The 1,136,573-nt window shown below is 46.4% G+C and overlaps 3 protein-coding genes across 9 annotated transcripts; all 3 read left to right on the forward strand.

Annotated features, from left to right (window-relative positions):
* Positions 1–29,504: 29,504 nt before the first annotated feature.
* Positions 29,505–81,022, forward strand: LOC139233526 (TNFAIP3-interacting protein 1-like). Of its 3 annotated transcripts, none has more exons than XM_070863936.1 (11): positions 29,505–29,616; positions 36,204–36,305; positions 38,049–38,114; positions 47,302–47,424; positions 47,656–47,784; positions 50,531–50,656; positions 54,971–55,096; positions 55,244–55,318; positions 73,210–73,374; positions 76,947–77,025; positions 77,338–81,022. In XM_070863936.1, the coding sequence occupies exons 2-11, from the start codon at positions 36,216–36,218 to the stop codon at positions 77,367–77,369; spliced, it is 1,011 nt and encodes a 336-aa protein (XP_070720037.1). In that variant the 5' UTR covers positions 29,505–29,616; positions 36,204–36,215; the 3' UTR covers positions 77,370–81,022. The 3 variants fall into 3 exon arrangements, with proteins under 3 accessions (XP_070720037.1, XP_070720030.1, XP_070720046.1); XM_070863929.1 differs by lacking the exon at positions 29,505–29,616 and adding an exon at positions 34,665–34,780; XM_070863945.1 differs by lacking the exon at positions 29,505–29,616 and adding an exon at positions 34,741–34,803.
* Positions 81,023–163,120: 82,098 nt separating this feature from the next.
* Positions 163,121–188,760, forward strand: ndnf (neuron-derived neurotrophic factor). The gene is made up of 4 exons (XM_070863966.1): positions 163,121–163,456; positions 181,855–182,049; positions 184,304–184,428; positions 186,889–188,760. Exons 1-4 carry the CDS (start codon positions 163,437–163,439, stop codon positions 188,292–188,294), a joined length of 1,746 nt encoding a protein of 581 aa, XP_070720067.1. The 5' UTR covers positions 163,121–163,436; the 3' UTR covers positions 188,295–188,760.
* Positions 188,761–298,921: 110,161 nt separating this feature from the next.
* Positions 298,922–777,975, forward strand: prdm5 (PR domain containing 5). 5 transcript variants are annotated; one of them, XM_070863981.1, is made up of 18 exons: positions 298,922–299,092; positions 312,131–312,214; positions 327,891–328,013; positions 388,238–388,409; positions 390,157–390,331; positions 414,078–414,170; positions 414,442–414,563; positions 459,129–459,208; positions 483,426–483,510; positions 483,976–484,133; positions 484,392–484,421; positions 561,557–561,595; positions 574,804–574,897; positions 577,889–578,049; positions 623,578–623,671; positions 697,118–697,203; positions 764,181–764,285; positions 777,306–777,975. In XM_070863981.1, the coding sequence occupies exons 1-18, from the start codon at positions 299,000–299,002 to the stop codon at positions 777,468–777,470; spliced, it is 1,959 nt and encodes a 652-aa protein (XP_070720082.1). In that variant the 5' UTR covers positions 298,922–298,999; the 3' UTR covers positions 777,471–777,975. The 5 variants fall into 5 exon arrangements, with proteins under 5 accessions (XP_070720082.1, XP_070720074.1, XP_070720089.1 ...); XM_070863973.1 differs by lacking the exons at positions 484,392–484,421; positions 561,557–561,595 and adding an exon at positions 495,670–495,768; XM_070863988.1 differs by lacking the exons at positions 484,392–484,421; positions 561,557–561,595.
* The last annotated feature ends 358,598 nt before the right edge of the window (positions 777,976–1,136,573 follow it).

Raw genomic sequence — 1,136,573 nt, forward strand, 5'->3', positions numbered from 1 at the left:
TGCCATGAGGCAATATTTCACACTGGATAATCAATGAGATCCTATAAACACGCCTTGATATCATGTAAAGTTCTTTGTCACTTGACATTGGCCCATGATATCAAAAAAGTTATCAATATCAATCAGAAAAAATACAAATATATAAGTAATACTTAATAAGGTAGATTTTATAAATGTAATCTACTTAGCAAAGGGATCTAGGGATACAGATTCACAAATCATTAAAAGTAGCAAAGTAGGTTAACAAAGCCATAAAAAGTGCAAACAACACATTTCTAAAGGAATAGAATTCAAAAGCAGAGAAATTATGTTAAACTTATATAGAACCTTGGTTAGACCACACATTTAGAGTACCGTGCACAGTTCTGGCCTCCATATTACTAAAAGGACATAGAAGCACTGGAGAAAGTGCTACAAAGATTTACAAGGATGATATCAGATCTAAGAGGATATAACTATCAGTAAAGACTGAACAGACTGAGGGGCCGAAATTGCCCTCCGCACCGTTTGGGGCGGATAATTCAAATTAAATGGCGAATTACCACTAGTACAGATGGGGCGGGGAATAGGGCATTTTTGACTGCAAAAACGAACGGGGCAGTGTTGGGGTTAGCAGAGTGACGGAAGAGAGTCAGGAGCGGGGTGGAATGTGGGTAGTATCATCAGTGCTGCGCTGAGCACATCAGCGTGATGCGTACATGCCACATTGTGCAGACGCATAGCAATGTCCCTCCCCTTCACTTAAAGTGGCGGTACGCTGTGAGGCCTAACAAGGCCACCTTGGCGCCGACTAGGCCACTAGGATGGGCTTCGGCCGGGCCAGTGGCCCGGCACACAGGAAGAAGTGCCGGGCTGAATGTTAGTGGCCCGACCGAACCAGCGGCTACCATTGTCGGGCCGACTTCAGAGTCGGCTGACAAATAAAACAAAAGGACGGACGCGTCACTCAGCCACAGGCAGCTTCCCGCCACTTCGGGGGCACTGCCCCGCGGGGTCGCCACCGGTTGGTAAGGGGTCAGCGTACAGCCGACAACAAGTCGGGGCACTGGGCGGGGCAGAAACACGGGGCGGGGGGGGGCTGCGGAAACCTGTTTACGTCACCCCCGGCCCGGAGGCTATCCCAGATGGGTCACTCCATCCGCCTGCCCCCAGTCAGAAAGGCCTTCTTGCCCCATTACTTGACCTTAAAGAAAGGGGCAATTTCGGCCCTTCGAGTCTCTTGTCTAGAAAAGAGAAGACTGAGAGATGACCTGATAGAGGTTTATTTAAAACTATGAAGGGGCTTGATAGGATAGATGTAGAGAAGATGTTTCCACTTGTGGGGATTTCAAAACTAAGGGCCATAAATACAAGGTAGTCCCCAATAAATCCAATGAGGAATTTAGGAGAAACATCTTTACGCAGAGTGGTAAGAATGTGGAACTCACTATCACATGGAATGGTTGAGGCGACTAGTATAATGGGAAGCTAGATTAGAAATGGGAAAAAGGAATAGCAGGATATGTTGATGGGGGTGATATGAAGTAGGGTTGAAGGTGGCTTGTGTGGAGCATAAACACCAGCACAGACCTGTTGGGCCAAATGACCTGTTTCTGTGCTGTAAATTCTGTAACAAAAAATTGTGGGCAAATAAATTCCTGGTGGGTAAAGCTCTATACTAGGGACTACATTGGTTTACTGCTTGTACTAGTTTTCAAGGTAAATGTCATTTATGAGTGCCCCTAGCCGAGGCCTTCATCCACCAGTAATTTATTTACTTCACAATGTGCTCAATTTTCTCCAACGCAGATTTTTGGCATACTTCAAGGGCTACACCCATTTTTGTGGGACCCAACTATGCCAAAAAAAAATCATCCAACTTTTCCCGTTTCAATTGTTCATTTTGGCGCCACCTTACCTGTCCTTTAGTTTTGGGGGTGGAGCCTAAGATCTGCGCCAAAGAGATCGGGTTGCCAGGGTAACGAGGGACACACTGCGGGCTGAGGCTGGAAAGTGAAACATATAACACATTCTGGCCAGCTCACAGCAACCTGCGCAAGCACTTTACACATTGCAGCAGCATTCCAGCATTAAGTTATTAAAGTGTTTATGCCAAAAGTCTATCCCCCCTCCACTGTCCCCTCCCGCCTTCCTGGTGCCCGGTGCCGCTCCTAACACTGGCCGAAAGGCCTCCCTCCTGCCGGTTACCGCTGCTAGTCCTGGCCGAAGGGCCTCCCTTCCCTCCTGCCGGTTACTGCTGCTAGCCCTAACCAAAGGACCTTCCCCACCCGATGCCAGTTACCGCTGTTAGCCCTGGCCGAAGGGCCTCCCGAAGCTGTTTACCACTGCGAACCTTGGCCAAAAGGCCTCTTCCCTCTCTCTTCTCTCTCCCTCTCCCTCTCTGTTGCTGCTGTCCAGGTCGTGGAATTGCATCTGCTGCACTGATTTTCATACCTGCGTCGATTTTCTTTACTGCCCAGAAGGTTTTTCCACAGTGGTCACATACGCTGTCCTAAGAAAAATTGGAGTAAATCGGAGCTGGCCAAACTTGCTTAAATGGCCAGAATTGGCACGGGTGGTAGGTTTCGCCTATAAAAATCGTAACTAACTGAGTTACACTGGCGCACAATCTTTGGAGAAATTTGGATATTTTAATTTAGGCCAAAAAATGTGGCGCGCGCCAAAAAAACGGCGCAGATAACTGGGAAAAATTGAGCCCATTAATGTGTGGAATTAAACTAAGCCATGCAACAACTGATACAAAGGAAAGAACACCTTGCATTTGTAACATATCATAGGAAATCTTTTGGAAATGTATCAAAGTACTTGATGTACAAATAATTGCTTTGTAGGCTGTTGACTGTTTTGTAGCAAGTATGGCTTGTGCCACATGTTTGCTTCTACAGAGATGAAAAGATTACCAATGTTGTGATGTTGGATACAGTATAGCAAGTCATTCAAATGGCTCTGGAGAGTAATAAACCATAAAAGCAGCATTCCTTTGTCCTATGGCCAACTCCTTTCAAACTTCACTTAAACTTTGGACAGCCTCCCTCATATAACCTTTTTTCAAGGCCGATGCCATTTTGTGGCAGAATTGCTTTTCATCTATTCATTAAAGCCAAAGGTATTCAATGGTATCAAGAAACCAAACAATCCACTCCAGCCATGACTGGCATTGAACTTTGCTTGCTGTGTGGCAGGCGCATTTTCATCCCAAAACTCTGTACCTGCGGTGAGAGGTGAGAGAAGGTATTCAGCAGAAGACAGTAGAATAAACAAAGATTTTAGTTGTGGTCGTTCTTTCTAGTACTTTCAATAATGATTTAAAATGTTTTAAACCTCTTTTCACGTTAAATACCAAGGGGAAAATTTTGGTACCTATTATTGTGTTCATTCTTTTGTGCTGTACCTAAGTGGAGAGTATAATAAAGTATGTTAAGTATACAAAGTATTTATTTTTGGAGGCCCACTTTTTGACAACTTGTAATAGGAGGAATAGCGAGTATATCCATTTTTTAAAAAACAGTTGGAGGCCAAGTCCCAGGCCCAAATGCACAAGATGGCAAATCACACAAGGTTAAGGCAATATGAGCAGCCATCTTCTGATGAAGGTTGTACGATGCTATGGCAGTTATTGTGATAAAGAGCTATTTTTCATACTGTACTATTTTATTAACAATGAATCATTTTGAAACCAAAATCTAGATGTTACTATTGCCAATATTAGCTTGATGAATGCTTAATGTGTTTGTAGAGATATAACATTTTGTTGGCTATTTTAACAGCTGCATTAAAATAGTGGACAGAGAGAATATCATATTAAATTAGTAAACATCTGTTAATATTTTAAACAATAATTGTAGGCTCAAAAAGTACTATTTTGTAATGAAAAGCAAGTGTATTATTTGATTCACAGCTTATGTGAAGTTGTATTGATGCCAGAAAAGACCTGTGTACATATAAAAATTAATGCTGGAAAATGCATTCAATTAAGTATCAAAAATGAAAATTTTCTGTGATAGGGAATAAGACCACAGAGCCTCTCCATCAAATTTTTTAAAACTCTGTGCATAATGTACCATATACCCACTTTGAAAATTGCCACTTCACCTTTGGCTGAATCATAACAGTCTCTAAAGCCAATTATGCAAAACCTTTTTTTTTCTAGCCAAGGTATTGAAAGTCCTGATTTTAAATGTTAAATTTCACAAATGAGCAGCAGTAGGTTTTTAGTGTTGGCCAGGGCACTGTTATCACCATATGGAGAAAACTGTTCCACATTCTAGATCCTTGTAACACTGTCACTTTGTGACAAAGGAAATAGGATATTAGATTATATCACACAATGTGACTGTCTCCATTTCCACTCTCTGAATTTGAAGCTTATTCACTACTGCACAAGGGACGTTTTAAATTGCTATTCAGTCGGCTACTGAAAGAAAGTCTTCCAGGTGCAGAAATATCAGCAAGAACACAATGAACTGGGAAGCTGCTCCGTACCTTCAACTGTGACTTTTTAAATGTTGTTTGTTTGAAAATTGATATTTTTTTTTAAAACCCTTGAAATTATTTTTGCTGCTCAATGACGAAATTTTGCACTCCATCCGCGTGTACATTTATTTCAGTTGCTGGTGGTATAGGAAGCTGCAACTGGCTCTCATATTATCACCGCCATCAACTTTCAGTAATACAACAGTCAACCATTCATTGACACCAACCATATTGTTTTTCATCGCAAACATCAAGATATTCTGCAGCCTATCAAGTACTTTTCTCTGTTTCTGACATTTTACTTGGTAAATAAACACAAAGCAGCAATCTCGGTGTTTTCCCTTACACTGGGTCAGGCAATTAAACTTTCCAGCAAAATCTGATTGCCACATCCCTGTACATGGAACCGGTATCTGTCGATTAGATGCTCGCTGTGCCTAGTCTGTTGATTTAAAATCAAGCTTTACTGCTAAATTCTGGTGCAAATCTGAAAGTGCCAGCTCTGCCTGGAGCACATCAAAGCACAATACTTAAATGGGTATGTGGCTTTAAATGTATCAACTGTATGCCCAATTCACTGCAGCACAAAATTATTAAGAAAAATCAACTAAAAGTGTTGAAAACAGAGTGGTCGATTTTCCACGGTGACAGTGGTCGGGGTACTAAAGTTGGCCTTAGCACCCTTAGAATAGAGAGTGGAAAATTGGCTGGAGTTTCTGTCCCTCATTACCAGCCAGTAATCCCTGCTGGAAGTATGTGTGTAGATGTCGAGTGAAGACAGGGTTGTATTTTGGTTGTGATGCCTTCCACTGTGGAATAGCCTGCCAACAATCAGAGATGGATACTGATCACTTGTGTGAGATACTAGAAGTTGACTGGGCACCATGAAACCATAACCCAGCAAGTACTTCCAACTGCCTGAAAAGCTGGCATCCAGCAGTTGATTCAACTTCCAGACAAGCCTTAAAATAGGCAGTCAGCACTCCCAGCCAAGCCTGGTGGGAGGCTGTTTAGTGATGCAAAGCAAACTCCTACGCCTGTTGTAGGATCCCGATTGCAACTTTCAAAGAGAAATGGCTGGAGCATACACAGCACATGCCAGGCATATTTCTTCAGCCATTGAAAGGCCAAAATTCTCTATGTGGCTGAAAACCTGTTCCAAAAGCTGCATTTTTAGCCGTACAAGTTGATGTGGTTGCAACTCAGACATGAACAAGCAAGTTAACTTCAGATGCAATTTTAAAGTTTCAAGTAAATACTATTCCCGGGCAGGGTAACTCATTTAAGGCACAGTCAGAATTAAGCTACTAAAAGTGAGATGCAGATGTGAATTTTTAAATGAGTTAAATTAGCTAAATTAGTGCCCTGAATACAGGGTCATTTTAGTGATGCCCCTGTGAGCTTTTAATGTCTCAATGCTGCCTGCTCTCACTTGTGATTTCACAACGAACAATATAAAAGGCATATCATGCTTGGCGATTATGTCATCACCATGATTTCTAAATATATATATTCAAATTATTGAGATGACTGACTCCATTGCCCCGTTTCAGTAATCGGCTTGACGCTTTCAGCTTAGTTTTCTTTATTCACAGTCATCCAATAGGCCAGTGATACAAGTGTGTGCTCAGACTGACCCTTAGAAAAGGACAATCATTGCAACAATAAATATTACAACACAATTCCTATAAAATAAGTGCAGATATATAAAGAGTGGAAGCTGTATTTTTATTTTTAGAAACTTCAATATAGGCCCGTAAAAGTCTCAGGGAATAAGGATACTATGACATTCAGAAATAACTACTGAAAAACGAATCAGATGATGGCCAAACTTTGTCATAGAAGAAACAGTGCTAATTATTTGTAACAGATTTTCATAACAAAGGTTGCTCTGTTGCTATGAGATATGAGATTTACACACCAACTACATACTGTATGAAGAGTAAAGTCATATTGTTTCACACCCGTAATCATGAGTTATCCAGAGCCACAGAGAATTGTCGACAGTTCCATGAGAAAGAGACATTTTATTTTCATTAAAGAAAATTAAGTGAAGCTGGGGACTTATTATTGAAAAAGAAGCTGATCTAGATGAGAGTCTGTATATCAGGCTCCCCAGTGGTTCAGCTATATCCTTTACAGTTGGAAGAGAAATGTGCTTATCGTTTAGTAGATGGCAGTCCCAGCAAAGCATGTCAGGGCTCACTTTGACAAGCTTCTTTGTACCCCCTTGAAATATCGAGCAACACACACCAGAGTTGTAGGATCATTTTAGTTGCAGAAACATTTCATAACATTTTTCCTAAGAAAAAAAAGTCATACCATTCTTAGTGTCTGTCCATCAGGGCTTCCTGAAATGATTACAAAACCACGACTGTGACTCTGGTAAGTCTGACAGTTAACAGACTAAAGTAGCATTTCTGATGGTTTTCTTCAGATGCAAGCAGTGTAATGGTAACACAGAATTCCATGTGGCTTACTGTTTAGTGACACGGTGCAGAGAGATGTGACACATATGCTCGGTGTGCAAAATCTCACGATTCAGATTTGCGGGCCCTGTTTGCTTCCATTTGCTTTTTGCAGGAAACCGTCGTTAGATGTGTCACAATACAACATTGAGGATGCTGCTTTGAAACATTCATCCTCTCAGCTTCAAGCACAAATTGAACAAGCTTTTAGACAGGTGAACCACATGAGTTGAAACAAACATCCCTGCACCGAGGGAGAAGTAGCATTTGAGGTTTAGTAAAGAATGCTCGATTAATGATTTTCATTTATTCCTTTTAGATATTTCTAAAATAAAGCAACATTTGAAAAAAAATGCATGCACATTCACCTCCACCTAATCCCGTTGCCTCTGGTTACATTTATGGTAGAACAGATGATTTATTCAGAATTAGAATAGTGAGGAAAGTCAGGTTGAAGCTGCATTTTAAAAAATATGTTGCATCACTCCCATGCTCAATACATTGATAAAAGACTTTATTGAATTCTTGTGTTTTTTTAATTTAGTAAAATATGGATTCATCAAATGTGTAAGCGATTTTCACTTATAGGGTAAATAAACTAGATGCAGAAACAGAGTTTTCATGTAAATTAATAGCATATGTCTTGAAACTAATTTTATAGAAATAAAGGATAAATATTGTAATGCACAGTAAAGCGATGTTCCTGCAGTGAAAAATAAAATCTAAGCTATGCTTATCATGACACATCACTTCAGACTCCAGAAATTCCATTCCCCCGAGAATAAACAGAGAAGGATCAATAATTTAGGTCATTCTGATGTACGCCTACCTAATGTTAGTGTGGCATTTAATTTAGGGACATTTCTGAAAGTGGTGGGAGCAGGCTGCTGTGGTCATAAGGCTCGCTTGCTCCACTGTTAAACCTAGTAAGGCAGAATGCTGTGTATGCGTAATTAAATATACACATGCAGCTCTAGTCACTGGCCCCCAACCACCAGTGTAATTTCTAGTTAGCTAACAGCTCGTGGGACGGACGATAACTGTTCCAATAAGAATTAAAAATATTAGATCACGGAAATAAATCATATGGGGAAACACCACACCAATTTAGAAATCCCCTCAGAAGTCTTTATAATAGCTTTCAAATATGCCTACCCTGCTCCTGATAAGATATCATCTTCCTCTATGATTAATAAATCATTGATATAGTTAATTAAAAAATTGCACATGTATAAAGCAGCATGGATGTCATTTTCATTTTATTTAAGAGTTGTTTAAAGTTTTTAGCATGATTTTCTCTCAATTATCTCATTTTAACTACTTTGCCCCCATCTCCTCCCCCCTCCCCCCGCCCCCCCACCCCGCGCCACCACCTCGCCCATGCCACATCTTTAAGGGTGAAATCTCCATTTTAACAAAAATGGGAGAATGTCTGTGGGCTGAATTTTTACCTTGCTGTTGGAATGGGTGCGGAGGCAGGGGTGGGCCATGGATCGGGTCAGGAACCCAGACATTGAAGCGGCGCATCTTACTGTGGCCACTGTAATTGAAACAAACTTCCGGGTTTCCCGACCAATTAACTGGAGCAGGACTGATGACGTCACGGATGACTCAACTTCAGCTCAGCTATTTAAAGAAGCAATGCACAGATGACAGGTGAAGGTTGGTGGAGGTGTAGGAGAGGGTGGTGGTAATGGTAATGGTAATGGTAATGGTAATGGTAATGGTAATGGTGGTGGTGGTAATAGTGGTGGTGGTGGTGGTGGTGTGATGTTGGGGTACTGTTGAAAGAGTAAGCTCGTTATATAAGAGTATACAGATTGATCATCAAAAATGCAGGCTCAGCGCCAAAAAACTGCCCTAGATTCAGTGATGCCTCCCTGGAAATCGTGCTCCAGGAAGTCAAGGCCCACAGAGAGGTCCTCTTCCCTGGTGACGGGAGGAAGAGGCCAGCAGCCCAGACAAAGAGGGCATAGCTGGAGATCACGGACGAAGTGAGCAGCAGGAGTATGGTTCCCAAGTCGTGGATACAGTGCAGGAAGCGATTTAATGATCTCATGAGGGCAGGAAAGGTGAGTACAATGCCACATTGCCCTCCATCCTGATGTACATTTCACCCCAACCCCATCACTCTGCCTTCCAAAGCCTACTCCTGCACATCACTGCTCACACCAACCTGGTGCTGGTGCACCTATCCCTCACTGACTATGCACCTACTCACATCCCCATCTGACAATCTACCACTGACACTCACTATCATCCGAATGCAATCATAGAAATTAACACCACAGAAAGAGGCCATTTGGAAATGTCACACCTCTCCCTTATAGTTACCCTCTGCAGATTTAGACCATCCATCCCCTACATTCATTTCATCATTCTCACTCAAAGGTCTCTTGTTTCCTTTCTTGAAGGAGAAGAGAGCCGAAAACACGCAGGAGAGGCAGAGAACTGGAGGTGGCCCTCCAGTAACACCACTGACTGAAGCACAGGAGGAGGCGCTGGATATTAGCAGAGTTGCAGAGCTGCTGGCGGTGGGAGATGGAGAAAGGGGGACCTCCCAGTAACCTGGTGACAGAATTAACTATCATACAGCCACATGGCATGCAATAGTCACTCATGGTAACATGTCAGCAGCCAGTGAAATATCATGTGCATAATGGTAACTTAAAACATTCGTATCATAACAGATCTAATTCATGTCTTTACTCTCCCATAGGCTCATCAAGTGCCCTCCGCCACTGTCCAGCCAGAGGAGGGAGACGACATATCAGAGGAGGCCGCGGCCTCTGAGGGTGCACCATCACATGACCCATGCACACCCAGCATCAGCGCAAATACACACATTTTGGTGGGTCCAGTAAGAGAGAGTAGTGTTGTCACCTGGTGTTTCACAGATCATATGTAAGCAAGGGCAGATGGTAGAGACAGGGATAGCAGCGGAGAGTCCTCGTCTGAGGGTGTAAGACGCTCCAAGCTCTGCTCAGCTGGATGCAGATGCTGAACCTCAGGAGCCGTCGACAAAGCGGATGATTCTTGAGGAGCAGTAACAAATGCGCAAGGCTCTGGCAGGATTTCCCGTCGCGACGTGCTAGATTGTACAGGGATTGGAATAATCTATCTCCAGCATGATCTGCACAATGTCACAGGCAGTGGCTATGATGTGCTGTTCCATGCATGGAGCATCAAATGCGCCTGTCGAAAAAGTGCATGTTTGCTGTGAACAATAGGTTGCAAACTCTGATTACAGCCATATCCAGAATGGATAGAAAACTAGTTGTAGAAAAAGAAAAAGGACACAATTGTATCCTTATTGCACAAGGGGATGCACATGGGTGTGTTGTATTATATAGTGTCAGAGGGTTAAGTTTCTGTTGAAGTTATGAGCCACATAAATTTAATTCTTTGCACACTTTCCCGTCTTGTCCATTTTTGCCTGCTAACTGGCCGTGTCGGTTGGCGTGAATGAGAAGGCATTATTTAACTTCAAGCAATGGATGTGTGGGTGACAGGAATGGCTTGGTCATTTTAGGATTGCTTTGTGGTGCTGGTGCAGGGTGGGGGGCGGAGTGGGGGCTGGTTCAGCATCTGGGTGCCATATGGATGTACTGGTGCAATTTAACTAAATCGTGCCATTATGAGGCCATCCCGGGCAGCAATAAGCTGGTGCCATTTCCACCTCTGGTTCCTCCTCCTCGTGTTTCTCCTGCTTCTCCTCCGAATAGGCTATGTGTTCTGCACCTTGCTCCTCCTGCCGCTCCAATCCTCACTGCTGCACTATGATGTGCAGACCACGATCATTCTGGAAACCCTGGCTGGTGCATATTGAAGGGCTCCTCCAGACCTGTCCAGGCATCTGAAGCGCATCTTCCGCATCCTGATTGCTTGCTCTATTACACATCTCGTCGTTATGTGGCTTTGATTATAGCGCTCTTCTTGCCTCATTGCTTGGCCTCCTCAAGGGTGTCATCAGCCACGTCTTCAGTGGATACCCCTTGTCTCCAAGTAGCCAGCCAGTAAGTCTGGTTGGAGGTGCGAAGAGCTGAGGGAGGGTGGACTGGCGCAGGATGAATGAATCATGAGAGCTCCCTGCGAATCTGGCACACACATGTATGATGATCATTTTGTGGTTGCAGATGAGCTACACATTGATGAAGCCCTTATAGTTCACGAACACTCCTGGGTGATCTGGGGGGCATTGATGGGTACATGTGTGCAGTCAATGACCTGTGGGAAACTAGCCAGAAATGCAAAGCTGAGCGCCCGCTCAGTAACACTGGCTTCATCAGTGGAAAAGTTTACATAACTGCCTGCCCTGGCAAACATGGCATCAGTCATCTGTTTTTGTGGGTGGCCGACTGTGAGATCCTACAAATGTCTGCTGCAGATCCCTGGAAGGAGCCTGAGGCGAAGATGTCGAGGGCGGTAGTGACTTTGACAATCACTGGTAAGGCGTGTCCACTAGGTCCACTTGGCAGCAAGTCTTCTTCCAGCAGTCTGCAAATGTCTGATGCGATAGTCTGAGCCTCCTGAAGCACTGGTGCTCAGTCATGTCCAGGAAGCTGATCCTTGGCCTACATACCCTGTGTTGGGGGTATCGTCTCTTCCAAGCTGCAGCTCTGCACTCATCCCCTGTGGAGCGGCAGGTCGGTGAGGAGAAGGCTGCTGCTGCCCCTGCTGACGTGGCTGGTGTTGTTGCTGGAGCTCATCTTGGTCCGAATCTGAGGTCCAAGGTGAAACAGAATAAACGGCACCAATGCTGATCTGATAGATGCCAGGTAAAGTGGAGATCAAAGGCGCAATCCTCCAATGTAATGAGAGTGACTTCTGAAGTTGTAGAAATCACCTGCAAACTCCTGAACACAAACTCTCAGCACAAATTGTGTCAGTAAGAGACTTTCCCTCAGGCAAGGAAGTAGCTATTTATGTGATTTTTTTTTACTATCAATTGTTCAAATCCTACAATGGCCACTCTGCTCTTGCCTTGCTTTAATTGCTGAAGTTAAGGAAGCCTGTGAAACTCTTTTTGAGTTTACCTGAAAAAAAACATAAACATTAAACCGTGCCACCCGCCCTGGATGACACAGCAGACATTTACAAGGCCCTTTTTTACTTTTTTTTTTGTGTTTTTTTTTGTGTTTTTCTTTTTTTTGGTTTTTTATTTGGGCGCTAAAATCACATTTTTTCCAGTGCCCCCTATAAAAGGGGAGGGGGACACTAAAAGCACTGGCAATTAAAACAAATTAAACTTTAAAACGTAAAATCAAATTAAAATTTGGTTGCCGGGCGTGATGATGCACTCCAGTCCCTCCGGTGCCCACCTCTCGCAGGAAGCCTGTGAAGCTCTTTTGAGTTTATCTGTAAAATAAAAAAACATTAAACCGTGCCACCCGCCCTGGATGACACAGCAGACATTTACAAGGCCCTTTTTTTTTTCTCCTTTTTTTTTTTGTGTTTTTCTTTTTTTGGTTTTTTTTTTGGGGCACTAAAATCACAATTTTTCCCCAGTGCCCCCTATAAAAGGGAAGGGGGACACTAAAAGCACCGGCAATTAAAACAAATTAAACTTAAAAACGTAAAATCAAATTAAAATTTGGTTGCCGGGCGTGATGATGCACTCCAGTCCCTCCGGTGCCCACCTCTCGCAGGAAGCCTGTGAAACTCTTTTTGGAGTTCACCTGCAAAACATAAAAACATTAAACGGTGCCACCCGACCTGGGTGACACTCCAGACATTTACAAGGCCCTTTTTTTCCCCCCCTTTTTTTGGTTTGTTTTTGGGTTTTTCTTTTTTTGGTTTTTTTTTTTGGGCACTAAAATCACAATTTTCCCCAGTGCCCCCTATAAAAGGAAAGGGGGACACTAAAAGCACCGGCAATTAAAACAAATTAAACTTAAAAACGTAAAATCAAATTAAAATTTGGTTGCCGGGCGTGATGATGCACTCCAGTCCCTCCGGTGCCCACCTCTCGCAGGAAGCCTGTGAATCCCATGGACAGCCAGTAAAAGCTGCAATATCAAGTTAAAAAGATTGTTATCAGCCTCTTAACAAGCTCTCAACTACCTTAATAAGGTCACCTGCTTCTCCCAAGCAGGTCTCGAGTGCACTGTCTAACGCGCCCGAGTTGTAGACAGAAGCCAGTGGGTTGAAGCCGGCTTCCCGACACGCTGTCAATTTTAGAGCTTTTAACTGCCAACCGCTCGCAAACCCGATAACTCTTCAAAGTAAAAATTGCGGCCTGCATTTCTCTGTGGTTTATGGCCCACTAATTTAATCATAGCTCTGAAATGGCTTATTTCGGAGAATGTGATTTTGTTAATAGATCAATAATCTGAGAAACATTGTCCCATTCTTCATCAAAGGAGCCTTTGGCAAATTTTTTCACATCCTATACCAGTCACCATCCTCTACCCTGGGCGGATGGACAGTAAAAGTAGAGTGTTTGTTATACAATACCCATTCGGTTCTGGTTTTAAAGTGCTTGATTTTTCAGATGTATGAGGAGCCTGCCTGACCCCAGATTGGCAGCCTTGTACATTTATGCAAATCGGGGTCCTATTGCATCAATGGGACCCCAATGTTATCTTAACACAGAAGAGAGTGGGCACCTGCAGCAGTTGCCCTGGCAGCTACAACCTGAAGACCGAAGAAGCTTTATCCAGGCATATTTAACACTTTCTGTTGTGGAGCCAGGAACAGCGGGGAAGTACCTCTGGACTCCATAAGGAAAGTGTGGGTCTCCCCTGTCCTGGACTACACCTGTCCACTCGTTGCCCCAACCCCGCCGGCCCTCCCCTGCCCACTTTTGGGGCGGGAAATAGACCAGAGGCATATTAACGAGGCCTAGCTGTTGAAATCAGTTGAAGCCCACGCAAAGTAAAATCAGGCAGTGTAGAAAACGGGCGACCGATTGGATCACGTCAGCTTCCCACCAGGTGAGATAGGTTAAAATGAGCCCATGTTTGTGTGTGTGCGTGTGTGTGTGTGTGTATGTGTGAGAGAGCATGCATGAAGGAGGAAGGGAAGCAGGAAGTAGTAATGCTCTTTTGATGTAAAAAAATTATCAATCCTTACCTTTTTTAACCAATTCAGCTTTGAGGACAGCTGAATGTAAAGACTTATTTTTATTTTAATAGTAATTAAAGTTCAATTTGAATTCAAGTCATCAATGTTACATACACAAACCAGTATCTTGGGATATTCAATTGATTGAAGCCCAAATTTGTTTTTTCTGTAGCCTAGTAATAGCTGTAGATGCTTCCCACTGGAAGAGGAGCTTCCCTCTGGCAGTAAACTTGACTGTTTGCCATTGGTAATAGTCCCTTATGCCTCCAGGGAAACTGAACCAACCTAGTTTAATTTGTTGTGGAGAAATGATTCAAGCTATAAATTGGATGAACCCAAAATCAAAATGTTAGACATTTGAGAAAAAACTGCAATGTTTTGGGGCTAGAATTGCACTGCATCGCCACCCGGTTTCTCGGCGGTATTGGCAGTTTTGGGCAAGAACCGGATTTGCTCAGATCTGGTATTTTTTAATGAACTAAATTTTTATTTTGCATAGACATGACTGGTGATGAAGTAAGGTTATTGTTTCATTAATCATGCAGCTGTCTTTACAGTCCTGTACCCTACCTGCAATTTTCACAAAGAAAGATTACAATGAGCATTTGTCACAGTTGTTAGGAATTCACAACCTATTTTGGTGCAAGCTGAGGTTGAATGTAAAAATTAATCCATGTGAAAATATACAGCTTTGAATCTGCTGCAACCATTAGAATGTACCTAAGTTGTTTGATTATAATTTTTATTTAAATATTTATTTCTTATTGATGTACATGACACTCTGTTTACAGTCTCAGCCTTGACACAGAGCATTAAAAGGCTTTGAATGTAAATCGTACCCAGTGTCTGTTGTACAGTGGTCATCACCCGGTTAGACTCTGAACTCACCTTGAGTTGCATGTGTAGCTTTTGGCATGACTGTACAAAAAACAGGTATTAATTGACATAAAGTACTGCATCAGTTGTTCCATTTTTATTTCATTCAGCATTAATTGTGAAGTAGTTTGCTTCTGAGTTATTGCCACAGCAAAGGTTTCCCTTCATTGTTGCAGTGGTTATTAAAATAAACAAAATCAGTTGGAGCCAACACCTAGTATTCAGGGATTCCTGCTCAATCCTTCATCAGTAAAGCAATGCCGTGCTTTCTGATTTATCTGCAAGGTATCAATCATGTCTGAGTTATTTTACATTGACACAGCAGTGACTAATCAGGAAGTTCTAAAGTATGCTCAGCCCAATCAATCATTAATTGCAAGCCATGGCAGTTCTCTCTTTCACAAACCATGACTGATCAGTGAGATTGTAACACTGGCAAATGCCAATTGAAAGTTAGACATTGAGATATGGAAGCTCACGAGACAGACAGATATTATGCGTTTTTAAAACTACCTTGGAGAAATGTATTTCTCCATTTTGAACTATAGGACATGAAAAGCAGGTTCCGGCCCCAATATTCTTCGCTGACCTATGTGGTCTGTGTTGTCTTAGCTTGGAGCTGGTGCTGCTGGGGTTTTGCAGGGTTCTGCTCCTCCTTTCACAGGTTTGATGTCCACATTTGGCTACCCAACATATTCATTCCCCCTTGTTCTGATCCTTTGAAGCCCTAAAAATCATACTCAAGATCTTTCCTCGTGCAAACTCCATGACTCGCACACATGGCTCCACCCACTCTGCCAATACTGAGCCCGCATCGCTCTCCTGTGGTTCCCTCGGGTTTAATTCTTGTTCAAATTCTCATTAAAATGCCTCTTTGTTTAGTTTCAATTATCTTTTGATGTTATTAGTGAATGGTTTGATCTTGCCTCGGGTGTATAAATGTTCAGAATTTGTACCTAAATGTGCTATTATTTCACGCTTGCTATTGTTCAGCTCGTGGTTTAATTTTGCTTGTTTTTTCTTTGTACATTGTAACTATTACCTATAGCTTATGAATACTGTCGCCAGTGTTGCATTAAAAATGCTCAATACATTCATATCAACTTCCTCTCTCCATCATTAAAGGGAGGCATTTACCCATTAAAATAAACAGGTTAATACTTCTGTTAAATAGTAGGAATGAATTTGATATCAATGTGTTTAGTGTTCATACAATGACATCGCCAACAGCAATTTCTAACTTTATGTGATTTTAAAATTCCCCCCAAAAAGATCTTTTCATGTATTGAGATCCCCACCCTCTGTCCACCCAGCATTTTAATTTGGCAAAATTCCAATCATGTATGCATCTAGCTTCCTGTACTGTCCTGATACAGTTGTGAAATTTATAACCTCTTTTGGTACATTATTTGATCAATAAACTTATCTTCCAAGTCTCTTTGTCAACAGCTGCAACATAAGAACAGGGAATTGAAGACCCTTCTGGAGCAGCCTTTGCATGTAGTCAGGTAGGTGCACTTCCAGGGTTAGTGGTTGAGGCAGAAACGATGTCAACATTCAAGATTAGATTGGATAGTTGGATGAAGGTTTGAAGGTTCATAAGAGCAGGGCAGGTAAATGTGATTAGAACTACTTGCCCACTAAAACAAATAACCTTTAGAAACTCGATGTAAGTGCTCTAAAAACACATTTTATACATCACCCCCTCCCCCTCCCCACAGTGGAGGGTAAACACTGACAAGGACTGGTTGGGCCAAATGGCCTGTTGCCGTTTTCTAACTTTTATGTATTTCTAGAATGGTGATGTGCTGCAAACAGCATATGTTACAGTTATAACCAGTACCACATCAGAGAAGCTTGTTAGTCAATGGTAAAGCAACATAAATTCTGCATTTATTTTGTGAAAATAGTATTAAACAAAAAAGCCTTGAAATTTGATGGCACTGCGCTCATTTATCAGGCACAAAACGGCCGTCTAAGCATCCAATATGGTGGCCCGTGCATGCTCATTACACGTCGGAAGTGTGCTATTGGTAAAGGCAGAAAAAGAGGCATCCAGGGCTCAGACCTGAAACAAACATTAGGCCCTTTGGATATGCAAATAGAGGACGTCTGTTTAAGGCCCCCTTTATAAAATTGGGGTGCCATGTTGCAGCTGGCTAAGTCCAGGAAAAGGTGGTCTACATTTTCCACCTTCTCCTGAAATACTTACCTGAATGTGGAGCCAGAAGGTGCAGGAGGGCACCTCCCAGCTCCACTGCAGTGCCAAAGACCATTGCCAGTCCCCGCTTGGCCCCCTCCTGATTGCCTCCCCTCTCTCCCAATCACTTCCCTCTCTCCCACCATCCCCCTCCCATTCTTGATCACTTCCCACCCTCTCCCAGCACCTGCCTGGGGGCTACTGCTTATGACGCAGTGGCTCAAAATTTAAATCATTGTTGCCAGCGCGCAGCCTGGGGACGTCGAGCAGGCATCTGCAGCTCGCCAGTCTCATACAAATGAGATCGGAAGCCCAATATCAGGTGTCAGCACAGTGATAATTTGGTTAATGCTTTAAAAAGTGCTTAAACTTAAAACCAGTTCCTACTCACAATGGGGAAAGGGCCAGAAATCCCTACAGGGCTTTTCAAACTACAGAAAGGCTTCTATTATTTAAACATGAGTGTTTCCTGTTTAAATAAAACAGAGCTTTGCATAGTGGGAAATCCCTAAAGCTTTTTAATTCTTCTGGGACAGGAGTTCACCTTCATCCCTCTGTACCTGCATTCTTTCCTCCTCCTTCCTCTCTGCATATTTTATAACTATTCACCACTCAACTCCAGCTCCCCGATATTTTCTTCTTCACCAGTCACACTGCCAACTGCACACTCCCATAACAAGCTCCAACACAACTACTTCACAATTTAAAACAAATCGATGGCAGTTTTGGAAGGTGGGGGTAAAGTGCCTGTGGAAAGGGAGCTGTTGATGATGTCAGTGAGTTACCGGGCCAAGGACAATTAGTCATGTGGTCAGGAGTTGGGTTGGATGCAAAGGTGCAGGAGGTGGATCCCACCGAGGTGATGAGTTTGATGAGAGCTAGCGGAAGACATGGGAGAAACCATCGAATGATACAAGGTCTGGGCTGTGATACAAAGAAAGCTGAAGGAGTTGCATTGGGCAGGAAGGGAGGAGGCTGAAGCAGCCAGGCGGAAAGTCAATCTTCAAGACATGGTGGGAAGGGGGTGGCAGAACTGGTCAGCAATGGGCCAGAAGATTTTTGTGAGACCTGGAGGAGCCCTCCTTCTCCTCATGACCCCACAACAATCTATTTAAAACCCCAAGAACTTACCTTTTGAGAGAAGCCTCCAGCAGCCCCTTTAAGGACTGCTGGTTACGCCTCTCAATGCCTGGACAAAGTGGGCCTGCCATGTGCCACGCATGTTTCGCCTGTTTGTCGACTGAAAGACAAATCGGGTAAAGTGTGTAACGTATGGCCAATCCCTAACGTCTGTTTTGCGCCCCCACCCTCAATATTTTTTTTGAAGTACTCATGGACTCCTCATACAGACTTCAGATATGTGAGGACATAGGAAACATCAAGGTGGATTGCTACATCTACCCTCTATTTAATGTAAGAGTCTCTCAGTGCATTTAACATTGTACTGTTTACTGAGAGACAATATATGATGATAGTTATCACAGATCTCTAACACCCTTGAAAATGTATTAGTCATTAAGTACCTTTGTATAATTATTACTGAAAGATAATTTATCAAAATGGCCTGAAACTATTTACAAAAGAATACAAGAAATAGGAGCAGGAGTAGGCCATTTGGCCCTTCGAGCCTGCTCTGCCATTTAATAAGATCATGTCTGATCTGATCATGGACTCAGTTCCACTTCCCTGCCCCTTAATCTGAGACTATGCCCCCTAGTTTTAGTTTCCCCTATGACTGGAAATATCCTCTCTGCATCCAACATGTCAAGCCCTCTCATTATCTTATATGTTTCGATAAGATCACCTCTCATTCTTCTGACCAGATACAGAAAGAGCGGATACATCTATTTTCGAGACTAGTTGAAGAAATTCTTAATTCATGTAGAGTAACATGTAAGCCTGTTAATTCTGATCTATGTTGGTTATGGTCATGTGTAAGGTTTAATGCATCTTGCTAAAGAAAAATCACATATTTTGCAACAGCTAGCTGCCTGAGGATTTGTGTAGGTTTATCTAGTTGTTATCTATTACTGGTGCCTCAATATTGGGTGAGTCCTCCGAGTCAGGGATGTTATGTAGCTGCCAATATTTTGTTCATTAACTCTAGCTCAAGCCTCATGACAAAATAATGATACAATGAATGCCAATCAAATGTGGTAAAAGGCCGCTCGTGACCAATTCCGATGGGATAGGCCTTGGGTACGTGGTCAGCTACTTGTGTGGAACAATGTAAGCAGATTTAATGGAGTTGTAGGAGGTCGTGTCTGTGGTCAGGTTCACCTCTGACCTTTTGAGCGGTTCGAATCGCTCCCACTCTCTAGGTTCTAGACTCTGGATTTATCTGGGGGATGTGACAAAGTGCAAGAGACAACTGGTTTGGTACAAAGAACTTCGATTTTATTAAGGACAAGAAAATACAATGTCAAACTTGTAATTATTCAAATAAAGAACACAATATCACGCATTCAAAGGGGTTACAGAAAAATAATACACCTCCAACCTCCCAATGCCTAACTCTGACTAGGTCAAACTCCAGGGCAAACAGGAACTATGTTCACCAATCCTTTATTGTCATCTGGCGGTGGTTCGTGATTTCGGGGTTCGCTGGACTCTGTAGGTTCTGCTTACTGTACCTCAAACATCGTAGAGGACTTCTCACTGCGTAGTCTTCAGTTGGGTGGTGTCTGCTGATGCGGTAGGGCGCGTTTTGGACTTATGGGGTGGGTACTCACTTTCTTCCGTTAGCAATAGTTTTCAAAAGTCTCTTTAGATAATGCTTCACCTGTTGGTGGTCAGGATTAGATTGTAAAGTGGAAACTTTCGAATCTTCGGTTACTTCTTTGAGGAGTTTTGTTTCGGAGTTAGTCGATCGCGGTGTTTTCGATGGTACCACTTTGGCTGTGGTCGGTTTCTGCCACGGTGGCGATGTCCGGAGTTACTGGGGCTCTTTCTCTGCTGTGGTGATGTTCTTCCTTCTTCTTCGATAGCAGGGCAGTGTGGCCCAAGGAGTGTCATCGAGACTGGAGAGGCTTGTTAAAACTGCTGTGGTGGTCTCTCTCCTTTCTCCCTCTGATGCATTGCCATACATTCGTTAAAACAGGGCCCCAGGTATATCTTGGGAGCTGTTCTAATCTTCGCGCCAAATCAGCCCCGATTCTTTGTTTAATTTTTGGCTGGTTTGATATCTCTTTGTCATATTTTGGCGGGATCATTAATGTTATCCTGTCTCGGATGTGTCGATCTTTTAAATTTGTTTCTTGATGGGGAAAAATTAGCTTTGGTATTTGCAATATCTGCCTAGGCCTGAGTTTTCCATGCGGGCTGGATGAACAGCATTCATGTCAAGCATTATGTATATGCTGGATGGTTTCTTGCTCAGGGTGATGGCTGGCTATCTCTGGGTTGATTGTTGCTATGCTAATGTCTCCTGGGTTTTCGAGTTTACACAATTTCCCAGACGATTTGATTAGCTTCAATACCCCAGACAGTTTCAATACTCAAAACTGGTTTCTTTTGAAGGATAGTTATCCTTTAGTTTTTAGCCCTTCCCACACGGACCCAATCTGACTTGTAAAATCCCAAATTCGATTAAAACTCGTAGTTTCTTCCATGTGCACTTCAGGATCTCAAACTTTCTGGTTGATAGTTCCAAATTAAATTTCCTTTCCAATGAGTCCAAACACGGGGGTGTGGTTTCCCATGAATTTTGCAACCTTACAGGGTTAACCTGTAATAACACAGTAAACACATTAATAGAAAAGACTCAGATTGGAGCTGTTAAATGACATAGTTCAGGCCGGACAGAAATTTCACTGTCAAGGAGGATTGCCGATAATAGCATTCATGTCAAGCATTATGTATATGCTGGATGTGTATAGTCAAGATTTTGGAGACCAAGGCCTAGAAATTTGGGTGTGAATGTCCTTTTTTAGATTAAAAACTATGGGCCCAAGTTTCAAGCCGCGCCTAGAACGACGCAGTCCCGACCTGGACGCCCATTTTTCGCGCCACAAAGTGCGCCTAAAAAAACCCTCCAGATTCTCCACCTCCCTGCAGGTCCTCTGGCCCTCGGCGCAGCGCAGCAGGAGCTGTAGGGGGCGGAGCCAGGTTCCTGCGCTGAAAACAGTGCCGGGACCTCTGCACATGCGCACTACAGTGGGCGCGCAAGTGCAGTAGTTCCAGGCGCCCGAAACTGTGTGGGAGGGGCCCGAAGCACGCAGCCCCTAGCCCTAGCTGAATGGCCTCACTGGGGCTGCGTGAATAAGGCTCCTCCCATGGCCAACTCCTGCTTCCTCCCGACCCGACTCGACTCCCACTTCCCGCCCCCGGACCGGACCCGACACCCGCTGCCCCCCCCCCGCCCTCGGACCCGACCCGACACCCGCTGCCCCCCCACCCCGCCCCCGGACCGGACCCGACACCTGCTCCCCCCCCCGCCCCCGGACCGGACCCGACACCCGCTCCCGCCCCCCCGCCCCCGGACCCGACCTGACCTCCCTCCCCCCGACCTGACCTCCCTCCCACTACCCCCCCGACCCGACCCAACGCCACCTACCTGTAAATCTGGTGCTGGAGACGGGCCCTGCCCAAAGTCTCGGGCCCGGCCCGTTCAGCCTCCCTCCCCCCAATCTCCTTCCCCCCCACCCCCCCCAATCTCCTCCTTCCCCCCCAAATCTCCTTCTCCCCCCGCCATCTCCTTCCCTCCCATCTCCTTTCTCCCCCTTCTCCCCTTTATCCCCTTCTCCCCCCTCCCCCTTCTCCCCCATCCCGCCCCTTCTCCCCCATCCCTCCCCCTTCTACCCCCCTCCCCCTTCTACCCCCCTCCCCTCCCCCAGAACCCCTCAGAAATGTAGTACTGGATTAGTGTGAGGAATAGGAATAGGAAGGAAGCTTCAGCATTTGGAAGGAGTGTGCAAACTCTAAAATTACAGCCAATGACTGGAATGATCCTATGGTCAATAACATGGGGTTCAACCTCCCTTAGGCATTTTTTAAAATTAAAATAAAAACATTCTCCCAGTCATAAGTGATTTGCTACTATAGGGTTGTAGCAGCAAATACACCAGTGTATAATCAACAAGCCCGCATTTTTTTGATACGCAATCGCAGCAGGCGAGCTTCTCTGCTAATGTTGCATATTGCTGCATTACCCTCCTTATTACCTAATTAAGTGTCATTAGTTGTTTTATGTATAAGTTCAGGGTGGGTTTTGAGTTGTTAGTTTTTTTGCAGCTATTGGTTAGCTTTTATTGGTTTGGCATGTGTAGGACAGGGTTCATCATACCAGCAACAACTAAACCTAAACTGTAAAATACTTGTTTCTATCAGAAACTGGCCAGGAGTTAGGGACATTAGGATCTTAGTGTATAGATTCCACTGCACATAGACTGAAATATTTGGCATGAAATAGTGGTTGTTAAGGGTGATAGCTCCACCAGAGAAACTCTTACCTTTTACTTAGATATCCAACCTATTTAAAACACAGTTGCACTGCAAGGTATTGCTTTGAAAAAGTCAGAAGCTGTCAATTGAGGTGGAAATAGAAAATGAGTCTCGACCAAAACATCATCATCGTCAGCTGACAATAGCAGATCCAGGAGAATGTGTGGGAGGAGGTTGCTGATCTTCACCTCAGATTATCACTGATAAAACTCAATATCTTTTCTCATGTGCTGGTTAGTGGAACCTATTTTTTTTAAAAAGCTTTGACATTTTCTGAAAACAAAATGTAACTGATCGATGTATCTTGACAAATCTGAGTTCTATGATACTGAATAAAAATAATAAAACCTTTCTCAAGGTGAACCTTGTGTAATGGACAACATTTATATGATAGATTTAGAATTGTCAATAAAACACAGTTAACCAACCTTCTAAATATATGTTTGCAAACTGTATAAGAAGCTTGTGATAAAGTGGAGGGTGTGCCTTACACCTACTTCACGAATCAAACATATCTGTAAGGTAATTAGATGTGGATATGTCAAATCAATATGGCAATGCACCATAATGATCTCAATATAATTATATATGTTTTATATATATATATATATATGTTCTACATATTGTATTATTGAAAATCAATTTTAAAAATGTTTTAAAAGAAAAAAGTGGGAGTTCGCTAATAATGAGCAAGTAGTGAGAAGAGGAATGTGAAGTTTTCCAGAGTTGGCTGAATGGTGGTTGTGAGCTGGGGCATGGAGTTGGAGGAGGTTGCTGGAGTCGAGTAGCATATGGCCATGGAGGAATTTGTAAATAAGGACAAGGATTCTGAAATGAATATACTAGTCAGAAAGGATAGGAGTAACAGGTTAGGATGCTAATGGTGGAGTTCTGCATGAATTGGAGTTTGGGTAGGGTATGGGTAGGGTGCAACTCGGGAGATCAGCAAGAAGATTGTTGGGGAGGTCAAGCACGGACAAAGGTGTGGATGAGGATTTCAGCAGTGGTAAGTGTGTGGTGAGACAGCAGAAGGCAATATTTTGGAGATAGAAGTAGGCAGTCATGAAGATGTACTATGTGGGTTTGAGGCTCAGCTCAAGGTCGAGCAGAGGGGTAATGCTGGATGTTTTTGGCATGCATATCGATGTTGATTCTATGCTTACAGTAACATTATCGAGAATGAGCAAGTAGATGAGGAATAAGTGAAAACCCAGGATGGAACCTTGTTGCATTTGAGAGATGACATTCTGGGTATGTGAAAAGATGCCATTGCAGAAAATGTGTTGGCTGCGTAGGGACAGATGGGGATGGAGTCATAAAAGGGCGATGCCATGGAGACGGATCAGAGGAGAGACGGTGGAGTAGAATGGACCAGCCAGCCTTATCAAAGGTCACAGAGGGATTGTGATAGGGATAATGCACCATGGTCAAAGTCACATTCATGAATTTGACCAGGGCAGTCTCATTGTTGTGGGTGGGATAGAAGCCAAACTGAAGAGATTCAAAGATGGAATGGCAGGAGATGTGGGGACTGAATTGGACAGCAGCGACAAGACTCCACGGTTATGCTCTGATCTTTTGTATCAAACAGGTGTACAACTGTAGATGTGAGTACTGAGACACAAAGTTGGAATGCGACGGACAGATGTATAGAACAGCAATTTGAAATTTCCTCCAAGCGTCGGTGGATTAACAGGAATGAAGAGAACCCAGATACACAGCAGGTGAGTAATTGATTACTTTAGCAGAAATGAGGAACGCCCTCTTGGAAGTAAGAAAATAAAAGCCCAGACATAACTTCCTCATTTTAAGAAATCTTGGAATGCACACTGAGTGCATTTCTTTTTATAACACAGCACCCTGTTGTGCAGGAAATAGATGATATGAGAAAATTGTCCATGGTGGTCTTTCGGAACCCGCTGAAAGACAGCATTTGAAAATACTGCTGCTTTGGTAAGTAATGTCATTTATATATTTCTCAGCTTTATTACAACCCAGTAGTTGAATCTTTTCTCCAATCTGCTCAGAAGAGTTAATGCAATCAGATGGCAGATATAGTCATCAGTTTGGCAAGCAATGTTATTTGCACTCGTGACGATTTTGAAATAGCGCTCAAAACATGCACGAAATCGGCAGAACAATGTCCTGCCCGCTTGATCGTACCAATGTGAGACCCGAGCCTTTCTGAGGCACAGGACTCATTAGCATGCTACCGCTGCTCTGCGGACACTAAACGGATGCGCCACTGCAGCTCGCTGGTTCTGGGTTGGGTGGGAAATAGGTCAGCTCCCATGCTGAGCTAGCTGGGATGTCTGACGTGGGGAATGGAGGAAGGTGACAATCCCAGTCGAAGCCATGAACAGGCCGACAGCAGGACGGAACCTTTTAGGGAGCCCAGGAGTAACATTCCTGCGCCTTTTGGGCCCACTAAAAAAAATGAAGGCTTCCTGAGTCATTTTTTGAGTGTCTCCACCAATACTTTTAAGGAGCACTGGTTTGGCCACTCAATCTTTGATACAAATGGGAAGAGCATGCATGGCTCATGCCCTGCCGATTTGTACCTGAACATTTCCAATCAGAGTACGACAACATAAGACCCCGATTTACACATTTAAGCGGCTGATGCCTGTTTCAGACATCCAGGATACTTGCCCATATACAGGCCCACCTGAAAATTGAATCAGGTGGGTCTTGGGGCATTAAAAGCCTGGCTGAGGTGGCCCCTATATTTTCAATTGTCAGCCGCCCGTTTTTCAGGTAAGAAACAGGCGGCTGGCAGTTGAAAATTATCCACTTAGTTACTAAGTTTTGTCGCTGTATATGATGCCCACCATGGTATGGCACGGTTAGTTTATTTGAGTTTCTGCTATGGTACAGTGTAATAGATAAGCTATGCATTTGTTATCTGTAAGTACAGTGTAATGGCACTCTGCTTCACCACCATTATTAACTGTGCAGTGGGAAGCAATGGCTGCAGAGTGCTGAAGGGCCCAAATCCCCCGCACTCTGATTTAGATGAAATTATTTCCATTTTATGATACTGTTGAAGAATTGTTGGACTCGAAGACTGTGTTTTTTTGTTGCACCTGTGTTATTATATCGCTGAAGATCCGGTATCATGGCACATCACGGTAAGATTGGCCTTCGATCTGCCAGTGCGTGTTCCCTTGTGCACTGGCTAATTTCAAACGAAATCATCAGAGTTGGCACCTGAAATACTGTCTCACCCCAGACTTTACTGGAGCACAGCCCCTCCCTCCAGCTGCAGGGGAGGTTACTACTACTGCAAAAAAAAAACACTATTTCTGGTCTTTTTATATGTAGTTTGTTTTCATTTCTATTTAAAACGCTTTTTTGTGGGGAAAAATATATACATAGAGTGGGAAGGTTTTTTATCCTCTGTGAAATTAGGTTGAATTTTACAAAACTGATATCCATGTTTCCTATCTAAGTCTGCATATTAAACTAGATTAAAGAGGAAGGCTCATCATCATGTAAAATAATTTGCAAAGAATAATGAGTAAGTGTAGAATGAATGCTTTCAATGTACCTACACCACAATTGAGCCAATCTATGGATCTGGTTAAATTTGATTTTAAACATTATCCTCACTGCCTCCTTTGCCACAGATCTGATCAGCTGATATCTGCTGTAGTCCTGTCAATCAGCAGACTCGGGCTCCTGTGGGAATTGGCCTCTATTTTGGCACTGTTTCCAGTATTAGCCAGTATTGTCGTGTGCTCAGCTGGGATTTTATTTTCCTCTGTTTGAGAATCAAAATATTAACTTTTGCTGGGAAAGCCGTGCAAGAACAACATTAAAAAACTCCTATTTTGGGATTCTGCTGGTGACTCAAAACTTGGCCTGGACAGGTGCCGCCGCATTTAACAACAATAACAACGCCTTTAACGTACTTAAACATCCCAAGGTGCTTCACAGGAGCATTATCAAGCAAAATTTGACACCGAGTATCGTAAGATATTGGCCATGGAGGTAGGTTTTAAGGAGCATCTTAAAGGAGGAGAGAGAGCTGGAGAGGTTTGGGTGTGAAATCCAGAGCTTAGGGCACAGGCAGCTGAAGGCACAAGGGAGTGATAAAAATCAGGGAAATCAAAGAAAAATATAAGGCAAAGGGAAGTTGGGCTGTTGGCCTTTGTAAGATGCTAATTAAGGTCCATTGCTAAATTTCATGTTCTTTAAGTAGGCTCTATTCCCAGAGCTCTCCTCGCCGATGTAAAACTCATCCACTGGCCTAGCCTGCTGAAGTTGGATTCTTGAAGTTACATTTCTGGCGGAAAAATTGATGTTGACTACTTTTTTTTTGAAGAAGCAGCATCGATGTTTTGTGGCATGTTCCTTCCTATATTCATTTCTGTGCTGTGTAGATTGTCTTTTTTCTGTCATTTTTTTTCCACAAGACCTTCCCCCAATATTGTTGCCTGCTGCTGCAATTGAAGTTGCAACAATAAAATGATGATCTAAAAGACGAGTTCATGAGTGGACACCAAATTACAGGTGTGACAACACTCTGAGGCATTAGCCAGAATCTTAATTTGGAGACAGATAGGGATCAGGGGATCGGGAAAGCAGTTGGGCTCCCCGGAACAACAGTTTCCCACAGGTCCTGCCAAATTTGACATCAAGGAAAGATTAGCATTTGGAATCACTGTTTCCCGCTCGCAGCCAGCCAGGTGGAGTGGCTGGCTGTCAGGCAGGTAAGGCACCAGGCCACAGAGAGGAGGGAGAGTAATATCAGTGGAGGGAGGGGTAGGTGGGGTGGGGGGGGGGGGCACAGGGCTCGAAGGGTGATCGGGGGTCGGAGGGGGAGGTCGGAAGATGATCGGGGGCCAAGGGGGGAGGTCAAAAGGCCAGAGGGGGAAGGTCAGAAGGTGATCAGGGGCCAGAGAGAAGCGATAGAAAGGCCAGAGGGTGATTGGGGGCTAGAGGGGCAGAGGTTCGAAGGCCAGAGGGGAGATCGAAGATTGGAGGCCTCATGGGTGTGAGCGTTCCGAGGCTTCAGGTTGGAGGTCGGGGGCAGATTGGAAGGTTTGAGGTGTGTCCAATTGCAGGGGGTTGGCAAGGCGGGAACACTGGATCCAGCAGGGAAATGGAAAGGCACTTACCTCCTGGATCCAACTGTCCTTGCCTTCCTATAGCTGGTGGGTTCCGCGAGGCCTGGGAATGCCCCACCCCCTCCAACTCCCCCACAGTTAAATTTAATATCGCGGGTCACCATGAGGCATGGAGCCTCATTATAATATTTAATTTGCCAATCCACCTCTTGAAACGGGTTGGCTTCCAGTCCCGCCTCTGTTAAAACCAGAAATAGGCAGGTTGGAGGCGGGTTGGGGGCCGGGATTCAGATATATTATGTACCACCCTACTGTATGTCTCTGCTTTATTGAGTGAGGTAATGAGTAAGGGTAACAATGAGACTAACAGAGGGTGGCACATGCCTCCAAATCCTCTCTCCCCTAGTCCTTTCCTGTCTCCAGCTCAAAAGAGCCAAATGCTATCTCTCAACTCTGTACAGCACCTTCAAATTTCGAGGACCGCTGCCGGCACGACTGGTTACGTTCAGCCTTCTCTGAAAACACACACAAAACATCCAGATATTCAAAGTTGGCAGAAGATCCAGACAGCCACCCCTGTGGCCAGTTCATATCCCTCCTTGTGTGAGTGCATTCTAGCACAGCACATGCTGTAGCTTCAGGTGGCAAGTGTTGGTTCAGACCTTACCTTTGTGCAAACTGCTTGAGTGCCCCACAAAACAAAACGTAGCCTGCAATGAAGCAGTGAATAAAAAAGGGGGCAGGGTTGTCTCCACACTCTATGTTCTACATCCCTGAGGCTGTGGCCTATTATGGCATCTCCCAGATTTGGGTTGTGCCAAATGAACCATGTCCCAATAGTGAAATAAAGGTAAGCATGTTTACTTTGGCACTCATCCTGAAACCATAAAACGTCTTCCCTTGGCCTTAAAAATCTATTCCCCCTCACAAGGGTAGGAAACTTGTAAAATCTTTTTTTGCTGTGTCTATGCGCAGCATGTTACAGTAACAGAATGAGCTTGAGATTTTTTTAATCTGAAAAATTCCCATAAAGACATCTGCAGCAAATCCTCTGTCACAGCGGGAACTTCCCGCAGTCACCACAGCTCCTGAGCTGCAAAGGTTTAGTTTGGTGATTATTTGTAGCAATATTTTACAAGTTGTTTTTTTTATATACACAGTTAGTATTTCACTACAAATATCAAGACAGTTTGTGGCTCTTCAGTGGGGCACCGGGTTACTATTTTTTCAATATTTCTTGTGGCCTTCTGAGTTGTATGGAAAGTGAAAGCACAAACTGAGACTTTTTTGGAAACTTAAATTTTGAAAAATATAGAATGAAAATACAGAAAGCAATGACTGCACTTTTGACTATATTGTTTTTTTGCCTATGTTTTGAATTAATATCTGACTAAAATTTGGGAAGCAAAGACTAGAGCAGAAAGGGTTAATTTTATAAAATGGTACTCCTGGGCGGGGATCTTCACTGCTGGAGGAACAATGAAAAATTACAGGATGGCCCACACGGTTTCTTATCATTGTGAATGGAAACTAGGGAACAGGCCCATTATTTTCCCAACTCCTAGCGGATCGAACTCCCTACCAGGAGCGTGTATTCTTAAAATTACTCCCGAAGTTTCTTCTGAAGACTATAAACACATACGAATAAAACCTGAACTCCAGGCACCAGACTAAAACTAACATTGAAACGATTTCGAGCACTAAAGCCAATATGCTGGAATCGGAGTCCGTCCGAAGGAATAACTCACTAAAGCTGGGTGACACTATCCTGTTAAATAGTACAACGTGAAATAGTACAACATCCGCTTCTACATTAGCAGAAACCTTCAAACCGAAGCAAAGCTCCGTTAGAGGGCAGCATTAAAACCTCATCACTTGCCGTTTCATCGTGAGAGGATGCAGCAAAGATAATTATATTCAACCCACGCAATGTTTGAGCTGATTTTTTCATGAATAGGTTTACAAAGAACAGCAACAAAAATTGGAGGTTTTTTGCAACCTCCAATGAAATCAAGTGCAGGTAAGGTGCAGTTTACCGTGTTGTGGAACCTGTTTTATTTCGTTTTTGTTTAAATCAGCTGTGCGTGTACTTTAAACAAAGTGCTTGAGGTTGCGCTGCTGCTCAGTGTGGAGGCTGGAGGCTGTTTGAAGTGGCGTAGCCTCCTCGACAAAGCGCTGCGCTGCTTCCAGTGCATGTGTGACACTGGCTGCAAATTCATTTGTTCACAAATCTGCACGGGCTCGACGCCGAAGAGTTGTTGGGAACATCGGCGGGCAAAACTATTGTTGCTTCTACTTGCAGCAGCTCATTTTAGTTTATTTGTGAGAAAAGACCTCAGGTAACTTGTAGCTGTAGGAATTCTGATTAAGAAGTGCATGTAATATGAACCAGGGGTGTCTGTGTTTACAAGCGGGAGAGCAGGACACAGAGGCGGGAAGCTTTCCCCTTCATTCCAGGCACGCACATCTACAACCCCCCGTGTCTATTCGTGCTTCTGGCGGTCAGTTGTCAACATCGTAAAGTGAAAGGAACACGGATGTGGCCTATTGCCAAGTTCAGACTGAACAAGAGGAGGCGAGGGTGAGACCAGGAGGGCGGGATCTTGGCTTGAATTGTGATGTTTGATTTCCTGCTGACAAAAAAAATCATTAAACACGTTCTTAACAGAACCTCCACATCATAAGACACAGAAATATAAATGGGGAAAACTGGGGGTGCTATTTTTAAAAATTTGAATTTTGTTGTCTGATATACATTTTAGAATTTCTGGATAGTTCATTCAATAAAAAGACTTTCTGGTTAAAGAACGGACTGGTGATAATTCTAAAAGTGAAGGATTTGTTCAAGACACCAGTTCGATATAATTCTGTGCTCTGTAGAACTAAGACAGATTTTTAAAAAGTTGATTCAAATTAAAATGGCGTAAAGCAATAATGATTGCACCAGAAATCAGGAACAAATTTATATTTGATAGTTTTCGGTATTATAATTCTCTGATTCTACCCAGAATTTGCTTTTGCAGGACAAGTGTTTTGACAAATCAGTGTACTTCAGGTCCAGATATATGCATATGCTCTGAAATTACAGGTGAGATACTAGCGGATGAACACATGACATTCCTCTTTCCCTATTCCAGCAGAACCAGGGGACACAGAATAAGGATAAGGGGTAAGCCATTTAGGACCGAGATGAGGAGCAACTTCTTCACTCAGAGAGTGTTAACCTGTGGAATTCTCTACTGCAGAGAGTTGTTGATGCCAGTTCGCTGGATATATTCAAGAGGGAGTTAGACATGGCCCTTACGGCTAAAGGGATCAAGGGGTATGGAGAGAAAGCAGGAAAGGGGTACTGAGGTGATGATCAGCCATGATCTTATTGAATGGTGGTGCAGGCTCGAAGGGCCGAATGGCCTATTCCTGCACCTATTTTCTATGTTTCTATCATAGAAAATATGAAGAGGTCTAAGTTAGGTTTGGAGTGCTTGTGTGTAAATGCACAAAGTGTGATTAATAAGGCTGATGAGCAGCAGGCGCAAATAGCCAGGTGGGAATATGGTGCAGTGGTGATAATTGAGATCTGGCTCAAAAAAGGGGAGGATTGGATGCTTAATATTCCTGGTTACCCTCTCAGGTGGACGTAAAAGATCCCATGGCATTATTTCGAAGAACAACATGAGAGTTATCCCTGGTGTCGTAGCTAATATTTATCCCTCAATCAACATAACAAAAACAGATTATCAGGTCATTATCACATTGCTGTTTGTGGGAGTTTGCTGTGCGCAAGTTGGCTGCAGTGTTTCCCACATTACAACAGTGACTACACTCCAAAAGGACTTAATTGGCTGACATCGGGAACATTCTTCCAGCATCTAACCTGTCCAATCCCGTCAGAATTTTATATGTTTCTATGAGATCCCCTCTCATCCTTCTAAACTCCAGTGAATGAAGGCCCAGTCGATCAAGTCTCTCCTCATATGTCAATCCTGCCATCCCGGGAATCAGTCTGGTGAACCTTCGCTGCACTCCCTCAATAGCAAGAACATCCTTCCTCAGATTAGGAGACCAAAACTGAACACAATATTCCAGGTGAGGCTCCACCAAGGCCCTGTACAACTGTAGTAAGACCTCCCTGCTCCTATACTCAACTTCCCTAGCTATGAAGGCCAACATACCATTTGCTGCCTTCACCATCTGCTGTACTTGCATGCCAATTCCCCCTAATTCTGCATTGTCTAACTCTAACTGTTTCTCCCAGTCCTCGTGCACCTTGTTTCTACTTAATACCACATCCTGATGCCCAACCCCCTACCGAATTAGTTTAAACCCTCCCCCTCAGCACTAGTTAACCTGCCCGCAAGGATATTGATACCAGCTCTGTTCAGGTGCAACCCGTTCATCTTGAACAGGACCCTCATGCCACAGAACTGGTCCCAATATCCCAGGAATCTGAAGCACTCCCTCCTGCACCATGTCTCTAGCCACGCATTAACCTGCCATATCCTCCTATTTCTACTCTCACCAGCACATGGCACTGGGAGTAATCCAGAGATTTCTGTCTTTTGAGGTCCTGCTTTTTAACTTCCTCCCTTGTTTCTTAAACTCTGACTGCAGGACCTCGACTCTTTTCTTCCCTATGCCATTGGTTCCGATATGGACTGTGACTTCTGGCTCTTTCCCTTCCCCCAGCGGAATGTTCTGCACCCTCTGTGATGTACCTTATGCTGGCACCAGGGAGGTAAAATACGATAGAGATTTATACTAAGCTATCTTTATAATCCTGCAACAACAAGTAAAATAAACTTTTGCCGTCATTCCCATTTAGTGTACGCAGTCAAACTGTAGTAGTCATGCTTATATTCTTGGTGGGGCCCAGAAGAGGCACGGGCCCAGGGGCAGCACAGGCCAATCCAACTGCGCTATGTGTGTGCACTAGGTCTGTGCAGCAGAGCTGGTCTCCAGTCGTCTTGGTTAACCCTTGCCACTGGACCAAGACCTAGCTCTGTCAAGCCCGTGTGACGGCTGGTGTGCAACGGGCATCAACATGTTTTTCGGGACCTGGAATATTAGGTTCTTCATTGAAACACCTGTAAACGCATCCCTTTTTGGTGTGGAAGCAAGTCATCCTCGATACGAGGGACCGCTTATGATTCCAGTAGGGTTGCTAATCTATTTGTTTTAAAAAGATTAATGCCATCACTAAACTCGCGAGAGTACGCCAGTATCCCACTCATCATTTCATCACCATGCTGTGAGAATAGGATCTACTGCTCCTCACTTTCCATCCGACCATACGTTTAGACACAGTGCAGTCTTAAAAAAATCTGTCATAATTCAAGCGCTTTCGATTAGTACTAGCAAACTTGTACGTTAGAGTGACATTTCTCTCCGAGCGGAAGAAAGAGACAGCACCGTGGGAAAATTAAAGTAGCTTCAATGTGCCTACTAAGGAAGATAGATGCACCAACATCAGTGTTCTCGATCAGGCCAACATCCCCAGCATCGAAGCACTGACCACACTCAACCAGCTCTGTTGGGCGGGCCACATTATCCACATGCCCGACACAAGATTCCCAAAGCAAGCGCTCTACACGGAACTCCTACACGGCAGGCGATCCCCAGGTGGGCAGAGGAAACATTTCAAGGTCACCCTCAAAGCCTCCTTGATAAAATACAACATCCCCAACGACACCTGGGAATCTCTGGACAAAGATCGCCCTAAGTGGAGGAAGAGCATCCAGAAGGGAGCTGAGCACCTCGAGTCTCGTCGTCGAGAGCATGCAGAAAGCAAGCGCGGGCAGCGGAAGGAGCATGCGGCAAACCAGACTCCCCACCCACCCTTTCAACGACTGTCTGTCCCACCTGTGACAGAGACTGTAATTCCAGAATTGGACTGTACAGTCATCTGAGAACTCACTTTTAGAATGGAAGCAAGTCTTCCTCGACTTCGAGGGACTGCCTATGATGATGATAATGACTAATCAGCATTGAATCATTGTTAAAATAATCTCTTTAAGAAGAAGACTCTTTTTTATATAAATGGGATGCATAGTGAGAAACAATGGAATTTCCAGATTACTCCATAAGTGAGGGCAATCTTTATAACTCATTCATTAGTCACATCTGAGTTATGCAAGGTGTTCTTTGCTCATAAATTGGTATTGATTTTATGAGTGTCCTCTGCATCAGTTTTAAATACATTGGGGTAATTTCATGAGTTTAAGGATTTTCTGGCCATGCATTTTAACAACTGGAAAATCAGGTCCACGGTGAATCAGCCATGCTGACTTTTGTGCCTGATTCTCAAATCATTACTTCCATCATGCAAGGCTCCTCACTAGCAGCCAGATCTTCCAATTACAGGGCAATAGTGTTGCACTATAGCCTCCAACCCACACTTACATATAGTGAGGCTCAGTGTTCGCATGGATCCCCTCCCCGTAATGTATGTTAGATACAAAACAATTAGTAGTTATATTATCAGTGAGAAGAGGCTCAAATTACACTTAGCTTACTCAACGTGCTGTTGATCACAACTAGAGCTGACCACATCTTTCTAGTCTTATAAAAGCAGGACTCAACCATGCTGATTCTTCCTGTTCTACTCAAGGGGATGGTGTTCTGAAGGCAAAAGGGCAGATCCTCCTCCTTTGTGTTTAGCCATTAAATAATCACCTGACTGATGTATAGAGCAAAGTCGATCAGGGAGGATCACATTCTGTAATGGAGCTTAAATAAGTGTCCTTTATTGTTTTGACCTTCACGAGTTAAAATTCAGCCCTTCCCAAATTGTGCAACTACCCTACTTGGTCACCGTTTCTCTCCTGCTGCTAGCAGGTTTTACAGGTATTGCCATTTCCATGTGCTGGTTAATTGTGTTTAATACCTTAGTCATTCAAGCGAGACATAACTAGTTTGCAACATAATGGGAAGCCCAGTCCTCTTTCATATCAACTGTCATTGATCAAAAAAGTTGCAGTGTCTCTTTATGTAATCTGATGTGGTTCTAAATATGATGATGAAATTGGGATCATTTAAAAGCCTGGGTGTGAGAACAGATTTGAATCAGAGTACTGCACTTACCAATTGGAGCCGGAAATACACAGATATTGTCTTCACTTTGAAAAGCCCAAAAAGTTATGGTAAATGAACAGCTTCGGATGAAGACAGGGAGAGATTCTAGAAAGGTGTGTGAACTCAAATTAAATAGGTAAAGTGGCTTGAAGCTACAAGATCTCTTTTATTTGCTTCTGTTTGTACATCTGGGTCTGAAAGGGCCTGTAATTAACCCTTGGAGGACTGCAGCATCAAAATAATATTGGATTAGTGTTCTTTTCTACAAAAGTGCAGAAATTGTAAGGCTGTGTGCAACTGTTCCTTTGTTCTTGCTGTGCTGTGTTTACTAGCTAGTTTTTTTTAAAGGAAAATGGTAGAAAATATTGGGTTAACAAGAACAACTTGAATTTACATAGTGGCCTTGAATTTCCATGGCGAAATTGAGAGAAAGAGAGGAACGGATACTGAGCACTTATGGGTAGTTAAGAGACATGGAATGATTTAGTGAGGTTGTTCTAGAGTGTAGGGCTGAAATAGCTATCAATGATGGTGGAACAGCAGGGTGTGGGGAATTCATAGATGGGTAGAGTCAGAAGACCAGTGAGCATGGGAGGGGTTGTAATCTCGAGAAGATTGCAGAGGTCGGATGAGGCCAGGCTGTGGAGGGACGAGGTTTTCAATATCAATGCAACACCGTTGTAGGTCAGTGAAGCTGTGGTGAATGGAATCATGTGAGGATGTTCTGATGGAACTGGGCCATCGAGGAGAGATAGTGGAGGAGTATGGTGTGGTAATACTGCAGAGAAGTCAAGGAAGACGTGGAGGGATAATGCGCTGATGGTCAGAGACTGGACTGATGAGATTCAAACAAGGCATTGTGGGAGAAATGACCATAGAGCCGGGAACGATAACATGCTGAATGGTCTTGGAGAGGAAAGGGAGGTGAGAGATGGGGCCGTATGTGGAGAGGATGCAAAGGGCGATGGTGAGCTTTTTGAAGAAGGAGGTGTTGACAGAAGTTTGGAAAAAGAAGAGGGACAGAGCCACAGTGAACAGATCACTAATTACATCATCAAACATGGGGCTGGGAAGGGTAACTGAGTGGTTAGGAATTGGTTGGGATGGAGATCATATTTTTATGAATATGTGTTTCAACATTGAGATTGTTGATGGCCTTTTCAAGGGACTTGGCTGAGTGTGATGAGCCCACCAGTATAAATAACTTAAATTATCATCAGTAGATGATTGCTATTAACACTGATAGGCACAATAACCAACCAAAGTCACTTGTTTGAACAAAATATTGAATAAATTAACAGGAAAATTAAAGGTATGTGGAAACCAATCATAATCTTAAGAATGTTTGTTTGATTTCCTGAAAAGATACCAATAATTAAACTTTGCCTTCAATTAAACAAGTGACCTAGTTTGCATTTCAAAGTTCCCCACAGGTGAAAGTAATTAAGATTGTGAAAGTTAAAACAAAGTACAGAATTTGAATGGTCAATGGGAAATTGGAGAGTGAGTTGACTCTTCTGTCTTTTTTCCTGGTAGAATGTGACTGGAATGGAAATCGAAAATCAGAAGCAGCTGCCTACAGATGCAGAGGAAGTATTTGAAAAAAGGATGAAGACTTTGGAAAATCAGAAAAAAGAGGTACCGTAATTTTGAAATTGCAAATGTAACCCAGTGTACTCTGTGTGTGACATATTTGGCTACAAGATCAACTTGCAGTTACACAGCTCATTAAACACAAAAAACACCCCACAGGTAATCCGACAAATATCGAGGTCGGAGATATTGGAGGGCTGACTAAAAGCTTGTATAAAGAAAGAGATTTTAAAGAGGGTCTTAAAGGAGGATAGTTAGGCAGAGAGGTTTAGGAAGGGAATTCCAGAGCTTAGGGTCGAAGTGGCTGAAGGCACGGCCGCCAGTGGTGGGACGAAGGGTGTGGGAGCTGCACAAGGTGGAGTGAATGATTGTGAGTATGGGTAAGAGAGTTTATATGGAGTTAAGGGTTTGCAAAGACTTTTTTAACCGAAAGATTAAAAAAATTCTCTAGGCCTTGCTTCAGGTATTTGATCATGTCGAGCCTAAAATGATTGCATATTATGTCATGTTAGTTGTGATTAAGCTGAACAAATGTTTCCATTGGTATGATGTTCTATAATTGTTGCAACAGAAAATGCTGGAAATACTCAGCAGGTCAGACGGTATCTGTGGAGAGAGAAACAGCGTTGACGTTTCAGGTCAAAATGACCTTTCACCAGAACTGGAAAAAGCTGGAGATGTAACAGGTTATAGAAACATAGAAACATAGAAAATAGGTGCAGGAGTAGGCCATTCGGCCCTTCTAGCCTGCACCGCCATTCAATGAGTTCATGGCTGAACATTCAACTTCAGTACCCCATTCCTGCTTTCTCGCCATACCCCTTGATCCCCTTAGTAGTAAGGACAGAGGCAGGGAAAGGGGGGAGGTGAGCAAAGAACTAAAGGGATGGCTCTGATAGGGTGGAAAGTAGGAGAGATTAAATGACAAAAGAGATGATGGTGCACGGCAAAAGGGGTGGGAATGGGACAAGTTAAGAAACAAAAGATGGGTCCAGAGGAGGTGTAAATGGCAACAGCAGAATCATTACCAGCACCTGCTGTCCAATAAAATGGGAGCAGTGTTTATAATCTGAAATTGTTGAACTCAATGTTGAGTGTGTAAGTCTGCAAAGTGTCCAATCGAAAGACGAGGTGCTGTTTCTCAAGCTTACATTGAGCTTCATTGGAACAGTGTAGGAGGCCGAGGTGGGAGTGGGAGTGGAGAATTAAAGCGACAGGCGACTGGAAGCTCAGGATCATGCTTGCGGATGAACGGAGGTGTTGCTCAAAGCAGTCACCCAATCTGTGTTTGGTCTCCCCGATGTAGAGGAGACCGCATTGTGAGCAATGCTTACAGTATACTAAATTGAAAGAATTACAATAAATCGCTGTTTCTCTGGGAAGGAATGTTGCAGTCCTGGACGATGGGAAGGGAGAAGGTAAAAGAGCAGGTGTTGCATCTCCTGTGCTTGCAAGGGAAGGTGCCATGGGAAGAGAAGGGGTGTTGGGGTGATTGAAGAGTGAGCTAGGGCGTCCTGGAGAGAGGAGTCCCTTCAGAATGCTGAAAGGAGAGGGGAAGATGTGTTTGGTGGTGGCATGTCCTAGAATTGTGTTCTTCAAGGTCTCTCAAACTCAAGAGCAGCCCCATCTTTTATTAATGCCGTTTCCCATGCCCGCCAATATTGTATTTCACCTGTGGAGTGGTTCTTTCCAACGTGTAATATTTTAAAAACTCTAACCTTTAGTCTGTGTATGGAGTAATGTTTCTATTTAGTTTGATGTAGCTCAATGATTTTATTGTTATGACAGCTTCTGGAGATAAACAAGCAGTGGGACCGAGAGTTCAGGAACATGAAGGCGATGTATGAGCAGAAAGTAAGACACCTACATTTTCTCAACATTATTTTTCAAGGTTTATTTTATTTGTAGTATTCCTCATGTGCAGATGGTATGTGTGCTTACATAGAAACATAGAAAATAGGTGCAAGAGTAGGCCATTCAACCCTTCGAGCCTGCACCACCATTCAATATGATCATGGCTGATTGCATCTTGCTAATATACAAATCTAAAAAAATATTGAAACTTAGGGCTCGAATTCACCTATCTGGTCGGGAGAGAGGCGGGTGACGTCAGGGGCAGGATGCAATCCTGCTGCTGTCTCCATGCCGGTTTCCTCCACGACTTTCTGCTGATTGGGCTTGTTAAGTCAGTCCTGCGAGGTTCCCAGCCAATTAAAAGGAAGCAGGTCTGATGATGTAATTTGATGATGCGTTATCAGCTCGATTCCTTAAGGGGACCATGCCCACATTCATTTTGACAGTTGTGCTGTCTGTTTGCAGCATTGAGGTATTGCAAACACTGACAGAAGTGCATAAAAGTGTACGGCTATACCCAGGCTCTCCCATGACTCCCTCCATATGCTTATGGAGGGAGTCACAGCATGCAGCGAGGTTACCTTCCCTTCTAATGGGCGGAAGAGAGCTCCCCGGGAGATCAATACAGCCTGGTTGCACATTGCACAGGAGGACACAAGTAGGGATGTTGTCAGAAGGACCAGGCTGCAGTGGCGCAAACCTTTCAATGATCTCAGTAGATCATGAAAGATTACTGCAAAGCCACACTCAACCTCATCACTCTGCCTTCCCTACCCTACTCCTGCACATCCTTATTCACACCAACTTACCTTGCTCCTCTGTCCATCCCTCTCTCTCTATCTACACTATCACATCCCCAGCTCACTAGCCACCCCTCACACTCGCCCTCATCTTTGTCCATTCATACTAACTAACAACACACAAGGATAGGCACTTGAGTCTTTTAGCCAATGTTCATGTCAAGTTTCTGTTAATGTGTTGTCAAACATTGAAATCTTTATTTTCAACACTTTGCTTTCTTGGACAGATTTGTCTGCACCTTTGGAATTGACTTAGTAAGTTGCAGTGAATGGTGATGCGTGTGAAAGGAATGGCTTGGGCATTGTGGGGATGCTTTATGATGTTGGTGTGGGGTGGTGCCAGCTTGGCGCATCATGTGGCATCCAGGGTGTATAACATCAAGTGAAGTAAATGTGGCCATGGTGAGGCCAGACCTGGCCTACCGTAACAATGTGGTCGAGCGCTGATGCTCTGTCCAGCATCAGGTGATTGCGGAGCAGGTTGGTGTTGTTGTTGGTGTTGCTGGTGTGCCTGGTGATACTGGTTTTGGGGCTGATCGTCGTGGGATTTTGAGGACCAAGGTGAGTTTTTTCAAGGCACTGATGCTGATGGAATAGATAATAGCTGAAGTTGAAATTACAGAAGCAATCAGTCAATGGTGAGAGAAGTTGTTCCAAGGAGGTGACAGTGGGTAGAGAGTATACTCCAAACACTTCCAAATTCCAAATCCTAAAGGCTCCAGCTTCTAACATTAGAAAGTGAACAGCTTTGTAATGGTAGATTTTAGACCATTTTTGCAGCTGTCACCTATTCAGAACAATGGAGAGTCACTGAAAACCCAACCTACTTACCTGACGTGATCTCCGAGCGCCGTGAAAGTTGTCAAAAAGCTAGGGAAATGGTTGGTTAGGTGGTAAAATGCTGTTCAACTACCTTTTAAAAGACACTCTTAACTATTTCAATTGGCTCACCCACCACTTAATGTCGGGTCTGTAAAGTGCAGGTAGACCCGGCACTTGGGAAACTGACACAGAGGCATGATCACCATGGGATCCAGAACCCACTGCCAATCTTTACGATTTGACAGCGGACCTGCCTCCGAACCCGCCCTCTGAGTGCCGGCAAAATCCAGCTCTTAGTATGTAACATTCTTAATTTAAAGTTTTTTTAAACTGCTTTGTTTCCCTTTTTAAACACACTTTTGTAAAACCAACTTTCAAAGGTCAAAAATTGCAGTCGGAGGCATCCGATCACAAAAAAAAATCTGAAAGCACCTGATGGTCCTGCTCCAACGTAGACCTCAAGTCCCTGGCCTAGCTGTGCAGCCGGGCGCAGAGGCCCACACATCCCAGGAGCATAAGCACTTACTGGGATCATGTGGGCCTGGACCACCAATCACAATGTAGTATTCTCATTCATAGTAATCCCATTACTATCAATGAAAACACACCTAAAAACAAAGAAAATGCACACATAAATAAAAAGAACTTCACTTTTTAAAAAGCGAATAGAAATGAAATTAATTTCAGTGGGCTTTCCGCCCATTTACCGCCTGTTTACCGCCGGAAAATAGGTTACCACTGAAATACCGTCCAAAATACCGCTGGTGGTAAAGTCATCATTCATTTACCACCGGTGGTAAAAAAATACTACCTGCCCACTTTTTTCAACATTATTATGACGTCAATCAGTGTGCAATGCTGAAATACTGCCAAAAAATACCACCGGTGGTAAATTCATCAATACCACAATTTTTACCATCGGACTAAAATACCACCGTGAAAACTGAATTTTTACCTGCTCGTAACCCAGAAGTAATTACGCCATTTTGAAAAACGGGGGATTTTTTACAGAAGGCTGATTTTTACATATTGAGCTTAATGAGAGCTTTATGTTGGGTCAGAGTTAGATATTAAGGATATTTTGAGGCTATTTTACACTATTTGAGCACATTGGAATAAATTTAAGGAAATTTGATGACATTTGTGGTTTTTTGAGGCCATTTGAGGACATTTAAAAGAATGGGCCTACAATATCTCTGCCAATAATGCTGGCTACTTATGCTATGCAGAATAGAGCTGGAAGAAGGTTTATTGAAGAGCATTATGAGCGTAATCAAAGAGGTCGCAGACGTATGAAGAGGCGGAGGCCTTATTCCCAACAAATTTTCAGGGAGAAGCGCTCATACCTGCACCTGTCTGAGGCACAGTGCGTTAGAAGGCTGCGCTTTCGAAAAGAGGTGCCCACTGAGATATGCCAGCACATAAAGGCAGACCTGCGGCCCACCTGTACCAACAGGACTGCACTGCCCGTCGAGGTGAAGGTGACTGCGGCACTTGCCTTCTATGCATCCGGCTCCTTTCAGGCATCAGCTGGGGACATATGCTGCAAGCTACACATCGCTGAATTCGTCAGGTAACTGATGCACTGTACGCACGCAGGATAGACTTTATAAACTTCCCAATGATCAGGGAGGCAAAGAGTGAGAGGGCTGTGGGTTTTGCACGAATTGCTGGCTTCCCCAAGGGTGCCATTGACTGTACGCAAATCGCCCTGCAAGCACCTTTACAGGAGCAGAGGTTTATCAAAACCAAAAGGGATTCCACTCCCTGAACGTGCAGGTTATCTGCGACCATACGCAGCGCATCATGGCAGTCAATGCCCCGTTCCAGAGAGCATCCATGATGCTTTCATCTTGCGTGAGAGCACTGTCTCTGATCTGTTTAAGTCTCAGCCACAAGGTCACAGCTGGATGCTGGGGGACAAAGAATACGGCCTCGCCACCTGGCTCATGAACCCCCTCCGGAACCCTCAGACAGAAGCTGAGCATCGCTAAAATGACAGCCATATAGCCACACGCAATATTGTCGAAAAGACAACTGGAGTGCTCAAGCAGTGATTCCAATGACTGGACCAGGCTGGAGGCTACCTACAATACCACCCTGAGCAGGTCGCTGACTTCATTGTGGTGTGCAGCATGCTACACAACTTAGTCATCATGAGGTTACAGGAATTGCCACAGGGGACTGCAGGATCACCTGAGGAGGAGGATGAGGAGGAGGACGAGAAGCCTGGCGATGAACCCATGCCAACCCCCCCCGTACCGCCCCCCACCCCCCCATTCCCGCCCACAACACCACAGGGGAAGCCTCGTGAAGCGTTCGTGACTGCAAAAGTGATATGTCAGCAGCTCATAAATGAAACTTTTGCTTGAACGGTGAGAGTTATGTTTCACCTTTGCCTGGCCACTCTATGGAACCATGATGACTATGCAGAAGGACATAGACAGGCTAAATGAGCAGGCAAAAATTTGGCAGATGGAGTATAATGTTGGAAAGTGTGAGGTTATGCACTTTAGCAGAAAAAAATCGAAGAGCAAGTTATTATTTAAATGGAGAAAAATTACAAAGTACTGCAGTACAGTGGGACCTGGGGGTATTGGTGCAGGAAACATAAAAGGTTAGTATGCAAGTACAGCAAGTGATCAGGAAGGCCAATGGAATCTTTATTGCAAAGGGGATGGAGTATAAAAGCAAGGAAGTCTTGATATAGTTATACAGGGTATTGGTGAGGCCACACCTGGAATACTGCATGCAGTTTTGGTTTCCATATTTAAGAAAGGATATGTTTGCTTTGGAGGCAGTTCAGAGAAGGTTCACTTGGTTGATTCTGGAGATGAGGAGATTGACTTATGAGGAAATATTGAGTAGGTTGGGCCTCTACTAATTGGAATTCAGAAGCATGAGATGTGATCTTATCGAAACATATAAGCTTATGAGGGGGCTTGACAAGGTGGATGCAGAGAGGATGTTTCCACTGATAGGGGAGACTAGAACTCGAGGGCATAATCTTAGAATAAGGGGCCACACATTTAAAACTGAGATGAGGAGGAATTTCTTCTCACAGAGGGTTGTAAATCTGTGGAATTCGCTGCCTCCGGGAGCTGTGGAAGCTGGGTCATTGAATAAATTTAAGGCCGAGATAGACAGTTTTTTAACCGATAAGGGAATAAGGGGTTATGGGGAGCTGGCAGAGAATTGGACCTGAGTCCATGATCAGATCAGCCATGATCGTATTCAATGGCGGAGCAGGCTCGAGGGTCAAATGGCCTACTCCTGCTCCTATTTCTTATGTTCTTATGTACCCCTCATTTTCTAAAAGTGAGACACTGTTTAGTCCACCTCCAGGCTAATAAAAAGATTAATAAAACATGTGAAATTGTTGAAAAATTTGAAAGTAATTAAATACATTTTTAACCTCAACATATGTGTAAACAGTAACATTTTTGAACGAACAATAACAATAAATAACAGTAGCAACATCAACAAGAACAACAACTAAACAACCAACACCCTCCCACCAGCCCACACCCTGCACCAATTTTGCCTCTGGTCACCACTCCCACCGCCTCTTCCCCCCCCCCCCGCCCGCCGCTCCCCCCCCACCCCCACCGCTCTTTACCCCCTATTGTTTCCTCCCATTACCCCTACCCCTATCTGCGTTGGGACCAGGACAGTGTGCAGCAAGGCATCCAGAGTCCTGCTATTGTCGGGGGATAGACAATGGCAACGCCATTGTGGATTCACTGGAAAAGCTCGGGGTATGGAAGACCTGGCTTCTGAGTTGGAAGACTGTTGTAGCTCCCCACTCTCGGATGCTGTCGGTCTGAGTGGTATGACACATGGGAGGTGCAGTGCCAAATGCCGAGACCATCAGTTGCCGCATGGCAGTGACAGACTCGGTGTTTTGCCGCACCACCTCAATCAGCTGCCACATGTCCTCCGATTGTCGGGCAGATTGTGCGGCGATGTTCTGGGAAATTCCACCCATAGCCTGGAGGTGCTCTCGACCTACATCGATGCTCGCCCTTGACAGTCCCACCATGGCAAGGTTTGCGTCCGCCTGGCTCGGAGCATACCTGCTTTGCTGAATCAACCTCCGTGGAGACGACATACAGGCTTGTGTACTCTGGGTGCGTTGCTGCACACCACTTGGTCCTGCTGCCTCTGAGGCAGTGAACCCATGAACAGTGGATCCCTCCGAGGGAGTGGTGGTCGCAGGTAAATTATTTACTGATTCGTCCAACCCCACCAAAAACTCCACCTCCACTCACTGTAACATTAACCCCCCCCGCGACAGCTGTTTGCATCGGGTCCTCTGGGTGCTCCTTTTCTTCTTCATCTCCGCCTCATCGTCCTCATCCTCGTCGACCAAATAGTGCCTGAATGAGGTGGAGGCTCCCGTGTTGGGATGGAGCGCATGTGATTCCTCATCTGGAAATAGAAAACAACGTAAGAGTGGTTAGCAGCAGGGAAGAGGGCAGGGTGACGTGAGTACGGTCAGACAGTGCAGGCTTATTCAAAGGACCACCATTACTGCATTATATGTCGTCGAGAGACACTGCATGAAATTACCCTAAGCTGAATCCACAGACACTACATGACATTACATTACATGACCCCAACATTACATTACATGACCCCAACACAGCCTGGGGGTTTTGCAGGACTTGTCCTCAGCTGTCATTGGATCAGCATCACCGCGGGTCGCCGTTCGATTGTGTGCACCCACCAGGGCTGTAGCATGTTCCTCTGCCTCTGTTAATTCTAATATCTTGGGTGGACCATCCCCTTGAGTCACTGCTCTGCTCCATTGTTTGACAGTTTCTTCTACAAAAATAATAATAGCAATGCTGAACCGTATTGCCCATCTGCTCTTGTGGCACACACAGATAGCCATCAAAGCACTAGTAACATACTGTGTGCGTTTAATACAGTCCTTTGTTTAATGTCCCATGAAGCTGCACGTGGTTCATGAGGAAGACATCTAAGCGCCCAAACAGCTTTTAAGATCTCAGAAAGCCATCTTAATAAGATCATTCATGGCAAATAAGATGTAACACTAAGCCTACCTGCATCAACATGTGTCAGATTTACATTGTAACTAATGAAGGAATGCATGAATAAAAATATTACTTACTCTCGCGGCCGCAACTAGATCATTCCGCCTCTTCCTGCACTGTTGGGCCCCCCGATGTATATGATCCACTGAGGACACCCCCTTAGATATTTCCATCTAAATTCACTTGCATACAGCTGAGGGTGGTTTTACACGCCCACCCCGGACAATTGTCCCATCTTGCCTCCACCTCGGCAACCAGTGCCTCTTGGGCATCAAGACTGAACTTGTGTACCCTCTGCCTCCCTAACTCTCCTTTGCTGCTGCATTTTTATCCTTCTTGTAGTATTATTTAATCCTATTAATTGCTTTTGATGTACTTTTGTGTGTCTTTCTCTCAATCTGGTATTGTCTGCTGTCTCCTTTCTCCTCTCTCTCTCTCTCTCTCTCTCTCTCTCTCTCTCTCTCTCTCTCAATCTGGTATTATCTGCTGTCTCCTTTTGCTCTACAATTCTCTCATAGAAACATAGAAAATAGGTACAGGAGTAGGCCATTCGGCCCTTCGAGCCTGCACCACCATTCAATAAGATCATGGCTGATCATTCCCTCAGTACCCTTTCCTGCTTTCTCTCCATACCCCTTGATCCCCCTAGCCATAAGGACTATATCTAACTCCCTCTTGAATATATCCAATGAACTGGCATCAACAACTTTCTGCGGCAGGGAATTCCACAGATTAACAACTCTCTGAGTGAAGAACTTTCTCCTCGTCTCAGTCCTAAATGGCCTACCCTTTATCCTAAGACTGTGTCCCCTGGTTCTGGACTTCCCCAACATCGGGAACATTCTACCCACATCTAACCTGTCCCGTCCTGTCAGAATCTTGTATGTTTCTATGAGATCTCCTCTCATCCTTCTAAACTCCAGCGAATAAAGGCCCAGTTGATCCAGTCTCCCCTCATATGTCAGTCCAGCCATCCCGGAAATCAGTCTGGTGAACCTTCGCTGCACTCCCTCAATAGCAAGAATGTCCTTCCTCAGATTAGGAGACCAAAACTGAACACAATATTTCAGGTGAGGCCTCACCAAGGCCCTGTACAGCTGCAGTAAGACCTCCCTGCTCCTATACTCAAAACCCCTAGCTATGAAGGCCAACATACCATTTGCCTTCTTCACCGCCTGCTGTATCTGCATGCCAACTTTCAGTGACTGATGAATCATGACACCCAGGTCTCGCTGCACCTCCCCTTTTCCTAATCTGCCACCATTCAGATAATATTCTGTCTTCGTGTTTTTGCCCCCAAAGTGGATAACCTCACATTATACTGCATCTGCCATGCATTTGCCCACTCACCTAACCTGTCCAAGTCACTCTGCAGCCTCTTAGCGTGCCCCTCACAGCTCACACTGCCACCCAGTTTAGTGCCATCTGCAAACTTGGAGATTTTCCTCTCTCTCTCTCTTCTGCGCATGCACGGGCGACACCTGACCAGAATCGCCAGGAAAAAAAGTTGGAAAAAAAATTGTACATGCGCAGGAGGTCCATTTTTTTTTCGCCGCCAAAAAAGCCCAGAGTTGCATGACTAAAAATACCATCGGTCAACTACCGCTACCACTGGTCAACTTTTGACCAAACTAGCGGCCTTCAGTCATAGCGGTATTCTGGCAGTAAAAAAAAACGCGATCTGCATTTACCGCCGAAAATCTGGTGGTAGTGGTATTTGACGAAATTCCAGCCCATTAATGTTTTATTAAAAAAATTATTTTAAAAAGTTAAAAAAAAATGTTTTAATAGTATTAAACATAAACTTACCTTCATGGGCAGGGTTTTTAATCTAAAAATAAGTAATAACATTTATTTTTTTCTATCTTTTAAAACTCCTAAGCTGGTTAAAGAAGGCCTTACGCCTGTTTTTACCAGGCATGAAAGTTTGAAGGACATTCGCTGAGCGAGAGTTGACCCGGCAAAGTCCTTCTCCCAGGGATGCGTGCGATATGTCAAAAGAATTGCAAGTTCCGGGTTTAGGTTCGTGCGCTTCATGCGCCTAAACTCAGAACCTACGGGGCCTCTTCAGGCGCATGCACACGTCGTACGCACCCAGAGAGGCCGCAATTTACGACCCCAACTTTTGATTTTGTGTAATTGTATGTATCTTAATGTTATGCTAGACTGTTCTCGCACACCCCCTAGTGAGCTGTTAGAGAATTACATCCGCACAGACCTGGCAGCAAGTTATTTGTTCATCTTCTTGGTTGGGGTTGATGTTTGGTGCTTTGACCATAGAAAGGCAGAGAGAAGGAAAAAAATGTAAAGTGTGTTAAATATTCTCAGAACTGTATGCTGTTTGTGTCACGTAACCTGTTTGGTCAATCTGGATTCTTGATTCTTTATTAATAATAATAAGCCCCCCCTGTATTTCTGTTACCTTGTTTTAATTGTGACATTCCTTGAAGAATCTATAACATCCCACTATATAATGGACCCTTCATTGGCTTTCATCCTCTGTAGCTGAAGGAAAAGTTCACCACTTATCAGCGGTCCCTGAGTGATCTGGAGAAAGAACTGGACCAGAAGCAGAGGGATTTTGATAAGAAGCTGCTGCTTGCCAAAGCGAAACTTGAAACAGCAGAAGTATGTCTTCACCAATAATGATTTGAAAATAAATTGATATCAACTATAAATGAGCAAGTTCATTTAATAGAAACCTTGGACTTTATTTGATTCAAAAATCTGCAGCGGTTACACAGTTAATATTATGTTTCCTCTCCAGATGTGTAACTTTGAATTGGTTGAAACTGTTTCCCTCAAATCTGGTCTTCCTATTGCTTATGTTGTTTTTTCCATTTTTTTTTGAAAAAAAAGGAAGAAAAGCAGACACTAAATGCAAAGTTGCTTGAGGCTGAAGAACAGAACAAGCATTTGAAAGAATGTCACACTGCAGTAACCAAACAAAAAGGATATTATGAACATGAAATTGTTCGTCTGAATAAGGTCTGTACAGTAACTACTTTGTTCTTATCCACATGTTCATCTGTAGACCAATGCAGTAGAATAGCTCCACAAACAAATCAGTCTCACTCCAGTAAACCTGTTTCACATGCCCATGATCACAAAGTCCGCTGCAGGATTTTTTAATATAGAAACATAGAAAATAGGTGCAGGAGTAGGCCATTCGGCCCTTCTAGCCTGCACCGCCATTCAATGAGTTCATGGCTGAACATGCAACTTCAGTACCCCATTCCTGCTTTCTCGCCATACCCCTTGATCCCCCGAGTAGTAAGGACTATATCTAACTCCTTTTTGAATATATTTAGTGAATTGGCCTCAACAACTTTCTGTGGTAGAGAATTCCATAGGTTCACCACTCTCTGGGTGAAGAAGTTTCTCCTCATCTCGGTCCTAAATGGCTTACCCCTTATCCTTAGACTGTGACCCCTGGTTCTGGACTTCCCCAACATTGGGAACATTCTTCCTGCATCTAACCTGTCTAAACCCATCAGAATTTTAAACATTTCTATGAGGTCCCCTCTCATTCTTCTAATCTCCAGTGAATACAAGCCCAGTTGATCCAGTCCTTCTTGATAGGTCAGTCCCGCCATCCCGGGAATCAGTCTGGTGAACCTTCGCTGCACTCCCTCAATAGCAAGAATGTCCTTCTTCGGGTTAGGAGACCAAAACTGTACACAATACTCCAGGTGTGGCCTCACCAAGGCCCTGTACAATTGTAGCAACACCTCCCTGCCCCTGTACTCAAATCCCCTCGCTATGAAGGCCAGCATGCCATTTGCTTTCTTAACCGCCTGCTGTACCTGCATGCCAATCTTCAATGACTGATGTCCAGCTTTCTCTTCTCCTCTCCCCGAAAAGGTGCTGAAGCACAGGTACATGAGCACTACCTCTCGCTCTGTGTTAGTAAGACACCATTGCATGGGTTTTGCCCATTTGTTTTCAAGTAGGCAAAATACTGAAGTACTAGCTGGCCTCGCTAACGCTAATTCTATAATTTAAACATTTTATATTGCCTCTAGTTAAACTTTAAAAAGATCAAATATACTCAATACTAAACATCTGGTTAACTGCTGTCAAGTGCTGTACTGCAAATTGTCTTGGGCATTCATACAAAGTACTGGAGCTAAATCCAATCTGTGGTGATCATGTTGCTTTCCAAGATGGAAGCAGGTTTTAAATGGTCGGTCTGGTGGTTCAGTCCATTAGTGTTCGGATGGACTGGACTAAGATGGGAGAGGCCATGTTTGTGCACGTGTGTGTGTGTGTGTGTAAGTAATATGTTTTCTCTTTTTCTCTCCCCCGCCCCCCCTTGCTGTGCCAATTTGAGTTCCTGATCTCCCCCAGGCCCTTTAGGGAAAGGTCCAAATGGAGACATTCTTCCTTGAATGGGAGAAGAGGGACAAGGAAATTGAGGATTGGTTAACCCGCCTCTCTTTTTTTTTTAGTCCCTTCATAGCAGTAAGACTCTGGGAACAGTTCACTTACCTACCCTGTTGATTTGGGAAATAGTGTATAGCAGGGGAGACATACAGAACTGACAAAACAAATATTGGAGGAGGAAAATATGACTATACCACTTAACAAGAACACTTAAAAGTCCAAAATCACAGTGAGAACAGTTTTTTAACATAAAAAAAACATATGGAAAAAGAGAATTAAAATTCCCAATCAGTTTGGTAAGACTTCATACAACGATTCCAAAACTAGGGAACAGATGTGCTCTGTATTACTGGATTATGTCCACCAGTCGATAGTCAAATATCAATCTCCTGCTGTTTCACACAGCACAGAAATCCACAGAGGAGACCTTAAGTACTTTTTGGAAGATTTATTATTGAAGTTCTGAATACATGGAACATATTTAGGTGCAAGTCCTTGACTTTCTAAGTATCGCAGTGAGAGCTGCTTTCCTGCTTCCAACGGATCAAAAGTAGATTGTTCTGATAATTCAGTAATGAACCACAGTGACCATTTGGGGTTTTTTATTGAACAGTTCTTGCACATTAGTAAATTAAATGAAAATTGTAACAGTAACCACAATCAGGATTGTAATCCATGTTACCAATGCAAGGACTTACTGTGGTGAAAAGCTTTTGAGATGATAAAAGAACAGGATGAAATAAAAACAAAATTGCTGGAAATAGAGGAGGCATGTCAGTATCTGAAGAGAAAATATAAGTTAATGTTCAGGAATAGAACCTTCATCAGAACTCTGTTCCTTCCGATGAAGAATGTACACACAAAATATTAGCGTCTTTTCACCTTTTTTCCTCTTTTTTTTCAGATGCCATTTTTTATCTTTTCAAATGCTGGCAGTCCTACCCTGAATTTTCAACATTTTCTGTTTTGTTCACTTGGGTTTGAATGCTGGTGAATATCATTGGGTTTTAAAATGGCTCTCCCTGGTAGATTTTTCAGGATGTTGCTAATGTGGCTATTTGGCTGGGGGTTTCACCAGTGAGTTGATGTAAATTTCTTCTTTCTAAACATAAGAAATAGGAGCAGGAGTTATACCTCACAAATGTTTGGCAAAAGGAACCTTGAAACAAAACGGCAGTCAAATCTCTTTAAGTATAGACTCCAGACGGGTGACACAGTAGCTCGGCTCACTGGAGCTCCAACATGCTATGCCACACAGTAGTAGGATGTAGGTCTGGACCCGTGTAAGCTCTTGTGACCCAGTCATTAAAGATTTAGTCTCAAGTCTTTTAAATTAATTTTGTTGCAGGCTCTGTCTGATGCTTTCAGAAAGCAGAAAGTTTCTTGCATGCCTCACAGTTTTGATAGTGGAGTGATAATGAGAAAATCTCGTCCTGAAGAACTGACAACACAAATTGAGGTCCTAAAACAACAGGTAATATACAATGCATTCAATATTTTTCAAGAACGTGTGCTGTATGGATAAGTGCAAACTTCCATTTTAGAAAACCCTGCCCCTTTGTTTTATTTATATTTATTTCTTGAATGTTCATTTAAAATTCTCAAACTTGTTTTCAAATCCCTCCATGGCCTTGCCCCTCTCTTTCTCATTGTAATCTCCTCCAGCCCCACAACCCTCCAAGATATCTGCTCTCTTTCACTTCTGGCCTCTTGCACATTCCTGATTTTCATCGCTCCACAATTGGCGGACATGGCTTCAGCTGCCTATGTCCTATGCCCTGGAATTCCCTCCTTAAATCTCTTCACCTCCCTCTTCTACTTTAAGACACTCCTTAAACTCTACCTCTTTAATCAAGTTTTTGGTCACCTTCCGAATATCTCCTTATGTGGCTTGGATAATGTTCCTGTGAAGCACCTTGGGCTGTTTTACTACATTAACGGCACTCTATGAATGCAAGTTGTTGTTGTGCATGCAGAAAAGGACAAGTTTTTGGTTTGTTTTCTTCTATATGTGGGCAGTGTCGTTAGTATTCGAGGACAGTGGTTGGAAGTCGCTGAACCATGACTATGACCGTCTTTAATTTTTTTTAAATTGCATTTGAGACTTCTATTTAAGTTGGTGATAGGAATGAATGGAGATGGGTCCAACTTTCTTGGCTGTCTGTGGAAATTGTCCCAGTTCGTTCACTAGCTTGGACTCAGTTTGCATTTTTGGCTCAGACCATACAAATTTTGGACGTGCTTGTTTGTACAGCAAAAATGGGCAACATGCTCCAACCTTTGTTTCTGATTGGTCCCCTTGGAGGATAAGCCACACCCTGAAATTTCAACGGAATGTGTAACTGGAACTGCCCATCCCAAGGTCTCACTGACTTTGCAAATTGTAACTCGATCCACTTTGACTTCCTGAAGTGACAGAGGACAGAGCTCCCCAGAAGACAGCAAGGGCCACCCAGTCCAAGTACATCTCTCCGCCAGCCAAAGTGCCTTACCCCAGTCCAAGTACTTCCCTCCCCCAGCCGAAATGCCTTACCCCAGTCCAAGTACTTCCCTCCCCAAGCCGTTCTTCCTCCCCCCGCCCCGCCCCTAGCCTCTCTTCCTCCTCCTTCCCACCCCCCAGCCTCTCTTACTCCACCCCCCCAGCAGCCTCTCTTTCCACTCCCCCCCAGCAGCCTCTCTTTCCCCCCAGCCTCTCTTCCCCAACCCTCCAGACTCTCTTCCTCCCCTGCCCCCAGCCTTTCTTCCTCACCCCTTCCCCCCCACCCCCACACCCCCACCCCCACCCTCACTCCCATTCTCTTCTCCCCCCACCCACTCCCATTCTCTTCTCCCCCCACCCACTCCCATTCTCTTCTCCCCCCACCCACTCCCATTCTCTTCTCCCCCCACCCACTCCCATTCTCTTCTCCCCCCACCCACTCCCATTCTCTTCTCCCCCCAGTCCCTCCCATTCTCTTCTCCCCCCCCCTCCCATTCTCCTCTACCCCCCCCTCCCATTCTCCTCTCCCCCCCAGCCTCTCTATCTCTCTTCCCACGCTCCCCAGCCTCTCTCTTGACCCCGCCTCCCTCTTCCCCCCGCCACTCTCTCCCCTCCCGCCTCTCTCTCCCCTCCCGCCTCTCAGTCTCCTCCCCCCCCCCAGCCTCTCAGTCTCCTCCCCCCCCAGCCTCTCTCTCCTCCTCCCCCTGCCAGCCTCTCTCTCCTCCCCTCCCCCAGCCTCTCTCTCCTCCCCTCCCCCAGCCTCTCTCTCCTCCCCCCCGCCCCCGCCAAGCCTCTCTCTCCCACCCCCCACCCCAGCCTCTCTCCGCCCCCCCCCCAGCCTCTCTCTCCGCCCTCCCCCCCAGCCTCTCTCTCCTTCCCCCCCCCGCCAAGCCTCTCTCTCCCCCCCCGGCCACATCCTCCCTCTCCTCTCCCCTCCATCAGCCTCTCTCTCCTCTCCCCTCCGAGCCTCTCTCTCCTCTCCCCCCCAGCCTCTCTCTCCTCTCCCCCCCAACCTCTCTCTCTTCTCCCCCCCCACCAGCCTCTCTCCTCTCCCCGCCGAACCTCTCACTCCTCTCCCCCCCCAGCCTGTCTCTCCCCTCCCCTCCAGCCTCTCTCTCCTCTCCCCCCCCACCCCAGCCTCTCTCTCCTCTTCCCCCCCTAGCCTCTCTCTACTCCCCCCCAGCCTCTCTCTTCTCCGCCCCCCCCCAGTCTCTCTCTCCTCCCCCCCCACCCCAGCCTCTCTCTTCCCCCCCCAGCCTCTCTCTCCCCCCCCCGCAGCCTCTCTCTCCCCCCCCCCGCAGCCTCTCCCCCCCCCGCAGCCTCTCTCTCCTCTCCTCCCCACCCCCAGCCTCTCTCACCTCCCCACCCCCAGCCTCTCTCTCCTCCCCACCCCCAGCCTCTCTCTCCTCTCCCACCCCCCAGCCTCTCTCTCCTCTCCTCCCCCCTCAGCCTCTCTCTCCTCCCCCCAGCCTCTCTCTCCTCCCCCCCAGCCTCTCTCTCCTCCCCCCCCCAGCCTCTCTCTCGCTCCCACCCCCCAGCCGCTCACTCCTCCCCCGCCCCCCCCAGCCTCTCTCTCCTCCCCCCACCCCCAGCCCCCCTCTCCTCCCCCCCCCCCCCCCCAGCCCCTCTCTCCTCCCCACACTCGGCCCCTCTCTCCTCCCCACACTCGGCCCCTCTCTCCTCCCCCCACCCAGTCTCTCTCTCCTCCCCCCCAGCCTCTCTCTCTCCTCTTACCCCCCCCCAGCCTCTCTCTCTCCTCTCCCCCCCCCAGCCTCTCTCTCTCCTCTCTCCCCCGCACCCCCCCCCAGCCTCTCTCTCTCCTCTCCCCCACCCCCAGCCTCTCTCTCCTCACTGCCTCCTGCCCCAGCCTTTCTCTCCTCTCCCCCCCCCCAGCCTCTCTCTTCTCTCCCCCCCCCCAACCAGCCTCTCTCTCCTCTCCCTCCACCCCAGCCTCTCTCTCCTCTCCCTCCCCCCCAGCCTCTCTCTCCTCTCCCCCCCCAGCCTCTCTCTCCTCCCCCACCAGCCTCTCTCTCCTCTCATCCCCCTCCCACCCCCAGCCTCTCTCTCCTCCACTGCCCCCCCAGCCTCCCTCTCCTCCCCGCCCCCCCAGCCTCCCACCCCAGCCTCCCTCTCCTCCCCCCCCAGCCTCCCTCTCCTCCCCCCCCAAGCCTCCCTCTCCTCCACACCCCCCTCTCCTCCACACCCCCAGCCTCCCTCTCCTCCACACCCCCAGCCTCCCTCTCCTCCACACCCCCAGCCTCCCTCTCCTTCCCCCCCCAAGCCTCCCTCTCCTCCACACCCCCCCTCTCCTCCACACCCCCAGCCTCCCTCTCCTCCACACCCCCAGCCTCCCTCTCCTCCACACCCCCAGCCTCCCTCTCCTCCACCCCCCCAGCCTCCCTCTCCTCCCCCCCCAGCCTCTATCTCTCCCCCCCCCGCAGCCTCTCTTTCTCCTCCTCCCCCCCAGCCTCTCTCTCTCCTCCCCCCCAGCCTCTCTCTCTCCTCCCCCCCAGCCTCTCTCTCTCTGCCCCCACCCCGAGTCTCTCTCTCTGCCCCTCCCCTCCCAGCCCCTCTTCCTCCCCTCCCCTCCCTCTCCTCCACTCCCTCTCCTCCACTCCCTCTCCTCCCCTCCCTCTCCTCCCCTCCCCTCCCTCTCCTCCCCTCCCTCTCCTCCCCTTCCTCCCCCTCTCCTCCCCTCCCCTTCCTCTCCTCCCCTTCCCCTTCCTCTCCTCCCCTTCCCCTCCCCTTCCCCTCCCTCTCCTCCCCTTCCCCTCCCTCTCCTCCCCTTCCCCTTCCCCTCCCTCTCCTCTCCTCTCCTCTCCTCTCCTCCCCTCCCCTCCCCTCCCCTCCCCTCCCCTCCCCTCCCCTCCCCTCCCCTCCCCTCCCCTCCCTGTCCTGTTGCGGGGTGGGTAGGAGTCAGAGCCTCAGGTCCTGCTTCTGGCACCAGGTGTATATAATGATTCAGGCTGGAAGGAGGGCGGAGCTTAACAGGGGGCGGGTCTTGTTGCCTGTCGGTCAAAAAAGTGCGGTACGGGCAGAGCTTGACAGACACCTATTTGTCAAAAAAAGTGCAGAATAAATAGTTATCGATAAACTTTGATGGTCCCAATTGGAGCCACCTTAAACATAATTTACACTTGTTTTATTAGGTGCCATTTTAATTAGTTTCTGCAGAGGCTTTACGTGAAATATCTTTAACAGTAAATTCTCATACCTGTTTTATTCTGTAAACAATCCAAAATGTTGACCAGATTAGGTTAAGCCAAATTATATCCACGGACTCTTAAAATGTTTGGGGTTCTGTTAAAGGTGCAGATATTTGAAGAAGACTTTCAGAAAGAAAGGTGTGACCGGGAAAGAATGAATGAAGAAAAAGAAGAATTGAAGAAAAACATTGAGCAGCTACAATCAAAGCTTACTTTACTTAACACACAGGTATTGGCACAGTAACTGCCCATCTACATTTCAGTTTCAATGTCTTCTGCTACTTTAATAAATTATACTTTTATGTTCCACTCACATAGATTTTTTTTTTATCAAATGGCCAGTCGTTAGTGAAGGGAATTTTTACTTTTTTCACAGCTTCAGACTTATGAGGAAGACTTTATAAAGGAAAGGAAAGAAAAGGACTTACTGGGAAAGAAACTGAAAAAACAGGTATGAGAATTTACTATTAAAGATTTTTCATGTGAAGCCGCTGCAGAAACTAATTAACATAGCACCTAATAAAACAAGTGTAAATTATGATTTTGTTAAATGGATTTTTGTTTAACAAACTTCAAGTGCTGCTAGCTATTGTTCTGCAGTTACAAAGAAATGTGAAATTGAATATATGGCACTGCCTTTTAAACTGAGTTTGAGTGTAAATGTTTTATCTGAACATCACATAAACACACCTAATAGTTAATCTTGCATCTGTTGTGATCTTGGAGAAAGTTGTGTGGAAGAATGGTTGTAAGGAGTGTTACAAATATGACACAATTCTGCTTTTGGTCTGATAGTTGTCCCTCTAATTCTGGTGCAATACATGAGATTTCAAACAAAATGCCTGCAGTCTCCACCTATTTTGTTTCATGTGTTATGATGTATGTTTGTTGTTGTAGTCTCCCTGGTAACAGGCTTTAGACAAAATCTAACTTGCTATTGTCACATATATACAGACTTTATGATTGGTTCAGTTATAAATATGATAGCCTGTAATTTTTGAATGAGCTGGCTGTTATGAATCTCTAATGAGCTTTAGCAACAGGCTGAGAGCCATAAAATAAGGAGTAGATAGCAGTAGTCAGAATGCAATTGAATTGAAAAAACTTGAGATCTTTTGAGATATCTGCTATAGCTGATATGGAGACAAGGCGGGGAGCTGTGTATACGATGGTTGTTCATAAAGTTCCAGGTTAGAAACATAGAAACATAGAAATTTACAGTGCAGAAGGGGGCCATTTCGTCCCATTGTGTCCACGCCGGCTGACAAAGAGCCACACGGCCCTTGGTCAGCAGCCCTAAAGGTTACATATAAGCTATGAACAAGGAAAGGCAAAGAGCACTCAGCCCAACCAGTCTGCCTCACACAACTGCGACACCCCTTATACTGAAACATTCTACACTCCACCCCAACCGGAGCCTTGTGATCTCCTGGGAGGGGCAAAAAACAGATAAAAACCCAGGCCAATTTAGGGAGAAAAAAATCTGGGAAAAATTCCCCTCCAACCCATCCAGGCGATCGAAACTAGTCGAGGAAATCACCCTGGCTGTATTCGATTCCCTGCAGTACTTACCATTAATACTGCGTCGGCCAACAAAAGGTCATCCAGTCTGATCCCAATTACCAGCTCTCGGTCCGTAACCCGCAAGTGCCAATCTAACCATCTCTTAAAAGTTGTGAGGGTTTCTGCATCCATCAGTCTTCCAGGCAACGAGTTACAGATCCCCACAACCCACTGTGTAAAGAAGCCCCCCCCCAAATTCCCTCTAAACATTCCACCACCCACCTTAAAACTATGCCCCCTTGTAACAGACCCCTCCACCAATGGAAATAGGCTCTTGCTATCCACTATGTCCAAGCCCCTCAATATTTTGTACACCTCAATGAGGTCTCCTCTCAACCTCCTCTGTTCCAATGAGAACAAGCCCAGCCTATCCAATCTGTCCTCATAACTAAGATTCTCCATTCCAGGCAGCATCCTAGTAAATCTTCTCTGCACCCTCTCTAGTGCAATCATGTCCTTCCTATAATACGGCGACCAGAACTCCAGCTGTGGCCGAACCAAAGTATTATACAATTTAAGCATAACCTCCATGCTCTTATATTCTGTGCCTCGGCCAATAAAGGCAAGCATTCCGTATGCCTTCTTAACCACCTTATCCACCTGGCCTGCTACTTTCAGGGGTCTGTGGACAAACACTCCAAGGTCCCTTTGTTCATCTACACTATTAAGTGGCCTACCGCTTAATGTGGATATCCTTTCCTTATTAGCCCTCCCAAAGTGCATCACCCTACACTTCTCTGAATTAAATTCCATTTGCCATTGCTCTGCCCACCTGACCAGTAGATTGATATCCTCCTGCATCTCATGACTTTCTTCTTCATTATCAACCACACAGCCAATTTTAGTGTCGTCTGCAAACTTCTTAATCATACTCCCTATATTCAAATCTAAATCGTTGCTATATACCACAAAAAGCAAGGGACCCAGTACTGACCCCTGCGGAACCCCACTGGAAACATCTTTCCAGTCACAAAAATATCCATCAACCATTACCCTTTGCTTCCTACCTCCAAGCCAATTTTGGATCCAACTTGCCACTTTGCCTTGGATTCCATGGGCTTTAACCTTCTTGACCAATCTACCATGTGGGGCATTATCAAAAGCTTTGCTAAAGTCCATATACACTACATCGTACGCACTACCCTCATCGACCCTCTTGGTTACCTCCTCAAAAAATTCAATCGGCTTAGTCAAACACGATCTTGCCTTAACAAATCCGTGCTGACTGTCCCTAATTAATCCCTGTCTTTCCAAATGTAGATTTATCTTGTCTTTCAGGATTTTTCCAATAATTTTCCCACCACTGAGGTTAGGCTGACAGGCCTGTAATTACTCGGCTTATCCCTTTCTCCCTTCTTAAACAAGGGTACTACATTAGCAGTCTTCCAATCCTCCAGCACCATGCCCAAATCCAAAGAGCACTGAAAAATGATGGTCAAGGCCTCTGCTATTTCCTCTTTGACTTCACTCAACAGCCTAGGATGCATTTCATCCGGGTCTGGGGACTTATCTATTTTCAAAGCTGCTAAACCCCTTGATACTTCCTCTCTCACTATATTTATTTCATCCAGAATATCACACTCCTCCTCGATAACAGTATCTGCATTGCCATTTTGATTTGCAAACTTTTTCCGTTTTCCCCTTCAAGAAGGTAGATGGTAGGATTTCTATTGTAAATATATATGACATTGTTACATATTTTCTTTTTTGATTAAATGTGTTAAAATTTTAAAACTAGAACAAGTGCTGCTGTGATATTCTACTGCATATTGAGGGCTGGAGATAGATCTTGTGGTGGCACAAGAATAATTCCTGAAGGTTAACCAATGCCTGACAGATCAGGGTTTTCTGTTCATGTGCTGGGCATGTTACTGAACATCTTCCCTAGATAGCGAGGCTAGAGAGGACATTTTTGAAGGCACCGAGAGTTAGAACTCACTGAGAAGAGTGATCTGAGATATAAGAGCAAAATATCTAGAGTAATGAATGACATCAAAGATCAAAAAATGTAAGGGAGTGCAAATTTATTTTTCTTTCTCTCTAACAAGCCTCAATTTTATTTTGAATGCACAAACTGTAGGCACTCATTTCTTCACTCCTACTCTAATAAACTTTAGACTCTAATAGGCAATGCCTATTATGGTCACTTCGACTGATATTAGTTTTTTATTTCCAGATTATTAAAAACATTGAATTCACATTCTCAAACTGCCATGGTGGGATTTGAATTCATGTTCTCTGGATTATTAGTCCAATAACATTGTAAAATTAAGTTAAAGATTTATCTTCAATAAAGTTTAATATCTGTTACACTTATTTATTCTTTCTGCCAAAAGGCTAGATTTCAGCAAGATTGGAAACGTGTGATAGCAAGGGCTCAGTTAGTAACCTTTTACTTCGTGCTGTTTTAGTTATACTTGCACCAGTTGGATTGGGGATTACATTGAGATATATAATAGTTGACGTCTAACCAGTTGCTAAGCTTTTCTAACTAAGTCTTAGGGCTCAAAATTGGCCATGAGTTGCTCCGTTTTTTTTGGAGCAACTTGATTTTTCTGGAGTATCTTAAAAATCCAATTTTGCACATTCAATTTGCGCCAGTGTAAGTGAGATGGTTAGGATTTTTTTAGTTTAGTTTTTTTTTCAAAAGGGGGCGTTACCAGCCACCTACACCCGTTTTGGCCATTTAGGCCACTTTGGTCAGCTAATAGTTATTCCAAACTAACTTAGGCCAGCGTATGTGGCCACTTGTGGCCGCTTGTGAAAACCCTTGCGGAGAGTTAAGAAATCAGCGCAGGGAGGTACATCGGAGGCCAGCAGAACTTAATGACTTGACTAAAGAATGTGAATAGGATCAAACAGCTTTACAGGACATCATATGACAAACTTCGCAAAGTTAATTTACTATGCAACAGAAGCATTCATGGAAGCTTAAACTACAAAAATAAAAGAAGTAAAAGATAGTTGAATTAAATTGCCCTAATCTCACAGCTAATTTAAACAACTATTTGTTTGCAATGATTATACTGTGCCAAAATTGAGCCCATATTATCTAAATAAAATCTGCTTCAATAAATAAGATATTCTCTCCATCACTTATGTTCTTCTTTTGCAATAGCACCAGGTATATATGCTTGACAAATGGTCACCACTATTCACAAGAGACAAAACATATTTACATAATTTTTTCAAAATATCCAAATAAAAAATAGAAATAAGTCCTACCCTACCTTCATCTTCAGCCCGGGAAGGCAGTGGGCCGGCCTGTGCAGTAGGTCACTCGGCCTGGGATAGGGGCGGGATGCACCAGCAGCCAGTATGATGATGATGATGATGATCGGGCCCCACGTTGCAGCATGCACACTGAGAAGCTGGGGGCAGGAGCTACTGCGCATGCGCGCACACTCCAACGTGCATGTGCAGACGTCCCGGCATTGTTTTCAGTACGGGACGCTGGCTCCGCTCGACCCGACTGGCCATGCTGCGCGAAGAACCGGGAGAGGCCGGACAGCAGCCAAAGTGGGAATTAATTTTTTCGGAGCACTTTTCAACGCAGAAAAGCGGAGTGCGCCGAAAAAAGGAGTAGACCAATTTTGAGCCCATAGATTCAACTTTTATACTAGTGGACCAGTTTCCTGAAAATTGAAGGGAGCAATCACAAGATTTTGGCGATAAAATTTAAAAGCTTTTAGAGGGAGAAATTCACTATCGTCCCGTTTGGGGCACGAATTTTTAAAAGTTTGAAAAATGTCAAACTTTAAAAAAAAATGCCGTTTACACTCCAAGAAGGAAGTGGAGCGCTAAATCAAACGCTCCATTTCCTACTTGGAGCGCAATCGGCAGCACGTTAGGTGGAGACTTCAACAGCGCTGCACAATGGGCCGAGCAGCACTGCCCCATTGAAAGACTCCTCCCCTCCATTAAAGGGAAGGGCCATCATTGCAGGCACTGCAAAATAAAAAGTACCTACCTGGACCACCGTGGCTGCCAGGATCCCGCACGATCAGCCCGGCACTCAAGCAGAGTGCTGGGCTGATCAATCGTGGGCAGGAACCGGCAAAAAAAACTCGAAGAAAAAAGGTCAGGTTTTTTTTTTTACTTACCTCAGGCACCTTGCCTTCAAGCATTTTCCCCGAAGCGGCCGACGGCCAGATGCACGCCTCCTGCAGCGGACAGTGTTTTCGACCGGCGCTGCTGCAGGGGACCGAAGACAATTTTGGGTTCAGGGTGCTACCAGGGCGATGCGCTCGGCAATGACGTCACGATCTCCGGGTGAAGGACATCAGAGTATAACGCCGTAGCCCCGCCGAATATGGCGGGAGTCGATGTCATCGCTGTGCCTGGTCGCAAAGCCGTAACAGGAGTCGTAAAGGCACCCAACTTCACCCCATATATATTGAAGACTGGTATCTATTTGCTGTAATACACTGTCTGCCATTAGTAATTTTGGTTTGAAAACTTCAGTTTTAGAACCGAACTAAAGATTAACCTTACAAATTGACTCTGAGGAATGAAGTACACTCTGAGTAACCCTGATTCTGGCATAAATGTCAGTGTATCCTATTGTACCTCTTCACTTTTGTATACATTCCCAAGTAACAGCCTTTCAAAGCTTTCCACGCTGCCAAGTTCCATGCAGAGGCACCAACCTGTTTTTTTATTCTCCTTTTTGTCTCAATATCTTTTTTTTTCTTGATGTACTTTGTGTAAGGTTTGTGTAGACCCAGTCATTATCGGACAGAATGACTAAATGAAGGGTGGCATAAAGATTTGCGAATGGCTGTCCTTATCAGTAGTTTATAGAAATCTTGATCTGCGTGTAATCTCTTCTTGACAAATGAATTTAGCATATCATCTCCTTTAAAAGGGCTAGTACCTGCCACAGTATTTGTGTCATATGTTAGACAGGGCGATCTCTATTCTTGGTTTGGAAGGAGAGAGTAGAAATCACAACTTTTGAAATCTGAAACCTTTGTAATAATCTTCCAGGTTTTCTCATATGTAACTACAGGTACAATGTCTGAAATCCAGAATCCTCGGGACCAAGTCTGTGCCGGTCTTTGGGTTTTGTTGGATTTCGGACAAGAAAAGCAATAGTCTGAAATCCGGAATCCTCGGGACCGAATCCGTGCCGGATTTCGGGTTTTGCCGGATTTCGGACTTTGCCGTGGACCGAATCTGTGCCGGATTTCGGACCTCACACTCCGCCGCTAGGCGATTCATTCCAGTTGGTGATTCCCACCGATCCTCCGCTCCTTGCCGCCTGCCGAATCCCGCGGCCCCCCGGCACTGCATCTTGGCCACCTCAAAAATGTCTGGGTTTTGGACAATTCCGGTTTTTGGAATTCCGGATTCGGGACGTTGTACCTATACAGTGTTTTCTGAGAGATGAAAGTGGGTAGCCATCGTTACACCTCACAAATTAGAAAAGACAGAGCCCCAAGCATGCACATTAGCTGATGTTATGGTCCGCTCCTGATGGTGACATTTCTAAAGTTAGAATTGTGCTGACTCTACAATTGGCTCTCTTCTAACATTCGAAATTTACAGACAGAACAATGGGTGACTGTATGTTGTAGAAGCCAGTTCTGCACCAGATGCAGTATAGCTGTAGCTGATGTGCAGGATCAGCGTTGCAAGGCCAGGTGGTCTTGCTGCCTTCAGTATCAGCAGAATCATTTGGCATATGTGTGGTGCAAAAGATAATGGTTCATCAACACCATATAATTGGGGTATTAAACCACCCTAGTAACAAACTTATGTTTTGCAAGACTCACCCACTTGAGATCGTAATCTATTGATCACCTGCCTCGAGATGTTAATCTTACACTTCAGTAGAGTGTGCTGGTAATTCCTAGTTTCTGCTGACATTTACTTTTTTTCTATTTCGGTTGAGAGAAAGCCAGTTAACATTATAGAGGAGCAGAGATACTTCAGCATCAGCAGTGTAAATAAAACAGATCTGTAAAAACACGAGGCCTTACAGTTGATCTTACACTCACATTCACATGAAGCATTATGGGCTAACAATACCTGGGGTTAGCGCCACCAGTTACCCCGTTATTTAAAGGGATCATCAGCAACAACTTGCAGCTGACATGTTTCTGCAGTTTGACTGGCTCTGGAACTTTCTGCAATTCCAGCAGCTTTATAAACTTCTTTCAAGGTCCAAAGGTAACCGGGAGTGTTGGGGCAAATGGAGAACGCCTTCATTATTATTTAAAGGCTTCTGTTCACAACACTTGCTTCGTCATGAGGAGGGCCAGGGGGCCTCTCAACAGGAGGCCTTGCCAACCGAGGGTCTTCAGGGAGCATTTCTCTCATATCCACCTTTCTCTTAATAGCTCCTGGGAAGTGGTGGTCACTAACAAGGGATTTATTGCCCATCCCTAATTGCCTTTGAGAAGGTGTGGTGAGCCATCTTCTTGAACCGCTGTTGTCCGTGTGGTGAAGGTACTCCCACAGTGCTGTTAGGGAGGGAGTTCCAGGATTTTGACCCAGTGACGATAAAGGAACGGCGATATATTTCCAAGTGCAAATGGTGTGTAATTTGGAGGATAATTTTCAAATGTCCTCAATGTTGAGGACACACAGGTGATGGTGTTCCCATGTGCCTGCTGTCCTTGTCCTTCTAGGTGGTAAAGTTCACCGGTTTTGGAGGTGCTGTCGAAGAAGCCTTGGCGAGTTGCTACAGTGCATCTTGTAGATGGTACACACACTACAGCCACGGTGCGCCAGTGGTGGAGGGAGTGAATGTTTAAAGTGGAGGATGGGATGCCAATCAAGTGGCTGCTTTGTCCTGGATGGTGTCGAGCTTCTAGAGTTGTTGGAACCCCACTCATCCAGGCAAGTGGGAGAATATTCCATCACACTTCTGACTTGTGCCTTGTAGATGGTGGAAAATATTTGGGGAGTAAGGAGGTGAGACACTTGTCACAGAATACCCAGCCTCTGATCTGCTCTTGTTGCCTCAGTATTTATATGGCTGGTCCAGTTAAGATTCTGGTCAATGGTGACCCCCAAATTTTTGATGGCGGGGGATTTAGTGCCGTTGAATCTCGCTTGCTGGAGATAGTCATTACCTGGCACTTGTGTGGCGCAAAAGTTACTTGCCATTTATCAGCCCAAGCCTGAATGTCATCTAGGTCTTGCTGCATGCAGGCATCATAGAATCATAGAAGTTTACAGCACAGAAGGAGGCCATTTCGTTTCATCGTGTCCATGCCGGCCAACAAGAAGCTATCCAGCGAAATTCCACTTTCCAGCTCTTGGTCCGTAACCCTGCAAGTTACGACACTTCAGGTGCACATCCAAATACTTTTAAAATATAGTAAGGGTTTCTGTCTCTGCCACCCTTTCAGGCAGTGAGTGCCAGACCCCAACAACACTCTGCATGAAGAAATGTCCCCTCTAAATCGTCTACAAATTACTTTAAATTTATGCCCACTGGTTGTTGACCCCTCTGCTAAGGGAAATAGGCCATTTCTATCCACTATATCTAGGCCCCTCATAATTTTCTACATCTCAATGAGGTCTCCCCTCAGCCTCCTCTGTTCCAATGAAAACAAATCCAGCCTATCTAATCTGTCTTCATAGCTAATATTCTCCACTCCCGGCAATACCCTCGAGACCACTGTGGCCCTCAATTTCTTCGCCAACAGATCCTTCCAGTCTCCAGCAGGAAACATAGCTAACATCTCGCAGTTAGCATTCCATCGCTGCATCCGGAAGATCACTGAGGCTCTACACCAGGAGAAGGTGCTACGTTTTCTTCTCTCTGATCAGAGAGAAGCAGGACGAGGGTGCATGTAGCTTTGTCAGGCAGGGTTCCCCATGGTGCTAGGCTACTCAGTTTCGATGGGGAAGAATTCAAATGGCCTCGCAGGATGACCTCAAGTCGCTCTGGACCTTTATGGCCCTGCTGTAGACTGCACCACCTCGGCATGGGCGGCAGCAGTCTGGGCTGGATGGCAGTGGTGGGAACAGGAATGCTGTCATCCTGAGAGGGGCAGCAGGGTCCTGCGCCACGGAGCCACTGCCGTTTCCCCAGGGCAGCGCCTCAGTATTCCTCGCAATCTGGTCCTCATCTGAATCGTGTGCAGCAGAACTCGTGTGCAAACTCAACCTCCAGAGAGCTGTCCCCAAGCTACCCATTCCCCTGGCCTTGTTGCAGCCCACTCGTGCCTGGTGCCTCACCCTGTGCAGATCCCGCTTCTACACTAATCTCTAAAGTACGCGCAGGTGCCATTTTCTGAACTGGTGTCCGCGAGTGACAGATGCAGTGACACTGCCTTCTTCTCCCCCCTCGCTCTCCTCCGTCGCCTTGGGGACAGGCTGTGCTGCAGCTTGGTCTTGATTATCTGAAAGCAGAAAGGCACAAGAGTCGGGTTATGATGAGGGTAGGCGGGGAAGCAAGATATGCTGCATACAGCATCAGCAGCTTGTAAGTAAGAAGACATTGTGGAATGAGGGGGAAGTGGGATGTGAGAAGAAGGATTAGAAATGAGCATACTGTTGTCCCAAAGGGCTTCAACATTGCCATGGCTTCCATGACTTCCCGTCCAATGGTATCCAGCACTCGCTCCTCCAGTTGGCTCAGGTCCTGTATTACAGCTTGCCCTCCGCCTGTCTGCTGCTGCTCCCGGCGATTATGCACCACCTTGGCCTACATGAGAAAGGAAAGTGTGTCAGTGAATGGTGAAATGTGTTTGGGTGATGTGCTCTTAGTGTCTGTAAAGTGTGAGTGTTGCAGCAGTGGTAAGGTTCTGAGAATGAAGTGAAGCTATGATTGTGAGGTCTCAGTGGTGATGGGTAGAGATTGTTGGTAGGTGAGTGCTGGGGGTGTGGTGTATTGAGCAATGTGTGAGGCCTGTGGTGCAGATGGTGGGATGTGGCATTTTGTGAAGCCTTCACTCACTTTGACCATGCGTGCAAGGTCATTAAACTTCTTGTGGCATTGTGTGGAGGACCTGGGGACCACACTGGTGACCATCACATTATCGGCTATCTTCTGCGCAGCCTTCTGGACGTATGGGCTGATGACTTCCTGCTGGCTTGTGATGGAGAACAGACCAGCTTCTCTCCATGGCCACCACCAGTGCCTCCAGAGCTGCTTCTGAGAATCTTCTTGTTTTCTTCCTGTGCTGCGGCTCAGCCATCTCTTTGGTAGCTTCCTCTTCTAGGTGAAGTTCCAGGTGGAATGACAATGAGGTGCTGCTGTATCAATGCATTTTCCTTTTAAGTACTGAATAAAGCCTTGGCCAGACATGACTGGGAATTAGACTAGACCTGATACTGGCCCAACTGTTGAGCGGTAAGCCACAATGAGAGATGGTTTTAGCACTATAATCATGTTAATGAGGATGAGCTGAGCACTAATTTTGCGTGCTACCTGGACCAATTTCATCCGGCGCAGCTTAATAGCGTTGGGCCATAACACAGCCCATTTTTAGACCATATCCAATTTCTAGGTCTATGGGCTAGAACCTACACATTTGTGTTTGTCGCCCAAAAATGGGCAATATTTCCGGTGTGGGTGGTAAAAAAGGGTTTTCAGATCGCTGGCTTCTCACCCATTCTCAAATCACCTCGTCTCCATGTTTGAAAATGGGCGTTACCGCGAGCGATATGAAATGGGCATTCGCGTAAAAATGTTTTGACCTTCTGCCGTAAAATGTCGCCGTCCTTAGCAATGGCATGGCAACGCTCGATTCCCACGATTCAGGAGGTCAAGGGTCATCATGACATGCACAGAAGAGGAAACAGAGAGGGAGCTGAGAGGGACTGAAAACATGTGTGGCTGAGATGTGTGCTTGTCTGGCTGTTGTGGGAGGCACGAGGGAAATTCACCAGCAACAAAAAGCCTACTAAGCACCAAGAACATAGTTGGCACCGAGTTTTTGTCCAACAAATAAGATATAACTTAGACGGGATGGAGGAGACCCTGGAGGTGATAGCCAGGAACACTGGTGGCAGAGGGCTGCCAGTAGTCCCAGAGCGCGGCACTGCACCCCAAGGTGCCATACCCCCATTGCCAACCACACGAGAGCCAGCAGCAACATCTTGCTTGTGGTTCAGAGAACGTTCCTACCTCAGAGCCGTCCTCCCCATATCTGTCCAAGCAGCATTTTGGCTATGGTCACCACCCCCCACCCCCACCAACGAATGAAGCATCGCCTGAGGAGCTCCTCGGCCAGGCGGCTTGGAGTCAGGAGGGGAAGGGGTAGAGGTGGGGAGGAAAAGCGGGGCGGGGGGAGGCTGAAGAGTTGGTTTGTACAGAAATACTGATGATTTCAGACTAATGTTCGGTTTAAATGTTTTTTACTTAATAAAACCTTGTAGTGCATTGGCTCAGATAGCTGCACCGTTACATGCTGGTGATTCCTTAACATCAATGGGTATAATTACACTTAACTTCAATCAACTTAAACTTTAACTGTCACCATTGATGTATGACCTGCACACCCAGCAGTGTGACAGCCTTGTAAATAACACCAACGTTCTTTCAGGCAAAGCGATCATTGATGAGCTCCTGACGTAAGGCTCTTGCAGCTATCATGCCACCACGGAACCTTTTATGCAGTTTACAGGGGGGCGAGGGCATGGCTTCAGCGTCAGTCTGATTGCCTGGCCCGATGTCAGCGTCCGCCGCCTCATCGTCCTCTTCCTCTATCTTGTGAGGTGAACTGTCAGACTCATCAGGCAATTCTTGTCCCCTCCTGATAGCCAAGTTGTGCAGCATGGAGCACACCACCACCACGAATTGAGCTACCTGCTCAGGGTGGTATTGGCGCTCACCTCCTGAGTGGTCCAGGCATCTAAAGCACTACTTCAGCACTCCAATGGTTTTCTCCACGATATTGCGAGTTGCTCTGTGGCTCTCATTGTATTGCCTCTCGGCTTCAGTGTGGGTGTCACGCAGGGGGGTTATCAGCCAGGTGATGCGCCAAGCATCCAGCATTGACCTTGTGGCTGATTATTAAACAAGTTAGATACAGTGCTCTCACACAGGATGTGAGCATTATGGATGCTGCCCGGAAATTTAGCATTCACTGCCATTATAATTTCTGGTGGTCGACAACCAGCTGGACATTCAGGGAGTGGAATCTCGTGCGGTTCCTGAAAATCTCTGCATCCTGAAAAGGTGCCCACATCACGATGATGTGCGTACAGTCTATGGCTCCCTGCACCTTGGGGAAGTTTGCAATTCTGGAGAATCCTAGAGCCCTCTCACTCTGTGCCTCCCTGGTCATAGGGAAGCTGATCAAGTCCCTCCTGCATGTGTACAGGGCTTCAGTGACCTGTCTGATTCAGCGATGTGTGGCATGCTGAGAAAGTCCTCAAATGTCGCCAGCTGTGGCCTGAAAAGAACCCGAGGCGTAGAACGACAGTGCCGCGGTGACTTTGACCTCGACGGACAGTGCAGTACTGATGGTGCTGGCAGGCTGCAGATCTGCCCTTATCAGCTGGCATACCTCAGTGATAACCTCTTTGTGGAAGCGCAGTCTCCGAAGGCAGATGATGTTGGGCAAGTCGAGGTAAGAATGCTTCTCCTTGTACTTGCGGTGGGTGTAATGTCTGGTCCTCCTCATCAGTCTGTCACGCCTTACATTGGGCACATAATGGTGTAGAGCGTACCTTCGGCGATCTCGAGTCTGCTGCATGTAATTGGTCACCAAGAGAGGGTGAAAAAGGACAGGCCCCATTGCAGTAGCTCTCTGTTTTCCACCGATTGTTCACAAACAAGGAATATCCTGACAAAGACACCTATTCAATTTCAATCAGTCACAGTATGGTCAAGATATTTGTCGAGATGTTCACATCAACTCCAACGACCTGCAGAGTACATCTGAACTCCGCCGAGGCTGAAGCACAGCAACCATTTGAATGAAGCGACCTGCGATTTAAAAAATGGCAGCCACACCGCTGGCTTTAGTTCAGAACAGTTCCACTTTTCCCGGGCAGTTTTTTGGGCGAGCGATATTGTGGCCGATATGTGTGCGGAGTGGTGAAAGTGACGGTGGGCGATCGCCTGGGCGTTAGTTTCGCCAAATGTGCTCTTTGCAACCAAAAAAATGGGCGGGCGGTATTATTGAATCTCGGGTTAACTCCGTGCGGGAACTAATGCTGGGTGATATTATGGGCATTGATTTTGCCCATTCTGATGATTCCACTCCAGAAAAGTGGGCGGGCGGTAATATGTTTTCCCAGCATTACATACACGGGGAAAGTAACGCTCGGCGATAAGTTTCCTAAAAATGGCCGTCAGTTTCCATTTTGTGCCAAAATGGGTGATATATGGGCGTTATACCTCATTTCAGCGGTAAAATGGGCGTTAGGTGGACGTTAAGCATGCAAAAAAAGTGAGGTTCTAACCCGGAGTGTATTAAATATATGTTCCTTTACCAAGTAAAAGCACTCAATAGAATCTTCGGCCCTGATCTTTACTGGGGCGGGATTTCCAATCTGGAGGGAGGAGTTCTGGGCCTCTCGAATGCTGTGGAGTTTTAACTCCACAGCATACGTGGGTTTTTTTTCAACAAGATCCCTGCCCAGAAGCCAACCAGATAGTCGTGGGGGTGGGCAGAGCGGGAAGCTCGGGGCAGCAGCGGCTAAGATTATTTTTATGAGGCACAAATGAGCCTTCACTTCTTGGCCGACGGGTTCTGCTGAGTGGAGCATCTACGGCTGAGGCTGTGCACACTAGGCCATTAAAATGGCTCTGGGATCTTTGCTGCGTAATAGCACCCTGATTTAAATGTATTCATGAGGCTCCCACTTCAGTAAGATGGACACCTCAGCCGCTTATTAAACCAGCGGTGTGAAGGTGGTGGTGGGATGGAAAACCAGCACTGGTTAAAATCCCCTATAAGTTGTTTTATTACTTACTTCAGGTCACTCGGAATTTAAACTTTTTGGTTCTCCGCCCATCATTTAGTGTTCTTTTAGAAGCATACTGTTATAGACCAGTTAATTCCCACATTTGATCTCTAGCCTGTGCTGAATTAGCTGAGCTGAGTCAGGAGCAACTTTTGGGTGCTACAATTAGCCTCGATAACCCTAGAATTAGTGAGAGGTAAAATCATTGTGCATTCCAATTCTTAATCGCTGTCATAATGAGCCCTGTGTTGAGTGAGTGAGGGTAGTGTAGATATCTAACCAGCTATGATTCCATTCCATGCTTGAATAGTCTGCCAATTCTCTGGCAAGGTTTATAAATGATACATAACTTCTTGGGTGAGGTCTATAATTCATGAGTGACTTTTACCAATTTTTCCAAAGCATTTAAAGTAACTGCTGGTTAAACCAGAACAGAGCCTGCTGCAACTATAATCAGCAATGGTGGAATGTCCTCTGTTATTGCCCTCCATTATAGAGGTATTTGCAGGCAGCATGGCAACATGCTTTGTAAAACAAGTGAGCTCTGGACCATGTAGCAGCCATCTTCACTAAACCTCAGGCTGCCCCCACACACTTCTCAGTCTTTATCTGTTCTTGTCATAAATTATTCTACAAAGGCACTGACTAACAGTGTTTACATTAGTGAAGTGTGGATCAGATTGGAATTTAAAGCAATGACATTCAATTTTTCAATAAATTAACCCACAACAGGAACTTGTCTTCTGTTTTTCAAACACATTTTTCATAAATAGTAACTTTCGGAGGTGAAGTTTGAAGTTTTTATTGTGCTAAAAGCCCTTTGAATTTGAACAGCACAAAACAAACTTCCTTCAGTTTTCTTATTTATTCGCATACCTGTGAACTGGGTGATTGGCGGGAGACAGAAACTGGAAACTGTTGAGCTTAGTGGTATTGAGCTTTAATTACCATTTCAAAGTCACAGCTGAGAATAATGTAGTTACTGAAACTAAGGGGAGTAGATTTGACTTTGTGCAATTGTGTAAAACAGGCAATGGAGAATTGTCAGCCTGCTTTACATCTCTCCTGACTTTTATTTCCATTGACTTCATGACCAAAATATAAAACAGGCTATCGATTTCCTATCACCCATTTTACACTATTGCATAAAGTCAAAATCTCCCCAAGACTGTAGTGAAGTGTCTCTGGCTATTGCTCATCATTTCCTTATTGCTACTACATTGTTCCTTTTTGAAAGACTAACTAGGGATAGTACAGCTCCAGAGACAATACAGGTACAGACCCGATTGCTTATAGCAACCACGCTGGTGTTAACACGATTTGACCGCTATAAACAGTGGACGGTAAAAGTGCAAACTTTTAAAATAAAAACAATGTCCATAGCTAGTTTGGCTTCCAGATCCATCTTGTTCATGGAGGAGGGACACTATACTTTGGAAGGCAAGGAGATGGCTGGTAAATATGTGTAATCCTGCTATTTCACCACACTCCGGATGCAACAGTGGCACTGCAGTACTGAGGCACTCAGCTCTCAGGTGAATAATTAACCGCACTTAATCGCACTTTAACATGGTGCGAAAAGTTTATTGTATTGTCCTATATAGCCAATCAGGTTAATGTGTTAGAAGCGGCGCCTCTGTAATTGACTTCAGTGGAAATAACAAATAGTTAGTGCCATTTGCAGGTAATAAGTGTGGACAGTGTAAGTAGTAAGGATTGAAATTGTGTGAAGTCAGTAACTCATTGTTAGGACTGCACCCACCGTCTCCAAGGACCAGGTGGTAAAATTGATAGTATTATTGCTAATCTCCTCCTAAAGCTGATCGTACATAGTAGAAGTATCTCATTAATCTACAAGGGCACTGCATGTTATCAGGATATATGGGGATAGATTGCATAATTTAATTTAAAAATGCTCTCAGGAAATGTCTTCTTGCCATTGCTAATATATAGCCAGAATTGCCATTGTTTTAAGCTTCATTTGCAAATATACAGTATATTGTTGCCCAGCAAAATGGTGTCGTGATTCATTGCCTATCTTCAAACACTGACTCAGACCAAAATCCTTGGCCCTAGAGTCATCCCTTTAAAAAGGCAGCAGTTTTGCCAATAAATACTTGGCTCGTCGGTCATGTGCAAGTGTTTGTTTTACTTATAATGAGTATTACTTTAAAATATTGGTATCCCTCCCATTTTATTCTGTGAAGAATGGATCAAATGGTTCAGCCAAGTGTATCCTTTAGCAGCACATTAGGTCTGGCATATTGGTTGGTGTCAGTGGGATTGGGGGCCTTAGAGACTGATCATTTTCATGGCCAGGTCTCATTTTAATATTCATGGCCAGCTGTCTGTTCGTTTGGAGGCTCAGACAGACAACGTACCAAAGGGGAACGGAATGCAGGAAATCTGGCAGCCCTTCCGGGTGCCAAGCCCACATTTTCTGATTTTGGGGGAGAGGTGATCCTAGCAAAGGAGTCGGACATCGAGCGAGTCGATTTTGTAGGGTCAGGAGGAGCGGTGAGGCTTTTTCTAGCCCTCCAAAAATTGCTTAAAAACCCAGATTCCCTATTTTTGGAGCAGCATGTTCAGACCCTTTAAGGACTGCTGGTTAGGCTGCTTTGCATCAAGCAGGAGACTTAGCTACCTATCTGAAGGCCCCAATCAAAATGGCAGCAGGCCAAACGATGACAGGAATGAGGCAGTGAGCCTGGGTTCTGATTCTGAGCGTGCTAAAACTCCGTTCCAGCCAAAAACAGGGATGAAAATCAAGACCATACATTCTGATATCTCTAACAATTTGTTACCCAAATTTCCTTTCTTATTTTAGTTTCTTTTTTTATTTTATTTTTTATTCAGCGTAAATGTGGAACGGAGGAAAAGTTATTTAATTTTTTTTTAAATGGAAGTGGAATAAAAGAATCATAGAATCTTATCGCACAGAAGAAGGCCATTCGGCCCATTGTGCTGTGTTGGCTCTTTGAAAGAGCTGCTCAATTTAGTCCCACACCCCAGCTCTCTCCCCATAACCCTTCAAATGAGTCCTCTTCAAGTACATGTCCAAATTGCCTATTGAAAGTTCCGATGGAATCTTATTCCACCAGCCTTTCAGGTAGTGCGTTCCAGATTTTAACAACCAATTGTGTGAAGAAATATCTCCTTATTTTCCCTCTAGTTCTTTTGCCAATTATTTTAAATCTATAACCTCTGGTTACTGACCCATTTACCAGAGGAAATAGTTTCTCCCTGCTTGCTCTATCGAAACCCCTCATAATTTTAAATACCTCTTACCTTACCTTTCTCTGTTCCATGGAGAACAATTGCAGCTTCTCCAATCTCTCCACATTCTGATAAAACTCCTCTGTGCCCTCTCCGGGGCCTTGGCATCCTTGCGTGGTTCCCAGAATTGTACACAATACTCCAGCGGAGGCCTAACCAGTCATTTGTAAAGATTTAACATGACTTCCTTCATTTTGTATTCAGTGCACCTTACAAAGCCAAGTATCCCATACACTTTATAACTGCCTTATCAACTTGCTCTGCCACCTTCAAGGATTTGTGAATATTGTTTTTGTGTTTTAATATCTTTGTCCCTGCAAAGCTTTATTTCATTTAAGGGTCTGAAATGTCCATGGGGGATAGAAATGCATCCTCAGTATGTACTTGAATTAACTTCGGAGAGACCAGTTCAATTATTTTATTGACTGTAAAATATGCCATTGGCCCCAGTCTCCATGTGGTCAGAGGAGCTGTGACACTATTAGAAGATAAAAAGGCTATTGCTGCTTTCTGTTTTTAAAAATAGGAAAGTGAAGGTCCAGCACATGTCAATGGCATAACATTTGCATTAACCCACTCACAGTTCCAAAGTAAATCATGTGACTTTTTGTATCTTTCTCTCAGGCTACAGGCTTTTCACAGTCACCTACCAACCCTTGCCCACCTCTGGCATATGCACCCTGTGCACCATATGTTAATTATGGACATCCATACGGGATCCCTATCCACTATCCAGGCCAAGCATTGCTGACAACACAGACAGAAAATAGAGGTTACCAGCATCCCATGGTGAGTACTAGTCGGTTTGGTTTGAAATCCTAAAAATATACAAAGGGAAAGTCATGTGTAAGGGAAGCACAGTACTTTTTCTTCAAAGTAGTCCTTCCCATGTCTGTCTAAATAGTCCTTTCTGTAAGAAAAGTTGTAAGTTCCCACTTCAATGGAGAACTTCCTTGCCAGATCTCTTTCCTCCTCCATGCTGCCCTGGTAACATCACTGAAGAGCGGATCTGCTTGTGTCTGTGACTGGGCCTCATCTGATTTTAATGGCGAACCAGCCTGTGGACTGATGCAGAACACCCCAACCTCAGGAAAATACATTACATACTGCAGTAACTTGGTTTTATGTAAACAAAGGTGAGTATTTTGAACAAAATGTCTTCCTCTCTCTCTGCCCACACACAAACTATCTTTCCTGATGTATAATTGATAAAGTATAATTGCAGTTGCTGAAAATTAAACAACTTTTTATTTGTGAGTGTGAATGGATTGAATTTATTTCCTCTGTCCCGCTGTCCTGGTGAAAAATGGTAGCCGCCACTCTAGCTCCCTTCTCTGCCACGTGACTTGGCGGCCGTCATTTGGTGAAGGTCTTAGCACAGCCGATAGCAATGCTGGCTCTGGGCACTAAAATGAAGAGAGGGTGATGTCAGGCGGCGTGCAATACCAACTTAATGACACCTCAGCAAATTTCAACTTTAGCGCTGGGCCCTAAGCTCGCCTTGAAAACCCAGCATTCAACAGACTGACAAACGCTGTCAGCACCTCTTAAAGGGACACACACATCTTTCAGATAAGTTTGCATTTAAGCTTTTGGACTGGATTTTTATTTTATTGAAGTAGGGGCTTGGTGCAATTCAAGTTTTTTTTAAGAGTGCAGGGAGTGCTGCTGGATGCTTGCAAGGCCTCGGATGGTAAAGGAAGGCCTCTGAGAAGACAGAAAATGCTGGAAATACTCAGCAGCTCAGGCAGCATCCATGGAGAGAGAAACAGATTTCACATCTCCGGTCGAAATGCTGCCTGATTGCTGAGTATTTCCAGCATTTTATGCTTTTATTTCAGATTTACAGCATCCACTCGCAGAGAGAAGAGGAGGAGGATGAAACCCAGATATCCCCTTTCTGGTTGGGCTATCCGGGATGGAATTATTCGCCTGCTGTACCAGTCACCACAACCCCAATACCCCTTTCAGCATTTGTCCCACACCTGTTACTGACCATGACAGCGTCCTCTTGATCACAATGCTGAAATAAAAGCTATCACGATGCAAACTTTCCAATCCAACTTTATACATCTGTCCATCCACTATGACATCAAGAAATCAAATCATCACCCCTATACATTCTTTTAGTGACTGCCTTGTGTGTGCCTTTGCCTATCCTACTGACATTACACAGTGCTATCCCCAGTGCCTAAAGCATGGCTGGTGGAAGGCTGCTGACTTACTGTGGGGGACACTGCAAATGACCTTGCTGGTAGAACTTGAGGAGCTGGTGGCTGGGAATATGAAATTGAGTGATAGTGTTGTTTCTTCTTCTCCACGCTCCTCTTCCTCTTCTTAGCCAACCACTGGCTAGGCAGGCTGCATTTCTTGGGTGTGTGAAATGAGGAAGGCATGGGCAGGAGTGTGGTGAGGGGAGGGCGGGAAAGCAAGAGGTGTATGCGAGAAAGAGGATAACGTATGAGGATACCGGCATCTTGTATCCTTTCAACCCTGCTACTAACCAAGGGCTCAGCCATGTCCCTGCCAAGAATGGCCAGCACCGTCTCTTCCAAGAGGGTGAGGTGAAACTAGGAATGGGAGATGTGCCTCATGATTGGTACAGATAGTTGGTAGGCGAGTGATTGGGGTGGGAGGTCGTGCATTGAACAGTGTGTGAGGCTAGTGGTGCAGTTGGTGGGAGATGGCTTTTGAAGATGCATTCACTGACTTGACCATTTCTTTGGGCTCTGGAGCCAGTGACTGCCTCGGTGATGTGGTCCCATATCCTTCTTTCTGGAGGACCTCCTGGCCCCTGTGGATAGAGGACCTCTCTTGCAGTGTTGACCCTCTACACAAAGCTGGAGTGTTGCATGCGAGACCCTGGGTGCCTGGCTTGATGAGCCATTTATGTTAGTGCTGAAGCACAGTCCCCATTTTTTATGTGCAGAAGAGAATTCAGCTTTAAGAGCTGAAGACTCCCATTTGGGAATTCTTTTTAATGTTTATTTTTTTCAGAAGGCAGTTCAGCTGTATGGTCTTAAAAACTGTCTATTTTTACATGGTTTAATTTTTTTTCATTTCAGAAGGCAGTTTTCCTTTATGAAATCAAACTGCTTTCTGAAATGACAGCCGTGCTTTCAGAGAAGGCTGTTCTAGCTGCAATGACACCACAGCCACGCTACGTTGGGCCCTCCTGCTGGAATGAAAGCCACCAGGATGGTGTTGCACTGTGAGTTTAGCTCTGGACTACTGTTAATTAGACCCCTGCGCCAATTTTTCTTCCTACCAGCTCCACCATTTTCGGCGGCCGTTAACACCGCCCGCAGTGGAACCAGCAGCTTTTGTGGCATTCTCGAATTTCTAGGCCTCAACTTTTACCTCTCTGCATTAACCTTACAAACTGAATTTGCAATCTCAGCCAGGATGGGATTTGCACCATATAAAAATAACTTGCATTTATATAGCACATTTGAGATAAATGACCAATTAAGCTGTTTTGGTGATGTTGGTTGCGGGATAAGTGTTGGTAAAGATACGCAGAGAATTTCCCTGCTCTTTTTTGAGTGGTGTCATGAGCGGGCAGACTAGACCTCGGTTTAACGTCTCTCCGACAATACAGCACTCCCTCACAGCAGTATCAGCAGAGATTATGTGCTCAAGTCCTGGAGTGATGCCGTGAGCCCTCAACCTTTGACTCAGGGACGAGACTGCTACCACTGAGCAAAGTCTGACACCTGCACATATGTGTGGGTCTGCACCATTTTCATATTCATTTCAATTGTCAAACCAGATCTACATTGTCAGGGAACATTTGAACTACAAGCAAGTTACCAATGATAGTCTCTAATTGGATAGCTCTTCAAAGAGCACGATGGGCCAAATGGCTTCCTTCTGAGCTGTATATTCTGTTGTAGATTCTATAATTCTATATCTGTTTGCCACCTAACCATAGGTGACTTTGAATTTTAAATTCTACGATAGTTCTGTACTTTCAGAAGAATGCTCGAGGATCAGGATGTTACAGGGTCGTAAAGTTTTTCTTTAATCCTGCTGCTTATCACACTCTCCTTTCTGCCATTACTCTGCTCTGAGTTCAAAGTAGATTTTGAATTTATCTTTTGTACCAAGTACACTTTTTCAAAGGAGAAGTTTTTGTAATTTCTGTATAATCCAACAAGGTTATGTTTCATATTTGTGGACGAGATGGATTTAAACATTTTTCTTTAAATCACTGCATAACCTACCATTAATATCTGAGCTATCCGTCTGGTATTTGTACTAAAGAATGCAAAACTCTAGTCATTTCCATCATCCATCCAATAGATTTACAGTAATCTTGTTTAATTTTAATATACATATCATTATTCTGTAATTTCCAGCCAAAGTGTCCGTGGTATATGCCATACTCCAACCACCTGTCACCAGATCACCAAAGTGATCAGAAATGCAGGACAAAGGGTAAGAAATGGACCAGTCCAGTACTAATGTATTTTAAATAAACTTCTTGCTATTCTTGGGATTAAGGTGTAAATTCAATTCCACATATTAATCAAACTTGTCCTTTTGGCTCAGTACTTTGTATAATATGTGGAAAATTTTCATTCTTGAAATTTCTGTTTATAACTTGGCAACTGATGGCCATTGTCTTATTATGTCTGTATATATCTATGTTTAAAACTTACTGTAAGATCTGCATTCAAATGTGAACAAACTAAGTTTGAAAATTGTATTAAATTCATCCTAAACTTTGTTTTCCATATTTAATTTCAGATATTACCTCAACAAAAAGACATCCGAAATAGCAAATTGCTATGAATATTTATCAATGCCTTCAAACACTAGGTCTTTTCTAACCATCGCCTTGATGCAGCTGTCACTGGAATATTTTAATGTATGTTGTTTGTTTCCCTGTCTAAGAGAAACCATAATAACACATATTAAAGAATGGCTCAAAAGTTTGCCTTCTCGACTGTCGACAATAACAACAACATTTATATAGCTCCTTTAATGGAGTAAAACATCCTATGGCGCTTGACAGGAGCACTATCAAACAGAATTTGACACCAAGTCACATAAGGACATATTAGGGCAGGTGACCAAAAGCTTGGTAATGGCCACCAGTGATGGGGTGATAGATTACATATTAGAAAATACTGAAACTTGACCAGTGCAATTTTCTTTTTGTTGATTTGGCTTAGTTTGTAGCACTTGTGTCTCTGTCTTCAAAGTTTGTTCATTTGAGTTGGCAGCCTTGTACAGGTGCAATGTTCCGAATCCGGAACTCCGGAAACCGTAATTGTCCAAAATCCGGACATTTTGCGCATAGCTGATGGACTCATCCAGAATTATTGTCCGAAAACCGGACATTTTTTAGGCAAAACCCAAAATCCGCAATGGATTCAGTCGAGGATTCCAGATTTCAGATAAGAAAATCAAGTCTGAAATCCGGAATCCTCGACTAAATCCGTGGCAGATTTTAGGTTTTGCCGGATTTCGGACCTCGCCGCTCAAAACCCGGCACAGATTTGGTCGAGGATTATGGATTTCAGACTATGGATTTTCTTGTCTGAAATCCAGAAAAAAAAACCTGGAAGGTATTCGGTCCCGAGTATTCCAGATTTCGGACGTTGTACCTGTATTCAGCTGCTGAGGCCCTAAGCCCTGGAATTCCCTCTCTAAACCTCTCTACTTCTCTCTTTCCTCCTTTAAGACCCTCCATAAAACCTACCTCTTGACCAAGCTTTTGATCACTTACGCTAATGTCTCCTTCTTTGGCTCAGTGTCAATTCTTGTCTGATTATGCTCCTGTGAAGCGCCTTGGGATGTTTTACTATGTTAACAGTGCCATTTAAATGCAAGTTGTTCTGCTCCATTCTAGGGCTGCAGCACATAATCAAGGCAGACTGCTCAGTACAATACTGAGGGAGTGCTGCATTGTTGTCGGTGACATTCTTTGGAGGAGGCATTAGACTGAGGCCCTGACTGCCTGTTCTGGTGGTTAAAGACCCCCATGTCATTTTTGAAAGATCTTTCCAGTGTGTTGGCCAATATTCCTCCCTCAACCAACACCAGCAACAACAAAGTAACTAACCATTCATCTCACTGCTGTTTGGAGGACTTGACTATGTATAAGATTGCTGTCACGTTTGCCCACAATAATTGTTGTACAATGTAACTTCATTCTGTGTAAAGATGCATTGGGACCTTTTGAGGGGCATGAGAATGTGCTTATATAAATACAAGTTTTTCTTGTTCAGAAGCTAATTTGTTATTTGTGCTAAAATGCATGTCTCCGATGTTAACTACATACTTTATGTGAGCAGCCAGTCTTGCTGGGACATTAAAAAAATAAGTTGGCCATATTGAGATGAATTTGTATGAGATAAAACTGTTCTGTTGAAACATTTCTCAGTTTCCACTGCTATAGAATAATCACTCAATCAGTCACAGAGGTCAGAAGCCCTTCAAAACTAGTGAGTGGTTCCACGTCTTGTTATTCTTTGGCCCTCCATTATTTTGTGTAGTATTAAATTTGGGGTAAAATTTACTTGCAGAAACAATTCTTGCTCATCACTAAAGATGATTTCCCATCTGAGCTGTGTAACTGTCTGGGCAAGGAAGCCATAAAAGAGATCTGACTTGGATGGTATAAAATTAAAGGGAAATTTGCACATTCTGGTTGAATTTGATATCTGGATAGGGATTTTGCTCAGGTGGTTATGTATTTCGAAATTTTAATCCACATTAATTCTATGATATAATTTTGAACTTCCATTTTCAGTTTAAAAAAAATATATATATCCAAGGAAAGCTTTCTCTTACATTTCCAAATACGTCAACATGGAAAGTTACTTCAGTGTTTACTGTGGACCTGAACAGCATTTTTTATTCAGGCAGCCACTTGTTGCATGAAAACATTTCTCATTTCCACTGCTATAGAATAACCATTGTTATAGTAATATTTTTGAACCAATCGATTGTCACCCTGATAAAATGCATGTGTATATTTTGAACGTTGAATGCTTTGTAACATATTGTGACTGTTTAATATCATACAATTTTTTTAATTAATGGGAAAGAGATTTAACCTGACAATTTGCGTGTTTATTTGGAAAAGAGTTGTTGCATCTTTAGAGTATGCATGTTTAACAGATCTGTAAGTGGCTTTGCCCTGGTGGTTTCAAATCACACTTCTTACAACAGTTCTAGACACCGGAATTATAGTCGTGAACAGTAATATACAGTCTCAACCATCACAATGCTTTTATTCAAGTTAAAGCACACACCTGCACCCAGTAAAAACACACCCTGGTAGTGTAATACAAACAAACAGTACAACAGTCTGGTCCATCTAAACAGGCCCCTAACGCGAACTACCCACGTCTAAAACAACCCTGCTAAGATTCGAAAGTACCACCGAAATCTGTCCAACAGAACGTGCGTACGCTTATGATCGTTGCAAAAACTTCCCCACTAAAACCCCTAAGGCTTGATTGGGACACACAACATCCTTTCACACTATGTGGTGGTCTTAAAGATGTGTGGGCTGGGATAAATGCTCACCAATTACCCCTCTGGCTTACTCACTGCTTCTCCCGATGAGGCATACCTTCTGGTTCTGTACCAAACTGGTATTCAAATCCAGTCTCAAGGTCAGCTTCCCAGTCGAAGTAGCAAGGCTCTCTTTGCCTTAGATGGTGGTATCTTCTCTCCGCCCCAGATGGAGTGCTTAGTCCTTGTGCGTTGAACAACGCAAGCAGGCGTAGAAGAGGGGAGAGAGATGGCAGCAACTGCCGTCTCGTATACTTGCAAAAAGCTTCTTCTCGTGCCAAAAGTTCGACTATTCTTCCCCCGAGGCTGTGTAACTGAAAGAGCAAAATCAAGTCTTTGGCCTGTTCCTTTGTCAACTGAGCTCTACCTTGATGTATGGCTCCGATGAGTCTGCAGTCGAATAGCTTTCTTTGTCTTTCAATGGCCACTTTACTTAATGTCTCACTGATTGCAAGACAAAGGGGCCTGTCCATCAACCATTCCTGCCATTGATTCCTTGTCCACCTGATGTGTATTCCTGTGGGGGCATATATGGACCTGTCCCAAGTCAGTGCTGTCTGCTCTCTGCAGTGACAGAAAATGTGTCCAAGCAATGTCCAAAAATCCAAAAGTTTATACCGATGATTTCGCCGAATTCATATAGAACGCACTCACATATTTCTCCAGGTTCAGCTATATTCATTGACATCTAGTAAAGTAATGTCATCAAGAGTTTGAAAAGCAACTGCATCAGAACACAAATGCAGTGTGGTACTTTTGTCTTACAATTGTGGTCTTGTGTTGGTAATCATAGAATAGTACAGCACAGAAGGAGCCCATTTGGCCCATCGAGTCTGCACCAGCTCTTTCAAAGAGCAATCCAGTTAATCCCACTCCCCCACTCTTTCCCCATAATCCCTGAAATTATTCCTCCTTCAAGTATTTATCTAATTCCCTTTGAAGGCTACTATTGATGTGTTCATTTGAAATTCCTCTGTATACGATTTTAATGAAAGCTTTAAAACTCAGTATAAAATAAATGAGTTAATATCTTCATTGTAATAATGGAAAAGTTTTTCAAGAAAAACACTTTTGACCACAAGGCCATAAAGCAGCGGTCGGCACGCAAGGTCCTGGACGCCCTACAAAAGAAGGCGATGATGGATCCTGTCGGACAGTTCCCCGAGCAGACAGTCAAACTCATTTGGCAGAATGTCTCATCGGCAGAACTTTCACACAAGCACCAAGACGTAGCTTGGTTGGCGGTGAGACGGGCCCTACCCGTCAGATCCTTCATGCACAGCTGCACAACCGGAGTTTCATAGACACGGCACTCTGCCCCCGAGTTGGCTGTGGTGCGGACGAGACTGTCATCCATCTCCTTTGGGACTGCCCCTTTGCAAGGCAGGTCTGGAAGGAGATGCAGTGGTTGCTGTCGAGGTTGATCCCAAGCAGCTCTATAACACAGGACTCTGTGCTCTACGGACTGTTCCCAGGGACACACGCCGAGACAGACATCATCTGCTGCTGGAGGGCCATCAACTCGGTGAAAGATGCACTTTGTCTTGCTGAAATTTGATGGTCTTCCAGAGCAAGGAGGTGTCCATGTCTGCGTGTTGCAGACTGGCGCAATCCAAGATCCAGGAGTACGTGCTGAGGGCCGCACTAAAAATTGCTGCAGTCGACGCAAAGATACGGTGGGGAAGAGCCACAGTTTAAGGCCCTTCCGCCACGGTAAATCCTCGGGCTGGAATCAGTATAAAACTCCCCTCGGGCTGTACTTGTAAACCTTTGTATACATAGAGCACCATGATCTGAAAACACCTATGCAGTGCGATGTATAATGCAAGTTCAGCAACTGTTTAGTAATGTATGTTGTAAAGAAATGTAACTGTACCCTCGCTTTAGCGATACGCTCCTTCCAGTTTTTGACGCACGCCCCGTCCGCTCCGAACCATATTCCCAAAACCTTCAGGTAATCTGACTTCATGGTGAAGGGAATAAAGGATCGATCGGACCAGCTTCCAAAGAACATGGCTTCACTTTTGCTGCGATTTACCTTCGCTCCCGAGGCCAGTTCAAACTGGTCGCAGATTGTGAGCAATCCGCGGACCGACTGCGGATCCGAGCAAAAGACGGTGATGTCGTCCATGTACAGGGAGAACATAAGAACATAAGAACATAAGAATTAGGAATAAGAGTAGGCCATCTAGCCCCTTGAGCCTGCCCCGCCATTCAATAAGATCATGGCTGATCTGGTCGTGGACTCAGCTCCACTTACCCGCCCTCTCCCCATAACCCTTAATTCCCTTATTGGTTAAAAATCTATCTATCTTTGACTTGAAAACATTCAATGAGCTAGCCTCAACTGCTTCCTTGGGCAGAGAATTCCACAGATTCACAACCCTCTGGGAGAAGACATTTTTTCTCAACTCGGTTTTAAATTGGCTCCTCCGTATTTTGAGGCTGTGCCCCCTAGTTCTAGTCTCCCCTACCAGTGGAAACAACCTCTCCGTCTCTATCTTGTCTATCCCTTTCATTATTTTAAATGTTTCTATAAGATCACCCCTCATCCTTCTGAACTCCAATGAGTAAAGACCCAGTCTACTCAATCTATCATCATAAGGTAACCCCCTCATCTCCGGAATCAGCCTAGTGAATCGTCTCTGTACCCCCTCCAAAGCCAGTATATCCTTCCTTAAGTAAGGTGACCAAAACTGCACGCAGTACTCCAGGTGCGGCCTTACCAATACCCTATACAGTTGCAGCAAGACCTCCCTGCTTTTGTACTCCATCCCTTTCGCAATGAAGGCCAATATTCCATTTGCCTTCCTGATTACCTGCTGCACCTGCAAACTAATCTTTTGGGATTCAAAAAACCCCCAAAAAATATCACAAAAAAAAAAGGGCATTGTAAATGTTGGTGTTTCCCCCAGATCGGGTGGCACGGTAAAAGAGTTTCATGCACAAGAGCCAATGGTGGAGCAGTGGAGGCATGGCCTATTCAATTGGAGTGTGCTGCTGAGAGAGAAGGAACTCCCTGCTTTAGCTCCTCTCTCGAAAGCCTGGAGTGAGCCCTGAGAACAGCCCAGGAACAGGAGGAAAAGGGCTGGCTTGCTACCCAATCAACATCCGGAGGGAGAGGTGGAGCGCAGAAAAATTACCAACTTTATTACTGCTACAGAGAGTTGGAGAGAGTGGAAAGAGCAACAACCTGTGTGGAAGGAGGGAGATTCTGCAATATTCTGCAGGTGGGTGTTGGTACATTCCCCGAAAGACTTTGTTTTATTGGTGGGGGGAGAAAGGAAGACCTTTCGAGGGCCGGAACATCGCGGGGGGTGTGTGTGTGTGGAAGTGTGTGTGGGGGTCTTGCTTACAACTAGGCCCCACACACCACTGAAGCACCCCTCCCCCATTGCCTAGCCTGGGATAGCTGGAGCTACCAGGCTGATAACTATTGATTACCCTGGTTAACATCGTTGGGAGTGTGTGCCTGTGTGGCTCCAGCTGCCCCAGGTGAAGACATCTTCTCCCCCCACCCGAAGACCACCCCAAAGACTGTGTTTTGTTTGCCATCTGGGGAGTGCACCCACCCATTGCTGTGAGGGGAGACCTGCCCTCGCAGCCTCCCTCTTTCCCACACCCCTCTCTCTATCTCTCTCTCTCTGTCTCTCCCCTCTCTCTCTGAGAGCCCTTCCTCCTAATTTTTTAATAAAAAACAATTAAAACAACTGAGCAGAGGGAGCAAGGCCCCTCCCCAATTGCCAACTAGGGGAGAGGTGTGCCTCTTTCAGAGCTCCCTCTGTTCATACATTCAAACGAGACCACTTAAAACCATTAAGGCCTGTGACTTTGGGGTGGGTGTGGCCCTTAAAGGGACCCCGTGATGGCGACCCCATCTACGCCGGTGGCAGGGCCAGCTAGGACATATGCGCAGGCGGCGTCCACATCCACGGCATCTCCTGCGCCACCTGCTGCCCTGCCACCTTTCAGACTCATTACAAAGAAAAACGGGGTCAAGAGCTACACTCACCCCACAATGAGCATTGAGGAGTGCGTGCAGGCGATGGCTGGGGTAGTCAGCCCCTCGGCCATTGTCGCAGCCTCCAAGATGTCTGGGAAGGCCGTGTTCTTCCTGGGATCGGAGCGAGCGGTGTCCCTGGCCATTGAAAAGGGGCTCACGGTGGGCGGGGCGTTCCTGCCGGTGGACCCTCTCGAGGCCACCGCGCAGAGGGTCATTCTATCGAATGTCCCGCCCTTTGTTCCCGCTGAGCTCCTCCTCCCTCACCTACACCAACTGGGGGAGGTAAGGTCGGGGATTAACCCCATACCGCTCGGCCTCAGGGAGAGCAGCCTGCACCATGTGTTCTCCTTCCGCCGCCAGCTCTTTGTCCGGCTGGCGCGGGAGGAGACAACAGAGGGCAATTTTAATGTGGTGCACAAGGGGAATGCCGACCGCATCTTCTGGACGTCGGACGGCGTGCGGTGCCATGCCTGTAGGGAGGTGGGGCACGTTCGCAAGAACTGCCCCGCCTCCAAAGCCGCCAAACCACCGAAGGCGGCCAAGGCTGGCGCCGCCGCCACCCCTCCCCCTAGTTGCGTCTGCGTGCCGGGAGCCGTAGGTGCGCGGGCATCGTCGGAGGCCTTTGTTTTCACGGCTTCTAGCGGGGGGGAGGGAGAGTGTCCGACCGGAAAGAAGGCGCGGAAGAAGACGAAACATCTCGAGGCGGGACCCCTCGGTGCGCCAGATAATATGTTTACCGCGTTCGGCCCAACCCCGTCACCGGCGAGCGCGGGGTGCCCTGAGCCCGTGCCCGAGCCCTTGACCAGTATCACAGAGGGGCTCGGGCGCGGGCAAGACAAGAAAAAGGGGGGGGTGGAGCGGGAGGCCTCGGCAGACATGGAGGTCTCCCTGCCTCCGCGCCCCCCGAGGAACAAAAGGAGGCGCCGCTCCAATGAGGCGGAGGGGGAACAACATCCCTCCGCGGAGGAGTCGATGCCCGCCGCGTGTCCCGCGTTCCCCACCGGCGCCCCCAAACTGCGCCATAGGCGTGAGGAATCTGTCCCCGGGGAGGGTGAGGCAGTCGAGGCTGCCCAGCCGCTGCCTCCCGGGGATGGCCTGAAAGATCTGCCTGTCGTGGGGGGCGTGGGGCCAGCGGAGGAATGCGTTGCCGCCGGGTCGAGCGTCCCGGGGACTGAGGCAGGCGGGGCCGAAAAGGCCGAACCTGAGCCCGCCCAGCCAATATCCAACTTCCCCCGGGTCTTGCTCGACTCGGCAGAAATACACAGTATTAGCAATTTTAATGAATCTGTACACGCTGGGCCGGGGGGTGGCAGCGGGGAACGGGAAGAACAACAACCCTCGCCCCCTACTTTGGAGCTGGGGTACTTGGTGGACCTGGAACATTACTTTGACCAGGTCTCTCCGTGTTCCCCGGTTCCTGGGGCGGAGGAGGAACCCCTTCCGCTGTCGCTTCCCGACCCAGCACCAATTTTAAAAGAGCCCAGTGGGGACTCCTCTGCCGACGATCCTGGGGGTGGGATCGGGGCAGAGCCAGGGCCGGATGGAGCGGCCGGGCTGTTTGCCGTACCTCGTGCGGTCGACGGGCCAGCTGCTGGCGGCGACCTCCCGTAGGAGGACGGGGACTCGGTGGAGGACGCGGGTGAAGATCTCGAGTCCATCGCCAGTGAGGCGGTGGATCTCCTCGTGCCCGCCGCTGAGTCCCCCCTCATTCCCGTAGAGGATCTCCGGGACTTTTTGGTCCAGAGCCAGGGTCACCGCAACCGAGCCCATCTGGCCCGGGAAAGATTGTCTGAGCCGGGGCTGCTCATCGCTTTCGTCCGCGCCGCCGCTAAAACCATGGCCGCGGGCGGGCCCTTATCAAGGGCGCAAGGCCTTGAGCTGCGCCGGCTCAAAAAGTTCCTCGCTGGGCTGCTGAAGGAGCGGAGGTCAACAAAAGACTCCGCTCCTTCCCCCCCCACAATAGGTTAGGTAGAGGTTGCACTATGCTCTAGTCATGAAGATAACCATAGCCAGCCTCAACATCAACGGCAGCAGAGAGGCACGCCGTAGATTTAACAATTTTTCGCTCCTGCGGGAGGGGAAATATGCGGCGTGCTTCCTGCAAGAAACCCACACCGTTCCGGGAGACGAAGCCACGTGGCTCCTGGAATGGCAAGGAGAGGTCCGCATGAGCCACCTCACCGCCACTTCTCGTGGGGTGGCCATCTTGCTGGCCCCGCATTTTCAGCCGGAGATCTTGGGGGTCGAGGAGCCCGTGCCAGGCCGCTTGCTGCACGTAACGGTTCGCCTGGGGGACATGCCGCTCCATCTCGTGAACGTGTACGCCCCTCAGCCCGGCCCGCAGCAAACGCGCTTCTTCGAAGAGGTGTCCGCTCTTCTTGGCTCCGTCAACGTCGGCGCCTGCATTGTCCTCGGGGGGGATTTTAACTGCACCCTCGAGGCGAGGGACCGCTCCGGTGCCCCGCAGTGCATGACGGCGATGGAGAAGTTGAGGGACCTGGTCGGGTCCTTCGACTTGGTGGACGTCTGGCGAAATCTCCATCCCGACTCCAGCGCCTTTACTTGGGTGAGGCCTGGAGTAGGATGGTCCAGAGTCGACCGCCTTTACGTGTATCGGGCGTACGTTTCTTGCGTCCCGGCGGCCTCCATGTGGCCGGTGCCGTGTTCGGACCACCACCTGGCACTGGCATTTTAACAACCGGCTGCTGGAGGACGTGCGGTTCCAGGACTCGTTCCGTCGTTTCTGGGCCGACTGGAGAAGGAAGCAGGGGGGCTTCCCCTCCTTGAGGCTATGGTGGGACGTGGGCAAGGCTCACGTCCGCGTCTTCTGTCAAGAGTACGCGAGGGGGTCGACCAAGAGGCGGGCGGCCAGGGTCGGGTGCCTAGAAAAAGAGGTGCTCGACCTGGAGTCCCGTCTCGGTCAAGTCGTCGGGGACCCGGCCTTGCGGACGGTTTTACGAAGCGAAGAAGGCCGCGCTGAAGGACCTGCAGCTCGTCGGGTCCCGAGGCGCGTTCATGAGGTCGCGGATCCGGTTCCTGCGGGATCTGGACCGCGGCTCCCCCTTCTTCTACTCGCTGGAAAAAAGACAGGGTGTCCGTAAGAAGCTCTTGACGCTGCTGGCCGACGACGGCTCTCTCGTCTCGGATCCGGAGGGCGTCAACAACAGGGCCCGTGAATATTACGGGGCCCTGTTCTCTCCGGAGCCGTCCAGCGAGGAAGCGTGTAGAGTTTTGTGGGAGGACCTGCCGAAGGTCAGCCCGGAGGTCGCCGAAAATCTGGAAGCTCCGCTAAGCCTGGCGGAGCTGACCGGAGCTCTCGACCGGCTCTCGAGGGGAAAAGTCCCAGGGCTGGACGGGCTGACCATGGAGTTCCACAGGGCGTTCTGGGACGTCCTGGGGGGCGACTACGTGCGGGTCCTGGGGGAAAGTCTGGCGACCGGGGAGATGCCCCTCTCTTGGCGCAGGGCAGTCATCGTCCTGCTGCCTAAGAAGGGCGATCTCCGCCTCCTTAAGAACTGGCGCCCAGTCTCCCTCCTCAGCACGGACTACAAAATCTTCGCTAGGGCGATGTCTGCTCGCCTTGGCGCCATGCTGGACCACATGATCCACCCTGACCAGTCCTACACGGTCCCGGGTCGGACAATCCATGATAACGTCCATCTGGTCCGGGACCTCATCCATTACTCCCAGGAGGCTGGTCTGTCGGTCGCCTTCCTATCCCTCGACCAAGAGAAGGCGTTCGACAGGGTGGATCACGACTATCTGCTCGGAACTCTGCGCGCTTTCGGGTTCGGGACGCATTTCGTCGCCCGGATCCGACTTTTGTATGCCGCCACGGAGTGTCTGATTCAGGTTAACGGGTCCTTGACGGCGCCCCTTCGCTTTGGGAGAGGGGTGCGCCAGGGATGCCCCATGTCCGGCCAGTTATACGCCGTCTGCGTGGAGCCTTTCCTGCGCCTCCTGCGGACGAGGTTGACGGGACTGGCTCTGCAAGGGCCGGGCGTGGAGGTCGTCCTCTCGGCTTACGCCGATGACGTGCTCCTCGCGGTAGAGGATCCCGCTGACCTGCGGAGGATGCGTGAGTGCCAGGAGATTTACTCGGCCGCATCCTCCGCCAGAATCAACTGGGAAAAATGTTCCGGACTCCTGGTGGGTCAGTGGCGGGTGGACTCCCTGCCGGAGGAGCTCAGGCCTTTTGCCTGGAGAACGACCCATCTCCTCTGTCTGGGAGTCTACCTTAGCCCCGACGAGGGAGCCTGGCCGGCGAACTGGCAGGAGCTGGAGGCCAAGGTCGCCGCTCGCCTAGGGCGCTGGACAGGACTGCTCCGAGTGCTGTATTACAGGGGTCGAGCGCCAGTCATAAACCAGCTGGTGGCCGCCATGTTGTGGTACTGGCTGGTCACTTTGACCCCTCCCCCTGCGTTTGTCGCCAAGATACAGAAGAAGCTGGTGGACTTCTTCTGGAACAACAGGAAGCACTGGGTCTCTGCGGCGGTCTTGAGGCTCCCGCTTGGGGAGGGCGGTCAGTCGTTGGTGTGCGTCAGCGCCCAGCTCGCGACTTTCCGTCTTCAGACCCTGCAGAGATACCTTTACGTCGAGCCCCCTCCGAGGTGGCGTGCTCTGGCGACGTATTTCTTCCGCCAGCAGCACGGCCTCAACTACGACACGCAGCTCCTGTTTGTGAGTGTGGGGGGCGTCAGGACCGCCCTCCGGGAGCTGCCTGTCTTTTACAAGGAACTCATCAGGGTCTGGAACAAAGTCTCTGGCTGGAGTGGCGGCCGTCCTGCAGGAGCCGCTGCTTGGGAATCCGTACCTCCACGACCAAGGTTTTAGGTGGCGGTCAGACGAGAGGGCTGTGGCTGGTGAGGTGACCAGGGTCAGGGACCTGCTTGATGGCGGAGGAGCGGGCTGGATGGCGCCAGACACACTGGCGCGGCGCCTAAATTGTGCCAACGTCCGCCACGCGGCCGATGCCATCGAGTCGCTAAAAAGAGCTCTGGGCCCCGACTCTGTTAGGTGCATCGAGGAGGCTCAAGCACGTGGGGAGATCCCGTCCGAACTGACCCCCGTCCGGACGGAATTCCTCATCGGCGCCAAACCCCGGAACCTCCCTCGGGGGCCGGCGCCTCACAACTTGAGCCGCCTTGGGGAAATCCCCTCCGTGCCTTTCAGTTCCGTGCGGAGGGGTTTCCGGTACGGGCTGCTCCTGCACACTCTCAACTTTGCCATCCTCGCCTGCCGTCCGGACACGCCATGGCGTACCATGTTGCCGTCCGGAGGAGGCGGGGGTCCCTGATGGAGGGCACTCTATGCGGGAGTCCTCCCAGTATTTATCGGGGACTTGGCCTGGAGGGTGGTGCATGGAGCAGTCCCGTGCAATAAATTTTTAAGCCGGTTCACGGGCTCCCAGGCCGCCTGCAATTTCTGCGGTCTGGAAGAGTCTGTGTTCCATGTTTTATGGAATGCACGAGGTTGCAGCCCCTGTTTTATTATTTAAAGGGGCTGCTCCTGAAATTCTGGCTGCACTTCAGTCCCACACTCCTGATCTTTGGACACCCTGTGCGGAGGGGAGCGGGTAGGTCCGAGGGCCTCCTCGTAGGACTGCTCCTGGGCACGGCTAAGGGTGCCATCAGCCGGTCCAGGCAGCGGGCGGTCGAGGGGGTCGTTCAACCTGACTGCCTGCCTCTCTTCTGCGCGTACATCCGCGCCAGGGTGTCCTTGGAGATGGAGCATGCGGTGTCCACCGGTACGCTCGCGGCCTTCCGCGAGAGGTGGGCACCGGAGGGACTGGAGTGCATCGTCACGCCCGGCAACCAAATTTTAATTTGATTTTATGTTTTTTAAGTTAATTTGTTTTACTTGCCGGTGCTTTTAGTGTCCCCCTCCCCTTTTATAGGGGGCACTTGGAAAAAAAAATTCGATTCTGTGCCAAAAAAAAAAAAAAAAAATTGGCATTGTAAATGTTGGTGTTTCCCCCAGATCGGGGGGCACGGTTTAATGTTTTTCTGTTAACTCCTAAAAGAGTTTCATGCACAAGGACCCCCAGGTCCCTTTGCACCACAGCATGTTGTAATTTCTCCCCATTCAAATAATATTCCCTTTTACTGTTTTTTTTCCCAAGGTGGATGACCTCACACTTTCTGACATTGTATTCCATCTGCCAAACCTTAGCCCATTCGCTTAACCTATCCAAATCTCCCTGCAGTCTCTCTGAGTGCTCCACACAACCCGCTTTCCCACGAATCTTAGTGTCATCTGCAAATTTTGTTGCACTACATTCTGTCCCCTCTTCTAGGTCATCTATGTATATTGTAAACAGTTGTGGTCCCAGCACTGATCCCTGTGGCACACCACTAACCACTGATTTCCAACCGGAAAAGGACCCATTTATCCCGACTCTCTGCTTTCTGTTCGGCAGCCAATTCTCTATCCATGCTAATACATTTCCTCTGACTCCTCGTACCTTTATCTTCTGTAGTAACCTTTTGTGTGGCACCTTATCGAATGCCTTTTGGAAATCTAAATACACCACATCCATCGGTCCACCTCTATCCACCATGCTCGTTATATCCTCAAAGAATTCCAGTAAGTTAGTTAAACATGATTTCCCTTTCATGAATCCATGCTGCGTCTGCTTGATTGCACTATTCCTATCCAGATGTCCCGCTATTTCTTCCTTAATGATAGCTTCAAGCATTTTCCGCACTACAGATGTTAAATTAACCGGCCTATAGTTACCTGCCTTTTGCCTGCCCCCTTTTTTAAACAGAGGCATTACATTAGCTGCTCTCCAATCCGCTGGTACCTCCCCAGAGTCCAGAGAATTTTGGTAGATTATAACGAATGCATCTGCTATAACTTAAGCCATCTCTTTTAATACCCTGGGATGTATTTCATCAGGACCAGGGGACTTGTCTACCTTCAGTCCCATTAGCCTGTCCAGCACTACTCCCCTAGTGATAGTGATTGTCTCAAGATCCTCCCTTCCCACATTTAGTGGCCTGCAAATTTTGGCATTGTTTTTGTGTCTTCCACTGTGAAGATGGAGGTCTTGACCTGAGCGCCTCTGCTGCCTGGGATTGTCACCCCCCTAATGCCCGCATCCTTCCTGATGGACTCGGCAAAGGGCTCGATACAGCACACAATCAAGATAGAGGAGAGGGGACAGCCTTGCCTGACTCCAGACCTGATCGGAAAGTTTACAGTTTCCCACCCGTTGATTAGAACTGTGCTGCTGATGTCTGTGTAGAGCAGTTGGATCCAATTGCGGATACCCTCCCTAAACCCCATCTTGGAGAGCACGTCCATCAGGTACGTGTGCGATATCCTGTCAAAGGCCTTCTCCTGGTCCAAGCTGATTAAACAGGTGTCCACCCTCCTGTCCCGCACATAGGCAATCGTATCCCTGAGTAGCGCAAGGCTATCAGAGATCTTCCTGCCTGGGACAGCGCAGGTCTGGTCCGGGTGGATCACCAGCTCCAGAGCAGACTTGACCCTGTTTGCGATGACCTTCGACAGGATCATGCTGGGGGATAGTTCTGTGCCCTGCAGCACTTCATCCAATTGCCCATTCTTTAGGTGAGAGACTAGAAGTGAGTGCAGACAAGCTACCCAACATTTTGGGGATAATGGCTAAGCCTGAACCTGTCCTCATACAATGTGTGCATGATACAATTTCCTGGGCAGTGATCCAGAGTTGGAACCCTGGCTTATTTTTTTCCCTGCCCACCCAGCCCAGGTTGACTGAGGGTAACTGTGATTATGTTATTGCTACTCCAACCAATTAGCTAACTCAGCACAGATCAGAGATGAACCTGGGTTTGGTATCACACTGGGTGGTACATTTATTTGCTGAGCTATTGCAGAAGCCAGCAAATACTCTAAACTACAGAGAGGATTTACTCTCAGCCATTATCCTTCTAGCCAATGTCCCAGTGGCTCCAATATGGGTACAGGTACCCACCAATTTCATCCTAATTGCTTGACCCTGCGAATTCTGATGGAGTTAGACACCTAGCTCTCTTGTGCATTGGCATTTGGAAATGGAGCAGGCTTCCGGGCCTACAATAATTATCCTTCACTTGTGAAATGTATTTTTGTGAACAACCTGCGTGTATGTTTTTTTAAATTATATACTTGCCCCTCATTAACATCTATTCTGATTAAATCCTGGAACTTTTTATAAGAGCAATTAATTTTCCAACTTAGCAACCATCAGGGAACCCCATCGAGAGAAAGGATGTTTTGAAATTTGAGGCAACCTTCATACATTGTCAACACACACCACCCCCCACCCCTCACCACCACCCCACTGAATAAAAATAATTGCTACACATCTCCTCCAGCCGAGGTAATATTCTTATACCAGTATCCTGCACTGAGGCAAAATTATCCATGAGAAACCCACTTTGATGAATGAGAAACGCTGCCACACCCCCCTGTCACTGATCCTCTCACTCTCCTTATCATTTCTGCTCACATTGGTCCTTTCCCCTACCCTCTCTTCTGGATTCCTCCCTTCTCCTCTTGCAACCCCTCATCTTCCTCTCTGCTCCTCCCACTCCCTTCTCTAGCACCTTTCCTCTCACTTTCCTCCTTGTCCCCTATTTTTCACCTCCTCTTCCTCCCCTCCTCCTTCACCCCTCTCCTCTTTGTCCCCTCTCCTCCTCTTCCTCCTTCATCCCTCTCCTCTCTGCCGCCTCTCCCCTCTACTTTTTCCCCCTCAGCCCATACTCTACTTTCTCTTTCCCCTTCCCTCGCTTCCTGTCCCTTCTCTTCCCCTCCTTTCCCCTTCTCTCTTTTTCCTATTCTCCTATTTCTCTCCATTTCTCCCTTCATCTCCTCTCCTCCTTCCATTCCCTCCTCTCTTCCCTTTCCTCTCCCCCTCTTCTGTCTCCCCCATCCCCAACCCCTTTTCTCTAATCTACTATAGCACCCGACATTGTGCTCCATTTCCTCTCGGGGGCGGCAACCCCAATTTTGCAGGCACAAAAAATCTTGCCTCGCCTCAGTTACCGCCCCCAAATGGGGTGATGCTGAATTTTTCCTCCTGTTTCTGATTCCAAAGTCTAAATCGTTAATATAAATTGTGAAGAACAGTGGTCCCTTATCGGACACCACTTTCCACCTTCTGCCACTCTAAATAGTTACCCCTACTCTCGGCTTTCTGTCTTGCAGCGAGCTATCTATCCATTCTGCTACCTGTCAACTGACTCTCTATGCTCTGGCCTTATTCATTAGTCTATTATATGGCACTTTATCAAAGGCCTTTTGAAAATCTAGATAAATTTCATCTATTGCATTACCCTTGTCTACTCTCTCTGTTACCTCCTCAAAGAATTCAATGAGATTGGTTGGGCAAAACTTTCCCTTTTGAGATCCATGCTGACTATTATATTTTTGAATTTTAGATATTTTTAATTTTCTCCTTTATTTAACACCGATGTTAAGCTGACAAGTCTATAGTTTCCTAGACGAGTTCTATCTCCTTTCTTAAACATAGGTATAGCATTAGCGATCCGTAAGTCTTCTAGGACTACACCTTTTTCTAATGAATCATTAAATATGTGTAGCAATGCCTCTGCTATCTTCTCTAAATTCTTTAAAATGCGCAAATACTATCTGTCCAGACCAAGGGTCTTGTGCTCTTTGAGTTTGATTAAGAATATAAGAAATTGGAGCAGAAGTGGACCATTTGGCCCTTCGAGCCATTCAATAAGATCATGAATGATCTTTTATCTCAACTCCATCTTCACACATTATCCCCATATCCCTTAATTCACTTAGTATCCAAATATCTACCAATCTCTATCCAGAATATACTCACGACTTAGCATCCACAGCCTTCTGGGGTAGAGAATTCTAAAGATTCACAATCCATTGAGAGAAGAAACTCCTCATATTTGTCCGATTTAAAATATCCAAGTTTCCCCAAAGATTGTGGCTCAGTGTAACTCAGTTAGTTATGATTTTTTTTTAGGTTAGCTTTTTTTTCACCTCATTGGGGGCGTAATCTGCCATCTGTGCCAATTCTGGCCATTGAAGCAAGACTGGCCAGCTCCGGTTTACTCCAGTTTTTCTTAGGACAGTATATGTGACCGCTGTAGAAAAACCTTCTGGACAGTTGAGAAAATCGGCACAGGTAAGGAAATCAGTGCAGCAGATGCAGTTCCATGGCCCAGACAGCAGCAGCAGAGAGGGGAGAGAGAGTGGGAGCAGGGTAGGGGGGGAGGCCTTTTGGCCAGTGATAGTAGTGGACACCGGCACCGGGAGGCCCTTCGGCCAGGGATAGTAGCAGGTACCAGCTTCAGGAGGGGGACTTTTGGCAGAAACACTTTAATATTTTAATGCTGGTAAGTTGCTGTAATGTGCTTGTGCAGGTTGCTGTGAACTGGCCAGAATGTGTTGTATGTTTCACTTTCCCACCTCAGCCCGCAGTGTGTCCCTGGTTACCCTGGCAACCCGGTCTTTTTGGCGCAGATCTTAGGCTCCGCCGCCAAAGCTAAAGAACAGGCTAGGCGGCGCCAAAATCAACAATTCAAATGGGGAAACTTGGATGATTTTTTTTGGCGTAGTTGGGCCCCAAAGAAGCGACCGTAACTCTTCAAGTATGCCAAGAAACAGCTTTGGGGAAAAATGAGCCCATAGACTTAGTCTACGCAATCTCTCCTCATAGAACAATCTCCCCATCCTAGGAATCCGTCTGGTGAACCTTCGTTCCACTCCCTCTAAGACAAGTATATTCTTCCTTGGGTAAGGAGACCAAAACTGTACACAATATTCCAGATGTGGTCTCACCAAGGCCCGATGTAATTGCAGTAAGACTTCTTTACTCTTATACTCCAATCCTTTTGTAATAAAGGCCAACATACCATTTGCTTTCCTAATTGCTGGCTGTATCTGCATGTTAACTTTCAATGATTCATGTACAAGGACACACAGGTCAGTCGGAATGCCAACATTTCGCAATCTCTCACCATTTAAAAAATATTCTGCTTTTCTATTTTTCCTACTAAAATGGGTAACTTAGTTTATATTTTTAGTTTATTTAATATTTCTCCTCTTTGTTTCAAATGTGTTTATAACATTTCTAATCTCATCTACTGATGTCACGTCCACTTGATTTGTCTTCCTGGTAAATACTGAAGCAAAGAATTTAATATTTCTGCCATTTCACTATCGCTGCCTGTGACTTTATCCTGGCCATCCCTTAGTGGCCCAATTCCCATCCTGACTTTTTAAAATTTATATGCCTGTAGAATATTTTAATGTTTTGTTTGCCTTTCTAATTGTTTTTTTTACTTCTCTCTTAATCTCTTTGTATTCTCCCTTGTCATGCACTCCACTGCTGTCCACGTACTTAGTGTATGCCTCTTTCCTTACCCTCAATATTTCCCTTATATCTATTCATCCATGGTATCTCATTAGTGTTTAGTATGTTCTTGTTTTTTAGCGGAATGTATTTTTCCTAGACTCTGTTGAACACCATTTTAAAAGTTTCCCATTGCTGTTCTGCATCTTTGTTTGCCAATTTTGTTGTCAATTTTATTTTCCCAAGTTATATTCCCAGCCCCTTAAAATTGGCTTTTCTCCAATCTATTAGCCTGGTCTTCATAGAAACATAGAAAATAGGTGCAGGAGTAGGCCATTCGGCCCTTCGAGCCTGCACCACCATTCAATATGATCATGCAACTTCAGTACCCCATTCCTGCTTTCTCTCCATACCCCTTGATCTCTTTAGCCATAAGGGCCACATCTAACTCCCCTTTGAATATATCTAACGAACTAACCTCAACAACTTTCTGTGGTAGAGAATTCCACAGGTTCACAATTCTCTGAGTGAAGAAGTTTCTCCTCATCTCGGTCCAAAATGGCTTACCCCTTACCCTCAGACTGTGACCCCTTTTATTACATTTGACTCACGGGCTAATTTTAAAAGAACTGACAGCACTGTCATCGATGCCCAAGAATCATGCCATTAAGATACATGCGTTACCATGACAACAATACCTCCATGCCCACAGAACAAGGGGTATTGCAGAAATATAGCTGAAGTTCTTTTGAGACACATATACCAGAATTTTAATCTGGAGGCACTGGAAGCGGGGGGTGGGCTAGAAAGCATTCAGGAAACCTGGGAGAACGGGCTTCCGGCAGGCCCTGCCAAATTTAAAGGCAGGGCCTAATTAGCATTTGAAAGCTCTACTTCTCACCCGCAGCCAGCCAGATGGAAAGACTGGCAGGCTGCAGACTGGTAGACATGTTGCACTAGGCTGCAGAAAGAAGGAAGGGATTGGTGGGGAGTGGGTGGTCGTGAGCCAGAGGAACATTGTGGGGGGAGTGGTTGGGGAAGGCTGGTCGGGACATGGGAGCTGGAGGATCACAGGGGTTGGAGGAGCATTGGAAGAGAGGAGCGGTGTGTGGTTAGGACTCAGGAGCCAGAGGAACATCGGGGAGGGGTGTTTGGAGGTCGGTGGAGCATCGGGACGGGAGGAGGGAGGCTGGGAAGACGATCAGGTGCCGGAGGGCGAAGGTCAGAGACCTGCAGAGGGATCAGAGGCCTCGAGGATGAGTGAGAAAGGGAAAAGGTAACTAACTCCTGGATACAGCAGTCCTTGCCTCCATTTAGCTGGCAGGTTTCCCAAGGCACAGGAAACCCCACCAGCCACAGTTCAATTTGAAATGGTGGATCACCATGAGGCACGCCAGCCTCATTATAATACTGTACTTAAATGGCCGACCCGCCTCCTGGGAGCGGGTTGGCTGCCCACCCCTGTCCTGCCTACGTTAAAACTGGAAGTGGGTGGTTTGAAGGCGAGTTGGGATTGGAATTCAGATTTTTAACACTTTAACCTCCCACACAACCCCAACCCATCCATATCTTGGGTCAAAATTCCCCCCATATTCTCCATAACACAATCCTAATATACCATTTTTTTTACTTTTACTGTTATAATAAAAGGCTTGTCTTCAAGGAGAAAAATGAGCCATGGTATAAATAGGAACCCCTTTGGGCATTGGGCATAGTATAATATATGATCATATAAAAAGCAAAACTGCTTGGTATCTAACCTAATGCTGATGGATTTTATATGCATGCCTTCGAGACCTACCATCCCGATCTATATCAGAGTCCAATCCTTTCATCAAACTCTGGCAGCTCCCGGAAACTCTGAGAGATAGAATTTGCAATAGTGTAAAATGAATGATAGCGAATCGGCAGCCCGTTTTATGTCTTTCCGGATCTTTATTTCCATTAAAGTCAATTGCATTATGGCTAATGAGTTTACAAACTTTGAATCTTACAATGGCCCAGAATTTCCTCAATCCTATTTACACCACAATAATGTCAAAATTTACGCCAGTTTCTATGCCAACTTTGCTGATGGAAATTTATGCCCTAATTTTCTGTGGAACTCATTTACCTGCTTCAGAATGTAAAAACTGGTGTAAAACAAGTACAAATGCAACATACCGTAGCTTATGCAGTCAGATGCCCTCCAGAAAAGGGCATTTGTCACCTGGCGAATACAGAGCCTTATAACTCCCTGGCTGATAGTACATTGATCCCCCATAGCTGACTGGGGGATCCAGAACCTTAAAAGAGCAGGACGATGGTGACTTTCGTCTCTATCAACAAGGCTCTACCAGAAGTCGACTGAGGCTTGAGGCCTTCCTGCAGAATGTCACACAAATGGCCGATGGCTTCCTTCTTGAAGCGCAGATTCCTGATGCACTTCTCCTCCGAGAGATCTTGGCATGGCATGGCCTGTACAGTGTCTGGGGGAGGCAATAGCACATGGGCTGATGTCTTGTAGCATGGCGCCTCACTCTCAGAGCCTCTTGCCTCTTTCTCTTCTGCCTGGTAGGGAATGGCGGAGGTCTTAAAATTTTAGGTGCACTGATCCTGACAGCACTTTGGTTAAGTAGCGCAGGTCTCAGTAAGAAAACGTAAAGAAAAAAATCACAAAGAAAACCACGATCAAACTCCGGAAATAAAGCTGGCATGATTGGGAGCTCTTCCAAGGCAGAAACGCCTCAGTTACATCAATATCAAGTGACTTCAGGCCATGCTGCGGCTAAATATATGGGAATAAATCTACGCCAGTGCATTACAGATGTAAATTGTAAATGCATGAAACTCCCATGAACTGCTCTATTGCATGGGGGCGGGGCTATGTTAATGAGAGAAAGAGGGTTTCAGTGGATGTATCGCAGAGGCGGTGCAAAAGATCAAGGAAATTCATGCGTAGCCGTGTCTCAGCATAAAGCCAGCTACAAGGACATGATCAATCTTTGGCTGTGATACGACCCTGTGTCACACCCTGCTGCCATTCACTGTCAATGTGCATAATGGCCACTTCAGTGAAGCACTGGAGGACAACCAATGACTCTGGAACTCTACCCCCAGCAAGGAGTAATTGCCTTCAGAAAAGGATGAAGGGAAGAAAGCAGAGAAAAACCGATGAGAAAAAATAATTTGAATTTGAATTACAGGTGACTGAAGTTGACAGAAAGAACATTTATAATTAGCATTAATTGTCCTGGTGTTCAAATGCAAGATGGCGATAATGTTTTTACATAATGATTTATCCTAATTTGTCTCTTCCTTAAAACAGTGCAATACTTAAGTATCTCTTTTGTTATAGTTAATCAAACTAACTATAGCTGAAGCCAAACAAGTAACTGGAGGAAATAAAAACAGAATGCTGGAAATCTCATTGGGTCAGGTAGCATCTGTGGAGAGAAAAACAAAGTTAATGTTTCAGGTCGATGACCCTTCGTCAGAATGTTCGAAAAGTGCACATTCTTAAACATTGAAAGGGGGAGGGGAAGAAAGAACAAAAGGTAAGGTCTGTGATAGGGTGGAAGGCAGGAGAGATTAGAGAGATAAAAGGGGTGTTGAGCCGAATTGAAATGGTAATGACAGGTTAGAAAAAGGTTAATCTGGATAGGGTATGAATGGTGGAGTAATGACCAGCTGCCATTTGAGACAAAGAGAAAAAAAAAGAGAAAAAAAAAACGTAAGATGGGGAGGGGGGGAGGGGGGTGGGGGGAGAAAGGGAGCCAAAGCTGGCCAGAGGTTATGCTCTGAAATTGTTGAACTCAATGTTGTAAAGTGCCAAAATGAAAGATGAGGTGCTGTTCCTCGAGCTTGCGTTGAGCTTCATTGGAAAAATGGACGAGTCTGAGGATGGAGATATCAGAGTGGGAGTGGAGCGGAGAATTAAAGTGACAGGCGACCGGAAGCTCAGGGTCACACTTACGGACTGAACAGAGGTGTTCAGCAAAGCGGTCACCCAATCTACGCTTGGTCTCCCCAGTGTAGAGGAGACCACATTGTGAACAGTGAATACAGTATACTAAATGGATAGAAGTACAAGTAAATCACTGTTTCACCTGGAAGGAGTATTTGGGGCCCTGGACAGTGGGAAGGGAGGAGGTAAAAGGGCAGTTTTTGCATCTCCTGTGCTTGCACAGGAAGATGCCGCGGGAAGGGGAGGGGCTGCTGGGGGTGACTGCAGAATGGACCAGGATGTTGTGGAGGGAGCGGTCCCTTTGGAATGCTGAGAGGCGAGGGAAGGGGACGATGTTTGCAGGCAGGAGAACATCTGCTCCTCTCCCATTATGTCAGAACAAAACAAAAGGCATTTTTATATTCGAAGAGTACAGCCAACAGAGGGAGAACTGTAAAGATAAACAACCTGATCTTTGTTCTTCCATCTGTAGTGGAGAGCCCAGATTTTCTTAGATCTTGCAAGGCTCTATTGGGTCTCTGTTTAGAAATGAAAGTGTGGCTCCAGATGGAGTCATTTGCTGCTGTGGGAGTGGCAGGTATCCAGCCTCTCACAGTGGCACCAGATAAAATAAACAAGCGAGAGAGGCATGTGCATCTCCATTAGAGCACTGCCACTCGACCCCCTAGCAAATAGAAAAGTGGCCTAACGCTCTCAGCTGCAAAAATGAAGTATTTTAATTGCCGGTATATTTATTTACATGGAATATTCTATTATTTCTGTGAAAATCCGTGGGCAGAAAAGAGACTAATCTAACAGCTTTCAGTGGTATTTCTATACATACTGCATGAACGCCATCCACCACAAAGTGATGTAGACATCAGGGGGCCGATTTTGATGAACTTAGTGCCCACTGCCGCCGATATTTTTCTGCTCGAACCACCCAGTGCCACTTTCGACGTGGCCTGGAGTGGGCAGGAGGGGAGAGCTGCCGGGAACCACCCACCGACATCAGCGGACAGCCGATACGCGGAAGTAGACGCCCGCCCGCCGAGTTGCCAGATTGGGGCAGGCGGGAGTCGGCTCGAGTCAGCGGCAGGACGGCTGTGGACCGCGGAGTGGAGGCTGGTCTGTCGTCAATGGTGAGTGTCAAGATCCTGTAAAAAAGGTCAATGGAATGTTTTGATATTATTTCTTTTCAGGTACTTACCTGCATGGGGTCCCCTGAAGGTCGTCAGATGTTTTCTTTTGTTGGTGATGATTTTTATTTTTACCTCTTCGACCCTCCGTGGGCCCCACTTCATCCTTGGTGGCACTTGGGCGGCAAGCGCCTCTGTCGCCGAGAATGAGACCTCCCGTCTGCTGCCACCCAGATTGGTGGTGTACATCGTTGATTTGCTGCCCGCCGACTTTCGAGGGACCTCGGCGATGAAAACCCTGCTGAAAGTACTGTCCGGTACCTCAGTGGCCATCGGCGGCACTTGGGGGCGCGGAGGCCTTGGCCAAATTCGGCCCCCTGCAGGTCACTAACACGTCTCTGTAAAACAAAAAAATAGAGCATGGACCCATAAAAAGCGTATAGCAAAATGTTTAGGTTGCAGCAGATGTCACAAGATCATAAGATGGATACAGATGAGAAAGTCCATTTGGAGCATCTTCCTCATTGAGAAAAACCTCCAGTCCTCCCGGCACAACATCCAATTGTCTCTTAAATATTTCCAAGGTTTTTGTCTCCACTTTCTGGCCCAAAAGTCCATTCCAAGTGATATTGTAGACAGTGGCTCAGAATTTTCAGAATATGCTGTTTTTATCTGTTCCAGGAACTTCTATAAAAACTCTTTGAAAGGAAGATGGGGTAAAAGTTCACTGCACCACTTCTGGCACTTGCTGGAAGTGCATATTGCAAAATTATGCACTCTGTGCCTGTGATTGTTTTTCCATTAACTTTAGTGGACGTAAAAACTATAAGCTGGAAATGCACAATTTTGCAATATACTATCAGTGTGTGCTAGAAGTGACAGGGTGGATTATTTTACCTTGTTGATGCTCCTTCAAAATTACAAACTCAGATGAAATGAAAATCTTCTTTATCAAATAGAAAGGTACGAAGTAAAATGAAGAATTAGTGGGCAGTCTCCCCTGGCTCTTCGTGAGTACAAAACAACCTATAATATTACATTAAATATGCAATCTAACTCATATAGTTCAGAATGATGGGAAATACAGAAAATGGAAATTTCACTCTGCTGTAGTTGAAGAATACTCTTCTCACATTGGGTGACATTACATGTTGTTAGGTCAGAATAGTGGAAAGTCTATTTTGTTATGATCTGGTGCAATGCCTAACATGGAAGTCTTTGATATGTCATGTAGAAAAGATTCCATTTCTCACCATAACATCACTCAACTCCATGAGTGTTAAAATTCACTAATACACTAAATAATACAGCTATTAGGACTGATTTTCCAACTTTGCTCTCCCACTTTGGATCCTTGCCCACCGGTAACATGTATCAAAATTTGGGCTTGTCTTGCACTTCATTTTTCAACCCGTTTCCGTCTATTTACACTCTATAACAATGGCCATCTCCACCCCTGCCTCAGCTCATTTTCTGCTGAAACCCTCATCCATGCCTTTGTTACCTCTAGACTTGACTATTCCACACACTTCCACAATCTACCCTATGTAAACTTGAGATCATCCAAAACTTGGCTGTCCATATCCTAACTCGCACCAAGTCCCATTCACCCATCACCCCTGTGCCCGTTGACCTAAATTGGCTCCCTGTTAAGCAATGCCTCGATTTTAAAATTCTCATCCTTGTTTTCAAATCCCTCCATGGCCTTGCCCCTCCCTATCTCTATAATCTCCTTCAGCCCCACAACCCCCCTGAGATATCTGCGCTCCTCTAATTCTGGTCTCTTGAGCATCCCAGATTTTAATCGCTCAATCATTGATGGCCGTGCCTTCAGCTGCGTAGGCCCTAAGCTCTTGAATTCCCTCTCTATGCCTCTCTATCTTTCTTTCCTCCTTTATGACTCTCCTTAAAAGCTACTTCTTTGACCAAGCTTTTGGTCACTTGCCCTAATTTCTCCTTATGTGGCTTAGTGTCAAATTTTGTTTTATGACACTCCTATAAAGCACTTTGGGACATTTTACTACCATATAGGTGGTATTTAAATGCAAGGTGTTGTATTGAAATTAATGGTCTGAAAATTATGGGCAGCGTATACCCAAAATTCTGATCTATGCTACCTGCAGGATAGGCAGATGCAACATTGGAAAATTACTTCTAATGTCTCCATGAATTTTCCCAACTTGTCATTGAAACTGCAAATTTCCCAACCACAGATAATAAAAAGATCATTAACCTCGCTGAAAAATATTTCTGCGCTTGGAAAGTTTAAAGAAATCATTTTTAACATTACAATCGATATTGTTACATATTTGTGGGTAGATTTTGACTTTGTGTGGTAGTGTAGAACGAGTGAAGGCAAATTGGCAGCCCGTTTTACATCCCTCCAGAGATGTAAAACGGGCTGCCGATTTGTTATCACCCATTTTACACTATCGCACAAAGTCCAAGATCTACCCCTTAGACTGCAGTTTTGCCCAGGAAAATACTTTGTGGAAACATCGTACTCCAGCAGGGTAATCTCATCATAGAACACCAGCATTATCTACAAATACCAGAGCCTGACCCAGGAGATGTGTAAAGGAGAGAATGTAAAGTGATTTGGAGAGGTTTTATGAAATATTTTTCTAGGAAGGGGAAATTCATGAATTTAATACAGACCAGAAAATACTATTGACAATAATAGTCGATGATTGCTTAATGCATTCATATGGCATTCCTCCATCTGCATTTTAACAGTGCCGTTAATCCATTTATTTTAAAATGCATTAAGCACTCATCCGCTATTAATGCCAACAGTCATTTCTAGCCTCCATGTATTTCAACTGAAGCAACAGGGACATCTGGACCACACACGCAGCACAAATGTGAAAAGTTTGTTTTGTGATAGATCAAGACTTGCATCCCACAAAAGACTTATCGTACAAGTAACTAGATCGAAGGATGTGATGGTGTCAAAAATGCCAGAGAGTTCGATCATGACAGATTTTAGGTCACAACCAGAAAGCAAGCGGTGTTCCATTTCTCACTGTATCTTTTCCAGCGTGAGCCATAGCTTTCTGTGTTCAACTGAGTGTAGTGCAGAATGTAGTTTGCTTGGCAGATGACCTCGCATTGGACTTTTAGGATTTTACTACAGGTGGGAATTGAATGAGCTGACAATCATAGTACCTCCCACACCACTTCTTTAGACATGCACGAGAGATCGACCTCCCACGTGTGCCTAATGGAGTCTGTGTTCTGCAATTTTTTTTATACAGTATGCTCTCTTGAGTTCTGGAAATTACATCTGACATACACTAATCTCTCAAGTGCTTTTCTTTGTACATCGGAATGCAATCGTGATTACTGTTTCAACCATTGGCGCGATTTTATTTTTTTGTTTTTGAAGAGGGAGTGATACAGTTGCTCTAATTAATATATATATGTTAAATAAATGTTGTCACATCACCTTTAAAGAGTACAATTCAAGAATGTAGTGAAATAATCCACATTTAATGCTAAATCAGGAAAAGAGGCTAAAGAATGTAAGGGATATTGTTACATAATTTGATATTGTTGCAACAAGAATGGCCAATCATTTTGGTCGATGTTAAGAATTTAGTTGGGTTTTTAATCTGCAGGGATGTAAGTTCAAAGAGAAAGTGTTTCTAGGTCAGAGTTTTGTGACATACATTATTCACATATCATGGGGCTAGACTTTCCACTTCACATCGCCCATCTATGGCCCATATATCACCCAAATCGGACCTCTATTGCCCATTTTGAGGAAAATGTGGAAACTAGGCCAGAAAGATCGCCGGATAAATAACCCCCCCCCCCCCCCCCGCCAAGTCTCGGCTCACTTCTTCGAACTGATCGCCAAGCTGATCGCTCACACAAGGCCCATCCCAACTTTCGGCACATCGTCATCACAAGGCTGGGCTGATCACTCGCCGAGAACATGGCTAGGTAATAGTTGTTTTTCCCTGGTCTTACTGAAGGAAATGGACACTACGGACGGCATTTTGAAGATCAGAGGAAAGGTGTAGACAGCAAAAAAGTCGTGCTTAGATAGTTGTGAGTTATGTAAGGGTCCTGTATAGATAGATCTACTCAGATTATTAATTATATTTAATTTTACTAATAGTAGCCGAGTGGATTAGGCATTTTTTAGTGAAAACTGCATTTATACCAAGTAAAAATAAATATTGAAAGTGATGGGGCCGTTTAAGTATTAGACTGGGGCTGCAATAGAGAAGAGAGTATTAGACTGAGATTGTTATACAGTGTTAGACTGGGGCTTGTATAGAGAGAGTAGTTTAATAGATTAACATTCTTTAGTGAAAAGTGCATTGATAGCAAGTGAAAATAATTATTGATAGTGGTGGGGCCTATGCCAGAGAATGCACAACAATTGTTAAAATCAATAAAAAAATGTGGTGCCAACAAACTTTGTAATAAAATATTTTTCAACACCCTACTCCCCACCCACCTACCCCACCCCCAACTATGAACGAACATTAACATTAACAGTAAAAATCAATCCCACCCTCCCTATCTGCGGCCACGTTTCCCTCCAAGTCGTTTACCCCCCATGTAGTAGCACCACCCGCCTGTCTTGGTCCCCGCAACCCGAGACGAAGCTGGCGTGCAGCGGGGTACGGAAAGACTTCCTGCTATGGTGGAGGTGTTGGAGTGGGAGATGAAGCAGGCTGCTCATCTTCCAAGTCAAGAGGAACTGTATCCTCCGTACTCGCCTGAGTGCTCAGAGTTTGACTCGTTAACAACACGACACCTTGGGTGCAGCGCCGTGTTCTGCCAGCAGCGCATACCTAAGGGCATTTGTTGCGGCAGTCTGTTCACGCACCCCTTCAAGAGTCTGCCGTGCTACATCGAGAGTCTGCTGTGCTACCTCCAGCAGCTCGACTTGCACTGCAGAAACCTTGGAGAAGTCTTGAGCAGATCAAGTGAATCCCTGGATCAACTCGCGACCGTCTCCGAACACAGGGACATTAGGCCCACCAACTGATCATCCTGGGGAGGTTTTTGCTTGCCTCGCTGACCCGGTCTCCGTGGGGTCGGCGTGTGCAATACTTTGCGCCTTGGTGTTGCCGGCTGCACACCGCTTGGTCCCGGTGCATCCTCCGGCTCAATAGAGATGACCACAGGTTTATCCCCCCCATGAGTTCGTCGTCCTCTTCCTCCTCGAGGTGAGGAAAAAGCTCCCCTTCCTCCAGCTCCTCTTCCTCCTGCTCCACCTCTTCTTCCTCCATAGAGGATGACGTTGCAGGCGCAGGTGCTGGTGCTAGTGTCGTTTGTACCTGCACGAACGACTCAGGTTGACCTTTAAATAGAAACATAGAAAATAGGTGCAGGAGTAGGCCATTCGGCCCTTCGAGCCTGCACCGCCATTCAATGAGTTCATGGCTGAACATGCAACTTCAGTACCCCATTCCTGCTTTCTCGCCATACCCCTTGATCCCTCTAGTAGTAAGGACTACATCTAACTCCTTTTTGAATATATTTAGTGAATTGGCCTCAACAACTTTCTGTGGTAGAGAATTCCACAGGTTCACCACTCTATGGGTGAAGAAGTTTCTCCTCATCTCGGTCCTAAATGGCTTACCACTGATCCTGAGACTGTGACCCCTGGTTCTGGACTTCTCCAACATTGGGAACATTCTTCCTGCAATTAACCTATCTAAACCTGTCAGAATTTTAAACGTTTCTATGAGATCCCCTCTCATTCTTCTGAACTCCAGTGAATACAAGCCCAGTTGATCCAGTCTTTCTTGATATGTCAGTCTCGCCATACCAGGAATCAGTCTGCTGAACCTTCGCTGCACTCCCTCAATAGCAAGAATGTCCTTCCTCAAGTTAGGAGACCAAAACTGTACACAATACTCCAGGTGTGGCCTCACCAAGGCCCTGTACAACTGTAGTAACACCTCCCTGCCCCTGTACTCAAATCCCCTCGCTATGAAGGCCAACATGCCATTTGCTTTCTTAACCGCCTGCTGTACCTACATGCCATCCTTCAATGACTGATATGACCTTAAAACATATATGACCTTTTTACAGAGCTTATTAGAACATAACGGTAAACATTAACAAGATACGTTAAATATCAAAGTTTTCACTACCCCAGAAAGCTGTAGTGGCTGCATCCCCTGCTTCTTATGCACAAGGGCTGCATACATACATGCATGTCATGACATGACATCATTAGTATATCATAAGTATATTACAAGTATATTGCATATTGTATTATAATTACAGGATATTACATTAGTTACTTAGTTTAGTTTTTAAATACCATTTTTAATACTGTTTGACGCATTACACAATACTCACGAGATGCATGGCTGGGCTCCGCCAGACCGCAGGTGGTCGCCGAATGGCGCTCAGGGCCAACCAGCGCGGCCGCACGCTCCTCAATTTTTGTTAGGGGCTGAAGGTGAGCAGAGCCGCTCTCCCAACCCCCAACCCCTCCCGTTCGCCTTTACTCTGTCCGGTTGACAGATATCTTCTCCTGCAAATGAAAAAAGAGCATAGCATAGCATAAGGTAATTGACTAGGTAGCATTATGGTCGCAACAATTTAAAACGTTACATGCTGCTGTTTCAGAGCACTTTCCGTATCTTAACATGGTTTACGTAATACATTTATGAATGACAAACTTAAATTCAATACCAGAGATTCATTGTTATGATAAAAATTTGCATCAGCAAAATAGAAAATACAACTTACTCTTGCTGCCGCTACCAAACTATTCCAGCGTTTTCAGCACTGGTCAGACTCCTCGCCTCGTGGGATGTCGAGGACACCACTGCAGCGATCTCCGCCCAGATTTTCCGGTAAACACGGGGTGGGGGTTTCCCGTGCTCTCCCCGAGTCAGTTCACCCCACCAGGAATGGACCTCATTTAACAGGGCCTGATTGGCCTCGTCGCTGAAAGACTTCGCCCTTTTCCTCTCTCCTTCTAGTTCCATAGACATTTTTAATATTATATTATAATATTAAATTTAAATTTATATGATTTATATGAATTAAATGATCTATAAGCTCTTTTATTCGATTCTCTGTTGCACTGGCTTTCGATTCGATTCTCTGGCTTCCACCTCTCTCTCTACCTCTTCTCTCTCACTCTCTCCTCCACCCTGTACCTTTTGAGCATGTGTGATGAGCCCTGACCTCCCGAAACACGGTAAAACCAGTCGTCCGAAAAAAAAATCTCACACATGAGCACTATGCCGTTGCAAGAGCAGCTTTTTGACTTCCTCTTTCGGTGGGCGAACGCGACTTAGCCGAAAATGAGATCGGCCATTCCACATCGCTGGCCTAAGGCCGAGTGGAAAATCGGCAAAAAAAAATGGGCCATGTACCAGCGATCAGTAAGGCTGAGACATCCTACATCGCTGGAACAAGCCCATTTTTGGGGGCGATGGCCCCCTAGTGGAAAGTCTAGCCCGTGCATGTTTTCTTGAGAAAGATTTTCACAAGTGAAAAATTAAATAGGGTACTATTTTGCTCTTGTTTACAGCAATTTTGTAAATGAACTACATACTTTAGGTATTCTCAAAATAATTCAATGTATTAATGTGATGAATGTCATCCAAAATATGACCTCATGTCCTGTTTGCGGTACTCTTTTGGCACTGGTGTATCTCACTCTTATGTACCACACTGATACCAATTACCTGGGAAAAAAGTGGTCTTGCAACACTACTGCTGCATATGAACAGCAAATTTTGAAAAGAAGCCTTACTGATCGCTGGTACATGGCCCATTTTTTTTTGCCGATTTTCCACTCGGCCTTAGGCCAGCGATGTGGAATGGCCGATCTCATTTTCGGCTAAGTCGCGTTCGCCCACCGAAAGAGGAAGTCAAAAAGCTTCCCTTGCAACGGCCTTGTGCGCATGTGTGAGATTTTTTTTTCGGCCGACTGGTTTTACCGTGTTTCGGGAGGTCAGGGGTCATCACACATGCTCAGAAGGTACAGGGTGGAGGAGAGCGTGAGAGAGAAGAGGTAGAGAGAGAGGTGGAAGCCAGAGAATCGAATCGGAAGCCAGTGCAACAGAGAATCGAATAAAAGAGCTTATAGATCATTTAATTCATATAAATCATATAAATTTAAATTTAATATTATAATTTTGAAAAGAATCCTTTGAATTTCTAGTGTTAGGAAAGAGCTGATGTCCCCACTGATACTCAGAGGCTGGTAAGAAGATTATTGCATATGCATTTAGGTCCATATATGTAGAGTACTGTTTTCTCCAACTCAAGAACAATGCAAGGAGTCAGTATAGCCACAAATGCCACTGGCACCACTTTCAGAATTGCTCCCAGGACCACACTACTTGGTGCAGCAGAAGAGGTGTATAAGAGTCTGCACTCAACAACAACAACTTGTATTTATATAGCACCTTTAATGCAGTAAAACGTCCCAAGGTGCTTCAGAGGAGTGTTATAAGACAAAAAATTTACACCGAGCCACATAAGAAGAAATTAGGGCAGATGACCAAAAGCTTGATCACAGAAGTAGGTTTTAAGGAGTGTCTTAAAGGAGGAAAGAGAGGTAGAGAAGTGGAGAGGTTTAGGGAGGAAACTCCAAAGCTTAGGTCTATGCAGCTGAAGGCACGGCCACCAATGATTGAGCGATTATAACAGGAGAGCAATGGAATAGTTGATTCTAGAGGTAAAAAAGGCATGAATGAGGCTTTCAGCAACAGTCTTCTCTACCTCCTGCTAGCCACAGGCTCTTAAAACCAAATCTTTGTGACACCAAATCGTTACTTCCAGATTTGCCTCGCTGGTTTCCTGCACTATGATCTTTGGTCCTTCATCTAGGTTTCTAAACAAAAGATAACATTTTAGAAAAATGTAGTCAATGGAAACGTAATTCGGGAGGGCATATTACTGAATGATCCACTACTGCCAGTTTTCTGCCCAGAGCTGAAAGTTAAAATCTAGTCGTTTGACTCTTAGGGCTCAATTTTGCCCAAGCCCATTTTTTGGCATATTGCCAGAGTTACACCCATTTCTCCTTGCCAGAAATGCGCCAAAGATATTTGTCCAAAGTTTTCCCGCAGTATTTTTCAAATTTGGTGCTGCGCAGCCTGTCCAGTCGCCTCAGGGGGTGGAGCCTGCTGTCTGCACAGAAAAAATGAAGTTGCACTTTCTGCGCATGCACGAAAAAAAAGGATGTTTTTGAAGTGATTCCTATGGGCGCGCATGTACAGTACAGCTCCGGGTCTGCAATCGGCCATTTTTAAAGAGCCAGTTATGTGTGTGAGAACGTTGAGTGCTGTGTGAGAGCATTGGAAAAATCGCAGCTGCAATACAAGTTGCAACGCGGTGAAAGGATCAAGAATTTCTTACAAGATGAAGTGGAGGCACTAGGTACTGTGATTGAGGCCAGATAGCAGGAGCTGGACACCAGCAGAGGTCACATAAAAGTTCCACCTAAAGAAATGAAGAAATGCTAGAACCAACTTGCAAAAGATTATTGTGCAATGGTGACTACCACGAGATCTGGAGGCTAGTGTAAAAAGATGTGGCAGGACCTTGGTCAAGTAGTTAGTAGAAGTAATATTTTCATTTATTCAATGGAATTGCAATTGTAAATGTGACCAGCTGTACATGTCCCACCAAGCAGAAAGACACCCTCTCTAAAATGTTACATTTTCATCTTTGCAGAGGAAGGTGGCACACAACAAATGAGAAAGAAACATAGAAACATAGAAACATAGAAAATAGGTGCAGGAGTAGGCCTTTCGGCCCTTCGAGCCTGCACTGCCTTTCAATGAGTTCATGGCTGAACATTCAACTTCAGTACCCCATTCCTGCTTTCTCACCATACCCCTTGATCCCCCGAGTAGTAAGGAATACATCTAACTCCTTTTTGAATATATTTAGTGAATTGGCCTCAACAACTTTCTGTGGTAGAAAATTCCACAGGTTCACCACTCTCTGGGTGAAGAAGTTTCTCCTCATCTCGGTCCTAAATGGCTTACCCCTTATCTTCAGACTGTGACCCCTGGTTCTGGACTTCCCCAACATTGGGAACATTCTTCCTGCATCTAACCTGTCTAAACCCATCAGAATTTTAAATGTTTCTATGAGATACCCTCTCATTCTTCTGAACTCCAGTGAATACAAGCCCAGTTGATCCAGTCTTTCTTGATATGTCAGTCCCGCCATCCCAGGAATCAGTCTGCTGAACCTTCGCTGCACTCCCTCAATAGCAAGAATGTCCTTCCTCAAGTTAGGAGACCAAAACTGTACACGATACTCAAGGTGTGGCCTTACCAAGGCCCTGTACAACTGTAGTAACACCTCCCTGCCCCTACACTCAAATCCCCTTGCTATGAAGGCCAACATGCCATTTGCTTTCTTAACCGCCTGCTGTACCTGCATGCCAACCTTCAGTGACTGACGTACCATGACACCCAGGTCTCGTTGCACCTCCCCTTTTCCTAATCTGTCACCATTCAGATAATAGTCTGTCTCTCTGTTTTTACCACCAAAGTGGATAACCTCACATTTATCCACATTATACTTCATCTGCCATGCATTTGCCCACTCACCTAACCTATCCAAGTCACTCTGCAGCCTCATAGCATCCTCCTCGCAGCTCACACTGCCACCCAACTTAGTGTCATCCACAAATTTGGAGATACTACATTTAATCCCCTCGTCTAAATCATTAATGTACAGTGTAAACAGCTGGGGCCCCAGCACAGAACCTTGCGGTACCCCACTAGTCACTGCCTGCCATTCTGAAAAGTACCCATTTACTCCTACTCTTTGCTTCCTGTCTGACAACCAGTTCTCAATCCACGTCAGCACACTACCCCCAATCCCATGTGCTTTAACTTTGCACATTAATCTCTTGTGTGGGTCCTTGTCGAAAGCCTTTTGAAAGTCCAAATACACCACATCCACTGGTTCTCCCTTTTCCACTCTATTCGTTACATCCTCAAAAAATTCCAGAAGATTTGTCAAGCATGATTTCCCTTTCACAAATCCATGCTGACTTGGACCTATCATGTCACCTCTTTCCAAATGCGCTGCTATGACATGCTTAATAATTGATTCCATCATTTTACCCACTACCGATGTCAGGCTGACCGGTCTATAATTCCCTGTTTTCTCTCTCCCTCCTTTTTTAAAAAGTGGGGTTACATTGGCTACCCTCCACTCAAAAGGAACTGATCCAGAGTCTATGGAATGTTGGAAAATGACTGTCAATGCATCCGCTATTTCCAAGGCCACCTCCTTAAGTACTCTGGGATGCAGACCATCAGGCCCTGGGGATTTATCGGCCTTCAATCCCATCAATTTCCCCAACACAATTTCCCGAACTTGAGCAGGAGGAGGCCCGGCAAATCTGCAGCCACTGACACCCTTGGAAGAGAGGGTCCTGCCTGGAGAAAAGCAACCACTACTGCACAAGCTGGGCCCATACTTGAGGGAGAGGGTAAGTCCTGCAAATTCCACAGTCTGACTTTGCTAAATGTTAAGTACTGCGCGAGCTAGCCATGCTTTGGTTCCTGGGGATGTCTCCGTCAGCTACGCTTCGGTTGATGCAATGTGCTATAATTCATCGTGGTCCTTCAAATCAGCCTGCTGCCTGTGCTATGTGAGCCTACTCACACCACCCACCCTGCCCCCTCCTCTGCTGCTAACCATTTGTCTGTGCCCGGTTATATTTTCCAGAACTTGAGGGCAACCCTGACGATGCAGAAGAAGATTCAGACAAGAACGAGCCTGAAGAGGAGCACATCTTCCAATCCCACCCTCCAGACCAAGAGCATAGGGGTGAGGGGGAGGGGATGGAGATGGATGAAGCCCCCACTGTTTTCCTCACTTTGGAGGCGGTGCAGGTGCCACTCATTGAGCTGTCAGCCCCTTCCGTGACCGGTTTGAGTGTTGGTGGGACATTCCATGGTTTCCTACCGTCCGAGGCTGCGGGTCCAAGTGGTGTGGTGCAGCGAGGCACACCCAGGGCCCCAGCTTCTGAAACTGTGGGTCCCAGTGGCGGGGTGCAGCGAGGCACACCCAGGGCCCCACATTCCGAGGCTGCGGGTCCCAGCGGTGGGGTGCAGCGAGGCACACCCAGGACCCCACATTCCGAGGCTGCGGGTCCCAGCGGTGGGGTGCAGCGAGGCACACCCAGGGCCCCACATTCCGAGGCTGCGGGTCCCAGCGGTGGGGTGCAGCGAGGCACACCCAGGGTGAGGAGGGGAAGGAGATCTCTACAGCACTCTCCTGAGGTGTACAATCTAACATGTGGTTCAGATGATGGCAATGAGTGTGGAGAGCATTGACCTTACGTGATCACTCATGGATACCATCAGTGGGATGGGTGATGAGGTAGCGGAACTGTCGGGAGAAGTAACAGCAATTTTATAAGAAATGGGAACGATGTCCGGGACCATGAGTGAGGGAAAATCGCAGTCAGCTGAAACCATTTCAGTGCCATGGGAATGTCACAGGTAGCTGATGCGCTGTCAGTGAACATCAGGGAGGGAATATCAGAGATGGTGCAAACACTATCAGTGAACATGAGGGAGGGAATGTCACAGGTAGTTGAGACACTTTTGCTCAACATCAGGGAGGGAATGTTTTAGGTCATTGAGACATTGTCAGGGCACATGAAGGACGGCATGTTGGAGTTAGCTGCTGCAATAAGAGAACGTGCCCAGACCCCGCGCCCATTGACAGAATCAACTGCCACTCCCACTCCAATCCCCACACCAGCCTCTGAAGAGCACCAAGCCAAGGGCCCTCCACATTGCTGTGTCCCCCCACCACCCCCCTCCGCTTCAACAGGTGTGCACCACCCGAGATCTTAGAAAGAATAAGCTTGATGCCAACCCCAGAAACACTGTGCCACTGCCTGCGGGCAGGGGTGGTGGAATCACCAAGAACTAGCACAGCGGACGGTCTTAGAATAAGGTGAAGGAGAGATGGGTGCAGCCCTTCTTTGCTGCTGCTACTGCTGCTAATGTTGTTGTTGTTGTTGTTATTACTGTTCTCAAATTAAAAGTTTTTTGTAAGTTAAGCAAATTTACAAGTTTAAAAGTTAGTAAGTGATCTTAATTTTTTTAAGTGATCTTAAAGTTTGTAAGAGATCTTAAAGTTTGTAAGTGATCGTAAATAAAAACTTTAAAGTTTGATTCAAAAATAATTTTCTTAAAGTTGTTTGTTAAACTTTTCAATAAAATATATTTTACATTAAAATTGACTCATTTACATTATTTGTTCGATTATTAACACAACTTTTGGAACTCAAGAAGAATCATTTCCATTATTTGTTCAATTATTAACACAACTTTTCAAGTAAACAAGAATCATTTCCATCACTTGTTTGATTATTAACACAACTTTTGAAGTAAACTGTAATGACTCAAGAGTCTTGTTACTGTCAACTGCCTCAGGTATAAACCTGATCCAACTTTATTCGCGCCCAAAGTACCCGCATGACAAAGTACCCGCTCTTATATAGCAGTGTCTGCGCACACGCGCATACAGCCCGATGACCTCCGACAGTGGCGCCCTCTGGTGTCTGGTGACTCCAGGCATCAATACATAACAACAATGAGCCAACAATTCCGGCCTCCCCAGGTCCATATGGAGTTCCTACAGACCCGGGAAGGCATCGGAAATGCTGGTTTCCAGTGCGCAATGCGCATGTGCTGGAAACCGGCATTTCCGATCTGTCAAGTTTCTGGCTTGATAGATGGCCGCATCTCGGGAGCGAGGACATTTTAAGTGAAAATTTCCGATATTTACCGCTTACAAATGTCCTCAAAAATCTTGCGCCTGATAAAGCAGGCACATAGCCTACTTTTACAGGTGCAAGTGTTTTAAAAAACACAAAAACATATAATAATAAAGTTATTAAAACATATTTTATCATTAAAAACCCTCCCCACAACAGTAAGTTTATTTTAAAAAAACTTTTTTAAAAATGGGGAAATTATTTTTTTTAAGACATTAATAACTTTAATTTAAATGAATGTAGTGTAAATATTTTCTATTTTTTATTCGTGTTTTGGGTGTTTGGGGCTGTGTTTTGGGTGTTTCGGGCTCTATCACAATCATAGTAATAGGAGTTTAGGACCCTGCGGAACTCCTATTACAATGATACTTTACCTGATTGGCTGTCCAGAACCATGTGACTCCAGCTGTAGGCCTGTGCACACGTCTTCGTGCACGCGCTGCGGCTGGCAGTCAGGAGAGGCCTCAGCATCGGAAAGTCGAATATGGGCAGCAGCTTAAGGTAGGTGCATACTTTTTCTCTAAAATGCCCGCGAAGACCAAAACAGAATTTCAGGGCCATTATATCAGTGACCGCACACACGCGCATACAGCCCGATAACCTCCGACAATGGCACCCTCTGATGTCTGGTGACCCCAAGCATCAATATACAACAACATCTCCCTTTCAAGATCTTAATATCAGTCTCTTTACAAATTAAGACGGTCTGGGGCTTTCCACTCATGAGTTGATCATTTCAGTTCAACTTTAGTTCTGGGCGAGCGTTCTGAGTCAAGTTGTGACTAAAGGCTGAGTAACCGATCTGATGGGAGTGGTAATGACCACATCAGAGACTGAAGGTCCAGATTCAGTCATGACAGCAGAGTCCTCTGATGAATGAACATTGGTTGGTTGGTCACTGACTGCATCTTTCTCAAACGGTTCCAGTTCATCTGTGTGCCGCAGTTTGACCTGATCAACATGTTTCCTGCATGTTTGCCCATTCTTGAGCATGACAATAAACATTCTGTTACCTTCCTTGGCTGTAACAGTCCCGGCGATCCACTTTGGACCTTGACCATAGTTCAGTACTGTAGAGGGTGGTGTGTGGGGTCAGGTTCACTTCTGACCTTCTGAGCGGTTCGAATCGCTCCCACTCCCTGGGTTCTAGACTTTGGATTTATTTTGGGGATGTGACAAAGTGCAAGAGACAACTGTTTTTGGTGCAAAGAACTTCAATTTTATTATAGACAAGAAAAGTACAATGTCAAGCTTGAAGTAACTAGAATAAAAACACTTCACCACACATTCAAAAGGGGTTACAGAAAATACTACACCTCCCACCTCCCAATGCCTAACTCTGACTAGGTTAAACTCCAGGGCATACAGGGATTATGCTCACCAATCCTTTATTATCCGTTGGCAGTGGTTCGCGATTTCAGGGTTCGCTGGACCCTGTAGGTTCTGCTTGCCGTACCCCGAACATCGTAGAGGACGTCTGATTGCGTAGTCTTTAATTGGGTGGTGTCTGCTGATGCGGTAGGGCGCGTTTTGGACTTATGGTGTGAGTACCTACTTTCTTCCGTCAGAAATAGGGTTTAAAGTCTTTTTAGGTAATGTTTCACCTGTTGGTAGCTAGGACTAGATTGTAGAGTGGAAACTTTCGAATCCTCGGTTTCTTCTTGAGGAGTTTTGGTTTCGGAATTGGTTGATCAGGGTGCTTTCGATGTTACCACGTTGGCTGTGGTCAGTTGTTGCCGTGATGGCGATGTGTGTAGTTACTGGGGGCTGCTTTCTGCCGTGATGATGTTCTTCCTTCTTCTTTCGGTAGATGAATGCCTGCTTGTTCCTTTTCGTTAAAAAAATGGGCCCCAGTTATACTTTTGGAGCCGTTCTAATCGACGCGCAAAATCAGCCCTGATTCTTTGTTTTAATTTTGGCGGGCTCGATATCTCTTTGTCATATTTTGGCGGGCCCATTAAGGGTAACCTGTCTCGGATGCGCAGATCTTTTGAATTTGTTTCTCGATCGGAAAAAAATAGCTTTAGTAATCTGCCTTGTAAAAATCCCAAATTCGATAAAACTTGTAGTTTCTTCCATGTGCACTTCAGGATCCCAAACGTTCTGATTGACAGTTCCAAATTAATTCCCTTTCCAATGTGTTCAAACACTCGGGGGGATTCCCACAAATTTTGTAATCCTACAGTCCCCCCTGTGATACTCTGCATACTACATTATCATACAAGGTGAGCAAAATTCCTGATTCCTGAGAGTCAACCTTCCCCTGCATTTACCGAACTGAACTTAAACATTCATACCCCCTTTGAAATGCAATGCAGTTTACAGGCAAATACAGTCATTATATTACAGCATAGAGGGGATCCGATGTCCCTCCATTACTCCGATTTTACAGAAAATAAAGGTACATAGTCAAACACATTTTTAAGTAACATTCTTACAACACTTGACCTCTGCATTTTTACAACAGCTGAAAATTAAAACATATCCAAACATGGTAATATGGTGTTACCCCTCCCTGTGCGATCCCCAAGTTTGGCCAGGGATCGTACAGCACCCTTTGGTGTCTGACCTGACGGCCTCTGCGTTTCACTCACCATAAGTAAAGAATAATCGCGAGTTGACAGACAACCAAAACGTGGGAAGATATTCTGATCCCGGCAGGAACTTCTATATTCCTGAAAATGTCCCACCAAGGTGGAATTGTGATCTCTAGAATTTTCCTCCCTATCTCAATTGTTTTCTGTTCTAGAGTATGGAAATGTTTTTATGCGATTACTACAGCTTCTAGCAGAGCGGAAAGATGTTCGGGTAGAGGGGGAATTTCATAGCCAAAATGTACAACATAATCTTGCAGATTTGTGATGTTTCCTCTTTCACAGTGAGGTGAACAGTGGAGGTTTCGAGAATGGGGACAATCCATTCCTGGGCCACTTGAACTTCTGTCTTGGGTTTAAAGCAAAAACTGCTGTCACTGACCAGACACCAGAAGTGTTGTCCAATGCTGGTAGTGGGGCGCACTGGTGGTGATGCAATATGTCCCACCTCCTATGTATTCTACCTGTGGAGGAACATGGTCTTGTGTCATTACCTCCATGGTACAGTTGATAGGCTGTGCGCCAGCAGCTTTAAACTCGCACTGTGGTTTAGAATAGGCGTTCAAGTGCTGGGGATACAGTATTATGTGTACACCCCGGCTCCGGCACCCGGAGAGGTCAGTACCCGTCATAGCATCCTCCCACTTTATGACATATGACCACTGTGAAATGAACGTGTGCACCTCCTTGAATGACTCCAATGTTCTCCACCCTGTATACCGGTGTGGGTCGGGCTGTCCCACCCATGACCGGCATCCTTAGTACTATCCCCATGTGATTAGAATGGCCACAATCTACTGGGACAGGGTAGGCTTCAGAAGCTAGACGGAGCTGGCACGGGCTTAGTGAATTACTATATGGGTGGAGGGCTGCGAGGTGCTTGTTGCTGATCCAGGAGGGAACTAAACCTTGTTTTAAATCCTCCAGGTTGTTGCAGCCCTCGCCCAGCAACCATGTCCCGTACAGCACACATACCTCATTCTGTGCAGCCTAGTCTGAAGCATTCCTATCCTCCCATATGAGTGCATTCACTGTTTGTGCATATTTTTCCAGCTCAGCCACGATTTCTTTTAAATGGACCGTCATAGCCTGGTCCTCGTATAGCTCTGAGCCTACTACTGTGTTTTCCTCTTTTAGGATCTTTCTCAGTTGGTTCTTTCGACCATTTATCTGCATTTGCAGTTCTATATCATCTAGGCTGTTTATCACAGAGAATCCTGTATTATATGCAGTGAAAATGTCGTTCAAGTTTCCCTTTCTTGGTCTCCCCGTGCCCATGGTGTCCCTAGCGTATAGGGTGTATAGATCTGCTTTGTCTACATTACCAAAGTCTAACTCGTAAAATTTCTTGAACATTTCTCTCAGTAGGACCTGGTATAGCTGTTCTGTTTCCTTCGGGCACCACGCAGGTAAGTGCACCTCGGTAAGGTTTAAAATAACTGAAGCTACTGCATAGTGTACCCTCTGGTATAACACCTTTTCGGTCGGTACCAATACTAATCCGTTCTCTGGTCCCTTGGTGGTGGTAGGACACCTCTTTATTATTGTTCAGATTGGCGGGATCGTGGGCAGGGGTTTCTTAATGCGTGCTATAAGTTCGGTGGCGTTAATTGGGAGTGGGGAGCATGGGACCGCACACCCATGTAGGCTGGAATCCCACCTCATCCCTTCTCTGTCATCTTACCATTGCCTGTCGAAGGCCATTGATATACCTGCGGGACAGATCTTCTCTGACCCCCACATGCAAATGTAAATTCCCTGTTCAGACTCCCACCACATGTTCCAACACACCTTCACTCCTCCCCATGTCCCCTTGATGGTACGGTCCGTGTCATTACCAAGTCTTTCCCAATCAGATTCCTGGTCCCCCGTGTCCTTGCTCAGCTTCCTGAGCCAACACCATCTACCCAGGGGAATCTGTCCTTTACAAGTCAACACACACGTTTTCCCTCCATAACACTGACCCGTGCAGCAACGACCCGTATCCTGGGGCATAGAACGGACGCCTCCCTATTGGTAAACCCTTCCTGGCTGGAGTAGCGGATGGAATTAGAACTCAGCCACCCTGGCCACCTCCCCTCGTGAGCATAAACGGCGAGCTCTTCCACACCCGGCGTACCACCCCCTACAGTCACGGTTGGTGCTCTTTCTCCCGAGCACCCATAAATGAGGGATTCTTCCACATCTCCTCAGCCGCCGCTGCTCATCCTTATCAAGGTGAGCAGGAACAGGACCCTTTTCATGTTGTTCTCCTTCCTGTAGGGGCACATAAAACAGATTGTCCAGCCCTGAGAAAAGCTCTCTGGCTTGACAAAAGGTGATCGAGTTCCAATTTGGGCTCATTTCTTCTCGGAGAAACAATAAAGTCTTTAATCAATTGAATGTCTTATCCAGTTCCTGTCTCGGAACTGATGTCTGTTTTTACTCTTATCGTCCTTGTAGTGTTTCTTTTACTGCCTACAAGATGGGGTCTTTTCCTTTTCGCCAAGAAACCATTACCGGTGTTTTCTTTAATAGCTGTACTGGTGGATTCTTCATACTCCCGGATGCTGCCTCTTCTAATAGCTGCACAGGTGGGTTCTTTTCCTACCCCCAATTGGGCTCTTACACGTCCTCCTCCAAATACTACCAGGCCTATGTCACTAATTGGGTTCCGGCTGTTGTCCAGATCTCCTCCATTATATATTTGTAAAGATGCTTTTATCCTATTTTACTCGTTTCACTAATTCCATACGCGTGGTTTCTTTCGGTTGTGGTGACTTGAAATCACTCTTCATTAGGTCGTGGTGACCCTAACAAACAAAAAAAAACCTTACACTCATAATCCTACGCTACGCTCGATTCTTATCATCTTAATTATGTACATCTGCTACCCGTCTCCGGGTGGCCAGATTAACTCCTATTCTTCTCCTTTCTTCTCTGGCCTCTGGGTTTCAAGTGGGGCCGGTAGTAGGTCGGCCTGTACCGCAGGACTCGGAGTGTCCTGACCGGAGGTGGGTCTGAGTCCCACACTATTGGGGGAACGTCCCTCCAGTGCTGCAGCACACTGCCCCTTTGGGGGTGGTGGCAAGGTTCATTTCGTTACCCAAGGGTTTGATATAGTCGAGGGGTATGGGTTGGGGACTCCCAATTGGTGGCTGGTCCACCACTGTCTCTTCCGGGGGTCACTCGTTGCCCAAGGCTACCGGCTGGGGGTCCCTGTTCGCAGGCTGCTCCCTGATCTTAAGTACCCTTTTGCGGCCGGTCCCTCTACCGGGGCTGAACCACTTAAATTGGGACGCTGGTGACCACGGCGTCTTAGGTTGTGGCGTGCGGAGAGTCCTCTTCAAGGCTCTAACTACCTGGCGTGCGTCCGAGTCCCAAATGAATGGGGGGATAGCTCCTCTGGTAACATAGTCCACTGCCCCTCTCGGTACGGTCTGTGAGTCTGCCATGTCCCCTGTGGGATTTCCTCAGTCGGGGGTTGCTGGCTGAGGGTCCCTGCCTTTAACACAGTTCACCTTTTCAGGCTGTCCCTTACACTTAGCTGCTATTCCGGGGTTGAAAAGTTTGCACTGGTTTATGTGGAACAACTTTGTATGGCGGGGCATCTTTACAGCATAGACCATGAGGCTTGCCTTATCGACAATGTGGTATGGTCCCATGTACAGTGCTTCAAAAACCCCTATTCGAGCATAGTTTCTTACCATGACCTGGTCCCCTACCTCCCATTCGTGGTGTTTGCGAGACTCTAGCAGCATTCGGTTGCTCCGATGCTGTTTTCCCATGTTGTTAGCAGCCAGCCAGTGAATCTGTTTAAGGTGTTCAAACAGATTCCTGACAAAACTGTCCCGGTTCGTTTTCCTGAGCAGACCTTCTGTGAGTACCGGGGCTCACACATAGGTGGGGGTGCGCATGGCTCTGCCGGTCATGAGCTCGTACGGGGTGTACCCCGTGCTCTTTGACTGGCTGGCCCGGATCCCCATAAGGACCAGTGGTAGGACCTCTACCCACTTCTTGGGTGAGTCCCCAGTCTCCTTACGTAACCTTTCTTTAATAGTGTGGTTCAAGCGCTCCACAGGCCCGGATGGCTGCGGGTTGTGGGCGACATGCCATTTCCCCTCGATGCCAAGCACCTTAAGGGTCTCCTGCATCACCTGCCCGGTGAAGTGACTCCGTTGGTCGGACTCCACATACTGGGGTAGTCCCCATCGGGAAAACACCTCCCTGACCAGGATCCTAGCTGTCCCCAATGCAGTGGCTGTTCGGCATGGGAAGGCTTCCAACCATTTGGTGAATACATCTACCAATACTAGGCAGTACTTGTAGCCTCCCTGGGCAGTGGGTAGGGGCCCGATGTAATCGACCTGGATCGACTGCCGGGGTCCCTCTACCCTCCTGATATGTCCCATAGACACCTTCCTTTTCTGGGGGTCAGGGTTGTTGGCAGCGCACACCAGACAGCTGGCGCAGAATTCACGGACATCTTCCCTGAGTCCCGGCCACCACCTTGCCTGTTCCACCCGTTGCCAAGTGGTCTCAGGTCCGGGGTGTCCTGCTCCTGGACCCTCTTGGGCCAGCTGGAGGAATTCTCTCCGGTGTTGTTGCGGTACCACCCCATTGCTCCCTCCTGAACAGCATGCCTTCTCTACTGACAATCGCTGAGATGCCGTACGGGCCGTCTACCTTTTCCCCTTTAGCTAGCGTGTTCAGGACAGTTTTGAGGATGGGGCCTTGGGTCTGAAGCGTTTTCAGGTCCGGGGATAATGTTACCCCTGCCCTCCCTGCCATCCCAATCCTGCCTCTGACTGCTGCGATGGGGCCTGGGTTGTACGGATCCCAGAGCTTGCCCGTGTGGGCACCTTGCTTGGCCAACATGTCAGCTTGTTGATTTCCCTCGCTGTGGGGTTCAGTGGTTGAGTGTGCCTTCACTTTGTGTATATAGACCTTCTCTTCCTTCCCTACGGCTGCCATGATCTTTTCCAGTAGAGACTTGATTGCCAGGGGTCTCCTGTCAGCAGGACGGGACAAGATAGCCAGGTATTCCATACATGAATTGTCCGAGCAAATCATGTATGGGGTCAGGAATTCTTCTGGGTGTGTGACCACGTACACCACTGCTGACAGTTCGCATTCTGGGCACTCATAGTACTCGAGAGTTTAATCGCCAGGGAAATGCGTGCCTCTGGGTCATACACTCCGCAGCCTGTGAGTCGTTCACCCGCAGATACCGTGCTTGAACCGACCTGTGGGGTGTAACCCGGCCCGAAAGCCTATGTTAACTTCCCACACCCCTTCTACAGAACACTGATGGGCTGTCCCTGGATAGATCATGTTGGCTGCAAGCCTTGGCTCGCAGAGACCCTTTATCCTTAGGTCCATCTGAGAGAGGAGTAGGGTCCAGCGAGCAATGCGGGCACTGCTTACTATCCCATCTTTGATTCTCCCATCCAGGGGCATTTGGGTGGGCGTATGGTGGGTAAGGAGTGCGATAAGGAACCCCCCTGTGAAGATCAGTGATCTTTTCACAGCCCAGTGAGTGGCTAGGATGTGCCTCTCACAGTTGGAGTATCCCTTCTCCACGTTTGTGAGTATCCTGGAGGAGTAGACCACTGGGCTTCAGCCAGCCGTGCCGCTCCTGGAGCAGTACTGCACTCAGACTGTCTCCGCTGGCTGCTACCTCCAGGAAAAAGTCTTTACCCCCATCAATAGCCCCTAGAACTGGCGCGGTCTACAGGTCTTTCTTGAGTTGGATAAATGCTGCCTCACAACCTTCGTCCCAATCCCACTCCACTCCCTTGTGTAGGAGTCGGAGCAGAGGGACTGCTGTGGCTGCATAATCCTCAATGAAATCTCTGCAATACCCGGTTAGCCCTAGAAAAGATCTTACTCCTGTTACTGTGTTGGGGGCTGGTAGCTTCTGCACTGCTTCCCTTCTGGCTTTGTCAATGGTTCTTTCCCCAGCGCGCACATCCAGTCCCAGGAACTTTACTTCCTTCTGGCCGATCTGTGCCTTCTTGAGATTCACTTTAAACCCTTCTTCTTTCAGCAGCTCCAACTGTTCAGCCAGCAGTGGGCCATGCTCCTCCCCCTTGTCGGTGAATAGGTGCAGGTCGTCCACATACTGTACCAACTGCTGGGGTCTGCTGAAGTTCTTTAAACAGTTGGCTATACATTGATGGAAAATACTGGGGTTGTTGTGGAAGCCCTGAGGGAGACAGTTCCAAGTGTATTGCTGACCTTTAAAGGTAAAAGCAAACTTGTACTGATCTCCTCTTAGTACCGGGCTGGACCAAAACCCGTTGGAAATGTCCAGCACCGTGAAGGTGGTCGCGGAGGCTGGAATACTTCCAATGAGGTCGGCGACGGCGGCAACCGTGGGTGCACAGGCGAGGATGTTACGGTTGAGTACTCGGTAGTCCACCGTGGCTCTCCAGGAGTTGTCCGGTTTCTTAACCATCCACAGGGGAGAGTTCACATGGATAGCTATCGGTCTCAATACCCCCTGTTTAACCAAGGAACCCAAGGCTGTTTCCATGTCCGCCTCTGCCTCCCTGGGGAAAGTTATACTGTTTCTGCGGTTGGGTCATGGGGTCCCCATCTATGCTAACCTCGACCTGGTTTATCCTCCCACAGTCGTGTTTGTGAGCTTTCCCAGGTGACTTATCACAGCCCTAAGCTGTTGGGTAGTGTGGGGAACCACAAATTCACTTTCCAGGGGCCCCAGACCCCCAGTAGGTGGGCAAAACTTCTGTTGCCGGACAGGGCTCATTGGCCCCGGCTCTGGCTCTTCCTGCTCTAGCTCGCCCACCTCTTCCTGCTGCCAAACCGAGCTGAACCTCAGCACCACAGGTGGTGGTGGTCTGCTGTCCCTGTCTGCCCCGCAACCCGTCCACCCCTCCTGCTGCCAAACCAGCATAGTCACTGGCGCCACAGGTGGTGGTTGAACAATCTCCTCCTTCTCTTCCAGGTTTAGCTGGGCCGTACCCGGGTTTATTAGGCATACCATGCCTTTGGCCTTGGCTAGAGCAAGGGTTAAACTCTAGATTTGTTGCTGGCAGGTACCGTGGTCTCCTGACTCAAACCCATTAGTGCTGGCTACTTTATAAGCTGCCTGTATGTCTCTTAATTTCTCCTCCAGTTCTTTTACTTGAAGGGTAAGGTGAGTGTTTTCCTCCCACATTATTCCTAACCTCGGTAACCTGACACTGAAAATAGTCCTGGCTGTTCTTGAATCTCTCCATTAGCTGCACCTTTCCATGCTTCAGCTTATGGAGTTCTCCTGCCATAGCCCTTTCATGTGATGTCTCTGCACATTCGCATAGTTCTGCCTGCAATGACTCGATGTTCTTGTCTAGGGGTTGGACCTGTCGCTGTAGACAGACCAACCAAATTGCCTTTTCTACCGATTCTTTATGATCCTTGTTTGCTGTCCACTGGGCCGCAGCATCTCCCGGATGTTCAGCGCGCAACAGACCAAGCATCCATTCTTTAGTGACATTCACTTTCTTGTACACATAGGAGGAAATCCTCTCTTCCATCTTAGTTCTTTCCTCCAACACAGCACTCTCTGCATCACATCCTTTGTACAAAAGTCCTGCCGCGGTCGCCATTCTGTCGGGGGTGGTGTGTGAGGTCAGGTTCACCTCTGACCTTCTGAGCGATTCGAATCGCTCCCACTCCCTGGGTTCTAGACTTTGGATTTATTTTGGGGATGTTACAAAGTGCAAGAGACAACTGTTTTGGTGCAAAGAACTTCGATTTTATTATAGACAAGAAAAGTACAATGTCAAGCTTGAAATAACTAGAATAAAAACACTTCACCACACATTCAAAAGGGGTTACAGAAATAATACACCTCCCACCTCCCAATGCCTAACTCTGACTAGGTTAAACTCCAGGGCAGACAGGGTTTATGCTCACCAATCCTTTATTATCCATTGGCGATGGTTCGCGATTTCAGGATTCGCTGGACTCTGTAGGTTCTGCTTGCCATACCCCGAATGTTGTAGAGGACTTCTGACTGCGTTGTCTTTAGTTGGGTGGTGTCCGCTGATGCGGTAAGGTGCATATTGGACTTATGGGGTGAGTACCCTCTTTCTTCCGTCAGAAATAGGTTTTAAAGTCTTTTTAGGTAATGTTTCACCTGTTGGTAGCTAGGACTAGATTGTAGAGTGGAAACTTTCGAATCTTCGGTTTCTTCTTGAGGAGTTTTGGTTTCGGAATTGGTTGATCGGGGTGCTTTCGATGTTACCACGTTGGCTGTGGTCAGTTGTTGCCGTGATAGCGATGTCTGAAGTTACTGGGAGCTGCTTTCTGCCGTGATGATGTTCTTCCTTCTTCTTTCGATAGATGAATGCCTGCTCGCTCCCTTCGTTAAGGGTCCATTAAGGGTAATCTGTCTCGGATGTGCTGATCTTTTGAATCTATCGGAAAAAATTAGCTTTGGTATTTGTAATGTCTGCCTCGGCCTGGGTTTCCATGCTGGATGGGCCATTAACATTATGCATGTGCTGGATGGGTTTTCTGCTCAGAGTGATGGCTGGCTATTTCTGGGTTGATTGTTGCTATGTTAATGTCTCCCGGGGAGAAGGCTTTTCGAGTTTACACAATTCCCCAGACAATTTGTTTAGCTTCGATACCCCAGACTGCTTCAATACCCAAAATTGATTTCTTTTGAAGGATAGTTACCCTTTAGTTTTCAGCCCTTCCCACACGGACTCAATCTGCCTTGTAAAATCCAAAATTCGATAAAACTCATAGTTTCTTCCATGTGCGCTTCAGGATCCCAAACATTCTGGTTGACAGTTCCAAATTAAATTCCCTTTCCAATGAGTCCAAACATTGGGGGCTGGGGGGGGGGGGTTCCCACGAATTTTGCAATCCTACAGTACATAAACTGGATCGTTGACAGAAATGTCACATGGCACAGCAGCACGATCATGATACCATTGCCTACTTTGACGTCTGTTTTCAACATGATCATTCAAATCAGGATGCACAAGGGAAAGCTTGGTCTTGAGATTTCTCTTCATCAGTAGTTCAGCAGGGGAAACCCCAATAAGCTTATGAGGTCTTGTCCTATAACTGAGCAACATACATGACAAACGAGTCTGCAGTGAACCCTGAGTTACATGTTTCATACTTTGCTTGACCGTTTGAACAGCACGCTCTGCTTGACCATTAGAAGCAGATTTAAATGGAGCTGACCTCACTTGTCTAATGCCATTGAGTTTCATGAACTCCTGAAACTCAAGACTTGTGAAACAAGATCTGTTGTCGCTCACAACAATGTCAGGCAAACCATGAGTAGCAAACATGAGACGAAGGTTCTCAATAGTAGCTGTAGATGTACTGGATGACATAGTAATAGACTCTATCCACTTTGAATATGCATCCAGCACAACAAAAAACATCTTTCTCAGGAAAGGACCTGCAAAATCGATGTGGATCCTCAACCATGATACTTTACTTAGCTGCATGCAAGTATTGCACTGATGCACACATGATTCCAGATCAGTGTTAATTCCAGGCCACCATACATGAGTCCTAGCAATGGCTTTCATCATGACAATACCGGGATGAGTGCTATGTAGTTCATGTACAAATTTTTCTCTACCTTTCTTAGGCATGATGACACAATCTGACTGAATGGACAGCTCATCTTTGCGACGGTTGTAAGGTTTCGTCTCATCACACATCTCCATAGATATTGCAGACCAATCACCACTGAGGACACAACATTTCACAGCCGATAAAATAGGGTCATGACTGGTCCAGATCCTAACTTGTTGAGCAGTGACAGGAGTTCCTGCACTCTCAAAAGCATCCATTACTAACAGTAGATCTGCAGGTTGAGGCGTCTCCATATCAGGTGTGGGTAAGGGCAGACGACTCAGTGCATCGGTACAATTCTCAGTACCAGGTCTATGACAAGTAACATAATCACAGGCAGACAATGTCAATGCCAACCTCTGAATATGGGACAATGCATTGGTATTGATACCTTTGTTTTCCGAAAACAAAGAAATGAGTGGCTTGTGATCCATTCCGAGTTCAAAACAAAGACCAAACAGGTACTGATGCAGCTTTTTGGCCCCATATGCACAGGCAGCTTCTTATTCTACCATGCTGTAAGCTCTTTCCGCTTTTGACGAACTTCTCGAAGCATACGTAACAGGCTGTAGCTTGCCCGACTCATTTGCTTGTTGGAGTACACAGCCATTACAGGAGTACTGTTTAAACCAACACAGATGAGGCCGATAATTGCCTCCACAACGCCAACAGGGTAAAATAAGATTCATACCAGTTGGCAGACTCTGAGCAGCTACATGTTTCACATGAGCAGTCGAGTAGGCCCTGCCATAAGCAGCTCTGCCAGAAGACAACACAATCTTATTTACAGTACCTGCTGTGGAGCTCCGACTCTTCGATGATATCTGCCTCAAATTATCATCAGTCGTCATGCATGCCTGGGGAGTTGCAATGGCTTTTCTCAAATCCAGATTCTCTTCGGCCAATAACTTCTGAAGAATTACATCATGGTTGATGCCTATCACGAAGAAATCTCGCAACATGTCTTCCAGCATGTTCCCGAACTTACACGGCTCAGCAAGACGTCGTAGGTCAGCGACGAATCTCGACACATCCTGCCCTCAGCATGAACATGCGTATAGAAGCGATAGCATGAGATGATGATTCCCTCTTTTGGCTTAAGATGGTCACACACGAAAGCACACAAATCCTTGTACTCTTTGTCCGTTCGACGTAAAGGCGAGAGAAGGTTCTTCATAAGGCCGTAAATTTTCGGACCACAAATGGTGAGGAAAACCGCCCTGCGCCTAACTGCATCAGCCTCTCCCTCCATTTTGTTGGCCACAAAATACTGATCCAGGCGGTCGATAAAATCCACCCAATCCTCGGCATCCGCGAATCTCTCTCCAGAATTCCAATAGTACCCATTGTACATGCAAAGATTCTTAAGTTACCGTGTCGCCAAATGTAATGACTCAAGAGTCTTGCTACTGTAAACTGCCTCAGGTATAAACTTGATCCAACTTTATTCACGCCCAAAGTACAAGTGTGACAAAGTACCCGCTCTTATATATCAGTGACCGCGCACATGCGCATACAAGCCGATGACCTCCGATTGTGGTGCCCTCTGGTGTCTGGTGACCCCAGACATCAATACATAACATAAACAAGAATCATTTCCATCATTTGTTCCATTAACACAACACAACATTACGGAACAGTTCCAAACAGTAAACATGTCCATGTGGAATAGTTGTCGCTGAGCCTTCAGGCAGCAAAGCATTCATGGATGAGCTGCTGGCGCAAGGCTTGAGCAATTGTTAAAGGGGCACGATGGCCCGGCCTCCTCCGCCATCATGCTCCAGGTTCAGGTACTTGCATGGCTTCCTCGTCCTCATCCTCGTCCTCCTGCTCATCATCTGTATCTTCCTCATCATTATCATCAGCCACTCTCCCTGCAGGTGGGTCTTCTCCTACCAGCTGCTGCTGCCTCATGATGGCTAAGTTATGCAGCACACAACAGTGAACTGACCAACAATCCCAGGGGAGTATAGCAAGTGGTCTTCGGAATGATCCAGGCATCAGAAACGTTGTTTCAAGATGCCAATGGTCCTCTCTACGATGCTGCACATCGCAATGTGCGACATGTTGTATTCAAGGTCAGCTCCCATCTGGGTTACGCATAGGGGCATCATGAGCCAGGTGGCGAGGCTGTACCCTTTATCTCCTAGTAGCCAGCTCTGCCCTTCTGGTTGCTGCTGAAACATGACAGATATAATGCTCACACGTAAGATGATCAAGAGTGCTGCCAGGGTATCTTGCATCGACTGACATGATGTGATGCATGTCATCACACACAAGCTGTACATTAATGGAGTTGAAGCCTTTTCTGTTCCTGCACGCCTCGGAATCCTCCAAAGGTGCTCGCAAGGTGATGTGGGTACAATCAATGCAGCCCTGTACCGTTGGGAAGCCAGCAATCCTGGAGAAGCCCACAGCCCTGTCACACATTGCCTGGGCATTCATGGGGAACTATATGCAGTTGTCACCTGCCAAATGCAGACATGTGTTGCATGTTGAGAAATGGCACACACATACCCAGTTGTAACTTGAAAAGATCCAGAGGCGTAGAATGAAAGTGCAGCTATAACCTTCACTTCAACTGACAAAGCAGTCCTCCTGATGCTTCTAGGTTGCAGGTCTGCTTTGACCAACTCACAGATCTCAGTTACAACTTCTTTGCAGAAACACAGCCTTCTGACACAGTCTGCATCACTCAGGTGCAGGTACGAATGCCTGTCCCAATATACCCGAGGTGGGTAAGGCCTCCTGCCCAGCAACCGACGGGCTCTGAGGTTCCTCATGCGACAACGTTCAATTATTTGTCTCTTCCATAGCACCATTTTGCAGAAGGCTCACACAAGGTATGGCATTGTCAGTATTGCCCCAATTTTACCTTTGCAAGAAGTTCAAAACAGCAGGAAGGCAGGCAGGACAGGTTCTTTGTTGTCTCTCCACAAGATCTGTATGGACCACACCCAGGCCTCAGCTGTATTGTGATTTCTTCCCTCGTCCCGCCCACCCGAGCTCATTGCAGTCTTGTGACTTCTCATCCCCGGGGCTCATTTACTGCCTAGTGCAGCCTTCCGATTGCCACCTCCACCCCGCCGGCCCTCGCCCCCCCGTCCCCACCGCCTCCCCTGGGCTTGTTTTGCAGCCGAGCCCCGAGCCCCTGTGTCCGGGCACGGGGTCAATTCTGCCGGCCAAACTGCGACCCTCCAGCCCTGTTTGAAGGTGGCCAGATACGTCATCCTAGCAGAAATTTTTGGGGGGCAAACTTTGAAAAATCATCAAAACTGGCACAGACATGAGAGAAAAAAAAACTAAAATAGAAAAAATCGTAACTAACTCAGTTACGCCGGCGGAGATTCCTGGGGAAAACTTTAATTTAAATACATACACCAAAAAAAACGGCGCACCAAAAAAATGGCGCAAATGACCCAGGAAAATTCAGCATCATCATAGGTAGTCCCTCGGAATCGAGGAAGACTTGCTTCCACTCTTAGAATGAGTTCTTAGGTGGCTGAACAGTCCAAAACAAAAGCCACAGTCCCTGCCACAGGTGGGGCAGACAGTCGTTGACGGTGAGGGAGGGTGGGACTGGTTTGCTGCACGTTCTTTGCGCTGGCTGCGTTTGTTTTCTGCATGTACTCGGCGATGAGACTCTAAGCACTCAGTGCCCTCCCGGATGTACTTCCTCCACTTAGGACAGTCTTTGGCCAGGGACTCCCAGGTGTCGATGGCAGTAGTAGTAAGGTTGGGGACAGCATCAAACAAGAAATTAGGGATGCATGCAATAAAGGTACAGCAGTTATCATGGGTGACTTTAACCTACATATTGATTGGGCTAACCAAACTGGTAGCAATGCGGTGGAGGAGGATTTCCTGGAGTGTATTAGGGATGGTTTTCTAGACCAATATGTCGAGGAACCAACTAGGAAGCTGGCCATCCTAGATTGGGTGATGTGTAATGAGAAAGGACTAATTAGGAATCTTGTTGTGCAAGGCCCCTTGGGGAAGAGTGACCATAACATGGTAGAATTCTTTATTAAGATGGAGAGTGACACAGTTAATTCAGAAACTAGGGTCTGAACTTAAGGAAAGGTAACTTCGACGGCATGAGGAGTGAATTGGCTGGAATAGACTGGCAAATGATACTTAAAGGGTTGACGGTGGATAGGCAATGGCAAACATTTAAAGATCACATGGATGAACTTCAGCAATTGTACATCCCTGTCCATAGTAAAAATAAAACGGGGAAGGTGGCTCAACCGTGGCTAACAAGGGAAATTAAGGATAGTGTTAAATCCAAGGAAGAGGCATATAAATTGGCCAGAAAAAGCAACAAACCTGAGGACTGGGAGACATTTAGAACTCAGCAGAGGAGGACAAAGGGTTTAATTAAGAGGGAGAAAATAGAGTACGAGAAGAAGCTTGCCGGGAATATAAAAACTGACTGCAAAAGCTTTTATAGATATGTGAAGAGAAAAAGATTAGTGAAGACAAACGTAGGTCCCTTGCAGTTGGATTCAGGTGAATTTATAATGGGGAACAAAGAAATGGCAGACCAACTGAACAAATGCTTTGGTTCTGTCTTCACGAAGGAAGACACAAATAACCTTCTGGAAGTACTAGGGGTCCGAGGGTCTAATGAGAAGGAGGAACTGAAGGATATCCTTATTAGGCGGGAAATTGTGTTAGGGAACTTGATGGGATTGAAGGCCAATAAATCCCCGGGGCCTGATAGTCTGCATCCGAGAGTACTTCAGGAAGTGGCCCTAGAAATAGAGGATGCATTGGTGATCATTTTTCAACAGTCTATCGACTCTGGATCAGATCCTATGGACTGGAGGGTAGCTAATGTAACACCACTTTTTAAAAAAGGAGGAAGAGAGAAAGCGGGTAATTATAGACCAGTTAGCCTGACATCAGTAGCGGGGAAAATGTTGGAATCAATTATTAACGATGAAATAACAGCGCATTTGGAAAGCAATGACAGGATTGGTCCAAGTCAGCATGGATTTATGAAGGGGAAATCATGCTTGACAAATCTTCTGAAAGTTTTTGAGGATGTAACTAGTAGAGTGGATAAGGGAGAACCAGTGGATGTGGTGTATTTGGACTTTCAAAAGGCTTTTGACAAGGTCCCACACAATAGATTGTTGTGCAAAATTAAAGCACATGGTATTGGGGGTAATGTACTGATGTGGATAGAGAACTGGTTGGCAGATAGGAAGCAGAGAGTCGGGATAAACGGGTCCTTTTCAAAATGGCAGGCAGTGACTAGTGGAGTGCCGCAGGGCTCAGTGCTGGGACCCCAGCTCTTTACAATATACATCAATGATTTGGATGAAGGAATTGAGTGTAATATCTCCAAGTTTGAAGATGACACTAAACTGGGTGGCGGTTTGAGCTGTGAGGGGGACTCTAGGAGGCTGCAGGGTGACTTGGACAGGTTAGGTGAGTGGGCAAATGCATGGCAGATGCAGTATAATGTGGATAAATGTGAAGTTATCTACTTTGGGGGCAAAAACGCGAAGACAGAATATTATCTGAATGGCGGCAGATTAGGAAAAGGGAAGGTGCAACGAGACCTGGGTGTCATGGTTCATCAGTCATTGAAAGTTGGCATACAGGTACAGCAGGCGGTGAAGAAGGCAAATGGTATGTTGGCCTTCATAGCTACGGGATTTGAGTATAGGAGATCTTACTGCAGTTGTACAGGGTCTTGGTGAGGCCTCACCTGGAATATTGTGTTTAGTTTTGGTCTCCTAATCTGAGGAAGGACGTTATTGCTATTGAGGGAGTGCAGCGAAGGTTCACCAGACTGATTCCCAGGATGGCAGGACTGACATATGAGGAGAGATTAGATCAACTGGGCCTTTATACATTGGAGTTTAGAAGGATGAGAGGGGATCTCATAGAAATATATAAGATTCTGAAGGGATGGGTCAGGTTAGATGCGGGTAGAATGTTCCCGATGTTGGGGAAGTCCAGAACCGGGGGACACAGTCTTAGGATAAGGGGTAGACCATTTAGGACTAAGATGAGGAGAAACTTCTTCACTCAGAGAGTTGTTAACCTGTGGACTTCCCTGCCGCAGAGAGTTGTTGATGCCAATTCATTGGATATATTCAAGAGGGAGTTAGATATAGTCCTTATGGCTAGGGGGATCAAGGGGTATGGAGAGAAAGCAAGAAAGTGGTACTGAGGAAATGATCAGCCATGATCTTATTGAATGGTGGTGCAGGCTCAAAGGCCCGAATGGCCTATTCCTGCATCTATTTTCTATGTTTCTATGTTTCTATGTTGCACTTTATCATGGAGGCTTTGAGGGTGTCATTGTAACGTTTCTTCTGTCCACCTTTGGCTCGTTTGTCATGAATCAGTTCCAAGTAGAGTGCTTGCTTTGGGAGTCTCCTGTCTGGCATGTGGACAATGTGGCCTGCCCAGCGGAACTGATCAAGCATGGTCAGTGCTTCAATGCTGCGATGTTGACCTGGTCAAGGATGCTAATGTTGGTGCGTCTGTTCTCCCAAGGGCTTTGTAGGATCTTGAGGAGGCATCGTTGGTGGTATTTCTCCAGCGACTTGAGGTGTCTACTGTACATGGTTCATGTCTCTGAGCTATAGAGGAGGGCGGGTACAGCCCTGTAGACCATGAGCTTGGTGGTAGATTTGAGGGCCTGGTCTTCGACCACTCTTTTCCTCAGGAAGCCGAAGACTGCACTGGCGCACTGGAGGCGGTGTTGAATCTCCTCATCAATGTCTGCTTTTGTTGATAAGAGGCTCCTGAAGTATGGGAAATGGTCCACATTGTCTAGGGCCATGCCGTGGATCTTGATGACTGGGGGGCAGTGCTGTGCAGCAAGAACTGTCTGGTGGAGGATGTTCAGCGTAAGGCCCATGCTTTCGTACGCCTCAGTAAATACATCGTCCTTGAGTTCAGCCTCTGAATGTGCGCAGACGCAGGCGTCATCCGCGTACTGTAGCTCGACAGTACACGGATGACGAGAAAATTGAGCCCTTAATAACTGACTTTATCTTTCAGAGGAGGCAGAAACTGTGGAAAGGAAAATCAACTGGGGTGTATATCGGACGACCGAACTGCTATCGCCTGTTTTTCAGCCGCCACTGGAAGTTAAAATCAACCCTTTAAAGTGGAGATGGTGTTTGTAACTGTCAACATAATTAAACTAGGAAGAGAAAGTAAAATCATTTAAAGATGAGGAACAAAAGACAGTCATTTTTCACAGCGTCTTTTGTTTTAAAAATCTGAGTGAAATACCTGACTGCAAATTCATGAGATACAGAGGAGTAAAGTAAAGTATCACCACCCTGATTTTATGCATGTTATTTTACATTTATCCACTTTGAACCACACCTCCATCTATTAGCTCAGTAATCTAAAAGATCCATATATGGCTGCTTTATTTGTCCTGCCTCCTATCTTGGTATAATTTACAAACTGCCGGATCTTACATGTGATATTCTTGAGCTATTAACACAAAAATGGAAAGGATCCTAATAATGACCAATGGGGCATCCTGCTAATAACCACTAACCATTACTCAGGAACATTATTTTCTTACTTTGCTACTAAATAAAATTTGCATAAGGATTGTACAATCATTTTAATACTTCCCAATTGCATGATTGTCTACCTTGACAGTTACATCAGAAGACCACAGTACATCCACAAACTATCCTGCAGGAAGCCACTGATGTATTAATCATTCCAAATCTGCACTTCTACTTCTTATTGATAAATGTGACTTAATGCTGATAACACACAGATAGATTTCTCTCTACTTTGAAAGGGATATGCGAATAAAACAGATAAAAAAACTATATATTCATGGAGGAGAAACAGAAAGAAAATTGTAATGTTATGGAAGGTTTTATCAAAAATGTTAAAAGTGCTAAAAATTAATTCAGAATAAAGTCAAACATTGGCCCCGATATTTACAGGGCCATGTGTTTGGAGCCGGGATGACAAGATGCGGATAGTTGTGGACAGGAAACCCTGAAATATGGCTTTTTCAGATGTCCAGCAGCTGGACAGCTTTTAAATGTTTTTTGTAGTTTTGCAGTCTGACAGGCAACTTGATTGACTGGCTGTGGGTCGGGAAGCCTGCAGCATAATGACAAAGCTGAGCAGAGAGCAAGTAGAGAGGCAGGAAGAGATAATAGTCGTGCGGTTCTCAGACTGGTCAGGGAGTTCTCATGGTAGTCGGGGGGAGGGATCTTGTGGGAGTCGGGGGAGATATCGGGGGGTGAGATAGTGGTCGGTGGGGGAGATTGCGGTGGGTGGTGCAGATGACAATCATGGAACTGGAAGCAGATAAGCTTGTTGGCCCAAAAGCAGTTGCTGTATATACATTTACCTTCTAGATCCATAATTTCTCACCTCTTTTTACTTGCCTGGTTTCCCGAGCCCTGGGAACCCAACTGAAATTGGTTAAAAAATAAAAGGTCTGCAAAAATATAGCATGCAGCTTCCTCAAAAGCTGTTACCGACCAACTCGCCTCCTGAGAGTGGATTGGTCGCCCACTTCCCATCCTCCATTAAAACCAGGAGTGAGCTGGTTTGAGGCAGGTTGGAGTCGGAATTCAAATGTTTAACATTTTAACTTCTCACCCGACCCAAACCCACCCATTCTTGCGAGTTAAAATTACCTCCATTGTATCATTGGACCACAAAGCTTAATGCTAGGAAGGTCAGTTTATATGGACACACCAAACTTTAACCATATCAAATTTGAAAATATGCATACAAATACCAGTAAAATAAACCACTGTGAAATAAAATAAAAACAGAAATTTAGCACAAACACTTAAAAAAGCAAAACCAATTCAGGTTACAGAATGGAAGCACAAATACGTCTTAACTAATGAAAAGAACAATAGAAATTTACAGCACAACCCGTCAGAAAGGGAAGATAGACTATGAAAGTAAACTCGCAGGAAATATAAAAACAGATAGCAGGAGTTTCTACAGGTATATAAAAAGGAAAAGAGAGGCTATAGTAAATGTTGGTCCCTTAGAGGACGAGACCAGGGAATTAGTAATGGGGAAATTGGAGATGGCAGAAACTCTGAACAAATATTTTGTAACAGTATTTACGGTAGAGTTCTCTAAAAATATTCTAACAGTGGATAGTCAAGGGGCTATGGTGGGGGAGGAACTTAACACAATCACAATCACTAAGGAGGCGGTACTCAGTAAGAAAATGGGACTAAAGGCAGATAAAGCCCCTGGACCTGATGGCTTGCATCCTAGGATCTTAAGAGAAGTAGCAGCAGGAAAAGTGGATGCATTGGTTGTAATTAACCAAAAATTCCCTGGATCCTGGGGCGGTCCCAGCAGATTGGAAAACTGCAAATGTAACACCCCTATTTAAAAAATGAGGCAGACAAAAAGCAGGACACTACAGACCAGTTACCCTAAAATCTGTGATTGGGAAAATGTAGGAGTCCATTATTAAAGAAGCAGTAGCAGGACATTTGGAAAAGCATAATTTGGTCAGACAGAGTCAGCATGGATTTATGAAGGGGAAGTTATGTTTGACAAATTTGCTGGAATTCTTTGAGGATGTAACGAACAGGATGGATAAAGGGGAACCAGTGGATGTGGTGTATTTGGACTTCCAGAAGACATTTGACAAGGTGCCACATAAAAGATTACTGCACAAGATAAAAGTTCACGGGGTTGGGGGTAATATATTAATTAGCATGGATAGAGAATTGGCTAACTAACAGAAAACAGAGAGTCGGGATAAATGGTTCATTCTCGGGTTGGCAATCAGTAACTCGTGGGGTGCCGCAGGGATCAGTGCTGGGACCCCATCTATTTACAATCTATATAAACAACTTGGATGAAGGGACCAAGTGTAATGTAGCCATGTTTGCTGATGATACAAAGATGGAGGAAAAGCAATGTGTGAGGAGTACACAAAAAACCTGCAAAAGGACATCAACAGGCTAAGTGAGTGGGCAAAAATTTGACTGATGGAGTATAATGTTGGAAAGTGTGAGGTTATACACTTTGGCAGAAAAATATCAAAGAGCAAGTTATTATTTAAATGAAGAAAGATTGCAAAGTGCTGCAGTACAGCGGGACCTGGGGGTCCTGGTGCATGAAACACAAAAGGTTAGTATGCAGGTACAGCAAGTGATCAGGAAGGCCAATGGAATCTTGGCCTTTAATGCAAAGGGGATGGAGTATAAAAGCATGGAAGTCTTGCTAAAGTTATACAGGGTATTGGTGAGGCCACACCTGGAATACTACGTACAGTTTTGGTTTTCATATTTAAGAAAGGATATACTTGCTTTGGAGGCAGTTCAGAGAAGGTTCATGAGGTTGATGCCGAAGATGACTTATGAGGAAAGGTTGAGTAGGTTGTGTTATGTATGCAACCCCGTGTAACCTGTATCATACCGCCACCAGAGAGCATCACTTGGGAGCACTGTATATAAGCAGGCATCCCATGCTGTACCAACACTCTGGAGTTTGAATAAAGGAGCTAAGGTCACACTTACTCATGTCTATATTACTCAGTTACATTACTTTATTATGAACGTAATAACTGGCGATGAGATAACGAACAATCATGCGAAAATGCAGAGAACTGTTGGTATTCTGGAGAAATTATCAGAAGGGGACGATTGGGAGGCCTTCGTGGAGCGACTCGGCCAATACTTCATGGCCAACGAGCTGGAAGGGGATGAGAACGCTGCCAAACGAAGGGCGATCCTCCTTACCGTCTGTGGGGTACAACCTATGGCCTCATGAAGAAGCTTCTAGCTCCGGTGAAACCAACAACCAAATCATATGAAGAACTGTGTACGCTGGTCCGGGAGCACCTAAATCCGAAGGAAAGCGTTCTGATGGCAAGGTATCGATTTTACACATGTCAACGGTCTGAAGACCAGGAAGTGGTGAGCTACGTCGCTGAACTAAGGCGCCTTGCAGGACATTGCGAACTCGATGGATTCCTGGAGCAAATGCTAAGAGACTTCTTTGTGCTTGGCATTGGCCATGAGGTTATCCTTTGCAAACTATTGACTGTTGAAATACCAAACCTGAGCAAAGCCATAACGATAGTCCAGGCATTTATGTCCACCAGCGATAACACCAAACAAATTTTGCAGCATAAAGTGGTTTCGGCCAGTACTGTACACAAAGTAACATCGTTTTCAGGCGGGAATGCATATGGCAGAACATACACGCCTGCAGCTGCATGACCTCAGATGACTCAGAGTCCACCATCAAGTGTTAATGCGAGGCTGTTAACATCTTGTTGGCGCTGCGGAGGTGATCATCGAGCCCATAATGCTGCTTCAAACACTATGTGTGCAAAGGCTGTGGAACAAAGAGACACCTCCAGCGAAAGTGCAGATGAGTTACAAACCCTGCAAACTATCACATTGCAGAGGAGGACCGATCCATGGCGGATCAAACTGAACTAGAGACTCGAACCGAGGAGGCAGAAGTGTACAGGGTACACACCTTCACCACGAAATGTCCACCGATCATACTAAAAGTCGAGCTGGACGGAATTCCAGTATCCATGGAACTGGACATGGGTGCGTGTCAGTCTATCATGAGCAAAAAGGCCTTCCACAGGCTGTGGTGCAACAAGGCACAAAGGCCCAAGCTTAGCCCCATTCATACCAAGCTAAGAACTTATACTAAAGAGCTGATCCCTGTTATTGGCAGCGCAGCAGTAAAAGTCTACTATGATGGAGCAGTGCACGAACTCCCACTATGGATAGTACCAGGAGATGCCCCACACTGTTCGGCAGAAGCTGGCTGGGAAAAATCCGCTGGAACTGGGACGACATCCGAGCGCTTTCGTCCACTGACGACACCTCATGTGCCCAGGTTCTGAGCAATTTCCCATCGTTGTTTGAGCCAGGCATCAGAAGTTTCTCAGGGGTGAAGGTGCAAATCCACTTGGTTCCCAGTACACAAACCAACCACCACAAGGCACGTGCGGTGCCATATATGATGCGAGAGAAAGTGGAAATTGAGCTGGACAGGCTGCAGTCAGAAGGCATCATCGTGCCGGTGGAGTTCAACAAGTGGGCCAGTCCAATTGCTCCAGTTCTCAAAGGCAATGGCACGGTCAGAATTTGTGGGGACTATAAAGTAAGGATTAACTGTTTTTCGCTACAGGACCAGTACCCGCTACCCAAGGCAGACGACCTATTTGCGACACTGGCAGGAGGAAAGGCACTCACCAAGTTGGACTTGACCTCGTCCGACATGATGCAGGAGCTGGCAGAATCTTCGAAAGGCCTCACCTGCATCAACACACACAAAGGTCTGTTCATCTACAATAGATGCCCGTTTGGGATTCGATCGGCCGTGGCCATTTTTCAAAGGAACATGGAGAGCCTGCTAAAGTCGGTTCCGCGCACCGTGGTTTTCCAAGAAGACATACTGGTCACAGGTCGGGACACCATCGAACACTTGAAGAACCTGGAAGAGGTTCTAAGTCGGCTAGATCGCATGGGACTCAGGTTGAAACGCTCAAAGTGTGTTTTCCTGGTGCCAGAGGTCGAGTTCTTAGGGAGAAGAATCGCGGTAGATGGCATCAGACACACCGACGCCAAGATGGAGGCCATCAAGAACACGCCGAGACCACAGAACGTGATGGCGCTGCGGTCGTTCCTGGGGCTCCTCAACTATTTTGGTAATTTCCTACCCGGATTAAGCACCTTGCTAGAATCGCTACATGTGCTGCTACGCAAGGGAGATGACTGTGTATGGGGGAAATCACAAGAGGCTGCTTTTGAGAAAGCCAGAAATCTGTTATGTTCCAACAAACTGCTTGTTCTGTATAACCCATGTAAACGTTTAGTGCTAGCTTGTGATGCATCTTCGTACAGGGTCGGGTGTATGTTACAACAAGCAAACAAATCGGGAACATTGCAATCAGTCGCTTATGCATCCAGGAGTTTGTCCAAGGCCGAAAGGGCCTACAGCATGATTGAAAAAGAAGCTCTGGCATGCGTTTACGGGGTGAAAAAAATGCACCAGTATCTGTTTGGTCTCAAGTTTGAGTTACAAACTGACCATAAGCCGCTCATATCGCTAGTCTCAGAGAGCAAAGGGATTAATACCAATGGCAATTCAAGGAATTCATGACCCACAATGGGATCAAGCACGTCACTTCTTCCCCGTTCAAGCCCGCATCCAATGGCCAGGCAGAACGGGCAGTCCAAACCATCAAGCAAAGCTTGAAACGTGTGTCGGAATGCTCTCTGCAGACCCGCCTGTCCAGAGTCCTGCTCAGCTGCCACACCAGACCCACTCGCTCACCGGGGTCCCCCCAGCCGAACTGCTCATGAAAAGGGCACTCAAAACAAGGCTCTCTCTTGTCCACCCTGATCTCCATGATCACGTCGAGAGCAGGCGGCATCAACAAAGCATGTACCATGATCGCATAAACTTGTCACGCGATATTGAAGTCAATGACCCTGTATTTGTACTCAACTATGGACATGGTCCCAAATGGCTTGCTGGTACTGTCATAGCCAAAGAAGGGTCAAACTTGCTAATGGACTAACTTACAGAAAGCATTTGGACCAAACCAAACTGCGATTCACAGACAGCCACGAGCAACCCGAAGAGGACACCACCAACTCCGTCTATTTCAAACTGAGATGAGGAGGAATTTCTTCTCTCAGAGGGTTATGAATCTGTGGAATACGCTGCCTCAGAGATGTGGAAATTGGGTCATTGAATAAATTTAAGACAGAGATAGACAGTTTCTTAACCGATAAGGGAATACAGGGTTATGGGGAGCGGGCAGGGAAGTGGACCTGAGTCCATGATTGGTTCAGCCATGATCGTATTAAATGGCGGAGCAGGCTCGAGGGGCCATATGGCCTACTCCTGCTCCTAGTTCTTATATTCTTATGTTCTTATGTCTGTGCCAGCTATCTGCTTGAGCAATCCAAACCTAATTCCACCACCCTGCTCTCTCCCCGTAGCCCTATATTCTCCAATGCTTCACATATTTATTTACTTTTCACTTAAAGGAGTCAATGATCTCTGCCTCAACTATTCCTTGTAGCTAAGCATTCTGTGCTCCAAAAACCCTCTGGGTAAAGACATTTTTCCTAACTTGTCTCTTCACCCTTTAATGACAATGAAAACATACTCTGTTACTTGAAGTAATTAGTTAGAAACTACAAAATTTGAGATATGCTTCTAGAAGCAAACTGGTGTTAACACTACAGCAATTCACAATGGTACTGTAGGATTAGTGATTGACAGTTACTGTTGCAAGGCAATGATTGATATAATTACCATAGGAAGAGCAATTATTATGATATCAGATGGCACAATGTAAAGCTGTTGTAAAGAATCTAAGCTCAGTACAGTTCTTTAGAGTAATGATTGGTAGTTCAAAGTATTTTATAGGGGTGGGGGCGGAATTTCCAGGGAGATTCCCCTGATTATCTGCCATAACTTGGGCGGAAGATCCACGGAAACCCTGATGATACAGGATAAACACTGTTGCTCCAGGGCTTTTGAGGATCTTCCACTGATTTTCTGGCAGATGATCGGGAGAACATCCATGGAAATTCATCCCTATTTCCCTAAAACCAAAACAGACGATTACTACAACTACTACCACCATACGCTAAACATCCGTAAGACAAAAGTTCTTCACCAGCCTGTCCTCACCGCACAGCACTGCCCCCCAGTCATCAAGATCCATGGTGCGGCCCTGGACAAAGTGGACCACTTCCCTTATCTCGGGAGCCTCCTATCAACAAGAGCAGGCTTTGACGACGAGATCCCAACACTGCCTCCAGTGCGCCAGCGCAGCCTTCGGCTGCCTGAGGAAAAGAGTGTTTGAAGACCAGCCCCTCAAAACTGCCACTAAGCTCATGGTCTACAGGGCTGTAGTAATACCCGCCTTCCTGTATGGCTCAGAAACATGGACCATGTACAGTAGACGCCTCAAGTCACTGGAGAAGTACCACCAACGATGTCTCCGCAAGATACTACAAATCCCTTGGGAGGATAGATGCAGCAACGTTAGCGTCCTCGTCCAGGCTAACATCCCCAGCATTGAAGCACTGACCACACTTGATCAGCTCTGCTGGGCAGGCCACGGACTTGACAGAGCTAGGTCTTGGTCCAATGGCATGGATTAATCAAGACGACTGGAGACCAGCTCTGTTGCATGGACCTAGTGCATGCACATATCGCAGTGTGGGCTGGCCCGTGCTGGCCCAGGGCCCTCGCCTCTGCTGGGCCTGGAACTCATGCCTCTCCTGGGCCCCGCTCACATCACTCTACAAACTCCTTCACCCCGACCTCGCCGCTCCTGCTGTACCTGCCCATGCTCCAATCAGTGACCTGGACCTTGGTGCCGTCCAATCCAGTCGCCCTCTTCACTGCCGTTGCCCTCTTGCACCAGCTCGTGCTGCTTCCTGAATTGGCCTCGTGCTACTCCCTGAAGTGGTACCGGCGGCGAGCGGCCCCTGGACAGCATGGTGGCGCTGACCTGCGAGGAAACACCAGCATCCAGGGGTCCTTGAGTAAGTATGCCGACAATAGATTATTGAGAATGTTTAACTTTCCATTGGATTGCCAATTCTTTGTATTTCCACAACTATCGTGGTCAAATGCTCCCAAAGCTGATATTCTCCTTTTTACAATGATTTCTGGTGCTTATTTTTTCCCCTAAAATGCACCTTCCTACATCAGAGAGGAGAGAGTTTACCTGATTGGGAAATGTTGAATCCAGCTCTGAGGTATTGATTACTAATCATCTTCAATTGAATTTTTTTGATTAAAAGGTGTTAATTTCCATGACTTGTCCATGCAAGTTTATTGATGTTTAAGTGAAACAATGAAAAACTAAAGAGCACTAACTCAAACATGAACTATTAAAACCAAAGTTTGTGCCTGTGGATTTACAAGCACAGCATCACTTATGTTGTTTTACAGGAACAAAAGACTGTTCCTGTAGGTTTGCAATCACGTTAATTGCTGCCATCTGTAAGGAGATGATTGTTTCGCGTTGCACATTACTCTGACCAAAAGTTTTATCAAAGTCCTGAAATCTGATTTAAACATTGATCATAAAGATAGTGAAAGAATCATTTGGTCAAAATCTGTAGTTATTTAATATTCCCAAATTCATTGATGCCTGACATTATAAAGTGAAGAGTATGAAAAAGTGGAGGATCTGTATTATTTACATATGATTTCATATGGTAACCCAGACTATAAGTTGCTATGCAGAATTCCATGGCACCTTGAGGGCCACATCAGTGATGAGGTTCTCATTTAAGGAACTTCTTGAAAAAAAAAATGATCTCACTGCTGCCAAGATCCAACAGACCACTAATTGAGGAAAAGCATTGCTTCAGCGTATCATTTCACATCAGCTGACCACCTGCTCCCCATTGAGAAGGAAAATCATGTAGCCATAACATTGAGCGGGGCCTGGGGTGGTGGAGAGGGGACTGGTTTCAAGACCTCAATCATAACACTGGGTTTTCGCTACTTAATTCAGACTGGCAAATGTATGTTTTGACTTGGCAAACAAGAGATTAGCTGGGATCAAGACACTGTCAGAGCTACAAGATTAATAAAACAACCCTTGGAAATTGGAACCTGAGTATCTGCTGAAAGGTTCACGACTGGGAAACACCGAGGCCAGACCGGATATATTGATAAGGTTCCTTAGCAACATTTGATTGGTCTTACAAAGAAAAACTAGCCAATTCAACATAAAAATTAATTGTAGAGAAATTGACTCTGCGCGTGTATTTGGGAAGGGAGAGTTCTTCGATTTGTGAAGAAATATCTTAAATATTATATTCGATATTTGTAAAAATATAAAACTGTTCATGGTTTACTAAGCCCAGATCAGCAAGGTTACTTGCGGTAAACTACTAAATGTCTTCATCAAAACTCTTTGGAAAACTGCTTTTAGAGTGATTACAGGTAAATAATCTGATCATTGAATCACACTGACAACTATAATGTCATTTGTTTATGTTATTACTGTGACCAAAATGGCACATGCCTCTTCTGATTGGTTTCCAAACAAAAAAGAAGTTTCCCAAAAATTTCTACATGAAAATAGTGACCCTTCAGGGCCCTGGTGAGACTACACCTTGAGTATTGTGTACAGTTTTGGTCTACTTACCGAAGGAAGGATATACTTGCCATAGAGGGAGTGCAACGAAGGTTCACCAGACTGATTCCTGGGATGGGGGATTGTCCTATGAGGAGAGATTGAGTAGACTAGGCCTATATTCCCTAGAATTTAGAAGAATGAGAGGTGATCTCATTGAAACATGCAAAATTCTTACAGGGCTTACAGGTAGATGTATGTTTCCCCTGGCTCGGGAGTCTAGAACCAGGGGTCACCGTCTCAGAATTTGGGGTCGGCTATTTAGGACTGAGATGAGGAGAAATTTCTTCACTCAGAGGGTAGTGAATTTTTGGAATTCTCTACTCCATAGGGCTGTGGAGACTCAGTAATTCAGTATATTCAAGACAGAGATCGATAGATTTTTGGATATTAAGGGAATCAAGGGATATGGGAATCATACAGGCAAGTAGAGTTGAGGTAGAGGATCAGCCATGATCTCATTGAATGGCAGCACAGGCTTGAATGGCCTACTCCTCCTCTTATTCTTATGTTCTTAAGTTTAAAACAATTAGGCCAGTTATGGTAGTGCTTTCACTGGCAAGATTTTCAAACCAAAGTTTAGAATCACATGGTTGTTATACATTTAACGCAGTTATTCTGATCAGTTCTGACCAGTGCCTAACTCAATAGTACTGAGCTGGTAGGCAGGAAATGGATAGGCAGATGGGTGAGAATGAATGGATTTATAATTGATTACTACCAATGCCCCTCAGTGAACATCTGTAACCCAACAGAAGATCATGGAAGTTCAGCATCAATGAAAGTACTAAGACTGCATGAAGGGTTAATCTCTAGTGATTCTGTTCCAAAGTGGTGAATATGCAAAGTAACAATGATGGTCTAAGAGATCATGATACCCAACATAATACATGAGGACAATTAACAACCAACAGCTACTTGACAGCGAGAGCGGGACCAGCGGCGGTGATAAAAGGAGCGGCGACCCAAAGCCCGAGAGCACAACGAGAGCGGACCAGTGTCGGGGGTAAAATCCCTCAAACAGTCAGATGGAGATAGAAGAGCAAAAACAATAGGGCACTAATAAATAGTAGGGGATTTCAAAAATCCTAATATTAACTGGGATGGAATTAGTGTGAAAGGTATAGAGGGAACGGAATTCTTATATTGCACTCAGGAAAACATCTTTAGTCAGCCCAGCAAGAGAGGGGATGGTTTTGGACTTTGTTTTAGGGAATGAAACTAGGCAGGTGGAAGGGGTATCAATGGGGGAGCATTTTGGTAGTAGTGATCATAATTCAGTTAGATTTAGGACAAAGATAGACCAGGAATAAAAGTTCTCAATTCTGTAAAGCTAATTTTACTAAGTTGAGATGTGATTTAGCCAAAGTGGACTGGAAATAGCTACTTGAAGGTAAATCAGTGTCAGAGCAGTGGGAGGCATTCAAGGAAGAGATCCTGAGGGTTCTGAGCAAGTATGTTCCCTTAAAGAAAAAGGGTGGGACTAACAAATTGAGAGCCCCTGGATGTCAAGGGGCATACAGGAACAAAGGGACCTTGGAGTGCATGTCCACAGATATCCAAAGATAGCAGGACAGGTAGAAAAGGTGATTAAGAGACAAACGGAATACTTGCTTTTATTAGCCAATGCATAAAATATAAGAGCAGGGAGGTTATGCTTGAACTGTATAAAACACTAGTAAGGCCACAGCTATAGTACTGCATGCAGTTCTGGTCACCAAATTACAGGAAGGCTGTGATTGCACTAGAGAGGGTACAGAGGAGATTTATGAAGATGTTGCCTGGACTGGAGAATTTTAGCTATTAGCTATTAGGCTGGGGTTGTTTTCTTTAGAATAGAGGAGGCTAAGGGGAAACCAAATTGAGGTGTATAAAATTATGAGGGGTCTAGATAGAGTGGATAGGAAGGATCTATTCCCCTTAGCAGAAGGGTCAAAAACCAGAAGGCATAGATTTAAAGTAAATGGCAGGAAGTTTAGAGGGGATTTGAGGAGAATTTTTTTCACCCAAAGGGTGGTGGGGATCTGGAACTCACTGCCTGAAAGGGTGGGAGAGACAGAAACCCTCATAGCATTTAAAAAGTATTTGGGTATGCACTTGATGTGCCATAATCTATAGGGCAACGGACCAAGAGCTGAAAAGTTGGATAAGGCTGGCACAGACACGATGGGTTGAATGGCCTCCTTCTGTGCTGTTAATTTCTATGATTCTATGATTCCATTGGTGAATAAGTAAGATAACCATTTCGAGATTCATGTTACTGTTAACCAAATTCTAAGAAAGATGTACTTTGATGAAATGGAGATCTGTTGCTCTACCACCACCATCAGAGAGGCAGTTCACTCTTATTCTAGCCTACAAAGAGTTGAAGAGGGAAATGATACACTGAGCATTGCTTTATAGTGAGAAAAAGTACAGTAGTGCATCATCAGAATATCTGCACCAATACTACAAATATTTGGACAATGAAAAAGAAAATTCACAGATGAGGGTAAAGACAAAAAATGTTCTCTGTATCAGTGAAGCTCTCTGGGAAAGCAAACCAGCAATGACCAACAACCTCCAACTCTACAATTTCCAAACAGATCAGTGGACAATAAGTGTACAAACCTTGATGCTTTCCAGTTTGGCGGCATGCCATAGCCTTTATCTTCAGACAAGAGTGCAGCTGTTTGTCTGTTCCAATAGGGACTATGGACTGTTGTTAATTTTCTTTAACTCAAATTGCTACACTGCTCACATCAGTGACTGAAGTATATTTACCAGCTTCCATTGCTTAGTGTTCAAACACTGATCTTACCTACTTTGAATCAAAGTGCTGCCTCATCTTAGTCTTGATAGATTGAAATATAAAGCTTTCCGCCCCCATGTTTACCAATGCTAAAGATACAATTATCAGATTCCAAGAATGCAGATGAGTTTGCCATATTGCTCTGATACTTATACTACAAAGGTTCTGACTTGATTCTGGATTTGGGGAGATGCAATGTAGAAACAAAGCTTCAATTTTTTTTAGAGCCTAGCTTGCCCAAATGCAAAATCATGTATGGGCTAAGTCCAGGTTAGCAGAAAGCTAGGAGTAATTAATAGAAGATAGTTCAATTTCTAAAGATCAGATGATGAGTGGTGTATCCAGACCAATGTCATCAGGAGATTCCCCTAAGGGAGTATTGCCCAATATGTTAACCACTAGCTGTTGTGTATTTGTAAAGCATGCACTCCCATGTTCCGCCACCAGGGAGCGCATCTCCTGAAGTCCCAAGGGATCCCAGCATCCCTTGGGAGCACTGTAAATAAGCCGGCCCCTAAGGCCTGTTCCTCACTCTGGAGTGTCTTAATAAAGACTGAGGTTACTGTTACTTTAACCTCCCTGTGTGCAGTCTCAACTGTGTTGGGAACACAATAACTGGTGACGATTATACGAATCCAATGCAAAGATGCAGCAAACTGTGGGCATCCTGGAGAAGTTCTCGGAGGGTGAGGACTGGGAAGCCTATGTCGAACAGCTAGACCAGTACCTTGTAGCCAACGAGCTGGACGGAGAAGGAAGCGCTGCAAAAAGGAAAGTGGTCCTCCTCACGGTCTGCGGGGCACCGACATACAGCCTCATGAAGAATCTTCTGGCTCCAGTGAAACCCACAGATAAGTCGTATGAGGAGCTGTGTACACTGATTCGGGAGCATCTTAACCCGAGGGAGAGCGTGCCGATCACGAGGTATCAGTTCTACACGTGCCAGCAATCTGAAGGTCAGGAAGTGGTGAGCTATGTTGCCGAGCTGAGGCGACTTGCAAGACAATGTGAGTTTGATGCCTACCTGGAGCAAATGCTCACAAACTTTTTTGTACTGGGCATTGGCCACGAGACCATCCTACGAAAACTTTTGACTGTAGAGACACCAACCATCAGTAAGGCCATTGCGATAGCACAGACGTTTATGTCCACCAGTGATAACACCAAACAAACCTCTCAGCACACAAGTGTAAGCAATGTTTATAAATTAACTGGAACTGTGTTTGCGAGCAGAAATGTAGAGGGCAGAAACCACGAGTCTGCAACTGTCAGCAGGCCTCAGGTGACCCAAATGACTCAAGAGTCCGCAACAAAGGATGAATGCAAGGAAATTCACACCTTGTTGGTGTTGTGGAGGCTTCCATTCAGCCCATTCATGCTGCTTCAAAGGGTATGTTTGCAAGAACTGTAGAACAATGGGGCACCTCCAACGAGCTTACAGACGAGTTGCAAGCTCTGCAAATCCTGCTAACCACCACGTGGCAGAGGAAGATCGGTCCATAGTGGATCAAAGCAATTTCGAGCCTCAGAGAGAGGAGGCAGATGCTGAAGTACACGGGGTGCACACATTTTCGATGAAATGTCCACCTATAATGCTAAATGTAAAATTGAATGGCTTACCCGTAGCCATGGAACTGGACACTGGCGCTAGCCAATCCATCATGAGTAAAAAGATGTTTGAGAGACTGTGGTGCAACAAGGCATTCAGACCAGCCCTGAGCCACATCCACATGAAACTGAGAATGTACACCAAAGAGCTTATCACTGTCCTGGGCAACGCCATGGTCAAGGTCACCTACGAGGGCATGGTGCACGAACTGCCACTCTGGATTGTCCCGGGCGATGGCCCCACACTGCTTAGAAGAAGCTGGCTGGGCAAAATCCGTTGGAACTGGGATGACATCCGAGCGCTATCACATGTCGATGAGGCCTCATGTACCCAGGTTCTTAAAAAATTTCCTTCCCTTTTTGAGTCAGGCATTGGAAACTTTTCCGGGGCGAAGGTGCGGATCCACTTGGTCCCAGAGGCACGACCCATTCACCAGAAGGCGCGAGTGGTATCTCACATGATGAGGGAGAGAGTGGAAATCGAGCTTGACAGGCTGCAACGCGAAGGCATCATCTCCCCAGTGGAATTCAGCGAGTGGGCCAGCCTGATTGTTCCAGTACTCAAAAGTGATGGCACGGTCAGGATTTGCGGCGATTATAAAGTAACTATTAATCGTTTCTCGCTACAGGATCAATACCCGCTACCGAAGGCAGACAACCTATTTGCGACGCTGGCAGGAGGCAAGACGTTCACCAAGCTCGACCTGACTTCGGCCTACATGATGCAAGAGCTGGAGGAGTCTTCGAAGGGCCTCACCTGCATCAACACGCACAAGGGACTGTTCATCTACAACAGATGCCCGTTTGGAATTCAGTCGGCTGCAGCGATCTTCCAGAGAAACATGGAGAGCCTACTCAAGTCGATACCATGCATGGTGGTTTTTCAGGACAACATATTGGTCAAGGGTCGGGACACCGTCGAGCACCTACAAAACCTGGAGGAGGTCCTCCAGCAACTGGATCGCGTAGGGCTACAGCTGAAGAGGTCGAAATGCGTCTTCAGGGCAACAGAAGTGGAGTTTTTGGGGAGAAAGATCACGGCGGACGGCATTCGGCCCACAGACGCCAAGACAGAGGCTATCAGGAACGCACCCAGGCCACAGAATGTCACGGAGCTGTGGTCGTTCCTGGGACTCCTCAACTATTTTGGCAACTTCCTACCGGGGTTAAGCACCCTCTTAGAGGCCCTACATGTTTTATTGCGCAAAGGTGAGAACTGTTTTGGCGGAAAAAAAACAAGTAATTGCTTTTAAGAAAGCCAGAAACATTTTATGCTCCAACAAGCTGCTTGTATTGTATAACCCGTGTAAAAGACTTGTGCTAGCATGTGATGCGTCGTTGTATGGCGTCGGGTGTGTATTACAACAAGCTAACATTGCGGAGAAGTTGCAACCTGTCGTCTATGCCTCCAGGAGCTTATCTAAGGCCGAGAGGGCCTACAGCATGATTGAGAAAGAGGCATTAGCGTGTATGTTTGGGGTAAAGAAAATGCATCAGTGCCTGTTTGGCCTCAAATTTGAGCTGGAAACCAATCACAAGCCCCTCGTATCCCTGTTCACTGAAAACAAGGGGATAAATACTAATGCCTCATCCCTCACACAAAGGTGGGCACTCGCACTATCAGCATATAATTATACCATCCGCCACAGGCCAGGCACCGAGAACTCAGTCGGCTACCATTGCCCACCACGGGGGTGGAAATGACGCAGCCTGCAAACTTGTTGATGGTGGCACAGCCCACAGACTTGTTGATGGTCATGGAAGCATTTGAAAATGATAAATCACCTGACACGGCCCACCAGATTAGGACTTGGACCAGCCAAGATCCTCTGCTGTCCCTATTTTAAAAAACTGTACTGCATGGGAGCTGGGCCAGCATCCCCGTTGAAATGCAAGAGCTAATCAAGCCGTTCCAGCGGCGAAAGGACAAGCTGTCCATTCAGGCAGACTGCCTGTTGTGGGGTAACCACGTAGTGCTACCCAAAAAGGGCAGGGAGACATTCATCTCGGATCTCCACAGCACACACCCGGGTATAGTAATGATGAAAGCGATAGCCAGATCCCACGTGTGGTGGCCCGGTATCGACTCTGACTTAGAGTCCTGTGTACGGCAATGCAGCATGTGAGCTCAGTTGAGCAACGCGCCCAGAGTGGCACCACTAAGTTTGTGGTCCTGGCCCTCCAGACCATGGTCGAGGATCCATGTCGACTATGCGGGCCCGTTTCTCGGTAAAATGTTCCTGGTGGTGGTGGATGCTTTTTCAAAATAGATTGAATGTGAAATAATGTCGGGAAGCACTGCCACCACCACCATTGAAAGCCTGAGGGCCATGTTTGCCACCCACGGCTTGCCTGACATACTGGTCAGTGACAACGGGCCATGTTTTACCAATGCCAAATTTAAAAAATTCATGACCCGCAATGGGATCAAACATGTCACCTCGGCCCCGTTTAAACCAGCCTCCAATGGGCAGGCAGAGCAGGCGTACAAACAATCAAACAGAGCCTTAAACGAGTCACAGAAGGCTCATTCCAAACCCGCCTGTCCCGAGTACTGCTCACCTACCACACGAGACCCCACTCGCTCACAGAGGTGCCCCCGGCTGAGCTACTCATGAAAAGGACACTTAAAACCAGACTCTCACTGGTTCACCCCAACCTGCATGATCAGGTAGAGAGCAGGCGGCAGCAACAAAATGTAAATGATGGTCGCGCCACTGTGTCACGGGAAATTGATCTGAATGACGCTGTGTATGTGCTAAACTATGGACATGGTCCCAAGTGAATCGCGGACACGGTGATAGCTAAAGAAGGGAGTAGGGTGTTTGTAGTCAAACTAGACAATGGACAAATTTGCAGAAAGCACCTGGACCAAACGAGGCTGCGGTTCACAGACTGCCCTGAACAACCCACAGCAGACACCACCTTTTTCGAGCCCACAACACACACCCAAAGGATCAACGACACCACCCCGGACCAGGAAATTGAACCCATCACGCCCAACAGCCCAGCAAGGCCAGGCTCACCCAGCAGCCCTGCAGGGCCAACAACACGCCAGCCCAGCGAGGACACAGCCAACACACCAGAACAGACATTTGTATCGAGGCGGTCTACCAGGGAAAGAAAGACTCCCGACCGCCTCTCCTTGTAAATAGTTTTCACTTTGACTTTGGAGGGGAGTGATGTTGTGTATCTGTAAAGCATGCACTCCCATGTGCCGCCATCAGGGAGCTCATCCCCTGAAGTCCCAAGGGATCCCAGCATCCCTTGGGAGCACTGTACATAAGCTGGCCCCTAAGGCCTGTTCCTCACTCTGGAGTGTCTTAATAAAGATTGAGGTCACTGTTACATTAACCTCCCTGTGTGCAGTCTCAACTGTGTTCGGAACACAATACTAGCCACATGTGGCTAATTAGGAATCCAGATGTTCTAATTGCATTGTTGATGAATAAATAAGAAATGAGTAACAGACACCATTTTTGGACATGTGGAGACATGCTCATATTTGCATGGCATATACATGTGTATTTTAACCTTTTGGTGCATTTGTAAAATGGTAAGACAAAAAGCAAGAATATACAAGTGTTTTATTGATTATTATGTGTGCCTTACTTTTCTTGTTCATTGCTTATTGTTTATCTGCTAAAATGGTATGCACCATGGATGAAAACACTGGACTTTAGCACGATGGAAACACCAGTAACATTGCATGGAGAGTGGTGCTCGACCAATCACATTAGCTGTACGGGTCCAGCAGAAGAAAGCAAGCACCACAAATAACATGCAGTTCCAATAAGGCATCTCATGGCAAAGAGCGAGCAGCATCTAACATCATTCTGAACAGAGAGCAGTGGCAAGTCTGGCAGGTCTCATTGTGCAAGTCAATATTCTGAGCAATCATTCTGACAAACTCAAAGTACAGCTTTCATCTGCTGTACAAAAACTTAGAAGCTGCACTAAGATATGCTGTCTCTGATAAATTCATGCTGGAATTCAAAACTTTGGTGAAAGAGAAAAGCTACAAAATTTCACACTGAATGGTAGTAGATGATTGTTAAGTAATTATACATGTGAAATACATTTACCTGTATTGTGTCTCAGGTGTTTTCTACTAAAATGTGGCTAAAACAGTGTCACCATAGCCATAGCTGGAGCTAGTCAGTGACTTCTATTGGACAATACTCTCCTAAGAGATGGAATCTACTATTACATTCACCATGGTGAACCCTATGACTGATTGTGGGTAACTCTGGTAATGTGTTAACTATTCAGAAAATGTGTTAAGATGAGAGGGTAACTGTCCTCTTGTGATATTGTTTTCTCTGAAGCACCAAAAATGAAAATTGTTTTTAGAAAACCGCCAGCGTCGCAAGTCAAGGGATAATGGGACAATAGAAGATAACTCTGACACTATGGCAGTGGATCCACAATGTATTGTGTCTGTAAACTTGCCTCATTTACACTGGGGTGTATTCAGAACAGCAGCTGCAGCACTGAAGCAGCTGCAAACATGTACAATTATGACTTTTCCATTCTGACCGTGGCCTTTACTTACCTATGCTGACAATGCTACAATATAAGCTAGGAGGCACATGCCCCTAGAGGCATAAACTATCACCTGCCTCCTCCAGTGAGAAAAGCCCCATCGGTGGCCAATATAAATGGTGTTGCTGGTGCTGAATGCTATTGGCAACAGTTTTGTTATAATCACAGTTGAGCAGTGCAGTCATCATATTACAATCCTGTACATATCTTCTGTATTTAATAAAAGTGCAGAAATATGGTACAGATGCACTAAAACAATAGAATGCTGTTTCTTACATCCAATTTGCTAATAAATGTACACAAAATTACACTGATCATGCATTCTGATTTTGACTTCTACAAACAGTTATCCATAACATTTGTTTAATAAAATGCAGGCTATTAAAAGCCAAACATTCTTATCTCATAACAAGTAACAAATGCAAAGAATTTTATAACAAAATCCTGATATCATTTGGTCTCAGTCAGAATACCTATTTTGTTAGATTAGAGTGCTAACATTCAGTTATAATGACCATCTACGGTGGCATTTACAAATGTAAAGAGATATGAAGTATCAACAGCCACCTACGTGCTGTGAAAAACCATTCAGTCTTACACACAGGGATCACCACAAAATTCAGCAATATGGCACTTTTCTAACAATTGAACAAAAATACTTACCATAAGTTTTTATTGGAAAGTATTTGTATCGATCATCCAATGGAAATGCATCCCACCTGATTGCCATTCAAGGGAAAATGTATCTGAATGCTTCAATTGTCGTGTGAACTTCCTAGTATCTATCTTTACCCTGGATTAATTCTCAATAAGCTACTATTGAATATATTGTAATATGAATACTGATCATTTTAACATAATTTATAAACCTGAGAAGGTCTCTGTTTAGTAATTCCTTCCATTCCTGTAGTGGCCCCTAATCAAACTTCTGCTTAATTTCAATAACACAACTGTACTTCTCATAATCTCTTGCATCAAATCTTGCTGCCCTCCTTCGTAGCATGTTACGTTAATTTATTTGCACTGCTCTGTAAGGCTTCCAGATTGAATGTGCACGTTCTAGAAAATGTCTAGTCACTGTAACATATGCTAATACTAGTAGAAGCTGCCTTGTGAAGGTTTCTATACACAAATCCCAACACCATAGCTTTACCATTAATGATAACAATAAGAAGTTGCTTTGACAACTTCTGGAATAGCTCTACTCAGATAGGTGGTATCAATAGTCTATTATGGCCTTTATAGTTTAATATTATGTATTGAGCAGTCAATATATGTGTTTTTCCATCTTTGTAAATCATAGAATCTGTCACTCCTCTGCACTAAAATGAATGTGCCGATCTGCTACTAAGCTTCACTTTTGACTTAGAATTCTATGTAAGAAAAATAGCATGTTGTACAAACACTATAGGCAATAATAACAGGTGCTTGGTATGTTTGCATGACATTCCCCTGTCCATTATTTTAGCAAATATGTTATTTTAAAATAAATGAATCAATGCCTTTGGTAAATAATAAAAAGGAAAGACTTACATTTATATAGCGCCTTTGATGACCCTCGGATATCTCAAAGCGCTTTACAGCCAATGAAGTATTTTTTTGGAGTGTAGTCACTGTTGTAATGTAGGAAAAGCGGCAGCCAATTTGCGCACAGCAAGCTCCCACAAACAGCAATGTTATAATGACCAGATAAACTGTTTTTGTTATGTTGATTGGCCAGAACACCGAGGATTTTTCCCTGCTCTTCTTTGAAATAGTGCGATGGGATCTTTTACGTCCACCTGAGAGAACAGATGAATGGACTTTCTGTGAAGGTATTCACCATTTGTTCTGTAATATAATTAATAGCAATTTCTAAACTTTGTTTTACAGTAAAGACAATCAGCAACAGAATAAGGAAGTAATATTGTTCGTACAACAACTTGTATTTATAAAGCGCCTTTAAAGTAGTAAAATGTCCCAAGGCGCTTCACAGGTGCATTATAAAACAAAATTTGACATCAAGCCACATAAGAAGATGTTCGGACAGATGACCAAAAGCTTAGTCAAAGACATCTTAAAGGAGGTAGGGAGGCTGAGAGGTTTAGGGAGAGAATTCCAGAGCTTAGGGCCTTGGCAGCTGAAGGCACGTCCACCGATGGTGAAATGATTAAAATTTGGGATGCTCAAGAGGGCAGATATCTCGGGGGGTTGTGGGGGTAGAAGAGATTACAGAGATAGGGAGGGGCAAGGTCATGGAGAGATTTGAAAACAAGGATGAGAATTTTAAAATCGTGGCATTGTTTAACCAATGTAGGTCAGTGAGCACAAGGTGATGGGTGAATGGGATTGGTGCGAGTTCGGACAGCAGAGTTTTGGATGGCCTCAAGTTTAAGAGGGTAGAACGTGGGAGGCTGGCCAAGAGTGCATTGGAATAGTCAAGTCTAGAGGTAATAAAAGCTTGGATGAGGGTATCAGCAGCAGAAGAGCAGATGTACACTAAAGATCTTTGTGTGAATTATGCCTAATTTTTGAATAACTAAAGCAGATTTGCTTTTTAACATTTTTCTTCTGTACAACGACAACCTGTGTTTACATAGCGTCTTTAACATAGTGAAACATCCCAAGGCGCTTCATAGGAGTATTATGAGATAAAATTATGAGATAAATGCCCAGGAGGGATGAAAGTTCGGGGCTCAGGAGCGGCAGAGTCGACAAGCGGTGGGGTCGTGGCCCAGGAACGGCAGTGTCAGAAGTGAGGAGCGGCGGGGTTGTGGCCCAAGAGCGGTGGGGTCAGAGGCGAGGAGCGGCGGGGTCATGGCCCAGGAGCGGCGGGGTCAGAGGCGAGGAGCAGCAGGGTCGTGGCCCAGGGTTGGCAGTGTCGGAGTAGAGGAGCGACGGGGTCATGGCCTAGGAGCGGCAGTGTCAGAGGCGAGGAGCAGCGGGGTCGTGGCCCAAGAGCGGCGGGGTCAGAGGCAAGGAGCGGCGGGGTCGTGGCCCAGGCTCGGCAGTGCCGGAGTAGAGGAGCGGCGGGGTCATGGCCCAGGAGCGACGGGGTCAGAGTCGACAAGCTGTGGGGTCGTGGCCCAGGCTTGGCAGTGCCGGAGTAGAGGAGCAGCGGGGTCAGAGGTAAGAAGCGGCGGGGTCGTGGCCCAAGAGCGGCGAGGTCAGAGGCGAGTGGCGGCGGGGTCATGGCCCAAGAGCGGCGGGGTCAGAGGCAAGGAGTGGCAGGGTATTGGCTCAGGAGCGGCAGGGTCAGAGGCAAGGAACAGCGGGGTCATGGTACAGGATCGGCAGTGTCGGAGTCGAGGAGCAGCAGGGTCATCACCCTAACCTTTTTCTCAATCTTCCTTGCTGCCATGCTCCACCTCACAGTGAACAAGCTCCCTGCTGGAGTGGAACTAAACTACAGAACCAGTGGGATTCTGTTCAACCTTCGCCGTCTCCAGGCCAGGTCCAAGATCACACCAACCTCTTTCATTGAGTTATAGTACGTGGACGATGCCTGCGTCTGCGCACATACAGAGGCTGAACTCCAGGACATAGTCGACGTATTTACTGAGGCGTACGAAAGCATGGGTCTTACGTTAAACATCTGTAGGACAAAGTCCTCCACCAGCCTGTCCTCATCACACAACACTGCCCCCCAGTCATGAAGATCCACAGCACGGCCCTGGACAATGTGGACCATTTCCCATACCTCAGGAGCCTATTATCAACAAGAGCAGACATTGAAGACGAGATTCAACACTGCCTCCAGTTGCCAGTGCAGCCTTTGGCTGCCTGAGGAAAAGAGTGTTTGAAGACCAGGCCCTCAAAATTGCCACCAAGCTCATGATCTACAGGGCTGTAGTAATACCCGCCCTCCTGTATGGCTCAGAGGCATGGACCATGTACAATAGACATCACTGGAGAAATACCACCAATGATGCTTCCGCAAGGTCCTACAAATCCCCTGGGAGGTCATCGACCAGGCCAACATCCCCAGCATTGAAGCACTGACCACACTTGGTCAGCTCCGCTGGGCAGGCCACATCGTTCGCATGCCAGACACGAGAGTCCCAAAGCAAGTGCTCTACTTGGAACTCCTTCACGGCAAACGAGCCAAACATGGGTAAAGGAAGTGTTACAGGGACACCCTAAAAGCCTCCCTAAAAAAGTGGAACATCCCCACTGACACCTGGGAGTCCCTGGCCAAGACTGTCCTAAGTGGAGGAAGCGCATCCGGGAGGGCGCCGAGCACCTCGAGTCTCATCGCCGAGAGCATGCAGAAATCAAGCGCAGGCAGCAGAAAGAGCGTGCAGCAAACCAGTCCCACCCATTCTTTCCCTCAACGACTATCTGTCCCACCTGAGACAGTGACTGTGGTTCTCATATTGGACTGTTCAGCCATCTAAGGACTCATTTTTAAGAGTGGAAGCAAGTCTTCCTCGATTCCGAGGGACTGCCTTTGATGATGATGATGATGACTATACTAGGCGATAAAAAAATTTACACTGAGCTGCATAAGTAGCAATTAGCACAGGTGACCAAAAGCTTGGTCAAAAAGGTATGTATTAAGGAGCGTCTTGAAGGAGGAAAGAGAGGTGATGAGGCAAAGAGGTTTAGGCAGGGAGTTCCAGAGCTTGGGGCCTAGGCAACAGAAGGCACGGCCACCAATGGTTGAGTGATTATAATCAGCGATGCTCAAAAGGGCAGAATTTGAGGAACACAGGCATCTTGGGGGGATGTGGGGCTGGATGAGATTACAGAGATAGGGAGGGGCGAGGCCATGGGGGAATTTGAAAATAAGGATGAGAATTTTGAAATCTTAAAGAAGGTTGTGATATAAAACAGTTCCGTGAGTTTGGTTAGTGGATTTATTTTTGACATAATTGTGTATTTTTGTTTTCCGAAACAATATCAGGAATAATATTTTGTTACCCTGAATATTTCCTCAGATACTGGGTTACATTTAGCCACTACTGAAATGTGGCTCATGTAGCCTACATGTTTGTGCTATTATAGGATAGATTTTTTTAACAACTAGTCTTATAATTCACTTTTATGATCAGATCAGGGACCAATTGAATTACAATTTCTCATGACATGACTTGGGATTTGTAACCCGAGATATTATGAATGCCAGACTTGATACATATTTGTGCTATGGGTTGAACAAGTGAGAAACATAAATTTACCAGTTCATAAATTTGGATTAACCCTGAAGTTGCATTACTTGCAGTGTAATTATGATTCCTTTATATGACATGCACAACATTGGAAAATATTTTGCGACTATCATGTTGAATTTTGCTTGAGTAAGAGGGACCCAATTCTAGTCAGCACTTAGCTCCTTAAGTAATCATATAATTAAAGTGAAGTGGTAGAAAATTGTGCTTTGACTATATGAAGAGTATATTTTGTTCCCCTTTTAGGATTAATTTCCTCTGAATAAAGTTCAAGTGCAGTTTCAAGCAATTGAAACATTAATTTAAGAGCGTTCACGGAAAGTTATTTCATCAAGTCAAATTTCAAAACATTTTCCAGCTCTGCTGCCAATCCACCTCCAATTAGGTTTTTTCTGGGGAAGGGTTTCTGTGAGCTATGTGATACAGCAGCACTTCCTTTAGGAACAAGAATTTGTCATGGATGGTAGCGCTAAATCTATTGGTCAGATTTTGCTGAAAACATAATGACGTGTGAGCGATGCACACCGTTATTCATGCGCAAATCAACCAGCAACTAATAGTGAGGAAAAGATACCCCATGAATTGTGACCCACCACAAGTTACTGGACAATTTGAACTGCACTGCCGTCAGCTTCGTGAAAATGTTTGAAGGTGAGATATGTTCTCATAGCCAATTACAGGCCATCCAGCTCATGCATTCAGTGGGGTCCCACATGAGAAATCACAATCTTCCATCCTTTTGATAATCTAGAATTTCTCTGCTGAACAGACAACACGAGATCTCAATGGTAGTAGGACTATCCTAGGGTTCATATTGATAATGAGTCAGACCAGGGAAGAAAAAGAAAGGAAGAAGAAGAATATATTAACTCTCCCCGCAACCTATGTGATATAGACAACTTGTTGCGTTTACCCATGTTTATATTGTCTGCCGCTGCACCTCCAAAAGATTGAGAGCAGATTGGCCTTCCAAACACTTGATCAAGAATTATTCTGCAGCTAACTGAACCTAAGAATTGGGAAACAAATATTTTTACGATGGGGGAGCAAGAATCTCTTTAAGTTTGCTCCGTTAGCGGTGACCAATTCGGGGATTGACAGCATCCCCACTCCTTCCTCCCACAAAGAGCTGCCGTAATCTTGTCCTGCTATTGAAATGGTTATGAAGTCTTTCTCCATGCTGGAATAGATGTCTGCAGAGTCCCTGTTGTATAACATTTCTGATACCATCGCTTTTATTCCCTAAAAGTGAAAGTTTATATTGCAAAATTTGATTGTGTGACTTTATATGATCTGTTGTCTTCCAGGACGATGTGGAGGTCTGCAGTTCACTCTCTTTCCATGGGGCGGCGCAGATGAACTGCTGATATTCTCATGACCAGGAATGGAAACATAGAAACATCGAAAATAGGTGCAGGAGTAGGCCATTCGGCCCTTCGAGCCTGCACCACCATTCAATATGACATTGGCTGATCATGCAACTTTAGTACCCCATTCCTGCTTTCTCTCCATACCCCTTGATCCCTTTAGTCATAAGGGTCACATCTAACTCCCTTTTGAATATATCTAACGAACTGGCCTCAACAACCTTTTGTGGTAGAGAATTCCACAGGTTCATAAGTCTCTGGGTGAATAAGTTTCTCCTCATCTCAGTCCTAAATGTACCCCTTACCCTTGGACTGTGACCCTTGGTTCTGGACTTCCTCAACATCAGAAACATTCTTTCTGCATCTAACCTGTCTAATCCCGTCAGAATTTTATATGTTTCTATGAGAGCCCCTCGCATTCTTCTAAATTTCAGTGAATATAAGCCTAGTCGATCCAGTCTTTCTTCATATGTCAGTCCTGCCATCCCGGGAATCAGTCTGGTGAACCTTCACTGCACTCACTCCCTCAATAGCAAGAACGTCCTTCCTCAGATTAGGAGACCAAAACTGAACACAATATTCAAGGTGTGGCCTCACCAAGGCCCTGTACAACTGCAGTAAGACCTCCCTGCTCCTATACTCAAATCCTCTTGCTATGAAGGCCAACATGCCATTTTCCTTTTTCACCACCTGCTGTACCTGCATGACAACTTTCAACTATTTTAGTTGTGCGCTTTAAACAAATGCCTCCTCCAAAATAAATGTTTCCGGTGCCCCTTTTTGGGGTTTTTTTTTGAGAGCACCAACACACAAATTATACAAGTGCCCCCTGGCTAAAAGGGGGGGCACTAAAACCGTCAAATTAAACAAATTAAACATTAGACAATAAAATCAAATTAAAATGTGGTTGCCAGGGGTGATGATGCACTCCAGGCCCTCTGGCGCCCACCTCTCGCGGAAGGCCGCGAGCGTACCGGTGGACACCGCGTGCTCCATCTCCAGGACACCCTGGCTCGGATGTAACTGTGGAAGAGAGGTAGGCAGACGGGCTGAATGGCCCCCTCGACCGCTGACAACTTTCAATGACTGATGTACCATGGCACCCAGGTCTCGTTGCACCTCCCCTTTTCCTAATTTGTCACCATGCAGATAATATTCTGCCTTCCTGTTTTTGCCACCAAAGTGGATAACCTCACATTTATCTACATTATACTGCATCTGCCATGCATTTGCCCACTCATCTAACCTGTTCAAGTCACCCTGCTGCCTCTTAGTATCCTCCTCACAGCTCACACCGCCATCCAGCTTAGTGTCATCTACAAACTTGGAGATATTACATTCAATTCCTTCATCTAAATCGTTAATGTATATTGTAAATAGCTGGGGTCCCAGCACTGAACCTTGCGGTACCCCACTAGTCACTGCCTGCCATTCTGAAAAGGACCAGTTTATTCCTACTCTTACTTCCTCTCTGCCAACCACTTCTCTATCCACGTTAAAACATTACCCCCAATAACATGTGCTTTAATTTTGCACACTAATGCGTGGGACCTTGTCAAAAGCTTTTTGAAAGTCCAAATACACCACATCCACTGGTTCTCCCTTGTCTACTAGTTACATCCTCAAAAAATTCTAGAAGATTTATCAAGCATGATTCTGCACCCAGAGAAAGGGTGAGAAATAAACAGGACTTCTGCAAGTAAATGAAAATGAATCCGAAAAAGGATAGTAACTGTACAAGAGCTGAAAATAATACGAGGCGTTTTAAGCCGTGTATTGTTAAATAGCAGCCACACTGCAGCCCTTGCTTTATAACAGCCAGGCGGGCATGAAATAATATCAATGACTAAATTATTCATTCAATCAACTTTCTGTTATAACGTATTTGATTATTGTGTTCTAACTGTATTGAAATGTTTGCACAATTCAAAAGTTTGAAATTAAATCGAATTAAGAAAATAGCATCTATAAAATTGGTTGTTTGCGCTTTTTGTGCACTGATGTACTTTCCCGTCTCTTTCGCTGATCCCTGTCGTGCACTATTTCATCATGTCTCTCATGAAACTGCATAATGCAAATTTCCACCACAGGTTAAACGATATATAATTAGTTTCTAACGGCTCGGTTTGGAGATAGGGCACAGCGCCTAAATTCATTTTAAGTTAGATTAAGTATGGGCGTTGTCGCACATCGGATGACCTTTCGTTCCTATTTCAATATTATAATAGTTTTTAAATCATTAATATCAGCCCTGAAACAGCACGGGAAAATTGCACAGATATTGACGAGAAGATCATTTTGCAGCAGTTCGCGATCTCAGTGAGCTCGCTCTACTCACACTGGCCACTAGATGGGGACCGTGTACAAAGCAGCTCGCTGCAGCCGCTGATTTTTATTGGTTTTGTTTAATCGTCTGCACAGAACAGTGAAGCCGAGTGCCGTTTGGAAGCGGTGACTTTTGTTTTACCAAGATACAAGGTTTAATTTTGCAAGCAATAAATGAAGTGTTAGCGCCAAATTAAAGTCACTCCATTTGCAAGTGGGTTTATTAAACTATAATCTGTCCTGATTCATTATAAGTAGCTATCTATCTATTTTTCTGTCGCCACAGCTAACAACACACTTTACTTTTCAGAAGACATGAAAAATATGAAATGCTGGAAATACTGAGCAGGTCCATTAAGGTCTAAAACCTGAAAAGATGAACCGGCGTTCTGAGGGCGAGCTTGCAGCCCAAATATTAACCCGCCTGTCCCCTTTTACATACACCGACACATCCGCTGTGTACCAACAACATTTAGTACATCTACCCAGGAGAGTATTGGGCTGGTTGGCTGCATGATTTATGTTTTGTTCTAGTATTAGGGCACGATATGCTGTTTGTAAACAGATGTTACTCAATTTTTAAAAGGTGCTATCAGATTGTGCAAATATTTACAACTATTGTATTTTGAACGATAAATATTCAAGGGAGACATCAAAGGAAGACGAATAGTTTTCTAAATAACAGAAGATAGCGATCCGAAGTTAACATAATTTTCAACTATATATATATAAGATTTATATATCTAAGTTATATACAAGTTAAAAGTACAATCGATCTTGCAGTGTTTATACTTCACTCCCTTGTTCAGTCTATTCTTTTTTCTATCTCCTGCCTGAGCTGCTCTGCCCCGTCTCTCACCCTGTCTCGATGTCACCGCGGTGCTAATGAAATAAAACGCTTTCGCCAGGGTGACTGGTGGACCAGGTGCGATTTTCCGCAATTTGTGACAATTTTGAAACCTCTTGTATCCAAAACCTTTGAGCCATAAAAGTCGCAGTGTGACAATAAAAACACATTAGTGGTGCCAGTATCACACTGAGTCCCCCACACACACCGCATTAAACAGACCGCCCACCACTCCAACCAGAGATCTGTGTCAACAAATGTGCAGAACTTATCTAACCCTGAAAAATTATGTCAAAATTGTTTACAATTATGATGAAGAATTTAGTCGGCATCTGGATGTTTGATGCAGAGGTGTTCCTATTTATTTTTAGAGAGTGAGCTAATAAAGCACTTCATCCAACTAAATACTCATTTTAAATACAGATTGGCGAATACAATGAATACAGCAGATCTGAAACACCGCCAAATGGAAAGCTCGGTCCTGGGACAAAGAATGCAAGCCAACAGCAAAGTCAGGTGCAAAGATTATTCCTGGTGAAACCTGCCATTTATTTGAAACAAGGCAAACGGTTCGCGATGTTTCTGATAGTTTCTCGGGCTGGTCCTACCGCCTAGAGGTTGGGCGGAGTGATTGATCGGAGCCTGTCTCCTGCGCGTGTCTTTTCATTCATAAAGGGAAGGCAGTCGCTGGATGCGCTCCGTCATTGGTCAAGCTGGCGTACTCTCTTTCTTTGATTGGTGGCTTCGCCGCGCCTGTCTCCTTTCCGATTGGTGAAGTTAAGTGTGCTGATCTGTGATTGGTGAATTGGAACTCTGCGTGTGGCTCTGATTGGTGGAGCGCCTGGAACGAGACAGAGTGAGTACAGTTTGAGCTCAACTTCTCGTCACTCTCACCTCTGCACTGTAGAAGCCAGCTTCACTGACTGCCGGTGCCAAAGCAGATCCTGATCCTCACACATCGCCCCCAAACAATCCGACTCAACCTTTAATCCGTTTCTTCCAGACTTGGCTTTGCGGAATTTAGAAGAGAGAAAAAAAGCCACATACACAAACAAGGATAGCTTCATTCTGGCAATCCTCCAGGTTCTGTTTGTATCCATCTAGCATTCATCTTGCCCTCCTGTCTGTTCCTCAAAAGAAGTGTGGAATTTTAAGCAAGGGGAAATAAACTGGACTAACAGAATTCGAAGTTTGCAATGAAAATGATTACTTCAAGGTAAGAATTACTATTCCCCCCCCCCCAACACACAAAAAAGCATCGCGTAGCAAAATAAATGTCACTGTAAAAGTAACTTTCTTGAATTCTAACAGATATTCCGTGTTATATATTGCTTTGAAAGTAGTTGCATGCATGTTACCGATTACCTTAATATATGGACCGTTGTATTTAATCCAGACTGTATAATTCGAAGTAATGCACTTGTTATATAAATAAAAAGGTGCAGTATTGATTTTAAACACTCACATATCATGTGCTGGTTCGTGTCTGGAAACACTTCTATTTGTTATCGAACAACCAAATTTTTCCGCATAATTTTCAGTTTAAACTCAGATTAGAGAAAGAGAAGAAAGAATAACAAAAATATTTCTGATGCTTTTTAAAACTTTTGAGATTTACTGATCAGCAACTGGTGACACGTTTATATTCGCTGTATGAAGCGGGTATATGATAAAGGCAACCCCTGAACTCTATTATACAGGATGACTGCCTTTAGTTCGAGATTAAGCCGCATCAAAATAAAACTAACAGGATTATTAGGAAAGTTGTTTCCAATGAATCTTATTTAAGCGTTTTGGATCTTTGATTCTGGCTATATGTTCTTTATGGAGACGGTTAGGAACATTTTTGCTTGAGGGGCGGCATTAATCAGGCTTCTATCCTCAGTTACATATAAAGCATCAGTCAGGTACAGTGTCTGTAGCGGGTATTACCTGAGGAAACGTTCGCAATAATATTACCATTGTCTGGAAAATATTATTGTTTGAGTTTTTTTATAATGGAGAAAAAACTCAAATTATTGGCGTTAACTTTTGCAGCACATATGAACGGCGCAGAATGGAAACACAACTTCGCACTACAATATGGTAACCGAGTTCAATCGCTCGTCGAGTGGTATCAAGCAGTTTGACAGTGAAGTAACATTTTGCTGGTATTTGGCGGGGATAGGGAGGGGAGAGTAGAACATTGCAAGTTGTTTGCAGACGTACCACAAATGTTAGTAAATGTGAAATTGCTGATGTTCTTATTTACTAGTAAATCAATTCACATCGATTGGTTCAGATATGGATGAGTGAAACTTCTAAAGCAAGTAAACTTATCTTCACCGAAAACATGCCAACAATGATAATGATCATCATGAAACTCCAATCAACCCAACGCACGCCCCTTTGTCATCATCCTCTTAATAAATGCTTATGGGAGGTTCTTAACCTGCTAGCCTTCACAAGCAAAATAGAAAATGCGTTAACAAGAGAAAAGATAGATTAGTTCTCCGAGTCTAAACCTCTGCTGAAAACTGATCACCGGGGCTGCGTCCATCCCTCGTCTTTACAGACGGAGACTCGATAAGATCACTGCTTGTCCTTTTGACACCTTCACACTGATCAGAGGAAACTGCGGGTCAGCACGGTGCGCTGCTTGGTTCCAAGTTATACTGACACTGATTTAGTCAAAGCAGAGGCAGAGGTCCGTTAAAGTACACGCTAGATCCAATCTAAAGTTTTAATCAGAAACCAGGGCACGATCTGTCCTCAGAATCTCATCCCGACAGGGCGATTCGAGCAGCGTTCTCATTTCCAAGCTGAGTCTGAATCAGAAACCGCCAGACTCAGCTCCAGAAGACACACGCCTGTTCTTAATCTGATCTATGATCCTTCATCCCCTTTGTGTCTAAACTCTGCCTCCAACTATTTCTTTCATCTTTTCTTCTTTATTATCTTGCACTTTTTACAAGGGCTTGATCGCATCCAATCCCGTTCGTTCTCTTTCCTTTTAACTTCATTTCTCTATCTCCTCTCTCGTTCCTCCTTTAAATTTCCTTCACTTTCTAGATTTAGAAAAATTATTGAACCAATTATGCTGGCAGGCTCCAACAACATCATTTGTACTCGGCGGGCCCAAAACATAAACTGAAATGAAATATTTAACTCACTGTTTTCATCTTTTCATAGTTCAAAGTCCTTTGGCGCAGATAGTTATCAGTGCGGTGCGTCTCAAGAGACCGGCTCTTTAACCCGTTAATGGCCCTTTTTGTACCGCTATCAGACACCCAACAAAATGTCAGCACTGGAAGCTTTATTTCCACTTGCTGGCAAACTCCAATGCGGGAAACTAATCGCAAATAATAATCTAGTGAAAAGGCAAAAAGCCAACCAATGGTGTCCGCTTCTCAGTTACTTTGCACCATGGCCTTTGGCACCGCGGTAGTAAATAGCCAGATAAAAATTGTTCCTAAAGCTGACGCGAGTATCGAAGCGCTTGTTTGGCGGCACCCTGTCAGTGTGTATTGGTGATCTGGAACTCATTAAAATAGACGATTTAAGAGGATTCAAATTCCCAATTAACCCCCGCAGGAAACTGCTTTTACTGCAACGCCCATTTAAAACATGCAAACAGTACTGTACTAGGATTTCTTTGTTGTGTCTACCTTTCTAAATGAGGGTGCCTGTGCCAAATTGTTTTGAAGACAAAGTTTGTTTTGAAATCAATAAAACGCGACAACATCTCGAGTTTAAAAGATTACAAATGTAATAATCCTAAAATTAGAAACATCTTTTTTTAATCAAAGTATATAAACCAAATCTATCCGAAGGAGTTGTTAATTACTTACAGAGCAGATCAATGAAAATCCATACGGTGGGCACAGCCTGCAACGCGGGGTCATTTTGAAAGGAAGTAAGTGGTTGGACAGTATCAGAAACCCTTCCATAAATATAAGTTTCCCAAATGTATGTAACTGCGTCGTTCTTTCAGTACACAATTGGTACGTAGATCGTAGTTAGCATACTAAGCACAAAATGGCAAGTGGCCTCAATATATTTTTTAAATCTTGCTTTTGATTTAAAAATCGCAATTAGTTAAAAGTTACCAACTTCGTTTGCAGTTTAGAGCTCGTTGTTTTAATCAGCATAGTTGTGGCTAACGTTCAAACGTAGACGAATAAAGAAATAATGGGTGTCTTGTAGTGTAATATGATCTCCGCTTCTTCTTAATACAACATGTGAGCTGACCGCAGCATAAATCAAAACAGAATAGCAGTCTCTCTTTGCGCAAATATGCTACATATCGGGCTGTGAGGGCGATCCCAGAACGGATCCTACCCTTCGTAGCTGCACTGCTGACGGGATCATGATGAAATACAAACCATCATCTACCCTGTAGTTTGTTAAGGTTACACATCTAATATTACAGCAACTTTGAACCTGATGCCGTAAATAAGAAATATTTTAAAAAATAACACTATGGTCCTTTGCATTGTTGTGCAGTACTTGTCATTCTCATATAATTAAACTCAAATTAGTGTCAGCACTTACTGTGTCCAGGAATAATACTGCCTATCACTTCAATAATAACACTTTTGATAGACAAACTCGTGCGAAGAGCTTCGTGTTATATATTTTAATGAGGGTTCTATAAAGCCAGGAAAATCAACACAAACTTTGTAAGCATCGGATTTCCTGACTTGTACACCGCGGCTTCAATAAACAGCGCAACTTCAACTGAAACTGTAGATGCGTTGAGATGTGTTAACTTTCCGGCTCACTGTTTTGGACCTAGTAGGGATCAATCAATTTACTCTTAAGACATTGCGTCGGAACCCAACCCTGTTCCTCGATCTGTAATCATCAGAAATCTGCATGTTAAACCCGTGATCCTCCCGCTTGGTGTCACTGTATTGAAACCGGTGCTTAGCCCGAAGTCACACCTGTTCAATCCTTCATTTGATTCAGGCAGGCTCTGTGGTAAATGCGATTTCATGGATAGACAAAGAAAACAAGCCGCGTTAACCCAGAGGACCAGAGGTGGGCGTTTATAAATAGCAGTGGCCTCGAAGACAAGCACTTGTCAGCATACATGATTGTTCATTGACGAGTAACTCTCAATTTATTTCTCTGATTCTTGCTCTGCTTTGCTCGGCTTATTATTTTCTTTCCCTCTATGCTTGTCTGCTTTTCGTTCTTCCATGCTCTCATTTCATGTTCGCTCCCCCCGCTTCTGTCTCTCTTTCTCTACTTCATGCTTTCCCTTTCCTCCTCGGTTTCAAGCTCTTTATGTTACCTGTTTTGATATTTCCCTCTTAACTCCTCTCTTTGCTTCATGCTCTCTCCAAATGTTGTTCCCTGCTCTCCCTCTCAACTTCTGCCTGATTCATGATCTTTTTTTCATGCTGTCTTCATTCTCTTTGTGTCCCACACGCACTACTTAGCTCTGTTTCATAGGGACAGGGAAAGGCCATTCTGTCCCTCCAGCTTGTTCCAACATTCATCATTTACTTGATTTTTCTACATATCTCTTGATATCCTTAACTAACAAGTCTATGGATCTCAATCTCCATCATCTCTCTCGCTGTGCTTCTTTCTGTCCTGCTCGCTGACTATTCACACTTTGTTCATCCTCTTCCTCTCTGTCTCTGTTCCCTTCTCTTTTGGACACTCTCCCTTGCACAGAGAAATGTTGGATTGGTTTGCTGAATAAGCATCTGTATTCACAGGATATACAGCTGACAGTCGTTGTAACTCAATATTTACTATTCAGTGCGAGGCTGAAAGCGACCTGTCCTACCGCAGTGTCATTTTAAAGTGATCTTTTATCTGTCACTAATGTGAACTCAGCCATCAGCTCCTAGCTGCCCCAATCTACGGGCTGATCCTGCACCTCTCCCCCGTAAATAAAGCACACACGGAAAGCCAGCAGATTATTTTAGTCCATTGCTGAGACTAATGATGTTTGCCTGTAATCAGCCACACTCATTCACAACGACAATACTCCCCTAACAACAACAACTTGTATTTATTTAGCACCTTTAATGTAGTAAAACGCCCCAAGGCGCTTCACAGGAGTGTTATAAGACAAACATTTGACACTGAGCCACATAAGGAGAAGTTAGGGCAGATGACCAAAAGCTTGGTCAAAGAGGTAGGTTTTAAGAAGCGATTTAACATCACCGTGCGGGATAGAACAATCAGTCATTTAACCTGATGCCCTTTATAATTGATAAAAGTAGGGACGATATAATCAAATTGCCAATGCTCAATGCGATGGTAAAACAAATACAGAGACAAATAGGTAAGTGGAATATATAAAGTCACAATACTGAGCTTTGGAAAGCGAGCTTTATCATTTACACAATGCAAGGGGAATCATAAACCTCTGAAATCTTCTACGATTCCCGAACATCTCTTGTTTATTTAACTACAGTGATACATAAAAGGGGGCAGAACAAAGTTAAAAATCTCAATTGCACTGCCTTCTAATTTTCTATCTGTACTTCCAAATCGTTCCGCTCCGTTCCCTATAATAAAACACTGCGCCTTATGTGTTCCAGATGCACAGCTTTAAACAAACCCTCCTGTTTTCGGCAATGTAACATTTTCAGGTTCATCTCGATCACATTCATGCAAAATGCGACCATACAATGTGTGCAGCAGTGTATTCGGTGAATACTGAGTACTAAAAGTTGCATTTTCGTTGGGGGGCGGAGCTAAAGCGTTTCCGAATCCACTCACAAATTCTTACTGACAGCAGTATGAGCCACGGGTTCTGATCGCATATCAATTATCATCATGTAAACGTTTCTGAGTGGAAAACAGAGACTCTATGATGGTCAGAGGAGAACAATACCCTCCCCCGCCCCAAGACACACACACAACACACAGAGTCAGAGAGACAGCGAGTGTGGCTATAATCCAATACACTCACAGTCAGAGAGAGAGGCTGTACCCGAAACACACATTCAGAGAGATTTTACAACAACAACTTGTATTTTTATAGCGCATTTAACGGAGTAAAACGTCCCACGGTGTTTCTCAGGAGTATTATAAGATACAAATATGACGCCAAGCCACACAAGATGAAATTAGGACAGATGACCAAAAGCTTGGTCAAAGAGGTAGGTTTTAAGGAGTGTCTTAAAGGAGGAAAGAGAGGTAGAAAGGCGGAGTAGTTTAGGGAGGGAGTTCCAGAGCTTAGGGTTTAGGCAACAGAAGGCATGGCCACCAATGGTTGAGCGATTGTAATCAGGGATGCTCAAGTGGGCAGAATTTGAGGAGCGCAGATATCTCGGGAGTTGTGAGGCTGGAGGAGATTACAGAAATAGGGAGGGGCGAGACCATGGAGGGATTTGTAAACAAAGATGAGAATTTTGAAATCGAGGAGTTGCTTAACTGAGAGCCAATGTAGGTCAGCGAGCACAAGGGTGATGGGTGAATGGGACTTGGTGCGAGTTAGTACATGGGCTGCTGAGTTTTGGATGACCTCAAGTTTACATAGGGTAGAATGTGCATTGGAATAGTCAAATCTAGAGTTAAGAAAGGCATGGATGAGGGTTTCAGCAGCGGATGAGTAGATGCAGGGGCGGAGACGGGCATTGTTACGGAAGTGGAAATAGGTGGTCTTATTTATACCGTGGACATGTGGCCGGATACTCATGTAAGGGTCAGATATGACACCAAGGTTATGAACAGTCCGGTTTAGCCTCAGACAGATGCTGGGGAAATACACACTCAGACAGAGAGAGAGAGAGAGGCTGTAACCCAACGCACACTCAGTCAGAGAGAGAGGGGCTATAACCCAACACACACTCAGTCAGAGAGAGAGAGGTTATAACCCAACACACACTCAGTCAGAGAGAGAGAGAAAGGTTATAACCCAACACACACTCAGTCAGAGAGAGAGAGGAGGGCTATAACCCAACACACACTCAGTCAGAGAGAGAGGGGCTATAACGCAACACACACTCAGTCAGAGAGAGAGAGGAGGGCTATAACCCAACACACACTCAGTCAGAGAGAGAGAGGAGGGCTATAACCCAACACACACTCAGTCAGAGAGAGAGAGGAGGGCTATAACCCAACACACACACAGTCAGAGAGAGAGGGGCGATAACCCAACACACCCTCAGTCAGTGAGAGAGGGACTATAACCCAACACACACTCAGTCAGAGAGCGAGAGGAGGGCTGTAACCCAACACACACACAGTCAGAGAGAGAGAGAGGGACTATAACCCAACACACACACAGTCAGAGAGAGAGAGAGAGAGGGGGACTATAACCCAACACACACTCAATCAGAGAGAGAGAGAGAGGGGCTATAACCCAACACACACAGTCAGAGAGAGAGAGGAGGGCTGAAACCCAACACACACACAGTCAGAGGGAGAGAGAGAGGGACTATAACCCAACACACACTCAGTCAGAGGGAGAGAGAGAGGGGCTGTAACCCAACACACACACAGTCAGAGGAAGAGAGAGAGGGGCTGTAACCCAACACACACACAGTCAGAGGGAGAGAGAGAGGGGCTATAACCCAACACACACAGTCAGAGAGAGAGAGAGGGGCTATAACCCAACACACACACAGTCAGAGAGAGAGAGAGGGGCTATAACCCAACACACACACAGTCAGAGAGAGAGAGAGGGGCTATAACCCAACACACACTCAATCAGAGAGAGAGAGAGGGGCTATAACCCAACACACACAGTCAGAGAGAGAGAGAGGGGCTATAACCCAACACACACACAGTCAGAGGGAGAGAGAGAGGGGCTATAACCCAACACACACACAGTCAGAGAGAGAGAGAGAGAGAGGGACTATAACCCAACACACACTCAATCAGAGAGAGAGAGAGGGGCTATAACCCAACACACACACAGTCAGAGGGAGAGAGAGAGGGGCTATAACCCAACACACACACAGTCAGAGAGAGAGAGAGAGAGGGACTATAACCCAACACACACTCAATCAGAGAGAGAGAGGAGGGCTATAACCCAACACACACACAGTCAGAGAGAGAGAGAGGGGCTATAACCCAACACACACTCAGTCAGAGAGAGAGAGAGAGGGGGGGACTATAACCCAACACACACACAGTCAGAGAGAGAGAGAGAGAGGGGCTATAACCCAACACACACACAGTCAGAGAGAGAGAGAGAGAGGGGGGCTATAACCCAACACACACACAGTCAGAGAGAGAGAGAGGGGGGCTATAACCAAACACACACTCAATCAGAGAGAGAGAGAGAGAGGGGGACTATAACCCAACACACACTCAATCAGAGAGAGAGAGAGAGGGGCTATAACCCAACACACACACAGTCAGAGAGAGAGAGAGGGGGGCTATAACCCAACACACACAGTCAGAGGGAGAGAGAGAGGGACTATAACCCAACACGCTCACAGTCAAGAGTGTGAGAGGGGCCTTAACCCAACACACACTCACAGTCAGAGAGAGTGGGACTGTAACCTAATCTCTTACATGACAGCGCACAACTTTCATGTTTCAGCTCTGAGTGCAAATAATGATGCTCCCCGAAGTGCGTTTGCTGGTGGGTGAACATTGTTAAAAAGGAGTTATAATTATATCAGTTGTATTGCTGTGAAAAGCAAGGTCCTGAATTTGTAAAATTAAAACCTTCTAAATTATAATGTCAACCTATGTAATCCGCTACCAAAATAATATACAGACAATTCTGAAACGATTAAAAGGTATGTTTCGTGATTAAAATAAATAATCATGTAGTTCTTCTTGAAATGATGCGTGCTGTTAAAATCAATGTGAAGAATGAGCAGATGTGTGGGTATTGCCCACTTAACTGGATCACCGGAAGGGGAATGTTTGCAGGCACCAGCAGTGGGGCTTGCTGCTATTAAATGAACCCAGATAATGAAAAATCGTAAAAGCGAAGAGGTGGCGTGGAAGTGAACTTGTCAAGAAATATGTTTATTGGGTTCATAAGGAGGCCAGGCGTTTGAAGCAGGCACTAAATGACGAAGTGTTTGGACAATTGCGACCAGGGCGCAAGGAAGACCTTCCATCACCGGTCATTGATCCAGACAGAGAGAGAAAAAACAGGCATTAATAAATAAAATCAATGTCTGGAGATGCCGGAGATATTTGCAGAACGCGATGGAGGACACAGTCAGGGTGTAAATTTCAACTGACAATTTGCGTCCAGCCTCACCCGAGGTGCTGACCCATTCTATCATCAGCCTGGCTTTCCCAGGGGTCACAGTAATGATCTCTTCAATGTAATCTGGAGATTGCATACTTCATCTTCCACCGTCGCTCCCCCTCCCCACCATCCAAGCCAAGTTACTACTTTATTCTTCAATGTTATCGACTTCTTGCCTGAGATGGGTCGATCGATTCAGGACATTGCAGCCGGGGCGGTAAATTATCCATTGCCAAGGCCAGTGTGGAGCAAACTGTAGGAAAAAGTCTTTCCATTTAATAATTTAATAAGAATGCACTTCCCATAGGAATAAAAACACTTACAGCATTAAATTTGCAAAAATAAATTTGTATTTCTCCTTTTGTATGCATGTAAGCATGTACCTTTGTGTATGAGTGTGTATATAACAACTTACATTTATATAGTGCATTTAACACAGGAAAACATCTCAAGGCAAACAAAATTTGACACCGTGCCACATAAGGAAATATTGGCCCATAATCTGAGGTCGGGATAATCGCGAACTGGCAGCGTTCGCTGTCATTCCGCTTTGAAACTGATCACAACTTCGGGATTTGGCCCATGCGCAGGCGGAAATCTGAAATTGAGTCTGTCATTGACAGCTCTGATACAGGCTGCGCTGTCTCCCCCACCCCCCAAATAGCCAGCAATCTGTGTAATCACCCAAATCAGGAAAACTGGCAAAACTTTGGCTCTTCTGCAGTAAGTACGATGTTAAATTCCCCACTAAAAGTTAAACCCAAAGGATTAGGTGTAACTGGAGGTTTAACAGCAAATGTTAAGCACCTGGAAAACTAATTTTAATTTTGTGCAGTGGGAAATTTGTCCATTTTTATTAAAAAATTAAATTTTTAAGAAACTTTTTAAAGTAATTTATTTTTAAAAGTTTGTCCATCTTATTTCCAGGTTTGCCTTTTCCCCACGTGAGAGTCCTAATCTTATTTTTCTCTAACATTTTTAAAAAGTTAAAATTTTAAGAGCTTACTCACTTCCTTGTTCACTGTCAATGAGAATTCTGCATTTTGATTGGCTGCTTGGACAGCTTGTTGACGTCACACCAGCTCGCACAAGGGGATTTCCACTATATTTCTTTGATTTGAATTGAATGTTGGAAAACTCAAAGTTCTCGACACAGGGATCGCAAGATCATTGTGCGAAGCATACTTTAGCGCAAGCAGCGAGTGCCTGTGCTTCACTGATCACTGCAAATTCCGGGCCATTAGGACAGGTGAAAAGCAAGGTCAAAGAGGTAGGTTTTAAGGAGTATCTTAAAGGAACAGAAAGAGGTAGAGGCGGAAAGGCTTAGAGAGGGAATTCCAGAGCCCAGGGCCCAGTCAGCTGAAGGTGCACCATCAACGGTGGATTGATTAAAATCAGGAATGTGCAAGAGGCCAGAACCGGAGGAGCAAGGGATCAGGAATGTTGTAGGGCTGGAGGAGGTTACAGAGATAGGAAGGGGCAAGAGGCCGTAGAAGGATTTGAAAACCAGGATGAGAATTTTAAAATTGAGGTATTGCTGAACCAGGAGCCAACGTAGGTCAGCAAACATGGGGTGATGGGCAATGTGCCTGTTAAGCTGTGCAGCTACATGGCGGTCTGGATATCCCGTGCAGCTGGCTCACTGGCTTTTCAATAGAAAAACTGCGCATGCACAGGAATTTGAATGGGCTGCACAGACCAATAAAGGGGCCACGCACCCCCAAAAAACTAGTGACAACATTGGTGATGGGTAAATGGGGCATGGTGCGAGTTATGGGCAGCAGAGTTTTGAATAAGTTCAAGTTTATGGGAGGCGGGCTAGGAGAGCATTGGAATAGTCAGTCTAGAAGTAACAAAGGCACCGATGAGCACGTACGATGATCGTGCAACCGTGAAACATTATACTTCCATTTGTCAGTTGAGATACGCATTTTCTTTAGATTGGTCTTTAGGTATCCTTATAAATTTTGAACTGACCACCACAAGAGCTTTTACCAAGCTTCAGCTCACCATAGAATACTTTCTTGGGTAGACTCGTATCAGGCTAGCTGATCAGACCACCTTAGCTGCACCTTTATTATCGTTGCCTCTATGTCTGGCATATTTGCTCTTCTGAGAACCTCCGTGTCCAGGATCTTGTGCCACCATTGAACATGCACACATATATGTCAGCTGTGGCTCAGTTGGTAGCACACTTGCCTCTGCATCAGAAACGTTAAATCAAGGCCCCATCTGCCCTCTCAGGTGGATGTTAAAGATCCCATTACACTATTTTGAAGGAGAGCAGGGAGTTGTCTGCAGTATCCTGGCCAATATTTATCCCACAATCAACATAACAAAAACAGATTATCTGGTCATTATCACACTGCTGTTTGTGGGAACTTGCTGTGCACAAATTGACTACTGTGTTTCCTAAATGGCAACAGTGACTACACTTCAAAAGTACTTCGTTGGCTGTGAAGCACTGTGGGACTTCCGAGCGTTGTGAAAAGGCATTATATAAATGCAAGTCTTTCTTTCTTACATATAATTCTTTGTTCGATTTTTGTCTTATTATACCCCATGTGAACTGCTTTGGGATGTTTTCCTATGTTAAAGGCGTATATTTTGTGTACAGTGAATTCTCCATTATTCAATTATAATGGAATGGACTCCCACCAGGTAATCAAAAACTTGAACATGATCAAGAGATCTGGTAGCCTTAACTCCAACTGGCCTTATGACCCCATCCCAATTGACCCAACATTATAACCCAATATTATAAAAGACCCGACCTGAAACCATGACCCTACCTGAACTTGCAGCCTAATGCATATAGCAGTTGGAACAAAGTAAGGATTAAAAATACACAACTCAAAGTGACATTTCAGCAGTTCAAAGATGCAATCCAAATCCAGTTGAATACCTGACCTGAATTTGCAGCCCAATGTAGCTAGGAGTTGCAACAATGTACTTCTAAAAACCCCAAACTGAACTTGCAGTTCACCAGTGAGAGAGATACTGTAACCTGAGGCTCTGTCTCCCACTGGTCTGGTTCAGGAATAATAATGAATACAGATAATAGGAGGACATATAATCGTGCATCAATGTGTGCTTTTTTATGTTTGGCATGTGTGTATTCATCTTTTTGTGCGTTTGAAAATAGGTATATTTGTGTACATGTAGGTGTGCTCATTTTTGTAAATAGGTAGGAGATAAGTGAGCATATATGTTTCCACATGTTTTGTGTGTGTATATGGGTGTAAATATATCTGAACCTTTGATACTACAGTCAACAAATTTATGACAAACAAAGGTACATTAATTCTTTTTACCAGCTGTCCTGTCTTTCAGTGGCCAGGAGTCTTCAGTCCAGACTTTAATGGAGCATCAGCTAGCAACAGAGAAAAAAATAATTTATCATAATTGGGTAGACTAGAGTAAAATAACAGCAGGTTGTAATTTCCTGTGTATTTACACTCAAGGAACCTTCAATTGGGAGTGGAGCAAATACATGGCCTAAATGATTGCAAACTTTTGGGCATAAGTTATTTATGCATGTAAGTGCAATACGCTCAAATCTCCATTAACTTTTACGATCCCCTAATGATCCCTCCACCCAAACATATCTCCACCCATGATAATGGCCCAACTTACAGAGCTTGATAGGCAAGGTTCCTGCAATTGCACTTGCTCAGACTCTCTTGAAATTTCGACAAGGTTTTCAGACACAGCAGGAAACAAAGTAATTTGTATGGTGATTTATTGCAATTATCCTCACTGAGACCTGCACTGTATTTTCTGTTTCGTTGAATGCATTTTTAGGGCAGTAGTATAAGTCATATTAAAAATGGAAAAGATTCCCCAATTACAGGTTCTTAAACATGCTGTGCCTAATATGCATGAATGATGGTTGAATGAGTTGAAACTTTAATTTTCATACTTAAAGAAGAAATGTGAGTTTAGTGCGATCCTTGGGCCCTGATTGTTTACTCTGATTTATGCCCATTTTTACGTTCGGGTATATTCCAATGAGATTGACAGGAAATTTGAGCGTAACTTCGGCAGAATGGGTGTGAGAATGGGCACATTTTCCGGTCTAACTTCCAGGTTGCGCCCATAAAGGAAATTCCAGGCCAGAGATTCGATTTGCCTGTGAGGAAATTATTGAGCGCTTTCATTCCCATTTAATATACTTTATTTTGTTTCAGCATTTTGTTCAGCAGGCTTTTTTTGAAAAATGACTGAAGTATATAAGATTTATACCTGTGTAAATAGATTCTGAACAATTATGTGGTTAGTCATGCAATAACAATATGTCTAGATCAACCTCTTCCCTCAAGTAACTCTGGTTAAATTGGAAAATCTGCGATAGAGATTAAAATTGATGAGGCTGTCCCAGCCAAATGCACAATGTGCTGGGATAACAGCATGATGTTAGGATAAGGTTTTAAGTCTGTTACTTGGTAATAAAAGACAAACATATAAAAATATTTTAATAAAATTAATGTTTAGTTACTATATTAATTTAATTCTCTTCATTATTGCTGTATATTAATTGTCTATTAGTCCATATTTTACTTCTGAAAAGTGTGATTAGAAATGGCATATAGATGTAAAACTTCATTTGCGGAAGCATCAAAGGGTTAATTTTCTGACGGTGCTGCTAATGGGGAGTCTTAACTATTGAGAGCATTTATCAGAAATTCTAGCTTGAGCTGCATGATTTTCCAACTACTCTCATACGCCGGAATATCTGATATGTGCACTCGGTGGGCAAAGCTCCCTACTGGAAGTGCCAAGTTAGAAAATTACCCCTTAGATCAATTCTATGGCCAGAGAATTTATCAACACAAGTAGCTTTTCAAGCTTTATTTTACATTCTAGGGGGCACTGAGAAGCAGTTCAGAGGACCACTTGAGGGGGCTGAGTTTCCACATGGCAGGGATCTTTTTGATAATAGAATGACATCCAGAAAAATAGCAGATACAAGTCCATGAAGGGGTGGGGGGTGAGGGAGGTGACACTGAAAAATGTTTTACTCTCATTTTTGATATCCGAAGTGGGTTGGTGAAGCTATTGCCAAAGCACTAATTAATTTCATTAACGTTGTGGGGGTGGGGGGTGGGGTGGTGATGCAGTTATCCACATACAGGCCTGTTCTTTACAGGATTCATTTCCAACTTCACATTCCCAGTAGAAAGCATTGCTGAGAATACAAAGTCAGAAAATGACCCCTTCCATGTCCAGTTTAAAATTGAGAATCAAAACACCCACTGCCATTATAAACTTCCCAATTTAAAGAAAAATCATTGCATACAAATTATACTGAAATAATGCTTTGTAATGTGAAACTTACACGTGAGGAAGTAGTAGCTGATCCTTCAGTTATCATCCCCTTTTGAGTATCCTGCGTGTACATTATTACTTAAGAATCTCTTGGGCAATAACTTCCTCAAAGTTATCAGCTTTTAATTGTAAATCATGGAAGGCATTTCCTTGGCAGCAGGAGCAGAGCCAGAAGGGTCAGAGAGAGCAACACCCCCTGCCAGGTATCATCATGCCTTCATATAGAATCTTACTGTTATTGGCTTACTTGTACTTCGGGTGAAAGCTAATCTTTCCATTTCGCCGCCCATTCAGTAAATCATGCTTCTTTCCTTTTTATACTTTGTACTGAATAGAAGGGAGAATGCGCAATATTCCTCCTTATTGAAAATTGAAAAGAGAGAATGAATTGGATGAATAGAACGCAAAATAAAAATGGACTAATGTGAAAAAATACAGCTGTAAGATAGGCATTATTATGGTGCTAACATTTGGTGTCCCCAATTTTCTCCATTCTAGTCCTGACTCATGTCAGGATCTGATTTCACAGGCACTGGGCACCCTCTGGCACCTCATCTAAATGGCTATTGTTCATAAGAACAGAAGAAATAGGAACAGGAGTAAGCCATACGACCCCTCGAGCTTGCTCCGCCATTCAAAAAGATCATGGTTGATCTGATCATGGACTCAACTCCACTTCCCCGCCCGCTCCCCATAACCACTTATCCCCTTATCGTTTAGGAAACTGTCTATTTCTCTCTTAAATTTATTCAATGTCCCCGCGTCCACAGCTCTCTCAGGCAGTGAATTCCACGATTTACAACCCTCTCAAAGAAGAAATTTCTCCTCATCTCTGTTTTAAATGGGCACCCCATTATTCTAAGATAATGCCGTCGTGTTCTAGTCTTCCCCATCAGTGGAAACATCCTATCTGTATCCACCTTGGCAAGCCCTCTCATAACCCCACTTTTTAAAAAAGGAGGGAGAGAGAAAACAGGGAATTATAGACTGGTTAGCCTGACATCGGTAGTGGGGAAAATGTTGGAATCAATTATTAAAGATGAAATAGCAGCGCATTTGGAAAGCAGTGACTGGATCAGTCCAAGTCAGCATGGATTTATGAAAGGGAAATCATGCTTGACAAATCTTCTAGAATTTTTTGAGGATGTAACTAGTAGAGTGGACAAGGGAGAACCAGTGGATGTGGTGTATTTGGACTTTGAAAAGGCTTTTGACAAGGTCCCACACTAGAGATTAGTGTGCAAAATTAAAGCACATGGTATTGGAGGTAATGTATTGATGTAAATAGAGAACTGGTTGGCAGACAGGAAGCAAAGAGTAGGAATAAACCGGTCCTTTTCAGAGTGGCAGGCAGTGACTAGTGGGGTACCGCAAGGTTCAGTGCTGGGACCCCAGCTATTTACAATATACATTAATGATTTAGACGAAGGAATTGAATGTAATATCTCCAATTTTGCAGATGACACTAAGCTGGGTGGCAGTGTGAGCTGTGAGGAGGATGTTAAGAGATTGCAGGGTGACTTGGACAGGTTAGGTGAGTGGGCAAATGCATGGCAGATGCAGTATATTGTAGATAAATGTGAGGTTATCCACTTTGGTGGCAAAAACAGGAAGGCAGAATATTATCTGAATGGTGACAGATTAGGAAAAGGGGAAGTGCAACGAGACCTGGGTGTCATGGTACAGCAGTCATTGAAAGTTGGCATGCAGGTACAGCAGGTGGTGAAGAAGGCAAATGGCATGTTGGCCTTCATAGCAAGAGGATTTGAGTATGTGAGCAGGGAGGTCTTACTGCAGTTGTACAGGGTCTTGGTGAGGCCACACCTTGAATATTGTGTACAGTTTTGGTCTCCTAATCTGAGAAAGGACATTCTTGCTATTGAGGGAGTGCAGCGAAGGTTCACCAGACTGATTCCCGGGATGGCAGGACTGACATATGAAGAAAGACTGGATCGACTGGGTTTATATTCACTGGCATTTAGAAGAATGAGAGGGGATCTCATTGAAACATATAAAATTATGACGGGATTGACAGGTTAGATGCAGGAAGACTATTCCCGATGTTGGGAAAGTCCAGAACCAGGGGTCATAGTCTAAGGATAAGGGGTAAGCTATTCACTCAGAGAATTGTGAACCTGTGGAATTCTCTACCACAGAAAGTTGTTGAGGCCAGTTCATTAGATTTATTCAAAAGGGAGTTAGATGTGACCCTTACGGCTAAAGGGATCAAGGGGTATGGAGAGAAAGCAGGAATAGGGTACTGAAGTTGCATGATCAGCCATGATCATATTAAATGGTGGTGCAGGCTTGAAGGGCCGAATGGCCTACTCCTGCACCTTTTTTCTATGTTTCTATGTTTCGATAAGATCACCTCTCATTCTCCTGAATTCCAACGAGTAGAGGCTCAACCTACTCAACCTTTCCTCATAAGTCAGCCCCCTCATCCCCGGAATCAACCTAATGAACCTTCTCTGAACTGCCTCCAAAGCAAGTATATCCTTTCATAAATATGGAAACCAAAACTGCACACAGTATTCCAGGTGTGGCCTCACCAATACCTTATATAGCTGTAGCAAGACTTCCCAGCTTTTATACTCTATCCCCTTTGCAATAAAGGCCAAGATACCATTGGCCTTCCTGATCACTTGCTGTATCTGCGTACTACCCTTTTGCATTTCATGCACAAGTACCCCCAGGTCCGGCTTTATTGTGGCACTTTGCAATCTTTCTTCATTTAAATAATAACTTGCTCTTTGATTTTTTTCTGCCAAAGTGCATGACCTCACACTTTCCAACATTATACTCCATCTGCCAAATTTTTGCCCACTCACTTAGCCTGTCTATGTCCTTTTGCAGATTTTTTGTGTCCTCCTCACACATTGCTTCTCCTCCCATCTTTGTATCATCAGCAAACTTGGCTACGTTACACTCGGTCCCTTCTTCCAAGTCGTTAATATAGATTGTAAATAGTTGGGGTCCCAGCACTGATCCCTGCGGCACCCCACTAGTTACTGGTTGCCAACCAGAGAATGTACCATTTAACCCGACTCTCTGTTCTCTGTTATTTAGCCAATCCTCTATCCATGCTAATATATTACCCCCAACCCTGTAAGCTTTTATCTTGTACAATAACCTTTTATGTGGCACCTTGTCAAATGCTTTTTGGAAGTCCAAATACACCACAACCACTGGTTCCCCTGTATCCAGCCTGTTCATTACATCCTCGAAGAATTCCAGCAAATTTGTCAAACATGACTTCCCCTTCATAAATCCATGCTGACTCTGCCTGACCGAATTTTGCTTTTCCAAATGTCCTGCTACTGCTTCTTTAATAACGTGGGAGCCTAGACCCTGAGCCTTGACTTGTCTTTTGACCATGGACACAACATAGCTGAGTCTGATCCTCATGTGCACTTGCAGCAGGGGTAATTGAATAGCAATTTCATTTTGCCTCTCCTTAGCGTAGGATCTCTGAGGCTAATTGGACACTCCTTCTATTGCCTCTCTTGGACTTTGCTTGTCTGTATTGCTCAGTTCCACACAGGGAAATATATTTTCTAACTAATCCATTAGGGGAAGCTGGTTAACACTTATTACCCAAAAAGTAAACACCCATTTACTTTTTGGATAACTTATCCACACAATTTATTTTTTGGCAAATTTGTACAAATTAATGCAACTTCAAATTGTTCATCCTTCTGGCTTTTGCTTCTCTAGGATCTGGTACAGTGACAGCTTCAGGAGGGAGTATTTTACCCTTTTTTTCTATCCAACATTTAACCAGAAAAAGAGCTGTGATTGGGAGAAGGAGAGGAGGATGGAGATGTATATTTACAGGTCCCCGTGCTTGCTCATTTCAAGATAGTTATTGTTGTTTCATTTAAAGTTCAAAGAGGCATCGTTGTAAAGTTATTAGGCAGTGCTTTGGAGATGTTTCTAAACACGTAGTGATGCCATCATATGCTATTATATCATTTACAACACCAAAATGATTTAACTCCTCTCCTGGAAACAGTGCTGATTTTTTTTAAAGGTTATCAGCATGGAATCAGTATATCCCATGTTTTAAAATTTTTTTTTATATCTACCTGATAATTGTATTGTCTTTGGTCTAGGATAATGTTTGCCATATCGTGGGCAGTGGCATCACTGCTGCTATTAGCAACAAATTCCAGGACTCAGAAGCTACCCACCAGAGATGAGGAGCTCTTCCAGATGCAGCTTCGAGACAAGTCTCTCTTCCATGACTCATCTATCATTCCAGATGGAGCAGAGATCAGTGGCTATCTCTTCAGGGACACACCTAAAAGGTAATTTACTTCCATGATTTAAGGATAGGAATTAGTGTACTTCATGATCATGATACAATCCAAAATTAGATCTAATGACAGTATAGAGATTTCCCAAAGTCCAAAAAGTATACAAAGTCTGTTCAGCCCTACAGATTGCTTTATATATTCTCTGTCACAGAAACTGTCTGACTTTGTACTTCCTCTCACAATCACACACTGCCATGGTTAAACAATGATGCGCAACATGCACCCGAATTCACAATGTTAGTGAAACCCCCACCAAGAGCGTGAAGTCAGAGAATTATCCCTTATCTTCGAATAGGATGTTTTGATTAAATAGTTCCTGATGCTGACAATTAATTAAGCTAATTTCCATTTACCTGTCCATCCCCAGAATGCCACTATTAAAATCCTGATCTTTCACAGCTGACAATTCTTGCTCCAGCAACATACGGACCATCTGGTCTTGTGCAGTATTTGATCATTTCAGCCTAGATGTATCCCAATAGCCTTCAACCCCTTTGCTACAATATTTGAGAGACAGAATAAACAGGTGAGCCAGAGTCCATAATGGACTAGATTCCAAATTATCTTGTTCTATGTTTTCTTCAGTTATTACTATATTTACACCAGTAAGAAAACCTGTGTTCTAACTGTAGTACTTATCTTGTCTCAAAAATGTACACTTATCAGGAAATTTACCTTCCTCTCATGCCAAACCAAACACAATAATCTTTCAGGTCTTATCCATGATCACACAATTTAACCTGATTACAGTACTGAACATACAATCAACATATGAATTGCACGTGCATGGCATGCATTTTGTTACTGGATTATAGCACTAATGTCAACTATAACAAAAAGTGTTTTTATTTATATAGTTCCTTTAACATTGAAAATTGTTGCAAAGTGCTTCACAAAGGTGTAAGCATACAAAAATGGATGCTGAGCCAAACGAGTTATTAGGAGGGTTCAAAAAGCTTGTTCTAAAAAGGTGGGTTTTAAAGAAGCTCTTCAAGGAGGAGAGTGCCGTAGAGAGGTGGAGACATTTAGGAAGGGAATTCCAGGGTATGAGGCACAGACAGCAAAAAACTAAAGCATAGAACAGTAGGCATGAATGCATGCAACTAAACTTTGAATTTAATATATAGTTATGATGTTGCAACTAATATTTTTTTCATGCTAACTGCACTCTAATGTCAAATCCCATAATGCAATCTGCACCTTTACAACATCAACAACAACTTATATTTATATAGCACTTTTAATGTTGTGAAACGACCCAAGGTGCTTCACAGGAGTATTATGAGATAAAATGTATTATTAGACAGGTCTTGCTCCTGTTGGCATGAGTGATACTGAGCCAGCAAGTCTCAACTGGATTTTTCTTGTCATGCTTACACTAATTCAGTGGTAAAGGCAAGGGCACATGAGCATGAATGATACTGCATGCTGGATACACTGTGACGTGAATTTTCTGGTATACTGTGCAATATGGACATCTACTAGAAGTAGGGGAATGTTGAATTGACAAAGATTCAAAGTCTTCAACCTGCTTTGTTTGCTTTACAATCTGCAGAAGATATCCTGGTGAAGCCAATAGGACCTGTGGAGTAAATAGAACTGCTGAAGTATTTTTTTTGCCATTGGACACATAACTCACTGTAGGCTCTAGTGGTAGAAAATTGTTACTGCGGAATAATAGCACTGGGCAGATATTTGTTAAATACTTGTGAACCTGAATGCTTTTGTGTTAATTTGAGAGTGGATCAGTATTCCTATAAATTGCACATACAGCAATTCATTTACAGTAAAATCCATCTGATAGAATACCATTTTATAATGCCGTTCTTTTCCTGTAATTCTCTGTCAGCAATCCTTTTAAATTTATGGTGTAAAACAGGCTTCCTGTTATACAGCCCTCCTGATTTTTCTTTCTATTAAAGTCAATGGAAGAGAAAATCAGGCAGAGTATATAATGGATGGTCAATTGGATATCACACATTTTACACCATTGCCCAAAGTCAAAATTATCCCTAACTGTCTGGGTTCAATTTATTAACATAAACTCCACTCAGTTTATGAATATAATCAATACAATAAATGTCTTTCCCTATTAAAAGTATGCTTCCTACTGTGCTTTTGTGTTCATTTTCATCCCAACCATCGTGCTCCTAACTAAAACCTTAGTCTTAGTATTCCAAATATCAGTATTCTAAGATGCAAAGAAATGGAGGAATAAAATTAACTTCATGTATTCTACTTGTAGATATTACTTTGTGGTTGAAGAGGACAATACACCCTTGTCAATTACCATGACACCGTGTGATGCACCCTTAGAATGGAAATTAACTCTTCAAGAGCTTCCTGAGGAGTCGAGTGGGGAAGGTTCTGGTACGGCAGTTTTGTTTGATGAATAAACAAAAAGTAATTCCTTAGGATGGACAGTTAAAAGATCAACTCGCTTTGCATGCAATCAAACTGTTATATAGTCTTATTGAGGTGAACCTAGTTAATATGATATATTCTTAAATAAAATGTGGCGATCTCATGTGTACACATCATTACATTTTTAAAATATTAAGATAGAACCATAGTAAATATAAATTCATTCTTTGTGTTCTAGCAGTAGGATCTTTTGCAACATATAGACTATTAGACATAAAGTGTAACTAAATTGGGATATTCTAGCACATGATAAATTTGAATAAAAAACCTGTTTCAAGTAACATTTTGTACTTTACATTTTTATGATAAATAGATATTTTTTTCAATTACAAATTGTACAATATAAAATCACTGGAAGAGTTACCATAGAGTTACCGGGTTTACTAGACTAGTAATCCAGAGGCCTGGACTAATGCATTCAAGTTTGAATTTCTCCCCCTACTCTATAATAAACAAACAATCCATAAATTCAGGTTCTGCATTCCTAACAGAAAAAAATCCATTTACTAGGATCAATTTTTGCACACACAATCTAGGTAACAGGAGCAATGATCTAATGTCTGCAGAGTGGAAACAGAGTGAGGCATAATTTCATTCACATTAGTAATTTTTTTACAATTTATTCCTGCCTGCTATATGATCAGCACCCAACTTCTTAAATTCTAAACCAACAATTGGACTTTTACCATGAACGGTCTACAGCAGGGAACTATTAAGGTATCACTATGACCTGTCTTGTATCCATTTTGCCTCCTATGCTGCGTAATGTCTAAAAGTCTGCTTGGATGGGAGCCCAGTACAAACAAAGTTTCAAATTTAACTGCAATACTGTATCTTTATAAATAAATACATCTTAGATGCCGAAGGGAACCAGTAGCATATGTAAATATTTCTACAGTGTTGTGAACATTACCACAAAGCTTGCACAACCTTGAGCCTTCCTAAAAAATGCAGGGCAATCTTACAAACAAATGAAATTTTCCCCTCTGGTGCTGGCTTTGGAAATCCTGTCAATACTTATCACAACACTTAATACTGAACTACATATTTTGAAGTCTAAGTTTACGAAAATTGCTTTACAAAAAGCATTTGGAGACGTAAGCTTCAATAGCTCTGTTGTTTTTTGACATAATGTGGTTACAATCTTATTCCAAAATGAAAAATTGATTTCAGCTGTAGTTAGTGCATTATTGTGGTTATATGTGCCAATAATTTCAATGCTGGAATAGGGAACAGATCATTAATTAAAATACAGAATATAAAACAAGTGCTTCTGGGTCCCCATTATAGAAAATTACCTTCTGAATCAATCTTAGATAATAGCTCAACATAATATATTTTGTTTTAAAGGGGGTGGAAAGTGCTGGGTAACTCCATTCTGTGAAATGTGGTAATATATATTTGTTACCTGTTGAATAAAATCTTCAAAATGAATTTGAATTTATTTCCCTCCAGTGTCATTCCAGTGATGTTAGTGGTGGGTCTCCCTGCAACTCAGAGCCATTTCATGTCCTTTCTGGAGGCCAACCTGAGAGCAGATCGAGAGTCAGCCAAACACAGAATGCTCTTCACCAGTTGAGCGTGCAGCCTCTGGGTCTGGTCAACTCTGGATTGACTCTCAGGCTAGTCCATGATGCCTGTCCTCTTGAAATAAATGGAGCCATTCTGTGGGTGCAGCCATCTGTTCCTCAACACCACATCGCCAGAGCAGCTCTGGCGGAAAGGAGATACTAAATTTTTCTCTAAATGTTTTTTTGTTCATTCTTTTATGTTGACTGTTTAAGAATTTGTACTATAATTCACAAGTCTGCACCAGGTGGCCTTTCACTTGGCCACCTATTAATGGACATAAAAAGTTAGTGTTATATCCACGAAGAACAATTTTGATATATACAGGAATATTAGATAATCACTGTTGATTTCTGAACCATTTTTGGTGAGCATAAGGGTGTATTTTGCATGAAAAGAGGTACCTGAATCATATCAATCTAGGCCACTTTTGTGCCAATCCAATCAGGGGTCAAATATACAAATGAAAGATGGAAACATTTCCATTTATATAGTACTTGCTATGTCCTCAGTACATCTCAAAGCACATCACAGCCAATTAATTACTTTTAAAGTGTAGTCGCTATTGTTATGTAGCCAAACAGGGCAGCCAACTTGTGCACAGCAAGGTTCCACAAACAACAATGAGATAAATAACTAATAAGATAACGCCTTAGTGGATGAGTTTCAATGACTTGCATGCATTGCTAATTTTATGGAACCTAGAATAGGAGCTTGCTTTCAAGTACTACCTGGTTCAATGAACCATTTGTTGAACCAATGCTGAGATTATAGATATATTATTATGGAACAAGAATTACTACCAAGTTTATATTAACTTAGTCTTTATCTTCCCAGGTGAACCAGAACCACTGGATCAGCAGAAGCAAAAACAGCAAGTATTGAATGAACTAGGCACTGATCTGTACTCTTACAAAGGCAATGATGTTGAATCATACTTAGCATCCAATTCACCCTCCGGTTTGTACCGTTTGGAACTGATTTCAACAGAAAAAGATACAAATTTCAAGGTTTATGCGACAACCACTCCTGAATCAGATCAGCCTTATCCTGAGCTCCCCTATGACCCGCGTGTGGACGTGACCTCTCTTGGACGTACAACTGTCACTTTAGCCTGGAAACCTAGTCCTACTATTTCACAACTGAGGCAACCCATCCAATATTGTGTGATCATTAATAAGGAGCATAACTTCAAAAGTCTATGTGCAGTGGAAGCAAAACTAAATGCCGATGATGCATTTATGACAGCTCCCAAGCCTGGATTAGATTTCAGTCCCTTTGATTTTGCCTACTTTGGCTTTACTTCAGACAGTGGCCCTGGCAGAGAACGAATGACCATGGTCAAACCAGTCACTCCACGGATGTCACGACATATGGGTGGAGCACGGAAGGTGGACCTTCAGCAGATCTGCATTGGAAACAAAAACATTTTCACAGTGTCGGACCTGAAACCAGACACACAGTACTATTTTGACATTTTTGCAGTTAACACTAACTCGAATATGAGTACTGCCTATGTGGGAACCTTTGCAAAAACCAAGGAAGAGGCTAAACAGAAGACAATGGAACTGAAGGACGGGAAAGTGACTGATGTATTTATTAAACGAAAAGGTGTCAAGTTCCTAAGGTTTGCTCCAGTCTCCTCCCACCAGAAGGTGATGCTTTATGTTCACTCGTGTCTGGACGCAGTCCAAATTCAGGTCAGGAGAGATGGGAAACTGCTGCTTTCGCAGAATATGGAAGGTGTACGCCACTTCCAGCTCAGAGGAAAACCAAAAGCCAAGTACCTCATCAGGCTGAAAGGGAGTAAGAAAGGTGCATCTATGCTGAAGATTCTAGCCACCAACAGGCCAAACAAGCAACCCTTCCCATCTGTACCAGAAGACACACGCATAAAAGTCTTTGACCGGCTCCGTACATGCTCCTCAGTCACAGTGGCATGGCTGGGCACACAGGAGCGAAACAAGTTCTGTGTTTATAAAAAGCTTGTGGAGAATAACTACAGCGAAGAACAGAAGAAAAGAGAGCAGAACCAGTGTATTGGACCAGACACCAGAAAGAAATCTGAGAAGGTGGTCTGCAAATATTTCCATAGTCATATCCTACAGAAAGCAGTGACTACAGAGACAATCAGAGGACTACAGCCAGGCAAATCGTATCTTCTGGATGTTTATGTCATAGGACATGGAGGACACTCTGTCAAGTATCAGAACAAACTGGTCAAAACAAGGAAGTCTTGTTAGTGACTCCATGTATAGACTCAAAACTTTATTGAACTATGAACATTATTTCACTAGATGAAAATATACAGACTGACTACTTATACAGCTGAGATGTTGCAACATGTATTTGTACTATTTAGAAAGATATCAACTTGTATATTTATGTTTACATAATTCAGTGGTTATTTGAAGAGACTGAGTCCGATGCACTCAGATGGCACCTGGCCTTTGCAGTTGCATGACCGCAAGTCCTTTGTCACACCTGATATTGAATAAGAATGGTCCACAGTGCCAGGAGAACATTCAAGTACCATCAACTTTTTGAGCTCTACACTGCATGAACTGCATCTAAATTATTTCATCATCCAAGACGCTTAAACTAGCTGCCCTGTTAATCGTACATGCAATATAGGAAATCTGTAAATTATTTTATAAAAATAAAGTTCAGTCTTAAATGTCTATGTTTTTATGATTGTAAACTTTAAGAATCATCCCCATTAAAATACAATTCTAACTATCTTTTTGACAAAGCCCTTGACCAGTTTCTAATGTTTGGGGTTGGGAGGAATCCAGGAGTCTGTGGGAATCCAGTGAGGCCTATAAAGGGGCCAACAGTCGGAGTGGCGGCAGATCGGAGGGGGCCAGCTGCAGCATGGTGAGAAGGCAAAAAAGAAGTAAAAAGAAATCAAAGGGTGACGTCACAGCTAAGAGGGGAAGTGATTGGCTGGTGATTGGTGAGTAGTTTTTCTTCTTTTTCTTTTCCTTTATCAGTAGGTAACCTTAAGTTAATTTAAGAGTTAAGTCATGGCAGGAGAGCCCAGACCCATGTCATGCTCCTCCTGTGCTATGTGCGAACTCAGGGACGCTTCCAGTATCCTTGACGACTACATGTGCAGGAAGTGTATCCTGCTGCAGCACCTGACAAATCGCACTGCAGCACTGGAGTTGCGCATGGATTCACTCTGCAGCATCCATGATGCTGAGGATATCGTGAATAGCATGTTTAGTGAGTTGGTCACATTGCAGCTAAAGGTTATTCAGGTAGATAGGGAATGGGTGACCATCAGGAAGAAAAGTGGAAGGAAGGTAGTGCAGGGGTCCCCTGCGGTCATCCCCTCCAAAACAGATTCACCGCCTTGGATATTGTTGGGTGGGATGACTCACCAGGGGAGGGCAGCAGCAGCCAAGTTCATGGCACCATGGGTGGCTCTGCTGCACAGGAGGGCAGGAAAAAGAGGGGGAGAACTATAGTGGTAGGGGATTCTATTGTAAGGGGAATAGATAGACATTTCTGTGGCCGCAATCGAGACTCCAGGACAGTATGTTGCCTCCCTGGTGCAAGGGTCAAGGATGTCTCAGAGCGGCTGCAGGGCATTTTGGAGGGGGAGGGAAAACAGCCAGTTGTCATGGTGCATATAGGTACCAACGATATAGGTAAAAAAATAGGATGAGGTCCTACAAGCTGAATTTAGGGAGCTAGGAGTTAAATTGAAAAGTAGGACCTCAAAGGCAGTAATCTCAGGATTGCTACCAGTGTCCCGTGCTAGTCAGAGTCGGAATTGCAGGATAGCTAAGAAGAATATGTGGCTCGAGGAAAGGGGCAAGAGGGAGGGATTCAAATTCCTGGGACATTGGAGCCGGTTCTGGGGGAGGTGGGACCAGTACAAACCGAATGGTCTGCATCTGGGCAGGACTGGAACCAATGTCCTAGGGGGAGTGTTTGCTAGTGCTGTTTGGGAGGAGTTAAACTAATATGGCAGGGGGATGGGAACCTATGCAGGGAGACAGAGGGAAGTAGAATGGGGGCAGAAGCAAAAGCTAGAAAGAAGAAAAGTAAAAGCGGAGGGCAGAGAAACCCAAGGCAAAAATCAAAAAGGGCCACATTACAGAAAAATTCTGAAGGAGCAAAGTGTGTTAAAAAGACAAGCCTGAAGGCTCGATGCCTCAATGTGAGGAGTATTCATAGCAAGATAGACGAACTAACTGCACAGGCAGCTATTAACAAATATGATATAATTGGCATTATGGAGACATGGCTCCAGGGTGACCAAGGTTGGGAACTCAACATCCAGGGGTATTGAACATTCAGGAAGGATAGACAGAAAGGAAAAGGAGCTGGGGTTGCGTTGCTGGTTAAAGAGGAAATTAACGCAATAAGGAAGGACATTGGCTTGGATGATGTGGAATCTGTATGGGTGGAGCTACGGAATACCAAAGGGCAGAAAAAGCTAGTGGGAGTTGTGTACAGACCCCAAACAGTAGTAGTGAGGTTGGGGACAGCATCAAACAATAAATTAGGGATACATGCAATAAGAATACAGCAGTTATTATGGGCGACTTTAATCTACATATAGATTGGGCTAACCAAACTGGTAGCAATATGGTGGAGGAGGATTTCCTGGAGTGTATTAGGGATGGTTTTCTAGACCAATATGTCGAGGAACCAACGAGAGGGCTGGCCATCCTAGACTGGGTGATGTGTAATGAGAAAGGACTAATTAGCAATCTTATTGTGCGAGGTCCCTTGGGAAAGAGTGATCATAATATGGTAGAATTCTTTATTAAGATGGAGAGCAACACAGTTAATTCAGAGACTAGGATTCTGAACTTAGGGAAAGGTAACTTCGATGGTATGAGACGTGAACTGGCTAGAATAGACTGGCGAATAATACTTAAAGGGTTGACGGTGGATAGGCAATGGCAAACATTTAAAGATCACATGGATGAACTTCAACAATTGTACATCCTTATCTGGAGTAAAAATAAAACAGGGAAGTTGGCTCAACCGTGGCTAACAAGGGAAGTTAAGGATAGTGTTAAATCCAAGGAAGAGGCATATAAATTGGCCAGAAAAAGCAGCAAATCTGAGGACTGGGAGAAATTTAGAAATTAGCAGAGGAGGTCAAAGGGTTTAATTAGGAGGAGGAAAATAGAATATGAGAGGAAGCTTGCTGGGAACATAAAAACTGACTGCAAAAGCTTCTATAGATATGTGAAGAGAAAAAGATTAGAAGACAAATGTAGATCCCTTGCAGTCGGATTTGGGTGAATTTATAATGGGGAACAAAGAAATAGCAGACCAATTGAACAAATACTTTGGTTCTGTCTTCACGAAGGAAGACACGAATAACCTTCCGGAAATACTAGGGGACCGAGGGTCGAGTGAGAAGGAGGAACTGAAGGAAATCCTTATTAGGCGGGCAATTGTGTTAAGGAAATTGGGATTGAAGGCCGATAACTCCCCAGGGCCTGATTGTCTGCATCCCAGAGTACTTAAGGAAGTGTCGCTAGAAATAGTGGATGCATTGGTGATCATTTTCTAGCAGTCTATCAACTCTGGATCAGTTCCTATGGACTAGAGGGGTAGCTAATGTAACAACACTATTTAAGAAAGGAGGGGGAGAGAAAACAGTGAATTATAGACTGACATCAGTGGTGGGAAAAATTTTAGAATCAATTATTAAAGATGAAATAGCAGCGCATTTGGAAAGCAGTGACAGGATCGGTCCAAGTCAGCATGGATTTATGAAAGGGAAATCATGCTTGACAAATCATCTAGAATTTTTTGAGGATGTAACTAGTAGAGTGGACAAGGGAGAACCAGTGGATGTGGTGTATTTGGACTATCAAAAGGCTTTTGACAAGGTCCAACTCAAGAGATTGGTGTGCAAAATCAAAGCACATGGTATTGGGGGTAATGTATTGCCATGGATAGAGAACTGGTTGGCAGACAGGAAGCAGAGAGTCGGGATAAACGGGTCCTTTTCAGAATAGCAGGCAGTGACTAGTGGGGTGCCACAGGGCTCAGTGCTGGAACCCCATCTATTTACAATATAGATCGATGATTTAGATGAAGGAATTGAGTGGAATATCTCCAAGTTTGCAGATGACACTAAGCTGGGTGGCAGTGTGAGCTGCGAGGAGGATGCTAAGAGGCTGCAGGGTGACTTGGACAGGTTAGGTGAGTGGGCAAATGCATGGCAGATGCTGTATAATGTGGATAAATGTGAAATTATCATCTTTGGTGGCAGAATATTATCTGAATGGCAGCATGTTAGGAAAAAGGGAGGTGCAACGAGACCTGGGTGTCATGGCACATTAGTAATTGAAAGTTGGCATGCAGGTATAGCAGGCGGTAAAGAAGGCAAATGGTATGTTGGCCTTCATAGCTAGGGGATTTGAATATAGGAGCAGGGAGGTCTTACTGCAATTGTACAGGGCCTTGGTGAGGCCTCACCTGGAATATTGTGTTCAGTTTTAGTCTTCTAATCTGAGGAAGGATGTTCTTGCTATTGAGGGAGTGCAGCAAAGGTTCACCAGACTGATTCCTGGGATGGCAGGACTGACATATGAGGAGAGACTGGATCAACTGGGCCTGTATTCACTGGAGTTTAGAAGAATGAGAGGGGATCTCATAGAAACATATAAAATACTGACGGGACTGGACATGTTAGTTGCAGGAAGAATGTTCCCGATGTTGGGGAAGTCCAGAACCAGGGGACACAGTCTAAGGATAAGGGGTAAGCCATTTAGGACTGAGATGAGGAGAAACTTCTTCACTCAGAGAGTTGTTAACCTGTGGAATTCTCTAACGCAGCAAGTTGTTCAGGCCAGTTCATTAGATATATTCAAAAGGGAGTTAGATGTGACCCTTACGGCTAAAGGGATCAAAGGGTATGGAGAGAAAGCAGGAATAGGGTACTGAAGTTGCATGATCAGCCATGATCTTATTGAATGGTGGTGCAGGCTCGAAGGGCCGAATGGCCTACACCTGCATCTATTTTCTATGTTTCCATGTTTCTCTGAATTGTCTTGATGCTCTCCCTCTTTGGAAGGCCTCACCGTGCAAGTAAGATTCAGTGACCTCATCAGGTGTTTTTGGATCTTGCATCACTTCTGTTTGGTGTCTCATATTTATTGTACTTCTTTAATAAAACTCTCATTCATTGTTTTGTATGCCTTATGTAGTAACAAATTGGAAAAATAAGCTGGAAGAATGTAACGGTAACATGGAAGATCTAGACTAACCGAATCACGTGCACTGGGTTGGTTTTCAATATGGGGTAAAACTGAAAGGCTAATTAAATAAGTTCAATAATTATGCATAGAGCTGTAGTATTATATCAACATTCAAAACATCCGGCATCAATTTAATAAGAAAAATAAGCGGCGATAATGGCGGAGCGTCGGGGCGGGAAAGTTTGCGGCCGGGAATAGTTTGCGCTTTAGTCTGTAAGTTTAGGCATCTGGGCCCTGTGTCAGGGGATGGAGTGCTAAGGGAGGTGTTGTACACCTTTCATGGCGCAAGGATGGGAAACTCCCAAGCTAAAGAACCGCGCTCCGAGAGAGGCCAGGGGGCGGGGGGGGGGGACCCACAAAAACATTCTTAAAACATAGCCCACACCACCGCAACGCAAATCGCACAAAAATTTAAAACAAAAAACACTTGCACTTACTTTTGTAATATATTATCTTCCACTCCGCCGCCAGCATGATTTCCCAGGCAGTCATTGCGGGCGCACTTCCGGGCGGACGAGTCAGGCAGGAGCTCAAACTCGTGCTGGTGTCACAACCAGGGACGTGCACACCCAGCGCAGCTCTTCCCAGCGGTGCTGCTCAGCGCCACCGCAAAACCCGACCGGGGAATCATGGCGGGATGTTGATGACCTCACTGCCACCTTTCACTCTGCTCCGGGTGAATTCAGGAGTGCAAAGGACCAGAAAATCCAGCCCAAGGTACTTTCAAATAAGAAACATTACTGATACACTGAGTGGAGAATGTTTTAAATGAGTCCCGTTTAGAAAGAAGGAAAGGAAGGAAAAGAAAGGAAAGTAAAAAGAGAAAGGAAAGAAAGAACTTGGCATTTATATACTGCCTTTCACGTTCTTCGCAAATTAAACAAAATTCACAGACAATGAACTGTAGCCATTATTGTTATGCAGACAAACACAGCTTCCATAAATCAGAAGTAAGATAAAACAACAAAAACATGCAGTTATAAATGTCGGAAAATATCCCAAGGCATGTGTTTTGGATCGATAATAATAGATCCAGGTTCGGGATCTGAATGAATGTTAAATAAGAGACAAGACAAATGAAGTAAAGATAAAACACCGTTTACCGAGAGAAAAGAAACATAATACAGTTTACGAAGAAAAGAGAAGTATGATAAGATGCAACAAAGCTCACAGCCTTCGGCCCGTCGGGAACTCTGCAACGACGGCTGGTCAGGAGTCTTGGGGTCCCGGCACCGCTCGCGAATCACGGTCCAAGGTGAAGTTCAAAGAGCTACTGGACAGTTCCGTTCCTTTATACTATTGAACAAACATGGGTGCATGTGGTTTATGGCCAACTCCTAATCTGTAAGACCCCAGCTGTTCTTCCACAAAGCATGAGACCTCGAGGCGCCGATTGTCCCATAAACAAGATGGTGTGCGCATCAAGGTCTCTCTCTCTCGCTGCATCAACAACATTCCACGAGACATGAAGCAGTAAACACACTGTAAATGTCGGAATATCATAATTAACCCTATGTGATTAACCCTATACAATACAATCTACCCTTGATATTTAGACATTCTAAGTAATATAATCAAGTTGAAGGCGTAATGCATCAGTTACACGTTGAGTATGCGCAAGCAACGCCCGCAATCTACACCAAAGAATACATACGAGCAGTAATATCAGTAATAATGCGACGAGTAAAACAATGATAGGATGTATTAACAGCTTCAAAGCGGCGGATGTTTTGGGGCACCATCCGTAAAAGATGTCCCACCAATGGTGTACCGTAAGGTCAGTGACCGTTGTCGCAACTCTGACCAAGGAGCCTTCACTGTAACTCATAGCAACTTGCAGAGTATGAAGAGTACGCCCTCGTTTGCTCAATTCGTCAATGACCTTTTGGTTTTCTTTTAGAAATTGAGCTAAATGAGTTAGGTCTACAGTGGGAGGAAGGTTAGTAATGCCTAGGACGGTGCGATGGCGCACAACATTTTTCCATCGACCCAATCGATATGACTATTAGAATTTCATGTAAAATTGTATCATCAGTGTTAGTTAACCGCCACCCTATACGGCCATCCCATGCTGTGTTTGAGGATGGAAGTAGCACAGTCACAGATAACGAGACACAGAGACTTGCCAGCACAAGTTGGTAAGTTGCCATTTTGGGCAGAATTCCTGTGGGAGGAAGCAGAAGTATATTAATTCAGCCCTGTTTAGTCAATTTACCCTGTCAGCACAGAGAGGAATATCTTGACCAGTCAGGAGCACCCAATAAGTGTTTCCTTCTCCTTTCGCTAAGATTTCCCCTGCTTATAAGGGTTTCTGGGGGTACTGCACCCACACTTTTCCTCCTTCACAAACTGTGTCCTGAGTCTAATTTTCTTTTTCAATAGTAGGGACACTAACTTTGCCTAACATGTGACTTATGGGAGTTCCCCCCCGGCAATGGTCAGTGATTCAGATTGCGCACTGCTTGTCGTAAGACCTTTAACCACCCTTGCAATGTGTTGGTGGGAGTTAATATTTTAATCTGTTGCTTAAGTAGTCCATTCATGCGTTCTATTAACCCTGCAGCTTGCGGATAGTAAGGTATGTGAAACATCCAATAGATCCCATTGTCTACCGCCCACTGTTGCACTGTTTGACCTGTGAAGTGCGACCCAAAATATAAGAACATAAGAACATAAGAATTAGGAACAGGAGTAGGTCATCTAGTACCTCGAGCCTGCTCCGCCATTCAACAAGATCATGTTGTCTCCCCGACCAGTGGAAACAACCTCTCTGCCTCTATCTTGTCTATCCCTTTCATTACTTTAAATGTTTCTATAAGATCACCCCTCATCTTTCTGAACTCCAATGAGTAAAGACCCAGTCTGCTCAATCTATCATCATAAGGTAACCCCCTCATCTCCGGAATCAGCCTAGTGAATCGTCTCCGTACCCACTCCAAAGCTAGTATATCCTTCCTTAAGTAAGGTGACCAAAACTGCACGCAGTACTCCAGGTGCGGCCTCACCAATACCCTGTACAGTTTCAGCAGGACCTCCCTGCTTTTGTACTCCATCCCTCTCGCAATGAAGGCCAACATTCCATTTGCCTTCCTGATTACCTGCTGCACCTGAAAACTAACTTTTTGGGATTCATGCACAAGGACCCCCAGGTCCCTTTGCACCTCAGTATTTGTAATTTCTCCCCATTCAATAATATTCCCTTTTACTGGTTTTTTTCCCAAGGTGGATGACCTCACATTTTCCAACATTGTATCACATTTTCCGACATTATTGGACTGTACTTCTGCTGGCTCACCGTAGTATGTGATTAAATTCTCCAGTCCTTTAATCGTACTTTGTTGATTCGCTTTAGTCACTGGATAAGCTATTAAAAGTCTAGAATAGGTATCAACAGCAGTGAGCAAATATTGGAACTGTTGTTGCAATGGTAAAGGTCCTACATAATCAACTTGCCATATTTGTGCTGGTTGAGTCCCTCTCTTAATATGGGCACCGGGTTGTCGTTGTAGGGGAAAATGCTTCACCTTTTGACAAATTTCACAGGTGTTTATGATCTGTTTAACACCGTCCGTAGTCAAATGTAACCCCCTATTTCGTGCCCATTGTATCGTACCCTGAATGCCCAGATGTCCAGATTTGTGGTGGGCCCACTTGCCTATGCCATATTCTTCCTCTTCCGCCTCTTTGGCAGCCCATACCCGGGCTATATTATCAACGGTGTTATTATGTTCAGAAGTCTTTGAAGTGTTTTTCATGTGAGCGTCCACATGATATACAGTTATTTTCATCTTCTGGGCTTTGGACTATATTTGTTCCCATAGGTGCTTTCCCCACAAGTCTTTCCCAGTTATTTGCCAGTTATGTTCATGCCAGTTTCGCATCCAGCTCGCCATGCCATTGGCTACTGCCCATGAATCAGTATATATGTGTACTTGTTGCTGTTCCTCTTCTAATGCAAGGACTACAGCTGCTAGTTCTGCTAGCTGGCTGGAGCCTCCCACTCCCTCATCATGCACAATTGTCTGGGTTTTTGGATTGAAGGCAGCGGCTTGCCATCGCCGAAGGCCGTTTCGCCAGACCGCTGAGCCATCTGTGAACCAGGCATGGCTACGTTCTTCAGGTATTAACTGTTCAAAAGACACGCCCCAGGAGATCGGTGACTCTTTGGTTAAACTGATAGACTGCGTAAGTTCACTCTCAGCTGTTTGTGAGTATTCAGCCACATGCTCATGTAGTGGTGATTCCTTCTTTTCCTTTACTTGCTCTGTCTGCGATATACCATTTCCAGCGCACTATAGAGCTTTGCTGCGCTCGCCCGACCTTGTGTGTCTCATTTTCTGAGAGAACCCAGGATAATATGGGTAGTTCTGGTCTTAAACTGACTTTGTCGTCCCCTGTCTGTCCTTCTCTTTCTAATGCTAATAATTGTTTCTCAAATGCTGTATAACGAGTAGCAGCATCTGTCAATTTTCTAGATCAGAACCCTAACGGTATACGAGTGCCATGTTGAACCTGCCACAAACTCCATACTGCAGTATCATTGGTAACGGATACCTGTAACTCAAAAGGCTGCCCAGGCACTCGCGGGGCTAGGGATAAAGCTTGAGCTATGGCTTCTTTGGCTGCATCAAAAGCCACCTGCTGTTCCTTTCCCCACTCGAAGTGGGCCTTTTTTCATGTTACGGCATACAGCGGTTTTAATAACATCGTGAGGTGAGATATGTGTCTCCTCCAGTAACTCAGTAGTCCCACAAACCGTTGTGTCTCAGTTTTATTCGTGGGGGTGGCCATTTCTTGAATTTTATTCTTCACAGGCTCGGGTATGATGCGCTCACCCCGAGACCATTGGATCCCCAGAAACTGGACAGTCTGGCTCGGGTCCTGCACCTTCTTCGGATTTATCTCCCAGCCCCTGTCTCGCATGTGTTGGACTAAAGTAGCTGGGGCTTCTGACACCACTGCCTCGGTGGGAGCCCTTATTGTACATCATCGATGTAGTGTGCCAGTGAGACATTAGGAGCCAACGTGCACATGTCCAGGTCCCGAGCCACCAATCCATGGCAAAGGGTAGGGCTATGTAGGTAACCTTGTGGTAGGCGTTTAAACGTGTATTGCTTCCCTTCCCCAGTGAATGCAAACTGGTCCTGGGATTCTTCCGCTATTGGAATGGAGAAAAAGGCATTGGCCAGGTCGATTACCACATACCACTCCGCACCTTCTTCAGACAGCCGCTCTGTTATAGTTACTACATCTGGGACAGCGGTTGCCAGGGGAGGGGCAAATTTGTTCAGTTGTCGGTAGTCCATAGTCATCCTCCAACTTTTGTCGGGTTTCTGCACAGGCCAAACAGGGCTATTGTAGGGGGACACCGCATATGGGTCCCTGTGTGTTTCCTAGGATTTCCATGGACAATCGTAACTTCTGCCCTTGTGTCTAGTAAAGCAACATCTCTTTGTATGTTCCCCCCCCCCCGCCAATGTATCGTGATCAGAATGTGTGGCCTCAGGTCCCCGGGAGCTTGGGTTGATGTGGTTCTAACGGGGAGTACTCCCGGATCCCGGCTACACCCCTAGTCGAGGGGATTACTAGCCTTCCACAGCTCTTCTACGTTGGTGTAGGCTAGTGGGAGGTGGTTTCTCCGCATCCGCAGACTTATCGCTATCCGACTTAGTCTCCCTTACCTCCCTCCCTTCCCTGTTCCCGGGACGCAGTGTTGCTTCCACATAGAATACATCACTCCTGTTGGGATTCCATCAATTTTTTTCCTTGGGGACCCCTGCCTTCAGTAAAGCCGCGAACATGTCCCTCCGCGTAATTCTTTTTTTTGTCTTTCCTGACCCTGTACCTTTCCCAGAGGTCGAATCTTGTCGCTGGTCCTGATCCCCCTTTACATTAGCCGTTATTGATTCTCGCATACTATCTTCTACATCCTCTAACTGTCCTAACAATAGGCAAACGTGCCCCACCTGCTGCCCTTGGGCTGGTCCCAATAATGTGAGTAGCGCACCCCTCATCATAGGAGGGCCACTATTCATCAGCCTGCTCCGCATTCTTGCCGTAAAGAGCTCCTGATCTGGCCCCCCATATGGTTGGTGATATAATCCTCCCTGTGTTGCCATGTTGCGCAACTGTATCGCACCCTCCGCCGTAGTATTCCAAGGTTTTACCTCCCCTTCCCAATCAACGGCGAGGGATATTTTTTGCCGGACCCCTATAGTAACAATGTCCCATAGCAAATCTGTGCCCTGGACATTCCGTAACACTGTTGTGATATGGTGGTCCGTAGTCATAGTCCCCATTTTTGTTAACATTTCGGGGTTAAGTATTACACCTGATGCTCCCTCGTCCCAAAGCCAGGTTAGCCATTCTGATAATGATTCCCCGGGTTTTTGGCGAAATCGAGATCCTATTTTTTGTAATTCACTAGTGGTGAAGTCACGCACCCCTCTAGTGGTTACCGGCTGTTCCCCATCTTGCTGTTTCATCTTATTTGTCATAAGGGGTCTAGCTTCCGTGCTCGGAGCATATGGGGGAGGGTCTTTAGTTTCCTCCCGTTCCCCCCCCACCTCTCCATCTGTCCACTCATATTCTGAGTCAGAGGAATACCAGATGTCTCCGTCCCAACGAGCCGGATCCCAAGTGGATCCAGCTACCAATGCACGTACCTTTGTATCTGTAATTTCCGTCGTCTGGCTTTCTTTTTATTTTGTACTGTCGCCAGACGGCATATTAAAGTTTCTGATTGTTCATTGACTTTATCCGCCCGTTCTTATGCAGTGCGGACCGCTTCAGTAGAGTCGAGTTTTGACTTTCCAAAACCTTAACAGCTGTTTTTAATTGTAGGTTTTCTGCCTCACTTTCCTTAAGTTGTTTACACATCGCCCTTAATGTTATCAACAAAATCCATCCCATTTGTGGAGGACTACTTTTCTCCTGTGGGAATCCCGCTTCCTCCAGGAGAGACAGTACCGCCTGGGGTACGGTTCTATCTTTGCTCTGTTCCAATAACTGCGTATCCCAATGTTGCAGGGGTCCAAACCGGGCTAGCACATTGGCGAGAGAGCCAAAACCCTCATCCCTTGTGCTCCGCCCTGGTATTCTATACTTCTCTCCCGCAGGAGGAGACTGCTTCTTGTCTTTTCTCTTAAACATTTTACCAGATCCCGCTGACTGCGCCAAAATGTTTTGGATCGATAATAATAGACCCAGGTTCGGGATCTGGATGAATGTTAAATAAGAGACAAGACAAATGAAATAAAGATAAAGCACAGTTTACTGAGAGAAAAGAAACATAATACAGTTTATGAAGAAAAGAGAAGTATGATAAAGATGCAACAAAGCTCACAGCCTTCGGCCCGTCGGGAACTCTGCAACGACGGCTGGTCAGGAGTCTTGGGGGTCCCGGCACCGCTCGCGAATCACGGTCCAAGGTGAAGTTCAAAGAGCTACTGGACAGTTCCGTTCCTTTATACTACTGAACAAACCTGGGTGCATGTGGCTTATGGCGAATTCCTAATTTGTAAGGCCCCAGCTGTTCTTCCACAAAGCATGAGACCTCGAGGCGCCGATCATCCCATAAACAAGATGGTGTGCGCATCAAGGTCTCTCTCTCTCTCTCTCTGCATCAACAACATTCCACGAGGCATGAAGCAGAAAACACACTGTGAATGTCGGAATATCATAATTAACCCTATGTGATTAACCCTATACAATACAGCATGTCAATGGTGGGCAATGTTCCGATCACACAGCGATCTGCAGGTTCCGCACAGCCGGCTCAACAGCGTTCTAATGGCAAAAACCTTGCATATGCATTAATTTGAAGGGGCTAAGCACCCCCAAAGATTAGGTGGAACATTGATGGTGGGCTGAACACTGATAGTGGGGACGCACAAGGAATGCACTGCTTGAAAGCATGGTGGAGGAAGATTCCATAGTACTTTTCAAAGGGGAATTGGATATATGCTTAAAGGAGATATTTGCTGGGTTATGCGAAAAGATCAGGGGGGAGGGATACATTGGATGACTCTTCAAAGAGCTGGCACAGACACAATGGCCACTTTTCATGCTGTATGATCCTGTGATTCTAAAAGGTAAGAGTTGGAAGAACACAGAGTTCTTAGATGGTTCTAGGACTGAAGGAGGTTACAGATGTGACTTTTTAAATTGAGGCATTGATGGACCAGGAGTCAATTGTAGGTTAGCAATCAGAGGGGTGATGGGCACATGGGACCTGGGGCGGGGCAGGATACTGGCATCAGAGTTTTGGCTGAGACCATTTAATTTGTTTTGGTACAGTTGATTGAGGGACAAATGTTTGCTTGGACTCTGGGAGGGTTTTTCTGCTTTGGATGATTACATCTACAATATTGATTATGTATAACCTAAGTTTGATAGGTACAATAGACTACATACTTATGAATTGTCAGCCACTCTGTAGGTTGAGATTAATACTACATTCTGACTAGGTGTTAAGATCCAAACTACACAAATATGATATACAATTAGAATATGCACAACTAGTTTGAGTCAATTTTGGGGCCTTAAAGAATGCAATAGTTATTCAACTTTTCATTTTGTAATCAAGTCGGGAGGTGGTCAGCTCCAGATTAACTTAAATTCCTATTTCAAATTCAACAGTCTGAGTGTGAAATGTTCAATGACATCTCAATAAAGGATAGTACTTCAATGCTGGGGATGTTGGCCTGGTTGAGGATGCTAATGTTGGTGAGTCTGTCCTCCCAGGGGATTTGCAGAATCTTGCGGAAACATTATTGGTGATATTTCTCCAGCGATTTGAGGTGTCTACTGTATATGGTCTATGTCTCTGAGCCATACAGGAGTCCTGTAGACCATGAGCTTGGTGGCAGATTTGAGGGCCTGGTCTTCGAACACTCTTTGCCTCGGGTGGCCGAAGGCTGCACTGGCGCACTGGAGGCGGTGTTGATTCTCGTCGTCATTGTCTGCCCTTGTTGATAAGAGGTTCCCGAGGTATGGGAAATGGTCCACTTTGTCCAGGGCCACACCATGGATCTTGATGAGTGGAGGGCAGTGCTGTGCGGCGGGGACAGGCTGGTGGAGGACCTTTGTCTTACGGATGTTTAATGTAAGGCTCATGCTTTCATATGCCTCAGTGAAGATGTTGACTATGACTTGGAGTTCAGTCTCTGAATGTGCGCAGACGCAGGCATCGTCCGTGTCCTGTAGCTCGACGACAGAGGTTGGGACGGTCCACACTCGATCAGCTCCACTGGGTAGGTCACATTGTTTGCATGCCTGACACGACTCCCAAAGCAAGCGCTCTACTCGGAACTCCTTCACAGAAAACGAGCCAAAGGTGAGCAGAGGAAATGTTTCAAGGACACCCTCAAAGCCTCCTTGATAAAGTGCAACATCCCCACTGACACCTGGGAGTCCCCGGCCAAAGACTGTCCTAAGTGGAGGAAGTGCATCCAGGAGGTCATTGAGCACCACCGACATCGCTTGCCATGGACTCGCCGAGGTCAACAAATTCATGGCCTTAGATTATGCACCCAAGCTTGCTGACGATACAAAGTTGGGCACAAAAGTAAACTGTAAGGAGGATGTAAAGAGGCTGCAAAGGGATATAGACAGGTTACGTGAGTGGGCAAAAACATGGCAGATGGAATATAATGTGGAGAAATGTGAAATTATTCACTTTGGTAGGAAACTAGAAAAATAATTTTTTTTTAAATGGTGAAAGACTGGAAAATGTTGGTATTCAGAGGGGCCTGGGTGTCCTTGTACATACGTTGACATGCAGGTACAGCAAGTAATTAGAAAAGCAAATGGCATGTTAGCCTTTATTACACAACAATTGGTGTATAAGAGTAAAGAAGTCTTACTACAATTAGACAGGACCTTAGTGAGATCACACCTGGAGTATTATGTACAGTTTTGGTCTCCTTACCTAAGGAAAGACACACTTGCCTTAGAGAGAGTGCAACAAAGTTTCACTAGACTGATTCCTGGGATGAGGGGATTATCCCATGAGGAGAGATTGAGTAGACTGGGCTATATTCCCCAGAGTTTAGAAAAATGAGAGGTGATTTCATTGAAACATATAAAATTCTTAAGGGTGCTTGACAGGGTAGATGCTAGGGAGTCTAGAACTAGGGGTCCATTTAGGACTGAGATGAGTAGAAATTTCTTCACACAGAGGGTTGTGAATTTTTGGAATTCTCTACACCAGAGAACTTTGGATGCTCAGTCATTGAATATATTCAAGACAGAGATCAATAGATTTTTGGATACTAAGAGAATCAAGGGATATGAAGTTGAGGTAGAAGATCACCCATAATCTTACTGAATTGCAGAGCAGGCTTGAAAGGCAGAATGGCCTACTCCTGCTCCTATTTCTTATTTTCTTACGCTATTAATGTCTTTGGTGGTGTTCATTGAGAGAGGAATGTTTGCCAGGAGTCTGGAAAACTCCCCACTTTGCTTTGCATAGTGCCATAGGATCGAAAACACACATTTAACCACTGGACATACAGTTTAAAGTTTGATCCATAGGATGCATATTATCAACTTAGAGGTTGTTTTGTGCCTTGAATCCATACCGAATATGAATTGGGTTGGGATTGGCCAAACGCATTTCATGTAGGAGTGCTACACTAAGGCAAATAGAGGAGATTTAGATCCTTTTAGCCTGCAGTGGAATAGAAGACAGATACGAGAGGTGAAAGGCTAGCTTGCTAAGCTATTGTACCATTATTGGAGGTTGAAGGAATCAGTATCCAGCTATTGCGGGCTAGAATGCTGGGTACTGATTCCTTCAACCTCAAGAATGAACATAAGAACATAAGAACAAGAATTAGGAACAGGAGTAGGCCATCTAGCCCCTTGAGCCTGCTCCGCCATTCAACAAGATCATGGCTGATCTGGCCATGGACTCAGCTCCACTTACCCGCCCGCTCCCCATAACCCTTAATTCCCTTATTGGTTAAAAATCTATCTATCTGTGATTTGAGTACATTCAATGAGCTAGCCTCAACTGCCTCCTTGGGCAGAGAATTCCACAGATTCACAACCCTCTGGGAGAAAAAATTCCTTCTCAACTCGGTTTTAAATTGGCTCCCCGTATTTTGAGGCTGTGCTCCCTAGTTCTAGTCTCCCCGACCAGTGGAAACAACCTCTCTGCTTCTATCTTGTCTATCCCTTTCATAATTTAAATGTTTCTATAAGATCACCCCTCAGCCTTCGGAACTCCAACGAGTAAAGACCCAGTCTACTCAATCTATCATCATAAGGTAACCCCCTCATCTCCGGAATCAGCCGAGTGAATCGTCTCTGTACCCCCTCCAAAGCTAGTATATCCTTCCTTAAGTAAGGTGACCAAAACTGCACGCAGTACTCCAGGTGCGGCCTCACCAATACCCTGTACAGTTGCAGCAGGACCTCCCTGCTTTTGTACTCTATCCTTTTCGCAATGAAGGCCAACATTCCATTCGCATTCCTGATTGCCTGCTGCACCTGCAAACTAACTTTTTGGGATTCATGCACAAGGGACCAATCGTGAAGCAGTGGAGGCGTGTCCTGCTCAGTAGGAACTGTGAGCAGTGAGGAGAGCAGCCATCAACTTGAGCTCCTGACTGGAGAGCCCTGAGACCAGCCCAGGAATAGAAGGAAGGAAGGGGCTTCACTACAACTTCTATCCAGAGGGAGAGGAGGAGAGCAGAAAACTTTGAAACAACTTTACCATTCTGCAAAGAGTTGGAGAGAGGGGGAAAAACCACCAACAACATCCAGTGTGGAAGGAGGGAGACTCAACTACTCTACAGGTGGGTGTGGGTGCATTTCCCCAAACAGACTTTGTTGTATCGGTGGGGGGAGGAAAGAAGACCACTGAGGGCCGGAACATCGCGGGGGGTGTGTGTGTGTGTGGTAGTGTGCGTGGGGGCCGTGCTTACAACTAGGCCCCCCCCACAATTGGAACCCCCCCCACCCCCCACATTTGCCTAGCCTGGGATGGCTGGAGCTACCAGGCTGAAGATTGTTATTAATTACCCAATTAAAGATCGTTAGGAGTGCCTGGTGGCTCCAGCTACCCCAGGTGAAGACATCTTCTCCCCCCACCTGAAGACCACCCCAAGGACTTTTGTGTTTTTGCCATCTGGGGAGTGCACCCACCCACAGCTGCGAGGGGAGACCTGCCCTCGCAGTCCCCCCCCCCCTTCCCACCCCCCTCTCTCTTTCTCTGCTACTCTGTTTCTCCCCTCTCTCTCTGAGGCCTCTTCCTTCCAAATTTACAAAAAAAAACAATTAAGACAACTGAGCAGAGGGAGCAAGGCCTCTCCCCAATTGCCAACTAGGGGAGAGGTACCTCGTTAAGGGCTCCTCTGCTCAGTTAATTTACGAGGCCAATTAAGACCATTAAGGCCTGTGACTTTGGGGTGGGTGTAGCCCTTAAAGGGACCCCGTGATGGCGACCCCATCCACGCCGGTGGCAGGGCCAGCAAGGACGTATGCGCAGGTGGCAACCGCTTCCACGGCCCCTCCTGCGCCACCCGCTGCCCTGCCACCATTTAGGTTAATTACGAAAAAACACGGGGTCAAGAGCTACACTCACCCCACAATGACCATCGAGGAGTGCGTGCGGGCGATGGCTGGGGTAGTCGGCCCCTCGGCCATTGTCGCAGCCTCCAAGATGTCTGGGAAGGCCGTGTTCTTCCTGGGGTCGGAGCGGGCGGTGTCCCTGGCCCTTGAAAAGGGGCTCACGGTGGGCGGGACGTTCCTGCCGGTGGACCCTCTCGAGGCCACCGCGCAGAGGGTCATCGTGTCAAACGTCCCGCCCTTTGTTTCCGCTGAGCTCCTCCTCCCTCACCTACACCAACTGGGGGAGGTAAGGTCGGGGATCAACCCCATACCGCTCGGCCTCAGGGAGAACAGCCTGCGCCACGTGTTCTCCTTCCGCCGCCAGCTCTTTGTCCGGCTGGCGCGGGAGGACCTGACAGAAGGGCACTTTAATGTGGTGCACGAGGGGACTGCCTACCGCGTCTTCTGGACGTCGGACGGCGTGCGGTGCCATGCCTGCAGGGAGGTGGGGCACGTTCGCAAGAACTGCCCCGCCTCCAAGGCCGCCAAACCACCGAAGGCGGCCATAGCTGGCGCCGCCGCCACCCCTCCCCCTAGTTGCGTCCGCGTGCCGGGAGCCGTAGGTGCGCGGGCATCGTCGGAGGCCTTTGTTTTCAGGGCCTCCGGCGGGGGGGAGGGAGAGCGTCCGAGCGGAAAGAAGGCGCGGAAGAAGGAAAAACATCTAGAGGCGGGTCCCCTCGGTGCGCCGGAAAGTCTGACCACCGCGCTCAGCCCAACCCCGTCACCGGCGAGCGCGGGGTGCCCCGAGCCCGTGCCCGGGCCCTTGAATAACACCACAGAGGGGCCCAGGCGCGGGCAAGAAAAGGAAAAGGGGGGGGCGGAGCGGGAGGCCTCGGCAGAAATGGGGGTCTCCCTGACTCCGCGCGCCCCCAGGAACAAAAAGAGGCACCGCCCCAATGAGGCGGAGGGGGAACAACATCCCTCCGCGGAGGAGTCAGTGCCCGCCGCGTGTCCCGCGTCCCCCACCAGCGCCCCCAAATTGCGCTGCAGGCGCGAGGAGTCTTTCCCCGGGGAGGGTGAGGCAGTCGAGGCTGCCCAGCCGCTGCCTCCTGGGGAGGGCGTGGAAGATCTGCCTGTCGTGGGGGGCGTGGGGCCAGTGGAAGAATGCGTAGCCGCCGGGTCGAGCGTCCCGGGGACCGAGGCGGGCGGGGCCGAAAAGGCCGAACCTGAGCCCGCCCAGCCAATACACAACTTACCCCGGGATTTGCTCGACCCGGCAGAGAATGAAACAATTGATTTTAATGATACTGTAGATGCTGGGCCGGGGGGTGGCAGCGGGGAGGGGGAGGAACACCCACCCTCGCCCCTTACTTTGGAGCTGGAGCACTTGGAGGGCCTGGGGATTTCCTATGGCCGGGTCTCTCCTTGTTCTCCGGTTCCTGGGGCGGAGGGGGAACCCCTTCCGCTGTCATTTCCCGACCCGGCACCATTTTTAAAAGAGCCCAGTGGGGACTCCTCTGCCGACGATCCTGGGGGTGGGATCGGGGCAGTGCCAGGGCCGGTTGGAGCGGCCGGTTCATTTGCCGTACCTTGTGCGGTCGATGGGCCGGCTGCTGGCGGCCACCTCCCGGAGGAGGACGGGGACTCGGTGGGGGACGCGGGTGAAGACCTAGAGACCACCGCCAGGGAGGCGGTGGATCTGCTCGCGGCCGCCGCTGAGGCCCTCCTCGTTCCTGCAAAGGAACTCCGGGACTTTTTGGCCCAGAGCCGGGGTCGCCGCGACCAAGCCCGACTGGCCCTGGAAAAATGGTCCGAGCCGGAGCTGATCAAGGGGTCCGTCCGCGCCGCCGTTAAAACCTTGGCCGCGGGCGGGCCCTTGACAAAGGAGCAGCACCTTGAGCTGCGCGAGCTCGAGGGACTCCTCGCTGGGCTGCGGAGGGAGCGGAGTTCAACAAAAGACTCCGCTCCCTCCCCCACAATAGGTTAAGGTAGAGGTTGCACTATGCTTTTGTCATGAAGATAACCATAGCCAGCCTCAACATCAACGGCGGCAGAGGGGCACGCCGTAGATTTGACAATTTTTCGCTCCTGCGGGAGGGGAAATATGCGGTGTGCTTCCTGCAAGAAACCCACACCGTTCCGGGAGACGAAGCCACGTGGCTCCTGGAATGGCAAGGAGAGGTCCGCATGAGCCACCTCACCGCCATTTCTAGTGGGGTGGCCATCCTGCTGGGCCCGCATTTTCAGCCGGAGATCTTGGGGGTCGAGGAGCCCGTGCCAGGCCGCTTGCTGCACGTAACGGTTCGCCTGGGGGACGTGCCGCTCCATCTCGTGAACGTGTACGCCCCTCATCCCGGCCCGCAGCAAACGCGCTTCTTTGAAGAGGTGTCCGCTCTTCTTGGCTCCGTCGACGTCGGCGACTGCATTGTCCTCGGGGGGGATTTTAACTGCACCCTCGAGGCGAGGGACCGCTCCGGTGCCCCGCAGTGCATGACGGCGATGGAGAAGTTGAGGGACCTGGTCGGGTCCTTCGACTTGGTGGACGTCTGGCGAAATCTCCACCCCGACTCCAGCGCCTTTACTTGGGTGAGGCCTGGAGTTGGATGGTCTAGAGTCGACCGCCTTTACGTGTCTCGGGCGTACGTTTCCTGCGTCCCGGCGGCCTCCATGCGGCCGGTGCCGTGTTCGGACCACCACCTGGTGTGGGCGGAGCTCGCTTCGCTCCGCGCGAGGACGGGGTCCGCGTACTGGCACTTTAACAACCGGCTGCTGGAGGACGTGCGGTTCCAGGACTCGTTCCGTCGATTCTGGTCCGACTGGAGAAGGAAGCAGGGGGGCTTCCCCTCCTTGAGGCTATGGTGGGACGTGGGCAAGGCTCACGTCCGCGTCTTCTGTCAAGAGTACGCGAGGGGGTCGACCAAGAGGCGGGCGGCCAGAGTCGGGCGCCTAGAAAAAGAGGTGCTCGACCTGGAAGCCCGTCTCGGTCAAGTCGTCCAGGACCCGGCCCTGCGGACGGTGTACGAAGCGAAGAAGGCCGCGCTGAAGGACCTGCAGCTCGTCGGGTCCCGAGGCGCGTTCGTGAGGTCGCGGATCCGGTTCCTGCGGGATCTGGACCGCGGCTCCCCCTTCTTCTACTCGCTGGAAAAAAGGCAGAGTGTCCGTAAGCAGCTCTTGACGCTGCTGGCCGACGACGGCTCTCTCGTCTCGGATCCGGAGGGCGTCAACAACAGGGTCCGTGAATATTACGGGGCTCTGTTCTCTCCGGATCCGTCCAGCGAGGAAGCGCGTAGAGTTTTGTGGGAGGACCTGCCGAAGGTCGGCCCGGAGGGCGCCGAAAATCTGGAAGCTCCGCTAAGCCTGGCGGAGCTGACCGGTGCCCTCGCCCGGCTCTCGAGGGGAAAATCCCCGGGGCTGGACGGGCTGACCGTGGAGTTCCACAGGGCGTTCTGGGACGTCCTGGGGGGCGCTACGTCCTGGGAAAGTCTGGCGACCGTGGAGATGCCTGCTCTTGGCGCAGGCAGCACGTCCTGCCGCCTAAGAAGCCCCTCTTGGCGCCAGGGCAGTCATCGTCCCTGCTGCCTAAGAAGGGCGATCTCCGCCTCCTTAAGAACTGGCGCCCGGTCTCCCTCCTCAGCACGGACTACAAAATCTTCGCCAGGGCGATGTCTGCTCGCCTTGGTGCCGTGCTGGACCACATGATCCACCCCGACCAGTCATACACGGTCCCGGGCCGGACAATCCACGACAACATCCATCTGGTCCGGGACCTCATCCATTGCTCCCAGGAGGCTGGTCTGTCGGTCGCCTTCCTATCCCTCGACCAAGAGAAGGCGTTCGACAGGGTGGATCACGACTATCTGCTCGGAACTCTGCGCGCTTTCGGGTTCGGGACGCATTTCGTCGCCCGGATCCGACTTTTGTACGCCGCCGCGGAGTGTCTGATTAAGGTTAACGGGTCCTTGACGGCGCCCCTTCGCTTTAGGAGAGGGGTGCGCCAGGGATGCCCCATGTCCGGCCAGTTATACGCCGTTTGCGTGGAGCCTTTCCTGCGCCTCTTGCGGACGAGGTTGACGGGACTGGCTCTGCAAGGGCCGGGCGTGGAGGTCGTCCTCTCGGCTTACGCCGATGACGTGCTCCTCGCGGTAGAGGATCCCGCTGACCTGCGGAGGATGCGTGAGTGCCAGGAGATTTACTCGGCCGCGTCCTCCGCCAGGATCAACTGGGAGAAATGTTCCGGACTCCTGGTGGGTCAGTGGCGGGTGGACTCCCTGCCGGAGGAGCTCAGGCCTTTTGCCTGGAGCACGACCCATCTCCTCTATCTGGGAGTCTACCTTAGCCCCGACGAGGAAGCCTGGCCGGCGAACTGGCAGGAGCTGGAGGCCAAGGTCGCCGCTCGCCTAGGGCGCTGGACAGGACTGCTCCGAGTGCTGTCCTACAGGGGTCGAGCGCTAGTCATAAACCAGCTGGTGGCCGCAATGCTGTGGTACCGGCTGGTCACTTTGACCCCTCCCCCTGCGTTTGTCGCCAAGATACAGAAGAAGCTGGTGGACTTCTTCTGGAACAACAGGAAGCACTGGGTCTCTGTCGCGGTCTTGAGTCTCCCGCTTGAGGAGGGCGGTCAGTCGTTGGTGTGCGTCAGCGCCCAGCTCGCGACTTTCCGTCTTCAGACCCTGCAGAGATACCTTTACGTCGAGCCCCCTCCTAGGTGGTGTGCTCTGGCGAGGTATTTCTTCCGCCAGCAGCTCGACCTCAATTATGACACGCAGCTCCTGTTTGTGAACTTGGGGGGTGCCAGGACCGCCCTCCGGGAGCTGCCTGTCTTTTACAGGGAACTCATCAGGGTCTGGAACAAAATCTCCACCAAGCGCAGCTCTCCGCCGGCTGGAGTGGCGGCCGTCCTGCAGGAGCCGCTGCTCGGGAATCCGTACCTCCACGGCCGAGGTTTTATGTGGCGGTCGGAAGAGAGGGCTGTGGCTGGTGAGGTGACCAGGGTCAGGGACCTGCTCGATGGCGGAGGAGCGGGCTGGATGGCGCCAGTCACGCTGGCGCGGCGCCTAAATTCTGCCAACGTCCGCCGCGCGGCCGATGCCATCGAGTCGCTAAAAACAGCTCTGGGCCCTGACTCCGTTAGGTGTATCGAGGAGGCTCAAGCACGTGGGGAGATCCCGTCCGAACTGACCCCCGTCCGGACGGAATTCCTCATCGGCGCCAAACCCCGGAACCTCCCTCGGGGGCCGGCGCCTCACAACTTGAGCCGCCTCGGGGAAATCCCCTCCGTGCCTTTCAGTTCCGCGCGGAGGGGTTTCCTGTACGGGCTGCTCCTGCACACCCTCAACTTTGCCATCCTCGCCGGCCGTCCGGACACGCCATGGCGTACCATCTTGCCGTCCGGAGGAGGCGGGGGTCCCCGATGGAGGGCACTCTACGCAGGGGTCCTCCCACTATTCATCGGGGACTTGGCCTGGAGGGTGGTGCACGGAGCAGTGCCGTGCAATAAATTTTTAAGCCGGTTCACGGACTCCCAGGCCGCCTGCAATTTCTGCGGTCTGGAGGAGTCCGTGTTCCATGTTTTTATTGAATGCACGAGGTTGCAGCCCCTGTTCCACTATTTGAAGGGGCTGCTCCTGAAATTCTGGCTGCACTTCAGTCCCACTCTCCTGATCTTTGGGCACCCTGTGCGGAGGGGAGCGGGTAGGTCCGAAGGCCTCCTCGTAGGACTGCTCCTGGGCACGGCCAAGGGTGCCATCAGCCGGTCCAGGCAGCGGGCGGTCGAGGGGGTCGTTCAACCTGACTGCCTGCCTCTCTTCCGCTCTTACATCCGGTCCAGGGTGTCCTTGGAGATGGAGCACGCGGTGTCCACCGGTACGCTCGCGGCCTTCCGCGAGAGGTGGGCACCGGAGGGACTGGAGTGCATCATCACGCCCGGCAACCAAATTTTAATTTGATTTTACGTTTTAAAGTTTAATTTGTTTTAATTGCCGGAGCTTTTAGTGTCCCCCTTCCCTTTTATAGGGGGCACTGGGGAAAATTGTGATTTTAGTGCCCAAAAAAAAAACCAAAAAAAAAAAAGAAAAAACAAAAAAAAACACACAAAAAAGGTTCATGCACAAGGGACCAATCGTGAAGCAGTGGAGGCGTGTCCTGCTCAGTAGGAACTGTGAGCAGTGAGGAGAGCAGCCATCAACTTGAGCTCCTGACTGGAGAGCCCTGAGACCAGCCCAGGAATAGAAGGAAGGAAGGGGCTTCACTACAACTTCTATCCAGAGGGAGAGGAGGAGAGCAGAAAACTTTGAAACAACTTTACCATTCTGCAAAGAGTTGGAGAGAGGGGGAAAAACCACCAACAACATCCAGTGTGGAAGGAGGGAGACTCAACTACTCTACAGGTGGGTGTGGGTGCATTTCCCCAAACAGACTTTGTTGTATCGGTGGGGGGAGGAAAGAAGACCACTGAGGGCCGGAACATCGCGGGGGGTGTGTGTGTGTGTGGTAGTGTGCGTGGGGGCCGTGCTTACAACTAGGCCCCCCCCACAATTGGAACCCCCCCCACCCCCCACATTTGCCTAGCCTGGGATGGCTGGAGCTACCAGGCTGAAGATTGTTGTTTTTCTTAAAACTCCCAATTAAAGATCGTTGGGAGTGCCTGGTGGCTCCAGCTACCCCAGGTGAAGACATCTTCTCCCCCCACCTGAAGACCACCCCAAGGACTTTTGTGTTTTTGCCATCTGGGGAGTGCACCCACCCACAGCTGCGAGGGGAGACCTGCCCTCGCAGTCCCCCCCCACCCCTTCCCACCCCCCTCTCTCTTTCTCTGCTACTCTGTTTCTCCCCTCTCTCTCTGAGGCCTCTTCCTTCCAAATTTGCAAAAAAAAACCAATTAAGACAACTGAGCAGAGGGAGCAAGGCCCCTCCCCAATTGCCAACTAGGGGAGAGGTACCTCATTAAGGGCTCCTCTGCTCAGTCAATCTACAAGAGGCCTAATAAAGACCATTAAGGCCTGTGACTTTGGGGTGGGTGTAGCCCTTAAAGGGACCCCGTGATGGCGACCCCATCCACGCCGGTGGCAGGGCCAGCAAGGACGTATGCGCAGGTGGCAACCGCTTCCACAGCACCTCCTGCGCCACCCGCTGCCCTGCCACCGTTCAGACTTATAACCAAAAAACACGGGGTCAAGAGCTACACTCACCCCACAATGAGCATTGAGGAGTGCGTGCGGGCGATGGCTGGGGTAGTCGGCCCCTCGGCCATTGTCGCAGCCTCCAAGATGTCTGGGAAGGCCGTGTTCTTCCTGGGGTCGGAGCGGGCGGTGTCCCTGGCCCTTGAAAAGGGGCTCACGGTGGGCGGGACGTTCCTGCCGGTGGACCCTCTCGAGGCCACCGCGCAGAGGGTCATCATTTCAAACGTCCCGCCCTTTGTTCCCGCTGAGCTCCTCCTCCCTCACCTACACCAACTGGGGGAGGTAAGGTCGGGGATCAACCCCATACCGCTCGGCCTCAGGGAGAACAGCCTGCGCCACGTGTTCTCCTTCCGCCGCCAGCTCTTTGTCCGGCTGGCGCGGGAGGAGACGACGGAGGGGAACTTTAATGTGGTGCACGAGGGGACTGCCTACCGCGTCTTCTGGACGTCGGACGGCGTGCGGTGCCATGCCTGCAGGGAGGTGGGGCACGTTCGCAAGAACTGCCCCGCCTCCAAGGCCGCCAAACCATCGAAGGCGGCCAAGGCTGGCGCCGCCGCCACCCCTCCCCCTAGTTGCGTCCGCGTGCCGGGAGCCGTAGGTGCGCGGGCATCGTCGGAGGCCTTTGTTTTCAGGGCCTCCGGCGGGGGGGAGGGAGAGCGTCCGAGCGGAAAGAAGGCGCGGAACAAGAAGAAACATCTAGAGGCGGGTCCCCTCAGTGCGCCAGAAGGATTGACCACCGCGCTCGGCCCAACCCAGCCACCGGCGAGCGCGGGGTGCCCCGAGCCCGTGCCCGAGCCCTTGACCAATACCGCAGAGGGGCCCGGGCGCGGGCAAGAAAAGGAAAAGGGGGGGGCGGAGCGGGAGGCCTCGGCAGACATGGAGGTCTCCCTGACTCCGCGCGCCCCCAGGAACAAAAAGAGGCACCGCCCCAATGACGCGGAGGGGGAACAACATCCCTCCGCGGAGGAGTCGGTGCCCGCCGCGTGTCCCGCGTCCCCCACCAGCGCCCCCAAATTGCGCTGCAGGCGCGAGGAGTCTTTCCCCGGGGAGGGTGAGACAGTTGAGGCTGCCCAGCCTCTGCCTCCCGGGGATGGAGTGGAAGATCTGCCTGTCGTGGGGGGCGTGGGGACCGCGGAGCAATGCGTAGCCGCCGGGCCGGGCGTCCCGGGGACTGAGGCGGGCGAGGCCGAAAAGGCCGAACCTGAGCCCGCCCAGCCAATACCCAACTTCCCCCGGGAGACGCTCGACCCGGCAGAAACACAATTTACTGTTTTTAATGAAACTGTAGATGCTGGGCCGGGGGGTGGCAGCGGGGAGGGGGAGGAACACCCACCCTCGCCCCTTACTTTGGAGCTGGAGCACTTGGAGGGCCTGGGGATTTCCTATGGCCGGGTCTCTCCTTGTTCTCCGGTTCCTGGGGCGGAGGGGGAACCCCTTCCGCTGTCATTTCCCGACCCGGCACCATTTTTAAAAGAGCCCAGTGGGGACTCCTCTGCCGACGATCCTGGGGGTGGGATCGGGGCAGTGCCAGGGCCGGTTGGAGCGGCCGGTTCATTTGCCGTACCTTGTGCGGTCGATGGGCCGGCTGCTGGCGGCCACCTCCCGGAGGAGGACGGGGACTCGGTGGGGGACGCGGGTGAAGACCTAGAGACCACCGCCAGGGAGGCGGTGGATCTGCTCGCGGCCGCCGCTGAGGCCCTCCTCGTTCCTGCAAAGGAACTCCGGGACTTTTTGGCCCAGAGCCGGGGTCGCCGCGACCAAGCCCGACTGGCCCTGGAAAAATGGTCCGAGCCGGAGCTGATCAAGGGGTCCGTCCGCGCCGCCGTTAAAACCTTGGCCGCGGGCGGGCCCTTGACAAAGGAGCAGCACCTTGAGCTGCGCGAGCTCGAGGGACTCCTCGCTGGGCTGCGGAGGGAGCGGAGTTCAACAAAAGACTCCGCTCCCTCCCCCACAATAGGTTAAGGTAGAGGTTGCACTATGCTTTTGCCATGAAGATAACCATAGCCAGCCTCAACATCAACGGCGGCAGAGGGGCACGCCGTAGATTTGACAATTTTTCGCTCCTGCGGGAGGGGAAATATGCGGTGTGCTTCCTGCAAGAAACCCACACCGTTCCGGGAGACGAAGCCACGTGGCTCCTGGAATGGCAAGGAGAGGTCCGCATGAGCCACCTCACCGCCATTTCAAGTGGGGTGGCCATCTTGCTGGGCCCGCATTTTCAGCCGGAGATCTTGGGGGTCGAGGAGCCCGTGCCAGGCCGCTTGCTGCACGTAACGGTTCGCCTGGGGGACGTGCCGCTCCATCTCGTGAACGTGTACGCCCCTCATCCCGGCCCGCAGCAGACGCGCTTCTTTGAAGAGGTGTCCGCTCTTCTTGGCTCCGTCGACGTCGGCGACTGCATTGTCCTCGGGGGGGATTTTAACTGCACCCTCGAGGCGAGGGACCGCTCCGGTGCCCCGCAGTGCATGACGGCGATGGAGAAGTTGAGGGACCTGGTCGGGTCCTTCGACTTGGTGGACGTCTGGCGAAATCTCCACCCCGACTCCAGCGCCTTTACTTGGGTGAGGCCTGGAGTTGGATGGTCTAGAGTCGACCGCCTTTACGTGTCTCGGGCGTACGTTTCCTGCGTCCCGGCGGCCTCCATGCGGCCGGTGCCGTGTTCGGACCACCACCTGGTGTGGGCGGAGCTCGCTTCGCTCCGCGCGAGGACGGGGTCCGCGTACTGGCACTTTAACAACCGGCTGCTGGAGGACGTGCGGTTCCAGGACTCGTTCCGTCGATTCTGGTCCGACTGGAGAAGGAAGCAGGGGGGCTTCCCCTCCTTGAGGCTATGGTGGGACGTGGGCAAGGCTCACGTCCGCGTCTTCTGTCAAGAGTACGCGAGGGGGTCGACCAAGAGGCGGGCGGCCAGAGTCGGGCGCCTAGAAAAAGAGGTGCTCGACCTGGAAGCCCGTCTCGGTCAAGTCGTCCAGGACCCGGCCCTGCGGACGGTGTACGAAGCGAAGAAGGCCGCGCTGAAGGACCTGCAGCTCGTCGGGTCCCGAGGCGCGTTCGTGAGGTCGCGGATCCGGTTCCTGCGGGATCTGGACCGCGGCTCCCCCTTCTTCTACTCGCTGGAAAAAAGGCAGAGTGTCCGTAAGCAGCTCTTGACGCTGCTGGCCGACGACGGCTCTCTCGTCTCGGATCCGGAGGGCGTCAACAACAGGGTCCGTGAATATTACGGGGCTCTGTTCTCTCCGGATCCGTCCAGCGAGGAAGCGCGTAGAGTTTTGTGGGAGGACCTGCCGAAGGTCGGCCCGGAGGGCGCCGAAAATCTGGAAGCTCCGCTAAGCCTGGCGGAGCTGACCGGTGCCCTCGCCCGGCTCTCGAGGGGAAAATCCCCGGGGCTGGACGGGCTGACCGTGGAGTTCCACAGGGCGTTCTGGGACGTCCTGGGGAGCGACTACGCGCGGGTCCTGGGGGAAAGTCTGGCGACCGGGGAGATGCCCCTCTCTTGGCGCAGGGCAGTCATCGTCCTGCTGCCTAAGAAGGGCGATCTCCGCCTCCTTAAGAACTGGCGCCCGGTCTCCCTCCTCAGCACGGACTACAAAATCTTCGCCAGGGCGATGTCTGCTCGCCTTGGTGCCGTGCTGGACCACATGATCCACCCCGACCAGTCATACACGGTCCCGGGCCGGACAATCCACGACAACATCCATCTGGTCCGGGACCTCATCCATTGTTCCCAGGAGGCTGGTCTGTCGGTCGCCTTCCTATCCCTCGACCAAGAGAAGGCGTTCGACAGGGTGGATCACGACTATCTGCTCGGAACTCTGCGCGCTTTCGGGTTCGGGACGCATTTCGTCGCCCGGATCCGACTTTTGTACGCCGCCGCGGAGTGTCTGATTAAGGTTAACGGGTCCTTGACGGCGCCCCTTCGCTTTAGGAGAGGGGTGCGCCAGGGATGCCCCATGTCCGGCCAGTTATACGCCGTTTGCGTGGAGCCTTTCCTGCGCCTCTTGCGGACGAGGTTGACGGGACTGGCTCTGCAAGGGCCGGGCGTGGAGGTCGTCCTCTCGGCTTACGCCGATGACGTGCTCCTCGCGGTAGAGGATCCCGCTGACCTGCGGAGGATGCGCGAGTGCCAGGAGATTTACTCGGCCGCGTCCTCCGCCAGGATCAACTGGGAGAAATGTTCCGGACTCCTGGTGGGTCAGTGGCGGGTGGACTCCCTGCCGGAGGAGCTCAGGCCTTTTGCCTGGAGCACGACCCATCTCCTCTATCTGGGAGTCTACCTTAGCCCCGACGAGGAAGCCTGGCCGGCGAACTGGCAGGAGCTGGAGGCCAAGGTCGCCGCTCGCCTAGGGCGCTGGACAGGACTGCTCCGAGTGCTGTCCTACAGGGGTCGAGCGCTAGTCATAAACCAGCTGGTGGCCGCAATGCTGTGGTACCGGCTGGTCACTTTGACCCCTCCCCCTGCGTTTGTCGCCAAGATACAGAAGAAGCTGGTGGACTTCTTCTGGAACAACAGGAAGCACTGGGTCTCTGTCGCGGTCTTGAGTCTCCCGCTTGAGGAGGGCGGTCAGTCGTTGGTGTGCGTCAGCGCCCAGCTCGCGACTTTCCGTCTTCAGACCCTGCAGAGATACCTTTACGTCGAGCCCCCTCCTAGGTGGTGTGCTCTGGCGAGGTATTTCTTCCGCCAGCAGCTCGACCTCAATTATGACACGCAGCTCCTGTTTGTGAACTTGGGGGGTGCCAGGACCGCCCTCCGGGAGCTGCCTGTCTTTTACAGGGAACTCATCAGGGTCTGGAACAAAGTCTCCACCAAGCGCAGCTCTCCGCCGGCTGGAGTGGCGGCCGTCCTGCAGGAGCCGCTGCTCGGGAATCCGTACCTCCACGGCCGAGGCTTCATGTGGCGGTCGGAAGAGAGGGCTGTGGCTGGTGAGGTGACCAGGGTCAGGGACCTGCTCGATGGCGGAGGAGCGGGCTGGATGGCGCCAGTCACGCTGGCGCGGCGCCTAAATTCTGCCAACGTCCGCCGCGCGGCCGATGCCATCGAGTCGCTAAAAACAGCTCTGGGCCCTGACTCCGTTAGGTGTATCGAGGAGGCTCAAGCACGTGGGGAGATCCCGTCCGAACTGACCCCCGTCCGGACGGAATTCCTCATCGGCGCCAAACCCCGGAACCTCCCTCGGGGGCCGGCGCCTCACAACTTGAGCCGCCTCGGGGAAATCCCCTCCGTGCCTTTCAGTTCCGCGCGGAGGGGTTTCCTGTACGGGCTGCTCCTGCACACCCTCAACTTTGCCATCCTCGCCGGCCGTCCGGACACGCCATGGCGTACCATCTTGCCGTCCGGAGGAGGCGGGGGTCCCCGATGGAGGGCACTCTACGCAGGGGTCCTCCCACTATTCATCGGGGACTTGGCCTGGAGGGTGGTGCACGGAGCAGTGCCGTGCAACAAATTTTTAAGCCGGTTCACGGACTCCCAGGCCGCCTGCAATTTCTGCGGTCTGGAGGAGTCCGTGTTCCATGTTTTTATGGAATGCACGAGGTTGCAGCCCCTGTTCCATTATTTGAAGGGGCTGCTCCTGAAATTCTGGCTGCACTTCAGTCCCACTCTCCTGATCTTTGGGCACCCTGTGCGGAGGGGAGCGGGTAGGTCCGAAGGCCTCCTCGTAGGACTGCTCCTGGGCACGGCCAAGGGTGCCATCAGCCGGTCCAGGCAGCGGGCGGTCGAGGGGGTCGTTCAACCTGACTGCCTGCCTCTCTTCCGCTCTTACATCCGGTCCAGGGTGTCCTTGGAGATGGAGCACGCGGTGTCCACCGGTACGCTCGCGGCCTTCCGCGAGAGGTGGGCACCGGAGGGACTGGAGTGCATCATCACGCCCGGCAACCAAATTTTAATTTGATTTTACGTTTTAAAGTTAATTTGTTTTAATTGCCGGTGCTTTTAGTGTCCCCTTCCCTTTTATAGGGGGCACTGGGGAAAAATTGTGATTTTAGTGCCCAAAAAAAAAAAACCAAAAAAAGAAAAACACAAAAAAAAAAAAAAGGGGGGGAAAAAAAGGGCCTTGTAAATGTCTGGAGTGTCACCCAGGTTGGGTGGCACCGTTATTGTTTTATGTTTTCACAGGTAGACTCTAAAAGAGTTTCATGCACAAGGGACCAATCGTGAAGCAGTGGAGGCGTGTCCTGCACAGTAGGAACTGTGAGCAGTGAGGAGAGCAGCCATCAACTTGAGCTCCTGACTGGAGAGCCCTGAGACCAGCCCAGGAAGAGAAGGAAGGAAGGGGCTTCACTACAACTTCTATCCAGAGGGAGAGGAGGAGAACAGAAAACTTTTACAACTTTATCATTTCTGCAAAGAGTTGGAGAGAGGGGGAAAAACCACCAACAACATCCAGTGTGGAAGGAGGGAGACTCAACTACTCTACAGGTGGGTGTGGGTGCATTTCCCCAAAAACAGACTTTGTTGTATCGGGGGGGGGAGGAAAGAAGACCACTGAGGGCCGGAACATCGCGGGGGGTGTGTGTGTGTGTGTGTGGTAGTGTGCGTGGGGGCCGTGCTTACAACTAGGCCCCCCCCACAATTGAAACCCCCCCCACCCCCAATTGCCTAGCCTGGGATAGCTGGAGCTACCAGGCTGAAGATTTTCATTAATCACCCAATTAAAGATCGTTAGGAGTGCCTGGTGGCTCCAGCTACCCCAGGTGAAGACATCTTCTCCCCCCACCTGAAGACCACCCCAAGGACTTTTGTGTTTTTGCCATCTGGGGAGTGCACCCACCCACAGCTGCGAGGGGAGACCTGCCCTCGCAGCCCTCCCCTTCCCACCCCCCCCCTCTCTCTTTCTCTGTTACTCTGTTTCTCCCCTCTCTCTCTGAGAGCCTCTTTCTTCCAAATTTAATTTTAAAAAACATTTAAGACAACTGAGCAGAGGGAGCAAGGCCCCTCCCCAATTGCCAACTAGGGGAGAGGTACCTCATTAAGGGCTCCTCTGCTCAGTCAATCTACAAGAGGCCTAATAAAGACCATTAAGGCCTGTGACTTTGGGGTGGGTGTAGCCCTTAAAGGGACCCCGTGATGGCGACCCCATCCACGCCGGTGGCAGGGCCAGCAAGGACGTATGCGCAGGTGGCAACCGCTTCCACGGCCCCTCCTGCGCCACCCGCTGCCCTGCCACCATTTAGGTTAATTACGAAAAAACACGGGGTCAAGAGCTACACTCACCCCACAATGACCATCGAGGAGTGCGTGCGGGCGATGGCTGGGGTAGTCGGCCCCTCGGCCATTGTCGCAGCCTCCAAGATGTCTGGGAAGGCCGTGTTCTTCCTGGGGTCGGAGCGGGCGGTGTCCCTGGCCCTCGAAAGGGGGCTCACAGTGGGCGGGACGTTCCTGCCGGTGGATCCTCTCGAGGCCACCGCGCAGAGGGTCATCGTGTCGAACGTCCCGCCCTTTGTTCCCGCTGAGCTCCTCCTCCCTCACCTACAACAACTGGGGGAGGTAAGGTCGGGGATCAACCCCATACCGCTCGGCCTCAGGGAGAACAGCCTGCGCCACGTGTTCTCCTTCCGCCGCCAGCTCTTTGTCCGGCTGGCGCGGGAGGACACGACGGAGGGAGATTTTAATGTGGTGCACGAGGGGACTGCCTACCGCGTCTTCTGGACGTCGGACGGCGTGCGGTGCCATGCCTGCAGGGAGGTGGGGCACGTTCGCAAGAACTGCCCCGCCTCCAAGGCCGCCAAACCATCGAAGGCGGCCAAGGCTGGCGCCGCCGCCACCCCTCCCCCTAGTTGCGTCCGCGTGCCGGGAGCCGTAGGTGCGCGGGCATCGTCGGAGGCCTTTGTTTTCAGGGCCTCCGGCGGGGGGGAGGGAGAGCGTCCGAGCGGAAAGAAGGCGCGGAACAAGAAGAAACATCTAGAGGCGGGTCCCCTCAGTGCGCCAGAAGGATTGACCACCGCGCTCGGCCCAACCCAGCCACCGGCGAGCGCGGGGTGCCCCGAGCCCGTGCCCGAGCCCTTGACCAATACCGCAGAGGGGCCCGGGCGCGGGCAAGAAAAGGAAAAGGGGGGGGCGGAGCGGGAGGCCTCGGCAGACATGGAGGTCTCCCTGACTCCGCGCGCCCCCAGGAACAAAAAGAGGCACCGCCCCAATGACGCGGAGGGGGAACAACATCCCTCCGCGGAGGAGTCGGTGCCCGCCGCGTGTCCCGCGTCCCCCACCAGCGCCCCCAAATTGCGCTGCAGGCGCGAGGAGTCTTTCCCCGGGGAGGGTGAGACAGTTGAGGCTGCCCAGCCTCTGCCTCCCGGGGATGGAGTGGAAGATCTGCCTGTCGTGGGGGGCGTGGGGACCGCGGAGCAATGCGTAGCCGCCGGGCCGGGCGTCCCGGGGACTGAGGCGGGCGAGGCCGAAAAGGCCGAACCTGAGCCCGCCCAGCCAATACCCAACTTCCCCCGGGAGACGCTCGACCCGGCAGAAACACAATTTACTGTTTTTAATGAAACTGTAGATGCTGGGCCGGGGGGTGGCAGCGGGGAGGGGGAGGAACACCCACCCTCGCCCCTTACTTTGGAGCTGGAGCACTTGGAGGGCCTGGGGATTTCCTATGGCCGGGTCTCTCCTTGTTCTCCGGTTCCTGGGGCGGAGGGGGAACCCCTTCCGCTGTCATTTCCCGACCAGGCACCATTTTTAAAAGAGCCCAGTGGGGACTCCTCTGCCGACGATCCTGGGGGTGGGATCGGGGCAGTGCCAGGGCCGGTTGGAGCGGCCGGTTCATTTGCCGTACCTTGTGCGGTCGATGGGCCGGCTGCTGGCGGCCACCTCCCGGAGGAGGACGGGGACTCGGTGGGGGACGCGGGTGAAGACCTAGAGACCACCGCCAGGGAGGCGGTGGATCTGCTCGCGGCCGCCGCTGAGGCCCTCCTCGTTCCTGCAAAGGAACTCCGGGACTTTTTGGCCCAGAGCCGGGGTCGCCGCGACCAAGCCCGACTGGCCCTGGAAAAATGGTCCGAGCCGGAGCTGATCAAGGGGTCCGTCCGCGCCGCCGTTAAAACCTTGGCCGCGGGCGGGCCCTTGACAAAGGAGCAGCACCTTGAGCTGCGCGAGCTCGAGGGACTCCTCGCTGGGCTGCGGAGGGAGCGGAGTTCAACAAAAGACTCCGCTCCCTCCCCCACAATAGGTTAAGGTAGAGGTTGCACTATGCTTTTGCCATGAAGATAACCATAGCCAGCCTCAACATCAACGGCGGCAGAGGGGCACGCCGTAGATTTGACAATTTTTCGCTCCTGCGGGAGGGGAAATATGCGGTGTGCTTCCTGCAAGAAACCCACACCGTTCCGGGAGACGAAGCCACGTGGCTCCTGGAATGGCAAGGAGAGGTCCGCATGAGCCACCTCACCGCCATTTCTAGTGGGGTGGCCATCTTGCTGGGCCCGCATTTTCAGCCGGAGATCTTGGGGGTCGAGGAGCCCGTGCCAGGCCGCTTGCTGCACGTAACGGTTCGCCTGGGGGACGTGCCGCTCCATCTCGTGAACGTGTACGCCCCTCATCCCGGCCCGCAGCAGACGCGCTTCTTTGAAGAGGTGTCCGCTCTTCTTGGCTCCGTCGACGTCGGCGACTGCATTGTCCTCGGGGGGGATTTTAACTGCACCCTCGAGGCGAGGGACCGCTCCGGTGCCCCGCAGTGCATGACGGCGATGGAGAAGTTGAGGGACCTGGTCGGGTCCTTCGACTTGGTGGACGTCTGGCGAAATCTCCACCCCGACTCCAGCGCCTTTACTTGGGTGAGGCCTGGAGTTGGATGGTCTAGGGTCGACCGCCTTTACGTGTCTCGGGCGTACGTTTCCTGCGTCCCGGCGGCCTCCATGCGGCCGGTGCCGTGCTCGGACCACCACCTGGTGTGGGCGGAGCTCGCTTCGCTCCGCGCGAGGACGGGGTCCGCGTACTGGCACTTTAACAACCGGCTGCTGGAGGACGTGCGGTTCCAGGACTCGTTCCGTCGATTCTGGTCCGACTGGAGAAGGAAGCAGGGGGGCTTCCCCTCCTTGAGGCTATGGTGGGACGTGGGCAAGGCTCACGTCCGCGTCTTCTGTCAAGAGTACGCGAGGGGGTCGACCAAGAGGCGGGCGGCCAGAGTCGGGCGCCTAGAAAAAGAGGTGCTCGACCTGGAAGCCCGTCTCGGTCAAGTCGTCCAGGACCCGGCCCTGCGGACGGTGTACGAAGCGAAGAAGGCCGCGCTGAAGGACCTGCAGCTCGTCGGGTCCCGAGGCGCGTTCGTGAGGTCGCGGATCCGGTTCCTGCGGGATCTGGACCGCGGCTCCCCCTTCTTCTACTCGCTGGAAAAAAGGCAGAGTGTCCGTAAGCAGCTCTTGACGCTGCTGGCCGACGACGGCTCTCTCGTCTCGGATCCGGAGGGCGTCAACAACAGGGTCCGTGAATATTACGGGGCTCTGTTCTCTCCGGATCCGTCCAGCGAGGAAGCGCGTAGAGTTTTGTGGGAGGACCTGCCGAAGGTCGGCCCGGAGGGCGCCGAAAATCTGGAAGCTCCGCTAAGCCTGGCGGAGCTGACCGGTGCCCTCGCCCGGCTCTCGAGGGGAAAATCCCCGGGGCTGGACGGGCTGACCGTGGAGTTCCACAGGGCGTTCTGGGACGTCCTGGGGGGCGACTACGCGCGGGTCCTGGGGGAAAGTCTGGCGACCGGGGAGATGCCCCTCTCTTGGCGCAGGGCAGTCATCGTCCTGCTGCCTAAGAAGGGCGATCTCCGCCTCCTTAAGAACTGGCGCCCGGTCTCCCTCCTCAGCACGGACTACAAAATCTTCGCCAGGGCGATGTCTGCTCGCCTTGGTGCCGTGCTGGACCACATGATCCACCCCGACCAGTCATACACGGTCCCGGGCCGGACAATCCACGACAACATCCATCTGGTCCGGGACCTCATCCATTGCTCCCAGGAGGCTGGTCTGTCGGTCGCCTTCCTATCCCTCGACCAAGAGAAGGCGTTCGACAGGGTGGATCACGACTATCTGCTCGGAACTCTGCGCGCTTTCGGGTTCGGGACGCATTTCGTCGCCCGGATCCGACTTTTGTACGCCGCCGCGGAGTGTCTGATTAAGGTTAACGGGTCCTTGACGGCGCCCCTTCGCTTTAGGAGAGGGGTGCGCCAGGGATGCCCCATGTCCGGCCAGTTATACGCCGTTTGCGTGGAGCCTTTCCTGCGCCTCTTGCGGACGAGGTTGACGGGACTGGCTCTGCAAGGGCCGGGCGTGGAGGTCGTCCTCTCGGCTTACGCCGATGACGTGCTCCTCGCGGTAGAGGATCCCGCTGACCTGCGGAGGATGCGTGAGTGCCAGGAGATTTACTCGGCCGCGTCCTCCGCCAGGATCAACTGGGAGAAATGTTCCGGACTCCTGGTGGGTCAGTGGCGGGTGGACTCCCTGCCGGAGGAGCTCAGGCCTTTTGCCTGGAGCACGACCCATCTCCTCTATCTGGGAGTCTACCTTAGCCCCGACGAGGAAGCCTGGCCGGCGAACTGGCAGGAGCTGGAGGCCAAGGTCGCCGCTCGCCTAGGGCGCTGGACAGGACTGCTCCGAGTGCTGTCCTACAGGGGTCGAGCGCTAGTCATAAACCAGCTGGTGGCCGCAATGCTGTGGTACCGGCTGGTCACTTTGACCCCTCCCCCTGCGTTTGTCGCCAAGATACAGAAGAAGCTGGTGGACTTCTTCTGGAACAACAGGAAGCACTGGGTCTCTGTCGCGGTCTTGAGTCTCCCGCTTGAGGAGGGCGGTCAGTCGTTGGTGTGCGTCAGCGCCCAGCTCGCGACTTTCCGTCTTCAGACCCTGCAGAGATACCTTTACGTCGAGCCCCCTCCTAGGTGGTGTGCTCTGGCGAGGTATTTCTTCCGCCAGCAGCTCGACCTCAATTATGACACGCAGCTCCTGTTTGTGAACTTGGGGGGTGCCAGGACCGCCCTCCGGGAGCTGCCTGTCTTTTACAGGGAACTCATCAGGGTCTGGAACAAAGTCTCCACCAAGCGCAGCTCTCCGCCGGCTGGAGTGGCGGCCGTCCTGCAGGAACCGCTGCTCGGGAATCCGTACCTCCACGGCCGAGGCTTCATGTGGCGGTCGGAAGAGAGGGCTGTGGCTGGTGAGGTGACCAGGGTCAGGGACCTGCTCGATGGCGGAGGAGCGGGCTGGATGGCGCCAGTCACGCTGGCGCGGCGCCTAAATTCTGCCAACGTCCGCCGCGCGGCCGATGCCATCGAGTCGCTAAAAACAGCTCTGGGCCCTGACTCCGTTAGGTGTATCGAGGAGGCTCAAGCACGTGGGGAGATCCCGTCCGAACTGACCCCCGTCCGGACGGAATTCCTCATCGGCGCCAAACCCCGGAACCTCCCTCGGGGGCCGGCGCCTCACAACTTGAGCCGCCTCGGGGAAATCCCCTCCGTGCCTTTCAGTTCCGCGCGGAGGGGTTTCCTGTACGGGCTGCTCCTGCACACCCTCAACTTTGCCATCCTCGCCGGCCGTCCGGACACGCCATGGCGTACCATCTTGCCGTCCGGAGGAGGCGGGGGTCCCCGATGGAGGGCCCTCTACGCAGGGGTCCTCCCACTATTCATCGGGGACTTGGCCTGGAGGGTGGTGCACGGAGCAGTGCCGTGCAACAAATTTTTAAGCCGGTTCACGGACTCCCAGGCCGCCTGCAATTTCTGCGGTCTGGAGGAGTCCGTGTTCCATGTTTTTATGGAATGCACGAGGTTGCAGCCCCTGTTTTATTATTTGAAGGGGCTGCTCCTGAAATTCTGGCTGCACTTCAGTCCCACTCTCCTGATCTTTGGGCACCCTGTGCGGAGGGGAGCGGGTAGGTCCGAAGGCCTCCTCGTAGGACTGCTCCTGGGCACGGCCAAGGGTGCCATCAGCCGGTCCAGGCAGCGGGCGGTCGAGGGGGTCGTTCAACCTGACTGCCTGCCTCTCTTCCGCTCTTACATCCGGTCCAGGGTGTCCTTGGAGATGGAGCACGCGGTGTCCACCGGTACGCTCGCGGCCTTCCGCGAGAGGTGGGCACCGGAGGGACTGGAGTGCATCATCACGCCCGGCAACCAAATTTTAATTTGATTTTACGTTTTAAAGTTAATTTGTTTTAATTGCCGGTGCTTTTAGTGTCCCCTTCCCTTTTATAGGGGGCACTGGGGAAAAATTGTGATTTTAGTGCCCAAAAAAAAAAACCAAAAAAAGAAAAACACAAAAAAAAACAAAAAAAAAGGGGGGGAAAAAAAGGGCCTTGTAAATGTCTGGAGTGTCACCCAGGTCGGGTGGCACTCTTTAATGTTTATGTTTTCGCAGGTAAACTCAAAAGAGTTTCATGCACAAGGAACCAATCGTAGAGCAGTGGAGGCGTGTCCTGCACAGTTGGAGCTGTGAGCAGTGAGGGAAGCAGCTAGCAACTTGTGCTCCTGCCTGGAGAGCCCTGAGACCAGCCCAGGAATAGAAGGAAGGAAGGGGCTTCACCTTCAACTTTTATCCAGAGGGAGAGGAGGAGAAAAGAAAACATTTAACATCTTTTTACCATTCTGCAAAGAGTTGGAGAGAGGGGGAAAAACCAACAACCAACATCCAGTGTGGAAGGAGGGAGACTCTACATCTTCTACAGGTGGGTGTGGGTGCATTTCCCCAAACAGACTTTGTTGTATCGGTGGGGGGAGGAAAGAAGACCACTGAGGGCCGGAACATCGCGGGGGGTGTGTGTGTGTGTGTGGTAGTGTGCGTGGGGGCTGTGCTTACAACTGGGCCCCCCCCACAATTGGAACCCCCCCCACCCCCCCCCACATTTGCCTAGCCTGGGATAGCTGGAGCTACCAGGCTGAAGAGTCATTAATCACCCTATTGAGGATCGTTAGGAGTGCCTGGTGGCTCCAGCTACCCCAGGTGAAGACATCTTCTCCCCCCACCTGAAGACCACCCCAAAGACTTTTGTGTTTTGCCATCTGGGGAGTGCACCCACCCACAGCTGCGAGGGGAGACCTGCCCTCGCAGCCCCCCCCCCTTCCCACCCCCCTCTCTCTTTCTCCGTTACCCTCTGTTTCTCCCCTCTCTCTCTGAGAACCCTTTCCTTCCAAATTAATAAAAAAAACCCAATTAAGACAACTGAGCAGAGGGAGCAAGGCCTCTCCCCAATTGTCAACGAGGGGAGAGGTGCCTCGTTAAGGGCTCCTCTGCTCAGTTAACATAAGAGGCCATTAAAGACCATTAAGGCCTGTGACTTTGGGGTGGGTGTAGCCCTTAAAGGGACCCCGTGATGGCGACCCCATCCACGCCGGTGGCAGGGCCAGCAAGGACGTATGCGCAGGCGGTGTCCACATCCACGGCACCTCCTGCGCCACCCGCTGCCCTGCCACCGTTCAGACTTATAACCAGGAAACACGGGGTCAAGAGCTACACTCACCCCACAATGAGCATTGAGGAGTGCGTGCGGGCGATGGCTGGGGTAGTCGGCCCCTCGGCCATTGTCGCAGCCTCCAAGATGTCTGGGAAGGCCGTGTTCTTCCTGGGGTCGGAGCGGGCGGTGTCCCTGGCCCTTGAAAAGGGGCTCACGGTGGGCGGGACGTTCCTGCCGGTGGATCCTCTCGAGGCCACCGCGCAGAGGGTCATCGTGTCGAACGTCCCGCCCTTTGTTCCCGCTGAGCTCCTCCTCCCTCACCTACAACAACTGGGGGAGGTAAGGTCAGGGATCAACCCCATACCGCTCGGCCTCAGGGAGAACAGCCTGCGCCACGTGTTCTCCTTCCGCCGCCAGCTCTTTGTCCGGCTGGCGCGGGAGGACGTGACAGAAGGGCACTTTAATGTGGTGCACGAGGGGACTGCCTACCGCGTCTTCTGGACGTCGGACGGCGTGCGGTGCCATGCCTGCAGAGAGGTGGGGCATGTTCGTAAGAACTGCCCCGCCTCCAAGGCCGCCAAACCACCGAAGGCGGCCAAGGCTGGCGCTGCCGCCACCCCTCCCCCTAGTTGCGTCCGCGTGCCGGGAGCCATGGGTGCGCGGGCATCGTCGGAGGCCTTTGTTTTCAGGGCCTCCGGCGGGGGGGAGGGAGAGCGTCCGAGCGGAAAGAAGGCGCGGAAGAAGGAGAAACATCTAGAGGCGGGTCCCCTCGGTGCGCCGGAAAGTCTGACCACCGCGCTCAGCCCAACCCAGTCACCGGCGAGCGCGGGGTGCCCCGAGCCCGTGCCCGGGCCCTTGAATACCACCACAGAGGGGCCCAGGCGCGGGCAAGAAAAGGAAAAGGGGGGGGCGGAGCGGGAGGCCTCGGCAGACATGGAGGTCTCCCTGACTCCGCGCGCCCCCAGGAACAAAAAGAGGCACCGCCCCAATGAGGCGGAGGGGGAACAACATCCCTCCGCGGAGGAGGCGGTGCCCGCCGCGTGTCCCGCGTCCCCCACCAGCGCCCCCAAATTGCGCTGCAGGCGCGAGGAGTCTTTCCCCGGGGAGGGTGAGACAGTTGAGGCTGCCCAGCCTCTGCCTCCCGGGGATGGAGTGGAAGATCTGCCTGTCGTGGGGGGCGTGGGGACCGCGGAGGAATGCGTAGCCGCCGGGCCGGGCGTCCCGGGGACTGAGGCGGGCGAGGCCGAAAAGGCCGAACCTGAGCCCGCCCAGCTATTACCCAACTTCCCCCGGGAGTTGCTCGACCCGGCAGAAACACAATATATTGATTTTAATGAAACTGTAGATGCTGGGCCGGGGGGTGGCAGCGGGGAGGGGGAGGAACACCCACCCTCGCCCCTTACTTTGGAGCTGGAGCACTTGGAGGGCCTGGGGATTTCCTATGGCCGGGTCTCTCCTTGTTCTCCGGTTCCTGGGGCGGAGGGGGAACCCCTTCCGCTGTCATTTCCCGACCCAGCACCATTTTTAAAAGAGCCCAGTGGGGACTCCTCTGCCGACGATCCTGGGGGTGGGATCGGGGCAGTGCCAGGGCCGGTTGGAGCGGCCGGTTCATTTGCCGTACCTTGTGCGGTCGATGGGCCGGCTGCTGGCGGCCACCTCCCGGAGGAGGACGGGGACTCGGTGGGGGACGCGGGTGAAGACCTAGAGACCACCGCCAGTGAGGCGGTGGATCTGCTCGCGGCCGCCGCTGAGGCCCTCCTCGTTCCTGCAAAGGAACTCCGGGACTTTTTGGCCCAGAGCCGGGGTCGCCGCGACCAAGCCCGACTGGCCCTGGATAAATGGTCCGAGCCGGAGCTGATCAAGGGGTCCGTCCGCGCCGCCGTTAAAACCTTGGCCGCGGGCGGGCCCTTGACAAAGGAGCAGCACCTTGAGCTGCGCGAGCTCGAGGGACTCCTCGCTGGGCTGCGGAGGGAGCGGAGTTCAACAAAAGACTCCGCTCCCTCCCCCACAATAGGTTAAGGTAGAGGTTGCACTATGCTTTTGCCATGAAGATAACCATAGCCAGCCTCAACATCAACGGCGGCAGAGGGGCACGCCGTAGATTTGACAATTTTTCGCTCCTGCGGGAGGGGAAATATGCGGTGTGCTTCCTGCAAGAAACCCACACCGTTCCGGGAGACGAAGCCACGTGGCTCCTGGAATGGCAAGGAGAGGTCCGCATGAGCCACCTCACCGCCATTTCTAGTGGGGTGGCCATCTTGCTGGGCCCGCATTTTCAGCCGGAGATCTTGGGGGTCGAGGAGCCCGTGCCAGGCCGCTTGCTGCACGTAACGGTTCGCCTGGGGGACGTGCCGCTCCATCTCGTGAACGTGTACGCCCCTCATCCCGGCCCGCAGCAAACGCGCTTCTTTGAAGAGGTGTCCGCTCTTCTTGGCTCCGTCGACGTCGGCGACTGCATTGTCCTCGGGGGGGATTTTAACTGCACCCTCGAGGCGAGGGACCGCTCCGGTGCCCCGCAGTGCATGACGGCGATGGAGAAGTTGAGGGACCTGGTCGGGTCCTTCGACTTGGTGGACGTCTGGCGAAATCTCCACCCCGACTCCAGCGCCTTTACTTGGGTGAGGCCTGGAGTTGGATGGTCTAGAGTCGACCGCCTTTACGTGTCTCGGGCGTACGTTTCCTGCGTCCCGGCGGCCTCCATGCGGCCGGTGCCGTGTTCGGACCACCACCTGGTGTGGGCGGAGCTCGCTTCGCTCCGCGCGAGGGCGGGGTCCGCGTACTGGCACTTTAACAACCGGCTGCTGGAGGACGTGCGTTTCCAGGACTCGTTCCGTCGATTCTGGTCCGACTGGAGAAGGAAGCAGGGGGGCTTCCCCTCCTTGAGGCTATGGTGGGACGTGGGCAAGGCTCACGTCCGCGTCTTCTGTCAAGAGTACGCGAGGGGGTCGACCAAGAGGCGGGCGGCCAGAGTCGGGCGCCTAGAAAAAGAGGTGCTCGACCTGGAAGCCCGTCTCGGTCAAGTCGTCCAGGACCCGGCCCTGCGGACGGTGTACGAAGCGAAGAAGGCCGCGCTGAAGGACCTGCAGCTCGTCGGGTCCCGAGGCGCGTTCGTGAGGTCGCGGATCCGGTTCCTGCGGGATCTGGACCGCGGCTCCCCCTTCTTCTACTCGCTGGAAAAAAGGCAGAGTGTCCGTAAGCAGCTCTTGACGCTGCTGGCCGACGACGGCTCTCTCGTCTCGGATCCGGAGGGCGTCAACAACAGGGTCCGTGAATATTACGGGGCTCTGTTCTCTCCGGATCCGTCCAGCGAGGAAGCGCGTAGAGTTTTGTGGGAGGACCTGCCGAAGGTCAGCCCGGAGGGCGCCGAAAATCTGGAAGCTCCGCTAAGCCTGGCGGAGCTGACCGGTGCCCTCGCCCGGCTCTCGAGGGGAAAATCCCCGGGGCTGGACGGGCTGACCGTGGAGTTCCACAGGGCGTTCTGGGACGTCCTGGGGGGCGACTACGCGCGGGTCCTGGGGGAAAGTCTGGCGACCGGGGAGATGCCCCTCTCTTGGCGCAGGGCAGTCATCGTCCTGCTGCCTAAGAAGGGCGATCTCCGCCTCCTTAAGAACTGGCGCCCGGTCTCCCTCCTCAGCACGGACTACAAAATCTTCGCCAGGGCGATGTCTGCTCGCCTTGGTGCCGTGCTGGACCACATGATTCACCCCGACCAGTCATACACGGTCCCGGGCCGGACGATCCACGACAACATCCATCTGGTCCGGGACCTCATCCATTGCTCCCAGGAGGCTGGTCTGTCGGTCGCCTTCCTATCCCTCGACCAAGAGAAGGCGTTCGACAGGGTGGATCACGACTATCTGCTCGGAACTCTGCGCGCTTTCGGGTTCGGGACGCATTTCGTCGCCCGGATCCGACTTTTGTACGCCGCCGCGGAGTGTCTGATTAAGGTTAACGGGTCCTTGACGGCGCCCCTTCGCTTTAGGAGAGGGGTGCGCCAGGGATGCCCCATGTCCGGCCAGTTATACGCCGTTTGCGTGGAGCCTTTCCTGCGCCTCTTGCGGACGAGGTTGACGGGACTGGCTCTGCAAGGGCCGGGCGTGGAGGTCGTCCTCTCGGCTTACGCCGATGACGTGCTCCTCGCGGTAGAGGATCCCGCTGACCTGCGGAGGATGCGTGAGTGCCAGGAGATTTACTCGGCCGCGTCCTCCGCCAGGATCAACTGGGAGAAATGTTCCGGACTCCTGGTGGGTCAGTGGCGGGTGGACTCCCTGCCGGAGGAGCTCAGGCCTTTTGCCTGGAGCACGACCCATCTCCTCTATCTGGGAGTCTACCTTAGCCCCGACGAGGAAGCCTGGCCGGCGAACTGGCAGGAGCTGGAGGCCAAGGTCGCCGCTCGCCTAGGGCGCTGGACAGGACTGCTCCGAGTGCTGTCCTACAGGGGTCGAGCGCTAGTCATAAACCAGCTGGTGGCCGCAATGCTGTGGTACCGGCTGGTCACTTTGACCCCTCCCCCTGCGTTTGTCGCCAAGATACAGAAGAAGCTGGTGGACTTCTTCTGGAACAACAGGAAGCACTGGGTCTCTGCCGCGGTCTTGAGTCTCCCGCTTGAGGAGGGCGGTCAGTCGTTGGTGTGCGTCAGCGCCCAGCTCGCGACTTTCCGTCTTCAGACCCTGCAGAGATACCTTTACGTCGAGCCCCCTCCTAGGTGGTGTGCTCTGGCGAGGTATTTCTTCCGCCAGCAGCTCGACCTCAATTATGACACGCAGCTCCTGTTTGTGAACTTGGGGGGTGCCAGGACCGCCCTCCGGGAGCTGCCTGTCTTTTACAGGGAACTCATCAGGGTCTGGAACAAAGTCTCCACCAAGCGCAGCTCTCCGCCGGCTGGAGTGGCGGCCGTCCTGCAGGAACCGCTGCTCGGGAATCCGTACCTCCACGGCCGAGGCTTCATGTGGCGGTCGGAAGAGAGGGCTGTGGCTGGTGAGGTGACCAGGGTCAGGGACCTGCTCGATGGCGGAGGAGCGGGCTGGATGGCGCCAGTCCCGCTGGCGCGGCGCCTAAATTCTGCCAACGTCCGCCGCGCGGCCGATGCCATCGAGTCGCTAAAAACAGCTCTGGGCCCTGACTCCGTTAGGTGTATCGAGGAGGCTCAAGCACGTGGGGAGATCCCGTCCGAACTGACCCCCGTCCGGACGGAATTCCTCATCGGCGCCAAACCCCGGAACCTCCCTCGGGGGCCGGCGCCTCACAACTTGAGCCGCCTCGGGGAAATCCCCTCCGTGCCTTTCAGTTCCGCGCGGAGGGGTTTCCTGTACGGGCTGCTCCTGCACACCCTCAACTTTGCCATCCTCGCCGGCCGTCCGGACACGCCATGGCGTACCATCTTGCCGTCCGGAGGAGGCGGGGGTCCCCGATGGAGGGCACTCTACGCAGGGGTCCTCCCACTATTCATCGGGGACTTGGCCTGGAGGGTGGTGCACGGAGCAGTGCCGTGCAACAAATTTTTAAGCCGGTTCACGGACTCCCAGGCCGCCTGCAATTTCTGCGGTCTGGAGGAGTCCGTGTTCCATGTTTTTATTGAATGCACAAGGTTGCAGCCCCTGTTCCACTATTTGAAGGGGCTGCTCCTGAAATTCTGGCTGCACTTCAGTCCCACTCTCCTGATCTTTGGGCACCCTGTGCGGAGGGGAGCGGGTAGGTCCGAAGGCCTCCTCGTAGGACTGCTCCTGGGCACGGCCAAGGGTGCCATCAGCCGGTCCAGGCAGCGGGCGGTCGAGGGGGTCGTTCAACCTGACTGCCTGCCTCTCTTCCGCTCTTACATCCGGTCCAGGGTGTCCTTGGAGATGGAGCACGCGGTGTCCACCGGTACGCTCGCGGCCTTCCGCGAGAGGTGGGCACCGGAGGGACTGGAGTGCATCATCACGCCCGGCAACCAAATTTTAATTTGATTTTACGTTTTAAAGTTTAATTTGTTTTAATTGCCGGTGCTTTTAGTGTCCCCCTTCCCTTTTATAGGGGGCACTGGGGAAAATTGTGATTTTAGTGCCCAAAAAAAAACCAAAAAAAAGAAAAACACAAAAAAAAAAACCAAAAAAAAAAAAAGGGGGGAAAAAAAGGGCCTTGAAAATGTCTGGAGTGTCACCCAGGTCGGGTGGCACCGTTTATTGTTTTTATGTTTTCACAGGTAAACTCAAAAGAGTTTCATGCACAAGGAACCAATCGTAGAGCAGTGGAGGCGTGTCCTGCACAGTTGGAGCTGTGAGCAGTGAGGGAAGCAGCTAGCAACTTGTGCTCCTGCCTGGAGAGCCCTGAGACCAGCCCAGGAATAGAAGGAAGGAAGGGGCTTCACCTTCAACTTTTATCCAGAGGGAGAGGAGGAGAAAAGAAAACATTTAACATCTTTTTACCATTCTGCAAAGAGTTGGAGAGAGGGGGAAAAACCAACAACCAACATCCAGTGTGGAAGGAGGGAGACTCTACATCTTCTACAGGTGGGTGTGGGTGCATTTCCCCAAACAGACTTTGTTGTATCGGTGGGGGGAGGAAAGAAGACCACTGAGGGCCGGAACATCGCGGGGGGTGTGTGTGTGTGTGTGGTAGTGTGCGTGGGGGCTGTGCTTACAACTGGGCCCCCCCCACAATTGGAACCCCCCCCACCCCCCCCCACATTTGCCTAGCCTGGGATAGCTGGAGCTACCAGGCTGAAGAGTCATTAATCACCCTATTGAGGATCGTTAGGAGTGCCTGGTGGCTCCAGCTACCCCAGGTGAAGACATCTTCTCCCCCCACCTGAAGACCACCCCAAAGACTTTTGTGTTTTGCCATCTGGGGAGTGCACCCACCCACAGCTGCGAGGGGAGACCTGCCCTCGCAGCCCCCCCCCCTTCCCACCCCCCTCTCTCTTTCTCCGTTACCCTCTGTTTCTCCCCTCTCTCTCTGAGAACCCTTTCCTTCCAAATTAATAAAAAAAAAACAATTAAGACAACTGAGCAGAGGGAGCAAGGCCTCTCCCCAATTGTCAACGAGGGGAGAGGTGCCTCGTTAAGGGCTCCTCTGCTCAGTTAACATAAGAGGCCATTAAAGACCATTAAGGCCTGTGACTTTGGGGTGGGTGTAGCCCTTAAAGGGACCCCGTGATGGCGACCCCATCCACGCCGGTGGCAGGGCCAGCAAGGACGTATGCGCAGGCGGTGTCCACATCCACGGCACCTCCTGCGCCACCCGCTGCCCTGCCACCGTTCAGACTTATAACCAGGAAACACGGGGTCAAGAGCTACACTCACCCCACAATGAGCATTGAGGAGTGCGTGCGGGCGATGGCTGGGGTAGTCGGCCCCTCGGCCATTGTCGCAGCCTCCAAGATGTCTGGGAAGGCCGTGTTCTTCCTGGGGTCGGAGCGGGCGGTGTCCCTGGCCCTTGAAAAGGGGCTCACGGTGGGCGGGACGTTCCTGCCGGTGGATCCTCTCGAGGCCACCGCGCAGAGGGTCATCGTGTCGAACGTCCCGCCCTTTGTTCCCGCTGAGCTCCTCCTCCCTCACCTACAACAACTGGGGGAGGTAAGGTCAGGGATCAACCCCATACCGCTCGGCCTCAGGGAGAACAGCCTGCGCCACGTGTTCTCCTTCCGCCGCCAGCTCTTTGTCCGGCTGGCGCGGGAGGACGTGACAGAAGGGCACTTTAATGTGGTGCACGAGGGGACTGCCTACCGCGTCTTCTGGACGTCGGACGGCGTGCGGTGCCATGCCTGCAGAGAGGTGGGGCATGTTCGTAAGAACTGCCCCGCCTCCAAGGCCGCCAAACCACCGAAGGCGGCCAAGGCTGGCGCTGCCGCCACCCCTCCCCCTAGTTGCGTCCGCGTGCCGGGAGCCATGGGTGCGCGGGCATCGTCGGAGGCCTTTGTTTTCAGGGCCTCCGGCGGGGGGGAGGGAGAGCGTCCGAGCGGAAAGAAGGCGCGGAAGAAGGAGAAACATCTAGAGGCGGGTCCCCTCGGTGCGCCGGAAAGTCTGACCACCGCGCTCAGCCCAACCCAGTCACCGGCGAGCGCGGGGTGCCCCGAGCCCGTGCCCGGGCCCTTGAATACCACCACAGAGGGGCCCAGGCGCGGGCAAGAAAAGGAAAAGGGGGGGGCGGAGCGGGAGGCCTCGGCAGACATGGAGGTCTCCCTGACTCCGCGCGCCCCCAGGAACAAAAAGAGGCACCGCCCCAATGAGGCGGAGGGGGAACAACATCCCTCCGCGGAGGAGGCGGTGCCCGCCGCGTGTCCCGCGTCCCCCACCAGCGCCCCCAAATTGCGCTGCAGGCGCGAGGAGTCTTTCCCCGGGGAGGGTGAGACAGTTGAGGCTGCCCAGCCTCTGCCTCCCGGGGATGGAGTGGAAGATCTGCCTGTCGTGGGGGGCGTGGGGACCGCGGAGGAATGCGTAGCCGCCGGGCCGGGCGTCCCGGGGACTGAGGCGGGCGAGGCCGAAAAGGCCGAACCTGAGCCCGCCCAGCTATTACCCAACTTCCCCCGGGAGTTGCTCGACCCGGCAGAAACAAAATATATTGATTTTAATGAAACTGTAGATGCTGGGCCGGGGGGTGGCAGCGGGGAGGGGGAGGAACACCCACCCTCGCCCCTTACTTTGGAGCTGGAGCACTTGGAGGGCCTGGGGATTTCCTATGGCCGGGTCTCTCCTTGTTCTCCGGTTCCTGGGGCGGAGGGGGAACCCCTTCCGCTGTCATTTCCCGACCCAGCACCATTTTTAAAAGAGCCCAGTGGGGACTCCTCTGCCGACGATCCTGGGGGTGGGATCGGGGCAGTGCCAGGGCCGGTTGGAGCGGCCGGTTCATTTGCCGTACCTTGTGCGGTCGATGGGCCGGCTGCTGGCGGCCACCTCCCGGAGGAGGACGGGGACTCGGTGGGGGACGCGGGTGAAGACCTAGAGACCACCGCCAGTGAGGCGGTGGATCTGCTCGCGGCCGCCGCTGAGGCCCTCCTCGTTCCTGCAAAGGAACTCCGGGACTTTTTGGCCCAGAGCCGGGGTCGCCGCGACCAAGCCCGACTGGCCCTGGATAAATGGTCCGAGCCGGAGCTGATCAAGGGGTCCGTCCGCGCCGCCGTTAAAACCTTGGCCGCGGGCGGGCCCTTGACAAAGGAGCAGCACCTTGAGCTGCGCGAGCTCGAGGGACTCCTCGCTGGGCTGCGGAGGGAGCGGAGTTCAACAAAAGACTCCGCTCCCTCCCCCACAATAGGTTAAGGTAGAGGTTGCACTATGCTTTTGCCATGAAGATAACCATAGCCAGCCTCAACATCAACGGCGGCAGAGGGGCACGCCGTAGATTTGACAATTTTTCGCTCCTGCGGGAGGGGAAATATGCGGTGTGCTTCCTGCAAGAAACCCACACCGTTCCGGGAGACGAAGCCACGTGGCTCCTGGAATGGCAAGGAGAGGTCCGCATGAGCCACCTCACCGCCATTTCTAGTGGGGTGGCCATCTTGCTGGGCCCGCATTTTCAGCCGGAGATCTTGGGGGTCGAGGAGCCCGTGCCAGGCCGCTTGCTGCACGTAACGGTTCGCCTGGGGGACGTGCCGCTCCATCTCGTGAACGTGTACGCCCCTCATCCCGGCCCGCAGCAAACGCGCTTCTTTGAAGAGGTGTCCGCTCTTCTTGGCTCCGTCGACGTCGGCGACTGCATTGTCCTCGGGGGGGATTTTAACTGCACCCTCGAGGCGAGGGACCGCTCCGGTGCCCCGCAGTGCATGACGGCGATGGAGAAGTTGAGGGACCTGGTCGGGTCCTTCGACTTGGTGGACGTCTGGCGAAATCTCCACCCCGACTCCAGCGCCTTTACTTGGGTGAGGCCTGGAGTTGGATGGTCTAGAGTCGACCGCCTTTACGTGTCTCGGGCGTACGTTTCCTGCGTCCCGGCGGCCTCCATGCGGCCGGTGCCGTGTTCGGACCACCACCTGGTGTGGGCGGAGCTCGCTTCGCTCCGCGCGAGGGCGGGGTCCGCGTACTGGCACTTTAACAACCGGCTGCTGGAGGACGTGCGTTTCCAGGACTCGTTCCGTCGATTCTGGTCCGACTGGAGAAGGAAGCAGGGGGGCTTCCCCTCCTTGAGGCTATGGTGGGACGTGGGCAAGGCTCACGTCCGCGTCTTCTGTCAAGAGTACGCGAGGGGGTCGACCAAGAGGCGGGCGGCCAGAGTCGGGCGCCTAGAAAAAGAGGTGCTCGACCTGGAAGCCCGTCTCGGTCAAGTCGTCCAGGACCCGGCCCTGCGGACGGTGTACGAAGCGAAGAAGGCCGCGCTGAAGGACCTGCAGCTCGTCGGGTCCCGAGGCGCGTTCGTGAGGTCGCGGATCCGGTTCCTGCGGGATCTGGACCGCGGCTCCCCCTTCTTCTACTCGCTGGAAAAAAGGCAGAGTGTCCGTAAGCAGCTCTTGACGCTGCTGGCCGACGACGGCTCTCTCGTCTCGGATCCGGAGGGCGTCAACAACAGGGTCCGTGAATATTACGGGGCTCTGTTCTCTCCGGATCCGTCCAGCGAGGAAGCGCGTAGAGTTTTGTGGGAGGACCTGCCGAAGGTCAGCCCGGAGGGCGCCGAAAATCTGGAAGCTCCGCTAAGCCTGGCGGAGCTGACCGGTGCCCTCGCCCGGCTCTCGAGGGGAAAATCCCCGGGGCTGGACGGGCTGACCGTGGAGTTCCACAGGGCGTTCTGGGACGTCCTGGGGGGCGACTACGCGCGGGTCCTGGGGGAAAGTCTGGCGACCGGGGAGATGCCCCTCTCTTGGCGCAGGGCAGTCATCGTCCTGCTGCCTAAGAAGGGCGATCTCCGCCTCCTTAAGAACTGGCGCCCGGTCTCCCTCCTCAGCACGGACTACAAAATCTTCGCCAGGGCGATGTCTGCTCGCCTTGGTGCCGTGCTGGACCACATGATTCACCCCGACCAGTCATACACGGTCCCGGGCCGGACGATCCACGACAACATCCATCTGGTCCGGGACCTCATCCATTGCTCCCAGGAGGCTGGTCTGTCGGTCGCCTTCCTATCCCTCGACCAAGAGAAGGCGTTCGACAGGGTGGATCACGACTATCTGCTCGGAACTCTGCGCGCTTTCGGGTTCGGGACGCATTTCGTCGCCCGGATCCGACTTTTGTACGCCGCCGCGGAGTGTCTGATTAAGGTTAACGGGTCCTTGACGGCGCCCCTTCGCTTTAGGAGAGGGGTGCGCCAGGGATGCCCCATGTCCGGCCAGTTATACGCCGTTTGCGTGGAGCCTTTCCTGCGCCTCTTGCGGACGAGGTTGACGGGACTGGCTCTGCAAGGGCCGGGCGTGGAGGTCGTCCTCTCGGCTTACGCCGATGACGTGCTCCTCGCGGTAGAGGATCCCGCTGACCTGCGGAGGATGCGTGAGTGCCAGGAGATTTACTCGGCCGCGTCCTCCGCCAGGATCAACTGGGAGAAATGTTCCGGACTCCTGGTGGGTCAGTGGCGGGTGGACTCCCTGCCGGAGGAGCTCAGGCCTTTTGCCTGGAGCACGACCCATCTCCTCTATCTGGGAGTCTACCTTAGCCCCGACGAGGAAGCCTGGCCGGCGAACTGGCAGGAGCTGGAGGCCAAGGTCGCCGCTCGCCTAGGGCGCTGGACAGGACTGCTCCGAGTGCTGTCCTACAGGGGTCGAGCGCTAGTCATAAACCAGCTGGTGGCCGCAATGCTGTGGTACCGGCTGGTCACTTTGACCCCTCCCCCTGCGTTTGTCGCCAAGATACAGAAGAAGCTGGTGGACTTCTTCTGGAACAACAGGAAGCACTGGGTCTCTGTCGCGGTCTTGAGTCTCCCGCTTGAGGAGGGCGGTCAGTCGTTGGTGTGCGTCAGCGCCCAGCTCGCGACTTTCCGTCTTCAGACCCTGCAGAGATACCTTTACGTCGAGCCCCCTCCTAGGTGGTGTGCTCTGGCGAGGTATTTCTTCCGCCAGCAGCTCGACCTCAATTATGACACGCAGCTCCTGTTTGTGAACTTGGGGGGTGCCAGGACCGCCCTCCGGGAGCTGCCTGTCTTTTACAGGGAACTCATCAGGGTCTGGAACAAAGTCTCCACCAAGCGCAGCTCTCCGCCGGCTGGAGTGGCGGCCGTCCTGCAGGAACCGCTGCTCGGGAATCCGTACCTCCACGGCCGAGGCTTCATGTGGCGGTCGGAAGAGAGGGCTGTGGCTGGTGAGGTGACCAGGGTCAGGGACCTGCTCGATGGCGGAGGAGCGGGCTGGATGGCGCCAGTCCCGCTGGCGCGGCGCCTAAATTCTGCCAACGTCCGCCGCGCGGCCGATGCCATCGAGTCGCTAAAAACAGCTCTGGGCCCTGACTCCGTTAGGTGTATCGAGGAGGCTCAAGCACGTGGGGAGATCCCGTCCGAACTGACCCCCGTCCGGACGGAATTCCTCATCGGCGCCAAACCCCGGAACCTCCCTCGGGGGCCGGCGCCTCACAACTTGAGCCGCCTCGGGGAAATCCCCTCCGTGCCTTTCAGTTCCGCGCGGAGGGGTTTCCTGTACGGGCTGCTCCTGCACACCCTCAACTTTGCCATCCTCGCCGGCCGTCCGGACACGCCATGGCGTACCATCTTGCCGTCCGGAGGAGGCGGGGGTCCCCGATGGAGGGCACTCTACGCAGGGGTCCTCCCACTATTCATCGGGGACTTGGCCTGGAGGGTGGTGCACGGAGCAGTGCCGTGCAACAAATTTTTAAGCCGGTTCACGGACTCCCAGGCCGCCTGCAATTTCTGCGGTCTGGAGGAGTCCGTGTTCCATGTTTTTATTGAATGCACAAGGTTGCAGCCCCTGTTCCACTATTTGAAGGGGCTGCTCCTGAAATTCTGGCTGCACTTCAGTCCCACTCTCCTGATCTTTGGGCACCCTGTGCGGAGGGGAGCGGGTAGGTCCGAGGGCCTCCTCGTAGGACTGCTCCTGGGCACGGCCAAGGGTGCCATCAGCCGGTCCAGGCAGCGGGCGGTCGAGGGGGTCGTTCAACCTGACTGCCTGCCTCTCTTCCGCTCTTACATCCGATCCAGGGTGTCCTTGGAGATGGAGCACGCGGTGTCCACCGGTACGCTCGCGGCCTTCCGCGAGAGGTGGGCACCGGAGGGACTGGAGTGCATCATCACGCCCGGCAACCAAATTTTAATTTGATTTTACGTTTTAAAGTTTAATTTGTTTTAATTGCCGGTGCTTTTAGTGTCCCCCTCTCCTTTTATAGGGGGCACTGGAAAAAGGAAAAATTTGATTTTAGTGCCCCAAAAAAAAAACACAAAAAAATAAATAAAAAAGGGGCCTTGTAAATGTCTTGTGTGTGTCATCCAGGTCGGGTGGCACGGATACATGTTTTATGTTTTTGCAGGTGAACTCCAAAAAGAGTTTCATGCACAAGGAACCAATCGTAGAGCAGTGGAGGCGTGTCCTGCACAGTTGGAGCTGTGAGCAGTGAGGGAAGCAGCTAGCAACTTGAGCTCCTGCCTGGAGAGCCCTGAGACCAGCCCAGGAATAGAAGGAAGAAAGGGGCTTCACTTCAACTTTCATCCAGAGGGAGAGGAGGAGAACAGAAAACTTTTCAACAACTTTACCATTCTGCAAGGAGTTGGAGAGAGGGGGAAAAACCACAACAACATCCAGTGTGGAAGGAGGGAGACTCTACAATTCTACAGGTGGGTGTGGGTGCATTTCCCAAAAAGACTTTGTTGTATCGGTGGGGGGAGGAAAGAAGACCACTGAGGGCCGGAACATCGCGGGGGGTGTGTGTGTGTGTGGAAGTGTGCGTGGGGGCCGTGCTTACAACTAGGCCCCCCCCACAATTGGAATCCCCCCCACCCCCCCCCACATTTGCCTAGCCTGGGATAGCTGGAGCTACCAGGCTGAAGATTGAAGATTGTTGTTTTTCTTAAATCACCCAATTAAAGATCGTTGGGAGTGCCTGGTGGCTCCAGCTACCCCAGGTGAAGACATCTTCTCCCCCCACCTGAAGACCACCCCAAAGACTTTTGTGTTTTTGCCATCTGGGGAGTGCACCCACCCACAGCTGCGAGGGGAGACCTGCCCTCGCAGTCCCCTCCCCCCCTTCCCACCCCCCTCTCTCTTTCTCTGCTACTCTGTTTCTCCCCTCTCTCTCTGAGGCCCCTTTGCTTCCTAATTTAAAAAAAAAAAACAATTAAGACAACTGAGCAGAGGGAGCAAGGCCCCTCCCCAATTGCCAACTAGGGGAGAGGTGTGCCTCATTAAGGGCTCCTCTGCTCAGTCATTATATAAGAGGCCAATAAAGACCATTAAGGCCTGTGACTTTGGGGTGGGTGTAGCCCTTAAAGGGACCCCGTGATGGCGACCCCATCCACGCCGGTGGCAGGGCCAGCGAAGACGTATGCGCAGGTGGCAACCGCTTCCACAGCACCTCCTGCGCCACCCGCTGCCCTGCCACCATTTACACTTATAACAAAAAAACACGGGGTCAAGAGCTACACTCACCCCACAATGAGCATCGAGGAGTGCGTGCGGGCGATGGCTGGGGTAGTCGGCCCCTCGGCCATTGTCGCAGCCTCCAAGATGTCTGGGAAGGCCGTGTTCTTCCTGGGATCGGAGCGGGCGGTGTCCCTGGCCCTCGAAAGGGGGCTCACGGTGGGCGGGACGTTCCTGCCGGTGGATCCCCTCGAGGCCACCGCGCAGAGGGTCATCGTGTCGAACTTCCGCCCTTTGTTCCCGCTGGGCTCCTCCTCCCTCACCTACAACAACTGGGGGAGGTAAGGTCGGGGATCAACCCTATACCGCTCGGCCTCAGGGAGAGCAGCCTGCGCCACGTGTTCTCCTTCCGCCGCCAGCTCTTTGTCCGGCTGGCGCGGGAGGAGACGACAGAGGGGTATTTTAATGTGGTGCACGAGGGGACTGCCTACCGCGTCTTCTGGACGTCGGACGGCGTGCGGTGCCATGCCTGCAGGGAGGTGGGGCACGTTCGCAAGAACTGCCCTGCCTCCAAGGCCGCCAAACCACCGAAGGCGGCCAAGGCTGGTGCCGCCGCCACCCCTCCCCCTAGTTGCGTCCGCGTGCCGGGAGCCGTAGGTGCGCGGGCATCGTCGGAGGCCTTTGTTTTCAGGGCCTCCGTCGGGGGGGAGGGAGAGCGTCCGACCGGAAAGAAGGCGCGGAAGAAGACAAAACATCAAGAGGCGGGTCCCCTCAGTGCGCCGGATAATTTGACCACCGCGCTCAGCCCAACCCCGTCACCGGCGAGCGCGGGGTGCCCCGAGCCCGTGCCCGAGCCCTTGAACAACACCACAGAGGGGCCCGGGCGCGGGCAAGAAAAGGAAAAGGGGGGGGCGGAGCGGGAGGCCTCGGCAGACATGGAGGTCTCCCTGACTCCGCGCGCCCCCAGGAACAAAAAGAGGCACCGCCCCAATGAGGCGGAGGGGGAACAACATCCCTCCGCGGAGGAGTCGGTGCCCGCCGCGTGTCCCGCGTCCCCCACCAGCGCCCCCAAATTGCGCTGCAGGCGCGAGGAGTCTTTCCCCGGGGAGGGTGAGGCAGTCGAGGCTGCCCAGCCGCTGCCTCCTGGGGAGGGCGTGGAAGATCTGCCTGTCGTGGGGGGCGTGGGGCCAGTGGAAGAATGCGTAGCCGCCGGGTCGAGCGTCCCGTGGACCGAGGCGGGCGGGGCCGAAAAGGCCGAACCTGAGCCCGCCCAGCCAATACCCAACTTCCCCCGGGAGTCGCTCGCCCCGGCAGAAAAACAATTTAGTGGTTTTAATGACACTGTAGATGCTGGGCCGGGGGGTGGCAGCGGGGAGGGGGAGGAACACCCACCCTCGCCTCTTGCTGTGGAGCTGGAGCACTTGGAGAGCCTGGGGATTTCCTATGGCCGGGTCTCTCCTTGTTCTCCGGTTCCTGGGGCGGAGGGGGAACCCCTTCCGCTGTCATTTCCCGACCCAGCACCATTTTTAAAAGAGCCCAGTGGGGACTCCTCTGCCGACGATCCTGGGGGTGGGATCGGGGCAGTGCCAGGGCCGGTTGGAGCGGCCGGTTCATTTGCCGTACCTTGTGCGGTCGATGGGCCGGCTGCTGGCGGCCACCTCCCGGAGGAGGACGGGGACTCGGTGGGGGACGCGGGAGAAGAACTAGAGACCACCGCCAGGGAGGCGGTGGATCTGCTCGCGGCCGCCGCTGAGGCCCTCCTCATTCCTGCAAAGGAACTCCGGGACTTTTTGGCCCAGAGCCGGGGTCGCCGCGACCAAGCCCGACTGGCCCTGGAAAAATGGTCCGAGCCGGAACTGATCAAGGGGTCCGTCCGCGCCGCCGTCAAAACCTTGGCCGCGGGCGGGCCCTTGACAAAGGAGCAGCACCTTGAGCTGCGCGAGCTCGAGGGACTCCTCGCTGGGCTGCGGAGGGAGCGGAGTTCAACAAAAGACTCCGCTCCCTCCCCCACAATAGGTTAAGGTAGAGGTTGCACTATGCTTTTACCATGAAGATAACCATAGCCAGCCTCAACATCAACGGCGGCAGAGGGGCACGCCGTAGATTTGACAATTTTTCGCTCCTGCGGGAGGGGAAATATGCGGTGTGCTTCCTGCAAGAAACCCACACCGTTCCGGGAGACGAAGCCACGTGGCTCCTGGAATGGCAAGGAGAGGTCCGCATGAGCCACCTCACCGCCATTTCTAGTGGGGTGGCCATCTTGCTGGGCCCGCATTTTCAGCCGGAGATCTTGGGGGTCGAGGAGCCCGTGCCAGGCCGCTTGCTGCACGTAACGGTTCGCCTGGGGGACGTGCCGCTCCATCTCGTGAACGTGTACGCCCCTCATCCCGGCCCGCAGCAAACGCGCTTCTTTGAAGAGGTGTCCGCTCTTCTTGGCTCCGTCGACGTCGGCGACTGCATTGTCCTCGGGGGGGATTTTAACTGCACCCTCGAGGCGAGGGACCGCTCCGGTGCCCCGCAGTGCATGACGGCGATGGAGAAGTTGAGGGACCTGGTCGGGTCCTTCGACTTGGTGGACGTCTGGCGAAATCTCCACCCCGACTCCAGCGCCTTTACTTGGGTGAGGCCTGGAGTTGGATGGTCTAGAGTCGACCGCCTTTACGTGTCTCGGGCGTACGTTTCCTGCGTCCCGGCGGCCTCCATGCGGCCGGTGCCGTGTTCGGACCACCACCTGGTGTGGGCGGAGCTCGCTTCGCTCCGCGCGAGGACGGGGTCCGCGTACTGGCACTTTAACAACCGGCTGCTGGAGGACGTGCGGTTCCAGGACTCGTTCCGTCGATTCTGGTCCGACTGGAGAAGGAAGCAGGGGGGCTTCCCCTCCTTGAGGCTATGGTGGGACGTGGGCAAGGCTCACGTCCGCGTCTTCTGTCAAGAGTACGCGAGGGGGTCGACCAAGAGGCGGGCGGCCAGAGTCGGGCGCCTAGAAAAAGAGGTGCTCGACCTGGAAGCCCGTCTCGGTCAAGTCGTCCAGGGCCCGGCCCTGCGGACGGTGTACGAAGCGAAGAAGGCCGCGCTGAAGGACCTGCAGCTCGTCGGGTCCCGAGGCGCGTTCGTGAGGTCGCGGATCCGGTTCCTGCGGGATCTGGACCGCGGCTCCCCCTTCTTCTACTCGCTGGAAAAAAGGCAGAGTGTCCGTAAGCAGCTCTTGACGCTGCTGGCCGACGACGGCTCTCTCGTCTCGGATCCGGAGGGCGTCAACAACAGGGTCCGTGAATATTACGGGGCTCTGTTCTCTCCGGATCCGTCCAGCGAGGAAGCGCGTAGAGTTTTGTGGGAGGACCTGCCGAAGGTCGGCCCGGAGGGCGCCGAAAATCTGGAAGCTCCGCTAAGCCTGGCGGAGCTGACCGGTGCCCTCGCCCGGCTCTCGAGGGGAAAATCCCCGGGGCTGGACGGGCTGACCGTGGAGTTCCACAGGGCGTTCTGGGACGTCCTGGGGAGCGACTACGCGCGGGTCCTGGGGGAAAGTCTGGCGACCGGGGAGATGCCCCTCTCTTGGCACAGGGCAGTCATCGTCCTGCTGCCTAAGAAGGGCGATCTCCGCCTCCTTAAGAACTGGCGCCCGGTCTCCCTCCTCAGCACGGACTACAAAATCTTCGCCAGGGCGATGTCTGCTCGCCTTGGTGCCGTGCTGGACCACATGATCCACCCCGACCAGTCATACACGGTCCCGGGCCGGACAATCCACGACAACATCCATCTGGTCCGGGACCTCATCCATTGCTCCCAGGAGGCTGGTCTGTCGGTCGCCTTCCTATCCCTCGACCAAGAGAAGGCGTTCGACAGGGTGGATCACGACTATCTGCTCGGAACTCTGCGCGCTTTCGGGTTCGGGACGCATTTCGTCGCCCGGATCCGACTTTTGTACGCCGCCGCGGAGTGTCTGATTAAGGCTAACGGGTCCTTGACGGCGCCCCTTCGCTTTAGGAGAGGGGTGCGCCAGGGATGCCCCATGTCCGGCCAGTTATACGCCGTTTGCGTGGAGCCTTTCCTGCGCCTCTTGCGGACGAGGTTGACGGGACTGGCTCTGCAAGGGCCGGGCGTGGAGGTCGTCCTCTCGGCTTACGCCGATGACGTGCTCCTCGCGGTAGAGGATCCCGCTGACCTGCGGAGGATGCGTGAGTGCCAGGAGATTTACTCGGCCGCGTCCTCCGCCAGGATCAACTGGGAGAAATGTTCCGGACTCCTGGTGGGTCAGTGGCGGGTAGACTCCCTGCCGGAGGAGCTCAGGCCTTTTGCCTGGAGCACGACCCATCTCCTCTATCTGGGAGTCTACCTTAGCCCCGACGAGGGAGCCTGGCCGGCGAACTGGCAGGAGCTGGAGGCCAAGGTCGCCGCTCGCCTAGGGCGCTGGACAGGACTGCTCCGAGTGCTGTCCTACAGGGGTCGAGCGCTAGTTATAAACCAGCTGGTGGCCGCAATGCTGTGGTACCGGCTGGTCACTTTGACCCCTCCCCCTGCGTTTGTCGCCAAGATACAGAAGAAGCTGGTGGACTTCTTCTGGAACAACAGGAAGCACTGGGTCTCTGCCGCGGTCTTGAGTCTCCCGCTTGAGGAGGGCGGTCAGTCGTTGGTGTGCGTCAGCGCCCAGCTCGCGACTTTCCGTCTTCAGACCCTGCAGAGATACCTTTACGTCGAGCCCCCTCCTAGGTGGTGTGCTCTGGCGAGGTATTTCTTCCGCCAGCAGCTCGACCTCAATTATGACACGCAGCTCCTGTTTGTGAACTTGGGGGGTGCCAGGACCGCCCTCCGGGAGCTGCCTGTCTTTTACAGGGAACTCATCAGGGTCTGGAACAAAGTCTCCACCAAGCGCAGCTCTCCACCGGCTGGAGTGGCGGCCGTCCTGCAGGAGCCGCTGCTCGGGAATCCGTACCTCCACGGCCGAGGTTTTATGTGGCGGTCGGAAGAGAGGGCTGTGGCTGGTGAGGTGACCAGGGTCAGGGACCTGCTCGATGGCGGAGGAGCGGGCTGGATGGCGCCAGTCACGCTGGCGCGGCGCCTAAATTCTGCCAACGTCCGCCGCGCGGCCGATGCCATCGAGTCGCTAAAAACAGCTCTGGGCCCTGACTCCGTTAGGTGTATCGAGGAGGCTCAAGCACGTGGGGAGATCCCGTCCGAACTGACCCCCGTCCGGACGGAATTCCTCATCGGCGCCAAACCCCGGAACCTCCCTCGGGGGCCGGCGCCTCACAACTTGAGCCGCCTCGGGGAAATCCCCTCCGTGCCTTTCAGTTCCGCGCGGAGGGGTTTCCTGTACGGGCTGCTCCTGCACACCCTCAACTTTGCCATCCTCGCCGGCCGTCCGGACACGCCATGGCGTACCATCTTGCCGTCCGGAGGAGGCGGGGGTTCCCGATGGAGGGCACTCTACGCAGGGGTCCTCCCACTATTCATCGGGGACTTGGCCTGGAGGGTGGTGCACGGAGCAGTGCCGTGCAATAAATTTTTAAGCCGGTTCACGGACTCCCAGGCCGCTTGCAATTTCTGCGGTCTGGAGGAGTCCGTGTTCCATGTTTTTATTGAATGCACGAGGTTGCAGCCCCTGTTCCACTATTTGAAGGGGCTGCTCCTGAAATTCTGGCTGCACTTCAGTCCCACTCTCCTGATCTTTGGGCACCCTGTGCGGAGGGGAGCGGGTAGGTCCGAAGGCCTCCTCGTAGGACTGCTCCTGGGCACGGCCAAGGGTGCCATCAGCCGGTCCAGGCAGCGGGCGGTCGAGGGGGTCGTTCAACCTGACTGCCTGCCTCTCTTCCGCTCTTACATCCGGTCCAGGGTGTCCTTGGAGATGGAGCACGCGGTGTCCACCGGTACGCTCGCGGCCTTCCGCGAGAGGTGGGCACCGGAGGGACTGGAGTGCATCATCACGCCCGGCAACCAAATTTTAATTTGATTTTACGTTTTAAAGTTTAATTTGTTTTAATTGCCGGTGCTTTTAGTGTCCCCCTTCCCTTTTATAGGGGGCACTGGGGAAAATTGTGATTTTAGTGCCCAAAAAAAAAAAACCAAAAAAAAAAGAAAAACACAAAAAAAAACCAAAAAAAAAAGGGGGGAAAAAAAGGGCCTTGAAAATGTCTGGAGTGTCACCCAGGTCGGGTGGCACCGTTTATTGTTTTTATGTTTTCACAGGTGAACTCAAAAGAGTTTCATGCACAAGGAACCAATCGTAGAGCAGTGGAGGCGTGTCCTGCACAGTTGGAGCTGTGAGCAGTGAGGGAAGCAGCTAGCAACTTGAGCTCCTGCCTGGAGAGCCCTGAGACCAGCCCAGGAATAGAAGGAAGAAAGGGGCTTCACTTCAACTTTCATCCAGAGGGAGAGGAGGAGAACAGAAAACTTTTCAACAACTTTACCATTCTGCAAGGAGTTGGAGAGAGGGGGAAAAACCACAACAACATCCAGTGTGGAAGGAGGGAGACTCTACAATTCTACAGGTGGGTGTGGGTGCATTTCCCAAAAAGACTTTGTTGTATCGGTGGGGGGAGGAAAGAAGACCACTGAGGGCCGGAACATCGCGGGGGGTGTGTGTGTGTGTGGAAGTGTGCGTGGGGGCCGTGCTTACAACTAGGCCCCCCCCACAATTGGAATCCCCCCCACCCCCCCCCACATTTGCCTAGCCTGGGATAGCTGGAGCTACCAGGCTGAAGATTGAAGATTGTTGTTTTTCTTAAATCACCCAATTAAAGATCGTTGGGAGTGCCTGGTGGCTCCAGCTACCCCAGGTGAAGACATCTTCTCCCCCCACCTGAAGACCACCCCAAAGACTTTTGTGTTTTTGCCATCTGGGGAGTGCACCCACCCACAGCTGCGAGGGGAGACCTGCCCTCGCAGTCCCCTCCCCCCCTTCCCACCCCCCTCTCTCTTTCTCTGCTACTCTGTTTCTCCCCTCTCTCTCTGAGGCCCCTTTTCTTCCTAATTTAAAAAAAAACAATTAAGACAACTGAGCAGAGGGAGCAAGGCCCCTCCCCAATTGCCAACTAGGGGAGAGGTGTGCCTCATTAAGGGCTCCTCTGCTCAGTCATTATATAAGAGGCCAATAAAGACCATTAAGGCCTGTGACTTTGGGGTGGGTGTAGCCCTTAAAGGGACCCCGTGATGGCGACCCCATCCACGCCGGTGGCAGGGCCAGCGAAGACGTATGCGCAGGTGGCAACCGCTTCCACAGCACCTCCTGCGCCACCCGCTGCCCTGCCACCATTTACACTTATAACAAAAAAACACGGGGTCAAGAGCTACACTCACCCCACAATGAGCATCGAGGAGTGCGTGCGGGCGATGGCTGGGGTAGTCGGCCCCTCGGCCATTGTCGCAGCCTCCAAGATGTCTGGGAAGGCCGTGTTCTTCCTGGGGTCGGAGCGGGCGGTGTCCCTGGCCCTCGAAAGGGGGCTCATGGTGGGCGGGACGTTCCTGCCGGTGGATCCCCTCGAGGCCACCGCGCAGAGGGTCATCGTGTCGAACGTCCCGCCCTTTGTTCCCGCTGGGCTCCTCCTCCCTCACCTACAACAACTGGGGGAGGTAAGGTCGGGGATCAACCCTATACCGCTCGGCCTCAGGGAGAGCAGCCTGCGCCACGTGTTCTCCTTCCGCCGCCAGCTCTTTGTCCGGCTGGCGCGGGAGGAGACGACAGAGGGGTATTTTAATGTGGTGCACGAGGGGACTGCCTACCGCGTCTTCTGGACGTCGGACGGCGTGCGGTGCCATGCCTGCAGGGAGGTGGGGCACGTTCGCAAGAACTGCCCCGCCTCCAAGGCCGCCAAACCACCGAAGGCGGCCAAGGCTGGTGCCGCCGCCACCCCTCCCCCTAGTTGCGTCCGCGTGCCGGGAGCCGTAGGTGCGCGGGCATCGTCGGAGGCCTTTGTTTTCAGGGCCTCCGTCGGGGGGGAGGGAGAGCGTCCGACCGGAAAGAAGGCGCGGAAGAAGACAAAACATCAAGAGGCGGGTCCCCTCAGTGCGCCGGATAATTTGACCACCGCGCTCAGCCCAACCCCGTCACCGGCGAGCGCGGGGTGCCCCGAGCCCGTGCCCGAGCCCTTGAACAACACCACAGAGGGGCCCGGGCGCGGGCAAGAAAAGGAAAAGGGGGGGGCGGAGCGGGAGGCCTCGGCAGACATGGAGGTCTCCCTGACTCCGCGCGCCCCCAGGAACAAAAAGAGGCACCGCCCCAATGAGGCGGAGGGGGAACAACATCCCTCCGCGGAGGAGTCGGTGCCCGCCGCGTGTCCCGCGTCCCCCACCAGCGCCCCCAAATTGCGCTGCAGGCGCGAGGAGTCTTTCCCCGGGGAGGGTGAGGCAGTCGAGGCTGCCCAGCCGCTGCCTCCTGGGGAGGGCGTGGAAGATCTGCCTGTCGTGGGGGGCGTGGGGCCAGTGGAAGAATGCGTAGCCGCCGGGTCGAGCGTCCCGGGGACCGAGGCGGGCGGGGCCGAAAAGGCCGAACCTGAGCCCGCCCAGCCAATACCCAACTTCCCCCGGGAGTCGCTCGCCCCGGCAGAAAAACAATTTAGTGGTTTTAATGACACTGTAGATGCTGGGCCGGGGGGTGGCAGCGGGGAGGGGGAGGAACACCCACCCTCGCCTCTTGCTGTGGAGCTGGAGCACTTGGAGAGCCTGGGGATTTCCTATGGCCGGGTCTCTCCTTGTTCTCCGGTTCCTGGGGCGGAGGGGGAACCCCTTCCGCTGTCATTTCCCGACCCAGCACCATTTTTAAAAGAGCCCAGTGGGGACTCCTCTGCCGACGATCCTGGGGGTGGGATCGGGGCAGTGCCAGGGCCGGTTGGAGCGGCCGGTTCATTTGCCGTACCTTGTGCGGTCGATGGGCCGGCTGCTGGCGGCCACCTCCCGGAGGAGGACGGGGACTCGGTGGGGGACGCGGGAGAAGAACTAGAGACCACCGCCAGGGAGGCGGTGGATCTGCTCGCGGCCGCCGCTGAGGCCCTCCTCATTCCTGCAAAGGAACTCCGGGACTTTTTGGCCCAGAGCCGGGGTCGCCGCGACCAAGCCCGACTGGCCCTGGAAAAATGGTCCGAGCCGGAACTGATCAAGGGGTCCGTCCGCGCCGCCGTCAAAACCTTGGCCGCGGGCGGGCCCTTGACAAAGGAGCAGCACCTTGAGCTGCGCGAGCTCGAGGGACTCCTCGCTGGGCTGCGGAGGGAGCGGAGTTCAACAAAAGACTCCGCTCCCTCCCCCACAATAGGTTAAGGTAGAGGTTGCACTATGCTTTTACCATGAAGATAACCATAGCCAGCCTCAACATCAACGGCGGCAGAGGGGCACGCCGTAGATTTGACAATTTTTCGCTCCTGCGGGAGGGGAAATATGCGGTGTGCTTCCTGCAAGAAACCCACACCGTTCCGGGAGACGAAGCCACGTGGCTCCTGGAATGGCAAGGAGAGGTCCGCATGAGCCACCTCACCGCCATTTCTAGTGGGGTGGCCATCTTGCTGGGCCCGCATTTTCAGCCGGAGATCTTGGGGGTCGAGGAGCCCGTGCCAGGCCGCTTGCTGCACGTAACGGTTCGCCTGGGGGACGTGCCGCTCCATCTCGTGAACGTGTACGCCCCTCATCCCGGCCCGCAGCAAACGCGCTTCTTTGAAGAGGTGTCCGCTCTTCTTGGCTCCGTCGACGTCGGCGACTGCATTGTCCTCGGGGGGGATTTTAACTGCACCCTCGAGGCGAGGGACCGCTCCGGTGCCCCGCAGTGCATGACGGCGATGGAGAAGTTGAGGGACCTGGTCGGGTCCTTCGACTTGGTGGACGTCTGGCGAAATCTCCACCCCGACTCCAGCGCCTTTACTTGGGTGAGGCCTGGAGTTGGATGGTCTAGAGTCGACCGCCTTTACGTGTCTCGGGCGTACGTTTCCTGCGTCCCGGCGGCCTCCATGCGGCCGGTGCCGTGTTCGGACCACCACCTGGTGTGGGCGGAGCTCGCTTCGCTCCGCGCGAGGACGGGGTCCGCGTACTGGCACTTTAACAACCGGCTGCTGGAGGACGTGCGGTTCCAGGACTCGTTCCGTCGATTCAGGTCCGACTGGAGAAGGAAGCAGGGGGGCTTCCCCTCCTTGAGGCTATGGTGGGACGTGGGCAAGGCTCACGTCCGCGTCTTCTGTCAAGAGTACGCGAGGGGGTCGACCAAGAGGCGGGCGGCCAGAGTCGGGCGCCTAGAAAAAGAGGTGCTCGACCTGGAAGCCCGTCTCGGTCAAGTCGTCCAGGGCCCGGCCCTGCGGACGGTGTACGAAGCGAAGAAGGCCGCGCTGAAGGACCTGCAGCTCGTCGGGTCCCGAGGCGCGTTCGTGAGGTCGCGGATCCGGTTCCTGCGGGATCTGGACCGCGGCTCCCCCTTCTTCTACTCGCTGGAAAAAAGGCAGAGTGTCCGTAAGCAGCTCTTGATGCTGCTGGCCGACGACGGCTCTCTCGTCTCGGATCCGGAGGGCGTCAACAACAGGGTCCGTGAATATTACGGGGCTCTGTTCTCTCCGGATCCGTCCAGCGAGGAAGCGCGTAGAGTTTTGTGGGAGGACCTGCCGAAGGTCGGCCCGGAGGGCGCCGAAAATCTGGAAGCTCCGCTAAGCCTGGCGGAGCTGACCGGTGCCCTCGCCCGGCTCTCGAGGGGAAAATCCCCGGGGCTGGACGGGCTGACCGTGGAGTTCCACAGGGCGTTCTGGGACGTCCTGGGGAGCGACTACGCGCGGGTCCTGGGGGAAAGTCTGGCGACCGGGGAGATGCCCCTCTCTTGGCGCAGGGCAGTCATCGTCCTGCTGCCTAAGAAGGGCGATCTCCGCCTCCTTAAGAACTGGCGCCCGGTCTCCCTCCTCAGCACGGACTACAAAATCTTCGTCAGGGCGATGTCTGCTCGCCTTGGTGCCGTGCTGGACCACATGATCCACCCCGACCAGTCATACACGGTCCCGGGCCGGACAATCCACGACAACATCCATCTGGTCCGGGACCTCATCCATTGCTCCCAGGAGGCTGGTCTGTCGGTCGCCTTCCTATCCCTCGACCAAGAGAAGGCGTTCGACAGGGTGGATCACGACTATCTGCTCGGAACTCTGCGCGCTTTCGGGTTCGGGACGCATTTCGTCGCCCGGATCCGACTTTTGTACGCCGCCGCGGAGTGTCTGATTAAGGTTAACGGGTCCTTGACGGCGCCCCTTCGCTTTAGGAGAGGGGTGCGCCAGGGATGCCCCATGTCCGGCCAGTTATACGCCGTTTGCGTGGAGCCTTTCCTGCGCCTCTTGCGGACGAGGTTGACGGGACTGGCTCTGCAAGGGCCGGGCGTGGAGGTCGTCCTCTCGGCTTACGCCGATGACGTGCTCCTCGCGATAGAGGATCCCGCTGACCTGCGGAGGATGCGTGAGTGCCAGGAGATTTACTCGGCCGCGTCCTCCGCCAGGATCAACTGGGAGAAATGTTCCGGACTCCTGGTGGGTCAGTGGCGGGTGGACTCCCTGCCGGAGGAGCTCAGGCCTTTTGCCTGGAGCACGACCCATCTCCTCTATCTGGGAGTCTACCTTAGCCCCGACGAGGGAGCCTGGCCGGCGAACTGGCAGGAGCTGGAGGCCAAGGTCGCCGCTCGCCTAGGGCGCTGGACAGGACTGCTCCGAGTGCTGTCCTACAGGGGTCGAGCGCTAGTCATAAACCAGCTGGTGGCCGCAATGCTGTGGTACCGGCTGGTCACTTTGACCCCTCCCCCTGCGTTTGTCGCCAAGATACAGAAGAAGCTGGTGGACTTCTTCTGGAACAACAGGAAGCACTGGGTCTCTGCCGCGGTCTTGAGTCTCCCGCTTGAGGAGGGCGGTCAGTCGTTGGTGTGCGTCAGCGCCCAGCTCGCGACTTTCCGTCTTCAGACCCTGCAGAGATACCTTTACGTCGAGCCCCCTCCTAGGTGGTGCGCTCTGGCGAGGTATTTCTTCCGCCAGCAGCTCGACCTCAATTATGACACGCAGCTCCTGTTTGTGAACTTGGGGGGTGCCAGGACCGCCCTCCGGGAGCTGCCTGTCTTTTACAGGGAACTCATCAGGGTCTGGAACAAAGTCTCCACCAAGCGCAGCTCTCCGCCGGCTGGAGTGGCGGCCGTCCTGCAGGAGCCGCTGCTCGGGAATCCGTACCTCCACGGCCGAGGCTTCATGTGGCGGTCGGAAGAGAGGGCTGTGGCTGGTGAGGTGACCAGGGTCAGGGACCTGCTCGATGGCGGAGGAGCGGGCTGGATGGCGCCAGACACGCTGGCGCGGCGCCTAAACTCTGCCAACGTCCGCCACGCGGCCGATGCCATCGAGTCGCTAAAAACAGCTCTGGGCCCTGACTCCGTTAGGTGCATCGAGGAGGCTCAAGCACGTGGGGAGATCCCGTCCGAACTGACCCCCGTCCGGACGGAATTCCTCATCGGCGCCAAACCCCGGAACCTCCCTCGGGGGCCGGCGCCTCACAACTTGAGCCGCCTCGGGGAAATCCCCTCCGTGCCTTTCAGTTCCGCGCGGAGGGGTTTCCTGTACGGGCTGCTCCTGCACACCCTCAACTTTGCCATCCTCGCCGGCCGTCCGGACACGCCATGGCGCACCATCTTGCCGTCCGGAGGAGGCGGGGGTCCCCGATGGAGGGCACTCTACGCAGGGGTCCTCCCACTATTCATCGGGGACTTGGCCTGGAGGGTGGTGCACGGAGCAGTGCCGTGCAATAAATTTTTAAGCCGGTTCACGGACTCCCAGGCCGCCTGCAATTTCTGCGGTCTGGAGGAGTCCGTGTTCCATGTTTTTATGGAGTGCACAAGGTTGCAGCCCCTGTTCCACTATTTGAAGGGGCTGCTCCTGAAATTCTGGCTGCACTTCAGTCCCACTCTCCTGATCTTTGGGCACCCTGTGCGGAGGGGAGCGGGTAGGTCCGAAGGCCTCCTCGTAGGACTGCTCCTGGGCACGGCCAAGGGTGCCATCAGCCGGTCCAGGCAGCGGGCGGTCGAGGGGGTCGTTCAACCTGACTGCCTGCCTCTCTTCCGCTCTTACATCCAGTCCAGGGTGTCCTTGGAGATGGAGCACGCGGTGTCCACCGTTACGCTCGCGGCCTTCCGCGAGAGGTGGGCACCGGAGGGACTGGAGTGCATCATCACGCCCGGCAACCAAATTTTAATTTGATTTTACGTTTTAAAGTTTAATTTGTTTTAATTGCCGGTGCTTTTAGTGTCCCCCTTCCCTTTTATAGGGGGCACTGGGGAAAATTGTGATTTTAGTGCCCAAAAAAAAACCAAAAAAAAAGAAAAACACAAAAAAAAAAACCAAAAAAAAAAAAGGGGGGAAAAAAAGGGCCTTGAAAATGTCTGGAGTGTCACCCAGGTCGGGTGGCACCGTTTATTGTTTTTATGTTTTCACAGGTGAACTCAAAAGAGTTTCATGCACAAGGAACCAATCGTAGAGCAGTGGAGGCGTGTCCTGCTCAGTTGGAGCTGTGAGCAGTGAGAGGAGCAGCTATCAACCTTAGCTCCTGCCTGGAGAGCCCTGAGACCAGCCCAGGAGGAGAAGGAAGGAAGGGGCTTCACCTTCAACTTTATCCAGAGGGAGAGGAGGAGAAAGCAGAAAACTTTCAACATCTTTATCATTTCTGCAAAGAGTTGGAGAGAGGGGGAAAAACCACAACAACATCCAGTGTGGAAGGAGGGAGACTCTACACTTTCTACAGGTGGGTGTGGGTGCATTTCCCCAAACAGACTTTGTTGTATCGGTGGGGGGAGGAAAGAAGACCACTGAGGGCCGGAACATCGCGGGGGGTGTGTGTGTGTGTGGTAGTGTGTGTGGGGGCCTTGCTTACAACTAGGCCCCCCCCACAATTGGAACCCCCCCCACCCCCCACATTTGCCTAGCCTGGGATAGCTGGAGCTACCAGGCTGAAGATTCTTTAAATCACCCTATTAAAGATCGTTTGGGATTGTGTGCCTGGTGGCTCTAGCTACCCCAGGTGAAGACGTCTTCTCCCCCCACCTGAAGACCAACCCAAAGACTGTGTTTTTTGTGTGTTTTGCCATCTGGGGAGTGCACCCACCCACAGCTGCGAGGGGAGACCTGCCCTCGCAGCCCCCCCCCCCTTCCCACCCCCCTCTCTCTTTCTCCGTTACTCTCTGTTTCTCCCCTCTCTCTCTGAGAGCCCTTTTCTTCCGAAATTTTTTTTAAAAAAAAAACCCAATTAAGACAACTGAGCAGAGGGAGCAAGGCCTCTCCCCAATTGTCAACGAGGGGAGAGGTGCCTCGTTAAGGGCTCCTCTGCTCAGTTAACATACGAGGCCATTAAAGACCATTAAGGCCTGTGACTTTGGGGTGGGTGTAGCCCTTAAAGGGACCCCGTGATGGCGACCCCATCCACGCCGGTGGCAGGGCCAGCAAGGACGTATGCGCAGGCGGTGTCCACATCCACGGCACCTCCTGCGCCACCCGCTGCCCTGCCACCGTTCAGACTTATAACCAGGAAACACGGGGTCAAGAGCTACACTCACCCCACAATGAGCATTGAGGAGTGCGTGCGGGCGATGGCTGGGGTAGTCGGCCCCTCGGCCATTGTCGCAGCCTCCAAGATGTCTGGGAAGGCCGTGTTCTTCCTGGGGTCGGAGCGGGCGGTATCCCTGGCCCTTGAAAAGGGGCTCACGGTGGGCGGGACGTTCCTGCCGGTGGACCCTCTCGAGGCCACCGCGCAGAGGGTCATCATTTCAAACGTCCCGCCCTTTGTTTCCGCTGAGCTCCTCCTCCCTCACCTACAACGACTGGGGGAGGTAAGGTCAGGGATCAACCCCATACCGCTCGGCCTCAGGGAGAACAGCCTGCGCCACGTGTTCTCCTTCCGCCGCCAGCTCTTTGTCCGGCTGGCGCGGGAGGAGACAACGGAGGGATCTTTTAATGTGGTGCACGAGGGGACTGCCTACCGCGTCTTCTGGACGTCGGACGGCGTGCGGTGCCATGCCTGCAGGGAGGTGGGGCACGTTCGCAAGAACTGCCCCGCCTCCAAGGCCGCCAAACCACCAAAGGCGGCCAAGGCTGGCGCCGCCGCCACCCCTCCCCCTAGTTGCGTCCGCGTGCCGGGAGCCATGGGTGCGCGGGCATCGTCGGAGGCCTTTGTTTTCAGGGCCTCCGGCGGGGGGGAGGGAGAGCGTCCGAGCGGAAAGAAGGCGCGGAAGAAGACAAAACATCAAGAGGCGGGTCCCCTCAGTGCGCCGGATAATTTGACCACCGCGCTCAGCCCAACCCCGTCACCGGCGAGCGCGGGGTGCCCCGAGCCCGTGCCCGAGCCCTTGAACAACACCACAGAGGGGCCCGGGCGCGGGCAAGAAAAGGAAAAGGGGGGGGCGGAGCGGGAGGCCTCGGCAGACATGGAGGTCTCCCTGACTCCGCGCGCCCCCAGGAACAAAAAGAGGCACCGCCCCAATGATGCGGAGGGGGAACAACATCCCTCCGCGGAGGAGTCGGTGCCCGCCGCGTGTCCCGCGTCCCCCACCAGCGCCCCCAAATTGCGCTGCAGGCGCGAGGAGTCTTTCCCCGGGGAGGGTGAGACAGTTGAGGCTGCCCAGCCTCTGCCTCCCGGGGATGGAGTGGAAGATCTGCCTGTCGTGGGGGGCGTGGGGACCGCGGAGGAATGCGTAGCCGCCGGGCCGGGCGTCCCGGGGACTGAGGCGGGCGAGGCCGAAAAGGCCGAACCTGAGCCCGCCCAGCCAATACCCAACTTCCCCCGGGAGTCGCTCGACCCGGCAGAAAAACAATTCATTGGTTTTAATGACACTGTAGATGCTGGGCCGGGGGGTGGCAGCGGGGAGGGGGAGGAACACCCACCCTCGCCCCTTACTTTGGAGCTGGAGCACTTGGAGGGCCTGGGGATTTCCTATGGCCGGGTCTCTCCTTGTTCTCCGGTTCCTGGGGCGGAGGGGGAACCCCTTCCGCTGTCATTTCCCGACCCAGCACCATTTTTAAAAGAGCCCAGTGGGGACTCCTCTGCCGACGATCCTGGGGGTGGGATCGGGGCAGTGCCAGGGCCGGTTGGAGCGGCCGGTTCATTTGCCGTACCTTGTGCGGTCGATGGGCCGGCTGCTGGCGGCCACCTCCCGGAGGAGGACGGGGACTCGGTGGGGGACGCGGGAGAAGAACTAGAGACCACCGCCAGGGAGGCGGTGGATCTGCTCGCGGCCGCCGCTGAGGCCCTCCTCATTCCTGCAAAGGAACTCCGGGACTTTTTGGCCCAGAGCCGGGGTCGCCGCGACCAAGCCCGACTGGCCCTGGAAAAATGGTCCGAGCCGGAGCTGATCAAGGGGTCCGTCCGCGCCGCCGTTAAAACCTTGGCCGCGGGCGGGCCCTTGACAAAGGAGCAGCACCTTGAGCTGCGCGAGCTCGAGGGACTCCTCGCTGGGCTGCGGAGGGAGCGGAGTTCAACAAAAGACTCCGCTCCCTCCCCCACAATAGGTTAAGGTAGAGGTTGCACTATGCTTTTGCCATGAAGATAACCATAGCCAGCCTCAACATCAACGGCGGCAGAGGGGCACGCCGTAGATTTGACAATTTTTCGCTCCTGCGGGAGGGGAAATATGCGGTGTGCTTCCTGCAAGAAACCCACACCGTTCCGGGAGACGAAGCCACGTGGCTCCTGGAATGGCAAGGAGAGGTCCGCATGAGCCACCTCACCGCCATTTCTAGTGGGGTGGCCATCTTGCTGGGCCCGCATTTTCAGCCGGAGATCTTGGGGGTCGAGGAGCCCGTGCCAGGCCGCTTGCTGCACGTAACGGTTCGCCTGGGGGACGTGCCGCTCCATCTCGTGAACGTGTACGCCCCTCATCCCGGCCCGCAGCAAACGCGCTTCTTTGAAGAGGTGCCCGCTCTTCTTGGCTCCGTCGACGTCGGCGACTGCATTGTCCTCGGGGGGGATTTTAACTGCACCCTCGAGGCGAGGGACCGCTCCGGTGCCCCGCAGTGCATGACGGCGATGGAGAAGTTGAGGGACCTGGTCGGGTCCTTCGACTTGGTGGACGTCTGGCGAAATCTCCACCCCGACTCCAGCGCCTTTACTTGGGTGAGGCCTGGAGTTGGATGGTCTAGAGTCGACCGCCTTTACGTGTCTCGGGCGTACGTTTCCTGCGTCCCGGCGGCCTCCATGCGGCCGGTGCCGTGTTCGGACCACCACCTGGTGTGGGCGGAGCTCGCTTCGCTCCGCGCGAGGACGGGGTCCGCGTACTGGCACTTTAACAACCGGCTGCTGGAGGACGTGCGGTTCCAGGACTCGTTCCGTCGATTCTGGTCCGACTGGAGAAGGAAGCAGGGGGGCTTCCCCTCCTTGAGGCTATGGTGGGACGTGGGCAAGGCTCACGTCCGCGTCTTCTGTCAAGAGTACGCGAGGGGGTCGACCAAGAGGCGGGCGGCCAGAGTCGGGCGCCTAGAAAAAGAGGTGCTCGACCTGGAAGCCCGTCTCGGTCAAGTCGTCCAGGACCCGGCCCTGCGGACGGTGTACGAAGCGAAGAAGGCCGCGCTGAAGGACCTGCAGCTCGTCGGGTCCCGAGGCGCGTACGTGAGGTCGCGGATCCGGTTCCTGCGGGATCTGGACCGCGGCTCCCCCTTCTTCTACTCGCTGGAAAAAAGGCAGAGTGTCCGTAAGCAGCTCTTGACGCTGCTGGCCGACGACGGCTCTCTCGTCTCGGATCCGGAGGGCGTCAACAACAGGGTCCGTGAATATTACGGGGCTCTGTTCTCTCCGGATCCGTCCAGCGAGGAAGCGCGTAGAGTTTTGTGGGAGGACCTGCCGAAGGTCGGCCCGGAGGGCGCCGAAAATCTGGAAGCTCCGCTAAGCTTGGCGGAGCTGACCGGTGCCCTCGCCCGGCTCTCGAGGGGAAAATCCCCGGGGCTGGACGGGCTGACCGTGGAGTTCCACAGGGCGTTCTGGGACGTCCTGGGGAGCGACTACGCGCGGGTCCTGGGGGAAAGTCTGGCGACCGGGGAGATGCCCCTCTCTTGGCGCAGGGCAGTCATCGTCCTGCTGCCTAAGAAGGGCGATCTCCGCCTCCTTAAGAACTGGCGCCCGGTCTCCCTCCTCAGCACGGACTACAAAATCTTCGCCAGGGCGATGTCTGCTCGCCTTGGTGCCGTGCTGGACCACATGATCCACCCCGACCAGTCATACACGGTCCCGGGCCGGACAATCCACGATAACATCCATCTGGTCCGGGACCTCATCCATTGTTCCCAGGAGGCTGGTCTGTCGGTCGCCTTCCTATCCCTCGACCAAGAGAAGGCGTTCGACAGGGTGGATCACGACTATCTGCTCGGAACTCTGCGCGCTTTCGGGTTCGGGACGCATTTCGTCGCCCGGATCCGACTTTTGTACGCCGCCGCGGAGTGTCTGATTAAGGTTAACGGGTCCTTGACGGCGCCCCTTCGCTTTAGGAGAGGAGTGCGCCAGGGATGCCCCATGTCCGGCCAGTTATACGCCGTTTGCGTGGAGCCTTTCCTGCGCCTCTTGCGGACGAGGTTGACGGGACTGGCTCTGCAAGGGCCGGGCGTGGAGGTCGTCCTCTCGGCTTACGCCGATGACGTGCTCCTCGCGGTAGAGGATCCCGCTGACCTGCGGAGGATGCGTGAGTGCCAGGAGATTTACTCGGCCGCGTCCTCCGCCAGGATCAACTGGGAGAAATGTTCCGGACTCCTGGTGGGTCAGTGGCGGGTGGACTCCCTGCCGGAGGAGCTCAGGCCTTTTGCCTGGAGCACGACCCATCTCCTCTATCTGGGAGTCTACCTTAGCCCCGACGAGGGAGCCTGGCCGGCGAACTGGCAGGAGCTGGAGGCCAAGGTCGCCGCTCGCCTAGGGCGCTGGACAGGACTGCTCCGAGTGCTGTCCTACAGGGGTCGAGCGCTAGTTATAAACCAGCTGGTGGCCGCAATGCTGTGGTACCGGCTGGTCACTTTGACCCCTCCCCCTGCGTTTGTCGCCAAGATACAGAAGAAGCTGGTGGACTTCTTCTGGAACAACAGGAAGCACTGGGTCTCTGCCGCGGTCTTGAGTCTCCCGCTTGAGGAGGGCGGTCAGTCGTTGGTGTGCGTCAGCGCCCAGCTCGCGACTTTCCGTCTTCAGACCCTGCAGAGATACCTTTACGTCGAGCCCCCTCCTAGGTGGTGTGCTCTGGCGAGGTATTTCTTCCGCCAGCAGCTCGACCTCAATTATGACACGCAGCTCCTGTTTGTGAACTTGGGGGGTGCCAGGACCGCCCTCCGGGAGCTGCCTGTCTTTTACAGGGAACTCATCAGGGTCTGGAACAAAGTCTCCACCAAGCGCAGCTCTCCACCGGCTGGAGTGGCGGCCGTCCTGCAGGAGCCGCTGCTCGGGAATCCGTACCTCCACGGCCGAGGTTTTATGTGGCGGTCGGAAGAGAGGGCTGTGGCTGGTGAGGTGACCAGGGTTAGGGACCTGCTCGATGGCGGAGGAGCGGGCTGGATGGCGCCAGTCACGCTGGCGCGGCGCCTAAATTCTGCCAACGTCCGCCGCGCGGCCGATGCCATCGAGTCGCTAAAAACAGCTCTGGGCCCTGACTCCGTTAGGTGTATCGAGGAGGCTCAAGCACGTGGGGAGATCCCGTCCGAACTGACCCCCGTCCGGACGGAATTCCTCATCGGCGCCAAACCCCGGAACCTCCCTCGGGGGCCGGCGCCTCACAACTTGAGCCGCCTCGGGGAAATCCCCTCCGTGCCTTTCAGTTCCGCGCGGAGGGGTTTCCTGTACGGGCTGCTCCTGCACACCCTCAACTTTGCCATCCTCGCCGGCCGTCCGGACACGCCATGGCGCACCATCTTGCCGTCCGGAGGAGGCGGGGGTCCCCGATGGAGGGCACTCTACGCAGGGGTCCTCCCACTATTCATCGGGGACTTGGCCTGGAGGGTGGTGCACGGAGCAGTGCCGTGCAATAAATTTTTAAGCCGGTTCACGGACTCCCAGGCCGCCTGCAATTTCTGCGGTCTGGAGGAGTCCGTGTTCCATGTTTTTATGGAGTGCACAAGGTTGCAGCCCCTGTTCCACTATTTGAAGGGGCTGCTCCTGAAATTCTGGCTGCACTTCAGTCCCACTCTCCTGATCTTTGGGCACCCTGTGCGGAGGGGAGCGGGTAGGTCCGAAGGCCTCCTCGTAGGACTGCTCCTGGGCACGGCCAAGGGTGCCATCAGCCGGTCCAGGCAGCGGGCGGTCGAGGGGGTCGTTCAACCTGACTGCCTGCCTCTCTTCCGCTCTTACATCCGGTCCAGGGTGTCCTTGGAGATGGAGCACGCGGTGTCCACCGGTACGCTCGCGGCCTTCCGCGAGAGGTGGGCACCGGAGGGACTGGAGTGCATCATCACGCCCGGCAACCAAATTTTAATTTGATTTTACGTTTTAAAGTTTAATTTGTTTTAATTGCCGGTGTTTTTAGTGTCCCCCTCTCCTTTTATAGGGGGCACTGGAAAAATTTGATTTTAGCGCCCCAAAAAAAAAAACCAAAAACCAAAAAAAAAAAAGGGGCCTTGAAAATGTCTGCTGTGTCACCCAGGTCGGGTGGCACAGTTTAATGTTGTTTATGTTTTGCAGGTAGACTCCTAAAAGAGTTTCATGCACAAGGAACCAATCGTAGAGCAGTGGAGGCGTGTCCTGCTCAGTTGGAGCTGTGAGCAGTGAGAGGAGCAGCTATCAACCTTAGCTCCTGCCTGGAGAGCCCTGAGACCAGCCCAGGAGGAGAAGGAAGGAAGGGGCTTCACCTTCAACTTTATCCAGAGGGAGAGGAGGAGAAAGCAGAAAACTTTCAACATCTTTATCATTTCTGCAAAGAGTTGGAGAGAGGGGGAAAAACCACAACAACATCCAGTGTGGAAGGAGGGAGACTCTACACTTTCTACAGGTGGGTGTGGGTGCATTTCCCCAAACAGACTTTGTTGTATCGGTGGGGGGAGGAAAGAAGACCACTGAGGGCCGGAACATCGCGGGGGGTGTGTGTGTGTGTGGTAGTGTGTGTGGGGGCCTTGCTTACAACTAGGCCCCCCCCACAATTGGAACCCCCCCCACCCCCCACATTTGCCTAGCCTGGGATAGCTGGAGCTACCAGGCTGAAGATTCTTTAAATCACCCTATTAAAGATCGTTTGGGATTGTGTGCCTGGTGGCTCTAGCTACCCCAGGTGAAGACGTCTTCTATCCCCACCTGAACACCAACCCAAAGACTGTGTTTTTTGTGTGTTTTGCCATCTGGGGAGTGCACCCACCCACAGCTGCGAGGGGAGACCTGCCCTCGCAGCCCCCCCCCTTTCCACCCCCCCTCTCTCTTTCTCCGTTACTCTCTGTTTCTCCCCTCTCTCTCTGAGAGCCCTTTTCTTCCGAAATTTAAAAAAAAAAAAAAAAAAAACCCAATTAAGACAACTGAGCAGAGGGAGCAAGGCCTCTCCCCAATTGTCAACGAGGGGAGAGGTGCCTCGTTAAGGGCTCCTCTGCTCAGTTAACATACGAGGCCATTAAAGACCATTAAGGCCTGTGACTCTGGGGTGGGTGTAGCCCTTAAAGGGACCCCGTGATGGCGACCCCATCCACGCCGGTGGCAGGGCCAGCAAGGACGTATGCGCAGGCGGTGTCCACATCCACGGCACCTCCTGCGCCACCCGCTGCCCTGCCACCGTTCAGACTTATAACCAGGAAACACGGGGTCAAGAGCTACACTCACCCCACAATGAGCATTGAGGAGTGCGTGCGGGCGATGGCTGGGGTAGTCGGCCCCTCGGCCATTGTCGCAGCCTCCAAGATGTCTGGGAAGGCCGTGTTCTTCCTGGGGTCGGAGCGGGCGGTGTCCCTGGCCCTTGAAAAGGGGCTCACGGTGGGCGGGACGTTCCTGCCGGTGGACCCTCTCGAGGCCACCGCGCAGAGGGTCATCATTTCAAACGTCCCGCCCTTTGTTTCCGCTGAGCTCCTCCTCCCTCACCTACAACAACTGGGGGAGGTAAGGTCAGGGATCAACCCCATACCGCTCGGCCTCAGGGAGAACAGCCTGCGCCACGTGTTCTCCTTCCGCCGCCAGCTCTTTGTCCGGCTGGCGCGGGAGGAGACGACGGAGGGATCTTTTAATGTGGTGCACGAGGGGACTGCCTACCGCGTCTTCTGGACGTCGGACGGCGTGTGGTGCCATGCCTGCAGGGAGGTGGGGCACGTTCGCAAGAACTGCCCCGCCTCCAAGGCCGCCAAACCATCGAAGGCGGCCAAGGCTGGCGCCGCCGCCACCCCTCCCCCTAGTTGCGTCCGCGTGCCGGGAGCCATGGGTGCGCGGGCATCGTCGGAGGCCTTTGTTTTCAGGGCCTCCGGCGGGGGGGAGGGAGAGCGTCCGAGCGGAAAGAAGGCGCGGAAGAAGACAAAACATCAAGAGGCGGGTCCCCTCAGTGCGCCGGATAATTTGACCACCGCGCTCAGCCCAACCCCGTCACCGGCGAGCGCGGGGTGCCCGAGCCCTTGAACAACACCACAGAGGGGCCCGGGCGCGGGCAAGAAAAGGAAAAGGGGGGGGCGGAGCGGGAGGCCTCGGCAGACATGGAGGTCTCCCTGACTCCGCGCGCCCCCAGGAACAAAAAGAGGCACCGCCCCAATGACGCGGAGGGGGAACAACATCCCTCCACGGAGGAGTCGGTGCCCGCCGCGTGTCCCGCGTCCCCCACCAGCGCCCCCAAATTGCGCTGCAGGCGCGAGGAGTCTTTCCCCGGGGAGGGTGAGACAGTTGAGGCTGCCCAGCCTCTGCCTCCCGGGGATGGAGTGGAAGATCTGCCTGTCGTGGGGGGCGTGGGGACCGCGGAGGAATGCGTAGCCGCCGGGCCGGGCGTCCCGGGGACTGAGGCGGGCGAGGCCGAAAAGGCCGAACCTGAGCCCGCCCAGCTATTACCCAACTTCCCCCGGGAGTTGCTCGACCCGGCAGAAACACAATATATTGATTTTAATGAAACTGTAGATGCTGGGCCGGGGGGTGGCAGCGGGGAGGGGGAGGAACACCCACCCTCGCCCCTTACTTTGGAGCTGGTGCACTTGGAGGGCCTGGGGATCTCCTATGGCCGGGTCTCTCCTTGTTCTCCGGTTCCTGGGGCGGAGGGGGAACCCCTTCCGCTGTCATTTCCCGACCCAGCACCATTTTTAAAAGAGCCCAGTGGGGACTCCTCTGCCGACGATCCTGGGGGTGGGATCGGGGCAGTGCCAGGGCCGGTTGGAGCGGCCGGTTCATTTGCCGTACCTTGTGCGGTCGATGGGCCGGCTGCTGGCGGCCACCTCCCGGAGGAGGACGGGGACTCGGTGGGGGACGCGGGTGAAGACCTAGAGACCACCGCCAGTGAGGCGGTGGATCTGCTCGCGGCCGCCGCTGAGGCCCTCCTCATTCCTGCAAAGGAACTCCGGGACTTTTTGGCCCAGAGCCGGGGTCGCCGCGACCAAGCCCGACTGGCCCTGGAAAAATGGTCCGAGCCGGAGCTGATCAAGGGGTCCGTCCGCGCCGCCGTTAAAACCTTGGCCGCGGGCGGGCCCTTGACAAAGGAGCAGCACCTTGAGCTGCGCGAGCTCGAGGGACTCCTCGCTGGGCTGCGGAGGGAGCGGAGTTCAACAAAAGACTCCGCTCCCTCCCCCACAATAGGTTAAGGTAGAGGTTGCACTATGCTTTTGCCATGAAGATAACCATAGCCAGCCTCAACATCAACGGCGGCAGAGGGGCACGCCGTAGATTTGACAATTTTTCGCTCCTGCGGGAGGGGAAATATGCGGTGTGCTTCCTGCAAGAAACCCACACCGTTCCGGGAGACGAAGCCACGTGGCTCCTGGAATGGCAAGGAGAGGTCCGCATGAGCCACCTCACCGCCATTTCTAGTGGGGTGGCCATCTTGCTGGGCCCGCATTTTCAGCCGGAGATCTTGGGGGTCGAGGAGCCCGTGCCAGGCCGCTTGCTGCACGTAACGGTTCGCCTGGGGGACGTGCCGCTCCATCTCGTGAACGTGTACGCCCCTCATCCCGGCCCGCAGCAGACGCGCTTCTTTGAAGAGGTGTCCGCTCTTCGTGGCTCCGTCGACGTTGGCGACTGCATTGTCCTCGGGGGGGATTTTAACTGCACCCTCGAGGCGAGGGACCGCTCCGGTGCCCCGCAGTGCATGACGGCGATGGAGAAGTTGAGGGACCTGGTCGGGTCCTTCGACTTGGTGGACGTCTGGCGAAATCTCCACCCCGACTCCAGCGCCTTTACTTGGGTGAGGCCTGGAGTTGGATGGTCTAGAGTCGACCGCCTTTACGTGTCTCGGGCGTACGTTTCCTGCGTCCCGGCGGCCTCCATGCGGCCGGTGCCGTGTTCGGACCACCACCTGGTGTGGGCGGAGCTCGCTTCGCTCCGCGCGAGGACGGGGTCCGCGTACTGGCACTTTAACAACCGGCTGCTGGAGGACGTGCGGTTCCAGGACTCGTTCCGTCGATTCTGGTCCGACTGGAGAAGGAAGCAGGGGGGCTTCCCCTCCTTGAGGCTATGGTGGGACGTGGGCAAGGCTCACGTCCGCGTCTTCTGTCAAGAGTACGCGAGGGGGTCGACCAAGAGGCGGGCGGCCAGAGTCGGGCGCCTAGAAAAAGAGGTGCTCGACCTGGAAGCCCGTCTCGGTCAAGTCGTCCGGGACCCGGCCCTGCGGACGGTGTACGAAGCGAAGAAGGCCGCGCTGAAGGACCTGCAGCTCGTCGGGTCCCGAGGCGCGTTCGTGAGGTCGCGGATCCGGTTCCTGCGGGATCTGGACCGCGGCTCCCCCTTCTTCTACTCGCTGGAAAAAAGGCAGAGTGTCCGTAAGCAGCTCTTGACGCTGCTGGCCGACGACGGCTCTCTCGTCTCGGATCCGGAGGGCGTCAACAACAGGGTCCGTGAATATTACGGGGCTCTGTTCTCTCCGGATCCGTCCAGCGAGGAAGCGCGTAGAGTTTTGTGGGAGGACCTGCCGAAGGTCGGCCCGGAGGGCGCCGAAAATCTGGAAGCTCCGCTAAGCCTGGCGGAGCTGACCGGTGCCCTCGCCCGGCTCTCGAGGGGAAAATCCCCGGGGCTGGACGGGCTGACCGTGGAGTTCCACAGGGCGTTCTGGGACGTCCTGGGGAGCGACTACGCGCGGGTCCTGGGGGAAAGTCTGGCGACCGGGGAGATGCCCCTCTCTTGGCGCAGGGCAGTCATCGTCCTGCTGCCTAAGAAGGGCGATCTCCGCCTCCTTAAGAACTGGCGCCCGGTCTCCCTCCTCAGCACGGACTACAAAATCTTCGCCAGGGCGATGTCTGCTCGCCTTGGTGCCGTGCTGGACCACATGATCCACCCCGACCAGTCATACACGGTCCCGGGCCGGACAATCCACGACAACATCCATCTGGTCCGGGACCTTATCCATTGTTCCCAGGAGGCTGGTCTGTCGGTCGCCTTCCTATCCCTCGACCAAGAGAAGGCGTTCGACAGGGTGGATCACGACTATCTGCTCGGAACTCTGCGCGCTTTCGGGTTCGGGACGCATTTCGTCGCCCGGATCCGACTTTTGTACGCCGCCGCGGAGTGTCTGATTAAGGTTAACGGGTCCTTGACGGCGCCCCTTCGCTTTAGGAGAGGGGTGCGCCAGGGATGCCCCATGTCCGGCCAGTTATATGCTGTTTGCGTGGAGCCTTTCCTGCGCCTCTTGCGGACGAGGTTGACGGGACTGGCTCTGCAAGGGCCGGGCGTGGAGGTCGTCCTCTCGGCTTACGCCGATGACGTGCTCCTCGCGGTAGAGGATCCCGCTGACCTGCGGAGGATGCGTGAGTGCCAGGAGATTTACTCGGCCGCGTCCTCCGCCAGGATCAACTGGGAGAAATGTTCCGGACTCCTGGTGGGTCAGTGGCGGGTGGACTCCCTGCCGGAGGAGCTCAGGCCTTTTGCCTGGAGCACGACCCATCTCCTCTATCTGGGAGTCTACCTTAGCCCCGACGAGGGAGCCTGGCCGGCGAACTGGCAGGAGCTGGAGGCCAAGGTCGCCGCTCGCCTAGGGCGCTGGACAGGACTGCTCCGAGTGCTGTCCTACAGGGGTCGAGCGCTAGTTATAAACCAGCTGGTGGCCGCAATGCTGTGGTACCGGCTGGTCACTTTGACCCCTCCCCCTGCGTTTGTCGCCAAGATACAGAAGAAGCTGGTGGACTTCTTCTGGAACAACAGGAAGCACTGGGTCTCTGCCGCGGTCTTGAGTCTCCCGCTTGAGGAGGGCGCCCAGCTCGCGACTTTCCGTCTTCAGACCCTGCAGAGATACCTTTACGTCGAGCCCCCTCCTAGGTGGTGTGCTCTGGCGAGGTATTTCTTCCGCCAGCAGCTCGACCTCAATTATGACACGCAGCTCCTGTTTGTGAACTTGGGGGGTGCCAGGACCGCCCTCCGGGAGCTGCCTGTCTTTTACAGGGAACTCATCAGGGTCTGGAACAAAGTCTCCACCAAGCGCAGCTCTCCACCGGCTGGAGTGGCGGCCGTCCTGCAGGAGCCGCTGCTCGGGAATCCGTACCTCCACGGCCGAGGTTTTATGTGGCGGTCGGAAGAGAGGGCTGTGGCTGGTGAGGTGACCAGGGTCAGGGACCTGCTCGATGGCGGAGGAGCGGGCTGGATGGCGCCAGTCACGCTGGCGCGGCGCCTAAATTCTGCCAACGTCCGCCACGCGGCCGATGCCATCGAGTCGCTAAAAACAGCTCTGGGCCCTGACTCCGTTAGGTGTATCGAGGAGGCTCAAGCACGTGGGGAGATCCCGTCCGAACTGACCCCCGTCCGGACGGAATTCCTCATCGGCGCCAAACCCCGGAACCTCCCTCGGGGGCCGGCGCCTCACAACTTGAGCCGCCTCGGGGAAATCCCCTCCGTGCCTTTCAGTTCCGCGCGGAGGGGTTTCCTGTACGGGCTGCTCCTGCACACCCTCAACTTTGCCATCCTCGCCGGCCGTCCGGACACGCCATGGCGTACCATCTTGCCGTCCGGAGGAGGCGGGGGTCCCCGATGGAGGGCACTCTACGCAGGGGTCCTCCCACTATTCATCGGGGACTTGGCCTGGAGGGTGGTGCACGGAGCAGTGCCATGCAATAAATGTTTAAGCCGGTTCACGGACTCCCAGGCCGCCTGCAATTTCTGCGGTCTGGAGGAGTCCGTGTTCCATGTTTTTATTGAATGCACGAGGTTGCAGCCCCTGTTCCACTATTTGAAGGGGCTGCTCCTGAAATTCTGGCTGCACTTCAGTCCCACTCTCCTGATCTTTGGGCACCCTGTGCGGAGGGGAGCGGGTAGGTCCGAAGGCCTCCTCGTAGGACTGCTCCTGGGCACGGCCAAGGGTGCCATCAGCCGGTCCAGGCAGCGGGCGGTCGAGGGGGTCGTTCAACCTGACTGCCTGCCTCTCTTCCGCTCTTACATCCGGTCCAGGGTGTCCTTGGAGATGGAGCACGCGGTGTCCACCGGTACGCTCGCGGCCTTCCGCGAGAGGTGGGCACCGGAGGGACTGGAGTGCATCATCACGCCCGGCAACCAAATTTTAATTTGATTTTACGTTTTAAAGTTTAATTTGTTTTAATTGCCGGTGCTTTTAGTGTCCCCCTTCCCTTTTATAGGGGGCACTGGGGAAAATTGTGATTTTAGTGCCCAAAAAAAAAAACCAAAAAAAAAGAAAAACACAAAAAAAAAAAAAAAAAAAAAAGGGGGGGAAAAAAAGGGCCTTGAAAATGTCTGGAGTGTCACCCAGGTCGGGTGGCACCGTTTATTGTTTTTATGTTTTCACAGGTGAACTCAAAAGAGTTTCATGCACAAGGAGCCCAGGTCCCTCTGCACTGCAGCATGTTGTAATTTCTCCCCATTCAAATAATATTCCCTTTTACTGTTTTTTTTTCCAAGATGGATGACGTCACATTTTCCGACATTGTATTCCATTTGCCAAACCTTAGCCCATTCACTTAACCTATCTAAATCGCTTTGCAGCCTTTCTGTGTCCTCTGCACTGCCCACTTTCCCACTAATCTTTGTGTCATCTGCAAATTTTGTTACACTACACTCTGTCCCCTCTTCCAGGTCATCTATGTATATTGTAAACAGTTGTGGTCCCAGCACCGATCCCTGTGGCACTCCACTAACCACTGATTTACAACCCAAAAAGGACCCATTTATTCCGACTCTCTGCTTTCTGTTAGCCAGCCAATTCTCTATCCATGCTAATACATTTCCTCTGACTCCGCGTACCTTTATCTTCTGTAGTAATCTTTTGTGTGGCACCTTATCAAATGCCTTTTGGAAATCTAAATACACCACATCCATCGGTACACCTCTATCCACCATGCTCGTTATATCCTCAAAGAATTCCAGTAAATTAGTTAAACATGATTTCCCCTTCATGAATCCATGTTGCGTCTGCTTGATTGCACTATTCCCATCTAGATGTCCCGCTATTTCTTCCTGAATGATAGCTTCAAGCATTTTCTCCACGACAGATGTTAAACTAACCGGCCTATAGTTACCTGCCTTTTGTCTGCCCCCTTTTTTAAACAGAGGCGTTACATTAGCTGCTTTACAATCCAATGGTACCTCCCCAGAGTCCAGAGAATTTTGGTAGATTATAACGAATGCATCTGCTATAACTTCCGCCATCTCTTTTAATACCCTGGGATGCATTTCATCAGGACCAGGGGACTGGTCTACCTTGAGTCCCATTAGCCTGTCCAGCACTACCCCCCTAGTGATAGTGATTGTCTCAAGGTCCTCCCTTCCCACATTCCCGTGACCAGCAATTTTTGGCATGGTTTTTGTGTCTTCCACTGTGAAGCCCGAAGCAAAATAATTGTTTAAGGTCTCAGCCATTTCCACATTTCCCATTATTAAATCCCCCTTCTCATCTTCTAAGGGACCAACATTTACTTTTGTCACTCTTTTCCGTTTTATATAACGGTATTGCAACAACTTCAACAATTTGCATTTATATAGTTCTTTCACGTAACAAAACTACTGAAACAGTGGATACTGAATATGAAAAGTGAAAATATTTACATATTTTGTAATAATGTATTTTGAATAGTTAAAATAGCTGCATTTCTGTTCATTATGCATATCTTGTACTAAATTAATTAAATCTGGGTTATCCTGTAACAACTGTACTATTTTCCATGTTTGGAGAGGTGGGGATGAAGAATTGAAGTTCCGCCTTGTTTCAAATCACGAAATACTATATGGCAGTGAAGGCCTGGAAGGGCAGTACCAGGGAGCACACTGGGCAGGTAGGCTGTAATCTGGGGCAGAGCCCAGTACTGCCAGCTCAGGTCTCTGCCTCTTCCTCCCCATGAACCAAAATTCCATTTTGGGGAGCATTCTGACATCACTCAACAAGGGGGACTAGCTGGATGATGTCTCCAGCCAGAAATTGCACCACTTCTGCCTTTGCTACAGATAAAGGAAAACATATCTATGTTGTGCAGACTTACTTACTGTGCAAAAGCAAAAGTGAAGGAATAATGCAGTTTTCTAAACTGAAATAATTTGGCAATAAACATTCTGAGAATTCATAACTTGGCAAAATTGCGCTACGCTTAAAATATCTCTAGTGCAATCTGTGAGGTCTGTCCGTGTTTCTGTATCGGGTGAAATACACATGCCCTGGCTCATGGGCAGACGCCACTTCCAAATGTGAGGAGCCACCTCTGACGAGGTGGCTTCTTTAACAAATACCACAGACAACTTCCATTAATGGTGCTGGTCAGCGCAGCGGGGGGAAGGTGATCATTTTTTCTATGGGAATTCTATAACAGACTTGCAGGGAAAAATTGCCCCATGACCCAATCGGGATGGTAATCTTTCGGGGCAAGGACTTTTATCACCCGGCCCGGAAGTCCTGCCCCTAACACAGAATTGGACCTAGCACCCCTCAAAAGAAGCGGAACACTGTCTCCAGCTCTCTGCTTCCTTTCAGGGTGGTGCCAGGGCAGTAGCGCGCCGTTGAATCCATCTATCCACTGCACACTCTGCACGTCACTTTGGTGGCCACCACTGGCCCACAAAGGCAGTGTGAGACCGGGCCAGTAGCCCGACACCCAAAAGGGAGTGACGGGTTACATGATGGTGGCCGGTACCACACTAGGGCCGCCATCGTCGAGCCCACCCGAGAGTTGACCAACGAAAAAAGATGGCGGCCCAGTGCACTATAGGCCTCCCCTTTAAACAGCGTCCAGAGAGCGGATGTTTGTCAGCTTTGCAACCCGTGAAGCTCATGTTGACATTTGCCCGTGCCAGTCTCGCAGCATTTCCTCTGCGGGGCAATAAGGGGTCACCACACATGACAATTACGCCATGACAAAGCAGTGCCTCCCAAACCTCCGGGCCAATTTCCCGGGGGGGGCGGCAGCACACCCCTCCCCCGGGCAAAAACCGCCTTGCACTCAGAAGTGCTAACAGGGTGCAAAAAAGGGGCAATTTTGCCCCCCTTGATATCAATTCTCCAAAGTTGCCAAATAAACCGATCTGTGACAAGTATTCTGTTCTCATGCAAAATAAATGTACAGATAATTCACACAAGCTTTGTACTATAGGAGGAGGAACAACAGTCATTTGTCTGCTTACCCATGAGGAAGAGATAATTCAGCTGCGTAGATCTCAATCAACTGAGATAATAGGAGAAGGAAACATGGGTGGTTCTGCCCCCACGGTTGGTTTATGCAGTACCTTCAAAGATCCTAAAATTAGTTCCCTTTTCTGACATTCATTCTCTGAGGAGGGCCTGACATGAGCAGAACAGTAATAAAATGGTGGCTAGCAGGAAACTCATTACTTTTCTTTGTCTTTTTCTCCATAGGAAACAGGGGAAAATGAGCAGACAGAGAAAGCGATCCAATAGCAGAACCATTAACAGAATGGAGGGCCCATACTAATTTGCCTACTCAGTCATTCATCCCCTCTGTCACACCCACCAGCTCAGAGCCATTCAGGGAGATTTAGATCGTCTCGATGTGGAATGATGAGAGGAAGAGGTAGTGGAAGTAGATAAAGATATTCCTGAGGGATGCTAAGGAAATATCAGTCCTTGTCAGAAAATCATTTGGACAATGATATCACGGGTATGAAGACACTGTAAATCCTCTTCAAAAGTGTGCAGCGGATGACAGAACAGTCCAATGTTCTTTTTTGCAACAAAAGAGAGGGCTTCTCAGAAATGCAGACCAGACTGGAGCAAGTGACAGCTGCAGGAATCTTTGCTTATGCCCAACTGAGACCGGGAGACAATTCAGCACATGCCTGGTGGCATTCAGGTCTTGGGTGACAGAATGGAGAGAGCAATATTTACCAGGTTCTCCGGGGCTCATTTTGGGAGGGTTCGCAGGAGATTGAGTATTGTACACTGAATAATATAAAAACTTTTATTTATTAATTCTCCAAGAAAAGAATCAACTTAAAAGAACCATTTTACAAAGAGTTTACCTTGCTTCAACCTACAAGCAGCTCTTCAAACCAAACCAGCATGTTGGCTGCCAGTTTTTGAGATAAAAATATTGTAATCAACACATTAAGCTCTTGACGCGTGCTTTATCTGTTAATAATTTGAGGAGCTAGGACTGAGGGAGGAACAAACCTTTTTTTAAAAACTTCCTGGTGTTCCCAAACATTCCTACCTTGCCAAAATCAGTGCAATAAACTACAATATGAAGAGCCAGGACTTGTGCTCCAGTAATTCCAACAACAACAACAACTTGTATTTATATAGCGCCTTTAACTTAGTAAAACGTCACAAGGTGCTTCACAGGTGTGTTATAAAAAAAGAAGTTGACATCGAGCAACATAAGGAGAAATTAGGGCAGATGACCTAAAGCTTGGTCAAATAGATAGGTTTTTAAGGAGCATTTTAAAGGAAGAAATAGAGGTAGAGCAGCAGCGAGGGTTAGGCAGGGAATTACAGAGCTTAGGGCCGAGGCAACAGAAGGCATGGTCACCAATAGTTGAGTGATTATAATCAGGGACCAGAATTAGAGAAGCGCAGATATCTTGGGGGATTGTGGGGCTAGAGGAGATTACAGAGTTAGGGAGAGATGAGGCCATGGAGGGATTTGAAATAAGGATGACAATTTTGAAATTGAGGCATTTCTCAACCGGGAGCCAGTGTAGGTCAGTGAGTACAGGAGTGATAGATGAGCGGGAATTAATGCAAGTTAGGACATGCGCAGCCGAGTTTTGGATGACCTCACGTTTATGTAGGGTAGAACATGGGAAGCCAGCCAAGAGTGCGTTGGAATAGTAAAGTCGAGAGATAACAAAGGCATGGATGAGGATTTCTGCAGCAGATGAGCTGAGGAGGGGCAGAGACGGGCGATGTTACAGAGGTGAAAAGAGGCAGTCTTAGTTATGGTGCGGATATATGGTCAGATGCTCATTTCAGGATCAAATATGACACCGAGGTTGCGAACAGTCTGGTTCAGCCTCAGACAGATAGGGAAAGGGATGGAATCGGTGGCTAGGGAACAGAGTTTGTGGCGGAGACCAAAGACAATGGCTTTGCTCTTTCCAATATTTAATTAGAGAAAATATCTGCTCATCCAGTACTGGATGTTGGACTTGCGGTCTGACAATTTCGAAACAAGGGAGGTGTCGAGAGAAGTGGTGGTGGGGTAGAGTTGGGTGTTGTCAGCTTACTTGTGGAAACTGATGCTGTGTTTTCAGATGATGTCACCGAGGGGCAGCATGTAGATGAGAAATAGGAGTCGGCCAAGGATCCTTGGGGGACACCAGAGGTAACGATGTGGGAGTGGGAAGAGAAGCCGTTGCAGGAGATTCTCCAGTTATGATTAGATAGATAAGAATAGAACCAGGCGAGTGTAGTCCCACCCAGCTGGACAATGGTGGAGAGGCATTGGAGGAGGATGGAGTGGTCAATCATCTCAAAGGCTGCAGACAGGTCAAGAGGTTGAGGAGGAACAGTTTACCTTTGTCACAGTCACAAAGGATGTTATTTGTGACTTTGATGAGAGCTGTTTCGGTACTATGGCAGGGGCAGAAACCTGATTGGAGGGATTCAAACTATGAGTTCCAGGAAAGATGGGTATGGTTTTGGGAGGCAACAACACATTCAAGGACTTTGGAGAGGAAAGGGAGGTTGGAGTTGAGGCGGTAGTTTGCAAGGGGTCAATGGTTGTTTTTTTGAGGAAAGGGGTAATGACGGCAGATTTGAAGGAGAGGGGGACAGTACCTGAGGAGAGGGAACCGTTAACAATATCAGCTAACGTGGAAGCCAGAAAGGAAGTTGGGTAGTCAGAAGTTTAGTGGGAATAGGATTGAGGGAGCAGGAAGTGGGTGTCATGGACAGGATGAGCTGGGAGTAGTCGTGAGAGGAGATCAGAGAGAAACTGGAGAAAGATGTGAGTTCAGTGCTAGGCCGGGGGAACCTTAGAGGAAGTTTGGCCTGATGGGCTACGGGAAGGAAGGGAAGTGGCGTGGCAGAGGTAGCTGAACGGATGATCTCAATCTTAGAGACAAAGAAGTCCATGAGCTTCTTGTGCTTGTTATTGGAGGTGAGGGTGCAGGAGACAGGGGAGAGGGGTTTAAGAAGACGGTTAGCAGTGGAGAAAGGAAACCATGGGTTATCTTTGCATTCCAGATTGAGCCTGGAATAGTGAGCAGTTTTGGCAGATGAGAGCAAGACCCGATAATGCTTTATATAGTCCAGCCAGATCTGGCGGTGAATGGCTAAACCAGTTGTCCACCATATCCGTTCAAGTGTGCGTTCCTTGGACTTAAGGGAGTGAAGATGATGGCCGTACCATGTGTCATGTATGCAGACCATGTATACTAACTCTATAGTCACATAAGATGTGCCACCAGAGGGCACTGCACTGGGAGACCTGAGGGTCTCCTGCATAGGTGTGCAGGGCCCAGTACAAAAGGCTGCCCACCATGCTTGTATCTCACTCTGGAATTACAATAAAGGTCACAACAGCTCAAATACAATACTAGACCTCGTGGAGTCATTCATAAGAGTATTAAAGACATAACAACTGGCGACAACATTACGAGCTTTCATGCAAAAATGACTAACGTTGGTGCATTAGAAAAGTTCTCAGAGGGTGAAGATTGGGAAGCCTGTACAGAGCGGCTCGACCAACATTTTGTAGCAAATGACGTGGTAGGCGATGATCTGACCACGTTGGCAGATAAGCGCAGAACTATCCTGTTGAACAGTTGTGGGCCCACGGTCTAAGGCCTCGTCAGGGATTTGCTTGCACCAGAGAAAACAATGACCAAGTTATACGAGGAGCTGAAAGTGCTAATTCGGGACCGAAGGAGAGCATCCTCATGGCCAGGCATCGATTTTATACACACCGCCACCCCGAGGGCCAGGAAATAGCAAAGTACGCTGCCGACCTCAGGAGGCTGACAGGACCGTGTGAATTCGGCGCATCCCTCGCCGATGCATTGCGGGGCGTCTTCGTAATTGGCATCGGTCATGAGGCCTTTCTTCACAGCCTACTGTCTGCCGAAAGCTCCGTCACTCTGCAGAAGGCCATTAGCATCAGCCAGGCGTTCATGACCTCAAGCTGCAGCTCCAAGCAGATGATGACTCACTCTCAGGACTCAAACTCGGCAAGTATTGTAAATAGAATGGCGCCTTTTACAGGCAGAACTGTTGAACGTGAATCTGCCCATGGCAGAGCATACAGGCCCTCGAGTCCTTTAACTCAGAGTCCGCCGAGGCGTGCAAACCTAAGTCGAGTAGCACCATGCTGGCGTTGCGGAGGTAATCACAGGGCTCATCAGTGTCAGTTCAGAGACTATGTGTGCAAAGGCTGCAGCACAAAGGGCCACCTCCAGCGAATGTGCAAAAGAGCTGTGACTCACCACATAGAAGAGGAGTCAGCAGATGGCTGTGACTCCAGTGCGGATTACGAGGAGATGGCTAGAGAGGCAGCTCAGTCCCAGGACAAAGTGTATGGAATATATACCTGCACCACAGATTGTCCTCCAGTGATAATGGAAGTCGAGATAAATGGCATTCCAGTCTTCATGGAAGTGGACATGCGGGTGAGTCAGTCAGTAATGAGCCAGGAAGCCTTTGAGAGGCTATGGAACGATCAAGCTGAACGACCCAAGCTGGTCCCGGTTCAGGCAAAGCTGCGCACCTACACCAAGGAACTGATATCAGTTGTTGGTAGTGCGGATGTAAGTATATCCCATGATGGCGCGGTGCACAATTTACCATTGTGGATTGTTTCAGGTGATGGACCAACGCAATTGGAAGAAGTTGGATAGGGAAGATTCATTGGAACTCGGAAGACTTCATCCCTCCAGCGATCGCCGTCCCCCATGCTCAGAGGTAGAGCAAGCCCCCACCTTCAGTTGGACCAGGCACCGGAGAGCAGATCCGCGCAGTCCCCGAGGCACAGACCGCTCATCACGACTGCGTGGCGATGATCCGGCCGAGACGACCCGAACGCACCTTCCCGGTTTCAGTGGCAGGACTCCTGGGGAAGAAGATTGGATCCGAGGGCGCCTTCCCAGCTTCAGTGGCAGAATCCCTGGGAAAGAAGATCGCATAAGTCGACATCATGGACGGGAAAAAGATGGCGTCCAAACCATGAGGTGCAGCGCTAATGGAGCAACAACACATGATTCTACGCAAGGAAGACGATTGGGGTAAAAGTAGTACGGCCATTTTAAAGGAGGACAGCCACCCGCCATTTTGAATGAACTGCTTGAAATTGGTAACCCATGTAAAAGTCCAGCTGTAACGAGCAAAATGTTGTTGTGCAAATTGCAATCAGCAAATGTAGCGGGTGAACACCTAACGGTCGTATACAGGTCCAGCGGGCTACCCAATGCTGTAGCCTGCATCCCCGGGACCAGAACGTGTATCATAAAGTGACCCCACAGCTGACAGAAGTAGAAAAGCCGCAGAGTAAACGATCCCTGGAAGCAGAGGCACCGGTAGCGATACCCTGCCTCAGATCGGGTTAACATTGCAGGCACCCGATGGCATGAACAGCCACGGGCCAGAAACAGTAAACTGCGTCTATGCTCGCTGTCGGCTACCGTCGCCCACCACCCGGGTGGAAAAGGTGCAGCCCACAAACCCACTCGCCACCACGGCAATGCACAAGAGCGAAAGGTCACCCGCAACGGCTCCTCCAAATGGGACCTGGACCAGCCAGGATCCCAAACTAGAGAGTGCTCACAATGGTGCCCTCAAGGAAACGAGTCAGCAGTCCCCTGCAAACTGCTAGACAAGACGAGGCAGCCCCACCGTCGCGTAGACGAAACGCTTACTCACTCAGACCGTTTCCCAGGGAGCAGCAGCGACACTGTGCAAACAAAAAGGACAGGGAGGTCACAGACACATCAGCTGTCTTTGGGCCTGCCCGACCCTAGGAGTAATGGCAATAGCCCTGAGCTCCGGCAACTCAAGCAAAATGAGCTCACCTCGCCCACAGACCCACTAGCATGGGGCGCTGCACCGCCACCAGAAGACCCAGATCTTATCCGGCCGTGCTGGAACTAGCCTGTCCTTGTGTACATGTACTGATATACCTGTACTGATCATATAAATGTACCACACAAAACGAAACACAACTGTAATCCACCCAACAAATGTACCAAGATGTAAATGTAAAACCCATGTGATGAACTTGAATGAAACTTGCATGTAACGGGCCACTAGCATGATCTCTGTGTGGGAGGGAGAATGGAATAGTCATGGACTCACAACCGGAAACCACGGGGACCTCCACTGGCAATAAATCTCACTACCAACCCATCCAATCTAGAAGCGACCCTCCAATGGTCAACCAGGAAGAGCAAAGCCAAGGTCACCGTCAATGTATGAGTCAATTTGCATTACAGACTTGGGGGGAAGATATGTCATGTATGTAGACCATGTATATCACCTGTATAGTCACATAAGGTGTGCCACCAGAGGGCACTGCGGTGGGAGACCTGAGGGTCACCTGCATAGGTGTGCAGGGCCCAGTATAAAAGGCTGCCTACCATGCTTGTGCCTCATTCTGGTGTTTCAATAAATGGGACTAAGGTCACAACAGCTCAAGTACAATACTAGACCTCGTGGAATCATTCATAAGAGTATTAAAGACATAACACCATGGGAAACGGCCAGGGTGAGAGCGAGTAATTGTTTTAATAGGGATTAGGGCATCAAAGGTGGCGGTGAGGATGTGATTGAGCAGATTGGCAGCTGCAGAAATGTGGTGAATGGAGGGCCAAAGGCTGGACTGTTGGGATTTTGTAAGTGCAGTTGTAAGTGAGTTGAGAGAGAGTTCCAATTGATAACACAAGGCTACTTGGAGAGGATCACAGGTAAATGTTTTACTTTGTTATTGTTGTATATGCTGAGTATGGATGTACTCGATGTGTAGTCACTGTAAGATTGCATAACATGGAGACTTGTTTACCTGATGCACCATCAATAAGGTTTACACCGTGTACATACATGCTGGCACCACTAGAGGGTGTAATGGTGGAAGCCGGGGGTTTCCTGCCCTGGTAGCAGGGCCCTATATAAAAGGATGCCCATCATGCTTGTATAGCACCCTGGAGTTTAGAATAAAGGACCAAGGTCACTACAGTTTAAGTACAACACATTGCCTTGTGCAGTCATTCATAAGTACATTATAGACATAACAGCTGGTGACCAGAACAAGGACTTTCACGTGATCATGGCTACCTTTGGCACACTAAAAGACTTCGCAGAGAGTGATGATTGGGAAACGACCTGAATGGCGGAGAAGCGCAAGGCTATACTGCTGACCAGTTGTGGGCCCGAGGTCTACCGCCTCGTCAAGGACTTGCTGGCACCCACGAAGGCCAAGGATAAAAAATACGATGAGCTGACTGAACGAATTCGCAACCAACTTAAACCAAAAGAGAGCATCCTCACGGCCAGGTACAGATTCTACACGCATCGCAGACCTGAGGGCCAGGAGACTGCAAAATATGCTGCTGACCTCAGGAGACTTACGGCACCATGTGATTTTGGCACGAATCTCAATGAAGCATTGCGAGACATCTTCCTTATAGGAATTGGCCACGAGGGCCTCCTTCACAAGCTATTATCTGCCGACACCACAGTCAACCTGCAGAAGGCCATCGGCATCAGCCAGGCATTCATGACCTTGATCTGCAGCACCAAGCAAATCATTCATCCTGTGGACTCAAACCCGGCAAGTACTCTACACAGAATGGTGCCTTTCACAGGTAAGACTGTAGAACGTGGCTCTGCGGAGGGCAGAGAGCACAGACCTCAGGGTTCCAGAACTCAGAGTCCGTCGAGGGGTGTTAATAGAATAGCACCATGCTGGCGTTGCGAAGGAAACCATAGGGCTCACCAGTGTTGGTTTTCTGAGTACATATGCAAAGCCTGTAACACGAAGGGCCACCTCCAACGTATGTGTACAAGAAATACGACTCACCGTCTAACAGAGGAGTCGGTAGATGACTTTGAATCCAGCGGGGAGTATGATGATTTGGGCAGAGAGGTAGCTCAGTCCCAAGAAGAAGTGTATGGATTGTATAACTGCACCACCGATTGTCCTCCAGTGAAGATGGAAGTCGAGATAAATGGCGTTCCAGTCTTCATGGAAGTGGACATGGGAGCAAGCCAGTCCGTGATGAACCAGGATGCCTTCGAGAGGCTATGGACCGAAAAACAACCCGAGCTGGTTCCAGTACAGGAAAAGTTGCGCACCTACACCAAGGAGCTGATCCCAGTCCTTGGTAGTGCGGATGTAAGTGTAATCCATAATGGATTGTTGCAGGTGATGGCCCAACGCTACTCGGAAGATCCAGTGGAAATGGGAAGACCTCTTCACTCCAGCAATCGATGTTCCCCATGCTCAGAGGCAGAGCAAAACCTCACCTTCGCTTGGGCCAGGCACTAGAGAACAGACCAGCGCAGCACCTGGGGCCCAGACTGTCCATCACGACTGCGTGGCAATGATCCGACCGGAACGATCCAAAAATACCTGCCCGGCTCCAGTGGCAGGACTCCTGGGGAGGAAGATCGAATTCACAGGTACCTTTCCAGCGTTTGTGGCAGAATCGCGGGAAAGAAGGATCAAGGCAGTCGACCGCGAGGACTGAGGCAAGATGGCATCCCTGCTGCAGCGAGGGGCAGCGTGGCTGAAAAAAAAGATGGCCACGGCAATATCACGAGGTGCCACGCTGAGGGGCCAACACATGGTGTCTAACAAAAGATCTGATTGGGGTAAAGCCAGCAGGGTTCTCTTAAAGGAGACCTGCAACCAACTGAACTTAAAGAGACATTGTATGCATGGCAATCAATGTAACGAACTGATTAAGATTGTGAACAGAATGTTGTTGCGAAATGTCGGCACTGTAAAGAACAAAACATTGTTGCGAGATGTCGCTACCAGTCCTAATGTAAAGAACCAAATGTTGTTGTGAGATGTCAGGAATAGAGTATGCCCAAGAGCAGCAAGCGAGCGAATTCGGGAGGATAAAGGTGCTGAGCCTGGTACCCAGCTCCAGGTCTATCCCACGCTGCAGGCACCCGATGGCACTATTCGCCACGGACCCGGAAATGAAAATGGCGCCAAGCCGCGCAGTCGGCCACCGTTGCCCACTACCCGGGTGGAGACGGTGCAGCTCCCAGACCAGTCACTACCTTGGCCATGTCCGGGAGCGAAAGGTCCGAAACAACAAGCTCCCCAAACTGGACCTGGAACAGCCAGTTTCCCAACCCCGTTAGAGAGCAGGCAGAAGACTCGGCAGCCCTCAAAGGAGGACATGGAGGCCACACAAATCTGTGGCTCTGCCCACCACTAGGCAACGGCAAAGGCCCTGAGTCCTGGCTAGGTGAGCGAATCAAGCCCACCCGCTAGCAGGGGGTGCAGCACCGCCATCAGATGACTAGGATCCCGTCCGGTTGCTCTGGAACTTGCATCCACGCAAACCTGTACTGCTACCTCAGTATTGACCATGACTAATCCATGAATGCAATCTACCCAATCCTAGCACACGACCGTAAAACGTAACGAATGTAAGTCACTTAACCTAGATGTCACGATACAAACTGTAAAAAAAAATTTTATTTTTTATTTTCTTCCTTTCTTTTTACTTGTACTGTGTCTGATCCTGTATGTTAATGTAACGGGCCTGCTGCATGATCTCGCCGTGGGGGTGGGGGGGAAATGGATGTATGTAGCCATGGACACACACATGGATCACACCCAGAACCCACTGGAACCTCCACCGCATCATCAAACCATCCAAACTGGTAACCACAACCCAACATTGTGGCAAAAGGACTTGGGGGTTAACAGGGAGAGAGCCAAGCCAAAGCACAGCCGAGGTGCAAGGATAATTGGCACTTACATCTGGGGAGAGCTAAGCCAGAGCACATAGTGCAAAGATAATTGGCACAAAGGACTTGGGGGAGAGTGATGTTATATATGCTGACTATGGATGTATTCTATGTGTAGTCACTGTGAGATTGCGTAAGATGGAGACTTGTTTACCTGATGTATTATCAATACCGTTTACACCGTGTACATACATGCTGGCACCACTAGAGGCAACTGGTGGAGGCTGGGGGTTTCCTGCCCTGGTGGCAGGGGCTGTATAAAAGGCTGCACACCATGCTGCTATGGCAGTCTGGAGTTTGGAATAAAGGGTCAAGGTCACTACAGTTTAAGTACAACACATTGCCTTGTGGAGTCATTCATAAGTACATTACCTGTTGATTCTTGAAAGAATGTTGTCAATTTATTTATTGCCTCCACACCTTTACTTGTGTCTAATTTGTTTATATGCTGATCACAGCTTGAAAAGTGGAATTAAAGTCACAGTGTCATCAAAAAGGAATATCAAGGGAACATTTCCAATGATAGTTTTCTTTTTTGGAAGAGCAAACACAATTCAAATTAAGTCAGAAATTGTTAGACAAAAGTATGGAGTAAACCAATTTCCCTGGGGCAGATTTTAAACTCTAATTAGTTAAGGCAACAAAATTTGCTTTGATATCGCCATTAAACGGCAGGAACCAAAATAGATAGTGCAGCATGTAGTTTATTTGGGTTATGTTGTTGTGATTTGTACTGGTCGGGAACTGCCTTACACTCAGAGAGAAAGATAAACCATTGTTTATCCCAAATAATTGATTCTTGTATTTCTAGACAGGCTTGCCTTCTTAGGTGTATTAATGGATCTTTTTTTATGTTATCACAAAGAAGGGCAGGTATGGCAGCTCAACATTCCTGGTTATAGGGTTATTAGATGGGATAGAGAGGGGGTAAAAAAGGAGAGGGGGTCACAGTATTGATTGAAGAAACAATTACAGCTGTGAGGAGGGATGATTTGTTGGATCATATGGATCGAATTGAAGAACAAAAAAGGGGCGATCACACAGCTGGGCGTGTACAATAGACCCCCAAACAGTCAGAGGGAGAGAGAAGAGCAAATATATAGGCACATTTCTGAGAAGTGCAAAAACTATAGGCCAGTAACAGTAGGGGATTTCAACTACCCTAATATTAACTGGGATAAAATTAGTGTGAAAGGTACAGAGGGTTCAGAATTCCTAAAATGTATTCAGGAGAACTTTTTTAGCCAGTATGTAGCAAGCACAACAAGGGAGGGGGTGGTTCTGGACCTAGTTCTAGAAAATTAAGCTGAGCAGGTGGGAAAGCCTTTTGGTGCTACTGATCATAATTCAGTTAGATTAAGGGTAGTTATGGAAAAGGACAAAGATAGACCAGGAATAAAATTTCTCAATTGGGCAAAAACCAATTTTGATAAGCTGAGATGTGATTTAGCCAAAGTGGACTGGAAATAGATACTTGAAGGTAAATCAGTGTCACGACAGTGGGAGGCATTCAAGGAGGAGATCCAGAGGGTTCAGAGCAAGTATGTTCCCTTAAAGAACAAGGGTGAGGCTAACAAATCTAGAGCCCGCTGGATGTCAAGGGGCATACAGGGTAGGATAAAGAAATAAATGGAGGCTTATGACAGATACCAAGGGCTAAATACTGCAGAAACTTGAGAGGAGTATAGAAAGTGCAGGGACGAAATGAAAAAGGAAATTAGGAAAGCAAAGAGAGAGCATGAAAAAATATTGGCATGTAAAATCAAGGAAAACCCAAAGATTAAGAGGCAGAGGATAACTAAAGAAAGAGTAGGGCCTATTAGCGACCATGAAGTTGGAGTCCATTATTAAAGAAACAGTAGCAGAATATTTGGAAAAACAAAATTCAGTCAGGCCAAATCAGCATGAATTTATGAAGGGGAAGTCATGTTTGACAAATTTCCTGGAGTTCTTTGAGGATGTAACGAACAGGGTGGATAAAGGGGAACCAGTGGATATGATGTATTTGGATTTCCAGAAGGTATTTGACAAGGTACCACGTAAAAGGTTACTGCACAAGATAAAAGTTCACGGGGTTGGGAGTAATATATTAATTAGCATGGATAGAGGATTGGCTAATGAACAGAAAACAGAGAGTCAGGATAAATGGTTCATTCTCGGGTTGGCAACCAGTAACTACTGGGATGCCTCAGGGATCAGTGCTGGGACCCCAACTACTTATAATCTATATTAACGACTTGGAAGAAGGGACTGAGTGTAACGTAGCCAAGTTTGCTGCCGATACAAAGATGGGAGGAAAAGCAATGTGTGACGAGGACACAAACAATCTGCAAAAGGACATAGACAGGCTAAGTGAGTGGGTAAGAATTTGGCAGATGGAGTATAATGTTGGAAAGTGTGATGTCATGCACTTTGGCAGAAAAAAATCAAAGAGCAAGTTATTATTTAAATGAAGAATGATTGCAAAGTGCTGCAGTACAGCGGGACCTGGGGGTACTTGTGCATGAAACACAAAAGGATAGTATGCAGATACAGCAAGTGATCAGGAAGGCCAATGGTATCTTGGCCTTTATTGCAAAGGGGATGGAATATAAAAGCAGGGATGTCTTGCTACAGCTATATAAGGTATTGGTGAGGCCACACCTGGAATACTGCATGCAGTTTTGGTTTCCATATTTAAGAAAGGATATACTTGCTTTGGAGGCAGTTCAGAAAAGGTTCACTAGGTTGATTCCGGGGATGAGGGGGTTGACTTATGAGGAAAGGTTGAGTAGGTTGGGCCTCTACTCATTGGAATTCAGAAGAATGAGAGGTGATCTTATCGAAACGTATAAGATTATGAGGGGGCTTGACAAGGTGGATGCAGAGAGGATGTTTCCACTGATGAGGGAGACTAGAACTAGAGGTCATGATCTTAAAATAAGGGGCTGCCCATTTAAAACAGAGATGAGGAGAAATTTCTTCTCTCAGAGGGTTGTAAATCTGTGGAATTCGCTTCCTCAGAGAGCTGTGGAACTGGGACATTGAATAAATTTAAGACAGAAATAGACAGTTTCTTAAACGATAAGGGGATAAGGGGTTATGGGGAGTGGGTGGGGAAGTGCAGCTTAATCCATGATCAGATCAGCCATGATCTGATTGAATAGCCATATGGCCTACTCCTATTCCTATTTCTTTTTTATGTTCTTATGTAAAGGTAATCTGTGTGCGGAGGCAAAAGGCATGCATATTGTTCTCAATGAATACTTTGCGTCTGTTTTCACAAAAGAGAGGGGCGATGCAGAGAGGAGGATTGTGAAATATAAGTTGAAATAAACATAGTGAGAGAGGAAGTATTAAGAAACTTAGCAGCTTTGAAAGTGGATAAACCCCCAGGCCCGGATGAAATATATCCCAGGCTGTTAAGAGAAACAAAAGATGAAATACCAGAGGCTCTGACCATCATTTCCCAATCCTCTCTGCCTACAGGTATGGTGCCGGAGGACTGCTAACGTGGTATCTTTGTTTAAAAAGTGAGAAAGGGATAGACTCAGTAATTACAGGCCAGTCAGCCTAACCTCAGTGGAGGGAAAATTTATTGGAAAAAATTCTGAGGGTCAGCATAAATCTAAATTTAGAAAGACACGGATTAATCAAGGACAGTCAGCGTGGATTTGTTAAGGGAAGGTTGTGTCTGACTAACTTGATTGAATTTTTTGAGGAGGTAACATGGAGGGTCGATGAGGGTAGTGCATTTGATGTCATGTATATGGATTTTAGCAAGGCTTTTGATAAGGTCCCACAGGTGAGACTGGTACCGAAAGTAAAAGCCCATGGGATCCAGGGCAATGTGGCAAGTTGGATCCAAAATTGACTCAGAGGCAGGAAGCAAAGGTTTGATGGGTGGTTTTGTGACTGGAAGGCTGTTTCCAGCGGGGTTCCAGAGGGTTCACTATGACCCTTGCTTTTTGTGATATATATCTATAATTTATACTTGAATGTATCCCTGTCTGGCGTAAAAATAAAATGGGGAAGGAGGCTCAACCGTGGCTAACAAGGGAAATTAGGGATAGTGTCAAATCCAAGGAAGAGGCATATAAATTGGCCAGAAAAAGCAGCAAACCTGAGGACTGGGAGAAATTTAGAATTCAGCAGAGGAGGACAAAGGGCTTAATTAGGAGTGGCAAAATAGAGTATGAGAGTAAGCTTGCAGGGAACATAAAAACTGACTGCAAAAGCTTCTATAGATATGTGAAGAGAAAACAATTAGTGAAGACAAATGTAGGTCCCTTGCAGCCAGAATCAGGTGAATTTATAATGGGGAACAAAGAAATGGCAGATCAATTGAACAAATACTTTGGTTCTGTCTTCACTAAGGAAGACACAAATAATCTTCTGGAAATACTAGGGTCTAGCGAGAAGGAGGAACTGAAGGAAATCCTTATTAGTCAGGAAATTGTGTTAGGGAAATTGATGGGATTGAAGGCCGATAAATCCCCAGGGGATGATAGTCTGCATCCCAGAGTACTGAAGGAAGTAGCCCTAGAAATAGTGGATGCATTGGTGGTCATTTTCCAACATTCTATAGACTCTGGATCAGTTCCTATAGATTGGAGGGTAGTTAATTAACCTCACTTTTTAAAAATGAGGGAGAGAAAAGACAGGGAATTATAGACCGGTTAGCCTGACACGGTAGTGGGGAAAATGTTGGAATCAATTATTAAAGATGTAATAGCAGCGCATTTGGAAAGCAGTGACAGGATCGGTCCAAGTCAGCATGGATTTATGAAAGGGAAATCATGCTTGACAAATCTTCTAGAATTTTTTGAGGATGTAACTAGTAGAGTAGACAAGGGAGAACCAGTGGATGTGGTGTATTTGGACTTTCAAAAGGCTTTTGACAAGGTCCCACACAAGAGATTAGTGTACAAAATTAAAGCACATGGTATTGGGGGTAATGTGTTGACGTGGATAGAGAACTAGTTGGCAGACAGGAAACAAAGAGTAGGAATAAACTGGTCCTTTTCAGAATGGCAGGCAGTGACTAGTGGGGTATCACTAGGTTCAGTGCTGGGCCCCCAGCTATTTACAATATACAATAATGATTTGGACGAAGGAATTGAATGTAATATCTCCAAGTTTGCAGATGACGCTAAGCTGAGTGGCAGTGTGGGTGGTGAAGATGATGCTAAGAGGCTGCAGGGTGATTTGGACAGGTTAGGTGAGTGGGCAAATGCATGGCAGATGCAGTATAATGTGGATAAATGTGAGGGTATCCACTTTGGTGGCAAAAACAGGGAGGCAGAATATTATCTGTGTAATGTCTGTGAGCTTGTAATGTTTGTAGCGCCACACTGTGGATGTAGACGTATTGTGTACTGCAAGTTCAGGATTAATAATAAACAGAACTAGGCAGATTTCAGGAGACTTCTGAGAGAGCTGCCTGCCATGTTAGGAAGCTGTGTGTGCTGTGCTATGTGAATATATCACATTTGGCGACTGAGATTGGATTTTCCGGATGATTTAAAGCTTAAATTTTGTTGGTGAAAGATTCAGCCAGCCGACAGAGAGACTTTGGAAGTTTCTGTCTTTGGAAAAAGCTACAAAAATCCGAGGTAAAATACAGCACACGGTGTGAACAGCTAGAGATTAAAATGGCAGGTGTATTGGGACATTTGGGAGAATATAGACATGACCGGCAATGTTTTAAAGCGTATGTGGATCCGCTAGAAATGTATTGCATTGCAAATAACATAATTGAAGTTCCAGACAATGCAGTCCAGAACCGGGCTGTGTTGGAACGTAAGAAAGTGATCTTCTTATCGGCGGCAGGTCCAGCATTATATGACACTCTTGTAAATCTGCTTGTGGCTGACGAGCCAAAGGACACAACACTTAAAGAGATTTTAACGAAGCTGGAGCAGCATTATAACCCCAAACCGTTAGAAATTGCTGAAAGCTAGCGTTTCGAGATTCAGAATCAAAGGACTGATTACACCATAGCATTAAAAAAGCTATCGATGCACTGTAATTTTGGAAACTTTCAAAACCGAGCATTACGGGATCGTGTTGTTTGTGGGGTGAAAAATGATGCGATCAGAAGAAAGTTATTGTCGACGGATGATTTGACTTTTGAGATTGCTTGTCAGACAGCGAGGTCGATGGGTATGGCCGAACAATATTTCCGAGAATTAAATAATAATTACGGTCGTCAGTCAACCGAGGTAAATCACCTGCAGGTTCAAGGTAAAAGACCGGCATGGCCGAAAGTCTCAGAAACTGGAAATTCTAACAGAGCATCGAAGTCGTGCTATAGGTGCCTGGGACAACACATTGCTCAAAGTTGTCCATACGTGAAGGCAGAGTGTTTCTTCTGCAAAAAGACTGGGCATCTTGCAAAGGCATGCCGACTGAACGACAAATCAGCTTTCAAAGCTATGATTCTAGCGTTCAAAGCCATGAGTAGAAATCCAAAGAGACTACATAGCATGGAAGAACAACAACAGGATGAGGAGATGTTAGAATTACACGTCATCAGGAGTACGAGGTTAGCGGACAGCGATTCGGAAAGCATCAAAATCCACACAGATATTGCGGGATTCAAGATACCAATGGAAATCGACGCGGGTGCATCCATGAGTGTAGTACCGGAGTTACTATACCGCGACAAATTGAATGATTTCCAACTCGAGAAATCCAAGATAGAGCTGCGAGGCTACTCGGGAGAGAAAATTCCTGTGGTAGGTCGTATCACTGTACCGGTGAAATATAAAGATCAATTTCAGAACTTGCCTCTAATAGTAGTGAAAGGAGACAAGCCGGCCCTACGAGGAAGAAATTGGTTGAGCTCACTGAAGCTGGATTGGAGTAAGATTTTCTGTGTGGAAGCGAGATTTTCATCAACGGATGAGGTTATCAAGAAGTATCCGAAGGTGTTCTGCGAAACGGGCAGTCCGACCCAAGGCTTCAAGGCGAGTGTCAGGGTACAGAAGGACGCTAGATCGGTTTACTACAAGCCACGTTATATATCATATGCACTCAAGGAGAAAGTTGAGCAAGAACTCAAAAGACTAGAGACTGAGAACATTATTTATAAGATAGATCGATGTAATTGGGCGACACCCATTGTTGTTGTTCCTAAGTCCGATGGTAAGATAAGTTTGCGTGGTGATTATAAAGTAACCGTAAACCAGGTTCTAGCCAAATATAGAAGATTTGTTCACAACACTGACAGGTGGTCAAATCTTCTCAAAACTGGATCTTATGAATGCCTACTTACAGCTTGAACTAGATGAGGAGTCCAAGTCATGTTTGACTATAAATACTCATCTAGGCCTATATTAATTTAATAGGCTACCGTTTGGAGTGTCTTCCGCCCCCGCCATATTCCAAGGGGTGATGAACCAGATTTTGCAAGGTATTGAAGCTGTAGTATGTTATTTGGATGACATAATAATTTCAGCACAAAATAGGCAAATTCATAATAACCTATTGAATGAATTCCTCAAATGGCGAGAGAAGCACAGAGTACGAGTGTCTGCTTGTAAGTGTGAGTTATTTAAAAACTCAGTGGAGTACTTAGGGTACAGAGTAGACAAAGATGGTTTACATCCAACCATGGAAAAATTGGATGCAATTAGAAATGCACCCACTCCCAGGAATGTCACTGAACTTCGTTCATTCTTGGGTCTTTTGAACTATTATGGGAAGTTCCTACCAAATTTGGCTACAGTATTACATCCACTGAATGAACTTTTGAAAAAATAGGTCCATTGGAAGTGGTCAAAAGAATGTGATACAGCATTCAAGGAGTGTAAAAGCAAACTGGTAGAGAGCACCATGTTAGTTCACTATGACATATCGAAGGAGATTAAGCTAGCATGTGATGCCTATCCATTTGGAGTTGGGGCAGTGATCTCTCATGTATTAAGTAGTGGGGAGGAGCGACCAATTGCTTTTGCTTCACGCACTCTCAGTGCCAGTGAGAGTAATTATGCGCAAATTGAAATGGAAGCTTTGGCATTTATTTTTGGGGTCAAGAAGTTTCATAAATACTTGTATGGTCGTAAGTTTACCATCGTTACGGACCATAAGCCCCTAACAGCAATCCTCCATCCAAAGTCCCCAGTTCCAACATTAGCTGCAGCCCGAATGCAGAGATGGGCTTTGATTTTGTCAGCATATATATATGATATTGAATACAGACGATCAGCTGATCACAGTAATGCTGACGCAATGTCTAGATTGCCTTCCCCATCACAAGTTACACCCGATAGGGAAGAAGTGTTTTATTTTTCATACATTGATGAACTGCCAGTCACAGCTAAAGAGATTGGTAGAGAAACCAAACGTGACCCAGTGATGTCAAAGGTGTATGAGTATATTGCAAGTGGATGGCCAAATCAGGTAACAGATAAAGGTACACATCCATTCTTCATTCGTAGGAATGAATTATCAGTTGATAAAGATTATATCATGTGGGGTGCAAGAGTGGTTATACCAAATAAATTCAGGTCCAAATTATTGGGAGACCTCCATGACCAGCACCTGGGAATGTGCTTGACCAAGAGTTTTGCATGCAGTTATTTATGGTGGCCAGGTCTTGATAAAGATATAGAGTACATCATGAGTCAGTGCACGACACGTCGATCTGTAAGCAAACAACCACCACCAGTACCATTACAGCCATGGAAATGGCCTCCCAGGATGTTGCAAAGGCTACGTATTGATTTTGCTGAGTTAGAAGGACAACAATTGTTCATTGTGATTGATAGCCATTCGAAATGTGTTGAGGTGTTTCCAATGTGGAAAATAACAACAAGTAAAACGTTGGACATTTTACGAAAATTATTTTCTTCATTTGGCCTCCCTGAAGAAATTGTTTCAGATAATGGACCACAATTTCGTTCAGAAGAATTTGCACAATTCACGAGCAAAAATGGTGTGAAACATAGCAAGGTTCCACCATACCATCCTACTACAAATGGTGCAGCAGAGTGCACTGTACAAATTGTAAAAGGTGCCCTCATAAAACAAATGTTAGATCCAAATCCAAGGAAACGATAGTTGTCATTGGATCACAAATTGGCTAATTTTTTGATTACATATCGAAATACTCCTCATACAACTACTGGTAGAACACCAGCAGAGTTGTTTCTCAAATGACAGCCACTAACCAGATTCTCGTTGTTAAAGCCAAATTTGGCACAGTCCGTAGAAGAGACACAATTAAGACAGAAAGAGAATCAGGATAGAGGTCGAGTAAAAGAGAGAAGTGTGAAATTAAACCAGAAGGAGAGAGTGAAGAACCATCACCATAAATGGGTAAAGTGGTTACCAAGAAGAGTGGTGAAGATATGTGGTCCTCGCACATATTTGGTAAATATGATTGATAATGGACAGGTTAGGTTTGTTCATATTGATCATATTTTACCTACAGACATGGAAGAAGTTGAAGGTGGAAATGATTCAATTATTTCTGACTCATCAGATAGTTTTGATACACCAGTAGCAAATCCTAAATCCAATGTACTTGAAACAAATCCAGGAGAGAATCAGAATGAAAGTCTGAGTCCGAGTCAGGAAAACAAAGAGCCTGAAGTTAGAGTGAGTTCAAATGAAAATCAAGGAAATTCCGTGGAGGAAAAGATTCCTCAGGATGAGCCTCGAATGAGTGTGAAATCGACACCATGTTTGAAGGTTCTGTTCGAGAGCGAAGGTATCCTCTCCGAAACAGAAAACAAGTGGTAAAGTTAAATTTGTAAATATGGAAAAAAATAAGTTTATATCCTGTGTTATGTATAAACATGAAAGTTATGTATGATGTTTGTTATGATGGTTTCTTCATTAAGGAAGGAGAAGTGTAATGTCTGTAAGCTTGTAATGTTTGTAGCTCACACTGTGGATGTGGACATATTGTGTACTGCAAGTGCAGGGTTAATAATAAACAGAACTAGGCAGATTTCCGGAGACTTCCAAGAGAGCTGCCTGCCATGTTCGAAGCTGTGTGTGCTGTGCTCTGTGACTATATCACAATCTGAATGGTGACAGATTAGGAAAAGGAGAGGTGCAACGAGACCTGGATGTCATGGTTCATCAGTCATTGAAAGTTGGCATGCAGGTACAGCAGGCGGTGAAGAAGGAAAATGGCGTGTTGGCTTTCATAGTGAGAGGATTTGAGTGTGGAGCAGGGAGGTCTTACTGCAGTTGTACAGGGCCTTGGCGAGGCCACACTGTGAATATTGTGTACAGTTTTGGTCTCTTAATCTGAGGAAGGACATTCTTGCTATTGAGAGAGTGCAGCGAAGGTTCATCAGACTGATTCCCGGGATGGTAGGACTGACATATGAAGAAAGACTGGATTGACTAGGCTTATATTCACTGGAATTTAGAAGAATGAGAGGGGATCTCATAGAAACATATCAAATTCTGACGGGATTGGACAGGTTAGATGCAGGAAGAATGTTCCCGATGTTGGGGAAGTCCAGAACCAGGGGTCACAGTCTAAGGATAAGGGGTAAGCCATTTAGGACCGAGATGAGGAGAAGCTTCTTCACTCATAGAATTGTGAACCTGTGGAATTCTCTACCACAGAAAGTTGTTGAGGCCAGTTCATTAGATATATTCAAAATGGAGTTAGATGTGGCCCTTATGGCTAAAGGGATCAAAGGGTATGAAGGGAAAGCAGGAATGGGGTACTGAAGTTGCATGGTCAGCTATGATCATATTGAATGGTGGTGCAGGCTCGAAGGGCCGACTGGCTTACTCCTGCACCTATTTTCTATGCTTCTATGTTTCTATGAAGTTTGAAGCTGATACAAAAATTGATAATGAAGAAGAAAACTGTAGACTGCAGGAAGATATCAATGAACTGGTCAGTTGGGAAGAACAGTGGCAAATGGAATTCAATCTGGATACGTGTGAGGTAATGGATTTGGGGAGGGCTAACAAGGCAAGGGAATACACATTAAATGGTAGGACACTGAGGAGTGTAGAGGAACAAAGGGACCTTGGAGTGCATGTTCCTGAATATAGCATGCCAGGTAGATAAGGTGGTTAGCAAGGCAAAAGGAATACTTGCCTTTGTTTGCCGAGGCATTGTATACAAGAGCAGGGAGGTTATGCTTGAACTGTATAAAACACTGGTTAGGCCACAGCAAGAGTACTGCATGCAATTCTGGTCACCACATTACAGGAAAGATGTAATTGCATTAGAGAGGGTACAGAGGAGATTTACGAGGTTGTTGTCTGGACTGGAGAATATTAGCTATGAGGAAAGATTGGATAGACTATGTTTGTTTTATTTGAAGGCTGAGGGGAGACCTTATTGAGGTGTATAAAATTATGAGGGGCCTAGATAGAATGGATAGGAAGGACCTATTTCCCTTAGCAGAAGGGTCAACAACCAGGGGCATAAATTTAAAGTAATTGGTCGAAGGTTTAGAGGGGATTTGAGGGGAAATGTCTTCATTCAGAGTGTCATGTTTGTAACCTTCACATAACTGTAATCTTTATGTAACAACACTGTACACTGTATACACTTGAGAAATGCACACCTTGATCACAGGGGGTGAACTTGTGGGAGACACTCCTCACCTGGTCATCCAGGTATATAAAGGGAGGTCCCACTCAGGGTCAGCACTTCTTGGTCCTGGGAATAAAGGTTCAGATCATGTAGTGACCTTGTCTGCAGTATATACCTCATGTGATTCTATAGTAAGGTGTAAGGACACTACATTTGGTGACGAGAAACGGGAATCAATGACCCACGAGGATGGCCACCGGTAGCACAGAGGAATGGTACTGTGTTGGTGAGGACTGGGATGATTTCGTTGAGAGGCTCCAGCAGAGCTTTGTCACGAAGGACTGGCTGGGAGAGGAAGCGGCTGACAAGCGGAGGGCGCATCTACTGACCAGCTGTGGATCCAAGACATATGCGCTGATGAAAGACCCGCTCGCACCCGAGAAGCCGGCGGACAAGTCCTTTGAAGAGCTCAGCACACTGATCGGTGAGCACCTCAAACCGGCGAGCAGTATACACATGGCCCGGCGCCAGTTCTATACACACCGGCGTCGGGAAGGACAAAGCATATCGGACTTCGTTGCAGACCTTTGGCATTTGGCCAGCCTCTGTAAGTTCACAGATGCCTGCAGGGGGGAGATGTTAAGGGATTTCTTCATTGAGGGCATTGGTCATGCCGCGATTTTCAGGAAGCTTATTGAGACCAAGGACTTGGCTTTGGAAAGGGCAGCATTGATAGCTCAGACCTTCATGGCAGGGGAAGAGGAGACCAAGATAATGTACGCGCGCAGCCCTGGTTCCAACGTGGTGATGGACCAGAGAGTTAACATTGTAAATGCGACTCAGAACCTCGCAGGCAGGCAAGGGCAGTTCGACACCGCCCAGGCAGCAACAGACTCTAGGGTGGGCCAGCAACAGAGACAATGGCAGGGGGATCGGCAATTCACGCCATCACAAGGGACAATGGGTCTCAGGATGGGACCATTGACACTCAGCAACAGAGTGCTCAGGAGTAATCAAAGAGACAATCAGAGAGGAATGCCTGGTAACAGTTCCTTTGTTCACAACAATCTCAGCTCATGCTGGAGGTGCAGTGGCAGACATGCTGCGAAAACCTGTAGGTTTCAACAATTTATCTGCAGAAACTGTAACTTCAGTGGACATTTGGCCAGAATGTGCAGAAAGGCCGTAGCAAGGCTAGTTTATGAGGCAGAAGAACCGGACAAGGGGTCTGCAAGGCAGGTTGATGCTTGGGGCAAAGCTATGGATGCTGAAGTCCAGCGGGTTCATGTGGCAGACATCCACAGTTCGTATACCAAAACGCCACCTATGATGATGAAAGTCCTATTAAATGGCATCCCGGTATGCATGGAGCTGGACACAGAAGCCAGCCAGTCACTTATGAGTGCCCAACAATTTGAAAAACTATGGCCACTCAAAGCTAACAGGCCCAAACTGGAACACATTGACACACAGTTACGGATGCACACCAGAGAGATCATCCCAGTGCTGGGCAGTGCAAACTTGGTGGTCACACACAATGGATCAGAGAACCGGCTGCCACTCTGGATTGTCCCGGGGAATGGTCCCGCGCTCTTGGGGAGGAGCTGGTTAGCCGAGATGAACTGGAAATGGGGGGATTTGCATGCCATTTCATCTGTGGAGCGAAGTTCATGTGCACAGGTCCTACAGAAATTCGAGTCACTTTTTCAACCAGGTGTCGTGACTTTTAAGGGCACCAAAGTAGTGATACGCATCACCCCGGACGCCAGACCAGTGCACCACAAAGCCAGAGCGGTGCCATATGTGATGCGTGAGAGAATTGAGAGTGAGTTGGACAGGCTGCTAAGAGAGGGCATAATTTCACCTGTTGAATTCAGTGTCTGGGCAAGCCCCATCGTCCCTGTCCTTAAAGCAGATGGCTCGGTCAGGATTTGTGGCGACTACAAGGCCACCATCAACCGAGTGTCACTACAGGACCAATACCCGCTTCCGAGAGTGGAGGATCTTTTTGCCACGCTGGCAGGTGGCAAGCTGTTCACCAAGTTGGACCTCACTTCAGCCTACATGACTCAGGAACTGGCTGAAGAATCCAAGCTTCTGACCACCATCACTACGCACAAGGGGCTATTGTTTACAACAGGTGTCCATTTGGCATTCATTCAGCGGCCGCTATCTTCCAGAAGAACATGGGAAGCTTGGTAGGCTTGCGACTAAAGAAGTCCAAGTGTGTGTTTTTGGCCCCAGAGGTCGAGTTTTTGGGCAGGAGGGTTGCCGCAGATGGGATCCGCCCTACCGAATTCAAAACAGAAGCGATCCGTCGTGCGCCCAGGCCCGACAACACATTGGAGTTGCGGTCATTCCTGGGACTCTTGAACTACTTCGAGAACTTTCTGCCGAACTTAAGCACGTTGTTGGAGCCGCTACACATGCTCCTGCATAAGGGTTGTGAATGATTTTCGGGGGACTGTCAAGAACGGGCTTTCAATCGGGCGCGGAACCTGCTTTGTTCCAACAAGTTGTTGACCTTGTACAACCCCTGTAAGAAACTGATTTTAACGTGTGATGCATCATCCTATGGGGTTGGGTGCGTGTTGCAGCAGAGTAATGATGAGGGCCAACTCCAACCTGTGGCTTATGCCTCCAGGTCGCTCTCCCAAGCCGAACGGGGATATGGGATGGTTGAAAAGGAAGCACTCGCATATGTCTAAGGGGTGAAAAAGATGCACCAGTACCTTTTCGGCAGAAGGTTCGAGTTACCATTACCATCCCTGTTGTCCGACAGCAAGGCTGTCAATGCCAATGCGTCAGCTCGCATACAGCGGTGGGCCCTCACGCTGGCTGCATATGACTACACCATACGGCACCGGCCAGGCACCGAAAATTGCACTGACGCGCTCAGCAAGCTCCCACTGGTGACCACTGAGGGGGCGTTGGAGCAAAGCGTGGAGATGATCATGGCCGTTGAAGCTTTCGACACCGCAGGCTCCCCCATTACAGCCCGCCAGATCAAAACATGGCCAAACAGAGATCTCCTCCTATCCTTGATTAAGAAATGTGTCCTGATTGGGGATTGGGCGCCTGCACACGGAGCATGCCCCGAGGAGGTCAGACCGTTTCACAGACGGATGGACGAGCTCTCCATCCAAGCCGACTGCCTGCTATGGGGCAGTCATGCCCCAGAAAGGAAGGGAAGCATTCATCAGGGAACTCCACATCGAGCACCCAGGCATTGTGCTAATGAAGGCCATTGTCCGGTCACATGTATGGTGGCCGGGAATTGACTCAGACCTGGAACACTGGGATCGCAGGTGCACGATGTGTGCTCAGCTGGGAAATGCCTCCAGGGAGGCCCCACTCAGCCCGTGGCCCTGGCCCACCAGGCCATGGTCACATATTCACGTACACCCGCAGGCCCGTTCATGGGAAAAATGTTCCTGATTGTTGTTGATATATACTCGAAATGGATCGAGTGTATCATATTGAATTCGTGCACGACATCCACCACTGTGGAAAGTCTGCGTACGGTCTTTGCGACCCACGGCTTGCCGGACATCCTGGTTAGCGACAATGGCCCATGTTTCACTAGCTATGAATTCCAGGAGTTTATGTCGGGAAATGGTATCAAACACGTCAGGACAGCACCGTTCAAGCCGGCTTCCAATGGCCAGGCAGAACGTGCGGTTCAAATCATAAAACAAGGCATGCTCCGGATTCAAGGACCCTCCCGCCTATTGCATCTCCTGCTGGCCTATAGGTCCCGCCCGCATTCGCTCACAGGAGTCCCGTCCGCAGAACTACTCATGAAACACACGCTTAAAACGCGGCTGTCCCTCAGTCATCCAGCCCTGTCAGACATTGTTGAGGGCAAATGCCAGTCCCAAATCGAGTGCCATGATCGCAACTCAGTGGGGAGATGCATAGAAATCGATTACCCTGTATTCGTTCTCAATCATGCTTTGGGACCCAAGTGGCTTGAGGGTACTGTAAATGGCAAAGAGGGGAATAGGGTCATAGTGGTCAGATTTAACAATGGGCAGATATGCTGCAAACATCTGGACGAAGTAAAGAAAAGGTTCAGCATGGACACTGAGGAACCTGAGGAAGATCATGAGATGTTACGCACACCACTGCCAGTGAACGAGCACCAAGGACATTCACCAGCATGCACATGTCTCTGCGGCCAACCCGGACAGGCCGGAATCACCTCAGGCGACAGAGATGCATGCCAAGGCTCAACCACCAGAGTCCCAACTGCGGCACTCCACGAGAGAGCGTCGACCGCCTGAAAGACTCAATCTTTGACCCAAAGACGTTGGTGGGGAGGTGATGTCATGTTTGTAACCTTCACATAACTGTAACCTTTATGTAACAACACTGTACACTGTATACACCTGAGAAATGCACACCTTGACCACAGGGGGTGAACTTGTGGGAGACACTCCTCATCTGGTCATCCAGGTATATAAAGGGAGGTCCCACGCAGGTTCGTGGGAATAAAGGTTCAGGTCACATAGTGACCTTGTCTGCAGTACATGCCTCATGTGATTCTATAGTAAGGTGTAAGGACAGTACACAGAGGGTACTGGGGGTTTGGAACTCACTGCCTGAAAGGGTGGTAGAGGCAGAAATCCTCATCACATTTAAAAAGTACTTGGATGTGTACCTGAAGTGCTGTAATGTATAGGGCTATGGAACTAGAGCTGGAAAGTGGGATTAGGCTGGATAGCTCTTTGTTGGTCGGCGTGGACATGATGAGCCGAAATGGCATCCTTCCGTGCTGTAAATTTCTATGATTGTGAGACACATGGGGATCTGTTTTTAAAGTTGTGTCTGTCTATTATGAATTATGGAAACCCAGTAAAGTTTGGTCTCCTAGTTTCCATGGTAAACAAATATACTTTTTTGGTGTGTAAAATAGCAAAAAGAAAATGAGTAGTTCTAGCACCTATTGTGTTTTTAAAGCATTCATGTTCAACCTGTGTTTTAAAAGTAGTTTATTTCCCGCACTTTTCCTCAACTGTACAATCGCTGTTGCAAATTAGTTGGATTCATTTTCGATAGCGGACTTATGGGATTTCCCTCGTTGTTTAATTTAAGAAAAGATACGTTTAATGTGGAGGTGATGTCTAAACAGAAGAAACGGTGCTAAAAATGACCCTGGAGCTTTCAGGTCTCCGCCTGAGGCGGAAAGTTGCGTGTTGTGTTGGTTTTGTGTGTGTGAACCAATCAGAGCGCCGCTTTCCCCGGGTATCCCAGCACCGACATGGCAGCAGAGGCAGGGCACGGAGCAAGTTGCCAATGGCGATCCCCGCAGTGAGAGCCGTCCGACAGTGACAATGCTCGGCATGTATGTACCCGATAGATTCTCCCTGAAGTCGTCCAAAGTGCAAGAAGGAATCGGGCTGTACACTGCCAGACGAGTGAAAAAGGTTTGTATTTTTTTTTGAAGTTTTGCCTTCCGTAACACGAAAAGGAATAATACCGGGTTCCCTTTGTCCAGATCTGTGTGTGTGTGTGTTTAAGGTTTGGTAACTTTTTGGTAACGACCGACTGGGCGCCGCTAAAGGCTGCTCGCCGGAGTGCCACGTATTGACTGCACGGCTTTCACCGAGTTCCCTCCCACCTCTCAGCCCCCGACTGCAGTCTGCTGGGGAGATTGCAACAATCCCTCATATCAAGTGCAACAGCGCTTTTGGATCGCGTTTACAGTATCGGCATCTACACAAACAATGTGGCCTCTTTCCCTGTCTGAGCTCAAAAGTTTAAATTCAGCTACAGAATTATTTACAAATATTTCCCCCCTCCCCCACTGTCAAATGTATGATGAAGGGAACACATCTGAAACGTCATAGCCCCTCTTTCCTCTTTACTGATGCTGACCGGCCTGCTCTGTATTTCCCCCATTGTATGTTTTTATTTCAGATTTCCAGCATTTAAAGCCTTTCCTTTTCATGTTATTCTGAAATTGTTTATTAAAATGAACTGCAATCTCAGATTTTGAAGAATTAAATCAAATATCACCATCATAGGCAGTCCCTTGAAATCGAGGGAGACTTGCTTCCACTCTAAAAGTGAGTTCTCAGGTGACTGTACAGTCCCATATGGGAATTACAGTCTCTGAAGGAAAGGGTGGGTGGGGAGTCTAGTTTGCCGCATGCTCCTTCCGCTGCCTGCGCTTGTTTTCTGCATACTCTCGGCGACAAGACTCGAGGTGCCCAGCGCCCTCCCTGATGCTCTTCCTCCACTTAGGGCAGCCTTGGACAACGTGGACCATTTTCCATACCTCGGGAGCCTACTATCAGCAAGGGCAGATATTGACACCGCCTCCAGTGCGCCAGCACAGCCTTCGGTCACCTGAGGAAGAGAGTGTTCGAAGACCAGGCCCTCAAATCTGGCACCAAGCTTATGGTCTACAGGGCTGTAGTGAAACCAAATATAGAGATCAGACAACTCTCTTCACCGTTTGCTGCAATATTTCAGATCCAATGGGCTTTCTTCACTTACCTGTCTGTGACAATGCAGCTCCTTCGCCAGGATAAGACAACCTCCTTTCAGCTGTACTGCCCTAGATTTCCTTAAGATTATTGGAATCGGGTAATTCCTGTTGCATTAAGACCCTCTGGTCTAGGAGAACCTGGAAATTCTTGCAAATGAAAGTGCTTTTGCTGGTGGGAATTGTGAGTGGGGTTAAGAAACTGAGTTCAGGAATTTTTGCCCTTTACTGGTTGTTTACCAGTGGTTCTGTGCAAAAACTTAATTTTAAATTCTAACCCAATGCATATCAACTGTTAGTGGTGAGCCTGTAAAATTATTGAGTTCGTGCACCTCATTGTGTAATTCACCGTCCTTGCCTGTTTAAATGGGGATTAAAAGCCAGCCAAGTTTTCACCTCTACACTTTTCATTTATTATTGTTGCCATTCAATTGCAAGTTATGGGGATTGCTTTCCGTTTGTTTCTCTCACTAAGTGATTTAATGGAAGAAAATTTGCATTCTCTTTCTCATCTTCAGCGTAGCTCAGAGTGCTTTATGGCCAATTAATGAGTTTTGAAGTGTAGTCATTGTTGTTTTATAGGGAAACACTGCAGCCAATTTGCACAGTGCGAGGTTTTGCAAATAACAAATGAGAGAAATACCCAGATAATGTGTTTTTTATTATTGAGGGAGGTATGTTAGCTAGAGCATGAGAATAATTCTATTGGGATTTTTCATGTGCAAATGCACAAGCAGATGGGGCTTTGGTTTAGTGAAGTGACAGCCTATATTGTTACCCTGAGTGGGGTATGAACCAACAAAATCTGACTCTGGGTGAGAGTTCTACTCTGAGTTAAGCTGACACTTGCAGGTTGAAGAACAAGGAAGGGATGCCAGGGATATTGGGTGACATCAGAGGTGGACTGACCACAGCCACTATTAATGCTACTAGCTGTACTTACAAGCACATGTACACATACCTGGTCGTGATGGATGAGCACTGGCTCCTGTGGCCCAAGGTCAGCAGAGAGCAGATGCAGAGCTGTGCAATTTGCTTCAAAGAGATCTGTAGCTAAACACCACCAATGTGGCCTCTGCAGAAGACATTTCCAGTGTCTGCCTATTTCCTGAGCCATAAGTATCAAAAAGATACTGATGCATTGTTTAGCAGGGCCAACAGTTCTGTCTCTTTTCCCGCTGAACAATCATGGCAAGGCTGCCCAATTTTCTAACACTACTGGATTTACCAAGGTAAAGAGCGTTGCTAATGGCACCCATATGGCCATTCAGGTCCCTAGGCACAATGCAATGGTCTATATGGACAAAAAGGACTTCTACTTCACCATTATGTAGCTGGTCACTAACCATTAATAATGTATCATGCAGGTCACGGTCTGGTTCCTAGGCAGCATTTTATGCTATGATGCTTTCATTTTAAGATCATCATATGTGCTAGGCTTAATTGAAGCCAAAGAGATACTGAAAGGTTGGCTCCTCAAGGGTACCTCTTTATTGTGGCTAATGAGATCACCACCTACTATCCACCATGGGGGTTACATTGTTAGTGGCAGTCACAAGAACCAGAACTCATCTACAAGAAATATGCAGCCATCAGGATCGTAACAGGAATGAGAGAGTGGCTTTAGGTATGAAGAGAGACTAGAGAAACTGTGTTTCTTTGTATTTGAACAAAGAAGGTTATGAGGAGACCTGATAAAGGTGGTCAAAATTATGAGGTGTTTTGATAACATAAATAGGAAATAAATCTATTTCCATTGATCAATGTGTTGGCAACTAGAGGGTGTAAATTTAAGACTTCTAACAAAAGAATGGAGGGAGAGATTAGGAGAATTAATTTTTACACAGAGGGTTGTTAGGGCTTGGAGTGCCGTACCAAAAACACTGATAGAAGCTGGATAAATATTTGAAAAATCAAACTTTGAAAGGGTATATTGAAAAACGGTAGAGGAATTGAATTAAATGCATAGTTCTATCAGAGCCAGCATACACATGTTGGGCTGAATGGCCGCCATCTGTGCTTTAAAAATCTGTGGGCCAGAATTTGTAGTGGGAGTACGCTGCCCTGCACCACAGGTTCAGGGTTTCCAGCGCATGCGCTAAATCCCAAACTTGCGAACTGTTAAGGTACGCCTTGATAGATGATCCGCACTGATGGGGAAGTTCTCATTGCTGGTCCACAGTTGGGCTAATTGCCCATCAACTGCCCAGCAAATGCATCCGAAAATGTTACGGTTAGTGAAAACTGGTACAGGAGTCTGTTTCACTGTGAAAGGAACCTATTTGTATTGAACATTGAGAGCAAGCAGTGGATATAGTTGTAACTAATACAACTTTTACCCTAAAACATGCAAAATCTGCAAATTGTTTCGTAAGTTTAAATAACATTGAAATGATACTGTTATCAGAAAACTACCCACAGAAACAAACTACTTGTACTGAGCATATACCGCTTTTATTAATATTCTGCACCAACAAGCCTTATCATATTCCAGCATCTCATGTACTGTTGGTAATTGATACGGAGCTGTGGCAGACTGGGCGCTTTAACGTACACATGAAATGTTTCATTACATTTATTGCACATATACCAAATATCTGCACATTTACAAAATTATGTATAAATATCTATGTGCGAGAAAGAAGACATTGTGACCAGTACATTATACATAGCTGCACATGAATTTCATATGGAGTAGGTGGGAAAACAACTATTTTTTTAGTTTAGTTGGCAAATGTTACAGTACATAGTCCCCTTTTCTGCACCCACTCTCACCGAAGTACCAGTTTAATTAAAAGTTTTAAAATATAATTTCAATGCAAGAGACGGAAAGGAGTTTCTGTGGGCATGGCTTAGTTTTGACAGATTTTGTGAGCATGTCTTCCCTTATGCATAGGCTGTTCGCTGCGCCCCTGGCCTCCGTGATGTAATATGCTGCACACAACTCTGCAGCGCAGAATAGCAAGTCTATGTGTTGGGCCTCGCAAAAGGTAAGTTCGTATTCTTTTCGGAGATTGGCGGTGTACTCAGTAGCTACGCTGCCAACTGCAATTTTTGGGCCTATGATTCTATCTTGAAGTAGTGCTTCAGATATCTTGACAGATTGGGAACACCTCACAGTAAAACCCAACTGATCATTATCATTATCAAGATCATTCTCTGCTGCATAACTTTGCTATCCAAACAAGCTTTACCATGGAGGTAGAGGAAAGCCCACAATGAGGACCAGAGGCAGATGTAGACACTGACTGAGAAGATGTCTCTATAGAAACCTCAGCCGAGCCAAGATAACTGGTATGCCAGGTACTCATCCAATAGACATTCAGCTAAGTTGCACCACTGCCTTTTAAGGATTCCATAGTGCAGAGAAAGTGGACCTCGGCACGTTTGCAAAACTGTCCTCTGCAGTTCCTTAACTGACAATAACTACTTTATTGTGTTTCAACTTATTCAATACTATCAGAAAGCAATTTTATGAACAAAGCTCAAACACAATGCAACCAATTTATTCTCCTACCTTGTGCCTTGAGTCAGTGATGTTGGTATCTTTTCCCAAGGTGCTTCCCTTTGCTGCTAGTTAACTGTGTGCGGTTTCTATAGAAGGAGTAAGTGTGGGGAACCAATTGGGGTTCAATTGGCCTGTACCTGCTTATGCTAGTTCCTGAGATGGACCTGTAACTGATTCAGCCACTGCTATGGCTGTATGGTCTTGACCACTCACATCTATTGTCACTTGTTCAGGGGGAGGCTGGATGAGCGGGATATGGCATTGCCTTAAGAGTCAGCAGTCTCGTCTGTATTGACAGACTAGTCAACTATAGAGGATCTAGCAATTGAGCACAGTTCTGTTGTCACTAACATCTACACACCTGTACTTTCCAGCAGGAGGTCATTAGAAGCTGGTCAGGAATGGAACTCTGGCTGACCTTTCTCACTCCTTAGCTAAGGAGTGTGGTGGCCAATTATAGCACCCAGCTGAGATTAGCTAATTTGCACAGATCAGGAATTGAGCCTGTAATCTTGTGGCCTGCATAACTGATTCGGTGTATTTACCCACTAACCAATCAGGGAGCTTTGCAAATGATGTTGTTTTCCCTTGTGTCCCTCTTAGATATTCTGCATTGTTCATATTTCTCTGCTACAAGGATGAGAAGCTACAAATGTACTTTCGGGGCTCTGCCAATGTAGCTCTATAATGGCAGCTGAGAGATGTACAAGAACAGCTCAAGGTGATTTACTGCCTCGTATATTCCCCCCCTTGGTCCTTGTGGGATGAGCTATCGCTGCTGAAGTCCAATGCAGAACACTACATCTAAGATCAGGAGCTCATCACTGGCATGAACCAGTGTCTCACCTCAACAAGGCACAAAGTGTTGTTACTGCAATACACTCTGTCATTGTGTTGCATGACTGTAAGACTTCTGCTAACTTTTATATCTCAAGTGTACCCCACTTAAGTGTAGCATTTTTTAAGCAAAGGACATATTGACTGATGTGACATCAGAACTTGAGGCAACACTTTTTAGTGCCAACAAAGAAAGAAAGACAAAGCAATATAGGAACTTGAGTCAGCCCCTTGAGCCTGCTCCGTCATTTAATGAGATCATAGCTGATCTGTATCTCAACTCCATTTAGTCACCTTAGTTCTATGTCCCTTGATATTGTTACCTAATAAAAATCTATCAACCCCAGTCTTAAAAGCTTCAATTGACCCAGCATCCACAGCCTTTTGGGGAGATAATTTCGGATATCTACAACCCTTTGTGTGAAAAAGTGCTTCCTGATTTATTTTCTAAATGGCCTCGTTCTACTTTTAAGATTATGTCCCTTTGTTCTTGATTCTCACTTTCAGAGGAAATAGTTTCTCTGTATCTACCCTATCGAATCATGTTAGCATTTTAAACCCCCAGATCAGATCACCCCTCAATCTTCGATCGTCGAGGGAATAGAAGCCAATTTTATGCAACCTATCCTCATAATTTAATCCTCTAAGTCCTGGTATCATTCTACATTTATATAAAGCACATTTCACAACCTCAGGCCATCCCAATGAAATACTTTTGAAGTGTAATCACTGTTATATATAAAAGTATGAAGGAGTTTCCAATATATTTACTAATAAGAAAAGAAAAACTTGAATTTATATAGTGCTTTTCCTGACCTCAGGACATCCCAAAGCACTTTGCAGCTGTGAAAGTACTTTTTGAAGTGTAGTCACTGTTGTAATGTAGGAAACGCGGTAGCCATTTTGCGCACAGCAATGTCCCACAAACAGCAATGTGATAATGACCAGATAATTTGTTTCAGTGATGTTAGTTGAGGGAAAAATGTTGGCCAGGAAACCAGGGATAACTCCCCTGCTCTTTGAAATAGTGCCCTAGGATCTTTTTCGCCCACCTGGGAGCTCAGATCGGGCCTCGGTTTATTGTCTCATTCCAAAGACAATGGCCGCGATTTCCCCGACCTCAGGTCTGTGGCGGGTCCCAATCTCGCTGCTGTCCAAAATTATTTTATGTTGATTGGGCTTGTTAAGCCCGCCCTGCATGTTGTCCGGCCAATTGAAGGAAGTGGATTTGATGACGCGTTATCAGCCGGTTTCCATGCGCAAATTTAGTTTGACAGTTGTGCTGTCAGTGTTCTACAGCATTGAGTTGCTGCAAACACTGACAAGCACTACACAGAGGTGCACGGCTGCACCCAGGCTCTCCCATGACTCTCTCCAAATGCTTATGGAGGGAGTCACAGCACACAGGAAGGTTCTCTTCCCTTCCCATGGGCAGAAGAGCCTTCCCAGGAGATCAATGCAGCCTGGTTGCACATTGCACAGATGGGCACAAGCAGGGATGTCGTCAGGAGGACCAGGCTGTAGTGCCACAAACCTTTCAATGATCTCAGTAGATCACGAAACATTACTGCAAAGCCACACTCAACCTCATCCTGCTGTGCCACTCATCATATCCCCATCACTCTGCCGTCCCTACTCTACCCCTGCACATCCTTACTCACACCAACTTACCTTGCACCTTCACCCATCCTCTCCCTCTCTACATTATTACTTCCCCATCTCACTAGCCACCCCTCACACTCAACCTCATCCTAATCCAATCATACCAACTAACAACAGATAAGGGTGGGCACTTGGGTGTTTTATGCAATGTTCATGTAAAGTTTCTGTTCATGTGCTGTCAATCATTGAAACTTTTATTTTCAACACTTTGCGTTCTTGGAGCTGTGTGCACCTTTGGAAGTGGTTTAGTGAGCTGCGGTGAATGGTGAGACATACTGGTACCCCCCGCAATGGTGATGAGTGTGAAGGAATGGCTTGGACATTGCAGGGATGCTTTATGGTGTTGGTGTAGGGTGATGCCAACCTGGCGCATCATGAGGCAGCCAGGGTGCACATCGTCAAATGAGTAAATCTGGACATGGTGAGACCATCTCTGGCATCGCAGGCAGCAATGTGGTCGGGTGCTGATGCCCTGTGTCCTGTGCAGCATCAGTTGATTGGGGAGATGGTTGGTGTTGTTGTTGGTGCTGCTGGTGTGCCTGGTGCTGCTCGTGTTGGGGTTCATCGTGATGGGATTTTGAGGGCCAAGGTGACAGAGTGTAATGGTTCCCAACCTGATGAAGTAAATACCAGTTGAAGGTGAGAAGACAGAAGCACTCTGTCAAAAGTGAGAGAGGTAGCTGTAATGAGGTGAGCCTGGCTGGAGAGTTTGCTACTGAAACTTGCAACCTGCATAAAGCAGAATCTGTCTTCCAAGGGGAGAAACCAGAGACTCTCTGGGTTTGGAAAGTGTACAGGTACAAATTGTGAGGATTTGTACAAGTTTTAACGCCGTCACCAATCATCTGCTTCAATGGCCAATCGACCTCCACCTCAGATGACGAGATGGGATTCAGGAGCAGCGTGAAATCCATGGGCGTCCTGGTAAAGTGAAAATCTGAGTAAAATATCATTGTTTAGGGCTTTTAAAGAAGCCAATAATTGGCTTAATTGCTGCATGTTCGGTCTGTCTGTTGACAGACCCGACATTTGGGAAAGATACGCGGTGGCGGGTTGACAGCAGGGTTCTGACCCGCTGTAAAAAAAACATTTTCCACTTAATCCGCCACCAATGTGCCTGCTGACTACCCCACCCCTCCGAAAAATTCCCCCCCAATGAGACTAAGTTATGAGTGAGTCCTCAAAGGTCAGATTCATTCGTTAAAAATTTTCATTCATTCTTTAAAAAAAAGGCGATCTTCTTTAGTTTCTTGCTGAGACTGCAGCCAACGCTTCCAGATGATGAGCAGACAAGCTTCTCCCAGGCCACTGCAGCGTAACTGTGCTGCAGGTTGGCTCGCCCTTCAGTTTCCTCAAGAAAAGCACCTGACTTTAGCTGTTGTTTCCTCCAGGATCCTGACTGAGATCAAATATTTTGCATTTGATAAGTTGTGGGTATAGCTATGCAAGCCACACTATATTTAATAAACTAATAGATTCTATGAATCAGACAAGTTGGCATATTCTTTTGTAATTAATTTGTAGTTGTTTTTGGAAGTCTAATAATTCACTACTTTACATAGTCATTTTGCAGTGACCTATTTTTGGAAACTCCATTTATTTCTGGATATATTGTGAAAAGGGCAGATATCTAATTGTTATCAGAATACTTTTGTCTTAAAGCATTCAGTTTGTGTTGAGTATTGGTTATTTTATTATGTATTTAAATATTATTGTAGCGTAAAGAAATATGCATATATAATCTTGTACTTCATACCTTCTTGGATTTGGCCTCTAACTATTTTAAGCTAATCAATGCAGCTATGCTTCTCTGAGATTATTGGTAAGAAGAAAAATGAATATTTTGGTTTAGTTTAACCATTTTTATGTGGATGCCTGTTTTGTTGAGAAAATAATCTGCTGGAAGCACAGTTCACAGTCGTTTGTTTGCTTTGCACATGTGTATTGTGTGTAATATCTTGCAGGTACACATGACTGTTTTGGAATTCAACTGTCTGCGGGTGGAAGACAATTACCAACAGATTTAAGAAACATTTTTTTAAAAATATGTGCATGTGTGTTCAATCTGTGATTTCTATGGTTGTCTAGTTGCTATCTATTTCTTCTGTAATATTGGGGCTGTATGTCTAAGGAATCCATGTTTCTAGTTACTTTTGTGGGTAGAAGATGATTGAGATATTCATTTTACTTTAATGGACTATTTGACTTAAAAAGTCAGCATTGTTTGTTTCTAAGTAAGGAATTGCTTTTGGTTGGTTGATGAGGTGGGAAGGGGGCTAAAATGCTGCTATTATCAAAGTTAAAGATCGCTGCATCATTAATTTAAAATAATTTCTTGTCCCATCCATATTATTTATTCCACCACCCTTATGCAGACTCGTACCTCTTCCTGGACCAAACAAAAGTAGACTGCAGAAAATATTTTTTTTTAGCTACAGATCAAATCATGTCTTTTATGTACCATAATAGTAGACACTAAACATTTTTTAAAAAAGGGTAGAATGATAGAACAGTACAGCATGGAAGGAGGCCATTCGGCCCATCGAGTCTGCGCTGGCTCTTTTGAAGAGCCATCTAGTTCGTCCCACTCCCCTGTTCCTTTCCCTGTATCCCTGTATTTTTTTCTCCAAATCCCTACTCACTGTGTAAAAAAAAGTTTTAATAAGAACATAAGAACATAAGAAATAGGAGCACGAGTAGGCCATACGGCTCCTCGAGCCTGCTGTGCCATTTAATACGAACATGGCTGATCCGATCATAGACTCAGGTCCACTTCCCTGCACGTTTCCCATAACCCCTTATTCCCTTATCGTTTAAGAAACTGTCTATTTCTGTCTTAAATTTATTCAATGTCCCAGCTTCCACAGCTCTCTGAGGCAGCGAATTTCACAGATTTACAACCCTCTGAGAGAAGAAATTTCTCCTCATCTCAGTTTTAGATGGGCGGCCCCTTATTCTAAGATTATGCCCTCTAGTTCTAGTCTCCCCTATCAGTGGAAACATCCTCTCTGCATCCACCTTGTCAAGCCCCCTCATAATGTTATACGTTTCGATAAGATCACCTCTCATTCTTCTGAATTCCAATGAGTAGAGGCCCAACCTACTCAACCTTTCCTCATAAGTCAACCCCTCATCCCCGGAATCAACCTAGTGAACCTTCTCTGAACTGCCTCCAAAGCAAGTATATCCTTTCTTAAATATGGAAACCAAAACTGCACGCAGTATTCCAGGTGTGGCCTCACCAATAGCCTGTCTAACTGTAGCAAGACTTCCCTGCTTTTATACTCAATCCCCTTTACAATAAAGGCCAAGATTCCATTAGCCTTCCTGATTACTTGCTGTACCTGAATATAACCTTTTGTGTTTCATGCACAAGTACCCCAGGTCCCGCTGTACTGCAGCACTTTGCAATCATTCTTCATTTAAATAATAACTTGCTCTTTGATTTTTTTCTGCAAAAGTGCATGACCTCACACTTTCCCACATTATACTCCATCTGCCAAATTCTTACCCACTCACTTAGCTTGTCTATGTCCTTTTGCAGATTTTTTGTGTCCTCCTCACACATTGCTTTTCCTCCCATCTTTGTATCATCAGCAAACTTGGCTACGTTACACTCGGTCCCTTCTTCCAAGTTGTTAATATAGCTTGTAAATAGTTGGGGTCCCAGCACTGATCCCTGCAGCACCCCACAAGTTACTGATTGCCAACCCGAGAATGAACCATTTATCCTGACTCTCTGTTTTCTGTTAGTTAGCCAATCCTCTATCCATGCTAATTAATATATTACCGCCTACCCCGTGAACTTTGATCTTGTGCAGTAACCTTTTATGTGGCACCTTGTCAAATGCCTTCTGGAAGTCCAAATACACCACATCCACTGGTTCCCCTTTATCCACCCTGTTTGTTACATCCTCAAAGAATTCCAGCAAATTTGTCAAACATGACTTCCCCTTCATAAATCCATGCTGACTCTGCCTGACTGAATTTTGCTTTTCCAAATGTCCTGCTACTGCTTCTTTAATAATGGATTCCAACATTTTCCCAACCAGAGATGTTAGGCTAACTGGTCTATCGTTTCCTGCTTTTGTCTGCCTCCTTTTTTAAATAGGGGCGTTACATTTGTAGTTTTCCAATCTGCTGGGACCTTCCCAGAGTCCTGGGAATTTTGGTAAACTTCCACCAATGCATCCACAATCCCTGTCGCTACTTCTCTTAAGACTCGAGGATGCAAGCCATCAGGCCCAGGGGATTTATCTGCCTTTAGACCAATTATCTTACTGAGTACCACCTCCTTAGTGATTGTAATTGTATTAAGTTTCTCCCCCGCCTCTAGCCACTTGACTATCCACTGTTGGGATATTGTTATTGTCCTCTACCGTAAAGACTGATACAAAATATTTGTTCAGAGTTTCTGCCATCTCCATGTTCCCCATTACTAATTCCCCGGTCTCGTCCTCTAAGGGACCAACATTTACTTTAGCCACTCTTTTCCTTTTTATATACCTATAGAAACTCTTGCTATCTGTTTTTATATTTCGTGTTAGTTTACTTTCATAGTCTATCTTCCTTTTCTTAATTATTTTTTTAGTCATCCTTTGCTGGCTTTTAAAAGCTTCCCAATCTTCTGTCCTCGCACTAGTTTTGGCCACATTGTATGCCCTTGTTTTTAATTGGATACCATCTTTTATTTCTTTAGTTAGCTATGGATGGCTATCTTTTCTCTTACACCCTTTCCTCTTCACTGGAATATATTTTCTTGAGAGTTTGCTCATGTCACTTCTAATTCTTTTGCCAATCACCTTAAATCTGTGCCCTCTTGTCATCAACCCTTCAGCCATTGGAAACAGTTTCTATTTATTTACTCTGTTTAAACCCTTCATGATTTTAAATATCTCAATCAAATCTCTTAGCCTTCTCTGCTCCAAGAAGAACAACCCCAGCTTCTCTAGTCTATCCACGTAACTGTAATCCCTCATCCCAGGAACCATTTTCGTAAATCTCTGTACCCTCTCCAAAAGCCTTCATGTCTTTCCTAAAGACTGGTGCCCAAAATTGGACACAGTACTCCAGCTGGGGCCGAAGTAGTGTTTTATATAAGTTTAGCATAACTTCCTGTATTCTTTGCCTCTATTTATAAAGCCCAGGATCCCATATGCTTTATTAACTGCTTTGCTAACCTGTCCTGCCACATCAAAGATAGGGATAGAGGCTTCTGAACTCAAATGGCCTCAAGTGGGCAGAATTCAAGTTCTCAAACGGCTAAATGGTTTAATTCAGTTTGACACTTATTACATGTTTTAACATCACAAAATTTAAAAATTAGTGTAAAGCATAGTGTGACTTGAACAGCGGAGCCTTAAGTGTTATTTCACTTTAGGGCTTTTCCCCCTATGTAGACTCTGCCTCATCTCCAATAATTTATTGCAGCAGGTGTTTCCTCTTTTTATAATTTTATTATTATTGGCTGGTGTCCTGTCTAACTGCAACAGATATAAACAAAACAGCTCCTCACACTGGACAGTAACATCATTTAAAAAAATGGATGATAAGTTTTTCAGTGAAGCTCTTTATTTTTCATGAAGGTTTCTGCAGGCACAGACAGAAATGGTCAAATAGTAATTTCGCAAGAACTGTGACTGATAGCACCATAGATGCTGGAAACTCCAGTAAATCTTCAGATTGATTTTTGGAGGGATTACTGTACTTTTCACCAGCAGTTGTGCCGTGCGTCATAAAGACATCATGACTTCAATTTGTGAAATACTTGCAACTTATTGACTGCGAAGATTGTTGTGATTTATAGTTGAACATTAAAGATAATCGGAACAATATTATGTTGTAATCTGAGTATCTGTTTTGAAAATTGGGAGTAGAATCACATGCAGGTTGGTGCAGATCTGATTTTGCTCCCTCTGGAGGTGCAATCTATCACTGTAAAAAAACCTCTTATCTCTTTGTTGGCAGGGAGAGAAGTTTGGGCCTTTTGCCGGAGAGAAAAGAATGCCCCATGAACTGGATGAAAGCATGGATTCCAGGCTGATGTGGGAGGTAGCTGCTCATATTACTGCATTGAATCACATGTTGTAAACCAATAAAGGAGTTCCACCCTGCATATAAGACTTTTACATATATTGCTCCCTTCCCAATGAAAGGCTTTTTTCTTTACCGTGCACAGTTTCCCTCCAATATGGGACATTTATATAATCTCACTCGGGAAACATTAAGCAACACATCTGGTTCATTGATCCTGTGTGATGACATATCAGACATGTAATGTGTATGTCCCCACTTGCAAACCTCATTGAAATGATTGTCGAAAGCAGTAACACAGTCCACCTGGGATTGAGTGCTTTTCTAATGGGATTGTGTGTTTGCTGATTATTTGGTTCCCTGTGGTGATCTCGGTCTATCATCTTAGGTGGTCTTGGGGAAATAAAGAATAGAGTACAATGTGGAAAGTTTTGCCCTAGAATACCTTTTGGGGCGGGGGTGGGGGAAGAAACATTTCCCATCATGATGTGAGTTGTACAGGCATGGAACAAACATCTCCAGTGGATCCATTTCTGTACCAGGCTTTTTCAAACAAAAGGCAACATAAATGGAAGTACAGTGAAATAAGACTGTTTTAAGTAATTGCGTTCTCTATAGTCTGCAGTTCTTTGCAGTAAACACCTTTTGACTGCTTCTACTTTCTCAACTAGTTTTGTATTTTTCTGAATATATCAGTTTTATTCTTGCAGAAAGTAATTTTAACGGATGTAAATGGAAACAGTAGCTTGGGCTAGAAATTCGGTTCTCAGTGATAACAGTATTTTTTTCGCCAAAATGAGCGTTATCGCTTCGCTATCAGGCCTGAAATTCAAGCTTTAATTTGTGCAGCGGTATAAATGGACGTTGCACGAGGATTTGCAGTGCAAACTGCGAATTTTGGCAACTTTAGTCCGAGTCCGATACCGCTGCGAGGGTAGGGAGGGCGGAAAAATACCCCAAAATTAAATTGGAAAAAAAAATTCACAAAACATTTACAAGACACTTAGCCATCAAATCGCTGCAATAGAATAAAAAAATAAAAACTTTAACTTACCTTTTTGCAGGTCTTCATACTTACCGCAGCTGGCAGGTCTGCTACAGCAGGTTTTACTCTATCGGTATTTTTCACACAAAATACGGTGTGGCGAGAGCAAAATTTTTTGGGGAAAATGCTATTTCAGGTCTTGCACGGTGGCACTTCTCTCCAGCAGTATTTGAAAACTGCCGCTGCAAACGTCACCAAATTTTCCGCCAACCGGGTTTTTGCCAAAAAAGGTGAAATACCACCAAAAACCCAGTCGCAAAATCGCCGAATTTCCAGCCCAATATCTTCTATATGATGTGATTGGGATTACGGAGACGTGGCTCCAGGATGATCAGGGCTGGGAACTCAACATCCAGGGGTATTCAACATTCAGGAAGGATAGAATAAAAGGAAAAGGAGGTGGGGTAGCATTGCTGGTTAAAGAGGAGATTAATGCAATAGTTAGGAAAGACATTAGCTTGGATGATGTGGAATCTATATGGGTAGAGCTGCAGAACACTAAAGGGTAAAAAACATTAGTGGGAGTTGTGTACAGACCTCCAAACAGTAGTAGTGATGTTGGGGAGCGCATCAAACAGGAAATTAGGAGTGCATGCAACAAAGGTGCAGCAGTTATAATGGGTGACTTTAATATGCACATAGATTGGGCTAGCCAAACTGGAAGCAATACGGTGGAGGAGGATTTCCTGGAGTGCATAAGGGATGGTTTTCTAGACCAATATGTCGAGGAACCAACTAGGGGGGAGGCCATCTTAGACTGGGTGTTGTGTAATGAGAGAGGATTAATTAACAATCTCATTGTGCGAGGCCCTTTGGGGAAGAGTGACCATAATATGGTGGAATTCTGCATTGGGATGGAGAATGAAACAGTTAATTCAGAGACCATGGTCCAGAACTTAAAGAAGGGTAACTTTGAAGGTATGAGGCGTGAATTGGCTAGGATAGATTGGCGAATGATACTTAAGGGGTTGACTGTGGATGGGCAATGGCAGACATTTAGAGACCGCATGGATGAATTACAACAATTGTACATTCCTGTCTGGCGTAAAAATAAAAAAGGGAAGGTGGCTCAACCGTGGCTATCAAGGGAAATCAGGGATAGTATTAAAGCCAAGGAAGTGGCATACAAATTGGCCAGAAATAGCAGCAAACCTGGGGACTGGGAGAAATTTAGAACTCAGCAGAGGAGGACAAAGGGTTTGATTAGGGCAGGGCAAATGGAGTACGAGAAGAGGCTTGCAGGGAACATTAAGGCGGATTGCAAAAGTTTCTATAGGTATGTAAAGAGAAAAAGGTTAGTAAAGACAAACGTAGGTCCCCTGCAGTCAGAATCAGGGGAAGTCATAACGGGGAACAAAGAAATGGCAGACCAATTGAACAAGTACTTTGGTTCAGTATTCACTAAGGAGGACACAAACAACCTTCCGGATATAAAAGGGGTCAGAGGGTCTAGTAAGGAGGAGGAACTGAGGGAAATCTTTATTAGTCGGGAAATTGTGTTGGGGAAATTGATGGGATTGAAGGCCGATAAATCCCCAGGGCCTGATGGACTGCATCCCAGAGTACTTAAGGAGGTGGCCTTGGAAATAGCGGATGCATTGACAGTCATTTTCCAACATTCTATTGACTCTGCATCAGTTCCTATCGAGTGGAGGGTAGCCAATGTAACCCCACTTTTTAAAAAAGGAGGGAGAGAGAAAGCAGGGAATTATAGACCGGTCAGCCTGACCTCAGTAGTGGGTAAAATGATGGAATCAATTATTAAGGATGTCATAGCAGCGCATTTGGAAAATGGTGACATGATAGGTCCAAGTCAGCATGGATTTGTGAAAGGGAGATCATGCTTGACAAATCTTCTGGAATTTTTTGAGGATATTTCCAGTAAAGTGGACAAAGGAGAACCAGTTGATGTGGTATATTTGGACTTTCAGAAGGCTTTCGACAAGGTCCCACACAGGAGATTAATGTGCAAAGTTAAAGCACATGGGATTGGGGGTAGTGTGCTGACGTGGATTGAGAACTGGTTGTCAGACAGGAAGCAAAGAGTAGGAGTAAATGGGTACTTTTCAGAATGGCAGGCAGTGACTAGTGGGGTACCGCAAGGTTCTGTGCTGGGGCCCCAGCTGTTTACATTGTACATTAATGATTTAGACGAGGGGATTAAATGTAGTATCTCCAAATTTGCGGATGACACTAAGTTGGGTGGCAGTGTGAGCTGCGAGGAGGATGCTATGAGGCTGCAGAGTGACTTGGATAGGTTAGGTGAGTGGGCAATTGCGTGGCAGATGAAGTATAATGTGGATAAATGTGAGGTTATCCACTTTGGTGGTAAAAACAGAGAGATAGACTATTATCTGAATGGTGACAGATTAGGAAGGGGGAAGGTGCAGCGAGACCTGGGTGTCATGGTACATCAGTCATTGAAGGTTGGCATGCAGGTACAGCAGGCGGTTAAGAAAGCAAATGGCATGTTGGCCTTCATAGCGAGGGGATTTGAGTACAGGGGCAGGGAGGTGTTGCTACAGTTGTACAGGGCCTTGGTGAGGCCACACCTGGAGTATTGTGTACAGTTTTGGTCTCCTAACTTGAGGAAGGACGTTCTTGCTATTGAGGGAGTGCATAGAAGATTCACCAGACTGATTCCCGGGATGGTGGGACTGACCTATCAAGAAAGACTGGATCAACTGGGCTTGTATTCACTGGAGTTCAGAAGAGTGAGAGGGGACTTCATGGAAACGTTTAAAATTCTGACGGGTTTGGACAGGTTGGATGCAGGAAGAATGTTCCCAATGTTGGGGAGGTCCAGAACCAGGGGTCACGGTCTAGGGATGGGGGGTAGGCCATTTTGGACCGAGATGAGGAGAAACGTCTTCACCCAGAGAGTGGTGAACCTGTGGAATTCTCTACCACAGAGAGTAGTTGAGGCCAATTCACTGAATATATTCAAAAGGGAGCTAGATGTAGTCCTTACTGCTAGGGGGATCAAGGGGTATGGCGAGAAAGCAGGAAGGGGGTACTGAAGTTTCATGTTCAGCCATGGACTCATTGAATGGCGGTGCGGGCTGGAGGGGCTGAATGGCCTGCTCCTGCACCTATTTTCTATGTTTCTATGTTTCTATGTTTCTCTTTGGTTACCTATTATTAAAAAGTAGAAATGGTTTAAGGCACGTTAAGTTCAAATGGATACTGCGTAGGTAAGAATTGTGAAGGTCATTATCAACTATTATGTCAATATTGTTCTTGTAATATTTTGCAATGGTCTTATGTTATTACCTGGTGGGATGTTGATCTTTATTTGAAATGTAAGAAAAAACAGCTGGTAAAACCTCGTAGTATGCCCACATGTGAGACTATTCTGGAATTATAAACACTTCAGTCAGGAACATGTTTGACAGCTGTGTAATTCTGAGTGAGGTTGTGTGATTAGTTTTATTTTCAGTCAGATTTTGATTTGGAGTGTAACTGGCCCTTCTCTGCGATTGTAATTAATTTCTGTGGAATCTGGCCAGACTTGGTATAGTATAGTATAGTTGCACATGACTGCTTGTATTTGTTATTTGATGAAAATGTGGATGTTATACGCTACATGTTTGTGTTTCTACTTACGTGGTTGAACCTGGATAAACATGTAATTCTTTTCTAATGTAATTCTGAATCGTGCAAGATATTTCGATGCAACATACTTGTCACTTTTGTTTAATACTTGTTATCTCCTTTTATTAAAAAGTCATTTTTCTCACTTTCACGCACACACGCGCGTGTGCACACACACACACACCTTTTTGCTAAACTTTCTTAACAAAAGGATGCACTGCAGCAACTCGCCAAGGTGGATTTGACAGCACCTCTCAAGCACATGACCTATACCACTTGGAAGGATAAGGGGAGCAGGCGCATGGGAACATCATCACTTCCAAGTTCCCCTCCAAGTCATGCATCATCCTGACGTGGACATATATTCCCATTCCTTCATCGTCGCTGGGTCAAAATCCTGGAACTTCCTACCTAATAGCACTGTGGGAGTACATTCACCACACGGACTGCAGTGGTTCAAGAATGCAGCTTCACCACCACCTTCTCGGGCAATTAGTGATAGGCAATGAATGCTCGTCTTTCTCGTGTCGCCCATTTCCCAAGACTGAATAAAAACAAAATGAGCAAGATTTTGGAATTTCATATTTATCTATATATTTTCACTGAAGATTTAGCACCGAGGGTAATTTTATGTGGAACATAGATCAGTTGGGGAGAGATGAGGAAATTATAAATACAAAGGGATCCAAAGCAGGATATTCTTTGAAATTAGTCTTGATTTGTACCTCAATCAGTGTAAACTTAAATTGGTGTGAGATGGCTTTAGTGTGCTCAGTAAGGATACAAATGTCGTAGTAAAACTGTGTACTACTGAGTAGTTAAAGGGGCCAAAATTGTATCTTTCAGAAAGGCCCGTTGGCGCCTCCAGGATGAGCTAATGGGCCGCTAATGAGTTCTTGCCTGGGCGCGATGGACAGAGCGCCCCCCAACTCTGGAATTGCCCCCAGGGCTCCGCTGGCGAAAAGGGTTTGTTTCGCACGGTGATGACATCATTGCCGTGCACGCCAACCCCTTATCGCTCCACGCCAACTCCTTTGCGCCCCGTGGGGGAAATGACCTCGTGGGACTCGAGATTGGCATGAGGCGATGCCACCGACAGCTTCTCTGGGCAAGAAGCTGTGGTGGCTGGGGTGCCCTGGCCACCTTTAAAGGGGAGGTGGTAGCGTGGAAGCTGCATGCGTAGATGTAAGCAAGTGCTTCGCGTTCCCCTGTCGAGTACTTACGTTCTGCAGACGGGAGCGTGCGAGAGGCGAAGGCTACTGGGAATTCCAGGTCGTTAATCCATTGCGAGAGCACAGCACCCATGGCGGTGCCTGATGCATCCATGGTGACGTAGTGGCATTCGGATCAAAATGCGCAAGGATAGGAGGGGACGCAGTCCTTTTGCTGTCGTGCTGACTTTTCATTTGGCACGACAATGGCAGCCGCTGTTGTGGCCGGGCCACCAACATGGAGCCCGGCACACTCTCTTGGGTGCCAGGCCGCTGGCCCAGCCGAACACCCTGGTGGCCCAGTAGGCACCACTAAAGAGGCTGCAGAGTTCGCAGTGGCCCTCCCTTTTAAAAGAAGGGGAGGGACGTTGTGATGCCTCAGTGTGACGCGGCACGTTTGTGTCGCAGTGATGTGCTGATCGTCATGCAAATGTCCGATTACCGTAACCAACATTTTCTTTATTCATAGAGGCGAATTCCGGGCTGGTGGCGGCACATTCCGTGCTGGCACGAAAGTGTCGTTAATTCAAATTGGCTGCACCAAACCCAGCGCGGGGCAATTTCGGGCCATTAGTCTCTTTACCTAAGGAAGGATATACTTACCTTAGAGTGAGTGCAACAAAGGTTCACTTGACTGATTCCTGGGATGGGGGAATTGTCCTATGAGAAGGATTGAGGAGAGACTAGGCTTATGTTCCCTTGAATTTAGAAAAATGAGAAGTAATCTCATTGAAATATACAAAATTCTTGCAAGGTTTGACAGGGTGGATGCTGGGAGGATGATTCCCTTGGTTGGGAATCTAGAACTAGGGGTCACAGTCTCAGAATAATGGGTCGGCCATTTAGGACTGAGGTGAGGAGAAATTTCTTCAAATAATGGGTTGTGAATTCTCTACCCAAGAGGGCTGTGAATGTTCACGTTGAGTATATTCAAGACAGAGATCAATAGATTTTTGGAAAGTAAGGGAATCAAGGGATGTGGGGATAGCTTTTTCTTTATTTGTTCATGGGATGTGGGCATAACTAGCAAGGCCAGCATTTATTGCCCATCCCTAATTGTCTTTGAGAAGATGGTGGCGAACCATCGTCTTGAACTGCTGCAGTCCGTTATGGTGAAAGAACGAGCACAGTGCTGCTAGGGAGAGAGTTCCAGGATTTTGACCCAGCAACAATGAAAGAACGGCGATATACTTCCAAGTCAGGATGGTGTGTGGCCTTTGAGGGGAACGTGGAGGTGGTGGTGTTCCTATGAGCCTGCTTCCCCTGTCCTTCTAGGTGGTAGAGGTCATGGATTTGGGAGGTGCTATCTAAGAAGTCGTGGTGAGTTGCTGCAGTGCAACTTGTAGATGGTACACATTGAAGCCCTGGTATGTCAGTGATGGAAGGAAGGAATGTTTAAGGTGGTGGATGGGTGCCAATCAAGCGGGCCGCTTTTTCCTGGATGGTGTTGAGCTTCTTGCGTGTTGTTGGAGTTGCACTCATCCAGGCAAGTGGAGAGTATTCCATCTTTGTGCCTTGTAGATGGTGGAAAGGCTTTGGGGAGTTGGGAGGTGAGACACTGCTCTTGTTGCCACAGTATTTATGTGGTTGGTCCAGTTAAGTTTCTGGTCAATGGTGACCCTCAAGATGTTGATGGTGGTGGATTTGGTGATGGCAATTCCGTTAATGTCAAGGGACAGTGGTTAGACTCTCACTTGTTGGAGATAGTCATTGCCTAGCGCTTGTCTGGCGCAAATGTTACTTGCCACTTATCAGCCCAAGCTTGAATATTGTCCAGGTCTTGCTGCATGCGGGCATTGACTGCTCCATTATCTGAGGAGTTGCGAATGACACTGAACACTGCAGTCATCAGCGAACATCCCCACTTCTGACCTTATGATAGAGGAAAGGTCATTGATGAAGCAGCTGAAGATGGTTGGGCCTAGGACACTGTCCTGAAGAACTCCTGCAGCGATGTCCTGGGACTGTGATGATTGACCTCCAACCACCACAACCATCTTCCTTTGTACTAGGTATGACTCCAGCCAGTGGCAAGTTTGCCCCCTGATTCTCATTGACCAGTTTTACTGGTGCTCCTTGATGCCACACTCAGTCAAATGCTGCCTTGATGTCAAGGGTAGTCACTCTCACCTCATCTCTGGAATTCAGCTCTTTTGTCCATATTTGGACCAAGGCTGTAATGAGGTATGGAGCCAAGTGGACCTGGCAGAACCCAAACTGGGCATCGGTGAGCAGATTTTTGGTGAGTAAGTGCCGGTTGATAGCATTGTTGACGATGCCTTACATCGATGCTGATGATTGAAAGTAAACTGATGGGGCGGTAATTGGCCGGATTGGATTTGTCCTGCTTTTTATGGACAGAACATACCTGAGCAGGTTTCCACATTGTTGGATAGATGCCAGTGTTGTACGTGTACTGGAACAGCTTGGCTGGAGGCACGGCGAGTTCTGGAGCATAAGTCTTCAGCACGACAGCTGAGATGTTGTCGGGGTCCATAGCCTTTGCTATATCCAGTGCGCTCAGCTGTCTCTTGATATCACGTGGAGTGAATCGAATTGGCTGAAGGTGGCTCATGTAACCTCAGCAGGAGGCCGATATGGATCATCCACTCGGCACTTCTGGCTGAAGATGGTTGCAGACGCTTCAGCCTTGTCTTTTGCACTCACATGCTGGGTGCCGTCATCATTGAGAATGGGGATATTCATGGAGCCGTTAGTTGTTTAATTGTCCACCACCATTCACGACTGGATGTGGCAGGACTGCAGAGCTTTGATCTGATCCTTTGATGTGGGATCCTTAGCCCTGTCTATGGCATGTTGCTTCCACTTTTTAGCTTCCCCAGGTTGGCACCTCATTTTTAGGTACACATGATGCTGCTCCTGGCATGCTCTTCTGCACTCATTGAACCAGAGTTGGTTCCCTGGCTTGATGGTAATGGTAGAGTGAGGGATATACATGCCATGAGGTTACAGATTGTGGTGGAAACAATTCTGCTGCTGCTGGTGGCCCACAGTGCCTCCTGGATGCCCAGTTTTGAGCTGCTGGATCTGTTCTGAATCTATCTAATTTAGCACAGTGATAGTGCCACACAACACGATGGATGGCATCCTTCATGTGAAGACAGGACTTCGTCTCCACAACAACTGTGCGGTGGTGACCGCTACCAATGTGGTCAAGGAGAGATGCATCTGCGACTGGTAGATTGCTGAGGACAAGGTCAAGTATGTTCTTCCCTCGTGTTGGTTCTCTCACCAGCTGCCGCAGGCCCAGTCTGGCAGCTATGTCCTTAAGGGCTTGGTCTGTAGTGGTGCTACTGAGCCACTCTTGGTGATGGACATTGAAGTCCCCCACCCAGAGTACACTCTGTGTCCTTGCTACTCTCAGTCTGGGAAGGTAGAGTTGAGGTAGAAGATCTTATTGAATGGTGGAGTGGGCTCGAAGGGATGAATGGCCTACTCCTGCTCCTATTTCTTATGTTCTTATATTCTTAAACTATATATTTAATGTGGACATGATGCGTATGCGTCCTAGAGCAGCATTAATTAATTGTACAATGAATGATGGCCTCATTGCAGTTATGTTTAAGTGGTACGAGTATCAGAACAGTGCAGTCCATGACAAGCTTGCCTGCTTTTCAACTGGATGATGGATGAAGAGCAGAGAAACAAAAATAAACAGGGTTCTGGGTTATTAATCTAGACTATTGTGAAGGGTTCCAACTATTGTTTTTTCTTGAAATGTCAATGGTCCCACACTATCTTTGTGTTTCCTTACCAAAATCAGCTGATAATACTTGTTGAAGCCAATATGACTGCAAAATGTCCAACTCATTAGAGTTACCTTAATGTGAATTTAATCCAATTTGTATGGATTGCTGGGTTTTAACGTTGATGAAATAATGAACTGCCAGGCAATGTTTACTGAAGTGGATCAGTAGTCAAGCTGAACTGCCTACAAATCACAAAGTGGTCAGCTGATAATGATAGCAACCTATGTATAGATAGTGCCGACAGCATGGAATAATGTCCCAAGGTGCTTCAGAGGTGTATGGAAAACGGAATGCTGTGCCAAATAAGAGATTGAGGGGTGAACAAAAGCTTGGCTAAAGATGTGCTTTTTATGTAGGTCATAAAGGAGGAGGGACGTGGAAAGATATATTGACCTTGGAGGGGTATGACACAGATTCACTCGAATGACACCAGGGTTTATTGGGTTAAACTATGAGGACAGATTGCATAAACTTGGTTTGTATTTCCTTGAGGTTTGAAGGTTGAAGGGTGATCTAATTGAGATCATTAAAATAATAAAGGGATTTAGTAGGGTAGATACAGAGAAACTATTTCCTCTATTGGAGGAAATCCAGAACAAAGGGACGTAATCTTAGAATTAGAGCTAGGCCATTCTGGAGTGAAAACAGGAAGCACCCATTCACACAAAGGGTAGCAGAAATCTGGATTTCCCCTCCCCCCCCCCCCCCACCCCCAAAGGGCTGTGGATTCTGGGTCAATTGGAGCTTTCAGGACTGAGATAGATAGATTATTCTTGGTTAAGGGTATCAAGTGATATGTATCAAAGGTGGGTTGGGTTGCAGATCAAACCATGATCTAATTAAATGGTGGAACAGATTTGAGGGGCTGAATGGCGTACTCCTGTTCCTATGTATGGGGGAGAGGGTTTTAGAGGGCAATCGGGCGAGCAGGATCTAGCCAGTTGAAGACATGGCCGCAAACGTTTGGATGAAAGGAGGGGGACTGCATAAGAGGCTGTCAGAAAAAAGGAGAGGACAGGACTGGTAGAACCGGAGGAGATTACAGAGATAGGAAGCCATGGATGGATTTAGACACAAGGATGAGAATTTTAAATTGGAGATGTTGAGAGACTGGGAGCCAATACAGGTCATTGAACACAATAGGATATGGGCAGGAGAGCTTTGGCTGAGCTTATGTTTATGGAGAAATGGAGGCTGACCATTGGAGGAATTGAGTCTGGAGATGACAACAGCATGAATGAAGATTCAGAAGCACATGGACGAAGGTAAGGACTGAGGTGGGCAATGTTGCGGAGGTGGAAATAGGCAGTCTTTATGATGAAGAAGATAGGAAGTTGGAAGCTCAGCTGTGGGTCAAACAGAACACTGAGGTTATGAACAGTTTGGTTAAGCTGGAGATGATGGGTGGGGAGGGGGATAGAGTCAGTGGTAAGGGTACAGAGTTTGTGGCAGAGGCTGAAGATGATGGCTTCTGTCTTTGCAATGTTCAACTGGAGGAAGTTATAACTCATCCAAGACTGGACAAGCACTTAAGGACAGCACAAAGGTAGTGGAGCGATTGTGAGAGTTGGTGGAGAGGTAGAACTGGGTGACATTGGCATATGGGTAAAAGATTTTGTGGCTTCGGATTAAGTTAGCAAGGTGCAGCATGTAGATGAGGACAAGGAGGAGTTCAAACATGGATCCTTGTGGGATTCCGGAGGTTTACTAGGCTCACTCAAGTGGTTTGCTTGTACAGTAGGCACTGAAATGGCTCACAATCTAATATATTGGGAATGATAGCCGAGGATGGAAAGAGTTAGGAAAATTAAACTGTACAGGACATTACAAAATTGTGAGAAAGATGTGACAATCAGTCTTGTTTAAGATATTAAAACTTAAATATGGCCTGACTGTGCAAGTCCTTTTCCAGCTGTACTCTTAAAAATAATAAACTTTGGAAATTTTTTTAGAAAATATTAGTTTCCTTTTTGATTTTAAAATAATAGAACTTCGCCTTTTTCTGGGATTAGTTGTTTCTTCCTATCCTGGCTGCACTCAACAAATGTGCGAGTTTGTGAGTTGAGTATGTGAAAGAGTTGATTTGAGGAGATGTAAGGTGTTATGTCCAGTACAAAGTGATGTGATTGAATACTGTAGACGTGAGTCAGTGTGACCTGGGTCTCTTTATTCTAACTCCAGAGTGTTGGTACAGCATGGGAAGCCTGCTTATATACAGTGCTCCCAAGGGATGCTGGGCTCCCTTGGGACTCCACCAGATACGCCCTCTGGTGGCGGTAGAATGCTGGTTACATAGGGTTGCATACATAACATCATTCCCTCTCAAAGTCAATAGTACACTTATTTACAGGGTGAGACGATCTGGGGCTTTTCGCTCCCTAGTCGATCGTCTCGGTACAAATGCAGGTGCAGGTGAGTTGGTTGGTTCTTCGCTGAGCTGCTGGGCAGCTGGTCTTGCTGGGCTGCTGGGGATGATGAGTTCAGCTTCGTGGTCAACCGTGATGTCGGTTGCCACTTGTGTGTGTGTCGGAGAGTCCAAGTTGGTGGTGTCCTCTTCAGGTTGCTCGTGGCTGTCTGTGAATCACAGTTTGGTTTGGTCCAAATGCTTTCTGCAAGTTTGTCAATTTGCGAGTTTGAACTGAAACATCCTACTCCCTTCTTTGGCTACGACAGTGCCAGCAAGCCATTTAGGACCATGTCCATAGTTGAGTACAAATACAGGGTCATTGACTTCAATATCGATGACAAATTTGCGCGATCATGGTACATGCTTTGTTGATGCCGCCTGCCCTCGACGTGACCATGGAGATCAGGATGGACTAGAGAGAGCCTTGTTTTGAGCACACTTTTCATGAGCAGTTCGGCTGGGGAAACCCCGGTGAGCGAATGTGGTCTGGTACGGCAGCTGAGCAGCACTCAGGACAGCCGGTTCTGCAGGAAGCCTTCCGACACGCGTTTCAAGCTTTACTTGATGATTTGGACTGCCCATTCTGCCTGGCCGTTGGATGCGGGCTTGAACGGGGCAGATGTGTTGTGCTTGATCCCATTGCGGGTTATGAATTCCTTGAATTCAGCGCTGGTGAAGCATGGCCCATTGTCACTGACAAGGACATCAGGCAGGCTGTGCGTGGCAAACATGGCTCGTAGGATTTCGATGGTGGCAGTGGACCTGCTTACAGACATTATTACACACTCAATCCACTTGAAAATAAGCATCCACAACAACCAAGAACATTTTGCCTAGAAGCGGGCCAGCGAAGTCAGCGTGGATCCTAGACCACGGTTTGGAGGGCCATTACCACAAACTTAGTGGTGTCTCCCTGGGTGCATTGCTCAGTTGAGAGCAAGTGTTGCATTGGCGCACGCATGACTCCAAATCTGAGTCGATGCCGGGCCACCACACATGGGATCTGGCTATAGCTTTCATCATTACTATTCCTGGGTGGGTACTGGGTAGGTCACATATGAATGTTTCCCTGCCTTTCTTGGGCAAAACCACGCGATTACCCCACAAAAGACAGTCCGTCTGTATGGACATTGCGTCTTTACGCTGCTGGAACAGCTTGATCTCTTCATGAATCTCTGCTGGGATGCTGGACCAGCTCCCATGGAGGACACAGTTTTTTACAAGGGACAGTAAAGGATCCTGGCTGGTCCAGGTCCTGATCTGGCAGGCCGTAACGGGTGACTTTTTGTTTTCAAATGCATCCATCACCAAGAGCAAATCTGCAGGCTGTGTCATTTCCACCCCGGTGGTGGGCAGTAGTAGCCGACTGAGGGCATCAGCGCAGTTCTCTGTGCCTGGCCTGTGGCGAATTACATAGTTATATGCAGACAGCGTGAGCGCCCATCTTTGGATGCGAGCAGAGGCATTGGTATTGATATCTTTGCTCTCTGAGAATAGCGATATGAGCGGCTTATGGTCAGTTTCTAACTCGAACTTAAGACCAAACAGATACTGGTGCATTTTTTCACTCCGTAAACGCATGCCAGAGCTTCTTTTTCAATCATGCTGTAGGCCCTTTCGGCCTTGGACAAGTTCCTGGACGCATAAGCGACTGGTTGCAATGTCCCTGATTCGTTTGCTTGTTGTAACACACACCTGACCCCGTACGAAAACACATCGCAAGCTAGTGCTAAACGTTTACAAGGATCATACAGGACCAGCAGTTTGTTGGAACATAACAGATTTCGGGCTTTCTCAAAAGTTATCTCTTGTGCTTTCCCCCATACCCAGTAATCTCCCTTGCATAGCAACACATGTAGAGGTTCTAGCAAGGTGCTTAACCCGGGTAGGAAATTACCAAAATAATTGAGGAGCCCCAGGAATGACCGCACCTCCATTACGTTCTGTGGTCTCAGCGCGTTCTTGATAGTCTCCGTCTTGGCGTCGGTGGGTCTGATGCCATCTGCCGCGATTCTTCTCCCTCAGAACTCGACCTCTGGAGCCAGGAAAGCACACTTCGAGCGTTTCAACCTGAGTCCCACACAATCTAGTCGACGTAGAACTTCTTCCAGCTTCCTCAAGTGTTCGATGGTGTCCCGACCTGTGACCTGGAAAACCACAGTGCGCAGAACCGACTTTAGCAGACTCTCCATGTTCCTTTGAAAAATGGCCGCTGCCGATCGAATCTCAAATGGGCATCTATTGTAGATGAACAGACCTTTGTGGTGTTGATGCAGGTGAGGCCTTTCGCAGATTCCGCCAGCTCTTGCGTTATGTAAGCCGAGGTCAGGTCCAAAATCATTCTACGCAGCGGGCTGGGGCCGGGACCCCCCACGGACCCACCAAGGTTCGTAAAATCCAGCCCATTACATCTGGAAATGGTTGGAGAAGCTGTGAAATACTATTGACACTTAGTGAAAGGGATAAAGGATTTATCATCTGAACAGTCAAAGTCAAAAACAAGTAATAAAAATAAAAATGTAGACTGTAAGATAAAGGAAATGTTTTATCGGGAGTGAAAATGGACAGTAACTGCTGTTGAAAATTATTACAGATACATGTTGAAATCATGGAACTGGCTGTACTTAGTCTTTCTCTCATACTAACTCCATGTTATCCAGTGATGATAGTTACTTTCCTTAATTGTGAGGTTTCCTTCACAAAGTAAAAAAAGCAAAGATTTCTGTTGGAGGAGATATGTAATCGTGCAGTTGAACAGCAACTCAAAGCAGAAGGATGAACAATAAAGAAACTCGTAATGGACAAATGCTCACAACTCTGGGGCTGAATTCTGGGAGGAGGGAGTCATTTATCACAGAATCTAAAAAAAAACACTTCCAATATATAAATTCTCGCAAATTTGATTTATCTGACAATGCCAGGATTAATGACTCTTTCAATAAACTTTGGAAGGTCTAATTTATCACTTGGATAACGAGCATTTCTGCAAATTCAAGGCACTCTGGGATACCAACTAAACTGAGGCCATTCTGGAACACTAACAAAGGTAGATGTCTCATAAATTTGACCTATTACTTGCAACAGCCACCAAGGTTAAGTTTGTAAAAATTCTGTCTTTGTTATAATTGTCTCCAGCTATTCTATTGCTATGCTACCTAACATACAAAAAAAAGTCACCAGAATATTCTAGGGCCAGTAGCTGAACAATATAACTACTGCCTGAATGAAGAATTTAAGGTCAAGGTGTGCCATATCTTAACAAAAACACATAAAATATAAAGGTTTTTAAATTCTATTCCAATTATGGACGATCCATAATATAATTGTACATAAGTTTAGGACTTGACTGAGGTCAACGTTCAGAGCTGTGGAAACGGAAGTCTTTTAACTTGGCTCCCATTTTACAAATAGAAGGTTCATGCAGCATCTGTACATGCTTATGGCAATATGCTTTTCTTCACTAGTGGACAGTACAAATCACTTGTAATTTAAAAATGTTTGTTTATCTAAGAGAAAGTACTTTACCTTGCTTGTATAGTGTGGCTGGTTGGGTGCATTTGACATAGAGAGAATTATTATGAGGGAAAAAAACCCTTCAAACTGTTTTGAATCATTTTGTCATTACTGCAGCAGACTGTACTCCTGAACTTTTTTCTGATATTTGCAGGTACGTGGGAGTAAGGGAGATGTGCTGTATATTCTGGATGCCAGTAATCCACGGCATTCAAACTGGCTACGCTTTGTCCATCAGGCCCCAACACAAGAGCAGAAAAATCTGGCTGCGATTCAGGTACATTTAGTGATATCATTGAGGCTTTCAGACATGGCAAGTAGTTCAGTAGTTATGTCTCTTTTCCATTGCGTACCATAGAGCCACCTGTATTGGCATAGTGCCTGCTCCCCACTTTGCAGATTATCAGTAATGTTCACAAATTAGCTTTTAGTTCCGAGAATTAGCTGAAATGTACATCTGGGAAATATAGTAATTATATTCTTTTCTTTATCTGAAATATTAAGGTTTCAATAAAAATGCTATAATACAGTATACAAGCTACAGTGTAGTAAAGTCAATACTCTGATGCTTTTAAATTAATTTAAAATTCCATATCGACTTCTTTATGCCAGTATCAAACAAGATGGAAAATAAAGGCAGAGCAATATAGTACTTAAAAAAAAAGCAATTATCAATAACCCTTATTGAAGTAATCATTATATAATTTTTATGTTGATGCCAACCTATTTTATCCAGAATAACAGACTACTTTTAACATACATATCTGTTTAGCCTCCTTTCTGCACTTTCTGAGTCATATGAAAGTTCCTGGTGCAGTATAGTATACAATTGAATGGTGCAAACAGCTTTTAAATGTTCAAAGCTTAAGCCAAGGTCAAGCTTCTGCAAGACTGCTGGAGATTTGATTCGCTTCTCTACAGGCTGCCAAAGGTCATTCATGTATTCCCTTCATTGACTCAAGGGATTTGACATGCCTCTCTTTCTCCTGCCCCTGACAGGATTACTCTCTGCCCCTTATCTAGACCACCAAGGATGAATTAATTTTACTTTTTCTTCAAAAAGGAAATTGGGTGTGTACTCTACTATTAGCTTCTTATAAGTTATTTATCTCACTCCACTAGATTTCCACTTGGCGTTTTGGTGCTGTGAATATAGAAAAAGCTGTAGATATTTCTCGTTAGCCATTGGAAATTTAATGTCACAAAACTGAACGTGCTGATCCATCGTGGGCTATTCTGAGCTCCGTGAATGGATGTCATTATGATGGGATCGCAAATTGCATTCTACACGTGTGGAGTATACTTTATCCTTCAGCTTATGTCTGCCAGTGTTCTATTTAGTTTCAGTGCAGGTTTATATGTGAATATCAAATGTTCATCTGCTATGGAACAACATGCTTTGTTTGACAGTCATCTATGCAGATATATCTTCCCAATGCATTGCAGCTTGCTTTCGTGCTCAAGGAAGAGCACTCCACAGGGACAGACATGATCATACGCATTGTCGTGTAGGTAACTGTATTTGATAAGATTTGCTAAAACCTCGCGAGGTAAAATTGCAGTGAATTTGGGTTTTTTTTTTGTTTCTTTTGTGAGGCCAAGGGGTTAAGTTGCTAACAGAAGCCACAAAGGCAGGTTTTAAATTTGTGAGTGCACTGCCCAGTATATGTATGTACCAATCTATGTCAATCTAGTGTCAGCTGTAGCTCAGTGGGTAGCACCCTTGCCTCTGAGTCAGAAAGTTGTTGGTTCAAGCCCCACTTCACACTCCAGAGACTTGAGCAGAACTATCTAAGCTGACACTGCAGTGCTGAGTGAATGCTGCATTGTCAGGGATGCTGTCTTTTGGTTGAGACATTAAACCAAGGCCCTCTCGGGTGGATGTAAAAGATCCCATGGCACTATAATTGAAGAGGAGCAGGGGAGTTATCACTGGTGTTCAGGCCAATATTTACCCCTCAATCAACATAACAAAAACTGTTTATCTGGTCCTTATCACATTACTGTTTGTGGGAACTTGCTGTGCGCAAATTGGCCACCGCATTTTCTACATTACAACAGTGACTACACTTCAAGAGCACGTAATTGATTATAAAGCGCTTTGGGATGTCCGTTGGTCGTGAAAGGCGCGAAATAAATGCAAATCTTTTTATAATGGAAGCCATTTTCTAAATAGCTTCTTACCAACCTGACCTATTGGTGGCCTGTGCTACCTCCAATTAGAAAAGTCCCCAGTACAAACCAGAGTAATGAAATGCTAAAGGTTAATGGCACAAGAAGTATTTCATTAGAAGTTAAAGATTGCCTTTTAAAAAAAAACTTTTACAAAAAGATTAGAGCTGGTGGCTCAGTCAGCACTGGCAAAGAACACAGTTGAGCTATCTCCACTCCACAGATGAGTGAAAAATTGGATGGAAAGAAAGTAAAGGCCTGTTTGGATAAGCAGCTTAATAAATTAACATTTTGGAGAGCAATTCAAAGGTGTCAGCTTGCAGTTACGTGATAGTGTTCAGAAATCAATTATTTCTTTCAAAGCTATAAAAAGAACTAGCAAAGTTTAGGGGGAAAAAACCCTTTAAGAATACAGCAGATGAGATGATGACAGCATTTGCTGGTCAGTTTGATGCACCAATTTATTTTATTCAAACCCACAATTCAGTTTTGACCTCTCAAGGTCCTGCAGCAATTGCTGCCAAAGGAATGTTCTGAGATTTATTGCAGAGGAACTATTAAAGGGGATACATTTCTACATCATCCACCTTTTACCTTTTTATGAGGAAATCATTAGACTCCCAGGATCATCAATCCTGGTTGTGTAAGTCTGATGTTGAATCTATCTCTCCGCACATGCATATTGTACTGTTGCACTGAGTACTTTGTTGTGATTACAAGTTCATGTTAGTAAGCCCATAATGTAATATAAATCAAAAACATAAGCTACAGATGGAAGTGTTTCATTTAATGCTGCTTCAACTGATGGAGGATTATGGTACTATTTTTCATCTTGTTGCAGACGAAGAGGTTAGAATTTTTTTTCACTTTGTGTACTAAGGGGGCGAAATTGCCCCGCACCCCGTTTGGAGGCGGTAGTCTTCCGGGGCCGGGATATTTATCGCCCAGCCTGAATGTTCCTTATAAGTCTCAATGCTAGGCAGTGTTGCCTAGCTGAATGGTTGGTTAGGCAGGGCACTGCCAGCAAGACTCTGATAGTGCATGCCTATGTGTGAAAGTGTGAAAGAGGCTTATCGGATTTATTTTTCCACGACCTCTATTTAGTACGCCCTACTAATAAGCTGGCTGATATCAAAACTTTTGCTTTCAGTTGATGTTCCAGTATCTTGCTATGCCCTTGCACGGTGCATTGGTGTACAATCTGCAGCAACAGCTGGATCTCCCTTGTTTTACTAACAATCACTGCTCTAGTTTTGCTGTTTATTAAGAAGAGACAAGATGATGTAAAACATGTTCGTGTCTTATAAATTAAGAAGAAAAGTTGGTATTTAAATAGCTTATCATCAAAATATTTATTAATTATATTATGTTAAACAGAGGTTGTTAATACTAATTGTTGCATTTGAATATATTAAGGATGCAGTGATTGTTCTAGTAATCTGTTAGTTTCAAGAAAAGTTGAAAAGCCTTTTTATCTTTTTCACATGCATTTGCCATCAACTTCAGACCACAGCAGCAGGGAGGAATTTTTGCTGTTATTGTGTAATGTAAAATGGCCCCATGGAGATAGCTACATTCTACAACTGTCAGTAGAGTTCATGCTATCATAATAACAAATAAAAACTGAAGCAGCGATCCAACTGTTTTGGCATGTTTTGGAAAGAGCACAGCCTGCTCCTTACTCAAGGGAGCCCACGTGTTATCTATTATAGTCAGCAAACCTTCGACAATAACGTGAGTGGATGATGTGTGGACTCCCACTTATGGAGAACAGGCCAATTCTTCCCGTGTTGGAATTATATTGCTGTTTTAATGCTTTGTTGAAATCCCAAAAGGTAGTAGCTCTTTTGCTGGTGTGGGTTAATGCTATTGATAGGTTTGACTATATTTCAGTGCTTGTGGAAGTTGAAAGAGAAGGCGATGAAAAGAGTTAAGACCAATGAGGAGAGTGTGGGGATTTGGTTAGAGGAGGGCTAAACAGTTACAGTGTGGTTTCTCAGATTAGGAATGTTCTGTCAGTGACAGGAATGGTTAGTTACGCAAGACAGCGCAGGAAAATATAAATAAAGCAGATGTAAGTAGGCTCATTATTGGGGCTGTGGATATACAAGGTCTATTTTAAGGAAGGGGATGGGGGTCCATTCTAGCCTGTTTCTTTCATTGGTTAGGTTTTGTTGGGTCTCAAAAGAAATAAATTGTGAGGGAGAGAAAGGAGGCTACAATAAATTTAAAGAAATAAGCCTGGTGGGCAGATAGAAGATAATGGGCTAGATTTTTCTTTGGTAGGCATTGCCAAGTTTACCATTGACAGCAGTAGTGGTAAAGCCACTCTCGACCATACTATTTTCCTCTTGTGAAAGAAATATAACATTATAATAAATAAGCATGCAGCTGGCTGAATTTGTCCTATTTTTGCTAGCTGCCATGAAGTTAAGTACGCATGAAATTTATTTTTAGTTTCATAAAGTTGGAATTCTTTAGCTGCATTCTTTGCCATGAAACTATGTCGTCGTTCTGTGCAGCAGGATAGATTTTATGGAACTGAATTCAGAGCAATAGTCTCTACTGATGGGATATGATGTATAAAAAAGCTAGAAAGTTCTCTGGGAGCAAACAGATTACTAAAACAATCAATGCATACTTAGTTCAATTTTAAGGGAAAGTTGAGAGGCTTTGGGCTCAATTTTGGCCAGGTGTTGCTCCGTTTTTTTGGAATAGGCTGCTTTTTCTGGCGTAACTTAAAAATCCCCAGTTTCTACAATCAATTTGCACCAGCGTAACTCATTTAGTTATGCTTTTTTTAAAAGGTTAGTTTTTTTTCTCAAAAGGGGGCGTTACCAGCCACCGACGCCACTTCTGCCCATTTAGGCAACTTTGGCCAGCTAATAGTTACTCCATTTCTACTTCGGCCAGCGTATGTGGCCACTTCAGAAAACCCTTGCAGAGAGATAAAGAAATCGGCGCAGGTAGGTACATCGGAGGCCATTCGGATTGGGATAGGGGCGGGAAGCGGAGAGGACCTGGACCTAAACCAACCAAGCATCACCCTTCGCAATGTTTGCAAACAAAAACTACTAACAGTTCTATAAGAAATAAAAAATTAAAGTCCTACTTTCATCTTCAAACTGCAATTCACCTTTCTGCACTTGGCCCAGGAAGGCAGCGGGCCAATGCGGGAGGCCATTCGGCCTGGGCTAGGGGCAGGACAGTGCACCGGGAGGCCACTCGGCCTGGGCTAGGGGCGGGCAATACACCAGGAGGCCACTCGGCCTGGGCTAGGGACGGGCAATGCACCGGGAGGCCACTTGGCCAGGGCTAGGGGCAGGACAACGCACTGGGAGGCCACTCGGCCTGGGCTAGGGGAAGGACAACGCACCGGGAGGCCACTTGGCCTGGGCTAGGGGAAGGACAATGCACCGGGAGGCCACTCGGCCTGGGCTAGGGGAAGGCAATGCACCGGGAGGCCACTTGGCCTGGGCTAGGGGAAGGACAATGCACCGGGAGGCCACTTGGCCTGGGCTCGAGGCAGGACAACGCACCGGGAGGCCACTTGGCCTGGGCTAGGGGAAGGACAATGCACCGGGAGGCCACTCGGTCAGGGCTAGGGGCGGGACAATGCACCGGGAGGCCACTTGGCCTGGGCTAGGGGAAGGACAATGCACCGGGAGGCCACTCGGCCAGGGCTAGGGACGGGACAACGCACCGGGAGGCCACTTGGCCTGGGCTAGGGGAAGGACAATGCACCGGGAGGCCACTCGGCCTGGGCTAGGGGCGGGACAACACATCAGGAGGCCACTCGGCCTGGGCTGGGGCAGGACAACGCACCGGGAGACCACTCGGCCTGGGCTAGGGGCAGGACAACGCATCGGGAGGCCACTTGGCCTGGGCTCGAGGCAGGACAACGCACCGGGAGGCCACTTGGCCTGGGCTAGGGGAAGGACAATGCACCGGGAGGCCACTCGGCCTGGGCTAGGGGTGGGCAATGCACCGGGAGGCCAGTTGGCCTGGGCTAGGGGCGAGCAATGCACCTGGTGGCAACTCGGCCTGGGCTAGGGGCAGGACAGCGCACTGGGAGGCCACTCGGCCTGGGCTAGGGGCGGGCAATGCACCGGGAGGCCACTTGGCTTGGGCTAGGGGCAGGACAACGCAGCGGGAGACCACTCGGCCAAAGCTAGGGTCGGGAAATGCACCGGGAGGCCACTCGGCCTGGGCTAGGGGCGGGAGCAAGTGAACTGAACGGCATCGGGATTCAACGGAGAGGCTGCAAGCAAATCAGCGGAAAGGCTAGGGGGTTGGGGAGGGGGATGGTGGGGGAGGGGGGGAGGGAGGGAGCTGGCAAGCATCGGGGGCCAAAGAGAGGGAGAGGGGCTTAAGTCAACGGAGAGGCTGGGGGCGAGGAGCGAGAGAGGTCACAAGACTCAAGGGGGGGGAGGAGGAGGGAGAGGTCACAAGACTCAAGGGGGGGGGGAGGGAGAGAGGAGAGGACAAAATACCTTTTTGGTCCATCTATACAGACCTGGGTGGGGGTGGGGGAGGGAGGGAGAGAGAGAGAGCGAGAGAGAGAACTGTGAACCTGTATTGCTTGCTTTCCTGCCGTTTTGACCTCCTTTGAAAGTTTAACTTTAAGTATGGGGGCAATACTGACAATGCCATACCTTTTGCAAACGTTCTGCATCATTGTGCTACATAGGAGTCAATTGATTAGAGTTCATCACATCAGGAACATCAGAGCCCGTAGGCTGCTGGGCAGGAGGCCTTACCCACCTTGGCAATTTCGAGTCAGGCGTTCGTACCTGCGCCTGAGTGATGCAGAATGTATCAGAAGGCTGTGTTTCCGCAAAGAAGTTGTCCGTGAGATCTGCGAGTTGCTGAGACCAGATCTGTAGCCGAGAAGCGTCAGGTGGACTGCTTTGTCAGTTGAAGTGAAGGTTACAGCTGCACTTTCATTCTATGCCTCTGGATCATTTCAAGCTACAACTGGAGATGTGTGCGCCATCTCTCAACATGCAATACATGTCTCCATTCGCCAGGTCACGGCTGCACTGTATGCGCGGAAGAATGATTTCATCAAGTTCCCAATGACCACCCAAGCAATCCATGACAGGGCTGTGGAGTTCTCAAAGATTGCTGGCTTCCCAAAGGTACAGGACTGCATTGATTGTACCCACATCGCCTTCCGAGCACCTTTGAAGAATGGCGAGCTGTTCAGGAATAGAAAAGGCTTCCACTCCATTATTAATGTGCAGCTCATTTGTGACAACATGCATCGCATCATGTCAGTTGATGCAAGATACCCTGTGAGCACGTGGGGTAGCATTGCTGGTTAAAGAGGAGATTAACGCAATAGTAAGTAAGGACATTAGCGTGGATGAGGTGGAATCTACATGGGTAGAGCTGCGGAACACCAAAGGGCAGAAAACGCTAGTGGGAGTTATGTACAGTCCACCAAACAGTCATAGTGAGGTTGGGAATGGCATCAAACAGGAAATTAGGGATGCATGTAATAAAGGTACAGCAGTTATCATGGGTGACTTTAATCTACATATAGATTGGGCTAAACAAATTGGTAGCATTACGGTGGAGGAGGATTTCCTGGAGTGTAAAAGGGATGGTTTTCTAGACCAATATGTCGAGGAACCAACTAGAGAGCTGGCCATTCTAGACTGGGTGTTGTGTAATGAGAGAGGATTAATTAGCAATCTTGTTGTGCGAGGCCCCTTGGGGAAGAGTGATCATAATATGGTAGAATTCTTCATTAAGATGGAGAGTGACACAGATCATTCAGAAACTCAAGTCCTGAGCTTAAAGAAAGGTAACTTCGACGGTATAAGACGTGAATTGGCTAGGATAGACTGGCGAATGATATTTAAAGGGTTGACAGTGGATAGGCAATGGCAGACATTTAAAGATCACATGGATGAACTTCAACAATTGTACATCCCTGTCTGGCATAATAAAACAGGGAAGGTAGCTCAACCATGGCTTGCAAGGGAAATTAGGGATAGTGTTAAATTCAAGGAAGAGGCATATAAAGTGGCCAAAAACAGCAGCAAACCTGAGGACTGGGAGAAATTTAGAATTCAGCAGAGGAGGACAAAGGGTTTAATTAGGAGGGGGAAAATAGAGTATGAGAGTAAGCTTGCAGGGAACATAAAAACTGACTGCAAAAGCTTCTATAGATACGTGAAGAGAAAAAGATTGCAGTCAGAATCAGGTGAATTTATAATGGGGAAACAAAGAAATAGCAGACCAATTAAACAAATATTTTGTTTCTGTCTTCACTAAGAAAGACACAAATAACCTTCTGGAAATACTAGGGGACCAAGGGTATAGCGCGAAGGAGGAGCTAAATGAAATCGTTATTAGTCAGCAAATTGTGTTAGGAAAATTGATGGGATTGAAGGCCGATAAATCCCCAGGGCCTGACAGCCTGCATTCCAGAGTACTTAAGGAAGTAGCCCTAGAAATAGTGAATGCATTGGTGGTCATATTCCAACATTCTATAGACTCTGGATTAGTTCCTATGGACTCGAGGGTAGCTAGTGTAATCCCACTTTTTAAAAAAGGAGGGAGAGAACAAACAGGGAATTATAGACCCGTCAACCTGACATCGGTGGTGGAGAAAATGTTGGAATCAATTATTAAAGATGCAATAGCAGTGCATTTGGAAAGCAGTGACAGGATCGGTCCAAGTCAGCATGGATTTATGAAAGGGAAATCATGCTTGACAAATCTAGAATTATTTGAGGATGTAACTAGTAGAGTGGTCAAGGGGGAGCCAGTGGATGTGGTGTACTTAGACTTTCAAAAGGCTTTTGACAAGGTCCCACACAAGAGATTAGTGTGCAAAATTAAAGCACATGGTATTAGGGGTAAGGTACTGATGTGGATAGAGAACTGGTTGGCAGACAGGAAGCAAAGAGTAGGAATAAACGGGTCCTTGTCAGAATGGCAGGCAGTGACTAGTGGGGTAGCGCAAGGTTCAGTGCTGGGACCCCAGCTATTTACAATATACATTAATGATTTAGACGAAGGAATTGAATGTAATATCTGCAAGTTTGCAGATGACACTAAGCTGGGTGGCAGTGTGAGCTGTGAGGAGGATGCTAAGAGGCCGCAGGGTGACTTGGACAGATTAGGTGAGTGAGCAAATGCATGGCAGATGCGATATAATGTGGATAAATGTGAGGTTATCCACTTTGGTAGTAAAAACAGGAAGACACATTATTATCTGAATGGTGACAGATTAGTAAAAGAGGAGGTGCAACGAGACCTGGGTGTCATGGTACATCAGTCATTGAAAATTGGCATACAGGTACAGCAGGCGGTGAAGAAGGCAAATGGCATGTTGGTCTTCGTAGCTAGAGGATTTGAGTATAGGAGCAGGGAGGTCTTACTACAGTTGTACAGGGCCTTGGTGAGGCCACACCTTGAATATAGTATATAATTTTGGTCTCCTAATCTGAGGAAGGACATTCTTGCTATTGAGGGAGTGCAGCGAAGGTTCACCAGACTGATTCCCGGGATGGTAGGACTGACATATGAAGAGAGACTGGATCGACTAGGCTTATATTCAATGGAGTTTAGAAGAATGAGAGGGGATCTCATAGAAACATATCAAATTCTGACGGGATTGGACAGGTTAGATGCAGGAAGAATGTTCCTGATGTTGGGGAAATCCAGAACCAGGGCTCACAGTCTAAGGATAATTGGTAAGCCATTTAGGACCGAGATGAGGAGAAACTTGTTCACTCAGAGAGTTGTGAGCATGTGGAATTCTCTACCACAGAAAGTTGTTGAGGCCAGTTCGTTAGATCTATTCAAAAGGGAGTTAGATTTGGCCCTTACGGCTAAAGGGATCAAGGGGTATGGAGAGAAAGCAGGAATGGGGTACTGAAGTGCATGATCAGCCATGATCATGTTGAATGATGGTGCATGCTCGAAGGGCTGAATGGTCTACTCCTGCACCTATTTTCTATGTTTCTATATTTAATTCCAGAGCTTCAGGCTTAGGCAACAGAAAGCACGAGCACCAATGGTTGAGCGATTATAATCAGGGATGCTCAAGAGAGAAGAATTAGAGGAACGCAGACATCCCGGGGTGGTGGGTGGGCGCGGAGGGGTGATGGAGGTGGTCGTGGGGCTAGAGGAGATTACAGAGATAGGGAAGGCTGAGGTCATGGAGGGATTTGAAAAGAAGGATGAGAATTTTGAAATCGAGGCGTTGCTTAGCCGGGAGCCAATGTAGGCCAGCGAGCACAGGGGTGATGGGTGATCAGGACTTGGTGTGAGTTAGGACACGGGCAGCCGAGTTTTTGATCACCTGAATTTTACGTCGGGTAGAATGTGGGAGGCCAGCCAGGAGTACGTTGGAATAGTTAAGTCCAGAGGTAATAAAGGCATGGATGAGGGCTTCAGCAGCTGATGAGCTGAGGCAAGGGCGGAGATGGGTGATATTACGGAGGTGGAAGTAGGCAGTCTTAGTTATGGTGCACATATGTGGTCGAAAGCTCATTTCAGGGTCAAATATGACACCAAGGTTGTGAATAGTCTGGTTCAGCCTCAGACAGAAGTTGGGAAGAGGGATGGAGTCAGTGGCTAGGAAACGGATTTTGTGACGGGGACCGAAAACAATGGCTTTGGTCTTCCCAATATTCAACTGGAGAAAATTTCTGCTCATCCAGACATCCAGGATGTCAGACAAGCAGTCTGACAATTTGGGAGACCGTGGTGGGGTCGAGAGAAGTGGTGATGAGGTAGAGCTGGGTGACATCAACGTACATGTGGAAACTGATGCTGTGTTTTTGGATGATGTTGCCAAGGGGCAACATGTAGATGAGAAATATGAGGGGGCCAAGGATAGATCCTTGGGGGACACCAGAGGTAACGATGCGGGGGCAGGAAGAGAAGCTGTTGCAGGTGATTCTCTGGCTATGATTAGATAAGAATGGAACCAGGTGAGTGCAGTCCAACCCAACTGGAAGGTGGTGGAGAGGTGTAGGGGAAGGATAGAGTGATCAACTGTGTCAAAGCCTGCAAACAAGTCAAGAAGGATGAGGAGGGAGAGTTTGCCTTTGTCACAGTCACAAATTATGGGAAAGATGTACACGGATTTGGGAGGCGACAGCTGTTCAAGGACTTTGCAGAGGAATGGGAGGCTGGAGATGGGGCAGTAGTTAGCAAGGACGGAGGAGTCGAGGGTTGTTTTTTTGAGGAAAGGGGTGATGACGGTAGATTGGAGGGAGAGCAGGACAATACCTGAGGAGAGAGAACCGTTAACAATGTCAGCTAACATGGAAGTCAGAAAAGGAAGTTGGGTGCTCAGCAGTTGGGTGGGAATAGGGTCAAGGGAGCAGGAAGTGGGTCTCATGGACAGGATGAGCTCGGAAAGGTCACGAGGAGAGATCGGAGAGAAACTGGAGTAAGATGTGAGGTCAGGGCTAGGGCAGGGGGGAATCTTTAGAGGAAGTTTGGCCCAGTGAGCTAGGGGAAGGAAGGGAAGAGGCAGAGGCGGCTGAACGGATGGTCTCAATCTTGGAGACAAAGAAGTCTATGAGCTCCTCACACTTAATGTCAGAGGTGAGGGTGGAGACTGGGGAGAGGGGTTTAAAAAGACGGTTAGCAGTGGAGAATAGAAGCCAGGATTTATCTTTACATTCTAGAATGGCAGACGAGAACAGGACCTGATATTGCTTTATGTGGTCCAGCTAGATCTGGTGGTGAATGACTGAACCAGTTGTCCGCCATATCCGTTCAAGTATGCGTCCCATGGACTTAAGGAAGTGAAGGTCAGGGCTGTACCAGGGGGAATGGCAAGGGTGAGAGAGAGTAATTTTTTCAACAGGGACTAGGGCATCAAGGGTGGTGGTGATGGTGTGATTGAGCAGATATGCTGCAGTAATGTTATGGTGAATGGAGGGCCAAAGTCTGGACAGTTGGGAGTTCATAAGTGCAGTTGTAAGAAAGTCAGTGAAAGAAAACCTTGCACTAGCAGACTAAAGATAGTGATTAGTTTCAGGGGGCTCAATTTTGGTCATGACTTGCTCCAATTGTTTTGTAGAAAGTTGTTTTTTCTGGCGTAAGTTTAAAAAGCGCCATTTTCCCCAATAAACTTGAGTAACTCAGTTAGGTACGATATTTTTTCATTGAGTTTTTTTTTCAAAAGGGGGCGTTCCCAGACACTTACACCAGTTTTCGCCATTTATGCCACTTTGGCCAGCTAAAACTTACTCCAAATCGACTTAGGTCAGCGTATGTGGCCAGCTCTGAAAAAACTTGCGGGCAGTTAAGAAATTGGCGCAGGTTAGAACATTTAAAGCACCAAGACTTACAAAGCATTAAACAAAGCACAAAAATAAGCATTCAATAACAAATATAAAATAGAAGGAAGCTGAGAGGACCTGCACCAAGACTTACGAAGCAATTAATTAACAAATAAAAAATAGAAGGAAGCGGAGAAGATCTGCACCTGAAGCACCAAGACTTACAAAGCACTAAACACAGCACAAAAAGTAATAAGCATTCAATAAAAACTAAAGAATTGAAGTAACTAATTCAATAAATAAAGACCTGAAGTAAATCCTACCGTCAACTAAACTCGGCAGCGGCCGGCCTGTGCGGGAGGCCATTCGACCTGTGATAGGGGCGGCAAGACGCACACCGGGAGGCTAGGCTCATCACGGCACCTGTGAATGAGGGAGGGAGGGAGGAAGAGGCTGAACGCGGCATCGGTGAAAGGCGGTGGGCGGGGGGGGGGAAAGAGAGATCCACAGCGGCATTGGTGAAGGGGTCGGAGAGAGATCCACAGTAGCATCGGTGAAGGGGGGGAGAGAGAGATCCACAGCGGGCCTGCCCCAGCCGGTGCAGGAGACCCTTCGGCCAGGAATAGGGTGCGGCGAACATCCGGTCATCCCTTCGGCCAGGGATAGGGTGCGGCGAGCATCGAGTCGTCCCTTCGGCCAGGGATAGGGGCGGCGAGCGTCGGGTCCTGCTCACAGCCTGCAGGAGTATGCGCGCAAACTCCACTGCACATGCGGACAGCTGCCGGCACTGTTTTTGACGCAGGGCTGAAGCTCTGCCCCTCACTCCACTATATACGCCGCACCAGGACCCGGGACACTCGGCAGAGCGGCCAGGATGGGGGCACATTTTTTCGGCGCCATTTCCAGTGCACAAAGTCGGCGCATCTTGGGTGAGTGCACAGAAAAAAGGGGTTGTAGAAAATTGAGCCCCTGGAGAGGTGGCCAGCTGTTGTTTTAGCATTGTTGCCTGATGAGAAGTTATTAAAGATAAGTTTGTTTGGTGAGTCTATCATGTCTTTGAAATGTTAATGTATAAAAACTTTCAGGCTCATGTCAGACATTTTAGAATTATTTCTGTTCCGGCCTGATGATCTGAACAAACTAGTCAACAGTAAAACATGAGGTTTATTTTATGCCTTATCTACTCAAATGGTACAAGTAATTGTTATTCTGTTTTCTGAATATTGAGAATCTGTCTTTGGTTGTCAAAGAAAATGTGTCCTTTGGAAGTGCAGACAAATTGCATGAGGTATTAATGTTCCCTCTATCTCCAGTTCTCTATGGCATGTTATCCCATTCACATCACATATAAGGTAGAACTTTCTGTGTGTAGGAGATATGTGTTTTTAAGGAGACTGAGATACAAATGTTGGGGAATAGCCTGAATTGTAATATAACTTCTTTTACGCTTCCCTAAAATGTGCCTTAAATGCAATCTCGGAAAAGTGTTTGCTAATGCACAAGTGGGAATTCTTCCACTTTCCACCTCACCATAATTATAGCCTTGCTAAGTGAGATTACCAATTAATAACCAGATAGATAGATTGAGGAGTTGATCATTGGTCACAAATGTACTGCATTTAAATGCATTAAGCCCTTCCTTATTCCCTTATTTCACATCATGATATTCTGATTACAAGAACACCTAAACCTTTTCCCATTCATTCAACTGAAATTTATTCTGTCTGATTCTATATGTTGTCAGCTGTGGCTCAGTGGATAGCACTCTCACTTCTGAGTCAGAAAGTTATGGATTTAAGTCCCACTCCAGAGACTTGAACACAAAAATCTGGGCTGACACTCCAGTGCAGTACTGAGGGAGTGCTGCACCGTCGGAGTGCCGTCATTCGGATGTTAAACTGAGGCCCGTCTGCTCTCTCAGGTAGACATAAAATATCCCATGGCAAGGGTGGCTCAGCTGCACAGGGTGGGAGGAAGAAGGGTGGAAGAGCAGTGGGGGATTTGATAGTTAGGGGAACAGACAGGGGTTTCTGTGGCTGCAGACGTGACTCCAGGATAATATGTTGCCTCCCTGGTGCCAGGCTCAAGGATATCACTGACTGCAGGACATTGTATGGGGGGAGGATGAACAGCCAGAGATTATGGTCCATATCGGTACCAGTGACATCGGTAGAAAGAGGGATGAGGTCCTGCAGGCAGATTTTAGGGAGTTGAGAAAGAGATTAAAAAGCAGGACCTCAAAGGTAGTAATCTCTGGATTACACCCGGTGCCATGTGCTATTGAGTACAGAAATAGGAGGATAGAGAAGATGAATGCATGGCTGTAGAGATGGTGCAGGAGGGAGGGCTTTAGATTCCTGAGGCGTTGGGACCATTTCTGGGGGAGGTGGGACATGTACAAGCCGAACGGGTTGCACCTCAACAGGGCTAGGACCAATTTCCTCGTGGGAGGGTTTGCTAGTGCTATCGGGGAGGGTTTAAACTAGCTTAGCAGGGCGATGGGCACCATCATTTTTCTATCTCCCCTGGCTACAGGAGTGGTGCCAGAGGATTGGAGAATTGCTAACGTTGTACCATTGTTTAAAAAGGGAGGAAGGGATAAACCGAGCAATTATAGGCCAGTTAGTTTAACCTCCGTGGTGGGCAGATTATTGGAATCAACTCTGAGAGACAGTTTAAATCTTCATATAGAAAGACACAGATTAATCAAGGACAATCAACATGGATTTGTTAATAGAAGGTCGTTCCTGACTAACTTGATTGAATTTTTTGAGGAGGTAACACAAATTTTTTGAGGAGGTAACATGGAGGGTCGATAAGGGCAGTGCATTTAATGTAGTCTATATGGATTTTAGTAAGGCTTTTGAAAAGGTCCCATGTGGCAGGCTGATCGAAAAAGTAAAAGCCCATGGAATCCAAAGGAGAGTGGCAAATTGGATCCAAAATTGGCTCAGTGGTACGCAGAAAAGGGTAATAGTTGACTGGTGTTTTTGTGACTTGAAGGCTGTTTCCAGTGGGGATCAACAGGGCTCAGTACTCGGTCCCTTGCTTTTTGTAGTATATATTGGCCCTAAAATTCCGGCCTCCCCAGATACGTATGGAGTTTGTACGGACCCAGGAAGGCCTTGCAAAAGCCGGTTTTCGGCACGCGATGTGCATGCGCCAAAAGCCAGCTTTTCCGATCTGTCAAGTTTCTGGCTTGACATATCCTCCACATCTCAGGAAAAAGGACATTCCCACGGCAAAGATTGGGCTATTTGTCCATCTCTTGCCCAGCAAATGTCCTTACAATTCTAGCGCCTGGTAAAAGCAGGCGCATAGCCTACTTTTATCAGCTTAAGAGTTTTAAAACATATAAAAAACATATAAAAATAAAATTTAAAAATACATATTGATGTTAAAAACCCTACCCACTCAACTAATTTAATTTTAAACCATAATTAAAACTTTAAAAAAATCGGCAAATATTTTTTTTTCAAAAACATTTCTATAAACTTTAAATCCTATAATGTATTTATGTGAGCTGTTTCTTTTAATGTTTTATGCAGTGTTTGGGTGTTTGGGGGTGTTTATCATTCATAGTAATACGAGTTTCGGACTTACCAAACTCCTATTACTATGAATGAGAAAATACTTTACCGTGATTGGGTGTCCACGTGACTCCTACGGATGTCCCAATGTGAATGCGCTCCGTTGTGCAAGAAAAGGAGGCCTTGAGTTCAGAATCTCCAGTGACTGTTCGACCAAAAGGTAAGTGCGCATCTTTTCTCCTATTTTTAGTCAAACACCCGTGGGAAGAACAAATTGGGATTTCATGCCCATTAATGATTTAGACCTAAATGTAGGGGGCATGATAAAGAAATGTGCAGATGGTACAAAAATTGGCTGTGTGGTTGACAGTGAGGAGGAAAGCTCTAGACTGCAGGAAGATATCGACAAACTGGTCAGTTGGGCAGAAAAGTGGAAAATGGAATTAAATCTGGAAAAGTGTGAAGTAATGCATTTGGGGAGGGGCAACAAGCTAAGGGAATACACAAAAAATGGGAGGATACTGAGAGGTGTCGAGGAACAGAGGAACCTTGGAGTGTGTGTCCACAGATCCTTAAAGGTAGCAGGACAGGTCGATGAGGTACTTAAAAAGGTATACGGAATGCATTTCTTTATTAGCCAAGGCATAGAATAAAAAAGCAGGGAAGTTATGCTAGAACTGTACACAACACAAGTTAGGCCACAGCTGGAGTACTGCGTGCAGTTCTGGTCACTACATTACGGGAAATATGTGGTTGCACTAGAGAAGGTGCAAAGGAGATTTACGAGGATGCTGCCAGGACTGGAAAATTTTTGCCATGAGGAAAGATTGGATAGGCTGGGGTTGTTTTCTTTGGAACAGAGGAGGCTGAGGGGAGATTTAATTGACGTGTATAAAATTATGAGGGGCCTAGATAGAGTGGATAGTAAGGACCTATGTCCCGTAGCAGAGGGGTCAATAACCAAGGGGCATAGATGTAACATAGTTGGTAGGATTAAAGGAGAGATGAGGGAATTTTTTTTTACCCAAAGGGTGGTGGGTGTCTGGAACTCACTGCTTGAAAGGGTGGTAGAAGCAGAAACCCACATCACATTTAAAAAGTACTTGGATGTGCATTTAAAGAGGTGTGACCTACAGAGCTACGAACCTAGTGCTCGAAGGTAGAATTAGGCTGGGTAGCTCTTTTTCGACCGATATGGACACAATGGGCCAAATGGCCTCCTGTGTCGTAATTTTCTATGATTCTAACAGCAGGAAAGTTATCCCCGATGTCCTGGCCAATATTTTTCCCTCAATCAACATAACAAAGACAGATTATCTGGTCATTATTACATTGCATTTGTGGGAGCTTGCTGTGTGCAAATTAGCTGTTGCGTTTCGTACATTGCAACAGTGACTACAGTTCAAAAAAAGTACTTTATTGTAAAGCACTTTGAGACATCCGGTGGTCGTGAAAGGCGCTGTAAAAATGCAATTCTTTGTTTCTTTGGGCTGGAATTTCCATTGGCTGGACAGTATTGGCCATTGTGGGCAATAACCAGGTGAGCGAGAAATTCCCGACCTGAGTTACGCCTGCAGCTTCGAAGTACCGCTGGGCGTGCACCGTCCTTAGATTGCCCTGGCGCAATATTTGGCTCAGCGGTGACCCGTAGGTAAGTATGAAAATCTGCCCATGAGGATCAGCAGACCTGGGTGGTAGGTGAGTAGCTCTGCAAGAAAAAGGTTAGTAATTGTTTTTTTACACATTATTTTAAAATTCTGTTGTGGTGATTTCGGTTAAAAGGGCCTTGAGAATGTTTTTATGATTTTTTTATGTGATGTTTTTTGATAAAATATTTTTTGTGTTTTTCTGCTCCCTTGGGATTAATTTTTAGTGATTTAAAAAAAATTATCGCCCATTTTCATTAGGACCCTAAATTCCTCTTTTTCACCCAGAATGGAATGCAACCCCCATGTTTTTCGCTGGGTGGATTTTTTTTTCTTTGGGGGAAGTTTTCGCCGGTGATAATCTTGGGAATCTTAGCGGTCTTTTGGGCGGCAATCGGGCGCTGGTGAGCTATTAGGAAATTCTAGCCCTTTCTTTCTATAATGGAAGCCATTCCATTTTCTGCAACTATTCAGAGTTTAGCATGTAAAGACAGCTTAACCATTTCACACCAAGGCGTGTTTGGGGGCGGGGCGGGGGGGGGGCGGGGCGGGGTGGGTGGGGGAGTAATTTTGAACATATGTATCAATTAATTCTTTAACCTTTCGCGCACCTACATTGTACATTTTTTCCAGTCCTTTCCTTGTTTGATTGCTCTTCACAGGGTCTATGGGCTATTGTGATTTGCTCTCGTCCATTGTGCACTGCCACCCAAGGCGAATGTAAACCCTTATGCCTCTTGACATACTTAAAAATATCACTTATGGCCCATTTACATGAATATAACCCAGTCACCTTGCTGCAGCATCTTCTCCCTTTTATATTGTGGGATGGACTCGGCAACAGTGCAGATCTGCAGAGGCACAAGATTCCTGCATGCACAGTTGTAGACCAGTGGGTATCAGTTTATCAGTCTGATTTTTGCCCTCCTTTTTTCCATGTGACAACTTAAAAGAGAAATTACAGATCTGTTTAGAAATCTTCTAGACGTCTCTTTGTTAGGATTGTTTTCAGAAGAACCATTTAAAATAAAAATACAAATCATTTAGAGGGCTCAATTTTGTCCCAGCCCGTTTTTCGGCGCTCCTACCGGAGATGCGCCGCTTTTCTCCGTTCAGAAGTGTGATGAAAAATTTCCTTGCCACTTTGGCCGCTGTCCGGCCTCTCTTTGTGGTCGCGCAGCATGCCCAGTCGAGTCGGGGGTGGAGCCAGCAGCCTGCGCCGAAAACAGTGCTGGGATATCTGCACATGCGCATGCGCAGTAGCTCCTCGCCTCTCCGTGTCTTGCTGCAGCCGCTGTGTGGGACCTGATGCCGGCCACTGGAATCCCCAGTCTCTCCGTGTCTTGCTGCAGCCCCTGTGTGGGACCCAATGCCGGCCAAATGTTATGAGTAGGGGTATGGAATGGCAATTGCACGGACTGCTTAGTTCCATTTGATTTGAAGCTTTAATCACTTTAATCTTAGAAATTGCACTGGGAGGCCATTCGGCCAGGGTTAGGGGTGGGCGGGCAGGAGAAATGATAGAAATCATCGAAGCAGGAACACTATCAGTTCTGCTGCGCGCCCACCCCTGGCCCTGGCCGAGTGGCCTCCCGGTGCGATCGATCTCTTAGAAATCCCACCGAGAGGCCACTCGGCCAGGGCTAGGGGTGGGCGGGCAACAGAACTGATATTGCTCCTGCCTGGATGATTTCTATCAGTTCTCCTGCCCGCCCCTAGCCCAGGCCAAGTGGCCTCCCACACTGGCTAGCCCATTGCCTTCCCGGGCCAAGTTTTAAGATGAAGGTCGGACTTAGTTCAATTTTTTAATTGTTATTGAATGCTTATTACTTTTTGTTTGCAAGGTTTGGTGGCTTGTAAGGCTTGGTGCTTTAGGTGCAGGCAGGTCCTCTCCGCTTCCCTTCCCGCCTCTATCCCAGGCCCAATGGCCTCCGATGTACCTACCTGCGCCGATTTCTTTATCTCTCCGCAAGGCTTTTCTGAAGTGGCCACATACGCTGGCCTAAGTAGAAATGGAGTAATTATTAGCTGGCCAAAGTTGCCTAAATGGGCAGAACTGGCGTAGGTGGCTGGTAACGCTCCCTTTTGAGAGAAAAAAAACTAAAATAAAAAAATCGGAACTAACTCACTTACACTGGAACAAATTGATTGTGGAAAATGGGAATTTTTAAGTTATGCCAGAAAAACCAAGTTACTCAAAAAAAAACGGAGCAACTCCTGGCCAAAATTGAGCCCATAGTGTGGTCACCTTTTCACGTGAATAAGGCTGGTATTAGACTGGCCACTGGATAGTAAACATCTAATGCATCTATCTCTATAAATAAAAAAATATCCAGAACTCTGCAATGAATGCGATTTTTCAAAAGCACTTAAACTAGGTTTGGATCTTCTGTTGTATATGAACTTATAGCAAATAAAGAAAGAACGAGCTTGCATTTATATAGTGCCTGTCACAACCATAGGATGTCATAAAGTGCTTTACAGCCAATGAAGTACTTTTGAACGGTAGTCAAAGTTGTATAGGGAAAAGTAACGGCCAATTTGTGCACAGCAATCTTCAACAAACAAAAATGAGATGATATGCCAGATAATCTGTTTTAGTTGTGTTAGTTGAGGAATAACGATTGGCAAAGACATTGGGAGAACTCCCCTGCTCTTCAAGTAATGCAATGGGATATTTTATGTCTACCTAAAAAGGCAGATGGGGCTTTGGTTTAAAATCATCTGAAAGACAACACCTCTATCAGTGCAGCACTCCCTCAGTACTGCACTGAAGTGTGAGCTGAGATTATGGGCTCTGAGTGGGACTTGAATCCACAACCTTCTGACTGAGAGGTGAGAGTGCTACCCACTAAGCCAAGGAAATGTCAAAATAATCATTCATGTGAATTACACAAGGAGCAATAAAAGCATGTTTTTTGGAATAAAATGGCTCTTTGATTAATGAAATCCAAATGGGGCTTCCTGAGGGATGTCACATTGAAAGCTCATTTATATTAGGATTTTGCTATCAATAGCATTCCTGCCATTGATGACAAACTCCTAATGTAAATTATGCTTCGATCAGAGGTGTCTTGCAATACCAAAGTAGGTGCAGCACTGTATGGTTTTCCGTGCAAATATTAGACCAGCATAGCAAGGCAACGAAAAAAATACATATTTACTAGTGAGTTGACTGAATATTTCCCAGCTGCCATGGGTTAACTTATTTACAACAAAATACTGGAGACTCCTGTTTCCCCCATATCCCCCATGGTGTGATCTGTCAGTAATATTAACATTCATTTCTAGGATGATGAGTGAAAGAGGGTTGGAAGTGGAAAAGACAGAGTAGTGTAGGACATTGGGTAACCAAGCTTTGGTGGAACCCATCTACCTCCTCTCTACAAGGGTAGCATGTGATCCTTGATCATAAGCACCATATTGAACTCTACTTTATAAGGGTATCAGGCATTGGTTATAAACATGGAGCTGCTTGACTTGGTACCCTTGACCAAATGCCATTCTTTATTTATAAGCCAAGACTGTAAGTGTTGGCAAGCTATCCAACAATGGGAAGCACCACAACTCAGCTTAATTATGTGAACACACACTCATTTTTCAACATAGGCCACTGGGTAGGAATCAGGAGTGGAAACAGTGTATTATTTTATCATTCCTTTTCCTGGGGACAAGACAAACTGTAGGTCTCCCATTGTGACTACAGCTGAGACAGATAACTCAACATAGACTAGGTATTGAACTGGGACTTGCTTGGTTTGTGTGGCTCAGTACTGACGTGTGCAATATTTAACCACCGAACCACTCCACTGGGAGAGTTCAGGCCCATTTTTCAATGTAAAATGATGTATACAAAAAAGCCGTGGGGGCAATCATATCTGGCTTGACATGTCCAGTGTACAATGTTCAGGATAATACTGTTTATTAAACAAATGCTGTCTATGTATGTTTGATGATGATGGTTTCAAATTCTTTTGCTATCTTCCTTCAGATGTCTCAAACTTGCAGAATACAAATAGTTTTTATACATATGTTAAGTGCTTCCCCCTAATGGCCAAAATAAGGTAATGCACACGACCAAGAATGTATAGAGATGGAAGTGCAAGTTCCCTTTAACATTTTTTTGCTCAATATCAGCTTAAAATCAGAGAGTTCTACTCACCAGCAATAAGTCTTCTGTATTAATGGAAATTACCTTTAAATATAAAATACAACAGTGAGGAATCTGATAGAAAGCATTTCAATAAACATGAGAACATTTAAATTTCTCTTGCTTTGATAGTTGCAGGGGTATCATCAGTATAAGTGATAATTCAGGAAAGTATGTAGTGATGACTTAAGGTGACTGAGAAGTGCAGCACAATAATGTGTGATGATGAATTGCGCCTGTAGTACTCACTGAATCTATACAGCAGACATTGCAATTACAGAATGAATCTCAATACTGAAAGGAGATAAATACACCTTGGTTATTATTATTAAAGTGCAAGGGGCTGAAGTTCAGAAAACCATGTTTATGACTCCACAGGCTGCCAAAAGTATAAACTAATGTTGTTGCCGGAGTGTGTGGTCTGGGTAGCTGGGTCTGAGTTTATATATACAATGAGGTCATCAGGATGCAATGGAACCTGAGTTTATTGTGACAGAACTGTGCTTGTCAACCAGTTGGGATTTTTCTGCTACTTTTGCTGATTTTATTGAATTTTTGAAAGATATATTTTAGATTTGCCCTCCTTTTCCTCCCCTTTCAGGGTCCCCTGGGGACCATGCATCATTTTCCCTCACAGGACGAACAGGCTACCTACTTGTCCTGCCCCAGGAATCTACTTGGGCTGCTCTTATATTGAATGATTGATTGACTGCCACACAATCACTTCTGATGTGCCCCAAGGTTTTATCCTTGGAGATGGATATATATGATATATACGTGAAGAATTGAGAACATATATATATGTTGCCTTTCAGCATTGTTAATGATCAGCATGGTGTCAGCTTTCATATACATGTCGACAAACCCAGCTTTACATCTTTCCCATCATCCTCCACTTCTCATGGATGCAATGGAAATTTTTCCAGTTTAACATCAGCACGATAGAAGCAATTCTTTTGGTCCTTGCCAGAAACTTTGCACATTAGCTCTCAATTCCATTCCCCATCCTGGCTGGGACTGATGGTGCAAAATATTCTGCTTGATCCTCAACTGAGCTTCAAACTTCACCCCTGTTCTATTGTGAAAGCGCTTACTTCAACTTCGACAATTTTACTCGCTGTTACCTCAAATGACTGAAAGCATCTTCTGCGCCTTGAGCCAATTCCAGACTCGACTTCTCTAATGGTTTCCTTGCCAGTCTCCCAAGTTCCATTCTACACAAACTCCAACTCATCCAGCATCCTATTCTGTGCAAAATCCCGATTACCTATCACTCCTGTCCGCGCTGACCTCCATTGCCTCTCCACCACCCAGCACATTGATTTTAGTGTTCTAGTCCATGTCTGTAAATCTCTTTTTCTCTGACATCTTCTCCGGTTCCGTGTCCAACTTCAATTCCTCTAACTTTGGCTTGTAAGTCCCTCCCTCTCTCCACTCTGACATTGATGACAGAACCTTCAGTCACCATCACAGACTCTTTTCCTGTTGCCACATTTTTTTCCTATTTTCAGAAGCTTTCTGAAAGCCTACATCTTCAAACTGTGGAAAAGGAGTTGCTGTCAAAAAAAAGCACAGTACCCATAACCATTCTGGTCCCAAATCAATATTTTTTTACACTGAGGAATCATACTGTTTATTCTACAGAATCGTGAATTTTGAATGAGTGCAGTGCAAACAGAAATATCTGGTTTGCAAACCAAAAATGCTGGAAATACTCAGCAGGTCAGGCAGCATCTGTGGAGAGAGAAACAGAGTTAACGTTTCAGTCAATGACATTTCGTCAGTACCTTCCATTATTGACCCGTGGGGAGGAGGGGAAGGAGAGCTCGACTGCGCTCTCCTGAGGTGCAGAATCTAACAGATGTGGTTCAGATGATGTCATTGAGTGCGGAGAGCACTGATCTTACCCGATCACTCCTGGACACAATCAGTGGGGTGAGTGATGAGGTAACGGAACTGTTATGTCTTGATACTGCAAGCTCAAAGTAAGGTGTGACCGTAGTCCTTTATTACAGATCTCAGAGTGCCTCTCCAGCCTGTGAAGCCTCCTTATATACAGGTGCTCCAAACGGATTGTGGGATACTAGGGGATAAGCCCTCTGGTGGTTACACATGGTATTTATAGGTTTACATACATAACAACATTCCCCCCCAATGTGTCGATCTGTGGTCTTCTTTTCCCTGGTTGATCGTCTCGGTGCAAATGCTGGTTTTGATGAATCGTTTGTTGGGCCCTCACTGGGCTGCTGTGCAACTGGCCTTGCTGGGCTGCTGGGGGTGATGGGTTCTGCTTCGTGGTCAACCACTGGGTCGGTTGCCACTTGTGTGTGTGTTGGAGGGTCGAAAAAGGTAGAGTCTATTGTGGGTTGTTCTGGATGGTCCGTAAATCTGATTTTGGTTTGGTCCAAGTGTTTCCTGCAGGTGAGTCCATTTGAGAGTTTGACCACAAACACTCTACTCCCCTCTTTGGCCAAAACAGTGCCAGGAAGCCACTTGAGACCTTGTCCATAGTTCAACACAAATACAGGATCATTTATTCTCAATTTCGCGTGACACATTTGCACGATCATGATATGCATTCTGTTGAAGCCGCCTGCTCTCTACCTGTTCGTGTAGATCAGGATGGACTACCGAGAGCCTTGTCTTAAGTGCCCTTTTCATGAGCAGTTCAGCGGGAGGAACACCAGTGAGCGAGTGGGGTCTTGTGCAGTAACTAAGCAGGACTTGGGATAAGCAAGTCTGCAGTGAGCCTTCAGTTACCCTTTTCAAGCTCAGCTTGATTGTTTGAACTGCTCGTTCTGCCTGACTGTTGAACGCTGGTTTAAACGGGGCAGACGTGATATGTTTGATCCCATTGCGGATCATGAACTCCTTGAACTCGGCACTGGTAAAGCACAGCCCATTGTCACTTACAAGGACATCAGGCAGGTCGTGCGTGGCAAACATGGCCCGTAGGCTTTCAATGGTGGCAGTGGACGTGCTTGCCGACATTATCACACATTCAATCCACATAGAGTACGCATCTACAACCACGAATAACATTTTTCCCCAAGAATGGGCCTGCATAGTCGACATGGACCCTGGACCACGGTTTGGAGGGCCAGGACCATAAACTTAGTGGCGCCTCCCTGGATGCATTGCTTAACTGGGAACATGTATTACATTTGTGCACGCAGGACTCTAAGTCTGCATCGATACCGGGCCACCACACGTGGGATCTGTCTATCGCTTTCATCATTACAATGCCTCGGTGGGTGCTGTGGAGATCACTAATGAAAGTGTCCCTGCCCTTTTTTGGCACCACTACCCAATTACCCCATAGGAGGCAGTCTGCCTGTATAGACATTTCATCTTTGCCCGGCTGGTACGGTTTTATTTCTTCCTGCATCTCTAATGGGACACTAGACCAACTCCTGTGGAGCACACAGTTTTTTACTAAGGACAGTAAGGGGTCCTGGCTCGTCCAGGTTCTAATCTGTCGGGCGGTAACAGGTGATTGCTCACTCTCGAATGCTTCCATTACCATAACTAAATCTGTGGGCTGTGCCATCTCCACCCCTGTGGTCGGCAATGGCAGCCTACTGAGAGCATCGGCACAGTTTTCTGTGCTTGGCCTGTGGCGGATGGCATAGTTGTATGCGGACAACGTGAGCGCCCATCTCTGGATGTGGGCCGATGCATTCATATTTATCCCCTTACTTACAGAAAAGAGGGATACAAGCGGCTCAAGATCAGTTTCCAATTCAAATTTGAGCCCGAACAGATATTGATGTATTTTCTTTACCCTGTAAACACACGCTAACGGTTCTTTTTCGATCAAACTGTAGGCTCTCTCAGCCTTAGACAGACTTCTGGATGCATAAGCAACCGGTTGCAATTTCCCAAATTCATTAGCTTGTTGCAATACACACCCGACCCCATATGACGACGCATCACATGCTAATACCAAACGCTTACATGGATCGTACAACACAAGCAATTTGTTTGAACATAACAGCTTCCTAGCTTTCTCAAAGGCATTTTCTTGGCTTTTACCCCATACCCATTCATCTCCTTTATGCAGTAAAGAGTGCAGGGGTTCTAACAATGTGCTAAGACCCGGTAAGATGATAGCAACATAGTTCAGGAGTCCGAGAAACGACCGCAGCTCCGTCACGTTCTGTGGTCTCGGTGCATTTTTGATTGTCTCTGTCTTCGAATCGGTGGGCCTGATGCCGTCCGCCACGATGCTTCTCTCCAGGAACTCCACTTCAGGCGCCAGGAAAGTGCACTTCGAGCGTTTTAGCCTGAGCCCCACACGATTAAGCCAACTAAGAACCTCCTCCAGGTTCTGCAGGTGCTCGACGGTGTCCCAACCTGTAACCAAGATGTTGTCCTCGAAGACTATGGTGCGCAGGACCGACTTCAGCAAGCTTTCCATGTTCCTCTGGAATATCGCCGCGGCTGATTGAATCCCAAACGGGCATCTGTTGTACATGAAGAGACCTTTGTGCGTGTTGATGCAGGTGAGGCCTTTCGATGATTCCTCCAGCTCCTGCGTAATGTAGGCCGAGGTCAATCCAGCTTCGTGAACGTTTTTCCCCCAGCCAGCGTCGCAAATAGGTCATCTGCTTTTGGTGGTGGGTATTGATCCTGCAGTGAGAAACGATTGATAGTTACTTTGTAATCACCACAGATTCTGACGGTGCCGTCTCCCTTGAGGATTGGAATAATCGGACTGGCCCACTCATTGAATTCGATCGGCGAAATGATCTCCTCTTGTTGCAGCCTGTCCAACACGATCGCCACCCTCTCATCCTGCAAGGCACCGCTCTTGCCTTGTGATGGATGGGTCGCGCCCCCGGAATCAAATAGATCAGTACTTTTGCTCCTTGGAACTTCCCGATGCCTGGTTCGAACAGCGAGGGGAACTTGCTTAGAACCTGTGCACATGAGGTGTCGTCGACGGATGAAAGCGCTCGGACGTCATCCCAGTTCCAGCGTATCTTTCCCAGCCAGCTCCTGCCGAACAGTGTGGAGCCATCGCCTGGTACCAACCAGAGTGGTAAATCGTGCACCGCTCCATCGTAGGAAACCTTTACGGTAGCACTGCCAATTACGGGAATCAGTTCCTTTGTGTAAGTTCTCAGTTTAGTACAAATGGGAGTCAGGACTGGCCTTGAAGCCTTGCTGCACCACAGTTTATCGAAAGTCTTTTTGCTCATTATGGACTGGCTTGCACCCGTGTCCAGCTCCAAGGACATCGAGAGTCCATTTAATTCAACCTTCAGCATTATCGGGGGACACTTTGTGGTAAATGTGTGCACCCCATATACCTCTACCTCCTCGGTCTGAGGCACTGGTTCGTCGTGATCCATCATGGATCTGTCCTCCTCTGCAACATGGTGGTTTGCAGGTTTAGCAGGGTTTGCAGCTCGCCTGCACATACGTTGGAGGTGTCCCATTGTTCCACAGCCCTTGCAAACGTATCCTTTGAAGTGGCATGAATGGAAACGATGATCACCCCCCGCAGCGCCAACAAGGTGTTAATGACCTTGTATTCACACCCTTGATGGCGGACTCTGAGTCATCTGCGGACGTGCAGCTGCAGGTATGTAAGTCCTGCCCTGTACATTTCGATTCGAAAACAACGTTACTTTGTTCACAGTACTTGCAGCAGCACTAGTGTGCTGAGAAATTTGTTTGGTATTGTCACTGGTGGCGATAAACGCCTGGGTTATCGCTATGGCTTTACTCAAGGTTGGGGTCTCTACAGTCAAAAGTTTGGGAAGTATTACTTTATGGCCAAGGCCAAGTACAAAGAAGTCCCTGAGCATGTGCTTCAAGTTTCCTTCAAATTCGCAATGTCCTGCAAGGCGCCTTAGCTCGGTGACGTAGCTCGCCACTTCCTGGCCTTCAGTCCTTTTGTATTTGTAGAACCGATACCTTGCCATCAGAACGCTTTCCTTCGGGTTTAGATGCTCCCGGACCAGTGTGCACAACTCATCGTATGACTTGTCTGTGGGTTTCGCTGGAGGGAGCAGGTTTTTCATGAGGCCATACATTGGTGCCCCGCAAACGGTGAGGAGGATCGGCCTTCGTTTGGCAGAGTTTGCTTCTCCTTCCAGCTCATTGGCCACAAAGTATTGGTCGAGTCGCTTCACGAAGGTTTCCCAATCATCTCCCTCCGAAAATTTCTCCAGGATGCCCACGGTTCTCTGCATTGTTGCGGTGAGGTTCGTCATCTGTATCTCGTCGCCAGTTGTTATGTCTTAGATAAGAACATAAGAATTAGGAACAGGGATAGGCCATCTAGCCCCTCGAGCCTGCTCCGCCATTTAACAAGATCATGGCTGATCTGGCCGTGGACTCAGCTCCACTTACCCGCCCGCTCCCCGTAACCCTTAATTCCCTTATTGGTTAAAAATCTATCTATCTGTGATTTGAATACATTCATTGAGCTGGCCTCACCTGCTTCCTTGGGCAGAGAATTCCATAGATTCACAAACCTCTGGGAGAAGAAATTCCTCTCAACTCGGTTTTAAATTGGCTCCCCCGTATTTTGAGGCTGAGCCCCTTAGTTCTAGTCTCCCCGACCAGTGGAAACAACCTCTCTGCTTCTATCGTGTCTATCCCTTTTATTATTTTAAATGTTTCTATAAGATCACCCCTCATACTTCTGAACTCCAACGAGTAAAGACCCAGTCTACGCAATCTATCATCATAAGGTAACCCCCTCATCTCCGGAATCAGCCAAGTGAATCGTCTCTGTACCCGCTCCAAAGCTAGTATATCCTTCCTTAAGAAAGGTGACCAAAACTGCATGCAGTACTCCAGGTGCGGCCTCACCAATACCCTATACAGTTGCAGCAGGACCTCCCTGCTTTTGTACTCCATCCCTCTCGCAATGAAGGCCAACATTCCATTCGCCTTCATGATTACCTGCTGCACCTGCAAACTAACTTTTTGGGATTCATGCACAAGGACCCCCTGGTCCCTCTGCACCGCAGCATGTTGTAATTTCTCCCCATTCAAATAATATTCTCTTTTACTGTATTTTTCTCTAAGGTGGATGACCTCACATTTTCCGACATTGTATTCTATCTGCCAAACCTTAGCCCATTCGCTTAACCTATCTAAATCTCTTTGCAGCCTCTCTGTGTCCTCTACACAACCCGCTTTCCCACTAATCTTTGTGTCATCTGCAAATTTTGTTACACTACACTCTGTTCCCTCTTCCAGGTCATCTATGTATATTGTAAACAGTTGTGGTCCCAGCACCGATCCCTGTGGCACACACCACTAACCACCGATTTCCAACCCGAAAAGGACCCATTTATCCCGACTCTCTGCTTTCTGTTAGCTAGCCAATTCTCTGTCCATGCTAATACATTTCCTCTGACTCCGCATACCTTTATCTTCTGCAGTAGCCTTTTATGTGGCACCTTATCGAATGCCTTTTGGAAATCTAAATACACCACATCCATCGGTACACCTCTATCCACCATGCTCATTATATCCTCAAAGAATTCCAGTAAATTAGTTAAACATGATTTCCCCTTCATGAATCCATGTTGCGTCTGCTTGATTGCACTATTCCCATCTAGATGTCCCGCTATTTCTTCCTTAATGATAGCTTCAAGCATTTTCCCCACTACAGATGTTAAACTAACCGGCCTATAGTTACCTGCCTTTTGTCTGCCCCCTTTTTTAAATAGAGGCGTTACATTAGCTGCTTTACAATCCGCTGGTACCTCCCCAGAGTCCAGAGAATTTTGGTAGATTATAACGAATGCATCTGCTATAACTTCCGCCATCTCTTTTAATACCCTGGGATGCATTTCATCAGGACCAGGGGGCTTGTCTACCTTGAGTCCCATTAGCCTGTCCAGCACTACCCCCCTAGTGATAGTGATTATCTCAAGGTCCTCCCTTCCCACATTCCCGTGACCAGCAATTTTTGGCATGGTTTTTGTGTCTTCCACTGTGAAGACCGAAGCAAAATAATTGTTTAAGGTCTCAGCCATTTCCACATTTCCCATTATTAAAACCCCCTTCTCATCTTCTAAGGGACCAACATTTACTTCAGTCACTCTTTTCCATTTTATATATCGGTAAAAGCTTTTACTATCTGTTTTTATGTTTTGCGCAAGTTTACCTTCGTAATCTATCTTTCCTTTCTTTGTGGCTTTCTTAGTCATTCTTTGCTGTCGTTTCAAATTTTCCCAATCTGCTAGTTTCCCACTAACCTTGGCCACCTTATACGCATTGGTTTTTAATTTGATACTCTCCTTTATTTCCTTGGTTATCCACGGCTGGTTATCCCTTCTCTTTCCGTCCTTCTTTTTCACTGGAATATATTGTTGTTGAGCACTATGAAAGAGCTCCTTAAAAGTCCTCCACTGTTCCTCAATTGTGCCACCGTTTAGTCTGTGTTTCCAGTCTACTTTAGCCAACTCTGCCCTCATCCCACTGTAGTCCCCTTTGTTTAAGCATAGTACGCTCGTTTGAGACACTACTTCCTCACCCTCAATCTATATTACGAATTCAACCATACTGTGATCACTCATTCCAAGAGGATCTTTTACAAAAGAACATAAGAATTATGAACAGGAGTAGGCCATCTAGCCCCTCGAGCCTGCTCCGCCATTCAACAAGATCATGGCTGATCTGGCCGTGGACTCAGCTCCACTTACCCACCCGCTCCCCGTAACCCTTAATTCCCTTATTGGTTAAAAATCTATCTATCTGTGACTTGAATACATTCAATGAGCTAGCCTCAACTGCTTCCTTGGGCAGAGAATTCCACAGATTCACAACCCTCTGGGAGAAGAAATTCCTTCTCAACTCGGTTTTAAATTGTCTCCCCCGTATTTTGAGGCTGTGCCCCCTAGTTCTAGTCTCCCCGACGAGTGGAAACAACCTCTCTGCCTCTATCTTGTCTATCCCTTTCATTATTTTAAATGTTTCTATAAGATCACCCCTCATTCTTCTGAACTCCAACGAGTAAAGACCCAGTCTACTCAATCTATCATCATAAGGTAACCCCCTCATCTCCGGAATCAGCCTAGTGAATCATCTCTGTACCCGCTCGAAAGCTAGTATATCCTTCCTTAAGTAAGGTGACCAAAACTGCACGCAGTACTCCAGGTGCGGCCTCACCAATACCCTATACAGTTGCAGAAGGACCTCCCTGCTTTTGTACTCCATCCCTCTCGCAATGAAGGCCAATGTTCCATTTGCCTTCCTGATTACCTGCTGCACCTGCAAATGAACATTTTGGGATTCATGCACAAGGACCCCCAGGTCCCTCTGCACCGCAGCATGTTGTAATTTCTCCCCATTCAAATAATATTCCCTTTTACTGTTTTTTTTACCAAGTTGGATGACCTCACACTTTCCGACATTGTATTCCATCTGCCAAACCTTAGCCCATTCGCTTAACCTATCCAAATCTCTTTGCAGCCTCTCTGTGTCCTCTACACAACCTGCTTTTACTAGAAGATCGTTTATTATTCCTGTCTCATTACACAGGACCAGATCTAAGATAGCTTGCTCCCTTATAGGTTCTGTAACATACTGTTCTAAGAAACAACCCTGTATGCATTCTATGAATTTCTCCTCAAGGCTCCCTCGTGCAATTTGATTTGACCAATCAATATGTAGGTTAAAATCCACCATGATTACTGCCGTTCCTTTTTCACATGCCTCCATTATTCCCTTGATTATTGCCCGCCCCACCGTGAAGTTATTATTTGGGGGCCTATAAACTATGCCCACCAGTGACTTTTTCCCCTTACTATCTCTAATCTCCACCCACAATGAATTAACATTTTGTTCATTGGAGCCAATATCGTCTCTCACAACTGCCCTGATATCATCTTTTATTCACAGAGCTACCCCACCTCCTTTCCCCCCTTGTCTATCTTTCCGAATTGTCAGATACCCCTGTATGTTTAATTCCCAGTCTTGGCCACCCTGCAACCACGTTTCTGTAATGGCCACCAAATCATACCCATTTGTAATGATTTGTGCCGTCAACTCATTTACTTTATTTTGAATGCTGTGTGCGTTTAGGTAGTGTTTTAATACTAGTTTTCAAACCATGATTTTTAGTTTTGACCCCTCCTGCAGCCCCTTTATATTTATACATAATGTATGAATAAAGAGTCAGATTAGATACTGCAAGCTCAAAGTAAGGTGTGACAAGGCGATGTGGGTACAATCAATGCAGCCCTGTACCTTTGGGAAGCCAGCAATCCTGGAGAAGCCCACAGCCCTATCATGGATTGCTTGGGCAGTCATGGGGAACTTTATGAAGTCATTCCTCTACGCAAACAGTGCAGCCGTCACCTGGTGAATGCAGACATGTGTTGCATGTTGAGAGATGGTGCACACATCCCCAGTTGTCGCTTGAAACGAGCCGGAGGCATAAAATGAAAGTGCAGCTGCAACCTTCACTTCAACTGACAAGGCAGTCCCCCTGATGCTTCTAGGTTGCAGGTCTGCTTTGACCAACTCACAGATCTCAGTTACAACCTCTTTGCGGAAATGCAGCCTTCTGACACAGTCTGCATCACTCAGGTGGAGGTACGAACGCCTGTCTCGATATACCGGAGGTGGATAAGGCCTCCTGCACAGTACCCTACGGGCTCTGATGTTCCTGATGTGATGATGTCGAATCACTTGTCTCCTACGTAGCGCCATGATACAGAAGGCTTACACAAGGTACGGCATTGTCAGTATTGCCCCCATACTTAAATTTAACCTTGGAAAGAAACTCAAAACAGCAGGAAAGCAAGCAGGACAGGTTCGCAGTTCTGTCTCTCCCCAAGGTCTGTATGGATGGACCACACCCAAGGTCTTGTGACTTCTCTCTTCCCCCCTCCCCCCCCACCCCCTTAACTAATTGCAGTCTTGGTGACTTCTCCTCTTCTCTCCGCCCCCCCGCCTCCCCCCAACTCATTGCAGTCTTTAGAATCCTTCCGATTGGTACCTCCCACCTCGGCCTCAGTGCAGAAGGCTTCGACTGGCACCTCGCTCTCTCTCCTCCCCCTGCCCCACCCCCCCACGGCTTGTTTTCTAGTCGAGCCCTGAGCCCTTGAGCCCCTGTGCCCGGGCGCGGGCTGATTCTGCCGACCAAAGCTACGACTCTCCAGCCCCGCTTTAAGACCTTCGGTGGTGGCGTGCGAGTGAGTAAAAAAATGAGAAAACTTCTGAAATCCAACAAATTTACATTTATTATGTTGTAGGTAAAAAAAATTGAACTTTATTATTGATTTTGACAGTATTTTTGACTCCCTCCAAAATCTTCGATTTAAAAACAATGGTGCCTTTCAGCGCTGATTTCTCAATGTGCGCTGGTTTTCTTAATTGCCCAGAAGGTTTTTCGGGAGTCGCCAGATACGCCGACCGAGCAGGAAAAAATGTTGGCCAAACTGCGAAAAATTATAAAATCCGGCGCAGACATGACGTCAAAAAAAGCTGGCCTAGAAAAATCGTAACTAAGTCAGTTATGCCAGCGCAGATCGCAGGGGGAAACTTGGAAAAAAATGTAAACGGCGGGCGCAAAAACAACAGTGCAAATGACCGGGGAAAATTGAGACGATAGATTTGTAGTAAATAAAACCATGCCAAAACACAAGGCCATGTAGCATGTGATTGGTATCTGTGGGTGAGCTGAAAAATTATGCACTGCACTGCCTTGCATTGACACAGAGCTGTTTGTGTGGCATCCAATGCCATGGATCATTGAGGAAGGACTGATATTGCAAGGCTCCTTAATCACATTCCTCTCCTGCTCAGCCACTGATGTGGATACAGCTCAAATCCTGAGTGTCATTTTGCAGATCAGTTTCTCAGGAATAACTGGATTTTCCGGAGGTTTACTTTGAATTTGTCTCAGCTTATTTGATTTCAAAACCTTCCGAGTTGATTACCATTACAAAGGACAATGTTGAAACCTCATGACAGTTTATGCAAATCTCTTCAGCTATCACATAATTAAAAATCGTTAACCAGCCTCCGTGTTGTGAAAACTCTCATAAAAATCACCGGCTGGATGAAAGTCCAGTAATAGTTTAATTAACTTTGCTGGATGTTAATCAGATAAACACTGAGATTTATGGCAACATTTGGAAGGCTTCATTAGACAAACATTGTTTTGTGTTTTGACGTCTGGGGTGCAGCATCCTCCCAGGATACACTTTCCTCAAAGCTGGAGCTGTGAACCACTATTGCTGGGACAGCTGCTCCCATATGTGTGGCTGTTTGAAGTTCATTTTAGGAACTTTTAAAGAGAGAGGTTAAGGATTCCTTTTATAAGTCCTTATAACAAATGTGTTTTTCTTTTACAAAATGTTGTTGGGCTGTCTCGATTTATCTTCAAATCAAACAGCAGAGTCGAGGGTGCACCAGTGTGAGAATTATCTTATGGAATGTCCGAAAATGATTTTCTGAAAATTGCACTGTTTTAAGGCCTCCACAAACAAATAGTTTTTTTTTACCATTTTGCATCAGTATGTTTCTCATTTATGCCTTGTTTAACAGACATTCTTAGCATACTCATCAATGTCATGCTTATTCTAACCTCTTTCAGCTTCCCTTTTTAACTCCCTCTTTTCTTGAAGGTGGTGACTCTTGTTGGGTTCCAAAAGTGCTAGCAGCCCTCCAATAATTCACCCCAAAGGCCCATTGCTCACCGCAGGGAAAGTCCCTCTCCCTGATCTGCTGGGGATGACAAAGGTGGGCCCAGCCATGGGGAGAAAGCTGCTGGCATTACATAAACAGTTCTACAAAGTATTAGAAGGCGTGCCAAGGAACTTCAGCAATTTGCTGAGAGTGTGGCTGAATCCGCATCTAGTCGGTGCGGTGTCATCTCCCATAATATCATGGCTTTGCAGTTTACCCTGGAGAGCATGGTCACCTCCAGGAGGCTGCAGCCAGGTCCTCACAACAAGAATCCATGTTTGCCCACTTTGCAGCTTTGGTGGAAGCTCAAATCACTGGTCCAGAATTTAAAGGCGGGTAACATTGAAGGTATGAGGCGTGAATTGGCTAGGATAGATTGCCGAATGATACTTAAGGGGTTGACTGTGGATGGGCAATGGCAGACATTTAGAGACCGCATGGATGAACTACAACAATTGTACATTCCTGTCTGGCGTAAAAATAAAAAAGGGAAGGTGGCTCAACCGTGACTATCAAGGGAAATCAGGGATAGTATTAAAGCCAAGGAAGTGGCATACAAATTGGCCAGAAATAGCAGCGAACCCGGGGACTGGGAGAAATTTAGAACTCAGCAGAGGAGGACAAAGGGTTTGATTAGGGCAGGGAAAATGGAGTACGAGAAGAAGCTTGCAGGGAACATTAAGGCGGATTGCAAAAGTTTCTATAGGTATGTAAAGAGAAAAAGGTTAGTAAAGACAAACGTAGGTCCCCTGCAGTCAGAATCAGGGGAAGTCATAACGGGGAACAAAGAAATGGCAGACCAATTGAACAAGTACTTTGGTTCAGTATTCACTAAGGAGGACACAAACAACCTTCCGGATATAAAAGGGGTCAGAGGGTCTAGTAGGGAGGAGGAACTGAGGGAAATCTTTATTAGTCGGGAAATTGTGTTGGGGAAATTGATGGGATTGGAGGCCGATAAATCCCCAGGGCCTGATGGACTGCATCTCAGAGTACTTAAGGAGGTGGCCTTGGAAATAGCGGATGCATTGACAGTCATTTTCCAACATTCCATTGACTCTGGATCAGTTCCTATGGAGTGGAGGGTAGCCAATGTAACCCCACTTTTTAAAAAAGGAGGGAGAGAGAAAACAGGGAATTATAGACCGGCCAGCCTGACCTCAGTAGTGGGTAAAATGATGGAATCAATTATTAAGGATGTCATAGCAGCGCATTTGGAAAATGGTGACATGATAGGTCCAAGTCAGCATGGATTTGTGAAAGGGAAATCATGCTTGACAAATCTTCTGGAATTTTTTGAGGATGTTTCCAGTAAAGTGGACAAAGGAGAACCAGTTGATGTGGTGTATTTGGACTTTCAGAAGGCTTTCGACAAGGTCCCACATGAAGAGATTAATGTGCAAAGTTAAAGCACATGGGATTGGGGGTAGTGTGCTGACGTGGATTGAGAACTGGTTGTCAGACAGGAAGCAAAGAGCAGGAGTAAATGGGTACTTTTCAAAATGGCAGGCAGTGACTAGTGGGGTACCGCAAGGTTCTGTGCTGGGGCCCCAGCTGTTTACATTGTACATTAATGATTTAGACGAGGGGATTAAATGTAGTATCTCCAAATTTGCGGATGACACTAAGTTAGGTGACAGTGTGAGCTGCGAGGAGGATGCTATGAGGCTGCAGAGTGACTTGGATAGGTTAGGTGAGTGGGCAAATGCATGGCAGATGAAGTATAATGTGAATAAATGTGAGGTTATCCACTTTGGTGGTAAAAACAGAGAGACAGACTATTATCTGAATGGTGACAGATTAAGAAAAGGGAAGGTGCAATGAGACCTGGGTGTCATGGTACATCAGTCATTGAAGGTTGGCATGCAGGTACAGCAGGCGGTTAAGAAAGCAAATGGCATGCTGGCCTTCATAGCGAGGGGATTTGAGTACAGGGGCAGGGAGGTGTTGCTACAGTTGTACAGGGCCTTGGTGAGGCCACACCTGGAGTATTGTGTGCAGTTTTGGTCTCCTAACTTGAGGAAGGACATTCTTGCTATTGAGGGAGTGCAGCGAAGATTCACCAGACTGATTCCCGGGATGGTGGGACTGACCTATTAAGACAGACTGGATCAACTGGGCTTGTATTCACTGGAGTTCAGAAGAATGAGAGGGGACCTCATAGAAATGTTTAAAATTCTGACGGGTTTAGACAGGTTAGATGCAGGAAGAATGTTCCCAATGTTGGGGAAGTCCAGAACCAGGGGTCACAGTCTAAGGATAAGGGGTAAGCCATTTAGGACCGAGATGAGGAGAGACTTCTTCACCCAGAGAGTGGTGAACCTGTGGAATTCTTTGCCACAGAAAGTAGTTAGGGCCAATTCACTAAATATATTCAAAAGGGAGTTAGATGAAGTCCTTACTACTCGGGGGATCAAGGGGTATGGCGAGAAAGCAGGAAGGGGGTACTGAAGTTTCATGTTCAGCCATGAACTCATTGAATGGCGGTGCAGGCTAGAAGGGCTGAATGGCCTGCTCCTGCACCTATTTTCTATGTTTCTATGTTTCTATGTTTCACCATGGAGAGATTGGTGAGCGGAATAGATAGGGACTTTGAAGGATTCACTCATCTTCTGCAGTCTGCTCGCCTACAGCTCAGTGCAAGTGCTGAGGCCCAGCCCCATGGGAATGGCAGTGGCATGATGGGAGCAGTATGTATTGGACTCTCTCAGGATGTCAGCACAGCTCCTCTTTCGCCACATCCTAAACCAATACCTGGCACGATGCCAGCAAGTAAGCTGGGCCAGATTGCCCCGGCAGCAGCTGAGGTGCATCTGTCTGCTGCCTTAGGCCTGACAGGCTTGGGCACCCAAAAGTCACTGGCCACGCCCATCTCAAGAGTCCCAACATGAAGAGGAGCAGACTTCCACCAGTTACGTTAAAGCCACTATAGGGCACCTCCTAGGAGTAGTAGAGTTAGTAAATCGTCTTTGAAGAAAAGCACTGTGCTTGGGTGTGGTGCGATTGTGCAAGGTTGTTATTAGTGATGTATGTAGGGTGGTTCCCTTGTCCCTCAGCAGTCAGACTGTCACGTTCATCGCAGGATCGAAGATTGGGGTATAGTAGACTGTCTCAGGATAAATGTATCATGGCAGCTACCTGGGTACCTTGCCCAGACCTTCATGATGTTGTTCCTGTGATTGGCTACGAGCTGCATATTGATGGAATGGCATCCTTTTCTATTTACATATGTTGCTGACCGGTGTTTTGGTGCCATGATGGCAACATGTGTGCAGTCAATATTGCCCTGCATGTGAGGGAAGTCGATCACTGCTCTATTGCACCAAGTACTCTCATGTTAACCACTGAAGTCAATCGGGAAGGTGATGCATTGGTCACCTGCTTAATGCAACTGTGAACTGCAGACTGTGATATGTGGCATTTTACATTTTACCCGTTGCCTGGAGCGAGCGCCTGTCCTGAATCAAAAAAGAAATTAGCAGTTAAAAGGCAGCAACGGTGTGGTAAATATCCAAACGCATTTTTACAGCCCCCCGCTTCCCCCGCCTGCACTGTTCCCAGCATGTGTGTGTGTGTGTGAGGGTTGGGGTTGTTGGGGAGGGGGGGAGGGGAGGATGTCGGGTAAACTGACGGTTCTTGGTTTTTGCAGTGAGTGAATCTTCCTGATCTTTGTCACTTTGCCTCTCATTTTGTGTTACTGTTTCTCTCTACTGCCAGTCTCAGTCCCCGTGTGTGTGTGTGTGTGTTTGTGTCTCTTTCATTCCCAGTGTCTGTTTCTTCTTTGAAAATCTCTCTCTCTCACTATGTTTCCATCCTCCCCCATACCTTGTTATGTCTCATTTTACTTCTTTCTCTTTGTCCCTTGTTGCCTCTGTCTTAACAACGGGGCAACACCCTATAGAGCACCAGTGTGGGGCCCGAGGGGTTACACTTTCTGCCAGCTACATAAGTTGATTTGAACAGGTCGGCCTGCCAACTCTTGCATTACATTCCAAACTAAACCTATTCTGCAAGATTGTTTGGAAAAAATAACGATAAGAGTTTGGCAGAGTCTGGAAACTTCATAACATTAAAACACCCTGACATGGTTCCTGTAATTGTTCTGTGCGTTGGACCTCTATACTGGAGAGCACAATTCAGAACAATTAGCTTTCCATATGAGGAGAGACTGGATCGACTGGGCCTGTATTCACTGGAGTTTAGAAGGATGAGAGGGGATCTCATAGAAACATAAAATTCTGACGAGACTGGACAGGTTAGATGCAGGAAGAATGTTCCCGATGTTGGGGAAGTCCAGAACCAGGGGACATAGTCTAAGGATAAGGGATAAGCCATTTAGGACTGAGATGAGGAAAAACTTCTTCACTCAGAGAGTTGTTAACCTGTGGAATTCCCTACCGCAGAGAGTTGTTGATGCCAGTTCATTGGATATATTCAAGAGGGAGTTAGATATGGCCCTTACGGCTAAAGGGATCAAGGAGTATGGAGAGAAAGCAGGAAAGGGGTACTGAGGTGAATGATCAGCCATGATCTTATTGAATGGTGGTGCAGGCTCGAAAGGCCGAATGGCTTATTCCTGCACCTATTTTCTATGTTTCTATGTTTCTATATCAAGTGATGTTTTGCCATCCCAACATTGCCATGACGGATTTAACATGGAATCAGCTGTTTATAGCGCCACCTAAAGTCATAACTGGTACGGCAGGTACATGTTGACATTTTTACATAAAGCTTGATGGTGTAAATTTCAATGCATTTTGAGATGTGATGTCGAACTCCTCTCAGAATATATGATGTGGTTTGTCGAGTTTGTACATCTTCTTCCTCAGTCCTATTTTTTAAAGCTGTTAAAAATCTATGGGAGAAATTAAAGCTTGTTGAGAACTTCACCTTTTTAAAACTTCCATTTATAATATCCTTTACAGGGCTCCTCTGTGCAGCTTTGTATATAATTGATGATGTAGTCTCAAGTGGAATAATGTCCTCGTGTGTCTTGGGGCACATGGATCCTCTTGAAATTGAACTCTCATACCATAATAAAGAGGATACATTTTTATAATTTATTTATCAGCAGGTAGTGCAGCAGATTTCTCTTGCGTATTTGCTAATACCAAATGAACAGTCATTCTCTAAAACGAGGCACTGTGAACTTTATACTACACCAGTACAGTCACTGCACTAAAGAAATGGTGCAGATGGCGAAAACTTCAACGAGATTGACCTGTCTAGTTTTCCACTCCTTTTGACAATGTCGGAGCTCCATTCATGCCTCCCCTGTCACGAGAGAAGGGATCACAAACTCACTGTGCAAAATCTCAGATGCAAACTCATCTGATAAATATTAGGGGGTAATATATTAGCATGGATAGAGGATTGGCTAACTAACAGACAACAGAGAGTCGGGATAAATGGTTCATTCTCTGGTTGGTAACCAGTAACTAGTGGGGTGCTGCAGGGAACAGTTCTGGGACCCCAATTATTTACAATCTATATTAACGACTTGGAAGAAGTGCAACGTAGCCAAGTTTGCTGACGATACAAAGATGGGAGGAAAAGCAATGTGTGAGGAGGACACAAAAAATGTGCAAAAGGACATAGACAGACTAAGTGAGTGGGCAAAAATTTGGCAGATGGTGTATAATGTTAGAAAGTGTGAGTTCATGCACTTTGGCAGAAAAAAATCAAAGAGCAAGTTATTATTTAAATGAAGAAAGATTGCAAAGTGCCGCAATACAGCGGGACCTGGGGGTACTTGTGCATGAAACACAAAAGGATAGTAGCAGGTACAGCAAGTGAACAGGAAGGCCAATGGTATCTTGGCCTTTATTGCAAAGGGGATGGAATATAAAAGCAGGGAAGTCTTGCTACAGCTATACAAGGTATTGGTGAGGCCACACCTGGAATACTGCGTGCAGTTTTGGTTTCCATAATTACAAAAGGATATACATGCTTTGGAGGCAGTTCAGAGAAGGTTCAGTTGATTCCGGGGATGAGGGGGTTGACTTATGAGGAAAGGTTGAGTAGATTGGGCCTCTACTCATTGGAATTCAGAAGAATGAGTGGTGATCTTATTGAAATGTATAAGATTATGAGGGGGCTTGACAAGATGGATGGAGAGAGGACGTTTCCACTGATGGGGGAGACTAGAACTAGAGGGCACAATCTTAGAATAAGGGGCCGCCCATTTAAAACAAAGATGAGGAGAAATTTCTTCCCTCTGTGGAATTCGCTGCCTCAGCGAGCTGTGGAAGCTGGGACATTGAATAAATTTAAGATAGAAATAGGCAGTTTCTTAAATGATAAGGGGATAAGGGGTTATGGGGAGCGGGCGGGGAAGTGGAGCTGAGTCCATGATCAGATCAGCCAGCTCGAGGGGCCGTATGGCCTACTCCTGTTCCTATTTCTTTTGTTCTTATGTTTATGAATTTCAGCCAAGTACTATAAAGAACATAGACATAATTTGTTAAATTTAGTCAGTAATTGCTTATTTTTCCCTATTTGAAAAATGTTGCCATGTCAGAAACACATTTTTAGTTCCTTTCTGTATTATAGTGATCTAAATTTCAGATTTTTGCTACTTTGGTATTACTTACCTCTTCATTAATTTTTCCTGTTTTCAAAACAGTTCAGAAGCATTGAAAATAACAATTTTATGCAATTAATCCCCAAAAGAGACAGCACCAGCAGCCACGTTCTAATGGTATTTCATTGTTGCCTCATTATGCTCTGCTGCACAGAAGGGCAGGAAAAAGAGTGGGAGAGCTATAGTCATAGGGGATTCTATTGTAAGGGGAATAGATAGGCGTTTCTGCAGCCGCAATCGAGACTCCAGGATGGTATGTTGCCTCCCTGGTGCAAGGATCAAAGATGTCTCGGAGCGGCTGCAGGGCATTCTGGAGGGGGAGGGTGAACAGCCAGTTGTCGTGGTGCATATAGGTACCAACGATATAGATAAAAAATGGGATGAGGTCCTAAAAGCTGAATTTAGGGAGCTAGGAGTTCAATTAAAAAGTAGGACCTCAAAGGTAGTAATCTCAGGATTACTACCAGTGCCACGTGCTGGTCAGAGTAGGAATAGCAGGATAGTTAAGATGAATACGTGGCTTGAGGAATGTTGCAAGAGGGAGGGATTCAAATTCCTGGGACATTGGAACCGGTTCTGGGGGAGGTGGGACCAGTACAAACTGGACGGTCTGCACCTGGGCAGGACCGGAAACAATGTCCTAGGCGGATGTTTGCTAGTGTTGTTGGGGAGGGTTTAAACTAATATGGCAGGGGGATGGGAACCTATGCAGAGAGACAGAGGGAAGTAAAATGGGGGCAGAAGCAAAAGGTAGAAAGGAGATAAGGAAAAGTGGAGGGTAGAGAAATCAAAGGCAAAAATCAAAAAGGGCCACATTACAACATAATTCTAAAAGGACAAAGAGTGTTAAAAAAACAAGCCTGAAGGCTCTGTGTCTCAATGCGAGGAGCATTCGTAATAAAGTGGATGAATTAACTGCGCAGATAGCTGTTAACGAATATGATGTCATTGGGATTACAGAGACATGGCTCCAGAGTGACCAAGGCTGGGAACTCAACATCCAGGGGTATTCAATATTCAGGAAGGATAGACAGAAAGGAAAAGGAGGTGGGGTAGCGTTGCTGGTTGAAGAGGAGATTAACACAATAGTAAGGAAGGACATTAGCTTGGATGATTAGCTTGGATTAGCTATAAAAGGCCCAGCAGTCCAGGAGGCGGGAGATTGAGCAGCGGGAGTCCGGGGCAGCGCGGAGAGGTCTATAAAAGGCCCAGCAGTCCAGGAGGCGGGAGATCGAGCAGCGGGAGTCCGGAGCAGCACGGAGAGGCCTATAAAAGGTCCAGCAGTCCAGGAGGTGGGAGATCGAGCAGCGGCAGTCCAGCGCAGCGCGGAGAGGCCTATAAAAGGCCCAGCAGTCCAGGAGGTGGGAGATCGAGCAGCGGCAGTCCAGGGCAGCGCGGAGAGGCATATAAAAGGCCCAGCAGTCCAGGAGGTGGGAGATCGAGCAGCGGCAGTCCAGGGCGGCATCGGAGAGGCCTATAAAAGGCCCAGCAGTCCAGGAGGTGGGAGATTGAGCAGCAGGAGTCCGGGGCAGTGCGGAGAGGCCTATAAAATGCCCAGCAGTCCAGGAGGTGGGAGATCGAGCAGCGGCAGTCCAGGGCAGCATCGGAGAGGCCTATAAAAGGCCCAGCAGTCCAGGAGGTGGGAGATCGAGCAGCGGGAGTCTGGGGCAGCGCAGAGAGGCCTATAAAAGGCCCAGTAGTCCAGGAGGTGGGAGATTGAGCAGCGGGAGTCCGGGGCAGCATCGGAGAGGCCTATAAAAGGCCCAGCAGTCCAGGAGGTGGGAGATTGAGCAGCGGGAGTCCGGGGCAGCGCGGAGAGGCCTATAAAAGGCTAGATGATGCACCTGCAGGGGCAGAAGGTAAAGAAAGAAGTAGAAAGAAATCGAAAGGTGACGTCGCAGCCAAGGTGGTAAGTGATTGGCTGGTGATTGGTGAGTAGTTTTTTCTTTTCTTTTCCTTATCAGTAGGTAACCTTTCTCACTGTTGTTGCCAAATTAAGTTAATCTAGGGGTTAAATCATGGCAGGAGAGCTCTGACATGTGTTATGCTCCTCCTGTGCTATGTGGGAACTCAGGGACGCTTCCAGTGTCCCTGACGACTACATGTGCGGGAAGTGTGTCCTGCTGCAGGTCCTGACAGACCGCATTGCAGCATTGGAGCTGCGGGTGGATTCACTCTGGAGCATCTGCGATGCTGAGGATATCGTGAATAGCATGTTTAGTGAGTTGGTCAGACCGCAGGTAAAGGTTACACGGACAGATCGGGAATGGATGACCAACAGAAAGAGCAGTGGAAGGAAGGTAGTGCAGAGGTCCCCCCCTGCGGTCATCCCCCTCCAAAACATATATACCGTTTTGGGTATTGTTGGGGGGATGACTCATCAGGGGAAGGCAGCAGCAGCCAAGTATATGGCACCGTGGATGGCTCTGCTGCACAGGAGGGCAGGAAAAAGAATGGGAGAGCAATAGTGGTAGGGGATTCTATTGTAAGGGGAATAGATAGACATTTCTGCGGCCGCAATCGAGACCCCAGGATGGTATGTTGCCTCCCTGGTGCAAGGGTTAAGGATGTGTCAGAGGGTTGCAGGACATTTTGGAGTGGAAGGGTGAACAGCTAGTTGTTGTGGTGCATATAGGTACCAACGATATAAGTAAAAAACGAGATGAGGCCCTACAAGATGAATTGAGGGAGCGAAGAGTTAAATTAAAAAGTAGGACCTCAAAGTAGTAATCTCCGGATTGCTACCAGTGCCACGTGCTAGTCAGAGTAGGAGTCACAGGATAGCTCAGATGAATACGTGGCTTGAGGAGTGGTGCAAAAGGGAGGGATTCAAATTCCTGGGACATTGGAACCGGTTCTGGGGGAGGTGGGATCAGTTCAAACCAGACAGTCTGCACCTGGGCAGGACCGGAACCAATGTCTGAGGGGGAGTGTTTGCTAGTGCTGTTGGGAAGGAGTTAAACTAATATGGCAGGGAATGGGAACCTATGCAGGGAGACAGAGGGAAGTAGAATGGGGGCATAAGCAAAAGATAGAAAGAAGAAAAGTAAAAGTGGAGGGCAGAGAAACACAAGGCAAAAATCAAAAAGGGCCACATTAGAGCAAAATTTCAAAAGGGCAAAGTGTGTTAAAAAGACAAGCCTGAAGGCTCTGTGCCTCAATGCTAGGAGTATTAGTAATAAGGTGGACGAATTAACTGCATAGGCAGCAATTAATGAATATGATATAATTGGTATCAGGGGGACATGGCTCCAGGGTGACCAAGGCTGGGAACTCAACATCCAGGGATATTCAACATTCAGGAAGGATAGACAGAAAGGAAAAGGAGGTGGGGTAGCGTTGCTGGTTAAAGAGGAAATTAACGCAATAGTCAGGAAGGACATTAGCTTGGAGGATGTGGAATCTGTATTGGTGGAGCTGCGGAATTCCAAAGGGCAGAAAATGCTAGTGGGAGTTGTGTACAGACCACCAAACAGTAGTCGTGAGGTTGGGGACAGCATCAAACAAGAAATTAGAGACGCGTGCAATAAAGGTACAGCAATTATCATGGGCGACTTTAATCTACATATAGATTGGACGAACCAAACTGGTTACAATACGGTGGAGGAGGATTTTCTGGCGTATATTAGGGATGGTTTTCTAGACCAATATGTCGAGGAACCAACTGGAGGGCAGGCCATCCTGCACTGGATGATGTGTAATGAGAAAGGACTAATTAGCAATCTTGTGCGAGGCCCCTTGGGGAAATGTGACCATAATATGGTAGAATTCTTTTTTAAGATGGAGAGTGACACAGTTAATTCAGAGACGAGAGTCCTGAACTTAAGGAAAAGTAACTTCGATGGTATGAGGCGTGAATTGGCTAGAATAGACTGGCAAATGATACTTAAAGAGTTGACGGCGGATAGGCAATGGCAAACATTTAAAGATCACATGAATGAACTTCAAAAATTGTATATGACTGTCTGGTGTTAAAAATAAAATGGGGAAGATGGCTCATTCGTGGCTAACAATGGAAATTAAGGATAGTGTTAAATCCAAGGAAGAGGCATATAAATTGGCCAGAAAAAGCAGCAAACCTGATGTCCGGGAGAAATTTAGAATTCAGCACAGGGGGACAAAGGGTTTAATTAGGAGGGGTAAATAGCGTTTGAGAGTAAGCTTGCCGGGAACATAAAAACTGACTGCAAAAGCTTCTATAGATATGTGAATAGGAAAAGTTTAGTGAAGACAAACGTAGGTCCCTTGCAGTCAGATTCAGGTGAATTTGTAATGGGGAACAAAGAAATGGCAGACCAACTGAACAAATGCTTCATGAAGGAAGACACAAATAACCTTCCGGAAATACTAGTGGACCGAGGGTCTAGTGAGAAGGAGGAACTGAAGGATATCCTTATTAGGCGGGAAATTGTGTTAGGGAAATTGATGGGATTGAAGGCCGATAAATCCCCGGGGCCTGACAGTCTGCTTCCCAGAGTACTTAAGGAAGTGGCCATAGAAATAGTGGATGCATTGGTGATCATTTTCCAACAGTCTATAGACTCTGGATTAGTTTCTATGGACTGGAGGGTAGCTAATGTAACACCACTTTTTAAAAAAGGAGGGAGAGAGAAAATGGGTAATTATAGACTGGTTAGCCTGACATCAGTAGTGGGGAAAATGTTGGAATCAATTATTAAAGATGAAATAGCAGCACATTTGGAAAGCAGTGACAGGATCGGTCCAAGTCAGCATGGATTTATGAAAGGGAAATCATGCTTGACAAATCTTCTGGAATTTTTTGAGGATGTAACTCGTAGAGTGGACAAGGGAGAACCAGTGAATGTGGTGCATTTGGATTTTCAGAAGGCTTTGACAAGGTCCCACACAAGAGATTGGTGTGCAAAATTAAAGCACATGGTATTGGGAGTAATGTACTGATGTGGATAGAGAACTGGTTGGCAGACAGGAAGCAGAGAGTCGGGATAAACGGGTTATTTTCAGAATGGCAGGCAGTGACTAGTGGGGTGCCGCAGGGCTCAGTGTTGGGACCCAAGCTCTTTACATTATACATTAATGATTTAGATGAAGGAATTGAGTGTAATATCTCCAAGTTTGCAGATGACACTAAACTGGGTGGCGGTGTGAGCTGTGAGGAGGACGCTAAGAGGCTGCAGGGTAACTTGGACAGGTTAGGTGAGTGGGCAAATGCATGGCAGATGCAGTATAATGTGGATAAATGTGAGGTTATTAATTTTGCGGGCAAAAACATGAAGACAGAATATTATCTGAATGGTGACAGATTAGGAAAAGGTGAGGTGCAACGAGACGTGGGTGTCATGGTGCATCAGTCATTGAAAGTTGGCATTCAGGTACAGCAGGCAGTGAAGAAGGCAAATGGTATGTTGGCCTTCATAGCTGGGGGATTTGAGTATAGGAGCAGGGAAGTCTTACTGCAGTTGTACAGGGCCTTGGTGAGGCCTCACCTGGAATACTGTGTTCAGTTTTGGTCTCCTAATCTGAGGAAGGACATTCTTGCTATTGAGGGAGTACAGCGAAGGTTCACCAGACTGATTCCAGGGATGGCTGGACTGACATATGAGGAGAGACTGGATCAACTGGGCCTTTATACACTGGAATTTAGAAGGATGAGAGGGGATCTCATAGAAACATATAAGATTCTGACGGGACTAGACCGGTTAGATGCGGGAAGAATGTTCCCGATGTTGGGGAAGTCTAGAACCAGAGGATACAGTCTTAGGATAAGGGGTAGGCCATTTAGGACTGAGATGAGGAGAAACTTCTTCACTCAGAGCGTTGTTAACCTGTGGAATTCCCTGCCACAGAGAGTTGTTGATGCCAGTTCATTGGATATATTCAAGAGGGAGTTCGATATGGCACTTATGGCTAAAGGGATCAAGGGATATGGAGAGAAAGCAGGAAAGGAGTACTGAAGGAATGATCAGCCATGATCTTATTGAATAATAGCGCAGGCTCAAAGGGCCAAATGGCCTACTTCTGCACCTATTTTCTCTGTTTCAATGTTTCTATGCTGTGGAATCTGTGGGCCCAAGTTTCGAGCCGCGCCTAGAACGGCGCAGTCCCGACCTGGACGCCCGTTTTTCGCGCCACAAAGTGCGCCTAAAAAAACCCTCCAAATTCTCCAGCTCCCTGCAGGTCCTCTGGCCCTCGGCGCAGCGCAGCAGGAGCTGTAGGGACGGAGCCAGATCCCTGCGCTGAAAACAGTGCCGGGACCTCTGCACATGCGCGCTACAGTGGGCGCGCATGTGCAGTAACTCCAGGCGCCCAAAACTGTGTGGGAGGGGCCGAAGCACGCAGCCCCTAGCCCTGGCCGAATGGCCTCACTGGGGCTGCATGAATAAGGCTCCTCCCACGGCCAGCTCCTGCTTCCTCCCGGCCCGATTCGACTCCCGCTTCCCGCCTCTGGACTGGACCCGACACCGACCTGACTACCGCTCCCCCCGCCCCCCCCAGCCCGCCCCCGGCCCCAGACTGGACCCGACTCCCGCTCCCCCCCCCCCCACCCGCCCCCGCCTCCGGACCGGACCCGACACCGACACACCTCCCGCTTCCCCCCCCCGCCCCCCGCCCCCGCCTCCGGACCGGACCCGACATCGACCCCGACCCGACTCCCGCTCCCCCCCCGTCCCCGGACTGGATCCAACCTGACCTCCCTCCCCCCGACTTGGCCTCCCTCTCCCTCCCTCCCCCCGACCCGAACCGAACCGACCTCACTCCCACCACCCCCCCGACCTGCGCTCCCCTCGACCTGACCCAACGCCACCTTCCTGTAAATCTGGTGCTGGGGACGGGCCCTGCCTGAAGTCTCGGGCCCGGCTCGTTCAGCCTCCCTCCCCCTTCTCCTTCCAACCACCCCCCTTCTCCTTTCCCCCCCGCCCTTCTCCTTTCCCCCCCTTCTCCTTTCCCCCTCCTAATCTCCTTTCCCCCCCATCTCCTTCCCCCCCATCTCCTTCCCCCCCATCTCCTTCCCCCCCATCTCCTTTCCCCCCATCTCCCCTTTATCCCCTTCTCCCCCTTCTCCCCCCTCCCCCTTCTCCCCCATCCCTCCCCCATCCCTACCCCTTATCCTTAGACTGTGACCCCTGGTTCTGGACTTCCCCAACATTGGGAACATTCTTCCTGCATCTAACCTGTCTAAACCCGTCAGAATTTTAAACGTTTCTATGAGGTCCCCTCTCATTCTTCTGAACTCCAGTGAATACAAGCCCAGTTGATCCAGTCTTTCTTGATAGGTCAGTCCCACCAACCCGGGAATCAGTCTGGTGAATCTTCGCTGCACTCCCTCAATAGCAAGAATGTCCTTCCTCAAGTTAAGAGACCAAAACTGTACACAATACTCCAGGTGTGGCCTCACCAAGGCCCTGTACAACTGTAGCAACACCTCCCTGCCCCTGTACTCAAATGCCCTCGCTATGAAGGCCAACATGCCATTTGCTTTCTTAACCGCCTGCTGTACCTGCATGCCAACCTTCAATGACTGATGTACCATGACACCCAGGTCTCTTTGCACCTCCCCTTTTCCTAATCTGTCACCATTCAGATAATAGTCTGTCTCTCTGTTTTTACCACCAAAGTGGATAACCTCACATTTATCCACATTATACTTCATCTGCCATGCATTTGCCCACTCACCTAACCTATCCAAGTCACTCTGCAGCATCATAGCATCCTCCTCGCAGCTCACACTGCCACCCAACTTAGTGTCATCCGCAAATTTGGAGATATTACATTTAATCCCCTCGTCTAAATCATTAATGTACAATGTAAACAGCTGGGGCCCCAGCACAGAACCTTGCGGTACCCCACTAGTCACTGCCTGCCATTCTGAAAAGTACCCATTTACTCCTGCTCTTTGCTTCCTGTCTGACAACCAGTTCTCAATCCACCCAATCCCATGTGCTTTAACTTTGCACATTAATCTCTTGTGTGGGACCTTGTCGAAAGCCTTCTGAAAGTCCAAATATACCACATCAACTGGTTCTCCCTTGTCCACTTTACTGGAAACATCCTCAAAAAATTCCAGAAGGTTTGTCAAGCATGATTTCCCTTTCACAAATCCATGCTGACTTGGACCTATCATGTCACCATTTTCCAAATGCACTGCTATGACATCCTTAATAATTGATTCCATCATTTTACCCACTACTGAGGTCAGGCTGTCCGGTCTATAATTCCCTGTTTTCTCTCTCCCTCCTTTTTTAAAAAGTGGGGTTACATTGGCTACCCTCCACTCGATAGGAACTGATCCAGAGTCAATGGAATGTTGGAAAATGACTGTCAATGCATCCGCTATTTCCAAGGCCACCTCCTTAAGTACTCTGGGATGCAGTCCATCAGGCCCTGGGGATTTATCGGCCTTCAATCCCATCAATTTCCCCAACACAATTTCCCGACTAATAAAGATTTCCCTCAGTTCCTCCTCCTTACTAGACCCTCTGACCCCTTTTATATCCGGAAGGTTGTTGGTGTCCTCCTTAGTGAATACCGAAACAAAGTACTTGTTCAATTGGTCTGCCATTTCTTTGTTCCCCGTTATGACTTCCCCTGATTCTGACTGCAGGGGACCTACGTTTGTCTTTACTAACCTTTTTCTCTTTACATACCTATAGAAACTTTTGCAATCCGCCTTAATGTTCCCTGCAAGCTTCTTCTCGTACTCCATTTTCCCTGCCCTAATCAAACCCTTTGTCCTCCTCTGCTGAGTTCTAAATTTCTCCCCGTCCCCGAGTTCGCTGCTATTTCTGGCCAATTTGTATGCCACTTCCTTGGCTTTAATACTATCCCTGATTTCCCTTGATAGCCACGGTTGAGCCACCTTCCCTTTTTTATTTTTATGCCAGACAGGAATGTACAATTGTTGTAGTTCATCCATGCGGTCTCTAAATGTCTGCCATTGCCCATCCACAGTCAACCCCTTAAGTATCATTCGCCAATCTATCCTAGCCAATTCACGCCTCATACCTTCAAAGTTACCCTTCTTTAAGTTCTGGACCATGGTCTCTGAATTAACTGTTTCATTCTCCATCCTAATGCAGAATTCCACCATATTATGGTCACTCTTCCCCAAGGGGCCTCGCACAATGAGATTGCTAATTAATCCTCTCTCATTACACAACACCCAGTCTAAGATGGCCTCCCCCCTAGTTGGTTCCTCGACATATTGGTCTAGAAAACCATCCCTTATGCACTCCCGGAAATCCTCCTCCACCGTATTACAGAGCCTTCTAATATTTCATATATAAATCTTTATTGGCTTTGGTAAATAATTATTTTAATAATTTTGAAGCAAAATCAGTGATGTAAGGTTTAATGCATCCAGTGATGTTCGTTTGTGCTTGTAAAGGGTGGAATTTATGATGGATTTCCACTGCAGCACTGGCAGAGTCGATCTTTCCTTTCACTACAATTTTAGAGGAAGCAACATGAATTTTTTGGGGGAGGGGTAACTGGATATAGCAGCAAATTTCACATTCCATCTTGTCATGTATAGCATAAAAATATTCCACTGAATGACTTGCGGTTTAGCTTCAGTCACAATATTTACATGATTGCATTTTTGAATGTCGCCTTGGACTGTCCATTTCAAATCGATTTAGATTATTAGACCATCTGATAACTTGTCCGTTGACAAATTGTGGCAAACACAGCCTGGAAAGTGGGCTACAGAGAAAAAGTTTGACATTCACTTGATGTGCTTCATACTATTAACTTCCATGTAATTTAGAAATGAGAAGGGAGGGTGCGTGAAGAAAGGGAATGCTGTATATCTACTTATCCGTCTTTTGGATGAGACTTTAAACCTTTCTCAGCTGGACACAAAACATCCCATGGCACTATTTTGAAGACGAGCAGGGGAGTTATCCCAAGAGTCCTGGCCAATATTTATCCCTGAATCAACATCATTAAAACAGATTATCTGGTCATTATCACATTGCTGTTTGTGGGAGTTTGCTTTGAGCAAGTTGGCTGCTGCGTTTCCCACATTACATCAGTGCCTACATTTGAAAAAGTACTTCATTGGCTGTAAAGCTCTGGTGTCTGTCTTCCTTTTTTTCCTTTTTTTCATCCCATTAATTAATCGATTATCAAGCTCTTGCTTATGGAGAAATGTTTGTGATCCAGTGCTCTATTTGTGAAGGGAAAAAAAATCAATGTCCAAGCTTTTACAATATTTGAAACATTTTTGGTGGAGACTGAGGTTGCCTCCTGTATGTCTCTGAACAGTCTGATTGCAATGACACATTCTAAAGCGATCCCATTGAGCAGCATCCCCTCAGCCTATTTGCTCCATTGTTTACCTGCTGAAGTTTGTGAACACAAAGAAGTCCTGTGATTGAAACATTTGCAAAATTGATTCCATTTAAAAAAAATAAAACTTACTTTGAATTAAGTACTTTTCATTAGCTGTAATCGATCTCAGCATAAAAGTCTTAATTTGAACAACTGTTGCTGAAAATCCAGTGCAGACATAACCCATTTCCAAATATTTATTCCTGTAATATTGATCAAGCTATTGAGTTGTGGAATGGTATCAAATAATTTGGGACAAAAACAGAGCACTGGATATGGTTTAAATATGTAAGTCAGAATTCCCAGCAGATTGGAAAACTGCAAATGTAACGTCCCTATTTAAAAAAGGAGGCAGACAAAAAGCAGGACACTATAGACCAGTTAGCCTAACATCTGCGGTTGGGAAAATGTTGGAGTCCATTATTAAAGAAGCAGTAGCAGGACATTTGGAAAAGCATAATTCGGTCAGGCAGAGTCAGCATGGATTTATGAAGGGGAAGTTATGTTTGACAAATTTGCTGGAATTCTTTGAGGATGTAACGAACAGGGTGGATAAAGGGGAACCATTGGATGTGATGTATTTGGATTTTCAAAAGGCATTTGACAAGGTGCCACATAAAAAGGTTACTGCACAAGATAAAAGTTCACGGGGTTGGGGGTAATATAGTAGCATGGATAGAGGATTGGCTAACTAACAGAAAACAGAGAGTTGGGATAAATGGTTCATTCTCGGGTTGGCAATCAGTAACTCATCGTCATCATCATCGGCAGTCCCCTCGGAATCGAGGAAACTTGCTTCCACTCCTGAAGTGAGTTCTTTAGTGGCTGAGCAATCCAATACGAGAGCCACAGACTCTGTCACAGGTGGGGCAGACAGTCGCCGAGGGAAGGGGTGAGTGGGACTGCTTTGCCACACGCTCCTTCCGCTGCCTTCGCTTGACCTCTTTATGCTCTCGGCGTTGAGACTCGCCACCCTCCTGGAGACACTTTCTCCACTTAGGGCGGTCTTTGGCCAGGAATTCTCAGGTGTCAGTGGTGATGTCGCACTTTATCAGGGAGGCTTTGAGGGTGTCCTTGTAATGTTTCCGCTGCCCACCTTTGGCTCGTTTGCCACGAAGGAGCTCCGCATAGAGCACTTGCTTTGGGAGCCTCATGTCTGGCATGCTAACTATGTGGCCTTCCCAGCGAAGCTGATCGAGTGTGGTCAGTGCTTCACTGCTGGGGATGTTAGCCTAGACAAGGACACTGATGTTGGTGTGCCTGTCCTCCCAGGGGATTTGCAGGAACTTGCAGAGGCATCGTTGGTGATATATCTCCAGCGACTTGAGGTGTCTTCTGTACATCGTCCATGCCTCAGATCCATACAGGAAAGCGGGTATTACTACAGCCCTGTAGACCATGAGCTTGGTGGTAGATTTGAAGGCCTGATCTTCGACCACTCTTTTCCTCAGGCGGCTGAAGACTGCACTGGCGCACTGGAGGTGGTGTTGAATCTCCGCATCAGTGTCTGCTTTTGTTGATAAGAGGCTCCCGAGGTATGGGAAATGGTCCACATTGTCGAGAGCCGCGCCGTGGATCTTGATAACTGGGGGCAGTGCTGTACAGCGAGGACAGGCTGGCGGAGGACCCTTGTCTTACGGATGTTTAGCGTATGGCCCATGCTTTCATATGCCTCAGTAAATACATCGACTATACACTGGAGTTCAGCCTCAGAATGTGCGCAGATGCAGGCATCGTCTGCGTACTGCAGCTCAACGACAGAGGTTGGGGTGATCTTGGACCTGGCCTGGAGGCGGCATAGGTTAAACAGCTTCCTACTGGTTCTGTAGTTTAATTCCACTCCAGTGGGGAGCTTATTGACTGCGAGGTGGAGCATGGCAGCGAGGAAAATTGAGAAGAGGATTGGAGCGATGACGCAGCCCTGTTTGACCCTGGTCCGGACGTGGATTGGGTCTGTAATGGATCCATTGGTAAGGATCACGGCCTGCATGTCATCGTGGAGCAGGCGAAGGATGTTGACAAACTTTTGGGGGCATCCGAAACGGAGGAGGACGCTCCATAGACCCTCGTGGTTGACAGTGACAAAGGCTTTTGTAAGGTCGAAAAAGGCCATGTGTAAGGGCTGGCGCTGCTTCCTGTATTTTTCCTGCAGCTGTTGCACTGCAAAGATGATGTCCGTTGTACCCCGTAGGGGACTGTTATAAATGTGGACTTGTATTTACTCTGTACAGCCACCAGAGGGCTGACCCCCTGGAGTCCCAAGAGATCCCATAATCCCTTGGGAGCACAGGTATTTAAGGAGGCTTCACAGGTTGGCGAGGCACTCTGGAGATCTGCAATAAAAGACTGAGGTCACACTTTACTTTGAGCTCATAGTGTTCAGTCTGACTCTTTCTCCATACACCACAACTGGGGATGAGATACAGATAGTGAAGCCAAAGATGCAGAGAACAGTGGGCATCCTGGAGAAATTCTCGGAGGGAGCTGATTGGGAAACTTTTGTGGAGCGACTCGACCAGTACTTCGTGGCCAACGAGCTAGATGGGGAAGAGAGTGCTGCCAAATGAAGAATCTGCTCACTTCAGCGAAACCCACGGAGAAATCGTACGACGATTTGTGCACACTGGTCCGAGAGCATTTGAACCCGAAGGAAAGCGTTCTGATGGCGAGGTACCAGTTCTACACCTACAAACGGTCTGAAGGTCAGGAAGTGGCGAGTTATGTCGCCGAGCTGAGACGCCTTGCAGGGCATTGCGAATTTGAAGGACATTTGGAGCACATGCTCAGAGACTTTTTCGTACTTGGCATTGGCCACGAAACCATACTTTGCAAACTTTTGACTGTAGAGACCCAACCTTGAGTAAGGCCTTGGCGATAACCCAGGCGTTCATTGCCACCAGTGACAATACAAAGCAAATCTCTCAGCACACAAGTGCTGCTACAAGTACTGCGAACAAAGTGATGTTGTTTTCAAATTGTAACGTAGAGGCAGGTCACACATACCTGCAGCTGCATGTCCACAGATGAATCAGAGTCCACCATCAAGGGTGATGAATGCAAGACTATTAACACCTTGTTGGCGCTGCGGGGGTGATCATCGTTTCCATTCATGCCAAATCAAAGAGTACGTTTGCAAGGGCTGTGGAACAATGGGGCACCTCCAACGAGTGTGCAGGCGAACTGCAAAGCCTGTTAAACCTGCAAACTACCATGTTGCAGAGGAGGACAGATCCATGGAGGATCACAATGAATCAGAGCCTCAGATAGAGGAGGCAGAGGTACATGGGGTGCACACATTCACCACGAATTGTCCCCCGATAATGCTGAATGTTGAACTAAATGGATGCCCGGTGTCAATGGAGCTGGACACGGACGCGAGCCAGTCCATCATGGGCAAAAAGACTTTGAAAAGGCTGTGATGCAACAAGGCCTCAAGGCCAGTCTTAACTCCAGTTCGCATGAAACTAAGAACTTACACGAAAGAACTGACTCCTGTAACCGGCAGTGCGATTATAAAGGTCTTCTATGATGGAGCGGTACACAAGCTACCACCCTGGGTGGTACTGGGCGATGGTCCCACGTTGCTAGGCAGAAGCTGGCTGGGAAAGATAAGCTGCAACTGGGACGACATCCGAGCGCTATCGCCCGCTGGCGACACTTCATGTGTCCAGGTCTTAGACAAATTTCCTTCGCTGTTCGAACCAGGCATCGGGAAATTCCAAAAGTGCAGATCCACCTAATTCCGGGGGCGCGACCCATCCATCCCAAGACGAGAGCAGTACCGTAGATGATGAGAGAAAGGGTAGAGATCGAGCTAGACAGACTGCAAAGAGAGGGCATCATTTCACCGATCGAGTTCAGTGAGTGGGCCAGTCCTATTGTCCCAGTCCTCAAGTTAGACGGCACCATCAGAATCTGTGACGATTACAAAGTAACTATCAATCGTTTCTCCCTGCAGGACCAATACCCACTACCAAAGGCCGATGACCTCTTTGCAACGCTGGCGGGAGGAAAGACATTCACGAAGCTGGATCTGACTTCAGCCTACATGACGCAGGAACTGGAGGAATCATCGAAGGCCCTCACCTGCATTAACACGCACAAAGGTCTTTTTGTTTATAACACCCGTTTGGAATCTGATCAGCGGCGGTGATATTCCAGAGAAATATGGAAAGTTTACTGAAGTCGGTCCTGCACACCGTAATCTTCCAGGACGACATTTTGGCCACAGGTCAGAACACAGTCGAGCACCTGCAGAACCTGGAGGAGGTTCTTAGTCGACTCAACCGTGTGGGGCTCAGATTAAAACGCTCGAAGTGCATTTTCCTGGCGCCTGAAGTGGAGTTCCTGGGAAGGAGGATTGCAGTCGACGGCATCAGGCCCACTAACGCGAAGACAGAGTCAATCGAGAACGCACCGAGGCCACAGAACGTGACAGAGCTGCGGTCGTTTCTGGGACTCTTGAACTACTTTGGTAACTTCTTACCGGTTCTCAGCACACTGCTAGAACCATGAAAAGGGGGCGAATGGGTTTGGGGCAAAGCCAAGAAAATGCCTTTGTAAAAGTGAGAAAATTGTTATGCTCAAACAAATTGCTTGTGTTGTATGATCCATATAAGCATTTGGTACTAGCATGTGATGCGTCGTCATATGGCGTCGGGTGTGTATTGCAATAAGCTAATGATTTTGGGAAACTGCAACCGGTTGCTTATGCATCCAGGAGTCTGTCTAAGGCTGAGCGAGCTGACAGCATGATTGAAAAATAAGCGTTAGCGTGTGTTTATGGGGTTAAGGAAATGCATCAATACCTGTTTGGGCTAAAATTCGAATTGGAAACTGACCATAAGCCACTTATATTCCTGTTTTCCGAGAGTAAAGGGATAAATACCAACGCATCGAACCGCATCCAAAGATGGGTGTCACGTTGTATGCATACAACTATGCCATCCGCCACAGGCCAGGCACAAAAAACTGTGCCGATGCTCTCAGTAGGCTGTGATTGCCCACCATCGGGGTGGAAATGGCGCAGCCTGCAGATCTAGCCATGGTTATGGAAGCATTTAAGAGTGAGCAATCACCCGTCACTGCCCGGCAGATCAAAACCTGGACAAGCCAGGACCCCTTATTATCTCCAGTCAAAAGCTGTGTGCTTCACGGGAGCTGGTCCAGTGTCATAGTGGAAATGCAGGAAGAGATAAAGCCGTTCCAATGGCGCAAAGATGAAATGTCTATACAGGCAGACTGCCTTCTGTGGGGCAATCGAGTAGTGGTGCCCAAGAAGGGTAGAGACACTTTTATCAATGAGCTCCACAATACCCATCCAGGCATCGTAATGATGAAAGTGATAGCTAGATCCCACTTGTGGCGGCCCGGTATCGATGCGAACTTAAGAGCCCAGCATTCACAGATGTAATACATGCTCGCAATTAAGCAATGCACCCAGGGAGGCGCCGCTAAGTTTATGGTCTTGACCCTCCAAACCGTGGTCTAAGGGTACACGTCGACTATGCAGGCCCGTTCTTAGGTAAAGTGTTTCTTGTGGTTGTAGACACGTACTCCAACTGGATTGAATGTGAGATAATATCGGCGAGCACGTCCGCTGCCACTACCGAAAGCCTCCGGGCCATGTCTGCCACTCACGGCTTACCCGATGTCCTGGTGAGCGACAGCGGACCATGTTTTACCAGTGCTGAGTTCAAAGAATTCATGACTCGTAACGGGATCAAACATGTCACATCTGCCCCGTTTAAACCAACGTCCAATGGTCAGGCAGAGAGAGTAGTGCAAACCATCAAGTAAGGCTTGAAGAGGGTAACTGAAGGCTCAGTACAGACTCGCCTATCCCGAGTCCTGCTTAGCTACCGCACGAGACCCCACACACTCACTGGGATCCCACCTGCTGAACTGCTCATGAAAAGAGCACTTAAGACAAAGCTCTCGTTAGTTCACCCTGATCTGCATGAACAGGTAGAGAGCAGGCGGCTTCAGCAAAGTGCATACCATGATAGCGCAAATGTATCACGCGAGATTGAAATCAATGATCCTGTATTTGTATTAAATTATGGACAAGGTCGCAAGTGGCTTCCCGGCACTGTCGTGGCCAAAGAGGGGAGCAGGGTGTTTCAGGTCAAACTTTCAAATAGACTCATTCACCAGGAACACTTGGACCAAATCAAACGCAGTTTCACGGACTATTCTGAGCAACCCACCTTGGACCCTACCTTTTTTGATCCCCCAACACACACACCAGTGGCAACCGGCACCACGGTTGACCACGAAGCAAAACCCATCATCCGCAGCAGCCCTGCAGGGCCCAACACACCAGGCAGCCCAGCAAGGCCAGCTGCACAGCAGCCCAGCGAGGGCCCAACAAATGATTCAACAACACCAGCTTTCACACCGAGACAATCAACCAAGGAAGAAGGGCCCCAGATCGACTCACATTGTAAATAGTTACACTATTGATTTTGCGGGGGAGTGTTATATATGTGGACTTGTATTCATTCTGTACAGCCACCAGAGGGCTCATCCCCTGGAGTCCCAAAGGATCCCATAATCCCTTGGGAGCACAGGTATTTAAGAAGGCTTCACAGGTTGGAGAGGCACTCTGGAGACCTGCAATAAAAGACTAAGGTCACACTTTACTTTGAGCTCACAGTGTTCAGTCTGACTCTTTCTCCATACACAACAGGGACGAAATCTGCACTGTGACTCCGGGAGGAGTTCCTCGGCCACAGGGAGAAAGCGATTTAGCAAAACTCTAGCGACAACTTTCCCAGTGGCTGATAGCAGGGAGATACCCCTGTAGTTGCCACAGTCGCACTTGTCCCCTTTTTTAAAGATGGTCATGATCACTGCATCGCTGACATCTCCCGGCATGCTCTCCTCCCTCCAGATGAGAGAGATGAGGTCATGTATCCGCACCAACAGCGCCTCTCCGCCATACTTTAGCGCCTCAGCGGGGATTCCATCCATTCCCGTAGCCTTGTTATTCTTGAGCTGTTTTCTGGCTTTTCCTACCTTGTGCAATGTTGCGGTTTCACTGAGCTGGTGGTGGGTCGCATGCTGCAGATTGGAGTCAAGAATACTTGAGTCAAAGGCAGATTGAGGAGATCTTCGATGTGCTGCTTCCAGCGGGCCCTGACAGCCTCTGTGTCCTTGATGAGTGTTTCTTTGTTCTTGGCTAGCAGTGGGGTGGGGCCTTGGGAGTTTGGACCGTCGGTGGCCTTGACTGCGATGAAGAATCCTCGCATATCATGGCTGTCGGTCAGTTGTTGTATCTCTTGTGCTTTCTCCATCCACCACCTGTTCTTTAGGTCCCGGGTTTTTTGTTGGACCTCAGCCTTGAGCCGTCTGTAATGTTGCTTTACAACTCCCGAGTTGGGTTGTTGCTTGAGGCTCAGAAATGCTCTGTGCTTGCGATCTATTAGTTCTTGGATCTCCTGATCATTCTCATCAAACCAATCCTGGTGTTTTCTGGTTGAGTGACCAAGTGTCTCTTCACATGCACTGTTTATGGAGTCCTGGAGGGCAGACCAAGCGCTGTGGGCATTCAGCATCTTAGAGTCATCAAGGAACTCCAGGTTAGCTGTGAGGCGCTGGTTGTATAAGGCTCTGTTAGCTGGGTCTTTAAGTGCCCTGGCATTGACTTTTTTGCGGCACTGCTTCTGCTGTCCCCTCTGCATTGGCCTCTGTTAATGTCGCTGATGGATCGAATTAGGTGGTGGTCCATCCGGTAGTTGTCAGCTCCTGTCAAGGCACGGGTGATGCGCACATCCTTGCGATCCCTGGCTCGGACGATGACATAGTTGAGCAGGTGCCAGTGTTTGGAGTGAGGGTGTTGCCATGATGCCTTGTATTTGACCCTCTGGCGAAATAGGGTGTTGGTGATGAGGAGTTCATGTTTCAGAGAGTTGGGATAAAATGTTCATTCTCGGGTTGGCAATCAGTAGCTAGTGGGGTGCCGCAGGGATCAGTGCTGGGACCCCTACTATTTACAATCTATATTAACGACTTGGAAGAAGGGACTAAGTGTAATGTAGCCAAGTTTGCTGATGATACAAAGATGGGAGGAAAAGCAATGTGTGAGGAGGACACACAAAATCTGCAAAAGGACATAGACAGGCTAAGTGTGTGGGCAAAAATTTGGCAGATGGAGTGTAATATTGGAAATTGTGAGGTCATGCACTTTGGCAGAAAAATCAAAGAGCAAGTTATTATTTAAATGGAGAAAAATTGCAAAATGTTACAGTACAGCGGGACCTGGGGGTACTTGTGCATGAAACACAAAAGGTGAGTATGCAGGTACAGCAAATGATCAGGAAGGCCAATGGAATCTTGACCTTTATTGCAAAGGGGATGGAGTAGAAAAGCAGGGAAGTCTTGCTACAGTTATACGGGGATTGGTGAGGCCACACCTGGAATACTGCATGCAATTTTGGTTTCCATATTTACGAAAAGATATAATTGCTTTGGAGACAGTTCAGAAAAGGTTCACTAGGTTGATTCCGGAGATGAGGGGGTTGACTTATGAGGAAAGATTGAGTAGGTTGGGCCTCTACTCATTGGAATTCAGAAGAACGAGAGGTGATCTTATCGAAACGTATAAGATTATGAGGGGGCTTGACAATGTTGGTGCAGAGAGGATGTTTCCATTGATAGGGGAGACTGGAATTAGGGGGCATAATCTTGGAATAAGGGGCCGCCCATTTAAAACTGAGATGAGGCAAAATTTCTTCTCTCAGGTGTAAATGGTTGTAAATCTGTGGAATTCGCTGCCCCAGATAGCTGTGGAAGCTGGGACATTGAATAAATTTAAGACAGAGATACAGTTTCTTAACTGATAAGGGAATAAGGGGTTATGGGGAGCGGGCAGGCAAGGAGACAAGAGTCCATGATCATGTTAAATGGCGGAGCAGGCTTGAGGGGCCGTATGGCCTACTCCTGCTCCTATTTCTTATGTTCTTATGTACAATTAGTCACCAGATAATATTGTGCAGTAACCCTCTTCTCCCCCTCCCACCCCTAAATAAATTTGAGCCCCAGGCACTGCTGAGCTCTCTTTGCCAACAGCTCGACTGATTTGATTAGTGTGTGAGCCAAACTGTTGTGATGTGCAGCATCTCTGAGCAAGATCTAACCAAAATAACAATGCAACTGTTTTCCCCATTGCTTTCAGGAAGGAGAAAATATCTTCTATTTGGCTGTGGATGATATTGAAACAGACACCGAGTTACTGATTGGTTACCTAGATAGTGAGATGGAGGAAATAGAGGAAGAAGAGGAGGAAGAAGTAGTCAGCAAAGAGGATGAAGAAAATTTCAAGGATATGCAGCCATCTGGTGACAAAGGTAATTGTTATAAGCTTTATTATGCAAATCAACATCAATATGTCCCACTGTGCTTGATGTATCATAGTAACCTCCTGAGTTTGATCATTTCTGGTTTTCACTGGTGTTACATATCTTAATTCAATTTCGCATCATTATTACAAGAAAAGTGGTGATATTAATTACTTTGCCTCATAAAGCATATTGTATAAAACAGGAAATGGAGAGCATTATGTTTTGGGATTGTTATGTTGTGCCTACCTGCTAAAATCGGTTATCCACATGCTTTGTGAAGTCTAACCAGTTAGAACCAGTTCTGAGACAGTTGTGCATAGAAATTCCAGCAGCACCATACAGTTACTGGGGAGGGTTCATTTACACATGAGGTGTCCCTTCTCTGGGTTTTCAGAGCAGAACCTTGCTGTCCTTTAGCTGAGGGGGAGGACTGCAGGATGGCCTGGCTGAAGAGTCAAAGGAGGATAAAGAGCTCCTCAGCTACCTTTTTGTGGTAGGTCCCATATTCAAAAGAATATGGCACAGTGAATCCAAAATATGGCTCTGTATAGCACATGCACTTGCTTCCTGCAAGTGTACATATACCGCTGGTCACATAGGCAGCGTATCTGGCAGAATCTCCCAAACGCACCCACAGAAGGGACATTGGGCTGGGAGAGGGTGGCGTATGAAAGAAGGACTCGTGTCCCAACCATCAGCAGTTGCCAGTGCATCGAAGAAGGGGTGTAAACCGAGTAGAAGTGGGTTCCATCCCAATTTCCGGTCCCTGTGTTCCCCGGGTGCCTAACTTCTGCCCAAAAAAAGAGTAGAGGTCCGAGGCTACAGGGTCTAACTTTGTGTCTTTATGTATTTGCAAGATGCAGTCAGTAGAAAGTTAACTAATTGTTAAATGTTCTGAAGACACTGCTTGTAGGGTCACAAAATGATAAGTTTTGCTCAATTTGTCCCTTTTGTCTTTTGACTTTTAATTTTTTTGTCTTTTATTTCTTTTTCAAATAATTCTGCAGCTGGTGGTATTCTAACTATTTTGAAGATGAAAGTTAGCCTTGTTGAAATAGAAACACAAAATAATAAAGTAACTAATGAGGGAGCTGTGAGTATCATCACACATGTCAGCAGTATTTAATTGCTTTCTATTGGAAAGTGAAGTTGAAGGGTCTAAATCCATAGTGCAAGACTCCATAAGGTTGGGAAAGATGAGGCATAACCACAATTGGTGATTTGGTAGTACCATGATTGGGTTTTAAAAATCTGAAACATATAGCGGGAAGGAAAGACTGAGGGAGGTAAGGAATTCCACAGTGAATTAAATTCCAGTGACTCAAAATTCCACAGGTTTGAGCACCTGCTTGAGTTAGACTTGCAGAGATAAGTCTGGATTTCAACACAGTGAGTTTGGAGAGAGGTGGAAGAATGTGTGGAGCTGTATATTTAAACCTAAGCAAGAATAAACTTCAAACTTTACTATAACTACAGTATAGCCTGATTTTGCTCCATAATTAATTATAGTAGGCAGTTATGGTGTGAGGAGGCTCTTTTTTAATGACAATAACTATAACTGACTGTCTTGCTGTGTCAAAATCCAATCGTATATTGGCCCAAATTAATTCTTCCAAGATCATAGCATGAATACTGATGTGAATATTTGAAATTCTGTGGTCGTTATTTTGTTGATGAACAGTACTGAAATACAGCATCAATATAGGCATTTCAGTATCCCCACAGAACTTAACCACCTGCCTTATCTTCATAGATATGTCGAGTGATAAAGAAGGCTATGCTTGCCCACAGTGTGAGAGCAGTTTCCGAAGCCAGGACATCTTGGCTGAGCACCTGCAGTCTCTGCACCAGAAGCCCAGTGAAGAAAAGGAATTCAAGTGTAGGAATTGTGGCAAGAAGTTCCCTGTTAAACAGGCCTTGCAGAGACAGTAAGTACAATATTTAGAAATCAAGGTTTCTGTGAGACTAAAGCAACTTCAAATACTGTTTAGCAAAGATACTGGCAAAAACAGTAGTATGGTTTTGAAATTTTTAATTGTTTTCAATTCAAAATTCGAAGTACAAGAGTTTCTTTCCTCCTTTGTTTCCTTTCTGGGTTTTTTTCACATTCCAGTGGATAGTTTGCATTTTTATGTCTCTTTAAATGAGGAGACTAGGTGCACTGTAAAAGCACTGCTTGTTGTCTGGATCAGTCAACCATATTTGTGTGGTGAACTACATACCGTATTGCTTCTCAGCATCTCCTCAAGCAAAACTTGGACAGGACGCCTCCTGGGAATTTGGAGTTAAACAGATGAAACTTGACGCACACAATAATAAGCACATTTTACTATTGATTTGCAGCAGAATTAAGCCGTTATGGCGACAACCCCAACATTTTATTTAAATGTTCTTCATTTTATTTTTATTTTTTGTTTCTCCTTTTTTTTTCATTTTCTTTCTATATTGTGCATCATTTTCTGACTAAGAGGACAGGCATGTTTTCTTCTCCTATACTGTTTGCTATGCAGCTTTTAGACCAGCAGCTGAAGTGTGCAACAACGACAGGTTGTCTACCATTTTCCTTCCGATGCCAATTCCTTTCAATAGAACAAAAACTTTGCCTCTGCTTATCACCTCTCCCGAGCAAGCCAGATGAGACCAAGAACACATTTTATGTGATATCATGGGCAAGAATATGCTCTTACTACTCTGTGCCACAGTGCATTAATGTACCAATATGCTGTACCAGCAAACCATCTGAGATTAAGCACAGTCACAGATTTTACAACCCTGTAACTGAAACAGCAGTCTAGCTGCCAGTTTGGGTTAATTACTCATCAAGTGTATGTAGACCAGTCATTATTTTTGAAGAGTAAAATTATTTATTTTATGTTTCTTCTCCTGAAGTTGGTAACTTGTGTTGGGGTGCAATTCCAGGAGCTGGAAGTGGCCCTTTGATATCTTGTCCAGTGTGAATCTGGACGATAACTTCTTACAGCCAGGTCTGATTTGGCCTTCACCTGACATTCACAAGTACACTTCAAGTTGAGGATGTGGCTAGTGAAAGGTAGAGTTAACATTGCAGGTTGATGACATTTCATCAGAACCCCTGAATGCTTAACCCTACCCCTCTCTCTCCACAGATGCTGCCTGGCTAGCTGCTTTGTTTTAGTTTTTTGGGTTTTTATTTCTGATTTCCAGGATCTGCAGGATTTTGCTTCTGCTGGATAATGATCAGGAATGAGGATCTGACTGAAGTGTTTTTTTTAACATGTATTACCTCTTTTTAGTTCTGTATAAGCAGAGGATGTTAATAGACACCTCACTTCTGCCTGATAAAGAGGTTGAACCTAAGACCTTCCCAGTCTATATGGTTCAGTGCCGATATCCCAGGCCCGCCACTCCAACTCCTTTATCCCCTGACCCGTGGAGGTGTTCTCTCGCAAGTTGTGGGGGCCACAATGTCCCAGGCCCGCCGCTCCAGCTCTTTAATCTCCCGACCTGCGGAGCTGTTCCCTCACAGGTCGGGCGGTGGGGGGTGGGGGGGCCACCTCCGCAGGTCAGGCGATAAAAGAGCTGGAGCGGCATACCACTTCACCCTCCAACGCGATGTGTGCGATGATTTTGAGATGGGCGACTGGGTGACGTCATCAAAACCCTGGTCGCCGTTTTGGAGCATGGGCAGGAACATCGGCAAGGCCCAGGTACAGCGGAGGAGCGGGAAGGTCGGGGCGGATGAGCGGCGAGTGTTTGTGGCGAGATGCGGTGCATGTTTACGGCGGAGGAGCGGTGAGAGATCATGGCGGAGGTACGACAGATGAGGGTACGGGACCCAGAAGAGCCGAGGGCCCAAAAAATTCACGCACAGGCATCTTCCACCCTCTCAGTTGGAGCTCAGGACTGGAACATCGGGTTCTTCATCGAAACACCTGTGAACTCGTGGAAGCAAGTCATCCTCATTCGACGGACCGCCTATGATGGGTTCAGTGTCATTCCTGGTCTATATGGTTCAGTGCCATTCCTGGTCTATATGGTTCAGTGCCATTCCTGGTCTATATGGTTCAGTGCCATTCCTGGTCTATATGGTTCAGTACCATTCCTGGTCTATATGGTTCAGTGCCATTCCTGGTCTGTATGGTTCAGTGCCATTCCCGGCCGATATGGTTCAGTGCCATTCCTGGTCTATATGGTTCAGTGCCATTCCCGGTCTATATGGTTCAGTGCCACATCAATAGTGCATTTACCCCTATTGGGAGGCTGAAGTAAAATAATTCTAATGGTTACTGATTAAAAGCACTACCACCACACTGATTTTCTATTGGCTTTCATTTGATAGTAGATACATTTGGTTAAGTTTATTACCATGCAATGACCATCAAACATCCTAAGTTCCCATCCAGCCCTATATAGAATTCGGTTGAGCATTTAGTAGTTATGCCAGGCCTTTTGAACTTTCTTCACAGCAGTTCTTTATGATGGTAATGAATTTGTTTTTCTCCAGTTTAAGTCTCAGTGGAAGACAGCAATCAAGATTTGCTGTCCATTATCTGTAATGGATTTTTATTTTTAGCAATAAAGCCATTAGTTAGTAAAAATGGGAGGATCTCTCAGGTGGGAAAATAATTTGACTTCAGCCATATTGCTCAATGGCTTTTGCCAACCAAGTCATAGAACGGGAAACAGATGCAGTAAAGTCCTGTTTGTTAATTTTGTTGAAAAAGTGTGTATTTTAAAAAAAGTACAGGTTGTACCTCTCCAGTCCGGAACTCTTTAGCCCGGAAACATCCCTGCTCTGGCATCAGTGGGTGGCGTCCATTTAAAAAGAAATTTGTGGCTCCACGTGTTAAACGTACGTGCGATGTATTTTGGATGACAAATCTTGACGGCCTTGGCCTGGCCAACTGGAGGTTTTACACACTGGCTGGTGCTGTGGTTTTACACGCGCTCCTCGCTGCCGAGGCCGCCTCTCCTCACCTGATTGATGGCGGGCACACATGCTCTGAAGGCTGCAGCTGCAGCGCAAGGCTGAGCTGAAATTTTCCCCTCCCCCCATTTTCGGGGGGGGGGGGGGTGGGGGGTTGTTATGTGTGTGTGCGTGTGTCTCGGTGCGAGGAGGCTGCTGCTTCCACCAGTCAGGCTCTGCTCGTGGCTTACACATGGACTGGCGCCGGGAGTAGGATCGTGGGTAAGGGTCGGTGTCTCTCCTTGACTTTATCATCCACTTTATCTCCGATCTCTAGATTTTTTTGTGTGCCTGTATGTGGTTTTTTGAGGTATTGGTGTTCATTGAGGTAAGTGGGTCAGGCAAGGGCAGGCAGCTGACTGAGGCGCTGAAGCTGGGCCTGAGGATTAAAAAAAAACGGAGTGATTCTGGACGACTAAATGCTGCGCAGTAGGCTTCTGTGCAGCGCATGCACAGAACACATCCGGGTTGTCCGCACCGTTGTCACCAGTTGACCTCCTGTGGTTCGGAAAATTCTTTGGTCTGGCACTGGTCAAGTCCCAAGGGTGCAGGACCAGAGAAGTCCAACTGTACTAAAATTCTAAGGGCTGGATTTTCGGTTGCCGAACGCCTCATTTAGCGGCCAGAGGGGGCGTTAATGGGAACGCAAGAGGTTACCGACCGGGAGAGCAGCGTTTAGCACCCTGACCGAGAATTCATTAGTGGCTCACACTGATTGCAAACTGTAGTGCCTGACTGCTGGCGATCACTCCGATCGTATTCCTGGTGCAACCCCCACCCTTGCGCCCAGGACGGAAAATTGCGTGCGGCCGCCTCATTTAACGGCCGCTAAGAACCACATCTGGAAAAACAATCGGTACAGGCTTGCAGAGTCGTTAACTGGTGGCTACTTAAAGGAATGAGGAAGCGCTTACCTCAGAGGTCACGGTCAGTGCAACGTTTACACACAACATGGTGCATGACCTCCGAGTTTGCAGTGGCAGACAGATATAGCTGTTGAGCTTGAGAGAAAGTTATTTCTAAAACTTTAATGGGGACATTACTTGTTTGCCACATCGCATTCCAGATGCTCAAGCAAGGCGTCGTGAAGAGAGAAGGGCTTTTGGCCATGTCGGCGGCTGAAGAAGGAGAGTCCCTAGACTTCAGGGCAGGAGACCTTACTCACCACAGCTTTACCGGTGGCAACGCTCATACCTGGACCTCTCTGAGGAGCAGTGTGTCAGAAGGCTGTGCTTCCGAAAGGAGGTCGTTACAGAGATATGCCATCTCCTGCAGGAAGATCTGCAGCCTCACATTGGCACCAGGACTGCACTGCCCGTCACAGTGAATGTCATGGTGGCATTCACCTTCTATGCCTCCGGCTCCTTCCAGGCTGCATCAGGAAACATATGCAATGACTCTCAATTCGCAGCACATTGCTGAATCTTTGACGTCACACAGGCTCTCTACACCTGTCGAATGGACTTCCATTACTTTCCCGATGAGCAGGGAGAAGCAGGATGAGTGCACTTGTGGGTTTGCCAGGATAGCGGGCTTCCCGAAGGTACAAGGAGCAATTGAATGCACACGTGGCCTTGCGTGCACCATTCTAGAATGCAGAGGTATTCAGAGACCGAAAGGGATACCACTCCCTAAATGTGCAGCTAGTGTGCGACCACACGCAGCGCATCCTCGCAGTCAATGCTCGCTATCCGGGAAGAGCACATGATGTGTTCATCCTCTGGGAGAGCACTGTGTCTCGACTGTTTCAGCCATCACGCATAGGTTGAGGCTGGCTGCTCAGGGACAAGGGATACGGCCTGGCCACCTAGCTAATGACCCCGCTCTGCAACCCCACTGCAGAGCCGGAGGAACGCTACAATGAGAGTCATGCCAACACCCGCAACATCATAGAGCAGACTATTGGGGTGCTGAAGCAGCAATTCCGATGCCTGGACCGCTCTGGAGGCAGCTTTCAATACTCACCTCAACAGATCTCACTATTCAGGGTGGTGTGCTGCATGCTGCACAGCTTGGCCATCATGAGGGCCCAGGCATTGCCAGTGAGGATCGAAGACCCACCTCAAGAGGACAAGAGGTAGGGGGAGGAGGTGGAGGAGGAACAGGAGTCTGCCGACGCGCTGACTGTCCATCAAGACGGCAACTACCAGCAGCAGCCACGGAGGAGGCAGCGTGCCAATGTTTGCGGCGGCAGGACTATTCGGCGTCGACTCATAATGGAGCGCTTTGCTTAAATGGAGTGTGCTGAGGGATGCAGCGAATAATGAGCATGTGTTGTGGCACGATAATGCAACCTCTCCGATACAAGTCAACAGTCATATACCAGAGGCTGAATGAAACGTTCAGTGTTACATTTTATTGCAAACACATCCCTTAAACGATCCCAAAAATCCCACACCCATCAAAGAAAACAAAATGGGTCACCGGCCCTTCAAATAATACAACAGATTAATAAGATTTAGACTTTCTCAACATAGGGTCCATAGTCATACCTTTGATCAGCGGGTCTTGTGTAGACATTTCCCACCACTATGCCTCACCAACCCCCCGCCGCCACCCGCCCCCCGCCCCCCCCGCGGCCCCTCGCCTACTGCTGCTCCTCAATGGATCCTCAGTGCCTGCAGATAGCCCAGCATGACGCCCTGGACCAGCGCTGGGCCTGGAAGACCCGGCTGCTGACAGCCCCGCCTGAGAATGGGCGGCAGCAGGGTGAGATGGCTATGGTGCAAAGGCAGAATGGCAGTGTCCTGAGAGAGGACATCATGTTCCATCTGGACCGATGGCCTGCCACTCACCCTGGGCAGAGCCTCGGCTGTCGGAGCAATCTGGTGCAGCACAGATTGCTGGCCTACTTCAGCATCGTTACCTCCCCGTTGGACTGATGGGGCTCAAGACACGATGGCAGCAGTCAGTGCTTGCGTGGCATCAATTTGACCCTGCATCAGACCAGACAGCGCATTGATGCCAGCATGCACTGACAACATGGCAGAAGACAGGTAATTGTGTGATCTCGGCCTGCCGCTCAATGACTACTGCCACATCAGCCACGCCCGTGCCATCATGTCTTGGACCCCATCTGTTGCAATCGACCAAGAATGGGCTCAACGGGCTCCCGATCCGCAAATGGCAAGGTGAAGGCGGCCTCCACCGCACTCAGCGCAAGTGCAACAATGCTCGGCGGGATCCTCGCCAATGCACCCATGAGCTCGCGGTGCATCTGCATTGATTCCCTGGACATAGCCTCCAATTCCAGGTCCTCATCTTCCTGTCTGTGAGCATGAGTCATGACCGACTTAACGTCCGGAGAGCTGGCCCCAGAACTTCCCCTCATGTTTGGCGTTGCTGCAAGCCACCGGGACCAGGAGCCTCAGCTTCATGCAACCCGGAAGACGGCCTCTTCCCCCAAGGTGGTCTCCCCACTCGCTCCTAATGAGGACGTGTCGCGCTGTGCCGATACACTGTTCTCCACCTCCTCATCTTCCCCGGTGTCTGAAGATGTAGGTTGACGGGCAGGCTGGCGCTCTTCTGGCTCATCACCTCTAAGCACAAAGCAACAGAAGTGCTGTTATCAGCTGGGGAGGGGGCAGGAAAGCAAGAAGGGTGGCATTGTTATTTTGTTTGCTACATCTTGCAAGGCATGTGGCCTCAAGGCTAAGGAAAGTCAAGTAAAATGGCCATTTCATTCACATACCATCACTGTCGAGCGGGGGCTCTGCCTCGCCGCCCTCCACCGCCATGACACTCGCTTTTCTTGGTCGGTCATGTTATATATGCAGACTATAGATATACTCTCTGTGTAGTCACTGTCTAGTTGCATAAGATGGAGACTTGTTACCTGATGTACTATCAATAAGGTTTATACTGTGTATATACTATGCTGGCACCACTAGAGGGTGCAACTGGTGGAGACCTGGGTTTCCTGCCCCTGTGGCAGAGGTTGTCCACCAGAGGGCACTGCAGTGGGAGACCTGAGGGTCACCTGCATAGGTGCACAGGGCCCAGTATAAAAGGCTGCCCACCATGCTTGTGCCTCACTCTGGAGTTACCAGTAAAGGACCAAGGTCATTCCAGTTTGAGTACAACACATTGCCTCGTGGAGACATTCATAAGTACATTACAGACATAACAACTGGCAACGAGAATACAGACTTTTAAGCGATTATGGCTACCTTTGGCACACTAAAAGACTTCGCAGAGGGTGATGATTGGGATGCCTTCACGGAAAGGCTCGAGCAATATTTCGTGGCAAACGACCTGGCAGGGGAGACGGACACATTGGCGGAGAAGCGCAAGGCTATACTGCTGACCAGTTGTTGGCCCGAGGTCTACTGCCTCGTCAGGGACTTGCTGGTACCCACGAAGGCCAAGGATAAGATATACAATGAGCTGACTGAACTAATTCGCGACCAACTAAAACCAAAAACAGAGCATCCTCACGGCCAGGCACAGATTCTACACTCACCGCAGACCTGAGGGCCAGGATATTGCAAAATATGCTGCCAACCTCAGGAGACTTGCGGCAACGTGTGATTTCGGCACGCACCTCAACGAAGCATTGCGAGACATCTTCGTTATGGGAATTGACCACAAGGGCCTCCTTCACAAGCTATTACCTGCCGACACCACAGTCAACCTGCAGAAGACCATCAGCATCAGTCAGGCGTTCATGACCTCGACCTGCAGCACCAAGCAAATTATTCATCCTGTGGACTCAAATCCAGCAAGTACTGTACACAGAATGGTGCCTTTCACAGGCAAGACTGTAGAACGTGGCTCTGCGGAGGGCAGAGAGCACAGACCTCAGGGTTCAAGAACTCAGAGTCCGCAGAGGGTTGCTAATCGAGTAGCAGCATGCTTGGATTGCATAGGAAACCATAGGGCTCACCAGTGTCGGTTTGCTGAGTACGTATGCAAAGTCTGTAACATGAAGGACCACCTGCAGCGTATGTGTACAAGAAATACGACTCACCGTCTAGCAGAGGAGTCGGTAGATGACTTTGAATTCAGCGGGGAGTATGATGATTTGGCCAGAGAGGCAGCTCAGCCCCAAGAAGAAGTGTATGGAGTGCATACCTGCACCACCGATTATCTTCCAGTGAAGATGGAAGTCGAGATAAACGGCATTCCAGTCTTCATGGAAGTGGACACGGGAGCGAGCCAGTCAGTGATAAGCCAGGATGCCTTTGAGAAGCTATGGAACGAAAAACGACCCGAGCTGGTTCCAGTACAAGAAAAGTTGCACACCTACACCAAGGAGCTGATCCCAGTCCTTGGTAGTGCGGATTTAAATATAATTCATAATTGCGTGGTGCACAAGTTACCTCTGTGGATTGTTGCAGGTGATGGTCCAACGCTACTCAGAAGAAGGTGGATGGGGAAGATCCAGTGGAAATGGGAAGACCTCTTCACTCCAGCAATCGATGTCCCCCGTGCTCAGAGGCAGAGTAAAACCTCACCTTCGCTTGGGCCAGGCACCAGAGAACAGAGCAGCGCAGCACCTGAGGCACAGACCGTCCATCACAACTGCGTGACATTGATCCGACCGGAACGACCTAAAAATAGCCTCCCGGCTCCAGTGGCAGGACTCCTGGGGAAGAAGATTGAATTCACAGGCACTCTTCCAGCTTTTGTGGCAGAATCGCGGGAGAGAAAGATCAAGGCAGTTGACCTCGAGGACAGAGGCAAGATGGCGTCCCTGCTGCAGCGAGGTGCAGCGTGACTGGAAAAAAAATGGCTGCGGCCATATCACGAGGTGCAGCGATGAGGGACCAACATGTGGTGTCTAAAAACGGATTTGATTGGGGTAAAGGAGACCTGCAACCAATTGAACTTAAAGAGACATTGTATGCATGGCAATCAATGTAATGAACCGATTAAGATTATGAACAAAATGTTGTTGCGAGATGTCGGTACTATTCCTAATGTAAAGAACAAAATGTTGTTGCGAGATGTCCGGTATAGATTGTCCCCAAAAGTAGCAAGCGAGCGAATTCGGGAGGGTACAGGCACTGATCCTGATGCCCTGCCCCAGGTGTCCCACAAGTTATAGGCCAGCGACCTCAGGAGGGTGAAGGCACTGATCCTGATACCCTGGCCCAGGTCTATCCCACGCTGCAGGCACCCGATGGCACTATTCGTCACAGACCTGGAAACGAAAACGGTGCCAATACGTGCAGTCGGCCGCCGTTGCCCACCACCCGGGTGGAGACGGCACAGCCCCCAGACCCAGTCACTACCTCGGCCATGTCCAGGAGCGAAAGGTCAGAACCAACGAGTTCCCAAACGCGACCCGGAACAGCCAGGTTCCCAACACCGTTAGAGAGCAGGCAGAAGATTCTGCAGCCCTCAAAGGAGGACAGGGAGGCCACACACATCTGTGGCTCTGCCCACCACTAGGCAACGGCAAAGGCTCTGAGTCCTGGCCCGGTGAGCGAACCAAGTCCACCCCACTAGCAGGGGGTGCAGCGCCGCTATCAGACAACTAGGACGCCGTCCAATTGCTCTGGAACCTGCTTCCTCGCATACCTGTACTGCTACCTCAGTACTTACCACGACTGAACCAATCCTGGCGCACGACCGCAAAACGTAACGAATGTAAGTCATTGAACGAAGGTGTCACGATACAAACTGTCACTTCCTTTCTTTGTAATTGCATTGTGTCTGATCCTGTATGTTAATGTAACGGGCCAGCTGCATGATCTCACTGTGGGGGGTGGGGGGAATGGATGTATGTAGCCATGGACACACACATGGATCACACCCAGAACCCACTGGAACCTTCACTGCATCATCGAACCATCCAAACTGGTAGCCACTACCCAACGTTGTGGCATAAGGACTTAGGGGTTAACAGGTAGAGGGCCAAGCCAAAGCACAGCCAAGGTGCAAGGGCTATTGGCACTGAAGTCTGAAGAGAGCTAAGCCAGAGCACACAGTGCAAAGGTAATTGGCACAAAGGACTTGGGGGAGAGTGATGTTATATATGCAGACTATAGCTTTTCTCTCTGTGTAGTCACTGTGTAGTTGCATAAGATGGAGACTTTTTAACCTGATGTACTATCAATAAGTTTACACTGTGTATATACTATGCTGGCACCACAAGAGGGTGCAACTGGTGGAGACCTGGGTTTCCTGCCCCTGTGGCAGAGGTTGTCCACCAGAGGGCACTGTGGTGGGAGACCTGAGGGTCACCTGCATAGGTGTGCAGGGCCCAATATAAAAGGCTGCTCACCATGCTTGTGCCTCACTCTGGAGTTAGGAATAAAGGACCAAGGTCACTATAGTTTGAGTACAACACATTGCCTCGCGGAGTCATTCATAAGTACATTACAGACATAACAGGTCAGGTCCAGGAGGTAGGGCTCGCCCTCTCCCCGACGATCTAACTCGCGTAGGTTGTGCGTGAGTTTGTCCTGCAATGATAAAGGCAAAAGGTTGCTAGTGGCTGGGTAGGTGCTGGTGTGCCACATTTGTCTGCAGTAGGGTACTCGCGAGTAAGATGGTGAAGTGTGCATATCGGCAGTTCATGCTGCGTGGCATCGCACAGTGGATGTGTGAACAGTGGATCTGGGACACAAGCAATGATCAGTATGTATGAGGCTCAGGACTGGGACCGCATATGAAGAGCTGAAAGGTGCTGCTTGGTGGGCTCAGGCTGAGTAAGGAGGTAGAAAGTGAGAGATGTTTGAATGGGCAGGGCATGTTTGATGAGGTGATGGAGAGGTCTCATGCTGGCTTCAGCAATCAGGAGCATGGCCTGGTAGACAGAGAAGGGGTGGGCAGTACAAAGTCTTTACATTATGTGCGACACTGATGTTCACATGAAAGCATTGGAAAATGAATGGAAAGGGTACCGACCCTGACGACTGTCGTAAGGCTGCTGAAAGTATTGCAACATTGGGTCGCTGTAGTTGGCACCGCGCTCCGGGCTGTAACGTTCTCAGCCACCGCCCTCCAGAGCCTTCTGCAATCCTGAGACGCTGGCATTTGTCCCCTTCCAGGCTGAAGTGCCCTCCATTGCCTCCAGCAAGGCATCAAGGACGGCAGTTGAGAAGAGGGTAGAAAGCTGGCGTGCTCCTTGCTCCCCCATTTTCATGCTCTGAAGACCCTGTGGATTTTGAACTGCGCATGCGCGAACTTTAGTTGCCGCGCCTTTAAGACGCGGCTGTTCCCGGGATCTGACTCAGGGTTCCGTGCATGTGCAATGGGTTTGCCAAATTTATCGACCAAACTTTCGTTATGGCCCTCCCAGCTCTGGTGTGCAATGGCTGATTTAGCTCCCCTGTCAGCTCATCGCCCGATTCTGACAAATTTCTGGGTGCAGGGTGCAAAACGTTTTAAGGTGATAAAATTACCACTCCGCCTGGGTTACCACGCCAAATGAGGCGCGACTGAATTTCCACCCCTAGGAGTAATTTTGACTTTAAACAATAGAGTAAAACGCATGATATTGGCTCGTCCACCCATCGAGCACCTCTCCCAATTTTCATTTTGGCAGTCAGGAGAGGTGTTTAACGTGTGGTTGAACCAATATAGCCCATTCTACACTAGACAAAAGTTAAAATGACCTGTGTGTCTACTTGTAGGAATAACAGAAGTTATAGGGACTGACGTTATGCTCCACTGCTCTTCCAACCCAGTGGGATTTAAGCTCCATAATGATTTTGTCTTAATTGCTAAAAGCATTGATCCACTGTATTCTGTTGAAGAACTAGGTATATCTTTTGGACAGTTCTTAAAACTAAGCAATAATAAATGTTACCTCAGTGTTAATCATTTCGTGTGAACTGATCTTTAAAGGAGGTGCTAACTTCAAATGTATGTTGACTCAGATTAATAGAGAGTAATGTTCTTACATTCCACTTAACTTTTTGCCAACAATATCGTCTGCCACTAACCTGTGTGCCTCAACATTGATTTTAACAATTGAAAAATTACAATAATTCCATCTACTCACACGACTGGGTGGTAACTCACTCCCAATTTATTTGAACAAAGTCAAACATCGAGAAGATGGGAGGTTATCGTGCATACATTTGGATCCTTGTGATAAAACGAATTTCTCATTGAAGTTAGGCTTCTTTCAGTTTTTATGAATCTGTTAAAGCCCTTTATCTGATCTGCCTGTCCTAGAGAATTTATTTACATCCTCCTCAACTGATTTGGATTAGAGATAGAAGCAAAACTGAAAACAATGACCCTATAATCATTTTTAGTTGACTGCATTTGGGGGCTGAAATTGTTCCTTTCTATGGGCTCAATTTTCCCCAAAGCTTTTTTTTGGCATACTTGAAGAGTTACGCCCGTTTTTTGGGGGCCCAAGTACGCCAAAAAAAAAGTTCTAAGTTTCCCCGTTGGATTTCTTCATTTTAGTGTGGCCTAACCTGTCCTTTAGTTTTCGGGATGGAGCCTTGATCTGCGCCAAAAAGATCGGGCTGCCATGGTAACCAAGGACACAATGCGAGCTGAGGCTGCAAAGTGAAACATACAGCCAGCTCCCAACACATTAAAACACATTGCATCAATTTAAAAACACATTAAGTACATTGCATCAACTTAAAAACACATTAAAGTATATTGCAGCAACTTACCTCCAATTATTAAAGCCTGTCCCGTTCCCCGACCCGAGCCCTGGCCGAAAGGCTTGCCGGTGCCCTCCCCCGCCCCTAGCCTTGGCCGAAGGGCTTGCCAGTGCGCTCTCCTGCCTCTAGCCCTGGCCGAATGGTCTCCTGGTGCTCTCCCCCGCCCCTAGCCCAGGCCGACTGGCCTCCTGGTCCGCTCCCCCGCCCCTATCCCAGGCCGAATGGCCTCCTCCCTCCCGGTCCCCGCCCCTAACTACACCTGAAAGACTGCTCCTAACTACACCTGAAAGGCTTCCCCTCACCCCCTCTCCCTCCCCCCACCTCTTTCTCTCTCTCTTGCCTTTCCTGCTGCTGCTGTCCGGGCATCTGCTGCACTTACCTGTGCCGATTTCCTTACCTGTGCCGATTTCTTTAACTCTCCGTAAGGTTTTTCTGTAGAGGCCACATTCGCTGGCCAGAATTTGCGCGGGTGGCAGGTTACGCCTCCTTTGACTGAAAAAAAAATGTACCAAAAAAATCGTAACTGACTGAGTTAAACTGGTGCAAATTGATTGGGAAACTGTGGTTTTTTAACTTAGGCCTAAAAAAGCAGCCTGCCCCCAAAAAACGGCGCAAATCACTGGGGAAAATTGAGCCCTATAAGAGCCGTGATCACCTCAAAGAGGCGGCCACGGCTTGGTAAGCACTCGCTGCTCGGTCGGCGTGGAGGGGCTGCCATTTTACAAATTGCCCTCGTGGATTTTCCCGGCGGAAAAGGTCTCCGCTCCGCCCGTGTTGCACCCAGTCGACCCCTTACCGACTGGTGCTGACCCCCTTTCCGCCCCGCATGGGAAATTGCCCCGCGAGAGCGGATCGGCCGCTGCTTGGTGTCCCCAACAGCTTTTCCCGGCGGGGCGGAAAGGGGGTCAGCGCCCAGCCGAAACCCTCCCTGGCAGCCCAGTGTTTGCCACTAATGTGACTGCAGAGCTCGCAGCGGCCCTCCTCTTTAACTGAAGGGGAGGGACATTGTGTCACGTCGTGCTGACGACTCGGAACGACGGGCGTTCTGACCCGCCCGCACTTCCGCCCTGCTGATGACACCACATCTGTCCCGCTCCAAAAAAAAACTTGAGCTGAATTTCTCCAGATTGTCCGTCCCATGCATTGACAGAGCACTTAAAATCGGTAGGTGCACCCCGTTTCGGGTGGAGGGCAATTTTGGCCCCTTAGTGTTTAACTTAATGTGCTTGAGAGTGCAATGGGGATTATTCGATGCATTTATTGAGAGAAAGAAAATACTTAAACAAACCTTGAAAATTAATTGTTCATACCCAGGAAGATTCAGCAAATAAAGTATGACAATTCAGCATGGGATAAATGTTATATTTAGATCACAGAACCATTTTAAGTTTATGTGATTCTGCAATATTTTGACTGCTGGGGCTTCAAAATTTACCCTTGTTGCTTTGCAGGCCAGTGAATGATAACAGATAAACAACTCCCCATGCAAATTGTGACATTAATGGGGTGGGGGCAGATAGGTGAGTTTGTCTCTGCAGGAATAGCAGGAGTATTGGACTCTACAGCCACCGAAGAACTCATGTTAAGAGTGGAAGCAAGTCTTCCTCGATTCCGAGGGACTGCCTATGATGATGAGTGGCTAGTATGCATGACAAAGATCTTTTGAAAGGAGAGGTGTAGGGTTACATTTATAGCTTGTGCTGGCTCGATGAACTTACCAGACAGACCACCCTTTTAGAAACAGGCACCCTCCCTCGCAGAGCACTAATTTGACAGAACTGGTGATGCCTTTCCCTTTCCTAATGATGCAGATTGTAAAGTAACGCATGTCCCCTGAAGGCATGTACCACAAAAGCTTCTCATTGATCTTAACTGCATGCTCATTTTAGTTTGGAAAGCAAAGTTTTTCGTTGAATGAAATGTTCTTCTTGTTAAAGGGGAGCAATGGTACAGGGATAATCTCTAGAGTTTGAGAGTATTTAACCTTGGCTAAGTACCAGCTAATTTCACTGTTAATTGTTGAACTAATCTTAGTTACAGGGGTCCATCTTAGAACTCTTATTTATTCATCTCAAAAGAGTAATGCATTATAGTGCCATAAGGCATAGTGTGCTCTTGCTGTGCGTCTGGTCTACAAAGGACTGTTATTATAACAGTTGGCAAAGCTTCATTCATTGACTCTGGTTAACTTTTTAATGTTAGAAGATAGCTGGTGGAAACATTAAAAAGCATTCAAGACTGGGGTCTAGAAATTCGTGGGGAACTGCATTCAGAAATGAAAAAAATAAAAATCATGTAACAATAGGCAGTCTTTAGGCTTACAGCTCAACTGCCTTCTGGAAAAAAAACTATGAAAAGAATTCCCAAATGGATGGCTTCCGCTCTTAAAGCTGAATTCCCTTCTGCACCTAAACAAAATGGGAAAAGTGCTTCAGCACGAACACAAATGGCTCAGCAAGCCAGGGAAGTGGCACCCAGGGTTTCGCACACAGCACTCCAGGGGGTCAACACTGCAAGAAAGGCCCTCTACCCACAGGGGCCAGAAGCTCTCCAGAAAGAATGATGTGGGACCACATCACCGAGGCCATCACTGCCAGCAGTGTTGTCCCCATCACCTGGCTCCAGTGCCCAAAGAAGCTTCATGACCTCAGACCAGTGGTCGAGGTCAGTGAATGCATCTTCAAAAGCCATCTCCTACCAACTGCTCCACTAGCCTCACACACTTCTCAATCTGTAGTAAACATGAGGCACACCTCCCATTCCGAGCTTCACCTCACCCCCTTGGAGGAGACGGTGCTGGTCATTCATGGCAGGGCAGAGCTCTTGCCCAGTGCTGAGATGAAAGGATACAAGATGCTGATAGCCTCATACATTATCCTCCTTCTCGCATGCACCTCTTGCTTTCCCGTCCTCCTCTCACCGCAACTCCATCCTTGCGCCTTCCTCATTTCATATACCCAAGAAATGTAGCATTCCCAGCCAGTGGTTGACCAAGAAGAAGAAGAAACATCATCAGTTGATTTCACATCCACCAGCTCCTAAAGGTCACCCAGCATGACCATTTGGAGTGTCCCTCACTGCAAGTCAGCAGCCTTCCACCAACCATGCTACAGCCATTGGGGTAGCACTGTGTAACATTAGTAGGATAGGCAAAGGCGCACACAAGACAGTCACTAAGGGAATGCATAAGTGTAATGAGTTGATATCTTGATGTTTTATTGGATGGATAGATGTATAAACTTGGATTGGAGAGTTTGCTTTGTACATAAGAGCATAAGAATTCGGCCCCTTGAGCCTGCTCCGCCATTCAATGAGATCATGGCTGATCTTCCACCTCAACTCCACTTTCCTGCACTATCCCCATTTCCTTTGATTCCCTTAATATCCAAACATCTATCGATCTCTGTCTTGAATATACTCAAAGCCTGAGCCTCCACAGCATTCTGAGATAGAGAATTTCAAAGATTTACAACCCTCTGAGTGAAGGGCCGACCCTTTATTCTGAGACTATGATCCCTGGTTCTAGACTCTCCAGCCAGAGGAAATATCCTCCCTGCATCTATTCTGTCAAGCCCTGTAAGAATTTTGTATGTTTCAATGAGATCACCTCTCATTCTTCTAAACTCTAGAGAATATAGGCTTAGTCTACTCAATCTCTTCTCATAGGACAATCTCCCGATCCCAGGAATCAGTCTGGTGAACCTTTGTTGCACTCCCTCAATGGCAAGTGTATCCTTTCTTCGGTAAGGAGACCAAAACTGTACACAATACTCCATGGCCCGATATAATTGCAGTAAGACATTTTTACTCTTATACTCAAATCCTCTTGTAATTAAAGCCAACATACCATTTGCTTTCTTAACTGCTTGCCGTACCTGCATGTTAACTTTGTGTACAAGGACACCCAGGTCCCTCTGAACACCAATATTTCCCAATCTCTCTCAATTTAAAAAATATTCTGACTTTATGTTTTTCCTACCAAAGTGGATAACATCACATTTCTCCAAATTTTATTCTATGTGCCATGTACTTGCCCACTCACTTAGCCTGTCTATATCCTTCTGGAAGTCTCTTTGCATCCTCCTTGCAACTTACATTCCCACCTAGCTTTGTATCATCAGCAAACTTGGATATATTACATTTTGTCCCCTCATCCAAATCATTGATATAGATTGTGAATAGCTGGGGCTTAAGCACTCATCCTTGCGGCACCCCACTAGTTACAGCCTGCCAATCTAAAATGACCTGTTTATCCCTACTCTCTGTTTTCTGTACATTAACCAAACCTCAGTCCATGCTAGTATATTACCCCCAATCCCATGAGCCCTAATTTTGTTCAATAACCTGTGTGGCACCTTATCGAATGCCTTCTGAAAATATAAATACACCACATCTACTGGTTCCCCCTTATCTATTTTACTAGTTGCAACCTCAAACGATTTTTAACAGATTTGTCAAACATGATTTCCCTTTTATAAATCCATGTTGACACTGCCCAATCCTATTATTATTTTCTAAGTGCCCTGTTACCACGTCCTTAATAATAGACTCTAGTATTTCCCCTACTACTGATGTCAGGCTAACTGGTCTGTTCACACAATGACCCAGCCTGGACTGGGACATTAAAAGAACTTCATGGCTACATAGTTTCCTTTGTTTAGATTTAAGACCCTAGTTTCAGATTTAACTAAATCACTTTCAAATTTAATGAAAAATGCTATGATATTATGATCACTCTTCCCTAAGGGCCCCTTTACTACAAGGTTGTTAATTAACCCTTTCTTGTTGCACAATATTAGATCTAAAATAGCCTGTTCTCTAGTTCGTTCCTCAACATACTGATCTAGAAAACCATCTTGTATAATTCCATGAATTCGTTCTCCACACTATTACTGCAAATTTGGTTTGCCCAGTTTATATCTAGATTAAAGTCTGCCATGATTATTGTATTATCTTTGTTACATGCACCTCTAATTTCCTGATTTATACTGTGCCCTACATTACCACTACTGTTTGCATGCCTATAAACAATTCCCACCAATGTTTTCTGCCCCTTCCTGTTTCTTAGCTCCACCCAAACTGTAGTGGCTATTATTTCAGCATTGTGTTCAAGAGAACGCTGTGATTGTCAATAACAGAGGGAAGGTATGATGTAGAACAAATGTTGAAAGGGGAATTGGTGTTGTGGTCACTAGTACCGCAGGCAGATGATTGCATTCTGGACATCCCGGCCAGAAAGTGGCTGTCTGGGTTGCACCTTCCTTCTGCTTCCTCCTCTTCTGCGTCTTCCTCTTCCATCTGCGAGTAGATGCTGTAAATCTGAAATAACAGCATAAAATGCTGGAAATTCTCAGCAGATCAGGCAGCATCTTGATCTGAAATGTGAACTCTGTAGGGTCGAAATTGCCCAATGCCAGAAATGAGTCGCACCTTGAATACTACCACTCTTGAAGTATTCCGTTCGCCCAATGCTTGGGGCGGACAATCCGGAGTGGTTTTTTTTGGAGCGGGACGGAAGTGGCCTCATGATTGGGTTGGAAATGCGGGCAGGTCGTAGTGACTGCTGCTCCAAAGCATCAGCGCCACGGTGATGATGTCATTGCGTTGGCGTGTCACGTCATCCCTCCCCTTCAGTTAAAGGGGAGGGCCGCTGTGAACTCTGCAGCCACTTTAGTGGCAAACACTGGGCTTCCAGGGAGGGTTTTGGCCGGGCTAGCGGCTGACAGTAAAAACTAAAATGGAGTCGCCGGCAGTGCCACCTCCCCTTTACGGGCAACTGCGCTGCCAGCGACAGCAAAAGGGAACGACCGGCGGCACTGCCACTCCCACGGGGCATTTTTCAAAAGGGGCAATTTCCCGCGGGGTAATTTCGGAAAGGGGCCAGTGCGTGCACAATGCAACGGGAAAATGGGCGGAAGATCCCCTATACCGCTCCAAAAGTAAAATAAGGCAATATCTCAAATGGTGACCCCTCCATGGAGACTTGGCAGCCAGTCCACACCGACCTGTGGCCGTCACTTTCAGGCAGCCACGGGACTTATAGAAAGAGGCAATTTTGGCCCCTGTTTCTCTCCACCGACGTTGCCTGACCTGCTGAGTATTTCCAACATTTTCTGTCTTTTCAGAGGCCTCCTTTTACCATCCGAGGCTTTAAAGTGTCCAGCAAAAGTCCCTGCAGACTAAAAAACTTTTAACATTCATTGCAACAAGCCACCAAATAAAATAAAACAACAGTCCAAAAGCTTTTTAATGCAAACTTACCTGAAAGATGTGTGTCCATTTAAAAGGTGCTGACACTGTCTCCGTCAGTCTGCTGCACACTTGCTTTTCAGAGCAAACTTAGGATCCAGCGCTGAACTCAGCGCTAAGGTTGAAATTCGCAGTGGTGACTTTCCTATCGACAATACTAAGGTCCTCACAAAATGGCGGATGCCGAGTCCCTCACAAGAGAAGGGCACTAGAGTGGCGGCTGCCATTGTTTGCCACGATTCCAGCGCTAACGGGTAGCGTTATGGTAAGGAATTTCTGGGCCTAAATCTTTAAAATGCATCTGGGGAGTTTTAAATCTGCTTTACACAGCACCTAGTTTGAAACCAAGAGTTGTGAAACCACCTCTTGTCATTAGTGTGGTCTTAGTTAGATTTCTCACCTTAACTTGAGTATAGTACTCATTTTGTATTGATGTACATCTAAAGCCATTTCATACTGCTGCAAAATCAGTTGTATCACTCGTCTGTAATATTAGAATCATCAGATCCTTCTGTTCAGAGACTGATTCTGAACTATATCTTTTAATAATTTTATAACTTACTATCAGACAGCTGTTACTTTATAGATTGTTTTGATTAATCACCTGTGGCACTGCTCACAGAGAAAAGAACTGTACGACAAGATGATCTTGTTTATTCAAATCTGGCATTTGATGTGCTATCAGAAGTAACAAGTCATTTTTAGCCAGTGATCCACAAAATTCACTGGGGATTACTAAGCCACCATCTGGATACTTTAATAAGTGTCTAATAAAATGGTGAAAAGATACATAACAGTAAAATTCTAGGTGGGAATAACAGACAGGGGTCTAATCGCTCTTCCTGGCATAGTTAGTTACATTGACTTTACTTAAATGCATTGTCCGTTTAATAACACGGAACACTGATGGGAGGTGTTGCATATGGCTAACTAAGAGCTAGGTCTTGGTTAATCCTTGCCACTGGACCAAGACCTAGCTCTGTCAAGCCCGTGTGGTGGCTGGTGTGCAACGGCCACCCGACGTTAAAAAAATCCACGCACAGGCATCTTCCACCCTTCAGGATGTAGTTCGGGTCTTTCATTGAAACACCTGTGAACTTGTCCTTTTTTTGGCGTGGAAGCAAGTCATCATCGTTTCCAGGGACCGCCTATGATTGATTGATGAGTTTTCATGTGACTAAGTTTACAATCCCAAATGCTGTGTATAGAATGTCCCAAAAATATGTTAGATGTCTGCAAATAAAAGGAAGAATCACAGGCATAATCCCTTCGGCTGTGGGCTGGGGGTGGGGTGGAGGCTCATGAGACACATTTTGCAGGGTTTTGGATTGCCATGTAAATAAACAATCTTTTGCTTTTTAAGTTTAATTTTCTGTTGGCGGTTGGAATTACCATATGCAGTGATCATTGTTTTATGCATGAAAGCAGACAGTGAGTGTTGCCAGGCTATTTCACCATGGGTGGTGATTGTACCTATGCCTGCTCCATAACCTCACCCATTGTATATACTGGGAATGGTAGCATAGTGGTTATATTACTGGACTAGTAATCCAGAAGCCTAAACTAATAATCCAGGGAACATGAGTTCAAATTCCACCACAGTCGCTAGGGAATTTAAATTCAGCTAATTAAATAAATCTGGAATAAAAAGTTGGCAATGGTGACAATGAAACTACTGGATTGTCATTAAAAACCCAAATGGTTTACTAATCTCCTTTAGTGAAGGAAATCTGCCATCCTTATCTTATATGTGACTCCAGAACCATCATCATCATAGGCAGTCCCTCAGAATCGAGGAAGACCTGCTTCCACTCTCAAAATGAATCCAGAGGTGGCTGAACAGTTCAATACGAGAGCCACAGTCCCTGTCACAGGTGGGACAGATGGTCGTTCAGGGTAAGGGAGGATGGGACAGATTTGCTGCACGCTCTTTCCGCAGTCTGCACTTGTTTTCTGCATGCTCTCGGCGATGAGACTCGAGGTGCTCAGCGCCCTCCCAGATGCACTTCCTCCACTTAGGGCGGTCTCTGGCCAGGGACTCCCAGGTGCTAGTGGGGATGTTGCACTTTATCAGGGAGGCTTTGAGGGTGTCCTTGTAACGTTTCCTCTGCCCACCTTTGGCTCGTTTGCCATGAAGGAGTTTCGAGTAGAACGCTTGCTTTGGGAGTCTCGTGTCTGGCATGCAGTGCTGTGTGGCGGGGTCAGATTCGTGGAGGACCTTTGTCTTACGGATGTTTAGTGTAAGGCCCATGCTTTCGTACGCCTCGGTGAAGATGTTGACGATGGCTTGCGAGTTCAACCTCTGAATGTGTGCAGACGGAAGCATCGTCCGCGTACTGTAGTTCGATGATAGAGGATGGGATAAACTTGGATCTAGTCTGGAGGCAACGAAGGTTGAACAGGTTCCCATTGGATCTATAGTTTAGTTCCACTCCAGTGGAGAGCTTGTTGAGTGTGAGATGGAGCATTGCAGCGATGAAGATCGAGAAGAGTGTTGGTGCGATGACACAACCTGCTTGACCCTGGTCCGGACGTGGATTGGGTCTCCCTATGATGATGATGATATATTGCAGCTGTACCCATCCATGGAAATGGAGAGTATTCCATCATACTCCTGACTTGTGCCTTGTAGATGGTGGAAAGGCTTTGGGGGGTCAGAAGGTGAGTCACTCACCACAGAATGCAAAACCAAAAAAAGGCAAAACATAGATTACTTTCCTTTGTAGCATAGATTTTAAAACATGCTTTTATGTGATGCATATTGCAAACATCATCATTGATGTGAACTGTTCTAGAAGTAGGGCCAGTGCAAGTATTTGTTCAACCCTTTGGGCACTGATTAAATGCCTTGTACAGATTTTGGAATATGCATACCTTTTTCTATTAATTTTTCAAGTATTATAAAATAGATTGAGGGGAATATACTATACAAGAGAGGTTCCTAATTCTTACTATTGTTTAAATGAATATAGTTTTTTTGCGTACCAATTAGATTGCAGCCTTGCTTTCACCAGTCTGAAAACCATAATGTTCATGGGTTCTGAATGTCCTTGTCGTACATGAAAGAAATAGAGGACATGCAAAAACGGTTGAATACCACAAATATTCAATGAATTTACCCACCAAACAATTAAAAGTAATGAAGATGTAAGTAGGTTGGGCAATTTGGTCATGAGTTTCATATTTGTGGTATTCAATAACTCTCTGAAAGGATAATTCTTGTATTTATGTTGTGAAGGTGCTGACAAATGTAACCAATCTTCTATGGTGTCAAGTCATTATTTATTTTTGTAAACACATATGATTGCTCTTCTGTAGCTAGAGACCATTCCTGATGCCCTTAATGATGTGATCCGATGCACATGGTTACTGTGGTGGATTGGAAGTTTTTAGGTAAACTTAATCCATGTTATTAATGTGTACGCACACGGCACACAGTTCTACCTTACCACCACTTCTCTCGACCCCTCCACGGTCTCTAAATTGTCAGACTGCTTGTCCGACATCCAGTACTGGATGAGCAGAAATCTCTTCTAATGAAATATTGGGAAGACTGAAGCCATTGTCTTCGGTCCCCACCACAAACTCCGTTCCCTAGCCACCGACTCCATCCCTCTCCAGAGCATCTGTCTGAGGCTGAACCACACGGTTCGCAACCTTGGTGTTATATTTGACCCTGAAATGAGCTTCTGACCACATATCCGCACCATAACTAAGATTGCCTATTTTCACCTCCGTAACATCGCCCGTCTCCGCCCCGCCTCTACTCATCCACTGCTGAAACCCTTATCCATGCTTTTGTTACCTCGAGATTTGACTATTCCAAAGCACTCCTTGCTAGCCTCCCACATTCTACCCTATGTAAATGTGAGATCATCCAAAACTCGGCTGCCCATGTCCTAACTCGCACCAAGCCCAGTTCACTCTTCACCCCTGTGCTCGCTGGCCTACATTGACACCCAGTTAAGTAAAGCCTTGATTTCAAATTTCTCAACTCTTTGTTTTCAAATCCCTCTATGGCCTTGCCCCTCCCTATCTCTGTAATCTCCTCCAGTCTTACAACCCCCTGAGATATCTGCTCCTCTAATTCTGCCCTCTTGAACATCCCTGGTTATAATCACTCAACCATTGATGGCCATGACTGCTGTTGCCTCAGCCCTAAGCTCTGGAATTCCCTGCCTAAACCTCTCTACCTCTCTTTCCTCCTTTAAGACGCTCCTTAAAACCTTCCTCTTTGATCAAGCTTTTGGTCATCTGCCCCAACTTCTCCTTATGTGGCTCAGTGTCAAAGCTTTTGTCTTATAATACTCCTGTGAAGTGTCTTGGGACGTTTTCTACATTGTATTGTTGGGTTCACAGATATGGAATAACAGTACGAATGTACCACCACCCAATGTGATGCACAGATTATTCCATGGCTGTTGTTAGGATTTGGAATCACTCTAGAGTGGAGGATTCAGATAATAACTTTAGATAGTATTTAATTACACATAATATTGGCCCTGAAGTTAGATCACAAAATACTATCGTACAAACGCTTCCATGTTTGTTTGAAATGCCTCTGTCCACTCTGAACAGAGTTGTTAACCCGTTTTTTAAATTGTTTAATGCTTCTGCTGGTATAATGGAGAGAGGAATGTCAGATGAAATGCAATAAAAGTTGTTTGTATGATAGTATCTGTAATTGTGAGACCATTGTTTCCACTTTCACTGGTATGAAATATTTCTTCAGGAAATTGTAAAAAAAAATCAAGTAAAATCTGATTAAAATAAAAGTTGATGCAGAAATTCTGCAACTGTATTGACTTATTAAATGCTTTTGTTTGCCTAAGTAGCAGATTTTTGATTTGATAAAGATCCGGTTCTATTAAGTTTGTGTATATTTTTCTTTGCTTGTAGTGTTCTACAGTGTACTGAAAATGTTCTTCCCGGCGACACCTCTCGAAGCCATCAGTGTTCTGTCTGCAACATTTCCTTCAGCTCTGAGTCAAGGTTTTGTATTGAACTACAGTTGCCCATTTTGTAACCTGTTTGGCCTCTTCTGCTTTCCATAACAGCTTGTTTTCCAACCTGGGCAGCTTGCATGCGAATTAAAACCCCAGATAGGAAAGTAACACTGCCTTGCTTCTTCTCCACCCTGGTTGGGCAAAGCATGATGGAAGCCAGAGGCTCTGCTGTGTGGCATGTATTAACCCGATCTGCATGCAATAGAAAGATGCTACTTTTTTATTACATTGTGGTTCTTACCAACTATCTACCACAGTTTCGAGCAGCATAAGGAAGCCTGCAAAGGGGATGCCAGGTTTGTTTGCAAAGCTGATAGCTGTGGGAAAAGGTTCAAGAGCAAAGATGCCTTGAAGAAGCACAAGGAGAATGTGCACACAGGTAAGAACACTGATCAAAGAAAATAATTTTCCAAACAATGCTTTAAATTGATAGAATGTTGGCACATTAGAGTATATACAAAAACGCGCAGCATGATTTTGTTTTCTTAGCCTTTTAAGTGAATACATTATAATTATTTGATTATGGCTTATATTCAAAGATTAAATCAGACAAAATATTCTTTTAGTTGTGATTCAAACTTCTATCCACTGCTGGATGTAGAAACGTTTTAGGTAGCATTAAGGCTACTGGTGCTCAGGAATTTGCTCTGTTTATTTTCAGGGAAAATTTCAGAGCGCTGGCAGTATTAAACAAGTGCACGTGTACAAGATTATGCAAGTGCAGCTGTTTGAAAGTTGCAACTTTACAACAATGGTGTATGCACTTCCTTATATATGCACTGTTCCTTTCAAGCGTTTGCGACTGTTTGGTTTCTGAATGCGATCTTTGCCAGTGTTTAGGGAATGTCAATACAGAGTTTATGTTCAATTCTATATTGTGTTTATTGTGCTTTGCCGCAATTAAATGATTGTTGCTATTATAATACATTAATTTGCTGCTATTTGAAAATCATAGAAACTGGCAGGATTTCAGGAGATGCCAAGTTTGGCTAAGAGCTGGTCTTGGCACACAGGGCAGGAAAATGCATATTTTCAGCCATCTTTCTAATCAAAGAAGCATTTCAGTGTCTATGAATACTGAGTCTTCTTTGTCCACTGCACTGTATGGACACATTTTCCACACCTACTTACCACAAGAAGGAAATTGTAAAACATAAAAAAGTTGAAACTTACAAACAGGAATAAGTTTAACCTACACCACCACAATCATTTTCCTAATTATATGTGAAAGGGAAATGAGTAAGTCCTTTGTGGTGGTGGGGGGGGGGAGAGAATGTTCTTATCTTCAAAGTGTTAAACAACATCCAGCTCGATAACTCTGGAGAGAAGCTCGGTAGAGGGGGCAAAAGCCATGCTGTGGTAGGTCTCATCACCCAGAGTGTTGGGCCATGGATAGTGTTTCATACACAAATACTAGTTAATGGCTCCTTCACACTTCCTCATCCCAATCAGTTTCACAGGCAATAACTTGGAAGAAAATCACTTTTTCCGCAGTGGTTCCCCAAATACCAAGTTAAATTTCATGCATTGGTTATACAGAGTAATAGGAGTCATCGCAAAGTGAAATTATCGTGGGCTGCCATTCACACTCCACATTCGAGTTTCAGCTAAGCATTTTGATTCATATTAGATTTGAACCTGGATTGTTTTAAATATGTGAAATGGAACCCTATCCTAAAAAAAACACTGTCGGATTTGAAGTGTGTCTTGAGGGAATCTGTTAGATGATGGAAGACATAACATAACATTCTTATAAGATTTATAGTTATTGAATATATCCCAAATAAGAATTTCAAAAAGTCATATCTTTTTCTGTTTTAGCTTGTCCTATAATAGTATGAGTAATGGATCCACAGCTACCCAAGTACCAAAAGTAACATAAACCAGGACCTTATTAGAAGTATGGGCTTCCGTTTGCTTTGGTGAACTTTGTGAAACTGGATCAGGCCAGATTGCTAAGCTGAACAGTATCTTTGTACATTTACAAAGGATGCCAGTGCAATAAGTCTGAACCGAAAGAAGATACTGGATGGATGGAAATGGATTACAATGCAGTAACCCAGTCAAAGGTTTCAGTTGGTGTTGTAAACCACAAGAGGGAAGCTTGAATTATTGCCTGTAATCCTTTGCCACCCATCAAGTATTTTTTATATTGTATGAAATTTATTTTTAATTTCTGCTGTCTGATGATGTAAAATGATCCAGGACCTCGCAGAATATTGGGTCGGTGTCAAGAATGATGTAAGACTTTAAACAGGAAGGAAAGTCTTTGGGGAGTATCTTCTGTCTAAAGTATTGCCCCCAGCTTTGTCTGAAACAAATAGTTGAAATAAATGTTATGTAGAAAATTCTATTGGCATTTTGGGTCTCCCTCCCACCTCAGCATCTCTAGTACGTTGAGGAAAACGTGCCCCCATGATAAATGGTACTTTGGACCAGTCTTGTGAGCTAGTCAAGATTTGTATAAACCTGGTAAAACACTTTACTACCTGCCTATTTTTGTGTATGGACAGCTTCTGGAGGTTCGTGGCTCAGGATTAGCTTCCAAGCTAGTCTGAAGTGCCCTCCCCCATTACAGTGAATGGAGTCATTCTGTTACACCCTCTCTGCATGTCACCAAACAACTGAATAAGAACGGAGACATGAAAGCCTGGATTTTTCTGGGCCAGTCAGTAATTAATTGGTTGCAAAGCAGTTTGGGACGTCCTGAATGCATCAAAGGCTTTATATAAATGCAATCTTTCTTTTTTAAAATGGTGGGTGGACTTCCGCTGGCAGAAGTGGCTGCCCTCGGCTGAGGAGCCCAGGGACTCAGTATTCCAAGTAATGATGATTCACGTGCAGGCAGTGGAGATAGGTTCCTCCCTTGTGTTGCAGATAGTGGATAAGTTGGAGGAGTCCACAACCCACATCTGTTAGAACATTACAGGAAAGATGTGATTGCACGCGAGAGGGTACAGAAGAGATTTACGAGGAGGTTGCCAGGACTGGAGAATTTTAGCTATGAAGAAAGATTGGATAGGCTGGAGTTATTTTCTTTGGAACAGAAGAGGCTGAGAAGAGACCTGATTGAGATGTATAAAATTATGAGGGGCCTAGATAGAGTGGATAGGAAGGACCTATTTCCCTTCGTAGAGGGGTCAATAACCAGGGGGCATAGATTTAAAGTAATTGGCAGAAGGATTAGAGGGGAGTTGAGGAGGACTTTTTTCACCCAGAGGGTGGTGTGGGTCTGCAACATGCTGCCTGACAGGGTGGTAGAGGCCGAAACCCTAATCACATTTAAAAAGTACTTGGATATGCTCTTGAAGTGCTGTAACCTACAGTGCTACAGACCTAGAGCTGGATAGTGGGATTAGACTGGATAGCTCTTTTTCAGCTGGCACAGACATGTGGTTTCCTTCTATGCCATAAATTTCTGTGATTCTATGAAAAATGCCACATCGGCCCTCAAAGGCTCCATATGTACAATCTCCAGCATAAACTCAATTTTCACTGACCTCTGCCATTCACACTCCTTTCCTGCTTCTGGGACACTATTGCCTACAATCACAACCTTATTGTACAGGCAGTACTTTCTGTGGGCAGGCATGGTGCAAAGACAGATATATCGTGAGGCCTACAAAGTCATGCACCTCCATCTAGAGTGAACCTCAGTGTGTAAAGAGCTGCATTATAGCAGGGTCACTGGAGGAAAATTGGAGCGTCCATTTGTTGGGGCAAGGATTGGTGATAGTTCTCCCCACCCTATTTCCCTTGCCAGACAACTCTATACTACTTGATGTCAGCCAGATTTTGCCAGAAAAATCCAAGCTGGAGTATCCACTCGCCATTAAAGAACAAATTTAAAGATAATTCCTAGTAGCCCCTATTTAAAAAAAGAAGGCAGACAAAAAGCAGGAAACTATAGACCAGTTAGCCTAACATCTGTCATTGGGAAAATGCTGGAGTCCATTATTAAGGAAGCAATAGCAGGACATTTGGAAAAGCATGATTTATACAAGGAGAGTCAGCATGGTTTTATGAAAGGAAATCATGTTTCACAAATTTGCTGGAGTTCTTTGAGGATGTAACGAGCAGGGTGGATAAGGGGGAACCAATGAATGTGGTGTATTTGGATTTCCAGAAGGCATTCGATAAGATGCCACATAAGAGGTTACTGCACAAGATAAAAGCTCACGAGGTTGGGGGTAATATATTAGCATGGAAAGAGGATTGGTTAACTAACAGAAAACAGAGAGTCAGGATAAATGGGTCATTTTCCAGTTGGCAAACAGTGATTAGTGAGGTGCTGCAGGGATCGATGCTGGGTCTTCAACTATTTATAGTCTATATTAATGACATGGATGAAGGGACTGAGTGTAATGTAGCCAAGTTTGCTGCTGATACAAAGATGGGTGGGAAAGCAAATTGTGAGGAGGACACAAAAAATCTGCAAAAGGATATAGACAGGCTAAGTGAGTGGGCAAAAATTTGGCAGATGGAGTATAATGTGGGAAAATGTGAGATTATCCATTTTGGCAGAAATAATAGAAAAGAAAATTATAATTTTAAATGGAGAAAAATTGCAAAGTGCTGCAGTACAGAGAGACAAGGGGGTCCTTGTGCATGAAACACAAAAAGTTAGTATGCAGATACAGCAAGTCATCAGGAAGGCAAATGGAATTTTAGCCTTTATTGCAAGGGAGATAGAGTATAAAAGCAGAGAAGTCCTGCTTCAACTGTAGAGGGTATTGGTGAGGCTACCTAGAGTACTGCGTACAGTTTTGGTCTCTGTATTTAAGTAAGGTTATACTTGCATTGGAGACTGTTCAGAGAAGGTTCACTCGGTTGATTCCGGTGATGAATGGATTGACTTATGAAGATAGGTTGAGTAGGTTGGGCCCATACACATTGGAGTTCAGAAGAATGAGAGGTGATCTTATTGAAACTTATAAGATAATGAGGCGGCTCGACAACGTGGAAGCAGAGAGGATATTTCCACTCATAGGGGAAATTTAAACTAGGGGACATAGTCTTAGAATAAGGGGCCGCCCATTTAAAATTTCTTCTGTCAGAGGGTTGTAAATCTATGGAATTCTCTGCCCCAGAGAGCTGTAGAGGCTGGGTCATTGAATATATTTAAGGTGGAGATACAGATTTTTGAGTGATAAGGGAGTAAAGGGTTATGGGGAGTGGGCAGGGAAGTGGAGCTGAGTCCATGATGTCGAGGAACCAACTAGAAAGCTGGCCATCCTAGACTGGGTGATGTGTAATGAGAGAGGACTAATAGCAATCTTGTTGTGCGAAGCCCTTGACGAAGCGTGACCATAATATGGTAGAATTCTTCATTAAGATGGAGAGTGACACAGTTAAGTCAGAGACTAAGGTCCTGAACTTAAAGAAAGGTAACTTCGATGGTATGAGACGTGAATTGGCTAGGACAGACTGGCGAATGATACTTAAAGGGTTGACGGTGGATAGGCAATGGCAGACATTTAAAGATCACATGGATGAACTTCAACAATTGTAGATCCATGTCTGGCGTAAAAATAAAACGGGGAAGGTGGCTCAACCGTGGCTAACAAGGGAAATTAGGGATAGTGTTAAATTCAAGGAAGAGACATATAAATTGGCCAGAAAAAGCAGCAAACCTGAGGACAGGGAGAAATTTAGAATTCAACAAAGGAGGACAAAGGGTTTAATTAAGAGGGGGAAAATAGAATATGAGGGTAAGCTTGCAGGGAACATAAAAACTGACTGCAAAAGCTTCTATAGAGAGGGGAAGAGGAAAAGATTAGTGAAGACAAATGTAGGTCCCTTGCAATCAGAATCAGGTGAATTTATAATGTGGAACAAAGAAATGGCAGACCAATTGAACACATACTTTGGTTCTGTCTTCACTAAGGAAGACACAAATAACCTTCCAGAAATACTAGGGGACTGAGGATCTATCGAGAAGGAGGAACTGAAGGAAATCCTTATTAGTCAGGAAATTTTGTTAAGGAAATTGATGGGATTGAAGGCCGATAAATCCCCAGGGCCTGATAGTCTTCATCCCAGAGTACTTAAGGAAGTGGCCCTAGGAATAGTGGATGCATTGGTGGTCATTTTCCAACATTTCATGGACCCTGGATCAGTTCCTATGGATTGGAGGGTAGCTAATGTAACCCCACTTTTTAAAAAAGGAGGGAGAGAGAAAACAGAGAAATATAGACCGGTTAGCCTGACATCGGTAGTGGGGAAAATGTTGGAATCAATTATTAAAGATGTAATAGCAGCACATTTGGAAAGCAGTGACAGGATCTGTCCAAGTCGGCATGGATTTATTAAAGGGAAATCATGCTTGACAAATCTTCTTGAATTTTTTGAGGATGTAACTAGTAGAGTGGACAAGGGAGAACCAATGGATGTGGTGTATTTGGGCTTTCAAAAGGCTTTTGACAAAGTACTACACAAAAGATTAGTGTGCAAACTTAAAGCGCATGGTATTGGGGGTAATGTATTGATGTGGATAGAGAACTGGTTGGCAGACAGGAAGCAAAGAGTAGGAATAAACAGGTCCTTTTCAGAATGGCAGGCAGTGACTAGTGGGGTCCTGCAAGGTTCAGTGCTGGGACCCCAGCTATTTACAATATACTTTAATGATTTAGATGAAGGAATTGAATATAGTATCTCCAAGTTTGCAGATGGAACTAAGCTGGGTGGCAGTGTGAGCTGTGAGGAGGATGCTAAGAGGCTACTAAGAGGCTACAGGGTGACTTGGACAGGTTAGGTGAGTGGGCAAATGCATGGCAGATGCAGTATAATGTGGATAAATGTGAGGTTATCCACTTTGGTGGCAAAAACAGGAAGGCAGAATATTATCTGAATGGTGACAGATTAGGAAAAGGGGAGGTGCAACGAGACTTGGGTGTCATGGTACCACAGTCATTGAAAGTTGGCATGCAGGTACAGCAGGCGGTGAAGAAAGCAAATGGCATGTTGGCCTTCATAGCGAGAGGAATTGAGTATAGGAGCAGGGAGGTCTTACTGCAGTTGTACAGGGCCTTGGTGAGGCCACACCTTGAATATTGTGTACAGTTTTGGTCTCCTAATCTGAGGAAGGACATTCTTGCTATTGACGGAGTGCAGCGAAGGTTCACCATACTGATTTCTGGGATGGCAGGACTGACATATGAAGAAAGACTGGATCGACTAGGCTTATATTCACTGGAATTTAGACGAATGAGAGGGGATCTCATAGAAACATATAACATTCTGATGGAATGAGACAGGTTAGATGCAGGAAGAATGTTTCTGATGCTGGGGAAGGCCAGAATCAGGGGTCACAGTCTAAGGATAACGGGTAAGCCATTTAGGACCGAGATGAGGAAAAACTTCTTCACTCAGAATTGTGAACCTGTGGAATTCTCTACCACAGAAAGTTGTTGAGGCCAGTTCGTTCGATGTATTCAAAAGGGAGTTTGATGTGGCTCTTATGGCTAAAGGGATCAAGGGGTATGGAGAGAGAGCAGGAATGAGGTACTGAAGTTGCATGATCAGCCGTGATCTTATTGAATGGTGGTATAGGCTCGAAGAGCCGAATAGCCTACTCCTGCACCTATTTTCTATGTGTCTACGTCTATAATTGCAATTCTCGACATTTAGTTTGCACCAGTTCTAGTTAGTTCGAATAGTTTTGATTTAGAAAAGTTTTATTTTTCAAAAGGAGGTGTTACCAGCCACTTATGCATGTTTTGCAAGCTTAGGCAGCGAAAACTTACTCCAAACTAACTTAGAATGAAGTGTTGGTTTTTGTACGCTCAGAAAAACCTTGCCGACATTTTAGGAATTAGGCGCAGGGAGCGAGAGGTGGGGGCGGGGGAGGGAAGTTAGAGGGAAGTTAGGGAATTTTCCAGGCATTAAACACTTCACTTTTACCAGTAAAGAGCCATCATGAGTAAAAATGATAAATAAATCAATTAAAAAATAAATTACATTTTCCTACCTCTCTGAAGCAGCGGCAGCAGGCACCGAGCTGCGATATTTCGGCCGTTCGGCCAGGGGATAGGGGAAAACACCGGGAGGGAGGGAGAGTCAGCCAGCCAGCAAGTTTGAAAGTTTAATTTGTACTTCAAGTATGGGTGCTGCATTATCAAAACCACGGATTATGCAATGGTTCTCCATCAATTCGCTGCATAGGAGAGAATTGATTAGAGCTCACCGCACCAGGAACGTCATAGCCCGTAGGCTGATGGGCAGGAGACCTTACCCACATCGGCAATATCGAGCCAGGCGTTCGTACCTGGACATGAGCGAGGCTGATTGTGTCAAAAGGCTGCCTTTCTGCAGAGAAGTTGTCATTGAGATCTGTGATATGCTGAGAGCAGATTTATAGCCGAGAAGCAGAACGCCGACTGCCTTGTCTGTTGAAGTGAAGTTTCCAGCTGCACTTTCCTTCTATGCCTTGGGATCGTTTCAAGCTACAACTAGATGTGTGCGCCATCTCTCAACGTGCAATACATGCCTGCATTTACCAGGTCATGGCTGCACTGTATGTGCGGAGGAATTACTTCATCAAGTTCCAAGCAATGCATGACAGGGCTGTGAGCTTTTCCAGGATTGCTGGCTTCCCAAAGCTACAGGGCTGCATTGATTGTACCCACATCGCCTTGCGAGCACCTGTGGAGGATGCCGAGCAGTACAGGAATAGAAAAGGTTTCCACTCCATTAATGTGCAGCTCGTGTGTGACGACAAGCATCATGTCAGTCGATGCAAGATACCCTGGCAGCACCCATGATGCGTTCATCCTACGCGACAGCATTATATCGGACATGTTTCAGCAGCAGTCAGAAGGGCAGAGCTAGCTACTGGGAGACAAAGGGTACGGCCTGGCCACCTGGCTCATGACGCCCCTACCCGTAACCTGGACAGAAGCTGATCATCAATATAACATGTTGCACATTGAGACGCGCAGCATCATAGAGAGGACCATTGGCATCTTGAAACAACGTTTCCAATGCCTGGACCATTCCGGAGGCCACTTGCAATATTCTCCTGAGATTGTCAGTCAGTTCACTGTTGTGTGCAGCATGCTGCATAACTTAGCCATCATGAGGCAGCAGGAGCTGGTAGTGGAACCAGAAGACCCACATGAGGGTCCAGTGCCTGATGATAGTAATTTGGAAGAGCAGGATGAGGATGATGATGACGATCAAGAAAGCATGCAAGTGTCTGATGCCGGAGCACGAGGTCGGAGGAGGGCCGTCCATCGTGCTCCTTTAACGATTGCTCGAGCCCTGCGCCAGCAGCTCATCCGTGAACGCTTCAATTACTGATGCCTGAGGGCTCAGTGACAACTGTTCCGCATGGACATGTTTAATTTTTGGAGTTATTCCTATGTTGTGTTGTGTTAATGGAACATGGTTCAGTTTTAATATACAAATATTTTATTGAAAAGTTAACGTTAGTGCAATAAAATATTTCTTGTATCAAACTTTACTTTAATATGACTCTTGAAGATCACTTAAAAACTTTAAGATCACTTATAAACTTGTAAAGTTACAAAAGTTACAAAACAATTTCAATGTGAAAAATCTTACACTCTTAAGATCACTGAAACTTCAAGATCACTTTTTAGGTGCAAAATTAAATAAGTTACAAAATGTGAGAGCATTTGCACTATAAGATCACTTAAATACCCTAAGATCACTTATAAGTTGTAAAGTTACAAAACTTACAAAACAATTTCAATTTGAAAAAAGTTACTACAGTTACATCAAGAACAAGAACAAAAGCAGCAAAGAAAGGCTGCAACCATCTCTCATCCACATCTCGGTAAATGTTCACTTCTTCATGGGGGTGTAATTTGATTGGCCGGGCTGTGTGCCCTTGTTGCAGCAGCTACCTCACCCAGGCCCTCCCTGACGGCCTGTGCCATCATTTGCACTCCCTCTGACATTCCCGCCCTCATTTCTCGTGTCATTACTGCTATTTCTCCCATCCGCACCGTTAGCTCTTCACCCACTGCACTGACGCTGTCCACGAGTGATCGGGTAAGGTCATTGCTCTCCACACCCAATGCCACAACCTGACTCACATCTGTTGCACGCTGCATCTCAGGAGAGCGTGTTTCAATTCTCTTTCTCCTCTGCCTGGGTCTGCCTTGCGGCACCACTCCAGCGGAAAGCGCAGGCTGGGACGGTGGGGCCCTGGGTGTTCCAAACGGCACCACTCCAGCGGGAGGCGCAGGCTGGGACGGTAGGGCCCTGGGTGTTCCAAGTGGCACCACTCCAGTGGAAGCCGTGGGCTGGGATGGTGGGGCCCTGGGTGTTGCACGTGGCATCACTCCAATGGGAGGCGCAGGCTGAGACGGGGGGCAGTGGGTGTAAACTGCTGCATTACACCAGCAGCATCACTGGGACTCGCAACGTCGCAATCTGTGAAACCATAGAATGTCGGACCAGAATCTATGGAAGTGGGAAACACAGGCTGGGACAGTGGGTCAGTGGGTGTAAACTGCTGCATTACACCAACAGCACCACTGGGACCCACAACGTCGAAATCTGTGAAACCATAAAATGTGGAACCAAAACCTATGCAAGGGTTTGAAACACTGATGTCCGTTGATGTGGGCTCATAAATATTAAGTTCTAAGGTCTCCCCTGAAGACATTTCAGTCCACGCCTGCAGCCACTCTTGGTCTGGATCGTCTGGATCGTCCGCATCTGGTTCTTCTGTATGTTCAGGATCTTCAGGATTGGCATCATCTTCTGCAAAATATATCAGAACAGTCAAATGGTTAGCAGCAGAGGAGGGGGCAGGGTGGGTGGCATGTGTACTCTCACACATAGCAGGCCAGGCAGCAGGTTGATTTGAAGGGCCACGATGCATTTTCAGGACTACTCTGTCCCTCGCGTGTGGGCCCAGCTTGTGCTGTACTGATTGCTTTTCTCCATGTACAACTCATCACAGCAGCGACTCTCTGTTCCAAGGGTGTCAGTGGATGCAGATTTGGCACGCCTCCTCCTGTTCGAGTTCTTTCCCTTTGGTTGTGGGCCAACTTCTTCTGCAAAGATTAAAATATAATTTTTTACAGAGTGCGCCTTTCTGCAGGGTGGGACATATACACATGGTGACATTTACAATTTAGATTCCATTAAAAAATTAAAATATTACTTACACTAACTACTTGACCAAGGTCGTGCCATTTCTTTTTACACTGACTTCCAGATCTCCTGGTATGCACCACTGCACAGTAATCTTCTGCAACTTAGTTCCAGCGTTTCTTCATTTCTTTGGGTGGCACTTTTGTGCGACCTCTGTTGCTGGTATCCAGCTCCTGTCATCTCTGCTCAATGACATTAACTAATGTCTCCACTTCCTCATGCAAGAAATTCTTCATTCTTGGTGGGCATTGTTCCATTGCTGTAATGAATTGACACTCTGATTTTTCAAAACACACAGTCCTTATTTTGCATGCATTGATGCAGCACTTGATCTGGAAGTTTAGCAGCAACAAACAGCACTCACTGATTCCAGCAGGTGATTTCTTCCACAGTACTGCTAAAAGCACTCCTTCAGGCACAAAAAATCAGTCAGAAGCCTTTGCACAGCTCCACAAAACCAAAAATCACTCTTCTGCATGTACCTTTAAAGATGGCCGATTGCCAATGTTTCTGTGCCACTGCGCATGCGCGCATGCTCCAACGCGCATGCGCAACGCTGCCGGCACTAAAAATTATGCTGGGCCCTAGCCCCACCACGCAACGCCTTCCTCACAACGCCTTTGCCCCGCCCCCAGCAGCTCCTGCTGTGCCACGCCGAGCTGGAAATGGCCCAACATATATCCGAGAATCGCGAGGTAAGTATTCAGCGCAATTTCTGTTCCACAAATTAGGCGGGCCTCTCCGATGTGCGCTGTTACAGCAGGGGCCCGAAACTTAAGCCCTATGTTTCGATGATTGGATCAGCCATGATCTTGTTGAATAGCGGGGCATGCTCGAGGGGCCAAATGGCCTACTCCTGTTCCTATTTCTTATGTTCTTATGGAAGGTTTCTGTTATTCCTACCCTTTTTTTTGGAACCATGTTGAGGAATCAGTTTGAACAGAAATTGCTCGCTGCCCCTTTAAGGTTTTTCTTCCTCCTTCAAAAGCACCATCAATTGTGGGAATTTGTTTTGGGTGGGGAATTGACCATTCTCTATGTAAGACTGTACCATCCGCAGTAGCAATGAGAAATAACAACTTAGTGAGTTTCTAATTTCAATTATAATTCAGATGTTTTCTCAATAGTTCCTGTTTAGAAGAGGGAGGGAGGAAGATGAATGTTATATAATACAGGGCTCTTTTTGTCTAGTTTTAAAAAAAATAGTTCTGGGGTGTTGACATCGCTGGCAAGGCCGGCATTTATTGCCCATCCCTAATTGCCCACGAGAAGGTGGTGGTGAGCCGCCGCCTTGAACAGTGCTGTTAGGGAGGGAGTTCCAGAATTTTGATCCAGCGACGATGAAGGAACGGCGATATATTTCCAAGTCAGGATGCTGTGTAACTTGGAGTGGAACTTGCAGATGATGGTGCTCCCACGTAACTGCTGCCCTTGTCCTTCTAGATAGTAGAGGTCGTGGGTTTGGGAGGTGCTGCCGAAGAAGCCTTGGCGAGTTGCTGCAGTGCATCTTATCGATTGTATACACTGCAGCCACAGTGCGTCGGTGATGGAGAGAGTGAATGTTTAAGGTGGTGGATGGGGTGCCAATCACCGGGATGCTTTGTCCTGGATGGTGTCCGGCTTCTTGAGTGTTGTTAGAGCTGCATTCATCCAGGCAAGTCACACTCCTGACTTGTGCCTTGTCGATGGTGGAAAGGCTTTGGGGAGTCAGGAGGTGAGACGCTTGCCGCAGAATACCCAGCCTCTGACCCGCTCTTGTTGCCACAATAGTTTTGTGGCTGTTCCAGTTAAGTTTCTGATCAATGGTGACCCCCAGGATGTTGATGGCGAGGGATTTGGCGATGGTAATGCCATTGAATATCAAAGGGAAGGTCATTAAACTCTCACTTGTTGGAGATGGATTTTCCTCGACTGGAATGGGAAGACAGCAGCTTAGAAGTGACTGGTACACAAGCTAAAGTTGAGTTATGATACTATAGAGATAAATACTTCCAACTAACGTAAAGTTTTTATAAATCATTAATTCACTCTAATCACTCTAAGGAGGATACAAACAACCTTCCGGATATAAAAGGGGTCAGAGGGTCTAGTAAGGAAGAGGAACTGAGGGAAATCTTTATTAGTCGGGAAATTGTGTTGGGGAAATTGATGGGATTGAAGGCCGATAAATCCCCAGGGCCTGATGGCCTGCATCCTAGAGTACTTAAGGAGGTGGCCTTGGAAATAGCGGATGCATTGACAGTCATTTTCCAACATTCCATTGACTCTGGATCAGTTCCTATGGAGTGGAGGGTAGCCAATGTAACCCCACTTTTTAAAAAAGGAGGGAGAGAGAAAACAGGGAATTATAGACCGGTCAGCCTGACCTCAGTAGTGGGTAAAATGATGGAATCAATTATTAAGGATGTCATAGCAGTGCATCTGGAAAATGGTGACATGATAGGTCGAAGTCAGCATGGATTTGTGAAAGGGAAATCATGCTTGACAAATCTTCTGGAATTTTTTGAGGATGTTTCCAGTAAAGTGGACAAAGGAGAACCAGTTGATGTGGTATATTTGGACTTTCAGAAGGCTTTCGACAAGGTCCCACACAAGAGATTAATGTGCAAAGTTAAAGCACATGGGATTGGGGGTAGTGTGCTGACGTGGATTGAGAACTGGTTGTCAGACAGGAAGCAAAGAGTAGGAGTAAACGGGTACTTTTCAGAATGGCAGGCAGTGACTAGTGGAGTGCCGCAAGGTTCTGTGCTGGGGCCCCAGCTGTTTACATTGTACATTAATGATTTAGACGAGGGGATTAAATGCAGTATCTCCAAATTTGCGGATGATACTAAGTTGGGTGGCAGTGTGAGCTGCGAGGAGGATGCTATTAGGCTGCAGAGTGACTTGGATAGGTTAGGTGAGTGGGCAAATGCATGGCAGATGAAGTATAATGTGGATAAATGTGAGGTTATCCACTTTGGTGGTAAAAACAGAGAGACAGACTATTATCTGAATGGTGACAGATTAGGAAAAGGGAAGGTGCAACGAGACCTGGGTGTCATGGTACATCAGTCATTGAAGGTTGGCATGCAGGTACAGCAGGCGGTTAAGAAAGCAAATGGCATGTTGGCCTTCATAGCGAGGGGATTTGAATACAGGGGCAGGGAGGTGTTGCTACAGTTGTACAGGGCCTTGGTGAGGCCACACCTGGAGTATTGTGTACAGTTTTGGTCTCCTAACTTGAGGAAGGACATTCTTGCTATTGAGGGAGTGCAGCGAAGGTTCACCAGACTGATTCCCGGGATGGCGGGACTGACCTATCAAGAAAGATTGGATCAATTGGGCTTGTATTCACTGGAGTTCAGAAGAATGAGAGGGGACCTCATAGAAACGTTTAAAATTCTGACGGGTTTAGACAGGTTAGATGCAGAAAGAATGTTCCCAATGTTGGGGAGGTCCAGAACCAGGGGTCACAGTCTGAGGATAAGGGGTAAGCCATTTAGGACCGAGATGAGGAGAAACTTCTTCACCCAGAGAGTGGTGAACCTGTGGAATTCTCTACCACAGAAAGTAGTTGAGGCCAATTCACTAAATATATTCAAAAGGGAGTTAGATGAAGTCCTTACTACTCGGGGGATCAAGGGTTATGGCGAGAAAGCAGGAAGGGGGTACTGAAGTTTCATGTTCAGCCATGAACTCATTGAATGGCGGTGCAGGCTAGAAGGGCTGAATGGCCTGCTCCTGCACCTATTTTCTATGTTTCTATGTTTCTATGTTCTCGAAAGTAGAACTTTTCAAGAGGCCAATAGGTTAACCTGGAATACTAGGCACCCTTTACAAATAAATCATTTTACTTAATCAGGAGCTGGGGGATTGAACAGGACAATTGAAATAAAGAAAGCGAGTAATAATTCTGTTATTGAATTCACACTGTTCACGTTCACAAATTGCCTTCAGTCCTCAATGTTTCCTCAACTGCATGACCCTGAAATTACACAATGTGATACTAGTATATGAAAACTTAATGCCGTCTTTTGGATGAGACGTTAAACCGAGGCTCCGTCTGCTCTCCCAGGTGGACGTAAAAGATCCCATGGGACTATTTTGGAGAAGAGTAGGGGAGTTATCCACGGTGTCCTGGCCAATATTTATCCCTCAATTAACATAACAAAAACAGATTATCTGGTCATTATCACGTTACTGTTAGTAGGAGCTTGTTGTGCTCAAATTGACTGCCGCGTTTCCTACATTACAACAATGACTACACTTGAAAAAGTACTTCGTTGGCTGTACAGCGCTTTGGGGGGTGGGGGCTCTGGTGGTCATGAAAGGCGTGAATGTCTTTCTTTATGGTCATTTCCTGGCACTTCTGTGATGTGAATGTTACTTGCCACTTATCAGCCCAAACCTGAATATCCAGGTCTTGCTGCATGTGGACTTCATTTTCTGAGGAGTTACATATGGAACTGAACGCTGTGCAATCATCAGAGAACATCCCCACTTCTGACCTTATGATGGAGGGAAGGTCATTGATGAAGCAGCTGAAGATGGTTGTGCCTAGGACACTGCCCTGAGGAACTCCTGCAGTGATGTCCTGGAGCTGGGATGATTGACCTCCAACAACCACAACCATCTTCCTTTGTATTAAGTATGACTCCAGCCAGTGGAGAGTTTTCCCCGATTTCCATTGACTTCAATTTTACTAGGACTTGATGCCACACTCGGTCAAATGCTGCCTTGATGTCAGGGGCAGTCACCCTCACCTCATCTCGGCTCTTTTGTCAATGTTTGGACCAAGGTTGCAATGAAGCCTGGAGACAAGTGGTCTTGGCGGAACCCAAACTGAGCATCAGTGAGCAGGCTATTGGTGAGTACTTGTCGCCTGATAGCACCGTCAACGACACCTTCCATCACTTTGCTGATGATTAAGAATAGACTGATGGGGCGGTAATTGGCCAGATTGGATTTTTCCTGCTGTGTAACCTGGGCAGTTTTCCATATTATTGGCTAGATGCCACTGTTGTCGCTATATTGGAAGTGGCTAGTTCTGGAGCACAAGTCTACAGCACGACAGCTGGATGTTGTCAGGTTCCAAAGCCGTTGTTGTATCCAGTGCGCTCAACCATTTCTTGATATTTCATGGAGTGAATCGATTTGGCTGAAGACTGGCTTCTGTGATGGTGGGGATGTCAGAAGGAGGCCGATATGGATCATCCACTCAGCACATCTGGCTGATGATGGTTGCCTTGTCTTTTGCATTTCCATCATGGAGGATGAGTACAGTATATTCATGGGGCCTCCTCCTCCTGTTGGTTGTTTAATTGTCCACCACCATTCAGGACTGGATGTGGCAGAACTGTGGAGCTTGATCTGATCCGTTGATTGTGTGTTTGTTTAGCCCTGTCTATAGCATGCTGCTTCCGCTATTTAGCATGCATGTAGCCCTTTGCTGCAGCTTGCCTCAGGTTGGTACCTCATTTTTAGGTACGCATGGTGTTGCCCCTGGAATGCTGTTCTGCACTCCTCATTGAACCAGGTTTGGTCCCCTGGCTTGATGGCAATGGTAGAGTGAGGGTTATGCCGGGCCATGAGGTTACAGATTGTGGTGGAATACAATTCTGCTGCTGTTTGTGGTCCACAGCTCCTCATGGATGCCCAGTTTTGAGCTGCTAGGTTTGTTCTGAATCTATCCTGTTTAGCATAGTGGTAGTGCCACACAACATGATGGAGGATGTCTTCAGTGTGAAGACGGGACTTCGTCTCCACATGAACAGTGCGGTGATCACTGCTACTAAAGCTGTCATGGAAATAAGCATCTGTGATAGGTAGTCGAGGTCAAATAGGTTTTTCCCTCGTGTTGGATCTCTCACCATCTGCTGCAGGGCCAGTCTGGCAGCTATGTCCTTCCGGACTTGGCCAGCTCTGGTTTTACCGAGCCACTCGGTGATGGACATTGAAGTCCCCCACCCAGAATACATTCTGTGCCTTGCTGCCCTCAGTGCTTCTTCCAAGTGGTGTTCAACATGGAGGAATACTGATTCATCAGCTGAAGGAGGGCAGTATGTGGTAATCAGCTGGAGGTTTCATTGCCCATGCTTGACCTGAAGCCATGATATTTCATGGAGTCCAGAGTCAATATTGAGGACTCCCAGGACCACTCCTTCCTGACTGTACACCACTGTGCCGCCTACTCAGGTGGGTCTGTCCTGCCTGTGGGACAGGACATACCCAGGGATGTTGATGGAGGAGTCTGGGACATTGGTGGAAAGGTATGATTCTGTGAGTTGACTAGTCTGTGGGACAGCTCTCTCAATTTTGACATGTCCCCAAATGTTAGTGAGGAGGACTTTGCAGGGTCGACGAGGCTGGGTGTGCTGTTATCGTGTTCGAAGCCAGTGCCGAGGTCGATGCCGGGTGGTCCATCTGGTTTTATTCTTATTATTGTTTCTTGCAGAGGTTTGTTACAACTAAGTGGCATACTAGGCCATTTCAGAGGGCAGTTAAGAGTCAATTACATTGGTGTGGGTCTGGAGTTACATAAAGGCCAGACCATGTAAAGATGGCAGATGTGGGTGTAATAGATTTCTGCCTAATCTTGATAGGTAAAGCTCTAGGGGTTGGAATTATTCCAGACACTGAACCTTTAGTAAAAGTAGAAAGCTGCAGTTGCACAAATGTTCCATCACTGCTGAGTATGAGTAGGTTCCAATAGCAAGCACATCATGGTAAATTACATTTTCCCTCCATTTTCTGTTCTCTTGTTCTGTCATTTTATATTGCTTCACTTTGTGTAACCTTGATTTCTCCAACCAGGAAATGGACTTGGCTAAAAATCTTAAATTGTTGTGTCACCATCTTCATTGAATTAACTTCTAAAAGACTTTCCAGAGGGGTCTCCACAGAATGTTTAGAAAAGAAAGCTATAGGAAATGACTCAAAAATTGGAGCAATCTCAGTCTGAGATGGAAGAAGGCAGATAAAGTTACACAGAAAGTATTGGTGTAAAAGTACATCTGGGTACAGGGAGGACTCCTGGGTCCCAAGTGGGAAAGTCAGACTAGTTTATATTAGACTGATTCTGAGTGGCCATATTTCTGAAAAGAATTTCAGTAAGATTATTGTCCCAGCTCACTATCACTGGGAGTTAGGCATCTGGGAGTGGCGCTCAGTGCTGTTCATGCCTGACAGCGCGAGCTGCTCCAAGTATGTGATGATTTTGAGATGGGCGACTGGGTGACGTCATCAAAACCCTAGTTGCCATTTTAGAGCGTGGGCAGTAACGTCGGCAGGGCCCAGAAACAGAGGAGTGGGAAGGTTGGGGCGGATGAGTGGCGAGATGCGGTGAATGTTTATGGCGGAGGAGCGGTGAGAGATCATGGCGGAGGTGTGACAGGTGAGGGTACGGGACCCAGAAGAGCCAAGGGCCCAGGGGCAGCATGGGCCAGCCCACACTGCGATATGTTTGCGCACTAGGTCCGTGCAGCAGAGCAGGTCTCCAGTCGTCCTGGTTGGCCTTTGCCACTGGATAAAGGCCTAGCTCTGTCAGAGAAACATAGAAACATTGAAAATAGGTGCAGGAGTAGGCCATTCAGCCCTTCTAGCCTGCACCGCCATTCAATGAGTTCATGGCTGAACATGCACTTCAGTACCCCCTTCCTGCTTTCTCGCCATACCCCTTGATCCCCCGAGTAGTAAGGACTTCATCTAACTCCCTTTTGAATATATTTAGTGAATTGGCCTCAACAACTTTCTGTGGTAGAGAATTCCACAGGTTCACCACTCTCTGGGTGAAGAAGTTTCTCCTCATCTCGGTCCTAAATGGCTTACCCCTTATCCTTAGACTGTGACCCCTGGTTCTGGACTTCCCCAACATTGGGAACATTCTTCCTGCATCTAACCTGTCTAAACCTGTCAGAATTTTAAACGTTTCTATGAGGTCCCCTCTCATTCTTCTGAATTCCAGTGAATACAAGCCCAGTTGATCCAGTCTTTCTTGATAGGTCAGTCCCACCATCCCGGGAATCAGTCTGGTGAATCTTCGCTGCACTCCCTCAATAGCAAGAATGTCCTTCAAGTTAGGAGACCAAAACTGTACACAATACTCCAGGTGTGGCCTCACCAAGGCCCTGTACAACTGTAGCAACACCTTCCTGCCCCTGTACTCAAATGCCCTCGCTATGAAGGCCAACATGTCATTTGCTTTCTTAACCGCCTACTGTACCTGCATGCCAACCTTCAATGACTGATGTACCATGACACCCAGGTCTCTTTGCACCTCCCCTTTTCCTAATCTGTCACCATTCAGATAATAGTCTGTCTCTCTGTTTTTACCACCAAAGTGGATAACCTCACATTTATCCACATTATACTTCATCTGCCATGCGTTTGCCCACTCATCTAACCTATCCAAGTCACTCTGCAGCCTCATAGCATCCTCCTCGCAGCTCACACTGCCACCCAACTTAGTGTCATCCGCAAATTTGGAGATACTACATTTAATCCCCTCGTCTAAATCATTAATGTACAATGTAAACAGCTGGGGCCCCAGCACAGAACCTTGCGGTACCCCACTAGTCACTGCCTGCCATTCTGAAAAGTACCCATTTACTCCTACTCTTTGCTTCCTGTCTGACAACCAGTTCTCAATCCACGTCAGCACACTACCCCCAATCCCATGTGCTTTAACTTTGCACATTAATCTCTTGTGTGGGACCTTGTCGAAAGCCTTCTGAAAGTCCAAATATACCACATCAACTGGTTCTCCCTTGTCCACTCTGCTGGAAACATCCTCAAAAAATTCCAGAAGGTTTGTCTAGCATGATTTCCCTTTCACAAATCCATGCTGACTTGGACCTATCATGTCACCATTTTCCAAATGCACTGCTATGACATCCTTAATAATTGATTCCATCATTTTACCCACTACTGAGGTCAGGCTGACCGGTCTATAATTCCCTGTTTTCTCTCCCTCCTTTTTTAAAAAGTGGGGTTACATTGGCTACCCTCCACTCGATTGGAACTGATCCAGAGTCAATGGAATGTTGGAAAATGACTGTCAATGCATCCACTATTTCCAAGGCCACCTCCTTAAGTACTCTGGGATGCAGTCCATCAGGCCCTGGGGATTTATCGGCCTTCAATCCCATCAATTTCCCCAACACAATTTCCCGACTAATAAAGATTTCCCTCAGTTCCTCCTCCTTACTAGACCCTCTGACCCCTTTTATATCCGGAAGGTTGTTGGTGTCCTCCTTAGTGAATACCGAACCAAAGTACTTGTTCAATTGGTCTGCCATTTCTTTGTTCCCAGTTATGAATTCTCCTGATTCTGACTGCAGGGGACCTACGTTTGTCTTTACTGACCTTTTTCTCTTTGCATACCTTTAGAAACTTTTGCAATCCGCCTTAATGTTCCCTGCAAGCTTCTTCTCGTACTCCATTTTCCCTGCCCTAATCAAACCCTTTGTCCTCCTCTGCTGAGTTCTAAATTTCTCCCAGTCCCCGGGTTCACTGCTATTTCTGGTCAATTTGTATGCCACTTCCTTGGCTTTAATACTATCCCCGATTTCCCTTGATAGCCACGGTTGAGTCACCTTCCCTTTTTTATTTTTACGCCAGACAGGAATGTACAATTGTTGTAGTTCATCCATGCGGTCTCTAAATGTCTGCCATTGCCCATCCACAGTCAAGCCCTTAAGTATCATTCGCCAATCTATCCTAGCCAATTCACGCCTCATACCTTCAAAGTTACCCTTCTTTAAGTTCAAGCCCGTGTGGTGGCTGGTGTGCAACGGTCAACACACGTAAAAAAAATTCACGCACAGGCATCTTCCACCCCTTCAATTGGAGTTCAGGACTGGAACATCGGGTCCTTCATCGAAACACCTGTGAACTCGTGGAAGCAAGTCATCCTCGTTTGAGGGACCGCCTATGGTGATCACACCTGACACAAAATTCACTTTAAATTTTTTACACCCCTAAAAAATGTAAACGCCCCGCTGGCTAATGCCATGTCCTTGGCGCCCTTCTCGCCACATTCACTTTTGCCGCCTCACTTAACAGCTGGCATCCATGACGCCTGAAAAAGTTGGACTGCACAAGGCGAAGAAAAAATCCAGAGCATTATTTAAATGGAGTTCCAGCCGGGGCTCAGTGCTGTGACTGATGCTCGGACAGAGAGTAGGGTGTTGGCATCGGACTGCCGCTGACTCGTCAGATTGACTACCAGTTTCTGGGACACATTGGCTGCCATCTCGGCTAACTCTGAAATCTCTATCTCGCTGTGACCTGTGCCAAGTTATGGGGGCAGTAATCGCACACCACATCGTCCTGCGGCGCCGACTTGAAAGGCGTCGGCTGCAGAGACAACTTAGGGCAAATGTGGATCCTCCCCAGAGAAGAGGTCCCAGACGGCGGGGCAGGAGGCCGTACAGACACAGGGTTGACCGCGCACATTAGTCTTATCTTGAGCTGTCCGATGAAGAATGCTGAGGTTCCGCAAGGAGGTGATCACGGACCTTTGCAAGCTTCTGTGGACATACCTGGCAGCTGACATCGGCACTAGGACCTTGCTCTTGCTGTCAGTGGCAGTGAAAGTGACAGCAGCCCTCAACTTCTATGCTACCGGCACCTTCCAATCTCTTTTAGGCGATATATGCAACATCTCGCAGTTTGCAGTACATTGCTGCATTTGCCAGGCATCCGACGTCTCGACAGCAAACGATTGGACTACATCAAGTTCATCACCCTCATAGGCACTCCCTAGAAACGAGGATGACTTGCTTTCACGTCAAAAAAAAAGAATGAGTTCGCAGGTGTTTCGAATGAAGAACCCGAACTACATCCTCAAGGGTGGAAGATGCCTGCACGTGGATTTTTTTAACGTGTGGTGGCCATTGCACACCAGCCACCGCAGGGGCTTGACAGAGTTAGGTCTTGGTCCAGTGGCAAGGATTACCCAAGACAACTGGAGATCTGCTCTGCTGCACAGATCTAGTGTGCACACATATCGCAGTGTGGGCTGGTCCGTTCTGCCCCTGACCCCGAACTCAAGCCTCCCCTGGGCCCCGATCACATCCCTCCAAAGTCTCTCACAGTTCTTTCGGCCCTCTCGCCGCTCCTGCTGTATCTGCTCACGCTCCAATCACCGAACTGGACCTTGCTGACGTCTCTCTTTGCTGCCGTTGCCCTCCTGCACCAGCTCGCGCTGTACCTTGCAGTGGCATGCCGCCACGCTGCTCATGGCCGCTGCTCTCCGCTCCTTTTATGGCCCTGACCTGCCGCTGTTGGTTTCTCGCAGGTCGGGGCCTCCACGTTGCTTCCTTGGCTGCACACCGCTCCTTTTATGGCCTCGACCTGCCGTATGTTCAAGTTCAGCATGTCAAGGGAAGACCAGGATGAGCACACCCGTGGCTTTCCCAGGCTAGCGGGCTTCCTCAGGGTTCAAGAAGCAATTGATTATACGCATGTGGCATTGAGGGCCCCGCCCAACAATGGAGAGATCTTTTGGAATCGCAAGAAATTCCACTCCCTCAACGTACAGCTGGTCTGCGATCACAGGCAGATAATCCTCGCTGTCAATGCCGATATCCTGCCACGATGCCTTCATCCTGCGGGAGACCTGTGTGCCACGTCTCTTCAAGCCACCGCATGAAGGCCGTGGCTGGCTCCTGGACGACAAAGGATATGCTGTGGCCCCCGGGCTCATGATACCCCTCTGCAATCCCACCACCTCTGCTGAGCAGCATTACAACACCAGTCATACCACAACCTGGACCATATCGAGCAAACTATCTGGATTCTGAAGCAGCATTTCTGCTGCCTTGACCGCTCTGGAGGAGCATTTCAGTACTCACCTGAAAGAGTCTCCATGATCACCGTTGTCTGCTGCATGCTGCACAACCTCGCCATTATGAGGGGCCAGCCTCTCAAGATCCAACTCAAGAGGAGGACGACAATGACGAGGATCCTCACCAAAGGAGGAGGCAGCATGACATGCGGCTGGAAGGGCTGCTCGTCAGAGATTCATCGCTCATCAATTCCAATGAATAAGTCTTGACGTGCCGAATGGCAGCCTATACACCTGGGCATCAACCCAACACATCGCTACACACCCTGCAGCCCTCCATCTTAAATAATCAGTGCCTCATCATCCAAATGGACCTATTGACATCCGTTCATTTTGTAACAAGATAACCATTTCTGGCGAGTACCAAACTTGTGGGATCGTTCATCCAAGTGCAATGATTTACATGAGCTCACTTTGCAACCAGCTAGCCATCTCTGTTGACTATGAGCCAATTGTTTGGTGCGTTATACAAGTGCAACTAATGTTAAAACCTCATATCTTCACAAGGTCAGCATATGTGGCCACCTGCACAAAGGTCTTTACCTTGTCTTAAAGAAGGCGTTGCGGAGTTGGAGCTGATGGTGGATTCACTCTGGAGCATCCACGATGCTGAAAATGACATGAGTATCACGTGTAGCGAATTGGTCGTACTGCAGGGAAAGGGTCCACAGCCAGATAGGGAATGGAAGACCAACAGGAAGAGCAGTGCAAGGAAGGTAGTGCAGGAGTCCCCTGTGGTCATCCCCCTGCAAAACAGATACACTGCTTTGGGTACTGTTGAGGGGGATGACTCATCAGGGGAGGGCAGCAGCAGCCAAGTTCATGGCACCGTGGCTGGCTCTGTTGCACAGGAGGGCAGAAAAAAGAGTGGAAGAGCGATAGTGATAGGGGATTAAATTGTAAAGGGAATAGATAGGCGTTTCTGCGGCCGCAACCGAGACTCCAGGATGGTATGTTGCCTCCCCGGTGCAAGGTTCAAGGATGTCTCGGAGCGGGTGCAGGACATTCTAAAAAGGGAGGGAGATCAGCCAGTTGTCGTGGTGCACATTGGTACCAACGACATAGGTAAAAAAAGAGATGAGGTCCTACGAAATGAATTTAAGGAGCTAGGAGCTAAATTAAAAAGTAGGACCTCAAAAGTAGTAATCTCGGGATTGCTACCAGTGCCACGTGATAGTCAGAGTAGGAATCGCAGGATAGCGCAGATGAATACATGGCTTGAGCAGTGGTGCAGCAGGGAGGGATTCAAATTCCTGGGGCATTGGGACCGGTTCTGGGGGAGGTGGGACCAGTACAAACCGGACAGTCTGCACCTGGGCAGGACCGGAACCAATATCCGAGGGGGAGTGTTTGCTAGTGCTGTTGGGGAGGATTTAAACTAATATGGCAGGGGGATGGGTACCAATGCAGGGAGACAGAGGGAAACAAAAAGAAGGCAAAAGCAAAAGACAGAAAGGAGATGAGGAAAAGTGGAGGGCAGAGAAACCCAAGGCAAAGAACAAAAAGGGCCACTGTACAGCAAAATTCTAAAAGGACAAAGGGTGTTAAAAAAACAAGCCTGAAGGCTTTGTGTCTTAATGCAAGGAGTATCCGCAATAAGGTGGATGAATTAACTGTGCAAATAGATGTTAACAAATATGATGTGATTGGGATTACGGAGACATGGCTCCAGGATGATCAGGGCTGGGAACTCAACATCCAGGGGTATTCAACATTCAGGAAAGATAGAATAAAAGGAAAAGGAGGTGGGGTAGCAATGCTGGTTAAGGAGGAAATTAAGGCAATAGTTCAGAAGGACATTAGCTTGGACGATGTGGAATCTATATGGGTAGAGCTGCAGAACACCAAAGGGCAAAAAACGTTAGTGGGAGTTGTGTACAGACCTCCAAACAGTAGTAGTGATGTTGAGGAGGGCATCAAACATGAAATTAGGGGTGCGTGCAATAAAGGTGCAGCAGTTATAATGGGTGACTTTAATATGCACATCGATTGGGTTAGCCAAACTGGAAGCAATACGGTGGAGGAGGATTTCCTGGAGTGCATAAGGGATGGTTTTTTAGACCAATATGTTGAGGAACCAATGAGGGGAGAGGCCATCTTAGATTGGGTGTTGTGTAATGAGAGAGGATTAATTAGCAATCTCGTTGTGCGAGGCCCCTTGGGGAAGAGTGACCATAATATGGTGGAATTCTGCATTAGGATGGAGAATGAAACAGTTAATTCAGAGACCATGGTCCAGAACTTAAAGAAGGGTAACTTTGAAGGTATGAGGCGTGAATTGGCTAGGATAGATTGGCGAATGATACTGAAGAGGTTGACTGTGGATGGGCAATGGCAGACATTTAGAGACCGCATGGATGAACGACAACAATTGTACATTCCTGTCTGGCGTAAAAATAAAAAAGGGAAGGTGGCTCAACCGTGGCTATCAAGGTATATCATGGATAGTATTAAAGCCAAGGAAGTGGCATACAAATTGGCCAGAAATAGCAGCGAACCCGGGGACTGGGAGAAATTTAGAACTCAGCAGAGGAGGACAAAGGGTTTGATTTGGGCAGGGAAAATGGAGTACGAGAAGAAGCTTGCAGGGAACATTAAGACGGATTGCAAAAGTTTCTATAGATATGTAAAGAGAAAAAGATTAGTAAAGACAAACGTAGGTCCCCTGCAGTCAGAATCAGGGGAAGTCATAACGGGGAACAAAGAAATGGCGGACCAATTGAACAAGTACTTTGGTTCGGTATTCACCGAGGAGGACACAAACAACCTTCCGGATATAAAAGGGGTCGGAGGGTCTAGTAAGGAGGAGGAACTGAGGGAAATCCTTATTAGTCAGGAAATTGTATTGGGGAAACTGATGGGATTGAAGGCCGATAAATCCCCAGAGCCTGATGGACTGCATCCCAGAGTACTTAAGGAAGTGGCCTTGGAAATAGTGGATGCATTGACAGTCATTTTCCAACATTCCATTGACTCTGGATCAGTTCCAATCGAGTGGAGGGTAGCCAATGTAACCCCACTTTTTAAAAAAGGAGGGAGAGAGAAAACAGGGAATTATAGACCGGTCAGCCTGACATCGGTAGTGGGTAAAATGATGGAATCAATTATTAAGGATGTCATAGCAGTGCATTTGGAAAGAGGTGATATGATAGGTCCAAGTCAGCATGGATTTGTGAAAGGGAAATCATGCTTGACAAATCTTCTGGAATTTTTTGAGGATGTTTCCAGTAGAGTGGACAAGGGAGAACCAGTTGATGTGGTATATTTGGACTTTCAGAAGGCTTTCGACAAGGTCCCACACAAGAGATTAATGTGCAATGTTAAAGCACATGGGATTGGGGGTAGTGTGCTGACATGGATTGAGAACTGGTTGTCAGACAGGAAGCAAAGAGTAGGAGTAAATGGGTACTTTTCAGAATGGCAGGCAGTGACTAGTGGGGTACCGCAAGGTTCTGTGCTGGAGCCCCAGCTGTTTACACTGTACATTAATGATTTAGACGAGGGGATTAAATGTAGTATCTCCAAATTTGCGGATGACACTAAGTTGGGTGGCAGTGTGAGCTGCGAGGAGGATGCTATGAGGCTGCAGAGTGACTTGGATAGGTTAGGTGAGTGGGCAAATGCATGGCAGATGAAGTATAATGTGGATAAATGTGAGGTTATCCACTTGGTGGTAAAAACAGAGAAACAGACTATTATCGGAATGGTGACAGATTAGGAAAAGGGGAGGTGCAAAGAGACCTGGGTGTCATGGTACATCAGTCATTGAAGGTTGGCATGCAGGTACAGCAGGCGGTTAAGAAAGCAAATGGCATGTTGGCCTTCATAGCGAGGGGATTTGAGTACAGGGGCAGGGAGGTGTTGCTACAGTTGTACAGGGCCTTGGTGAGGCCACACCTGGAGTATTGTGTACAGTTTTGGTCTCCTAACCTGAGGAAGGACATTCTTGCTATTGAGGGAGTGCAGCGAAGGTTCACCAGACTGATTCCCGGGATGGCGGGACTGACCTATCAAGAAAGACTGGATCAACTGGGCTTGTATTCACTGGAGTTCAGAAGAATGAGAGGGGACCTCATAGAAACGTTTAAAATTCTGATGGGGTTAGACAGGTTAGAAGCAGGAAGAATGTTCCCAATGTTGGGGAAGTCCAGAACCAGGGGACACAGTCTAAGGATAAGGGGTAAGCCATTTCGGACCGAGATGAGGAGGAATTTCTTCACCCAGAGAGTGGTGAACCTGTGGAATTCTCTACCACAGAAAGTTGTTGAGGCCAGTTCACTGAATATATTCAAAAGGGAGTTAGATGAAGTCCTTACTACTAGGGGAATCAAGGGGGATGGTGAGAAAGCAGGAATGGGGTACTGAAGTTACATGTTCAGCCATGAACTCATTGAATGGCGGTGCAGGCTAGAAGGGCCGAATGGCCTACTCCTGCACCTATTTTCTATGTTTCTATGTTTCTATGACCCCTTCCCTCCTTCCCCCTCCCACGCCAACTGTTCCTCCGCAATGGGGTGTCATGGCCTTCAGCAAGGCTGGTAGTCATTGGTGACTTTGATCCGCAGCCACACATGATGGCCCTGGTAGACCCGGCTGCGGACTGCATTATCTCAGCATGGGTGTAAGCACTTTGTTGTGGATGGGGTGCGGAGAGCTGCAGCTGCGAAGGCGGAATGATGTCATCCTGAGAAAGGACATCACGGTCCAATTGGCCAAATAGGCTTATACTCCCCCAGGGCAGAGCATCATTAGCAGCAGAAATCTGGGTGAGGTCAGAATCCTGCGCTGGTTCGGTAAGGTTATTTCCCCGTTCAACTGATGGGGCCCCAGACCACATGGCAGTGGTCAGTGCGTCCGTTGAATCGATTTGCCTCTGTATCAAGAGTGTCTGCGACTGCAGTACACCTGAGAGCTGACTCAGGACACCACGCACTGACGACATTTGAATACGGAGGCCTACAATAGCATTGGCCTGGTGCTCAATGGCCACTGCAACGTCAGCCATAGCCCGTTCCACCATGTCTGGGATCCCATGGTCACTGTTTACATCCAGCATCCATTGGTATCTACCAATGATGAGCTCGATGGGCTGCTGAGAGGCATGAGCAACAGTTGAGGCAGACCACTCCATCCTCATAGCTAGTGCACCGAGACTATGTGGCACCATTGCTAGTTCACCCAGCAGATCGCTGTGCAACTGCAGGGATTGTCTTGCAACAACCTCTAGGTCGGGCTCATCATCAGAGTGCTGCTGAGCATCACTCAGGCACGCACTCATCCTCTGGGGAGCTGGCCCCTGACATTCCTCTCCCCCATGGTGTTGCTGGAGGCCCCGCTCTCAGATGGCGCAGCCTCCTGCATGAGGTCGAAGGAGGTGTCAACTCCTGCTCCTCTTTATCTTCTGGGTTATCACTACTATCTGCACCCGTGGAAGGCGCCCGAGAAGGCCCCGGTGGATCTGGCTGGCCATCTGAAAGCATACAAACACAGAACAGCAGTAACCTGTGGGGGAGGGGACCAAGAGTGGGAAAGGCATTCGTGAATGCCAATCTCATCGAAAGAGCTGCACGTTGATGGTGTCGGGGCCAAGTGTCCTGCAGCTCGCTGCAAAGGAACTCAACATACTGGGCCCAAGTTTCGAACCGCGCCTAGAACGGCGCAGTCCCGACCTGGACGCCCGTTTTTCGCGCCACAAAGTGCGCCTAAAAAAACCCTCCGTATTCTCCACCTCCCTGCAGGTCCTCTGGCCTCGGTGCAGCGCAGCACTGGGAGCTCTGCTCATGCGCGCTACAGTGGGCATGCAAGTGCAGTAGCTCCATGCGCCCGAAACTGTGTTGGAGGGGCCCGAAGCACGCAGCCCCTAGCCCTGGCCCAATGGCCTCACTGGGGCTGCGTGAATAAGGCTCCTCCCACGGCCAGCTCCTGCTTCCTCCCGACCCGACTCGACTCCCGCTTCCCGCCCCCCGCCCCCGGACCGGACCGGACCCGCCCCCGCCCCTGGACCGGACCTGACACCCACCCCCCCGCCCCCGGACCAGACCCCGACACCCGCCCCCCCCCCCCACCCCCGGACTGGACCTGACACCCGCTCCCCCCGCCCCCGGACTGGACCCGACACCCGCCACCCCCCCCCGCCCCCGGACCGGACCCGACACCCGCTCCCCCGCCCCCCCCCCCCGCCTCCGGACTGGATCCGACCTGACCTCCCTCCCCCCGACCTGACCTCCCGCTCCCTCCCTCCCCCCGACCTGAACCGAACCGACCTCCCTCCCACCAGCCCCCCGACCCGACCCGACCCAACGCCACCTACCTGTAAATCTGGTGCTGGGGACGGGCACGCTGTTGGAGGGCTCCCGGTGCTGCAGTCGGTAAGTCGAAAATGTTTTATTGATTTAAAAAAAAACATTATTTCTTATTAATTTTTTTTGATTGATTTATTGGTTGATTTATTGAGGTATTTATCATTTATTATTGATGATGGCTATTTATTTGTAAAATTGAAGTGTTTAATGTTTGTAAACTTCCCTTTAAGCACCCTCCCCCCCACCATTCCCTACGCCTGATTTGTAACCTACGCCTGATTTTCTAAAGTGTAGACAAGGTTTTTTCGAGCATACAAAAATCTTCACTTACTCCATTCTAAGTTAGTTTGGAGTAAGTTTTCACTCATGAAACTTTGAAATCAGGCGTAAGTGGCCGGACACGCCCCCTTTTGAAAAAAAAATTCTGTTCCAAAGTGAAACTGTTCGACCTGACTAGAACTGGAGCAAACTAAATGTGGAGAATTCCGATTTCTAAGATACTCCGTTCTATACCAGTTGCTCCTAAAAATCAGGAGCAAAGCATGTGGAAACTTGGGGCCACTGTCACTGTCCCGAGAGGGGTCGGCTGCACCCACCGCCATCGCATCAACTTGGGCCCATCAGGGCAGCTATCTGTTCCTCCAATGGAGTGAGCACTTGGAGGTCTGACTCCCCTCCGTCAGTCCGTGTTAGCTCCCATCAGTTGTGTGCGAGCTTCGCCTGTAACATTAAAGAGAACGTCTGAGTTAGAGGCCTTCTATCAGTGTGTCCCAAGCACCTTACATACTTTACTACCATTTATTCTATTAGTGTTAAATCCAAGGAAGAGGCATATAAATTAGCCAGAAAAAGCAGCAAACCTGAGGACTGGGAAAAATTTAGAATTCAGCAGAGGAGGACAAAGGGTTTAACTAAGAGGGGGAAAATAGAGTACGAGAGGAAGCTTGCCGGGAACATAAAAACTGGCTGCAAAAGCTTCTGTAGATATGTGAAGAGAAAAAGATTAGTGAAGACAAACGTAGGTTCCTTGCAGTCGGATTCAGGTGAATTTATAATGGGGAACAAAGAAATGGCAGACCAATTGAACAAATACTTTTGTTCTGTCTTCACGAAGGAAGACACAAATAACCTTCCAGAAATACTAGGGGACCGAGGATCTAGTGAGAAGGAGGAATTAAAGGATGTCCTTATTAGGTGGGAAATGGTGTTAGAGAAATTGATGGGATTGAAGGCCGATAAATCCCCGGGGCCTGATAGTCTGCATTCCAGAGTACTTATGGAAGTGGCCCTAGAAATAGTGGATGCATTGGTGATCATTTTCCAATAGTCTATCGACTCTGGATCAGTTCCTATGGACTGAAGGGTAGCTAATGTAACACCACTTTTTAAAAACGGAGGGAGAAAGAAAACGGGTAATTATAGACCGGTTAGCCTGACATCAGTAGTGGGGAAAATGTTGGAATCAATTATTAAAGATGAAATAGCAGCACATTTGGAAAGCAGTGACAGGATTGGTCCAAGTCAGCATGGATTTATGAAAGGGAAATCATGCTTGACAAATCTTCTGGAATTTTTTGAGGATGTAACTAATCGAGTGAACAAGGGAGAACCAGTGGATGTGGTGTATTTGGACTTTCAAAAGGCTTTTGACAAGGTCCCACACAAGAGATTGGTGTGTAAAATTAAAGCACATGGCATTGAGGGTAATGTACTGACGTGGATAGAGAACTGGTTGGCAGACAGGAAGCAGAGAGTCGGGATAAAAGGTCCTTTTCAGAATGGCAGGCAGTGACTAGTGGAGTGCCGCAGGGCTCAGGCTGGGACACCAGTTCTTTACAATATACATCAGTGATTTAGATGATGGAATTGAGTGTAATATCTTCAAGTTTGCAGATGACACTAAACTGGATGGCGGTGTGAGCGGTGAGGAGGATGCTAAGAGGCTGCATGGTGACTTGGACAGGTTAGGCGAGTGGGCAAATACATGGCAGATGCAGTATAATGTGGATAAATGTGAGGTTCTCCACTTTGGTGGCAAAAACACGAAGGCAGAATATTATCTGAATGGTGGCAGATTAGGAAAAGGGGAGGTGCAACGAGACCTGGGTGTCATGGTTCATCAGTCATTGAAAGTTGCATGCAGGTACAGCAGACGGTGAAGAAGGCAAATGGTATGTTGGCCTTCATAGCTAGGGGATTTGAGTATAGGAGCAGAGAAGTCTTACTGCAGATGTACAGGGCCTTGGTGAGGCCTCACCTGGAATATTGTGTTCAGTTTTGGTCTCCTAATCTGAGGAAGGACGTTCTTGCTATTGAGGGAGTGAAGCGAAGGTTCACCAGACTGATTCCAGGGATGGCTGGACTGACATATGAGGAGAGACTGGATCAACTGGGCCTTTATACACTGGAGTTTAGAAGGATGAGAGGGGATCTCATAAAAACATATAAGATTATGACGGGACTGGACAGGTTAGATGCGGGAAGAATGTTCCCGATGTTGGGGAAGTCCAGAACCAGGGGACACAGTCTTAGGATAAGGGGCAGGCCATTTAGGACTGAGATGAGGAGAAACTTCTTCACTCAGAGAGTTGTTAACCTGCCGCAGAGAGTTGTTGATGCCAGTTCATTGGATATATTCAAGAGGGGGTTAAATATGGCCCTTACAGCTGAAGGGATCAAGGGGTATGGAGAGAAAGCAGGAAAGGGTTACTGAAGGAATGATCAGCCATGATCTCATTGAATGGTGGTGTAGACTCGAAGGGCCGAATGGCCTACTCCTGCACCTATTTTCTATGTTTCTATGAGAGTCTTCACAGCTCGATGTAAGTACCATTCGCGGCATCGACTTGCTGTGACAATGCTTGAATTGGGGTGACAGGATCTCACAGTAACGGGGAGGCTACCATCTTCGAGACACATATGAAGACTGAGGAATAAACAACATGAGGCGTGGGTGTACAGAGCTGAGCAGCAAGGTTAACAGTGCATATAGATCCTTGCAGTCGGAGAGTCTGCAAATGAGAACCTTGACTGAGGCCTCACCCATTTCGAGCATGGATTTTGAGACACTACATTGAGCAGAGAATGCACATTGGGGTGAGAGCATAGTATGTTGAAGTTTGAAATTAAAAATACTCACCCTCACTTGTTGTGTCAGGTCGTTCCACCTTTTCCTACATTGCTGCTGTCCTTGGCACGGTGTCACTCGCAGACACTCGCCCTGCTATTTCCCTTCATAGCCTTCGGTATGTTTGGGATTGCGGTCTCCTCCCAGTCTCTGTCCTCAGCACCTGCCGATGCCTCTCATGGCATCAAGGAGTGCATCTAGTGCCGCGTCCGTGAACTGATGGGCACGCTGGCGAGCTGCTGGGTCTGCCATCCTCACGCTCTGAGTGAGTGTGTAGGAAGTGAATATACCCACGAAGTGTTGAGGCGCCCAATCAACGCCTCAATTGAATCCAGGTGTCGCCACTATGTCTGTGGCGCAGCTCCAAATGCTGCCTAAGTCCGGGATGTTAAGCCCATGCTTAACGGCCCACTTAGCGCAGCGTAGCGCCTCCAGGTAAATGTGCAACGCCATGATTTAACACTCCTATCAATTCTTTAGGCGTCCACACTGAATTTCGCATTTGGCGGTACCAAATTTCGACCCCTCTCTCTTCCCCATTTCCCGCTCCCTCTCTTTCCTCCAACCCCTTTCCATTCATTTCCTTACTTTCACTCCTATTTTTCATATTAAAAATGTTGTAAGGTACTTCATCAGCTGATATCTTCAGTAATATTTCAGAATTTTGTACACCTTTTCAAAAAGATTAATGTATAAAGTTTTGTGTTATGCCACAAGATATTCAAGCTCACAAAGCACTCAATAATTTCAAGATGTAAAAAAAGAATTATGTTATTTGGATATATTGGGGGTGAAATTGGTCTTTGGCAGTAGCACAAAATTGGCTCTTAGCAAATTAGCAGTCTGTTTTACACCAGGTCTGATTTTAATTAGCAGGCTGCTGATTAGTGATGAACACATTTTACGCTACTAGCAAAGACCCAATTTCATCCCCATTTGGTGAGATTGTCAGAGCATGCTTAAAACAATACAAAAGTAAAATACAATGGATGCTGGAAATCTGAAATAAAAATAACTAATGAAAGGTCGTCGACCTGAAACGTTAACTCTGTTTCTCGCTTCACAGATGCTGCCTGACCTGCTGAGTACTTCCAGCATTTTCTATTTTTATTTATGCTTTAAACATGCTTCAGTGAGAAGGCACGTTTGCACATTTTTGTGTGATGTTTTCAGGTCTTTTCCAACCTTTATTTTTTTTCAGCTTGGTATTTTAGATCACCCTGAGCTGAGTCCTAACTCTCTGTGCACTTGAGAGTGTTGTCACTATCCTTCACTTCAGCTCACTGTTGGAGCTGTTTGTTATTGGTTGGGCTTGCTATCTTCTGCTGGCTGGAGTGGTTATTCAGATTGCTTCAGCAAACCATAATGGCAGCTCTCCTTGTACAATGCTGCTGGTGTTTCCATGGCACTAAAATCTAGCATTTTCACCCATTTTACAAATCATTTTAGCAGATAAAAAATAGCAGTAACCAAGGGCTCAATTTTCCACATTTTTGATTTTTGGCGCCGTTGAAGAGATACGTACGATTTTTTAGTGGCCCAAATGCGCCAAAAAAAATCCAAGTTTTGCCGGAATTAACTTTGAATTTGGAGCGGCGCAGATTGGCCTTAAGCTTTGTGGGTGGAGCTTAAGGCCTGTGCCAAAAACTGATGTTGCTAGGGTTACAAGGGACACTCAGAAGGGCTGAGGCTGGGCTGGAAACTGAAGCCCGCTGCCTTCCTGGGCCAAAAGGACCCCGCACGCACCGGCCCGCTGCTTTCCCTGGCCGAAAGGACCCCGCACTGCCCCTCTGCCTTCCCGCGATTTGAACGCTTGACCTCTGGGTCGCTCGTCCAATTGCTCAATCTCTAAGCTGCTGTACTCTTCACGGAAATCCAAGTGTCAGGAATCAGTCGTTGAATCTAACTCCATGGCACATTTCAGCAAGAGGACTGGCAACCTTCAATGGCTGGGGTTTGCGATTAGGGCTCAAATTTTCAGACAGTAGTGCCATTCCGGTTCCACGACCTATCCTAAACCGTGGCACTGAGGCCAACCCAACTCCGATTGAGATCAGATAACTCAACAAAGGCCAGTACTTGACCCCGCCACCATCTTCATCTGTAGGGTGAGCTACCGACCTGATAAATTCAGTCGTCACGGGCACCGATCAGTTATGTAGAAGGAGCATTCCCGGGACTGGAGTTGCCTCAGTCGAGTGGTTCTCAGTTGAGTGGGGAACCTGAAACGGAGGGAACAAGCGTGTCTTTCAAGTAAGAGATTTGGGACTGGATTTTCTGCTCCCCCGCCCCTAGCCCTGGCCGAAGGGCTTGCCGGTGCGTTCTCCCGCCCCTAACCCAGGCCGAGTGGTTTCCTCCCTCTCGGTCAAAGACTTCCCCCCAACCCCTCCCCCCACCTCTCTCTTCCTCCCCCGACCCCACCCCCCCCCCCTCCCCCTCTCTCTTACTTTTCCTGCTGCTGTTGTCCGGGCATCTGCTGCACTTACCGGTGCCGATTTCCTTACCTGTGCCGATTTCTTTAACTGGAAGGGTTTTCTCGAATGGCCACATACGCTGGCCTAAGTAGAACTGGAGTAACTATTAGCTGGCCAAAGTCGCCTAAATGGTCAGAATTGGCGTAGGTGGCTGGTAACACCCCCTTTTGAGAGAAAAAAAATTACCTAAAAAAAAATTTAATAAGTCAGTTACCCTAGTGCAAATTGATTGGGGAAACTGGGGATTTTTAAGTTAGGCCAGAAAAGGCAGCCTACTCCAAAAAAACCAGAGCAAATACTGGGGATCATTGAGCCCTATGTAAGTAAAGCACACACAACTATCAAAAACACTTGCTCACTCTGACTTTCAGCTTATCATTTTTCTAACAGATGCACAGAAAGGTTGAAACACACGTGAATCTGCCATGCAAATGAGTATTGAGATCATATGTCGAAGAACTGTGTCTATTATTCAGTTTTATTTCCTAATTAAAAATACAATATTCACATATGGATACCCAGTTAGCCCCATATGGCAAGAGGCTAACGTATCGGACACCAGTGCGTGAAACTATTTTATTGCTAACTTTTATATACGCAGATCTTTTCTTTGTTGTAACCTTTTCTAACTGCAGGATCTAACTAGTCTATCTTATCGGCCAAGTTTTCAATCAGCTCAATAAAACTTTACTCAACTCAACTCTCCTGTGCTAACTCAGCCTAATGAACAGTTACAGCCACTTAAATACGCTTTGAAAGGTTGCCGAGGCTTGTTAGATTTTGACAACCAGATTCAAAATTAACTGCCATATTCATAGCAAAATCAATACACAACATGTGTCTATATTTTAAAAATGTAGCTTAGTTCCTTTTTCAAGCCTGTAACTGTGGAAATATACTCGTAACATTTGTATGGTTTATAGACTGGAACAGCGTAACTGGCTGTTGTGCTCTTTCTGTATTGTGACTGAGCTAAATGGACAGCTAACAAACTAAAACAAAACAGCTGCATAATATTTTTTTTCATAGTTTGTTTATTTGAATTGATTTGGGAAAAAATATCTATTTTTGGACCTGTTTAGATTCACGTACAGCCTTTCCCTTTAAATGCACAGAGAGGCAAGTATGTGCCACGTTTTGCACTTTCACCTGTGCAGGTGCTAATGGCTGTTAGGGACTGTGAAAGATGGATACATTTAAGATATAATAGTTTTTTTTTCAGTGGTTATTCATTGATTTAATAGATTGTGATTTTCCTGAGGGGGTTAATGGTGGAGTTTCTGCATCTCTTGCTTCTGATTTATTAGTTAGGGTATGTGCCTAATCTTTGTTAGTCTAATGATAGTGTTTGTAGGGCTGGGGGGGGCGGTGGGGGGGGTGGGGGGGGGGTGGGTAGAGGAAAGACACATCTGGTCTCCAGCAGTCTACCGATGGTTTTAAAAAATCTGATCCCTGCTTTGCCCAGTTGTGATGGTGTGCATGTGATCTCAAGTGGTTGAAGTAACACATGATCTCTAATAATCTGGTGACAGAAGTTATTTGTATGATTCTTAGGATTTAATACTCAGATTGCACCTTTGATGGTCTGTTCGTTGAGGAGAATATGCATCTGTTCTCTGGTGGTCGGGGGGCGGGGTGGGTGCGTTGTGGACAAGGGCGGGTGTGTGGGGCGGAAGGGCGGTGGGTGCTGGTGGCAAAAGCTGTTAATTCATACTGGTCCCTAGTGTCCTTATAATGGCAGTTGGTATCTATGGCCCCAAGTTTCCACACGCTACGAAAACGGCGCCGGAAAAGAAACGTGCAATTCTGGAGCGCCCTGCAGCTACATGGCAGCTTGGCGCGGCGCCCAGGGGGGCGGAGCCTACCACTCGCGCCGATTTTGTAAGTGGGAGGGGGCGGGTACCATTTAAATTAGTTTTTTTCCTGCTGGCAACCCTGCGCGTGCGCGTTGGAGCGTTCGCGCACGCGCAGTGTGAAGGAAACATTGGCACTCGGCCATTTTTGTAGTTCTTTGTAGCTGTTTAATTTTTGAACATTTTTTAATAAAAGCACATTGCCCTTCCATGATCAGCACTGAGGCTTCTTGCAGCAGTGAGAAGGCTGCAGGAAGCCTCAGAAAGTTGAGGCAGCCGTTTCCCGACGGCCCCCCCCCCCCTGCCGTCGGGAATGGCTGCTCAACTTGTGAGGCTTCCTGCAGCCTTCTCACCGTCTCCTTCCCCCCCCCCGCCCGCCGTCGGGAACGACTGCCTCCCCCCCCCGGCTGCGTTCGGTCGGCCGGTCGGTCGGGCCCGCACTCCATCCCTCCCTCCCCCCCGCCCGCCCGCCGTCTGGAACGGCTTCCTCCCCCCCCCCCCCGCTGCGGTCGGTCAGTCGGGCCCGCACTCCATCCCTCCCTCCCCCCCGCCCGCCCGCCGTCTGGAACGGCTTCCTCCTCCCCCCCTGCCGTCGGGAACGAACGGCTGCCTCGTTTTGTGAGGCTTGCTGCAGAATTCTCCCTGGCTGAAGCACTTTCACACAGGTAGGAAGATGGTTTATTTAATCTTTTCTTTGCTTATAAATTTTTATTCAGGTTGGATTTATTTGTATAATATTTGTATAAGTATAAATAAGAATTTATTGTAGAATTTAATGACTTCCCTCCCCCCCACCTCGTTCTGGACGCCTAATTTGTAACCTGCGCCTGATTTTTTAATGTGTAGACAAGGTTTTTTCAGTTCTACAAAAATCTTCACTTGCTCCATTCTAAGTTAGCTTGGAGTATGTTTTCACTGTGGAAACTTTGAAATCAGGCGTCAGTGGCCGGACGCGCCCCCTTTTGAAGAAAAAATTCTGTTCCAAAGTGAAACTGTTCTAACTGACTAGAACTGCAGAAAACAAAATGTGGAGAATTGCGATTTCTAAGATAGTCCGTTCTCCACCAGTTGCTCCTAAACATCAGGCGCAAATCATGTGAAAACTTGGGGCCATGCCTGAAGTGGTTATTTGCCTGAGTCCCTGCTAGTCTAATGGACAATATTCCATGCTCAGCAACTAGTCTTGTGCAATTTGTCGTTCAGAGTTAGATTTGGAGGGTATGATTTGTAGACTTTTAGTAACTTGAGTCTGAATTATTCAGAATACTCATTCCCAATATTGAATGGAAATGAACAGTATCCATATGTAACTGTTTCAGAAAAAAACAATTAATTAGATCAAGAACGTACAAATCAATTCAGTAACCTTACAGAAACAGTAGTAAGGTACGGATAAATTAACAGGAAAAGGGTTGAACTTGTGAAGTTGAAGATGGAATAAAATAAGAATGTTTAACTTTAACTTCTGTGAGCTGGTTGTGGACTTTTTAAATGTTGCTTTCCATGCTTAGAAACATTGTTCTAAAAACTACAAATAATTTGAAGTGTGCATTTAAATAGTTCATTTTTTTTTCTGGTGGTCCTCATTGCCTGCATGGAGAATTAAATGGCCAATCCCCCTTTCAAAAAAAGAAAATGAAAAGAAGGCCGAAAAGAAATGATTGCTGATCTGGTCCTGGCTCCACTGACCTAACAAAGATTGAATGCTTTTAATTCCTGTCAAGAGTTCATTGCAAATCCCAAATAAACATTGTTTGCTCTTTGGTATAGTTTATACTTAGAATCTGTATTTTAAGAAATATTACGGTAGTCAGGAGCATCTTTATATATCAGTAAATGTAAGTAAAAATGGCAAAGTCCAGCACTGCCAGTAATTGCTGTATGTTAGATGTAAAGTGAATAGGGGAGTACGAAACAGATGCTCATTAGTTCTTGAACTGGAAGCAGGTCTTGGTACTTAGCTGCACGTTCCATCACTCCTTGAACCAGCTAAGAACAGGAAGTGAAATACATCTGGTAACTGACCTTTAACCTGCGATGTAATATTTAGGTATAGGTATACCAAGGGTGTCATGATTAATGGCAGGAGCAGGACAAAGTAGATCTAATAGATGGATAATATTATTTAAATGAAGACGATTTTGAAAACTACATTGGATATTAATAGACTGCTAATTAAACCACTACATATATCATGAATGACCTTGGAATGGCTCTTTTGTTGTCATAAGTGTTCCTTTTGATTGGTTGCTTTGTGGCATTTAGTAATTATGTCTGGCAAATGACTTACAGTAGTAGAGCAAGTAAGTATGTGCAAACTGAGAAAAGCAAGCTGCACAGAAGCAGCTTGGTCATTCAGCTCATGGTGTTTCTGTCAGATTATTTATCTTTTGTTGCTAATTTTTCAAATGTTTTTATTATTTAGTTGATGTAGAATTTATATTATATAAAATCTTATTACTGAGTGACTGAGCTACAGTATCACAAAACCAAATGTGTTTAATTTTAAAGTAGGCGGTTTGCTAACTTTATTGTAGGTTATAATGAATTGTAAGCTACAATACTATTAAATACTTTGGTGTTTTACTCGTGTTAGCACTGCTCTTTGCCTGAAAATTGAATGCTGGTGGAAATTATTAACAAATAAAACACATGCTTTGATTCCCGTATGTTATTGCAGTATTTGCTGCATCAAGAAAGGCTCAGCTGATTAAATCCACAAGATCTCCTGCTCATCCAACTTATGAGCAACAGCATGGAGATAGATTTACTAATCTGAAATAAACATTTTGCTCTTTCCATCTATCTCTCTTTTTATCTCTTACTCTTTATGTGCTCCACCTCCCCAGCAGTGTTGATTAGACTAGGGGGCTTGTGGAGAAACCAGCTGTGTAGACCAGATGGACAGAAAGGCCTGTTCTGTTCTGTAACCGTTTGATTCTATGATCTACTCCTTAGAGTTTGAGTAACCTATGTAAACAATTTCATGGCTAGCTGTGACTCTACTGAATCCTTTCAGTAGTGAGCATATTTTGCATCTGTTCAAAGCTGCAAGATCTTCTATCATAAGATAGATTATATATTTTGATTTAAAAGTTCCCATGGCTTCTATCATGTGTAATTTCTGTTTATAAATGAAATGACAATTGGTAATGCTGAATTAAATACACAGTGTAATAGAATATTCCTTGCAGTATTTATCTGAATAAACCAATGGCAATGGTAAACTTCTGTATTGATAATGGTGACATTCCTGAAAGGGTTAACATTTTGCTGCCATTGTAGTGATTATAGGGGCCCTGTTCAGCGGTGGCATGTGGGAGTTGTGGGATTGTTTTCAAACAAATAAATATTTGAGCCATTTCACTTTGCTGCAAGCTTTTATAATATGTGTTTATCTGTAAATGTGCAGCAAATCTTCAGCATAAATACTGGGCAATTTTGTTCTTTCAAGTGTGACCAGGCTGTGTAGATAATTCTGATTCACTTTGAAAAAAGATAGCAATCCATTCCTCAAGGACGAGGTCTAGGTGTATCTATATTGCATACACGTACAGGAATCCTGGATTTAAGGAGTGCTGCAGGATAATTTATAATAATCTGTAATCTTTACAATTTAGGACAATTTCAGCTGTTACCATGATGAGATTATTTAGTATACACCCTCATCCCATTCAGTTAAAGCAAAGGTGATAGATAGCAATGTAAACACTTCTTAAGAAAGGATTAATTAATAACCTTTTAGTAAAGAGGCCCTTAGGGAAGATTGACCATTATATGATTGAATTTTACATTAAGTTTAAAGTGATTTAGTTAAATCTGAAACTAGGGTCTTAAATCTAAACAAAAGAAACTACTTAAGTATGAGGGGAGAGTTGGCTGAGGTAGATTGGGAAATGACATTAAAAGGTATGATGGTAGACAAGCAATGGCTAGCATTTAAAGAATTAATACATAATTTACAACAAATATACATTCCTTTAAAGCACAAAAACTCGACAGGAAAAATGGTCCATCAAGAGAAGTTAAAGATCGTATTAGATCAAAGGACGAGGCTTATAATGTTGCTAAAAAGAGCAGTAAGTCTGAGGATTGGGAGCATTTTAGAATTCAGCAAAAGAGGACCCAGAAAAAAGGATAAAGAAAGGGAAAATAGAATGTGAGTTAACGAGCGAGAGATATAAAAACAGACTGTAAAAGCTTCTATAGGTATGTAAAAAGGAAAAGATGAGCAAAAGTAAATGTGGGTCCCCTACAGGCTGAGACAGGGGAATAAGGAAAAGGCAGAGAAATTAAACAAATACTTTGTGTCTGTCTTCATGGAAGAAGACACGAAAAACCTCCCAGAAATAGTGGAGTACCAAGAGTCAAGCGAGAATGAGGAACTGAAAGACATTAGTATTAGTAAAAAAATAGTACTGGGGCAATTAATGGGACTGGAAGCCGATAAATCCCCTGGACCTAATGGTCTACATCCTAGGGTTTTGAAAGGAGTGGCTATAGAGATAGCGGATGCATTGGTTGTCATCTTCCAAAATTCCATAGATTCTAGAACAGTTCCCGCAGATTGGAAGGAAGATAATGTAACCCCGCTATTTAAGAAAGGAGGGAGAAAGAAAACGGGAAACTATAGACCAATTAGCCTGACATCAGTAGTAGGGAAAATGCTAGAATCTATTATTAAGGACGTGGTAACAGGGCACTTAGAAAATAATAATAGGATTGGGCAGAGTCAACATGGATTTATGAAAGGGAAATCATGTTTGTCAAATCTGTTAGAGTTTTTTGAGGTTTTTAATTAGCAGAATAGATAAGGAGGAACCAGTGGATAGTGGTGTATTTGGATTTTCGGAAGGCATTCGATAAGGTGCCACACAAGAGGTTATTGAACAAAATTAGGGCTCATGGGATTAGGGCAAATATACTAGCAAGGATTAAGGATTGGTTAATGGACAGAAAACAGAGAGTAGGAATAAACTGGTCATTTTCGGGTAGGCAGGCTGTAACTAGTGGGGTGCTGCAAGGATCGGTGCTTGGGCCCCAGCTAGTCACAATCTATATCAATGATTTGGATGAGGGGACCAAATGTAATACAGGCAACTCTCGATTATCCGGGTCCCTCGGGGATTGGACTATTCCGGATAAACTATTTTTCCGTTAGGGTGAGTCTACATTTTAAAGTTAAAACTTTCATGAATAAATACAATCGTTAGGGCGAGTTTACATTTATACGTTAAAACTTTAATGAATTAATACAATCAGCTACAAACAGTAACAAAAGATGGACATTACCAGCATGCATGTACAGGTTCTGTGCCTGGAACCCGGTGCCGGCACTGCCCCTGTTCCCAACGTCAGCGGCGGCCGCGAGAGACAGGGGCTACAGCAGCAGCGCGCGCACACACACCAACAAAGCAAGGGCAGAGGAGGGTGATTTTTACGGTGACAGAGAGAGAGAGTGTGTGAGAGAGAGAATGTGCGAGTGTGAGAGAGTGTGTGAGAGAGAGAATGAGAAAATACAAATGAGCACAGTGTTTGGAAGGCGATTTTTCCAAATTATTTGGAGCTGTCTTTTCACTTGTTAGCAACAGAATTTTAAATTCCGTTACAACGGTTTCCTATTGGATCCGTGTACGGATAATCGAAAGTTGCCTGTATATCCAAAGTTGCTGATGATACAAAGCTAGGTGGGAATGTAAGCTCTGAGGAGGATGCAAAGAGACTTCAAGGGGATATAGCTAAGTGAGTGGGCAAGAACATGGCAAATGGAATATAATGTGGAGAAATATGAAGTTATCCACTTTGGTAAGAAAAATAGAAAAGCAGAGTATTTTTTAAATGGTGAGAGATTGGGAAATGTTGGTGTTCAGAGGGACCTGGGTGTCCTTGAAAACGAAACACTGAAAGGTAACAAGCAGCTACAGCATGTAATTAAGAAATCAAATGGTATGTTGGCCTTTATTACAAGAGGATTTGAGTAGATGAGTAAAGACGTCTTACTGCAATTATATAGGGCCTGGTGAGACCGCACTAGGAGTATTGTGTACAGTTCTGGTCTCCTTACCTAAGGAAAGATATACTTGCCATTGAGGGAGTGCAACAAAGGTTCACCAGACTGATTCCTGGGTTGGGGGAATTGTCATATGAGAAGAGATTGAGTAGACTAGGTGTTATATTCTCTAGAGTTTAGAGGAATGAGAGGTGATCTCATTGAAACATACAACATTATCACAGGGCTTGACAGGGTAGATAGATGCAGGGTGGATGTTTCCTCTTGTTGAGGAGTCTAGAACCAGGGATCACAGTCTCAAAATAAGGGGTCGGCCCTTTAGGATTGAGATGAGGAGAAACTTCTTCACTCAGAGGGTGGTGAATTTTTGGAATTCTCTACCCCAGAGGGCTTTGTCTTTGAGTATATTCAAGACAGAGATCGATAGATTTTTGGACATTAAGGGAATCAAGGGAAATGGGGATAGTGCAGGAAAGTGGAGTTGAGGCCGAAGATCAGCCATGATCTCATTGAATGGAGAGCATGGTCGAGGGGCTGAATAGCCTACTTCTGCTTTAATTCTTATGTTCTTATGTCACAATCTGTCCCGTTGCTGGAGTATTTTTAAAAGTCTGGTTTTCATGAAAAATATGTGTATAATGTCTCTAGTCAGGTTTGGATATTGTAGCCTGTAGGGTAAATATAAAGTTTGAAGTACTACTTGATGTACCTTTTGGGAAGGAGAGACAGGCAGGAACACCTCCTTTAGAGACATGGATAGGGTGGAACCCATGGATTGTATATGATCTGGACCTGGGGCCAGGGGAGGTTGTGGGCCTTTGTTCAGGGCCTGGGGCCATAAAAGGAGCAGCATGGAGGCCTCGGGGAGCTGCGTGGAGGCCCCGACCTGCGTGAGAACACCAGCGGCAGGTCGGGGCCATAAAAGGAGCAGCGAGCGGTCTCGGGAACAGCGTGGAGGCATACCACTACAGGGAGCAGCACGAGCTGGTGCAGGAGGGCGACGGCAGTGAAGAGTGACATCATCAAAGTCCAGGTCGGTGATTGGAGCGTGGACAGATACAGCAGGAGCGGTGAAGGAGCGGCGAGAGACTGAAGAGGGACGTGATCGGAGCCCAGGGGAGGCGTCAGTTTGGGGCCAGGGGCCCAGGGGCAGCACGGGCCAGCCCACACTGCGATATGTGTGCGCACTCAGTCCGTGCAGCAGAATTGGTCTCCAGTCGTCTTGGTTAATCCTTGTCACTGAACCAAGACCTAGCTCTGTCAAGCCCGTGTGGTGGCTGGTGTGCAACGGCCACCCCACGTTAAAAAAAATCCACGCACAGGCATCTTCCGCCCTTCAACATGTAGTTCAGGTTCTTTATAGAAATACCTGTGAACTCAACCTTTTTTGGCGTGGAAGCAAGTCATCCTCATTTCGAGGGACTGCCTATGAGGATGATATGATCTGTGGAAAGAGCAGGCTCAATGGGTGAATAGTCCTTTCGCATTCTGTGTTTCTTTGTATTCCAATTTTTGAACATAGTGGCATGCTATTACTTTCTGCTGAAATCTCTGCTGCTTCCAGAAAGCCGTGTTATTGATGTGTTTAAAAATGTCATGTTGAAATGTATAAAGAAGAGTTTCTGATCCTCACTGGACCAACTGCTTTAAATACTACAGTGGTCTCCAAATTGCTCTTTGTTCTTTTGCAAGATTTCATTACGTATGATGGAACTGGAGAAGCAATAAATATAAAACAGCCAGCTGCAATGAGTCGATTTAGTTTAATTCTCTTTCTTATCATCTGACGTTGCTATGAATATCCAGAAAAGTCTAATGCTTAATATTTTTTGCTACAACAGATCATATAATCTATGTATTTTTCTGCTCTGATGAAGGGTTACCTCCTAAAATGCTACAACCCGTATTTTCTCTTTACACATGCTGACTAGCCTGCTGTGTATTTCAAGTATTTTCTGTTACATGACATTTCCAGCATTTGCAGTTTTTCCTTTTTTGTTTTACAATGCATTTTTTTTCAGCTGAGTCTGATAAAAATATTTATGCTGGATCTAACATGAGAACCTCAGAAACTATACACTTTCTAAGAAGGGTAAAACTGTAGACGCCTAGTGTCTATCAAGCAACCCTCGAAAACGATCACCTCAGTGCAAGTGTTTTGGGGCCTTTCTTGTGTTTCCTGATTTAAAATGTGATGGTGTTTCTTTTCTGGCTGCAGGAAACTCTCGGAGGAGACTGATGTGCTCTGTGTGCAATAAGAAGTGTTCATCGGCTGCAACCCTACAGGAGCATCGAAAGGTCAGGCAGACAAGAGACCCCTTCCAGTCTTCCCTCAGCATGTTGTGTTTGTGTTAGGGTGTTAGGTCACTAGTGTGGGCCGTTTACTGGGGCATAGCCGTCAGATACTTCTATTGGCTGAATTAGCCCCACGAGTTCCAGCAATTATAACTAACATAAAGTGTTTGAGAATTAACTAATAGTTTGAGTTAAATTTGTTGATCCTCTCACTGATAGCTCAGTATAAAAGTGAAGTAAATGTAAAGATTTATATGCTGCATTTCTTTCTCTATTTCATTCTTGTGTAGTGAACATGAACCCCACGGATCAGCCTACGTGTTGTTAACTGACTGTGCTTTTAAGTCTAGAAACTTTATTAAGCAACAATGAACATACTGCTATACGCCTTTTTCAAACTGATAAGTTGAACTATGGTGGGGGTAGGAGCATTGAAGAGATCAGTAAAGGTCAAAACCATTGATCTTGTATTCCAGGTTTCATTTGGCAAGAAAAATAGTCTTTCTTTTCGATCATGGTTCAAATATTGTTAATTTCTACATAAAATTTTTCAGTCTTTGCTAAGCATTGTGCTGACTGTAGAAATCTTGAGTAGTTCCCGACCTTGAACTACCCAACCACAAGGCATACAAAAATAATTGGGGATATTGGCAAAGCAATCTTAAATTAAGATAATCAGATACTTGTCAGCCAATCATATTTTGGTATTTTAAAATTGTATGGTTAAATGATGAAAGTGAACTATTGACCATATGCAACAGACTAAACTGAATACTGTGCTCACTGTCTCTAATTATAATGCGCTGCTGTAGGTGTTGAAATGGAGATGATGAGCACATTATGGGCCCGAAATTGAAAAACTTACTGCTGACATTCCTCTGGTCGAACTGCCCAGTGCCACTTTTGACATGGCGTGGAGCGGACCATGCTTTTGCTTTTCAGCTCTTCGACCCTCCGTGGGCCCGACTCCATCCTCGGCGGCACTTGGGCAGTAAGTGCCTTTGCCGCTGAGAATGAGAGCTCCCGTCGGCTGCTGCCCAGATTGGTGGCGTAAGTCGCTCATTTGCCGCCCGCCGACTTTTGAGGGACCTCTCTGATGGAAATCCGGCTGAAAGTACCGTCAGGTACCTCGGCGGTCCTTTGGGCGGCACTTGGGTGGGCGGAGGCCTTCATCAATTTCAAGCCCTATATCTCATAAGCCATGTCTGATCATAGAATCTAACAGCACAGAAGAAGGCCATTTGGCCCATTGTACATGGCAAGGTGTCACCAGGCCATGGGAAGTCCTGCCTCATCTGAACTTGTCCCAAAGTTGAACATCTCCTGGCCCCCAATATTCAAAAATTTTGTTTGTATGCAGTTGCAAGCTCTGGCCACTGTGTGTCACTGTGCAGCACCATAAGTTTTTTCAGCCAGCAGCCATGTTGGTACAGGTAAGTAAACCAGATGCATTCCAGTGGCTGGTGAAGAGCCCACTGCTAAAATTATTTCACTTTTTGAGCTAAGTTTTACCAATTAGAGACATAATTAAGATTTAGAAACCTACCGGTACAATCACCATTTCTGCATTCAGGCTGGGTGAGTGTGTGATAGGCAAGGTGTGAGACCCTTGACATTAAAAACTCCTAACACAGTACCATCTACTGTCGTAGGAGCAGGGTGAACATGAAAATTTTAAATGAAACGCATGTCTTGTGTACTGAATTTAACATAATATAGTAAATGTATCCTATTTCCCCTATTCAAAGAAAAATTCTTCTGATGTAATATAACTAAAAGAAAGAAGGAAGAAAGACTTGAATTTAAACAGCACCTTTCACAATCACTGGTGTCCCAGGGCACTTTACAGCCAACAAATTACTTTTTGAGGTGTAGTCACTATTGTAATGACTATTGTAATGTAGGAAACATGGCAGCCAATGTGCGCACGGCAAGCTCCCACAAACAGCTTGATAATGACCAGATCATCTGTTTTATTGGTGTTGATTGAGGGATAAATATTGGCCAAGATACTGCGGATAACTCCCCTGCTCTTCTTCGAAATAGCGCCATGGGATATTTTACATCCACCTGAGAGACTGGATGGGGCCTTGCAACGTCTCATCCGAAAAATGGCACCTCCGACAGTGCAACACCCCCTCAGAGTGTCAGCCTAGGTTTTTGTGCTCACGTCTCTGGAGTGGGACTTGAACCCACAACCTGCTGACTCAGATAAGAGTGCTACCAATTGAACCACATCAGCTAACAGCATCACACACTATCAAAATAACACTATACCTGGCTATTGAGAAAATATGGGAGTACAGGTTGAATCTCCCTTTTCCGGCACCCTCGGGACCTGTCCTGTGCCGGATACGGTGAGGTCAGTGGCCCGAGGTGGGGGGGTGATGGGGGGGGAGGAGGTTGGCACCCCGCGCAAGCCTGAAATGTCCTTAGTGGGCCGCGAAGTGTCGGTGGGCCTCGAAGGAAGTGTCGGCGGGCCCTCGGCGGGCCGAGTGTCGGTGCAGCCCCAACGAGTGTCAGTGTGGCCCCAGCGGGTGTCGGCGTGGGCCGAGTGTCGGCGGGCCCCCGACGGGCTGAGTGTCAGCATGGCCCCAAAGTCAGGGTGGAGGTTGGCTGCGTTCTGCGCATGTGCCCCCGGCCGCCAGAATCATGTCGGACGAGGGGTGGTGCCGGATAAGGGAGTCCCGGATAAGGGGGGGTCCAACCTGTATTACAAATGGAAATTACAGATTTTGAACAGTCAGTGCCTCATTCAAATCACAGTATTTTTTTTATAGCTGAATGTTCTGTTATGAATGTTGATTTCAAATGTGCAGCAGAAAGTCACTAGAACATCCAAGAATTAAAGCAAGTTGACTAAAAACAGTTTTATTTTTGAAGACACAAAATTTTAAACAAATGGAAAAAAAGATAACTTTTTGGGGGCTAATTGAGACTGGGCTCTTCACTAAACGAGTGCAAAAAGCAACACAGAATCTGAAGTTACAATTATCTGACACCAAAGGAACTGAATATCCAACAAATCAGTCAGTTTCATAGTAACTGTTTCTATGCATAAATATGAAGTAATTTAATGAACAAAAGAACTGATGGATCCACATTAAGGACCTGTGCATGGAGGTGGTATATTCTAGACATTTGTAATCCACTTCAAACAATACCAGACAGTCCTTCAAATTATTAACCTTTTCCAGTCACCATGGGACAGGAGTTGTATACACTTTATATTCATTATGTGGAGGACCTTCATTAGCTATGCATAGTTAAATGCTGGTGATCCACAATGTAAATTGATATTGCATGGCCTTATTCCATAGACTGTGCTACAGAAAGATTTATACACGCAGATGGTTATTGCTGTTTAAATGAGCACTTCCCCTCGCAAAATCGTATAGAGTGTTGCATAATTAGTGAGGTAGTGCTTGGGATGTTTAAGCTGTTAAATTCCTGCTGCACTTAAGTCGTTCAATTTAAGACTGGTGAAATCTCCTTTCTAAATTCCCATTGTTTGAAAATAGTACAGCTAAAATTTTAGCTTAAACCAAAAAAAGTATATGGTTGACAGCAAGATATATCGCAACAAGTTAATCAGGTGAATTTGATGACACGATAATCCTTGAGAATGAAGTGTGCTTGGTATATGAACATCAAAACAAAGAAACTGAATTACTGCCTCAATATAGTCATTTTTTGTTTTCTTATTCTTAAACAGCAATGGCAAAGAACAGCAGAAATAGTGACCTCGGAGTTGAAGGGAAATGGCAACGTGTACTATATTAGAGTACTATAGCAATACCAACTTTAGTTCCAAGGGAGAAGGGCTTTTGTACTATTGGAAAGTGTACTACTAATATTGCTTAATACTTAATTGACTAGATTTGTGATAATCCCACATTGTTTCCTATGCATTGTTTATTATTTTTTGTGCTCATGAGGCTGTTGGTGATGGGCAATGAAAAACTTCAATTTCAGGCACCCACTGTCAAAACAAGGAATTCCAACATCAGATGTGGTGTGTTTAGCTGTAGAATAAAGTGCCCTTTGATCTGCTCAGCAATAGGCTTCGGCCCCATTTTTTTCTATTTTTCACACTAATCATTCTCTGGGGGAAATTGGCCATTGGTGCTCTTTTGCAGAGTGGGGCCATACACTAAGAACTGGTTTGAGGTTCCCTAAACGCATTTCATGTAGAACTGTGAGAGCCAGCAGGAAAAGGAGACATTCATCCCATCAGTCTGGATTTGATTTGAATCCAGGTCTCAAGAGGTGAAAAGCCAATGTCTAACCCAATGTCAGCCGTGGCTCTGTGGGTAGCACCCTCGCCTTTGAGTCTGCAGGGACTTGAGCATAAACTCTAGGCTGATAGGCTGACAGTGCAGTACTGAGGGAATCCTGCACTGTCAGAGATGCTGTCTTTCAGATGAGACGTTAAACCGAGGCCCCGTCTGCTCTCTCAGGTGAATGTAAAAGATCCCATGGCACTATCAACATCACTAAAAAAACAGATTATCTGGTCATTATCACATTGCTAGTTGTGGGAGTTTGCTGTGCGCAAATTGGCTGCTGCGTTTCCTTCATTACAACAGTGACTACACTTCAAAAAGTATTTAATTGGCTATAAAGTGCCTTGGAGCATCCGGTGGTCATGAAGGGTGCTATATAAATGCAAGTCTTTCTATACATTTTGTTTGCAAGCTCAGCGTCATATTTCACCCTGAGCTGAGCTTCTGACCCCATATCCTCTCTATCCTCTGTAACCCAAAGACCGCCTACTTCCACCTCTATAATATCGCCCGTCTCCCCACTGCCTCAGCCCATCTGCTGAAACTCTCATCCATGCTTCTGTTACCTCCAGACTTAACTATTCCAATGCTCTCTTAGCTGGCCTTCTATCTTCCACCCTCCATAAATTGAGCTCATCCAAAACTCTGCCTGTATCCGAACTCACACCAAGTCCTGTTCATCCATCATCATCATCATCATCTTCGTAGGCAGTCCCTCGGAATTGAGGAGGACTTGCTTCCACTCTTAACATGAGTTCTTAGGTGGCTGAAGAGTCCAATACGAAAAGCACAGACTCTGTCACAGATGGGACAGATAGTCGTTGAGGGAAGGGGTGGGTGAGACTGGTTTGCTGCACACTCTCCGCTGCCTACGTTTGTTTTCTGCATGCTCTCGGTGATGAGACTCGAGGTGCTCAGTGCCCTCCCGGATGCACTTCCTCCACTTAGAGCGGTCTATGGCCAGGGACTCCCAGGTGTCAGTGGGGATGTTGCACTTTATCAGGGAAGCTTTGAGGGTGTCCTTGTAACGTTTCCTCTGCCCACCTTTGGCTCGTTTGCCGTGAAGGAGTTCCGAGTAGAGCGCTTGCTTTGGGAGTCTCGTGTCTGGCATGCGAACTATGTGGCCTGCCCAGCGGAGCTGACCAAGTGTGGTCAGTGCTTCAATGCTGGGGATGTTGGCCTGGTTGAGGATGCTGATGTTGGTACGTCTGTCCTCCCTGGGGATATGTAGGATCTTGCAGAGACATCGTTGGTGATATCTCTCCAGCAACTTGAGGTGTCTACTGTACATGGTCCATGTCTCTGAGCCATACAGGAGGGCGGGTATTACTACAGCCCTGTAGACCATGAGCTTGGTGGCAGTTTTGAGGGTCTGGTCTTCAAACACTTTTTTCCTCAGGCGGCCGAACGCTGCACTGGCGCACTGGAGGTGGTGTTGAATCTCGTCATCAATGCCTGCTCTTGCTGTTAAGAGGCTCCTGAGGTATGGGAAATAGTCCACGTTGTCCAGGGCCGCGCCGTGGATCTTGATGACTGGGGGGCAGTGCTGTGCGGCGAGGACAGGCTGGTGGAGGACTGTTGTCTTACGGATGTTTAGCGTAAGGCCCATGCATTCGTATGCCTCAGTAAATACGTCAACTATGTCCTGGAGTTCAGCCTCTGTATGTGCGCAGACGCAGGCGTCGTCCGTGTACTGTAGCTCGACGACAGAGGTTGGGGTGGTCTTGGACCTGGCCTGGAGATGGCGAATGTTGAACAGGTTCCCACTGGTTCTGTAGTTTAGTTCCACTCCAGCGGGGAGCTTGTCGACTGTGAGGTGGGGTATGACGGCAAGGAAGATCGAGAAGAAGGTTGGGGCGATGACGCAGCTCTGTTTGACAGCGGTCTGGACGTGGATTGGGTCTGTAATGGACCCGTTGGTAAGGATCACGGCCTGCATGTCGTCATGCAGCAGGCAGAGGATGGTGACGAACGTTTGGGGCATCCAAAGCGGAGGAGGACGCTCCATAGACCCTTGCGGTTGACAGTGTCAAAGGCCTTTGTAAGGTCGAAGAAGGCCATGTATAAGGGCTGGCGCTGTTCCCTGCATTTTTCCTGCAGCTGTCCGTTGTGCCCCTTATGGGACGAAATCCGCACTGTGACTCCTGGAGGAGCTCCTCGACCACAGCCAGAAGACCGTTGAGGACGACTCTAGCGACGACTCACCCATTACCCTTGCGCTTTCTAACCTTTATTGGTCCCTGATCCATGAATGCCTTGAATTTAAGATTTTAATCCATATGTTCAAATACCTCCATGGCCATTCTCATCCCTATCACCTGCAGCCTTACAACCCTCCAAGAACACTCTGCTCCTCAGATTGTGGTCTCCTGTGCATACCTCACTTTTTTTGCCCTGCCACCTGACACAAAAAAGCATGAACTTCCATCTGAAAGTTTTATGAATTACAACTGATACAGGTTGAACCTCCCTTATCTGGCACCCTCGGGACCTGGCCTGTGCCGAATCAGGGATTTTGCCGGATAAATGGAGGTCAGCCCGAGGTGGGGGCGGTGGAGGGGGGAGAGGAGGTCAGTGCCCCGGGCGGGCTGCGAAGTGTAAGCACGGCCCCAGCGGGTGTCGGTGGGCCCCTGGCGGACCGAGTGTCGACGCAGCCCCAGCGAGTGTCGGCGGGCCGAGTGTCGGCGGGCTGAGTGTCGGCAGGCAGAGTGTCGGCGGGCCGAGTGTCGACGCAGCCCCAGCGAGTGTCGGCGGGCCGAGTGTCAACGGCCCCCGGCAGACCGAGTGTCGACGCAGACCCAGCGAGTGTCGGCGGGCCGAGTGTCGGTGGGCCCCCAGTGGGCTGAGTGTCGGCGGGCCCCGGCGGGCCGAGTGTCGGTGGACCGAGTGTCGGTGGGCCCCCAGCGGACCGAGTGTCGGTGGGCCCCCAGCGGACCGAGTGTCGGTGGGCCCCCAGCGGACCGAGTGTCGGTGGGCCCCCAGCGGGCTGAGTGTCGGCGGGCCCCCGGTGGACCGAGTATCGGTGGGCCCCCAGCGGGCTGAGTGTCGGCGGACCGAGTGTCGGTGGGCCCCCAGCGGGCTGAGTGTCGGCGGACCGAGTGTCAGCGGGCCCCCAGCGGGCCGAGTGTTGGCGGGCCCCCAGCGGGCCGAGTGTCGGCGGGCCAAGTGTTGGCAGGCCCCAAACTCGGGTGGAGGTTAGCCACATTCTGCGCATGTGCCTCTGGCCACCAAAATCATACTGAACGAGGGGTGATGCCGGATAAGGGCGTCCCGGATAAGGGAGGTCCAACCTGTACAAAGTTTGAGGAGGGAGGTGAATGGATTTACCATTTTTGAGAGCAGCCATTTCTCCTTGTCACTATAGACTCAATAGCACCAATATTTATGGGGAGGCAGGTAGGGAGGGCAACCTTTAGCGGCCAGGGAAGCCGGAAATGTGGAGAACAGAAGATCCTGCCAAATTTAATGGCAGGGTCTCATTTGTAAGGCCTAAGGCAGAATGCCAGGGACCAGGGAGGGAGGGATTGCCCAGGGTAGGGTGGGGGGTGGGGAGGGGGTGGGAGTGATGGAGTTTACGGGTCAGCAATGATCGTGGGGGGCAGAATTGTGGATCGTGATGGATCAGTGCCGAGTTTTTTTTAAAGAATTTAAGCCCCTTGGATCCTCTGCTGCCTGTCCGGGGTGGGGGGAAGGGGGTATTAAAATCCACCACCCCCCCACCCCCTGCATAGTATTGCTAATGTTTACACATATTTGCATTGTCGTTTTGCTTCATGAATAGAATGGGGAAAACCATGGCAATGCAAAAGGTTGCAGCATTGATAAATTGATGCTGAAACAGATTCAGACAGTAGGCATTACTCACCAGTAATCTAATAAAAAGGACAACCTACTTACACTATAGTCCCTGATATGTGATTCTATTATCGTTTAGGAGAAAAGTTGCCAATAACCAACTGTTCCTTTATATACATTATTTCTGTACTTTAGTGACATACTTTGGGCTTGGAATTTTCAATTGAGTGCAGATTCTCCTTAGCTTAGAGCTGAGAGAATGCTCAATGTTATTATGAGATTTCATGTTCTTGGTGCACGAAATGTTTTAATTCCTTTATAAGCTTATCTGTTTTCCATTAATGCACCATCCAGTGCAACAATCTCAAAAGGCACTGCACTTGACACAGTCTTTCTATGCCCAAATTTGCTGCCTCAGGCCATTTTGGGAGTTCTGCACTTGCTCATGCCTAGCAATAGTCGGGGGAGGGGGGGGGAGGGCGAGGATAATTAATCCTGTAAGGTTATTAATTTTTATATACCGAATCAGTCAAATAATATTGTAATAACCAGACATTAGCAATAGGGTAGTGCAATAATGGAAAGTGGATATGTTCATCAAATAATTACCACTTTTCTCCATCTGTTCCTTTCTCTCTTCTTGTCCTTGTATTTTACCTGCACTGTTGCATATCTCCAGTAGGGGAAGGTAATGAGCAGATCCTGGTTAACTCCAGGGTGAGGGCCAGACTGCAAATTATCAGTCAGAAGACGCTGGTTCATTTTATTGTGAATATGGTTAAACCAAACTTCTGTCATGCTTTCCCAATGTGTAAGGGCCCTCCATGCAGTAGAGACCATACATAATGGGGCATTACGTTTAGAGCAGGTTGCTTGGAGCGGTGTACTTTGCTGTCACTCAAACCTGCTGGGACTTTGTGAGAGAATTTGATCACAAAGCAACTCTTGCATTAAAAGAAAAGAAAGTTATTATTGTTTTCATGAAGCACTGCAGTAATTTGGATATTATAGAGTGTGATGTGCCCAAAAATCTTGCAATGAATGTTGCTTCTGTAACTTGATCTGCAATAGAGAACTTATGTAAAGCTATTTAATTTAAATCTGAACCTTTATTCAAAACTTTCTGTTTAACTGCACATAACTCTTTGAAATCCAATTTGTCGCACTCTTCATAGAATATCTTTGAGAAATTCTGGGTGTTGCTTGTAAAGCGCTCTTTTCCTGTGGTAATCCTCAATACTGTATTTTAATTGAAACCATTCAAACAGGTAGTGGTGGCATTGAGAACACAGAGAGCTGCAGAATGCAAACCATCAGTCTGATTTACCATGATGTGTTAGTGAAGTTCAGTCTGTCAGGCATCCCTAAAGGATTTTTGTAAGCATTCCCTTAAGGTTTTTTTAGTGAAATTTAAGGACTTAAAACAGACTCAAGTTAACTTGTTACTATTCAATCAAAATGTATTGGGGAGTTATAGGAAATATTCCAAATAGAGAAAATCTAAACAGTGTATTGAACATAAATTTGGGCTTGGAATTCTCGGCTACTACAAAGGCCCACAAATGAGTCAGCCATGTCGGCAAACTGATTTTCTTTTTGTTTGTGCACAAGTGAAAGTAAATTCTTATATAGGCAGTAAATGTGTTTAGTTTCTCAGTTAGACTCACGTGTGGTTACCCAGATCAAACCAGTTTTTAGATAGGTTTAAATTTTGATATTTTGCCTTTGCTTGTGAAGTACATTCACAACACCTTTTAATTTGAATCTATTGACATTAATTAGATGGTACTTAAAGGAACTACAAATTTATTTTCTTTTATAAAATGTCATTTAGATTTACCCTCATGAAGTTAATATGAAACAATATTTATTACTTTACCTGCATATTTCCCAAAGAATTGCTTATAGGCTGAGAAGTGGAGTCCTAGGAATGAGCGGTATAACACAGTTGAGACGAGTAAGAGAGGGAGGGGAAGGCAAGGGCTGAGAGCTTTCAGATAGGGGTTATGTGGTAGGGAAGGTACAGTGTGTTTGTGGAAGGCAGCCATAAGTGATGCTGGTGACCACGGGATGGGGAATGTATCAAATAGAATCATAGATTGTTCCCGATGGTGGGGAAGTCCAGAACCAGGGGACACAATTTTAGGATAAGGGGTAGGCCATTTAGGACTGAGATGAGGAGAAACTTCTTCACTCAGAGAGTTGTTAACCTGTGGAATTCCCTGCTGCAGAGAGTTGTTGGTGCCAGTTCATTGGATATATTCAAGAGGGAATTAGATATGGCCCTTACGGCTAAGGGGATCAAGGGGTATGGAGAGAAAGCAGGTACTGAGGGAATGATCAGCCATGATCTTATCGAATTGTGGTGCAGGCTCGAAGGACCAAATGGCCTACTCCTGCACCTATTTTCTATGTTTCTATGTTAACACTCTTCAATTAACTGAGGTTTATGTAGGGTAGGATCGGCCACTAAAGTATTGGACTAGTTGAAACTTATGTTGTGCTAAACCTCTATAAATCACTGGTTAGACGCCAGATGGAGTATTGTGTCCAATTCTGGCACTACACTTTAGGAAATATGTCAAGGCCTTGGAGAGGATGTAGAGGTGATTTACTAGAATGGTACCAGGGATGTGGGGCTTCAGTTATGTGGAGAGACTAGAGAAGCTGAGATTATTCTCCTTGGAGCAGAGAAGGTTAAAGGAAGATTTAATAGAGGCGTTCAAAATCATGAAGGATTTTGATAGAGTAAATAAGAACATAAGAACATAAGAAATAGGAAAAGGAGTAGGCCATATGGCCCCTCGAGTCTGCTCCGCCATTCAGTAAGATCATGGCTGATCTGTTCATGGACTCAGCTCCACTTCCCCGCCCGCTCCTCATAACCCCTTATCCCCTTATCGTTTATGAAACTGTCTATTTCTGTCTTAAATTTATTCAATGTTCCAGCTTCCGCAGCTCTCTGAGGCAGCGAATTCCACAGATTTACAAACCTCTGAAAGAAATTTCACCTCATCTCTGTTTTAAATGGGCAGCCCCGTATTCTAAAATCCTTTTCAGAATGGCAGGCCGTGACTAGTGGCGTGCCCCAGGGCTCTGTGCTGGAACCCGAGCTATTTACAATATACATCAATGATTGAAATGAAGGAATTGGGTGTAATATCTCCACGTTTGCAGAACACAAAGCTGGATGGCGGTGTGAGCTGTGAGGAGGATGCTAAGAGGCTGCAGGGTGACTTGGACAGGTTAGGTGAGTGGGCAAATGCATGGCAGATGCAGTAAAATGTGGATAAATGTGAGGTTATCCACTTTGGTGGCAAAAACATGAAGGCAGAATATTATCTGAATGGCGACAGATTAGGAAAAGGGGAGGTGCAACGAGATCTGGGTGTCATGGTACGTCAGTCATTGAAAGTTGGCATGCAGATACAGCAGGCGATGAAGAAGGCAAATGGCATGTTGGCCTTCATAGCGAGAGGATTTGAGTATAGGAGCAGGGAGGTCTTACTGAAGTTGTACAGGGCCTTGGTGAGGCCTCACTTGGAAAATTGTGTTCGGTTTTGGTCTCCTATTCTGAGGAAGGACGTTCTTGCTATTGAGGGAGTGCAGTGAAGGTTCACCAGACTAATTCCTGGGATGGCAGGACTGTCATATGAGGAGAGACTGGATCGACTGGGCCTGTATTCACTGGAGTTTAGAAGAATGAGAGGGGATCTCATAGAAACATATAAAATTCCTACTGGACTGGACAGGTTAGATGCAGTAAGAATGTTTTCGATGTTGGGGAAGTCCAGAACCACGGATCACAGTCTAAGGATTAGGGGTAAGCCATTTAGGACCGAGATGAGGAGAAACTTCTTCACTCAGAGAGTTGTTAACCTGTGGAATTCTCTACTGCAGAGAGTTGTTGATGCCAGTTCGTTAGATATATTCAAGAGGGAGTTAGATATGGCCCTTACGGCTAAAGGGATCAAGGGGTATGAAGAGAAAGCAGGAAAGGGGTACTGAGGTGAATGATCAGCCATGATCTTATTGAATGGTGGTGCAGGCTCGAAGGGCCGAATGGCCTCATGCTGCAACTATTTTCTATGTTTCTATGCTCTCTAGTTCTAGTCTCCCCCATCAGTGGAAACATCTTCTCTGCATCCCCTCATAATCTTATACGTTTCGATAAGATCGCCTCTCATTCTTCTGAACTCCAACGAGTAGATGCCCAACCTACTCAACCTTTTCATAAGTCAACCCCCTCATCACTGGAATCAACCTAGTGAACCTTCTCTGAACTGCCTCCAAAGCAAGTATATCCTTTTGTAAATATGGAAACCAAAACTGCATACAGTATTCCAGGTGTGGCCTCATCAAAACCTTGTATAGCTGTAGCAAGACTTCCCTGCTTTTATACTCCATCCCCTTTGCAATAAAGGCCAAGATACCATTTGCCTTCCTGATCACTTGCTGCACCTGCATACTATCCTTTTGTGTTTCATGCACAGGTACCCCCAGGTCCCACTGTACTGTGGCACTTTGCAATCTTTCTCCATTTAAATAATAACTTGCTCTTTGATTTTTTCTGCCAAAGTGCATGATCTCACACTTTCCAACATTATACTCCAACTGCCAAATTTTTGTCCACTCACTTAGCCTGTCTATGTCCTTTTGCAGATTTTTTGTGTCCTCCTCACACATTGCTTTTCCTCCCATCTTTGTATTGTCAGCAAACTTGGCTACATTACACCCAGTTCCCTCTTCCAAGTTGTTAATACAGATTGTAAATAGTTGGGGTCCCAGCACTGATCCCTGCGGCACCCCACTAGTTACTGGTTACCAACCAGAGAATGAACCATTTATCCCGACTCTCTGTTCTCTGTTAGTTAGCCAACCCTCGATCCATGCTAATATATTACCCCCAACCCCGTGAACTTTGATCTTGTGCAGTAACCTTTTATGTGGCACCTTGTCAAATGCCTTCTGGAAGTCCAAATACACCACATCCACTGGTTCCCCTTTATCTACCCTGTTTGTTACATCCTCAAAGAACTCCAGCAAATTTGTCAAACATGACTTCCCCCTCATAAATCCCTGCTGACTCTGCCTGACTGAATTTTGCTTATCCAAATGCCGTGCTACTGCCTCTTTAATAATGGACTCCCAACAGTTTCCCAACCACAGATGTTAGGCTAACTGGTCTATAGTTTCCTGCTTTTTATCTGCCTCCTTTTTTAAATAGGCGCATTAGATTTGCAGTTTTTCAATCTGCTGGGACCTCCCCAAAATCCAGAGAATTTTGGTAAAATACAACCAATGCATCCACAATCCCTGCTGCTACTTCTCTTAAGACCCTAGGATGCAAGCCATTACGTCCAGAGTACCGCCTCCTTAGTGATTGTGATTATGTTAAGTTCCTTCCCCCCCCCACCCGCCCATAGCCCCTTGACTATCCATTGTTGGAATATTGTTAGTGTTCTCTACCGTAAAGACTGATACAAAATATTTGCTCAGAGTTTCTGCCATCTCCATCTTCCCCATTACTAGTTCCCCAGTCTCATCCTCTAAGGGACCAACATTTACTTTAGCCACACTTTTCAATCCTGTCAATAAGGAGAAACTGTTGCCACTGGCATAAGGTTCGGTAACCAGAGGACACAGATTTAAGGTATTTGGTAAAAGAGCCTGAGGTGAGATAAGAAATTATTTTACTCAGCAAGTTATTATGATGTGGAATGCACTGCCTGAAAGCGTGGTGGAAGCAGATTCAGTTGTAACTTTCAAAAGGGAATTGGATAAATACTTGAAGCGGCTATGGGAAAAGAACAGGGGAGTGCGACTAATTGGATTGCTCTTTCAAAGAGCTGACACGGGTATAATGGACCAAATGGCCTCCTTCTGTGCTGTATGATTTTATGAATTTGAAGGTGACTTAGATGAGGGTTTCAGCAGCAGGTGGGCTGAGGTGGGTGGAGGAGAGTGATGTTATGGAGGTGGAGGTAGGCAGTCTGTCTGAAGGAGAGGATATGGGGTCAGGAACTCATTTGGGATTGAATAGTGTGCTGCTGTTGTGAATACTCTGGTTCCCCTTGAGACAGTAACCAGAGAAGGAGATGGAATCGGTGGAAAGGGTACAGGGTCCAAAAATGATAGCTTTAATCTTCCCAGTGTTTAGCTGGAAGAAATTATGGCTCATCCAAGACTAGATGTAGGACAGACAGTCTGACAACACACATGGTGTAGGGGTTGAGAGCGGTGGTGGAGGTAGCACTGGGTGTCGTCTGTGTACAAATGAAAGCTAACCCCATGTCTTTCGATGATGCCATCAAGGGGCAGCATGAAGATGAGGAAGAGAATGAAGCCCGGAATAGATACTCTGGAGTAATGGTGCAGGGGCAGGAAAGAGAGGACATTGTTGGAAATGCTGTGACAATGACTCAATAGGAAAGAGTGAAGGGCAGTCCCATTGAGCTGGACAACAGGGGAAAAATGTTGGAGGAAGATGTTGTGGTTGATAATGTGAGAGGCTACAGAGAACTCCAGGAGAATGAGGAGACATAATACATCATAGTACCAGACACAGAGAAGGCCATTTGTGATTTTGGTTCGGGCTGTTTCAGTACTGTGACAGGGGCCTGAAACCTGATTGGAGAGATTGAACCAGGAAGCTGTGGGAAAGATGAGCTCAAATTTGAATGGCGACAACACATTGAAGGACTTTGGAGAGGAAAGGGAGTTTGGAGATAGGGTGGTAGTGAACAGTGACAGAGGGATTGAGGGCACATTGTTCGAGTAGGGGAGAGATGATAGTGGTTTTGAAAGGGAGAGAGAGACAGCACCTGAGTAAAGGGAGCCATTTACAATGTCAGCTAGCATGGAAACCAGGAAGGGAAGGTGGGTGGCCAGCAGCTTCGTGGGAATGAAGTTGAGAGTAGGAAATGGGTCTCATGGACTAGATTAGCTTGAAGATGGTGGGGGTGGGGGAGATGGAATAGAAGTTGAGGCTGGCAGGAGGTTTGGCTTGGTAGGCAATGGAAGGAAGCAGGAGAGGCAGCATGTTAGATAGATTCCATCTTGGCGAGAAGGAAGTCCATGCGCTCGTTGCACTTTTGCATTACAGGTGCGACGTCCAAAATCCGGAATCTGAAATGTTCTGGAATCCGGACATCGGCCGATCCGTGGTGGGGTCGTCTGGAAACCGGAAAATGCTCCGAAATCTGGACACCTCGGCCCGACCTTCCCCGGCCTCGGCCCGACGTCTGGTCGCCCGAGCTCGCCTCGGCTCAACCTCCTCCGGCCTTGGCCCGACCTCCCCCGGCAGCCCGACCTCGCCTCGGCCCATCTCCCCCGGCCTAGGCCTGACCTCCGGCCGCCCGACCTCCCCCTGTCTTGGCACGACCTCCCCCGACCTCCAACCGCCCAGCCTCCCCCCTCCTCGGCCTCAGCCCGACCTTTGGCCGCCCGACCTCCCCTCGACCTCCGGCCGCCCGACCTCGCCTTGGCCTGACCTCTGGCCGCCCGACCGCGCCTTGCCCTGACCTCCCCCGGCCTCGGCCTGACCTCCCCCGGCCTCGGCCAGACAACCGGCCACCTGACCCGGCCTCGGCCTGACCTCCGGCCGCCCGACCGCGCCTCGGCCCGACCTCCCCCGGCCTCAGCCCGACCTCCAGCCACCTGACCTCCCCCCGTCTTGGCCCAACCTCCGCCGACCTCCAGCCGCCTGGCCTCCCCCCGCCTCAGCCCAACCTCCCCCCTCCTTGGCCTCAGCCGGAACTCTGGCTGACTGACCTCCCCTGACCTCGGCCCGGCCGCCCCTCCGACCTCTGGCCGCCTGACCTCCCCCGGCCTCGGCCCTACCTCCGGCTGCCTGACCTTCCCTGGTTGTCGGTCCGACTGCCCCCCGACCTCTGGCCGCTTGACCTCCCCTGGCCTCGGCCCGAACTCCAGCCGCCTGACCTCCCTCGGCCTCGGCCCGACCGACAGCCCTGACCTCCGGCGGCCCGACCAACCTCACGCGGCCTTGGCCCGACCGACACCCCCGACAGCCAGCGGCCCTCGGCCCGACCGACCACCCCCCACCTGGCCCGACCAACCCCCAGAACCCCAGCGGCCCGACCGACCCCCGCTACCTATCTTCCTCGGCCCAGGAAAGACGTTCCGAAATCCGGAAATATGTGGAATCCGGAACCGCCTCAGTCCCGAGGTTTCCGGATTTCGGACATCACACCTGTATTATATAATACAAGCAAATAGCCCATTGCCTTGCTCACAGAAGTTTTATTTTTCAGTAACTGGTATTGAGATTATCTTAGCTTTTGATAACTTTCAGCTTTTTATAGTTTGCTTTCGAAAACTAGAAGTTTTTTTTCATGGAGTAGGTGAATTAACTCAAAGTTCATCGATACATCTATGCTTCAAACAGTAGTCTTAATTTAAAATGCCATTGATCTAAATAATAGGCCTTTGAGAGTACAACTGATGCTTAAGGAGGGAGGGCTTTAAATTCTTGAGGCATTGGGACTGCTTCTGGGAGAGATGGGACCTGTACAAACCAGACGGGTTGCACCTCAACAGTGCCGGGACCAATATCCTCACGGGGAATTTTGCTCGTGCTGTTGGGGAGAGTTTAAACTAGCTTGGCAGGGGGATGGGAACCTGAGAACGAATTTAAAAGGGAAGGAAGTAAAGCAGAAAGTGGATAGCAAGAATTTAGAAAGCGAATCTGTAAGACAGAGGAAACAAGGGTTTGTAAATAACAATCAAGAAGGACTTCCTGTGCTAAATGGTATATACTTTAATGAAAGAAGTATAGCGAATAAGGCGGATGAGCTAAGAGCACAGGTCGATACTTGGGAGTATGACATTATAGCCATTACAGAAACATGGCTGAAAGAGGGGCAGGTTTGGCAGATCAATATTCCTGGTTACAGGATTTTTAGACAAGATAGAAAGGGGAATAAAAAGGGGGTGGGGTGATGCGGTACTGATTAAAGGAACTATTACAGCGGTGAGGAGAGATGATATGTTAGAGGGATCATCAAATGAGGCCATATGGGTCGAATTGAAAAATAAAAAAGGGGCGTTCACACTGCTGGGCGTGTATTATAGACTCCCAAACAGTGGGAGGGTGATAGAGGGGCAAATATGTAGGCAAATTGCTGTGGTCCAAAAACCATAGGGTAGTAATAGTAGGGGATTTTAACTATCCAAATATTGATTGGGACAAATATAGTGTGAAGGGTATAGAGGGTGCGAAATTCTTGAAATGCATTCAAGAGAACTTTTTTAGTCAGTATGTAACAAGCCCAACACAAGAGGGGGCGGTTTTGGATTTAGTTTTGGGGAATGAAGCTGGGCAGGTTGAAGGGGTATTAGTGGGAGAGCACATGGGTGCCAGCAACTATAATTCAGTCAGATTCTGGATAAGGACAAGGATGGGCCTGGAATAAAAGTCCCGAATTGGGGAAAAGCTAATTTTGCTAAGTTAGGGAGTTATTTGGCCACAGTGGACTGGAAACAGCTATATGTGGGGAAATCAGTGTCGGAACAGTGGGAGGCATTCAAGGAGGAGATCCGGAAGGCTCAGGCCAAATATGTGACCTGAAAGAAACAGGGTGGGAATAATAATTCTGGAGCCCCCTGGATGTCTAGGGACTTACAGGGGAGGATAAAGAAGAAAAGGGACGCTTATGTCCTATACCAATGGTAAATACTTTAGAATCTTTAGGGGAATATAGAAAGTTAAGAGACAAAATTAAAAAGGATATTAGGAATGTTCAGAGAGAGCACGGAAAATTCTTGGCTAGTAAAATTAAGGAAAACCCTAAGATGTTTTACAAATATATTAAGAATAAGAGGGTAACTAAAGAAAGGGTAGGGCCTATTAGAGACCATGAGGGTAATCTTTGTGAGGAGGCAGAAGATGTTGGTAAGGTTCTTAACGAATACTTTGCACCTTTTTTCACAAAGGAAAGGGGCAATGCAGATACCGCTATCGAGAAGGAATGTGATATTCTGGATGAAATAAATATAGTGCGAGAGGAAGTATTAAGAGGTTTAGCAGCTTTGAAAGTAGATAAGTCCCCAGGCCCGAATGAAATGCATCCCAGGCTGTTGAGCGAAGTAAAAGAGGAAATAGCAGAGGCCTTGACCATCATTTTCCAATCCTCTTTGGATTTGGGTGTGGTGCTGGAGGATTGGAGGACTGCGAATGTAGTACCCTTGTTTAAGAAGGGAGAAAGGGATAGGCCGAGTAATTACAGGCCTGTCAACCTAACCTCAGTGGTGGGGAAATTATTGGAAAAATTCCTGAAAGACAGGATAAATCTACATTTGGAAAGGCAAGGATTAATTAGCGATAGTCAGCACGGATTTGTTAAGGGAAGATCGTGTTTGACTAACCTGATTGAATTTTTTGAGGAGGTAACCAAGAGGGTCGATGAGGGTAGTGTGTACGATGTAGTGTATATGGACTTTAGCAAGGCTTTTGATAAGGTCCCACATGGTAGACTGGTCACGAAGGTTAAAGCCCATGAGATCCAGGGCAAAGTGGCAAGTTGGATCAAACTTGGCTTAGAGGTAGGAAGCAAAGGGTAATGGTTGATGGATGTTTTTGTGACTGGAAGGATGTTTCCAATGGGGTTCTGCAGGGCTCCGTACTGGGTCCCTTGCTTTTTGTGGTATATATCAACGATTTAGATTTGAATATAGGGAGCATGATTAAGAAGTTTGCAGACGACATGAACATTTGCTGTGTGGTTGATAATAAAGAGGAAAGTCATGGGCTACAGAAGGATATCAGTCTACTGGTTAGGTGGGCAGAGCAGTGGCAAATGGAATTTAATTCAGAGAAGTGTGAGGTAATGCACTTTGGGACGGCTAATAAGGAAAGGGTATACACATTCAGCAGTAGGCCACTTAATAGTGTAGATGAACAAAAGGAACTTGGATGCTTGTCCACAGATCCCTGAAAGTAGCAGGCCAGGTGGATAAGGTGGTTAAGAAGGCATACGGAATGCTTGCCTTTATTGGCCGAGGCATAGGATATAAGAGCAGGGAGGTTATGCTTAAATTGTATAATACTTTGGTTAGGCCACAGCTGGAGTACTGCGTGCAGTTTTGGTCGCAGTTTTGTAGGAAGGACGTGATTGCACTAGAGGGTGCAGAGGAGATTTACTAGGATGCTGCCTGGAATGCAGAATCTTAGTTATGAGACAGATTGGATTAGCTGGGTTTGTTCTCATGAGAACAGAGGAGGTTGAGAGGAGACCTCATTGAGGTGTACAAAATATTGAGGGGACTGGACATAGTGGATAGTAAGGGCCTATTTCCATTGGTGGAAGGGTCTATTATGAGGGAGCATAGTTTTAAAGTGGTTGGTGGGAAGTTAAGAGGGGATTTGGCCGGGGGGGGGGCTTCTTTTCGCAATGGGTTGTGGGGATCTGGAACTCACTGCCTGGAAGAGTGGTGGATGCAGAAATCCTCACTACTTTTAAGAGATCATTGGATGGTCACTTAAAGTGCCGTAACCTGCAGGTTTACGGACCTAGAGCTGTTAATTGGGATTAGACTGGATAACATCTTGTTGGCCAGCGCAGATATAATGGTAAGTACTGCAGGGAATTGAATACGGCCACGGTGATCTCCTGGACTTGTTTCGATCGCCTGGATGGGTCGGAGAGGAATTTTCCCAGATTTTCTTTCCCTAATTGTCCTGGGTTTTTATCTGGTTTTTGCCTCTCCCAGGAGATCACATGGCTCCAGTTGGGGTGGAATGTAGAATGTTTTAGTGTAAAGGGTGTCGCAGTTGTGTGGGGCGGACTGGTTGGGCTGGGTACTCTTTACCTTTCCGCCATTGTTCATTGTTCATAGGTTTATATGTGACCTTCCAGGCTGCTGACCGAGGGCTGTACGGCTTTTTTTGGCCGGTGCGGACACGATGGGCCGAAATGGCCTCCTGCGCTATATTTCTATGTTTCTATGTTTTAAATTTAATAAAAGATTGTGGGGACAGAATTTTTTGGGAACTGCCTGTGTTGTCTAATTTATTGAAGGCATATCTTCCAGCACATTATCTGATTTGTTTCATTGTTAGTATTATGGACGAATTAGGAAGTGCAAAATTGTCTGTTCGCCATTTCCCTCACTACAGACTTTACTTTTATTATATGAATACATATTTGAGGAATTAGATATTTATCTCTTCAAAATAGTCTCACCTCCCTCTGTCATGCCCTTGTCCTGTTCTAATTACCATATGGTGTTTAGCGAATGAGGCAGGCTGCAGGTGGCCACAAAAGTGCAGCTGCCGCTCATAGTCCATCCCATTCAAAATGGTGGCTGTGATTGGAGGAATTTAGAATCCTGCTCCTCTTAAAAGTGTATTAGAAGTAGTCACTTATATATAGTTATTTGTATGTGACCGATTCTTGGTAATTATTTCAGAAGGAGTGATTATTTCACCAACAATATTCATTGCATAGTGTAGCTGTGTTTCGTGAGCTGAATGTTCTCACGACCTCTAGTATTACATTTGCATCACATGAAATAATTGCCTATAATGTCTCTTTTATTTAAAGTGTCTTGGGCTGGATTTTCGGCTTTGCTCATTTTGGGGCGGTAATGACGGCGAGGCAGTAAAGTTTGCGCCCGGGAACAGTTTGCACCTCAGTCAGCAAAATTCGGCAGCTGGGCTCTGAGTGTGGGGCAGAGCGCTAAGGGAGACGTTGCACAACTCTCTCAGGGTGCTAAGCCGGCTGAGCAGGCAAAAATGCTGAGCTAAACAGCTGGCCTCTGAGAGCTCTGACAGGCCTGGGGAGAAAAAACCCCCCTGAAAAAACCACCAAAAACATTCCCAATAAATAACTACCGCCACCACAACATAAACCGCAAAAAAAAAATAAAAAAACAATAACACTTATCTGACATTACTTACCTCACTGAAGCCGCTAGAGGTCAGACAGCATTTCAGAGGCGGTTCCAGCACAGAGCTCTATGGAGCATTACGGATCGGGCGGCAACCAAAATCGAGCCGGTGCCACAACCAGGGGTATTGCACACCAGCTCGCCTCTTCTGGTTGGTAATGCTCGTGCCCTGCCGAAACCGGCCCCGAAAATCTTGGCGGGCGCTGGAAGCTGGCTACCCGCCCGGAAGAGCTTACCGCCGCCATTGCTGGCCTCCGGGGTGAAAACAGAGCAGGCAACAAGCCGAAAATTTGAGTCTCATTAAATAGGCTGTGCATTTTCTAGGTTTGATGTGATGAAATCCAATGGCTATGGAATATGAAATGTCATGACAATTCAAAATGTTAGTGCAAGTTTGGCTCACTCACCTCTAAATTTTCCATCCATGAGACATTTTTGTAAATCTATTATGTATAATGTCGTTAGAATTGTATGAGCTTCATAGAGCTGTTCCTGTCCATAGCATGTGGTATCATTGTATGGATTTAATGAAAAGGTGTTCAAGATTACCTGATAAAAATTACTGTCAGATATCAGAGATTTAACATCATAGCTAAAATAGCAATCAGTGATTTTCTGAAGTGTGGTAAAATATTTATAATTTAGTTGGATTTAATTATAGCTTTTTCATTTTCATTAACTTTATATTTTAGCTTAGTATTCGTGACAATTAGTACAAATGTTGAAAATATTCATGAAGATTTTATCAGTTACAGAAACAGTGAAATAAAAATGTCAATTAAAATTTACAGAGCCACATATTTCAGAGCCATATATTGCCATATGCTTTCTCCCCATCTTTTTTTATACGTAATTCTATAATTTTACATCCATACATATAAAATATCTAAAATCTCTCATTGGTTTACGCTCAAGTGTAGAACTATATGACCAGTAGAAGTCAAAGGACCCATTGAGTTTGTGCCAGATCTTTGCTAGAATGATCCAAAACTAATCTCCCTGCCCTGCTCTTTGCTCATACTCCTGTATCTCTGCCTCAAATATTTATCCAATTTTCCCTTAAAAGATGCAATGCGCTCTTCCTCAACCACTTCCTGTGGCAAAGTATTCTATGCTTCAACAACCTACTGAGCAACAAAATTACTCCCACCATTGTTCCTCTCTCTCTTGAAGCCAATTTAAAATCGATGACCTCTCCCCAACCAAAGGAAATTATCTTCTCCTGTTCACTCTATCAAAACTTCATAATTAAAAAAAAAAATTTACAACATTTCCCCTGTGCCTTCTCAGCTCCAATGAGAATAATCCCACTATCTCAAGTCCTTCCTCAGAACTGTAATTTCCCACTCCTCCTGATGTCCCTGTGAATTTACACCATACGCTCTCTATTGCCTTCATGTGCTTTCTATAATGTGATATCTAAAACTGCACAGAGTTCTCCAACTGTGGTCTATTCAATGTTTTTTTCTCCAAATTTATAGTAACAATGGAACCAAGTTTGAACTGGTCATTAGAACGGCGCACCTCCGAGCCTTGTGCCTATTATTTAGAATGAAAAGTGCGCCTAAAAAGTACCTTGCTATTCTGAAGTGTCTGCAGGCCTCCATTCCGGTCGGCGCAGTGCAGCTTGAGCTGCGGGGGGCGGAGCTATCGACGTGCTGTGTTTACACAGCTGACAATGGGGCGGGGCTAGGACCCAGCGTGTCTGTGAGTGCCGGCAGCGTTGCGCATGCGTGTTGGAGCGTGCGCGCATGCGCAATGGCACAGAAACATTGGCTGGGTGAGCGCTTTCCCGCCCCTATCCCCTGGCCGAATGGCCGAAGATATGCTGCTGCATCCTTTAGTGAGATGCTGCATGATCGATTTTCCGCCCCTAGCCCTTGGCCGAACGGTCGAAGATATGCTGTTGCGTGCTTTAGTGAGCTTTGCTGCTAGGTGAACGCTTTCCAGCCCCTGACCGAATGGATAGGTGCTGCATGCTACAGTAGGTGAGGTAGGGACTTTTATTTTTTTATTTATTGATTTATTGATTGATCTTTTATTTTTTAAATTTTAAATTTTAAATTTTTTGATTTATTGATTTTATGATTTATTATTGATGATGGTTCTTTATTTTTAAAAGTGAAGGTGTTTAGTGCTCTCTCTTCCCTTCCCTCCACGCCCCCCCCCACCCCCCCATCTCTGGCTAGTTGCGTTGTTTTCTTAACTCTACACAAGGTTTTTCCTGGCGTACAAAAGTGGACACTTACTCCATTCTAATTTATTTTGGAGTAACTTTTCGCAGTTTAAACTTGCAAAACAGGCGTAAGTGGCTGGACATGCCCCCTTTTGAAAAAAAACTGAACTAAAATGAAACTAAACTAACTCACGAGAACTGGAGCAAACTAAATGAGGAGAATTGCAATTTCTAGGATACTCCAAAAAACTAGTTGCTCCAAAAAATAGGAGCAAATCCAGTTGAAACTTGGGCCCCTTATTAATTGTACTCTATACTCCATTTATAAAACCCCAGGTTTGCCTACATTGCAGTTCAAAGTAATTCATTGTATGTAGTGCAGTTTTGGATGATTCAAAGATATTCATAGGCATTACATAAATATAAGTGTCCTTTTATGGTATTTTTTTCAGTATTATGGTGACAAACATGCATAACAGTACAGATTTATGGATAGAAATATATAAAAGGAGCTTTTATGCCAGGATTATTAAATGCTTCTAGCTTTATAAGGCAGTCAGTATCATAAAGTCATTCCAACAAAATCCAGGACATGATGAGTTATAGAATAAAGTAATAAATGAGATACAGAATAAAGTAACAATTATCACAACAAGTTCTGGTTTAAAGACGAATCTGAACTTTAAGGTCAGCAAATCTCTTGCAATCAGTTTAACTTCAATATTTCTAACCTAATTTTCTCAATTAATATTCTTGAATTATATTTCTAATAAAATCCTTTAAATACAACTGATGCCCCCTCTCCCACGTGGAGTTCTAATCTTGTACTTTTCTTTTTTAAATGTTGGGTTTTATTTTCATAACCATACTCTAATGTCTTTTCAAAGATTATTAGGAAGGCAATTACAGTGCAATTGTAAATGTTAACTTGGCTTGAGGCAGAGAAGTCATTAAACTCTCACAAAGCAACCTCAGAAGATTTGTGTCTTTGATCTAATATATTCTTTGAATTCTCCTTGCATGTAATAATCACTGTTTATCTTTAAATTTCAAGATTCACGAGGTCTTCAATTGCCAGGAGTGTGACAAAAAATTCATATCAGCGAACCAGTTGAAGCGCCATATGATTACCCATTCAGGTAATTCCAACCTGGAGATTCTTGTTGAAGAATAAAAGCAGATAGCACGAAGTTTCACTTTCTGGGGCTTGCCTTGAGACCTGCTTTCCTGGTAATTAAGTAACACAAAATAAAATTTGTCATAGCTGCTTAACTGTCTTTAATCTGAAAAAGAGCTGATTTATGTTCATAGTGTGAAGCTACTTTTCTTTGAAGTCATTCTCTTTTTACTGAAGCTAATTAAGCAGAGTTTGCTATTTAGAAGAGATGGTTTAAGATGTGCAAATTGCAGAAGATATACCCGAGCTTGTCCTACAAAAAGCAATTTGATGCATGTAATTCAAAAGGCATGCAGCTGTCTGTCTAATTAGTTTAATCTTAATTGTGTTGACTTAATTGCAAGATTCCCTCAGTGGATAAAGTCTCCCTTTCATCTTTCCTTCTTTACAAACTGACAGTTTAATATTTGCTGCTCATTCTCCACAGAGAAACGCCCTTACACCTGTGAGGTCTGCAGTAAATCTTTCAAACGTCTAGATCAAGTGACTGCGCATAAAATTATTCATAGCGAGGATAAACCCTACAAATGCAAACTTTGCGGAAAGGGATTTGCTCACAGAAATGTGTACAAGAACCACAAAAAGGTAAATATGAATCCAGTGTCTATACATATGTATTTATATATATGTATATGTATTTGTGTATGTGTATATATGTATGTATATATATTTGTGTATATATACATATTAAAAAATTACACACAAATTTGTGATTAACCCTGCAGTTGACTGCAAAATAAAATAACCTTGTAATGCCCTACTACCAATCATGATTGATAAATTTGCACTTGCTTACGTCACAATGTTTGTAATCTGCACTCACTGACATCACCCTTTCCACAGCACAAGGACCTGGGGAAGCTCTGCATATCGGTAAGTCATTAGTAATTTCCCAGTTGAACAACTTTAAAAAGATTGTACTTAAAAAAATATATATATATAAATGCAGGTAGGGGAAGTTAATGGTATTAATACAATCTTATGTGGTGGATAACATGTCAAATCCATTCAATTGTTGTTCTGGATTTAAGATGCTGTCCATACTTCTCAGTTGTGTTACTTCCTTGTAACCTCCTTCTACCAGTTTTAATTCCATATATGACAGTCAAGTTTCCTGACCACTGCTAAAATGTTAAATGTGTGGCATTTGTCAAGCTGTATATGGTCTAATTGAAACACAGGTAAAAATGGGAAAGATTCAGTTTACTGACTGGACATGCAAGTTCACTTTGAGTCATGAAAGTGGTTGTGTTGTTTAACTAGTGTAAATATTTTGTTTGCAAGAATACTATGGAAGAGGTTTTGGATCATTAGTACTTAGAGAGCTTTGAATTAAAAAGCCTGAAACATTGGGCCAATCTCTCCATTTCCTGAGTATGTTGAATGGTTAGAATAATTTAGCTGAGGATCATTATTTCTGGTTTGTGCTATTTGGCTGTGACTTTCCCGATATCTTGATGTAGGATTATATCAGCTGTTGTAGATGCCCACTTCGCCTTTATATTGCAAAGCATAACCAATAAGTTGTTATCAGTACCACATATCTTCGCAGGTGCTGGTAATGATTCTGCTGGTGCCATTTACGGCTCATCTAGACCCATCTTTTGTTTCTTTACTTCCCATTACCATCCACTTTTTCCTTGTCTCATCATCCCTTTTATCATTGAAATCACGCCTGCCCTCCAGCCTATCACAGACCTTCTCTTTTGTTCTTGCTTCCACCTTTCCTTGCACATGTACTTGCTTAAAATCTGTTACATCTGTAACAGTTGCCAGTTCTGACGAAGGGTCACAGACCTAAAACGTTAACTTTGTTTCTCTCTCCACAGATGCTGCCTGACCTGCTGAGAATTTCTAGCAGTTTCTGTTTATTTTTCAGATTTTTAGCATCTGCAGTATTTAGCTTTTTAAATTGTTATGAGGATTAAATTAACAACCTTAAGGGATGTAGTTAAAATAGTTAAAACATATGTGTTACAAGAGTTCTTGTGACTCCTTCAATTTCTGGGAGCCCTCTGATTTTAACCATGCCCTTCCTGCTGTTGCAGTAACTAATTTAAATTTTCCCTTTCTTCTTTTATCCTCGTATAAAGTTCAGCAACAGATATCTGTTCTCTAATTATGCCAGATCTGATGACTGGCTAGATGTTGCAAAATTCAGGGCTCTGCAATTCTCAGACCCACTTCAAACCTTTTTCTGAAATTTGAACCCGTTCGAAGTTCTGGACCTGTTGGTTATGCTTCTGATTCCTGCACACCATGTAGTGGCTGTTCGGAACTACTCACACAGCTAGTTTGCCCTCTTGGGAAATATACAACTCTTTGAGTTCTGCAGGTGGGTAGTCCTTGCTCAGGGGACAGCTTCTGCGCAACAGGGTGACTTGACTCTGAGATGATAGGAGCTGTTGGGACACTACTGGCCAGGGTTGTTATCTTTTGCTCAGTCCAAAATTAGATGATTGGAATTGGGAGAGTGGCTGGGGTGTTTGACATACATATAGGCATGGAGTTAATTCATGATTATTGTGTCCACTTTTATTCAATAACCCATTATATTTTTCTACATAGCTTTCTCTATCTTTACTGATTAGTCATCTCTGAAAATAGTTTTATAATGGGTGACTTGTCTCAAAAATGTAGATAATAAAATTATTTCTGGGCTTCACAACATAAGGTTAGGTAGGAACACTAGATATCTCCATGGCTTGCCCCAATACTCAGGCCTAATGCGAAGAATTAATGCCAGGCTCAATATGAAAGCTTTTGCCTTTTTTATATTTTAAAAATGTTTTCATTTGTCTGCAAAGCCTTTTACTTCCAGTACTTCCCAGTATCCATCTTCCTCCTCCTTCTTACACTTTTCCTCAGTTGCAGTTGATGTAGTTAGATTGGATAAGAACATAAGAAATAGGAGCAGGAGTAGACCATATGGCCCCTCAAGCCTGCTCCACCATTTAATAAGTTCATGGTTGAACTTCTATTTCAACTTCACTTTCCTGTCCAAAAATTTGTATAACTCAGTCTCGAATAAACTTAACAACTGAGCATCCACAGCTCTCCGAATGAATAAATTTCATCTCATCTCAGTCCTAAATGGCCGACCCCTTATCTTGAGACTATGGCCCCTAGTTCTAGACTCTCTCTAGCCAGGGGAAACAGCATCTCAGCACCTATCCTGTCAAGCCCGCTAAGAGTTTTATATGATTGAATAAGATCACCTCTCATTCTCTAAACTCCAAAGAATATAGTCCCATTCTACTCAATCTCTCCTCACAGGACAACCCACTCATCCCAGAATCTAACTAGTGAGCATTTGTTGCATCACCTCTAAGGAAAGTATATCTTTCTTTGGGTAAGGAGACCAAGGACTGGAGTTTCGGCTTTTAAGATTTCGGGGCGTTAATGGCGGCAGGGCGGTCCACATACCATCTGGAAAAAGTTTGCGTCTTAGTCAGCAAAATTGGGCAGCTGGGCCCTGATTTTCCCCCAGAGCGGAAAATCCAGCCCCAACACTGTATACAGTACTCCAGATGTAGTCTCATTGCGAGAGGGATGGAGTACAAAAGCAGGGAGGTCCTACTGCATCTGTATAGGCTGCACCTGGAGTACTGCGTGCAGTTTTGGTCACCTTACTTAAGGAAGGATATACTGGCTTTGGAGTGGGTACAGAGACGATTCACTAGGCTGATTCCGGAGATGAGGGGGTTACCTTATGATGATAGATTGAGTAGACTGGGTCTTTACTCGGAGTTCAGAAGGATGAGGGGTGATCTTATAGAAACATTTAAAATCATGAAAGGGACAGACAAGATAGAGGCAGAGAGGTTGTTTCCACTGTTAGAGGAGACTAGAACTAGGGGGCACAGCTTCAAAATACGGGGGAGCCAATTTAAAACCGAGTTGAGAAGGAATTTCTTCTCCCAGAGGGTTGTGAATCTGTGGAATTCTCTGCCCAAGGAAGCAGTTGAGGCTAGCTCATTGAATGTATTCAAGTCACAGATAGATAGATTTTTAACCAATAAGGGAATTAAGGGTTACGGGGAGAGGACGGGTAAGTGGAGCTGAGTCCACGGCCAGATCAGCCATGATCTTATTGAATGGCGGAGCAGGCTCGAGGGGCTAGATGGCCTACTCCTGTTCCTAATTCTTATGTTCTTATGTTCACATCAAAGCCCTATATAATTGCAGTAAGATTTCCTTACCCAACCTTCTTGCAATAAAGGCTAACATACCATTGCCTTCCTAATTGCTAGGTGTACCTGCATGTTAATTTTCTATGATTCGTGTACAAGGATTCCCAAATCTCTCTGAGTACCAACATTTAATAGTCTCTTGCCTTTTATAAAATATTCTGCTTCTCTATTCTTCCTACCAAAGTGGATAATTTCACATTTCCCCTCATTATACAGCATCTGCCATCTTCTTGCACACTCACTTGACCTCTCTTTGTCGCTTTGCAGCCTCTTCGTGTCCTCCTCACAGCTTACTTTCCCACCTAGCTTTGCATCATCAGCAGACTTGGATATATTACACTTGGTCCCCTCATCTAAGTCAATGATATAGATTGTAAATAGCTGAGGCCCAAGCACTGATCCTTGCAGCACCCCACTAGTTACAACCTGCCAACTGGGAAATGACTCGTTTATTCATACTCTCTGTTTTCTGTCCATTGACTAATCCTCAATCCACGCAAAAAGTTACATCCAATCCCATGAGCCCTAATCTTGTGCAACAACCTTTTATGTGGCACCTTAGGGAATGCCTTTTAAAAATTCAAATATACTACATCCACTGGTTCCTCCTTATTTATCCTGTCAGTTAAAGCCTCAAAAAACTCTTAATAGATTTGTCAATCACGATTCCCCTTTCACAAAACTGTGTTGACTCTGCCTTATCAAATTATGATTTTCTAAGTGCCCTGTTACCACATCCCTAATGATAGATTCAAGCATTTTCCCTATGACTGATGTCAGGCTAACTGGCCTATAGTTCTCTGTTTCGCTCTCCCTCCTTTATTTAATAGTTGGGTTCAATTTGCTATCTTCCAATCCATGGGGGATGTTCTAGAATCTAGGGAATTCTGGAAGATCAAAACCAATGCATCCACTATCTTTGCAGCCACCTCTTTTGGGCCTCTTTGTTGGCCATCAGGTCCAGGGGATTTGTTGGCTTTTAGTCTCATTAATTTCTCCAGCACTTTTTCTTCACTAATATTAATTACTTTAAGTTCCTCACTCTTATTAGTTCTTTGGTTCCCCACTATTTCTGGTATGTTTTTGTGTCTTCTACTGTGAAGACCAATATAACATTTGTTTAACGCCTCTCCCATTTCCTTATTCCCCATTATAATTTCACCTGTCTCTGCCTCTAAGGGACCCATATTTAATTTTGCTAATCTCTTTTTTTGCATACTTGTAGAAACTCTTACAATCTGTTGCAAGATGATGTAAAAATTATTTAAGTGCAGCAATTGTTGCCCACTGTTAAGATGTTCAGCCTTATAGTGAAAACTAGATTGTTGTAGATGTTAAGGTAAAAATGAATATCTGATCTGATGTAAAATAATTCTACTTGATCTTACGCACACCCAGGCTGTTGTGTTTTACTTTTTGTTTACAGAGGATTAAAAATTTTTTTTTAACTTTAATCATTTTTAGACATGCATATTCATAAATTGATTAATGTTTTACTTGCTGATTTTGAGAGTGCCTGTAAATGAATCAATGAAAAAAATAACTTACATTTATGTAATGCCTTTCAAGTCCTCAGGACGATCCAAAGCTCTTCACAGCCAATGAATTGTTTTTGAAATGTAGTTACTGTTTTGTAGGTGTTACTGTTTTGTAGGCAAACATGGCATCCACTTTGTGTGCAGCAAGGTCAAATAAACAGTAATGAGATAAACGACCAATTAATCTGTTTATGCCAATTCACTAATCCACTTCAACACATAATGTCTGATACCTGATCTCACCAGGTGTCTGTGTGATCCTGGTAGAAATGCGGCCCTCCACAGGGAGGAGTTGGGATTAGAAGTAGCAATTAAGGACCAAAAAATATTTGAGGAGGCTGAGGGTTTTTTACAGGACCATTTTTTAAGGGACTTGCAGCAGCACCTCAATTCCCTTTTTGCTTATGGGACCCTTATGCTCCCCCATCCATCTATTGCTAGCGTTTCTGGGATCCTTGGCAGGGGTGCCACAGATGTGCCCTCAAACTCGCAAGGGCCATCTTGTGGAGATCCCTCTCCCTGACCCCATAAACTTTGATGTGATCAGTGGTGTCATTCTATGGCGGGTTCAATGACAATTTGCTCAGTAAGATCTTTGGTGTGTGACTCTTAGCTAATGTATCCTGTAGAACGAGCTACAGGAGAATTGTGGCAAAGTGATGGTGCCTGACATATGGTCATTGCTCTACTAGTTGCCAACCTATTTTTCTTGCAGTCACAGGCAAATTATCTTTAACAGCTGTGTCTGTGGAAGCAGCAGTGGCTTGTGTAGATGGAGTTTTTAAAACTATTCGGAATCAGCTATTTTCTTATGTTCTGATATCTTCTCCAATCACTAGGAAATGTCTGTACAGGAGAATAGGAATAAAGCCAGAGAGGAATGAGAATGATTCAGGCACTCTGGTGCTGGCCATATTTATTTTGCCATCTGCACTGTTTGCGTTTACATTGCAGGTAGTCGTGCTGCTGTCAGAGATGTGGCTGGGAGCCACCAACTTTGGTGGTGCTGTCTATCTCTGACTCCAGTTGCACCAGAGCTTTTATATTATCAATATTATCTGACAGCAGAAAGCTTGCAATATAAAAGGGTTCTGTTATTACAAGATTTGTGCTAAGCTAATTCATTTCTGAAGGTGTGGAGCTGGATAAATGAGCACTGATAATCAAAAAGTTGGCAATTTTCCCCAGTTCACAAAGAATATGGAAGAGCTAAGGGGAAAATAAATTATTTTAAAACCAGGCTCTATGTGGCTGTAGTGAGATTTTCTGTCCAGGAGAGTATAAAGTATTTTCTTGTCAACGTGCTTGTTTTGGGTATTTCTACAAATGCAGTAAAGGGTACTTGCTGAAGCCTTTTATACTGAGGTGGGCATTTTGCATTTTGTCTTGAACATTGTACAGAATAGATGGACTCTGCGAAGCATGGACTGTTTACTTGTGTGCTCCATAGTGACAGCTATACAGTCATTTCTTTAGATCAGAACGGTGCCATTTTCACTGCAACGAATTTACAATCACGCGGCACAGATGGGAGCTAAGGCAGCCATCGATAGATCAAAAATTTGCATTAACATAATTTGAACATTGGCTGCTCATGCGATCTTCTAATTACAAAAAACAGTCATAGCGAGGTTGTGTAGAAACAAATACAAAATAAGAAACAATGAAAACAAAGAAGCTAGACGGATATAGAAGTGGGAAATGAACTGGAGTTAGAGAAGACTGAATTGGGTATAGAAAAATGAAAATAAAGGACAGCTTGTTTCTGCTCAGTTTTTAGTTTGTTTCTGTGTTTTGTATCTGCATCAATACAAATGTACACAGGCAACAAAGAGAGAACACAGAGAAGCTACAACTATAAAGAAATTGCAGAGCAGTGAAAACCCTAAAGCAGAGCAGCAGAAGCAGTTCAGTCAATGGGATACTGCAGCTTTACAGCTTTTTATTCTTTTCATCTTTCTTTTCGTCTGTTTGCTTTTCTTTCTCTTAAATTTTTATGTGCTAGCAGCCATTTGGGAGCATCATTGATGAAGCTCTGAGTGCAGGTCACCTAGTTTTCCTCTCAGCTGCAGTCGGTGTGTGGCCTGAGTAGACCAAGGAAAAAAAATAGCATTTGCCTTTAAGTAGTGAAACATGGAGGAGAAGAGGAAGAATTCTTACCTTTAAGAATGAAGTGGTTCGAATAGACTTGGACTAATTCAGAAGCATACCCTAGTTAATGCAACATTTTTAACAGTATTAAGTTTGGATGAGACAGCAGATAATTATCTTTATAATCTTGAAAAATATATCCGTTTACATCAGTTGATTTTGTGGCATCTCATGGGAGAACACCTGGAAAAGCACAGCTTGATAAAGGACAGCCATCATGGATTCAGAATGGAGAGGATGGGTTTAACAAACATACTGGCGCTTTTTAAAACTTTTGCTGCAATTGTGAATAAGGGATTGATGATTTAGATTTTCAAAACGCATTTGGCAAGATTCCATAGAGATTAATGTTTAAGCTTTTAAAAAAAATCATAGAATAAGGGGAGGAAAACTGGCTCAAAGTCAGGAAATGGAGAGTAGCCATTAATGGATATTTTCAAACTAGAAAGTGAGATTCTTGGTTTGAGGGATTCAAAAGCAAGATTTCCAAGTTTGCAGATGCTACTAAGTTTGAAAGCAAAAAAAAACAATGAGCAACAATACAACCAGATTTAGATGGATTTAGATCGTTCTGATACTGTGGATGTGTACCAGTTGCAAAGCATATGTGTGGGCCTCATTAAAGCCCATAAATCTAGCCAGTTTTATTTAAATCGGTACCACATTGAATTGAACTCAGTTTTTGACCCACTCCTGTAGTGCTGCTTACCTATTTAAAGCTGTGTGACTGACAGATTTCTACAGTTTGCAGCCTGGTTGTTTGACTTTTCGTACTGCAATTTCAATATTTTACATCCATTACTTTTCTCTTCTATTTGCTGCATTTTTACATTGCAAGACCCCTTTAGCATAACCTTAGCACTGTTGCTGACAGCAGCTGCAAATCTTAGCTGTAATCACACTGCTCAGCATGGGCATGCAACTGAGCTTCTGATGGCTGTCATGGATTATGGGGAGGAAGAGAAATTCAGGCAGGTGCACTTGTGCTTGGCTCAGGCTCTAACTCAGGCCTGCACACCTTTGGGATGTCTCGAGACTGGCCTATGCTTCACAAGGGAGGTTGTAATGGAGTAATTTAATTTACTCAAGTCCAACCTGAAGACAAGATCTACCACAGCTACAGCCCTGCCCATTCCTGTGAAGGCTACAACAGTATTGCATTTTTTATGAGACTGGCCCATTTCAAGTCACTACTGGTGACATTTGCCACATTAGTTAGTGTTCAGTCGAGTGGATAAGGGAGAACCAGTGGATATAGTGTATTTGGACTTTCAAAAGGCTTTTGACAAGGTCCTATACATGAGATTAGTGTGCAAAATTAAGGCACGTGGATAGAGAACTGGTTAGCAGACAGGAAGCAAAGAGTGGGAATAAATGGGTCCTTTTCAGAATGGCAGGCAGTGACTAATGGGGTACCGCAAGGTTCAGTGCTGGGACCCCAGCTATTTACAATATATATTAATGATTTAGACGAAGGAATTGAATGTAATATCTCCAAGTTTGCAGATAACACTAAGCTGGGTGGCAGTGTGAGCTGTGAGGAGGATGCAAAGAGGCTGCAGGGTGACTTGGACAGATTAGCTGAGTGGGCAAATGCATGGCAGATGCAGTATAATGTGGATAAGTGTGAGGTTATCCATTTTGGTGGCAAAAACAGGAAGGCAGATTATTAACTGAATGGTGACAGATTAGTAAAAGGGGAGGTGCAACGAGACCTGGGTGTCATGGTACATCAGTCATTGAAAGTAGGCATGAAGGTATAGCAGGCAGTTAAGAAAGCAAATGGCATGTTGGCCTTCATAGCGAGAGGATTTGAGTATAGGAGCAGCGGGTCGTGCTGCAGTTGTACAGGGCCTTGGTGAGACCACACCCTGAGTATTGTGTGCAGTTTTGGTCTCCTAATCTGAGGAAGGACATTCTTGCTATTGAGCGGGTGCAGCGAAGGTTCACCAGACTGATTTCCGGGATGGCAGGACTGACATATGAAGAAAGGCTGGATCGATTAGGCTTATATTCACTGGAATTTAGAAGAATGAGAGAGGATCTCATAGAAACATATAAAATTCTGACGGGATTGGACAGGTTAGATGCAGGAAGAATGTTCCCGATGTTGGGGAAGTCCAGAACCAGGGGTCACAGTCTAAGGATAAGGGGTAAGCCATATAGGACCGAGATGAGGAGAAACTTTTTCACCCAGAGAATTGTGAACCTGTGTAATTCTCTACCACAGAAAGTTGTTGAGTCCAGTTCGTTGGATATATTCAAAAGGGAGTTGGATGTGGCCCTTATGGCTAAAGGGATCAGGGGGTATGGAGAGAAGGCAGGAGTGGGGTGCTGAAGTTGCATGATCAACCATGATCATATTGAATGGTGGTGCAGGCTTGAAGGGCAGATTGGCCTGCTCCTGCATCTATTTTTCTATGTTTCAGTACACTAATGTACCTAGCAAGTCACAGAAACTTTATTTGTCTGGAGAATTCTGGCCTCTAGGGCATCCCCGATTTTAATTGCTTCACCATTGGTGTCCGTGCCTTTAGTTGTCAGGGGCCTAAGCTCTGAAATTTCCTCCCTAAACCTCTCTTCCTCTCTTTCCTCCTTTAAGATGCTCTTTATAAGCTACTATTTTCCCCAAGCTTTTGGTCATCTACCCTAACATCTCTTTATGGCTTGGTGTCAAATTTTATTTTATAACGCTTCTGTAAAGCACCATGGGACATTTTACGACTTTAAATGTGCTGTATAAATTCCTGTTGTTGTTGTTGTTGTTGTTGAAGCATTTCAATCACTTTCCTCATAGAAAGAAGTTAATAGCATGAGACAACACAACATTTTGTCTTTTGACAGGTTTCCCAAAAGTGTAGTCCCTCACTGATAGCACACATGCAGCCAGTAATGCCCTTAATGGCAACACTATATCCATTATGAATAGGAAAGGCTTTCATTCCATCAATGTGCAGGTGGCGCCAGATATCTGAAATAGAAGATACAGGTGAATGTTTAATAATATCTTCATTTTACCCCAGTTCCCTTTGCAAGCATTACTTGAAGGAGCAGGCAAACTGGACAGCTGGCTGCTGGGACATAAAAGCTACACATTGTGGAGGCTTGGCTAATGATGAACCCTAAATAGGCCAAAAGTAAATATAACGAAAGTGCATGCTAGAACATACGATTGGCATGTTGAATGAGGGCTTCCGCTGTGTTGACAGATTGGCGGAAGGGTCTCTACAGCCCTGAGATGGTGCCTAAAGTTAACTGCATATCCTGTATCCTGCTTAATTGTGCAATTTATAGACGGGGCACCTTTCACCAGGAGGGTCAACTGCAGTCTTGACAGAGGAGGAAAAAGGAGAAGGACCAAAAACAAGTGAGGCTGTTGTACAGTCAAGAAGACTGACATATTAATCACTGATTGTGAGGATTTTTAACCAAAATCTGTAAATGTGATCCTACATAAACAATCCTATAGTCCTCTGCATAGTACACTGGGCCCATATACAAAATTCTCTGCCTAAATACCACCTGCCTCTACCCAATCTCATGTAATATTAATATGCCCCTTCTGAAAATAAATCTTCTCAGAACATTCCAAAGGAGGTGTAACCAATTTATTTTCGCACTCAAATTTGGTGCATATCTCTTTACTTTTTACTTCCCTGGTGCTTGCCCTTGACAGCATACAGTGTGGATCATCTAATACCTAACCTTGTGTTCATTCTAAGTATGAGGGCAGCCTGCAGCTCCTCAATGCAGACTTCTGTCATGTCAGTGGCACTATGCCTCTTTCTTCAGGGTTCTGAGATGACCCTGTTGCTACTGCCAGCACTTTTGCTACTTGTTTGCTCCAACCCATGTAAGATATGAATCCATGTGTCCTGCAGAAGAAAGATTTCTGGCTTTAGCTCTTCCCCCTTGTTGCTGCTTCTCTGTTGGCGTCTCTGTTGCTGCTCCTCACTGCTGCTGATTGCTACACTGCTAATGCCACGCCGTGTTGGGAGGCTCAGTATTTGTTGCTTGCATTCTATGGGCACTCATTTCATTTGAATTGGCAAATGTACCTTTGTACCCTTCCTCAGTGCTGAGAATTTCTTTCTCATCTGTTCCCATGATGTATGGGCATGAGAAACAGAATGAAATCATTGAGAGACAGTATGGAATCATTGAGTCATCTGCCATGCTTGCTGCACATTTGGGTGGGTTCATTCAGCCCCAAAAATGGACACCCCTTCTCTGTTCCAGCTCTTCAAAGTAAAACATCAAATTGCGCAATCCTGGGAATGCAGTCGTGGTGGAATTTTGACTGAAGGGGAGCGGAAAATGGGGCAGAATCCAGATCTGGTAGGTTTCTACTCCACTCAAAAATGTGAGGGAGATTCCGATGCAGTGGAGGTAGGTGCTTCTTCTCTATGTCCTACTTGCGTTTTAGCAGCAATTTGGACTGTGTCTGGAGGCATTCCCTGGCTACCCTGGGAATGTTGCTAGATGCACCCCTGATAGGTCCAGTAGTCCCTACATTTGCTGAGAGCAGACATTAATGCTGTTCTGGGCTGTGTAGGCTCCACCACTGAGAAGTGATGATTGATCCCTGATGGGTTGATTACTGTTCCAGAATGAGCCTTCTACTTAAGGAAATAATAATACTTTTTTTTTGTCCACCTTGTTCTTTCGCACAATCCTCCCTGGCTGGTTCTCTCAGAGTGGCAGGTGCTGCTCCAAGATTACACCGGCTATGCCAGTGGGATGGGTGACCCTGTTGGGCTGTTACAGGTGCAGGCACTTGGCCCTATCTGCCACCTCATTGAGAGAATGATTCTTGCACCGGGCCCTAGCCAAGATTCCATTTGCTCCACAGCAGAACAGTGAGCAAAGGGGCCCTTTAAGAGCTGTAACTTTTCATATCTCCACCTACCCCCCCCCCCCCCCCCCCCCGCCGCCCCCCATCCCCAATTGCAGCCTCAGTACTCCCCGCACATAAGGAAAAGGTGCAGGGAAAACAATGCGCAGGGAGGACATGCAAATTATTTACATTAGCTGACCTTGCTGAAGCCAATGAGGCCAGGTCCTCTATTTAACAAATTGAGTGAACTGGCAGTTTAAGAAATCTCAGGCCAATTTTTCTCGGGATTGTGGCTTGAAATGTTAGTTTTCTTCATTGTTCTACTTTGTATAAAATATAACAATTTTGAACACAGACATGACCAGTGATATGATATAATTGTGTTACAAACCATGTCATTTCTTGGTTTCGAAACCTAGTAAAAAGCAATGCTATTTTGCAATTTGACAGTGTCCCTTCCCTTAAAGGCAAAATTGCAAAAAATATTTAGAACATAAAATACAGTGTAAACCATTTAAAATGAATTGGTTGGTGCATGGGTGTTTTGTCCATTATAAGCAGCTAGCCAATGTATCCCTTAAGGCAAAACTTATAAAGCACTACTGAGTTCGTAAAAGTTATAACAAAATACTTAGCAGAATCACACCTTGCTTAGATGATCCCAGTTTCCTTACTTGCCTGTGTATCTGAACTGAAGAAGAAATAAATAAATGGTCTACTTTTAAAGGGGAAGGAAATTCATGGGGAAGTACATACGAACAGGAGTAGGCTATTCAGCTCCTCAAGCCTGTTCCACCATTCAGTGAGATCATGACATATCTCTACGTCAACTCTATACACCTGCCTATGCCCCATATCCCTAGATACCCTTACCTAACAAAAATCTATTGAGCTCAGTCTTGAAATTTCAATTGCTCCAGCATCTACAGCCTTTTGGGGGAGAGAGTTCTAGATTTCCATTATCTTATGTGCCAAAGAAGTCCTTCCTAAATTTACTGGTAAATGGCCTTGCTTTAATTGAAACACTTTCACCCCGGCACTATTCTGGTTAATCTGTACAGTGAAGTTCACTTATAATGGACACATATATAGTGAAGTACTATTATAGTGTGTCGAGCCATGAATCCCAAGTCAAACCCGCAGAATACAGTATAAAACTATTGATTACAATGGAAATTGGTGCCATTTTATTTGCATTGTTGGTGCCCATTGTCACAGTTGATTTGGTTTGGAATTTGAGATCAATTGTTACCATTTTCGATGATGCTACTGACTTTGGCTGAGTGCGGCTTAGTTGTAGAATGCGAGGTCAGTTTAGTGAGAGCTGTACCATGCTGAGTAGGGATGAGCTACGGCATACTGGGAGGTGCTACACCTCACTCAAAATCCCAATACATCTATTGATGTGCACTGCAGCTTCAGCCACAGTCAATTATGCTGCAAACCTTGACAGAGCTCAGCCATAGTAAAGTAGAAACATCATAAAACTGTTAGCATAGAAACTTAAACTTGCGTGCCAAGGTCAACTGTTGCTGTGGCTTTTCGTGAAACCATGCTTCAACTGATGACATGGGGTGATTTTACAATATAATGCTCCGAGCGAGGAAGCCGCATTTGGAGGCAATGAGGGTCGGAGATGGGGCTACAATATTCCAGCACGAATTGCCTGACCCTCACACCCTATGAGCATGGCTTCCCACTGATAATGCAGAATCACATGATAATTGGTCCTCATGCTCAAACACACCTCTGCACAAATCAATCCATTTAACGTGGGTAACACTGTATTTTTTGTTCAGAGTACAGGTACTGTTGTGTATCTGTAAAGCATGCACTCCCATGTTCCGCCACCAGGGAGCTCATCCCCTGAAGTTCCAAGGGATCCCAGCATCCCTTGGGAGCACTGTATATAAGCCGCCCCCTAAGGCTTGTTCTTCACTCTGGAGTGTCTTATTAAAGAACTGAGGTCACTGTTACTTTAACCTCCCTGTGTGCAGCCTCATCTGTGTTAGGAACACAATAACTGGCGACGAGAATACGAATCCAACGCAAAGATGCAGCAAACTGTGGGCACCTGGAGAAGTTCTCAGAGGGTGAGGACTGGGAAGCCTATGTCGAACGGCTAGACCAGTACTTTGTAGCCAACGAGCTGGACGGAGAAGGAAGCGCGGCAAAAAGGAGAGCGGTCCTCCTCACAGTCTGCGGGGCACCGACCTACAGCCTCATGAAGAATCTTCTGGCTCCAGTGAAACCCACAGATAAGTCGTATGAGGAGCTGTGTACACTGGTTCGGGAGCATCTTAACCCGAGGGAGAGCGTGCTGATGGTGAGGTATCGGTTCTGCACGTGCCAACGATCTGAAGGTCAGGAAGTGGCGAGCTACATCGCCGAGCTCAGGCAACTTGCAGGACAATGTGAGCTTGATGGTTGCCTGGAGCAAATGCTCAGAGACTTTTTTATACTTGGCATTGGCCACGAGACCATCATACGAAAACTTTTGGCTGTAGAGACACCGATCCTCAGTATGGCCATTGCGATAGCACAGGCGTTTATGTCCACCAGTGATAACACCAAACAAATCTCTCAGCACACAAGTGCTAGCAATGTTCATAAATTAACTGGAACTGTGTTTGCGAGCAGAAATGTACAGGGCAGAACCCATAAGTCTGTAACTGCCAGCATGCCTCACGTGACCCAGGTGACTCAGAGTCCCCAACAAAGGATGAATGCAAGGCAAATCACACGTTGTTGGCGTTGTGGAGGCTTCCATTCAGCCTATTCATGCCGCTTCAAAGGGTATGTTTGCAAGAGCTGTGGAACAACGGGGCACCTCCAACTAGCTTGCAAATGAACTGCAAGCTCTGCAAAACCTGCTAACCACCACGTGGCAGAGGAAGATCGGTCCATGGTGGATCAAAGCAATTTCGAGCCTCAGAGAGAGGAGGCAGATGCTGAAGTACACAGGGTGCACACATTTTCGATGAAATGTCCATCTATAGTATAAGAACATAAGAATTAGGAACAGAAGGAGGCCATCTAACCCCTCGAGCCTGGTACGTCATTCAACAAGATCATGGCTGATCTGGCCGTGGACTCAGCTCCACTTACCCGCCCGCTCCCCATAACCCTTAATTCCCTTATTGGTTAAAAATCTATCTATCTGTGATTTGAATACATTCAATGAGCTAGCCTCAACTGCTTCCTTGGGCAGAGAATTCCACAGATTCACAACCCTCTGGGAGAAGAAATTCCTTCTCAACTCGGTTTTAAATTGGCTCCCCCGTATTTTGAGGCTGTGCCCCCTAGTTCTAATCTCCCCGACCAGTGGAAACAACCTCTCTGCCTCTATCTTGTCTATCCCTTTCATGATTTTAAATGTTTCTATAAGATCACCCCTCATCATTCTGAACGAGTAAAGACCCAGTCTACTCAATCTATCATCATAAAGTAACCCCCTCATCTCCGGAATCAGCCTAGTGAATCGTTTCTGTACCCCCTCCAAAGCTAGTATATCCTTCCTTAAGTAAGGTAACCAAAACTGCACGCAGTACTCCAGGTGCGGCCTCACCAATACCCTGTACAGTGCTAAACGTAAAATTGAATGGCTTACCCGTAGCCATGGAACTGGACACTGGCACGAGCCAATCCATCATGAGTAAAAAGATGTTTGAGAGACTGTGGTGCAACAAGGCATTCAGACCAGCCCTGAGCCACATCCACACGAAACTGAGAACGTACACCAAAAAGCTTATCACTGTCCTGGGCAGCGCCATGGTCAAGGTCACCTACGAGGGCACGGTGCACGAACTGCCACTCTGGATTGTCCCGGGCGATGGCCCCACACTGCTTGGAAGGAGCTTGCTGGGCAAAATCCGCTGGAACTGGGATGACATCCGAGTGCTATCACATGTCGATGAGGCCTCATGTACCCAGGTTCTTAACAAATTTCCTTCACTTTTTGAGCCAGACATTGGAAACTCTTCTGGGGCGAAGGTATGGATCCACTTGGTCCCAGAGGTACGACCCATTCACCACAAGGTGCGAGCGGTACCTCACATGATGAGGGAGAGAGTGGACATCGAGCTCGACAGGCTGCAACGTGAGGGCATCATCTCCCCAGTGGAATTCAGCAAGTGGGTCAGCCCGATTGTTCCAGTACTCAAAAGTGATGGCACGGTCAGGATTTGCGACGATTATAAAGTAACTATTAATCGTTTCTCGCCTCAGGACCAATACCCATTACCTAAGGCAGACGACCTATTTGCGAAGCTGGCAGGAGGCAAGACGTTCACCAAGCTCGACCTGACTTTGGCCTACATGACGTAGAACCTGGAGGAGTTTTCGAAGGGATCCATACCTTCGCCCCAGAAGAGTTTCCAATGTCTGCATCAACACGCACAAGGGACTGTTCATCTACAACAGATGCCCGTTTGGAATTCGGTCGGCTGCAAAGATCTTCCAGAGAAACATGGAGAGCCTACTCAAGTCGGTACCACATACGGTGGTCTTTCAGGACGACATATTGGTCACGGGTCGGGACACCGCCGAGCACCTACAAAACCTGGAGGAGACCTCCAGCGACTGGATCGCGTAGGGCTGCGGCAGAAGAGTTCGAAATGCATCTTCATGGCAACAGAACTGGAGTTTTTGGGGAGAAAGATTGCGACGGACGGTATTCGGCCCACAGACGCCAAGACAGAGGCTATCAGGAACGCACCCAGGCCACAGAACGTAACAGAGCTGCGGTCGTTCCTGGGACTCCTCAACTATTTTGGTAAGTTCTTACTGGGGTTAAACACCCTTTTAGAGCCTTTACATGTGTTATTGCGCAAAGGTGAGAACTGGATATGGGAAAAAAAACAAGTAATTGCTTTTGAGAAAGCCAGAAACATTTTATGCACCAACAAGCTGTTTGTATTGTATAACTCGTGTAAAAGACTTGTGCGAGCATATGATGTGTCGCCGTACGGAGTCGGGTGTGTATTACAACAAGCTAACGTTGCGGGGAAGTTGCAACTTGTCGCCTATGCTTCCAGGAGCTTGTCCAAAGCCGTGAGGGCCGACAGCATGATTGAGAAAGAGGCATTAGCGTGTGTGTTCAGGGTAAAGAAAATGCATCAGTACCTGTTTGGTCTCAAATTTGAGCTGGAAACCGATCACAAGCCCCTCACATCCCTGTTCGCTGAAAACAAGGGGATAAATACCAATGCCTCAGCCCACATACAAAGGTGGGCACTCATGCTATCAGCGTATAATTATACCATCTGCCACAGGCACCGAGAACTGTGCGGATGCTCTCAGTCGGCTACCATTGTCCATCACGGGAGTGGAAATGATGCAGCCTGCAAACTTATTGATGGTGGCGCAGCCCGCAGACTTGTTGATGGTCATGGAAGCGTTTGAAACTGATAAATCACCTGTCACGGCCCGCCAGATTAGGACGTGGACCAGCCAAGATCCTCTGCTGTCCCTAGTAAAAAACTGTGTACTGCATGGGAGCTGGGCCAGCATCCCCGTTGAAATGCATGAGCCAATCAAGCTATTCCAGCGGCGAAAGGACGAGCTGTCCATTCAGGCAGACTGCCTCTTGTGGGGTAACCGCGTAGTGCTACCAAAAAAGGGCAGGGAGACGTTCATTTTGGATCTCCACAGCACACAGTAATGATGAAAGCGATAGCCAGATCCCATGTGTGGTGGCCCAGTATTGACTCTGACTTCGAGTCCTGTGTACGGCAATGCAGCGTATGTGCTCAGTTGAGCAACGTGCCCAGAGATGCACCACTAAGTTTGTGGTCCTGGCCCTCCAGACCATGGTCGAGGATCCATGTCGACTATGCGGGCCCGTTTCTCGGTAAAATGTTCCTGGTGGTGATGGATGCTTTTTCAAAATGGATTGAATGTGAAATAATGTCAGGAAGCACCGCCATCACCACCATTGAAAGCCTGAGGGCCATGTTTGCCACCCACGGCCTGCCTGACATACTGGTCAGTGACAACGGGCCATGTTTCACCAGTGCCGAATTTAAAGAATTCATGACCCGCAATGGGATCAAACATGTCACCTCGGCCCCGTTTAAACCAGCCTCCAATGGGCAGGCAGAGCGGGCAGTACAAACCATCAAACAGAGCCTTAAACGAGTTACAGAAGGCTCACTCTAAACCCGCCTGTCCCGAGTATTGCTCAGCTACCGCACGAGACCCCACTCGCTCACAGGGGTGCCCCTGGCTGAGCTACTCATGAAAAGGACACTTAAAACCAGACTCTCGCTGGTTTACCCCAACCTGCATGGTCAGGTAGAGAGCAGGCGGCAGCAACAAAATGTAAACGATGGTCGCGCCACTGTGTCACGGGAAATTGATCTGAATGACCCTGTGTATGTGCTAAACTATGGACATGGTCCCAAGTGGATCGTGGGCACGGTGATAGCTAAAGAAGGGAATAGGGTGTTTGTAGTCAAACTAGACAATGGACAAATTTGCAGAAAGCCCCTGGACCAAACGAGGCTGCGGTTCACAGACTGCCCTGAACAACCCACAGCAGACACCACATTTGCTCGAGCACACAACACACACCCAAAGGATCAACGACAACACGCCGGACCAGGAAATCGAACCCATCATGCCCAACAGCCCAGCAAGGCCAGGCTCACTTAGCAGCCCTACAGGGCCAACAACACGCCAGCCCAGTGAGGGCACAGCCAACACACCAGAACAGACAGTTGTACCGAGGCGGTCTACCAGGGAAAGAAAGGTTCCCGACCGCCTCACCTTGTAAATAGTTTTCACATTGACTTTGCAGGGGTGAGTGATGTTGTGTATCTGTAAAGCATGCAATCCCATGTTCCGCCACCAGGGAGCTCATCCCCTGAAGTCCCAAGGGATCCCAGCATTCCTTGGGAGCACTGTATAAAAGCCGGCCCCTAAGGCCTGGAGTGTCTTATTAAAAACTGAGGTCACTGTTACTTTAACCTCCCTGTGTGCAGCCTCATCTGTGTTAGGAACACAATGGGTACTATTTGCAATCCTGGTTTTACATAAGAACAGAAGAAATCGGAGCAGGAGTAGGCCATACGGCCCCTCGAGCCTGCTCCGCCATTCAATAAGATCATGGCTGATCTGATCATGGACTCAGCTCCACTTCCCCGCCTGCTCCCCATAACCCCTTATCCCCTTATCGTTTAAGAAACTGTCTTAAATTTATTCAATGTTCCAGCTTCCACAGCTCTCTGAGGCAGCGAATTCCACAGATTTACAACCGTCTGAGAGAAGAAATTTCTCCTCATCTCTGTTTTAAATGGGCGGCCCCTTATTCAAAGATCATGCCCTCTAGTTCTATTCTCCCACATCAGTGAAAACATCCTCTCTGCATCCACCTTGTCAAACCCCCTCATAATCTTATACGTTTCGAAAAGATCATCTCTCATTCTTCTGAATTCCAATGAGTAGAGGACCAACCTACTCGACCTTTCCTCATAAGTCAATCCCCTCATCCCTTTCCTAAATATAGAAACCAAAACTGCACGCAGTATTCCAGGTGTGGCCTCACCAATACCTTATATAGCTGTAGCAAGACTTCCCTGCTTTTATACTCCATCCCCTTTGCAATAAAGGCCAAGATACATTGGCCTTCCTGATCCACTTGCTGTACCTGCATACTATCCTTTTGTGTTTCATGCACAAGTACCCCCAGATCCCGCTGTATTGAAGGTTAATAAATATCTTTTGGAATTTCAGAAAAATCCACGAATATCCGTGCACTGCTGCAAATTCATCTGATGGAACTTTCTGTGGTGCTTTGCCGTTGAGCATAACTTGCTTTTATCTGGTTAGCCAATAGTTCTAAACATTCCTGTAACGCACTGCATTCTTAATGTTATTGTTTTGTATGACATTAGTAGTTTTCCTATCAGGCAGAAAATCTAATGTACGTTACGAGGATTTTTCTGGATTAATTTTTGATGGTTTTGAAGTTGACCTTCGCAGCCTGTTAACTGGCATTTTTATAAAGTTTTTACAGGGAGCTAGAAAAAAAAGCTGACATCGTGAAAGTAATTGAGGAAGAAAACTTGAACTTTTGTCTCAAAGATATTTTATCTATAGTACAATTAACCTTTAGTCTGCTGACGACTTAAATGCATTGTAGCTGTGTGTTTTGCTAATATACTGTTTCACAATTCTTTGTGAATTGATGTGATACTGTCCTCCCAGCACAGGCGTATACTGTATACTTCTGAATATATGACTTCCAATTTTCTGATTCACTGCATTTTCTGACTTTTTTTTAACAGCATTTTCCTCCCTTCATCCCCCAAAATAATTTAACTCTGTTACTAATTTCCAGTTGTCCAAACTCCATTATCCAAGATAATTGGATGTCGCTGCTGCAGTTCAGATAATCTAGGGTGTCCTGTAAATACACATTGAGGAATGCAATGGCTCTGTATTCTCAGCACATGGCTTTACTCTTACTGAATGACTGACTGAAATTCTCATTTCTTGTTCCTTTGATTTTGCCTGCAGATGTTTGCAGCAATATTTTTTAGTATGGCATTATTTCAGTTCACAAAGAATCATGTCCTAAATTATGAAGGGCTTTGATAAGATAAATTGGGAAAATCTATTGTCACGTGACCATCGGTTGGTAAATAGAGGGCATAATTTAAGTTCATCACTAAAAAAATAAAGGGAGGTTAGAAGAGAATTTTTTATGCAGATAGTAGTCAGCACATGAAATACCCGACCAGAAACAATAGAATCCATAAGAGCTCATAAAAGCAAACAGATAAATTATTTGTACAAGAAAAATGTAAAAGGTTACAGGGTAGGGGAGAGGAAGGGAACTAGGTGGAATGCTCTTCAGAAAACTGGCACAGACATGATGGGCTGAATAACCTCTTTCTGTACCGTAAATATTCTATCATTTTATTTTTAAATACAGTAAATAGGGAAGAGCATTGATTGGTGGTTATGGGTTTTTGCTTGTGTGCTGTTGACCTGGAACCAGAGACTTGTGTATATGTCATAGGTTATAAAGTGATTCTCAGCAAGTCTAACTTAAAAATATGTGTGGAAGTAAATTGGGAACCAAAGTTGTTTTATTTTTGCATCTTTTTCCTTTCACTGTTGTCAAAATTGCAGTTCATGTTTTTATGACCTTGAGGCTTGATTTTTGTAATTCTTTTGGAGCCAGACTCCACCAATTGCAACTCATTCAGAACTTCATAGCCTACACACTCACCAGCCACCCCGCCCCCGACGAAGCTCCATACTTCTGTCATTCCCCTTCCTTTTCAAGCTTCACTGGCTCTGGATATTGCACTGTACTTTCAAGATCTTTATCGCCACTTTCAAATCCTTCCTTGGTCTCACTCCATCCTACCATAGCAATCTCTTTCCCCAGGCTTGCTCAATCCTCTTCCTTATCTACATGGTTTTCCTTGATGATATCATCTGCAAAGATAGTTTCCACATATACATACAGCTTTACCTCTCCACCACCTCTCTCAGCCCATTCACTGCCTCTGTGTTGCCAGAATGCTTGTTCGACATCCAGTCTTGTGGGGCTGCAATTTCCTCCTTTGCCTGATGCTACAAACTGTATACTCTTGTCAGTGACTCCAACCCCTTCCCACCACTGTTTCAGGTGGAACCAGACTGTTCCCAACCTCGGAGTGTTATTTGGCTCCAAGCTGAACTTTTAATCCCATAACTTCTCCATCTACTTCTGTAACATCGCAAGCTTCCATCCGTACTTGGCCTATTTGCTGCTGAAACACTCTTCGATGCCTTTGTCATCTCCATACTTAACTATTCCAATGCATTTCTGGCCGCTTTATCATCCTCCATCTTCTGTTAACTTATGTTCATCGAAAACTCTGCTGCTTCTATCATATCCCCCACCAAGTCCCAGGCATCCATCACCCCATTCTTACTGACCTACACTGGCTCTCCCAAAGTCTTAAATAAAAAGAGCTCATCCTGGTATTTAAATCCTTTCATAGCCTTGCCCCTCCCTATCTGGAATTTCTTCCAGTCCTACAAGCTGCCTGTCCCCCCTCCCCCCCACCCCCCGCCCCCCACCAACCACACACACACAAACATAAACACTCCATTCCTTTTACTATGGTGTCCTGTTCTCCCTCCTGTTCTAGTGGCCCCACTGTTAGCAGTCACTGTTAGCTACCTAGGCCTTACTCTGGAGGTCCCTCTTGGAAAACCTCTGGCAGATCACCTCACTCTCCTCCATTGAGACCCTTCTTAAAACCCACCTCTGTGACCAAGCTTTTGGTCAACTCTCCTAATGTCTCTTTCTTTGGCCCAGCATTAATTTTTTTGAATATTCCTCTGTGAAGCACCTTGGGTTGATTTTCAAACATCAAAAACACTTTATAAGTGTAGGTTGTTGTTGTTTATAGCCATCCTATTTTGCTGTCAGTCCTGGTTACTGCGTTGCCTACCTGGTACCAGGGAAAAGCTTCTGAAAACGCAAGGAAGCCAGCCAGAAGATGTGGTTCACAAAGGATCCAAAGGAACCATGACATAGAAAAGGGATGGAAGCCTTGAAAATGGAGTTGGAGGAATTGGATTGTAGATTAAAGTACAAGACCTTGAATGTTTCAGGATTACACCCAGTGTAATTCCTACATTTCCTACATTACAACAATGACTACACTTCAAAAAGTACTTCATTGGCTGTAAAGCCCTTTGGGATGTCTGGTGGTCGTGAAAGACACAAAATAAATGCAAGTTTTTCTTTCAGTGCCATAGCTGAATGATTTAGAAAAGAACAGATTAGATACATCAATATCATAGCATCATAGATTCTTACAGCATAGATGGAGGCTATTCGGCCCATCTTTTAAAGGGCTATGCATCTCGTCCAAGTCCCCTGCTCTTCTCCCTTAGCCTTGCAAATGATTCCTTTCCAAATATTTATCCAATTTCCATTTGAAAGTTACTATTGAATCTGCTTCCACCACCCTTTCAGGCCGGGCAATCCAGATCATAACAACTTGCTGGGTTAAAAACTTTCCCACATCTTCCCTCTGGTTCTTTTACCAATTATCTTAAATCTGTGTCCTCTGTTACAGCCCCTCCTGCTAGTAGAAACAGTTTCTCCTTATGTATCAAAACCCCATATAAGTTTGATCACCTTTATTAAATCTCCGCTTATCTCTAGTACCATTCTAATAAATCTCCTCTGCATCCTCTCCAAGGCCTTGACATCATTCCTAAAGTGTGGTGGTCAGAATTGGACACAATACACCAGCTGAGGCCTAACCAGTGATTTATAAAAGGTTTAGCATAACCCTCTTACTTTTTACTCTGTTGGCGTAAAATTTGGATCCGTAGCGCCTGTTTTGTGGGCGCTATGAGTGCCTTTGAGGAGGGCTCAGGTGGAAAATGTAACATAAATAATAGTTCAAAAACAAATGAAAGGGAAGAGAGTAGAGAACAGTCAGAAATTGTGCTTTAGGCACCACAGATAAAGGGAAAACTAAAAGATGTAAAGTAATTAAACCAGAAGAGAGAAATAAGAAACGTGTGAGTAAAACATTAGAGCTAAGGACAGGTAAGCGTGTGAGGCCTAAATAAGCGTTCTTTATACAAGCGCATGGAGTATAAGGAATAAATTGAATGTACTGCAGGCACAAATTCAACTTGGAGGTTATGACATGGTAGCCATTACTGAGACATGACTGCAAGTCAGTCAGAACTGGGAACTAAATGTACCAGGTTATAAGGTTTACAGGAAAGATAAGGAAAATTGTTGAGGGGAAGGAGTGACCTTCGTGATTAAGGATGACATCAATGATAAGAGAGGATATAACAAGAGGTAAGCAGGCAGTGGAGACTTTATGGGTAGAATTAATCGGAAAGGATTTAAGACTGTAGCAGGAGTTGGGTATAGGTCCCTTGGTAGCAGCTGTGAAGTGCTAGATTGTATAAATGAAGAGATTAGACAAGCATGTAGTAAAGGCAGAATGATTTTAATGGGGGATTTTAACTTCATATAAATTGGTATAAGCAGACTAGAACATGTCAGAAAGGTAGCGAATTTCTTGCGTGTGTCCGGGATAGTTTTCTGCAACAATATGTCTTAAAGGCAACAAGGGGGCAAGCCATATTTGATTTAGTAATGAGTCAGATTTAACAGCGTTATGGTGCGTGATCATTTATCTGATAGCAATCATAACATGATCGAGTTTAACATAGTGTTTGAAAGGGAAAAATGCAAAACAGCTACTAAAATTCTAGATTTAGGTAAGGCTGACTTCAGTGTGATGAGACAGAGACTATCCATATTAAACTGGGCAAATCTGTTAATGGGTAACACGACAGAAGATCAGTGGGAGGTGTTCAAAAGAGAATTTAATGTGGTACAGAACCAGTTTATAATCCTAAGGGGCAAGAGCTCTACTTATGAAAAAAACAGCCGTGGACGACTAAAGAGGTAAGTGACTGCATACAACTAAAAGAAAAAGCACACAAGAATGCAAATCCTGGTGAATGGGAGAGATACAAAGAACAGCAAAGGGTGACAAAACAGATAGTATGAGCTACAAAAAGGAGTATGAAAAGAAACTTACAAGTGGTATCAAAATCAGCACACACAAGTTTTACAATTGTATTAGGAAAAAGAGGGTGGTCAGGAGCAATGTTGGCCCCTTGAAAACTGATAACGGTGATATTGTCAATGATTATAAGGAAATAGCGGACATGTTGAATAATTACTTTGCGTCAGCATTTACAGTAAAGGAAGAGGATAGCATGTCGGAAATCCCAAGGAAACTAGTATTGAATCAGGGACAGGGACTCAATAAAATTAACAGAAGCAAAATAACTAATGAAGAAAATAATGGCACTAAAGAGTGACAAATCCCCAGGACCAGATGGTTTCCATCCCAGGGTTTTAAAGGAAATAGCTGAGCATATTACAGATGCCCAAACTATAATCTTCCAAAGTTCTCTTGATTCAGGAACCGTTCTTTTAGATTGGAAAATTACATGTCACTCCGCTATTTAAGAATGGGAAGAGAGGGAAACCAGGGAATTATAGACCAGTTAGCCTAACATCAGTTGTCGGAAAATTACTAGAATCTATAATTAAAGATAGAGTGACTGAACAGCTTGAAAATTTTCAGCTGATCAAAGAGATCCTGCATGGATTTGTAAAAGGTAGGTCATGCCTGACAAACCTGATTGAATTTTTTGAAGAGGTGACTAAAGTAGTGGACAGGGGAATGTCTATGGATATTATTTATATGGACTTCCATTTAGTCCCTCATAAGAGATTGTTAATTAAGGTTGAAGCTCATGAAATTGGAGGCAAATTATTGACCTGGTTAGGAAATTGGCTGAGCGGCAGGAGACAGAGAGTAAAGATAATGGGATGGTACAGGTTGAAGCTTTCTTATCCGCTACTTTTTTATCTGGCTACCTCCCTCGTCCCGGCATTATTCTCAGCAGGGTGTCCTGGGTCTGGCCGCTCCTCCTCTCCTCGCCGCCTTCGGTGCTCCCTCTAAGGCCGGGTCGGCATGCTGCGTCCTGAGGCCGGCCGCATTTCGGGGCCAGCTTCGTCCTGGAAATCATCCTGCCCATCGCACCGCCACTGCTCAAAGGTGCAGATCTTGGTGCCGCAGTGGACGTTCCCCGGCTGACAGGAGAAACAGTTCTTCTCATCGGAGGGTGACAGGTCGCCGATTTTTGCGGACGGAAGTAGTCGGGTGATGTGAAGGAATCGTAGAAGTTGCCCAGCCTCTTGCTGCAGTTCCTCCTCTCCCTGCCGCCTCGTGCCGACCGAAGCTGGGCCCGAAATGCTGACCTCCTGTCGCCCGACAAGTCCTCTTATCCGGCATGGGTTAGGTCCTGAGGGTGCCAGATAAGAGAGGTTCAACCCTGTACTCTAATTGGCGGGATGTGACTAGCGGTGTCCCACAAGGATCTGTGTTGGGGCCTCAACTATTCACTGTATTTATTAACGACTTAGATGATGGGATAGAAAAACAAAAAGATAGGCGGCATTGTAAGCAATGCAGATGAAAGCATAAAGTTACAAAGAGATATTGATAGATTAAGTAAATGGGCAAAACTGTGGCAAATGGATTTCAATGTAGGCAAATGTGAGTTCATCAACTTTGTAGAACAAGGTACTTTCTAAATGGTGGAGGGCCAAAGAGACTTGGGGTCCAGGTATTAGATCAATAAAATGTCATATGTAGGCACAGGAAATAAGCAAAAAGGCTAATGGAATGTTGGCCTTTATATCTAGAGGACTACAATACAAGGGGGTAGAAGTTATGCTGCAGCTATACAAAGCCCTGGTTAGACCACACCTGGAGTACTGTGAGCAGTTCTGGGCACCACACCTTAGGAAGGATATATTGGCCTTCAAGGGTGTTGTGTATGTGTATACCCTGTACACTCAATGTACAGTTACATAATACCATTGAATGTATCTTTACACTGTATACAATATACCTGTACCACCAGAGGGTGCAACTGGTGGAGACCTAGCGGTCACCCGCACACCATAGGTAACCAAGTATAAAAGGGAGCTCACCTTACAGTAACCTCATTCAGGAGCTGCAATAAATGGACTAAGGTCACAACAGTTCAAGTGCAATACCTTACCTCGTGGCGTCATTACTAGAGTGCTTACAGACACAACAATTGGCGACAAGAAAACGAATTTCCATGCGAAAAATGGCTAACCTTGGCAACTTTGAATAATTCGCTGATGGGGAAGATTGGGATGCCTTTGTGGAAAGGCTAGAATGCTGCTTCATTGCGAACGACCTGGCTGGGAACACACCGACCTCGCTGGCTGATAAGCGGCAAGCTATCCTGTTCAGCAGTTGTGGGCCCACCGTTCATGACCTCGGCCTGCGATTCCAGAAGGATGATGACTCAACCCCAGGACTCTAACACGGCAAGCACAGTGAACCGAATGGCGCCTTTCAAAGGCAAGACTGCGACCCTGAGCCCCGCAACCCTGAGACCGCCGCAGAGGGCCAACCAGCCAGCACCATGCTGACGCTGTGGAGGAAATCACAGAGTCCACCAGTGCCGATACAGAGACTATACTTGCAAAGGCTGTAACACTAAAGGCCATCTACAGCGAATGTGTAAAATAAATTTTAGTCACCGAGTCACTGAAGAGTTGGCCGATCACCCGGGCTCCAGCGCTGATGAAGACGAAGAGAGAGTCCAGGAGGCAGCTAAGCCCCAGGAAGAGGTGTGCGGAGTGTTTCCCTGCTCCACCGAGAGTTCCCCGTTGAAAATAGAAGTCGAAATCAACGGTGTTCCAGTCTCGATGGAGGTTGATACAGGGGCGAGCCAATCGCTGATGAACCAGGCGATCTTAGAGAAACTCTGAGACAACCCTATCGAACAACCCAAAATGCTACCAATCCAGGTGAAGCTGCTCACTTACACAAATGACACCATCCCAGTTGTTGGCAGCGTGGATGTCCAGGTGTCCTACGGCATCGCGATGCACAAGCTATCTTTGTGGATTGTTGCTGGTGATGGTCCAACGCTGTTAGGAAGAAGATGGATGGAGCAAATCTAAATCTGTTAGAGCTGGAAAAGACACCAGGCCCCGGCGATCGACATCCTATGCGGCCCCAAATTTGGATCCATCGCAGCACCTGAAGATCCTACAGTCTAACTCGACTGCGCGGTGACGACACAGACCGCACTACCCAACGGTGAGATGATCCAACCCGAACGACCAATCCTCATATTCATGGCCGTGGCAGGACTCCGAAGGAAGATCATCAACGCAGAAGGTGAATTCCCGGCTTCGGTGGCAGAACCTGGGGAGAAAAGGATCACCGCAGCCTACCTCGTGGAGAGAAAGAAGATGGCGCCCACACGACGAGGTGAAGTGCCTGAAATCAAGATGGCCGCGACCAGACCACGAGGGGCAGCGTTGAGGGAGCGACACGTGATGCCGAGCAGCAAACCGGATTGGGGTAAAGATTGCAAGGCCCTCTTAAAGGGGACCAGCAACACAGAACAATTAAAGAGACAGTTCCACCTTTTGTACAGCGATGCCGGTGATACTAACGTGTTAAAGATGAAATAGCAGCCCATTTGGAAAGCAGTGACAGGAACGGTCCAAGTCAGCATGGATTTATGAAAGGGAAATCATGCTTGACAAATCTTATGGAGTTTTTTGAGGATGTAACGAGTAGAGTGGTCAAGGGAGAACCAGTGGATGTGTATTTGGACTTTCAAAAGGCTTTTGACATTTGTTGATTACTATAACTGGATTGTGGCTTTCAGTATTCTTCTCCATCCTCTTCTTCCTCCAGAGAGTCTGCTCCCACCTCCTCGTATTCCTTCTCGAAAGCAGCCAGGTCGTCGCGTGCCTCAGAGAACTCTCCCTCTTCCATCAAGAGATCGGTGTGCAAAATTAAAGCACATGCTATTGGGGGTAATGTACTGACGTGGATAGAGAACTGGTTGGCAGACAGGAAGCAGGGAGTTGGGATAAACGGGTCATAGAAACATAGAAACATAGAAAATAGGTGCAGGAGTGGGCCCTTCGGGCCTACACCGCCATTCAATAAGATCATGGCTGATCATCCCCTCAGTACCCCTTTCCTGCTTTCTCTCCATACCCCTTGATCCCCTTAGCCGTAAGGGCCATATCTAACTCCCTCTTGAATATATTCAATCAACTGGCATCAACAACTCTCTGCAGCAGGGAATTCCACAGGTTAACAACTCTCTGAGTGAAGAAGTTTCTCCTCATCTCAGTCCTAAATGGCCTATCTCTTATCCTAAGACTATGTCCCCTGGTTCTAGACTTCCCCAACATCGGGAACATTCTTCCCGCATCCAACCTGTCCAGTCCCGTCAGAATCTTATACGTTTCTATGAGATCCCCTCTCATCCTTCGAAACTCCAGTGAATAAAGGCCCAGTTGATCCACTCTATTCTCATATGACAGTCCAGCCATCCCTGGAATCAGTCTGGTGAATCTTCGCTGCACTCCCTCAATAGCAAGAACGTCCTTCCGCAGATTAGGAGAGCAAAACTGAACACAATATTCCAGGTGAGGCCTCACTAAGGCCCTGTACAACAGCAGTAAGACCTCCTGCTCCTATACTCAAATCCCCTAGCTATGAAGGCCAACATACCATTTGCCTTCTTCACCGCCTGCTGTACCTGCATGCCAACTTTCAATGACTGATGTACCATGACACCCAGGTCTCGTTTTCCTCCCCTTTTCCTAATCTGCCGCCATTCAGATAATATTCTGCTTTCGTGTTTTTGCCCCCAAAATGAATAACCTCACATTTATCCACATTATACTGCATCTGCCATGCATTTGCCCACTCACCTAACCTGTCCAAGTCACCCTGCAGCCTCTTAGCGTCCTCCTCGCAGTTCACACCGCCATCCAATTTAGTGTCATCTGCAAACTTGGAGATAGTACACTCAATTCCTTCATCTAAATTGTTAATGTATATTGTAAAGAGCTGGGGTCCCAGCACTGAACTCTGCGGCACTCCACTAGTCACTGCTTGCCATTCTGAAAAGGACCCATTTATCCTGACTCTCTGCTTCCTGTCTGCCAACCAGTTCTCTATCCACGTTAATACATTACCCCCAATACCATGTGCCTTGATTTTGCACAACAATCTCTTGTGCGGGACCTTGTCAAAAGCCTTTTGAAAGTCCAAATATACCACATCCACTGGTTCTCCCCTGTCCACTCTACTAGTTACAGCCTCAAAAAATTCCAGAAGATTTGTCAAGCATGATTTCCCTTTCATAAATCCATGCTGACTGGGACCAATCCTGTCACTGCTTTCCAAATGCGCTGCTATTTCATCCTTAATGATTGATTCCAACATTTTCCCCACTACTGATGTCAGGCTAACCGGTCTATAATTACCCGTTTTCTCTCTCCCTCCCTTTTTAAAAAGTGGTGTTACAATAGCTACCCTCCAGTCCATAGGAACTGATCCAAAGTCGATAGACTATTGGAAAATGATCAGCAAAGCATCCACTATTTCTAGGGCCACTTCCTTAAGTACTCTGGGATGCAGACTATCAGGCCCCGGGGATTTATTGACCTTCAATCCCATCCATTTCCCGAACACAATTTCCCGACTAATAAGGATATCCTTCAGTTCCTACTTCTCACTAGACCCACTGTCTCCTAGTACGTTCGGAAGGTTATTTGTGTCTTCCTTCGTGAAGACAGAACCGAAGTATTTGTTCAGTTGGTCTGCCATTTCTTTGTTCCCCATTACAAATTCACCTGAATCCGACTGCAAGGGACCTACGATTGTCTTCTCTAATCTTTTTCTCTTCACATATTTACAGAAGCTTTTGCAGTCAGTTTTAAAGTTCTCTGCAAGCTTCCTCTCGTACTCTATTTTCCCCCTCTTAATTAAACCCTTAGTCCTCCTCTGTTGGATTCTAAGTTTCTCCAAGTCCTCAGGTTTGTTGCTTTTTCTAGCCAATTTATGTGCCTCTTCCTTGGTTTTAACACTATCCTTAATTTCCCTTGTTAGCCACGGTTGAGCCATCTTTCCCGTTTTATTTTTACTCCAGACAGGGATGTAGAATTGCTGAAGTTCAGCCATGTGATCTTTAAATGTTTGCCATTGCTTATCCACCGTCAACCCTTAATGTATCCTTTGCCAGTCTATTCTAGCCAATTCATGCCTCATACCATCGAAGTTACCTTTCCTTAAGTTCAGGACCCTAGTTTCCGAATTAACTGTGTCACTCTCCGTCTTAAGAAAGAATTCTAACATATTATGGTCACTCTTCTCCAAGGGGTCTCGCACAACCAGATTGCTAATTAGTCCCTTCTCATTACACATCACCCAGTCTAGGATGGCCAGCTGTCTAGTTGGTTCTTCGACATATTGGTCTAGAAAACCATCCCTAATACACTCCAGGAAATCCTCCTGCACCGTATTGCTACCAGTTTGGTTAGCCCAATCAATATGTATATTAAAGTTGCCCATGATAACTGCTGTACCTTTATTGAACACATCCCTTATTTCTTGTTTGATGCTGTCCCCAACCTCACTACTACTGTTTGGTGGTCTGTACACAACTCCCACAAGCGTTTTCTGCCCTTTGATATTCCGCAAGTCCACCCATACCGATTCTACATCGTCCAGGCTAATGTCCCTCCTTACTATTGCATTAATTTCCTCTTCAACCAGCAACGCCACCCTGCCTGCTTTTCCTCTCTGCCTATCCTTCCTAGATGTTGAATACCCGTGGATGTTGAGTTCCCAGCCTTGGTCACCCTGGAGCCATGTCTCCATAATGCCAATTACATCATATCCGTTAACTGCTGTCTGCACAGTTAATTCGTCCACCTTATTCCGAATACTCCTCGCATTGAGACACAGAGCCTTCAGGTTTGTCTTTTCAGAGTTTTGCTGTAATGTGGCCCTTTTTGTTTTTTGCCTTGGGTTTCTCTGCCCTCCACTTTTACTATTTTCCTTTCTATCTTTTGCTTCTGCCTCCATTTTATTTCCCTCTGTCTCCCTGCATAGGTTCCCATCCCCCTGCCCCAACAGCACTCGCAAACACTCCCCCTAGGACATTGGTTCCGGTCCTACCCAGGTGCAGACCGTCCAGTTTGTACTGGTCCCACCTCCCCCAGAACCGGTTCTAATGTCCCAGGAATTTGAATCCCTCCCTATTGCACCAATCCTCAAGCCACGTATTCATCTGAGCTGTCCTGCGATTTCTACTCTGACTAGCACGTGGCACTTGTAGCAATTCTGAGATTAATATTTTTGAGGTCCTACTTTTTAATTTAGCTCCTAGCTCCCTAAATGCGTCTCAAGGGCTCTCATCCCGTTTTTTTAATGTATATCGTTGGCACCTATATGCACCACGACAACTGGCTGTTCACCCTCCCTTTTCAGAATGTCCTGCACCCGCTCCGAGACATGCTTGATCCTTGCACCAGGGAGGCAGCATACCATCCTGGAGTCTCGGTTGCGGCCACAGAAACGTCTATATATTCCTCTTACAATTGAATCCACTATCACTATAGCTCTCCCACTCTTTTTCCTGCCCTCCTGTGTACCAGAGCCACCCACGGTGTCATGAACTTGGCTGCTGCTGCTCCCCCCTGAAAGAATGACTAAGAAAGCAATAAAGAAAGGAAAGATAGATTACGAAAGTAAACTTGCGCAAAACATAAAAACAGATAGTAAAAGCTTTTACAGATATATATAACGGAAAAGAGTGACTAAAGTAAATGTTGGTCCCTTAGAAGATGAGAAGGGGGATTTAATAATGGGAAATGTGGCAATGGCTGAGACCTTAAACAATTATTTTGCTTCGGTCTTCACAGTGGAAGACACAAAAACCATGCCAAAAATTGCTGGTCACGGGAATGTGGGAAGAGAGGACCTTGAGATTATCACTATCACTAGGGGAGTAGTGCTGGACAGGCTAATGGGACTCAAGGTAGACAAGTCCCCTGGTCCTGATAAAATGCATCCCAGGGTATTAAAAGAGATGACGGAAGTTATAGCAGATGCATTCGTTATAATCTACCAAAATTCTCTGGATTCTGGGGAGGTACCAGCGGATTGTAAAGCAGCTAATGTAACGCCTCTGTTTAAAAAAGGGGGCAGACAAAAGGCAGGTAACTATAGGCCGGTTAGTTTAACATCTGTAATGGGGAAAATGCTTGAAGCTATCATTAAGGAAGAAATAGCAGGACATCTAGATAGGAATAGTGCAATCAAGCAGACGCAGCATGGATTCATGAAGGGGAAATCATGTTTAACTAATTTACTGGAATTCTTTGAGGATATAACGAGCATGGTGGATAGAGGTGTACCGATGGATGTGGTGTATTTAGATTTCCAAAAGGTATTCGATAAGGTTACTGCAGAAGATAAAGGTACGCGGAGTTAGAGGAAATGTATTAGCACGGATAGAGAATTGGTTGGCGAACAGAAAGCAGAGAGTCGGGATAAATGGGTCCTTTTCGGGTTGGAAATCGGTGGTTAGTGGTGTGCCACAGTGGTGCTGGGACCACAACTGTTTACAATATACATAGATGACTTGGAAGAGGGGACAGAATGTAGTGTAACAAAATTTGCAGATGACACAAAGATTAGTGGGAAAGCGGGTTGTGTAGAGGACACAGAGAGGCTGCAAAGAGATTTAGATAGGTTAAGCGAATGGGCTAAGGTTTGGCAGATGGAATACAATGTTGGAAAATGTGAGGTCATCCACCTTGGAAAAAAAAACAGTAAAAGGGAATATTATTTGAATGGGGAGAAATTACAACATGCTGCGGTGCAGAGGGACCTGGGGGTCCTTGTGCATGAAACTCTTTTTGGAGTTCACCTGCAAAATCCAAAAAGTTAGTTTGCAGGTGCAGCAGGTAATCAGGAATGCGAATGGAATGTTGGCCTTCATTGCGAGAGGGATGGAGTACAAAAGCAGGGAGGTCCTACTGCAACTGGATAGGGTATTGGTGAGACCGCACCTGGAATACTGTGTGCAATTTTGGTCACCTTTCTTAAGGAAGGATATACTAGCTTTGGAGGGGGTACAGAGACGATTCACGAGGCTGATTCCGGAGATGAGGGGGTTACCTTATGATGATAGATTGAGTAGATTAGGTCTTTACTCGTTGGAGTTCAGAAGGATGAGGGGTGATCTTATAGAAACATTTAAAATAATGAAAGGGATAGACAAGATAGAGGCAGAGAGGTTGTTTCCACTGGTCGGGGAGACTAGAACTAGGGGGCACAGCCTCAAAATACCGGGGAGCCAATTTAAAATCGAGTTGAGAAGGAATTTCTTCTCCCAGAAGGTTGTGAATCTGTGGAATTCTCTTCCCAAGGAAGCAGTTGAGGCTAGCTCATTGAATGTATTCAAATCACAGATAGATAGATTTTTAACCAATAAGGGAATTAAGGGTTACGGGAAGCGGGCAGGTAATTGGAGCTGAGTCCACGGCCAGATCAGCCATGATCTTGTTGAATGGCGGAGCAGGCTCGAGGGGCTAGATGGCCTACTCCTGTTCCTAATTCTTATGTTATGTTCTTATGATGAGTCATCACCCTCAACAGTACCCAAAGCGGTGCATCTGTTTTGCAGGGGGATGACCGCAGGGGACCCCTGCACTACCTTCCTTGCAGTGCTCTTCCTGTTGGTCACCCACTTACTATCTGGCTGTGTACCCTTTACCTGCGGTAAGACCAACTCGCTAAACGTGCTATTCACGTCATTTTCAGCATCGTGGATGCTCCAGAGTTCATCCACCCGCAGCTCCAGTGCCACAATGCGGTCCGTCAGGAGCTGGAGGTGGATATACTTCCCGCACACGTAGTCGTCAGGAACACCGGAAGCGTCCCTGACTTCCCACATAGTACAGGAGGAACATAACGTGTTTGAGCTGTCCTACCATGACTTAATCCCTCGATAAACTTAATTTGGCAACGACAATGCTCAATGTTACTTACTAATAAAGAAAAGAAAGAAGAAAAGCTACTCACCAATCACCAGCCAATCACTTATCCCCTTGGCTGTGATGCCACCTTTCGATTTCTTTCTACTTTTTTGCCTTCTCTCCCCGCTGCAGCCGCAGTGGCACGCCTTTTGTAGGCCACTCGCCTCACGATCTCCCGCCTCCCGACTGTCGCCGCTCTCCTCGAACTGTTGGGCCTTTTGTAGGCCGCTCGCTTCATGAACTGCAGCTTCCCAATTGCCTCCTTTTCAGAATGGCAGGCAGTGACTAGTGGGGTGCCGCAGGGCTCAGTGCTGGGACCCCAGCTGTTTACAATATACATCAATGATTTAGATGAAGGAATTGAGTGTAATATCTCCAAGTTTGCAGATGACACTAATCTGGGTGGCGGTGGGAGCTGCGAGGAGGACGCTAAGAGGCTGCAGGGGGACTTGGACAGGTTAGGTGAGTGGGCAAATGCATGGCAGATGCAGTATAATGTGGATAAATGTGAGGTTATCCATTTTGGGGGCAAAAACACGAAAGCAGAATATTATCTGAATGGCGGCAGATTAGGAAAAGGGAAGGTGCAACGAGACCTGGGTGCGTTGGTACATCAGTCATTGAAAGTTGGCAGCAGGCGGTGAAGAAGGCAAATGGTATGTTGGCCTTCATAACTAGAAGATTTAAGTATAGGAGCAGGGAGGTCTTACTGCAGTTGTGAGACCTCACCTGGAATATTGTGTTCAGTTTTGGTCTCCTAATCTGAGGAAGAACATTCTGCCTATTGAGGGAGTGCAGCGAAGGTTCACCAGACTGATTCTCGGGATGGCAGGACTGACATATGAGGAGAGACTGGATCGTCTAGGCCTGTATTCACTGGAGTTTAGAAGGATGAGAGGGGATCTCATAGAAACATATAAAATTCTGACGGGACTGGACAGGTTAGATGCAGGAAGAATCTTCCCAATGTTGGGGAAGTACAGAAGCAGGGGACACAGTCTAAGGATAAGGGGTAAGCTATTTAGGACTGAGATGAGGAGAAACTTCTTCACTCAGAGAGTTGTTAACCTGTGGAATTCTCTACCGCAGAGAATTGTTGACGCCAGTTCATTGGATATATTCAAGAGGGAGTTAGATACAGCCCTTACGGCTAAAGGAATCAAGGGGTATGGAGAGAAAGCAGGAAAGGGATACTGAAGTGAATGATCAGCCATGATCTTATTGAATGGCGGTGCAGGCTCGAAGGACGAAATGGCCTACTCCTGCACCTATTTTCTATGTTTCTATGCTTTTATGTAATATGAGAGATGTAATTAACAAATGCAAGTATCTAAATGTACCGTTGAACAGCGATGCCGGTAGGATACGTGGAAACGATGTAATTGATGAATGCAAGTATCTAAATGTAATATTGTACAGCGATGCCGGTACTATATATTGAAAATATGTAATTGAAGGAAAAGATGTGATTGACAACTGTGAATTAGTACCTGAGTGCGATCGGAGCCAATGTATCATGAATGTAAACGATGGAACAATGTGTGATGCCGGGTTCAATATGCACGCCGACAAAACCAAGGGCAGCCTCCCGTTTGAAGCACCCAGGTCCAGCGGGCTACCCGATCATGTAGCCTGCGCCTCCGGGACCATTGTGATGCCCCAGGGAGTGTGGCACACAGTGGGAGCATACCCACTGCTGGGCCAGCGATCAGCGTATGGCACAGGCACCACTACTGGCACTCTGCCCCAGATCGGCCCCACCTCTCTGGCCATCAGGGCCAGCACCTGGAGCAAGAGGCCAGCACCCTCCAACCCTCCCGACGGGAGCTGGGATGACCATGCTCCCACTACCTCAGAAGGGCAGCAGGGAGACCCTGCAGCCCTCAAAGGAGGACAGGGAGGCCACACATTCCTGTGGCTCTGCCCACCACTAGGCAACGACAAATGCTCTGAGACCCAGCCAGGGGAGCAATCCGAGCTCACCCAGCTGGCAGGGGGTGCCGCGCCGCCATCAGACAACCTGGACATAGGCTGGTTACTCTGGAACTAGCGTTCTCACCCACCTGCACCTACACCCCAGGGGCAAGACTGTAATACCTTACCTGTCATATATACTCGTTCCACTTCTGCAAGACCCAAACAGTGATGTAACCAATCCTACTTTTTTTCCATTCTCTATACATGTATGTAAATACAGATGTCGAGCCACAAACATGGTCTATGTGTGGAGGGGGGGAGGAAATGGGGGTATTTAGCCATGGACATCCATGGATCACACCCAGAACCCACTCAAACCCCCACTGCAACCTCCAACCATCCACTGCTGACCATTTCCCAATATCGTGGCAAATAGGACTTGGGGGTCCACAGGGAGACAGCCATTCCTAAGCACAGACAAAGTGCAAGGGCTTTGGGCACTCAAGTCGAGGGCCAGAGCACCCAGTGCAAAGGCCAGTGGCACAAGACTTAGGGGGGAGTGATGTTGTGTATGCATATACCCTGTACACTCAAGGTACAGTTACATAATACCATTGAATGTATCTTTACACTGTATACATTATACCTGCACCACCAGAGGGTGCAACTGGTGGAGACCTGGAGGTCACCCGCACACCGCAGGTAACCAGGTATAAAAAGGAGCTCACCTTACTGTAACCTCACTCAGGAGCTGTAATAAATGGACTAAGGTCACAACAGTTCAAGTGCAATACCTTACCTTGTGGCATCATTACTGGAGTGCTTACAGACACAACAAAGGGAGTGCAGCACAGGTTTACCAGAATGATACCCAAATCCAGGGATTAAATTTCGAGGAGAGATTATACAAACTCGGGTTGTAATCCCTGGAATTTAGAAGGTAAAGGGGTGATTTGATCAAAGTTTTCAAGACATTAAGGGGAACAGATAGAGAGAAACTATTTCCGCTCATTGGGGAGTCTAGGACTAGATGGCACAGTCTAAAAATTACAGCCAGATCTTTCAGCAGTGAAATTAGGAAACACAAAGGGTGGAAGAAGTTTGGAATTCTATTCTGCAAATGGCAAGTGATGCTCGATCAATTGTTAATTTTTAATCTGAATTTGTTACATTTTTGTTAACCAAAGATAGTAAGGAATATGGGGCAGCGGCCCATATGGAGTAGATCGCAGATCAGCCATGATCTCATTGAATGGCAGAACAGGCTCGAGGGACTAAATGGCCTACTCCTGTTCCTATAAAATGGTGTCCGCGTTGCGTGCACATACCTTTGGTGCAAGTGGTGCTGGATGCCATATTGGTAACGGCATTAGCGCGTGCGCAGTGAACATCTGCTGGAAGTATGTAGAGTAGGCAGATTATGATGTCAGTCAGCGTGTAACGCTCATTTGATGCCAGCGCTGTCATTTTAGAACACAACACCCCAGCTAATGGACTCTCTTAAGCTAACACAGCTGAACACACATTCAGCAGCAGGAAGGACCCACCACCAACTCTATTTAAAGAGATCATCAACTACTTATAGGCTAGTTGCTGATTGATTTCTACTGGCTGTTTCTATGATTGTGCTAGTTTTTGGTGTGTTCTTGAGTTCTTTAAAGTTGCTAAAGTCTGCAGGGAGTGGTGTGGCTGGTGCTGAAGGAATTTGTCCTGAATTCAAGGCTTCTGCATAAACCACTTGCTCCCAGATACGGGTGCAGTAGTCGAGATTCCTCTTGAACTGCAGTATGACTGAGATACTGAGCAGAGGTGACACAGAGCAGGGAAAGCTGCTAGAAGAGGGAGGGGGAGAAGGGCCACGTCCGCCCAGGGTGTTCAGGGAGCAATCCTCCGACCTGGACCTCAGCGAGGAACAGTGTGACAGATGTCCGGCGTGGTATCTGCATTTGAACCACCACGACAAACCAGAGGGTGGTTACAGGGTGACGAGGGCTATTCTTCAATGACATGGCTCATGACTCCGGTGTGCACAGGTGGGCAACATGCATACAACAAAAGCCATGCGACCACATGACATTTGATAGAGCACATCATAAGTGTGCTGAAACAATGCTTCTGCTGCCTAGACCGCACTGGAGGAGCTCTGCAGTACTTGGCAGAGCGGGTTTCAAGATTCGTGGTGGTCTGCTGCATGCTGCGCAACCTTACCATCATGAGGGCACAGCCCTTGCCACAAGTTATACCATGACCAGCTGAGGAGGCAGCCTAGATGGTCCCTTGCTGGCCAGGCTGCCTGTGAACGACTCATCCGACTGCGATACCAGTAAAAGCAACCCAAATTCCCCATTCATTAACAGTCCCACACCTTACCTTCCCACTGTTACTCACCATCACAGTGTCACTTGGCCATAATGCAAAAATAAAAGCCAACATTAAATAAACATTCCAAACCAACTTTATAAATCAAACTATGCCATATTGTACACATGCGTCAACAATTCACCAATGTGCATTCCCTTAGTGCCTGTATTCCATGTGGCTTTGCCTGTCATAGTGCTCCAATGCAATGCTATCCCAGGGGTTGTCCTGTGGCTGGTGGAAGGCTGCTGAATTTCAGTGGGGGGAGATAGCTGTGGCTCAATAGATAGCACCCTTGTCTCTGAGTCAGAAGATAGTGGATTCAAGTCCCACTCCAGAGACTTGAGCAGAAAAATCTAGGCTGACACTCTAGTGCAGTACTGAGGGAGTGCTGCACTGTCGGAGGTGCCGTCTTTCAGAAGAGAGGTTAAACCGAGGCCCTGTCTGCTCTCTCCGATGGACGTAAAAGATGCTATGGCATTATTTCGAAGAAGAGCAGTGGAGTTATACCAGTGTCTTAGCCAATATTTATTCCTCAATCAACATCACAAAAAACAGATTATCTGATCGTTATCACATTGCTGTTTGTGGGAGCTTGCTGTGCGCAAATTTGCTGCTGTTTTTTCCTATTTTACAACAGCGACTACACTTCAAAAGTACTTAATTGGCTGTAAAGCATTTTTGGACGTCCGGTGGTCGTGAAAGGTGCTATATAAATGCATTTCTTTCTTTCTATGGCCTTGGAGGACAACCTCGAGTAGCTCTGGTCCTAGTAGGCCCGGCTTCAGACTGTACCATTTCAGCATGGGCATCAGCAGTCTGGGCTGGCTGGCTGTCCGACAACAGCAAGGGAAGTGGCAGGGGTGGGAGGATGAATGCTGTCATCCTGAGAGAGGACAGCAGGTGCGTGATCCATGGAGCCACCGCCACTCACCCAGAGCGGCGCCTCAGCAATCCTAGTAATCTGTTGGAGGGCAGATTGCTGGACTGCTTTGATACCCTGCAAGCCCCTTTGAAAACTGGTATCTGCAGCCGTGATGGCAGCAAGCTGACCTTGCATGTCTGAAGTCTGAACTTCCACTGCAGGACCCTGATGTTGGGTGGCTTCTGCTTGTGCTGCAATGGAACCTGAGACATTGGCTGTCAGATGTTGCATCATGGTTGGGTCCGCAAGTGTGCTAATAGAATTGGCCACCAATTCCATGCTGGATAGGATGGGCTCCAAGCTCTGCGCAAAGCCCTGTGCCAAGTTGGTGGCTGACTGCTCCATACTCCTTGACATTGCACACAAGCTTTCTAGCAGGCCTGCCAATGCACCAAGTATTTCATTGTACATACCCATCAGCGTTCTTCTGTCACCTGCCCCATCAAAGTCTTCATCTGAGTCCTCTGCAGCAGAATCCGTGTGCGACCTCGCCCTCCAGCGAGCTGACACCTGCGCTACCCTTGTCTCCTGCCCTAGCTGCAGGCCACTCGTGCCCAGTGTCTCAGCACGTGCAGATCCTGCTTCTAAGCTGTCCTCTAAATTGTACACAGTGTAAATCTTTGAGCGAGTGGCTGTGAGTGTGAAATCCAGTAATGGTGTTTCTTCTTCATTACTGTCTTCTTGCTCTTCCACCTGTTGCTCTTCCAACACTGCCTGGCAAGGTGGTAGTTCTTGGGTATCTGAAAGGAGAAAGGCATCAGGGTAGGGCTGTGGTGAGGGGAAAGCAAGAGGTGCATGCTTACACCATCTGCAGCTTGTAAATCAGAAGAGATTATGGGATGAGGGGAAAGTGGGATATGAGAGGGAGGATTAGCTATACCATCATCTTCTATCGTTTCAGCCCCGCGCTGGCCACGGTCTCAGCAATGGCTGTTCCATTGATGTCGAGCACTGTCTCCTCCGTAGGGGTAAAGTCATGCCGCTGCACCTGTCCCGCGCCGCTTAACTCCTGCTGCCTCCGATTATGCGCCATCTTGTCTTGCACTAGAGAGGGAAGTGAGTCAGTGAGTTTGGTGCAATGTGATTTGATGATGTCGCTGTCATGGTTGAATAGCTGGCAGGTTGTGCACGTTGTGAGATGTGGGTGTGAGGTTTGCAGCAATGCTAAGTGTTTGAAGGTGATGTGAAGCTATAAATGTTAGGTATGAATCCTGATTGATCGAGTTTATTGGTAAGTGAGTGATGGGGGTGTGGTGCATTGAGCAACTGTTGAGGTTAGCTGTGCAGTTGGTGGGATATGGCATTTGAAGATACATTCACTGTCCTTGACCACTCGTGTGAGGTCATTGACTTTTTTGCACAACATCCAGGTCTTTGGTGCTTGACTCCTGACATTGATCGCCACGGCTATCTGGTCCCATTGCCTTCACAGAGTTTGTTTGGAGGACCTCCTGGCCCCCTATGGAAAGAGCACATATCTCCTCCTCTCCACCACCTCCACCAAGGTCTCCAATGCAGCGTCAGAAAATCTTGGAGCTCGCTCTCTCCCTTGTTGTTTATTTTTTATTTATTCATGGGAAGTGGACATCGCTGGCAAGGCCAGCATTTATTGCCCATCCCTAATTGCCCTTGAGAAGATGGTGGTGAATCACCTTCTTGAACCGCTGCAGTCCATGTGGTGAAGGTACTCCCACAGTGCTGTTAGGGAGGGAGTTCCAGGATTTTGACCCAGCATCGATAAAGGATCAGTGATCTATTTCCAAGTCAGGATGATGTGTGACAGAGGGGTAGAAACATAGAAAAATAGGTGCAGGAGTAGGCCATTCGGCCCTTTGAGCTTGCACCGCCTTTCAATAAGATCATAGCTGATCATTCCTTCAGTACCCCTTTCCTGCTTTCTCTCCGTACCCCTTGATCCCTTTAACCGTAAGAGCCATATCTAACTCCTTCTTGAATATATCCAGTGAACTGGCATCAACAACTCTCTGTGGCAGGGAATTCCACAGGTTAACAACTCTCTGAATGAAGAAGTTTCTCCTCATCTCAGTCCTAAATGGCCTACCCCTTATCCTAAGACTATGTCCCCTGGTTCTGGACTTCCCCAACATCGGGAACATTCTTCCCACATGGAGGTGGTGGTGTTCCCATGTGCCTGCTGCCCTTGCCCTTCTAGGTGGTAGAGGTCGTGGATTTGGGAAATGCTGCTGAAGAAGCCTTGGTGAGTTTCTGCAGTGCATCTTGTAGATGGTACCCACTGCAGCTATGGTACGTCAGTGATGGAGGGAGTGAATGTTTAAGGTGGTGGATAGGGTGCCAATCAAGCAAGCTGCTTTGTCCTGGATGGTGTCGAGCTTCTTGAGTGTTGTTGGAGCTGTACTCATCCAGGCAGGAGAAGAGTATTCCATCATACTCCTGACTTGTGCCTTGTAGATGGTGGAAAGGCTTTGGGGAGTCAGGAGGTGAGACACTCACTACTGAATACCCAGCCTCTGACCTGCTCTTGTTGCCACAGTATTTATGTGGTTGGTTCAGTTAAGTTTGTAGTCAATGGTGACCTCCAGCATATTGATGGTGGGGGATTCAGCAATGGTAATGCTGTTGAATGTCAAGGGACGGTGGTTAGACTATCGCTTGTTGGAGATAGTCATTGCCTGGCATTTGTGTGGCATGAATGTTACTTGCTACTTATCGGCCAAGCCTGAATGTTGTCCAGGTCTTGCTGCATGTGGGCATGAACTGCTTCACTATGATGAGGAGTTGTGAATGGAACTGAACACTGTGCTGTCATCAGCGAACATTCCCACTTCTGAACTTATGTTGGAGGGAAGCAGCTGAAGATAGTTGGGCCTAGGACACTGCCCTGAGGAACTCCTACAATGATGTCCTGTGGCTGTGATGTTTGACCTCCAACCACCACAACCATCTTCTTTTGTGCTAGGTGTGAACTCCAGCGAGTGGAGAGTTTTCCCCTGATTCCCATTGACTTCAGTTTTACTAGTGCCCCTTGATGCCACACTTGGTCAAATGCTGCCTTGATGTCGAGGGCAGTCACTCTCACCTCATCTCTGGAATGCAGCTCTTTTGTCCATGTTTGGACCAAGGCTCTAATGAGGTCTGGAGCCGAGTGGTCCTGGCGGAATCCAAACTGGGCATCAGTGAGCAGGTTATTGGTGAGCAAGTGCCGTTTAATAGCACCGTTGACAACATTTTTCATCATTTTGTTGATGATTGAGAGTAGACCAATGGGGCAATAATTGACCAGATTGGATTTGTCCTGATTTTTGTGGATAGGACATACCTGGGCAGTTTTCCACATTGTCTGATAAATACCAGTGTTGTAGCTGTACTGGGACAGCTTAGCTAGAAGCATGGCTAGTTCTGGAGCACAAATCTTCAGCAGAACAACTGGGATGCTGTCTGGGCCCATAGCTTTTGCTGTATCCAGTGCGCTCAGCGTTTCTTGATATCACGTGGAGTGAATCAAACTGGCTGAAGACTGGCTTCTGTGATGGTGGGGACTTAAGGAGGAGGCCGATATGGATCATCCACTCGGCAATTCTGACTGAAAATGGTTGTAAACGCTTCAGACTTGTCTTATGCACTTGCATGCTGGGCTCCGCCATCGTTGAGGATGGGATATTCATGGAGCCTCCTCCTCCTGTTAGTTGTTCAATGGTCCACCACCATTCACGACTGGATGTGGCAGGGCAACAGAGCTTTAATCTGATCTGTTGGTTGTGGGATCACTTAGCTCTGTCTATCGCATGCTACTTCCGCTTTTTAGCATGCATGTAGTCCTGTGTTGCAGCTTCCCCAGGTTGGCACCTCATTTTTAGGTATACCTAGTGCTGCTCCTGGCATACTCTTCTACACTCTTCATTGAACCAGGGTTGGTCCCCTGGCTTAATAGTAATGGTAGAGTGAGGGATGTGCCAGGCCATGATGTTATGGTGGTGGTGGTGATTGTGGTGGAAAACAATTCTGCTGCTGCTGATGGCCAACAGCGCCTCATGGATGCCCGGTTTTGAGCTGATAGCTCTTTTCTGAATCTATCGCATTTAGCACGGTGGTAGTGCCACACAGCACAATGGATGGTGTCTTCAGTGTGAAGACGGGACTTCGTCTCCACAATGACTGTGCAGTGGTCGCTGCTACCAGTATTGTCATGGGCAGATGCATCTGCGACTGGTAGATTGGTGAGGTCGAAGTCATGTAGGTTTTTCCCCTCGTGTTTGTTATCTCACTACCTACTGCAGGCCCAGTCTGGCAGTTATGTCCTTCACTACTCAGCCAGCTCGGTCATTAATGGTGCTCCCGAGCCCTTATTGCTTCTTCTTCCCAAATATCTTCTCCAGCTATTTCCAGCACGTGTTCCAGCCATAGTGTACCTCCCCTTTAAGATAATGTGAAGTAGCAGGCAGCACAAAGTTGGATCGGAAGCAATGGCCACGGGGCTAATCTCGCCTCATGATCCCCGCAACCGTATTGAGGCCCTGTCCAATTTAGCCCAATCTATTTATAAAGCCAAGGATCCCATGTGCTTTTTAAATGGCCTCATCAACTTGTCCTGCCACCTTTAAAGATGTGTCCACATAATCATCCACCAGTAGTCTCTGGTCCTGCACCCCTTTTAAAATTGTAACACTTAATTTATATTGCCTCTCCTCATTCTTGCTTCCAAAGAGCACCACATCACACTTCCCTGCAATAAAATTTAATTTCCCACTTGTCTGGCCATTCTACCAGCCTGTCTATGACCTCTTGAAGTTTCTACTATTCTCCTCACTCTTTACTACATTTCTGAATGTTGTGTTATTTGCAAACTTTGAAATTATGCCCAGTATACCCAGGTTATTGATATATATTAAAAAGATCAGTATTGATTGACAGGCTGGCTTCTAGTCAGGTGGTGAACGCTGAAGAGGCCGCAGCCCCAGGTAGGTGCGATCCCCAGCCCGGGGGCCAGGGGGGCATCCCAGGGGGTTGGTCGTTCCCCAGTCTTGGTGGGGATCCGCTCCCGGGGAGGGGGGGAGGGATTCCGTCCCTGACCTCGGGGCAGGGGTTGGCGTCAGATCCCGGTGGAATTGTATGTGGGTTGGACTGATGGTCGGGGAGCTTGGCGGACCGGGATGAAGCACTCCTGCTCCTCTCAGCCCACAAGACGTGCTCCCTGAAGCTGTCCTCGCCTTGCTGCAGCTGCTGGGATTCGCGAGGCCCGGTAACCCCAGTCGGCCACAGTTAAACCGGCAAAGCAGGTTAAATCCGAGGCTTACAGCCTCATTTTCATGTTTAAATTGCCAACCCACCTCCTGGGAGTGGATTTGCTCCCGTCCCCCCTGTCCCGTCTCTGTTAAAACTGAAAATGGGCGGCTTGGGTTCAGGATTCAGATTTTTAACACTTTAACCTCCCAACCGACCCAAACCTGCCCGTTTTTTGGGGTTAGAATTCCTCCCATTGTCTCTAAAAGTTCCCCATCACCGACGTTGGGCGGACTGGCCTGTAATTGCTGGGTTTATCCTGCTCCCTGTTTTTGAATAAGGGTGTAACATTTTCAATTCACCAGAACAACAACTTGCATTTATATAACACTTTTAATGTAGTAAAACGTCCCAAGGTGCTTCACACGTGTGTTATGAAACAAAATTTGACACGGAGCCATAAGGTGATATTTGGGCAGATGACCAAAAGCTGGGTCAAAGAGGTAGGTTTTAATGAGCATCTTAAAGGAGGAAGGAGAGGTAGAGAGGCAGAGAGATTTTCAGAGCTTAGGGCTACGCAGCTGATTCCAATAATAGAGTGAATAAAATCGGGAATGCGCAAGAGGCCAGAATTGGAGCGGTGCAGTTATCTCTGAGGGTTGTCGGGCTGGAGGAGGTTACAGAGACAGGCAGGAGTGAAATTATCGAGGGATTTGAAAACAAGGATGAGAATCTTTAAATCGAGGCATTGCGCAATTGGGAGCCAATGTTGGTCAGTGAGCTCAGGGATGATGGGTGAGCGGGACTTAGTTAGGATATAGGCAACAGAATTTTGGATGAGCTCAAGATTATGTAGAGTGGATGTTGGGAGGCTGTCCTGGAGTGCATTGGAATAGTCAAGTCCAGAGGTAACAAAGGCATGGATGCGAGTTTCAACAGCAGATGAAATGAGGAAAGGAGTCGGGTGATGTTACGGAGGTGGAAGTAGGCGGTTTTGGTGATGGATTGGATATGTGGCTGGAAGCTCTTCTCGAGTTAAACATTCCCACATCTAAGGAGGATTGAAAGATTGTGGTTAGAGCCTCTGCTATTTCCACCCTTACTTCCCTCAGCAAATTAGGCTGCATCCCATCTGGACCAGGTGACTTCTACTTTAAGCGCTACCAAACTTTTCAGTCCATCTTTTTCATTTTTTATTATATTCAATTTCTTTACTACCTCCTCTTTTAATGTGACAGTGGCAGTATCCTCTTGTGAAGACATAGAAACATAGAAAATAGGTGCAGGAGCAGGCCATTCAGCCCTTCTAGCCTGCACCGCCATTCAATGAGTTCATGGCTGAACATGAAACTTCAGTACCCCCTTCCTGCTTTCTCGCCATAACCCTTGATCCCCCGAGTAGTAAGGACTTCATCTAACTCCCTTTTGAATATATTTAGTGAATTGGCCTCAACTACTTTCTGTGGTAGAGAATTCCACAGGTTCACCACTCTCTGGGTGAAGAAGTTTCTCCTCATCTCGGTCCTAAATGGCTTACCCCTTATCCTCAGACTGTGACCCCTGGTTCTGGACCTCCCCAACATTGGGAACATTCTTTCTGCATCTAACCTGTCTAAACCCGTCAGAATTTTAAACGTTTCTATGAGGTCCCCTCTCATTCTTCTGAACTCCAGTGAATACAAGCCCAATTGATCCAATCTTTCTTGATAGGTCAGTCCCGCCATCCCGGGAATCAGTCTGGTGAACCTTCGCTGCACTCCCTCAATAGCAAGAATGTCCTTCCTCAAGTTAGGGGACCAAAACTGTACACAATACTCCAGGTGTGGCCTCACCAAGGCCCTGTACAACTGTAGCAACACCTCCCTGCCCCTGTATTCAAATCCCCTCGCTATGAAGGCCAACATGCCATTTGCTTTCTTAACCGCCTGCTGTACCTGCATGCCAACCTTCAATGACTGATGTACCATGACACCCAGGTCTCGTTGCACCTTCCCTTTTCCTAATCTGTCACCATTCAGATAGATGCAAAATACTCATTTAGTACCTCAACCATGGTATCTGCCTCCCCAAGAAGATATCTTTTTTGGTCCCTAATCCCACCTGCGGCTCAGTGGGTAGCACTCTCGCATCTGTGTCAGAAAGTTGTGGGTTCAAGTCCCACTCAAGTTTATGTAGGGTGGAAGTTGGGAGGCTGAGTGACTAGAGTTCAAATGTATATTGGCTGTAAAGTGCTTTGGGACGTCCAGTGGTTGTGAAAGGCGCTATAGAAATGCAAAGGAAGGGTAGGGCCTGTTTCTAATTGGCCCGATCCTTCCTTTGACTATCATTTTACAATTTATATGTTTACAAAGACTTTAGTGTTCCCTTTTATCTTACTCACTAATATTTTCGAACACGCTCTCTTTGCCCCTCATTTCCTTTTTCAGTTCTCCTCTGCACTTTCTGTATTATCCTTGATTCTCAACTGTATTATGAATCGAACATTTATCTTAAGCAACTTTGTTCTGTTTCATTATAATCTCCATATCTTTAGTCATCCAGGAAGCTCTACCTTCAGGTGACATTACTTTTTCCCTTCGTAGGAATGTGTGTAGTCTGTACCAGAACTATTTCCTCTTTGAAGACCTCCCATTACTCATTCATTTTTTTGCCTGCCAATCTATTTCCAGTCCACCTGGGCCAGATCCCTTTTAAGAACGTAAGAACATAAGAAATAGGAACAGGAATAGGCGATACGGCCCCTCGAGCCTGCTCCGCCATTCAATAAGATCATGGCTGATCTGATCATGGACTCAGCTCCACTTCCCCGCCCACTCCCCATAACCTCTTATCCCCTTATCGTTTAAGAAACTGTCTTTTTCTGTCTTAAATTTATTCAATGTCCCAGCTTCCACAGCTCTCTGAGGCAGCGGATTCCACAGATTACAACCCTCTGAGAGAAGAAATTTCTCCTCATCTCTGCTTTAAATGGGCGGCCCCTTATTCTTAGATTGTGCCCTCTAGCTCTAGTCTCCCCCATCAGTGGAAACATCCTCTCTGCATTCACCCTGTCAAGCCCCCTCATAATCATATATGTTTCAATAGGATCACCTCTCATTCTTCTGAATTCCAATGAGTAGAGGCCCAAACTACTCAACCTTTCCTCATAAGTCAACCCCCTCACCCCGGAATCAACCTAGTGAACCTTCTCTGAACTGCCTCCAAAACAAGTATATCCTTTCGTAAATATGGAAACCAAAACTGCACGCAGTATTCCAGGTGTGGCCTCACCAATACCTTATATAACTGTAATAAGACTTCCCTACTTTTATACTCCATCCCCTTTGCAATAAAGGCCAAGATACCATTGGTCTTCCTGATCGCATGCTGTAGCTGCATACTATCCTTTTGTGTTTCATGCACAAGTACCCCCAGGTCCCGCTGTACTGCAGCACTTTGCAATCTTTGTCCATTTAAATAATAACTTGCTCTTTGATTTTTTTCTGCCAAAGTGCATGACCTCACACTTTCCAACAGCTCATTGAAATTAGCCCTCTTCCAGTTGAGTATTTTCACCTTTGATTGTTACTTGTCCCTATTATCCCAAACCTAATAATATTGTGATCACTGTTCCCTGATTGCTCTCCCACTGAAATATGCTCCACTTGCCCCACTTCATTCCTCAAAACTAGATCCAGCACTGCTTCCTTCCTCATTGGGCTGGAAACATACTGATTATATGTGGCTGGAAAGATTGTGTCGAAGGAAGGATTTCAGATTTCCGGGAGAATGAGTCAAGTTTTGGAGCAGGGGGAACTGTTAGAGGTTTTGGGTCTGCCTTAGATATTTTCTCAGATACTGTGGTGCTGGTCACTCCCTTAAACTGTCTGAGGATTTGAAGTATATCTATACTGCCCAATATCTATTTATATAATAGTAGCCAACAAGTTGAGGGTGGAGGCTTCCTGCAGGCGGATGCTTCCGACCTGCAAAAAATTTACGAACTTACCTAGTGGTCCAGAAGGTTCAGCGACTTGCGATCCTGGGCCTCTATGCGTAGGCCTGCGTACAGACGCATGTATGCCAGCCAGGAGCGCAGGCGCTTCGCAAGCACCCCTGGGATCACGTGGGCTGGCCGAACCGATGAAAGTAGGGGGTTCCCCATTCATATTTATGGTGAGTTCCGTTTCTACGGAGCTGCCATAAGAATGAAAGGGAATATCCCGAAAAACACACAAACACATTAAATTAAAAAAACACTACATATTTAAAATTAATTGAAATGAATTTTAGTTAAATATTTAATACAAAAATGTATTTTTTAAATTTTTTTAATTTTTTAAATATGTTTTAACAGGACTAAAAATAAACTAACCTTAATGGACATGATTATTAATATGTAAATGAGTAATAATATAAATTTTTCTATTTTTTTTACCTCTTATGCTGGTAAAAGCAGGCATTACCAACGTAAAGATTTTACCAGCGTAAAGATTTCAAGAGAATTCTTGACAGATTGCAAGTTCTGGGTTTAGACGCATGCGCAGTGCATGCCTAAACCGGGAACTTGTGCAGCCCATATGGGAATGTGCGCGCCTCGTATGCACCCGTAGGAGCTGCGAATTCAGCCCCAGTGTGACCCAGGAGTGTAAGAGTAAGATCCCTTGTGTTGCGATCTGAAATGGATATTGAATCTTTTGCACATGCCCTCGTGCACTTCTCGAATCATCTGGTAAGTTGACTGAAGAACACTTTAGTAAGACGTGGCCTAGTGCAAATCATTATTTTACAGATGGCCAGTAAACATACAGAGAATTAGTTGTAAACAAACTCCACTTTCTCCAGTGAATTTTACTTCTCTTTCTGAAAAATAAAAAAAAATAATATTGATTAATGCAGTGGTGTACACGAGATATAATCACTGCATGGACCAAGTTCAGCAACAGCAATTGGACTAAAATCTTGAATGCAACACAATGTGGCTAGAAAGATGGGCTGACTTATTGTATTTGGTATTATCTTTCTTTCTTGACAACACCTAACTGGAAAAAATATGATCATAGCATCATAGAAATTTATGGAACAGAAGGAGGCCATTTGGCCCATTGTGTCTGCGCTGGTTGAAAAAGAGCTCTCCAGAACTGCATGCAGTACTCTAGCTGTGGCCTTACTAGTGTTTTATACATTTCAAGCATAACCTCCCTGCTCTTATATTCAATGCCACGGCTATTAAAGGAAAGTATCCCGAATGCCTTCTTAACCAGAAGGATTTCTTAGCTACCTGTCCTGCTACCTTCAACGATCTATGAGCAGGCACTCCAAGGTCTCTCTGTTCTTTAACACTTCTCAGTATCCTACCATTTATTGTGTAATCCCTTGCCTTGTTAGTCCTTCACAAATGCGTTAGCTCACACTTCTCTGGGTTGAATTCCATTTACCAGATTTCATCCCACCTAACCAGTCCATTGATATCTTCCTGTAGTCTACAGCTTTCTTCCTCACTATCAATCACGTGGCCAATTTTTGGATCATCTGCAAACTTCTTAATCATGCTTCCTACACTGAAGTCTAAATCATTGATGTATACCACAAAAAGCAAGGGACCTGCGGAACCCCACTCTCAAAGAAAAAGGGTGAGACTCCCAAATTTGAAGACCCCTGGATGTCAAGGGGCATACAGGGTAGCATAAGGCAAAAATGGAAGCTTATGTTAGATACCGAGAGCTAAATAGTGCAAAAAGCCTAGAGTAGTATAGAAAATTAAAAAGGAAATTAGGAAACCAAAGAGACAGCATGAAAAAATACTGGCAGGTAGAATCAAGCAAAACCGAAAGATGTTATATAAATACAAGTCACAAAAAACAAGGAAAGCAAAGAGACAGCATGAAAAAATACTGGCAAGTAGAATCAAGCAAAACCCAAAGATGCTATATAAATACAAGTCACAAAAAACACCTGTCGACCATAATCCTAAATCTCACTGAATTATGATCACGATCACCAAAATGCTCTCCCACTGATACCCCTTCTACCTGCCTAGCTTGGTTTTCCTAAAACCAAGTCCAGACCACCCCCTCTCTTATTGGGCTTGCTACATACTGGCTAAAAAGTTCTCCTGAATGTATTTTAAGAATATTGAACCTTCAACCTTTTACACTGATGCTATCCCAGTTAACATGAAGATATTTGAAATCCCCTACTATTACTGCCCTGTTTTTGCAGTTCTCAGAAATTTGCCTACATATTTCCTCTTCTGTCGCCGGATGACTATTTGGGGATCTATAGTTCTCTTTTCTTTCTTAGGTGGTCCCTCATATCGAGAATTACTTGCTTCCACGCCAAAAAGGGATGAGTTCACAGGTCTTTCAGTGAAGGACCTAATATTCCAAGTCTCAAACTACATGTTGAAGGGTGGAAGATGCTTGTGCATGGATTTTTTAAACGTGTGGTGGCCGTTGCACATCAACCATCACACGGGCTAGACAGAGCTAGATCTTGGTCCAGTGGCAAGGATTAACCAAGATGACTGGAGACCAGCTCTGCTGCACGGACCGAGTGCGCACACATAGCGCAGTGTGGGCTGGCCCGTGCTGCCCCTGGGTCCTCGCCACTTTTGGGCCCCGAATTCACGCCTTTTCTGGGCCCCGATCATGTCGCTCCACGATCTCTCGTCGCTCCTTCGCCCCGCCCTCGCCGCTCCTGCTGTACCTGCCCACGATCCAATCACTGACCTGAATTATGGTGATGTCCAATCCAGTCGCCCTCTTGACTGCCATCACCCTCCTGCAACAGCTCGCGCTGCTCCTTGGAGCATCCGGTGTGGCCCCGACCTGCGAGGAGGTCGGGGCCTTAAAGAGAGCATACCACGCCAAGGATCTATAGTACACTCCCAGCAGTGTGATTGCTACTTTTTTGTTCTTCAGTTCATCCCATATGACCTCATTTGATGATCCTTCTAGCTGTATTTGTTTCTTTAACCAATATTGTGACCCCCTTTTTTATCCCCCTCTCTATCACGTGTGAAAAACCTGTAACCAGTACTGTTGAGTTGCCATTCCTGCCCTCCTTTCAGCCTTGTTTCAGTGGCATAAAGGTTAAATTAATAAAGGAATATTTTAACTAATAGGTTTAAATGTTTTTATACAAATGCAAGGAGCACCAGTAATAAAGTACAGGGGTACAGGAGTTAGAGGTATATGTAACTTGTGAGAATATGAATTGTATTAGTATTTCAGAATAATGTCTGACAACTGAGCATGGCCAAGAGCTGGAGCAGCAAGGGTACAAATTCATTTGCAAAGATGGACCTATAAATAGTGGTGGAGGAGTTGCCTTATTGATCAGGCTTGATATAATGGCAATCAACAGAATAGATAAACGAGCAGAAGGGGACACAATTGAAACAAAATAGATAAAACTGAGTAATGGTAAAGGTGGGAAATTATTCATTGTTAACTGCTGTAAACACAATGGGCTGGACTTTCGATCTTCTGCCGTCGCTGTTAGCGCTTCGGAGGGTAAGCACTTCTGGGCGAGCGGCCAACTCCCAGTGCCCTACCGGGATCTTTGGTGCCGGTTTTGATGGGGCATGGAGCATTACTGTTCAGAAGAGGCGTGCCACTATGCAACGCCCCTAGTTGTGACACCAGCTTGATTTTTGGCTGCCGCCCAATCTGTAGCATCTGTGGAGTGCCCTGTTCGCACCGCCTGTGAAAGTGGGCGGTCTGAGATGTAACGGCTGCAGGCAGATAAATAATGTCGACCTCAGGTAAGTTTTTTTGCGATTTATGTAGTGGTGGCATGAGTTATTTATTGAGAATGTTTTTGGTGATTTTTTTTCTGTTTCCGCCCCCCCACCCCCACCCCCCAAGGGCTCTCTTACGGCGCTCCGGGGCCGGCTGTTTAGCTTGGGATTTTCAGTTGCTCGGCCAACTTAGCTCCCTAAGAGAGGTATGTAACACCTCCCTTAGCACTCTGTCTCACACTCGGGGTCCAGCTGATGAATTTTGCTGACTGAGGCACAAACTGTTCCTGGGTGCAAACATTACCACCACGTTGCCATTAGCGCCCCAAAATGAGCAGAACCGAAAATCAAGCCCAAGTTGTCAAGAGATAGGGTAGCATTACTTGATAGGGAGAGTTTACATATATTTGAGAAAAAGTGTGTTGTAAGTGGGGGATTTAGTTCCTTTGGATAGAGCTAAAGAACATCAATTGGGAAAATGGAAATAGGCATATGCTACAGACTCTTGGATAATCAGGAGCTGGTAAATAGAATCAGGAGTTAACTAGCATCTGCGGCTGGATTTTCGGCTTTGATGTTTTTGGGGCGATAATGGCGACGGGCGATACAGTTTGTGCCCAGGAACAGTTTGAGCTTCAGTTTGGGCAGCTGGGCCCTGCGTCAGGGGGCACAGCGCTAAGGGAGGCGTTGTGCACTTCTCTTGGGCGCTAGGATGAAAAACTCCCGAGCCAAAACATTACCCACACCACCACAACACAAATCGCAAAAAAAATTAAAAGAAAAATAATCACACTTAACTTAAGAGTCCATTACCTATCTCTCCGCTGTCGGCATCATTGGACCAACCTGATTTCCCAGGCAGTCAGTGCGAGATGCACTTTGGGGCGTACGGGTCGGGCTGAAGTTCAAACTCGCGCCAGTTCAAAAAGGGCCACATTACAGCAAAATTCCAAAAGGGCAAAGTGTGTTAAAAAGACAAGCCTGAAGGCTCTGTGCCTCAGTACGAGGAGTATACGTAATAAGGTGGACGAATTAACTGCACAGGCAGCAATTAATGAATATGATATAACTGGTATCATGGAGACACAGCTCCAGGACTGGGAACTCAACATACAGGGCTATTGAACATTCAGGAAGGATAGACAGAAAGGAAAAGGAGGTGGGGTAGTGTTGCTGGTTAAAGAGGAAATTAACGCAATAGTAAGGAAGGACATTAGTTTGGATGATGTGGAATCGGTATGGGTGGAGCTGCGGAATACCAAATGGCAGAAAACGCTAGTGGGAGTTGTGTACAGACCACCAAACAGTAGTAGTGAGGTTGGGGACAGCATTAAACAAGAAATTAGGGATGCATACAATAAAGGCACAGCAATTATCATGGGTGACTTTAATCGACATAGATTTGGCTAACCAAACTGGTAGCAGGACGGTGGAGGAGGATTTCCTGGAATGTATTAGGGATGGTTTTCTCGACCAATATGTCGATGAACCAACTAGAAGGCTGGCCATCCTAGACTGAGTGATGTGTAATGAGAAAGGACTAATTAGCAATCTTGTTGTGCGAGGCCCCTTGGGGAAGAGTGACCATAATATGGTAGAATTCTTTATTAAGATGGAGAGTGACACAGTTAATTCAGAGACTAGGGTCCTGAACTTAAGGAAAGGTAACTTCGATGGTATGAGATGTAAATTGGCTAGAATAGACTGGCAAATGAGACTTAAAGGGTTGACGGTGGATAGGCAATGGCAAACAGTTAAAGATCACATGGATGAACTTCAACAATTGTACATCCCTGTCTGGAGTAAAAATAAAACAGGGAAGGTGACTCAACCGTGGCTAACAAGGGAAATTAAGGATAGTGTTAAATCCAAGGAAGAGGCATATAAATTGGCCAGAAAAAGCAGCAAACGTGAGGACTGGGAGAAATTTAGAATTCAGCAGAGGAGGACAAAGGGTTTAATTAAGAGGGGGAAAATAGAGTATGAGAGGAAGCTTGCCGGGAACATAAAAACTGACTGTAAAAGCTTCTATAGATATGTGAAGAGAAAAAGATTAGTGAAGACAAATGTAGTTCCCTTGCAGTTGGATTCAGGTGAATTTATAATGGGGAACAAAGAAATGGCAGACCAATTGAACAAATACTTTGGTTCTGTCTTCACGAATGAAGACACAAATAACCTTCTGGAAGTACTAGGGGACCGAAGGTTTAGTGAGAAGGAGGAACTGAAGGATATCCTTATTAGGCGGGAAATTGTGTTAGGGAACTTGATGGGATTGAAGGCCGATAAATCCCCGAGGTCTGATAGTCTGCATCCCAAAGTACTTAAGGAAGTGGCCATAGAAATAGTGGATGCATTGGTGATCATTTTCCAACAGTCTATCGGCTCTGGATCAGTTCCTGTGGACTGGAGGGTAGCTAATGTAACACCACTTTTTAAAAAAGGAGGGAGAAGGAAAACGGGTAATTATAGACTGATTAGCCTGACATCAGTAGTGGGGAAAATGTTAGAATCAATTATTAAAGATGAAATAGCAGCACATTTGGAAAGCAGTGACAGGATCGGTCCAAGTCAGCATGGATTTATGAAAAGGAAATCATGCTTGACGAATCTTCTGGAATTTTTTGAGGATGTAACTAGTAGAGTGGACAAGGGAGAACCAGTGGATGTGGTGTATTTGGACTTTCAAAAGGCTTTTGACAAGGTCCCAGTCAAGAGATTGGTGTGCAAAATCAAAGCACATGGTATTGGGGGTATTGTACTGACATGGATAGAGAACTGGTTGGCAGACAGGAAGCAGAGAGTCGGGATAAATGGGTCCTTTTCAGAATGGCAGGCAGTGACTAGTGGGGTGCCGCAGGGCTCAGTGCTGGGATCCCAGCTCTTTACAATATACATTAATGATTTAGATGAAGGAATTGAGTGTAATATCTCCAAGTTTGCAGACAACACTAAACTGGGTGGCGGTGTGAGCTGTGAGGAGGACGCTGTGAAGAGGCTGCAGGGTGACTTGGACAGGTTAGGTGAGTGGGCAAATGCATGGCAGATGCAGTATAATGTGGATAAATGTGAGGTTCTCCACTTTGGTGGCAAAAACACGAAGGCAGAATATTGTCTGAATGGCGGCAGATTAGGAAAAGGGGAGGTGAAACTAGACCTGGGTGTCATGGTACATCAGTCACTGAAAGTTGGCATGCAGGTACAGCAGGCGGTGAAGAAGGTAAATGGTATGTTGGCCTTCATAGCTGGGGGATTTGAGTATAGAGCAGGGAGATCTTACTGCAGTTGTACAGGGCCTTGGCGAGGCTTCACCTGGAATACTGTGTTCAGTTTTGGTCTCCTAATCTGAGGAAGGACGTTCTTGCTATTGAGGGAGTGCAGCGAAGGTTCACCAGACTGACCCGGAATAGCTGGACTGACATATGAGGAGAGACTGGATCAGCTGGGCCTCTATACACTGGAATTTAGAAGGATGAGAGGGCATCTCATAGAAACATATAAAATTCTGACGGGACTGGACAGGTTAGATGCGGGAAGAATGTTCCCGATGTTGGGGAAGTCCAGAACCAGGGGACACTGTCTTAGGATAAGGGGTAAGCCATTTAGGACTGAGATGAGGAGAAACTTCTTCACTCAGAGAGTTGTTAACCTGTGGAATTCCCTCCTGTAGAGAGTTGTTGATGCCAGTTCATTGGATATATCCAAGAGGGAATTGAATATGGCCCTTACGGTTAAAGGGATCAAGGGGTATGGAGAGAAAGCAGGAAAGGGGTACGGAGGGAATGATCAGCCATGATCTTATTGAATGGTGGTGCAGACTCTAAGGGCCGAATGGCCCACTGCTGCATCTGTTTTCTCTGTTTCTAACCAGGGACGTTGCACACCGGGCGCAGCTCTTCACGACGCTGTTGCTCAGCGCCACCGCTAAACCAGACACGAGGATCGCTGCGGCGCGCTGGAGGCTGACCACCGCCATTACTGTGCTCCAGGGCGAAAAATGGAGCGGAGAGGAGCCGAAAATCTCAGTTTCTCGGTCGAGTGTCGCAATTTTAGTGTGCATTTACATGAGAATCTTAGTGTCAGTACAAAGCTGTTTCAACTTTACACTGATACTAACAATGATTAGTGTAATTTGAATATAAGGCCCTGATCCAACTCTGAAGTGAAACGGAGTGGGACCTCTTGCCCCAGGAAGTCTCTACTTTGCTTCTGTTTTAGGTCAGGCGCTGCCCTGAAATTGAGAGGCAATTGCACTAGCGTTGGTGCAAAGTGTAACCACTTAACCCCAATGTTACAGTTGTCATGTAAATGCACCCTATATTTCCCTAATATTGATTGGGATACAGAGTATAGAAAGTTAGAACATAAGAAATAGGAGCAGGAGCCTGCTCCGCCATTCATTAAGATCTGGCTGATCTTGTACCTCAACTCCACTTTCCTGCACTGTTCCCATATCCCTTGATTCCCTTAATATCCCCAAAAGTTTTGTTATAAATATGATTTTTGCTGGAGGGAGGTATGATTTGGAATTAATGATGGGGTGGAATATAGGATCTGAGTTTAGCTAATGAGAGAGAATATTGCAAGGGCAGTCCCAGCCTGGATTGAGCTATCAGGTGGTAGTTCACCAAAAGGTGGGACAGGGTCAGGAAATAGGCTGTGCAACAGAATTAAAGGGAGGCTGCATGTAGGTCAGATTATTTTTCTGCCTTTCCAAAGGCTGTATGGGACAAAAAAGTAGCTGGTAAAAACCAGTGAATAACAATACAAACATAGAGGCAGGAAATGGAGCTTGTGGATAAAATGGCGCAGCACAATAATGCTCTCTTTGATGGCTGGGAAATGGAGGTGCTGCTGCATGAGGTGTATGAGGAGGGTTTCCCTATTTGGCACTTAGCCATTTGCCCTCCATGGATGCATTGCACCATTTTAAGATGCGGCAACCAAGGTCAACGCAGAACCTAGAAACAGATGCAGAAGAAGCCGGTACAACTTAAGGAAGCGGCTAAGGTAAAGTACCTAAAAGTACTGTTTGCCAGATGATCGAGGTATTCACACAAAATTGTTGCCTGTCGATTCATTCCACATTTACTTTTGGCAGAAACTGAGCCCTCACACAGCCTACAGCTCTTTCCTTGCTTACCATGCATACCCATACCTTAACAAGACACACCTATAAGCTGTAACTTACATTTGAAAGCCTTGGCATACTGATATCTTCGAAGGGCTTCATTGTAAAATTTTGTTTCACAACCTAGCAGCATGATATTTGGTCACTTAGCTGACATATAGCATGGGCTGCAGGCTGAGCCCACATCTGTTACTATGTAGAAGTTTTTTCAACATACAACATGTCAAGACTACTTCTCTACTTGCATAAGAAGATGGGAGCTAACTTAAAAAAGCAGCCTTGAACTGGAGGAGAGTTCGGAAAATACAAGCTCTTGAAAGAGGCAACCCTGGTTATTTTTCATGTAAGGGAGAAGATGAAAGTGAAGCTGTGGAGGCTTCTCCCAAACTCAGCCTAGTAAGATTCTGCTGTTATGTCTTGCCTGTCTTCTCACTCACTCCCACACATGCGTACACTCAATCATGTAAACATCACACAGGATGATTGTATTAAAGTGTCTTTTTAAGGCAGTATTCTAACAGTAGCTGCCAATAACCCAGAACAAGAGAGCACACAGCATTTCTCTTTGCAGCATGTGCCAGCTCCAGCACAGCAACAAATCCTGGAGGATGCAATTAGTGTACTTGAGGAGTTTGCACTGTGAGAGTAACAGACTTCTGTTGCTGTCTAGTGAGAAAGGAGCAGGAATTTTGGCAATACTGACTAATGCATCAGTCACCTTTTTGACATATATGAGGGTAGCATTTTACTGATACTGTATATGACTCTAAGCTAGCATGGAAGGATGAAGAAATAGAAAAGCTGAGGGTGTTGTGACCTGGTGGTTTTGTCTCTATAGTGCAGGTTGGCTACAGGTCTCCTTGTAGCAAATGACACAGTTCCACTACTTGTTCCGTGCTGACTGTGTTGGCAGTCGCCTCAGTCACTGAGGTAGGTGTCTCAGGGTCCACAATTAGAATAGGTAGCTTAACGATGGGTGCAGATAGACCAGGTCTTGAGCCTACTGATCTCCTCGGCATGCCTTCTTTCATCCTGCAGCACTTCAGGCATGAAATATATTTATGGTGTTTTAAAGCCATCTCCACCACCAAATAACTTGGTGACTGCAATGAGACTTTGCAGCTTGCACTGAAATATTTCAATTACAGTCGGTCTTAAGGTAATTTTGCAGGCAATATTGAGGGCTTTTTGTCTGAATATAAATATTGTCTACATGCCGTGATGCAATTAAGAACAGTTGTTGTGTTATCACCCCTTACCCATTGCTCTGCTAATGCCTCCTCTACCACTCATCCCATCCTCTTCACACCTTCCCTCTCATCTCCCCCTGCTTTCTCCTAGTGTCTTTCACGTTCCTTTTCACTACCCTATCATTCTGTATCCTTCAATTCTCCCTTGTTCCCGATGACTCTCCCCCCTCACCCCATCCTCTTCCTTCTCTTCAGCCCATGTTCCTCCCCCCTCCCCCTTCCTGATATATCCACTTCCCTAATTCCATGAGCCCCACCACCATGATGCGAAAGCTAGATTCCAAGCACTAAGTTGAGAAAACAGCATTTTTTTTTAAAGCTCTTAAGCACTACAAGTAAAATATAGTGTTATAAAAACAACTCCACCTGTGCCCTATCTAAGTCCTGGTACCTACAAGGATCTCTGGTCACAGGTCCTTCTCCCCCTCCCCCCAACTTCCCAACATCCTCAGGCCATTCACGTGTGGTGTGAGGTGCGGATAGGGCACTTGGATCAGGACAGAATGGGAGCTGGGATGAGAACCAAAATTCCCTGGATTCTGGGGAGGTCCCAGCAGATTGGAAAACTGCAAATGTAACGCCCCTATTTAAAAAAGGAGGCAGACAAAAAGCAGGAAACTATAGACCAGTTAGCCTAACATCTGTGGTTGGGAAAATGTTGGAGTCCATTATTAAAGAAGCAGTAGTAGGACATTTGGAAAAGCAAAATTCTGTCAGGCAGAGTCAGCATGGATTTAAAAGGCGAAGTCATGTTTTGACAAATTTGCTGGAATTCTTTGAGGATGTAACGAACAGGGTGGATAAAGGGGAACCAGTGGATGTGGTGTATTTGGACTTCCAGAAGGCATTTGACAAGGTGTCACATAAAAGGTTACTGCACAAGATAAAAGTTCATGGGGTTGGGGGTAATATATTAGCATGGATAGAGGATTGGCTAACTAACAGAGAACAGAGAGTCGGGATAAATGGTTCATTCTCTGGTTGGCAACCAGTAAGTAGTGGGGTGCCGCAGGGATCAGTGCTAGGACCCCAACTATTTACAATCTATATTAACAACTTGGAAGAAGGGACCGAGTGTAATGTAGCCAAGTTTGCTGATGGTACAAAGATGGGAGGAAAAGCAATGTATGAGGAGGACACAAAAAATCTGCAAAAGGACATAGGCTAAGTGAACGGGCAAAAAGTTGGCAGATGGAGTATAATGTTGGAAAGTGTGAGGTCATGCACTTTGGCAGAAAAAAAATCAAAGAGCAAGTTATTACTTAAATGGAGAAAGATTGCAAAGTGCCATGAGTACAGCGGGACCTGGGGGTACTTGTGTATGAGAGGATAGTATGCAGGTACAGTGGTATCTTGGCCTTCATTGCAACGGGGATAGAGTATAAAAGCAGGGAAGTCTTACGACAGCTATATAAGATATTGGTGAGGCCACACCTGGAATACTGCATGCAGTTTTGGTTTCCATATTTACGAAAGGATATACTTGCTTTGGAGGCAGTTCAGAGATGGTTCATGAGGTTGATTCCGGGGATGAGGGGGTTAACTTATGAGGAAAGGTTAAGTATGTTGGGCCTCAACTCATTGGAATTCAGAAGAATGAGAGGTGATCTGATCGAAACGGATAAGATTATGAGGGGGCTTGACAAGGTGGATGCAGAGAGGATGTTTCCACTGATGGGGGTGTTTTGAACTAGAGGGCACGATCTTAGAATAGGGGTCGCCCATTTAAAACAGAGATGAGGAGAAATTTCTTCTCTGAGGGTTGTAAATCTGTGGAATTCGCTGCCTCAGAGAGTTGTGGAAGCTGGGACATTGAATAAATTTAAGACAGAAATAGACAGTTTCTTAAATGATAAGGGGTTATGGGGAGTGGGCGGGGAAGTGGAGCTGAGTCCATGATCAGATCAGCCATGATCTTATTGAATGGCGGAGCAGGCTAGAGGGGCCATATGGCTTATTCCTGTTCCTATTTCTTATGCTCTTATGAAGGAGGGAAGCATAAGCAAAAACCCCAAAGCACTTTACAGCCAATGAAGTTATAAAGTCAGAAGTGGGGATGTTTGCTGATGATTACACAGTGTTCAGTTCCATTCGCAACTCCTCAGAAAATGAAGCAGTCCATACCTGTATGCAGCAAGACCTAGATGACATTCAGACTTGGGTTGATAAGTGGCAGGTTACATTTGTGCCACATATGTGCCAGGCAATGACTATCTCCAACAAGCGAGAGTCTTAACCACCTCCCCTTGCTATTCAACGGCATTACCATCGCCAAATCCCTCACCATCAACATCCTGGGGGTCACCATTGACCAGAAACTTAACTGGACCAGTCACATAAATATTGTGGCAACAAGAGCGGGTCAGAGGCTGGGTATTCTGTGACGAGTGTCTCACCTCCTGACTCCCCAAAGCCTTTCCACCATCTACAAGGCACAAGTCAGGAGTGTGATGGAATACTCTCCACTTGCCTGGATAAGTGCAGCTCCAACAACACTCAAGAAGCTCAACACCATCCAAGACAAAGCAGCCTGCTTGATTGGCACCTCATCCACCACCTTCAACATTCACACCCTCCACCACCGGCGCACCGTGGCTGCAGTGTGTATCATCTATAAAATGCACTGCATCAACTCACCACAGCTTCTTCGGCAGCACCTCCCAAACCCGTGACTTCTACCACCTAGAAGGACAAGGGCAGCGGGTGCATGGGAGCAACATCACCTGCAAGTTCCCTTCCAAGTCGTACCCCATCCTGCATTGGAAATATATCGTCGTTCCTTCATCATCGCTGGGTCAAAATCATGGAACTCCCTCCCTAACAGCACTGTGGGAGTACCTTTACCACAAGGCCTGCAGCTGTTCAAGAGGTGGCTCACCACCACCTTCTCAAGGACAATTAGAGACAGGCAATAAATACTGGCCATGCCAGTAACACCCACATCCCGGAATTAATTTTACAAAAAGTACTTTTGAAGTAGGAAACGTGGCAGTATGTGCTCACAAACAGTGATGGTGACCAGATAATCTGTTTTAGTGATGCTGATTGATAAATATTGGCCAGGTCACCAGGAATAACTCCCCTGCTCTTCTTTGAAGTAATGCAATGGGATCTTTTATGTTGAATATTTCATCTGATATAGACATCACCTCCGACAGTGCAGCACTCCCTCAGTACTGCACTAGAGTGTCAACTTAGATTCTTTGTGTTCCGGTCTCTGGTGTGGGACTTGAACCTATGACCTTCTGACTTAAAGGCAAGTGTCCTACCCACTGAACCACAGCTAACACTGACAAAAGGAGGGAAGCAGAGCAGCTAGAGGCCCAAGGGCTCTGCAGGGGATTCGCGTGCCAAGGCCTTGCGATGATGGGCAGGTCAGAAAGAGAATGCATGCAGGAAGGGGAGAGTTCTGAGGCCTGTTGGGTGTCAGCGAAGTAAGTACATTTTAAATTAAATTAAAACAGACCTGACTTTGGCAGGTAATTTAATCAATATAAATAAAAAATAAGTCCACATGTCCAATGATCCCTGAAGGTAGCAGGACAGGTCGATAAGGAGGTTAAGAAGGCATACGAGATACTTGCCTTTATTAGCCGAGGCATAGAATATAAGAGCAGGGAGGTTATGCTTGAACTGTATAAAACACTAGTTAGGCCACAGCTAGAATACTGCGTGCAGCTCTGGTCACCTCATTACAGGAAAGATGTGATTGCACTCGAGGCGGTACAGAGGAGATTTACGAGGATGTTGCATGGACTGTAGAATTTTAGCTATGAGGAAAGGTTGGTTAGGCTGGGGTTGTTTTCTTTGGAATAGAGGAGGCTGAGGGGAGGCCTAATTGAGGTGTATAATATTATGAGGGGCCTAGATAGAGTGGATAGGACAGACCTATTTCCCTTAGCAGAGGGGTCAATAACCAGGGGACATAGATTTAAAGTAAATTCGTAGGAGATTTAGAGGGAATTTATAGGGAAATCTTTTCACCCAGAGAACGGTGTGGGTCTGGAACTCACTGCCTGAAAGGATAGTAGAGACAAAAATCCTCACCACATTTAAAAAAGTACTTGCATATGCACTTGAAGTGCCGTAACCTGCAAGGCTATGGACCAAGAGCTGGAAAGTGGGATTAGGCTGGATTGCTCTTTGTCGGCCGGTATGGACACGATGGGCCAAATGGCCTCCTTCTGTGCTGTAAATTTCTATGATTCTATGAATAGAAAAGTGTGGTGGTATGTGGTTATGGGAATAATTGAAGGAAATGGACTCAGAGAAGTTAAAAAGATAAATGGAGTGAAAATTGAGCGGCTTCGAGAACGGCCAGCCGATCCACAAGGCCAGCAAATGTCTGGGCAACTAGTTGGAAATATATGTCGGGGACTTGAGGCCAAGTGTTGTTTTCAGGTGAAGTGGGGTTAGAGGGTGGGCGATAATTGGCCCACAGTACACAGATATAATACATTTTAAAGTCACAGCCGGAAATTCTAATCCCCAAGGATGAGGGCGAGTGGGAAGACAAAAATGTTTTAATTCTAAAACCTGACTCCAACCCACCTCAAAGTGTCCACTTCTGTTTTTAATGGATGCGGGTTGGGGGGGGAGGGTAGGGCGGCGGCGACCAACCTACTCTCAGGTAGCGAGTCGGTCACTCAAATATTTTAAGGCGGCTGGCTGCGTGCCTTCATTTTAACTAAATTTTTATTTTTAACACATGGAGGCCTCGATTCCCAGCATGTAAAGGGAGGCGGGAAGGGCCGAATCCATGAGGTAAGTGCCTTTATTGCACTGCTTGTGAGCAGGAGTCTTTCCTTCAGGCCCCACAAGCTTACCTCCACATGATTGGACCCCTGCGATCGACCAACACCATCCCCCCCAGGCCACGATGTTTGAATCCCTCCCCTATGATGTTGGATTCACCCCTGATGGTGGCCGAATACCGCTCGCGATGTCGGACTTGCGTGACATCCGCTTCCTGTTGATTTCCATCCCAACGGACAGGCAGCCTATCAATCTGGCTGGCTGTTGGGCAGGAAACCTGTTGAAAAAATGTAAAAGCCATTCTGCCATTAGACCAGCAGGACGTACGAGAAGCCCTTCCGGGTTTCTCGTCCGAAAATCCTCCCTCTCCGCGCTTTTCCCGGCTCCGAATAAATATCAGGACCAAAATGTTTCTATTTCCACATCAGGCTTGCTTCCTCCTAAACCTGGTCCAGTTCCCACATTATTTTCCCTGCTCCACTCTATTCTTGCTCCAACTCAGCTCTCATTCATTTTTAAATAAAGGCCTGGATTTTACGGGACCTATGACCACATATGCACAGCGTACGCGGCTGTAAATGTCCTGCAGGTTCCGGGTTTCCGCTTGTGCTGCGCATGCACAAAAACTCAGAACTTGGGATCTGTCAAGTTTCAGCTGGGCAGATCATTGCATCCCCGGGAAATGGACTTTCACTAGTGCAGGTTCGGCTATTTGTCCAACTGCTGCCCAGCGAATGCCCACAAAACTCTTACGCCTGGTAAAAGCAGGCATAGGGCCTTTTACCAACATAAGGATTTAAAGAAATATTAAAATACGTTTATTAAAAAAAAATTTTAAGTTTAAAATTAGTACAGGTTATTTTGGACCCTTTAAAAATGTTTATATTTATTTTTCAAATAATTACATTTTTGCTTTAATTGTATTTTAATTTATTTTTATTTAAGTTGTGTGAAATTTGTGTTTTTTAGGTGATTCCTATTAAGTATATGGGAATTCCATACATAAATGGAATCGCCATAAGCATAATAGGGATCTCCCTTTCTCATTGGTTGGGCTGGCCCACGTTATCCCAGGGACACTTGCGAACTGCATGCGCCCTGGAATACGTGGGCCTTTACGCAGGAGTATGCCTGCAGGCCCAGGAGTGCGAGTCTTCGTAGGTACGGGACCATCAGGTAGGTTCGTACTTTTCTTGTGGTGCGGAGGTGTTTGTCCAACTGCAAATTCAGGTCCAATATATTAACAATTAAACTCTTCTGAATTTTCTTTCTGGCTTCCAATCACGCTTTCTCGTATATCTGCAGGCACCCATCCCCCTGGATTCATGCCACGCCCTCCCTTTATTTCATGGTGTCTCTCTTGTTTTTCATAGCCACTTTTTTATTCCACACGACTTCACTAATTTAATTACCATTTATTTAATATACAATTGTATTTTTTTTAACTAGGCTCCCTTTCCCAATGCTTACAAAGCCCAAAAACCCCTCCGCTGTTCTCAAATCCAAATACTCTCTCCCACTATGGTCTGACATCCGAGATCCACCTGCCCATTATAACCAGACATCAACACTCTCCTCAACAATTCCCTTAGCCCCAGACCACCCATTCCTCACTGCTTTAACACACACTCCACTATTCCTAAACTCCAGGGTCTCAGTTTAGTATTTCATCTAAAACTCAGCACATCCACCAGTGCATCACTTCCTCACTGCTACACTGAAGTGTTAGCCTAAATTATGTTCCTACTCTGGAGTGGGACTCTTGCTTCTGACTCAGAGGCAAGTGTGCTACCACTGAGCCAAGGCTGGGACTTAAATAGCTTTAATCACATAAAATAATGTAACTTCCAACTTCCTATAAGCAATCCCATGTGACACCTACTAAGATTTATATACATCTCGCATCTATCCTTTCGGTATTTTAGAAATTAGGCATTACACTTTAATATTGATGGTCACAAATGACATCAAGGTAAACTATCTCTGCTCATGATTTTCAACCTGTCTGCAGTCTTTGACACAGTTGACCACACCTCCTTCAATGTCTCTTCCCCATCGTCTAGCTGGGTGGGACTGCAATCGTATGGTTCCATTCTTATCTATCTAATCGTAGCCAGAGAATCACCTGCAATGGCTTCTCTTCCCGCTCCCGCATCGTTACCTCTGGTGGTCCCCCAAGCATCTACCCTTGGCCCCCTCTTATTACTCATCTACATGCTGCCCCTCTGCAAGATGATCCAAAAACACAGCATCAGTTTCAACATGTACACTGACGACACCCAGCTCTACCTCACCACCACTTCTCTCTGCCTCTCCGCTGTCTCTAACTTTTCAGTCTGCTTGTCCGACATTCAGTACTGGATGAACACAAATTTCCTCCAACGAAATATTGGGAAGACCTAAGCCACTGCCAAAAAATCCGTTCCCTTGCCACCGACTCCATCCCTCTCCCTCGCATCTGTCTGAAGCTGAACCAGACTGTTCGCAACCTTGCTGTCTTATTTGACCCGAAATGAGTTTCTGACCACATATCCACATTATAACTAAGACCGCTTATTTCCACCTCTGTAACATCGCCCGACTCGGTTCCTGGCTCAGCTCATCTGCTGCTGAAACCCTCATCCATGCCTTTTTTACCTCAAGACTTGACTATTCCAATTCACTCCTGTCTGGCCTCCCACGTTCTAACCTATGTAAAGTTTAGGTCATCCAAAACTCGGCTGCCCATGTCCTAACTCGCACCAAGTCCCATTCACCCATCACCCCTGTGCTCGCTGACCTACATTGGCTCCCGATTAAGCAATGCCTCAATCTAAAAGTTTCATCCTTGTTTTCAAATCCTTCCATGGCCTCGCTCCTCCCTATTAAGCGAGTGCAGCGAAGGTTCACCAGACTGATTCCCGGGATGGCAGGACTGACATATGAGGAGAGACTGGATTATTTGGGCCTGTATTCACTGGAGTTTAGAAGGATGAGAGGGGATCTCATAGATACATATAAAATTCTGATGGGACTAGACAGGTTAGATGCAGGAAGAATGTTCCCGATGTTGGGGAAGTCCAGAACCAGGGGTCACAGTCGAAGGATAAGGGGTAAGCCATTTAGGACTGAGCTGAGGAGAAACCTCTTCACTCAGAGAGTTGTTGACCTGTGAAATTCTCTACCGCAGAGAGTTGTTGATGCCAGTTCATTGGATATATTCAAGAGGGAGTTAGATATGGCCCTTACAGCTAAAGGGATCAAGGGGTATGGAGAGAAAGCAGGAAAGGGGTACTGAGGTGAATGATCAGCCATGATCTTATTGAATGGTGGTGCAGGCTCGAAGGGCCGAATGGCCTACTCCTGCACCTATTTTCTATATTTCTATCTTTGTAATCTCCTCCAGCCCCACAACCTCCTGAGATATCTGTGCTCCTCTAATTCTGACCTCTTGAGAATCCCTGATTATAATCGCTCAACCATTGGTGGCCATGCCTTCAGTTGCCAAGGCCTTAAGCTCTGGAATTTCCTCCCTAAACCTCTCTGACTCTCTATCGCTCTCTCTCCTCCTTTAAGACGCTCCTTAAAACCTACCTCTTTGACCAAGATTTTGCTCATCTGCCCGAATTGTTCCTTATGTGGTTTGGTGTCAAATTTTTTCTTATAACATTCCTGTGAAGCGCCTTGGGACATTTTACTACTTTAAAGGTGCTATAAAGGGCTCAGTTTTCCCCAGTGATTTGCGCCATTTTTTTGGAGCAGGCTGCTCTTTTTGGCCTAAGTTGAAAAACCACAGTTTCCCCAATCAATTTGCACCAGTGTTAGATAAAATTTTTTTTAGGTCAGTTTTTTTTTCAGCCAAAGTGGGCGTAACCAGCCACCTTTGCCAATTCTGGCCATTTAGGGAGCTTTGGCTAGCTGAGACTTCAGTTGTGCTTAGACCAGCATATGTGGCCTCTGCAGAACAACCTTCCAGAGAGTTAAGGAAATTGGCGCAGGAGATGCCCGGACACACTAAAAGAATTGAAAAACACATAGCAGCAACTTACCTCCAAGACCCCGCTCGAAGGCTTTCCGGTCCTGAGAGTGAGAGAGAGAGACAGAGAGAGACTGACTGACTGACTGACTCTATGGGCCCAAGTTTCCACATGATTTGCGCCTGATTTTTAGGAGCAACTGGTGGAGAACGGACTATCTTAGAAATCGCAATTCTCCACATTTTTTTTTCTGCAGTTCTGGTCAGGTAGAACAGTTCTACTTTGGAACAGAATTTTTTCTTCAAAAGGGGGCGTGTCCGGCTACTGACTCCTGATTTGAAAGTTTCCACAGTGAAAACGTACTCCAAACTAACTTAGAATGGAGCAAGTGAAGATTTTTGTAGAACTGAAAAAACTTGTTCTGCACATTAAAAAATCAGGCGCAGGTTACAAATTAGGCGTCCAGAACGAGGTGTGGGGGGAGGGGGGGGGAAGGGAACTCATTAAATTCTACAATAAATCCTTATTTATACTTATACAAATATTATACAAATAAATCCAACCTGAATAAACATTTATAAGCAAAGAAAAGATTAAATAAACCATCTTCCTACCTGTGTGAAAGTGCTTCAGCCAGGGAGAATGCTGCAGCAAGCCTCACAAAATGAGGCAGCCGTTCCCGAACGCTGGGGGGGGGGGGGGGGGGGGGGGGAGAAGGAAGCCGTTCCAGACGGCGGGCGGGTGGGAGGGAGGGGACCGACCGCCGACCGAACGTGGGGGGGGGGGGTGGGGGGAGGAAGCCGTTTCAGACGGCGGGCGGGAGGGAACCAACCGACCGAACGCAGGGGAGGAAGCCGTTCCAGACGGTGGGGAGGGACCGAATGCAGGGGGGCGGGGGAGCTGTTCCGGGCAGGCGAGCGGGGGGAGGGGGGGAGTGCAGGCCCCGACCGACCGAATGCAGCGGGGGGGGGGGGGGGGAGGGGGGAGAGGAAGCCGTTCCAGACGGCGGGAGGGAGGGAGGGAAGGAGACAGAAGGCTGCAGGAAGCCTCAGAAATTGAGGAGCCATTTCCCGACGGCAAAAGGGGGAGGCTGTCGGGAAATGGCTGCCTCAACTTTCTGAGGCTTTCTGAGGCTTCCTGCAGCTTCTCAGTGCTGATGTGCTGATGGCAATGTGCTTTTATTAAAAAATGTTCAAAAACTAAACAGCTACAAAGAACTACAAAAATGGCCGAGTGCCAATGTTTCCTTCACACTGCGCGTGCGCGAACGCTCCAACGCGCACGCGCAGCATTGCCGGCAGGAAAAAAACTAATTTAAATAGTACCCGCCCCCTCCCACTTACAAAATAGTACCCGCCCCCCTGGACGCCGCGCCAAACAGTCAAGGAGCTGCAGGGTGCTCCAGAATCGCGCGTTTTTTTTTCCGGCGCCCAGCTCGGAGGGGCGCCCGTTTTTTATCATGTGGAAACTTGGGCCCTATGTGCAGGGACCGAGAGTGGGACCGGATCGGCAAGCCCTCGTGTTGGGAGCTGGCTGTATGCTTCACTTTGCAGCCTCAGCTTACATTGTGTCCCTGGTTACCATGGCAGCCCGATCTTTTTGGCGCAGATCAAGGCTCCACCCCCAAAACTAAAGGTCGGGTTACGCCACTCCAAAATGAAAAAATCCAACGGGGAAACTTAGAATTTTTTTTGGAGTACTTAGGCCCCCAAAAATCGGGTGGAACTGTTCAAGAACGGCAAAAAAATGCATTGGGGAAAATTGAGCCCATAAATACAAGTTGTTGTTGTTGTTGGAAACAATCTTTTTTTTTTAAAAAAGAGAAGGAAAGCCAATCTTTGACTCGGAGCTGGAAATGTGCAAGTATCTACAACTGCTGTTCGATTTCATCAGTTTCTCAGTGGTTAGTTGTTTGCATTTGCCAATTTAGAGGAGCAGCCTAAAAAGGCACAGGTCAAACTAAGAGTTTAACATTGTAACCATGCTCTAGACTAAAACTACTTATGAGTGCTGCCATGGAAGATCTGCTAGTGTTTTAAAAATAATTGTCCTGTGATGCATGGCAAAGAAAAGACAGTTTAAATAAAATAGCTGAAATATTTCCACTTTCCTTGGGAGAAATCTCCGACAAAATTGTTTCCCCTCAGTTAAATTAATCCCCACAGTGAGTTGGAAAGTTTTATTTTCTTCCATATTATGAGGGAAAAAAATTCTTGTACAAACATAGCCTTAGTCTCACTTTACTGGCTGCTCTGGCATCAGCTATAGCAAGAGCTTTCCTCAGAGCTGGCAGACCTCACCTTTGACTTCAGGTCTGAGATTATGAGACTGTAACAAAATTGACCAGTTTCCTGCTCCGTCTTTTGAACCTCTCTCTCTTGTGAAAATGATACATGACCCTGACAAGCTAGCCATACTTGAGCTCACATTTTGGCCAGGGTCTCTGTGCCATCCCAGTGTTTTGGTAATAAATCAGTTGGTATGAATAATGATAATTACCAGGCATTTAAAGAAAAGTGATGATCATTCATTCCCTGAAGAGTTTCTTGTGCCCTTCAGTGATTGTAATATTTTGGTTACATAGACAGATACAATTTTAACCTATTTAAACATATGCATTACCCATTATGACCTACTGTACAGTATATTCTATTATTACACCGGGTATCATTGTGAAATATTGCTACATGACTATACATAGAATGACATAGATTTAACAGCACAGAAACAGTCCTTTCGGCCCAACTGTTCCGTGTCAGTCTTTATGCTCCACGTGAGCCTCTTCCCACCCTACTTCAACTAATGAGCTTGTGAGTACAGAAATAGGATGATAGAGCAGATGAACGCATGGCTGGAGAGATGGTGCAGGAGGGAGGGCTTTAGATTCCTGAGGCATTGGGACCGCTTCTGGGGGAGGTAGAATCTGTACAAGCCAGAAGGGTTACACTTCAACAGAGCCGGGACCAATATCCTCGCGGAGGGGGGGTGTGGCGGGGGGGGGGCGGGAGCGGTTTCTAGTGCTGTTGGGATGGGTTTAAACTAGCTTTTCAGGGGGATAGGAACTTGAGAATAGATTCAGTAGGGAGAGAAGTAAAGCTGGAATTGGAAAGTAAGAATGTAGAAAGTGAATTTGAAGGACAGAGGAAACAAGGGCTAGAAAGTAGTCAACAAGGAGGTCTGGCTGTACTAAATGGTATATACTTCAATGCAAGGAGTATAGCGAATAAGGCAGATGAGCTGAGGGCACAGGTAGACACTTGGGAGTATGATATAGCTATTACAGAGACATGGCTAAAAGAGGAGCAGGTATGGCAGCTCAACATTCCCGGTTACAGGATTTTCAGACGGGATAGGGAGGGAGTAAAAAGGGAGGGGCTGTCGCAGTAAAGAAATTATTACAGCTGTGAGGAGGGATGCTATGTTAGAGGGATCATCAAACGAGGCCATATGGGTTGAACAGAAAAACAAAAAGGGGCGATCACATTGCTGGGAGTGTACAATAGACCACCAAAAACAGTGAGAGGGAGATAGAAGAGCAAGTATGTAGGCAAATTTCTGAGAAGTGCAAAAACTATAGGGCAGTAATAGTAGGGGATTTCAACGACCCTAATATTAATTGGGCCAAAATTAGTGTGAAGGATATAGAGGGTGCGGAATTCCTAAAATGTTTTCAAGAGAACTTTTTTAGCCCAACACGGGAGGGGGCGGTTCTGGATTTAGTTTTCGGGAATGATGCTAGGCAGGTGGAAGGGACATCAGTGGGAGAGCATTTTGGTGCTAGTGACCATAATTCTGTTAGATTTAAGGTAGTTATGGAAAAGGACAAGGATAGACAAGGAATAAAAGTTCTAAATTGGGGAAAAGCCAACTTTGCTAAGCTGAGAAGTGATTTGGCCAAAGTGGACTGGAAACTGCCACTTGAAGTTAAATCAGTGTCAGGGCAGTGAGAGGCATTCAAGGAGGAGATCTGCAGGGTTCAAGCCAAATATGTACCCTTAAAGAAAATGAGTGGGACTAACAAATCTAGAGCAGGGTAGGATGAAGAAAAAAAGGGAAGTTTATGACAGATACCGAGGGCTAAATACTACAGAATCTGTAGAGGAGTATAGAAAGACCAAGGGTGAAATTAAAAGGGATATTAGAAAAGCAAAGAGAGCATGAAAAATTCTTGGCAAGTAAAATCAAGGAAAACCCAAAGATGTTTTATAAATATATTAAGAGCAAGAGGATAACTAAAGAAAAAGTAGGGCCTATTAGAGACCATGAAGGTAATCTGTGTGTGGAGGCGGAAGATGTGGGTATGGTTGTTAATGAATACTTTGCTTCTGTTTTCACAAAAAAGAGGGGTGATGCAGACACTGCTATCGAGGAGTATGAAATATTAGATGAAATAAACATAGGGAGAGAGAAGGTATTAAGGGGTTTAGCAGCTTTGAAAGTGGGTAAGTCCCCAGGCCCGGATGAAATGTATCCCAGGCTGCTAAGTGAACAAAAGATGAAATAGCAGAGGCTTTGACCATCATTTTCCAATGCTCTCTGGTTTCAGGTGTGATGCCAGATGACTGGAGGACTGCTAATATGGTACCTTTGTTTAAGAAAGTAAAAAGGGATCGACCGAGTAATTACAGGCCAGTCAGCCTAACCTCAGTGGTGGGAAAATTATTGGAAAATATCGTGAAGGACAGGATAAATCTACATTTAGAAACACACGGATTAATCAGGAGCAGTCAGCAAGGATTCGTGTCTGACTAACTTGATTGAATTTTTCAACGAGGTAACCAGGAGGGTCGATGAGGGCAGTACTTATGATGTTGTGTATATGGATTTTAGCAAAGCTTTTGATAAGATCCCACATGGCAGACTAATTACGAAAGTAAAAACCCATGGGATCCAGGGCAAAGTGGCAAGTTGGATCCAAAATTGGCTCAGAGGTAGGAAGCAAAGGGTAATGATTGATGAGTGTTTTTGTGACTGGAAGGATGTTTCCAGTGGGGTTTTGCAGAGCTCAGTACTAGATCCCTTGCTTTTTGTGGTATACATCAATGATCTAGACTTGAATATAGGGGGTATGATTAAGAAGTTTGTAGATGATACAAAAATAGGCTGTGTGGTTGATGAAGTAGAAGAAAGCTGCGGGCTGCAGGAAGATATCAATCAACTGGTCAGGTGGGCAGAACAGTGGCAAATGGAATTTAAACTGGAGAACTGTGAGGTAATGTATTTGGGGAGGGCTAAAAAGGAAAGGGAATACACTTTAAATTGTAGGACACTAAGAAGTGTAGAGGAACAAAGGGACCTTGGAGTGTATCCCTGAAGGTAGCAGGCCAGGTAGATAAGGTGGTTAAGAAGGCATATGGAATGCTTGCCTTTATTAGCCAAGAATATAAGAGCAGGGGGGTTGAACTGTATAAAACACTGGTTAGGCCACAGCTGGAGTACTGCGTGCAGTTCTGGTCACCACATTGCAGGAAGGACGTGATTGCACTGGAGAGAGCACAGAGGAAATTTACGAAGATGTTGCCGGGAGTGGAGATTCTTAGCTATGAGGACAGACTGGAAAGGCTGGGTTTGTTTTCCTTGGAACAGAGGAGGCTGAGGGAAGACCTCATTGAGGTGTGTAAAATTATGAGGGGCCTGGAAATAATGGATAGAAAGGGCCTATTTCCCTTAGCAGAGGGATCAACAACCAGGGGGCATAAATTTAAAGTAATTGGTAGAAGGTATAGAGGGGACTTAAGGGAAAATATCTTCATGCAGAGGATTGTGGGGGTCTGGAACTCACTGCATGAAAGTGTGGTAGAGGCAGAAACCCTCACCACATTTAAAAAGTACTTAGATGTACCGTAGTACTTTGAAGTGCCGTAACCTGTAGGGCCACGGACCTGGAGCTGGAATGTGGGATTAAGCTGGATAGCCTCTTGTTGGCCGGTGCGGACACGATGGGCCGAAATGGCTTCCTTCCATTCTGAAAACTTCTATGATTCTATGATTCTAACCCTATCTGCATATTCTTCTATTCCTTTCTCCCTCATTTACTTAGCTAGCTTCCCCTTAATGGCGTCTATGATATTCGCCTCAACTACTCCTTGTGATCGCAAGCCCCACATTATAACCACTCTCTAGATAAAGAAGTTTCTTCTGAATTCCTTATTGGATTTATTAGTGAATTCAAAATATTCTATAAAGTGATTAGAATGTGCCTGGACTACATGAGGAATGGATTAAAGCAAGATTTTCTAAGTTCTTTGGGGTAAAATTCAATATTGCCCCATTTGGGGCGCTAATTATTAAACGTTTGAAAAGTTAGCATCAGGCTGCCTTTGCCTCTTCCCTTCCTTCCCCTAGTCCACCGGACCAAGCTTCCTCTAAGGATCCCCCTGCCATATCCCAGTCCTCACATCTTTCTCCAGTTTCTCTCCGATCTCCCCTCATGACCTTTCCAAGCTCATCCTATCCATGAGACCCACTTCTTGCTCCCTTGATCCTATTCCTACCAAACTGCTGACCACCCAGCTTCCTTTTCTGGCTCCCATTGTTAGCTGACATTGTTATCAGTTCGCTCTCCTCAGGTACTGTCCCCCTCTCTCTCAAAACTATTGTCATCACCCCTCTTCTCAAAAAGCAACCCTCAGTCCCTCCGTCCTTGCAAAGTACTGCCCCATCTCCAACCTCCCTTTCCTCTCCAAAGTCGTTGAACGTGTTGTTGCCTCCCAAATCCATGCCCATCTTTCCCGCAACTCCTAGTTTGAATCCCTCCAATCCGGTTGCCACCCCTGCCACAGTACCGAAACGCTCTCATTAACGTCACAAATGACATCCTTTGCGACAGTGACAAAGGCAAACTATCCCGCCTCATCCTTCTTGACTTATCTACAGCCTTTGACACGGTTGACCACTCTATCCTTCTCCAATGCCTCTCCAATGTCATCCAGCTGGGTGGGACTGCACTTGCCTTGTTCCATTCTTAGCTGTCTAATCGTAGCCAGAGAATCACCTGCAACGGCCTCTCTTCCCACCCCCGCATCGTTATCTCTCGTGCCCACCAAGGATCTATCCTTGGCCTCCTCCTATTTCTCATCTACATGTTGCCCCTTGGCGACACCATTCGGAAACACAGCATCAGTTTCCTCATGTACGCTGATGACACCCAGCTCTACCTCACTACCACTTCTCTCGACCTCTCCACGGTCTCTAGATTGTCAGACTGCGTGTCCGGTATCCAGTTCTAGATGAGCAGAAATTTTCTCCAATTGAATATTGGGAAGACCGAAGACATTGTTTTCGATCACAAACTCCGTTCCCTAGACACTGACTCCATCCCTCTGCCCAACTTCTATCTGAGGCTGAACAAGACTGTTCGCAAACTGGGTGTCATATTTGACCCTGAAATGAGCTTTTGACCACATATTTACAGCATAACTAAGACTGCCTATTTCCACTTCTGTAACATCGCCCATCTCTGCCCTTGGCTCAGCTCATCCGCTGCTGAAGTCCTCATCCATGCCTTTGTTACCTCTAGCCTTGACTATTCCAACGCACTCCTGGCTGGTATCCCACATTCTACCCTACATAAACTAGGGGTGATCCAAAACTCGGCTGCCCATGTCCTAAATCGCACCAAATCCTGCTCACCCATGATCCCTGTATTCGCCGACCTACATTAGCTTCCGGTTAAGCAACGCCTTGATTTCAAAATTCACATCCTTATTTTCAAATCCCTCCATGACCTCGCCCCCTCCCTATCTTTGTAATCTCCTCTAGCCCCACTACCCTCCTGAGATGTCTGCGCTCCTCTAATTCTGCCCTCCTGAGCATCCCTGACTTTAATAGCTCAACCATTTATGGCCGTGTCTTCTGTTCGGTACCGAGCTCTGGAACTCCCTGCCTAAACCTCTCTGCCTTTCTACCTCACATTCCTCCTTCAAGATGCTCCGTAAAACATAGCTCTTAGGCCAAGCTTTTGGTCATTTGCGCTAATTTCTCCTTATGCGGCTCGGTGTCAAATATTTATCACATAATACTCCTGTGAAGTGCCTTGCAACGTTTCACTACGTTAAAAGCGCTATATAAATTCAAGCTGTTGTTAAGAAAAAAAGGTCGCTGCTTACGCTCCAAGAACGAAGTGGAGCGCTAAATCAAGCGCTACATTTCCTTCTTGGAGCGCTAACAGAAGCAGGCGGGGCGGAGACCTCAGAAGTGTTGCACACTGGGCCATGCAGTGCCGCCCCGTTCAAAGGGCCCTTCCCTCCCATAAAGGGAAGGAACATCGCTGCAAGTTGTGCAATATGAAGATGACCTACCTGGATCACCACGGGAGCGGCGAACCTGTGCAATCAGCCCGGCACTCAGCCAGGCTGAACGACCGCGGGCAGGAACCTGCGGAAAAAAACATCAGCAAGAAAGGTAAGTTTTTTTTTACTTACGTCGGCCATCTCGCCTTTAATCGTTCCCCCATAGCGGACCGCCGCCTCATTCACGCCTCCTGCAGCTGCCGGTAATTTTGCCCGTCGCTGTTGCATTTCAGTTCCGGAGCGCACGCCGATGATGCCACGATCTCCGGGCGCAGGAGACTGGGGCGCAATGCTGTATCGTTGTCGCTAAACTGCCGCTGAATATGGCGAGAGTCCATGTCAGCGCTACGCCCAGTCGCAAAGGGGCGCTAACGGGAGGTGCAGATGCACCCAATTTCTCCCCCAATGTCTTTTTGGGTTAGGTCCATACTATGGATCCTTGAGACCTAATAAAAAGTTTAAATCCATTTTCCCATTAATGTTCATGGATCTCAAGTTGCTTTTAGAACAGACCTTGATATTCTGAGGTAGGATTTATCCAGCAATAGGTCACAGACACTAACAACAGCCGTTTACAGACCTCTTGATCCATAAAATTAAAACACGGTTAAGAAACATAGGGGTCATTTTCTGAGGAAGCACTAACAGCAGGTAACCCCATCCGGGATTTTCTGATATATGTTTGTGGTAGGTGAGGTTCTGTGTTGCTGATGTATTCTTGGAAAATGTTCCCTATATAAGTACAAATAGGACAGAATTGCCTGAGCTTCAAAATCTCGACCGCCAAGGCTGATAGGCCAAATTTGGCTGTAGTTTGCACACTGATCAGTTAAACCCTTCTGTAACAAATTCTCAACCATTCAGCTTTTAATGTCACTGGCATTTCAAGATTCATTTTAAGAACTGTCTCTGAATTGAGTTTTTGTGCAATTTGTATAAGTATGTAAGAAATAAAATGTTTGTGAGACATTATGCAGTCTGAATGTTTAGGTCATTAAGATAGAAAAATTAGAACAGTTTGGCAGCTGCCAAGCAGGCTCCGTGGACTCCAGCAAGAAGGTACGGGTTTGAATCTTCAGCCGGAATTTTGCCGGCGCTTAGCGGATGGGATGGTTGTTAAATTTATAACGATTGACAGCAGGTCGGGATCCCACTGTCAAGGCACCGTCATGCTACTTTCCCAGGTGTCGGGTCTGTCAATGCTGAACAAACCTGACACGCAGCGGTGGAGGGGGCAAGTTAGGTCATTATGATCTTGTTAAGAGCATATTAGAAAGAATTTTGAGCTGAACTTACCATTTTACCAGGTTCTCCACGGGGTTTACGCTGCTCGAGGATCACGTCAGGTAAGGACATCAGGAGTTGTGTGATGATTAATTCATTTTTTTTACTTGACAGCTGCAATTGCACTATAAAAGCTCCCATCTCACAGCTGTTCATGATCTAAGATCAAAAGCTGTTGCTTACTGCATTTGGAAGGGATATTCAGCTTTATGCAGGTTGCAAGTGTTTGGAGCAATCTCTCTATCCAGTGTCACTTCATTGGAACAACCTCTCTCACCATTGACAGATCGCTTCTGTCATCTCTACTTCACCTGTCATCTTATATTAGCATCGGTGCCATTGAAACTATTTCACCTTGGTCCTCAGAATCTCATCACGATCAGCCCCAACATCAGCAGCACCAGGCACACCAGCAGCACCGACAACACCAACCTTCTCTGCAATCAACCGATGCTGCACAGGACACAGGGCATCAGCACCCGACCACATTGCTGCCCGGGAGGCCAGGGATGGCCTCACCATGGCCAGCTTTACTTCAATTAACGCTGTACCTCCTGGCTGCCACATTTTGCGCCAGGTTGGCACCACTGCACATCAACACCATAAAGCATCCCTATAATGTCCAAGTCATTGCTTTAACACTCATCTCCATTGCGGGGGAGGGGGGGTACCGTTATGTCTCACCATTCACTGCAACTCACTGAGCCATTTCCAAAGGTGCACACAAATCTGTCCAAGAACACAAAGGGTTAGAAATTCGGTTTTCAGCGCTGTATTTTTTTGCCAAAATTACCGTTTTCGCTTTGCTACCGCTGGTAGGCCTGATATTTAATCTTTAATTTGCGCAGCGGTAAAAATCGGCGTTGCACGAGGATTCGCGGGCAAACCACGAATTTCGGCAACTTTAGTCCGAGGCCGATACCATTGCAAGAGAGGCCTCGGGAGGGTGGAAATACATGAAAAAAAATTGGAAAAAAACAACAAAAAAAATTAACAAAACATTCACAAAACCCTTACCTACTAAATGGCTGAAAAATAATTAAAAACTAAAAACTATAACTTACCTTTTTGCAGGCCTTCATACTTACCACTGCTGGCAGGGCTGCAACGACAGTTTTTTCCCCTGTCAGTATTCTGAGTGCAGACTATGGGTGCAGGGAGAGCCAAATCTTTGGCAAAAATGCTATTTCGGGTTTTGCACGGCCAACCTTTTTTCGCCAAATATGGTGAAATATCACCAAAAACCCAGTCGCAAAGTCGGCGAATTTCTAGCCATTGTGTTGAAATAAAGATTTCAATGTTTGACTCCACATTAACAGAAAATTTACATGATCATTGCATAAAACACCCAAGTGCCTACCCTTGTGTGTTTTTAGTTGATATGATTGGACAAGGTTGAGAGTGAGGGTTGGCTAGTGAGATGGGGAAGTGATAATGTAGAGCGAGAGGGATGGGTGGAGTTGCAAAGTAAGTTCTCTTCGGCCCATTGGAAGGGAAGAGGACCTCCCTGCGTGCTGTGACTCCCTCCATAAGCACCTTTGTGCAGTGCTTGTCAGTGTTTGCAGCACCTCAATGCTGTAGCACACTAACAGCATTACTGTCAATGTAAATTTGGACAAGGTCAATTTAAGGAAATTGGCTGATGACGCTTCATCAAATGACGTCATCAGACCTGCTTCCTTCAGTTGGCCAGCAAACGCACTGAGCGGGCTTAACAAGTCCAATGAACGTAAAATCATTTCTACAAAGTGGGCTGGAGTCAGCAGCAAGTTCGGGGCTCGCCACCGACCCCGGCCACACCGGACCCAACGAGGCAGGGGAAATCTCGGCCTTCATGTCAGTTCATTTTAGTTCGCACAGTGTGAGTTTTGCTAGATAAAGAGAGTGGGGAGAAGAGAAACTGACTGGACACCGAGCTGGAACCACTTGAGCTGACCAAAGAGCAGTGCTACTGATATTTGAGAAGATGACTGTTGACTGTTCCCAACCAACAAGACTGTTTTGTGAGAGATGAAAGTAGAGAAAGAAGGAGAGCAAAATTTAAATGGTATGTTCTCAATTTCATACTCTGCATCATTTCATAAAATTCCTGCAATATGGAAGCATTAACATAATTAATTTCTCACTCGACTGAAACCTAGATATAGAAAATCTTTTGTGAACTATTTTTAGTGCACTGGTTAATGTGTTTGTGCGCACATTTAACAGTCATTCACCTGTTTATTTTCCACAGATTACAGGAATTTAATGTAAACCATGTGATAAAATAGTGCACGGAACAATCTCAATTCCTTAGTGAAAAGTGTCAATAAAATGAAGACTCAGATTTTCCATTAAGTGGCCCTTGTTTTTTCCAGCCATTTTGACGGAATTTGGTCGGAAAGCCATTTTGCACAGTATTGCCAAACTGGCATTGAGGTCAAATTTGTTACTTGGGTACAGATAAATAAAATTGCTGACTGTGGTCAACTTTAACCTTAAAAATATAGCGGGGAAAGAAATGAGTTACTTGTTACCGTATCGGTTACTTTCAGTTTTTACATTTTTCTTTATTGCTGATATTATATCCCAAAAATTGTGCATTGGTTTTAGACACAATTGGGTCAGTATTCTAGCCGGGGGGGAGTAATTTGGGCTGATACTTGGATCTTCTCAGTTTCTGTCCCTCCTGAAATCCATCACAAATTGCATTCTGTGGGAGGGCTATCTCCCTATCTGCCCTTGTGACTTCACTTTCTCAGGAATTCTGCACATCTCAATAGGCCCAGTGGGTCCTAGATCTCCTAAAAGCTAGCATGGGCCCCGCTCCGGACCCAAAGCTGAAAAGGAAAATTGCAGTTGATCGCCAGAAGGATCGACTGCCATTGCTGTAGCAACCATATGTAAGCTGAAGAAGATATTCATCATTCTGGGCCACAGGCTCCCCTCCTAAAGCTGTCACTCTGGCTTGCGACTACCTCAGTCACCTGTTCTGCTATAGGCATGGGTGTCTGCTCCGATTATGTAAATTACCCCACTCTCGAGATTAGGGGCAATTGCAGCTAGCAGACATCACGCTCTGTCATGTTCCCTGCCCCCATAAAACAAGCTTCATGTTCTAGGTATGTGCCGCTAGTGAGGTAGGACATGTATCAGCTGCAGGCTACTTTTAAAAACTATTTTATGATTTTTTTTTGTTTCATCTGGCTTCCACATTTCACTAGGTTGTCTGTTGTTCCTCTTTAAGCCAGCGGAATAATTGAGCCTCCATTATCTGTGGTCCAACTAATCACCTTTGTGATTTGGCACCAGAACTTTGTGGGGCATGGCCTTGTGTGGGCCAGTTGTTCATTGTAAAGTCCACCAATACCATTAACCTTGTGTCTAATGTAAATCAACCTCCCAGCCCAAGAAAAACTAAATTCCACATATTGATTTGTATTGTGCTTGTCTCCATTCGCCTGCCTAGGGTATTGCTGTCACATACATTTGATGGTCTTGATTGGTCATCCATTGATTTCCATTATCCTTAGAAGCCCTTTCCATTATGGCAGATATTGATGGTCTCACTGCTTTTTACCATTTATTAAAACACTGAAATATTCGTGATGAAAAATGCAAGCACTGAAGTAAAAATAAAGGGTAGGCAATGTCAGTAGAGCAGAGTCAATCTTATTTTATATCTTTTTTGAAGCATATCCATGACTTATTGTGCTTCAAAATAACATGACAGCTTCTGGGTCAACTTGAAATCACCCTCTTGGGTGCCAGATCGCTGGCCTGGCCGAAACCCTCCCTGGTGGTCCAGTGGACCGAAGTTTCAAAATGCCGAAGGCTGTTCCCTTTAAGTGAAGGGGAGAGCTTGGTGATGCACACGCGTCATGACGTCATCTCTACTCCGCTGCTGACTGACAGCTGTGGAGACTCCATGCCGCCTCCATTTCCCCCCGCCTCTAGAGTACTTATCGTCGCACTTCCGCCCCCATTATGACCGACTTCCAGTCCGCTTCAAAAAAAATGGCAAAGAGCTGAATTTACCGAAAGAGGCGACCTCATCCAATGCATCAAAAAACACTTGAGCTTAAGGTGCGACCCGTTTCGGATGGAGGTAAATTTCGGCCCCAGCATCTCTAAACATTCAGTACTGCATTGAAGTGTCACCCTAGATATGTGTTCAAGTCCTGAATTAGGGATTGAACCCTTGACCTTCAGACTCAGAGAAGAGAATGCTATTATTGACTCAAAGCTCACACTTTGCCATACATAGCAAGATGTCTCAGATTGCTTTATAGCCTGAAGGACAAAAGTGGACATGGAACAGGAGAGAGAGAGAGTGTGTGGGGGCGTGGGGTGGGGTGGGGCGGGGGGGGGATTGTGGAGAAACAAACCTTCAAGGGTGGGCAAGAGCACGGTCAAGGAAACAGTTTTCAGGCAACTTTTGAAAGTAGGAAGTGAGGATACAAAGTGCAGATATTTTGGAAGGGAATTCCAGAGGGCAGAAGCACGTGATTCAAAAAAAACCTGATGATAGAGCAGAGGAAGCAGTAAGTGAGGAGTAAACCAGTGTTGGAGAAGCAGAGAATGTAGGCTGAAACATATAGCTTGAGCTCACAGCGTGGAGGGATTTGAAGGTAAGAACAAGGATCATTAAATCAATCCACTGGGGGCAAGAACAGGAGTAGGGCAAGTGCAATACTTTGTACATACAAACTATGGTGTTCTGGATAAATTGTAGTTGATGAGGGATGCCAAAGAAACCTGTTGAGAAGTTGAACTTCAAGCTGGTAAAGGATGTGTTTTTGGGATGGCAAGAAAATTGTTTTATTAATGGATCAGAGGTGGGGGAGAAAGCTGAGCCTGAGGTTGAGTTGTACGCCAACCACACACACTTCTGTGGACTTAGCCTGGGGTCATAGCCTCAGGTACAAATAGAAACAGAAATTTACAGCGCAGAAGGAGGCCATTTTGGCCCATTGTGTCCGCGCCGGAGGATGCAGAGGATGGCTTCAATTTCCTGACATTTAAGCCCCGATTTCCTGATATTTAACCCTAACCCACCTGATGAGATGGAGGAGGAACAGGACGTCCAGGATTAGCGCCAGGCCAGAAGTTTTGGCACAGGTTTTGCAACGGCACAAAAACTTACCGACCCACCCTCTGTTTTGACCATCAGGATGACGTCAATTGTTGTGCAAGGCTGCGCTAGCGCCCCTGGTGGAACTTTTGGGCATTACAGCTGATTTTGTGGCCGCCCCAGGACCCGACCAAAAATCCAGTTGGTCCCAGGGTGCAACAGGCGCAATTGGCGCCATATTTAAAGGGAGGCTGGAGAATCTTTTGTCGCAGTTGTCAGTTACTGCCACGGTTGCACGCAGAATGCTGCGTGAATGTACACTTTAAAGTGTCGCTTTTATGTGACTTAACCCTTTGTTCTCAGAGAGTTCAATGGGGACAGTGTTAGCTCACCAGCAAATCATGCTGGTTGCTATTGGCAGGCGGCTTCAAGCTGGAAGAAGGCTTATTGTCCATGGTTTGCAATGGAATCGAAGAGGTCGTAGACATTTGGGGAGGAGGCCTTACCCCCCCCCCATGGGTTTACAGGGAACATCACTCAAATCTCCACATTTCTGATGTTCAGTGCTTTCGAAGGCTGTGCTTCAGAAAAGAAGTGTTAGCAGATATGCCAGCTCCTACAGGCAGACCTACAGCCTACCAATGGCAAGAGGACTGTGCTGCCTGTCGAGGTGAAGGTGACTGTGGCCTTCTATGCCTCCGGCTCCTTCCAGGCAGCAGCAGGGGACATATGCTGCATCTTGCAGCACGGTACACATTGCTGCATTCGCCAGGTGACAAGGGCAGAATGAACTTCATAAAGTTCCCAATGAGCAGTGACAGCCAGAATGAGAGGGCTCTAGGGTTTGGACAACTTGCAGGCGTCCCCAAGGTTCAGGGTGCCATTGACTGTACACACGTAGCCCTGCAAGCACCATCATACAATGCACAGGTCTTTTGAAACAGAAAGGGATACCACTCCCTAAACGTTCAGCTGGTCTGCGACCATACTCAACGCATCCTCACAGTGAATGCCCGCTGTTCAGGGAGCATCCATGATACTTTTATCTTGCGTGAGAGCAGTGTCTCACGTATGTTTCAGCGACAAAGACAAGGTCAGCGCTGGCTGATAAGGACAAAGGATACAGCCTGGCCACCTGGCTCATGACCCATCTCTGGAACCCTGCCACAGAAGCCAAGCAGCACGATAATGACAGCCATGCAGCCACCAGCAACATAATTGACCAGACAGTTGTTGTGCTGAAGCAGCGCTTCCAATGCCTGGATCCTCTGTAGGCAGTCTTCAATACTTCCCTCAACAGGTCTCCGAGTTCATCGTCATGTGCTGCATGCTACACAACTTAGCCATCATGAGGGGACAGGCATTGCCAGTGAGGATTGCAGGACCACCTCAGGAGGAGGAAGAGGAGCCTACCAAGGAACCCATACCGCAACCAGGCAATGTCGAGATGTGGCTGCTGCAAGAGCTTTAGGTCGGCAGCTCATCATTGACTAGTTTGCTTGAATGGGGAACAGGAGGTTTGAGGGTTGCCTTGCCAATCTATGCCACCATGCTGGCGATTCGACAACTGACTTTTAACAACATTGAACACTCTCATGATCCCCCCCGCCCTCCCGCCCCCCCCACATAATACAATGCTTAAACACTTATGGACACAACTGATCCCTGCAATCAAAAACATCTAAAGTAACAAAAAACTGCATCCTGCAGTGCACAACATGTAAAGGAATAAATACCTCTTCCTGCAGTGCACAACATATAAAGGAAAAAAATACTGCTTCTTGCAGTGCACAACATGTAAAGGAAAGAAAAACTGCATCCTGCAGTGCACAACATAAAGGCACAAGGATTTGTTGCTAGCCCTTTGTGGGTCTGGACAGACTTCCCCACGCCCCCCCGCCTTCCCTTCAACCCCCTCCCATGTCTGCTGCTCCTCCTCAATGAGGCCTCAGGGCATACAGCAAGGCTGCTAGAGGGCTGCTGTGTTGTGGGGCCAGACAATGGAGACAGTGTCTGAAGATGCACTGGACCAGCTCCAGGCCTGGAAGGCCCTGCTTTCAACTGGGGCACCTCTTCCTCGGCGTTACCAGTCACAGGTGGATGGGGTGTCAACCATCTATGATGCATGGTTGGCGAGTAAGTGCTGGGATACGGAATACTGTCATCCTGAGGAAGGAAACCACCTCCCATTTCTCTGGAGCCACTCACTCTCGAATGGGGCTGGGCCTTAGCAACCGGAACACGATGTCGAGGAACAACGTCCTGGCCTGCTTTGGCACTGTCACTTCCCTATGGGACAGTGGGGAACGCAGAGAGTATGGAAGCAGATCTGCCCAAGCTGAAGCAAAGCCTGTGCCTATGATGCGTCCGAGTCTGCGGCGTGATCAATGGCACGTGCCACACACTCTGGAACTCCACAATCGCTGCTCAAGGCCATCAGCCTCTGTGTGTGGGCAATGGTGGCCTCGCTGGACTCCCGACTTGCAAAGACAATCTGCAAAACTGACTCCGCAACAGTCGCAGTGAGCTTGTCAATGCGCGCTGGGAGTCGTTCCAATGCATCAATAAGGTCACGGTTCATCACTGTGTTTTCCCTGGACATTTTCAGCAGGTCCACTTCAATGTCTGCCTGTCTGTGAGCAGACCAACTTTACCTACTCACCCTCCTGGCTTGCGGGTTTCCACCCCGGCACTGCATTGCTGTACGCCACTGGGGCCAGGAGCCTCCGATTCCCCAAAGCCCAGGAAGTTTGTGTCATCCCCAGAAGAGCTTAATCCCGAGGGTGCAACTGGCGGGCTCAGGTGCCCCTCTGGAGCAGTGCCCTCCAGTGCTTTGTCGTCGGCCGCATGGCCTGAAGTGGAGGCCTTGCCTCAAGGGATGCTGCACCTCTGGTTGGTCATCTGGAAGTTGAAAAGAGCAGATGAGTGGTTAGCAGCAGGGGAGTGGGCAGCGTGACATGAGGAAGGTAGCATAGCACAGGTTCATTTGAAGGTCGCCACAACTCCATAATATCTCGCAATGCAATACATTCAGTCGTGCAATCTATTTACATACCCTCACTACCCGAAGCGGGTTCAGCATCACCCCGGCAACTGTCCGACCTGGGATTCTGATGAGGGCAGAGACCCCCTCCTCTACGTCGGTCAAAGGAATTGTTTGAGGTGGACCCCCGCCTGTCTGTAGCTGCTCACTCCTGCTGTGGGAGTGTTTTGACTGCAACGAGAAAAATAGGAAGGGTTCACAAAGGGTCCCTCTGCTGTTGTGCCACCTATGCCTACCACAATAGAATAGGTGATACTGTGTGAATGTTCTAATGGCCTTCGTTCAATTTGTTTCGATCTTGCATGTGCTTCGTCAGTATATATTCGCTAGTTAGAGGCATCTATCATGGGAGATATGTGATCTTTCAGAAAGCAATAGGAGCAGTTGGAGTCCCTTGTGAGGGACGATGTTAATGATACAAATTATGTGCATAGATCATTAAAAGCCAATGGTTGCTGATGTAAGCCTTCATCTTTGTTATGCATTGTGAAAGGCACCCCACAGAGTGTTGAGAGGGACCAGATATATGAAACACTTCACTTAGTGTATGAGATTAATGTTACGAGGCATGCATAGATGACCCTGATGACCCTTGTGAGACCATTGAACTTTTTTCAGCACTGTGTGCCAGTCCTGGGCACAGTGTCTACAGCAAACACCTCCCATGCAATGTCGCTCCATATTCTCTTGAACACAGGAGGGAGCAGTCTGGCTCCCCCAGCAAGATGGAGTGAGTCCCATCTCCTCTCCACCACGCTCACCAACGCTTCACAAGCCTCCCGGCTGAAGCGCCTGGTACGTTGCCTTCCCTCCTGCTCCTTCATCTCAGTAGAAGTGGCTGACGCGGGCCGGATAAATGTGCATGCGCGCAGGAAGCTAGCGCACTCTGCATTTGCGTTTGTGACCGGAAAAGAAACCAAGAGAGAAAAAAAAATGAAATGCGCATTCACAAAATGGCCGCCTCCTTCAATGCTGAAAGTTTTGGCTCCGGTGCACAAAGTCCGTTGTGCAACGCCTGAATTAACTCCACTGCTCCTCCGATTCACTTTTTGGCCAAAAATAAATGACGAGGGCGCAAACTATTTCCAGGCGTAAACTTTTGCGCACCGCCGCGATTTGTGCTCTGAAGTGCTTAAAGCCGAAAATCCAGCCCCAAAAGTGCAATATGCATGCAAGTTGCTTTTTCATATACAAGGATTTGAATTCACTGGGAATGGACTTTGAAATGCAATTTTTGTTGGCCTTGCGTACAGTATTTGCTCAGATGTGAAATTTGTGATTTTTTTTAAATGCAGCTGAGTCTGCTATTTGATTTATATAAGAAGATAAATGGTTAACTCGCCTCAGGTTAATATGCTTCACTATTCCGTGTCACATCTTTCTCCAGTTTCTCTCCAATTTTCTCTCATGTATTCTCCAAGCTCATCTTGTTCATGAGACAGACTTCCTGCTCCCTCGACCCTATTTCCACTAAATTGCTGATCACCCAACTTCCTTTTCTGGTGCTCATGTTAGCTGATATTATTAACGGTTCTCCGCAGGTACTGTCCTCCTCTCCTTCAAATCTGCCATCATCACCCTCACAATACCAACCCTTGACCCCTCCATCCTTGCATACTACCGCCCTGTCTCCAACTTTCCTTTCCTCTGAAGTCCTTGAACATGTTGTCACCTGCCAAATCTGCTCATCTCTCATGGAACTCTATGTTTGACTCCCTCCAATCTGGTTTCTGCTCCTGCCGCAGTACCAAAATGGCTCTTATCAAAGTTACAAATTATATCCTATGTGACTGTGACTGAACTGTCCCACTCACCCTTCTCGACCTGTGGACACAGTTGACCACTCTATCCTCCTCCAATGCCTTTCCACCGTCGTCCAGCTGGCTGGTTCCATTTTTATCTATCTAATCATAGCCAGAGAATCACCTGCAATGGTTTCTCTTCCCTCTCCTGCATTATTAGCTCTGGTGTCCCACAAGGATCTATCCTTGGCCCCCTCCTATTTCTCATCTACATGATGCTCCTCGGTGATGTCATCCGGAAACACAGCATCAGTTTCCACATGTACACTGACGACACCCAGCTCTACCTTACCACCACTTCTCTCGACCCCTCCACTGTCTCTAAATTTTCAGACTGTTTGTCCGATGTCCAGTACTGGGTGAGCAGAAATATCCAATTAAATATTGGGAAGACCAAAGCCATTGTCTTCAGTCCCCGCCACAAACTCCATTTCTTAGCCACCAACTCCATCCCTCTCCCTAGCATCTGTCTGAGGCTGAACCAGACTTTTCGCAACCTTGGTTGCATATTTGACCAAAAAATTAGCTTCCAACCACATATCCGCACCATAACTAAGACCGCCTATTTCCAACTCCAGAACTTGCCCAACTCTGCCCCTGCCTCAGCTCATCTGGTGCTGAAACCATCATCCATGTCTTTGTTACCTCTAGACTTGACCATTCCAAAGCTCTCTTGGTCAGCCTCCCATGGTCTACCCTGTGTAAACTTGAGGTCATCTAAAATTCTGCTGTGTGTGTCCTAACTCACACCAAGTCCCGTTCACCCATCACCCCATGCTCGCTGACCTATATTGGCTCCCGGTTAAGCAAAGCCTCAATTTAAAAATTCTCATCCTTGTTTTCAAATCGCTCTGTGGCCTCGCTCCCCCCATCTTTATAATGTCCTCCAGCCCCGTAACACCGAGATATCTGCGCTCCTCTAATTCTGGCCTTTTGAGCATCCCTGATTTTAATTGCTCAATCATTGGTGGCCAGGCCTTCAGCTTCTAAGGCCCTAAGCTCTGAATTCCCTCACTTTTAGGGAATGAAGCAGAGCAGGTGAAAGGGGTATCGGTGGGAGAACATTTGGTAGTAGTGATCAGAATTTAGTTAGAATTAGTATAGTTATGGAAAATTACAAAGATTAGACCAGGACTAAAAATTCTCAATTGTGGAAAAGTCAATTTTGCTAAGCTGAGATGTGATTTAGCAAAAGTGAATTGTAAACAGCTCCTTGAATGCAAATCGGTGTCAAAGCAGTGGGAAGCATTCACGGGGGAGATAGTGAAGGTTCAGAGCAAACTTGTTCTCACAAAGAAAAAGGGTGGGACTCCCAAATCTAGAGCCCCCTGGATGTTGAGGGGCATACAGGGTAGGATTAGGCAAAAAGGAAGTTTATGTCAGATACCGAGAGCTAATTACCGCAGAAAGCCGAGGGGAATAGAGAAAGTGCTGGGTTGAAATTAAAAAGGAAATTAGGAAAGCAAAGAGAGGGCATGAGAAAATATTTGCCAGTAAAATCAAGGAAATCCCAAAGGTGTTTTATACATAAACAGCAACAGGATAACTAAGCAAAGGGTAGGGCTTATTCGAGACTAAAAAGGAAGCTTGTGTAAGGAGGCAGAAGACGCGGGCATGATTTGTAATGAATGCTTTGCATCTGTCTTTACTGAAGAGAAGGACAATGTAGACATTGCAGTTAAAGAGGAGTGTGAAATATTAGATGAGATAAACATAGTGAAAGAGGAAATATTAAGGGGTTTAGCATCTTTGAAAGTAGATAAATTGCTATGCCGGGATAAAATGATCCTAGGCTGTTAAGCGAAGCAAGGGAGGAAATAGGCTCTGACCATTATTTTTCAATCGTCTCTGGCTACAAGCATGTGCTGGAGGACTGCTAACGTTGTACCATTGTTTAAAAAGGGAGAATGGGATAGACCGATTAATTACAGGCCAATCAGCCTAACGCTGGTGGTAGGAAAATTATTGGGAAAAATTCTGAGGGACAGTATTAATCGTCATTTAGAAAGGCACGGATTAATCAAGAACAATCAGCATGGATTTGTCAAGGGAATACCGTGTCTGACTAACTTGATTGATTTTTTTTGAGGACGTAACAACTAGGGTCAATGGGGGTAGTGCGTTTGATGTAGTCTACATGAATTTTAGCAAGCCTTTTGACAAGATACCACACGGCAGACTTGTTAGAAAAATAAAAACCCATGCAATCCAAGGGAATGTGGCAAGTACAATGCAAAATTGGCTCCGTAGCAGGAAGCAAAGGATAACGATCGAAGGGTGTTTTTGTGACTGGAAGGCTGTTTCAAGTGGGATTCCACAGGGCTCAGTGCTAGGTCATTTTCTTTTTGTAGCATATATCAATTATTTGGACTTTCATGTAGGGGGCATAATTAATAAATTTGCAGATGATATAAAAATTGGCGCTGTGGTTGATAGTGAGGAGAACGCTGTAGACTGCAAGAAGGTATCAGTGGACTGGTCAGGTGGGCAGAAAAGTGGCAAATGAAGTTCAGTCCAGAGAAGTGTGCAGCAATGCATCTGGGGAGGGCTAATAAGGCAATATACGATAAATGGAAGGATACTGAGAAATGTAGAGGAACACAGGGACCTTTGCCTACATGGTATACTTTCCCTTATTAGTCGAGGCATAGAATATAAGGGCAGGGAAGTTATGCTTGAACTATATAAAACACTAGTTAGGCCACAGCTAGAGTACTGCATGCAGTTCTGGTCACCACATTACAGGAAAGATGTGATTGCATTCGAGAAGGTACAGAGGAGATTTATGAGGATGTTGCCAGAACTGGAGAATGGTAGCTATGAGGAAAGGTTGGATAGGTTGGGGTTGTTTTCTTTGGAGCAGAAAAGGCTGAGGGAAGACTTAATTGAGGTGTATAAAATTATGAGAGGCTCAGATAGAGTGGATAGGAAGGACCTATTTCCCTTAGCAGAGACATCAATAACGAGGGGGCATAGATTTAAAGTAATTGGTAGAAGGATTGGAGGGGAGTTGAGGCTAATTGTATTCACCCAGAAGGTGGTGGGGGTCTGGAACTCACTGTCTGAAAGAATGGTGGAGGCAGAAATGCTCATCACATTGAAAAAGTACTTGGGATAAACACTTGAAGTGCTGTAACCTACTAGTCTATGGACCAAGAGTTGGAAGGTGGGATTAGGCCGGATAGCTCTTTTTCAACTGGCCAAATGGCCTCATTCTGTGCAGTAAATTTCTATAATTCTATGTGGTTCAGTGTCTAATTTTGATTTGTAATGCTCCTGTAAAATGTCTTAGAATGTTTTACTACGTTAAACACACTATATAAATAAAAGTTGTTGTTGTTGCTTCACTTATGCAAACTCTTTCATTGACAGACACACTCGGAAGAGAGACCATTCCAGTGTGAGGAGTGTAAGGCTTTGTTTCGGACTCCCTTCTCCCTGCAGAGACATCTACTGATACACAACAGTAAGCACTTACCTTCACAGTGCCCTTTCCAGGTTTTTTCCTTTTTTAAAGCAGCCTTTTAAACATTCAAAGTGACACAGGTTCCGTACCTTTATGTGAATACTTTTGAAATGAAAGGTCCCAAAAATCCACAGGCCTTTTCAATACTCTCCTGATGTAAACCTATTGGGAGTACAGTGGAAGACTTGGGAATTAGGCTAAGTCCTGGGGTTGGGGTAGAATCTCCATTTGCTGCAACCATGACCTCTAACATCAGAGGACTGAATGCCCATGCTGGTTCTTGCTTTCGGGTGGCTGGTGTGCCAGACTGAATGGAATAAGTTAATAAGGCCATTAAAAAAAGCAAACTAAGCACTCGGTTTTATTTCTAGAAGGAAAGAATTGAAAAGTCGAGAAATTATGCTAAACTTGTATTGAACCTTAGTTAGACCACACTTGCAATACTATTCGATCTCCTTACTTTGCACTTGTTATAAAGTACTGGAGAGGCTACTACTCCACAGACCAGCTGCCATTCGAGCTAACCATTCTTAAAGAGAAAGTGGGCTTCTGGAGCAGCCGTAATTGTTGCGACAAAGTGGTAGCTTTAACAACGCACATCGAAGCAGGCATCCAGTGCCAGCTCAAGACCGCCGAAGCACTCATGGACCTGTCAGCGGCGTATGGCACAGTATGGAAGGATTGATTGCTTTTCACATTCTCCACCATTTTACCCTGCAGAACAACGATCCATCTTCTCAACTCCATGCTTCGCAACCGACGCTTGTGTGTATATTTTGACACCCAGAAGAGCAGATATAGGACATTGAACAATGGACTCCCACAGGGTTCTGTCCTGGCACCCATGTTATTCAACATTTACACCAGTGACCTGCCCTAAACAGAGTCTGGAAGTTCGTATACACTGATGACATTGCCTTGGCCACACAAAACATGAATCAGTCCATCACCGAAGGAACCCTGATCAGTAATTTACAGAGAATGGAGGCCTACTTCCGCCAAAGGTGAATTTGAGTAAATCCAAAAAAGACCATCACCTCGACATTCCACCTCAACACCCATCAAGCAATCCAAGCTATGAAAGTTTCCTTTTGCGGCGCAGAGGTAAACCATGCCAAAGAACCCTCCTATCACGCTTGATCGCACCCTGTCATATAGACAGCATCTCCAGAACCTCGGGAAGAAACTAAAGAGTAGGGTCAACTTGATCCAGAAACGCACCAGCTCCGTATGGCAGCACTCACCCTGGTATACTCTACAGCGGAGTACTGTTCTCCGGCGTGGCTATCAAGTCTGCATGTCAAATCCGTTGGATGTCCCGCTAAATTCTACTATGAGAATTATCACTGGTATGCTTTTATTGGCATCAACACCTTGGCTGCTCGTGCTTGCAAACCTCGCACTACCACACCTACGCCGTGAATATGCAGTCTCCAGAAAATACAACCGCTGCACCAGAAAGGACATGCTAATCCAGGCCGACTTCAACAACCTATCACCAACCCGTCTCAAATCTAGAAGGCCATTTTGGACCATCGTCAAAGCCCTTCAGTGATCTCCCGTCAGCCTTGATGACCGATGGCGAAATGCTTGGAAGAACTGTGACATACGGAATGGATTCCTTACAGAGGACCCTACAGTACAATCTGAAGGATTAAACCTTCCTTGCAAACAGTGGATAGCCATTAACCGCCTCAGAACTGGTGATGGTAGATATTGCCATCTTCTTCATTGATTGAAGATTAAAGCATCCCCATCTTTCGACTGTGGAGCACATGATTGAGCACTGCCCTCAGAGGAAATTCGCAAGCAACCTACAAGATATCCATGCTGTTACACCAAAAGCTTTGGCCTGGATATCCAACTTAGATATTGACATTTGAATTACAATGCTACTACAATACAAAAGAAGAAGACTATGTCCTGGCCTCCATATTAATCAAAGGATATAGAGGCACTGGAATAGGTGCAAAAAAGATTTACAGGGATGACACCAGAACTGCAAGGTTATACCTATCAGGAAAGGATCAGCAGGCTTGGGATTGAGGGGTGACCTAATTGAGATTTTTTAAATTTGTAAAGGTTCTGATACAGTAGACACAGAAGGTGTTTCCATTTGTGGGGAAGAACAAAACTAGAGGCCATCAATATAGGATCGTCACCAAGAAATCACAGAGGGAATTCAGAAGAAACTTCTTTACCAAGAGAGTGGTGAGAATGTGGAACTCGCTTCCACATGGGAGCAGTTGAGGTGAAAAGGATAGTTGCATTTAAGGGGAAACTGGATAAGCATATGAGAAAGAAGGGAATAGAGGGTTATGCTGATAGTGTTAGATGAGGAAGGATGGGAGGAGGTTCGAATGGAGCAGGAATGCCGGTATGGACTGGTTGGGCTAAATGGTTTTTTGCTGTACATTCTATGTAATTCTATGTAAAGTGGGGCCTACCTTCAGGTACCTGCCTGGATCCTGGCCTTGACCCCCAACATATGCCAGGACACTTAGACCTTCATTAGCCCCTTTGCAAAGGGAGGGCTGCATTGTTGGAAGTGCTGATTTTTAGATGTGATATTGAACCGGGGCCCATCTGCTTATTCTGGTAGTTCATGTGCACATAAAAGATCCAATGGCTTAAAGAAGAACAGAAAGTTCTTCCAGTGGCCAACATTCCTCATTCAATCAGCAGCACCAGAAATAGATTAACTGAGCAATCATCTCATTTGCTGTTTATGCAAATTGACCATCATTATTGTACTTCCAAAGTAATCCACTGTCTGTGAAGCATTTTGCAATATCCTAAGCGCATGATGATCACTATATAAATGCAAATTGCTTCTTTTTTGCTTTCTAGCATCATGATCTTTTCTTGTTCTCTCTCATTTTCTCTCCCTTGCTATTTGTTTCTTTCTTTCTCTGTTTTTTTCCAGGTTCTACTGATTGTATTTATTTATCCAGGCAGACGTAACAAGTTACCTTTTTTGTTATTGTCCAGGTGAACGAACTTTCAAATGTGATCACTGTGATGCAACATTCAAGAGGAAGGATACCTTAAATGTTCACATTCAAGTAGTGCATGATGGGCACAAGAAATACAAATGTGATCTATGTGACAAAGCCTTTGTGACTCCCTCCGTGCTGAAGAGTCATAAAAAGGTATGTGAGATCTTACAGTAATCAGGATATTACTGTTTGATAAACAAAAAATAAATAATACTTAAGATGCTGGAAATCTGAACCATAAACAGAAAATGCTGGATACACTCTGCAGGTAAGGCCACATTTGCAGGTAAGGCTGCATCTGTGAAGGGTAGAGATAAATTCGCTTTTTGGGTGAGGACACTTTGTGCTTTTTGACAAAGGGTCCACACTGAAGCATTAACTCATCTGAAGCTGAGCAACCTGAGCTCGGATTTATGTCATGGAATGTCTTTCCTGTTGTAACCATTTCCTTAAAATAATCAAAGAAACTGAGAATTTGACAAATCTCAACTGGAGAGGTGCCATGTTAAAAGAATTTATATTGTGCCTTTCACCTCTTCGTCTCCTACCAAGATGCTTCACAGTCAATGAATTACTTTTGAAGAATAGGGCGGAATTTTCTGTACCTGGGCGGGTCAGTTTGAGCGGTACCCGTGGTGGGTCACGACCCTGTTAACATAAGAAATAGGAGCAGGAGTAGGTCATACGGCCTCTCGAGCCTGCTCGGTCCTTTCATCTCGGTCCTGAGAGCGACTTTCCCTTAATGGAGCCTATTAAATGATGCGGGTCTGATGACATCATCGATGACACATTTTCAGTCGGTATTTAAAGGAACCATGGCCACATTGCATTTGAAGGTTCATCTAGGATTGTGCAGGTACTGCACTGGACCACTGGAGAGTTGGAAAGACTAGCAAACATGACTGCACAGAGACAGAGGGCTGCACCCAGGTTCTCCGATGACTCCCTCCATATGCTTGTGGGGGGAGTGAGAGCATGGAGGGAGGTCCTCTTCTCTTCTGATAGGCAGGAGAGACCTCCCCAGCAGACCAAAGGAGCCTGAGAAGAGGTCAATAGCAGGGATGCTTTCAGGAGGACCTGGGTGCAGTTCCGGAAATGTTTCAATGATCTCATTACATCAGGAAAGGTGAGTGCAAAGCCACATTCAACTTTATCCAGCTGTGCCTCTCATCACATCCCCATCACTCTAGCTTCCCAACCCTATTCCTTCACATCATTACTCACACCAACATACCTTGCACCTCCACCCATCCCTCTCTCTGTCTATCTATATTATCACATCCCCATGCTCTCCAGCTCCTTGCTAGCAGGGAAGTGTGAGTGGCCCATGAGAGGGATGATGGTGAGAGGGAACATGAAAGTGGGTGCTCCTCTCAAAGTGCTCAAACTTCTCCCCCGTTGTCCCCCTCAGTCAGAGCCCCAGATGGCTTTTCGGATCGTGATGACTGAGTCTGCCCCTGCACAGTTGCAGGAGGAGCAGACTGTGGCAGGGCCCTCACAGGCTTCAAAACCCAGAGGATGTCTGCCGAAAGTGTCTATGCGGTTGCAGTAGGGAAGTGAGCAGATAGCCTTTACCTCTGTTGAATCCACAGGGGTAGCACCTCGTAAAAGCACGCGTAAGAGAAAGATGAAACACAGGTAGATGCACAAGGGTAACCACTTCGGTGTTTCAATAAATGTTTGTGTAAAGTTTCCGTTACTGTGATGTCATAGAAAAAATATTTTTTTTCACCACTTTCTGGTCATGGACAAATTTGTGTGCAACTTTGGAAGTGGCTTATTGAGTTGGAGTGAACGGTGAGACATAATCTTACCTCCAGCAATGGCTTGGTCATTGTAAGGATGCTTTATGATGTTGCTGTGGGGTGGTGTGAACCTGGCGCAGCAGGCATATGGGTGTAATGCCTGAAGTTAAGTAAATCTGGCCATGATGAGGCCATCCCTGGCCTCCCGGGTAGCCATTTGCTCGAGTGCTGGTGGGATCGCAGGTTCCTCCTCCTCCTCCTGTGAAGAGGCTGTGTGCTCAGAGCCTTGCTCCTCACGCAGCACTAATCCTCGCTGCTACACTATATTGTGCAGGACGCAGCAGACCACGATGATTCTGGAGACCCTGGCTGGTGTGTACTAAGGGGCTCCTCCAGATCTGTCAAGGCATCTGAAGTGCATTTTGAGAAAACCTATTGTCTGTTCTCTGACACATCTGGTGGAAATGTGGCTTTCATTAAATCTCTCCTGGGCCTCAGTACTTGGCCTCCTCAAGGGTGGCATGAGTCATGTCTTCAATGGATAGCCTTTGTCGCCAAGCCTCCAGCTGCAAAGTCTGTTTGGAGGAGCAAAGAGCTGAGGGAGCGTGGACTGGCGCAGAATGAAAAAGTCGTGACCGCTGCCAGGGAATTTGGCGGACATATGCATGATGATGTTACGATGGTAGGAGGTGAGCTGCACATTGCGGTTGACAAAGATTTCTGGGTAATGAAAGGATGCCCCGATGGCCATATGTGTGCAGTCGATGATGCCCTGTACCAATAGGAAGCCAGCCAGAGTGGCAAAGCCGAGCTCCCGCTCAGTAACACTGGCTTCATCAGTGACAAAGTTGATATCATTGCCTGACTCATCAAAGAGGGCATCGGTCACGTGGGTGATGCATCTGTGGGCGGTCGACTACAAGATGCCCCAAATGTCTGCTGCAGATCCCTGGAAGGAGCCTGAGGCGAAGGAGTTGAGGGCGCTGGTGACTTTGACAGCCACTGATAAGGTGTGTTCACTAGGTCCTCTGGGCTACAGGTCTTGCTCCAGCAATGTGCAAATGTCTGCGACGACTTGGCTTGATAGCCTGAGCCTCCTTTGGCACTGCTGTTCAGTCACGTTGAAGAAGCTCATCCTCTGCCTGTGTACTCTGTGTTGGGAGTATCACCTCCTGTGCGGTGCAGCCCTGCACTGATGCCATCTGTGCTGTGCAGCATCAGGTGGTTGAGGAGACGGTTGGTGATGGTGTTATTGCTGGTGTGCCTGGTGTTGGGGCTCATTGTGGAGCGATTCTGAGGACCAAGATGAGACAATATAAATGGACCCATGCTGATGGAATAGATGGCAGGTCAAGTGGAACCGATTGCTTGTCATCTCTATCAATGAGGTGACAGTGGATCCCAACTTTGCTGAAAAGACTTGCAACCGCTAGAAAGCTAAATGTGTGCTGTCATCAAAAGCATTTGCTTTCAGAAAATGACTAGGTGTCAGGTGGGAAATTTTATTGTACTTTCCATGCTGTGCACTAATCAGCTAGATCAATGGGCACTCAACCTCCACCTCGGGTTCACAGATATGGTTCTCGAGCTGTGTGATCCCAGAGAAATTTGAAAAGTAGGGTTGAAAAGAGGTTTAAGAGTCTGACAAGTACCTAATAATCATCTAAATTACCTCAGCCACCTCTGCAATTTAGATTGCTGCCGCTCTGGCAAACGTGTCCGAGGCCTGTTCCTCACTTTGGAATTCTTAATAAAGACTGAGGTCACTGTTACTTTAACCTCCCTGTGTGCAGTCTCATCTGTGTTAGGAACACAATAGTTTGGACTGCCCATTCTGCCTGGCGTTAGATGCGGGCTTGAACGGGGCAGATGTGACGTGCTTGATCCCATTGTGGATCATGAATTTCTTGAATTCAGCGCTGGTGAAGCACGGCCCATTGTCGCTGACAAGGACATCAGGCATGCCGTGCGTGGCAAACATGGCTCGTAGGCTTTCGATGGTGGCAGTGGACGTACTTACAGACATTATTACACACTCAATCCATTTTGAATAAGCATCCACAACAACCAAATACATTTTGCCTCGAAACGGGCCAGCGAAGTCAGCGTGGATCCTAGACCACAGTTTGGAGGAGCATGACCACAAACTTAGCGGTGCCTCTCTGGGTGCATTGCTCAGTTGAGAGCAAGTGTTGCAATGGCGCATGCAAGACTCCAAATCTGAGTCGATGCCAGGTCTGGCCACACATGGGATCTGGCTATAGCTTTCATCATTACTATGGCTGGGTGGGTACTGTGTAGGACACGTATGAACGTTTCCCTGTCTTTCTTAGGCAAAACGACACGATTACCCCACAAAAGGCAGACCGCCTGTATGGACATTTCGTCTTTGCGCCGCTAGACAGCTTGATCTCTTCATGCATCTCCGCTGGGACACTGGACCAGCTCCCATGGAGGACACAGTTTTTTACAAGGGACAGTAAAGGATCCTGGCTAGTCCAGGTCCTGATCTGGTGGGCCGTAACGGGTGACTTTTCATTTTCAAATGCATCCATCACCAAGAGCAAGTCTGTAGGCTGTGCCATTTCCACCCCGGTGGTGGCAATGGCAGCAGACTGAGAGTATCAGTGCAGTTCTCTGTGCCTGGCCTGTGGCGAATTACATAATTATATACAGACAGCATGAACGCCCATCTTTGGTTGCAAGCAGAGGCATTGGTAATAATCCATTTGCTGTCTGAGAATAGCAATATGAGCGGCTTATGGTCAGTTTGTAACTCGAACTTAAGCCCAAACAGATACTGGTGCATTTTTTTCACCCCGTAAACGCATGCCAAAGCTTCTTTTTCAATCATGCTGTAGACCCTTTCAGCCTTGGACAAACTCCTGGATGCATAAGTGACCGGTTGCAATGTTCTCGAATCGTTTGCTTGTTGTAACACATACCCGACCCCGTACGAAGATGCATCGCAAGCTAGCATTAAACAGAACAAGCAGTTTGTTGGAACATAACAGATTTCTGGCTTTCTCAAAAGCAGTCTCTTGTGATTTCCCCCATACCCAGTCATCTCCCTTGCGTAGCAACAGATATCGAGGTTCTAGCAAGGTGCTTAACCTGGGTAGGAAATTACCAAAATAATTGAGGCGTCCCAGAAACGACCGCAGCTCCGTCACGTTCTGTGGTCTCGGTGCATTCTTGATGGCCTCTGTTTTGGCGTCGGTGGGTCTGATGCCGTCTGCCGTGATTCTTCTCCCTATGAACTCGACCTCTGGCGCCAGAAAACACACTTTGAGCATTTCAACCTGAGTCCCGCACGATCTAGCCGACTTAGAACCTGTTATCAATATGTCGTCCTGGAAAACCACGGTGCGCGAAACCGACTTTAGCAGACTCTCCATGTTCCTTTGAAAAATAGCCGCGGCCGATCGAATCCCAAACGGGCATCTATTGTAGATGAACAGACCTTTGTGCGTGTTGATGCAGGTGAGGCCTTTCGAAGATTCTCTGTCATGTAGGCCGAGGTCAGGTCCAACTTGGTGAACGTCTTTCTTCCTGCCAGCGTCGCAAATAGGTCGTTTGCCTTGGGTAGCGGGTACTGGTCATGCAGCGAAAAACGGTTAATCGTTACTTTATAGTCCCCACAAATTCTGACCGTGCCATCGCCCTTGAGAACTGGAACAATTGGACTGGCCCACTCGTTGAACTTAACCGGTGCGATGATGCTCTCTCGTTGCAGCCTGTCCAGCTCGATCTCCACTTTCTCTCGCATCATGTATGGCACCGCACGTGCCTTGTGGTGGATGGGTCGTGTACTGGAAATCAAGTGGATCTGCACCTTCGCCCCCGAGAAACTTCCGATGCCTGGCTCAAACAACGACGGAAACTTGCTCAGAACCTCGACACATGAGGCGTCGTCGATGGACAAGAACGCTCGAATGTCGTCCCAGTTCCAGCGGATTTTCTCCAGCCAGCTTCTGCCGAACAGTGTGGGGCCATCTCCTGGTACAATCCATAGTGGGAGTTCGTGCACCGCTCCATCATAGGAGACTTTTACTGCTGCACTGCCAATTACAGGGATCAACTCTTTAGTGTAAGTTCTCAGCTTGGTATGAATAGGGCTCAGCTTGGGCCTTTGTGCCTTGTTGCACCACAGCCTCTCAAAGGCTTTTTGCACATGATAGACTGACTCGCACCCGTGTCCAATTCCATGGATACTGGAATTCCGTTCAGTTCAACTTTTAACATGATCGGTGGATATTTCGTGGTGAAGGTGTGTACCCCGTACACTTCTGCCTCCTCAGTTCGAGTCTCTAGTTCTGCCATGGATTGCTCTTCCTCTGCTATGTGGTGGTTTGCAGGGTTTGCAGCTCGTCTGCTCATTCACTGGAGGTGTCCCATTGTTCCACAGCCTTTGCACGCATAGTGTTTGAAGCAGCATTGATGGGCTTGATGATCACCTCCGCAGCGCCAACAAGGTATTAATTGCCTCGCATTCACGATTGAAGGCAGACTCTGAGTCATCTGAGGTCGTGCACTTTCTATGTTCTGCCATATGCATTCCTGTCTGAAAATGACGTTACTTTGTGTACAGTACTTGCCGATGCATCTTTATGCTGTGAAATTTGTTTGGTGTTATCGCTGGTGGACATAAATGCCTGGGCTGTCGTTATTGCTTTGTTCAGGTTCTGTGTTTCAACAGTCAATATTTTGTGAAGGATAACCTCATGGCCAGTGCCAAGCACAAAGACGTCTCTTAGCATTTGCTCCAGGAATCCACCGAATTTGCAATGTTCTGCAAGGTCCCTTAGTTCGGCGACGTAGCTCGCCACTTCCTGGCCTTAAGACCGTTGACATGTATAAAATCGACACCTTGCCATCAGAGCACTCTCCTTCGGAGTTAGGTGCTCCCGGACCAGCGTGCACAGTTCTTCATACGATTTGGTTGTTGGTTTCACCGGAGCAAGAAGATTCTTCATGGGGCCATAGTTTGTTGCCCTGCAGATGGTGAGAAGGATCGGCCTTCGTTTGGCAGAGTTCTCATTACCTTCCAGCTTGTTGGCCACGAAGTATTGGTCGAGTCGCTCCACGAAGGCTTCCCAATCGTCACCTTTTGAGAATTTCTCCAGGATACTAACAGTTCTCTGCATTTTCGCGTGATGGTTCGTTATCTATTACTCATCGCCAGATGTTATCTCTCAAATAAAGCAATGTGACTGAGTACTGTAGACTTGAGTAAGTGTGACCTTAGTCTCTTTATTCTGACTCCAGAGTGCTCGCACAGCACGGGAGGCCTGCTTATATGCTGGGATCCCTTGGGACTCCCAACAGATGCACCCTCTGGTGGCGGTAGAATGCTGGTTACAAGGTGTTGCATACATAACAGTGTCGAGCTTCTTGAGTGTTGTTGGAGCTGCACTCATTCAGGCAAGTGGAGTGTATTCCATCACACTCCTGACTTGTGCCTTGCAGATGGTGAAAGGCTTTGGGCAGTCAGGAGGTGAGACACTCACTGCAGAATACCCAGCCTCTAACCCGCTTTTGTTGCCACTTTATTTATGTGGCTGGTCCGGTTAAATTTCTGGTCAATGGTGACCCCCAGCATGTTGATGGTGGGGGAATTTAGCAATGGTAATGCCATTGAATATCAGGGGAGGTGGTTAGACTCTCGCAGGTTGGAGATGGTCATTGCCTGGCACTTTTCTGGTGTGAATGATACTTGCCACATATCAGCCCTGAATGTCGTCCAGGTCTTGCTGCATGCGGGCACGGACTGCTTCATTTTCTGAGGAGTTGTGAATGGAACTGAACGCTGTGCAATCATCGGCGAACATCCCCACTTCTGACCTTACGATGGAGGGAATGACAATGCAGCTGAAGATGATTGGGCTGAGGACACTGACCTGAGGAACTCCTGCAGCGATGTCCTGGGGCTGGAATGATTGATCTCCAACAAACACCATTTTCCTTTGTGCTAGGTATGACTCCAGCCAGTGGAGAGTTTCCCCCCTGATTCCCATTGAGGTAATGCATTTGGAGAGGTGCAACAAGGCAAGGGAATACACAATAAATGGAACAATACTGAGAGGTGTGGAGGAACAGAAGGACCTTGGAGTATATAGCCAAAGACCCTGAAAGGTTGCAGGACAGGTTGATAAGGTAGTAAAAAAGAGCATTCTGAATGCTTTCCTTTATTAGCTGAGGCATAGAATATAAGAGCAGAGAAGTTACGCTTGAACTGTATACAACATTAATTAGGCCAGACCCTGAGTACTGCATGCAGTTCTGGTCACCACACTACAGGAAGGATGTGATTGCACTAGAAAGGGTGCAGAGGAGATTTACGAGGATGTTGCCAGGACTGGAAAACTTCAGCTATGAGGAAAAATTGGATAGGCTGGGGTTGTTTTCCTTGGAACAGAGGAGGCCGGTGGCAGATTTAATTGAGGGGTATAACATTATGAGGGGCCCAGATAGAGTGGATAGAAATTACATATTTCCCTTTAGCAGAGGGGTCAATAACCAAGGGGCATAAATTTAAAGTAGTTGGTACAAAAATTAGAGGGGAGATGAGGAAACATTTGTTCACCTAGAGGGTGGGAGTCTGGAACTAACTGCCTGAAAGGGTGATCGGGGCAGAAACCCTCATCATATTTAAAAGGTATTTGGATGTGCATTTAAAGAGCCATAACCTACAGGGCTACAGACTTAGTGCTGGAAGGTGGGATTGGTTGGATAGTTCTTTCTCGACCGGCACAGACATGATGGGCCAAATGGCCTCCTTCTGTTTTGTAATTTTCTATGGGCTAGACCTTCCTGAGAGCCCCTCAACTCTCAATTTCCTGCACAGAAAAACCGCTAACGTTTTGCAGCTAACGCTGGTGAGAATTTCCATAATTAAGTTAAAAATAATCGCCTGCTGAGAAAATGGATTTTGCACCAATATTCTCAGCGGTTTCTCAGTGGTTAAATGCAAAACTAAATGAACAGCTTTCACAGGGCTGTTCCCTCGGCAATCTGGACGGGCTTCTGTTGGGGCCAAATTTACACCCTGGCAATTTTCTCGGCGGTGCACGTTGGCGGTTTGCTCCCAGCGGGCACTTCAAGATTTGGGCGGTACCATTCAAAAAGTAAGGGGGAAACTTTCGGCAGGCGGTTTCACTCCCAAAAACAGCTGTACCGCTGAGAAAACCACCGAAAATGAAGGTGAAAATCTAGCCCTCTGAATTTATGATTGGCTTCAATTTTACTAGAGCTCCTTGATGCTATACTCGGTCAAATGCTCCCTTGATGTCAAGAGCAGTCACTCTCACCTCACCTCTGGAATTCAGCTTTTTTGTCCACGTTTGGCCCAAAGGTGCAATGAGGTCTGGAGCCGAGTGGTCCTGGCCGGACCCAAACTGAGCATCGTTGAGCTGGTTATTAATAAGTAAGTGCTGCTTGGTAGCACTGTCGACGACACCTTCCATCGATTTACTTATAATTGAGAGTAGACTGATAGGGCGGTAATTGGCCGGATTGGATTTCTCTTTTTTGTGGACAGGACATACCTGGACAGTTTTCCACATTTTCCGGGAGGTGCCAGTGCTGTAGCTGTGCTGGAACAGCTTGGCTAGAGGCGTGGCTAGTTCTGGAGCACAAGTCTTCAGCACCACAGCCAGGATGTTGTCGGGGCCCAGATCCTTTGCTGTATTCAGTGCACTCAGCCGTTTCTTGATATCACATGTTGAATTAGCTGAAGATATGTAAAGAGAAAAAGGTTAGTAAAGACAAATGTAGGTCCCCTGCAGTCAGAATCAGGGGAAGTCATAACGGGGAACAAAGAAATGGCGGACCAATTGAACAAGTACTTTGGTTCGGTATTCACGAAGGAGGACACGAACAACCTTCCGGTTATAAAAGGGGTCGGGGGGTCTAGTAAGGAGGAGGAACTGAGGGAAATCCTTATTAGCCAGGAAATTGTGTTGGGGAAATTGATGGGATTGAAGGCCGATAAATCCCCAGGGCCTGATGGACTGCATCCCAGAGTACTTAAGGAGGTGGCCTTGGAAATAGTGGATGCGTTGACAGTCATTTTCCAACATTCCATTTACTCTGGATCAGTTCCTATGGAGTGGAGGGTAGCCAATGTAACCCCACTTTTTAAAAAAGGAGGGAGAGAGAAAACAGGGAATTATAGACCGGTCAGCCTGACATCGGTAGTGGGTAAAATGATGGAATCAATTATTAAGGATGTCATAGCAGTGCATTTGGAAAGAGGTGACATGATAGGTCCAAGTCAGCATGGATTTGTGAAAGGGAAATCATGCTTGACAAATCTTCTGGAATTTTTTGAGGATGTTTCCAGTAGAGTGGATAAGGGAGAACCAGTTGATGTGGTATATTTGGACTTTCAGAAGGCGTTCGACAAGGTCCCACACAAGAGATTGATGTGCAAAGTTAGAGCACATGGGATTGGGGGTAGTGTACTGACATGGATTGAGAACTGGTTGTCAGACAGGAAGCAAAGAGTAGGAGTAAATGGGTACTTTTCAGAATGGCAGGCAGTGACTAGTGGGGTATCGCAAGGTTCTGTGCTGGGGCCCCAGCTGTTTACACTGTACATTAATGATTTAGATGAGGGGATTAAATGTAGTATCTCCAAATTTGCGGATGACACTAAGTTGGGTGGCAGTGTGAGCTGCGAGGAGGATGCTGTGAGGCTGCAGAGCGACTTGGATAGGTTAGGTGAGTGGGCAAATGCATGGCAGATGAAGTATAATGTGGATAAATGTGAGGTTATCCACTTTGGTGGTAAAAACAGAGAGACAGACTATTATCTGAATGGTGACAGATTAGGAAAAGGGGAGGTGCAAAGAGATCTGGGTGTCATGGTACATCAGTCATTGAAGGTTGGCATGCAGGTGCAGCAGGCGGTTAAGAAAGCAAATGGCATGTTGGCCTTCATAGCAAAGGGATTTGAGTACAGGGGCAGGGAGGTGTTGCTACAGTTGTACAGGGCATTGGTGAGGCCACACCTGGAGTATTGTGTACAGTTTTGGTCTCCTAACCTGAGGAAGGACATTCTTGCTATTGAGGGAGTGCAGCGAAGGTTCACCAGACTGATTCCCGGGATGGTGGGACTGACCTATCAAGAAAGACTGGATCAACTGGGCTTGTATTCACTGGAGTTCAGAAGAATGAGAGGGGACCTCATAGAAACATATAAAATTCTGACGGGGTTAGACAGGTTAGATGCAGGAAGAATGTTCCCAATGTTGGGGAAGTCCAGAACCAGGGGTCACAGTCTAAGGATAAGGGGTAAGCCATTTAGGACCGAGATGCGGAGGAACTTCTTCACCCAGAGAGTGGTGAACCTGTGGAATTCTCTACCACAGAAAGTTGTTGAGGCCAATTCACTAAATATATTCAAAAAGGAGTTAGATGAGGTCCTTACTGCTAGGGGGATCAAGGGGTATGGCGAGAAAGCAGGAATGGGGTACTGAAGTTGAATGTTCAGCCATGAACTCATTGAATGGCGGTGCAGGCTCGAAGGGCCGAATGGCCTACTCCTGCACCTATTTTCTATGTTTCTATGTTTCTATGTTTCTATGTTTCTAAGAATGGCTTCTGTGGAGGGGACCTCAGGAGGAGGCCGAGATGGATCATCCACTCAACACTTCTGGCTGAAGATGGTTGCAAACGTTTCAGCCTTGTCTTTTGCACTTGCCTGCTGGGCTCCACCATCATTGAGGATGGGGATATTCATGGTGCCTCCTACTTGCGTTATTTGTTTAATTGTCCACCACCATTCAGAACTGGATGTGGCAGGACTGCACCGCTTTGATCTGATCCGTTGATTGTGGGTTCGCTTAGCTCGGTTTATAGTATGCTGCTTCCGCTGTTTAGCATGCATGTAGTCCTGTGTTGCAGCTTCCCCATGTTGGTACTTCATTTTTAGGTACACCTGATGCTGCTCCTGGCATATTCTTCTGCACTCCTCATTGAATCAGGGTTGGTCCCCTGGCTTGATAGTAATGGTAGAGTGAGGGATATGCCGGTCCATGAGGTTACAGATTATGGTGGGGTACAATTCTGCTGCTGCTGATGGCTCACAGCACCTCCTGGATGCCCAGTTTTGAGCTGCTAGATCTGTTCTGAATCTATCCCATTTAGCACAGTGTTCATGCCACACAACACGATTGAGAGTATCTTCAGTGTGAAGACGGCATGTCGTCTCCACAGTGACTGCGGTGGTTGTTGGTACCAATGCTGTCATGGACATATGCATCTGCGACAGGCAGATTAGTCAAGTAGGTTTTTCCCTCCTGTTGGTTCTCTCACCATCTGCTGCAGGCCCAGTCTGGCAGCTATTTCCATCAGGACTCTGCCAGCTCGGTCTGTAGTGGTGCTACCGAGCCATTGGTGATGGACATTGATGTACCCCACCCAGAGTACATTCTGTACCCTTGCTACCCTCAGTACTTCTTGCAAGTGGTGTTCAACATGGAGGAGTACTGATTCATCAGCTGAGGGAGGGCGGTAGGTGGTAATCAACAGGAGGTTCTCTTGCCCATGCTTGACCTGAAACCATGAGACTTCATCGGGTCTGGAGTCAATGTTAAGGACTCCCAGGGCCTCTCCCTCCCAACTGTATACCTCAAGTGGATTTGTCCTGCCGGTGGGACAGGACATACACTGGGAGCATTGGCTGAAAGGTATGATTTTGTGAGTATGATTATGTCAGGCTGTTGCTTGACTTGTCTATGGGACAGCTCTCCCAATTTTGGCACAAGTGGCCAGATGTTAGTGACTGGGCAGGGTCGACTGGGCAGGGTGTGCCGTTGTCGTGTCTGAAACTGGTGCCAAAATCGATGCCAGGTGGTCTGTCCAGTTTTATTCTGATTATTATTGTTTCCTGTAGTTTGTTACAACTGAGTGGCATGTGAGGCCATTTCAGATGGCAGTTAAGAGTCAACCACATTGCTGTGGGCTGTGGGTCTGGCGTTACATAGAGGTCACCATTACTGGCACTACCTTTTTATTCCAGATTTATTTAATTAACTAAATTTAAATTTTACAGCTGCCGTGGTGGGATTTGAACTCACGTCTTTGGATTATTAGTCTGGGCCTCTGGTTTATTCATCCCTAATTTAACCACTATGCTACCGTTCCCCTGTGGCTCGCCCATGACTTCCTCCATATGCTTGTGGAGGTAGTCACAGCACACGGAGGTTCTCTTCCCTTCAAATGGGCAGATGGGACCTCTCCAGGTGACCAATGCAGCCTGGTTGCACATTGCACAGGAGGACTGAAGCAGGGATGTAGTTAGGCAGCACTGGTGCAAATCTTTCAATGATCTCAGTCGATCACAAAACATCACTACAAAGCCACACTCAACCTCAACCCGCTGTGCCACTCATCAAATTCCATCACTCTGCCTTCTCTACCCTACTCCTGTACATCCTAACTCATACCAACTTACCTTGCACCTCCACCAATCCCTCTCTATCTACATTATCACTTCCCCATCTCACTAGCCACACCTCATCCTCACCCTCATCGTAGTGCAATCATACTAACTAACAACACATAAGAGTAGGCACTTGGGTGTTTATGCTATGTTCATGTAAAATTTCTGTTAATGTGGTTTCAAACATTGAAACCTTTATTTTCAACACTTTGGGTTCTTGGTCAGATCTGTGTGCATCTTTGGAAGTGGGTTAGTGAGTTGCAGTGAATGTTGAGACATAACGGTCCCCTCCCCACCATGCTGATAAGTGTGAAAAAATGGCTTGGGCATTGTGGGGATGCTTTATGGTGTTGGTGTGGGGTGGTGTCAACCTGGCGCATCATGTGGCAGCCAGGGTGTACAGCGTCAAATGAAGTAATTCTGGCCATTATGAGGCCATGTTGGCATCCCAGGCAGTATTGTGGTCGGATGCTGATTCCCTGTGCCTTGTGCAGCATCAGTTGATTGTGGTGAAGGTTGGTGTTTTAGCTGGTGTGCCTAGTACTGCTGGAGTTGGGGCTGATCATGGTGGGATTCTGAGGACCAAGGTAAGAGAGTTTCAAGGGCATCGATGCTGATGTAATAGATGGCAGGTGAACTCGAGATGACAGAAGTGATCTGTCAGTGGTAAGAGAGGTTGTTCCAGTGAGGTGACGATAGAGAGTTTGCTTCAAACACATTTTAATCTTTTTTTGCCTCTCCCAGGAGATTGTATGGCTCCAGGTGGGGTGGAGTTTAAATTGTTGCGATACATAGAGTATTGCAGTTGTGTGGTGCGGACTGGTTGGGCCAGATGCTCTTTAGCTATCCGCTGATCATCGTGGACGGTTTAAAACATTTTTTTTATACTTATCGACGCTGGCCAACAAAGAGCTTTATGCAGGTTGCAAGTAGACATGATGGGCCTAAATGGCCTCCCTCTGCGCTGTAAATTTCTATGGGCTTGAATTTGCACTCTTTCGCTGTCCGGTTTCTCGACGGTATTGGCCGTTTTGGGCGAGAACCGGGTCAGTGAAAAATTCCTTAGCTGAGGCACGCCGTCGGTTTCGAAGTACCGCTAGGGAGCAGCCCGCCGGCGTGCACCGTCCACAGATCGCCCTGATGCGATCTTTGGCTGAGCGGGGACCATTAGGTAAGTATATAAAAAAAATTTTAAACCGCCCACGTGGATCAGCGGAGCTGGGCGGTAGGTAAATAGGTCTGCAAGGAAAAGGTAAGTGATTGGATTTTACTATTTATTTTCAAAATCTGTTGGGGTGATTTAATTTAAAAGTGTCTTGGGCATATTTTTTGGATTTTTGAGTTAGTTTTTTTGAAAAATTATTGTTATTCTTTTTTGGTGTTAGGCCCAACCCGTAGCCTCGGTGTAAATTTTTGTAGATTTTTAAATTTTTTGCCCATTTTCTTTAGGCACTGTCCAATACAGCCGAAATTGCACTTTTTTGGCCAGATTGGGGGTGCAAGGCCCATATTTTTTGCTGGGCAGATTTAAAAAATTTGCGGGGGGGAAGTTTCGCCAGCGATAATCTTCCCAGCCGTAACGGTTTTTTGGGCAGCAATCGGGCGCTAGTGGGCTTTGGGGAAATTGTAGCCCTATGTTTCTACTTGCAACCTGCATAAAGCTCAATCTGTCCTCTAAATGCAGTAAGCAACAGCTTCTGAGCTTGGAAAGTGAACAGCTGTGAGATGGGAGCTTTTATAGCACATTTGCAGCTGTCAAGTAATGAGATGATTCCATGGCCATTCAACTCCCGACATGCTTACCTGACGTGATCCCCGAACAGCGTGGGCTCCGTGGGGGACCTGGTAAACTCTGAAGGTGAGCTGAAAATAGTTCTTAATCCACTGTTAACAAGGTTACAATGACCTGAACTGCCTTCCCTGCCGCTGCGTGTTGGGTCTGCTCCGCGCTGACCGATCCGACCTTTGGTAGCAGGTTGACCCACTGTCAAAAAAAAACATTTTCCCACCCGACCTGCCAGCGATCGCACATGCTGATCCCCCCGCAAAATTCTCCCCTAATTGATAAATGGATAATGTTACCTACATGATCCTTATCCAACAACAGCACTTAACTGGCACTTCACTAAACAACAGCGGGTAGAGTTTCTGTTTTGTGTATAATTGACAATCCGGGCACAAGTTGCGCTCAAAATTGTGGACATTTTCTGAATTGAGTTTCTTGCTCAAGTTTCTGCCTAAACTCATTTGCATATCGTAAGATCTGCAATGAACCAGCGCAATCAGGCAGCGTTTTAGAATGTAATTGTTTTTTTTTCTTGCATTAAAAATATTCCTTGATATAAGAGTACCTCGCAACCTGGTGCAATTTTATTAATGCAACTGAAAATGGATTTATCACAAAACAAGGATTTTTAATAAGAGTGTCTACCACCACCTGTGAGTATCCCGATTTGAAATGACTTAAAATGACTTTAAAAAACTATATAGAACCATTTACTCGTTTCATTGATGTACAGTAGTCAATTTCTTAGTAAATTAAATATTTTTAATATTTAAAAGCTTTTAAAAGGTGCCCTTGCAACTATTATTTTAAAAAATCTTAATTTTAGGAACTGGTTCCTTGAAAGCCCGCAAATGAGTGCAATTAGTGGAAACTTGCCATGGTTATGAATTCAATCTGGGGGCATGGCCTGTTTTGTGGAGGGGCTGGCTTCCATCCTGCTGTTTTTTTAAACCAGTGCAAAAGATTGCGGAAACTCAGTTAGTACTGGACATTGTTTGCACTTAAAATTCCTCAATCTTTTGCTGAAAAACAGTGCAACATAGCTGAAACTCCAGACCCAGATCTTTAATGTTATGCATGGTTACATGTGCACGACCGGTTGGCACTAGTCAAGCCTTAATCATCAGTTGCAGCTATTCATGTGGGTAATCTTTTTATTGCCTGAAGTAGTTCAGTTAAATACTAAAACAGCCAAGATTAGATTTTATGGCAGATATTTCTGCCAATTAAAACTCTTCTGTACTTGCCCATAGAACATAAACAGGCATGTACAATCTTAGACAAAACAAGTTCTTAAATATCAATCATATTTTTTAAAAAATGACATTATTGAAAACATATAGGGCTGGATTTTAGGTTCTGCTAATTTCGGGGCGGTAAAGTTTGCGTCCAGGAACAGTTTGTGCCTCAGTCAGCAAAATTCTTCAGCTGGGTCCTGAGTGTGAGGCAGAGCGCTGAGGGAGGCATTACGATCGCTCTTAGGGCGCTCGGTCGGCTGAGCAACTGAAAATCCAGAGCTAAACAGCCGGCGTCGGAGCGTTGTAAGAGAGGCCTGGAGGGGAAAAAAAACCTGATAAAAACCCACCAAAAACATTTCCAATAAATAACTCACGCCACTCCAACATAAATCGCAAAAAAAATAAATACAAAACAATCACACTTACCTGAGGTCGCCATTACTGACCTCACTGCAGCCACTGTAGCTCTGACCGCCCACTTTCACAGGCGGTCCCAGCAGGGCACTCTACAGGGTGCTACGGATCGGGTGGCAGCAAACAAAGCCGGTGTCACAACCAGGGGCGTTGCACACCGGCTCACCTCTTCCGGACAGTAATGCTCCGCACCCCATCGAAACCGGCACCGAAAGTCCCAGCGGGGTGCTGGCCACTGGCTGCTCACCCGGAAGTGCTTACCGCCGCCATTGCCGCCCCTCTGGGATGCAAACAGGGATGGCAGAAGACCAAACATTCAGCTAGTAATTTCTAATGACGAACACTGTGTGGCCTATTATCAAGTGTATATTTCTATAAGGGGGATTGCCTTAATTATTTGGCAACAAAATGCCTCATGACGAAAATCAAAGTTATTTTGAATCGGTTGGGTAACAACTAATTTTCATGGTTGTGAAGCATCTTCTGCAAAAGTACTTTTGCTATTATTTATACCTTCTCATGCACGTTTCTCATTTTGGGCATTAGCGAGCTTTCTTTACTTGACCTAAGTATTATTGGGCAAAACATGAAAATCAAAACATTTTGGAGGTTTGTTTTTATAGTCGATGGTCAATGTAAGAATTTGGCATTTGGGATGTCATTTCACTGAGCACGGAGAGCAGCAGTAATGTCCTATTAAGGCAGGTAGCGGAACAACTAATTTGCTTCTGATTTTACACCAAAATGTGAAAATGTTAGCACAAACCTGCTTTAACACTGCTCCAGCCAGGTTACCTGAATAAATATAAATATTAAGTGGCTGAAATTGCCCCTTTTTTTAAGAGCAGTGACCGCCTCAAAGAGGCAGCCAGCCACGGGTCAGTAATGACGATCTGCCGAGTCGGTGCAGAGTAAGACATTCTTTGAAATTGCCGTACCTGGGTTTTCCAGCAGTAATCGCTACCGCTCTGACCATGCTCCTGCCCCGTTGGGCATGTGTGGACCCCCTGCCGACTTGCGGCGACCCCCTGTCAGCCCTGTGCGGCAAATTGCCCCACGGGAGTGGCGCCGCCGTCGGTCGGTGCTATTGACAGCTTTCCCCTGCCGGTATAAATAATCCGCCCTTAAAGGGGAGGGTGCACTGCCATGGGCGCCATGTTATTTTATTTGTCGGCCGATGGCCAGGTCAGCCCAACAATGGTGCCCATGGGTTCGGCGAGGCAGCCCGGCACCCCCTCTTGGGTGCCAGGCCGCTGGCCTGGCTGAAACCCTCCCTGGTGGCCCAGTGGACCTAACTTACAAGTATGCAGAGTTCGCAGCAGTCCTCCCCTTTAGCAACGCTGATGACTGGGTGGGGCAGCCGAGCCGACCGAAGGCCACTTCCGCCCTGCACCCACCTGGAACACCGGCTCAGTTTCAGCCCCTAAACCTACTTATGGAAATGACTGGATTCTTGCTGTCATTGTGACAGAATCTCAACCTTGTCAAATCATGACAAGAAATATCATGGACATAAATTTTACATGTTTAAATTTGCGCATTATTGTATGAATTGGAAAATAACTTGCAGCAGACCCCATGGGCTGGATTTTCGGCTCATTTGCGCCCCATTTAGCACCTTGATCGGGGCGCAAAAATGATTTTTGGGACACATTCGAGGCGCACAAGATTTTGTGCCCAGACGGTATTGTCGCTAAGTGGTTTTGCCACGGCACAAAAATTTAACACCCCGCCACTGTTTTGACCGTTTGGATCACATAAATCATCGTGCATCGTTGTGCTCGCGCCCCGGGCGGAACTTCCGAGTATATCGCTCGATTTAACGTCCATCTGGGAACCCGCCACGAAAAACCAGTTGGACCCAGGGCGCACCAGGCACTAACGGCGCCATCTTGAAAACAGAGGAGAAAGTTGCAGTTGTCAGTGATTAAGAGCATTGAGAGAAGAACGCTGCCGACTGCATACTTTTGATTGTGAAGTTTATGTGAGTTTCCAGTTTGCTTTAATGGACATTTAAGGACATTTTAAAAGATCATGGCCATGCTATGTCGGGAGCCAGTAATCATGGCTGCTATATTCATACGGCGTCGAGCTGGAAGATGGCTTCTTAATGATTATTTTCAACGTAATTGAAGAGGCCGCAGATGTATGGGGAGGAGGTCTTACCCCACACAAGTTTACAGGGAACATAGTTCATACCTGCAGCTCTCACAGTGCATTAGAAAAGATATGCCAGCTCATACAGGCAGACCTACAGCCTACCGGCGGGAACAGGACTGCACTGTCTGTCGAGGTGAAGGTGGCACTTCACTGCCTCCGGCTCCTTTCAGGCATCAGCGGGGGACATATGCTTAATCTCGTAGCACGCTACACATTGCTGCATTCGCCAGGTGACTACTGCACTGTACGCACACAGGATGGAATTCATAAGCTTCCCAATGACCAAGGAGAGCCAAAGTGAGAGGGCTGTAGGTTTTAGATGATTTGCTGGCTTTCCCAAGGTTCAGGGTTCCCTTGAATGCAAGCACATTGCTCTGCGAGCACCATCAGAGAATCCAGAGGTTGACCAAAATCGAAAGGGATTCCGCTCCCTGCAAGTACAAATCGTCTGTGACCAAACTCAGCGCATCATGGCAGTCAATGCCCAATATCCAGGGAGCATCCTTGATGCTTTCAGCTTGCGTGAGAGCAGTGTCTCAAGCATATGCCAGTGTCAACCACAAGGCCAGAGCTGGATTCTCGGAACAAAGATTATGGCCTCACCACCTGGCTCATGTCCCCCCCTCTGGAACCTCGGACAGAAGCCGAGCATCGCTACGATGAGAGCCATGCAGCCACATTGCAACATCATTGAACAGACAATTAGATTGCTCAAGCAGCGCTTCTGATGCCTGGACTACTTTAGAGGTTGCCTGCAATACTCCCCACAACAGGTGTCTGAGTTCATTGTGGTGTGCTGCATGCTACACAACTTAGCCATCATGAAGGGACAGGAAATGCCAATGGTGTTTGTAGGAGAGGAGGGGAGGAGGAAGATGAGGAAGAGGAGGCTGGCGAAGAACCAATGCCACCACCACCCCCACCACAACCACAGGAGCCATCGTGGAAATTTCACCACTGCAAAAGCCTTACATCGGCAGCTCATAATTGAACACTTTGCTTGAAGAGTGAATGGCACATTTGATCGTTGCCTGGCCACTCAATCCCACCATGTTGACTATTCCCCTCTTATTCTGCAAATGAGACACTACACAGGAATGGTGGAGGTGAACAAAATAATTTATTAAAGATTGTAAACTTAATTGTGAAACTTTAATAAAATAACATAAATTAGCTGCATCCAGCAGTGTGATCATTCAACATCAACAACAACAACAGCAACAACAATATTATCAACAACATAAATCAGAACATAATAATAAAACATAGGATGCATCCAGCATCAACAACATAATGCAGCAACCCCTGCCCTACTATTTTTTTTACCACCGGCTTTCCCTCCTGCGTCCCTTTCCCCTTCCTTGCTTGCTGCTCCTAACCCAAGTGGCAACAAGATGGCGTGCAGCAAGGTTGTCAGAGCGCTGCTGTGTTGGGGGAGAGAGACAATGGAGATGCCACCTGGGGACACACTGGACCAGCTCGTGGCGTGGAAGGCCCAGCTTCTGACTGGCGAGCCTCTTCATCGGTGTCAACATAGAAACATAGAAAATAGGTGCAGGAGTAGGCCATTCGGCCCTTCGAGCCTGCACCACCATTCAATAAGATCATGGCTGATCATCACCTCAGTTCCCCACTTCCTGCTTTCTCTCCATATCCTTTGATCCCTTTAGCCGTAAGGGCCATATCTAACTCCCTCTTGAATATATTCAATGAACTGGCATCAACAACTCTCTGCGGTAGAGAATTCCACAGGTTAACAACTCTCTGAGTGAAGAAGTTTCTCCTCATCTCGGTCCGAAATGGCTTACCCCTTACCCTTAGACTGTGTCCCCTGGTTCTGGACTTCCCCAACATCGGAAACATTCTTCCTGCATCTAACCTGTCCAGTCCCATCAGTACTTTATATGTTTCTATAAGATCCTCTCATTCTTCTAAACTCCAATGAATACAGGCCCAGTCGATCCAGTCTCTCCTCATATGTCAGTCCTGCCATCCCGGGAATCAGTCTGGTGAACCTTTGCTGCAATCATTCAATAGCAAGAACGTCCTTCCTCAGATTAGGAGACCAAAACTCAACACAATATTCCAGATGAGGCCTCACCAAGGCCCTGTACAACTGCAGTAAGACCTCCTTGCACCTATATTCAAATACCCTAGCTATGAAGACCAACATACCATTTGCCTTCTTTACCGCCTGCTGTACCTGCATGCCAACTTTCAATGACTGATGTACCATGACACCCAGGTCTCATTGCACCTCCCCTTTTCCTAATCTACTGCCATTCAGATGATATTCTGCCTTCGTGTTTTTGCCACAGAAGTGGATAACCTCACATTTATCCACATTATACTGCATCTGCCATGCATTTGTCCACTCACCTAACCTGTTCAAGTCAACCTGCAGCCTCTTAGCATCCTCCTCGCAGCTCACACCGCCACCCAGCTTAGTCACATCTACTAACTTGGAGATATTACACTCAATTCCTTCATCTAAATCATTGATGTATATTATAAATAGCTGGGGTCCTAGCACTGAGCCCTGCAACACCCCACTAGTCACTGCCTGCCATTCTGAAAAGGACCCGTTTATCCCGACTCTGCTTCCTGTCTGCCAACCAGTTCTCTATCCATTTTGCACACCAATCTCTTGTGTGGGACCTTGTCAAAAGCCTTTTGAAAGTACAAATACACCACATCCACTGGTTCTACCCTAGTTACATCCTCAAAAAATTCCAGAAGATTTGTCAAGCATGATTTCCCTTTCATAAATCCATGCTGACTTGGACCGATCCTGTCCCTGCCTTCTAAATGCGCTGCTATTTCATCTTTAATAATTGATTTCAACATTTTCCCCACCACTGCTGTCAGGCTAACCGGTCTTTAATTACCTGTTTTCTCTTTCCCTCCTTTCTTAAAAAGTGGTGCTACATTAGCTACCCTCCAGTCCATAGGAACTGATCCAGAATTGATAGACTGCTGGAAAATGATCACCAATACATCCACTATTTCTAGGGCCACTTCCATAAGTCCTCTGGGATGCAGACTATCAGGCCCTGGGGATTTATTGGCCTTCAATCCCATCAATTTCCCTAACACAATTTCCTGACTAATAAGGATTTCCTTCAGTTCCTCCTTCTCACTAGACCCTCTGTCCCCTAGTATTTCTGGAAGGTTATTTGTGTCTTCCTTCATGAAGACAGAATCAACGTATTTGTTCAATTAGTCTGCCATTTTTTTGTCCCCATTATAAATTCACCCGATTCTGACCTATGTTTGTCTTCACTAACTTTTTCTCTTCACATATCTATAGAAGCTTTTGCAATCAGTTTTTATGTTCCCAGCAAGCTTCCTCTCATACTCTAATTTTCCCATCCTAATTAAGCCCTTTGTCCTTCTCTGCTCAATTCTAATTTTCTCCCAGTCCTCAGGTTTGCTGCTTTTTCTCGCCAATTTATATGCCTTTTCCTTGGATTTTACACTGTCCCTAATTTCCCTTGTTAGCCACAGTTGAGCCACCTTCCCTGTTTTAGTTTTACTCCAGACAGGGATGTACAATTGTTGAAGTTCATCCATGTGATCTTTAAATGTTTGCCATTGCCTATCCACCGTCAGCCCTTTATGTATCATTCTCCAGTCTATTCTAGCCAATTCATGTCTCATACCATCGAAGTTACCTTTCCCTAAGTTCAGGACCCTAGTCTCTGAAACAGTCACAGGTGGTTTAGGTTTGGGTGTGCCAGTTGGGCAGGTGGAAGGATTTATAGACGACATAACCTGCCCAAGCTGATGTACAGCTTGTGCCTGTGATGCACCAGATTCCGCAAGGCTTCGTGCCACCCTCTCCGGGACTCTGGTGTCACTGTTGGAGTCCACCAGCCTCGTGTGGGCACTGATGGCCTCACAGGTTTCGCGGCTCGCACCGATAATCTGCGATCCTACCTCCGCAATGGTCGCAGTGAGACTCTCGATGGTCACGGGAATCCTACCCAAGACATCAAGGAGCTGACGGGTGACCTGGATGCTCTCCCTGGACAGTCCCACCATGTCTAGTTCCACATCTGCCTGTCTGTCAGCAGACTTACTTTGCCATCTCCGGAGAGATGGCATCAGGATTCGCCCCCAGAACTGAGTTGTTGCACGCCACTAGTCCCAGGAGCCTCGGAGTTGTCAAACCCTGCGAAAGTTACATCGTTGTCCTGAGATGAGGTGAGTGCCAGTGGTAAAAGAGGGGTGGATTGCATCTGCGCCGGAGTTGGCTGATCTGTAAACTCGTCCTTTTCTTCCTCCTTCTCCTCCTCCACACGATGGCCTAATGTGGAGTGTTGCCTGGAGGGATATTGCATCTGTGACTGGTCATCTGAAAGTAGAAAGTAACAGAGGAGTCGTTAGCAACAGGGGAGGGGACAGGATGACATGAGGAAGGTCGCATAGCACAGGCTCATTTGAAGGACCACCGCTATTCCATTATATCTTGTCTAGAGACACTGCATGACACTGCCCCAACCCTGGTCCACAGACACTTCAGGACGTTGCCCCAATCCAGCCCAGGAAGTGTGCACGACTTGCCCTCATTTCCGAGCGGGGGTCAGTACCACCGCTGGAAGTTGCCAGACCTGAGACGCCGATGAGGTCTGCCACTCGCTCCTTAATGACTGAGTAGCAGCGTCTGAGGCAGACCACCGCCTGTCCGCACTGCTTGCGCCGATTATGAGACTTTTTTGCTGCAAAGGTGAAAATGGGAATGGTTGCAAGAGGATCCATCTGCTCTTGTGGCACACACAGATAGCTACCAAAGCACTAATGCCATACTGTCTGAATGTAATATAGTTCTCTATTTAATGGCCTTGGACGTTGCACGTGGTTCATCAGGAGGACTTCGAAGTGTAGAGACATCTTATGAGATCTCAGAAAGCAATTTTAATAATGTGTAAAGATCATTCATGGCAAATAGGGTGCCAAACTGAGCCTACCTATGTGTCATGCATTTTAGGAGGCAACCCACAGAGTGCTGAGAGACAGCAACAGCATGAGAAAACCCACAGATTGCTGACAGGCACCGAAAGCATGAGAACAAATAGTGTGTCAGATTTATAATTGAAGTAATGAAGGAGTGCATGAATAAAAATTGTACTCTTAACGACCCTTGAAAGATCATTGAACTTCTTTCGGCACTGTGTGCCACTCTTGTCCACTGTGTCTGAGGCAGAGACCTCTTCAGCGATTTCCCTTCAAATGCGTTTGAAAATGGATGGCAGGGATCTAGATCCACCCCTGCGATGTAACTCCTGCCATCTTCTCTCCACAAGTCCCCACTAGAGGTTCGTTAGCCTCCTGGCTATATCGCCTCGCACGCTGTCTCGATTCCTCATCCTCCATCATGAAAATCCAATTTTAAAATGGCTGATTCATCCCCGGGTGTGCTGCGCATGCGTACGGCCGCGCCCTGCATTTGCATTTGCGATTGGACAGTAGACCAGAAGCGCGGGAAGAAAAAAAAATTTGCGCATGTGCAGAATGGCCGATTCTTTTAGCGCCGGAACTTTCGGCACCGGCTCACAAATTGTGTGGTGGAACGCTGGAGCTAGCGCTAAAGCTCCTCGCGAACTTTCATTTGGCGAAAGTTGCGCACTCTGGCACAAACGCTAACCCAGCGCTAAATTTTTGATTTTGCCCCAAATTGCGCATGTAAACAGGCGAAAATGCAAAAAGCTGAAAATCCAGCCCTGTAAATAATTTGTTGTTGATTGAAGAGCACTGTAGAAATGAGAATACATACCCAGCACATAATAGATGAATGTTCTCTCTAGAGGTCTGACATTCCCGACCATTATTGATGCTTTAAAGGGGGAGAATGCATTGACTTCCTTTGTATCTGTAGTTCTTACAAGATATCCTAATTTGCTGTAGTTTAGATGTGACATAATCTCTGCTATTACCACCCTGGTACCAAAGTGATAGATTTCATTTCAGATTGTGGCAAAACTACTATAATTGTATCAACTGAAGGGTGCAACTTGTTTGTCAACTGTGCAACTGTGTATGAATTTTGAAATTATCCACAACATCTTAAAAATGTACAATCTTACAAAGTTCAACAACTTAGTAGAATTTGTATGTGCGTGTGATAGAACGATGCTTGTGGGGAGCTGGATTGGTAAGAGAACTTCAGAGCTTTGGAGTTTGAATATGAGCATCTAAATTCCTCATAGAAAAGCGCCGCTCATAGCTGGAGGTTTTTTAATCTTTCATTTCATTTTCAGGATATGGGTAACGCTGACCAGACCACATTTATTATCTATCCCTAGTAGCCCTGAGAAGATGGACCTTCTCCTTGAACCATCACAATCCTTGTGTTGATTCGCACAATGCTGTTGGTGGGGACATTTCAGGATATTGACCCTGCGATAATAATCAAGTCAGGATGATGTGTGACTTGGAGGTGATGGTGTTCTCGTGACATTTCTGCTCTTGTCCTTTTTAATAGAGATTGCAGATGAATGAAATGTTGAAATTAGCATAACGAGTTGCTACACTGCATGCTTTCTATCGTATGTATTGCAGCTATAGTGTGCCGAAGGGTGGATGTTGATTTCAGCGTTAGGGGTCTCAATCAAGCAGACAGCTTTGTCTTAGATGGCATTGAGCTTCTTGCGTGTTGTTATGGTGGCATCCAACCAGGTGAGTGGAGAATGTTTCATCAACAGGTGTACTTTGGAATATAGGACTTCATATCACAAAGTGGGTTTAGTGTGCATGTATGTTTTTACAACAAGAATTATGGAGGCTTGCTCATGCATGGCACACTGTGAGGGAAGAAAGTAAGAAAAAGAAAGACTTACATTTATATACCGCACGTCTCAAAGTGCTTTACAGCCAATGAAATACTTTTGAGTGTAGTCACTGTTGTAATGTGGGAAACGCAGCAGCCAATTTGCGCACAGCAAACTCCCACAAACTGCAATGTGATAATGACCAGATAAACTCTTTTTTGTTATGTTGATTGAGGGATAAATATTGGCCAGGACACCAGGGACAACTCCCATGTTCTTCTTCGAAATAGTGCCATGGGATCTTTTATGTCCACCTGAGAGAGCTAACGGGGCCTCGGTTTAACGTCTCAACCGACAGTGCAGCACTCCCTCAACACTGCACTGGAGTGTCAGCCTAGATTTTTGTGCTCAAGTCCCTGGGGTGGGATATGACCCCACAACCTTCATGACTCCGAGGCGAGTGCTACCCACTGACCACAACTGACACACCAAGGTGAATATTTGTAGATAGCTGATGACACAGGATAGGAGAAAGTTTCAGAGTATGGACCTACAGCATTTTGAGGGATACGAACGAAGGGGTACCACACATATAAAGAGATTGAAAGGAAGGGCCTGGCTTACTTTAACTAGTTTGGTGCTGTTATTAAACTTTTTGTTGCACTGCAGAAGTGTCCTGGGTCCTGGGGGGGGTCGGGAGGCGGTGGGCAGTCAAGGAGATGGCCCAGCCACTGAAGAGCCAGCAACGCGCATCACAGCTTTTCTGGCCCGACTCCAAACAACGCATCTCTCCTGCTCCATATTTGTTAGGAGGATGTCCAAGTCAGGCTCCCTGATGTTTGTGGCTCATTTCTTCGATGTGGTTACCATCCTTCTCTGCCAGATTGCTTTCTTCCTCCAGTACTGACCTTTCCCCATTAAGCAGCAGCAGGCTTTATATGTTGTTGCTGCACCTGTTCTCAATGTCTCCCAGCTCCATTTTCTTATCTGTTCCTCTTTACCAGCCATTAAGGGCTCTTTCTGGGCCAACTCTTGCCTCGGCCCTCACAAGCTACTTAACTATTGCCCCACAGTGTTCCACCAGAAACAGTAGTAGAAGCTGAATTCATAATAACTTTCAAAAGCGAAGTGGATAAATATTAGAAAAAGGTATGGGCAAAGGGCAGGGGACTGGGATTAAATGGAAAACTCTTTCTGAGACCTGGTGCTGCATGAAGGGCTGAATGGCCTCTCTCTGTACTGTAAGAAAAGAAAGCAACAATTTCAATTGCTCAAGTGAATATCCAAACATTGTCCACAATTATGTTTGATTTCCCCTATACATGTGGCATTTAAATTTAGATGTGTTTTAGTGCCAACCATTCTGCGACATGCTTTGAAAAGCTTGTACATTAGAGCTGAGAGCTTCTCCATGTTTGTTGTGGCCTCTCAGAAATGTGATCTTTGCCTAGTGCTTGTAAATTTTAACCACTGGGATCAATCAAATACAGAATGAACTTCCAAGTTATTTCATGCTGAACAATCATTTTGGAGGGATTCTGAGAAGATGTGAAAGGTGAACGAAATGTGAAATTGCTTTAGAGTGATTGTAAATGCCATGCTGTGAAGTGAAATGAGAAATTGCAAAAGGAAAAAGTACGGAACTCTGGGGTGTCAGGCCCCTCTTAGTATTGCCACATGTGCACAATTTGAGTACAGGTGGAGGCAGAACAAAAGGAACATTCAGTGCTTCAGTATTAATCTTGCAATGCCAATAATCCTCCAAATTATAAGGACTAATTTTCCTGTATTAACACTGGTAGAAGACTGTTAGCATTATTCATCCTGGTGTAAAATGTGCAAGCAGAAGTACAGCAATTATGACATCCTCACTCTCTTGTGCCCTTTTTAATCCTAGCAATGAAGAAAAGGTACACCATTTCAGAGAGCTCATTGTCCCAGCAAACATAATTCAAAATGATTGAAGTGATAAATAACTGCCAGCTCTTTCGTTTCACCATTATGTAACCTGTAGTGGGAAGCTAATATTTTAGGTGGTCGATTTTCTGATCAGTATGAACAATTAACACATGGTGCTAAAAGCTCTGTATGCTTTTGTAACACTTTTCTTAACTTGCTTTATTTCTGTAGTAGTAATAATAGGAAAAGTTTTTATAAGTAAATTAAGATAATTTTCATACAAAGGGTAGTTGAAATCTGGAACTTGCTCTCTCAAAAGGCTGTGGATGTTGGGACAATTGGAGCTTCTAAGACTGAGATAGAATTTTGTTAGATAAGGGTTTCAAGGGATATGAGGCAAAGGCAGGTAAATGGAGTTGAGGTGCAGATCAGCCGTGATCTAATTGAATGGAGGAGTAGGCTCAAACTACTGAATGGCCTACTCCTGTTCCTATGTTATGCAATAAAAATCATACAGGGCAATTTAGTACCAGAACATTAAGCATCCATATAGGCGCAGCAGCAGTCAGAAAATATACTCCTAAAGCTCACAGCAATTATGCCTCACACCCTCTATTTATAACTGTTCCAACACAGAAAAATAATCAAAATTGGTGCAGTCAGCAAGACCAGACTGGAGGTGGTGCACATAGACTTTACCATCCCCTTAACATTTTCTGCAGTTTACTATTCTTAATATTTTTTAATGTTATTGTTGATTGTTATTTCCTCAACTCGCTCAACGAGTTCATCAGCAAAAGTGTTATCAAACACCATCAGCCTGAAAGTCCATCATGTAGTCATAGAGGACCAAGTCTGTATTAAGGGTATACTTGGTGTCCTTTCAGTTGACCTCTGCAGTCGGCTGGAAGCTGACCTCACGATGGAAAATATGTAACTCTGATCCTCATCATCATGTCCAATCTCTTCCTGTGGGTCCTCCTCGATTGTTAGTGGAATGCTGTTGTTGATATTAATCCTTATATTAATTTCCTCTCTCTGCTGTTAACGGAGGTTCTAATCCATTGAAAATAAATTCTTAATGTCTCTGTTAAAATAACAGGAAAATTTACTCCCGAGTATGCAAAATGTGTGCAAAATAATAGCAGCAACAGGAACTCTTCCCCCTGTATGCTTAGCAGAAAAGATTGGCCACTTAACCATTTATGAAGGAAACGCTGTTTATAGCAAAATTCTAAATGTATGCTTTAGATGCAAATTTACAATTTCTCTGTAAATAGTAAATAATCAACAGTCTTCTCTTGTGACACTCCCATCAAGCATTCCTCCCTAATTTTGCTGAGAAAATTACATCGTGCAACATGGACCTCTTTACATCCCAATGTACCCTTAATATAAATCTGTATTATACAGAAGAGGAAAGTACAATCTTATCACTAAACACCGAAGTATGCACTTGAGCCATCCACAAGGAAAATTGGGCTCAAATCGCCAATGGAATCTGCAAAAAATTGTATTTTTTTAGATTTTATGAACTGCTGTTTAAATAAATGCATTATTCATAAGTTCCAAATTCTCCACAATACAATGACACAAATATAGCCCATAAAAGTTTATCCCTTACTTACTGCAGTGTGATGGTTTCAGCATCAGGTATAATTAATCATGCAGCATTAAATTTGACATTCTGCACTGAGACAATGAATGCTTCAACAGTTTAAAAGATGCTTCAGTGTAGGTTTGTCTGGAGGGGCTGCAGATGTCTCTTGCAAATAATTAATCAATTGGGGATTGTCTATTTGAGCAACTCGCAGAATTTTGGAGATAAGGTTGAAGGGCTGGAGAATTACAAAAGTAAATATTGATGGTAGGTAGCAGTCATTTTCACGCTTAATTTATGCAGTTTGGAAGTGTTTGCAGTGAATTCACTATTCACTGTCACCTCCTTGGAGCAACCTCTCTCACCATTGACAGGGCGCTTCTGTCATTTCAACCTCATCTGCCATCTATTACAGCAGCATCAGTGCCCTTCACAAAATCTAACCTTGGTCCTTAGAATCCCACCATGATCAGCCTTAACACCAACATCACTAAACACACCAGCATCAGCACCAAGAACACCAACCTTCTCCGCAATCACCTGATGCTGCACAGTACACAGGCCATCAGCACCTGACCACATTGCTGCCCGGGAGGTCAGTGCTGGCCTCACCATGGCCACATTTACTTCACGCTGTACACCCTGACTGCCACATGATGCGCCAGGTTGGCATCACCCCACACCAGCTCCACAAAGCATCCCTGCAAATGCCAACACATTCCTTTCACACTTATCACCATTGTGGGTGCATACCCTAATGTCTCACCATTCACTACAGCTCACTAAGCCACTTCTAAAGGTGCTCACAAATCTGTCCAAGAACGCAAAGTGTTGCAGACCGTGTGATACTGTGATTCAACACCTGTATAACAAAATCTCATCATCATAGGCAGTCCCTCGGAATCGAGGAAGACTTGCTTCCACTCCCAAAGTGAGTTCTTTGGTGACTGAACAGTCCAATACGAGAGCCACAGACCCTGTTACAGGTGGGACAGACATTTGTTGATGGAAGCGGTGGGTGGGGCTGGTTTGCCGCGCGCTCCTTCCGCTGTCTGCACTTGACCTCTTCACACTCTGTGCGGTTAGACTCGAAGAGCTCAATGCCCTCCCGGATGCACTTTCTCCACCTAGGGCGGTCTCCCAGGTGTCAGTGGTGATGTCGCATTTTACCAGGGAGGCTTTGAGGGCTTCCATCTTTGGCTCGTTTACCATGAAAGAACTCCGCATAAAGCATTTGCTTAGGGAGTTTCGTATCTGGCATGTGGACTATGTGGTCTGCCCAGCGAAGCTGATCGAGTGTGGTCAGTGCTTCAATACTGGAGATGTTAGCCTGGACGAAGACACTGATGTTGGTGTGCCTGTCCTCCCAGGGGATTTTGCAGGATCTTGCGGAGACATCGTTGGTGATATATATCCAGCAACTTGAGGTGTCTTCTGTATAACAAAATCTAGTGTGTTGATAACAAAATCTAGTGCGTTGCCAGTGCCATAATGTTATAGTTTCAAAACCATTAAACATTTGTAATGAAATCTTGTTAATTGCCTTTACAAAGCAGAAATATCATGTTAGGAGTGTTAGTTAGATATATGTACGAATGAAGTAAGTAAAATGCACATTCAAATGAATGAACCATTGGTTGACTTGTCAATGGATTAAAGAAATTTGAAGCAAAAAAAAATGCAAAGATGTGGTGTTAGATCTTTGGACATTGGAACAAGGTAAGATGCTGCCACATAAAGCTGTCGAACCAAGAAACTCAGCAGTTTCACTGATTCTGAGAGAAAAGAGTAAGACATGCTCTAGATCTTTTGGATTAAACACCACTCAGTAGCTCTGACATCTCCATTGATCCAGGGGTCAGTTTGAGTCAACTGTGCACCTGATACGTGTGAATAACTTTAACCACAGTAAGCATTTAACAATTTGGCTGGTTTGTTCTCTAAATTAACCTAGTTTTTCTGATTTTTGTGCTGCTGTAACATTCTTCCTGATTTATAAATACAATCTTTTTTTATAAGAGCTTCTACAAGGATGTAAAAAGGAAGAGAGTAGCAAAAGGAAGTGTTGGTCCCTTAGATGCTGAGAGATTAAATTAAATTGGGAAATAAGGAAATGGCAGGGACTTTAAACAAATATTTTGTATCTGTCTTCACGTAGAAGAGACAAAAAGCATACCTAAAATAGTGGGGAACCAAGAGGCTAATGAGAGTGAGGAATATAAAGTAATTAATATCAGTAGAGAAACTAATGGGACTAAAAGCCGACAAATCCCCTGGACCTGATGGCCGACATCCTGATAATACAAAGCTAGGTGGGAAAGTAAGCTGTGAGGAGGTCACAAAGAGCACACAAAGAGATATAGACAGGTTAAGTGAGTGGCAATAAGGTGGCAGATGGAGTATAATGCAGGGAAATGTGAGGTTATTTACTTTGGTAGGAAGAATAGAAAAACAGAATATTTTTTAAAGATGAGAAACTATTAAATGTTGGTGTTCAGAAAGAATTAGGTGTCCTTGTACAGGAAACACAGAAAGTTAGCATGCAGGTACAGCAAGCAATTAGGAAGCAAATGGCATGTTGACCTTTATTGCAGGGGGCTTGGAGTACAAGAGTAAGTGGGGGCCAAAATTCAGGGTCCCTATTAAGGCCCGTTTCCGCCATTTTGCGGCGGCCATGTGGCGGAATCGAGCAGCCACCGCGTTGCAGTCCAATGACAGCCCCGACCCAAATTCAGGTCGTGGATTTTTCGGCCTGTCCCCACTTCCGCCCCACTGCTGATGACCACCGCAAGCACATCATCAAAATGTACACTGCCGCTCTCCCTCACCCGCAGAAGACTCCGACCCATATTTAGGGAAAAAAACATTGCCCCGCGCGTGGTGCCCCCGACAGCTTTCTCTGTCGGTGAATCTTATCCTGTGTGTGTGCGATCCGGCAGCGCGGCGGCCCTTCGAGGGGAGGGCCCACTACCACGGTTGCCATGTTGTTATTTTTGCCAGCCGACTTCCGGATCGGCCGGCAAAATATTGCCCCAGGTTCAGCCGGGCCGCCAACAGGTAGCCTGGCATCCCTTATTGGACGAGTGGCCAAAGATAAAAAAATGCCCGAGTCTCCCCTTTAACGGAGGGGAGAGAGCGTGGTGACGCACACGCGCTGGGATGTCACCAGCGCAACGCCGCCCAGTGACAGCGGCAGAGTTTCGATCCCATCCCAACTTCCACCCCTCAGCCTGACTTACCGCCACACTTCTGCCCCAACTATGACCGACTTCCGGTCCAACGACAAAAAACCTTCTAAGTCCTGAAAATCGATCGGACGGCTGCCTCATTGCTCCCGGTGGAAAAACGAGGTAAAAAATCATAGGTGCGCCAGCTTTCTGGCATGCCTGAAGTTCGGACCCAGGAAGTCATACAGCAATTGTACATGGCTTTGGTGAGATCACACCTGCAGTACTGTGCACAGTCTTGGTCTCTTTATTTGAGAAAGGATATACATGCACTCGATTGATCCCTGGGATGAGGGTATTGCTCTTTGAGGAGAGATTGAGTAGATTGGGCCTATACTCTCTGGAGTTTAGAAGAATGAGAGTTGATTTTATTGAAACATATAAGATTCTGTAGGAGATAGGGTAGATTCTGAGAGACTAGAACTCAGGGGCATAATCTCAGGATAAGGGGTTGGCCATTTAAGACTGAGATGAGGAAGAATTTCTTCACTCAGAGAGTGACGAATCTTTGGAATTCTATACCCCAGAGGGCTGTGGATGCTGAGTCATTGAGTATATTCAGGCTGAGATAGATAGATTTTTGGACTCTGGGGGAATCGAGGGATATGGGGATCGAGTGGGAAAGTGGAGTTGATATTGAAGATCAGCCATGATCTTATTGAATGATGGAGCTGGCTCGAAGGGGTGTATGGCCCACTCCTGCTTCGACTTCTTATGTTCTTAGAAGTGTTTTATTTTGGCTTGTGTGTGTGGTCAGGTGAGGTCCGAATCTGATCATTTGGTTTGGAGCTGGTATTGCACACTGGTACCTTCATTGCTGGTAGCTCTGGGGATAGATTTTATTGTTTTACAACAATTATGGAAAACTGTTAACAGGAAAAATACTTGTATTTATATAATCCCTTATATTGAGGGCTATCAAAACATTTCACACAATTTATTACTTTTGAAATGTAGTAAATGTTGAAATATTTGCAAAAGTGGCAGCCATTTCTGCAGCAGCAACCTCTCACAAACAAATGTGAAATGAATGATCAGTTAATCTGTTTTTGGTGCTGTTGAAGGAGGAATATTAACCATGTCACCTGCAGAACTCCGTCCCTCTTTGAATAATAGCGTGGGATCTTTCAGATCTACTTGAACCACCGGAACAAACAAATAGGACCTCAGTTTTAATGTTTTCACTGAAGGTTGGAGTATTGCTTTAATTAACTTATCATTTTATACTGCTTTCTTCAACTCCACTGTCTGATGTCAGTTCGGCTCAGTCAGCAGTGCTCTTGCCTTTGTGAGTCCATAAATTGTGGTTTCAAACCCCACAATAGTACCTGAGCACATAATCTAGGCTGCATTCAATATGGAGCTGAGGGAGTGCTGCAATGTCAGAGGTGCCATCCTTCAGATAAAATGTCCGAAGTGCATTCTGCTGATTCAAGTGGATGTTAAAAATCCATTGGCACTGTTCAGTGAAAATAACTGAAACACTGGTCTCATGACAAACAGCTTTCCCTCAACCAGCACCACCATAAAACAGATTGGTTGGCCATTTGCTAGTTGTAGAATCCTGCATAATTACATAGAAGCAAAAATAACCTCAACATCGGCAACATGCCATTCTTTCAGCTGCTTTAAAAATAATCAAAAATCTGAAATCTTATATTCCTTTTCTGAGTCTTTTAACTGAAACTTTATTGAATGTAATGTGCATGCTTCTTTACAAAACAGAATCTTGACTTAATGCCACAATATGGAAACAGGCACTTGAAGGAGAGGAATTCACAGTATATTAGCTGATCTAAAATTTCATGTTTTAGGTTGGGAAGCAAGACAGATCTCTACTTCTGTCACACTTCATCTAGTGTTGTATACCTCAATGTGCCCTCGCCAAACGCAACCCATGTTTGGAAGGACAAATTTTATAATTGTGCTATTGAGTGTTTTCTATAATTCAAGTGGATGTAATATTAAAATTTCACAGAATGAACAATATGCTTTACTGAATTTTATTAAAGTGACAACAATATCACATTTTTTTTATCCTTTACAAATCTCTTCTTCAATGTGAATCTGCATTAAATTCATCGAATCACATTTACATTCAGAAAAGGTGTTTTGAAGCTTATAGTGAAATCTACAAATTAAAATTTATTTTTAGAGCAGTAATTCTTATAACAGTCATAAATCTATAAACTTAAATTTTTGCAATATTCAATTTAAAACAAATATGATTTATATGTGTTGCATTGTTCACATAATATTGGAATTCTCTCAGCATCTATAGCTGCAGGGATCAGCGAAAAATGAATTCTATGTCAGATTTAATTTGCTATTAGGAATGAATAGTATTTCCATTTCCATGGAGATGACAACAAAAATGCCAAGATAAATGGCGCTTCTTTTGAACTAGCCCTCTATGAATACACCATCTTAGCTGAAATTTTGAATAGACGTATCAAGCAGTACATAACAGTCCCTGAAATACTCAGTGTAACACTTGTGATATATCACCTTCCACACCATAATGTACTAAATAACAGGGGGAGAAATTGGCCCCCTCTGCGCCTCTCGTAAACGCCTCCGGGGGTGCGATAACTGGGCACCAGTGGCTCTGCAACCAGGTGCGGCAAGAGTACCAATGCCCGCAAACTTGCGTTGCAGGTTAGCGACAGCAGTAAACCCTAATGCCACTATCTCTTGCGCCGAACCAGTGTGCACAAATCTTGCCCCGAAGATTGTGACATTATCTGGGGCGCAGTGCCCCGGTACCGCCCCGGATGCAAACTTCGCTTCTGCCCCCTGCAGCATCGCCGGGTGTCAACACCAGCAACTGCAAGAGGCCTTGTAAGGTAGGCGGCCGCTTTTGGAGCTGCATTTAAAGGGGTTGCCGGTGCAGAAAGTAAAACATCTTTTTGAACCCTCTGCATTTTTTTTAACCTTTTCTTTCGCCACGGTTGATCAGCCCTGCACTGTATTAGAATGCTTGGAGCTGATCGTCGCGGATCACGGCTGCCATCAGAGAGCACGGGAGTCGATTTAATGCAGAGCCTGCAGCAATGGCCCTTTAAAGGCGGGAAGGAGCCTCCGATCCCGACAGTGCTACTTGGGACATTGTGCACCGCTCTGCTGCTACTGCCCATCTTGCCTGATTTAGCGCTCCAAGGGAAGTGGTAGTGCTTGATTTAGTTTGCGTCGGCTTCACTGGCGTAGCGCCCGGCGATACTTTTGCGCTCCCGCAAAAATTATCGCCCTAAACAGGGTGCTACGCAATTTCTAGCCCAAAGTTCCTTGAGACCTGAGATGCAACACAGGAATGAATGGAACAGAAGAGACCTAGCGGGAGTGAAAAATCAAGTGAGACCTGTAAACACCAGGGGTTAGAAATTCAGCCCATTTACCGAAGGTTTTGGGCGAAAAAAGTAATTTTTTGGGCAGTAAAAGCAGCACACAACATTTAGCGCCGGGGCGAAAAATTCACCAGCGATTATGCGTCGCTGGTAAAAAAAACATCGCCCGCCCTTTTTTCCCAACGTTTTTAATGACGTAAATCGGCATGCAACACCCCGCTATCACCGCGGGCGGGAAATTCGCTGATACCGCCTCTTACATATGTAAACTTGTATTTACTCTGTACAGCCACCAGAGGGCTCATTCTCTGGAGTCCCAAGGGATCCCATAATCCCTTGGGAGCACAGGTATTTAAGGAGGCCTCACAGGTTGGAGAGGCACTCTGGAGACCTGCAATAAAAGACTACGGTCACACTTTATTTTGAGCTCACAGTGCTCAGTCTGACTCTTTCTCCATACATAACAACTGGCAACGAGATACAGATAGCGAACCTAAAGGTGCAGAGAACAGTGGGCATTCTGGAAAATTCTCGGAGGGAGATGATTGGGGAACTTATGTAGAGCAACTCAACCAATACTTCATAGTCAACAAGCTAGATGGGGAAGAGAGCGCTGCCAAACGAAGGGCGATCCTCCTCACCGCCTGTGGGGCACCAACGTATGGCCTCAAGAAGAATCTGCTCACTCCAGCGAAACCCACGGAGAAATCGTATGATGATTTGTGCACACTGGTCTGAGAGCATTTGAACACGAAAGAAAGCGTTCTGATGGCGAGGTACCGGTTCTACACCTACAAAAAGTCTGAAGGCCAGGAAGTGGTGAGTTATGTTGCCGAGCTAAGACGCCTTGCAGGACATTGCGAATTTGAAGGACATTTGGAGCACATGCTCAGAGACTTTTTTGTACTTGACATTGGCAAACTTTTGACTGTAGAGACCCCAACCTTGAGTAAGGCCATAGCGATAGCCCAGGCGTTCATTGCCACCAGTGACAATACGAAGCAAATCTCTCAGCACGCAAGTGCTGCTACAAGTAGTGTGAACAAAGTGATGGTGTTTTTGAATCGTAACGTACAGGGCAGGTCACACATACCTGCAGCTGCATGTCCGCAAGTGTCTCAGAGTCCACCATCAAGGATGATGAATGCAAGGCCATTAACACCTTGTTGGCGCTGCAGGGGTGATCATCGTTTCCATTCATCTGATTCGAAGGGTACATTTTCAAGGGCTGTGGAACAATGGGACACCTCCAACGAGTGTGCAGGCAAGCTGCAAATCCTGTTAAACCTGCAAACCACCACGTTGCAGAGGAGGACAGATCCACGGAGGATCACGATGAACCAGAGCCTCAGACCGAGGAGGCAGAGGTACATGGGGTGCACACATTCACCACGAATTGTCCCCCAATAATGCTGAATGTTGAACTAAATGTGTCAATGTAGCTGGACACGGGCGCAAGCCAATCCATCATGAGTAAAAAGACTTTCGAAAGGTTGTGGTGCAACAAGGCCTCAAGGCCAGTATTAACTCCAGTTCGCACGAAACGAAGAACTTACACAAAAGAACTGATTCCTGTAATCGGCAGTGCTACTGTAAAGGTCTCCTACGATGGAGTGGTGCACAAGCTACCACTCTGGGTGGTACCGGGCAATGGTCCCACGCTGCTCGGCAGGAGCTGGCTGGGAAAGATACGCTGGAACTGGGACGATGTCCGAGCGCTATTGCCCGATGACAACACTTCATGTGCCCAAGTCTTAAACAAATTTCCTTCGCTGTTCGAACCAGGCATCGGGAAGTTCCAAGGAGCAAAAGTGCAGATTTACCTAATTCCGGGGGCTCAACCCATCCATCACAAGGGGAGAGCAGTACCATACATGATGAGAGAAAGGGTAGAGATCGAGCTAGACCTCGCTTTTACAAAGGCATTTTCTTGACTTTTTTTTTAATGAGAGGGCATAATTTCACTGATTGAATTCAACGAGTGGGCCAGTCCTATCGTCCCAGTCCTCAAGGGAGACAGCACCGTCAGAATCTGTGGCGATTACAAAGTAACTATCAATCATTTCTCCCTGCAGGACCAATACCCACTACCAAAGGCCGACAACCTCTTTGCAACGCTGGTGGGAGGAAAGACGTTCACGAAGCTGGATCTGACTTCAGCCGACATGATGCAGAAACTGGAGAAGTCATCGAAGGATCTCACCTGCATCAACACGCACAAAGGTGTTTTTGTTTATAACAGATGCCCGTTTGGAATCTGATCAGCGGCGGCGATATTCCAAAGAAACATGGAAAGCTTACTGAAGTTGGTCCCGCACACCGTGCTCTTCCAGGACGACATCTTGATCACAGGTCGGAGCACAGTTGAGCATCTGCAGCACCTGGAGGAGGTTCTTAGTCGACTCAACCGTGTGGGGCTCAGGTTAAAATGCACGAAGCACACGCAACTGCGGTCATTTCTGGGACTCCTGAACTACTTTGTTAACGTCTTACTGGATCTTAGCACACTGTTAGAACCACTGCATGTCTTACTATGAAAAGGGGACGAATGGGTTTGGCGCAAAAGTCAAGAAAATGCCTCTGTAAAAGCGAGAAAATTGTAATGCTCAAACAAATTGCTTGTGTTGTATGATCCATGTAAGCATTTGGTACTAGCATGTGATGCGTCATCATATGGCGTCGGGTATGTATTGCAACAAGCTAATGATTTTGAGAAACTGCAATCGGTTGCTTATGCATCCAGGAGTCTGTATAAGGCTGAGAGAGCCTACAGCATGATTGAGAAAGAAGCGTTAGCGTGTGTCTATGGGGTAAAGAAAATGCATCAATACCTCTCAGTAGGCTGCCATTGCTCACCGAAATGGCGCAGCCCGCAGATCTCGCCATGGTTATGGAAGCATTTGAGAGTGAGCAATCACCCGTCACTGCCAAGCAGATCAAAACCTTTATTGGCCCCAAGTTTCCACATGATTTGCTCCTGATTTTTCGGAGCAACTGGTGGAGAACGGAGTATCTTAGAAATCGCAATTGTCCACATTTAAGTTTTCTGCAGTTCTAGTCATTTAGAACAGTTTCACTTTTGAACAGAATTTGTTTTTCAAAAGGGGGCGTGTCCGGCCACTGATGCCTGATTTGAAAGTTTCCACAGTGAAAACGTACTCCAAACTAACTGAGAATGGAGCAAGTAAAGATTTTTGTAGGCCTGAAAAAACCTTGTCTACACATTAAAAAATCAGGCGCAGGTTACAAATTAGGCATCCGGAACGAGGTGGGGGGGGGGGGGGCGGGAAGGGAAGTCATTACATTCCACAATAAATACTTCGTTATACTTATACAAATATTATACAAATAATTCCAACCTGAATAAAAATTTATAAGCAAAGAAAAGATTAAATAAACCATGTTCCTACCTGTGTGAAAGTGCTTCAGGCAGGGAGAAGACTGCAGGAAGCCTCAGAAGTTGAGGCAGCCGTTTCCCGACGGGAAACAGCTGCCTCAACTTCTGAGGCTTCCTGCAGCCGTCTCACTGCTGCAAGAAGCCTCAGTGCTGATCATGGAAGGGCAATGTGGTTTTATTAAAAAATTTTAAAAATTGAACAGCTACAAAGAATTACAAAAATGGCCGAGTGCCAATGTTTCCTTCACACTGCGCGTGCGCGAACGCTCCAACGCGCACGTGCAGGGTTGCCGGCACGAAAAAAACTAATTTAAATGGTACCCGCCCCCTCCTACTTACAAAATCGGCGCGAGTGGTAGGCTCCGCCCCCTGGGCGCCGCGCCAAGCTGACATCGAGCTGCGAAGCGCTCGAGAATAGCGCGTTTTTTTTCAGGCACCGTTTTCGGCGTGAAAAACGGGCGCCCAGCTCGGAGGGGCGCCTGTTTTGCCGCGTGTGGAAACTTGGGGCCATTATCCCTAGTCAAAAGCTGTGTGCTTCACAGGAGCTGGTCCAGTGTCCCAATGGAAATGCAGGAAGAGATAAAGCCGTTCCAGTGGCGCAAAGGTGAAAGGTCTATACAAGCAGACTCCCTTCTGTGGGGCAGTCGAGTAGTGGTCCCCAAGAAGGGCAGAGACACCTTCATCAATGACCTCCACAGTACCCACCCAGGCATCGTAATAATGAAAGCAATAGCCAGATCCCACGTGTGGTGGCCCGGTATCGATGTGGACCTAGAGTCCTGCATGCACAGATGTCATACAGTTAAACAATGTACCCAGGGAGGCGCCGCTAAGTTTATGGTCTTGGCCCTCCAAACCGTGGTCTAGGGTACACGTCGACAATGCAGGCCCGTTCTTGAGTAAAATGTTCCTTGTAGTTGTCGACACGTATTCCAAGTGGATTGAATGTGAGATAATGCTGGCTAGCACGTCCGCTGCCACTACTGAAAGCCTGCCATGTTTGCCACTCACAGCTTACCCGATGTCTTGGTGAGCAACAACGGGCCATATTTTACCAGTGCTGAGTTCAAAGAATTCATGACCTGTAATGGGATCAAACATGTCACATCTGCCCTGTTTAAATCAGCGCCCAATGCTCATGCAGAGAGAGCAGTGTAAACCATCAAGCAAGGCTTGAAGAGGGTAACTTAAGGCTCACTGCAGACTCGCCTATCCTGAGTCCTGCTTAGCTACCGCACGAGACCCCACTCACTCACTGGGATTCCACCCGCTGAACTGCTCATGAAAAGAACACTTAAGACAACGCTCTCGTTAATTCACGCTGATCTACATGAACAGGTAGCGAGCAGGCGGCTTCAACAAATTGCATACCGTGATAGCGCAAATGTGTCACGCGAGATTGAAATCAATGATCCTGTATTTGTATTGAATTATGGACAAGGTCCCATGTGGCTTCCCGGCACTGTCGTGGCTAAAGAGGGGAGTAGGGTGTTTTGGGTCAAACTTTCAAATGGACTCATTTACCAGAAACACTTGGACCAAATCAAACTCAGATTTACGGACTATCCTGAGCAACCCACCTTGGACCCTACCTTTTTTGATCCCCCAACATACACACCAGTGGCAACCGGCACCACGGTTGACCACGAAGCAGAACCCATCATCTACAGCAGCCCAGCAGGACCCAACATACCAGGCAGCCCAGCAAGGCCAGCTGCACAGCAGCCCAGCGAGGGCCCAACAAATGATTCAACAACACTAGCTTTCACACCGAGACGATCAACCAGGGCAAGAAGGCCCCAGATCGACTCACATTGTTAATAGTTACACTATTGACTTTGCGGGGGAGTGTTGTTATATATGTAAACTTATATTTACTCTGTACAGCCACCAGACGGCTTATCTCCTGGAGTCCCAAGGGATCCCATAATCTCTTGGGAGCACAGGTATTTAAGGAGGCCTCACAGGTTGGAGGGGCACTCTGGAGACTTGCAATAAAAGATTACGGTCACACTTTGAGCTCACAATGTTCAGTCTGACTCTTTCTCCATACATAACACTGCCATTTTTACCGCCCACAAAAAAATACGGCGTGAAAACTGAAGTCTTACCTGCTCGGACCCATGATGCACCCAGCACTAATGACGCCATTTTGAAAAACAGAAGTTCAGTGCATAAAAGGATTTTGAGAGAAGGCTGCATTTTACAAAGTGAGTTTTATGTGAGTTCATAGTTCATATTTCAGGCTATTTGAGCACATTGGAGGACATTTTGAGGACATTGAAAAGAAGACAATAATATCTCTGCCAATAGAGCTGGAAGGCTTATTCAAGACTATTATGAGTTTAATGAAATAGCTCGCAGATGTATGGGAGGAGGCCTTATCCCCCACGAGTTTATAAAGAACAGCGCTCATACCTGCAGCTGTCTGAGGCACAATGTGTTCGAAGACTGCGTTTTCGAAAAGAGGTGGTCACAGAGATATGTCAGCTCATAAAGGCAGACCTATAACCTACCAGCGGGAACAGGACTGCACTACCCGTCGAGGTGAAAGTGACTGTGATACTTGCCTTCTATGTCTTCGGCTTCTTTCAGGCATCAGCAGGAGACATATGCTGCATCTCACAGTTCGCTACACAACTTCTTTGACGGACAAGTTGCGTATAGCCACACGAGATTGAGCAATAACATGACTACTGCATTGTACGCTCACAGGATGGACTTTATAAAGTTCCCAATGAGCAGGGAGGTACAGAGTGAGAGGGCTGTGGGTTTTGCATGAATTGCTGACTTCCCCAAGGTTCAGGGTGCCATTGACTGTCCGCACATCGCCCTGTGAGTAACTTTAGAGGAGCCAGAGGTTTACCGAAACCGAAAGGGATTCCACTCCCTGAATGTACAGATCGCCTGCGACCATACGCAGCGCGTCATGGCAGTCAATGCCCAGTTTCCAGGGAGCATCCATGATGCTTTCATCTTGTGTGAAATCACTCTCTCTGACCTGTTTGAGCATCAGCCACAAGGCCAGAACTGAATGCTTGGGGACAAAGGTTACGGCCTCGCCACCTGGCTCATGACCTCCCTCCGGAACCCTCAGACAGAAGCCGAGCATCGCTACAATAACAGCCATATAGCCACACGCAATATCGTCGAAAAGACATTTGGAGTGCTTAAGCAGCACTTCCAATGCCTGGACCACTCTAGAGGCAGCCTGCAATACTCCCCTCAGCAGGTCGCTGGGCTCGTCGTGGTGTGCTGCATGAGGGGACAGGAATTGCCACTGGGGACTGCAGGACCACCTGAAGAGGTCGAGGTGCCTGGCACCCATGCCACCACCACGACAGGGGAGGCCTCGTGGAGGTATCGCTACTGCAAAAGTCTTGCGTCAACAGCTCATAAATCAATGCTTTGCTTGAACAGTGAAAGGCATGTTTCACTTTTGCCTGCCCACTCTATTCCACCATTTTGACTTTTACCCCTCTTCCACAAATGAGACACTGTACAAGAATGGTTAAGGTAAACAAAAGATTTTATAAAACATTGTTACATTTTTGAAACATTTTTATATTGTTGAAACTTGGTAAACTTTAATTTTGAAACTTAAATACATTTTTTGCTTGAAACAATTTGTAAACATTTTATAAAATAACCAAAAGAAACAAGAGCAAAACAAATGCAACTCCCCCCGCCCAAGCACCGAACTTCTATTTAACCGCGGCTAGCTTTTCCCCCCCTGATCTTAACCCACCCCCCTACCTTCGTCTTGCTCTTACCCTTCCGCTGTGGGCACCAAGACAGTGTGCAGCAAGGCTTCTGTTGGGGGAGAGACAATTGAGACGCCATTGGACCCCCTGGAGAAGCTCGGGGTAAGGAAGGCTCGGCTTCTGAGTTGGAAGGCTCTTGTTTGGCCTTTCCACTCACAGGTGCTGTCGGTCTGGGTGGTATGACACTGGGAGCTGCTGTGCCAAAGGTCAAGACCATCAATTGCTGCAAGGCATTGACAGCCTCAGTGTTCTCCCGGATCGCAGCAGCAATCTACGACATGTCCGCAGAGTGCGTGGTGATGTTGCCAGAAATGTCACCCAGGGCCTGGAGGAGCTCTCGACCGAGTTCGATGCTCTCCCTTGACAGTCCCACAATGTCCAGGTGTGTGTCTGCCTGTCTTTCAGCGGACCGGCTTTGCCAACCCACCTTCCGCAGAGACAGCATACAGGGTTCTACCCTGGGTGTGCGTTGCTGTCCACCACTTGGACCCACTGCTTTGGAGGCGGAGAAACCTGTAAAAGTGGCTTCCTTCGAGGAACTTATGGCTGCAGCTAAAACACTTGCTGACTGCATTGCCCTCAGCACCCCCTCCACCCTCAGCACCCCTTTCACCACCATGAACAACACCCGCCCCCCCCCCCCCCCAGCAACAGCGTGAGGATGTTGTTCCTCCCATGGAGGGTCCTCAGCGCCCCTCATCTTCGTCTTCGACCCACACATGATGGGCTGAGGTGGAGGCTTGCATTGGAGGATGTGGAGCCGCAGGCTTATTTGAAGGACCATCGCTACTGCATTATATGTCGTCGAGAGGCACTGTATCACATTGCCCGAACCCGAGTCCACAGACACTGCATGACATGACCCCAATCCAGCCCGGGGGTTTTGCAGGACTTACCCTCCGTTCCGAGCATGGGGTCAGCACCCGCATGGGTAGTTGATCTCCCGTGGGCACAGATTAAGCCTGCCACGCGTTCCTCCAAGTCTGCCAAAGGATGTGTATTGGGTGGACCACCACCTGTCCGTCGCTGCTCGCGCTGATTGTGTGACAACTTTTCCTGGAAAAAGGACAATAGGAATGGTTACCAGAGTGCCATTCTGCTTTTGTGGCACACACAGATAGCCATCAAAGCACTTATACCATAATGTGTGCAATTAATACAACTGTTTGTTTAATAGCCCTGGTAATTCCAAGTGGTTCATGACGAAGACATTGACGTGCAGAAACATCTTTTAAGATGTCAAAAAGCACTCTTAATGTGTAATGATCATTCATGGCAAATAAGGTGCAGCACTAAGCCTACCTACAGCAACATGTGTCAGATTTACAATTTAAGTAATCAACGAGTGCATGAATAAAAATATTACTCTCACCACCCTGCAATGGTCATTCCAACATTGCTGATAGTCTCTAGGAATATCATCCGCTGAGGATACCTCCTCAGCAACAGCGTTCCAAAATCTTCTTACAACGGGTGGGAGGGCGGTTTTACCTCGACCCCCCCTGTTAAACTCCCCCATCTATTCTCTATGGCTGTAATAAGAGCCTCATTGGCATCAAAGCTAAATTTTCGGGCCCTCTGCCTGCTGTGATCAACGTGCTGCATGTTGTCTGTGTCTGAAACACGTGTGATTGAGAATTGGGAGTTGGGAGTACTGCGCATGCGTGGTGTGCACCCTGACACCTGACCAGAATCGCGGGGGGGAAAAAAATCGGGAAAAAATATTAGGCGGGAAAAAAATATTTGCGCATGCGCAGAAGGTCCGTTTTTTTCGGATCGCTGAATTCGGCTCCGGCGCACAAATCCCATCGTGCAAGACCGGATTTTACCGCTACTGCCGGTCACCATTTGGTGAACTTTTCAGCCTTCCATTCCAGCGGTAAAAAAAATCTCAATCCTCAAATACCGCTATTTTCCGAATTTCTAGCCCCAGATCTTAATGCTGAAGATATTCTGATAGCAATTCCTGCTCGCGCCTGTGGTGGGTAAAAGTGACATTTTTCCCAGTGCGGGCTTGTGACATGGCAAGTCAGCAGAGCTGGAAAGGATAGCTTCACCCAGCAGAACTCCTGCTGTGCACCCACAGTTTTAATGGATTCTTAGATGTGTCATTAGACTGGAAATCTCAAGAAGCAGAGCATCTGGGGAAAATACTGACTGTAAAAATCTGGCTTTTCTGACTAGGTCCTTGGTTAGAGCAGAAGCGGACTCAAAAAATACAGGGGAATTAAAGTAAAGGAAAATACAGTTTATGAAACTTTATGCTACCATCAAAGTTAAAAGTTTTATTTTCAACTATTTACTGACACCTTATAGGTATATCCTGCTAAATTAGTGTCATATTTTAGGTCTAGTATTGAATGAGCAATCAATTTGTCTCAAATCTATTATCTATAGCAAAATAAAATTGGAGCATGTAACGTTGGTGTGAGGAGAAAATACTGCAGTTTGTGAAAAAGCACTTCTGGTGGCATATCTTTGTAAATTAGAAATTGCCTTCGTTTCAGGAGGAAATTATATTTTAGTTACAAATATTTATGAGCAAAATAGAAATTGCCATTGTATTTCTGGCATCTTTTAGCCCTATGGATATTCTGGGTCCTGCCAGACTCTGGCTGAAGATTCGCATCTGTAATGGTGGGCCTCAGGAGGAGGCCACATCACTTCCTGCATCCCAGCATTAGTATATATTCAGCATTGTTTCATGTACATGCTACAGACTACAAAAATGGTCAATTATTAAGGGGATGGTGATGTAAATACTGTGGGCAAATTAAATATAATAATGCATAATAAGCCAATTTCAGAGTTGTGCGCTATCAACAAGTGCTGTTGCATGTTCGTGGAGGGCCATTTGAATTGAGTGCCGCATACCTTTTATCTTTCAGACACATACTGGAGAGAAGGAGAAGATTTGTCCATATTGCGGACAGAAATTTGCCAGCAATGGAACCTTGCGTGTGCACATTCGAAGTCACACAGGTACATATTGAGCATTATTGGGCAGATGCATTCAGCTTTGTTGCTCTTTTTCAGAGAATGTGGGCACAGTATGCTGCTGCTTTGATAAGCTGCACTATAAAATGTGGGGCCATAAGCTTACAGCAAGTAGCAAACAACCAACCTTGTATTTCCAACCTTATGGGGAAGTGGCAAGTCGAAACCAGATGCTTCTTCTTAGCAGTGACGGGGAATCAGGCTGATCTGAATCGGCTGCTATCAGTTGGGTGACAAATCCTATTGCCAGCATCCTGGTAACAGTAAGCACGTTTGACCAATATGTTAAAACAGTTAAGAACAAAAACTTACAGAATTCGTGTAAGCGCACGTGTGAGTGTATAGTAGAAAATAAATCTGCAGAAGTGTGTGGGATAATAAGACCCAAAAGTGAGAATAAGTTTTCTTAATTTAATTTGGGGGGAAAAATGATCTTGAATATTTCTTAGATGCAGTACTTAATTTAATCAGTAAATTCAGGATTACTGCTTTGCTTTGATTTGATCAAATTGAAAATGAAATATCGGAGGGGTTTACTAACCTAGCACTAAGGACCCAGTTTATTTCGCTACAGTTGTGTGTATCACTTCCAATGCTCAGCACTCCAGTGTGTCTCTTTAAAAAACAATGGGCTGAATTTTCCAGGGTAGTAGCGGGCGTGTTCGGTGGCGGGTCAGGTGGAGAAGTTTTTTTTTGACAGCGGGTTGGGAAACTGCTGTCATCCCGCTCGCATGCGCATTTCCCACAGCCGCATCTGTCATCTGGAGCCAACCTGATCGGCAGTGGCGGGGGACCCAATTGAGATCATTATGAGGTATTTTACAGGCACTTAAGAGCCTTTTCCCCTACTTTTTTAATTTCCCTGCATGGCCAAGGGATTCACACAGCTCGGGAACCACGTCTATCAATCGAAGGCATGAGTTCCGTGGCCATTGCTCCAGCTGATTACTTGACAGCATGAAAATCAAACCAAATAAAAACATGTTGATTACATCAGCTAACAGATTGATGGAGATTCTGCTCTACTTGAAAAGCTACTGGTAAATGTTCATTCAGAAATTCCTGAAGGGATGTAAATGGTGAGAGAAATATCTTTTTCACTGGCCATTCTTGGCTGTTGCCTTTCAACTCAAATAGTAGCTGCAGTGAATTGATCTGCACTATAAAAAATGACATATACCATTTAAATAAATGTTTGTGTTGTTTCTGGACAGGTTTTTCGCACAGTATACTGTGATTGTACAGTTATACATTAAATAAAGTAATCAACTGTAACACTTTCATTCTCATCATTCATGAAACTGGTTCCATTTGCTTTCAGTCCCTGAATATTAATTTAATTTTTCAGTCTGAGACTTTAGGGTGAATTTCGGCAGAGAGTCTCTCACTTGTCCATTGTTAACTTCAATGGAAGAGCTTCAGAAATCCCAGAAGCACTTTGTAAGACACCACTTACACAGTTTGTCAAGGATTCCGCAGCTCTTCCACAGAACTTGCATAAGATTGTAAATCCACACCTTTACAATTACATTTAAAATCGGCTTAATTTTATGTCTTACCTATACACATATCTTTTATTTGTACCAATTATTGATACAAAAGTCGATAGATTTGTGACTAAAGCATCAATCAATCTCACTTAATGTACTTTTAAAATTATGTTCTTGATCATATTTGTAGATGGAGTCATATTATTTAATGATATTTAAATATTTTCTTGTCAATTATATCTTACTTTTATTATATTGTACAGTAAAAATTCAACACTATGTTAGATTAAACTTAAAAATTTAATGTGGCCATGGTCCCTTTAAGAATCCTGGCTTAAAACGCATCACGAATGACGTCACAAACCAGCTCCATCTAATTGGGCCAGGTAACGCTCTGGGCGGGCTTAATATGCCCCATTAAGGTAAATTCATTTTCTACAGCGGAATGGAGTCAGCGGCGGGATTGTGGCCGCACCGGACTCACTAAGGTAAGGAAAATTCCGGCCAATGTGTTTTTCTGCATACTCGGGTAGATCACTTGAATAAAAGCTTTACAGAAACAAAGGTCCTAATAACGCGAAGATGGGGAGGGTGCAGTAGCATGGGGAAAACCCGGCATGATCGGAGACGGGAGGCCCTGCTGATCTTAACGGCAGGGCCTTATTTAAATAATCTGCTACAAACTCAGGCCCAACAGCCGGCCAGATCGACTGCACACAAGTGACAGGGGCCACAGTCGGGAATCTGTGGGGATGGTCCCTGGCAGTTAGTGGGGGGGAAAGCATGGAGCCACGATCGGGAGTGGGTGAGCGTTTCAGAGATCGGGTGTGCAATCAGGAAAGGAGGGAGGCTGCGAGCATAATCTGGAGGAAGGGGAGACGCTAAGAGGTCGGGGCCGGGATCGGTGTTGAGGGAAGGCTGAGAGATCAGGATCTGGGGAGGAAGGCGGGGCTGAGTGTTTGGAGCCATGATCTGGTAGAGGCGAGGGGGAGCTGAGAGTTTTGGTGCTAGGGTGAGGCTGAAGGAGAGGCTGAGAGGCCGAGCTGCGAAAGGGAGGGGTGTGGGTGTAGCCCGGTGCAAGGCTTCCTTGTGAGGCCTAGAGGAGCACTCCTGTCCCTCCTGGCTGTTAGATCTTGGATAAGGAGTCAGACTAGTTACTGCAAGCTCAAAGTAAGTGTGACCGTAGTCCTTTATTACAGATCTCAGTGCCGCTCCAGCTTGTGAGGCCTCCTTTTTTCAGGTGCTCCCAAGGGATTGTGGGATTCCTTGGGACTCCAGGGGATAAGCCCTCTGGTGGTTAGACATGGTAATTACAGGTTTACATACATGACAACACTCTCCACCCCCCTCCCCCTCCAAGTCAATAGTGTAACTATTTACAATGTGAGTTGATCTGGGGCCTTCCTTTCCCTGGTTGATCGTCACGGTGCAAATGCTGGTGTTGGTGAGTCGTTTATTGGGTCTTCGCTGGGCTGCTGCACAGCTGGCCTTACTGGACTTCTGGGGGTGGTGAGTCTTGCTGGGCTGCTGCACGTGATGGGTTCTGCTTCGTGGTCAACCACTGGGTCAGTTGCCACTTGTGTGTGTGTTGGAGGGTCGAAAGAGGTAGAGTCTATTGTGGGTTGTTCTGGATAGTCTGTAAATCTGAGTTTGGTTTGGTCCAAGTGTTTTCTGCAGGTGAGTCCATTTGCGAGTTTGACCACAAACACCCTACTTCCCTCTTTGGCCAAAACAGTGCCAGCAATCCACTTGGGACCTTGTCCATAGTTCAACACACACAGGATCATTTACTTCAATTTCGCGTGACACATTTGCGCGATCATGATATGTATTCTGTTGAAGCCGCCTGCTCTCTACCTGTTCTTGTAGATCAGGGTAGACTAACGAGATCCTTGTCTTAAGTGCCCTTTTCATGAGCAGTTCAGCGGGAGGGAACCCAGTGAGTGAGTGGGGTCTTGTGCGGTAACGAAGCAGGATTCGGGATAAGCGAGTCTGCAGTGAGCCTTCAGTTACCCTTTTCAAGCTCTGGTTGATTGTTTGAACTGCTCGTTCTGCCTGACCATTGGACGCTGGCTTAAACGGGGCACACGTGACATGTTTGACCCCATTGCGAGTCATGAATTCCTTGAATTCGGCACTGGTAAAGCACAGCCCATTGTCACTTACAAGGACATCATGCAGACCATGCGTGGCAAACATGGCCCGTAGGCTTTCAATGGTGGCAGCGGACGTGCTTGCCGACATTATCACACATTCAATCCACTTGGAGTACGCATCTACAACCACTAAAAACATTTTTTCCAAGAATGGGCCTGCATAGTCGACATGAATCCTGGACCACGGTTTGAAGGGCCAAGACCATAAACTTAGTGGCGCTTCTCTGGGTGCATTGCTTAACTGGGAACATGTATTACATTTGTGCACACAGGACTCTAAGTCTGCATTGATACCAGGCCACGACACGTGGGATCTAGCTATCGCTTTCATCATTACAATGTCTGGATGGGTACTGTGGAGATCACTAATGAAAGTGTCCCTGCCTTTTTTTAGCACAACTACCCGATTACCCCATAGGAGGCAGTCTGCCTGTTTAGACATTTCATCTTTGCATCGCTGATACAGCTTTATTTCTTCCTGCATCTCTAACGGGACACGAGACCAACTCCCGTGGAACACACAGTTTTTTTATGAAGGACAGTAAGGGGTCCTGGCTCGTCCAAGTTCTAATCTGTCGGGTGATAACAGGTGATTGCTCACTCTCGAATGCTTCCATTACCATAACTAAATCTTCAGGCTGTGCCATCTCCACCCTGGTGGTGGGCAATGGTAGCCTACTGAGAGCATCGACACAGTTTTCTGTGCCTGGCCTGTGGCGCATGGACAACGTGAGCGCCCATCTCTGATGTGGGCCGATGCATTCGTATTTATCCCCTTATTTTCAGAAAAGAGGGATATAAGCGGTTTCCAATTCAAATTTGAGCCCGAACAGATTTGATGCATTTTCTTTACCACGTAAACACACGCTAACGCTTCTTTTTCGATCATACTGTAGGCCCTCTCGGCCTTAGACAGACATCTGGATGCATAAGCGACTGGTTGCAATTTCTTAAATTCATTAGCTTGTTGCAATACACACCTGACCCCGTACGACGACGCATCATATGCTAGTACCAAACGTTTACATGGATCGTACAACACAAGCAATTTGTTTGAACATAACAGTTTCCTAGCTTTCTCAAAGGCACTTTCTTGACTTTTACCCCATACCCATTCATCTCCCTTACGCAGTAAAGGGTGCAGGGGTTCTAATAATGTGCCATGTCCGGGAAGAAGTTACCAAAATAGTTCAGGAGTCCTAGAAACGAACGCAGCTCCGTCACGTTCTGTGGACTTGGTGCATTTTTGATTGCCTCCGTCTTCGAATCGGTGGGCCTGATGCCATCCGCTGCGATTCATCTCCCCAGGAACTCCACTTCAGGCGCCAGGAAAATGCACTTCGAGCGTTTTAGCCTGAGCCCCACACGATTAAGCCGACTAAAAACCTCCTCCAGGTTCTGCAGGTGCTCGACAGTGTCCCGACCTGTAACCAAGATGTCGTCCTGGAAGACCACGGTGCACGGGACCGACTTCAGCAAGCTTTCCATGTACCTCTCGAATATCGCCGCGGTCGATTGAATCCCAAACGGGCACCTATTGTAAATGAAGAGACCTTTGTGCGTGTTGATGCAGGTGAGGCCCTTCGATGATTCCTCCAGCTCCTGCGTCATGTAGGCCGAGGTCAAGTCCAGCTTCGTGAACGTTTTCCCTCCCACCAACATCGCAAATAGGTCATCTGCTTTTGGTAGCGGGTATTGATCCTGCAGTGAGAAACGATTGATAGTTACTTTGTAATCACCACAGATTCTGATGGTGCTGTCTCCCTTGAGGACTGGAACAATCGGACTGCCCAACTTATTGAATTCAATCGGCAAAATGATGCCCTCTCGTTGCAGCCTGTCCAGCTCAATCTCCACCCTCTCTCATCATGTAAGGTACCGCTCTCGCCTTGAGATGGATGGGTCGCGCCCCCGGAATCAAATGGATCTGCACTTTTGCTCCTTGGAACTTCCTGAAGCTTGGTTCGAACAGCGAGAGGAACTTGCTTTGGACCTGAGCACATGAGATGTCGTCGATGGACGAAAGCGCTCGGACGTCGTCCCAGTTCCAGGGTATCTTTCCCAGCCAGCTCCTGCCGAACAGCATGGGGCCATCGCCCGGTACCACCCAGAGTGGTAAATCGTGCACAGCTCCATCGTAGGAGACTTTTACGGTAGCCCTGCCAAATACAGGAATCAGTTCCTTTCTAAGTTTGGTACAAATGGGAGTCAGGACTGGCCTTAAAGCCTTGTTGCACCACAACTTATCGAAAGTCTTTTTACTCATTATGGACTGGCTTGCGCCTGTGTCCAGCTCCATGGACACCAGGAGTCCATTTAATTCAATCTTCAGCATTATTGGGGGACACTTTGTGGTAAATGTGTGCACTCCAGATACCTCTGCCTCCTCGGTCTGAGGCTCTGGTTCATCATGATCCAGCGTGGATCTGTCCTCCTCTGCAACATGGTGGTTTGCAGGATTAGCAGGGTTTGCAGCTCGCCTGCATATTCGTTGGAGGTGTCCCATTGTTCCATAGCCCATGCAAACGTATCCTTTGAAGCGGCATGAATGGAATTGATGATCACCTCCGCAACGCCAACAAGGTATTAATTGCCTTGTATTCACCACCCTTGATGGCGGACTCTGAGTCATCTGCAGACGTGCAGCTACAGGCGTGTAAGTCCTGCCATGTACATTTTGATTTGAATACAACGTTACTTTGTTCACAGTACTTGCAGCATCACTAGCGTACTGGGAAATTTGTTTGGTGTTGTCACTGGTAGAGATAAACGCCTGGGCTATCACTATGGCTTTACTCAAGGTTGGGGTCTCTACAGTCAAAAGTTTACGAAGTTTTACTTCATGGCCAGTGCCAAGTACAGAGAGGTCCCTGAGCATATGCTCCAAATGTCCTTCAAATTCGCAATGTCCTGAAAGGCGCCTTAGCTCGGCGACGTAGCTCGCCACTTCCTGGCCTTCAGACCTTTTGTACGTGTAGAACTGATCGATACCTCGCCATCAGAACGCTTTCCTTCGGGTTTAGATGCTCCCGGACCAATGTGCACAACTCATCGTACGACTTGTCTGTGTGTTTTGCTGGAGCGAGCAGGATTTTCATGAGGCCATACGTTGGTGCCCTGCCTCCTTTGTTTGGCAGCGTTCCCTTCTTCTTCCAGCTCGTTGGCCACGAAGTATTAGTCAAGTCGCTCCACGAAGGCTTCCCAATCACCTGCCTCCGAAAATGTTTCCAGGATGCCCACAGCTCTCTGCATTATTGTGTTGAACTTTGTCATCTGTATTTGGATAAGGAGTCAGACTAGATACTGCAAGCTCAAAGTAAGTGTGACCTTTTACCTTTATTACAGATCTCAGAGTGTCTCTCCAGCCTGTGAAGCCTCCTTATACACAGGTGCTCCCAAGGGATTGTGGGATCCCTTGGGACTCCAGGGGATAAGCCCTCTGGTGGTTAGACATGGTAATTACAGGTTTACATCTATAACTCTGGCCATCAAGAAAATCTGACAGATGAATTTAATACTTACCTTCTGGGCATCTTCTGGCCCAGAATCTCAGGCCTCAGGCTTCACCTGACAGGAAAACCAACACTCCCCGCCCTGCTCGGGTGTCAGGTTGAAATTGCATCGGACCTGATCTGCATATTTAAAACAGGAGCCCCTTCCTTTCTGCTCGCCTGCTCAAAAGAGCAGATTAATATGGGGACATAGCAGGAAGGAAGCTTCAATCTGATCTGCTCTTTCTACCTCTTTTAGATTCTAGTGCTAGGAACCATGTAATTCAGTCCCACAAACACTTCTGAAGTGTAATTTCTGATTTTCTCAGTCACAAAAATGACCAATCCCCAAAATAAGGATAGAATTGCTATGATAGTTTTATAATCCTCTGTCTAGCACCATTTCCCAGCATCAGATCCTGTTGCTTCTGGTTCCCACTTTTCCCGTGTGGTTCAAGGCCCTCGTCAATACACATCTTCTGTGGCTTCGCTCACTGACTTTTGTTCTTGGACTTTCCTACCACCTCCCAGCCCTCAACTTTGCTCTTGGTATGTTGCTGAGGCAGAAGCTGGTGGTAAAGTGCAGCCTTCTTCCAGTTTTCATATCGATGGAAGTCCCAGTGCTAACATCATAACAAAAATGGCAGTAGTATTACTTTGTTTCAGTAAAATCTACTTTATAACATGCACTTGGGCCTGGAGGTGATGGGAATATTACAAAAAGGATTAATATTATAATTATTTATGTGACAATAGGAAACAGGGTACTTTTGAGAGATGTCATGTTAGACTGGGAGGAAATGTTCAATGGAGTCCCACAAGGGTCATTGCATGGACTCCTATTATTTCTATCCTACATAAACGATTTCGATACAAAAATTACATTTCTTGACAACTCAAAAATACGAAAAATATTGTTGATAGAGGATCCAGCAGAAAATTTGCAAAAGCATTTTGTTGAGGTATGCAATTTGGCTGATACATGCTGAATTAAATTCAACATGATAAATGTTACTCTGTATTACATAGAGACCAAAAAAAATGTAGCACATTAATATTGAGTGAATGAATTTGAATTAGTACATGGTAAGCTAAATGTTTCTCTCATTGCACTTGGCCATAAAGGATCATCTGAATTTAGTGTAAAGAGGAAAGTTAGGCCATAATAGAGCTTGCACAATTTTTCATCCAATGAACTGTACGCACGCAATTTTCCATTGTACTATCACCTCAGGTTATCCAATACGCTTATAAAAGAAAGAAAGACTTGCATTTATAGAGAACCTTTCACGACCACCGAACGTTCCAAAGCACTTTACAGCCAATAAAGTACTTTTTGGAATGTAGTCACTGTTGTAATGTAGGAAATGCGGCACGCAAGCTTCCACAAAGCACTGTGAAAATGACCAGATAATCTGTTTTTGTTATGTTGATTGAGGAATAAATATTGCCCAAGATACTGGGGATAACTTCCCTGCTCCTCTTCGAATAGTCCCGTGGGATCTTTTACATCCACCTGAGAGAGCAGGCAGGGCCTCGGTTTAACATCTCATCCGAAAGGCAGCACCTCTGACAGTGCAGCACTCCCTCAGTACTGCACTGGAGTGTCAGCCTAGATTTTTGTGCTCAAGTGTCGAGAGTAGGACTTGAATCCACAACCTCTGACTCAGAAGCGAGTGTGGTACCAACTGAGCCACCGGTGACACTGCCATGGAATGAGAAATGGGAGTAATCAGTAGACATACCACTTTCAATGCCTGCACAATAGGGGTAAGTTTGTGACCGTGCCTGGCCAGCAGCATGCACCAGACATTAGGTAGATTTTATAATGCGCTGCTCTTGGTGCAGAGCATCATAAACCATGAGCGCTTATCAGGAATTTGGGCACAGAGGTAACCGTGCTACCAAGGTATTTCTGTCCACTAATCTGCATGTCCGAGTTTCTAATAAGCATTATCAGCATCCAAAGCTCCATGTTGGGTGTATTAATGAATAATATCTCCTCGTATAAGTCTACTGGAGTTATGGTAAGGCTTTAAAATGCACCGGTCAGACTACATGTCGAGGAACATGTTCACTTTTTGACACCATGCCACAAAAAGGTCTACTTGCAATAGGAAGTATGTAAAAAAGAGCAACAAGACTGATCACAATTGCAAAGGAGATGGGCTATAAGAAAGATTAATGGCTGAATTTTGGCCGAAACCATTTTTTGGCGTATTGCCAGAGTTATGCCCGTTTTTCTAGGCCACAACTGCTCCAAAAATAAATGTGGCAAATTTCCCCACTCTATTTTTTTAAATTGGCACTGCGCTGCCTGTCCTGTAACCTCGGGGGCGGGTGTGGAGCCTAATGTCTGTGCCGAAAAAATGATGATGCCCTTCTGCGCATAAGCAAAAAAAAAAATACATTTTTGACGTGATTCCTATAGGCGCAGTACAGCTCCCGGTCTGCAATCGGCCATTTTTAAAGAGCCAGTTGTGTGTCTGAGAACTTTGAGTGCTGTGTGAGAACTTTAATTCTCATTGGAAAAATCGGAGCTGCAGTTCAAGATGCAACGCGGCGCAAAGACCAAGAATTTCTTACAGGATGAAGTGCAGGCAATAGTTACTGTGATTGAGAACAGAGAGCAGGAGCTAGACACCAACAGAGGTCACATAAAAGTTCCACTCAAAGAAATGAAGAAAAGCTGGAACCAACTTGCAGAAGATTACTGTGCAATGGTGACCAGCACAAGGTCTGGAGGCCAGTGCCAAAATGAAGTGGCAGGACCTTGGTCAAGTAGTTAGTGTAAGTAATATTTTCATTTATTCAATGGAATTGAAATTGTAAATGTGACCAGCTGTATATGTCCCACCCAGCAGAAAGACACTCTCTCTAAAAAGTTATATTTTCATCTTTGCAGAGGAAAGTAGAACACAACAAATGAGAAAGAATTCGAACAGGAGGAAGCCCGGCAAATCTGCACCCATTGACGCCCTTGGAAGAGAGGGTCGCTGCTTTGATGGGTCCTGTCTGGAAAAAAGCAACCACCACTGCACAAGCTGGGCCCACACTCGAGGGAGAGGGTAAGTCCTGCAAATTCCACAGTCTGGCTTTGCTAGATGTTAAGTACTGCACGGGCTAACCATGCTTCGGTTCATGGGGATGTCTCCGTCAGCTACGCTTCGGTTGACGCAATATGCTATCAATCATCGTGGTTCTTCAGATCAGCCTGCTGCCTGTGCTGTGTGAGCCTACTCATGCCACCCACCCTGCCCCCTCCTCTGCTGCTAACCATTTGTCTGTTCCGTTATATTTTGCAGAACTTGAGGCCAACCCTGAAGATTTAGACGAGGACAAGCCTGAAGAGGAGAACATCTTCCAATCCCACATTCCAGACCAAGAGCATGGGGGTGAGAGACTGGATGGATGAAGTCCCCACTGTTGTACGCTCTTTGTAGGAGGTGCAGGTGCCGCCTGTTGAGGTGCTAGCCGCTTTCCTGAATAGTGGTTTGAGTGTTGGTGGGACATTCCATGGTTTCCCACCATCCGAGGCTGTGGGTCCCAGTGGGGTGCAGCGAGGCACACCCAGGGCCCCACCGTCCGAGGCTGCGGGTTCCACTGGGATGCTGCGAGCCACACCCAGGGTGAGGAGGGGAAGGAGAGCTCGACCACGCTCTCCTGAGGTGGAGGATCCAACAGATGTGGTTCAGATGATGGCAATGAGTGCGGAGAACATTGATCTTGCACGATCACTCCTGGACACCGTAAGTCGGGTGGGTGATGAGGGGTGGGACTGTCGGGAGAACTAACAATACTCTCACGAGAAATGGGAACACTGTCCAGGAACATGAGGGAGGGAATATCTCAGTCAGCAGAAACAATGTCAGTGCACATAAAGGAGGGAATGTTGCAGGTAGTTGGCACATTTTTGCTCAACATTAGGGAGGGCATGTCACAGGTAGGTGAGACACTGTCGGCGAACATGAGGGAGGGAATGTTGGAGGTAGTTGAGACACTGTCAGGGCACATGAGGGAGGAAATGTTGGAGTTAGCTGCTGCAATAAGGGAGCAGGCCCAGATCCTGCTCCCATTGACAGAATCAACTGTCACTCCCACTCCAATCCCCAGACCAGCCTCTGAAGAGGCCCGAGCCAGGCCTTCCACTTTACCGCCCCCGCCCCCTGCATCAAGAAGTGCGCATTACCCGAGATGTTCACAAGAATAAGCTTGGTACCGACCCGAGAAACGCTGCGCCACCGTCTATGGGCAGGGGTGGAGTCACCAAGACCAAGTGCAAAGGGCAGTCTTAGAATAAGGTGGAGGAGAGATGGGTGCAGCCTTTCTTTGCTGTTTTTGTTATTATTGTTGTTACTGTTATAACCATTCTCAAATTAAAATTTTTTGGTAAGTTATGTAAATTTTCAAGTTTAAAAGTTAGTAAGTGATCTTAAAGTTTTTAAGTGATCCTAAAGTTTGTAAGTGATCTTAAGTGAAAACTTTAAAATTTGATGCAAGAATATGTTTATTAAAGTTAAGTAAATACAAACAAATGTTTGTTAAACTTTTGAATAAAATATATTTTAAATTATAATTGAATCATTTACATTATTTGTTCCATTATTAACACAACTTTTGAAACTAAAGAATCATTTCCATTATTTGTTCAATTATTAACACAACTTTTTGAAGTAAACAGGAATCATTTCTATCATTTGTTCCATTAACTCAACACAACATTACGGAACAGGTCCAAACAGTAAAAATGGTCCATTTGGAATCGTTGCCGCTGAGCCTTCAGGCAACAAAAGCATTCACGGATGAGCTGCTGGCGCAAGGCTCGAGCAATCGTTAAAGGGGCATGATAGCCCGTCCTCTTCCGCCATCGTGCTCCGGATTCAGGTAGTTGCATGGCTTCCTCGTCCTCCTCCTCCTCCTCCTCATCATCTGCATCTTCATCATTATCATCAGCCACTCTCACCTTAGTTGGGTCTTCTACTTCCAGCTGCTGCTGCCTCATGATGGCTAAGTTATGCAGCATGCAGCACACAACAGTAAACTGACGGACAATCTCAGTGGAGTATTGCAAGTAGCCTCTGGAATGATCCAGGCATCGGAAACGCTGTTTCAAGATTCCAATGGTCCTCTCTATTATGCTGCGTGTCGTAATGTACGACATGTTATATTCCCTGTCAGCTTCCGTCCGGGTTAAGCGTAGGGGCGTCATGAGCTAGGTGGCAAGGCCGTACCCTTTGTCTCCCAGTAACCAGCTCTGCCCTTCTGGCTGCTGCTGAAACATGGCAGATATAACACTCTCACGTAGGATGAACATATCATGGGTGCTCCCAGGGTATCTTGCTTCAACTGACATGATGTGATGCATGTCGTCACACATCAGCTGTACACTAATGGAGTGGAAGCCTTTTCTGTTCCTGTACATCTCAGAATCCTTCAAAGATGTTTGCCAGGCGATGTGGGTACAATCAACGCAGCCCTATACCTTTGGGAAGCCAGCAATCCTGGAGAAGCCCACAGCCCTTTCATGCATAGCCTGGGCGGTCATGGGGAACTTTATGTATTCACTCCTCTGGGCATATAGTGCAACAGTCACCTGCTGAATGCAGATGTATTGCATGTTGAGAAATGGCATACACATCCCCAGTTGTAGCTTGGAACGATCCAGATGCATAGAATGAAAGTGCAGCTGTGACCTTCACTTCAACTGACAAAGCAGTCCCTCTGATGTTTCCAGGTTGCAGATCTGCTTTTCCTAACTCACAGATCTCAGTTACAATTTATTTGCGGAAACGCAGTCTTCCGACACAGTCTGCATCACTCAGGTGCAGTACGAACGCCTTTCTCAATATATCTGACGTGTGTAAGGCCTCTTGCCCATCACCCTACGACTCTGAGGTTCCTTAAGCGATGACGTTGAATCAGTTATCTCCACAGCACAAGTTATGGAATTGTCATCAGTATTGTTGCCATGTTTAAATTTTACCTTTGGCAGAAGTTCAAAACGGTAGGCAGGCAGGACAAGGTGCTTTGTTCTCTCACCCCACAAGGTCTGTATGGACCACACCCAGGTCTGAGAAGGCGCAGTGATAGGGAACCCAATCCCCAATCCCCCCCCACCCCTGCAAACCCCGGGGCTACATTTGATGCGTAGTGCAGGCTTCTGATGCCTTCCGTATGCCTTCCACAACCTCCCACCCACCCGGGCTTGATTTGATGGGTAGTGCAGGCTTCTGATGTCTTCTGTATGCATTCCACACCTTCCCCGGGCTTCTTTTGCAGCTGAACCCATGTGTCCGGGTGCAGGACCGATTCTGCCGGCCGACACTCCGATGGTGACATGTCAGTTGAAAAAAAAATGAAAACTTACAGAATTCCATCAAACTTCCATTTACTGCGTTATAAGTTTTTAAAAAATTAATCTTTATTATGCATATTTAAGTGTTCTTGACTACCTCCAAAATTTCACTGAAAAACAATGGCATCTTTTTGCACCGATTTTTCAATGTGCATGCTTTTTCTTTACTCACAAGAAAGTTTTTCGGAATGGTCACATACGTCGACCTAGGAGAAATTTTTTGGGGCAAACTTACATAATTGAGAAAAACTGGCGCAGACATCAGGTTATGCCCTCTATGCTGCAAAAAAAAAACTAACCTAAAAAAATCGTTACTAACTGAGTTACTCTGGTGCACATTCCTTGGGGAAACTTTAATTTTTTAACTTATGCCAAAAAAGCGGCGCAAATCACTGGGGAAAATTGAGCCCTATACAATCTTGAAAGACGGCAATTAAGGTGGACCTCATTAAAGTGCATAAAATATTAAGTGGTATAGATAAGATTATTTCAAAGTATCAGGAAAGTAAGACCAGTGGACATAAATCAAAATGAATGAAAAGTAAATTTTGAACAGAAATCAGAGGCAAAGAAAATCTCCATTCAGAGTGATAATTGTTTGGAATAATCAACCAAGTAAGGTTAATACAGGCAAAAACATTAGTGCCAATCAAAATTCAACTTGATGTCATAAAGGGATATTTAATACGCAAGAGAAATTAATTTTGACAAGTCAAATGGACTTTTCTTGTTTCTGACTTTTCTTATGTTCTAATGTTCTAACATTGGGTATAAGCCTGATATAAGTCAAATGATGTCTACAGTACTATCTGCACTCCATTCTGGAGCAGCCCCATCTGTGTAAACTCTTTACCCTCCCCTACTAGATCAATCTAACCATCGGCTTTATACTTGCTACGTCATTCATATCATGCCAGTGTAAATACGAGATCTGGTGTTTAAATGCAATCAGATGCTGACTTCCCTTTGTGTGTCTCAAAGGATGCCAGTGTGTTGGCTGAGAGTCAGTACATTGACATCCGACTCCCTGCCAGTCAGATTGGATTTCAAAGGCCTGAGCTGTAAAGCAGTGTGAACACTGGTTACCATGCAATTGATACCTACGATAGATATCCTACAATCTCTTATGATTCCTGTGTGAATACAATTTAATACAATTTTAGTTCATTTTGAAAGAAATATGTAAATGAGCATGAATTTCCAGTCAACTATTAAAAATGCTTATAAGAGCAGAGAATTAAATAATTGAATGCATTTTTTTCAATCAAATGAAAAGTACAAATTTTATTCACAGGCAAATGCTCTATGGGTTTTTGTTTATTCCATCAAAATTTGCTCAAGAATAGTGCACATTTGCAAGTTATTCTTAAAGGGTTAATGTGTGTCAGATCTTCATACACTTCTATTAAGACTGATTGAGGCTGTACCAGTATTTACAAACTCCTCCAATTCAACATATGTATTTAATCTAATTTACCTAAGCTATATCATGCCCATCAGCCACCAGCAGCTGCTGAGATGAAAGCTGTTTACGTGTTCAACACAGTGTTTCTAAACAGAATGACATCAGGCACCAAAAATATTAGTGACTCCAGAAGTTCCACGTCTAATTGCGTTGCAGAAAACACGATAATTGTCTTGAACCCAGTATGGGGCCAGAGACATCAAATTTTCTTTGTTCTGCTCATTTTTTTCCCCTCTTACATTGAATGCAGATCTTGAACAGTGTTCCTGGAAGATTTAAACCAAGGATAAAATATATAAATAAAATATTCATCTTTGTCATGGGAAAATTTACATAACCTCTATTCAGTGGGTTTGTGCAAAACTGGGATGCCTGCATCAGAAATATTCTGCTCGGTAAGTAAGATAGCCACTCAGAGATCACTTAGGCTGAGCTTCCACTATAGTACAACTGCAACCTAATGCAAAGTCAACTTTGAAAAGTACCCAGGCAATCCATTTTTTAAATGTAATTTCAATGTCATCATTCAGATGCATGCATCGAGCTCGTGGGCAGACAGCATAAGTTGGATCTGCCAGCTGCAAATTAGACTGAGACTGGTGCATATAAAATGACATGGCCCTGAAGTGTGGAGCATTATCTGAGAATTATACGACACACTGTAAATATTTGATGGTTGAGTGTGTGTGACTGTGTGTGTGTAGACCACTACAAATGTCAGTGCTTCTGTAATATTAGAAAATGAGATCAAGACATTCAATACACATATTTCAAAATTTCAGCATAAGAGCAGCAAGCGGTGTTTTTTTGCTGAGAAAATTCTTGAGTAAGCGATTTGCGGCAGTTTTACACCAAAGCATCACTACACATGAATTTCCTCGATCGTTTGCCCCGTTTCCCATATGCATCTGCCGAAACCCTCTGTAATTCATTTACATAGCTCCGCCCACATGCATCTGCCGAAACCCTCCACCTCATTTACATAACTCTGCCCACATGCATTTGCTAAAACCCTCCAACTCATTGACATAGCTCCACCCACATGCTCACGTGAATTTCCTGCATTTACACCAGTAATGCACTGGCATAGATTCACACCCCGAGTCATCAGATATCGGTGTAACTGTGCTTTCTAGAATCTAATACCAATTCTCTTACTGAGATCTGCACTATACTTAACCAAAGCACTGTTAGTCTCAGTGCACCCGAAATTCTTCAGAACCCCACCCTTTTCCCTTATGTTCAGAAGTTCGAATTACCTTCCCAATGGGTGTACCTCTGTTCTACATAATAATACAGGAGGAAGAAGAGCAGCAGAGGCAAGATGCTCGGAGATTGAGGTGCAGGACAGAAGACAGCAGCCTATTTGTTATTACCCTATTACATCATCATTATCATAGGCAGTCTCTCGGAATCGAGGAAAACTTGCTTCCACTCTAAAAATGAGTTCTTAGGCGACTGAACAGTCCAATATGAGAATTACAGTCTCTGCCACAGGTGGGACAGACAGTCGTTGAGGGAAAGGGTGGGTGGGACTGGTTTACCGCACGCTCCTTCCCTGCCTGCGGTTGGTTTCTGCATGCTCACGGCGATGAGACTCGAGGTGCTCAGCGCCCTCCCAGATGCACTTCCTCCACTTAGGGCGGTCTTGGGCCAGGGACTCCCAGGTGTCGGTGGGGATGTTGCATTTTATCAAGGAGGCTTTGAGGGTGTCCTTGAAACGTTTTCTCTGCCCACCTTTGGCTCGTTTGCCATGAATGAGTTCCGAGTAGAGTGCTTGCTTTGGGAGTCTTGTGTCAGGCATGCAAACAATGTGGCCCGCGCAGCGGAGCTGGTCGAGTGTGGTCAGTGCTTCAATGCTGGAGATGTTGGCCTGATTGAGGACGCTAAAGTTGGTGCGTCTGTCCTCGCAGGGGATTTGCAAGATCTTGCGGAGACATCGTTGGTGGTATTTCTCCAGCGATTTGAGGTGTCTACTGTATATGGTCCATGTCTCTGAGCCATACAGGAGGGCGGGTATCACTACAGCCCTGTAGACGATGAGCTTGGGGCATATTTGAGGGCCTGATCAGACAGCCGAAGGCTGCACTGGCGCACTGAAGGTGATGTTGAATCTCGTCGTCAATGTCTGCCCTTGTTGATAAGAGGCTCCCGAGATATAGGAAGTGGTCCAGGGCCGCGCCGTGGATCTTGATGACTGGGGGGCAGTGTTGTGCGGTGGGGACAGGCTGGCAGAGGATCTTTGTCGTCTCCAGGCCAGATCCAAGACCATCCCAACCTCTGTCGTCGAGCTACAGTACACGTACGACGCTTGCGTCTGCGCACATTCAGAGGCTGAACTCCAAGTCATAGTCAACATCTTCACTGAGGCATACGAAAGCATGGGCCTTACACCCTATTACATAAGAACATAAGAAATAGGAGCAGGAGTAGGCCATACGGCCCCTCGAGCCTGCTCCACCATTTAATATGATCATAGCTGATCCGATCATAGACTCAGGTCCACTTCCCTGCCTGCTCCCCATAACCCCTTATTCCCTTATCGGTTAAGAAAGTGTCTCTTACTGTCTCATTTATTTAATATCCCAGCTTTCACAGCTCTCTGAGGCAGTGAATTCCACAGATTTACAACCCTCTGAGAGAAGAAATTCCTCCTTGTTATGTCTTGCATAAAAAATCTGACCAGATACTGTGAGCTCAAAGTAATGTGTGACCGTAGTCCTTTATTCAGGTCTCCAGAGTGCCTCTCCAGCCTTTGAGTCCCTTGGGACTCCAGCGAATGAGCACTCTGGTGGTTAAACAAGGTACTTACAGGTTTACATATATAACATTCCTCACCTCAGTTTTAAATGTGTGGCCCCTTATTCTAAGATTATGCCCCCTAATTCTAGTCTCCCCTATCAGTGGAAACATCCTCTCTGCATCCACCTTGTCAAGCTCCCTCATAATCTTATATGTTTCGATAAGATCACCTCTCATTCGTCTGAATTCCAATGAGTGAGGCCCAACATACTCAACCTTTCCTCATAAGTCAACCCCCTCATCTCCGGAATCAACCAAATTAACCTTCTCTGAACTGCCTCCAAAGCAAGTTTATCTTTTCTTAAATATGGAAACCAAAACTGCATGCAGTATTCCAGGTGTGGCCTCACCAATACCCTGTATAACTGTAGCAAGACTTCCTTGCTTTTATACTCCATACCCTTTGCAATTAAGGCAAAGATTCCATTGGCCTTCCTGATCACTTGCTATACCTGCATACTAACCTTTTGTATTTCATGCACATGTACCCCCGGTCCCGCTGTACTGTAGCACTTTGCAATTTTTCACCATTTAAATGATAACTTGCTCTTTGATTTTTTTTCTGCCGAAGCGCATAACCTCACACTTTCCAACATTATACTCCATCTGCCAAATTTTTGACCACTCACTTAGTCTGTCTATGTACTTTTCCCAACCATAGATGTTAGGCTCACTGGTCTATAGTTTCCTGCTTTTTGTTTGCCTCCTTTTTTAAATAGGGGCGTTATTGCTGGCATTGCATTTGTGGATGTTTAACACCAATTTTTACGTACTCAATACTTATTCCACAAGACATTCAAGACAACAGCGTTTTTGTAAGACTGCTACAGCTGCAGTGCTAGAGTCTCAAAATTTCCAGTAACAACTTCTGTGACTCTGTGTGACTGGTGTCAATCTGAGCCAGTAACTATATCTTGTAAGGTAAGAATTTGTGCTATGATTTGGGAGTGAATATCAACCATATTTCTGAATGTGGAGTAATCCAAGTCAGAACTAGTTTGGAATAATCGGACTGATTCTGATATTACGGGTTCAAGTTGGCCTGTACATTTACCATCTCTGAAAGGACCTGCGTAGAGACACAGATTAAAGTGTGTAAGTTGTCACACTTTTCAAACATCCCTGCTGTTATAGTAATAGAAACATAGAAATTAGGTGCAGGAGTAGGCCATTCGGCCCTTCGAGCCTGCACCACCATTCAATATGATCATGGCTGATCATTCCACCTCAGTACCCATTTCCTGCTTTCTCTCCATACCCCTTGATCCCTTTAGCCATATGGGCCATATCTAACTCCCTTTTGAATGTATCTAACGAACTGGCATTAACAACTTTCTGTGGCAGAGAATTCCACAGGTTAACAACTCTCTGAATGAAGAAGTTTCTCCTCATCTCGGTCCTAAATGGCTTACCCCTTATCCTTAGACTGTGACCCCTGGTTCTGGACTTCCCCAGCATCGGGAACATTCTCCCTGCCTCTAACCTGTCCAGTCCCGTCAGAATTGTATATGTTTCTATGAGATCCCCTCTCATTCTTCTAAACTCCAGTGAATACAAGCCCAGTCGATCCAGTCTCTCCTCATATGTCAGTCCTGCCATCCCGGGAATCAGTCTGGTGAACCTTCGCTGCAGATGCGTTACGTGGCAAAATTCTGTTGGTAAATTGGAGGAAGTGAGTTCAACGGCCTTTTATTTTATATATTGAGTCTGTCTGCTTGCTAGTTGTCTATTAGTAAATGCACATATGCAGCCTCATAGTATCTACCTTTCTAATTAGTGAACATTGAAGTATACAGCCTCATGATTGCCATGTGCACATTTGTCCTTTGTTGTGGAAGTGACCTCATGATAGTGATTCAGGTCTTATTCATCAGGCTCAGCAAAAATTAACTCACTCATATCCAGAAACTTTAAAAGGAGATTAGATAAATCCCTGGTAACTGAAAGGATTTTGATATTAAATTTGATAAATGATAGAGATATCATAAAGAAAAGAAAGGGAATTTGATGGCAAGCTAGATGACCTGACGGTCTTCTCTGGCCTCAAATAAATTATCAAATTACTTGGTTAAACATCACTTGTTTTAAAGATTGAGAGTAAGGATATGCTCCTGACCACAATTCACTGGCCTTGCTGGAAATTCCATGTGCATGATGGCAGGTTCATCTTCAAGCAATGCTCTCTTTGATTAACTGGCTTGGCACCAAGCACAGTCTTGGCTCACAGACAAAAAATAACTACTTGGTTGAGGCAGTGGAGGGTGACCAGTTCCCTTGAATTATGCCTTCAGGAGGAAAGGTGAGTCATTTATAAAATGTAAAATATGCAGGATGCTCCATTATGCACTAAGACTACGAATTGTCATGGCATCACATATTATATAACTGTGTCATTTTGTTGTATTTTTGACATTTTCCCTTTATGATCTCTGACCTTTGCGCTCTTTAAAGTACATGGAAGCAGTACTTTATTGTTAAATATCAATTTTTTTATTATTCATTTCTGGGATGTGGGCGCCGCTGTCAAGTCCAGCTAATTGCCCTTGAGAAGGTGGTGGTGAGCCACCTTCTTAAACCGCTGCAGTCCTTGTTTTTTTTAATTTCAAAATATACTTTATTCATTTAAAAATTTGCACAATACATTGGAAGGCAGTTCAGTACATTTAGATGCGGTCAGCAATTCCATACAAAACATTTGGATGCTGACGGCAGTTCCGTTCAATACATTTGCTTGCTTTACATTTCGAGGCACAATTCAGTACAATCCAGGATACATTGTAATACAGTCATCAAATTACGTTACATGTGGCACTATACGGTACACGGAATGGGTGAGGGTACAGTTAACTTTCTTTGCAACATGTGTGGTGAAGGTACTCCCACAGTGCTGTTAGGGAGGGACTTCCAAGATTTTGACCCAGAGACAATGAAGGAACGGCGATATACTTCCAAGTCAGGATGGTATATGACCTGGAGGGGAACTTGGAGGTGACGGTATTTCCATGCATCTGCTGCCCTTGTCCTTCTAGGTGGTGTAGGTCGCGGGTTTGGGAGGCGCTGCTGAAGAAGCCTTGGTGAGTTGCTGCAGTGCATCTTGTAGATGGTACACACTTCAGCCACGGTGCGTTGGTGATGGAGGGAGTGAATATTGAACGTGGTGGATGGGGTGCCAATCAAGTGCCTGCTTTGTCCTGGATGGTGTCGAGCTTCTTGAGCGTTGCTGGAGCTGCACTCATCCAGGCAAGTGGAGAGTATTCCATCACAATCCTGAATTGTACCTTGTGATGGTGGAAAGGCTTTAGGGAGTCAGGAGGTGAGACACCTGCCGCAGAATACCCAGCTTCTGACCTGCTCTTGTTGCCACAGTGTTTACGTGGCTAGTCCAGTTAAATTTCTAGTCAATGGTGACCCCCAGGATGTTGATGGTGGGCGATTCGGTGATGGTAATGCCGTGTGGTTAGACTCTTGCCTGTTGAGATAGTCATTGTCTGGCACTTGTGTGGCGCGAATGTTACTTGCTACTTATCAGCCCAAACCTGAATGTCGTCCAGGTCTTGTTGCATGCAGGCATGGACTGCTCCATTATCTGAGGATTTGTGAATGGCACTGACCACTGTGCAGTCATCAACAAACATTCCCACTTCTGACCTTTTGATAGAGGGAAGGTCATTGATGAAGCAGCTGAAGATGGTTGGGACGTGATGTCCTGGGGCTGTGATGATTGACCTGCAACCACCACAACCATCTTCCTTTGTGCCAGGTATGACTCCAGCCAGTGGAGAGTTTTCCCTCTGATTCCTATTGACCAGTTTTACTAGGGCTCCTTGGTGCCACACTCGGTCAAATGCTGCCTTGATGTCAAACACAGTCACTCTCACCTCACCTCTGGAATTCAGCTCTTTTGTCCATGTTTGGACCAAGGTTGGAATGAGATCTGGGCCTGAGTAGTCCTGGTGGAACCCAAACTGGGCATCAGTGAGTAGGTTATTGGTAAGTGCCGCTTGATAGCACTGTCGACGACACCCTCCATCACTTTGCTGATGATTGAGAGTAGACTGATGGGCAATAATTGGCCGGATAGGATTTGTCCTGCTTTTTGTGGACGGGACATACTTGTGCAGTTTTCCACATTGTCGGATAGATGTCAGTGTTTAAGCCGTCTTGGAACAGCTTCACCAAAGGTGCGGCTAGTTCTGGCACACAAGTCTTCAGCACTACAGCCGGGAGGTTGTCGGGGCCCATAATCTTTGCTGTATCCAGTACGCTTAGCCTTTTCTTGATATCACGTGGAGTGAACCGATTTGGCTGAAGACTGGCTTCTGTGATGGTGGGAACCTCGGGAGGAGGCTGATATGGATCATCCACTCGGCACTTCTGGCTGCAGATGGTTGTAAACACTTCAGCCTTGTCTTTTCCACTCGCATGCTGGGCTCCGCCAACGTTGAGGATGAGGATATTCATGGAGCCTCCTCCGCCTGTTAGTTGTTTAATGGTCCACCACCATTCACGACTGGATATGGCAGGACTACAGAGCTTTAACCTGATCCATTGGTTGTGGGATCGTTTAGCCTTGTGTATAGCATGCTGCTTCCGCTTTTTCGTCCTGTGTTGCAGCTTCCCCAGGTTGGCACCTCATTTTCAGGTACTCCTGGTGCTGTTCCTGGCATGCTCTTCTACATTCATTATCAAACCAGGGTTGGTCCCCTGGCTTGATGTTAATGGTAGAGTGAGGGATATGCGGGCCATGAGGTTACAGATTGTGGTGGAATACAATTCTGCTGCTGCTGATGGCTCACAGCGCCTCATGGATACCCAGTTTTGAGCTGCTAGATCTGTTCTGAATCGATCCCATTTAGCACGTGGTAGTGCCACACAACACGATGGATGGTGTTCTCAGTGCGAAGATGGGACTTCGTAACCACAATGACTGTGCGGTGGTCACTGCTACCAATGCCGTCATGGACAGATGCATCTGCGACAGGTAGACTGGTGAAGATGAGGTCAAGTAGATTTTTCTCTTGTGTTGGATCTTTCACCGCCTGCTGCAGGCCCAGTCTGGTAGCTATGTCCTTCAGGACTCTGCCAGCTCGGTCATTAGTGGTGCTACCGAGCCACTCTTGATGATGGACATTGAAGTCCCTCCCCATTCAGAGCACATTCTGTGCCCATGCTACTCTCAGTGCTTCTTCCAAGTGGTGTTCAACATGAAGGAGTACTGATTCACCAGCTGAGGGAGGGCGGTAGGTGGTAATCAACAGGAGGTTTCCTTGCCCATGCTTGATTTGAAGCCATGAGACGTCATGGTATCTGGAGTCAATGTTGAAGACTCTCAAGGCCACTCCCTCCTGACTGTACACCACTGTGCTGCCACCCCTGGTGGGTCTATCCTGCCGGTGGGACAGGAAATACCCAGGGATGGTGATGGAGGAGTCTGGGACATTGGCTGAAAGGTATGATTCTGTGAGTATGACTATGCCAGGCTGTTGCTTGACTAGTCTGTGGGACATCTCTCCCAATTTTGGTAGAAGTCCCCAGATGTTGGTGAGAAGGACTTTGCAGGGTCGACTGGGCTGGGTGTGCTTTTGTCGTGTCCGTAGCCGGTGCCAAGGCCCGATTGTTCGACCGGTTTTATTCTTACTGTTTTTCGTAGCGGTTGTGTACAACTGAATGGCTTGCTTGGCCATTTCAGAGGGCAGTTAGGAGTCAACCACATTACTGTGGGTCTGGAGTCATATACAGGCCAATTTCTGCGGTCTGGAAGAGTCCGTGTTCCATGTTTTTACCGAATGCACGAGGTTGCAGCCCCTGTTTTATTATTTAAAGGGGCTGCTCCTCAATTTCTGGCTGCACTTCAGACCCACACTCCTGATCGTTGGGCACCCTGTGCCGAGAGGAGCAGGTAGGTCCGAGGGCCTCCTCGTAGGACTGCTCCTGGGCACAGCCAAGGGTGCCATCAGCCTGTACAGGCAGCGGGCGGTCGAGGGGGTCGTTCAGCCCGACTGCCTGCCTCTCTTCCGTGCCTACATCCGGGCCAGGGTGTCCCTGGAGATGGAGCACGCCGTGTCCACCGGTACGCTCACGGCCTTCCGCGAGAGGTGGGCGCCAGAAGGACTGGAGTGCATTATTACACCCGGCAACCAAATTTTAATTTGATTTTATATGTTTTAAAGTTTAATTTATTTTAATTGCCGGGCTTTTAGTGTTCCCCCCCCTTTTATAGGGGGCACTTGTAAATTATGGTTTTAGTGCCCCAAAAAAACCCACAAAAAATCTACAAAAAAATACAAAAAAAAAGGGCCTTGGGAAATGTTTGGAGTGTCCCCCAGATCGTTGGCATGTGATTTAATGTTTATGTTTGCCCCAAAAGAATTGTAGAGCTGTTGGAAGAAGCTGGTAGACTTCTTCTGGAACAACAGGAAGCACTGGGACTCTGCCGCAGTCTTGAGTCTCCCGCTTAGGGAGGGCGGTCAGTCGTTGTTGTGCGTCAGCACCCAGCTAGCGACTTTCCATCTTCAGACCCTGCAGAGATACCTTTACGTCGAGCCCCCTCCCAGGTGGCGTGCGCTGGCGACGTATTTCTTCCGCCAGCAGCACAACCTCAACTACGACACGCAGCTCCTGTTTGTGAGCTCGGGGGGCACCAGGACCGCCTTCCAGGAGCTGCCTGTCTTTTACCAGGAACTCATCAGGGTCTGGAACAAAGTCTCCACCAAGCGCAGCTCTCCACCGGCTGGAGCGGCGGCTGTCCTGCAGGAGCCGCTGCTCAGGAATCCGTACCTCCACGACCGAGGTTTTAGGTGGCAGTTGGACGAGAGGGCTGTGGCTGGCGAGGTGACCAGGGTCAGGGACCTGCTCGATGGCGGAGGAGCGGGCTGGATGGCGCCAGACAAGCTGGCGCGGCGCCTAAATTCGGCCGACGTCCGCCGCGCGGCCGATGCCATCGAGTCGCTCAAAACAACTCTGGGCCCTGACTCCGTTAGGTGTGTCGAGGAGGCTCAAGCACGTGGGGAGATCCCGTCCGAACTGACCCCCGTCCGGACAGAATTCCTCATCGGCGCCAAACCCCGGAACCACCCTTCGGGAGCCGGCGCCTCACAACTTGAGCCGCCTCGGGGAAATCCCCTCCGTGCCAAAAAAAAAACACAAAAAAGGGCCTTGAAAAATGTTTGGAGTGTCCCCAAGACTGGGGGGCACTTGATTTAATGTTTACTTTTTGTCCCAAAAAAAGTTGTAGAGCTGTTGCATTGTGAGTGGTTTAGCCAGTCATGTGATGTTCAAAAGACTTAATAAAACCCCAGTCAGTTGGGTCGAGGTTATCCACGATGAGGTATGCAGTTGTGAGTCTAGTGGATGAACTGGTAATCTGTAGTGTGATTATTAAACCTTTGTTAATAAACCAACTAGTTCTTAATAGCTATGTGTTGCTATGAATTCTTAAGCAAAAAACCCATGAAGCAAATACATTACATTAACATGCTTCGGGTTCCATCATGATTGAGAACAGAGTGTTCTTGAATATTCTGGGAACTGAATCTGCCCAAAAACAATGGTCATACCATTGTTTTAACTCTGGATTCAATCCTGATTTTTTTTAACCTTGAGGAGAAATTGAATTTCTACATTGCGGTGTACAGGAATAGAATAGCCACAGACAGCATAAAGTAAAATGGAACTTCACAAGGAGAAAGTGAATCAGGGAATGGATTTGATTAATCGTCACTGCAACTATTGATGACATACTGTAGCAATTTGCTTTGCCGAAGTAGCCCAGAGATAAGTCCCTGTCTCAGTGTTTGTGTTTAGAACCCACACTGTGGCGGAAATCTTGACGGAAATGGAAATGCGCTTCTGAGTGAAGAGACTGGTCCCGACGGCATTTCCCGACGGCATTTCCCGACGGCATTTCCTTCCCAGAGAATTGAACTCAAATGGCAGCAGAACTGGTATTCAAAATCATGAATTAGAGTTGATTGCTGTACTGCTAAAGTTGAAAGTTTTTTGTTGTCCTTGTTTCTATAAACAAAAACTCTTATTGGTGATGTGGTAACTGAGCACTGGCATTGTAAAACAGAGTGGGAGGATTTACATTTGATTTCTTATACCTATGCCATAGCAAATAAGGAGTCACTGAGCGGAGGCTGTAACTTATTCCATGAGTTGTAACTCAGCATTAGGATGGTAGTTCATGCTTTCTAATGGCCAAAACGGATGTTGGCAGAGGTCTAAAAGTAGCAATTTTGCTTTCTCGCAGTAGAAACATGAGTCTAGACAAACTTAACAAACTATGACTTACAGTAGGGAAAAGAATTACATAATTGCTCTTAATCCCACACCCTTTTTAATTTTATATAATTTTATATAAATTAGAATAAAACAATGTATTATTTTGTTAAGTTTAATGATCTGATTGAGCTGCTGTAATATATCCTCTATGATGCTTCTTTGCCTCACAGGACCAACATCAAAGGCAACCCTATGAGTTAACATAGGAGTATTCTGTAACCAGTACAATGCTTCCTTGTGTGCCTTTGGTGGTAGTTGCCACTAATGCTAGAGATAAATAACAACTACCAGTGCCAATAAAGTCAGATTGCGATCATGATCCTGGTCATGGACAAGCCGACCTCTCAGTCTGTCAGCACAGGCTGGTAAGATACTTTCTTCATTGCTGGCCTGCGAGGACCATCTCCCAACATCGGAGGCCAGAATGACAAAACTACATAGAATTTACAGCACAGAAACCGGCCATTCAGCCCAACTGGTTTATGTTTATGCTCCACACAAGCCTTCTCTCACCCTACACAAATGACAAATGTGATCTCGTGATGAACTATATATGCCAAAGAATTGCGAGCGTTCAATGATTTTAAAGTCCCGTTCATGACTGAGCAACCGTACATGTGCAAACCTTAATCTTACACAAATCCATTGTTGCCAAATTAGTCCTGCAGAGTAAATGTTAACAATGAGAATCCAACAATTGGAAGTGGTTACACAATGTAAAAGGGCATACATTTTTGTCACTGCTTTAAATCGTGGTGGTTGTGATTCAAACTAAGCATGCTCTGTAACATCTATTTCCACCCTTTTTGGTGCAGAGACAGCTAGTTCCTTTGAAGTAAGCCTGTCTACCTCAGGTTTATCAGTAGGTGAAGAAAAAAAGAGAAAGAAATGAAAACAATGTGAGATTTCTGTCAAGGGTAGGTCTCCCCTGTCTCCCTTGTGATCCCAACTGCCAACAAGCTGCTTGACATTATCTATATCTGCAAGAGATTAGCCTTCTCTTTGACCTGGTTTGTTGGGTATTCACAGCTGCCAGCCTCTGGGGAGTGGCTCGATCAAGCCCTGCTGTTTTGAAAGATGAAGTTTAAAAAAATTATGCTCTTTAATCTTTTATGTGCAGATTTTGTGTAATTGTTTAATAACTGACATATGTCTTCAAAACCTCTTCATCTGTAATGAGTGACCCTTGGAGAAAAAAAAATTCCCCCTTATGTGGTAAAAGGCAAAAACATTACCCAGAAATTAGGGTTGTTTTGGGGTAAGTGACTGAGCATGTGCTCAGGAGAGAAGGGAAGGTTAGGTTTGGCATCTCTGTAATCCATCAGTTAAACTCGGGCCTTTCGAATGACGATCAGCAGTCCGAAGGTCGACTGGAACCCAATGACGCAACTGTTTTATATATCCTGTTAACTCCTGTCTCATCAAGCTCACTGGTACATTGTCTTTACTGTGTTTAATGCCTTCTATACGAGGAAAATATCTTTAATTTTCTGAGAACTTTAACAAAAAATTATGTTAATACTGCTAAAGGTCTTTACTATTATCCTAAATATTTAAAATCAGTTCAGACTCACGTTGGATTTGATTATTCTACGGTATCTAATTGTACTGAATACAAAAACATAAGGCCTAGACATTCTTTTTGGTGGGTGACATTGTCTCGATCTCTCAACGTATCTTTGGCGGCAGATCAATAGAACCCGCGGACAGACTGTGGAAACAAACGTTTTCAGCTGTTTCTCTTGGGATTCCACCTCTCCTCACCAGTTACAGTGGGAGATCGGGACAACCCCTGCAGAAAATTAGGGCCAACATGTTATTGATATGAGTAAAGTTACCTGCTGACCACTTCTGACATATATCTAACAGAGAAGTGATGTGTGACTGGACACAATGTTTGTAAAACAAATATTCAGTGATGTATTCAAGACTGGACATGAATCTTGTTATGTTGAGAAGACATTTTTTTTGGAGGATTAACAGAGCGGATTCGCTTTATTACTAAGCTTGTGTTGCGAACATATGAAAATTACAACAACAACTTGTATTTATATAGCGCCTTTAATGTAGTAAAACATAGTGAAACTTCACAAGGCGCTTGACGGAAGTATTAAAAGACTAAAGATTTGATACTGAGCCACATAAGGCGAAATTATGGCAGGTGGTCAAAGAGGTAGGTTTTAAGGAGCATCTTAAAGGAGGAAAGTGAGATAGAGAGGCAGAGAGGTTTAGGCAATGAATTCCAGAGCTTAGGGCCTAGGCACGTCCATCAATGGTTGAGAGATTATAATCAGGGATACTCAAGAGGGCAGAATTAGAGGAGCACAGATATCTTGGGGGATTGTGGGGCTGTAGGAGATTACAGAGATAGGGAGGAGCGAGGTCATGGAGGGATTTGAAAAGAAGGATGAGAATTTTGAAATCGAGGCGTTGCTTAACCGGGAGCCAATGTAGATCAGCGAATACAGGGGTGATGGGTGAACGGTGCGAGTTAGGACACAGGCAGCCGAGTTTTGGATGACCTCAAGTTTATGAAGGGTAGAATGTGGGAGGCCAGTCAGGAGAGCATTGGAATAGTCAAGTCTAGAGGTAACAAAGGCATGGATGAGGGTTTCAGCAGCAGATGAGCTGAGGCAAGGGCAGAGATGGGCGATGTTACGGAGGTGGAAATAGGCGGTCTTAGTTATGCTGCGGATATGTGGCTGGAAATTCATTTCGGATTAAATATGACACCAAGGTTGCAAACAGTGTGGTTAAGCCTCAGACAGATGTTAGGGCGAGGGATGGAATCAGTGTCTAAGGAATAGAGTTTGTGGCAGGGACCAAAAACAATGGCTCCAGAGCTGGATGTCAGACAAGCAGCCTGACAATTTAGAGACCGTGGAGCGGTCGAGAGAAATGGTGGTGAGATAGAGCTGGGTGCCTTCAGCGTACATGTGGAAACTGGCGCTGTGTTTTCGGGTGATGTCACCAATACAGACAGTAAAAGACCAGTTGGTCCATCTAGTCTGTCCCATATAGTTGCAATATCTTATGCAAAGCAATACAGACACTACCTACCTAACCGGAGCCATGTAATCTCCTAGGAGAGATGGAAAGCCAGATAAAAACCCAGGTCAGTTAGGTGGAAAAATCTGGAAAATTCCTCACCAACCATTTAGGTGATGGAAACTAGTCCAGAAGATCACATTGATCCTGATTTTTAATGACATGATACTTGCCTCTTATACAAAATAATCTCCACCTCAGTCAGCAACAGGTCCAGCTCTTTCTTGAAGTAATACCACGTATCAGTGTTCACCCTACCAGCCAGCAATATGTTCCACAGGTCCACTATTCTCTGTAAAAAGAACTGCCTAACATCTGACATAGTTCTGCACTTGCATGACTTACATAACTCATGTAACTCTATCCCATTGAAATAATTGGTCCATATAAACACTATCTAGTTGCTTCATTATTTTATAAACCTCTATTAAAATATCCCTGAGGCTATGCTTTTCTGAAGTATATAGACCTAGCTCGTTGAGCCCATCGAGGTAAATAAGATGTTCTAAACTGGGAATTAAATTTGTGGCACTCTGCAGCCTTTACAAAGCTTCTATATCTCCCCCCATGTGAGGAAAGAAAAACTGGACATCATATTCTAAATAAGACCTAACCCAGAGTCCTGTGCAAAGACAAAATAGTATGCTTTGTTTTGTAGTGAACTGTTCTGTGAATACACGCTAGAATGCAGTTTGCTTTAGCTATAGCCTCATGACATTGTCATTAACCTTTAGAGTGTGATGTACTATAACACCCAGATCTTTTTCTGGGTAAGCTTGAGGTGATTTAAAACTCTGCTGCCTGCATCCTAACTTGCACCAAGTCCCGTTCACCCATCATGCTTATACTCGCTGGCCTACATTGGCTCCTGGTTTGGCAATGCCTCGATTTAAAAAAATATTTTCGTCATTCAAATCCCTCCATAACCTCACCCCTCCCTATCTCTGTAATCTCCTACAACCCTGCAACCCTCTGAGATTTCTGCATCATCCAATTCTGGCCTCTTTCGCATCCTCAATGTTCATTGCTCCACCACTGGTGGCCGTGCCTTCAGCTGCCTAGGCCCTAAGCTCTGGAATTCTCTCCCTAAACCTCTGAGCCTCTCTACCAATCTCTCCTCATTTAATATGCTGCTTAAAACCTATCTCTTTGACCAAGCTTTTGGTCACCTGTCCTAATATCTTCTTATGTGGCTCGGAGTCAAATTTTGTTTGATAGTCACAACTTGGGATGTTTTACGTTAAAGGCACTAGATAAGTGCAAATTGTTGTTGCATATTTAGCATTAGTCTTGCCCACATGCATAACCCTACACTTCTCTAAGTTGAACATCATTTACCAAACAGGGGACCATTCTCCCAACACGTTATGATCTGCTTGCATTAGTTGATCATCCTCTACAGTCCTAACACTCTCAAAATATTTGGTATCATCTGCAAACCTTGACGATTATTTCCCCAACTGATATCTAGATCATTAATAAAGATAGTAAAGTGCAAAGGTCCTAACACTGATCCCTGTGGAACATTACTGGTAATCAGTCTCCAAGCAGATCTAAATCTATTGACAACAATTATCTGCTGCGGGCATTTATCCAATGCTCAATCTGCTGCAGCAGGTTGCCACTAATGCCTCAAGATTCTATCTTGTGGAGAAGCTCCTTGTGAGGTATCTTACCAAAGGCTTTCTGAAAGTCTAGGTAGACAATGGGGCCAAAATTGGTGGACTTACTGTCTGCTGCCGCTGAGTTTTCTGGGCTGTCTTCCCTCCGAGAGATCCTTCCAGGACTTTTTCATGAAATTCCACCCAAAGTACCGTCAAGATCTCAGCGGTCCTTTGGGCGGCACTTGGGCGGAGCTTAACTTTCACCAAATTCGGGGCCATGGTCTACCAGGTTACACTCAGCCACTAACCTGCTGACGAATACAAAAAAATTCAATCAAATTTGAAAATAAACGCCTTTTTTTTCCAGAAGCTGAGTTTGATCTCCCTGATAACGCCCTCACTATCTAAGTTGGTATATAGAGCATCTCTAATTATACCTTCGAGCATCTTACCTATTCTTGATGTCAGGCTAACAAGCCTATAGTTACCCAGTTCAGTCTTATCCCCCTTTTTAAAAATTGGAACTATGTTAGCATCCATTCAGATTGAGGGAACAATCCGTGACTCTAGCGAGTTATTAAAGATACAGGCAAGGGGCTCACATAGCACTTTTCCCATTTCTTTAAGGATCCTAGGGTAGTTATAATCTGGGCCAGCAGCCCAATCTATTTTAAGGTTCCTTATTGTATCTAAGACAATACCCTCATTTATTTTAATATTAACAATTTTACTGTACACAGCACCATTTAATGTTATTGGTTGAGTATCATTTTCAAGAGTAAAGTACTTGCTTAGTATCTCTGCTATACACTGAGGATCCATTCTAACATGCCCTTGAGCATCTTTTATTGGCCAAATACAGTCTTTTATGGTCCTCTGACTCTTAATGTAACTGAAAAACCTTTTTGCATTACCACCTATATGTTTTTCCAATAACATGTTAGCTGATCTAATAGCAGCCTTTGTTTTTGTTAAAACTGTTCATAATGCTTGTTTTGTTTTCCTGGATATTATGTACTTCCAATTTATTAAAAACATTTTTGTTTCAATCTTATTTGCCTTTGTAAATGACAAAATCAGTATTGGTTAGCAATTTTTTCAAACTTACCTTCATTAACATAATCTGACCCACTTTTGAGTTTTACCACCAGTTTGGGTGCAAGTGAAATGGGTATGCAAGCAAAACTCAGTATAAATTAGTTGATATATGCTTTTAGTGTGCCTTGTAAATATGTTACACCGTGATATATTCATTACAGTTCAGCCTTCTGTAGCAAGGTTTTTGTATTGTGTTCATGGCTAGAAGGTAGTTTCTATGGGCTCAATTTTCCCCAATATTTGCGCCGTTGATCCCCGGTTCACACACACAGTCCGGTCCCATTCTCGGTTCACACAGAGAGTGAGAGAGAGACCCGAACCGACGACCGAGAAGACCGGACAGCCTTCGGGCGGGGTTGGAGGTAAGTTGCTGCTATGTGCTTTTCAATTCTTTTAATATGTTGGGAGGTGGCTGTATGCTTCACTTTGCAGCCTCAGCTCGCATTGTGTCCCTGGTTACCATGGCAGCCTGATCTTTTTGGCGCAAATCAAGGCTCCACCCCCAAAACTAAAGGTCGGGTTAGGCCATGCCAAAATGAAGAGATGCCAAAATGAAGAGATGCAACGGGAAAACTTACAACACTTTTTTTGGCGTACTTGGGCCCCAAAAAATCAGTGGTAACTCTTCAAGTGCGCCAAAAAAATGCTTTGGGGAAAATTGAGCCCTATAAGAGGACCGAGTTGCCTGTGGCCTGAGAACGAATACATGCTGTGTATAGGTTGGCATGTCCAGGTTTAACACTTACATTGAAGTAATGATGTAGCGAATACATAGAGTGCCCACCACATTGTTCTGTTCCATCTGAAAGACTATAGCCGACGACTGATTTTAGCTTTGAATTTTTAAAATTAATACATACCAGACATTAGCTGTTGTATTTTTATGTTATATAACTATCTATATTTTATGTGTTTTCGATTGAAACTATGCAAGAATGTTCCCACAAGAATTGATTAGGATACTCAGCAGATCCATGAAAATATTTGTGCAGTGAATAGAGTAAGAGGAATATCCTTCAATATTATTAATATCAAATGAGCAGCAGGATAGACCAACAAGTTGGAGAAAACCCCAATGTGCTCAAAATTCTTTTGAGGGTGAATTTTTCAAAAGGCCCTACTTACTGTGCCTATCGGGAGCGCCACACAGAAAATGAAATGAGGGCAGTGTGATACAATATGTGGGGTAGAGGAGTAGGTATTCTTTGGATTTATAAATGCTAATACATTGCACTAGTGACAGCAGTCTGCTGAGAGTGAACCTGTGGCTACTGCCTCCCAGGAAATTGCCCCGGAGGTTTGGGAGGCACTGCCTCGGCAGCGCCGCACCCCACGGTTAGCGCCCCGGGCCGCCACACAACCGGCGATGACGTCATCGCTGTGCGCAGCAACCCTTCACTGACCCGCGCCGACCCCTTAATGCCCTGCAGGGGAAATTGCGGATCACGAAGTTGGCGGACATCCATACGCTCTCGGGGCGCTGTTTAAAGGGGGAGGCCTGCAGCGTCCCGGGCCACCATCTTTTACCGTCGGCTGACTCGCGGGTCGGCTCGATGATGGCTGCCCCTGTGTGCGGTCTGGTACTCCGTCTTGGGTGCCGGGCTGCTGGCCCGGTCTCACGCTGCCCTGGTGGTCCAGTGGCGGCCACCAAAGGACCATGCAGAGTGGAAGGGGAGGGGTGTTGTAGCGTGTTAGCGCTACGCAGATCATCCGCGTAGTGCTGGACTCCACTTCCTTTGAGGGGCGGTAGGCCCAATTTTGCTTCGGGGCGGAGCTTCCGAGTCGGGCGATAAAAGTTCCGGCCACGGAAGGTTACCGGCCCCAAATGGGGCACGGGGCAATTTCGCCCCCTAAGTATTCTGAATTTTCACAGTGGGGCAATTAAACCTCTCTGGGGATACTTTAAAACTATACCTGCAAATCTCAGGCAGCTGGATGTCTTCTTTCTGACAATTTACTGACGGATGCAAACGTTAAATCCTGTTACAAAAGGTATGAGGAATTTCCTTTGATAGACTGGCTTATCCTAGTCTCATTAATCTGATCAATCAAACCATTCTTCTCTCTTGGCCAAGTGAAGGTCCTGTCTACGAACCATGTTTTATAGTGGGAGAGCATTTTAAGCACTTATGGTTAAAATAGTTTGTAAATCTGCACTTCGAAAAAAAATTATTGTTACTAACATCTCATCTAAGACATAGCTATTGAGTGTACCAATAAAATAAATAGAAATTATGTTTTGATTTTAAGCTATGCATGTACTGAGAAATGCGCTCCTTTAATCGCAAGAATTTGTGAGATGTCAATTTTTCTTCATCAGTTAATAGGTGAAGTGTTATGGTTACAACGATAAAAGCAGCGGAGCTTGTATGTTGTATTGTGCTGTTAGATCAGTTCTCACAATGTGAGGCATTCAACCGACAGAAGATGAGCAAAAACATGCTAGAATCCAGTTGTTGTTAAACATGATATTGTTCAGGTTTGTAGTCTACGCTTGTGCCTTGAAGCAGTGCATTACATGAGTAACAGGTGCTTCCTTGACAGGACATTAGCATTGGAATCTCTGTCTTGTAAGCTAGAAATTCCTGAATATAAATAGATATTTTTGGGGTGAAGTGATAGGAGTATCAAAAATATTGGGAGGATTGATTATAATTTTTACCTTAACAGTACTTTAGAATACTTCATTATAGGTAAATTTGTCTTTTTACAGCTCCCAGGGCAGAGTTTCATGCACAGAGAAGGCATATCAAGATTTCAGTTCCCCCCCCACCCATAATTTTCTGTCCATAATGGATACAAAATCATGGGGCGGGGTGCTACGCAATCTTTTAAAAATAGTTCCTGGGATGTAGGCAGCGCTGGCAAGGCCCATTACTCATCCCTAATTGCCCTTGAGAAGGTGATGGTGAGCCGTCTTCTTGAACCACTATAGTCTGTATTTTCAAGGTACTCCCATAGTGCTATTCAGAAGGGAGTTCCAGAATTTTGACCTAGGATGAAGGAACGGCGACATATTTTCAAGTCAGGTTGGTGTGTGACTTGGAGGAGAACTTGGAGGTGATGGTGTTCCCATGCGCCAGCTGCCCTTTTCCTTCTAGGTGTTAGTGGTCGCGGGCTGGCGAGGTGCTGTCAAAGAAACTGCATTGCCTCTCGTAGATGGTACACATTGCAGCAACATTGCACCAGTGGTGGAGGGAATGAATGTTTAAGGAGGTGGATGGGAAACCAATAAAATGGGTTGCTTTGTCTTGTATGGTGTCGAGCTTCTTGGGTGTTGTTGGAGCTGCACTCATCCAGGCAAGTGGAGAGTATTCCATCACACTCGTGATTTGTACCTTGTAGATGGTGGAAAGGCTTTGGGGAATCAGGAGGTGAGACACTAACTGCAGAATATTCATCCTCTGACCTGCTCTTGTAGCCACAGTATTTATGTGGCTGGTCCAGTTAATTTTCTGGTCAGTGGTGACCCCAGGATGTTCATGGTGGGGGATTCGGTGATGGTAAGCCATTGAATGTCAAGGAGTGGTGGTTATACTCTCGCTTGTTGGAGATAAAATTCCCAATAGAGGCTCCTAACAAATATGTCTCCTCTCATATTTGAATGTTTTACTACAGTGACCAATTTAACCAGTTCAACTTTGTCAATTCCCTTCATAATCATGAAAATTAAAATTTTGATCATCTGGACTTCTTTTCCTTTCCAAAGGAAACAAACTCAAGTTGTTTAATGCTCTGTCATCATTCAAATTCCTAATATCTTGAATCACATTTGTTGCTCTCTGTACCCTCCCAAGGGCAATAATTTATTTCCTCATGGTTTGTAATAAAATAAATATAATACATAGCTGCTGACCTACCCTGCAAATAGGCAACAGCTGCTGGGGGGTGGGGGTGAGAGGTAAACAGAATCAGAACCTATCTAGATCTAGTTAGGGGGCACAATCTGGGGACTTGGTGCAGTAGGTTGGTGCACTCTACTTTAATTTCTGGGATTTGAGTTATAATTCCACACAGACTGGTGGGATACACTGGCTTTAATGACTGTTAAATCAGCTTTGACAGTCCCAGCCAATGTTCCCTCTTATTTTTTTGGGGTGTGTGCCCCTTCAACGGGTTGCACGGCCCATTCTCAACTTTATACTGAAAAAGCCGGTCCCAAACTGCGTGGGACCGGAAGAGGTGCGCAGCGTTGCACCTTATAGGGAACGTTGGTCCCAGCGTAGTTCCTAATGGGTATGAGCAAGAAAACTGACACTAGATAGAACTAAGTGGTCTTTACACTTAATTCCAACTGATACCAGGTTTCTGGCACGTGTCCATTAGAAACTAGGTTGGAAATATTATACTGGTATAATTCTGGCTGCCTTTCAGAGATTGAAGCTGATACACATTGGGCCGGATCTTGCTGGAACAGAATATCTCGTGGTGTGTGCCGTTGGACTTTTGTTTGCACTTTCTAGCTCAAAATTATTTTGTGCTGTAATTTGCTGGAAGTGTGAGCTAATAACAGCATGGCGAGAGCAACTGGGCATCTGGGACCTTAGTGCTGTGGTTCTCAAACTTTTATGATTGAATTATCATAGAATCTTAGAAATTTACGGCACAGAAGGAAGCCATTCTGCTCATTGTGTCTGTGCCGGCCAAAAAAGAGCTATCCAGGCTAATCCCACTTTCCAGGTCTTTGTCCGTGGCCCTGAAGGTTATGGCATTTCAAGCATATATCCTAGTATTTTAAAATGTGATGAGGGTTTCTACCTCTACTATCCACCTCTATTACCCTTTCAAGCAATGAGTTCCGTGCCCCCACTATCCTCTGCGGAACAAAAAGTTCTCCTCAACTCCCCTCTAATCATTCTACCAATTACTTTAAATCTATGCCACTGCCCCCCCCCCCCGGTTATTGACCTCTCTACAAAGGAATATAGGTCCTTCCTATCCACTCTATCTAGGCCCCTCATCATTTTATACACATTAAGTCACCCCTCAACCTCCTCTGTTCCAAAGAAAACAACCCCAACCTATCCAATCTTTCCACATAGCTAAAATTCTCCAGTCCTGGCAATATTCTTGTAAATCTCCTCTATAACCTCTCGAGTGCAATCACATCTTTCCTGTAAGGTGGTGACTAGAGCTGTGGCCTAAATATTGTTTTATACAGTTCAAGCCTAACCTCTGCTTTTATATTTTATGCCTCGGTTAACAAAAGGAAAGTATCCTATATGCCTTCTTAACCACCTTATCTACCTGTCCTGCTACCTTCAGTTATCTGCGGACATGCGTGATGTTGACACTAGGGATGAAAATGTGTTCCATTATAAAGCATGAAAATCTAAATGGCCCAAATTTTGCTGGAGCGGAGCATCTTACTGATTGTAATATACATGTGCCCCTGACAGTCTGGGAAAATCCAAGTGCATGCATACATTGTTAAGACTGGGTTTCACAAATATCCAAATTACAAAGCCACCAAAATGCAGCAAGGCTCAGATTGTGATTGGTGTAGAGAACAGCAGTGTTTGTTGTTCAAGGCTTTCTAGTGGAAGTTCTGTTCTTTGGGAAGTCACGATACAGTTAGCTAATTATATGGAAAAATCGAACTGAACAGATTTAGGTTGCATTTATGTGGAATAAGTTCTAATCCTTTAAGTGTATGTTTCCATTTGTGGCCAAGCAGTAACTTGGTTTTAGAAATTACAAATTGCAAATGAGCAAAAAGCTGCGTGAACCTTCCTTCATTGAAAAGAGCATGGAGCTAATCCTGGATCGGCAAATGCAGTCCAGTAATAGTGTCTTCTTTAACCAATGAACCTGGACTGATAGAAGGTTGGCCTTGTGTATTGAAGAGCTCGGGGCCAAAGTTGCCCTCCGCCTCAAATGGGGCGCACTTACCGATTTTTAATGTTTTTCTCCATCCATGTAGCGGAGACTCGACCAATATTGAACAGTACTTTTTTTTGCATGGGGTGGAAATGTCATTCTGTCGGGTCGGCCGCCCCAATGAGTCATCAGCACCGCACTAACGCGTCACAAAGTTTCTCCCCTTCAGTTAAAGCGGAGGGCTGCTGCGAACTCTACATATATTTTAGTTAGGTCGACTGGACCACCAGGGAGGGTTTCGGCCAGGCCAGTGGCCTGGCACCCAAGAAGGGGTGCCGGGCTGCTTGTTGGCGGCCCGGCCGAACCCGTGGCCACTGTAGTCGGGCTGACCTCGGAGTCGACTGACAATTAAAATAAACTGGAGACGCCTGCAGTGCGCCCTCCTCTTTAAGGGCCGACGTGCCGCCCGTGCATACACAGCTTCCAGGAGGGGAAAGCTGTCAGTAGCACCGACAGACGGTGGCGCCGCTCCCGTGGGGCAAATTCCCAAGGGGTAATTTGCCGCGGGGGTCGCCGCCGGTCGGTGTGGGGTCGCCGCATGCCTGATATGGTAGAATTCTTCATTAAGATGGAGAGTGACACAGTTAATTCAGAGACTAGGGTCCTGAACTTAAAAAAAGGTAACTTTGATGGTATGAGACGTGAATTGGTTAGGATAAACTGGCGAATGATACTGAAAGAGTTGATGATGGATAGGCAATGGCAGACATTTAAAGATCACATGGATGAACTTCAACAATTGTACATCCCTGTCTGGAGTAAAAATAAATGGAGAAAGTGGCTCAACCGTGTCTAACAAGGGAAATTAGGGATAGTGTTAAATCCAAGGAAGAGACATATAAATTGGCCAGAAAAAGCAGCAAATCTGAGGACTGGGAGAAATTTAGAATTCAGCAGAGGAGGATAAAGGGTTTAATTAGGAGGGGGAAAATAGAGTATGAGAGTAAGCTTGCACGGAACATAAAAACTGACTGCAAAAGCTTCTATAGATACGTGAAGAGAAAAAGATTAGTGATGACAAATGTAGGTCCCTTGCAGTCAGAATTAGGTGAATTTATAATGGGGCTCAAAGAAATGGCAAACCAATTGAACAAAGACTTTGGTTCTGTCTTCACTAAGGAAGACACAAATAACCTTCCAGAAATACAAGGGGACCGAGGGTCTAGTGAGAAGGAGGAACTGAAGGAAATCCTTATTAATCAGGAAATTGTGTTAGGGAAATTGATGGGATTGAAGGCCGATAAATCCCCAGGGCCTGATAGTCTGCATCCCAGAGTACTTAAGGAAGTGGGCCTAGAAATAGTGGATGCATTGGTGATCATTTCCCAACATTCTGTAGACTCTGGAACAGTTCCTATAGATTGGAGGGAAGCTAATTAACCCTACTTTTTAAGAAAGGAGGGAGAGAGAAAACAGGGAATTATAGACTGGTTAGCCTAACATCGTTAGTGGGGAAGATGTTGGAATCAATTATTAAAGATGTAATAACAGTGCATTTGGAAAGCAGTGACAGGATCGGTCCAAGTCAGCATGGATTTATGAAAGGGAAATCATGCTTGACAAATCTTCTAGATTGGTCAAATCAAATCGCACGGGGTAGCCTTGAGGAGGAATTCATAGAATGCATACGGGATTGTTTCTTAGAACAGTATGTTACAGAACCTACAAGGGATCAAGCTATCTTAGATCTGGTCCTGTGTAATGAGATAGGAATAATAAACGATCTCTGAGTAAAAGATCCTCTTGGAATGAGTGATTACAGTATGGTTGAATTTGTAATACAGATTGAGGGTGAGGAAGTAGTGTCTCAAACGAGCGTACTATGCTTAAACAAAGGGGACTACAGTGGGTTGAGGGCAGAGTTGGCTAAAGTAGACTAGGAACACAGACTAAACGGTGGCACAATTGAGGAACAGTGGAGGACTTTTAAGGAGCTCTTTCATAGTGCTCAACAAAAATATATTCCAGTGAAAAAGGGCGGTAAGAGAAGGGATAACCAGCCGTGGATAACCAAGGAAATAAAGGAGAGTATCAAATTAAAAACCAATGCGTATAAGGTGGCCAAGGTTAGTGGGAAACTAGCAGATTGGGAAAATTTTAAACGACAGCAAAGAATGACTAAGAAAGCAATAAAGAAAGGAAAGATAGATTACGAAGGTAAACTTGCGCAAAACATAAAAACAGATAGTAAAAGCTTTTACCGTTACATAAAACGGAAAAGAGTGACTAAAGTTGGTCCCTTAGAAGATGAGAAGGGGGATTTAATAATGGGAAATGTGGAAATGGCTGAGACCTTAAACAATTATTTTGCTTCGGTCTTCACAGTGGAAGACACAAAAACCATGCCAAAAACTGCTGGTCACGGGAATGTGGGAAGGGAGGACCTTGAGACAATCACTATCACTAGTGGGGTAATGCTGGACAGGCTAATGGATCTCAAGGGAGACAAGTCCCCTGGTCCTGATGAAATGCATCCCAGGGTATTAAAAGAGATGGCAGAAGTTATAGCAGATGCATTCGTTATAATCTACCAAAATTCTCTGGACTCTGGGGAGGTACCATCGGATTGGAAAGCAGCTAATGTAACGCCTCTGTTTAAAAAAGGGGGCAGACAAAAGGCAGGTAACTATAGGCCGGTTAGTTTAACATCTGTAGTGGGGAAAATGCTTGAAGCTATCATTAAGGAAGAAATAGCGGGACATCTAGATAGGAATAGTGCAATCAAAAGAGTGTTGATGTCAATTCGTTAGATATATTCAAGAGGGAGTTAAGTATGGCCCTTAGGGCTAAAGGGATCAAGGGATATGGAGAGAAAACAGGAATGGGGTACTGAAGTTGCATGATCAGCCATGATCATATTTATTGTGTTCCTAACACAGATGAGACTGCACACAGGGAGGTTAAAGTAACAGTGCCCTCAGTCTTTAATAAGACACTCCAGAGTGAGGAACAGGCCTTAGGGGCCGGCTTATATACAGTGCTCCCAAGGGATGCTGGGATCCCTTGGGACTTCAGGGGATGAGCTCCCTGGTGGCGGAAAATGCGAATGCTTGCTTTACAGATACACAACATCACTCCCCCTGCAAAGTCAAAGTGAAAACTATTTACAAGGTGAGGCGGTCGGGAGCCTTTCTTTCCCTGGTGGACCGCCTCGGTACAAATGTCTGTTCTGGTGTGTTGGCTGTGCCCTCGCTAGGCTGGCGTGTTGTTGGCCCTGCAGGGCTGTTGGGTGAGCCTGGCCTTGCTGGGCTGTTGGGCGTGATGGGTTCGATTTCCTGGTCCGGGGTGGTGTCGTTGATCCTTTGGGTGTGTGTTGTGGGCTCAAAAAAGGTGGTGTCTGCTGTGGGTTGTTCAGGGCAGTCTGTGAACCGCAGCCTCGTTTGCTCCAGGTGCTTTCTGCAAATTTATCCATTGTCGAGTTTGACTACAAATGCCCACTCCCTTCTTTAGCTATCACCATGCCTGCGATCCACTTGGGACCATGTCCATAGTTTAGCACATACACAGGGTCATTCAGATCAATTTCCCGTGACAATGTGGTGCGACCATCATTTACATTTTATTGTTGCCGCCTGCTCTCTACCTGATCATGCAGGTTGGGGTAAACCAGCGAGAGTCTGGTTTTAAGTGTCCTTTACATGAGTAGCTCAGCCGGGGGCACCCCTGTGAGCGAGTGGAGGTCGAAATTCAGGTGCACCAGAAAGCTGGCGCACCTATGATTTTTGGAGTGGTACTCACCGCTGGAACTCCTGGTACGGTAAATTTTTTCAAAGTCCTACAGAAATAGATCATAATGGGGGCGGGCCTTAGACTGAAAGCCAGGCTGACTGGCTGAAAATGGGTCGGTTGTGGCCTCCGCCGCTGTCAATCAGCAGTGGAGTCGTGGTGACATCACGGCGCGTGTGCGTCACCACGCTCTCTCCCCTCCGTTAAAGGGGAGAAATTCTATCATTTTGAAATTTTGGCCACTGGGAGGGTTTTGGCCGGGCCGGTGGCCTGGCACCCAAGAGGGGTTGCCAGGCAGAACCCAGGGGCAGTATTTTGCCAGCCGATCGGGAAGTCGGCCGGCAAAGATTTTTCCATTGCGGCCGCAGCAGTGAGCCCTCCCCTTTAAGGGCGGCTGCGCTGCTGGGCCGCACTCAGTGCAGAGAGGGTGCACCGCCAGAAAAACCTGCCGGGGGCACCACGCAGCGGGGCATCGACGAGTTCAGCTGAAAATTGCTGGTATGTATTTTTTTATTGCTCAGCATTGGCAGTGAAACTACTTAGGTGGGATGGAGTCCAGGACGAAAAATCCTTGACCTGAATTTAGGTCGGGTCAGCCTGTTGACCCCAAAGTGGCGGCAATTCGATTTTTAGGAATGGCCGCCGCAAACGGGCATTAATGGGCCTCTTTGAGACCGTGAATTTCGGCCCCATGGAATTTGCCAACATCAGAGCTATATTTAGTCAATTTATAATGCAGCAAACTGCAGAAAAACTGGGGCATGAAAGAACCTTGCACACAAAAAGGATTTCATTGCGAGAGTTGTGTACAACTCTAAACTGACCTAAATTTATGTGTAGCACATCTCATGTCTGCTCATTACAAATGTATAAATAGTGGGGAAAATAGCATGCACTTAATCAGGAACTTTAACACTGTGCTGAATTTAATTAGTGCATAAAGATCTAAACATAATGGCCTACGTGACCTGGGTATTGAAGGGCATGCCCATGGCCTGCACCAGTTAATAATAATCTACAGTAAACTGTGAACTAGTCAGACTGATCCAATGTCTAATCAAGATTGTGTGACGGATGGAGGAAGTGGGCAGCATTGATCTTGTTCCATTTTCCATTTCATCAGTTGCTGATTGTTAAGTATCGAATAACTCCACGAGGATAAGTACAGTGAGCTAGTTCAGGCATGACCTTACTCCAGTTTATTTACTCTCAAAGTGAGGATTCAACATGGCTGCCAACATTATATACACGGCTTGCACGTGTCTGCTAGTGACCATTAGGACTCGGATAGTCACGCCCTCCAGTGGCAGGTAAAACCCAGTTAACATACATAACATTATTCCCCCAAAGTCCTTGGTACAGGTTGTATTTACAAGTTGAGATGTTCCGGGGTCTTCCACTCCCTGGTTGATCTTCTCAGTTCGAACCCAAGCTTGGGTGAGTTAGTAGGACCATTGCTGCATTGCGGAGCAGTTGGTCTGACAGGACTGTTGGGGATGATAGGTTCGTCTTCGTGAATGACACAAGGGTCAACTGATGGTTGGATGTGTGTTGGTTGGTTGGTTGATGATGATGTCATCTTCAATTTGTTCTGGGTTGTCATCACAGTTTGGTTTGGTCGATGTGCCTCTTGCACGTTTAGCCATTTAACAGTTTGACTACAAACACCCTGTTCCCCTCCTTGACCAAAACCGTGCCAGCAACCCACTTTGGACCATGACCATAATTCAGGACAAACACAGGATCATGAACAGCAATGTCACGTGATACAGCCGCGCGATCGTGGTACCATTGCTGCCATTGCCTTCTGGTTTCGACATGATCATTGAGATCCGGGTGTACAAGGGAGAGCCTGGTTTTGAGGCCTCTCTTCATTAACAGCTCAGCAGCTTGGTGAGCGAGTGAGGTCTCGTCCGGTAACTGAGCAGAATGCGGGACAAGCAGGTCTGTAGGGAGCCGTGAGTCATGCGTTTTAGGCTCTGCTTAATGGTTTGGACAGCCCGCTCCGCTTGACCGTTAGACGCGGGTTTGAAAGGGGCAAACCTGACATGCTTGATGCCATTATGGGTCATAAACTCGTGGAGCTCCGAACTGATGAAACACGGTCTGTTGTCGCTGACAAGGAGGTCGGGCAAGCCATGGGTGGCGAACATGGCCCGGAGGCTTTCAATAGTGGCTGTGAACGTGCCGGATGACATGATTATGCATTCAATCCATTTGGAGTAAGCGTCCACTACCACTGAAAACATTTTGCCGAGAAAAGGGCCAGCAAGGTCTATGTGGATCCTTGACCACGGTTTGGATGGCCATGACCACAGACTCAGCGGAGCCTCCACAGATGCGTTACTCAGTTGCATGCAAGTGTTGCACTGATGTACGCATGACTCCAAGTCCGAATCAATGCCGGACCACCAAACGTGAGATTGACAATGGCCTTCATCATGACAATGCCTGGGTGGGTACTGTGTAAATCTCGCACAAAAGTTTCCCTGCCTTTTTTTGGCATAACAACACGATTACCCCATAACAGACAATCAGACTGAAAAGACAGTTTATCTTTGTGGCAGCTATAAGGCTTAATTTCATTCTGCATTTCCTAGGAATGGCAGACCAATTTCCATTTAGCACAAACCTTTTTACGCTTGACAGTACAGGATCCTGGCTAGTCCAGGTCCTAATTTGGCGAGCCTCGAAGGCATCCATGACCAGCAGCAAGTCTGTGGGCTGCGGCATTTTCACCCCGGTTGTGGGCAATGGTAGCCGGCTAAGCACATCAGCACAGTTTTCACTACCTGGTCTGTGGCGGATGACATAGTCATAAACGGATAATGTCAGTGCCCATCATTGAATGCGGGATAAGGCATTGGTGCTTATATCTTTGCTCTCAGAAAACAATGAAATGAGCTGCTTGAGGTCTGTTTCAAGCTCAAATCGAAGCCCAAACAGGTGCATTTTCCTAACCCCATATACGCATGCTAAAGCCTCTTTTTCAACCATACTACAGGCTCTTTCAGCCTTATACAGACTTCTGGACGAGTTTGCAACTGGTTGGAGTTTGCCTATACATTGGTTTGCTGGAGCACACAACCAACCCCATATGATGAGGTGTTGCAGGCCAGCACTTACCACTTACATGGGTCATAGTGTACCAGTAATTTATTGGAACATAGCAGGTTCCTGGCCTTCTCAAAGGCTCTGTCTTGAGATTTGCCCCAAACCAAGTCATTACCCTTTCTCAGCAACATGCTCTAGCAATGTGCTCAAACTAGGTAGAAAGTTATTGAAATAGTTGAGAAGACCCAGGAATGAACGCAGCTCCGTCACACTCTGGGGTCTAGGTGCATTCTTGGTGGCCTCTGTCTTCAAGTCCGTAGGCCTGATGCCGTCTTCTGCAATCTTTCTCCCCAGGAATTCAACTTCTGGTGCCATGAAAACATACTTGGAGCATTTTAGCCTGAGTCCCACTCTGTCCAGATGAAGTAGAACCTCTTCAAGGTTGTGCAGGTGTTTGGTTGCGTTGCGGCCGGCGATCAGGATGTCACCTTGGAACACGACGGTTCTCGGGACGGACTTCAGCAAACTCTCCATGTTTCTCTGAAATATGGCTGCCGCCGAGCGAATTCCAAAAGGGTATCTGTGGTATATAAACAATCCTGTGTGTGTGTTGATGCACGTCAGTTTTTTCAAAGATTCGACCAGCTCCTGTGTCATGTAAGCAAAGGTCAGGTCCAATTTGGTGAACGACTTCCCCCCCGCTAGCATTGCAAACAGGTCATCAGCCTTGGGTAAGGGTACTGATCCTGTATCGAGACTCGGTTGATCGTTACCTTGTAGTCGCCGCAGATCCTGACCTTGCCATCACTTTTCAACAGGACAATTGGACTGGCCCATTCGCTAAATTCGACTGGTGATATGATTCCTTCCCGTTGAAGTCTGTCCAGTTCGATCTCGACCTTCTCCCTCATCATGTACGGAACCGCCCATGCCTTGGGATAGACGGGTCTTGCATCCGGACCTAAGTTGATCTGCACTTTGGCTCCTGTGAAGTTGCTGATGCCTGGTTCTAATAACGAGGGAAACTTGCTCAGCACTTGAGTACACGAAGCGTCATCCACTGATGATAAGGCTTTAATATCGTTCCAGTTCCATTTAATTTTCTTAAACCAACTCCTGCCGAACAGCGTTGGGCCATTGCCTGGAACAATCCACAATGATAAATCATGCACAGCTCCATCGTACGATACCTTTACTACCGTGCTGCCAGTGACTGGTATGAGCTCTTTGGAGTAGGTACGCAGCTTCGCATTGATTGGGCTCAGTTTGGGTCTTTTTGCCTTAGTGTCCCACAGCTTTTCGAAAGCCGTCTGGCTCATTATTGACTGACTCGCACCCGTGTCCAATTCCATGGATACTGGAATCCCATTTAATTTAACTTCCAGCATTATCGGAGGATTTTGGTAAAAGAATGTACCCCATACACTTCTTCGTTCTGTACCTCGCGTTGAGTTGCCTGTGCCCCTTGATCCACACTGCATCGATCATCCTCAGCCACGTGGTGTGTCACAGCACGTCTGCTCAGTTGTGGACACATCTGCTGAAGGTGCCCCATTGTTGCACAGCCTTTGCACACATATTGCTTGAATCGGTATTGATGGGCCCGATGATAGCCCCCGCAATGCCAACAAGGCGAGATTTGATTCACCCCCGATGGTGGACTTTGAGCAGTTACAGGTCATACGAATGCGGATGAGTAGGCCCTGCCATGTGCAGCTCCATCTGCCGACAATATTATTTTATGCACAGTACTTGCCGATGAGTTTCGATGCTGGGAAGATATCTGTTTTGGATTTTTGTCCGTGGACATGCATGCCTGGGCAATCGTGATGGCCCTGCTCAGGTCTAGAGATTCAGCAGCCAGCAGCTTTCGAAGGATGACCTCGTGGCCAATGCCAAGCACGAAAAAGTCCCGCAGCATTTCCTCCAACGCAGCTCCAAAGTTGCACAGCCTTGCGAGACGTCTTAGGTCGGCGACAAATTCAGCCACGTCCTGGCCCTCGGAGCGATTGTGAGTATAGAAACAATACCTCGCCATGATGATGCTTTCCGTCGGTTTAAAGTGGTTCCGAACCAGCGTACACAATTCATCGTAAGGCTTGTCCATTGGTCGAGTCAGTGAGAGTAGATTCTTGATAAGGCCATACATTTTTGACCCACAAACGGTGAGGAGAACCGTGCTGCGCTATCAGTTCCTTCCAATCCATTGCCTACGAAGTACAGGTCGAGGCGATCAGTGAAATCCTCCCAGTCTTCCCCTTTCACGAATCTCTTCAAAATTCCAACAGACATGGTTCCGTGAAAATTCATATTTTTAATTCGTCGTCAAGTGTTAAGTATCGAATAACTCCACAAGACTAAGTATGATGAGCTAGTTCAGGCATGACCTTACTCCAGTTTATTTATTCTCAAAGTGAGGATTCAACATGGCTGCCATATACACGCCTTGCACGTGTCTGCTAGTGACCATTAGGACTCCGACAGTCGTGCTTTCTGGTGGCAGGTAAAACCCAGTTAACATACATAATGGTACGATGGTATGAGACGTGAATTGGCTAGAATAGACAGGCGAATGATACTTAAAGGGTTGACGGTGGACAGGCAATGGCAAATATTTAAAGATCACATGGATGAACTTCAACAATTGTACATCCTTGTCTGGAGTAAAAACAAAATGGGGAAGGTGGCTCAACCGTGGCTAACAAGGGAGATTAAGAATAGTGTTAAATCCAAGGAAGAGGCATATAAATTGGCCAGAAAAAGCAGCAAATCTGAGGACTGGGAGAAATTTAGAATTCAGCATAGGAGGACAAAGGGTTTAATTAGGAGGGGGAAAATAGAGTATGAGAGAAAGCTTGCTGGGAACATAAAAACTGACTGCAAAAGCTTCTATAGATATGTGAAGAGAAAAAGATTAGTGAAGACAAATGTAGGTTCCTTGCAGTCAGAATCAGGTGAATTTCTAATGTGGAACAAAGAAATGGCAGACCAATTGAACAAAGACTTTGGTTCTGTCTTCACTAAGGAAGACACAAATAACCTTCCGGAAATACTAGGGGACCGAGTGTCTAGTGAGAAGGAGGAACTGAAGGATATCCTTATTAGTCAGGAAATTGTGTTAGGGAAATTGATGGGATTGAAGGTTGATAAATCCCCAGGGCCTGATACTCTGCATCCCAGAATACTTAAGGAAGTGGACGCATTGGTGATCATTTTTCAACAGTCTATCGACTCTGGATCAGTTCCTATGGACTGGAGGTTAGCTAATGTAACACCACTTTTGAAAAAAGGAGGGAGAGAGAAAACGGGGAATTATAGACCGGTTAGCCTGACATCAGTAGTGGGGAAAATGTTGGAATCAATTATTAAAGCTGAAATAGCAGCGCATTTGGAAAGCAGTGACAGGATCGGTCCAATTCAACTTGGATTTATGAAAGGGAAATCATACTTGACAAATCTTCGAGAATTTTTTGAGGATGTAACTAGTAGAGTGGATAAGGGAGAACCAGTGAATGTGGTGTATTTGGACTTTCAAAAGGCTTTTGACAAGGTCCCACTCAAGAGATTAGTGTGCAAAATTAAAGCACATGGTATTGGGGGTAATGTATTGACGTGGATAGAGAACTGGTTGGCAGACAGGAAGCAGAGAGTAGGGATAAACGGGTCCTTTTCAGAATGGCAGGCAGTGACTAGTGGGGTGCTGCAGGGCTCAGTGTTGAGAACCCAGCTATTTACAATATACATTAATGATTTAGATGAAGGAATTGAGTGTAATATCTCCAAGTTTGCAGATGACATTAAGCTGGGTGGCGGTGTGAGCTGTGAGGAGGATGCTAAGAGGCTGCAGAGTGACTTGGACAGGTTAGGTGAGTGGACAAATGCATGGCAGATGTAGTATAATGTGGATAAATGGGAAAAAACATGAAGGCAGAATATTATCTGAATGGCGGCAGATTAGGAAGAGGGGAAGTACAACGAGACCTGGGTGTCATGGTACATCAGTCATTGAAAGTTGGCATGCAGATACAACAAGCGATGAAGAATGCAAATGGCATGTTGGCCTTCATAGCTAGGGGATTTGAGTATAGGAGTTGGGAGGTCTTAATGCACTTGTACAGGGCCTTGGTGAGGCCTCACTTGGAATATTGTGTTCAGTTTTGGTCTCCTAATCTGAGGAAGGACATTTTTGCTATTGAGGGAGTACAGCGAAGGTTCACCAGACTGATTCCTGGGATGGCAGACTGAGATTTGAGGAGAGACTGGATCGACTGGGCCTGTATTCACTGGAGTTTAAAAGAATGAGAGGGGATCTCATAGAAACATATAAAATACTGACGGGACTGGACAGGTTCGATGCAGGAAGAATGTTCTCGATGTTGGGGAAGTCCAGAACCAAGGGTCATAGTCTAAGGATAAAGGGTAAGCCATTTAGGACCAAGATGAGGAGAAACTTCTTCACTCAGAGAGTTGTTAACCTGTGGAATTCCCTGCCGCAGAGAGTTGTTGATATCAGTTCATTAGATATATTCAAGAGGGAGTTAGATGTGGCCCTGATGGCTAAAGGGATCAAGGGATATGGAGAGAAAGCAGGAAAGGGGTACTGAGGTGAATGATCAGCCATGATCTTATTGAATAGTGGCGCAGGCTCGAAGGGCCGAATGGCCTACTCCTGCACCTATTTTCTATGTTTCTATAATACTGATGAAGTACAGTATTTACGTGATAATATATTTGGTGTAATCTGTACTATGTTAGCCACTGCACAGGGCAGGAAAAGTTTGCAAATATGTGTGACATGCTTCATGAAGCATAGGGTATTAGGAGATTTAACATGGATGAACTGAGCTAAAGCTGTACCTTACCTTAAGGGGTAGTGACACAGTTATTAAGAGAAAATGCTGTGTTTGGTGATGAATGCTGAAGTTAAAGTTTAACATATTATCGCTGCTGTTTTAAAAAAAAATCACAACACGAATTGATGTGATGGATTTGAATACTTTAGCCTCGACAATACATGTGGGGGTTGGTGGGCAGAAGTGCCAGAATGAGCTCTTACATGGTCTCTGCCACTGATAAAGCCAAAGTTTGTTGGGTACGGGGGAGGGGGCATGAGTGGCAGGCGTCTTGTAATTTGGGGACACGTGTGTGTGGTGCCTCTCATCAAAGAGACTGAAAATGCTGGTGAAAGCTTGCTGGGGGTTAATTGCTGGTTTCTCCAGAAACAGGAAGTGGCTGCTCCAACGGGCTCCTTGCCAAGTGGACGCTTGGAATATTCCAAAAGAAAATCTTGTGCCACTCATTTTTGAGGATCCTATCCTGGCTTGTACCCTAGATGGTCCCCATATTCACCCCTGTTGCTGAGGTATACATGGTTATACAAGGTGTGCCTGTGCCAACCCAACAAGTGATCATGATTAAGGGCAGGGCATGGAAACTGCTAAACCAAAGAATCCTTGCTGAACATATTTTGAAAAAGACAACAGGGAAATGTTCTGCCTGTTGCTGCCCTTGCTCCCCTTTTACAGTCTCCATCTTTGCTCTCTTAAATTCAAGGGACACAGACTTGAATGTCGGTGGCACGCAACCAGTTTATCAATTGATCAAGCAATATCAGGCCATCTGTCCTCTGCCAAAACTGCTCACCATTACAGGATCATCCTGCAATTCAAAGATAACACCTGGCAGCTTTTCTCCACTCTCAAACATCTCCTTAAATCCCTGTCCCCTGCCCTCTCCACCACCATGTCCAACAACAAGTGATGGTCAGTAAGATTGAGACCATCCGTTCAGCTGCGATCTGCTGCATCCTTCCTTTCCCCTTATCTACAAGGCAACTTCCCCCAAGGTTTCCCCCTGCCCTTGCTCTGAGCCCACATCTTTTTCTAGTTTCTGCCCTATCTCCCCTCATGCCTTCTCCAAGCTTATCTTGGTCATGAGACCCACCACCTGCTCTCGCGACCCTATTCCCACTAAACTGCTGACCACCCAACTTCCCTTCGTGGCCCCCATGCTAGCTGAAAATTCAAATGGTCCCCTCTCCTTGGATATTATTTCCCTTCCTTTCAAAACTTCTGTCTTCAACCCATATCCTCAAAATCCCCTCTCTTGAACCCTCTGTCCTTGCAAACCACCAGACCATCTCCAACCTCCTTTCAACATGTTATCACCTCTAATCTGTCCATCTCTACCGCAACACTATTTTTGTAGCTCTCTAATTAGGTTCCCCCCCCCTGCAGCAGCACTGACATCGCCCTAATCAAAGTCGCAAATGACATCTTCTGTGACTGCCAGTGGTGCACTATCACTCTTCGTCCTTCTTGGCCACTCTGGAGCCTTTGACATGGTTGACCATACCATCCTCCTTCAATGTCTCTGCTCCATTGTTCAGCTGAGTGGAGCTAACCTTGCCTGATCCCTCTCTTACCCATCCAGTCATAGCCAGATAATCACCTGCAATGGCTTCTCTTCCACTCCCTGTATAGTTACTTCTGTCGTCCCCATTACCTTTCCTGGGCCCCCTCCTATTTCTCATCTACATGCTTCCCCTCAGCAATGTGATGTCAGGTTCCACTCTGATGACACCCAGCTCTACCTCACCACCAACTCTCTCAATCTCTCCACTGTCTTTGTGTTGTCAACCTGCTTGTCCGACATCCAATCCTGGTTGAGTAGAAATTTCCTTCAATTAAACATTGGAAAGACCAAAACCATTGACTTCGGCCTCCGCTACAAACTCTGATTCCTCACCACCGATCCCATCCCTCTCCCCGGCCACTGCCTCAGGTCAACCAGGCTGTTTGCAACCTCTGAGCTGAGCTTCCAATCCCATATTTTAGAATTTGCCCACTCTCTTACCCCCACCATTGGCAGCCAGGCCTTCAGGTATCTAGACCCTCTTTGACCAAGCTTTTAGTCACAATTTCCATATCTCCTTTTTTGGCTCGGTACCAATTGTTGTTTGATTGTGCTCCTGAAAAGTGCCTTGCGATGTTTACCTTTATTAAAGGAACTACCTGTATATACAAAATGCAAGTAATTCTTATTGTTGCTTCTAATGAAATGCTGAACATGTTGGTGTGAAAATGCATGGGAGCACAATCCTGGTATGTGGGCGATGATCGTGACTGCTGGTACATTACTGGTACAGAGGGAGCAGCCTCCAGGAGTGAGCCTTTGAGGATGTGCGGTCGCAATTGCGACTACCCCTTCCAATCGAAGACCTCAGAAATACAACCAGGAAACACAGCCTGGTAGAGAGTCAGGTCTCCCATCTCCATAAAGCTCGAGTAGCAGGGGACAGCTTTAACATTTTTTTAAAAAGCCTTGTCCTCCCTTCACCCCCACACCCCTTGGGTGTAGTGGCCTCCAAAACTTACACCAAGTCCCTTTGAGGCCAAGGAAGTGGGAGCTCCACCTTGTTTGGGGCCACTGGAAATTCCAGTATAAGGCCAGTTTCTTTATAAATATATTCATGCTTTTGTTAGAAATGGTACACAGAGAAAACCTTCCGGTCGGTTTCCTTACATCAAGGAACCACAAAGGCCTTGAGTGCAGATGGCTGAGCAAGGTTTGATGTTGTGTACCCTTTTCAAGACTTTAATTGAAGGATGAAGTAAATTAATCAACATGAGTAGAGTTCAAATGCCAGGGTAACCCAACAGACTGTTTCAACCTGTTCAATATATTTTCCTCACCCATTTAAGGACAAACCTATAGAAATGAAAAATGTTGGCGTGAATGAGTAGCATTTTTATTCCTATAAATAACTCTTTTTTGAACAAACTTTCTGTCATGTTGCCATTTATCTTAGGCATGTACAATTTCTTCTTACATGTGCTGTAAAAATAAACTTAGATGTACTTATGCATTTACTACATGATCATTACTTTGACTGCCTAAACCAAGAGAGAATGTTGGTACTTTTCACTTTCAGCAGTGGGGGTAAATTAATGGTAATGGATTGGCTGCCGGTTATACAACCTGTTCAATTTAAATCAGGCCGGATGTATATCAGGCGGCCAATCATCTACGGCCAGTTTTCTGCCAGTGCCTTAAGTGAAAATTGGCCCCAATGTGTGATATTTTTAGAACCACTGCATGTTTAGCAGAGTGTGTTTGGGAATGAAACTCGTGTCGAACTCCTGCAACCTGAAAACAACCCATACTGGCTGAAGGTTTCATATTGGTGTTCGACTCAATGCAAGTGCTGGTCCAGGTCGATGCCAGAGACAACCTTTGAGCTGTCCATTTGTCTCTAAATGTCAGGAATGTCATTATTTAAACATGATGCCTTGTGTTACCCAGGCTGGATTATAAGGTCACATAGGTCATTTAAGTGGTGGATGCTTCTGCATATCTCAGTCCTCCCGAGTGAACTCTTATCAGAGTCACTTGGATACATTAGTAGTTGAACCTTAAGTATATTTTAATTATTTCAATTGTTAATAGATTAAAAATGTTTAGAACATACTTGTGATATGGCATCTGCAGTGATTCTGTATTGTCATATAAACATATATTCATTTTTTAAATGTTCTACCATTATATTTCAAATTTGTGGTATAAATAAATTTATCATGACCAGAAGTATGATTAAAAAATCATACAACACTGAATATAACTGCGTCATGAATTTATCAATTGAGTTATCAGATTAGGATCAGTTGTACAGGTAATTATCACATCTCACTGCTGACCACAGCACATCTCCTATGTATTACAGGACACTATTATTTATAATCATGCAATTTTATTTTCTCTGTTACTAATGAACGATGAGTGCACCATCCCCACAGAACTTCAGAACTTGGTTTCACAGCTTCCAGGCACTTTAAAGGAGTGGGACAGCGGGGGGAGCGTTCAATCGATTTTCAGTGCTACAGAGGAAATCAGTGCTTAATAAGTTTTCAAAATATGTTTCCTGTGGATCTCCATTACAGCCTGTTGCAAACATGTTCTATAGATGAGGAAAGGTTAATATAGCTCAGAACCAATCAGTAGAGTCGAGTCTTGATCTATTTGTGACCTTGAATTCCTCTGATAGCAGGGCATCAAGCCTGAGCTGGCTTTTGGAAGGTATAATGGGATGCCTTACCTTGAGTATGTGGACTCTCTGATCAAGGCTTTCCGAATAATTCTCAAAGATTTATGGGTGCAATCTTCCGTTTGCTGGAAAAAAAATCAAAGTTGCAGAGGAGTTGGAAAGATGGATGTTTACAGGAAACTTGCTGTGGTACATTTTTGAACCTTTCCCAATACTCACATTTCACACGTGTTCTCTCAAGTGCTTAAGTAGATCCAAAAGTAAAATACATTTCTTTACTCTCTTCTATTTCAATAAATGGACAATGTGAGAAGTGAAAGTGTGCATAATAAGATATTTAAGTTGTAGAAGATGTATCTGAATGTTGTTCTTCATTGTATTTTTAACCATAAGTTTGTTTTACTTTTCCTGAACATAATTCAGTTACATTAAGATCAGAAAATAACCAAGTGGGTGGGATCGTCAAATGTATTTGTTCCAACAGAGATAAATAAAACATTAATTTCAAGTAGTATAATAATTAGGCAGTCCCTCATGTCGAGGATGACCTGCTTCCACACCAAAAAAAGGTTAAGGCAACTTCTTTCTGTGTGCCACATTTTATATTTTATCTGAGGAATGCATGGCTTTGATATTTTTTTTTAAATCTGATGTTGCTTATCTTTTGTTCATGAAAGGAACCACCCCCAACCGCTTGGAAGTCATTGCAGTAATACATTTAACCCTTTTTGGACTCCCATTTCCTTTGCAGCTTTTAATTCAGACAGGTTTGCTAACGTGTGACATCTGCAGAAATAAGATTTTGTAAATTGCTTGTGGAGTTTTGGCATCTGTCATTTCCAATGTTCCATGAATACATTGCAAAATGGTAATGCTAATTGTACAGAATTGGGTCTAAGGGCATGATAGGAGTTTGGATGTTCCTTTCACTGGATGAAAAATCCATCCACCTACTGAGTGATGCGTTTCTCAATATGGACAATAAGTGGAAATGTCTGTCAACAATATTCCACCAATCTTTCAGCCAGAAATATAGCCACTACCAACAGTTCTTTTTTTAAAAGAAGAGCAGAAGGCCCTGCTGAGAAGAGAAGTAGGGGTCCTCGTGGAAAAGTAAAGTTTCTTTGTTGTGCCCCCTCAAAATGCTGTTTGAACAAATGGCTGGAGTCATGCCCTGCTGAGAACCAATTCTAGCAATGCGAGACCACAGCACTTAAAAAAAAAACTGTGATGCAGAAATAAGGGCAGCTTCCTCTGCATTTTAAAGCAATAAGATAGCTGAGTCAATCATTCTGTTCTGATTAGCAAACGTATTAACACCACTGAGAAAGTTGCTTTACTTGGCAGTCGCTATCAGCAGCAGGCTGTACACTGACAAACAGCAGAAAGTATTACAAATTGCACTATTGTAAAGGGGAATATTGCCTGGGTTTATACAAGGAAATGGACTTTGATTCCCAAATAATGTTGTTATCCTTGTCTGTGGCAGGGAATTGCACTATGGCACAGCAGAAGAATGGATCTTTTGTCAGTGCTTCTAATGCACTAGATCTGAGCTGGTTTTATTATTTGGTACAACTGTTAAATTTAATGTTTGCAATTGGATTGGATAAGAAGCGGCATATAGAAATGATCTTTGACTAGAATTCCAAAAAATAAATGATCTAGATTGAGTCTGCTTGAGTCAATTAATTGAAAACTGTAATTTGTCAGAATCTCTACTTCAGGTTTCAATTGGACAGTCAGTTTAAGAAAAAAATGTCACCACACACATTCGGCTATTTTGCATATCTTAGTTTGGTTTTCCTCTGACCATCATGGCAGCAGGTAACAACCATCTGTGGTTGTAGGAACACATGTTGAAGTATCTTCTTTCTTTATTTATTTATCAGGTAAAAGTACAAAACTTGCCTCCTGGCTGATAACTTCCTGGGAAGGAACATCTGATTTCCAGCATCCCCAGTGGAATTTTTGATTCTTGATATTCTGGTGTGAGAGGAGATTATATCGCCTGATAATGCTTTCAATTGATCACTGGTATTCTGTTGGGATAGGGGAAGGCAGGTTATGCAGTCACATGGTAGTGATTTGTCCTTTGCATCTTGAGTAATCTAGTGAGAAAGATGGCAAGCCATCTTACTGTGATGATGTAGCCCCTGTTCACTCTCAACATGTAAATCTAAAATGGTGCCAGTGAATACAGTTTTCTTAATGCAAGTAAGAATCAACTCGATAATCTTAGAAATAAAAGAAAAAAAGAAAAGAAAAAAACTGAAATAAAAATGGAAAATGCTGGAAATATGCAACCGGTCAGTCAGTGTCTGTAAAGAGAAAAGACAGGTTATGATATTTTGGGTGTAAGCATTTATCAGCACTATTTCATCAGATTTGTTCTGATGAAGGATTACACCTGAAATGTTGACTTGTCTTTTCCTCTTGTAGGTGCTGACTGACCTGTTGTACTTTTCCAGCATTTTCTATGTCTATAATGTTACAGTATTTTGTCTGCTTGTGTGCAAAACAGCAGAACCACTGCCATTGTGACCTGGACATTGTTGTTTTAGATTAAGAGGTTTCAATTTTTCAAACTTCAGGATTGAATTTGAACATGAAGTTTGAATTTTTATTTCTATTAATCCAGTTGTGCTGCATCCTAAACTGTCTCACATTGCACTGGTTAACATTTACTACAAAGAACTAAAAGGCAACTTTTTAAATCAAATAGTAGAAGCAGATGATAAAGCAATATTTTAGAGAAATGAACTGCTGATCTTTGAAACAAAAGAAACGGAAAACAAGCCAGAGTGAATGCATGGCCTTCGATAAAGCTGCTATTCCTGCAACTATGGTGCCAAATTCAGGCAAATGTCGTGCAAGTACTGTTTATTTACACTACATTGTATTAAGTAATTCTACAACAAGTTAGGGACTTTTCAGCTACAATTTTGTGCTTGCAGCAGTGTCAGTGAACAGTGAACTCTATGCCACCAGTTGGAGCAAAGAACATAAGAAATAGGAGCAGGAGTAGGCCATTTGGCCCCTCGAGCCTGTTCCACCGTTCAATAAGATCATGGCTGATCTGATCTTGGCCTCTCACTCCCCATAAACCTTGACTCCCTTATCGGTCAAACATCTGTCTATCTCCACCTTAACTATATTCAATGACCCAGCCGCCACAGCTCCCTGAGGTAGAGAATTCCAAAGATTCACGACTCTCTAAGAGAAGAAATTTCTCCTCATTTCCGTTTTGAATGGGCGACCCCTTATTCTGAAGCTATGCCCCCTAGTTTTAGATTCCCCATGAGGGGAAACATCTTCTCTGCATCTACTCTGTCAGGCTCCCTCAGAATCTTATACATTTCAATAAGATCACCTTTCATTCTTCTAAACTCCGATGAGTATAGGCCCAAGCTGCTCAACATTTCTTCATAAGACAACCCCTTGTTCTCAGGAATCAACCTTGTGAACCTTCTCTGAACTGCCTCCAATGCAAGTATATCCCTCCTTAAATACGGAGACCAAAACTGTACGCAGTACTCCAGGTGTGGTCTCACTAATGCTCTGTACAATTGTAGCAGGACTTCCCTATTTTTATACTCCATCCCCCTTGCAATAAAGACTAACATTCCATTTGCCTTCCTAATTACTTCCAAAACACCAATGCGTTATGCCGTTTGAAGCTGTACTCTTCAGTGTACCTGATCTTGACTATGCTGTGCAGGGAGTTGCCTGATTCCTGCTGTGGTTCCTGACAAGGAGACAGGCAGACGGTGCTTCAGTTTCACATCTCAACCAAAAGACAGTACCTCCAACAGCGCAGCACTCCTTTAGTACTGCACGAGATTATGTGCTCAAGTCGCTGGAGTGGGATTTGAACCCATGACCTTCTGACTTGGAAGCAAGAGTGCTACCATTGAGCCACAGCTGGCAATCTATTGATATAAATGCTCATTCGTGGAGGGAGCACTGATAGTGCATGCGCTGCTGGGATATTACTGTTAGATTTGCATCGTCTGTGCATGGCCCAGGGGCTTTCATGTGATGCCCATCATGCTGTACATCAGCAGCCAGGTATTAGCAATCACTGCAAAATATGAGATGATATTCTGGCTGTTTTTTCAATATCGAAGGACGAACGACAAGCAATCTTACACCAAAGTTGATTTTTTTTTCATGCAGGTCGATGATTGGTTGTGCAACTGAGGCTAAAAGTAACTGGCTCACATTTCAGCATCCAGTTCTTCCAGTCTGTGCTCAGCGCTGGCAATGATACATTTATCAGCAAGCACTAAAGCTGTAATTAATTACTAATATGCAGCCCTAATAGATTTCAGACCATGCTGGTGAAATCATAACTGTAGAGACAAGAGTGTGGCAGTTTTCAGCTGTCATCACTTAGTCAGTGGCCCAAAGCTCAACATTAAAAAAAAAATGAAACTAAACTCAAAAGTGCGCATGGACCCATTAGCAGCTTTAGCACCAGCAGGTTCCCTGGTGTCTGCAGGGTGACTGCCGTGATTAGGGACCGCTTAGGTCACAGGAGAGGCAGTGTTAAGTTTCAGCAGATGTGAGATTTGTTCATTTACTGCAAATTGAATCTCGCACTGCCAGTCCTGGAATCTTGCACCACCATTTGTGGCCATTGGTAGCAGCAGGCTTCTGGGTGCAATTATTAGTGATTTGTGATACATATACGTTTAAAATGGAAAACTTGTGTGTTTGAGACAATGCGGTCTCTTTATTTGGCTGGCTTGTGACTCTACACAGGTTGGGGTTTTGAAATCAAATCCAATGGATGCATGACATGTGGATGGACAAAAGATCACCTATAACCAGAACTTGATAGATTTTAAAGGTTGGGAATCAACAGCAGCTTTATTTTACCACAGAGACCAGGCTAGTCAAATTAAAGAAAAACATCTCATCTGAGACATTCCAGAGCCCTGCTCTGGTGCCAGAATTAAGGTGAGGCAAGACTTCCACCTAACTTGTTTGCCCTTATCCAGACCCCATCAAAAATCTTGTGAATGTAGTCATTTGAATAATAGTGGCAGGCATCCATACCATTAACAATACTACGAGAGCACTCGGCCTAGCGGGACAGTAAGATTTTGAAGCGACATGTTTGGGTGGTGGTGAGCTGGCCTGGCCCAAGTCTCCCAATTAAAAATGTTTTCATCCTCGTCCATGCATTACTCCTGTGCCACACTCATAAGAACAATCAATAAGAACATAAGAAATAGGAGCAGGAGTAGACCATACGGCCCCTCGAGCCTGCTCTGCCATTTAATACGATCATGGCTGATCCGATCATGGACTCAGGTCCACTTCCCTGCCCGCTCCCCATAATCCCTTATTCCCTTATCGGTTAAGAAATTATTTCTGTCTTAAATATAGTCAATGACCCAGCTTCCACAGCTCTCTGAGGCAGTGAATGCCACAGATTTACAACCCCCGAGAGAAGAAATTCCTCCTCATCTTAGTTTTAAGTGGGCGGTCCCTTATTCTAAGATTATGCCCCCTAGCTCTAGTCTCCCCTACCAGTGAAAACACCCTCTCTCCATCCACCTTGTTTATTTTTCCCATTGTATGGGAGAATATAAGAATGTACACAGTATATATTGCATATTGTTTTATCTGCTTCTCTTTTAGGCTTTTTATTTCCCCTTTTTTCTTCTTGGCTTCCCCTCCTTCCAAAACCTTTTCTTGACTGAGAGATAATGAGCAAGCAATTTGTTTCCAGGTCCCTACCCTCTCACTCATAGATAAAGAAAATAGGCGGTGTATATTTCCCTTCCCAGCTACACCAACTCGAGCTCCACGTTTCGGAGCTTGAGCGGCAGCTGGAGTCACTGCAGTGCATCTGCGAGACTGAGAGCTACGTGGATAGCACGTTTCTGGAGGACGTTACCCCACAGCTTAAGAGTGTGCAGGCAGAGAGGAAGTGGGTGACCACCAGACAGAAGAGCAGGAATGGGCAGGTAGTGGCGATAGTGCCTCTGGGGAGTGCAGCCAGAACCAAGTCCACAGCACCACAGGTGGCTCAGTTCCACAGGGGGAGAGGAAGAAGAGTGGAACAGCTATACTGGTAGGGGATTCAGTAGTCAGGGGAGCAGTCAGGCGTTTCAGCGGCCGCAGACGTGACTCCAGGATGGTATGTTGCCTCCCTGGTGCCAGGATCAAGGATGTCACTGAGCAGCTGCGGAGCATTCTGGGGGGAGAGGGTGAAGAACCAGAGATCGTGGTCCATATCAGTACCAATGACATAGATAGAAAGAGGGATGAGGTCCTGCAGGCAGAGTTTAGGGAGCTAGGAGAGAGATTAATAAGCAGGATCTCAACGGTAGTAATCACTGGATTACTCCCGGTGCCTCGCTCATGAGTGCAGAAATAGGACGATAGAGCAGATGAATGCGTGGCTGGAGAGATGGTGCAGGAGGGAGGGCTTTAGATTCCTGAGTCATTGGGACCGCTTCTGGGGGAGGTGGGACTGGACGGGTTGCACCTCAACAGAGCCTGGACTAATATCCTTGCGGGGTGGGGGGGGCGGGGGGGGGCGGGATTTGCTAGTGCTGTTGGGGAGGGTTTCAACTAGCTTGGCAGGGGAATGGGAACCTGAGAATAGATTCAGTAGGGAGGGAAGTAAAGCTGGAATTGGAAAGCAAAAATGTAGAAAGTGAATTTGAAGGACAGAGGAAACAAGGACTAGAAAGTAGTCAACAAGGAGGTCTGGCTGTACTAAATGGTATATGCAAGGAGAATAGCAAATAAGGCAGATGAGCTGAGGGCACAGGTAGACACTTGGGAGTATGATGTAGCTATTACAGAGACATGGCTAAAAGAGGGGCAGGTTTGGCAGCTCAACATTCACGGTTACAAGATTTTCAGACAAAATAGGGAGGGAGACTAAAAAGGGAGTGTGGGTCGTGGTGTTGATTAAAGAAATTATTACAGCTGTGAGGAGGGATGATATATTAGAGGGATCATCAAACGAGGCCAAATGGGTTGAACTGAAAAACAAAAAAGGGGAGATCACATTGCTGGGCATGTATTATAGACCCCCAAACAGTGAGAGGGACATAGAAGAGCAAATATGTACGCAAATTTCTGAGAAGAGCAAAAACTATAGGGCAGTAATAGTAGGGGATTTCAACTATCCTAATATTAACTGGGACAAAATTAGTGTGAAGGGTACAGAGGGTGTGGAATTTCTAAAATGCATTCAGGAGAACTTTTTTAGCCAGTATGTAACAAGCCCAACACGGGAGGGGGCGGTTCTGGATTTAGTTTAGGGATTCAAGCTGGGCAGGTGGAAGGGGTATCAGTGGGAGAGCATTTAGATGCTCGTGACCATAATTCAGTTAGATTTAAGGTAGTTATGGAAAAGGACAATGATAGACCAGGAATAAAAGTTCTAAGTTGGGGAAAAGCCAACTTTGCTGAGCTGAGAGGTGATTTAATAATAGTGGATTGGAAACAGCTACTTGAAGATAAATCAGTGTCAGAGCAGTGGGAGGCATTCAAGGAGGAGATCCGCAGGGTTCAGACCATAGATGTGCCCTGAAAGAAAAAGGGTGAGACTAACAAATCTAGAGACCCCTGGATGTCTAGCGACATACAGGGTAGGATAAAGAAAAAAGGAAACTTATGACAGATACCGAGGGCTAAATACTGCAGAATCTCTAGAGGAGTACAGACAGTCCAGGGGTGAAATTAAAAAGGATATTAGGAAAGCAAAGAGAGAGCATGAAAAATTCTTGGCAATACATATATACATATGTTACGAGCAAGAGGATAACTAAAGAAAGGATAGGGCCTATGAGAGACCATGAGGGTAATCTGTATGTGGAGGTGGAAGATGTGGTTATGGTTCATAACGAATACTTTGTGTCTGTTTTCACAAAAGAGAGGGGTGATGCAGACACTGTTATCGAGGAGAAGGAGTGTGAAATATTAGATTAAATAAACATAGAGAGAGAGGAGATATTAAGGGGTTTAGCACCTTTGAAAGTGGATAAGTCCGCAGGCCCGGATGAAATGTATCCCAGGCTGTTAAGCAAAGCAAAAGAGGAAATAGCAGAGGCTTTGACCATCATTTTCCAATCTTCTCTGGCTTCACGTGTGGTGCCAGAGGACTGGAGGACTGCTAATGTAGTACCTCTGTTTAAGAAGCGAGAAAGGGATCGACCAAGTAACTACAGGCCAGTCACAGCCTAACCTCGGTGGTGGCAAAATGATTGGAAAAAATCCTGAAGCATAGGATAAATCTACATTTAGAAAGACATGGATTAATCAGGGACAGTCAGCACGGATTTGTTAAGGGAAGGTCATGTCTGACTAACTTGATTGAATTTTTCAAGAAGGTAACTAGGAGGGTCGATGAATGCGTATGATGTTGTGTATTTGGATTTTATCATAGCTTTTGATAAGGTCCCACATGGCAGACTGGTCACGAAAGTAAAAGCCCATGGGATCCAGGGCAAAGTGGCAAGTTGGATCCAAACTTGGCTCTGAGGCAGGAAGCAAAGTGTAATGGTTGATGGCTGTTTTAGTGACTGGAAGGCTGTTTCCAGTGGGGTTCCACAGGGCTCAGTACTAGGTCCCTTGCTTTTTGTGTTATACATGCATGATCTAGACTTGAATATAGGGGGTATGATTATGGTTGATAATGAAGAAAAAGCTGCGGACTGCAGGAAGATATCAATCAACTGGTCAGATGGGCAGAAGAGTGGCAAATGGAATTTAGTCCGGAGAAGTGTGAGGTAATGCATTTGGGGAGGGCTAACAAGGAAAGGGAATACACATTAAATGGTAGGATACTGAAAAGTATAGAGAAACAAAGGGATCTTGGAGTGCATGTCCATAGATCCCTGAAGATAGCAGGCCAGGTAGATAAGATGGTTAAGAAGGCGTACAGAATGCTTACCTCTATTAGCCGAGGCATAGAATATAAGAGCAGGTGGGTTATGCTTGAACTGTATAAAACACTGGTTAGACCACAGCTGGAGTACTGCGTATTTCTGGTCACCGCATTACAGGAAGGACGTGATTGCACTGGATAGAATATAGAGGAGATTACAAAGATGTTGCCGGGAGTGGAGAATCTTAGGTATGAGGACAGATTGGATAGGCTGGGTTTGTTTTCCTTGCATCAGAGGAGGCTGAGGGAAGACCTCATTGAGTTGTGCTGAGGAGTCTAGATATAGTGGTTAGAAAGGGCCTATTTCCCTCAGCAGAGGGGTCAACAATCAGGCAGTATAAATTTAAAGTAATTGGTAGAAGGTTTAGAGGGGATTTGAAGGAAAATTTCTTCACGAAGAGGGTGGTAGGGGTCTGGAACTCACTGCCTGAGAGGGTGGTAGAGGCAGAAACCCTCACCACATTTAAAAAGTACTTACATGTGCACTTAAAGTGCCGTAACCTGCAGGGTTACGGACCTCGAGCTGGAAAGTGGGATTAGGCTGGATAGCCTCTTGTTGGCCGGCACAGACATGATGGGCTGAAATGGCCTCCTTCTGTGCTGTAAACTTCTAGGATTCTATGGTTCTTTCTCTCAAGGGAAGAACCTCCCTCCCACCCGCCCCCCGCATATCGCTGAGCAGAAGAATAAAGTATGTAGAAATAAATGGAGGGGGGAAGTAATCAGAACGTACATGTGAGAGGCATAATGTCAGGCTTAGGAGGGGGCTGATGTTGAATGATGTCCTGCAGGATTCACTGCTAGGCCTCCTGTTATTTCTAATATGCATAAATGACTTGGGTACTCAAACCAAACATATGCTTGTTAAATGTGTGGGCAACACAAATAGGAAGAGTTTTGGACAATGAAAAAGAATTTAGATGGATTATGCAATCAGAAAAAAGATAAATTAAATCTAACACCGAGAAATGTTAAGCCATGCACAGTGGTGGGATAACATGCATCATCTTCAGCATTCCCTCGAAGTCGAGGATGACTTGCTTGCACAATAAAAATGAGTTCTCAGGTTACTGAAGAGTCCAATGCGGGACCTACAGTCTCTGTCAGAGGTGGGGCAGACGATGGTTGAAGGAACGGGTGGGTGGGGTGCCTGGGTTGCCGCGTGCTCCTTCCGCTGTCTATGCCTGGCTTCAGCTTGCTCTCGGCAAAGAGGCTCAAGGTGTTCCAGGATGTTTTTCCTCCACTTTAAGTGGTCTTGGGCCAGGGATTCCCAGGTGTCGGGGGGGATGTTGAACTTTTTCAAGGATGCTTTGAGGGTGTCCTTGAAGCATTTCCTCTGCTGACCTGGGACTTGTTTGCCGTGTTGAAGTTCCAAGTAAAGTGCTTGTTTTGGGAGTGTCGTGTCAGGCATGCAGACGATGTAGTCCATCCAACAGAGCTGGTCAAGCGTGGTCATTGCTTCAATGCTGGGGATGTTGGCCTGAGCAAGAACACTGACGTTGGTGCGTCTATCCTGCTAATGGATTTGCAGGATCTTGCGGAGGCAGCATTGGTGGTACTTCTCCAGTGTTTTGAGGTGCCTGCTGTACATACTCCATGCTTCTGAGCCATATAGGAAGGCGGGTATCCGTACTACTCTGTAGACCATGAGCTTTGTGCCGGGTTTGAGGTCCTGGTCTTCAAACACTCTCTTCCTCAGGCGACCAAAGGCTGCACTGGCACACTGAAGGTGCTGTTGGACCTTGTCGTCGATGTCTGCTCTTGTTGACAGCAGGCTCCTGAGGTACGGAAAATGGTCCACATTGTCCAAGGCCTCGTCGTGGATTTTGATAACCGGGGAGCAATGCTGTGTCGCGGGGGAAGGTTGATAGAGGATCTTTGTCTTACAGATGTTTAGTGTAAGGTCCATTCTCATATATGCCTCGGTGAAAGTATTGATGACGGCTTGGAGTTCGGCCTCCGAGTGTGCGCAGACGCAAGCGTCGTCTGCATACTGTAATTCAATGACGGAGGATGGGACGATCTTAGATCTGGCCTGGAGGCAGCGGAGGTTGAACAGATTCCCGTTTGCCTTGTAATTTAACTCCATTCCAATGAGGAGTTTGCTGAAGCATTGCAGCAGGGAAAATCAAGAAGAGCGTTAGTGCGATGACACAGCCTTGCTTGACCCCGCTCCGCAAGTGGTTTGGGTCTGTGGTGGATCCGTTGGTCAGGATCACGGCTTGCATGGCATCATGAAGCAGGCGGAAGATGGTGACAAACTTTTGAGAGTAGCTGAATCGGAGGAGAACGCTCCATAATCCCTTACGGTTGAAGTGTCGAAGGCCTTTGTGATGTCAAAGAAGGCCATGTACAAGGGTTGGTGCTGTTCCCTGCATTTCTATTGTATTTTCCGCGCGGTGAAGATCATGTCCATTGTGCCCCTTAGTGGGCATAGGAATATGATAAACAGGATTGACTTTTCATAGAGAGACTTGGAAAATGATGTGGAAGTTGTAGATTTGTTACGTTCAATGTTTAGTTAATGTAGATAAGCTGGGATACATAGCCAGAATAGTAGTCTACCGAGATACTGCTTTGTAAGCTATCTAGAAAAAGGCAGCTAAGTGAGCGCCTCATCATAGATATATAGAGGGTGCGACCGAATCATGCACATGGCATGCAGTGAGCAAGGAGAGATGTCCTTACCCAAGTTTAAAATATCAGCTAATTTAAATAAATTGAACACGTACACATTGGCCCTGCTGCAGGAAGCATTGGTGGGGGGATAAAATTTCTGGCTCTCAGAAAATATAAAGGAATATGGTCACTTAAAGATAAATAGCCATATAGGGTGTCAAAATTTCCTAGAGCCTTTAGTGGTCACTTAAATATTTGTCAACAGTTCCAAAAGCTATAGGGGGCATGAAATAAAGTCTGTGGGCAAGTGGTGTAGTGGCACAGAACCAGAGTGCCCCCCCCACCCCTCCCTTTCTGATATGATGGCTTTGAAAGGGGGCATGACTGCTTCAAGAAGTGGGAGTGAAGAGGGCCACCCTGTTTGGCACTCTAGGGCATCCTCCACCCATTATAGCAGTAAACCATGCCTGGCAGGAGAGGGGAACCAGACTGAATGCTGTGTATAGCACCTGCAAAACCCAGGGACAGATGCAAGAGAAAATAGCATACTTTAAGGAATTTGTCATGGTATGACTACTGCACAGTAATAGGTACCAAGTAGATGACTCAAAATTGCGTGCCACAAAGTCTTTACCGTCAACCTGTTCCACATTTATGCTTGCCCATGCCAAGTCCTCACACAATCTTACAGGTTTCTAAGAACTCATACGTCCTATACTTCAAAATAAGTCAGGAAGTAACACCAAGGACATGAATTTGAAATAGTGAAGAATACATTTAGAACAAATTATTTACTCAAAGAATTACTAATGTTTGGAAACATTCCCAGGCCAGTTAATCGAGGCAAGAACATTAGGGACATTTAAAATGCAAGTAGATGTTAAGATGGGAGAGCTAGGGTACTAGAAGGATGAGCTTCAATAGTTTGCTTTTCTTATGTTCTTAATGGCAATCAGTTAAATCATTGTTACTCCTTAGCTTCCTCTCTGTGTGAAAGGAATGTCAAAAGAAGAAATAGCGTAGATGCAGTATATAGTGGGGAACATCACACTGATGTATAATTACAGCACAATTTACACCTCATTCCAGGAGTAAGGGGCAGGACTTTGCATACAGATATCTCACCTGTATGCCAAGGTTTCAGACAAGGATTAATGATAAACTAATTGTCACAGTTGTATATAAACCAAGTTACTAATGTAATAATGAATTAAGGAAAATTGTGATTTTTGTTAAAATTAAACATGGCTGGTTTTGCATTTATTTGATTGTTATACTGTTGGATGTCACTGTTGAAAGATTTGACATCATTTCCATCAAACAGATCATTACTCAACTGTTATTCTTACAGCTTTCCCATTAAGGAGATGGTCAATTATTTCTTATGAGGATTTTAAGATGACAGTCAGTTGTAGATGCAAGGTTTTTTTTTAATGACAATATCAAGATTCTTTGGGGATTTAAATTCTGGAGCAATTCACACATTTTGCTGCCAAATCAGACAGATTATAATATAATTTAAGGCTGATGTTTCTTGATGAGCATTTGTCTGAAATTATTTGACATGGGGCACCCTTCGGCAGTCAATGAGATTCTGCTAATGCTGTTGGTATAACAGATACTTTGGTTTGCTATATGACAGGGTAATTTTCCAACTCCACACTGCCAGTGGACAGCCTCACCCTCTGATGGTGCATATTAGAAATTTGGGTGAGTGCCCGCATGATGTACCAACCATTATTTTAAGTGGCCATAGAATGATACACAATATGCATCCCAATTTCAGTATGGGCTGCCAATGGGTAGCGAGGTCATGAAATTATGTGAATGGAGTCAGACCTACATATAGGCGAATAGGGCATTCTGTTAAAACCTGGTTGCGTTTGTAAAGGGCTTCAAAGCACTGGAGCATCGAGATTTTTCACTGCTCTGTTTAAAATAACACTGGAGGTTGGATTAGACCTGAAATTCATCAAGATTTAACATTTGGTGGGATGTCTCAGCTGATTTACATACTCTTATCATCTAGAGTTGATGTTGGTTTAAACAAAATGCATTTCAGGGCCAGATTTCATGCCATTGCCAGTTGAGATGCAGACATTTGACTGAATTCCCTCCCAATCCACTTGCAAGGTCCCTTTTATTGTGTCTGTTGTTACAATTATTTTCCGCAAGAGTTAGAAATTACTTGCCCATATGGGCGTATGCAAACACAAAAATAAAGATCCATAACCCCAGTTGTGGATATGGATTTTCTGCCTGCTCCCATCGACGTGTACCTCCCAATACTCAGCAAGTATAACCTGGGTAATTCCACTCAATCCGCTCTTGAGAAGCTGGTCTCTTGGGGCATATCAAGTGACATGTTTACATCAACAGATGTGACTTTCTCAGAGGATGAACATAAGGTCATGTTAATGAGCCTTTGTCTTATAGTCATGTAGGAAAGCATGGAATAAGAAAAACAAATTCCGTTCATCAAACTCAGTCCTTCCATAGACATTGTATAATCTACCCCACCTAAAATGTCCTAAAGCAGAATTCTACATAAATGCTGTCTGATTGAAAAATTTAATCAAGCAAAATTGAATATTTATCTATCCTCACATGATATCTCAACTAGTGAGTCTTATGGACTGTTCAATCATCTCATTCTATACATATCCTTATGATCTAGAATTCTATTTATAAGACAATATTTTTCCAGCTATTTTACAAAGTTTTTTAACAGCATCAAACTGATTTTTTCTGAAGGTCTGCTCTACAAAGTCACTATGTTGTGGGATGGAGAGAGAGAACTCATCTAATCTGTAGTCTTACTTGGGGCTCATTAATTTTGAATATGAGTCCACCATTTCGGTGTTCATAGCCAAAGTCAAGTAGATTGCTTACTTCTACGGTATCTTTGACTCTCAATTTTAAAGATTTGGATCATGCCTTACCACTTCCCAATTACTTTCATCCAATGAAAACAAACTCACTTCCATGTATCTGTTCTCATGACCTGGACTTCTTAAGTTCTGGAATTTTCCTGTCACTCTCTTGTTCAAAAATGACACATGCACTTATTAGGAAATAATTTATGTCTGGAAAAAATAAACATATGGGAAGGATTTCCAAGCAGCGGGGAGGAGTTCTGGTTGAGTCCCCGAATGGCATGGAGGTTTAACTCCACAACTTGGGTGTTTTTCTGAAACAGGTTCCTCGCCCGCCCCCATCTAAGGACTCATTTTAAGAGTGGAAGCAGTCTTCCTCGATTCCGAGGGGGTTTGGAGAGAGATCTGAAGCCGAGTTGTGGGGGCCGGTGATTGCAGGGTGGTCCGATGGCATGGAGTGGCGAACAGGTTTGCTTGGGACGCTGCGGGGGAAGCACTCCTGCTCCTCGTGGTCCACAAGCAGGGCCGGAAAAGCACTTACCTGGTTCTCTGCAGCACCTCACGCCTCCCTTTAGCTGTCGGGATTCCCAAGGCTCTGGAATTAAGCATGATACACAGGTACAATCTGAGGCATGCAGCCTCACTAAAATATTTAAATGAGAGACCCGCCTCCCTTAAAACCGGAAGTGGGTGGGTTCAAGGCAGGTTGAGTTTGGGTTTGAGAATTTTTATATTTTAACATCCTACCCAACCCAAACTCACTTCTATGTGTCTGTTCTCATGAGCTGGACTTCTTAAGTTCTGTAATTTTACTGTCACTCTCATTCAAAAATGACACATGTACTTATTAGGAAATAATTTATGTATGGAAAAAATAAACACACAAGACGGGATTTCCAAGCAGCCGGGAGGAGTTCTGGTTGAGACCCCGAATGGCATGGAGGTTAAAATTACTCTCATGTAATCTGTTCCCTTTTATGTGACCAGCCATAAAATGCATTCTGTTTAGTTTCTCCTGATCTCACAGATATAATTCCATTTATATTTACTGATAATTTTATTTATGATATCAGTTTTGAGTGGTGTCATCCCTATAAAAGGGAAGACCCTGTCGAAAAATATTAGTGCTGCCCTCCCAGTAAAGAGAAGCACCTGTTGATGTATCTCTGTATAATTGAGCTTCGCTCAGTTCCACAATTAACTGGCCCATTTAAAATAGGATCCATCCACTAAGTACACATGGTTCATATTTCCTGTACCAGCATGGATTCCCTTATATTTAATCATTTTGAAATCCATCTGCCTTTCCTTAGCTCACCACTTTATCCAGTTTTTTTGAATCCTATAAACCTTGCCTATTCTAATCACCTGGCCACATCTTGGTGCCATCGGCCCTTTTTGTAATATTATTAGAATCCCCCACAATGTGAAACGTGTAGACAGCAGGGGACCCAGAACAAATTGTGGTGGAGCTTTATGCAGCACTTTGACATGTTGAACTGTTTCAAAGCAAACCTTTTGTAGTGCGGTGATTGTTATGCAGGCAAAGCTTTGTATTGTCACCTTCATGCTGCTTTCTTTTCAAAAATGTATTTTCCCTTTTCTGCCAATTTTCTTCTCCTCTCCCTTCCACTTTCCTGCCCCCTTCTCAAGGCAGTAACTCCTTGTAGGATTACAATTCCACGGGCAGCACATACCTGCTGGAACCTTGCCCAAATGGGCCATTCTTCATGTGTGAGTCTCAACAATGAGTGTGAACAGGTTATTCAGTGACAGGAGGCCATCACAACCAAGCCCAACTCTGTCTTCACACAACTTCTATGCAATTGTACTTCCAACAGGAGTTGCTGGATAGCTATTAGGAAGTGGAATCCTGGCCAATTTTCTTCCTCTTAATCCAATGGCACTGAAGCCAATTGTAGTGTGCCTACTGCTACCCCAACTGACATAAGCTAACTCGGCATACAGTAAGAATCTAAAGTGGGACCCACCTGACTCTGCTACTCAGTGCCTTAACCAGCTGGGCAGTCTGAAGGAAACCCTTCTTTCTGCCAAACCAATTTCCAATTCATCTAGTTAATCTGCCATTTATTTGTTGAGCCTCTTTCTTGTAAGTTTCACATGTAGAATCATTCTGTTGATTCCACATTCACTGGATATTTCTGATCTGTTAAGTTTGTTACTTCATCATTGAATTCCAGTAGGTTTGTGAGGCATGATCTATTCCTTCTATAACTTATATAGATGTGTACTGATAGCCCATGAAATTATTTTGAGTGTTTCCGCATTACCATCATTAGACTAACTAATGATTCCCTGATCCATATCCAATTTGCAATCCTCAGGTGAAATCTGTACTTATGGAACTACTAAAAACATGGAATAGAACTGCGCCTTTCCCCTCACTTATTTCCTTGAGGATTGTAAGGTGTATGCCATCTGGTTCTGCTGCTTATAAATATTTAATTGCTTGAGTTTCTTCACAACACGTGCTTTACTGACCTCTACAGATGTTGTAGATTTCAAAATCAGTTTAGCAGGATCTGGAATTTGTCCGAGGTCTTCATTTATGAAGACTGATGTGAAGAATTAATTTAACACATCAGCCATTTCCTGATGCCCCATAATATTTCCATCCAATTAACCCATGAAGGGAACAATTTGGTCCTTGACACAATTTTATCTATCACTTTACAAAAATGGTCTTTTGTTGCTGCCCACGTTTCATCTTTTCACTGGCCTCATATCCCTTCTCTACTTATTGTAGTTTATCATTATGTGACATTTATATGGTCCCTAGTCTTCACTGCTTTTGATTCATTGTATCTTTCAAAATAATTATTTGCTTTCTGGTTATTATTGACTTTATAACCACCAGAGTCGTGGGGGCCGAAATTGCCCCTTTCCAAAAGACCTGTCGGGGAGATAAGGACTTTTTGCCCGGGGACAGGCGGTGGAAGCGACCTGCCTGGAATTGCTCCTGGGATGACGGCGGTGGAAACAGTTTTGCGTCGTGCCTCGTAGTTTTCACCCTGGGCGGCAGCACACAAGGCGATGATGCCATCGTCATGTGCGCCGACCCCCTATCGCCTCACGCCGACCCCTTTACACCACACGGGGGGACTTGCCCCGTGGGAACGAGGTTGGCGTGGTACAATGCCATCGACAGCTTTGCGGGCCACACAGCTGAGGTGGCCAGGGCGTCCCGCCTGCCCTTAAAGGGGAGAGCCTTGCGCCACGACCGCCATCTTGTTTTTTGTCAGCCGACTTTGCAGTCAGCACGACAATGGCAGCCACTGGTTTGGCCACCCCCTCTTGGGTGCTGGGCTGCTGGCTCGGCCGAAACCCTCCATGGTGGTCCAGTGTGTGCCACCGAAGCAGCTGCAGAATTGGCAGCGGTGCTCCCCTTTAAGAGAAAGGGAGGGACGTTATGAAGCGTCAATGTGGCACAACCGCATCGCGCTGAGTGACATCGGCGCGTTTTCGCCCCGCGAGATCGCCTCCGATACTGCACAGAAGTTTTTTCATGCAGCAAGGTCCCAATTCCGGATCATTTATGTTCCACTTTTGCTGGGCGATAAATTTCTATTTAATTCAAATTGTGGCAATTTCGTCCCCTTGGTCTTGGGTCATTTTCTCCATTTCTCATAGGAATAAACTTCCTACCTGTATCACTTCAAGAACTGAACACATCAGACAGCAATCAGGACAGCACTGGTCCATTCATCGTGTTTTCATTTAAGTAATTCTATCTGTCGATCTCTCGCTCTGTTGCTCCATCTCTCTTTCTCTCTACCTATCTTGATGGTCTTTTTGATTTTCATATAATTCCGAATCCCCTCATTGTATAAGTTTTTTTTTAAACAGCTTTGCTTTATTATCAAAGGTAGAGAACATAATAAGAGTTTAGCAGATGATTTTCAGTCATGGTGCTTATTTGATAGATTCCTTGAAGCGGGCACATCTTTATTGTAAATGCATAAATAGAATTTAGTGCAATGGGTTATCTCTCTGCAGTGTGCATAAACAACATTTGCTTGATAACAGACAGATGGTAAAATGTTGTGTCGTATGCCATCATTTTCAGTTACCTTGCTTCTTATTATGTTTAAGGTGTGATGAAGCCAGGGACATTAGCAAAACTCTATTTAAATTTATTTATGACTTGATGGAGCCAGGAATAATAATGATGACTACATTTTAAACAATAATTTAACTTTAAAAATGTACTCAGCTTTCAAAGGTCGATATGCAGGTACAGACATGTAAGTGGAAATATGTTACAAACATGACACTCTACTGTTCTGTGGAAATACATTAATGAATTTGCTGTATGTTTCTGTTATTTTGGTAGTTTTTAATGTTTTCAGCACTGTTTGTTGTTTTTCATGGCAGTACAATTTGTCACGGTTTCAGGGCCTAATTCAATTACACATAAGAATAAAGAAGAACTTATTAAAATATTGAAGCTAAATATTACTTCATTCGGTCGACTAGTCAAGTTTGATATTTCAAATTTCTGATTAAATACAGCTGGTTAACTGCAATTGGGTGAATAACTTAGTTTTCACAACATTTTACTGAATTATAGAAATATGCATTGAGTATTAGAAAGATTATTCTGTTACAGAATATATTGCCTCTTTAGTTGTAATGGAAAATGTTCTGAAATGTAAACAATAGAAATTGAAGATCATGGCATTCTATTTATTTCATTTGATGGACTATCAAAATAAAACATTTCAGAAAGCGACTGGGTACACAATCTGTGTTTTAATTGTAATAACATTTGTAATCAGGGCAACAGAAGTAAACACTGCTTAAGAATAAGCAGCTAAAATCCATTGTCAGAAATGAACATGATACAAATAGAATTTATTTTTGGATTTTAGTTTCTATTCACTTCAAAGAAATATTTGTGTAACTGGCATTCAGTTAAGTGGCATTCACGATACAATAAGCCTGGGAAATAAAGAGGCTTCAGAGAAGCTGTATTCATTTTTCTTTGTATGGTATCTTGTATACATAGGGTACATTCTACATTTTGAACTTTAGTGATTTTTAACCTTTGCTTTGGAAGTCATTAGAATGAGGCCTTCACTTTAAGTAAAGTGAAATTTCACTTTGATATCGAAACATATAACATTGGAGTCTAATTTGGCTGGCAAATAATATTAAACATACAATAACAGGACTGGGCTGTTCATTCATTAGGTCACTATTGCCTTGTATGTTTTTTTTAAAGTGATCTATGTGTGGAGTTGTACCTTGTTAGCAAAGATCAAACAGTTCAGAGTGGAACTTTGATCCAGCCTTCAAGTGATTGAGGGAAACCTTTCTTTATGCACAGTTTATCCAAAGCTCTGATCTGCCTGTTTGATCAAAAAAATGTTAAGACTAGAGGAGAAAGTGTTCCTCTTGCCATGCTGTGCTCCCTTGATGTGCCGAGGCAGCAGCTCCCCTCTTTCTGTCACTCGACTCTGTTCTCTGTTTCACTGATGGTTATCTGTCTTGTTTGCAGGTGAGCGCCCCTACCAGTGTCCCTACTGTGACAAAGCTTTCAGCAAGAATGACGGATTGAAGATGCACATTAGAACACACACACGGGTAAGAGGAGATCATCTTTCTTGCTCCTTCCTTCTGATGGTAAAAGGAACTGTTGCGATATAGATTATAGGTAAAGTTCATAATTGTGAACTAAAACTGTTATTAATTTTCAGAGTTTTTGATATGAAATAACCTGATTTGCTCTCTCATTGCAGAAGTTATTTTTTTAAATATATTTTAGCTGTTAGTAATATGTTCTAGCCATGAATGTTCTCATTTTTGAGGACATGCTCATAACATTGTACCACCAATGACTTGCTATCATGCAATAAACTGCTGCAGCAAGGAGACACGAATTAATCCAAAATTACAGGTTTTTGCATGAGCAAGAATATAGCTTCAGTGGAACAAAGGCCAACAATATTGACAAAATTGAGAGGCCAGTAATATGATGAGATTTGACTGCAACCTAATCACTTTTTTGATTCCTCACTTAGTATTAACATGCAAGTCAGAGTTCTCATTGGAATCAGTGTATATGATCTAGTTACAAAATAAAAAATGACTGAAGGTGGTACCGCATGATGCCAGGTAGAGTAAAAATGACCATGATTCCTACCTGACTGATGCTGGTCTTGTGTAGGTGGCTCACCTTCCCACATGGCAGTTTTCTACACAGTCTAAAAGAAATGTTTTAATAAATTAAGAAAATGTTGTTTGTATGTGTCTACCGTACATTTGTTTCTGATACTGCTGAAATGGTCGGAATCTTCCTGGTGCTGCAAGTGTGTGTTTGAAGGTGGGCCTGCTGTCAAAATGGCTGTGATTGACAGCAGGGCGGAAGTCTACTCTGAACCCGCCTTCATGTGAATTTCCCAAGTGCCGGCTCTGCCTGCGGTTAACGACTTGGAAGAAGGGACTGAGTGTAACGTAGCCAAGTTTGCTGATGATACAAAGATGGGAGGAAAAGCAATGTGTGAGGAGGACACACAAAATCTGCAAAAGGACATAGATAGGCTAAGTGAGTGGGCAAAAATTTGGCAGATGGAGTATAATATTGGAAAGTGTGAGGTCATGCACTTTGGCAGAAAAAAATCAAAAAGCAAGTTATTATTTAAATGGAGAAAGGTTGCAAAGTGCCACAGTACAGCGGGACCTAGGGGTACTTGTGCATGAAGCGCAAAAGGATATTATGCACGTACATCAAGTGATCAGGAAGGCCAGTGGTATCCTGGCCTTTATTGCAAAGGGGATGGAGTATAAATGCAGGGAAGTCTTTCTATAGCTATATAAGGTATTGGTGAGGCTACACCTGGAATACTGCATGCAGTTTTGGTTTCCATATTTACGAAAGAATATACTTGCTTTGGAGGCAGTTCAGAGAAGGTTCACTAGGTTGATTCCGGGGATGAGCGGGTTGATTTATGAGGAAAGGTTGAGTAGTTTGGGCCTCTACTCATTGGAATTCAGAAGACTGAGAGGTGATCTTATCGAAACATATAAGATTATGAGGGGGCTTGACAGGGTGGATGCAGAAAGGATGTTTCCACTGATGGGGAACACTTGAACTAGAGGGCATAATCTTAGAATAAGGGGCCGGCCATTTAAAACTGAGATGAGGAGAAATTTCTTCTCTCAGAGGGTTGTAAATCTGTGGAATTCACTGCCTCAGAGAGCTGTGAAAGCTGGGACATTGAATAAATTTAAGTCAGAACTAGACAGTTTATTAAACGATAAGGGGTTATGGGGAGCGGATGGGGAAGTGGAGCTGAGTCCATGATCAGATCAGCCATGATCTTATTGAATGGCGGAGCAGGCTCGAGGGGCCGTATGCCCTACTCCTGTTCCTATTTCTTATGTTCTTACCCAATTTTTTTACGAGGTTCCCATCCCTTGGGGATCATATCAGGTAAATGTGTCGGGTTAGTTTGGATTGGTTTGACTCATTGACAGGTGCAGAAGTGGTATAAAAGCTACCATTTCACAGCTGTTCAATTTCCAATCTTAGAAGCTGGAGCCTTCGGGATTTGGAATACACTTTTCAGCTTTATGGAGGTTTGAAGTGTTTGCAGTGAACTCTCTATCCAGTGTCACCTTTTGGAGCAACCTCTCTCACCATTGACAGATCGCTTCTGTCATCTCAACTTCAGCTGCCATCTATTCCATCAATATCAGTGCCCTTGAAAAAATCTCACCTTGGTCCTCAGAATCCTAGTACGATCAGCCCCAACACCAACAACACTAGGCACACCAGCAGCATCACCAACAACAACAGCAGCCTTCTCCACAATCACCTGATGCTGCACAGAACACAAGACATCAGCACCCGATTAAAATGCTGCCCAGGATGTCAGGGATGGCCTCACCATGGCCAAATATACTTCACTTGATGCTGCACACCCTGGCTGCCACATGATGCACCAAGTTGGCACCACCCCACAACAACACTATAAAGCAGCCCTACAATGCTCAAGTCATTCCTTTCACACTCATCATTATTGGCAGGGGATACAGTTATATATCACCATTCAATGCAACTCACTAAGCCTCTTTCAAAAGTGCACACAGATCTGTCAAAGAAGGCAAAGTATTGAAAATAAAGATTTCAATGTTTGACAACACATTAGCAGAAACTTTACATCAGCATTGGCAATAATACCAAAGTGCCTACCCCTGTGCATTGTTAGTTGGTACGATTGGGCCAGGGTGAGTGTGAGGGGTGGCTCGTGAGATGGGGATGTGATACCGTAGATTGAAAGAGAGGGGGGGAGAGGGATGGGTGAAGGTACAAGGTAAGTTGGTGTGAGTAAGGATGTGCAGGAGTAGGGTAAGGAAGGAAGAGTGATGGGGATGTGATGAGTGGCACAGCAGGATGAGGTTGAGTGTGGCTTTGCAGTAACATTTCGTGATCTACTGAGATCATTGAAAGGTTTGTGCCACTGCAGCTAGCTCCTCCTGACGACATCCCTGCTTGTGCCCTGTGCAATGTGCAACTAGGCTGCATTGGTGTCCTGGGGAGGTCTCTTCCACGCATTGGAGAGGAAGAGAACCTACCTGAGTACCGTGACTCCCTCCATAAGCACCTTTCTGCAGTGCTTGTCAATGTTTACAGCACGTCAATGCTGAAAAAGACAGACAGCACAAATGTCAAAATGAATTTGTGCAATGTCCCTTTCAGGAAATAGGCTGATGACACGTCATCAAATAATGTCATCAGACCCGGTTCCTTTTAATTGGCTGGGAACCTCGCAGGGCGGGCTTAACACGCCCCAACCACGTAAAATCATTTCGACAGAGGCGGATGAAGAAGGTCGCCTGCCTTGCTCCCGACCCGGAATGAAAAGTCGTGGCCATAGTCTGAAGTGTTGTTTTAATACTGCTGAAATTTGGGCTGAGGTGGTGTTTCAAGTGTTTTCCATACTAGGTGGAAATTGGAAGCAAAGTGAATGGCATTTTCTAGTTCAGGGTGAGAACAGGAAGCAGCACCAGTACAGTCATCAGTGTACTGGAAAAAGAGGTGAGGAAGGGGACCTGAGTAGGACTGGAACAAAGAATGTTCCACATATCCCACAAAAAGGCAGGCATAGCTAGGACCCATGCGGGTTCCCATAGCAACACCTTTAATTTGTAGGAAGTGAGTGGAGTCAAAGAAGAAGTTATTCAATGTGAGAACAAGTTCAGGCAGGCGGAGAAGGGTGGTGGTGGATGGGGACTGGTTGGGCCTCTGCTCGAGGAAGAAGTGGAGTTCCCTCAGGCCATCCTGATGGGGGATGGAAGTGTAGAGGGATTGGACGTCCATAGAGAAAAGGAGACGGTTTGGGCCGAGAAACTGCAAACTGTTAAAATGGCGGAGGGCATCGGAAGAATCACGGATGTAGGTGGGAAGAGACTGGACAAGGGGAGAAAAAATAGAGTCAAGTTAGGAAGAAATCAGTTCTGTGGGGGAAGAACAGACTGAAACAATGGGTCTACCAGGGCAGTCCTGTTTGTGGATCTTGGGAAGGAGATAGAAGCAGGCTATGTGGGTTTGGCGAACTATGAGGTTGGTGGCTGTGGAGGGAAGCTCTCCAGAAGAGATGAGGTCAATGATGGTCTGGGAGATGATGACTTGATGTTCAGTATTGGGGTCATGGTCCAGGGGGTGGTAGGAGGAGGTGTCAGAGAGTTGGCGTTCAGCCTCTGCAAGGTAGAGGTCAGTTTGCCAAACAATAGCAGGTTTAATGACAATGTAGGGGTTGGATCTGCGAGCGCGAGTGCTGCAAGCTCAGAGGGAGGTAGGTTGGAGTGAGTGAGGGGAGCAGTAAAATTGAAATGGCCGATGTCACGCCAGCAGTTCGCAATGAAAAGATCTAGAGAGGGTAAGAGGCCAGAGGGAGGGGTCCAGGGGTAAGAGGCCAGAAGGAGGGGTCCTACGCCTATTCGTTTGCTTTTGAAAAAACAAATTTTATGCATTCCCCTCCCCCAAAGCTAAGTACATTTACACAGGGAGGTATTTAGAAACATAGAAAAATAGGTGCAGGAGTAGGCCATTCGGCCCTTCGAGCCTGCACCACCTTTAATAAGATCATGGTTGATCATTCACCTCAATACCCCTTTCCTGCTTTTTCTCCATACCCCTTGATCCCTTTAGCCGTAAGGACCATATCCAACTCCCTCTTGAATATATCTAACGAACTGGCATCAACAACTCTCTGTGGAAGAGAATTCCACAGGTTAACAACTCTCTGAGTGAAGAAGTTTCTCCTCATCTCAGTCCTAAATGGCTTACCCCTTATCCTTAGACTGTGCCCCCTGGTTCTGGACTCCCCCAACATCGGGAACATTCTTCCTGCATCTAACCTGTCCAGTCCCGTCAGAATTTTATATATTTCTATGAGATCCCCAGTGAATACAGGCCCAGTCGATCCAGTCTCTCCTCATATGACAGTCCAGCCATCCCGGGAATCAGTCTGGTGAACCTTCGCTGCACTCCCTCAATAGCAAGAATGTTCGTCCTCAGATTAGGAGACCAAAACTGAACACAATATTCCAGGTGTGGCCTCACCAAGGCCCTGTACAGCTGCAGCAAGACCTTCCTGCTCCCATACTCAAGTCCCCTAGCTATGAAGGCCAACATGCCATTTGCCTTCTTCACCGCCTGCTGTACCTGCATGCCAACCTTCAATGACTGATGTACCATGACACCCAGGTCTCGTTGCACCTCCCTTTTAACCGTGCTGATAGAAAATCTTGCAGATAAAATGTTTCTGATTTCTATAGATGATGTTAAAAGAAAATCCTGCAAGTGTTGATTATGAAAATCACTAAACATTTAGTTTTATATTGTTATGTTGACTTGTTTTGAAACATTACTTTTTTCATAAATTTCCTAGGTTGTTTTTAATTGGTTTGAATACTTATAGACATCTTTACATAGGAATACATTGGATATATGGCACAGAAACAGGCCATTCGGCCCAACCAGTCCATGCTAACCGTTATGCTCTACTCGAGCCTCCTCCCGCCTTTCCTCATCTAACTATCAGCATAACCCTCTATTCCCTTCTCCCTCATGTGCTTATCTAGCCTCTTCTTAAATTCATCTGTACTATTCGCTTCAAACACTCCCTGCGGTCGCGAGTTCCATATTCTCACCACTCTCTCAGTAAAGAAGTTTCTTTTGAATTCCCTATTTGATTTCTTGGTGATTAACTTATATTCATGGCCTCTAGATTTGCTCTTCCCCACAAGGGGAAACATTCTCTCTGGCCGGAATCTTCCCAGCCCTGCAAGTGCGGGTTTGGAGGTGGGCCCGCTGTCAAAAGGGCCCTGATTAGCATTGCCAGCAGGTCGGGTCACGCTCGAAACCCATTTCTGTGTCGGTTTCTGACCTGTCAGGACTGTGTGTGGATTGCAAACCCGACACCAAGCGGCAGGTTACTTCATTAAGGTACTTAGCAGGTAGTTTAGTGCTATTTAAGAAGATTCAAGGCAGACATTTACAATTTTACCAACTTTTTGATGGGTTTGCCGTCCCTCAGGGAACACGCCAGGTAAGTGTATCGGGTTCTCAGTGACTCTCTATTGCTTTGGCACGTTGACAGTTGCAGAAATGGTATAAAAGCTACCATTTCACAGCTGTTCACTTTATAATATCAGAAGATGAAGCCTTCGGGATTTGGAAGAAACTTTTGAGCTATATGCAGTTTGGAAGTGTTTGCAGTGAACTCTCTATTCACTGTCACCTCCTTGGAGCAACCTCTCTCACCATTGACAGATCGCTTCTGTCATTTCTCAACCTCAGCTGCCATCTATTCCAGCAGCATTGGTGCCCTTGACAAAATCTCACCTTGGTGCTCATAATCCCACCACAATCAGCCCCAACACCAACATCACTACACACACCAGCTTCACTAACAACAACACCAACCTTCTCCACAATCACCTGATGCTGCACAGGACACAGGGCATCAGCGCCCGACCACATTGCTGCCTGGGAGGCCAGGGATGACCTCACCAAGGCCACATTTACATTACTTGAAGATGTACACCCTGATTGCCACATGATGCACCAGGTTTGCACCATTCCACTCCAGCTCCATAAAGCATCCCTGCACTGTGCAAACCATTCCTTTCACACTCAAGAAATTGTGTTCGGGAAATTGATGGGATTGAAGGCCGATAAATCCCCAGGGCCTGATAGTTTGTATCCCAGAGTACTTAAGGAAGTGGCCCTAGAAATAGTGGATGCATTGGTGATCATTTTCCAACAGTCTACGGACGCTGGATCAGTTCCTATGGACTGGAGGGTAGCTCATGTAACACCACTTTTTAAAAAAGGAGGGAGAGAGAAAACGGCGAATTATAGATCGGTTAGCCTGACATCGGTAGTGGGGGAAATGTTGCAATCAATTTTTAAAGATGAAATAGCAGCGCATTTGGAAAGCAGTGACAGGATTGGTCCCAGTCAGCATGGATTTGTGAAAGGGAAATCATGCTTGACAAATCTTCTAGAATTTTTTGAGGATGTAACGAGTAGAGTGGAAAAGGGAGAACCAGTGGATGTGGTGTATTTGGACTTTCAAAAGGCTTTTGATAAGGTCCCACACAAAAGATTAGTGTGCAAAATTAAAGCACATGGTATTGGGGGTAATGTATTGATATGGATAGAGAACTGGTTGGCAGACAGGAAGCAGAGTCGGGATAAACGGGTCACTTTTCAGAATGGCAGGCAGTGACTAGTGGGGTGCCGCAGAACTCAGTGCTGGGACCCCAGCTATTTATAATATACATCAATAATTTAGATGAAGGAATTGAGTGTAATATCTCCAAGTTTGCAGATGCCACTAAGCTGGGTGGCGGTGTGAGCTGTGAGGAGGATGCTAAGAGGTTGCAGGGTGACTTGGACAGGTTAGATGAGTGGGCAAATGCATGGCAGATGTAGTATAATGTGGATAAATGTGAGGTTATCCACTTTGGTGGCAAAAACAGGAAGGCAGAATATTATCTGAATTGCGACAGATTAGGAAAAGGAGAGGTGCAACGAGACCCGGATGTCATGGTACATCAGTCACTGAAAGTTGGCATGCAGGTACAGCAGGCGGTGAAGAAGGCAAATGGCATGCTGGCCTTCATAGCTAGGGGATTTGCGTATAGGAGCAGGGAGGTCTTAATGCAGTTGTACAGGGCCTTGGTGAGGCCTCACCTGGACTATTGTGTTCAGTTTTGGTCTCCAAATCTGAGGAAGGACGTTCTTGCTATTGAGGGAGTGCAGCAAAGGTTCACCAGACTGATTCCCGGGATGGCAGGACTGACATATGAGAGACTGGATCGACTGGACCTGTATTCACTGGAGTTTAAAAGAATGAGAGGGGGTCTCATAGAAACATATAAAACTCTGATGGGATTGGACAGGTTAGAGGCAGGAAGAATGTTCCCGATGCTGGGGAAGTCCAGAACCAGGGATCACAGTCTAAGGATAAGGGGTAAGCCATTTAGGACTGAGATGAGGAGAAACTTCTTCACTCAGAGAGTTGTTAACCAATGGAATTCCCTACTGCAGAGAGTTGTTGATGTCAATTCGTTAGATATATTCAAGAGGGAGTTAGATATGGCCCTTACAGCTAAAGGGATCAAGGGATATGGAGAGAAAGCAGGAAGGGGGTACTGAGGTGAATGATCAGCCATGATCTTATTGAATGGCGGTGCAGGCTCGAAGAGCCGAATGGCCTACTCCTGCACCTATTTTCTATGTTTCTATATTTCTATCACCATTGTGGGAGGTACTCTTATGTCTCACCATTCACTGCAACTCACTAAACCACTTCCAAAGGTGCCGACAAATCTGCCCAAGAGCGCAAAGTGTTGAAAATAAAGATTTCAATGTTTGACAACACATCAACATAAACCTTACATGAACACTGGCTAAAGAATGCAAGTGCCTACCCTTGTGTGTTGTTCGTTGGTATGATTGGACAAGGATGAGGGTGAATGTTTGGGGTGGCTAGTGAGATGGGGAACTGATCATTTAGATAGAGAGAGCGAGGTAGATATAATTGATCTAGATTTTCAACAAATTACAGGAAGACATTAATAAACTTGCAAAATGGGCATATAATTGGCAAAGGAAGTTCAACACAGATAAATGTGAGGTATTACATTTTGGTAGGAAGAATAGGGAGGTCACTTATTACTTGGAGGGTGCAAGTTTAGGTGGGGTAGAAGAACAAAGGGATCTCGCAGTACAAATACACAAATCACTAAAAGTTGTGACACAGGTTAGCAACCCCATTAAAAAAAAGCAAACCAAGCAGTAAGGTTTATTTCTAGAGGTATAAAATTGAAAAGTACGGAAGTTATGCTAAACTTGGATCGGACCTTGCTTAAACCACACTTAGAGTACAGCGTACAGTTCTGGTCGCTATATTATAAAAAGGATATAGAGGCACTGGAGAGGGTGCAGACATTTACAAGGATGATACCAGAGATGCAAGAGTTTACATATCAGGAAAAGATGGACAGGCTGGGTCCCTTTGCTCTTGAAAAACGAAGGCTGTGGGGTAACTTAATAGAGGTCTCTAAAATTATGAAAGGTTTTGATAGAGTGGATGCAGAGTGAATGTTTCCATTTGTGGGGAAGAGCAAAACTAGAGGGCATCAATATAATATAGTCACTGAGAAATCCAATAGGGAAATCAGAAGAAAATTCTTTACCCTAAGAGTGGTGAGAAGTGGATCTTGCTCCTCCAGGGAGTGATTGAAGCGAATAGTATCGCTGCATTTAACGGCAGGCTCGACAAGCATATGAGAGAGAAGGGAATGGAGGGTTTTGCTGATAAATTTAGATGAGGAAGGACGGGAGGAGGCTCGAGTGGTGGGAGCATAAATGCCGGCATGGACTGGTTGGGCCAACTGGCCTGTTTCTGTGCCATATATTCTATGTAATCCATTTAGATTTTTATTTTCCAAGTAATATGTGACTCCTTATTTTTCTTACCAAAATGTTATACCTCACATTTATCTGCATTGAAATTCATTTGCTAATTATATGCCCATTCTGCAAGTTTATTAATGTCTTGTAATTTGTTGCAGTCCTCTTCCCCCCACTGGATTTGGTGCCATCCGCAAATTTAGAAATTGTGTTTTTGGTTTCAAAGTCCATGGGCTAGCAATTCGGTTTTGGGTCAGAGCGGGGTTTTTAAAAAAAACAGTATAACCCCGCAGAAGACTCGGGAAAAAAGGTGAAAAAAATCCGCCCGGCAGGAAAAATCGGCGTTGTACGAAGATTCGCGGCGTAAACCGCAAATTTTTTGCAACTTTTCTCCTGGGCTGATACCAATGCGAGTTAGGCCTAGGGAGGGGGGAAAACACAAAAAATATTTTTCCAACAAATAAAAAATCGCACAACATTCACAACTCTTTCCTAGTGAATCGCTGCAAAAGAATTTAAAAATAAACTTCAACTTAGCTTTTTTGCAGGTTTTCACACCTACCGCCATTTCCAAGGGCTGCACCGACAGGTTTATCCTCGGCATTTTTTTGGACCCGATCTATGGGTCACCGCTGTGGCCAAACTCGGGCGAAAGCGCTTTTTCTAGTCTTGCACGCTGGCGGTCCACTCCCCAGCAACATTTCAAAACCGTCAGCGGAAGACTTCAGGGAATTTCCCGCCGCACCCTTTTCTGCCCAAAACAGCAAAATACCGCCGAAAAACACGGCAGGAGGTTCCTGACTTTCCAGCCCCAAATCATTAATATAAATTGTGAACAACATTGACACCCCGCTTTCCATCTTCTGTACTCTGAATAGCTGCCCTTTACCCTTACGGCTTTCTGTCTTGAAGCCAGCTGCTACTTGTCCCCAGACTCTACATTCTCTGACCTTATTTATTAGTCTATTTTGTGGCACCTTATGAATACTGGTGACTACTGAAGCAAAGTAATTATTTAATATTTCTGCCATTTCGGTATCATTGCCTGAGATTTTATCTTGACCTTCTGTTAGTGGCACGATTCCCATCCCGACTTTTCCTTTTTTTATTTTTGTGCCTGTAGAATATTTTACTATTTTTTATGTTCCTTGATAATTTAATTTTATAGTTCGTCTTTGCCTTGCTAATTGTTTTTTTGACTTCTCTCCTAATCCCTTTGTATTCTCCCTTGTCATGCTCTCCCCTGCTGTCCTGTACTTAGTGTATGCCTCGTTCCTTACCCTCAATGTTTCCCTAATGTCATTATTAATTCATGTGTCTCATTAGTGTTTAGCTTGTTCTTGTTTTTTAGCAGAATATATTCTTCCTGGACTCTGTTGACACCGTTTTAAATGTTTCCCATTGCTGTTCTACACCATTGTTTGCCAATATTGTTGTCCATTTTATTTTCCCATTTCTATTCGCAGCCCCTAAAAATAGGTTTTTCTCCAATCTATTAACCTGGTCTTCATCATATTTACGACCTTCTCAATTATTATCTTGAAGTGTATATTATGGTCACTATTGCCTAGATGATTCCCTAATTTTATCTCTCTTATCTGCTCCAGTTCATTCCCCATTACTAGATCCAGCAGCGAATTTTCCCTTGTCGGGCTTGTTACATATTAGGTTTGAAAGGAGTCCTCTACACATTGTAGGAACTTCATTCCCTTATCCACTTTAAGTACCTCTTCTCGCCAATTAATTTTGGCGAAATTGAAATCCCCCATGATTATTATTTTTTTTAATTCATTGTGGGCGTTGCTGGCAAGGCCAACATTTATTGCCCATCCCTAATTGCCCTTGAGAAAGTAGTGATGAGCCACCGCCTTGAACCACTGCAGTCCTTGTGGTGAAGGAACTCCCACAGTGCTGTTAGGGAGGGAGTTCCAGAATTTTGACCCAGCAACGATGAAGGCACAGTGATATATTTCTAAGTCAGGATGGTGTGTAACTTGGAGGGGAACTTGCAGGTGATGATGTTCCCATGCGCCTGCTGCCTTTTTCCTTCTCGGTGGTAGAGATTGCACGTTTGGGAGGTGCTGCCGAAGAAGCCTTGGCGAGTTGCTGCAGTGCGTTTTGTAGATGGTACACACTGCAGCCATGGTGCGCCAGTGGTGGAGGGTGTGAATGTTGAAGGTGGTGGATGAGGTGCCAGATAAACGCGGGCTACTTTGTCCTGGATGGTGTCGAGCTTCTTGAGTGGATCTGCACTCATCCAGGCAAGTGGGGAGTATTCCATCACACTCCTGACTTGTGCCTTGTAGATGGTGGAAAGGCTTTAGGGAGTCAGGAGGTGAGATACTCGTCACAGAATACCCAGCTTCTGACCTGCTCTTGTTGCCACAGTGTTTACGTGGCTAGTCCAGTTAAGTTTTTAGTCAATGGGGTCCCCCAGGATGTTGGAGGATTCGGTGATGGTAATGCAGTGTGGTTAGACTCTTACTTGTTGAGATGGTCATTGTCTGGCACTTGTGTGGCGCGAATGTTACTTGCTACTTATCAGCCCAAACCTGAATGTCGTCCAGGTCTTGTTGCATGAAGGCATGGACTGCTCCATTATCTGAGGATTTGTGAATGGCACTGACCACTGTGCAGTCATCAACAAACATTCCCACTTCTGACCTTATGATAGAGGGAAGGTCATTGATGAAGCAGCTGAAGATGGTTGGGACGTGATGACCTGGGGCTGTGATGATTGACCTGCAACCATCATAACCATCTTCCTTTGTGCTAGGTATGACTCCAGCCAGTGGAGAGTTTTCCCTCTGAGGCAGAGTGCCCTCCCCTTTAAGGGTGGACGCGCCGCCCAGGCACACACAGCTGCCTTTAGGGAAAACCTGTCAGTGGTACCAACCAGCGGCGGCACCGCTCCCATGGGGCAATTCCCCATGGGGCAATTTCCCGCGTGGGACGGAACGGGGGTCGTCGCTGGTCGGTGTGGGGTCTGCGCGTGCCCAACGGGGTGGCAGCACGTGTGGCGTGGAAACCCATCCCTGTTGCTCTCGGTCCAGGGGTAATTTCAGGTGGGTCAGACCATCCATCTGCCCCTGGCCTGGAGGCGCTAACAGGGCTATTAAAAGGGGCAATTTCGCTTCCATTGTCTTCTAGTTAATATTGTTAGCTGATTTTTGCTTGTATGAAAGATGCACATTTGGGAGTCCTTTAACTCATGAGCTATTTTTTCACAATATAATGAGTAGCTTCTTGCTGGTAAATGGGAGTCTTCTGCTATGCTAATACTGCACTGACCATGTTTCACCAAGTTTGTGAGTAAACAGCCAAGCCTGCCTGATTTGTTATGGAGCAGGAGTCTTAACAAAGTTCGGGCACAGCACAGTTTACCAGCCTCCAACTCAGTAAAATATTTAGCAATGAACACAGCCAATGAGATTATCGGCTCATTAAAAACAGACTGGCAGTACAGGGCTCAGAGTTATTTGCAAAAACAAATGTTAAGTATTGATGTACTTTGTTTTAACAGCAGGTCTTACAAAACTAGATGTTACAGATTCAGCTATTGGAGCAAGCCTTGCTTCGTCCAATGCTGGTACCATTACAATATTCTTTTGGCTACAGTGCCATAAAAATTTCAGCAGAGACCTCCAAGAAAACCAAACAGTGCATAAGAATAGGAGCTTTACACATTTCTCATCTCATCTTCCATTTTTTAAATTTGGTTTTCAGATGTGGGAGATGCTGGCAAGGCCATTTTTATTGCCCATTCCTAGTTGGTGTGAGAAGGTGGTGGTGGTGGGCTGCCTTCTTGAACCGCTGTAGTCCTTCTGCTATCGGTACTCCCTTCGGTTGTGAATTCCAAGATACTGACCCAGCGACAATAAAGGAACAATGATATTTGTCTGAGACAGGATGGTATGTGACTTTGAGAGGAACTTGGAGGTAATGTTGTTCGTACAACATTGCTGTTCGTGTCCTCAGTGTTAGAGGTGATATGATGGGGCAGGAAATGCTTTTGTCATAAATATGGTGAGTTGCTGCAGTACATTCTTCAGATCGTACATACTGTGTACATACAGTGCCCAGTGATCCTGGGAGGTGAATGTTGAATCAAGCTACTGCTCTATCCTGGTGTTGAGCTTCTTGAGCATTGTTGTGACTGCACCCATTCAGGTAAGTGTTAAGTATTCCATCACACTCCTGACTTGAGCCTTGTAGATAGGGGAAAGGTTTTGAGGGGTCAGGAGGGGAGCCACTCATTGCAGGTTACCTTGTAGCCACGGTGTCTATATGATTGGTCCAGTTAAGCTTCTGTTCAGTTGTGATGCCACCGAAGGTCAGGAGGAGATGGCTGGGGTTTCTCTTGTTTGAGATGGTCATTACCTAAGACTTAGAGGCACATGTTGGCCATTTGTCAGACCAAGTCTGAAAGTTATCCAGGTCCTGATATAGGCTGGCATGGGCTGCTTATTATAAAAGGAATTGTGAATAGAGCTGAAAACTGTGGAATCACCAGGAAACAACTCCACTCCTGACCTTATGCTAGAGGTATGGTTATTATTGAAGCAGCTGAAGATTGTTGGGAGGAGGATGCTTCCCTGAGGAGCTTCTCTTTTATACCATAATTATTTTCCTGTCAACACCTATTAACTCTATATGAAGCTCCAGATCATCCAATAGTTAGATACTGCTCCAAATGGTCTACACTAAGTTATAAGTTAGGGCATTATATGGAACTCATTACATCCTGTTATCTTACAATCGTTTGTCCAACAATCATCAGAATTTTTTAAAACTCATGCCTGGTGACATGTGAATACTAATTATTGATTTACCTCATTCTCCCATTTACACTTTTTAATTGTGCTGGTGTCCTGCACTGTGGGCCATCAACTTGGTTACTCACCTTATAAGAATTGACTTTAACTAAAGACTCTTTACAAATAAATGTTTACTTGATACCATTCAAAACATAAATAATAATAACTTTTATTTATATAGCGCCTTTAACGTAGTAAAACATCCCAAGGCACTTCACAGCAGTGTTATAAGACAAAACAGATAAATTTGACACCGAGCCACAAAAGAAGAAATGAAGGCAGATGACCAAAAGCTTGGTTAAAGAGGTAGGTTTTAAGGAGCGTCCTAAAGGAGGAAAGAGAGGTAGAGAGGCGGAGAGGTTTAGGGAGGGAGTTCCAGAGCTTAGGGCCCAAACAGCTGAAGGCATGGCCACCGATGGTTGAGCAGTTATAATGAAGGATGTTCAAGAGGGCAGAATTTGAGGAGCGCTGACAAAACTTGTGGGGTTGTGAGGCTGAAAAAGATTACAGAGATAGAAAAGGGCAAGGCCATGGAGTGATTTGTAAACAAAGATGAGAATTTTGAAATCGAGGCATTGTTTAACCAGGAGCCAATGTAAGTCAGAAAGCACATGGGAATGGATGATCATGACTTGGTGTGAGTTAGGACACAGACTGCTGAGTTTTGGATGACCTTAAGTTTACGTAGTGTAGAATATGGGAAGCCAATATGGGAAGTGAGTTGGAGTAGTCAAGTCTAGAGGTAACAAAGGCATGAATGAGGGTTTCAGCAGCAGAAGAGCTGAGACAGGGGTGGAGGCGGGCAATGTTACGGAGGTGGAAAAAGGCGGTTTTAGTTATGCCGCGGATATGTGGCTGGAAACTCATTTCATGGTCAAATATGACACCTAGGTTGCGAACAGTCTTGTTCACCCTCAGATTGATGCTAGGGAGAGGGATGGAGTCAGTGATTAGGGAACGCAGTTTGTGGCGGGGACCAAAGATAATGGCTTCGGTCTTCCCAATATTTAATTGGAGAAAATTTCTGCTCATCCAGTACTGGATGTCGAACAAGCAATCTGAAAATTTAAATATCAAGCAAGGGTCGAGAGAAGTTGTGGAGAGGTAGAGCTGGATGTCGTCAGGTTACATTTGGAAACTGACTCAATATTTTTGGATGATATTGCCAAGGGGCAGCATATGGATGAGAAATAGGAGGGGGCCAAGGACAGATCTTTGGGGGACATCAGAGGTAATGATGTGGGAGTGGGAAGAGAAGCCATTGCAGGAGATTTTCTGGCTACAATTAGATAGATAAGAATGGAACCAGGCAAGTGCAGTCCCACCTAGCTGGACGATGGTGGAGAGGCGTTGGAGGAGGATGGAGTGGTCAACTGTGTCAAAGACCGGTCCAGAAGGACGAGGAGGGATAGTTTACCTTTGTCACACTCACAAAGGATCTCACTTGTGACTTTGATGAGAGTCGTTTCGGTACTGTGGCAGGCGCAGAAACCAGATTGAAAGGATTCAAACATGTAGAGATACAAATGCTGCTTAAGCATCCTGTTCATGATTTTTGGGGAGTGGAGGTGGTATACCGTATATGTTTATATTTGGCTCAATATTTTCCATTAATCTTGATGGAGCGGTGAATGTGATGTCATTCACTCAAACACTGTAGTGATACATATTCAGAAAATTGCTCTGTCTCCATTGGGATTGGAACATCAGCCCTTATTACTCACTCCCTGGATCCCTCCATACTCCTCTCCATTAAACCTGCTGTCACTGCTGATGGTTCAGTATGTCTTTCCAGTTAGTAGCAGAGCAGTACAGATCTGTAAGGTCCCAGGCCAATTCCTGGTCTGTGCTGAGTTAGCTGATCTTATCCAGAGCATAGGAACAGGAGTAGCCAATCAGCCCCTCAAGTCTGTTCCACCATTCAATTAGTTAATGGTTAATCTGAACCTCAAATCCATATCTCTTGATACCTTTACCTAATGAATATCTAGCAATCTCGGTCTTGAAAGCTTGACCCCGCATCCATAGCCTTTTAGGGAGAGAGGTCTAGATTTATACAAGCCTTTCTTTTTTTAAGTGTCTCCTGATTTCACTTCTACTTGGCCTAGCTCTAATTTTAAGATTATGCCCCTTGTTCTGGATTCCTCCACCAGAGAAAATAGTTTCCTTGTATCCACACTATCAAATCCCTTTATTGTTATTTAGATCTCAATTAAACAACCCTCAAATTCTCTACGCAAGGAAATACAAACCAAGTTTATACAACCTGTCCTCCATAATTTAACTCTTTAGTATCATTCTGGTGACTGTGCTTTATGGCCTCTAAGACCAATATATCTTTCCTGAGGTTCGGTGCCCAAATGGGTCTAACCAAGGCTCTGTACAACTGAAACATCACTTCCTCACTTTTGAATTCCAGCCCCCTTGTGATTAAAGGCCAATTCAATTTTCCTTTTGTTATTACTTCTTGTGCCAGTGCATTATCTTTAAGTGATTTGTATATATGGACACAGAAATTTCCTTGCTCCTCCACAACTCACCATTACGAAAAGATTCTGATTTTGCTTTCTTGGATCTGAAATGGATGTCCTCACATTTCCCCACATTGAACTTCACCTGCCATAGATTTGCCCACTCACTTAGTCTATCTACATTCCTTTATAACTTTCTGCTCCTATCTATACAACTTACTTAGTGTCCAACTCCTAACTTAGTGTCATCTGTAAACTTGGATGTACCAAGTTGGAAAATTAAAGTTTCAAGCCATTGAACCATAATTTATGCACATTGGACACAGCTTGTTTAAGAACACACAATCATGGCAGCTTTTTATTTTTTAATATGACTTGTACTGATGCAATAAAAATGCATTCAAAGAAACAGAAAATACAGTGCGAGTGTCAGTCAGGATAATTTTTAAAAAGCTTACCAAATTTGTTTTCTTCAGCACCTAAAAATGTGGGCTTAATATTACATTCATTTTGAACCAGCATAATTGCAAGAAATTTGTGTATATGGCTCTTTGGCCTGGGACGGCACCATTAGACTGAGCTGAGATGCGTTTGAGCGTAGGGATCAATAGACGAGCATAAAAGAGCAAAGTAATTCAGGCACAGTGTAATTATGTGCGTAACACATGTACGCCTGAGTTCCTTAACCTTTTACTCTGCATATTTGCTTTATATCCTGATTACACATATCTCTGGGCATAAATACGTGGGAAATTCCACCATGTCCCAATAAAATGCTGCAGTTCTTTTTTGAAATTATAAGATCAGAGGGTAGAACTTCTGGGGTTTTGGGAAGTCCCGTTAACTCTTTCCTGGGATTTAAAAAGATAATCATCTGGTTAAATTGTGAGCAATTGGAAAACCCCATGAGAGGAGGCAGCTTGAAATCTCACAGAAACAACAAATCAACCAGTGGGTTGATAATCTTGAAAGAAAGAAGTACTGCGGATTGTATATTTAAAAGTCATTTAGAGAAGATTAACTTTGTTCTTGGAATTTCAAGCTTTTTATTATTTTGTCCACTCAAAGAACTAGATGGAAGGATGCCTACTGTAAATAACTAACTATATTATATAACTGTTCATCTTTTGTGAAATGAATGTAATTTATATTTCAAACTTAAACAAAGTCTTATGTGATGTGCTAAAACTTTTGAAGATCAAAGTGAGATCTTATGATGGCATAAATTAAGTTTAGTAGCTAAAAATAATTACTAGACAGGATTTGCTGTTCATTTCCCAGACGTGTTATTGTCGAGACAAGGATTGACATTCTTCAAGGTATGGAGAGTTTGGACTCGTCCCAAACATGATTTAAGAATCAAGAGCCTAAATACAGTTACAAAGCTTTAAAAAAAAGTAACATTTACATTGAATAAAGGCTGCAATGGAAAGAGAAAGAGATATGTTGAAGGCTTGAGGTGAGTTTGTCTATCACATGACAGGCTTTTTTTTGTATCATGTCCAAGAATGCAGGACAGGTGCTAGAAGTAGCTCCCCAGAGATAGGAACAGTCTTCAAATCGGGGATGGACTCAGCTTTATAGAGAGTTAAGTGTCTGGAAATTTGTTAGCCCTTGAAAACAGGTGCGAGAAATGTGATGTGAGAAAGCACGCGAATTTCCATGATTGTGACATTCAGCCCAGCACTGAACGCACTGCTGAGTGGCTGAATGCTCAGCAGGGGTTCCAAGTTCGTGCAAGGCTAGCACCAATTAAAGCTAGCCTGCACTACTCAAAGGCAGTCTGCACCTCTGAAAGGGGAGGTACATTCTGCCTGCAGCATCTCATTGAACTAGCTGGGGAAGACAGTGAGAGGAGGAGAAAAGAAAAATGATGTCACAACGAGGGAGAGAGCATTCAACTTGACTTTCTGATACAGCACAGGAGACTTTGGTGCAGGAGGTCAACTCGAGGAGACAGATGCTATTTCCACATAGGGCCAGGAGGCCCTCCAGCAACAGTGTAAAGTCCAATGGGAGCAGAAAGCCGCTGTGGTGATGCCTCCAGTTTAGCCCCGAGGATGTGGATGCAGTGCAGGAAGGAATTTAATGACCTGATATGAGCGGTCACGGTCAGTGAATACATCTTAAAATGCCTAGGGCTCGACTTTACTATCATTTTCGACGGGTTCTCGCCGATTTTCTCGGCAGTACAGCTGTTTTTCCGCGCGGCAAAAGTTTCCCCCTTAGTTTTTTAGTGGTATCGCCCAAATCTGAAAATGCCCACCCTGCCCAAACCGCCAGCGTGCAATGCTGAGAAAATCGCCAGGATATAAGTTTGGCCTCAACAGAAGCCCGTCCAGATCGCCAAGGGAACAGGCCTGTAAAAGCTGCTTAAACAGGGCGGTAGGTGAGTACTCTGCAAATAAAGGTAAGCTAAATGTTCTTTATTTTTTTTAATTTTAAAATGCCGATTAGGTGTAAAAGTGTCTTTGGAATGCTTTTTACGTTTTTATTTTTTTCATTGAAAATGTTTTTTTAAAGTTTTCCCCCCTCCCTAGGCCCAACCGCAGCCTCGGACTAAATTTTTTTAAAAACGCCTGTTTTACTTAGTTTCCCCTTAACCGCCGAGAATAAAAGTGCAACGCCCATTTTCTCGTCGGGCGATTAGTTTTAATTACTTTTAACATAAAAGTGGAAATTCTCGCCAGTGTTACTTACCAAACATTAGCGTTTTTTCGGAGCGGGCAATCGGGCGTTGAGGGGCTCATAGGAAAGTCGAGCTCCATATCCCACCATCTGCACCACAAGCATCACACACTGCTCAATGCACCACACCGCCATCACTCACCTACCAACAATCTCTACCAAACACGACTCATAGCTTCATTCATAGCTTCACCTCACCCTCACACACTTACCACTCCTGCAGGACTCACACCCACATCTGTACACACTTCCAACTGTTCAAACATGACAGGCATATCACCCAAACATATTACACTGCACTCACTGACAAACTTCCCTTTCTCTTGCAGGAAAAGGTGGCTGACAACCGCCGCCAGCAGGACCTAACCGACGGAGGACAGGTGCGCCTGCATAACTCGGCCCCCGTGGAGGAGACGGTGCTGGCCATTCTTTTGAGGGGCATCGCTGAGCCCGTGGCCTGCGGCAGGGCTGAAAGAATATAAGATGCCGGGAGTCCACATACGTAATGCTCCTGCTCACATCCCACTTCACACTCATCCCACAATCGCTTCTGATTTACAAGCTGCACATGGTGTAAGCATGCACCTCTTCCTTTCCCCCCCGCTTCCCCTCACCACAGCCCTACCCTTGTGCCTTTGTCATTTCAGAGACCCAAGAAATGCAAACTGCCCATGCAGTGGTACAAGAAGAAGAGGGAGAGGGAAGTGACGATGAAGAAGAAACACCATAACTAGATCTGACACTCACAGCCACCAGCTCAGATACTGGCACTGCATGGATTTTAGAGGGTAGCTTAGAGGTGGGATCTGCACGTGGTGAGTCCAGACATGAGTGGGCTGCCGCCAAGGCAGGGGGACAGGGCAGCGCAGGTGCCAGCTCCCCCGAGGGTGCGGTCGCACACGGGTTCTGCAGCAAAGGGCTCGGATGAGGACTTCGATGGAACGGCCGACAGAACACCTGATGGGTATGCACAACAAAATGCTTGGTGCATTGGCCGTCCTGCCAGAAAGCCTCCAATGCTGTACCAGAAAGTCTAGTTGAACGCTCTCTCCCCCGTGGAGCTTGGAGCCCATGATTTCCAGCACAGAAGTGATGGGCAACTCCATTAGTGCACTTGTGGACCCAACCATGATGCAATGTCTAATTGCTGATGTCTCAGCTTCCATTGTAGTACAAGCAGCAGCCACCCAACATCTGAGTGCTGCAGTAGAAACTCAGACTTCTCTCACGCAAGCTCAGACTGCTGCCATTGTGGCTGCATTTACCAGTGAGGAAAGGGGCTTGCAGGGTGTCATGTTTGTAACCTTCACACAACTGTAACCTTTATGTAACAACACTGCACACTGTATACACCTGAGTAATACACACCTTGACCACAGGGGGTGAACTCCTCACCTGGTCATCCAGGTATATAAAGGGAGGTCCCACGGGGGGTCATCACTTCTTGGTCCTGGGAATAAAGATGCAGGTCACACAGTGACCTTGTCTGCAGTACATGCCTCGTGTGACTCTATAGCAGGGTGTAAGGACACCACATTTGGCGACGAGAAACGGGAATCAACGACCCACGAGGATGGCCACCGGTAGCAGAGAGGAACGGTAATGTGTCGGTAAGGACTGGGACGAGTTCGTTGAGAGACTCCAGTAGAGCTTTGTCACGAAGGACTGGCTGGGAGAGGAAGTGGCTGGCAAGCGGCGGGCACATCTACTGACCAGCTGTGGATCCAAGACGTATGCGCTGATGAAAGACTTGCTCGCATCCGAGAAGCCGGCGGACAAGTCCTTTGAAGAGCTCAGCACTTTGATCGGTGAGCACCTCAAACTGGCGAGCAGTATACACATGGCCCGGCACCGGTTCTATACACACCTGCGTCGGGAGGAACAAAGCATATCGGACTTCGTTGCGGACCTTCAGCGTTTGGCCAGCCTCTGTAAGTTCACAGACGCCTGCAGGGGAGAAATGTTAAGGGATTTCTTCATTGAGGGCATTGGTCATGCAGGGATTTTCAGGAAGTTTATTGAGACCAATGACTTGACTTTGGAAAGGGCAACGTTGATAGTCCAGACCTTCATGGCAGGGGAAGAGGAGACCAACATAATTTACGCGCGCAGCCCTGGTTCCAACGTGGCGATGGACCAGGGAGTTAACATTGTTAACGAGACTCAAAACCCCACAGGCAGGCAAGGGCAATTCGACACCGCCCAAGCAGCAACAGACTCTAGGGTGGGCCAGCAACAGAGACAATGGCAGGGGGATCGGCAATTCACGCCATCACAAGGGACAATGGGTCTCGGGATGGGGCCATTGACACTCACCAACAGAGTGCTCAGGAGTAATCAAAGAGACAATCAGAGAGGAATGCCTGTTAACAGTTCCTTTGTTCACAACAATCTCAGCTCATGCTGGAGTTGCGGTGGCAGACATTCTGCGAAAAACATTAAGTTTCAACAATTTATCTGTAGAAACTGTAACTTCAAGGGACATCTGACCAGAATGTGCAGAAAGCCTGCAGTGAGGCTCGTTTAGAAACATAGAAAATAGGTGCAGGAGTAGGCCATTCGGCCCTTCTAGCCTGCACCGCCATTCAATGAGTTCATGGCTGAACATGCAACTTCAGTACCCCATTCCTGCTTTCTCGCCATACCCCTTGATCCCCCTAGTAGTAAGGACTACATCTAACTCCTTTTTGAATATATTTAGTCAATTGGTCTCAACAACTTTCTGTGGTAGAGAATTCCACAGGTTCACCACTCTCTTGGTGAAGAAGTTTCTCCTCATCTCGGTCCTAAATGGCTTACCCCTTATCCTTAGACTGTGACCCCTGGTTCTGGACTTCCCCAACATTGGGAACATTCTTCCTGCATCTAACCTGCCTTAAACCCATCAGAATTTTAAACGTTTCTATGAGATCCGCTCTCATTCTTCTGAACTCCAGTGAATACAAGCCCAGTTGATCCAGTCTTTCTTGATATGTCAGTCCCGCCATCCCGGGAATCAGTCTGGTGAACCTTTGCTGCACTCCCTTAATAGCAAGAATGTCCTTCCTTTACGAGGCAGAGGAACCAGACGAGGGGTTTGCAAGGCAGGGTGATGCTTGGGGCCAAGCTATGGTCGCTGAAGTCCAGAGGGTTCACGTGGCAGACGTCCACAGCTCGTATACCAAAACGCCACCTATGATGATGAAAGTTCTATTAAATGGCACCCTGGTACACATGGAGCTGGACACAGAAGCCAGCCAGTCACTTATGAGTGCCCAACAATTTGAAAAACTATGGCCACACAAAGCTAACAGGCCCAAATTGGAACGCATTGGCACGCAGTTACGGACGTACACCAGAGAGATTATCCCAGTACTAGGCAGTGCAAACTTGGTGGTCACACACAATGGATCGGAGAACCGGCTGCCACTCTGGATTGTCCCGAGGAATGGTCACGCGCTCTTGGGGAGGAGCTGGTTAGCCGAGATGACCTGGAAATGGGGGGATGTGCACGCTATTTCATCTGTGGAGTGAAGTTCATGCTCACAGGTCCTGCAGAAATTCGAGCCACTTTTGCAACCAGGTGTCGGGACTTTTAAGGGCACCAAAGTAGTGATACGCATCACCCCGGACGCCAGACCATAAAGCCAGAGCTGTGCCGTATGTGATGCGTGAGAGAATTGAGAGTGAGTTGGACAGGCTGCTAATAGAGGGCATAATTTCGCCTGTTGAATTCAGTGACTGGGCAAGCCCCATCATTCCTGTCCTTAAAGCAGATGGCTCGGTCAGGATTTGTGGCGACTACAAGGCCATCATCAACCGAGTGTCACTACAGAACCAATACCCGCTTCTGAGAGCAGAGGATCTTTTTGCCACGCTGGCAGGTGGCAAGCTGTTCATCAAGTTGGATCTCACCTCAGCCTACATGACTCAGGAACTGGCTGATGAATCCAAGCTTCTGATCACCATCACTACGCACAAGGGGCTATTTGTTTACAACAGTTGTCCGTTTGGCATTCGTTCAGTGGCTACTATCTTCCAGAGGAACATGGAAAACTTGCTAAAATCCATCCCTGGAACAATCGTATTCCAAGATGACATCCTAATCATGGGTCGAGACACCGAGGAACACCTCCGCAACCTGGAGGAGGTGCTACGCCGACTGGTCCGGGTAGGCTTGCGACTAAAGAAGTCCAAGTTTGTGTTTTTGGCCCCAGAGGTCGAGTTTTTGGGCAGGAGGGTTGCTGCAGATGGGATCCGGCCTACAGAATCCAAAACGGAGGCGATACGTCGCGCGCACAGGCCCGGCAACACATCAGAATTGCCTTCATTTCTGGGGCTATTGAACTATTTCAGGAACTTTCTGCCGAACCTAAGTACATTGCTGGAGCTGCTACACATGCTCCTGCATAAAGGTTGTGATTGGTTTTGAGGGGACTGCCAGGAACGGGCTTTCAATCGGGCGCGGAACCTGTTTGTTCTAATAAGTTACTGACCCTGTACGACCCCTGTAAGAAATTGGTTTTGACGCTTGGGTGCGTGTTGCAGCAGAACAATGGTGAGGGCCAACTCCAACCTGTGGCTTATGCCTCCAGGTCGCTCTCCCAAGCAGAAAGGGGGTACTGGATGGTCGAAAAGGAAGCACTCGCATGTGTCTATGGGGTGAAAAAGATGCATCAGTACCTTTTTGGCAGAAGGTTTGAGTTAGAAACGGACCACAAGCTGTTAACATCCCTTTTGTCCGACAGCAAGCCTGTCAATGCCAATGCGTCAGCTCGCATACAGCGATGGGCTCTCATGCTGACTGCGTATGACTGCACCATACGGCACCGGCCAGGCACCGAAAATTGCGCTGACGCGCTCAGCAGGCTCCCACTGGTGACCACCGAGGGGGTGTCGGAGCAAAGCGTGGAGATGGTCATGGCCGTTGAGGCTTTCGACGCTGCAAGTTCCCCTATCACAGCCCGCCGGATCAAAATCTGGACCAACAGAGACCCTCTCCTATTCTTGATAAAGAAATGTGTCCTGACTGGGGATTGGGCGCCCGCACACGGAGCCTGCCCCGAGGAGGTCAGGCCGTTCCACGGACGGATGGACAAGCTCTCCATCCAAGCTGACTGCCTGCTATGGGGCAGCCAAGTAGTCATGCCCCAGAAGGGCAGGGAGGCATTCATCAGGGAACTCCACAGCGAGCACCCAGGCATTGTGCTAATGAAGGCCATTGCCCGGTCACATGTATGGTGGCCAGGAATTGACTCAGACCTGGAACACTGGGTTCGCAGGTGCACGACGTGTGCTTAGCAGGATAATGCCCCCAGGGAGGCCCCACTCAGCCCGTGGCCTTGGCCCACCAGGCCATGGTCACGTATTCACGTCGACTATGCGGGCCCGTTCATGGGAAAAATATTCCTGATTGTTGTCGATGCATACTTGAAATGGATCGAGTGCATCATATTGAATTCGTGCACAACATCCACCACCGTGGAGAGTCTGCGTACGGTCTTTGCGACCCACGGCTTGCCGGACATCCTGGTTAGCGATAACGGCCCGTGTTTCACTAGCTATGAATTCCAGGAGTTTATGTCGGGTAATGGTATCAAACATGTCAGGACAGCACCGTTCAAGCCGGCTTCCAATGGCCAGGTGGAACGTGTGGTTCAAATCATAAAATAGGGCATGCTCCGGATTCAAGGACCCGCCCTTCAGTACCACCTATCGCACCTCCTGCTGGCCTATTGGTCCCGCCCGCATTCGCTCACGGGAGTCCCGCCCGCGGAACTACTCATGAAACGCACGCTTAAAACGCGGCTGTCCCTCATTCATCCAGCCCTGTCAGACATTGTTGAGGGCAGGCGCCAGTCCCAAATCGAGTGCCATGATCGCAACGCAGTGGGGAGATTCAAAGAAATTGATGACACTGTATTTGTTCTCAATCATGCTTTGGGACCCAATTGGCTTGAGGGTACTGTAATTGGCAAAGAGGGGAATAGGGTCATAGTGGTCAGACTTAACAATGGGCAGATATGCTGCAAACATCTGGACCAAGTAAAGAAAAGGTTCAGCATGGACACTGAGGAACCTGAGGAAGATGACGAGATGCTACCCACACCACTGCCAGAGAACGAGCAACAAGGACATTCACCAGCATGCACAGTCCCTGCGGCCAGCCCGGACAGCCGGAATCACCTCAGGCGATAGAGATGCATGCCAAGGCCCAACCACCAGAGCCCCAACTGCGGCGCTCCACGAGAGCGCGTCGACCGCCTGAAAGACTCAATCTTTGACCCAAAGACGTTGAGGGGAGGTGATGTCCTGTTTGTAACCTTCACACAACTGTAACCTTTATGTAACAACACTGTACACTGTATACACCTGAGTAATGCACACCTTGACCACAGGGGGTGAACTTCTGGGAGATACTCCTCACCTGGTCATCCAGGTATATAAAGGGAGGTTCCATGGAGGGTCATCACTTATTGGTACTGGGAATAAAGGTGCAGGTCACACAGTGACCTTGTCTACAGTACATGCCTCATGTGACTCTATAGCAGGGTGTAAGGACACCACACAGGGTGTCACCGCAGTCCAGCAATCTGTCCTCTAATAGGATACTAGGCTGAGGCGCTGCCATGGTGGAGTGGCAGTGGCTTAGTGGAGCACGAACCTGCTGTCTTCTCTCAGGATGACAGCACTCATCCTCCCACCACTGCCACTCGGCCAGTGCTCTTGCCATTGCCTGTCAGCCAGCCAGCCCAGACTGCTGCCGCCTATGCCCAGAGCTGCTTGATATTGTCCTGCAAGGCTATCTGCAGTCTCCCCCATTGAAAGTCAGCAGCCTTACATCAGCCATGCTGCAGCCACTGGGGTAGCGCTTCGTAGGAGCACAAGGACAGGCAAAGGCACACTGAAGACCGGCACGAAGGGAGTTCACAACAACAACTTGTATTTATATAGCGCCTTTAACGTAGTAAAACGTGGATGATTAGTTGACTTTGTTATGTAATAGTGGATGGATTGATGTACAAAGTTGGTTTGGAATGTTTCTTTTGCGGTGGCTTTTATTTCAGCATTGTGTCCAAGAGGACGCTGTGATGGTCAGTAACAGAGGGAAGGTAAGGTTGAGACTATTGTTGAATGGGGAATTGGGGTTGCGTTCACTGGTACTGCAGTCAGATGAATCGACCACGGACAGCCCGGGCAGAAAGGGACTGTCTGGGTTGCCGCCTCCCTTCCACTTCCACCTTTTCCGCTTCCTCCTCCCCCTCTTCCTCCTCCTCGTCCTCATCCTCTTCCTCCTCATCCTCCTTCTCCTCTGCTTGTCGCCGTATGCCTCATGGCAAGGTCTGTGCCATCATGATGGTGAGGTTGTGGGGCAAGCAGCAGACCATGACGAATCTTGAGATGCGCTCTGGTAAGTACTACAGGGCTCCTACAGAGAGGTCATGCAGCGGACGCATTGTTTAAGGATCAGAATGCTCTATCAGATTTTGTGTGCCAGCATTGCTCTCATTGTGTGGCTGGGTTGCAGGACGGAATCATGAGCCAGATGGTCAGTGGATAGCTCTTGTCGCCCAGTAGTCACCCTTTGGTTTGTCATGGTGGCTCAAAGACCGAAGGAACAGTGGACTAGCGCAGAACAACTGCAGCCAGGATACCGGACATTCACCATCATAATGTGCTAAGCATGGTGAGCAAGTGGTAACCTTCAGCAAGTGGTAACCTTTGCGGTTGTGGTACATCTCAGCATTTAGATGCGGCGCCTCCAAAGCCACATGCGTGCAGTCAATGATGCCCTGCTGCATGGGGAAACCTGCTATCCTGGCAAAGCAACGTGCACGCTCCATGTGCTTCTCTGGTGAGAGAGAAGACAATGAAGTCCCCTCTCCTGGCATAAAGCGGATCTGTCACCTCTCTTATTCAGCAGTGGACAGCAAACTGGGAAATGTTACAGATGTCACCTGCTCCAGCCTGGAAGGATCCCGACATGAGGAAATTCAGGGCCACGGTCACATTCACAGACACTGGCAGCGCTGTCCTCGCCCTGGTGTGAGGCAGCAAGTCTGGTTGCAAAAGCACCTCCTTTGTGAATCGCAGATGCCTCACACACTGCTCCTAGCTCAGGCTGAGGTAAGAGAATTGCTCTCAGGTAAGGCCTCCTGCTGAGAGCCCTTCTCCCCATCCTCTCTCTGGGGCACGCATGAGAAGTGTGAACATGACAATTTTGTCAAAAGACTGCACCCGTAGCTCCGAAAAACTGGATGCTACGGAACCAAATGTCTAGCCCAAGAGCTGTTGAGAGGAAAATATATTTTTGCCATAAAAGAGGAAAGAGAACTTATTGGGGAGAGCTTTAGCAAAGGAGGTGATGTGGAAATTTGGGGTTCGAGGTGATAAGATGAACGTCAGTAGATAAGGGTGAATCTGTCAAAGAATAAAGGCATTATCTGTTGTTACATTTGTGAGAGACATGAAGATACCATGGGGGCGATTTTCACTTTGTGTGGATATCATGTGGTTGACACTGATTTTTGAGGCCTGGACCTCTTTTCCATTTGGTCAGCAAGCGGCAATGCTAAACCAGCGTTCACAGGCAGCACACCGATTGGGGTGGCCGGGAAATCCTGTGGAGCTGAGTCAGAAGTAATGGGCTAAAAGGATAGAGGTGCAGATGGACTGGCAGCGAGTGGCATGATTTTTGCTACAGAATTTCTGGCTGCAAGGTTTGTAGTTGTTCCTTTCAAGGCCACTCATTCATCTGCCCAATGCCTGGTACCAATCTCCACCCATTGGTACCTGAAAATTGAGTCAGGGTCCTACAAAAAACATAGGGCTTCGATTAGTATATTAAACATAGCCTTCCACCTTAAACAGTACGACTGCTCATTTCCAGGAGGTTTCAAAAATGGCAGTGGCTGGAGCAGCAGCGGGAACGGGGCGGGAAGTGCTGCAGCCCAGTTATCGGAGCTCTCAATTCCCAACTAGCCGAGGCCTTGAGAATTACTTGAAAATATCTGAAACCATCCTTTTTACAAACGTCTGTAAGCTTTGATGTTTTGAGAAAGACCCTTGATGTTCACAGCATTACTTTTAAATTGTCATAACAAAATCAGTTGGAAACTGAAATTCATGAGGTCAAAATCCATTAAAAAGGTGCAGCTAAGTTTAGTAAATATTTAAACAAAATGTATATGGTTAAATCATGCCATGTATTCATTTTTCTACAATAGGGAAATGGTGCGAATAAATTGACCAGGCATCAGATACAGTTCAGAAAGAATAAGACTGAATTACATGTAGTGGCATTCATCAAATTCTACAGCCCTCAAGTGAAACTCCAGAAACTGGCCCAGAATTTCCATGGGGATTTTCCCAGTCACCTCTTGTAACATGTTTTTTCTTCTATAAGTAGCATGGGGAAGATTATTTTCCACGTGGACTCCATTCTATGTACTTGTTAGCACAAATTACACTTTTTACTGGCTCTGAAATGGCAAGGCCCATCGATGGTAATCTTGCAGTGATTGCGGAGTAAAATTTCTGCAAGGTTTCCCTGATCTCCCACTATAACTTCATTTCAATTTGTGGAAAGCCCAAAGAAGTGACAAAAACATCTGTTTACGTTTCTGCGGGAGTTCTGCCCAGCTTCCACCGAAGTTATGACGGGGGATTGGGGAGCCCCGTGGACATTTTTCTCCTGCATATATATATATATATATATAACCACTACAAAGGCACATATTGCTCCCTCCCCACTAGATTACTGATGTGACAATTAACATAAAATTGTACAAGCTCATTAACAGAATAAGGATTGAACAGTAGAACTATATATGATTTGGCAACATTGCATGTGAGTATACATACTGTTATTTCATGTAAAACAACAGGCATCTCCAAATCCAGATGGCTATTACAATTATTTTTAGGGCAAGACTAATTTTTTATGTTATCTTTCTCCCCTCTTTTTGACTTCCACGTGCATCACTTGGGTAGCTGAAATCAGATGTGCCCAAGGTTGACTCTTGCATATTCCTTCCTCTCCGTGGAGAACTGACTGACCTCAGTTTGCCAGCTCCCTATCCTAGCATGGCTGAGCTCATCAACTCAGTGTGTGGAAACTGGACACAAGGGCCGAAATTCAGCAGCCCAAAAAAGCTGGCGCACCTATGATTTTAGAGTGGCACTTACCGCTGGGATCCTTGATGTGGTTGGAAGAGCCATTTTCAGGACTTTAACATTTTTTCAAATTCCCAGAGGAAATGAGTCATAATGGGGGCGGACCACAGTCTGAAAGCCAGGCCGAGTGGCTGAATATAGGTCGGACAGAGACTCCATTGCTGTCACTCAGTGGTGGAGTGGTGGTGACGTCACAGCGCGTGTGCGTCACCAGGCTCTCTCCCCTCCGTTAAAGGGGAGAGATTCTATCATTTTTAATCTTCGGCCACTGGGCCACCAGGGAGGGTTTCGGCTGGGGACACTATTTTGTCGGCTGATCGGGAAGACAGCCATCAAAAATTTTTACATGACGGCCACGGCAGTAGGTCCTCCCCTTTAAGGGCTGCCGCGTTGCCGGGCCGCACTCATTCTTCAGAGGTTGCATCGACAGAAAGACCTGTCGGGGGCACTGCGCGGCGGGGGATCAACGAGTTCAGCTGAATTTAGGGAGGTAAGTATTTTTCTTTATTAAAACTGGCGATGCACTAACTGATGACTCGCTTTCGGCGGTCATCAGAATCGGGCAGAATCGGGTCCAAGCCAAAAAATCCCCGACCTGAATTTCGGTTGGGTCGGCCAGTTGACCCCAAAGCAGCAGTAACGGGTCTCTCTGAGACCCTGAATTTTGGCCCCAAACTCTGAACCAGCACTCCCCGATTTTCACATTTAAGTGCAATCGACATTTACATTTCAGATTTAGGTGGTTAGCCTCAGTTTAACCTGACCAAACGCCTTTCCCAAAGAAACCTTAATATTCATCAAAGAGGGGAGACTTTTCATCCCTTTTGACCAAGGTTTGATTCCTGGGGGGTGAATGAACAATGCCCTTGCACAGCAAGCCAAACAATCCCATGTGTTTTGTCAGTATATTTTCTGGTTATCCTCCTAGGACGTTCATAAACAAAGTAAGCAATTGCTTTTTGTAAACCTGAGATAAGAGAGTTTGATTGAATTTCAGTAATAGCAAAACCTTACAAGTTGCATACTTAGCTGTACATTTTTGTATATTAGTGCATCCTTACCCTGCATAAAGAGATGCAGAACATAAATGTTTTGTATTTGAAACATCACTGGTGGTACTTTTGCCTCAGTTCGGTTGTCCTTGTACCAGCACGTGGAATAGCTCCAGGATATGCCAACAGTGATTCATTTGCATTCACTGAAGACAATAAGCCTTTCCCAAAATTTGAATCCGAAGAAAAAACACTTGCACTTAAGCAATGCCTTTTATTATAGAGGGGAGACCAGTACTAGGAACCAGTAGTGGCCGGTTTTTGAGAGAAGCAATTATAAAAAAATGTAATTACATTCTACTGGCATTTTGTTTCAAATCTTTTAAAACTATTCACATGCTGCTGTGAAATCTGACCCCCATTAACTTTTGCCAGCTGTGTTCTGTGTGAAGTGGTCACTTTTCTCAGCAAGGGTTGTTATGTTCATGTTGTAGGCATTTCTGAAAGCAACACTAGTGCATCACTGCCATTTATGAGCTCCTACTTCCTGCAAGGCCCAGAATATTAACTGTTAAAACAAAAACACGATACATGATAGCAGTCTGTGTGTCAATGGTTGCTGACAATTTACGCTGTTTTTGCGAAGACAAAAGATGCCTTTTTGACCTTGGAATTAATGTATCCTGATTTCTGTGTTTTTTTAAGGAGAAAAGTAACTATTGCCACAGGAGAAGAAAAAAAAATCAGGCATTGTATTTTGACGACACATGGTCTGGGTCTTCTGTTGGCACAGCTGGAGAGTTTAACAAGCCTGTTTGTGACCCAGAAGAAGGGGATTACCTACCTACCACACCAATCAGGGCCATTACATGACACCTACAGGGGGCTGCTAGTCCAAACAAATGTTCCTTTTGGCCTCTGCAGGACTTTATTTTCTTTTTACTACTGATCTTTCTAATCTCAGTAAGAGCTTAATTTTTGCCACACTGTGAAGGTTAGGTCTTATACCACCAGATAGATCCTTCAATAAAATGTGACTTTCTGCCTGTAATTGTTCCAGTACTGGTTACCCTATAATACTGATACAGTATAATTCTGATTAGGATAACTAGGGCTGCTACAAATTCAATATGACCAAAGACTGGGGCTAGTGTGGAGGCTACCAAAGAAACAGATAACACAGTAAACCATTACAAGGCTGCCAGATTGAATAAACATTGACCACCATAATACCAGGTTTCAGATTCCTTCTCTCCCCTCTGCTTGAGTTTTTAGAAATACCTCCATCCTTCACAGACCCATGAAACTATCAGAGATCAACAAATTTTAAAAATAAAGATAATTTACCTTTGTTTCTGTGTCTATAGACACCAGCCACCAAATTTGAATGCTGGATGCCTTAAATGGTATTTTGTTAAGACACTGAAACTACTAACTTTATTGACACACATTCAAGTCTTAATGAATAGACCTGAAATGGCCAATTTGGACATTATCCCAGAAAAATGGCTTATATTACCTTGTGATTTTTTTTCTTCTGTTCTCTGTATCTTTTTCGTGTTTGCCCGTATATTACCATGTTGACAAATGTGTACATGGGAATAAAATAAGCCAAAGTTCCTGCTCCTAATTCAGCCACTGTTGCTTGAAGTGCCTTGTTTGCATAATGGGTAGTAACAGAATTGAACTTGTCTGTGAAGGACTCTGCAGTTCAAACCAGTTCAAGAGGATGCATGAACAACGACCACTTACTAGATATAGTAGAGAGGAGCCACTTGCAAACCATACCATAAGCATGAGCTCCTTCCTTCAGGAGAAAAGAGATAAACAGATAACATTTTATGATGACACCACATTAAAGGGCTAATTTTAACTCTGCCCACCTGGCCACAGTGACTTCCTGCTACCCATCCCACTGCTTTCCTGCAGGCAAGAGGGTAAGAGGGACACCCGCCAGAAGGCAGAGGGTCCATCTTTAAATATGAAAATCAGGATCGAATGACATTTTTAAAGCTCGATTGCAATTTTAATAATGGCTTTCTCACCAGGCCAAGCAAGGGGAGCTGGGGCCAGAAGTGACCTAAAAATTTAATTTTATTCCATTTTGTTGTTTTTTTGGGGGGCCAGGCCACAAACTTTCTGCCTCAACTCCTGCCCACAAAACTCCCAACTGAGAGTTAAAATCTGCCCATAATGGTGCAAGTTTAAGGAAGATTACCATAATTGAAAAGGATATGAACCAATAAAGTGTATAGCTAAAGGAATGAAAATGTGAGTAAATGTAAAAATACATATTGTCCAGAATATAAGAACATAAGAATTAGGAACAGGAGTAGGCCATCTAGCCCCTCGAGCCTGCTCCGCCATTCAACAAGATCATGGCTGATCTGGCCGTGGACTCAGCTCCACTTACCCGCCCGCTCCCCATAACCCTTAATTCCCTTATTGGTTAAAAAGCTATCTATCTGTGATTTGAATACATTCAATGAGCTAGCCTCAACTGCTTACCTGATGATCCACTGGGGGAGGGGTGGGAGAGGGGGTGGCTGTTCTGGTAGTGCATGGGGAAACCCGAAAGTAGCTGCAGTGTGTCTGTCAGTGGCTTTTTAGCCCACCCATTGCATTTGCATCTGACTTCTGGGTTTCCCTACCAATTAGCGTGAGCAGGCGTAATGATGACATGCATGGGTCTATTTCAGCTGAGATATTTAAAGGAACACTGCAAATATGACAGTTAAAGGATTGTGGAGGTGGGAGAAACATATCAAGCACTATAAAATGCAGTCTCAGCATTCAAAGGCTGTGCCTCGCCTCAGTGATTCATGACTAGACTTCATGCTGGGAGACGTAAGGGCCTGCGGGGAGATTTTATTCCCTGCTGATGGGAGGAAGAAGCCAACCTCGCTGACGAAGATGGCGTGGCTGGAGATAGCAGAGGAGGTGAGCAGCAGGAGTTGGTGCCACGGCCCTGGACCTCACAAGGGAAGGAAAGCTGAGTACAGTCGCACATTCAACTACATCCTGATGTGCGTGTCACCCCAACCCCCTCACTCTGCCTTTCCAAGTCTACTCCTGCACATCACTCCTCACACTAACGTATCTTGCAGATGCACCCATCCCTCTCTGTCTATGCATTTCCTCACATCCCCATTAGACCATCCACCACTGACACTCACCGTCATCTTAATGTAATGTCATGCCTCTCCCTCATAGTACCCTCTACAGATGTTGCCCATCCATCTGTTCCACTCACTCCATGACTCTCGCTCAAAGGTCTCTTGTTTCTTTCCATGCAGGAGAAGAGAGCACAGAACACCAGGGAGAGGCAGAGAACCAGAGGTGGCCCTCCAGTCATCATCACACTCACAGCTGCAGAGGAGGATGCTGTTGAGACAAGCGGAATGCTGCAGTACCTGGCGGTCGGGGATGGAGAGATGGGGACCACCCAGCTACCTGGTGACAGAAATAAATATCACACAGCCATTTGAGATACAACAGTCACTCATGTTGACTTAATGTCAGCAGCCAGTGAAAGATGATCATGTGCATAATAACTTAAAACATTCTTCCCATGACAGTTTTAATTCATGTCTTTAATCTCCTACTGGCCATCAAGTGTCCCACAGGAGGTGGTGCTGGAGGAGAAAGATGACTCCTCATAGGAGGTCGCTTACTCTGAGGATGCATCGTCACAGAACTCGTGAACATCATGCACTAGCACAGATATACACACTTCGGTGGGAGCAGCAAGAGTGATCATTGTCTTGTTACCTTGGGCTAGATCGCCCAAAAATGGGCGTTATTTCTGACGTGGAAGGTAAAAAAGGGTTTTCTGATCGCCGGCTTTTCGCCCATTCTCAAAACACCTAGTTTCCATTTTTGCATGGGCGTTAACACGAGCGATATCAAATGGGCTGTAGCGTTACCTTTTTTTGACCTTCTGCTGTAAAGTGTGGCTGTCCTTAGCAATGGCATGGCAACACTCAATTCCCGCGATTCAGGAGGTCAAGGGTCATCATGACATACGCAGAAGAGGAGACAGAGAGAGAGGGAGCTCAGAGGGACTGAAGGCATGTGTGGCTGTGGTGTGTGCTTGTCTGGCTGTTGTGGGAGGCATGATGGAGATTCACCAGCAGCAAAAAGCCTACTAAGCACCAAGAACATAACTGGCACCAAGTTTTTGTCCAACAAATAATATATAACATGGAAGGGATGGAGGAGGCCCTGGAGCTGGTAGCCAGGAACACTGGTGGCAGAGGGCTCCCAGTTGACCCGGAGCGCCACACTGCACCCCAAGGTGCCGCATCCCCATTGCCAACCACACACGAGAGCCAGGTGCAACATCTTGCTTCTGGCTCGGAGCACGTTTCTCCCGTATCCGTCCAAGCAGTGCTTCGGCCGTCACCAGCCGCCCCCCGCCTCCCCAATGAAGCATCGCCTGAGGTCCTCCTCGGCCAGGCGGCTTGGAGTCAGGAGGGGAAGGGGAAGGGTTGGTTTGTATAGAAATACTGATGATTTCAGACTAATGTTCGGTTGAAATGTTTTTTATTTAACAAAACCTTGTAGCACATTGGCTCAGATAGCTGCACCATTACATGCTGATGATTCCTTAACGTCAAAGGGTATAATTACACTTAACTTTAATCAACTTAAACTTTAAGTGTCATCAAGGTGATGCCCACCATTGATTTATCACCTGCATCCACTTCCTCATCCTCCTCTTCCTCTCCCTGGTGAGGTGGACTGTCAGACTCATCAGGCAATTCTTGTCCCCTCCTGATAGCCAAGTTGTGCAGCATGAAGCACACCACCACGAATTGAGCTACCTGCTCAGGATGGTATTGGAGCTCGCCTCCTGAGTGGTCCAGGCATCTAAGCGCTGCTACAGCACCCCAATGGTTTTCTCCACAATATTGCAAGTTGCTCTGTGGCTCTCATTGTATCGCCTCTCGGCCTCGGTGTGGCTGTCACACAAGGGGATCATCAGCCAGGTGGCGAGGCCTTATCCTTTGTCACCAAGCATCCAGCATTGACCTTGTGGCTCATTGTTAAACAAGTCAGATACAGTGCTCTCACGCAGGATGTGAGCATCATGGAAGCTATCCGGAAATTGAGCATTCACTGCCAGTATAATTTGCTGGTGGTCGACAACCAGTAGGACATTCAGGGAGTGGAATCCCTTGCGGTTCCTGAAAACCTCAGCATTCTGAAAAGGTGCCCGCATCGCGATGTGCTCTCTTCACCTTGGAGAAGTTTGCAATTCTGGAAAATCCTCGAGCCCTCTCACTCTGTGCCTCATAGGTAAGCTGATCAAGTCCCTCCTGCATGCGAACAGGGTTTCAGTGACCTGTCTAATGCAGTGACGTGTGGCATGCTGAGAAATTCCGCAAATGTCGCCAGCTGTGGCCTGAAAAGAATGGCAGTGCTGCAGTGACTTTGACCTCGACGGACAGTGCAGTACTGATGGTGCTGGCAGGCTGCAGATCTCCCCTGATGGGCTGGGCATACCTCAGTGATAACCTGTTTGTGGAAGCGCAGTCTCCGAAGGCAGGTGGTATCGGGCAAGTCGAGGTAAGAATGCTTCTCCTTGTACTTGCGGGGGGTGTAACATCTGGTCCTCCTCATCTGTCTATCACTTCTTACATTGGGCACATAATGCAGTGGAGCGTTCCTTCGGTGATCTCGAATCTGCAGCATGTATTTGGTCACCAAGAGAGGGTGAGAAAGGACAGGCCCCATTGCAGTAGCTCTCTGTTTTCCATCGATTGCTCACAAACAAGGAAAGTCCCGACGAACGCACCTCTTCAATTCTAATCGGTCACAGTGTGGTCAAGATATTTTTACAGATGTTCACATCAACTCCAACGACCTGCAGAGTACATCCGAACTCCACCGAGGTTGAAGCACAGCAGCCTTTTAAAGGATGTGACATGATCTAGAACATGGCGTCCATAATGCTATGATTCATTCCGGTTAGTTCCACTTTTTGTGGGGTTTTTTTGGGCGAATGATATTGTGGGCGATATGTGTGCGAGGTGGTGAAATTGATAGTGAGCAATCTCCATGGCTGCTAGTTTGGGTAAGTATGCTCTTTACGACAAAAAACAGTGGGCGGGGCTTAATATTGAATCTCGGTGTTAACTCTGCACGGAATTAATGCTGGGCGATATTATGGCCATTGATTTCGCCCATTCTGCTGATTCCGCCCCAAAAAAGTGGTCAGGTGGTAATCTTTTGTCTCAGCATTAAGTAAATGGGGAAAGTAACGCTTGGCGATAAGTTTCCGAAAAATGCCCACCAGTGTGACAAAATTGGCAATATATGGGCGTTATACGTCATTTCAGCTGTAAAGTGGGCATTAAGCATGCAAAGAAAGTGGAGGTTCTAGCCCCTGGTGTCTGATACATCACATTTGAGCAAGAGCAGATGGTGGAAACAGGAACAGTAGTGAAGAATCCTTGTTGGAGGGCACAGGACGCTCTAAGCTCTTGTCAGCTGGACGCAGATGCTGAATCTCAGGGGTCATCGACAAAGATTCTAGAGCAGCAGCAATAAATGTGAAAGGCTCGGGGAGGATTTCCAGCCACACTGTACACACTTGCAAAGAAAATGGAGGAGTCTATCTCAAGCATGAGATACATGATGTTGCAGGCCTTAGCTTGATGTGTTCATCCATGGAAAATGTGGCCACCTGCATGGTGCATCAAACGCGGCAGTCAAATGAGTGAATGCTTGCCCTCACCCAAGGAGTTGCACACTCTAAATGCTTCCTTAAGTGTATAGATCAATACCTTGCCTTGGCCATTTAGCACCCCACTGATGTGTAGCAATGTGCTCTCCAGCTCATGGCTATCAGGGAAGTGCGGGTGGTCCACGAGAGGGAAGATGGAGAAGGAGGACATAGAAGTAAGAACTCTGCTCAAAGCGCTTTCATTTCTCACCTGTACAACCCCTGCCACCCCCCCCACTCCCTCAGTCAGTGTCCCACATGCTGCCTAGTAGCCCGATGGCCGATTTTTCCCCTATACATGTGCAGGTGGACCATTCTATGGTGGGACCCTCATGGGCTCCAAAACCCAGAGGGCATCGACCAAGAGCATGTGAGTAGTCAGAGCAAGGATCAGAGCAGCCTTTTCCTACAATATGCAACCCCTGCTGAAGCCACAGGGGTTGCATATTGTAGGAAAAGGAAGATAAGGAAGATGAAAGATTAGTAGTTGCACAAGGGTATGCACATGGGTGTGTTAGACAGTTTACACTGATGCGTTAATGTATAGGTTTTGAGCTACATATAAAATTATTTCTTTGCACCACTTTCCAGTCTTGCCCATGTTTGCCTGTAGCCTGGCAACTGGTCTTCTCAGTTCTGATGAATGGTAAGACAAGAATTAAATGTGAGCAATAGGTGTCAGTGAAAGGGATGCTTTGTTGATTGCAGCACTGCTTTGTGATGATGGAGAGGGGGTGGTGGGCACGTGGGCTCAGCATGTGGCTGCCAGATGGGTAAAGTGGTGCAACTTACCTAAATCTTACCTTGATGAGTCCATCCCGGGCAGCAATGTGCGACGCTGCTGGTGCCATGGCCACAGGACGTTATTCCTCCTTCTTCTTCTCCGAAGAGGCAATGTGCTGTGTGCCTTGCTCCTCCTGCAGTTCCAACCCTTGCTGCTGCGCTTTGTTGTGCAGAGCGCAGCAATCCATCATCAGTCTGGAGACCTTGGCTGGTGCGTATTCTGTAGCGGCACCTGAAGCACATCTTCAGCATCCCAATTGCTTGCTCAATGACACATCCTGTCATCATATAGCTTTGATTGTAGTGCTCTTGGGCTCCTCATGAGTGCCATCAGTCACGTCTTAAGTGGCTAGCCTTTGTCTCCAAGCCTGTAAATCTGTTCAGAGGAACAAAGAGCTCAGGGAGGGTGGACTGGTGCAGAATGAATGCAACATAGCAGCCTCCTGGGAATCTGGCACACAACTGCATAATGATCTTTTTGTGGTTGTAGACGAGCTGCACTTTGATGGCGTGGAGTGGAAGCCCTTCCAGTTCACAAACACTCCTGGGTAATCTGGGGATGCCTTGATTGCCACATGTGTGTGGGCGATGACGTGCTGCACCTATGGGAAGCCAGCCAGAACTGAAAACCCAAGCGTACGTTCATTCTGGCTGGCTTCATTGGAGTCAAAGTGTACATAATTGCCTACAAACATGGCATCGGTCACCTGTATAATGCATTTCTGGGGGACCATCTCTGAAGTCCTGAAAATGTCTCCTGCAGGTTCCTGGAAGTAGCCTTGGTCACTTTGACAGCCACTGGTATAGTGTGGCTACCAGGTCCAGTATTCAGCAGATCTTGTTCCAGCAGACTGCAAATGTCTGCCACAACCTGACGTGATACCCTGAGCCTCCTGAGGCACTGGTGCTCATTCATGTCCAGGAAGCTGATCCTTGGCCTACATATCCTGTGTTGCGGATATTGCCACCTACGAGCTGCAACCCTGTGCTGATCCTCTCTCTTCTGTGGAGCGGCAGGTCCGTGAGAAGGCTGCTGCTGCTTCTGCTGGTGCTCATCTTGGTCCTCATCTGAGGTCCAAGATAAAACAGCATAAGTGGCACCCATGCTAATCTGATATATGAAGATGTAAAGTGGAGATCAGAAGCATTATCCTCCAAAGTAGTGAGAGTGACATCCAATGTAGTAGAAATCAGTGTTCCCTGCTTTGCACAACCTGTTTCTTTTAATGTGCGGTCATTACTGTGCATGTGCGGTATTTACAATGTAAGAGCCAGTGAACAGCCTGCACGGGACCTTGCCTGTACGCAGTTTAGAGAGAACATGGTAGAAATCACCTGCAAAGTACTGAAAGCAAACTCTCAGGCAAGGAAGCAGATGTGAGGTTTTTATGGGATTTTTTTGCCTGTCATTTGTTCTGCCCCCTCAATTGTCACTGTGCTCGCGCCTTGCTTTCACCGGTGCGGTCCAGGAAGCCCAGGAAACGTGTGCACGCACAGTGAAAGTTGAAAATCCCTGTTAAAAAAGCTGTTAATTTCTCTTAACTACTACTCCATTGCTATAATTGGTAACCCGCCTCTCCCAAAGGGGGTTTCTCACACACAGCTGAACCCGTTTGAGAGAAATGCGGAAGTCGGCGGGTTGGAGCTGGCTTCCCGACACGCTATCAATTTCAACGCATTTAGCCACCCACCCGCTTCCAAACCCACTCACTCTTTGCTGTTAAAATTCCACCCATTGTGACAAAAATACAGAGTATGTGTATGCCATGAAAGGGAGAACGATGTGGGTGTGATTATTGACTACATCCTGAAAACATCCATTCAACTACGATTAATAAGGCTAACTAAATTTTGGGATGGAGTTTGACTGAGATGCAAACAAGTTATTCTAATTTTGTGCAGATCATTGGAAGGCAATCTGTGGAGTATTATGTGTGATTTTCAGCAGCCGTTCTGCCAAGTGATCTACTTGCATTGGAGAAGTTTTCGAGAAGAGTACTCAGGATGATTTCAGTGCTTTAGTCAAGAAAATAGACTAATGGAACTGAACTTCTTTTCATTAGAGAAAGAAAAATTGAGGGGGAATATGATGTGGGTCTTTAAACACTGAGAGGTGTGACTTATGTAGATAATAAATGAATGAATTTGGGCTACGAGCACCAACCAAATCAGTTTCAAAATGAATAAGCCTCAATGATTAGAACCATTAATTTTCCCCACAAATGATAAGTACTTCCAGCAAAAGTAATTAAAACTGAGTTATTTGACTTTTAAAGAAAATAATTGGTGACATTTCTAGTTAGCAACAGGAGTGAAGATTATGTGGCTAAAAAGTCTTGCCCTTGCTCTGCTGGTGGACGTTTTGCCTGCCTTCGGCCCCTGCACAAATTGGAAGGCTGAAATCCTTGGGCAGAGATCTGGCATTACTGAATCCTGCCCCAATTTTGAGCTTCACTCGGCTTTTTACACTCCACGTCTGCTGTGAATCTGGTACTGGGGTTGAGGATTTTCCACTCCTCTATGCACAATTATAGTTAAAAATGATTAAATAGTAGAAGGAGCACACTAATTCCTGTGTTCCCAGCACATATGAATAACATCCAAAGAAAGCATAACTGAATTAATGTGGGTTGTAAGCTTTTGGGGATCAAGCTAAAACCTCACAGAACTTTCCCTCAAAGGATTAAGTGAGCGAGGTAGACTCTGTGATCACATCGACAGCAAAAACAGACCAAATCATCGTAATAGCCTTTTCTCATTTCATGATTGCTTCATTTATTGCTAGGAATGTGTAAATTGTAGCAAACTGGACTTAGGAACAGGCTTCGTTAAATTGTGCAAAAAGGCCAGGAACAAGCTAATAAGTGAATATGGCATGGTTATCCAAAGAGATGTAAATGTGTGTACTGTTAGTGCAATGTAACAGTGTTTGCTATTACAAGAGGCAGAAATAAATATACCTGTTACACTCAATGAAACTGTTAATTACACTAATAAAAGGATGAGAAATGTAGGGCTGGATTTTACCAACCTTGGAGGGTCCGTGGCAGGTGACGTTGGTGGTGGGTCCCGGCCTCGATGCTGATAGATTGATTTCCCCCCGATTGGGCTTGTTAAGCTCGCCCAGCGCGTTTTATAGCCAATTAAAGGAAGCGGGTCTGGTGACGTAATTTGATGGCGTGTCATCACTCGGTTTCCTTAAAGGGACCAGGCACAAATTTACTTTGACAGTTGTGCTGTCAGGTTTCTTCAGCACTGAGATGCTGCAAACACTGATAAGCACTGCACAGAGGTGCAGGGCTGCATGCAGGCTCTCCCATGACTCCCTCAAGATGCTTATGGAGGGAGTCGCAGCACGCATGGAGGTTCTCTTCCCTTCCAAATGGGCAGAAGAGACTCCTCAGGAGATCAACTAGCCTGGTTGCACATTGTACAGGAGGACACCAGCAGGGATGTCATCAGGAGGATCAGGCTGCAGTGGCACAAACCATTCAATGATCTCAGTAGAGCAGGAAACATTACTATAAGGCCACACTCAACTGCATCCTGCTGTGCCACTCATAACATCCCCATCACTCTGTCTTCCCTACCCTACTCTTGCACATCCTTACTCATACCAACTTACCTTGCACCTCCACCCATCCCTCTCTATCTACATTATCACTTCCCCATCTCACTAGCCATCCCTCACACTCTACCTCGTCCTAGTCCAATCATACCAACTAACAACACACAAGGGTAGACTTTTGTGTGTTTTAGCCAATGTTTATGTAAAGTTTCTGTTACTGTGCTATCAAACATTGAAATCTTTATTTTCAACACTTTGTGTTCTTGGACAGATTAGTGTGCACCTTTGGAAGTGGCTTAGTGAGTTGCAGTGAATGGTGAGACATAACGGTATTCCCCGCTGTGCTGATGAGTATGAAAGGAATGGCTTGGGCATTGTAAGGATGCTTTATGGTGTGCTTTATGGCAGCAATGTGGTTGGGTGTAGCATCAGTTGATTGCGGAGAAAGTTGGTGTTGTTTGTGCTGCTGGTGTGCCTGGTGATACTGGTGTTGGGGATGATTGTGGTGGGATTCTGAGGACCAAGGTGAGACCATACAAAGGGCACCGATGCTTTTGGAATAGATGGCAGGTGAAGTAGAGATGACAGAAGCGATCTGTTAATGGTGGGAGAGATAATGAGGTCAGACTCGATGGAGACTTATGTAAAGACTTGTAGCATTCTGAATCTGTTGTAGAAATGCAGTTTAGAGAAGCTAGTACCTAAGGGAACATTTCTCAATCAGCTGGGAGCTTTGACTTGACATTTGAAGCTCTCAACTAATCAGCTGAAACAATGGCCAGTGACCTCCCACCTCATCTTCATTGACGAGGTCTAGGCACAGCAGGAAACTGGTTGGCAACCTGTCAAAATCAAAAAGCTGGAAAAAAAGCATTGTTAAGTGGCTGTAAACAAGCCACTAATTATTTCAATTGTCTCCCCTGCCGCTGCATGTCAGGTCTGCCCAGCACTGGCAGACCCGACGTTTGGGAAAGGCACAGGACGGCAGGTTCACAGCTGGGTCCTGAACCACTGGGGGAAAAAAGCACTATCCCACCTGACCCGCCATTGATTGTGCCCGCTGACCTCCCGGAAAATTCTGCCCAAAGTTTTCATGCAACTAAATTTGTAAATGTAAAACAAAGTTCAATTTTAACATATCTATTAAAAAAGATCAGAAAGTAGCAACCGTCCCAAAGTTGGTGTCAATCGTGGCTCAGTTTTAGCACTCTTGCCTCTGAGTCAGATGGTTGTGGGTTCCGCTCCAGAAACCTGAACCTAAAATCTAGGCTGACATTTAAATGCAGGACTGAGTGAGTCCTGCACTGTTGAAGGTGCCTTCTTTTGGATGAGATGTTAAACCAACTCGGATGGATGTAAAAAATGGCACTATTTGGAAGAAGAGCAACGGAGTCTCTGGTGTTCTGGCCAATAATTATCCCTCAACCAACATCACAAAAAAACAGATTATCTGGTCATTATCTCATTGCTGTTTGTGGAAGCTTGCTGTATGCAATTTTGTTGCCACAATTCATACAATACAACAGTGACAACATTTCAAAAGTACTTCATTGGCTATAAAGCGCATTGGGACGTCTTGTGGTTATGAATGAAAGTCTTTTCTTTATTTCCCAGGGTCAACAGCCGATACTGGAAGCTCCAACCTGTAATAGGTGGGATCATTTAAGGCATGCAAAAGTTACATCATAACACCTTCCATGCCATTTCCCAGCCCTAATATTGAGCAGGCACTCAGTTTAAAGAATGCCCTTGGAAATTGTACATTAGGCATTGCCAAGCTGGATATTCAGATCAGAGAACTTTTAAATGGCAACCAGCAACTTTCACACGGCCTAGATTATGTACTCAGATCTATGGAATGAGGTTTGACCTTCTGAGTCAGAGTCGAGAGTGCTACCACCCAACCAAGACTGACGCATTATACTTGAGGAAAGGAAAATTGGCCCCATTATGTTTTTGACGGATATCTAAATTAAAGCTCATGCAATTGAAGGTAAATTACCAACCTGGTTAAGAAATTGTTTGGTGATTGAAGAACAAGAGTATGGATAATGGGTAGGTACTCAAATTGGAAGGAAGTGAATCGCGGTGTCCCACAAGGATCTGTGTTGGGACCTGAACTATTCACTATATTTGTTAATGATTTAGATAATACAATAGAGAGCCATATATCCAATTTTTCTGATGACATCAAGATTGGTGGTATAGTAAGTGGTTTAGTCGGGAGCATAAAATTACAAAGAGACATTGATAAATTAAGTGAGTGGGCAAGACTTTAGCAGATGGATTTTAACTCCGGTAAGTATGAGGTCATCTATTTTGGATCAGAAAAGGATCCAAGGGCATGAACTTGGTGAAAGCTAAGGCCCGCCCAAGTGCTGCCCAAAGGACTGCCGAAAGACCTGGCTGTGCTTTGCCAGGAAGATTCATCGAAAAGATATGCCAGTAACCACCGGCAGCAAAAAAATGACTTACGCCGTGAATCTGAGCGGCAGCGGGCGGGAGCTCCCAATCTCAGCGGCGAATGCAATCCTCCCAAAGTGCCGTCGAGGGTTGACTCGGGCCTAGGGAGGAGGGAACAGCTAAAAATAAAAATTTACACACAAAAAAACCCCCATTGGAACACCTTCAGGGAACCCCATCCACATAAATCGCTGAAAAAAATAAAAGAAGTTCACTAACCTTTTTTTGCAGGTCTTCTGACTTACTGTTGGGGTTAGACCTGCATTCACGCAGCGGTACTTCCCCCTGCTGCCGCCGACTCACGCCCGCACCAAAATGGCAGCTCCACGGGTCGGAGGTCACTTACACGCCTTGCGCGCTAGCGGCCATCAGCGGACGGTTCCCAGTGGTCCTCCCCTCCCACCGGCGGGAGGCCTAGAGGAAACTGGCACAGAGGGGAGACTGCCCAAAAAACTCGGCAGCAGCCAGCGGCAGTGGGTGGTAAGGCCACCAAGTTCGGGCCCCAAGCATTATTTAAATGGTTGAAAGCTTAGAACAGTGGAGGTCCAAAGAGATTTAGGGGTACATGTGTACAGCTAACCATTTTGTAGTGGTCAAATGCAAAAATAATCAAAAAGGCTAATGGAATGTTAGCTTTTATAATTAGAGGGTGAGAATATAAAGTGGACGTTTTGCTACAACTATACAAATTTTAAATCTGAGATTGATAGATTTTTGCAAGCCAGGGGTATAAAGGGATATTGAGCCAAGGCGAGTGGATGGAGTTAGGATACAGATCAGCCATGATCTCATTGAATGGCGGAACAGGCTCTTGGGGCTGAATGGCCTACTCCTGATCCTATGTTCCGACATTCCTAATTCCCTTTCATAATTTGAGTGTTATTCTTGGATATACTTGGGTAGAAGAAGATCAGTTATCCTCTAGACAGCATTCTGATATTTTGAAGGAATGCATGCATTAGTCATGTAAGTGCATATTATCTTAGGACTTGGAACCAACTTAAAATCGCTAAATGGAAAGACACTTTATTACCATATTATTATGCACATCTGTTCAAGGGTTGAACAATCCCTTCCTCAAGAAATTGAAGCCAATGTCTACTTTAAAAATGGGTTATTTAAACAAGAAATTCGATATCAGGTTAGTGACCTGAAGATGGGAAAGCACTTAGGATTTAATAATCTCTGTACTTTTCGATTTAAGTTTGTTGTCAAACCTAAAACCAAAATAACAATGTGATGGTGCAGAGTTTGGAAACGTAGATTTTGGAGCTACAAGAACAGTTTTAACTTATATTAATTGGGAAAACATACTTAAAAATAGAATAACGGTATAGCAAGTAGACAGTCGAAAAGCAAGGGAACATTTGGGCAATAATGACCACAATATAACAATGTTCATGGCTAGACAATAGAACGATGTTCAGGGTAAGGACAGAAAAAGAAAAAGAAAAGTTGAGGACAAGATACTTGATTAAAAAAAAAAAATTGCAACGAGATAACCTTCTAAAGATTAATTTGTAGGGGAAATTGGCAAATAAAACTGTAGATCAGCAATGGGAAATATTTAAATGGGAAAGGAAGGAGTGCAAATTAAGTACATTTCAGTAAGAAAAATAGCAGGTTATCACAGACTAGGGTTCTCTAGATGAACAGGAAAACTAAAAAATAAGCATGTTTTTGCAGGGCAGATAATAAAGACAAATAGTATAGGAAAGGTTATTAGAGCATTAAAAGTCTTTCTAAAGGCAAATTAATGGTAAGAGATACAGGTTGGGACAGAAAACTTCTGGTGGGGATTGAGGGAGTGGTAAGAATATTTTACCATAGTTTTCACAGAGGAGGTGGATATTATCATTATAAAACAAACAGAGGTGGATGTAGAACGGTTAACGGAGGTTACTATTAAAAATAAACAGTACTTAAGCTACTTAAATTTAGGGTGGATAAATTACTGGGATTTGATGGTTTACATCCAACGATCCTCAGGGAAGCTAGGGAACAAAAACAGAGGTTTTGACTATAATTTTCCATAATTCTGTGGAAAAGAAAATTGTGGATTGGAGGGTGGTCAAAAATGGAGACCGGAATAAGTTAAGAAACTATTTCCCAATTCAGAGTCTATAATGCAGGTGGAAATTGCTCTTGGAGAAGCATGAGTTAATCAGCACAAGCTCCACATATTTTTATAGAATTTTTTAAAGAAATAATACAGTGGATTAAAAAGAAAAATGCAGTGGCTGTGTTTAATATGGTTTTAAATGAGGTATCACATAAGCGAATTATGGCAAAGATAAAATTAAGGAGAATATGGCTGTGTGGATAGAGAGACGGTTGCCGCCTAAAAATTAAAGGGCAGAGATTAAACTGGGACTGGAAAGATATGTGTTTGGTGTTTCACAAATATTTCTGTTGGGGCTGCACTTATTTACTATACATATTATACATACTATACTTATTTATTATATACATAAATAGTCTGGACTTGGGTTTGTGGGAATATTAGAATTTGCTGCTAACACCAGATTGGGACACATGGCAGGTTGTGATGGGCATTCTAAAAGATTACAGTAGGACATCGATAGGATAGCAGGGCAGATGCCTTTATTTCTCATCTCATTATTTAAATGGAGAAAGATTGCAAAGTGCTGCAGTACAGTGGGACCTGGGGGTACTTGTGCATGAAACACAAAAGGATAGTATGCAGGTACAGCAAGTGATCAGGAAGGCCAATGGTATCTTGGCCTTTATTGCAAAGGGGATGGAATACAAAAGCAGGGAAGTCTTACTACAGCTATATAAGGTATTGGTGAGGCCGCACCTGGAATACTGCGTGCAGTTTTGGTTTCCATATTTAGGAAAGGATATACTTGCTTTGGAGGCAGTTCAGAGAAGGGTCACTAGGTTGATTCCGGAGATGAGGGGGTTGACTTATGAGGAAAGGTTGAGTAGGTTGGGCCTCTACTCATTGGAATTCAGAAGAATGGGAGGTGACCTTATCAAAACATATAAGATTATGAGGGGACTTGACAAGGTGGATGTAGAGATGATGTTTCCACTGATGGGGGAAACTAGAAATAGAGGGCATAATCTTAGAATAAGGGGCCGCCCATTTAAAACTGAGATGAGGAGAAATTTCTTCTAGAGGGTTGTAAATCTGTGGAATTCGCTGCCTCAGAGAGCTGTGAAAGCTGCGACATTGAATAAACTTAAGTCAGAAATAGACAGTTTATTAAACAATAAGGGGTTATGGGGGGCAGGCGGAGAAGTGGAGCTGAGTCCATGATCAGATCAGCCATGATCTTATTGAATGGTGGAGCAGGCTCGAGGGGCCGTATGGCCTACTCCTGTTCCTATTTCTTATGTTCTTACAAGGTTGCCCCTCGGCGACATCATCCGAAAACACAGTGCCATATGTACGCTGATGACACCTAGCTCTACCTCATCATAAGAACATAAGAACATAAGAATTAGGAACAGGAGTAGACCATCTAGCCCCTCGAGCCTGCTCCGCCATTCAATAAGATCATGGCTGATCTGGCCGTGGACTCAGCTCCACTTACCCGTCCTCTCCCTATAACCCTTAATTCCCTTATTGGTTAAAAATTTGTCTATCTGTGACTTGAATACATTCAATGAGCTAGCCTCAACTGCTTCCTTGGGCAGAGAATTCCACAGATTCACAACCCTCTGGGAAAAGAAATTCCTTCTCAACTCGGTTTTAAATTGGCTCCCCCGTATTTTGAGGCTGTGCCCCCTAGTTCTAGTCTCCCCTACCAGTGGAAACAACCTCTCTGTCTCTATCTTGTCTATCCCTTTCATGATTTTAAATGTTTCTATAAGATCACCCCTCATCCTTCTGAACTCCAACGAGTAAAGACCCAGTCTACTCAATCTATCATCATAAGATAACCCCCTCATCTCCGGAATCAGCCTAGTGAATCGTCTCTGTACCCCCTCCAAAGCTAGTATATCCTTCCTTAAGTAAGGTGACCAAAACTGCACGCAGTACTCCAGGTGCGGCCTCACCAATATCCTATACAGTTGCAGCAGGACCTCCCTGCTTTTGTACTCCATCCCTCTCGCAATGAAGGCCAACATTCTTATCCTTGTTTTCAAACCTCTCCATGGCCTCGCCCCTCCTTAGCTCTGTAATCTCCAGCCCCAGAACTCTCCGAGATATCTGCGCTCCTCTAAGTCTGGCCTCTTAAGCATCCCTGATTTTAATCGCTCAACCATTGGTGGCTGATCCTTCAGTTGCCAAGGCCCTAAGCTCTGGAATTGCCTCCCTAAATCTCTTTGCCTCTCTTTCCTCCTTTGAGATACTCCTTAAAACCTATCTCATCTGCACTAATTTCTTCTTATGTGGCTCCGTGTCAAGGTTATAACGCTCTTGTGAAGTGCCTTGGAATGTTTTACTATGTTAAAGGTGCTATATAAATAAAATTTGTTGTTACTCAACGTAGAAAAATATGAAGTCATATATTTAGGAATAGAAAAATAAAAATACATCCTGGATAATGAGATTACTTTCTGTATGTTTCCTATTAGAATTAAAATTGTTGTGGGTAATGTTATCGGACAAACTCTTAACACAAACCAAATTCTCTCTGGTATTTTATTGCAGGTGTTTAAAGTTAATGAGCTAATACCTTCATTAATATAACAGAGAGATAAATTTGTACAAGCTCATTAAAAGTTGCACAATAACATTAATGATAATCTCTACCATATGATTTGGAATCAATTATTAGAAATAATCTTAATAATTAGCTGTATAATAATCTAGTAAACAGAAGACAACATAGGCCGTAATCTTTACCTGAGGGTCGGGACAGGTGCATGCGGGCCATGCATCAGGTCACCATCCCAAACTTTTTAACAGTACGTTCTGCACTGCACTTTGTTTCAATTGATGTAATTGAGTTAGTCATGCGGGTTTCCCAGCCTAATTAAATAAAGCGGGTCTGCTGATGTCACCGATGACTTGTTTTCAGCACAGGTATTTAAAGCAGCCTTGCACACATCCCAGTTGAAGGTTGTTGGTGGAGAGGTAAAGATGCTTGGGAGAGGTGGAAATTGCTGCCTATCACAGAGATCTGTGTGGGTCATGGAGTCACACCAACAGAAGCCTGCTCCCAGATTCACTGATGCCTGACTGGACGTGCTGGTGCAGGGAGTCAGAGAACGTAGGGAGGTCCTGTTCCCTGCGGATGGGCGCAAAATAGCAGCCAGAGACACCAAGAGGACATAGCTGGAGGGATGTCGTAAGACGGTCCTGGATCCAGTGCTGGAAAAGATTTACTGACTTCATCCATTGAGGGTGACGTGGCCGCAGGTACCACAGATGACAAGTCAGGCTCTGTTTCGTCCTCCTCCTCACATTCGTGTTCATCACCCGTGGTGACGACGACCTGCAGCGGTACAGGTGTTGGTGCAGGAGCCTCCATTGGGTCTGGGGAGTCTGCAAAACATAATTGAGGTTATTAGAAGAGAAGGGAAGACATGAGAATGCTTGCGCTGCGCTGGCATATGTACGAGGAGCAACACTCCTGCAATAAACGGGAACAAGAGACGTACAAATGATTAACAGGAGAGTACAGAAGAGTACAGCAACTGCATGCATAACATTACATCATTCATATATTATAATCAAATGCCATTAAATTACTTTAAATAACCACTGCTTTACACATTATTCATGTGGCACAACAACAGGATCTGCACCACCACGGGTGGCAGAACGATTATGGGTGCTCACGAATGCTGCGGCACGTTCTTCCAGGTCGGAGAGAAGGTGCAGCTCAGCTGGCCCTCCTCCAGTCTGCCTCTGCTCAGCATGATTCTAAGATATCTTCCTCTGCAAACGTGACAAGAGCATGGCATAAGCTAATTGGCTAGGTACAATTATGGAAACACAACAGATATTGTCATCCACAATTAGTCATCCCACATGCTATTCATCGTTAATGTTCTATGCTAATACGGTTTGTATCCACAATGGATGCATGCAAAAACATCTATGTTCAGCGAAAATATTTAATAAGATCGTGTTTATGAACCAATGCTTGACACCAAACATCTCACGTACAATCTCCAGGAAAGGCACCATCCACGGGCCGTGCCATTCGGTGCCTGAGGGGAGTTAGGTGGTTTATTTGAATGGATGGAGGTCCCCGGGGGGCGGGGAATCAGAACCGCTAGTGAATTCGACAATGACAGGAGTGTAGTGGGAGGGGGCACTGTATCCAGCAGGTAATCAGGAAGGCGAATGGAATGTTGGCCTTCATTGCGAGAGGGATGGAGTACAAAAGCAGGGAGGTCCTTCTGCAACTGTATAGGGTATTGGTGAGGCCGCACCTGGAGTACTGCGTGCAGTTTTAGTCACAGTTTTAGGTACAGAGACAATTCACGAGGCTGATTACGGAGATGAGGGGGTTACCTTATGATGATAGATTGAGTAGACTGGGTCTTTACTCGTTGGAGTTCAGAAGGATGAGGGGTGATCTTATAGAAACATTTAAAATAATGAAAGGGATAGACAAGATAGAGGCAGAGAGGTTGTTTCCACTGGTCGGGGAGACTAGAACTAGGGGGCACAGCCTCAAAATACGGGGGAGCCAATTTAAAACCGAGTTGAGAAGGAATTTCTTCTCCCAGAGGGTTGTGAATCTGTGGAATTCTCTGCCCAAGGAAGCAGTTGAGGCTAGCTCATTGAATGTATTCAAGTCACAGAAAGATATATTTTTAACCAATAAGGGAATTAAGGGTTACGGGGAGCGGGCGGGTAAGTGGTGCTGAGTCCACGGCCAGATCAGCCATGATCTTGTTGAATGGCAGAGCAGGCTCGAGGGGCGAGATGGCCTACTCCTGTTCCTAATTCTTATGTTCTTATGGGCTGTGCTCGGAGACCTCCGTGTGGCCGGAACTAATGTCCCAAAGTGTCCCAGGGCAGACAGTGAGCCAGGGCAGCTCTCCCCCAGTCCAGGCTGGATCACTGTGTGACTGACAGAAGCCAGAGAGACTCACACAGTCTGGGCAAAGCTGAGTGCCCCCTCAGCGTTCAGTAGTGCCCCCATCCACCAAAGTAACCAAAAAGGAGACGGTGCCCAACTTAAAGACTTTCTCACAGCACACAAGAATTCTCCTTCCAAACTAAAGCGGTAGAAATGCCGAATGTTTGCGGTCTGTCTGTTTCCAGTCATTCCTTTAAATAATAATAATTAATACTATTGATTAAATGTAAGGCATTTCAACAAAATTAGACTTAAAGGATGCAGGTTCTGACCCCAGTCCAAATATTAGCAAGGAAGCTACCCAAGATTACCCAGCTTAATTACAATCCGGCAGGCTACCAGCTACCATCAAGGACGCTACCCAGCGCCGAGCCTGCAGCCAACATCTTGCCGTAGGCAAATAGGCCCATACAGCAGTGCCTGGTCTCCAGTCGTCTTGGATCCCCTTGCCACTGGACCAACACCTTGCTCGGCTAAGCCTATGTGGTAGCCGGCGTGCAACGGCCACCCCACGTTAAAAGAACTCACGCACAGGCATCTTCCACTCCCCTAATATGAAGTTCGGGACCTGGAACGTCAGGACCCTCGTGGACGACCCCAACAGCAACAGGCCGGAACGCCGCATCGCCATAGTTGCCCGAGAAATTTCCCTCAACGACTATCTGTCCCACCTTTGACAGGGACTGTAATTCTCATATTGGACTGTTCAGCCACCTAAGGACTCATTTTAAAAGTGGAAGCAAGTCTTCCTGTATAATGTAGATAAATGTGAGGTTATCCACTTTGGTGGCAAAAACAGGAAGGCAGAATATTTTCTGAATGGTGACAGATTAGGAAAAGGGGAGGTGCAACGAGACCTGGGTGTCATGGTACATCAGTCATTGAAAGTTGGCATGCAGGTACAGCAGGCGGTGAAGAAGGCAAATGGCATGTTGGCCTTCATAGTGAGAGGATTTGAGTATAGGAGCAGGGAGGTCTTACTACAGTTGTACAGGGCCTTGATGAGGCCACACCTTGAATATTGTGTTCAGTTTTAGTCTCCTAATCTGAGGAAGGACATTCTTGCTATTGAGGGAGTGCAGTGAAGGTTCACCAGGCTGATTCCCGGGATGGCAGGACTGACATATGAAGAAAGACTGGATCGACTAGGCTTATATTCACTGGAATTTAGATGAATGAGAGGGGATCTCATAGAAACATAAAATTCTGACGGGATTGGACAGGTTAGATGCAGGAAGAATGTTCCCGATGTTGGGGAAGTCCAGAACCAGGGCTCACAGTCTAAGGATAAGGGGTAAGCCATTTAGGACCGAGATGAGGAGAAACTTCTTCACTCAGAGAATTGTGAACCTGTGGAATTCTCTACCACAGAATGTTGTTGAGGCCAGTTCGTTAGATATATTCAAAAGGAAGTTAGATGTGTCCCTTATGGCTAAAGGGATCAAGGGGTATGGAAAGAAAGCAGGAATGGGGTACTGAAGTTGCATGATCAGCCATGATCTTATTAAATGGTGGTGCAGGCTCGAAGGGCTGAATGGCCTACTCCCGCAACTATTTTCTATGTTTCTGTTTTCCTCGATTCCGAGTGACTGCTTATGATGGTATTGAGTCAGTGCATCATTACAATTTAAAATGTAATAATTTAATACTTACTCTTGCCAATGCAACGAGACTGTTCCACCGCTTGCGGCAGTGGTCTGCCTCACGCCCATTGTGGGCCACCGCTGAGACTACGACGGCGATATCGGCCCATATTTTTTGATATGTGTGGGTGGAAGGTTTTCCACGCCCATCCCGAGTTAATTGGCCCCACCGGTTTTCTACCTCATTAACAAGGGCCTCATTGGCCTCATCAGAGAAGGCTTTTGCCCTCCTTCTCCCTGACAGCTCCTGCTGCATGCTACTATCGCTCGACATTTTTCACCCTCCATAGACAGCTTCCTTCTCTCTCCTCTCTCTCCCTCTCTTTCAGTCTTCTGAGCATGCACAGATGACCCCTGAAGTCCCGAAACGCGGGAAAAGTTCTTTGCTAAAAAAAACACGCATGCGCAAAACGGCCGTTGCTATGGACGCCAGCTTTGCATGACTGAATACATCGCTAAGGCCCATTTCACATCGCTAAGGCTATCGCCCAAATGAAAAAGGCAAAACTAGCGGTTTTTAAAATGGGCGATATTCCAGCGATCCTGAAAAATAAAAAAAGCACTAAGGCTGCAAATAGCGCCCATTTTTGGGGCGATAGCGATCATAGTGGAAAGTCTAGCCCCATCTGTTTAAGGGTGCAGATATTGCACAAAGAGTTTAATGCCTCATGTGTTGTTTCCTCTGCACTGTTTATCCCCTCATGAACTCATCTTCTTCAACAAATCAAGCAACACTATTGGAGCCAAGCAGCAAACAACAATAACCGTAGGAAAGTATTACCAAAAAGAAATACAGAAATGTCACCCCCCAGCATGTGTTGGGATCAAATGTCTGCGGATTTTCAGCTCCACAATATTTATTGTCAACTTTGTGGCTTTATAGCTGTTGAAAAATCATTGCTACTGACCAATCACCTTTGACAAATTAAAAATTGGTTTGGAATAATTAAAATCCATATAAAAGCACCTCTCCCTTCCCGAGCTAACTACAAAACCAAAATTCCATGGCTCTTCTGGCGCACTCCCTCTGTAATCCAGCAGGGGTGCAATAGAAGAGCAGTGAATTAGACCAGGACCCAGATACACCCGGTTGCAGCTTCCCCAGCGGTTTCCGCAATGCAAAATTTGAGTTGCCTGCAATGCGCCCCTATAAGTGCACACACTCGTGTAATAATAAAATTAAGTGACCTTCCCTCAACCAACTTTGATGAATCAGAACAACAGAAACAATACCAGGCACAAATGTTAATGGGCCAAATCTTTCTGGATTGGCACATCTCGCAGCATGTGCCTTTAGTTAGACTTTTTCCTGCACTCGTCAGCTCGAATATAATCTGCACCGTATCTTGCTGGAAATGTGAGCTAATAATGGTGTGGTGAGGACAACAGGGAATCTGGGACCTGAGTGAATGACAGGACCAACAGTGGATCTTCTTAACCAATAAGGATTGAGAAAAAACACAGAGGACAATGGAGAAGGAAATAGGATGAATTAGAGTCATATCAGGTACAAAGAGAAATAAAGAGAGGACAAGAACGATTGTATTAAGAGAGAGAAAAAAATGGAAAAGTAAGAAAAAATTACAATTTAAAATTAGCAATTTTTTTAATTTCTAAGAATAATGCAGGAATGAGACTCAACAGTTTCCCTTTTTGGGCCAGAGAGGTTGATTGGCATTGCATTAACAATTATCATGTTGTTAAAAGGGTACTTGTGCTGTTAAGTATGAGCCCTAACGTCCTGTGGCAAGTTCAAGGGAAAATTAATGTGTAAATCCAGCAAGTTTTTTCAAAGTAACGAGGCAGTTGAGGGGAGCTGCCATTTGTGCAAGGTAAACGGCGGAGCGCATAAATTGACCAGTAAGTTCTGGTGATCTGCAACTCACATTGTATCTCTTCTTTACCTGAACTTGCTGGCCGATTTGTGCATTAATAACGATGTGCGTTGTGAACTAGCGACTATTTTTCCAAGAAGATTTGGACCATTATTGCGTAAAAGATATCTGCACTTGAAATATGCATCAGTAAAATGAAAAATAACATGGTGATTAGATTAATTATAGTTGTGAATGTGGTAGCTTGGTTTGATGTTTATACTGTATATAATAATGAGTCAAAGCCAACTAGGGAATCTATCCACAAAATCATTCCCTTATGATTGCCCTATGTTTCATGGGGCCAAAATTGGTCGTCCGCCCATTTCTTGGTGGTATGCCAGTGGTATGTCGTTTCATACCGCCGGGTACTGCTGAAGCGGAGTGCTGGCAACATTGGTCCGGGCGGTCCTGAGCGGTGCATCAGCGGAGTGCGACGGACGGTCTGCTCCGGCGGTGCAGGGTAATTTGTCTGGGACTCGGGACACTTCTGGTCCCAAGTTCTGCGCACACGCGCTCTTCCATCAACCTCCATTCCCTTTCCACCCCGGGTCACAGGTAAGTGTCTCAAGGTATGTTTAGATTTTTAATTGTTTTGTGCAGTGTTTTTGATTTATTTATAATACTTATATTGTTATTTATTTATTTATTTTCGCGTTTTTCGGGGTGGGGGAGCAGAGTAGATCTCGGGGGTAGAGGGGAATTCGATATCTCGGGAGGACTAGATCTCTGGGGGGATTAGATCTCTCTGGGGGGGGGGTTAGGTCTCTCTCTCTTGGGGGAGGACTGGATCGCTGGGTGGATTAGATCTCTCTTGGGGAGGACTAGATCGCTGGGGGGATTAGATCTCTCTGGGGGGGGATTAGGTCTCTCTCTCTTGGGGGAGGACTAGATCGCTGGGTGGATTAGATCTCTCTGGGGGAGGACTAGATCGCTGGGGGGATTAGATCTCTCTGGGGGGGTATTAGCTCTCTGGGGGGATTAGTTCTCTCTCTCTCTGGGGGGAGGACTAGATCGCTGGGTGGATTAGATCTCTCTGGGGGTGTATTAGCTCTCTGGGGGGATTAGATCTCTCTCTCTGGAGGGAGGACTGGATCGCTGGGTGGATTAGATCTCTCTGGGGGAGGACTAGATCGCTGGGGGGATTAGATCTCTCTGGGGGGGTATTAGCTCTCTGGGGGGATTAGATCTCTCTCTCTGGGGGGAGGACTAGATCGCTGGGTGGATTAGATCTCTCTGGGGGAGGACTAGATCGCTGGGTGGATTAGATCTCTCTGGGGGAGGACTAGATCGCTGGGGGGATTAGATCTCTCTGGGGGGGGTATTAGCTCTCTGGGGGGATTAGATCTCTCTCTCTGGGGGGAGGACTAGATCGCTGGATGGATTAGATCTCGCTGGGGGAGGACTAGATCGCTGGGGGGATTAGATCTCTCTGGGGGGGGTATTAGCTCTCTGGGGGGATTAGATCGCTGCAGGGGGAAGAGAGAAATAGATGGGGGGGAGGAGCATTGCAGTTTACATACCACCGACATACCATCGGCATAAAACCACATTTTTTTCAGAAGGTGATATGTCTGCGGTATGCTACCAATGTCCGACTTTTGGGTGGTCGGTAGGGTGCTCTGTGTGGGCGAACGGTTTGCATACTGCCCGGTGGTATGTCACTGATGAATTTCCTGCCGGGCGGTATGTGGGCGATATGTTGGTATTTTTCGATCAATTTCGTGATTTTGGGCGGTATGTCGGCAGTCCTTGGGCGGTATGCGGCAGTATGTCCACCAATTTCGGGCCCTATATGTATTAGGACATCATTGATGAAATCTGACACACACACAACAGCATATAACATTTCCACCATTTTGAAAAAACAAAATAAAAGCGATTGCGCAATAGCCCACCTCTGTTATTTGATTCAGGCAGTGTTCCGCGCGTACATTTTTAAAGGCTCAGCTGTTACAAGTGGGAGCAGTGATAAACACAACCACAATCACTAAGGAGTTGGTACTCAGTAAAATAATGGGATTAAAGGCAGATAAATCCCCTGGACTTGATGGCGTGCAGCCTAGGGTCTTAAGAGAAGTAGTGGCAGGGATTGTGGCTGCACTGGTTGTAATTTACCAAAATTCCCTGGATTCTGGGGAGGTGCCAGCAGATTGGAAAACTGCAAATGTAACGCACCTATTTAAAAAGAAGGCAGATAAAAGCAGGAAACTATAGACCAGTTAGCCTAACATCTGTGGTTGGGAAGATGTTGGAGCCCATTATTATAGAAGCAGTAGCAGGACATTTGGAAAAGCAAAATTCAATCAGGCAGAGTCAGCATGGATTTATGATGGGAAAGTCATGTTTGACAAATTTGCTGGAATTTTTTGAGGATGTAACGAACAGGGTGGATAAAGGGGAACCAGTGGATGTGATGTATTTGGACTTCCAGAAGGCATTTGTAATTTACCAAATGTGAGGTTATCCACTTTGGTGGTAAAAACGTGAAGGCAGAATATTATCTGAATGGCGGCAGATTAGGAAAAGGGGAGGTGCAAATAGACCTGGGTGTCATGGTACATCAGTCATTGAAAGTTGGCGTGCAGGTACAGCAGGCGGTGAAGAAGGCAAATGGCATGTTGGCCTTCATAGCTAGGGGATTTGAGTTTAGGAGCAGGGAGGTCTTAATGCAGTTGTACAGGGCCTTGGTGAGGCCTCACCTGGATTATTGTGTTCAGTTTTGGTCTCCTAATCTGAGGAAGGATATTCTTGCTATTGAGGGAGTGCAGTGAAGGCTCACCAGTCTGATTCCCAGGATGGCAGGACTGACATATGAGGAGAGACTGAATCGACTGAGCCTGCATTCACTGGTGTTTAGAAGAATGAGAGGGGATCTCATACAAACATACAAAATTCTGACAGGACTGGACAGGTTACATACAGGAAGAATGTTCCCGATGTTGGGGAAGTCCAGAATCAGGGGGCACAGTATAAGGATAAGGGGTAAGCCATTTAGGACTGAGATGAGGAGAAACATCTTCACTCAGAGAGTTGTTAACCTGTGGAATTCTCTTCCGCAGAGAGTTGTTGATGCCAGTTCGTTAGATATATTCAAGAGGGAGTTGGATATGGCCCTTACGGCTAAAGGGATCAGAGGTATGGAGAGAAAGCAGGAAAGGGGTACTGAGGTGAATGATCAGCCATGATCTTATTGAATGGTGGTGCAGGCTCGAAGTGCTGAATGGCCTACTCCTGCACCGATTTTCTATGTTTCTATATTTGACAAGGTGCCACATAAAAGGTTATTGCACAAGATAAAAGTTCACGGGATTGGAGGTACTATATTAGCATCGATAGAGGATTGGTTAACTAAAAGAAAAGAGAGTCGGGATAAGTGGTTCATTCTCTGGTTGGAACCAGTAACTAGGGATCAGTGCTGGGACCTCAACTATTTACAATCTATATCGAAATATTTAGATTTTTTTCTATTTATTTTTTGCCTCATATGATTTTTATTTCCTTGTAGGTTTCCCATTTTAGTTTTATTTGCTTATCACTTATCTTTTTCTGTTTATTTTTTATGTTCTTTTTCTTTTAATTTAGTACATTTTCTGTTTCTATTTGTGAGCTGTGTGCTTGGCTCAGTTGATATGGCTCTTGCCTTGAAATCAGAAGGTTGTGGGTTCAAGCCTTGCTCCAGGGCTTTAGTACTAATCTAGACTGACACTGGCATTATGCAATACTTTAGTGAAGAACAGGGAATTACTCTGGTGACCTGACCAACATTTCTCTCTCAACCAACACCACCAAAAACATATTAATTCAGCTTTCTTTTTCTTTTTGTGAAATCCTGCTGTGTACAAATTGGCTGCTGTGATTTTAACTTTTTTTTCCTTTTTTAGTATATTTTCTTTTTCCTACACTTTCTGCATTTTCATTTTATTATACTCTCTTTTCTTAATTTTTGTTTCTCTTTTCTCTGTTTCTCTATTTGACCGAAGGGAAATATATATTGAATAATTTTATGTAATTTATTTAATTAAGTGATTAGATCAAGGGTAAACTTTCACAATAACAAACTCTTTGACCTGCAGGAATAATTTAAAAGTTAAAACATAATTTTGTTTTGGAGTGGAGTTACAATTTATTTTAAATGTGTACAGATCATATATTTTTACCTGGTCTGTTATTAGTGATACAGTACATCTCATCTGAGTGATCACATTACATTTCTCAAAATACAATATGAATAGATGAAATGATTATAATTTAATTAGACTAATTTTAAACAGACAAAATAAGTCAAAATCACAAAAAATTATAACAGTGCAACAGTAGATGTGATAACAGCAGAGAAATAGAGGTGTGCTATTATTTTCTCACTGAAGTTAATTCAAGGTCACAGCTTGAAAATTCAGATGTAATCAATGTGCATCAGCTGTTGTTTCACAAATAAGATAACTAGATTTTAAAAGCCCAGAGATGTAAGAAGCTTAGCTTGCCTTGTGCTAAAGTAATTCACCACCTTGAAAAGGCAGTTACTGGATCATCCTCGTTCTGAGTAAAGGTACAGCTATCCTTGCGTATCCCTAACGAGGATGAAAGTGCTAACATTGATGACAGGCTCACACATTCAAAACAGACAAAATGAAAAGGAAAGAGCCTGACACATACATAAGAAGATTATTTGAAAGGTGAAAGGGAATTCACTGGCAATGAATGTGTGAGTATACCAAGTGGAAACGTCAACAATTGGGACTAGCTAAGGATGTAAAACAATATTCAAAAATATCCAAAAAAGTGAACCCTCCAAAGATAAAAGTCCAGTAAACAAAAATATAGAAAAATAACTAAATGTGTGTGTGGCCTTCACCGTCCCTCACTGCTGCTGGTTTAACGAACATGACTGTTTGCCTATCTACCTCCACTCCTGTGGTGCAACTCTCACATTTTAGCCTTTTAGAATTGCACTGTATTGTCCAACATTGTGAGGTTGCAAACACCACTCCATTTTTCTGCTATTGCTCCAGGACTACATCCTTAATTGGAGCAAGTCCTGTTCAAAAGCTGGTCATGGTGAAAGGTTACTTATCAGGCCACTTCCAGGCATGAACAACTGATTCTGAGAAAGCAGAAGCTGTCGCTGGGTCAGAACTTCTTCAGGGCATAGACATTTACTAGGCAATGCTACATTCCTTTGATCCAAACATTTTTATATGTGCTGTGCAGGAAATTTTACATTATTAACTTCAGAATATATTCTCAAATAGCTTTACTGACAGATTCTTTCATCTCTGTTAAGTGATCTGCACTTGCAGAAGATCCCAGTGGATGTAACAACATATAAATGTTATTCACTTCTTTACACTATTTGTTTCCCATTGTATAATCTTATACTGTACATTTTTCTGGAGCTATCATATGCAATTACTCTAATTAGAGGTTGATGTCTCTGACAACCTCAAGCAGAAATAGAACCTGATGTTTTCTTCCTTTTACACTACTGTATGATTCATAGTTTAATGTCACGACATCAAAAAAATTGGAGAGGAGAGAGTTATATTATAGTACTTTCAGATGAGACGTTAAACCAAGGCCCCATCTGCTGTGTCTCAAGTGGATGTAAACTGTTATGTATGCAACCCTATGTAGCCAGTGTTATACTGCCACCAGAGAGCCTACCTGTTGGAGTCCCAAAGAATCCCAGCATCCCTTGGGAGCACTGTATATAAGCAGGCCTCCCATGCTGTACCAGGACTCTGGAGTTAGAATAAAGGAATTAAGGTCACATTTACTCATGTCTACAGTACACAGTTACATTTCTTTATTGAACAGGTTCCCACTGGTTCTGTTGTTTAGTACCACTCCTGTTCAACCTGCACCGTCTCCAGGCCAGATCCAAGACTACCACAACCTCTGTCATCGAGCTACAGTACGCGGACGACCCCTGCATCTGTGCACATACATAGGCTGCACTCCAGGACATAGTCGACGTATTTACTGAGGCGTACGAAAACATGGGCCTTACGCTAAACATCCGTAAGACAAACGTCCTCCACCATCCTGTCCTCACCGCACAGCACTGCCCCCCAGTCATCAAGATCCACGGCGCGGCCCTGGACAACGTGGACCACTTCCCATACAGAGCAGGCATCGACGAAGAGATCCAACACTGCCTCCAGTGCGCCAGTGCAGCCTTCGGTCACCTGAAGAAAAGAGTGTTTGAAGACCAGGCCCTCCAAACTGCCACCAAGCTCATGGTCTACAGGGCTGTAGTAATACCCACCCTCCTCTATGGCACAGAGACATGGACCATGTACAGTAGACACCTCAAGTTGCTGGAGAAATATCACCAACGATGTCTCCGCAAGATCCTACAAATCCCCTGGGAGGACAGGTGCACCAACATCAGCGTCCTCACTCAGGCTAACATCCCCAGCATTGAAGCACTGACCACACTCGATCAGCTCCACTGGGCAGGCCACATAGTCCGCATGCCAGACACGAGACTCCCAAAGCAAGTGCTCTACTCAGTGCTCCTCCACGGCAAACGAGCCAAAGGTGGGCAGCGGAAACGCTACAAGGATACCCTCAAAGCCTCCCTGATAAAGTGCAACATCCCCACTGACACTTGGGAATCCTTGGCCCAAGACCACCCTAAGTGGAGGAAGTGCAGCCGAAAGGGCGCTAAGCACCTCAAGTCTCAACGCTGAGAGCGTGCAGAAATCAAGTGCAGACAGCAGAAAGAGTGTGCGGTAAACCAGTCCCACCCACCCCTTCCCTCAATGACTATCTGTCCCACCTGTGACAGAGTCTGTGGCTCTCGTAAGCCACCAAAGAACTCACTTCAGGAGTGGAAGCAAGTCTTCCTCGATTCCGAGGGACTGCCTATGATGATGATGACATTACTTTATTGTGAACATAACAACTGGGGATGAGATAACAAACTATCACGCGGAAATGCAGAGAACTGTTGGTTTCCTGGAGAAATTCTCAGCAGGGGCTGATTGGGAGGCCTTCGTGGAGTGACTCGACCAATACTTCATGGCCAATGAGCTGGAAGGGAACGACAACGCTGCCAAACAAAGGGCAATCCTCCTCAACGTCTGCAGGGCAACAGCCTATGGCCTCATAAAGAATCTTCTTGCTCCGGTGAAACCAACAACCAAATCGTATGAAGAACTGTATACACTGGTCCGATAGCACCTAAAGTGGAAGCAGAGCGTTCTGATGGCAAGGTATCGATTGTACACATGTCAACAGTCTGAAGGCCAGGAAGTGGTGAGCTACGTCGCCGAACTAAGGCGACTTGCAGGACATTGCGAATTCGATGGATTCCTGGAGCAAATGCTAAGAGACTTTTTTGTGCTTGGCATTGGTCATGAGGTTATCCTTCGCAAACTATTGACTGTTGAAACACCGAACCTGAGCAAAGCCGTAACGATAGCCCAGGCATTTATGTCCACCAGCGATAACACCAAACAAATTTCACAGCATAAAGAGGTTTCGGCTAGTACTCTACACAAAGTAACGTCATATTCAGACAGGAATACATTTGGCAGAACATACACGCCTGCAGCTGCACAACCTCAGATGACCCAGAATCCGCTATCAAACGTTAATGTGAGGCACTTAATACCTCGTTGTTGCTGCGGAGGCGATCATCGAGCCCATCAATGCCGCTTCAAACGCAATGCATGCAAAGGCTGTGGAACAATGGGACACCTCCAACGAATGTGCAGACAAGCTGCAAACCCTGCAAACCACCATGTTGCAGAGGATGATCGATCCATGGCATATCAAACTGAACTAGAGACTCGAACTGAGGAGGCAGAAGTGTACGGGGTACACACCTTCACCACGAAATGTCCACCAATCATGTTAAGAGTCGAACTGGACAGAATTCCAGTATCCATGGAACTGGACACGGGTGAGAGTCAGTCTATCATGAGCAAAAAGGCCTTCAACAGGCAGTGGTACAACAATGTACACAGGCCTAAGCCTAGCCCCATTCATACCAAGCTGAGAACTTACACTACAGAGCTGATCCCTGTAATTGGCAGCGTAGCAGTAAAAGTCCTCTATGATGAAGCAGTGCACGAACTCCCACTATGGATTGTACCAAGAGATGGCCCCACACTGTTTGGCAGAAGCTGGCTGGGGAAAATCCTTGGAACTGGGATGACATCTGAGCGCTCCCGTCTGTTGACGACAGCTCATGTGCCCAGGTTCTGAGCAAGTTTCCGTCGTTGTTTGAGTCAGGCATCGGAAGTTTCTCGGGGGCGAAGGTGCAGATCCACTTGGTTCCCGGTACACGACCCATCCACCACAAGGCACGGACGGTGCCATATATGATGCAAGAGAAAGTGGAGATCGAGCTGGACAGGCTGCAGCGAGAGGGCATCATCGCGCCGGTGGAGTTCAATGAGTGGGCCAGTCCGATTGTTCCGGTCCTCAAGGGCGATGGCACGGTCAGAATTTGTGTGGACTATAAAATATCGATTAACTGTTTTTCGCTGCAGGACCAGTACCCACTACTCAAGGCAGACGACCTATTTGCAACCCTGGCAGGAGAAAAGACGTTCACCAAGTTGGATCTGACCTCGGCCTACATGACGCAGGAGCTGCGGAATCTTCGAAAGGCCTCACCTGCATCAACACGTACAAAGGTCTGTTCAGCTACCATAGATGCCCGTTTGGGATTCGATCACCCATGACCATTTTTCAAAGGAACATGGAGAGCTGCTAATGTCAGTTCCGCGCACCGTGGTTTTCCAGGACGACATATTGATCAGAGGTCGGGACACCATCAAACACTTGAAGAACCTTGAAGAGGTTCTAAGTCAGCTAGATCGTGTGAGACTCAGGTTGAAATACTCGACGTGTGTTTTCCTGGTGTCAGAGGTCGAGTTCTTAGGGAGAAGAATCGCGGCAAACGGCATCAGACCCACCGATGCCAAGACGGAGGTCATCAAGAATGCGCCGAGACCACAGAACGTGATGGAGCTGCGGTCGTACCTGGGACTCCTCAATTATTTTGGTAATTTCCGACCCGGGTTAAGCACCTTGCTAGAACCTCTGCATGTGTTGCTACGCAAGGGAGATGACTGGGTATGGGGGAAATCACAAGAGGCTGCTTTTGAGAAAGCCAGAAATCTGTTATGTTCCAACAAACTGCTTGTTCTGTATGACCCATGTAAACGTTTAGTGCTAGCTTGCGATGCATCTTCGTACGGGGTCGGATGTGTGTTACAACAAGCAAACGAATCGGGAACATTGCAACCGGTCGCCTTTGTGTCCAGGAGTTTGTCCAAGGCCAAAACAGCCTACAGAATAATTGAAAAAGAAGCTCTGGCATGCGTTTACGAGGTAAAAAAAATTCACCAGTATCTGGTCTTAAGTTTGAGTTACAAACTGACCGCAAGCCGCTCATATCGCTATTCTTAGAGAGCAAAGGGATTAATACCAATGCCTCTGCTTGCATCCAAAGATGGGCACTCACGCTGTCGGCATACAACTATGTAATCTGCCACAGACCAGGCACAGAGAACTGCACTGATGTCCTCAGTAGGATACCATTGCCCACCACCGGGGTGGAAATGGCACAGTCTGCAGACTTGCTCTTGGTGATGGATGCATTTGAAAACAAAAAGTCACCCATCAAGGCCTGCCAGATCAGGACCTGGACCAGCCAGGATTCTTTACTGTCCCTTGTGAAAAACTGTGTCCTCCATGGGAGCTAATCCAGCGTCCCAGCGGAGATGCATGAAGAGACCAAGCTGTTCCAGCGGCGCAAAGACAAAATGTCCACACAGGCGGACTGTCTTTTGTGGAGTAATCGCGTGGTTTTGCATAAGAAAGGCAGGGAAACGTTCATACGTGACCTACACAGTACCCACCCAGGCATAGTAATGATTAAAGCCATAGCCAGATCCCATGGGTGATGGCCCGGCATCGACTCAGATTTGGAGTCGTGCGTTCACCAATGCAACACTTGCTCTCAACTGAGCAATGCACCAAAGGAGGCATCGCTAAGTTTGTGGTCATGACCCTCCAAACAGTGGTCTAGGATCCACATTGACTTTGCTGGACCGTTTCTAGGCAAAATGTTTTTGGTTGTTGTGGATGCTTACTCAAAATGGATTGAGTGTGTACTAATGTCTGTAAGCACGTCCACTGCCACCATCGAAAGCCTACGAGCCATGTTTGCCACGCACGGCCTGCCTGATGTTCTTGTCAGCGACAATGGGCTGTGCTTCACCAGTGCTGAATTCAAGGAATTTATGACCCGCAATGGGATCAAGCACGTCACATCTGCCCCGTTCAAGCTCGCATCCAACGGCCAGGCAGAACGGGCAGTCCAAACCATCAAGCAAAGCTTGAAACACATGTCGGAAGGCTCCCTGCAGAACCGCCTGTCCCGAGTCCTGCTCAGCTACCGCACCAGACCCTACTCACTCACCGGGTTTTCCCAGCCGAGCTGCTCATGAAAAAGGCGCTCAAAACAAGGCTCTCTCTCATCCACCCTGATCTCCATGATCATGTCGAGGACAGGCAGCATCAACAAAGCATGTACCATGATCGCGCAAATTTGTCACGCGATATTGAAGTCAATTACCCTGTTTTTGTACTCAACTATGGAAATGGTCTCAAATGGCTTGCTGGCACTGTCACAGCCAAAGAAGGGAGTAGGGTGTTTCAGGTCAAACTCACAAATGGACTAACTTGCAGAAAGCATTTGGACCAAACCAAACTGCAATTCACAGACAGCCACGAGCAACCCGAAGAGGACACCACCAACTTGGACTCTCCGACACACACACAAGTGGCAACCGACATCACGGTTGACCACGAAGCTGAACTCACCACCCCCAGCAGCCCAGCAAGACCAGCTGCCCAGCAGCCCAGTGAAGAACTAACCAACTCACCTACACCCGCATTTGTACCAAGACGATCGACAAGGGAGCGAAAGGCCCCAGATCGTCTCACCCTGTAAATAAGAATACTTTTGACTTTGGGAGGGAGTGATGTTATGTATGCAACCCTGTGTAACCAGCATTCTACCGCCACCAGAGGGTGTACCTGTTGGAGTCCCAAGGGATCCCAGCATCCCTTGGGAGCACTGTATATAAGCAGGCCTCCCATGCGGTACAGGATTCTGGAGTTAGAATAAAGGAACTAAGGTCACACTTACGTCTACAATACTCAGTTACATTACTTTATTGTGAACGTAAAATAAACAATCCCATAGCACTATTTTGAAGAAGAGCAGGGGAGTTATCCCCGGTGTCCTGGCCAATATTTATCCCTCAATCAACATGACAAAAACAAATTATCTAGTCATTATCACATTGCTGATTGTGGGAGCTTGATGTGCACAAATTCGCTGCCGCGTTTCTCACATTACAACAATGACCACACTCCAAAAGTACTTACTTGGCTGTAAAACACTTTGAGATGTCTCATGGTCGTTAAAGGCGCTATAGAAATCCAAGTCTTTCTAGTCACTGTTGTAATATAAGAAACACGACAGCCAATTTGTGCAGCAAGGTCCCACAGATTAAGATTGAAAGTGGCTCCTTCCAGATCTGAATGATTCAGCTACTCTCAATCTTTATCAGTTGAGTCATTGGAGGAGCTTTGACATTTTTTAAAATGATTTCCACAGCCTTTGCTGCAACACATTTGGCGATGGACTTTAATTTCTAAATGTTGACCATCCTACCTGCCCCTATCAGCAATTGTATCGCCTTGAGAGACTCCTTAGCTGTTTCTGTAGTTCTGTTGGCATCTCAAACAGCCACCAGACGAATGCAAGGTCTTTGTAACTTGTACCCCAGTAATTAAGTTTAAGAGCCCCTAAATTGCCTGTAATGTTTTTGTAAGTACAAATTCTGTTTTTTTGGCAACGGCTTTCTGTTGAGTCTGAAGAAAATGTAAAAAATGCACAAAATTTATAATGGCACCAAAATGTCTCTAAATCTAGTATGGTCAATATTATAAAGCTTTGTGTGTGTGAATGATGCAAACAAGAAAGCCATTCTTTTTAAAGTTCGTACTTAGAATGAGTAGAACTTGAGAAAGCATAAATAAACATGCTTTGGCATTGGAATTTAAAGTAAATTAAGTGCATGTGTAAAACAGGTAGGTATACTTTTTTTCTTTAATCTAATCTATGGTGTTACACAGAACAGGATAAACTGGAGAAATTCTTCCATTGGCAGACATAACTGTTTTATTAAATTACCGATGGGTGATGATAAGAAAACCTGGAGGACTTGATTTTCTCAGCCTTTACTAAGTTCTTTGCAATCAAGATAATTATTTTTCACTGGCTGAACCCCTTCAAGGGAATATAAAAATACACAATTCCCAGCACCAAATTCCACTTGCTGGCTTTCTGCGTTGGCTCACTTTCACTTTTTATATTGTCATTTTTGTTCCAGGAAAAACCTTACCAGTGCTCAGAATGTAACAAGGCTTTTAGTCAGAAGCGAGGCCTGGATGAACATATGAGGACTCATACAGGAGAAAAACCATTCCAGTGTGATGTAAGTAACTGATCCTTTTTTAAGATTTTGATTGTTCCACTTTGCACAGACAGCATCAAAAAAGCATTCAATTCATGTATATAATGAATCAGATACAATGCAACATTTCCCAATGTTGACCGAGATAATCCCTCCATTCAGTCTGCAGCCTGTAGCTTTTCAAATCTTTATGAATTCAATGTTTTATATAAAAAAAACATTTCCTTTCCATGAAAAAAATGTGCAAAAATCCCAAAATACAAAAACGATACTTTCAAAACTAAGTATGAATATGTAGTGGCATAAAATGAAGCCATTGTGAAAACCTTGTGGTAGCAGGCTTTGGTATGATTCTGTGCAGCTAGTTGCATACCATGCCCACATTGAGATAAATATACTCTGTCATATAGGGCTGGGATAGAGTCGGGGGTCTGGGAGCGAATCGGTGGGCTGGGAGAGAGAGAGTTGGAGAGGGGGGAAGAGAGTCAGGGGGGAGTGAGAGTCGGGTGGGGAGAGAGTCGGGGGGATGAGTGAGAGTCGGGGGGGGGGGGAAGTGAGAATTGGGGGGGGGGAGTGAGAGTTAGCGGGGGAGAGAGTCGGGGGGGAGTGAGAGTCGGGGGGGAGAGAGTCGGGGGGGAGTGAGTCGGGGGGGTGGGGGAGAGAGTTGGGGGGAGAGAGTTGGGTGGGAGAGAGTCGGGGGGGGAGAGAGTCGGGGGAGAGAGAGTCAGTGGGGAGAGAGTCGGGGGGGAGAGAGTCGGGGGGAGAGAGTCAGTGGGGAGAGAGTCGGGGGGGGGAGAGTCGGGGTGGAGAGTCTGGGGGGGTGAAGAGAGTCGGGGGGAGAGAGTCTGGGGGGAGAGAGTCGGGATGGAGAGTCTGGGGGGGTGAAGAGAGTCGCTGGCAGAGAGTCGGGGAGGGAGAGAGTGGGAAGAGGTGATGAGATTCGGGGGGAGAGAGTCGGGTGGGAGAGAGTCGGGAGGAGAGAATCGGGGGGCTGGGAGAGTCGGGAGGGGAGAGAGTTGGGGGGGGAGAACGTCGGGGGGGTAGAGAGTCGGGGGGTAGAGAGTTTGGGGTTAGAGAATCGGCGGGGAGAAAGTCCGGGGGAAGGAATCTGTGGGGGGGGAGAGTCGGGGGAGTAGAGAGCTGGGGGGTAGAGAGTCGGGGAGGAGAGAATTGGGGGTTAGAGAGTTGCAGGGAGAGAGTCGGGGGGAGGGAGTCTGAGGGGTGAGAGTTGGGGGGGGTGAGAGTCGGGGGGAGTGAGAGTCGGGGGGAGAGAGTCGGGAGGGGGAGAGTCGGGGGGGGGGGAGAGAGTCGGGGGGCTGGGAGAGAGACGGGGGTGGGGCGGGGGGAGAGTCGGAGAGGCAGGTCAGCAGTGTCGGGGCCTCGGGGTCCTCCTTCTCAGCACCATGTGAAGGGATTGATTCGGGGCCAGCGGGGTGGGGAGAGGGGGCGAGCTTGACAGGGGGTGGGGCTTGACAGGCGCATGTCTGTCAAAAAAAAAATACAGTACAATTAGTTACACTGATACTATATGGGTAAAGAACACACTGGCTTCCGAAAACCGGAAAGTTTCGGCATGTAACTTCTCAGCCTATAATTGTGGAAACTGGTAACTCATCAAACAACCAGTTATTGTTAAATAAAGTTCATCTTCATAAATCTGTGTTTTTGAAAATGAAAGGAGAGGATTTTGGGGTTCTTTTTGTAATAGAAATAAATCAACTAGTGGCTAAATTGTTTTTAGTATTTACCTTCTACCTCTGATAACTGGGTTTTATCCAGTTCAGTTCAGTTCAGATCATAAAGAACTTAGAAAAATATAGTACTTGTTAAGGTTTGCATTGCAGTAATTCAGTTTTATGGTACAGAGCAGCCTGTCAACCCAATTCTAACTGATATACATTCACCCGTCTTGTTGGAGAGAGAGTGAAAGAATAACCTAAAAATTCTCAATGGCAGATTTGCAGGAATTATGCGGGTGTAAAAGCTCCTCAACTTGTAAGATTCTTGCTACGATAATTCTACAAGGCTTTTTAATGCACAGTGTGGTTTTTGCACAGGAATGTATGTAACAAAGACTTAATGTGCAAATTATTAAAGGTGTTTTAAGAAGGTAGTCTGCAATTTTGCTGCAGCATTCCCATGATCCACAAACCTTGTCTATTTGAAAGGTGGATTAAAAGTCAACCTGGTTCTCAGAAATTGGCAATAAAGGCAATTGGTGCATTATGAAGGGCTGGCCGTTCCCCCGGTACAGCCCTGATTTTCGTTCCCTTAAGCCCAAGGGACATAGACTTGAATGGATATGGCAGACAACTGGTTTAGCCATTCACAGCCAGATATGGCCAGACCACATAAAGCATTATCGAGTCCTGCTCTCGTCTGCCAAAATTGCTCACTATTCCAACATCATTCTGGAATGTAAAGATAGATCCCGGTGTTATATATGCAGACTATAGATATACTCTCTGTGTAGTCACTGTATAGTTGCATTCGATGGAGACTTGTTTACCTGATGTGCTATCTATCAGGTTTACACTGTGTATATACTATGCTGGCACCACCAGAGGATGCAACTGGTGGAGACCGGGGTTTCCTGCCCTGGTGGTAGGGGCTGTATAAAAGGGTAGCCACCATGTGGCTGCCTCACTCAGGAGTTACGAATAAAGGACCAAGGTCACTACAGTTTGAGTACAATACATTCATAAGTACATTACAGACATAACAACTGGTGACGAGAATATGCACTTTCACCTGGTTATGGCTACCTTTGGCACAGTAAAAGACTTCACAGAGGATGATGTCTGGAATGCCTTCACGGAAAGACTCGAGCAATATTTCGTGGCAAACGATCTGGCAGGGGAGACGAACACATTGGCGGAGAAGTGCAAGGCCATACTGCTGACCAGTTGGGGGCCCGAGGTCTACCGCCTCGTCAGGGACTTGCTGGCACCCACGACGGCCAAGGATAAGACATACGATGAGCTGAATGAACTAATTCGCGACCAATTAAAACCAAAACAGAGCATCCTCACGGCTAGGCACAGATTCTACACTCACCGCAGACCTGAGGGCCAGGAGATTGCAAAATATGCTGCCGACCTCAGGAGACTTGCGGCACCATGTGATTTTGGCACGCACCTCAACGAAGCATTGCGAGACAGCTTCGTTATGGGATTTAGCCACGAGGGCCTCCTTCACAAGCTACTATCTGCCGACACCACAGTCAACCTGCAGAAGGCCATCAGCATCAGTCAGGTGTTCATGACCTCGACCTGCAGCACCAAGCAAATTATTCATCCTGTGGACTCAAACCCGGCAAGTACTGTACACAGAATGGTGCCTTTTCACAGGCAAGACTGTAGAACATGGCTCTGCCCAGGGCAGAGAGCACAGACCTCAGGGTTCCAGAACTCAGAGTCCGCCGAGGGGTGCCAATCGACTAGCACCATGCTAGCATTGCGGAGGAAACCATGGGGCTCACCAGTGTCGGTTTGCAGAGTACGTATGCAAAGCCTGTAACACAAAGGGCCACCTCCAGCGTATGTGTAAAAGAAATACGACTCACCGTCTAGCAGAGGAGTCAGTAGATGACTTTGAATCCAGCGGGGAGTATGATGGTTTGGCCAGAGAGACAGCTCAGCCCCAAGAAGAAGTGTATGGAGTGTATACCTGCACCACCGATTGTCCTCCAGTGGAGATGGAAGTCGAGATAAACGGCGTTCCAATCTTCATGAAAGCAGACACGGGAGCGAGCCAGTCAGTGATGAGACAGGATGCCTTTGAGAGACTATGGAACGAAAAACGACCCAAGCTGGTTCCAGTGCAGGAAAAGTTGCGCACCTACACCAAGGAGCTGATCCCAGTCCTTGGTAGTGCGGATGTAAGTGTAATCCATAATGGCATGGTGCACAAGTTACCTCTGTGGATTGTTGCAGGTGATGGTCCAATGCTACTCGGAGGAAAGTGGATGGGGAAGATCCAGTGGAAATGGGAAGACCTCTTCACTCCAGCAATCGATGTCCCCTGTGCTCAGAGACAGAGCAAAACCTCACCTTCGCTTGGGCCAGGCACCAGAGAACAGACCAGCGCAGCACCTGAGGCACAGGCCGTCCACCATGACTGTGTGGCGATGATCCGACCGGAACGACCTAAAAGTACCTTCCCGGCTCCAGTGGCAGGACTCCTGGGAAGGAAGATCGAATTCACAGGCACTCTTCCAGCTTTTGTGGCAGAATCACGGGAGAGAAGGATCAAGGTACTCCACCTCGAGGACAGAGGCAAGATGGCGTCCCTGCTGCAGCGAGGTGCAACGTGGCTGAAAAAAAAGATGGCCACAGCCATACCATGAACTGCAACGCTGAGGGACCAACATGTGGTGTCTAACAAAGGATTTGACTGGGGTAAAGCCAGCAGGGTTCTCTTAAAGGAGACCTGCATCCAACTGAACTTAAAAAGACATTGCATGCATGGCAATCAATGTAACAAACCGATTAAGATTGTGAACAAAATGCTGTTGCGAGATGTCGGGAATAGAGTGTCCCCAAAAGTAGCAAGCGAGCGAATTCGGGAGGGTAAAGGCGCTGATCCTGATGCCCTGCCCCAGGTGTCCCCACAGGTTATAGGCCAGCGACCTCAGGAGGGTGAAGTCACTGATCCTGATACCCTGCCCCAGGTCTATCCCACGCTGCAGGCACCCGATGGCACTATTCGCCACGGACGCGGAAACGGAAACAGCGGCAATACGTGCAGTCGGCCACCATTGCCCACCACCCGGGTGGAGACGGCGCAGCCCCCAGACCCAGTCGCTACCTCGGCCATGTCCGGGAGCGAAAGGTCAGAACCAACGAGTTCCCCAAACGGGACCTGGAACAGCCAGGTTCCCAACACCGTTAGAGAGCAGGCAGAAGATTCTGCAGCCCTCAAAGAAGGACAGGAAGGCCACACACATCTGTGGCTCTGCCCACCATTAGGCAACAGCAAAGGCCCTGAGTCCTGGCTAGGTGAGCGAACCAAGCCCACCCCGTCCGGTTGCTCTGGAACTAGCACCCTTGCATACCTGTACTGTTACTGTACTGACCATGACTGAACCATGAATGCAATCTACCTAATCCTGGCGCACGACCATAAAACGTAACGAATGTAAGTCACTGAACCATGGTGTCGCAATACAAACTGTACTTGCACTGTGTCTGATCCTGTATGTTAATGCAACGGGCCAGTTGCATGATCTCGCTGTGGGGGGGGGGGAAATGGATGTATGTAGCCATGGACACACACATGGATCACACCCAGAACTCTCTGGAACCTCCACTGCATCATCGAACAGTCCAAACTGGTAACCACGACCCATCGTTGTGTCAAAAGGACTTGGGGGTTAACAGGGAGAGAGCAAAGCCAAAGCACAGCCAAGGTGCAAGGGCTATTGGCACTTAAGTCTGGGGAGAGCTAAGCCAGAGCACATAATGAAAGGTAATTGGCACAAGAGACTGAGGAGAGAGTGATGTTATATACACAGATTATAGATATACTCTCTGTGTAGTCACTGTATAGTTGCATAAGATGGAGATTTGTTTACCTAATGTACTATCAATAAGGTTTACACTGTGTATATACTATGTTGGCACCACTAGAGGGTGCAACTGGTGGAGACCGGGGTTTCCTGCCCTGGTGGCAGGGGCTGTATAACAGGGTAGCCACCATGTGGCTGCCTCACTCTGGAGTTACAAATAAAGGACCAAGGTCACTGCAGTTTGAATACAACACATTGCATTGTGGAGTCATTCATAGGTACATTACAGACATAACACCCGGCTTCTATTCTCCATTGCTAACCATCTGTTTAAACCCGTCTCCCCAGTCTCCACCCTCACCTCCAACACTAAGTGTGAGGATCTCATAGACTGCTTTGTCTCTAAGATTGAGACCATCCGTTCTGCCGCTTCCCTTCCTTCCCCTAGCCCACCGGGTCAAACTTGCTCTAAGGATCCCCCCCTCACATCTTTCTCCAATTTCTCTCTGATCTCCCCTCATGACCTTTCCGAGCTCATCCTGTCCATGAGACCCACTTCCTGCTCCTCTGACCCTATTCCCACAAAACTGCTGACCACCCAACTTCCTTTTCTGGCTCCCATGTTAGCTGACATTGTTAACGGTTCTCTCTCCTCAGGTGCTGTCCCCCTCTCCCTCAAATCTGCCCCATCGCCCCCCTCCTCAAAAAAACAATCCTAAACTCCTCTGTCCTTGCAAACCACCGGCCCATCTCCAAACTCCCGTTCCTCTCCAAAGTCCTTGAACGTGTTGTCGCCTCCCAAATCCATGCCTATTATTTCCCGCAATTCCATGTTTGAATCCCTCCAATCCAGTTTCTGTGCCTGTCACAGTATCAAAACGGCTCTCTTCAAAGTCACAAATGACATCCTTTCTGACTGTGACAAAGGCCCTCCTCATCCTTCTTGACTTATCTGCAGCCTTTGACACGGTTGACCACGCTATCCTTTTCCAACGCCTCGCCACCGTCGTCCAGCTGGGTGGGACTGCACTCGCCTGGTTCCATTCTTATTTATCTAATAGTAGCCAGAGAATCACCTGCAACGGCTTCTCTTCCCGCCCCCACATCGTTACTTCAGGTATCCTTGGCCCCCTCTTATTTCTCATCTACAAGTTGCCCCTTGACGACATCATCTGAAAACACAGTGTCAGTTTCCACATGTAAGCACCCAGCTCTACCTTACTACCACTTCTCTTAACCCCTGCACAGTCTCCAAATTGTCAGACTGCTAGTCTGACATCCAGTTCTGGATGAGCAGAAATTTTCTCCAATTGAATATTGGGAAAATCAAAGCCATTGTTTCTGGTCCCCTCCACAACTCTGTTCCCTAGCCACTGACTCCATCCCTCTCTCCAACTTCTGTCTGAGGCTGAACCACACTGTTTGCAACCTTGGTGTCATATTTGACCTTGAAATGAGCTTCCGACCACATATCCGGAGCATAACTAAGACTGCCTATTTCCACCTCCGTAACATTGCCTATCTCCGCCCTTGCCTCAGCTCATCTGCTGCTGAAGCCCTCAGCCATGCCTTGGTTACCTCTAGACTTGACTATTCCAATGCACTCTTGGCTTGCCTCCCACATTCTACGTAAACTACAGCTGATCCAAAAGTCGACTGCCCATGTCCCGCCCACCCATCACCCCTGTGCTCGCTGACCTACATTGGCTCCCCGTTAAGCAACGCCTCGATTTTAAAATTCTCATCCTTATTTTCCAATCCCTCCATGGCCTCGCTCCTCCCTATTTCTGTAATCTCCTCCAGCCCCACAACTGGAGGTAATATCTTAGCATGGATAGAGGATTGGCTAACTAACAGAAAACAGAGAGTAGGGATAAATAGTTCATTCTCGGGTTGGCAATCAATAACTAGTGGGGTGCCGCAGGGATCAGTGCTGGGACCCCAACTATTTACAATGTATATTAACGACTTGGAAGAAGGGACTGAGAGTAACGTAGCCAAGTTTGCTGATGATACAAAGATGGGAGGAAAAGCAATGTGTGAGTAGGACACAAAAAATCTGCAAAAGGACAGAGACAGGCTAAGTGAGTGGGCAAAAATTTGGCAGATGGAGTATAATGTTGGAAAGTGGTGAGGTCATGCACTTTGGCAGAAAAAATCAAAGAGCAAGTTATTATTTAAATGGAGAAAGATTGCAAAGTGCTGCAGTACAGCGGGACCTGGGGGTACTTGTGCATGAAACACAAAAGTATTCAGGTACAGCAAGTGATCAGGAAGGCCAATGGTATCTTGGCCTTTATTGCAAAGGGGATGCAGTATAAAAGCAGGGAAGTCTTCCTACACCTATACAAGATATTGGTGAGGCCACACCTGGAATACTGCGTGCAGTTTTAGTTTCCATATTTACGAAAGGATAGACTTACTTTGGAGGCAGTTCAGAGAAGGTTCACTTGGTTGATTCCGGGGATGAGGGGGTTGACTTATGAGGAAAGATTAAGTTCGTTGGGCCTCTACTCACTGGAATTCAGAAGAATGAGAGGTGATCGAAACGTATAAGATTATGAGGGGGCTTGACAAGGTGGATGCAGAGAGGATGTTTCCACTGATGGGGGAGACTAGAACTAGAGGGCACGATCTTAGAATAAGGGACCGCCCATTTAAAACAGAGATAAAAGGGTTATGGGGAGCGGGCGGGGAAGTGGAACTGAGTCCATGATCAGATCAGCCATGATCTTATTGAATGGCTGAGCAGGCTCGAGGGGCCGTATGGCCTACTCCTGTTCCTATTATGTTCTTATGTAACCCCCGAGATGTCGGCGCTCCTCTAATTCTGCCCTCTTGAGCATCCCTGATTATAATCGCTCAACCATTAGTGGCCGTGCCTTCTGTTGCCTAGGCCCTAAGCTCTGGAATTCCCTGCCTAAACCTCTCCATCTCTTTACCTCTCTTTCCTCCTTCAAGATGCTCCTTAAAACCAATCTCTTTGACCAAGCCCTAATTTCTCCTTATATGGCTCGGTGTCAAATTGTTAAAAATCTCATAACACTCCTGTGAAGAGCCTTGAGACATTTCACTACGTTAAAGACACTATATAAATAGAAGTTCTTGTTGAAGATACATGACTCGGGTACACATCAGATAAGGAAAGGATGGTGGAATGTATTTTTTGTTTTAAACAAGTTTCACTTTTATATTTCAATGTAATCAGAACCAGTTGCTCCACCTTAAATCACAAATTTATATATAACTTGTTCATTACTGCTCAGTTAACTCAGACCAAAGTTTCAGCATTACAATAGGTAACAAATTAAAGTATAATGTGAACCTTTATTGAATGTTGACATTGTAACAGTACGTCTCACTGATGGAACAGGATTTATTTTGGCTACGGTACTTGGAACATTCAGATTACTGTGCCGTTCTTTCATGTTCTACATTAAACCAAGAGAATAACTAACTCAATTTTCCAAAGTCATTTAATGGCGGGTAAAGGGCGAGGGAGTCGGACTAGCTGAAGTGCTCTTGCAGAGAGCCGGCACAGACTCGGCAGGCCAAATGGCCTCCTTCGATGTTGTAACCATTCTTTTATTCTATGCTGCCTATTAAATATATATTTGAGGTGAAACATTAAATAATTTTGTCAAGCTGAATTGGTTACTTTCTTGATTCAATCTGCAAATTACATGAAGCAACTGAATAGCAATCCGAATATTGCCAGCCAGCAACTTCATCACTTTCACCACTAACCAACAGGAGTCATCATAATCATCATCATAGGCAGTCGCTCGAAATCGAGGAAGACTTGCTTCCACTCTAAAAGTGAGTTCTCAGGTGACTGTACAGTCCAATACGGCAATTAGTCTCTGTCACAGGTGTACCGTGTGAGTCACACAATTCTACAGAACTTCCCAGTCCAACACTGCCTTCAGTGTGTCAGTGCAGTCTTCTGTCGTGTGAGGAAGAGAATGTTTGAAGGCCAGGACCTCAAATCTGGCACCAAGCTCATGGTCTACAGAGCAGTAGTTATGGGGAGCGGGCGGGTAAGTGGAGCTGAGTCCACGGCCAGATCAGCCATGATCTTGTTGAGTGGCAGAGCAGGCTCGAGGGGCTAGATGGCCTACTCCTGTTCCTAATTCTTATGTTCTTATGATACTGTCCTATATGCCTCAGAGACATGGACCATATACAGCAGGCACCTCAAAGCACTGGAGAATTACCACCAATGCTGCCTCCGCAAGATCCTGCAAATCCATTGGCGGGATAGACGCACCAACGTCAGTGTTCTCGCTCAGGCGAACATTCCCAGCATCGAAGCACTGACCACACTCGATCAACTCCAATAGGCCACATCGTCCACAAGCCCGATACTAGACTCCCAAAACAAGTGCTCTACTCAGAGCTCCGACATGGCAAGCGAGCCCCAGGTGGGCAGAGGAAATGCTTCAAAGCCTCCTTGAAAAAGTGCAACATCCCAATCGACACCTGGGAATCCCTGGCCCAAGACCGCACAAAGTGGAAGAAAAGCATCCAGGAAGGCGCTGAACACCTCGAGTCTCTTCGCCGAGAATAAGCCAAGCATAAACAGCGGAAGGAGTGCACGGCAACCCAAGCACCCCACCCACCCATTCAGTCAACCACTGTCTGCCCCACCTGTGACAGAGACTGTAGGTCCCGCATTGGACTCATCAGTCACATGAGAACTCATTTTTAGTGTGGAAGCAAGTCATCCTCGAATCCGAGGGACTGCCTAAGAAGGAAGTAGAAAGTAAACTGTAACTGACTTTTCAAGCATAATTAAGAGATCCCATGGCACTATTCAAAGAAGAGCAGGGGTGTTGTATTGATCTCATGGCCAACATTTACCTTTCAACCAACGCCACTAAATCAGATTAGCTGGTCATTTATCCAATATGCTGTTTATGATACTTTGCTGTGCACAAATTGACTTCTACATTTGCCTACAAAACAACAGTGATTACACTTCAAAAGTAATTCATTGGCTGTAAAGTGCTTTGGGACATCCTGAAGATATGAAAGGCACTATATATATGAACGTTCTTTCTTTTTTGAACATAAACTCTTCCATATAACTAAACAAAATTTCTTTCATCTTTCCATAGTACTAATATTCCAAAAGGATTTAGGTTTGTCAATATACTGCTTGGGAAACATTACAACATTTTTCTATTGAACAGTAGCTTCTTCATCTTATTAAAGTTGCTTCCTTTGTGCATGCACTTCAGTACCATTTTTATTTAAATGTGATCGCCTTTACTGTCTTTTTAGAATTTCTCTTTAACTAATAATGCTTCTCTCTCCTGCCAGTAAACTCTGGACCCCCTCTGCTGTTTTGATTTGTATGCAGCCTCTTTCTTCTTCCATTTCCTTACAATGTTGCGACCTGTAAATTCAAGTGGACATTTATGCTTCCAAGAAGTCAAGTTAACTTCTCTTTGACCTGAATGCTGCTTATTGCCCATCAGCTCATCGCTGCAGTGGCAAACATTTGGTGCCAGTTTTCATAAGGTACATGTATTTCTAACAGATATTGAGCATTTCATTAATAGGAGTGCTGCATTGAACCTCTCCGATCAAATTGATGCATAGTTTTACCATTGCACTGTAGAAATATTTTTTTTACATAAGATCATTATGGTTTTTTTTAAGACTACTAGGGGCCGAAATTGCCTCTTCCCTTAAGGCCTGTTACCCCGGAAAGCGGAGTGGAATGGCCAACGATTTTTCGTGGAATGGCTGCCATTTTGAAAATTGCCCTCCTGCTATATCCCGGCGGTCACCCGCTCCCCCCATTACCACTCCACTGCTGCCAATCCGTCTTAAGTGCGTCATCAGACCGCGCACCGCCAATGTGCCCCCCGAAAGAGAAATTCCGCACTGAAAATCTTGCTCCCGCCGCTCGGTGCCACCGACAACTTTTTCTGCCGGTGTACTGTGCTTGCAGTGCTTGTAAAATGGCGGTGTGACTGCCATTAAAGGGGAGGACCTACTGCTGCGGCCGCCATCTTGTTTTTTTTTGTTGACCGACTGCCAGGTCGGGCCAACAATTATACCCCCGGGTTCGGTCGGACCGCCAACAGGGTGCCAGACCACTGGCCTTGCTGAAACCCTCTTTGGTGGCCCAGTGGACCGAACTTAAAGAATCGCAGAGCTCACCAGCATGATGACGTCATCGGCGCTACGCTGATGAGTGACAGCGGCGGACACTCCGCCTGCCCCCAACTTCCGCCCTTCTACTTACCGAACTTCCGCTCTTTGCCGGACTTCCACCCCATTATGACCAACTTCCGGGCCGCTCGAAAAAATAAGCCAATGAGCGGAATTTCGCGCAAGAGGCCACCACATCTACCGCGGCAGTGAAAACAGTCGAAACATATTAGGTGCGCCGCATTTTTGGCAGGGGGCAATTTCGGCCCCCTAGTGTCTATGCAAATGCAAGTCTACCCATTTTTTATTATTGATTTTACAGTCTATCAATCTTGAAAACAAAATCAGTTAAGATGCTTTTATTTTTTTTTGGTATCACTGTAAGAGGTGCTAATTTACTGTAAAAAGCTGGTATAATAATGACAAACACAAACAAATCCGAGTTATTCCTATAAAGCCTTCATTTAACTATGTATTAAGCAGTGTTTATAACCTCATGTTGATTGATCTACATTTAGGAAAATAAACCCCACCAATAATAGCTGTCCAGAGAAACTTATCTGGAACTTTTTACATATTTCAACCTTATGAAAAAAGGAATCAAACAGAAAAAATAAGTTAATACCAACCGCTATAACTCTGTGCATTAATTTTACTAAATTTGTAAATGCAAACAACAAATGTTTGCATTTGTTAAAATGACTGTAGAAAGGAGTTAGGAGAATTGCTAGGATCTTCTGAGGCTATTTTGGGTTGAATTTAGTGATCTGGCTGCTTTGCCACACTGACAATAGTTCGCACACAGGGGCAAAAAAGGTAATTGCATCAACCATCCATTTTGCTTCTCGATCCCAGCCCTGGCAATAGGGAGCTCAGTGAATTTGCAGTGCAGATCTAAAGCAAGATGGTTTGATTCCTAACAACCTGCCAGTGGCCAATCTGAGTTTTGCCGAACAAGGAAGCTGCAAATGGCAACAGCAATAAATCCAGATTAAAACTGAACTGGTCTCCAGTTAGTAGCTTAAAAATTAGAAACAGCTTGTTGGAATTCTGCATGCCACTCCAAACTCACAGAGAAGGCAAATATGGTTACAATAATAGAAAAATGCCTGAATTATTGACAAAACACAAATTATTTTGATGAGAAACAATCCAGTTACAATAGCTATAATTCCAAACTTGCACTGTTGCCATGGAAATAGAACATTGTTTCTTTCATAGACTTTATTTAGTTGTGATCGCTCAACTTCCCCTGTTGATGTTGTACTCACTGTTTAGTGTGCCCTTGTTGTGCCAAGTAGGCTTGGCTTGGGGTAAATCTAAAGTCTTCCCTTTCATTGACTACTTTTGTTTTTTCATTATTTCAGGTATGTGACTTATCATTCAGCTTAAAAAAAATGCTGATTAGGCACAAACTGACACACAACCCAAATCGACCAATGGCAGAATGCCAGCTCTGTCACAAGAAGTTTACAAGAAATGACTACCTCAAGGTTCATATGGAAAATGTGCACGGAGAGACAGACAATTAAAGCTCTGATTTTCACATTCCATTGGAGAACTTCAAAATTCCTCGAGCTTGGACAATTTATTGTTCAGCGCTGTGGTTGACTGCAGCTGTCAATAGCGCTAGAATATTTTACTTTCCAGAAATGTCTGAGTTACAAAGATATAATGAGTATTCTTCAACAGTTAATATGTTTTGTTTTACTGAAAATGACAGCCTGCTGAGAGTAGGGGATATACAATTGGGTACTCCACTGAGGACTATTAGTGCAACATTCAAAAACACACCATAACCTATACTTTTCTTTTTACTATTCATTTTAATAGCCATTAACTGAATAAAGGCACTTTGTAGTTGTTAATTCTTACACTGTCAGCAGTACCACATAGATCTGTTCTCCAGTGCAGGCAATTCTTTTTCCAGATTTCAATTCATACAATTGAAAACCATTCGTACCAATAACATACTACTCATGTCACAAGAAACTTTATTTCTGTAATAATGCTAATTAGGAAAATATACATTTTTAAACCTTGGTTAAATAAAAAAAGTAAACTTTACTTGTGCTTTGCATTCCATCTCTTCTCGTTCCCTTTTTGCTGTTTTCTGGCTTAATGTTATATTATTTATTACCTATATGCTACATTCTAATTGTAATTTGACATCTTTTTGTGCTATGACCTATGCTTAAGTGGTGGTCTTTGCCTCCAGCATCTTACCGTTGCTTTTGGTGTCAGACCCACATTAGTCAAATTCAGTCCTGGATCGGTTAGAAAAAAACCTTATAGCCAGTCAGGGACTGATCATTGACTGACGCTTGACCTGGTCTGTTCATTGGAGTAATCAGGTCAAATTCTGATGTAATTTTTAACCAACATTTGGAAGCTTGAGTGGCTGTAGCACTCAATGAGATGACACCTATCAGGGTCATTTTAATCATAATATGCTATGATGCAGCAAGGAAACATTTATATCACATTTGTTGCAAAAGAACTGTAATGGCTGAAAATCCACTGACCTTCTGGCACACTCCTGCCATCGCTTCGTGTGGGAATGTGCTGGAAATTGTGGCCTGGGCCACCACAAAGAAAAGAAATCTTTGGTGGCACATGTACATTTTTTCTGGGGGAGGGGACACCACCACCACCTACTGAAATCACCAGAATTTCCAGCATATTGGGGTAGGCGGGTATCCTATATAGGAATACAATCAGCACCAGGTCTGCAGCAGCCCCTGGAGAAGGCTTACCACCCACTTCTCAGGGCAACTAGTGATGGGCAATAAATGCCGGCCTTGCATCCCGAGAACAACAACAACAACTTGTATATGTATATATAGCACCTTTAACGTAGTAAAACGTCCCAAGCCGCTTCACAGGAGTATTAGAGACAACAAAAAATTGGCACCAAGCCACATAAGGAGAAATTAGGGCATGTGACCAAAAACTTAGTCAAAGAGATAGGTTTTAGGGAGTGACTTAAAGGAGGATAGAGAGGTGGAGAGGTTTAGACATGGAATTCCAGAGCTTAGGGCCGAGGCAACAGAAGGCACGCCCACCAACGAAACAAATAAAAACATTGCAGATTTGTAAGGACAAATAATGTCATTAAATGAAAGTATTATGATCTATAATTTTTCAAAAATTGCACTCACTGTGTAGATTATACAGCAATATTTGTACAATAGTTAAGAAACAAACATTAAAACAATTGTATTTGTCTAATCTTTTTTATTCAAAAGAAATATCTAAACCTCATACATGCCATTGGTTATATTATAGCTCCAAAATGTTAAATCCATTTTATAAGAATTCCTGTCAAACACTATCAGAGAATCGGAAGAAGTAAATAATTATTGTTCAGTTATGCTGATTTGCAGATGTGTAGCTTTATTTTCCTTCTCTTGCACTGTGTTTCATCTCTAGTGTCAAATATTCATAAGAAACCGGAATGCATCACAGAATGCTTGAATGATGCCTTCTACCCTTAAAGACTGACAGTTGTTAAATTAACGAAGTAAGTGCTGAGTATCTTCAGCCCTTCCAGCACACTGCTACCGTAATTCCTGCAGCAATGTGTGGTGGAAGGGCTGCATGTTGGGTCGAGACCCAGATACAACTAGTCCTGGCCTTGTGAGGGAATTCCTGCTCAGTCTTGTAATGCATAGAGCCTCTGGCTGCCCCTTACATGGCCCATGATGTAAGAGGGGTAGGGTTGCCAAGCCTCGAGGATTGCCCTAGAGCCTTCAGGAATTAAAGATTAATCTGCAGGCTACTGCAGCAAGCAACCAGAGAAAAATCATTGGAGCGTTAAAAGAAATTGTGTTTTTTTACATTTTCTCTGAGCACTTTCATTTATTAGTTCTAAAAATATAAAAGTTGGGGAGAAAAGACTGTTTGACAGTGAAGATTCATCTAGTTGAGTCAGGAAGCACTAAAAATTCGAGGGCTTTATGCCACCTGTTACCGGCAAATAATTGCGAAAGAGGGCAGCAGCTGCACTTTCGCCAGTTTGTGGCCGGTCCCGCAGCCTCCTCCATTTTCCTTGGCCCGGCAGTGCTGCCAATAAGATCCATTACCCAGCAGATTTAAATAAGGGAGCAGTGACATTGCACGCTGACTTAATGTCACCAAGCCAAACTTGGATCTTTGCGCTGAGTTCAGCGCTGGGTCGTAATCTTGTCATGTAAAGCCAGTGTGCAGCAGACTGACAGAGGTGCTGTCGGCAACTCTTCAAGGGGCACAAGCATCTTTCAGGTAAGTTTGCATCTAAGCTTATGGGCTGTTTTTTTTTGGAATTTACTGAAGTAGTGGCTTGCTGCAATAGATGGTAAAAGTTTTTTAAGAGTCTAGCGAGAGCTACTGGACACTTGCAAGGCCTCGGATGGTAAAGGAAGGCCTCTGAGAAGATAGTAAATGCTGGAAATACTCAGCAGGTCAGGCAACATCCGTGTAGAGAAAAATAGAGTTCACATCTCAGGTCGAGATGCTGCCTGACCAGCTGAGTATTTCCAGCATTTTATGGTGTCATTTCAGATTTACAGCATCCGCTCGCAGAGGGAAAATGAGGAAACAAAAGAGGAAAACGCAGAAGAGAAGGAAGGATGCAGCTCAGACAGTCCCTTTTAATTTCCCACAATTCCTAGCAAACTCCTTAGCCTTGCTTCCAGAGGCTGTTGGAAGCTGGAACACCACTCCTGGACAGGAACTTCGACTCCCATGCCTGCACTAATGCCACCAGGAGGGTGTTACATGGTAAGTTAGCACTGCATTAAAATCTTTAGCCCCAGCATGAATTTTTCCCTAGTAAAACTTAATCCATTTTCAGTGGTCGTTGCGGTGACGCCAGTAACTCTCGTGGCAGCCACAACTGTTTCCCTCAATGGCGGGAGCATGGGCTGGGGTAGTGGGAGGCGGAACGTCATGAAATGAAACCTCCCAAGAATCACAGAGTTGCCAACCATAAAGAGGAGGCAGGGGCAGGCTCCTACATGCACTTAGACTGCTCAGTTGTTGGGCCGGATCAGGGGTCTGTATGCTAAATCAGATCAGGGATACCAGGTTGCCAACCGACATAAGTAGGTGCTACCTGGGCCTCTAGGCTGGCGGCTTGACCTGGACCCCCACTCCCTACCGAGCAGGAGCCCAGGTAAATATTTTTTTAACTTAAATGAGGCCACAGAGGCTCAAGGTTTGGGGGAGGGAAGGCATCAATACTCCCTCAAAACCAGGCAGGCTCTCATTATGTGTCCTTGATGACACAGGCCCCCACCAGGTCTCGCTAAATAGGGAATCTCTCCCTGAGTCCAATAAGTTAGCAGCAGAGGTTACGATGGCCATAATCATGGTCTGTTTACTAGGATTACAGGCCGATGGATTTTCAGCTTATATTTATGTAATACTAAATAAAATCAATTATATATTGAGGATATATTTGCTAAGTGAAGAGGCAAACATATAGTAATTATGGTATTAAAAAGGGTTTAATATAAGGCACAAGTACCATTGGTTTGACCAATTTAGCAACTTGAAATGGGAGAGACATGCAAGTCTTTCAAGAATTTGAACTGGAACAGCTGAAGCTATGCTCATTTCCAAGTACCACATGTAGTATCATCAGAGCAGACCTCCTCAAAAGGGTGTTGTTTTCATGCCCACTCCTCTCTCTGGTGGTATTCTTGTATTGCTACTGTTGATGTAGCATCAGCAGTAGTGTCAACACCAGCATCACTAGGCATTCCATACCTCCTGTGTGATGAGCTGCCATTGATTCTATTTCAGTCATTCCATGCATTCAAGGCCTTCAAACCTTATCTGACATGACAAGTACTTCAAACATATGGATTCTATTGCCTGCAAATGTTGGTATCCAATTTCTAGACTTTTCTTTTAACCAACAGGCAACAATATCTCAAGGAGGCTGTCCGTGGATATGAAATTGATGTGTCAGGCATCAAGGCTCTGGTGAAGCAAAGGGATCGTGACTTCAAATCTTTTGTGATAAATGCAAAAGCAATCGACGAATGCATTGGTGGTCCTCTAAAGAGATGTTTGCTTGTTTAGGATTGCACTTGACATCGAAACTTATGCCTTTGACCATCCCTTCAGTCGATTGTATGTATTTAGATCAGGAGTTGAAGATAATGTTAATCAGTATAAAGTGGCACAGCAAATGGGGGTTGGGGAGACTAGATGCCATAATGGATTAGAATGCAATCCTTTCATCATGAGATCGGAGTTTAAATCAGATCCAGACTGATGAGATGAAAGTTTCTTTTTGTCAAGTGCATGGAGAGAGATAAAAACATTGGGAATTCTCCATCTAGTTTCCATTGATAGGGAGTCCACAGCACAAAACATCCACAATTCACCACAAATTAGACATTTGCATCAAGGGTAAGCCACCAGAATTGCTGGTGTGAGAAATAGAAATGGCACTTTGGTGCTCAAAGGGTTTTAGGATCTATAATTATGGTTAAAACCCATCAACCTAATAGTAGTTAGCATTCCTGGGCTGTATTTTTACTTTAAGGAGTGTGTGGGTTTGCAAGCGGGTTGGCAGTTAAAAGCGCTGAAATTGACAGCATGTCGGGAACCTGCCTTCTTCACACTGGCTTCGCCTTTTAACTCGGGCGCATTTTTCAGCACACCAGAAACCCACTTGGGAGAGGCAGGTGACCACATTCACTATTTAAGAGCTTGTTAACAGACTATTAAGAGGCTTTTAACCTGACGTTTCAGCTTTCACTGGTTGTGATCGGGATTGACATACTTCCTGAAACTCGCCTGTGAAAGCAAGGTGAGAGCTCAGTGGCCATTGTGGGCGTTGAACAATTGACAGCTCTTGCTGACAGCATTTGTACAGAGAATTTGCTTTCAGGAGTTTGCAGGTGATTTCTGCAACCTCAGAAGCCACTTTCACTACATTGCAAGTCACTCTCACTACACTGCTGGGCAGATAGAAAATGGGAGCGCATTTTGGTGGTAGTGATCATAATTCAGTTAGATTTAGCATAGTTATTTAAAAGGACAAAGATAGATCAGAAGTAGAAGCTCTCGATTGGGGAAAGGCCAATTTTACTGAGCTGAGATGTGATTTAGCAAAAGTGGACTGGAAACAGCTCCTTGAAGGTAAATCAGTGTCAGAGCAATGGGAGGTATTCAAGGAGGAGATAGTGAGGGTTCAGAGCAAATATGTTCCCAGAAAGAAAAAGAACAGGACTCTCAAATTTGGTGCCCCCTGAATATCAAGGGACATACAGGATAGGATAAGGCAAAAAAAGGGAAGCTTATGTCAGATACCGAGGGCTAAATACTGCAGAAAGCTTAGAGACATACATAAAGTGCAGGGGTGAAATTAAAAAATAAATTAGGAAAGCAAAAAGAGGACAGGAAAAAAATATTGGCAAGTAAAATCAAGGAAAACCCAAAGATGTTTTATAACAGTGACTACACTCCAAAAGTTCTTCATTGGCTATAAAGCACTTTGAGGCATCCTGTGATGGTGAAAGGCGCTATATAAATGCAAGTCCTCTTCAAATACATAAAGAGCAAAAGGATAACTAAAGAAAGAGTAAGGTCTATTCGAGACCAAAAAGGAAGCTTGTGAGTGAAGACAGAATATGTGGGTATGGTCCTTCATGAATACTTTGCGTCTGCCTTCACAAAAGAGAGGAATGATGCACATATTGTAGTTAAGGAGGGGGAGTGTGAAATATTAGATGAGATAAACATAGTGAGAGAGGAGGTAGTAAGGGATTTAACATCTTTGAAAGTAGATAAATCGCCAGGCCTGGATGAAATGTAACCCAGGCTGTTAAGAGAAGAAAGAGAATAAATAGCAGAGGCTCTGACCATCATTTTCCAATCCTCTCTGGTTACAGGTGTGGTGCTGGAGGTGCCACCAAAAAAAAGCTATTCAGCCAAATCCCACCTTCCAGCTCTTGGTCCGTACCCTTGAAGGTTATGGCACTTCAAATGCATATCCAAGTACTTTTTAAATCTGATTAAGGTTTCTGACTTTACCAACCTTTCAGGCAATGAGTTTTAAACATCACAGCCCTCTAGGTGAAAAAATTTCTCCTCAACTCCCCTCTAATTCTTCTACCAATTACTTTAAATCTATGCCCCTTGGTTATTGACCTCTCTGCTAGGGCAAATAGGTCCTTCCGATCCACACTATTTGGGTCTCTCATAATTTTATATACTTCAATCAAGTCTCCCCTCAGCCTTCTCTGTTCCATAGAAAACAACCCCGGCCTATTCAATCTTTCCTCATAGCTAAAATTCTCCAGTCCTGGCAACATCCTTGTAAATCTCCTCTGTACCCTCTCTCATGCAATCACATCTTTCCTGTAATCTGGTGACCAGAACTGTACACAGTACTCTAGTTGTGGCCGAAATATTGTTTTATACAGTTCAAGCATAACCTCCCAGCTTTTATATTTTACATTGTATGCTTTCTTATCCAACATATCTGTCCTGCTACCTTCAGGGATTTATGAACATGTATTTCATGGTCCCTCTGTTCCTCAACACTTCTCAGGATACTACCATTTATTGTTTAATTCCTCGCCTTATTAACCCTCCCCAAATGCATTACCTCACACTTCTCCGGATTGAATTCCATTTGCCACTTTTCTGCCCACCTGACCAGTCCATTGATATCTTCCAATAGTCTACAGCTTTCTTCCTCACTATCAACCACACAGCCAATTTTTGTATCAACTTGTCTGACATCCAGTCTTCAATGAGATGTAATTTCTTCCAGTTAAATGTCAGAAAGAACAAAGCCATTGTTTGCCATAAACTTTGTACCCTCACCACCAACTCCATCCTCCTCCCTGGCCACAAGCCTAGGCTGAAGCAGACTGTTCACAACTTTGACATTCTGTTTAATGCCTAACTGAGCTTCTGAAATCTTTAACATCTCTATCACTAAGACCACCAACTGCCATCTCCATAACATTGCCAACCTCGGCCCTTCTAGCACTTAAATCCTCCTATATGCCTTTGTCATCTCTAGACTCGATTACTCTAATGTTCTCCTAGCCAGCCTCCCATTCATAAACCTGCTCATCCAAAACTTTGCAGCCAGTATGTTATCCTGTCCTAAGTCCAGGTTGCCCATTATTCTTATTGACCTATATTAGTTCCCAACAATTCCCCTCCCCCCCCCCCCCACCGCCTCCCATGCCTTAACTTTAAAATTCATATCCTTGTGTTTAACTTTCTCCAAGGTCTATGTAATCTATCTCTGCAACCCATTCCTCTAACTGCAGTCTATTGCACATCCCCCTTCCCTTTGCCCACAGCCCATCATTGGTAGCTGAGCCTTCAGTTGCCAGTGCTCATGATTCCTAAAAACATTTTGTCAGGAGTAGGGTACTGCTGGAATTGGCTTTCCCGACCCCCTCTCTGCCAATCATGCCCCCCCAGAGGTCTGTGTCCTTGCCAACCCTGGTGTTGAAGGCACCGAAGAGGATTAGTTTGTTGCCCGCGGGGACGCAGGACAGGGATTTTTCGAGGTTGGAGTAAAAACCCTCTTTGGCCTCATCAGTTGCATCGAGTGATGGGACGTATGCCCTGATGACTCTAGTGCACTGGTTCCGGGATAGAGTGAGTCGAAGAGTCATGAGGCGTTCGTTAGCCCCGCAGGGGGAGTCTTTGAGGTGGTTAACCAGCTCGTTTTTGATGGCGAAGCCAACTCCATGGAGGCGGCGTTCTTCCTCTGGTTTCTCTTTGCAGAAGAAGGTGTAACCTCCACCTTGTTCCTTGAGCTGGCCTTCCCCTGCCCGCTGGGTCTCGCTTAGGTCAGCGATGTCGAGATCCACACTTGATCATCTCGGCTGGACAGGCCACATAGTTCGCATGCCAGACACAAGACTCCCAAAGCAAGTGCTCTACTCGGAGCTCCTTCAAATGAGCCAAAGGTGGGCAGCAGAAACGTTACAAGGACACCCTCAAAGCCTACCTGATAAAGTGCGACATCCCCACTGACACCTGGGAGTCCCTGGCCCAAGACTGGCCTAAGTGGAGAAAGTGCATCTGAGAGGGTGCTGAGCACCTCGAGTCTCAACGCCAAGAGCGTGCAGAAATCAAGCGCAGGCAGCGGAAAGAGCGTGCGGCAAACCAGTCCCACCCACCCCTTCTCTCAGCGACTATCTGCCCCACCTGTGACAGAGTCTGTGGCTCTCGTATTGGACTGTACAGCCACCAAAGAACTCACTTCAGGAGTGGAAGCAAGTCTTCCTCGATTCCAAGGGACTGCCTATGATGATGATGATGATTCCTAAACCCCTTGATCTCTATTGCTCTCTCCTCTTTAAAACCAACCTCTTTGACCAGGTTTTTGGTCTTGCCTCCCCTCTTTAGTTGAAGCTCAAAAACGTTATCCTTCAACAACTGTTGGTAAACATCAGAAATCATAATCGTAGGATACTACCACTGTTAAGGTACTGTGATATCTATCTATTTTTATGTTGGCTACTAGATTCTGAATTGGAACATACGGTGGTACCATATTCAAATTTTAATAATTCTTGTTATTTTAAGTATTGTACATGGATTGGAAGACAGTTAAGCCCATCAGCTTGGTCTCAAACAGAGGAGTCGTGTATTACAAGCCTCAGTGGTGAACACATAGGTTCATATCTAAATTAGTCTTTTGCACCATCTGCCACAAAAGATCACTATTTGAGTGTTTTTTTCTTGATTCTTAATTTCATTAGTGAATTGGATATTCTAACAAAATCTTCTGGGAATCTAGATTCCAGCAGGGCTGGTTCCCTCCTCAGTGATTACTTCTTGACCAAGACAGTAGGAGGAAGACAGTTCCTCTCAGATATTAACAAGGCACAGCTTTGGGAGTAGGGTGACAATCCATGAAATGTGAATAAAGCCTCATACAAGGCAAAAAGAATTGTTCATCAGATGGACACAATTCATTGTCCTCAACTTTCAGACCGCTCCGGAACTGCTTCCTTTTAAGTTAGATGTGTAAAAATGTAAGTCAATATTTCATGCTCCCTGCTTTATAATTGTGTGTTTAGTTTATGTCAATGGTCTCGTTTAAAGTTTAGCAATACATTCACTTAATGCTGAAATGGAAAGCTGTTAAAGCTGGACAAGTGTGTTCCCTCCTGTGTTGGCTTGCTTTGAACCAACATTGTATTGTATGCACAATTTTACTTCCCCTTCCTCAGGAAGGAGCCACTGCTTATAAATTGCTTCCATGTGAATCATCTGTTGGGTTCAGGGCAGTGGAATTGTTAATTTTTGGCTCAAACTAGCACACGGGGTGGGATATGCTGAAATCTCTCTTGCAATTGAAGAGACCTCAAGTAGGAGTAAGGAAAAAGAGTATAAAAACCTCTCCCATAAGTCTTTAGATGTATATCATTTTATCCTAAACACAGAAGCAAGTCTGTAAAACTTCCTGCTAACTGGGTCTGCTGAAGTAGAAACCTTTTCTCCCTTCTCTTCGCTATGTAATGAAATTGTACATTCTTATCCAAACATGGACTGAAGTACGTTAGGGAAGAAAATTGGAAATAAATCTTGTTCAGTTGCAATATCTGAAATTCAGAAACTTAGCAGAAGCTGATCCTACAATATCCCTAATAAATAGACATGCTCCCCTTGCAAGGATACTATTTAGATGATCATAAACATATTCTATTGAGATTACTATAACTCATCAATATGGCATAGGATAGCACATATTGGGACACCAAATTGGGAGTTATAGTTAATACTGAGGAAGACTGCAGCAAAATACAAGAAGACATTGGCCCTGGAGGCTTCCCGTGGGCGTTCGCCTGAAAGCAAGAAATATGATCTGCAGGCTCCTGTGCCCTCCTGCAATTTCATTTTTCTCTGGAGGGTTCCTGCGCTTCGCAGCGCACCCCGTCTTCCAGGTACATAGATCTAAGATGGAGTCACATGGGCCTGGACAACCAATCACAGTACAGTATTCTCATTGACAGTAATGGGTACTTCGTATCTCCGAGTTCCTATAACTATCAATGGGAATAACCACCTAAAACACCCAAACACAATATAATAAATAAAAAGGACCTCACATTTTTAAATTAATTGAAATTAAAATTAATTAAATGTTTTAGAAAAAAAAAAATATTTTTTTAATGTGGTTTATTTAGGGTTTAAAATAAATTTATCTTAATGGACAGGGTTTTTACTTTAAAAATACGTATTTAATTTTAATTTTTATGTGTTTTAAAACTCTTACACTGGTAAAAGTAGGCTATGCGCCTGCTTTTACCAGGCGTAAAATTTCAAGGACATTCGCTGGGCAAGAGATGGGCAAATAGCCCAATCTCTCCTTCGGGAATGTTCTTGCTATGGGAATGTATGAAAATCTGACAAGCTAAAACTTGACAGATCGGAAAAGCCGTTTTTTGGCGCATGCGCATTATGCATTGAAAAATGGCTTTTGAAAAGCCTTGCCGGGTCCGTATACACTCTGTACGGACCCGGTGAGGCCAGGATTTCACGCCCATTAATAAACTTGTAGAATGGGCATGTAATTGACAAATTAATTTCAATATAGATAAATGTGAGGTGGTGCATTTTGGTAAGAAGAATGAGGAGGTCACATACTCCTAGGAAATTAAGAGTAAAAATGGGGTAGAGGAGCAAAGAGATCTAGGGGTATAGATACACAAATTACTATAAGTAGCGACACAGGTTAATAAAGCCACAAAAAAAAGCAAACAAAGCACTAGGGTTCATTTCTACAGGGATAGAATTAAATAGCAGATAATTTATGTTAAACTTGTATTGAATCTTGGTTAGACCACATCTTGGGGCCAAAATTGGTCGACATGCCACCAACGTACCGCCCAAATATGTGATTTTGGTCAAAAAACACTGATATACCACCGACATACCGCTTGGCGGAATATTCATTATTGACATACCACCGAGCGGTATGCACACTGTCCGCCGTGCAGGACCGCCCGCATTCTGCCCAAAATGTCCGATTTTCATGGCTTACTGTCGACATACCTCCTGAGCTGCATACCATCCTGGAAAAGGTGGTTTTATACGATGTTAAGTGGGTGGGAATGGGCAGAGTGCACGGATCCGTCATTTTGGAAATTGGGAACTGTCAGATAATGCAGAACCTCTATTTCTGAGGTGAACAGTAATTTTACAGTGCGATTTAAATTGGAAAAGGTATTTTTATTGTTACTGAGTAACTTATTAAGATAGAAGGCATTTTAGGTATATTTGTTTCATCAAAAAATATTGTGGAGATTTAAAAAGAGTGGGGTCTGTATTATCTCAGCCTGTATTGCTGACAACCTGTCTAATGGAGGAACCAAATGGAGAAAGTTTATTGAGTAGAATTATAAGGGTAATGGAGGAGGTCGCAGATTGATGAGGAGGAGGAGGAGGAGGATTGAGGGTTTACCCGCAAAGGATTTTCAGGGAGAAGCATACTTACTTGGACCTGACCAATCAACAGTGTGTTCTAAGGTTGCGCTTCTGAAAAGAGGTCATCACTGAGATTTGCCAACTCATTAAGGTAGACCTGCAGCCCAGTACCACCAACATTACCGCACTCTCTATCGAGATGAAGGTGACTGCGACACTTTCCTTTTATGCATGTGGCTCTTTTCAGGCGTCAGTTGGGAACATATGCTCTGTTTCTCAGTACGCTACTCATCGGTGCATTCGACAGGTAACCGAAGCACTGTAGGCACGCCGGATGGAATTTATAAACGTCCCAATGACCAGGGAGGCACAGAGTGACAGGGCTTTGGGATTTGTACACATTACCGGCTTCCCCAAGGTGCAGGGTGCTATTGACTACCCATATTGCCCTATGAGCACCATTACAGGAGGCGGAGGTGTACCGAAACCGTAAGGGATTTCATTCCCGCAACTCGTATGCGACCATACACAGTGCATAATGGCAGTGCATGCCTACTTTCCAGGGAGCATCCATGATGCACACATCTTGCGTGAGAGCACTGTGTCTGACCTGTTCAAGTCTGAACCACAAGGTAAATGCTGGATGCTGGGGGACAAAGGGTACGGCCTCGCCACCTGGCTCTTGACCCCCCTGCGGAACACTCACACAGAACCCAAGCAACGATACAATAAGAGCTATATAGCCACAAGTAAAATAATTGAAAAGAAAATTGGAATGCTGAGGCTTTCGATGCTTGGACCACTCGGGAGGCGGGCTGCAATACCACCCTGAGCAGGTTGCCCAGTTCGCAGTGGTGTGCTGCATGTTGCATAATTTAGCAATCATGCGGGAACAGTAATTGCCACAGGGGACTGTGGGACCACCTGAGGAGAAAGTGCAGGAGAAGGAGGAGGAAGAAGAGGACAATGAGGGGCAGGAGGATGACCAAGAGCTTGCAGATGAACCCATGGCACCAGTGCCCCCTCGCCCCCCATCCCCCAATACCACAGTGGAGGGCACGCAGAGAGTATGCCATTGCAAAATTGTTATGTTAGCAGCTTATAAATGAATGCTTTGCTTGAAACATAGAAAATAGGTGCAGGAGTAGGCCATTCGGCCCTTCAAGCCTGCACCGCCATTCAATGAATTCATGGCTGAACATGCAACTTCAGTACCCCATTCCTGCTTTCTCGCCATACCCCTTGATCCCCCTAGTAGTAAGGACAACATCTAACTCCTTTTTGAATATATTTAGTGAATTGGCCTCAACAACTTTCTGTGGTAGAGAATTCCACAGGTTCACCACTCTCTGGGTGAAGAAGTTTCTCCTCATCTCGGTCCTAAATGGCTTACCCCTTATCCTTAGACTGTGACCTCTGGTTGTGGACTTCCCCAACATTGGAAACATTCTTCCTGCATCTAACCTGTCTAAACCCGTCAGAATTTTAAACGTCTCTATGAGATACCCTCTCATTCTTCTGAGCTCCAGTGAATACAAGCCCAGTTGATCCATTCTTTCTTGATATGTCAATCCCGCCATCCCGGGAATCAGTCTGGTGAACCTTCGCTGCACTCCTCAATAGCAAGAACGTCCTTCCTCAAGTTAGGAGACCAAAACTGTACACAATACTCCAGGTGTGGCCTCACCAAGGCCCTGTACAACTGTAGTAACACCTCTCTGCCCCTGTACTCAAATCCCCTCGCTATGAAGGCCAACATGCCATTTGCTTTCTTAACCGCCTGCTGTACCTGCATGCCAACCTTCAATGGCTGATGTACCATGACACCCAGATCTCATTGCACCACCTCTTTTCCTAATCTGTCACCATTCAGTTAATAGTCTGGCTCTCTGTTTTCACCACCAAAGTGGATAATCTCACATTTATCCACATTATACTTCATCTGCCATGCATTTGCCCACTCACCTAACCTATCCAAGTCACTCTGCAGCCTCATAGCATCCTCCTCGCAGCTCACACTGCCACCCAACTTAGTGTCATCCGCAAATTTGGAAATACTACATTTAATCCCCTCGTCTAAATCATTAATGTACAATGTAAACAGCTGGGGCCACAGCACAGAACCTTGCGGTACCCCACTAGTCACTGCCTGCCATTCTGAAAAGTACCCATTTACTCCGACTCTTTGCTTCCTGTCTGACAACCAGTTCTCAATCCACGTCAGCACACTACCCCCAATCCCATGTGCTTTAACTTTGCACATTAATCTCTTGTGTGGGACCTTGTCGAAAGCCTTCTGAAAGTCCAAATACACCACATCAACTGGTTCCCCCTTGTCCACTCTACTGGAAACATCCTCAAAAAATTCCAGAAGATTTGTCAAGCATGATTTCCCTTTCACAAATCCATGCTGACTTGGACCTATCATGTCACCTCTTTCCAAATGCGCTGCTATGACATCCTTAATAATTGATTCCATCATTTTACCCACTACCGATGTCAGGCTGACCGGTCTATAATTCCCTGTTTTCTCTCTCCCTTCTTTTTTAAAAAGTGGGGTTACATTGGCTACCCTCCACTCCATAGGAACTGATCTAGAGTCTATGGAATGTTGGAAAATGACTGTCAATGCATACGCTATTTCCAAGGCCACCTCCTTAAGTACTCTGGGATGCAGACCATCAGGCCCTGGGGATTTATCGGCCTTCAATCCCATCAATTTTCCCAACACAATTTCAATAATAATAAGGATTTCCCTCAGTTCCTCCTTCTTACTAGACCCTCTGACCCCTTTATATCTGGAAGGTTGTTTGTGTCCTCCTTAGTGAATACCGAACCAAAGTACTTGTTCAATTGGTCTACCATTTCTTTGTTCCCAGTTATGACTTCCCCTGATTCTGACTGCAGGGGACCTACGTTAGTCTTTTCTCACCTTTTTCTCTTTACATATCTATAGAAGCTTTTGCAGTCCATTTTAATGTTCCCTGCAAGCTTCCTCTCGTACTCTATTTTCCCTGCCCTATCCAAACCCTTTGTCCTCCTTTGCTGAGTTCTAAATTTCTCCCAGTCCCTGGGTTCGCTGCTATTTCTGGCCAATTTGTCTGCCACTTCCTTGGCTTTAATACTATCCCTGATTTCCCTTGATAGCCACGGTTGAGCCACCTTCCCTTTTTTATTTTTACACCAGACAGGGATGTACAATTGTTATAGTTCATCCATGTAGTCTGTAAATGTCTGCCATTGCCCATCCACTGTCAACCCCTTAAGTATCATTCGCCAATCTATCCTAGCCAATTCACGCCTCATACCTTCAAAGTTACCCTTCTTTAAGTTCTGGACCATGGTCTCTGAATTAACTGTTTAATTTTCTATTCTAATGTAGAAATCCACCATATTATGGTCACTCTTCCCCAAGGGGCCTCGCACAACGAGATTGCTAATTAATCCTCTCTCATTACACAACACCCAGTCTAAGATGGCCTCCACCCTAGTTGGTTCCTCGACATATTGGTCTAGAAAATCATCCCTTATGCACTCCAGGAAATCCTCCTCCACCGTATTGTGGAGAGCTGCGTTTTGGGACCCTGATGACTGTTATCCCAAAAGTTTGACATTGAATTGAATTTAAGTGCTCTTATACAAACGTTTATGTAAAAATGTAAAAAATTATAACTATAAAGCAACTGTAACAACTTTAATACCAGCTTTAATAATAACTTTAACAGAACTTTAACAACTTTAATAAACTTTTACAAATCAAACTTCAATTACAACAAAAAGACCCTTTACTTTCCTCGGCCACGACCTCTGCCCCGTCCACACCCGCATGCCACACCACTCTTGGAACTAATCCCCCCCTTTTTACTCCTTCTCTTTCCCAGTGCCCCTGGGCATGGACCTCCCCGTGTTGATACCAAGCCGGCGTGTAGCACTGCACCTCGAGTGCCGGTGCTGTCGTTGGGGCTCAGACATTGTCGGCGCCATAACTGGGGCTTCAAAAGAAGCTCGCGATGTGGAAGGCGAGGCTTCAGGGCTGGAAGATGATGTCAGCTCCCCACGCTCAGGTGCTGTCAACCTGACTACTATTGCATGGGGGGATTCTGCGCCATGTCCCGAACCCGTCGATTACTGCATGGCTTTGATGGCTGTGGCGTTTCGCTCCATCGTGGCGATCGTATGCAACCTTTCCTCCAACTGTCACTCTGATAGAGCTGCGATGTTTGTGGCTATTGTAGCCATGGCCTTGAGCAGCTCTCGACCCATGTTGATGCTGGCCTGTAACAGATGCACCATGTCCTGGTACATGCCTACAGCAACCAACCTTTCCTGCACCAACCTCCGTCGATGCGGCAAAGGTACTGCAACACTGGGGGTGGTCCCGCAAAATCAGAGGGGCCATGAGGGAATTCCCTGAATACAGACTCTGTGGTGGAGGATGTTCCAGCTGTCCCACACGGAACTGGTGTATCCTCCTCCGTCTCCAGCCCCAGCTCCATCTCTACTGGCTGCAGGATCAGCGGCTCTTCCTCTTCTTGTTCCTCTTCATTTTCCTCATCTCTGCCAGTGGTGAAGTAAGGAGAGGGCTGGGTGATGCCAGAGGTGGAGGCAGTGGGTCTGTCATCTGTGTCGCTGTGGTCTGAATCACCCAAGTCTGGAAGTACAAAACAACATTTTTAAAAACTTGGCACCAGGGGAGGGGAGGGGTCTGGGTTACATGAGTACATAATGCAATGACTTATCACAGTCTTACTTAAATGTCCACCAGTGCTGCAGTACTGCATTACATATCGCAGACAGACAATACATATTTCCATTGTGTTGCATTACATGCCCCCAACTTTGCAGTACATCACATGAGACCAACATTACAGTGCAAGAAACTTATATTACATTACATCAGGCCAACATTACAGTGCAAGAAACTTATATTACATTACATCAGGCCAACATTACAATGCAATAAATTTATATTACATTACATCAGGCCAACATTACAGTGCAAGAAACTTACATTACATTACTTCAGGCCAACATTACAGTGCAAGAAACTTACATTACATTACATCAGGCCAACATTACAGTGCAAGAAACTTATATTACATTACATCAGGCCAACATTACAGTGCAAGAAACTTACTTTATATTACTTCAGGCCAACATTACAGTGCAAGAAACTTACATTACATTACTTCAGGCCAACATTACAGTTACAGTAACATTACATGACATGAGAGGACTGCAACACAGACTGCATTTTATTTAACCTACCATCTTGTGTGAGTGGGTCAGCTCCAATGCCGGTGGTGGCACAGTTGCTCTCCCCAACCAGGGACAGGGCATGGATCTCAATGTCAGTAAGAGGCTCCTGGATTGTGGGTCCTCCCACTGTATGCCGCTGGTCAGCTGCTATTGCAGATGTCTTCTTCTGCAGAAAATAAAGTAATTCAAAGTAAAAATCTTCAATCCATTTAACATCGTACACACACACACACAAAAAAAAGCACTGAGTTGATCCTCTTGTCATTGCCTGAAAAGCACAAATACATCAGCATAACCTTAAGATAAATAACATCATCCGTGTGACACTGAACCTACATTTACATGATACATAACACATTAGGGTGGGGGGGCGGGGGTGCTTTAATTAAAATCATTCTACCCTCACCAGGTCGTTCCACCTCTTACGGCACCTTTGCCTGGTGCATACCATGGTACCTTTAGAGGACACAGCCTCCCCAATCTCATCCCATATTCGGTTGTACTCCTTTGGAGGGGGCTTTCCATGACCACCCTTTGATAGCTTGGAGTACCTCTCTGTTATGTGCTCCAGAAGGGCAGGTAACTCCATCTCATCCAAGGCAGGCGCCCTCAACCTCCCCTCCTTCTCAATGTTCCTGCGCTTTGATTTCTTTTTTAACATTGCCATAATCTTTCTATCTTTATGATTTTGGCTTTGTTAAATACCTCTTCTTAGTCTTCACATAGAAGAATTATTAGTTGTTAGGAATATATTTGCACTGTGCTATGTATTTTTCAAGTAACTGGCCATCAACTAACTTGCTGCTCCTTCTCACTCCCTCTTCTTCAACTCACTGCACATGCGCAAGTGACCCCTAACCCCCGAAATCGCGGGTAAAATGCTTCTGTAAAAAAAACGAAAAGAAAACAAACTTGTGCATGCACAGTTCAGTGCTGCACCGCCCATCGAACAGAAAGCCCATCTGGTTCGACTACTCGGATACATACCGCCCAATGCAGACCACTGACGTACCACCGAAAAAATGTTGACCAATTTTGTCCTCTTCATTTTCGGCGGTATGCTGGCGGTGTGAAACAACGCACCACTGGCATAACGCTGAGAAATGGGCGGACCTTATGCATTGACCAATTTCCACCCCCTAAGAGTAGTGTGCACAATTCTGGTCTCATTATTAAAAGGATACAGAGGCACTGGAGAAGGTGCAAAACAGATTTGCAAGGATAATACTAGAACTGAAAGGTTATACCTATCAGGAAAGCTTGAACAACAACAACAGCTTGTATTTATATAGTGCCTTTAACGTAGTGAAACATCCCATAGTGCTTCACAGGAATATTATGAAATTAAAAACTTGACATTGAACCGCATAAGGAGAAATTAGCACAGGTGACCAAAAGCTTGGTCAAAGAGTTAGGTTTTAAGGCGCGTCTTAAAGGAGTTAGAGAGGCGGAGGGGTTTAGACAGGGAGTTCCAGAGCTTGGGGCCTAGGTAACAGAAGACACGGTCACCAATAGTTGAACGATTATAATCGGGGGTGCTCAAGAGGGCAGAATTAGAGGAGCACAGATACCTCTGGGGGTTGTAGATTTGAAGGAGATTACAGAGATAGGGAGGGGTGAGGCCAGGATGAGAATTTTGAAATCGAGGTGTTGCTTAACCAGAAGCAATGTAGGTCAGCGAGCACAGGAGTGATGGGTGAACGGGACTTGGTGCGAGTTAGGACACAAGCAGCCGAGTTTTAGATCACCTCTAGTCTACGTAGAGTAGAATGTGGGAACCAGCTAGAAGTGTGTTGGAATAGTCAAGTCTAGAGATAACAAGTGCATGGATGAGGACTTCAGCAGCGGATGAGCTGAGGCAAGGGCGCAGACGGGTGATGTTACGGAGGTGGAAATAGGCTGGATCTCTTTAGATAAGAAAAGGCTGAGAGGTGACTTGATAGAGATCTTTAAGATTATGAGAGGATTTGATAAGGTAGATGTAGAGAATATGTTTCCACTTGTAGAGAGACCAAAACTAGGGCCATGAATATAAGAACATAAGAAATAGGAGCAGAAGTAGGCCATTTGGCCCCTCGAGCCTGCTCCGTCATTCAATAAGATCATGACTGATCTGATCTTGGTCTCGGCTTCACTTCCCTGCCCGCTCCCCATAACCCTTTACTCCCTTATCGCTCAAAAATCTGTCTATCTCCGTCTTAAATATATTCAATGACCCAGCCTCCACAGCTTTCTGGGGCAAAGAAGTCCATAGATTTACAACCCTCTGAGAGAAGAAATTTCTCCTCATTTCAGTTTTAAATAGGCGGCCCCTTATTCTAAGACTATGTCCCCTAGTTTTAGTTTCCCCTATGAGTGGAAATATCCTCTCTGCATCCACCTTGTCGAGTCCCCTCATTATCTTATAAGTTTCAATAAGATCACCTCTCATTCTTCTGAACTCCAATGAATATAGACCCAACCTACTCAACCTATCTTCATAAGTCAACCCCCTCATCTCCGGAATCAACCTAGTGAACCTCCAATGCAAGTATATCCTTCCTTAAATATGGAGACCAAAACTGTACACAGTACTCTAGGTGTGGCCTCACCAATACCCTGTACAGTTGTAGCAGGACTTCTCTGCTTTTATACTCTATTCCCCTTGCAATAAAGGTCAACATTCCATTCGCCTTCCTGATTACTTGCTGTACCTGCATACTAACATTTTGTGTTCTATGCAATGAGATATTCTTTAATAAATCCAATAGGGAATTCAAGGAAAACATTTTTACCCAGAGAGTGGGTAGAACATGGCACCCGCTGCGACAAGGTGTAGTTGAGGCAAATAGTATAGATGCATTTAAGGAGAATCTAGATAAACACACGAGGGTGAAAGGAATAGAAGGTTATACTGATAGGGTTATATGAAGAGGGGTGAGAGGAGGGCTGGAGTATAAACATCAGCCTGGATCTGGTCTGGAGCTCTGGCTAAAAGAGAACAGTTTCCAGAACTGACTTGCAAGCTAAAAATAATTAGAATAGTTATATATATTTTGAAAAATATGATTAAATAATATACCTGCCATATAAATACCTAATGTTAATCATAACACAGCACATAAAAGAAATCACTTGGCAGAGAGGGGGAGTTTTTCACATTGAACCTTCTGGTTTCTAGCTGAGCCCATATTACATGGAGGAGGCATTCACAGAATGAGAAGCAATGCTTCTTTAATGCATAATTTCCCTTTTATTCAAGCGTGGTTATTCTAAGAAGAAATTACAGTTCAAAATAAATTGTAGGGAATATCATTAGCTTTCCAAGTGTGAATTTTCCTTTTGGAAATTAATAGCTTCCCTGTATTACTTTAATTTTCCTATGACTGCCTTTGTTAATTAACCTCAAGTAACCTTGTTACCAAGGTAATAATAGCTCTTTAAATGAATTAAAAAAAACACAATTGTTCCGTCAAGAATGTCAAAAAAGGTTACGTTTCCTGTTGATTTCTTGTGATTATCATTCAACATTAATCTGATACAATACTGGATATTTGCTAATTATAGCCCAAGGCTTCATATCCTAATGTAATCCTATTTAATGCTGCTGCTTCACTTTTATTTGAATGTCAAAATACTTTACGATAAATAGATTTGAAATTATAAGCCATTATCTAAAAGCAGAAATGTTCCAATTTGATAATACAATATTGTTGAAGACAAAGACATTCAAAGGCAATAGCGTAATAGGGGTAATGATCTTTTTGAAAATGAAAAAGACAATGTTTATGGATTCCAATATAACTGCCTTAAATTAGGTTAGTAGAGTAATCTAGGTGGAACATCATTGTCTACATTTGTACTGCCTCTTCGAGTGCTCTATGATATGCTGAAATAATAGTTATATTTTCATGCAGATAACTAAAGGTCAAGGTAACTCCAGGGAGAAGTGTAACATTTCAGTGCCAAATACGTGCTCCTTTTTGTGTCCCATTGCATTTGTTTCAAATTTACTGTTACCTCTCAAGAGTAATTCTTCTCAAAAAATAACTCCTGAGGCAGTGGCAGCCCAAACGAAAGTGTCTGCTAAGAGTCATGCAGGTCTACATAATTTGTATAATGATCACTGTTCGTTGTCCACTGATTCCTACTGAAAAGTTCATGCATGTGGATGTCAAGTGACATTAGTACTCGGCTTGACTTTGATGCCTCCGGGTCAAGTAACCTGCTAACTTTCATTGACTAGGCTCACGCATAAAGAATGGCCACTGGGGAGAGCTACTGGAGGGCTGGTAGCACATGTGGAACCATTACCCAGTGTGAGACAGATCCTTGTGAAAAGGGGAGAGGGGAGAATTGAGTGGGTCAATTGTTGAACAAAGCTTAAAGTATACTGAAGGCTTTGCTGCAGCATGACTGCAAATGCTTATTCCTTTCAAATGATTAGTAACAATCTCAGGAGAATGGGCTGTGGGGAGTTGGGGCTGCGCTCCTCCCTCCCACCCCTGGGGAAGGCAGAGGAATGTTGAGTATATAAGGCAAAACTCAGAGACAGAAGGCAAAGTGCTACTTATGTCATTGTAATTAGCTTTACAGATGTTAATACATGAATTCTGATTATAGTAATACACTCTCCTCTGAGTCAAAGTTTCATGGGTTTAAGCCTCATTCCAGAGACATCAACACATAATTTAAGCAGACACCTTACTGAGGGAGTGCAGCCCTGTCAGAGGTGCCACCTTCTAGATGAGATGTTAAGCAGAAGCCTATTTCCTCTCTCAGGTGTTAAATATGATCTGATGGCACTAATCAAACAACAGTGGAGGAGTTCTCCCAGTGTCTTGACCAACATTTATCCTCAACCAACACCATTAAAACAGATTCACTGGTTATTTATCTAAAGCTGTTTGTGGGACCTTGCTTTGTGCAAATTAGCTACCTAGTTTGACTACATAATAACAGTAATTACATTTCAAAAGTACTTAATAGGCTTTAAGGTGCTTTGGGACATCCTGAGAATGTGAACGATGCTGCATAACTGCAAGTTCTTTCTTTTACTAATGTTTGTCTGGAAAACATCGTGGGGCCAAAATTCAGTGTCTGGACAAGGCCCGTTACCACCGTTTTGTGGCGGCAATGCAGCGGAATCCAGTGGCTGCTGCGTTGCAGTCCATTGGCCGCCACGACCCAAATTCACCTCGGGGATTTTTCAGTCGGCCCCCACTTCCGCCCCGCTGCTGCCGACCACCCCAAGTGCATCATCAAAACTTGCACCGCCAATCTCCCGGCACCTCCATCCCAGTCCGCGTGAAATTTACCTGAAAAAAATCCTTGATACACCACGTGGTGCCCCCGCCAGCTTTTTCTGTTGGTGCACCTTGTTTTCTGTGTGTGAGCCATGGCATCGCGCCGGCCTTTCAAAGGGAGGGCGCACTGCCACGACCGGCATGTTTTTTTTGGGCGGCTGACTTACCGTTCGGCCAGACAATTATGGCCCCGGGTTCGGCCGGGCCACCAACAGACAGCCTGGCACCCGCTCTTGGGTGCCAGGCCGCTGGCCGGGCCGAAACCCTCCCTGGTGGCCCAGTGGCCGAACCTAAAAAATCGTTGCTTCTCTCCCCTTTAAATGAGGGGAGAGACATGGTGACGCACACGCACACTGATGTCACCACCGCTCCGCCGCTGAGTGACAACGGTGGAGACTCCGCCCCGCCCCCACATCCGCCCCTCACCAGCACTTACCGCCGCACTTCCTCCCTCATTAGGCCCGACTTCCGGTCCGCTCCAAAGAAATTGCCAAAGAGGTGAAAATTAATCATCAGTCCGCCTCGTCGGACCCGACAGTAAAAACATAGGTAGGTGCGCCAGCTTTCTGGCGGGTCTGAAGTTCGGCCCACGTATTTTTAATTGGCCTTCATACTGTGCAACTGTTGATGTTATGAGGGACCATTCTTGAAAGCATAGATATGAAAATAACAATCACTGGAGTTTACTGTCTAATCTGCATCGTTATTTATTTTAGAATTACAAGTGCAAGTGGAAATAAAATCTGTTTCCGCATCAATGGCACATATATCGCAACATTGTTGGAACGGTAGAGCGCAAATAGACTCTATCATAATACCTTTACTTGCTCATTTTGCAAACAAAATTATTTCTCTACATTGCATTCATTTATGCTGCAAATGACAATATATATCAACCAATGTGAATTACTTATCAGAAAGTTAAGAAACTGTGGTGTTTCCTGTTGCATTTTTATGTAAATTCCTACATGACAGAAACAGCCAACAGAAACATATTCCCTTAGTTCTATTCAAAATAATGCTTTGCCCAAGGGACATGAAACCAGATTTAATTAAAAATTATTGAGGTAATAGATTGTTTCTTTTCTCATTGGTGATTTGCACAGATTGTACTTCAAAAATACATGAATCTTGTTTGTTTCAAAAAATTCTGATGCTTAAACACAACCATGCAAAATGGACACAGATTTAAGGTGATTGGCAAAAGAATGAAAGGCGACATGAGGGAAAACATTTTTACACAGTGAGTGGTTAGGATCTGTAATGCACTGCCTGAAAGGGTGGTGGAGACAGACTCAATTGTGTCTTTCAAAAGTACTGGAAGGAAAAAAAATTGCAGGCTATGGGGAAATGGCAGGGGAGTGGGACTAGCTGAAGTGTTCTTGCAGAAAGCTAGCATGGGCTCGATGGGCCGACTGCCCTCCTTATGTGCTGTAACCATTCTATGATTCTATAAAAACGAATGGACACAAAATCCTAACATAAAGGCAAAGAAGCAAAGCCAAACCAGTGTGATTCTTTCATGGCTCTGAACTGCCATAGATTCCAGTGGTAGTTCAGGTTACCAACATGTGTGAGATCCAAGGCCTAGTGTTGGCATGCATCCTGTCATCACCCCCAAATGGCAAAAGGGAGAAGACTAATCAGTATGGAGGGTGGCAGCGACATTTTGAGCAACACATCAACTGCCATTGCACATGTTTTCAGAGTTGAGTAATTGATAAAGATGTCCATGCATTACCACTGTGCTCGCTGCATGACAAGTGGTTCCCTGCAGTGATCCAGTGGTAGAACAATATGAAAATGAGAATCTATGGCCAGATGTTATGCAGAATGTTTAAGGTCATTTAAAAAGAGACCAAAAGTCAAAAGTGAAAGAAGTCACTTTGTACTGCCTAATTCTCAAGAAAGACTTTGCTATTTTCACTGTTAAGTGACACTCTTGCATCCAATGATTTTATAATCCTCCCCTGCTTCCCAGAATGACTATTGAGTTTGGTACATCCGTATATTACACCCTCCTGTAATGGCTAATTCTGATGAAGCTGAATTTATTTTTAGCCATTAATGCTGTTTCTCCAGATCGGGAGAATCCTCGTGGAGGTTCCAGGCATGAACTGGGAAGAGTACCAGTCCCCAACACTAACATTCCTCACTTTCATGAGCATAAGGATATGGCACTCAACTCATACTGAAGTGAAGCAATGCCCAAAGCAGAACCTAAAGCTGTGTAACAAATGATCTTTTATTCAAAAGTAAAACCAGTTATAAAAAATCCAGATTTGAAAAAAAAGTCATTGTTAGTTAATCAGAAAAAGATTACATCAAAGTAAAGCAACTGGCATAAAATGACAAATATAGGTCTCAGTTTAAGGTCTCACCCAAAAGAAGAACAAACTTGCATTTCTATCGAATATTACCATGCTTCTGAGGATGTACCAAAATGTTCCACATAAAATAAATTACTTTGAAGTATATCATTGTTATGTAAATAAATGGAGCAGCCAGTTTGTACACAACAAGGTCCCAAAAACAGCAATGAGGTGAATTACCAGTTACATCTGTTTTTGGTGATGTTGGATGAGGAAGGAATGTTGGCCAGGATGCTAATAGAACTCGAAATGCTGGAAATCTCAGTGGGTCAGGCAGCATCTGTGGAGAGAAACAGAGTTAACGTTTCGGGTCGATGACCCTTTGTCAGAACTGGCAAATGTTCAAAATTTAAAAATTCTTAAGGAGTACTGAAAGGGGGAGGGGGGGAATGAACAAAAGGGAAGGTCTGTGATAGGGTGGAAGACAGGAGAGATTTGAGAGACAGAAGGGATGATGGGCCAACTTGTGATTGTAATGGCAGAAGTTAGAAAAAGATGAATCTAGATAGGGTGTGAATGGCAGAATAATTACCAGCTGCCATGGGAAACAGAGAAAGAGAAAATATGCATAAGATCAGGGGAGGTTTAAAAAAAAGAGGAAAGGGAGCAAATATGGGCAGAGGTTATGATCTGTAATTGTTGAACGCGATGTTGAGTCCAGAAGGCTGTAAAGTGCTTAAACGAAAGATAAGGTGCTGTTCCTCGAGCTTGCATTGAGCTTCATTGGAACAGTGGAGGAGGCCGAGGACAGAGAGGTCAGAGTGGGAGTGGAGTGGAGAATTAAAGTGACAGGTGATCGGAAACTCTGGGTCACACTTACGGACTGAACGGAGGTGTTCCACAAACCGGTTACCCAATCTGCATTTGGTCTAACCAATGTAGACGATATCACATTGTGAGCAGCGAATACAGTATACTAAATTAAAAGAAGTACAAGTAAATCGCTGATTCACCTGGAAGGAGTATTTGGGGCCCTGGACAGTGGGAAGGGAGGAGGTAAAAGGGAAGGTGTTGCATCTCCTGCGCTTGTATGGGAAGGTCGGCCGTTGGCCCTTCATCCCTTTTGTCTCTCAAATCTTTCCTGTGTTCCACCCGATCACAGACCTTCCTTTTTGGTGGTGGTGTGCCGTCTTCTGGCACCACTGCATTCTGTGTGGTGATGGTGATACAACTGAGTGGCTTGCTAGGCCATTTCAGAGAGCAGTTAAGAGTCAACAATGTTGATGGGGGTCTGGAGTCAAAATATAGTTCAGAGAAGGTAAGTGTTATATATGTGGAATTGTATTTACTCTGTACAGCCACCAGAGGGCTCATTCCTCGGAGTCCCAAGGGATCCCAAAATCCCTTGGGAGCACAGGTATTTAAGAAGGCTTCACAGGTTGGAGAGGCACTCTGGAGACCTGCAATAAAAGACTAAGGTCACACTTTACTTTGAGCTCACAGTGTTCAGTCTGACTCCTTCTCCATACAAAACAACTGGTGACGAGATACAGATAGCGAAACCAAAGATGCAGAGAACAGTGGGCATCCTGGAGAAATTTTCAGAGGGAGATGATTGGGAAACTTTTGTGGAGCAACTCGACCAATACTTCGTAGCCAATGAGCTAGATGGGGAAGAGAGCTCTGCCAAACATAGAACGATCTCCTCACCATCTATGGGGCACCAACGTATGGCCTCTTGAAGAATCTGCTCACTCCAGCGAAACCCACGGAGAAATCGTACAACGATTTGTGAACACTGGTCCGAGAGCATTTGAACCCGAAGGAAAGCATTCTGATGGCGAGGTACCGGTTATACACCTACAAAAGGTCTGAAGGCCAGGAAGTGGCGAGTTATGTCACCGAGCTGAGATGCCTTGCGGGATATTACGAATTTGAAGAACATTTGGAGCACATGCTCAAAGACTTTTTCTTACTTGGCATTGACCACGAAACCATACTTCGCACGCTTTTGACTGTAGAGACCCCAATCTTGAGTAAGGTCATAGCGATAGCCCAGGCGTTCATTACGACCAGTGGCAATATGAAGCAAATCTCTCAGGACACAAGTGCTGCTACAAATACTGTGAACAAAGTGATGTTGTTTTCGAATCGTAACGTACAGGGCAGGTTACACATACCTGCAGCTACACGTCCGCAGGTGTCTCAGAGTCCACCATCAAGGGTGATGAATGCAAGGCGATTAACACCTTGTTGGCGCTGCGGGGGTGATCATCGTTTCCATTCATACTGATTCCAAGGATACGTTTGCAAGGACTGTGGAACAATGGGACACCTCCAACGAGTGTGCAGGCGAGCTGCTAAGCCTGTTAAACCTGCAAACCACCACGTTGCAGAGGAGGACAGATCCACAGAGGATCACTATGAACCAGAGCCTCAGATAGAGGAGGCAGAGATACATGGGGTGCACAAATTTGCCACTAATTGTCCCCTGATAATACTGAATGTTGAACTAAATGGACTCCCGATGTCAATGGAGCTGGACATGTGCGTGAGCCAGTCCATCATGGGCAAAAAAACTTTCGAACAGTTATGGTGCAACAAGGCCTCAAAGCCAGTCTTAACTCCAGTTCGCATGAGACTAAGAACTTACACTAAAGAACTGATTCCTGTAATCGGCAGTGCTACCGTAAAGGTCTCCCACAATGGAGCGGTGCACAAGCTACCACTCTGGGTGGTACTGGGCGATGGTCCCAAGCTGGTCAGCAGCAGCTGGCTGGGAAAGATACGCTGGAACTGGGACGATGTCCGAGCGCTATCGCCCGCTGACGACACTTCGTGTGCCCAGGTCTGAAACAAATTTCTTTCGCTGTTCGAACCAAGCATCGGGAAATTCCAAGGAGAAAAAGTGCAGATCCACCTAATTCTGGGGACGCGACCCATCCATCACAAGGCGAGAGCAGTACTGTACATGATGAGAGAAAGGGTAGAGATTGAGCTAGACCAGCTGCAACGAGAGGGCATCATTTCACCGATCGAGTTCAGCGAGTGGGCCAGTCCTATTGTCCCAGTCCTCAAGGGAGACGGCACCATCAGAATCTGTGGCGATTACAAAGTAACTATCAATCGTTTCTCCCCGCAGCACCAATATCTGCTACCAAAAGCCGACGACCACTTTGCAATGCTGGCGGGAGGAAAGACATTCACGAAGCTGGATCTGACTTCACCCGACATGAAGCAGGAACTGGAGGAATCATCGAAGGCGCTCACCTGCATCAACATGCACAAAGGTCTTTTTGTTTATAACAGATGCCCGTTTGGAATCCGATTAGCGGCGGCGATATTCCAGAGAAACATGGAAACACCGTGGTCTTCCAGGACGACATCTAGATCACAGGTCGGAACACAGTCGAGCACCTGCAGAACCTGGAGGAGGTTTTTAGTCGACTCAACTGCATGTGGCCCAGGTTTAAACGCTCGAAATATGTTTTCCTGGTGCCTAAGTGGAGTTCCTGGGAAGGAGGATTGCGGCGGATGGTATCAGGCCCACCAACGCGAAGACGGAGGCAAAGCTTACAGGGAACATTAAGACGGACTGCAAAAGCTTCCATAGATATGTAAAGAGAAAAAGGTTAGTAAAGACAATCGTAGGTCCCCTGCAGTCAGAATCAGGGGAAGTCATAACAGGGAACAAAGAAATGGCAGACCAATTGAACAAGTACTTTGGTTCGGTATTCACTAAGGAGGACATGAACAACCTTCCGGGTATAAAAGGGGTCAGAGGGTCTAGTAAGAAGGAGGAACTGAGGGAAATCCTTATTAGTCGGGAAATTGTGTTGGGGAAATTGATGGGATTGAAGGCAGATAAATCCCCAGGGCCTGATAGTCTGCATCCCAGAGTACTTAAGGAGGTGGCCTTGAAAATAGCGGATGCATTGACAGTAATTTTCCAACATTTCATAGACTCTGGATCAGTTCCTGTGGAGTGGAGGGTAGCCAATGTAACCCCACTTTTTAAAAAAGGAGGGGGAGAGAAAACAGGGAATTATAGACCGGTTAGCCTGACATTGGTAGTGGGTAAAATGATGGAATCAATTATTAAGGATGTCATAGCAGTGCATTTGGAAAGAGGTGACATGATAGGTCCAAGTCAGCATGGATTTGTGAAAAGGAAATCATGCTTGACAAATCTTCTGGAATTTTTTGAGGATGTTTCCAGTAGAGTGGACAAGGGAGAATCAGTTTATGTGGTGTATTTGGACTTTCAGAAGGCTTTCGACAAGGTCCCACACAAGAGATTAATGTGCAAAGTTAAAGCACATGGGATTGGGGGTCGTGTGCTGACGTGGAGGAGTAAATGGGTACTTTTCAGAATGGCAGGCTGTGACTAGTGGGGTACCGCAAGGTTCTGTGCTGGGGCCCCAGCTGTTTACATTGTACATTAATGATTTAGACGAGGGGATTAAATGTAGTATCTCCAAATTTGCAGATGACACTAAGTTGGGTGGCAGTGTGTGCTGCGAGGAGGATGCTATGAGGCTGCAGAGTGACTTGGATAGGTTAGGTGAGTGGGCAAATGCATGGCAGATGAAGTATAATGTGGATAAATGTGAGGTTTCTATGAGATCCCCTCTCATTCTTCTGAACTCCAGTGAATACAAGCCCAGTTGATCCAGTCTTTCTTGATATGTCAGTCTCGCCATCCCAGTAATCAGTCTGGTGAATCTTCACTGCACTCCCTCAATAGCAAGAATGTCCTTCCTCAAGTTAGGAGACAAAAACTGTACACAATACTCCAGTTGTGGCCTCACCAAGGCCCTGTACAACTGAAGTAACACCTCCCTGCCCCTGTACTCAAATCCCCTCGCTATGAAGGCCAACATGCCATTTGCTTTCTTAACCGCCTGCTGTATCTGCATGCCAACCTTCAATGACTGATGTACCATGACACCCAGGTCTCGTTGCACCACCCCTTTTCCTAATCTGTCACCATTCAGATAATAGTCTGGGTGTCTCTCTCTTTTTACAACCCAAGTGGACAACCTCACATTTATACACATTATACTGCATCTGCCATGCATTTGCCCACTCACCGAACCTATCCAAGTCACTCTGCAGCCTCATAGCGTCCTCCCCGCAGCTCACACTGCCACCCAACTTAGTGTCATCTGCAAATTTGGAGATACTACATTTAATCCCCTCGTCTAAATCATTAATGTACAATGTAAACAGCTGGGGCCACAGCACAGAACCTTGCGGTACCCCACTAGTCACTGCCTGCCATTCTGAAAAGTACCCATTTACTCCTACTCCTTGCTTCCTGTCTGCCAACCAGTTCTCAATCCACGTCAGCACACTACCCCCAATCCCATGTGCTTTAACTTTGCACATTAATCTCTTGTGTGGGACCTTGTCGAAAGCTTTCTGAAAATCCAAATACATCACATCAACTGATTCTCCCTTGTCCACTCTATTGGAAACATACTCAAAAGATTCCAGAAGATTTGTCAAGCATGATTTCCCTTTCACAAATCCATGCTGACTTGGACCTATCATGTCACCTCTTTCCAAATGCGCTGCTATGACATCCTTAAGAATTGATTCCATCATTTTACCCACTACCAATGTCAGGCTAACCGGTCTATAATTCCCTGTTTTCTCTCCCCCTCCTTTTTTAAAAAGTGGGGTTACATTGGCTAACCTCCACTCCATAGGAACTGATCCAGAGTCTATGGAATGTTGGAAAATGACTGTCAATGCATCCGCTATTTCCAAGGCCACCTCCTTAAGTAAGCTGGGATGCAGACTATCAGGCCCTGGTGATTTATCTGCCTTCAATCTCATCAATTTCCCCAACACAATTTCCCGACTAATAAGGATTTCCCTCAGTTCCTCCTTCTTTCCAGACCCTCTGATCCCTTTTATATTCGGAAGGTTGTTTGTGTTCTCCTTAGTGAATACCGAACCAAAGTACTTGTCAATTGGTCTGCCATTTCTTTGTTCCCAGTTGTGACTTCTCCTGATTCTGACTGCAGGGGACCTACATTTATCTTTACTAACCTTTTTCTCTTTACATATCTATAGAAACGTTTGCAGTCCATTTTAATGTTCACTGCAAGCTTCCTCTCGTACTCTATTTTCCCTGCCCTAATCAAATGCTTTGTCCCCCTCTGCTGAGTTCTAAATTTCTCCCAGTCCTCTGGTTCACTGCTATTTCTGACCAATTTGTTTGCCACTTTCTTGGCTTTAATATTATCCCTGATTTCCCTTGATAGCCACGGTTGAGCCACCTTCCCTTTTTTATTTTTACGCCAAATGCCCTACTCCTGCACCTATTTTCTGTGTTTCTATGTTTCTATGAACCGAGGCCACAGAACGTGATGGAGCTGCGGTCGTTTTTGGGACTCTTGAACTACTTTGGTAACTTCTTACCGGGTCTCAGCACCCTGCTAGAACCACTACATACTTTACTGCGAAAAGTGGGTGAATGGGTTTGGGGCAAAAGCCAAGAAAATGTCTTTGTAAAAGTGAGACAATTGTCATGCTGAAACAAATTGCTTGTGTTGTATGATCCATGTAAATGTTTGGTACTAGCATGTGATGTGTCGTCATATGGTGTTGGGTATGTATTGCAACAAGCTAATGATTTCAGGAAACTGCAACCGGTTGCTTATGCATCCAGGAGTCTGTCTAAGGCCGAGAGAGTTTACAGCATGATTGAAAAAGAAGCGTTAACGTGTGTCTATGGAGTAAAGAAAATGCATCAATACCTGTTTGGGCTAAAATTTGAATTGGAAACTGACCATAAGCCACTTATATCCCTGTTTTCCGTGAGTAAAGAGATAAATACCAACGCATTGGCCCGCTCACGTTGTCCGCATACAGCTACGCCTTCCGCCACAGGCCAGGCAGAGAAAACTGCGCCGATGCTCTCGGTATGCTGCCATTGTCTGCCACGGGGATGGAAATGGCGCAGCCCGCAGATCGAGCCATGCTTATGGAAGCATTTGAGAGTGAGCAATCACCTTTCACTGCCCGGCAGATCAATACCTGGACAAGCCAGGACCCCTTATTATCTCTAGTCAAAAACTGTATGCTTCACGGGAGCTAGTCCAGTGTCCCAGTGGAAATGCAGGAAGAGATAAAGCCATTCCAGCGGCGCAAAGATGAAATGTCTATACAGGCAAACTGCCTTCTGTGGGGCAATCGAGTAGTGGTCCCAAAGAAGGGCAGAGACACCTTCATCAATGACCTCCACAGTACCCACCCAGGCATTATAATGATGAAAGCGATAGCCAGATCCCATGTGTGGTGGCCTGGTATCGATGCGGACTTAGAGTCCTGCGTTCACCGATGTAACACATGCTCGCAGTTAATTAATGCACCCAGGGAAGTGCCACTAAGTTTATGGTCTTGGCCCTCCAAACCGTGGTCTAGGATACACGTTGACTATGCAGACCCGTTCTTGGGTAAAATGTTCCTTGTAGTTGTAGACGCGTGCTCCAAGTGGATTGAATGTGAGATAATGTCGGCTAGCACGTCTGCTACCACCACTGAAAGCCTGCGGGCCATGTTTGCCACACACAGCTTACTCAATGTCCTGGTGAGCGACAACGGGCCATGTTTTACCAGTGCTGAGTTCAAAGAATTCATGACCCGTAATGGGATCAAACATGTCACATGTGGCCCATTTAAACCATCGTCCAATTGTCAGGCAGAGAGAGCAGTGCAAACCATCAAGCAAGGCTTGAAGAGAGTAACTGAAGGCTCACTGCAGACTCACCTATCCCGAGTCCTGCTTAGCTACCGCACGAGATCCCACACACTCACTGGGATCCCACCTGCTGAACTGCTCATGAAAAGAACACTTAAGACAAGGCTCTCGTTAGTTCACCCTGATCTACATGAACAGTTCGAGACCTGGCGGCTTCAACAAAGTGCATACCATGATAGCGCAAATGTGTCACATGAGATTAAAGTCAATGATCCTGTATTTGTATTAAATTATGGACAAGGTCCCAAGTGGCTTCCCAGAACTGCCGTAGCCAAAGAGGGGAGCAGGGTGTTTCGGGTCAAACTTTCAAATAGACCCATTCACCGGAAACACTTGGATCAAATCAAACTCAGATTCATGGACTACCCTGAGCAATCCACCTTGGACCGTACCTTTTTTGCTCCCCCAACACACACACCAATGGCAACCGACACCACGGTTGACCACGAAGCAGAACCCTTCATCCACAGCAACCCTGCAAGGCCCAACACACCAGGCAGCCCAGCAAGGCCAGCTGCACAGCAGCCCAGCGAAGGCCCAACAAATGATTCAACAACACCAGCTTTCACACCGAGATGATCAACCAGGGCAAGAAGGGCCCCAGATCGACTTACATTGTAAATAGTTGCACTATTGACTTTGAGGGGGAATGTTGTTATATATGTGGACTTGTATTGAGGGAGTGCAGCAAAGGTTCATCAGACTGATTCCAGGGATGGCTGGACGGATGTATGAGGAGAGATTGGATCAACTGGGCCTTTATTCACTGGAGTTTAGAAGGATGAGAGGGGATCTCATAGAAACGTATAAGATTCTGATGGGACTGGACAGGTTAGATACGGGAAGAATGTTCCCGATGTTGGGGAAGTCCGGAACCAGAGGACATAGTCTTAGGATAAGACTATGAGATGAGGAGAAACTTCTTCACTCAGAGAGTTGTTAACCTGTGGAAATCCCTGCTGCAGCGAGTTGTTGATGCCAGTTCATTGGATATATTCAAGAGGGAATTAGATATGGCCCTTACGACTAAAGAGATCAAGGGGTATGGAGAGAAAGCAGGAAAGGGGTACTGAGGTAATGATCAGCCATGATCTTATTGAATGGCGGTTCAGGCTCGAAGGGCCGAATGGCCTACTCCTGCATCTATTTTCTATGTTTCTATGTTTCTATGTTTCTATTTACTCTGTCCAGCCACCAGAGGGCTCATTCCCCGGAGTCCCAAGGGATCCCATAATTCCTTGGGAGCAGAGGTATTTAAGAAGGCTTCACAGGTTGGAGAGGCACTCTGGAGACCTGCAATAAAAGACTAAGGTCACACTTTACTTTGACCTCACAGTGTTCGGTCTGACTCTTTCTCCATACACAACAGTAAAGATGGCAGGTTTCCTTCCGTGAAGGACATTAGTGAACTTTTTATTGATACCAGCTTCTTATTTCCAGATTTGTTTTTAACTGAATACAGATTCTCAATTTGTCATGATGGAATTTACACTCGAGTTCTCTGGATTATTAGTCCAGATCATTTGGGTTACTAGACCATTAACATAAAAACTACACGGCCATACATGGAATCTGTTGGAACAGTTGTCAGTGCTCTAGTTTAACACATCTGAAGGATATCACCTCTGTCAATGCAGCACTCCCTCTGAAGTGTTAGTCTAGATTACATACTTAAGTCGTAGAGTGGGACCTGAACTCGCGATCTTCTGATTTAGAGGTGAGAGTGCTACCAACTGAGCCAAGTTTAAGCAAATTACTTAAATGTATTAAAATAAACATAAGAAAATACGATCTGCTTGAACTGGTTACCAGCAGTAACATGCTAAGTAACTGGAAAGGCATGAGTTCGGGGCCCAGAAGAGGCGAAGGCCCAGTGGCAGCACGGGCCAGTCCACACTGCGATATGTGTGCGCACTGGGTCCGTGCAGCAGAACTGGTCTCCAGTCATCTTGGTTAATTGTTGCCACTGGACCAAGACCTAGCTCTGTCAAGCCCGAGTGGTGGCTGGTGTGCAACGGCAACCTCACGTTAAAAAAATCTACGCACAGGCATCTTCCACTCTTCAACATGTTGCTCGGAACCTGGAATATGTCCTTCATTGAAACACCTGTGAACTAATCGCTTATTGGCATGGAAGCAAGTCATCCTTCGCTACAAGGGACATCCTATCTTGATGCTTAGTAATAGTGCAGATAACTACAACATTTGAAGGGAAAGTAGCCAAGCATGTGCCCATGGGATTTTTGTCTATTCAGCAGCATGATGATTAATGGAGGTGTGAAAATGTGAGGTTAGCGTGCTCAGACCAGAATTCGTTGCAATTCTGAAAAATTAAACACTGACTTAAAACATTGATTCACTATTACTCAACATTTCCATTTGTTTATGGATATCCATGTGGATAAATGTGAGGTTATCCACTTTGGTGGTAAAAACAGAGAGACAGACTATTATCTGAATGGTGACAGATTAAGAAAAGGGGAGGTGCAACGAGACCTGGGTGTCATGGTACATCAGTCATTGAAGGTTGGCATGCAGGTACAGCAGGTGGTTAGGAAAGCGAATGGCATGTTGGCCTTCATAGTGAGGGGATTTGAGTACAGGGGCAGGGAGGTGTTGCTACAGTTGTACAGGGCCTTGGTGAGGCCACACCTGCAGTATTGTGTGCAGTTTTGGTCTCCTAACTTGAGGAAGGGCATTCTTGCTATTGAGGGAGTGCAGCGAAGATTCACCAGACTGATTCCCGGGATGGCGGGACTGACATATCAAGAAAGACTGGATCAACTGGGCTTGTATTCACTGGAGTTCAGAAGAATGAGAGGGGATCTCATAGAACCGTTTAAAATTCTGATGGGTTTAGACAGGTTAAATGCAGGAAGAATGTTCCCAATGTTGGGGAAGTCCAAAACCAGGGATCACAGTCTAAGGATAAGGGGTAAGCCATTTAAGACCGAGATGAGGAGAAACTTCTTCACCCAGAGAGTGGTGAACCTGTGGAATTCTCTATCACAGAAAGTTGTTGAGGACAATTCACTAAATATACTCAAAAAGGAGTTAGATGTAGTCCTTACTACTAGGGGGATCAAGGGGTATGGCATGAAAGCTGGAATGGGGTACTGAAGTTGCATGTTCAGCCATGAACTCATTGAATGGCGGTGCAGGCTTCAAGGGCCAAATGGCTTGCTCCTGCACCTATTTTCTATGTTTCTATGTTTCTATGTTTACAAATGTCCTTAGAAATAGATTTTGTTCATTATGAGAACAGGTTTTTGCACTGTGCAGAGTGTCAGCACTTAGGGCAGGTTCTGAGCAGGAGAAATCTTCAGACACCATTACTAGACAGTGCACATGTAAACAATGGAGATTCAAATATAATGAAGGGAAAGGTTTCAGTAAAGTCAACGCATTACAGTGAAATAAACATCCAACAACAACAACAACTTGTATTTATATTGCATGTGGAACATTTTTTTTAAGTGGACAGAACCTAATTAATCAAAAGGTACCTAATTAAGTAAAGTTAAAAACCAAAAGCAAGGCTGTGAGAAAAAAGAAAAAAATATGTGCTACGAACACAGGGAAAATTATAAAATCAGAACACTCAGGAAAATAAATCATCTTATCACAGCATAAACCAGACAGTTGGGAAAAATACACTCCAAGGCTAGGTCACATGGGGTGGTAAGAGATTACGGGAAACAAAAGATGATTGAAAAACATCTCAACTAGTTGAAAGCAGGTAGGCCAAGAGGACAAGAGTTTGCAGACCTGAGAATGATGTGGCATGTAACTTATCAGATAAAAGGCACACAGGGGAAGTAACGAAGCTTGCTGTCAATATAATTGTATTGACCAATTAATCATAGCAGGTAGACGAAAATTTTGTGACGCAGCGGTGAAACAACAAATGGAAAGCTCCGCACGGAACTTCATGATTTTGCATGTATTTTGATTGTATAAAAACAGTAACCTGACTATTGTTCGGAGAGATCAGCTGGTTTGGGTCACCGAGTTACTGAACTCATGTAGAAGCTGTCTCTCCCTCGATCGAGTACTTAATAAACAATTATTTTCTCCAAAACAGACTTGTGTTGAATATCATTGTAATACTCCACATCAATTGGCGCTGCAATCAGGGTACCTACGGGAAACCGACAGAAGCATCATGAATGAGTATATTTAAATTACCACTCATAATCCGATGTAAGCTGTTACGAAACATGTCTGTTGCCTGGGGTACCTGAATCTGTAAAAAGTCTGTTATGGTGCAAAAGTCTTGGGGGTAATTTAAATGTGTTATACATCCGTCATGATATAAGTCAAAGTGAGAAACCGGTAGTGGTTGCAGACTCTAGGTTTAAGGAACCAGATTAGGGAGGCATTCAGTATTGTTAGTCCAGCCAGATGTTAGAGGTGTCTAAAGGCTTGGAGACAGTTCACAGAATCCAGTGAAGGGGTAGACGTGCCCAAACATGAGATTATAAGGTATCGATGGGATTGTGGACTCTAGGGACGGGAAATCAGTATCTAAGAATACAGTTTAAATCAATAGGAAAATATCGTCGGGGCCCGAGACTCTGGGTTTAAGGGAAACCAAGCAGGGGGACGGGTGATATCTCATAGAGTGAAACCGATTAACAATGACTATGTTAAGTGATGGGTGCGATCCTAAAATAGAGCCGGCCAAACAGAAATTATGGTGGGAGAAACAGAAAAATAAGAAAACAGCCAAAGCAGGATTAATGGTAATAAGTCAGTGCCTACAATCACGGAGGTTAAGAGTAGAAGTGAGTAGTTTAAGAATGATGCCCACTGGATGGTTGGGACAGAGATTGACGAAGAAAAACAAGGGAACCAGGAAAAAAAAAGAAAATAAACTTTGTTGAATGAAAAGTTGGTGGGAGTTAATGAATTTTTCATTTGCCTGAAAGCCTGTTTTTTAAAAAAAAGAAAAATGGTGCAGCTGTCAGTTTGTTTTAGCTCCACCCACTTTTTCAGACAGAGAGTTGAAAGTTTTTAACCCTTTGTAGTGTTGTCCTAGATGTGGGAAGTTTTAAGAAAGTGTGAACCTAGAATTGAATTACATTTTAAGTTAGAAACGCTAGTGCGGATTTATTTTGATTATGATTTACGCGGCGATGAAATTAAAAAAAAAAGAGAAAACAGAACTGGCACAGACGCTTCAGCTCTGGTGGCAAGAAGTTTGGATGTTCGAACTGGATTACAGTAAAAAAAAATGCGTGGTCTTGTTTTTTTTAAATTCCGACACGCTCACTTACTTGTCAAAAGAAAACACATAATCATTGATTACATTGGGTTGAAAGATAATCAATTTAGTCATGGAATGAGATAAAGAAAGGAGAAGGGAGAGTGTAATGCCTTTAAAAAAAAAACCTGTGTGGGTTTCTCGAGGCTACGGGCTGGGGGAAGCTACACCACTGTTTTCATTTGTGTAAAATCTTATGTTAAATAACGTGAAAGCTTCTAACTCAGTAAAAAGAGGTTTAAATATAAGATTGGCAGAACAGTATTTGAATTAGGATTTTGAGATATTTCAAGTAATTCTCCTTGATAAACATTTCGGTTGTATTGGAAAATCTTGGGTTTGGAAACCTTTTTAATAGAAATAATAAAAGTACACATCTGTGTAACTTTACCTCAACTACCACGTCAGAAACTGAAGCTAAAAAAAGATGTAATTTATGAGGTACTGTATCACAAAATATATCTTGAATTTACAGAGCAAAAGATGTTTCTACTTATGCTATTCCTACTTGGATTAGAGTTTTTTTTTAATGTTCAGCTTCTAAAATAGAAGTTAGGCACATAATTATAAAACAAATACTTTGCATCCTGTGATCTGTGAATCACTTAGACATAATACGTTTAAACTATAAACATAAATGAGAATTCCAATATTTAAAAAAACAGTATTACCATATTTGACATTTTTAATTCAAAAATAAGTACAAACACTACAGAAGGGGAGCAGCAATTAGGATGGGAACAGTAAAGTGTTAATTTTGTTGTGAATGTTTCAAGTACCACTGGTTAAGAAAAGCCACATAAGAACATAAGAGCATAAGAATTTGGAACAGGAGCAGGCCATCTAGCCCCTCGAGCCTGCTCCGCCACTCAACAAGATCATGGCTGATCTGGCCGTGGACTCAACTCCACTTACCCACCCGCTCCCCATAACCCTTAATTCCCTTATTGGTTAAAAATCTATCTATCTGTGATTTGAATACATTCAATGAGCTAGCCTCAACTGCTTCCTTGGGCAGAGAATTCCACAGATTCACAACCCTCTGGGAGAAGAAATTCCTTCTCAACTCAGTTTTAAATTGGCTCCCCCGTATTTTGAGGCTGTGCCCCCTAGTTCTAGTCTCCCCGACCAGTGGAAACAACCTCTCTGCCTCTATCTTGTCTATCCCTTTCATTATTTTAAATGTTTCTATAAGATCACCCCTCATCCTTCTGAACTCCAACGAGTAAAGACCCAGTCTACTCAATCTATCATCATAAGGTAACCACCTCATCCCCGGAATCAACCCAGTGAATCGTCTCTGTACCCCCTCCAAAGCTAGTATATCCTTCCTTAAGTAAGGTGACCAAAATTGCACGCAGTACTCCAGGTGCGGCCTCACCAATACCCTGTACAGTTGCAGCAGGACCTCCCTGCTTTTGTACTCCATTCCTCTCGCAATGAAGGCCAACATTCCATTTGCCTTCCTGATTACCTGCTGCACCTGCAAACTAACTTTTTGGGATTCATGCACAAGGACCCCCAGATCCCTCTGCACTGCAGCATGTTGTAATTTCTCCCCATTCAAATAATATTCCCTTTTACTGTTTTTTTTCCCAAGGTGAATGACCTCACATTTTCCGACATTGTATTCCATCTGCCAAACCTTAGCCCATTAGATTTCTATCTAAAGCTTAGCTTAACCTATCTAAATCTCTTTGCAGCCTCTCTGTGTCCTCCACACAACCCGCTTTCCCACTAATCTTTGTGTCATCTGCAAATTTTGTTACACTACACTCTGTCCCCTCTTCCAGGTCATCTATGTATATTGTAAACATTGTGGTCCCAGCACCGATCTCTGTGGCACACCACTAACCACCGATTTCCAACCCGAAAAGGACCCATTTATCCCGACTCTCTGCTTTCTGTTAGCCAGCCAATTCTCTATCCATGCTAATACATTTCCTCTGACTCTGCGTACATTTATCTTCTGCAGTAACCTTTTGTGTGGCACCTTATCGGATGCCTTTGGAAATCTAAATACACCACATCCATCGGTACACCTCTATCCACCATGCTCGTTATATCCTCAAAGAATTCCAGTAAATTAGTTAAGCATGATTTCCCCTTCATGAATCCATGTTGCGTCTGCTTGATTGCACTATTCCTATCTAGATGTCCCGCTATTTCTTCCTGAATGATAGCTTCAAGCATTTTCCCCACTACAGATGCTAAACTAACCGGCTATAGTTACCTGCCTTTTGTCTGCCCCCCTTTTTTAAACAGAGGCGTTACATTAGCTGCTTTCCAATCCGATGGTACCTCCCCAGAGTCCAGAGAATTTTGGTAGATTATAACGAATGCATCTGCTATAACTTCCGCCATCTCTTTTAATACCCTGGGATGCATTTCATCAGGACCAGGGGACTTGTCTACCTTGAGATCCATTAGCCTGTGCAGCACTACCCCCCTAGTGATAGTGATTGTCTCAAGGTCCCCATTCACACATTCCCATGACCAGCAATTTTTGGCATGGTTTTTGTGTCTTCCACTGTGAAGATCGAAGCAAAATAATTGTTTAAGGTCTCAGCCATTTCCACATTTCCCATTATTAAATCCCCCTTCTGATCTTCTAATGGACCAACATTTACTTTAGTCACTCTTTTCCATTTGAGATACTGAAATACGTTTAAAATTGAGCCTCTTTAAAACTATTTTGGTGTTTGAGATTTTTCTTTGTGTTGATCTGACAGAGATCTAGTGAAAGAATGTTTTTCATCAAAAGGACTCGCTAAATAAAATGTTAAATATGGGTACTAATCCACGATGCCAGCCTACAGTTCAAGTGTATGCAAATTTGTAAAATCTGATCTCTTTTAAAAAAAAGAAATAAAACTAAAAAGTTTGGAAACAATCTAAAAATGCCATTTTCTCTGATGAAAGACAGAAATGCCATTTGGGAGAGACGAGATAAGATAGAGAAGTAGCCTTGGAAATGATTTGCGAGAACTTGAATTATGAGCACTTGTATGTTCAGTTAGTTTATAAACAATTACTTGTTTTTGAATACAGGAAACCAGACAATTCTGGTCAGAATTACTACCCACAATATTAATGAGGTTGTGCGCAACCCCAAACCGAACCATGAGATTAAACCCATATGAATTAATGACCAGACGCGCAATGAGGTTACCAGAAGGAATAGTTATAGGAGGAGCCGAATTAGGGCCATTATGAGATAGAATCAGGAAGTATGTAATGGAATTGAGTGAGCAGTTGAAAGGTATGCGACAGGAGGTCCGAGAAAGACAGAGAGAGGAGGATGAAGACGATGGGACATAGAAACATAGAAAATAGATGCAGGTGGAGGTCATTCGGCCCTTCGAGCCTGCACCACCATTCAATATGATCATGGCTGAAGTTTCTCCTCATCTCGGTCCTAAATGGCTTACCCCTTATCCTTAGACTGTGACCCATTGTTCTGGACTTCCCCAACATCGGGAACATTCTTCCTGCATCAAACCTGTCCAATCCCGTCAGAATTTTATATGTTTCTATAAGATCCCCTCTCATTCTTCTAAATTCCAGTGAATATAAGCCTAGTCGATCCAGTCTTTCTTCATATGTCAGTCCTGCCATCCTGGGAATCAGTCTGGTGAACCTTTGCTGCACTCCCTCAATAGCAAGAATGTCCTTCCTCAGATTAGGAGACCAAAACTGCAAACAATATTCCAGGTGTGGCCTCACCAAGGCCCTGTACAACTGCAGTAAGACCTCCCTGCTCCTATACTCAAATCCTCTTGCTATGAAGGCTAACATGCCATTTGCCTTCTTCACCACCTGCTGTACCTGCATGCCAACTTTCAATGATTGATGTACCATGACACCCAGGTCTCGTTGCACCTCCCCTTTTCCTAATCTGTCACCATTCAGATAATAATACCTCAGCTATAATCCCCGAGGTGGGGGCTAAGGTAATGGTTAAGGAAGTGGCAGATAAATCAGGATTCGCACCTAGGTGGACCGGACCATATGAGGTGGTAATCAGTGGTGACACATGTGCATAATAAAATAGAAATGATAAGAATCTAATTGAACCCTGGGATGCCAGGCTGTAATCTCTCAACAAGAAAAATGTGGCTTGTTGTAAAGATTCTGATAGGTGCCTCAATCCTCACCAGCCTGGGAGAAGCTACGATAACACAGGGACAACCGACTGAGGAACAGCAAGGCGTATATTACATGGATTCGGGTGACGTTGGTTGTGGTGACGGTTGAAACAACAGTAGTCTTAAAGTGCAGCATTGGAATGATGTACCTAAAACGGTATACAAAGGGCTTGAAACACCTGGGGGGATGGGCCTACACAACGTTGACAATTTGGGCAAATGAGACCGCAGTATGACATGTAGCCTGGGGGGCAGGCTGCGGGGGGGGGGGGGGGGGCGGGGAGAAGAGACAAAAACAATGCACCTGGAAGGAAGGGGTGCAGATAAGGTGTGCGCCACAGTTCACTCAATTCTCAGGGGTACCTCAGCAAGGTCAGGATGAGCAGAAGTTATGCACGCCCTCCAAATGCACAATTGGGGCCAGTGGTGAGTGGTGTTGGGAGGTTGTTCCCCGAAGTAGACCCACCACCTCTGCTCCACCAACTACCACAGCCCCTGTTACTACTGCCCCCCCACCGGAACCCCTGGTATGCCCAGATATCATGCTTGACAAATCTTCTGGAATTTTTTGAGGATGTTTCCAGTAGAGTGGACAAGGGAGAACCAGTTGATGTGGTATATTTGGACTTTCAGAAGGCTTTCGACAAGGTCCCACACAAGAGATTAATGTGCAAAGTTAAAGCACATGGGATTGGGGGTAGTGTGTTGACATGGATTGAGAACTGGTTGGTAGACAGAAAGCAAAGAGTAGGAGTAAATGGGGATTTTTTTAGAATGGCAGGCAGTGACTAGTGGGGTACCGCAAGGTTCTGTGCTGGGGCCCCAGCTGTTTACACTGTACATTAATGATTTAGATGAGGGGATTAAATGTAGTATCTCCAAATTTGCGGATGACACTAAGTTGGGTGGCAGTGTGAGCTGTGAGGAGGATGCTATGAGGCTGCAGAGCGACTTGGATAGGTTAGGTGAGTGGGCAAATGCATGGTAGATGAAGTATAATGTGGATAAATGTGAGGTTATCCACTTTGGTGGTAAAAACAGAGAGACAGACTATTATCTGAATGGTGACAGATTAGGAAAAGGGGAGGTGCAACGAGACCTGGGTGTCATGGTACATCAGTCATTGAAGGTTGGCATGTAGGTACAGCAGGCAGTTAAGAAAACAAATGGCATGTTGGCCTTCATAGCGAGGGGATTTGAGTACAGGGGCAGGAAGGTGTTGCTAAAGTTGTACAGGGCCTTGGTGAGGCCACACCTGGAGTATTGTGTACAGTTTTGGTCTCCTAATCTGAGGAAGGACATTCTTGCTATTGAGGGAGTGCAGCGAAGGTTCACCAGACTGATTCCCGGGATGGCGGGACTGACCTATCAAGAAAGACTGGATCAACTGGGCTTGTATTCACTGGAGTTCAGAAGAATGAGAGGGGACCTCATAGAAACATTTAAAATTCTGACGGGTTTAGAGAGGTTAGATGCAGGAAGAATGTTCCCAATGTTGGGGAAGTCCAGAACCAGGGGTCACAGTCTAAGGATAAGGGGTAAGCCATTTAGGACGGAGATGAGGAGAAACTTCTTCACCCAGAGAGTGGTGAACCTGTGGAATTCTCTACCACAGAAAGTAGTTGAGGCCAATTCACTAAATATATTCAAAAAGGAGTTAGATGAAATCCTTACTACTAGGGGGATCAAGGGGTATGGCGAGAAAGCAGGAATGGGGTACTGAAGTTGCATGTTCAGCCATGAACTCATTGAATGACGATGCAGGCTCGAAGGGCCGAATGGCCTACTCCTGCACCTATTTTCTATGTTTCTATGTTTCTATATGAGCGGGGGCGCTCCGGGTGGGGGGGTTGGTGATGAAACGAACAAAAGACAGAATCCACTTCGGGGTGCAACAGCGGGTGATAACAGTATTTCTAAACCTGACAGATATAACTATCCTCAGTTTCTGTGAGCCCAGCACAGTGGCACTATATTCGACCGAACCACTAAGGCAAGTGCGGCCGCCATATGTGCTGGGTATGGAGAATGGATGCTGGTCTCAGTGGAACATAATTTGGAACAGTTACAGAACGGGGAGGTCCCGGACTGGATAGCTAACAATGTTTTTAAAACTTGGATGCTGGATAAAAATCCTAGTCAAGCCTGTCAGGTTCGGAGGAATAGCCACGCATGGGTCCCTGAGAATAGATGCATCACTGGCCACCAGAACATTATAGGGTTCGTAGTAAACATTCCACAGTATAACCTTACTGAAGGACGTCTATATAAGGTTACAAACATAGAGGAAGGAAGAAACCAAACACGAGTAAGGTACTGCAAGCTGCATCAGTATGTTATTAAAAATGGGAATAAGACCAAGGGTGTGTCTTTAACGGATCTTTATAAGAATAACCAGATTGTGTGATGCCAAGAGTCGTTTCAGGAGGCCGAGGATGACTGTGGATACGGCCAAGTGAAGGGATGCGTCCTAAGCATCACACCATGGGTGTTGGACTATGAAACCACAGCAGCATCACAAGGAGACAGGCGGTGGTGCGTCAGCACTACAACCGCTAACCTGACTGTGGGAGGGGAAATAACATGGCCCATCAGACACCCTAACTTCTGTCTGAAATCTAAACACGAAATCAACATAAAAGGATATACAATATACCCTGAGCTGAAGGAAGAAACCATCAACAGAACGGTGGTAGATACGATAAAAGCGGGGTATGAAAGTTTTGAGGAGCCACAAGGAAAACCGATACCTAAGTTGAGCGAAGAGCAGTTGACACTGGAAAGGAGTGTGTTTGAACAACAATTTAAAAACGTCGTCTTAGAGGAACAAATCGAAAAACTACAAAAGGACACTGACGCAGAACTGGTTGAAGCACCGTGGTGTGCTCGGTTCTACAACTTTGGATGAATTTGCCTATACACCCTTGGATTAGAATTATATCTCATGTGTTAGTCATCGTGCAGCTAATAGTGGTACTGATACACCTGGAAGAATATGCTGGCAGATTCAAGAGGCGCAGAATAAAAACCTTGGCTCGGGCCATTAACAAAGAACTAAGGAAGCCTTTGCTAGGGCCATATAAGGGGGAGCAACCACAACAATGGCACGAGTATCTGAAATGAGTCGTGAGTGTCCCAATCCTATCGCCTGATCAATGAAACCGGGGCGGGAGACACATGAATCAAGATAGGGAAAGGAAAATGATTGGTCAGGGTAGGTATTTGGGGTACCATCTGACCAAATGGGGGATTGTAGAAAAAAATGTAAGTAGAGGGAATCTAATTAATCAAAGGGGACCTAATTAAGTAAAGTTAAAAACCAAAAGCAAGGCTGTGAGAAAAAAGAAAAAGTATGTGCTATGAACACAGGGAAAATGATAAAATTAGAACTCTCAGGAAGATAGATCATCTTATCACAGTATAAACCAAACAGCTGGGAAAAATACACTCCAAGGCTAGGTTACATGGGGTGGTAAGAGATTACAGGAAACAAAAGACGGTTGAAAAACATCTCCACTGGTTGAAAGCAGTTAGGCCAAGAGGACAAAGAATGATGTGGCACATAACTTATCAGATAAAAGGTGTACAGAGGAGGTAACAAAGCTTGCTGTCAATGTAATTGTATTAATCAATTAATCAGAGTAGGTAGACGAAAATTTTGTGACGCAGCAGGGAAACAACAAATGGAAAGCCTCCGCGCGGAACTTCATGATTTTGTATATATTTTGACTGTATAAAAACAGTAACCCGACAATTGTTCGGAGAGAACAGCTGGTTTGGGTCACTGAGTTACTGAACTCATGTAGAAGCTGTCTCTTCCTTGATCGAGTACTTAATAAACGATTCTTTTCTCCAAAACAAACTTGTGTCGAGTATCTTTGTAATACTCCACATCATAGTGCCTTTAACTTAGTAAAACATCCCAAGGCGCTTCACAGGAGTGTTATGAGACAAAATATTTGACAGCACACCACATATGGAGAAATTATGGAAGATGAGCAAAAGCTTGGTCAAAGAGGTAGGTTTTAAGGAGCGTCTTAAAGGATGAAAGAGAGGTAGAGAGGCGGTGAGGTTTAGGCAGGTAATTCCAGATATCTCGCGGGTTGTGGGGCCAAAGGAGATTACAAAGATTGATAGGGGCTAGTCCATGGAGGGAGTTGAAAACAAGGATGATAATTGAGGAATTGCTTAACCGGGAGCCAAAGTAGGTCAGCGAGCACAGGGGTAATGAGTGATTTGGACTTGGTGCGAGTTAGGACACAGGCAGACGAGTATTGGATCACCTCTAATTTACGTAAGGTAGAACGTGGGAGGCTAGCCAGGAGTGCATTGGAATAGTCAAGCGTAGAAGTAACAAAGGCATGGATGAGGGTTTCATCAGCCGATGAGCTGAGGAAAGCGCGTAGATGGGCAATGTTACGGAGGTGGAAATGGGTGGTTTTAGTAATGCTGCGGATATGTGATCGAAAACTCATTTTTTTTAAATGTGTTCATGGGACATACGCGTCTCTGGCAATGCCAGCATTTATTGCCCATCCCTAATTGCCCTTGAGAAGACGATGGTGAGCCGCTTTCTTGAACCGCTGCAATCTGTGTGGTGATGGTATTGCTTTCATGCTGTTAGAGAGGGAGTTTCAGGATTTTGACCCTGCGATGCTGAAGGAACGGCGATATATTTCCAAGTCAGGATGGTGTGTGACTTGGAGGGGAATGTGGAGGTGGTGGTGTTCCCATGTGCCTGCTGCCTTTTTCCTTCCAAGTAGTAAAGGTCATGGGTTTGGGAAGTGCAGCCGAAGAAGCCTTGGTGAGTTGCTGCAGTGCATCTTGTGCAGATGATACACACTGCAGCCACAGTGTGTGGAGAGAGTGAATGTTTAAGGTGGTGGATGGGGTGCCAATAAAGCAGGCTCTTTTCTTCTGGATAGTGTCGAGCTTCTTGAGTGTTGTTGGAGCTGTACTCATCCAGGCAAGTAGGGAGTATTCCATCACACTCCTGACCTGTGCCTTGTACATGTTGGAAAGGCTTTGGGGAGTCAGGAGGTGAGACAGTCACCACAGAATACCCAGCCTCTGACCTGCTCTTATTGCCACAATATTTATGTGGCTGGTCTGGTTAGGTTTCTGGTAAATGGTGACCCCCAGGATGTTGAGGATGGGAGAATTCAGCAAAGGTAATGTTGTTGAATGTCAAGGGGCAGTGGTTAGACTCTTGCTTGTTGGAAAGTCATTGCCTGGCGTGAATGTTAATTGCCACTTCTCAGGCCAAGCCTAAATGTGGTCCAGGTCTTGCTGCATGCAGGCACCATTTTCTGAGGAGTTGCGAATGGCACTGAACACTTTGCAGTCATCAGTGAACATCCTCACTTCTGACCTTATGATGGAGGGAAGTTCATTGATGAAGCAGCTGAAGATGGTTGGACACTGCCCTGAGGAACTCCTGCAGTGATGTCCTGGGGCTGGGATGATTGACCGCCAACCACCACAACCATCTTCCTTTGTGCTAGGTATAACTCCATCCAGTGAAGAGTTTTACCCCTGATTCCCATTGATTTCAGTTTTACTAGGGCTCCTTGATGCCATACTCGGTCAAATGCTGCCTTGATGTCAAGGGCAGTCACTCTCACCTCGCCCTGAAATTCAGCTCTTTTGTCCCATGTTTGGACCGAGACTGTAATGAGGTCTGGAGCTGAGTGGTCCTGGTGGAACCCAAACTGAGCATCAGTGAGTAGGTTATTGGTGAGTAAGTGCCACTTGATTGCACTGTTGATGACACCTTCCATCACTTTGCTGATGATTGAGAATAAACTGATAAGGCACTAATTGGCTGGATTGGATTTGTCCTGCTTTTGTGGACAGGACATACCTGGGCAGTTTACCACATTGTCGGATAGATGCCAGTGTTGTAGCTATACTGGAACAGCTTGGCTAGAGGTGTGGCTAGTTCTGGAGCACGTCTTCAGCACAACAACCGGTATGTTGCCAGGGCCCATAGCCTGTGTTGTATCCAGTGTGCTCAGCCACTGCTTGATATCATGTGGAGTGAATCGAATTGGCTGAAGACTGGCTTCTGTGATGGTGGGGACCTCAGGAGGAGGCCGATATGGATCATCCATTCGACACTTCTGGCTGAAGATGGTTGCAAATGCTTCATTCTTGTCTTTTACATTCACATGCTGGGCTCCGCCTTCATTGAGGATGGCATTATTCATGGAGCCTCTTCCTCCCGTTAGTTGTTTAATGCTCTACCACCATTCACGACTGGATGTGGCAGGACTGCAGAAATCACAGTCAACAAGCTCCCTGCTGGAGTGGAACTAAACTACAGAACCAGTGGGAACCTTTTCAACCTTCGCCATCTCCAGGCCAGGTCCAAGTCCACCCCAACTTCTGTTGTTGAGCTACAGTACGCGGACAACGCCTGCGTCTGTGCACATACAGAGGCTGAACTCCAGGACATAGTCGATGTATTTACTGAGGCGTACAAAAGCATGGGCCTTATGCTAAACATCCGTAAGACAAAGATCCTCCGCCAGCCTGTCCTTGCCGCACAGCACTGCCCCCCAGTCATCAAGATCCATGGCGTGGCCCTGGACAATGTGGACCACTTCCCATACATTGCCGATAAGATTCAACACAGCCTCCAGAGCGCCAGTGCAGCCTTCGGCCGCCTGAGGAATAGTGTTTGAAGATCAGGCCCTCAAAACTGCCACCAAGCTATAGTAATACCCACCCTCCTGTATGGCTCAGAGACATGGACCATATACAGTAGACACCTCAAGTCGCTGGAGAAATACCACCAACGATGTTTCCGCAAGATCCTACAAATCCCCTGGGAGGACAGACGCACCAACATTCACGTCCTTGACCAGGTCAACATCACCAGCATTGAAGCACTGACCAAACTTGATCAGCTCCGCTGGGCAGGCCACATCGTTCGCATGCCAGACACGAGACTCCCAAAGCAAGCGCTCTACTCGGAACTCCTTCACGGCAAACGAGCCAAAGGTAGGCAGAGGAAACATTACAGGGCCATCCTCAAAGCCTCCCTGATAAAGTGCAACATTCCCACTGACACCTGGGAGTCCCTGGCCAAAGATCGCCCTAAGTGGAGGAAGTGCATCCGGGAGGGCAGCGAGCACCTCGATCCCATCGGCGAGAGCATGCAGAAATCAAGCGCAGGCAATGGAAAGAGCGTGCAGCAAACCAGGCTCCCCTCCCACCCTTTCCCTCAACAACTATCTGTCCCACCTGTGACAGGGACTGTGGTTCTCGTATTGGACTCTTCAGCCACCTAAGGACTCATTTTAAGAGTGGAAGCAAGTCTTCCTCGATTCCGAGGGATTGCCTATGATGATGATGATTCATGGAGCCTCCTCCTCCCGTTAGTTGCTTAATGGTCTACCACCATTCACGACTGGATGTCTCAGGACTGCAGAACTTTCATCTGTTCCATTGATTGTGGTATCACTTAGCATGTTGCTTCTGCTTTTTAGCATTCATATAGTCCTGTATTGCTGCTTCACCAGGTTGGCACCTCATTTTTAGGTAGCCTGGTGCTGTTCCTGGCATGCTCTTCTGCAATCCTCATTGAATCAGGGTTGGTCCCCTAGTTTGATGGTAATGGTAGAGTGTGGGATAGGCCATGCCATGAGGTTACAGAGGTTACAGATTGTGGTGGAATACAATTCTGCTGCTGCTGATGGCCTACAGCGCCTCATGGATGCCGAGTTTTCAGCTGCCAGGTCTGTTCTGAATCTATCCCATTTAACACGGTGGTAGTGCCACACAACGTGATTTAGGTGTCTTCAGTGTGAAGAAGGAACTTCATCTCCACAATGACTGTGGGGTGGTAACTGTTACCAATGCTGTCATGGACAGATACATCTGCGACAGGTAGATTGGTGAGGATGAGGTCAAGTAGGTTTTTCCCTGCGTTGGTTCTTTCACCACCTGCCACAGGCCCAGTCTGGCAGCTATGTCCTTCAGGACTCGGCCAACCCGGTTAGCAGTGGTGGTTACCGAGCTACTCTCGGTGATGGACGTTGAAGTCTCCCATCCTGAGTACATTCTGTGCCCTTGCTACTCTCAGTGCTTCTTCCAAGTGGTGTTCAACATGGAGGAGTACTGATTCACCAGCTGAGGGAGAGCAGTAGGTGATAATCAACAGGAGGTTTTTTTGCCTATGCTTGACCTGAAGCCATGAGATTTCATAAGGTCCGGAGTCAATGTTGAGGACTCCCAGGGCCACTCCCTCCTGACTGGATACCACTGTGCCACCACCCCTGGTGGGTCTATCCTGCCAGTGGGACAGGAAGTACCCAGGGATGGTGGTGGAGGAATCTGGGACATTGGCTGTGTCAAATATGACACCAAGGTTGTGCATAGTCTGGTTCAGCCTCAGACAGAAGTTGGGGAGAGGGATGGAGTCAGTGGCTCGGGAACTGAGTTTGGGACTGAAAACAATGGCTTCAGTCTTCCCAATATTTAATTGAGAAAATTTCTGCTCATCCACAACTGGATGTTGTAGAAGTAGTCTGGTAATTTAGGGACCGTGGAGGGGTCGAGAGAAGTAGGAATGAGATAGAGCTGGATGTTATCAGCACACATGTGGAAACTGATGCTGTGTTTTTGGATGATGTCGCCAAGGGACAACATGTAGATGAGAAATAAGAGGAGGCCAAGGAAAAATTCTTGTGTACCACCAGAGGTAACGATGTGGGAGTGGGAAGAGAAGCCATTGCAGGTGATTTTCTGGCTACGATTAGAAAGGTAAGAATGAAACCAGGTGAGTGCAGTCCCATCCAGCTGGATGACGGTGGAGAGGCGATGGAGAAGGATGGAGTGGTCAACTGTGTCAAAGGCTGCAGATAAATCAAGAAGGCTGAGGAAGGATAGTTTTCCTTTGTCACAGTCACAAAGGATGCCAATTGTAACTTTGATGAGACCCGTTTCAGTACTGTGGCAGGCGCGGAAACTGGATTGGAGGGATTCAAACATGGAATTGTGGTAAAGATGGGCACGGATTTGGGAGGCAACAACACGTTCAAGGACTTTGGAGAGGAAAGGGAGGTTGGAGATGGAACAGTAGTTTGCAAGGATGGAGAGGTCAAGAGTTGGTTATTTGAGGAGAGGGGTGATGTCGCCAGCTTTGAGGGAGAGGGGGAGAGTACCTGAGGAGATAGCAGCTAACATGGGAGCCAAAAAAGGAAGTTGGGTAGTCAGCAGTTAGGTGGGAGTAGGGTCAAGGGAGCAGGAAGTGGGTCTCATGGACAAGATGTTAATCCCTGTTGATGACTATTGTGCTACTACATTCTGAAAGAATCACAAGTGCTTGAAAAGCTGATGATAAGTTGTTTGAAATTTGTGGCCACCATGAGAGTTCCCGGTGTCACCGTGGCTTCCAGTTAATGGCTGCTGAAAATGGTCGAAGCAGTAGAAGAGAATAATTTGCGCTGGGACTAAAGATTTTTAACCCAACACCAACTAACGGTGTAATGTCCTCCTGCTGGTGTTAGTGCAGGCATCAGAGGTGAAGTTAGCATCCTGAAATGACGCTCCTTCTTCGAACAGCCTCTGGAAATGAAGCAATCGGTTCGCTAGGCATTGTGCGACATTAAAAGGACAATGCATTAAAATGCCTTCTGAACTGATAAAAATAAAAAGTAAGTAAAAAAAAAATACAGCTTTCAGCTCTTACTGCCTTTAAAAAAAAATTAACAATAAAAAGAATTTCCAAGTGAGAGTCTTCAGCACTTAAAACTGAATTCCCTTTCGCACCTCAAAAAATGGGAAAAGTGCTTCAGCACTAACACAAATGACTCAGCAAGCCAGGGAAGGGGCATCCAGGGTCTCGCACGCAGCACTCCAGCTTTGTGCAAGGGGTCAACACTGCCCTCCAGAAAGAAGGATGTAGGGCCACATCACTGAGGATGTCACTGCCAGCAGTTTCGCCCCCAAGACCTGGCTCCAGTACCCAAAGAATTACACATACCCATGAATTCCAACTTGCCGAGCCAGTGGTTGACCAAGAATAGAGAGATGAGTCAAGAAGAAGAAGCAGATATACCATCACTCCCATACCACCAGCTCCTCAAGGCCAACCAGCAGAGCCATTTGCAGTGTCCCCCACTAAAAGTCAGCAGCTTTCCACCAGGCATGCTGCGTGACATCAGTAGGATAGGCAAAGGCACACACAAGATAGTCACTAAGGGAATGCATAAGGATGATTAGTTGATTTCTTGATGTCATATTGGATGGATAGATGTATAAAGTTGGATTGGAAAGTTTGCTTTTTGGTGGCACGTCAGCATTGTGACCAAGAGGACACTGTGATGGTCAATAAGAAAGGGACGGTAAGGTGTGGGACAAATGTTGAAAGGGGAATTGGGGTTATGGTCACTGGTACCGCAGGCGGATGATTCCATCCCGGATATCCCAGCCAGAATGAGGCTATCTTGGTTGCATCCTTCCTTCTACTTCCTCCTCTTTGGAGTCTTCTTCTTTTCCTCTTCTGTTTCTTCCTCTTCTGCATCTTCCTCTTCCCTCTGCGAGTGGGTGCTGTAAATCTGAAATGGCAGCATAAATGTTGGAAGTACTCAGCAGGTCAGGCAGATTTTGACCTGAGACGTGAACTCTATTTCTCTCTCGACGGATGTTGCCTGTTGAGTATTTCTGCCTTCTCAAAGGCATTCATTTACCATCGAAGGCCTTGCAAGCATCCAGCAGCACTCCCTACACACTTTAAAAAACTTTTAACATGTATTGCACCAGGCCACTACTTTAATAAAATCAAAAAAATCCAGTCCGAAAGCTTAAATGCGAACTTAGCTCAAAGATGTGTGTGTCCCTTTGAGAGGTGCTGACACCGTCTGTCAGTCTGCTGAACACTGTGTTTTCAAGGCGAGCTTAGGACCCCACGCTGAACTCAGCACTCAGGTTGAAGTTTGCCGAGAAGGCATTAAGTCGGTGTTGCACACCGAATCATGTCACCTCTACCTCATTTAAATCTGCAGGGACATCGATCTTGCCGGCAGCTATTAGGATGTAACGTTTATATTGCTTTCACACTGGTTGGGTCTGAGATTAATGGTAATGATATACAATGGCTTCAGTAGTGCAAATTATTGAGAGTTAGTGAAATTTTCCTTACAACAATATCCACCAGGGCATTAACTACAATTATCCATGTTTCTATCTTGTAAACCTCCTCAGGTCATAGATTAATCTCATTTATTGGTACAGTGCACAAGCAGATTGTAACAGATTTGTTTCTCATTAGGTGTTTGTTTCTTTTTAATCATGACATTTCCCTGCGTTTGAGTACCGGCTGTGCTCAGCCAAGAGCCGGGCCCTTGGCTCTATACACATGGATGTGGTTTACTGAGCTGAAATTGTTTTACCGTAACGATACAATAGATTGCATTGTTTAATCTAATAGTTGAACACCTAAACTCTTGTATTGAGGCATGCAGGAGTATTATAATTAATTGGTACTGCATATCAAGAGAAAATACACCCTCTTCAGACAAAAAATGTCTCCCTATGAATCTATCATCTATCTACTGGATTAAAAAGTATTTTATTTCTGTAGTATCGCAACTGTAGCATCTGCCATGAATGTCAATTGTTTTTGAATAACTAGCAATTTTCTTCCTCCTAAGTTAAGTCGTATTTTCCATTTTTATAATTCACCAATCATATTGCGCCAACCGTTCTCCCTCTAAGAGCAATTGTCCAATCATATTTCAGCAAAAAGGTTACTCAGAGAAACATTCACCATGGCATTTCCTCACATGTTCCACTACACACCCCTAATAATAAACAGAATTAATACATGAAAAAAATCACAAATTTACCCAGGAATTCCTGATCACTTTTCAATTTCCATGATGTTTATTCCCTCATCCACACAGGCCATCAGTCTCAACCCTGGATAGACCCTATCCTGCTGGTAAACATGCATAACTCTGTATTCCAGCTAGAAATCCTAAGACCCAGCTTAAAGAATATTGCGCAGCAGATCAAAGGCATATGTGTGCTGACAACCGTGGACCTCCTGCCCTTCAGTGCCAGATTCAGCTGTTTCATACTCTCCTGCTGTGCCTCTCCACAGTGCTGTGGCTCTACTGTTGACTTTTACGGCTCTGATCCCATTATGTGAGATCCCTATACAATAAAAGCAGCAATTGCAGAGATCGCCAGAGTAACAGAGAAAGCAGCAAGAGCAGAAAGAGAGTAACAGAGCGTTAAACACAGAGAGAACACAGGGCAGTAAAAAAGATGCAGGAATAATAAAAGAAAAAGCTGGAAATACTCAGCAGGTCAGGCAGCAGGGATAGATTTGTAAACTGAGAATACTAGAGAAAGAGCGAGAGTAACAGTTGCAAGAAGAGAATATGGAGAAACACAGAAAGGAAAATAGAGAGAGCAACAGAGACACGAGGACAAATAAACAGAAAAACAGATTAAAAAAGACAGCAAGGATACAGAAAGAAAGCAACAGAACTTACATTTGTGTGATGTCCCTTTTATCAGAAAGATCATGGTGCTTTACAGTGTGGAGAAGAAAAATTGGATATTGAACAGGAGGGAAAAATAGGTAGATGGAATTAAGGGATAGGGCTGATTTGTGAGGGCCCTTGAAAGCAGGAAAGGAGGAGATTAGGTAAAGGGATTTAGAAAGGGCATTCCAGAAGGCAGAAACACGGTGACTTAAAGAGTGACCACTAATGGTGGAGCAAAGAAAAGAGTAAACAAGGAGTGGAACCATGTCAGAGGATGCAAGCAAGGACACAGGACTGAAGGAGTTGCTGAAGTAGGGTGGCATGAGGACTTGGAGGTATTCAAACCTCCAGTGGTAGCATTCCTGCTTCTGAGTCGGAGGGTGCAGGGTTTGACAGTCATGGTATGCAAAGAACAGACCTCCAGCTCTGAATTCTAGGTTGCCATCCAGTTAGGTGGGTGCATAAAAACTTGTATATAACTAACCACCTTATTGGCTGGTATAAAGATGGTAACAGCTATGGAAGGAGCGTTCAAGTCATGGCCTCTCAGATGTTACACAGGTGAATCCTATCACATTTTCTCCAAAGGAAGAGTGTGAAGAGATAACAATAACAACTACCATTTCTCTGCAGTTTCTGCCGATCCTTTGACAAAGTTACAGTGGAAGATCGGGACGATGCCCAGTGAAATTTTACCTCAAAGATTTTGAAGTTAATATGGAGTAGAACCTGATGAGAACTGGAGTGATGGAGGTGTATCTAGATATTTAAAAGGCAGAAGTCCATGTAGAAAAGGCCATAAAAAGGCAAATGGGATATTGGGTTTTGTAAATAGGAACATTGAATATAAAAGTAAGGCAGTGATACTGAATATGTAGAACACATTGCTTAAACCACAGAAGATATATTGCTCGCATTTCTGGCCAACCCATTATAGGCAGAAAACTCCAGCGGGAGTGTAGTATAAGGCTGAAAATTAGGCTGGAACCTGGATACACCAGGATGCACCTGGAATTCCACTGGGGCAGAGCCTCTGCCTGCCTCAAATAAGCCTATCAACACCGGAGGAATCAGAGCCGGGGAAAGGATTCCCAGCTCAAGAGTTCCCACATTCCCAGCCTGGCAAACGCAAGATGTATTAGCCCATCAAATGGAGAAAGTGAGGACTACTAAGGGATTCAAGTTTGGATTGAGGCCTGGACCCCTGGAGAATCAGGACATTTTCTGAACACCTTTTGGCCCCCTTATAAAGGATCTACTTGTTCTTTCTTTCCCAGGGTGGGGGTGAGAACTAGCAATCTCTCACGCTGTGAGCCTGTCGCCAGGTTTTTTGGCCATTGCACCAGGGAAGATGCCTAGATTTGGCCCTAATGGCACAAGCACCCACTGTTCTCCCTGACCCCACCTACTGCGACAAAATCAGTAACAGAGTTCATTGGCAAGCAGATACCAGCAATTATACTGGGATTTTAACCCCATGGGGAAAGGAAAAGTGATCTTGAATTAGATCAGATAATTTCAGTTGCAAAACTGGCATCAGCACAGGCATAATGGACTGATTGCCCTCCTTCTGTGTTGTCATTTCTATGATTAGCTCAGCAGATTTCGACACCACTAGATGTAGCCCCAAGTAGCAATCAAAGTGATCAGGAAGGCTAATGGAAGAAGCACATAGGTGTTGATCGGAACCAAATAGGATGGCTTCAGTTTTGCCAACATTGAATTAAAATAAATTTTGATTCAATCAAAACCTGACATGGAATAGGCCAATGAAGAGTTGAGCAATAGCCCTGGAATAAGTAGGGGAGACAGAAAGGTAAAGCTGTGTGTCATTAGCTTATGTATGAAACCTAATCTAATGCTTCTAGATGATGTCACTTCGGGCTCATATATAGACAATAAAGAGAGGGGCAAGGATGAAGCTCTGGGGACATTGGTGATGACTATGTTGGTAAGGGACGAGAAAACATTGGAAGATATACAAGGAGTAAATTTCAGACTTTTCTCTCGAGGCAGCAGATTCACCCACCAAGAAAGTTGAGATGAACTTGATTTTATGATAATTTAAAATAATTGTGAAAAGTGAGCGCCCGAATTTCTGATATATGGGGTCCCTGACGGAAGTACAAAGCTTAAACATGTCATCTTTGGGACAAGGATGAATGGAACCAGGAATGTGGTGTCATGAATGCGGACTGCTCCGAAGAAGCTTTGGAGGAAGTTAGAAAGCAAGAGTTGCAGTCACAGAGAATATCAATAGCAATTGGCCAGAACCCCTGTGCTTGTTGACCTGCATTAGCTCCCAGTCTGGTAATGAATCGATTTAAAAATTCTCATGCTTGTTTTCAATTCCCTCCATGATCTCGCCCTTCCCTATCTCTGTAACCTCCTCCAGCACTACAACCCTCCGAGATCTCTGTGCTCCCGTATCTGTATCTGTCACCCTGACAGAGATGCCTCCAGACCAGTCAATACATCCAAAGTGGATGCTATGATCACTGGCCTTCAAGCTTTAGGGGACCATTTGGAGACAATGATGGAAAGGAGCTTTCAAGTGCTTATGAACAGCATCACCCAGAGTCTGCAGTTTCTAAACTGATACCATCAGATCTGTCCCGCAACAATCTGAATAGGCTGAACTAAAAGAGAACCAAAGGCATTTTTATACAGCAGTTGTGCACAAGGAGTATAATTAATTAAAAAATTAGTTCATGACTCCTCTTTGACAATTTAGCAATAAGGATTTAATCCATTTGCTCAGTCGTGTACTCTGGGGGAGGAATTCACTCGCAGCTCCCCATTGTGCACCAAGGATAGTATAAGTTAACAGTGGCAGATCATTGAAAATAACCAAAGTATCGCTAAATATTCTACTAATGGCCAAATCCCAGACTGCACACATCTGGATAGACTTCACTGAGTGTATTTACAGCTCCCCTGATGGTGTGCATGAGATCAGACACTCAACTGTGTTCTAATACTGTATAGCATTAAAATCTGCTGCCACAATGTTACTCCTGCATGTTTTACATTCCAGAGATAAGGCTCAACTTCTGTTGTGTTTTGAGGGTAAACTCCACTAATGTGCTATTTAGCTCCCTTTAAAAATGCTGTTCTGTATTTTGCCCTCGATATTATTGGCTGCAAGCAGCTCATATGCTAAGAAGCTAATACATGGGCTCATGAAAGGATCAGAACCATCAAAACAAAATTGAGTGAAACATGGAGGTACTAGATAGGGCAATTTCCCCTACCAGATCGCATTAACCACATTTATTGGTAAGTACACAGCCTCAGCTGAAGAAGATGTTATCTGAACATGTGGAGGTTTTTCATTTTTTGACTTGGCGTGACTTAAGGAAGGAAACAATGGCTAGCATTCCTGCTTCTGATGGATAATCAGCAAGTCCTGCTGGAAGTTTAGCTAACTGAGCACTGATCCCTAAAGCCCACCCACACTTGCTGTCCAGGCTCACACAAGAAACATGGCAACATGGAGGGCAGCGCACCTCTCAAAGTGCATGGTAAATAGGAGACAGCATCTTCAGAAGAGAAGGGGAGGGAAGAAAACTGGTGGAAAAAATCCTGAAGGAGAAGAAAAATGAAAAGGTGTATCCTTCCTGGAAAATGGTAGTTAGCTCCATCTAATAAGCATAACTGTGTCAACATTTACTGTAAGCCAAGTCATTTGAATACATTCTTCGTCTTCAGCAGTTTACAAGCTCTGGGATACAACATGCAAACGATCATTATGATATGGGGAATAAATTAATTCAAACTATTTGGACTCTAGGGGAATCAAGAGATATGTGGATAGTGTGGGAAAGTGGAGTTGAGGTCTGTTGTGTATGGATAAGGAGTCAGACTGAACACTGTGAGCTAAAAGTAAAACGTGACCTTAGTCTTTTATTGCAGGTCTCCAGAGTGCCTCTCCAACCTGTGAAGCCTTCTTATATACCTGTGCTCCCAAGGGATTTTGGGATCCCTTGGGACGTTGGGGAATGAGCCCTCTGGTGGCTGTACAGAGTAAATACAAGTCCAAATATATAACAACACACCCCACCAAAGTCAATAGTGTAACTATTTACAGTGTGAGTCGATCTGGGGCATTTCTTGCCATGTTGATTGTCTCGGTGTGAAAGTTGGTGTTGTTGAATCATTTGTTGGGCCCTCGCTGGGCTGCTGTGCAGCTGGTCTTGCTGGGCTGCCTGGTGTGTTGGGCCCTGCAGGGCTGCTGTGGATGATGGGTTCTGCTTCATGGTCAACCGTGGTGTTGGTTGTCAATGGTGTGTGTGTGTTGGGGGAGCAAAAAAGGTAGGGTCCAAGGTGGGTTGCTCAGGGTAGTCCGTGAATCTGAGTTTGATTTGGTCCAAGTGTTTCCGGTAAATGAGTCCATTTGAAAGTTTGATCCGAAACACCCTGCTCCCCTCTTTGGCCACGACAGTGCCAGGAAGCCACTTGGGACCTTGTCCATAATTTAATAAGGAATACAGGATCATTGACTTCAATCTCGCGTGACACATTTGCGCTATCATGGTATGCACTTTGTTGAAGCCGCCTGCTCTCTACCTGTTCATGTAGATCAGGATGAACTGACAAGAGCCTTGTCTTAAGTGCTCTTTTCATGAGCAGTTCAGCAGGTGGGATCCCAGTGAGAGTGGTCTTGTGCAGTAGCTAAGCAGGATTCGCAATAGGCGAGTCTGCAGTGAGCCTTCAGTTACCCTCTTCAAGCCTTGCTTGATGGTTTGCACTGCTCTCTCTGCCTGACCATTGGGCGCTGGTTTAAATGGGGCAGCAGTGACATGTTTGATCCCGTTATGGATCATGAATTCTTTGAACCCAGCACAGGTAAAATATGGCCCGTTGTCGCTCACCAGGGCATCGGGTAAGCCGTGAGTGGCAAACATGGCCCGCAGGCTTTCAGTGGTGGCAGCGGACGTGCTAGCCGAAATTATCTCACATTCAATCCACTTGGAGTACGCGTCTACAACCACAAGGAACATTTTACCCAAGAACAGGCCTGCATAATCAACGTGTACTCTAGACCACGGTTTGGAGGGCCAAGACCATGAACTTAGCGACGCCTCCCTGGGTACATTGCTTAACTGTGAGCATGTGTTACATCTGTGAACGCAGGACTCTAAGTCCGCATCGATACCGGGCCACCACATGTGGGATTTGGCTATCGCATTCATCATTACGATGTCTGGGTGCGTACTGTGGAGGTCATTGATGAAGGTGTCTCTGCCCTTCTTGGGGACCACTACTCGATTATCCCACAGAAGGCAGTTTGCCTCTATAGACATTTCATCTTTGCGCCGTTGGAATGGCTTTATCTCTTCCTGCATTTCCACTGGAACACTGGACCAACTCCTGTGAAGCACACAGCTTTTGACTCGAGATAATAAGGGGTCCTGGCTTGTCCAGGTTTTGATCTGCCGGACAGTCACGGGTGATTGCTCAATCTTAAATGATTCCATAGCCATGGCTAGATCTGCGGGCTGCGCCATTTCCACCCCCGTGGTGGGCAATGGCAGCTTACTGAGAGCATTGGCGCAGTTTTCTGTGCCTGCCTGTGGCAGATGGCATTGTTGTATGCGGACAATGTGAGCGCCCATCTCTGGATGCGGGCCGATGCGTTGGTATTTATCCCTTTACTCTCGGAAAACAGGGATATAAGTGGCTTATGGTCAGTTTCCAATTCGAATTTTAGCCCAAACAGGTATTGATGCATTTTCTTTAACCCATAGACACACGCTAACGCTTCTTTTTCAATCATGCTGTAAACTCTCTCGACCTTAGACAGACTCCTGGATGCATAAGCAACCGGTTGCAGTTTCCCGAAATCATTAGCTTATTGCAATACACACCCAACACCATATGACGATGCATCACATGCTAGTATCATACAACACAAGCAATTTATTTGAGCATAACAATTTTCTCGCTTTTACAAAGGCATTTTCTTGGCTTTTGCCCCAAACCCATTTGCCCCCTTTTCATAATAAGACATGTAGTGGTTCTAGCAGGGTGCTGAGACCCAGTAAGAAGTTACCAAAGTAGCTCAAAAGTCCCAGAAACGACCACAGCTCCGTCACATTCTGTGGCCTCGGTGCGTTCTCGATTGCCTCCGTCTTCGTGTTGGTGGGCCTGATGCCGTCAGCCGCAATCCTCCTTCCCAGGAACTCCACTTCAGGTGCCAGGAAAACGCACTTCGAGCATTTTAACCTGAGCCCCACGCGGTTGAGTCGACTAAGAATCTCCTCCAGATTCTGCAGGTGCTCGACTGTGTTCCGACCTGTGACCATGATGTCGTCCTGGAAGACCACGGTGTGCGAACCGACTTCAGTAAACTTTCCATGTTTCTCTGGAATATCGCTGCCGCTGATCGGATTCCAAAAGGGCATCTGTTATAAACAAAAAGACCTTTGTGCGTGTTGATGCAGGTGAGGGCCTTCGATGATTCCTCCAGTTCCTGCATCATGTAGGCTGAAGTCAGATCCAGCTTCGTGAACGCCTTTCCTCCCGCCAGCGTTGCAAAGAGGTCGTCGGCTTTTGGTGGTGGGTATTTGTTTTGCAGGGAGAAACGATTGATAGTTACTTTGTAATTGCCACAGATTCTGACGGTGCCATCTCCCTTGAGGACTGGGACATTAGGACTGGCCCACTCGCTGAACTCGATCAGTGAAATGATGCCCTCTTGTTGCAGCCGGTCTAGCTCGATCTCTACCCCTTCTCTCATCATGTATGGTACTGCTCTCGCCTTGTGATGGATTGGTTGCGCCCCCAGAATTAGTTGGATGTGCACTTTTGCTCCTTGGAATTTCCCGATGGCTGGTTTGCACAGTGAAGGAAATCTGGGCACACGAATTGTCGTCAGCGGGCGATAGCATTCGGACGTCGTCCCAGTTCCAGTGTATCTTTCCCAGCCAGCTCCTGCCGAGCAACGTGGGACCATCGCCCGGTACCACCCAGAGTGGTAACTTGTGCACCACTCCATTGTAGGAGACCTTTACGGTAGCACTGCTGATTACAGGAATCAGTTCTTTATTGTAATGTTCTTAGTCTCGTGCGAACTGGAGTTAAGACTGGCCTTGAGGCCTTGTTGCACCACAACCTTTCGAAAGTCTTTTTGCCCATGATGGGACTGGCTCGTGCCCGTGTCTAGCTCTATTGACACCAGGAGTACATTTAGTTCAACATTCAGCATTATCGGGGGACAATTCGTGGTGAATGTGTGAACCCCATGTTTCTCTGCCTCCTCTATCTGAGGCTCTGGTTTCTAGTGATCCTCCGTGGATCTGTCCTCCTCTGTAATGTGGTGGTTTGCAGGTTTAACAGGCTTAGCAGCTCGCCTGCACACTCGTTGGAGGTGCCCCATTGTTCCACAGACCTTGCAAACGTACCCTTTGAATCGGCATGAATGGAAACGATGATCACCCCCGCAGCGCCAACAAGGTATTAATGGCCTTGCATTCATCACCCTTGATGGTGGACTCTGAGACATCTGCGGACATGTAGCTGCAGGTATGTGTGACCTGCCCTGTACATTACGATTCAAAAACAACATCACTTTATTCACAGTAGTTGTAGCAGCACTTGTGTGCTGAGAGATTTGCTTAGTATTGCCACTGGTGGCAATGAACGCCCTTGGCTATCGCTATGGCCTTACTCAAGGTTGTGGTCTCTACAGTCAAAAGTTTGCGAAGTATGGTTTCGTGGCCAATGCCAAGTACAAAAAAGTCTTTGAGCATGTGCTCCAAATGTCCTTCAAATTCGCAATGTCCTGCAAGACGTCTTAGCTCGGCGACATAACTCGCCACTTCCTGGCCTTCAGACCTTTAATAGGTGTAGAACCGGTACCTCGCCATCAGAACGCTTTCCTTCGGGTTGAAATGCTCTCGGACCAGTGTGCATAAATTGTCGTACGATTTCTCCATGGGTTTCGCTGGAGAGAGCAGATTCTTCATGAGGCCATACGTTGGTGCCCCACAGACGGTGAGGAGGATCGTGATTCGTTTGGCAGCGCTCTCTTCCCCATCTAGCTTGTTGGCCATAAAGTATTGGTTGAGTCGCTCCACAAAAGTTTCCCAATCATCTCCTTCCGAAAATTTCTCCAGGCTGCCCACTGTTCTCTGCATCTTTGGGTTCGCTATCAGTATCTCGTCGCCAGTTGTTGTGTATGGAGAAGGAGTCAGACTGAACACTGTGAGCTCAAAGTAAAGTGTGACCGTAGTCTTTTATTGCAGGTCTCCAGAGTGCCTCTCCAACCTGTGAAGCTTTCTTAAATACCTTTGCTCCCAAGGGATTACGGGATCCCTTGGGCCTCTGGGGAATGAGCCCTCTGGTGGCTGTACAGAGTAAATACAAGTCCATATATATAACAAGGTCAAAAATCAGCCATGATGTTATTGAATGGCAGAGCAGGCCATATGGCATTCCACTGCTCCTAATCTTATGATCATAATTGTATTACAACAAAAGCAAATGAAATCTGTCACACTTGGAATTTGGATCAAAACGTATCATCTGAAAGCAATTAAAAATCTATTATAAGAAACAGTCCGCATTGGCTTCTGACAGACCTGTTTTATAATTTGCTCGCTGTATTGTTGAGTTCCCAGATCTATGCACAGTTTGGTAATGTAGTTCTTGTATATCACACCTTAGCCACCATATAAGCAAGCATTCAAAACGATAGAGTTTTACAGTCGATCATATTAATCTGTGAATAGATAACCCATTTTTTTTGGTTCAGACATGAATATGAGCATCAACATTATCTTAGTTCAATTTTTGATTGAATTTAAAGGTCATGCAATATATCTGTTACAATTTACAGGTCTGCCTTAGATATTCTCTCATGTACAATGGTGCTGGTCAATTCTGTAAGCGATCTAAGTATCTCGTATTCAGGAATGGACCTGTACTACCCAATATTGAATTATACAATAGCGTAATCTAGGCGTATAGCAATAGGACTTGCATTGTGATCTCAAGAGGATATCCTGGGGTAGAATGTCTGCTGGGTACTCCCGATCTCCCACTGTGACTTCAGCTGAAGGCTAGTGGAAACTTTGGAGAAACAGAGTAAATAGCCATTTCTTTTATTTCTCTGGGCTTTACACTAAAGTTATGTTGGGAACTCAGGAGAAACCCTATGGAAATTCTACCCCCTTGTCTTTCACACATGCCCTCACGTGCACTTCTCCAATCATTCCAAAGGTGGACTGAAGCACTTTAGTGAGAGAAAGACAAATAAAAATTGTTAAGCTGTTTTATTTGATAAACATCAAGTGATTGTACAGATGTAACGGATATGATAAAATCCCACCTTGATTCAACTACAGGGCCCACCCCGAGAACAAGAAAAATGCTCCACATTGTCCTTATTAACAGGCTCACTTAACTTTTCCCCTTCTGATTCTGACCGGCTCTGGGCTTGACATGATGGCGTTTTCTCTCACTGGACTACATTTCCTCCCCTGCTGGCTAACTGACTGCTCCTGTGTCTTCTATGTCTCCTGTATCTCTTTATTTTCCCAGCAAGTGGAAGAGCTATCCCTCTGACTTCTGCCCCATTCGGTTATTCACAAATAGACCCATGTTAATAAAATAGGCTGCCTCTCCTTCCTTCCTTAGGGCGTGTAATATCTGTGAGCTTGTAATATTTGTAGCTCCACACTGTGGCTGTGGATGTATTGTGTACTGCAACTACAGAGTTAATAATTAAACAGAACCAGGCAGGTTCCGGTGGCTCCCGAGAGTTGCCTGCCATGTTAGGAAGCTGTTTGTGCTTTGCTCTGTGAATATATCACATTTGGTGGTGAGATGGGATTTTTCAGATAATTTAAAGCTGAAATTTTGTTGGTGAAGGATTCAGCCAGCCGATAGAGAGACTTTGGAAGTTTCTGTCTTTGGAAAAAGCTAAAAATCCGAGGTAAAATACAGCACGCTGTATGAGCAGCTATAAATTAAAATGGCAGCACCCACAGATGTAATGGGACATTTGGTGAATATAGACACGACCGGGAATGTTTTAAAGGGTATGTGGATCGGCTAGAAATGTATTTCACTGCAAATAACATAATTGAAGTTCCAGAGTATGCAGTCCAGAATCAGGCAATATTGGAACGTAAGAGAGCAATCTTCTTATCGGAAGCTGGTCCGGCATTGTATGAAATACTGATAAGTCTGTTTGTGCCTGATGAGCCAAAGGATACAATGCTTAAAGAGATTTTAATGAAGCTGGAGCAGCACTATAACCCCAAACTATTAGAAATTGCTGAAAGCTATCGTTTCGGTATACGAAATCAAAAGGCTGACGAAACTATCAGTGATTACATTGTGGCATTAAAAAAGCTATCGATTCACTGTAATTTTGGAAACTTTCAAAACCGAGCATTGCGGGATCATTTTGTTTGTGGGGTGAAAAATGACGCGATCAGAAGAAAGTTATTGACGACGGATGACTTGACTTTTGAGATTGCATGTCAGACAGCGAGATCGATGGGCATGGCCGATCAATATTCCCGACAATTGCATAATAATTACGGTCGTCAGTCAAACGAGGTGAATTGCCTGCAGATTCAAAGTAAAAGGTGGTGGGGACCCAAAGTCTCACAAACTGGAAATTCTAACAGAGTGTTGAAGTCGTGCTATAGGTGCCTGGGACAACACATTGCTCAAAGTTGTCCATATGTGAAGGTAGTGTTTCTTCTGCAGAAAGACTGGGCATCTTGCGAAGGCATGCCGACTGAAGGGTAAACCAGTTTTCAAAGCCATGAGTCCAACATTCAAAACTATGAGTAGAAATCCCCAGAGACTACATAGCATGGAAGAACAACAACAGGACGTGGTGATGTTAGAGTTACATGTCATCAGGAGCACGAGGTTAACAGACAGCGATTCAGAAAGTATCAAAATCCACATAGATTTTGCGGGATTCAAGATACCGATGGAATTTGACACGGGCGCATCCGTGAGTATAGTACCGGAGTCGCTATACCTCGACAAATTGCGTGATTTCCCATTGGAGAAAGCCAAGTTAGAGCTACGAGGGTACTCGAGAGAGAAAATTCCTGTGGTAGGTCGTATCACCATACCGGTGAAATATCAGGATCAATTTCAGAACTTGCCTCCAATAGTAGTGAAAGGAGACAAGCCTGCCTTACTAGGAAGAAATTGGTTGAGATCACTGAAGCTGGATTGGAGTGAGATTTTTTGCATTGAAACAAGATTTGCTTCAACGGATGATGTTATCAAGAAATATCCGAAGGTGTTCCGCGAAACGGGCAGTCCGATCCAAGGCTTCAAGGCAAGTGCCAGGGTACAGAAGGACACTAGATCGGTTTACTACAAGCCACGTTCCGTATCATATCACTCAAGGAGAAAGTTGAGCAAGAACTCAAAAGACTAGAGTCTGAGAACATTATTTGTAAGATAGATCGATGTAATTGGGCTACACCCATTGTTGTACGACCTAAGTCCGATGGTAAGGTAAGATTGTGTGGTGATTATAAAGTAACTGTAAACCAGGTTCTAGAGGGTAATGTCCCCAATACATTGCCGAATATAGAAGATTTGTTCACAACACTGACATAGTAAGTTAGATTTTCTCAAAACTGGATCTTATGATTGCCTACTTACAGCTTGAAGTAGATGAGTAGTCCAAGTCATGTTTTACTATAAATACTCATCTAGGCCTATATCAATTTAATAGGCTACCATTTGGAATGTCTTCCCTCCTGCCATATTCCAAGGGGTGATGAATCAGATTTTGCAAGGTATTGAAGGAATAGAATGTTATTTGGTGACTTATTAATTTCAGCACAAAATAGGCAAATTCCTACTAACATATTGAATGAAGTCCTCAAATGGCTAGAGAAGCACAGAGTATGAGTGCCTGCTCGTAAGTGTGAGTTATTTCAAAACTCAGTGGAGTACTTAGGGTACGGAGTAGATAGAGATGGTTTACATCCAACAAAGGAAAAACTGGATGCAATCAGAAATGCACTCCCAGGAATGTCACTGAACTTCGTTCATTCTTGGATCTTTTGAACTATTATGGAAGTTCTTATCAAATTTGGATACAGTATTACATCCACTGAATGTACTACTGAAAAACAGGTCCATTGGAAGTGGTCAAAAGAATGCGATACAGCATTCAAGGAGTGTAAAAGCAAATTGGTAGAGAGCACCATGTTAGTTCACTATGACATATCTAAGAAGATTAAGCTAGCATGTGATGTGTCTCTGTATAGAGTTGGGGCAGTAATCTCTCATGTATCACGTAGTGGGGAGGAGAGACCAATTGCTTTTGCTTCACGCACTCTCAGTGCCAGTGAGAGCAATTATGCGCAAATCGAAACAGAAGCTTTGGCATTAATTTTTGGGGTCAAGAAGTTTCACAAATACTTGTATGGTCATAAGCTTACCATCGTTACGGACCATAAGCCCCTAACAGCAATCCTCCATCCAAAGTCCCCAGTTCTAACATTAGCTGCAGCCCGAATGCAGAGATGGGCTTTGATATTGTCAGCATATACATAAGATATTGAATTCAGACGATCAGTTGATCACAATAATGCTGATGCAATGTCTAGATTGCCTTCTCCATTACAAGTTCCACCCAATAGGGAAGAAGTGTTTCATTTTTTATACATTGATGAACTGCCAGTCACAGCTGAAGAGATTGGTAGAGCAACCAAACATGACCCAGTGATGTCAAAGGTGTATGATTATATTGTAAATGGATGGCCAAACCAGGTAGAAGACAAAGATATTCATCCATTCTTCATCCGTAGGAATGAATTATCTGTCGATAAAGATTGTATCATGTGGGGTGCAAGCATGGTTATACCAAATAAATTCAGGTCCAAATTATTAGGAGACCTCCATGACCAGCACCTGGGAATGTGCTTGACCAGAGTTTTGCACGTAGTTATTTATGGCGGCCAGGTCTTGATAAAGATATAGAGTACATCATGAGCCAGTGTACGACATGTCAATCGGTAAGCAAGCAACCTCCATCAGTACCATTAAAACCATGGAAATGTGGCAAAGGCTACATATTGATTTTGCTGAGTTAGAAGGACAACAATTGTTCATTGTGATTGATAGCCATTCGAAGTGGGTCGAGGTGTTTCCAATGTGGAAAATAACAACAAGTAAAACATTGGACATTTTGCGAAGTTTATTCTCTTCATTTGGCCTCCCAGAAGAAATTATTTCGGATAATGGACCACAATTTCATACCGAAAAATTTGCACAGTTCATCAGCAAAAATGGTGTGAAACATACCAAGGTTCCACCATACCATCCTGCCTCAAATGGTGCAGCAGAGCGCACTGTACAAATTGCAAAATGTGCCCTCATAAAACAAATGTTAGATCCAAATCCAAGGAAACAAAAGTTGTCATTGGATCACAAATTGGCTAATTTTCTAATTACATATCATGATACTCCTCACATAACTACTGGTAGAACACCAGCAGAGTTGTTTCTCAAACGACAGCCACAAACCAGATTCTCATTGTTAAAACCAAATTTGGCACCGTCCGTAGAAGAGACGCAATTAAGACAGAAAGAGAATCATGATAGAGTTAGAGTAAAAGAGAGAAGTGTGAAATTAAACCAGAAGTTGAGAGTGAAGAACCATCACCATAAATGGTTAAAGTGGTTACTAGGAAGAGTAGTGAAGATATGTGGTCCTCGTACATATTTGGTAAAGATGTTTGATAATGGACAGGTTAGGTTATTTCATATTGATCATATTTTACTTACAGACATGGAAGGAGTTGAAGGCGGGAATGATTCAATTATTTCTGACTTATCAGATAGTTTTAATACACCAGTAGCATACCCTACATCTAGTGTACTGGAAACAAATACAAGAGAAAATCCGAATTTAAGTATGAGTCCGAGTCAGGAAAACAAACAGCCTGAAGTTAGAGTGAGTTCAAATGAAAATCAAGGACATTCCGTGGAGGAAAATGTTCCTCAGGATGAGCCTCGAAGGAGTTTAAATTCAACACCATGTTTGGAAGGTTCTATTCGAGAGTGAAGATATCCTCTTTGAAACAGAAAACAAGTGGTTAAGTTAAATTTGTAAATATGGAAAAAAATAAGTCTATATCCTGTGTTATGTATAAACATGAAAGTTATGTATGATGTTTGTTATAATAACTTCTTCGTTAAGGAGGGAGAAGTATAATGTCTATGAGCTTATAATGTTTGTAGCTCCACACTGTGGATGTGGACATATTGTGTACTGTAACTACAGAGTTAATAATTAAACAGAACCAGGCAGGTTCTGGTGGTTTCCGAGAGTTGCCTGCCATGTTAGGAAGCTGTTTGTGCTTTGCTCTGTGAATATATCACACGGTGTGCGTCCCAAGCACCATCGACTGATATTCTCTGGAATTAGTTGATTGACTTCCACGAACTCTGTTGAAGAAAATAGTGAGCTGTGACATTCCATGAACTGCCTTGTCTCACCTTAATACATAACTTCAATGTCTGAAGTCCATGGCTTTTAAAAAAAACTTATGGGAATTCACATTGTTTTAAAACATAATCTTCAACAAAAATCATTCCAAAATCCTTTCAGTGAAGAAAAAAAATCAAAACGCCCAAAATGTGATTAGACCCAAAGGCAAAAATTTCCAAATAGATAATTTTAAGACATGTGTAAATAGGTTTATTCATTTTAATGTTATTTTTAAATCATACTTAGAATAAATTTATAACTTGAATTCTGTGCTAAAGTAAAACAATCTGTTCTTTTCCTGTGTGTGTAGTGAGAAGAAACCATAACTAACCAATACCTACTAAACTTTGATGAAATTCTAGGCTGATAGCCAGGATTTGGCAGACTAATTTTCTTGACAGTCTGGTGCACATACACTGACATATGGATCACATCTCTACAGTCTTAAACTGCACCAGAATGTTAAATGCACAGTTCTGATACCACTTGATGTCAACATGTGGAGTGATGAAAAATCTGTTATACCAGCAACAGGGAATGACATTTGATTAGAATAGTTTTTTGAGCAATATCCTTTCACAAATGGTACCATTAAACTAGAAGCTTGGACTTACGAATTAATATAACATTTATGGTGAAGGTAATGGCTGAATCCGGACGTGGATTGGGTCTGTAATGGATCCGTTGGTAAGGATCACGGCCTGCATGTCATCATGAAGCAGGTGAAGGATGTTGACAAACCTTTGGGGATATCCAAAACGGAGAAGGACGCTCCATAGACCCTCACGGTTGACAATGTCAAAGGCCTTTGTAAGATTGAAAAAGGCCATTATAAGGGCTGACGCTGCTCCCTGCATTTTTTCTGCAGCTGTCGCACTGAAAAGATCATGTCTGTTGTGCCCCGTCGGGGATGAAATCCGTGTTATGATTCCGGGAGGAGCTCCTCAGCCACAGGGAGAAGGTGATTGAGGAGAACTCTGGCGACAACTTTCCCAGTGGCTGATAGTAGGGAGATTCCCCTGTAGTTGCCGCAGTCGGACTTGTCCCTTTTTAAAAAAATGATCGCAATCACTGCATCCCTGAGATCTCCCGGCATGCTCTCCTCCCTCCAGATGAGAGAGATGAGGTCATGTATCTGTGCCAAAAGCGCCTCTCCGCCATACTTTAGCGCCTCAGCAGGGATTCCACCCGCACCCGTAGCCTTGTTATTCTTGAGCTGTTTTATGGCTTTGCCTACCTCTCGCAACGTTGGAGTTTCACTGAGTTGATGGCGGGTTGGTGTCTGAGGAAAAGAATGTTTGAAGACCAGGCCCTCAAATCTACCACCAAGCTCATGGTCTACAGGGCTGTAGTAATACCCACCCTCATGTATGGATCTGAGGCATGGATGATGTATAGAAAGCACCTCAAGTCGCTGGAGTTATATCACCAACGATGTCCCCGCAAGATCCTGCAAATTCCCTGGGAGGACAGGCACACCAACATCAGTGTCTTTGTCCAGGCTAACATCCCCAGTATTGAAGCACTGACCACACTCGATCAGCTTCGCTGGGCAGGCCACATTGACCGCATGCCAGATACAAGACTCCCTAAGCAAATGCTTTATGCGGAGCTTCTTCATGGTAAACGGGCCAAAGGAGGACAGCGGAAATGTTATAAGGACACCCTCAAAGTCTCCCTGGTGAAGTGCGACATCATCACTGAAAGCTGGGAGATCCTGGCCGGCCAACCGTCTGAGGTGGAGAAAGTCTATTCGGGAGGGCGTTGAGCTCTTCAAGTCCCAACTCAAAGAGCATGAAGAGGCCAAGCGCAGGCAGCGGAAGGAGCGCGGGGCAAACCAGCCCCACCGATCCCTTCCCTCGACAAATGTCTGTCCCACCTGTAACAGGGTCTGTGGCTCTCGTATTGGACTGTTCAGCCACCAAAGAACTCACTTTGGGAGTGGAAGCAAGTCTTCCTCGATTCCGAGGGTCTGCCTATGATGATGATGATGAATGGCTGAATCATTGGTTAAAAATAAATTTAAATTTGAATATTACCTGATATAATGACTGACTGAGAAAAGTGAAGGGTTAAATATAAAAATAACTCTTGCGAGACTCGACTCCTGGCATGGTGTTTCCTAAAACCTACCCTTTTATGCCAAGAATCAGGGCTTTGAGCTCTATGAGGTGAGGATGAAGAAAGGTGTATAACAAATTGGCCGATGAAGGTCAAAGCCAACAGAAAGGAAAAGAACAAGTATACCACAAAGGATTGAAAAAAATCCACATAACCTATTCAAGTTTAAAGGTAAATAAAACAACAATAATCAGCACAATTCAACTCCAGGGCTTGAGCGCAAATGACACTCCAATGCAGTACTGTAAGAGAACATGCTTTGCTGGAGGTGCTGCCCTATGGATGAGACTTCAAACTGAGCTTCTTGTCTGCTTTTTCAGATGATGGTAAAGATAATATGGCACTATTTGAAGGAGGGTAGAAAGATCCTCATGTAACTTGGCTTCTCTCAATCAATTCCACTAAAAACATATACTCTACTTATTTATCTCATCACCGTTTGTGCAATCTTGAAAGCATCGAAGAAGCCTTGGCGAGTTGCTGCAGTGCATGCTGTAGATAGTATACGCTGCAGCCAAGGTACGCGGGTGGTGGAGGGATTGGATGTTTAATGTGGTGGATGGACTTCTGATGGGGCTTCCATCCATTTAAAGGCCGACACATATACATAAACCACATAAGGAGGCCATTTGGCAATGTCACCCCACTCCCTCATAGTCACCCACTACAGGTGTAGTCCATCCATTCCTTACACTCATTCCATCACTCTCACTCAAAGTTCTCTTCTTTCTCTACTTGCCGGAGAAAATGCCCAGAACATGCTGGAGAGGCAGAGAACCTCTAGTAGTCACGAAACTAACAGCAGCAGAGGAAGTCGCTCTGGAGATATCGGGAGTTGCAGAGCTGCTAGCAGTGGGAGATGGAGAGAGGGGGACAGTTCAGCAACCTGGTGACAAAATTACATCTCATACAGTCACATGGCATACAACAGTCACTCATATGGTGACTGATGTCAGCAGCCAGTGAAATGTCATCATGTGCAAAATGGTAACATTACCCATTCTTATTATAACATTTCTAAATCATCTCTTTACTCTCTTACAGGCCAATCACGTGTTGTTTCCCACTGTCCAGCCGGAGGAGGAAGACGACTCCTCAGAGAAACCTCCAGCCTTTGAGGGTGCACCGTCTGCAGACCCAAACGCATCCAGCACCAGCACAGCTCCGCATACCTCGGTGGGTCCTCTGCGAGAAAGAGTCGTTTTCTCCCCCATTGCCTCCTCCTCAGTCAGAGCCCCAGATGTTTCCTTGGATCCCAATGGCCGAGTCTGCCCCTGCAAAGTTGCAGGAGGAACAGTCTTTGGTGAGGCCCTTAGAGGCTCTAAAATCCAGAGGACGCCTGCCAAAAGTATCTAAGCAGTCGCAGCAGGGAAGTGAGCAGCCGGCAACTACCTCTGCTGAAGCCACTCAGAAAAGAAAAAAGACACAAAAGTAGATGCACATGGATGTATGTAAAAATGTTAGTGATAAGTTTCAGCTTTTTTGATGACACAGATAAATGTATTTATTTGCACCATTTTCCGGTCTTGTCCATTTTTGCCTGCTATCTGGGAAGTGGCTTTGTCACTTGGAGTGAATGGTGAGACATTACTTAACCTCAAGCATTGCGGGTTTAGGTGTGAGGAATGGCTTTGGTCATTGTTGGGATGCTTTATGGTGTTGTTACGGTTGGTGCGGGGGTGGGGAGATGACTTAATACAGCATGTGGCAGCCGTATGAGTGCATTGGAGCAAGTTAAGTAAATCTGGCCATGATGAGGCCATCCCGAGCCTCCTAGGCAGCAATGTGCGCTATTGCTGGTGCCATCTCCTCCTCAGGTTCCTCATCCTCCTCGTCTTTCACCTGTTCCTCCTTGTCCTCCACCTCCTGCTCTGAAGTGGCCATGCTTTCTGCACCTTGCTCCTCCAAACCTCGCTGCTGCACTATGCACCTGGCTGGTGTGTACTGAAGGTCTCCTTCAGATCTGTCAAGGCATCTGAAGTGCATCTTCAGCGTGCCTATTGCTTGCTCCATGACACATCTGGTGAACATGTGTCTCTCATTATATCTCTCCTTGGTTTCAGTACCTGGGCTCCACAAGGGTGTCATGAATCACATCTTCAGTGGATAGTCCTTGTCTCCAAACAGCCAGCCAGAAAGTCTGTTTGGAGGTGCGAAGAGCTGAGGGAGGGTGGAGTGGCGCAGGACGAAAGAGTCATGACAACTGCCCGGGAATCTGGCACACACATGCATGATGATCTTTTTGTGGTTGCAGATGAGCTGCACGTTGAGGGAGTGGAAGCCCTTGCGGTTCACAAACACGCCTAGTTGAAGAGGGGTTGCTTTCATGGTCACATGTGCAGTCGATGACACCCTGAACCTGTGAGAATTCAGCCAGAGCCACAAAGCTGAGCGCCCGCTCAGTAACACTGGCGTCATCAATGGCAAAGTTGACATAATTGGCTAACTTGTCAAACATGGCATCAGTCACCTGGGTGATGCATCTGTGGGCGGCCAACTGTGAGATCCCGAAAATGTCTCCTGCAAATCCTTGGAAGGAACCTGAGGCAAAGAAGGTGAGGTAGTTGGTGACTTTGAGAGCAACTAGTAAGGCATGCCCACCAGCTTCTCTGGGCAGCAGGTCTTGTTCCAGCAAGCTGCAAATGTCTGCAACAACCTGGCTCAACAGCCTGAGCCTCTTGAATCACTGCTGCTCAGTTGTGTTGAGGAAGCTCATTCTCTGCCTGTGTACTCTGAGTTGGGAGTATCGCCTCTGGTGCGCTGCACATTGTGGTTTCCCCCTCTCTCCTGTGGAGCATCAGGTCATTGAGGAGAAAGCTGCTGTTGTTGTTGTTGCTGCTGCTGCTGGTGTTGGTGGTGGGGCTCATCTTGGTCTGATTTTGAAGGCCAAGGTGAGACAGTATAAGTGGTACCCATGCTGATGCAGTAGATGGCAGGTAAAGTGGAGATCAGAAGGCCAATCCTTCAATGTTCTGATGCTGAGCAGCAATGTGGTGAGAGTGGCTTCTGAGGTTGCAGAAATGACCTGGTTTAGGTTATACATTACAATATTTTCTTTTGAATTTCCTAAATCTGATGACAAAATGGAGTCAGCAAGTGCCTTTCCATGAGGCAAGTAATGAAGTGAGGTATTGGAGTATGTATGTGCTTCTCCTAGCTCCCAATTAATGGACTCGCACAATGGTCACTGAACTTCCACCTTCCCGTCACAGGGGAGGTTTCCGACCTCTGTGAATCCTGTGCTCCTGCAGTAAAAGTTAAAAGCTGGTGTAAAAGACTCTCTTCAGGGTCTGTCAACAAGTAGTTCATGACTTGAATGAGGTTGCTCGCCTCTGACGATTGGTCCGTGTTGTGCCTTCAAAGCGGCCCGAGTTAAATGTGCGAGGTGGCGGGATGACAGCGGGTTCCCAACGTGCTGGCAATTTCCGAGATTTTTACTGCCGCCCCTGCCCCAAAACCCACACACTCGGCAACGGGAAAATTCCGACCTTTGAATTCAGCCAGACCCTGGTCAAGTACAAATGGAATAAGAATACATGTGTATCTCCTTAAAGATCATTGGTAAATGTTTAATGGAAATTCATGAGAAAATATTGTATGGTATAACCTAAACCTAGGTGAAGCAGAACAGTACACAATATGCACTATAAAACAGGCATATGAATGAACATATTTGGTGCAAATAAATCCTCATTAATCATCTACAAGGTATCACTTCATACCCCTAAATTATTATTAATTTTAAGTTAATGGATTGCACATTATCATGGCTAAGGCTTAGAAAACTGTCGTTCTACATTGTTGACAAAGTGCATTTGGACAGGATTATCTGTTCAGAGTATCTATACATTTTGCAAGCTTTTACTGAATATATTCAAGAACCTTTTAAAACAACATACAGTGATTGTATTTTTATACAAGTTATATGTGTACAAAATTACTCTAACAGTCACGATCGGGCTGGATTTTCCCGGGTCCCAACTGCACGGTGTGGAGTGACCCATGGGGGAGACGGTCGGAAACCCGGAAGTTCGGGTTTCTCAGTACATTAACTCCACAGTGTGCGTGCGACGGAAAGGGCAGGTTCCCCACTCAGAAGCCTGCCTGATTGACAGGCTGGCTTCCAGTCGTGCGGGGAACGCGGACCAGGAGGCCACAGGCCCAGGTAGTTACTTGGCCCAGAATGGGAGGGGGGTTCCAAGCCCCTGGGGGGTCCGATCCCCCGGGAGTGGGGGGGGGTCCGATCCCCGACCAAGGGGCTGAGTCGAGATTCCTGGTGGGGTGGCCCAATCTCCAACCCCAGGGCTGGGTCACAATCTAGGGGGGGTTGGTGATGTTCCAGGCCCATGGGGAAGTCCGTACCCTGACCTTGGGGGGGGTGGTGGCTTGCTTGTGGGAGTGAGCATGGGGCCGGGAGGATTGCTCCTCAAGGCTGAGGCCTCATCATTGCAGCTACTGAGAATCCCGAGCTCTGGGATCCCCGGCCGCCTGCAGTAAAAACTGTAAAGCAGTTTAAAGTAGAGGCTGCAGACCTCATTATCATATCTAAATTGCCATCCTGCCTCCTGGCAGCACTTTGATTGCCTGCTCCCCCTCCCTCCTGAGTAAAAGGTGAAAGTAGGTGAGTTGGAGGCGGGTTGTACATTTTTACAACTTTCACTTCGCCCCCGCTCCCCGCCTCACCTCACACCTCCAACGTACCCACTCTTACCTCTGAAAATTCTGGCCGTTGTTTTAATAATGTGCTTCCATTTTTATATGTGCAAGAATGACCATATTATGGTGCAAAATTCCCTCAGAATTGCTCTCACTGCAGTGCCATAACTTCATGAGAAGTGGGGCGAAAACTTTGTTTACACGCGTATCTTCACAATGCTCGCAGGAAGTATTAGCTGGGAAATTGCAGGCCCACAGTGTCTGATTTTCTGTCCATTCATTTAAGTGTTTCCTGGATAGTTAAAAAAAAAATACTAACTGCACTGATGCTTCAAAGTCTTTTCTTAATTTAACTAAGTCACGGGTCTAAATGCGAGTTCAGTGTTTGTTTCTATTATCCATGAGCAATTCTGATAGAGTTACTTATGCTTGGCCTTTAACGAGGCCTTAACAAGCATTATTTTTATGGGTAAACCGTTAGCGTGCAAGCGGGATGCTGAGTAGCTGTAAAAATAATAAGAAAGTCCATTACCACTTCTTACTGCTATTGATCCACTGTTTACTCAGATAGTTTTTTTTATTAACTTCTACACAGCCTCAAGGCTCTTCAAGGTGAAAACAAACTCTGGTGGTTTGCTGTACTGGCAGCTACATATGAATGATTGAGACAAGCAGTCAGATGCAGGTGAGCAGACTTCCATATAGGTACTTGCGTAGAGCTCAGTGAAAACATGGCTCTCTGCTCTGAAGCAAGTCACATTGTAATAAAAGAAATGGTGATATTTGGACAGAGGAATAAGTCGGGACAGAAAGCAAGGATGTTCCTTGGATTGGCAGTGGTATGGTGTGCCCCAGTGATCTGTGCTGGTCTGGCGCAGGAGGAAAACATTTACAGGGCTATGGGGAAAGAGCAAGGGAGTGGGAGTAATTGGATAGCTCTTTCAAAGAGCCGGCACAGGCACGATGCGCCAAATGGCCTCCGTTGTATCATTCTATGATTCTATAAATACTAGCATTCTATCCCATGGTGCAGTGCTGATGATAGAGAGACTGCCACCTCTCTATCTTTACCTGTGGTATTATACTGTCTATCCCTTAATGATACTATTCCCATCCCAACCTTCCTTTTCTTATCGATATGCCTGTAAAATATTTTACGATTTGGTTTTATGTTCCTTGATAATTTAATTTCATAGTTCCTCTTTGCCTTGTTAATTGTTTTTTTGACTTCTCTCCGAGGGGCCAAAATTCAGCTCCACCAGAAACGGGACGCACTTACTGTGTTTCAGCTGTTTTCACCGCCGCAATGGATGCAGTGGCTTCTTGCGCGAAATTTAGCTCTTCGTCTTTTTTCTCCAGTGGGGCAGAAGTCGGTCATAATGGGGGCAGAGGTGGAGGCGGGGGCAGAGTGTCCGTCAAACTGGGAGCAGAAGTGAGGGGCGGGCGGAATGTCCGCCACTGTCAGTCATCATGCTGGTGCTTCACCACGTCTCTCCCCATTACTTAAAGGGGAGGGCTGCTGCGAGCTCTGCGATTAGTTTAGTTAGGTCCACTGGGCCACCAGGGAGGGTTTCGGCTGGACTAGCAGCCTGGCACTCAAGAGGGGGTGCCAGGTTGCCTGTTGGTGGCCCGGCCGAACCCGGGGGCATATTTGTCGGCCCGACCTAGCAGTCAGCCGACAAAAAAAAATAAGATGGTGGCCACGGCGGTGCGCCCACCCCCTTAATGGTGGCCGCGCCGCCATTTTGCAAACACTGCAAGCATAGTGCACTGACAGAAAAAGCTGTCTGTGGCACCGAGCGGCTGGCTGAAGATTCTTCCAAACAAATTTTGCTTCAGGGTGGGAGATCGGCGATGCGTGCTTTGATGACGCACTTAGGGTTCGGCAGCAGTGGGGCGGAAGTGCATTCACCGGAAAAACCACCAAGGTGAATTTCGCGAGTGGCGGCCATTCAACAAAAAATTGCCAGCCAGTCCACACCGCCGCGTGGCTGCCACTTTCCAACGGTAACAGGCCTTATCGGGAGGCTGAATTTCGGCCCCCTAACCTTTTCGCATTCTTCCTTACCATGCACTAATTCCCCTGCTGTCTATGTACTTAATATATGCCTCTTTACTTACCCTCAATTGTTCCCTTATGACCTTATTCATCTATGGAGTCTCATTAGTGCTTAGTTTGTTCTTTCCTCTTCGCGGAATATATTGTTCCTGCACTCTGTTGAACACCGTTTTAAATATTTCCCATTGCTGTTCTATATCATTGTTTGCCAATATTGTTGCCATTTTATTTTCCCAAGCTCTAATCTCAGCTTTTTTCCAACCTGGCTTTCGTCATACTTATGTCCTTCTCAATTATCATCTTAAAGCATATTATATTATGGTCACTCTTGCCTGGATGTTCCCTTACTTTTACTTTTCTTAATCTGCTCTGGTTCATTTCCCATTACTAGATACAATAGCAAATCCTCCCTTGTTGGGCTTCTTACATATTGGGTTAGAAAGGAGTCCTGTACACAGGAACTCCACTCCCTTGTCTCCTTTACCTACCTCTTCTGTCCAATTAATATCAGGGTAGTTGAAATCCCCCATGATTATTATTCTATGTTTTTTACTCATTTCTCTAACTTTTCTGCATATTTTTTCCTCCATCTCTCTTCCACTATAAGGTGGTCTGTAGACTACGCCTATTAGTGTGATTGATCCTTTACTATCTTTTATCCCTATCCACATGGATTCTATTTTTGTCTTGCTGATAGCTGCGTCACTTATTTCTACTGCCATTATGTTATCCCCAATTAACATAGCTACTCCACCTCCCCTTTTTCCCTCTCTATCTTTTCTAAATATGTTATACCCTGCAATGTTTAATTCCCAATCCTGTTTTTTCTGTAGCCATCATTATTCACATTATTCTCAGTAATCACTACTATGTCTGGTTCCTCATAATGCATGATTGCCTCCAGTTCCCCTGTTTTATTATGGACAATGTGTACATAACTGTACAGACAGTTTAACTCATTTTTAATAGGATTTTTTCTCACTTTATGTTTAACCATCTTTTTAGACTCCTGTTCTATAACTCTATTTATTCCTTTGTCATCAATTTCCTCCCTTACTTTATTATTTCCTATGCGGTCTTTTCCTGTTTTGTTTATATTTAGACTGGTGATGTTTCTTGTAGATCCCTCCCCCCATCTTACTAGCTTAAAGCCTTTGCCCCTCCCTATTTATCCTTTCCGCTAGGACACGGATTCTATCCCGGTTCAGGTGGAGCCCGTCCCATCGGTACAGCTCCTTCCTGTCCAAGAACTGGTGCCGGTGACCCATGAAAAGGAATCCCTCTTTCCCACACCAACCCTTTAGCCACATGTTAATTTTCCTGATCTGTCTGCTTCTATACCAATTTGTACATGGCTCTGGCAATAATTCCGAGATTTTTACCCTCGATGTCCTGCTTTTTAATTTAGAGCCTAACTCCTGATACTGATTCAGCAGGACGTCTTCCCTGTCCCTACCTATGTTGTTTGTTCCAGCATGGACCACAACAACTGGATATACCCCCTCCCTTTCCAAACTCCTCTCCAGCCGCCATGAGATATCCCTTACCCTGGCACCAGGTAGACAACACACCCTTCGGGATTTTCATTCTTAGCTGCAGGGATCCCCCAGCTGTGCTACAGTTATCTGGGTTAACCATTCAATTTGCAATTTTTGTGCCTCAGTGGATAAATGGCAATTGCTTTTGCCATACTTGACTTTATGTCTAGATAACAAGCATTGCGGGAGGTTTTACTGCGATGATAAAAAGGGGAAGTTTTGCCAGAGGTGAAATTTTAAATTTTCCTTCCAGCTGTTTGGTATTTCTGACTGGCCCAGTAGATATGCATGTTCAAATGTAGAGCTGTGTTGTTTTGAGGCAATACCTTTGTTTATGGAACTGTCCAAGAAATGTTTCAACATTCAAGAACTTACTGTGAACAGTTTGATTTGAAACAGTGATCAGATCGTACGGTTTTTATTTCGAGAGGTTCAAGTTACAGGAAGCTGTCAAACAAAAACACCAGTCAGTTATTCAGATGCCCAACTATACGTATATTTGATTAGTATCATTAGGAACATGTGTGGTGACTGACATGTGGTTAAGTTCCTGAAAGCTGCACTAACTGGAGAACCCATCATAACTAGTACTGGGCCTGAAGTGAAATTATGTGCACAATCTGTGTAACATGCCATACCATTTTGCAAAAGCCTCTCAATTACAAAGCATGTATACTTGTACATACTGTATTGCATTTCATAAGGCCTTGACGCTGAAGAAGTGGAAGAGAAAAAGCAGCTTTTTCTCCTTTTGCTGTGTTTTCATTAGCCTCATATTTGTATCATCATATGATATAGAATAATCCATCCATAGATATCTTTATAAGTATCGTTAAAGGCACTCAATTAGTTAATCCTTTAGAGATTACTTGAATAACTAAAGAAAGAACTTATATTAGTCAGTTCTTTTTCTTTTGTGCTTCAGATGATCTGTTTGAGACAGAGAAAACTCACCATCTAGGACTGGGATTCAAACTTGGGTCTCCTTTTTGGCAGTCCAACCAACCAGCATTATTGCTAAAGACCCACCGAACTAAAACCCATTTGATTCCAACTTAGAACTTGGGCCCATTAATCTTATGATGACTTTCTATCAATTGATAGATCTGGAACAATACTGTTAGAGGTGTTCCCATATTTAGGACATTTTGGGAAAGGAACTATCATTCCTATTGGATACTTAATTTCAATTTGTTTATACTTTGAGAAAGTAAGCTGTTCGGCTCTGAATTGGTGCCACTGCCAAAGAATGAAATTTATCTTGTACTTTTGCTGATGAATTATAAATGACTGATTAGAATATCTTAACATCAATTTCTTACAATCCGTGCAATACAATCTGATTGATTTCAACTAAAAGGCACTAAAAGGAGAACAGAAAGCTTAATGTGCTTTTAGTTTCATGTTACACTGCAGCAAAAGATGATCGTACACAAGTGCTGAAAAATGTGCTGTGTCAAGACATCGATGAGATTATTGTTACAAATGTTGGATAACAGAGGTCTGAGGCATCAGGTTCAGTCTTATGTAGTACAAACAATATCAGCAAAAGGTCACAGCTGTTAATGAGTAATATTATCTGTCACCGAGTTGTTAGTCCATAAGTGATGGGAGGCCATTAAGTCAGTGATACACAAGCTTAAGGTAATTTTTTTACTGGATGATAAGAAAATAATATACTTTTAAAAACACATGAGTGGCTGCCTGTAAGGCATCAGAATTAGTTAAAATATAATCAACATTAGGTTATCTGTTACATACTACTTGATCAAATGTCAAGCATTCACCATTCCTTTTAATGACAGGGTTCGGACAAACATGTTACAACACAGTAAAATGTAAAAGAGACAGGAAACCTTTTAAGTGGGATGCTGAAGACAGATGTCAGAACTTTAAAAACACATCTGAACATTGCCCCTTGCAGTAAATTGGGATGTTCTAACAAAACCACCCAGCCATCATTCATAATCACTTGCTTATTACAGGCATAGAATAAAAGTGGAGAGAGTTTTGGTTTATGTAAGAAACAAATCAGGAGTAATGCAAATGCAAAACTATTCTGGGCAATTTTCTAGATGCTGGGAATGTTTCTGATAGTGTTCAAAGCACAGCATGTGTGTCATGAAAAAATCACCCTTTGCGGAGTGAAGTTATCAGTTAATGACAGAGGTTTGCAAACTTCCTGCAGAAAAATTAATTAAAAGAAAGACTTGCATTTATATAGCGCCTTTCATGACCACCAGATATCTCAAAGCGCTTTACAGCCGATGAATTACTTTTGGAGTGTAGTCACTGTTGCAATGTGGGAAATACAGTAGCTAATTTGTGCACAGCAAGCTCCAACAAACAGCAATGTGATAATGACCAGATAATCTGTTTTTGTTATGTTGATTGAGGGATAAATATTGGCAAAGACACTGGGGATAACTCCCCTGCGTTTCTTCGAAATAGTGCCATGGAATCTTTTACGCCCACCTGAAACAGCAGACGGAGCCTCGGTTTAACATCTCATCTGAAAGGCAGCACCTCCGTCAGTGGGGCACTCCCTCAGCACTGCACTGGAGTGTCAGCCGAGATTTATGTGCTCAAGTCCCAAGCTTGTTTTATGGTGTGGGGCTTGGGGGGGGAGTGGGGGTGGGGTAATATCCGAGCTATATATGGCCACCCTTCTGGCAATTTGTTTCTTAGATGGTTAGTTTCTGAGGGAATTACAGGGTCCTGCTGGTCAAAGTTATTAACTGTGATTATTGCAGTCATGCACTGGTAGGTTTGCTAAGATTCGCAATCAGCTGATTGTACAACATTACTAAAGAAAGAAAGACTTACATTTATAAAGCGCCTTTCATGACTACTGGACATCTCAAAACGCTTTACAGCCAATGAAGTACCTTTTGAAGTGTAGTCACTGTTGTAATGTAGGAAATGCGGCAGCCAATTTGCGCACAAGCAAGTTCCCACAAACAGCAATAATCTGTTTCTGTTATGTTGATTCAGGGATAAATATTGGCTGGATAACTCCCTTGCTCTTCTACAAAATAGTGCCACGGGATCTTTTATGCCCACGTGAAAGAGCAGACAAGTCCTCGGTTTAACATCTCATCCGCAAGGCTAGCACCTCCCACAGTGCAGCACTCCCTCAGCAGTGCACTGGAGTGTCAGTATAGAATTTTTGTGCTCAAATCCCTGGAGTGACAACCTTCTGACTCAGGGGCGAGTTTGCTACCCACTGTTGACACTAGCATAAACTAAATATTTGTATATTTTTTACAAATAATTGCTCCACTCATAGTCCTAATGCCTGCATTTTTAATTCATTCATGGGATGTGAGCGTTGCTGGCAAGGCCAGCATTTATTGCCCATCCCTAATTGCCGTTGAGAAGATTGTGGTGAGCCGCCTTCTTGAACCGCTGCAGTCTGTGTGGTGAAGGTACTCCCACAGTGCTGTTAGGGAGGGAGTTCAAGGATCTTGACCCAGTGATGATGAAGGAACGGCGATATACCTCCAAGTCAGGATGGTGTGTGACTTGGAGGGTAACTTGGAGGTCGTGGTGTTTCCATGTGCCTGCTGATCTTGTCCCTCTAGGTGGGAGAGGTCATGGGTTTGGGAGGTGCTGCCGAAGATGCCTTAGCGAGTTGTTGAAGTGCATCTTATAGGTAGTGCACACTGCAGCCATGGTACACCGGTGTTGGAGGGAGTAAATGTTTAAGGTGGTGGATGGGGTGCCAAGAAAGTGGGCTGCTTTGTCCTGGATGGCGTTGAGCTTCTTGAGTGTTGTTGGAGCTGCACTCATCCATTGCACTCCTGACTTGAGACTTGTAGATAGTGGATAGGCTTTGGGGAGTCAGGACGTGAGTCACGCGCCACAGAATACCCAGCCTCTGACCTGCTCTTATTGCCACAGTATTTATGTGGCTGGTCCAGTTAAGTTTCTGGTCAATGGTAACCTCCAGGATGTTGATGGTGGAGGATTTGCCGATGGTCATGCTGTTGAATGTCAAGGGGCAGTGGTTAGTTTCTTGCTTGTTGGAGATAGTCATTGCTTGGCACTTGTGTGGCGCAGATGTCACTTGCCACTTATCAGCCCAAGCCTGAATGTCGTCCAGGTCTTGCTGCATGTGAGCATGGACTGCTTCATTATCTGAGGAGTTGCGAATGGCACTGAACACTGTGCAATCATCAGCAAATATCCCCACTTCTGACCTTATGATGGAGGGAACGTCATTGACGAAGCAGCTGAAGATAGTTGGGCCTAAAACACTGCCCTGAGGAGCTCCTTCAGCGATATCCTGTGGATGTGATGATTGACCTCCAAACACCACAACCATCTTCCTTTGTGCCAGGTGTGACTCCAGCCAGTGGAGAGTTCCCCCCCCCCCCCCCACCCCCCTCATTTCCATTGACTTCAGTTTTACTAGGGCTCATTGATGCCACACTTGGTCAAATGCTGTCTTGATGTCACGGGCAGTCACTCTCACCTCACTTCTGGAATTCAGCTCTTTTGTCCATGTTTGGACCAAGACTGTAATGAGGTCTGGAACCAAATGGTTCTGGCGGAACCCAAATTAGGTATCGGTGAACAGGTTATTGGCGAGTAAATGTTGCTTTATATTGTCGACGACACCTTCCATCACTTTGCTGATGATTGAGAGTAGGTGGTAATTGGATGGATTGGATTTGTCCTGTTTTTTATGGACAGGACATACGTGGGCAGTTTTCCACATTGTCGAAGAGATGCCAGTATTGTAGCTGTCCTGGAACAACTTGGCTCGAGGCACTGCTAGTTCTGGAGCACAAGTTCTCAGCATGTCGATGTTGTCGGGGCCCAGAGCCTTTGCTGCTCAAAAATTATCCCCAATGTTACTATAAGGAATTCTTAACATGGTATTCCTCTTTGTAATGAAGTCCTTGGGACCCAGGCAAAGGGTTACAATGAAAGTTGTGTCAGAAGCCATCCCTGTGTCTGATGTGCTTTTCTGTTATTGATTTTCCAATAAAGTTCTTATTGAACAATTGTTTGTCAAAGTACATATAATGTCCTGCAAAAATAGAGCACTGCTATTTAAAGAAGAAATATACCAGTGAGGCTCCCCACGCACCCCTCCCCCCTCAACCTCCTCCTCCTCCCCTCTTTCTGTGAAATATCTATTGGTGTGCTTATCTCTGTGTCAGTAAAAAAAGTAGATTGATTCTAATTGGTTTTGATGGGTCTCAGCCCTTCTTGCTGTTTGAACTTTTACCTTTGTTGCTGCTTCCCTCTGCTCAGTGTGGTTGATTGATTTACTAAAGCGTGTACATATTTGTGGACTTTGCTCAGTATAAATCTAAGAGAGGCGCTCTGAATTCTAAGGACTAAAAGATTGAAGAACAGTTAATCCTCAGAGCATTCAATTTTTCATTACAGCTGAAACATATTTTACTAGATCATATCACCACCAGTGATTTAAAAAAAAAATGATGATGTAGTGCTCGGTAAAGGAATGGAAAAACAACTCTTAGAGAACTAAGACGTCTTTATGACCAAGTTTCATGCTGGTAAGATCCTCAGGTGATTGGAAATCCTTGCATTTTGAGCTGTGAACCACTCAATCACGCCGAAAGCAACTGACTCTTCTTATTAATTGTTCTAGTCAAATTGTATGAAGAACAACCATCATTTGTAACAACAACAACTTACATTTATATAGCACCTTTAATGTAGTAACATGTCCCAAGCCGCTTCACAGGGGCGTTATCAAACAAAATTTAACACCAAGCTACATAAAGAGATGTTATGACAAGTGACGTAGGTTTTAAAGAGCATCTTGAAGGAGGTAGAGAGGCGGAGAAGTTTAAGGAGGGAATTCCAGAGCCGAGGGCCTAGGCACCTGAAGGCACGGCCACCAAGGGTGGAGTGCTGAAAGTGGAGATGCACAAGAGACGAGAATTGGAGGTATGCAGAGATCTCGGAGGGTTGTAGGGCTGGAGGAGGTTACAGAGATAGGGAAGAAACCAGTTGCTACTAATAATACCAATAATGGTATCATGGGCCGCATTGTTCATCACACAAGATAATACCTCATGATTCAACTACAATTTTTACAGGGATTATTTTTATCCTTCCTCACTTGCAGCATTTTTAAAAATAGAAACTGCTGCAGCAGCAAACTATAGCTGAACCAAACACATCAGGGAAATACATTTCAGAGAACAAGCCTATTGCCACCAATAAAATCAGAAGAAAAGAGGACCTCAATAAATCAGTATAAACAGTCCTACTAACAGCCACTGCAAATTAATTAATAAAAAGTATGCACACTACATGTGCTACTGCCAGCATATAAATGTTTATTATTAAATAATGTGTTTATACTTGATGTTTTCTACTTAAGTCAATGATATAAAGAGAAAGATCATTTATGGTTGACCCATTCGATATATTTACTGATGGATATCACTCTTTGTTATTTGTATTATTCAGTCAGTTTCATCTTTTGGATAAATACGACATCCGATCAGTTCCCTGATGTATACTCTTTATGTATGCAGACAAGGAATGTTTTCCATATTTCCATTTCTACAAGGTCATCATTCATGGAACCTGGTATTTCATTCCTATTAGTATTTAAAAGATGGAGTTTTGGGTGGTGTTGTCACAGTGAGGCACTGGAAGTAGATGGGGACCTTTATGTTGGATCCCCACCCATTATTATGCCTGTCCATTTTTCCACATCTCAGTAGTGCCTGCCCAGATATGGTCAGTGGGTGACGGGTCTTGCTACACAGTAAGCGGAAATTAGAAGTGGATTTGAAAAGCCCAAGTATCTTTTAGGAAACTATTGGTGAAAGCCTGTTTCTATGCCACTTTTAATAGTTACTTTTTAATGTTTTTTCACCGCTGACAGCTGTTTCACCATCTTTGTGCCTTCTGATGTATGCAGGGCTACCATTTTTGCCCTCCGCAATTCTAAAGAGTCTTCATTGAACTTCCCTTTGGGAATACCCTTGATGCTTGCCTTTTTGGATGAAGTGGAGCTGCAGCAGAGGGAGGCCAGAGAGGTCAAGCACCACAGGAGACATTTGGTACCCACCTGTTAGTATCTCCAACCCAGAATATACAGGCTAAGGCACACCTAAGTCTCGCTGACCCAGGAGCAGTGCCTTCAGAAGCTGCACTTTACAAAAGAAGCCATCAGTGATTTATGCCACATGCTGCAACATGACCTACAGCCCCCCTCCATCTCAGGCAGCACACAGTCAGCAACTCTGATGGTCACAACCACCCTGAACGTTAATACAACAAGCTGTCACTAGGGAAACCAGTAACATAAGCCAAGCAGCTGTGTACAGATGCATAAAGCAGCTCACAGATGCATTGTTTGCTAGAGTTCGTCCACTTTCCCAACCAATGGCATTATAACAGAGCACTGCTATTTGACAGAGTCATAAATTACAATCATATGCACCCTTGATCAATCTCATCACCTATGTCAACAGGAAATAATTCCATTCTCTCAATGTCCATTTTGTCTGTGACCAGCACTGAATGATGCAAGTGAATGCTCACTTTCTGAGTAGCTATAATGATGCCTTCATTTAAGACAGTTCAATGTGCCAGCATTATTTCGTCTAGAAAAGCAAGGTCTCCTGGGAGATCAAGGCTACAGGCAGCGCTTTCTCAGGACACCAGCTGAGTATTGCTAAAATGAGGTCAATTCTTCCTCCAGAGTCATCATAAAGCGCACAGTTGGTGAAGGTGCACTTTTTATTCTCCTCTTCTGTGCCTAGCGGCACATGAGGTAGCCCATTTCTTCCACTGCTTTTACATCCAGCAGATCATGCTCTGGGTTCTTTCTGTAACGAAGACCCCTTTTTTATATGAACAGATCATTAGTCTGACCAGGTGTACTCCACTCTCCAAGGCCAAAATATCATTTCTGAGGTATATCTGAATAGAATATTCCATCTCTTCTTCACTTTCAATGGTAATGGAAATCAGGCAGTTCCGAACTATCGGGTGGTTCGCCCTGTCAGTTTACCAGCCAAGTGGTGAAGCTGAAAATTACCCACAGTGAGCTACTGTCCCCACTACTAGACCGCCCATGCTTATATGTCTACCAACCAATTAACACTAACCATTTATCCATCAACATGGAAATCAATCACCCCTTACAATGAATCAGGCGCGACAGCTATTTTGAGCAGACTGAGCTGTTCAATAAAATCTTGATACTTCGTTAAGGTGCGATCACTTTAATTACTTAATGCTCTGTACTTCATCATGGGCAGTCCCTTAGAATTAAGGAAGATTTGTTTCCACTCTTAAAATGAGTCCTTAGGTGCCTGAATAGTCCAATACGAGAGCCACAGTCCCTGTCACAGGTGGGACAGATAGTCACTGAGTGTAAGGGTAGGTGGGACAGATTTGCCGCAAGCTTTTTCCGGTGCCTGCATTTGATTTCTGCAGGCTCTCGGCGATGAGAGTTGAGGTGCTCAGCACCCTCCCGGATGCACTTCCTCCACTTAGGGCAATCTTTGGCCAGGGACTCCCAGGTGTCAGTGGGGATGTTGCACTTTATCAGGGAGGCTTTGAGGGTGACCTTGTAACATTTCCTCTGTCCACCTTTGGCTCGTTTGCCGTGAAGGAGTCTCGTGTCTGGCATGCGGACAATGTGGCCTGCCCAGCGGAGCTGATCAAGTGTGGTCAGTGCTTCAATGCTGGGGATGTTGGCCTGGTCAAGGACGCTAATGTTGATGCATCTGTCCTCTCAGGGGATTTGTAAGATCTTGTAGAAACATCGTTGGTGGTATTTCTCCAGCGACTTGAGGTGCCTACTGTACATGGTCCATGTCTCTGAGCCATACAGGAGGGCGGGTATTACTACAGCCCTGTAAACCACGAGCTTGATGGCAGATTTGAGGGCTTGGTCTTCAAACACTCTTTTCCTCAGGTGGCCGAAGGCTGCACTGGCGCACTGGAGGCGGTGTTGAATCTTGTTGTCAATGTCTGCTCTTGATGATAAGAGGCTCCCGAGGTATGGGAAATGGTCCACGTTGTCCAGTGCTGTGCCGTGGATCTTCATGACTGGGGTGGCAGTGCTTTGCGGCGAGGAAGGGCTGGTGGAGGATCTTTGTCTTACAGATGTTTAGAGTAAGGCCTATGCTTTGGTACATCTCAGTAAATGCGTCGACGATGGCCTGGAGTTCAGCCTCTGTATGTGCGCAGACCACAGAGGTTGGGGTGGCCTTGGACCTCGCCTGGAGACGGCGAAGGTTGAACAGGTTCCCACTGGTTCTGTAGTTTAGTTCTACTCCAGCGGGGAGCTTGTTGACTGTGAGGTGGAGCATGGCAGTGAGGAAGATTGAGAAGAGGGTTGGGGCGATGACACAGCCCTCTTCGACCCTGGTCCGGAGGTAGATTGGGTCTGTAGTGGATCCGTTGGTAAGGATCACGGCCTGCATGTCGTCGTGGAGCAGACGGAGGATGTTGATGAACTTTTGGGGGCATCCAAAATGGAGGAGGGCGCTCCATAGACACTCACAGTCAACAAGCTTCTGCTGGAGTGGAACTAAACTACAGACCAGTGGGAACCTGTTCAACTTTCGCCCTCTCCAGGCCAGGTCCAAGACGACCACAACCTCTGTCGTCTGCGCACATAGAGAGGCTGAACACCAGGACAGTGTCAAAGGCCTTTGTAAGGTCGAAGAAGGCCATGCATAAGGGCTGGTGCTGTTCCCTGCATTTTTCTTGCAGCTGTCGTGCTGCTAAAATTATGCCTGTTTTGCCCCATAGGGGACGAAATCCACACTGTGACTCTGGGAGGAGCTCCTCGGCAACAGGGCAGACTCAGTTGTTCAATAAACTCTTGATGCCTCGTTAAGGTGCAATAACTTTAATTACTTAATGCTCTGTACTTACATTTAAGATTTCAGACAAACTCAGGTCTACCAGCAGCTGTCAATAAGCTCTTCGCACCTCATTAAGGTGCTATTTTACTTTGGTGACTTACATTTGAGCTTGTTAATCATCCCCCAGTATGAAGTAACCTATTGGGGTCTTAACATCCACCTCATATAGCGGGCAAATTGCATTAACACCAATGTTCCCGATGTCAGCGGTGGAAACTGTACCAAGTTTATATTACTCTTGTGAACATTTTTGTGTTTAAATCATACCTTGTGAGCTTAGTAACCAACTTATTAGCGAGTATATATATATATATATGAAAATTCTCTGTTGCTTCAACACAGGCAATAATCCACTTATTTTAGCAAGTCTTTGTTATAATAACAGTTAAAGGAATTACAAAACATCTGCCCTATTAGAGCCACAAATACCATTTATTATGATATTGCACAGCTTGATTTTACTTTGCTGTTTGTGAGTTTTAAAATCTTTCTTACTCTTGTATATTTTTTATTCATTCCTGGGCTGTGGGCATCGCTGGCAAGGCCAGCATTTATTGCCCGTCCCTAATTGACCTTGAGAAGGTGGTGCTGAGCCTCATTCTTGAACCGCTGCCGTCCTTGTGGTGAAGGTACTCCCACAGTGCTGTTTGGGAGGGAGTGTGTAATAACTCTAATATCTCTCTATTTCTTATTGTGCCTCTGATTTCTCTATATCTTCAATATAAACACAGATAATTATAGGTTTAATTCAAAAAAGTACATACCATCAGATTTAAAAGGGATAGGGTGGCTCTCTATTTAAATAACAACTTAGGGAACAATTTATTGACCTCTCCTTGTATTTCTTACATATGTTTCACTAAACAAATGCAATGATTGTTTCAGGACCAAATATCTGGAATTCTTCATCGCTTGAAATGCATTTCTAGTGACAATAAATCCTGGTCTGTAGTTTTATTACTGACATAAGAAAACCTTTCTGACAAATTCATTTTTAAAGCAGTCATATTGATTTGGCTCCAGCTGATAAGTTATTTAACTGAAGGGATTTATGTTATATTATCCACAGACTTAAAGGTCTTTTGCAGTGTACGCTAAGAGAAATGTCTGGGAACACTCTTGGTATGCATTACAGTGATGACAGAAAAAATTGTAACTCTTGTAATTTAGGCATTTGTTGCTCAGTGAAGACAGATATTTTATAATCTCTCCTCAGCATCCCCACTCATGTTGAAATCTTCTTTTTTCCTATAAACTAACATGGAAATTTTTATATGGGACTACCAAATCCACAAAAACCCTTTGAAATCATTAACATATTGGATTAAATGAAACATTTTTGCGCATTTTACTGGTAAAACAGCTGTGGAAAAAAAGTATCTAGTGTCACAGCAGACATGAAAGTTTGTGATCACACTAATTAGTCATAACTTTATACTGACAAATCAATATTCCTTTGGGAGGCCACAGATAACCAGAGCAGCCTATAAGAAGATTTAATCCATGAGGATAAGATGATGTAATGTATAGGATGTTGTCCTTTCACTTCTGAGACCGAGATTTGAATCCATCTTAAACTAATGGGATAAAAAATCTCCATTGTTGACTTTTTGGGCCCATTTCCACCTAGTTTATGCCCATTGTGTATCCACAGGAGAAACATATTATTTCTACTTGAAACTAATTCCACAAACTCACATAGTATGGGCGATGTTGGAAGTGGAAATGTCACAATGGTACAGTAAGAATTTCTTCCTTCAAGGTCAGACTTGGAGGCACATTGTTTCTCTTGAATAGTTGGAACTCGATAGCGTATCTGGGACCTTTCTCTAAACTGTAACTGCTTGGTGCGGTACCTGAGTTCCGAATTGGAAAATATTCCTTCTTTTAGTGTCGTCATCCTTCCCCCTTATGAACAGAGAAGGTAGGTTTCTCTTTCCCTTGTAGCACTGCACAATTAAACAAGGCATTAGATGATGAAAGTTAGAAATGTCGAACGTAGGTATGAACTAAATTATATAGGGAAAAAAGAAATATCTTATTTGCCATGCTTAGAAATTATGTGCAGGAGTAGGCCATTCGGCCCTTCGAGCCTGCACCACCATTCAAAAAGATCATGGCTGATCATTCAACTTCAGTACCCCTTTCCTGCTTTCTCTCCATACGCCTTGATCCCTTCAGCCATAAGGGTCATATCTAACTCCCTTTTGAATATATCTAACTAACTGGCCTCAACAACTTTCTGCGGTCTAGAATTCCACAGGTTAACCATTCTCTGAGTGAAGAAGTTTCTCCTCATCTCGGTCCTAAATGATTTACCTCTTATTCTTAGACTGTGACCCTTGGTTCTCGAACTCCCCAGCAACGAGAACATTCTTCCCGCCTCTAAGCTGTCCAATCTCGTCAGAATTTTATATGTTTCTATGAGATCCCCTCTCATTCTTCTAAACTGCAGTGGATACCTGCCCAGTTGATCCAGTCTCTCCTATATGTCAGTCCTGCCATCCCTGGAATCAAGCTGGTGAACCTTAGCTGTACTCCTTCAATAGCAAGGACGTCCTTCCTCAGATTTGGAGAGCAGAATTGAACACAATATTCCAGGTGTGGCCTCATTAACTCTCTGTACAACTGCAGTAAGATCTCCCTGTTCCTATACTCAAATCCCCTAGCTATGAAGGCGAACATGCCATTTGAACATAAGAACATAAGAATTAGGAACAGGAGTAGACCATCTAGCCCCTCGAGCCTGCTCCGCCATTCAACAAGATCATGGCTGATCTGGCCGTGGACTCAGCTCCACTTACCCGCCCGCTCCCCGTAACCCTTAATTCCCTTATTGGTTAAAAATCTATCTATCCGTGACTTGAATACATTCAATGAGCTAGCCTCAACTGCTTCCTTGGGCAGAGAATTCCACAGATTCACAACCCTCTTGGAGAAGAAATTCCTTCTAAACTCGGTTTTAAATTGGCTCCTCCGTATTTTGAGGCTGTGCCCCCTAGTTCTAGTCTTCTCGACCAGTGGAAACAACCTCTCTGCCTCTATCTTGTCTATCCCTTTCATTATTTTAAATGTTTCTATGAGATCACCCCTCATCCTTCTGAACTCCAACGAGTAAAGACCCAGTCTACTCAATCTATCATCATAAGGTAACCTCCTCATCTCCGGAATCAGCCTCGTGAATTGTCTCTGTACACCCTCCAAAGCTAGTATATCCTTCCTTAAGTAAGGTGACCAAAACTGCATGCAGTACTCCAGGTGCGGCCTCACCAATACCCTGTATAGTTGCAGCAGGACCTCCATGCTTTTGTACTCCATTCTTCTCGCAATGAAGGCCAACATTCCATTCGCCTTCCTGATTACCTGCTGCACCTGCAAACTAATTTTTTGGGATTCATGCACAAGGACCCCCAGGTCCCTCTGCACTGCAGCATGTAGTAATTTCTCCCCATTCAAATAATATTCCATTTTACTGTTTTTTTTTTCAAGGTGGATGATCTCACATTTTCTGACATTATATTCCATCTGCCAAACCTTAACCCATTCGCTTAACCTATCTAAATCTCTTTGCAGCCTCTCTGTGTCCTCTACACAACCCACTTTCCCACTAATCTTTGTGTCATCTGCAAATTTTGTTACACTACACTCTGTCTCCTCTTCCAGGTCATCTATGTATATTGTAAACAGTTGTGGTCCCTGCACCGATCCCTGTGCACACCACTAACCACCGATTTCCAACCCGAAAAGGATCCATTTATCCCGACTCTCTGCTTTCTGTTAGCCAGCCAATTCTCTATCCATGCTAATACATTTCCTCTGACTCCGCGAACCTTTATCTTCTGCAGTAACCTTTTGTGTGGCACCTTATCGAATGCCTTTTGAAAATCTAAATACACCACATCCATCGGTACACCTCTATCCACCATGCTCGTTATATCCTCAAAGAATTCCAGTAAATTAGTTAAACATGATTTTTCCTTCATGAATCCATGTTGCGTCTGCTTGATTGCACTATTCCCATCTAGATGTCCTGCTATTTCTTCCTTAATGATAGTTTCAAGCATTTTCCTCACTACAGATGTTAAACTAACCGGCCTATAGACCTGCCTTTTGTCTGCCCCCTTTTTTAAACAAAGGAGTTACATTAGCTGCTTTCCAATCTGCTGGTACCTTCCCAGCGTCCAGAGAATTTTGGTAGATTATAACGAATGCATCTGCTATAACTTCCGCCATCTCTTTTAATACCCTGGGATGCATTTCATCAGGACCAGGGGACTTGTCTACCTTGAGTCCCATTAGCCTGTCCAGCACTACCCCCCTAGTGATAGTGATTGTCTCAAGGTCCTCCCTTCCCACATTCCTGTGACCAGCAATTTTTGGCATGGTTTTTGTGTCTTCCACTGTGAAGACCGAAGCAAAATAATTATTCAAGGTCTCAGCCATTTCCACATTTCCCATTATTAAATCCCCCTTCTCATCTTCGAAGGGACCAACATTTACTTTAGTCACTCTTTTCCGTTTTATATATCTGTAAAAGCTTTTACTATCTGTTTTTATGTTTTGCGCATGTTTACCCTCGTAATCTATCTTTCCTTTCTTTATTGCTTTCTTAGTCATTCTTTGCTGTTGTTTAAAATTTTCCCAATCTTCTAGTTTCCCACTAATCTTGGCCACCTTATACGCATTGGTTTTTAATTTGATACTCTCCTTTATTTCCTTGGTTATCCACGGCTGGTTATCCCTTCTCTTACCTCCCTTCTTTTTCACTGCAATATATTTTTGTTGAGCACTATGAAAGAGCTCCTTAAAAGTCCTCCACTGTTCCTCAATTGTGCCACCGTTCAGTCTGTGTTCCCAGTCTACTTTAGCTAACTCTGCCCTCATCCCACTGTAGACCCCTTTGTTTAAGCATAGTACACTCGTTTGAGACACTACTTCCTCACCCTCAATCTGTATTACAAATTCAACCATACTGTGATCACTCATTCCGAGAGTTTGTTTATAAGATATTTCTAGTGTAGTATTAAGGATGATGTGGGGCAGAGCCATTGAATGTACTTAAGTATCATTCATGTGTTAATCTGGGCACCTAACACACATTATGCTACCTCTACTGCTTTATCATTCTTATAACTTACAAGAGCATTTAGTTCTTTTGATTTAAAAAGTACACTCAGAGACTTGTGATCCTCATAGTCTTTATTCTATTTTCTCCATATGATGTCATTTGTTTTCTTCTGGTGTCCAAATGTAACCCAGGTGCAGTGACATAAAACTGCACTAGAAGTACAGTCCATGAAACAATCATATGGATTTATTTAGTGCAGTGAAATTGTGCTTAAGTGCACCAAATAAAATAGCAGTTTCCTCATGCGTAAAATGATGGTCTGAATATGGTTTAAAAGTGTTGCTAATGTTTGAAACTCCCTTACTAAATAGAAGTAACAATAGATGGAGTAAAAGGTCACACATGTGCAACGTTGTAATGATGGGGAAATGATGCATTGCTGAAAAATGGGTGACATCACAGCACTGGGCCAAGATTTGTGGTAGGTTCGCATTCGTGTTTCACTTTATTACCAGGCCCAGGGAATCAAGGGATAAGATGCGACGTTTTAAAAGAAGATGCTTACAATTTCCATAGATGTGAGTCCAAATCCCACCATAGCAGTTTGTGATTTTGAGTTCAGTTAATTAAATAAATCTGGAATAAAAAGCCAGTATCAGTAATGGTGACCATGAAGCTTTCGGATTGTTGTAAAATCCCAATTGGTTCACTAACGTCCGTTAGAGAAGGAAACCTGCCGTCCTTATCCGGTCTGGTCTATATGTGACTCAAGACCCACAACAATATGGTTGACTCTTAACTGCCCTCAGAAATAACCTCGCAAGCCACTAAGTTGTATCAAAACTGCTACAATTAACTACAGTAAGAATAAAATGGGGCGGACCACCCAGCATCGATCTAGATATCGAATTCGGATACGACAAATGCAGATACAGCTCAGTCAACCCTGCAAAGTCCCCTTCATTAACATCTGGGAACTTGTACCAAAATTGGGAGAACTGTCCCACAGACTGTCCCACAGACTAGTCAAGCAACAGCCTGACATAGTCGTGAGGTCACCATGCGTTAAAAAAAATCAACTCTCAGGCCTCTTCCACCTACTTGACCTCGTCCTCACCAATCTACCTGTCATAGATGCATCTGTCCATGACAATATGGTAGGAGTGACCACTGCACAGTCCTTATGGAGATGAAGTCCCATCTTCACATTGAGGACACCCTCCATCGTGTTGTGTGGCACTACCATTGTGCTAAATGGGATAGAATCAGAACAGATCTAGAAGCTCAAAACTGGGCATCCATGAGGTGCTGTGGCCATCAGCAGCAGCAATATTGTATTCCACCATAATCTGTAACCTCATGGCCCGGCATATCCCTCACTCTACCATTACCATCAAGCCAGGGGACCAATGACGAGCATGCAAGCAGCTGCAACACAGGACTACATGCACGCTAAACAGTGAAGCAGCATGCTATAGACAGAGCTAAGTGATCGCATAACCAACAGATCAGATCAAAGATCTGCAGTCCTGCCATATCCAGTCGTGAATGGACAATTAAACAACTAACAGAAGGAGGAGGTTCCATGAACATCTCCATCCTCAATGTTGGCGGAGCCCAGCATTCTCAATCATCTTCAGCCAGAAGTGCTGAGTGGCTGATCTATCCCAGCCTCCTCCTGAGGTCCCCACCATCACAGATGCCAGTCTTCAGTAAATTTGATTCACTCCACGTGATATCAAGAAATGGCTGAGCACACTGGATACAGCAAAGGCTATGAACCCCAATTCCACAGATAATGAAGCAGTCCATCATCTCATGAACAAGACCTGGACAACATCCAGGCTTGAGCTGATAAGTGGCAAGTGACAAATCCCAGGCAATGACCATCTCCAACAAGAGAGAGCCTAACCCCCTCATCTTTGACATTCAATAGCATTACTATTGCCGAATCACCCACCATCAACATCCTGGGGGTCACCATTGACCAGAAACTTAACTGGACCAGCCACATAAATACTGTAGCAACAAGAGCAGGTCAGAGACTGGGTATTCTGCACCGAGTGACTCACTTCCAAACTCCCCAAACCTTTCCACTATCTACAAGGCACAAGTTAGGAGTGTGATGGAATAATCTCAACTTTCCTGCAACAGCACTCAAAAACTCAGCACCATTCAGAACAAATCAAGCCGCTTGATCGGCATTCCATCTACCACCTTAAACATTCACTGCCTCCACCACTAGTGAAACGTGGCTGCAGCGTGTACCATCTACAAGATGCATTGTAGTAACCCGCTAAGGCTTCTTTGAGAGCACCTCCCAAACCCGTGACCTCTACCATCTAGAAGGACAAGGGCAGCAAGCATATGGGAACAACACGACCTCCAAGTTCCCCTCCAAATCACACACCATCATGACTTGGAAATATATCACCGTTCTTTCATCGTCGCTGGGTCAAATTCCTGGAAATTCCTCCCTAACAGCACTGTTGGAGTACCTTCACCACAAGGACTGCAGCAGTTCATGAAAGCAGCTCACCACCACCTTCTCAAGAACAATTAAGGATGGACAATAAATGCAGGCCTTGCCAGAGACCGCCACATCCAGGGAATGAATATATTTAAAAAAAACAGGGAGTTTTACAACAGAGATGGAAGCTATTTTGCCCTTCCTATCTGTGTCAGTTCTTTACCAGAGTAATCAAAATTAATCCTGTCATGTCTCGAATAAAGCAATGTGACTGAGTACTGTAGACTTGAGTAAGTGTGACATTAGTCTATTCTGACTCCAGAGTGCTGGCACAGCATAGGAGGCCTGCTTATGTACAGTGCTCCCAAGGGATGCTGGGATCCCTTGGGACTCCAACAGATGCGCCCTCTGGTGGCGGTAGAATGCTGGTTACAAGGTGTTGCATAGATAACATCACTCCGCCCCAAAGTCAATAGTACACTTATTTACAGGGTGAGACGATCTGGGGCTTTCCGCTCCCTAGTCGATCGTCTTGGTACAAACACAGGTGCAGGTGAGTTGGTTGGGCCTTCACTGGGCTGCTGCGCAGCTGGCCTTGCTGGGGTGCTGGGGATGGTGAGTTCAGCTTCGTGGTCAACCGTGATGTCGGTTGCTACTTGTGTGTGTGTTGGAGGGTCGAAGTTGGTGGTGTCCTCTTCAGGTTGCTCGTGGCTGTCTGTGAATCGCAGTTTGGTTTGGTCCAAATGCTTTCTGCAAGTTAGTCCATTTACAAGTTTGACCTCAATCACCCTACTCCCTTCTTTGGCTACAACTGTGCCAGCAAGCCATTTGGGACCATGTCCATAGTTGAGTACAAATAAAGGGTCGTTGACTTCAATATCGCGTGAAAAATTTGCGCGATCGTGGTACATGCTTTGTTGATGCTGCCTGCCTTCGACATGATAATGGAGATCAGGGTGGACTAGAGAGAGCCTTGTTTTGAGCGCCCTTTTCATGAGCAATTCGGCAGGGGGAGCCCCGGTGAGCGAGTGGGGTCTTGTGCGGTAGCTGAGCAGGACTCGGGACAGGCGGGTCTGCAGGGAGCCTTCCATCACGCGTTTCAAGCTTTGCTTGATGGTTTGGACTGCCCGTTCTGCCTGACCATTCGATGCGGGCTTGAACGGGGCAGATGTGATGTGCTTGATGCCATTGCGGGTCATGAATTCCTTGAATTCAGCACTGGTAAAGCACGGCCCATTGTCGCTGACAAGGACATCAGGCAGGCCGTGCGTGGCGAACATGGCTCGTAGGTTTTCGATGGTGGCAGTGGATGTGCTTACAGACATTATTACACACTCAATCCATTTTGAATAAGCATCCACAACAACCAAGAACATTTTGCCTAGAAACGGGCCAGCGAAGTCGACGTGGATCCTAGACCACGGTTTGGAGGGCCATGACCACAAACTTAGCGGTGCCTCTCTGGGTGCATTGCTCAGTTGAGAGCAAGTGTTGCATTGGCGCACGCAAGACTCCAAATCTGAGTCGATGCTGGGCCGCCACACATGGGATCTGGCTATAGCTTTCGTCATTATTATGCCTGGGTGGGTACTGTGTAGGTTGCCTTTCTTCGGCAAAACCATGCGATTACCCACAAAAAGACAGTCCGCCTGTATGGACATTTCGTCTTTGCGCCGCTGGAACGGCTTGATCTCTTCATGCATCTCCGTTGGGATGTTGGACCAGCTCCCATGGAGGACACAGTTTTTTACAAGGGACAGTAAACGATCCTGGCTGGTCCAGATCCTGATCTGGCGGGCCTCAACGGGTGACTTTTCATTTTCAAATGCATCTATCACCAAGAGCAAGTCTGCAGGCTGTGCCATTTCCACCCCGGTGGTGGGCAATGGTAGCCGACTGAGAGCATCAGCGCAGTTCTCTGTGCCTGGCCTGTGGCGAATTACATAGTTATATGCAGACAGCGTGAGCGCCCATCTTTGGATGCGAGCAGAGGCATTGGTATTGATGCCTTTGCTCTCTGAGAATAGCGATATGAGCGGCTTATGGTCAGTTTTTAACTTGAACTTAAGCCCAAACAGATACTGGTGCATTTTTTTCACCATGCTGTAGACCCTTTTGGCCTTGGACAAATTCCTGGACGCATAGGCGACCGGTTGCAATATTCCCGATTTGATTGCTTGTTGTGACACACACCTGACCCCATACGAAGATGCATCGCAAGCTAGCTCTAAACGTTTACATGGGTCATACAGAACAAGCAGTTTGTTGGAACAAAACAGATTTCTGGCTTTCTCAAAAGCAGCCTCTAGTGATTTCCCCCATACCCAGTCATATCCCTTGCGTAGCAACACATGTAGAGGTTCTAGCAAGGTGCTTAACCTGGGTAGGAAATTACCAAAATAATTGAGGAGTCCCAGGAACGACCGCAGCTCCATCACGGTCTGTGGTCTCGGCGCATTCTTGATGGCCTCTGTCTTGGTGTCGGTGGGTCTGATGCCATCTGCCGCGATTCTTCTGCCTAAGAACTCGACCTCTGGCGCCAGGAAAACACACTTTGAGCGTTTCAACCTGAGTGCCACACGATCGAGCTGACTTAGAACCTCTTCCAGGTTCTTCAAGTGTTCGATGGTGTCCCGACCTCTGATTAATATGTCGTCCTGGAAAACCACGGTGCGCGGAACCGACGTTAGCAGACTCTCCATGTTCCTATGAAAAATGGTCGCGGCCGATCGAATCTTAAATGGGCATCTATTATAGATGAACAGACCTTTGTGCGTGTTGATACAGGTGAGGCCTTTCGAAGATTCCGCCAGCTCATGCATCATGTAGGCTGAGATCAGGTCCAACTTAGTGAATGTCTTCCCTCCTGCCAGCGTCGTAAATAGGTCGTCTGCCTTGGATAGTGGGTACTGGTCCTGCTGCGAAAAATGGTTAATCGTTACTTTATAGTCCCCACAAATTCTGATAATGCCATCGCCCTTGAGAACCGGAACAATCGGACTGGCCCACTCGTTGAACTCAACCGGCGCGATGATGCCCTCTCGTTGCAGCCTGTCCAGCTCCACTTTCTCTCGCATCATGCATGGCACCACACATGCCTTGTGGTGGATGGGTCGTGTACCGGGAACCAAGTGGATCTGCACCTTCGCCCCAGAGAAATTTACGATGCCTGGCTCAAATAACGACGGGAACTTACTCAAAACCTGGGCACATGAGCCGTCGTCGACGGACGAAAGCACTCGGATGTCATCCCAGTTCCAGTGGATTTTTACCAGCCAGCTTCTGCCGAACAGTGTGGGGCCATCTCCTGGTACAATCCATAGTGCTAGTTCATGCACCGCTCCATCGTCGGAGACTTTTACTGCTGCGCTGCCAATTACAGGGATCAGCTCTTTAGTGTAAGTTCTCAGCTTGGATTAAATAGGGCCCAGCTTGGGCCTTTGTGCCTTGTTGCACCACAGCCTCTCGAAGGCCTTTTTGCTCATGATAGACTGACTCACACCCATGTCCAATTCCATGGATACTGGAATTCCGTTCAGCTCAACTTTTAACATGATTGATGGGCACTTTGTGGTGAAAGTGTGTATCCCGTATACTTCTGCCTCCTCGGTTCGAGTCTCTTTTCCAGTTTGATCCGCCATGGATCAGTCTTCCTCTGCAATGTGGTGGTTTGCAGTGTTTGCAGCTCGTCTGCACATTCGCTGGAGGTGTTCCATTGTTTCACAGCCTTTGCACGCATAGTGTTTGAAGCGGCATTGATGGGCTCGATGATTGGTGTGCAAAATTAAAGCACATGGTATTGGAGGTAATGTACTGACCTGGATAGAGAACTGGTTGGCAGACAGGAAGCAGAGAGTCGGGATAAACGGGTCCTTTTCAGAATGGCAGGCAGTGACTAGTGGGGTGCCGCAGGGCTCAGTGCTGTGACCCCAGCTATTTACAATATACATTAATGATTTAGATGAAGGAATTGAGTATAATATCTCCAAGTTTGCAGATGACACTAAGCTGGGTGGCGGTGTGAGCTGTGAGGAGGACGCTAAGAGGCTGTAGGGTGACTTGGACAGGTTAGGTGAGTGGGCAAATGCATGGCAGATGCAGTATAATGTGATAAATGTGAGGTTATCCACTTTGGTGGCTAAAACACGAAGGCAGAATATTATCTGAATGGCAGCAGATTAGGAAAAGGGGAGCTGCAACGAGACCTGTCTGTCATGCTACATTAATCATTGAAAGTTGGCATGTAGGTACCGCAGGCGGTGAAGAAGGCAAATGGTATGTTGGCCTTCATAGCTAGGGGATTTAAGTGTAAGAGCAGGGAGGTCTTACTGCAGTTGTACAGGGCCTTATTGAGGCCTCACCTGAAATATTGTGTTCAGTTTTGGTCTCCTAATCTGAGGAAGGACATTCTTGCTATTGAGGGAGTGCAGCGAAGGTTCACCAGACTGATTCCCGGAATGGCAGGACTGACATATGAGGAGAGACTGGATCGACTGGGCCTTTATTCACTGGAGTTTAGAAGGTGAGAGGGGATCTCATAGAAACATATAAAATTCTGACGGGACTGGACAGGTTAGATGCAGGAAGAATGTTCCCGATGTTGGGGAAGTCCAGAACCAGAGGACACAGTCTAAGGATAAAGGGTAAGCCATTTAGGACTGAGATGAGGAGAAACTTCTTCACTCAGAGAGTTGTTAACCTGTGGAATTCCCTGCCGCAGAGAGTTGTTGATGCCAGTTCATTGGATATATTCAAGAGGGAGTTAGATATGGCCCTTACGGCTAAAGGGATCAAGGAGTACGGAGAGAAAGCAGGAAAGGGGTACTGAGGTGAATGATCAGCCATGATCTTATTGAATGGTGGTGCAGGCTCGAAGGGCTGAACGGCCTACTCCTGCACCTATTTTCTATGTTTCTATGATCACCTCCGCAGCGCCAACAAGGTGTCAATTGCCTCGCATTCATGCTTGATGGCGGACTCTAAGTCATCTGAGGCCGTGCAGCTGCAGGCTTGTACATTCTGCCATATGCATTCTTGCCTGAAAATGACATTACTTTGTGTACAGTACTTGCCTAAGCATCTTTATTCTGCAAAATTTGTTTGGTTTTATCGCTGGTGGACATAAATGCCTAGGCTATCGTTGTGGCTTTGCTCAGGCTCGGTGTTTCAACAGTCAATAGTTTACGAAGGATAACCTCATAGCTAATGCCAAGCACAAAAATGTCTCTTAGCATTTGCTCCAGGAATCCATTGAATTCGCAATGCCCTGCAAGGCGCCTTAGTTCGGTGACATAGCTCGCCACTTCCTGGTCTTCAGACCGTTGACATGTATAAAATAGATACCTTGCCATCAGAATGCTCTCCTTCAGAAAAAGGTGCTCCCGGACCAGCGTGCACAATTCTTCATACGATTTGGTTGTTGGTTTCACCGGAGCAAGAAGATTCTTCATGAGGCCATAGATTGTTCCCCCTCAGACGGTGAGGAGGATCACCCTTTGTTTGGCAGCGTTCTCATTCTCTTCCAGCTCGTTGGCCACGAAGTATTGGTCGAGTCGCTCCATGAAGGCTTCCCAATCATCACCTTCTGAGAATTTCTCCAGGATACCAACAGTTCTCTGCATTTTCACGTGATGGTTCGTTATCTCGTCACCAGTTGTTATGTCTCGAATAAAGCAATATGACTGAGTACTATAAACTTGAGTAATTGTGACCTTAGTCTCTTTATTCTGACTCCAGAGTGCCGGCACACCATGGGAGGCCTGCTTATATACAGTGCTCCCAAGGGATGCTGGGATCCCTTGGGACTCCAACAGATGCACCCTCTGGTGGCGGTAGAATGCTGGTTACAAGGTGTTGCGTACATAACAAATCCTACTGCCCTGCTCTCTCCAAATATTGTTGTATCTTCCTCAGTTTCAAATATTTACCCAAATTTCCCTTAAAGGATGCAATATTCTGCTTAAGCAATTCGAATAGCCCTCTGCTCTGAATGAGGAAATACTGGTCAACCTCTCTCCTTACTTCCAGCAGCAATTTTAAATTGATGACCCCTTATTATTGAGAACTCAAACAGAGGAAACAGTCTTTCCCTATTCACCCTGTCAAAACCATCCATGATTGTAAAAACCTGCATTAAAACTCTTACGCCTAGAAATAGGATAACGCAGAAAAATGAGCACGGGCACCAGGACGCGAGATATGCCCGCGCCCATTCACAAGGCACAGGCAGAACGTCAATGTCTGCTAATTATAATGATTGCAGTGCACGGCCAAAATTCGGGTTGTTCAAGCGAGGCTAGCTTTATTTAAAGCTAGACTGCTCCATTTAAAGGTAATCTGCACCTCTTAATGGTGAACTGCCTCTGCTAATGAAAAATTTTAAAAGTGCTGCAGCACTAAACCAAATGGCTGAACAGGTCAGGAAAGGGCTCCCAGGGTCTTGGATGCAGCACTCGAGCTTTGTGCAGGGGGCCCACACTGGATGAGAGGTCCTCTACCCACAGGGAGACAGAAGGCCTCCCCAGAAAGAAAGATGTAGGACCAGGTTGATAGGGTTTTGATAAGGTGAATAGGGAAAGACTGTTTCCTTTGTTTGGGGTTTCAATAATAAGAGGTCATCAATTTAAAATTGTTGCTGGAAGTAAGGAGAGAGATTGACAGTATTCCTTCACTCAGAGCAGAGGGACTTAATGCCAACAGTGCGGCCCCCCCCCCCCTCCAGGACCTGGCTCCAGTGCCCAAAGCAGTTTCATGACCTCAGACTACTGGTCAAGGTCAGTGAACGCATCTTGAAAAGTCATCTCCTACCAAATGCATCACTAGCTTCACACACTGCTCAATGCACCACGATCCCCTACCACCCCCCCCACCCCCTGGCCCCCATCACTCACCTACCAACAATCTCTACTAAACACTAGGCACACCTCATATTCCTAGCTTCACCTCACACCCTTGGAGAAGATGGTGCTGGCCATGCCTGGCAGAGGATGAGCCCTTGGCCAGGAACAGGGCTGAAAGAATACAAGATGCTGGTAACCTCATATGTTATCCTCCTTCTCACATCCCACTTACTTCCTCCTCATCCAAAATATCTGATTTACAGGCTGCACAAGGTGTAAGCATGCACCTCTTGCTTTACTCCCCTCATCTCACCACAAACCTACCCTTGTGCCTTCCTCATTCCAGATACCCCAAAAATTCAGCCTGCCCAGCCAGAGGGAGAGGAGAGTGAAGAAGAAGAAGAAACACCAAAACTCAATTTCACACTCCCAGCCACCAGCTCCTCAACATTGTCCTGCAAGGCCATTTGCAGTGTCCCCCACTAAAAGTCAGCAGCCTTCCACCCACCATGCTGCAGCCATTGGGGTAGCACTGCATAGAAGCCCTAGGATAGGCAGTCACATGCAAGGCTCTGTTGCACAGGAGGGCAGGAAAAAGAGTGGGCGAGCGATAGTGATAGGGGATTCAATTGTAAGGGGAATAGATAGGCGTTTCTGCTGCCGCAACCGAGACTCCAGGATGGTATGTTGCCTCCCTGGTGCAAGGGTCAAGGATGTCTCGGAGCGGGTGCAGGACATTCTAAAAAGGGAGGGAGAACAGCCAGTTGTCGTGGTGCACGTTGGTACCAATGACATAGGTAAAAAAAAGGGATGAGTTCCTACGAAATGAATTTAAGGAGCGAGGAGCTAAATTAAAAAGTAGGACCTCAAAAGTAGTAATCTCGGGATTGCTACCAGTGCCACGTGCTAGTCAGAGTAGGAATCGCAGGATAGCTCAGATGAATACGTGGCTTGAGCAATGGTGCAGCAGGGAGGGATTCAAATTCCCGGGGCATTGGAACCGGTTCTGGGGGAGGTGGGACCAGTACAATCCGGACGGTCTGCACCTGGGCAGAATCAGAACCAATGTCCTCGGGGGAGTGTTTGCTAGTGCTGTTGGGGAGGAGTTAAACTAATATGGCAGGGGGATGGGAACCAATGCAGGGAGATAGAGGGAAACAAAAAGGAGGCAAAAACAAAAGACAGAAAGGAGATGAGGAAAAGTGGAGGGCAGAGAAACCCAAGGCAAAGAACAAAAAGGGCCATTGTACAGCAAAATTCTAAAAGGACAGAGGGTGTTAAAAAAACAAGCCTAAAGGCTTTGTGTCTTAATGCAAGGAGTATCCGCAATAAGCTGGATGAATTAACTGTGCAAATAGATGTTAACAAATATGATGTGATTGGGATTACGGAGACGTGGCTCCAGGATGATCAGGGCTGGGAACTCAACATCCAGGGGTATTCAACATTCAGGAAGGATAGAATAAAAGGAAAAGGAGGTGGGGTAGCATTGCTGGTTAAGGAGGAGATTAAGGCAATAGTTAGGAAGGACATTAGCTTGGATGATGTGGAATCTATATGGGTAGAGCTGCAGAACACCAAAGGGCAAAAAACGTTAGTGGGAGTTGTGTACAGACCTCCAAACAGTAGTAGCGATGTTGGGGAGGGCATCAAACATGAAATTAGGGGTGCGTGCAATAAAGGTGCAGCAGTTATAATGGGTGACTTTAATATGCACATAGATTGGGCTAACCAAACTGGAAGCAATACGGTGGAGGAGGATTTTCTGGAGTGCATAAGGGATGGTTTTTTAGACCAATATGTCGAGGAACCAACTAGGGGGGAGGCCATCTTAGACTGGGTGTTATGTAATGAGAGAGGATTAATGAGCAATCTCGTTGTGCGAGGCCCCTTGGGGAAGAGTGACCATAATATGGTGGAATTCTGCATTGGGATGGAGAATGAAACAGTTAATTCAGAGACCATGGTCCAGAACTTAAAGAAGGCTAACTTTGAAGGTATGAGGCGTGAATTGGCTGGGATGGATTGGCGAATGATACTTAAGGGGTTGACTGTGGATGGGCAATGGCAGACATTTAGAGACCGCATGGATGAACTACAACAATTGTACATTCCTGTCTGGCATAAAAATAAAAAAGGGAAGGTGGCTCAACCGTGGCTATCAAGGGAAATCAGGGATAGTATTAAAGCCAAGGAAGTGGCATACAAATTGGCCAGAAATAGCAGCGAACCTGGGGACTGGGAGAAATTTAGAACTCAGCAGAGGAGGACAAAGGGTTTGATTAGGGCAGGGAAAATGGAGTATGAGAAGAAGCTTGCAGGGAACATTAAGACGGATTGCAAAAGTTTCTATAGATATGTAAAGAGAAAAAGGTTAGTAAAGACAAACGTAGGTCCCCTGCAGTCAGAATCAGGGGAAGTCATAACGGGGAACAAAGAAATAGCGGACCAATTGAACAAGTACTTTGGTTCGGTATTCACGAGGGAGGACACGAACAACCTTCCGGTTATAAAAGGGGTCGGGGGGTCTAGTAAGGAGGAGGAACTGAGGGAAATCCTTATTAGCCGGGAAATTGTGTTGGGGAAATTGATGGGATTGAAGGCCGATAAATCCCCAGGGCCTGATGGACTGCATCCCAGAGTACTTAAGGAGGTGGCCTTGGAAATAGTGGATGCGTTGACAGTCATTTTCCAACATTCCATTGACTCTGGATCAGTTCCTATGGAGTGGAGGGTAGCCAATGTAACCCCACTTTTTAAAAAAGGAGGGAGAGAGATAACAGGGAATTATAGACCGGTCAGCCTGACATCGGTAGTGGGTAAAATGATGGAATCAATTATTAAGGATGTCATAGCAGTGCATTTGGAAAGAGGTGACATGATAGGTCCAAGTCAGCATGGATTTGTGAAAGGGAAATCATGCTTGACAAATCTTCTGGAATTTTTTGAGGATGTTTCCAGTAGAGTGGACAAGGGAGAACCAGTTGATGTGGTATATTTGGACTTTCAGAAGGCGTTCGACAAGGTCCCACACAAGAGATTGATGTGCAAAGTTAGAGCACATGGGATTGGGGGTAGTGTACTGACATGGATTGAGAACTGGTTGTCAGACAGGAAGCAAAGAGTAGGAGTAAATGGGTACTTTTCAGAATGGCAGGCAGTGACTAGTGGGGTACCGCAAGGTTCTGTGCTGGGGCCCCAGCTGTTTACACTGTACATTAATGATTTAGATGAGGGGATTAAATGTAGTATCTACAAATTTGCGGATGACACTAAGTTGGGTGGCAGTGTGAGCTGCGAGGAGGATGCTATGAGGCTGCAGAGCGACTTGGATAGGTTAGGTGAGTGGGCAAATGCATGGCAGATGAAGTATAATGTGGATAAATGTGAGGTTATCCACTTTGGTGGTAAAAACAGAGAGACAGACTATTATCTGAATGGTGACAGATTAGGAAAAGGGGAGGTGCAAAGAGACCTGGGTGTCATGGTACATCAGTCATTGAAGGTTGGCATGCAGGTGCAGCAGGCGGTTAAGAAAGCAAATGGCATGTTGGCCTTCATAGCAAGGGGATTTGAGTACAGGGGCAGGGAGGTGTTGCTACAGTTGTACAGGGCATTGGTGAGGCCACACCTGGAGTATTGTGTACAGTTTTGGTCTCTTAACCTGAGGAAGGACATTCTTGCTATTGAGGGAGTGCAGCGAAGGTTCACCAGACTGATTCCCGGGATGGCGGGACTGACCTATCAAGAAAGACTGGATCAACTGGGCTTGTATTCATTGGAGTTCAGAAGAATGAGAGGGGACCTCATAGAAACATTTAAAATTCTGACGGGGTTAGACAGGTTAGATGCAGGAAGAATGTTCCCAATGTTGGGGAAGTCCAGAACCAGAGGTCACAGTCTAAGGATAAGGGGTAAGCCATTTAGGACCGAGATGCGGAGGAACTTCTTCACCCAGAGAGTGGTGAACCTGTGGAATTCTCTACCACAGAAAGTTGTTGAGGCCAATTCACTAAATATATTCAAAAAGGAGTTAGATGAGGTCCTTACTACTAGGGGGATCAAGGGGTATGGCGAGAAAGCAGGAATGGGGTACTGAAGTTGAATGTTCAGCCATGAACTCATTGAATGGCGGTGCAGGCTAGAAGGGCCGAATGGCCTACTCCTGCACCTACTTTCTATGTTTCTATGTTTCTAAGGCAGTCACTAAGGGTGACTAGCTGATTTTTTAATGTAATACTAGAAGCATATATGAATAAAGTTGGATTGGAAAGTTTGCTTTATGGTGGCTTTTATTTCAATATTGTGGCCAAGAGAATGCTGTGATGGTCAGTAACAAGGGAAGGTGTATGGGACAAATGTTGAAAGGGGAATTGGGGTTGTGTTCACTGGCACTGCAGGCGCATGCTTCGATCCCGGATATCATGGCCAGAAAGGGGCTGTCTGGGTTGCTTCCTTATTTCCTCTTCCTCCTCTTCTGCTTTATCCTCTTCCTCCTCCTCCTCACTCTGCGAGAAGCTTGTCCCCTTTGCTGCCGATGCTCCATCCCTATGTCATGCTGCAGCCCAAGGAGGACAGCAACTAGCGCTCCCATGACTGGGAGCAAATGGTCTTCTCAGAGGTCTTCCTTTAACAGCCAAAGCCTAGCAAACATCCAGTAGCACTCTCTGCACACTTTAACAACTTTTTTAATGCATTACACCAAGCCACTACTCCAATAAAATGTTAAGAAACCAGTATAAAAGCAAAAATCTAAATTACCTGAAAGTTGTGTGTGTCCCTTTAAGAAGCACTGGTCGGGGTCCGTTGTAGTGCTGCACACAAGTTCTGCCGTGTGTGCTTTGGAGAAGGCATTAAAAGGAATGGTGCCGTCCAAAATACCAGATCATGCGTCAATCCCGGCATTGCATGCCAATTGACGTAACGATCTGGCTCATCTAAATATCCAGAGCGAACGCAGGCAACGACAGCGCTGCTGATTTGCCCAAAATGGCGGCTGCTGTGTTCCGCACCAGAAGTATGTGGATGCGAGGCACCGCCGTTTTTTTCATCCAAACTGGTCTTAACAGTTGTGCGAATGGGTCCAATTTCCCGACCTTAGCCTTCTCTGCTCAAATGAAGTAGCAAAAAAAAGTCTTCATGAACGTATTTACAATATTGCTATCTGTAGCAATCAGAAGAATTCTTACCCCCAGATGTTTAAGCCAGGGAAAGTATAAGGAGCATTAAATTGCTACCTTAGCACCATCTTGATAGTTGCCTAGCAGTATGTGTTCTCTTATATTAGGGGGAAGAGCAAATTCTGTATTAAAGCTAGCTTTGAAAGTGTTTGGAAACAACTTTGAAAATGTTTACATCACTTTTTCTTCTTAAATTAGATTCCAATCAATTCAAAGAACAAATTGAAATGTTCCCATTTTGTAGCACATACTCACTGAGACAAATTCCCCTCTTACATTGAATGGAATTGGATATATCCTTTAATCTAACCTTTGATTGTCAGGGAAAACTTTACAAACCAGTCCCAGCCTAACATAAATCCAAATCTGCAGTGGATTTCATGCCCAGAAAATCTGGAGAACTTCAGTATAAAACATCCTGTGGAGTGACTATTACACTTACTCTGCTCTGCACACTACATCTATCGTCTTCCACCTGCTGTATCCACTCTACACCTCATGCTATAGGAACTAGACAAATATCATGCATGGCATGTGCCATGTCTGTTGTGCACACTTATGCAGCATCGATTATACACGTGCACAACTTGCATTAGTGCATAGGAACAAAAAATAATACGGCATTTCTCTGTGAGGCTACTCCATCAAGAGCCAGGGCAACTCCAATCGATCAGCACAAATTACAGGCTGAGCCCAATTTCAGCACTGAGATTCAGTATATGAATTCACTAAGGCATATGAAAGCATGGGCCTTACGCTTAACATCCATAAGACAAAGGTCCTTCACCAGCCTGTCCCCGCTGCACAGCACTGCCCTCTAATCATCAAGATTCATGACGCGGCCCTTGACAACGTGGACCATTTCCCATATCTCGGGAGCCTCTTATCAACAAAGGCAGACATTGATGCGGAGATTCAACATCACCTCCAGTACGCCAGACTGAGGAAAAGAGTGTTTGAAGACCAGGCCCTCAAATCTACCACCAAGCTCATGGTCGACAGGGCTGTAGTAATACCCACCCTCCTGTGTGGATCAGAGGCATGGACGATGTATAGAAGGCACCTCAAGTCGCTGGAGATATATCACCAACGATATTTCTGCAAGATCCTGCAAATCCCCTGGGAGGACAGGTGCACCAACATCAGAGTCCTCGTCCAGGCTAACATCCCCAGTATTGAAGCACTGACCACCCTTCGCTAGGATCAGCTTCGCTAGGCAGGCCACATAGTTCGCATGCCAGATACGAGACCCCCTAAGCAAATGCTTTATGTGGAGCTCCGTCATGGCAAATGAACCAAAGGTGGGCAGTGGCAACGTTACAAGGACACCCTCAAAGCCTCCCTGGTAAAGTGCGACATCACCACTGACAACTGGGAGTCCTTGGCCAAAGACCGCCTGAGATAGAGAAAGTGCATCCGGGAAGGCGTTGAGCTCTTCGAGTCTCAACGCAAAGAGCGTGAAGAGGTCAAACGTAGGCAGCGGAAGCAGCGCACGACAAACCAGCCCCACCCACCCCTTCCCTCGACGAATATCTGTCCCACCTGTAACAGGGTCTGTGGCTCTCGTATTGGACTGTTCAGCCACCAAAGAACTCACTTTGGGAGTGGAAGCAAGTCTTCCTCGATTACGAGGGACTGCCTATGATGTTGATGATTATAAAGCCCAGCACATGGGGTTGCTACTATCCAGTTTATACCATGACTGCAAATTAGCAGATGTAGTGAATTTGCAGCCATTGCAAACCAGAATCTCATGTACAAACACTCTAGAGAAAAGAAATAGGATTCCATCTCACATCAAAATCTGCTGTTTATTTCTAGGGCCGCAATGCCGATTTTCATTAAGCTAATGTAATCACCTGGCATAAATCTTGAGCACATTCCGGCTATTAATCAAAAGTCAGCACATGAGCTGGACAGGAAACTGAATACCTCCCTCTCAGTGCATGAATTGACTCCAGCCAACACTCTGAGTAAACCTTGGGAGACCACATTGAGTTCAACTTATCTGAACCGAACTATGAGGAGAAGTTTTGATTTCAGGTTAATGGGATCTGTTTGCTCTATTTATCTCCATTAGCTAACACATGCAGTTGTCTCATGCATATGTATGATACATTTGTATATGGTTTGGATATGTAATTCCCAAATGATTTCATCTCCTTTTTCCAGCTAGTACAGATTTATTGCTGTAATGCATTTACTAGTTCAACTGTCAGGGAGGGAATAATGAAGAAACTGTTTCTTTTTTGTCTGATTTTAGTAAAATAAAAGATTTTTATTTATGTTATTATGATAAGTAGTACAAGAAAGAAAAATCTAAGGATTCAGGGATTCTTGATGTTGATTTTGAAGGAATAAAAATGCCACCTTCGCCGTCCCCTCACATACCTTCTGCTATCACATGCTTCAATCATAAGGCCAGCACAGTCTGGGCCATAGATTTCTCATCGCCACAGGTCATGCCATTCAGAAATCTGGGCTTGTAAATGGATCAAATTAATAGTTTCACCGCCTGAACTAGTCCTTTCAGTTTTCCCTCACTCATTCCTCTCACTCCTCGAGGAATCACTTTACTCCATGAAATATTCCTTCCGGACAACCAAATGATTCAGCTAACTCACCCAGGAAGAACAGGTCTTTTTGAATGTCAGACAATGATCCATGGCCCTCTCAGGTTGGAATCCAACACTGTACCAGAAACTGAGTTTCAAGTATCTCTGTGAAATGCCAAAAGGCCATCAGTATGTGAACTACGATGCAGTTTACAGATTTGCTGCAGTACTATCTCATATTTTTCTCTTGCTATTTTTTTCACTCGGCCTCTCATAATTTGTGGTTGAGGTGCAAGATATTCTTCTGCACATCAAACAGGTTCACTTTTTAGCTCAGGCCATGCTTCTCACACTATGTTAATTGTTTATTCAGGTGGGACACTCCATGCACTTGTCCACCTCAGACTTGATGAAAGTCATCACTGTAAGCAGTGATGTATCATGCAGATTAGCATATTCTGTAACCATGGTGAAATGAGATGACCTAATGATGGCTCATTGAATCTAGCAATAGATCCGAACAGTATATTCATGAGGCATTCTATTTGGCAGTGGATAAATATATCAATCTTTTGGAGACCTCACAGGGAGCTTATAAAAGCCTCTTTAAAGCCTCTTAATTTAATTTAATCTTGTATAAATTGGTATCAAAATGAAGTCATGAATTTTTTCATGCACTCATGACATTAACACTGCTCAACCACAGAGATTGGTCGATACAGGGATAATTGCTCTTCTGGTCTTTTAGACTTTCCTTCTTAAAGGTGTACTTGATTGTTAGGATTAATTTTAAAATCTGTTATTTTTTTTGTTTTGCTTAATGGATATCTGTATCTTCATTGTCTTGGGCAGAATACCTCCTGTGACTATTTGACCCTTTTGTTTTGCATTGCAAGACTGTTTTTTCAAATTCTTTTCCCAGTAGGCAGCTGCTATTTCACTTGCAACAAGCAAAATGTTCAGCCTAGAAATTGTTTTGAACATTCCTATTGTTATGTATGTAAACTTTATAATAGTGTAAGACTTGCCACCAGGGGGAGCACCTGTTGGAGACCCAAGGGTCACCTGCACACCTCGTGCAAACAAGTATAAAAGGTTGTCTGCCATGCTGCTTCTTCACTCTGGAGTTTGATTAAAGAGACTAAGGTCACATCAGTTTGATCTTACAGCACACAGTCTTGTGAAGTTATTCTGAACATAACAATTGGTGACGAGTAACAGATCACGAACTTTCACACGGTTATGGCTGCCGTTGGTATTCTTGAGAGATTTGTTGAGGGTGATGATTAGGAAGCCTTTGTTGAGCGTCTTGATCAGTACTTTGTGGCTAACGAGTTGGATACGGACAGTAACGCGGGCAAGCACAGGGTGATTCTCCTCACCGTTTGTGGGTCCACGGCATATGGCCTCATCAAAAATCTGCTAGCACCGATGAAACCAACGGACAAGACTTATGCAGAGTTGTGTACGTACGCTGGTTCAGGAATACCTCAAGCCGAAGGAGAGCATCTTAATGGCCAAGTATCGCTTTTATACGCACCATCGCTCCGAGGGCCAGGACGCGGTGAGTTATGTCGCTGACCTAAGACGCCTTGCGGGACCATGCGAAGTTGCCGTATTTTGGGGGGAAATGTTGCAGGACTTTTCCGTGCTTGAAATCGGCCACAAGGTCATTCTTCGCAAACTGCTATCTGCCGAATCCCTAGATCTGAGCAAGGCCATCACGAGAGCCCAGGCTTTCATGTCCACGAACGATAACACTAAACAGATATCTTTTCAACACCGAAGCTCACCGGCAAGTACTGTGCATAAAATAATGCCTTCAGCAGGTAGAACTGCACATGGCAGGGCCTACACGCCTGCAGAGGCCAGACCTAGGATGACTCAGAGTTCGCCGTGGGGCATGAATGCGAATCCATTAGCACCATGTTTGCACTGCAGGGGTAATCATAGAGCCCATCAATGTTGATTCAAGCACTACATGTGCAAAGGCTGCGAAACAATGGGGCACCTCCAGTGAATATGCAAACGTGCTGCGACTCATCACATGGCAGAGTCGGCAGAAGATGACCGATCTGGCGTGGATCACGCTGAACGAGTAAGAGAGGCAACTCAACCCAAAACTGAAGAGGAAGTGTATGGGGTTCACACCTTCACCATCAAAAGCCCTCCGATAATGTTGAAAGTCAAATTAAACGGCATTTCAGTTTCCATGGAATTGGACACGGGGGCGAGTCAATCAATTATGAGCCAGAAGGCTTTTGAGAAACTGTGAGGCAACAAGGCACAAAGGCCAAAACTAAGCCCGATTCATACAAAGCTGCGCACTTACACCAAAGAGCTCATACCAGTCATTGGCAGTACGGCAGTGAAGGTATTGTACGATGGAGCTGTGCATGATTTACCACTATGGATTGTACCAGGCGATGACCCAACGCTGTTCGGCAGAAGCTGGCTAGGAAAACTCCGATGGAACTGGGACGACATCAAAGCGCTGTCTTTGGTGGATGACGCCTCGTGCGCTCAAGTGCTAAACAAATTTCTGTCGCTATTTGAGCCAGGCATCGGCAACTTCACAGTTGCCAAGGTGCAGATCCATCTAGTCCCTGATGCACGGCCCGTTCATCACAAGGCCTGAGCGGTTCCATATATGATGCGGGAGAAAGTCGAGGTCGAACTGGGCAGACTTCCACGAGGGGGAATTATATCGCCAATCGAGTTCAACGAGTGGACCAGTCCAATTGTTCCGTAATTGAAAAGCGATGGCACGCTCAGAATCTGCGGAGACTACAAAGTAACGATCAACCGAGTCTTGTTACAGGACCAGTACCCATTACCCAAAGCGGAGGACCTGTTCGCAACGTTAGCAAGGGGGAAGTCGTTCACCAAGCTGGATCTAACCTCTGCTTACATGACACAGGAGTTGGTTAAACTTCGAAAAGATTGACGTGCATCAACACGCACAAAGGACTGTTTATATACCATAGATGCCCTTTTCGGATTCGCTCGGCTGTTGCCATCTTCCAGAGGAACATGGAGAGTCTGCTGAAATCGGTTCCATGCACCGTTGTGTTCCAAGACGACATCCTGATCACTGGTCGTGACACCATCGAACACTTGCACAACCTGGAAGAGTTTCTAAAGCGACTGGACAGAGTGGGACTCAGGCTGAAACACTCCAAGTGTGTTTTCCTGGCGCCAGAGGTCGAATTTTTGGGGAGAAAGATTGCAGCAGATGGCATCAGGCCCACGGACTCTAAGACAGAGGCCATCAAGAATGCACCCAGACCACAGAATGTGACGGAGCTGCATTCGTTCCTGGGACTCCTCAATTATTTTGGTAACTTTCTACCCAGGTTGAGCACTTTGCTGGAACCTTTGCAATTATTGCTACATAAGGGTGACGACTGACTTTGGGGTAAATCTCAAGAGACAGCCTTTGAGAAGGCCAGAAACCTGCTATGTTCTAACAAGTTACTTGTATTGTATGACCCGTGCAAATGTTTAGTACTAGCTGGTGATGCATCTTCGTACGGGGTTGGTTGTGTGTTACAGTGAGCCAATGTATCAGGCAAACTGCAACTGGTTTCATATGCGTCCAGAAGATTATCTAAGGCTGAAAGAGCCTACAGTACGGTTGAGAAAGAAGCATTAGCATGCGTATACGGGGTTAAGAAAATGCACCAATACCTATTTGGACTCCGGTTCGAGCTCAAAACTGACCACAAGCCACTCACTTCGCTGTTTTCAGAAAGCAAAGGTATTAACACCAATGCTTCTTCCCACATCCAAAGATGGGCACTAACATTATCTGCACATGATTATGTAATCTGCCACAGACCAGGCACTGAGAACTGTGCTGATGCCCTCAGTCGGCTACCATTGCCCACCACCGGGGTGGAAATGGCGCAACCCGCAGACTTGCTTCTTGTAATGGATGCTTTTGAGAGCAAGGGGTCACCCGTCACGGCTTGCCAGATCAGGACCTGAACTAGCCAGGACCCTGTGCTATCACTAGTAAAAAACTGCGTCCTCAATGGGAGCTGGTCAACTGTTCCCAGGGAAATGCAAGATGTAAGGTTGAAATGTCCATCCAATCGGATTGTCTCCTATGGGGGAATCGCGCGGTTTTGCCAAAAAATTGCAGGGAAACATCTATACATGACCTACACAGTATTCACCCAGACATAGTGAAGGCTATCGCCAGGTCGCACATTTGATGGCCCGGCATTGACTTGGAATTGGAGTCATGCGTACACCAATGTAACACTTGCTCACAGTGGAGCAATGCACCAAGGGAGGCACCACTGATTCTGTGGTCATGACCCTCCAAACCATGGTCCAGAGTCCACGTAGATTTCGCTGGCCCCTTTCTAGGAAAGATGTTCCTAGTAGCAGTGGACGGTTATTCTAAATGGATTGAATGTATAATAATGTCATCATGTACGTCCACTGCCACTATTGAAAGCCTCCGGGCCATGTTCGCCACCCATGATTTGCCCGATGTCCTTGTTAGTGACAATGGACCATGTTCACCAGCTCGGAATTCAACGAGTTCATGACCCGCAATGGCATCAAACATGTCAGGTCTGCCCCGTTTAAGCCTGCATCCAACGGTCAAGCGAAACAGACAATCCAAACTATCAAGCAGAGTTTGAAACGCGTGACGGACGGTTCCCTGCAGACCCAGTTATCTCGGGTTCTGCTCAGCTACTGGACGCGATCCCACTCGCTCACCGGGGGTTCCCCCGGCAGAATTGTTAATGAAGAGAGCACTCAAAACCAGGCTCTCCTTAGTCCACCCGGATCTCAATGATCATGGAGAAACCCGGCGTCATCGGCATAACATGTACCACGATAGCGCGGCTGTATCACGTGACATTGAGGTTAATGACCCTATATTTGTTCTTAATTACGGTCATGGTCCCAAATGGGTTGCCGTCACTGTTTTAGCCAAGGAGGGGAATAGAGTGTTTGTTGTCAAACTTCTGAATGGACAAACATGCAGAAAGCATTTGGATCAGACCAAACTCCGATGCACTGACAACCAAGAACAGTTTGAAGAGGACATTACCATCATTGATCCACCAACACACACCCAACTAGCAATCGACCTCACTGTCAATCATGAGGATGAACCCACCATGCCCGACAGTCCGATCAGACCAGCCGCGCTGCAGTGCAGCAATGATCCGACCAACTCACCCATGGCAGGACTTCAACTCAGGCAATCAACCCGGAAACGTAGAGTCCCGGATCGTCTCAACTTGTAAATAACTTGTATCGAAGTCTTTGGTGGGGAGTGATGTTATGTATGTAAACTTTATAATAGTGTAAGACTTGCCAGCAGGGGGAGCACCTGTTGGAGACCAAAGGGTCACCTGCACACCTCGTGCAAGCAAGTATAAAAGGTTGTTTGCCATGCTGGTTTGGCACTCTGGAGTTTGATTCAAGAGACGAAGGTCACATCAGTTTGAGCTTACAGCATACAGTCTTGTGGAGTTATTCTGAACATAACACCTATAGCCGTCTTAGATTTGATGGAAGAAGTGATTTCTGTGGTGGGAAGAAAAGTAGCTGTGATTGCACTTGAAGAATTTGTTTTGGTCACACCTATGAATATCTCCTTCTTTGGCTCAGTGTGAATTTTTGTCTGATTACTTTTCTGTGAAGTCCCATGGGACACTCACATATATTTCATTGGCTGAAGTAAGGGCTTAAGGGGAAAGACTGTTGAAGACTGAGGGTAGGAAGCCCCATCAAAGGTTGGCTCAGGTCCCATGGAGGGAGGTTGCTGAAGCAGTCAGCAATTACACTACCTACATTTTTCAAACAACAACCACACCGTGCAGAAAGAGGTTCAATGACCTCACAAGGCACTGTTCTCCCGACACATCCAATACCAATAATATGGGCATCACCCACCACTCTGCCACTCATGCTCTTTCTGTATCATCATCTGATTGCGTGTAAGCCTTTAGCTTAGTAATATCATTCTTGCCTTTGATTCAGGAGGCGCATGGTTAGATCGCTGCTCCAGACAGTTCTGCTGAGTAGAGACTGGCGCTCTGGCTCTAATTCTGGGTTGACATCCAGTGGGCTCTGTTATGAATGGAGAAAGAGTCAGACTGAACACTGTGAGCTCAAAGTAAAGTGTGACCTTAGTCTTTTATTGCAGGTCTCCAGAGTGCCTCTCCAACCTGTGAGGCCTCTTTAAATACCTGCGCTCCCAAAGGATTATGGGATCCCTTGGGACTCCAGGGGGTGAGCCCTCTGGTGACTGTAGAAAGTAAATACAAGTTTATGTATATAAAACAATACTCCCCCACCGCCCCCCAAAGTCAATAGTGTAACTATTAACAATGTGAGTTGATCTGGGACCCTTCTTGCCCTGGTTGATTGTCTCGGTGTGAAAGCTGGTGTTGTTGAATCATTTTGTTGGGCCCTCGCTGGGCTGCTGTGCAGCTGGCCTTGCTGGGCTGCCTGGTGTGTTGGGTCCTGTTGGGCTGCTGTGGATGATGGGTTCTGCTTCGTGGTCAACCGTGGTGTCGGTTGCCACTGGTGTGTATGTTGGGGGATCAAAAAAGATAGGGTCCAAGGTGGGTTGCTCAGGATAGTCCGTGAATCTGAGTTTGATTTGGTCCAAGTGTTTCCGGTGAATGAGTCCATTTGAAAGTTTGACTCAAAACACCCTGTTCCCTTCTTTAGCCACGACAGTGCCGGGAAGCCACTTGGGACCTTGTCCATAATTGAATACAAATACAGGATAATTGATTTACTGCACTTTGTTGAAGCCGCCTGCTCTCTACCTGTTCATGTAGATCAGGGTGAACTAACGAGAGCCTTGTCTTAAGTGCTCTTTTCATGAGCAGTTCAGCAGGTGGGATCCCAGTCAGCGAGTGCAGTAGCTAAGCAGGACTTGGGATAGGCGAGTCTGCAGTGAGCCTTCAGTTCCCCTCTCCAAGCCTTGCTTGATGGTTTGCACTGCTCTCTCTGCCTGACCATTGGACGTTGGTTTAAATGGGGCAGATGTGAATGTTTGATACCGTTGCGGGTCATGAATTTTTTGAACTCAGCACTGTAAAGCATGGTCCATTGTCGCTCACCAGGACATCGGGTAAACTGTGAGTGGCAAACATGGCTCGCAGGCTTTCAGTGGTGGCAGCGGACGTGCTAGCCGACATTATCTCACATTTAATCCACTTGGAATACGTGCCTACAACCACAAGGAACATTTTGCCCAAGAACTAGCCTGCATAGTCGACGTGTACCCTGGAGGATGATTTGGAGGGCCAAGACCATAAATTTAGCTGCGCCTCCCTGGGTACATTGCTTAGCTGCGAGCATGTATTACATGTATTACACTCTAAGTCTGCATCGATACCGGGCCACCACATGTGGGATCTGGCTATCGCTTTCATCATCACGATGCCTGGGTGGGTACTGTGGAGGTCATTGATGAAGGTGTCTCTGCCCTTCTTGGGGACCACTACACGATTGCCCCACAGAAGGCAGTATGCTTGTATAGACATTTCATCTTTGCGCCGCTGGAACGGCTTTATCGCTTCCTGCATTTCCACAGGGACACTGGACCAGCTCCCGTGAAGCACACAGCTTTTGACTAGAGATAATAATGGGTCCTGGCTTGTCCAGGTTTTGATCTGCCAGGCAGTGACAGGTAATTGCTCACTCTCGAATGCTTCCATTACAATGGCTAGATCTGCAGGCTGTGCCATTTCCACCCCCGTGGTGGGCAATGGCAGCCTACTGAGAGCATCGGTGCAGTTTTCTGTGCCTGGCCTGTGGCGGATGGCGTAGTTGTATGCGGACAACATGAGCACCCATCTCTGGATGCGGGCCGATGCATTGGTATTTATCCCTTTACTCTCGGAAAACCGGGATTTAAGTGGCTTATGGTCGGTTTCCAATTCAAATTTTAGCCCAAATTTTCTTTACCCCATAGACACACGCTAACGCTTCTTTTTCAAACATGCTGTATTAGACAGACTCCTGGATGCATAAGCAACCGGTTGCAATTTCCCAAAATCATTAGCTTGTTGAAACACACACCCGACGCCATATGACGACACATCACATGCTAGTACCAAATGCTTATATGGATCACACAACACAAGCAATTTGTTTGAGCAGAACAATTGCTCAGGATAGTCCGTGAATCTGAGTTTGATTTGGTCCAAGTGTTTCCGGTGAATGAGTCCATTTGAAAGTTTGACCCGAAACACCCTGTTCCCTTCTTCAGCCACGACAGTACTGGGAAGCCACTTGGGACCTTGCCCAGAACAATTTTTTCGCTTTTACAAAGACATTTTCTTGGCTTTTGCCCCAAACCCATTCATCCCCTTTCCGTAGAAAGGCATGCAGTGGTTCTAACAGTGTGCCAAGATCCAGTAAGCAGTTTCCAAAGTAGTTCAGGAGTCTCAGAAACGACCACAGCTCCGTCACGTTCTGTGGCCTCAGTGCGTTCTCAATTGCCTCTGTCTTCACGTTGGTGTGCCTGATGCCGTCCGCCGCAATCCTGCTTCCCAAAAACTGCATTTCAGGCGCCAGGAAAATGCACTTTGAGCGTTTTAACCTGAGCCCATGTGGTTGAGTCGACTAAGAACCTCCTCCAGGTGCTGCAGATGCTCGACTGTGTTCCGATCTGTGACCAAGATGTCGTCCTGGAAGACCACGGTGTGCGGGACCAACTTCAGTAGGTTTTCCATGTTTCTCTGGAATATCGCCGCCGCTGATCGGATTCTAAACGGGCATCTGTTATAAACAAAAAGACCTTTGTGCGTGTCGACGCAGGTGAGGGCCTTCGATGATTCCTCCAGTCCCTGCATCATGTAGGCTGAAGTCAGATCCAGCTTCGTGAACGTCTTTCCTCCCGCAAGCTTTGCAAAGTGGTCGTCGGCCTTTGGTAGTGGGTATTGGTCCTGCAGGGAGAAACGATTGATAGTTACTTTGTAATCGCCACAGATTCTGATGGTGCCATCTCCCTTGAGGACTGGGGTGATAGGATTGGCCCATTCCTTGAACTCGATCGGTGAAATGATGCCCTCTCTTTGCAGCCGGTCTAGCTTGATCTCTACCCTTTCTCTCATCATGTACAGTACTGCTCTCGCCTTGTGATGGATGGGTCGCGCCCCCGGAATTAGATGGATGTGCACTTTTGCTCCTTGGAACTTCCCGATGCCTGGTTCAAACAGCGAAGGAAATTTGTTTAAGAGCTGGGCACACGAAGTGTCGTCAGCGGGCGATAGCGTCGGACGTCGTCCCAGTTCCAGTGTATCTTTCCCAGCCAGCTCCTGCCGATCAGCGTGGGACCATCGCCCGGTACCACCCAGAGTGGTAGCTTGTGCATCGCTCCATCGTAGAAGACCTTTACGGTAGCACTGCCGATTACAGGAACAAGTTCCTTCGTGTAAGATCTTAGTTTCTTGCGAACTGGAGTTAAGACTGGCCTTGAGGCCTTGTTGCACCACAGTTTTTCGAAAGTCTTTTTGCCCATGATAGACTGGCTCGCGCCTGTGTCCAGCTTCATTGACACCGGGAGTCCATTTAGTTTAACATTCAGCATTATAGGGCGAGAATTCGTGGTGAAAGTGTGCACCCCATGTACCTCTGCCTCCTTGGTCTGAGGCTCTGGTTCATCGCGATCCTCTGTGGATCTGTCCTCCTCTGCAACTTGGTGGTTTGCAGGTTTAGCAAGATTTGCAGCTCGCGTGCACACTCGTTGGAGATGTCCCATTGTTCCACAGCCCTTGCAAATGTACTCTTTGAATCGGCATGAATGGAAACGATGATCACCCCCGCAGCGCCAACAAGGTGTTAATGGCCTTGCATTCATCACCCTTGATGGTGGACTCTGAGACATCTACGGATGTGCAGCTGCAGGTATGTGTGACCTGCCCTGTATGTTACGATTCAAAACAACATCACTTTGTTCACAGTACTTGTAGCAGCACTTGTGTGCTGAGAGATTTGCTTCGTATTGTCACTGGTGGCAATGAATGCCTGGGCCTTACTCGAGGTTGGGGTCTCTACGGTCAAAAGATTGCGAAGTATGGTTTCGTGGCCAATGCCAAGTACGAAAAAGTCTCTGAGCATGTGCTCCAAATGTCCTTCAAATTCACAATGTCCTGCAAGGCATCTTAGCTCGGCGACATAACTCGCCACTTCCTGGCCTTCAGACCTTTTGTAGGTGTAGAACCGGTACCTCACCATCAGAACGCTTTCCTTCACGTTCAAATGCTCTCGGACCAGTGTGCACAAATCGTCATACGATTTCTCCGTGGGTTTCGTTGATCACCCCCGCAGCGCCAACAAGGTGTTAATGGCCTTGCATTCATCACCCTTGATTCTCTACCACAGAAAGTTGTTGAGGCCAATTCACTAAATATATTCAAAAAGGAGTTAGATATAGTCCTTACTACTAGGGGGATCAAAGGGTATGGCGAGAAAGCAGGAATGGGGTACTGAGGTTGCATGTTCAGCCATGAACTCATTGAATGGCGGTGCAGGCTCGAAGGGCCGAATGGCCTACTCCTGCACCTATTTTCTATGTTTCTATGTTTCTATGTTGGAGTGAGCAGATTCTTCATTTAGCCATATGTTGGTGCCCCACCGATGGTGAGGAGGATCGTCCTTCGTTTGGCAGCATTCTCTTCCCCATCTATCTTGTTGGCTACAAAGTATTGGTCGAGTCGCTCCACAAAAGTTTCCCAATCATCTCCCTCTGAGAATTGCTCCAGGATGTCCACTGTTCTCTGCATTTTTGGGTTTGCTATCTGTATCTCGTCGCCAGGTGTTATGTATGGAGAACGAGTCAGACTGAACACTGTGAACTCAAAGTAAAGTGTGACCATAGTCTTTTGTTGCATGTCTCGAGAGCATCTCCAACCTGTGAGGCCTCCTTTAATACCTGTGCTCCCAAGGGATTATGGGATCCCTTGGGACTCCAGGGGGTGAGCCCTCTGGTGGCTGTCAGAGTAAATACAAGTTTACATCTAGAACAGGCTCTTGAACCCGTGGGTGTGATGGCACCTCCCAACCGCACTCCCCCCTCCCTCCACCCTCATTGTATGGGTTACGAGAGCCCATATAATCCTTATACTGTATATAACTAAATATCCTTTTACATACGAACATAAGAACATAAGAAATAGGAGCAGGAGTATGCCATGCGATCCCTCGAGCCTGCTCCGCCATTCAATAAGATCATGGCTGATCTGATCATGGACTCAGCTACACTTCCCTGCCCGCTCCTCATAACCCCTTATCCACTTATCATTTAAGAAACTGTCTATTTCTGTCTTAAATTTATTCAATGTCCCAGCTTCCACAGCTCTCTGAGGCAGCGAATTCCACAGATTTACAACCCTCTGAGAGAAGAAATTTCTCCTCATCTCTGTTTTAAATGGGCGACCCCTTATTCTAAGATCATGCTGTTTAATTCTAGTCTCCCCCATCAGTGGAAACATCCTCTCTGCATCCACCTTGTCAAGCCCCCTCATAATCTCATACGTTTCGATAAGATCACCTCTCATTCTTCTGAATTCCAATGAGTAGAGGCTCAACCTACTCAACCTTTCCTCATAAGTCAACCCCCTCATCCCCAGAATCAACCTAGTGAACCTTCTCTGAACTGCCTCCAATGCAAATATATCCTTTCGTAAATATGGAAACCAAAACTGCACGCAGTATTCCAGGTGTGGCCTTACCAATACCCTGTATAGCTGTAGCAAGACTTCTCTGCTTTTATACTCCATCCCCTTTGCAATAAATGCCAAGATTCCATTGGCCTTCCTGATCACTTGCTGTGCCTGCATACTATCCTTTTGCGTTTCATGCACAAGTACCCCCAGGTCCCGCTGTACTGCAGCACTTTGCAATCTTTCTCCATTTAAATAATAACTTGCTTTTTGATTTTTTTCTGCCAAAGTGCATGACCCCACACTTTTCAACATTATACGTCATCTGCCAAATTTTTGCCCACTCACTTAGCCTGTCTCTATATCCTTTTGCAGATCTTGTGTAAACTCCTCACACATTGCTTTTCCTCCCATCTTTGTATCGTCAGCAAACTTGGCTACGTTACACTCAGTCCCTTCTTCCAAGTCGTTAATATAGATTGTATATAGTTGGGGTCCCAGCACTGATCCATGCGGCACCGCACTAGTTACTGGTTGCCAACCCGAGAATGAACCATTTATCTCAACTCTCTGTTTTCTGTTAGTTAGCCAATTCTCTATCCATGCTAATATATTACCCCCAACCCCGTGAACTTTTATCTTGTGCAGTTACCTTTTGGCTGGTATAAAAGATGTATATGGTCATGGAAGGAGCATTCAAGTTGCGGCCTGTCAGACCGCTAACCAGTCTACAAATGCTTCCACTATTTAATGCTATTCTCTAAATGAAAAGTACATAGATATGATAACAACATCACCTGAGTGTCAGAGAAACCTCTGGAAACACAGAAGCACCAAAGATGGTGGCAGAGCAGCACGAATGCGGAGATAAGGAGCCCATGGTGATTTGAGTCCCTCTCAAAGACTGTTATCATCAAGCATGGGGCGTTAAAATTGAGGCTTTTATATTTGACCCCAGTCTCTTTACATCTGGTTTCTTTTCATTGGCCTCAATTAATAAAAAGTAATAAAAGGGTGCTGGGGGTAGGGGAAGTTCAGTTCATACTTTGTTTCCTGCAGTTTAACTCTGAACCATGATTTATTATCATGCCAAAGCCTTAGGGACTACTGTCAGTGTGATGGTCATACTTGAAATTTCTTAAAGCTCACGAGTACCCCAGCGGACACGGAATAAAGGCGATTCTATGCTACACTTTACTTAAATTGATGGAAAAATGACAGGTTGTCTGCCCGCAATTTCGCACAGTGCACTCGCTGTGAGCACCACTCCCTAATGGGAGTGCGAAATCACCCTCAAAATACTCACCTCAAATTGAACGTACCACCAAGGAAACCTGCGTGAGGTGCTCATCAGTGACCTTAACATGGCCCTGCAAAACTGACTTTTTTAATAAACTTACTTTGCACAAATGATTAAATCAATTGCTGTTGAGGAAGGATTTCCCTAAACAATGCTCAACAAGCACAGACGAGCAATCCATTAACACTTTCTATTAGCGTTACACTCCATTTTACTCACATCTACCTTTTTCTTCAAATTAACAAACAGAGAGAAAGATGGCCCCTAGTTCTCCAGAAAGCTATGCTGTGTTGTTAAAGAGTAGTGCACAGATGAAACCAATTTTAATACATTTTCCCTTTAGCAGTGAGACATACAAAATCCTGTTGGCTTCCAACTAGCCGTTTAATGATAACTTTGTACAGTTTTGACACACAATGCCCAGGAAATCACAGACAGCACAGACTCTCATTTCAGTTGTTTGTTTTATTATGTACTCTAAATTTTCAGCATTGATATGTGGCTTGCAAATTAACATTTATTTGAGGCAAATAAAGTTCAGTAACTGATTCACTGTAAGATTATAATGCTTCTTTGTAGTTAGTCCTATAGTTAAAACTATAGTTAAAACTATAGATAAAGGGGGTGAAATTGCCCCTTTTATCGATGGGAGTTAGTGCAAAATGGATTTTGCCCGGGCGTGGTGCCATTACTTTTTTGTGCATTCCAACAGATAGGCAGAGTGGCTGCTGAACCGATAGCAGCGATTATTTTTATATCAAAAGGTCTTCTGCCTCCTACCTTTTCCCCTGTATAATTCACGGCAGTTTTGAAGTTCAATCATTTCTGTTGCTTCATGGGGGCTGTGTTGACCTGCTGCTCCGACATCATCACAGAGAATGCTTCGATGAAGACAAAGGCATCGCCAATTACCGTGAGAAAGGCATAGAGAGAGTGACAGAGAAAGGCAAAGACAAAGAGAGGGAGCATGAGAGGGGCCCATGGAGAGACAAAGGGAGGGGCACAGACAAAGACAGGCAGCAGAACATGGAGAATCAGCGGCAGCAGCACAGGGAAAACCACAGCAACATGTTGCCAGAGGAAGAAGGTACCACAGGGCTGGCAACATGAGGCCTTACTCTCCCCGCGTATTCCGGCAACAGTTCTCCTACATCAATTTCACTGAGGAACAGTGTGTTTGAAGGCTGTGCTTCAGCAGCTGGTGCAGTTCAGCTTCCCTCCCTCCAGTCCATTGCTGCTCCATTCTGTTGTGTGCCATCTTGGCCTGAAAAATTAAGGAACCTGTGTGACTAAGCATCCAGTTATGTATGTGGAAGGTGTGCCTGCCATAGTTAAATAGCTGTAAATGTAGGCAAGACGTGAAATGAGGATGTGACTGAGTAGGTACAGATGGTTGGTGGTTGCCTGTTGGGTTAAGAGTTGGTTTGCAGAGTGTGCACAGACAGAAGCTCAGAGGCTGGTATGTAAGAGTTGTACAAACATCTACTCACCTTGACCACCTGACTGAGGTCATTGAATTTCTTGCGACACAGTGTTGGGCCTCTGTCGATCACAGTGCTGGCCGACACCTCTGCAGCCATCTCTGCCCACATGGCCCTAAAAACCTGTGGAGTTGGCCTTCTTCCAGATGGAGGGAACAGAGCATCCCTCTTTCTCTCCACTGCCCCCACCAATATCTCCAGTGCCAGGTCATTGAAACGAATGACCGTTCTAAGAGGTATTGGAGCAGCTATCGCAGACCATCCTTGCAGCTGTCAGTGAACTCCAGCAATGATAAAAATGACCAGGTGTTGTCTGAAACAACAGCCCCTTTCAGAACTGGAGTGAGCACCAGACTGATTATCACTGACTGAAAGTCAGCTGAAATTGGGTGCAGCTCTCGTAATAGCGCACTTGCCGCACCCCGTTAATGCCTTTAGCACCTCAGATACCTCCTCCCTTCATTTGAGGCAAAAGTGCCCGATTTATCACAATTTTGCAGCCCACCTTGCTGGGCACTAAATGTTCAAACAGGTTATACTTAGCGCCCCAAACGCGATGCGGTCCAATTTCGCCCCCAAAAGTGTTTAGAAAACCAAAATAAATAATTTAAGATAGCAAGAGTTTCTATAGGTATAAAAAAGGAAAAGAGTGGCTAAAGTAAATGTTGGTCCCTTAGAGGATGAGACCGGGGAATTAGTAATGAGGAACATGGAGATGGCAGAAACTCGAAACAAATATTTTATATCCCAACAGTGGATAGTCAAGGGGCTATAGGGGGGAGGAACTCAACACAATCACAATCACTAAGGAGGTGGTACTCAGTAAGATAATGGGACTAAAGGCAGATAAATCCCCTGGACCTGATGACTTGCATCCTAGGGCCTTAAGAGAAGTAACGGCAGGGATAGTGGATGCACAGGTTGTAATCCCCTGGATTCTGGGGAGGTCCCAGCAGATTGGAAAACTGCAAATGTAACAACCCTATTTAAAAAAGGAGGCAGACAAAAGGCGGGAAACTATAGACCAGTTAGCCTAACATCTGTGGTTGGGAAAATGTTGGAGTCCATTATTAAAGAAGCAGTAGCAGGACATTTGGAAAAGCATAATTCAGTCAGCCAGAGTCAGCATGGATTTATGAAGGGGAAGTCATGTTTGAAAAATTTGCTGGAATTCTTTGAGGATGTAACGAATAGGGTGGATAAAGGGAAACCAGTGGATGTGGTGTATTTGGACTTCCAGAAAGCATTTGACAAGGTGCCACATAAAAAATGACTGCATACGATAAAAGTTCACGGGGTTGGGGATAATATATTAGCATGGATAGAGGATTGGCTAACGAACAGAAAACAAAGAGTAGGGATAAATGGTTCATTCTCGGGTTGGTAATCAGTAACTAGTGGGGTGCCACAGGGATCAGTGCTGGGACCCCAACTATTTACAATCTATATTAATGACTTGGAAGAAGGGACCGAGTGTAACATAGCCAAGTTTGCTGACGATTCAAAGATGGGAGGAAAAGCAATGTGTGAGGAGGACACACAAAATCTGCAAAATGACATAGACAGGCTAAATGAGTGGGCTGACACCCTGGAACTGTACCTCGGCATAAGCAATTGCCTTCAAGAGAGCAGAGAATACTCGCTATTTTCTTTAGAAAGTACTTATAAATTTTAAGCCATAATACATGAGTTCAACATCCTATTGTAAATTTTCCAAAAATACAACAAGCATAGCTTAGTTGGTTAAAAACCTCAGAGCACCAATGCCTCAAGCTCCACTCGCAGACTCAAGACAATCTCGGCTCATGTTCTGGTGCCATACCAAGGCATGCGACTTTCAGATTTGAGATTACATTTCAAATTTGAGGTTAAACCAAGGGTCTATCTGCCTATCCACATGGCACTACCACCCACCCCTCCCCTCAATGACTATCTGTCCCACCTGTGACAGAGTCTGTGGCTCTCGTATTGGACTGTTCAGCCACCAAAGAACTCCTTTCAGGAGTGGAAGCAAGTCTTCCTCGATCCTGAGGGACTGCCTATGATGATGAGTTCAAGAGCACACAGCTCTTTAATATACTGATCAACATCCCACCCTCTAGCACTAAAACTAGTCGTTCATCTCATTGCTGTTTGTGGGAAGGCCTTACATAAATGTAATACTTTATTTAATGGATGGCAGGCTTTTAAATCACAAATATTGAAAAAAAAAGATCCAACATATAGTTCTGTACTTAATGATTTAAAAATACCAAATCACAAATAGTGCAGTTTTAGTTCAGCGCAACTTACCCATTACATGAACGACACAGGACATTTGTCTTTGCATTATACAACTCTTCTGAAGATACCTTAAGGGAATGCACCATATATATTTGCTTTGGAGGCAGTTCAGAGAAGGTTCACTCGGTTAATTCCGGAGATGAGGGGGTTGACCTATGAGGAAAGGTTGAGTAGGTTGGGCCTCTACTCATTGGAATTTAGAAGATTGAGAGGTGATCTTATCAAAACGTATAAGATTATGAGGGGGCTTGACAAGGTGGATGCAGAGAGAATGTTTCCACTGATGGGGGAGACTAGAACTAGAGGGCAAAATCTTAGAATAAGGAGCCGCCCATTTAAAATTGAGATGAGGAGAAATTTCTTTTCTCAGAGGGTTGTAAATCTGTAGAACTCGCTGCCTCAGAGATCTGTGGAAGCTGGGACATTGAATAAATTTAAGACAGAGATAGACAGTTTCTTAACTGATAAGGGAATAAGGAATTATGGGGAGCGGACAGGGAAGTGGACCTGAGGCCATGATTGGTTCAGCCATGATCGTATTAAATGGTGGAGCAGGCTCAAGGGACCATATGGCCTACTCCTGCTCCTATTTCTTATGTTCTTATGTAAGATGTGCTGGAGTGGACAAATATTGGTTAACTAATCGAATTAAATCAGTTCCATTGGCTCAGCTTTGAAACCTTCATAAATTTTGTGGTTATTTTATATTTGTTTTCATACCTCAAAAAATTGTTATTGAAGATGCACTAAATATCAGAGGGGTGTTCTGTATTTAATATGCAGTGTATAGTTTCCAGTATGCAACAGGAGTGTATAAGTGATGGACCTTAATTCGATTCTGAAATTCCAATGTCATTGTTAATGACCACACAGACTTTCCAGAGAAGGGGCTTGTAATGTATGCACTGGTGAGTCCTCCTAGGAGATTCGCAGGATCTTGTGGAGGCATCGTTGGTGGTACTTCTCCAGCGATTTGAGATGTCGACTGTATATGGTCCACGTTTCTTAGCCATACAGGAGGGTGGGTATCACTACAGCCCTGTAGGCCATAAGCTTGGTGCCAAATTTGAGGACCTGATCTTCGAACACTCTCTTTCTCAGGTGGCCAAAGGCTGCGCTGCTGCACTGGAGGCTGTATTGAACCTCGTCATCGATGGCTGCCCTTGCTAATAATAGGCTCACGAGGTATGGAAAGTGGTCCACGTTGTCCAGGGCCGCGCCGTGGATCTTGATGACTGGGGGACAGTGCTGTGTGGCAGGGTCAGGTTGGTGGAGGACCTTTATCTTATGGATGTATGGTGTAAGGCCCATGCTTTCATATGCCTCAGTGAAGGTGTTGACAATGACTTGGAGTTCAGCCTCTGAATGTGCGCAGACGCAAGTGTCGTCTGCGTACTGTAGTTCAACGACAGAGGATGGGACGGTCTTGGATCTGGCCTGGAGACGATGAAGGTTGAACAGGTTCCCACTGGTTCTATAGTTTCTGCAAATCCCCCAGGAGGACAGACGCACCAATATCAGTGTTCTCGATCAGGCCAACATCCCCAGCATCAAAGCACTGACCACACTCGACCAGTTCCATTGGGCTGGTCACATTGTCCGCATGCCGGACACTAGACTCGCAAAGCAAGCACTCTACTTGGAACACCTAAATGGCAAGTGACCCCCAGATGGGCAGAGGAAATGTTTCAAGGACACCCTCAAAGCCTCCTTAATAAAGTGCAACATCCCCACCGACACATGGGAGTCTCTGGCCAAAGACCGCCCTAAGTGGAAGAAGAGCATCCGGGATGGCGCTGAGCACCTCGAGTGTCGTCGCCGAGAGCATGCAGAAAACAAGCGCAGGCAGCGGAAGGAGCATGCGGCAAACCAGATTCTCCACCCATCCTTTCCTCCAACGACTATCTGTACCATCTGCGACAGAGACTGTAATTCCCGAATTGGACTGTTCAGTCACCTGAGAACTCACTTTTGGAGTGGAAGCAAGTTTTCCTCAATTTCGAGGGACTGCCTATGACTCACAGGCCTATGACCCGTGAGGATGCATACAGGTTTGTAGAACTGTTGAATAGGGAGCGGCTTAGCCAGTCACGTGATGTTCACATGACTCAATAAAATCCCAGTTGGGTCCGGGTGATCCACGATGAGGCAGTGGTTGTGAACATGGTCGATGAACTGGTAATATGTAATGTGATTGTTAAACCTTTTGCTAATAAACACAACTAGTTCTCAATAGCAATGTGTTGCTATGAATTCTTAAGCAAAGAACCCAGGAAGCAAATACATTACAGGACTCGAGTTTGGTTAGGGAATAGAAGCAGGAACCCTAATTTTTCTTCTCTCAATCTGCAGAGCATTTACCCAAATTGATCTGACCTCTCCCCAATCCTTTGTAGGTCTTCACCACTATTGCTTTCATTAGAGCCCATGATATATAAACCAAATAGCAATGTATTTGAAAACTCCTTCTGAAGATAGCCCTTCATTACCCTTATTTACATAAGCTGAAGCTTTCTTTGCAAAATATATATATTTTTTCTGGTTATTCACAAGTTTAATGACATATGGGTTAATTTTATGTCCATGGTGTTATATATGCAGACTATAGATATACTCTCTGTGTGGTCACTGTCTAGTTGCGTAAGATGGAGACTTGTTACCTGATGTACTATCAATAAGGTTTACACTGTGTATATACTATGCTGGCACCACTAGAGGGTGGAGACCGGGGTTTCTTGCCCCTATGGCAGAGGCTGTCCACCAAAGGGCACTGCGGTGGAAGACCTGAGGACTGCATAGATGTGCAGGGCTCAGTATAAAAGGCTGCCCACCATGCTTATGCCTCACTCTGGAGTTAGTAATAAACGACCAAGGTCACTACAGTTTGAGTACAACACATTGCCTCGTGGAGTCATTGATAAGTGCATTACAAACATAACAACTGCCGATGAGAATACGGACTTTCACGCGATTATGGCTACCTTTGGCATACTAAAAGACTTCGCAGAGGGTGATGATTGGGATGCTTTCACGGAAAGGCTCAAGCTATATTTCGTGGCAAACGACCTGGCAGGGGAGACAAACACATTGGTGGAGAAGCGCAAGGTTATACTGCTGACCAGTTGTGGGCCCGAGGTCTACCGCCTCATCAGGGACTTGCTGGCACCCACGAAGGCCAAGGATAAGACATACGATGAGCTGACTGAACTAATTCGCGACCAACTAAAACCAAAACAGAGCATCCTCATGGCCAGGCACAGATTCTACACTCACTGTAGACTTGAGGGCCATGAGATTGTAAAATATGCTGCCGACCTCAGGAGACTTGCAGCACCGTGTGATTTTGGCATGCACATCAATGAAGCATTGCGAGACATCTTCGTTATGGGAATTGGCTATGAGGGCCTCCTTCACAAGCTATTATCTGCCGACACCACAGTCAACCTGCAGAAGGCCATCAGCATTAGTGAGGCATTCATGACCTCGACCTGCAGCACCAAGCAAATTATTCATCCTGTGGACTCAAACCCAGCAAGTACTGTACACAGAATGGTGCCTTTCACAGGCAAGACTGTAGAACGTGGCTCTGCCCAGGGCAGAGAGCACAGACCTCAGAGTTCCAGAACTCTGAGTCCGCCGAGGGGTGCTAATCGAGTAGCACCATGCTGGCATTGCGGAGAAAACCATAGGGCTCACCAATGTCGGTTTGCTGAGTACGTCTGCAAAGCCTGTAACACGAAGGGCCACCCCCAGTGTATGTGTAAAAGAAATATAACTCACTGTCTAGCAGAGGAGTCAGTAGATGACTTTGAATCCAGCGGGGAGTATGATGGTTTGGCCAGAGAGGCAGCTCAGCCCCAAGAAGAAGTGTATGGAGTGTATATCTGCATCACCGATTATCCTCCAGTGAAGATGGAAGTCGAGATAAACGGCGTTCATGGAAGTGGACACGGGAGCGAGCCAGTCAGTGATGAGCCAGGATGCCTTTGAGAGGCTATGGAATGAAAAACGGCCCGAGCTGGTTCCAGTGCAGGAAAAGTTGCGCACCTACACCAAGGGATGTAAGTGTAATCCATAATGGTGTGGTGCACAAGTTACCTCTGTGGATTGTTGCAGGTGATGGTCCAACGCTATTCGGAAGAAGGTGGATGGGGAAGATCCAGTGGAAATAGGAAGACCTCTTCACTCCAGCAATCGATGTGCCCCGTGCTCAGAGGCAGAGCAAAACCTCACCTTCGGTTGGATCAGGCACCAGAGAACAGACCAGCGCAGCACCTGAGGCACAGAATGTCCATCACGACTGTGTGGCAATGATCCAACCGGAATGACCTAAAAGTACCTTCCCGGCTCCAGTGGCAGGACTCCTGGGGAGGAAGATCGAATTCACAGGCACTCTTCCAGCTTTTGTGGCAGAATCGCGGGAGAGAAGGATCAAGGCACTCGATCTCGAGGACAGAGGCAAGATGGCGTCCCAGTTGCAGTGAAAAAAAAGATGGCCGTGGCCATATCACGAGGTGCAACGCTGAGGGACCAACATGTGATGTCTAACAAAGGATTTGATTGAGGTAAAGCCAGCAGGGTTCTCTTAAAGGAGATCTGCAACCAACTGAACTTACAGAGACATTGTATGCATGGCAATCAATATAACAAACCGATTAAGATTGTGAACAAAATGTTGTTGTGAGATGTCGGTACCAGTCCTAATGTAAAGAACAAAATGTTGTTGCGAGATGTCGGGAATAGAGTGTCCTCAAAAGTAGCAAGCGAGCGAATTCTGGAGGGTAAAGGTACTGATCTTGATGCCCTTCCCCAAGTATCCCACAACTCATAGGCCAGCGACCTCAGGAGGATGAAGGCACTGATCCTGATACCCTGCCCCAGGTCTATCCCATGCTGCAGACACCCGATGGCACTATTCGCCATGGACCTGGAAACAAAAACGGCGCCAATATGCGCAGTAGGCCGCCATTGCCCACCACCTGGGTGGAGACAGCGCAGCCCCCAGACCCAGTCGCTACCTCTGCCATGTCTGGGAGCGAAAGGTCAGAACCAACGAGTTCCCCAAACGGGACCTGGAACAGCCAGTTTCCCAACACCGTTAGAGAGCAGGCAGAAGATTCTGCAGCTCTCAAAGGAGGACAGGGAGGCTCTGCCCACCATTAGGCAATGGCAAATGTCCTGAGTCCTGGCTAGGTGAGCGAACCAAGTCCACCCCGCTAGCAAGGGGCGCAGTGCCGCTATCAGATGACTAGGAACCCGTCCGGTTGTTCTGGAACCCGCGTCCTCGCATACCTGTCCTGCTACCTCAGTACATACCATGACTGAACCATGAACGCAATCTAGCCAATCCTGGCGCACGACCGCAAAACGTAACGAATGTAAGTCACTGAACCAAGGTGTCACGATAAAAACTGTAACTTCCTTTCTTTGTACTTGCACTGTGTCTCACCCTGTATGTTAATGTAACGGGCCTGCTGCACGATCTCGCTGTGTGGGGGAGGAATGGAACCTTCACTGCATCATCGAACCATCCAAACTGGCAACCACTACCAATGCTGTGGCAAAAGGACTTAAGGGTTAACAGGGAGAGAGCCAAGCCAAAGCACAGTCAAGGTGCAAGGGCTATTGGCACTTAAGTCTGGGGAGAGCTAAGCCAGAACACATAGTGCAAAGGTAATCGGCACAAAGGACTTGGGGGAGAGTGATGTTATATATGCAGACTATAGATATACTCTATGTGTAATCACTGTCTAGTTGCATAAGATGGAGACTTATTACCTGATGTACTATCAATAAGGTTTACACTGTGTATATACTATGCTGGCACCACTGGAAGGTGCAACTGGTGGAGACCGGGGTTTCCTGCCCCTGTGGCAGAGGCTGTCCACTAGAGGGCACTGCGGTGGGAGACTTGAGTGTCACCTGCATAGGTGTGCAGGGCCCCGTATAAAAGACTGCCCACCATACTTGTGCTTCACTCTGGAGTTAGGAATGAAGGACCAAGGTCACTACAGTTTGAATACAACACATTGCCTCGTGGAGTCATTCATAAGTATATTACGGGCATAATACATGGTACCGGTGAAGAGCCTCATGTACTGAAGCCACATATTGGAAATTTGGGTGTACACTGACCATGATTTTCTGACCATTAAAGTGAATAGTTAGCAAACAATGAGCAATGACTGCTTGCTTTTCTGCTATGTGCTTCCGTGAATGAGGATTCATGCTTGAAACGGACTTGTAAAATTACTCGCCGTGAATACCAGATATGAACAGTGGATCCTGTCTGGATCGATTTAAATTAGTTCACTGGAAGATACCATGGGGCCGAAATTACGGGAAATTGGGGAGGGTACTTTGAATTAATCGGAAATTTACCGCCCGACGAGAGTCAGCGGGAACATCTGGAAAATTGGGCTCTTTATCTCTGTCACCACCTCCCAGCACTTTGGAGCGCTGTTTGAGGCGGTGTCCATCAGCATATCAGCGCGGTAGTAATGATTCAGCGCATCCTTCTCCTTCACTTAAAGGGGAGGGACGCTGCAAGGCCGATGTGGAGGCCACTGGGCCACCAGGGAGGGGTTCAGCCATGCCAGTGACTCGGCACCCAAGAGGAGATGCCTTTGGCGGCCCAGCCGAACCAACGGTTGCCATTGCCGGACTGACTCAGGAGTCGGCTGATAATTAAAATAAAATAGTGGCCATGGCAGTGTGCCCTCCCCGTTAAGGGCTGTTGCACTGCCCAGCCACTGGCAGCTTCCCGCCACGTGAAGCTGTCGGGGGCACTGACCAGCGGCGGCCGTGCTCCTGGGGCTAATTTCCCTTGTGGGGGTGGTAAGGGGTCGCTGCCGGACAGTAAAGGGTCGTCACTGGGCAGTAAGGGGTCACCACCAGGGGGTAAGGGGTCGCCGCTGGACGGTAAAGGGTCGCTGCCGGACAGTAAGGGGTCACCACCGGTGGGGTAAGGGGTCGCCGCCGCGCGGTAAGGGGTCGCCACCGGGCGGTAAAGGGTCGTTGCCGGGCGGTAAAGGTTCGCCGCTGTGCAGTAAGGGGTCGTTGCCGGGCAGTAAGGGGTCGCCGCTGGGCAGTAAAGGGTCACCGCCGGGCAGTAAGGGGTCATTGCCGGGCAGTAAGGGGTCATTGCCGGGTGGTAAGGGGTTGAGCGGTTACAATCAGGGATGTTCAAGATGGCAGAATTAGAGGAGCGCAGACATCGATTCTGTTTCACCAGTGGTTGCTCCAATTTCCGATAGGAAGCCCCCACAGAGATTACAGATAACTCTCTCTAGAAACGCGTCATACTGCTTTATATCTCCTGCCATTTGTTTCTCTGCCTTAATGGCAGACGTTGAAAGTTAAGGAAATAAGTAACAAATAACTTAACTTGATGGAGTAGGTTTTAGAAATTCATGGGGGTTCGGCTGGTCTGCCACTGGAGTTAAGGTGAGAAACTTACAGATCCTCACGAAGTTCAGCCCCAAGATTTTTAGAGCACCTATTGAAGTTTGTCCCTTTAAATATACTTACACATTCAGGGGAATGTCTTGCTCTCCTGAACATTGGTTTTACACTGGTGTTATTCTGAATCAGCATAAACAAGACAGTAATGATGGAAAATGGGATAAAATGGCTCGTAATTTGCGGTCAGTGGCGAAGCGATGACAATCGGCGCTGACCTTGAAGAAAGCTGCCGACAGAGATCTCGTGATCTCTGTGGTGAGAATGTTAGTTTCCTGGATGTGTAATTGATTGTAGTGCTGTGAAAAGGGGATTCCTAGCATAGATTCAGCAGTGACGACATCAAGCTGTCTAAGCAGCCAACCACATTGAAAAATTCTCATAGACAGCAAACCAGGAAATAAAATAGCACTGATTGTCGGGATTTAAAAAAAATGTTACAGAGAGCGAAATAAAGATTGGTACATAGACATGGGATTAAGGTAGAAGCTGAAATATCATGAACAAACTTTAAAAAAGTACATTTATTAAAAAAAATCTAGTAACATTTATCATCATGGAGAAATTTTAACATTCCACAAATATAAAATTAGTTTTTATGGGCTAGAATGGTTGTTTTTAGCAGTCAATATGCTGTTAAAACCCCAGTTACACTTATTTCAACAAGGCTTATCAATTAATAGAGTGTATAACAGCAATATTAGTACGGAAAAGCTTAAGTTTTCGTCAGTTCCACTGATTTCACGGAGAGCCAGTTATTGGGCGGGGGGTGGGGGGGGGGATCCACAATGCAGTTGTGCCGGAGCAGTGAATAACTGACCGCAACTTCAGGATTTCTGCATTTAGCTGTGCAGGTGCTAAATCCTGAAGTTATGGTCAGTTTTAGAGGGATAATGATGGCGAATGCTGGCAGTTCACCGTCATTACCTACCGCAAAATCCAGGCCATATGTTATTACCTCATTTACAGACACCAACCCAAAAACAATTGAGTATTTTCACCATCCACGAGAAATGATGGCCGAAAATTTTGGCAGGCACAAAAGCTGGCGAGGGCCCAGCATATTGGATCGCTGCTCACACAAATCATCATCCCAATATTGAGCAGTAGTACACAGAAACAGAAGGCTAATTTTTCTTTTGTTATTGGTACTGTTCTTGTCTTTGATCCTGTGCCGAGGGAATTACTGTATGACCAAATGTGTAGGACCAAATTTGGGGGATTTTGTATTCATCAATTTCACACACCCAATGGTGAGGGAGGGGACAACCCTAGTTATGGTGGACAATGCAATTTCCATTGTATTATAATTGGCAGGATGACTGATGTAGGATTGGTGTAGGCAATGGAAAATGTCACAGTCGTGCAACAGGGGGTGGTCTTCTGAGATTGGCGTTAAAATATGTAGTTCAGGCAAAGTCAAGAGAACTTTACTGTGTAGCTACACCTGAACTATGGTTTGAAATACTTGATGCAGAAATTGAGTGCCTGAAATTGGAAAATAGTGCATTTCACAGCACTAATATCTTTCACATTTATAATTGCAAAATCACGAAAACAAAAGACTAGAATTAGTCATGAAAATTGACAATTTTCATACAGTTGATGAAAGTTTTTAAACACCAAACAGAATTGATTCCATGACCATATGTGGATCTGGATTTCAGTGAACCAGAGGGATGAATCAACTGCTTCCTTGGTCTTAAGGAAAAAAAAATCAGACTTCATTCTAACAAACATTATTAAGGAACTTTGTCACTTATTTCTATATGGCCTCAAAATGTCACTGTTTGCAAAACTCTGATTTATGTCTTTAAGTCTTTTTCACTTGCAGTCTTCAAAGCTGATAAAGTAAGGAAACACCAGTTGCTCTGATTAGGCCTATGGTCTGTAACACATCACTAAAATTGTAGTAATTGGGAGAGAAGGAGCACTCGAACAGCAACTGATTAAAGAATGGAGAGACTTCAATATTGGATGAAAACTGCTTGGGAAACCAAAGCTTGAAATTATCATGGTGAGTTTACTATAACACCACCATCTTGTTGTGAATCATCTCCCAAGTTTCACATTCATTTTGCACAATACACACTTCTGGTACTCCATGGGGAAAGGAGGCAAAGGTCAAGGAAAAAAGATTCATTGGGAAGAATGCTCCATTATTGTTACTGGAATCACAATCAGCATAAACACAATATAAAAACATGCATTTCCAAGGCATAGCAAAGTTAGCTATCCTGCAACTAGCTGGAAAGCCAAATCTTTGTTGACTCGCTTCTATCTTTCTTAGTACCAAAACAGCCTGAGCCAAAAATCACAAATGACATCTATCACTTGTTGCTCTCCTCAGCACTCTTCAATATGGTTCCCCATGCCATCTTCCTCCAATGCCTCTCTTTTGTTGTCCAGCACCATGGAATTGCCCTTTCATGATCCTATTTATAACTATCTAAATGCAGACAACGTACCTCAAACTACATTTCTCATCCCTCCCAGTTCCTCTCCTTCCTTATCAAAATGCTGCCTCTTGGCAACATCAACTGCATGCACAGGGTCAGCTTTTACATATATGCTGAAAGAACCCAATTCTGCTTCTGCACCACTTTCCCCCAGCCGACAACTACCTCCCTTCTGTCAGACTGCTGTCCAATATCATGTCCTATATGAGTCACCACTTCCTTCAGTTCAACATTGAGAAAATCATAACCGTCGTCTTCAGCCCCCAACATATACTTTACTTTCTTGCACCTGACTCCATCCCCATCCTGGCCACCAGACCATTTGTAAACTTGCCGTCTGTTTAGATGAGTTGTAACTCCACATCCTATTCATCATCAAGATTGCTTATTGCTCCTGTGCAACACTTCCCATCTTCACTGAACCTCAGTCCCATTGTTGTTGAAACAATTATACTTGCCTTGGTTACTTTCATACTTGATCAATCTAAAAACTTGTAGGCAGTGCATCATTTGAAAGACCGAGAAGAGCAAGTGCCCGACATCCAACATCTCAAAATGTAAGCAAAAAACGGAAGTGTGCTCCTCCATGCCCCAAAAGGAGAGTCTGTCCTTCTACTGTCCGAGGCTCCCCAGCGCTTCTCAGCTGAGGAACCCTGCCACACAACACCATCTCCCAACCGAACACAGATGACTTCCTCATAGAAACATAGAAACATAGAAAATAGGTGCAGGAGTAGGCCATTCGGCCCTTCGAGCCTGCACCACCTTTCAATAAGATCATGGCCGATCATTCACCTCAGTACCCCTTTCCTGCTTCCTCTCCATACCCCTTGATCCCTTTAGCCGAAAGGGCCATATCTAACTCCCTCTTGAATATATCCAATGAACTGGCATCAACAACTCTCTGCGGTAGTGAATTCCACAGGTTAACAACTCTCTGAATGAAGAAGTTTCTCCTCATCTGGGTCCTAAATGGCTTACCCCTTATCCTTAGACTGTGACCCCTGGTTCTGGACTTTCCCAACATCAGGAACATTCTTCCTGCATCTAACCTGTCCAGTCCCGTCAGAATTTTATATGTTTCTATGAGATCCCCTCTCATTCTTCTAAACAGTGAATACAGGTCCAGTCGATCCAGTCTCTCCTCATATGTCAGTCCTGCCATCCCAGAAATCAGTCTGGTGAACCTTCGCTGCACTCCCTCAATAGCAAGAATGTCCTTCCTCAGATTAGGAGACCAAAACTGAACACAATATTCCAGGTGAGGCCTCATCAAGGCCCTATACAACGGCAGTAAGACCTCCCTGCTCCGATACTCAAATCCTCTCGCTATGAAGGCCAACATGCCATTTGCCTTCTTCACCGCCTGCTGCACCTGCATGCCAACCTTCAATGACTGATGTACCATGACACCCAGGTGTCATTGCACCTACCCTTTTCCTAATCTGCCACCATTCAGATAATATTCTGCCTTCATGTTTTTGCCTCCAAAGTGGATAACCTCACATTTATCCACATTATACTGCATCTGCCATGCATTTGTCCACTCACCTAACCTGTCCAAGCCACCCTGCAGCCTCTTAGCAGCCTCCTCACAGCTCACACTGCCACCAAGCTTAGTGTCATCTGCAAACTTGGAGATATTACACTCAATTCCTTCATCTAAATCATGGATGTATATTGTAAATAGCTGGGGTCCCAGCACTGAGCCCTGCGGCACCCCATTAGTCACTGCCTGCCATTCTGAAAAGGACCCGTTGATCCCGATTCTCTGCTTCCTGCTGGCAACCCAGTTCTCTATCCACGTCAATACATTACCCCCAATACCATGTGTTTTAATTTTGCACACCAATCTCTTGTGTGGGACCTTGTCAAAATCCTTTTGAAAGTCCAAATACACCACATCCACTGGTTCTCCCTTGTCCACTCTACTAGTTACATCCTCAAAAAATTCCAGAAGATTTGTCAAGCATGATTTCCCTTTCATAAATCCAAGCTGACTTGGACCGATCCTGTCACTGCTTTCCAAATGTGCTGCTATTTCATCTGTAATAATTGATTCCAACATTTTCCCCACTACTGATGTCAGGCTAACCAGTCTATAATTCCCCATTTTCTTTCTCCCTCATTTTTAAAAAAGTACCCTCCTGTCCATAGGAACTGATCCAGAGTTGATACACTGTTGGAAAATGATCACCAATGCATCCACTATTTCTAGGGCCACTTCCTTAAGTACTCTGGGATGCAGACTATCAGGTGCTGGGGATTTATCGGCCTTCAATCCCATCAATTTCCCTAACACAATTTCCTGACTAATAAGGATTTCCTTTAGATCCTCCTTCTCGCTACATCCTCGGGCCCATTGTATTTCCTGAAGGTTATTTGTACCTTCCTTCCTGAAAACAGAACAAAGGTATTTGTTCAATTGGTCTGCCCTTTCTTTGTTCCCCATTATAAATTCATCTGATTTTGACTGCAAGGGACCTACGTTTGTCTTCACTAATCTTTTTCTCTTCACGTATCTATAGAAGCTTTTGCAGTCAGTTTTCATGTTCCCGGCATGCTTCCTCTCATACTCTATTTTCCCCCTCCTAATTAAACCCTTTGTCCTCCTCTGCTGAATTCTAAATTTCTCCCAGTCCTCAGGTTTGCTGCTTTTTCTGGCCAATTTATATGCCTCTTCCTTGAATTTAAAACTATCACTAATTTCCTTTGTTAGCCACGGTTGAGCCACCTTCCCCATTTTATTTTTACTCTAGACAGGGATGTACAATTGTTGAAGTTCATCCAAGTGATCTTTAAATGTTTGTGATTGCCTATCCACCGTCAACCCTTTAAATATCATCCGCCAGTCTATTCTAGCCAATTCACGTCTCATACTGTCGAAGTTACCTTTCCTTAAGTTCAGGACCCTAGTCTCTGAATTAACTGTGTTACTCTCCATCTTAAATAAGAATTCTACCATGTTATGGTCACTCTTCCCTAAGGGGCCTCGCACAACAAGATTGCTAATTATGCAAGGCGAAGCTTTGTCTTTACGCCTATTTCAGACAGGCAGTGGGCCAGCGGAATGTGAATGAGGCTTTCAAGGAAATTTCTGAGCTGGAAGTTCAGTGGACCGCCCCACAGTTTACCGCCCAGGAGTTGAAATCCATGCTCGAATTCTTCAACCCTGAATCTATATGGGTAGAGCTGCAGAACACTAAAGGGCAAAAAACATTAGTGGGAGTTGTGTACAGACCTCCAAACAGCAGTAGTGATGTTGGGGAGGGCATCAAACAGAAAATTATGAGTGCATGCAATAAAGGTGCAGCAGTTATAATGGGTGACTTTAATATGCACATAGATTGGGCTAGCCAAACTGGAAGCAATACGGTGGAGGAGGATTTCCGGGAGTGCATACGGGATGGTTTTCTAGACCAATATGTCGAGGAACCATCTAGGGGGGAGGCCATCTTAGACTGGGTGTTGTGTAATGAGAGAGGATTAATTAGCAATCTCGTTGTGCGAGGCCCCTTGGGGAAGAGTGACCATAATATGGTGGAATTCTGCATTAGGATGGAGAATGAAACAGTTAATTCAGAGACCATGGTCCAGAACTTAAAGAAGGGTAACTTTGAAGGTATGAGGCGTGAATTGGCTAAGATAGATTGGCGAATGATACTTAAGGGGTTGACTGTGGATGGGCAATGGCAGACATTTAGAGACCGCATGGATGAATTACAACAATTGTACATTCCTGTCTGGCGTAAAAATAAAAAAGGGAAGGTGGCTCAACCGTGGCTATCTAGGGAAATCAGGGATAGTATTAAAGCCAAGGAAGTGGCATACAAATTGGCCAGAAATAGCAGCGAACCTGGGGACTGGGAGAAATTTAGAACTCAGCAGAGGAGGACAAAGGGTTTGATTAGGGCAGGGAAAATGGAGTACGAGAAGAAGCTTGCAGGGAACATTAAGGCGGATTGCAAAAGTTTCTATAGGTATGTAAAGAGAAAAAGGTTAGTAAAGACAAACGTAGGTCCCCTGTCGTCAGAATCAGGGGAAGTCATAATGGGGAACAAAGAAATGGCAGACCAATTGAACAAGTACTTTGGTTCAGTATTCACTAAGGAGGACACAAACAACCTTCCGGATATAAAAGGGGTCAGAGGGTCTAGTAAGGAGGAGGAACTGAGGGAAATCTTTATTAGTCGGGAAATTGTGTTGTGGAAATTGATGGGATTGAAGGCCGATAAATCCCCAGGGCCTGATGGACTGCATCCCAGAGTACTTAAGGAGGTGGCCTTGGAAATAGCGGATGCATTGACAGTCATTTTCCAACATTCCATTGACTCTGGATCAGTTCCTATGGAGTGGAGGGTAGCCAATGTAACCCCACTTTTTAAAAAAGGAGGGAGAGAGAAAGCAGGGAATTATAGACCGGTCAGCCTGACCTCAGTAGTGGGTAAAATGATGGAATCAATTATTAAGGATGTCATAGCAGCGCATTTGGAAAGAGGTGACATGATAGGTCCAAGTTAGCATGGATTTGTGAAAAGGAGATCATGCTTGACAAATCTTCTGGAATTTTTTGAGGATGTTTCCAGTAAAGTGGACAAAGGAGAACCAGTTGATGTGGTATATTTGGACTTTCAGAAGGCTTTCGACAAGGTCCCACACAGGAGATTAATGTGCAAAGTTAAAGCACATGGGATTGGGGGTAGTGTGCTGACGTGGATTGAGAACTGGTTGTCAGACAGGAAGCAAAGAGTAGGAGTAAATGGGTACTTTTCAGAATGGCAGGCAGTGACTAGTGGGGTACCGCAAGGTTCTGTGCTGGGCCCCAGCTGTTGACATTGTACATTAATGATTTAGACGAGGGGATTAAATGTAGTATCTCCAAATTTGCGGATGACACTAAGTTGGGTGGCAGTGTGAGCTGCGAGGAGGATGCTATGAGGCTGCAGAGTGACTTGGATACGTTAGGTGAGTGGGCAAATGCGTGGCAGATGAAGTATAATGTGGATAAATGTGAGGTTATCCACTTTGGTGGTAAAAACAGAGAGACAGACTATTATCTGAATGGTGACAGATTAGGAAGGGGGAAGGTGCAGCGAGACCTGGGTGTCATGGTACATCAGTCATTGAAGGTTGGCATGCAGGTACAGCAGGCGGTTAAGAAAGCAAATGGCATGTTGGCCTTCATAGCGAGGGGATTTGAGTACAGGGGCAGGGAGGTGTTGCTACAGTTGTATAGGGCCTTGGTGAGGCCACACCTGGAGTATTGTGTACAGTTTTGGTCTCCTAACTTGAGGAAGGACGTTCTTGCTATTGAGGGAGTGCAGCGAAGATTCACCAGACTGATTCCCGGGATGGTGGGACTGACCTATCAAGAAAGACTGGATCAACTGGGCTTGTATTCACTGGAGTTCAGAAGAGTGAGAGGGGACCTCATAGAAACGTTTAAAATTCTGACGGGTTTGGACAGGTTGGATGCAGGAAGAATGTTCCCAATGTTGGGGAAGTCCAGAACCAGGGGTCACAGTCTAAGGATAAGGGGTAAGCCATTTAGGACCGAGATGAGGAGAAACTTCTTCACCCATAGAGTGGTGAACCTGTGGAATTCTCTACCACAGAAAGTAGTTGGGGCCAATTCACTAAATATATTCAAAAGGGAGTTAGATGAAGTCCTTACTACTCGGGGGATCAAGGGGTATGGCGAGAAAGCAGGAAGGGGGTACTGAAGTTTCATGTTCAGCCATGAACTCATTGAATGGCGGTGCAGGCTAGAAGGGCTGAATGGCCTGCTCCTGCACCTATTTTCTGTGTTTCTATGTTTCTATGTTTCCTTTGATTGTGTGCCATTATTTTTATTTGGGGGCTGGTGGTGGTGGGGTGTTGGGGGTAGTGGTATTATTTTAAGGTAACCCACTGAGAGCTAAACTGATGTGCCTGTCTTACACCCTGCCCAATTTTACTTTTCTGGGTTAGTGTAAATCCTGTGAAAGTTTTGAAAATGTGTGAGGTAGCTTCGCACAGTAGACATGTTAAGAGGAAGCAGCAACAAGTATGGCCAAGAGGAATAAGTCATTGTAAGGGCAGCAGCAGGTGTTGAGTGTGTGAGTGGAAGCAGAAGTGGGTGTAGTGAAGTGTCCGTTTGTGTTTGGAAGAGAGGCATAGAAATCATATCTATTTATAATCATACAGTATAGAAGGAAGCCATTTGGCCCATACCCCCTGTGCCAGCTCTTTAAAAGAGTTATTGAAGTGGGGCAGGGAGGGATGCTGGGGCTAAGTTAGGGTGATGCAGAACTGTACAGAGAGTAAGAGAGATGTGAAGGTGAGTCTCACCTTGGCAGGTCTGGTATGGTTGTTAAATTTCTTCCTGCACTGCAGTCAGATCTTTGGCATTGACCTGCTCAACCATTTTTCTCCATTGTTGCTGGATAAGTTAACAGGCACCCATTGCTCATTGTAGGGAAAGAGGCCTTCCTCCCTGTTCCTTGCTTGCTCCATGAGCATCTCCACAGCTGTATCCCAGAATCAGGGGGCATGGAAGATGCCATGTTGCCTGCTGCTTCAATAACTCCCTCTCTACTGACTACCTTTGATAAATTCACCATTTAAGGCTGCAGTATGCCTTTAAGTGGCGGCTGCCTTGCCAGATTTCCTGTCCGCCCAATCGACGAATTGCTAGAAGCTCACCAGTTATATTTAAATCAAAATTCTTCAGGTCTTCTCACTGGTGTCATCAGACAGGCAGGGTAGACGCCCTGCCCACTGCCCACCCAATGCCCACTCCACACGAAAATCAACCACGGGGTGTGAACATATGAGTGTGGTCACCATAGTAAAAATTATAATTACCAATAGAATCCATGGCAAAAACCAATGCCTGATGAGGAGATGTGGAATACAATTTATTAACCACAAGTGTAGCTCTGACCACAGCTTACCTGTGATTTTGTTGCTCATGAGGTATCAAGTTAACCAATCACAGAGAATAAATTGTATCACAGAACTCTTTGACATGCTTTCTTTATTTTCCTATAATAATTAACTTGTATAATTCTGATTTTATTATGAAAAACTACCCAACATTTACAGTGTAAAATATCTTGGACTACAAATCGGGTGGTTTATCGCCACCCGTTACCGCTGTAGCCTGGCAAAAAAATGCTGCTGGTGGCGGGTCCTGAGGCGGCCGCCATTTTTGGATAGCTGGCAGTGCTGCCAATAGCAGCAATCGCGACAATCTTTGAAATGAAGCAGATCATGACGTCGATGTGAATGAAGCAGATCGTGATATCGATGTGAGTGGAACAGATCGTGATGTCGATGTGAATGCAATGCTCACTTGTCAACCAATCTGAGAGTTTGGACTTAGCTGCTCGAATTATCACCATGCCTTAAGTACAACCAGCTGAGCAAGCTTTGCCGAGCAGGAAGGAGGCTCCAGCAACGGATCATCAGCAATCACTTGCACCTGACATGTTTCTGCAGTTTGACTGGTTCTGTGCAACTCCAGCAGCTTTATTAACACATTGTAAGGTTCTAAGGTAGCAGGGAGTGATGTTGTAAGTGGAGAACGCCTTCATTATTATTTCAAGGCTTCTGCTCACAACACTTGCTCACAGTCGTGGGGCTCTACTGACAGCCCCCCTCGCACTCGAATATCTACGGGAGAAGGAGCAGAGGCAGCAAAGATGATGAGAAGATGCGCACAGGGGGAGGATGGGGAAGGACAGGAGGGCTCTCAACAAGAGGCCTTACCCACCTAGGGTCTTCCAGGAGCACTGCTCTTGTATCCATTTAAGCGCAGAGCAGTATTTTAGGAGGCTTCGCTTCACCAAGAAGGTGGTCACAGAAGTAATCGGTTTGTCAGCAAAGTTGAAACCCATGGAATAAAAGGGACATGGATACAAAATTGGCTAAGTGACGGGAAACAGAGAGTAGTGGTGAACGGTTATTTTTGAGACCGGAGGAAGCTATACATACAGTAATGTTTCTCAGAGGTCGGTACTGGGACCACTGCTTTTCTTGATAGATATTATTGCCTTAGACTTGGGAGTACAGGGCACAATTACAAAATTTGCAGGTGTCACAAAACTTGGAAGTATAGTGAACAGTGAGGAGGATAGTGATAGATTTCAAGAAGACATTGAAAGGCTGGTAAAATGGGTGGATACGTGGCAGATGAAATTTAATGCAGAAAAGTGCGCAGAAAAGTCCAAACCTGGAAAAGGCCGCTGGCCCCTAAGTCAGCTTCCCACAAAGATCTCGCGATCTCTGTGACGAGAAATTCGGCTTTTCTGACTTGTAATTGAAATCAGCACAAGATAATGGGGAATCCCTAACGTGAGCTGCTGTGACGTCAGCAAGCTGTCAAAGCAGCCAATCAAAATGCGGAATTCTCACAGACTGGGAACCAGGAAGTGGGTAACCTCTTTTGATTCTAATTTAAAAAAAAGGTTCGCGAGAGAAAAACAGAGATTGGGGCTCTCACATGGGGAAAAGGCAAACCTTTTTGAAAAAATGTAATTTGTTTTTTAAGTCTCTTAATTTAAATTTTTATTAAAATGGATAAATTTGACACTCCACAAAATTAAAATTATTTTTTCAAGGCCATACCCTTTGCTTAGCAGTCAGTTACACCTAATCCAAAAGAGTCTAACTTTCAACGGGGTATTTAACAGTGGTATTACTGCGGAAGAGCCGAGGTTTTGGTCAGTTCCCATGATTTAAGAGATTTCACCGATTGCCGGCTCTGGTTGGGGGGCAGGGGGGTGGGTGGGGAGGGGGGATTGCGGCGTAGCCTGTGGCGAAGCAGTGATTTACTGACTGCAACTTCAGAATTTCCGTGTTAGGCTGCGCATGCGCTAAATCCTGAAGGCGAAATGACGACGAACGCTTCCAGTTTGCCATCATCAGGATTGCAAATTCCGCGCCATTATTTTTTATGTTGCTCCATTGATAACAAAATAAAAAAGATGAACTATTTTAGTGTTCTGCCTGTCATTATAAAGTCATTCCAATAAAGCAACACTTTGGGCAGAATTTTATTTACCTCGACGGGTCGGGTGTGGGCAGTCGGCGCGCTCCACAGAGCAACTTTCCCTTAATGGCACCTATTAAGGCAGCCTGCACGTTTCCTGGCCCTATTAAATGGTGCGGGTCTGATGACATCATCGATACTGGGATATTTAAAGGAGCCGAGGCCACATTGCATTTGACGGTGTATTTAGGAGTGTGTAGGCAGTACATTTTAGCTTTGGGGGGGGGGGCGAATCTAGCACAGAATGTGGCAGCCATATGGGTGAAGTTAAGTAAATCTAGCCATGGTGAGACAATCCCTCCCAGGCAGCAATGTGTGCGACTGCTGGTGACATCTGGACCTCAGGTTCCTCCAGCTCCTCCGCATCTTCCGGCAGATGCTGCTCCTCGTTCTCCCCCTCTGAAGAGGCTGTGTGCTCAGAGCCTTGCTCCTCATGCAGCGCTAATCCTCACCGCTGCACTATGTTGTGCTGGGTGCAGCAGGCCACGATGATTCTGGAGGCCCTGGCTGGTACATAGAGAAGGGCACCGCCAGATCTGTCAAAGCATCAGAAGTGCATTTTCAGAATGCTTATTGCTTGCACTTTAACACATGTGGTGGAAATGTGGCTTTTACTATATTTCTCCTCAGCCTCAGTACTTGGCCTCCTCAAGCCACATCTTCAGTGGATAGCCGGAAAGTCTGTTTGGAAGTGCAATGAGATGAGGGAGGTTGGACTGGCACATGACAAAAGACTTGTGACAGCTGCCAGGGAATTTGGCACACACATGCATGATGATCTTCCGATGGTTGCAGACCAGCTGCACATTGAGAGAGTGGAAGCCCTTGCGGCTGACAAAGACTCCTGGGTGATGATGGGGTGCCCTGATGGCCACATCAGTGCAGTTGATTATGCCCTGCACCCGTGGGAAGCCAGCCAGAGTGGCAAAGCCGAACCCCCGCTCAGTAACACTGGCTTCATCCGTGACAAGGTTGATGTCGTTGGCTGATTTGTTAAACATGGTGTCGGTCACCTGGGTGATGCGTCTGTGGGTGGTCGACTGTGAGATGCAGCAAATGTCTGCTGCAGATCCTTGGAAGGAGCCAGTGGCAAAAAAGTTGAGGGCGCTGGTGACTTTGACAGCCACAGGTAAGGCGTGTCCACCAGGTCCTCTTGCTCCAGCAAGCTGCAACTGTCTGTGACAAGCTGGCGTGATAGCCTGAGCCTCTCGAAACATTGCTGCTCAGTCATGTTGAGAAAGTTCATCCTTTGCCTGTATACCCTGTGTTGGGAGTATTGGCTCCGGTGCGCTGCAGCCCTGCGCTGATACCCTCTGTCCTGTGGAGCATCAGGCCATTGAGGAGAAGGTTGTGTCGGGGGTGGTGGGTCATTCAGCTTGCCTTCCTGACCCAGAGTGGTTGCGAGTTGCTCCCATTCCTTGGTTCTCGAACTTGGATTTATTAATCAGGATGTGATAAAGTGCAGCAGGCAACCGTTTTGTACAAAGAAGGTATGGATTTTATTCAAGAAGAATGAAGACACCTTTTATTAAAAACTGAGAAAACTTATCACTTTAAATGAGAGAAAACTTATCACTCTAACTGAGAGAAAACTTTTCACTGTAATGGGGAATCCTTTAATAAAACACAAGAGAATACACAAAAGTACAACACCTCCCACCTCCCAATTCCCCTATCTAACTAGGTTAGGCTCTGGGGCGTCAGGCACTATGCTCACCAATCCTTTCTTGACAGTCGGTAATGGGTTGCGGTTCATTGGATTTTGTCAATTCGGCTAGCCGTACCCCGAACGTAGGAGAGGACTTCTTGCTGCGTGTTCCTCAGTTGGTGTCTGCTGATGCGGTAAGGTGCGTATTGGATCTATGGAGTAAGTACCCACTTTCTTCCTTCAGCAGTAGGTTTTAACGTTTGTTTAGGTAATGTTTTACCCGTTGATAGCTCAAGGATAGCTCGTAGACTGGAAAAGCTTGCGAATATTCGGATTTTCGTCGAGTTGATTCTGGTTTTGAAATCGTTGGTTGTGGTGGCTCAATATTACCAATTTGGTTGCAGGTAATATCTTGGTGGTTGTTTCGTGAGCCTCTTGCTGCCGCGGCGTGCTTGGTGTCCTTGTCGCTTGCGATACTGTCTTGGTTGATGTTCTGAAGAAACAGGTTAACGAAGCTGGTGTGCTGATCTTGAAATCTGCCAGGTCTGAAGCATACGAAGCTGGTGTAGAAGCAAAGTGCAGTCCTTACTGTAAAAACAGGCCTCAATTTTACCCATAGAGGCTTCCTTATCTGCGCACCAAATCAACCGTTTCTTTTGTTCAAGTTTTGCTGCCCAGCTAACTGAAACTTGATTAAGTGTTTTTAATCTGGCATTGATAGACTTTTCTGAGCTGACGAGCTCTTGTTAATTGTTGAAGATCTTTTGGTTTCGAGTCGCAATTGTTAAAGTTAGTTTCTGGTGTCGAGTTGTCTGCCTGGGTGCCAGCTTTCTATGCAGGCCGGAAAGGTGATTAGCATTATGCATGTGTTGGATGGGTTTTTGTGCTTGGATTGAAACTGTACTTCCTTGGGTCGATTGTTGAAATGTAAATGTATTCTAGGGGCAGATTTCGAGGGTAAACAGTTCCCCAGACAATTTGATTAACTCAAATGTGCCCAGACAGCTTGATTAGCTCCAATATCCAAACGGGCCGTCTAGAGGTTGAACCCTCCCCTTTTCTTGCAGCCCTTTTCTCACAGACCCAACATTCACCTTTTAAAAATCCCAAACTTGGTTGAAACTCGTAGGTTTCTTCCATAAGCATTTTAGGATCCCAAACTTTCAGCTTAATAGTCCCAAATTGAATTTCTTTTTCAGTGAGTCCAAACACTGGGGAGTTTCCATGAATTTTGGAATCTTACAGTCCCCCATTTGACACACTTCGCCACAGAGTGTCATCCTCAATGAACAAAATTCCTGATTCCCGAGAGCCAACCTTCCCCTGTGATTTACCTAGCTAAACCCAACCGTACATTCCCCTTTGAAATGTATTACTGTTTACAGCTAAATTCAGTCATAAGTTACATTACAGCATAGAGGGGGTCCAACACCCCTCCATTACTCCAGTTTCACAAAAATACACAGTAAAACACACATAGTACAAACTTTTTACAACACTTGACCTCTGCGTTTTTACAGCAGGTGGAATCTAAACCGGACCTCACCAGGTGACTGCGGATTTTCTGGTGTGTCCTATCATATTTTGTGTTTTCCTTCCTGACACAACCCTTAAGTTCAGTTAGGGCTCGTCCAACACCCTCTGGTGCCGGGACCGTCGCCCTCTTCCCCTCACCCTGCAGGTAGTACACCATAGATAAAGAATAATTGCAAGCTGGCAGACAACTAAAATGTGGGAAGCTATTCTGATCCCGGCAGGGACCTCTATATTTCTGAAAATATCCCACCAGGGTGGGACTGTGATCTCTGAAATCTCGCTCCCTATCTCAATTGTTTTTTGTTCTAGAGTATAGAAATGTTTCTGTGATACTTCTACAGCTTTCAGTTGGGTGGCAATATGTTCGGGTGGAGGGGGAATTTCATATCTGAAATGTGTAACATTGTCTTGCAGGTTTGTTATGTTGTCACTTATAGTGAGGTGAACAGTGGAAGGTTCAGGAATGGGGACAATCCGTTCCTGGGCCACTTGAACTTCTGCCTCGGGTTTAAAACTCACCGGACACCAGATGTGTTGTCCATGCTGGTAGTGGGGCGCACTTGTGGTGACACAATATGTCCCACCCCCTATGTATGCTACCTGTGGAGGAACATAGTCTTGTGCCATTACCTCCATGGTACAGTTGATAGGTTATGTGCTAGCAGCTTTAAACCCGCACTGTGGTCTGGAATAAGCGTTCAAGTGCTGGGGGCACAGTATTATGTGTGCACCCTGGCTCCGGCATCTGGAGAGGTAGGTACCTGTCGTAGCGTGCTCCCACTTTATGACATAAGGTGGGACGGCTGTGAAACGAATGTTTGCACCCCCTTGACTGACCCCAATGTTCTCCCCTCTGTATACCGGTGCGGGTCAGGCTATCCCACCCATGACCCATGATAGTGTGATTGGAATGCCTGCAATCTACTGGGACAGGGTAGGCTTCAGAAGCTAGATGGAGCTGACACAGGCTTAACGAATTACTTAACGGGTGGAGGGCTGCGAGGTGCTTGTTAATTCGGAAGGGGACTAAACCTTGCTTTAAATCCTCCTGGTTGCTACGGCCCTCGTCCAGCAACCATGTCCCATACAGCACACACACCTCATTCCTTGCAGCCTGATCCGAGGCATTCCTGTCCTCCCGTATGAGTTCATTTACTGTTGGTGAATGTCTTCCCAGCTCAGCAATAATTTATTTTAAATGGACCGTCATAGCCTGGTCCTCGTGTAGCTCTGAGCCTACCACTGTGTTCTCTTCCCTTAGGATCTTCCGTAGTTGGTTTTTTAGACCATTTATTTGCATTTGCAGTTCCATATCGTCCATGCTATTTATCACAGAGGATCCTGTATTATATGCAATAAAAATGTCCAGGTTCCCCTCCTTTGTCTCCCCGTGCCCATAGTGTTGCAAGCGTATAGGGTGTATATATCTGCTTAGTCTACGTTGCCGAAATCTAACTCGTAAAATTTCTTGAACATTTCTCTGAATAGGGCCTGGTATAGCTGCTCTGTTTCCTTCGGGTACCATGCAGGTACTTCTGTAAGGTTTCCTCGATGTCATCTCTGTGACCCGTACTCGCCCCCATTAGGGCGAGCAGGAGCAAGGCCCCTCTCATCATTCGGTTCCTTCCCTGTAGGGACACAAAATAGATAGCCTTGCCCTTGAGGGAAACAGTTCTCTGGCTTGGCAACAGTGATCCAGTTCTACAATCCAACTTAAACTCGAAAATAATTAAATTCTAAAACTGAAACTACCAAAAATCTTAAAACACCCTTAAAATCGTACAGTAATGCTATGCATATTCGCCACCTGTCTCCAGGTGGCCAGGCTAAATCCTGTTCTTCTCCTTCCTTTTGCAGCCTCTGGGCAGCTTGTATGGCTGGAGGTAAGGTGGCCTGTACTGCAGGACCCGGAGAGTCCTAACCGGGGGTTTCCCTGAGTCCCAAATGATCGGGGGAATGGCCCCTCCAGTAATACAGCACACTACCCCCTTCTGTGTAGCTGCTGGGTCCATGTTGTTCCCTGTGGGCTCTGTGTAGCTTGAGGCCGAAGGCTGGGGACCCTTGTCGTTCTCTTGACCCACCGCTACCTCTTCTGTGAGTCCCTCACCATTGAAGGTTGCAGGCTTGGGACCCTTGTCCCTAGACTGATCCTTGACCCTGGGCATTCTTTCACGGGCTGCAACCCTCCCACAGCTGGACCACTGAAATTGGGGTGCTGGTGACCACGATGTTTTTGGCCATGGCGTACGGGGAGTCCTTCTTAGGGCTCCGGCTACTGGGGGTGCGTCCGCGTCCCAAACAATTGGTAGGATAGCCCCTCCAGTGATACAATTCACTACCCCCATTTGTATGGTCTGTGAGTCTGCAACGTCCCCTGTGGGCCTTCCATAGTTGGAGGTTGCTGGCTGAGGATCCCTGTCCTGAGAACGGTTCACTGCCCCCAATGGTAGCGGGATGGAGAACGACCCAGCCTGTTCGTCCCCTGTGAAACCCACTAGACTGTACGGGACCCCATTCGATAGAGGTGAGGCGGCTGGATTATCTGCATATACAATGGTGCTTGAAGCTCCAGTATCTAGCAGATAGGTCCCTGTCACCTTCTCCACCTCCATCTTAACACACGGTCTCTTGTGTGCATCATATTCTAGGGGACACAGGTACACAGGCGGCACCAGTTCTAGTCATGGGTCAGGATTTGGCGGGGCTGTTGGGGTTTCCCTCCCAATGGCCGTGGCTACCTTCCCTGGGCCACCCAATATGGACCGGAGTGTGGCCACGAACTCCTCGAAGGAAGAGGGAGAGTTCTGCACTCCGGGTCCGGCTCCGGCCTTTTGTGCAGGTGCTGGGGGTTCCTTAGCTACATTATCCTTCCAAGGGTTCCTACAATCCTTTCTCCAATGCCCACTTTTCCCGCACCCAAAGCAGTTATGCTTGGTGTCAGAAGAGACACCCCCCTCCTGGTGCCATTCCCTCTTTGCTTGGTGGGGCCTTAACTCATGTACCCTCCCCTTGGGTGGGTTCTCCTCTGTCCATCGGCCGCCGCTTAAAGCCAGGGTTAGTTGCCAAATCACTGACTCCTCGGTGGCGCTGGGATCCCTAGGATCGAATCACAGGTCGGCTTTGGTCTTCACCCGTGGCAAACTGTTTGCCACCAGGCTCCGGAACCAGTGGGCCCTCTCATTCCGGGTCAAGTGATCCCAGTCGAGGGTCCCACTGCAGGCACTCTCGTAGAATGGCCACAGCCTGCCTGCAAAAGCTTGTGGGGTTTCCCCTGCCTGTTGCATCGTCTTCTCCACTCGGGAGAAAGGACTCCTGTCATTTAGGCCCATAACTTCCAAGACTGCTTCCTTGACAGTAGTGTATGTACTCTGCCCTCTCTTGCTTTCCGCAGAAAGAGACTAGTATACTCAACTGTCTAGGGAGAATAGGAGCATTTTTGACATTTCGGAGTTGCCGCAGCCATTGATGCCTGTCGCTTGGTCTACTTCCATAAAGTGAAGCGAAGGGTCCCCTTTATGGGCGAGCTTGTCCAGGTCGGCTACCATGGTTTTAAGCTGCTGGGTGCTGTGGGGGATCATGAAGTTACTTTCAAGGGGCCTTGCTGCCCCACCGAGAGTGGGCGCACCGTACTTCTGCTGCCGTACCGGGACATCGGCCCTGGTCCTGGTCCTTGTCGTACTGGTGTCGCTCCCACCTCTCCCTGCTGCCAAGCTGAGTTACAACCCGATGCCACAGGTGGTGGTGCACCGTCCCCATCTGCCCCGCAAACTGTTCGTCCCTCCTGCTGCCAAACCGGGCTAAGCCCCAGCGCCACAGGTACTGGTCGAACGGTTCCCCCCTGCTCTTCCAGGTCTGCCCAAGCCGTACTCAGGCTTATTAGGCAGAACATGCCTTTGGCCTTGGAAAGAGCAATGTTCAGACTCTTAATTTGCTTTTGACAGGGGCCGTGGTCTCTAGTCTCGAACCCTCTACTGCTTGCTACCTTATAAGCGGCCTGTACATCCCTTAACTTCTCCTCCTGCTCTTTAATTATCCTGGTGAGGCGGGTGTTTTCCTCCTGCAACACCAGCTCTTGACCCTTTCCTTCGGTGACCTGGCACTGAAGGTAATCCTGGCGGTTTCTATGTGTTTCCACTAACCGTAGTTTCCCTTGCTTTTGCTTGCCTAACTCCTCAAATAATCTCTCCCCCCATGATAGCTCTGGCACTCAAGTGTTCCTCGGAATCCCTGAGGTTTGCCTCCAGCGACTCGACTTTCTTGTCCAATTGCTGGATCTGTCGGTGTAGGCAGACTAACCATGTTGCTTTCTCCACAGAGCGCTTATGGTCCTTACTCTCAGTCCATTTGGCTGCTCAGCGCGCAATAGGTTCAGTACCCATTTCTTCGTTATATTGATTTTCTTGAATATGTAAGAGGAAATCCTCTCTTCCATTTTGCTTCTTTCCTCAAAAACATTGTCTACTGCATCACACCTTTTTGACCAAGCTCCTACCTGGCTCGCCATTCTGTAGGGGGTGGTGGGCCTGTCAGCTTGCCTTTCTGACCCAGAGTGGTTGCGAGTCGCTCCCACTCCCTTGTTCTCGAGCTTGGATTTATTAATCAGGGTGTGATAAAGTGCAGCAGACAACTGTTTTGTACAAAGAAATGTATGGTTTTTATTCAAGAAGAATGAATACACCTTTTATTAAAAACTGAGAAAACTTATCACTCTAATGGGGAATCCTTTACTAAAACGCAAGAGAATACACAGCAGTACAATACCTCCCACCTCCCAAATCCCTCTATCTAACTAGGCTAGGCTCTGGGGCTTCAGGGACTATGCTCACCAATCCTTCCTTGACAGTCGGTAATGGGTCGCGGTTTCGGGATTTGTTGGATTTTGTCGATTCGGCTACCCGTACCCCAGACTTCTTCCTGCGTGTTCCTCAGTTGGGTGGTGTCCGCTGATGCGGTAGGGCGCTTATTGGATCTATGGAGTAAGTACCCACTTTCTTCCTTCAGCAGTAGGTTTTAAAGTTCGTTTAGGTAATGTTTTACCTGTTGGTAGCTCAGGGTTAGCTTGTAGAGTGGAAACAGCTTACGAATCTTCGGATTTTTGTCGAGTTGACTTCGGTTTTGAAATCGTTGGTCGCGGTGGCTCAATATTACCAATTTGGTTGCTGGTAATATTTTGGTGGTTTTTTCATGAGCCTCTTGCTGCCACGGCATGCTTGGTGTCCTGGTCGCTTGCGATACTATCTTGATTGATGTTCTGAAGAACCAGGTTAACGAAGCTGGTGTGCTGGTCTTGAAGTCTGCCAGGTCTGAAGCATACGAAGCTGGTGTAGAAGTAAAGTGCAGTCCTTACTGTAAAAACAGGCCTCAATTTTACCCATAGAGGCTTCCTTATCTGCGCACCAAATCAACCGTTTCTTTTGTTTAAGTTTTGCTGCCCAGCTAACTGAAACTTGATTAAGTGTTTTTAATCTGGCATTGATAGACTTTTCTGAGCTGACGAGCTCTTGTTAATTGTTGAAAATCTTTTGGTTTCAAGTCGCAATTGTTAAAGTTAGTTTCTGGTGTCGAGTTGTCTGCCTGGGTGCCAGCTTTCTATGCAGGCCGGAAAGGTGATTAGCATTATGCATGTGTTGGATGGGTTTTTGTGCTTGGATTGAAACTGTACTTCCTTGGGTCGATTGTTGAAATGTAAATGTCTTCTAGGGGCAGATTTCGAGGGTAAACATTTCCCCAGACAATTTGATTAACTCAAATGTGCCCAGACAGCTTGATTAGCTCCAATATCCACATGGGCCTTCGAGAGGTTGAACCCTCCCCTTTTCTTGCAGCCCTTTTCTCACAGACCCAACATTCACCTTTTAAAAATCCCAAACTTGGCTAAAACTCGTAGGTTTCTTCCATAAGCATTTTAGGATCCCAAACTTTCTGCTTAATAGTCCCAAATCGAATTTCTTTTTCAATGAGTCCAAATACTGGGGGGCTTTCCACGAATTTTAGAATCTGCATTTGGTAGTATTATTGTTGCTGCTGCTGGTGTTGGGGCTGATCGTGGCTGATTCTGAGGACCAAGGTGTGACAGTGGCCCAAAAATTGTGATTGGAGGCTTCCCGCGGGCGGATGCCATCGACCAAAACTTTTTAAAACTAAAATACCTGATGGTCCCGGAGGAACGGAGACGTGCGCTCCGAGGCCTAGCTCCACAATCCAGCATAGGGGCCCACTTATTTCAGGAGCTTTTGTGCAGCCGAGGATCATGTGGGCCGGACTAACCAATGCAAATGGTGTATCCCCATTCACAGTAATGGTGAGTTCCATTTGTACAGAGATAACATTTCTATGAATGGGGATACCGCCAAAAACACATAAACATTTAAAATAAATAAGAAAAACACTTCACATAGTTAAAATTAATTGAATTTGAATGTAATTAAATGTTTTAGACAAAAATTTATTAAAAAATGTTTTCTTTAATATGTTTTAATCGGGATAACAATAAACTTACCTTAATGGACAGGGTTTTTAATTATAAAAATAATTGACAAAAGCAGGCCTTCCGCCTGCTTTTTTTGAAGGGCCTTCAATGGGCAAGATTTGGGCAAATAGCCCAATCTCTGCCCGCGAAGGCCCTTCTCCCGGGGATGTGTTGGAACTGTCAAAATAAATTTTGACAGTTCGAAAAGAAATTTTGACAGTTCGCAAGTGCCAGATTTCGACGCATGCGCATCGCATGCTGAGAAATGGCACTTGTGGGGCCTCTATGGGTGCGTGCGCACATCGCACACGCCCGCAGAGACTGCGATTTTTGGCCCAATATAAATGGCACCCGTACTGATGTAATAGATGGCAGGTTAAGTAGCGATGAGAGAAGCAATCTGTCAATGGTGTGATAGGGAGTAGCAATGAGGTGACAGTCGTTTCCAAATTTGCAGAAAAGACTTGCAAACTCTAGAGACCTAAATCTGTGCTGAAAATGCACTTAGCAACAGCATTTCCCTACGGAAAGTAAGCAAGTGTCAGGTATCAGTGTTTATTGTGCTTTCCATGCTCTGTAGTAATGACTTCGATCCATGGCCACTGAATGTCCACCTCAGCTTGACAGACGTGGTTGCCGAGCTGCGTGATTCCCGTGCCTTAAAACACTGTTAAGGGTCTGAAAACAATCTGATAATGACCTAAATTAGGCTGCATGCCTCTGCCATTTGGGTTTGTGCCGTGCTGGCAAATGCATCCAAGTTCAAGGTGCGAGGAGATGGGAGGACAGTGGGTTCCTGACCCACTCCGATTTATTTCCACTTTCACTCCCAACCCGTCTCCAATCCCACATGTACGGAGGAATGGAAATTCCGGCCTTTATAAATGTAGAAGGGGGAGGTTTGGTCTGCTGAACAATCCATTTATGGCATTTAAATGGTGTCTAAAATGGCTCTCAAATAGCTTATTGTTACATTATTTTGTTTTAATATCAAATAGTTAATGTGTTATTTACACAAAATAAATGCTCTTAAATTGGCCACTATCTGCACAAAAAAATGCTTCCCCAATATTTTGAGGAAGGAAAAAAGTATAATTTTGATCGCATCACATGCAAGTTGATGTTTAACATGATAGACATTGTTGTATCATTTGTAACCACCCTTCTTAAAGAAACTAATGTACCACAATTGAATACAGTATAAATTTTTACATCACTCAAGTGACTACATTTTAGATAAAATACAAATACATTTGATTATAGGATCCTATAATTTGAATGCCGAGTAAGGTACTACAATGCAGATTTCTTTAGATTTGCACACAGAAAGACATGCATACAGACATTATCATGTCTCTAATCTATCTGAATAAAATCACATGTCGACCACATGGTATTGTTTACACTATACTTGAACGATCTAAACACAAATGATTGCAATAATACATTAAGAAAAGCTCACTTCAGCCCCTTCTGCAGATTGTGAACTTTGGGAATAGAACTGCTCTGTGTCACCAGGTGGCAACAATCCCACTTTTGCCAGCGAGGACCTGTGATGCTTCACCACCTGTTGGGCAGGTTGTGCTTCCACTTATGGCATTATTCCTTCTGTGTCCTTCCTTTCAATGGCTTGCCCTTCTTCAAATGGTAAGTACTGCTGATTGCTTCTAATCAAAGGTCACTGCTCATTGCAGCCTTTAAGAAACCAAGAATGAATTACAATCCTGGGAGGTAGTGAAGTTGCAAATAAGCCTTCAAATAACATATGTCTTTTCTAAATTTTAGATAAACTGTTTGTAGATTGTTATTTTTTGTATGGTACTAGTTACTGCCAGTGGTGGACTCCCTTATGTCAAAATAGCAGACATATGGTAAGCATTAGGTATCTAACTTTACAGAGACATCTATGAAATGAGTGGGAGAAGGAGGAAAGGAGAGGCAAGAGTTCAATTTCAGTCAGGAGTGTCCGTATTGCGTTCAATACAGTTCAATACCAATAAGATTTATATCAATTTTTCTCCATGGGTTAGACTTTCCACTTAGATCGCTAGGTCCCAAAAAATGGGCAATGTTCCAGTCTTAGCAATGTTTCAGCTTTCAGGATTTCTGGAACATCGCCCATTTTTTGGATCGCTACTTTCGGCTTTTTTTCCCGGCGATAGCCCAGTGATCGCCCAGCGATGTAGATTGGGCCTTAGTGATGTGAAATGGGCCTCAGCGATGTGGAAGGCAAGACTTCCCTAGCAACGGCCTTCTGCGCATGTGTTGTTTTTTGGCAAACAAGTTTTTCCAAGATTCGGGAGGTCAGGGGTCATCCATGCATGCGCAGAAGGCAAAAGGTGTGGAGGAGAGAGAGAGAGAGGAGAGCAGAGTCAGAGAGGAGAGAGAAAAGTAAAGGGAGAGAGAGAGAGAGAAAGAGAAATATACTATTACAAAAATGTCTGAAATCGAGTCAGATCACAGTGTGCAAGATGTGGAGGGGGGAGGAGGAGGGCAAAGCCCTTTTTAGATGAGGCGAATAAGGCCCTGGTCAGCATGGTGCACTCGACTGGGGCCAATTAACCCGGGGTGGGCGTGGGAAACCTCCACCCCGGGCCTACAGAAAGATTTGGGGCATGATCGCCGATGTGGTCTCATCAGTGTCCCATGAGGTGAGGGGGTCCGACCAATGCCGCAAGCGTGGAACAGCCTGGTTGCTTCGACAAGAGGAAGTATGAAATAGATTCTAAATTGTACTGATCCACATAATATGTAAATCTCCCAGATTGACATTAAGCTCGTTATTCTTGCATATATTCCCTGCTAAGATCTGGACAGGGCTCGGAACCTGTGCTCTTTTTAAGTCTAATTTTAGCACCGTCTCCTTTTGGATTATGTTGGTGAATGGAGCATGACTGAGCACTGAGGTGTCCGGTCACCTTTACCCAGACTGTATCAGTCTCTCCTGCTGCTGTCACTTACACAGTGACCCAGCCTGGACTGGAGGAGAGCTGTACTGGCTCACTGTCTGCCCTGGGACACTTTCGGACATTAGCTCCTGTCATTGCCGAGCTCACCAGCGGTCCTGATTCCCATCACCCCCGGGGGCCCTTCAATGGAGATTGTAGTTGAGATGTTTCTGTCAAACATTAGATCCTAAACACGATCTTTGTTATAACTATGCATCAATTCTGGACACAAACCCTATTAGCATATAACGTTGGAAACTGTTGTTTTTCCATGATAGTACCTAGTCAATTAGTTTATGCCATGCTCTTGTCACATTTGCAGAGGAAGATATTTAAGAATCGCTTGGAGCGTAGGCGCACTGAAGGAGGGCCCGCACAGCTGGCAACGCTGACCGACCTTGAGGAAAGCGCTGCGGCACTGGTTGGCAGCCACAGTCGCTTGGCCACCACCCATGGAGAGGCAGAGTTCTCCCTTGCGTCACGTGAGTAATGTGCAAAGCAGTGTTACTTCAAAGTAATGTAATGGCAATTCATCTATGAATGATGTCATGTTATGCATGCAGCTTCTGTCCTACTTTCAGGCTAACAACATAACAACATAAAAATAGGAGCAGCAGCAGGCCAACTGGCCCCTCGAGCCTGCGCCACCATTTGATAAGATCATTGCTGATCTGGTGTAGGGCTCAGCTCCAATTCCCTGCCTGCTGCCCATAAACCTTCACTCACTTATCATTCTGTCTATCTCCGATTGATCCAGCCTCCACAGCTCTCTGGGGCAGTGAATTCCACATAGATGTACTGCCATATGTACTACCTGCATTAACATCTCTCGGTCACATTTATTGTAGTAGTGCTGCTCCTCCTACGTATGCCAGCGCAGCACAAGAATCCATTCTGTTCTAATAAGCTCAATAAGCTCAATTGTGTCTTGCAGGTCCAACAACTCGGATGACGCAGAGGGAAGAGACACCTGCACCTTTACAGGTAATAATCATCATGGATGTCGAGGAGGCCGACACATCATCGTTGGAACCAAAACCAGATGAGGAGGAGAATGTTATGGAAAGGGTGGAGGATGCCCCTTCCATCCAACTAGGAAGTAGTACCTGCAGCCACTTCTTCGTCGTCAGCTTCGACAGAAGAAGTAGCGGGAGTAAGCGGCTTGCAGCCGGCGATGCCAAAGCATTTAGTGCTCACGCCAACCCCATGGAGGTCGAGTCAGCGAGGTCAGCACACGCATCCACTGGCAGATCGAATTGAGGGCTTGACCAGACTGTGCATGGAGAGTGTTGCGATAAGTCGCGACCTCCTCCAGACGTTTGGTGCGTACACGGGGAACATATCCCGGATGTCTGCTCGCATATCGGAGGATATGCAGCTGATGATCCGGGAGATCCGTGAGCAGACCGCTGCCATCCATGCCTTGCGGCATGTGAGACTGGTGGGAGACGGCACTGCACCCCAAGGTGCTGTCCCACCAACCGCCAGCACAGATGCGAGTCAGGAGGAAGAACTTCCTTCTGGCTCGGAAGTCGTTTCCTCAGGAACGTCTTTCCCTCCACCACTCCCTGAGCCGATCCTGCCACTGTCACCGCCCCCCCCGCCACAGCAGGCAGTCTTCACGTCGCCCGTTGCACGTCCACCTCATCCCGCTACCTGGGGATTTAAATGGGGGGCTAAGACACGGGGGTGTGGGGGGGAGGGGAGGGTAGAGGACCTGGAGGGAAATGTGGCCGCAGGTAGGGAGGGGGTTGTTTTATTGTTGTTAAAAATTGTTGTATTTTCTTATTGTTGTTACTGTTTTTTAAATTTATTGTTGGGTGATTGTTGGGGATGGGGGTGGGGTGGGGTTGTTACAGTTGAAAAATTACATTGTTAGATTATTAAAATTTGTTATTGAATTTTACAATTGTTGTGCAGTGTCTTCTAATAACGTAAGGTAAAGGTAAAACATGAATACAATTGTTGGAAAACAATGGCCAGGCCCGGCAAGGATGAAACATTACGCAACTGCAAGTGTTGTCTTTCCATAACTGTAACTGTAACTGTCAGCAATGTAAGTTCATGCAAAGTATTCATTTATGAGCTTCTGAAGCAAGAGTTTTGCAGCTGCATAACTCCCACGGGGTTTTTCCAGTCTTGCGGGGGGCACGTGGGGGCATGGGTTCATCACCAGGCTGATTGTCCTCCCCGAGGTCCTGATCATCCTCCTCCTCCTTCTCCTCCTCCTCCTCGTCTGCCTCTTCTGCCTCCGCTCAGTCCTGAGGTGGACCTGCAGCCCCATCTGGCAATTGTTGTCCTCTCCTTATAGCTAGGTTATGCAACATGCAGCACACCACAATTAACTCAGCGACCTGCTCAGGGTGGTATTGCAGGCTGCCTCCAGAAAGGTCCAGGCATCTGAAGCGCTGCTTCAGCATTCCTATTGTCTTTTCGACGATATTGCATGTGGCTATATGGCTTTCATTATAACGCTTCTCGGCTTCCGTCTGGGGATTACTCAGGGAGGTCATCCCTGACTCAGCTGGCAAGGCCATATCCTTTATCCCCCAGCATCCAACCGTGACCTTGTGGCTGACTGTTAAACAGGTCAGAGACAGTGCTCTCACGCAAGATGTGTGCATTATGGATGCTGCCTGGAAAATTAGCATTTGCTGCCATGATTATTTGCTTGTGGTCGACAACGAGCTGCACATTCAGGGAGTGGAATCCCTTTCAGTAACGAAACACCTCCGCATCCTGTAAAGGTGCTTTCAGGGTGATGTGCATACAGTCTATTGCTCCCTGCACCTTGGGGATATTTGCTATTCTCGAGAAACCCAAAGCCCTCCCAGTCTGTGCCTCCCTGGTCATAGGGAAGCTTACAAAGTCCATCCTGCATGCATAAAGGGTTGTAATCACCTGTCGAATGGAGCAATGTGTGGCTTGCTGAGAGATATTACAGATGTCGCCTTCTGAAGCCTGAAAGGAGCTCGATGCATAGAAGGATAGTGCCGCAGTAACCTTTACCTCAACAGGCAGTGTGATCCTGATGATGCTGGTAAGCTGCAGATCTCCCTTAATTAGCTGGCATATCTCAGCGATGACCTCTTTTAGGAAGCGCAGCCTCCTAAGGCACATGTTATCAGACAAGTTGAGGTTTTCCCTGTAAGTTCGTCGGGTGTAAGGTTTCCTCCTCCGCATCAGTCTGCCACCTCTTTGATTGGGTTCTTCACTAAACCCAACTTCAGTCTCCAGCATGGGAGCATTTACAAATAATGCTGGAGAAGTTACAGACCCCATCACTAATGCTAGAAATGCCCTTTATTGTCCTCAATAAATATAAATGTGAGCAGATCAGTCAGTAAGGCCCTTAAATAACTCACAAATTAAAATTATCCTGATAAGCCCCTTCTTCAAGCAGTCTCTCACTTCCTCCGACTTTCAAAATGGTGTCCGTAGTGCCAAATCCTGTGAACAGTGCTAAATAGGAGCAACTTTTCTCCAGCGATCTTCTCGGTGAGCGATCAGCCGGCGATGTGTGGGCGATGTGTCGAAAGTTGCGGTGGGCGATCAACTCGGCAATGTGAAATTCCTGTGTGCCGAAAGTTGGGCTGGCGATCTTTGGGCGATGTTCCGGCCCAACTTTCCATTTTTTAAGTAAAATGGGCGATAGCCTGCCTATTTGGATGATAGATGGACGATAGTCCAGCGATCATCAGTGGAATGTTTAGCTATGTTTCTTAAAAACTGAGAAAGGAGATCATTGGATGTTATCACTGTAAATACCAGTACTGCTCCCAAAACTTTGACCAGCACCTGTATTGGCCAAAATTCATCACACTGTCAAGGCTGCCAGCTTTCTAATATTAGTTAGTCTCTGCTTACCCTCTGCTCATGGTCAATTATCAATAGAATTATTATACCATTAGTTAAAGCTCCTCAGTCCCAATCACAGTTAATAATATTTTGTGGATTATGTTTTCCAATTGTTAATGACCTTGCTCAGTGATGATGCAGCCTTCAAGGTCATCTCGTTAATTAGTAAATAATCAATGTGATCTCAATGAATTAGCTCTCTGTGTTATCCAGACAGTGTGGACAAGCATTTGGAAGAATTTAGACCATCTGGTCCAAATTTAAATTCAAGGATCTTCCTCAAAAAATGACTATGAAGAACGAGCCTCATGAGACTGACAGGTATCTTCGATAGATCACTCAATAATAGACTCTTAGCAATTGGATGTATTCCACAAAACTATACCACCTGGAAAGTCCCATTAAAACACTGGAGTACAGATTTCACCTGCCTTACTTATAGGTAGACGCTCTTCCACACGAGCACCAGGAGATTGATGGTGTAACCAAGTCAGACCATTCAGCCCATTGAAACTCATCTCTGACTCTACTATTTCATCATCAAAATAGATGCTGTGCCTTCTGTTACCTCGGCCCCATGCTCTGGAATTCTCTGTAAATCCTTCTGCTTCATTCTCTTCCTTTAAAACCCTGCTTAAAACCCATCTTTTTGACCAAGCATTTGCTCAGCCCTACTAATATCCCTTTCTTTGGCTCAGTGACCATTTTTTGATTCCGTCTTTGCAATGTTTTTCTATGTTAAAGGCATTATATAGATGCACATTTTTTGTTATTGCACTTCCTTGACTCTCATGGATGCCCACACATACAATGAAATCCAAGTGCCCATGCTGCAGCTCAGTGTGTATGTGAGTAAATGATCACACATCATGCAGTTAGGTTTGGTTGGAAGCTTTCTTTATGGGTTCACCTTTACAAAGACAACAATTGCTCCAATTTTACATTGCAGTTAGAATGTGTGAGTTGCTGCAGTATGGCTAAACATGTGAAGCAATGAAAAAGCTGCAAGTTTACCCGAGTACTTTGCATGCGGCCTTACTCAAGGTGTAACAGGCTGAGAGGAAACACTTTGTAACTTGCCTACTTTGCCCATCCACTTACAATAGAGACGTACAGTTGGACCCCTCTGGTCCAGAACCCTTGGGACCTGACCGGTGCCGGACCAGAGAATTTTCCGAACCATGGGAGGTCAACAACTCAGACACGTTCTATGCATGCGCTGTGCAGAAGCCTACTCTGCGGCATTTAGTAATCCAGAATCATCCGTTTTTTTAAATCCTCAGGTTCAGCTTTGGTGCCTCAGTCAGCTGCCTGCCCTTCGCTTCCCTTTCCTTGCCTGGCCCGCTTACCTCAATGAACACCAACACCAACAGCTAAAAAAACCACATACATACACACAAAAAAAACTAGAGATTGAAGATTAAGTGGAGGATAAAGTCAAGGAGCGACGCCGACCCTTACCCACAATCCTACTCCCGGCGCCAATCCATGTGTAAGCCGCGAGCAGAGCCTGACTGGTGGAAGTGGCAGCTTCCTCGCACCGACACACACACGCACACACACACACACACACACACACACACACACACACACACACACAACAACAACCCCCCGAGACCAGGGGGAGGGGAAAATGTCAGCTCAGCCCTTCGCTGCAGCTGCAGCCTTCAGAGCATGTGTGCCTGCCGCCAATCAGGCAAGGAGAGGCGGCCTTGGCAGCGAGGAGCGCGTGTCAAACCAAAGCACCAGTCAGTGTGTAAAACCTCCAGCTGGCCAGGGCAAGGCTGTCAAGATTTGTCATCCAAAATGCATCCCACGAACGTTTAACATGTGAAGCCACAATTTTTTTTTCCATGGACGCTACCCACGCCGGAACTGCGGCCAGAGCAAGGGTGTTTCCGGACTAAAGAGGCCCGGACTGGTGAGGTAATGGGTATCCTTATCTCAACGGATTTTCTGATGCTGCCAACTTTCTCATCTGTAACTAGTCTTTTTGTTTATTCATCGGATGTGGGCATCGCTGGCAAGACCAGCATTTATTGCCCGTATCCAATTGCCCTTTGAAGGTGGTGGTGAGCCACCTTCTTGAACCACGCAGTCGGTGTGGTGAAGGTACTCCCACAGTGCTGTTAGTGAGGGAATTCCAGGACTTTGACCCAGCGACGATGACAGAATGTCGATATATTTCCAAGTCAGGATGGTTTGCGACTTGGAGGGGAACGTGGAGGTAATGATGTTCCCATGCATCTGCTGTCTTTGTCCTTCTAGATGGTCGAGGTCGGGAGGTGCTGTTGAAGAAGCCTTTGCAAATTGCTGCAGTGCATCTTGTGGATGGTGCATATTGCAGCCACATTGTACCGATTGTGGAAGGAGTGAATGTTTAAGGTGATGGATGGGGTGCAGATCAAGTGGTCTGCTTGCTTGTTCTGGATGGTGTCAAGCTTCTTGAGTGTTTTTGGAGCTGCACTCATTCAGGCAAGTGGAGAGTTTTCCATCACATTCCTGAGGTAGTCATTGCCTGGCACTTGTTTGGCATGAATGTTACTCGCCACTTATCAGCCAAAGCCTGAATGTTATCCAGGTCTTTCTGCATGGGGGCACGGACTGCTTCATTATCTGAGGAGTTGCGAATGGAACCGAACATTGTGCAATCATTAGCAAACATCCCCACTTCTGACCATATGATGGAGGGAAGGTCATTGATGGAGGAGTTGAGGATGGTTAGGCCTAGGACACTGCCTTGAGGAAATCCTGCAGCAATGTCCTGGGGCTGGGATGATTGGCCTCCAACAACCATCTTTCTTTGTGCTAATTATGATGCCAACCAGTGGAAATGTTGCCCCCTGATGGACTTCAATTTTACTGGGGCTCCTTGATGCCACTCAGTCAAATGCTGCCTTGATGTCACGGGCAGTCACTCTCACCTCACCTCTGGAATTCAGCTCTTACGTCCATGTTTGGACCAAGGCTTTAATGAGGTCTGGAGCTGAGTGGTCCTGGTGGAACCCAAACTGAGCATCGGTGAGCAGGTTATTGGTGAGCAAGTACTGCTTGATAGCACAGTCGATGACACCTTCCATTATTTTGCTGATGATTGAGAGTAGGCTGATGGGGTGGTAATTTGCCGGATTGGATTTGTCCTGCTTTTTTGGATAGGACATACCTGGGCAAAGTTTCACTTTGTCAGATATTTGCCTGTCTTATAGCTGTAATGGAGTAGCTTGGCTTGATGTGCGGCTAGTTCTGCCTCACAAGCTGGATGTTGGACATTGCATTAATACTTTCTGAATCTTTCTCCTGTGCAGTCAGTACCGTTCTCTTCTGGGGTGAGAGCCCTTCACTGCTAAATAAAGACAACCCTACTGCCACTCACTTCCTTAAGTGCAGTACCACAGTTGCATTGGTGAATCTATGGTCACCATACCATGTCTGTTAACTGGTATGATTTTCTGTCTCATATTTTCTTCCTGCAGAAAGAAATCAAACTCACCTTTAATTAACAGCTTTAGTCCTTGAAGAACTGCTGTTACTGAGGATTTCCTATCCCTTGCACCAACCCTGCCCCCAGCACCCGCTCTGCCTCCCTCACATTGAATCAGCTCTCAAGGAAATGTCCAAACTCAGCTCACATTGAATACATAATTAGGTTGACCCTAGAAGGTCTCACAGGGTTGGGTGTTCATCATACACGCAAGCGCAAAGCTGCCAGTGCACCAATCCTGAAGCCCGAAAATAGGGACTGGAAAATGTTTCCTTGTCTTACTTTTAAAGATAGCTTAAAGTTTTAAAAAAGTCATGAACCAAGTTTTCAACTTCGATGTTCGATGTCCATTTTTTATTTTGCCTTTTGAAATGAGTTTATTTTTACAGAAAATGATTTTAGCCCATCGATATATCTTTACGAAAGCAATAGCATCTAGTTATGATAGGAGTTATTTATGTATAATTAAGATCTTGTTCCATTCTGAGAATTTCTGGTCTGCCAAACAATCAAAAACATTCCAGGCTTTTACCACTGACCCAATTTTCTCGCACAATGTTTAAAGATACAGCTGTGTAAAGCAAGGGGACAAAGTCATATTTATGTCAAAATAAGTGTATGGTCATGACTTAACTTAAAGACAAATTTGACCAATCCAACAGTCTCTCGAGCCTGAGGCTAAATTCTCTGCTGGTATTTTGCTTTTGCCAAGATTATGTAAGTTAATTGGAGAAGTGTCCTCTCCACTGTAACCAAGGAACAGACAAATAAAGACAGACCATTCAGCCCCATTGACAGTATATTGTAAAGGATACCAGTCGGGGTAATTTAACTCCTTGAGGTTAAACATGTTAGCTTGGTTCAAGACAAATGAAATTCAAGCTGGCAACCATGCCTTTTCAACCTTACTGAATTCATATCTATATTTACTGATTTGAGAGTCTCTAACCAGAGCTCCCCAATGAAATGTTAGCTTTATTTTATGAGTTGGTAATAAGGGAAATAGAGTTCTTGGTAAGTTTGCAGAAAATGTTGTCAGGGAGCCAGAATCACCTCCTGATTTAATTATATATTTTGGGACCTTAGTATTCAACACATCAGGCAGAAGCTATCGTGGTTTAATTCCTTATTTGAAAATAACACCTCAAGTAATTCAATGTTCAAGCAAGCTTTCAGGGAGGTTTCAGGGTAAAGTTTAAGATCAAGTTCCCAGGGAGGGGTGACAACCCACCACCTTCAAGTTTGGAGGGGACATCACTTATAATAAATGTGCCATCTCACATGTCACAAAGCATGGATTTGATCCATCAGTAGGATGAGTGCTTGAGTTAATTTAACTTTGGGTTCAGAGTTAACTGGAGAGGATTTGTAGCTGGCATGAATTGTAGGGCAAGATGACACAAGTCAAAACAGTAGCCATTTTGATTGTATGCTAAATTTCCACTTACATAAGAATATAAGAACATGAAAAATAGGAGCAGGAACAGGCTATACGGCCCCTCGAGCCTGTTCCGCCATTTATTACGATCATGGCTGATCCGATCATGGATTCAGATCCACTTCCCTGCCTGCTCTCCATAACCCCTTATTCCCTTATCGTTTAAGAAACTGTCTATTTCTGTCTGAAATTTATTCAATGTCCCAGCTTCCACAGCTTTCTGAGGCAGTGAATTCCACAGATTTACAACCCTCTGAGAGAAGAATTTTCTCCTCATCTCAGTTTTAAATGAATGGCCTCTTATTCTAAGATCATGCCCTCTCGTTCTAGTCGCCCTATCAGTGAAAACATCCTCTCTGCATCCACCTTGTCAAGCCCCCTCATAATCTTATACGTTTCGATACGATCACCTCTCATTCTTCTGAATTCCAATGAGTAGAGGCCCAACCTACTCAATCTTTCCTCATAAGTCAACCCCCTCATCTCCAGAATCAACCTTGTGAACCTTCTCTGAACTGCCTCCAAAGCAAGTATATCCTTTCTTATATATGGAAACCAAAACTGCACGCAGTATTCCAGGCCTCACTAATACCCTGTACAACTGTAGCAAGACTTCCCTGCTTTTATACTCCATCCCCTTTGCAATAAAGGCCAAGATGCAATTGGCCTCCCTGATCACTGGCTATACCTGCATACTAAACTTTTGTGTTTCATGCACAAGTGCCCCCAGGACCTGTTGTACTGCAGCAGTTTGCAATCTTTCTTCATTTAAATAATAACTTGCTCTTTGATTTTTTTCCTGCCAAAGTGCATGACCTCACACTTTCCAACATTATACTCCATCTGCCAAATCTTTGCTCACTCACTTAGCCTGTCTATGTCCTTTTGCAGATTTTGTGTGTCCTCCTCACACATTGCTTTTCCTCCCATCTTTGTATCGTCAGCAAACTTGGCTATGTTACACTCAGTCCCCTCTTCCAAGTCGTTAATGTAGATTGTAAATAGTGCGGCACCCCACTAGTTACTGATTGCCAACCCGAGAATGAACCATTTATCCCGACTCTCTGTTTCTGTTCGTTAGCCAATCCTCTATCCATGCTAATATATTACCCCCAACCCAGTGAACTTATATCTTGTGCAGTAGCCTTTGCAATTAGCACAGAAATAAGTACATAAACATAAGAATAATTAGGAATGGGGAAAGAACACAGCCCCAATTACCTCTCCTCATTGTGGTGGCAAAACACTAATTTTTGTAGTCAGAGGGTAGAATTTAGGGTGGAGCCCTGCCCCTTTAGCGCCGGTTCAAAATTCCACTGGAGGAGGCATATAACACACTCATCCACAGATGACCAGGTCTGTTATGATGCCATACAAATGAGGTAAATAGGTTGTATGAGAGTTGTATGAAACATGCCCAGTTATTGGTGACCCAGTAAAGCTGGATGCTAAGGCCTCAAGGTTTCTAGTTTCTAAGGGCCTCAGGGGAAGGGTGCAGGGTTTCATCTTAAATGACCAGTTTCCCTACTGCAATTGATCACATTATTAAAACTGACCTATTTATAAACAGTTCCCTCTTAGTTTTAATTTAATATTTGGCTTGGAGCACAGGTCCACTATGTAGAACAAGGAACTGCAGTGATTACTTTCTTTTTTATATTTTTTGAGATTTTCTTCTCATACTCACTTCTGATTTTCCTTATCCCTCAGTGTCAGCTGTGGCTCAGTGGGTAGCATGCTCACCTCTGAGTCAGAAGATTGTGGGTTCCGTCTTTCAGATGAGACATTAAACTGAGGCCCCGTCTGCTTTCTCAAGTGGATGTAAAACATAGAAACATAGAAAATAGGTGTAGGAGTAGGCCATTCGGCCCTTCAAGCCTGCATCACCATTCAATAAGATCATGGCTGGTCATTCACCTCAGTACCCCTGTTCTGCTTTCTCTCTATACGCCTTGATCCCTTTTGCCGTAAGGGCCATATCTAACTCCCTCTTGAATATATCTAATGAACTGGCATCAACAACTTTCTGTGGTAGAGAATTCCACAGGTTCACAATTCTCTGAGTGCAGAAGTTTCTTCTCATCTTGGTCCTAAATGGCTTACCCCTTATCCTTAGACTGTGACGCCTGGTTCTGGACTTTCCCAACATTGAGAACATTCTTCCTGCATCTAACCTGCCCAGTCCCGTCAGAATTTTATATGTTTCTATGAGATCCCCTCTCATTCTTCTAAACTCCAGTGAATATAGGCCCAGTCGATTCAGTCTCTCATTATATCATCATATGTCAGTCCCGCCATTCCGGGGAATCAGTCTGGTGAACCTTCGCTGCACTCCCTCATTAGCAAGAATGTCCTTCCTCAGATTAGGAGATCAAAACTGAACACAATATTCCAGGTGAGGCCTCACCAGAGCTCTGTACAACTGCAGTAAGACCTCCCTGTTCCTGTACTCAAATCTCCTAGCTATGAAGGCCAACATGCCATTTGCCTTCTTCACCGCCTGCTGCACCTCCATGACACCCAGGTCTCATTGCACCTCCCCTTTTCCTAATCTGCCGCCATTCAGATAATATTCTGCCTTCATGTTTTTGCCCCCAAAATGGATAACCTCACATTTATCCACATTATACTGCATCTGTCATGCATTTGCCCACTCGCCTAACCTGTCGAAGTCACCTTGCAGCTTCTTAGCAGCCTCTTCACAGCTCACACCGCCACCCAGCTTAGTGTCATCTGCAAACTTGGAGATATTACACTCAATTCCTTCATCAGTCGAGGAGGCGGGAGCTCGGAGCAGCGCGAGTCCGGGGTCGGCGAGAGGCCTATAAAGGCCAGCGGGAGTCGGGCAGTTCGAGCAGTCAGTCGAGGAGGCGGGAGCTCGGAGCAGCGTGAGTCCGGGGTCGGCGAGAGGCCTATAAAGGCCAGCGGGAGTCGGGCAGTTCGAGCAGTCAGTCGAGGAGGCGGGAGCTCGGAGCAGCGTGAGTCCGGGGTCGGCGAGAGGCCTATAAAGGCCAGCGGGAGTCGGGCAGTTCGAGCAGTCAGTCGAGGAGGCGGGAGCTCGGAGCAGCGCGAGTCCGGGGTCGGCGAGAGGCCTATAAAGGCCAGCGGGAGTCGGGCAGTTCGAGCAGTCAGTCGAGGAGGCGGGAGCTCGGAGCAGCGCGAGTCCGGGGTCGGCGAGAGGCCTATAAAGGCCAGCGGGAGTCGAGGAGGCGGGAGCTCGGAGCAGCGCGAGTCCGGGGTCGGCGAGAGGCGTGCCGGTGCAGCTGCAGGGAGAAGGCAAAAAAACAAAGGTGACGTCACAGCCTAGGGGGTAAGTGATTGGCTGGTGATTGGTGAGTAGTTTTTCTTTTTCTTCTTATATTGGTCAGTAACTTTTAACATTGTTATTACCAGTTTAAGTGTATCTAAGGGTTAAGACATGGCAGGAGAGCTCGGTCGGGTGTTATGCTCCTCCTGTACCATGTGGGAACTCGGGGACACTTCCGGTGTCCCTGACGACTACGTGTGCGGGAAGTGTATCCGCCTCCAGCTCCTGACGGTCCGCGTTACGGAATTGGAGCTGAGGGTGGATTTACTCTGGAGCATCCACGATGCTGAGAATGACGTGAGTATCACGTGTAGTGAGTTGGTCTTACGGCAGGGAAAGGGTCCACAGCCAGATAGGGAATGGAAGACCAGCAGGAAGAGTAGAGCAAGGAAGGTAGTGCAGGGGTCCCCTGCGGTCATCCCCCTGCAAAACAGATACACCGCTTTGGGTACTGTTGAGGGGAATGACTCATCAGGGGAGGGCAGCAGCAGCCAAGTTCATGGCACCGTGGCTGGCTCTGCTGCACAGGAGGGCAAGAAAAAGAGTGGGAGAGCGATAGTGATAGGGGATTCAATTGTGAGGGGAATAGATAGGCGTTTCTGCGGCCGCAACCGAGACTCCAGGATGGTATGTTGCCTCCCTGGTGCAAGGGTCAAGGATGTCTCGGAGCGGGTGCAGGACATTCTGAAATGGGAGGGAGAACAGCCAGTTGTCGTGGTGCACATTGGTACCAACGACATAGGCAAAAAAAGGGATGAGGTCCTACGAAACGAATTTAAGGAGCTAGGAGCTAAATTAAAAAGTAGGACCTCAAAAGTAGTAATCTCGGGATTGCTACCAGTGCCACGTGATAGTCAGAGTAGGAATCGCAGGATAGCGCAGATGAATACGTGGCTTGAGCAGTGGTGCAGCAGGGAGGGATTCAAATTCCTGGGGCATTGGGACCGGTTCTGGGGGAGGTGGGACCAGTACAAACCGGACGGTCTGCACCTGGGCAGGACTGGAACCAATGTCCTAGGGGGAGTGTTTGCTAGTGCTGTTGGGGAGGATTTAAACTAATATGGCAGGGGGATGGGAACCAATGCAGGGAGACAGAGGGAAACAAAAAGGAGCCAAAAGCAAAAGACAGAAAGGAGATGAGGAAAAGTGGAGGGCAGAGAAACCCAAGGCAAAGAACAAAAAGGGCCACTGTACAGCAAAATTCTAAAAGGACAAAGGGTGTTAATAAAACAAGCCTGAAGGCTTTGTGTCTTAATGCAAGGAGTATCCGCAATAAGGTGGATGAATTAATTGTGCAAATAGATGTTAACAAATATGATGTGATTGGGATTACGGAGACGTGGCTCCAGGATGATCAGGGCTGGGAACTCAACATTCAGGGGTATTCAACATTCAGGAAGGATAGAATAAAAGGAAAAGGAGGTGGGGTAGCATTGCTGGTTAAAGAGGAGATTAATGCAATAGTTAGGAAAGACATTAGCTTGGATGATGTGGAATCTATATGGGTAGAGCTGCAGAACACCAAAGGGCAAAAAACGTTAGTAGGAGTTGTGTACAGACCTCCAAACAGTAATAGGGATGTTGGGGAGGGCATCAAACAGGAAATTAGGGGTGCATGCAATAAAGGTGCAGCAGTTATAATGGGTGACTTTAATATGCACATAGATTGGGCTAGCCAAACTGGAAGCAATACGGTGGAGGAGGATTTCCTGGAGTGCATAAGGGATGGTTTTCTAGACCAATATGTTGAGGAACCAACTAGGGGGGAGGCCATCTTAGACTGGGTGTTGTGTAATGAGAGAGGATTAATTAGCAATCTCATTGTGCGAGGCCCCTTGGGGAAGAGTGACCATAATATGGTGGAATTCTGCATTAGGATGGAGAATGAAACAGTAATTTCAGAGACCATGGTCCAGAACTTAAAGAAGGGTAACTTTGAAGGTATGAGGCGTGAATTGGCTAGGATAGATTGGCGAATGATACTTAGGGGGTTGACTGTGGATGGGCAATGGCAGACATTTAGAGACCGCATGGATGAAGTACAACAATTGTACATTCCTGTCTGGCGTAAAAATAAAAAGGGGAAGGTGGCTCAACCGTGGCTATCTAGGGAAATCAGGGATAGTATTAAAGCCAAGGAAGTGGCATACAAATTGGCCAGAAATAGCAGCGAACCTGGGGACTGGGAGAAATTTAGAACTCAGCAGAGGAGGACAAAGGGTTTGATTAGGACAGGGAAAATGGAGTACGAGAAGAAGCTTGCAGGGAACATTAAGGCGGATTGCAAAAGTTTCTATAGGTATGTAAAGAGAAAAAGGTTGGTGAAGACAAACGTAGGTCCCCTGCAGTCAGAATCAGGGGAAGTCATAACGGGGAGCAAAGAAATGGCGGACCAATTGAACAAGTACTTTGGTTCGGTATTCACTAAGGAGGATACAAACAACCTTCCGGATATAAAAGGGGTCAGAGGGTCTAGTAAGGAAGAGGAACTGAGGGAAATCTTTATTAGTCGGGAAATTGTGTTGGGGAAATTGATGGGATTGAAGGCCGATAAATCCCCAGGGCCTGATGGACTGCATCCTAGAGTACTTAAGGAGGTGGCCTTGGAAATAGCGGATGCATTGACAGTCATTTTCCAACATTCCATTGACTCTGGATCAGTTCCTATGGAGTGGAGGGTAGCCAATGTAACCCCACTTTTTAAAAAAGGAGGGAGAGAGAAAACAGGGAATTATAGACCGGTCAGCCTGACCTCAGTAGTGGGTAAAGTGATGGAATCAATTATTAAGGATGTCATAGCAGTGCATCTGGAAAATGGTGACATGATAGGTCCAAGTCAGCATGGATTTGTGAAAGGGAAATCATGCTTGACAAATCTTCTGGAATTTTTTGAGGATGTTTCCAGTAAAGTGGACAAGGGAGAACCAGTTGATGTGGTATATTTGGACTTTCAGAAGGCTTTCGACAAGGTCCCACACAAGAGATTAATGTGCAAAGTTAAAGCACATGGGATTGGGGGTAGTGTGCTGACGTGGATTGAGAACTGGTTGTCAGACAGGAAGCAAAGAGTAGGAGTAAACGGGTACTTTTCAGAATGGCAGGCAGTGACTAGTGGAGTGCCGCAAGGTTCTGTGCTGGGGCCCCAGCTGTTTACATTGTACATTAATGATTTAGACGAGGGGATTAAATGCAGTATCTCCAAATTTGCGGATGATACTAAGTTGGGTGGCAGTGTGAGCTGCGAGGAGGATGCTATTAGGCTGCAGAGTGACTTGGATAGGTTAGGTGAGTGGGCAAATGCATGGCAGATGAAGTATAATGTGGATAAATGTGAGGTTATCCACTTTGGTGGTAAAAACAGAGAGACAGACTATTATCTGAATGGTGACAGATTAGGAAAAGGGAAGGTGCAACGAGACCTGGGTGTCATGGTACATCAGTCATTGAAGGTTGGCATGCAGGTACAGCAGGCGGTTAAGAAAGCAAATGGCATGTTGGCCTTCATAGCGAGGGGATTTGAATACAGGGGCAGGGAGGTGTTGCTACAGTTGTACAGGGCCTTGGTGAGGCCACACCTGGAGTATTGTGTACAGTTTTGGTCTCCTAACTTGAGGAAGGACATTCTTGCTATTGAGGGAGTGCAGCGAAGGTTCACCAGACTGATTCCCGGGATGGCGGGACTGACCTATCAAGAAAGATTGGATCAATTGGGATTGTATTCACTGGAGTTCAGAAGAATGAGAGGGGACCTCATAGAAACGTTTAAAATTCTGACGGGTTTAGACAGGTTAGATGCAGAAAGAATGTTCCCAATGTTGGGGAAGTCCAGAACCAGGGGTCACAGTCTGAGGATAAGGGGTAAGCCATTTAGGACCGAGATGAGGAGAAACTTCTTCACCCAGAGAGTGGTGAACCTGTGGAATTCTCTACCACAGAAAGTAGTTGAGGCCAATTCACTAAATATATTCAAAAGGGAGTTAGATGAAGTCCTTACTACTCGGGGGATCAAGGGTTATGGCGAGAAAGCAGGAAGGGGGTACTGAAGTTTCATGTTCAGCCATGAACTCATTGAATGGCGGTGCAGGCTAGAAGGGCTGAATGGCCTGCTCCTGCACCTATTTTCTATGTTTCTATGTTTCTAAATCATTGATGTATATTGTAAATAGTTGGGGTCCCAGCACTGAGCCCCGCGGCACCCCACTAGTCACTGCCTGCCATTCTGAAAAGGACCCGTTTATTCTGGCTCTCTGCTTCCTGTCTGCCAATCAGTTCTCTATCCACGTCAATACATTACCCCAATACCATGTGCTTTAATTTTGCACACCAATCTCTTGTGTGGAACCTTGTCAAAAGCCTTACGAAAGTCCAAATACACCACATCCACTGGTCCTCCCTTGTCCACTCGACTAGTTACATCCTCAAAATATTTTAGAAGATTTGTCAAGCATGATTTCACTTTCATAAATCCATGCTGACTTGGACCAATCCTGTCACTGCTTGCCAACAGTGCTGCTACTTCATCTTTAATAATTAATTCCAACATTTTCCCCACTACTGATGTCAGGCTAACCAGTCTAGAATTCCCTGTTTTCTCTCTCTCTTCTTTTTTTAAAAGTGGTGTTGCATTAGCTACCCTCCAGTCTATAGGAACTGATCCAGAGTCGATAGACTGTTGGAAAATGATCACCAATGCATCCACTATTTCTAGCGCCACTTCCTTAAGTACTCTGGGATGCAAACTATCCGACCCTGGGGATTTATCGGCCTTCAATCCCATCAATTTCCCTAACACAATTTCCTGACTAATAAGGATTTCCTTCAGTTCCTCCTTCTCGCTAGACCCTCGGTCCCCTAGTACTTCCGGAAGGTTATTTGTGTCTTCCTTTGTGAAGACCGAACCAAAGTATTTGTTCAATTGGTCTGCCATTTCTTTCTTCCCCATTATAAATTCATCTGATTCTGACTGTAAGGGACCTACGTTTGTCTTCACTCATCTTTTTCTCTTCACATATCTATAGAACCTTTTGCAGTCAGTTTTTATGTTCCTGGCAAGCTTCCTCTCATAATCTATTTTCCCCCTCCTAATTAAACCCTTTGTCCTCCTCTGCTGAATTCTAAATTTCTCCCAGTCGTCAGATTTGCTGCTTTTTCTGGCTAATTTATCTGCCTCTTCTTTGGATTTAACACTATCCCTAATTTCCCTTGTTAGCCACAGTTGGGCCACCTTCCCCGTTTTATTTTTTCCCCAGACAGAGATGTACAATTGTTGAAGTTCATCCATGTGATCTTTAAATGTTTGCCATTGCCTATCCACTGTCAACCCTTTAAGTATCATTTGCCAGTCTATTCTAGCCAATTCATGTCTCATACCATCGAAGTTACGTTTCCTTATGTTCAGGACCCTTGTCTCTGAATTAACTGTGTCACTCTCCATCTTAATAAAGAATTGTACCATATTATGGTCACTCCTCCCCAAGGGGCCTCGCACAATAAGATTGCTAATTAGTCCTTTCTCATTACACATCACCCAGTCTAGGATGGCCAGCCCTCTAGTTGGGTCCTCGACATATTGGTCTAGAAAACCATCCCTAATACACTCCAGGAAATCCTCCTCCACCATATTGCTACTAGTTTGGTTAGCCCAATCTATATGTAGATTAAAGTCACCCATGATAATTGCTGTACCTTTATTGCACGCATCCCTAATTTGTTATTAGTTGTTGCCCCAACCTCACTACTACTGTTTGGTAGTCTGTATACAACTCCTACGAGCGTTTTCTGCCTTTGGTATTCCGCAGTTCTAACTATACAGATTCCACTTCATCCAAGCTAATGTCCTTTCTTACTATTGCGTTAATTTCCTCTTTAACCGGCAACTCCACCCCACCTCCTTTTCCTTTCTGTCTATCCTTCCTGAATATTGAATACCCCTGGATGTTGAGTTCCCAGCCTAGGTCACCCTGGAGCCATGTCTCCGTAATCCCAATGATATCATATTCGTTAATAGCTGCCTACGCAGTTAATTCGTCCACCTTATTACGCATATTTCTCGCATTTAGGCACAAAGCCTTCAGATTTGTCTTTTTAACACACTTTGTCCCTTTAGACTTTTGCTGTAATGTGGCCTTTTTTGTTTTTTGCCTTGGGTTTTTCTGCCCTCCACTTTTACTTTTCTTCTTTCTATCTTTTGCTTCTGCCCCCATTTTACTTCCCTTTGTCTTCCTGCAAAGGTTCCCACCTCCCTGCCATATTAGTTTAACCCCTCCCCATCAGCACCAGCAAACACTCCCCCGAGGACATTGGTTCCGGTCCTGCCCAGGTGCAGACCGTCCGGTTTGTACTGGTCCCACCTCCCCTAGAACCAGTCCCAAATGTCCCAGGAATTTGAATCCCTCCCTCATGCACCTCTCCTCAAGCCACGTATTCATCTTAGCTATCCTGCAATCCCTACTCTGATGAGCACCTTGCACAGGTCGCAATCCTGAGATTACTATCTTTGAGGGCCTGCTTTTTAATTTAACTCCTAGCTCCCTAAATTCACCATGTTGGACCTCATCCCGTTGTTTACCTATATTGTTGGTACCTATATGCACCACGACAACTGGCTGTTCTCCCTCCCCCTCCAAAATGTCCTGCAGCTGCTCCGAGACATTGTTGACCCTTGCACCAGGGAGGCAACATACCATCCTGGTGTCTCGATTGCAGCCACAGAAACACCTATCTATTTCCCTTACAATAGAATTTCCTACCACTATAGCTCTCCCACACTTTTTCCTGCCCTCCTGTGCAGCAGAGCCATCCATGGTGCCATGAGCTTGGCTGCTGCTGCCCTCTCCTGATGATCCTTTCCCCCCAACTGAACCCAAAATGGTGTATCAGTTTTGGAGTGGGATGATCGCAGGGGAGCCCTGCACTACCTTCTTTCCACTGTTCTTCCTGATGGTCACCCATTCCCTATCTGCCTGAGTAACCTTTACCTGCGGTGTGACCAACTCACTAAATGTGCTATTCACGACATCCTCAGCATTGCGGATGCTCCAGAGTGTATCCATGCACAGCTCCAGTGCCGCAATGCGGTCTGTCAGGAGTTGCAGCAGGACACACTTCCTGCACATGTAGTCATCAGGGACAGACGTGTCCCTGAGTTCCCACATAGCACAGGAGGAGCATGACATGGGTCTGGGCTCTCCTGCCATGACTTAACCCTTAAATTAACTTAATTTGTCAACAATGTCAAAGATTAACTACTGATAAGGAAATAAAAGAATAAAAAAGATTAAATACTCACCAATCCACCAGCCAATCACTTTCCCGCTTGGCTGTGACTTCACCCTTCGATTTCTTTCTACTTCTTTGTTTTACCTTCATCCTCTGCACATGCAAGCCTCCTCCCGACTGCCGTTGCTCCAAGCTGCTGCTGCCCTGTGTACTCCCGCGCTGCTCCTCTCGCGATGCAAGCCTCCTCCTGACTGCCGCTTCTCCAAGCTGCCGCCGCCCTGTGTACTCCCGCGCCGCTCCTCTCGCGATGCAAGCCTCCTCCCTATTGAACCCATGGCACTATTTTGAAGAAGAGCAGGGGAGTTATCCCTGGTTTTCTGGCCAATATTTATCCCTCAATCAACATAACAAATAAAGCAGATTATCTGGTCATTATCACAGTGCTGTTTGTGGGAGCTTGCTTGTGCGCAAATTGGTTGCCGCCTCTCCTACATCATCATCATATGCAGTCCCTCGGGGTCGAGGATGACTTGCTTCCACACTAAAAATGAGTTCTCAGGTGACTGAAGAGTCTGATGTGGAATCTACAGTCTCTGTCACAGGTGGGGCAAACGGTGGTTGACGGAACGGGTAGGTGGGTGCCTCGGTTGCTGCGCGCTCCTTCCGCTGTCGACGCTTGGCTTCAACTTGTTCTCGACGAAGAGACTCGAGGTGTTCAGTGCCTTCCTGGATGCTTTTCCTCCACTTTGAGCGATCTTGGGCCAGGGATTCCCAGGTGTCGGTGGGGATGTTACATTTTATCAAGGAGGCTTTGGGTGTCCTTGAAGCATTTCCACTGCCCACCTGCAGCTCGATTGCCGAGTCGGAGCTCTGAATAGAGCGCTTGTTTTGGGAGTCTCGTGTTAGGTATGCATACAATGTGGCCTATCCAGTGGAGCTGATCAAGCGTGGTCACTGCTTCGATGCTGGGGATGTTGGCCTGAGCGAGGACATTGATGTTGGTGCGCCTATCCTGCCAATGGATTTGAAGGATCTTGCAGAGGCAGCGTTGGTGGTAATTCTTCAGTTTTGAGGTGCCTGCTTTGCATAGTCCATATTTCTGAGCCATATAGGAGGGTGGGTATCACCACTGCTCTGTAGACCATGAGTGCCAGGTTTGAGGTCTTGGTCTTCAAACATTCTCATCCTCAAGTGCTCAAAGGCTGAACTGGCACACTGAAGGCGGTGTTGGACCTCATCATCGATGTCTGCCCTTGTTGACAGTAGGCTCCCGAGGTATGGAAAATGGTCCACGTTGTCCAAGGCCTCGTCGTGGCTTTTGATAATCGGGGGGCAGTGCTGTGTGGCAAGGGCAGGTTGGTAGAGCATCTTTATCTTATGGATGTTTTGTGTATGGCCCATGCTCTCGTACGCCTCAGTGAAGGTGTTGACATTGGCTTGGAGTTCGGCCTCCGAGTGTGCGCAGATGCAAGCGTCTTCAGCGTACTGTAATTCAATGATGGAGGATGGGACGACCTTGGATCTGGCCTGGAGGTGATGGAGGTTGAACAGATTCCCGTTTGTTCTGTAATTTAGCTCCACTCAGCGGGGAGCTTGCTGAGAGTGAGATGGAGCATTGCAGCAAGGAAGATCGAGAAAAGCGTTGGTGCGATGATACAGCCTTGCTTAACCCCAGTCTGAACATGGAATGGGGCTGTGGTGGATTCGTTGGTCAGGTTTGCTTGTCATCATGGAGCAGGCAGAGGATAGTGATAAACTTTTGAGGGCAGCTGAATCTGAGGAGGATGTTCCATAATCCTCCATGGTTAACAGTGTCGAAGGCCTTTGTGAGGTCAAAGAAAGTCATGTACAAGGTTTGGTGCTGTTCCCTACATTTCTCTTGTACTTGCCGTGTGGTGAAGATTATGTCCATTGTGCCCCTTAGTGGACCTAATCCGCATTGCGACTCTGGGATGAGTTCTTCAGCCAAAGAAGAAGGCGATTTAGGAGGATTCTAGTGATGACTTTCCCGGTGGTCGACAGCAGGGAGATTCTTCTGTAGTTACCGCAGTCGGTCTTGTCACCTTTCGTGAAGATGGTCACAATTACAGCGTCTCTGAGATCTCCTGGCATGATCTCCTCCTTCCAGATAAGAGAGATGAGGTCATGGATCCGTGCCAGTAGTGCTTCTCCGCCATGTTTTAGTGCTTCGGCGGGGATTCCATCTGCTCCTGATGACTCCTACATTACTATAAAGTGACTATAAAGTGCTTTGAGACGTCCAGTGGTCGTGAAAGGCACTACATAAATGCAAGTCTTTCTTTTCTTTTTTCGCCAACCCCCTTGTAATAAAAGCTAACATGCCATTTGCCTTCCTAATTGCTTGATGTACCTGCATGTTAACTGTGTTTCCTGTAAGAAGACACCTAAATCTCTCTGAACACCAACATTTAATAGTCTCTCACTATTTTAAAAATGTTCTGTTTTTCTCTTCTTCCTACCAAAGTGAATAACCTTACATTTCCCCACAAGAATCCAGATACCAGCCGATTATACACAACGTCCTCTGTTAGGTACATATGTACCCAATTTTGTGAACTTGCCCATGGAAATACAAGTTGAAAGTATTATGTTTTAACATTGTTTTTAATGGTGTGTGGCATCAAGTTATGCTGCCCCAAATGCAAGTCTTTCTTTCTATATATTTCAAATCTCCTTTTGAAAAAGATCCCACTGTTGATTTACAGTCCAGTGTGTCAATTTCCCTTTCCACCTCATCTCAGCCAGCTTATTCCGCAACTTTCTACAATCTTCCCTATTCCAATTTGGTGACTATTTTTATAGTAACTTTTTCTCTTTCTAAATGAACGTTGAACGTTATCATATTATGGTGACTACCCCCGAGGCGCTCACGCACATTTAACTCATCTACCAGATAAATTTCATTACTCATAATTAGATCTAGCAATGCTTACCACCTTATAGTTTATAAACATACTGCTGCAGGAAAGAGTCCTGCATACACTTTAATGATTTCAGTCCTTGTTGTCTGCCAACATGAGACACAGACCATTTTAACTCCTGGGTCTCATTCAAATAAGTTATGTCCGACTCTTCCCCGGAGCTGGAATCACTGACAACAGAAACTTGCAATTATATAGCGCCTTTAACACAGTAAAAGATCCCAGGGTGCTGAATTAACCTGGCAGCAATGAAGTGATGCTGTTAGGGAGGAGCATGTGAGCGCAAGCAAAGGTAAGTCTAAAACGGGTTGGGAAAAGGTACGGAGGTGATCACGGGAGGGAGAGAGGGAACTCCGGGGCTGGGAACATAAAAACATAAGAATATAAGAACAGAGCAGGAGTAGGCCATACGGCTCCTCGAATCTGCTCCGCCATTTAATACGATCATGGCTTATCCGATCATGGACTCAGGTCCACTTCCCTCCCCGCTCCCCATAACCCCTTTTTCCCTTATTGGTTAAGAAACTGTCTATCTCTGTCTTAAATTTATTCACTGACCCAGCTTCCCCAGCTCTCTGAGGCAGTGAATTCCACAGATTTACAACCCTCTGAGAGAAGAAATTCCTCCTCATCTCAGTTTTAAATGGGCTGCCACTTATTCTAAGATTATGCCCCATAGTTCTAGTCTCCCCTATCAGTGGAAACATCCTCTCTGCATCCACCTTGTCAAGCCCCTCTTTATCTGATATGTTTTGATAAGATCATCTCTCATTCTTCTGAATTCCAATGAGTAGAGACCCAACCTACTCAACCTTCCCTCATAGGTCAATCCCCTCATCTCCGGAATCAACCGAGTGAACCTTCTCTGAACTATCTCCAAAGCAGTTATATCCTTTCTTAAATATGGAAACCAAAACTTCACGCAGTATTCTAGGTGTGGCCTCACCAATACCCTGTATAACTGTAGCAAGACTTCCCTGCTTTCATCCCCTTTGCAATAAAGACCAAGATTCCATTGGCCTTCCTGATCACTTGCTGTACCTGCATACTATCCTTTTGTGTTTCATGCAGCAGGACCTCCAGGTCCCGCTATACTGCAGCACTTTGCAATTTTTCTCCATTTAAATAATAACTTGCTCTTTGATTTTTTCTGCCAAAGTGCATAACCTCACATTTTCCAACATTATATTCCACCTGCCAAATTTTTGCCTGTCTACGTCCTTTTGCAGGCTTTTTGTGTCCTCCTTACACATTGCTTTTCCTCCCTTTTTTGTATCGTCAGCAAACTTGACTACATTACACTTGGTCCCTTCATCCAAGTCGTTAATATAGATTGTAAATAGTTGGGGTCCCAGCACTGATCCCTATGGCACCCCACTAGTTATTGATTGCCAAACCGAGAATGAACTGTTTATCTCGACTCTCTGTTTTCTGTTAGTTAGCCAATCCTCTATCCATGCTAATATATTACCCCCAACCCCGTGAACTTTTATCTTGTGTAGAAACCTTTTATGTGGCACCTTGTCAAATGCCTTCTGGAAGTCCAAATACAACACATCCACTGGTTCCCCTTTATCCACCCTGTTCGTTACATCCTCAAAGAATTCCCGAAAATTTGTCAAACATGACTTCCCCTTCATAAATCCATGCTGACTCTGGCTGACTGAATTATGCTTTTCCAAATGTCCTGCTACTGCTTCTTTCATAATGGACTCCAATATTTTCCCAACCACAGATGTTAGGCTAATTGGTCACAAGTTTCCTGCTTTTCTTCCGCCTCCTTTTTTAAATAGGGGCGTTACATTTGCAGTTTTCCAATCTAGTGGCTCCTCCCCCAATCCAGGGAATTTTGATAAATTACAGCCAATGCATTCACTATCCCTGCTGCTACTTCTCTTGAGACCCTAGGATGCAAGCCATCAAGTCCAGGGGATTTATCTGCCTTTAGTCGCATTAACTTACTGAGTACCACCTCCTTAGTGATTGTGATTATGTTAAGTTCCTCCCCCACTATAGCCTGTTGACTGTCCACTGTTGGGATATTTTTAGTGTCCTGTACCATAAAGACTGATACAAAATATTTGTTCAGAGTTTCTGCCATCTTAACGTTCCCCATCACTAATTCCCTGGTCTCGTCCTCTAAGGGACCAACATTTACTTTAGCCACTCTTTTCCTTTTTATATACCTGTAGAAACTCTTGCTATCTGTTTATATATGGCTTCCAATTTACTTTCATAGTTTATCGTCCCTTTCTTAATCATTTTTTGGGGAATTCTTTGCTGGCTTTTAAAAGCTTCCCAATCTTCTGTCCTCCCACTAGTTTTGGCCACTTTGTATACCCTTGTTTTTAATTGGATACCATCCTTTATTTCTTTAGTTAGTCACGGATGGCTATCTTTTCTTTTACACCCTTTCCTCCTCACTGGAATATATTTTTCTTGAGAGTTATGAAATATCTCCTTAAATGTACGCCACTGTTCATCAACTGTCCTACACTTTAATCTATTTTCCCAGTCCGACTCTGCTCTCGTACCTTTGTAGTCTCCTTTATTTAAGCTTAGTATGCTGGTTTGAGATCCAACTTTTTCGCCCTTCATCTGAATTTGAAATTCAACCATGTTATGGTCACTCATTCCAAGGAGATTTTTATTGGAAGGCCTAACATCTCATTGTGGGCACTGGAGGAGCACTCCTGCACCACTTGACACACAAGAAAACCTTGTCTAAAAATGAGCTTAGCTTTTTGATCCTCTTCTGTATTAGCTGGAGAGGATGGCACCATGTGCCGACCTCACTGCAAACATGCTACAAAAACGCTGGGGTCTGAATGACATTATCAGCAAAGGCATCCGCCATTAGCACCAAAGAAAGCTTCCCACCAACATCTTGCAATCTCTGTGGCGAGAAGTTCGGCTTTTCCAATGTTCAATTGAAATCAGTGCGATATAGTGGGGAATTCCACAACGTGAGCTGTTGTGATGTCAACAAGCTGTATAAGCAACCAATCACAATGCAGAATTCTGAAAGACAGGGAGCCAGGAACTGAACAGCTCTTTTTTTCTAAATTAAAAAAAATGTTACAGAGAGTTGGGGGCTCTCACATGGGGGAAAAGGTAAAGCTGAAAGAAAGATGGAAAAACTTAAAAAAAAATATTGGTCCCGAAATTGATGATCTCCCACTGCTGCCCGTTTCTCGGCGGTATTCAGGCAGTCTTTCATTTCTTACAGCCCGCTGCCGCTGAGCTCCTCCAGCGCAAATTTCATGGTGATGTAGCGAGCGGCAGAGGGAGCGGGATTTAGCGGGCATTGGCAGGCGGTGGAGGTCAGTAGACCCGGCAAAGTTCGGAGGCCGAGGTCTGCGCATGCGTGATTAATTTATTTTCTGTTGACGATGTTTGCTAGTCTGACTGATGCTGCACGTGGTCATCGTTGAGCCGGGCTGGCTGGCCGAAGGGACCTGGAGTGTGTCGTTGGGCCTGGTGGATGTGAGTTTGGGGGAACTTGGGGGTGGGGAGGGGGGTGCTATGGCCACATGTGCGATTATTTTTTTTTAATGCGCATGTGTGATTTTTTTTGGGACGTCCACGTCGTTTTTGGCACGACTGCGGGCCGGCTACGCATGCGCGGAACAGCTTGGGAGGGACAGCAACTTCAAAAGACAGAGAAGACAGTGAGAAGATTAGAGAGAGAGAAACAGAAAGTACCGAAGAATGGACAAAGCAGGAAAAGTGAGAAAAAAAATTACTAATAAAGATTTATTCAAGATCTTAAAGAAAATCATGTGAGAAGAAGACCATGAGAAAAGTCAAAGCTGGGCAGAGGCTGAGGGCACCAGACGAGGAGCTGGACGCACTTGTCTCTGTGGTGGAGGCAAGGTATTGAGACATTACAAGGGATAGTCGTGGGAAACCACTCCCAGTCCAGTACCAGCGGATCTGGAAAGAAATTGGGGAGGCCATGTCCGCAGTGGGAACAATCGTGAGGGATGGAGACCAATGTCCCAAAAGATGGAATGACATTATAGCCGCAACCAGAGTAAGTAATGATTTTATTGATGCGCTCCTTTACTACTTACAATGTAAATCTAAATGGGATTAATGGGACATAAAACTAAGGACTAGTGTTTTGATGGCTATTTGTGTGTATCTGTGTGTGCCGCTTGTACAAATCGGTTAAAGATTACTACTTTAATTTCTGCAGAAGAAATTGTCAACCAACACCTCCAAGCAGCGGCGCACAGGAGGAGGCCCACCTAAGTGATTTTGAGCAGCGTGCCTTAGCCTTGGTGGGTGGACACAACTGTGCAACCACCCACGATGGTGCTGATCCCTTGTCACAGCATGGTAAGTTGCGGCCATGTAATGTAATCTCAAAATAATACAATGTACTGTGATGTTGGGGTCATGTAATGTAATGTAATGTAATGTAATGCATTTTAATGTATTGTCTGTAGGACATATATAATGTAGCAATGCAGCAGTGATGGTGGTCCTTGAAATAAGACTGTTCTACGTGACGGCATTCATGTTACCCTGACTCCTCCCCTGCTGCTAACCACTGAAATGTTGTTTTGTTCTTGCAGATGCTAATTCGGATGACACCGTGGTAGCCACTGCTTCGACCTCCGGCATCCAAAACCCCTCTGTCTTGACCTCCGGCATCTATCGAGCCTCTGCCTTGACCCCCACCAGAGCCTCCGCCTCGACCTCCACCTCCTTCATGGAGATCTGGGTGAATGAGCAACACGAAGAGGAAGAATAGAGTCGTGAAGGGGAACAAGTTGAGTCAGTTGAGGTGGAGAGGGTGGAGGAGGAGGAGCAACAAGCAATTCAAGTAACCCCTCGGTCTGTACTTGCGGGCACTTTCTCATCGGCATTGGTATTTTTGTGGTTCCCTGACTCTTCCGAACTATCAGGACCAAACAATGTCCAGCAATACACCCCTCAAGCTGCTAGGCCGCATCCACGGAATTTGCTGCAGCAAAGAGGGAATGCTGCAAGACAGGCAGGTGTACACCAGGACATGGTCAGACTGTCTCAGATAAGCATCGACATAGGTCGCAAGCTCCTCCAGATCATGGCTGCGATAGCTGGGACATTGATGAGAACATATCGAGGCTGATTGCCATGGTGGAGTGAACCATCCAGTTCATTAATGCACACCATCTTGGTGCCAACGTGAGGAGAGCCAGGCCTAGGAGTCGGGGAAATGGGAAGAATGGCAGGTGTGGGGGAGGGGGTGAGGACAAGGGGAGGGAAGAGAGGTGGTGGTCAGAGCTAGAAGGCTGGTTGTTGGTTGTTTTGTTAATGTTGTTGATGTTGTTCTTGTTGTTGTTTCTTATGTTGTTTGATTAAAATTGTTATTACTATTGATTGTAAATTGTAAATTGTTCAAAATACTTTATTATGTTTTAAATTTTTCACATTTTTGAAATTTATCAAAGTTTTCCAAGTTTTAATGTCCTAAAATTTTGTATAAATCTTATTATTGAATTTGACCATTCAGTGTCTAACTTTTAGAAAATGAAAGGTAACAGTCATGAGGGTTCCATACAATGGGCAGACCAAGCTGGTGTTGGTGGGGGACTGCCATGGTGCACTGCTATTGTCCACTTAAGATCAGCTAAGATCTTACTTTTCAGGACAGTATTTAGCGCGGGCAGTAAATGGATCTTAGTGATCAAATTTGCATTTTTGGGGCCATGGGCAGTAATTGATTTTTTTTGGCGAAACTTGTATTTCTGGGCGGTAAGTGGGCAGTAAATGGATGGTAGTGGGCACCCATAATTTTTTTTTAACTTTCTTAAAAATTATAATTTATATTAAAATGGATAAATGTGACACTCCACAGAGCTAAAATTAGTTTCTTAGGGCCATAACATTTGTTTAGCCGTCAATACGCTGTTAAAATCCCAGTTACAAATCTAACAAGGTCTAACTGTTAATGGGGTATTTAACAGAGATATTACTGTGGAAAAGCTCAAGTTTCTATCAGTTCTGCTGATTTCCCTGATTACATTGATTGCCGGCTATGGGGGGGGGGGGAGAGGGTGGGGGGGGGGCGGGATGTACGGGGGTCCACAGTGCAGCCAGTATCGGAGCAGTGAATGACTGACCGCAACTTCAGGATTTCCGGGTTAGGATGCGCTTGCGCTAAATCTTGAAGCTGTTTGTTCGCTGTTATTACCCGCTGCAAATTCTGGGCCAATGACAATTGAGGAGGCTTATTCAAACATGGAAATATATCAATAAATACTCAGTATTCACAGCTGATTTCTTATCTGCTTGTGGGAAAGGGATTGTTCACAGTACCATTGCTGAGAGGTTACTTTCTACACTTGGGAGCTTTTTTGAGTCATATCAGGATGTGTTGCGCTTTGGTTGCATTAGATTGGATCTGGACAAGAACCAATAAGACCAGCACCAGTGCCAGCACCAGCAGCCTGCTCTTGAGACCCGCAGCTGAAATAACAGGAAGGAGAGCAGCAAAGAGGGCAGCAGCAAAGAGGATGCAGCTCACTGGAGGCCCGGCCCACTAATGTATCTTACATTATTACCGTATATACTCGCGTATCCTACGATCTCACGTGTCATGCGACCCCTAAATTTTCGTCCCCAAAACATGATTTTATCATATATCTCATGTATAGGTCCCCTGCAGTCAGAATCAGGGGAAGTCATAACGGGGAACAAAGAAATGGCGGACCAATTGAACAAGTACTTTGGTTCGGTATTCACTGAGGAGGACACAAACAACCTTCCGGATATAAAAGGGGTCGGAGGGTCTAGTAAGGAGGAGGAACTGAGGGAAATCCTTATTAGTCGGGAAATTGTGTTGGGGAAATTGATGGGATTGAAGGCCGATAAATCCCCAGGGCCTGATGGACTGCATCCCAGAGTACTTAAGGAGGTGGCCTTGGAAATAGTGGATGCATTGACAGTCATTTTCCAACATTCCATTGACTCGGGATCAGTTCCTATGGAGTGGAGGGTAGCCAATGTAACCCCACTTTTTAAAAAAGGAGGGAGAGAGGAGGTGCGTGGAGCGGCCTATAAAAGGCACAGCAGGGAGTCCGGGGCCCAGCGTCGGCGGCAGTCGGGAGTAGCGTCGAGGAGGTGCGTGGAGCGGCCTATAAAAGGCACAGCAGGGAGTCGGGGGCCCAGCGTCGGCGGCAGTCGGGAGCAGCGTCGAGGAGGTGCGTGGAGAGGCCTATAAAAGGCACAGCAGGGAGTCGGGGGCCCAGCGTCGGCGGCAGTCGGGAGCAGCGTCGAGGAGGTGCGTGGAGAGGCCTATAAAAGGCACAGCAGGGAGTCGGGGGCCCAGCGTCGGCGGCAGTCGGGAGCAGCGTTGACGAGGTGCGTGGAGAGGCCTATAAAAGGCACAGCAGGGAGTCGGGGGCCCAGCGTCGGCGGCAGTCGGGAGCAGCGTCGAGGAGGTGCGTGGAGAGGCCTATAAAAGGCGTGACTTGTGCAGCTACAGGGAGAAGACAAAAAAGAAGTAGAAAGAAATCAAAAGGTGACGTCGCAGCCAAGAGGGTAAGTGATTGGCTGGTGATTGGTGAGTAGTTTTTCTTTTTTCTCTTCTATATCAGTGAGTAACTTTTAACACTGTTGTTGCCAATTTAAGTGTATATAAGGGTTAAGTCATGGCAGGAGAACTCGGTCGGGTGTTATGCTCCTCCTGTACCATGTGGGAACTCAGGGACACTTCCGGAGTCCCTGACGATTACGTGTGCGGGAAGTGTATCCGCCTCCAGCTCCTGACAGACCGTGTTGCGGAGTTGGAGCTGAGGGTGGATTCACTCTGGAGCATCCACGATGCTGAGAATGACTTGAGTATCACGTGTAGCGAGTTGGTCGTACCACAGGGAAAGGGTCCACAGCCAGATAGGGAATGGAAGACCAACAGGAAGAGCAGTGCAAGGAAGGTAGTGCAGGAGTCCCCTGTGGTCATCCCCCTGCAAAACAGATACACTGCTTTGGGTACTGTTGAGGGGGATGACTCATCAGGGGAGGGCAGCAGCAGCCAAGTTCATGGCACCGTGGCTGGCTCTGCTGCACAGGAGGGCAGGAAAAAGAGTGGGAGAGCAATAGTGATTGGGGATTCAATGGTGAGGGGAATAGATAGGCGTTTCTGCGGCCGCAACCGAGACTCCAGGATGGTATGTTGCCTCCCTGGTGCAAGGGTCAAGGATGTCTCGGAGCGGGTGCAGGACATTCTAAAAAGGGAGGGAGAACAGCCAGTTGTCGTGGTGCACATTGGTACCAACGACATAGGTAAAAAGAGGGATGAGGTCCTACGAAACGAATTTAAGGAGCTAGGAGCTAAATTAAAAAGTAGGACCTCAAAAGTAGTAATCTCGGGATTGCTACCAGTGCCACGTGATAGTCAGAGTAGGAATCGCAGGATAGCGCAGATGAATACGTGGCTTGAGCAGTGGTGCAACAGGGAGGGATTCAAATTCCTGGGGCATTGGAACCGGTTCTGGGGGAGGTGGGACCAGTACAAACCGGACGGTCTGCACCTGGGCAGGACCGGAACCAATATCCTAGGGGGAGTGTTTGCTAGTGCTGTTGGGGAGGATTTAAACTGATATGGCAGGGGGATGGGAACCAATGCAGGGAGACAGAGGGAAACAAAAAGGAGGCAAAAGCAAAAGACAGAAAGGAGATGAGGAAAAGTGGAGGGCAGAGAAACCCAAGGCAAAGAACAAAAAGGGCCACTGTACAGCAAAATTCTAAAAGGACAAAGGGTGTTAAAAGAACAAGCCTGAAGGCTTTGTGTCTTAATGCAAGGAGTATCCGCAATAAAGTGGATGAATTAACTGTGCAAATAGATGTTAACAAATATGATGTGATTGGGATTACGGAGACGTGGCTCCAGGATGATCAGGGCTGGGAACTCAACATCCAGGGGTATTCAACATTCAGGAAAGATAGAATAAAAGGAAAAGGAGGTGGGGTAGCATTGCTGGTTAAGGAGCAAATTAAGGCAATAGTTCGGAAGGACATTAGCTTGGATGATGTGGAATCTATATGGGTAGAGCTGCAGAATACCAAAGGACTAAAAACGTTAGTGGGAGTTGTGTACAGACGTCCAAACAGTAGTAGTGATGTTGGGGAGGGCATCAAACATGAAATTAGGGGTGCGTGCAATAAAGGTGCAGCAGTTATAATGGGTGACTTTAATATGCACATAGATTGGGTTAACCAAACTGGAAGCAATACGGTAGAGGAGGATTTCCTGGAGTGCATAAGGGATGGTTTTCTAGACCAATATGTCGAGGAACCAACTAGGGGGGAGGCCATCTTAGACTGTGTAATGAGAGAGGATTAATTAGCAATCTCATTGTGCGAGGCCCCTTGGGGAAGAGTGACCATAATATGGTGGAATTCTGCATTAGGATGGAGAATGAAACAGTTAATTCAGAGACCATGGTCCAGAACTTAAAGAAGGGTAACTTTGAAGGTATGAGGCGTGAATTGGCTAGGACAGATTGGCGAATGATACTGAAGGGGTTGACTGTGGATGGGCAATGGCAGACATTTAGAGACCGCATGGATGAACTACAACAATTGTACATTCCTGTCTGTCGTAAAAATAAAAAAGGGAAGGTGGCTCAACCGTGGCTATCAAGGGAAATCAGGGATAGCATTAAAGCCAAGGAAGTGGCATACAAATTGGCCAGAAATAGCAGAGAACCCGGGGACTGGGAGAAATTTAGAACTCAGCAGAGGAGGACAAAGGGTTTGATTAGGGCAGGGAAAATGGAGTATGAGAAGAAGCTTGCAGGGAACATTAAGACGGATTGCAAAAGTTTCTATAGATATGTAAAGAGAAAAAGGTTAGTAAAGACAAACGTAGGTCCCCTGCAGTCAGAATCAGGGGAAGTCATAACGGGGAACAAAGAAATGGCGGACCAATTGAACAAGTACTTTGGTTCGGTATTCACTGAGGAGGACACAAACAACCTTCCGGATATAAAAGGGGTCGGAGGGTCTAGTAAGGAGGAGGAACTGAGGGAAATCCTTATTAGTCGGGAAATTGTGTTGGGGAAATTGATGGGATTGAAGGCCGATAAATCCCCAGGGCCTGATGGACTGCATCCCAGAGTACTTAAGGAGGTGGCCTTGGAAATAGTGGATGCATTGACAGTCATTTTCCAACATTCCATTGACTCTGGATCAGTTCCTATGGAGTGGAGGGTAGCCAATGTAACCCCACTTTTTAAAAAAGGAGGGAGAGAGAAAACAGGGAATTACAGACCGGTCAGCCTGACATCGGTAGTGGGTAAAATGATGGAATCAATTATTAAGGATGTCATCGCAGTGCATTTGGAAAGAGGTAATATGATAGGTCCAAGTCAGCATGGATTTGTGAAAGGGAAATCATGCTTGACAAATCTTCTGGAATTTTTTGAGGATGTTTCCAGTAGAGTGGACAAGGGAGAACCAGTTGATGTGGTATATTTGGACTTTCAGAAGGCTTTCGACAAGGTCCCACACAAGAGATTAATGTGCAAAGTTAAAGCACATGGGATTGGGGGTAGTGTGCTGACATGGATTGAGAACTGGTTGTCAGACAGGAAGCAAAGAGTAGGAGTAAATGGGGACTTTTCAGAATGGCAGGCAGTGACTAGTGGGGTACCGCAAGGTTCTGTGCTGGGGCCCCAGCTGTTTACACTGTACATTAATGATTTAGACGAGGGGATTAAATGTAGTATCTCCAAATTTGCGGATGACACTAAGTTGGGTGGCAGTGTGAGCTGCAAGGAGGATTCTATGAGGCTGCAGAGCGACTTGGATAGGTTAGGTGAGTGGGCAAATGCAAGGCAGATGAAGTATAATGTGGATAAATGTGAGGTTATCCACTTTGGTGGTAAAAACAGAGAGACAGACTATTATCTGAATGGTGACAGATTAGGAAAAGGGGAGGTGCAAAGAGATCTGGGTGTCATGGTACATCAGTCATTGAAGGTTGGCATGCAGGTACAGCAGGCGGTTAAGAAAGCAAATGGCATGTTGGCCTTCATAGCCTTCAGAGGGGATTTGAGTACAAGGGCAGGGAGGTGTTGCTACAATTGTACAGGGCCTTGGTGAGGGCACACTTGGAGTATTGTGTACAGTTTTGGTCTCCTAACCTGAGGAAGGACATTCTTGCTATTGAGGGAGTGCAGCGAAGGTTCACCAGACTGATTCCCGGGATGGTGGGACTGACCTATCAAGAAAGACTGGATCAACTGGGCTTGTATTCACTGGAGTTCAGAAGAATGAGAGGGGACCTCATAGAAACGTTTAAAATTCTGACGGGGTTAGACAGGTTAGATGCAGGAAGAATGTTCCCAATGTTGGGGAAGTCCAGAACCAGGGGACACAGTCTAAGGATAAGGGGGAAGCCATTTAGGACCGAGATGCGGAGGAATTTCTTCACCCAGAGAGTGGTGAACCTGTGGAATTCTCTACCACAGAAAGTTGTTGAGGCCAATTCACTAAATATATTCAAAAAGGAGTTAGATGAAGTCCTTACTACTAGGGGAATCAAGGGGAATGGTGAGAAAGCAGGAATGGGGTACTGAAGTTGCATGTTCAGCCATGAACTCATTGAATGGCGGTGCAGGCTAGAAGGGCCGAATGGCCTACTCCTGCACCTATTTTCTATGTTTCTATGTTTCTATGTATCATGCGAGTCACTTTTTTGAGATACCAGATGCCACTAGGCTAGGCTTTCAAACAAGTTTAACAAATATAACTGTATCCCAACATGCTATACATGACTGTAATAAGATATGACCTGTAACCACCAGCATACCTTACCACCGGGGATGCACTTGCAAGAGACAGGTATATAAGGACAGGTCTCAGGCAAGTGCAGCATTCGAGAGCTGTGAAATAAAGGTGCAGGTCCAGAGTGACCTTGACTTCACTACATGCCTCGTGTGAATCTGTACTGAGGGGACAGGACTTTACACCCACGACACAGGGTCTACAAGCAGAGGCTGAGTTTCCTTGACATATCTGAACACCAGAGTCTCAGGTTGTCATGCCAGGTGGTGGCAGCCATCTCCTAGAAAACCTTCTGCCTGCTGGACCTGCGGGCCATGTGTTACCAATGACAGCCAAAATCACAACCTTATGTCTCACCATTCATTGCAACTTACTAAGCCACTTCCAAAGTTGCACACAAATCCGTCCAAGAAGGCAAAGTGTTGAAAATTAAAATTTCAATGTTTGACAGCACATTAACAGAAACTTGACATGAACATTGACTAACATATCCAAGTGTATTGCTAGTTGGCATGCTTGCACTTGGATGAGGGTGAGTGAGAGGGGTGGCTAGTGAGATGGGGATATGATAATGTAGATAGAGAGAGAGCGACAGGTAGAGGTGCAAGGTAAGTTGGTGTGAGTAAGGATGTATAGGAGTAGGTTAGGGAAGGCAGAGTGATGGGAATGTGATTTGCACAGCAGGATGATGTTGAGCGTGACTTTGCAGTAACATTTTGTGATTTACTGAGATCATTGAAAGGTTTGTGCCACTGCCGTCAGATCCTCCTGACGAGATCCCTGCTTACGTCCTCCTGTGCAATTTGCAATCAGGTTGCATTGGTCTCCTCGGGAGCTTTCTTGTGCCCATTGGAAGGGAAGAGAACCAACCTGTGTGCTGTGACTCCCTCCAGAAGCATATGGAAGCAATCATGGGAGAGCTGGATACAGCCCTGCACCTCTGTAAAGTGCTTGTCAGTGTTTGCAACACCTCAATGCTGTAGAACACTGACAGCACAACCATCAAAATCAAATTTAGACTTGGTCCCTTCAAGGAAACCTGCTAATGACGTGTCATCAAATGAGAGGTAATCTTATCGAAACGTATAAGATTATGAGGGGGCTTGACAAGGTGGATGCAGAGAGGATGTTTCCACTGATGGGGGAGACTAGAACTAGAGCGCATGATCTTAGAATAAGGGGCTGCCCATTTAAAACAGAGATGAGGAGAAATGTCTTCTCTCAGAGGGTTGTAAATCTGTCTTGGAGAGCTGTGGAAGCTGGGACATTGAATAAATTTAAGACCGAAATAGACAGTTTCTTAAACGATAAGGGGATAAGGGGTTATGGGGAGTGGGCAGGGAAGTGGCGTTGAGTCCATGATCAGATCAGCCATGATCTTATTGAATGGTGGAGCAGGCTCGAGGGGCCGTATGGCCTACTCCTGTTCCTATTTCTTATGTTCTTATGTCATCAGACCTGCTTCCTATTAATTAGGCAGGAATCTTAACAAGCCTAATCATCGTAAAATCACTTCAACAAGCGGCATGGAGCCGGCAGGGGGCTGGGACCCCGCTACAGAACCCGATCCCTGTCAACCCATCTTGGTTGCCGAAATCGCAGCCAATGACTCCTAATTGCGAATTCTTTTTAATGTAATTTTTTTTCAGAAGGCAGTTGTGCTGTAAGGGCTAAAAACTGTTTGTTTTTATATGATTTTTATTTTTTTCATTTCAGGAGGCAGTTCCCCTTTTAGAGACCAAACTTGGTTTTAGAGAAGGCTGTTCTTGCTGCCATAGCGCTATGTCCACGCTATATTGGGGCCTCCTGCCGGGACGAACACCACCAGAACAGCATTGCACTATGAGTTTAGTGCTGGACTAATATTGATTAGCCACCAGTGCCAATTTACCAGTCCTGCCAGCGCCATTTTCAACGGCTGTTAACATTGGCTCATGGTAGCACCGGCAGGGTTTTACCGATATCTGATTTCTAGGCCCAATTTTTGTGCTTTAACTAAATAACAGAAACTTAACATTACATTTTATCATACACCCATGTGCATATCCTTGCGCAACTACAGAACTTTCCTCTTTCTTTACCTTCCATTCCTGCACGATGTAAACCCCTTAGATCCCTATTGACTGCTGAGATGCTCTTGACCGGCAAGCTTTGGGTTTTGGAGCCCATAAGGGCCCTGCCAAGGTATGTTCCATCTGCACCTGTGCAGGGCCGCACTCAGCCATTGGGAAAAGAGCCAGCATGTGAGAGGTGGAAGTGTTTTGAGTGGAGTCCCACTTCCATGAGCCTTATCGCCATCATCCCTCTCATGGCCCAGCCGCATTTCACTGCTATCACTGTTCTGGAGAACTCTTTGGTGCAGATCATTGCAGCACAGCAAGGCCAAGGTTAAGGTACCTGTCTACCTCTTTAAGGTGGCAGAGAAGTTGGCTTTCAGAGTGTGCATGGCCATGGTCAATGCATGCACGGACACATTTTATTGCAGCGTTTAATGTTCCTCGGAACTGGACACTCTTTCCATGGAACAACACATCATATCAATGCCCTGTGACATCAACCCACTCATGCTTGAGGTGGACTCCTCCATTTTCTCTGCAATCGTGGTCAGTTTGCTTGGAAGGGCAGTTAGTGCACTGCACATTCTCTGCTGCTGCTTCATGATTCTCCTTTTCATGGATGGTTCCCGGGGTACAGGATCTGTATCCAGTTGAGCAGAGTTGGAGACAACCATGAAGACAAACTCTCTGCCACTACCATCTGCTCTTGCTCGCTTGTGACAGTGAGTCACCAGGTGCAAACCTAACTATCTGTCTAATTGGTCTAACTGGTCTAATCCTCAGGTGATTTTCAGCGACTGTTGCTGCACCCGTGAAGACCCTGGCAGATAGAAAAGGTATGAATTAATATTGGCAAGGTAAGAATGTTGCAATTTATCATGATGAAAGTGATCAAATTTCACTCCCTGTTGAAATCAAGTCAACATGCTGTGTGACATGTGGCTCGCGGATATTTAATTGTGTTCCCAGGTAACTGTAGATCCCCGTCTGCCCATCTCCAATGGCCAGGGATGCCGAAACACCAAAGATCTCTACCGCCTCTTCCTCAACATTAGTGAGCCGGGAAATATATTGAGGCCCACGTTCGAGAGTTCTCTCCCTCTCTCTCATATTCTGTACTCTCTTCTCCTCCAACAAGAGAAAGAACAGACCTAAGATTGACTAATGGCATGTGTTCAGTTAATGGATGGAGTGCATTTGGTGAGGGTGACTATCAGGGAGAGGCATGTCATTGCACAAGGAAGAGGGTGAGTGGGAGTGCTGGATGAATAGATGGGGATTTGAGGAAGTGTATAGAAAGAGAAGGATGGGTGGGCATTCAAGGTAAGTCGGTGTGAGGAGTGATGTGATGGTGTAGGCTTGAGAAGGCAGAGTGAGGGGGTTGGGTGATGTGCAAAGCAGGATGTCGATGACTGTGCAACTGTACTCGCCTTTCCTGACTTGGTTATGTCATTAAAGCACTTCCTACATTGAATCCATGAGTGTGGCACTATGTTCCTGCTGCTATTCTCCTTGGCCACATCCAGCCATGCCTTCTTGGTGTCAGCAGGTTTCTTCCTCCTATTGCTGGGGAAGAATATCGATCTCCGTTTCCTCACTGACCCCAGCAGCACATCAACGAGGAGTCATTAAACCATGTTGCAGCCTTTGCACGTCGAAAATCCATTATCACACCTTGTCTTCTATTGTTTCCAACTCCACTCCTCAAAATTCCATCTCCGGATTGGCCCTTTAAATACTGGATCATGTCAACCAGGCCCTCACCACACGTGCTCCTGCGTATTGGACGCCAAGCACCGGAAAATATTAATGAGCTGGCTGCGTTAAAAAGCCACTGACAGATGTGCTGAAATTTCTTCTGGGTTTCCCCATGATATCGAACCCCCCACCCCCCACCACCATTCCCAACGCGTTAATATCGGGGCCAATGAGTATCACATTGCCTTGATTTTAACCTTCCACAGGTTTCATTCTTGTCAGACGCAGAGGTTAAAATCGGGTTTATATCTTCCTAGGACATAATTGCTTACAATTTCCCCAGTTAACTTCTCACACCCTGAACATGGCAATACTTGCACTTCATCATTTTTGTATTTGAAACTATTCCTTTACCTTTGATATTTTTTGTTGAATATAACACCTCGTTCCTTTATCTCCCTGTTTATAGCTGGTCAATTTAATTTTCTTCTTGTACTCTCTTTATTCCTTCTGCATGCTATCTTTCTATTTGTATATTTACCTTATCGATTTCTATCTTCTCCATTTGCATTTATTTTGCCCATACCCCTTACTTGTTTAAATGGCTTGTCACTTCCCTAGTTATCCATTTTGCCAGAATATTAGCTGCCTTCCTGTTCAGATACAGCTATCCAGAATAACTTGAAATCTTACTCCTAATTCTGCTTCTGAATCTCCGAAACTCTTTTTTGCGGGACTTTAGGCCTTTTCTCTCATTTGCTTCCACGTGGACCATGATGACTGGCTATTGTCCCTCGCCTCATTTTAGCATCTGGGAGGCAACAAAACAGCCAGGACTCCCAGTCTGGACTACAAAACAAAGCTTCAAACCTGTTGGAAAATACAATTTGCCCTGGGCTTTGCTGCTCAGCCATTACCACTCCTATCTCCCCACCTCTCAATGGGGTGACTACCGCCAAACCATTGAGCACTTCTGGAGCGGTCTTTAGACACAGTGTCACCTTTATTGGTTTATTAGTAACAGGCCCCATTGCCGTGTGAGCCATGGAAATGTGGGTCGATGTCCGGGAGCCCGTGGGACTCTTAAATACTGGCAATTGCCAATTAAGAGTCAAGCATGTGCCCCCTTTTTAAAGGGGCATGACTAATAAATACTGTAAATTAACATTTAAATGCAACTTGATAAATCAAATTAAAATTCAGTTCCTGGTTGTGATTATGCCCACCAGTCGCGGAAGGCCTCGAGCGTACTGGTGGACACCGTGTGCTCTATCTCCAGGTACACCTGGCCAGCCGCAGAAAAGAGGCAGGCATTTGAGCTGAACGACCCCCTCAGCTGCCCGCTGCCTGGACCTGTTACTGGTCACCTTGGCTATGCTCAGGAGCATCCCCAAGAGGAGGCCCTCTGACTGTCCCGCTCGCTTCCACAGCGGATGCCCAAAGATCAGGAGTGTGGGACTGAAGTGCAGCCAAACATCGAGGAGCAACCCCTTCCAATTGTGGTAAAGGAGCTACACCTTCTCACACTTGACACAAACATGGAACATGGACTCCAATTCCTCCCTACCTCTCTTTTTATACTCGAACTAAATTCTTTCACAAACCAGTTTCAGCTGCTCTGTCAGCCCAACTAATGATCACCTCCCACTTATTAACTGCCAATTGACCAGCAGGTGAATTTAAAGTTTAATAAAAGAGGGGGCAGAAAGCATGTTATGTATGTATGTAAACCTCACCAATATGCAAGACTTGTCACTAGGGGGCACACCTGTGGGAGACCTAAGGGTCACCTGTGCACCTTGGGCAAGCAGGAATAAAAGGTAATTCACCATGCTGCTTCTCCGCTCTGGAGTCTGAATAAAGAGACCAAGGTCACAACAGTTTGAGCTTACAATACAGTCCTGTGGATTTATTCTGAACATAACAAATTGGCGATGAGTAACGGATCACAAACTTTCATGTGGTAATGGCTGCCGTTGGTATTCTTGAGAGATTTGTTGGGGGTGATGATTCATTGAGCGCCTTGACCAGTATTTTGTGGCCAATGAACTGGACAAGGCTGAGACGGCGATCAAGCGCAGGGCGATTCTCCTCACCGTATGTGGATCTTTGATATATGGCCTCCTCAAAAATCTGCTGGCACCGGTCAAACCAACGGACAAGACATACACAGAGCTGTGTACGCTGGTTCGGGAACATCTCAAGCCGAAGGAGAGCATCTTAATGGCCAGGTATCGCTTTTACAATCACCATCGCTCCGAGGGCCAGAACGTGGCGAGTTTTGTTGCCAACCTAAGACATCTTGCGGGACTGTACGAATTTGCAGGATCTTTGGGGGAAATGTTGCAGGACTTTATCATGCTTGGAATCGGCCACGAGGCCTTTCTTCGCAAACTGCTGTCTGCCGAATTCCTAGATCTGAGCAAGCCATCACAATAGCTCAAGCCTTTATATCCACGAGTGATCACACGAAAAAGATATCTTCACAGAATCGAAGCTCACTGGCAAGTACTGTGCATAAAATAATGTTTTCAGCAGGCAGAACTGTACAGAGCAGGGCCCACATGACTGCAGAGGCCAGACCTAGGCCTAGAGTGACTCAGAGTCCGCCGTGGGGTGAGAATGTGTATCCATTAACACCATGTTGGCACTGCGGGAGCAGTCATAGAGCTCATCAATGTCGATTCAAGCCCTATGTGTGCAAGGGCTGTGGAACAATGGGGCACCTCCAGCGAATGTGCATCATCATCATCATCATAGGCAGTCCCTCGGAATCGAGGAAGACTTGCTTCCACTCTTAGCATGAGTTGTTAGGTGGCTGTACAGTCCAATACAAGAACCACAGCCCCTGTCGCAGGTAGGACAGATAGTCGTTGAGGGAAAGGGTGGGCAGGGAACCTGGTTTGCCGCCCGTTCCTTCCGCTGCCTGCGCTTGATTTCTGCATGCTCTCGGCGACAATACTCGAGGAGCTCAGTGCCCTCCCGAATGCACTTCCTCCACTTAGGGCGGGCTATGGCCAGGGACTCCCAGGTGTCAGTGGGGATGTTGCATTTTATCAGGGAGGCTTTGAGGGTGTTCTTGTAACGTTTCCTCTGCCCGCCTTTGGCTCGTTTGCCTTGGATGAGTTCCGAGTAGTGTGCTTGCTTTGGGAGTCTCGTGTCTGGCATGCGAACTACGTGGCCTGCCCAGCGGAGCTGATCAAGTGTGGTCAGTGCTTCAATGCTGACCTGGACGAGGACGCTCCCAGGGGATTTGCAGGATTTTGCGGAGACATCGCTGGTGGTATTTCTCCAGCGACTTGAGGTGTCTACTGTTCATGGTCCACGTCTCTGAGCCATACATGAGGGCGGGTATTACTACGGCCCTGTAGACCATGAGTTTGGTGACAGTTTTGAGGGCCTGGTCTTCAAACACTCTTTTCCTCTGGCGGCCGAAGGCTGCACTGGCGCACTGGAGGCGGTGGCGAATGTGCAAACAACCTGTGACTCACCATGTGGCAGAGTCAGGATGGGATGACCGATCCAGCGAGGATCATGCTGAACGAGCAGGAGAGGCAACTCAACCTGAGGATGAAGAGGAAGTATATGGGATACACACCTTCACCATAAAAATCCCTCCGATAATGTTAAAAGTTAAACTCAACAGCACTCCAGTCTCCATGGAACTGGACACGGGGGCAAGTCAATCAGTAATGAGCCAGAAGGCATTCGAGAGGTTGTGGGGCGACAGAGCACAATGACCCAAGCTGATCCCAATTCAGACAAAGCTGCGCACCTACATCAAGGAACTGATACCAGCTTTTGGTAGTGCGGACATAAGAGTATCCCATGAGGGAAGGGTGCACAATTTACCACTATGGATTGTTTCTGGTGATGGGCCAACGCTATTTGGTAGAAGGTGGATGGGGAAGATTCGATGGAACTGGGAAGACCTCTGCGTATCTTCTCCGGCGAACGACATGTCCCTTGCCCAAAAGCTGAGCAAAGCCCCACCTTCAGCTGAACCAGGCATCGAAGTGCAGATCCATGTGCAGATCCCTGAGGCACAGCCTGCTCATCACAACCATGAGGAGGTGACGATCAACCGAGCAGCGGTAAGGCGCGGTACCCACCACCAAAAGCCAATGACCTCTTTGCGACGATGGAAGAGGCTCTAGGTCGACCAAGCAGAATGGGCCTCCAGCCAAAACGATCTGAATGCGTCTTCCCGACACCAGAGGCAAAATTCCTGGGGAGGAAGATCGCGGCAGTCGGCATCACGGACACGGACGAGAGTGCATCTAGACCATGGAACGAAAGAGCATCTAGACCATGGGATGAAAGTGCGTTCAGACTACGGGACGAGAGAGCGTCCAGACCACGGGATGTCACCGCAACAAAACAGAAGCATGTGATACCCAGCAAGGAAGATGACTAGGTTTGCAGCAAAGGTACAGAGGCGGCCGTTGAGAAGGCCAGGAACCCACTACGTTCCAATAAGTTGTTTGCACTGTGTAACCCCTGTGAACGTTCTTTCGTGGCCAATGATCTGCTATCATATGGGGTCGGGTGTACCTTACATCAAGCCAAAGTAGCGGGCAAACATCAACCGGTCGTATAAATATCTGACAAATACTTGTAGCAAGTGATGTGTTACTACATGGGGTCAGGAGGATTGTGCAGCAAGCCAAAGTAGCGGGTGAGCCCCAACCAGTTGTACATGTATCCAATAAGTTAACCAAGGCTGTAGCCTTGGTTCACGGGACAAAAGAGACGTACCAAATAATGTCCCAATATTTGCTCGAGTCAGACAAGCTGCCCATCCCACAGTTTTGGGAGAGTAGAGGCACCATTATCGATGCCTTGTTTTGAGAATGTCTAACACTGTCTGTGCACCTTAACATGATCCGCCATGGGACAAGCACTGAGAACGGCGCTATTGCCCTCAGTTGGCTACCTTTGCCCACCACCGGGGTGGAAACAGCGCAGCCTGCAGACCTATTTGTTGTCGTGGAAGTGCTAAAACGTGAGGGGTCAACCGTAACGGCTCCCAGTTCAGGACCTGGACCAGCCAGGAACCCAGGATTACCACCTGCCAACAGCGAACCGCTTGAAGGGATGTTGCAGCTTATCCGTCGCAAAGACGAAAGGCTCATTCCATCAGATGGCCCAGGATCCATGGGGACCATGCAGCCTCCTGCCACTACTGAAAGTCTCAAGGCCACATCGGCCATCCTGGGCTTGCCAGACCTTAGGGTCAGCGACAATAGTCCGGAGCGGGCAGCCCAAATCACAAAGCCAAGCACCACACATATCACAGTAGACTCCCTACAGACCCGGCTATCCCGGGTGCTACGCAGTCACCAGCCAGAATCACTCAGAACCGCACCTTCCATATGCTATCAGCAGAGAATGTACCATGATCGCACGGCTCCTCCAAGCGACATCAGAATAAATGATATAAACCATGTTCAGGGCCCTAGATGGGCTGCTAGCACTGTATTAGCCAAAGAGGGGAATGGAGTGTTTGTGATGAAAATGGAGCGTTTGTTGTGAAACCACGTACTGGGCAAACGCAGAAAGCATTTGGACCAGACAAAACTGCGAACGACAGATAACCAGGAACCACTGTGAAAGGACCTGTCCCCCAGTGACCCACTAACACAATCGACCTTGCCGTCAACCACGAGAATGAACCCACCATGTCAGGACTTCAACCCAGGCGATCGATCCGAGGACGCAGGGCACCAGATCGCCTCAACTGGCAAATAACTTGTACCTAAGACTTTTGGGGGGAATGATGTTATGTATGTATGTAAACCTCACCAATATATAAGAATTGCCACTAGGGGGCACACCTGTGGGAGACCTAAGGGTCACCTGTGCACCCTGGGGCAAGCAGGTATAAAAGGTGACTTACCATGCTGCTGTTCCACTCTGGAATCTGAATAAAGAGACCAAGGTCACAACAGTTTGAACTTACAATACAGTCCTGTGGATTTATTCTGAACATAACAAAACACACAAGTGGGTGAAATTGATTTTGGATGGTAGTACAAACCTGTTGATAGTGAATCGGACGCTTGTTTTACAACCCGCCTGAGTTTTATTTTTGTTAAAATGAGGCGGGCTGCAAAATGGTTTGCCGATTCGCTACTGTCTTTTTGCGTTACTGCCCAAAACCACTTTTCTCCCAAGAGGTCTATGAATTGACTGTAAATGGGGCTGGACAAAAATTAATTCATAAAACTCCAATTCAATTTTCATCGATTTCAAGACATGCTCTCTGGGGTAGTGGGTGCTCAATAATTCAGAAACTTACTGAAAAGGAACATAAGGATAACATAGGACATTGTTTCTTGAACAGTCCAATAATTCTTGTAACCTTCTCTGTGCCCCTCCCTATTCATTTATGGTCTGTGGGTTCTCTCTCTTTTTAAAGAAATATTAAAGGGTTACAAAGTAACCTCATTAATTAATCAGCTTTGTTTCCAAAGTATTATTTATTTCGGAGGCATTGCATGCCAAGTTATATAAAGATAATGGCATTTAAGTGCACTACAATCAAATGTAAACATATGGGTAAATCTTGAACAATGAAGTAACCTTTTGAGCCTTAAATGTTCATTTGCACTATGCAGGAAAGCAGTCTGCTTTTCATCACCTGACATCCACAACAATGATCTTCAATAAAAGCATTACCTTGAATTTTAGAAGGATCGGTCTTGGCACAATGAATGTCTCATTATGAATGGTATTCTTTGAATAAATTCTTCTAATTCTTCAAATACACTTAAATTTTTTTTTAATCCTCACAGTACCCAGATGTTTAAAATAGTCACCCCATAACCTGTACAGATTGTGCTTTGTTGCTTAGAGCTACTTTTACAAGAGAAAACAATCATTTCTCTATTCTCAGAACTTCAATATATAATACAGCAATATATACTGAGATGGTAAGCTCCTTAATTCAGTCCTCGCCGACAGGAAGTCTCACACAACATTAGTCATCCACATCTGCTCAAAATGTTCCTTTGTTCTTCGACTGTGCAGTTACCTTTACGTTGGGCAGCTTTGTTCTATTTCAAACTTAGCAACAGTAGTAGGGAATGACATATTTTATTACACTCTAAGCATCTATTTTACGCATACCTTTTAGGAGGCTAACAAACAAATTAGGAACATACAGAAGCTTTCAAAAAGCTTTTTCGAGTAAGAACAGTGCTTGGATGAGGACATTGTTATTTCATCTGTGGAACATGGGTTCATATTCAATGCACACAGATGAGATGAAAGCTTCCTCTCTTTCCTGGTGATTTGTAAGGGTTCTGAGTGAAATAAGTTTGGACAGTCTCAACTCAGTTCCTCATGGACATAAGTCGGTAACTCAAAGCTGTCCATAATTTTGTGTTGTCTTCACTCACTGTGCATTTTCAATTAGAAAATCCTTCAGAGTTATGAAACTTTAGGTCTCCCTCACAGCTGCTTCAGGCTTTTTTATTGTAATTTTTCTCCTTACGCTTGTCTACCTTTTTGTTCTGGTGGCATCTTGGTAAGAAGCGTTGCCTCATTGATCGGTTAATGTCAGATGGAGGTGGAGCCAGTGTCACCCACTAGAATTTTAGCTGCTCCTGTCTTCTTTGCTCCAAGTGAACTAGACAACAGTAAGACTGCCATGTAAGTCAGTGGATGAGCATCCTGGATTATCTCAGAAAATTCAAAAGAGCTTCATTGAAATTGTACTTCCACTAAAGGGGAAAAATTCACAGGCGTGCAGAACTTAATAGTTGATCCTGCTGGCTTTGAAACAACATAGCTTCTCAGTGCCACATTTCATCCTCACTCAGTGAATGTCCAAGATGTATCCACACCGGCACGGATGGCCATTGTCAGAATTATTTAAATTACATTACAGTACACCAGCAAAGGAGAAAAGATCCCGTGAAATTATAACATTTTAACATTTAGTTCAGGTTGGTCCTTGTCTCACCTGCTCCTTCCCCCCACCCACCTCCCACCCCCTGCCCGATAGAGCATCAAGGAGCCCATCCTTGAGATTTGGGGTGGGATCAGGGTGAGGTTCAAATGAGTAGACAGAAGTCCCATTCCACCAGAGTTCTGATGGTGGAATGGAGCTTCGGAAGTTTGTAGGCTAGTACTTCTTATTCTCATAAGAGGTATATGCATTGCACAAATCATAGGTGGGGCTATGCACAGTTTCATATTTCTTAATGAAAAAAAAAACTGAAAGGGCTGGACTTTTCTCATACATCCTACAATTCTTATAATAACAACAAAAATAAGCTTACAGATAATTGTAACAATGCATAGATAAGCTCTCCTCACAAACTGCAACATTGAACAATAAACAGTCACACAGTACTGTTAAAGCACCATAAATAGTTGTTTTGGAAATTTGTTCTTTTAATAGTTAGTTAAAAATAAAGTGGATGTATTCTAATTAATTCAATTGAGCACTGATCCACCCACTATTTAAATGGACTTTTCTATACCACTTACACCAAGCTCGAACTCCTCTAGATAAAACCACAGGGTAGTGCATAATGCTTGTCAGCAGTTTATGATAAATGATGTTGAACACAAGTATGTGCCAGATTTGGAGATGTTATATGCCAAAACACAGCGGGTTGCCTATTTTTCGATTGACTCCACTCAGACATTTTTTGAACGTGCAGGAAATCAATCTGGTGTCAAAGCTGTGATACAGTACCACGTGATACGGTGCAGAATACAAACTGGGAAGAAACTGAGTGCATAAATTCTGGACTGACGTAATGGCTGGGATGAATCATGTTAAGTCATAACTTCTGAGTGTAGAGTGTACAGCAGAAATGAGGATAGACTGATTGGCCACAGTACAAACACATTATCCCATTTCAATCATATGCCTTTAAAACACTGAAGAAAGTTTCCTTTGATGTTAAAAATTGGGCACATACTTCTATTGAAAATTGTTTCTTGTTTCACCTCAGGCTGTCTAAGAAAAGAGCCTTCAATCAAGTCAAAGTACCTTCAATCAAATCCGAAAACATGGCCAGAATATGGGATTGCCTTTACATAAGCAAATTTAAAATAAATAAGGATAGTGGTTGTAAAAGCATTGATAAGGATTTCACAAAGCAGCAAAACTCATTCCATATTAGTCCCGTATTTTTTTAAACTCTTACATAATACTTATGCTGCAACCTGGGGAGTGATTCCTCAATCTGGAGCTCCCATTTAATTTGAATGGATGAGAAATTATGGGCTAGGTGCCTGCGCTGAGAGCGCTGGATTGTGGAATATTGCATGAAACACGATTTAGCAACAGATTTGATAAGAATAAACATTGGGCAGGAATTTGCTGGAGTGGGCTATCTCATGTTGTGCCAGGCTATTTAAACTTTTTCCTGAACCCTCAGTTCAAAGTTTTTTTACTCTGTAAGTTGCTGGAAGTGTGAGCGAGGGCAACAGGGCATCTGGGACCTAGGTGAATGCCAGAACAGTGTCGTTAACCAATGAGATTAAAGGATTGAGAAATAAATAGAGGAAGGACAGAGGAGGATGAATTATAGTGAATGAATTCAATGTCAAATCAGGTACAGAAAGAGAAATAATGAGAGGCAAATAAATATTGGATTAAGAGAGAGAAAAGAGACAGAAAGGAAAAGTAAGAAAACAATTATATTTAAAATTTGACATTCTTTAAAATTCCAACAATAGTTCACTACCTGAAGGAATGAGACTCCACACTTTTAATTGTTCACTTTCTGTGCCAAAGACATTGATTGGCAGCCAATAACAATTATCACGTTGTTAAAAGGGTACTTACGCTGTTAATTATTAGACTTAACTTTCTGTGCTGAGTTTAATGGGCAATTAATGTGCAAATGCAGCAACTGCAAGAAAGTCATGGGGAGGTTAAGGGCGCGATGTTGTTTTCATGAAGCCATCAGTGGAGTAGTGCAACTCGTCCAGCAACTTGTGGCGATCCGCAAATCACAGGGTATCTCTACCTCGCCACACATTGCTGGCCGATTTGCACATCAATAATCCCATGCGCTGTTATTTTTTCAGCAAATTCTGGACTTTTGTACTTCAGCTAATACAATAAACAAGGCTGGAAGATAGTTCCTGCAATGTACTAAGGGCAGATTGGTGTATTGCTTTTAAGTCGTAATATGCCCTCAGTTTTGTGAGTCTTCTGATGTGTGACAGAAACAGATGAGGCTCCCTGCCAGCAGTTCAAATTCAAAACATTTCCCACATTCCTCAGAATAACATTTCCCTCATTGAATGGCATTGTTATCCCTTGCAAATGAGGAAAACAAGTAATTTGCCTTTTACTTAATATCCATCTCTTCCTCTCTGTATTATTTCAGCATCTGCATCTTTCTGTAACTATGATTATACATAATAAGTTGTTTGAAGTTTGCATGTTTTCTCTCTGCAAATCAAGGTATTATTTAAGAATGAGTGAACAATTTGATTCTCCCCTTTTAGGGTAAATCCTCTGATGTGGCCACTTTGATTTTTGTTTCGGTCAAATTTACTCAAAGCAGAAATAGTACTACTTCATGGTATTTCCGCCTGGGGAAATAATTCACTTCTTTGGCATCTTTTTGAGCTGAATGAAAATCATTGTTTTCTCTTCTGTGTACTCTACCAGAATTACAGGGAAAATTCTAGTAAAATTTGAAACACCCACCTCGTAATGATATGGCTTTGAACTGAGGAAATATGCACACACACACACACACACACTGATATATATGTTTGTGTGTGTCCGTATTTCCTCAGTTCAAAGCAAAATTAAAAAAATATACAAATATATATATTTAAAAATCCATGCTAGTCAAATGGGAAATATGCATGCGATCCCAGTCTGTCTAGTATTCGTCCAATTCTCCAGTGAAGAGGGAAAATTTGTTTGGATTGCAATTCATAGCTTTAGAATTCGGAGATTTTTGAATCAAGAGGCCATTTTTTTTTTGAATATTGATCTCTCACCATTCTTTCCGGGAGCTGCATCTGTTATCTGAGGAACCCCTCGGAAGTTTCAATGCTGATGGTCACACTGAATTGGCAATCTGTCTCTAGGATTCACAGGGTGAGTTCTGTCACCATGGTTTGTTACAATAGTAGAAAAAGAAGGAAGCAATTCTTCCTGTAGGATTCCGCTTGACTGTCGACCTGGATTTTCAGGGAAAAGCCACAGAAATTATCCATCCAAACTTCATACCTATGCTCTACTAAAATATTTATTCAGAAAATGATACCAGTATAGACCTGTTGGGCCAAATAGCCTGTTTCTGTGTTGTAAGTTTTATGTAAAAGATCAAGAGAAATATTGACCCACATCACAGAACCTAATCCAAAGAATCCTGACCACAGAGGTTCTTGGAAGTCCATACCAGAAAGTATGGTGATTTAATGGGTCCGTATGGCCTCCAGCAGTCGGCTCCTGAAATGTTCCTTACTGCTTTGCGTGCATTCTATCCTGGTACAGCCTAGATTTGCCGAAAGAATGAAGAATACAACCCGTGCGCAATCAACTAAACGGGAGCAAGAAACATTTTAAAATATTTGTGTGGAAAGATCACAGTAAAACAAATATGACCTCCTTGATTTTTCAGTATAGCTGTCAATTGATTAATATAAAACACATGGCGAACAGGCTGCCTCCTTAGATTCACCATCAAGGCCTGGGACAGCTATTGGCACAGAAGTTCAGCACTTCGATCATTTCAGTGCTACTGGCAAAGACAATTGTAATTATTGACATACTTTATCAGTCACCTGCTATAAAACTCTACAATCTGGTTGCAATATGAAGAGCATATAGTTTTATCTGTCAGCTATAGCCCGGAAACAAAATCAGGAGTATACATGCACCAAGGAAGACTTCATTTTCTATCTTTTTGCTGACTATTCAACAGCTTCACAACATGTAGCCCTCAGCCATGTATCAGCATTCCAAACAGCCTTTTGCTTCGAGGTCCTGCTTTGTGTTATGACCAGCTTGGATTTGATTCATTCTTTCAGCAATTTGCTTTGCTCTTTGGAGTGGAAAATTGGATCTGCAGCACAGTTCGTTGTTTCATACTCTGATTACAATACGAATAATGGCCATTTGCAACAGAAGAAAATATAAAAAACTTGGAGGAGTGAAGGGAAGATGCACACAAACCTCAGTTTTCAAAAAATACTAATTGAACAAAATAGGAAAGTAGTCTTATGCCAAAAATAAAATTTGATGTATTGTACCAAGGGGAAAGCTGCATAATTTATACCTCAATTCCAACCTCAGATTTGATTGCATCCATACCTATGCTATTTATTATTTTGGCCTCTGTGCCAGAGATTATTGATTTTGCATTAATTCTGCCAGATTTGAGGTCAGATTTGTGCAATGGACTTGTGTCTATTGGGAAATGGACAGAGACTACCCTAACTCATTTAAGCCCTGTAACAGCCATGACAGAAACAGAAATCTTATCCCATCTGTCTGAGTTGTTATGGGCATGAGTCCCAGAGGTGAAGCCGTGATATTCTTCAACACTGCATCACCCCGTTCCTTTGTAATTCTACCTATAATAAATATTCCAAAGCTCTATGTGAAGTAACTGCGACAACAGCAAAATTGCCAGAAAAAAACGTAATGGACCATGTCTGGGTTGTGGTAATGAGCAACTTGACTGTAACCAATTATATAAATTGTGTACATCCAAAAGTATGTTTATGTCCTGATCACCACTTGAATTCACAGCTGTGGAGATGTGCGATGTGGTCACATGATGATGCTTAATATTGGTCAAAGTGGTGCTAAGTTCTCTAAAGCCAAATCTAAAATGGAGTCTTTTGGATTTAAATTAATGTTAGTAAGCAACTACTTGACGATAACTTAGATAACTTCATCATTCATAGAGTGGTAATATCATGAAACCTGGTAGCATAGACACAGTATATTAAAGATAATTCTCTCCATAACAGATCACACAAACCGACAGACTTGAACAGATCATCAATCAGGTTATTCATGACATTATTTTAGCATATCCATTGAGGGAGCAGGCAGTGATTCAGTCCCCTTTCTTCCCCACGTTTGCGCAATGATTCCTTGAAGATCATTAAATTAATTAATTGCTGGCTAGGACTATTTGGGGAGTTCTAAACCAGTCAAATATATTGCCCCTGCCTGTGATGTCAGCTGACTGGGGATATTCAACATCCTTGAAACTAGACCTGGTCCTACTCATGTCATCATCATCATAGGCAATCCCTCGAAATGAGGATGACTTGCTTCCACGCCAAAAAAAAGGATGAGTTCATGGGTGTTTCGAATGAAGAACCTGAACTACATCCTCAAGGGTGGAAGATGCCTGTGCGTAGATTTTTTTTGACATGTGGTGGCCGTTGCATGCCAGCCACTACACAGGCTTGACAGAGCTAGGTCTTGGTCCAATGGCAAGGATTACCCAAGACAACTGGAGACCTGCTCTGCTGCACGGACCTAGTGTGCACACATATTGTAGTGTGGGCTGGCCCGTGCTGCCCCTGGGCCCGTGGGCCCCTGGCCCTGTACTCATGCCTCCCCTGGACCCCAATCACATCCCTCTACAGTCTCTCACCGCTCCTTCGCCCCGATCTCGCCGCTCCTGCTGTATCTGCCCACGCTCCAATCACCGACCTGGACCTTGCTGATGTCACTCTTCGCTTCCGTTGCCCTCCTGCACCAGCTCGCGCTGTACCTTGCAGTGGCATGCCGCCACGCTGCTCATGGCCGCACACCATTCTTTTTATGGCCCCGACCTGCCACTGATGGTTCTCGCAGGTCGGGGCCTCCACGGTGCTTCCTGGGCTGCACACCGCTCCTTGTATGGCCCCGACCTGCGAGAAGCCATCAGCAGCAGGTCGGGGCCATAAAAGGAGCGGCGTGCGGCCCACGGAGCAGCGTGGAAGCCACGCATGTACATGCCTGCTGGCAGCAGTGCCATCCCATGGAGATGGAAGACATCCTTGGGTTTCTGAATTGGATGGATTTGATTAGCACACATATGACAGAGCTACCTGTTCCAAAGTACAACCTATGCTCATGTGCAACCTGTCCGCCAGCAGTTCCTTTCTTCCCCTACCACCATCCCACTCCCTGAAGAAAAATGACAATTCCTTGAGTGCCAAGAAACAGCTCAGCCAGTCATGGGAAGCTCAGAAGCCCATCAAGCTGAAAAAAAAGAATTGGGATGTAGCCATATAATCATAGAATCATAGGGTCAGACTTTCAGCTTCATTGTTGGCAATTTTCTCGGCGTTACAGCTGGTTTTTCACCCGGCAACAGTTTGCATGTAAGTTTTTGAACATTATCGTCCACATCTGAAGTTGCCCACCGGGACCAAACCGGCCACATGCAACGCCGAGAACAACCGCCAGGGCGTAAGTTTGATCTCAACCACCGACGTCCAGATCGCCGAGAGACCTGCCCTATAAAAACAGCTTTTACAGGGCAGTATGAGAGGGGGGAACCTGCAAAGAAAGGTAAGTTAAAGGTTATTTAATTATTTATTTTTAAATTTACCACGACGATTCAGGTTAAAACTGTCTTGGGAGTGCTTTATATGTGTTTATTTTTTTTAATGAAATTTTTAAAAAGTTTTCCCCCCTCTGTAGGCCGAACCGCAGCCTCGGACTAAATTTTTCTACTTACCGTCCACTCCAGTAACGACCACCCATTTGTCTAACTTTGCTCTTACCCGCCAAGAAAACCACCAAGAATGAGTGTGCAACGCTCATTTTCTCACCGGGCGATCAGTTCTACTTACGTTTTCCTTCAAAATGGAAATTCTTGCCCGCTTTTTTCACCGAACGTTAGCGATCCTTCTCAGCGGGCATTCGGGCGTTGAGGGCCTTTATGGAAAATCTGGCCCATAGAAATTTACAGCATGGAAGGAGGCCATTTTGGCCTATCGTGTCCGCGCCGGCCAACCAAGAGCTATCCAGCCTAATCCCACTTTCCAGCTCTTGGTCCATAGCCCTGTAGGTTTCGGCACTTTAAGTGCACATCAAAGTATTTTTTAAATGTGGTGAGGGTTTCTGCCTCTACCATCCTTTCAGGCAGTGAGTTCCAGACTCCCACCACCCTCTGGGTGAAGAAATTTACCCTCATATCTCCTCTAAACCTCCCCCAAATTACTTTAAATCTATGCCCCCTGGTTGTTGACCCCTCTGCCAAGGGAAACAGGTCCTTCCTATCCACTTTATCCAGCCCCTCATAATTTTATACACCTCTGGTCTCTCCTTAGTTTCCTCTGTTCCAAAGAAAACAGACCCAGCATCTCCAATTTTTTCTCATAGCCAAAATTCTCCAGTCTAGGCAACATTCTTGTAAATCTCCTCTGCACCCTTTCCAGTGCAATCACATCTTTCCTGTAATGTGGTGACCAAAACTGCACGCAATCCTCCAGCTGTGGCCTAACCAGTGTTTTATACCGTTCAACCATAACCTCCTTGCTCTTGTATTCCATGCCTCGACTAATAAAGGCAAGAATTCCATATAGCTTCTTAACCAGCTTATCTACCTGGCCTGCTACCCTCAGGGATCTGTGGACCTGCACTCCAAGGTCCCTTTGTTCCTCTACACTTTTCAGTGTCGTACCATTGAATGTGCATTTCCTTGCCTTGTTAGACCTCCCCAAATGCATTACCTCACACTTAGCCAGATTAAATTCCATTTGCCACTGTTCTGCCCACCTGACCAGTACATTGATATTTTCCTGCAGTCTGCAGCTTTCTTCTTCATTATCAACCACACAGCCTATTTTAGTGTCATCAGCAAACTTCTTAATCATACCCCCAACATTTAAGTCCAAGTCATTGATATATACCACAAAAAGCAAGGGACCCAACACTGAGCCCTGCAGAACCCCACTGGATATAGCCTTCCAATCACAAAAACCCCCATCAATCATTATCCTTTGCTTCCTGCCTCTGAGCCAATTTTGGATCCAACGCCACTTTGCCCTGGATCCCATGGGTATTACTTTTGTGATGAGTCTGCTATGTGGAACCTTCTCAAAAAAATTTTTTGAGACCATCTGGCATTGTAGGGCCTGGAAACTTCAGTAGCGATGTTAGTGAGGTTGGGATGGTGCAGGTGGATGTGGATGCTAATGTACATGAGAACATTGATTGACTGTGGTGAGAAGACACAATAAAGTATCCACGTGTTACTGTATATCTCTCTCAAAGTACCAGAGCTGCATGTCAACAAAAGATCTTTTAATCTTTATCCATAAACTTGAATTTGAACACTGATTTTTACCATTTTGACCCTCTGAATTCTTGTCTGGACACATTTTTCCCAATGACTTTTGCTCCCTCTACCTATGTACCTTTAGTAAATTATATTTGACATCTCAGTCACCCATGTGTTTGGAAATCCTCTCACATTGTTAACTGGTATAACAGGGGGGGATTTTAACTTAAAAAATTGGGTAGGTTGGGAGCGTGGGGGTAGTTAAAATGTTAATAATGTGAATCCTGATGAAAGCCCACCTCCAACCCGCCCACTTCTGGTTTTAACAGAGGCGGGACAGGGCCGAGCAGCCAATCCACTGCCAGGAGGCGGGGTGTCTAATGTTATAAAGAGGTGGAAGCTTCTTCTTTAACCTCCATTTTGTGTTTAGCTGCAGCTGGTCTTGTTTTACACACTTCGTAAAACTCGGCAGCTACAGCAATGCGAGGATTGCTACTTTCAGGAGGTAAGTGCCTTTACACTAACCTTCTGGACCTAGGGTCCCTGCCTAACCCACCCCGGTAATCGGACACCACACCCCCAGGCCTCCAAACACCAGCCCAGGCCACCAATCCCACACCACAGCTCTCCAGGCCTTTCCCCCCTCGTTCCTCAGCCTTCCCCGGGCTCTTCCCATCCCCAAAACATCTGCAGACACCAGCCCACCTCCTCCCCTTACTCCTCCTGCCGATCTGCGGCCCATCACACCCAATCCTTAGCAGAACCCCCTTGCTCCTTTGGCTTGCGAACCTCGACAGACACCCACCCTCCCTTGCTGTCCCGGCCCACCCCAGTCCCCAATCTTTCACCGACTGCCACCCGATTTTCCTCGCACGCCTACAATCCTTAGAAACCCCTGCCCACCCCACTATGCTGGTCCTGGGCCCACCCTGTGCTTCACCCACTGACCCCGCCCCCCCGTGATCCCTCCCTCCTGTGTGCAGGCCTACCTGCCCGGAGCCAGCCAGCCTCTCCAGCTGGCTGGCTGTGGGTGGGAAACAGAGGCTTCCCATGCAAATCAGGCCCTGCTGTTAAAGTCAGCAGGGCCTGTGGGAAACCCGTTCTCCCGAGTTTCCCAAACGCCTCAGAGCTCCCCCAGCCCCCAGCCCCCCCTTCCCCATTAAAATACAGTCCAGTGTGTCTGTGTATCAGTGCATTGTGCCATAAGGTTCCTCACATAGTGGGTTCTCAGTCTCATTCACACAGGCCAAATCAGAGGGTGAGTTGTCTACTGCCAATGTGGTTTATTCGTTATCATCTGATTACAAAGCAGGGTTAAAAGAGGCCTGGGAATTGTTGCCTGCCTGCCTTCTCAATTGAGAGATATCAGTATATAGAATGAAGTGACCCAAGAAAGAGAAAAACAATAATCCAAAATGGGAGGGGAAATACTTTCAAATGAAAGAATTGAGGCATTGAAAGAAAACTACCACTATTTGTAAATATGTGCCTTGCTGTGCGACATTAGAAACAAACATTTAAAATAAATGAGTCATCCTCTCAGTTAATATGACAGACAGAGAAATGTCATACCACTGCATAACATATATTCACTTTTAATATCAAATAATATGTAATGAAGGCCATGCTTTTCAAATGATGTCATTAATGTTCTTGAAATAATAAACAAGATCAGCAATATTGCATTTGCAACAATGGGTTATTGGGGTAAGGTCCTTGTGGGAGAGCTGGCCTTGTGATTTCAGCAACTGAACTATATAAAGAACAGTTTGACAGTGCAATGATCACAATGTTTCTATATCACTTCCATTGGTGTTTATTATGATTCTTTTGCAAATGCAATGCAGCATTTGCACATTTTAATATAATGTTAAAGTCATTAATGCTAAACAATGTAAGGACCACATTTTAGAAAAGAGTGCTATATTTTTTTGCTATTGCTTTTGCAGTCTCAAAAGCACAAATGATAATTTAAAAAAAACACACTGCAGTTGAAAGCAGCAAATTCTGATCATTGTAATTGCTGAATGACCGACAACATGGACGTTTAATCAGCCTAATTAACATTGGTTTCAAGTGAAAGTGCAGCTTGAGTTACATGTGACACCCGCCATGGGATCTACAATTATTCAACCTCCTAAAGATCCAGTTAATCTTTTTGGGATATTCCTTCCATTTTAATTGTTAATATCTTTTTTTTATCGGAATATGAAAAGTAAAATAGCCTTGTGCCATCAGGATTAGATGTGCAAAAGCCTCAGTAGTCTATACCTTACCCCGAGTGTTTCAATAGGTTATGAAAACTACCAGCATATTTGTAAATGAATTTTGATTGTGACACAGACATTTTTGTCCACTTGAAAGAAGCCAACAAATAAAAAATAATTTTGAAATCAATAAATATTGACTCTAAATATTTATTTATTTATTTATTTAACAGAAATGAAAACTACGTTGATGAAGAAGCAGAGATACTCGGTGCAATTCAAGAAATGTCTAGTCTCTTTTCAAAAACTAGTGCCTTCAGCCCTTGGAAGCCTATGGGCTCAGTAGTCTGGTGCATTACTGATCTAGCCATGTATACAATCAAAAGGAAACAGAATTAAATAAAATGGAAGGAAATAAAAATAGACAGACATACATGTATTTTAAACACTATGGGGGAGAAATGTGGGAGCGACCCGTTTGGAGCGTTAACCTTTGAAAGCTGGAAAAAGTAGCGGCGGGCGCTAATGTTTTTCAGCTTTCTGTAAATTAGGTGTTAATGCTCCAGGAAGGACTTAAGTGCTAAATCAAGCACTCCACTTCCTTCCTGGAGCGCTAGAGGATGCAGACAGGGTGATAGTGGTGCAACACTGCTGCGATCCGAGGCTCCTTCCCGCCCTTAAAGGGAAGGGCCATCACTACAGGCTCTGCATTGGAACCAGTTAGCTGGTCCTCAAACGGCAGCCACGATCTGGACCAATCAGCCCCAAGCACTCCAGCATTGTGCCAGGCTGGTTGATCGCAGCCGAAGAGAAATGGAAAATATGCATTTATTTATTTGAACATTTTTTTCCACTTACCTTGGCAACCTCACTTTTAACTATCGTCCCTGAAGCGCCCGGCCTCCTGATCAATGCCTCCTGTAGCTGTCGGTGTTTTCGCCCGGCGATGCTGCAGGGGGCAGAACCAAAATTCGAGTTGGGGCGCTACTGGGGCGATGTGCATGGCAATAATGTCACGATCTCCGAGCACAGAAGATTGTGATGCAATGTCTGACCACTGCCGCAAATCTCCCAGCTAAGTTAGTGGGAGTCGTTCATCTCACCGAGACCAGCGATAATGGGAGGCGTTAAGGAGGCCAATTTCTAGGCCTAAAAGCAGTTAATAAGAACTGAAATAATACAATCTAATAAGAAAGGTTACAATGTGACAACAGTTATAATTTACCCCTCCAAACACGCACACTTGCGTTTAAACTTTTTTGGCATAGTTTGAAGTTACGAGTGTTAAAAGTTAAGATTTGATTCTTTACTCCTGTTCACTAAACAAATTGCAGTTGTATCTGTGTACATAGAATATATGGCACTGAAACAGGCCATTTGGCTAAACCAGTCCATGCTGGTACTTATGCTCTCCTCGAGCTTCCTCCCGTCTTTCCTCATCTAAATCTATCAGCATAACCCTCCATTCCCTTTATTGTGTTCCTAACACAGATTAGACTGCATACCGGGAGGTTAAAGTAACAGTGACCTCAGTCTTTATTAAGACACTCCAGAGTCGAACAAGCCTTAGGGGCCGGCTTATATACAGTGCTCCCAAGGGATGCTGGGATCCCTTGGGACTTCAGGGGATGCGCTCCCCAGTGGAGGAACATGGAAGTGTATGCTTTACAGATACACAACATCACTCCCCCCGCAAAGTCAAAGTGAAAACTATTTACAAGGTGAGGTGGTCGGGAGCCTTTCTTTCCCTGGTGGACCGCCTCGGTACAAATGTCTGTTCTGGTGTGTTGGCTGTGCCCTCGCTGGGCTGGCGTGCTGTTGGCCCTTCAGGGCTGCTGGGTGAGCCTGGCATTGCTGGGCTGTTGGGCGTGATGGGTTCGATTTCCTGGTCGGGCGTGGTGTCGTTGATCCTTTGGGTGTGTGTTGTGGGCTTGAAAAAGGTGGTGTCTGCTGTGGGTTGTTCACCGCAGCCTCATTTGGTCCAGGTGCTTTCTGGAAATTTGTCCATTGTCTAATTTGACTACAAACACCCGACTCCCTTCTTTAGCTATCACCGTGCCCGCGATCCACTTGGGACCATGTCCATAGTTTATCACATACACAGGGTCATTCAGATCAATTTCCCATGACACAGTGGCGCGACCATCGTTTACATTTTGTTGCTGCCACCTGCTCTCTACCTGATCATGCAAGTTGGGGTGAACCAGCGAGAGTCTGGTTTTAAGTGTCCTTTTCATGAATAGCTCAGCCGGGGGCACCCCTGTGAGCAAGTGGGGTCTCGTGCGGTAGCTGAGCAGTACTCAGGACAGGCGGGTTTGGAGTGAGCCTTCTGTGACTCGTTTAAGACTCTGTTTGATGGTTTGTACTGCCCGCTCTGCCTGCCCATTGGAGGCTGGTTTAAACGTAGCTGAGGTGACATGTTTGATCCCATTGCGGGTCATGAATTCTTTAAATTCGGCACTGGTGAAACATGGCCCGTTGTCACTGACCAGTGTGTCAGACAGGCCGTGGGTGGCAAACATGGCCCTCAGGCTTTCAATGGTGGCGGTGGTGGTGCTTCTCGACATTATTTCACTTTTGAATCCATTTTGAAAAAGCATCCACCACCACCAAGAACATTTTACCGAGAAACGGGCCCGCATAGTCGACATGGATCCTCGACCATGGTCTGGAGGGCCAGGACCACAAACTTAGTGGTGCCTCTCTGGGCGCGTTGCTCAACTGAGCACACACGCTGCATTGCCGTACACAGGACTCTAAGTCAGAGTCGATACCGGGCCACCACATGTGGGATCTGGCTATCGCTTTCATCATTACTATACCTTGGTGTGTGCTGTGGAGATCCGAGATGAACGTTTCCCTGCCCTTTTTGGGTAGCACTACACGGTTACCCCACAACAGGCAGTCTGCCTGAATGGACAGCTCGTCCTTTCGCCGCTGGAACGGCTTGATTAGCTCTTGCATTTCAACAGGGTTGCTGGCCCAACTCCCATGCAGTGCACAGTTTTTTTACTAGAGACAGCAGAGGATCGTGGCTGGTCCAAGTCCTAATCTGGTGGGCCGTGAGGTGATTTATCATTTTCAAACGCTTCCATGACCATCAACATGTCTGCGGGCTGCGCCACCATCAACAACTTTGCAGGCTGCACCATTTCCACCCCCATGGTGGGCAATGGTAGCCGACTGAGAGCATCTGCACAGTTCTCAGTGCCTGGCCTGCGGCGGATGGTATAGTTATATGCTGATAGCGCGAGTGCCCACCTTTGTATGCAGGCTGAGCTATTAGTATTTATCCCCTTGTTTTCAGTGAACAGGGATATGAGGGGTTTGTGATCGGTTTCCAGCTCAAATTTGAGGCCAAACAGGTACTGATGAATTTTCTTTACCCTGAACACACACGCTAATGCCTCTTTCTCAATCATGCTGTAGGCCCTCTCGGCGTTAGACAAGCTCCTGGAAGCATAGGCAACAGGTTTCAACTTCCCCGCAACGTTAGCTTATTGTAATACACACCCGACTTCGTACGATGACGCATCATATGCTAGCACAAGTCTTTTACACGGGTTATACAATACAAGCAGCTTGTTGGAGCATAAAATGTTTCTGGCTTTCTCAAAAGCAATTACTTGTTTTTTTCCCCATACGCAGTTCTCACCTTTACGCAATAACACATGTAGGGGCTCTAAGAGGGTGCTTAACCCCGGTAGGAAGTTACCAAAATAGTTGAGGAGTCCCAGGAACGACCGCAACTCCGTGACGTTCTGTGGCCTGGGTGCGTTCCTGATATCCTCTGTCTTGGTGTCTGTGGGCCGAATGCCATCTGCCGCGATCTTTCTCCCCAAAAATTCTACTTCTGTTGCCACGAAGACGCATTTCGACCTCTTCAGCCGCAGCCCTACGTGATCCAGTCGCTGAAAGACGTCCTCCAGGTTTTGTAGGTGCTCGGTGGTGTGCCGACCCATGACCAATATGTCGTCCTGAAAGACCACCGTGTGTGGTACTGACTTGAGTAGGCTCTCCATGTTTCTGTGGAAGATCGTTGTAGCCGACCGAATTCCAAACGGGCATCTGTTGTAGATGAACAGTACCTTGTGCGTGTTGATGCAGGTGAGGCCCTTCGAAGACTCCTCCAGCTCCTGCCTCATGTAGGCCAAAGTCAGGTCGAGCTTGGTGAATGTCTTGCCTCCTGCCAGTGTTGCAAATAGGTCATCTGCCTTAAGTAGCGGGTATTGGTCCTGTAGCGAGAAACGATTAATGGTTACTTTATAATCGCCGCAAATCCTGACCGTGCCATCACTTTTGAGTACTGAAACAATCGGGCTGGCCCACTCGCTGAATTCCACTGGGGAGATGATGCCCTCGCGTTGCAGCCTGTTCAGCTCGATTTCCACCCTCTCCCTCATCATGTGAGGTAGCACTCGTGCCTTGTGGTGTATGGGTCGTGCCTCTGGGACCAAGTGGATCCGCACCTTCGCCCCGGAAAAGTTTCCAATGCCTGGCTCAAAAAGGGAAGGAAATTTGTTAAGAACCTGGGTACATGAGGCCTCATCGACATATGATAGCGCTCGGATTTCATCCCAGTTCCAGTGGATTTTTCCCAACCAGCTCCTTCCAAGCAGTGTGGGGCCATCGCCTGGGACAATCCAGAGTGGCAGTTCGTGCAATGTGCCCTCGTAGGTGACCTTGACCATGGTGCTGCCCAGGACAGTGATAAGCTCTTTGGTGTACGTTCTCAGTTTCGTATGGATGGGGCTCAGGGCTAGTCTGAATGCCTTGTTGCACCACAGTTTTTCAAACATCTTTTTACTCAGGATGGATTGGCTAGTGCCAGTGTCCAGTTCTATGGCTACGGGTAAGCCATTCAATTTTACATTTAGCATTATAGGTGGACATTTCGTCAAAAATGTGTGCACCCTGTGTACTTCAGCATCTGCCTCCTCTCTCTGAGGCTCGAAATTGCTTTGATCCACCATGGACCAATCTTCCTCTGCCACGCGGTGGTTAGCAGGTTTTGCAGAGCTTGCAACTCATTTGCAAGCTCGTTGGAGGTGCCCCATTGTTCCACAGCTCTTGCAAACATACCCTTTGAAGCGGCATGAATAGGCTGAATGGAAGCCTCCACAACGCCAACAAGGTGGGAATTGCCTTGCATTCTTCCTTTGTTGGGGACTCTGAATCATCTGGGTCACCAGTTGCAGACTCGTGGTTTCTGCCCTGTACATTTCTGCTCGCAAACACAGTTCCACTTAATTTATGAACATTGCTAGCACTTGTCTGCTGAGAGATTTGTTTGGTGTTATCACTGGTGGACATAAACGCCTGTGCTATCGCAATGGCCTTACTGAGGGTTGGTGTCTCTACAGTCAAAAGTTTTTGTGGGATGATCTCATGGCCAATGCCCTGTACAAAAAAGTCCCTGAACATTTGCTCCAGGTTGCCATCAAACTCACATTGTCTTGAAGTCGCCTTAGCTCGGCGACATAACTTCTCACAATTTGAAAAATTCTGTTTTTCTATTCTTCCTACCAAAGTGAATAACCTCACATTTCTCCACGTTATACTCCATCTGCTACCTTATTCCCCACTCAATAACCCATCCAAAGCCTTTTGCAAGTTCTTTGTGTCCTCACAGCTCACTTTTCCACCTAGCTTTTTATCATCAGCACAGTTGGTTATATTGCACTCAGTCCCTTCATCTAAACCATTAAGATGGAAAGTGAAGTTGTCCAATCCGAAAATAGGGTCCTAAATCAAAACAAAGGAAACTACAAAGGTATGAGGAATGAATTGGCTATGACAGATTGAGATGATTCATTAAATGGCTAACATTTAAGGAACGAATGTATGAATTGCAACAGTTATACATTCCTTTCTGGTGCAAAAACACAAAAGGAAAAGTGGCCCAACCATGGCTAACAAAAGAAATTGAGGATAGTATTAGATCCAAGGAGGAGTCATACAACATTGCTCGAAAAAGTAGCAAGCTTGAGGATTGAGAGCAATTTAGAATTCAGCAAAAAAAGACCAAGGGCTAGACTTTCCACTTTGCTGGCTATCGCCCAGAAAATGGGCAATGTTCCAGCGATGTTCGATTTCTCAGCCTTACTGTTCGCCCATTTTTTGGATTGCAATTTTCCACTGGGTGATAGGCCAGCGATGTGAAATGGGCGATGTGAAAGGTTAGCGATGTGACGTGCGCCCAGAGAACGGCCAGCGATGTGGAAGGCAAAAGCTTCCCCAGCAATGGCCTTCTACGTATGCGATTTTTTTTTCTCGGTGACTGGTTTTCCCGCATTTTGGGAGGTCAAGGATTATCCACACATGTGCAGAAGGCACATGGAGGGGCAGAGAGAGAGAGAGAGAGAGAGAGAGGAGATACTGAGAAGGCAGTGAATTAGGGGAGAGAAGAGAAAGAGAGAAAAGAGGTTTACAGATAGATTATAAGAAAGTTTACAGACTTATAAGATAGTTTACAGACTTTATAATATACAGTTAAAAGTTATATTCGTAAAAATGTCTGAAATCCATCATGATACTGAGGGGGAGAGAAAGAGGATGAAACCCTTCAGTGACGAGGCCAATGAGGCCCTTGTTAATGAGGTGCAGTCCCGGTGGGGCCAACTGACGCGGGGTGTTCACGGGAAACCCCCACCCTGTGTGTATCGGAAGATTTGGGCCGAGATAGCAGACGTGGTGTCCTCGGCTTCCCATGAGACGAGGAGGTCGGACCAGTGCTGGAAGCGCTGGAACAGTTTGATAGCTGCAGCAAGAGTAAGTTGCATTTTATATTGTACTGATGCAAATTGTAATTATAATACAGCTTTCTGGGGTAGTGAAATGTATTGATATGTAAGGTCTTTTGTTAATGTGTACTGTTACGGAGGCCGGGTCAGCGAGGTCAGCAATCGCCTCCCTCAGAAGATCAGTTGGAGGGCTTGATCTCCATGTGCTCGGAGACGGTGGCGATAGGTTGCGAGCTTCTCCAGGGGTTTTCTCATTTCGCAGCTGTCTGCTGTGCAAGTCGAGCTACTGGAGGTAACACAGCAGACACTGGAAGGGATGCGTGAACAGACTGCCGCAACAAATGCTCTTCGGCATGCGCTGCTGGCTGAACACGGTGCTGTACCCCAAGTTGTTATGTTGGGTCGGCGTATCATCCCGAGCACCACCAGCTTCGACTTCCACTCCAACACACACCACGTAAGAAGACTTTCCGGTGCCCGCTGCATGCCAGTGTCGTCTCAGTCTCCGGGGACCAAAACGGGCAGGTGGGGCTGAGATACCGGGGGTGGGGTGGGGGGCGTGGGGGGGAGGATCTGGAGGGAAATGTGGCCGCAGGTAGGGAGGAGGGTTGTTTTTGCAATGTTAACTTATTCTGTTAATGTTAAATTTTTTAGTGTTAATGTTAAAGTGTTACATTGTTACTGTTAATGTGCATTTATAGTGTGGGGGGGTGGTACCGGGGTGTTGATAAAAATGTTTTTTTAATTCTTTGTTGCAATAAAATTTTTTTACTGAATTTAACAATTGTTGTGCATTGTCTTATAATAACATAAGTTTAGTTAAGTTAAGCATTAATGGAAATGTTGTACAACAATGGACAGGCCAGGCCAGTGCAGGCAAGGCTAAAACATAACTCAACGTAACTCAACGCAAATGCAACTTTTGTTTAACCGTAACTGTAACTGTAAATGTGACTGTCCCCAATGTAAGTTCATGCAAAGTGTTCATTTATGAGCTGCTAACGCAACTGCTTTGCAGACGTGTAACTCCCACCGGGTATCTCTGGTCATCTAGGGGTGGGGGGTGCGGGGGGTGGTGGGGCCATGACTTCATCGCCAGGCTGATTGTCCTCCCTGAGGTCCTCATCAGCATTCTCCTCCTCCTCCTCCTCTTGCTCCTCGCCGTCTGGCTCTTCCACCTTTCCTCCTTCCTGAGGTGGGCCGGCAGCTCCATCTGGCATTTGTTGACCTCTCCTTATAGCTAGGTTATGCAACATGCAACACACCACAATAAACTCAGCGACCTGGTCAGAGTGGTACTGTAGGCTGCCTCCAGAGTGGTCCATGCATCTGAGGCGCTGCTTTAGGACTCCAATTATCTTTTCGCTGATGTTGCGTGTAGCTATGTGGCTTTCGTTGTAACGTTTCTCGGCTTCAGTAATGGGATCACGCAGTGGGGTCATCAGCCAGCTGGCAAGGCCATGGGCAAGAACCCCAACTTTTTGGTATCGCCCAAAAATGGGCGTTATTTCCGGCGTGGGCAGTAAAAAAGGGGTTTCAGATTGCCGGCTTCTCGCCCATTCTCAAAACAGCTAGTTTACATTTTTGAAAATGGGCGTTACCGTAAGCGATATGAAATGGGTGGTAGCATTAAATATTTCTGACCTTCTGCTGTAAAGTGTGGCCGTCCTTAGCAACGGCATGGCAACGCTCGATTCCTGCAATTCTGTAGGTCAAGGTCACCATTACATGCGCAGAAGAGGAGACAGAGTGAGAGGGAGCTCAGAGGGACTGAAGGCGTGTCTGACTGTGGTGTGGTTGCTTTGGGAGGAAGAAGGGAGACTTTAGAGCTTCACAGCAAGTAGGCAAATAAAAATTAGCTGTTGCCAGTCACATATTTGACCAAATTTGCCCTATAATGGAGGGAGAGGAGGAGGCAGCACAGCACGCTGTGGAGACTAACGCTGGAGAGAGCAGTGAGGTGGGAGAGGAGCACATTGGAGGCCACAAAAGAGCCAGGAGGTTCTCGGACGAGGCAAATGCCTCCCTCCTGCAGGAGGTCGAGTCACGCTGGGGGGATTTGACACAGGAAGGGCGTGGGAAGCCCGCCCCAAAGGCCTACCAGAGGATATGGACCGAGATAGCAGAGGTAGTTTCGTCGGCGACCAATGAGGTGCGTGAGGACAACCAATGCCGCAAACGATGGAATGACCTTGTGGGATCCGCAAGAGTAAGTATTACATTGATTTACATGTACTTATGTATTCTGTAACAGTCATGAGTGACTATCAGCAGATGTGAGGTCTTGCACTTTTACCAGGAATATTTTATTCAAAGCCTGCGGTCACGGTGTATGTCTTTAGGTAAATAATGATAATAAATGATAATAATCATGATTACATCTGTCGGTTATGTCTTGTATCAGTGTCTGTGACAGTACCTAGCAATGATATCACGCAATGATCCCATGCCATGTCGTCCTGTTACCTTTTACAGAAGAAGCTATCGACGATGAGGTCTGTGCAGTGACATCACAGAGATGGAGGAGCGAGTGCTCGCACTCGTGGGTAAGCACCCGCGGACAGCCACGGACGCATCTGCAGACCCTGAAGTGATGCCATGTGAGTAAAGCTTACATCATTGCGCGATCTAAAGTCAATAGATGCCACACCAACTCATATCCGAACAATCATATATGATAGATGATTTCTAAAAGTGTCATATAAATAATGCTGGCCTCATGAAATTCATTGCAATGCACAATGTGTTGATGGTCATGAAATGTGATGTCTGTGATGATTTTCAGAGCGGTAGTGCTTTTTGTCGTGCATATGCTATGTGTAGCACTGAACTCACCTTGTGACCCTAGCACCCCTTTCTCCTCTAATAACCTAATTTGTGCCTTGCAGCTCAGCCAGCAGCGTGGGCCCTAGGCAAGGTGGGGGCACGGGACAGGAGTTGGCGGATGATCCTACTACATCTGGTGTTGAGAAACTCTGATTGTCGCCCGCCAATCTGCTGGGTCTGTTCTCGACGGATGATAACGTCGATTTTGAAGAACCTGCATCGCCACGCTCCAGAAGCCATTCGACCCCAAGGCCATCTAGTCGTCCTCCGGTCATTCCTGCCTACACGCGGGAGATGCCGGCTCTAAGCACCTCCCCACAGGGCACCCCATTTGTCCCCATGACGGCGCCGACCCCGCGGAGGCCTCGTGGACGCGGCAGGTTTGTTCCATGAGCGCGACATGACAGCGGAGAGATGGTACAGTTGTCCAGGAGGACTGTAGACATCGAGGCATTGGGGGACATATCCCGACACCTGGCCACCATGACTGAGTACATTCCCTGGCGGAGTCCCTGGATGCAATAACCAGGAACACTGCTGCCACAGGCCTCCAGTGGTCCCCGAGCGTGGCACTCCACCCCGCGGTTCTGCCCCCCCACTGTGAATGACAGATGAGAGCAAGGACGAAGATCTTGCTTCTGCATCAGAGAATGTTGCCTCCTTGGCATCCCCTGCTCCCGTACCCGTGCAACCACCGCATCTGCCTTTATCCCCCCCAAATGAGGCACTGCCTGAGGAGCTCCTCGGCCATGCGCCGTAGAGCGAGGAGGGGAAGAGGTAGAGGTGGGGAGAAGAAGGGGAGGGGAGGGGAGGGGGAGAAGGAAAGTGAGGTGCATATGCGCAGGTGATGGCTGTGTTATATCTCCATCTGGGTGTATGCAATTTGTTGCAATGTATGGGGGCTGGGGACCACACTCCTGCTTTGCCTTTGTATTCTGTGTTGGTGGACATCTTGAAAATGTTGGAAAAAGTTGTGTGTGGGCAGGGGTTGGGTATTATTGACTGTGATATTTATGATTTCAGACCAATGTTGCTATTAATCTTTTGGTATTGAACATAACCTTGATGCACATTGTCTCAGATAGCTGGACCATTGCACACTGGTGATTCTTCACCATGAAAGGGTTAAATACAACTTAACATCAATCAACGTAAACTTTAACTGGCACCAAAATGATGGGCACCATTGATGTCTGAGCTGCACACACACAGCAGTGTGTCAGCCTTGTCACTCACATCAGCACTCTTTCAGGAAAATCTTTCTGATATCAGCTCCTCACATAAGAGTGGGATTTAACAAATGCCAGCCACACCGCTGGTGTCTGTCCCGGTTAGTTCCACATTTTGTGGCCGTTTTTTTGAGCGTGTGATATTCTGGGCGTTATGTGTGCGAGGTGGTGAAATTGACGGTGGGCGATCTCCATGGCCGCTATTGGGTAAATATGCTCTTTACGACAAAAACCAGTCACCGGACGTTAATATTGAATCTCGGCATTAATTTCATGAGGAAAGTAATGCTGGGCGATATTATGGGCGTTGAAATCGCCCATTCTGCTGATTCCGCTGAAAAAAAGTGGGGGGTGGTAATATTTTTTCTCTGCGTTAAGCACATGGGGAAAATAACGCTCGCCGGTAAGTTTCCGAACAAAGCCCGTCACTTTCCATTTTGTGCCAAAATGAACGATATATGGGCATTATACGTCATTTCAGCGGTAAAATGGGCGTTAAGTAGGCGTTAAGCATGCAAAAAAAGTGGTGGTTGAAGTCCCATTTCCTTTATCCCCCAGCATCCAACCGTGACCTTTTGACTGATTGACAAACAGGTCAGGAATAGCACTCTCACACAGGATGTGTGCATCATGGTGCTGCCAGGAAATGTAGCATTTATTGTCATAATAATTTGGTTGTGGTCAACAACAAGCTGCACATTCAGAGAGTGGAATCCCTTTCTGTTACGAAACACCTCTAGGTTCTGTAAAGGGGCTTTCAGAGTGATGTGCGTGCAATCTATTGTTCCCTGCACCTTGGGGAAGTTTGCTACTCTCGAGAAACCCAAAGCTCTCCTTCTCTGTGCTTCCCTGGTTGTCGGGAAGTTTATAAAGTCCATCCTGCGAGCGTAAAGGGCTTCAGTCACTTGCCGAATGCAGCAGCGCGTGATGTGCTGAGAGATACCACACGTGAAGCCTGAAAGGATCCAGATACATAGAAGGATAGTGCCGCAGTAAACTTTACCTCAACAGGCAGTGCGGTTCTGATGGTACTGGAAGGCTGCAGGTCCCCCTTGATGAGCTGGCATGTCTCATTGGTGACCTCCTTCTGCTACCAGTGCCACGTGCTAGTCAGAGTGGGAATCGCAGGATAGCTCAGATGAATACGTGGCTTGAGGAATGGTGCAGAAGGGAGGAATTCAAATTCCTGGGGACATTGGAACTGGTTCTGGGGGAGTTGGGACCATTACAAACTGGACGGTCTGCACCTGGGCAGGACCGGAACCAATGTACTAGGGGGAGTGTTTGCTGGTGCTGTTGGGGAGGGGTTAAACTAATGTGGTAGGGGGATGGGAACCTATGCAGGGAGACAGAGGGAAGTAAAATAGGGGCAGAAGCAAAAGATAGAAAGAAGAAAAATAAAAGTGGAGGGCAGAGAAACCCAAGGCAAAAAGCAAAAAGGGCCACATTGCAGCAAAATTCTAAAAGGACAAAGTGTGTTAAAAAGACAAGCCTGAAGGCTCTGTGCCTGAATGCGAGGAGTATTTGTAATAAGGTGGATGAATTAACTGCGCAGACAGCAGTTAATGAATATGATATAACTGTCATCACGGAGACATTGCTCCAGAGTGACCAAGGTTGGGAACTCAACATCCAGGGGTACTCAACATTCAGGAAGGATAGACAGAAAGGAAAAGGAGGTGGGGTAGCATTGCTGGTGAAAGAGGAAATTAATGCAATAGTAAGGAAGGACATTAGCCTGGATGATGTGGAATCTGTATGAGTGGAGCTGTGGAATACCAAAGGGCAGCAAACGCTAGTGGGAGTTGTGTACAGACCACCAAACAGTAGTAGTGAGGTTGGGGACGGCATCAAACAATAAATTAGGGATGTGTGCAATAAACAGCAGTTATCATGGGCGACTTTAATCTACATATAGATTGGGCTAACCAAACTGGTAGCAATACGATGGAGGAGGATTTCCTGGAGTGTATTAGGGATGGTTTTCTGGATCAATATGTCGAGGAACCAACTAGAGGGCTGGCCATCCTAGACTGGGTGATGTGTAATGAGAAAGGACTAATTAGCAATCTTGTTGTGCGAGGCCCCTTGGGGAAGAGTGACCATAATATGGTAGAATTCCTTATTAAAATGGAGAGTGACACAGTTAATTCAGAACTTAAGGAAAGGTACTGGATGGTATGAGATGTGAATTGGCTAGAATAGACTGGCAAATGATACTTAGAGAGTTGACGGTGGATAGGCAATGGCAAACATTTAAAGATCACATGGATGAACTTCAACAATTGTACATCCCTGTCTGGAGTAAAAATAAAATGGGGAAGGTGTCTCAACTGTGGCTAACAAGGGAAATTAAGGATAGTGTTAAATCCAAATAAGAAGCATATAAATTGGCCAGAAAAAGCAGCAAACCTGAGGACTGGGAGACATTTAGAATTCAGCAGAGAAGGACAAAGGGTTTAATTAGGAGGGGGAAAATAGAGTATGAGAGGAAGCATGCCGGGAACATGAAAACTGATTGCAAAAGCTTCTATAGATATAGAAACATAGAAACATAGAAAATAGGTGCAGGAGTAGGCCATTCGGCCCTTCGAGCCTGCACCGCCATTCAACAAGATCATGGCTGATCACCCACCCCAGCACCTCCCCCCCCACACCCCCTCCACATCCCCCCGACCACCCCAGCCACAAGGACCACATCTAACTCCCTCCCGAACACATCCAATGAACTGGCATCAACCAACTCTCCGTGGCAGGGAACCCCACAGGCCAACAACTCCCCGAGTGAAGAAGTCTCTCCCAATCCCAGCCCTAAACAGCCCACCCCCCATCCCAAGAGCATGCCACCCCCCCGGCTCCGGACCCACCCAACACCGGGAACACTCCCACCGCACCTAACCCGCCCCATCCCGTCAGAATCCTTCCCAAATGCCAAACACCCCCGGATGTCAAGCCCCCAGCCCCGGCCTCCCTGAAGCCATGCCCCCGCAACACCAACCACACCACATCCACCAACCGCCATCTGCGCAGTCAACCCGTCCACCCCACTCTGAATACTCCCCGCACCGAGGCACAGAGCCCCCAGTCCTGCCCCTCCAACACACTTCACCCCCCCCAGGCCTTCGCTGCAATGTGGCCCCTCCTGTCCCCCACCCTGGGTTTCTCCGCCCTCCACCTCCACCACTCTCCCTCCATCCCCCGCCCCCCTCTCCCCTCATCTTCCCTCTGCCTCCCGGCACAGGCTCCCATCTTGGGGGCAGTAAGCTTCTGGGGTAGGGAATTTTAGCCCCCAGCGTGGAAGTCCTGCTCCCGCAGCAGAATTTGTGAAAGAAAAAGATTAGTGAAGGCAAACGTAGGTCCCTTGCAATCGGATTCAGGTGAATTTATAATGGGGAACAAATACTTTGGTTCTGTCTTTATGAAGGAAGACACAAATAACCTTCCGGAAGTACTAGGGGACCGAGGGTCTTGTGAGAAAGAAGAACTGAAGGAAATCCTTATTAGGCAGAAAATTGTGTTAGGGAAATAGATGGGATTGAAGGCCGATAAGTCCCCGGGGCCTGATAGTCTGCATCCCAGAGTACTTAAGGAAATGGCCCTAGAAATAGTGGATGCATTGATGATCATTTTCCAACAGTCTATCGATTCTGGATTAGTTCCTATGGACTGGAGGGTAGCTAATGTAACACCACTTTTTAAAAAAGGAGGGAGAGAAAATGGGGAATTATAGACCGGTTAGCCTCACATCAGTAGATGGGTAACTGTTGGAATCAATTATTAAAGATGAAATTACAGCGCATTTGGAAAGCAGTGACAGGATCAGTCCAAGTCAGCATGGATTTATGAAAGGGAAATCATGCTTGACAAATCTTCTGGAATTTTTTGAGGATGTAACTAGTAGAGTGGACAAGGGAGAACCAGTGGATGTGATGTATTTGGACTTTCAAAAAGGCTTTTGACAAGGTCCCATTCAAGAGTTTGGTGTGCAAAATTAAAACACATGGTATTGGGGGTAATGTACTGATGTGGATAGAGAACTGGTTGGCAAACAGGAAGCAGAGAGTCGGGATAAACGTGTCCTTTTCAGAATGGCAGGCTGTGACTAATGGGGTGCCTCAGGGCTCAGTGCTGGGACCCCAGCTATTTACAATATACATTAATGATTTAGATGAAGGAATTGAGTGTAATATCTCCAAGTTTGCAGATGACATTAAACTGGGTTGCATTGTAAGCCGTGAGGAGGATGCTAAGAGGCTGCAGGGTGACTTGGACAGGTTTGGTGAATGGGCAAATGCATGGCAGATGTAGTATAATGTGGATACATGTGAGGCTATCCACTTTGGGGGCAAAAACACAAAGACAGAATATTATCTGAATGGTGGCAGATTAGGAAAAGGGGAGGTACAATGACACCTGGGTGTTATGGTACATCAGTCATTGAAAGTTGGCATGCAGGTACAGCAGCGGTGAAGAAGGCAAATGGTATGTTGGCCTTCATTGCTAGGGGTTTTGAGTATAGGAGCAGGAAGGTCTTACTGCAGCTGTACAGGGTCTTGTTAAGGCCTCACCTGGAATATTGTGTTCAGTTTTGGTCTCCTAATCTGAGGAAGGGCGTTCTTGCTATTGAGGGAGTGCAGCGAAGGTTCACCAGACTGATTCTCTGAATGGCTGGACTGACATATAAGGAGAGACTGGATCGACTGGGCCTTTATTCACTGGAGTTTAGAAGGATGAGAGGGGATCTCATAGAAACATATAAAATTCTGATGGGACTGGACAGGTTAGATGTAGGTAATATATTCCCGATGTTGGGGAAGTCCAGAACCAGGGGACACAGTCTAAGGATAAGGGGTAAGCCATTTAGGACTGAGATGAAGAGAAACTTCTTCACTCAGAGAGTTGTTAACCTGTGGAAATCCCTACCACAGAGAATTGTTGATGTCAGTTCGTTGGATATATTCAAGAGAGAGTTAGATGTAGCCCTGATGGCTAAAGGGATCAAGGGGTATGAAGAGAAAGCAGGAAAGAGGTACTGAGGTGAATGATCAGCCATGATCTTGTTGAATGGTAGTGCAGGTTCGAAGGGCCGAATGGCCTACTCTTGCACCTATTTTCTATGTTTCTATGTAAGCGCAGCCTCCTAAGACACGTGTTTTCAGACAAGTTGAGGTACGATTCCTTTTCCTTGTACCTTTGTTGGCTGTACGCTCGCCTACTCTGTCTCCTCTGTCTCCGCATTACTCTGCCACCTCTTCGATTGATCCTTTCAGAAACCAGCTTGTGAGCAGTTACGAGTAATGGCAGAGAAACCGCAGGCCCCATCACTATCAATAATTATTTTCACTTGCTATAAATACACTTTTTAGTGAAAAAATGCCTAATTTACGAAGCTAATATTAGTATAATTAAATGTAAGTTTCAATGTGAGTTGATCTGTCTGTAAAAGACTCTTAAATAACTCACAATATATAAGCTTGAGTTTTTTAGTTGCCTCCTCCCTTCCTCCGAAATTAAAAATGGCGTCCACAGTGCCCAGTTCGGTGAGGAAGACCCGGGAAAAGCAACTATTCCCCAGCGATGTTGTCGGTGAGCGATCAGCCCTGCGATGTGCCGAAAATTCCACTCAGCGATGTGTGGGCGATCACCTCAGCGATCAGCTCAGCAATGTGAGCCGAAACATTGGGGCTTAATTTTCCGACGATGTTCCAGCCTGAGTTTCCACTTTTTGTTCAAAATATGTGATAGTCGGCCATTTTTGGGCCATATATGGGCCATATATGGGCGATGTGAAATGGAACGTCTAGCCCCAAGAGATTGATTAAGAAGGAAAAAATAGAGTATGAAAGTAAACTTGCAAGGAACATAAAAACCGACTGCAAAAGTTTCTTAAAGTATGTAAACAGAAAAATATTAGTGAAGACAAATGTAGATCCTTTATAGTCAGAAATGGAAGAATTTATAATGGGGAACAAGGAAATGGCAGAACAATTAAATAAATACTTTGGGTCTGTCTTCACGGAAGAGGACACAAACAATGTCCCAGAAATGCTGGGGAACCAAGGGTCTAGTGAGCAAGAGGAATGAAAGGAAATGATTATTAGTAAAAAAAAATAGTACTGGAGAAACTAATGGGACTGAAAGCCGATAAATCCCCAGGCCCTGAAAATCTGCATCCCAGAGTACTAAAAGAGGTAGCCATCGAAATAGTGGATGTATTGGTTGTCATCTTCCAAAATTCTATAGATTATGGAACAGTTCCTGCAGATTGGAGGGTGGCAAATGTAACCCCACTATTTAAAAAAGGAGGCAGAGAGAAAACAGGGAACTACAGACTGGTTAGCCTAACATCAGTAGTAAGGAAAATGCTAGAGTTAATTATAAAGGATGTGATAACGGGACACCTAGAAAATATCAACAGGATTAGACAAAATCAACATGAATTCATGAAAGGAAAATCGTGTTTGACAAACCTACTGGAGTTTTTTGAGGATGTAACTGATAGAATAGATAAGGGAGAACCAGTGGATGTAGTGTATTTGGATTTTCAGAAGGCCTTTGATAAAGTCCCACATAAGAGGTTAGTGTGCAAAATTAAAGCACATAAGACTGGAGGCAATATACTGGCATGGATTGAAAATTGGTTATTTGACAGGAAACAGAGAGTAGGAATAAACGGGTCTTTTTCGGGGTGGCGGGCAGTGACTAGTGAGGTACCACAGGGCTCAGTGCTTGGGCCCCAGTTATTCACAATATATATAAATGGTTTGGATGAGGGAACCAAAAGCAATATTTCCAAGTTTGCTGATGACACAAAACTAGGTGTGGTTGTGAGTTGTGAGGAGAATGCAAAGACGCTGCAAGGCGATTTAGATAGGTTGAGTGAGTGGGCAAACACATGGTAGATGCAGGATGCGGTATAACGTGGATAAATGGGAAGTTATCCATTTTGGTAGGAAAAACATAAAGACAAAGTATTATTTAAATGGTGATAGCTTGGGAAATGTCGGTGTACAAAGGGACCTGGATGTCCTTGTACACCAGTCATTGAAAGCAACCATGCAGATGCAACAAGCAGTTAGGAAGACAAATGGTATGTTGGCCTTCATTGCAAGAGGATTTGAATACAGGAGCAAGGATGTCTTACTGCAGTTATACATGGCCTTGGTGAGACCACACCTGAAGTATTGTGTGCAGTTTTGGTCCCCTTATCTAAGAAAGGATATACTTGCCATAGAGGGAGTGCAGCGAAGGTTCACCAAACTGATTCCTGGGATGGCAGGACAGTCGTATAAGAGGAGAGATTGGGTCAACTAGGCCTGTATTTACTAGAGTTTAGAAGAATGAGAGGGGATATCATTGAAATGTATAAAATTCTGACGGGGCTGGACAGACTGGATGTGGGAAGGATGTTTCACCTGGCTGGGAAGTCTAGAACAAGAGGTCACAGTCTCAGGATACGGGGTAGGAAATTTAGGACTGAGATAAGGAGAAATGTCTTCACTCAAAGGGTGGTGAACCTGTGGAATTCTCTACCACAGAAGGTTGTGGAGGCCAAGACACTGAATATATTTAAGAAGGAGATAGATAGATTTCTAGACATAAAAGGCATCAAGAGGTATGGGGAGAAAGTGGGAATATGGTGTTGAGATAGAGGATCAGCCATGATCATATTGAATGACAGTGCAGGCTCAAAGAGCTGAATGGCCTACTACTGCTCCTATTTTTCTAATATAGATTTTAAATAATTGAGGTCCGAGCACAGATCCTTGCGGCACCCCCCTAGTTACAACCTGCCAACCAGCAGGCTGTCCTCTATCCATGCTAATATATTACCCCCCCACCCCATGAACTCTTGGTAGCAAATGTTTATGAGGCACTTCATCGAATGCCTTTTGGAAATGCAATTATGCTACATCCACTGGTTCTCCTTTATCTATCCTGCCAATTACATCCTCAAAAACTTCTAATAAATTTGTTAAACACAATTTCCCTCTCATAAAAAGAACTTTCACAACCTCAGAATGTCCTTATAGCTCTTTGCAGCCATTGAAGTGCAGTCACTATTACAATGTAGGAAATGTGACAGCCAATTTGCACACAGCAAGGTCCCTCAAAAAGCAAGCTGATAAAGACCAGATCATCTGATTTTAGTGATGTTGGTATTGTACTATATTCCAGAACTATTGGGCCATAATTTGCTGTTGCAGAACATGTAACTACGTCTGCCATTAGTTAGACTTGCCCTTGCACCTCTTGGGCTGGGTTTTCGGGTTTTGGAGTTTTTCGGGCGAAAACGCAAGCGATAATTGAAAATTAATGTTTTCACTGCACTAACGATTTAAGGCCTAACTTTCGGCCTTTGGGTCTATGCAAAGGGCGCATTGCAAAGTGAGGCATTGCACAAGTGTTCTCGGCGCAAAAATGCGATCCTTGCCAACTTTAGTGCAGGGCCAGGAGCGCTGCGAGAGAAAAAAAAATTCAAAAAGACATTCCAAATACATTTACAAGACCCTTAACTAACTAGTTGCTGCAAAAAAATAAAAAAATGAAAACTTTAATTTACCTTTTTTGCAGGCTTTCTGACTTACCTCTGCCGGCAGGGCTGCATTGACAGATTTGACCTGTCGATGTTTGGGGCGCGGCGTACGGTCTGGGTGAGTGCCGAAACTCGATTGAAAATGCAATCAGAGTTGTTCCATGTTGGCACATCTCTCCCCAGCGGTACTTGGAAGCGCCGCCACAAACAGGTACCTAAGGATCCCGCCTGGGCTTTGCGACCGTGTTTTCGCCGCGGAAGGTCAAACCCGGTCACAAACCTGACGAAAATCTGGTCCTATTAGGCTTTTACAATTTTGGTATGGCAAGCTGTTGAAAGTGTGAGTTGATAATGTCGCAGTGAAGGAAGCAGGGCATCTGGGACCTGAGTAAACAGGGCACCAACTGTGTATCTCCTTAACCAATCAGATTGAAGGATTGTGCAATAAAAAGTACAAGGACTAAGAAGGAAATATAAATTAGAGTGGGTGAATTCAATGTCAAATCAGGTACAGAAAGAGAAATGAGGAAGGAAAGAAGGATTGGATTAAGAGACAGAAAAAAGAGAAAGAAATGAAAAGAAAAAGCATAATTTTAAATTTGATATTTTAAAAATCTCTAACATCAATTACTACCTGAAGGAATAGTTAATTTTCAGTGCCAGAGAGGTTGATTGGCAATAAACAACACTTATCATGTCGTTCAAAAGGTACTTGCGCTTGAAATGGCAAGACTTAATTTTCTGTGGTGAGTTATTTCATAGCTCAAATACAGCAACTTTACGCCATTCGATGCATTTCAATGGTGAGCCAGTCAGCATGATGCCGCTTTTCACGAAGCTGACGACAGAATGGCCCATCTCAGACAGCAATGTTTGGATATCCATTTAACCATACATCTGCCACTTGCCTGAAGTTGCTGTATCATTTATGCATAAATAACAGTGAGCGCCATTTGTATCACCATTATTTTGATAGCAAATTCTGGCCCACTGTCTCATTTCTTTTAATATCATGAAAGTTATTTTTACTAAATATTACTTACCAAGACCAAAGTAGAAATGAATAAAGGCAAAACATTTCATTGTTCTCATCAGTAAATATTTACTTGCTTGCCATTATTCTATTTGTTTTGAGGCATCATGCATACTCTTTACTACTTTGATTGTTTTTAACTCTCCAATACTTAATCTATTTTTAGACTTCGACTCGAAAGCAATTCTTCTTTGTCTCCTGACTTGATTCTCACAGCAAGACGCTTTTCTCTCTGCTGAACAAGCATATCCAGTGATCGATATCTGACGTTGTATGCGGTGTCTTAATGCACTATCAAAAGGGCTGATGTTTCTGTTCACAATTTTTCAATAACCATCAGAAAGGTTTATATTGACAAGCAATAAGTCTAAAAATGATTTTTGCTGAAAGTATGTCAAACAGAAAGCTTATTTTCTAACTCTCAACACCTTCCTTATTCATTTGGTCACATCCTTCCCTCTTTAGAGCATTCACAGAGCTGAATTGCCAATCCCTCTTTGTTATGTCTTAGGAAAATGCTCAAGTCTGTTTCGATCAATATGACTGTTGCATCAATGAAAACCATTTTCTGCTTAGGAATGGGATCAAAATGAAGTTCTCCAATTGTTTGGTACGATTCTGAAAGAAATCTTCTAGAAAAGGTTGTTGATTCTTGAATTTATTTGGCAGCTGTTTTTAACCAGCTAAGTGTTGAAACATTTTTACTGTAATCATTAAGGGCATACTGAGACAGAGCACGAATGAAATTAGTGCATATCCTTAAGACTGAGAAGCAGTAGGTAAATATGTAGAAAAACAGCTAAAAACAAGATGCTATGAAGAAGATATTTTAAACAGGAGAGCATATGTAGCCCAGATCCTTCATTGACAATGATAAAACTAATCATCCACTCATGATCAACATTGTTATATTAACCTAGAAATGACTGCTCGTGATATTGGTATTTAAGAGGGTAATTTTAATCCCCCAAAACAGGTGGGTTTGGTTCGGGTGGGAGGTTAAAAAGCTAAAAACCTGTGTAGGGGGTGGTCTCTATGAGGGGGTCAGGTTCCCTTCTGACCAACTTGAGCGGTTCGAATCGCTCCCACTCCCTTGGGTTCTAAACTCTGGATTTATTTGGGGTATGTGACAAAGTGCAAAGGACACTGGTTTGATGCAAAAGAACTTTGTTTTTATTGCAGTCAAGAAATTACAAACTTATAATTATTCTAATGATAAAGTACAATGTCAAAACTTATTCAAACTGATTAAAGAACAATATCTTACACACTCAGAGGGGGTTACAATAACTTATAATGACTCTAATAGAGAACAACACATTACATTCAAAGAGGGTTACAGTAGAATTACACCTCCCACCTCCCAATATCTAATTCTAGCTAGGTTGGACTCCAGGGCAGGCAGGGACTATACTTATTAATCCTTTTTGACAGTGGTTTTGGGGTTCGCTGGATGTGGTAGGGTCTGCTTGCCGTACTGTGAACATCGGAGAAGGCTTCTTGCTGCGTAATCTTCAGTTGGGTTGAGTCCGCTGATGCGGTAAGGTGCGTTTTGGATCTGTGGGGTAAGTACCCGGTTTTCTTCGTTAGAAGTAGGTTTCTACAGTCTTTTTGGTAATGTTTTACCCGTTGGTAGGTCAGGATTAGATTGTAGAGTGGAAACTTTCCGATTCTTCGGTTTTTCCCCGTTGGAGTTTTGTTTCGAGTTTGGTCGATCGCAGTGGTTTTTCATTGATACCACATTGGTTGTGGTTGGTTGCTGCTGCCCGATGGTGATGTTCTTCCTTCCTTCAGGACTTCAGGACTTCGAGGCTGGAGAAGGTAGTTTACAACTGTCGCGTTGGTTTCTCTCCTTGTCTTGATGAGGTAGTAGCCAACTTATAGCTACTTAGCAACCCTAACCTCTGTTGAAACGGGGGGGCCAGTTATATTGTTTCAGTGGTTCTAATCTTGTCGCCAAATCTGTCCAGTGTTCTTTGTTTTAAATTTGGTGGGCTTGGCTCTTCTTTGTAATATTTTGGCAGGCTCATTAAAAGTTGATATGTTTTGGGTGGGTTGATGCTCGAAAACTGTTTCCTGATGGAAATATTAGCTTGGTAATTGCAGTGTCCTTTTGTGCTTAATGTTTTCGCATTGGCTGGATTGGGCCTCTTTGTGATGTATATGCTGAAATGGTATTCCAGTTTCAAGTTGATGGTTAGCTATCTCTGGGTCATGTTGTAATGTTAATGTCTCTTGTGGAGAAGGATTCTCGAATACCCATTTCTCCAGACAGGTTAACTTTAGTCCTCACGCCCAGGTAGTCTCACTTAATCAGGTTGTCTCCTGTTAGTTCCTTAGGCCCGCCCACAGACTTGAATTTGTCTTTTAAAATCAAAAATTCGATTAAAGCTCGTAGTTTCTTCCATAAGCACTTTAGGGTTCCAAACATTTGGTAGGTAGTCCCAAATTAAATTTCCTTTCAAATGAGCCCAAACACTGGGGGGGTGGAGGGGTTCTTGTGAATTTTGCACCCCCCTCCTTCAGTCCCCCCTGTTGACACTCCACACTCTTGAGTTTCAATCAAGGTAAGCAAAATTCCTGCTCCCGAGAGTTAACCTTCCCTGCATTTATACTAGCTACATATTACCCTGCATCCCCCGTTGAAATATAATGCAATTTACAGGCGAATACAGTCATTATAATTCAGTTATAGCATAGAGGGGGTATGATGTCCCTCTTTTACTCGGTTTTCACAGTAAAATAATGGTATACAGTCAAACACAATTTTAAGTAAAATAAAATGAAAGCACATGACAGATTCTCAAGTAACATAAAGGTCCATAGTCAAACATATTCTAAGGTAATATAAAGGTACATAGTCAAACATTATTTTAAGTAACATGCTTACAATACTCAAAACTTTGCGGTTTACAGCAGATACAATCAAGTACAAATTAAACATGGTAGTATGGTGTCACCCCTCCTTGTGCGATTCTCAAGTTCGGCCAAGGAGCGTATAGCGCCCTTTGGTGCCTGATCTGACGGCCTCTGCGTTTCACTCGGAAAGTGAGACACCATAAGTAAAGAATAATCGCGAGTTGGTAGATAACGAAAGTGTGGGAAGTGATTCCGATCCAGACTGGGACTTCTATATTTCTGAAAAGGTCCACCAAGGCAGAATGGTGATCTTGAGAATCTTTTTCCCTATCTCAATTGTTTTCTGTTCTAGAGTATAGAAGTGTTTTTGTGAGATAATTACAGCTTTTAGCAGAGTGGTAAGATGTTCGGGTAGAGGGGGAATTGCATAGCCAAAATGTACAACATAATCCTGCAGGTTAGTAATGTTTTCCTTTACAGTGAGCTGGACAGTGGAGGGTTCAGGAATGGGGACAATCTGTTCCTGGGCCACTTGAACTGATGCCTCAGGTTTAAATCAAAAACTGTTGTCCCTTACCGGACACTAGAACTGTCCATGCTGGTAGTGGGGAGCACTGGTGGTGACACAATATGTCCCACCCCCTATGTACGCTACCTGTGGAGGGACATGGTCTTGTGCATGTGCCTTCATGGTGCAGTTAATAGGCTGTGCATCAGCAGCTTTAAACCTACACTGTGACTTTGAATGGGCACTCAAGTATTGGGGACACAGTATTATGTGTGCACCCAGGCTCCAGCACCTGGAGAGGTCAGTACCCGTTACAGTGTGCTCCCACTTTATGACATAGGGTGGGACCACTGCGAAACGAATGTGTGCACCTCCCTGAATAACTCCAATGTTCTTCACCCGGTATACCGATTCGGGTCGGGCTGTCCCACCCATGACCGGCATCCTTAATACTGTTCCCATAATAGTGTGGTTAGATTTCCCACAGTCTACTGGGACAGGGTAGGCTTCAGAGGCTAGGCGGAGCTGGCACGGGCTTAGTAAATTGCTGTACGGGTGGAGGGCTGCGAGGTGCTTGTTCCTGATCCAAGAGGGGACTACACCTTGTTTTAAATCCTCCAGGTTGTTGCGGCCCTCGCCCAACAACCATGCCCCATATAATACGCACAACTCGTTCTGTGAAGCCTGGTCAGAAGTGTTTCTATTCTCCCATATGAGCGCATTCACTGTCTGTGCATGTTTTTCCAGCTCAGCCACTATTTCTTTTAAATGGACCGTCGTAGCCTGGTCCTCATGTAGTTCTGAACCTACTGTTTCAGGATTTTTCTCAATTGGTACTTTAAACCGTTTATCTGTGTTTGCAGTTCTATGTCATCTAAGCTATTTATTACAGAGGATGCTGTATTGTAGGTAGTGAAAACGTCGTTTATGATTCCCCTTCTAGGTCTCCCCAAGCCCATGATGTCCCTAGCGTTTAGGGTGTATAGGTCTGCTTTGTCTACATTTCCAAAGTCTAACTCATAAAATTTCTTGAACATGTCTCTAAGTAGGGCCTGGTATAGCAGCTCTGTTTCCTTCGGGCACCATGCAGATAGGTGTACTTCGGTAAGGTTTAAAATTACTGAAGCTACTGCATAATGTACCCCCTGGTATAACATCTTTTCGGTCGGTACCAATACTAATCCGTTCCCAGGTCCATTGGTGGTGGTAGGACACCTTTCTATTACTGGGTGTATTGGCGGGGTTGTGGGCAGGGGTTTCTTAATGTGTACTCTTAGTTCGGTGGCGTTAATTGGGAGTGGGGAGTATGGGACCGAGCACCCGTGTAGGCTAGAATCCCACCCCATCCCTTCCCCTTCATCTTGCCATTGACTGACGAAGGCGATCCATATGCCTGCAGGACAAGTACTCTCTGATCCCCACATGCAAATGTAAATTCCTTGTTCGGATTCCCATCATTTGTCCCAACACACTTTTACTCCTCCCCGTGTCCCCATGATGGTGCTGTACGTATCATTACCGAGTCTTTCCCAGTCCGATTCCTGGTCCCATGCATCCTTGCTGAGTTTTCTGAGCCACCAACATCTTCCCAGGGGAATGTTTCCTTTGCAAGTCAAACATACACGTTTTCCCTCCGTAACACTGACTCTGTAACATGATCCGTATCCGGGGGCATGGAACTGAGGCCTCCCCGTAGATAAAACCTTCCTGGCTGGAGTAACGGGTAGAGTTAGATCCCAGCCACCCTGGCCACCTTCTCTCGTGGGCGTAAACGGCGAGTTCTTCCACGCCTGGCGTGCCACCCCCGGCGGTTACGATCGGTGCTCTTCCTCCTGAACACCCGTAAATGAGGGATTCTTCCACGTCTCCTCGGTCGCCGCTGCTCATCCTTATCAGGGCAAGCAGGAACAGGATCCTTTCCATACTGTCCTCTTTCCTGTAGGGGCACATAAAACAGATTGTCTAGCCCTGAGAAAGTTCTCTGGCTTGACACATTTGACCGAGTTCCAATATGGGCCCTATTCCTTTCAGACATAGTATAGTCTTGAATTGATTGGCTGTCTTATTCAGTTCCTTGTGGACTGATGTCTGCTTCTAACTTTAGCTCACAGCCGTTTTACTCTTATCTTACCGGTGCTTCCTTAATAACCATACCGGTAGATTCTTTTACTCCTGGGTATTACCCGGCCTGTGCTTTTTTTAGAGGCTGCACAGGTAGATTCTTTTCCTTACCCCAGTTAACTGATGCATATATCACTTATCATTACACAGATAACCTTACACTACTCTAAATTATTCACTAAACATCCTTAAATTCATATTGTACTATATATGTACATCTGCCAGCCATCTCCGGGTGGCCAGGTTAATTCCTGCCTTCTATCTTTCTTCTTCTTCCACTGGGTGTCCAGAAAAGTTGGTAATAGATCGGTCTGCACCGCCGGAACCGGAGTGTCCTGACGGAGGTGGGTTTGAGTCCCACACTATCGGGGGAACGTCCCCTCCGGTGCTACATCACACCGCTCCTTTAGGGGTGGCTGCTTGGTTCATTTCTTCCCCTGGGGGTTGTTCTGCCTGGTCGAGGGCTACAGGCTGAGGACTTTCACTTGGTGGCTGGTCCACCGCTCTCTCTTGCCCGATGCTACCGGCTGGGTGTCCCTGCTCGCGGGCTGGTCTTTGACCTTAGGTGCCCTTTTGCGGCTGGTCCCTTTCCTGGGGCTGAACCATTTGAGTTGGGGCGCTGGTGATCATGGTGTCTTTGGCCGTGGTGTGCGGGGAGTCCTTCTTAAGGCTCTGGCTGCTGGGAGTGCATCGAGTCCCAGATGATTGGGGGGACCGCTCCTCCAGTAACACAGTCCGCCGCCCCTCTAGGTACAGTTTCTGGGTCTGCCAGATCCACTGTGGGATTTCCACAGTCGGGGGCTGTTGGCTGGGGGTCTTTAGTACGGTTTACAGGTTTTGGCTGTCCCTTATGTTTAGCTGCTGCTCCTGGGTTGAAAGGTTTGCACTGATTTATGTGGAACCACTTTGTTCGGCGGGGCAATTTTATGGCATAGACCATGGGGCTTGCCTTGTTGACAATGTGCTATGGTCTCATGTACAGTGCCTCAAAGACCCCTACTCTAGCGTAGTTCCTCACCATAACCTGGTCCCCTATCTCCCACTTATGGTGCTTGCGGGGTTCTGACAGCAGTCGGTTGCTCCGATGCTGTTTTCCCATGTTGTTAGCAGCCTGCCAGTGAATCTGTTTAAGGTGTTCAAACAGATTCCTGACAAAGCTGTCCCGGTTTGCTTCCCTAAGCTGACCTTCTGTGAGTACCGGGGCTAACACATGGGTGGGGGTTCGCATGGCTTGTAAGAGGAGTACCCCGTGCTCTTTGACTGGTTGGCCCGGATCCCCATGAGGACTAGTGGTCAGACCTCTACCCGCCCTTTGGGTGAGTCCCCTGTCTCCTTGCGCAGCCTTTCTTTGATGGTGCGGTTTTAAACGCTCTACAGGCCCGGATGACTGCAGGTTGTGGGCGACATGCCATTTTCCTTTGATGCCGAGTACCTTAAGGGTCTCCTGCATCACCTGCCCGGTGAAGTGACTTCCTTGGTCGGACTCCACGTATTGTGGTAGTCCCCATCGGGAGAACACTTCTCTGACCAGGATCCTGGCTGTTCCCAGGGCAGTGGCTATTCGTCATGGGAAGGCTTCCACCCATTTGTTGAATACATCCACCAATACTAGGCAGTACTTGTAACCTCCCTGGGCAGTGGTTAGGGGCCAGATGTAATCGATTTGGATCAACTGCCAGGGTCCCTCTACCCTCCTGATATGTCCCATCGGCACCTTTCTTTTCTGGGGGTCGGGGTTGTTGGCCACACCCACCAGACAGCTAGCGCAGAACTCGTGGATGTCTTCCCTGTGTCCTGGCCACCAACCTGCCTGTTTCACTCGTAGCCAAGTGGTCTCAGGTCTGGGGTGTCCTGCTCCTGGACCCTCGTGGGCCAGCTGGAGGAATTCTCCCCGGTGCTGTTGCGGTACTACCCATTGCTCCCCGCTGAACAGCATGCCTTCTTTAATGGCAATTGCTGCAGTGCTGTATGGACCCCCCGTCTATCCTTTCCCCTTTGGCTAGCGTGTTCAGGACAGTTTTGAGGACGGGGTCTTGGGTCTGAACCATTTTTAGGTCCGAGGGCAACGTTATCCCTGCCTTCCTTGCCATCCCTATCCTGCTCCTAACTGCTGCAATGGGTCCTGGATTTTAAGGATCCCAGAGCTTGCCCGTGTGGGCACCTTGCTTGGCTAACATGTCAGCCTGCTGGTTCCCCTCGCTACGGGGTTCAGTGGTGGAATGTGCCTTCACCTTATGTATGTAAATATTCTCTTCCTCCCCTACGGATTTCATGATCTTTTCCAGTAGGGGCTTAATTGCCTGGGGTCTTCCGTCTGCGGATGTGTATCCGCGGCGGGACCAAATAGCCAGGTACTCCGTACACGAATTGCATGTGAACATACTGTCCGAGCCAACTGTGTATGGGGTAGGGGATTCTTCGGGGTGTGTGACTACATACACCACCACAGACAGTTCAGCATGCTGGCCGCTCATAGCGCTGGGGAGTTTAATCGCCAGGGCAATGCCTGCCTCGGGGTCAATAACTCCGCAGCCTGTGAGTCGCTCACCCGCAGATACTGTGCTTGAACTGTCCACATAGATCTCTCGGCCTGTGGGGTGTAACCCAGCCCGAAAGCCTATGTTAATTTCCCATACCCCTTCTATGGAACACCGGTGGGCTGTCCCTGGATAAATCATGTTGGCTGCGAGTCTTGGCTCTCAGAGACCCTTTACCCTTAGGTCCATTTGGGAGAGGAGCAGGGTCCAGTGAGCAATGCAGGAACTGCTCACTGTCCCATCCTTGATTCTCCCGTCCAGGAGCATTTTGGTGGGCGTATGGTAGGTAAGGAGTGTGATAGGGGACCCCCCCTGTGAAGATCAGTGATCTTTTCACAGCCCAGTGAGTGGCTAGGAGGTGCTGCTCACAGTTGGAGTACCCCTTCTCCACGTCCGTGAGTATCCTGGAGGATTAGACCACTGGCCTCAGCCGGCCGTACCGCTCTTAGAGCAGTACTGCGCTCAGGCTGTCCCCACTGGCTGCTACCTCCAGGAAAAACTCTTTACCTCCATCTATGGCCCCTAGAGCTGGCGCGGTCTACAGGTTTTTCTTGAGTTGGATAAATGCTGCCTCGCAACCTTTGTCCCATTCCCACTCCACTCCCTTGTGTAGGAGTCAGAGCAGAGGGGCTGCGGTGGTTGCATAATCCTCAATGAAATCTCTGCAATACCCGGTTAGCCCTAGAAAAGATCTTACTTCTGTCACTGCGTTGGGGGTGGGTAACTTCTGCACTTCTAGCTTTGTCAATGGCTCTTTCCCCAGCGCGCACAGCCCGTCCCAGGAACTTTACTTACTTCAGGCCGATCTGTGCCTTCTTGGGGTTTACTTTAAACCCTTCTTCTTTCAGCAGCTCCAGCAGCTCAGCCAGCAGTGGGCCAGGCTCCTCCCCCTCTTCGGTGAACAGGAGCAGGTCATCCACATACTGTACAAGCTGCTGGGGTCTGCTGAAGTTCTTTCAACAGTTAGCCATGCACTGATGGAAAATACTGGGGCTGTTGTGGAAGCCCTGAGGGAGACAGTTCCAAGTGTATTGCTGTCCTTTAAAGGTAAAAACAAACTTGTACTGATCTTCCCTTCTTAAAGGTATGGACCAGAACCCATTGGAAATATCCAGCCACGTGAAGGTGGTCGCGGAGGCTGGGATACTTCCAACGAGGTCGGTGACAGCAGCAACGGTGGGTGCCCAGGCGGGGATGTTACGGTTGAGTACTCGATAGTCCAACTTGGCTCTCCAGGAGTTGTCCGGTTTCTTAACCAGCCACAATGGAGAGTTCACATGGGTAGCTATTGGTCTCAATACCCACTGTTTAACCAACGAACCCAAGGCTGTTTCCATGTCTGCCTCCGCCTCCCTGGGGAAGTTGTACTATTTCTGTGGTCGGGTCATGGGTCCCCATCTATGCTGACCTCGATCCCGTTTATTCTCCCACAGTTGTGTTTGGGAGTGGCAAAAGCTGCAAGGTTTTTCCTCACATACTCTTGGTATCCTACAGGGGTGTTACTGACCAGTGATTCAAGGTCGTAACCCTCCTTTGGTTTCATGGTGCACACCGTCCCTTTTTCCTGTTTTCCCGGGATAACCATCACCTCACTCTCCTGTCCCGTACAGACTGACCCCCAAACACAGTGGTTTCTTAAATCCACTAGGATCCCGTGGCCTAGGCTGAAGTCAGTCCCCAGGATCCCTCTCCCTTCCTGCTCCCAATTCATCAAGACACAAGTCCACTTAGTGTGGAGTGTACCTAAATGAATGGAGAGCGGAACGGAGAATGAGCCAGTCTGTTCAGTGCCTATGAAACCCACCAAGCTGTAGGGGACCCCGTTAGAGAGAGGTGAGATGGCAGGGTTAGCTGCATAGACAAGGGTACATGAGGCACCGGTGTCCAGCAGGTAAGTCCTTTCACCTTTTCCACCTCCATCTGTACGGTCGGTATCCCTCACGCATCATACTCGAGGGCACACAGGTGGACAGGCTGCGCCTGTCCTAGTCACGGTTTTGGTTGGGAGGGGGCAGATGAGATCTCGGTACCGGTGGCGGTGGCTACCTTTCCAGGGCCATCTAACATGGCTCGGAGTACGGTTAGAAAAGTATCAAATGAGTGGGAAGGGACTGGCTTATCTGTCTTGGTCTTTTGGGCAAGGCTGGAGAATTCTTTCCTGCGCTACTCTTCCAAGGATTTCTACAATCCTTTCGCCAGTGCTCACTCTTTCCGTACCTGAAGCAGGTACGTGGCGCCATTCCCTCTTATCTTGGTTAGGTCGGATTTCCTGAACCCTTCCCTTTTGTGGATGCTCTTCTGTCCCTCTGCCGTTTCTGTAAGTTAGGGTCAGTTGCCTAAGCACTCCCTGTTCTGTGGCTTGGGGATCTCTTGGGTCGAACCAGGCCTCAGCCTCAGTTCTTATTCTGGGTAAACTGTTAGCTACTGGGCTTTGGAGCCAGTGTGCTAACTTGTCCGGGCTTAAGTTATCCCTGTCTATGTTGCCACTACAGGCATTTTTGTACACAGGCCACAGTCAGTCTGCAAAAGCCTGTGGGGTTTCCCCTGTGAGCTGCACCGTTTTCTCTACTCTAGAGAAGGGACTCCCATCATTGCAGCCCATAGCTTCTAAAATGTCCTTTTGGACGGCAGCAAGTGTTTTCTGTCCTCTTTTACTCTCAGTTGAGAGGGACTGGTACAGTTTGCTGTATAGGGATAGGAGAAGCATCTTTTCCATTTCTGCATATTCACACCCATTAATATCCCTTGCCTGTTCCACCGCCACAAACTGAACTGAGGGGTCTCCCTTTGGAGTTAGCTTTCCCAGGTGGGGGGTGTGGGGGACCACCGGCAAGGGTGGGCGGGCCAAACTTCTGATGCCGGACCGGGCACATTGGCCCTGGTTCTGTCTCTCCCTGTTCTGGCTCACATCCCTCTCCTCCCTGCAGCCAAGTGGAGCTGAAACTCGGTGTCACAGGTGGTGGTGGTTCACTATCCCTGTCCGCCCCGCAACTGATTTGCCCCTCCTGCTGCTGAACCGGTGTAGTCACCGATGCCACAGGCAGTGGCCGGGTAGTTTCCTCCTTCTCTTCCAGGTTTACCTGGGGCGTACCCAGGCTTACTAGGCATACCATTCCTTTTGCCTTGGATAGAGCAAGGTTTAAACTTTTAATTTGTTGCTGGCAGGGACTGTGATCTCCCGATTCAAACCCATTAGTGCTAGCTACTTTATACGCTGCTTGTACATCTTTTAATCGTTCCTGGAGCTCTTTTACTTGTAGGGTGAGGCGAGTGCTTTCCTCCCTCAGTGACTTTTCATTACTTTTGACCTCAGTAACCTGACATTGAAAATAGTCCTGACTGTTTTTAAACCTTTCCATTATCTGGGTCCTTTCCTGTTTTGCTTACGGAGTTCTCCTGATAATTTTTCTTCTGACATAACCCTTTCCTGATAGTTCTCTGTGCATTCCCATAACTCTGCCTGTAATGTTTCATTCATTCTATCTAGGAGTTGGACCTGTCGCTGTAGACAAACCAACCAAATTGCCTTCTCTACTGCTTCTTTGTGATCATTGCTTGCTATCCACTGGGCTGCAGCATCACCTGGATGCTCAGCGCGCAACGGACTAAGCACGAATTCCTTAGTGACATTCACTTTCTTATATACATAGGAGGAAGTCCTCTTTTCCATTTTGGTTTTTTGCCCCAAACCAGCACTCTCCACATCACACTCCTTGTACCAGAGTCCTTCTGCGGTCGCCATTTTGTAGGGGGTGGTCTCTATGAGGGGGTCAGGTTCCCTTCTGATCAACTTGAGCAGTTCGAATTGCTCTCACTCCCTTGGGTTCTAGACTCTGGATTTATTTGGGGGATGTGACAAAGTGCAAAGGGCATTGGTTTGATGCAAAAGAACTTTGTTTTTATTACAGTCAAGAAATTACAAACTTATAATTATTCTAATAAGAAAGCACAATGTCAAAACTTATTCAAACTGATTAAAGAACAATACCTTACACAGTCAAAGGGGGTTACAATAGCTTATAATGACTCTAATAGAGAACGACACATTACATTCAAAGAGGGTTACCGTAGAATTACACCTCCCACCTCCCAATACCTAATTCTAGCTAGGTTGGACTCCAGGGCAGGCAGGGACTATGCTTACCAATCCTTTTTGACAGTTAGCGGTAGATCATTGTTTTGGGGTTCGCTGGATGTGGTCGAGTGGAGGGTAGCCAATGTAACCCCACTTTTAAAAAAAGGAGGGAGAGAGAAAACAGGGAATTATAGACCGGTCAGCCTGACCTCAGTAGTGGGTAAGATGATGGAATCAATTATTAAGGATGTCATAGCAGTGCATTTGGAAAATGGTGACATGATAGGTCCAAGTCAGCATGGATTTGTGAAAGGAAATCATGCTTGACAAACCTTCTGGAATTTTTTGAGGATGTTTCCAGTAAAGTGGACAAGGGAGAACCAGTTGATGTGGTATATTTGGACTTTCAGAAGGCTTTCGACAAAGTCCCACACAAGAGATTAATGTGCAAAGTTAAAGCACATTGGATTGGGGGTAGTGTGCTGACGTGGATTGAGAACTGGTTGTCAGACAGGAAGCAAAGAGTAGGAGTAAATGGGTACTTTTCAGAATGGCAGGCAGTGACTAGTGGGGTACCGCAAGGTTCTGTGCTGGGGCCCCAGCTGTTTACATTGTACATTAATGATTTAGACGAGGGGATTAAATGTAGTATCTCCAAATTTGCGGATGACACTAAGTTGGGTGGTAGTTTGAGCTGCGAGGAGGATGCTATGAGGCTGCAGAGCGGCTTGGATAGGTTAGGTGAGTGGGCAAATGCATGGCAGATGAAGTATAATGTGGATAAATGTGAGGTTATCCACTTTGGTGGTAAAAACAGAGAGACAGACTATTATCTGAATGGTAACAGATTAGGAAAAGGGGAGGTGCAACGGGACCTGGGTGTCATGGTACATCAGTCATTGAAGGTTGGCATGCAGGTACAGCAGGCGGTTAAGAAAGCAAATGGCATGTTGGCCTTCATAGCGAGGGGAATTGAGTACAGGGGCAGGGAGGTGTTGCTACAGTTGTACAGGGCCCTGGTGAGGCCACACCTGGAGTATTGTGTACAGTTTTGGTCTCCTAACTTGAGGAAGGACATTCTTGCTATTGAGGGAGTGCAGCGAAGATTCACCAGACTGATTCCCGGGATGGTGGGACTGACCTATCAAGAAAGACTGGATCAACTGGGCTTGTATTCACTGGAGTTCAGAAGAATGAGAGGGGACCTCATAGAAACGTTTAAAATTCTGATGGGTTTAGACAGGTTAGATGCAGGAAGAATGTTCCCAATGTTGTGGAAGTCCAGAACCAGGGGTCACAGTCTAAAGATAAGGGGTAAGCCATTTGGGACCGAGATTAGGAGAAACCTCTTCACCCAGAGAGTGGTGAACCTGTGGAATTCTCTACCACAGAAAGTAGTTGAGGCCAATTCACTAAATATATTCAAAAGGGAGTTAGATGAAGTCCTTACTACTCGGGGATCAAGGGGTATGGCGAGAAAGCAGGAAGGGGGTACTGAAGTTGCATGTTCAGCCATGAACTCATTGAATGGCGGTGCAGGCTAGAAGGGCTGAATGGCCTACTCCTGCACCTATTTCCTATGTCTATGTTTCTATGTAGGGTCTTCTTGCCATACCCCAAACATCGGAGAAGACTTCTTGCTGCGCAATCTTCAGTTGGGTGGAGTCTGCTGATGCGGTAAGGCGCGTTTTGGATCTGTGGGGTAAGTACCCATTTTTCTTCGTTAGAAGTAGGTTTCTACAGTCGTTTTGGTAATGTTTTACCCGTTGGTAGGTCAGGATTAGATTGTAGAGTGGAAACTTTCCGATTCTTCGGTTTTTCCCCGTTGGAGTTTTGTTTCGAGTTTGGTTGATCGCGATGGTTTTTCATTGATACCACATTGTTTGTGGTCAGTTGCTGCCTCGATGGTGATGTTCTTCCTTCCTTCAGGATTTCAGGACTTCGAGGCTGGAGAAGTTAGTTTACAACTGTCGCGTTGGTTTCTCTCCTTGTCTTGATGAGGTAGTAGCCAACTTGTAGCTACTAAGCAACCCTAACCTCTGTTGAAACGGGGGGCCAGTTATACGGTTTCAGTGGTTCTAATCTTGGCGCCAAATCTGTTCAGTGTTCTTTGTTTTAAATTTGGCGGGCTTGGCTCTTCTTTGTAATATTTTGGCAGGCTCATTACAAGTTGATATGTTTTGGTTGGGTTGATGTTCGAAAACTGTTTCCTGATGGAAATATCAGCTTGGTAATTGCAATGTCCTTTCATGCTTAGTTTTTCGCATTGGCTAGATTGGGCCTCTTTGTGATGTATATGCTGAAATGGTTTTCCAGTTTCAAGTTGATGGTTAGCTATCTCTGGGTCATGTTGTAATGCTAATGTCTCTTGTGGAGAAGAATTCTCGAATACCCACTTCTCCAGACAGGTTAACTTTAGTCCTCACACCCAGGTAGTCTCACTGAATCAGGTTGTCTCCTGTTAGTTCCTTAGGCCCGCTCACAACCTTGAATTTGTCTTTTAAAATCAAAAATTTGATTAAAGTTCGTAGTTTCTTCCATAAGCACGTTAGGGTTCCAAACTTTTCAGTCAGTAGTTCCAAATTAAATTTCCTTTTGAATGAGCCCAAACACTAGGGGGGTGGTTCTTGTGAATTTTGCACCCCCCCCTTCACCTGATACAGGAACCCAACCTGCTTTAAACCCACCCACTTCTGGTTTTAATGGAGGCAGAATGCAGGGTGAACGAATCCGCTCTCAGAAGGGTTGGTTATTTAAATATTTTAATGAAGCTGTGGGCCTTCATTTTAACAGCAATTCTATTTTTAAGCACAGTTGGCTGTGTTTCACAGGTCTTGGGGAAACTCGGCAGGTAAAAGGAAGCGAGAAGGGCTGAATCCATAAGGTAAATGTCTTTATTGCAGTGGGCCAGGAAGAGCAGGAGTGTTTTCCCCAGGTCCAACATGCTTACCTCTGTGCCCACCCCCATGATCTGTCTGCTCCCCCCAACCCTCCGACAACCATCTCTCCACACCTCCCCACGATCAAACCCCTCCGACCATCATCTCTCCCCTGACCCCGAGATCAAACCCCTCCGACCACCATCTCCCCCCAAGATCAGAACTCTCCGACCATCATCTCCCACACCTCCCCCGTGATCGAACCCCCCCGATCGCCATCTCCCTCCCAAGATAAGACTTCTCCCCCTGACCACCACCACCACACCCCGTGATTTCTCCCACCTCTCCCATGAGACCCAACTGGTCTCAGCTAGGCTGCGGCCTTATGCTACAGAATATTTGGGAAACCCATATTTCTGGGTTTCCCATTCATAACTCCACCTCCCACACTGAACGTGCCCCCAAGATAAGATTGGGGCTTAAATGTTTATAGCATTTTATGACATACTTCTGTCTGTTATTTTAACAGAGATTTTAACTCATTTATTTTAAAACCATTTCATTATGTCAGCATGTCATGCATTCTTGCTCCAATCTGGAGAAGTGAATTGACTAAGATGCCCATTTCATCCACCCAAACCAAACTGGAAGCAATACGGTGGAGGAGGATTTCCTGGAGTGCATAAGGGATAGTTTTCTAGACCAATATGTCGAGGAACCAACTTCGGGGGAGGCCATCTTAGACTGAGTGTTGTGTAATGAGAGAGGATTAATTAGCAATCTCGTTGTGCGAGGCCTCTTGGGGAAGAGTGACCAGAATATGGTGGAATTCTGCATTAGGATGGAGAATGAAACAGTTAATTCAGAGACCATGGTCCAGAACTTAAAGAAGGGTAACTTTGAAGGTATGAGGCGTGAATTGGCTAGGATTGATGGCGAATGATACTTAAGGGGTTGACTGTGGATGGGCATTGGCAGACATTTAGAGACCGCATGGATAAACTACAACAATTGTACATTCCTGTCTGGCGTAAAAATAAAAAAGGGAAGGTGGCTCAACCGTGGCTATCAAGGGAAATCAGGGATAGTATTAAAGCCAAGGAAATGGCATACAAATTGGCCAGAAATAGCAGCGAACCCGTAGACTGGGAGAAATTTAGAACTCAGCAGAGGAGGACAAAGAGTTTGATTAGGGCAGGGAAAATGGAGTACGAGAAGAAGCTTGCAGGGAACATTAAGACGGATTGCAAAAGTTTCTATAGATATGTAAAGAGAAAAAGGTTAGTAAAGACAAACGTAGGTCCCCTGCAGTCAGAATCAGGGGAAGTCATAACAGGGAACAAAGAAATGGCGGACCAATTGAACAAGTACTTTGGTTCGGTATTCACTAAGGAGGACACAAACAACCTTCCAGATATAAAAGGGGTCAGAGGGTCTAGTAAGGGGGAGGAACTGAGGGAATTCCTTATTAGTCGGGAAATTGTGTTGGGGAAATTGATGGGATTGAAGGCCGATAAATCCCCAGGGCTTGGTAGTCTGCATCCCAAAGTACTTAAGGAAGTGGCCTTGGAAATAGCGGATGCATTGACAATCATTTTCCAACATTCCATTGACTCTGGATCAGTTCCTATCTAGTGGAGGGTAGCCAATGTAACCCCACTTTTTAAAAAAGGAGGGAAAGAGAAAACAGGGAATTATAGACCGGTCAGCCTGACATCGGTAGTGGGCAAAATGATGGAATCAATTATTAAGGATGTCATAGCAGCGCATTTGGAAAGAGGTGACATGATAGGTCCAAGTCAGCATGGATTTGTGAAAGGGAAATCATGCTTGACAAATCTTCTGGAATTTTTTGAGGATGTTTCCAGTAGAGTGGACAAGGGAGAACCAGTTGATGTGGTATATTTGGACTTTCAGAAGGCTTTCGACAAGGTCCCACACAAGAGATTAATGTGCAAAGTTAAAGCACATGGGATTGGGGTTAGTGTGCTGACATGGATTGAGAACTGGTTGTCAGACAGGAAGTAAAGAGTAGGAGTAAATGGGTACTTTTCAGAATGGCAGGCAGTGATAGTGGGGTACCGCTAGGTTCTGTGCTGGGGCCCCAGCTGTTTACATTGTACATTAATGATTTGGATGAGGGGATTAAATGTAGTATCTCCAAATTTGCAGATGACACTAAGTTGGGTGGCAGTGTGAGCTGTGAGGAGGATGCTATGAGGCTGCAGAGCGACTTGGATAGGTAAGGTGAGTGGGCAAATGCATGGCAGATGAAGTATAATGTGGATAAATGTGAGGTTATTCACTTTGGTGGTAAAAACAGAGAGACAGGCTGTTATCTGAATGGTGACAGATTAGGAAAAGGGGAGGTGCAACGTGACCTGGGTGTCATGGTACATCAGTCATTGAAGGTTGGCATGCAGGTACAGCAGGCGGTTAAGAAAGTAGATGGCATGTTGGCCTTCATAGCGAGGGGAGTTGAGTACAGGGGCAGGGAGGTGTTACTACAGTTGTACAGGGCCTTGGTGAGGCCACACCTGGAGTATTGTGTATAGTTTTGGTCTCCTAACCTGAGGAAGGACATTCTTGCTATTGAAGGAGTGCAGCGAAGGTTCACCAGACTGATTCCCGGGATGGCGGGACTGACCTATCAAGAAAGACTGGATCAACTGGGCTTGTATTCACTGGAGTTCAGAAGAATGAGAGGGGACCTCATAGAAACGTTTAAAATTCTGATGGGTTTAGACAGGTTAGATGCAGGAAGAATGTTCCCAATGTTGGGGAAGTCCAGAACCAGGGGTCACAGTCTAAGGATAAGGGGTGAGCCATTTAGGAGCGAGATGAGGAGAAACTTCTTCACCCAGAGAGTGGTGAACCTGTGGAATTCTCTACCACAGAAAGTTGTTGAGGCCAATTCACTAAATATATTCAAAAAGGAGTTAGATGTAGTCCTTACTACTAGGGGGATCAAGGGGTATGGCGAGAAAGCAGGAATGGGGTACTGAAGTTGCATGTTCAGCCATGAACTCATTGAATGGCAGTGCAGGCTAGAAGGGCCGAATGGCCTACTACTGCACCTATTTTCTATGTTTCTATGTTTCTATGTTTCACCCTTCATCATTACCAAGTCAATTGAGGCTTTTTCCTCCATTCCCTGCATTTTTCTTTCTCTAAAGCTGGCCATTGGTTTCCGCAGATATCCATTACGTGCCCATAGACTCCATATTTACTTGGATTATGACAGGAAGTCAACATTTTAAGATGGATTCATGGGTCTGAATTTAATGGAGAGGCGGGTTGGGAGGGGCGGGGCTCTGAAGTTGTCGGGAAACCCATGAGAATTCAATGGCATGGCCTGATTTGCATGGGAAACCTCGGATTCCCACCCGCGGCCAGCCAGATTGAGAGGCTGAATAGGGTCGCAGGCGGGTAGGCCTGTGGCATTAGGCCGCAGAGGAGGGATCATGTGGGACCAGGGGAGGTGGCCCGAGGAGCACGGGGAGGGCTGGAGGAACATGGTCGGGGGGGCCCATGGGAGGGTAGGGTCTCCGATCTTGGGGACTGAGTTAGGTACGGATTATGGATCCAGGAGGTAAGTATAAAGGCACTTACCTCTTGTATCCAGCAGTCTTCGCTTTACTTTAGCTGGTGGGTTTAATGAGGCATGCAAAACCCGACCAGCGAAAGTTAAATTGAAAATGGAGATTAAATCAGAGGCATCCAGCCTCATTATAATATTTAAATAGATGACCCACCTCTTGGGAGCAGGTTGACTGCCCGACCCCTGTCCATCTCGACTAAAACCAGAAGTGGGCGGGTTGGAGGCAGGTCTGGTCTACAGTGCCAGCACAGATTTAACTTTCTGCAGGCTGCAATTGTTTCCAGCCATTGTCACCTCATTGGAAGAACCTCTCTCACCATTGACAGATTGCTTCTGGCAACTCTACTTGACCTGCCATCTATTATATCAGCATGGGTGCCATTTTTACTATCTTACCTTGGTCCTCAGAATCTGACCACGATGACCGCCAACACCAGCAGCACCAGACACACCAGCAGCTCTAACAACAACACCAACCTTCTTTCGCAACCACCTGATGCTGTACAGAACAGAGGTCATCAGCACCCAAGCACATTGCTTCACCAAGAGGCCAGGGATGGCTTCATTATGGCCAGATTTACTCAACTTAACTCTGTACAACCTAACTGCCACATGATGCAACAGGTTGGCACCACCCCACAGCAACAGCGTAAACTATCCCCACAATGACTGCACTCCCCTAGGTGACCCTACAAATACAATGTGGCCATGGCTCCTTTCAACCTATTGGCTGAAAATGCATCATGGGTGACATCATCAGACCCGCACCTTTTAACTGGGCAGGGTAGTGCGCTGGGCGGGCTTAACATGCTGGGTCTCTTTTCGCTTGAAAAAAGAAGGCTGAGTGGTGCCCTACTTATCATATGAAGGACAAAGGAACAGAGGGTTATGCTGATCGAGTTAGCTGAGGAAAGACGGGAGGATCCTCGAGTGGAGCATAAATGCTGGCATGGACTGGTTGGGCCGAATGGCCTGTTTCTGTGCCATATATCCTATGTAATCCTATGTACTAGGCCCCATTGATGCAAAGTCGTTTTCTGCAGCGGCATGGAAGCAACAACGGTGTCCCAACCCGTCACGCTGACCGCCCGCACCCGACCTGCCCAGGTACTGAAAATTCCGGCCTTTAACTTCACACCCATTTTTTTTAGATTAAAATCCTCCTCCCCCGCACTGTGTTTTGCAAATACATTTCTGAAAGTGTAATTTATCTTCAGCTTTGTGCTTGAAGCGATTTTCACTGCTACTTTCTGCAAGGTTATATTTTGAGATTTGTGCCCAAGAATTTTGGTTGCCAGTTGCCACAATTATAATTTTAAAAATGGGCATTCACTGGAATTGCTCTTTTGTTATTTGCAGAATACAGAAGACAAGAAAAGAAGGGATGCAAGACAGATCAGATTTCATCAGCGGTGGATTGCCTTACACATCCTTACTCATGAAGTCTTATCTAGCTAGATGCATTTGCATGGGAATGTCAGAGAAAAACTGCCTTCACATGCTTTGAATCATTAAATAAATAGTGCCATTTCTTAAAATTGGACATTCAGGCAATCTCTACCCTTGAGGCAGCACTTCCAGCAAATGAAATGAGTACCTCCACAACATGAATAACCAAAGGGGACTTCTCAACAAGTGCCATTCTCATTGTATTAATTCACGTGATTTTCCTCAAGGTGAGGATTGTTGGTGCTCTCTCTACTTCAGTCCCTCCGTGTCGGCATTAAGGCCAGTTATAGAATGACTAGAAGCAATAGTAACGATCCCTCTACAACTTTAAAAAAGTATCAGTCTGACAGTTTGCCATTCGCTGCAGCCACTCCGATATTGCCAGCATCACGCTGACAGCTCACCAGCAAAGTGCTTGGATTTGGAAATGGTTTAAAGGAATTGGCTTTGATGCATTCATCCTAAATCATTGTGCATTTCATGTTTTTCTTCTACAGTTCTCGGATGGATTTTAAAAAAAAGAGGCCCAGCCCAAATTTGTGACTTATCTGTAGTTGCAAGTTAGCTGGCAGTGTTCCAAAAGTAACATCCTGCATATTGTGAGGTAGATTTTCCACAGGGGCTCTCTCAATCTCCCGCTGTAACTTCGGCACAGGATTGGCAGATACCCTGGAGAATCGGTGTAAACACCTGTTTCTCTTGAGAAAGAAGAAGAAACACTTGGATTTATATAGCACCTTTCAGATCAGCCATGTTCTTATTGAATGGCGGAGCAGGCTCGAGGGGCTGTGTGGCCTACTCCTGCTCTCATTTCTTATGTTCTTATGTAATGTCAAGATCACCAAAGCCCTGAAAGTTTATGCATCTAACTCATTTTAAGATGCTATAAGGGACAACAGCAACATCAGTCAAGCTGCAGTACACAGATGTATCAAGCAGGTCACTGATGTATTGTTTGTCAGGTCAAGCAATTTCATTCTGATGGACAACTGGCAGCAAAATTAGAGGGCTGTGCAATTGTGTTCAGATGGCAGGATTCCTGAAAGGTCAGCTTATCATTGATGGTAGTCATGTGCCCTTATGGGCTGTGGAACATAATTCCATGCGTGAATGCAAAGGTTTCCACTCCATTAATGTGCAGTTCATCTCTGATCATCAAAGCAGGATGATGAATGTGAATTGCCACTATTCATGCTGCTGTTATTGGTCCTGTGAGTCAGGGTTATTTGGCAGAGATAGACTAGACATTACTTTTAGGAAACTTAGACGAGTTCATTCAGCCCTGGCTCCTGCCCACTCCTGACAGCTATGAACAGTATTATAGAATGGACACAGCAACACCTGTGCAGACACCAGGATCATAACTGAACACATCTTTAAGCAGCACTTCAAATCTTAGACAAATCAAGTAATCTAATAATACAGGCTTGTCAAGGTTTCCAAGATCATTGTAGTCTGCTACGTGCTCCATAACTTTGCCATCCAAAGATGTATAACCACGGAGCAGATAGAAGAGGAAGACACCAAACCACAGGTAAGATATGAACAAGTTAAAGACAAGAAGAAGATATCCCTGCTTTGCACATTTGCAGGCAGCAAGAGCTATCCTGCAGGTTCTCATTGGTGAAATCTTCATCTAAGTGTCCCATCTGTCCAGTGCAACAACAGACCTCTCCACTAGTGCACAAAATAGTGCCCAAATACACCCTTGGCCCCTGGGCTAATTCAGATACATGACTTTCCACTTCACATCGCCCATATATCCCCCATATATCACCCAAAACGGCCTTTCATTGCCCATTTTGACAAAAAAGTGGAAATTCAGGCTGGATCATCGCCGAAAAATTAACGCCCTGCCTTTCGGCTCACATCGCCGAGTTGATCGCTGAGGTGATCACCCGCATATCGCCCAGCCCAACTTTCGGCACATCGCCGGCACATCGCTGGAGAATAGTTGCTTTTTCCTGGCCTTCCTCACAGAACTCGGCACTACGGACACCATTTTGAATGTCAGAGGAAGGGAGAAGGCTCTAAAACAAGGAGCTTTTAACATCCTTTTACTGATAGATCCACTCATATTTATACTTATATTTATATTTAAATGTACAACAGTTGCATTAATGTTTTAACATAACTTTACTTATGCTATTAAAAAACAATGCACAACAATTGTAAGATTCAACAACATTTTATTATTAACAATTTCAATTTTAAACACCACCCATCCAGCCCCCACCCCCCAACAGCAACAGTAACAAGAAGAACAACAAGAGAAACAGGAAAACATGAACAACAATAACACCCCCCTCCCTACCTGTGGCCACATTTCCCTCCAGATCCTGGACCCCCCCCGTGTTCTAGTCCCGCCCGCCCATTTTGGTCCCCCGGTATCGAGACAACACAGGCGTGCAGCGGGCAACGGCAAGACTTCCTGCCATGGTGGGGGTGATGGTTGCACGATCGGCTGTTGGGGGGCTGTTGGAAGGGAAGACAAAGCACGGGCAGGGGCATCATCTTCCAAGTCAGAAGGAAGTGCTTCCTCTTGACTCGCTTGTGTGATGGCGGTTGTGCTTCGATTGATCACGGCACCTTGGGGTGCAGCGCCATGCTCAGCCAGCAACGCATACCACAATGCATTGGTGGCGGCGGTCTGTGTACACATCTCTTCCAGCGTCTGCTGCATTGCCTCCGCTTGGGCAGCAGGCACCCGGGAAAATTCCCGCGTGAACTGCACAAACTCCTGGAGATGTTCGCGATTTATCGCGACCGTCTCCTCGCACAGGGAGATCAAGCCCTCTATCCGATCGTCCACTGCAGGCGAGTGCTGAGCTCGCTGACCCAATCTCTGTGGGGTCAGCATGTGCACTATAATGTGCCTTGGTGTTGCCGGCCCCACGCCGCTTGGTCCCAGTGTCTCTTCAGTCACAATAGCAACTTCCACAGTGGCCGCAGGTTCATCTCCCTCTGTAGCTTTCTCCATTTCTTCCTCCTCCTCCTCCTCTTCATTAATACAATATAAAATCTGTACTTACTCTAGCTGATGCCACAAGGCTGTTCCAATGCTTCCGGCACTGGTCGAGCCCCCTCGCCTCCTGGGATGCCGAGGAGACCTCGTCCGCAATCTCGGACCACAGCTTCCTGTACGCCCAGGGTGGAGGTTTGCCCTTAGCACCCTGGGTAAGTTCTGCCCACCTGGAGTGGACCTCCTCTACGAGGGCTTCGTTGGCCTCATCCGAAAATGGCTTTGCCCTTTTCTGACCCCCATCCACGCTCTCGGATGATGATGATGACATCTCTACCATTTATCCAAATCTCCAACTCTCCAAAGACAAAAAACACTTTATCCAACTCTCCAACAGCAAAAAATACTATCCAAATCTTCAACGGCAAAAAACTCTACAAAACTCCACAAATCTCCTCCCTCCAACTCCAACAACTCTCTCCTTTATCTCTCCTCTCTCTCTCCCCAACGGCCTTCTGCGCATGTGTGGTTGACCCCCTGACCTCCCGAAACGTGCAAAATGCTGTCAACTGGAAAAACAAAATTTAAATCGCATGCGCAGAAGGCCGTTGCTAGGGAAGCTTTTGCCTTCCACATCACTGGCCGTTCATTGGGCGAGCGTAACATCGCTGACCTTTTTCATCGCACATTTGACATCGCCGAGTGGAAAATTGCCATCCAAAAAATGGGCGATGAGCCAGCGAGCGGTAAGGCTGGGACATTGACCATCGCTGGAACATCACCCATTTTTTGGGCGATAGACAGCAAAGTGAAAAGTCAAGCCCCATGGATTCTATTCCTTTCATCTGCTATTATTTTATTCAACATTATCAGAAGAAATGTCTCTTCACGCATTTGAAATAATCTGCAACAAAATTTATTACCTTGTAAATGATTTGTGTATTTTGCTGTGGTGCTTATGAACCTCTGATGCTCTAAAGTTTGTACCAGTTCAGAGCTATGACCCCTGCCTTGCAGTTGTTAAAATATTTTTATAGGTTGGTGATTTTGTTGACATAGGTGAATATTTGTTGATAGTGTCAGTAATTTCTAAAGCTTACTCAAGTTTCTTTTATTCACCAGTGTTTACACGTTGTAAATAATGATGGGTTCCCTGATGCAGGTCATTTGTGTTCACGGACCAAGTTGTTGATGTGATCTGTGTGACTGTAGCGACTGGCATATTTCTTTAACACTTTTCATTAATCAGAATGTGTCTGTGCTAAAAATAATATCACACTGCTCTTTGATCAGAAGTACCTGTTTCTAATACACTGTTGATTGTAAATTCGGGAGCCTTATGGAGAAGTTTTAATCTGGGATTCAGTGATCTTTTAAAAGTAACATCAGTGGAGTGTTTATCTTGACTCATCTACCATCGTCGATTATATAGTTAAACAAATTAACATTTAGTATTTGAGTCTTAAATGCCCATGTTTATTTGTAGCGATTATTTATAATACTGATATTAAATTATGATTTCAGTGTTATAATAATCACTGGAAACATATCACAATAATTTGAAACATAAAAGATCAGCTGGTGTGTGCAAAGAAGAGCAAATCCTTTTTAAAGCTTAAACTGTGAGGGATTAGACTGTTTTACAATGTTAACTAACAACAACAACTTGTATTTATATAGCACCTTTAATGTAGTAAAATGTCCCAAGGTGCTTCATAGGAGTGTTATAAGACAAAAATTTGACACCGAACCACAAAAGGAGAAATTTTAAGGAGCATTTTATAGGAGGAAAGAGGCAGAGAGGCGGAGAGGTTGAGGGAGGGAGTTCCAGAGCTCAGGGTCTAGGTAACAGAAGGTACGGCCACCAGTTATTGAGCGATTATAATCAGGGATGTTCAAGAGGGAAGAATTTGAGGTGCGCAGATATCTCGGGAAGATACTCCAGGGAGCAGTACGAGCAGGTTGGTGACTGCGACGAGGTGGAACTGGGCTACTACATTAGACGTCACAAGAAAGCAGGGAAGTGATTGGTTGGTGAGTTCTCTTTCCTTTCTTGCTTTTCTTGCTTAATTAATTAATCAACAGTTTACTATATAGCAGTAGTGTGTGTTTTACTAAGGGTTAGAATTCTGTGGCATTGGTGGGACTAAAAATAAAACTTAATTACTTAATTAATGAAATACATTAAGATGGCAGGATGTGTGATGTGTCAATGCTGCAACATGTGGGAGCTGGTGGACACCATTGAGGTCCACAGTGACCACGTTTGTAGTGTCTGCAGCTCGAGGAACTTCGGCTCCGCAATGATGAGCTGGAGTCCGAGCTGCAGACACTGCAACACATCAGGGAGGGGGAGAGTTACCTGGACACTGTGTTCCAGGGAGTAGTCACACCCCTTAGGTTAACTAACTCAGATTTGGCTAGCGGTTAAGGATAGGAGGCTGCGACTACGAGTGAGGTAGGTATGGGGATCCAGGAGGTAGTAATGGAGGAGCCTCGGCCCTTGCTCTTGTCCAACAGGTTTGAAGCTGTTACTCCCTGTGTGGATGGGAGCAGTGACTGCAGAGAGGATGAGCAAACTGACCACAGCACCATGGTACAGAGGGCCATTCAAGCGGGGGGAGTAAAAAGAAGTGTTATAGTGGTAGGGGACAGTATAATTAGGGGGATAGATACAGTTCTCTGCAGCCGTGAGCATGAGTACCGAAGGCTGTGTTGCCTGCCTGGTGCCAGGGCTAAGGACATCTCCTCAGGGCTGGAGAGGAATTTGGAGTGGGACGGGGTAGATCCAGTTGTCGTGGTCCATGTGGGTACCAACAATATAGATAGGACAGGCAAGAAGGTTCTACTAAGGGATTATGAGCAGCTAGGGGCCAAATTAAAAAGCAGAACCACAAAGGTAATAATCTCTGGATTACTACCCAAGCCACGAGCAAATTTACAAAGGTTAAATACGATCAAAGAGTAAACTCGTGGTTCAAAGACTGGTGTAGGAGAAATGGGTTTTGGTTCCTGGGGCACTGGCACCAGTACTGGGGTAAGAGGGAGCTGTTCCGTCGGGACGGACTCCACTTGAACCATGCTGGGACTAGTGTCCTGGCGAACCAAATAACTAGAACTGCAAAGAGAGTGTTAAATTAATTAGTAGGGGGGGGGGCTGGGGGTGGTGGGGGGGGGGAGGTTTCAGGTGAGCAGAAACGTAAAAGCTCAAAGAACAAGGTGAAGGCAATAGAGCAGAATAGCATTGGGGGAAACAAAAACCAGAGCGTGACAGGAATGGGACAGAATCTATAAACATAAGAGTGTATCAGAAACTGGGGCCATAGCAGGAGAAAATGGTAAGAAAACACATTTAAAAGCTATTTATCTGAGTGCACTTAACATTCGTAATAAATTAGATGAGCTGTCAGCACAAATAGTTACAAATGGGTATGATCTGATAGCCATAACAGAGACGTGGTTGCAAGGTGACCAGGACTGGGAACTAAACATTCAGTGGTACATGACAATTCAGAAGGACAGACAGAAAGGAAAAGGAGAAATCAAGCACAGGCAGCGGAAGGAGCGTGCGACAAACCAGACTCCCCGCCCACCCTTTTCTTCAACCACTATCTGTCCTACCTGTGACAGAGACTGTGGTTCTCGTATTGGACTGTACAGCCACCTAAGAACTCATACTAAGAGTGGAAGCAAGTCTTCCTCGAATCCAAGGGACTGCCTATGATGATGGTGATGATGAGGATGAGGGCAGAGCTGGCTAAAATGGACTGGGAAAATAGATTAAAGGATAGGATGGTTGATGAACAGTGGCATACATTGAAGGGGATATTTCATAACTCATAAGAAAAATATATTTCAGTGAGAAGGAAAGCGTGTAAAAGAAAAGATAGCCATCTATGGCTAACTAAAGAAATAAAGACTGGTATCCAATTAAAAACAAGGGCATACAAAATGGCCAAAACTAGTGGGACGACAGAAGATTGGGATGCTTTTAAAAGCCAGCAAAGAATGACTAAAAAAATGATTAAGAAAGGGCTATGAAAGTAAACAAGCATGAAATATAAAAACAGATAGCAAGAGTTTCTACAGATATATAAAAAGGAAAAGGGTGGCTAAAGTAAATGTTGGTCCCTTAGAGGACGAGACCAGGGAATTAGTGATGGGGAACATGGAGATGGCAGAAACTCTGAACAAATATTTTGTATCAGTCTTTACGGTAGAGGACACTAAATATAGCCCAACAGTGGATAGTGAAGGGGCAATAGCGGGGGAGTTACTCAGTAAGATAATGGGACTAAAGGCGGATAAATCCCCTGGACCTAACGGCTTGCATCCTAGGGTTTTAAGAGAAGTAATGGCAGGGATAGTGGATGCATTGGTTGTCATTGACCAAAATTCCCTGGATTCTGGGGAGGTCCCAGCAGATTGGAAAACTGCAAATGTAACCCCCCTATTTAAAAAAAGAGGCAGACAAAAAGCAGGAAACTATAGACCAGTTAGCCTAACATCTGTGGTTGGGAAAATGTTGGAGTCCATTATTAAAGAAGCAGTAGCAGGACATTTGGAAAAGCATAATTCAGTCAGGCAGAGTCAGCATGGATTTATGAAGGGGAAGTCATGTTTGAAAAATTTGCTGGAATTCTTTGAGTATGTAACGAACAGGGTGGATGAAGGGGAACCAGTAGATATGGTGTATTTGGACTTCCAGAAGGCATTTGACAAGGTGCCACATAAAAGGTTATTGTACAAGATAAAAGTTCACGGGGTTAGGAGTAATATATTGGCATGGATAGAGGATTGTCTAACTAACAGAAAACAGAGAGTCGGGATAAATGGTTAATTCTCGGATTGTCAATCAGTAACTAGTGGGGTGCCGCAGGGATCAGTTGGGACCCCTACTATTTACAATCTATATTAATGACTTGGATGAAGGGACCGAGTGTAACATAGCCAAGTTTGCTGACGATACAAAGATGGGAGGAAAAGCAATGTATGAGGAAGGCACAAAAAACCTGCAAAAGAACATAGACAAGCTAGGTGAGTGGGTAAACATTTGGCAGATGGAGCATAATGTTGAAAAGTGTGAGGTTATGCACTTTGGCAGAAAAAATCGAAGAGCAAGTTATTATTTAAATGGAGAAAAATTGCAAAGTGCTGCATTACAGTGGGACCTGGAGGTCTTGGTGCATGAAACACAAAAGGTTAGTATGCAGGTACAGCAAGTGATCAGGAAGGCCAATGGAATCTTGGCCTTTATTGCAAAGGGGATGGAGTATAAAAGCAGGGAAGTCTTGCTACAGTTATTCAGGGTATTTGTGAGGCCACACCTAGAATACTGTGTACAGTTTTTGCTTTCCATATTTAAGAAAGGATATACTTGCTTTGGAGGCAGTTCAGAGAAGGTTGACCAGGTTGGTTCTGGAGATGAGGGGGTTGACTTATGAGGAAAGGCTGAGTAGGTTGGGCCTCTATTCATTGAAATTCAGACGTAAGAGAGGCGATCTTATCGAAACGTATAAGATTATGAGGGGGCTTGACAAGGTGGATGCAGAGCGGATGTTCCCACTGATAGGGGAGACTAGAACTAGGGGACATAAGCTTAGAATAAGGGGCCGCTGATTTAAAACTGAGATGTGGAGGAATTTATTTTCTCAGAGGGTTGTAAATCTGTGTAATTCGCTGCCTCAGTGAGCTGTGGAAGCTGGGTCAGTAAATACATTTAAGACAGAGATAGACAGTTTCTTAACCGATAAGGGAACAAAGCGTTATGGAGAGCAGGCAGGGAAATGGAATTGAGTCCATGAGCGGATCAGCCATGATCGTATTAAATGGCGGAGTAGGCTCAAGGGGCTGTATGTCCTACTCTTGCTCCTATTTCTTATATTCTTATGTTCTTATGTTGTGGGGCTGAAGTAGATTACAGAGATAGGGAAGGGCGAGGCCATGGAGGGATTTGAAAACAAGCATGAGAATTTTGAAGTTGAGGCATTGCTTAACCGGGAGCCAATATACGTCTGCGAGCACAAGGGTAATGGCTGAGCTGGACTTGATTCGAGTTTGGACATGGCTGCTGAGTTTTGGATGACCTCAAGTTTACATAGGGTAGAATGTGGGAGACCAGCCAGAAGTGCATTGGAATAGTCAAGTCTAGAGGTAACAAAGGCATGGATGAGTGTTTCAGTAGCAGATAAGCTGAGGCAGGGGTGGAGATGGGCAATGTTACGGAGTTGGAAATAGGTGGTTTTAGTTATGGCATGGATATGTGGTCGGAAGCCCCCTTCAGGGTCAAATATGACACTAAGATTGCGAACAGTCTGGTTCAACTTCAAATAGAAGTTGGGGAGAGGGATGGAGTCAGTGGCTATGGACTGGAGTTTGTGGTGCAGACTGAAGACAATGGCTTCAGTCGTCCCAATATATAATTGGAGAAAATTTCTGCTGGTCCAGTACTTGATGTTGGACAAGCTGTCTGACAATTTAGAGACAGTGGAGGGATCAAGAGAAGTGGTGGTGAGGTAGAGCTGGGTGTCGTCAGCGTACATGTGGAAACTGATGCTGTGTTTTCAGATGAAGCTGCACATTTATCAAAAAGGAGGTCAGGAAACAAGCTTACATTCTGAATGAAGGAATGTCTCTGTATCAAGCCACATGCACTAATCTCATTGGCTCCTCAAATTCTGGTTGCACTTCAGTCCCACACGCCTGATCTTTGGGCACCCTGTGCGGAGGGGAGAGGCTAGGTCGGAAGGCCTCCTCGTAGGACTGCTCCTGGGCATGGCCAAGGGGGCCATCACCCTTTCCAGGTAGCAGGCGGTCGAGGGGGTCATTCAGTCTGACTGCCTGCCTCTCTTCCGCGGTTACATCCGAGCCAGGGTGTCCCTGGAGATGGAGCACGCAGTGTCCACCGGTACGCTCGCAGCCTTCCGCGAGAGGTGGGCGCCGGAGGGACTGTAGTGCATCATCACCCCCGGCAAACAAATTTAAATTTGAACCGTGTCTAATGTTTAATTTGTTTAAGTTTGTCGGTTTTAGTGCCCACCCCCCGTTTTAGACGGGAGCACTAGTATAATTTGTGTGTTAGTGCCCTCAAAAAAAAACAAGAGGCACTTGAAAAGTTTTAAAGTGTACCCCCCCTTTAATCAGGGGGCACTTGATTAATGTTTACAACAAAATAGTTGTAGAACCCTGATTGTTATCTAAGGAAGTTAAGGATGGTATCAAATTGAAAGAAAAGGCATACAATGTTGCAAAGATTAATGGTAGGCCAGAAGATTGGGACAATTTTAAAGCCAGCAAAGGATGATTAAAAATGTAATAAAGAGGGAGAAAATAGATTATGAGAGTAAACTAGCAAGAAATATAAAAACAGAGAGTAAGAGCTTCGACAAGTATATAAAAAGGAAGAGAGTAGCTAAAGTAAATATTGTTCCCTTAGAGGATGAGACTGGGGAATTAATAATGGGAAAGACTTTGAACAAATATTTTGTATCTGTCTTCACGGTAGAAGACATTAAAAGCATTCCAATAATCGTAGAAAATCAAGAGGCGTGAATTGGCTAGGATAGATTGGCGAATGATACTTAAGGGGTTGACAGTGGATAGGCAATGGCAGACATTTAGAGACAGCATGGATGAACTACAACAATTGTACATCCTTGTCTGGCGTAAAAATAAAAAATGGAAGATAACTCAATCGTGGCGATCAAGGGAAATCAGGGATAGTATAAAAGCCAAGGAAGTGGCATACAAATTGGCCAGAAACAGCAGTGAACCTGGGGACTGGGAGAAATTTAGAACTCAGCAGAGGAGGACAAAGGGTTTGATTAGGGCAGGGAAAATAGAGTACGAGAGGAAGCTTGCAGGGAACATTAAGACGGACTGCAAAAGTTTCTATCGATAAGTAAAGAGAAAAAGGTTAGTAAAGACAAACGTAGGTCCCCTGCAGTCAGAATCAGGGGAAGTCATAACGGGGAACAAAGAAATGGCAGACCAATTGAACAAGTACTTTGGTTCGGTATTCACTAAGGAGGACACAAACAACCTACCGGATATAAAAGGGGTCAGAGGGTCCAGTAAGAAAGAGGAACTGAGGGAAATCCTTAGTCAATGTCGGGAAATTGTGTTGGGGAAATTGATGGGATTGAAGGCCGATAAATCCCCAGGGACTGATGGACTGCATCCCAGAATACTTAAGGAGGTGGCCTTGGAAATAACGGATGCATTGACAGTCATTTTCCAACATTCCATAGACTGGATCAGTTCCTATCGAGTGGAGGGTAGCCAATGTAATCCCAATTTTTAAAAAAGGAGGGAGAGAAAAAACTGGGAATTATAGACCGGTCAGCCTGACATCAGTTGTGGGTAAAATGATGGAATCAATTATTAAGGATGTCACAGCAGTGCATTTGGAAAGAGGTGACATGATAGGTCCAAGTCAGCATGGATTTGTGAAAGAGAAATCATGCTTGACAAATCTTCTAGAATTTTTTGAGGATTTTCCAGTAGAGTGGACAAGGGAGAACCAGTTGATGTAGTATATTTGGACTTTCAGAAGGCTTTCAACAAGGTCCCACACAAGAGATTAATGTGCAAAGTTAAAGCACATGGGATTGGGGGTAGTGTGCTGACATGGATTGAGAACTGGTTGTCAGACAGGAAGCAAAGAGTAGGAGTAAATGGGTACTTTTCAGAATGGCAGGCAGTGACTAGTGGGGTACCGCAAGGTTCTGTGCTGGGGCCCCAGCTGTTTACATTGTACATTAATGTTTTGGACAAGGGGATTAAATGTAGTATCTCCAAATTTGCGGATGACACTAAGTTGGGTGGTAGTGTGAGCTGCGAGGAGGATGCTATGAGGCTGCAGAGTGACTTGGATAGTTTAGGTGAGTGGGCAAATGCATGGCAGATGAAGTATAATGTGGATAAATGTGAGGTTATCCACTTTGGTGGTAAAAACAGAGAGACAGACTATTATCTGAATGGTGACAGATTAGGAAAAGGGGAGGTGCAATGAGACCTGGGTGTCATGGTACATCAGTCATTGAAAGTTGGCATGCAAGTACAGCAGGCGGTTAAGAAAGCAAATAGCATGTTGGCCTTCATAGCGAGGGGATTTGAGTACAGGGGCAGGGAGGTATTGCTACAGTTGTACAGGGCCTTGGTGAGGCCACACCTGGAGTATTGTGTACAGTTTTGGTCTCGTAACTTGAGGAAGGACATTCTTGCTATTGAGGGAGTGCAGTGAAGGTTCACCTGACTGATTCCCGGGATGGCGGGACTGACATATCAAGAAAGACTGGATCAAATGGGCTTGTATTCACTGAAGTTCAGAAGAATGAGAGGGGATCTCATAGAATCGTTTAAAATTCTGACGGGTTTAGACAGGTTAGATGCAGGAAGAATGTTCCCAATGTTGTGGAAGTCCAGAACCAGGGGTCACAGTCTAAGGATAAGGGGTAAGCCATTTAGGACTGAGATGAGGAGAAACTTCTTCACCCAGAGAGTGGTGAACCTGTGGAATTCTCTGCCACAGAAAGTTGTTGAGGCCAATTCACTAAATATATTCAAAAAGGAGTTAGATGTAGTCCTTACTACTAGGGGGATCAAGGGGTATGGCGAGAAAGCAGGAATGGGGTACTGAGGTTGCATGTTCAGCCATGAACTCACTGAATGGCGGTGCAGGCTCGAAGAGCTGAATGGCCTACTCCTGCATCTATTTTCTATGTTTCGATGTTTCTAAAAGGGAGGGAGGAAATTAAAACAACCATTATCACTAGAGAAAAAATACTAGGCAAACTAATGGGACTAAAAGCTCCTAGGGTCTTAAAAGAAGTGGTTGCAGAGATTGTAAAGAGCTTTGATTGTAATCTTGCAAAATTCCCTGGATTCTGGAAAGGTCTCAGCTGATTGGAAAACTGCAAATGTAATGGCCCTATTCAAGAAAGGAGGGAGACAGAAAGCAGGAAACTATAGGCCAGTTAGCCTCACATTTGTCATTGGGAAAATGCTGGAATCCATTATTAAGGAAGTAGTAGCAGGACATTTAGAAAATCATAATACAATCAAGCAGAGTCAACATGGTTTTATGAAAGGGAAATCGTATTTGACAAATTTATTAGAGTCCTATGAGGATTTAACAAGCAGAGTGGATAAAGGGAAAGCAGTAAATGTTATGTATTTGGCTTTACAAAAGGCATTCGATAAGGTTCCATATAAAAGGTTACGACACAAGATAAGAGCTCATCGTGTTGGGGTTAAGATATTATCATTGATAGAGGATTGTTAACTTACAGAAAACAGATAATCATGATAAATGGGTAATTTACACGTTGGCAAACTATAACTAGTGGGGTGCCACATGGATCAGTGCTGGGGTCTCAACGATTTACAATCTATATTAATGACTTAAATGAAGGGACTGAGGGGTCGAAATTTGTCTTTAAACGCCACCCGTTGCCACAGAAGAGGGGTGGCTAATGGATGGCTATGTCCTTACTGTCAGCGGCGACCGGATTCCTGGGCTGACTAGGAATTTAGTTGGGCGGTGGGAACGGCGGCAAGATGTACCACTGCACACTCGGCTCCGACCCACATGGTGCCCCCTTGCTGCTGTGGCTCCAAAATTAGATCAGTACGGTGTCGTTACTGGCAGGCGTCCATACAGCATGGGAAAGGTGGTGAGACATCGTTGATCCCGGGGTGGTAGCATCTAGGGATCAAGGAAAGTGTTTATGTTTATTTTTTGCACTTACTGTAAGGATAAAAGTGTTTAGTAATGATGAAATTGATTCTGTATATATATAAATGTTAAAAGTGTAGATTATATGGAAAGGCTGCAGTGTTAAAAGAAACAAAATGGATGATGTCCCCAAATTCATGTCAGCATGGCTTTGAAACCCACCTAACTAGAAAAGATGCTAATTGGAAGACCATTAACCTAATCAAGGAATGGCGCCAGCCCTCTAGATAGACAGATATATGAGGAGAAGCCAATCAGGAACGGCCCTGGAAATAATACCCAATCCTGAGGCTTTCTGAGAAACAATGGCCGTAAGATTATAATAATCCAAGCAAAGATTGGCGGGTCTCTTCTCCTGAGCACACGGCAAAATCAGGACCTCTCTTTACAGACAAAGAAGCAGGCCATGTGCTTTGCCAAAGGGAAGTGACGTATACCTTTATATACATTTTTTATTGTAACATCATTGTATCTGTTATACCTAAGTAGATCCGTAGGATAGCTGACGACTACTATTTCTCTGATAGATGTGCATGTGTGTGTGTTTAATAAACTATTCCAAATTATTTTTAAGAAATTGTTTTTGATGTCAATTTAATGCCAGAGATTTAAAAATCTTACCACATTGGGGGCTCGTTCAGGATCTGGCGAGAAAGCTTTTCATCATTCTTTTAAACAATTGGAAATCTCGGGAGTTGCGATTCTAACCTGTGTTGCGAAGTAGAAACTATAAGCTTTTAAACGGATTGGGAGAAGTTGCGTCTTAAGAAGCGGTCGTCTCGATCGTTGGAATTGTTAAAGGGGGGACCCACCAGTAGTTCAATTCAAAATACACAGGATGAAGGGATTGGTCATACACAGAAAGCCAGCAAAAGATATACAGGCAGTCAATGAGGAGAAAGTATATGAAAAGGTATCTATAAAGGACATACAAGAGTTACAGGCACAGGTACCGTACTTCCGTAAGGGCCAACATGTGTCCTTTAGGGAGCTTGTGGCATTTATTCAGGAGGAAGTAAATAAAGTAGAGCTAAGGCCAAAATGGGTAAACGGTCTCTTGGCATTCTGCACACATTACTGCGCTCAGAGAGATGAGAAATTAATGAGGCAGGACGCAAAAGAGATTCAAAATTTAAAGGAAATGATACAAGATTTGAAAGACCAAAGAGCAAAAGAGATACAAGATTTAAAAGATTCGCAAATAAAAGAGGTTTGACTAAACGATAAAGAGATTCAAAGTACAAAAGAACAGAAGGAATATAGCCTTCAAATTATTCAACAGTTAAAGGAGGGAGAAATACAACATTTGAGTCAAGAAATTGATCGATTAAACCACAGGCAATTAGAAAGAGGGGCCGAACAGGTAGCTTCGTTGCTACAGCAACAAAGCCTTTCAAATTTAAATGTCACAGCAGCGAATGAAAACAAATTAGAGTTAAAACAGTATAAATTGGAAATCTTGGGGCTCTGGCAAGAGGTAGAAGATACTAGGGGAGCATTAAGGGAAGTAATTAATGTAAAGTCCTGTCCCCTCAGTACAGATTCACACAAGGCATGTCACTCTGGACCTGCACCTTTATTTCACAGTTCTGGAATGCTGCACTTGCCTGAGAACTGTCCTTATATACCTGTCTCTTGCAAGTGCACCCCTGGTGTTAAGGTATGCTGGTGGTTACAGGTCATATCTTATTACAGTCATGTATAGCATGTTAGGATACAGTTATATATAATAATGTAAGATACATGACATCACCCTCCCCCAAGGTCTTATTGTCTTTATAGGTTCAGTCTCTCAGGTGGTCTACGCTCTTGCGTGGAGCGTCTGAGTTGTGGTTCAGTTGTTTGCCTTGGTGTCTGTTTTTCTTTGGGTGTGGTTGCTGGTATCTGTCCTGGGCTGTCTGTTTCGATTGGTGTGATTGTTGTTGACTCACCTGGGCTGTCGGTTGGGATTGCCCTTTCCTCAGGTTGTTCCCTCTGTCTGTCCACCAGGTGTGGTGCGAGTTCCACATTGTAGTCTGCCTCTGGTTCCGCAGTGTTGTTGGTAAATCTGCTTTTGACTTGGTGTACATGCCTCTGGCAGGTTTTGCCATTGTCCATTTGTACTACCAGTAGCCTGTTTCCTTCCTTGCCCGTTACTGTCCCTGCAAGCCATTTTGGAGCCCTGCCATAGTTTAGTACGAACACTTTGTCCTCTATCTCATTCCATCTCCCCCTCGAATTTCTGTCATGGTACTCAGTCAGCTTACGGCGCTTTGCCTCAACGATTTCGTGCATATCTGGGAGGATTAATGAGAGCCTTGTTTTTAAAGTCCTTTTCATCAACAGTTGCGCGGGGGGGATCCCAGTCAGTGAGTGCGGACGAGATCTGTATGCCAGCAGCAGTCGCGACAGGCGACCCTGCAACGTGGGACCTTGGATTTTAAGTATGCCTTGTTTAATGATTTGCACTGCTCTCTGCGCCTGGCCGTTGGAGACTGGCTTGACGTGATTTATGCCGTGGTCAATTATAAAGTCTTGGAATTCTGCGCTGGTGAAGCACGGACCATTGTCACTGACCAGTATGTCAGGGATTCCGTGCATTGCAAACATGGTTGCGAGGTTCTCCACAGTGGTGGAGGTTGTGCTCGAGTTTAAAATGGTGCATTCGATCCACTTTGAAAATGCATCTACAACTACGAGGAACATTTTGCCCATGAATGGGCCCGCATAGTCTATGTGCACTCGCGACCACGGTTTAGTAGGCCAGGACCAGGGGCTCAGTGGAGCCTCCCTGGAGGCATTGCTGAGTTGGGCACAAATAGTGGACCTTCGGACGCAGAGCTCCAAGTCCGCATCAATACCAGGCCACCAGACGTGGGATCTGGCTATGGCCTTCATGAGAACGATCCCCGAGTGCTCGTGGTGGAGCTCCCGGACAAATGCCTCTCTGCCTCGCAGAGGCATGACTACTCGGCTGCCCCACATCAGACAGTCTGCTTGTAGTGATAGCTCATGCATGCGCCTGTGAAAGGGTTTTAATTCCTCGGGGCAGGCATCGCGAGCCTCTGCCCAGTCACCGATTAGGACACATCTTTTTACTAAGGATAACGTGGGGTCGCTGGCCGTCCAAGCTCTGATTTGGCGAGCCGTCATGGGCGAACATGTGTACTCAAAGGCATTGATTGCCATGACTATCTCACAGTCTTGTTCGTCAGACCCTTCCTTGGTCGCCAGGGGTAGCCTGCTGAGCGCGTCGGCACAGTTGTTTGTGCCTGGTCTGTGCCTTATGGTATAGTCGTAGGACACCAGCATGAGTGCGCAACGTTGAATTTGCGCCGAGGCATTGGCGTTTATCGCCTTGCTCTCGGATAGGAGGGACGTGAGGGGCTTGTGGTCGGTTTCTAACGCGAACTTGGCCCCGAAAAGGTATTGGTGCATCTTTTTGACACCATACACGCACGCGAGCGCCTCCTTCTCTACCATTCCGTACCCGCGCTCCGTCCGCGAAAGTGACCTGGAGGCTTAAGCTATGAGTTGTAATTTGCCTGCACTATTGACATGTTGCAAAACGCACCCGACCCCATACACTGACGCATCGCATGTGAGAACTAGCTTTTTACCTGGGTCAAAGAAAGTGAAAACACTGTTGGAACACAGAAGGTTGTGTGCCTTATTGAAGGTGCGTTTTTGGGAGTCCCCCCAAAACCAATCGCACCCCTTCCTGAGTAGCACGTGGAGAGGCTCCAGCAGCGAGCTTAAGTTCTGCATAAAGTTCCCAAAGTAATTGAGTAGCCCGAGAAAGGCGCGCAGTTGTGAGACATTCCGGGGCCTGAGTGCCAGGCGAATTGTTTCTTTTTTGGACTCTGTTGGGCGGATTCCATCAGCGGCAATCCTTCTGCCCAAAAATTCAACCTCGGGTGCGAGAAACATGCACTTGGATTTCTTGACTCGTAGGCCTACCGGATCCAACCGCTTTAGTACTTCCTCCAAATTACGGAGATGGGAGTCAGTGTCCCTGCATGTGATAAGTATGTCGTCTTGAAATACAACCATCCCCGGGATGGACTTGAGCAGACTCTCCATGTTGCACTGGAATATGGCAGCTGCCGACCTGATACCGAATGGGCATCGATTGTACATGAAAAGGCCTCGATGTGTGTTGATGGTGGTGAGTAGCTTGGATTCCTCGGTCAATTCTTGCGTCATATACGCAGCTGTGAGGTCTAATTTTGAGAAAAGTTTGCCTCCAGCCAATGTGGCAAATAAGTCCTCCGCTCTGGGCAGCGGGTACTGGTCCTGTAGGGAGACTCTGTTTATGGTAGATTTGTAGTCCCCATAGATTCGTACGGATCCATCAGGCTTCATGACTGGGACGATGGGACTTGCCCAGTCACTAAATTCCACAGGTGAGATAATACCTTCCCGCAGAAGCCTGTCTAGTTCGTGTTCAATCTTTTCCCTCATCACATAGGGTACAGCTCTGGCCTTGTGATGGACTGGTCTAGCATCCTGTGTGATGTAGATTTTGACTTTGGCCCCTTTGAAAGTGCCCACACCTGGCTGAAAGAGATGTTCAAATCACTTTATAACTGTTGAGCAGGAGGTCCGTTCCTCTAATGACATGGCATGGACATCATCCCATTTCCAGTTTAGTTTTGCCAGCCAGCTTCTCCCCAGCAGTGCTGGGGGGTCTCCGGGGACAATCCTCAGGGGAAGTCGGTTCACTGTCCCTTTGTGTGTGACAGAGAGCATGGCGCTGCTGAGGACTGGTATGATTTCTTTGGTATAGGTCCTTAGTGTGGTGTCGACCCTTGTGTGTTTTGGTCTGTCTCTTTTATGCGGCTACAGTTGTTCAAATTGTTGAGCGCCCATGAGAGATTGACTCACTCCCGTATCCAGCTCCATGTTGACAGATATCCCGTTGAGTAGGACCCTCATCATTATAGGAGGCGTCCTGTTGTAGGAGCAGCGGCCATTGATCGTGTTGACCCGCTGTACACTGGTGTCCCGGGTACTGTCCCCACCATCTTCTGGTCCGTTTTCCAACCCATCTGATTCGTATACCAGCCGAGCTGCCGTTTTTTTGCACATGCAGGCCAAATGCCCTGTATATTCACAATTTCTGCAAACAGCCTGCTGAAATCGACATTCCCTTGACGAGTGCCCACCCCCACATCTCCAGCACAGACCCGTTCCATTGTTCAAAGAGTTCCCAAAGAATGAGCTGCGTCTGGCTGATCTCTCTTGAGCTTCTCTCAGTTTGTAATTGATTGCTCGCATTGTGGGTTGATGAGGTGTGAACGGCCGTTCCTGTGGCCCTTGATGGCTTCTGCCTGCTGTCGAGAGCCTGTTCTCCCGGTTTTGTCTGTGTGTGGAGGTAGCAGCTTGTTTAGTGCTGTGAACTTGTTCTTCCGATATTTCGTTAGTTGTCGTACCTGCATTGTAAATCAACCTCGTTTCTTCTTCCCCTACCAAGAATGTCTGTGCAACCAGTGCTGCTGCCTCTAAGGTCAGGTTCTTGGTCTCTATGAGCTTTCGGAATATGCCTGCGTGGCCTATTCCTTCAATGAAAAAGTCTCTCAGCATTTCTCTCCTCAGTTCATCGGAGAACTCATATAAACTAGCCAACCTCCGAAGTTCCGCCACGAAGTTGGGTATGCTCTGGCCCACACAGCGTCTGTAGTTGTCGAACCTGTGTCTGGCCATGTGTAGGCTGCTCGCTGGCTTCAGGTGATCTCTTATCAGTGTGCTCAATTCTTCAAACGACTTGCTTGCTGGTTTCTCGGGTGCCAACAGATCCTTCATTAAAGCGTATGTTTTCGAGCCACAGCTGGTCAAGAGATGGGCTCTTCTCTTGTCTGCCTTATCATTGCCTAACCAGTCTTTGGTTACAAAGCTTTGCTGGAGCCTTTCTATAAAGTCCTCCCAATTGTCTCCGGCATTGTACTTTTCATCTGATCCGTTGTTCACCATTCTGTGGATTCTGTAATCCCGTAACCTGTCGCCACTGTAAAGTCCTGTCCCCTCAGTACAGATTCACACGAGGCATGTAGTGAAGTCAAGGTCACTCTGGACCTGCACCTTTATTTCACAGCTCTGGAATGCTGCACTTGCCTGAGACCTGTCCTTATATACCTGTCTCCTGGTGGTAAGTATGCTGGTGGTTACAGGTCATATCTTATTCCAGTCATGTCTAGCATGTTAGGATACAGTTATATCTAATAATGGAAGATACATGACAATTAAGAAGCCACATAGGGAGGCAGACCACTCCCGGTGCCAATTAGAAATAGCAAGGCTAAAAAATAACTGAGGGGAACAGCAGGCCCTGGTATCCGCAGTAACACGGGGAGCCATAACAGAGACAACAAAAGGGGACAAGGTGGAGACAGATTGGGAAGAGGGCGGCAGTCAGTATAATCCCCAGGAGGTTGGTGAAAGATGGGATACCTTGGAGACATGAGGGCCAACTGTAGCAGTAGTAATCACTTCTTTTCGACATAAATGCGCATGTTCATATCACCAGTAACTACACCAACTCACGGCCCATATCTGGTGCTGACGCAATGGCAGGTAGCCATGAGTTGGAGCCCATTAATGATGGGGATCACCCACTGGGAGTTAACAGGAGGTGGGCAAATTTCAGGAGAAGTCACCCTGAGTTAGAAGAGGGAAACTTAACACGAGTCCTCCTCTTGACCTGTTCCACTCCCCTAAAAGATAATCTCCAGCCTGGCACAGCGACCGATGCAGTCAAGACCGAGATCCTAAACCATTTTAGGGATCCAAAACTTAAACTTAGTGTCTCTGCTTAATCAGACCAAGCAGCACCCAGAAGAGACCCCTAGAGCCTTCAGCAATCGCCTGTACAATATCTATGAACCTACTCAGAACCAGACACCTGAAAATGCTGCAGTAGGAAAGAATCAGGAACAATTTAAATAGAAGATCCTGAACCAACTCCACTCTTTAGTTGAAACCATCCTGGACATAGCCATGAGGCCCACCAATCAGTGGACAGATATAGAGACCAGCGCTCAAATAGCCTGGGAGGTGGTAAAAGACCAGTTAAAGGTGAATTCACCACCCACCGCAAATAAACTAGTGTCAACGGTGGAGGGATCTAGGTGTTACCTCTTTGAGGGACAGTGCTTTAATTGTAAGAAGGTAGGCCACCTAGCAAAAGATTGCAACAGACCCAGACAGGCACCAGACCACAGTGCAATGCATAGATACCTCCCGAGGGATGGATCAACAATTGTACCAATTGATAACCCTCATACAAACCCAAATTACCGCAGGGAGGATGCAAAATAATGTACCGGTGCATGCAATCGCTGATGCATACTCATTAGAGAGACCCCTTCAAGGATTCACCCTATGACGGGGTTCGGCCGCCAAAGATTGGTTGGAAGTGGTGTCCCGACGTGATGGTAGCGGGAGACCAGTAGTCCTTGTTGTCTTAAAAGGGGGCAGGCAGCAGATTATGCTTATCGATACTGGCTCAGCAATTACCATCATCCACACCCCATATCCTGAACGCCATGCGGCGGTGGGCAAGGGTTGTATGACCCTTAAAGGGTTTAATGGTGATACAACCACCGCGCATACAGGGAAGGCCACTGAACTTCAGTTGTGAGGCCTCACCTGTAAGGTCCCAGCGCCGATGCTGATGACCACCCCCAACGGAAGGGGAATTGTAGGGACTGATGTGTTGGATCAGTATGGTGCAGTAATAGATTACAATCGTGACTATGTTTGGATGGGATTGAGAGATAATGCGAGAGTGGTAGAAATTTCAGATGCTCACTCGGTTTTTTCTGGGGAGCGAAAATGAAAGCTGTGGCAAAACTAATTCAGGGACACCTAGTGGTGTTCGCCACATGCAAGTATGATTGTGGAAAAATGGCAGGCGAAGAGTCTATCGAGGGACCCCCCCCCCCCCTCCCCCACTCATTCACTAAACAGTACCCCATCCCAAGGGAAAGTCACCCTTACATTCGAGTCACCATAAAATCCCGAGTCGAGCAGGGTGTTGTTAGGACATGAACTTTCACGACTAATTCACCCACATGGCCGGTTAAAAAGCCTGATAGTAGCTGGCAACTGACTATTGATTACAGAAAGCTAAATTCTGTAACACCACCTTGCTCACTGGTAGTAAGAGAAACTCCCACCATATTATCTCAAATTCCTGCTGGTTCCAAATTCCTGCTCAACTTTTGACATCGCCAAAGGATTCTAGAGTATCCCCGTACAAGTTAAAGACCAGTACAAATTCGCATTCACATTTGAGGACCAGAGCTACTCCTGGACATGCCTGCCTCAGGGGTTCCACAATGCCCCGACAATTTTTTAATAAAAGAATGGCTGCAATTTTAATAGACTTTTCCCGCCCTACCTGCTTGCTGCAATATGTGGGTGACCTACTGCTGACAACTGACAGCATGGAGGAGCATCTGTCCCTTTTGCACGAACTTTTGACACTGTTGGCTCACTTAGTAATAGAACGGGTCATCTTTCTAGGAGTGTCCATTTCTCCGGAGGGATTGTCCCCCGTCTCTCACAAGGTGGAGATAATACAGCGACTGCCATTACCCACTTCCAAAACAGCCCTACGATCATTCTTGGGTCTGGTGAGGTACCAAAGGAACTTTATCCCAGGCTTTGCAGAGTGCGCAAAGCCCTGTATGATTTGATAAAACTGCAGGATGATGACATACGCCCGGCATGGACTGATGCCCACACCCAGTCCGTAGCTAAATTAAAAACTGCAGTGATACAGGCTGCAAATTTGATACCTCCCGATCCCATGCAGCCCTTTCATTTAAAGATCGGGGCCACAGAACAAAGCCTCACTGCAGTTCTGTGCCAAACACGAGCTGATCGACTGCAGCCAATTGCATATGTGTCTCGAATCCTGCAGGCGGCAGAAAAGACGTAGAACACATGCAAGCGCCACCTGCTGGCCGTCTTCTGGACGGTACATCATTTTACTTTTATTACTGAGTTACAGGCTGCAATCCTGCACATTGGACTGAAACTACTGGTGAAACCTGGAGATTCGCTAGTTTCATTGCAGTGCCTTAGCAAATGGACATTGGAATTTATGGAGAGAGAGATTGATATGATTTTCAAACCCACCACATTGCTGCCACAATTTCTGATCTATGAGGGGGACCTGCATGAATGTCTCTTACCCCTGATTAATTTTGAGTCCTGTGCAGAAAGAGCCCATACAGGGTGCCCGAGATGTCTAAATTGATGGGTCCTCATATCACATTGAGGGATCCCCCCACACCAGTTATGCTGTGGCATTGCCAGAAAGAACCATCCAGCGAAGATGCAAAAAACCATCCAGCAAAGATGCAACAGTCTTCACAATATGCATAAATCGGCGCACTTCTAACTGCTGTAAAGGAAACCTCAGATAGACCCATGAATATTTGGTCAGATAGTGCCTATGCTATAAACACCATGCCCTCCTTGCCCCTATACTACACAAATGACTATTGTACGATAGATGGTAAGGCCCTGTCCATGGGCCTTGGTTATGCCTGCTCTGGTCATACTTTAAACAGTGATCCCAACCCTGCTTCATAGGAAAGGTAGCAGCCCATAGAAAAGGGGGTCCACATAGTGAGGGAAATTCCAGAGCAGCCAAGGACACTGCGATTGTTGGGGAGATAGAGGATATAGTTGTTGAGCCCTGCAATGCTGTTAGCAAGGCCTCCCCAACAGATCATCTAGATTTAAAATCCCTGCAGTAGCAATACGGGTCATATGCTGTTGTAAGTGCCTGGCACAAGGAAGGCAGATCCCTTCCTCAACTAATAGCATGGGCTCACAATACCATACTAGCCAAAGCCCCTGACTCAGTTGAGCAGTTGCTGATGTTCAAAAGAAAGCCAAACGCTTGACCAGAGGTGGGTCAGGAACTGCTCTCCCTCTTTCACTCCCACTCCACAGCAGGGCACTATTCTGCCCTGGTAACCTTCTATAAGGTAGCATCCACAGCTTGGTGTCCTTCCATGAGGGAAACAATCGACCAATATGTGGCATGATGCCTACCGTACCTGCAACACAATCCTCCCGCATGCACTAACTGAGCCTTGCTTCAAAGCGCACCCCCACCTCAAGGGCCATGGACTCACCTCCAGATAGACTTCATTGGGCCACTTCCACAGGCGCAAGGCAATTTTCAGCATGCCCCAGTGGTGGTGGATCAATTCACTAAATGGATCGAAGCATTCCCCTGTCGCTCCAACACTGCAATCACAGCAGCCAAAACACTATTGAATCATGTGTTTTGTAGGTGTGAAGTACCAGTACAAGTGGACAGCGATCAAGGTTCACACTTTACCGGTAAAATTTTTACCCACCTGCAGGAAATGTTGGGGATAAAACAAAAATTACATATTGCTCACCACCCCCTGTTGTCCTGGGGGTCGAAAGGGGGAACAGAACCCTCAAGTTAATGTTAAAAAAATTGTACGCGGACCACCCCAATTAATGGGCTAACATGCTGCCAATGTGCTTAATGGCAATGAGGTCCACACCTCATAAAACAACAGGAGGCCATGACTGGGAGGCTCATGAGAACACCAGGCCAGCTAACACTAACAGGGATGAGTCCCCTGACAATGAAACCATGTAGTTCCAAGTGGCTGGAACAAGTGGTAGATCACACCGATCAGATCAATCGATTTGTGGCCACCAAACTGGGGCAGTGAAGAAGACAAATTAAAAAGTACTTTGACAAGAAAGTACGTCCCTTTGAATATGAGGTGGGAGACCCAGTAATGATTCCAAATTATGGGAAGAAGAAGCTGCCTTTGAGCCCGGGTGGTGGGGACCACATAAGATTATAGACCGATTGAACCCCGCGGTTTATTTGATTCGGTTACTGGGGGAAAAGGGCGTTAAGTACAATAAATGATTTCACATTAATCAGTTAAAAATTGCCAAAGAGTAAATACTACACTGATCTTGTTTCCCACAGACTATGATACAGATCTTTATGATTGTCGGGATGACACTGGTCACGACCGAAGGCGAGGAAAGATGGAGAAGCGGGAGCTGCAGCATGACTTATGAATATCATCAATGTGCTTTGAGAAGCGACGGTGCACTGAAGATTCGGGAAGGGGAGGGTCTCTGCTGGAGATGTTATTGTATTATAGTAAATCCCCTATGTGTGGCATGCACCTTATGAGGTCGGGACCGAGTCAGGCAATCCACTTTTTTTTCTCTGTCTCTAAGTTTAAAACCTATTATACAGCGGTCATCCACCTCACAGAAACATAAACAGCAGAGCTAACAGAACCCTCTCAATGTTTATGAAATGTGAACCCTGAGGAGATAAACCATATGAGGAGTTAATAAGGATATTTCCTCCTCAAGGTGGGGAGTCTGTAAGAATCAAAGTGTTTAGTAATGATGAAATTGATTCTGTATATATATAAATGTTAAAAGTGTAGATTATATGGAAAGGCTGCAGTGTTAAAAGAAACAAAATGGATGACATCCCCAAATTCATGTCAGCATGGCTTTGAAACTCACCTAACTAGAAAAGATGTTAATTGGAAAGCCATTAACCTAATCAAGGAATGGCACTGGCCCTCCAGCCAGACAGATGTATGAGGAGAAGCCAATCAGGAACGGCCCTGGAAATAATTCCCAATCCTGAGGCTTTCTGAGAAACAATGGCCGTAAGATTATAATAATCTAAGCAAAGATTGCTGGGTCCATTTTCTCCTTAGCAAAAGCAGGACCTCCCTTTATAGACAAAGAAGCAGGCCATGTGCTTTGCTAGAAGGAAGTGACATATACCTATCTATATCTTTTTTTATTGTAACATCATTGTATCTGTTGTAACTAATTAGATCCGTAGGAGAGCTGACAACTGCTGATAGATGTGCATGTGTGTGTGTTTAATAAACTATTCCAAATTGTTTTAAAAGAATTGTTCTTGCTGTCAATTTAATGCCAGAGATTTAGAAATCTTACACTTAGGTATTAAGGGGATCATTGGGGAAGTGTGGGGGTGGGCCCACTGTGGGTGTGGGTGTGGGTGTGGGGGTGGGCCCACCGTGGGTGTGGGTGTGGGTGTGGGTGTGGGTGTGGGTTTGGGTGAGGAAACTTTTTTTTTTCATTTTTTTAAACTTGCATGCCGGCAGCCTACATTCGGAAAATTCAGTCAGCCTCCTAAGCTCCCGCTCCGTTAGTGCCCAAGGATGAGTGTACGATGCCACTTTTAGCGCTGTTCTCTCATCATTGGGCAGCAAAACTGAATTTTGCAGTTTGAGGCGTCACCGACCGCCTGCCATTAAAATCAGCACTCAGCCGGTGTCACTGCCTCAAAAGTGGCGATACCGAATTTCGACCCCCAAGTGGATTGTAGCCAAATTTGCTGACAATATAAAGATAGGTGGTAAAGCAAGTTGTGAGATAGAAACATAGAAGATAGGTGCAGGAGTAGGTCATTTGGCCCTTCGAGCCTGCACCACCATTCAATATGATTGTGGCTGATCATGCAACTTCAGTAACCCATTCCTGCTTTTTCTCCATACCCCTCGATCCCTTCAGCCGTGAGGTCCACATCTAACTCCCTTTTGAATATATCTAACAAACTGGCCTCCACAACTTTCTGTGGTAGAGAATTCCACAGGTTCACAATTCTCTGAGTGAAGAAGTTTCTCCTCATCTCGGTCCTAAATGGCTTACCCGTTATTCTTAGACTGTGACTCCTGGTTCTGGACTTCCCCCAACATCGGGAACATTCTTCCTGCATCTAACCTGTCAAATCCCGTCAGAATTTTATATGTTTCTATGAGAGCCCCTCTCATTTTACTAAATTCCAATGAATATAAGCCTAGTTGATCCAGTCTTTCTTCATATGTCAGTCCTGCCATCTTGGGAATCAGTCTGGTGAATCTTTGCTGCACTCCCTCATTAGCAAAAATGTCCTTCCTCAGATTAGGAGACCAAAACTGTACACAGTATTCAAGGTGTGGCCTCAGCAAGGCCCTGTACAACTGCAATAAGACTTCCTTGTTCCTATACTCAAATTCTCTCGCAATGAAGGCCAACATGCCATTTGCCTTCTTCACCGCCTGCTGTACCTGCATGCCAACTTTCAATGACTGATGTACCATGACACCCAGGTCTCGTTGCATCTCCCCTTTTCCTAATCACCATTCAGATAATATTCTGTCTTCCTGTTTATGCCACCAAAGTGGATAACCTCACATTTATCTACATTATACTGCATCTGCCATGCATTTGCCCACTCACCTAACCTGTCCAAGTCACCCTGCAGCCTCTCAGCATTCTCCTCACAGCTCACACTACCACCCAACTTAGTGTCATCTGCAAACTTGGAGATATTACATTCTATTCCTTCGTCTAAATCATTAATGATTATTGTAAATAGCTGGGGTCCCTTGCGGTACCCCACTAGTCACTGCCTGCCATTCTGAAAAAGACCGGTTTATTCCGACTCTTTGCTTCCTGTCTGCCAGCCAGTTCTCTATCTATGTCAATACATTACCCCTAATACCATGTGCTTTAAGTTTGCACACTAATCTCTCGTGTGGGACCTTGTCAAAAGCCTTTTGAAAGTCCAAATACACCACATTCACTGGTTCTCCGTTGTCCACTCTACTAGTTACATCCTCAAAAAATTCTAGAAGATTTATCAAGCATGATTTCCCTTTCATAAATCCAAGCTGACTTGGACTGATCCTGTCACTGCTTTCCAAATTCGCTGCTATTACATCTTTAATAATTAATTCCAACATTTTCCCCACTACCAATGTCAGGCTAACCGGTCTATAATTCCCTGTTTTCTCTCTCCCTCCTTTTTTAAAAAGTGGGGTTACATTAGCTACCCTCCAGTCCATAGGAACTGATCCACAATCTATAGAATGTTGGAAAATGACCACCAATGCATCCACCATTTCTAGGGCCACTTCCTTAAGTACTCTAGGATGTAGACTACCAAGCCCTGGGGATTTATCGGCCTTCAATCCCATCAATTTCCCTAACACAATTTCCTGACTAATAAGGATTTCCTTCAGTTCCTCCTTCTCGCGAGACCCTCGGTCCCCTAGTATTTCCGGAAGGTTATTTGTGGCTTCCTTAGTGAAGTCAGAAACAAAGTATTTGTTCAATTGGTCTGCCATTTCTTTGTTCCCATTATAAATTCACCTGATTCTGACTGCCAGGGACCTACATTTGTCTTCACTAATCTTTTTCTCTTCGCATACCTATAAAAGCTTTTGCAGCCAGTTTTTATGTTCCCTGTAAGCTTACTCTCATAATCTATTTTTCTCCTCCTAGATAAACCCCATGTCCTCCTCTGCTGAATTCTAAATTTCTCCCAGTCCTCAGATTTGCTGCTTTTTCTGGCCAATTTATATACCTCTTCCTTGGATTTAACACTATCCCTAATTTCCCTTGTTAGCCACGGTTGAGCCACCTTCCCCATCTTATTTTTACACCAGACAGGGATGTACATTTGTTGAAGTTCATCCATGTGATCTTTAAATGTCTGCCATTGCCTATCCACCGACAACCCTTTTAGTATCATTCGCCAGTCTATCCTAGCCAATTCACATCTCATACCATCGAAGTTACCTTTCTTTAAGTTCAGGACCCGAGTCTCTGAATTTACTGTGTCACTTTCCACCTTAATGAAGAATTCTACCATATTATGGTCACTCTTCCCCAAGGGGCCTCGCACAACAAGACTGCTAATTAATCCTCTCTCATTACACAACATCCAGTCGAGGATGGCCAGCTCTCTAGTTGGTTCTTCGACATATTGGTCTGGAAAACCATCCCTTATACACTCCAGGAAATCCTCCTCCACCGCATTGCTACCAGTTTGGTTAGCCCAATCTATATGTAGATTAAAGTCACCCATGATAACTGCTGCACCCTTATTGCACGCATCCCTAATTTCCTGTTTGATGCCATCCCCAACCTTACTACCACTGTCTGTACACAAATCCCACTAGCGTTTTTTGTCCTTTGGTGTTCCGCAGCTCTACCCATACAGATTCCACATCATCCAAGCTTCCTTACTATTGCGTTAATCTCCTCTTTAACCAGCAACGCTACCCCACCTCCTTTTCCTGTCTGTCCATCCTTCCTGAATATTGAATACCCCTGGATGTTGAGTTCCCAGCCTTGGTCACCCTGGAGCCATGCCTCCGCAATCCCAATTATATCATATCCATTAACAGCTATCTGCGCAGTTAATTCATCCACCTTATTACGAATGCTCCTCGCATTGAGACACAGAGCTTTCAGACTTGTTTTTTTGACACTCATTGTCCTTTTAGAATTATGTTGTAATGTGGCCCGTTTTGATTTTTGCCTTTGATTTCTCTGCCCTCCACTTTTCCTTATCTCCTTTCTACCTTTTGCTTCTGCACCATTTTACTTCCCTCTGTCTCCCTGCATAGATTCCCATCCCGCTGCCACATTAGTTTAAACCCTCCACAACAGCACCAGCAAACACTCCCCGTAGGACATCGGTTCTGGTCCTGCCCAGGTGCAGACTGTCCAGTTTGTACCGGTCCCACCTCTCCCAGAACCGGTTCCAATGTCCCAGGAATTTGAACCCCTCCCTCTTGCACCATTCCTCAAGCCACATATTCATCTTAACTATCCTGCTATTTCTACTCTGACTAGCATGTGGCACTGGTAGCAATCCTGAGATTATTACCTTTGAGGTCCTACTTTTTAATTTAAATCCTAGCTCCCTAAATTCAGCTTGTAGGACGTCATTCCGTTTTTTACCTATATTGTTGGTACCTATATGCACCATGACAACTGGCTGTTCACCCTCCCCCTACAGAATTCCCTGCAGCCACTCCGAGACATCCTTGACCCTTGCACCAGGGAGGCAACATACCATCCTGGAGTCTCGATTGCGGCTGCAGAAATGCCTATCTATTCCCCTTACAGTGGAATCCCCTACCACTATAGCTCTCCCACTCTTTTTCCTGCCCTCTTGTGCAGCAGAGTTATTAATGGTGCCATTAACTTGGCTGCTGCAGCCTTCCACTGATGGGCCATCTCCCTCAACAATACCCAAAATGGTATATCTGTTTTGGAGGGAGATGACCGCAGAGGAGCCCTGCACTACCTTCCTACTCCTACTCTGCCAGATGGTCATCCATTCCCTATCTGCTTTTGTAACATTTACCTGCGGTGTGCCCAACTCACTAAACATGCTATTCATGACATCCTCAGCATCACGGATGCTCCAGAGTGAATAGTGAATCCATGGGCAGCTCAAGTGCCACAATGCGGTCTGACAGGAGCTGCAGATGGATACACTTCCTGCACAGATAGTAGTCAGGGACACTGGAAGTGTCCCTGATTTCCCACATAGCACAGGAGGAGCATAACACGGATCTGGGCTCTTCTGCCATGACTTAACCCTTAAATTAACTTAATTTGGCAACAATGCCAAAGGTTTCTTACTGATAAGAAAAATAAAAAAGATAAAGAAAAAGAAAAACTACTCACCAATCAACCACCCAATCAGTTACCCGCTTGGCTGTGAGGTCACACTTCGATTTCTTTTTACTTCTTTGTTTTACCTTTGGCCTCGATCTCCCGAACTGCAGCTCTTCCTCCCGAACTCTGCACTCCACTTATCAGGGCCTCAATCTCCCGAACTGCCGCTCCTCCTCCCGAACTCCATGCCCTTTTATCAGGGCCTCGATCTCCCGAACTGCCGCTCCTCCTCCCGAACTGCGCATACACAAATGGGGGTGCATCATTTAAATTAAGTGAAAAGATAGTGTCGGCCAAGATGGGCGGGAGGAATTTTGTAATTATGGCATTTTGTTTCTCAAATCTGAGAGCTGCGTTGTTGGAGCGCTAAATGGCCTCCGTCTGGTGCTGGAGCAGCGCTGCAGTGGTGGTGGTGGAAATGTGCAGCCAATTTCAGGTGAGTTTCATTCACTCATAATGAGTCACCTGGTCATTGGGCTTCTTAAAGGGGATGCCTTGCATGTTGATCCTGCTGATTCTCTTGCTCTTCACAGTTGAGTAGCTGCTTAGTGAGGGCCTTCATGGCAGTTGGGAGAGGCAGCACAAGGGCCCGGCATTTCTCAGATGCTGAATTGGAGACAATGGTAGGTGCAGCGGAGGACAGGAGGTATATCCTTTTCCCTCCAGCTGAGAGGTCCGCTCCATAGCTTCTCAGAGCTATCTGGGCACAGGTGGCTGCCGAGGTATCGGGCACCTCCATCCTTGAACACACAACCACACAGTGTCACAAGAAGTTCTGCGACCTCACTCTTCCGGTCAAAGTGAGTACATGTTCCCCCAACTCTTATCTATGAACCTGTGAGCCTCGGTCTGTTCCCACAACTCTTACCGATGAACCTGCAGCTCCTCCTCCTCCTGGTCCTGCTGCTCCTCCTCCTCCTGAGGTGCAATGGCTATGTCTTTGGGCAATGGCTGTGCCCTCATGATTGCCAGGTTGTGGAGCATGCTGCAGACGATGACTAATAGGGACATTTGGTCAGGCGAGTACTGCAGGACTCCTCCTGAGTGGTCAAGGCAGCGGAACCGTTGCTTCAGCACGTTGATGGTCTGCTCACTGATGCTTCTGGTGGCAGCATGACTGTCATTGTAAGAGTGTTGGGCAGGAATGGTGGGGTTGCGGAGGGGAGTCATGAGCCAGGTGCATAGCGGGTAACCCATGTCTCTGAGAAGACAGCCATGTGCTGCATTAAGGTGGCTGAAACAGAGCAGGCATAATGGTCTGGCGCAGGATGAAGGCATCTTGGCTGCTGCCAGGATAGCGGGCATTAATGGCCATTATTGTGCATGTGTGATCACACAACAACTGCACATTGAGTGAGTGATATCCTTTTCAGTTTCGAAAGATCTCAGGATTGCAGTGCAGAGCCCTCGAGGTGACGTGTGTGCAGTCTATGGTACCCTGCACCATGGGGAAGGCTGCTATCCTGACAAAGCCAGTTGACTGTTGCAGCTGTTTCTGTCTGGTCTTTGGAAATCAGATGTATTCCATCCGCCTCCTGTACAGAGCATCAGTAACGTTACAAATGGAGCAATGGGCGGCAAACTGGGAGATATTTGAGATGTCTGCTGTGGCTCCCTGGAAAGATCCATACGCATAGAAATTGAGAGTGATGGTGACCTTCACTGCCACTGAGAGAGCCGTCCTCACCCTTGTTTGAGGCTCAAGGTCTGGCTGCAGCAGATGGCACAGCTCCATCACCATGTCTTTCCCAAATCGCAGCATTGGGACACACTGCTCCTCAGTGAAGTGAATGGAGTAAAACTGTTGCCGAAAGACCCTGGATGCATACAGCCTTCTGTTGGCACGTCTGTGTAAGCATCTTCCTCTGCCCACATCCTCATGGACCTCTTCATGTTGCTCCTGCTGTTCGTGTCCCTCTGCATCCTCTTGTGGGTGTGCGTCTGCCTGCTGCACTTTTTCTCTTTGCCTCTCACTGTCCCTTTCCCTCTGCCTGTGTCTGTCCCTCTCCCTCTCCCTGTTCTTCTCTCTCATCCTCGGCGCATGGGCCTCTTCACGGGCCTCTCGCAGTGCAGGCCCCTCTCCCAGTGGGAGCTTTTCTCATTCCCTGTCCTGATTCCTCTACCTCGCTAATTCACGCCGCTGTTGCCTTCTAAGAACCATTCTCCGATGGTGAAGGCGGAAGAGACGGTCCATTGCCAACACTGAGCCCATGATTGGCAAAGAATGCTTTGGTGTCCAAATGGATCTGGGGGAGCGATGGGAGCAAAGTAAACTGAGGCACATGCAAAAATCAAAATAACTGCATCCTGGGGAAAAATTTGGCCGACGAAAAAATATCTCCAATAGCACGCCTTTAAATATTGCTGGCGCTGCAGCCTGATGGCTTGAAACCGACAGCAAAAGCTGTCGTTGGCATTGGCAAGTGTTCGGCAGAGGGGCGCGGGGCAATTTGACCTTCCGGGGCAGTCACAAGGCAAAGCGCACGGTGATGACTTCATCATCACTGTGCACAGACAAGCGGCGCGAGCGATGCCGGAGCAGGGCGCAAAGCCGTAATCCCATTGATGAAGAGGTGGGCAATTTCACGCGGGTCGATGTGACCACTGCACCCACGGGCCAACTCATTACGCAATGTTAGCACTGGCACTGCGCAAAGGAGCAATTTCAGCACCAAAGTGTCTGCAAAGGGATATAGACATGTTAAGTGAGTGGGCAACAATTTGGCAGATGGAGTATAATGTGGGAAAATGTGAGGTTATCCACTTTGATAGGAAGAATAGAAAAGCAAAGTATTATTTAAATGAAGAGAGACGACAGAATGCTGCGGTACAGAGGGATCTGGGTGTCCTGATACATGAAACACAAAAGTTAGTATGCAGGTACAGCAAGTAATTAGGAAGGCAAATGGAATGCAAGGGGGATGGAGTATCAAAGTAGGGCAGTCTTGCTACAACTGTACAGGGCATTGATAAGATCACACCTGGAGTACTGTGTATAGTTTTGGTCTCCTTATTTAAGGAGGGATATATTTGTATTGGAGGCAGTTCAGAGAAGATTCACTAGGTTGGTTCCTGGGCTGAAGGAGTTGTCTTATGAGGAAAAGTTGAGCAGGTTGGACCTGTACTCATTGGAGTTTAGAAGAATGAGAGGTAATCTTATTGAAACATATGATTTTGAGGGGGCTTCAGAGGGTAGATGCTGAGAGGATGGTCCCTGCCGTGGGGGAATCCAGAACTAGGGGGCATAGTTTCAGAATAAGGGGTCGCCCATTTAAGATGGAGATGAGGAGGAATTTCTTCTCTGAGAGGGTAGTGAATCTTTGCAATTCTCTACCCCAGAGAGCTGTGGAGGCTGAGTCGTTGAATATATTCAAGGCTGAGATAGGCAGATTCTTGAACGATAGGGGAGTCAGGGTTATGGGGAAAAGGCAGGAAAGTGGAGTTGAGGTCAAGATCAGATCAGCCATGAGAGGTTCTACGGCCTACTCCTGCTCCTATTTCTTATGTTCTTATGTTTTTATTGCAATTTTCAGATATACATGATCAGTACCTGCAATGTGCACACTCCGCTCAGTTGTACCAAGCATTGAACGACTTAGCCAACTGATCTTAAAGGGACTGCTAGAGACCACGCAAAAAACAGCCACAAAAATGTTTCATTTCTATTTTTCTGTGGAACACTCTGGCCCACGTGAAGTCCCCCCACCTTTGGGCAAACTCCCTCCCCTCACTCTGCAAGCCCAACCTTGCCACGTTGAGCTGGCCAATTTCCTGCCCTTCCACAACTGACAGGTTGCGTGCGGAGTGCCAACTTAATGCCCGCAGCTTGCTGGATGCAGTTAAACCAAACACAAAATTGGTTTGGGCCTCCTGACACCGGCTTTGTAACCTTAATCTAATGGTTCTCAGTCATGTCATCTTTTATACAGACAAAGATGTTCATAATCCGATCTGCTTGCTGGCTGATGGTTACTATCAGATTATTATTCACTCATTCATGTCAATCAGACTATCATCCTCACGTTAAGAATACAACGATATACAGGAAACTCTTTTAGAGTTTATCTGTAAAACATAAAACATTAAACCGTGCCACCCGCCCTGGATGACACAGCAGACATTGACAAGGCCCCTTTTTTCCTTTTTTTTGGTTTTTTTTGGGGCGCTAAAATCAAATTTTTTCCGGTGCCCCCTATAAAAGGGAAGGGGACACTAAAAGCACCGGCAATTAAAACAAATTAAACTTTAAAACGTAAAATCAAATTAAAATTTGGTTGCCGGGCGTGATGATGCACTCCAGTCCCTCCGGTGCCCACCTCTCGCGGAAGGCCGCGAGCGTACCGGTGGACACCGCGTGCTCCATCTCCAAGGACACCCTGGACCGACGATATACAGGAATCCAGCCAAAGAAACTAACAGATGTGAAATTGATTGCCTCACTGTTTCTGAATGTGCTTTAATTCTACAGAACATAATGACAGCCAAAGAGTGTGGGTAGAAATTCATTGCATGTGTGGTCTAAGACCATCTCAAGAAGCTTCCATGCTCTGTCAGGGGATTTTTGATCATCCATCATGAGAAGCCACTATTGTCAGTTGGGAAATTTTAAAACATCCCTCAGGAAAGCACAGGGCCTCCGCTGTTTGAAGTCTTCAGTGTTGGTTGGGAAAAAATGCTTTCAGGCTTAGAAAGAATGATGAAGGAAGTACGAAGGACATTTTCATCTTCAATAGTAGGAAGCTTGGAAAGGGAAGTTGTGTTTAAGGAATATGTGGATATTGTTTTCAAAGTAGGCAATCTGCCCTGTTAGGACTGAGTGTCAAGAATAAAGAAACATAGAAATTTACTGCGCAGAAGGAAGCCATTTTGGCCCATCATGTCTGTGCCGGCCGACAAAGAGCCACACGGCCCTCGGTCAGCAGCCCTGAAGGTTACATATAAACCTATGAACAATGTACAATAGCGGACAGGTAAAGAGCATTTGGCCCAACCAGTCCGATCCCACACAACCACGACACCCCATGCATCGCAACATTTTACACTCCACCCCACACGGAGCCATGCGATCACCTGGGAGAGGCAAAAATAAAGCTAAAAACCCAGGCCAATTGGTGAAAAAAATCTGGGAAAACTCCTTTCTGACCCATCCTGGCAATTGAAACTACTCCAGGAGATCACTCTGGCCGTATTTGATTCCCTGAAGTACTTACCATCGTATCTGCGTCAGCCAACAAGAGGTTATCCAGTCTAATCCCACTTAGCAGCTATCAGTCTGTAATCCTGCAGGTTAAGGCACCTCAAGTGCCCATCCAAACACCTTTTAAATGTGGTGAGGATTTCTGCCTCTACCACCTTTCCAGGCAGTGAGTTCCAGACCCCCACAACCCTCTGCGTGAAGAAGCTTCTCCTCAAATCTTCTCTAAACCTTCCACCAACCACCTTAAGCCTATGCCCCTTCGTAATTCATTCCTCCACCAAGGGAAATAGGCCCTTGCTATCCACTATATCCAGGCCCCTCAAAATTGTATACACCTCAATGAGGTCTCCCCTCAGCCTCCTCTGTTCCAAGGAGAACAAACCAAGCCGATCCAATCTGTCCTCATAGCTAAGATTCTCCATTCCAGGCAGCATCCTCGTAAATCTCCTCTGCACCCTCTCTAGTGCAATCACATCCTTCCTATAATACGGCGACCAGAACTGCACGCAGTACTCCAGCTGTGGCCTAACCAGTGTATTATACAATTTAAGCATAACCTCCCTGCTCTTGTATTCTAGGCCTTGGCCAATAAAGGCAAGCATTCCGTATGCCTTCTTAACCACCTTATCTACCTGGTCTGCTACTTTCAGGGACCTGTGGACCAAAACTCCAAGGTCCCTTTGTTCATCTACACTTCCAAGTGTATTCCCTTTCCTTGTTAGCCCTGCCCAAATGCATTACTTCACACTTCTCCGAATTAAATTCCATTTGCCACTGTTCTGCCCACCTGACCAGTTGATTGATATCCTCCTGCAGTCCTTGGGCCCCGAATTTGATGCAAACCCCCACCCACCCAAGTCATCATCATCATAGGCAGTCCTTTGGAATCCAGGAAGACTTGCTTCCACTCTTGAAGTGAGTTCTTTGGTGGCTGAACAGTCCAATACGAGAGCCACAGACCCTGTCAGAGATGGGACAGTTATTCATCGAGGGAAGGGGTGGATGGGACTGATTTGCCACATGCTCCTTCAGCTGTCTGCGCTTGACCTCTTCACGCTCTCGGCGTTGAGATTTGAAGAGCTCAACGCCCTCCCGGATGCATTTTCTCCACCTAGGGCGGTCTTCGGCCAGGGACTCCCAGATGGCAGTGATGATGTTGCATTTTATCAGGGAGGCTTTGAGAGTGTCCTTATAACATTCCCGCTGCCCACCTTTGGCTTGTTTGCCGTGAAGGAGCTCTGCATAGAGCATTTGCTTCGCGAGTCTCGTGTCTGGCATGCGAATATGTGACCTGCCCAGCGAAGCTAATCGAGTGTGGTCAGTGCTTCAATACTGGGGATGTTAGGCTGGATGAGGACACTGATGTTGATGCACCTGTCCTCCCAGGGGATTTGCAAGATCTTGCGGAGACATCATTGGTGATATATCTCCAGCGACTTGAGGTATTTTCTGTACATCGTCCATGCCTCTGATCCATACAGGAGGGTGGGTATTATGACACCCTATAGACCATGAGCTTGGTGGTAGATTTGAGGGCCTGGTCTTTGAACAGTCTTTTCCTCAGGCGGCCGAAGATTGCACTGGCGTACTGGAGGCGGTGTTGAATCCCCGTATCAATGTCTGCTTTTGTTGATAAGAGGCTCCCGAGGTATGGGAAATGGTCCATGTTGTCGAGGGCTGCGCTGTGACTCTTGATGACTGGGGATCAGTGCTGTGCAGCGCGGACAGGCTGATGGAGGACCTTTGTCTTACAGATATTAAGCGTAAGGCCCATGCTTTCATATGCCTCGCAAGTGCCACCCAAAGGACCGCCGATGGCCACAGAGGTAACTGACGGTACTTTGGGCAGGGTTTTCATCAAAAAGGTCCTTCAAAGGGCGTCGGGCAGCAAATGAGGGACTTACGCCAAGGGTATGCCCCTGATTAACCCTTGCCTTTCTAAATGTAGATTTATCCTATCCTTCAGGATTTTTTACAATAATTTTCCCACCACTAGGTTAGGCTGACAGGCCTGTAATTATTTGGCCTATCCCTTTCTCCCTTCTTAAACAAGGGTACCACATTAGCAGTCCTCCAGTCCTCCAGCAACCTGCCTGAATCCAAAGAGGGCTGGAAAATAATGGTCAAAACCTCTGCTATTTCCTCTTTTGCTTTAGATATCAAGGTATTTAATAAAAAAGGAAATATATGATGTTAAGGTGATGGGAGGGGTCAAATGTCTAGCTCTGGCATAACATTTGATGGTCCTTTATCAACTTGAATCTAAAAAGTACAGCTGGTGTACAGAATAAAGAACAAACCCTTTATAAAGCTCTAACTATGAGGGATTACATTGGGGGTCATTTTTACCTGCTGCCTGGGTGGCAATCTGACCGAGTGGGTCACTCGTCTGCTGTCGAACTCGTACAATTTTCATTCTATTGATATCAATGGGATGAAAACCGGACGGGCTCCATAAAGAGTGGGTGATCCTTTCTGCCAGGTTACTGTCCAGATGGTGAAGTTAAAAATGACCCCCATTGCTTTACACTTTTAATTAACACTGTATCTGTACATTTATCTGACAGGAGGTCAGGAGGCAAGCCTTCGAATTTCAGTTGCATCACTCAAAAGTACTTGATTGACAGGTCAGTTGATAATAAATCGGTACAAGGTGAAACTGTACAATGCCCTGGTCAGACCTCCACATGACTGCTATGTCCAGTTCGGCTCACCGTGACACAAGGGCAACATTGAAATCATGGAACAATTGAAGAGAAGAACCATGATCCACAGTATCAAAGGATTGCGTTTTAAGCAAAGACTGCAGGAATTAGGGCTCTTTAGCCTTGACTAGAGGGAACCTTTGAGAAATATACAAAATATTAAATGACATGGCTACGCTTAATCCAGAGCACAACTTCAAGAAATGTCAGGATACTAAAGCAAGGGGGAGTTAGGTTACAACTGGCGAAAGGAAAATTGAAAACAGATATCAGGAAGCGCTTCTTCATGCAAAGAGTGCTAAATACGGGATGATATTCAAGGTAAGGTAGTGAAGAAAAAACTTTAGATTTATTGAAGATGTAGATGGATTGCACAATGCAGGGAATGTGTTTTTTTTTAATTCTGGATGGCCTCCCTCATCTGTATTTATCTTGTAATAGCAAAGGCTTTAGTTAACGGAACAACCTGACAGGCCACTAACACATTCTTTGGTTGCCACTTTATTGGATGCAATGGTTCAGAAATGAGTTTTTTTATATCAATACTGTACAGTTTTGTTCATAACTTTAAAAGTTTATCAAACACGTTTTCTTGTACCACGTTGATGATGAAGTGGACAGACTACCAGGGATGGTTTTTTATTTTAGGGACAATTGGCACTTTTAAAAAGGAGTGCGATTGATAGCTGTTGAGAAGGGGATTAAGGTTCATAGAGATATTAATAGGACAGCTTCATATTTGGAAGTAGCAATGGAAGGACATTAATGTTCCAAAAGCAGAGGACCAGCAGGTCATGGTAGTTTCGGGGAGGATCAGGCTTGATGGGCTTAATGGATTTTTTTCATCCCGCAGTTTCTTCTGTTCTTAAAAATCACAGTATAACTTCAGCTAATCCAACATCTGTCTGACACTATATTTAAAATTAAAGCTCAGAAAGTGGTTAGGCTGTTTTCTAACATTAAACAGTATATCGGATTGGAGCAGGAATTTTTGCTTCTGTTGAAGTATGAATTCATGTGTGGTGCATTGTTTTTCCCTGATTATGAGAACACTTTGTTTGGGGCGGCATAACTTGGTGCCATACACCAGGTATAGCTGCACCATTAAAAACAATGTAAAACATAACAGGTCTCAACTTGTATCTCCATGGGCAGGTTCACAAAATAGGGTGCTTATGTACCCAATATAGGACCTTATGCATAATCTGCTGCTATCTGGATTCTTGTGGGGAAATGTGAGGTTATTGACTTTGGTAGGAAGAATAGAAAAACAGAATATTTTTAAAATGGTGAAAGACTATTAAATGTTGGTGTTCAGAGAGGTAGGTGTCCTTGTAGAGGAAATACAGAAAGTTAGCATGCTGGTACAGCAAGCAATTAGGAAGGGAAATGGTATGTTGGCCTTTATTGCAAGGCGGTTGAAGAACAAGAGTAAGGAAGTCTTGCTACAATTGTACAGGGCTTTGGTGAGACCACACCTGCAATACTGTGCACAGTTTTGGTCTCCTTATCTATGGAGGAACATACATGCCTTGGAGGCAGTGCAACAAAGGTTCACTAGATTGATACCTGGGATGAGAGGGTTGTCCTATGAGGAGAGATTGAGTAGATTGGGCCTATACTCTCTGGAGTTGAGAAGAATGAGAGGTGATCTCACTGAAACAGAGAAGATTCTGAGGGGGATTGACAGGACAGATGATGAGAGGTTGTTTTCCCTGGCTGGCGAGTCTAGAACTAGGGGGCACAGTCTCAGGATAATTGGTCGACCATTTAAGACTGAGATGAGAGGAATTTCTTCATTCAGATTGTTGTGAATCTTTGGAATTCTCCACCTGAAAGGACTGTGATGCTCAGATTTTTGGATTCATGGGGAATCAAGGGATATGGGAATTGGGCAGGAAAGTGGAATTAGGGTCAAAGAGCAGCCATGATCTTATTGAATGGCAAGCAGGCTCGAATGGCCATATAGCCGCTCCTGCTCCTAATTCTTATATTCTTATGTTGTCTCGATGAAGACATGGAACTGGATGCAGTAGCAACTGGAATCCATTTGTTGAAAATAGCCACAGATAAAACCTACATGAAGTTGGTCACCAAATCACACTATGCATCATCATCATCATAGGCAGTCCCTCGGAATCGAGGAAGACTTGCTTCCACTCTTAAAATGAGTCCTTAGGTGGCTGAACAGTCCAATACTAGAGACACTGTACCTGTCACAGGTGGGACAGATAGTCGTTGAGGGTAAGGGGCAGATTTGCTGCATGCTCTTTCTGCTGCCTGTGCTTGATTTCTGCATGCTCTCAGCGTTTAGACTTGAGGTGCTCAGCGCCCTCCCGGAGGCACTTCCTCCACTTAGGGCGGTCTTTGGCCAGGGACTCCCAGGTGTCTGTGGGGATGTTGCACTTTATCAGGGAGGCTTTGAAGGTGTCCTTGTAACATTTCCTCTGCCCACCTTTGGCTCATTTGTCGTGAAGGAGTTCAGAGTAGAGCGCTTGCTTTGGGAATCACGTGTCTGGCATGCAGACTGTTATGCTCATAATAAAGTGATGCAACTGAGTACTGTAGACAATGAGTAAGTGTGCCCTTAGCTCCTTTATTTAAACTCCAGAGTACTGGTACAGCATGGGAGGCCTGCTTATATACAGTGCTCCCAAGGGATGCTGGGATCTCTTGGGACTCCAACAGGTAGGCCCTCTGGTGGCGGTATGATACAGGTTGCTGAGGGTTACATACATAACATCACTCCCTCCAAAAGTCAATAGTACACTTATTTACAGGGTGAGACGATCTGGAGCTTTTCGCTCACTTGTCGCTCGTCTCGCTACAAATGCAGGTGTGGGTGAGTTGGTTGGTTCTTCGCTGGGCTGCTGGGCAGCTGGCCTTGCCGGGCTGCTGGGGATGGTGAATTCAGCTTTGTGGTCAACCGTGATGTCGTTTGCCACTTGTGTGTGTGTTGGTGGTGTCCTCTTTGGGTTGCTCATGGCTGTTTGTGAATCGCAGTTTGGCTTAGTCCAAATGCTTTCTGCAAGTTAGTCCATTGGCAAGTTTGACCTGAAACACCCGACTCCTTTATTTGGCTATGACCGTGCCAGCAAGCCATTTGGGACTATAGTTAGTCCATGGTTGAGTACAAATACAGGGCCATTGACTTCAATATTGCGTGACAAGTTTGTGCGATCATGGTACATGCTTTGTTGATGCCACCTGCCCTCGATGTGATCATGAAGATCAGGGTGGACAAGAGAGAGCCTTGTTTTGAGCTCCCTTTTCATGAGCAGCTCGGCTGGGGGAACCCCGGTGAGCGACTGTGGTCTGGTGCGGTAGCTGAGCAGGACTCGGGACAGGTGGGTCTCCAGGGAGCCTTCCAACACACGTTTCAAGCTTTGCTTGATGGTTTGTGTTGTGTATCTTGCACACAAATTACTGACTCCACACGGTCTGGTGTTGATCTAACTGCTGTGACCTTAGTCCTTTATTGAACAGCTCCAGAGTGGCCTCCAGGTGTGGTGGGCAGCCTTTTATACTGCCTCGTGCAGGTACTTTCAGGTCTCCCACCACAGCGCCCTCCATGGTGCACCATTGTACTTATCACATACATTTAATGTACCAGAGCAATACACAACATCTCACTCCCCCAACAGTTCAAAAAGCCGTTGCTTGAATCCCCTAAATCGAACATCGCATTAGCCCTTTGGTAATGTTAGTCACGGATCCATGTCCCTTTTTCTTGAACCTCGTGGTATCAACTCTTCCCGTGATTCATGTCCATGATTTCAAGCACAGTGACCATTCAGCATTGAAATATTAACTCTTATCGTAATTCGCAATTCATATCCATTATTTTAAACACGGTAACCATCCAGCATTAAAATATTAATTCTTATAATAAATCCATCATCCGACATTCACATAGCACATTTAGACTAGCTTTTGCCTTACAAAAGTCTTTACGTGGGGACCGCCAATGCTGTAAGACCCTTTTAAGACTCCCGGGAGCATTTCCCTTTTAAGACGCCACCTTGTGGCTTCCCACGAGGCGCCGCCATCTTAGGTGTTCTGCTGGCCTTTGTCTGCAGGGCTCCGATGCCACGAGGCTCACCGCCATCTTGAGCTCACTGGCGAAGAAAGAAGAGGGGACAAGGAAGCAGGGAAGGGAAAAAAGAGAAAAAAAAAACGGCCGGTCTTGCAGAAGTCGGTCTGGACTCGATCAGTCACAGTCCCTGTGAGTCGCTCCGTGCCTGCTGCCGCATCCACCGCTCCCCCGAGTCACGCCTGCCGCCGTTGCAGCCTCTGCTCCCACCGTAGCCACCTCTCCTGCCGCCGCGCGACTGTTCCGCTGTGTGGGCTCCCCGGTTCCGCCAACCCTCGATGGGCATCCTGCTTCTCGCCCGCAGCGCCCTGCCAGCCTGCACCTGCAACTTTATTCTTCCAGGGTCTGCTCATCTGTGGAGGCTGACCTGCAAACCTGTTCTTCCAGGGTCTGCTCGTCTGTGGCGGCTGAGGCTGCAGGATTGTGTGGGGTCAGGAGTTCTGGGCTGCTGTCGCCTGTGTGTGGATTTAGAACATAAGAACATAAGAATTAGGAACAGGAGTAGGCCATCTAGCCCCTCGAGCCTGCTCCGCCATTCAACAAGATCATGGCTGATCTGGCCGTGGACTCAGTTCCACGAACCCGCCTGCTCCCCGTAACCCTTAATTCCCTTATTGGTTAAAAATCTATCTATCTGTGACTTGAATACATTCAATGAGCTAGCCTCAACTGCTTCCTTGGACAGAGAATTCCACAGATTCACAACCCTCTGGGAGAAGAAATTCCTTCTCAACTCGGTTTTAAATTGGCTTCTCCGTATTTTGATGCTGTGCCCCCTAGTTCTAGTCTCCCCTACCAGTGGAAACAACCTCTCTGTCTCTATCTTGTCTATCCCTTTCATTATTTTAAATGTTTCTATAAGATCACCCCTCATCCTTCTGAACTCCAACGAGTAAAGACCCAGTCTACTCAATCTATCATCATAAGGTAACCCCCTCATCTCCGGAATCAGCTGAGTGAATCGTCTCTGTACCCCCTCCAAAGCTAGTATATCCTTCCTTAAGTAAGGTGACCAACATTCCATTCGCCTTCCTGATTACCTGCTTCACCTGCAAACTAACTTTTTGGGATTCATGCACAAGGACCCCCTGGTCCCTCTGCACCTCAGCATGTTGTAATTTCTCCCCATTCAAATAATATTCCCTTTTACTGTTTTTTTTCCCAAGGTGAATGACCTCACACTTTCCGACATTGTATTCCTTCTGCCAAACCTTAGCCCATTCGCTTAACCTATCTAAATCTCTTTGCAGCCTTTCTGTGTCCTCTGCAGAACCCGCTTTCCCACTAATCTTTGTGTCATCTGCAAATTTTGTTACACTACACTCTGTCCCCTCTTCCAGGTCATCTATGAATATTGTAAACAGTTGTGGTCCCAGCACCGATCCCTGTGGCACACCACTAACCACCGATTTCCAACCTGAAAAGGACCCATTTATCCCGACTCTCTGCTTTCTGTTAGCCAGTCAATTCTCTATCCATGCTAATACATTTCCTCTGACTCCACGTACCTTTATCTTCTACAGTAACCTTTTGTGTGGCACCTTATCGAATGCCTTCTGAAAATCTAAATACACCACATCCATTAGTACACCTCTATCCACCATGCTCGTTATATCCTCAAAGAATTCCAGTAAATTAGTTACACGTGATTTCCTCTTCATGAATCCATGTTGCGTCTGCTTGATTGCACTATTCCTATCTAGATGTCCCGCTATTTCTTCCTTAATGATAGTTTCAAGCATTTTCCCCACTACAGATGTTAAACTAACTGGCCTATAGTTACCTGCCTTTTGTCTGCCCCCTTTTTTAAACAGAGGCGTTACATTAGCTGCTTTCCAAACCGCTGGTACCTCCCCAGAGTCCAGAGAATTTTGGTAGATTATAACGAATACATCTGCTATAACTTCCGCCATCTCTTTTAATACCCTGGGATGGATTTCATCAGGACCAGGGGACTTGTCTACTTTGAGTCCCATTAGCCTGTCCAGCACTACCCCGCTAGTGATAGTGATTGTCTCAAGATCCTCCCTTCCCACATTCCTGTGACCAGCAATTTGTGGCATGGTTTTTGTGTCTTCCACTGTGAAGACCGAAGCAAAATAATTGTTTAAGGTCTCAGCCATTTCCACATTTCCCATTATTAAATCCCCCTTCTCATCTTCTAAGAGACCAACATTTACTTTAGTCACTCTTTTCCGTTTTATATATCTGTAAAAGCTTTTACTATCCGTTTTTATGTTTTGCACAAGTTTACCTTCGTAATCTATCTTTCCTTTCTTTGTGGCTTTCTTAGTCATTCTTTGCTGTCGTTTAAAATTTTCCCAATCTTCTAGTTTCCCATTAACCTTTGCCACCTTATACGCATTGGTTTTTAATTTGATACTCTCCTTTATTTCCTTGGTTATCCATGGCTGGTTATCCCTTCTCTTACCGCCCTTCTTTTTCACTGGAATATATTTTTGTTGAGCACTCTGAAAGAGCTCCTTAAAAGTCCTCCACTGTTCCTCAATTGTGCCACCGTTTAGTCTGTGTTCCAGTCTACTTTAGTCAACTCTGCCCTCATCCCACTGTAGTCCCCTTTGTTTAAGCATAGTATGCACGTTTGAGACACTACTTCCTCACCCTCAATCTGTATTACAAATTCAATCACACTGTGGTCACTCATTCCGAGAGGATCTTTTACTAGGAGATCGTTTATTATTCCTGTCTCATTACACAGGACCAGATCTAAGATAGCTTGCTCCCTTGTAGGTTCTGTAACATACTGTTCTAAGAAACAATCCCGTATGCATTCTATGAATTCCTCCTCCAGGCTACCCCGTGCGATTTGATTTGACCAATCGATATGTAGGTTAAAATCCCCCATGATTACTGCCGTTCCTTTTCCAAATGCCTCCATTATTCCCTTGATTATTGTCCGCCCCACCGTGAAGTTATTATTTGGGGGCCTATATACTACACCCACCAGTGTCTTTTTCCCCTGACTATCTCTAATCTTCATTAGAGCCAATATCGTCTCTCACAACTGCCCTGATATCATCCTTTATTAACAGAGCTACCCCACCTCCTTTCCCTTCTTGTCTATCTTTCCGAATCATCAGATACCCCTGTATGTTTAATTCCCAGTCTTGGCCACCCTGCAACCACGTTTCTGTAATGGCCACCAAATCATACCCATTTGTAATGATTTGTGCCGTCAACTCATTTACTTTATTTCAAATGCTGCGTGCATTTAGGTAGAATGTTTTAATACTAGTTTTTAAACCATGATTTATAGTTTTGACCCCTCCTGCAGCCCCTTTATATTCAGTGGCCCTTTTTGTTTTTTGCCTTGGGTTTCTCTGCCCTCCACTTTTACTCATCTCCTTTCTGTCTTTTGCTTTTGTCTCCTTTTTGTTTCTCTCTGTCTCCCTGCATTGGTTCCCATCCCCCTGCCATATTAGTTTAACTCCTCCCCAACAGCACGAGCAAACACTCCCCCTAGGACATTGGTTTCGGTCCTGCCCAGGTACAGACCGTCCAGTTTGTACTGGTCCCACCTCCCCCAGAACCGGTTCCAATGCCCCAGGAATTTGAATCCCTCCCTGCTGCACCTCTGCTCAAGCCACGTATTCATCTGAGCTATCCTGCGATTCCTACTCTGACTAGCACGTGGCACTGGTAGCAATCCTGAGATTACTACTTTTGAGGTCCTACGTTTTAATTTAGCTCCTAACTCCTTAAATTCGTCTCGTAGGACCTCATCCCTTTTTTTACCCATATCGTTGGTACCAATGTGCACCACGACAACTGGCTGTTCACTCTCCCTTTTCAGAATGTCCTGCACCTGCTCCGAGACATCCTTGACCCTTGCACCAGGGAGGCAACATACCATCCTGGAGTCTCGGTTGCGGCTGCAGAAACGCCTATCTATTCCCCTTACAATTGAATCCCCTATCACTATTGCTCTCCCACTCTTTTTCCTGCCCTCCTGTGCAACAGAGCCAGCCACGGTGCCATGAACTTGGCTGCTGCTGCCCTCCCCTGATGAGTCATCCCCCTCAACAGTACTCAAAACGGTGCATCTGTTTTGCAGGGGGATGACCACAGGGGACCCCTGCACTACCTTCCTTGCACTGCTCTTCCTGCTGGTCTTCCATTCCCTAGCTGGCTGTGAACCCTTCACCTGCGTTAAGACCAACTCGCTAGGCTGCAGCTCCAGCTCGGTTGGCGCTGCTCTTTAGGAACCCGGGGAGCAGCAGTCTGTGGAGGAGTGAAGAAGACTTCCCAGCTCCCACGGACCTTTCCCATCCATCTTCTGCCGAGGAGCATTGGCCCATCGCCTGCAATGACCCATAAGGGTAAACCGTGCGTCTCGACCCCGTGAGATACCTACACATCCGCTCTGCCGAGAACAGTTATCAGTTCCTTGCTGTAGGTACGCAGTTTCGCCATGACCGGGACCAGCTTGGGTCATCCAGCTGGGTTGTCCCACAGTTTCTCAAAAGTTCTCTGACTCATCAACGACGGACCCGATCCCGTATCCACTCCGGCAATTTTTTCTTCCATTATCACTGGGGCGAATCGTCAGTGCACGTATACAGTCCAAACACCTCATCTTCTTCTGCCTGCTCCTCGCTGAATAGTGGATCATCCCCCATCTCCTCAGCCACACGGTGAGTCGTGTTTCTTTTACACATACGCTGAAGGTGGCCTTTAACGTGGCGGGTATTGCACGTATACTCCGCAAACCTGCACCGGTGAGCCTCATGGCTTCCTCCGCAGCGCCAGCATGGTGCTGCTTGATTGGCCCCCCTCAGCGGACTCTGAGTTCCAGGACCCTGAGGTCTGTGCTCTCTGCCCCGGGCAGAGCTACGTTCTGCAGTTTTATCCATGGTGGGCGCTATCCTGTGGACAGTGCCTGCTTGGTTCGAGACTGTGTGAATCATTTGCTTGGTGCTGCAAGTCGAGGTCATATATGCCCAGCTGATGGTGATGGCCTTTGTCAGGGTGACTGTGGGTTCCGTGGCTTGCAGCTTGTGAAGGAGGCCCTCATGGCCAATCCCCATGACGAAAACGTCCTGCAACGCCTCGTCAAGGTGTGCGCCAAAATCACACGGCGCCGCGAGTCTCCTGAGGTCCGCAGCATATTTGGTGACATCTTGGCCCTCAGGTCTGCAGTGATGGTAAAATTTGTATCTGGCCGTGAGGATGCCCTCCTTCGGTTTCAACTGGTCATGAATGAGTGCGACCAGCTCCTCATATGACTTGTCCCTGGTGCTCGGGGGTGCCAGCAAATCACTGACGAGATAGTAAACCTCATCGCCACAACTGAAAAGCAATATCACCTTACGCTTAACTCTCATTGCGTCCGTGCTCCCCTTCAGGTCGTTTGCTGTGAAGTAGTACTCGAGCCTTTCCGTAAAGGCCTCTCAATCATTGCCCACGGTAAAATCCTTTAGTGAGCCCAGAGTAGCCATGGTTGCACGGAGTTCGTCCGCTTCCTCGTCGCCAATGTCGTGTATGTAGCACACAAATCACTGACTCCACACGGTCTGGTGTTGATCTAACTGCTGTGACCTTAGTCCTTTATTGAACAGCTCCAGAGTGGCCTCCAGGTGTGGTGGGCAGCCTTTATACTGCCTCCTGCAAGTACTTTCAGGTCTCCCACCACAGCGCCCTCTGTGGTGCACCATTGTACTTATCACATACATTTAATGTACCCGAGCAATACACAACAATTTGGACTGCCTGTTCTGCCTGGCCGTTGGGTGCGGGCTTGACCAGGGCAGATGTGATCCCATTGTGGGTCATGAGTTCCTTGAATTCAGCACTGGTGAAGCACGGTCCATTGTCGCTGACAAGGACATCAGGCAGGCCGTACGTGGCAAACACGGCTCGTAGCTTTCGATGGTGGCAGTGGACATGCTTACAGACATTATTACACATTCAATCCATTTTGAATGAGCATCCACAACAACCAAAAACATTTTGCCTAGAAATGGGCCCGCATAGTCCACGTGGATCCTCGACCACGGTTTGGAGGGCCACGACCACAAACTTAGCGCTGCCTTTCTGGGTGCATTGCTCAGTTGAGAGCAAGTGTTGCACTGGTGCACGCACGATTCCAAATCTGAGTCGGTACCGGGCCACCACACATGGGATCTGGCTATAGCTTTCATCCTGGGTGGGTACTGTGTAGGTTACGTATAAACATTTCCCTGCCTTTCTTAGGCAAAATAACGCAATTACCCGACAAAAGACAGTCCGCCTGTATGGACGTTTCGTCTTTGCGCTGCTGGAATGGTTTGATCTCTTCATGCATCTCCACTGGGACGCTGGACCAGCTCCCATGGAGGACACAGTTTTTTTACCAGGGACAGTAAAGGATCCTGGCTGGTCCAGGTCCTGATCTGGCAGGCCATAATGGGTGACTTTTCGTCTGCAGGCTGTGCCATTTCTACCCCGGTGGTGGGCAATGGTAGACGACTGAGAGCATCAGCGCAGTTCTCTGTGTCTGGTCTGTGGCGGATTACATAGTTGTCATCATCATCATAGGCAGTCCCGCGAGATCGAGGAAGACTTGCTTCCACTCTTGAAGTGAGTTCTTTGGTGGCTGAACAGTCCAATACGAGAGCCACAGATTCTGTCACAAGTGGAACGGATAGTCGATGAGGGGAGGGGTGGGTGGGACTGGTTTGCTGCACGCTCTTTCCGCTGTCTGCGCTTGATTTCTGCATGCTCTCGGCATTGAGACTCGAGGTGCTCTGCGCCCTCTCAGATGCAGTTCCTCCACTTAGGGTGGTCTTGGGCCAGGGACTCCCAGATGACAGTAGGGATGTCCCATTTTATCAAGGAGGCTTTGAGGGTGTCTGTGTAGCATTTCCGCTGCCCACCTTTGGCTCGTTTGCCGTGAAGGAGCTCCGAGTAGAGCACTTGCTTTGGGAGTCTCGTGTCTGGCATGCAGACGATGTGGCCTGCACAGTGGAGCTGATTGAGTGTGGTCTGTGCTTCAATGCTGGGGATGTTAGCCTGAATGAGGATGCTGATGTTGGTGCACCTGTCCTCCCAGGGGATTTGTAGGGTCTTGCGGAGACATCATTGGTGATATTTCTCCAGCAACTTGAGGTGTCTACTGTACGTAGTCCATGTCTCTGAGCAATACAGGAGGGCAGGTATTACTACAGCCCTGTAGACCATGAGCTTGGTGGCAGTTTTGAGGGCCTAGTCTTCAAACACTGTTTTCCTCAGACAGCCGAAGGCTGCACTGGCGCACTGGAGGCGGTGTTACATCTCGTCGTCAATGCCTGCTCTTGTTGATAGAAGGCTCCCGAGATATGGGAAGTGGTCCACTGTGTCCAGGGCCGCGCCGTGGATCTTGATGACTGGGGGACAGTGCTGTGCGGTGAGGTCAGGCTGGTGAAGGACCTTTGTCTTATGGATGTTTAGCGTAAGGCACATGCCTCAGTAAATACGTCGACTATGTCCTGGAGTTCAGCCTCTGTATGTGCACAGATGCAGGCGTCATCTGCGTACTGTAGCTCGATGACAGAGGTTGGGGTTGGTCTTGGATCTGGCCTGGAGATGGCTCAGGTTAAACAGATTCCCGCTGGTTCTGTAGTTTAGTACCACTCCAGTGGGGAGCTTGTTGACTGTGAGATGGAGCATGGTGGCGAGAAAGATTGAGAAGAGGGTTGGGGCGATGATGCAGCCCTGTTTGACCCCGGTCCGGACGTGGATTGGGTCTGTGGTGGATCCGTTGATAAGGATCACGGCCTGCATGTCGTCGTGGAGCAGGCGGAGGATGGTGACGAACTTTTGGCGGCATCCGAAACGGAGGAGGATGCTCCATAGACCCTTGCGGTTGACAGTGTCAAAGGCCTTCATAAGGTCGAAGAAGGCCATGTATCAGGGCTGGCGCTGTTCCCTGCATTTTTCCTGTAGCTGTCGCGCTGCAAAAATCATGTCCGTTGTGCCCCGTAGGGGATGAAATCCGCACTGTGACTCTGGGAGGAGCTCCTCAGCCACGGGAAGAAAATAGTTGTGTGCATACAGCGTGAGCACCCATCTTTGGATGTGGGCAGAGGCATTGGTGTTCATCCCTTTGCTCTCTGAGAATAGCGATATGAGTGGCTTAAGGTCAGTTTCTAGCTCAAACTTGAGACCAAACAGATACTGGCGCATTTTTTTCACCCCGTAAATGCATGCCAGAGCTTCTATTTCAATTATGCTGTAAGACCTTTCGGCCTTGGACAAACTCCTGGATTCATAGGCGACCGGTTGCTATGTTCCCGATTCGGTAGCTTGATGCAACACACACCCAACCCCGTATGAAGACACATCGCAAGCTAGCACTAATCGTTTCCATGGGTTATACAGAACAAGCAATTTGTTGGAACATAACAGATTTCTGCCTTTCTCAAAAGCAACCTCTTGTGATTTCCCCCATACCCAGTCATCTCCCATGCGTAGTAGCGCATGTAGATGTTCTAGCAAGGTGCTTAACCCGGATAGGAAATTACTGAAATAGTTGAGGAATCCCAGGAACGACCGCAGCTCCGTCACATTCTGTGGTCTCGGCGCGTTCTTGTTGGCCTCCGTCTTGGCATCGGTGGGTCTGATGCCATCTGCTGCGATTCTTCTCCCTAAGAACTCAACCTCTGGCGCCAGGAAAACACACTTCGAGCGTTTCAACCTAAGTCCCACGCGATCTAGCCAACTTAGAACCTCTTCCAGGTTCTGCAAGGGTTCGATAGTGTTCCAACCTGTGACCAGTATATCGTCCTGGAAAACCATGATGCGCGGAACCGACTTTAGCAGGCTCTCCATGTTACTTTGGAAAATTGCCGCGGCCGATTGAATCCCAAACGGGCATCTATTGTAGATGAACAGACCTTTGTGCGTGTTGATGAAGTTGAGGCCTTTCGAAGATTCCTCCAGCTCCTGTGTCATGTAGGCTGAGGTCAGGTCCAACTTGGTGAACGTCTTTCCTCCAGCCAGGGCCGCAAATTGGTTGTTTGCCTTGGGTAGCGGGTACTGGTTCTTTAGCGAAAAATGATTCATCATTACTTTATAGCCCCACAAATTCTGACCGTGCCATTGCCTTTGAGAACCGGAACAATCAGACTGGCCCACCGGCATGATGATGCCTTCTCGCTGCAGCCTGTCTTGCTCAATTTCCACTTTCTCTCGCATTATATATGGCCCCGCTCGTGCCTTGTGGTGGATGGGTCATGTACCGGAAACCAAGTGGATCTGCACCTTTGCCTCCGAGAAACTTCCAATGCTTGGCTCAAACAACGACGGGAATTTGCTCAGAACCTGGGCACATGAGACATCTTCGATGGATGAGAGCGTTCGGATGTCGTCCCAGTTCCAACGGATTTTTCTCAGCAGGCTTTTGCCGAACATTGTGGGGCCATCTCCTGGTACAATCCATAGTGGGAGTTCGTGCACTTATCCATCATAGGAGATTTTTAGTTCTGCGCTGCCAATTACAGGGATCAGCTCTTCGGTGTAAGTTCTTAGCTTGGTATGAATGGGGCTAAGCTTGGGCCTGTGTGCCTTGTTGCACCACAGCCTGTCAAAGGCCTTTTTGCTTATGATAGACTGACTTCCACCTGTGTCCAGTTCCATGGATACTAGAATTCCGTCAATTCAACCTTTAACATGATCGGTGGACATTTCGTGGTAAAGGTGTGTACCCCGTACACTTCTGCCTCCTCGGTTCGAGTCTCTAGTTCAGCCTGATCCACCATGGATCGATCTTCCTCTGCAACGTGGTGGTTTGCAGGGTTTGCAGCTTGTCTGCATATTCGCAGGAGGCATTCCATTGTTCCACAGCCTTTGCATGCATAGTGTTTGAAGCAGCATTGATGGGCTCGATGATCACCTCCGCAGCGCCAACCAGGTGTTAACTGTCTCGCATTAACGATTGATTGCGGACTCTAGGTCATCTGAGATCGTGCAGCTGCCGGTGTGTATGTTCTGCCATATGCATTCCTGCCTGAAAATGATGTTGCTTTGTGTACAGTACTATCCGAAACCACTTTATGCTGCAAAATTTGTTTGGCATTATCGCTGGTGGACATAAATGCCTGGGCTTTCGTTATGGTTTTGCTCAGATTTGGTGTTTCAATAGTCAATAGTTTACAAAGGATAACCTCATGGCCAATGCCAAGCACAAAAAAGTCTCTTAGCATTTGCTCAAGGCGCCTCAGTTCGGCAACATAGCTCGCCACTTCCTGGCCTTCAGTGTAGAATTGATACCTCACCATCAAAACGCTTTCCTTTGGATTTAGGTGCTCCCAGACCAGTGTACACAGTTCTTCATAGGATTTGGTTGTTAGTTTCATCGGAGCTGGAAGATTCTTCATGAGACCATAGGTTGTTGCCCCACAGACAGTAAGGAGGATCGCCCTTCATTTGGCAGTGTTCTCGTCCCCTTCCAGCTTGTTGGCCATGAAGTATTGGCCAAGTCGCTCCACGAAGGCCTCCCAATTGTCCCCTTCTGAGAATTTCTCCAGGATACCAACAGTTCTTTGCATTTTCGCGTGGTTGTTTGTTATCTCGTCGCCAATTGTTATGCTCATAATAACTGAGTACTGTAGATAATGAGTAAGTGTGACCTTAGCTCCTTTATTTAAACTCCAGAGTGCTGGTACAGCATGGGAGGTCTGCTTCTATACAGTGCTCCCAAGGGATGCTGGGATCCCTTGGGACTCCAACAGGTAGGCCCTCTGGTGCCGGTATGATACAGGTTGCCGAGGGTTACATACATAACACAGACAATGTGGCCTGCCCAGAGGAGCTGATCAAGTGTGGTCAGTGCTTCAATGCTGGGGAGGACGCTAATGTTGGTGCGTCTGTGCTCCCAGGGAATTTGTACGATCTTGCAGAGACATCGTTGGTGGTCTTTCTCCAGCGACTTGAGGTGTCTACTGTACATGGTCCATGTTTCTGAGACATATAGGAGGGCGGGTATTACTATAGCCCTGTAGACCATGAGCTTGGTGGTAGATTTGAGGGCCTGGTCTTCGAACATTCTTTTCCTCAGGCAGCCGAAGGCTGCACTGGCGCACTGGAGGCGGTGTTGAATCTCGTCATCAATGTCTGCTCTTGTTGATAAGTGGCTCCTGAGGTATGGGAAATGGTCCATGTTGTCCATGGCTGCGCCGTGGATCTTGATGACTGGGGGGGGGCAGTGCTGTGCGGCGAGGACAGGCTGGTGGAGGATCTTTGTCTTACGGCTGTTTAGCGTAAGGTCCATGCTCTTGTACGCCTCAGTAAATACGTTGACTATGTCCTGGAGTTCAGCCTCCGTATGTGCACAGACTCAGGCGTTGTCCACGTACTGTAGTTCGACAACAGAGGTTGGGGTGGTCTTGGACCTGGCCTGGAGATGGCGAAGGTTGAACAGGTTCCCACTGGTTTTGTAGTTTAGTTCCACTCCAGCGGGGAGCTTGTTGACTGTGAGGTGGAGCATGGCAGCGAGGAAGATTGAGAAGAGGGTTGGGGCGATGACACAGCCCTGTTTGACCCCGGTTTGAAACCAACTTGAAGTTGGTCACCAAACCACACTATGCACTATCTGTATCGACTCAAGAACAAAAAGATACCCTTGCATATGGGCCATGTATCCATCTAGTGCAGGAGGAACAGCACCTCATCTTTCAATTAGGCACTTTACATCAAACGAGTGCAACTGGCACCCTTCACCCTACTGAGACAATAACGCATCTACTGATGGTGAAGCAATTTTTGCACTTTTCTCATTTTATAGTTGCAGATGGTTTGATCATTTATGTTAAATTAGCGAGGCACTGCCTTGATCATTTGAGAGCAAAGACAACAGAACAGTGGCATGTTATTCTCTTCATGGGGCTTAATTAATTCAACCTACACCAATTATTCATAAAGAACATGCCCCTTTAAGCTATCTTGACAAAAAGCAGATTTTTCTGATTTTACTTGGCAAAACTTGTTTCCACATTTCCACTGCTTGTCAGTCGTGGCACAGCATTAAAGAAATAACCGCATTGTGCACATGCAGGATTTGTGTTATGACAGGTCTTATTTTCAGAAATTCACGTAATGAGTGACAATTAGTAAACAAGTAAAGGAAATTATATCAGAAATAAATCAAATGTGAAATCAAGCTCCTGGTTTATGCTTCATAGTAATGTTATATCATTGGACAAAGCAGTAAAATTAGACTGATTGCAATTGCTAGTCGATATGCCACATTTATCTGTAATTTCCCAAATTTTCAACATGTATATACCCATTTCAAATAATAGAACTTTTCATGCTCATTTTTTAAAGCAAGAGAACCTATCATAATGAGTTTATTATTTTGCACCTTCATTCTTTTTTATGGATGATATGAATTGTTTTAGGCATTTATTCATTTTAAAGTTTTTTTTTCTCATTCCCGAAGTTGCTTTGTGTTGTAAACTTTTTGGCCTGGAATTTCCTCTGCGGGCGCAATCCAGAAGGTAGACCGGAAATTGTGCCCAAAGTTGTCCTCATTTTACCAATGTCAAGTTACACCCATGTATTCTCCCAAACTCATTAGTGCTTGAACTTAAAATGGAATTAAATGGACATAAATTGGCATAAATTGGCATAATCAATCAGGGCCCATGAAATGGTGAATCTACACCAAAAATTACTTGTTTGAGTCTTAAAATTGAAAGCTTCAACTCATTTAACCATCAATCATGCACATCATGTAATTCATGTTTAAGAACCTGCAATTGAGGATGCTGTTCAGTGTTTAATGTGATTTAATACTTATGTCATAAAAATGCATTAAGAGAAACAGAAACTACAAAGCAGATCTCATTGAGGATCATTTGAAAAAAAAACACTCAAAAAACAGACTTTCTTTCCTGCCATAACTTAAAATCTGGCTGCAGTGCTGAGTGGCCCCCGGACAAGCTCAATTGGAGGATACTCGCATTTGGGAGTTGGGGCGTGGCCAGTTTTGTGGCCAGAGATTCGTTTGGATGGATGGTTTGTTGGATGGTCGTAAAAGATCGAGGAGACTTGGGCCTCTAGTAGTTACACAGGTAACTTCCTTACTCCCAAAATTCCACAATATTTTAAGCCATGTAATTGGATTGCACTGGATGAAACTGGGCACGATGCAGGGGAAGCTCCAGGGTGTCTGAGGGATGAACCAGGCCTCTGCCAATATCACTCGACAACTGTTAGCAGCAGATCTGTGAGATCGAGCCAGAGCGATTGGTCTTTCTTGGCTATCTAGTTTTGAAAACCAGGATCCTCTCCACATCACTATGTGCTAGAAAATAGTAGGTACTCTGGAAAATTATTTTTAAAAATACACATTGGTTTGTTAATATGCCTCTGGGCTGCTTGGTTTGGGCTCCCTCCAGATCAACTGAAAGCATTGCTGATTACGGTATGCTCATACCTAATCCGACTTCGCACATTCCACTTTAACGCCGCTGATGGTGTATGCATGGATATCTTGCATTCCCCGCCTCTCCTTACCACAACCCGACCCTTGCACCTTTCTCCTTTCAGATATCCAAAAACTGCCGACAGCGCAGCCTAACCCGATGTAATAGAGGAGAAAAGACTGAAGGAGAAGAAGAGACACTGTCACTCGATCACACTTACCCTTGCATGAGCTCATAAAAATGGCACTGTGCATACGTTAGAGTGTAGTATAGAGATGGGATCTGCACTTGGTGAGTTGTACTGCACCTGGCTGCTGCCAGGCCAGGGGGAAAGGATAGCTCAGGTGCCAGCTCCCCAAAGGACGAGTTCGCACACAAGTTTTGCAGCACGGAACTCAGCTGATGATTTCGATCGCCGGCCTTCAGAAGAAGGGTAATGGGCGTGCACATAGAAATGCTTGCTGCAATGGCCGGCAAGCCAGAGAGCCTTTTGTAAGTGTCAAGGAACATGGAGGAGTCTGGCTCCAACATTACACGGGACTTTGCACGGAGCTCGAATTCCACTCACCGGGGTTGTCCGGAATGGAGCTCCAACGCTTCACCTTCTGACTCAGAGGCAGGTATGCTACCACTAAGCTGTAGTCTCACTCCGAGTGGATGTGTTAACCCATTTAAAATAGCTTAACTGAGATAGTGGAAAGGGGAATTCCAGGTAAATACACTAAGTGAGCGCTGGTATCCCACAGCAGGGTCTATCTCTTTATAAAATGGAAACAACATTTTCTTGAGTATTAATTCTCTGCTGTTACGTAAATGGTTTTGGACTGCAGTGCAGGCGGGTTTTAGGTGTTCCTGGGTAGTATTGCAACCTCTGGTGTCTATTATGTTACTGCATACATTGTACTCTGTTGTTAAGTCCCACTCAAAGCTCAGTAAATCATATTAAATGCAAACCGTGGGCGGGGGAACAGGGAGTGGGGGGGCTAGTGGAGTGGGGGTCAGCTAAAGTACAGCCCTCATCATTCAAAAGATAAAGTGTGCAGTGCGGGACTGTTGAAATGTACACCATCCAGTGACAAGAAGCACCTGCTGCCACTATTTGTTTGGTGAAATCAGAGAGCTATCATGACAATAGGGCATCTTACCTGCAAATTACAGCTTTCTGAGTGATAAAATATATTACAGCTCTACAAACATAATAGTGAGGAACCCTCTTAGCTGTGGAGCGAGGCAGACCCATCAGGTTGCAGAACATCACTATTAGGGTTCTCTTGCTTTTCAGAACATGAGGTGTGAGCAACATAGGATCTTAAAGCTGATTTATTGGCCACACTAACACCTTCAAAAGCATACATTTCTGGTAGGTTTCATGTATCGGATTGTAAATAATCAGAGACCTAGGTCTACATGAAGGATCATAAACTTAATTTGACAGCATTACATAAGAAGTATGGTTTTATTTTCTTGGTCTGGAGTTGTTTATGTGAACCTACACAGAGTTAGCTAGAGCAGCAATGAGCTGCTACTGAGAGAAGTCACCAGAGAGCGTGAAAGTATTCATATCACTGACCACAAGACCCAAAATCAGTCAAAATAAAGCCTGTGTACAATGCTTAATCTTTTCACAAACATTTTATAATTGTACTTCAAACAAGCTAACTAAACATGGTATGAAAAGATGACTACAATTCTTCACTGCTATCTGAGTTTTTCAGGGTTATTGAAATTTCAGCACAGAAGGAAGCCGTTAAGTATACTGTGCCTGTGCTGGTACTAGTTTCACATCAGAACCAACTATTCTAATCACATTTCCTCCTCTTTGCCTGTGCTCTTTAATAGTTTCCTTCTTCAAATTTTTATCTAATTCCTTTTAAATGTCTTGAAGAACTCTGCCATGTGTAGCAATACATTTCATATTCTACTAAACTTTTGCATGTAAAAATTATGTTAATATTCCTTTTGAATGCTACTAGCATTGATCCTAAATCCACTCTCCCTTGTTACTGATTCATTGGCTAATGGAAATAATAAGCCAGATATTGCTGGAGCAGAGCATCTGACAGCATCTGCCATGAGTTAGATTTGCAGATAGTGTCGTCTGCAAACTTCTTAATCATACTCCTTATATTCAAATCTAAATCGTTGATATATACTACAAAACGCAAGGGATCCAGTAGTGAGCCCTGCGGAACCCAACTGGAAACATCTTTCCAGTCACAAAAACATTCATTAATCATTATCCTTTGCTTCCTCCCTCCAAGCCAATTTTGGATCCAACTTTACACTTTGCCCTGTATTACATGGGCTTTAACCTTCATGACCAGTTTACCATGTGGGACCTTATCAAAAGCTAAAGTCCATATACACTACATCGTATGCACTACCCTCATCCACCCTCTTGGTTACTTCCTCAAAAAATTCAATCAGGTTAGTCAAACATAATCTTCCCTTAACAAATTCGTGCTGACTGTCCCTAATTAATCCTTGCCTTTTCAAATGCAGATTTATCCTGTCTTTCAGGATTTTTTCCAATAATTTTCCCATCACTGAGGTTAGGCTGACAGGCCTATACTTACTCGGCCTATCCCTTTTTCCCTTCTTAAACCAAGGGCACTACATTAGCAGTCCTCCAATCCTCTGCCACCATGCCCAGCTCCAAAGAGGACTGGAAAATGATGGTCACGGCCTCTGCTATTTCCTCTTTTACTTCGCTCAACAGCCTGGGATGCATTTCATCCAGGCCTGCGGACTTATCCACTTTCAATGCTGCTAAAGCCCTTAATACTTCCTCTCTCACTATATTTATTTCATCCAGAATATCACACTCCTCCTCGGTAACAGTATTTGCATTGCCCCTTTCCTTTGTGAAAACAAATACAAAGTATCCGTTAAGAACCCGACCAACATCTTCCGCCTCTGCACAAAGATTACCCTCATGATCTCTAATAGGCCCTACCCTTTCTTTAGTTACCCTCTTACTCTTAATATATTTATAGAACATCTTAGAGTTTTCCTTAATTTTACTGGCCAAGAATTTCTTGTGCTCTCTCTCTTAACATTCCTAATATCCTTTTTAATTTTGCCTCATAACTTTCTATATTCCTCTAAAGATTCTAAAGTATTTAGCCATTGGTGTATGACATTAGTGTCCATTTTTTTCTTAATCCTCCCCTGTAAGTCTCTAGACATCCAGATGGCTCTAGAATTATTTTTCCCAGACTTTTTCTGTAAGGGCACATGTTTGGCCTGAGCCTTCCGAACCTCCTCCTTAAATGCCTCCCACTGTTCCAACACTGATTTACCCACAAGTAGCTGTTTCCAGTCCACTATGGCCAAATCACTCTTTAACTTAGCAAAATTAGCTTTTCCCCATTTCAGAATTTTTATTCCAGGCCTATTCTTGTCCTTATCCTTATCCATAACCAACTTTAAAAAAGGAGGTGGACAAAAAGCAGGGAACTATAGACCAGTTAGCCTGACATCTATGGTTGGGAAAATGTTGGAGTCCATTATTAAAGAAGCAGTAATGGGACATTTGGAAAAGCATAATTCAGTCAGGCAGAGTCAGCATGGACTTATGAAGGGGAAGACATGTTTGACAAATTTGCTGGAATTCTTTGAGGATGCAACGAACAGGGTAGATAAAGGGGAAGCAGTGGACGTGATGTATTTGGACTTCCAGAAGGCATTTGACAAGGTGCCACATAAAAGGTTACTGCACAAGATAAAAGTTCACGGGGTTGGAGGTAATATATTGGCATAGATAGAGGATTGGCTAACTAACAGAAAACAAAGAGTCTGGATAAATTGTTCATTCTTGGGTTGGCAATCAGTAATCTAGTGGGGTGCTGCAGGGATCAGTGCTGGGACCCCAACTATTTACAATCTATATTAATGACTTGGATGAAGGGACTGAGTGTAATGTAGCCAAGGTTGCTGATGATACAAAGATGGGAGAAAAAGCAATGTGTGAGGAGGACACAAAAAACCTGCAAAAGGACATAGACAGGCTAAGTGAGTGGACAAAAATGTGGCAGATGGATTATAATGTTGGAAAGTGTGAGGTCATGCACTTTGGCAGAAAAAAATCGAAATGCAAGTTATTATTTAAATGGAGAAAAATTGCAAAGTGCTGCAGTACAGCGGGACCTGGGGATCCTGCTGCATGAAACACAAAAGGTTAGTATGCAAGTATAGCAAGTGATCAGGAAAGCCATTGGAATCTTGACTTTTATTGCAAAGGGGATGGAGTATAAAAGCAGGGAAGTCTTGCTACAGTTAGACAGGGTAATAGTGAGGCCACACCTAGAATACTGTGTACAGTTTTGGTTTCCATATTTAAGAAAGGATATACTTGTTTTGGAGACAGTTCAGAGAAGGTTCACTTGGTTGATTCCAGAGATGAGGGGGTTGACATGAGGAAAGGTTGAGTAGATTGGGCCTCTACTCATTGCAGTTCAGAAGAATGAGAGGTGATCTTATCAAAACGTATAAGATTATGAGGGGGCTTGACAAGGTGGATGCAGAGAGGATGTTTCCACCGATAGGGGAGACTAGAACTAGAGGGCATGATCTTAGAATAAGGGGCCGCCCATTTAAAACTGTGATGTGGAGGAATTTCTTCTCTCAGAGGGTTGTAAATCAGTGGAATTCGCTGCCTCAGAGAGCTATGGAAGCTGGGTCATTGAATAAATTTAAGTCAGAGATAGACAGTTTCTGAACCGCTAAGGGAATAAGGGGTTATGGAGAGTGGGCAGGGAAGTGGAGCTGATTCCATGAACGGATCAGCCATGATCGTATTAAATGGCGGAGCAGGCTCAAGGGTCCATATGGCCTATTGCTGCTCCTATTTCTTATGTGTTACCCCTGTGGGTTCAGCAGAAGTAGAGGCCGCCTGCTTACTTCCCTGCTGTGACTGCTTCGACACGGACGTCCTCTGGTTTTAGAGCCTGTGAGGGCCCCGCGAAAGTCTGCTCCTCCTGCGACTGTGCAGCGGCAGACTCGGCCATCGCTGTCCAAGGTGACATCTGGGCATCTGACTGAGGGAGTGGCAATGGGGGGAAAGTGTGTGCGCTTTGAGAGGAGCACACACTTTCATGTCCCCTCTCAACGTCATTTATCTTGTGTGCTGGAGAACAACTTGCAGCATTCAGCGGGGCCATGAGGACGAGAGGTCTATGAGCCTCTGCCATCTATGCATCATAGATAGCCATTTATTCTTCATAGAGACCACGTGCTCTTTTGAGTGGTGTATTAGCTGCTCCATACAGGTGGCCATCCTATCCATGGAAGAATCTACAGTCAGTATCGCATATGACGCAGTGGTGCTCATGTTGGAGATGGCCTCCCCCATTCTCTGAACATTTGCAGACATTGCAGTCGCGAAACCTGTCAAAGCCTCCTGCACATCTTCCTGCACCTCCTGGATCGCCCTCTTTCTCGATGGCCCCCGAGGCTCAGCGACTGCATGCAGCTGAGCAGAGCATGGAGCTTCCTGTGCCCTTCAGTGAGGACCCTCCACTGTTGTCCCTGCCAAGTCGATGATCCATCTTGGCCTCCTCCTGAGGTTCCCATCATCACAGAAGCCAGTCTTCAGCCAAATCAATTCACTCCACGTGATATCAATAAATGGCTGAGATCACTGGATACAGCAAAGGCCCCAACAACATCCTGGCTGTCTTGCTGAAGACTTGCGATCCAGAATTAGCTGAGCATCTAGCCAAACTGTTCCAGTGCAGCTCATCATCATAGGCGGTCCCTCGAACAAGGATGACTTACTTCCACATGTTCACAGGTGTTTCGATGAAGGACCTGATGTTCCAGTCCTGAACTTCAATTGAGGGGGTGAAAGATGCCTGTTGGTGAATTTTTTTAACATGTGGTGACCGTAGCAACACTGGCATCTACCCAACAATGTGGAAAACTGCCAAGATATGTCCTGCCCACAAAAAGCAGGACAAGTCCAATCCGGCCAATTACTAGTCCATCAGGCTACTCTCAATCATCAGCAAAGTGATGGAAGGTGTCATCGACAGAGCTAGCAAGCAACATTTACTGACCAATAACTCACTCAGCAATGCTCAGTTTGAATTCCATCAGGACTACTCCGATCCAAACCTCCTTACAGCCTTGATCCAAACATGGATAAATGAGTTGAATTCCAGAGATGAGGTGAGAGTGACTGCCCTTGATAATAAGGCAGCATTTGACTGAATGTTGCATCAAGGAGCCCTAATAATATTCAAATAAATGAGAATCAAGGGGAAAACTCTCCACTGGCTGGAGTCATACCTAGATGGTTGTGATTGTTGAAGGCCAATCATCTCAGCTCCAGGACATCATGGCAGGAATTCCTCAGGGCAGTGTCCTAGGCCCAATCATCTTCAGCTGCTTCATCAATGAACTTCACTCCATCATAAGGTCAGAAGTGGGGATGTTCACTGATGATTGCACAGTATTAAGTTCCATTCACAACTCCTCAGATAATAGAGCAGTCCATGTCTGCATGCAGCAAGACCTGGACGACATTCAGGCTTGGGCTGATCAGTGGCAAGTAACATTCGCACCAAACAAGTACCTGGCAATTACTATCTTCAAAAAGTGAGAGTCTAACCACCGTCCCTTGACATTCAATAGCATTACCATCGCCGAATCCCCCACCATCAACATCTTGAGGGTCACCATTGACCAGAATCTTAAATGGAGCAGCCACATAAATACCGTAGCTACAAGAGCAGGTCAGAGGCCTCCTGTCTCCTGTCTCCCCAAGCCTTTCCACCATCTACAAGGCACAATACAGGTATTTGAAGGAATAGTCTCCAATTGCCTGGATGACTACAGTTCAAACAACACACAAGAAGCTCAACACCATCGAAGACAAAGCAGCCCGCTTAATTGGCACCCCATCCACCACCTTAAACATTCACTCGCTCCACCACCAATGCACATTGGCTGCAGTGTGTAACATCATCATCATAGGCAGTCCCTCAGAATCGAGGAAGAATTCCACTCTTAACGTGAGTTCATAGGTGGCTGTACAGTCAAATCCGAGAACCACAGGCTCTGTCACAGGTGGGATAGATAGTCGTTGAGGGAAAGACGGGGTGGGACTGGTTTGCTGCACGCTCTTTCCGCTCTCTGCACTTGATTTCTGCATTCTCGACGTCGAGACTCGAGGTGCTTAGCGCGCTCCCTGATGCACTTTCTCCACTTCGGGTGGTCTTTGGCCAAGGACTCCCAGGTGTCAGTGGGGATGTTGCACTTTATCAGGGAGGCTTTGAGGGTGACCTTGTAACGTTTCCGCTACCCACCTTTGGCTTGTTTGCCGTGAAGGAGTTCCGAGTTTGCTTTGAGAGTCTTGTGTCTGGCATGCGAACGATGTGGCCTGCCCAGCGGAGCTGATCAAGTGTGGTCAGTGCTTCAATACTGGGGATGTTGGCCTGGTCAAAGATGCTAACGTTGGTGCATCTGTCCTCCCAGGGGATTTGTAGGATCTTGCAGAGACATCGTTGGTGGTATTTCTCCAGCGACTTGAGGTGTCTACTGTACATGGTCCATGTCTCTGAGCCATACAGGAAGGTGGGTATTACTACAGCCCTGTAGACTATGAGCTTTGTGGTAAATTTGAGGGCCTGGTCTTCGAACACTCATTTCCTCAGGCGGCCGAAGGCTGCACTGGCGCACTGGAGGCAGTGTTGAATCTCGTCATCAATGTCTGCTCTTGTTGATAAGATGCTCCCGAGGTATGGGAAATGGTCCATGTTGTCCAGGGCAGCACCATGGATCTTGATGACTGGGGGGCAGTGCTGTGCGGCGAGGACAAGCTGGTGGAGGATCTTTGTCTCACTGATGTTTAGCGTAAGGCCCATGCTTTCGTACGTCTTAGTAAATACGCGACTATGTCCTGGAGTTCAGCCTCTGTATGTGCGCAGACGCAGGCGGTGTCCGCATACTGTATCTCGATGACAGAGGTTGAAGTAGTCTTGGGCCTGGCCTGGAGATGGCGAAGGTTGAACAAATTCCCATTGATTCTGTTATGTATGTAAACATTGTAACTGTGCAAGACTTGCCACCAGAGGGTGCAACTGTGGGAGGCCCAAGGGTCACCTGCAAACCTCTTGCAAGGGAGTACAAAAAGGTTGTCTGCCATGCTGCTTAGGCACTCTGGAGTTGTATTAAAAAGACTAAGTTCACATCAGTTTTAGCTCACAGTACTCAGTCTTGTGGAGTTCTTCCACACTTAACAATCGGCGATGAGTAACAGATTACAAACTTTCACGCGGTCATGGCTGCCGTTGGTATTTTAGAGAGATTGGTAGAGGGTGATGATTGGGAAGCCTTCATTGAGCATCTCAACCAATACTTCATGGCCAACGAGCTGGATGGGAGGGATACAGCGATCAAGTGCAGGGCGATTCTCCTCACCATGTGTGGATCCACAATACAGGCCTCATCAAGAATCTGCTAGCACCGGAGAAACCAATGGAGAAGACATATACAGAGTTGTGTACGCTGGTTCGGGAACACTTCAAGCCGAAGGAGAGCGTCTTAATGGCCAGGTATCGCTTCTACATGCACCACCGCTCCGAGGGCCAGGATGTTATGTCGCTGACCTGAGATGCCTTGCGGGAACTTGCGAATTTTCTGGATTTTTGGGGAAATGCTGCGGGACGTTTTTGTGCTTGGCATCGGCCACGAGGTCATTCTTCGCAAGCTGCTGTCCGCCAAATCCCTAGACCTGAGCAAGGCCATCACGATAGCCCAGGCATTCATATCCACGAGCGATAATATCAGCCAGATATCTTCCCAGCATCGAAGCTCACCGGCAAGAACTGTGCATAAAATAACGTCGCTAGCAGACAGAACTGCATATGGCAGGGCCTACACGTCTGCAGCTGCAAGACCTAGGATGATTCAGAGTCCGCCATTGTGTGAATGCAAATCCATTAGCACCATGTTGGCGCTGCAGGGGTAATCATCGAGCCCATCAAAGTCGATTCAAGCACTTCATGTGCAAAGGCTGTGAAACAATGGGGCACCTCCAGCGAATGTGCAAGAGTGCTGCGACTCACCACGTGGCAGAGTCGGCAGTGGATGATCGATCCGGCGCGGATCACGCAGAACAAACAAGAGAGGCAACGCAACCCGAGGAAGAAGTGTATGGGGTATGCACCTTCATCACCAAGAACCCTCCTATTATGCTGAAAGCCAAATTGAACGGTATTCTGGTATCAATGGAGTTGGACACGGGGGCGAGTCTGTCAATTATGAGCCAGAAGGCTTTTGAGAAACTGTGGGGCATCAAGGCACAAAGACCCAAACTGAGCCCGATTCAGACAAAGCTGCGCACCTACACCAAAGAGTTCATACCAGTCATTGGCAGTGCGGCAGTTAAGATATCGTACGATGGAGCTGTGAATGATTTATCACTGTGGATTGTACCAGGTGATGGCCCAACGCTATTCGGCAGAAGCTGGTTGGGAAAGATTCAATGGAACTGGGACGACATCAAAGCACTATCTTCAGTGGATGATGCCTCGTGCACCCAAGTGCTGAGCAAGTTTCCATCGCTATTTGAACCAGGCATCGGCAACTTCACAGGCGCCAAGGTGCAGATCCATCTAGTCCCCAATGCAAGGCCCATTCATCACAAGGCTTGAGCGGTTCCATATATGATGAGGAAAAAAGTCGAGATCAAACTGGACAGACTTCAACGAGAGTGAATCATATCGCCAGTCGAGTTCAATGAGTGGGCCAGTCCAATTGTTACAGTGTTGAAAAGCACGGTCAGAATCTGCGGAGACTACAAGGTAACAATCAACAGAGTCTTGTTACAGGATCAGTACCCGCTACCCAAGGTGAATGACCTGTTCACAACGTTAGCAGGGGGGGAAGTCGTTCACCAAGTTGGACCTACATGACACAGGAGCTGGCTGAATCTTCAAAAAGATTGACGTGCATCAACACGCACAAAGGTCTGTTTATATACCACAGGTGCCCTTTTGGGATTCGCTCGGCTGCTGCCGTCTTCCAGAGGAACATGGAGAGTTTGCTGAAATCGGTTCCACGTACCGTTGTGTTTCAAAACGACATCCTGATCACTGGTCGTGACACCACCGAACACCTGCACAACCTGGAAGAGGTTCTAAGTCGATTAGACAGAGTAGGACTCAGCCTGAAATGCTCCAAGTGTGTTTTCCTGGTGCCAGAGGACGGAATTTTGGGGAGAAAGATTGCGGCAGACAGCATCAGACCCACGGACTCAAAGACAGAGGCCATCAAGAATGCACCCAAACCACAGAACACGACGGAGCTTCGTTCCTGAAACTCCTCAACTATTTTGGTAACTTTCTACCCGGGTTAAGCACTTTGCTGGAACCGTTGCACATGTTGCTATGTAAGGGTGACGACTGGGTTTGTGGTAAATCTCAAGAGACAACCTTTGAGAAGGCTAGAAACCTACTTTGTTCTAATAAGTTACTTGTAATGTACGACCCGTGTAAACAATTAGTGCTAGTTTGTGATGCATCTTCGTACGGGGTCGGCTGTGTGTTACAGCAAACCAATGTATCGGGCAAACTTCAACCGGTTGCATACGCATCTAGAAGTCTGTCTAAGGCTGAAAGAGCCCACAGTATGTTCGAGAAAGAGGCATTAGCATGTGTATATGGGGTTAAGAAAATGCACCAATACCTATTTGGACCAGTTTGAGCTTGAAACCGACCACAAATTGCTCATTTCGCTGTTTTCAGAAAGCAAAGGTATAAACACCAATGTTTCGTCCCGCATACAAAGATGGGCACTAACATTCTCCGCCTATGACTATGTTACCCGCCACAGACCAGGCACGGAGAACTGTGCTGATGCCCTCAGTCGGCTACCATTGCCCACTATCGGAGTGGAAATGGCACAGCCCGCAGACTTGCTTCTGGTCATGGATGCTTTTGAGAGCGAGGGGTCACCCGTCACTGCTCGCCAGATCAGGACCTGGACCAGCCAGGATCCTGTGCTATCACTTGTAAAAAGTTGCGATCTCAATGGGAGCTGGTCGGCCGTTCCCGGCAAGATGAAATTAAGCCGGTTCACCGACGCATAGATGAAATGTCCATCCAGTTGGATTGTCTCTTATGGGGTAATCATGTGGTTTTGCCAAAAAAAGGCAGGGAAACGTTTATACGCGACTTACACAATACTCACCCAGGCATAGTCATGATGAAGGCTGTAGCCAGATTGCATGTTTGGTGGCCCGGCATTGACTCGGACTTAGAGTCATGCGTACACCAGTGCAACACATGCTCACAACTGAGCAATGCACCAATGGAGGCTCCATTGAGTCTATGGTCATGGCCCTCCAAAGCGTGGTCGAGGATCCACGTAGATTTTGCTGGCCCCGTTCTCGGAAAGATATTTTTAGTTGTAGTGGACGCTTACTCTAAATGGATTGAATGCATGATCATGTCATCCAGCACATCCACTGCCACCATTGAAAGCCTCCGGACCATGCTCGCCACCCATGGCTTGCCCGACGTCCTTGTCAGTGACAATGGACCGTGTTTCACCAGTTCGGAATTTAACGAGTTTATGACCCGCAATGGCATCAAGTATGTCAGGTCTGCCCCGTTTAAGCCCGCATTCAATGGTCAAGCAGGACAGGCAGTCCAAACTATCAAGCAGAGCTTGAAACGCGTGACGGAAGGTTCCTTGCAGACCTACTTATCTCGGGTTCTGCTTGTTAAGTCCTGACTCTAATGTACTGACTTACACGAGACACATACAGAAGTCAAGGTCACTCAGGACCTGCACCTTTAATTCCAGCTCTCCAGTGCTGCACTTGCCTGAGACCTCCCTTTATATACCTCAGTGGGACAGGTATGGAGTGTCTCCTGCAAGTGCACCCCTGGTGGTAAGGTATGCTTATTGTTACAGGTCATATCCAGTTACAGTCATGGAAAGCATGGTAAGATACAGTTATATACAGTAATGTAATATACATGACATCAGCCTCCCCCAAGGTCTTATTGCCTTTATAGATTCAGTCTCTCAGGTGGTCTGCGCTCTCACGTGGAACGTCTTAGTTGTGGTTCAGTTGTTTGCCTTGGTGCCTGTTTTTCGTTCGGCGTGATTGCTGGTATCTCGCTTGGGCTGTCTGTTTCGTTCGGTGTGATTGCTGGTATCTCGCCTGGGCTGTCTGTTTCGTTCGGTGTGATTGCTGGTATCTCGCCTGGGCTGTCTGTTGAGACTGCCCTTTCCTCATGTTGTTCCACCTGTCTGTCCACCAGGTGTGGTGTGAGTTTCACATTGTAGTCTGCCTCTGGTTCTTCAGTGTTATCAGTGAATCTACTTTTTACTTGGTCGACATGCCTCCGGCAGGTTTGGTCATTATCTATTTGTACAACCAGTAGCCTGTTTCCCTCTTTGTCTGTTACTGTCCCTGCAAGCCATTTGGGACCCCGGCCATAGTTTAGCACAAATACTTTGTCCCCTATCTCATTCCACCTCCCCCTCGAATTTCAGTCATGGTACTCAGTTAGCTTTTGACGCTTAGCCTCAACAATTTCATGCATGTCTGGGAGGATTAACGAGAGTGTGGTCTTTAAGGTTCGTTTCATCAATAGTTGCGCAGGGGGAACCCAAGTCAACGAATGCGGATGAGATCTGTATGCCAGCAGCAGTCGCGACAGGCGGCTCTGCGGCATGGAACCTTGGATTCTGAGCATGCCTTGTTTAATGATCTGCACTGCTCGCTCCGCCTGGCCATTGGAGGCCAGCTTGAAAGGTGCCGTCTTAACGAGATTTATACCGTGGTCAACTATAAAATCGTGAAATTCGGCGCTGGTGAAGCACGAACCATTATCACTGACCGATATGTCAGGAATTCCATGCGTTGCAAACATGGTTCTAAGGCTCTCCACAGTGGCTCGAGTTTAAAATGGTGCACTCGACCCATTTTGTAAATGAATCAACGATTACGAGGAACATTTTGCACATGAATGGGCCCGCATAGTCTGCATGCACCCGCGACCAAGGTTTGGTGGGCCAGGGCCAGGGGCTTAGGGGGGCCTCCCTGGGGGCATTACTGAGTTGGGCACAAATGGTGCAACGACGGACGCAGAGCTCCAAGTCCGCGTCAATGCCAGGCCACCAGTCATGAGATCTGGCTATGGTCTTCATAAGGACGATCCCCGGGTGCTCGCAATGGAGCACCCGGACAACGCCCCCCTGCCTCGTTAGGGCATAACTACTCAACTGCCCCATATCAGGCAATCTGCCTGTAGTGAGAGTTCATGCATGCGCCTATGGAAGGGTTTGACCTCCTCGGGGCAGGCATCGCGAGCCTCTGCCCAGTCATCGGTTAAAACGCATCTTTTAACTAGAGATAACGTGAGGTCGCTGGTCGTCCAGGCTCTGATTTGGCGAGCCGTCATAGGCGAACCTGTGTATTCAAAGGCATTGATTGCCATGACCATCTCACAGTCCTGTTCGTCGGACCCTTGTGTGGTCGCCAGGGGTAGCCTGCTAAGCGTGTCGGCACAGTTGTCTGTGCCTGGTCTGTGCCTTATCGTGTAGTCGTAAGCCGCCAGCATGAGTGCCCACCGCTGAATGCGCGTCAAGGCGTTGGTGTTGATTGCCTTGCACTTGGATAGTAGGGACGTGAGGGGTTTGTGGTCGGTTTCTAATGAAAACTTGGCCCCGAAAAGGTATTGGTGTATCTTTTTGACACCGTACACGCATGCGAGCGCCTCCTTCTGAACCATACCGCACCCGTGCTCCGCCCGCGAAAGTGACCTGGAGGCATAAGCAACAGGCTACAATTTACCCGCATCATTGACGTGCTGTAAAACGCACCCGACCCCGTACGCTGATGCATCACACGTAAGGACTAACTTTTTCCCTGGGTCAAAAAAGGCTAAAACACTCTTGGAACATGGAAGGTTGCGTGCCTTATTGAAGGCGCGTTCTTGGGCATCCCCCCAAAACCAATCGCACCCCTTTCTGAGTAGGACGTGGAGAGGCTCCAGTAGCATGCTCAAGTTCTGCATAAAGTTCCGAAAGTAATTGAGTAGCCCGAGAAAGGCGGGCAGTTCCGAGACATTCCGGGGCCTGGGTGCCAGGCGAATCACTTCGGTTTTAGATTCTGTTGGGCGGATTCCATCAGCGGCAATGCTTCTGCCCAAAAATTCAACCTCAGGCGCGAGAAACAGACACTTGGATTTCTTAGCTCTTAGGCCTACCCGATCCAATCGACTTAGTACTTCTTCAGGATTGCGTAGATGAGAGTCGGTGTCCCTGCCCATGATGAGTATGTCATCTTGAAACACAACCGTCCCCGGGATGGACTTGAGCAGACTTTCCATGTTGCGCTGAAATGTAGCAGCTGCCGACCTGATGCTGAATGGGCATCGATTGTACACAAAAAGGCCTCGATGTGTGTTGATGGTGGTGAGTAGCTTAGACTCTTCGGTCAGTTCTTGCGTTATATACGCAGATGTGAGGTCAAGTTTCGAGAAAGGTTTTCCTCCAGCCAACGCGGCAAATAGGTCCTCCGCTCTGGGCAGTGGGTATTGGTCCTGTAGGGAGACTCTGTTTATGGTAGACTTGTAATCCCCACAGATTCGCACGGATCCATCAGGCTTCATGACGGGGATGATAGGGCTTGCCCAGTCGCTGAATTCCACGGGAGAAATTATGCCTTCCCGCAGAAGCCGGTCCAGTTCATTTTCAATCTTTTCTCTCATCATATAAGGCACAGCTCTAGCCTTGTGATGGATCGGTCTGGCATTCTGTGTGATGTAGATTCTAACTTTAGCCCCTTTGAAGGTGCCCACACCTGGCTGAAAGAGATGTTCAAAACGGCTTAGAACTGTTGAGCAGGAGGTCCGTTCCTCTGACGACATGACATGAACATCATCCCATTTCCAAATAAGTTCTGCTAGCCAGCTTCTCCCCAACAGGGCTGGGAGATCCCCGGGGACAATCCACAGGGAAAGTCGGTACACCATCCCTTTGTGTGTGACTGAGAGCATGGCGCTGCCAAGGACTGGGACGATTTCTTTAGTATAGGTCCTAAGTTTGGTGTCGATCTTTGTGAGTTTTGGTCTGTTGCTTTTGTGCGGCCATAGCTGTTCAAATTGTTGAACGCTCATGAGGGATTGACTGGCCCCTGTGTCCAGTTCCATGTTGACGGATATCCCGTTGAGTAGAACCCTCATCATAATTGGAGGCGTCTTGGTGTAAAAACAGTGGACATTGATTGTGTTAACCCGCTGTTCCTCGGCATCCCGTGCACTGTTCCAACCGTCTTCTGGTCCGCTTTCCGACCCTTCCGATTCGTATACCAGCCGAGCTGCTGTTTTTCTGCACATGCGAGCCAGATGCCCTGTGTCGTTGCAGTTTCTGCAAACGGCATGCTGAAATCGACACACCCTGGTTGAGTGCCTTCCCCCACATCTCCAACACAGGCCATTTCCATTGTTTCTGAAGAATGAGCTGCGTCTGGCTGCTCTCCCTTGAGCTTCTCTCAACCTGTTGTTGATTGCTCGCATCGTGGGTTGATGAGGTGTGATCGGCCGTTTATGTGGCCTTTGATTTTGATGGCTTCTGGCACCACTGTCTGCTGTTGAAGGCCTGCTCTCCTGCCTTTGTCTGTGTGTGGGGATAGCGGTTTGTTTCACAATGTGAACCCCTTGTTCCAATGCTTCGTTGGTTGTCGTACCCGAAGTATAGATCAGCCTTGTTTCTTCTTCGCCTGCCAAGAACGTCTGTGCGACCAGTGCTGCTGCCTCTAGAGTCAAGTTCTTAGGCTCTATAAGCTTTCGGAATATGCCTGCATGGCCTATTCCTTCAATAAAAAAGTCTCTCAGTACTTCTTTCCTTGGTTCATTGGGGAACTCACATGAACTAGCCAGCTTCCGAAGTTCCGCCACGAAGTCGGATACGCTTTGGCCCACACAGCGTTTGTAGTTGTAGAACCTGTGTCTGGCCATGTGTAGGCTGCTCACTGGTTCAGGTGGTCTCTCACCAGTGTGCTCAACTCCTCAAACAACTTGCTTGCTGGTTTCTCGGGTGCCAGCAGGTCTTTCATTAAAGCGTATGTTTTCGAGCCACAGCTGGTCAAGAGATGGGCTCTTCTCTTGTCTGCCTTATCGTCGCCCAGCCAGTCTTTGGCCACAAAGCTTTGCTGGAGCCTTTCTATGAAGTCATCCCAATTGCCTCCAGCATTGTATTTCTCATCTGAGCTGTTGGTAACCATTCTGTGGATTCTGTGATGCCGTAACTCGTCGCCACTGTTAAGTCCTGACTCTAATGTACTGACTTACACGAGACACATACTGAAGTCAAGGTCACTCAGGACCTGCATCTTTAATTCCAGCTCTCCAGTGCTGCACTTGCCTGAGACTTCCCTTTATATAGGACAATGGGACAGGTAAGGAGTGTCTCCTGCAAGTGCACCCCTGGTGGTAAGGCATGCTTATTGTTACAGGTCATATCCAGTTACAGTCATGTATAGCATGGTAAGATGCAGTTATATACAGTAATGTGAGATACATGACACTGCTCAGCTACCGGATGCGACCCCACTTGCTCACTGGGGTTCCTTCTGCAGAATTGTTAATGAAGAGAGCACTCAAAACCAGGCTCTCCCTAGTCCACCCGGATCTGAATGATCATGTGGAACCCGACGTCACCGGCAAAACATGTACCACGATCGCGAGGCTGTATCGCATGACATTGATGTTAACGACCCTATTTTTGTTCTGAATTACGGTCATGGTCCAAACTGGATTGCTGGCACTGTCTTGGCCAAGGAGGGGAATAGATTGTTTATTCAAACTATTGAATGGACAAACGTGCAGAAAGCATTTGGATCAGACCAAACTGCGGTTCACGGACAACCAGGAACAACCTGAAGAGGACATCACCATCATCGATCCACCAACACACATCCAACAAGCAATCGACCTCACTGTCAATCAAGAGGATGAACCCACCAATCCCAACAGTCCACAGCCGTGCCGCAGTGCAACAATGGTCCAACAAACTCACCCATGCCAGAGTTTCAACTCAGACAATCAACCAGGGAGCGAAGGGCCCCGGATCGTCTCAACTTGTCAATAATTTTGTATCAAAGACCTTGTGGGGGGGGGAGGGGGGGGGGGGGGAGTGATGTGATGTTATGTATGTAAACATTGTAACAGTGGAAGACTTGCCACCAGGGGCGCAACTGTGGGAGGCCCATGGATCACCTGCACACCACGTGCAAGGGAGTATAAAAGGTTGTCTGCCACACTGCTTAGGCACTCTGGAGTTGTATTAAAGAGACTAAGGCCACATCAGTTTTAGCTCACAGTTCTCAGTCTTGTGGAGTTCTTCCATATTTAACAGGTTCTGTAGCTTAGTTCCACTCCAGCGGGGAGCTTGTCGACTGTGAGGTGGAGCATGGCAGCGAGGAAGATTGAGAAGAGGGTTGGGGCGATGACAGAGCCCTGCTTGACCTCGGTCCGGACGTGGATTGGATCTGTGATGGATCCGTTGGTAAGGAACATGGCCTGCATGTTGTCGTGGAGCAGGCAGAGGATGGTGACGTACTTTTTGGGGCATCTTAAACAGAGGAGGATGTTCCATAGACCCTTGCAGTTGACAGTGTCAAAGGCCTTTGTAAGGTCGAAGAAGGCCATGTATAAGGGCTGGCGCTGTTCCCTGCATTTTTTCTGCAGCTGTTGCGCTGCAAATATCTAAGTTCCTGGGCAACTATGGCAATGCGACATTCTGGCCTGTCGCTGTTGGAGTTGTCCACGAGGGTCCTGACGTTCCAGTTCCCGAACTTCATGTTAACGGAGTAGAAGATGCCTGTGCGTGAGTTCTTTTAATGTGGGGTGGCCATTGCACACCGGCTACCACACGGGCTTAGCTGAGCAAAGCCTTAGTCAAATGGCAAGGGGGTCCAAGTTGATTGGAGACCAGGCACTGCTGCTTGAGCCTAGTTGCCAACGGCGAGATGTTAGCCTGAAGCTCAGCGTTGAGTAGCTCTCTTGATGCTAGGTGGTCCGAGGCTTAGTTGGGGGCAGGCATTGAGAGGGTCAGTGGCCCACTGGAGTTCCGAGTGGGAGGTCACAGCCATGATGCTTACCAATCATAAGAGGCCAGGTCACCAGTGGGGAAGTAGAGGCCCAATCATCTCTGAAGGAGAGGGAAAGGCCAGCTGCCGGCGTGAAAGAGCAAGAGGCCCAAACACCTTCATGGAGGAGAGGCACAGCTGTCGCCACTGGAGGGGTTCCGGCCACCGCTGGGGAGAGGCCTGGATGCCGCTGGGGGCCCGAACGCCTGGTTGCCGCTAGAGAGGCCTGAACGCTGCTGTGGGCCAGAACGCCTAGTCGGATGCTCACCTAGCTCGCCGGGCGCCATCGAGGTTCGGGGATTGGGTTGAGCAGTTGGGACGGAAGAGGAGGTTGTCGACTGGGCGGGGGAGGGCGGTGGTGAAGCTCCAGGTCGATGCTGCAGGAGGCTCGGAAGTTGCTGATGGGTGGTTTGGAGTGCAGTCTGAGGTTAGAGTTTAAGGCAGGGATTTATGCACCTCCTATTAGGGTCTGTTAGGGCTAGGGGGTGTTTAGACAGTGGGAGGGGGGAAGGTTGAGGGTGGATAGTTGTTGGATGGCAGGGGTAAAATTGATTTGGCAGGGGAGCTCCCTAGGGAGCTGCCACCCCGGCAGCCATCTTTCCAAACACTGAGTAAGTGTGTATTATGTACAACATGCATTACTGTAACTTGCCAAGTCTTCTTTGACAGCACTTCCCAAACCCATAACTTCTACCCCCCAGAAGGACAAGGGCAGTAGGCGAATGGGAACTCCCTCATCTGCAAGTTCCCCTTCAAGTTACACACCATCCTGATTTGTGCTAAAATCCTGGAACTCCCTCCCCAACAGCACTATGGGAGCACCTTCACCGCATGGTGTAACAGTTCAGGTAGGCAGCTCATCACCACTCTGTCAAGGGTAATTAGGGTTGGGTAATAAATGCTGGCCTTGTCAACGACGCCCACATCCCAGGAATAAATTTTAAAATGGCTCAACTGGCCAGGGAAAGAGTATCCAGGGTCTCGCATGCAGCTCTCCAGCTTTGTGAAGGGGCTCAATACTGAAAGAGAGGTCCTGTACCCACAGGGGGCCAGGAGGCCCTCCAGAAAGAATGATGTGGGGCCAGACCGACAAGGTGGCCACTGTCAGGAGTGTCGCCCCAGGACCTGGCTCCAGTGCCCAAAGAAGTTTCAAGGCCAAGGTCAGTGAATGCATCTTCAAAAGTCATCTCCTACCAACTGTACCACTGACCTCACACAGTACTCAATGTACGACGACCATCACCCCACTCCCATCACTCACCTACTAACAATCTCTACCAAACACGAGGCACACCTCACATTCCTAACTTCGCCTCACCCCCTTGGAGGAGACAGCACAGGCAATTCTTGGCAGGGTCACGGCTGAGCCCTCGGCCAGTGGCAAGGCTGAAAGAATACAAGTTGCCTGTATTCTCATACGTTATCCTCCTTCTCACATCCCATTTCCCCCTCATCTCATAATCTATTTTGATGTAGGAGTGGTACATGGGGTAAGCTTGTACCACTTGCTTTCCACTCTAACTCATCACAACCCTACCCTTGTGCCTTTCTTATTTCTCCCAAGAAATCCATTCTGCCCAACCAGTGGTTGACCAAGAAAAGGGAGAATGAAGAAGTTTTCATTCAATTTCACACACCCAGCCACCAGCTCCTCGAGGTCGTCCTGCAAGCCATCTACCGTGTCCCCCATTAAAATCATCAGCCTTCCACCAGTCAGGCTGCAGCCACTGCAGTAGCACTGCATAACATAACTAGGATAGGCAAAGACACATGCAAGGCAGTCACTAAGGGATTGCACAAGGGTGATTTGTTTATTTCTTGACGTAATATTGGATGCGTATATGTATAAAGTTGAATTAGAAAGCTTGCTTTGTCATGGCTTTTATGTCAGCATTGTGACCAAGAGGATGCTGTGATGGTCAGTAACAGAGGGAAGGTAAGGTGTGGGGGGTCAAATGTTGAAAGGGGAATTGGGATTGTGTTCACTGGTACTGCAGGTGGATGGTCCGATCCCAGATATCCTGGCCAGAAAGGTGCTGTTTGGGTTGTCTCCTTCCTTCCGCTTCTTCTGGCGGCCACCACTTTTTCAGCAAAACCGGCCTTAACGGTCGGTGATAAACTTCCAGATTTTGCAGCCACTCACTTTGAACTTTGCACTGGCTGTGTTATAGTGACCTTTACATAGTGCCCAGTGGTCAATGATGCCTCGGAATTATTTTCAGCTTGACTATTATTGTGAACTTTTTAAGCTTTATTGTTTTCTAGTGTTAGTGAAAAAAGCAAGGCATTTTATTATGTTTCTCAGAAATGAACATACAGTGAATTACTTAGAAATGGAGTAAGTTTTGTTATGCTGACAGTGACTTTACAGACAGTAAGACCCCACATGTTATGCAGACCCCACAGACAACAATAAGATAAATGGCCAGCTAATCTGCTTTTGGAATATTTACTATGTGGCTAAACATTAGAAAATGGCCCTCATTTTAACATTGCGTCAAAGGAACAGTATCTCCAACACCACAGCACAAACAACAACAAATAGCATTTATATAGTGCCTTTAACATAGTAAAAGTGTCCCAAAGTGCTTCACATGAGTATTATCAGTCATAATTTGACACCAAATGACATAACGAGGTATTAGGAATGGTGACCAAAAGTTTAGTCAAAGAGGTCGGCTTTAAGGAATGACTTAAAGGAGGAGAGAGAGGTAGAAAGTTAGAGAAGTTTAGGGAGGGAATTCCAGAGTTCAGGACTTAGTCAGATGAACGCACACTCTGAATACTGCAGTGGAATTTAGCCTAGATTATGCGTTTATGTCCTAGACCAGGACTTGAAAGCACAACATTTAACTGATAGGTGAGAACACTTCCAACTGAATTGAGCACACTTTACTATTAGCTCTTTAATGATATTATACATATTACTAGTAGTGGATGCTGGGAAACACAGCTTTGTGAATTTGTGCTTACCCATATGCATAGATATCTGCTTTCTGTGACCAGAGAGTGATGCAGAGCTGGCAGCTAACTTGGTGTTGTTTGGCTTTAAACCTAATACCTATAGAATAACAAGGCTATCATTCTCCTCACCATTGGTTAGGTGTTTGATTATTGATTGTAAATTATGTAGATCCTGCCACAAATATCAATTAAAATGTTTCATAATTCTAAAGCAAAAAATAATTTAGCAATTTTTGCCTGAAGGATGTTTCAGATTCACACCTCCGTATGGATTTGAACTGTCTCTGAAAATGCTTTATGACGTTTGCAGCTGCATTTTATTTAGCATCAAACCTCTTTTTGCCACATCTGGATATAAGAGGGTGAGAAAAAGTTCATCTTCCCACAAGCTTTCTGCTGTGTTATTACAATTAAAAACATATTAATAATGAGAGGGAGGTGACAAAATGCTCCATTCTTCTTGCTTGCTGCATGGATAAATGATCCATAAAAAAATCCTTTACATACAGTACTGGATGGCTGTGCCTGGAAAATTACATTATCAGATGATTTGGCAGTAGTTATCAATCATGTTGCAAAGAAAGTCCGTCTGGTGAAACATCCCAAACACCTGATTCCAGTTTAATGGTGGGGCTAGACATATGTGCTCTTTGATTTTACCCTCCTTTAGAACAATTCTACTTTATGATATAAACTGTGAAGGAAAATGTCAAGACATCAGACTGTTCAATGCTTATCTTGGACAGTAATTCAAAAGATTTGAACTATTTCCTTTCGTTCCAAGCCAAACATTGCATGGCATTTGACTGTACGCTAAGGATAATAATAATTTTCTGGATCCAATTTGTTAAATCCTAATGAAATAGCAACAGATTAACTAGTGCAAACATTGTCTGGCCTCTTTACTTGTCCTTTTGAGCATACTTACATTTTAGTGCTTGTCTGAAAACTGCAAATTATATATTCAATGTGTTGTCGTAAATCATCTGAATAATGGTCACACATCAGAACATATGATTTCCCCAAACAGCTTATGGCAAAAGCCCAATACGGATATTGTCTGTGATCCCTTGCAGCTCTAGACATTCGCCTTTATACCTAAAACACTTTGGGATGAATTTTCATGGGGATTCTTCCACTCGTCTGCCATAATTTCAGCCCAAGAGCCATGGAAAACTGACATAAACAGCAGAATTAACACCCTTTATTTCATGAAGCCAATCATTACAAACTGATTACACACTGAAGCAGAAAAACTGACAAACATTTAACAATTAACAGTCCAGGTACAAAAATGTTTGAAACATAAAGAGAAAAATGGTTTTCACGCTGATATAGCAGAGTTAAGGAGCAATTATTTCATCTTCTGTTCCTAGCAGGGAACCATTACAAATAATTTTCTCAACGTTCATTTAAATCACCTAAATTTCCAATACATACTATGGGCCCAAATTTCCACACGCGCCTAGAATGGCGCAGTCCCGACCTGGATGCCCGTTTTTCACGCCACAAAGCGCGCCTAAAAAAAATCCTCGGTATTCTCCACCTCCCTGCAGGTCCTCTGGCCCTCGGCGCAGCGCAGCAGGAGCTGTAGGGAGACGGAAACAGCGCCGGGACCTCTGCACATGCGCGCTACAGTGGGCACGCAAGTGCAGTAGCTCCAGGCGCCCGAAACTGTGTGGGAGGAGCCCGAAGCACGCAGCCCCAAGCCCTGGCCAAATGGCCTCACTGGGGCTGCGTGAATAAGGCTCCTTCCACGGCCAGCTCCTGCTTCCCCACCCCCCCCAACCAGACCCGACATCCGCTCCCCCCCCCCTCCAGACCGGACCCGACACCCGCTTCCCCCCCCCCACCCCCCCCCCCCACCAGACTGGACCCGACCCGACCCGACTCCCGCTCCCCCCCGCCTCCGGACCCGACCCGATTCCCGCTCCCGCTCCCCCCCACCCCCGACTGGACCCGACCCGACCCGCGCTCCCGCCCCACGACCCGACCCCCCCCACTGGACCCGACCCGATTCCCGCTCCTGCTCCCCCCCACCCCCGACTGGACCCGACCCGACCCGACCCGCGCTCCTGCTCCCGCTCCCCCCCCCCACCCCCGACTGGACCCGACTGGACCCGACCCGACTCGACTCCCGCTCCCCCCCCCTCCCCCGCCCCCGGACTGGATCCGACCTGACCTCCCCCCCTCTCTCTCCCTCCCTCCCCCCCTCTCTCTCTCCCCCCCTCCCCCCCTTCTCTCTCCTCCTTCCCCCCCCTCTCTCTCCCTCCCTCCCCCCCGACCCGAACCGAACCAATCCAACCCGACCCAACACCACCTACCTGTTAATCTGGTGCTGGGGACGGGCCCTGCCCGAAGTCTCGGGCCGGCCCGTTCAGCCTTCGGTCCCGAAAGGCCTGCCTGAAGCACTTTCACACAGGTAGGAAGATGGTTAATTTAATCTTTTCTTTGCTTATAAATGTTTATTCAGGTTGGATTTATTTGTATAATATTTGTATAAGTATAAATAAGGATTTATTATAGAATTTAATGACTTCCCTTCCCTCCTCCTCCCCCTCGTTCTGGACGCCTAATTTGTAACCTGCGCCTGATTTTTTAATGTGTAGAACAGGTTTTTTCAGTTCTACAAAAATCTTCACTTGCTCCATTCTAAGTTAGTTTGAAGTACGTTTTCACTGTGGAAACTTTGAAATCAGGCGTCAGTGGCCGGACACGCCCCCTCTTGAAGAAAAAATTCTGTTCCAAAGTGGAACTGTTCTACCTGACTAGAACTGCAGAAAAAAAAATGTGGAGAATTGCGATTTTTAAGATAGTCCGTTTTCCACCAGTTGCTCTTAAAAATCAGGCGCAAATCATGTGGCAACTTGGGCCCTATAAGTGGGCAAGGTTCTCTGTGACAGTGCTCAATCAGTAAAAATTACTCCTATATTATCAACATTGCATTTACAGAAAAGTATATCGATGACATATTTATGCATGTTTGTACAGTAGTTTAACATGCTTCCTTAATGAAGTGGACAAAGGTTGGGTCATACAACTGGACAGGGGTATACAGGGATTCTCTAGGGCTATTTATAGGGGTACATCATGCTTTCTGGATGGCCAAAGATGGTGTTCTGTCATTAGTATTAACCCGGCTCTTCATCTCCAGGGATGTGTTGCATTTGTGAGAGATGGCTTGATGTATACAACACGAAGAAGAGGTCCAGACTGCTTACTACTTTCCCAGTTCTAGGCAGAGATGATACACCGCACACTGACTAGCATATGTCTTACAGGTGCCTAATCCACATGTTTGTGCTGAGAGGAGCAGGGCTTTGCTGTAGTGGGGGATGTATCTTTGTATTCCGAGCAAGAAGAGGCTGACAAGAGTGTGCCACTGACAGAATAAGGTAAATTTTTGAGTTCACCATACGAATTGTGATTATGGCAGCGTGAATTGCCCACCCATTATAGAATCCAGCTGATTTTCATTCTATTTATTTCAATAGAATGAAAATCAGGCGGCTTGTATAACAGGCGTGCGATCTGCCTTGCTAGGTTACCGTCCATGCAGTGAAGTTCAAAATCTACCCCAATGAGTTTTTGTTGAGACAAGGTAAGAAAGTAAATTTGGCGTGAACAGGTCTTGGTGGCTGTGTTATAAGTACGCTGGTATAAATGCGGCTATGTAGGGATTATGCTGATTGGAATGATTTTAAAATTAAGTCATTTAAATGCAAAGTTAACTAAATTTACTGGGATTGTGTTGATTGTGCAATTTGAATTGAAGGAGTGATTACAACAGTTGACTGAATTCCTGATTTAGTCAACAGGTGAGTCTTCAGTTAGATTGTTGTTGGTATATATTAAGGTTGTGTTCGGGAAAGGCTTCTTGAATTGTGAGGCCGACTGAGTGAAGCAAAGAGAGTGAGTTTTTGCTGAGTGAAGAATGACTTTGCACTGAACAAGCATTTGAAACTGAAGAAAGAGCAGGCCTGAATCTGAAAGACCAAGCAGTTAAGTGTGTGCATGCTGACTGTATTGTTTTGAGAGGATATAATTACATTTCATGTGAGAGGTAATTGAGCCCCGAATGCCTCCCAGATGCCAGGGGCATACAGTGTGGGTGCTGAAGCTCTTGGAAGAGGAACATAAGAACAGGAGTAGGTCATTCAAACCTGTTCCACTATTCAATGAGGTCATGACTGATCTGCATCTTAACTCCATCCACCTACCTTGACTTTTATAACCTTGGCTAGCAAAACGCTATCCATCTCAGATTTAAAATTATTAATTGAGTAGCATCTACTGCCATTTTATGGGAGAGAGTTCAACACTTCTGCGACCCTTTGCGTGAAGAAGTGTTTATAACTTCTTTCCTGATATTAAGGTTAAGGTTCTTGTCCTAGAATCCCCACCAGCGGAAAAAGATTCCCCATCTACCCTATAATTTCCTTTTAAAATCCTGAAAACCTGAATCAAATCACCCTTTAAACTTCTACATTACAGGAAATAAAAACCTAGTTTATGTAATCTCTCCTCATAATGTAATCCTTGGAGCCCTGGCAACATTCTGGTAAATCCGCACTGCGCTCCTTCCAAGGCCAATTTCTAAGGTGTGGTGCCTAGAAGTGCACACAGTACTCCAGATGTTGTCTAACTGTAGCAATGCTTCCTCCCTTTTACATTCTAGCCCTCTAGTTATAAAGGCTAACATTCCATTAGCCTTTTTGATTATTTTTTGTACCTGACTGCTACATTTTAGTGATCTGTATATATGGACCCTAAATCTCTTTGGACTTCCACTGTGATTTTCACCATTTAAATACTACTTGGATCTATCCATTTTTGGTCTAAAATGGCTGACCTCACACTTACCTGCATTGAAATCCATCTACTGCAGTTTTGCCCTCTCACTTAATCTATCAATGTCTCTTCGTAATTTTATGCTCCTGTCTACACCACTTACTATGCCACCAATCTTTGTGTCATTGGCAAACTTAGATATATGGCTCTCTATTGTGTTATCTAAGTCATTGATAAATATAGTGAACAGTTGAGGCCCCAGCATAGATCCTTGTGGGACACCACTCGCTACTTCTTTCCAATTCACGTACAAACCCATTATCCCTACTCTTGGTCTTCTGCTGCCTAACCAATCTCCTAACCAGGTCAATAACTTGCCTTCAATTCCATGAGCTTTCATTTTAATTAACAATCTCTTATGAAAGGAATTCATGGCTCATGTCAGAACCAACTGCACAGGAAAGAATACATTTCAGGTCCTGCAGTTCCAGTAGTTAGAAGATATCTCCGATCAGGTTCCTGCCTATCCAATCATAGTTAGAGCATCTCCAGCAATTGCTGACGTGTAGAAAATGATTTTCTCTAGCAGGTTGGGCCCCTAATAATTTGCACGTCTGCCCTCTTCAGCAGAGCTAAAATGCAAGCTTGCCCTCTGCTGTTCCTATGCTGTCCTTTCCATTAGCACCTGCTCCTGTTTACTTGTGCTTGGTGAATCACCCAGTGCAGACACCTTTTACTCACTACCGATACGTCGAGGGGGTGCTGATTTTTGTCCTGAGGAAGGGTGCGAGCGAGTGATGGTGCATCTTTGGGAGGGTTCTCCCTCTCTGTCTGTGTGGCTGCAGGGCCCGAGATGTCTGAGGACCTAGAAAAATGGCAGAGGGGCAAGGATTAGCACACGATGGCAAGGGTAAGCAGAAGCACATGACTGGCAGTGTAGTGCAGCAACAGCTTTTTATACCGAATGTTTGTGTGGGAGTGTATGTGAGTGAGTAAGAGAGTTAAGTGGAAAGAGGAAAGGATGGGAATGGGCCTAAAGGGAGATGTGAATGGGAGTCTTAGTTTAGCAGTTCTGGTAAGGTCATTACATTTTTCCGCACTGCAGTCAGGCCTTTGGAATGACATTTTCTGGCACAGGCCTGCTCAGCCGCCTCTCTCCACACTTGCTAATTTATTTGGTATGGCAGTCATCTGCTATCTGAGCAAAACAGGACCTCCTTCCTTGCCCTTACTTGTTCAGTAAGTTTATCCACAGCAGTGTCCAGATACCATAGTGCCTTGGCCATTAAATTGGTCCTGCTGCTCTAGAACACAGGGCCCACACACCAATGAAAACTTCATCTCCACTTTAAGAGGTCAGGGCAGACTTTAAGGAGTGGCAAGCCCACCGGACTTTCCATCTTCCCAGATGCTGAGCTGCCTAGAAGCAGCATGATTAGTGCTCACCTCCTTGTGGTCATCAGCAGGTATAAATAGACCTCTCCCTCTGAGCACAAATCTAGCAGACAGGGCGATGCATCGGAAGAGTTATCATTGCTCTTATTGGTATTCTGAGTCACTTCGCAAAATGGTCATTCGACGAGGAAACACCAAGACTGGTTTGATGAGAATGACTAGGAGATCCAGGAGCTAATATGCTACAAGCGCAAGGCATTCTTGGACTGGAAGCAGCAACACAACACGAGGGTAAGAAAGCAGCTCTACAGGTCGAGGTCTAACAGAAAACTCGCGGCCTGGAGAAAGCTCAAGAAATCCAGCAACTAGCTGACAACCACGACGTGCAAGGATTCTTCAGCGCAATTAAGACGACCTATGACCCAAGCACCCAAGGTTCTACCCCACTACTGGCCAAGAACGGAGAGGTGCTCATCAAGGACAGAGAGCAGTCAGTGCCCACTAAAAGGAACACTTCGAGGATCTCCTCAACCGAGAATTTGTCTTCGATGTGAGTGTCCTCGACTCTATCCCACAGCATGCGACCCGCCACCATCTCAGCACAGCATGAGGTTGAAAAGGCCATCCGTCAACTGAAGAACAACAAGTCTTCAGGAGCAGATGGAATCCCTGCCAAAGCACAAAACATGGCGGAGAAGCACTACTGGCACGGATTCATGACCTCATCTCTCTTATCTGGAAGGAGGAGATCATGCCAGGAGATCTCAGAGACGCTGTAATCGTGACCAGCTTCAAGAAAGGTGACAAGTCCGACTGCGGTAGCTACAGAGGAATCTCCCTGCTGTCGACCACCTGGAAAGTAATCGCAAGAATCTTCCTGAATCGCCTTCTCTGGGCTGAAGAACTCCTCCCAGAGTCGCAATGCGGATTCCGTCCACTAATGGATACAACGGACATGACCTTCACCGCGCGGCAGATACAAGAGAAATGCAGGGAACAGCACTGACCCCTGTACATGACCACCTTCGACCTCACAAAAGCCTTCAACACAGTCAACTATGAGAGATTATGGAGTGTCCTCCTCCGATTCGGCTGCCCTCAAAAGTTTGTCACCATTCCCCGCCTGCTCCACGATGACTTGCAAGCTGTGATCCTGACCAACAGATCTACCACAGACCCATTCCACATTCAGACCGGGGTCAAGCAAGGCTGTGTCATCGCACCAACACTTTTCTCGATCTTCCTTGCTGCAATGCTCCATCTCATCCTTGACAAGTTTCCCGCTGGAGTGGAGCTAAATTACAGGACAAATGGGAATCTGTTTAACCTCCACCGCCTTCAGGACAGATCCAAGGTTATCCCATTCACCGAGGGTATGAGAGCATGGGCCGTACACTAAACTTCCGTAAGACAAAGGTCCTCTACCAACTTGCCCCCACCACACAGCACTACCCCACCCAGTTATCAAAATCCAAGACGAGGCCTTGGACACCGTGGACCATTTTACATATCTCAGGAGCCTATTATCAACAAGGGCAGACATCGACGACGACATCCAACAACACCTTCAGTGTGCCAGTTCAGCCTTCTGTCGCCTGAGGAAGAGAGTGTTTGAAGACCAGGGGCTAGATTTTACATTTTGTGCATATCGCCCAAAAATGGGTGTTATTTCCAGTGTGGGCGGTAAAAATGGGTTTTCAGATCGCCGGTTTCTCACCCATTCTCAAAGCACCGAGTCTCCATTTTTGAAATTGGGCATTACCACGAGCGATATGAAATGGGCATTAGCGTTAAATCTCTCTGACCTTCTGCTGTAAAGTGTCGCCGTCCTTAGTAACGGCATGGCAATGCTCAATTCCCGTGATTCAGTAGGTCAAGGGTCATCATGACATGTGCAGAAGCGGAGACAGAGAAAGAGGGAGCTGAGAGGGACTGAAAGCGTGTGTGGCTGTGTTGTGTGCTTGTCTGGCTGTCGTGGGAGGCATGAGGGAGATTCACCAGCAGCAAAAAGCCTACTAAGCACCAAGAACATAGTTGGCACCGAGTTTTTGTCCATAGAAACATAGAAATATAGAAAATAGGTGCAGGAGCAGGCCATTTGGCACTTCGAGCCTGCACCACCATTTAATAGGATCATGGCTGATCATTCACCTCAGTACCCAGTTCCTGCTTTCGCTCCCTACCCCTTGATCCCTTTAACCGTAAGTGCCATTTCCAACTCCCTCTTGAATATATCCAATGAACTGGCATCAACAACTCTTTGCAGTAGAGAATTCCACAGGTTAACAACTTTCTGAGTGAAGAAGTTTCTCCTCATCTCAGTTCTAAATGGCTTACCCCTTATCCTTAGACTGTGTCCCCTGGTTCTGGAATTCCCCAACATCGAGAACATTCTTCCTGCATCTAACCTGTCCAGTCCCATCAGAATTTTATATGTTTCTATGAGATCCCCTCTCATCCTTCTAAACTCCAGTGAATACAGATCCAGTCGATCCAGTCTCTCCTCATATGTCAGTCCTGCCATCCGGGAATCAGTCTGGTGAACCTTCGCTGCACTCCCTCAATAGCAAGAATGTCCTTCCTCAGATTAGGAGACCAAAACTGAACACACTATTCCAGGTGAGGCCTCACCAAGGCCCTGTACAACTGCAGTAAGATATCCCTATACTCAAATCCCTTAGCTATGAAGGCCAACATACCATTTGCCTTCTTCACCGCCTGCTGTACCTGCATGCCAACTTTCAATGACTGATGTACCATGACACCCAGGTCTCGTTGCACCTCCCCTTTTCCTAATCTGCCACCATTCAGATAATATTCTGCCTTCGTGTTTTTGTCCCGAAAGTGGATAACCTCACATTTATCCACATTACACTGCATCTGCCATGCATTTGCCCACTCACCTAACCTCTCCAAGTCACCCTGCAGCCTCGTAGCATCCTCCTCACAGCTCACAGCTTAGTGTCATCTGCAAACTTGGAGATATTACACTCAATTCCTTCATCTAAATCATTGATGTATATTGTAAATAGCTGGGGTGCCAGCACTGAGCCCAGCTATTTACCAGTTCTCTATCCAAGTCAGTACATTACCCCCAATACCATGTGCTTTAATTTTGCACACTAATCTCTTGTGTGGGACCTTGTCAAAAACCTTTTGAAAGTCCAAATACACACCACATCCACTGGTTCTCCCTTGTCCACTCTACTAGTTACATCCTCAAAAAATTCTAGAAGATTTGTCACGCATGATTTCCCTTTCATAAATCCATGCTGACTTGGACCGATCCTGTCACTGCTTTCCAAATGCGCTGTTATTTCATCTTTAATAATTGATCCAACATTTTCCCCACCACTGATGTCAGGCTAACCGGTCTATAATTCCCCATTTTCTCTGGGATGCAGACTATCAGGCCCTGGGAATTTATCGGCCTTCAATCCCATCAATTTCCCTAACACAATTTCCCGTCTAATAAGGATTTCCTTCAGTTCCTCCTTCTCACTAGACGTTCGGTCCCCTAGTATTTCCGGAAGGTTATTTGTGTCTTCCTTCGTGAAGACAGAACCAAAATATTTGTTCAATTTGGTCTGCCATTTCTTTGTACCCCATTATAACTTCACCTGATTCTGACTGCAAGGGACCTACGTTTGTCTTCATTAATTCTTTTCTCTTCACATATCTATAGAAACTTTTGCATTCAGTTTTTATAACAAATAAGATATAACATGGAAGGGATAGTGGAGGCCCTGGAGCTGGTAGCCAGGAACACTGGTGGCAGAGGGCTTCCCAGTGGTCTCGGAGCGCGGCACTGCAACCCAAGGTGCCGCACCCCCATTGCCAACGACACATGAGCACCAGGAGCAACATCTTGCTTCTAGCTCGGAGCACACTCCCATCTCCCGTATCTGTCCAAGCAGCAGTTTGGCAGTTATCCCCCTCCGCCCCACCTCCCCCGCAATGAAGCATCACCTGAGGAGCTCCTTGGCCAGGTGGCTTGGAGTCAGGAGGAGAAGGGGAAGGGGTAGATGTGGGGAGGAGAAGCAAGAAGGGGGGGGAAGGTTTGCTTTCTACAGAAATACTTATGATTTTAGACAAATGTTCAGTTTAAATGTTTTTTATTTAACAAAATCTTGTTGTGCATTGGCTCAGATACCTGCACCATTAGATGCAGGTAATTCCTTCAACATCAAAGGGTATAATTACACTTAACTTCAATCAACTTAAACTTTAACTGTCACCAAGGAGATGTCCACAATTGATGTATGACCTGTACACCCAGCAGTGTGTCAGCCTTGTAAATAACACCAACATTCTTTCAGGCAAAGCGCTCATTGATGAGCTCCTGACGTAACGCTCTTGCAGCTATCATGCTTCCATGGGCCCTTTCATGCGGGCTACAGGGGGGGCGGTGGGGGCATGACTTCAGCATCAGCCTGATTGTCTGGGCCGATGTCAGCATTTGCCCCCTCATCCTCCTCTTCCTCTCTCTGGTGTGGTGAACTGTCAGACTCTTCAGGCAATTCTTGTCCCCTCCTGATAACCAAGTTGTGCAGCATGGAGCACACCACCACGAATTGAGCTACCTGCTTAGGGTGCTTTTTGGAGGTCGCCTTCTGAGTGGTCCAGGCATCTAAAGCATTGCTTAAGCACTCCAATGGTTTTCTCCCAATATTGCGAGTGGCTCTGTGGCTGTCATTGTATCGCCTCTCAGCTTTGGTGTGGATGTCACACAGGCATGTCATCAGCCAGGTGGCGAGGCCATATCCTTTGTCACCAAGCATCCAGGATTGACCTTGTGGCTGATTAGTAAACAAGTCAGATACAGTGCTCTCACGCAGAATGTGAGCATCATGGATGCTGTCCAGAAATTTAGCATTCGCTGCCATTATAATTTGCTGGTGGTCGACAATGAGTTGAATATTCAGGGTGTGGAATCCCTTGCGGTTCCTCTAAAAACCTCTGCATCCTGAAAAGGTGCCCGCATCATGATGTGCTTACAGTCTATTGCTCCCTGCACCTTGGGGAAGTTTGCAATTCTGGAGAATCCTAGGGCCCTCTCAGTCTGTGCCTCCCTGGTCATAGGGAAGCTGATCAAGTCCCTCCTGCATGCGTACAGGGCTTCAGTGACCCGTCTAATGCAGCAATTGTGTGGCTTGCTGAGACAGACCACAAATGTCGTCAGCTGAGGCCTGAAAAGAACCCGAGGCGCAGAACGACAGTGCCGCGGTGACTTTGACCTCGACGGACAGTGCAGCACAGATGGTGCTGGCAGGCTGCAGATCTGCCCTTATCAGCTGGTATACCTCAGTGATAACCTCGTTGTAGAAGTGCAGTCTCCGAAGGCAGGTGGTGTCGGGCAAGTCAAGGTAAGACCGCTTGTCCCTGTACTTGTGGGGGGTATAACATCTGGTCCTTCTCATCAGTCTGGCACGTCTTACATTGGGCGCATAATGCTGTGGAGCATACCTTCGGCCATCTCGAGTCTGCAGCATGTAATTGGTCATCAAGAGAGGGTGAGAATGGACAGGCCCCATTGCAATAGCTCTCTGTTTTCCACCGATTGGTCACAAAGAATAAATGGCCCAACGAAGACACCTATTAAATTCCAATCGTTCACAGTATGGTAAAGATGTTTATAATGTTCACATCACCTCCAAAGACCTCCAGAGTACATCCGAACTCCCCCGACGTTGAAACAGAGCAGCCTTTTAAAGGATGCGACATGTGATGTAGAATATGACGTCTATAACGCTGCTGTGATTAGTTCTGTTTAGTTCCATTATTTCCGGGTGTTTTTTTGGGCAAGCGATAATGTGGGCGCTATGTGTGCGAGGTGGTGAAAGTGAGCTGGGCAATTTCATGGCTGTTAGTTTTGGCAAATGTGATCTTTACGACAAAAAAAAATGGGTGGGCGGTATTATTTAATCCTGCCGTTAAGTCCATACGGAAACTAACGCTGGCCGATATTATGGGCATTGATTTCACCCATTCTGTTGATTCCGCCTCAAAAAAGTAGGCGGGTAGTATTATTTTTTTCCTGGCGTAACGCACATGGGGAAAGTAGCACTCGGCGATAAGTTTCCAAAAAATGCCCGTCAGTTTCCATTTTGTGGCTAAATGGCCGATATATGGGCGTTATACGTAATTTTAGTGGTAAAATGGACGTTAAGTGGGCGTTAAGCATACAAAAAAAGTTGAAAATCTAGCCCCAGGTCCTCAAACCCGGCACCAAGCTCATGGTCTACAGAGCAGTGGTGATACCAGCCCTCCTATATGGCTCAGTGACATGGACTATGTACAGCAGGCACCTCAAAACACTGCAGAAGTACCACCAATGCTGCCTCCGCAAAATCCTGCAAATCCGTTGGCAGGATAGGTGCACCAACGTCAGTGTCCTCACTCAGGCCAATATCCCCAACATCGAAGCATTGACCACACTCGATCAGTTCCGCTGGATGGGCCACATCGCTCACATGCCTGACATGAGACTCCCAAAACAAGCGCTCTACTCGGAGCTCCGACACTGCAAGCAAGCCCCAGGTGGGCAGAGGAAATGCTTTAAGGACACCTTCAAAGCCGTCTTGAAAAAATGTAACAGCTCCACTGACACCTGGGAATCCCTGGCCCAAGACCGCCCAAAGTGGAGGAAAAGCGTCCGGGAAGGTGCTGAACAACTCGAGTCTCTTCATCGAGAGCAAGCTGAAGCCAAGCGTCGACAGGTACCTTAATGATTGACTAACGTTAGAGAGGTTGTCCTCTGCTGAAGCTTACTGGCTTCTAGGTGAAATTTTTGATTTGGAGGTTTCTGAGTGAGGTGGACTTTGTTCATTAGGTGCTTAAAAGGATTAGACTTTACCTTTTGGAAAGAAAGTGATCAGGCCTGGTGATGCCCTTGTCATACCAGCCTTCAAATCCAATAATACCTCGTGTACCTGGGAGTTCTTTGTTGCCCCAGATTGGGGAGAGATAGAGCTGGCAGAGCTCAGTCATGCACAGGGCTGGTTTCAGATTGACAACATTAATGTTACTGTAGGGTGTTTCTTTACTCCATCTGGCCTTGTGCCAGGATATATGAAGAGCGCATCAATGGGACAGTGGGGTGGGTGGGAAGGGTTGGATGGTTTTCACCTCCATACAGCTCCACTTACTCTACCCAATCAGATGTCTTCTATGCATGCAAGATGACAGGGGTTCTGGTGCTATTGCAGTAGTGGACCAATAGTCATCTGGTTTTACTCCCTGAATCGCACCCCAGATGAAGCCTATTTGGTCTCGGTTGACTCGTTTGGCAGGTACCATGGCTAATCTTTGTAGTCAAGATTTTGGTTTGCATTTTATAATGATTAATATTGAGAGTTGCTAAGGGTTTGCAGGAGGTGAATGAGGTGGATCATTGTTACCTTGTGGATTAGTATCACTGGGGTAAAATTCTGGTATTGCACTCCTGTTGCGTGTTTGGAGCACATTTTGCATAATTTCCAGCTCATGACTTTCCATCTATTAACATTATGATATCAGTACCTATGTGGTTTTCTGACACTGATAGAAATCTACTGAATGAAATGTAAATACATTGAGAGATCTCCTTATAATACATCAGCTAATGTGAAGCTACAAAGCTGATACTGAAAGGAAATGAAAGGAAAAGCAGTGTGCCTTGCCAGTGAAATGAATCATTCACCATGCTGAAATAAAAGCAGAACGTGTTGGAAATGCACTGCAGCCTGAAAGTTACGATCGGATCTGGCTGTTCACAACATTGGGTGGAGTTCTGCTGCAGCAGATTTCCATTTTCCTGATTTGTGCCATCTCCCCATTTTTGGGTCGATGAATGCAAATGTTGTGAAAATGATATTTTGTGCTCCATGTTCTGCTGTTATATCCTGCCTCATTGGCTTCGTTTCATTTTCCTGCAGCTTACTGCACTTTCAACAGAAGTTGGGAGAAGATTTAAGCAGCCCAGCATCAACATTAGTAGCTCAAGTTCCAAACTCATTTCTGGCTTATTGTTGAAAGAATACATTTTTCTTGCTGTTGTCAACTATCTTTGCATTGGCATTCATGCCAGTTGCCCCGAGACTGCAAATTCCTTCCCCCACCATTTCAGACAGAACACAATGGGGCCAAAATTGCCCCGTTCGATAAGTCCATTGGCCACCTGAAAGCAGCGGCCATGGGGTGGCGTGGAATGGCGGCCCAGTCGCAGTGGACTGGCTGACGTTCACGGCATTGCCCTCATGGGTTTTTGCTACGATGTGGAGATCCACCCCACTCCCCCCACTTCCGCCCCACTCCTGCAGATGCATTGTTAATGACGTCATCAGAGTGCACACTGCAACAGACCCGCCGCGGAAGGTAAATTCACCTCAAAGTCTTCCGGCCGCCTGTTTGTGGGTTGGTACATAGTCCTTGATCAAGACTGCCAGCGGCCTTTAAAGGCATGTTGCGAATAGCAGCATTCTTGTCACCGAGATTTTTTCGGACTTTTCAAAACTTTTCCAGTTGCCTTGTTCACAGCAGGATTGAGTGACAGTGGGACAGGATCTTCAATCTTGACAACAGAGATCCCTGATTCTGGAGGTTCTGCTTGCAGAGGACAACTAAATTTGGTCAGTGCTGGCAGCAGAACGCCTCCTGCACATTGTGCATGGCAGGGAAGCAGGCAGGAGAAGGCTGCGTTGTCTCCAATAGCTCCAGAGGCAGCGGGCAAATGTACAGCTCACATGGCTGAGGAACATGCAGAGGCCATGGAGATGGTGACAGACCTGAACCCAGAGAGGTGGCCCAGGAAGGACCTGCCATCAGGAGGAGGGTCAGGTACGCTGACCCTCCGCACCAGATATTGGGCGAGATGGAGAGGAGGCAGCATGCACAGGAAGCAGATGCTTGCCAGCAGCATGCTGCAGAGGGTGAGGACCAACACCTGCAGGAGGGGGAAGGCAATGAGGCAGCTGACATAGGAAGATGCCAACATAGACGTGGGGGCAGAAGGCTCTATCGCCAAAGGGTTTACAGACAGCAGTTCTCCTACATGGACCTGACGGATGACCAGTGTTTCCGGAGACTGCGATTCTGACGGAGCTGTGCAATCTCCTGCAGCCAGACCTCTAGCCTCAAACAAGGTTGAGGATAGCTCTGACCATTGCATCCAAGGTGACCATAGCACCATAGCACTCAAGTGATACGCGACTGGATCTTTTCAAGCTGCAACAGCAGACATCTCGAACATCTCCCAGTTCGCTGCGCATAGCTCCATCCGTCAGGTAACAGATGCACTCTATAAGAGGAGGAGGGACTACATATCCTTCCCGATGAGCAGGGAGAAACAATTGGAGTGGCATACCGGGTTTGTGCAGATTGCAGGCTTCCCCAGAGTTCAGGGCACCACAGACTGCACCCACGTCGCATTGAGAGTGCCACAGAACAATCCTGAGATCTTCCGTAACTGCAAGGGATTCCACTCCCTCAATGTCCAGCTGGTGTGTGACCACCACTGGAAAACCATGGCAGTTAATGCCCAGCATCCTGGCAGCAGCCACGATGCTTTCATCCTGCGGCAGGCCGGTGTGCCAGGCATCTTTGCTGGGCCAAACCAAGATTGCGGCTGGCTCCTTGGAGACAAGAGCTACCCACTCTGCATTTGGCTGCTGACTCCTTTTCGCCACCCCAGGACTGCTGCGCAGCAATCATACAATGACTGTCATTCGGCCAGCAGGTTCATCATTGAGCAGACCATCGGAATCCTTAAACAGAGGTTCCATTGCCGAGATCGCTCAGGAGGAGTGCTGCAGTGCCAGCCTGAGTGGGTGTCCCTATTCATGGTCGTCTGCTGCATACTTCACAACCTGGCAATCATTGGAGAACGAGGCACCAGTACCACCTGAGGCGGAGGACCAGGAAGGAGGATGCGCAGCAAAATGAGGCGCAGGAGGAGGAGGAGGTCCAGGAAGAAGAGCAGGCTGCGGGTCGGCGGCCATGCAGGAGGTGGCGCCGCCATCTTGACCCTGCAAGGGAAGTCCTAAACTGTCTCATTACTGCACATTTCCGTTGAGTTCATGTGCACTTTAACCTTCATCTGTGTATCTTCATGGGCAAACCAATGAGCCCTTTCACACATCATTCCCTACAGTGAAATGTGAGACCTGCACAGATATTCAAACTCAAAATAAAGATTTATTATACCACAAATAATGGATGCGCAAAGCATACACATTCTCATTTCTCACCCTGGTGCATTTCCTTATAACCTCTCTTACGCATGCCTATTCTGGAACTATGCCACAGTGTCTCCCCCGTGGCTGCATCATGGATCTGGGAAGGCTGCTGTGTTTCAGGTACAGAACCTACAGATGTCTTTCTAGGACGCCCTCGACCAGCTGTGGCCCTGGAAGGGCCTACTGCAGACTGGTCCGCAACCTCCTCGGTGCCAGAGGTCACAGTCTAAGGATAAGGGGTAAGCCATTTAGGACCGAGATGCGGAGGAACTTCTTCACCCAGAGAGTGGTGAACCTGTGGAATTCTCTACCACAGAAAGTTGTTGAGGCCAATTCACTAAATATATTCAAAAAGGAGTTAGATGAGGTCCTTACTACTAGGGGGATCTAGGGGTATGGCGAGAAAGCAGGAATGGGGTACTGAAGTTGAATGTTCAGCCATGAACTCATTGAATGGCGGTGCAGGCTAGAAGGGCCGAATGGCCTACTCCTGCACCTATTTTCTATGTTTCTATGTTTCTACGTTTAGTCGGAATTGGCTGGGGCGATTCCATCCTTGGTGGCAATGGAGCAGTGCCAGGTCTCGGCTCAGGACTGCTGTGATCCTGAGAGAGCACATCAGAATCCCGGTCCAAGGAGCCGGCGCCACTCCCCCGGGGCAGCACAGGTCGGTGGGGTGGCACAACACTGGAAGGTCCCCCGTGGACTGTGGTGGACCCCAGCCATGATGGCACCAGTCAGATCTCGCGTGGCATCCAGCTGAGACAGCATGAGAGCAGACACAGTCTCGATGCCACCAGAGATGACAGCAGTAAGACGCTCTGTGGCTGTTGCCCAGAGCGTATGAGAGCATTCTGAGCTTCCAGGGCAGCGGCCATTCTGTGCAAAGCAGCACTCAGACATGCATTCCTTTCCGCCTGGGCTGAAATGGCAGCTGCCACATCACCCATGACATGCAGCATCACAGCTGGATCTGCACGGTCACACTGGGAGTCCACCACCGTCCGCACACTGGCAATGATGGGCTCCATGCTGTGCACCGAGCTGTCCACAATGCGGGAGATGGACTCCTCTACGCTCCTGATCACTTGTGACAGGCTCACGTGCACCCCTTGCCATTGCCCCCAACATCTGCGAATGCATGACCTTCACCCTTCTTTCATAAGCCCCAACATCGATGGGCTCATCTGAGTCCTGCAGCACAACTCGTGTGTGAACTCACCTCCCAGAGAGATGGCACCTGAAGTGTCCTTTGCCCTTGACTGCTGCAGCCCACTAGGCCCTAGTACATCACCCAGTGCATACGTGTCTGCTAACTATCCTGACTGGGTACTATCAGTATATGAGCTGCTGCGTTCGAGTGTAGGAAGCAGTGACGCGTTGCTGGCAGCAGTGTCCCCCTCTTCCTTGGCCTCATCGGACATGCTGGCAATATCTGGAATGGCCTCAAGGGTGCCCTCCTGACTTTGGCTCCCAGTTGCCTCAAGGATCTCGGTGATGCTCTGGCTCAGATTCGGGGTCTCATCTGCAATCATAAATGGCACAAGGGCTCCCGTGAAAGTGAGGTAGGGCATTGCACCATGCAGCCAGCAACTTGCACACAATCATAAGCAATTATATGGTAGGCACTTGGACTTTCAAGGAGAGATGGCATTAAAGGAAGGTCTTCACTTACTGATGCTGCCCCCCATGGGATCCACACGACCGCCGGCCACAGGAAAGGCAACATGTGGGCCCACTAGCCGCTGCACCTTTTCTTCCAGATGAGTGAGCTGCTGGATATCTGGCTCACCCCCACCAGTCCTTTGTTGTTCCAAATGGTTGTGAGATACCTTGGCCTGCAAAGCAAAGAAGGGCTGTTGAGTAGCAGTGTCACGAGGCCTCGGCAATTAGTGCAAGTGTGGGTCCATTACATGCAGGTGTAACTCTCACATGAAGGGGAACCTCCATTGTGAGTATGCACACATAGATATACAGGCCTCACCAATAAATGGTGCTTCAGTGACTATATAGTGAAGGTGGGAAATAAGAGGTGAAGGAGAGGCTCAGAGATGGAAGGTGAGCAGTTGGGGGAACATGTACTCATTTTCATCAGTCGAATGATGTCGTTCAACCTTTTGTGGCATTGGGTGGCGGTGTGGTCATGAATGGAGGCCCCCGACACCTCCACAGCTATCTCTCTCCACGCATTCACAAACTCGGTGCGAGTCGGTCTGCCTGTGTCGGAATACAGAACATGCCTCCTTCCCTCCACAGCTTTGATCAGGGTCTCGAGTTCGATTTCAGAAAAGCAGCTGGCCCTCCTTAGACCTCTGGCAGTAGCCATACCTTCGCAAGCAACTGAGACAAACTCAGTGCTCAGGGCCTAGCTGCAAAACCTGCCCTTTAAGAAGGCCAGAGAACAGCTGGCTCATTAGAAGTAAATCGGCAACAGCTGAATTTCGTGGGCCAATCGGTCACTCCGCCCCCACATCGCTGCATATAGCACATTCCCACCACCAATCCCACTCCGCTCCTTTTTTCAAGAAAAAAATGCTGAATTTCCCTCTAATGGCTGACGCATCCATTGCGGCGGAAATGAATGATAAAAAGCAGTAGGTGCGCCTCGTTTTGGGCGGTGGGCAATTTTGGCCCCAATGGGTTTCCCATTGGGTATTCTGTATTTTTACCTTTGGAAGAAGAGGAGCAATGGAGGGAAGCCACTAGAGCCACATGGCACAGACCCATCGGTATCCACATAATAGAATATACCGCCGATTTATTGTCCACCTATTATGGAAGCTTGCCGACTACATGTTAAAGATACGCAACTATGATAATGGTTCAGACCTCCGACCGACTGAATCAGATGGGCAGAGTAGATGCACCCCACCGCCTGCTGATATTTGCTCAAGATGAACATCGACCTCTATATGTACTAGCATGATGTATGTGCCTATATTTGCCACAGTGCTCTGCATTCCAGAAAATAAGCAGTGGTACCATTTAAGGCAAGTGTAATTCTGCTCGTGGAGGTGGGACAATCACTTTGGCCCTCATGACTGAACCATATTAGTAGATCCCCATACAAAGATAGATTCCTACACCATCCATGGAATAATATATTTTTCTTTTTGGAGCAACCATGGGTACTTTCTTTTCTTTCATTTTGGTTTGTTACCTCCCAGTCAACTATCTCTGGTTAATAAGTGTTTTCCCTCAAATTTCCTTTACAAGTACTCTCCTTTGTCAGTAAACAGTCATTTTCTCAAGAGATCACTTTAATTGATTGCCCCTGTGTTCCTCTTTATGTTTACATGCTAGCAGCCAGTATGCGTATAATTATGTGCATATAGCAGATGATGTGTCTGTGCCACTCTATGTTGTGCACATTATTACATTTTGATGCAACGTTGCACTGTTCTTGACTTTAGGTTGGATCATTGCCATCACCACCGATGGAGGCCTAACTCTCTGCTGCCACTGTCTCTACCCTATCCATATGTGCTGATAATTCTCTCTCAATGCCAGCGACTGTTGTGTCTCCTCTTTTCTTCAGTACGTGAGCACACACCCTCAGCATGATTAGATAGGGAGGTCTTTTAGTCTGAAGCAGTAATTATCTCCTTCTAATTACGATGCAATACTTGGAGTTTCTTTTTAAGCTCTCCATGTGTTGCAGCTCGTGTCACATAGGCACACACCAACTTGCGGTATCAACGTGGTATAACTCTGTCTCCATTCTGTGGCTGCACCAGATGATGTATTTGCAGTTTATGCCTATTAGAAACACAACCCCTTACAGACAAGCTGGTGTCTCTATCAATGCATGTCTGCGTCATTCAGTGAAGTGGCATTTTGTGTGTGGGATAAAAACAAGATTATTTGCATCATATTGAAACATCATCTACCATAAATGCTCTCGAAAAACAAATAGATACTAAATTGTGAATGTTGCAAGACAATTAAACTTATTTTCAGGAGCATCAAAGAGATTATCTATATTGGCAATGTCAGGCGATCCTTATTGCAGGTGGTCTGTGCTGACATAGATTCAAGCCTGAATCATTCAATTATTGGGATTGATAGTCAGCTGACACGATAGAAGATGTCTCACAGGTGGCTTTAGGATAGATTATGTTATACATGGATGCAATTACTGCATATCTTAAGCTATAAAAAAACACAGCAAAAGAAAAGGGCCTTTGAAAATTCCAACGCAAGAAGCATCACGGAGTGGCAGATGGTAACTTTGAAGTTGCGTTGGATTGAGTACATAAATGAGAAAGGTTACTAATGAGGCTGTAGTTTGGAAACAACATGAATTGCACTGTGAAACTGGCATGCAAACAGCCTTCAAGTCCTGAATGAAGAAAGGAATGACAAAATGTACTTCTCCATCGGTGTACTTCTCAGATCACTCACAGAGAAGAAGCCAATGTCCAGAAAAGATCAGAGGCATACTGAACACAGAAGAAAATGACCTTTAGGCTTTTCATCCCAGCTGTCAGATGAGTTGGGAAGTTTGAAAAATGAGACTGTTATTACTTGGATACTAATCATATAGATGCATTGAGGCAGCCCTTCTATTGAGAATGAAGGCATTCGATTTAAAAACAACCATCTTTCTATTTTAAAATTATTTTGCGAAGGTGCCCATCCATGGCAGTTTCTGGGTGCCAACAATAACAACAACAACTTGCATTTATATTGCGCCTTTAACATAGTAAAACGATTGATGAGAAACAAAGATGAGAATTTTAAAATTGAGGTGTTGCCGGATCAAGTGATAATTAGGATATGGGTAGCAGAGCTTTGTATTGAGTTTATGGAGGGTGAAAGATGGGAGGCCAGCCAGGAGAGTATCGGAATAGTTAAATCTAGAGGTATCGGAAGTATGGATGAGGGTTTCAGTACTTGGTAATGTGGTCAGAAGCTTAGCTCAGGCTCAAATATGACCCCAAAGGTTACGAACGGTCTGATTCAGCCTCAGACAGATACCAGGGAGAGGGATGGAGTCGGTGACTAGAGAACGCAGTTTGTATCGGGAACAAAAGACAATGGGCTAAAAATTCGGGTATATTACGCCACCTGTCACCGCCAAAATTTTGTGAAAACATGGTGTCAGCTGCTGGCAGGTCCTGTGGCATCCGCCATTTCCCAAGTACCGGCAGTGCCAGTAAAAGCGATGAAATTTGACATTTAAGTTAGGGAGAAGATGATGTCAGTCGGCGTACAATGCTGACTTAACATCACCCTGGAAAACTTGGACCTTAGCGTTGAGTTCAGTGCTGAACCCTAAGCTCACCATGAAAACCCAGCATTCAGTAGGCTGACTGAGGTGCCGTCAGCGCCTCTTAAAGGCCAGTTTGCATTTAAGCTTTTAGATTGGATTTTTTTGATTTTATTGAAGTAGTGGCTTGCTACACTACATGTTAAAAGTTTTTTTTAAGTGTACAGGGAGTGTTGCTGGACACTTGCAAAGCCTTGGATGGTAAAATAAGGCCTCAGAGAAGACAGAAAATGCTGGAAATACGCAGCAGGTCAGGCAACATCCGTCGAGAGAGAAACAAAGTTCACATCTCGGGTCGAGATGCTGCCTGACCTGCTGAGTATTTCCAGTATTTTATGCTATCATTTCAGATTTATAGCATCCACTCGCAGAGGGAAGAGGAAGATGCAGGAGAGAAGGACACCGAGGAGAAGGAAGCATTAGAGGAGGAAGCAGAAGGAAGGATACAACCCAGACAACCCCTTCCTGGCGGGGAAATCCTGGATGGAATGATCCACCTGCGGTACCAGTGACCATAACCCTATTCCCCTTTCAACATTTGTCCAACACCTTACCTTCCCTCTGTTACTGACCTCTGCCACCTCTTGCCCACAATGCTGAAATACAAGCCGCCACAAAGCAAATGTTCCAATTCAACTTTATACATCTGCCCATCCAATATCACATCATTAAACCAACTCATCACCCTTATGCATTCCCTTAGTGACTGTCTTGTGTGTGCCTTTGCCTATCCTACTGATGTCACACAGTGCTACCCCAGTGGCTGCAGCATGGCTGGTGGAAGGATGCTGACTTTCAGAACGGGACACCGCAAAGGACACCTTGCTGATCAACCTTGAGGAGCTGGTGACTGGGAGTGTAAAATCGAGTGATGCTTCTTCTTTTTATTCTCCTCCTTCTCCTTCACTCTCCTCTCCCTCTTCTTGGTCAACCACTGGCTGGGCTGGTTGCATTTATTGAGTGTGTGAAATGAGGAAGGCAAAAGGGTGGAGTTGTGGTGAGAGCAGGGCAGGAAAGCATGAGGTTCATGCGAGAAGGAGGATAACGTTTGAGGATACCAGCATCTTGTATCTGTCAGCCTTGCTGCTGGCCAAAGGCTTAGCCATGCCCCTGCAAGAGTGACCAGCACCATCTCCTCCAAGGGGTGAAGTGAAGCTAGGAATGGAAGATGTCATCATCATCATTGGCAGTCCCTCGAATGAGGATGACTTGCTTCCATATGAGCTCACAGATGTTTCAATGAAGGGCCCGATATTCCAGTCTTGAACTCCAATTGAAGGGGTGGAAGATGCCTGTGCGTGGATTTTTTTAACGTGTGGTGACCATTGCACACCAGTCATCACACGGGCTTGACAGAGCTAGGCCTTTATCCAGTTGCAAGGGTAAACAAGGACCACTGGAGACCTGCTCTGCTGCACGGACCTAGTGCGCACACATATCGCAGTGTAGGCTGGCCTGTGCTGCCCCTGGGCCCTGGGCTCTTCTGGGCCCTTTACCTTCATTTGCCGCACCTCCGCCACAATCTCTCGCCGCTCCTCCGCCACAAACATTCGCCGCTCCTCCGCCACAAACATTCGCCGCACCTCCGCCGCGATCTCTCGCCGCTCCTCCACCACAAAAACATTCACCGCACCTCGGCCACAATCTCTCATTGCTCCTGCACCGCTCCCACAATGGAAGATGTCCTTGTGATTGGTACACACTGATGGTAGATTAGTGATTGGGGAGAGCGGGAGTTGTGCATTGAGAAGTTTGTGAGGCGAGTGATGCAGTTAGTAGGAGATGGCTTTTGAAGATGCATTCACTGACCTTGACCAGTGGCCTGAGGTCATGAATCTTCTTTGGGCACTGGAGCCAGGTCCTGGGGGTGGCACTGCTGGCAGTGCCGGCCTTGGTGATCTGGTCCCAAATCGTTCTTTCTGGCCCCTGTGGGTAGAGGTTCTCTCTTGCGGTGTTGTAGAGAACCTCTACCTACAGGGGCCAGAAAGAACGATGTGGGACCAGATCACCAAGGCCAGTACTATGTGCGGGACCTTGTGTGCTCCCTCCCTGGCTTGCTAAGCTATTTGTGTTAGTGCTGAAGCACCTTTCCCATTTTTTGAGGTGCCGAAGGCAGTTTAAGAGCTGAAGACTCCCATTTGGGATTTTTTTCAAATGCAAATTTTTTGAAAAAGGCAGTAGAGCTGCAAGGGTTGGAAACTGAATTTTTTGACTTCATTTTTATTTTATCAGTTCAGAAGGCATTGCCCTTTTAATATCCCACAATGCCTAGCAAAAGCATAGTCTCACTTTTTGAGGCTGTAGGAAGAAGCAACGGCGCTTCTAGAGGCCACATTTGGGACTGATGCAGGGATAAACACCACCAGGAGGGCGTTACACGGTTTGTTTAGCGCTGGGCTAATAATCTTTACACTGCTCTCCATGCGCAGGCTCTGCTGCGCTTTTTCTGCTTTCTGTACAGCCGCTCACACTTTGGTCATTGGTTCTTTACTTGTGACCATGCATACTCTGGACTGGTGTTCCAGATTCCACCCACTAAGGGGCACAACACGATCTTCACCGCGCGACAAATCCAAGAAAAATGTAGGAAGCAGCATCAACCTCTGTACATGGTTTTCTTCGACCTCACAAAGGCCTTCGACTCTATCAACCGTGAGGGATTATGGAGTGTCCTCCTCAAATTCTGTGTCCTCAAATATTTATCACCATCCTCCGCCAGCTTCACGATGACATGCAAGCCGTGATTCTTACCAACGGATCCCACAGACCCAATACAAGTGCAGACTGCGGTCAAGCAAGGCTGTGTCATCGCACTAACGCTCTTCCCAATCTTCCTCACTCCAATGCTCCATCGCATCCTTAACAAGCTCCCTGCTGGAGTGGCGCTAATCTATAGGACAAGCAGGAAATTGTTCAACCTCCGTCACCTCCAGTCCAGATCCAAGGTTGTTCCAACCTTTGTTATTGAATTACAGTATGCAGACAACGCTTGCGTTTGTGCACACTTGGAGGCCGAACTCCAAACCATTGTTGACACCTTCAATGAAGTGTATGAGAGTCTGGGCTTCATATTAAACATCCGTAAGACAAAGGTTCTCTACCAACCTGCCCCACCACACAGTACTGCTCACCGATTGTCAAGATCCATAACGAGGCCTTGGACAATGTGGACCACTTCCCATACCTTGGGAGTCTAGTATCAGCAAGGATAGACATTGATGACGAAGCCAACACTGCCTCCAGTGCGCCAGTGCAGCCTTCGGCCGCCTGAGGAAAAGAGTGTTTGAAGACCAGAATCCCAAACCTGGCACCAAGCTCATGGGTCTACAGGACAGTAGTGATACCTGCCCTCCTGTATGCTTCAGAGACATGGACTATGTACAGCAAGCACTTCAAAGCACTGGAGAAGTACCACCAACGCTGCCTCCGCAAAATACTGCAAATTCATTGGCAGGATAGGTGCACCAACATCAGCGTTCTCTCTCAGGCCATCATCCCCAGCATCGAAGCATTGATCATGCTCAATCAGCTCCGATGGACCGGCCACATTGTCCACATGCCCGATACTAGACTCTCAAAACATGCACCCTACTCCGAGCTACGTCACAGCAAGCGAGTCCCAGGATGGCAGAGAAAACGCTTCAAGGATACCCTCAAAGCCTCCTTGAAAAAATGTGACATCTCCACCCACTCTTGGGAATCCCTGGCCCAAAACCGCTCAAAGTGGAGGAGTGGCATCCAAGAAGGCGCCGAACACTTTGAGTCTCTTCGCCGGGAGCACGTGGAATACAAGCGCAAACAACGGAAGGAGCATGCAACAAAGCAAGCACCCCACCCACCCGTCCCTCCAACCACCTTCTGCCCCACTTGTGACAGAGACTGTAGACTCCGAATTGGTCTCATCAATCACCTTAGAACTCATTTTAATGTGGAAACAAGTCATCCTCGACTCCAAGGGACTGCCTAAGAAGGAGAAAAATCTTTAGTCCCTAGTGTTAATTTTTTACTCCATCGGCGCCACCATTTTCATTGGCCATTCACCTGTGGCCGTGGTGTCACTGACAACTTTCGGGTCGCAGTCAAATTTCTCGGCCATTAAAGACTTCCACACAGGTTAGGGCCGGGCAATCCTGAGGCATTGCCAGCCTGGGAGCAGATGGGTGCAAATTAATGACCAGCCGCTGAGTGAAACCAGATGTACCAGCCTGCTAAAAAGCAGTTGCAGGCCCCACCCAGGGACCCAGGCCTGGAACATATCTGGACTAAGAGCCCGAACGTAGTGAAGGCTTCCGCCCACCCATGTTCTGCCCAAAGGACCGCCGATGGCTGCCGAGGTCCCTGACGGTTCTTTAGGCGGGATTTTCATCATCCAGGTCCCTTGAAGGTCAGTGGGCGGCAAATCTGCGCCGTATGGTGCCAATCTGGGCGGCAGCCGACGGGAGCTCTCGTTCTTGGCGGCAAAAATGCTTGCCACCCAAGTGCCGCCGAGGATGGAGTCGGGCCCACGGAGGGTAGATGAACTAAAAATAAAAAGCATCACAAACAAAAAAAAACAT

Source organism: Pristiophorus japonicus, chromosome 2 (assembly GCF_044704955.1).
Source record: "Pristiophorus japonicus isolate sPriJap1 chromosome 2, sPriJap1.hap1, whole genome shotgun sequence".
NCBI classification, from domain to species: Eukaryota; Metazoa; Chordata; class Chondrichthyes; family Pristiophoridae; genus Pristiophorus; species Pristiophorus japonicus.

What these genes read in the sequence shown, in the direction of transcription:
- LOC139233526 (XM_070863929.1), top strand. Translation starts at nt 34,733, where the DNA reads ATGGTAAATGAACAGCTTCGGATGAAGACAGGGAGAGATTCTAGAAAG. An exon ending in TTACTTTACTTAACACACAG is followed by an intron (nt 55,097 to 55,243) that starts GTATTGGCACAG and finishes CTTTTTTCACAG; the next exon opens with CTTCAGACTTATGAGGAAGA. An exon ending in GAGGTTACCAGCATCCCATG is followed by an intron (nt 73,375 to 76,946) that starts GTGAGTACTAGT and finishes TGTAATTTCCAG; the next exon opens with CCAAAGTGTCCGTGGTATAT.
- ndnf (XM_070863966.1), top strand. Translation starts at nt 163,437, where the DNA reads ATGAAAATGATTACTTCAAG. An exon ending in TTCAGGGACACACCTAAAAG is followed by an intron (nt 182,050 to 184,303) that starts GTAATTTACTTC and finishes TTCTACTTGTAG; the next exon opens with ATATTACTTTGTGGTTGAAG. An exon ending in GTCGAGTGGGGAAGGTTCTG is followed by an intron (nt 184,429 to 186,888) that starts GTACGGCAGTTT and finishes TTATCTTCCCAG; the next exon opens with GTGAACCAGAACCACTGGAT.
- prdm5 (XM_070863973.1), top strand. Translation starts at nt 299,000, where the DNA reads ATGCTCGGCATGTATGTACCCGATAGATTCTCCCTGAAGTCGTCCAAA. An exon ending in GCAGCCATCTGGTGACAAAG is followed by an intron (nt 388,410 to 390,156) that starts GTAATTGTTATA and finishes TTATCTTCATAG; the next exon opens with ATATGTCGAGTGATAAAGAA. An exon ending in ACATTAGAACACACACACGG is followed by an intron (nt 697,204 to 764,180) that starts GTAAGAGGAGAT and finishes TTTTTGTTCCAG; the next exon opens with GAAAAACCTTACCAGTGCTC.